General features: G+C 40.9%; 1 protein-coding gene and 2 pseudogenes across 14 annotated transcripts; 2 read left to right on the top strand and 1 right to left on the bottom strand.

The window, feature by feature from the left end:
- Positions 1–67,857: 67,857 nt before the first annotated feature.
- Positions 67,858–991,282, top strand: ERC2 (ELKS/RAB6-interacting/CAST family member 2). 14 transcript variants are annotated; one of them, XM_033133177.1, is made up of 22 exons: positions 67,924–68,049; positions 97,212–98,008; positions 242,227–242,250; positions 242,884–243,300; positions 355,160–355,234; positions 376,036–376,191; positions 393,024–393,191; positions 444,159–444,326; positions 492,537–492,674; positions 499,236–499,376; positions 502,507–502,647; positions 506,911–506,946; positions 517,077–517,270; positions 523,101–523,112; positions 557,785–557,920; positions 628,042–628,202; positions 766,551–766,698; positions 768,196–768,324; positions 799,801–799,932; positions 815,000–815,065; positions 891,969–892,156; positions 988,361–988,555. In XM_033133177.1, the coding sequence occupies exons 2-20, from the start codon at positions 97,352–97,354 to the stop codon at positions 815,024–815,026; spliced, it is 3,060 nt and encodes a 1,019-aa protein (XP_032989068.1). In that variant the 5' UTR covers positions 67,924–68,049; positions 97,212–97,351; the 3' UTR covers positions 815,027–815,065; positions 891,969–892,156; positions 988,361–988,555. The 14 variants fall into 14 exon arrangements, with proteins under 14 accessions (XP_032989078.1, XP_032989077.1, XP_032989068.1 ...); XM_033133174.1 differs by lacking the exon at positions 815,000–815,065 and having other exon boundaries at positions 988,361–991,279; XM_033133178.1 differs by lacking the exon at positions 891,969–892,156.
- LOC117037279 (profilin-1-like) lies at positions 206,616–207,006 on the top strand (annotated as a pseudogene).
- On the bottom strand, positions 623,142–623,446 carry LOC117037278 (ATP synthase subunit g, mitochondrial-like; annotated as a pseudogene).
- Positions 991,283–1,010,136: the final 18,854 nt, after the last annotated feature.

The following is a 1,010,136-nucleotide window of genomic DNA, read 5'->3' as shown; positions in this document are numbered from 1 at the left end:
ATTGTAGCTCTTTTTTAAATAGCAGCAATAATCACAAGTTCTCAATAAATTTAGCTCTTATGTGCCAGACAAGGATCTGAGCGCCTTAAGTTTATTATTTAAACTTGAGAACATCCTTGAGGCACAGAGAGGTTAAGCAACTTGTCCAAAGTCACTCTGACTATCAAGCAATCTAACACCAGAGCCCCCGTTCCAATCTAGTGTTATGTGAGCCTAACTCCTATTTATCCTTTACATCTCAATTTAAACTTCACTTTCTTTACGAAGCTCCTCTGGAACCCACTCGCCCACTCACGGGGAAACCAGAAACCCATTCTCTGAACTCCCCAAATGCTGCCCTTTCAATCAGGATACTAATACTTTTAAGATGTTGTCTCGTGGGGTGTCGTGAGGGGTCTCTGGTCCTGCTCCCCACATAAGAACGCAGGATGTGGTGAGGTCAAAAAGGAAACCAATGGAGTCATGGATAGGGGATTCATACCACTATTTCCCCCAGGCGGCTGGGTTGGAGACACAGGAAGCAGGAGCCACACTATCCGCAATCTGCCATCCTCTTCTCTGCCAACCAACCTCACTTGCTAACTGCTATCCGCACTTGCTAGCTTAGCCATGGCAGTTATATCAGTGGCTAATTGGCTAACTGGTTACAGCTGATGGCCAATCAGTCACAGCTAATGGCCATCTACTACCCGAGCCAGCACCTTTCCACGTGAGGCTGAAAGCCTAGAAACTGCTCTCTGGGACTCTAACCCCACAAATGTTATGTCAGAGTGAGTGAGCTTCAGAGGGGCAGACAGTTGATATCATACATCTCTATATCCACAGCACCTGGCACTGAGCAGTATAAACAGTAAATGTTTCCTAAATGAATGAACAGCAGAAATAAAAAATGCCAACAACTTTATTAACTTTGACTGAATTGTATTTCATGATGAGCTTGTCCCTAGATTACAATGCAGTTACTGAAAGTTCACAATTTTTTTCATCTGCTCTTACGATATTTATACAAACTATAGTTGTAATAAATTAGGCACATTGAATTCTGTTGGTACATTGAGTGAAAACTCTGAGATCTTTCAGGAATCACTTATTGTCATGCAGGGTGACATGCGGGATCTCTGATCCCACTCCCCACATAAGAATGCAGATATGGTGAGGCCAAAAAGGAACACACATGGAGCCATAAATAGGGGAGTCATACCACTATAGTCTCGCTGGCGGCTGGGTTGGAGACACAGGAAGTAGGAGCCACACTATCCACAACCTGTCGTCCATTTCTCTCTGCCAACCAACCTCACTTGCTAGCTGTAATCCACCGTGTTAACTGCAATCTGCTCCTGCCAGCTCAGTCACCATCCTCTTGCTAGCCCCCATTTCCTGCAAGCGTAGCCACGGTAGTTATGTTAGTGGCCAATGGCTCACTGGTTACAGCTGACAGCCAACTAGCCACAGCTGATGACCATCCAATCACAGTTGATGGCCATTTACTACCTGAGCCAGCACCTTTCCTTGTGAGGCCGAGAGCCTGGAAACTGCACTCCTAGCTCTGTCCCCACACTCCACCCCTACAAGGTCTCGCCTCACAATCTACTAGACAAGCATCTTCTGCGAGGGGCACTGTGCAAGGAGCCTGGAGGTGAATGCAATATCCTGGACACAGCCAGCCTCTCTGGGCACAGCCAGGGTTTCTCAGGGCACCACCAATCGTTCTGGGCACAATCAGACTTCCTGGGCTTCTTAGGGTACCACCAGTCTTCCCGGGCACAGCCAGGGCCTCTCAGGGCACTGCCACTCTCTCTGGGCACAGCCAGACTTCCTGGACTCAGCCAGGGCTCTCAGGGCACTGCCACTCTCTTTTGGCCTCTCAGGGTACCGTGCTGGAACAACAGCGACTCACAATCAAGGTGCTTACAGATTCTCGATGGCAGCCGGTCAAGACACAGAAGAAAACATCTGCCAGTTCTATTACATTGTGGCATGTTCCAAAGCAAACAGTCAAGTGGTCCATTAAATTAGGGATGGAAGGCAATTTGCCCATAGTCCATAGTCATTCGCCAGGGCTGTCCTGGGGGTGAGGAACGACCTTGACCTCACCCTCATCTCCCACGGAGGACTCAGCAAGCATTTCCTCCTGAGACTACAAGTCCTGCATCAGGGTTGCCTCAGCAAGAACTTCCCAGCCCACAGGACCACAACGACCTTCGCTTTCTCTGGCCTATGCTGGTTGGGAAACCGTCCATGTGTTTCCAACCTTCCACGGGGGTCCAGCTCTCCGGCAGCTGCTCCTCCTGGTTTTCCCGAGACTGAGTGTTCATACACACAAACTGATCCACTGCCCTTTGGAGGGCTTTGGCCCACACCGGCACCCGACCCTGCTCGCTGCACCATTTGTAGTGTAGGGTGTCATGCGGGATCTCTGGTCCCGCTCCCCACATAAGAACACAGGACATGGTGAGGCCAAAAAGGAACACATACAGAGCCATAGACAGGGGAGTCATACCACTATATTCTCGCTGGTAGCTGGGTTGGAAACCCAGGAAGCAGGAGCCACACTATCCGCAACTTGCCGTCCACTTCTCTCTGCCAACCAACCTCACCTGCTAGCTGCAATCCGCCGTGCTAACTTCAATCCGCTCTTGCCAGTTCAGCCACCATCTTCTTGCTAGACCCCATTTGCTGCTAGTGTAGCCACGGCAGTTATATTAGTGACCAATGGCTCACTGGTTACAGCTGACAGCCAACTAGCCACAGCTGATGGCCATCTAATCACAGTTGATGGCCATTTACTACCTGAGCCAGCACCTTTCCATGTGAGGCCGAGAGCCTGGAAACTGTACTCCTGGCTCTGTCCCCACACTTATGTACCTGACCTGTGGAGAATACTCTTAAATAATCACTTGTTAATTTACTTGACTGAATAAATGAACAGGTACTAATGTACATTTGATCCTGTGTTGTTTATTTAAGGAATACTTATCTATTCATAGAAAAAAGGCTAAAAGTATTTAAAGCAATATGTTAACAGGAGTATTTCTGTGATGTAGAGTAGTGTGACTTTTAAATTTTTATTTTGTTTCTAACTTATTAAGAAAATATTTAAGGAAACAAACAAACAAACAAAACATGACAGAATGGTACAATGAACACCTCATATATCCTCTACCTAAATTTGACAATTAGTAATGTTTTGCTACATTTGTGTGGGGACAGAGCCAGGAGTGCAGTCTCCAGGCTCTCGGCCTCACGTGGAAAGGTGCTTACTCGGGTAGTAAATGGCCATCAACTGTGATTGGATGCCCATCAGCTGTGGCTAGTTGGCCGTCAGCGGTAACCAGTGAGCCATTGGCCACTAATATTACTACTGTGGCTACACTAGCAGGAAATGGGGGCTAGCAAGAGGATGGTGACTGAGCTAGCAAGAGCAGATTGCAGTTAGCACGGCGGATTGCAGCTAGCAGGTGAGGTTGGTTGGCAGAGAGAAGTGGACGGCAGGTTGCGGATAGTGTGGTTCCTGCTTCCTATGTCTCCAACCCAGCCGCCAGCGAGACTATAGTGGTATGACTCCCCTATTTATGGCTCCATGTGTGTTCCTTTTTGGCCTCACCATGACCTGCGTTCTTATGTAGGGAGCGGGACAGGAGACCCTGCGTGACACCCTGCATGACAATTTGCTTCCTCTCTCTTCCTCTCTCTCTTGCCTCTACCCCCAAAGGAGTAGGTAGGCACACCCATACATCCCCCCACTGCCGCCCCAAACACACCCAATCTTTTTTTGCATCACTTTTTGCAAGTAAGTTGTAGACATTATAACACTTCACCCTTAAACATTAAAGCATGTGTCTCCTAAGGATAAGACGTTCTCCTATATAACCACAGCACTGTTATCACACCTAAGAAAGTTAGCAACTTTCCTAACATCAAATGTTACGTCTATATTGATGTTCTGTTCCTATTTAATTTTCCCCACTTGTCCTAAGAATATCTTATAGCTTTTTATTTACAAATCGAGAGTTAGTCAAGCAATACGCATTGCATTTGACTGTTAAGGATCCCCTCTCTCCAGAAAAACAGTATATTTATTAATGAATGCTTAACCTATACCTTTTATTTCTTACTGTAGAAATATCTATAACAAAAGTTTCCATTTTAACCATTTTCAAGTGTGCAATTTAGTGGCACAATATTGTGTAACCATCACCAGTATTTAGTTCCAAAACTGTTTCATTACACAGAAACTCCATACTTATTAAGTAATAACTCCCCATGCCTCCCTCCCACCAAACCTCTGGTAACCTCTATTCTCATTTCTGTCTCTTTATGAATTAATATATTCTAGAAGTTTCATATAAGTGGAATCATACATTTGTCCTCTTGTGTCTGACTTCTTTCATTTAGCATAATCTTTAAGGTTCATCCATGTTGTAGTATGTGTCAGAACTTCATTCCTTTTTATGGTCAAATAACACTCCATTGTATGCCTGTACTTCATTTGTTTATCCATTCTTCTATTCTTCTGTTGATGGACACTTGGGTTGTTTCCATGTTTTAGCCCTTGTGAATAATGCTGCAGTGAATGTTGGTGTGTGAGAATCTGTTTGAATCCCTGTGCGTTAGGGTTCTCCAGAGAAACAGAATAAATTGTGTGTGTGTGTGTGTGTGTGTGTGTGTGTGTGTGTGTGGAGAGAGAGAGAGAGAGAGAGAGAGAGAGAGAGATTAAAAAACAAAAATTTTCGTAAAGATGACAGTAGATTTTGAAAATTTTTTACTAAAGAAAGGAAGAGAGCTTGTAACTCATTTGGTTGTCTTTGACTCCCTGAATTTAATTTTCAATTAAGCCAATGGTAAGGGCACTGCAGAGACCCTCCTAATAAATATATACATCTTGCTCATCACAAAATAAACAAATATAAGTGTGATTATTTGAACTGGTTATATCATTAAAAAAACAGAAAAATCTCTCTACATGCTTTTATTTCTCTTAGCCATCTAAATCCCAACATGTAAAATCATTTCCTCCTTTAAATACTCTGTGTGTTTCATTTCTGTATGAGTAAGCATTTTTTGTCATGAAAACTGATGCTTTAATCAAGTGCCCAATAAGGTATCTTTAAGTTCAAATGGTGTTTTTATTTTGCTTCTGGGAGTTTGCATCAGCCTGGATCCAATCTGGAGAGAGAAACCACACCATAATTTGAACAGGGAAAGTTTAATATAAAGAATTATTAACTATAACAGGGGATTGGTGTAATCAGAGATTGGCTAGTAAGAAACAAAGAGAACTCTAAAAAAAAATGCAGGAATAACAGGTATAAGGAGTTTAGATAGAGCACCCAAGGAAGAGCCCCCCCGCTCCCCAGGACTGAGATCCAGACCTTACTAGAGAGCATGTCCCTGGCTTGTGCAAAGGGATCTTGCTGGAAAGCCATCTTCTAGGGTCCTGGAGGAATCAACTTAAGTAGGTGTCTCACCAGGGGCCCCCCCACTACCAAAATGCCTGTGGGGGTTCCTGGGAGAAACTGCTGGTAGCTGGGTGCTGCTGGGAGCTGAGCAGCACCCAGTGCTCTACAGGAGCTGAGCACAGGCAGGCCTTGCGTGCTGGGGGCTGGACACTGGACAGGCTGCCGTGCTGTAGGAGCTGGGAACTGGAGAAAGCCTCATTTGCTGAGGAGCTGGATTCTCCTCTACTGAGAAGGCCAAACATTCAATCAGCTGCGAAGGAGAGATAGTTAAAAAGCTCAGACCATTTTTACACAGTAGACATAAATAATGAATTTGAAGCTGAGCTCCCCCCAAAGACAACTGCAGCATTATATTTTTGATCTACCAAGGCTTTCATTAAGGCTATGTATTTAATATCAATAGAATAGTTTGTTAACAAAGAACTACATCATAATAGTGAGGCTCATTCCATGATCTGAACACTAATTGATTCATAGGCATGGATATAGCATGTTCTGCTTGAGAAGATTAGGTATTTCAGGTGCTTTATATATTGCTGTTTGTTTTAGAGTTCGTTTGTTTACCAACGCTCCTTATAGTATGCTATTTGCCTAATCAATTTATCATCTTAAAAACTGACTTTAAAAATAATTACATATAGTACAATGCACAGATCTTCAGTGTACAATTCAAGGAGTTTGGGTAAATGTATATATCTATTTACCCCTTCAATCAAGGTATAGAATGTTACTGTGACCCCCAAAAGTTCTCTTGTACCCCCTTCTATCAATCCCCACCCCTTTCTTAGGCAATCACTGTTCTGATTTCTATCACCACAGATTAGGTTAGCCTGTTCTAAAATGTCACATAAATGGAATCATGCAAGGTGTAGGCTTTTGAGTCTGGCCTTCTTCACTTAGTATAATATTTATGAGTGCATCATGTATGCGAGTACAGGCGTTTGTCCTTTTTTGTTGCTGAGCAGTGTTCCATTGTATAAATATATGACATCCTGTTGAATATTTGGATCATTTCTAGTTTGGGGTTGTTATGAAAAAAAGCTGCTCTATACGCTCTTGCACAAGTATCTTTGTAGACATATGTTTTCATTTCTCATGGGCAAATACTTAAGAGAGGAATTGCTGAGTCACAGAGCAGGTGTCTTAAACTTTTTATTCGAAACTACCAGACTGTTTTCTAAAGAGGTTGCACCATTTCAGGAAGACCAGGAGGAGCAGCACCTGGAGAGCTGGACCCCCGTGGAGGGGTAGGAAGACGTGGATGTTTCCCCAACCAGCATAGTCTGGAGAAAGCAAAGGTCCTTGCAGCCCTGTGGGCTGGGAAGTGCTTGCTGAGGCCTTCACCTCCAGCTTGGGGAGGACTTGGAGCCCTCGCCCTGCGGAGAGGGCACACATTGTGAGGCTAACGCACAGCCCTGGCAAATGACTGTGCATTATGGGGAATTGCCTTCCATCCCTAATTTGATAGACCGCTTGACTGTTTGCTTGGGAACGTACCACCATGTAGTGGAACCGGTGGATGTTTGCTTCCTGTGTCTTGACCGGCCGCCATCGAGAATATGTAAGCACCTTGACTGTGAGTCACTGTTGTTCCTGCACGGTACCCTGAGAGGCCCAGAGAGAGTGGCAGTGCCCTGAGAGCCCTGGCTGAGCCCAGGAAGTCGGGCTGTGCCCAGAGAGAGTGGCAGTGAGAGGCCCTGGCTGTGCCTGGGGAGACTGGTGGTACCCTAAGAAGCCCAAGAAGTTCAGCTGTGCCCAAAAGGACTGGTGGTGCCCTTAGAAACCCTGGCTCTGTCCAGGATATTGGACAGAGCCTGGCTGTATCCAGGATATTGCATTCACTTCCAGGCTCCTCGCACAGGGCCCCTCGCAGAAGACGCTTTTCTCGTAGATTGTGAGGCAAGACACTGTAGGGGTAGAGTGTGGGGACAGAGCCAGGAGTGCAGTTTCCAGGCTCTCGGCCTCACATGGAAAGCTGCTGACTTAGGTAGTAAATGGCCATCAACTGTGATTGGATGGCCATCAGCTGTGGCTAGTTGGCCGTCAGCTGTAACCAGTGAGCCATTGGCCACTAATATAACTGCCGTGGCTATGCTAGCAGAAAAATGGGGGCTAGCAAGAAGATGGTGGCTGAGCCTGCAAGTGGAGCAGTGAGGGTTGCGAACAGTGTGGCTCCTGGTTCCTGTGTTTCCAATCCAGCTGCCAGCGAGAATATAGTAATATGACTCCCCTATCTATGGCTCCGTGGGTGTTCCTTTTTGGCCTCACCATATCCTGCGTTCTTATGTGGGGAGCGGGACCAGAGACCCCGCAGGCCGCCCTGCATGACAACTGGTCCAGCGAGCAGAGTCCCCTGCATGACACATGGCGAAGTCCGCAGGATCCCCTGCACTACACATGGCGCAGCGAGCAGGGTACGGTGTCGGCCAAAGCTCCCCGAAGGGCAGTGGAGCAGTTTGTGCGTATGAACACTCAGTTGCAGGAAGACCAGGAGGAACAGCTGCCTGAGAGCTGGACCCCCGTGGAGGGGTGGGAAGACATGGACGGTTCCCCAGCCAGCAGAGGCCGGAGAAAGCAAAGGTTGTTGCAGCCCTGTGAACTGGGAAGTGCTTGCTGAGCCAGCCCAGATGCAGCCCCAAAAAGCAGTTTCCAGGCTCTCGGCATCCTCGGCAAATGTTCTTGGTAAAATTGGCCAGTTGGCTTCTGAATCAAACTCACCGGTTCATCTGTTCAAAACCAGTTTTCAATTGACTAGCTGCTTATTCATACCTGAATTTATCAGGCACCTATTATATAAAACTCATCCTTAATTTCTCCTTTTCCCTTCCTACTCCCAAGAAATCCATCTACAAACCCTATTGACTTTATCTCAGAAATGTGTCTCAAGTGGCTTCAGTTTTCTCCCCCTTCTCCTCCCTCACTCTATTCCAGGCTAATATCTCTGTTCCCTGGATGATGGTAACAGCATTCTAACTGAGCCCTCTTCTTCTGTAAATATGCTATAGGTTTCTATGTTTACTAATAGCCTCTTTCACCTCCATGTAAAATCCACGAGGGTAAAGGCTCTGCCTTGTTCAATGCCGTGTTTCCAGGACATAGAACAGTGCCCAGGCATGGTGAAGAGCTCAGTAAATATTTATTGGTTGGATGAATTTAACCTGGGCATATCAAAAGAGTACATTCTTTACCCTCAGGGAATGTACTCTATATTAGTAGAAACAGACACATAAGCAAACATACGTGGCATAGTATGATAAATGCTACAAAAGGGGCACGCACAATATGTAGTTCACAGTGGCGCAATAAGACAGGGGAGCAATTCTGCTTGGTGAGGATAGGAAGGTCTGGGAAAAGTTTACAGATGCTTAAAAAGGTCTTCTGGTTAAAGAAGAGTTCATCAGGTGGAAGATGAGAAAGACTATTGCAGACAGAAAAAACAATGTGTACAAAGACAGGGAGGTAAGTGCTGGTTAGTTGGATGGAGAGGAAAACTGTAGACATCTCAATACGGTTACAGCCATTGGTACTATGGGGAAAAGGGGGGGGGTGAGGGTGGAGGAATGGGAAGGGATCTCAGCATGAAGGCATGAAATATACCGTACTAAGCAGCTCACTTTATTCTATAAATAATAGGGGTGTCATAGAAGAGGTGGAAGCAGGGAAATAACAAGAAATTAATGTTTTAGAAAAAAATAAGACTTTGGTGAAGTGAGAAGTGTAGATTGCAAACATTTGAGACAAGCTGATTCATTGTAAGACTTCCTTTTCTGGTTGGTATGGAGTAAACAGGCCTTGATTTACCCTCCTACCTGAAACAACACCCAACAATATATGTAAAACGATGGTTTGCAAAACACTGGACATCAGGCAACACAGGACAGAGATCCCTGTGAAACAGGAAACAAATGAGATGAGCCTTGTGATTGACTGCTTCAGCTTACTGCCTTGAGAGAGTTTCCAGACTGTGTAGTGCAGGGAGGGGAAATCAGGGGGCACCCAGCGACTGCCCCGATTGAGGAGACAGAGTGAAGAGTTAAGAGCACTAGAGAGGAGAAAGCTAACAGAGAGGGAGAGCCTGGAGATCTGCAGAGACTCCCCCTCCATTATTCAGCAGAGTGCTGATCAGCACATGTGTGAGGTCAGGGAAAGAACCATTCGAAAGCATTAGAGAGAATAGTACCTGATGGTTGTGCAGGACCAGGAGCAGTACCTATTCCCACCCGCCAGACTAAAAAAACCAATTCATGGCATTGGGCGGATCAATCAGGAAGCTTTTGCCTCAGTGTCGGGGAATAATTATTCCTAGATTGAACACTGTTCTAGGCCTAACTAATCATAAAAGCTAGACCTGAAAAGATCAAATTGATTCTATGTTACTTAACTGCATTCCAGAACAAAGCTCAAGAAGATTTATAGAAATACAAACATATTCAGTATGCAACAAGGTAAAATTTACAATGTCTGGCATCCAATTAAAGATTAGCAGGCATGTAAAGAAGTAGAAAAACATGGTCCATAAGAAGAAGAATCAATCAATTGAAACTTGACTGGGACCCCACATAGATGTTAGAATTATCAGAGAAGGACATTAAAAGTTATAAGTGTATTGCATATGTTTAAAAAGTGAAGTAGAGATACAGAAGATATAAAAATGACCCAAATTGAACTTCTAAAGATGAAAGATACTATCAGGATTTTCTGACCATTGGATGAGAGTGTGGGTGCAGAAAGAGAGAGGGAGATTGGGTGTCATATGCTGCCAACAAGAAAAAGCAATAGGATGGAAAGATGTGAAGGGGACAGGGAAAAATTGAGTTTCGGGCTTACTGACTTTGATGTGTTCCATGACACAACTCTAAGGAGCTCCGATGTTTAAGGGACTGATAGAAAAAGAGGAAATTATCAAAGTATTTGTGTTACCAGGTTGTGATGATATTTCTCTTGTCTTCTCAAGGGGAAGAATTCAGTTGAAAGACAGCGTTTTGTGCAGGTATCGAAGAGTAAGAAGTTTATTAGCAAAGCAGACACACTCCACAGTGTGAGTTTGAGCATTTGTATTGGTTAAATGTAGCATATTCCTTTAGCTACACTTCTGAAACTTACAACATTCATCCCGGTCTTCAGAAGTACTGCAATGTAGAAGTTTTTACATCTGATTATGGTAGAAGAGGTGGGAAAATGTAACAGTTGGAGTTTTTTGGCTGTGGGCAAAAGAAATGAACTCCAGCTAAATTAAGCGAAAATCAGAATTTTTGGAGTAGCTCACTGGATTTAAAGGAAAGTTAAAGAACTATGTCTCACAGGGCACAGGCCCAAAGGCTGATCCAGGATCCAATGGGAAAAAAAAGTCTTCCAGATGACAGACTCACCTCCAAGCATTTGTCCTCCTGTGTAATCCCCTCAAGATTTAAATTTCTGGGATAGGACAGGTCTGACTGTCTTGCCTTGAGGCACATGGTTACAATCAGATGACTTTCTGAATGTGTGACTTCAATCGCCCTCATTCTCTCTTAGTGAAGTTGGCTGGACGTGAAGAGGGATGGCTCCAGAAAATAATCTAGTGTTTTTCTTTTCCTTCTTTCTTTCTTCAATGAACACTTTATGCGTCTGCTATGTGCCAGGCACTTACTTGTTAAGAGAAACAAATGCAGTCAAGAAAAAGCAAAAATAGACATGGACTCTTCTCCCCTCAAGGGTAAGATTATGGAAGATCAACATTAATTCAATGTTTAATTTAATGATCATACAATTGCAAACCAAAGAAATGCTCTGAAGGAAATGAATGTCTCTAGGAGGGTATAACAAAGGAGTCTGATTTGACCTGGGATAAGGAAAGACTTCCTACAGGAAGAGATGCCAGGGCTAAGATCTGAGGGATAAATGAAGAGCACAACGAACAGCCTGTGCAAAGCGTCCCTGATTGGAAGGAGCCTTATATACTCTAATAGCAGCTCATCCTCAAAATGGGACTTCCCTCTCAGCACCTGGCAAGTTTGACATATAGATGACTCCATCTGTTCCTATTTGTGACATTGGTGCACTTCAATTAATGACAGGAAATTTAAAATGTGGCTTAATGAGGTCTCCTACATTTCTGAGGACACAAATAATTACAATTTTTTTTTTGTATTTTAGCTGATATGTATCTAGAAGTTAAACATAAATTTTGCAGTAAAAATTAAGTCAAATTTTATCAAGTTTTACCTGTCTATGGTATGATAATAATGATCATGTTATATAACTCACAATAAGAAAAAAAAATAATTTAACGCAAGTTTAAGAATTTTATTTTACACAGGTTGTTCTCTGTGGAGCATAATTATTTGAAATTTGCATAAACTGTAAGAGCCAAGATAGATGTTTTCATATCTGTACCTGCAATAATTAATTAAATATGACATCTTAAAACTTGTCTACTAAATAGAATTAAATGTTTATCATAGACATAATTATCTGGCTTTGAGTTTTAAATATTCTAGCAGTATATTATTAACTGTAAGATAAAATAGTCATGAAAACATCAAATTTTGTAATTGTTGTTTAGAAGCATTTCTCATGCACAAATACTTATTTCACATAAAAGTTGGTATATGTAAGCATTTTTAATATTAGTACAAAGTTTCAATATCACAATGAACCTTATTTTTAAATTCATAGCATTTGTGGAAAAACCTTTGAAAAGTCATTCATCATCACCATCCAGTTGTAGGACACTACCATCACTGCAGAGTTCCTTCTTAAATTTATGTGTTTTTCTTTCGAAACAACTATAACCTGAAAGAAAGAGTAATTACATGCAAATCATAGGCTATAAAATGTGTGTTGTCAATTAGGCAAGCCAATCAATCTCAAAAATCCAATTTCAAAAATAAGTGGCATCCAATCCATACTCCTTCCCCTCCCCCAAGGAAACAACTGATCCACTTTTTGTCCCTGTAGAGAAGTTTTCGACCTAGTTAAATTTAACTGACCCAGAGAAAAATGTGGGAGAAATTGCACATACTGTGGTTTAACCTGTAGTCCTTGACACATAATAAGTGCTCAATAAGTGGAGTCCCTGGTACATGCCATGTATAACTGTCTGCTGAATGTTATTATAATTACTTTTTAATATTTCTTTCCTTCTTGTATCAGGGTACAAAATACTATATTCTCAAGAGTTGCAAAGAAGAGAAATATGATCCTATTCTATCCTTCTAGGTGCTTTGTTCAAATCTTCTTGAATAATGTTTCCATTGCTAATGAGACCATGCTGTAATTGTGACCTCATCTACTGTCCCTTTCTGGAGGTATAACTACTATCAGTTTATAAAGTAAAACAGCCCTGAAGTTATCGCCTTCAAGTTTGTCTGAGCCCATTTGGGTTTAATATTACTGCAACAACAAGCAAAAGTAGTCTTGTTTCATCATATACAGGTCCTTATTTCTCTTTGCTTGATAATTTTTTATTCTGAGTGTAAGAATTTGATGCCTTTTATTTCTGAGATTAATTGGATTTCCAATTGAAAAGTAAACATTTTATCTACTCATTTACACATAATTACATAAATTATGCATAATTACCTACATACAATCCAGGTTCTGGATGTTTCAAAAGAAATAAGTGTAAATTTTAGATTTGCTCTCTAATTATAGGGTACAGCACTAATTTTTAAAAGATGAGCTAAAACGGAACTTTCACAATTAACACATGTTCAGGAATTTTACTTTCTTCATCTTTTATAGGTTTAGCTATATATTCCAAAACTATTATTCACCATTTTCTTTTCAGAAATATTGTCTGAAATGAATTAGCTATGGATATTGGAAAATCATAACTGGAGGCTGAAATGTTCTTTACAGATTTAAAAGCACTGGTGAGGTATAAAATCGTATCCAGGATGCTAATTTACTATTTCATTTTAAAGCAATCCAAATAATTTAAAAAGGAATGACAACTTAACAATGAAAAATCAGGGAACTGAGCAAATTTTATGCTCAAACCCAAAGTAACTTCTTTGGTTCCTCTTTCTATGGATGGAAGAAAGCATGCATGAGAGGAGACAGCGAGCAAGTGCGGACCCTGATGACAACATTTGAGTTCTAGGACCCATGCATGTTTAAGCCATCTTGACTTCCAATATTCTCAGATATTGACCAACAAATTTCCCTTGCACTTGAGCTAATTTGGTTAGATTTCTGTTGCATGCACGCAAAACTCTCCTGACATAAATATCCTCTATTTTTCTTTTTTAAATAACTTTTTATTATTATGAAAATTTTCAAGCACACAAAAGAACATACATGATAGATACAACAAATGACCATTAGGGTATTCACATAAGTATAGCTTCACAAAGACCATTGGAGTCTCCTGTGTGCTTTTACCTAGGTAAAGGTTTTTCCTCTCCCAATCCTCCAACAGACCCACTATTTTGATTTTAATCATGTTTTATTTTTTACTTTTCATTAGAGCTTTACTCATATGTATATATTTATTATGGGCTAAATTGTGTTCCCCCCAAATTCATATGTTGAAATCCTAAACCCTATAGTATGTCAAAATATGACCGTATTTGGAGAGAGGGTCTTAAAAGAGATAATTAAGTTAGAATGAGGTCATTAGTGTGGGCCTTAATCCAGTATGACTGGTGACCTTATAAGAAGAGAAAATTTGGACACAGACATGTACAGAGGTAAGAACATGTGAAGACATAGGGAGAAGACAGCCATCTGAAAGCCAAGGAGATATGCTTCAGAAGAAATCAACCCTACACATGCATTGATCTTGGACTTCTAGCCTCCAGAGTTGTGAGAAAATAAATTTTGGTTATTTAATCCACCCAGTCTGTGGTACTTAGCTATGGCAGCCCTAGCAAATTCCACATATTATTCTTAACAGTAGATTGTTTACTTTGATTTGTTTTTGAACTTTTGTATAAATGGATTCCTACTCTAAGCAGGTTTTGAATTTGCACATTAAAAAAAAATCCATTTACCTATTAATGGACATTAGATTGCTTACATGATTTTTTGTCTCTTTGTTAGTTTTTGTTTTTTTCTCTCATAAACAATTCTGTTATAAAGAAATAATTTTAAACCTGTTTCTGGTCATGCAGACTCAACTTTGCCAGACAGGTCAAACTGTTTTTTAAATTGCTTCCAATTATACTCCCACCAGCATTGCACAAGCTTTCCTGTTGTTTCAAATCCTCATCCACATTTGGTATTTCAGATGTGTTAATTTTTGCCAATCTGGAAGACATGTAATGGTATCTCACTGGTTTTAATTGGCATTTTCCTGATTATTAATGAGGTTTTTCATCTTTTTATATGTTTATTCGTATATCTTCTTCTGTGAAACTCATTTATATTTTGTTCTTTTCTACATTAAATTGTATATTCTCTTACTGCTCATCTTCATATTGGATTGTCTTTATCTTATTGACATATTCTTATATATTTTCTGAATACTGACCCTTTGTGGTTTACAAGCCTTGCACATATCTGCTTTCTGTTTGTTACCTATCTTTTCCCTTTTTTATGCTGTATCTGTTAACAAAAATTCTTAATCGTAATGTAGCAAAATATGTGAATATTTTTCTTTATTATTTACATACATTGTCTCTTATTTAAGAAAATTTTTCATACCCCAGAAAGTTCCCAAGTTGTGATTTTTTTTTTAATTTAAAGACAAGTTTTTAGAGCAGTTTTAGGTTTGCAGCAAAATGAGAGGAAGATACAGAGATTTTCCACATACACCCAGTACCCATATATCCATAACCTCCCCCACTATTTTATCCTCCACCAGATCGGTACATTTGTTACAATTGACGGACACAAAGTCCATAGTTTACGTTAGGGTTCACTCTTTGTGTTATACATTCTATGTGTTTAGCCAAATATAAATTACATAGAACCATCATTATAATACCATACAGAGTATTTTCACTGCCCTAAAAATTCTCTGTGCTATACCTATTCATCTCTCCCTGCCCTCCAAGCGGTGTTTTTCACATTAAAGTCTTTAATCCACGTGGAATTAATTCTTTATGTGTGGGATGATTTTGAAATCCTTTTTCCACTGCTGTACACTGCCACTTTTCTCACTTATCCAGGTTCCATATGTGTGTGGGCCTATTTTTTCCCCCCAATAGTATATTTGCTTATCCTGTGCTAATACCTCATTGTCTTAATGACTAAAGCTTTATTTTTAAAAAATTCTTTCCTGTTTTCATTTTTTAAAAGATTTTTATTAAAAATATAGCTAACATACAATATTAGTTTCAGGTGAACACAGAAGTTATTTAACGTTAATACACCTCAAGAAGTGATCACCATAAGTCCAGCAATCATTTAACACCATACTATGCTATCACAGTATTATAGACTATATTCCCCATGCTGTACATTACATCTCCATGAATTATTTGTTTTGAAAATATACCTGAAAATTTGGACCTCTGATTCCCCTTCACCTTTTCTCCCCTTTTTAAAATTTTCAATTACAGTTGACATTCGATAATATTTTATATTAATTTGAGGTATACAGCATAATGGTTAGACATTTATATAATTTAAGATGTGACTAGTCTAGTACCCACCTAGCACTATACATAGTTATTACCATATCATTGATTATGCTTTACTTTACATCCCCATGACTACTTTGTAACTACCAATTTGTACTTCTGAATCCCTTCACCTTTTTTCACCTGGCCCCAACCCCCTCTCATTTATCACCTCAACAAATCTAGTACCCATCCGACACCACACATAGTTATTACAATATTATTGACTATACTCCTTATGCTATAACCTACATCCCCAGAACTTCTTTGTAACAACCAATTTGTACCTCTTAATACCTTCCTCTTCTTTCACCCACACCCCAAACCCTCCTCCCATCTGACAACCATGAAAATGTTCTCTGTATCTATGAGTTTGTTTCTGGTTTGTTTATTAATTTTGTACTTGGATTACACATATAAGCAAAATCACATTGCATCTATCTTTCTCTGTCTGATATACTCCACTCAAAAAACACCCTCCAGGGGGTGGCCGGATGCGTCAGTTGGTTAGAGTGCGGTGTTCATAACACCAAGGTCGCTGGTTCGAGTCCCACATGGGCCAGTGAACTGCACCCTGCACAACTAGATTGAAGATGACTTGACTTGGAGCTGAGCTGCGCCCCCCACTAGATTGAAAACAATGACTTGACATGGAGCTGATGAGTCCTGGAAAAACACACTGTTCCCCAATATTCCCCAATAAAAAAAACAACAATAACAACAACAACAAAAAGAAACAAAACACCCTTCAGGTCCAACCATACTGAAGAACCCATTTCCTTCCATGACCCAGCAGTATTCCATTCACCTATGTAATACCTCTTCTTTATCCATTCATCCATTGTTGGACACCCAGGCTGCCTCTACATCTTGGCCATTGTAAGTACATTTCTTTGTTTCTTCTCTGTGTTTGTAATGAACATATGGATGCACACATTCCCTTGAAGTAGCCTTTTAGGTGTCTTTGGATAAATACCCTGAAGTGGGATTACTGGTCTTTTGTTGCCTCTTCTTATAGTTTTTGTTTTAAAGTCTATTTGGTCTGGTGTAAGTATTGCTGCTTCAGCTTTTTTTTTTTATCTCCATTTTTATGAAATATCTTTTTCCATCCCTTTACTTTCTGTCTGTGTGTGTCTTTTAACCTAAACTGAGTCTCTTGTAGGCAGCGTATGTAATAGTTTGTTTTCTTATCCATTCAGACTCCCTATGTCTTTGGATTAGAGCATATGAGGTGTGATTAAACAATATGGTGAATGTTTAAGTAAAAAAAAACTATTACAGTAAAAGACACATTGCTATTAATCCCCCTCAAAATACTCCCCCTCACTTCAAACACACTTATTCCATTGTTCTTGCCACTTTCTGAAGCAGTTCTGGAAGCCCTCTTTTGTGAGTGTCTTTAGTTGCACTGTTGTGGCTGCCTCAATGTCCTGCATTGATTCAAAACGTTCATCTTTCATGGTCATTTTGACTTTGGGGAAGAGCCAGAAGTCATACGGTGAATAAGGTGAATGAGGACATGCCGTAATGTTTTTATTTGACAGAAATTGTCATACCGGAAGCGATGTGTGACATGGAGCGTTTTCATAATGGAGGATGAAACCGTTTGCCCATTTCATGTTAATGCATTGTTTGCAATCCATGATTTATGGCACACTTTAAAACACATCTTTTCTCAATTGTAACTCACACCCGACTGACTGCACCGAACACATTGAAACTTGTCACACACTGTTACTAAAGTTCAACAAGCTACTTCCCGTATTGAAGATCCCTGCCTTTCCATTGGATTGCACTTGGCAGCAGCATTCACCATATTTGCTCATCATACCTCATAATCCATTTACATTGAAATTAATTATTGATAGATATGTAGCTACTGCCGTTTTATTATTCATAATTTTATTTTATTTTCCATCTTAAAGAAGTCCCTCTAACATTCCTTGTAATACTGGTTTGGTGGTGGTGAACTCCTTTAGCTTTTTCTTGTCTGGGAAGCTTTTTATCTGTCCTTCAATTTTAAAAGATAGCCTTGCTGGGTAGAGTAGTCTTGGTTGTAGGTCCTTGCTTTTCATCACTTTGAACATTTTGTGCCAATCCTTTCTTGCCTGAAAAGTTTTTGTTGAGAAATCAGCTGACGGTTTCATGGGCACTCCCTTCTAAGTTACTAGTTGCCTTTCTCTTGCTGCTGTTAGGATTCTCTCTTTGTCTTTAACCTTTGCCATTTAGATGCCGGCCTCTTTGGATTCATCCTGTTTGGCACTTTCTGTGCTTTCTGGACTTGTATGTCTATTTCCTTTGCCGGGGTAGGAAAGTTTTCTGTCATTATTTCTTCAAATAGGTTCTCAATCTCTTGCTTTCTCTCTTCTCCTTCTGGTAACCCTATGATGCAAATTTTGGTATGCTTGATGTTGTCCCAGAGGTCTCTTAAACTCTCCTCATTTTCTGGATTTTTTTTTTCTTTTTGCCGTTCTGATTGAGTGTTTTCTGCTACCTTGTCTTCCAAATTGCTTATTCAATCCTCTGCTTCATCTAGTCTGCTGGTGATTCCTTCTAATGCATTCTTCATTTCAGTTATTATATTCTTCACTTCTGACTGGTTCTTTTTTATGGTTTCTATGTCCTTTTCTATGCTTGCTATCTCTTTGTTGAAGTTCACTGTGTTCCTTGAGCATCCTTTTAACGATTGTTTTAAACTCTGTATGTAGTAAGTTGCTTAGTTCTTTTTCTGAATTTTTCTCCTGTTTTTTCATTTTGGACACATTTCTTTGTTTCCTCATTTTGGCTGCCTCTCTGTGTTTGTTTCTATGTATTAGGTAGATCTGCTATGTCTCTCAGTCTTGGCTGGGTGGCCTTATGTAGTAGGGGTCCTGTGGGGCCCAGTGGCACAGTCTCCCTGGTCACCTGGTCCAGGTGCTCCAGGAGTGTCCCTTGTGAGGGTTGTGTGTGCCCTCCTGTTATAGTTGAGCCTTGATTGCTGTTGGCACATCAGTGGTTGGTATTGACCCTTAGGTTGACTGGCTGTGGAGTTTGGCCACATCCACAGCTTATGGGATGCTGTGTGGGGGGCTTACCCCACTGAATGGGATTTTCCCTGGTGGGCTCTGGTGCCTGTTGTGATCACCCTTTGTATGTGCCGCTTGTGGGGCTAATTGGGTAGTGTTCTGCTGTGGACTGAAGTATGTTGGTTCTGGGACCTCTTGAGAGGGACTCTGGTGCAGGCCCAGGTAAGCACTGACTCTGACTGGTTGGGGACTACCTGGTAGGAGCTACAAAGCAATAGTGGTTGTTTGCTGCCTGTGCTAAACCTGGAGGTACATAGGAGAGATCATGCTATGAGCTGAGGACGTCTGCCACCAGTAGTGGGCCTGGGGTAGCTCTGCAAAAAGCCAGGACACCCCGAGGCCTGCTGCCACCTGCCGGCAGCTTTGAGGATCAGCCGCTGATTGAGCCTGGTGTGGTGGTATGCAAGTTGGGTGAAGGAGGGTGTCATGCAGGGCGTCAGGCGGGGTCTCTGGTCCCACTCCCCACATAAGAACACAGGACATGGTGAGGCCAAAAAGGAACACTCATGGAGCCATAGATAGGGGAGTCATACCACTATAGCCTTGCTGGCAGCTGGGTTGGAGACACAGGAAGCAGGAGCCACACGGTCCACGATCCATACTCCACCCTTGCTAGCCCCCCATTTTCTGCTAGCATAGCCATGGCAGTTATATTAGTGGCCAATGGCTCACTGGTTACAGCTGACGGCCAACTAGCCACAGCTGATGGCCATCTAATCACAGTTGATGGCCATTTACTACCCGAGTGAGCACCTTTCCACATGAGGGCGAGAGCCTGGAAACTGCACTCCTGGCTCTGTCCAACACTCCACCCCTACAGGGTCTCACCTCACAATCTTCTACAAGGGGCCCTGTGTGAGGAGCCTGGAGGTGAATGCAATATCCTGGGTACAGCCAGGCTCTCTGGGCACAGTTAGGGTTTCTCAGGGCACCACCAGTCCTTCTGGGAACAGCCAGACTTCCTGGGTTTCTTAGGGTACCACTAGTCTCTCCGGACACAGCCAGGACCTCTCAGGGCACTGCCACTCTCTCTGGGCACAGTCAGACTTCCTGGGCTCAGCCAGGGTTCTCAGGGCACTGTCACCCTCTCTGGGCACAACCAGACTTCCTGGACACAGCCAAGGTTTTCACATATTGTCGACGGTGGCCGGTGGAGACATAAAAGCAAACCTCTGCCGGTTCCACTACATGGTGGTACATTCCCAAGCAAACTGTGAAGCGGTCCATTAAATTAGGGATGGAGCTTATTCCCCATAGTCCACAGTCATTTGCCAGGGCTGTACGTTAGCCTCACAATGTGTGCCCTCTCTGCAGGGCGAGGACTCCAAGTCCTCCCCAACCTGGGGGTGAGGGCCTCAGCAAGCACTTCCCAGCCCACAGGGCCACAATGACCTTTGCTTTCTCCAGCCTATCCTGCTTGGGGAAACATCCATGTCTTCCCACCCCTCCATTCGGGTCCAGCTCTCCGGCAGCTACTCCTCCTGGTCTTCCTGATAGTGAGTGTTCATACGCATAAACTGCTCCACTGCCCTTTGGAGAGCTTTGGTCGGCACCATACCCTGCTTGCTGCGCCATTTGTCAAGCAGGGAGTCTTGCAGGGTCTCTGGTCCCACTCCCCACATAAAAACACAGGACATGGTGAGGCCAAAAAGGAATACCCATGGAGCTATAGATAGGGGAGTCATACCACTATGTCTTGCTGGCAACTGGGTTGGAGACAGAGGAAGCAGGAGCCACATGACCCGCAATCCACACTCAGCCCTTGCTAGCCCCCCATTTTCTGCTAGTGAGCCATGGCAGTTTTATTAGTGGCCAATAGCTCACTGGTTAGAGCTGACGGCCAACTAGCCACAGCTGATGGCCATCCAATCACAGTTGATGGCCATTTACTACCCGAGTGAGCACCTTTCCACGTGATGGCGAGAGCCTGGAAACTGCACTTCTGGCTCTGTCCTCACAGAGGGACTCAGGGAGTCAGTAGAGTGAGAAGAGTTGTGATCACCAGGTAAATGCAAATTCTGGTTTGATGCCATTGCTAAACCTGGTCTACTCAGCAAAAGTCTCAGAGCACACCAAGGGCAGTTGCTGCCCACCAGAGCCCTGCCAGACTCTGATAGTTTTCCAAGGAAGAGTGCAATATGGGTGGGGCTGGCTGCTCACAGAGAAAATGTCTCCTGTGTTGAGGGAGTTGGGTGGGGTGGGGTTTCAGTGAGTCAGCAGGGTGAAGCAGCAGAGCTTACCAGGCCAATCAGATTCAGAGTTGGCTGTAGTAGGGGTGGGCTCAACACAAGAAAGATGGCACCCACCTGCAGGCTATGCAGAAGACCTCAGGGACACAGGGAAAATGCCGAATGTCCTCCAGTCCTCTCCACCAAAGCCCCACACCTTAGTCTGCCACCCCCATAGGTCTCTGATGCCTCCCACATCACTGTCTCTCCACTGAAGCCCAAGGTGAGTGCTTGCCAGAGAGTGAGTCTGTGCACGGGCCATTTAAGAGGATGTCTGGGTTTCCCTGCAGCCTGCGATTCCTCCCGGATGGTCAGAATCCCCACTGTTTTTCGCAGCCAGATGTTGTGCGGGCTCTTCTTCCTGGCGCTAGTACTGCAGGCTGGGGAGTCTGGTGTGGAGGGCTGGGGTCCCTTACTTCTCTGTGGGGAAGCTCAGTGGCCAAGATATCCCTTCTGATTTTCAACTACCACATGGAGGTTAGGGGCTCATTCTGCATCTCTGCCCCTCCTACCAGTCTCAATGTGGCTTCTTCTTTATATTTTTAGTCATAGGACTTCTGTTTACCTAAACTTCAGATGGTTCTCTAGGTTGATTGTTCTATAATTTGGTTGTAATTTTAATGTGTTCATGGAAGGATGCAGGCACAGTGTTTATCTACTCCGCTGTCTTGGATCTCTTAATGGTTAAAGCTTTAAAATAATCTTGATTTCCAGTATGGCATGTATTTCCACTTTGATTTTCATCTTGGAAGGTCTTTTCTTTTCCACATGATTGGAATTGCATTGAATCTGTAGGTCAGTTTGAGAAGAACTGAAATCTTTATTATATAAAGTTTTCCTATCCATGAACGGGGCATATCTCTTCATTTGATTTATTTTTAAAAGTCTTTCATAAAATTTTAGAACTTTCTTCATAGAAGTCTTGAACACTTTATCCTTGATTTATTTTAAAGTATCTCAGTTTTTGGCTTTGCAAATGGTATTTTTACCATTGCTTTTGCTTCTGTGAATAGTATCTTTTTAAAAATCAATATTGAATGTTTATTACTTATCTGTTTATTAATCTTATAAGTTATATCTCATAACTTTATTAATTCAGTAATTTGTAGATTTTTTTACTTTTCTGTGTGAACAATGATATCATTTTTAAATAAACACAATTTACTGTTTCCTATCCAATCTTAGTAACTTTTATGTATTTTCACTTCATTTTATTCTTACTCTTCTGGTTAGGATCTCTGGTATAAGGCTAAATAGGAGTGGTGATAGTAGTTGACTTGTCTTGTTCTTGTTTTTAACATAAATTCTCAAGATTTCGCCATTATGAAGGGTATTTGCTGTAGATACTTTAAGTTTTCCTTTTACAGGTTAAGGAAACTCTTTCATTTTTGAGGCTAGTGAGAATTTTGTATTTTATATTTTATCAAATACTTTTTCTGAACCTATTGAGTTAATCTTATGATTTTTCTCTCCATTGTAAATGTCATTAAGTACACTAAAATTTTTTCTAATATCAGACCAATCTTACATTTCTTGGATAAACCCAACTTTGTGTCAACGGAAGAAATGTCCAAACCTGTAGAGAATTTTGAGTTTATTTGAGCCAAACTGACATCAATTGCCAGGAAGCAAAATCTCAATGGATTATGAAAATGCTCCCAATAATGGCAGTTTTGCAGCTTATCTTATATATTAGAATCAAAGGAGGAGATGTAAGGAGCGTTATATGAAATTCATAGGTGATAGATTAAGGAGATGGGAGAAAACAAAGAGGGGAAATCTCTGGGACTGGATAAAAAGTAAAAGGGAGAGACACATACTTCATTTACTTTGGTGGGTACAGGATAGTTAGTAATTAACATTTACAGCACATAGAGATGGTACTTGGGGAACAAGATAATAATGAGGGGTTCTATGGTCTCCTGCTACAGTGGGGTGGGTTGTGCCCTGAGGAGTCCAGAAAAAGGCATTACTTTGACATTCCATGGGTATATTATCTTAGATGCAAAAAGACAACAGACAAGCTTACTTAAGGTAAAGATTGACATTTGTCAAGGAAGTTACAAGCCAGGATGTGACTACGCACCATGACCTGCTTTTAGTTAGGAATTTTTATGCTCAGACAATCCTATGTGTTTAATTTCAGTCTCTGAGATTGTAGGGCCTGCCATGCAGACCAAGTCTGAGCTTGTCAGGTTTAGTATGTGGCCCCTTTTTCATCCACATTGGTCATGATGATAATGTATTGTTTAGTTTACCAATATTTTCAGGATTCTTGTTTTGATGTACTTGAATATAATTGGCCTGGAGCTTTCTTTTCTTGTATATTCCTTATTTTGTTTTGATATCAAGGTTATATTTAATTTATAAAATGAATGTAGAACTTATTCTTTTTTTTTTCTTCTCTGGAAGAATTTATGTAAGATTGGAATTATTTATTCACTGAACATTTTAATATATGTATCTTTATCTTACCTATAACCTTCAGAGTTACATGTAGAAACATATGGGGAATGACATTTGCAAAGCTGAATAATAAATCAGGATTGAAAAAAATTGGTGTCAACTCGGCCTTCCTACAGTAGTCATACTATGTAACTAACAAGAGAGAAAAGAGAAAGCAATTACGAATTGCATTGTGAGAATCTTCTCTAAGCCTAATGGTTCCTTAGTGAGCATTTACGTAGATAGGAAAGACACAAAAAAGAAACTTTGAACTTCCGTTGAGAGAAAGAGAATCCTTATTTACAGAAGACAAATTGAAGCTGATTGCCACCTTTCTGCAGACATACATCTAGCTTCTCTCTGTTGCCACTAGTTAGCACAGATTGAAATGCACTGCCATTCCTTAGAATGCTGTGTTGCCATAGACACTGGCCCAATTCTCAAATCCCCTTCATTTCACATATTTCCTTTACAAAAGGAGCACTGATTGAGTTGAAACCAATTTATGCCCCCAAAATGCCTATGAAATTGGAATCTGACTGAGTTTCTTCCCTTCCTAAACCCTTACCTCCAGATTCTCTTCTTAGTTAATGAAAACAACAGCTTGCTTAATGGCAAAAAACAAACAAAAAACACACACATACAAAAATATTTCACTATTCCTAAACTCATTCAATAATTCTTTAAGTAAAACTAAAATGAAAAAGTAAAGGCAAAGTAAAAATTAATTGAGAAGTTTTCTTTCACAAATTTCTTATTTAATTTGACAAGAGAACATTTCTGACATGTGCTAGATTAGATTACAGTGGGCACTACAGTGAGAGAAAGAGACAAGAGTATTTAACTAGTTAATAGCTGTGGACCAACTAACAATAGACTGCTCACATTTCTGAATGTGTGTTGTAGCTTTGAATGAACGGCTGTAACAACCAACAGATGCCACAGCATCCCTCATATGCATCAACTTGCTGGACTGTTAACTGTAACCAATCAAAAGTCGTATATATTTCTTACTTACAGATTGTGCACCTATCATAGAATTGCCCCTGCTTCACCTTGTTCCCACCTCTCTTATCTGTAACCAGTGTAAATTCTTTTAAAACAACTTACATCTTTCTCCCCCAGAACATAATGTATAAAAGCTCCCATCAACTCCAGGACAGTGTGCAAGGGTAATGGAACACTTTTAAGGATTTAGCAATCTAGTTTGGTTTACTGAATTACAGTTTGCTTTACTTTATTTTGTAGTTTATTTTTTTCCCCTCTTTGTGTTCCTCCCTCACTGCCCGATTTAATTGCTCTGCTTTCCCAAGGCTACATAGATACCTTGTTAATCTAGTCAATTGGCAGGACACTAATTTGCAAGAAACTAAGTCAGCCCTCAGCCATCCAGACACCAGCAACCAGGCTGCAATTCTGGACGATTCTGTGATTTTCTGTCAGATGACATATGAATCACCCATAAGACTGGGTTCGATTTAATCATCGCAGAACAAACCAGACCCCAGGATATGTTCTCCTGGATGAGTTGCATGACTAACTCTCCCTTCCCTTTGTTCAGCTTCTTCTTGTGTACCTATAAAACCTTCTGACCATTCTAGGAATGAGGAGATGGCCTTTGGACAGGAGTCTGTCGTCCTCCCCGAATGCTGGCATTCTGAATAAACCTGCTTGTCTTTCCACCACCCCTGTCTCTTGATTATTGGTTTATGAGCAATGAGCAGCCAGACCTTAACCCAGTAACAAGTGGACATGTTTGTCTTTTCTACCTCGCCCTACTGCTGGTGGTACAGACTGCATACCCCAGAACCTGGTCCTTTTCTCGTTAGCATTTAGCTCAATAAACCCCTTGTTTAAGAAAAGCCTTCAGCCATTTTCCATTTCCACTCCACATTTGTTGCACTTGTTGGGGGCTGAAAAAAAAATTAAAACTTTTCCTCCCACCTTCTAAGCTCTTCTAGCTGGGCTAATAATCAAATTAACAGAGACAGGTTAAGAGGAGAAAATCAAAATTTTAATACATGTGCATGGAGAATTCACATAAGCATGAAAATTTCAAAGACAATGAGGCAACATAGGGTGTGTAAGACATTTTTGGACAAAGGAGAAAGCTGGGGAAGAGGGAGTTCAGAAGTGAGAATAGGTGATTTACAGGTAGTTGAGGGGAGCATACGAGGCAGGAACATTGTTGCTGGGCAACTCGGAAATAATGGGACACAAGGTTATCTAGCCAACAGGTGCCTGCCTGATGTCTTCTTATTTACCACACTTAATTCAAATTAGGCTAAGGCAGCACTCTAAGATTTCCTTCCTGAAGCAGGTTTCTGTCTGAATCTCTTGGGCAGGGAAGAGGGGAAAGGCCAAGAGTTCTTTCTGAGGCTTCTTTCGTAATAAACAGCTTAAAATCAATTATCCCAAAAGGCAGCTTCAAGGTGGCAAAATTTGGGTTCCCTTCACACTGAATGGCATTATTAATAGTTTCACCTTGCATTAATGTTGCATTTTATAGATTAGAACTGCTGTTTTTATATATCATTTCTATGTCTTTCCAATACTATCTAATGATATAGACAAGATGGCTATTGTTCTTATTTTGCAAATTGGGAATCAGACTCAGAATAGTAATGTATTTCCCAATGGGACGAAGTCTCTAGGTATTCTAACATTCATCTAGTTAAATCTACAATGCTCCATGTACTTAAAAAGTGTTTTAGATGTACCTAGAAGTCGGTTAGGATTACTTCATTGATAACTAGGCCTTGCCTAGGAAAAAAATTAGATCCTTGGAAAGCAAAAGCCGTCTTTATGCTATTTAAAATAATTGTTTTTTCTCTTGGCTACAGACGCAAAATGAGAAAAATATCATGAAACTGCTTGTCTTTGTTCAATGGTGAGGTTGAGTCTATAATAGTTCACTGTCATTTGAAACTTTTGTAATCTGTTAGGTCAGTTTAGATATTGCCTATTACGGGGTAAACTGTTTTCCCCCCAAATTCATATGTTCAAGCCCTAACGCTCAGTACCTCATAATGTGCCTGTATTTGGAGATAGAGCCTTTAAAGAGGTGAAGAAGTTAAAATGAAGGTGTTGGGGTGCGCCCTGATCCAATGTGACTGGTATCCTTATAAGAAGAGGAAATTTGGACACACAAAGAAACACGAGGGATGTGTGTGCACACAGAGAACAGCTCATACGAGGACACAAGGGGCAGGCGCCGTGAGCAAGCCAAAAGGAGAGGCCTCAGGGGAAACCAACCTGCTGAAGCCTTGATCGTGGGCTTCTAGCTTCCAGAACTGTGAGAAAATTAATTCATTTCTGTTGTGTAGACCACCCAGTCTGTGGTATTCTGTTATGGTAGCCCTAGCAACAAATTATACTGGCCTAAAAACATAGGATCTGAGGAGGAGAATCAGTCATCAACGAGAAGCGCTCTTAGGCTCCTTTAGTTACTCAAGTCACAAATTGGGGCTTTCTAAAAGGAGTTTTTCCATAAACCAAAAACCAGAGACTGGCATTTACCTATAAATATTCAAAGAATCATTTAATAAGTAGCATCCTGTGTTTTGGAAAAATGGCTCCAAATGAACTGCTCACTACCAAACGCTTGACTGAACAACATTATACGCGGCAAGGCTTCAGGAGCATTTGCAAGTTAACAGTGAGCTATAAACCACTCTATATTCTTTTTCTGGGCCTTTCTCCAGAAAGGATTATTTAATTTGGAATTAATTTTTGTATTCAAATAAATGTTTAATAAAGTGTATTGTTTTGAAACAGTACACTCACAGGAAACATTTTAGATGCTATTCTTTTTTTAAAAAAATAATTTATTGAGGTCAAATTCACAGGACACAAAATTAACTGGTTTTAAGTGAACGATCCTTGAGGATAACTCTGGGAACTTATTGCTGTTCCCGGTCCTAGTGATCTATCGTACCGAGAAAGTCACAAAGGAGATATTTTATCTCAAGATATTTTATTTTTTGTTCTTTGGACTACACAGTCTGCTTGTCCATCCTTTCAGCATCCCAAGGCAAATTAACCTCCTCAGGGCATGCCAGAACCATAACTAACAGGATTACTAGTGTTGGATTTTTTTTTTTCCCTTTCAAAATAGCTGACTTGGATGCAATTTCCAATTTTGGTTTATCTGGAAGTTATAAGACAAGATGGTAGTGGCATCAGTGTCAGAGGTGTGGGAAATGTTTTAGGATGTTGCCACTTATTATATCCCATTTAAGGCTTTTATAAAAAACTTAAAGAAGCAAAGTGAAGGAGAAGGCTCTGCTCCTGGCTCACTTTTAAAGATTTATACCACATACCCTCTTCCTAGAGCTACCTCTTAGATGCATTGGAACTGGCATTTGGTATTCAATTCCTCCAATAGATTTTTATCAAGGCTTGCAGGGTGCTGGGGACTCAGTCGTGGACAGAGGAACTAGGTGGCTGCTGGGGGTGGTGGTGGGAAACTGACAATCTGGGAGGGGGACAGCCAATTAAACAAGTCATACTGTGACTATACAGTGTATAAGAACCTCAACAGTGGAAACACGTACCACGGACCCCCTACTCCACCAGAGAAGCAGAAGACACTTTGCTTACCATCTAGTTCAAACCACCTATTTTACAGGTTTGGAAACTGAGTGCAGAGAAAAGAAGTGACTCACCTTTTGTTAGTAACTAAACCAGAACTAAAACTCTTGTTTCTTATTTCTCCATTTAGCATTTTTTTAAAAAACAACAACCAAAAACCTCTGCTTTGTTTTCTTTCTGACTTATTTGGAAACCCGATCTTTGCTTTCAATTTCTTTTTTACTCACATAGTTTGCTTGTTCAAAAACCAGAGAACCCTGCTGGCAATTGTGTAGGCTATTTACTGTGTGGTCTTCCCACGGCCCTCTCAGGGCATGCTAGCCCCCAGTGGTTTGATCCGTGCACAGGACTCTCTCATCCAAGCCAGCCCCTGGGATGAAGTCTGGAGTAGCTGGACGGTGCACAAATGCTTCCAGGAGGCGCTGGGGTGACTCCAACCTCACTCTTTTCTTCTCAGACCAACCTTAAACCTGACACCTTTAGATTCACTTATGAACTCAGCCTCTTTCTAAACCACAACTTCCTTTAAAGTCTGGCAAATTTTTATTGCTTAACTGTTGGTTATGTGATGACATAAAGAAAACCATATTTTAGTTTTCATCATGCATTGGGTCCAGACCACAAAGCAATTGGTAGTTCCCTGGATCTTTATTTCATGTGACATGAGTAGAGCAAGCAGAGACGTGGCTGGTTTTCCATCTAAACAAAGTGGGCAGCCACCAGCAGCAGATCAGGGTTTGAGGGATCTTGAAAGATCTTTCTTGGAGGTCATCTGGAATCACACAATTCCAGGGTCGGAAGGAACCGTATAAGGGTCACTCAGTTCAACAAAACAGCCTTGTAACTCTTGAATTTCCTTTACTATTTATCTAGTGTACAGATATTCAGTTAGACTGGTGTCCATCCTCAATCATTCTTTTGAAACTACTCTCAGTTCACCAATGACTTTCATTTTAATCAATATCTCTTAGGCATTTATCATTGCTAATTACTTTGTGAGCCTTTGGCTTTGGTGATATAACTTGGTCCCAATTTTCCTCTTACATCTTTGATCAGTGGTTTTCAATGAAGGATAATCTTTCCCTCAAGGGACATTTAGGAATGTTTAGAGACATTTTTGGTTGTCACAAGGGGAGGAAGGTGTTATTGGCATCTAATTGGTAGAGGCCAGGGATGTTAAACATGCACAGGCCAGCCTTCTATGATAAAGAATGATCGGGCCCCAAATTTCTATCATGCTGAAATTGAGAAATCTTGATCCTTGGCCATTCTTTTTCTGTCTCCTTCATGGGAGCCTTTTCTTCTTATCACCTCTTAAATTTGGAATCGCCCAGGTCTTCCTGCTTAGCCTTTTTGCTTTGCTCTCCTAATACATTCTCTCCAAGGCACATCATCCATTTCCGTGGATTCTACACCTCCCTATACCGTGTCTTCAGCTCTAACATCCCTCTTGAACTGCAACGTATTAGGCAACTTTCAAGCAGCTCTCTGTTTCTACTCTGCAGACATTGCAGATCCAGCAGTGCATCAAACAAACTGATCCTCTTCCTCTCACAACTTCCGTGATTCCTTTTCCTCTGTCTAGGATTTCTTGTCCTAGCAGGTCCAAGACCTTTAGGGTTGGTCATGAGGGCTGTCACCTTATGTGTGGAATTTGGGTGTGCCTCTCAGAGGATTGAAGCCACTGCCCAGGATGCTGCTCGCTCCAGAATCTGCTGCTCCTTTCAGAACCCGAGACCTGGAGTCATCTTCTAATGAAACCTGTGCCGTTGGAAAAGATATGCCCAAGTGTTCCCATACACCTGCTCTTTGTGACACTCTTCCTCACACTACCACTGCCAAAGACAGCACTTGGTATGTCCATGTGCAGTTGGAAGAGATACAGCTTGACCTGAACTGTTGGATCTATTGGCTCTTGTTGCTGCTGCTGCTGCTGCTGCAGATCCCAATTGAGGCCTCAAAGTCTCCTCAAAGGAGGACATGGCTTCCCTCTGAATTACATTTAGGGAGAAGTGCTCTTGGCTGGACTGGTGTGTCCCAGGGCTATCGCTCTCTAGTTTCTCTCACACTGCCAGTCCACCACTAAAAGAGATGGATGCATGGGGCAAGTTCTGGTTTGGACTGCTTCTTGGACCTGCATTGAAGATTTTCCTTTACCTGTTTCCTGGTGCAGAGGTCAGCACACATGGCTCTTCCCATTGCTATCGAACTTAAGGGGTTTTGTTTTGCCTGCCCGGAGCAAAGCCAAAGGAGACACAAACAGGAGTCTGCCTCAAAGAAAGTAGAGGTTTGTCTAAGGAAATAGCACCAAACCCGGAGACGCAGGTGATCTAGAGTGCAAAGACCTGGCTCCTCGATGACATGTCGGTTATAGATTATATGGAGCAAAACACAAGACACCATGGATTAGAGTGTCAGGGTCGAGCTGGGAGCTGATTGGTCAGAGGGAAGATAGGGGTAATGAATCATTTCTTCAGGTCTTAAGGACAGTTCTCAGACCTTTTCCATCATCCTTCCCTCTGGTCTCATAGGAAAATAGCCAGGAAGTCATTTCACCTTAGGGCTGCGGAACTGAACCATATCTTAGTTCAAAATGTTATCTTTAGCCTGCCAGAGGTCTGGACTGTGTGACTATTAGTCAGGTCCGGGCTACCGTCTTCTGCTGCCTGGGGGGGCGCTGGGGGAGAGGTGCTGATTATCTGGGGGAAAGGCTAGGTCTCTGAGGGGCATAGAGAGATGAAGAGATGATTTCTAGAGCTGGGATTTAAAACTAAATTTAATCAAAGTCATTAAAGACCCTTGGTTTCACCATCTTCACAATATTTCCTCTTTGGAGCTTCATTGTCCCATTCTCACATCTATGGCCTCCATCAGGGCCATCCCTGAGCTGGGCCAGGCCATAGAAAGTTTACTGAACTTGGATCCTGGAGAGAAGAATGACTTGAACTTGGTTTAAAATTGTCTTCTCTTTGTTATACCACTGAGCCAGCAAGTACTCAATGCAAAGGACAAACATGCAGGACCCAGTGAGTGGACACAGCTTCCCAATGCATCCTCCATCTCATAGAGGTGCTCCTTAAAATGAGGATCCTAGCATTTTGCATGGAGTGAGAAGTCTTTGGTGGGAAGAACCTAATCTCTGGGTTCACTATTTTTTATCATTGGGCTCAGAATGGGACTCTGAAATGCCGACCCTTCCCGTATAAGGAAATCCCTTTTGTATCATTATATACTTCCCTGTTCTGTTTCTTATTATGCCAGTGAGTCCACAGTAGGTCTAACTATGCCCTATTTTAATCCCAGGCTATCATATAAATTTCAATAACTTTGAACTCAAAGGGGTAGGGATCTTTGTTCCAGGATTTTCTGGTTGCAAGTAACAAAACAACTGATTCTGTCCAATCTAAACAAAACACAAAGCTGACAAACCAGGACTTAATGGAAAGATATCAGGATAGGAATCTAGACAGGTCCTAGAATAGAAAATCTAGGAATCAGTGAACTTAAGCGGAGGCTGTTGAAATGATTATGCTTCAAGTTTTTTCTGTCATGTTTTTCAGTTCATGATTCAGATTCTAAACAGATCATGGGATTGGTCTTGTTTGAGTCGTGTGAACATAGCTGGGCTAGGTGGGGCTTTGGTTCAGTCTACCAAGACTGCTTTCAGTGGGTTCTGCATATTCAAAGGAAAACCAGGGTGCTGTTCCCTCACAGAGCAAGAATGCTCATCAGGCAACAACACCAGTTCCTTTCTTCCCAGGAGGCTGTGAGGGCAAAAGGATGAGCAGGTCCCGGAGTTTGGTACAACTCCCTCCTCAGCAGCTTTTTGTTCTGAAGACCAACATATCAGGACAGGGGTAGCCGGAATCCATCTGCCTTTAGGGCTGGAGCCCAGGGTTTGGCCAAATTATCCTGTTCCATCATAGTCTTCTAGACCATCATACATTTTGTAAACTCAGTCTTTTATTTACTGTGGGCTTGAAATATAAAACTAATATGTTAAAAATTTATTTTCACAGTTATAGCACCCTTCAAAGCTACAGATTTTTTTTTTTTTTCTGAGATCAAGCACTAGAATATGTCAGGAAGGAAATCACCTAAGCTCAGTAATGTCCAGAGAAATGGTTATGCACACAATGTATTCGAGAAAGCACGGGAACAATGCAATTTTAAATCAGGTGCAAAGGTAAATTGGAAATGATAAGTATAGAAAGTAGAATCTAATAATTATAATTCCTTAGTCTCCCCGTCAGTTGTCTACTTATTCATTTATTTATTCCTTCATTATTTATCAAGTGTCTGCTCTGCATCAGATGAGCTGGGTGCTGGAGATGGGGACAATCCCTGCCCTTGTGGAGTCTGTACATTAGTAGGAATCACATTCTAGTGTTATGTTAATTTAGAATAAAATTTATAGCTTGAATATTCAACTATTTCAAGTATCCAGGTCACAAAACTATGCTGAAGTCCACAGGGGAATGCAAAAGAAGAATTCATATTTCATATTTGGGAATTAATATACAGTGTTTATTTCTCTTTTGCTTACCATTAACTTGTATGCCCATTTCCCCTAATTTCATGTCTTTCTCTTTAAAATAAAATGGAGAAATTAGGGAAAGTTTCTTCAAACATTTGAATACATGTCTGTTACCCTCAATTTACAGTGAATAATACTTTCAAGGAATTACATTGGAGCGCTCCATGAAAAACAAAACAAAACAGCTTTGCAAATACTTGAAACATCATATTAGCACTTAGGGTTGTTTGGTTTTTGTTTTTCTTTGTCATATGTCAGGTTGACTATTAAATGTTCCATGTGGTTCAAAAAGAGGTATCAGGAAGCATTTGGGGCTATTTGCAGCAACATCAACAAGTAAGATCAGAAGTTTGTAGGCCTCCTTCTCCCTCAGCCCTGGCTGCGCCCAGGGGAGCACAACTCTGGGAGGCTGGAGATGGCCTGTGCCATGGGCTTGTTGGCATCCCCAGCACTGAGCCTTGGCTGGCAGAGTGGGCACTCAGTAAGTATTTAACACACGAAAGAATAAACTTAAAAAAGATTCTTTGAACAAGAGAAAATTTTATCCCCCTGGATTTCTAATCAGATGGTTTTTACAGCTCCTTTGATTGATTGGTTTGGAATTGCATTTGAAATACTAAAGACCCAAGGCCCAAGAAAAGTAGACACGGATGTTGGATGCCCGGAGATCTCAGTTTTCTGGGAAGTAGCACCAGGTACTTCCATGATGACATTGAAAGTATTTGGCCAGTCCTCTGATTTAATTACAAATTCTTCTTATCATGAGTTACATTTTGATTTACCTAAGACAATTGAATTCTAGATGTGCATACCTGGAAGTTATTTTTGGATAATTTTTAGTACTTTCAGACCTTTTACTAATTAAGAAAGTTTTCTGCCCCTAATAAGCTTAATGGAGGTTTTCCTGTGTTGATGATGGCAAATGAATTTCACCTCATTTGCCAATGTTAATTGATTGGTTTGCCCGGAATGCCAGATTTGAAGGATTCTGAGGCCAACCCTGAACGCTGTAGGGAAAGCTACATGCATGACTATCAAGGTCTTCCTTAGCTGATCGAGGCAGGGGGGTAGCACACGTCCCATGTAATTTCCATTTTTGTTTTATAAACTAACGTGCAAGATCAGAAATACCTCGTCTGTGACTAGAGACTGGATGCAGCCAAGGTCTGCAAACCAGGGAAATGAATAGTAAATACAGCAACATCAGTCTGTTTTGAAGGCGAGGCATCTGTTATCTTGATGGCAAATGGCATGAAATGAAATTATTGAGGGAGTCTGGTTCCTTGATAGAAAGATGAGGACCTAAATGAACGCAAAATTAGGAAGTCCAAGAAGTCAATGATGAGTCTGCTGAGCCAGGGAAAAAGGGTAACAAGCTTGGTGGGAGTAAAAAGAGCCCAGGAAGTGGTGCCAAATAACCACAGTTCAGGGGTTAGTCATCACTTACGTGTTGTTGGGCAACACAGACTCTCTCTGTTTCTGTGTCCTCATCTCTAAGACATGGATACTAAAACCTGCTCTGTGGGTCATAAGAAGTATATATATATATATATATATATATATATATATATATATATATATATATATATATATATATATATATATATATATATAAAGGGCCTGGCACAGAGAACAACTTGAACAATAGCCTTTTTGGTTTTCTTTGCCACAGAACTGTAAATTGCTGGATTTCTTTGAAAATTATCTCTAAATTAGTTTACCATATCTATATTACAAGCAAGCTTTTGGGAAAGTTTCTATACTAAAAGATCAATGAGTGTGTCAGCTATTGATTACTTAGTGAATATTTAAATAAACCAACACAACTCCCATGCAATAGCTGGGATGCATTTTATCTGGCAACCCTATGTAACAGGGTAATCTGGAGTTAAGATAAATTAGCAATTCATCTGAATCTATTTACTTTTATCCTCTAGACTTGATACAAGCTGCCCCATGAGGATTGTACAGCCCAGTTAAAACAACTTTACCAACTCCTTTAGCTGCCATAGTAGAAGAGTACACAGATCAGAAGAAATTATTCAGAACAGATGTATAACTCAAAATATAGACAAACTCTGGGTTCAGGAGAAGATGTATTTTTGGCTCTCTTTCACATGCCTCCTATAATTTTGGCTGCTCTTAGAAACAGATCTCTTTAAGTGGAAGTTGCTTTTTTAATCCAATTTAGGCTTAGACTTATTTCCTGAGGAGTCTTAATAAGGAGAACTATACAAACATTGTTTATTGAATGGAGCTGTTTTCTACCTCCCTTTAGAATTTCAAAGATGAAAATTCAGGTAGGAAATGATCATTATCAAAATGGTATGTGTACAAAGAGATTTCATCTGTGTTTACTTGCCTATAGGAAAGCAGTCTAAATATCCACAGGGAGAGGAAGGTGGGCAGCAGGTGAAACTTTTATCATTTTCTCATAGTTTTAAAACATCAAAAAAAAAAAAATTCCAGCTGGACCCAAAAGGTAAAAACTGCTTTAAAAAAAACCACACCCGTTTGTATATAGGAAGATCTAAAAGACTGAACAGGCCTGTTGGGTTTTGAGTTATTTAGACAACCTAAAAGATTTATTATGGAGAAAGTAAAAAGGACACACACACACACACACACACACAGATGATTGATGATAAATGGTGTATATATACATCTAGAAATGTGAAATTTAAATATTTCAAGAATCATTTTAATAGCACTTGCAGGCTTGGGAGGAAGTAGAGTTCAATAGTTATAAAGTTGTTGGTAACTAATGAAGCTGAAGTAGAATAATATTGAACGTCAGCTATAACTAAATATATAGGTATATATAGTCATGGGATGTGGAGCACAACATAGGGAAGATAGTCGATGGTATTGTAATCGCTATATACGATGTCAGAGGGACAGTAGCTTGGGGGGTGGGTTATCACTTTATGAGGGATTTAAATGTCTAACTATTAGGTTGCTCTGTACACCTGAAACTAATAAAAGAAAAGAAAAGAAAAGAAAATAGTTACAAAGTTGAACTCTGTAGGCTAACAGGCCTGGCTGGGGGCAGGTCTATTGTGTGGCTTTGGAGAAGGTACTTCCCCACTCTGTGTCTCAGGTTCCCCATCTGCAAATCCACAGTAATGCTACCACCACTTCATGGTTACTGTGAGAATTAAGTGAGACACTATTTGTAAAGTGCTGGGTATGGGGCTTGATACAAAAAAAAGGGGGGTCAGTAATGTAGCTTTGGCCATTTTAAAATTCTGAGGCTGGTGCAACTAACAGGAGACTCAGAGTTGTCACGGAGCAGAAGCATCTCCACTTCCCAGGTGGTTCCTGCATTGGAGGTTGGTGGGGGTAGGTGGATGGCATCCTTCTGATTGAAAAATTCCTTTTTCACAGGTAGCTTCAAGGTACCGTTTTAGGAATACAGGTTTTGTTTTATTATTCTCAAACTGTATCAATTACATATAGCCTTGTATGTATGATATCTTTTATAACCTTTCAAAAGCAGCTCTTTTCATCATGAACTATATTTTTAATGCATGAATCGCTTTAAGAGTGATACCTATTCTCAGACACCGACGGTTCATATTTATTTTTTATAAATGAAGTTAATGACAAAGTCAAATAATATTTCATATAATCTGCTTGGGTACTGAGGCCTTTTTATTCTTCTTATGATCCATTAGGAGACTAGCATTTGTTCCTTTTTTTCTGTCACATCTATCTTTCTGTGTTCAAATTTAACTAGATAAATTTTGAATATCCATATCAGTCTAGTCTGAAAGGCAAGCATCAGTTTGGGAGAAAACATTTCCATCTACTTATGTTATATAATCAAGAGGCATCAAAGAATTATGGAACAATAGATTAATATGCTTGATATATGGTGATAGTTGTCCAATTTTATAAATGGCAAAAAATCATTGAATTAGACATTCACAATGGATAAATTTTATGATATGTAAAATACATCTCCATAAAACTGTAAAAACAATCTTTGCTATATGAAGAACTACAAAACAATTGGGTAAAAAAACAACTCAATAGCAAAAATGTGAAAGAGATATATGTAAGCAGAAAATTAACAGAAAAATTAATATGGATGGCTAATAAAAATAAGCTCGATTTCACCCACAGTTAGAAAGCTACACTCTAACACAGCAATGAGAGCACTTTTTACATATCACTTGGACATTTTTGTATATTTCAATTCAAATTGTATAAATTATTTGAATAGGTAGTACATGTAAAGGGTTCATAGATAAAAATGAAAATGGATGTAAAAATGTAAAGGGAAAAGTTCCCTTTCCACCTCTTGCTTCCAGATTTCTAGTTTCTTTTCCATAAGTGCAGACAATATTAATATCTTGTGCAGTTTTCCAGAGACATTTAATGCTCATGCAGAAAATTTGCATATTTACCCCCACTGCTTTAGGCACAAATGGTGGGGCTCTGCGTAACTGTTCTGCAAATGGCTTTGTTCTCTTCTACCTTCAAGAGCTTCCCCTAGGAGTACCTAGAGATCTCCCTCATTATTTTTTATAGTTAGGGAGAATTTCATTGTGCAGACACACCACAGTTTATCTAAACGTTTCCTCATTGTTGGAAATACATTTTCCAGTATTTTCCATTCACACTGCACTTCACATATCTGTGAGTACCTCTGTGGAGTAGATTCATAGGTGTAGTTTTGATAAATACAGGAAAACTTTTAAAGATTGACTGCAGATAGCATCAGTGAGAGCTCAGGGAACTGGGCAGCTCGTACACTGGTTAGGGGGAGCAATCTTGCGTGTATCAAAATTAGAAACATAGAAACATACATATCTGTGACCCAGAAATTCTATTTCTAGGAATCTCCCATACAGAAATCCTTACAAATGAACACAAAATTATATGTTCCAGCATTGTTGTAAATGGAAAAACGTTGGAATCAACCTAAATATATAATAATCTTAGTAAAAAAAATTATGGTACATCCATACTATGAAATATTATGAGAGGTGAAAAGAAAGAGGTAGATCTTTATGAATTGACATGGAAAGGCAGCCCTCTAAGATGTTGTAACAAGAAAAGCATGTTACATGAGTGGTGTAGTCCCATGTAAGACAGATGGATAGGTAGAGCTATAGATCTAGGTAGCACATATCTTCTTCCCTCTCTCTTTCCTTTCTATAAATGCATAGAAAAATACATGGATGTACATATAGATTAACATTTACTATTAACTAAGGAGAAAGGATTGAAGAATAAAAGGGGAATTTCCATTTTCTATTTTTTGTACTGTTGGACAGTTTTTACAATGAGCACATATTCAGATATAACTTCTGTGATTTAAAGGAGTGACATTTGTAAGTACCAATAAAAATTATAATGAAAAATATTGACTACCACCCCAAGACTTTCTTTTTCTTTCTTTCCCACCCTGTTTTTTATTAATCATGAAAAACTTGAAGTATACATAATGTACAGAATATAATATAACGGATATCCATGGACCCACCATCCAAATTTAACAGATGTTAACATTTTGCCAAATTTCCTTCAGCTTTTAGAAAGAAAGAAAATGTTACTGCTATAGTTACAGCTCTGTGCCCTACACCCTCAAAGTAGAAATTTTCTTAAAGTTATGTATCATTTATCACTTTTTAAAATGACTGTTATATTTTTAAATTACAGTTGACATACAATATCATGTTAGTTTCAGGTGTAACACATAGTGATTAGACATTTATTAATATATAACTAATGAAGTGATTACCCCAATAAATCTAGTACCCACCTGATACCATACATAGATATTACAATGTTATTGACTATATTCCTTATGCTATACCTTACATCCCCCTGACTAGTTTGTAACTACCAATTTGTACTTCTTAATCCCTTCTCCCTTTTTATGCAACTCTCTACCCCTCCCAATTGGAAACCATTAAAATATTCTCTGTATCTATGAGTTTGTTTCAGTTTTGTTTGTTTATTTTGTTCTTTAGATTCCACATGTAAGTGAAATCATATGGCATTTGTCTTTCTCTTTCTGACTTACTCCACTCAGCATAATACACTCTAGGTCCATCCATGGTGTTGCAGATGGCAAGATTTTGTTCTTTTTTGTGGCTCAGTAATATTTAATTGTACATATGTATCACCTCTTCTTTATCCAATCATCCATTGATGGACACCTAGGTTGCCTCCATATCTTCGCTATTGTAAATAATCCATAATAGTGCAATGAATATATGGATGCACATGTCCCTTCAAAGTAGGGTTTTGGGTTTCTTTGGATCAATCCCAGAAGTAGGATTACTGGGTCCTTCTTTGTGTCTTGTAATAGTCAATATTTAAAGTCTATTTTGTCTGGTATAAGTATTGCTACACTGGATTTTTCATTTCTTTCCATGAAATATCTTTTTCCATTCCTTTACTTTCTGTCTGTGTGTGTCCTTCAATCTGAAGTGAGTCTCATGCAGGCAGCATATGTAAGGGTCTTGTTTTTGTATCCATTCAGCCACTCTATCTTTTGATTGGAGCATTTAATCCATTTACATTTAAAGTAATTGTTGATAGATAGGTAGTTATTGCAATTTTATTGTTCATATTTTTGAATTCTCCTTCTCCTTCTCCTTCTTTCTTCTTTTTCCTATTCAAGAGGTCCCGCTAACATTTCTTGTAATACTGGTTTGGTGGACTCCACTTGGGGCCTGAATATATATGCTATTTTATTAGTTTTGAGTTATTTTATGTGAATTTGTCTTAACTGTCCAAAAAGAATGAACTTCTTTAAAGAAGGAGATTATGTGTTAAACTTCTCCTCTGCCTGGGCAGTGACGTCCTTTTAGATGCCCAATAGATATCATTGACTGCATGGGAAAAATTCTACTGTACAAACATACCAATTACAACATTGCTACTGTACTTGCTTACGGCCTAGCCCACATAACCAGCTTCCTCAACCTTCCATTCCTTCTAAATTAATTTCAGAAGCATTTGGTTATTCATCTCAATTACTTTAGAAATAAATGCACACCACCATTTGGTTGCTGCTCTGTTGACATGACTGAAATGGTGGATTGCTGCAGTGATCCCCTAGGATGACTCATTTTATCATGCTCATGGCACTGAAAAGATTCAGCTCTATGGCTTGTCTTTGGAATCATCTTTTGTCTGTTAAGGTTGCTAATAGTTTGAATTTATTCTCCATAGGATCATAGTGAAAGCAGGGATGTTGCTAATAGTTTGAATTTATTCTCCATAGGATCATAATGAAAACAAAGTTTAGAATTCAGACCATGATTGTAATCCCAATTCTGCTGCTTACTAGCAGTTTGACTTTGGAAAAATATAAAAACCTCACTAAGCCTGTTTCTTTATCTGTAGAATGGAGGAAATAATGGCACCTTCCTTATGGGACTGCAATGAGAGAATGTATATAACAGCTCTTGGCACAGTGTCTGGCATGTGTCAAGTGCATAGCAAATATACCTACTCACACATTATTTCTTCTCCCCATAAAATTCATCAAGCACCAACTATGCTCAAGGTGGTGATCAAAAGGGGAAAAGAAAAAAAGAAATGGCTCTGCCCTCATGGAACTTACAGTCCAGTTTTTATTATTTTGAGTATGGCAGATAGTTTTAAATGGAAAAGGGACATTTGATTATGTGAAGGTAAAAGTACTATTGGAAAAATTACTGACCAAAAAATTCAAATAAGAGACTTGAAAAATTAATGTTATTCGATGGTCATTTTCAATGCTTAGAAATAAACCTGATATGGATGTAGGGTCTTAACTTTCTAGACAGCTTCTTACATCATGTATCATTTAAAAAAAATTTTTATTAAGGAATATTAGGGAACAGTGTGTTTTTCCGGGACCCATCAGCTCCAAGTCAAGTCGTTGTCCTTCAGTCTAGTTGTGGAGGGCACAGCTCAGCTCCAAGTCCAGTTGCCATTTTCAATCTAGTTGCAGAGGGCGCAGCTCACCATCCCCTGTGGGAATCGAACTGGCAACCCTATTGTTAAGAGCTCGCGCTCTAACCAACTGAGCCATCCGGCTGCCCATCAGGTATCCTTTTTACTGTGGTGGCAAGTGAGATGATTACGTTAAAATGAGGTTGTTAAGGTGGGTCTTGATCCCATATGTCTAGTGTCCTTATATGAAGAGGCAATTTGGACACAGACATGCATAGAGGAAAGATCATGTGATGATATGAGGAGCAGATGGCCATCTACAAACCAAAGACGGAGGCCTCAGAAGAAAATCAAGTCCATCTTGATCTTGGACTTATAGCTTCCAGAACTGTGAGAAAATACATTTATTTTGTTTAAGCCGCCCAGTGGGTGGTATTTTTTTATGGCATCCCTAACAAAGTAATATAGTACCCAATCCCCAACAAGCTTCACCCCCTTCCTCTTCTCTAATAGAACCCCAATTTAGTTTAGGTGTCCACCTTCCTTTGTGAGAAATGAGCCCAATCCCTGCACATGCCAATGGTGACAGGCCCATTCCCTTGCCAGTTACTGAGTTAGATATGCACACGTGACTCAGTTCTGGCCAATCAGAAGTGAAAAGTCTGGCGGGTTTCCAAGTTTTCCTAGAGGGTGAGATACACCCTAAAGCATAGTTCCCTGTTTGGTTTATATTTTTGCTGGATATTGTCATATCTGCAATGAAGACTAGGTCTGTGGCAACCATCTTGGGATTGTGAGAGAAGCTAGCCTGAGGTACTACCCAGCCTTGGTATGGATAGGAAAGCAGAAAAATAGAAAGAATATGGATCCTTGATAATGCCTTTTAACCCCCAAACAAACCATCATGGAGTCAGCTACATCCAGACTTGTTTAATGAGATTACATAGTTTATTTTCTAAGCCAGTTGAAGTTTAGTTTTCTCTTACTTGCTGCTAAATCATCCTAACTGGTCCACTTGAAACCTAGAACAAATCGTTAGAGCAAAATAGGTTTTATAAACCTTTAGATGCTTTTAGGCCTATCCCTCAAAGCATAACTCCTTCATCTAATAAACTGCTCCAGCATAAAATAGCTTTTTTTGGCTACAGCTCAAAGTCCTAACGAAGGACTCATTTTGTCAGAATATTGATACCCATAGAATAACCATTCGAATGCCTTCCCTTTCATGTTCCCGTGTCACTGAATAGACTGAGTACAAATGGCCAAAGGCCATGTTGCATAGCAATCTCAAAGGATTGTTTGACTGGAATAGCAGCCACATCCTAGCCAGTTAATATAGAGGGCCCATGGAATGCACAGCCCAGGACTCTGTTCTGGTGGGAAGCTGCGGGACTATGAAACATATGGAATTAAATCATGCCTGCAAAATGATTATGTTCCTGGTAGGATAAGATAAGTAGTGAGAACTCCAAGATAAATAAAGATCACGTATAGGTAAGTAAGAAGGATAGAGGGTTTGCTTTTACTGGAGGAGGGGAGGAAAGAACCAGAAACTCAAGACTATTTCCTGGTTCCAAATATTTATAAACCATTTGTTGTGTTTAGTTTTTTTTACTTCATTCAGTTTCCTTTGCTAATTTCATCCCTTTTATATGGCTTAGTCTTTGTTAAGACTATCTAAATATCATCCATCTAAAATAGGGTGCCCTAACTATTATTCCCCCAGTCTCTTCTATGCACTCTCACTGCTTTGTTTTTCCTCATAACACTTAATCCTACATTGACACACATCTCTCTAGGGGGAGATTCTCTCTCTCTCTCTCTCTCTCTCTCTCTCTCTCTCTCTCTCTTTCTTTCAGCAGCACTGTGCAAATCAACCAATGATGTGGACTCTAGGAGACTCTGGAAATTAACTAAAAAGTCTTTCACTCTCTTGCTAGGAATAGATCTTAAAGAATTACTTTCACACAGGCATAAAGACTTATATATACTGGAGTGTTCATTACACCATTGTTTGCAATAGAGGAAAGCTAAAAAAGAACAGAAATGTCCATCAAGGGAGCCATTACACAATATATGGTACATCCATACTATGGGATTCTATGTAACAGTTAATGTGTAATTCATATTAATAATAGCAGCTATGAGCTATTGAATGATTATCTGTATTTTATCATTTTTTTACCCGAAAGCCTCTCTGAGATATGAACTTTTATTATCCCTACTTCACAGATAAGTGAATTGATGCACATACGAGTATAGTTTAAGTGATTTGGCCAAAGTCAGACAGGAAGTGGGTGAGTCAGGATTCATGACCAGTCTATTGCTAGCACACACACTGTCAACCACTCTTCCATATTGTCTTCCAGGAATTAGGATATATGTGTCCTCAGATTAAAAAAAAATCCTAGGAATTTTATTAGCTGAAAATAAAAGCAATGGGTCTGGAGTGAATCTTTTGAAAAAAAAAAAAGATGTTGATTAGTAAGTATATGTGTTTTTTGTGTATTATAAGTGCTTATTTCTGAAGAGGGGGAGTGGAGAAGATAATGGAAACTTTCATATTTACTCTTTATACTCTTAAGATGCTTTGGTCTTTTATAACAATAATGTTTTTATGTATTACCCAAGTTATTAAAAAACGGTTATGCAACAAATAAAGCTACCACTAGAGGGCTCAACAGCTGCTTACCGTGATCTTCTAGAGTTGGTGCCGAGAGAGCTGTCCAGGTGCTGAAGTGTGTAGGGTGAGTAGCTCACTGGAATGACTCCGGGAGAGCTAGAAAGCCTCTTAGAGGTACCACTTCAAAGCTCTGTAGGTGAGAATTAGTCGTAGTATGGGACTGAGCTGAATTCTTTCATCTTCTCTGTCATTCCAGCATAAATCAGCTCTAGTATGTCAGGGAAGGGTAGGTAAGTGATAGTATTTCATTATGCTCCTCACTCAAGAAAACAGATGACATTTTGCCATTAGGAATCCCGGTGAGATTGGCAGCTTGGAAACTTGGGGTGAATCTTCACCTAGCAATAGAGACCAGGAATTCCTACCTAGTTCTCAAATAATTGAGAGGGGATATGCCCTAGGAAAAGCAGATACTTTTTTTTTTTTTTAAAGATTTTATTGGGGAAGGGGAACAGGACTTTATTGGGGAACAGTGTGTATTTCCAGGTCTTTTTTTAAGTCAAGTTGTTGTCTTTTCAATCTTGGTTGTGGAGGGCACAGCTCACCTCCAGGTCCAGTTGCCGTTGTTAGTTGCAGGAGGCACAGCCCACCATCCCTTGCGGGAGTCGAACCGGCAACCTTGAGGTTGAGAGGACCGCACTCCAACCAACTGAGCCATCCCGGAGCTCAGCGGTAGCTCAGCTCAAGGTACCGTGTTGAATCATAGTTGCAGGGGGCGGAGCCCTCTATCCCTTGCGGAGTCGAACCCGCAACCTTGTGGTTGAGAGTCCACTGGCCCATGTGGGAATCGAACTGGCAGCCTTCGGTGTTAGAAACACGGAGCTCCAACCGCCTGAGCCTTCGGGCTGGCCCAGAAGACACTTTTTGTTTGTTTGTTCTAAAGATTTAATTGCATTGAATTAATTTAAAGAACCCAAACTTTAAATTCCTTTGTCACTATTTATAAACAATGGCCAGGACCATCAGTGTACTGTATTATAAGTGATTATAAATGCAAAAGTGGAAATAAGAACTTTGTAAAAATGAAAACGTCTACAGTATTCAAAGATGATTAATGATTAAAGAAATAAGTATGGGTGTATATTGTTTCTAAGAGTTTATATGGTCCCAACCCTTTAGAGGGAAATTAGGCAGAATCTATCAAAATATCAATGAGTATTCTTTTGGCTCAGTAATTCCACATTAAGAATTTAGCTTCGAGAAATATTAATAAGTATGCAGTACCTTTTTATAGCAATTATGCAGACATTATACCATTGTTTGTTGTGGTAAAAAACTGGAAACAATCTAAACATTATTGGCAGGAGATGGGGTAAATTGTGATTCAGCAATTAATATGCAGACAATAAGAAAATTGATTTATATGAATAGGCAAGGAAAGAGGTCCATAACATTTTGTTGGATTAAAAAACATAGGGCAGAGAACAGTATACATAGTATAATCTACTATGGTAAAAAAATTTGCATATGTGTTAGTAGAAGAATCTAGAAGGCCATACACTAAAATATTAATGGAAGGTTTTATTTAGGACTGGGATGCCAGGGGAACGGTTAAAGATTTGCAATTGCTGTTTGATACACATTTGTATTATTATTCATACATACAATGAGCATGTACCATTGCATGCTTTTAAAAAGATGAAAGGAATTATGTAAACCACAATATTGAGGTAAGACGTATTACTATTCCATGTATCTTCATCCTTTTAAAAATTATATTCTTTTCAGTTGTGTATTTAATGGCACTAGGAAATTTGACTCTTTATTTTTCCCCTTTTGGTCCCTTTAAAGCAAAGGACATTATGAGAAGTCTTTTTTAAAATGAGATGGACATTACCCTAGAAATTTCTCACCAATAATCGAATCATAAGAGTCCCTTGGCAGCTCAACAGATCAGCTCACATGTCCATTCTGCAAGAGTTATGGTAAAAAACAGAGCTAAGGAAGTATAAGCTACTCACTAAGTCTTGTTGGCGGCAAGGTTTCAGGTGCTTCTCTGCTGAATCCAAAGAGCTGAGAAAACATGGGTTGGGACTGTGCTTAAAATTTATGAGTCATTTTAAAATTTTCTTAAGCCAAGTTCATGGTATTGATTAAATTCTTGACTTTGGAAGGGGAAGTGAGTTTTTGGGGAGTGGGAAATCTGTTTAGCATTGGAAGGAGTCCTGAGACAGCCATAGAATGGATACTTTGTAAAGAGTCTAAATTAAAGGGTGAGTATTGCAACAGATTCTTTTTAAAAAGGATCTAAGGCACCAGATTTATCAATGTTTACAAATTGTAAAATCACAGGATAATTCCTCTGACTTGTGTAAGTGTGTGTATGTGTGTGTTGGGGGGGACAGGAATGAATCACCAAAGGCTGAAATCCTGTAACAGGTCACACCCCTATCTGTATGTGGGTAATTAGAAGTTTTCTAATAAGATGTTAAAATGGTTAAGTTGTCTTACTGAACAATCTGGATGGAACCATGTTTGGGATATTGACATTTTTAAAAAGTTAAAAGAAAGCAAAAACCAGGGCCTAGTAGTCCGCATTTAACATTTCCCCACCCTTACATTTTATATGTTCAGTAAATAAAGCATATTGTAGTTGATGCTTTGGCTACATCAAATTGCTATTTAAACTGAAACGTAGCAACTAATAGCACTAGAAAATGTTAATAAGCCAAGAAGCATTCCATTCTAGAGTGCCAACGGAGGGAGGAGAATCAGGGTTCTCTTATTTATCTATTTCAACCAGTAAAATTCTGTCTGGCTCATCTCAAAACAAGCAAAAATGAAGAGAACACACACACACACACACACACACACACACACACACACTCGTATATTTCTTTGTCCACTGGAGAACTGAATCTGCAATGATTTTGTGCTTTCTGGGAGAGATCATTTCGCTTTTCTCAGATGTGGCTTCAAAAAAAAAATAATAATGATAATAGTTCTCTTTTAATGGAGCACTTACTACGTGCCAAATAGTTTTATCTTTAATTCTCACTACAAGTTTAGATAAATTCTATTTTGGAGATTGAATTTATTCCCCTTTTACAGATGTAAAAACTGAGGATTAATTTATCCAAGGTTATATAACTGGTAACCAGCAAGAGTAGCTTATTATTATTTACTTAAACAATTTAGATTTATTGAATGTCCAGACTCTATACCTTCTTTCTAGGCATTTTAGAATTAAAGAAGCTTGCATAACCCAATTTTTTCCTATTAGTTGATGATGTGCTTTGGGAGATAAGTCACATATTGATGAAACAATTTGTGAAGAAGGGAGTATTAAACAGAATAGACTTAAATCTGATATAAAGACTGAGAACAAGACAGTGTAAACTACCAAAGAGGCAGGCTAAGTAGAAGCAAAAAACTCTAGAGGGAAGTGACTTTGTCTGCTCTGGTTGATACAACAAAATTCAAAAGACAGGGTGGTTTACACAACAGAAATTTATTTTCACAGAGTTCTGAAGGCTGGAAGTCCAAGATGAAGGTGCTGGCAGGGTCGGATTCTCATAAAGCCTCTCTCTTTGGCTTGTACGTGGATATCTTCTCTCTGTCCTCACAAGGCCTTTCCTCTGTGCACCACCTTTTTCTGTTTCTTCCTCTTCTTACAAGGACACCAGTCCTATTGGATTAGGGAGCCTTCCTTAGGACCTCATTTAATTTTAATTATCTCTGTAAAGTCCCTATCTCCAAATACAGTCACATTGGAGGTTAAAACATCAACATATGCATTTTGCGGGTGGGCAGACACAATTCAATCCGTAACCTGGTCAGTATGAAGTGATGCAGTCAGCAAAAGCTTTATGGCAGAAGAGAACTATGAGGAATCAATAAGGTATGGAGAAAGAGACAAAATCATGAGGAAGGCATTTAAGGAATGGGAGCCAAAACAAGTAAAGGGCTACACAGAGAGAATTTGAAGTGCAGAGTAGAAGAGGGAAAGAAACTTTCCATGATAAATAAGTAGTAGTTTCCTTTTGGGGTGAATGTTAATCCCTTTTCCTCCTACCTTTACTGAACTCAACACCTTTGGGGGAGGCAAGAGAGAGGAGAGCAATTAAGGCAACAAGTGGTCCCAACAATTAGCAACGCAAGAAAGAAAGTTCTTTTCCGTCACAGTCACACGAAGGGATTTTTACGCAGAGATGCTAACGCCAAGGATACAGGAGCTGTGCCCAAAAGTTCCTGATGAGCATGTCTTTCCCCCCTTTCATTCCCAACCTCAAATCTTTTCCATGTAACCTCAGCCCACATCCTCTGCTTAGATTGCTCCCCAAACTCCTTTTCAGTGCCTCCTGTCTCCTGTAATCCCAACGTCATAAACAAACAAACAAACAAACAAACAAAGAAAAACAGCTTCTTTCTTCATCATGCCTTTTCTTCGGCGGGGCTGAATGTTCATATTTAACCACTTTAACTGACTTAATGTATTCTGTTTCTACCAACAAACATAAAAACAATTTTAAACACACATGTTCACATAATCACACCTTTTCTACATATCGAACCTCTTGCAGGTCTGTGTTGATTAAAGAACTTTAACCTACACTAATATCTATTTGCTTCCTGATTATTAGCCCCCATTAGTGTTGATACAAGAGGGACAAAGGAAGTGATCTAGAATCAGAATTTGAGGCTTTGGGGAAGGAGAGGTACAGGAAAACGGCCTACTCAGCAAGTAATGCTTATTGAGACACTACTATGTGCTGGGCACAGTGCTAGGGACTGGAGATCAGAAGACAAATGACACATATTGATCTTCAATAAGTTTGCTAACAATGCAGAGGAAACAGATGAGTACAGAGTAATTCTAATATGACCTGTTAATTTCTTTATAAGAGGGGCATGGAGAGGGAAGTGGGAGTATAGGCTCGAGACCCGACATACTTGATACATCTCTGCCACTTTCTAGCTTGGTGACGTTGGACAAGTTACTGGAGAATAAGTTTATCCCATTTCCTATCTGAAATGTGGGAATGATCATACCTATTAGTTATTGTAGTAGATACTGTAGTGTCTCGTGCATGGTAGGTGCTCGGTAAGTTGCATTATTGAAATGTTCATTTCAGTAATAGCATTTATACTGTAGAAAGTGTTACAGAGACTTGGTGGGATTAGCAGTGAATTCTGACCAAGATCAGGGGAAACTTGCTAAGGGAGATAGTTCTAGAATAATGCCTGCATCTGCAGACCATCTGTCAGGAATGCCAGGGAGGGAGCCCTGCACTAGGAAAGTGTTTAATGAGATGACCTCCAAAAGCCCATCCAAGTTTAAGTTTCTGTGAATATTAGTTCAGAGAGTTCTCCAGCTGGCAGAGAACTTTTAGGAAGAGTGCTTGATAAACACTCTAGACAATGTAGAATGAACTGATGAAGCTAAATTGGTCCTCAATGTGCATAAATAGAGAATTCCTTTCCCCCCTTTTATGCACATAGTGTAGTACAAAAGCTTCTGTCACTTTCTAGGATTTCTATAACCTTGAATATCAAGGGTTTCATTTTCTTAGATTAGGATATGTATACCTTCTTTAGAGGGGCATCCATTTTCAGCTGGATCAAATTTTAAACTACTTGAAACATTGGAATACAAGATAAATGATAACCTAATATCGGCTTAGCAAATACTAAATAACCTGCACTAATACAATGACCTCCGTCTCCCAAAACATTTCTTATTTCAGTAACTATAAAGAGTAAAAATGTAATACTATGCCTTCTGGATGTCAACCATCAAATTTGTTTTTTAAAGTAAAAAATCCAGATGTTTCCAAGCAGGTTCAATCTCCCCAAGACATGCCCTCCAGCTGTGCATGGAGTTGCCCAGTGAGTCTCAGGCAATCTGGACTCCTGGGAACAAATATGGACCTCATACAATCTCTTCCACTTCCTACTCGATTCTAATTCCTACAGAGGCAGGCTTTGTGGAATGTTTTTTTTCCTTTGGCTTTGAATTCTCGAGGTAATGTGCATTAAAGTGAAAAGTCGATATCTGTAGTTCAAGGGCAAAAGAGACCATAAGGTACTGGGAAAATTAGAGGCCTGCAACCCAAGAAGGCTGCCGTGTTGTGCTGGCATATCAGGCCACAGCAGTGGAGTGAGCCAATTCTTGAGGCGAAAGCCACAGGGAGGGAATTAAAGCAACTCCAAAGCTATTACTCAGCACATGCTCTTATTCATGCAGAAGCGGGGGTACCGGTAAGACTCAATGTGCTGACTCAGTATCAGCCTACAATTCACATTATGAATAGAGAAATCCTTGAAATGGCTAACTCCTAAGGGATGAAACACCCATATTAGTTTGAGTGAGCACTTCCAGATAGGATTTTTGCTCTGGACAATGGAAAGGTGATTTGCTCAATCAAGGTCACAGCTGGAATTAAGGGAAATACTTCCACTTGCAAATTTTACACAAGCTCTGGAGCCCTTGAAAGCTCTAGTGCTGGAGGCAAATGCCTTCTAGCTGTACCCTTGCACAAAGGGTTTACCTTCTCTATGCTTCCCTCAATTTACTTACCTGTAAAATGGGGAATAACTTGGGAGGATGGGGAATGCTTGCTTGTAGATGGCTTGGAAGATCAAATGACATAATGTATATGATGTACTTGCCCACGTCCTAACACCTCATGAGTACCCAATAAATGCTCATAGTAATTATTATAGTACCTCCTGGTGCCTTGTTTCCAATTGAAACAGTAAGCAATCCCAGTTGCTCTTAAGCAACTAGATGTTACCCCTCATACCTAAACTTCTATAAAGATTACTGAAAAAAAAGTAAACATTTAGAGGAAATTAGAAAACTCATTTAGAAAACAGAACAGAAAATTCTCACTAGTATTCTGAAAAAAATGATCAATATTACTCTGGAATCTTAAAATCAAGATGTAACTCTTAGAATTCTATTGATGACACTTGTGGACCCATTGAAACACTATGTGACAGTCACTTATGCTAACGGCTTGCCTGAGATATTTCATTTAACTTGCAAAACAATCATGTGAAATATGCTATTATCTCTATTTCACAGATTAAGAAACTGAGTCTTTAAGAGATTAAGTCAATTTCCAAAGGACAGATAGCTAGCACACTAGTTATCTATTGCTGTGTAACAAATTATTCCAAACCTTAAGTATCTTAAAACAACAAACATTTGTTGAGTGACGTATAGGCCTTTGGTGCAAAAGTTAAGGGGGTGTCAAAAAACTCAGCCACAAATATAAATAATATTTTTAAATAAAATTAATGCAAAAAAAATCTATGATGAACAAAATACCAAGATTTTAAATAAAGACAGGATTAGTATTACTAATTTTTCCCTTTGCCTCGGGCTCCAATGTGTCACTATCAGTGATCCTGTCTTGTTTGTTTCCCCATCTTTCAAATAACCACATATTCAATAAGCTCTACTTCCTAATCACGGATTTGTCTGCTTATCTCCACCCCCAACGCCACTATGCTAGTCCAAGCTACATCTTCTTTCACTTGTGGTAGTGAAATAGTCACTTCACATGTCTTTCCCATCTGTGTTCTGGGTTCCCCAGGAAGCAGCTCTGAGATGGAGATTTGCACACAGGAAGTTTATTGGGGCATGCATGTGATCAATATAGGGGAAGTGAGGAAAGCAGGATTGGGCAGATGGAGAAGCTGAACTGTGATGCACTCAAAACAAAGACCTCAGATGATCCCACAAAAAGTTCTGGAGTTGTCCTGAATTGCTGTGGCAAGGAACTGGGCCTTTCCACCAACACCTGCTTCCCCCTCCACATACACACGTAGACTTGTCATTGGATGCAAGCTGCCTCCTCAGGAGGACCATGACCCTAGGTGAAGCAGTTCTCTTCAGCCAAAGCAAATTCCCAGAGCGTGCTCAGTGGTCAGTTATCACTGCCAGCAGAGGCCAGGGGATTCAATGCTTCAGTCTTGAAGGGGTTGGCGTATCTGAGTGGCTTATCCCAGCATCCACTACCCCCTACACTCTATACCCTCCTGTGGGGCTCTCCCTTCAGCTGTTAGAGAAGCTGAGAGCTGTCCACCCTGAGCCAGGACTCTATTATTCACAGTCTGGAATTCTCTCCTTATTCTGCTTTTTGCCTTCCCAACTCCTACTCATTTTTCTGTGACTTTTCTCACAGAGCTCTTGCATGATCCCCTATTACTTCTGCTTCACATCAAAGCACCACAAAACTCAGTGGCTTCAAATAACAAATATTTATCGTTTCTCATAATTCTGCGGATTGGCTGAATGGTTCTTCTGCTGATCTTCTCTGGGGTCACTCATGTGGTGGCAGTCAGCTGGCAGGTTGACTTGGGGCTGGCTCAGCAGGGATAGCAAGTCTTTTTTCTCTCTCCACATGGTCTTTCATCCGAGCTTCTTCATGGTACGGTGGTTTCAGGGTTCCAAGAAGGTGATCCTTGTGGACACATTGAAATGGGGGGGTTTCAAGCCAAGGCTTTTGAACATGCATAATACCATTTCTGACACATCCCCGCTTTCCCTTCGTAGTTCTTCTTATCACAATTTACAATCATATTTATTTGTGTTTTAATATTTTTCCACTATGTGAGCTCTGGGAGGCAACATCATGCCAGTGTTTCTCCACCTATCCCAACTGCCTACCCCAGTGCCTCACAAAGAGCTGGTGGTGCTCAATAAATATTGGTTGAATAAGTGAATGCAAGTTCGATTTCAGAGGTAACATTCTATGACTGCTATGGATTTTGATAGCCCAGAGTTAGTACTAACACGGCCTGGAAGTTAGAAAAAGTGAGTCTAATTTTACATATCTTACAGTAGTGATTTTCAAAGTATTGAATCAGCAGCATTAGCTACACATAGAAACCAGTTAGAAATGCAAATTCTTGGGCCCCACGCCAGATCTCCTAGATCAGAAACGCTGGGGGCCTGGCTGAGAAATCTGTGTCTTATCAAGCTCTCCAGGTGATGCTAATGAACAGGAAAGTTTGAGAACCATCGTCCCAAAGTATGTTCCCTGCAACACTAGTTTCATGGAGTTTAAATGAGTGTAAAAGGAGAAAAGGGTCCCATGGACCAAGAACTGGGAAACACTGAGTTAAATACAGATAGGTTTCTACACACAGACCTTCATTGGCTCAGAACCTTTCATTTGCTAATTTGTACTGGGAATCTCTGAGGGAGGTTTATGGTGTCCAGTGCCTCCACCAGGAGCATCTCGTGGGATTAGCGTTCCGTGGAATGAATGCCTTTTGACTCTTGAGACAAACACTGTTCTAAATGAGAAGGAGAGTGTATAACCTGGCAAAAATAAATTTGTAAATGGGGAATGTTATATCCCACCTCCCAGGGTTGTGGTGAATGTTAAATGAGGAAATACTCGTATATGTATGTAAAGCTCTTGAACAAGTGCCCGGTACACAGCAGGGTTCAGTGAGTGGTGGCTGGTTCCGTTATTATTGGGGGCGGGGATCCTTAAAGATCAGCTTGAGAATTCTCCTGTATTTAATGTTCCCTACTCCTGACTCCATAGCTGCATCTTCATTTATTACACCTACTTTCAAAGAGTGTTCAAGACCGGAGCTGTAAGTCAATCTCTAAATAAGTATGGCTGCCTAGGAATTTATTGGAGAGGTCAGAGGTCACACTTCTATTCCCAGCTGTGTAAAACTTGGCCAGTCCTGTGCCTCAGTTTCTTTATTTGTCAACGGGGATGAAATCAGCACTCTGTTCCTCAAAGGTGGTCAGGAGGAGGATAAATCAAACAAAGGGAAAGCTAAGTGGACAAACTGCAGTCACTAGTGTCAGCTTCTAGTGGGTTTGTAAATGATGCAAAGGTTGTATTCTGCAACAGGAACAGCCTCGGACCGTAATGACACCCAGGAACAGAATAAAGCCTTATCTGCTTATCTTTGTGTCTTCCTCTATGTGTGGCCAATGTGAGAGCATAGGCTGTCCTGTTTTCTGCTTCCTCTAATGAACACCCTGTGGTACAATTACTTACCTAAAGTCAAAAGGCAAGTCTTGAAGGCAAAGGTGAGCCAGAAATCTCCTTGTGCCCTCGAGTTTATTTCTGACATGGAAGTGCTTCAGCCCCTTGAGGTGAAGGTGCTCTGAAGGGCAACTTTTAATTATACGTTTCCTCAAATCGATGGATCAAGACAAGGAACAACCATAGAGATACTGCAAAACATTGCAGTTGTTGTTCATAACCTAGGACAAGTTTCCACTGCCCAGGAGGAGCTCAGGTTTGTCTGTCATTTTATGTTTTAGCAGTCCATCTCAGGGAAGAAATGTGTTCTTTGACCTCCGTTCCCACCTGAGACCGCATCTGCTCCCCTCCCCTGTCTTTAAGTGTTTTGCAGCGCTTGCTTTGACAGGCTGCCAGCTGCCTTTTTCTCAGACAAAGTGGATTGAATGGCCAGAACAACGTGTGTACTGCTTTTGACAATTAAAATAGGAACATCCAACCACAGCTCACTCTGAGGAGGTTGGTACAAATTTATATCCTCATAGGGTGAGCAACACCCTATGAAGAAGCAGTTGCTTATTTAAAGGCTGGGATGGACATTCTGGAGCTGTCGAATGTGTCAGATGGTGAGAGTCTCAGGAGTCTAGCAGGTGGTTAGGAGCTTGGACTTTGGAGGCAGATGACTCAGTCAGAGCCTGACCTTACCAGCCGTGTAAGCTTGGGCAAGTCACCTCACCGCTCTGAGCTTCCCTTTCTTCTTATAGTGAGGTTGGAATGGTAGCTGTTTCAGAGGGCTGCCTGGAAGGTTAAACGAAACTAAGCCTGTAAAGTACTTAAACTAGTCCCTGGTAGGTAGTAAGCACTCAATGGATACAGCTATTGTTGTTACTGGTGCATGTAAAATGCTTGGCACAAGTATGTACATTAAGGGTGGCTTCTGTTACCAATATTATTGTGAGTGTTGTCCCTTGTCATCTGGACCTTGAATCAGCTCTGCTTGATCAGGTCTGTGCCCCCTTGTCCCATAGACCCTGACCCAATGGAAGTGGCTCCATCAATTTTGGCTTGGAGGCTCCCTCTACACAGAGCTCACACATGACATCTGGGGCAGTAGGTGGAGACTACCCCCAGTATCTGAAACAGACTCCAAGTTGTCCTCATCCATCTTAGACTAGTGTAAGCTTCTTCCTCTCTTTCTCAACAACCCTCCATCAAATGCTTCGCAACCTTCATGCAAATCCAGAAGTTCCTTAGGTAAAATTCATTCTTTCTCCTTCTGAAGCATGTTATTGACCTGCCACTAGAGCTCAATCGCATATAAGCAGGTTTCCCTCTCTTTGTCTCGGTCAGTGTTTGGATCAAAACTGAACTAGGGATTCTCAATCCTGGCTACACATATATTTGTCTGGTGGGGGGCTTCTAGAACATATAAATGTTCCACTGTCGATGATTAAATCCGTATGTGGGGGTGGTCCTGGATATCTGTGTAGCTAACACTTTTGAGTATTTACCAGGCACTGTGCTAAGGGTTTTCTATGAATTAGCTCATGGAATCCTCATAGCAACCATAAGAAGTGTTATCCCCATTCTACGGAGTGGTTAAGTAAGCTGCCCAGGGTCACCTGGCTGAGTTAGAGGTAGAGCTGATGTGGAACTTGGGGATCTCTTGGTCTCCAAAGCCATGGTTTCCTAATGACTAAATGACTTGTTCCCAAACTCTGTGTCAAGAATGACTCAATATCTGAGCTTCTCTAATATTCTCACACATTTGTTGGAAAGAACCTGCAGGGCCACAGATATTAGTGGGTGCCTGGTTTCCCCTGCAAGGTTAGAGGCGGTGGTGTTGAGGGGATAGCCACCATTTTTACACCCTCGCCCACGCTTCATCTGCAGTCATGGCAAGGTGAGGCAAGTGTTGGTCATGTTCCCGGAGACCCAGGAAACATGGGGCATTTATTCTAATTTGAAACAACTAAAAATTACTCATGGTGGAAGTATTTCCTTGCCCAAAGAAGAAGGGTTTTGGGCTTTGTCAAAACAGACAAAACATTGATCACGTTTCCATCTCTTGTCTTATAGTAAAAATGAGGCAGAATCTATGGGTTTAAGTCATACATAAGTTTACTTCATGAAGGTGTTTTGAATTTTAATGGCTTTGAGAATTAACAAAGAGGTTATAAAAATAACTCCAATGGGTAACTCCAGAATCTTATAAACCCACTGCCATTTATGTTGATGTGGCACACCCAATTATATTTACACACATACACTTGCACATGTTTGCTTACAAATTACACACAGCATGAAAAAATTTAGAGTTTTGTTGTATTTTTAAATAGAGCAGTAAGTCTCATTTTGGTTTCAGAATTGGTAACTGTTAACTTATTAACACATCCATACATTCTGGTTTTGATGGGTAGAACTAGGGTCAGACATGCTTTTGTTTTCACAGAGGAAGAAACCACCTAACCCTACGAACCATTCGAAAAGAGAATGGACTGTCTTGTGGTGTAAGTGATGCCTCTCTCAGAGGGGATCCACTCAGAGGAGGCTGCCTAGCTCTGGGAACGGGAAGTTGTGTCAGAATTTTCTTCCGTTCAACAATGTGCTAAAACCTGATGTTGTAGGTGCTTTGAGCAGGTGAACATCATGATCAGTGACCCTCTAGCACTCTAGCTTTTTTTCTGGAACCCTCACTTTCAAGTGCGCCTGTTCAGGGAGGTAAGGTAAGGCTTCCAAGCCTCCTCTTATCTTAGTGTCTTTCAATTCCTTTCTGGATCTAGCCAGTTATACATCCAATTAGTGCTAATTGTTGTAAGTATTACTTTCTTTCCTGAAACTGATAACCAATTAATTTCATAGAATATAGATGATATGACATCAAACGGCTTGTTTTTGTGTTTGTTAACATGGATGAAAGGCATTTTTCTGATCTTTATAAGGAAGATCTTTATAAGGAAAGCTTCTCAGCAAATTAGCTACTCTTCGAGTTCCCACTCTTTGAGTTGAAATTCATAGAATAGAACTTTTTTCCTCGATTTTTCAACAGACACTCGTATTATCTGACAACAATAGACCTGACATTGGGGTCAACATGATAGATGTGGTCCTATTCGCGATGGAACTGGAGCATAAGGTGAGTGGAAGACACAGGGACCATGAATCACATAGTTATTCCGTTATAGTTCGGATAAGAGTCATGAAAGAGAAATGCAGGGGACAATGAGTTTTGATAGTATGGACACCTAATAGAAGCCTCTGGGAGAGCTTCTGGAAGAAATGTCATCTGAGTTGAGGCTGAAGGGCTAAAGAGAAGTTAACTAGATGGAGTGGTGGGAGAGAAGGGCGTTAAGCAGCAGAAATGGCCCATTTCTTGGGAGGCTGCAATATTTCTCCCCATGGATTTTCTCTGAATATTAGTCTGAATTCCTGAGGCCTCAAAGCCACTATGGGAAAGGCCCTTGAATTCTATTTCACAAACTATTTGCCTTAAGGCTCTAGGAAATTACCCTTTTTGTACCAGTTTGTACTTTGCAGAATATAATCCCGGGCAAGCCTGAGTGCTTGGAGTCCAATGTAGAATCCTTCTTCTCTCTTCAGCCTGAAACACCTGCTAGAAAATAATCCAGATGTGCAGCATATGTTCAACATGTCCTGAGAAGGGCATATGCCACTCTACACAACATCTGACATGCATCATGCTCCACTAAACTTCATTTTTGAACATGGTCACAGAAGAATGAATTTTGATCTTTGCTCACAGTATAATTTTGCTTTTAAAGAGAAACCCAACATTTAAAAAAGTCATGCATCCCCGTCTTATTTTTAGGACTGTTTTGCTTCCAAATGTGTCCTGGCAAGCCACTCAGCTTTTTATGTGTGTTCTGAAACTTTAGGGAAAAAACAGGTTTTGAAAGTTGCACCAATAGTTGAGAAACTGGGAAAGTGGAAACAGCATACAGCCCTGACGACTGAATTTACTGTATATCATGAAGACTATGTTAGCCTCCATTTATTGAGCGTTTACTCTGGGCCCAGCACAATCATAGGAACTTTCCATGCAATTTCTTATTTAATTCTCTGAAATTCTCTATGATTTTTGGTGAGGAAATAGGCTTGGAGAGGTCAGTAAGTTGTTCAAAACCACATAGCTCATAAATGAAAGAACTGGGACTGGACTCCAATACTGTGTGACCACGAAGCCCAAGTCCAACTCTTTATTATAGTTGCTCCATGTCTTGGAAACCGCATGGTAGAAACATTGGATATCAGCTCTTTAGACAGATTCAAACTCAGTAGTAACTGTACTTATGGCTCTAGGTCTCAACGACTAACGCAAACGTAGCTTCCTTTCAACTTCACTCAATATCTTCCTCTAACCAACAAGGTTGGTTAAAGACCCTTTGAATGAACAGATGACTTCAAGTTTACTACTAGGTGTGGTGGAAAAAGTGGGATACGTAAAGTATAGTCTTTAGTCATCTAGCAGAGGTGATAACATATGACATAAGTTACTCTCCCTAAGGCAGGTCTGATGACTACTGCATGGGTGGTTGGGGAATAAGTGCTGCGTAAACTTCGTCAGCACTGGTCTCTTACTACATAACAATCGTCATCATTCCTGATGTGGCTGCAGCTCTTCAATCTGAATATAATTTCCTGTGTTCACCCCTTTTAAAAGCTCCTTTTGTTCTTGGCTCTAGAAAGAGGTCGTAAACATCCATGCATCCAATGGACTATTATTCAGCCATTGAAAAGGAAGAGGGAGTTAGTTGTGCACTGACGTGGAAATTGTCCACGATGTACACAATTTTAGGGGAACAAAATCAAATAGAAAAGTATGCATATTAGAACTCTCTTGGTTGCAAGTGGCAGACAGCTAAGGGAAATAGCGTCTGTGAAAAATGGAACTTACTCTGGGTCTAGCAGACTTTAGCACTAGGAGGGTGCTGGAGTAGCTCAGAGAATTGAAGGCAGTGTAGCACAAATCCGCTTTGGCGGTGGTGACGGGAACTTCAGGGTTCTTAGCAATGGAATCAGGGACCTGAATATTCTCAGGGCTGAGATTCTCTTTCTGCCTGTTATCTCTGCTTTTCATTCTTTGCAGCTTTTCCATGAGAGTGGAGCCATGGATGCCCCCAATTGTGTTATTAGATTCTTGGAGTTCCTTGACTAGGGAAGAACAGAGCTCCACTTGAGAAATTCCAGGAAAGGATTCTGATTGGCCTGGCTGTGGTCATGTGTCTAGCCCTTGGAACAGTCATTGTGGCCAAGGAGAGAAGGTGCTGTGATAACTTCTGAAGCCAGAGGGCAAAGTCTAAAGCTAGGAGGAGGAGGTAATGGATACTGAAAGACAAAAACCACAATTAGGCCTCATTTTCGTTAAAATATGTATTCAAAATATCCAAAGGAATTTACACACCAGGCTGTTAAAAGTGGTTGGCTGTCTCTGAGAGTAGATTTTCACTTTTTCTGGAATGTTTGGATTTTATTTTACAACCGGCTCCTCTTAATTTTGAGCTAATTTTTAAAAAGGTTTTCATTAAAAGGTTAAGTAAAAAATATCCTAAACCAGTAAGCTTCTTGTTTGTTCGGTTGATAATTTATCTCATTAATCAAACCCGGGAGGAATCATTCAAAAGCTGTTGTCAATTTGGTACATATTTTTATTATTTAAAACTTTTTTTCCCATCATTCACTTCCAAACAAATTAGCTTCTTTTCATTTAATTATGTACTTAAGGCTTTTGTTTGGAACAGAACTCTGTTTTCGTAGAGCTGATCCAAAGCCTGTTTCAAGAAATGGGTGAATTTTTGGCAACATAAGTTAGAAAGCTTTGTAGTGTCTCTAAGAATTGCTTGGTGGTAACACATTCAGTAATCTGAACCACTTTTTTAGGAGGTAGGATATATACCTAACCTTGGAAGGAAAACCAGCACCCTTTCCTTTTTTCACATGTATCTTCATCTAGCATTGGCCCCTGTACTGAGGTAGGCTGATTCAGAGACCCATCACTTATATCCTTGCAGTACAACTGGGGAGTCCACTCTTCAAATTACACTAACAAGTCTCCTGTTATTAAAAAACAGTCTCATATTTATGGAGTACTCAGAGAGTATTCAGATATTTATCTCAGTGACTTTTCAAATATGTAGCCTAAAGCAGGTATTTTGTGGACCTTGGGTCCTTGGTTAAGTCAGGTAAACAAGTCCATTTTGGTCTCAAAAATCATTTCCAAGTGACTTGTTACCCTTTCTTTCATAACATGAACTCACCCTTCGGGTAGGTGTTTTTCTCCCACTCAGAGAGACTCTGGGCTGTAAAGACAATAGATGAACTCAGCAGACATTCTCAGCAGCTTCCAGCACAACATCAGGTGGTGGACTGTTAGTAAGCAGCCCTAACATAAGAAATTCTTGTTTGGAACCTCCAGGTGTAAAAGCCCTATAACTGAAGCACTAGCTTTTTTTCTCTTTGTTTCATTTGTTCCTCAGAAGTTCCAATAAAACTTTATTTACAAAAACAAGCAACCAGCCCATGGGCTGTGGTTTGCTGATTTGTTTTTCAAAAACATTATATGAAGATAGGGTTTACCTTGATTACTAGGATTTTGGGTTCTCCTTAAATTTTGCACTCAAGGCTAGTGCCTTACCTGCCTCATCCTAGTCCTGGCCAGTTAGCATGGAGTTTCATAGATTCATTTAAAACTCCTGACAATGTTATATGTAAATTTTACTCTTTTCCTTATACGATTAGCATTATGGGCAAAGAAACCACCATTCCTTGATTGATCTAAGGACTTCACCTGCACAGTTTTGTGTTATCCTTATCACAGCCACCTTAAGAAGGAACTGTGAACTATTCTCATTTTCTAGATAAGGAAACTGTCTGAAGTCACACAACTATTGTCACTATGGAGGAAAACTGAAAACAGGTTGGTTTTGCTATGTGGTTGCTATTTCAAACATCTTTTGTGTTTTAACACCCTCTTTCCAATTTTGTTATTTTTCTCTCATGTAATGAACGCCATTATTAGCTCATTTAAAAATTTTGCTAGGTCCTTTCAGCATCTGCATGGATGGCAATGCAGATAGGATTCAAGGTAAGAACGCTTCATGGGTTTCTAGAACAGCTTAACTCTCTATAAGGTCTTTAGTTTTTAGAAGGAAATAATAGTAGTATTTGAATGCAACTGCTTTAGCAGCAAAAAGCACAAGTCAAAAGGAGCCAGGATCTGGGTGAAGCCAAAACAACAGGTGAGTGTGCAGAATTTTGAAGGTTTTAAACCCTGCATCTGTAGTTATTCCTCTCCATGGGGGCTTCCGAGGGGCTTTTTCCACCTTGAAGTTGTTCTTGAAAAATGGGCATGGTAAGAAGTCCTTTTAATTTTATAGCTTTTAGTATAACCTAAAATGTGCCAATAAACTACCTTTAAATAGCCAAGCCAGGGAACTAGAAGGAAAAGGACGCCTTTTGGATGGGCAGTAGCTCATGGAAAATAATGCCACATAGACGTAATCCAGGCTCAGAGCACAACGTGACCATCTGCCACATCTTTCCGGAAGCAGAGTGAGGAATCCCAAATGACTGAATTAATATCTACTTATGAGGTTTCCCCCAAGTTTTCTTTTCCTTTCAGGAATCTGGTCACTGGGACAGATTCAGCCATTGGATTCTAGTGGGCTGGAGTGGAAGGGCTTTGTCTAAGCATAAGGAAGCTGGCTTTCCAATTTCGGGAGTACTTATGGCTACAAGGAAGAGAAACTTGCTCAAGCTACCTGAGGCAGGAAAAAGAAAGCTCTGTATCTATTGGAAGGACACAGTGGCCTCTCATGGAACCCAAGGACAGCAAGAGTGACCAGCCTTCATGAGTAGCCAGAATCATGGAAATGGAGTTATTGGAAACCAAGGAACTAAAGAAATTGATATAATTTTACATTATATGGACATTTAATCAACTTTTTTAAAAAAAGATTTTATTGGGGAAGGGGAACAGGACTTTATTGAGGAACAGTGTGTACTTCTGGGACTTTTCCAAGTCAACTTGTCTTTTCAATCCTAGTTGTGGAGGGCACAGCTCAGCTTCAGGTCCAGTTGCCATTGTTAGTTCCAGGGGATGCAGCCCACCATCCCTTGCGGGAGTCGAGGAGTCGAACCAGCAACCTTGTGGTTGAGAGCCTGCGCTCCAACCAACTGAGCCACCTGGCCATCTGGGAGCTGAGCGGCAGCTCATTGACTTCATTCTAGTTGTGGAGGGCACAGCTCGCTGGCCCATGTGGGAATCCAACTGGCAGCCCTGTTGCCCAGAGCTCCGCTCTAACCAACTGAGCTACCGGTCCATCCCTAATCAATATTTTTGCAAGTCAGTGAAAGATTTGCATGCCTTGAGATTACAGATTTACAGAAAACTGTAAATGGTGAATTAATAAGTGTGTAATTATAAATATCTGTGAAACATAATATTAAGGTCTTTCATATTTACAAACGTTTCATTCCATTTCAAAACAATTGTAGGTTAGGTTTTCTTCTCATTTCATTTTGAGTCTGCTTAATGATTATGGAGAAATCATAGCCATAGGTGAATAATTTTGTATATAATAATTATTAACATAATAATAATAATCATCATCATCATCATAATAATAATGACTATAATGATCATCATCATAATAAATGAATTAGTCAAATAATTTAAAAAGAAAAGTTAAAAAAGCTTTCAAAAATTTCCACAGGAAGATACATATTTTGATGATGCTGGATCTCAATATGCTTGCTATGATGTAAGCCTACAAAGGTCTTAAATTATACCTGGCAAGGAGAATTGGCTAGATTGGCTTAGTTGAGCCAATAGGTTGGTTTCCTAAGGATCAGGTGATCATCTCTGATCCAATCAACTTGGTGGTGGGAGTGCTAGTGGATCAGTTAGTTTGGCCTGTTTTTTTTCTTTTATGGCATCCCAGTAATGTTTCTCTTGAACTAAAATCTACCCTGTTAAGAGACATGTACAAGTGACCTCATGCCTAAGATGGACAGATAATTGTGAATTGTTTAGGGATTTTGTTTCTCATCTAACAAGATTCTTCCCATGGCTAATAACTTGTGGGTTTCTTAGCTATGCCCATGGCTCTAATTACCAAATGTGATGACTCCCATACACTGCCTTCATCATATATCTCTCATCTGACCTCAAAGCACATTGAGATAGTCACCTTCTGGATATCTCCACAGTGAGGTCTCTGGCATCTAAAATTTAAAACGTCCCAACTGAATCCATAAGCTGTTCATAAATTTTCCATAAACCTGTACCTCCCACCCCCAGCTTTATTTCCAGTATCAGTGAATGGCACATTATCCATCCAGTTGCCCAAATCAGACTTCTGGGAGCACTCTTGGCTCCTCCCTCCTGTCCCATATCCAATTACCAAGTCCAGTTAATTTTGCCTTGTTGGTTTTGGAGCCAGTCTGCCTGGTGTTGGAGGAGGTAATTGAGAGAATGTGACCACCAGTTACATAGGAGCTGGACCTGGGAAGTCAGAGGCTTCTTACCCCCTCCCCTGTCCTTGGAAGTGTGTTCTCCCATCATTCCCACAGTGGGAGCCATCTCAAGGACATAGCCTTGGGAAAATATGGCCTCTACATGAATTTTTTATATCTGGTGGGCTGGTGCAGAGATCTACTCATCTTTCGGCTACTCAAGACAAACCTTGTATGTAAGTTCCTTTGCCTATTAAACCTGCCACCTACCAATATGGAGGAGTCTGCCTTTTTCTTCGGTCTCTCCTTGCCCTTCGTGTAAGGGGGTCAGTTTGTGAACCAACACTTGGGTTCGAGTCTCAGTTCTGCAATTTCTTAGATGTGTGGCCTTGTTAAATTACTTACTTTCCGTGCTTCAGTGTCTTCCTCTGGAAAATAGGAATAATAATGGTATCTTATAGGGCAATTGTGAGGAATAAGTGAGGTAATACACATAAAATGCTTAGAACAGGATCTGGTACATAATATGGGCTATATAAACGTTTGCTTTTCTTTGCAATTACTGGATTCAAAATAAATGCAAAAAATCCACTATGAAAAAAATATAAAAGAAAAAAGAGGAAAGAGAGACAGGTTGTTGTTGGTTGTCTGTTTTTGACCCTATATTATTGTGCAGCAAAAACAGTTGTTTTCAACCAGTGCTCAGTTCCAGGGCCACTTGGCCGTCATGTCTACTCACTGGGCAGGTTTATGAGGTCTGACAGTGGTGAGGGAACTGATTGGGCAACATGGGCCTTTATATAGTAGTGCTTTTTCATTGTAGAGCTTTTATTATTTTTTCTGCTTTTTCAAAACTATATATACAGGAGTGCACATTTTTCTTTTTGCTTCAGGCCTTGATATGGCACTAGGTAAAGCTGACAAAACTGGCTGATGGTGTGGATGTGTGATATAAGAAAAAGGAAAAATCAGAGATGCTCCTAGGTTTGGACCTGAACAACTGGCTAAATGGTGGTGTCTTTAATCTGATGGGCAACCTTGGGAGAGAAGAGACTTGGTACATGAAAATCCAGACTCCTATACAGATGGCAAACAGATATATGAAAAAATGCTCACCTCAGTCATTAGAGAAATGCAAATAAAAACCACAATGAAGTACCATCTCACCTCAGTCAAAATGGCTATCATCAATAAATTAACAAATAACAAGTGCTGGCGAGGATGTGGAGAAAAGGGATCCCTTGTGCACTGCTGGTGGAATTGCAGATTGGTGCAGCCACTGTAGAAATCAGTATAGAGGTATCTCAAAAAACTGGAAATGGAACTACCTTATGACCCAGCAATTCCACTCCTAGGTATCTATCCAGAGAAATCCAAAACACTAGTTCAAAAAAAATTATGCACCCCTATGTTTATTACAATACTATTCACAATAGCCAAGGCATGGAAACAACCGAAATGCCCTTTGGTAGATGACTGGATCAAGAAACTGTGGTACATTTATACAATGGAATATTACGCAGTCATAAAAAAGAATGAAATCTTATCATTTGCAGCAATTCGGATGGACCTAGAGAACATTATGCTAAGTGAAATACATCAGATGGAGAAAGACAAATACCATATGATCTCATTTATATGTAGAAACTAAAGAATAGAATAAATGAACAAACTAATCAGAAACAGTCTCAGAGATAAAGAGGAAAAACTGAGGGTTGCTAGATGGGGAGGGGGGTGGATGAGGGAGAAGGTGAGGGGATTAGAAAGTACAGTTGGTAACTACAAGATTGCCACGGGGATACGAAAGTCAGTTTGGGGATATAATTAATAAGGTTGTAAAGATTTTGTAGGGTATCCGATGGACACTTATCTTATTAAGGAGACCACTTCAGGAATAGTATAGATGCCTGATCACTGCGCTGTACACCTGAAGCTGAAGCTGAATAATAATGAATGTCAACTATAACTTTATATAAATACATACATATATATATATATGTATGTATATAGTCACAAGTAAAGGAGTACAGCATAAGGAATAGAGACAGTGGAAATGTAATGGCTGTGAGTGATGTCAGAGAGGTAGTATGTTGGGTGAGGGGGCTTATCACTTTGTGAGGGGTATAAGTGATAAATGTCTAACTATTACATTGTTTTGTACACCTGAAACTAATAAAAAAAATCCAGAGTCCTGTTTAGAACCAATCAAGTTTGAGATGCTAGTTTGATACCCACCTTGGGATATCAAGTACGCAGTGAGATATCCGAGTCTGGGTGCCATAGTTCTGATTTGGGCCACCACAGTCTACAAGCTCACCATTCAGTACCAACCGGCTGACTCATTCTCATGGCCCAGTTTCAAATATTTCGGAAAGCCTGTGATAGCCCACCCAGAGGCAGGTGTCCACGAGACATCCAGTGTCCTATGGCTGGGTTCACAGAGCATGCAGGCTGCTGTTGTAGGCTGAGCACAGGGTAGGGCAGGAAAGTCGGATGTGACAAAGAAACTTGATGACATTTCCTTGAGAAGCATTTTCTGAACCTCAGGGAAAAGGTTGGCTGTCCTTTCTGTGTGCTCCTCCAGTTTTTGGAGCTTTGTCCCGTCATAAGCAGTATTGTAATGGCCTGTTTTCTTGTCTCTCTCACTTACTGCATTGTACAGTCCTTGAGGGCAAGGGCTCTGAACCTATAGGACTAGCACAGGGTAGCTGTCAGTAAGTATTTGTTGAGTGAATGAATGAACAAATATGTGAGAAAAAAATACCTGCCATAAAGTGTACTTCCACTGACTTGCTGGAGAATGGATTGCCATAATGGGGAAAGACATGAAGAACAAATAAAGCAAAGCAAAACAAAACAAAAGAAAAACCAACAAAAATCCTAAAGCCACATAATAGGTTTTATAAAACATAACACATTTTAAAATTTTCTGTCCTCATGGGTGAGATCCTGCAATGGCTGCTTATAAGCATTTTGAGCTCTCTCTCTCTCTCTCTCTCTCTCTCTCTCTCTCTCTCTCTCTCTGTGTGTGTGCGTACATACATTTAAACAGAAAGTTAGAGAATATTGGCTCTGGAAGGGATCTTAAGATCCTTTAGTTCAGCTTTTAATTTTCAGATGAGAAAACTAAGTCCTAGAGAGGGTAAAGATGACTTACTTAATATCTCTAAAACTTCCAATCCTGTTCTACTATAGGAAGTTGCTTCTATTTAAAGTGATTACTTTTAACTTTTTCAAGGACCAAGTGTGAAAGAAATCTGATGAGACCCATAGATCTTCTCTCTGGGGGAAAATGTTGATAGGCATATAGATAAGAAATTGTCCCCATGAAGTATAAGGGTTCCTGTTTAGAACCCATGGATTAAAGGAAGAGAGAATGGGTGGCCAAGAACAGTGAACCTTAGGCATGGGTTTACGTACATTTCCAGCTGGGTACATCATCTGACTTTTCTGAAAGACAGTAAACATCTTACAGAGTTTTTGTGAGAGTCGTGAAGAAAAGTGCTGCACATCGGAGGTACTGAATAAACACTGGTCACATTTCAAAAGATATGGGGTTTTATGACTTCTCAAAGGATTCTCAAAATGGCTTTAAAAAAAATATGTAACAAGCCTTTTCAGCCAAGGCTGTCAAGGGTGCACGCGGGAAACTAAACACGATAGGTGTAGCTTGGTTTTGCCCCTGGGAGCATCCAGGTCAACAGAATGAGTGCAGGTCTCTTGGTGACTGACGAAAAGAAAACGTTGAGGGCAAAGACACCTCAGGGACCATGAGTCTGTGAAAAACCTTAAATAGCAGAAGTGTAAAAGGAAGGCTTAAACATTAGGGCATTTGGGCCCAAACAGGAAGACATCCTCCTATTTCAGCATCCATTTCCTTCATTTAATATTTGAATTCCCATCAGGGGAGGAAAGGATAGCCATCCCTCGTCACGATGCTGATTCCATTCCTCTGCTTACCCAGACATCCTATGGCTGGATTTGCTTAATTTGTCTGAGCTTCCCAGCAGGAGATATTTCGATCGGGCCACTGAAATTGCTGGAAGCCGACTCATCAGTTCTGGAAGGAAATTACTGCTGTAATCCTACAAATGGACTCCTCAGTGAGAGACCAAATCTGGAGATACCCATGACATTTCCAGTCTCCTCGCTAATACAAAATGGTAGCAGCTGGGGCTCCAACTCGCTGGGTGGAAGGTAGGTCCAATGAAAAACTTGTCCAACTCCTCTTGCACCTTACCTTGAGGTGTATGTGTGTGTGTGTGTGTGTGTGTGTGTGTGTGAATGAACTCAAACACCAGCCTTCTACCTCAAATGGGACGATACAAGCACATTGTAGGGCACAGAGGAGGCACTTGATGAATGATGGCAACGATGATGATACATTTTTTTCTTGCTCCCTTCCTTCATCTTCCATTCTCTCCTTTCCTTGGGCGAACAAGAAAGTAAAAATCTTATGAAATCCCTTCATCCTCCTAAAGAAGATGAAGCTTAATGGGAGGGTGCCAGGGTATGGGAAACTCTGAAGCTTAAATTGATAGTTGCCATCTCCTCCACCAAGTGCCATCCCTGCCCCTGCCATCGCTGCAGCCACCTGACTAGTCCGGTAGTGCTTGGCAGCTTTTGCAGAGGGGTGCCTGGGAAGAAGCATCGGGGACAGAAAAGGGGGCGAGGTGCTTCGAGACGGCGGCCTCCAGGTAAAAGGCGGTTCGGAGACCCCCGCCAGCCGCACCACGCCCGGACCGGGTACTCTCTGTGCCCCCGCGGAGGCGCTCGCGTCCCAGCCCCGGCCCCCCTAGCGGCTCCTCGGGAATGCTGGGAATGTGAGTCAGGGCCGCGGCCAGAGAGCGAGCGAGCGCGCGGAGCGGCCGGGCTGGGAGCCGGGAGGAGCGCCGCTCCGGCTGCGCCGCGCGAGCGCGCGTCTCGGGACTGCGGCGGGTGCCGCCCCCTCGGCCGTCAGTCCCGCCCGGCCCCGCGCCGGGCCCCGGCCCTCGGAGAGGTGCCCTCCCTTCTTCCCTCCCTCCCTTCCCGCCCGGCTCCTCCTCCTCCCGCTCCGGCTCGCTCGCGCTCCGGCGCCGGCTCCGGCTCCTCCCGGCCGCCCGGGGCCAAGGCGACGTGAGGTTGTAAAAATCCATGTGGGACGGCCCCGGGGCGAGCATCGGAAAGGTGAGACGTCGACGCCGGGGCCGGGGGCTCTGGGCGCCCGGTTCTCTGCGGGCATCCGTGTCCCGGTGTCTCTCGTGCCGGTGCCCCTCACTCGTGGGGAGCTGCAATGCGTTATCGGGGAGAGCCGAGGGGTGAACCATCCGCCTCCACCGGGGCTTTCTGGGGCGGGGGAAAAGATGGGGCGGCCTAAAGGAGGATTTGTCTTAATGTAGAAACCCCCGGATTGGAACAAGTGCACGGCTTCCTCCGGTGCGCGGGCGCCGTCCTCTCGTCCCGGCGGCCCGGGCCACCTCCCGCAATCCCTCTTCGGCAGCCACCCTCACTGCCATCGTCTTTCTTCTCTCCAGCTCCCTTCTTTCGTCTGGCTTTCCCCCTCTTGCCTCGAGGGATGGGGGTTTGCGGGGGCAAGGGTCTGAGGGAACCTCAAGCAGAACAAAGTGGAGAAAGGTGGAGCCCCAGCCCAGGGGGTGGGGTCCCAGGCTGCCTCGCTGGACTCTGAGGGGAACGTGTTAAAAAAAAAAAAATCCGTGTCAGGGAAAACGAAGCTGGATTTAATGGGAAGGGTAGGAGGTAGTGGTGTATGAAAACGAATACGATGTGAAATTAAACTGAACGACACTCCTTCCCTCTTGCTCCCCATCTCTGAATTATACAAGAATAGAGGTACTTAGAGGATTGTGCCTTTTTTAAAGAAAAAATTACTATCTGATCCCTTGAAAGATCATCTTAGGACAGTGAAGATTAAGGGCTACTTTGGTGCGGGATAATATAACAGCGATCGTAAACTCTCCGATGGGCCCTGTCTTATTTATTTCGTACGTAGGGGTCTCTGTTCTCCTTGCCAGAGAGGGAGGGTCCGCTATGTTACTAGCGGATCGATTTTAGGCGGCTACCTGCCTTTGCTAGATGAAAGGCAATTTACTCCGGGAGCGGTGAATTGTCAGTTCCCTGTGTGATTGACAGCCACACCTGCCATTTATGTGGGCTGAACAGGGACCGGTGCAACCCCAAGAGCCAATCAATGCTCGGCGGAGGAGGGCAGCTCCCACTTGTCATGGTTAGTTTCCTGGTTGGCTTTTTAAAATCAGTGGTTTTACTTAACCATTGGTTTCCACCAGGTATGAGGATCCAGCTGAGAGAGGCAGACAAACGGGGAGAAAAGTCTTCAAAAATGGCCTTAGAAGCAAGTATTGTTTGACTTTTGTTTGTCTCTCCCCTCACCCCCATATTAGTTGTAGTAGGGGGGGATGCTCAGGCCATTGGTTTAAAAATGAAAATGAAATGGATCTGTGTAAAGAATGAAATGGGGGCGGGGGAGAATGTTGTGGGTTAGAATTTTCCACCTATTTCTCTAGAATTGCGGGCTCCTTTTATAAGAGACACCATTTACTGTTGAGCTATCTGGAAAAGGGTGTGGCACTTTGTCTCCTATGGTCACTCTTGTCCTTGTAAAGTCACATTGTTTCTCAGTATACACTATTTGGCTCTTGGTTCTCCTGGATGGATTCATAAGATATTTTTGAAGCAGGCAAGCATGTTTTATCAGAATTACCACGAATAGAAGGAATTCTTTTAGTTTTTGACAGTGTAACTCAACTTCTGGAAGTGCAGGCTTCCTTCTTCATTTCCAGTTTGGATGTCAGTTTCGAGGTGGCAGTGGGGTGAAGTCAGATCCTTTCTGGAGGGTAGAAGAGTTTGCCTTTGAGGTGAGTTTGCTTCTAAGGTGAGCCATCTTATCAGTTTGCTTCTGTGCTTTCATAAAAGCTCAGCACAGTTTGGAGGGGCGGTGTGTGGATGGTGATGGAAGCATTGCTTTCACCAGCAAGACTTTCACGGGTGGATGGATTGTGGGTGGAAGGACCAGATCCTTCTATCCTTCTCAATGTTCTATTAGTGAAAAGCCTATTTTTTTAACCCCCGTCTTCCTGAATTCAGTGGAAAAATTACTGGTTGATCCAGAGAGCTGCCACCTCATAGAAGCTGTACCTGGGTGTGAATACAAAGCTGTACATTCAGCATTTCATGAGCAGAGTAGGAGCCAGAGTACACTGATTAGGATAGTCTTCATGTAGGAGCCAGGTTTATCAAGGTAGTACTGTTGTTATTGTATATGCTAGCACTTTGCTGAGTACTTTCCATGCATTGTCTTTTTTAAATCTTGCAGAACCCCTATGAGGTAGGTACTATTATTATCACCAAATTCTTGATAGAAGAAACTAAAGCAATTAAGTATCTTGACACAGCTTGAGTATCTTGACACAAGTGAGAGTGAGAACTTGAGCCAGGTTTCTCTGATCCAGAGCCTATGACCTTGGCCATGGCCTTGAATTCAAATTCTGGTTGTGTGGTCTGCATATGTCCAGTCCCAGGTGTGGACTCTGCCAGCATACACAGGGTTTATTCTGTTAAGAGTCCACGGTAGTGCTGATGGTCTTTGCACTGTCCTATTTGCCTTGCCACTTTGAAGGCTGTGGATTCCATCAATAGGCAAATTTTGTAATGTGTATTATATATTTCTAGTAGGTCAGCTTTGGCTGGCCCAATGGAAATTCGATTCCAAATTTAATGATGATGACCTAAAAGAAGGTAAAACAAAACAAAATCCACACTCTTCAATTTCTCTCGATACCTTAAATTTCCAGTTGGAATTTTTAATAGGTCTTGGTTGAATACATGCCCTTAACATCATTCAATTTACTGTTTTTTTTTCTGCCAAGGGATTGGAATTTTATTTTCTCTTTCATTTGTAAAGAGACTGTTCTTCATCAGTGGTTAAATATAACTGTATTTAAAATGATTTTATTAAAATAGTATGGCCCTCTTGTTTTATTATGGTGGAAAAGTCACAAGACTTAAGTCTTCTCAGTGTCTTCCCACTGGTGAAACTCAATGGTTGTAGTTTGCCAAACTGGTATCCTGAAAATTGTGTTTAGATGAATGGTTTTGGAGTCCACAAATTCACCTCAACAGATAGATCGTCTTTGACTTGTTGAGGTTGACTTTGTACAATCTACATTTTTCTTTTGTTTTACTACAATGTCCTTTAACCCTTTTTATCAGCTAAGAAGTTAACCTTCTGGCTATCATATGGGAGACCTACTTGCCAGTCAACAGTTTAGTTTCAGCAATGTTTATATTATTCCTTGATACTTGATTGTGATTTTCCTTATTTTAGAAAGATAGTAGAACAAATGGAGAGCAGAAAAGCGTTGATGTTAATGATAACGTAGGTCTCATAAGTGTAAACCAGTTGATCCAAAGATAGAACTCACTGGGTGTACCAAAGGCAGAAATTCTTCAGCCTGTTCTTCCTTATGTGAAGAAAAAACCCAAAATGAGTGAATATGTAAGAAATGCTAAAATACATCAAATGGTAAAGGATATATCAGTCAACTTTTGCTGCATAACAAAACTCCCTGACTTACAACAACAGGTATTTATTCTCACACTCATGAGTCTTTAGGTTGAATGTGATTTGGCTGATCTAGGCTGGACTCCTTGGGGCTCTGCTGTAGGCTGCAGGCTGGGTCCCGTTCTGTTCCACATGTGTTCTGGGGCCCAGGCTGATGGGATCACAGCTACTTGGGGGCATGGTCTTCTCATGCAGATCATTGAATTCAAGAGTGAAGCCAAACTCTACAGACATATGTCATTTCCACAAACAACCTTTTTGGACATAGCAAGTCACATAGAGAAGTCCAATATCTATGGGTAAAAGTAGACTCTGCCCATAGTAGGGAGGGGATATTTGATGAACTATAATCTGAACTCCCATTGTGTGTAAAAAGTATGGTGTTATTAGAGAATTTTATCATTTTTTCCTTCTCCTCCTTGGGGAATGCAGTCTTTATTCCCTCACTAGAAACCCTGGCTTCATGACATATGAACCTAGTGTTTGACTTTTGCATTTCAAGAATATACCATGTTCGGTTCTAGAGGACAGACTGTAAAAGCAGGTATGAGCATGTATATAAATTACTTCAAGTATCAGGGCACTATTTATTAGAACCTACTGTGTTCCAAGGCACTGCTCACTGGAGTGATGAACCAGGAGCGATTGTCTGCTGTGGGTCCTGCCACTGTAGCACTTAATAAGGAATAGGTGTCAGGAAAGACTTCTTGGATGAAATGACATTTCCCTGGACCTGGAAGCAAGCATAGTGTTGGAGATACAGAGAGAACAGTAGAACTGTAAGGAACACATTGGGATATGATGAGTTATTCCATTTGGTCAGAGGGTAAGATAAGTAAATAGTAATAACAATAATAATTATAATAATAGTGTAATTAGAGTTACATTCTTATTGAATAGTTAACTATGTGCTAGGTTCCTGTGCTTAGCACTTTCCATAAAATAATTTGATATTGGGGTAGATATCGGTGGTGGCCACTTCGATATTTATTCTCTCCTTTCTAACTAAAAGAACCTCCGTTTTGTTTGCTATGTGAATATGCCCATCTCACGTTCCTAGACTCTCTTAGAGCCTGGAGGGGCCATGAGACTCAGGTCTTGCAGTAATGTAAGTGGTGTTGTTGGGTGGGGACTTTCCTGAAGCTCAGTGAGGAGCACACACTTGGCTGGTAGACCTCAGCAGCTTTTGGTCCCTTTCTGCTTCTTGTTACTGGGAATACAGGTGCAGTGCCTGGAGGGGCAGAGCCAACTACAACAGCAAAGGTGAAGCGATGTTTTAAAAACGTCAACGCTGGAACCTGGCAGGATCTTGGTCTTGATGATATTGTTGAGCCTTAGTGCCAGCCTAGACTGCCTTCCCCTGTACTTATTGCATAAAACAAATAAACTCCTTACTTGTAAGGTACTATTTGTTACGTATAGTGAAATATACTCCTCACTGATACATACCTTCTCAAGAGCCAACATACCTGTTATATCTATGATATAGGTAAGAACATCAAAACTCAGATGAAGGAACTTTTACAAGACCTAGGATTCATTACTATGTCATTTTGACTCTTAGGCCCATCATCTCGCCTTTGGTCAGGATAAGTCCACCGTGGAGATAATGTTGGAAAAGTAGGTTGTGGTAAGACTGAGGAAACAACTGGATTCCAGGTTGAAAAGTTTGAGTTTTATTTATGGGCCAGCAAGTATACGATGATTTGAAAATGACAGAGACTGGAGGGTGGGAAACCATTGAGTCTCAAGTATGTGGCACCCAATGCTTTAGTGTGATTGAGGGTAGAGGAAAAGCTGGGTGCAAAGCAAACCTGGGAATGTAAGAGAATAGAATCCAGTGAACACAAGTCATAGTTGACTGTTAACCTGTAATCTGAGAACAAAACGCAAGTCTCCTGAAGGTTAGTATTAACTTCTAATGGCTTCACATTTGCCAGGAAGTAGGGAATGAGTAATGTAGAGAATTGCTAATGGGATGTGAATCATTATGTAGTGCAACAGGATGGGGACTTCTACTTATCGTTCATACCATTTATTGAACTGTTGATGACTCTCTATGACATGATTTCGGTTTGGGTCTGTCTCCATTGTGCCAGTTCAAGGTAGCAGAGTTGAAGGGTAAGGCCCGAGGGTGGTGCAACAGTACAACGAATTCTGTCAGTGGCCGTATTTCTACATCTGCTAAACATTCTGGAGCTTCCTTGGGGGTTGGGTCACTTTAACTTCCTGGGCTTCCCTTCCCCCCACCTCTCTACTTTTTTAATCTGTAAAATAAAGGATTTGGTTTACATTAGTGGTTTTCAAATGTTTTTCAGCTGTAGGAACTTTTTTTTTTGTTTCCTAAATAAAAGCTTATCTGAACCCTCAGTATATTTACAGAAAAAAGTAGAGTTGCCCTGAAAATTCCGGGTCCAGGTTTATGTTGTCTGAGAAGTCTTTATGTTGAGGCCACTGCTCTAAAATGACCCCTTGCACGCTCGCCCAGGTCCAGGATTATGTGAACCTCAGAGCTGTCTAGATGTTGTATCTGAACACCCTCTTTAACAAATCCCTTTGTTATTCCACAGCTTGTTGTGTCTTAGTATCATCTGTGGTAGAGACTGCTAATGTTCCCATAGCCACTTTTTCTCTTTCCAGGCATATATTGGAAGTGACTTGTGTCACTTCTATGCTAGAGCCTGTTTTACAGCTGAGAATTAATTTCCAGAGTGAGACCATCCAGTGCTCTCTTCTTCCACTATGATGATCATGGAAGCACGTGTTGAGATGGAGCCTCCATCGGCCTGGATCCCTGAGTCACTAAATGGGCAAAGCTTTCAGCCAGCTAGCATTGGACATCAGCACGAGGGGTCTAGAAGTAAACCATAGACCATCCCTCACTTGGAGCTTACACTCTAGCTGGGGGATCATGGATAAGTTTGCTCTGTTCTATGGACACCATCTATTGAGCATTTACTAAGTGCTAGGTGCTTTATATCCCTTATTTCATCCTATCTCTAAAGGTAGGTGTATTATCCCTATTTTACAGGTGATGAAACTAAAGCTCAAAGAATTTGATAAGCTTTTGCCTTTTGCTGTATCCACAGTGCCTAGAAGACTGTTTGATACATAGCAAGCAAATACTCAATAAATATTTGTTGAATGAATGAATAATGTACTCTGTGTTCGTGCCATGGCAGAGCCAGAATTTTAGTCCTGACTGACCCTCAAGGCTGCTAAATTACCTATGGCCATGTGGCCCTATGATTACAATAGAACAACAACTGAGCCCCACCGGTGTGAATGCCAAAGGCACCAAGAAGAGCCAGGCTGTCTCCCTTTCACAGCTAGGACCCAGTCCTCCATGTGATTTGCTATTCACGGCCACTATCTCATTGACTTAATTGCTGATATACTTGGTCACCCCTCTCTTGGGCCAGTTCAGCTTCTGCCCTAGCTGGATTTCCTTAGAACTTGTTACTCAAGGCTGTGCCTCCAGGTCTGCTTTTAACTTTTTGGGCAATCCGTCTGCACTTCTGTCTTCTAGATCTGTTGCTTTGAAGTTCCAGGAAATCTCTAGTTGCTGGCACCTAGTGGGCACTTAGCAAAATGAGAGAGAGAGAGAGAGAGAGAGAGAGAGAGAGAGACAACCAGCGATGCAGCCAAGAACTTTCAGGAAGGAACTAAGTGATTACTTTTTCCTGGAAGTCAATAGTGAGATTGCAGCTCCAGCAGATGAGGAGTATGGGTGTGGGTCAGATCAGAGGGCATTTCTGGGATACACTTGTAGATGGATGGCCAGCGGCAGTGTTCATAGATGTCGTATATCAGAAGTTGTACTCTGTCATGATGTGTTCTTCAGATTTTACATTTTCTCACTTAATTCTCTTGTATATGTGGTGTGTGTGTGTGTGTGTGTGTGTGTGTGTGTTTGTGTGTGTGGTGGTGGCGGCGGCGGTGGTGGTGTCTGATAGTTCCTTCTTTTTTCCTGCCTTACAGCTTTCCACCCCTAAAGGTATTTGTCATTCAGTGATTTCAGAGTATGAATGAATTGCAGGCAGCAAAGTGCATTCCCCGTAAATGTATTAAGAGCAAACTATTAATTCAAGGCAACTTCCTTGTGGCTCAGAAGACAAGAGCTTGAATGGGAATTGAGTAATGTGACTGTTCTTTAGGAGTACTCTCAGATCCTTATGCAAACCATGAGAGACTTCCCACTAAAACAGTATGGCTAATTATAGCAAGAAAAGGCAGGATTTTATGTAAGAAATTAAACCTAGTTGTGCACTGGAGTTACTAGTTCTGATAAAGTGAATTTCTCTAGAACAAGGTGGCTGTGGTCAGGGTGAGAAGGTCATTGTCTGTGGGCTCATGGTGATTTAACATGGGTTTAAGGTCTGGGAGCTGCTTTGGGGGCGGAGAACTCTGCTTTGAAGGTAGAGGGGTGAGTGGCTCTGTAAGATGTGAGGTTGGGCTGGTACCATGATCCCTTGTTATTTTCTCGGTAACACTGGTGGGCACCAGACTCCTACAAAGATGGCTTTCTTGTACCTGGGTTAAGGCAGATTAGCCATACTGCCTTTCTGCCAGATGGCTCCAAGCTAACTTATCACCTGGAGGAACGAGACTGGTTCAAAAGACAGGATCCTGGTGGGGCAGTGTTGTTGACTTTCACATTTGGCTCCCAAGAGAGGGTTTTTGATGTGTTTTCTTTCCTTCTGATGATGCGTGTTTTTTCTTTCCTGTCAGGTAAAGTTCCCTCCTACCCCTTCTTCGCTTCCCGTTTTGGCTCATTCAGCCATCTTGTTCCTGAAAGATCTCCATGGGAAGAAGTAGGTTGGGTAGTGAACGGAACGATAGCTTAGCATTCTTAGCAGCTCATTGAAAATAGGTCCTGTTTGATGCTGGGTGGATACAAAGGCAACTGAATTTCAGTGACTGCTGTTCTTCAGGCTTGCGAGCACGGAGCAGATAGCCAGGGTACACCAGGGATATTCTTTACCTTTTTTGTTAAGTCTGAGGAAGAACTGTCTTTTCATATACAGGCTTCGAATACATTGACAGGGTCCACCTTGAATTCAGCCACATGAATAGTCGTTTAGAATAACTTCAGAGCAGATTCTTTTGAATCTAGAGATGTGAGCACTGACCTGCGAGTCCAGAGACCTAAGTTCCATTTCTGGCTTTACCACTAGCTTTCCCCTTATTTGGGGATCTCTGTTTCTTGATATGATTCAAAAATCACCCAGCCCTTTTCCAGATCTAAAATGGTATTTTCTTTTTTTTAACAACAGTTTTTTCATGCCAAGGATCAACTAAGTAACTGTCATTTTGTTAGCTATTTTATCCTGGGAAACAATGGTTGGTGTGCTTTCATGATGGATTTTATTGACAAAGAGTTAAACCATTATATATTTATCATGTGTGTGTGCTTGCTTCATGCCTGCCCTCTGCTGTGCACAGGGGATGCAACTGTAAACAGAACAGGTGGTTTTGGGGGTCTCAAGGATTGTCCAGACATATAAGAAGGCTGTTGTAGTGGCAGCTCCAATGGGGGAGCACCCAGGCTATCAGGAAGGACTTAGGAGATTCATGGATGAAGGATGAAGGAAGGCTTCTTGAAGAAGGTAACACCTAAGGTGAGGTGGAACTCTAAGTGGGGTCAGTTGGGGTATGGTTGCTGTTGATGGTACAAGTAACAGAGGGAATGATCCAGGTCCAAAGGTGAACAAAAGAATAGGAGAGTCAGGGTTTGAGGAGGTGAAAGTAGACCTGTGGAGCTGGAGATTAGCTTGGCTGGGGGTGGGGGATGGTGAGAGAAATCAGATCGAGTGACAGGCATGAAGACCCTGTGATCCACTAAGGAGATGAGGTTCAAGCGTCACCATGAAGGGGTGTCCGTAGGGAACTGACACAACCAGAGATGCCGAATTCTCTTTATTCTCCTTTCATTCCACTTTCATGGCAATAGCTACCTGCTTTTGGAGTTTGTAGGAGTATGGGGTTTGAAATTTGGGTGAGGGAGTGGCAGGATGCCGTGGAAAATAACAAAGATTATGGATATGGCCTTGGGGATCCTAGCAGTGCCCATTCTGATTTCATTGACCAAACATTTATTCAGCCTTAATAACTTCAAGAGACCATTTTCCAAGGGAAGATGCCGCTGATAAAAGATCTATAGTGGGACTCCACACTGCTTGTTGGTTTTGAGAATCTCTACAAGTCATCTGGGACCAAATTCTTTTTAGTGAGTTTTGAGCAGAGCACCGAGACTATGGATGTTATTTTAAAACCTTTGCAAATGTTTGCAGTTAATGGATATAATTAAACTGATTTTGTTAGACTAATAGAATTGGAAATACTTGGAGTAATTCATAGTGTACAGCTTCTGAAAGTGATGTGAGAAAGTTCATGAATGGAAATGGTTTAATTATTCCCTGAAATGCACAAGATTGGGAGTTATGTTCTGGAACTGTATTCAATGCCCCATGCCGACCAGCTGCCTGTGACTTTACTTTTGTACAACTTACACCACTTTTTGGACATTAGTTGGTAACATTGCTATACTGCCTTTCATACATTAATCTTGACCTCTGTGCATCAGCTTGTGAACCAACATTTGATTTACTCTGTTTCCCTGAAAATAAGACCTAGCCAGACAATCAGCTCTAATGTGTCTTTTGGAGCAAAAATTAATATAAGACCCGGTCTTATGTTATATTATATTATATAAGACCTGGTATTATATTACATTATATTATATTATATTATATTATATTATATTATATTACATTACATTACATTACATTATATTATATTATATTATATTATATTAAAGACCCAGTCTTATATTATAGTAAAATAAGACCGAGTCTTATATTAATTTTTACTCCAAAAGACACATTAGAGCTGATGGTCCAGCTAGGTCTTATTTTTGGAGAAACACAGTACTATATCATGGCCTTACCTGCTAACAACTAGTTTTATTTCATCAGCGTCACTATATTTGTAAATTAGCGTTTGTGAAATCCTTTGAATATTTCTTGAATCTTGAGATTATTTTATAGAAAGTAAGTGGAAAGTAGGAAAATGCAGGCAGTAATATTGGGAGAAGTATGAGCCTCATAAACGTAATGTAATTGAGGCAAAGATGGAAGCCATTAGACATGCCCAATGTGGATGGTGTTTACCCTCAGTCAGACGCTTTGGACTTAAGTTGGCCAACTATTAATACATATAGTTGGGAGGGATAAGAACAAAGTTAAAGGCTATGGATGTGTGAAACGGAAACAGCGTTGGGGATTATGATAAAGGGCAAGATGTAATTTAGGATTTTATCATTCATTTTGGGGAACATAGCTTCCCTTCCTAAAATGTAAGTCTAGTCAACTTTTGTTTGTTCAGCTTTTTAAAAAAAACATATTTAGAAAGGTATTTTCTACAAAAGCAGGGGATAGACATTGGGTTTCTCATCGGTCTAGTTTAGTTCACCAGAGTCAGTAACCTATTCCTTTGCCTTTCTAATTGGCCTAAGTGATCATTCTGCCAACAAAATTCTCTGTGTATTTTGGCAAACGAATAAAGAGAAACAAAAGCAAATAAAATGATACATAGCAAAAGATTCACCTGGATGGATTTTTCTGGTTCTGTGGTTCCATGTGGTACACTGTGGAACAGGAAAAACGAAATGCATCTCAGTCCTCATCATCAGCCTTAGTGATGCTAACATGGTGCATTCTGAGCCAAAGAGAACGGATAAATATCCAGTTTTGTGTGCAGTTAACGCCACAGCCCTGTAATCCGCCAGGTCAGGAGGCCATGGTAATGATCTCTCTGCCTTGGAGGATCTGCTTGGTATCTGGGAGCTTGTCTTAACGTCCTTCGTAGACTCAGCCCACTTCTAAGGAAAGAATTGAGTTGGATGCAAAATTCCAGTTCCCTTTGATGCCCCTTGTAGTTAAGTTGTGAATATTAAATCGTGGGAGCTGTTAATCAGGTAGAAGATGGGAAGGAATAGCTCTTGGATTTCAAATCTTTTACTGAAACTGAGAGACATAGTTTAGCTTCTATCAAAAAGGTGGATAACTATGGGACCAGAAGTTCACGAAACTCATATTAAGTACCTACTAGGTATCGCGCACTGTGCTAAGCACATCAAGAATCATCTCATTTAATCTTCACAGTAACTCCATGATCCAAGTATTATTTCTCATGATGAGGAAATTGACATTTAGAGAAGTTAAGAAATTTGCCTATGTGTCTTAGTTTAACTTCTCCCAGAAGCAGACCCCGAGACAAGTATTCTATTAATAGTGCAAGTAATTATTTGGGACATACAGGGTACACCGGTAGGTGAACAAGGATACGAGACAGGGAGGAGAAGGCAGCCAGTAGATGGGACATTATTCAGGAAGTTACTGTAGTTGCAACTAGAGTTTAATCTCTCAAGTAAACTATGGAGTTAGCGTAAAGCACTTGCTAAAATTTTACTCTCGTGCAAATTGCTTAGCAAACTTCTAAAACCAGCTAATCTTTAGATCCGTTGCAACATATTTAGTGTTGTTATTCCTCTTTATCTCACAAGGAGGGAACATATTGTACTTAAGGGTCTAGTTGTCTTCCTGGGATCCATGTAACATCAACCACATAGCTAGTGTTGCTATTTCGAGTAATTCAATCAATTGTACTGTCTTTCAAGAACTGATCATAGAGATTGAAGGGAACATCAAGGCTCAGAATTGAATGCCTTTCATAGTCATGTGAAATTAATAGAGAACAAAAAAGTAGTTATTCACAACAGGATTATCATCCCTTAAGAAAACAACTCAAGGTTTCTGTAGTTAATACTGATGATGATGAGGGTTGTTGTACTATTTACTAAGCCTCAAGCACTGTGCTAAACACTTGCACTTTCTCTGATTTAATCATGGCTCACCTTATTTTTGTGAAGTAGCTATTATAATTCCTGAGGCCATTGTTACTTACAGGCTCAGAGAGGTTTGTTCACTCGTTCAAGGTTAAACAGATAATGCAAGTGAGGTTCAGGACTCAAACCCAGTATATGTTTAATCTCTTAATCAAGGCTTCTCAAAGTTAGATGAGATCACTTTTAAAGAAAATAATTTCTTGTAGAACCCCAGGGTTGACTAAAATTATTGTTATTGTAATGATACTTTTCATTGTGTAAACATAAAGCTGGTGACACTTTTTGTTGTTGTTGTTGTTGTTGTTGTTGTTTTAGCACCTACACCTTTATAAGACCTAAATCAATTTAGAAATTAAGTACACTTTATATAACTAATTCAATTTAACAACATTAACTTAACCCCATTGACTACATTGCTGCTTATAACTGGAATATGATGCTAACTCTTCTGGGAATGTTCTCTGGCAGTCAGCTGGTCTACCCTGCTGTGTACCGCTGTGTACCCCTGATGACTCAGTTCTCTCGCCGTATTCACAATATTCAACTTCTGTGAAACTTTGTTTCATGCTGAGGAACGCGATATCCCTTACCTTTCAACCAGTGAGAACACATCATTTAGATTCTCAAGTTCATCTTTTCCCCTTTCTCATTGACCTGTGTCGATTCTTGAAGGTACAGGTTATTGCTCAAACTCTATGGGCGTGGCTGCCGTGATGATCAAGCACATCCGAACATTACTTGTTTTCAGATGATTGAAATACAAACAACCTTAGGTTCTCACGATGTTTGTAAATTCTTTAACATACAAGACTATGGATCTACCTCATCCTCTTCAGTCCTTGCCCAGGTTAAAAAACTGGATTTTCTCTCTGTGTCTTTCTTTCATAGGACTCTCCATCTGAGACCACGCCCTGTACTCCCAGAGGGGCTCTTCCTCTATTTCTATTTCTATTTCAATGTTCAGACACCTGGCAGCCTTGCACAGTAATTCGAGTTGCTCGTGTAAACCTGAATAAGGGGGCTATGACCTCCCTTTTGAAAGAGAGGGATTTGGGTCTCTGGAAGGTCGGAAACCATATTACTGATTTGTTCTCTAGAAATATTTGTTGAATAGATTTGAACCACGTCCCATAGTTTCTCTTTTAATATGTTTTTATGTTAGATAAGCTTATCCTTATCTGTCCGCTGACAAAGAGATTTAACTCAGTTACATGATGACTTAATGCAGTTATTGACTCTCATTCACTATAATTTCAGTTTTTAGAGGGGTTTCTGAGTGCCGTTCAGCACCTGACAATGCCCCTTGCTAAACGCTCATGTGATGATCAGTCATGTTTTTGAGAGATCTCAGAATTAGGGTATCACATTTATTCTTTCTCTTCTTTCCAGAATATATAGATGAATGTTTGTCTCTGAAATTTGCACTTTTAAGCCATTTCCTCTCCCTTGCTATTGGTTGTGGGTTTCTTTTCTTATTTTTTTTTTTTGGGAATAGTTTATAATATTTGCCAAAATTTTCCTTGTGTATGTGATTATGTGTATATTCTTTTCTAGTATAAGGCTATTTAGACATAATCCTTACATGTTGATTTCAGCTGCAGAAAAATTTTGTGTGATGGGGTTTTTAGGGACAAAGGAGTGGAGTTGTTATTTTCCTACCTTTCTATCATTTTCTCTGAAACGTGTTAGTTGACAGATTGAGGATTTTTTAGTGTAAGACCCAATAATTCCTGAAATTTTTTTATATATCTACTATAACTAAAGCTTTATCAATCGACATTTTACGTTTGCGGATTAAAGGAAATGCACAGTTGTTTTAAAAATGGATCTAAAACCTTATTTATCTCTTCAGTGCAACCAGCTTAACTTGTTACATTTATCAAACTTTTTGAGACCATGAATAATGTTGTTATAATCAACATTTTATGTGAACCATGATTTTTTAATAATTTGATTTAGCATCTCAAATGATTTTTTATTTTTATTGTTTATTATTTGGGGTTTTGCTATATATACATATTAACTTGTGTTTAGCTGTGTACTAGATAGTGGTCTGTTCCTTTAACAAACATTTTTCTGTGTTTTAGATTTAAAATTTAAGTTTTTCTTTTTTTAAGGAGGGCACAGCTCACAGTGGCCCATGCAGGGATCAAACCCGCAACCTTGGTGTTACTAGCACAATGTTCTAACCAACTGAGCTAATCGGCCACTCCTAAAATTTAATCTTTTAGAATTGTTAGTGTTTGAAATTAAAACAATGGAAATAGTTAATGGAAAGCACAATTAACTAATACTTAGGTATACAGAGTCCTTACCTGGAGGTATGGAATATAGTCAATCTCTTCACTCCAGCACCTTACCATAAAATATAGCAAATGCAGCTGAACATGTAATCATGCTAAATCTGCACATAGAAAACAGTAATTATAAAATGAGTTTGGGGGAACTAAAGGAGAGAGTAATGATTTGTGGATGAGTATGTGTGAGTTGCAGAGAGCTTCTTGGAGAATGATAGGAAAGCATTTGAAAATTTCTGCTGTGTCAAGCTGGACTTCCCCCACCCTCCCCTCCCCGATTCATATATTGTGGCATTTAAAGAAGAAATGGCTTATTATTGGGACTTTTAATACTTATAGGTGCATAATATTATAACCTGCAGATGATGGGAGAATGTCCATTTTTCTTTCTAGTTTCAAAAAATGGTTGATGGCTTGAGTATTTTTGAATAGTAGGCTGATTATTGACTAGGAATGTCTAACAAGGCAAGCTTAGTGGACTGAGAGAATTCTGAGACAACTTTGAGGTTCAAAACCACTGTGCCCCGTTCTCATCGTGTTGGACTTATCAAAGTTAGCTTTTATTGAGCATTAGCTACTATATGTTGGGCATTGTGTGAATTACTTTTCTTCTATCATTTTATTTAATCTTTCCCAAATCACTGTGTAAAGTATTGCTATTATCTCCATTTTACAGATGAGAAAAGTGAGGATTAGAGAAGTCAAGCAGTTTTCCCAAGGCTATATACATCAAGAAATTAGAGATATGACTAACCAGATCTGATTTTGAGGTCCCCTCTTTTTTTTTTTTTTTTTTAAACACTCTGTCTCACCTCTCTGGTTACAATTACAAAATTGTTGCATTAATTGCCATGGAAGTGATTTCAAGGATATGATGAAAGTGTCATAATCTTCAAAATGTTTTTTTCAAATATTCAAAAACTCTTGCATACCTCCTGTGTACCGTTAGGTCTGGGCAGGAAGAGCCCCTACCTAGGGCCTCAGACTTTTGAGGGCTGACTCTAGACGGCCTCATTTCGCTGCACCTTCCCCACGGGGGAGGGGTGCACGGGGCCAAGTGGAAGTGTTTTCCTGGAACCTGTGCCTGGCATTGCGGGGTTCCACTGAGTTCCCACAGGCTGGGGACCTCCTGCCCAAGTGATCCTGAGTTGTCTTTCAGGGTCTGCTTCGGTTTCAGACCCTATTGTAGGCTTAAAAGTGTGCACGCCATGCCACCAGTGTGCACACCTTTAAGCCTGCGATTACTGAGGGTACCTATTTGTGAAAGTGTAGACCTGATACCAGCAAACTACTGCCTGTGGGCTGAATCCAGCTAGTTTAAAATAAAGTTTTAAAATAAAGTTTTATTGTAACACAGCTACACTTAATTGGTTACAAATTGTCTGTGGCTGCTTTTGTGCTGAAAAGGCAGAGTCGAATAGTCATGACAGAGACCGAATGGCCCACAAAGCATAAAATATTTACTATCTGGTGTTTTATAGAAAATGTTTGATGGCCTCGGGTATAGATGGGGCCAGCCTCGTGTGCAGGTTGCAGAATTCACATGTGTGAGGCCCCTGGGCGGTGATGGAGCCAGGGGAGGGGAGAGGAGCATGTTGGCTGTGGTAGGCCTGCCTCTTGCTACCATGTTTTGGCCAGGACTCTGAAGACTCCAAGAATTCTAAACTCAAAATTCCAACCTCACCGTCCACATGGTTATATTTGTCAAGGTAGGAGGATAGAATATATTTTATTTACCAGTTTGTTAGCTCTATTTATAACTTTAAAATGTATAGACATATGATATTTGGGCCTCCATTTGTAATTTTAGCTGGGCCCCACACACGTTAGAATGAATGTTAAACCCTGGGGTGCAGTGTAGGGGGTTAAAGTAGGAGGGAAGAGAAACCCCCAACAAGTAATCACAAATTAAAATGGAATTATGAAGTGTGGAAGTGCTTTTGGGTCATATATGGATTACTCTTTTTCTAAGTTTCCTTCGTCCAAATTCAACTAAAAATGCTGGAACCCACCTTCCTGCTTAGCTGGAAGTTCCAGGTCTTTTCACTAGGGCTCCACCCAACCTCTCTTCACTTCTCCCTGTCTCCTCCCCTGACCCTTTACTCTGAGATCACACTGCCCCACAGTGAGGGGAATTTGGGTATAAATCCCACACCCAAGTCCAAAGAGGGGTGGGTTCTGTCCAACCAGTCAGCTACACGATTTCATCTTTCTGCCACAAGGTGTCGCTGTTGAGGTTGGTCTTCCTCCTGCTGAAAGATGCTGCTGGTGCCCTTCAAGGTCACCACGATAAGGTCCTGCAAGGGAAGGCCCGCCCAGTCTCCCAGTGGCCAGGCTCAGCCACAGGTGTGCCAGGAGTGGTGGGGCAGATACCATCATGTCCCCACCCACATCTGCTTTGCACTCAAGACCTGTATTGGAACATGAGGGCTTTCTCTTGGCCTCCGTGTAACACAGGCTGCAGGCGCGCCAGGGGAGCAGCCTTCTGCCAATGATGAATGGAGGTGTAACTATGAGACAGGTTTTCTGTTGTCTCTCAGAGCCCCTTCAGCAGGACTGAGCCCCCTGCATAGCAGAAACCTTCTTAAAAACGTACCCTATATTGACTTCCTTTACTTCCTGGTCTTAGTGCCAAATTCTTCCCTTAGTACTTCCTGGGATTAGCTTCTAAACGAACCACCTGCACCCAGATCCTTATCTCAGTGTTTGCTTGTGGGGAACCCTGCCTAGGACACATGGACCTCCTCTGCGTTACAGCCCATGTACGACACGTTGTGCCCTGTTGCACAGGTTCCACCCAGCATGGTGAGGCTCCAGGAGCTTCCCACCTCACCCACATGCTTCGTCCATACTAGCTTCTCCATGGCTCCTGGTCACTTGTCTTGAGTCCCGATCACCAGCTAGGACTTCCTCTTATTTTGAAGTAATTTATTTCTGGGAACTGGAGTCTTATTTGCAACCATGTTCATCTCCTTCCACAGACCTCACTCTGAATCTTGGGCATCACAACGGGGGTGTCAGTCACTTCCCTCCCTGGAGGCTCCAGAATCCTTTGTGCATATCAATTCCTCTTCTTCATGGTTCCCCATTTTGCAAACCAAGGATGTGAGGAGGGGCCCCCTTGGTGGGGTCACGCAGGATTTTCCTACACCGGCACCAGAGGACCCAGGCTACCTGGTCACTCCTCTATTGCCTAAGGAGAGCCATTCAGACAACACTTGCAAGGCAGATAAAGTCAGCCTCTCTTATTAAAAAAATAAAAAATGCCGTGTCATTCATGCCATGAAAAAAGGCATGATGCTTTGAGAGAACATAGCTGACAGAGCGGATTTGGATGGGATAGGCCTTGTCGAGGGTATGCTGTTGGATGCTGTGAGGGAAATGATGAATAGGAATCAGCCCTGCAAAGAGAAGAGCATGTGTGAGGCTCCAAGACAGGAAGGGACTGGACACATCTGAGCAACAGAAAGAAGACCCGCGCAGAGGCAGGGAGGGAGAGGGAGGCAAGAGAGGAGCTGGAACTGTTGGCTGTGGCCAGATCTGGTAGGGCCTCTGGCCATGGGAAGGATTTTGGTTTTTGTCCGAAGAGCACTGGGAAGTTTTGAAGGGTTTTGAGTGGGTAAGGGGAGATATTTTGTGATCAGAATTGTAACCTTAAAATAGTTAGGCTGATGTGTGAGAAATAGAGTGGAGGAGGATTCGAAAAGTAGAGATGCTGTAGCCGGTTATGGCGTAGCTTAAGCAAGTCGTGTTGGTGATGGTAGAAGTAGAAACAAGGGAACAGGTTGAGACAGATCTTGGAAGTAGATTTGATAGGATTTGGTAAAGGACTTGAAGTGGGTGGTGAAGGAGAATGAATTCTTATTTAAGATCTTTTGTATGCGTAGAAGTAGTAAAATTTAAATACCTATGGGGCAAGCATGAAAAGAGGGAGTCAGACTGTATGTAAAGTACTAAGGAGAGGTGGTGACCGTGGCATGTTGGAGGGTGCGTGCCCTCTCCTAAAGGGGCAGCTGCTGGGTGGCTCTGACCAGTCATTGCCGTGTAGGAATGTGGGCCTGACATTGTCAGATTTTCAGATTTTTCAGGAGAAGCCCGAATCTGGATTTTAATGTGAAATGTCTGTATCTCTCTATGTTGGCAACTAGATCAAAATTCTAAAGAACACTGGCCTAGCCATATACAACACCTCTGCAGGCAGCCTCTGGCTCCTGGCCGGCCACTCCTTGCTCAACATCTGTCCAACACCACATCTTCTTCTGGAAACGTTTTAAAATTAACTGTAGTCTATGACACAAAATTTTAAAAAAGTTTAGGGATGCCAATAAGGAAAAAAAGGAGGATATTTTAAGTTGGACTAAATCTTGGCAAATACTGATGATCTCAGCTCACACGGCCTGTCAGCAGGGCTCAGGTGATGGGCTGAGGCTGAGATGTATGGAAATAAACTTAACCTAATTTAGAGCAGATAGCAGGAAATGCTTTTGTCTTAAAATAGATCATCGCAGATGATCGTCTGAGATACTTGAGGTAGATAGGAATCAGGGCTCTCTCCACCTTTTCTCCCCCCGTGAGCTTACAGTTCTGGAGTCCGTAAGCCTTTTAAGAGAGTGAGTGGATGAGTGTATATTTTATTTATGAATCCATATTCAATTAGAGAAAGTATTCTTATAGGTTCGTAAAACCATCTTTGATTTTATTTTGGGTTTGAGCCTTAAATGGAACTTACTCTTGGACTTTGAATTTTATTCATGAAGTACTTTTAAAGAGCAAGATATTATGCAATTAATTTCTTTGGTGTCATACTCAGCAACGTTTTTCTGTTTCTGTGCACGGTTTGATCTAATTAATAATTTATCCTCTGTAGGATTGTACATCACAAATATATAAGAAAACAGTGTTTTTAAGAGTTTACGAGAAAGCGCAATGATTGAGCTTATCTTGGCCTCATAATAGTATTTACAACAATAAGGTTTTAACTACCTTATTTCCTATAATGCATTTATAGCTGGGTGGAAAAGCTTAGAAATGGTTTTTGTGCAGTCAGTAATGGGAAATAGAAGACATCATTGCATTATTGATTGCTGAATGAAGTTGATCTTTTTGCTCCATCTCAGGGCTTCATTTTACAGAACTGAAAAAAAAAATTAGGATAGATGAGAATTAGGAGACTAACCGAAAAAAGCCTTAGTATCAAAACAAGTTCCTAAAAATATATCAGGAGACTTAAACACAGCTGGGGCAGGGGGAGGGGAAGCTGTGCGTGACTCAGTAGAACAAGTAGGAATCACGAGACTTAGGACCTGACAGCCGTGGGAACCCGCCTTTGGTTTACCTAGGCGCTGGGCCTTTACCTGATCTATGAAATCGACAGCACTCTATGTGCTTGCTGCAGCTTTAAGGGTGAAAATTGTTCCAGGAAACCAGCCCTGCTTTTTGTCAATTGGTGGAAGAGACTACTTGCCAAATAAAGTGTTGGGCCTAGGTCACTAATTAAAATGTACTGTTAAGAAGCAGACGTATAGTGGTGAAGAAATTATTCTGTGACCATTTTAATGTTCTCTGAAGTTCTCATTTGATTTGATAAATTCTGTGGAATTGTACAAAGTACCTCTTGTCTGATGGGATCTTGGAGGAGGCAACATCAGCCTGTTTCTTCACTTCTTAGACACACAGATTGCTGCTGACTGACTTGTGTTCCTTTGGACATTCTGGCTTCTTTACTGAGTGCTTGAAAAATGAATACAGAATTATATTTATTTCTTGTCCTGGTAGGGCCAAAACTCCAACCAGTCATTATTTTGGTCTTTTCTATTTCCCTCTTTAGAGCTCAGTTCTGATTCTCTTGGGTCAGTTTCATGTCCCTGCTCTTAAAATACTGCCTAGTTCCTCTAACCATCTTCCTCCCAAATCATGTTAGATCTGAGATGAAGAAAACTCTGAGCAAGTCTATTCTCATGGGTAAACTTTCCATAGACAGAAGCTGTGTCCATCTCAATCAGTGCTTTATCCCCAGCATTCAACACTGGGAATTAAGCTGATGCTTAAAAAATATTTATTAATGAATGAATCCAAATGTTCAGTGAAAAGTTTTCAGGTATTCTGAAGGGAAAATAAATTTGGGGAAAGCTACATTATATACTCAATTTCAGACACATTAGTGTCTGAAAGTCTCTGAGACATCTTGGTGTAAAATCAAAACCCTGTTAGCCTTGTTTATCTGAACGTTTACCAAGCTATCGAGGAAGCATTGGCCTAAAGCAGAGCTGATATAGCACAGCATTGGTATTACTTCTTAAGGTGTGTTTACTGAATATGCAGAGCTGTGATCCTGAGTTGGGTAATTCGGGATTTTTTTCGTGCTCTCAGGAGAAGACGGTGGCTTCCAGGATATGTTGAGAATAAAGAGTAAAGGCTGTGGAGGAAAAATAGACAAGGGTAAGGATATGAATGTAAATTATTTCAACATTTCTGGGGGAATTTTGATCATTGGTATGCAGAGCCTTTAAATTTCTTTCTTGTAATTCTACTTCTAGAACTTTATTTTGGGAAGTAATAAGAGATGTATAAAGAGCTTTATCAATCAGAATATTAATTATGATGTTGCCATTTTAAAAAGAAATAACGTAAGTGTCCCATGATAGATGATTGGTTCAATAAATGAATAGATAACCATTCAATGAAACATTGACTTTTTCAGGATTTTTTTTTTTTTTTTTTGCTGTGTAACAACAACCACCACCACCAAAAAACCCCCTAACTCAGGAGGCTTTAAACAATAATTTATTATTTCCTGATTTCTGGTCAAGATGGCAGAGTAGGTAAACGCTGTGCTTGCATTCTCTAATGACCACATCAAAATTACAACTAAATTATGCAACAACCATCATTGAGAATCACCTGAAGTCCAGCTGAACAGAAGCCCTATAACTAAGGATATATAGAAGAAGACACGTCAAGACTGGTAGGAGAGGTGGAGACGTGGAATGTGCTGGTCCCACACCCACGTGTGGAAGTTAAAAATCAGAAGGGATATTTCAGATGAGGAGGTTACCCCTGAAAAACAAGGGCCCTCAGCCCTACTCCAGGCTCCCCAGCCAGGGTTCCAGGGCTGGGAAGAGAAGTCCCCACAACTTCTGACTGTGAAAATCAGTGGAGATTGTAGCTGAATGGGATGGAGGGGGGATGGAACCCCAGGTGTTCCGCTTAGAGGTCCCACACGTGGACTTACTCGTTGATGGACTCACTTGTTCTGAGCTCCAGAACTAGGACAGCAGCTTGAAAGGCAGCAGGGACATACAGGGAGGAACTGAGTTGTCTGGCTTCAGGGCAAGGGCTAGAGGGGCAGCTATCTCCCAGACGGAAATGCTGGCAGAAGCCATTATTTCTTTATTGAGTTCTCCCCACACCCAGGCGGGTGCTATATCTGAGTCTCCATCAGCTTGGCTAACTCTGTTTGCCCTTCCCTGGTGATTTCCTAAGATACGGCCCCACCCAAATTGTGGATCCACCCAAGTTGCTTCCAGTGGTTTTTCCATACACACGACCTGTCTTGGCTCATGCTGTGGACTTTCCTAAAATATCTCAAAAGTTCACAAACCCCAAACAGGCAGCATGTGGCCTTGGTGTGCCATGTACCTCTTGATGAGCAGCCCCAAGCCTGGTAGCAGTTGGCCTTGGTTTGAGGGTTGGCCTCTTCCAGGTACCTCCAAGCCCAGTGCAGATGGTGGCCATCTACAGATTGCTCTGTGGCTTATTCCAGGTGGCCCCTAGCAGGACACAGGCTGCAGCTGAGCTTGGCCTGCTGTGGGGGTCCTTAGCAGGCTCTGGGGCTGGCAGGCCTGGTGGCTGGCTTTGGACTGAGCTGGAACACCACCCAGCTGCATCCTTGGATGACACACCCAAAAGGCAGACTGGGCAGGCACCAGAGCCCTGCTAAAGGAAATCCTGCTTTGTAGGGTCAAATACTGCACAACAGCTCTTCCACTTTAGTCACAGCGAGTCCTCACAACCAATCAGCCCAGCCTCCTATTGATGTGCAAATAGTAACCAAGGCTCAACTACAGCAGGAGGACACACACAACTCACACAAGGGACACACCTATAGTACCCTGCTCAGGTGACTAGGGAGACTGTGCCACTGGGCCCCACAGAACACCTACTACATAAGACCACTCTACTAAGACTGGGAGATATAGCAGCTCTACCTAATATGTAGAAACAAACATAGGGAGGCTGCCAAAATGGGGAGACAAAGAAACATTTCCCAAATGAAAGACTAAAACAAAGTTCCAGAGCAAGAACTAAACAAAGGACACATAAAGAGCTTCTCAGACAAGAAAAACCTAAACGAGTTTATCACCACCAACCAGTATTATGAGAAATAACAAAGGGACTTCTTTAAGAAGAAGAAGAAAAAACCCAGCAAAAATATGAATAATAAAATGGCAATAACTAATGTCTATCAAGAATTACTTTAAATGTAAATGGATTAAATGCTCCAACCAAAAGATAGGGTGGCTGAATGGATAATAAAACAAGATCCTTACATATGTTGCCTACAAGAGACTCACTTCAGACTGAAAGATACACACAGACTGAAAGCAAAGATGGAAAAAGATATTTCATGATAATGGGGGGAAAAAAAGAAAAAGCTGGGGTAGCAATACTTATACCAGACAAAAATGTTTAAAACAAAGGCTATAAAAAGAGATAAAAAAGGACCCAGCTATTCCACTGCTGGGTATTTATCTGAAGAAACCCAAAACGCTACTTTAAAGGAACATATGAATCTATAAGTTCATTGCAGCATTGTTTACAATTGCTGAGATATCGAGGCAACCTGGGTGTCCATTAATGGATGACTGGATAAAGAAGTGGTGGTACATGTATACAATGAAATAGTATTCAGCCTTAGAAAGAATCAAATCTTGCCATCTTCAACAACATCGATGGACCTAGGGGGTATTGTGCTGAGTGGAGTAAATCACACAAAGACAAATGCCATATGATTTTACTCATATGTGGAATCTAAAGAACAAAATAAACGAACAAACAAAACAGAAACAGAGTGAGATACAGAGAATCCTTTGAGGGTTGCCAGATTGGTGGGGGGTAAAAGAGATGAGGTTAAGTACAAATTGGTAGTTACAAAATAGTCATGATGGTATAAAGTATAGCAGAAGGACTATAGTCAATAATATTGTAATAACTATGTATGGTGTCAGATGGGTACTAGATTTATTGAGGTGATCACTTTGTAAGTTACATAAATGTCTAATCACTATGGTGTACACCTGATACTAATATAATATTGTATGTCAACTGTAATTGAAAAATAAGCCATTATTAAAAATATAAAGTAAAAAAATTGTTTCCCATCACTCTGGGCAGTTTTTCTGTTACACATAGTATTGGTTGTCACTCATGTAGCTGATTTCACTTGGCAGCTGGGCTGGAAGGTTCAAGTTGGCTTGTCTCATGTGTGTGGTTTCTTGGTGCTGGTTATTGGCTGGATACTTTAGTTCTTCTTCTCATGACCCGTTTTTCCATGTGGTGTCTCATCTTCTAGTGTCTTTCTGTGTGGCTTCTCTTTCCAGTAGAATAGCTTGGGCCTTACGTCTCTGGGTTTTAAGAGAACAAAAACAGAAACTGTTGTGCCTCTTTAGGTCTTGGCCCAGAGCTGGAACAGTGTCATTCCTGTCGTATCTGTTGGTCAAAGCAGTCACAAGGCCAGCCCAGATTCAAGTAGAAGGAAATAGAATCCATTTCTTGATGGAAGGAGCGACAAATGTGTACAGGAAGGGACAGAAATTTGGTGGCCATTTTTGGAGACTCATGGTAGTCATTAAAAATCATGTTGTAGAGAAATATTTTATGACATTAATGTTAAATGGAAAAAGGAGATGATTTTAAATATCAAACCATTGAAGAGAAAGGAGAGTAGAAGACTTTGTATAGAATATAATACTCATTTTGTTTAAAATTGTATATGTATATGTATTATACACACACACACACACACACACACACACACACACACACTTGAAAAGAATTGGGAGCAACATCACCTTGATAACAGAGTTTTTCTATGAGTGACAGGATTGAGAGTGTTTTTAATTTCTTCTGTATATAGATCTGTATTTTAAAAATTTTCTGTAATTATCTATTAGTTGTTTTAACAGGTAAGAAAATTGGTTATTTATTAGGCTAATTAGAAATTCTTGACAAATATCTAAGATTAGAAGACGTGCGTTATATTCTGTGAACCAGTGTCGTAAACTTAAAACTACAAAGTTGTAGCCAAAAACTTCTGTCGACTTTGACATTTAAATATATCCTTCTGAATAATTCCTGGAATAGAAAAAAAATTTCAAAAGAAAAATAGTCATTTACAAATGAGTTCTATACACACAGTCCTGGAATATGCAGGCAATGGGTATAATCTTACATGCATTAATCAGATAATACGATCGAAGATAAATTAACCTTGAATGCACAAATGCAAACGTAACTCAACACAAAGGAAGTATAAGTTATTACAAAGGATAAAGAGATACTGATCAAACGAAAGACAGAATAGAGTAAAATATGTCAATAAAACCAAAAGCTGTATCTTTTAAACACTAAACAATAGATGAACATCTGTCATATTGTCATTAAGAGAAAAAGAAAGATACAAACCACATTAGGCATGAGCTGGGGACATAACTGGACATAACTGGAGGCAATTAAAAAATTTGTAAGGAAAATTTATACAAAGGAATACCAGTAAGATTGTAATATCTGGATGGAATGGACTGTTTTTTGTTTTTTTTCTCCTTTTTCTTTGAAATGGACTGTTTCTGAAGAAACATTTTTGTGATTATTGACACAAATAGATAGCAAACTTTAATAGATCAATAAACAAAGTAAAACATGAAAAGATAATCAGCAACTAAGCCCATTCAATTTTATGGGTGTGTTCTACCAAACCTGTCCGGAATGGAGAAGTCTCATATCTGGAACATCTAGCTGTTCCATAACATATGAAAAATTGAAAGCTTCTCAATCCAGTCTATGACACTAGTATAAACCTGATACTAAACCTAGAAAAGGAGAACCCAAGGAAACTGTGGGCCATTGTCAACATGTATTGCTCTTTAAATAAAGAAACATTATTTCAACAAGTTAATATACCTCTGTGTATTTTATGTTATGTGTATGTGTCTTTCCAAAGGAGCGAACTCCACTTTTTGTTTCTTGGTTATTGCAATTCTCTAAAACCTTGGCCAGCTGGGCTTCTAGTCTCTTCTGCTTTCTTAGATAAGAAGATGATTTTATAAGTCATTGCCCAGCTGGGACATAGATTACTAGATTTTAAGCACAAAACAAATTTATTTAACTGTTGGAATTATAGATGAAAAAATTGTTTTCTTAAGTCATAATGATAAACAACCTACCTTAAGAAAAAAGAAAGATCAAACAATCTAACTTTACGTTTAAAGGAACTAGGAAAAGAGGAACAAACTAAGCTCAACATTAGTAGAAGGAAGAAAAGAACAAAGATCAGAGCAGACATAAATGAAATATAGAGCAACAAGACAATAGGAAAGATCTTTATATATTACCAAAAAGGTAGAAGATGCCAATAAACAAAAGGAAGAAAATGAAAACCACTTGGGCTCCCACCACTGTTAACATTGTGATGTGTGTTGTTCCAGTCTTCTCTGCAAGTTAGTGTGTATATATGTGTCTTATAATACAAAAGTCTGAGTAAACCAGAAAAATATTTTGTAGTCTGTTTCCTGCCCCCCACCCCCACCCCGCCGCGTTACTAGTGTGTCGTCAACATCTTTCCATCTCGTTACATATTCACGTAATGGTCAGATTATTTCACGATGGTCTGTCTGTCTCTGTCATCTATGTAGACTGAATTCTGATTGTTAGAACTGTTGATTCACCTTTTTTAAAAATACAGAACAGGTTATTCATGCAAAAATGTTAGATACAAAATGATTTTTGTATCTTATCAAGTAAAACAAAATTAAGCTCTGAGCAACATGCACATTTGAAACTAAGTTCCTTAGTTAGAGACAGGTGTATAATCCTTTGTAGGGACTTTTTAGGGAAAGGAGAAGCCTTCAAGGGAAATATTTCTTCATACTATATGTGAGGACTCTTTAGGGACAAGTGACAGATACCCTGACTAGAATTGAATGTAGTAAAAAAGAAAATCTATGGGTGAATGTATCAGTTCCCTGTTGCCCCAGTAATGCTACAGAACAACCAACCACAAAACCTCAGTGACATACTAAGAAGTATTTATTTAGTTCATGAGTGTGTGGGGTTCAGTGGCCCTCAGCTGGACTTGCTCATGCATCTGTGGTCAGCTGCTGGTTGGTCAGGCACCTCTGCTGGTCTTGGCTGGGCTTGCTCAAATGTCTTGGGGTTGTTTGGCTGTTGGTTAGGACTCCTTGACTCTATTTTGTTTCTTATCTTCAAGCAGGCTATGCTGGGCATGTTCTAATCTCTATGGCAGAGGAAAATGAGCAAGACAGCAAATACGCAAGTGTTGTTTCAGTCCTTCACTTGCTTCACATTTATCTCCTTATTGGCCAAAGCAAGTCATACGATGGAATCCAGAGTCAGATTGTGAGGGCTCTGCTGAGGAGGCAGATACAAGAAGGGGCGAAGAACTGGGGCTGTTGATGCAGTCAGTCTACCTGGCATATGTAACTAAAATGGCCTACGGGTAGATGTCGCTTCAGTGACTGCTGGGTGCAGGGTACCAAGCGATGTCACCTGGCTTGATTTCACACTATTAAAAGTTTGACTCTGCTTTTCTTTTTATTAGCTTCACTCTCAAGGAAGCCCTTTTCAGCTCGTAGTGCTCAGAAACTCCATCTTGAAAATAAGTAATTCCAGCTGAAAAGGAGTTTATCTTTCACAGTTGTTTCAGCTAAAGTATGGAGTCTTTTTGGACCAGTGTGGGTCACATGTCCATCGCCAAACCAGCTGCCATGTCTAGGGGATGGAATATGATGATTGGCCGGGCCTGGGTCATATTCTCACCCCGACACCATCCAGGATAGAGTAGAGGGAATCAGCCTTGCCTAAACCTAATGAACTGTGAGTAGAGGGTTGGGGAAAATTTCCCTAAGGAAAATAGAGATAGTGTTACCAGAAAGTGGGGGGAGGAGAGGGAGAATGAATGATAGGCAGGTAAAAATAAAGGATGCTCTGTATATTGCTATTAATGTACTTGTCTCATTGACACTGCCAACAAAAACTGTTGACTGTCCTGTGCTAGGCGTCGAACTAGGTGTTTTATAAACATCATCTTCTTTTTTTCAGACTACTATGAGTTAGGTGGTTTTACCCACATTTTATTAATTGGAGAAAGGAAGCTCATAACAGTTAAATAATTTGCCAAAGTCAGTCAACTAGTTGGTTGTTAGAGTGGAGATTTGAACCTCGGTTTGGCGGCTCTCCAGGATTTGTGCTCCTATTGTCTTAAATCTGAAGAAAAAGACAGTATACCAAAAACACCCTAAGAGGAAGAGCAGGAGGCCATGATACACCCCATTAAAGTCATTTGGATCCTAGCATTGAAGGGACAATCACAGCTCTGTAGCCCTGGTTACATACAATCTGCACCAATGTACTTGAGTAACCATGACAGGGAGCTTCTACTTTTCTCTAGAGGTTATGGACCTGGAACTCTAACATGATGCATTGTTCTCCTGTGCTACTTCTCACAGGTGTGGAGGGGATGTCATGAATATTTTCGTCATCCAAAATGGAAAAGAAGTCCCCAAATGAGCCTGAAAGATGTACACGAAAGGGGAAAGAGACAGGATTGTCATATTCTCTGTGATAGCATTTAGGATCTGGCTATACGTAGGGGAGTCTCATTGGTTGATCCACCTCATTTTCTTTTAGCTCCAAGATGGCCGATAGGTTCTAACTCGTGTCAGTGCAACTGATTGGTGGTAAACTATCTAGAGTGATGTGTTGAGAAGAGTTCTGAATCTAGTGGAAAACAGGACCAGGATGGATCACTGATATCTGTAATGGGTACAGGAGGGGAAGTAACAACATGACTGACTGTTATTTGACATCCTAGGAAGCAACATCTTCTCAGATCACTGTCAAGCCACTTGTGTATCGGGGTCATATCTGAGGAGGGAGTATTTTACAACTAAGGTCTCTATGATGAGGAATTCTATGTGAATTTTCTGGAGGTCCCAACTGTCACTTAGCACAAACCAAAATGCAGAGCTTTGTTTTCCTAAGGAAAAGGAGGATCTTTTTTGCTCTGAGAAATTTTGACCTTGCTTGGGAGCAGGGTGGGTGTAATTTACAAAATGTTTAGATGCAGTAAGTAAAGTTTTGGGGTCACTTTTTTTTAATGAACATGGGTATGACTATCTATCTATCTATTGATCATCGATTATCATCATCATCAAACTATATCTATCTATACATATTTTTAAAAATAATGAAGTTATAGTCAGAGTTCTAAAGAAGTTTGTTTTTGATTATCCTTTTTCTCATTTTTCAGATCTCTGATTAGAGTCATTTCCTGGTACAGAATATGAAAAGAATGCAGTGAAAATTCTGGCCAACAGTGGAAATATTGGCTTAATCTCCAACTTAGTATAATATTTCTTCTCCTAAGCAGCACCTCATAATAGAAGAAAAATGTATGGAAGCGCAAGAACAATCACCAATCTGGAAGGGAGTCCTTCCAGATCTCCTCGTTTGCCAAGATCTCCTCGTTTGGGCCATCGAAGAACAAGCAGTGGGGGAGGTGGGGGAACGGGTAAGACTCTGTCCATGGAGAATATTCAGTCTCTTAATGCAGCCTATGCTACATCTGGACCCATGTATCTGAGTGATCATGAGGGGGTGGCTTCGACAACTTACCCAAAGGGCACCATGACCCTGGGGAGGGCCACAAATAGAGCTGTGTACGGAGGCCGAGTCACAGCCATGGGGAGTAGTCCCAATATTGCTTCCGCTGGACTTTCCCACACAGATGTCCTTTCTTATACGGATCAACATGGTGGTCTGACCAGCTCGTCCCATCATCACCACCATCAAGTCCCCTCCATGTTGAGGCAAGTTAGAGATAGCACAATGTTAGACCTTCAGGCCCAGCTCAAGGAACTTCAGAGAGAGAATGACTTCCTTCGGAAAGAGCTAGACATCAAGGACAGCAAGTTGGGATCTTCCATGAACAGTATCAAAACCTTCTGGAGTCCTGAGCTCAAGAAGGAAAGAGTCTTGAGGAAAGAAGAGGCAGCCCGGATGTCCGTCCTCAAGGAGCAGATGAGGGTTTCCCATGAAGAAAATCAGGTAGGTTATGACTCATCTCAGTGTTTTTCAACCTGGGCTTCTCATTGAGTAGTTGATGCTTTGCAAATGGTATACAACCTGTGCAGAAGAAAGTTTGGCATCATCAAGAAAGCTATGACTCAGTAATTTTGACTTGGAGACTATAAGAGGACATAGGAAATATGAGATTACTGCTTGTGATCTCCTTATTTTCTAATAACCTTTCACATTGCTGCAGAAGAGGGGGGAATCACTCCTCACTGCCTAACTTTTACGCTTGGTTAATTTTGTTTTTTTTTTTTTTTTCAGCAGTCACACAGCAGCTCAGATATACTTCTCTCTGAATAGAAGAGGAAAATGTTAATTTTTGCAAGGGTAGACTTTTTTTTTTAATTTTATTGGGGAATATTGGGCAACAGTGTGTTTCTCCAGGGCCCATCAGCTCCAAGTCATTGTCCTTTAATCTAGTTGTGGAGGACGAAGCTCAGCCCCAAGTCCAGTCACTGTTTTCAATCTTTAGTTGCAGGGGGCACAGCCCACCATCCCATGCGGGAATTGAACTGGCAATCGTCTTGAGAGCTTGCGCTCCAACCAACTGAGCCATCCAGCTGCCCCTCCAGAAGCTCAGTGACAGCTTGTTGTCTTCAGTTTAGTTGTGGAGGGTGCACAGCTCACTGGCCCATGTGGGAATCGAACTGGCAACCCTGTTGTTCAGAGCTTGAACTCTAACCAACTGAGCCATCCAGCTGCCCCAAGAGTAGATATTTTAACAGCAGCATTAAGAGGGCCACATTTTACTGGTGAATTGATCTTTTTTTTTTAAGCACCGGCAGCATTATTTCATTCTAGAATGAGTGGAGTTTGTTCTCTAAATAGCAAGTTGAGCAATATTAAATGGGATTGGGTAGAATGGGTTTGATATCATGTTAGAGAAACACAATAAATTTCTGCCTCATCTATTTAATATTAATTAAGTACATACTGTGTGCAAGACACCTTTCTCTTCTTTAATCCACCTTCATATCATAGCAAGATTAGTTTTCCCAGTGTCTACCTGCAGTTATGCCATCCCCCTGCTTTAAAACCGTCAATAATTACTCATTGCCTTCAGAATGAAGTCTACTTCTTTGGCTGAGTTTTTTACTGGAAAACCTGAGCCAGTCTTTCCAGCATTATCTTGCACCACCTCCATCTACCTCTCATATGCTACCAGAACCACCACTTGGTAATTCCTGTTCATACTCAGGGTTTTCTACCTCCATGCTTTTGCTCTTTGTATTACCTTCTACTGGAGGACTTCTCAGCACCCCTTCTCCCTGCTTCTTCTCTTTCAGACCCAGCCAGTCTCCATTTTTCACATCCTACCTGTTTTGTGAGGCTCATTTATATGATGCTATTAATATTTTCATAAGGGCTTTGGAGTCAGACATGCCTGGGTTTAAATCCCAGCCTCACTTCTTAGTGGTAGTGAGATAAGTATAAGAGGTGTGGAGTAGAGGGTGCTGTGCCATTTGGCTAAAACAATTCCAAGATATCGTTTAACTTTCTGTAGAAATCTAGGTAATTTTAACTTGGCTAAACCAGTGATTCTCCGATAATTGGTCTTTATGTTGGCCTAATGAAGTGCTCTGTCTTTCTTAGGGTCATCTGCTGACCCACCTATCTGTTTCCCTGGCTACTACCCCATTGGACTTCAAGCACCAGTAGAAGCATTTCCGTTCTGTATCAGAGTCTGCTATTCGCTCTTCTTGTATATGTGGAAAGCAACCACGTTTTCCCTTTGATTATCTGACAAAGCCTTTGCTAGTTTTTAGATGTGGAAATGTGATTTTTAGTTGGAACAGAAAGCTTTATTCTTTATTCCTAAATCAAATTAATGCTCTTCACTATCATTTCTGCTTTTTTCTGTCTTTGCTTGTTCATGAAATCCTGTGAACCTGTGATAGCTATGTGCATTTCCCCAGTTGTGTACTGGTTTTCTTCCTTTTTTAGTTGTTGTGGGAAATGGTTAAAGCAGTTTAGGAATTATGCAAGTAGTTATAAAGTTGAAAATATTCTCTAAACTGTCACTTCCCAAATTACTTTTATCTTATAATTATCTTTTTTCTTAATTAGTTTAAGGTGCACAAAACAAAGTAATAGTTAGACATTTATCATTTCTATCCCTCACAATGTACCCCCACCCCCCATCCACCACTACCCCTCTGACATTGCACACAGCCATTACATTTCCACTGTCTCTATTCCTAATGCTGTACTCCACTTCTTGTAACTATATACATATATATTGTATGTAGTTGACTTGTAGTTGACATTCATGATTGTTCAGCTTCAGGTGTAGAGTGCAGTGATCAGGCATCTACATCTTCCCTGAGGTGGTCTCCCTAATGAGACAAGTGTCCGTCGGATACCCTACAAAATCTTCACAACATTATTGATTACATGCCCCAAATTAACTTTCGTATCCCCGTGGCAATCTTGTGGTTACTGACTGTGCTTTCTAATCCCCTCACCTTCCCTTTTATCCCCTCCCCCCCCCGCCCATCTAGCAACCCTCAGTTTTTCCTCTATGTCTCTGAAACGGTTTCGGATTAGTTCATTCATTTATTCTTTTCTTTAGATTCCACATGTAAGTGAGATCATATGGTATTTCTCTTTCTCTGTCTGACTTATTTCACTTAACATAATGTTCTCTAGGTCCTTCCATGTTGTTGCAAACAGTAAGATTTCTTTCTTCTTTATGGCTGCGTAATACTCCATTGTATAAATGTACCACAGTTTCTTAATCCAGTCATCTACCGATGGGCATTTCGGTTGTTTCCATGTCTTCGCTATTGTGTATAGTGCTGCAATAAACATAGGAGTGCATAAATTTTTTTGAATTAGAGTTTTGGATTTCTCCGGATAGATACCTAGGAGTGGAATTGCTGGATCATAAGGTAGTTCCATTTTCAGATTTTTGAGATACCTCCATACTGTTTTCCATAATGGCTGCACCAATCTACAATCCCACCAACAGTGCACAAGGGTTCCCTTTTCTCCACATCCTCGCTAGCATATGTTGTTTGTTGATTTGTTGATGATAGCCATTTTGACTGGGGTGAGGTGGTATCTCATTGTGGTTTTTATTTGCATGTCTCTGATGGTTAGTGAGGCTGAGCATGTTTTCATATGTCTGTTTGCCATCTGTACGTCTTTCTTAGAAAAATGTCTCTTCATGTCCTCTGCCCATTTTTTAATTGGGTTCTTTGTTTTTTTGGAGTTGAGTTGGAGTGAGTTTTTTATGAATTTTGTATATTAACCCCTTATTGGATATATCATTGGCAAATATCTTCTCCCATTCAGTAGGATTCCTTTTTGTTTCATTGATGGTTTCCTTTGCTGTGAAAAAACTTTTTAGTTTGATGTAATCCTACATGTTTATTTTTTCTCTTACTTCCCTTGCCTGAGGGGATGATATATCAGTAAAAATCTTACTCCAGGTAATGTCTGTAAAATTTCTTCCTATATTTTCTTCAAGGAATTTTATGGTTTCAGATCTGACATTTAAGTCTTTAAGCCATTTTGAATTTATTTTTGTATATGGTGTAAGGAGGTGGTCCAACTTCATTTTTTTTCATGTGTCTGTCCAGGTTTCCCAGCACCATTTATTGAATAGACTGTCTTTACCCCGCCATAAATTCTTGCTTCCATTGTTGTAGAATAAATGATCATATAGGCATGGATTTATTTCTGGGCTTTCTATTCTGTTCCATTGATCTATGTGTCTGTTTTTATGCCAGTACCATGCTGTTTTGATTACTGTAGCCTTTTAGTATAATTTGATGTTAGGTATTGTTATACCTCCCACTTTGTTCTTATTTCTCAAGATTGCCGAGGTTATCTGGGGTCTTTTATGGTTCCATATAAATTTTAGGATTATATGTTCTATTTCTGTGAAAAACATCTTTGGTAGTTTGATAGGAATTGCATTGAATATGTATATTGCCTTAGGCAGTATGGACATTTTAACTCTATTAATTCTTCTTATCCATGAACATGGTATGTGTTTCCATCTATTTGTATCTTCTTTCGTTTCTTCAGTGTCTTATAATTTTCTGAGTACAGATCTTTTACTTCTTTGGTTTAATTTATTCTCAGGTATTTTATAGTCTTTGAAGCAATTGTAAATGGGATTGTTTTCTTAATTTCTCCTTCTGATGTTTTATTATTGGTATGTACAAATGCAACTGATTTCTGAATATTAATTTTGTATCCTGCTACTTTAGTAAATTCATTTATCACCTCTAATGGTTTCTTGGTGGAGTCTTTAGGGTTCTCTATATATGGTATCATGTCATCTGCGTATAATGACAATTTTACTTCCTCCTTACTAATTTGGATGCCTTTCATTTCTTTTTCTTGTCTTATTGCTGTGGCTAGAACTTCCAGCACTATGTTGAATAGAAGTGGAGAAGGTGGGCAACCTTGCCTTGTTCTTGATCTTAAGGGGAATGGTTTTAGCTTTTTCCCATTGAGTATGATATTAGCTGTGGGTTTATCTTATATGGACTCTATTATGTTGAGATATAATCCCTCTATTCCCACTTTCTTAAGGGTTTTTATCATAAATGGAGCTGGATTTTGTCAAATGCTTTTTCTGCATCTACTGATATGATCGTGTGATTTTTATTTGTCATTTTGTTAATGTGGTGTATCACATTAATTGATCTGTGGATGTTGAACCACCCTTGCATACCAGGGATGAATCCCACTTGATCATGGTGTGTGATCTTTTTAATGTATTGCTGAATTCTGTTTGCTAATATTTTGTTGAGGATTTTTGCCTCTATGTTCATTAGAGGTATCGGCCTGTAGTTTTCTTTTTTTGTAGAGTCTTTGTCTGATTTTGGGATCAGGCTGATAGTGGCCTCATAAAAAGTGTTTGGGAGCCTTCCCTCCTTCTGGATTTTTTGGAAGAGCTTGAGGAGAATAGGTGATAATTCTTTTTTGAATGTTTTGTAAAATTCACCTGTAAAGCCATCTGGTCTAGGGCTTTTGTTTGTTGGGAGATTGTTGATTACTGATTCAATTTCCCTGGGGTAATCAGTCTATTCAGATTTTCTGTTTCTTCTTGAGTTAGCCTTGGAAGGTTGTATGTGTCCATTTCTTCCAGATTGTCAAATTTGTTGGCATATAGTTGCGCATAGTAATTTCTTAAAATTTGTTGTATTTCTGTGGTATCTGTTGTCACTTCTCTTTCATTTCTGATTTTATTAATTTGGGTCCTCTCTCTTTTTTTTTTTTTTTTTGGTGAGTCTGGCTAAAGGTTTGCCGATTTTGTTTATCTTCTCTAAAAAACAACTCTTGAATTAATTGATCTTTTGTATTGTTTTTCTGGTTTCTATTTCATTTATTTCCACTCTGATCTTTATTATTTCCTTCCTTGTACTCCCTTTGGGCTTATTTTGCTGTTCTTTTTCCAGATCCCTTAAGTGTGACGATAAACTGTTGATTAGTGATTTTTCTTGTTTTTTTTTAGGTAGGCCTGCAATGCTATGAATTTCCTTCTTAGGACTGCTTTCGCTGCATCCCATAGATTTTGGGTCTTATAATTATCTTGATAATTAAATCTTTTTGAGCATAGATCCCCACTTATACATGTATTTTTTTTTTATTAATTACGTGATGTGCTACTGTGCCAATATATTATGTCTTCTATGACATTAAAAAAAAATGAAATCTGGAAGAGACAAAGTGAAATAAATAGTATATTGAGGTAAATTTTAGCGACACAAAACTTTTTGGCTCTTAGTAAAAACATTTAAAACCCCTTGTTTATTTTAGGAGGGTTAGTTCAGTTTAAACTAGGTAAATTAACTATCCCATGTTGCCTTAAGCCAGAAGCTATTGAATAGTTAAGAGTGCTCCCAGTCCCCCTTCCTTGTTTTGGAACCTACTATGATCACAGGCTACCTTGGGTATTATGGGTGACATATGACTAAAGAATATAAAAATTGACAAAAAAAGCAAGTTATTTCACAAAAATTGAAGTGCTCTTCTTTCTCACCTCGGACGTATGTTAGGATCCCTTTTAGGGGTATATGAGTACCTATTGGTCAGGATAGGGGAGATCTTGCTGCAGTAATCAACAAACCTCGAATCTCAGGGACTTAACACATCAGAGATTTATTTTGTATTCACTTGAAGTATGAAGTAGGTCAAGTGACTCTTCAGGGTAGCTCTGCTCCAGGCAGTGACTCAGGGTCCAGACTTTCTGCATCTCGGCACATGGCTACAGCTGAGGAAGAGTACCTGGAGATTGCACATTGGCTCCTCAATTCCTTGAACTGAAAGTGACATACGTAAGTGCAAGGGACTGGGAGGCCTCATCCTCTCCCCTTTCAGGAAGGAGAGTGGAGTCAGATATGAGGGAGCACTAGAAATTTCTACCAGTGGGGTTTTTATGTTTGTCAAAAAGTGGAGCTAGATGAAAAAAAGTTTGGGGAACAATGCAGATGTCTGCTGTTTCTATTATTACTGCTGCCACTACCAGTAGACATCTGTTGGGGACTTACTATGTGTTAGGCATTGATTGTGTTTAGAGCTTTGTGTACATTATCTGATTTAGTATTTGAATCAATCATCTGAGGTAGGTGCTAGACTTTGTCTCTACAGATGAAAAATAAATGGAGAAAGAATAAGCAGCTTGCCCAAGTTCATACAGGTAGTAATTGACAGAGCTGGAATTTAAGGCTTTGGTCTATTTCATGCCAACATCTAAGACGTTAACTTTATGTTCACTACCTTCTTATAGGATCACTGAGCTGTGAACAGAATCTTAGTATAATAGGAAGATTATACTTCATATATACTAGATATAAAAAATGATTATGGATGGTCCCCGACTTGTGATGGTTCAACTTACGATTTTTTGACTTTATGGTGGTGCAAAAGTGATATGCATTCAGCAGAAGCTGTACTTCAAATTTTGATCTTTTCTTGGGCTAGTGATTTGAAGTATGATACTCGTTCAGGATGCTGAGTAATAGCGAGCCAAAGCTCCCAGTCAGGCCACAATCACAAACAACTGATACTCTACAATGTATTCATTGTGTTAGATGATTTTGTCCATCTGTACTGACTAATGCACAGGTTCTGAACACATTTAAATTAGGCTAGGCTAAGCTATGATGTTTGGTAGATTAGGTGTATTAAATGCATTTTTGGCATGATATTTTCAACTTATGAAGGGTTTATCGGGATGTAACCCCATTATAAATTGAGGAGCATCTGTAGTTTTGATAGATTGATTAAGAACCTGATTTAGTTTATTTAGTATTTTTCTTCTGAATTAGGAGTTTATTTCTTTTTCCTAGAAATGGTTTTTGTGCTGTTAATAGTTTCTTCCATTTCCCATAACTTACTATAATTTCTCCTTTAGTGGAAAAATCATGGAAACTTTTTCTATGTGGAAGAAATGAATATACAAGAGATAAGGGACACTTGATTATGGTTTCTTATCCACAACAACCAGAGACTGCATCTACAAATGTTCTATCAGAGGGTATTTAATTAGCATTTCACTAATCTAAATTCAGATGATCTAAAACAATTTGAGTTGTACTATGTGAATAGAAATGGGAAGGAGGTCCATTATAGGGTGGAGGTGAGCAAGCTAGAGTGCTCGAGTTTATGATATTCATGGTTCTGTGAATGTAATGCCCACAGGTAAGAAAGCACAGACTTTTCACCCTTAATAGCAGTATTGTAGAGAGCTCGCACTCATCGGTTCTTTTGAGTAGATTTGGAAGTCTTAGTGGTGTGTCTGAGGGAGCTGAATCCAACTCCAGATCTAAGGGAGGATGTTGAATACCCTCCCTGTGTTACAAGAAGTGCAAGACTGTTTGGAACCTTGGAGCCAGTGGTTGGGTGGCCAGTAACCAAATTTCTCCTGTGTAAAGGTTCGATACTCGGGTTCCCAGATGAATATTATACCCCAGACCTCCTCCCACTCCTAGGTTCTCTCCAAGGCCCTACTTCTCAGTCACACATACCTGCAGGAATAGAAATAAATACATTTGTGACTGTTAAGAGTTATAGTACTGACATTGGCTTGTGTGTATAAACCAGAGTGAATGGATGCAGAGTTATCTTTATGCTATCACTTGTGCTTTTTGCTTCATGATGTACTTTCCTGAATGGAAGAAGAGTGGACAGCGATTCTTTGGAATGGCGTGAACACATAGTCTATGCTTTCAGTGTCACACCAGTAGATTGATTTGGGGAGAGGTGAGCAGAAAAGATTTAGAATGAATGTTTGGCTGCCACTTGAGGCAGCCCCCTTAATATTTTTAATGGCCTCTGTGGGGTTGGGGTAGGTGTTGAGGGTGGGAGAATACAACTACAGGGATGTAAAGTGACCCCATTTTCTCAAAAAGATTATATGATTGTTTTTCCTTTATAGCTCCATTTTATTTACCTATGTGATGAAGATCAGAGAAAGAAAACATGGTGGAGAATAAATTTTTGGAAAGTTCATAGTTCATAAGGATTTATATCTTACAGCTTGGTGCATATGAATTATTGACTTTTCATATTCCTGGATATTTTGTGCAATCATTAACTTTGTATTTTTAATGGATTGTTTTTTTCCAAATTAGGTGTATATGAAACAATTTGTAAATGTTTTCCTAGGTTGTGCATGGCTAGCCAAGGATGTGCATGAATATAAATAGCATCACTCACTGGGAGATTGTACTAGATTTAATATTTACGCATCGTGTGTGTGTAGAAGTGGGACAAGGTCACAGGGAAACGTAACCTAAGAAGTGTAAGTAAATCTGTCTGGGGAATGCTACAGCTTTTAAGCAATGGTTATGTGATAATTTCTAATTCTGGCTTAACACATTAGGAAATAATCTACTCTAAATCAATATTAATAATGGGCTTTTGATGTGTTTTGAGCTAGTTTCAATATATGATTTATTGGTTCTCATTTTGAGCTTGTAACTCGAAAAGGTCAAGATGGATCACATTTCTGTGTTTCCTTTATTATAATTTTTTTCTTTTATTTGTATAACTGCAGGGTCATTTTAACAGGGGTCATTCAACTCTGTTCTAAAATACTCATTTCATTGTGAATGTCCAGACATGAAGAGTTGTACAAATTGCAAGTGGGTGATAGAATTAATTCTGTCTCCTGCTGAGAAGGTGGTGAGGCAGCTGTATTATGAAGAGGTGTCTACTGATAGTTAAATGCAGCTACAAGTTACCTTGAGTACTGAGGGTTTATGGAATCAAGGGCTCAGCCCTGGAGAGTCAAGTCCCCTCATGTGTGTGGGTAGGACTTAAATATATTCACTACTCAGATAGACCTGTCTTATCCCTGCACCTTCTTTCAGGCACTCTTCCTGCTACTACTCTAAGTCTAAAATCCATGGATCCCCTCAAAGCCAGTATTTCCAAAGTGTGTTCTTGGAAGTAACATTTTCCAAAAGAGATTTTTTCTGGTCAAATAAACATGACATACAACATGCTAGATACTCCTATCCTGAAAAATCATAATGTGTATGTTATGGGTTGAATTGTACACCCCCTAAAAAGATATGTTGGAGTCTTAACCCCCAGTAACTCTGAATGTGACTTTATTTAGAGGTAGGGTCTTTACAACATTAATAAAGTTAAAATGAAGTCACTAGGGTGGGCCCTAATTCAGTATGACTGGTGTCCTTATTAAAAGGGGGAATTTGGATAAAACACAGACATGCACAGAGGGAAGATTATGTGAAAAGACAGAGTAAAGACAGCCATATGTAAGCCAAGAGAGAGGCTTGGAATAGAGCCTTCCCTCAGCGTCCTCAGAAGGATCCAACCCTGTTGACACATTGATCTTGAACTTCTAGCCTCTAGAATTGAGACAATACATTTCTGTTGCTTAAGCCACCCGGTTTGTGGTGCTTTGTTATAGCAGCTCTAGCAAACTTATACAATTATTAACTTGTGAAATGCTCTAACTCTTGCAGTTAAAAAATATTTATTACATTTTCTTAATCCAGCAATTCCCCAAACTTGTTTGACTGTGAAACTTGATCTTAAACTGAGCACCTATATATTAGGCAGCTGTTGCTGCCATTATGCTGTATAACAAGCCATCCCCAAACTTATTGGCTCAAAAAGACAAGCATTTATTTCTCCCTTGCATATGTGTAGGTTGGCTGCCACTTAGTTAGGTAGGTCTGGACACTGGGCACCAGGTTAGGCTGCAAGTTGGGATTAGTCATGTCACATGTCATGTTTCCAACTTCTTGCAACAGCAGCTGTTCAGGGCTTCATCTTCTCATGGTGGATTACAGACATCAAGTGTCCAACCAAACCACTCAAATGCATTTAAAGTCTGTTTGCGACATTCTATTACCTAAAATGTGTTACGTGGCCAAGTCTAAAGTCTGTGGGGTCGGGGAAATCTGCTCCCTGCCAAAGCAGAGAGGAAGTGAAGTGGATATATATACATATATATTTTATCAAGTATCTGGCCAATGAAACCCAAGTGAAAATCTGGGAGATTCTGTGAAAGCTTTTGTTTTCCTGATAAAAGGAATAAATGTCACCAGCAACACTTCTAACCCTTTTCTTCTTGTCTTGAGTGCCGATATGATGCATGGAGCTATGTCAGCCATACAATAACCATGAAAGAAAGACCAAGACAAGCTCCAGTACCTATGCCCTGCCATCTTTGAGCAGTTGCACCAGCACCAGCAATAATAGCCTGCCTTCAGACTTTTGGTCATATGAAAAAAATAAGCCCCTAGTTATTTAAGTCACTGTGGTTAGGTATTCTATTACTTCCAACTCAATACCTTCCTAACAGATAAAACACAGAAAATCATTACTTGGTAACTATTACAATAATTTACCAGTCATGATAACTGTGAAAATAAGTGCACTTCAGTGAGGTGAGATGAGATAAAGGACCTTACACATTAGAATGAAGAAACCTACTTACTAATTGTATTGGGCAATATTCCAAACTAGTGACACAAACGCTACTCAAAGCCTGAATTAGCAAAAAATGGAATTTATTAGTTCCCATAAAGAAGTTGCAGAAAGGCTCAGGTGTAGAGCTTGGGGTGGACTGGATCCAGGGCCTCAAACTGTAGCAGGACGTAGTCTCTCCCCGTTGCTTCATGTCTGGTTCTTGCTGTCTGCCTCTATGTGTAAGCCTCATTTTCTCCATTGTGGTGGACTGTCTTGCCTGCCATTACCACAACTGGAGGGTTAAGAGATCCCTATGTCTTCATTTCCCACTTGGAAAATTTGTGGTAGGACTTTGGTCCTGCCTTAGTTATATCCTGTCTCCAGACTTGGTGAGTATATGTAGTACAGGTGGGGACAGGTATGTGAAAAGGGGTTCCTGTGATTGGTGACCCTATTAAAGCAGTAGGCATTGGGAGAGGAGCAGTTCTTTCAAGTTTTTGAGATGAAGGGTGAAGAGATGCTTGAGGATGAAAACAGATGTCCACTTCACTGACTTGAGCTGTTCTTCATTACTCTCTTTCTCTGAATGTTTTAAGGGCTTGTAAGTCATATCAAGAGACCTAATAAATTAAGAAGTCGATCATATGCCATATCTGTGTATATGTTTTTTCATTTTAACTCTGATTTAAAATGTGGTGTCTGGGTGTATTTTCCCCAATGTTACATAGGCACATGGACTTAGAACTGGATAATATGAACTAGTTTAGCACCACAACATAACTTAGCGTGCTGAATCTTAGGACAAAAAAAATGTCCATCTTCTTCATCCTTGAAACAGTCTCCCTCCACTTTTCAGAGAACTATAGTTTTGTCTACCTTTCCAGAGAGGTGGAAAAACTTTGGTCCAGACTTAGGCAATGACCTACTTAGACTGAAACCACACTTTTAATGCCTTTCACGGGTAGGTAAAAACTTCCTTTGGTTCTGACGATAGATGAGATGGCACTGAGCCAACAGTTGATTTCTTTGTTTGCTAGAATGTAGGAGAACGATTTGAAGTGAACTATACATCTTTGTCACAGATGTCAGCTGGTTTTTGCCTCAGTAATCTCTTGCAGTCAGCCCTAGGATCAGCCATATGCATTGTATTAGTAGCCTTACAGATTTTTATTCCCATGTTTTCTTATGAAAGACTTGGCTAATGGGAGGAAAATAAACATTCTTGTATGCTGGACCTTGGGAGAGCTAAATGACTTCCATCTTCCATTTTCTCTCTGGATCACTTTATTTTGACTATGAGATAGTAACAGCACACAACCAAAAAAAAAAAACCCCAACATTTTGGAATATTTCAATGAGATTTTAGTCTCACTTGTGCCAAAGACACTTATTGAAACCAAACTCTAGGAGGGGAAGGCAGAAGGAGTGGTCAGCCCCAAAGCATTCACTGCTTGATAAAATTCCCTATAGACAACCTCCTTAGAGGATTTTAAGAAGCAAGTCTATGTTGACAGGAGAAAAAGTAACAGAGTGATTTTATTGGCCAAAGCAGATGGGGTGGTTTCTGAACCTGGCCTCTTCTGGCCAGAGTGCAATTTCGGTTTCTATAATTAGTTGCAGGTGGAGCTCTTGTGTTGTTGTTTTGGAGCTCACTGACATCTGTGTGCAAATTCCCACCACCCCCAGTTGGCATTTGGACTCAATAAGTGGTTTGGCTTTACAGGAATATAGAAAATTGTAAATCTATTTCACACACACACATAGATAAAGCTGCTCTAAAGGTCAGGTTCTGAAAGCTGTGGAAAGCATTTTGAAAAGTTTGGGAAGTATATTTTAGGCAGAATGTGGGCATGCAGCCAAAAGCTAGGGCAGCCTGACAAACAGAATTCTGGCACGTGCCATTTTTTTCTGTTTCTCTGAGAAGCCGGCATTTGATTGTATCTTGGAAGCGATATGTAGCCATTTTGTTTTTCAGTAGGATCATTCTGGAGAGAAGTAAAGACTGAGGCAGCTACTTTCTATCTTATAAACCCATGACTGGATTTGTACTATCTGGTATGACTATATATATATCGATCAAGTTAACTTAGTGATTCTCAAGTGGGAACAATTTTTGCCTCCCAAGGAACATTAGGCAATGTCTGGAGACATTTTTGATTGTTGCAACTGGGTGGGGTGTGCCATTAGCATCTCGTGAGTACAAGCCAAGGATGCTGCTAACCATCCTACCGTGAGTAGGACAGCCCTCCGCATTATCTGGCCACGAATGTCAGCAGGTACAAGGTTGAGAAATTCTGAGTTAATTGGATGATACTGTATCTCCATTTTTCTTGATCCTTTGGCTGCACGCATCTCTTTCACTTTGTGAAATGATGATAAAATGTATGTATTTATGTAAAAATAATGACATACAAGGTAAAACCTGATTCATCATTGTAAGGGAAAGGATTAGTTATGAATGATTTCTTTTCAAATCTCAACCTGGACTATTAACCATGAATTTTCAAATACCCTGAATTATTTTAGAAGTACTATGTTTCCCTGAAAATAAGACCTAGACAGACCATCAGCTCTAATGCGTCTTTTGGAGCAAAAATTAATATAAGACCCAGTCTTGTTTTAATATAATAAGACCGGGTCTTATGTAATATAATATATGACCCGGTCTTATATTAATTTTTGCTCCAAAAGACACATTAGAGATGGTGGTCTGGCTAGGTCTTATTTTTGGTGAAACACGGTAGACATTTGGCAAATAGAGATCATTCTTATAAAGAAATGAACAACCCTTTAAGGAAATGAAACCTGTTTTTAAAACTATCATTTCTTTATACTTTAACTTATTTTTTATTATTATTTTTTTGTCCATGTCTCACATTGATCTTGAAAGGGAGGGGGAATAAGCATTTTTGAGCTTCTACTGTGTGCCTGGAATTTACTAGTTGCTTTCCATGTGTGTGTGAGCTCAACAGCCTTGCAACACATGTGACTTCCCCATTTATAGATGAGAAACAAGGTACAGAGACATTAAGTGGCCTGCCTAAGGTCTCACCATTAGGTAGAGCTGGTATTTGAATTTCAGGTATGCTTCCCTCCAAAATTTGTTCTTTTCACCTCCATGAAGGGGAAAACAACAGATTTGCTTGAGAACTAGGGAATTTGGGGCTGAAATGGAAGCCCTAATATAGAGTGGAAGTAGTAGTGCTGCCTGACTGTCTCTTTGGGTTGGTGTCAAAGAGGCATACAGAAAGGATGGAAAGCAAGAATGAGGAAGGGAGCTCATGTTTGGGAGCAACAGAGGAGAGAGGGCAAGCAGGAAGGAGCAAATACATACTTGTCAAGTAAATGAGCAGAGGAGAATGCCAAAGGAACACTACTATCTTGGAAACCCATCCAGAAGGAAGGGAGGAAGCCACTCCAGGACTGGCTGGAAAATTAAAACCACAGCAGAGGAATGAGAGAGATTCTCTCTCAGGATGCTTAATTATCCTTTCTGATATGACTGACTAGTTCACTGGGTCCACAGAACAGAGCTTCAGGGATGGGGAAGCTCGTTATTATGGATTACTGGATTCTATTGTGGATGGTCTCATTAATTCAGTTAGAATTCTTCCTGACCTTGGCTCCATGTACAGAAATGTCAGGGTACATAAATAGCCTCCTGGCCTAGGATTCCCTCAATTGGCACCTCTCAGCTTGCTCTTCAGGTGGTTCCTGAGCTCACTGGGTGGTTATACCTATTCAGGAGTGGTGTTTTGGATTGTTTCAAATCTTGTCTCTCAAAGTCAGATCTTCTCCTCTTGGGTCCCAGCATTCTTGATTTCTTCCTCTCCCAGGAACTTTCCCCTATGAAACCTCTTGTTTGTCATGTTTGAGAATCCAGCTTATTTATTTCTTAATTTATTCAGTTACTTCTTGTTTAAGAGAGAAGGTAGTTCCAGGTAGCAAAAACCCAGTCTGGCATGTCGGAGAAAAAAAGGGGATTTGCTAGGGACATCTGAGTTCCTCCCAGACCTCAGGGTAGCTAGGGCAGCCAGATGTTTTGGGGAGCTAGAATAGAGTTATTTGGAAAATAATCAGGAATAATGACAAGGACAGTCTCTCACTCTATTTTCTCTCTTGATATCTGTTTTTATATGCCTCTTGTGTAAAAGTGGTCACTCAAGGAAAGCATACGTGTCTTCTCCATTCAAGTGCTCAGTGAAGACTGCTTAGAGTTGCTGTTTCAATTTCCAATTCACAGAACCAAGAATCTGATTGGCCAGAGACTGAATCTGAATCTGAATCTAGAGACTGTTCTAGGTCCCGTTAGTTGTGGCCATGGGAGTCCGAGAGCCAGGCCCCCTCGGCAGAGCTATGGAAAGAGTCTCTCAGAAAAAGAGGCAGGATGGGTAAATTCCTTAGCAATGGAGCTTGTGGGTAAAATGTGTAAGAGGAAAGGGCAGCCATTGCTAGGAAATATGTTTGTATAACACATAATTGGGAGCTTGCCTTATTTCAGTTATTAGGAAGACCAAGATCTATCAAAGAAAGTTACCTACACTCACCTCTATCTGTTCCTAGCTATTTCAACGGCAACTTTAGAAGCCTTCTGGAATCTCTTGACCTTCACACTTACCTTGTCCACCTCTACCTCTGATTGTGCCCACTGGAGATATTCTAGAAGTGGTATTGACTGATAACCAGGATCAGTTCATGCTGTCTTATCCTAATGGACCCACATGGTTCCTTTATATAATGTCAGATTGCATCCTCTATAAAACTCTAAAAAATTCTCCACTTTTCATAAACGTCCTTAGACTTGGGTCTCCAGAGTGGATGGTATTATAGTGCTAGTTAGCATCTGCTACTTTTAGAACTAGGCATGTTTATGAACTACTCATATGAAATATGTATAAAAGTTTCCAAGGAATCCTGATTCCAGTAGAAATAAGTAAATATATGAGGTGGAAGGTTGCACGGTGCACAGGATGACCAAATTTAGAAATTGCTCAAATTTAGAAATGTAGCAAATAATAAATGAAATTTGCCTTATCAAATTTTAAAAATGTCTGTCTGTGGTTTTTAACTTTGGGGAGCGATATACTCTTTGAGAAGCCAATGAAAACTGTAATTTTCCCTAGAAAAATGTACATAACCTGAATTGCGCAGAGCATTTCACTTCCTTACCCCTGCTCCGAACCCCGAGGGCATCTGAGAATATTTAGGTAAAACCTCTGGCTAGATAGTGCTATTTAATATTAATATTGCATGTGTATTCAGAGTAAGTAGTTCCTAGTAGTTAATGAAATCAATGAGCTTTTGGTGATGTGAGACATATCTTCAGCTCACTATACAATTTGTACTGAGAAGTAGGGGACATGTGCTAGGCTTTTGGTGATAGTTAAAAGGTGTGTACATTGGTAGGGTGGAAACTTATGGATGGACTGTACCACAGTCACTAAGTGTAGTTAGGTAGAGTATAGCAGAGGTGGTAGATTTTAGTCCATCCTCAGGAATCTAAGTTACCTTAAAAGAGTTTGTATAGTGTTGGGTATAATAGTGAAATACATGTTTAAATATTTTCATTAAGGACTTTTAGTTCATTATGTTTGTCTCGGAGTACCAAAATTCCCAGCTCACCTCAGGTAATTCTATTTCACTTCTTTGTAATTGCAAATAAAATCTAACACTGCAAATTAAATTATGCTCTAGGCATTTGTGATAGAGCAAGGAACAAAAGATTTGGGGGAGTGATTAAGTCAGGGTTAATTGGGTACCTACCTTGTTCCCATTTATATGCAAAAGCCTGAAAAAGACTCTTAAGAAGTGTAAGGCCCCTTTTTGGTTCCCTTACTGTCTAGTGAAAACAATTAGAGACCCATTTCTTTTTCCTACGTAGAACATAAATAAGGAACACAGCGGTGATATACCTAGTTTTTGATAGGCAGTCGACTCGACCTTGGAACTTCACTTGAGCATGCGGTGTTTGAGTGAGCGAAGGAAGCTGACCTTTCTGAGAATAGCCCCCAGTGTGAGCTTTCTCTTCTGTAGAAGCCTAGCCAGAGTCCAGGAGAGTGGGCACAGCGACCTCCCAACACCCAGCCAGGGTAGGGCTTCAGGAAGGAGTTGGCGAAGGTCTGCTTGCTTTCTCAGGCAAGCATGTGAGTCTGGGAATCACTATTCCATTTAGCACGCCCACCTGACTATAATATGTTCCCTTGCTGAGAATAAAAATGATCAGTATAGCTCATAAAACACTTCCTGCATACACCCTCAATGAAATCATGATTTTTCAAACACTGTATGAAAGGCTCGCTTATGATGTCTCATTTAGTCTACACGATAACCCTGTGAAGTAGGTACTGTTAGTAATACCGTGTTTCCCCGAAAATAAGACTGGGTCTTATATTAATTTTTGTTCCAAAAGACGCATTAGGGTTTATGTTCAGGGGATGTCCTCCTGAACAATCATGCTAGGGCTTATTTTCCGGTTAGGTCTTATTTTCGGGGAAACACAGGAGTACTATTTTATATGCGAGCAGGGCAAGGCTAGTGGGGAAGTCACTTGTCCAAAGTAATAGTGAGCAAGTGGCAGACCTGGGGGTGAGCCCAGCTCCAAAGTTGGTTTTCAATGTCAGGGTTGACAGTAGTATGAAGTGGCCAGTCCTGTGTACACAAGTGCTCTTAGGACAGGCATGGACTCTGCATTAAACAACTTGTTGAGAACGTCATTGCCTTCCCAGATTTCATCCAGTTCTTCTGATTAACTTCAACGAGAAACTCTCAAGTTGGGGCCAGATTTGAACACCTCCTTCATATCTATTAGGGTTTCCTACCCTTATGCTAGCATGTGTAATGACAGTCCTTTATGATGCTCATATTGTAATTCTGGCAGCCCAAGCAGTACCCTTTGCATCTGATATGCTTCCCATTCAAAGTTTCTTTGAGCAGACTGGTAATGCGGTGTTAGGGGGCCTGCATTTTCAGTTCTTGCTTGGTTGTCAAGAGCACCAGCTTTAGAGGTGGATGGCCTGAGTTCCATTTCTAGCTGTAGAATTTTAGGCAACTTACTTTATCTCTCTAGGGGTAAATTTAATAGGATTTACATCTAATTAGATTAAATAAGGGAGTTCATGTAAAAATATTTAGCACTAGGCCAGCATAAGTAAACATCCAAATACTAGACAATGACGATAACCTTGAGGGAAACCAATTTGAGGGTGAAGGGGGAGTAGAGAGCTGGGAGAACGGCAGAGATGTAGAACCAGAGCCATCCCTGAAGATGGCGCCTCCTGTGGACTTCCTGCAGTTTGTATAAACAATTTGAATTGAAGTTATTTTACTAGTAACCCAATGTATCCTGACTGATGAATAGTCATGGTTCTCTGTCTGGAAGCTTTGTGGTTACAAGTATGAGCAGCTCCCAAATCCTGCCATGAGAATAGTTTGGCAGGGAAAATATTGCACCCATAAAAACGCATAGGAAAAAGACCCATAAAAAGGAGCAAGAAAGTTGTACCCACAATTAAAAGAACAATTAAAATGACTTAGGAGCCCAGAGAAGGAAAAGATGAGGGAAGACTTCATGTGGGGGAGGTGGCATTGGAGACAGTCCTTGAGGATGGATTAGCATTCAAAAGAGTGGACGGTGGGAGCAGGAGTGGGGAGTGGGGAGTCCAGGTTTTCAACGGAGGGAATGACGAAGAGAAAATAGATGACTGGAGACTTATTTCATAAAGCATAGGGATGAAGACAGGGCCAAATTAGTGGTCCAAGTATTGTACTTATGTTTAAAGAGGAGAAAGAGAAGTTGGTCTTGTAGGTCATTTGTTTTCCCTGAGTCAAGAGAAGTTACACTATGTGATACCACCTCACACCTGTCAGAATGGCTATTATCAAAAAGACAAAAGATAAGTGTTGCCAAGAATGTGGAGAAAGGGGAACCTGAGTACACTGCTGGTGGGAATGTAAATTAGTGTAGCCACTGTGGAAAACAGTATAGAGGTTCCTCAAAAAAATGAAAAATGGAACTACCATACGATCCAGCAATTCCACTTATCTGAAGAAAATGAAAATACTAATTCAAAGAGATATATGCACTCCTATGTTCATTGCAGCACTATATACAATAGCCAAGATACGGAAGCAACCTAAGTGTCCATTGATAAATGAATGGATAAAGAAGGTGTATACTGTTTTTCCCCCCAAAATAAGGCCTAACCGGAAAATAAGCCTTCACATGATTTATCAAGAGGACATCCTCTGAACATAAGCTCTAATGTGTCTTTTGGAACAAAACTTACTATAAGACCCGGTTTTATTTTCGGGGAAACACGGTGTATACCAGGGGTGCCAAAAAAATGTATACAAGTGGACACTTTGGTTAATGTTGCTCAAGCAGTAGTTTGCCATAATCAGAAGTGTCTGGACACTGATGGTTACCACTTTGAGCACCTCTTGTAATTGCAGAAGTCAAACGTGACTGTGTTCATCGTTTGTTACTGGTATATATTGAGTATTACAATTTTAATAGTTTTTTCCTTTCTTAAAATGTGTATATATTTTTTTGGCACAGACACACACACACATACACACACAAAGGAATATTACTAAACCATAAAGAAGAATGAAATCTTGCCATTTGTGACAACTTGGATGGACCTACAGGATATTATGCTAAGTGAAGTAAGCCAGACAAAGACAAATAGTGTATGATTTCACTTATATGTAGAATCTAAAAGACAGAATAAACAAAACAAAATAGAAACAGACACATAAATAAAGGAAACAAACTGGTGATTACCAGAGGGGTGAGGAGAGAAGGAGGTGAAGGCGATAAAGAGGTACAAACTTTCAGTTATAAAATAAATAAGTCATGGGATGTAATGTATAGCATAGGAAATATAGTCTATAATATTGTAATGACTTTGTATGATGACAGATGGTAACTAATTTTGATCATTTTGCAATGTATAGGAATATCAAATCACTATGAAACTAATAGAATATTGTATGCCAATTATATTTCATTAAAAAAAGAGAAGTTAGTATTATATGGAGGCTTATGTTGGGAAAAACTGTATTTTACTTCTATGATTTTTCCTATATGTTTCGGGTTCTGTGAACTCCTCTAAGACTGTCATGTTACAGCAGAAGGATGAGTTTGAAAGCTCCTCTGTCAATATGCTGATGGTCAAAAGGAAAGGTGATTGTGGACCCAACAGAAGCTCTTGGTCTGTTGAGTTGAGAACAGTCTAGTTTCCCTTGGTTTAATTTTTTGATGTGCCTTTTCTATTGTGTGTGTGTGTGTGTGTGTGTGTGTGTGTGTGTGTGTGTGTGTGTGTGAGAGAGAGAGAGAGAGAGAGAGAGAGAGAGAGATGATCTCCAATATGTCATTGTTGGATACACAAGTATTTTTGTTATGTGCCAAGGAGATACCATATCACAATCTTGGGAACAGTTTTCCCTTCTTGTCCTGTAGTTTCTCTCACTTTAACAGAGTCAGTGGAATTAGAACATCCACTTGAAACCGAATTTAGATGAGCTTCTTAGGGGTGACTAGGAGAGTGTTCTTGACTAAGGTAAGGACCCTTTTAGCTGAATCCAAGCCAGTTCATGTTGATTTGCAGATGGCTAATCTGGAGAACTTTGGGCCATAGCCAGACCTTTCTGATGCTGAAAAAAAAAAAAAAAAGAAAGAAAGACTCACATTACATTTTCTGGTACGCTGCATTGAAATATTTTCTGTGACATGAGTGACACAAATTTTTGTGTCACTATAGAGAATAATAGAGAAAAAAGATGAGGGCAACTTCCCAGTAAACCCTATTGTTTGAACCCTCAGGAAGGTCAGACTTTCCAGTTGCCTAAAGAAGCTCACATGGCTTCCAGGTCTTCCAACCAACTAGAATCCCAAGGATTCAGAGGAAGTGTTTGACTGATTTGTTGATTTGTGTAAACTTCGGCCTGTTTTGCTCATCTCTGTCTACCGTGTTTCCCCGAAAATTACACCTAGCCGGACCATCAGCTCTAATGCATCTTTTGGAGCAAAAACTTAATATAAGACGCGGTCTTAACATAATATAAGACTGGGTCTAATATAATATAATATAATACCCGGTCTTATATAATATAATATAATATAAGACCGGGTCTTATATTAATTTTTGCTCCAAAAGACACATTAGAGCTGATGGTCTGGCTAGGTGTAATTTTCAGGGAAATATGGTACTGATTCCATCTGCTGCATCATCTCTGTCCAGCTAAAACTCTTATAATGACACTTGAATAGTTTATACCAAAGGAATGGGCTCCCAAGTCAAATTCTATAACCCAGATCTCTCCACTGGCCTTTAGATGTATCTACCCACTTTCCATTGGAGATGTCACTGGTGCTCCCCAAGAAGGTCAAACAAGATAATGACTGAATGGCTGAAATGGATTAACTCAACAAATATGGAACTTCCTCCATGTGCTGGGCTAGGTGCTGAGGTGATAGAACAGGCAAAATTCTTGCCCATATGGAACTTCCATTCTAGTGCAGGAAAGAAAAGGAGCCAGAGGATTTGGGCTTAAGCCACTAGGGAAGACTCAGGAAGAGACCAGGTGTTGGTTTTTTGATCATGTTTTTTGCAAAGTCTCATCCAGGTGGTGATGCTGAGTAAAGATGTGCATTTGGTGGCACTGGCTTTCTCGTGGCCTTTGCCAGAACATCATCATGGAGGTGGTAAGAGTGGATATTGGGTTGCGGTGGGTTGGAAGTGGTAATGTTGATTTTTTTTTGAAAGCAGTTGATTTTGATATTTTGTATTTTGCTAGGAAATTATTCCTATCTATTACAACAAATGTGTTGTCATAGCATATTTAATCCTTATAATTCTGTGTTCTCTCTTATATAAGAAGTTCTGTCTCCTTTACCATTACTATTCTTTTTTTGATTAAATTTATCGGAGTGATGTTGGTTAGTAAAATTATGTAAGTTTCAAGTATACAATTCTATATTATATCATCTATATATTGCATTGTGTGTTTGCCATTCAAAATCAATTCTTCTTCCATCACCATATATTTGACCCCCTTTACTTTCTTCTACCATCCCCTCCCCCTTACCTGTTGTAACCACTAAACTGTTGTCTGTGTCTATGAATTTTTGTTTTTTCTTGTTCATTTGTTGCTTTCAGTTTTATATTCCACATATGAGTGAAATCATATGGTTCTCGACTTTTTCTGTCTGATTTATTTCACTTAGCATGATAATCTCAAGATCTCTCCGTGTTGTCACAAATGGCAATATTTCATCTTTTCTTATGTATGGCTGAGTAATATTCCATTGGACATATATACCACATCTTTTTCCAATCATCTATCAAAGGATATTTTATTTTTTTCCATGTTTTGGCCACCACGAATAATGCTGCAATTAATATAGGGGTACATGTATTTTTTTTTAATTTATTGGGGTGACAATTGTTAGTAAAATTACATAGATTTCAGGTGTACAATTCTGTATCACATCATCTATAAATTACATTGTGTGTTCACCACCCAGAGTCAGTTCTCCTTCCATCACCATATATGTGATCCCCCTTACCCTCATCTCCCACCCCCCAACCCCCTTACCCTCTGGTAACCACTAAATTACGTTCCCCAGATTAATCTTCAAAACCCCGTGGCCATCTTGTGGTTACTGATTGTTTTATAATCCCCTCACCTTCCCCCTTATCCCACCCCAACCCCACCCATCTAGCAACCCTCAGTTTTTCCTCTTTGTCTCCAAAACTGTTTTGATTAGTTCATTCACTTATTCTTTTCTTTAGATTCCGCATATAAGTGAGATCATATGGTACTTATCTTTCTCTGTCTGACTTATTTCACTTAACATAATGTTCTCTAGGTCCATCCATGTTGTTGCAAATGGTAAGATTTCTTTCTTCTTTATGGCTGCGTAATACTCCATTGTATAAATGTACCACATTTTCTTAATCCTGTCATCTACCGATGGGCATTTCGGTTGTTTCCATGTCTTAGCTATTGTGTATAGTGCTGCAATAAACATAGGAGTGCATAAAGATTTTTGAATTGGAGTTTTGGATTTCTCCGGATAGATACCTAGGAGTGGAATTACTGGATCATAGGGTAGTTCCATTTTCAGATTTTTGAGATACCTCCATACTGTTTTCCATAGTGGCTGCACCAATCTGCAATCCCACCAACAGTGCACAAGCGTTTTCTTTTCTCCACATCCACGCCAGCACTTGTTGTTTGTTGATTTATTGATGATAGCCATTTTGACTGGGGTGAGGTGGTATCTCATTGTGGTTTTTATTTGCATTTCTCTGATGGTTAGTGAGGTTGAGCATTTCTTCATATGTCTGTTTGCCATCTGTATATCCTTTTTAGAAAAATGTCTACTAGGGTTATGTCCTCTTGTCGGATCGATCCCTTTATTATTATATAGTGCCCATCTTTATCTTTTAATACGTTCTTCATTTTAAAGTCTATTTTGTCAGATATTAGTATTGCAACTCCAGCTTTTTTCTCATTTCCATTTGCATGAAATATCTTACTGCAACCCTTCACTTTCAGCCTGTGTGTGTCTTTTGTTCTGAGGTGAGTCTCTTGTATACAGCATATACAAGGTTCTTGCTTTCTTATCCACTCAGCCACCCAATGTCTCTTGATTGGAGCATTTAATCCGTTTACATTTAAAGTGATTATTGATAGGTACATAGTTATTGCCATTTTTAAATTTGTAGTTAGGTTGTTTTGATCTTTCTTCTATTAACAGAAGTCCTTTTAGTATTTCTTGCAATGCTGGCTTGGTGGTAATAAATTCCTTTAGCTTATTTTTTTTTCTGGAAAGCTCTTTATCTCTCCATCAACTTTAAATGATAGCCTTGCTTGATAAAGCAATCTAGGTTGTAGGCCTTTGTTTTCCGTCACTTTGAGTATCTCCTGCCACTCCCTCCTGGCCTTCAATGTTTCTGTAGAAAAGTCATTTGATAGTCTTATGGGAGTTCCCTTGTATGTAACCCTCTGTCTTTCTCTTGCTGCTTTTAGGATTCTCTCTTTGTCTTTAAGCTTTGCCATTTTAACTATAATGTGTCTTGGTGTGGACCTGTTAGAGTTTATCCTGGTTGGAACTCTCTGCACTTCCTGGGCTTGTATGTTGGTTTCCTTCATCAGGTTGGGGAAGTTTTCGGACATTATTACTTCAAATATGTTCTCAATCCCTTGCTTGCTCTCTTCACCTTCTGGTATTCCTATGATGCGCATGTTGTTGCGCTTGATGTTATCCCAGAGGTCTCTTAAGCCATCCTCATTGTTTTTTATTCTGTTTTCTTTCTGTTGTTCCGTTTGGGTGATCTCTGCTACCTTGTCTTCTAAGTTGCTGATTTGATCCTCTGCTTCATCTAACCTGCTAGTAATTCCTTCAAGTGAGTTCTTATTTTCGGTAATTGTGTTCTTTAGTTCTAACTGGTTGTTCGTTATGATTTCTACCTTTCTTTAGGTCTTCTCTAAGCTCCTTAAACATTCTTATCACCAGTGTTCTGAACTCTGTCTCTGAAAGGTTGGTTACCTCTGCTTCGTTTGGTTCCAGTTGTGGAGGTTTCTTCTGTTCTTTTATTTGGGACGTGTATCTTTGTTTCCCTATTCTGGCTGACTCTCTGTGTTTGCTTTGATATATTAGGTAGATCCCCTAGAGTTCTTAGTTCTTGCTAGGTTATCTTAAGTAGTATGTGTCCTTTATATTTGACTTGCACTACTTCGTTCTTCTCCTCTGCGTGTGCTCCAAAGGTGACTCTTGTGTTGTGTATATTGTCCTGTTCAAGAAGATCTTTAATTGCTTTTTGCTTGTGAGTAGGTGGGGTTAACTCCTAGGCTGACTCCTTGTGAGACTTGGCTCTGCCCACTGCAGGGCGTTCTGCTGCGTGAGGGTTGACCACTTAAATGTGGTTTGGCCTCTATGGGCTCTAGTTCCTGCAGAGAATTCCCTCTGGGTGTGTGACTTGTAGGTCAAACCCAGTAGTACTTTGGTTTGGTCTGGAGTTGGCCTCTGGATATGTTGAATCTTGTGCCTCTTAAGCTGGGCCCTGGTAGGGCAGTTTCAGAACAAAGCAAATCACCAAGCACAACAACAACAACAACAACAACAAAGAAAAAAATCAAATACATTCACATGTAAAAACACCCGATAACCCCCACTTGACACAGGCAAAGATATCAAAGATATAAAGATAAAGCAAAACAAAACAAAACAAAGCAAAACAAAAAGCAGCGCCAGTCTTGGCTTAAGCCCACCAAGTAATGTCCAGGTTGTCCTCTGCTGTACCAAAGAGCCCCCTGCTTATTGCGCAGGCAGAGACGGTCACCTGGTGCCCAGAGTGACTTTGGGACTGTAGATTTAAATGCGTGGGCCTGAGGGTCTGGATGATAGTTTTTACAAAGTCAGTGCAGTTTCTACCCTTGCCTGCACATATGCACACTGAGAGTAGCACCACCAGCCCCGTGTCCCGTACTCCTGTGTCTTAGGGCACTTCTTCAGTGTGTATGTGTATGGGGGGGGTGCGGGCGGGAGATTTCTGAGCTGCTGAAAGCCCAGAGCTGCGTCTGTCTGCTGCTTACTGCTGATCCCTGGGAGTGTCTCTACAGTTGCACTTGCCCCGCCCTAGGCAGGCCAGAAAGGGTGGGGGCTGGGGATGGAGGGGTCTTCTCTCTCCCAGCCCAGCCACGCGTCACCCTCTTCCTGCAGACCAGAAAAGGTGGTGGCTGGGGATGGAGGAGTCTCTTCTCTCCTAGCCCAGCCAAAATCACACTCTTCCCAGTCTCCTCCCTGGGTCAGGGCTGCCTGTCAGGCTTCCCAGAGCCTGAGCACTACTACGGCTCCTCTGTAATCTGACACTACTCCTCAGTTCAGGGTCCAGTTTAAGTCTTTGGAAGGGCGGAGATAGGATTGGAAGGGGGGGCAGGGGCCCAGGTATGGAGTCTGTGTTCTTTGTTCGCCCTAGGGCCCACTAGGCGCCCTCCCGGTGGGAGAAATCAGCCGTGGGATGCAGGGAAAGAGCCCACCTCCTGGTCTCTGTGCTCTCCGTTCCGCCCTGGGATCCCGTGCGTGTCCGGAACTGCGGGTGCCACCGAGGTTTCGCCGCCGCAGCCGCCGCCGCCGCCGCCGCCGGCCGAGACCCTGCCGCGGGCCCTCGCGTTTTCACTCCGCTCCCTTCCTTCCTTCCCCTGCTCGCCCAATTAGCACACCTTCAAGTAATCCTTAGCTTCAAGTAATCCACGAGTCTCTTAGCTGTTCTGTGTGATGAGCAAAGAGTTCTTTGATGGGTTATAGGTCCCGTTTGTAATAAGATCCGGAGGAGAACTCAGAAAGTGCGCCCCGCTGCCGCCATTCCTATGACGTCATTCCGGGGTACATGTATCTTTGCGGATAAATGTTTTCAGATTTTTTTGGGTAGATACCAAGAAGAGGGATTTCTGGGTCATGTGGTAATTCTATTCTTAATTTTTTGAGGAACCTCCATACTGTTTTCCATAGTGGCTGTACCAGTTTACATTCCCACCAGCAGTGTATGAGGGTTCCTTTTTCTCCACAGCCTCTCCAACACTTGCTATTCCTTGTCTTGTTGATGATAGCCATTCTAACAGGTGTGAGGTGGTATCTCATTGTGGTTTTGATTTGCATTTACTTAATAGCTAGTGAAATTGAGCATCTTTTCATTTATCTGTTGGCCCTTTATATGTCTTCTTGGGAGAAGTGCCTGTTCACGTCCTCTGCCCATTTTTGTTGTCGAGTTGTATAAGTTCTTTATATATTTTGGATATTAGCCCTTTATCGGAGATGTTGTTTGCAAATATCTTCTCCCATTGGTTGGTTGCCTCTTTGTTTTGTTGATGATTTCTTTTGCTGCACAGAAGCTTTTTCGTTTGATATAGTCCCATTCATTTATTTTTGCTTTTACTTCCCTTGCCTTTGAAGTCAAATTCATAAAATCCTCTCTAAATCCAAGGTCCATAAGTTTAGTACCTATGCTTTCTTCTATGCAATTTATTGTTTCAGGAAGTGGTAATGTTAATTTTTATACTCTTCTTGCAAGGGGCTTAGCTTGGAAGCATGGTAACTGAAGGGGATACAGAGTTTGGGGATCTCCCTCCAATGTGTAATATACTTGATCATATTTTTAACTTGTAGGTAATAGGCTGGTAGAGAGAGGGGTTGTTGATGAAACAAAGTCTGAAAGAGGAAGGAGAAGATGAAATTAGCCTTTTGGATGGGGTGAAATTTCTCATCCTCAAACCCAGGGAGGAGGTGGTCAGAAAAGGTTCAGATAAAGAGACCTTAGTAAGGGTGGAGTAAAAGGAGTAATTTTAACCTAAGGAGATTGCTTGGTTTAACAGAAAGAGAAAGCTCTACACTAGAAATTAACTTGGGCTTGACTTAGCTGCCAAACAGGATGTGATGTTGGCCAAATCACGTCCTTTCTCTGGACTTCTGTTTTCCCTGCTACATCACTATACTGAATAAAATTGTACTGAATAAAATCAAAGGCTTATGCTGGCTAAAACATGCCACAGCTCTAAGATACACAAAATTTTCAGGGAAATTAAGAGTCCCTGATGGCAAAAAAGTCAGTGCTCTTAAAAAAAGAGTATGTATGAGTCACGAGTGTGATTTGATGGGGGTATGGGGCTTGGATGCGGCAGGTGTGGTCGAAGCAGGCAAAGGTAGCTGTTATATGTTGGTGATCTATTTCTTTTTTAAATTTTTATTGGGGAATATTGGGGAACAGTGTGTTTTTCCAGGACCCATCAGCTCCAAGTCAAGTCATTTACAATCTAGTTGTTGGGGGGGGGGAGTGCAGCTCACTGGCCCATGTGGGACTCGAACCGGCAACCTTGGTGTTATGAGGCCTGAGCTCTAACCAACTGAGCCAACCAGCTGCCCTTGGTGATCTATTTTGATGTGCCGGGAGTTTTATTCAGGTGCTGCTGATGGGGTGATTTGCCTGCTGTGGGATGACACAGTAAGCCCATTATTCTGCTTGCTGGAGACAGGAGCCACCAGTACGTCCCAGGAGAAATTTTACAAGTAAAGGCTAATTTTACTTTTAGTGTTGCTGGCATTTCTCAGCTATACTAATTATTACCTGATAGAAACACTGCAGAAATATAACCTATGCTCCCAAGAGTGCTGAGGGGAAAAGAGCTTCTTAACCCAAGAAGAGGTTTTACCTATGGACTACAAAGCTACAGTGTTTCCTTAGTCATGGCTTTCTTAGTGGAAGATGCTCTGCCTTAAATGGAATTTCTGTGTTTGCCTTGCTTCTCGTTTTCAGTCTATGTGATCTATACCCTGTTCAATGTCAATTGCAAATTTTAGGAAGGAAAATGATAGTTATGGATTGAATGTTGTATCTCAGGTTTTTTAAAAGGTATTTTGTAAGTTTGAAAATTATGTTTTGCTTTCTCCCTTAGTTCCTTAATAAATATTGGGCTGTCCATCCATCCATCCATCCATTCATCCATCCATCCATCCATGTATTAAAATGACATCCCGGAAGATAGCAGGTGTTTAGTAAATAGCTTTCAAATGAAATGCACAAGTATATACAGTGCCACAGCCTCTTGGGCTTCAAGGAGGCCAGGAGGCCTAGGTCTACTTCTCATTCTGCCACAAGTTGGCTGTGTGACTTTGGGAAATAGTTGGCAACACTGGAAAACTGGGAGACTTCATATAAAAACCTGGATTTCTGAATTTTCCTAAACACCAGGCAGATCTGCTAGCCCTGAACCCAGCGAGCTGGAGCTAAGCAGTTGCTTTCCTTTCCTTAGGTGGGATGTTGTCTCTCTGGGTTGTTCTAGTCCACCCCTTGGTTGACAGATGTGCATTCTTTATTTGAAGGTGAAACAAAGGTGAACATTTTCAAATTCCAGATGTTAGAAAAACATGAAAATCTTTCGGCCCCACAGTCTTGGGTGAAAATTCTGACTGTGCTTGTGGGAGAGGGTGGTGGTGTCATTGTCATAATTCTCTTGGCCTCAAGGAATTTATGGAAATGGGAAATGACCTTCTTTTGGATATATGGGGAAAGAGAAATGAGTAAGGTGTGTCAAGCGTTGGTTAATTCTTGAAAGTCAAAAACAGTTGACATAGGGGCGGAGAGTTATCACTGTGTGAGGGGTATAAATAATAAGTGTCTGACTATTAACGTTGTTTTATATACCTGAAACTAATAAAAAAAAGATACTAAAAAAACAACAAACAAACAAAAATCAGTTGACATGATTATGCGTGATGGTGGAAGTCTGGCGTCAGGCCTCAAGTAAAAGGGATCATTTTTCCCAAATGAATGGAACAAAAGGGAAGGGAGAACTATTAAAAATTCACCGTAGATTATGGTGCTGGCCTCTTATGCTAAGAAGGCAGATGCTAAGGTCCTTTTAGGGAATTTGCTTTGCAGGAGAGGAAGTGCCTTTGTTTAATTTTCTGATGACTTGGATTTCTACAGCTGCTCATGGCCTTGAATTTTTCTGGAAAAAGTACAGGCAAACACAGAAATCCTGTTTGTGATATAATCAGCATCCCAGACCTGGATTTCCTAAGGATACTGTTAATTCCAATAGTATTTAGTTCAATTCCAGCAGCTGGCTTGGATTTTATGCTGGGATAGATATGACAAGGGGAGTGTGTGTTTGTGTGTGTGTGTGTGTGTGTGTGTGTGTGTGTGTGTGTGTGTGTGTGTGTGTGTATGCAGATCCAGTGCTATAATTAGAACAGGATAACCATTGCAACAGATTGATGGTTATTTGGTTTGGGGAGAAATGGCTTTAATTTCCCCCAAGTGTTTCATTTTCTTATATTCTTCAAGTCTGCATTATCATTCAGATGACTAATAGGAAGTTCAGTACATCAGAGGACACTTTATAATGAGCATTAGTCTTTGAAAAAAATGTAGCTTATTGTACACATTGATCATCAGAAAGTAATATGAATTGTTAGGAATTTGGGTGGGGTTTTGGTGTCTGAAGGCTACTGCTCTTTCTGTCTCTCTCCAGGATCTGACCAAAAGGGATATATACCTAAAAACCAGTGGTTGAAAGGGAAATAGAATATGGCTTTATTAGTCCCTGAGGACGGGCTCAGTATCCCTCCTTGAAGGGATTTGTTTTGATTACGGAAAGAGCTTGTTACTCCCTCCCAACCAGATGCCAAGGTGGCCATGCCTGCTGCTTGCTGACCCCCGGTAGCCACCATGCTCAGAGGAAATCAGGGTTAGCAACAGGAGGAGGCTGTGGTGTGCTTACCACATGGGTACCCAGACGTGAAAGGGTAAAGGAGGGTGGGCAGGGCCTTGTCCTGTAAGGCAGGGAAAGGTGCTGCCTGCCTTACTGGTCCCTGGAACTGGAAAGCTAGGAAGATGGCAGAGCTGCCTGGGGAAACAGTGTTTCCGGGAGTGGTCATGATGGGAGAGCAGGAAAAAGATAGGAGGCTCAGGGGTACCTTGCCCTGTGGGATTGCACAGGTGGGAGAGAGGCTGTGGGGCATGGCTGTATTCCTTTTGCTTTATTGTGACCGTGTCCAATAGCATGACACCTTCCCATCAAGGTCCTGGCCAGTGGTCACTCCTATGAGGCCCTCCTTTTTGGGGACAGGGACATTAAAGACTGCCAGCTAGGTATAAATCGAAGGTGATGGACATTACCTCTTGATATCCAACCTCCTCATAAAAAATTGGGGAGTAAGATTTGTCACAGATTTCCACACATAAACACTGTTAATATGTAGATCAGTTTTTTTCCCCTTAGGCATTGTGATATTCCTGATTTTATAATTAATCCTTTATCAATGGCTAAATAGAATTGGAATAAAATAATAGTGATAACTACCATTTATTGATAACTTACCATATACCAGGCTTATATACTGATTCATTTGCTCTTCAAAATAACACTATAAGGTAGGTGTCATTTCTGTTCCCATTTTACAGATGAGAAAATGGAGGTTCACAGCTAGCAAATGGTGAAACCAGGATGTTGACCTAGGTAGTCAGGTTCTAAAGTGCATGTACGATTCTGTCTCTCAAAGAAGCAAGTAAAAAATACTGAACAAGGGACCGGCCTAGAAATTGGGAAACCAACATGTAGCCTAGAGCGGGCTTGGCTCTGCCACAAAACCGTTCCATAGTTTCACAGCACACTGATGAACTGCTCACTCTGAGCCGTAGTTGCCTCATCTGTAGAGTGAGGATGTGATTTCTGTTCAAGATTTTTGGGCCCATAACTAACGGTATTAGCTTCCTGGGGCTGCCGTGATAAATGATCACTAACTTGGTGGCTTAAAACAACAGAAATTTGTTCTCTCACAGTGTGGAATTCAGAAATCTGAAATCAAGGTGTCTGTTCCTTATGGAGGCTCTGAGGGAGAATACATTCCATGCCTCTCCTAGCTTCTGGTGGCAAGCTGCCAGCAGCCCGGGGCATTCCTTGACATGTAGATGCATCACTCCAGTTTCTGCCTCTGCGTTCACATCACCTTCTCCTCTGTGTGTCTCAGCTATCACTCTGCCTTTCCCTTATGAGGACACTTGCCATTGGATTTAGGGCTTGCCTTAAATCAAGGACGATCTCAGCTTGAGATCTGTAACTTTATTTACATCTGTAAAGACTGTTTTTCCAAATAAGTTCACGTTCATAGGTTCAGGGAATCAGGACTTAGCCATATCTTTTGTGAGGCCACACTATTCAACCCATTACACTTTCCCTCCAGCTTTTTGTCTGCTGCACTGTGACAGTGACCACCGATATTGGAAAAGAAGGGATTTAAGCTAGGTAGTGGCTAAAGCCTCCTAGACATTTTGGAGTAATGGGTAAGAACTGAGAGTATGGAGCCAGAGCCTTGGTTTCAAGCATTGGCTCTGCTACCATCAGCCCTGTGACCTTGAAAAAGTCACCGAATGCCTCTGGGCCTCAGTTTTCTACTCTGTAAAATGGAGCTGATGATAGTAACGTTATAGGATTATTAAATGAATGACTATGTAAAGTGCTTAAAACAATGCAATGTTAGTGTTAGCTGCTATTATTGTTGCTGTTGTTACTTCCGCTGAGAAGTTAAGTTTATGCCTATGTTTTTGATAGAGAAATGAATTCTGTGAAGGATGCATTTAAAATATGGCAAGAAACAGCTCACAGATATGCTATTTTCCCACCATATTTTAAATTAGGAATCTCCAAATGTGTCTGAAATGTGCGGATTATACTTCATAGCATGCTGAAACAATTTTTGGCTTCATCTTTTTAGACATCAAATAAGCTGAAAACAGTGCGAGGCTGTGCTCATGTTGGAAGAGGCGGACAGGCAGATGGAAGGTAGCTGAGGGAGCATTTTGATATGCTCGTGGAGGAGGCGTTAATATTTCAACATCTTTCACGTTATTTACAGATAATTTTTATGAGAGATTTTTGGAGATGCTCAGTTTTTCCCTTTATTCTGAGTGGTACAGAGTCGTCACATATCAATCTGTTGATAAGAAGCTGCAGAACTAAGCAGTCTTGTACTTGGGGACTGACTAGTTTGAATTTTGTAATGAAAATGAAGTTTAGTTTTCTGGATCCTGATTTTTTTTCTGTGATAATTCATCACTTTGCACAATTCATCCAACAGCTTAGACTTAGCAGGAGTGATTATTGGCATAGGTCTTGTGTTAGAAGTAGATCAGCTAATTAATTTGTATTAATATATTCCTACTCTATCTTGGGCAAGAAAGAGACAGAGATAAATAGGAGAGTCCCATAAACTCTTTGAAGATGGATTCTTAGTGGAGGACAGACCTTCAAATAAACCATCACAACATGGTATATGATAACTGATTTAATTGAGATTATTGAAGGTATTAAGAACAAGGCCTCTGGAGGCAGATACATCTGTATTTAAAACTTGCTTTTAGGAACAAAACCAGTTACTCGGTTTCTCTGAGTTTCCATTTCCACTTCTGGGTTATTTTGCTATTTCTCCCATAGTTTTAAGTGAGATAATATATGCAGAGTGCTCAGCATGATGCCTGGCACGTAGTAAGTGCTCATTAAATGCTGGTCATTATTTCCATAGGAATAAAGTGCCACGAGAAGAGCTATCTATAAAGTAATTTTGTTAAATTATTCATATAGCTTGGTATTTATGTATCATGTTGCATGTTATTTTTAATGAGTACATGCTTTACTATCTGTCTTTAAATCTTTCACCAAAGTTCATTTTCTAAATTTATATTCTATATCACACAGATATAAATTAAAATCAGTTTGCAATATGCATGGACCTAGAGGGTATTATGCTAAGTGAAATAAGTCAGACAGAGAAAGACAAATATCATATGATTTCATTTATATGTGGAATCTAAAAAGCAAAACAAACAAACAAACAAACAAAACAAAACAAAACAGAAGCAGGCACACAGATACAGATGGTTGCCAGGTGGGAAGGGTGTTGTGGGTCTGGGTGAGAAAGGTGAGGAGTACAAAATTGACAGTTACAAAATAGTCATGGGGATGTAAAGTACAGCATAGGAAATATCGTCAATAATATTATAATAACTTTGTCTGGTGCCAAGTAGGTACTAGACTTATTGGGGGATCACTTCATAAGGCATCTAAATGTCTAACCACTATGCTGTACACCTGAAACTAATATAATATTGAATGACAACTGTAATTGAAAAATAAAATAAAATAAAAATCAGTTTGCTTTTGACAAAGAAACAAAAACTCATAGACACACATAGCAGTTTAGTGATTATCAGAAGGTAAGGGAGGAGAAGGGGAAGTAGAAGAGGGTAAAGAGGGTCAAATATATGGTGATGGAAGGAAAACTGACCCTGGGTGGTGAGCACACAATGGGATATATAGGTGATGTATTATAGAAATGTAAACTTGAAACCTATGTAATTTTACTAACCATTGTCACCCCCATAAATTTAATAGAACATTACCATTGAGCAAAGCAAAAATAAATAAAGCCAATTAGATCTTCAATAAGAATATATTTTATTTTACTGGATTGTATTCACCTTTGTAAAAGTTCTTTAAAACCTTTGAGAACAAAATTTGAAATACATTAAAAAAAAATCAGTTTGTCTCCATGTATCCTGAAATTTGACATTTTGGATACAGCTTTAATATAATTGTTTTAAAAGCCACCACTCTGTGATTACAGGCACTGATACTTAGACACTGAAAAGGGTATTGTGTTCCACTTTACAAAGGACAGAGCCTCGATGAGACCAATTTCAGTTATGAGGCTCTGTGTTAAGAAAATAAGAACCAGTTAATCATAATGGTTAATAGCACAGACCCTGGGGGTCCCAGATCTGCTCATTACAGCCTTCTGACTTTGGGTAAGTAACTCAACTTCTTGGAGATGATTCTTGAGCTGTAAAAATGGGGATGGAGATTCTTGCTTCCACAGTGGATAGAGACTATTCCGTGAGATACCATAGAAAAAGCCCTTAACACAGAGAACAGAGTAAGAATTCAATAAATGCTATTATTACTCAAATGATGTTAAGAGGGCCGGACTCTTTCAGAAAACTGATAACAAGAACCAAGGTACAGGTGGGGCTTGGAGTTTAGACTACATGGTGACACTAGGGGCTGGGAAGTAGGAGTTTTAAATCTTTACTCAAGAGTTCTGTTATTAACATATCTAGCCCCAATTTCTTTTCTCCCTGTCCATTGTATATATGTACCACTTCTTCTGTATCTATTCATCTATTGATGGAACTTAGGTTATTTCCATATCTTAGCTATTATAAATAATGCTGCAATGAACATATGGATGCGTATGTGTTTTTGAGTTAGTGTTTTGGGTTTCTTTGGATATATATATATAGAAGGGGAATTGCGGGGACCATCTTTGTCTCTTGTTATAGGCTTTTTTTTAAAGTCTATTTTGTCTGGTTTAAGTATTGCAACCCCAGCTTTATTTTATTTTTTAATGAAATAATTTTTCTTTCCCTTTGTCTTGAGTCTCTGTGTGTCTTTTGATCTGAAGTGTGTCTCTTGTAGGCAGTATATGTAAGCGTCTTGTTTTATTATCCATTCAGCCACCTGTGTCTTTTGATTGGAGCATTGAAGCCATTTACATTTAAAGTAATTTTTTCTCCCTTCTTCCGCCTTCCCTCCACTCCGGTTCAAGCCTTTGTTTCTCAATCTAGTTGTGTAGGACACAGCTCCCTGGCCCATGCTGGTATTATGAGCCTTGCGCTCCCCCCAGCTGAGGCACTTGTTCGCCAATTGTTGGTCAGTCGCTCACAGTAGCTCACAGCAGCTCTCACTGGCTGTCGGCCGCTCATGGCAGCACACGGCAGCACTCAGCAGCTCACGGCAGCCTACAGCAGCTTACTCCGGCTGCTCACAGCAGCCCAGCTCCAGGGAGAGCTGTTGTTCAAAATCTTAGCTGTAGAGGGCGCAACTCACTGGCCCATGTGGGAATCGAACTGGTGACCTCGGCAATAGGATCACGGCGCTCCAACCACCTGAACCACCAGGCCGACACCTAAGGTAATTTTTGATACATATGTAGTTATTGCATTTTATTATTTCTTTTTTTAATCTTTTTTTTTTTTTTTTAAATCTTACAGAAGTCCCCCTAACATTCCTTGTAATACTGTTTTTGTGATGATGAACTCCTTTAGCTTTTTCTTGTCTGGGAGGCTCTTTATCTGTCCTTCAATTCTAAATGATAACATTGCTGGGTAGATTACTATTGGTTGTAGGTCGTTATTTTTCATCACTTTGAATATTTTGTCCCAATCCCTTCTGACCTGCAAAGTTTCTGTTGAGTAACAAGAGGACAGTTTTATGGGAGCTCCCTTGTAGGTAACTAACTGCTTTTCTTTTGATGTTTTTAGGATTGTCTCTTTGTTTTTAATGTTTGCCTTTTTAATTATAATGTGTCTAGCTGTGGGCCTGTTTGGATTCATCTTTTTTGGGACTCTCTGTGCTTCCTGGGCTTGTCTATTTATTTCCTGCACCAAGTTGGGAAAGTTTTCAGTCATTATTTCTTCAAATAGATTCTCAATTCCTTGCTTTCTCTCTTTTCCTTCTGGTACCCCTATGATGCTAATGTTGTTACCCTTGATATTGTCCCAGAGGCCCCTTAAACTGTCCTCATCATTTTGTTTCTTTTCTTTCTTTGTCTTTTTTTCTTTTTCTGTTCTGATGGGGTGTTTTTTGTTTCTTTGTCTTTCAAATCACTGACTTGGTCCTCTGCTTCATCTTGTCTGCTGGTGATTCCTCCTACTGTATCTTTCATTTCAGTTATTATATTCTTCACTTCTGAATAGTTCTTTTTTTATGGTTTCTATGTCTTTTTTTATGCTTGCTATCTCTTTGTTGAAGTTCTCACTAAGATCCTTGAACTTCCTTATAACCATTGTTTTGAACTCTATCTAGTAGGTTGCTTGCCTCCATTTTGTTTAGTTTTTTTTTTTCCCTAGATTTTTATCCTGTTCTTTCATTTGGGATGCATTCTTTTGTTTCTTCATTTTGGTTGCCTCTGTTTGTTTGTTTCTATGTATTAGGTAGTACTGCTTATTCTCCCAGTCTTGGCCAGGTGATCTTATGTAGTAGGGGTTCTGTGGGACCCAGTGGCACAGTTTCCCTGGTCTCCTGAGCTGGTTTTCCAGTGTCCCTGTGTGGATCGTGTGTGCCCTCCTGTTACAGTTGAGCCTTGATTGTTGGCATGTCAGTGGGAGGTATTGACACTCAGGCTGACTGGCTGTGGGGTTTGGCCATATGCACAGCTTATGGGCTGCTGTGCAGGGGGCTTACCTCATGGGATGGGATTTGCCCCGGCAGACTGTGGTGTTTGTTGAGATTGCCCTTTGTGTGTGCCACTTGTGGGCTAATTGGGTGGTGATCTCTGTGATCTGAAGCCAACCTCCAAGTATGTTGGCTCTGGGGCCTCTTGGGAGGGGCTCCGGGGGAGGCCCAGGTCAGCCACTGTCTATGAGTGGCTGGTGAGTACCTGGCAGGAGCTACAAAGTGATCCATGATTTGTCATAGCTAATGCTGTACCTGGAGGTGTGTGGGAGAGGCCACGCTGTGAACCAAAGATGGCTGCCACCAGTACTGGGTCTGCGGTAGACCGGCAAAAAGAAAGGACATTCCAAAGCGTATTGCCACCTTCCAGCTTCCGTAAGTTTCAGCCACTGATAAAGCTTCCTGCACTACGCAGGTTGGGTGAGGCAGTGTCTCAGTGAGTCAGCAGGCTGGAGCAATGGAGCTCACCAGGCCAATCAGATTAAGATTTGGCCTGTGGGGGTGGGCTCAATGCAGGAAATATGGCGCCCGCTTGCCGGCTGCACAGGAGAAGGACCTCACACAGGGAAAATGGTGAGAGTCCTTGCTCTGAAGTTACACAACTCAATCTTTTCCCATATGTCTCCAATGCCCCCAGAGTCACCATCTCTCCGCTGGAGCCCAGGGTGAGTCCCTGCACTGGCACTTTAAGAGCATGTCTGGGTTTCCCACAGCCTTCCGTCCTACCTGGATGGTTGGAATTCCCACTGTTTTTCAGAGCCAGAAGTTGTGGGGGTTTCTATTCCCAGTACCAGTACTCTGGGCTGTGGAGCCTGGTGTGGGGGCTGGGGTCTCTTGCTCCTTCATTGGGAACCTCTGTTGCCAAGATATCTCTCCTGATTTTTAACTGCCACATGTGGGTGTGGGACCAACCTGTTTTGCGTCTCTACTCCTCCCACAAGTCTTGAGATGGCTTCTTCTTTATATCCTTAGTTATAAATGTTCAGCTAGATTCAGATGGTTCTCCAAGCTGATTGTTCTATAATTTAGTTGTAATTTTGATGTGTTCATGGGATGAGGCAAACACAGCATTTATCTACTCTGCCATCTTGGATCTCCTCTTCCCGTCCCAATTTTTAGCCTTCACATGTGTGTGTAGGACAAGCCCATTCCACGTTTCTGCCCCTTCTACCAGTCTCAGTGTGGCTTTTCCTGTATGTGCTTAGTTATAGGACTTCTATTCAGGTAGACTTCAGGTGGTTCTTAATGATGGTTTTTCTGTAGTTCAGTTGTAATTTTGATGTGGACTGGGAGGAGATGAGACAGCATTTTTCTACTCCGCCATCTTGATCCAAAGCTCAAGGTAGTTTTTGATACCCTGTTTGATTTCATCTTTGATCCATTGGTTGTTTAGAAGCATGTTGTTTAATCTCCACATATATTTTTTCTCCCAGCTTTCTTTCTGTGGTTGATCTCTAGTTTTATGCCACTGTGGTAAGAAAATATGTGTGATATAATTTCAATCCTCCTGAATTTATTGAGGCTAGTTTTGTGGGCTAGTATGTGATTTATCCTGGAAAATGTTCCATGAACATTTGAGAAAAATGTGTAATCTATAGTTTTTGGATGAAATGATCTATAATTGTCTATTAAGTCAAACTTGTCTAATGTGGCATTTAAGGCCGTTGTTTCCTTACTAATTTTCTGTCTGGATGAGGTAAATGTCCACTGAGGTAAATGGAGTATTTAAGTGCACAACTATTATAGTATTACTGTTAATTACTGCCCTCATGTCCATAAATATTTGCTTTATATACTTGAGTGCTCCTACGTTGGGTGCATAGATGTTTATTGTTACATTTGTTAATACAATTGTTATAGTCTCTTCTTGGATTGACCCCTTTAAAATTGTGTAATCTCCTTTGTTTCTTTTTACATTCTTTATTTTAAAGTCTATTTTGTCTGATATGAGTATTGCTACACCAGTTTTCTTTTAATTTCAATTTGCGTGGAATATCTTTTTCTATCCCTTCACTTTCTGTCTGGGTGTGTCTTTTGATCTAAAGTGAGTCTCTTGCAAACAGCATATAGATGGGTCATTTTTTAAAAATCCATTTTGCCACCCTATGCCTTTTGATTGAAGCACTTAGTCCATTTACATTAAAGTAATTTTTGATTGGTAGGTGCTTATTGCCATTTTGTTAATTTTGTTTTTAGTTGTTTTTCTCTCTTCTTTTCTTCTTCTGTTGATCTCTTTCCTTTTGATTTGTTGGTTTTCTTTAGTGTTTTGATTGGTTTTCTTTCTCTTCATTTTTTTTGCATTTTTTTGGTATGTTTTTGGTTTGTGGTTACCATGAGGTTCATACATATCCACCTATATCTATAGCAGTCTATTTTAAGTTGATAAGGATTTAAGTTCAGTCACATCCCCAAAGCACTACATTTTTCTTCCCCCTTCCCTTCTTTATGTTTTTGGAATCATGTGTTGTATCTTTTTGTTTTGTGTATCCCCTGTTATTGATTTTTGTTATAGTTAATTTTGCTACTATTGTATTTAATCTTCATATTATCTTTTTAAGTGATTGAGTTACTGTGATTATTATATATTTGCCTTTACCAGTGAGATTTATCTTTCCTGTATTTTCTTATTTTTTGTTATGGCCTTTTCTTTTCTGCATAAAGAAGACCCTTTAACATTTCTTGTAAGGCCAGTATAGTGATTGTGAACTCCTTTAATTTTCATTTGTCTGGGAAACTCTTTCTTCCTTAATTCTGAATGCTATAGTATGAACCTTGCCAGATATAGTACTCTGGGTTTTAGATTCCTTTCTTTCAGCACTTTAAATATTTCCTGTCACTCCCTTCTGGCCTGTAAAGTTGCTTCTGAAAAATTAGCTGTTAGCCTTATGGGGTTTCCCTTTTATGTGATTTGTTTCTTTCTGGCTGCCTTTGAGATTGTCTCTTTATCCTTAATTTTTGCCCTTTTAATTACAATATGTCTTAGAGTGGTTCTTTTTGATTCTTCTTGTTAGGGACTCTGTGCTTCCTTGATATAGATGTTGGTTTCCTTCCCCAGATTAGGAAAGTTTTTAGCCCTTATTTCTTTAAATATTTTTTCTGCCCCTTTCTTTCTCTTTTCTCCTGCTGGAATCCCTATAAAGTGAATGTTAGAATGTTTGATGTTATCCCAGAGATAGCTTATTCTATCCTAATTTTAAAAATCTTTTTTTGTGTGTGTGTTAATGATCTTTTTTTTTTATTATTAGTTTCACGCGCACAAAACAATGTGTAGACATTTATCATTTATATCCCTCACACAGTGACAATTCCCCTCCCCCCATCCACTATCCCTTTGACATCGCACACAGCCATTACATTTCCTCTGTCTCTATTCCTAATGCTGTTTTTTTATTTTAGTCTGCTCTTCTGGTTGGGTGATTTCTATTGTGTCTTTGAGTTGCTAATCCATTCTTCTGTATTAACTAATTATTAACTAATCTGCCTTAGATTCCTTCTAATGTATTTTTAATTTCAATTATTGTACGTTTTATCTCTGATTGGTTCTTTATTACATTTTCTGTCTCTTGGTTGAAGTGCTCCCTGAGTTCTTCTATTCTACTCTCAAGTTTGTTGAGCATCCTTATGATTGTTTCTTTGAATTCTCTATCAGGCAAGTTACTTATGTCTGCTTCATTAGTGTTTTTCTGTGGAGTTTTTTACTTATTCTTTCATTCGGGGCGTATTCTTCTGTCTCCCCATTTTGTTTTGACTTTCTGTGTTAGTTCCTATCTCTCCCAGTCTTAAAAACATGGTTTCTGTGTAGACTGTGTGTTGAATAATTTTGTCAGGCTGGTTGTAGTTGGAGTGGTTGCATGTGGTACCTGATGTGTTGCCTGGCCTGAAGGAGTGGGTTCTGAATGGGGCAACTTAGAGTATGCAAGCTTCCTTGCCTTTTTAATCCAGGTGAGGCTGCTGAGTGTAGACGGGGCTGCTCTATGTGCTCTTGGTATGCCCTATTGCTTTATTTTTTTGCAAGTTCTTTTTTATTTTTTTATAGTCATTTTTTTAACATTCAATATTATTTTATATCAATTTCAGGTGTACAGCATAGTGGTTAGACATTTATATAATTTATGAAGTGATCCTCCTGACTAATACTGACCTGACACTATATGTAGTTATTGTCATATTATTGACTGTATTCCCTATGCTTTCCTTTACATCCCCATGACTATTTTATAATTACGAATTTGTATTTCTTAATCCCTTTATCTTTTTCACTTCGCCCCCAATTCCCCTCCCGTCTTCTATCACCCCGATAGATCTACTATCCATCTGACACCATACATAGTTATTACAATATTATTGACTATGTGTATGTTCCTTGTGCTATACCCTACATATCCATGACTACTTTGTAACAAACAATTTGTACTTCTTTAAAAATTTTTTTTATTAGTTTCGGATATACAAAGACAACATAATGATTAGATATTTACACCCCTCACAAAGTGATAACCGCAACAAGTCTACTACCCCTCTGACATCATACATAATTATTACAATACCATTGACTACATTTCCTATGCTGTACTACACATCTTGTGACTATATACATACAGTCATATTATCTATCTATCTATCTGTGTATCTATAATTATAGTTAACATTCAATATTATTTTATGTCAGTTTCAGGTGTACAGGGCAGTGGTTAGGCATTTATATAATCTATGAAGTGATCCCCCAGATAAGTCCAGTACCCATCTGACACCCTACATAATCTTGACAACATTCTAATTCGTACTTCTTAATCCTGTCCTCTTTTCCACCATCCCCCCCATCTGGCAACCATCAAAATGTTCTCTCCATCTATGCATTTGTTTCTATTTTGTTTGTTTATTTTGTTCTTTAAAATCCACTTACAGGTGAAATCATGATATTTGTCTTTCACTGTCCGACTTACTCCACTCAGCACCATAACTCTAGGTCCATCCATGTTGTCGCAGAAAACAAGATTTCATTATTTTTAATATTCCATTGTATATATATACCACTTCTTCTTTATCCATTCATCCATTCAGGGACATGTAGGTTGCTTTCATATCTTGGCTATTGTAAATAATGCTGCAATGAACATATGGATGCACATGCCCACTCAAAGTACCATTTTGGGTTTCTTCAGATAAATACCTAGAAGTAGGATTACTGGGTCCTTCTTTGTCTCTTGTTATAGTCTTTGTTTGAAAGTCTATTTTGTTTGGTATAAGTGTTGCTACCCCCAGCTTTTTGTTTGTTTGTTTCCATTTTCATCAAATATCTTTTTCCATCCCTTTACTTTTAGTCTCTGTGTTTCTTTCAATCTGATGTGAGTCTCTTGTGGGCAGCATATGTAAGGGTCTTGTTTTCTTATCCATTTAGCCTCTCCATCTTTTGATTGGAGCATTTAACCCATTTACGTTGAAAGTAATTGTTGATAGGTGTGTAGTTATTGCCATTTTATAATTCATATTTTTGATTTTTTTCATCTTAAAGAAGTCCCTCTAACATTCCTTGTAATAATGGTTTGGTGTTGATGAACTCCTTTAGCTTTTTCTTGTCAGGGAAGCTCTTTATCTGTCCTTCAATTCTAAATGATAGCTTTGCTGGTAGAGTAACCTTGGTTGTAGGCCCTTGCTTTTCATCACTTTGAATATTTTGTCCCATCCCTTCTGGCCTGTAAAGTTTCCATTGAGAAATCAGCTGATAGTGTTATGAGAGCTCCCTTGTAGATAACTAACTGCTTTTCTCTTTTTGCTTCTAAAATCCTTTCTTTGTCATTAACCTTTGGCATTTTAATTATGATGTGTCTTGGTGTTGGACTTTTTGGGTTCATCTTGTTTGGGACTCTTTTGCGTTATCTGGGCTTGTGTATCTATTTCCTTCACCAGGTTAGGGAAGTTTTCCATCATTATTTCTTTAAATAGGTTTTCAGTTCTTTGCTCTCTCTTCTCCTTCTGGTATCCCTATGATGTAAATGTTGGTATGCTTGATGTTGTCCCAGAGGCACCTTCAAACTGTCCTCATTGTTTGGATTTTTTTTTTTTTTTTTTGCTGTTTTGATTGGTTGTGTTCTGCTACCTTATCTTCTAAATTGCTGATTAGATTCTCTGCTTTATCTAATTTGCTGTTAATTCCCTGTAATGTATTCTTCATTTCCCTTACTGTATTCTTTATTTCTGACGGGTTCTTTTTTATGTTTTCTATCTCCATTTTTATATTTCCTATCTCTTCGTTGAAATGCTCCCTGAGATCATTGAATACCCTTATAATCAGTGTTTTGAACTCTGTGTCTGGTAAATTGCTTGTCTCCATTTTGTGTAGTTCTTTGTATGGAGCTTTATTCTGTTCTTTTATTTGGGACGTTTCTTTGTCTCCCCATTTGCCTGCCTCACTGTGTTTGTTTCTATGTATTAGGTAGGACTACTATTTCTCCTGGTCTTAGTAGAGTGGTCTTATGTAGTAGGTGTGCTGTGGGGCTCAGTGGTTTAGTTTTCCTGGTTGCCTGGACCACACACTCCAGATGTGTCCCTTGTGTGCATTGTGTGTGCCCTTGTCTTGTAGCTGAGCCTTGGTTGCTGTTTGTATGTCAGTGGGAGGGGATGCCCTATTGCTTTTGCCGTCTGTTTTCAGAGCAGGTTCTGGGCAGGGCTGCTTTGTGTGCCTGCTTGTGTCTCAATGCCCCACCAGTTCCTCCCTCTTTTGGGACGGGGCAGTCCTGCCTGCATGCACAGCCACACTTTACTATAATAGCTTGGCACCCTCTCTGGGTGGTGCAGCTCCTTATGCACTCAGCCATGCCCCATTCACTGCACACAGGTAGTTCTGTGTGGGTTCCCTGTTGCTTTAATTGTGTTCCTTCAGAGCAGGGCCTTGGTGGGGTTGCTTTGCAGACCTACGTATTGACGTCCTACTAACTCCACCTTCTATGCAGGTAGGCAGGCTTGTGTGCCTGTACATCAGCATTCCACTCATTCTACACCACAGCCCTGTGTGTGGGTAGTGTGAAGTTCTACCAACTCTGTACTTTCTTCAGGTGGGGCAGCCCCACATGTGGTACAGCAGTACCTCACTAACTCCGCCCCTTTTCTGGACAGGTTAGCCTTGCAGATGGTGTTGCAACATTTTGCTGGCTCTCTCCAAGTGGGGGAGCCCCATGTGTGCAAACAGCCCAGTGGGTACATGAAGCAGCACCATACCATACCTACTGGATCAGCCTCTGTGTAGAGGAACCCCTTGTATGCAGCCTGTGGCACCCCCTGTTTCTGCTGAATCTAGCTCCCTGGGTGGGGTGTGGGGTGGGGGTGGTGGTGGCTGAGGATATGCTACAGTGCTCTGCAGGTTGACCAGAGAACTTGCATGGAGCTTCCATCCACTATACACAGACAGGGGAAATGTAAACAATGGTGCTCACCGGTTCCTCTGTTTCTGAGTTGTTCCCTTAGCTCCAGGAGAGCTCTTGTGGTTCCCCAACATTCTCTATGCGGTCTCTCTCTCTCTTGCTTTTGTGCAGAAGCTGTACAATTGGTTTATAGTTGTCTCTAAGGGAGAAAGGCTATAAATATAGGTGTATATTTGCTGTTTTCTTGGGAAGGAATGAACTTAGCCTCCACCTATGCTGCCATCTTGGACCTAACTCTGGAATTGGGATTTTAAAAAGCTCCCTATGTGGCTCTTATGTGGCGACAGGGTGGGAAGTACTACTCTCAGCTTGTTAGAAATGCAGGCTCTGAACCCCCCCCACCCAGACCTAGTGAATCAGAACCTGCAGTTTTAAGAAGCTCCCAGGTGGTGAGTACACAGTGAAGTGTGAGAAACTCTGGTTTTTATATTGACTCACAATGTTCATCCAAGCAATAGATTTCTGAGTCCTGGAAATTTGATTCAGAAATATTGATTCAGAAGGTCCAGCAAGCACCATGGGGCCCAGAAATCACCATTCTTAAGAAACACCATATGTAATTCTGAACCAATTGATCCTAGACCAGATCTAAGAACAATCTCAAGAATGTCGGCATGGGACGTGAGAAGGAGATGGGCTTGGACTTAAAACGGAAAATGCTTCTGGCCTGAGGAAGTGTCGGGCCTCCCCTGTGCATCCATCTGCAGAATTCTTAATACTCTGTGATCTTCTCAGCTTTAACTAAAACTTGGGGAAAGGACAGTGTTCACACTAGGAATACTAATCGTCTATTAGATTTTGGGGTTGGTGAAAGTTGTTGAGGGTAGCAAGATTAGTGGTCTGGGTTCCTCTGGAATAGCTTTTATTGGCTCCTGAGACCAATTGTTTTATGTGGCTCAAAATAATAAAAAGACACTTATCTTTAATTTTCCAGATGGCCTTCAGGAAAATTTCCAAGCAGAAATCTAGTTTATTCAGTTCAAGAACTCTCTGGGAAGATGACGTAGTCTTGGAAAAAGCCAAATTCTCATTGAGTTTGAACTTAGTGTTTGTCTGAATTATTGTCTCTCCAGGTTTTAAAAAACGTTTTTCCTTTGCGTGACTCCTTTGATTCTCTGTGACTTTAATTTAACTTAATTGTCCCCTTGATCTGTGCAACTTTACAGAATTAAGTGGCAATTTGATAATGACTTTTTTGGAAAAATGCGTACTCTTTAAAAATACATTTAATGTGGATTTAGTTTGATTTTTCTCCTCCCCCTTTCCTATAAATACAGTAATATTGTTCTACTTGGGAGAGGTTTCTTGAATGCGTCTTATGTGCTTCACCCTCTCCTGGCTACTGTGATGTGGGAGCAAGACGGGCTACGGAATTTTTGGGGCTCAGTGCAAAATTAAAATATAGGGCCCTTTTTAAAATATTATTGGATGACAGACATTAAGCCAAGCGTGGGGCTCTTCTAAGCCCGGGGCCGTAGGAGGCTATACAGGTCACAGCCGTGAAGGCAGCCTGCATTAGGAGTCACAGTCGCACGGAGAAAGTGAAATATACTCTACCTTGGTTCCTTTTTGCATTTCCTTAGGGCAGTAGACCCTCTCCTCTCTGGTCTGGCTCCTCACACCATTAGGAGAGGAGGTCCAGTGTCCAGAAGGTGGCATTCTTTTGGCGAAATGGACATAGCCACATACAATGAGCAAAACCACATACGGCTGTGGGAGGTTTGATGGGTACCTGTTTCTTAGAATGAAATTGGTAAATGTGTATCAAGATTCTTAAAAATATTCTTATCCTAAAAAAAAAAATTCTTATCGTCTGACCCTGTAATTCCTTTTCCAGGAATTATATGCACACAAAGTAAAAAGATGTTCATCTTAATTGTTCTAAGTATTGATAAAACATGGAAAGTAACCTAAATATCCCATAGTGGATGATATCCATATTATCATTTGATGAAATACCATCCAGACATTTAAAAACTGAAGAGTATTTAATGACATGGGAATCGCTGTGTCTTGTACTATATATTATGAAGAAACAATCATTGATACTTGGCTTCAGTCAACCTTGATAATAGACAGGCTTAGATATTGATTGAACACTGACCACTGGCCACTGCCACTGCCCCAGTCTGGGTTTAGCCATTTCTTTCTCATCCTCATCAAATGTGTGCACCATTCATGCACTGCCCTTTTCTGCCTAGTTTCCTGTCATGCATCCTTTACTTTGGCCAAAGTAGGCCCATTTGTATTTGCACCTCCCTTGCTTTGCACTTTTGTTTGGTTGACTGGAATTAGTCTCCAAATCTCTGCACCCACATTTTGAAATCCTGTTCATCTTTCAAACCAGTACAAATGCAATTCCCTCTGAGAAGTTTTTTTTTCTAATTGTCCCACGCATAGATTGAAAGCTTCCTCCTGCTAATTTTTAATAGCTCATTGATTGTATTACTTATATAGCATGCTCTGTATATTGCTTTCTATCTTAATTATTTCTTTGCAAGTTTTTTTTTTTTCTGCTGGATTATTAGCCTCTTAAGGAGGAGATCTCATCTTGCAGATCTTTGAATCACCCAAGTTGCCTCCCTTGTAAGAGTCATTCAATATATCTTTTCCTAGTGCATATATTCAGTTAATATACATGATGAGGGCAACATAAATAGGGAATTTCTAGGGATGAGACAGAAAAGATAAAGCAAATTGAGAGGAGGATAAGAAGGACTATAAAAAATTTCAAATCTAGTTAGCATTTAAAATTTAGAATAAATTTAATGGAAGAGAAATAATTTTAACTGACTTACAAAATAAGGGGTCATCTCACATGTTTTGTAATATATCTAATATTTTTCTTCATTGGGTACATCATTCATTTATGTGGAATATATTTGTAAAAATAAGGAGAGCGTTATAAGATTTTAAGACACCCAGTCATTGGAGATAAGTAATGAGTTATTCTATGGTTGGATCATGTTTGTGCATTGGAGAATTGATCCCATCACAGATACAGGTTAAATGTTGGTACACATCACTTAAAATACTTTGATTTGTTTGTTTCAATGTAGGAGAATATATGTATCTTAAGGAACAGGCACTCATTTTGGTTGACATAATTTAGGGACTAGATGTAAGAGTGTCATGCTTTTATTACCAAGTATTGGTAGCAACAGAGGATATGGGAAAAATTAGCTGGTCTTCAATTTTTAAGACTGTAAATCTAATCTTGAAGTTTTTTGCTAGAAAAATTCTTTTGGTTTCTGCAACAATACATTTTGGAGTTAGGAAGTGATTTCAAGTATCAATACAATTAGGTGGATTAATAACTGGGTCAGAACTATACGTAAGAGTCTGAGTGGATTCATATCAGGCAAGAGGCAGAAGACTGTGTGGGCCTGTAGGTCAGTATTCTGGATTTCCTTCTGTTTAAGGTGTTTGAGTTTTTGGAGGAAGACATAGGCATGCTCAAGTGTCCAGACAAAATTGGATGAAAGAATTATGATGCATTAAGAACTTGGTAGGTGAAACCAAAGACACAAGTCAACAAGGTTAAATTTAATATAGAATATTGTGCATTTCTGAACATTGTTTCACGCAGTCACCCACAAAACTCTATGGTATGTGTGACTTCACTGCAGTTCCATGAGGAAGGCCGACCGTGAGTTTATTACATGCCCCTAATGTGATGTGGCTGATGGGAAATTACTAAACAAGGACGAAACTAATGCTCAGTGAGGTTGCACCGTAAGGAGCATGATATTCAGCCCCAAGGTGATGATCTGACTTTCAAACCTCGCCTGACTCATGACCTCCCTTCTATCCTGGTAGACTGGAAGATGACAGGGGGCAGTGAAGAACTGGATCAGTGGAGATTTGGAAACTACATCATATGATGAAAAGCTGAGGACATTTGGTCTGGAGAAGTATGGAGCTGTGGAATGAGTACACATTTGATAACTGACCTCAGATGTTTGAGTCTCTCAGTGCAATACTTCTCAAACTTCAGAGGACACACAAACCACCTGGGGATCTTGTTCAAGGGAAGCTCCTGATGTGATGGGTCTGGGATAGGGCCTGTGGTTCTGTATTTCCAACAAGCTTTTAGGCGACACCAGTGCTGCTCGACCGTGAGCCACACTTTGTGTGGTAAGGCTCCGGAGCATCTCTGTCCGATGCAACACTGTGTGATGATGGGGATATTTTATATCTGCATTGTCCAATGTGGCAGCCATCTGCCGTGTGTGGCTGTTGAGTACTTGAAATGTGGCTAATATGTCTAAGGACCTGAATTTTTGATTTCATTTAATTTTGCTTAATTTAAATTTAAATAGTCACATGTAGCCTGTGTCTACTGTATTGAATAGTGCAGTTCTATAGGTATCAGTAAAACTAATGATTGGCACTTAAAGCGATTTAGACTTCATTTTAGTTTTAGGACAACTATAGCCATTCAGCATTGAGAAGGCTGCCTAGAAAATTGGTATAGTACTCAAGTCGACCATCTGTAAAGAATATTGAAGAAAAGACACTCCCATTGGGTGTGGGGGTGGGTGGGGTGGGGGACACTAGTATCCAAAAGACAGTAACATGTGTTTGGAACAGAGGGTTTACCCACTTAATACATTTGTTCTCAGCCTGGGGCTATTTTGCTTTCCTGATGACATGTGGCAATGCCTGGAGACACTTTTTTTTTTTTTTTTTTTTTTCTGTTACAAGTGGAGGAAGTGCTACTGTATTTAGTGGGTAGAGGCCAGGGATGCTGCTAAACGTCCTACAAAGCTCAGAACAGTTCCCCACATCGAAGAATTATCCAAAATGTTGAGTGCTGAAGTGGAGGAACCCTGCCTTAATATATACAGAGCTTTTATAAATAAGAAAAATTAACAATGAAGTAGAAAAATTAGTGAAAAACACAGAGAGGCAATTCCTGGGGTGGGGGGAAGGAAGGAAGAGCATAGGGAAAGACATTCAACCCTACTATTAATAAAATATGTGCAGGTTAAAATAATGAGATTATTTCCAACTATCATGTTGCCAAAATTTAAAGGGAAAGCTAATGTGCAGTAGTAGGCTGAGTGGTAAAAGGACCCTAATAACTGTGAGTTGGGGGTGTAAGTCATCCCAAATCTCTAGCACTTTGTTGCTAGAATCCATATTTTCAATGAACTAAAAAGGGTGGGTGCACCCTTTGCCCATCAGCTATACTCAGAACTTATTGTGGAGAAATAATGGGACAGATTTACATAGATATGAACATCTGCACATTCAATATAACATTTTTTTTTTATTAAGGCAAAGATTAGACAGAACCTAAATATCCAATTTAAAGGATTGGCTAAATAAATTGTAGTATATTTTTGCCATGGAATATTCTGCAGCCATTTGCATAATAAGGTAGGTCTTGATATGTGGAAGAATATTGATGATAGAAATAAGTATCGATCAGGTTACAGAATAGTAATTTATGTTGAAAAATATTTGTGCGTGTGAGCATGCGTTTATATTGGGGAGGAATGGGTGAATATTGGAACTAGTTGTTGGGAGATTTGAGTTCAAGTCCGCTACTCTGACTGTCTCATTTGACAAATCTGTTACTTCAGAGGCTCAGTTTCTTCTTTTGTGAAGTGAGGGTAAATCCTGAGCAATTTACTCATTTCTTAAGATGCCTAGACTGAGCTGGTGCTTTGTTTGCAAAAAGGTACTGTGTGTTTTTGCAAAGGTTGACAGGCCTAATTTCAAAATTATTTAGGCTTTTGTGATATAAAGGTTTTAGCAGAGCTACAAAAATTTACAGGCTTATTTCGTCAGGCATTGTTTAGATTGTACAACCATGGGATTTGCCCGCTTTCCTCTTTTCAGTAAGTGCTAGGGGGAGAAAACAAACTGAAAGAGGATGCAGGAGTAGGGCAGCTTTTTATTTTATTTCATTTGTCTTATTTTTTACAAGATTATGGCCAATAAGGCTGATAAAAATTGTTTTATAGTGTGGTTCTTGAGGTTTCTTATTAGCAGCCTTTATTGTTTTTAAAGCTTGGAGCATAGGTTTCTTTGCTTTTATTAAAATCAGACTAAATTATCCTCCTCTTTTGATATTTAATGGATGTTCCAATTAAATAGCAGACTAAAAACTGGATCACAGAGTAATGAACATAGTAAAGATAGGTATTAGCAAAATCATCTAGTAGGGTTTTGTTTACAATTTGTTGGTGGAAAATAGTAATTGGCTTTTAGGAGAAATGTCTTGATATTGCTGGCTTGTAGGAAATTAAATGTGTTTAAAATAACCTTAGCATGTAGTATTTTTTCTCATTTTAATTCATAACAAGTAAGTCAAACCTTCCTTCTGAAACATATTCAAGATAAAGTGTTTTACCTAAATTAATGCATTACTCTGGAGTAATGGGGTTGTTTAAATTACTTTTTCGAATAGAATATTACCAAGTTTCAGATATTTGGAACTATGCTACTCAGGTTTGACATATACGGTACTAGAAATTAAAAAAAAAATGTGGAGAATTTTAAACGTGAAGACACAAACAGAAAACAGTGTGTAATGATTCTTTGTGTTCCCCTCATCTTTTTCAGTCCATCAACCTGTGGTCACACCTACCCCATCCACACCCCACCGACTTCCTTCTCTATTATTTTGAGGCAGAGTCCAGAGGCCTATCAGTTTATCCATAAATATTTTAGTCTCTATCTCTAATAGATAAGGACCTTTCAAAAAGTTCTAAATAGAATATTATCACATGCACTGGAAAATTAGCTATATTTCTTTAATCTCATCAAATATTCAGTCAGTGTTCAAATATCCAATTGTTTTTATAAGTGCCACAGTTTTTGTTGTTGTTTTTTGTTTTATAACAGTTTGTTTGAATCAGGATTCAAATAAGGACCACACATTGTGATTGGTTGATGTTTTTTAAATCCGGTTTACTTTTTTTCATTTGTTATTTAGTTACTGAACAGACCAGGTTGTTTTTCCTGTAGAATTTCTTGCAGCCTGGATTTTGTTGATTGCATCCCTGCAGAGTTTAAAACATTCTGTTCTTTGTGTTTTCCTGGAAATTGGAGCTGAATCTGGAGACTGGATTAAAAGCAGGTTTTTCTCTTTTTTTTGGCCTATTGCACTAAATTTTGGAAAGTTAAGTCTTAAGGTTGTTCTCTTTTAGGAGAATAACAAACATTACTTAGAATGAAAAAAAAATGTGCTTAGAGCAAAGGTTCTTGATTTCTTTGTAATAAAATGTGTGTGTAACCTTGTCATGAAAAGTTTTGCAGAGCTCTTTATTTGTAATCAGGAAGAGGTGATATGAGAAGGTCCTAATTTGTTAAATTTTAATTTTTAAGCCATATATTCAGAATGTAATGAAACACATCTATTGGCATAACTGAGATTTTCAACTTGGTTCCCCATCCTCAGACATTATCACTAGTGTGAAGTGACTGAATTTCAAAGAGTTCTGAACGCTTTATCATGTCTGTATTCCATCCTTATGTTCTTCTCTGCATGTGTAATAAACCAGAACTCTGGCAAGATTTGCCTACTTTCAGCCTCAGGGAGTCTGCTTTGACTTAAGGCTAATTTTGTTTGGAATAGGAATACACGGGCTCTAATGGCTTTCGGAATACAGCTCTTACTGTAACCTCTGTGGAGTGGTTGGTTTGTCACCCATGTATCTACGACGTAGAAAAATTCAATTAATTTAAGTATATGGCATGGAATGCATGATGTCTGAGCCCTTACAGAAACTAATCTTTGGTAGGAAGGTATTTGGTGGGAAGGCTTTATCTGTGGATTATTGGTACGCTTTGTTGGTCCTACGTCATTTATTAACTGAGTGTCCACTTGACATGGCCATGTTGTACATAGGAAAAACTGTGGGATAGAAATTCAAGACATTTAAATTCTAAACCGAGCTCTGCTGTAGAGTTGCCAGAATTAGCAAATAAAAATATAAGATTCTCTGTTAAATTTGAATTTCAGATAAACTTAAGGGATATATAGTGTAAGTATGTCCCGAATATTACATGTGACATACTTATACTAAAAATTATTTGTTTACCTGAAATTCAAATTTTATTGTATGTCCTGTATTTTATCTGGCAATGCTACTCTGCTGGGAGTTAGTTATGTGATTTTTTGGCAAGTTACTTCACTTCTTTGGGTCTCAATCCTCATGTATAAAATGAGGGAATTGGAATAGGATCTCTAAAACCTTTCATATTCCTTTTACAATAATTCGTGCAAATGTACTCTCATATAAGTGTACAAATATTCTTTACTGCTTTCTTTGACTTACAAAAGATTGTAAAAAACCTGTGGCAAAGATGGTATTATTTGCAACTCTCTGTTTCCTCCCATATACTATAGTAAAATAATTCTTAATTTACAGTAGGCACATGGCTACCTAGAGTAAAGACTACATTTCTCATCCTTCTTTGTAACAAAGTATGACCACATGTCACTAAGTTGTAAGTGTAAGTAGCATGTACAGCTTCTGGGAAATGCACTTAAGGGGAGAGACATGACTTTCTGTCCCCCGACCCTTTTTGTTGGCTGGAATGTGGACATGGTAGCTAGAGTGGGAGCCGCCATTTTGGACCATGAAGTGAACTTGGAATGCGGCTGTGCCTGCTGGCATAGAGGTCAGGGGCAGGGGTGTCTGACTCTGTAGGGGCACCAGAGCAGCCTGTACTATCTACTTCCACACCTTTTTGTCATAAAGAAAGACAGTTTGATCGTGTTTAAGACACTGTTATCTTGAGTACAGTTAGATCTTATCCTAAATAATACACAAACTAAATATGTCAGGGAGAGACTGGCTAAATTAGTTATGGTATAGGAATAAAATGCAATATTGGGAAGCCTTTAACAAGATTAATAAGGTATTATTAATTAGATGTATGTGTACCAATTAGAAACATTTGCATAATGATTTAAGTGAAAAAAGCAAGCTACAGAACAGAGTGTATGATACCATTTGTATAAAGAAAAGGAGCTATAGGAGTGCATTTATAGTATAAGTAGTCTGTCTCTGAAAGAATAGACAAGACACTGGTAACAGTCATTGCCGAACACTGGGGAACTGAGAATCCAGACAGAGAGGAGGACATTTTTATCTTTTTGTACTGTTTGAATTTTAAAACCAAAACCATTCAAAAAACTTAAAAAATAAATATTGTTTTTTAAAATTTCTGACACGCTTGCTGACGCTTTCTAGAACACTGTGTACAAGCATTGTTCTTTGTGCTGTGGAGGACTTAGAGATAAGTGGAATTGAGTCCTTTGTCTTCTAGGAGCTTATGCTTCAACAGGAGTGTGAAGACAGGAGAAATGATTGATCGCCATTCAGTAGTTTGGGGTAGAAAGTGGTTAAGTTTGAAAGTAGAAAAAGGAAGAAAGGAAGGGCTTTGGGAGATAAGAAAAAGGGAGCAGAGTGACTTTTCAGAATGGAAGGTAGAAAGTTGCCACTGTTCCTAGTATTGGAGACAGTTGTAATTTCTGCCTCCTTCAGTGTTTTCCTCCACCCCCCACCCCATTCTCCAGTGAGCTAAACAAAGGAAAGGAGAATTAAAAAGAAAAAAAAAAAGAACACCTTTCCTTTTTCTGCTTGCAAAAGCAATGTAATTCAAATGAATTATAAAAAATTCAGACTTGAAAAAAATATTTAACGTAGAAAACGGAAATCACATCACTCTAAGATAACTACGATTAAATATGGAATATATTCCTTCATATTTTTCCTATGCATATATTAACATTATAAACGCATATTATATTCTAACTTCCTTTTATTGTTTAACAATACACCCTGGACACCTTTCCATGTGAGTATGTCAAACCACCTCATTCTTTTAGACAGCTGTCAAATACTCTATCGAGTGGACAGACTATTTTATTTAGCCAATCTCTTATCATTGACATCTGGTTTGTTTCTAGTTTTTCAGTATTATAAATAATCGCCCAGCACAGCAAGTGTTTCTGAAGAATGAACTATGAGGAGAGAATAACTAGGTAACGTGATCGGAACATGTGAAATTTTCATAGCTGTTGCCAAATTGTTGTGCAAATTCTATTCCCACCAACATTGTTATCTTGAGTACAGTTAGATCTTATCCTAAATAATATGCAGACAAATATGTCAGGGAGAGACTGGCTAAATCAGTTATGGTACAGCCATAAAATGCAATATTGGGAAGCCTTTAACAAGATTAATAAGGTATTATTAATTAGATGTATATGTACCAATATGAAACATTTTCATAAGTATATAAGTGAGAAAAGCAAGCTATAGAACAGATTGTATGTTACCACTTGTTTAAAGAAAAGGAGCTATAGGAATGCATGTGTATGTGTAGACCATCTATGAAACAGCGATCAATCAGCTCTTATGTTTTTACTCTCCTGTTGGAACACAAGCTCCTAGAAGACAAAGGACTCAGTTCCACTGATCTCTAGGTCCTCCACAGCACAAAGCACAAACAAATTTCTCTTTAACCACAAATTTTCCAATCCTGAGTTTGTTTTTTATCAGTATTATAAGCAAAAAAAGAAATCTCATTTTAATTTGCACTTTAAAATTTTTTTGTAAGCATTTTAGTTTTGCACCCACTTGGAAATCATCTTTGGTGAGCTGTCTGTTCATATGAAAGAGGAAATCCTGAACCACTGGTGAAAAATATCCTTTCTTGAATGTCTCATTCAAAATACAGCAATTTCCATTTGGATAATTTCTGAAGCCACAGAAAACTCCAGTTTGCCCTTTAACAATTGAAAACCAAATCCAAACACAAGTTAAAGAACTTAAAGTTTGAAATAATGTACTTTAAGACCTCAGTACTTTGGTTTTTATAGCTTAAAGCCTGAAATTCTTTAACAGCTTTAATGTGATATAATTCACATACCATACAATTTATCCATTTAAAGTATACAATTCAGTAATTTGTAGTATATTCAGAGAGTTGAGTAACCATCACCACAATCAAATTTAGAATATTTTATCACCGGAAAAGAAACTCCTGTTGATGGCTCACTGAACTTTGTACTGTGATGCTTTTGCGGTTTTCACAGAGGTTTATGGTAGCGTAGCTGATGGTTTGCCGACCTGGCCTTCAGTCAACTGGCCTGGATTTGATATGGGAAAATCATTAAAGGAGAAAGTTTTTCTAGTTAGAGAACTTTCTAGTTGTTCAATTCATTTATTCATTTGTTCCATATTAATTAAGCTCCTATATGTACCAGAAAATGCCTTAACTATTAGGAATATAGAGGTGAAAAGGATCCTTGGTTTCAAGGGCTAATAGTCTTGCTTTATGCACCCTAAATGCACAGTTATACAAGCAATGATTTGTGGTAAGTGGCATGAAAAGAGCACATGACTGGGGGCCATAACTGAAACCTCGCCTGTATAGTTCACTGGGTCACTCCCTGATGGAGTGACATTTCAGCTGTAACATAAAGGATGAATGAGGAAGTACAGGACATTCCCGGCAAGGGGAATAACAGGTGTGAAGACCTTGCGGGAGGAAGGGGCACTTAGAAGAAACTCGAGGAGAATTGTGGACAAGAAAGAGATGAAGGGAGTATGTTTTGGGTGAGATTGTGGAGGTGGGTAGCTGCTATGTCAGGTAGGACTTCTAGGCTGTGGCATCTTGTTTGGATTTTGCCTGCCACAGCAAGTGGCCAGTGAGGAGACTGGAGAAGAAGGTTAGAAATATGAGGCCCTGGTTTACTGAGATCTTTTGATCATAACCACTATCATCTTTACTGGAAGCCATTTTTGATTGTACTGTGTATAAAAGCCCTTTATCCAAGTGACACTTTAAAATAAATATTCAAAGATTTTTTTTTTCCCCTTTTTACCCCAGTGGAAAGCTAGTTGAGCTTCCCCAGTTCTTACAGTGGGTCCTGAAAGAGGACTTGCGCTGTGGTGAATTCTAGTATAATGGTCAAAGAAGAGGGGTAGACGGGAGGTAATGAGTAGCAGTACCTTTGGGCAAAATGCATCTCAGTGAGGGAGCTGACGTGAACCCTTTTCATCTCCCTAGAGGAGCGAGAATTTTTGAGTCACTGTGCACATGCCCACCACTTCCTTTTTAAACTGTCCTATAACAAGCCCCAGGAAGATAGCAGATGCTTTTGTTCGTTGCAAATATGATGAAATAATGATTCCATGAAGTTAACTTGGTTCAGGATGGGGAGCTAAAGATGTGAGATATTTCCGCAGCGAAGGGACAGAACACATTGTAAAGGAAATAAAACTGTTGGGGTAGCATTGAATGTTAAATGGGCATCCATAGACACACCCAGACATACCTTTGCTTGGATAAATCCACTTGCATCTTGGTAATTTTGATCTTTGAAACATTTAAAAAAATTGTTTCTTTGAAATAATTTGTCTTTTTGAAATGCCTCTTTTTCTAGCAGAGGATAATATCTTTGCTATTATTTTCACTACAGGATTCTAATATGTTTACTTGAATATATTGCACAACATGTCATCTGCTGTACCGTGCTTTGTACAGAGAGTAGGCACCCAGTAAGTGTTTGATTTGACTTAAAATTGAATCGCATCCATGGAATGGAAAAACTAATCTTCCATCTGATATGATTTGGGATATTATGATAACCAGGGGACAGAGAAGGTTATTTTAAATATTTTTCCTAAAGCCCGTAGTCCTATTTTAATCTGGTAAATAAAAACAAAGGATCTGATTGCAGGCACATTTTTCTCTCCCCTGGAGAAATGCTCTGCACAATCTCATTAGTAACCCATTCCTGAACATGGTTACTTCATCAGTACACTCTCCCTCTTATGAAACCTTAATTTCTACCTCTATAATTGCTGCTCATTTTTTTTTATCCCTTCCTAAGTGATAACACAGAATACGGAGCTACCATTCAGTAGTCACAACCTTCCTACTTACTTGCGTTGATAATACCTTAAACAGTAGACAGGGCACAGTATTTAGAATCAAGGCTACAGCCTTCTCCCCGTCCCCTTCTCCCAAGTCCTTTAACCTTGGTCTTTCTCAGTCTCCTTATTCTTAAAATGGGAGTGATGGCAATACCTCTAGTTGATGTGACCAGGGAACTTAGCTGGAGTGACACTGGCCTCAATCCAGGGGAGGACAGGGAACTCAGCCTCTTGCTCCGCATAGTGATCTTTCATTGGAGAATAATTCGCAGTGTTGTTACTTGGGAACCTAATTTAGCATTTATTTTTGAAATGTCTCCTATGTATGAGAGTGAAAGGTGGTCAGGGTATGTGCTGGCCTGAACGCTCCACTTATGTTCTCATTTTAACGTCTTTTGAGATGAATGCCAGAGCCATTATCCTCATTTAACTGATAATGAAACTAAAGCACAGGGGTCAGTCTGACCTAGTAGGAGTCACATTTAGAAACTGAAGGACGTGCTCTAATTTCAGTGCTTCTCCTCCACAGCACTCTGCCTTCTCCTCTATTAGGCTGTCAGAGTCCAACCTTAAGTGGGTGGTCTCCTCTCTCCTGGGAGGGGACCTTATGAGTAGTGCTTCCTGCTTATCCTGGACGTGACCTAGGCCAAAAGCAGTAGATTACACTCCAAAGCATGATAATCCCACCCCTTCATCAGGCCAGATCGGTGAACTCTTGATTATGTTGCATGTGAACTAGTCGAATCTTAAAAACAAAGCAACGTAAGTATCTTCTTGACACTGAAAATGTTTCTTAATCATTCCTCTTACTTCTAACTAGTGTGTATATAGATTGCCCCAATGACGTATTATTATACTGCCATTCTCCATTTTGGATCCAGTGGCAGAAATCACTAATTAATCACGAGACTTTCCCACTAAACCTGATTTTGGCTTTAGAATCCTTTGAAACCCAATACACCAGGCAGCCATTCACTACCATTTACTGTACTATGTTGCTTTTCACTGTTAATGTAGTTTATAACATTCTCATTACTTAATCACTTAGGTTGGGTGTATGGAGAAATGACCTAGAGTTAGTTTAGTTTGAAAAGCAAGCTACGAGAACAAAGTCATGGAATTCTATTTTTGGTATAAGAATAAGAACATTATTAGAACCCAATGTTATTTTTTCTGAAACTCGATGGGAGGATTTCCAAGAAGTTGAGTGATAGATCTTTTGTGGAGGGTAAAATACACTTGATAGAAAAGCTGATGGAAAGCTAATTAACAAATACTACTAATCAGGGCATTTTATCCTGTTGAGAGAGGTTTTGAGAAAAGGATTATTTTTTTTCATTATAAGAACACTTTATTCCATTCCTGAATTCAACATGGTCATTTATTTTCTTGATTGTCACTGGTTTAGAATGGAAAAAGGAATTATTAACTGAGATGATTTTTTATTGTAAAAATTTCAGCCTTATTTTAGGCTACTTTTCAGAATCAGTTGCAGATTTAACCATCAACATTTAACAACCTTTGTGAAGTTGGATTTTTAGAACTGTTGTTGTTAGTTGTCGTTAACTTCCTTTTCTTGGTCCCCCCCCCCCCCAATGGATCTAGCCCTCCTAGGTCAGGGAATGACAGATTCCTGCAGGTTTCTGAATGCTCTGAACCATTTTTCTTTTTTTTAACCTGGAGAATAACATTTATGGGTTCTCAGCTTAGGCTTCCTGATTTCTGGGATTTCCTTCCAAGCAGCAGAATCAAAGGATAGATGGAGTGAGATAATAGGACCCGACAATGACATGATTTGTTACCTCTGCTGACACTAGCGAAAGTCACCTGAATAAGCAACAGCCAACTCCCTTGAGAACCCAGGCTTGACTTTCTTTTTGGGACATCATGCTTTCTGTGGCACCACCCCCCGAGGTGGCACTAACAAGATCACGTGTGTGTCTCACCTGCCATCTTAGGTGGGATGTTTCATTTCATTTGGAGGTGGATTTTCTCATTCTCATGCTACAGTCATGAACTAGGGTGCCCCTGTCAGCATGACGGAATATTATATATGTAGCTCTGGAGACCACCAACACTGCTCGGTCAACTTCCTTCTGTGTGTTTTACTCTTGTGCTTAAAAAGATACAGATTATTCCACAGTGAGACCTGCATTTTGCTCTCTTTCTCCATGAAGGATGGCTCTCCCCTCAAGGTCTGGCAGATCAGCAGGGTTTCTCCTGCCTTTGTTAACTGAACGCCTTGATATATTTTCCTCCTCTCATGTAATAGTTTTCTTCTGTGACCAATACTTTCCACCTAACAGCTATCACTTAACTGACTTATATTTTTTGCTTTCCCCCATTTATTTAGAATGTAGTAAGACTAGAAAGTGAGCAATTTCTTGTTCATCTTTACAAAAAATGTTCTATAATTTGTGCACTGTAATTTTTGTACTCTTTGTCTTCTAAGACTATGAATGTTCTACTGCTCCATTATTTTCATAAAGTTCTCTTCCTATCTGTAATATCTCTTTAGACTCTGGAAATGTAATTAGTGCTGATTTTAAGGTTGACACATTTCTTCTCTGATGTGGTTTTTATTGTTTCTAAATTTTTTTTGTGGGGTGCCACCTCTAACCAAAGTATTGGGTGAAGTGCTTTTGGGGTTCAAAAATGAAGGTTTAGGCTTATTATGGAGAGATAGGAGAGATGAGGTATGTACGCAATTGCCATGCAAAGTAGGAAATGATATAGACTAAAAGTACAGTTTGGGTAGAGTACTGTGAACACGTAGAATATGGGAGGAATCATGGACGGCCTTCTACAGGAGGTGTCGTTTGAAATAGCCATGGCAATTCTAGACTTTAAGCTCCATGAGGGTAGGGTCTGTGGGTTCTCTTGGATACCATTGTATGCTCAGGGCTGAGCATAGTTCTTGGTCCATAGTATTTGCTCCACAAATATTTATTATGAAACTGATGATCTGGGATATGAATAAGTAAATATCACATTGGAAAATCTTACTCAAAGGAAAGGAGTGATCATGGGGAGGCATAGAATTGAAGATAAAAACAGGAATCATCTGTGAGGATCATGTCTGCCTACAAATGTATAAGAAGATGTTCATCTGTTAATTCCAGTTTTCACTACACACCCAATGAATTGTTCAATCGTAGGCAAAGAGTCTTTGTTGAAAATGAGAGCAAGAGACGAAATGTGGGACTTGCTCTGTCCCTTTATTCAATAATGTCTCTGTAGCATTAATGGCTGGGTCATACAGTTTTTGCAAGGACACTTTTGGAAAAGAAAGAGGTGATAGAAGGGCAATAATGTTCTTCTCTGAAATGGAATTTGATTAGCTTCTCCTCTGCTCATGTGGTGAGGGTTATAAAATCTTGTCATTCTTGATAGCGTGTATGCATTAGCAGAAGCAATGGTGTTGTCATGGTGAAAAAAAAAAAAGAAAAACAAAAAACGGCGAAAGAATATTATCCCACACCTGCCTGACCTAATCCCAGGTTTCACAGACACAAAATGGCAGACTCTGACTCATCAAATAAACAAGGGAGGAACAGAAGGGATGTACTTTTTAGTACGGTCCACTGCCCGTTTTATTGGCATGATCATTTTAGAGGATTTTAAAAATCACTTTACATCACACAAGTTAAAGAGAAACCAAGAACACCCACAGTGTGATGAGACTCCTTGAGGCTTGGGCAAAATTAGACGAAGGTCAAACTGTTGAATTTCACAACAGATTTTGTGTGTGTATATGGGGCTCCATAGTAATAATAAAAAATTCTTAAATGCTTTCACAGTAATTGTAAAGGATTTACATTCATACCATTTTTGCATTTTTGATTTGACATTCGTTAATGTCTATATTCTACTTATAATTTAGCTACAATTTGAACATACTTTAGTTTTAATATAAATATTAAATTCCTATTGATTAGCGACATTCCTATAGATGCTATTTCATAGTTTTGGTATCTTTTTAATAGTATATACTGGTACACTTTAACATGCCTCAATTCTGATTGTCTGTAGTCAAACTTTATCTCTTTGGCTTGACTGTAAGTCCCATTTGGGTAACTTGCAGACAGAGCTGCTTTAAAAGCAGTAGTTGTCTCGCAATGACAGTGGTGTCCTGACCACTGGCAGAGCCGACTACTAATGCTGTATCTTTAGTATGGAAAACCAGTAGAGGTAGGGGTCTGGGCCAAGAGGTGCCAAACGCCACTTATCACCTCGGAGAAATTTAAAAAAAATAACTAGAAAAAACAGGTAACAATTCCCACTGTAGAGTTTATGATTTAAAGGGTCTAGGGTGGACCCTTTATTTTTAAAAGCTCTCCAGAATTTTGGATGGTTTCCCGGGTTAGGAAACTCTGGGGATAATTGCATGATCCAGTTCTTTCTATCAAAATAAACTAAGAGAAAAATGTAATCAGAGCTGATCTCTATAAACATTGTATCAGGAAAAAGAGTCAATGAAATCTAGGAAGTTTGTGGTATTTCAGTCTGATATAACTGTTATCATTAATGTTTAATTTAATGTAGGATATTCTAAAGTTGACATCTTTTTTTTGCTGTTACTGAGTTTTGAGTCTCTCTTGATTTTTCACATTTAGTAACTCCTCTACCACGTGATCTGCAACTTCAAAGTGTAGATATAAGTCTTTGTTTAAGTGTTTTCCTAATCATCTCCACTGGATCTCTAATTTTTATGGAGCTGTGTGCACTCTTGAGAGGTAGTTTTGAGTCTTCTGTTTATTCATTATAAACAATCTTTTCCATTCTCTCTTTGCTTGCCCCAACTGAGACAACTTTGAGGCCATGTGTCTATCATTAGTTCATTATGGTTTCCCTTCTGGAGAGATCCAAGTTTACAGTGGATGTCCCGGGAAGCAAGTTTTCTCATACTGTATCTAATTTGCAGCTCAGGCCATTTAGCTGCAAATAAAGTTCTTATTTCTTTTATAGCAATCTCATTCATGGTAGGTAGGTTACCAGCCTCGTAACCTTTACAAATTCCCCTTAAAGGGATACAAATGAATGTAATCAACATAGCTGAAGAAAGCAAACCATTTTAAAAGATTGTGTATGTACATGGATTTTCCTAACAGCCAAAGCTTTAAAAAAAGTAGAATGGGATTCCTTTGAAAGTAGTGCGTTTCCCATCAGTGGAAGAGGTGTTTGAACATAGTTGAAATAGCCATGTGGAGATTTCAGTATTACGGAAATGAATTGCTCATGGGACCTGTAAAGCCTTTATGAAATACACATTATATTGACTTTTTTATCCACTGGTTACTCAAATATGGTGCACTTAGGTACATGTGATAGCTGGGGAAATCATTCTTTGCTTATGCCGGATGGTGTTTTGCAGTCACAGATAACTACATAGTTGATAAGGACCTTAGATATGCTCTAGCCAGATGGCCTCAAGTTTTAGCTCGTGTGCCAACTCTGACTGTCTGTTAGGGGATGCCTAGACTTTCTTTGAAGAAAGAGACTGGTAATGTAACTGAGCTTTAATGGAATGGAGTGCTGTGATTGGTTAGTGATGTCTGTCCTGGGCCTGAGTGGGGAGTTGAAGCATATACGATACATATCTGCCATCCCGACTGGTAGAATCTGTTCATTTAACATTTTTTGGAATTGAAGTTGGAGAGGTCAGGAGAAATAAGGGACAGTCCAGAAATAACCCCTCACATATATGGTCAAATAGTTTTTTGCAAGGGTGCTAAGACCATTAATGGGGGAAAGGAAAGTCTTTGCAACCAACGGTGCTGGGAAAACTGGACATCCATATATAAAAGAATGAAATTGGACCCTTACCTTACACCATATAAAAAATTAACTCAAGATGGATCAAAGACATAAGAGCTAAAACTATAAAACATCTAAAACATAGGGGAAAATCTTGATGACATTGGATTTGGCAGTAGTTTCTTGAATAGGACACCAAAAGCCTAGGCAACAAAAGAAAAAAATAGGTATATTGAACTACATCAAAATTAAAAACTTCTGTACATCAAAGGACACTATGAAGAGAGTGAAAAAGCAACCATGGAATGGGAGAAAAATTGCAAATCTGATAAGGGGTACTATCCAGAATAGATAAAAAAGTCTGCAACTTAACAACAGAAAACCAAGCAACCTGATTAAAAAATGGGCAAAGGACTTGAATAAATATTATACATGTGGCCATTAAGCACATGAAAAGTTGCTAAACACCATTAACCATTAGGAAATGGAAATCAAAACCACTATCAAATACCACCTCACACCCATTAGAATGGCTGTTTTTTAATTAAAAAGAAAAAAAAACCCTGAAAATAAACAGTACATGGAGAAATTAGAATTCTTGTGTATTGCTTGAAAGAATGTAAAATGATATAACTGCTATAAAAAATAGTATGGTGATGCCTCAGAAAAATTAAAAATAGAATCACCATATGATCCAGCAATTCCACTAACGGATACATACCCTAAAGAATTGAAAGTAGGGACGCAAACAAATATTTGTACATTCATGTTCGTAACAGTATTATCATAATAGCCAAAATGTGGAAGCAATCCCAATGTCCATTGACAGATGAATGGATAAATAAAATGTGTATACATACAGTGGAGTATTATTTAGCCTTAAACAGGAAAGAAATTCTGACAGCTGGTACATGAATAAACCTTGAAGACATACTAAGTGAAATAAGTCAGTCACAAAAGGACTAAGACTGCATGATTCCATTTATATCTAGAGTAGTCAAAATCATGGAAACAGAAAGTAGAATGGTGGTTGCCAGGGGCTGGAGGGATGGAGGAATGGGGAATTGTTCTTGAATTTAATAAATGGGGCAAGGAGTTTCAGTATGGGAAGATAAAAAATGTTCTGGAGATGGGTGGTGGTGATGGTTGTACAATAATGTGAACATACTTAATGCCATTGAACTGTACACTTAAAATGGCAAATTCTATATTATATGTTTTATCACAATAAAAAAGAAACAAGGGACATGACAGAGATGAGATTAACTTTCAAGTCCTTAGATGTGATTTGGTGCTTTTCTTGTTCTCACAGCTCCATTCATTCAACGTACTTTGTTGAGTCTCCACTATGTGCCTGACAGTGTTGTAGATGTTGGGAATATAAAATGAACAAAAGCAAAAATCCTGCCTTCTTGGAACTCACATGCTAGTGGAGCAGCCAGACAATATCCACCACCACCACCACCACCACCACCACCACCACCACCACCACCACCACCAAAGAAGAATATATGGGATGTGAGATGGAGATTAGTGGCATGAGAAGAATAAAACAGGAGTAGAGCGAAAGATTTCAGATCATGGAGGGCTTTGTTGTCCATTTGAGAGACTTGGATTTTGCTCTGTATGGAGTTCTATCGGAGGGATTTTTTGAATAGGAGAGTGATGGGATGTTTTAACAGAATTTCTCTGGCTGTTGTGTTGAGAATAAACCGTAGAGGGCAATGGTAGCAGCAGGAAGCCTGGAGGCTAATGCTCTAGTCGGGGTGAGAAAGGTTGATAACTTGGACCAGATGGTAGCAGTGATGTGGTGGGAAGTGGTCAGATTCTGGATACATTTGATTATAAAACTGAGTGTACTTATCAATAGATTGGATGGGAAATGGGAGAGAAAAAGAATTGAGAATGATTCTAAGTTTGGGGCTTAGGCAGGCAATAGGATGGAATTGTCATCTACTGAGGGGAATGTTTCAGGGGAGAAGGTTTGGAAGGTAAAACCAGGAATTCGGTTTTGGCCATCTGAAGCTTGGGATGTCTACTAGACATCCAAGTGGAGATGACAACTCAGTTGGCTCTGCAAGTTTGGAATTCAAGGGCAAGACGTGCAGAGTAAAGATATAAATTTGGACTGCTCAGCAGAAATCTGGATCAGATCACCAAGAGAGTGGGAATCATATAAAGTATATGGTATAAATAGAGAAGAGAGGGTGGTCAAGGACCATCTGAAATATCCCAACATTAAGAGGTCAAGTAGATGAGGTAGAATGAAGCAAGAGGGTATAGTATCCTTGAAATCAAGTGAAGAAAAGTATTCACAGGCAGGGCATGATCAATTGTTTCAAATGTTTCAGATAGATCAGCTAAAATTGACGGTTGGATTTATCAGTGTCACTGATGACCTCAATATGGCTAAGAACTCTTTTGGGGAAATGATGGGGGCAAGGGGGAAACTTGATTCTAACTGGAGATCATAGCCTAGAAAACTTGTTCAAGAAGTTTTGCTGAAAAGGAGACTGGAGAGAAATGGAACAGTAGGTGGAGGAAGATATAGGGGTCAAGAGAGGGTGTTTCTGAGATGAGAGATGTGAGAATATGTTTGCTAATAGGTGTGATGTGATGTAGTGCAGAGGGCAATGCTAGAGTAGTGTCTTTGAGTGGAGAGAGGGGACAGGGTTTTGTACACAATAAGAGGGGCTGCCATAGATAGACATATGAGGTGTGACACGTTCTCAAACTTATTGCAACGATGTTGCTAATCTTTTTTTGATATCAGAGGGATTACTCATTATGAATTTGTACCAACTGGATGAACAGTTAGCCAAGTTTACTATTTGGAAGTGCTGAAAAGGCTGTGTGAAAAAGTTAGATGAAAACAACCTGAACTTTTCGCCGCCCAGTCATGGCTCTTGCATCACGACAATGTACCAGCTCACACGGCACTGTCTGTGAGGGAGTTTTTAGGCAGTAAACAAGTAACTGCATTGGAACACCCTCCCTACTCAGTGACTTCTTTCTTTACCTGAAGATAAAGGAAATATTGAAAGGAAGATATTTTGGTGACATTCAGGATATCAAGGGTAATAGGACGACAGCTCTGATGGCCATTCCAGAAAAGAGTTCCAAAATTGCTTTGAGGGGTGAACTAGGCTTTGGCGTCGGTGCATAGCTTCCCAAGAGGAGCACTTCGAAGGTGACCGTAGTGATATTCAGCAATGAGGTATGTAGCACTTTTTCTAGGATGAGTTCGCGAACTTAATTATCTGTCCTTGTATGGATCCAGAGTTATAGGAGAGATGGTAGACTCTCTGGGCACACATGCAAGTTCGTGTGTTATTGAGGTGATGGTAGGTTAAGTTAGTTCTCTCTGCAGCTTCCGTTTTCTGGGTGAAATGGGTAGGAAGGCTGAAAGTGAGGATGTGAGAAGTTGTTGCTGTAACTTCGAAGGAGAAGGTATGAAGTCTTTGCTAAGGAGGTGCCATGGTGAATGGATTAAGTCAGGAAAGGGGAATTATCTCCCCCGAAGAAGTTGAGAATATACATGTTCTCTGCTCTTGAGGACCCTGGATTCCAGAATGCACAGTGAAGGAATTTTGAGAGTTTATATAGAGCCGTGGGGAGATCAGAATCTTGCACAAGCCGTTAGAGACATCACTTTGGCAGTTTTTCTTTTCTTTGTTTCCTTCTTTTCCTTTCTTTTAATTTCTCTGCCTTTCATGTTTTCCCCTCTTCCCCTCCTCCGCCCTCCTCTTCTTTCTCCTGTCCAGTCCAGCCCTTCTAGACACTCAGAAGAGTCTGTTATTAAATTTAATTTCTACAATTGATCAACACATTAAAAAAAGTAGTATGAATACAAATGCTCTTTCCTTCACTGAGATGGGGAAAAAGGCATTAAACAAATCATATAATTCTTTAAAAATATTGATGATGAGGTGGTTAGAAGGGATTCCCATTTTTTTCCTTAAAATGTTTTTTTTAGTATACGAGAGCAACATTGGAATAATGGCTTGTTTTAAGTGAGAGTCATGGAATTTTCCTTGGCATAGACAAAGTAAATAATGCAAAACTTTCAGATTGAAACCTACTTCCTTATTAATCAATTGTGTTTCGTTAAGCTTTTCTGATTTTTCTCTTTTTTCAGGCTTGGGTCTGATGGTTAAGAAACAGAAATAAATGGACACACATGGAAGTGTTTTTCTTTTCTTCTGCGGTTCTCCCAGTTTCTGGGTAGTTTCGGAGGGATTGCAGGTGTAAATTGGCCTAGTTTGATAGTCAATTATCATTTAAAATAAGTTTGAATTGTTTAACAGGCAGATTATAAGTAATTTTCGCATACGGAAATAGAACAAAATCATTAGCTTCTGTTTCCCATGTGTTTAATATTTCAAGAACAAATTTACAACTTGTAGCAGTTTGAACTTTAGTTCCATTTATGAAGTTTATATTTTTAGTCACATCTCACTTTGATAGGCTAGTAATTTTCTTTATAAAACATACTTGTGGCTTTTAATTGCAGTTAATTAGACGTTTTATTAAGCACACGAGGACACACTCTCTATAAGTATGTATTCAGGCTTTAAACATTTATTTGTTCATTCATACCATACCAATTTCCTGAAAGGTGATTATCCATGAAAACATGGTACAAACAGAACTAAAAGAGTGCAAGACAAAATGGAGAGCTAAAGGTGGTGCTGGCTGGAGAACTTCTCAGCAGTGCTCTCTGTAGTGGAAGTTTTGTTTCTATTCCTATCTGGGATCAGAAGAGGTAGCGGGGAAGCATGCAAATCTGTGCATGAACCAGAGATGAGAGGGGAACTTGTATTGACCAGAAGTAAAACTATGCTTTAGAATCAGATAACCCTGGATTCCAGTCCTAGCTGACCTAGGGTTACCTACCTGCTCAACCAGACTTTCAGTTTTCTTATTTGTAAAGTGAGGGAAATGGTGTGACTTCCCCGTAGGGCTGCTGTGAAGAGTGTATGAGATAATGTATGTGAAACACTTAGTATAGGGGTTCTCTACTGGGGGACGTTTTGACTCCCAGGGGGACATGCGGCAATGTCTACAAACATTTTTTTTGATTGATGCACCTGGTATGGGTAGCAGGCTGTTACTGTCATCTAGTGGGTAGAGGCCGGGGATGCTGCTAAACGTCCTATGACGTGCAGGACAACTCCCGCAACCATTATTTGACCCCAAATGTCAGTAGCACTGGGGTTGAGAAACCCTGACTTTAGCAGAATGCCTGGCCCAGAGCAAAGGCTTCAGAAGGTCTTAGTTCTTATCATCATGTTCATTGTCATCGGTGTCATCAGTTGTTGACACAAAAATTTTCAGTTGGTCGCCAATTCTTTTTCTTTCCTTGAACATGTTTCTTGCTCTTTTCCCTTCCTTACCTTGTAGGTGAATTTATCTCTGTATCATAAGCCTAGCTTTCTGTCTCAGCCTTTTCAAATACTCCCCTGAATTTTTTTTTCTGATTCACACACTCACATCACAATAAGATTTCTTAACCATTTATCTCCCGTTCTTTGTCGAGTTAAGTATGGTGGTGATAGTGTATGTTCTAGAGTGAGCCTACTTGGAGTGAAATCTAACCACCACCACCTGCTAGAAGTGTGCATTAGGCAGATTAATTTTCTGTGCCTCAGTTTTCTTATCTGCAAAGTGGGGATTATTTTGTATCTTCTCATAAGGCTGTTGTGAGCATTAAAGGAAATGAGCTATTGAAAGCTCTGATTCAGTGCCTGGCACAAAGAAAGTGCTCAGTATCTGAGGTCAGACAATTAAGTTCACGAACTCATCGTAGAAAAAGTGCTGCATACCTCATTGCTGAATATCACTACAGTTACCTTTGAAGTACTTCCCTTGGGAAGCTATGCACTGACACCAAAGCCTAGTTCACCCCTCAAAGCAATTTTGGAACTCTTTCCTGGAACGGCCATCAGAGCTGTCGTCGTATTACCCTTGATGTCCTGAATGTCATCAAAATGTCTTCCTTTCAATATTTCCTTTATCTTTGGATAAAGAAAGAAGTCATTGGGGCCAGATCAGGTGAGTAGGGAGGGTGTTCCAATGCAGTTATTTGTTTACTGGCTAAAAACTCCCTCACAGACAGTGCCGTGTGAGCTGGTGCATTGTCGTGATGCAAGAGCCATGAATTGTTGGCGAAAAGGTCAGCTCATTTTCATCTAACTTTTCACGCAGCCTTTTCAGCACTTCCACATAGTACACTTGATTAACTGTTTGTCCAGTTTGTACAAATTCATAATGAATAATCCCTCTGATATCAAAAAGGGTTAACAACATCTTTGCAACAAGTTCTTGAACTTAATTGTCAGACCTCGAATATTATTTCCTGAGTAAATAGACGGTGCACCGGCTTATTTTGCTTTTTCATCTCTGTGGTGGAGCTTCAGTTTAAATTCATAAAAGGTGAGCTATCTTGATAAGTAATAAAGAGTACAGAAATGTCTTGACTGAGTAATCAGGTATGAGAAGTGCAGAATCCTGTACTTCTCCAGTACAATACAGTAGCCTGGAGCCACATGCGACTACTTAGCATTTGAAATGTGGGCTGTCTGAATTGAAATGTCCTTTATGTGTGACATACACGGGAACCTAAAAGACTGAGTGCAAAAAAAGAAAAAAAAAAGATTAAAGTATCTCAGCAATTTTTAATATTTATGATATGTAGAAAAGATACTGTTTTTATATATTGGGTTAAATGAAATATATTATCGAAATTAATTTCACCTGTTTGTTTTTATATTTTTAAAAGTGTGGCTACTAGAAAGTATAAAATTACATGTATAGCTTGCCTTATATTTCCATTGGGCTGTTCAAGGCAGGCCTAAGAGGCGAGGCTTCTCGAATGGGGGTGTGTCTGCCAGAATCAGAGTGCCCTCCTGTTCCTGGGACACTCTGGGTATAGTCGTGACTAATAGATGAATGGCAGCCTGTCTCTGAGCGCAATTCAGCTGGTGAAGTTCTAAACTGGGGACATGTGGATGATAACGAGCTCTCTTTGGAACTTGGAATTATATGGAAGAAATTCTTTCTATCTGTATAAATCTAGAGTGCACCTGGAGAATAATTTCAGGCGGCTGCCTTTGTTTCCAAAATAGAAGATATTGAGCTTCTGGGAGAGTTGCTGTTCTCTGCTGCTTTTGTGATCTAGTACAGTGATTCATGGTAAAAAAGTGAAGTTTACACACACACACACACACACACACACACACACAATCTCCACGTGATTGACTGCATTTTGGGGGTAACCTTGTTTTATAGGTTGAATGCTTCATTGCATTGTAAAGACTGGTTGGAGCTAATGTACTGTACAATCCAAAGAGTCTCATGTGGTTGTTTTTAATACAATATGTTCTCCTATTTGCTACCTTTTTGGGGGCCTAAGGTGTGAAGTGGTTTATTCTATTTAAAGATGAAAATCAATAGCAGCTCTCTGTATAATATTCCTCTGCAGGTGTTGATCTCTTAATTTATATTTGAAAGTTTCTACGTGGCGCTGAAGAATTCAGTTGTTAGGTTGAAAAATTGATAAGTGAGATGATTATTATAAATAAGTCTTTGAATTTAGAAAGCTATGACAGTAATCTCAAGATTATAAAATTGTAAGAGTAAACTGGATAGGGTCCAAAAAAACCTATCTTACGGTAGTCTCTGGTATTTCTTTCTGCATTAAAGATGTTCTAGAAAATGCAGACAAATTTATCAAATCAAAAAAGGATTATTCTCTTCCATTTAGTGGTCACCATTGTTTATGTTTTGATGCATTCCTTTCTGTTCTTTGTTCTATGTGTATTTCCTCTCACACAAATGGCATCATGTTTTGCTCATTTGGCAAATATATTAGATTCTTACCATGTATCAGATGCTATTCTAGACACTGAGGATTCAGTGGTGACTGAGACCGGCCACTCTAATGGGAGAAACGGGACAGTAAACAGTTCATTTGCAGTTCAGTTCGTGAGGGATTTGCTGGGGAGGAGACGGCACTGTGGGGGCCCCTAAAGAGCCCTTATAATCATAGGTGCCGCTTCCCTTTGAAAAAGTAAACCTAGGGGAAGCCCATTTATCTACTGTCCTCTGAATGGTATTTTAGAAACAGCTTCCTGTTTATTGTAACTTCTTTATTTACTGGACTTTTTTTGCCATTCTGGTCCTGCTACAGTCCCCCTATTCTACCCTTCTCTTAACACCTAGCCCAGTGGCAAAAGAGGGACTTTTTTCTTTCACATCATTTCTTTGCTGGGAGCAAGTGAGATTTTCTGTGGAAAAGTTGGAACCAGCTCAGTCTTGCTCACTGGGAGGGATGGTTTCCATTTGTAGTATCAATGTTACCATATCAAGGTTTCTGGACCTTGGCAGTGAATACCCTATAATATGTTTCTTTTGTGGGCAATATGAGAATTTTGAGAAACAGTCAGGTGAGTATTTTCTGAGCAACCTGATTTGGTATTTGTATTAGTTTATCTATTGTTACATAATAAATTGCCCCTAAACTTAGTGGCTTCAAACAATGATATTTATTCTCTCACAATTTCTGTGGGTCAGGAATCTGGGAGCAGCTTAGCTGGTTTCTCTAGCTCAGGGTCTTAACAAGTTGTCATTGATGTGCCAGCTGGGACTGTAATCTCATCTGAAGGCTTGATGAGGGCAGGATCTGCTTCCACGCTTCTCCATGAGGTTGCTGGCAGGATTCAGTTCCTTGCAGCGTGTTGGATTGAGGGCCTCAGTTCCTCACGGGCTGGTGCTGGAGGCTGTCCAAGGTTCCTTGCTTCGGGGACTCTCCACAGGGCAGTCCACACATGGCAGCTGGCTTCCCTCAGAGTGAATACAGCGTTAAGAGAGGGTACAAATAAGGCAGAAGTCCCAGACTTTAATAACCTACTCTCAGAAGTGAGCCCATCCCTTTTGCTACATTCTCTTCAATAGGTCCAGTCCTCAGTCAAGGGCAGGGCATTCCACAAGGGCATGCATACTAGGAGCTGGGGGTCATTGGGAACCACTTGAAAGGGTGCCTATCACAGCTTCCTTAATGGTTCTCTCCCAACTGATATGCCCTTAGGATTCAGTATCTCCTCGATGTCGTTAGTGGATTGCCTTCCATCTATAGCCTGTACACCCAGTGAGGGCAGGGACCATGTCTGTCTTGTTCACGGCTCTGTCCCCAAAGCTTACATCTGTGGCACAAAGTGATGTTCAGTACATATTTGTTGCCAAGTTCTTCCTCCTGCCGGGTCTCCTGGACTCACCCTCTTTGCTGAACCCTAAGCCAGGACCCTGGACTTGACCTTAGACCTAATTCTGGCCTCTCTTCCCACCCCTTGAGGTCCCATGTTTTGGGAGCCCTTTGGGCCCCAGAACTCACTTATCCTTGCCTTCATTCTCCCTTTTCTGTACCTCTCTCCCCTTCCTGACCCTGCCTTCAGGGTCCTGGCCTCCTCATTTTAGGAAGAGAGTTTCCAGAGGGAAAGATTTTGGTAAGCGATTACTGTGTAAATCTCCCTTGTTATGGGCAGATATGACCTGGTAACCTTGGGAGCCTCCTGGGTCCCTTTTCTTGATGCAGGTACTGAGGAAGAACATACAGGGATGCCTGGTCTCATCCTTTCCAAAAAAGGTAAAATAGGAAGGTGAACTTCTTAGACCCTGAACAAGTGCTCAGTTAGATTTTGGGAGATTCCAGTTTTTCATACTCAGCGATAAATAGTGTTACACTGAAGCTGACAGAGTTCAGCATGAAATAAGAGAGCTAACCAAGACTAGTCATTTTTAAAAGAAATGTAAAAATAGAAACTTTTCTTATTTTGTTGGTGGTTGTGACCTTTGCTCTGTTGATGTCTTTTTGTTACTCTTCATATTAAGCTTCCTGCTTGACTTTTACTCTTTTATCTTGCCTCCTGCCGAGTATCAGCCTTTTTAGGAATGGGGGTAGTAAGAACAGGGCCTGTGCACTTAGATTGCTTAGCTCCACCTTTCATGACCTTGGGCAAGTTACTTCACCTCTCTCTGTTTCTTCATCTGATGGAACCAATCTTTATAATTAAGGGGAAGAATAAATGCAATGATATCCTCCAAGCACTTCATGCATGGTCTGGCATACAGTAAGCACTTGGTTAGTATTCGCTGTAGTTATTGTTTGAAAACAAATACTGGATGGCCTCTCTGCACTGAGTGGAGAATGTAAGGTGTGAACTTGACTGAGGATGTGATTATACAAAACAAACTGGGCAACTCTGCTTTGGACCAAGGATCAGCAAACTCGAACTAATGGTCAAGTCAGTTCCACTTCCTGTTTTCATATAGCCCACGAGCAACATACATTTTCATTTTTAAATGATTGAAGAAAAATCAAAAAATAATATTTCGGAGCGCATGAAAAACAAAGTTTCCTGTTCATAAATAAAGTTTATAAAAATAAATTAAAAACAAATAAAATTTAAAAACACAAAATTAATTACTTAAAAATAAAGTTTTACAAGAGCCACACTTATTCATTTAAGCACTGTCTCTGGTGGTTTTCGTGATGCAATGGCAGAGTAGTTGAGTAGTTGTGACAGAGACCAAATGGCCCATAAAGCGTAAAATATTTGCTATCTGGCCTTTTACAGAAGTTTGCCAACCTTTCTGTAGACCAGTATGCTGTTGTCTATTTCCAGCATAAGTAGGGAGGGGTGTGGATGGTGAGATGTGGAAGCTGAAAAGTTCTGCAGCTAATTGCCTATTGAGTCTAAAGTAAGCCTTCATGATATGGTGATGCCCCAGATTATTCATACCCTATACTCAAATTTAGGAAGTAACACATCCTGAGAGTGAACAGACTAAATGACTTTCAAATTCCCTCCTCTTTTTAATTTATAGAAATTGACTCTGTATAAAAATAGCAAGTTATCGAATCTACTTTTTCTGAAATAACACAAATATTAGTATGATATATAGATTTTTTTTGGTTAGTATTGGCCTGGCTTCCATGTAATTTTGTGGGATCATTATGACTAAACTATATTAGTTAAATTTCCATTAATATTAGACTGAAAATGCTGATGAAATGCTTGTCTGGTGCATAGTATAGACTGTTACAATACATGAAATTACTTTAGTGGTTATCTCAAATAATTTGGAAGACGATTGCTGACACAAAGTCAATTTTAAAACCACAGTGAAATGGAATACTAAAAGGGATTTATATTCCTTATTTATCAAAGTGCTATACAAGTAACTAATGAATAGCTGACGATAAAAATAAGAATTCAATTTTCAGTTGCTGAGTAATGATGAATTTTCTGTCCCCTGTGTACATTTGTTTTTCTTCATATTAAGCTATCATACCTGAGTTGCTATCATGTGGTCAGTCAAATATATGATATACCTACGTAGCCCCGTAAATTAGAGGTTACTAGCATAGGGTATAGAGTCTAACAGATTATAGCTGGGTTTTAGCTCCTGCTCTGCTGTATGACTTTGCTCCCATTTTCTTAGCTGCAGTTTCCTCATCTGTACAATGGGTTCATTAATAGAACCTGTATTAACAAGCTGTCGTGAGGATTAAATGAGAAAAAAACCATGTGAAATACTTGGTGATAGTGCTTGGAATATAGTGAAAGCTTAGTGAGTGTTAGATACAGAAGGTGCCAAAAAAATGTGTACACATTTTAAGAAAAGAAAAAACTGTATTAAAATTGTAATAATATATACTGATAACAAAAGATGAATACTAGTCATGTGTATACATTTTTTGCACCCCCCGGTATATATTGTTATAATATAATTAGGCTTAGCAACATTAATAATACTCATAATGCTAATCAATATAATTGAGATGTCCTGCTATCAGTGGGAATGTGAGGGTATTATAGGCCCCATCTGTTTAGAGCCACTCTGCAGCTTGTAGTTCTCAGAATTACAGTTCTCAGAATTGGAAAGCATGGAACACCTCCTAGCCACAGAACTCTTGAGCTCATTTCCTTGGGGGTAACTCTCTTATCCATCAAAAGCATCATATTCTTATTTTGGGCATCTTGCCAAAGCCCCATAAGCTCATACATATTCCCCCCCAGGGCAAAGGCTGGCACAGCAGAAGAGATGTAAGGTCAGGTGACACGGAAACTCCTTAGTGCCTTTCCAGTTTTCTTAAGCCATAGCATATGCAGAAAATGGTAGTGTTTATATTCCACTCTGGAGTGAGCAGATAAAGTTGCCGATGGCGGGAGATGCCTGGCTGGCGTGATGGAATCAGTGACTTCTCAGCACACTGGTAGCCCATTTTTGGCTGTGCTATGGCATATAGTTAGGAAGCTCCATCTCTGAGCAGAGTCTGGGTGCCGTGGTAGAATGTCAGGCTATCCAAGGACTCCAAGTTTGCCTCCAAGTTTGTGGGAAGGGCATGTTTATAGGTGGTAGCAATTGTACCTGAACCCTTGGTGGGTGGGTAGAGGTGAGAATGCGCTACCTCATTGAAGAGTGACCCTCCTTCTCTGCCTGCTGTGATTTCTAGTGTCTTGCACATGGTCCTGCTATTTGTGTGTGTGTGTGTGTGTGTGTGTGGTTATATGTAATGTGGAAATAAATGAAGATCACCCAAATGATAACAGGCTATCCAGAGCTATAACAAGGAAGGCAGCCACCATCACTTGCATTTGATAGAGAATCTTGTAGGCCGTTGGTAGAGTGGGAAGGCTCTGCAGTGAAAAAAGAGGAGCCTTTAGTTATATAGTTCAATTGGCATGGGGAGTCTACAAGCAGGCTAGCTAGAAGGAACACATCTGACATCATTGGTTTTGGGGAGAATATTTGGCTTCCTCTGGTTGGCCCTAAGTTAGAAGCGGGGACAAAAAAAGGGAAGCTTGCAGTCATTGACCAAGTCCTGACTGTTGCAGCTGGTTGCAGCAGAGATTTTGGGTCAGAGTTCTATTGTCATGGCCATATCCATTTGTATATTCAGTCTCTCAGAACCTCTTTTCACCATTCTTTTGCTTATGGGTGGTTGATCAATTCAGGAAAGGTTAGAGGTCCAGTTCTTCGCCTGTCAGAGATTATCCAGTTGTCTCCCTAGTCAACTGTATTGCAAGATCTTCTTGAATGTTTTATTGTTTTATTAGCAGGGCAGCCATTTGGCCCCTATGATAAAAATGAGGACAATCAATAGTCTCTATAAGTTATTTCAGAAGCAGGAACACCAATTCTTCAACCCCGGCCAAAGAACGAATTCCACAGGCCATGAGGATTAACCTTAGAAAGCCAACTAATTGTTTCCTGAAGGCAATGTTTATCCTATTTTACCTTTCCCGTTTCATTGATCCAAGCACAACAAGCAGGATTAGCAATGGCACAGACACCACTGTGACTGGCCAACACGAAATCTAGAGCAGTGCCGTTGTCCATAACTACTGGTGCCAGTGAGTTGAGACTGATCTGTATTCATCTAGGGCAGAAGGGGTGTTATTAATAACTTCTGCCAGAGCTGGTCATTAATTTCTTACCGATGGTTTTATTTGTAAGATTCCCATCACTGGGAATATTGCTCTGATTGTTTGCATAAACAGTGAGTCAGTCATTTCCCCAGGTAGAATGCTTGAATAATCAAGGATGGCCTTATTTTGGAGCTCACGTCCTTGGTGATTTATAGACTTGAGTGTCTGTACATGGACAGGTCTTGGAATATTATTCCTAAAATACATGAAGTATTAGTCTGAGGCAAACAGAATCAGCATCTTGGCCACAGAAGAAGTAATATCCAGTAGGTGCTCATGGACATACAGGACAAAAGGAATTGTTCATAACAGACGATCAGAACTGAAGCATCAAATTAACTGGGTGACATATTTGGATCTCTCTCTTAAGACTCTCCTTCAGGTGGCAAATATTTGGACCATTACTCTAGGAAATTTGTTGAATTCAAATGTGAAATTACCTAGGATGTGAACAACAGATCGGAATAATTAGGTTTTGGTTTTTTTTTTTCCTTCTGGGAGAGAAGGTCACTAGCAAAGTCACAGATTGATTTGTTTAAGATCCTTTAGATGTAAGTGGAGATGCCACTGACTGTAATGTCCTATGGTCTCATTTGATGAGACTAGAATTGCCCAGAGGACTATATCATGCTTTTCTACTGATGGATGGGATATCCAGTAGTTAGTAAGATTCAAGTAGTGGCTACTGCTTGGGATAATCTAAGCATGAGTATTTTCTGAACTGACAACTATAATGAATGGGAAAGAAGAGAGAAAAAGGGCCATTATGGATGGACAACAATCAGGCATCTATAGAAAACGAGAAGAATGATTATGAGGAGGCAGATGAAAAACAAAACAGGAGTTAGATAGGCGTCTTTGTCCAATGCCCTGAGTGGAAACTGTTCCCTATCTGAGGTTATCAGCTTGTTCCAATGGTCTTGGGTCAGCTGTCAACTTTTGAAAATTGGCTACTTCTAGAGGATCTCTGAGAATCCTCAATCAACAAGGTCCCCGTGTTGGAGCAGACTTCCAGTTTACAACCAGAATTCTGCTTTGCTGTTTGTGAAACATGAACCAGGGGACTGACTTCTTGGAGTTTCACTGCTGTATTTATTGTTAACCTTATAATGTCAGTAATGACAAGGTTCAAGAACAGTTTTTGTCTGATGTTTCTTCCAATTGATAAATCTGAAGATCATGCACATGCTATTTAGGAAGATGTTGACGAAAGGGGGCCTTCACCTATTGGTGATAGGGCTGGGTGTACCTGCCCCTTGAGTATCTGAGCCCCTTGCAACATTTTGCCGTGTCTGTGTACAGCAGAACAGAATCTAGGATTTGAAGTGAAACCCCGAAGCATATGGGCCTTCCCGTTATTCATTCATAGGAGTGTAACTAATGTGTCCCTGATGGAGTGGACCACATGGCCCTAAGGACGAGTGGGAGTACCTTTGGCCAAGATGAAAGAGCTGCTGTTAGATCAGCACCTTCTTTACCTCCCGAAAGTTATTTTTCAGTCTGTCCTGAAAGTCTTTTATAGTTTTATCTTTTCTTAGCATGATTGAATTATGGTCCAGAATATTTTTGTTGGAAATGAGTTAGGTATTGCTTTTAGAAAAGTTTTGCCCTACTTTTTAGACCTTTTATTTTGTTTTATTTTTACCCTCAGGTTTATTGTGGAAAGAGATCCTGTAGGTCCTTTCCTAGGGTAGTCCAATTAACTTTTGCTCTTCAGGATTTGGATTGCAACAAATGTGTGCAAGTTGATAAAAGTCTGATAACCCTGGCCATATGCACTCAAAAGAATTGTAAATTCATCGATGAATAGTTGCTGGTCCTGTCTGGATTTAGGAAAACCCTTAAGTGTAGCTCTTCATCGAGCTCAGGTCCAAGGTTTAAATTCTATAGGTGCCTGAATACAAGCTCATGGGCAAGATGGATCTTTAGACACAGCTGACATTTTAAGGTTCTAGGAGAGTCAGTGGGAACAGGTAGGGAGCCTGGATAAGGGGAAGAGGAGTTGATAGAGGTGCAGAAGGATAAAGGGGAAGAGGGAGCGCTGGATAGAGGGAGGCAACTGGAGAACAAGGAGTGGGAAGAGTTACTGGGAAAGGAGTCTAGTATGTTGTTGCTTAAGATGGTTAAATTGTTCATTAGCTTTGGCCAAAGAATCTTTTAGTGAAGCAATTTTTTCATTTATTATTATTATTATTTTTAATTACAGTTTGCATTCAAGATTTTGTTATTTCAGGTGTACAGCATAGCGGTTAGACGTTTACATAATTTATGAAGTGATCCCCCTGACCAGTCTAGTACCCACCTGGCACCATACACAGTTGTTACCATGTTATTGACTGTATTCCCTATGCTGTACTTTCCATCGCTGTGACTATTTTGTAACTACCAATTTGTACTTCCCAATCCCTTCGCCTTTTTTTATCCAGTCCCTCCATCTCCCTCCCATCTGGCAACCATCTGTTTGTTCTCTGTATCTATGAGTCTGTTTCTGTTTTTTTTTGTTTGTCTTTTAGGTTTCACATATAAGTAAACTCATAAAGTATTTGTCTTTCTCTCTCTGGCTTATTTCACTTAGTGTAATACCCTGTAGGTCTATTCATATTATTGCAAGTGGTAAGATTTCATTCTTTTTATGGCAGAGTAATATTCCAATGTATATATGTACCACTTCTTCTTTATCCAGCCATCTATTGATGGACACTTAGGTTACTTCCATATCCTGGCTATTGGAAATAATACTGCAGTGAACATAGGGATGCATATATATCTTTTCCAATTAGTGTTTTGGATTTCTTCAGATAAATTTGAGAAGTAGAATTGCTGGGTCCTAAGGTAGTGCTAGTTTTAATTTTTTTGAGGAACCTATGCACACTGTTTTCCATTGTGGCTGCACCAATTTGCAATCTCACCAATAGTGTACGAGGGTTCTCTTTTCTCCACATCCTTACCAGCACTTGTTGTTTGTTGATTTATTGACCATAGCCATTCTGACAGGTGTGAGGTGATATCTCATTGTGGTTTTAGTTTGCATTTCCCTGATGATTAGTGATGTTGAGCATCTTTTCATATGTCTGTTGCCCGTCTCTATGTCCTCTTTGGAGAAGTGTCCATTCAGGTCCTCTGCCCATGTTTAATTGGCTTATTTGTTTTTTTGGTGTTGAGTTGTATGAGTTCTTTATAATTTTGGATAGTAAGCCCTTATGAGATGTATCATTGATGAATATCTTTCCTACTCAGTAGGATGTCTTTTCATTTTGCTGATGGTTTTCTTTGCTGTGCAAAAGCTTTTTAGTTTGATGTAGTCCCATTTGTTTATTGTTTCTTTTGTTTCCCTTGACTCAGGAAATATATCAGAAAAAATATTCTTAAAAGCAATATCAGAGAGTTTACTGCTTATATTTTCTTCTAGGAGTTTTATGGTTTCAGGTCTTACATTTAAGTCTTTAATCCATTTTGAGTTTATTTTTATATATGGTGTAAGAAAGTGGTCTAGTTTAATTTTTTTTTATATGTAATATTTGTCCAGTTTTCTTGACACCATTAATTGAGGAGACTGTCTTTATTTACCCCACTGTATATTCTTTCCTTCTTTGTTATAGATTAATTGACCATATAAGTGTGTATTTATTTCTGGGCTCTCTTGAGGCAATTTTTGAATCAGAATTTTATTTGGAAATTCTACCAATAGACAATGCTGACCCTTGGGCCTGAGAAATCTTATCCCTGCCCTCCTTTTCCCCTAAGGCACCTTATCTCTCAGACGATGTTGTTGAAGTCAGACATTGTCTAGATTGTCCATTGAAAGTGGCCTTGGTGAAATTAGTCGAGAGAGGTGCAAGGATTAGGATTGTAATGAAAGTACATGTAAAAAGCAGGCGTTTCTCCTGGAGGAGGAGAGGGATAGGACTGAGATGACCCCATGAGAGCTGGTGGTGGTTGGAAGTGATGTTTGTGTTTAGACCCTCCACCTGACAGTTGGCTGCTTTCAAACACAAACGTGATCATCTGTGGCCCCCTGGCAGGAAAACCAGAGGGGATGCTCTTTCTGTATTAAAATCAAACTCTCAGGACAAAAAGTGGAGATGGAAGGAGAACCTTATGTGGTTTTATTGGTGACTCACAGAAAAGCTTGTCCCAGTGGACTCTGGTCCAGTGAAAACCACAAAATCACTGATCTGTGAGACTGGCTCAAACCACAGGGCTTGTTGCCTGTATTCTACCTTGTGATTCTTTTTATGACAAACAACACTTTTAGGTAGCACACCACAAATAGAAGGACAAAAGAGAGCAAAAAGGGGTGAAAAGAAATGGCTTGATTCCTCCAAACAAATAGCAACCAATAGCAAAATGGAGAATAAACAACCAAGGAACTCTATGTACAGAGATTGGTGTTCAGACCCAGTGCTGTCTGTCTTACTGTGTTGACACAGACTTGACAAGCTGTGAGCAGCAAGGCACAAGGGGCCTCCTTGGTAACACACCTAGGGGTCAGCAAACATTTTCTGCAAAGGGCCAGATAATAAATATTGTAGGCGCTACGGGCCAGAATGTTTTTGTTGCAACTGCTTGAAAGCAGACATAGATTATACTAGGTTAAGGTATAGGAGTGGCTGTGTTTTAATAAAACTTTATTTATGGACACTGGAATTTGAATTTTATATAATTTTGAAATGTCATGAAATGTCATTCTTCTGATTTTTTTTTAAATTAAAGTTTATTTTTTTTAGCCAAAGTACTGGGTGTCAGACATTGTTATAAACTCTTCATGTAAAGGATCTCATTTACTTTCTTGATAACATTATGCAGTAGATCCCATCATTATTCCCATTGCTCAGATGAGGAAACAGAGGCTCTGAGAGGGACGCGGTGAGTGGTAGAACGGTGGTAGTCTTCCCCTAGAGGCCCTGGCTGCATGAAGTTCTTTTAGCCACCAAGACACAGCATCGTAAATACACACGTGGAAGTGGCCGGGGGCTCAGTCAGGGGAGAAGGATGCAGGCCTCACTAGGGGCCTGGGTCCCCCTCCAGCATTCTATCACCAGGTGCCCTGACCGCCAACAGGAGAAGGTCATAACTTCTATCATTTTATTATTTGTTAATAATTAAAAAAAAATTTAATTACCGTTGACCTACAATATTATATGAGTTTTAGGTGTACAGCAACATAGTGATTAGACATTTATGTAACTTACAAAGTGATCACCCCGATAAATCTAATACCCATCTGACACCATGTATAGTTATTAGAATATTAATGACTATGTTCTCTCTGTGCTGTACTTTACATCCCTGTGACTGTTTTTATAATTGGCAACAAATTTTATAATTTGTACACCTTAATCTCTTCCCCCTTTTCACCCACGCCCTCAACCCCCCTCCCACCTGGCAACCATCAAAATGTTCTCTGTATCAATGAGTTTGTTTCTGTTTTGTTTGTTTACTTATTCTGTTTTTTAGATTCCACATATAAGTGAGATCATATGGTATTTGTCTTTCTCTGACTTATTTCATTTAGCGCTTGTATCTTATTTTTACCTCGCTTAAACTTTTGGCATTTTTAAAATGACGATTATTCTTCCTCTTCTGGATACAGAGGCAATACAAAACAAGGTCATTATGAAAAATTGGGAGATGTAGAAAAGCTTAGAAAATAGAATCTCCTGAATCTTGCCATTCAGATTTAATCTTTGTTAGTATTTAGGAGTATATCCTTCCTGTCTTTCTCCACAGTAGTACTTTATAGACATTTTTAAACAGCTTATTGAGATATAATTTATGTACAGTACAATTTGCCCATTTGAAGTGTAAAATTCAATGGTTTTTGGTATATTACATTATTAATTTAAAAAAATCTTAGTAAATATATATAACATAAAATTTACTATTTTAACCATTTTAAAGTATACCATTCAATGGTGTTAATTATATTTACAATGTTGTGCAGCTCTTGCTACTATTTCCCCACATTTTTCATTACCCCAAACAGAAACTCTGTAACCATTAAGCAATAAGTATCCATTCCCCCTGCCCCCAGCTTCTACTGGCCTCCAATCCATTTTCTGTCTCTATGAATTTGCATGTTCTAGGTATTTCATGCAAGTGGAATCATGCAATATCTGTCCTTTTGTGTCTGACCTATTCACTTTGCATACCAGTGTCAAGTTTCATCCTCTTGTAGCATATATCAGATGTAAATACTCCTTTGTGGCCTACTTTTTAACTTACCAGCGTATTTTGAAAATATTCCTGGTTGGGCAGGGGCTGGACAGTGGAGGTGGGCCGAATGTTATAAACCACACTAAGGAGTCTGGATTTGTTCTGTCGGCAATGAGGGAAGAGCAAAGTTTTTTCTTTTTTTCTTTTTTTAAGCAGGAGAATGACATGCTGAGATTTCTGTTTCAGACACACAGTATCCTGACACAGGTATGGAAGAGGTCTAGAACAGCGTGATTTTGGGAGCCCTGGTCTTCAAACTTGAGTAAGCATTAGAGTTGCCCTCGGTGTTTATAAAAATGCAGATTCCCTGGCTCCACCTCAGAGGTCCTGCCTCCTGGGTCTTGGTGGAGGCCAAGGAACCAGCATTTTAAACCTTTGTCCTGGTTGATTTTTGCAGATGGTTCCTGGACTTTATTTTGAGAAATACCGGACTAAACGTTGGAAGACTAATTTGTAGTTTTGCCCAATTTAATTTTTAGCATTGCATTGAATGCTTTTTCAATTTATAGTGAAGCAAAAGACACTCTGTAGTTGCACTATTTTTTCAACACAAAGAAAATTGACACCTTTGGATTTATTTTGACAGGAAGAAGCACGTGGTGTTGCAGTGTCACTGCCTAATCACTTCTGCCTCTCACTGTATAAATTCTCTTTTTCCCTAATTAAGTCATGTACCTTGCTTATACCAACTTGGATTTCCAGCTCTTTTGGATGAGAAGCCCGCTTTCTCTTTCCCTTCTATGGCTCGTGGTGTTTGGTGCAAGAGTCAGCAGTCATGAGTACTTGATTAATGGATTTGAAAACAGGGGCTTAAATTCTAAGGTTAAAATATTGTATGTTAATTTTTTATGCTGTGGATGGCTTCTTCAAATTGAAATTCAGCAAATCTATTTTTGTTTTTAAATTATGGCCATTTTTATTCCTCAGGAGTTTATTCCTGAGGTTTGATTACACATTTAATCTATTTCTCATCACAGTCCTTTCTATCCTCCTCTCTTGTTACTGTATTCTTTAATGTATTGCCATCCACAGATTCAATTCTTTATTTACCTCTATGTCATAAAAGTATCATGAAGAAATGAAGTTCATTATACTGCCATATAAACTGACTACTGTTTGTTTCCGTATGTGGTTGTCCTAAAAACTAATTGTAACCATCCTGTTTACCTCTTCCAAAAGAGACCAGGGTATGAGGAGATGACTTCCTTTATGAGACAGGTTTGCCAAATGCTGGGCAGATTCTTGAGACATCTAGAAAACTCAAAAAGCCCAAGAAAGGCTACCCAGTAAGTAAGGAGTAACCTCCTCCCAGCCAGTTCCAATGGGACAAGTGTTCCGTGGGAGGAGGATGGCATCTGTCAGGAAGAGCCCACTCTCACCCCCTTGCAGATGTAAATAGCTAATTGTTCCTTCTGAATAGATGCGCCTGTAATTGTTTCTGCATTTTCTTAGGAGAAAAAGTAATTCGAGGCACCCTGGAGACACAAAACAGGAGCCGACTCTGAGAATGGAAGTGAGACCATCCACCCATCACCAAAATCAGTAATTCAGAGTGTTCCAGAACCAGGGTGTGGCTGGTTTATCTCGGGTCTCTCTTTCATTCCCCATAAGGGTTTTGAGCCCATTGGTGGGCTGCTTTACCTGAGGACTTTCATTCTGAACCCTGGGAAAAGCAACGTCTTGGAATAGAAGGATGAGAAGCCCTGTTTTGTTTGTTTGTTTTTTTCCTCTCTTCATTTCTCCCCTCTCAAAGTGCTGTAGGAGACTGGAGTATCTCCTTATTTTGGCCTTTATTTCCTAATCTATAAAGCAGGAAGTTGGACAAGATGGTCTCCAAGTAACCTGGCATCTCTAGCATTTAAAATCCCTCCTTGATTTCCTGGCAGCTTGGTCTATGGACCTTTCTTCCTGTGTTTACCCTGGTTTTGGTCAACTCGTGCTCTTCCTTTCATTTGGCAAGAGTTACAGTGTTTAGTCTTTATCTTGTCTTCTTGGGAACTGTCCTGAATCTTCCAGACAGAGGATTGGCTGGGCTTTAAAAGTTCTGCCTGCTTCAATAGAAATATACCACTTTCCTTTCTGTAGAAGTCATGTCTGTAACTGAAACAGAGTTTTTTCAGGAGAACCTTTATTTCTTGAGTGTGAGTCATTCATGACTTGCAGCTAGCATCACGGGAGCAACACTGAGGGTAACAAGGAAGTTGTGCTGTCATTTGAGGTCTCAGTGTTTCCTGGGTTGTATCCTGCACCTCTCATCCATATATGGTTTATGATGCATCTCTTAAGGGGAAATCCAGAAAGCCGACCCTGAGGGCGTGACCCCTGTCCCTCCCTACAGCAATACGTACCATCTCTATCACTGGGGTCTGCTAAGCTCTGCTCTGCTGGGGCTGGCTCACTTCTTGATGTGCTTGTGAGTATGCCATGGTCCAGGGGTCTAACCCCCAACCAAACTTACTGTGTTTGTTTTTATTTTTTGGTTGTTTTCAATTTCTTATTCTTTTTAGTTAAGTTCTTCCTAAAACATAGAATATTGAGTCTTACCTTTTACCTGTTGGTTTCTGTTGGAGACCTTGTGCTAATCTCCATCACTTTCACTTTTGAAACTTTCTTTCCTTATTTCTTACTGGTCTAAGTCAAATATGCTGTTAGCTTGTTCTGTTTTCCATTCTGTGTCCTAAATATCAAGGATCCTATACTGCTCGTATTTCTCTTGTGGGCTGTTTTGGCCTCGTTGGACCTCCTTTGAGGAGGCATCATCTTTTCCTTCCATGTTTTTCACGTCAGCCGTTGACGGCCTCGCCTCCCAAACATCTCCACCCCGTGTCCTTCAACTCACCCCGCTGTCCTTCTTCATCTTCTCTACTCTGTTCTGGTGCAGGAGCTGCCCTGCTGGTCGCTTTCTGCCTGCGATTTATCTGCAGAACCTACTGCACACTCAATAGCATGGCTGACAAGAGATTTCACTGTCAGCCTGTCTTCCTCGTCAGCCTGTTTCCATTTCCCTCACAGCTCAGGCATATACCTCCTATCTTACTACCTCCAACATACAAGGATCTTTCCTATCTCTGTGCTTCTGTTTGCATGATTACCCCAAGCCTGGATGCTCGTTTCCTTCTTTTCTGACTGGCAAACTCTTACTCATCCTTTAATTCCCTAACTCTTACATTGCTTCTTCACTCCTGGATCTAGTCCCTTCCTCCTGGGAGCTCCCATAACACGTTATTTTTAGCCCCGGAGAGCACGTATTTTACATTGTACCATCATTACTTGCTTCAGTCTTTCCTTCCCATTAGACTATATGCTCCTTGTGGGCAGGAGCCAACCTTAGTCTGTCACGGAGCTTGGAGAAGTCAGAGGCAATTAGGAAGAGTTTTTGTTACCAGAGAGGGTAGGGTTCAATCCTAGCTCACCACTTACCAGCTGTGTGGCCTTGACAAGTCACTTCATCTGTATAAGCCTTGATTTCCTGACCTGTGAAATGGAAATAAGATTGTACAGTTAACCCTTGAACAACATGGTTTTGAAATGTGTGGATACACTTACGTGTGGATTTTTTTTTCAATTAATATACAATTGGCCTTCTGTATCCCTCATATCCATGGGTTTCCAATCCATGGATTCAACCCTCTGCAGATTGAAAGCAGTATCTTTGATATGTGGCTTTGGAGGGCTCACTGTATGCATTGTTCTGTGCCATTTTATATAAGGCGTTTCTGCAGATTTGGAGCCAATCCCTTGTGGACACAAGGGATGACTGTAGTTAAGTTTTTGGGGAGTCAAAAATTATACACAGATTTTCGACGGCACAAGGTTTGGTGCCCCTAGCCCCCACATCGTTCCAGGGTCAACTGTACTGTGCATGCTGGTTATAAGGATTAGAGACAACAGCACAGTGATTCATAGGCTGCCTGGTGCAGGACAGCTCACAGTATTTACTGAACAATCAAATGGTGCACTCCTTGATTACTTTATCTGATATCCTTATTTTCCTAGGTCTTTCTTTTTCATTTTAATTTTTTCCTGATCTCATTTCTGAGTTGTATATTATTGGCATGGATAAGCAGGTTCCTTTGTGGGAGGGTGACACGAAGTGGAGAAAGCAAAAAGGAAATTGAGAAACTGCCTTCATTTGGACAGCGATGATCCAATTTTAACTTGTTCTGTGATAGACTCCCTAGTCTGGTTAGATACACGAGGCATGACGATGATGTGGTGCTGTTTTTAGCAAATATGCTGGAATCTGCACATATACACATCTTTGCAAATTCGTGCACCCTCATACCAAGCTCATGGGGCAGTGCACACATGTTGAAATAAACTCCTGCTGACTGAGTTAAATCCTTGTCAAAGTGTCACCTTAGACCATCCCTCTTCCCAGTAATTTTATCACTCAGCATTCTCTTTCAGCTCTTCTTTCAGAACTGCATATGCTTTAGAATCTCCTCAATGATGATAATAAGCCAACCTTAATGAAACAGTAATAGTCATAACCTATAGGTATTGAATCCTTACAAGGAGTCAGGCAGCATATTAAATGCTTTACATTTAATGTGGATTTACCTGGATTTAATATGCATTTACATGCATTTTTCTCATTTCACCTCAGAACAAGCTCATGGGGCAGGCGCCGTCATCTCACATTATAGATGAGGATAACAAGTCTCCAAAGACTAAGGTCTTGCCCACATCTGCAGTTACTGAGTGTCAGCGTTGAGATGTGAACCAGGGAATGTCTGGCTTTGGTTCTCATGGTGTAAGCCGCCACCAGCCTGAGTGGTGTCTACTGCACAGTGTAGATGTATTTGCCTTTTGTAAACTGAGTATGTCTGGTCAATTAGGTGATAGTTGTATTATGTTACCTGCCCTGAGTAGGTGAGCTAGATTGAAATATACATTTGATCTACTAACTATTTAATACACTTCACTGTGGACCTAAAGAAAAATCTAGGAAGACCACTTTCGGTAATTCCAACTTAAATGTATCGCACTGCCTCTTTTACCTATGCTTACAACTATTTGGAAGTTTAAAATAATGTGTATGGAAAGTAAAACAACAGACACTATGGCAGTAATTTTGTTTCATGTGGTTTAAAAATCAAATCCTCACATAAGAGGATAGAGCAGAGGGTGAGGGCTGGTGTTTGGGCCAGTTGCTTTAGAAATATTGTTTCATGCAATCAGGAACTTGTGCCATCGTCATTTTTGTTCTTATGTTCTAGATGAAGAACTTGATGATTAGTGAGATGCAAGAGCATTCCAACGGTAAACTAGTTTTCTGTGTCTAAAACTCATGTTCGCTCCACCGATGACATATCAGCCCATGGGGAGAACAAGGGTTTATAACTTTGTAGTCAGGACCTGTGTCCCCTTTGGTCTGCCCAGCCAGCATGGGGCTTGTCATTAATCCAAGATTTGCAGAGTTAGGGCAGAAGACGTCTTATGGAGGAGGAAACATTATATGACAATGTGGTTTACTATGGCAGGTTGATGTCTGAGAATGGAATCAGGCCCCCTGGAGGGGGCACTGTAAGTGAAAGGGGCTCTGGCAAGTGATTTCCTTGGGGCTTGTCATATTTATTTATAATTTTAAAAATTGTATTGTGGGACATGAGGTATTTGATCCCGTAGGTCATTCATTCCACTGAATGTAATGGCTCATTCAAGTTTAACAATGGAATGTGAAATCAGGCCTTCTGAAATGACCCTTGATCTTTAGTTAGCAGAAATGTTTTCTGCGTGGTTAAAGTGGTGAGAGGTGGTACTCTACGTGAGACCTGCGTCAGGAGGCCAGAGGCTGCAGTGGCCTTGTGAATATCTCCTGTGGACACACGTGGGTAGCAGAGCAGCCAAGAGACTTGGACTCCATTCTGTGTCCTCGTGCTGAAGAGGTATCGCGGTTCCAGCTTCCATCAGCCTGGTCCTGTACAGGCTGTGGAGATGCAGAAGGCAGCTCTGCAATCAGACTGCCTGGGCTGAAACCCCAGCGCACACCTAACCAGTGAGTTCCTTCACTTTCTGAAGCTTGTCCGCTCAAATGGGAACAGTAATGGCTCTGCCTTGTGGGAGAGTTATTGTGAGGTCTTCGGGAAACAGACAGTCTGGTTTCAGCAAGCTCTTACCGGTTGTACAGGTTAAGTGGGTATGTCTAGAGCTGTGCTCTCTGGGCTGGGGGAGCGTTGCCAAGGGGCTGGTAGCCCACTGATTTTACATGGGGGTGTTTCCTACAGTTCCACAGGCCACTTGTTTTTATACTGCTGGTGAGCTAAGACCCGTTTTTTCATTTTTAAATGTATAGTCTGTGGCTGCTTTCAAGCTACTATTGCAGACAGAATTGAGAGGCTATGACAGAGAATATGTGGCCTGCAAAGCCTAAAATATTTAGTATCTGGCCATTTACGGAAAAGTTTGCCGAGCCCTGATTTCGTGCCCAAGACAGACATGGGCTTGATTTCCAGCTCCACTATTTACTAGCTGTGTCATCTGGGGCAAGTTACTTTTCCTCTTTTAGCCTCAGTTTTCCCAGCGGTAAATGAAGGATAATGATATGTACCTGGCAAAGGAAAATTAAGTTAGGCCAGTTGTAGAAAGATTTGGGCATGGTGTCTGGAACATCCAAGAGCTCAAAAAACCGCTGCCTGCTGCCCAGTGTTCAGAGAATAACATGAGACCATGTTGGTGGAGTTGCTCAGGCAGGGCTGGCTTCTTAGAGGAAGGGTTGTGGAGAATGTGTAGAAGCTGGGTAAACAGACACCAGGACAGGAGGGAAAGTCAGAATAAAGGCCCTACTTGTGAAAGTAAATGCTCGGCCACTGTAGGTGGAATGAATAAAAAGAGGACTAGATCCTGGTAGGCCCTGAGGTCTGAGCTGAGGTGTCAGGTGTGAATGAACAAAGGGGTATAGACAGATGCCAACCTAATGCCTAATCTAACTCTAAACCAGATCTTAGCCAAGGGCTCAGTCCACCCACATGAGCCCTCCAACACCTGTAGAACCAGGCTAACACTCAGATAAATTTTACCCCCAGGCTACTTTACCCCAGGCCCTGGTACGTACCTGTGTTGCTGCTTCCTGATGTTCTTTGGCACGTGCTCTGGGAGCTCAGGGAAAATGTTCAAATTAGCCAAGGAAAATTATGGTTGAGAAGTTAGATCTGTTGTTCCAAAGAACACCTTCAGAAAATTCCAAATGTGACTATTAGTGATTTGGGGGTTCCCCACTGCTCTCAATCTCTCATACCCCCATTAAAAATAGTTTGTGGCTGATTGTACAAAGCGGCCATTGTCTTTGACAACGAGCTTGGATTTGACTCTTTGAGAGGTGGGGAACAGCGGGAGCTAGTGGCCTTGGTTTTTCAGCCTTGCTGACTCTGCTGGATTGCCAGGCTGTCTGACTCACTGGGCTTCTGTGTAGAGAGAGCCTAATTGGGTGTAATCAAGACCTCCCAAGGAACTTCAGAGACTGCATGGTCCTGTCCAGTCTGATTCGTCAGCTCCCCGTGGAAAGTAAAAGGGCTGGAGCAGACAGAGCAATTTTGGAGCCTTCTGAGCAGTGTGGGCGTGGTCCCAAAGGTTTTAGACTATTTTTGGGATTCAATGGACTTGTTTCTGTTTATCTGAGAGGGAACTAGGAACCAGACTATACCCTGAGATTGGGTCACAGAGGCATGGAAATAAATATACAATAGGCATTTCTGTACGTGGTAGGAAATTTCTTGGGATAGTCATTTGACTCATTGTCTGGAGTACAGATTGAGATTTCTGTATGTTGAAAAATGGAATAATAGTTCCTTCTCCTTCTTAGAATTATAACGTTCTCATCTTAATATATACACAACACCTACTCGTGGTGACAGACATTGGGACTCTTTTATCTTTCGGCAAATACATCTGACATGCTTTAAAACAATGTTCTCTTCCTTCCCAATGGTTGTGATTAAAAATAAAGGATCATTTTTAGAACCTAGTCTATTGGCAAGTCCTTGGCTTTCACATGTTTAAGGGGTGAGTGGTTGCATAAGGAAATAAATACCTTCTAGTCCTTGGCATTTGATGATGCTTCTGGGTCTCGCTCTTTGTCTCAATCTTGCATATTGTTTCATTTATCTGATTTTTCTAAACCAAGGATTTGTGTGCTAATTCAAATATAAAGGTGTCAGAGGCTGCTCTGGGTAGGGCTGTATTAATTCTAGAAGAAAATTGGCGTTCAGTAAATTCAAAGGAGAAGCCCTTAAGTTGGAGGGGTGTGTTAATCACTGAATAAATACGAGTAACTCTTGTACAAGTAGAGCCTACTGTATGTTTGAAATACATTTCAATTTCGAAGTATCTCTTGGACACCCACCATGTTCGCCACTTAGGTGTAGGTTGGGAAAGGTGAGGTAATGAGGAACGCATGAAGTCCTTGCTCTGATGGCATATAGGTTTACCTTGGGGTGTTAGGACAAACACGTATAAAACAATTAGAGAATTTTATATTGATGTACACATGTGTTTCTCAAGATTGACACTACTTTGGGCTGGTTGATTCCTCGTTGTCGGGGCTGCCCTGTGCATCGTAAGAGGTTTAGCAGCACCCCCAGCCTTTACTTACTAGATGCCAGTAGCACCCCCTCCCTAGCCATGACAATCAAAAATGTCTCCAGACATTGCCAGATGTCCCGTGGAGGGCAGACTCACCCCTGGCTGAGATTATAACCCAAGTACCGGAAGTCCATGGCAGAGGCCGCTGGTACCCAGCTGAGGAACCAGGTGGGGAGGGCTGTGAGGCTCTGTAAATGCTGGCCAGTCCTCACTGTTTGTGTTTGCACATGTATGTACTGTGTTTTGCAAATATTTGTAGATTCTATTGTGGGGAAAAAAAACTACCAATGTATGTAAAACTGTTACTGAACTCAAAGTAGCGTTTGGCTATTTCTGTATTTTCTCATTCACGAGATGATAAAAAATGCAATTGGTGATGTTGAAGTGCCTGGACTGGCTTTGGGTGTGGGCTCTGGCGTCAGACTGCCCAGGACCCACCACTTAATTAGCCGTCTGACTTTGGGTGAGTGTCTTAGTCTGTGTCTCAATTTTCCCATCTGCAAGATAGGAATCATATTTGCACTTAATTCAGTTTCACCGTGAGGATTAAATGAGATGTTGCATAAGTGGTTTCCAGTATAGTGACTGATACATAGTAAGCATTTAATAAATGGTAGGTATTATTATGTTTTTTGGGGATTATGCAGTTTTTTAACCCTCAAATTCTAGAAACTGTTCATTTAGATTTTAAGTGCTAGGATACCAGAATGGGGGAGGTGGGAGGAAGGGATCCTCCTTGGGCAGGTTTCATGAAAGAGATTGAATTCAGTGGGATGGATGGACAGTATATCTATATTTGCACACCACTCAGTATCTAGTTGCTTAGGCCATGGGGCCACAGGAGGTAAGAAAGCAGGTCCAAGTGTTTCCAACTTTTGATGACCAAATGACAATGAGTGTGGTGGATAGACTCTAAGGTGTCTCCATGATTCTCACATCATGGATTCATGACTTGGTGTGATCCTCTACCCTTTAATAAGGGGAAGAAATCTGTGACTTGCTTCTAACCAATAAAATACAGTAAAGATGATGGTATGTATGTGATTGCTAGTACGTGATTATGAGACATGATATTGTAATGTCTGTAGTGCAAGGAGATGCTCATTCTGGATGGCTTTAAGGAAGAATGCGGCCATTTTGTCAGTTACTTGTGGAAAGGGCCATGTGGCAAGGAGCCGCGGGTGACTCCAGTCAACAGCCCGTAAGGAGCTGAGGCCTTCAGTCTGGCAGTCTGCAATGAACTGCGTGCTGCCACTAATCACATGAGCTAAGAAATGGAGTCTTCCCCAGTTGAGCTCTAGCTGAGAACCCAGCCCTGGCTGACCTGTTCATTGCCGCTTTGCAGAAGAATCAGCTTAGTCATACCAGGACTCCTGACCCACAGAAACTAGGAGATAAATGGTGTTGCTTGAAGCTGCTAAATGTGTGCTCATATTGTTATGTAGCAATTGATAACTAATACAGTGAGTGTGATATAGAGATATGGATGACTAGGAGCTCTCACCAAGCAGGCACTTTAAATGCCACGTGTCCAAGTCTGAACTTGCTGCCTACCCCCCTCCTTATTCTCTGTGCCTTTCTGAGGCAATGTTTCCAGCATCCTAACCCCACAACCACCAAACCACATACTTTGAGGCCATCCTTGGTTCCTTTTCATAACCCTTATCCTTATTGGTCCCAAATTCCTATGATTCTCTCTCACAAGTGTCTCTTGACTCCTTTCCCTACTTTTCATTCTCCCATCCCTACCTTAGTTTAGGTTTCAATAGTTGTAACATGAACAGTTGCTGTAGTCTCTTGACTTACCTTCTTGCCTCCAGTCTAAACCTCTTTCAAATCTGTTATCCAAACTGGCTCCAGATTTGTATTGTTTTTAATGACAATTTGGGCATGTAATCCCTCTGATAATGAAACATTGAATGGCTTTCCGTTTCTTTCAGGATAAAGTATAAAACCCTTGCTATAGCATGCAAAGCCCTATTCCTGATAAACTCTCCAACCTTCCTTCCACTTTGTTTTTGGCTGTCCCCCGCTTTAACACTGACAAGTCGCTTCCGAGAAGACTTCTCAACCTCTCCTCTCCCAGGCTGAGGTCCTATTAATACCCCATCATGGGTTGTATTAACTGACTTACTACTGGCCTGAAAATTTCTAGTAGATTGTGAGCTTCTTAAGGGGCAGGTTTCCCACAACATCTCCAGCTTCTGTTGATGAGCCAAGCTCATTGTAGGGGCTTAGTAAATGTTTGTTGCATGCATGCATGCATGAATGAATGAATGAATGAATGAATGCATGCACGCATGCATGTGCCAGACCTACATCTGTGCACTAGTTCTCCAGGCTCTCTGCCACCTCCTCTAACAAACCTCCCCAAAATAGTTCTGCCTTTCTGGGTGTGAACCTCCTTCCTCTTCACATCTGTCACTTTAAGTGTGATTCTGCAGAATTTGGAGGAGAACACGTAATGAGCTGCCTCATTTTCTGGGTTGTTAGTTTTCTTTCTGTCTCTTTGTCTCTGTCTCTGTCAATCTCTCTCTTTTTCTTTCTTTTCTTTCTTTCAAATGATGCCCTGCCTCATTGTCATTGGTGAACTTTTTAAGGGTATCGTCTGTAAGTGACATTTTGTTGTATAGAGAGCTGTTTACTGATGTTACTGCAAATTATGTTATCTCAAATATTAAAGTGAAGAAAAAGGAATAGTACAAGATGTCTTATTTTACATCCCCTAGTAGTTCTGCCTTATTTTGCTTCCCAGTATTCTGTCAGTTGTTTGACAAGGGCAGTCATTTGGCCTGTCAAAATAACCCGTGGTTTTATCTTTCACTGGGAGTTTTTTGTTTTTGTTTTCTCTTTTAGAATGGATGCTTTAAAGAATTGCTCTGTTTCTTCAACTGTTAAGTGGGGATATCAATACCTACATTATAGGATTGTCCTATGGAAAGAATCATTCATTAGCTAGAGCATAGACCACGTGCCAGACGCTGTGTGAGACATGGGCCCTGCCCTCACAGAGCTGTCCTGGATGCAGAGTACAGAGATCCAGGGTCATGGTGGTACTTTGCATCATTGAATAACATCATGCTTTTTCTTTTCCCCTTTGCCTCTCCCACTTCTCCTACTCAGGGCAGGCTTTGGAACTAGGCAGATCTGGAATTTAATTCTGGCTATGCCCTTTCCTAGCCAGATGACCTTGAGCTCGAACTCTCTAAGCCTCTATAGGTTCATCTGTAAAATGGACATAAAACCCTCCTCACAGGGTTGCTGAGAGGGTTGACTAAGAGAAAGCAGGTGAAACACTTGACGTTGAGCCTGCATGCTTAAGGCCACTTGAACATTAGCTGCTACTCTGACAGCTATGAGAATCATGATATTTCTGCCCCTTTGGGCTATTTCAAATCAGTTCCTTTCCTACTGATGCCAGAATACTGCCTGTTTCTATCCTACCCTGCTCCAGTCTCTTTGCTTCGAGGCTCACTTTGAGCAATGGGCTCATGCATTCCTCTTCACTTCTTTAACACATCTCCCTTTCTCTTCAACATTTGGTGTGTTTACCATATGCTCTGGCATTTCATAATATATATGTGCTTTTCTTTTTCAAGTGCCTTTGATTTGTCTCCATGCTGAAGTTTCCTGAGTCTGATCTGTGAACTTCGAAATCATACAGACTGGTCAGAATTTTGTGTCAAGTAAGAGTCAGTGGACTGAAGATACAGTAGGTCTCCAAGGACTCTTTAGGGACTGGCCTTTGTAACACCCACATGAACCTGCAGGGGCCTTTATGACTCCTTTCTGGCTCCTGGAGAGTGAGGTTGTGGGTTTTAGGTAGCCTAGTTCTTTCTGTAGTTTACAATAAGCACTTGGGAGGTAAAGCACAGTTGTAGGAAATTGTAATTTTTTTCCTGCTGTAGTAACAACACACAGGAGCGTTTGGGAACAAAGAAGAAGAAATTAACCCCTTCTTTCCCGCCTTACCCCCTACTCTAGCATTACTGACATTGCATTGTCTCCCAGCCAGTGGATTTCACGTTGGTCTGTGTTATTAGACATTCCAAGCAGCAAGTACCATACTGCTATGGAGTTTGTTCTGAGGCTGATAAAGTGTGGCTGGGAAATGTAGCTAAGCTTTTAAAAGGGCATGAGATTTTAGTTCACATCTGGTAATTATAGAGCTAGTGTGTCTTTCTCTTACAGATTGGGTAATTTTACATGGGGCGTTTTGGAGGTAGGTGGGTGTGTTTCCTTCTGTATACCCAAATGGTCTGCTTATTCATATGATGCCTTCTCCATTTCAGAGCCTTAGGTGTTGGTGAGATGAGCAGAGGGTAATTTACCACCAGATCAAGCTCTAATTTCATTGTCACCATTTTGGCATGTATGCACCAGGCCTACTCTCTTTGTGGCATTTAGAACTCTAGAACACATTTAAATATTACTTAAAAAATAATGTAACACTACCACCTTCTTCTAAAACAGACTTTAAAATCTCTGTTTTATAGAGTGGTTTTCTTCTGTTAATATTTTTAAAGTTGAATCCCAGATTTTCTGAAGGTTTAAATCAAGTAGTATCTTCTGTTACTCAATTCTTTTTTGCTTTGTTTCTTTTATTTTGATGGCAACTTGGAAAAGTGGCAGGGAAGAGAATCCTATTTTTCGTTTGCTGTTATAATTCAGAGCTCTGTAGGTAAGTATTAAAAAATAAAGGAATAGTTTTAATTATCAAATCTTTGTCAAGAAAATGGAATATGCTCAATGGATTTATGGCTAATATAAGGCAGTTGTAGTAGCTAACAGGGCATATGGGCAGCATTGGGCAAGTTTCATTGAACTTGCACAATGTTAAAGAAAGTTGAGCCAGTGTTTAAAAACCTGGAGATTTCACATAAACATACTGATTTTTCCCCCCTCCTTTGAAAAACGGATGCTCTGACATCTGGATAGGGCACACTTTTCAGTCCCCTCAGCTCCCCGTTTCTCCCTGAGGGTGAATGCAGTGGTAACACCACCTTTGACAAAGACAACATTGATGTCCCAGAGTTCTTATGCTGCGTGGCTTGTTTCCTGTGTTCCTGCCTTCCCATTTCAGTTTATAAGGCCTGGTGTGAGGAAAGGAGCCAGGTGCCCTGTCCTCTAGACTTGGCTCTGCCACTCTTGGAGGCTCATCCTTTTTGGCAGACTGATCCTTGGGGTTTTGTGATAGAGAATTAGGAGGAAAGGAGTTGGGGAGGAAGGAAAAAGAGACCAGAGGAGAGGCGAAGGGTAGGAAGGAATTGGGGGAAGGGGAGACTCTTGCAGGTCTGGGAGCAGCTGTGGGATTTGAGAGCAACAGATGGATTTTAAGTAAAGTACAGAATAGTGTGTCCACTTCATAGAGCTCAAGAAACACAAATGAGGGTTTGAGTTATTTTGAAATTGCTGAACTGTGTATGTATCAGTCTGGGTTGAGTCAGGAGACAGAAGCTACACTGATTATTTTAACTGAGGGAATTTAATATTGAAAATGATCAACTTGATATTGAAGAACAGGCAATAAGAGAACGCTAATGTGTGATGGAAGCAGCAACCACAGGAGGCATTTACCACTCCTAGTGATGGGTTATTAATATTTAGAATCTTGGAGGAGAGGCCCTGTGGGTCTGAACCCTCGTCTCCAAGATGACGGCTGGTGCTGAGGTACTTATCTGGTTCATGTTGGAGTCTCTGAGCACAGGTGAGGGGAAGAAGGCTGGGACCCGAACCTGAGGAGGAGGCAGGCTGGGGCTCTGGTCTCTAAGGGGGCTGCAGAAAGACTGTGAACTGGACTCAGCAGCTGCCACAGGAAAGAAATGCTGCCGAGTGAAGCATGGCTGGGCCACACCCACAGGAGCAGGGAGCCAATAGGAAGGAAGGAACAGGATCCACCTCTGCTCTTGTGATCTCCACATTTCCATCTTGTACAACACTAGTTTCCAACTTGAGATTTAATTACTAATCTCTTTATAATATACCCCAAAGTAATATTGTTATTAATTGATTTCATCCTTTAGTGAAGTGGTTGACAAACGACAGCCCGTGGGCCAGATATGGTTGTCCATCTGTTTTTATAAATTAAATTTTATTGGTATATAGCCATGCCCATTCGTTTACCAGAAAAAGTTTGCAGACTGCTTCTACAGTGTAAAATTCAGTTTTCCTTTAGTTCTGATTTAAAACAGAGGACTGTGATATATGTTTAGAAAAGTGACCCTCACACTGTAAAACCCTCACACAGGATAGATCTTTATTTGAAAAAATAAAGGCATTATCCAAATGTGAGTGAGTACCACCAAAATTTACCTTGGCTTTCTGAGAGAATGGGCAAATATGGGAAAGTTTTTGACTTGGTGATAAAATCAGGATAATGCCACATTTCCTGAACAGATAATAGCTGTTTGAACAGAATCTGTCCAGGTAGCATATTCCACTAGAGGCACCTGCAGTGGGGCAGAAAAGAATGTTGAGTCTGGCGTCAGACTCCTGGGGGCCACATCTGTGCTGCTCTGTGACTACAGCAGATCAACCTCTGAGATGCGATTTCATGTAGATGCATGGAGGGCCAGTATTTTCACATTTAGCCTTGTAGCTCCTTAGTCTTTATCTCCACCCTGACACCTTTCCCGAGCTGTAGCCTACACATAAGATGGTCTTGTCGATGGCACTTTTATTGTCCTACAGATACTTCAGACCTAACATGTCTTTAGTGGACATTACTGCTGACCACTGATATCTAGTTCTCTACCTGTGGGCTATTTCTGGGCTGCTTCCAAGCAGACTGCTGCTTGCCTGCCCCGTTGAAGTTAGACGCAATCATACGCCTATTTTTGGCCAATGGATTATGAGTAGAAGTGATGTGTGCCACTCGTGGGCCAAAGTATGTAATTGTCAGGGTGTGAATCTTTGGCACTCTGTTCACTTGCATTTGCTTACAGCTGTGTTCCAGATGGTAGGGCCCCATCAGTCTGGACCCCAAAGGGAGGCCTGCTGAAGCACAATAGACACTAATATGAGTGAGAATTTAGTGTTGGCTGTTTAAATCACTGAGATTTGGGGATTATCTGTTGTCATAGTTCATCCTAATCTAGCCTGGCCAGTGCAGTATCCCATCAGAGCTTACTATCCCCCTCCCCATTCTGCAGCCTCTTTATTCCTTAGGTCCTCGAATGGCACAACTACAAATTTACTTGCCAGAAACCTCGGAATTATCTTTTTCTTTTATGTCTTCTCTTGTTCTCAATATCTAGTCAAAATAGAAGATCCCTTATCCTCTATTTCCTTAATACCATTTGTATTATACATCTCTTTTGATTCCCACCACTATTTTATTTCAGGGTGTTTACCTCTCACTGGACTTTTACTTTCTAACTACTCACTCTTTTATAATCTTATCCCATTCTACCCCATTTCCTATAGGAAACCTAAATTAGACCATGTTTCTTCATTTCTCATAAATCTTCATTGTTCCATGCTATCCCCAAAAGAAAGTGAAACTCCTCAGCACAGTGGGCTAACCTCTCCATGACCTGCCCAGTCTCCTAATACATGCTCTGTGTGTGCTTTCCTTACTAAACTACTTGCAGCATCCTCTGCCTAGAAGGATCGTTCTTTCTGTCTACATGTCAGTCTCTATGTCTTCAAGTTTTAGCTCAAGTTACCTCCTCTATGAAACCCTTCCTGAGTTTCCCGAAGGTACTTAGATGTTCCTTTCTCAATATTCTCTTTGTTCTTTGTACAAATGTCTTTCCATATATTAACATATTAAATACAATTGCTTCCATGCCTGGTTCTCTTATTGATTGTCATCTTCTTGAGGAGAGGTTCTGAATTTTGTTTCCCCTTTGGCCCAAGTAATTAGAAGAATGTCTACCACACAGGTAATTGTAATAGTTGAATGAATGATTCCTCATTTAAGGAATAAGCGTTTTTATAAAATAAAGATATGATATAAAACAATTTAAGTTCAATAACAAAAATTCTAAAACTATGGTTATTATTCTTTTTGAGGGGAGGTTAGCGTGTATTTTAAGAATCAAATGACCTAATGTTTCAACAAAGGTCTAAGTGACTAAAATACTCTTCAATCAATATTAAGGAAAAGTTGTTATTGTCATGATTTTACTAAAGGAATAATCACATTAAATTAGCCAACATCAGTTTTTAAAGTGTTCCAGTTACCAACTAGAAGTTTAAAAAAGACTGACACAGCCACGGAGACCACACTTTAATTTCTAAAAATGTGTTAGCAAATTGAGAAAAGGCAGCTTTTTAAATATACACAGTAAATCATTTTTATTCAAAGTGTTACACTGAGTTCTGTTCCACAGAGATTTTTAGTAGCATAAAAAGCCAAAATGAAACGGACAAAATGTATCAAAAGCCTCAAAAATATTCATATCCTATGGCCTAGTGATTCCTCCTCTGGGATGATGTCTGTTTGGGTGGTTTGACCTCCTTGTAGGGGGAAGAGTGGGTCTCCAAATAATAAAGAGAATGAGACTTCGAAGGTTGTGTGAGGTCACTTTCTTTCTCCCCCTGGCCTGGCACAGGCAACAGGCAGGGTGGGAAGTGATGCAGGGTTCCCAGCTTCCCAGAGGCCACCAAGGGCGTCATATACCTAATAAACCCTCCACACTCAATGATACGTCTTATACATTACACTGCTGTGTGTGCTCAAACATTTCATAATATTCTTAAGCGAGGGTGTACAGGTGGAAATGGGTCATCTGTGACAGTAGAAATCTTAGAACTGCTCTGATGCCCTTGTACCGCTCTCACATGTACGCTCCCTGCAGAACCTTTCAGCGGAGCCTTGCTGATAGTTTCTGAACAGTTTTCTTTACTATTATCATTGTTCTCTTTCACTCCCAACCTCTATCTTCCTCTTTGCATAAATGTCACATTGTTTTGAAGCAGACAGCTGTCCTTCACTTCTGCAGCTCCTCAGTGTCACTGTCTCTGTTATCCTACAAATGACTGTTTCCACAGACCAATTGTTTCCATTTTCCTGCCTAAGTTGAACAAGAGCACTTGTGTTTTACTTGGCGAGCCCCTGCAACGTGTCTGGGGAATGTCTCGCTGAATGCTTGTGCTTTCAGCGAGACTGTAAGCTCACTGAGCGTGAGGCTGTGCCTCTCTTTTTTAATGTTGCATCTCTATGGGCTGGCATAAGGTAGACGGTCAATAAAATTTGTTGAATAAATGATCGAACAAAACACATTAAAGGCAAACCTGTATTCAGACTTTATTGTTTTCGGAGTGAAATGTAAATGGGACCCTCGCTGTGCGGCTTGGTGCTGCCTTAAGTGGCCTTTGTGAGAAGGAACATTGGGAACTGGTACCTTTATCAGTTTATCGTTAACACACCCCGGAACGATTTCATCAGCACATCCAACAAGGATTTGTTGTCCATCTCTTCACTTCTTGTATAATAGGCACTGTGCTTAGAACTGGGAATACATGGCCCTGCCCTTGAAATACCTGACAGACGAGTAGAAGATAAAGTATAACGACCTTTTGCACATAGTAGGCCCTCACTCATTGAGTGACTGACCTATCATTATCGGGGAACGATGGAATCAACTGATGTTCCATTAGTGGAAATGCTCCAATTCTGATTTCTTTTTTTTAGTAATTAAATGTATTGGGGTAACATTGGCTAATAACATTATATATACGTTTTCAGGTGTACAACTTTATAGTATGACATTTGTAGACTCAATTGTGTACAAAGTCTTGTCTCCTTCTGTTCACCATGTATTTGACACCTTTACCCTCTTCACCCTTCCCCCACCCCCCCTCTGGTAACCACCGTATTGTCGTCTGCGTCTGTGAGTTTGTTTGTGTTGCTTGTTCGCTTGTTGCCTTTTGTTTTATTTTTGCTTGGGGTTAATGGTGTGGTGGATGGCTTGATAACAGAAAACAAAAACTACTGAGGGAATAACTTCAATCCATTTTCATAGTAAATGCATTGTGTTATATGTGGGTGTCAGGGCCCATCCACCTTTTAGTAACGGGTGCTCTTGATATCTTTTCACTTCTTGCCATTTTGGTGTGGAGGGGGTGGGGTGCGGAGTGGAGGGGAGCAGCTCCTGGCTCTTCATTCTGAGGGATGGTGCAGGCATGTACTGGAGGCAGACATGAGGGCACTTGGTTAGCATCACTGCGAGCTGTGTGCTCAACAGACCACGAGCAGGCAGCTTGCTGTCAGGCCCCCTCACAGGGCTCGCCACGGAGGGTGAAGAAGAGGAGGACCAAGGCTTTGTGTCTGGGCCCTGGAGGCCTGGTTGCGCTCAGGGCTCAGGTGGCTAGCTGAATCGAGGTTATTAGGTATTCCGAGAGATCTTGGGTCCTTTTCTTACCTTTGTTTTCTTTGTTTTTTCTTCTTGCCACTGTATCCAGGAGATAGGAGCAATGGAATAGTATTTATTTTACAAATGTAAAAGGATATTTTGTTTTACATGGTATTTGAAATACCCATCTGCCTCTCTCTGCCTGTTTACTCTGATAAGCCCTAATCACACAGGCAAGCTGGATTAAGAGCCAGGGATCATGCAGTGTATTCTCTGGTGGGGAAAGAATGTTAAATTTCAACAGATAAGGTTATTGAAATAAGTAATCCTTTCTTTGTTGTTATTGAATTCTTCAGTCTGGCATTATATTGTGGCTTTTGAATGCAAACAACAGTATTTGCAAAGCTAACGAGGACAAGACTTTGTGAAGGAAGGAAATTTATGATTAAGAAACCCAACTTTATAATAAGGAAGAATAATTTAATTTAGACAGCTCTGCCTTGTGGCCTAATGTTTGCTGTTTGTTTATTCAATGAACACTTTTGGTGCGCTTTCTGGAAGCCAGACGTTTTCAGTCCTCTATGAGCATACTGTCTTTTGGGGGAGAAAGTCAAGTTATCTAAAAAGTAAAATTCTATAACTGACAGTTATTTATTAAGTGCTTATTATGTTGCAGGCATTGGGGATGCAATGATATTAGCAGGACGAAGCCTCTGGCCTCATGGAGTGACAGCCTAATGGGGAAGTATTGGCTGTGGAGCTTCTAACAGTTTGGTGTGTGTGTGTGTGTGTGAGAGAGAGAGAGAGAGGAGAGAGAGGAGCTTGGTATGAGCTGGCGAAGTTTAAAAGGATCAAAAGAAAGGGGTATAGTCAGTTCGGGGCCTGACTGGGGAAGAGGGATGATCAGGCAAAGACAGGATGAGGGGCTTCAACTTGATCAGAGTAAATGCCCCTTAGAGAATTTATTTTTCCTTGGTGAACTAAAAGAGAACCCTCATGAGAGAGCATTTCCTCATTGCACGGATAAGCGTTTCTCAGATTCTTCATGACCTCTCTGCCCCATTTTATTCAATTTTATATTCCATTTTCCCCCTCTTTCTTCAGTGAAGGATTGTTCTAATGAACGTGGGTCTAGAACACATGTATGAGTAGTTGCTCCCTGCTGGGCAGGACCTGATACATTCCTGGCAGATGCTGTGTATGTGTTCTCCTCCCCGTCTGCGGTGTAAGACCCCTAAAAGAAGGGACCAGGCCTGAGCATTTCTGTCTATCATGGTGCTTGACGCAGCCTGCTGGTAAATGTGTGCTGAACAGGACAGAAAGGCACACACAGGGATTTGCCATGCGTCCTTTGGAAGTTTACAGTTATGAAATAAATTTTTTCAAAGGAAAATGGCACGTGCTTAGCAGAGAAGCGGGCCCATGGAAAATGTCTAATGAATGGAGTTTCCTACCTATTTTAATACAAAGCTGCATCACTAGGGATATTGGTTATTATGGATTCCAACACTGAAACTCCATCGTGCCATTCCCCTGTTAAAGTCTTACAGTTCTTGCATTGCCTAGTGAATTAAGAGAAGTGATACATGCTTTTGTGATTACAATATTTTACTGTAGGAATTCGTTCTCAGTTTTGTGATGTCAGTAAGTGGTATTGTCAGTTTAAACATCAGGGTAACAGCGGGCTTCTGCAGCACTGTTTAAAAGGTCTGGGACATTGACTTAAAATGTCTGCTAGGTTGCCCTGAGCTTAAACTGCTTGGAAGAGAGTTGCGTTCTGAGAAGCTTGAGTTCTGTATTCCTCACGTTGGAGGGAGAGGCAGGGTGCAGGGTCAGTGCTGCAGGTTTGCAGAATGCAGAGGGACAAATGAGCAGGCTCTCAGCTAGGCGGTGATGCATGCGACCACGTCCTTGCCTCCCTTTGCCTCCCTGCCTCTGCAGCCAGCCGGTGGGAGTGTCTGTCCCGGTGGGCAGCGTGGGCTGTACGGGAAGCACCTTCACAAGCCTCCCGGAATGTCTTGACTCTGAGATCACAAACCACTTGCACGTGGTCTTGGGATACCTTGCTTAGGAAACAGAAATAAGTGAACAGGAAGTTTACTTTGTCTTTTCAGGAATCACAAATATATAGAAGTCCAGGAGTTGTGATTAAGGGTGTTTCCTTGGTGAGCCAATGTTCTGGATGCTGCACAAATGACTCAGAATTGCTAATAGGATTAGGGAACCTTCTCAGGCGTGCCCCGTGGGATGGTGCTGGGTGATGGGCAGACAGATAACTTGGTGGTCTCAGAATGGGATTTATATACCTTGTTCTTTCCTTTTAGCTTTTTTCTAAAGGGTTGATGAACTCATGATACGAGCCCTTCGTGGGTGGTCAGTCTTGTCTGTGGTGGGGGTGGCCAGTGGGACAAAAGCTTCTCTTCCTGTCAGGTAGCTCTCTTCTCATGCTGACAGGAATCTGGGTCCTTTGAGGATAATCTATTGCTCTGCACAACCTCTGCTTTTGCAAAATGGAAGGCTTGCCTGCCAGTGGCTCAGGCCCAGAACACTTTTTTAATTGGCAGAAATATCCCCTAACCCAACAGTGATGCATTGTGTCTATTCCCAAAATGACTTTTATTATTGGTACCCAGAGCTCTACGCCGGCCTGGACCAGTTCACCTTAGAATAGCCTTTGTAAGATGGAAAAGGGTGGAGGTGGGTAGGAAGGAGAAGCTCTCCAATAATAGATCTCATCCTTTTAAAATAACCATGACCTGTTATATTAAGTATTAATTGCAAATCTGTTTCAATTTTTAAATAACATTCAGTTCTTTAAGGATTTACATGGGCTCATCTAAGCTCAATCAAATAAAATTTAAAAGAAAGGAAAGAATGGTCAACTTCTGAGTATGATTCAATGTGTTAAATTAGTTTCAGGATTTTTTCCCCCAAGAAGTGGGACATTTATTTTTAGGATTTATATACTTTTTTCTTTCTTTTTTTCTGTTGAAAACTTTGCACAGAAGTAGAACAGTTCTATCTTGAGAGAGGGTCCGTCTACTTTAAAAGTTTTCTTGTAGGTGGCAATCGGTTTTAACTTTTGTATCATATAGGGAGAAAGGGAGGCTAATATCTATAAATCTGGCTCGTTGTTGAGGATAAGCTATAAAGGAAGCTGTCTGTTGAGTATTTGGAATGTCTGCTTTTAAAATTAAAAAAATTCACTTGGTTGTCTTCTGGGCATGAGTTTGGTGCCACCTTGTGGGCAATTGTCAGACTATTATGCAAACCATTAAAAGAAAACTTGTCCCCAGACAATTAATAATGCTCAAAAAATAATGCTCTGTAAATTAGTTAGATTAAAAAAATGTAAAACCTCAATGATTCTCCCACTAGGTTTGTGAAGCCTTACTTTAGAGGCAATATTGCTACCTAATTTCAGGAAACATTTGATTCTTCCTAAGGGATTTTGATACCCTGCTGAGGTACCAGTACTTTATTACCCGCAGAAAACTTTTTCTGGGTATCTGTGTTCTTTTATTAAGCCTTGTGTTTTCTGCACATTTTAGTGTATTTTTCCTTTCTTTCATTTTGAGTTAAATATTAGGTATCTATCAATATATATCTTCTTAGTGGTAGTATTTAATGCTGCTCGTTTGGAGAGAAAATAATAAAGTTAAAACAGATTACCCCAAATATCATATTGGAGATGTACAGGTATGAGAAATCCTTGTTAATTTATTTTGAATAAAATTTAGATACTATGTTCATCATATATGTTTACCAAATGTTAGGATTAATATACTTTTAATTAATAAGAGAATGCATAAAGCGTGCTGTGTGATGTAGTTTTACATCAGGATGCTACTGTAACCAAAGTCCTTCAGCAGATCAAAGATCCTGGGGATGTGATTTTTTTGACCCACTTTATTACACTTCTCACAATAGCCCTCTGAGGTGTATAGAACTGATATTGTTAATACTCATTTTACCCGTGGAGAAGGTGGAACTAAAGACATGGGTGGCTCATGAGGCCTGGTAGTGGTGGGGCAGGATTCGAACCCAGCTCTAAGGACAGCTGGCCTGCCGCTCTCGTCATTAGCTGATGCTCTCCTTATTGTTTACATTATGGGGTGAAAAATTCAAGAAATAAACTTAAAGACTGATGGGAGTTTTAGAGATTTGGGCTGTTGGAGTTAGAGGAAAGAGAGAGAGAGAGAGAAAGAGAGAGAGAGAAAGAGAGAGAGAGAGAGAGAGAGAGACTCTTCTGTCAGACAATGGGCTTAAGAAACAGCTTGATCTTTCTAAAAGGGAAATTGGACCGTTTTTCCCCTGATTAAAGCTTTTCAAAGGTGGCTCTCTTTGCCTATATGACAAAGTCCAGACTCTTTTAAGTGGCTCTCAGCTCCCTTATGACCTACTTCCTTGGCTTTCCCTGCCAACCACACTGCACTCCAGCAAGTGCTCTCAGGGTCCCCACAATTTCCTGTTCTTACTCCTCACCTTTGTTCTGGCTACCCCTCTACCCCCACCCTGGTGCCTCGATGACCCATTCCCCTCACTTTTTCCTGATGAATCCAAAGCATTCCGTAAGGCTCAGCCCACAGGTCACTTCCTCCGAAATCTTTCCCTGGCCCTTCCCTCCCCTGCTCTAGTCTGGTTAAGACGCTCCACCTCTGTATGTTCAATGTTCTTTGACTGTCAGTTGATGTGTCTGTTTTCCTAATTAAACTGATATCTTGAGAGGAATTCTGCATATTATTTGTCTTTCTTTTATAGACTTGAGCACAAGATATGACCCATAGTGTTGCATCATAGCTGAGGACAGAATTGAGGCAAAGTTGCAGAAACTAGGCTGTTAGTGGTGGACCTGGGCACTCAAGGCTCCAAACCTGTGCTCTCTGCCTTGGGTGGCCTCTGTTCCTCTTGGCATGAGGCCCCATTCTCAGGCCCTTGCCTTATCTCTCTCCAACTCTCAGCCCTATTTCCCTCTTCTGTCAGCCTTATTTTGTCCACTTGCAGACATGATTTGCTCTACATGGCTGGGGAAAGTGACCTCCAGAAGCTCCAGACTCATTCTCACAGCCTGCCAGCCTCAGGGGGAAAGTGCTTCTCTCCCTGACTGTCTCTGTGTGTATTTTAGAGAAGGACTTTGGCCCTGCTTGGGTCATATGCCCATCTCTGGAGCAATCACTGTGGCCTGGCACTTTGTATATGTTGAATGAATAGTCCATGTGGCATTTCTCCTTGCGTCTCTCACTTCTGGCCATTGCTAATTATAAGCCTCTTTATTCACTTTGCTTCATTTTCATGTCTTAAAAGTGACATGGTAACAAGACAGGGGCCGACCCCGGGAGTATCCCTCGAGACTGGGACGGAAAGGTTAGGCAGTTCCATCAAGACAGGCCTAGGGGGTGGTCTACTTCCTCATCTCTCCTGCATCCTCCCTGCCTGTCAGCCCCCACTAGGGTTAGGGATTGAGCAGACAAGGGTTCAGAACGGCAGAGCTAGCTGCGTAAAACACATTCCCCGAGCCTCTGACACTCCTGAAAAGAGGGCACGATTAGATGGGACAGACCCACTGATTAGTTTTTCAACTATTGCAAACATACAAGAAGTTTACAAAACCTAAATGTATAGCTTAATGAATCAGTATAGCACATACATAACCATCATCCAGGTCAAGAAACAACCCCCAAAGCCCTCCTTTTATTCTTCTCCCCAATCACAACCCCCCTCCTTCCTCTGAAAGCCAACCGCTACCCCGACTTCATGGTAATCTCTTTTCTTTATTCTTTTACCACCTAAATATGCATCTTTAAACACCAGAGTTAATTTGCCTGTCTTTGAACTTTATACAAATGGAATCATCTAGCTTATTCTTTTGGGTCTGGTTTGTTTCATTCAGCATTGGCTTTGAGAGAGTCATCCCTTTTGTTGAGTGGAGCCATGATTTCTTCATTTTTGGCACCATGTGTTATTCTATTATATAAATATACCATCGTTTCATCATTTATTTTTCCATTCTACTGTTGATGGACACTTGGGTTGTTTCCAGTTTCTGGCGATTATGAATGATCCTTCTATGAGTTTTCTTGTGCTTGTCTCTTGGTGCACACGGGACGCTCCTCAGTTGCGTGTACACTTAGGAGTGGACGTGCGGGGGCAGGGATGGGTGTGTCTCCACCATTAGTTGATATGCCCATTTTCCAAAACAGGTGACCAATTTACCAGCAGAGTTTTCTTTCTCTGCCTTTTCTAATCCCCAATTTTGATGGCATTGCAGGAATGAAAGGGGGATAATAATCATAACTGCCGTTTAAGTGCTCACTCTGTATGAGAAGCTGTGCTTAGTGCTTTATAAATTGTATATCAACTTGTCCTCACAACAACCCATGGAGACAGGTGAAATTGCTTTCCCCCTTTTGCAGATGAGGCCCCTGAGGATTCGAGAGAGGTTAAGTAACTTACTTAGGGTCACCTGAGCAGTGTGTGGTACAGCCAGCAGCCAGACCTGTGTCTGGGCTCCTGGGCTCCAAAACCTGAACTCTTCCCTCCATGCTGAAAGGTTGGGTTTTTCCTGGTAGACAAAGTGTGGGAACTGTGGTTTGGCCTAGTGGACAGGTGTCTTCCTGCCTGCAGATTGGCTCAAGCCTGTTGACAGTCGTTCCTTTGAAGAAAGATGCTATTTTCCAGGAGGAAAAAACATGGAAGAAAATGAGATATCTGGGAGCTTGAAGCATTTAAGTTTCCTTCAGTTTGTGCACCATTAGGGCCAGGCTTATCTGGTCCTGGTGCTGACTTTGCCTCAAGTATTCGTCCATTCAAATTTGTTGTTTTTTTCCAAAGTGTCACAAGACTATGCCTTAACCATATCTCCCATGCCCGCTACTAAAATTTTGAGTTTGTAAAATATCCATCTGTTTTTCTATTAGCAATCAGAGCAATATATGATCAATGGGTCGGTTTTTGGCTTTTCTATTTAGGTTTTTAAAAATTAGTGATACAATGGAAATCTTAAAAAAAAACCTAGAAAGGAGAGGAGCCAGAAGTGGCAGTGCGAGGGCTGCTGCACAGCTAGCAGAGCCTTGGTCCAGCGTGCAGCCGCCGCCCCAGGTCTCTGCCTCCGCTGCCCACCCGCCCAAGGCAGAGTGAGCCCAGCGCGGCCCCAGTAGCAGCGTGGTGGCCGGGTGGACCCACACCAGGACAACCTCATGGCGGAGGGGACCTGTCGGGACGCGGCCATCATGGGCTCTAAGGACTCGCCCTCCGTCTGGGCCGCCATCCACAGGAAAACCTTCATTAACGTCACGCCAGCGGAGGTTGGTGTCCTGGTTGGCAAAGTCCGGTCAAGTTTTTTCATGAATGGACTGGTACTTGGGGACCAGAAATGTTCTGATCTGGAACTCACTGCTTGGATGAAGAATTTACCATGGATCTTTGTACCAAGAACATCAGCAGAGCCCCCACCTTCAACGTCACTGTCAGCATGACTGCCAAGCACTAGTCCTGCTGAGGGGTACAGAGGGTGTCCACAGAAGGTGGTGTGACCAACAAGAAATGCATGAAATGGCCTGCCACCTGTGGCCTTCCCAGTACTGACTTTGTCTTTCCCTCCCCACCACCATTCCCCACTACTTTTGCACCTCTCTCCTTTCCACACACACACACATCATTTTAATTTTGGGGGGCCATTACCCCACACCCCCTATTGCTGCCAAAACCACATGGACTGGGGGCCAGGGCTAGACGGACAGATACCTCCCCCTGTGTGTGGGTGGGAAACTTTTTTGTTTTATTTTCTGAATAAAAATGATTCTTCTAAAAAAAAAATGGAAATCTTAAACCTGTAGAGTAATGATGTCGTTTAAACATTTTCTATGACCTCAGCACTATCTACGTTGACCTTTTTTTCCTTTTCAGCCACATACAGCGGAAGTTTTCCTACTGTCTAGCTGGTAGGTACATTCATTACCACACCCCCAAGACCGAGGCTGCTTACATTTCTCCTCCCCAAGGCCATGTGCGGTTGGGCCCCAGTCAGCCTTCCCCAGCCTCTGCTGCTCTTCCCTCATCTCTGTGTTCCAACCACCATACTCAATAAACACCATTCTACGTGCCAGACACTATTCTAATCCCATTGTATAGAAAGTATTATTCCTGTTTTAAATAGGAAGCATAGAGAGGTTAAGTAACTTGCTCAGGGTCACACAACTAGTAAATGATAGAGCTAGGATTCAAACCCAGGTTCACTGGCTACCGGGTCCACGTTTTTACCCACTGCACTATGCTGCCCCTCCTTCCTAGACTTTTCTAAGCACCGTTAATATACCCTACTCCTTAGGGATTTTGCACTTGGTGTTCCTTTTGTCTGTGATGCTCTTCCCTCACTTTTTCCTCATCCAATTAGTATTTCTTTGCCTTCTGATCCTAGTTTCAATGTACTTGCTTGAACTGCCTACAACTAAAATAGATACTTCTGTTATCTTTTTTTTTTTTTAATTACTTGTAGGCTGCTTTGCTTTCCCTTGTAGACTGTAAGCTCCATGAAGGCTGAGGCCCACTCACATTGTTTATTCCCAGGTCTCCCATGCTTGGCACACAGCTGCGTACTTCGTCTGTTTGTTCATTTGGCAAATGAATGAATGAATGGAAGGATGGCTCACAGTGGAGTACAGAGACAGAGTTGTTTTTCTATGTTCAGATACAGTTTTTAAGTAAGCTCTAACTTAAATGAATTCAGCTTCTGATTATTGGTTAAATGGCTTTTTTGGTCAGGTGCCTGATTGATCTGGCTTTTTAATATGTATTTTTAGTTCTCAATCTATTATCTGTCAGGCACTGCCTTCTAATTTACAAGGCTCCGTTAGCTTAAGGTGTCCTGTCCCTGCTATTGCATTTCTTCTTATGGTTTGTAGGTCACTGATAACGCTTAAGCAAAATGTTTCAATCTATATACAGTGCATGCTGGAGGGGCTGCATATCAGAATATCTTCCCACTTTATTTTTTTAATTACAGCTTTCTCAGTTGACTCAAAACAATCCTTTTAGTCATGTATCGTGAAAATCATGACCTCTTTTATAAAAGGTGAAATCATGGAAAAATGGCCTCTGACATCTCTGTGTCCCACATGGGCCCTTTGTGTGCGAACTCGAGAGAAGGTGGGACCCTGGGATGAAATGAGCTTTCAGTTGTTTCTTTAATAGGGAGCACGTTATATAGTCTTTTTACATTCTCTAATTGGATAGAGAATCTACCGCCTTTTAGAAGCCACATTTTAGTCTACTGTGCTGGTTTATATGCCACCCTTCAATAAATATGTAGGTTTATGTATTCTAATCCTGTAGGTTTTGTCTCACTTTCAAGTTTTTTATGAGAGATTTTTTTGTCAACTTTGTCATTAGTATCAATCAGCGTGGCAACTTTCCAAGTGTCGCCAGCTATTCTAATAAGTAAGTTGATCAGGCGTGGTCTTTCCCTAGTCTCTCAGAAACACAGGATTTTTTAAAATGCTATATTTCTTAAGAATTCTAACTTAATATTACATGTTTTTAGTTGTTAGAGACACAAAGAAGTCAGGATAGTTTTAGTTGCAAATATAGACACCCAAACCAAATCAGCCTAAGAAAAATGGGAATTTATTGTCTTATCAGAGCTGGGAAGAAACAGCATGGAAGCTAAATTGAAGGAATGGGGTCATCAGGGCTGAAACTGGGGTCTCAAGGCTACTAGAACTCTCTCTCTCTCTCTTTCTCCCTGCTACCCTCTGTGTTCAGTGGTCTCTGCTCCTCTTGGCCTGTAGCATCATTCTCCAGACCTTGCCTTGTCTCTCTTCATTCATGTTTTCCTTCCCTCTGCCTGTCAGCTGCCTTTTGTCGTCTTGCAGCTATGGCTGCCTCCATGTGGCTGGAGAAGGTGGTTCCCAGATGCTCTTGGCATCGTCTCACTCCTGGCACCTGTGGCACAGTCTGGGGCAGGAGCCGTACTTCTCTCCTCCAATATCCTTGTATCAATTTTTAGGGAAGGACTTTGACCCTGCTTGGCCCGTAACCCTTCTCTCTGAACAGTCACTGTTTCTGGTCAGTGGGACTGTGAAAGATCAGCCCCAGCTGACCACAGGAGGGAGCCTGAGGTCGTCAAAGCAAAGGGGGACTGTTGCTAGAGGAAGGGGGACAAGGACATTTGAGGGAATAACGAAACCATGGCTTCCAAAGCCCACCTGATGGTTGCTCTTGAGATTAAATAAGCATTTGCTGAGTGATTCCTATGTCAGGGACTATGCTACACCCTAGGGATTCAAAGACTAATAATAAGATTACAAAGGAAGCTAAATGGGCATAAATTACAGTGGGAAGGAATGGATTACATGTAAGGAAAAGCCTCCTGAGAGCGACTGGAGATACATTTTGGAATGTGTTTCATCTTATTGTTTAGAATTTTCCGGCTTGTGTTTTAATGAATTGTCGCTTCCCTAGAGTGATTTGACTATTATAGATATTGCACATCAATTCCCTGGAAGGTGAATATAGGTTTTAAAATTCATTCATTGAAAAAATTTCTTCTGATGAAAAAAATATATGTTCATTTGGAAAAGATAAAGTACAAAGAAAAAACGAAAAATAATTCTAATAGCCAGAGATAGCATCTTGGTTAGTTAGCATTTTAGAGAGTATGTCCTTGTAGTCTTTTATATGTATATGTGTAAAGATAAAATAATTTATTTGATTATTATTTTTTAGACAGATTGGTTTAATACTGTTTGTGTGGTTTTTGAATCTGGCTTTTTTAGCTCATGTTTTAGTGTGAGCACTGCAAAGAAGGGCACGTTAGAGACAGGGTTTTTATTATTCTGTGCTTCATAGTCCACCGAATGGCTGAACCACAAAATATTTAACCATTCCTGCAGTATCGCACATTAAAGTTGTTTGCTAAATTTTGTCAACATGAGAAATGCAAAGAACGTGCTGGCACCTATACTCTAGCCTGCCTTTCAGATGAGTTCCTTGGGTTCCATTCCTAGGAGTGGACTAGGGAGATCAAAGGAAAGGCACACATTTAAGTCTCTGGATCCAGATGGCTGCTCTGCCCTTTGAAAGGTTATTTCAGTTTACATTCTTACCAGATGTAGAGGAGAGAGAGCATAAGAATTTAATGGACCGTCTCTGACAATTAGCTCATGTGTCCAGTTAACTGATTTTATCCTATCTGCGAGGGGCTACTATGTGTGAACTAAGTGTGACCACGTGTTGGATGCTGGAAAAGGATCTGACAGTATGAACTGAAAATTTTAACTTTTCAGTGAGAAATGAATGCATGACTTCTTCCAAAGGATACATTTCTCAGTTCAAAAATGCCATATTCTTACTGTTACGGCCAAATGGAAAATACAGTGTCCACATTGGTTTTGTCATTTGTGTGTGTGTTTTTTTTTTTTTGCCTTTTCTTCCTCCCTGCCCTGCCCCGTAAAAGAGGCTCTCTGATTATCCTCCTGGGTATGATTACTAGGATTGAAGGGTATCTTAGTCAGCTCAGGCTGCTCTAACAGTATACCATAGACTGGGTAGCTCATAAACAACAGAAATTTAATTCTCATAGTTTTGGAGGCTGCAAGTCTGAGACCCCGGTGTCAGCATGGCAAGAGGGCTGTCTTCCAGGTTACAGATGTGCATTTTCGTGTTTTATCCTCACATGGCAGAGAGAGCAAGAGCTCTCTCTGGGCCCTCTTTTATGAGGGTGCTAAATCCCATTCATGAGTGCTGCCCCCTCATGACGTAATCACCCCCAAAGGCCCCACCTCCTAATACCATCATACCGAAGGTTAGATTTCAACAGGTGAGTTTGGGAGAGGCACAAACATTCAGTCCATTACAAAGGGATACAGCAATTTCCGTTATTATTACCAACAAAATCAGGAAAGTCTGATGAGAAGAGCCTAGAAGTAAAAGATACCTGGAAATACGGTTCACGATGCTAAACGTCCTTTCATTCAGCAGATACTTATTGAGCACCTGATCTGTGGCTGTAGTGTGTTACTGTGTGAAACTAATTGGTCCCTGGAAGGATTTGACACTACATATTATGTCCCACTCATGTATTTGATGGACATGATTCCTGATGTAAAATTGTGGATGGGGTGGAAAGAACGTGGGCCTTGGAATTGGACAGGTCTAGGTAGAAATCCTGGTCCTGCTGGGTACAGTTGGATACATTATCTCCATGAGTCTCAGTTTTGCCGTTGGTAAGTATAGCCAACTCATCTGGCTGTTAGGAGCAGACAGTGTGATTTAAGTCGCAAGTACATCGATGGTACTAGTAGGTGTTCAGTTACTGGGAGCTGCTATTATTTTATGAGTGTTATATTATTATGGTGATGTTTCAGGGGTTATATGAGCTTTGATGCTTTAACAATAGTTCCTAGTGCCTCCTTAAGCCCCTTTCTTCATAGAGTAAAAGAAACTGTGTGTTTCTGTGTGTGCATGCATTTATATGTGTGCATGTGTGTATGTGAAATCTTGTGTATGTGTGTGTGTGCATGCGTGCGTGCGTGTGTGTGTGATAAAGGCAGTCTCTCCCTTGGAATTGATTCCCAGAGCAAGGATCAGATGGATTTTTGTAGGCCTCTGTTAGATCCCCATCTTCCCTACTGCAGAGTGTGGGAGCAGGTGCCTCCCCTTGGCCTCAGGCAGCCGCTCACCTGCTGCTTCCTGGGAATGACAGGGCTGTGGTACAAAGAAAGAAAGATGAGTCACTAGGGGCCACCAGCTCTCCTGAGGGGACCTCCTTCTGAACAGCTTCACCATGTGGGGCCACAGGAGCTGTCCTTCTGGCCAGAAATGGCCAAGCGCAGCAGAGGTTGGTGACCTTCAGACAAAAATCTGAAGACTGGAACTGTCCCAACTTTCAGTCCTGTATGCCCAGGATTAGTCAGTAATTCAAGGTAGACCTGGAGGGCCCTATTGGACAAGAATGTCATTTCTCGTTCTAGACTTTGTTTTGGTCTGACCAATTTATTGCAATTTGGTTGATTGGGTGGGTTGAGACTGTTCAAGGTACGTCAGTAAAAAAAGCCAGGGTTCACTGGAACATAAACTGAAGCACTATCAGGATCTACGTCTGCTGCTGTCTTGGGTATTTCCGTGGTTTTCCAGCTTTGTTCTCCCGTCTTCACCATATACCTTCCACAGCCTTCTCCTTGTCCATTTTGCTTCCTCAGAACTGGGGCTTCCCTGGGGCTGTGATTCCCCGAGGCTCCATATCCTCCAGGGGAATTCTTTGTAACGTTGCTTCCTCTTTTGACTGGCTCATGCTCAGTTTCCAATTCTAATTTTCTCAGAGAGGTGTCCGATGGCCCAAGCAGGCTATGTGTGAGGGGCCCATTTCTCGGTCACTTAGCCACTAGAATGGGGGGAGCCAGGAACAGGATCATATGACATGGAGCTTGGCCGAGGATGGACAGGACCACTTGGAACAGGCCACGACCTGCGTAACTGATGATGGACATCTCTAGTTCATACTCCAGTCATTCATTCACTCTGTTTCTGACCTGGCAGTGTAGCACTGGGATTAAGACCTTGGGTTCCAGACTCAGATTCCAATCTTGGCTGTGACTTCCTCTCTCTGAGCCTTACTTTCCTCATCTGTAAAAAGGGATGGTAATCATACTCTCTTTATAAAATTACTTCAAAGAAGATATGACAAAATGCGTGTAAAGAGCTTAGCATGGGGCTCAGTACGGAGTAAGCACTTTATAAATGGTAGTTATTATTTTTATATATAGTCCATAGGTCAGTAAGACAAATGTAGTACCTGTCTTCATAGAGCTTATAGTCTAACAAGGAAATAATTTTCATGACCACTCACTTAGATCACTAGTGGTAATACATTTACAATATGTAGAAGGTACCTTATAGTTAGTAAATTAATTCACTAAAAAAACATCTATTGACCATCTACTAGGTGTGTGGCACTGTTACTGGCATTGAGTGTACAGTTTTAAACAAATACTCAAAATCTCTGCCCTTATGGAGCTCACATTATTGTTACAAGATAGAAACACACCAATTCAGGGTGGATGGATGGACGGATAGATAGATAGATAGATAGATAGATAGATAGATAGATAGATAGATAGATAGATAGATAGATAGAAAATAGATAGACAGAGAGATAGATAGGAAGATAGACAGATAATGTCTGGTAATGCTGTGTGCTGTGAGGAAAAAGCAGGGTAAGGGAATAGAGAATGCCAGAGTGTATATGAGGAGCCTAGTTTAGATGGAATGATTCAGATGACCTCCCTGAGGAAGTGACATTTGAGCAGAGAACTAAATGAAGTGAGGGAGGGACCCATTCAAACATCTGGTGGAAGAGCGTTCCAGGCAGAGGGAAGAGCAAAGATAACAGCCCCGAGACAGGCATGTGCTTGGTATGTTCGAGAAATGACAAGGAGGCTGGCTAGCTGGAGCCTAGTGAGTGCAGGAGACAGCAGAGGGAAGTGAGATCTCAGAGGTCGCCAGGGCTGAGGGTGATTTTAACTTTTAAACTTCCACAGGTTCAGTTACATCTTGTGTCTGTGGCTCATTTGGGCTTTTCAGATCAGTATGGGCGCCTAACATGTCAGTTTCCTCTGTGACCAAGGGCAGTAGACAGATGCCAATTTTGAAGCATACTGACTTCGTGAGATGATGTTAAGGCTCATTAGAGTTTTGAACTATTTCTGGATTATTGGCTTTTGAGACTGAGCTTGGCATTTCTTCCCACAAATTTAGGGAGGCCGAGGGGCAGGTGGAGGGCTGTCCTGATCTTTTTAACACAAGCTCCCTCTGTCAGGACTATCACAGAGCTGCTTCCTTAGTCATCCTTTAGTCCAGTCTCTGTTCTGACCTCTTTCTGTAGGATTAAAATAGCCCGGCATGCTGCATCCAGTGTAGTTATTGTTTGGGGACAAGAACTGTGCTGAGTGACTCACCACAAGTAAAAAGTGGACTACTTAGCTGTGCCCAGCACCGACTGCTGCTGAGAAAGGGGGCCCACAGAATACACTGACCTAGGTGCCAGAGCAGAGCTATCCACATAGAAACAAGAGGAAAAAGTAGGTATTTCTATCAGCAGATTCTTGGGAGTGTTTCACATTGGATGTGCCACTTAAACGCTGATATTTTAGGATTCTCTGATTCAAAATGTTTTTCCATGGTGGTTTTAGATTCCTGCAAGTACTGGACATTTATTGCTCGTTTTCTGTATATACAACATTGTTTTAGATATCTTGTTTATCAGTTCTCCATTGCAGTGTAATAAATCAGCCCAAAACTTGGTGACTTAAAACAACTCTTCTATTTGTTCATCGTTCTGAGGGTCATTAGTTTTGGCTAGGCTTGGCTGAGCTCAGCTGGGTGGTTCTTCTGATCACATCTAGGGTCATTCATGAGGCTGTAGTCATCTGGTGATTTGACCAGAGGTTTGGTTGGAGGCTGTTTGGTTTAAGATGACCTGTCACATGCCTGGTGGATGGTGCTGGCTTTTGGCTGGGTCTCTCTTCTCATGGTCTCTTATCCTCAAATAGGTTAAGAGCTTCTTCACATCAAAGTGCTAAAGTGTGGCTCCAAGTATGGTTTCCTCTGTCTTTTTGAGTGGTTCTTTCCTTGGCCTAAGGCAGTTTCTTTACATACATGTGGTGCTCTAGGATGTCCCAGTGCAGCTCTCTGCCCTGTGAACTCTAGTTGACTTGATATTTCCAGACTCCTGGAGAGACCATAGATCTTTGCCCAGGATTTTCCTCCTTGCGCTGCAGCCTGGACACTGTCTCCATGAATTAGGCAGTGATAGTGCTCACCTCATTTGATTCCCATCCCTCAGGGATTACTGTTCTTGAAACCGTTGTTTCGTATGTTATCCAGTGTTTGAATTGTTTCAGGCAAGAAGGTTATTCTGTGCCCATAACTCCATCTTGGCTGGAAGTAGAAGTCTCAAGAGGATGAAAGTGGAAGTGGCAGGGTTTCTTGAGACCTAGGCTTGGAACTCACAGACATCACTTTGAATTTTATTAGTTAAAACAAGCCAAGGCTTGCTCATTGAAGGGGTGGACTTCTTGATGGGAGGAGTGGTAAAGTTACATTGCAAAAGGGCGTGAGGATAGAGATGGGAGGAATGATTGAAGCCCTGTTTCCAAATACTCTACCCCACAGAGTGTGGGCAGGTAGGGTTAATTATGCCCTCACATGCCAGGCTGCTGCTATGAATTAGGTCCTGAATGAAACTCTGTATGCACAGCTCATCTAATCCTAATAACATTGTGAAGTGCTGTGAACTTTGTGTAACATTGTTCACATCTGGAACAAGTATAACATTCCTCATTTCAGATGAGGAAACTGCCACTCCTCAAGGGTTAAGTGATTTGCCTGAGGTTATACCTAGGATTGTGTGACTTCCATGCCTGTGTGATTCCATGCCTGAATCCCTCCTTATGCTTTCAACTTTCTTGTGTCCTTAAATTTTAGGTATATTTCTTACAAGCAGATATAGGAGCATTAAAAAGAATGCAAACAGATGATTTCTGTCCTTTTAGGTGGTAAGTTTATTCCATTTACATTTGTTATAATTACTGATGTGTTTGGATTTATTTCTACTGTTTTATTTTGTGCTTCCTATTTACCCTGCCTTTTCTAGGTCTATTTCCTCCTTGTATTTTCTTTTTTTTTTTTCCTCATATTTTCTTCATTGTCTTTTTCTACAGATCTGAACGTTATGATTCTATTCTCATTCTTTTAGCCTTAAAATTTTAACATGTACATTAGAATTAAAGTCTAAAGTTAACCTATTCCTCTTCTGTTTTCTCAAAAAATCTATGAAAAATTTGGAACATTTTAACACCAACCATCTGCCTTCTGTCTTACATGTTTTTCTTTTTATATCCCCCTGTGGATATGGTAGTATGATACTCCCCTATCTTTTTTGAAATTATGCATGGGCATGTGACTTGCTTTCACCAGTGAAGTATGAGAAACGAAAGCTTAAGGAGCTAGTGTGCAGTTCACCATGTGACCTGTAGAAATTGAAGGTTTTGAGACGAGGTCCTTGAGTGGCTAGTCCCCCAGCTAACTACTGAAGGATATTTAGTTTGAGTGAGAAATAAACATTTATTGTTTTGAGCCATAGAGATTTTGGGATTGTTACCATAGCATAAGTGATTACCTGATTGATAAACTCCTAATGCCCCCAATTCGTTGTCATCATTATTATTGTTTTGTACTCGTATCAGTTCTTCCTTCTAGATTTTTTTTTTTTCTTGAAGTACATATTCTAGAAGTTCTGTAATGTTGGTGTGTGGATAAACACTTAACAGCTGGTTCCCCGAGGGCAAAAAACGTCTGCTTTTAGTGTTTGCTGATTTCCATGGTATAAATACATCCTTTATGGCTGAATTTAAGTTACCAACATGTTGTCAACTGATTCAAAATTCCTCCAAATTTGTCTCTCATCAGCCAGTACTATTTCAGGTGGATTATGTTAGTGGTAAACTCTATTTTTGTCTGAAGATATCTTTATTTCATCCTCATTATTGAATGGCAGATTAACAGGGAGTAAAATTCTAAGGTTGAGAGTTATTTTCTCAATCTTATTTAGCATTTTCAAGCTATTGTTGTTGAAATAATATTGTTGTCCCCTTGAGAAGTCTATTGTCATCTTACATTGTTCTTTTGTAGTTAATCTGTTCCTTCTCTCTGGTTCTAAAATCTTTTCTTTGTGTTTAGCATCCTGTAGTTTTACTCTGCTATGCTTGGGTCTGAATTTAATTTTACTTCTCCTGCTTGGAAACATTTTATTGCCCCCAATCTTTAATGAGTATTAGAATTTATTGTTTTACTCATTCTCTCTTTGAATATCATTTGGTGTTCTGGAATTCTGCATGGTCTGGGTTGAGAGACTACGCATTCCTCCAGAGCGTTTTCAGTGTTTGGTTTTGCTAGGTATCACCTTGGATCATTTTTATATTTAATTGTATTCTCTATTTGGGTGTTCACAGACCTTAGGCACTGTAAAAGGAACCCCAAATTCTTATGAAGGTAGACCTTTGGAGAAAGTCATTTTATCTTGCCCTGAGCCCAGAGTTCAGGCTATCATTTCACGAATCTAGTTTTATGGAGGGGTCTCAGCTCTGACTTGTCCAGAGCCTTTTCTCCTGCCCCACTTCCAAGGCTGTTCATTCAAGTTACCTCCCCTTTCCACTGCCTGACTCCGTGATAGCCAAACCCTCAGCTCCTCTCACCAATCTGATTTTTAGTTTTCCTCTTTGCTTTTGGCCCCAGAGGACCTCTTTTACTTTTATGCATGCTCATCTTTGTATACAAAGATATTTTTGAATTTCTCTTGATTTTGTATTTTCTCTAGCTTTTCCAGGTGTTATAGTTATTTGTTCTGCTGTATTGCTAGGAACTGAAGTGCGGGCTGCACTCTAGGTCCTCACCATCCTTTTTCCTTTAGATTCTTTCAAGGCCTTCTTTACTAGTTTCTCTGCCTCTAATCTCCCATCCTTTCGGGCTATCTTCCAGTTCTAAAACTGCCTCCTCCCTTTCCCCCAAAACTTTCAAATGTATACCATTTTTAAAAGTAAAAATGAAAAAACATTCTTGTAGACCCTTGAGAATGTTTGTGACAACTGTGGGGAAATAAAATCTTATTCTTTGAAAATAGCTTTCAATTTCTCATCTTTTCTATGGCATTTAGGTACTTTACTGATGTGCGTTACCTACCACCTTTGTAGCTGCCTCCTGTCACTCTTTTTGTTTTTTTAAATGATTTTAGGTCTTGCTATTCTTCTTTTTTCCCCCCATTACATTTTATTGGGGAATATTGGGGAAAAGCGTGTTTCTCCATGGCCCTTCAGCTCCAAGTCATTGTCCTTCAGTCTAGTTGTGGAGGGTGCAGCTCAGCTCCAAGTCCAGTTGCCCATTTTCAATCTTAGTTGCGGGGGGCGCAGCCCACCATTCCATGTGGGAATTGAAGCGGCAACTGTGTTGTTGAGAGCTTGCGCTCTAATAACCTGAGCCATCCGGCCACTCCTCCGGCAGCTCAGCAGCAGCTCATTGTCTACAATCTAGCTGTGGAGGGTGCAGCTCACTGGCCCATGTGGGAATCGAACTGGCAACCCTGTTGTTCAGCGCTCGAGCTCTAACCAGCTCAGCCATCCGGCTGCCCCGACTCCTGTTACTCTTGATGCTCATATTTGGCTACCAAGCTCCGTCTTCTTTTCCCACCCAACATGCCATGATTTCTCCACACTGTATCTCTTTGCTCATACCTGATACCCTACCTGGAACACTTTCCCTCTTTGCCTCTGGGAAATTCTTCTTTGTTTCTAGGCCCCACTCAACGATCACATCCTCTGTGGAGGTGTTCTTTGTGCTCAGACCAGCTTGATGCTTCCCTCCTGTGTGCTGCTTCAGCACTTTGTACACACTCCCTTATGCTCACATCCTTTCCTGTTGTGATTATTGGTCTCCACCTTTGTCACTTTCTTGACCAAGAGCTTCTCAAGGCCAAGAACAATGTGCCATGCTTTCTCTGTCCTCATATCGTCAGTGCCTTAATTAGTGCTTAGCACACTGAGGAAATACTCCAAGTGAGTTGAATGAATGTTGCCTGGGAGTGGCTGTGGCAGAAATGAATGACCAGCTTATACTCTGTAGCTCTCTGAGTGGATTCAAATGAAAGAAGAATTCTTTGTAGCATAATGGTTCTTAGATAGGGGGTTGGATGGGAGATTGTGTCACATCCTCAAAAAGAGTTTCTTTCAAAAAAAAAAAAAGCCGACATACAACACAAGAGTCACCTTTGGAGCACACGCAGAGGAGAAGAACGAAGTAGTGCAAGTCAAATATAAAGGACACATACTACATAAGATAACCTAGTAAGAACGAAGAACTCTAGGGGATCTACCTAACACATCAAAGCAAACACAGAGAGTCAGCCAGAATGGGGAAACAAAGATACACATCCCAAATAAAAGAACAGAAGAAACCTCCACAACTGGAACCAAATGAAGCAGAGATAACCAACCTTTCAGAGACAGAGCTCAGAATACTGGTGATAAGAATGTTTAAGGAGCTTAGAGAAGACATAAAGAAGGACGTAGAAATCATAACGAACAACCAGTTAGAACTAAAGAACACAATTACAGAAATTAAGAACACACTTGAAGGAATTACCAGCAGGTTAGATGAAGCAGAGGATCGAATCAGCGACTTAGAAGACAAGGTAGCAGAGATCACCCAAACGGAACAACAGAAAGAAAAAAGAATAAAAAACAATGAGGATGGCCTAAGAGACCTCTGGGATAACATCAAGCGCAACAACATGCGCATCATAGGAATACCAGAAGGTGAAGAGAGGAAGCAAGGGATTGAGAACATATTTGAAGTAATAATGTCCGAAAACTTCCCCAACCTGATGAAGGAAACCAACATACAAGCCCAGGAAGTGCAGAGAGTTCCAACCAGGATAAACCCAAACAGGTCCACACCAAGACACATTATAGTTAAAATGGCAAAGCTTAAAGACAAAGAGAGAATCCTAAAAGCAGCAAGAGAAAGACAGAGGGTTACATACAAGGGAACTCCCATAAGACTATCAAATGACTTTTCTACAGAAACATTGAAGGCCAGGAGGGAGTGGCAGGAGGTACTCAAAGTGATGGAAAACAAAGGACTACAACCTAGATTGCTTTATCCAGCAAGGCTATTATTTAAAGTTGATGGAGAGATAAAGAGCTTTCCAGAAAAAAATAAGCTAAAGGAATTTATTACCACCAAGCCAGCATTGCAAGAAATACTAATATTTCATGCAAATGGAAATGAGAAAAAAGCTGGAGTTGCAATACTTATATCTGACAAAATAGACTTTAAAATGAAGAAGATATTAAAAGATAAAGATGGGCACTATATAATAATAAAGGGATCGATCCGACAAGAGGACATAACCCTAGTAAACATCTATGCACCCAACATAGGAGCACCTAAATATATAAAACAGGTACTGACTGACATAAAGACAGAGATCAACAGTAACACTATCATAGTAGGGGACTTCAACACACCTCTGACAACAAAGGACAGGTATTCCAGACAGAAAATCAATATGGAAACAACAGCCTTAAATGATACATTGGACCACTTGGATTTAATCAATATTTTCAGAACATTTCACCCCAATGCTGCAAAATACACGTTTTTCTCAGGCGCACATGGAACATTTTCCAAGATAGACCATATGTTAGGCCACAAAACAAGTCTTGATAAATTTAAGAAAATTGAAATCATACCAATAGTCTTCTCTGATCACAATGCTATGAAATTAGAAATGAACTACAGGAAAAATAACTGGAAAACACACCAATTCATGGAGGCTGAATAACTTATTACTAAATAATGAATGGGTCAAGCAGGGGATCAAGGAAGAAATCAAAAGATATCTCGAGACAAACGAAAATGAAAACACGATGACCCAAAATCTATGGGATGCCACGAAAGCAGTCCTAAGAGGGAAATTCATAGCTTTGCAGGCCTACCTAAAGAAACAAGAAACATCACTAATCAACAGTTTATCTTCACACTTAAGGGATCTGGAAAAAGAACAGCAAAATAAGCCCAAGGGGAGCACAAGGAAGGAGATAATAAAGATCAGAGCAGAAATAAATGAAATAGAAACCAGAAAAACAATACAAAAGATCAATGAATCCAAGAGTTGGTTCTTGGAGAAGATAAACAAAATTGACAAACCTTTAGCCAGACTCATTAAAGAAAAGAGAGAGAGGACCCAAATTAATAAAATCAGAAATGAAAGAGGAGAAGTGACAACAGACACCGCAGAAATACAAAAAATTTTAAGAAATTACTATGAGCAACTATATGCCAACAAATTTGACAAGCTGGAAGAAATGGACAATTTTCTAGAGGTGTACAACCTTCCACGGCTAACTCAAGAAGAAACAGAAAACCTGAATAAACTGATTACTACCAGGGAAATTGAATCAGTAATCAACAATCTCCCAACAAATAAAAGCCCTGGACCAGATGGCTTTACAGGTGAATTTTACAAAACGTTCAAAAAAGAATTATCACCTATTCTCCTCAAGCTCTTCCAAAAAATCCAGAAGGAGGGAAGACTCCCAAATACTTTTTACGAAGCCACTATCACCCTGATCCCAAAATCAGACAAAGACACCACAAAAAAAAGAAAACTATAGGCCGATATCTCTAATGAACATAGATGCAAAAATCCTCAACAAAATATTAGCGAACAGAATTCAGCAATACATTAAAAAGATCATACACCATGATCAAGTGGGATTCATCCCTGGTATGCAAGGTGGTTCAACATCCTCCAATCAATTAATGTGATACACCACATTAACAAAATGAAAAATAAAAATCACATGATCATTAAAAAAAAAAAAAAGCCTATCTGAGGAAGTAAGTAAATGATATTTAGCCTAGAGTTCATCGAATAAGAGTTTAAATAACCTTTATAACTTTAAGAGAAGTTGTTTATTGAATTCATAGACTGTACAAAGCTATATATAAATATATAAAATATATACATATATAAATTTACATATGTGCATATATGTAAATTTTCTCATCACTATTACTGTATCACTCTTATTTTGTAGTGAAAGAAATTGAGGGCAAATAACTTTCCAGAGATTAAACAATATAGATGTAAACAATGGTAGAACCAGTTTTTGCTTGAGTCTAGGACTCAGGCAGGCTCTTAACTAGTTTCCCACATTGCATTTCAGTATCTCCAATAATAACAGAGTTTTCTTTGCCCCTTTAAAATGTGATTTAAAAGCTTATTTAAAGAAGTAAGTGAGGGGAGGAATCTTTCTGCAGATACTATGAAGTATAAATTCATTCTATGTTTATTTTTTTTGCCTTTTTAAAATCATAAAACCTATGATGCTTTTGAATGCTCTTATTTCTCTTTGCATTTTTAAAACTAAAGAAGTGAGACCTTCAGAGATACAGCAAACATTTCACCTTATTTTGCAGGCCCTTGTATCCATTGGTTTTATACAACAAACTTCTAGTCCACAGCCAAGGACCCAAAAATGATGAGAGGGATAATTATGCTTTTTCAATAGTGTACAGATGAATGGATTCAGGAGGGCCATTGGCCTCCCTGTAACCCGCTGAGGACTCCGGTATGTTGAAATTTATGTAACCCAGAACTAATAGTTCATCTTAGTAAGAAGCATGGCAGTAGGACCTGGAGTTAGTAAGGTATTACATTAGGGCTCGCTTCAATTTAAATTCTTCTTCCATTCAATAATGCTTTTGTTCCGGGTACCGGCAGTGTCTGCACTGTTAGGTACTTTCTTTATATCTCTGTTGGACTTGATAGGTTAGCTCTGTTCCAGACTGAAATTTGAAAGCCATTTGTTCCTCCCTTCCTGACTTTAAAAGTCTCAAATGAATTATAAAACAAAATAAATATCCAGGGATGAAAGAAGCACTTTGCAAGTCTTTGTTTAAAAGTACTTTTCACTGTCCGTTTGGAGAGAATTGTATTCTCTTTCCCTGGTTTAAGACTGGAAAAAGAATCTTCGAGCATATGAAATGTATGTGTGTGCTCATGGATGCATACATGCGTTTCTGAGCCTTTGCTAAGGAAAATTTTTTTTATTAATGATATGCACAGATTATCAAGATAAAATAAAGATAAACGCTAATTGACATTATTCAAGATTGGTATGGAGGGATCTTATTTCTCAGCGATGGAACAATTCTTTCAGTGATGGCATCTGCAAAAGAACCGTTCCTTCGTCCTGGTTTTTGCTTTGGCTTACTGAACAATAGCATGAATCTCTTGTGACTTATCATTATCTTTTCCAGTTTCCAAAGTGGCCCCTTCATTCTTGACATTTATCCCACATATTTTTTGGGGGGAGGGTGGCGGTGGGGAGGATCTCTCTAAGCCATTTTCAAAGTCTTTAAACTCTCCGGTGGAAAAATGCTAAATCTTTCAAAATTCCCTAAAGGTGTTCTTTAAGAAGTCTTTTCTGAGAGAAAAGTTTTTCATGCTGGTTGGAATTAAGCATCTGTTCCAGCTCCTGAAGTCTTGGAGCCACTGGCATATGGACTGTGGTTATGGCAGCTGCACCATTGGTGGTATTTGGTGGAAGAGATGTGTCTGGGCCAAAGATGTTTGACTCCAGTGTGGAAATCTGGCTTGTGGCAGCTGTTGCACATGCCCTGACACTATTATATGGTAACACGATCCTTCTGCAGTTCAGTGACCAAATAGGACTGGTGCATGGGGCTAGAACGGAAAGACCTGGAGAAAAGAGTGCCCTGCAAGTTTGGGGCCTGGGCTTTATAACTAACAGGTTTTATAACTAACAGGACTGCCATCTCTGCTGTGACTTCGGGTGAGGAGCGGTCCACCTCTTTGGGCTTCAGTTTATCCCCTAATAAAAAGAAGCAAAGATGATTGTCCTTTTGATCCCTTTCATCACTAATGTTCAGTGATTTTGTTGTTAAATATTTGCTCTCTCTGTAAAATGCATATACCAGCTTGCAACAAAAACCAGGGCTATTCTTTCAAAGTATTTTATTTGCTATTTAAAGGTTAGCATCTAATGTGGCCAAGCGCAAAATTTCCTCTGGGTTAAAGGTTTTATTTGTATATGACACAGCCAAACTTAATTTCACATTTTTTTCCCCACTCAACTTTCATTTCTTTCCATTGCGTTTTGGGAAGGTTTGTATATTAATAATAACAATGGCTTTTAAAAAAGATGGTTTCCTGTGGTTGGGAGTTGGACTCGCTTACTATCTGTGATGTGTTATCTGTTTAACCTTATCACAGTCTTGTGAGATGTTTGTTTTATTAGAAGCTTTTAAAAGAGCTGGAAACAGATCTAGAGAATAGAAGCAACCTGCTAGTTTCACACAGCTCACCTCAGCCTGGGGCCCGGATTCTAGTGAGTGATCAGACTGACCCCACAGCTAGTGAAGGACCAAGGTGCTGCTTGGCCCATGGGTGTTTGGCGTCAAAGACAGGGTTCTAAGTGGAGGTGATTGTTCTCAATCACATCTTTAGGACTTTCACTGTTAAATTAATTATTCTTTTATTTCCTCCTGGAAGTCTATGATTCTCTTTAAGTTTTCCAGTCTCTTCACTCACCGTGTCTATGCTGGAGGTCCGAAGCTTGAACTGGCACAGTTATGTCTCCAGATGAAGATCACTGGACTCTTGTGTATATTGCCCTTTAGAATTCCTTCCCCTGGATAAACATAACCACGGCACTATTATTCATAATTTGATTTTTAAAATAATCTTTGATTATAACAGCAATTGTAGCAGCTTCTTCTTGGGGTCTCTGCCCACCTTGAAACCAATCTCCTTCCCCTTGGAGTAGCTCCAGATGGGCAGGGTCAGCTGCCACAACTGACTGATTCATGGTGGACACCTGGCGCATGCCTGGACAATTCCATCTTCTGTCCTGAGTATTTACAGTTTGGAGCAAGGAGTCATTGAAACGGAGTCATAAACTCCTCGCAGAGATTCCTGCTGTGTCCAGCTTCCTTCTTTTCCTGAGTTTTGTTTTCACAGTTGCTGCTTTGATTCTCGTATTTTTCCACACATTGCCTTTCTTTGGCTTAAGACAGGTCAAGTCAGTTTCTGTTGCTTATAACCTGAAGAATCTTAACTAACCTAGCGGTGATGAGTATATGGCAGGTGTCTTTGTCTATTCAGACTGCTATAACAAAAATACCATATCCTGGGAGGCTTATAAAGAACAAACATTTATTTCTCACAGTTCCGGAGCCTGAGAAGTCCAAAATCAAAGTGCTGGCAGATTCGTTAGCTAGTGAAGACCTACTTCCTGGTTCACAGACCTCTGTTTTCTTACTGTGTCCTCACATTGTGGAAGGGGTGGGGGAGCTCTTTGGGACCTCTTTTGTAAGGGCACCAATGCCATTCATGAGGGCTCCTCTCTCTTGATCTAATCACCTCCTAAAGGCCCAAATTCCAAATACCATCGCACTGAGGATGAGGTTTCTACATCTGAATTTTGGGAGGACAGAAACATTCAGTCTTTAGCAGTAGGCATTCAAAAATTATCCTTGGAAAAAGTAGTTCATGAATGAAAATGTGAAATAGGAAGGAAGGTATCTACAATGCTCCTACCTCCCATCATGTTTAATAGGTTTGAGATATTGCTCATGCACTGTAAAATTCACCTTTAAAAAGGACAATTGAGTAATTTTTAGTATATTGATAGAGTTGTACAATCATTATGACTACGTAATTTTAAAACTATGTAATTTTCATCACCTTCCCCAAAAGCCCCATACTCTGTAGTAGTTGTTCTCCATCCCACCAGCAATTATCATTTCAATATATTTTTTTCTTATCTATTTGTATTACTTTCCTTTACTATATGGTATCTTGGCCGTATTTTTGTTTGTGGGTTATGGTATATTCATTTAGTTTCTCTCTCTCTCTCTCTCTCTCTCTCTCTCTATATATATATATATATATATATATATATATACACACACACACACACATACACATATATACATGTAAAATATTAAAATATGTATGAAAAAATATTAAAAATGTATAATAAAATATTAAAGTCTATAAGCATTGTGTGAATACAGCAATTGGTATCCATTCTTCACAACAGAGAAAGAAATAAAGGTACAGGCCTGTGATTCTAGTTCATTAATAAAATTTGAGTTTGAGTGATTAGGCTACTTAGGAACCAGTATATTTACATTTCCGTATATATTTTTCAAGTTATAATTTGTAAAAGGAGGTTCATCTCAGACTCCTCACTTAAAATTCCACTGAGAGCACAGGCATGCATACAGAAATGGTGTTTAAAAGCAGAAATGAATAAAACAGTTGAATAGAAAGCCTAGTACTGACATTTCAGATGACTTTTTAAAGCCTCCCTCAGACTGTCTTTTAAATAATGATAACATTAAATAATAGTACAGAATTAAAATTCAGATATTATGTATCCTTAAAAATAAACAGCATATATGATAATATATAACATTTATAATATATATTATATTTTATATATAATCTTAAGCATATATAATTATATTTTGTATATAATTATGTGTATATATATATATACATATAACAACATTCATATATATATATATATATATATATATATATATATATATAATTTATTTCTGTTTAACCTGTCAGAATTTCTTTTTTGACTTGGAGAGGAAACATAGTATACATGTTGTAGTGAAGATGTTGAGGGAAATTTGCCTTCATTGGTTGATGTGAGCTTTTGTCTGTTTGCTTTCTGTTCCCTCACATGTGTGTTGACAGTTAGGGCTAAAAGAATTCTGTGATCAGGAGTTGAGAGAATTGCCCCTTTGGTCTCATCCTCCTGAATAGGGGAGATAGGAGATGATGTTGCTTTCTGTCTGTTTCGCCCACATCAGCAGATGAAGTGAAGAAGTAGCTAAGTTATATCAGGATGACGTGACAGACACATCACCAGGCCTTGTTGCTTATCCAGATGAATTGGCCCTTCGGTCGGATGGGCAGCATTCATATCAGTAATTGCCGGACCCTGCCGGAACTGGCCATTCCGGAGGGGGAGGCAGGAACAAGGAGCTTGGCTCTAGGGTACATCTGAGAAAATATATAAGGCAGACCTCAGTTGGCAGTGTAATTATTATTTTTTCATCATTTGGTTATTTGTCATTGGTGATTCTTCATCATTCTAACATTTTGAAGACTTCTAGCAGCATGAAGCTTACAACACCAGGGGATGTCCTGACTTCCAGCCGCAAACCTGGTGAGGTCTGGCTGGTTCCAGACCTCTCCAGTGTTGTTTCCCACAGTTAGCCTTCTTGAGAATTTGTTAGCATCTTGAAAACTTGTATGCAGCTTGCATACAAGTCATACAAGTTTGCGTACAAGTCAGAAGACGTCTTGGCTTCTAGCAACAACAACAGCAACAGCAACAACATTCTTGAGAACTTGTTAACACCTTGAAAACTTATATGCAGCTTGTAGCTGACAACATCAGAAGACGCCTTGACTTCTAGCAACAACAATGCCAACAGCAGCAGCGTTCTTGGGAACTAGCAAGCAGCAGTGTGGGAGACGCCTGAGTTTCTCTCAGCTACGGACCTGGCAAGGTTTTGATTTATGACTTTTCCAGTGCTGTTCCCCACCCCGGTTTGGTGAGCTTTAGGCATCTGCTGTAATAGTTACTATCCTATAGAACTTATTACTGCTTTTGGATACTCCTTACTGATGTTATTCGTGTATTTAGCCAAGTGATTTTTGATCAATACTAAACATGTGTTGGATCTCTTAACCTTATGTGATTGTGTACTCCTCTGACATGGCATTGTTATCAATGTATATAGTTTAGTCTTAACCACCTTTACTTTCTGACATCAACATATTCTATTAATTGCCTTTGTCTTTTGCTATTGCGTATTGCTAAATAAATTGATTAGATATTGCTGAATAAATAAATTAGCCCTTCTCTAGCGTGTGCTCTTCCCCTTTTCTTTTCCCTGCTTGTCATTACACATGTCTGTCAAATAACATATAACTTAATAATGGTTGAATGAGTGACCCTCTACTTTATCCAGTAGTATCTTGTATTGAAGGGTACTACTCATAGTTTCTCAGATTTTATTAATCACATACAGTCTGCTCCTTAGACAGGACTATAGTACAGTACTATTTTCAAGATGTTCTCTTTCCTCACCTTTCAATTGCCAGGTAATCCTTTCTTAAAACAGGCTGAAACTCTTTAAAAATTAATGTTTAATTATAGTTGACTTACAATATTATAGTAGTTTCAAGTGTATAACATACTGGTTCAACATTTAAATACCTTATAAAGTGCTCACCACAATAAGTCTAGGAACCATCTGTCATCGTGTATAGTTATCGTGATATTATTGACCATATTCCCTATGCTGTACATTATATCCCCATGACTTATTTCATAACTGGAAGTATGTACTTCCTAATCCCCTTCCCATTTTCTGCCCATCCTACTCCCTTCGTCCTCTCTGGCAACCATCAGTTTGTTCTCTGTATCTATGAGTTTGTTTCTGTTTCATTTTGTTTGTTCGTTTCTTTTGTTTTTTAGATTCCACATATAAGTGAAATCATATGGTATTTGTCTTTCTCTGTGTGACTTATTTAACTTAACATAATATGCTTTACTGTTTCTGGTCTATCTATGATGTTACTTACGGCAAGATTTCCTCCTTTGGAATGGCTGAGTAATATTCCAATATTCCATTACATATATATATGTGTAATTACATATATATATATACACATATACATATTGTGTCTATATACATATATATATACACACACACACACACACACACACATACATACATACATACATACATATATATATATATGGTCATCTTTTTTATCCATTCATCTACCAATGGACACCTAGGTTGCTTTCATATCTTGGCTGTTGTAAACAATGTTGTAATGAACACAAGGGTGCATATATATTTGTATTAGTGTTTTTGTTTTCTTTGGATAAATACCCAGAAGTGGAATTGCATGGTTGTATGGTAGTTCTATTTTTAATTTTTTGAGGACTCTCCATTCTGTTTTATATAGTGGCTGCACGAGTTTATAATCCCAACAGCAGTGCACTCACTAAGGTTCCCTTTTCTCCACATCCTTGCCAGTACTTGTTGTTTGTTGTCCTTTTGTAATAGCCATTCTCATTAGGGGTGAGGTGGTATCTCATTGTGGTTTTGATTTGCATTTCCCTAATGGTTAGTGATGTTGTACATCTTTTCATGTGTCTATTGCCTATCTGTATGTCTTCTTTGGAGAAATATCTATTCAGGAATCTCTGTCCATTTTTTAAATTGGGTTGCTTGTTTTTTTGATGTTGAGTTGTATGAGTTTTTAAAATATATTTTAGATATTAACCCCTGATCAGATATATCATTTACAAATATGTTGTTCCATCCAGTTGGTTGCTTTTTGTTTTGTTGATGGTGTCCTTCGTTGTGCAAAAGTGTTTTAGTTTGATGTAGTCTTGTTTATTTTTGCCTTTGCCCGAGGAGGAATATCCAAAAAAATATTGTTAAGACCGATGTCAAAGAGTTGTTTGCCTATGTTTTCTTCTAGGAGTTTTGTGGTTTCAGGCCTTACATTTAAGTCTTTAATTCTTTTTGAATTTATTTTTGTATATGGTAAAAAGTGGTCATATTTTTGCATTTTTCTGTCCAGTTTTCCTAACACTATCTTTAAAAGGGATTGTCTTTTCCCCATTGTATATTCTTTCCTTCTTTGTTGTAGATTAATTGACCATAGAGGCATGGGTTTCTTTTTGGGCTCTGTATTCTGTTCCATTGATCTGTGTTGTCTGTTTTTGTGCCAGTACCATAATGTTTTGATTACTATAGCTTTGTAGAATATAGTTGGAAATCAGGGAGTGTGATACCTCCAACTTTGTTCTTTTTTTTAATCAAGATTGCTTTAACTCTTTGAGATCTTTTGTGAGTCCATATAAATTTTAGGATTATTTGTTTTAGCTCTGTGAAAAATGCTATGGGTATTTAGACAGGGATTGCATTGAATCCGTACTGAAACTTTTTTTTATTTTTTTAAGTCTAGAGACGTGCTTTTCAAACCTTCATGTGTGTCTACAGTTTACCTGGGGGTCTTGTTGAAATGCAGGATCTGAGGTGGGACCTGAGGTTCTTCCTTTCTGACAAGATCCCAGGTGATGCTGATGCTGCTGGACTAATGACCACACTCTGAGTAGAATGGAGGTCACTTATACCCACCTTCCAGAGGAGGAGTTACTCAAGAAGGAGAGGACTTAGTAAAAAACAAACCAACAAACAAAACTCCACTTATGAAAATTTTGAATGGCAAGGACTAGAGTTTGGATAAGGAATCCATGTAGCTCAAAGCATGCAAAATTAGTAGTTAAATGTTTGTCACCTAGCTATTCGAAATGATATTAGTTTAGGTAAAACCTCTTACCTATTTTAAAAATGCTTAGATGAGTAGCAGTTTTGTTAAATGGAAATGACAGAAGAGGGAAGAGGAAATGATGGAAGGAAATTGCAATAAAGATTTTAAAATGTTATTTAAAGATGCAAGAATGCATTGAAAAGATTATACATCACAATCAAGTGGGGTGCATTCCAGGGGTACAAGGGTGGTTCAACATATGCAAATCAATCAATGTGAAACACCACATAAAATAAAGGATAAAAATCATATGATTATATTAATAGATACAGAAAAAGCATTTGACAAGATACAACATCCATTTATGATTAAAACACTTAATAAAATGGGTATAGAAGGAAAGTGCCTCAACATAATAAAGGCCATATATGACAAACCCTCAGCTGATATCATACTTAATGGTGAAAAACTGAAAGCTTTTCCTTTAAAATCAGGAACAAGAGAGGGATGCCCCCTGTCATCATGGTTATTCAACATAGTATTGGAAGTCCTAGACAGAGCAATCAGGCAAGAGAAAGAAATAAAAGGCATCCAAATTAGGAATGAAGAAGTTAAATTGTCACTTTTTGAGGATGACATGATTCTTTATATAGAAAACCCTAAAGATGCCACCAAAAAACTATTAGAAACAATAAACACAGTAAAGTTTCAGGATACAAAGTCAATGTACAAAAATCCATTGCAGTCATATATACTAACAATGAAATTTCAGAAAAAGAAACAAAAAAAATTTCTTTTGCAATTGCAACGAAAAGAACAAAATACCTAGAATAAAAAACTTAACAAAAGATGTGAAGGACCTATACACTGAAAACTGTAAGACATTATAGAAAGAAATTGAAGAAGACACAAAGAAATGGAAAGATATTTCATGTTGATGGATTGGAAGAATCAACATAGTTAAAATGGTCATATTACCCAAAGTAATATATAGATTTAATATAATCCTCATAAAAATCCCAATGGCAATTTTTAAAGAATTAGAAAAAAAAATCATCAGATTTGTATGGAATCACAAAAGATCCTGAGTAGCCAAAGCAATCCTAAGAAAAAAGAACAAGCCTGAAGGTATCACATTCCTTGACTTCAATGTATACTACAAAGTGACAGTAATCAAAACAGCATGGTACTGACAGAAAAACAGACACACAGATCAATTGAATTGATTTGAGAACCCAGAAGTAAACCCACATGTATATGGGAAGATAATTTTCAACAAAGAAGCCAAAAACAGACAATGGAGAAAAGAAAGCCTCTTCAATAAATGGTGCTGGGAAAATTGGAAAGCCACATGCAAAAGAATGAAATTAGACTGCTATCTGTCACCATGTACCAAAATTATCTCAACATTGATCAAAGACTTAAACATAAAACCTGAAACAATAAGTTGCATAGAAGAAAGCATAGGTACTAAACTGATGGACCTTGGGTTCAGATAGGATTTTATGAATTTGATCTCAAAGGCAAGGGAAATAAAAGCAAAAATAAATGAATGAGACTATATCAAACTAAAAAGCTTCTGCGCAGCAAAAGAAACTGTCAACAAAATAAAGAGGCAACCAACTGAATGGGAGAAGATATTTGCAAACAACACCTCCAATAAGGGGCTAATATCCAAAATATATAAAGAACTCATTCAACTCAACAACAAAAAAACAAACAATCCAATTAAAAATTGGTCAGAGGACTTGAACAGACACTTCTCCCAAGAAGACATACAAATGACCAACAAATGTATGAAAAAATGCTCAACTTCACTAGCTCTTAGGGAAATGCAAATCAAAACTACAATGAGATACCACCTCACACCTGTTTGAATGGCTGTTATCAACAAGACAAGGAATGACAAGTGTTGGAGAGGCTGTGGAGAAAAAGGAACCCTCATACACTGTTGGTGGGAATGCAGACTGGTGCAGCCACTATGGAAAGCAGTATGGAGGTTCCTCAAAAAATTAAGAATAGAATTACCATACGACCCAGAAATCCCTCTTCTGGGTATCTACACCCAAAATCTGAAAACATGTATCTGTAAAGATATATATATACCCTATGTTCATTGCAGCATTATTCATGGTGACCAAGACATGGAAACAACCAAAGTGTCCTTCGATAGGTGACTGGATAAAGATGTGGTACATATATGCAATGGAATATTACTCAGCCATAAAAAAAGATGAAATACTGCTATTTACGACAACAGAGATTATTATGCTAAGCTAAATAAGTCAGAAAAAGTTGAGAACCGTATGACTTCAGTCAACTACTATGGGCTGTAAAACTGAAAGCAACAAACGAACAAGACAAAGAAACAAACAAAAACTCATAGACACAGACAATAGTTTAGTGGTTACCAGAGGGTAAGGGGGGGAGGACAGGCGGTAAAAGAGGGAAAAGGCGGTCAAACATACAATGTCAGAAGGAGAGCTGACTCTGGGGGGTGAGCACACAATGCAATAATAGATGAGGCGTTATAGAATTGTACACTTGAAACCTATGTAATTTTGCTAAACAATGTCACCCCAATATATATACATATATAAAAGACTTTAAAAAATATTTGCTAAGGAATTCAAATAAAGGAGCTATTTTCTAAGAGCTACTTGTGGCTGTGACTATTAATAATGGAAAAGTTCTAATTTTAACCATGATTTCTATTATTACATGTTTTGGGTTGCTTTCACAAACACATTTTTAAAATATCAATATTACCTTTTACTTTTCTTTTCTTTCTTTCTTTTTTTTTTTTCTATCTGTACCAGGTTGAGCAGTGTCGACAGCAGAGGCTGCCACTATCATTTAGTTTATATAGTACTGGCTACTAGTAGGGAAAGAAACTTATCCTTCAAAACCCAAATAGTTGGTATTCCGGAGAGCCTCCTATAGAGTTATTTGTAGACCAGTTAATGGGAAATCAACTGTATCCATCTTTGAATTGGTCTTAAAACAACTGTTTGCTATTTTTCCTTATTTAAAAAATGTGAAGCATTTAGTATTTAGCTTCCCTCCATTGCATTTATATGATGATCAAAAATTTCTGTTCATTAGGCTTTTTTTCCATGCTCAAATGGGAGAGAAATTTTAATTCTGGGCCTCTAGCCACCACCACTGTCTCAACAGTAATGATAATGGTGGACATTTGTTGAGCATCATTATGTGCCAGGTCCTATGTTTTGTGCTTTATGTGAACTTGTTCACCTACTCGATGAGCGTCTCCCGTGGTCTTTGTGTGAACCCTGTAACTTAGTTATGAGTATTATTTCCTGTTTATGGATGAATAATTTGATGCTCAGGGTACTTAAAGTAATTTGTCCAAGGTGATATAGGATGTCGTAGATAGGACCAGGATTCAAAACCCCACTCTTCACTACTGTTCTTGGAAGCCCAAACAAGTTTTGTTATTTTCCTCAGATCGTATAACTGGTTAGTAGCAAAGCTGGAATTAAAACTTAAGTCCTTAACTCTCAGCTCAGTCCAATGTTCCAATAGTATGCCACCTTATAGTATTGGTCTGTAATGAAAACCAGAACCCCTCCTTGCTTACGAAAGCAGCTGCCAAGAGGGCTTTCCCATGTATACTGTTCTTGGTGTTATGAATCTTGGCAAAATGTCCCATAATATCAAGCAAAGTGGGTTCCACAGTTACCACTGACAGCTTGTCTGTGTGAGAAACTCAGGGTCCCGGTGCTTTGGTGCTTTTAAAAATCACCTATCAATATTCCTTGTTTATCTATGTGTACTTATTCTATCTTAAAGGAAAGAGCCTAGGACCATATGTCTAAATATTAATTTTTTATACCTTTCTCAGCAGAGCAACTCTTCCACAGCACACGGGGGCCACATGTTTTTGGCCGACGTCTGCTGTTTGTCTTTTCACACACATGCAGGTTTGGAGCCATGAGGAGTGCTGTACATCCTGCACACGGGATTATGGAAAAAGGGATCAGAGAACCTGCCCTTAAAATTTGATTAGAGACAAACTGGAAAATGATAAATAGGAAAATAAAGTCACAGAAGAAGTAGAGCAAGCCAACTTGTCTGCAGAGAGAATTCTGTTTTCTTTGAAAGAGTTATGTTAAGCCCTTGCTTGAGAAGGCGTATGGATTTATTAAAAAAAGTTCAAGACTTTTGGGAATAAGCCAATTCATATTTTTATATAGCTCAGAGACGGTTTTCATAGCAATGAAACCCTGAACTGCTTTATAGTACAAAACTTTATCATTTTTTTGTTTTTTCTTCTTAGTGTGGAAAAGAGCTTAAGGTCACAGATTTTTTTCAAATTTGCCAGGAACTCATATTTTCCATGTTTGGGATAAGACACAGTAGATTCTAAACATCTGGCGAGTTCCTATTTAAATAATTGTGTGTTCCATGCACATCCTATATACATATGTGTGTGTGTGTGTGTGTGTGTGTGTGTATACACACACACACACACACACATATATATGTATATATATATAAAATCTACACGCACACACAATTATATTTTCATTCTATTTACCTTTTTGTGTTTTAGACTTTCAAAAATCTGTGTTTGATTCTGACTCCAGTAGCTATTGGAAGTCACTCTTCTAAATTCTGGCCAAGGCAAAGTATATTTCCCCCTACACCGCCCTTTTCATATAAACTCAAGTATGGCTTAGTTTCTTGTATTTTTATTGCTCTCCTTTTTTCAAAATTAAGTGACTATGGGAGCTTGTAAGAGTTGTACAAAGTGAAGTTCTATAGTATTTTTAGAGCAGGGGGACTTTAGAATTGGCTGGAGGAAACCTCAATTTTAGACACTGGCCCGTATCTGCTAACAACGTGATTGCAGTGAAATCCCTTAAGCCCGCCCAATTTATCCTCTTGTGAAGTGAATAGTGCTGGCAGTATTGTCAGAAGAGTGAGCTGTAGACGTGAGAGAACCGGACAGAGTCACATGAGGTCAAGGACAGTCTCCTCCCCTCCGTTCTCCCACCCCACACCCAACTACAGCAAAGCAGAGAGGAATGGAAACCCGTTCTGCCTCACATTGTTCCCCTGTGCCAACCGTCTGGTGAGACAATTTCACTTTTGGTCCTTACATCTTTCTGTCCATATTTCACTCACTATTTATTGAATATGTATTATATCCTAATTTTGGGGGTATAATCCAATTTTGGCCCAGAACCTGCCCTTGAGAAGCTCACTTTCTCTCTCTCAATCTTTCTTTCTTTGTCTCTCTTTCTTGGAGATTACCTTTTTTGTAAGCACAACAATGCTTTGAAACATATATTTGCTTTTATCTTGGCTGTTGTGTCCTGGGAGGGCCTACCAGAAAATGTAGCCTGCCATAATACCAGAAAGAGAAGTTGGTATGACCTCCTCTACTGTCTGAGACTTGGAATCAGTTGGTCAGCTTCATCTTTTTAGCTCCCATTTTGTCTATGTTTAAAGGATGGGCCAATGATTTTAAACTTCTTTTTTTCTGTGGACTGGAAATGGGGCTAGTCTTTACTACCGAGGTCAGAGTTCAAATTATGCAATGAAGTATATATGTAAGGGGAGGAGGTTAAAAAGAACTGGGTTGAAGGCTAAGTAGTATGATAAGTATGATGCACTCTATTTATATTCCCAGCAGAGTGACTGCAAAGAATAGCCCAGATACCCATTGTCATGCTTGCTTTGCTTCCCTCCCCGGTGTCCTCAGTGGCAGGCTGTGAAGAAGGGAATTTGCCTTTGAAGCTTTGATTCCTTGAGGAAAACTGGAGAGCATGCCAGAATCAGGGCGGGGAACAGAAAGCTTTCTGAATATTCATTCAACCACGGACTCACTTTTGTACTAAAGGGAATTCGCTCTTTTGCCACCTGTTCCACCTGTGCCACAAGTGTTGAGTTGCCTGCAGTTTGACTGAGACCCAGGCATGAGGTTGGATCACCTGGTAATGTCCTATCCCGATGTAGGAGGCCATTGGAAGGGCTTCTCTCTCCAGATGTGCAGTGGAATGGAAGCCACAGAAGTAGTGGTGGAGACTTTGGGAAGTTAAGACCACAGTGATGACTGGGAGATTCCAAAGAGGTGGCCCTAGAATATGGCCTGGCAGGTTGCTGCTTGGTAGGTAGGTACCTGATGTAGATAACAAGCTCAAAAGAATGCTTTTGATTATTGATCCAGTGGGGTTTGGGTGACTACCTTAAAAGAAATGTGCTTTCACAGTTGAGAAGGGTGTGTGTGTGTGTGTGTGTCTGTGTGTGTGTGTGTGTGTGTGTGTGTTTCAATCTGAAGGAACTGAATAATCTGGGAATGGGGGAAATTGAAAATTGTGCATCGTTTTTCTTAATTTTTGACCCTTCTCTAAGGTGCTTTGGCTTTGCTAGAGATTTCACTTGTACTGTTCCCTGATCTTTCAGAGCTAGTTTTTAGTGAGCTTGTCTTCTAATAGCTAACTCTAATTAGCTAAGAGTCTAACACTAAGGACTTAGAAAGGTGGTCTCAATAAATTGTCCTTGGAGTGTCCATGCTATTTAACTATTGGATAAGACCCAATGATGTGTAAGTGAAATGATTTATGAGGTATGATCAAACAATAAGATGAATGTTTAAATTAAAAAAAAATATTACAGTAAAAGACACATTGCCATTAATCCCCCTCAAAACACTCCCCCTTGCATCGAACACACTTATCCCATCATTCTTGCCACTTTCTGAAGCAGTTCTGGAAGTCCTCTTTCGTGAGTGTCTTTAGTTGCGCTGTCGTGGCTGCCTCGCTGTCCTGAATCATTTTGACTTTGGGGAAGAGCCAGAAGTCGCACGGTGCCAGATCCGGTGAATAAGGTAAATGAGGACACACCGTAATTTTTTATTTGACAGAAATTGCCATATACCAGAAACGATGTGTGACAGGGAGTGTTGTCATGATGGAGGATGATTTACAGCACACTTTAACACACATCTCCTCCCAACTGTAGCTCACACCCGGCTGACTGCACTGAACAAGTTGAAACTTGTCACACACTGTTACTAAGGTTCGATGCACCTCTTCCCATATTGAAGATCCCTGCCCTTCTATTGGATGGCTCTTGGCAGCAGCATTCACCGTATTTTTTATCATACCTCGTAGGTTATTGCTCATCCTGCTTGAAAGAGACACCACAGCCATTTCCTAAGTTGTTAAAGTGGAGAGACACCCCTTTTTCTACTCTTAGGTTTAGTGGGGTATATACCAGGATGGCGTCCAGGACCCCAGAAACTGAAATTCTGGCTTTGGCAGTGTGTGTGTACTCTTGAGCCTGGCATTTAACCTGTGTGATCTGATTTTCTTATTTGTAAAATGAGGTAAACAAGCTAATCTTTAAGGTCTTTTTTAGCTCTAAGAGTTCTGATTCTGTGTCCTCAGCATGTCAGGTGGGTTATATCTTTCAGAATGTGGGTTTTTGTTGCTGTTGTCACAGCAGCATATTCTACCCTATTCTGACTAAGTGCTTATTCTGTACTTGGTATTTTCTAGAGCTCTATATGTATTAATTCATTAAAATCTCACAATAACCCTATGTTGTAGGATTTATTACTCTCCTCCTTTTACAAATGAGGAAACTGACACACAGAGAGGATATTCTTTTCAGTGGATTATTTATTAAAAGTCTTATTTTTATATTTTAGAATTGAAATTGTCTGGGTTAAATATCTAACTAGAGATGGCTATTTGGTAAATGAATTTTGAAACTTGATTGAATTGAATCTCTGAAAAGTAGAACATTGAGGGAGGAGTGAGAGGGAGGGAAAGAGGGAAGGGGGAAGAGAGAGAGAGAGAGAGAGAGAGAGAGAGAGAGAGAGAGAGAGAGAGAGAGATTGCTTCAAATTCTCTCACCATCCTCTAGTATATGATGCAGAAAGTATGTATGATCACGACTATTAAGGTGCATGCATTTTGCTCAAGAATCCATTTTAGGAACAAATTGGTTTCTGCTTAATTTTAAATATCTTAAAAGAGTCACCCCAATAAACTTTAGTTACAAAAAAACCAAAAAGAGAATGCAAACTAAATGACACGTGGATTTGAGAAATTTTAGGACATTAAATTTTAGTTTGATTATCAATTGTATTTGGTCATGCTGAAGTCATGTAGTGACAAATAAAATGGTTACCTGGAAAATAGGTTTTTATTAATAAGTGTACAATCATGACAACTTTGAATGAGGAACAGACTGGTTAGTGTGGCTAATTTTTAATTTTGAGAATTGCCGTAACTCACAATTGCCCACCTGTCTTCACCACTCCTGCACTCTTCTCCCCCACTGCCCATTCTTTTTCCAGCCATCTTGAGGTATTTCTGCCAGTTCAGAAACTAGGTGGTATTGTGGTTTGAGCAGGGGTGCTGGGGGTAGAATGCCTGGATGAACATCTGGCTATGCCACTGACTTAGCTGGGTGACCTGGAGCAAGTGACTTAACCACTCTGCATCTCCGTTTTCTCGTCCATTAAATGGAGACCATCACAGTGGCTACCTCCTCACAGGGTGTTTGTGATGAGTGAAAAAGCTCAGAACGATGTGTGGCGTGTGGAAAACACTATCCAGATATTTGCTCTAACTGTACTTTCATAGGTCTGGTCTGTCTTTACCTCTGGGTGTTTGCACTTGCTCTTCTCTTTCTATCATTCTTCTCGGGGCTGACTCTCATTTGCTCTTCAAGATGCAGCTCAGTGGTGGCTCTTGGTTTGGGGTGTTTTCCCACATGTCCCTAGCCTGGGTTATATCCTCTCTGAATGTCCAGCCTGGCTATGACTTCTGTCATGACTACTATCAGTTTGCTTGTCCACGTGGACTGTGAGCATGGACCATTTGTTTTCCTTTCTTTGCTTTTTTTGATATTTCATGAGTATGAGGAACATACTGGGTAAATATATATTGAATTGATAAATGGACCAAGTTTCCCTTCCTTCCTTCCTTCCTTCCTTCCTTCCTTCCTTCCTTCCTTCCTTCCTTCCTTCCTTTCTTCCTTCTTTCCCTCCCTCCATTCATTCTTCTTTTCTACTTTCCTTCCTTCTTTTTTTCCCCTTCCTTTCTACCAAACTTCCTTCCTCACTTTGCTTTCAAACCTGGCGCTTGGTGCTTTAGGGTTCTCACAGGAACCCTATGAGGCAGGCATTAGGAGTACTTCCATTTTGCAGGTGTGGAAACAAAGGATCAGGACAATAGGCAACTTGCCCATCCAAAGGGGCAACTTCCTCACAAAGTTGACTTCCAATGGTCGTTGTCTCTGCTGAAAGAATTTTGGTATTTTTTCTTTCGAATTCCCTTCCGGCCAGTCTAGGAACCACGTAAAAAAACCAATCTTATTTTTGATTACTCTCAGAAAGGATGATTTCCAATCTGATTATCCTGATTCCTCATGTTTGTCTCCAAATAAATTTGGATCGTCTCAGAAATTCAAGCCATTTCCAAAGGACAAAGATTTCCCATCTTCAAGAATTTTTAAGTGACTAGAAGATAGTCGCCCTCTCTGTTCCAAGAGGCTTGGCAGCAGCCACACCTCTGGGCTGAAGGCTGTTGATACTCGTGTGGACTTTGTTTTGATGCGGTTGGGGAAGGGGGTTGGGCTGGTGGAGGAAGGTCATATTGTTTTATAATCCCATGTCATGTTCTTTGTGACAGCTTCGTTGAGATATAAGTCATGTACCATACAAGTCACCCATCTAATGTAAAATTCTTTGGTTTTAGTACATTCACACAGTTGTGCACCCATCATCACTATAATTCCAGAACATATATATCACCCCGGGAACAAACCCTGTATCCTTTTGTAATCACCTTCCATTCTCCCCATTCCACCCCCCTGACAATCATTAATTTATTTTCTGTGTATGGATTTGCTTATGCTGGACATTTCATATCAATGGAATCATATAACCTATGGTCTACATGGCATAATGTTTTCAAGATTCATCCATGTTGCAGTGTGTATTAGTACTTTATTGCTTTGTATGGCTAAATAATATTCCATTTATGGATAGACCACATTTTATTCACTCATTCATCAGTTGATTGACATATAGGTTGTTTCCACTTTTTGGCTACTATGAATAATGCTGCTGTGAATATTTGTGTATGAATCAATTGATGAATGGGTAAATACAATGTAGTATGTCCCTATATTGGAATACTAGTTATCTATAAAATGAATGAAATACTGATACTTGCTACAATATGGGTGAATCTTGAAAACAGGCTAAGTGAAAGAAGCCACTTATTGTCTGATTCCATTGATGTGAAACGTCCAGAATAGGCAAATACATAGAGAAGGAATTGTTGGTTGCCAGGGCCTGGGAAAGGCAGGGGAATGGGCAGTGATTATTAAAGGGCACAGAGTTTCTTTGGGGGATGATGAAAATGTTCTAAAATTTATTGTGTTGATGGTTGCACAACTTTGTGAATATACTAAAAACACCAAATTTCACACTTTCCAGGGGTAAATTCTATTTTTAAAAAATAATTCATGGGGCCGGCCCGGTGACTCAGGCAGTTGGAGCTCCATGCTCCTAACACTGAAGGCTGCCGGTTCGATTCCCACATGCGCCAGTGCCAGATGGCTCAGTTGGTTGGAGCACATCCTCTCAACCACAAGGTTGCCGCTTCGACTCCCCGCAAGGGATGGTGGGCTGCGCCCCCTGCAACTAACAACAGCAACCGGACCTGGAGCTGAGCTGCGCCCTCCACAACTAAGATTGAAAGGACAACAACTTGACTTGGAAAAAGTCCCGGAAGTACACACTGTTCCCCAATAAAGTCCTGTTCCCCTTCCTCCCCCCCCAAAAAAGTAATAGAGTTTAAAAAAATAATAATGATTCATAATGACCATCATTAAATACATACCAGTTGCTTACTCCCAGTCAGTACTCTGTGATTCACTGTAGCATGAATGAGAAACAAAGTACTTGTTCCCTCTACTCTAAGAATTTCAATAGAAATGGAAAGATGAAGTGGAGATCCATAAAGAGTTATATCAAGGTGATGCATCACCCTGTTTCTGGATACAGGCCACACTCAGAAAGATCTCAACACCTCTGGGTGTTAGATATCGGACTTCAGAAAGATTTCAAAATGTGGACTGCTCCAATATTTATATAACTTAGACATGGTATTATGCATCCCTTACGATGCTGTGAGTTCCCTGCGACAGAAGATGCACCTTATATCCGTCCATTTTGATTCCTCTACTTAGCATTGTGTCTGGTCCACAGGCAGGAGTCTGTGTTTGTTGGTTGAATGAATAAGTGCTGTTTTTGAAACCTCCTGTTTGCTCCTGGGACAAAAATGCTGTTAGGCTTATGGCTTCCTGCTCTGACAAGTCCCAGAAGGTTGGCCCGGTGGGGAAGGTGTTGCTGACTTCACCAACTGTTTTAATGCAAAGGTTTCTTTTGTCATAACTGATAACTTTTGTTTCTCAGGTGCTTTCACTGTGATTTTGGTTAAAATGGTGACCTGGAATAATAATGTAGGTGCTTCTGGAGTATTATGCTTTCCTCCCTGGTAATACAGCCAAGACTCTGCATCAGGGAGATTTAGGAAAACAAAAGGTGGCATAAACCTCACACTTTTTTTTTTTTTTTTTAAATCATGTGTATCCAGCATCAATGCTTTGGATTCTGTGTAGCTTATGGGTCTTTGCTGTAATAAGAAATTGTTTTTCTTTTTCTTTTTTTCTCTGTGAAGGTACTTTATGTTGATTAAGTTCTTTCTGTTAAATACCCTTTGCTTGCACTGGACTTTTCTTTGTGTTGATTTTTTGCTTCATTTTTTTTCATTTCCCATGCTGTTCAGTTACTGGATGCCAGAAGAACCAAGGTTTGTCCACTCTTTGCAGCTCATTTGTTTTTCTCTGCACAGCCTCCCCTTCTCATGTGTTTGAGCGCGTCTGTCTCTGTCTGCATTTGTTCCCTTTTGCTTGCAGATGCAGTAATCCTGTTTACTAAACCTGTTCACAGCTTTATTTGGTAAAAACAAAGTCCTTGTTTGTGATGGATGCTATTATTTTCATTTTTAAACAAACATGCATTTATCATGGAAAATAATGGATAGTGGAATAAAGAACACCTTAGGAAACAAGGAATACTGAGTCTGGAGCATTGTGGGCATAAAGAAGGTGTGTTTGTGAAAGTTTCCCTCTAACCCTTTCCACGTCCTATATTAAAACACTGTAGATATATAATTTCCCTTGTGACTGACACTAATATATCGTTTCTGTGTATGTGTACATTTCTTTTCTCCTAAGACATTCTGAAAACATCTTTGAGTTACTTCCCCCTCTCCATGTGCTGTCCCCAGCTTCTGAAGTCGCCCCGGAGGACTTCACGGCTGGCCCTGTGACCTCATGATTAGCATCCCATCTTCACGGTGTGGTAGCAGCCACCAGCCCTTGGCATTTCCGTTGACGTTTTCCCTTCTTTCTCCTCTCCTGCTTCGTCTTTCTCATCACAGCACCTGCAGTTGACAATCCAGGCCCTTCAGGATGAGCTGCGCACCCAGAGAGACCTCAACCACCTTCTGCAGCAGGAGAGTGGCAACCGAGGCGCCGAGCACTTCACCATCGAGCTGACGGAGGAGAACTTCCGGCGGCTGCAAGCTGAGCATGACAGGCAGGCGAAGGAGCTCTTCCTCCTGAGGAAGACTTTGGAGGAGATGGAGCTGAGAATCGAAACGCAGAAACAGACCCTTAATGCTCGGGATGAGTCGATTAAAAAGCTTCTGGAGATGTTGCAAAGTAAAGGCTTGCCGTCCAAAAGTCTAGAGGATGACAATGAACGGACACGGCGCATGGCAGAGGCTGAGTCTCAAGTCAGCCACTTAGAAGTGATTTTAGACCAGAAAGAGAAGGAAAACATACATCTTAGAGAGGTAAGGACATTCACTCTATTGCCCCAAAGCCGTATTTTACAAGTTAAAATATGTTATCAAGTTATTTACACAGGTTGGAAGATATCTACAACCTTAACAAAATTCCCTTTGTCATCTGTTTTATAACCTTCCTGTCTGCTTATCAGCTTTGAACTGTAATTTTGCATTAGATTTTTTTTCCCCCGCTCACCACACATATGTTCCATTATTATTCAACATGTATTCAGGATCCAACCGTGTGCAGCATATGTCTACTCTAAGGTGGTTTACAATTGTTTTCCCACAGATGGTCATTGTTTTAGGGCCTTTTAAGTGCAGTACTGTTTAAGTTTTAGATGTTTATCAAATATCATCTCTCTAAAGGAGAAAAATGAATAGGCGATTAGCAAAACAATGAACCTAAATATTTTTATAGCTGAATTGGGGGTGGAACTTGCAGAAAATAAAGCATACGGATATTTCTGGAAAGAATGGTAAAATATGAAGGCCAGTTTTGAACGTTGAGGTTTAAGATCATCTTTGTCTACATTTAAATTCATTTAGACAGAGTGTTCCAGGTTTTCTGAGTATGCATTTTGCACTTAGTAAATTAAATCATTTGAAGTCCTTCAGAGGCAGCCTCTCTGGCCTGCCACCACCATTGAATGTTGGGGTGCTCATATGTCCAAGAACATATGGTTGGATAGAGCTTAGATAAAAATGCGGGTAACAGCTGAAGTTTGAAATTTTTTACAGCAGTTCCTAGCCACTATGGTGGACATGGATCTCAAAAGTACCACGTAGGCAAAAATGCTACGGTAGACACAGGTCTCACAGAAGGTAGGAAACAATGCAATGACACTAAGTGTGTTTTCAAAACATGCTACAACAGTAAATGAAAATTCCAAGAGATACTTGCTTCCAGACCAAACTAGATTTCTTGGCATTATGTACTTGCTCAGACGGGCAGCCCTTCTTCTGAGTCACTTGTTGCATTGTTCAGAACGGCTTCTGGGTTGGGACTGACTAATGCAGATGCTCCCAGGAGTTTTCTCTGGTATATTGTTTTTGCTTAGAACATGAATGGGATTTTGTGTCCTCAGAATTAATGTCCTCTGTGCTCATTCTCCCTTGTTTTGTTTTCATGAGATCGTAGCAACATGTTTAGGAAACCACATGGCTTCGTTTCATGTTGAGATGCTTAAAAAGGTGTTTTGTTGGGCTTGGTCTTCGCATCTGTATTCCAAGACAGTCTTCTTAGAAGTGGGCCGACTTCTAAGATGGCCCCAGTGATCCCTACCTCTTGGACTTCTTGTCTTGTGTCATCCCCCTCCCCTTGAGTATATGCTGAACCTAGTGATTTGCTTCTAAACGATAGCATATGGCAAATATAATGGGATGCCAATGACACTTCAGTGATTAGGTTACATAAGACTGTTACTTCCATCTTGTCAGAAGACTTGATTGCCTTCTCCAGTTGCATGCTTTGGTGAAGCAATCTGCCCTGTGGGAGAAGCCCAGGTGGTAAGGAACTGAGGGCAGCTTCCAGCCAATACTCATGAGGAGCTGAGACCCTCACTCACACAGCCATGAAGAACTGAAACTGCCAACAACCACTTAGTGAGCTTAGAAGTGGACCCTTCCCTGTCGGATCTTCAGGTGAGATGACAAGCCCTGGGCTGACACCTTGATTGCAGCTTTGTGAGAAACTGTGAAGCAGAGGACCCAGGTAAGCTGTGCCTGGATTCCAGATCCACAGAAACCGTGCGATGATAAATGTGTGTTGTTTCAAGCTGCTGAATTTGGGGGTAATTTGTTACACAGGAATAGCTAGCTACTAAAGTGAAGCAGAAAGGATTCTCTTCCTGCCTTACTTCATAGGCTTTCCATTTAATTTATAGAAGAGAAGCAATAATTATATGTTGTTGCTTGCCTGTACAGTGACTGCAGAGTTTGAAATTTTGGTTACGTTGTCTCAAAACTCTGGTTGGGTGATTGCTATCGTTTAAAAAAGCTGATGCTTATTCTGAATGCCAAGGGGTCATGTTGCATGTACCGCAAGGCTGTGATGCCAGAGAAATCGCCATCTGCAGCACTGACCTTCACTCTATGTTGGGATGTTGTGGTCAGGGTAGTGTCACTCTTCTTCTGTTATTAGATTCTACTCATTGGTGGCACTTAATAGTTGATGCCCTGATTCTATTGTGTGGATGCCTCCATTTAAATAAATCTAAACACAATTTAACTTGTGTTTTATGAGCTTAGCTGGTCCTCAGTGGTCTGGCATGGACATAGATCATGTTTAGAGCACTAATCATCAGCCCAAGCGCCCACAGAGAGTTTTACAGAAAATGCAACCCAACACATCCAACCAGTTTCCTGGAGTATCGGACCAACGTCAGTGATAGCCCTTATCTTGGCTCATTAATAAGGGAGAATGTGGAAAAGGTGTCTCTATATAAAAGTCTCATTTTAAACTTGAACTCAACAAACAAGGTTTGGAAGCCTGAAAGGACCCTTCCCAAGAGAAGGATTGTATTGGCTTATGAGAGCTGTTACATTTTCAGGAATTTTGTGAGCCTGCTTTTAAACCATTGATAGCTTGAAATTGGTCATGGTGGGAGTATTTGCACTATGGAAATCAGCAAAATGCTACCCGCAGGGCCTGTCCACACTCCTCCCAGCCTGCCCCATCCCTGAAAGCCCATTTAGCAACGTACCTCTAAATAAATGCGGAGAAATGTTTACGCACAATACAGCAAGAAGAGGCAAGTTCAATAGTGTAAGAATTATGAGTGTATTCACCACCTAATCATCCAAAGTGTTCATAACAGTGTCTGGATTGATGCTTATATGTTAGGCATTCTAAAGAATGCTTTACGTTTATTAATATTTAATTCTCACAGCCACCTCATTTATTCATTTATTCATCCATCCATCGAATGAATGCTTATTGAGGATCCATTTTGCGATAGAGTGATTATAACTGATAAAGTTTGAGGTCATGGTGCTTGTATTCTAGTGGGGTGAAACACAACAACTTAATAGTTAAACAGAGAAGTATCGTGAAGTAAAGAAGAGGATAAAAAAACTAGTGACTTGATAATGTATTACAGAATTGTACACCTGAAATCTATGTAACTTTACTAACAATTATCACCCCAATAAACTTTAATTAAAACAACAACAACAACAACAACAACAAAACTAGTGACTTGGGTGAGGCCAAGTCACTAAAACTAAACAACTAATAAAAAAGCAACAAAAAAATACCTAGTGACTTGGGTGAGACCATATTGGGTGGTCAGGGAAGGCCTACTGGAGGATGTGACATCGTGAACTGAGATCTAAATGACCAAAAGGAAACTATCATGTGAGGGTTCCTCTCAGAAGACTGTTCCAGTCATATGGAAAGACCCACGCCTAGGAGGTAGGTGCTGCTATTTTGCCCATTTTCCATGAGGGAACTTAGGGACAAAGGACATTAAGAAGCTTGCCCAATGTTCCACAGCTAAGTCGTGGTGACACTGGTATTCAAATCAGGCAGACTCCAGAATCTCAGCTTTTAGACCATTTCATTCTAGCCTTTCTCTAGAATAATCTTTCCCAAAGTGTGCTCTGCAGAACAGCCATTTTGTGGGATTTTGATCTGTGTTATGAGAGGAAAAGACCTGTAGGGACAAATGAATTTGAGAAAATGCTGGATTCCATAGAGTTTACCGCAGGACTCCTCCGACTCTTTAATATGCAAATGTACATCAGTCATTTCCAAGAGGGGACAGAGGCAAGGAGAAGCTTCTCAAACTTATTTGACTTGCTTTTCTCTTGTTGCATTCATGCTCTTTGTAAAACACTTTGGAAAAATGCTATGCTAAAAGATGACAATTGTGCGTTTACTTTGTGACCTGCAAAATATGTAATACTATACATAGAGTTGTTTTCCATTGCCAAATAACTGGGTAATTTTCTCCATTAGTTATTCTAGAAGGCAGAGTTTATTGTAAGTTGTTTCCATATTCTCTACTTCATTTTAGAATGTTCTTCTGTCAGGGTATTTAAAACAATTTTTTTGTAGTGGAAAAATGACTGCTGTTGGTGTGAAACCAGTAAGAATAACCCAGCTCAAATAAGGAAGTTGCCTGGCCTCTGTTAAATTAAATGAATCTAAAACAGGATTTAAAATGTACTTGATGTTTTTAAGTTCAGTGTGTTCTTGATTTCCTTTTCGTTTTGCACAGTTTGACCCTGCTGGGGCTAGATGGTATAATGCTGGGGAATGGAGTGCTGGTGGTTTTATGATTCATTCTTAAGCAAAGGTGTTGGACCTCATAAATTCCGTCTCTTGGAACATTGGCCTTGTTTAGCCTATTGTTTCAGGAGATTTTGAGTTGGCAGGAGTTGCACATGGGGAGGGTTGGGTTGCTTTAGTGTCTTGTCTTTCGGTGGTCTGGAAAAGGCTGAGGGCAAAACCGCATCTTTGCCTGGCAGGAAACAACAACAGAAAGATTATGATCTCAACTTACTTGGAAGACCAAAACGATTGCCCAAGAACTACAACTGACTGCTAATGTGATCCGAAGGGTTGGCTGAAATGCAGTATTACTCACTAGTGTTGTCTGATGCTTTTGGATAAGGTTGATATGATGTGACATTGTTTGATGTAGTAATAGTTTACCTTGTTCTCTATCTAGCTTTTTCTACAAAGAACATATTGTTCCATGTAAAGATTTTAGTAATCAAGTACCCAGAATACTACTGATCTCATTAAAGAAAAAGTGAGTTTATATACCAGGATCCTCCTATATTCACTCTCCTTAATATATTCTTGGCTGGTCCTTAGAAGAGAGTCAGGAGTCTTTGGATTCATTGCACTGTGAAATGTTTGAAGGGGAGGGATGTAAGCTCTGCTGCCATGCCTGTTGCTTCCCTATGCTAGTCCTTTAGGGTAGCTGGCCTTTCATTGGCAGCAAGGGTAGAAGAGCACTCAAGTTATCAAAAGCCACAACTGCTTTTGTGGCTTTTACCTGTAACCCAGGACAGGTAAAGACCCCTGAGCTTCCCTCCATGCTATGTGTGCAGGGGTGAGGAAGGGGGAAGTAGGGATGAGACAGGAAAGACAACAGGAATTCTTGGTCTCCTTGTTTATTTATTCTGGTTGTCTCCAGGCCAGTGGGCGATCCACCAAGGCAGTTTGTGATCTACAAATTTTTGAGCTCGTAAACCTTTTATGGATAGCTTAAACCTCCCCTATATAATCTTTGCACAAACTTCTAAACTCCACCGAGTCCCCCTTCTTTCAAAACATATGGCTTCTTTCTCTTTAACACACACTTGTCTCTAGTTTTGCTGGATGAGCCATGATTTCACTGTCGAGGCGTTTCTGATTCTGACTCTATAGATTCAATACATTCTATAATATTTCTACCAATGAAGCTTTTCAGAGAAGATATTCCTAAACACTAGTGACCACATAAACATGTACATTCTTTTCTATGAGTTGTTTCCTATAAGTATATTACAGAACCTAATAAGTTCTCCCTATTTTAATAAAGTAAGTTTCTTACATGATCAGTACATTCCATCAATATTCCCAGGTCTCAAATATTGCCTGCAGGTGCTCAATAAATATTTGAAAGAGTGAAAGAATAGTTAAAAAATACCTTGAGAATGGCTCTGTGGTTTATTTTACCAACATTGGAGAAGTTCATAATGATTATACAAACGCCATTTTCTTGTATGTTTTCTCTGTCATTTGTGTTTGCAGTAACTTTGAGGGTAACTTTTAAGTGGAAGTTTTCTTTCATTTCTTTCAAAGTGTGTTGGACATCGGTGGGCACGTGTTGAAAAATCTATGTACAGGATGCTGGGGGAGCATCCTTAGCAAGTTCGTGGTCTTGTTCAGGGGCTCAGGTGGGCAGTAAGAAAAACAGCTCATGCATGTTGATGCTTATTCTGTGCTCGGTTACTGTACTAAGTAAATATTGTCATCATCATCCGCATGCATACTATATAAGGAAACTGAAGCACAAAGAGTACGTGATTGTTCCCAGGCACTCACAGCAAGTGCGGGAACCAAGATCAGAACCTGGGAATCTGGCTGCAGAGAATATACTGGGTACCACTCGCACGCCACCGCGCCTTGGGGTGGACACCCAGAGGACCTCAAATGGTACTTCAGTGCTATGCAGCTTAGGGGTAGGACAGCTGCTGATGGAGCTGGTCTTCAGAAGCAGAAAGAATTTCAACACACAGGGGTGATGGAAAAGTATGATTGGAAAAGAGATGGCTGAGCCAAGCCTTAGAGGTGGGAGCTGTGGTGGGTTTGGGGTATGGTGAGTTTGGAACAGCTGAAACCTCACCTGTCAGGAGCAAAAGGAAATAAAGCTGAATAGGTGGTTCAGGTCAGGTCCCTGAGGTCTCTGAGCATGCGACACAGAGGAGTGGTCTTCGCTATGTAGGCTCCGGACAGCCTGTGAAGGCATTTGCCTTGGAAAAAGGCATGATCAGAAAAGATTGTTAGTGCTAATTATAGTGGGTCGCGTAGGAAGGGGCTAAAGGCATGGGGATAAGTTGGACAGATACTGTGGTTGTTCAGGTGACCAAGAGTCTGAATCTGCATGGTGGCCACAGAAGTTGAAGGGAAGGGTCATTCTACCTGCAGACAGGACCTCAACAACTTGGGAATTGTGTGCTGGGAGCTGCAAGGAGCAGACAATCACCATGGGCCTGGATGTGGGCCGATGGCGGGACTGTGGGCAGGAGAGTCATCAGCAGGAGACCCTGAGGTTGAGGAAAGATGGTGGATGTGCTGAATGCCGTTCTGGTGGAGCTGTCCCCAGGTTGAGGATATGGCTGAGGGAAAGATTATGAAGTTCTGCCCAAGTGCGTAAGACATTTCTGACCATTGGTGACTTTTGCTGTCATCGTTATTTTCAAACACACACACCTGGTCATTTGTGACCACCAAGCCCTTCCCCACCCCCCCCTTTTGTGTGATCCTTCTAAAGGCTGCCTTGCCACTTATTCCATTATTATTTAAGAGGAGACCCTAGGAACTGCATACTTTTCCTTGCCTCTTTTCTGAATATGCATTTAATTTTGAATACGATATATCTTCTGAGATTACATAGAGTTTTCATTGACTGATGCCACCTTGGGACAGATTCCGTTCATTCTCACTGAGCTTCATTTTCTCCAAGCACTCTGTGCAGGTTGGATGCCAATGAAGCATCTTAACAGAAAAGCACTTTCTGTAGACCTTGCTTAACAACACTTCCGCAAGTAGGGTTTCATAACCTTTTTTTCCTTCACATTTCGGATGACATAAAGAATGTATTCATTTTTGTTTAGCATCATTTGCCTTTTTCTTTAAAATATTTTGTAGCATAAACACATTTATTTACTAACTAAAGGGATGGTCATAATTAAACCAACACTCAGAAATAGTTGCATGAAAAATGTTTGTGATAAAGATAATTGAACACAGTAATGAAAAAAAGAAGCAGTGTGGAGATTTGGTCATTGAACTGAACTCGTTTATCCTCGCAGCTAATTCCTGTCCAGAAGGATGATGGAAGTTTTACTCTACTTTTTCATAGACCTGAGTACCGGTGACTTTGTTCATGATGCAATCCACCACTCATTTTCCATCTTCCAATTTTCTTGTTATTGTGCTTTTTTCCCATCCTGTTCCTGACAGTGAACCAATGCGTCATTTATAATACAAAGTTGCAGACAGTCTGAGTTTTCCTGCCATCAACTGTAGTCTCCTCACACTTCTCTCCCAGGTTACATGAAAACTGTGTTGTTTTCAACGTGCTCTTGGTTTTTATGATGAGGTTTAACTGTCAGAAGTGATGCCACAGTCTGGTTTGGCCATGGCGCCCACTGCTTGCAGAGCCATCCCTACTCCTACTTCCTTCAAAGCCTTTGCTCTCCGCCATTGGCGTAGCAGAGCAGAGTGCCTGCATGGCCCCTTATCTTTAAATTTTAATGCATTTTTAAAAGTTTGAATACTCTATGCTAATGTGAAATGAATGGTTCAGGTTTTACCCCATATTGATTTTAATGAGTGTAATTGGTTGCTTTTTACAGTAACTGAGGCTGGTGGAGCCCCAGGGAGCCATTAGCACATGGCATTTTGGAGCCAGCTAAGAAAAGAAAGTGGCATGGCAGAGCGGTGTGGGGAGGCCACAGGCATGGAGGGGATGTCGGGAGGTTGTGCTGGGAGAGTCTCTGATCACTGTCCTTATTGCACTCTCCCGCCGCTCTATGTTGGGTGTGACTGCTCTTTGAAAAAATATTCTCTCAGTAGCTGACCTAACTTGTCATCATCATTTGGTAAAACAGTGCACCACAAATGAAACCTCAGCAGGGAGAAAGTCCTGCACACGTGCACTGTTCATAGGCCGCTGCAGTGGGAAGTTGAGGCCATTCAGTTATACCAAGACCCCGGGGTCTGGGTTGGGGACGTCAATCCCTTACACGTGAAGGAGGCTTTGTGTTTTATAGGACACATTCCATTTCACTGATTTCCTCTGATACTTCCAGTTATCCTGTGAGTAAGCTGAGGTTCAGAGAAATGAAGTAGTGATGACATGTAACACTTCCTGGTCTCTCAGGAGCATCATTTTCCTGGGAGTGCCATTGAATCCAACAATCCTCTAGGCTGGTTGGTGGTTTCCTGCCATTCAGATGAGGAGGCCGCAGCCTAGCGGGGTAATGTGTCTGATCCAGGGTCTCAGAGCAAGTGGTCATGGCCCTGGCGTTCGTGTTCGGGCCTGCAGCTTCCTGGTCCTAACCACTCCTGGGTACTGCCAGGGGTTTCCGCCTGATACCGAGTCAACCAGGGACCAGAATTATGGTCTTCTGACTTCTTGCTCAGCAATATTTTCTCTGTAAGTGCCAAAAAGGGAAAAAAAAGTGCAAAAGGCTCAGATTTCTTTTCTTGCCAAGTCTTATCAGGGTCCATGGAAATGGGGACTGTAAATCCATGAAGTTAACACGCAATGAAAAGGTTAAAACTGTGATGTAGAAGGCAGCAGGAAGGCTCGGTCTTCTCAGTCCCTGTGTAGCTTGTGAAAATGAATGTACTTGTTTAAAATGCAAAGAACAGTCCTGCACATTTGGCCCTCCATAAATTCCTAGGGAATAAATGAATCTTTGTGAGCGGGAGAATAAGGAAAACTGGGTGGCACTTAGAGTTGGACTTTCCCTGTTTCATCTGTTCAAAGTTAGCCTTCTTTTTCAATTTTTTTTTTTTTAGTTCATCTTACCTCATTGCCTAAAAGAAATACTGAGTTTATCTAGTTTCTGTTGGGTATTTTCAGTTTCTTTCTATGTCAGTTACGAGACATTCAAATTGTATTTTAAACCTACTAACAGGTGCCCCATTTCATTACTCTTCTAATTGGCTAAAATTTGGTGAAGCAAAATCTCCTTTTTCACCCACCATGGCTTGGCTGTGAAAGAGGAGGCTTTATTTGTGTTTCCAGTTTGGCATGTAGGTTGACCAGCGCTCTGCTTGGGGTAGAGTGTTAAATACGGTAATGTGAGTTGTGGCTGGGTGATTCCTAGGAGTGGCTCATGCTTATAGCAGTGGTCTGTAACATTGTTGGATATACAGCAGTTGAATGTAACGAATGAATTCAACCCTCCTTACTGAAGGAAAAATATAATTATGTATTTGTACTTTGTGGAAAAAGGAAAAAGAAAGAAAAATGAGTGAGACTTAAGAGTAAAAATGATAAAGACTTACTACTCATTTAGCTCAAGAGTTGGCAAATTATAGCTGTGGGCCAAATGTGGCCCATCACCTGGCTTTTTTTTTTTTTTTAATGGCCTGGGAGCTAAGAGTGGTTTTTACCTTTTTAAATGGTTACATTTGAAATGGTTATGTAAGTACCAATATAATATTTTCTATTTTGCCTCATGACCCTCAAACCCTCAAAGCCTAAAATATTTACTACTTGGCCCTTAAAGAAAAAGATTGGCGCTTCCGGATTTAGATGATAAGTAAATGATTTTTTAATCAAGATGTTTGGTAAAAAGCCTAAGTGCAAATAGTTATATTTAGAGTATCAAATCTTACTACTTTCATGTATACGTTTTGACTTTTTTTAAATGAAGAGACAGTATTTGTTTTCTTTCGTTTCTGCCCATTTTTCATTTACAATGGTTAGACCTGTTATTTTCATCTTGAGTCACAGCACATTTAGTATTGCCAAGTGTCACAAAAGTCTGCAGCTCTTTCAGGAGTAGTGGGTATTGGGAAAACAACCTGTGTGGATTAAAAAGAGACTACATGTGTAGTATTCACTAACATATAATGTACCAGAGAAATGGAGATTGCCATTAAAACTCCAAAAGGTTTAGGAATTCCTGACAGCTATACACAGGCTTCCAACTCCTCCTCCTCCTTTTTTCTTTTCTTTTCTTGTTTTTTAATACCTGCGTTTGTTGATACTTTTTAAACCTACACAATTAGTGCTTTAAACATCTGTGGCTGTTTTAAGGGAAATGGCCTGAAAAACAAACTGTCCATGTACTGTATCTACCAGTCGTGTTAAAACGTATTTACACATGGTAATTGTTGGTGTGCCATAGAATTGCTAAGCTTTTCTATGGAGAGTGTTCTTAACCAAGTAAAGCCAGGGCCTGACAACTGAGAAAGTCCTCTCACCACCCGCTGCTCTTCCTTCAGCCCCCAAAGTAGTCAGATCGCTTCTGGTGCCCTGTGGGCTGGGTTGTCAGCTGTTTGAACATTTTTAATGTTGGGGAAAGAGACTGCCTTTTACTGGGATGTTGCTTCCTCGGAGTAGCCAGAGTTTCTCAGTCTCAGCACTGTTGACATTTGGGGCACGATAATTCTCTGTTGGGAGCTGTGCTGTGCCTTGTAGAATGTTTAGTAGCATCCTGGGCTTTTACCAGCTAGACGCAAGTAGTACCTTTTTCCTTCGCCCACTTGTGACAACAAAAAAGGTCTCCGGACCTTGCATAATATCCCCTGGGGGACAAAATTGCCCAGGTTGTGCACTGCTGGTGTAGAGTGATTGACACATCCTTGTGGCTGTGGCAAATACGGCGATTCCCAGCCCCACCGGCTTGAAACTCTGTTTTACTGGGGAGGGCAGCCCAGATCCTGATAGCCTGACCCAAAGACTGACTGCGAGGACTGAACTAGGAAACAGATGTGCTGAGGAGAAATGGGGGCTTGAGACTGAAAGGAAAACAGAAGTGGTGTGTGTGTGTGTGTGTGTGTGTGTGTGTGTGTGTGTGTGAGAGAGAGAGAGAGAGAGAGAGAGAGAGAGAGGTGTGTGTGTGTGTGAGAGAGAAAGGTGTTGTGTGAGAGAGAGGAGAGAGCAGAGCAAAGGTGTGTGTGTGTGTGAGAGAGAGAGAACGCTGTGTGTGTGTGTGTGTGTGCGCAGCGAGCGCAGCGCGCGGTGTGTGTGTGTGCGAGCGCGCCGTGTGTGTGTGTGTGTGCGCGCGGTGTGTGTGTGCGCGAGCGCCGGTGTGTGTGTGTGGCGCGCGCCCGCTGTGTGTGCGAGCGAGCGCGCGCGCGCGCGCGGTGGTGTGGTGTGTGTCGCGAGCGCGCGCCGGGTGTGTGGTTGCGCGCGCGCCCGGTGTGTGTGTCGCGCGTCGTGCGCCGCTGTGTGTGTGCGCGCGCGGTGTGTGTGTGTGTGTGCGCGGTGTTGTGTGTGCGCGCGCGGTGTTGTCTGCAGCCCGCGCGCCCGGTGTGTGTGTGCGCGCGCGCCCGGTGGGTGTGTGTGGTGCGCGTGTGGAGCGCGTGGTGTGTTGTGTGCGCGCGGCGTGTGTGTGTTGGGCGCGCGTGGTGTGGTGTCGCGCGCGCGGTGTGTGTGTGTGTGTGCGCGCGTTGCGCGCGCGCGCGCGGCGTGTGTTGGGAGTGGCGATGCGCGCGCGCGCCTCCCCCTCCCCGTCCCTTCCTCCTTTCCTCTTAGAAGATGTAGGCTGGGAATGAGGGAAAGCCCTGGAAAATAAATCTAAGGGAGGGGGCTGGGAGTGGTGTTTTGATCTGAGATAGCACTTGTGAAAGCTTGAGATTTTGTGATGATGAAATAAAGACTTTTTATTCTCAGGAGTATTTAAGGAGGGTAATAATTATGATCCAAGAAGACACATAAACTTGGTTTTTGACTACTGGACCGTCACTATTAACTGACAGTTTCATTTTACAATAAAGATTGTTGTCCCCTGGCTTTTCACAAAATGGCCTTTGAGTCTCCCCTTTTGTTTTTTAACTAAACATTCTCTACAGGAACTGTGCCCCACCCCCAGCACCTCCGAACTTCAGAATAATTTGGAGTGTGGTGGTTTTATCATGTGGAAATGTAGTACAGATGTTCAGAATTACCTTTTCTTTCTCCCCTTTAAAACATCATGACCACACATGCTTTGCTCTAAGTACTATTAAGTATTTTTATTATTACTATTAAAAAAAATCTTGCCTCAGGCACAGACCCACTAAATCTCAAGTAAAGGAAAATATTTGTGTGTATAAATAGCAGCAAGTATTTATGCATATCGCACTAAAAAATCTGAACTCGCATTTGGCTTTTTATGCAATCGAAACCTTTATTTTTTGACCCACTTAACCAAGTCTTCTAGATTTTCCCTCTTTTCTTGACTTTAAAGCTTTAAGTTCAGACTATAGGTTTTTGTTCACTATCCTTCCTCCTCCCCCAAATTTTCTCTAGACGTGAGGTTTTCTCTTTATCCTGTGTACATCTTTGAACTCAGCCTGATCACCTCATGAAATTTGATGGGAGGATTTGGACTGCCAGCATGAATTAGTTTGTGCATGTTTTCAAAAGTTATTAATAAAGGAAAGTTCTCTTCTCACAGAGAATCCACAGACGCATGGCAGAGTTTCTGGGTTCTTCATGTGCCGTGCACTGGGGCCAGCGGTCCTATACCTAGGAAATACTCTATCAACATTCAACACATCCCTCACTCAGAAACCTACTGAGTTTCTGAGCAGCTGCCACTCTAACACTAACTTCTTTTGGGTTTATTAGTGCCACTTTCTTTTTATATTTCTTGGCCAGACTTAAACATTATTTCTCTAAAGAGTTGCTACAAAAAACCCTCCCCTTTCAATTTAATCACTCAAACCTGGAATCAAGAGCTGCCTCGCCACCTACTATGTGCACTTTTGAGTGTGCTGGAAATTAATCCTGGTTTAGACAAATGACCTTCTTTAAAGCATTGCTTTTCCCGTCCACATCCAAATAGGAATGCATTGCATAGTGATTTTCTTTGAAAGGGCAGGGTAGATCTTTGTCGTTCCAGCAGAGTCCATGTAGGAAGGAAGAGGCAAAACCTGATTGTGCCTTAGGCAGTAGAAATAACACTTAATATAGATATTCCACTATTCCTTCATGATACCCAGTGGTGTTCCTGCCAAAGGTCTCTGTTGCACTACTTTTATGATGCATGTCAAAATTTAGATGATTTTAAGAACTCAAGCTTTAGTTGCTTTAAAAGACAGAATGTTGTGCGATGATTGGATGATTGCCAAATCCATGCTGGAAACTTGATACACCTTAAAAACCTGCCAAGTGCTAACATTAATGGGTATCCTTACGATGCCTCTTGAGCAACTGTTCCAGCTAGATTGATCCTGGGAGTTTAGTGGGTCCCTGAGGACGCGTATGCTGATTGGAGACTTCTGACACGTGATGACACAGGATTCTCCAGAGGACGTGAAATCTTTATGAAGAACTCATTATCTTTCCCCTTTTTTTCTAGGCTGAGGTTATCTTTGCATGCTGGCCCCTTGCTTTGTTGCCTTACAGACATAAACATGCTGCTTCTTGTACAGAAGACTCCAGAAGAATGGTCTAAAATGACCACATTTTCTGAAATCACAGCAGCCTCCCAAGAAATCTGTGTGGCAAGGTCTGTCTGAGGGTTATCACACGGATAGAGGGAGGTTCGTGGACTCTCGTCTTGGGAGGTCCTGGCAGGGTGTTGGGAACAGCATAAATCATCACCGTCCTCCCACAATGGTTAAAATGGAAGGCTGTCTGGTGTGGGCACGGAGCTGAGTGCTATACTCAGTCATTCCTAAGAGCAACTGTGTGAGCTGTAGGTGCTGACACTGGCCCATTACTTAATCAGGGAAGCTGAGTAACTCGCCTGAGACCACACAGGGGCCTCGACCTCAGAACGGAGAACCATTGTATCATCTACTGTTATGTAGAAAGTCAAAATAACTTCAAGTCTTTTTTTCCCCACCCAGTTCCTCTCCTCTCTGATTTGTTTTCTTTGAATCTTTCCTTTTCTATTTAGGTTTCTCATCTGGTTTCTATTATGGCTTCATTTAAAATCTTATTCTTTCTCCTAATATGTGATTCTTTTTTATTTTTAACCTCAATCATTTCCTCCCCTGGTGTTTTCATCTGCATTGTTTAATAGGGTTAATTGTCTTTTGTTATTATATTCCAAATAGCAGTTCTGAGCTTTTGAAAGAGACCTAAGAATGCTAGTGAAATTTATAGGAGACTTCTACCCTAATATAATTTTAATCAGCAGTTTTTTTTGCCTCCTACAAAACCTTTTCATCCACCTGCATGAGTTCATTCTTTGGTCTCAAATGAAATGACCTATGCAGAGCATTTTACATAGGACTTGGCTCAACAACTGTTATTTATGATTCTTGGAAGAAAGGTGAGGAAGGGATAAGCAATAGTTACCGTCACGTCAGTTAGTCTCCTTGTAAAGCAAGTCCATGTTCTCTTTACAAACCATTGATTTTTCTCTTCAGAATCAAACCTTGCCTGGTAGCATTTTACAGGTGACTTGTTGGGGCACAGGTGTTTGTACTGAGCTATGCAAACTCAAGAGTGACCTTCTCTCCACCATCCTGGTTTCAGAACGTTATTACGTAGATTAATCTCCCCTTGTTACAGATGAAGAAACTGGGTCACAGGGAAGTGGGTTACCCTGCCCAAGGCCTTACAGGAGTCACAGTCAGGGTGGCCTCAGGGCCTGTGTTCCTAACCATCAGGTGACACGACCTCCTTTGTGTGTGGGAGAGAGCTGGAGGTGGGTGGGGTGTAGTGCAGCATTCAGAGTCACAAGGGCTTCTCATGGGGCAGTTATAACTCACTGTCTCATACCCGGCTCCCATGCTGCTCTCTTTAATCCTGTACCCACCAATTAGGAGCTAGTTCTGAAAATCTAGGAGACCATTCATGAGGTGGAATTGAGGTAATGACAGTGGGAACAGACTGGGAAAGGAATAGAAGAGGATGCCTTAAAATAGGAACCACATTGTATGTCAAGGATGAGGAGGGTGGAGCTATCAGAAAGAAGCTGGAGGGGCCAGCCCGGTAGCTCAGGTGGTTGGAGCTCCGTGCTCCTAACTCCGAAGGCTGCCGGTTCGATTCCCACATGGGCCAGTGGGCTCTCAACCACAAGGTTGCTGGTTCAACTCCTCAACTCCCACAAGGGATGGTGGACTGCGCCCCCTGCAACTAGAAAAAACGGCAACTAGACCTGAAGCTGAGCTGCGCCCGCCACAACTAAGACTGAAAGGACAACAACTTGACTTGGAAAAAGACCTGGAAATACACACTGTTCCCCCAATAAAGTCCTGGTCCCCTTCCCCAATAAAATCTTTAAAAAATAAAAAGTAAGAAGCTGGAGTTTCCAGCTTTGGTGACAGAGTTGTTGATCATGCCTATGACAGTTATGAAGGAGGCAGGGTTTGGGGAGGGGAAGATGAATTTGACATTTGAAAATACAGGTTTGCATTGCAGGGCAGAAAACTGGGTTAGAGAAGTAGGTTTGGGAACCATTTGTAAGAGGTAGGGTTTAGAGGTTTAGAGCTCCCCAAAGGAAGGTGGGCCCAAAGATAGAGCTGGGGCATATCTGTGTTTAGGACAAGGAAAGAGGAAGGGAAGTAGAGGGGAAAAACCAAACCAAACCAAACAAAAACTTAGAAGGAAATATTCAGAGAGGAGGGAGGCTCCAGAGAGCTGAGTGTTCAAGGATAAGAGAGTTCATTCATTTGTTCATTCATTCTTTCATTCAGTCACTCAGTCCTTTCATAGAGAGCCTTCAACTCTAAACTATGTTTTGAGATAGACACCGAGATGACAGAGACCCTGCCATAGGGGCTGTGTTTACGTGGGATCTTTGGGCTGGCTCCCTAGGGATGAGGAGAAGGTCATTGGTAGATAAGGTAGGAAAGACAGATGTGTATAGCCTGGGGGTCTGATTCATTAGCACACATGATGTTTTTTCTTAGACCTCCACCCCACCCCCCCGTTTCCCCCCAACATAATAAATAATAATTTTCACTCAACCTTAATATAATGTTCAATGAAAAATACTAAAATTGAACTAGTTCTTCGGTGCTAAGAACATTAAAGATCCAGATGAATGACTGGTTTCTGTACTGAGTTTAGGAATTGAGTGGATGCTGGGTGCAAGCTCTGCAGTGTCCCATTGGGATATTGACAGTGGGGGGAGCAGCTAATGATGAATAATAAAAGATGGTTTTGTGTGATCCTTGTCAACAGGGTGAATGTTTGAGCTGTCAGAACAGGAAATTATAAAATTTGCATCTAAAATAATCTTATCCTTTGCCTTTTCAATTGTGACCTACAGTGTGAAGAAACAAAGACCTTATAGAAACTCCAGGCAGTTTGTGAAACCCTTCTTTGTAATCAGCTGATTTGATTTTCTTCAGTATCATGGCAGAATATTTGTGAGGAAATTAACTTTATTATCCTCTAGCCATTGGTTGCATGGCATCAAATTTTCTATTGGGCTTTAAGGAGAATAGAGCTACCTTTGACCCCAGTGCAAGTTTGCAAAATTAAATCTTTGGAACAAACTTTGGAACAAGTTTAAATGAACTTGGGACTTCTAAAGCAGCATTTCTTAATTGTGTCGCTGTTGACATTCTGGGCCGAACAATTCTTTGCTCTGGTTGGGGGGCTGCCCTGTGCGTTGTAGGATGTTTAGCAACATCACTGACCTCTGCCTACAAGGTCCAGTAGCATCCCCATTCCTAGTCGTGACAATAAAAAAAAGTCTCCAGACATTTCAGATGTCCCTAGGGGGTGAAACTTCCCCTATTTGAGAACCACTAGTCAAAAGCCTTGCCACTCAACGTGTGGTCCAACAACAGGCAGGTCATCTGTATCTTCTGGGAGCTACATAGTTAGAAATGCAGCATCTCAGGCTCTGCTCTGGCTTCTGGAGTCAGAATCTGCACTGTGACAAGATCTGCGGGAAACCTGTGGGCACACGAAGGTTTGAGAAGTGCTGCCCTAAAGCTCTGCCCAGGGCTGGGTGGTGTAGTGGGAAGGCAAGAGGTTGGGAGCCAGACATGGCTTCGCACTAATAGCTGTGTGACCTTGGGCAAGTTGTTCAACCTCTCTGAGACTCAGCTTCCTCTTCTGTAAAATGGGACTAAGAAAACCTTATGTGTTGTGAGATTAAAAAGGGGAAAACCAGCTGAAGCAGCGAAAAGGGCACCTGGCCCTTATTAGACTCTCATCTGGGCTGGTTTGCTTCCCTCTCTTTAGAAAACTGTTTTATTTGGCCCTGCTGTACTCACAGTTACTTGTAGTGATGATATAAGAGGTCGAGGAAAAACAATGTGTCGGAGTCAGTGCTCCATAAGTAGAGAGGGCCATAAAAAATCTGCTTGTTTACGAAATTTTATTTTTGAATTATCTCCTTTCTTTGAGCTGTGGCTCTTGTGGTCTGGCCTTCCCATTGCTTGGGAAACTGGGATCCTGTTTCTGGAAAATCCATTATCCTGAGCTTTGTGAACTCTTAATGGTCTTATGTAGAGGCCAGGAACCAAAGGCGGGAAGGGTGAAGGTGATGGCAGCTAAATGTAAAACTATTTAAGGACGAAGATGCTCTCTCATTGGTCCACTTTATTCGTGTGCTGTATAGCAAGTGGGTTTTGAAATGGGGCAATTATTTTTATGACTATTAGTAAAATTTTTGGTTATGCAGGATAGGGATAAATATTCTTGCCTTGGAATAAACTGATTGTTCCAAGACTCCAAAATCCCCCCCTTTTTTCTTTTTCCCACTGTGACATTGCCTTTGTATAAAAGCATGTATTTTAAAATTTCTCATCCTGATAGATAAAGGATAGCTGTTCTCATGGCTTTGGGCCAGTAGTCTAACCTGATATAGACAATTCTCTTTTTTGTTTGCAAAATTCATTTAAAAAATGTGTAATATAGGTTCATGTACACATGCAATCACACACTCACACAAACAATATATGACTGTCTTGTGGCAACTTTTAGGAAATTCGTAAGTTGTTTATCTGAAGTGTTGTGATACTATGAAAATGAAGGGACTTTGTCCAGAACCAGTGTGCCAATTGTATTGATTGGTTGCACACACTTCCGGGGGCACCATCTATATCGTGTACATCGTAGATTTACTTCTATATCCTGACAGTTTGTCAGAAGGTGGCAACAAAGTCCCTTGTTCTAAGAAAATCGCTATATAGCAACAGTTTTCTGGCAGATGGAGGAAAAGTGTCTTGAGGAAGGGGTTTCCTTTTCTGATTTGCCGAAGGACGTTGTTTGGGCTAGTTGTGCCCTGCCATCTGGCCTTTCTTTGGGAGCTTCTACTCGGGTATGCAAAACAATACAAATCATTATGCCTGAAGTCAGAATATTGCCAAGAGCCATAAAAAAGCTACAATTTGTTTAATTTCCACATTTCATGAATATGAAAAAAAATCCTCTGTGAAAGGGGTGTCTTTGACTATCACTTTCATCTTGAAACCATTGCTAATGGTTGTGTGTATGCTGCCATCCTTCCAAATGAAGGAGAAGTAATGTAAGAAGTAGAAGAGCTTTGTCACCATTCAGTCCAGCCAACAGTAGTCAGGATATGCCGAAGAATCTCATCGGATTAGATTGGTTGAAGATCAGCTGATCCTGTGAAGGAAGGTGGGTAACACGGTGGTTGTACTGGAGAGATGGGATGGTGAGACCCCTTGTGTGCACGAGACTACAACTCGTGGACGTTCTTCTTCAGGACTTTGCTTCTTGGACTGGAGGGCTGTTCACATAACTGAGCGTTGGTCTTGTGAGCACACAACTCTGTTGTGTGTCATCATTGGGTTGACACCTTTTACAGATGCTGTTGTAGTTATTCCACTTTACCTCTATTGTCTAGAGACAATCCGCAGTTTTACACGGAATTGCATATGAAAAGTCACCGAGGGGGAGAAAATGTCTGTTTCAACTCAGCCTATAGATGCACTAGCGCTGGTGATGCAGACGACGAGGGCACTTACAGATGGGCAGAGCAGGAAAGAGAGAATGCAATTACCGACTGGCACGGGAACCTATATTTTCATTTAAGTGGTAAACTTCTGGGGTTACTTTTCTTGGATTTGGATGTGCCCCAATTGATCATTTTGTCTGGTTCGAAAAGAAGGGTCTCACCTGGATTTCTTTTTTTGTGTGTGTGTGTGGTGATGTCATTTTTATGGCTGTTAGTGCTTGTATTCTCCATTATAAGCATAATTGCATACGTTGTGAGGTGTGGGGGAAGCAATTGGTTCTTAATAGTAGTTAAGGTCATGGAATTTGCAAATAAAGTGTTAAAACTAAGTTGTATGATTATAATATAATAATGATGACAGAAACATTAGATGCAAAATTAGACAGCTTATATAGTAGAAAGCTTGTTTGCGTCCATGATCTCACTTAATTCTCATATAATTTCCTGAGGAAATTTCTGTTGTTGTCTTATAGATGTAGAAACTGAGGCTTAGAGGGGTTAAGTTCACGCTGCTGGGAAGTGGAGGGAATGGGACTTGAACCCAAGTTTGACCAACAAACGTCCTCACAGTTACATGTTCATGAGCTAAAAAGACAAGGGGTTGTGCATGACCACTTCTCTAGGCACTGCCCACAGGGATGTGTGAATGTCACTGTTCCTGTGTAGGATGACCAACTGCCCCAGTTAGCCGGCAGTAGGGGGATCCCAGGACATAGACCTTTCAGTTTAAAAACAGGAAAAGAACTAGGTACATTAGGAGGAGTTGGTCACCCGACTGCTGCATCCCATGGTGGGCACCAGGTCAGGAGAAGGTGGAGAGGCTGGATTGCGTCATCCTCTTTACTATTGTGTATATTCTGGACAGTTTGGATGAGTGTATGGTTTTTCCATGAAACTTTTTCAGGATGTAAAGAAAATGTGTGAAGAATGTATAGGGCTGGTCTTTTAGGCAGCTCATCAGGCAGGATCTTCAGGGTCTTTCTAGAAGTGGGTGAAGAAGAAATTATAAATAAATGCATAAATAGCCTGCCATGATGGTGGGAACATACTTACTGCACCTCAGATTTGGCCATGAATGTTGTTTGCATTACAGCCAGATGTCTCAGTCCTGTTTTGCTCTAAGTTGATGGATTTAATAATTTTGTGCTGGAGGGGGGAGTGGGTGGATGGGTGGTGGGGGGCAGGGAGCTCATACCCTCACACAACCACCCCCCCCCCCCCGGATGTGGACTGTTTTTCATCCATTATAGGAGTTTAGAAACTAGAATTTAATATTTAACAACCATTCACATTGTTGTACTGGGGAAAATAGCAATAAATATGCTTATTTTAAAATGGAAATTTGCTACTTGGAAGTGTCTACTCCCTTGAGGAAATGCTTTAGGTTTGATCATCTCATGTTGGAAGATCTGTCTGTGGGCCTGGCAATTGTACAAGGGGAAATTTATTTGATTCCTTTTTTTTGTAAAAATGAAAAGGATTTGTCTTAAAAAAAAAGTTTTTTAGGTACTCTTGTGCATTCATTAGGAACTTGGACTTTTTTTTTTTTTCAGATCATTGATAATTTCCCTATCTGGTCACACTTTTTTTCTTTTTTGGGGGGGTCTGTTTTTTCCCCCTTGAAGTAGTTTGGATGTGAGGAGGAGATATCTGTGCCTCTTCAGGACATCTGCTGTTTGTTGTTATAGCTCACTTTGGAATGCGGTCCTTGGACTTGCGTCCAATGCAGAGAGTCCATATTCAGTGCTTCATCAAGTGATGGTGTGGGAGAAAGGAGCTCTCCTTATATGACAACTCCCCAAGTGACCAGAGCCTTGCTCTTTACATGTCAACACTTTCAAAAATGATTAACCACTCGGAGGGAAATCTTCATAAATTACAGTGTTTTGAATACTTCCTGGCTTTCTTACACAGATTGTGTTCTGAGCGGATTGGAATCTTCTCTTTATAGTTCAGATTCAAAATTAGTAGTGTCATTTTTTCCAGTGAAGGGGTGGGTGCCTTTGGATGTTGTTGGGAATATAGTGTTAGTTGGCCCTTTCCTAAGTGGTCTCAGGTTATCTCCTAATGTCTACTTTCGGTGTTTTTGTTTTTCCCCTGACTTCTTCTGTGCTGCTAGAGATCACCAGTCACTGTTGACAGTATTGGTGTCTCTAGCTCTTCTCTCACATTTCAATCTTTCACTGCTAATTTGCTGTAGACGAGGAATCAGATTGGCAAACTCATTAGAATTGTGTAAAGTAAGTAGGGTCCACTGAGCACACTCACCTTTAAGTAAAATTGAGTGTGTCTTATTGTGTACAACTTGGATCATCTAAGATAGGACTTCTAGATAATTGTGGGGCCAGTGTGCTGCGATAGCTCCTTTGCGTTTTGACACTGGTGACATAAAGCTTGAGAAGAATTTGAGATCAGGACCAGGAAGGATGTCATGTCTCAGAATGTTAAGTTGGCTTCACTTCTTTTTAATCATGATGGTGCTGGGAACTCTCAGTTCTTTTCAGTTAGCCTTTCTTACATCTGGACATGTGATAGAATTTTATGCAAGCTGTTTGGATCTTGCATGTTTCTAATGTTAGCCAGAGTTCTAGTATGTATGACATTTCCTTGGTTTTCTTTCTAATGATGGATTCTGAAATTTTAAAAATATTTTATAATTTAGCCTCCTATTTATGTCTTTCACCTTGGCCAAACTAGGAGTACTCAGAAGATAGGAATGGCATCACATTAAGCAACCAAATTTGGAGAAGCCACGCAGCAGGTTAAAAATTCACATTAGTTAATGCCATGAGGTTGTCCTCTGAGTATAGTGTGAAAAGGTCTGAGAGAAGGTAGGTGAAAAATTAGAACTTTGAAAGCAAATGTTTCCCTCAGCCTGTTTTATTAGAATGAGAGAGAAAGTTTACCAAACTGCCAGCCTGTTCATTTTGGTCTTTCAATGTTTGATTGAAATTTAAAAGTAATTAGACTTGTTTTGAATTAAGTGGGAAAGTCAAGTCACTTATACTAGTTAGGCTTAATATAATATGACCAAGGAAAAGCTTGTGCATTACAAACTAAAAACTCTATGTTATTCTGGCCTACTGAAAATTTCTCAAAGTTTTACTTTCTATGAGTGTGGATGGGGCTAGAACAAATATGTATACTGGAAATCTCTTATATTGCATTTGTGAGTCAATGAGAAAATCAAAAGCTGATTGAATACACTGAAAATAAAAATCACTTTGAACTTAAGTTACTATCTTGTAAGTTACAAGCCTGAGAGTGAAAGGTGAAAGGCTCTTCCACCTGAAAGGGCATAAAATGAATGGAAATGGGCTAGTATTGTTGTATTTCTTTTATTGCCACTGTGTATCTTGTTCTGAAAAAGTCCCTTCTCTGGTTAGTCTCCATGTGGGTAGTAAGAGGATAATTCTGTTTGAGGGAAAATAGCTAGTGGCTGTGAGACATCTAAGGTTATAACTTCTGTAGAACAAATGTGAGACCAAATAAGAGACAATCTTTGGAATGTTAATTTGTTACAGGGAATTAGACTAAAACTCCATGAAGGAGGTTTACCTTAAATGAGGATATTCATATTGGAACCAAATTGGGAACAAAACTGGGGACCAAAATTTGTATAAATGATAAGAGTAAAGTTAGAAAGTTTAGATTGGACATTCATCTTCCAAGTGAAATGAAATGGTATGAAATAAATTTTCAGATCTTACATTTAACAAACTGCGAGTGAGAAGTATAACTATGTACTAATTTTTAGAAGGAATAAGGAATGAAACTCAAGTTATCAGTTTTCCTTTGGGCAAATGTTTCTGATAAAATCGACAGCTAGCATGATGCAATATCTGCCACTCAGTGGCAGATATTATACTACCATTTTTTAAAAAGAGTCGTTTTACCAAAAATATACTGGAGAGCTTCTTCAGGTCTTCCAGCAGCCTCTTTAATCTTTTGTTAGGCAGATAATTCTCCTTTGAAGTGCTTATCGTGCCATCATCCTTGTTAATCATCCCAGCTCAACAAATGGTCACTTGTTGATGGCTCTGTCTGAGATTTTCTGTCTGAGATTCAGTGGTTCTCCACTACCTTGCCTTCATTGAGTGCAACATGTGTGCCAGATGCCATGTTAGGTGCTGGGATGACGTGGCCCCCCCTTCCAGTCACACGGGGGGGGGGGAACTGGAGGAAGAGACACACACTTGAAGAGTAATAAGTCAGACATAGTCTATGAAAAGTGCAAAGAATGAACAATTGCCACTAAATAAATGTTGGGAAGCCCTGTAGAAAGTGGCATTTGAAAGGGGGCAGATTGTAAGAAGAGCCTTTATCCAACTGCCCACCAGGAGCTGTAGAGAAAGCTATTTATAAGACAGTGCCGATTCTCATGGGAAACAGCAGATTATAGTTAAATCATTATACAGTTAAATCATTTTAATTATTAAATATGCCTTGGAGTGTTTAACAGAGTTACTTAACCTAGTCATAGGGGCCAAAGAAGGCTTCTCGGGATCAGTGGTGTGTAAGTTGAGACTTGAGGATGAAAAGGAATTTAAGGAGAGCTTTGGGAAGGGGAGGGGAGGCAAAGGGAGCAGCTTTATAGAGGCTGGAGGCAGTAGAGAGCTCACTTTTCAGTAAAAACCAAGGAAAGTCAAGAGCTGTGATGTCCAATATGGTAGCCATAGTCACATGTGACTTTGAGCACTTGAAATATGGCTAGTGCAACCAAGGGACTGAATTAACTAGCCACACTTGGATGGTGGCTTCCATACTGAACAGCACAAGTCTAGAATATCTATACCGTGTTTTCCCGAAAATAAGACCTAGCTGGACCATCATCTCTAATGCGTCTTTTGGAGCAAAAATTAATATAAGACCCGGTCTTATTTCACTATAATGTAAGACCGAGTCTTATATAATATAGTATGTAAGACCGGGTCTTACATTAATTTTTGCTCCAAAAGACGCAATTGAGCTGATGGTCCGGCTAGGTCTTATTTTCGGGGAAACATGGTAACGGAGTGGACAACAGGGAGAGAGGATTTCATGAGGCCAAAAAGGAACATTGGAGGGATATTTTGTGAGATAATGAGAGATGTTTTGTGAGACCATGGTGAGCAGTCAAGACTTTATACTGGAAGTTTAGGGAACCACTAAGGGGTTTTATGAAAGAGTAGGACATAATCAAATTGGTATTCTGCAGCTGGCCTGGGAATAGGATGTCGCCGCTGCATTCAAGCAGGGAACGGATAATAATAAAGCTGTCTCTAAGGGAGATTGGTCTGGAGTGGGCTGTGGGGTGGAGTGAACAGGGGTGGAGGAGGGCGAAGAGACCAGAAGGGGAAGAGGGCAGCATACTGGTTAATAATGCAGGCTCTGGAGCCTGATGGCCAGAACCAAATTCTGGGTCTGCACTCTTCAGTTTGCCTGGAGGAAGGATGCTGCAACTATGTGAGCAGTGCTTGGCCCCAGAGCTGGCCTGGCTCCCACAGCGACAGGGTGACGACAGAGGGGTGCCCGAGGTTGCCGCCAAGCCTCTGGGAGCCACTATAGGTCACTATTCCGGGGGTGGGTATGGAGGCTATGTTCTCCTGTTTTTTAATTGTTTTTCTTGGTGCAGAAATTAAAGGCCCTTAGCGACATCTCATTCAATCTTCTTTTACCTTATTTGGTAAGCTTTTCACTAAACTTTTATGGAAAGTCTGTTATTCTCATCTACTTCCCATAAGAAAGTGTTTGGCAGTGGTAGAAAGTCCCAGGACTTATGGGAGTGGAGCGGTTTCCGGAGGGTCCCCCACAGCATTCTCAGAGCTTGCTTTCCCCAGTTGCAGACCAAACAGACTGATGGAACAAATTTGCTTTCTTTCTGGAGAAGACTGAGAAGTATGACTAGGCGGGGGGAATGAGAATTGGAGCAGGGCAGTGTATGTGGAAGTGAAGGCTCTGGTTGTAAGAAACCCTAGTGAGCACAATTAGAAAAGGAGTCTTTACTGAAAAGGCATTTGTGGAATCCAAGTGCTGGGCTGCTGGCCTTGAGGAAGGGCTGGAGATGGGAACCCTGGGGCTGCCAGAATTTTCCAGCTCCTATGAGCATGAGCTTCACCTGTGCTGCATCTCGGCCCATGTGGTAAAATTAGCCCTCCTAAAGCTCTTGAATTTACCTTTTACAGATCCAACTGGAACCTAGGAGCTTGGGTCAGTTTTCATCCTTGTTCCATTCATGCCTGGCTTGCTGGGAATGACCACTTAACTTCTGGACCCCCCTTTCCAGTACCCCTTAGGGCAGGGGTTCTGTCTCCTTGTTGTTAGAGTGATGTTCAGCATCATATAAAGCATGTCATGTCGTGGCATATATCACACCAGATATCATATATCATAAATGCATAATATAAATCAAATATCCTAAGCAGCATCTAGGATATTATGTAAAAAATAACTCGAAAACCGAAGTTTCTCCCTCTATACCTATTGCCTTCCTGACTACTCTGGTATAATACTCTTTTGACTCTGCCATGTTTTTCATAGTATCATCTATTTACACATGAGAGAGGAAGGGCAAAACCTAATTTTATGTGATACATATGAAATGTAGTTTTTTGGAAAGACGGGGATCGATTTGTAGAATTGCAGTGAATGTGAATCTTCCAAGAATTGAAATTCACTCTGTGTGAAAGATTACACTTAAGGTGATCATGATTTATAGAGTAAAACATAGTTTTAAAATACGAAACAGGTACCTGGTGAATGAATAAAATGGAATTTTCACGTTTTAACAACATTGGTAAATATTGTGGGTAAGGTGAAAATAAATCAAAGTTCAAGATGTACAAAGTAGAGTCTCTGGTGCTTTCTGTGATATATTCTGCTTCTCCATCTTGAGTATCATATGAACCAAGAGACCATACAAAGATATGTCACTAGTTAATTCAGGGTCATCAAACTATAGCCCAGGGGCCAAATCTAGCTGGTCACTTGTTTTATTAGATAAAGTATTATTGGAGGACTGGCACACCCATTTGTTTACTTATTGTCTCTGGCTGCTTTCATGTTACAACAGCAGAACTGAGTAGTTACAACAGAGACCATATGGCCTGCAAAGCTGAAAATGCGTACTATCTGGCTCTTTGCGGAAAAAGTTTGCTGACCCCTGGTTTAGATCACCTAAGGCGGTGGCCTCTGACAAGGCACTGAGGGATCCTAGAGTTCTGTGAGGCGAGCTATGGAGTGAAACCTGGTAGGACAAGGCATCTGGGCCCCTAGTGCCATTTCAGCCAGAGAAATTCGGCTGCCCTCTTTGCTCTGTTGGGCTTCTGCATATGATTTGATATGAAGAAAGAAAGGATTGTCCTGTGTGAAAAGTACTGTCAAAGCTGCTGACGTGAAAGCATAGGAGGGCACTCAGGACAGAGAGAGGGTCTCCCTGAGGATGTCTAATTACACATCTTTATTGTGAGCTGAGGTTGTTGTGACCCTGACACGGTGTCGCCAACTAAAAGAAAAAATTCTCCATGGGAATTTGGAAGCTGAGATGGACCGCTGTAATTACTGACTTGCTGGAAATGATTTTAAGTCTTTGGCAGCCCATTTTCCCTTTCTGAAGGCAAAGATGCTAAACCTTTCTGTGGTGCAATCAGATTTAAAAGAGAAGATCTGACTAGAGTTGATGAAGGGGGTGCAGTCCGTACTCACAGGCAGTGGCTGAAAAGTCAGATGCGCCAAACCATCAACTGTGGTTCTAATTCTTAAAGTACCAACACATTAATTTGGCCTGGGATCTGATGCCATGGAAAATGGCCTCTTAGCGGATTTCCTAAAATGAGTTGGTTTTTAGAAACTTAAGTGAAAATCTAAATGTGAGCTTGAAGAGTTACTTAGGGTTGGAGATAGAGCCATGGGATTGGGTTGATAAGGATAAGGTTATTTGCTTTAGTTTAGGTTAAGTCACCTAAACTGCGGGTAGTTATCAAACTTGTCATGCCCGATGAAGATTTTTTATTTTTTTATTTTTTATTAGTTTCAGGTGTACAAAACAATATCCTAGTTAGACATTTGCACCCCTGGCTATGGCCATGACACCCGGAACATGTCTGATCTCATCTGATGAAGATTTTAAACCATGATGCATTAAGGTATATGTCAAAAGAATTGCAAGGTTTTGCCAATTTATTTGGGCAAAAACCATGTATGCAAATGAAATTTCCATGTATGCAAAAACCATGTATGCAAATGAATTTTCAGGGTGTTAGTTAGATCAGAGAGGTGAAATTTATTGCTGGAACAAGTGCAATTTATACATATGAATGCAGCTGTGACCAGAAAGTCATCTAGAAGGGAAACTCTAGAAGGGGTAGGTGGGCAGCACTTTCTTCATTCCAGAGGTTTTACATGTATTATCTCATTTAATCCTCATAGTGGTCCTGTGCGATCATTATTATCCGTGTTAGACAGATGTGGAAACTGGTTAATTAAGCACTCCTCAAGGTCATACAACCGTTAAGTGCTTAAGCATATTTACTCAATTTTTTTCAAAGAGAATGTGGTTACAGTTCGAAAGCAAGTGAATGCCTGGGAAGAGACCCCCTGTACCCTGCCCCATTTCACATGAGGGAAGAGAGAATTAAATATGGTTTCCTCTGATCCAGAAATCTCCCAAGACAATTCAGGAGGAACCTAGAGCAGTGGGGAACTGAGCTTGCTTCCCACGGCAGTTGGGGAAGACTCGATGACACACAATACAACTGTCCTGTTGAGTGGAGAAGTGGCGGTAGCGGAGGACAGCTATATAGGACCCAGCGTGGCTTGGGGAAAGCAGCTGAGAGGTTCTGAGCCCTTGAGGGGAGCTGTGGCAGACACTGAGAGCGTTGGAAGACTGGGGAGACCTGGGACGGGCATGAGAAGAGCTGAGTGTGTGGACCACGTTGGCGTCCATGGTGGGGCTCCTGTCATCAGTAGTTGATGTGGAGCTCAACACCCAAATCCAGGGGCACCAGCTACTCTGACACAACCTGTAGATGGCGAGTGTGCACCGGAGGCTGCTATCCCAGTGTCAGGAGGTTAGGAGTATTTCACAAGATGGGGAAAGAAGAGAATCTTAAAAGACTGATGTTTAGCTGGTGGTGACTGAGTTACTTCTAGTTGCCAAGGTTATGTCACCTGTAACTTTATTCTCCACCAGGGGTTGGAATTAGGAATTTGTAGGCTACATTGATATTCAGTTATAGAGATATAACGTTATATATTTGTACATCAAATGTAAGGTTATATTTTGTATATTGTCTCTTAAAAATTGTTATAATAATTTTAAGCCAGAATCAGCTAAATTAATTATGCTTCTAATTCTTTTTACATTAGTGACTAAGCTACACTTTTTGAATATTTAACAGGTGTTGGAAACCATATTCATTATGTATATTTCACCTAATTTGAAAGGCATACACAATTATTTAATATTTTAAGGCAGGTACCATTGTTATCCCACATTTTACAGTTGAAGAGACTGAGGCTCAGAGAAATTAGCTCACTTGGCCAAGGTCACATAGCTGATAAATGAGTGAGGCTGGAGTTATCCATTGGACATCCATTTTGGATTCTCGGGAGCTGGCCTGGGATCTAATACATAATATGAGCACAATAAATATTTGAATGAATGAAGGATCGCTCAATTGTGTAGCCAAGCCAGCTGACCAGTTGGTATATTGGGAATCCTGTTCTGAGCAATGTGAGGAAAGAGACATAAATCAGAGCTGACCCTCCTCTCAGTCAATGAGCTGTCCCTAATGTGCTGTGCATTGTAACTCATAGCCAAGCCTTTGGAAATATCTGCGAGTCCAGAAAATACTCAGAAAGCGTAAGAGCTTTAGAAGTGAAAAAAATGTGTGGTTTAGGGGCTCCTGAGGAAAGTTAATTCTTGGGCTGAGTATAGTGTGTGTGTGTGGGGAGGTGGGGGGTGGTGAGGGGATGTAGGAGAGGCCTAGAAAGTATTTCAGATCAGTTCATGCCTCTTAGAGTCACTTTATAACATCCCATCATGTTAATGTAATCCATGAGCAGAATACGTGGAGCCTGCCAGGGCAGATCTAAAGAAATTGCAGCCAACTCTCTGGTACAAAGCAGTGCCAGTTCCAAACTTGGTCACCAGCCCGCTTCTAATTCTTCCAACCTAGCTGACAATACTTTTGTCTGGTTTCCACTTTGTACTTGGGTTTCTGTTAATCTGATTAAAACACCAATCGTATATATAGGTGTTCAAATCTCTTGTTAGCACTTTGAGGTTGGGGGTTTCTAAGCAAGACCTTTTTTTCACCTACCGGAAGCACAGGTTCTTTTGAAAAGTTATGATTTTCGAGTTTTAGGAATTTTTAGAATTTGCATCTCACATATGGGCATGGGTTCTTTACATTGGAGTGTGAGTGTGAGTGTGCAAACAAGTGAGCATTTCCAGAACCTTCCAATTGCTGTGCATGTTTGACCGGGACTACCCTGAGAGTCGTCTGCATGTCTACAGTTCTCTCCCAAGCCTCCCATTTATAAGAAGAGATAAGAAATCTTATAGTTGGTGTAAATTGGGACAACCATATTGGGAAAAGAACTTGTCAGCATAAATGAGTCTTAACCTTTGATTTTATAATTCTCCTTCTGGGGTCTATCCTTCGGAGATAATTCTTCCTACAGTCAAAATTTTGTGCCCAATGACATTGAGAGCAATTTCTCCCCTCCCCTTTTCTTTTAAATAAAAGAAAACTTAATTTTTTTTTTAAATAATGGAAAATTCTTTTAGATAAGATGAATTTTCAAATATGGAACTAGCAGTGACAGAATATTTTATAGCCATCAAAAATGATTTAAAAACGTACCAAACAAGGTCCTTTATTCCTTATGTTTACTCTTTAATCCTCCTTCAAGTTACTCTTACCCATTGTTCCAGTCTTGAGAGAAGCGAGCGGGCTGTGGAGCCAGAGTTGGTGAGCTCGTATTTCGTTCTTAGAGTAACCAGTTTGGAAGGCACAGCAGTGACAAACACTGAAACAGGAGCCAGGAGGCTTGGCTGTGGCCCGGGCTGGCCCAGCAGATGTAGAGCCCGGGGTCACTTAGCCAGAACCACCTGAATGAAGTTCCCCAATAGTTGCTGTGTAGTCAGTGCTTCCTGGGTTCAGGATGCCCGGAAACACACCCAGATGAACATATCGTTTAGTTTTTCAGGATAATTTGTAGCAATGGCCTTGGAAGCTGCTTTTGTAATTCCATTGTTATTATCTTATGTGATATTTGCTGTAGTTGGGGTAGGTAGGGGAGGTCTGTAAGACCTGTCTTTCTTTAAGCTTATTATTTTAGCCCATGATTCTTTGATTTTTTTTTTTTTGTCTGCATAATCAGTATTAGGCATTGGTTGTCCTTCTGGCTTACACTCAAATAGGGCATAGATGGGAAGCATCAGAAATAACTTTCACACACTCTTAAATTCTTGTTCTGTAAAAGTATAACTTTAATAAAATTTGTAGAGATAAACTACCACCCATGTTGGCATGTAACATTAAGATTAATTTGTAGCCAGATTACAGAAACAATAGCCATTAGAACTTGAAAGAGGAATATTAAGGTTTTAAATCAATATCTAAATGCAATAGGATGTCCTTCTAGCTTTACAGGCACTTAAAATGAAGCCTCCAGTCCTTCCACGGTATAATTTTAATAGTAGAGAAGAGGGAGAAAGGAGAGTGTGTTGTAGCCGACCTTCATCTGGTCACCTCCACTCATACCTCAGGGTACAAACATAGACCTGCTGGGGGCCTTCACAGGCTATAGGCAGGACTGGGAACCAGGACGCGTTACTCAGATTGCTGGTGACCTCATGGGCAAAACGTGGAGGCAGGAGTTGGATTAGATCAGCGTTTTCTAAACACTGTTTGAGAAACTCCAGTGCTCTGTGAGGAGTTCAGAGGCATCCACAAGTAAAGAGTTGCCCTGATCAAATACATGTGAGAAATGCCACATCTCCCTTTGGAGATTCCCAATGTGTGTGAGCACATTCTAGGCTGTGAGATAGTCTGTGATAAAGATGTGTTTCCCACTGTGTTTCACCCAGCATGTCTTAAATGTATTTGATGACAGAATCCTGTTAGCAAGGAACATATTTTGGGAAATATTGAACCAAGTTTTTTTCAAACTCCAAGATTCTAGGATTTTAAACATGCCCTCCAAATGTTGCTTAGCAACATTACTGCCGCCTGATTTTCCCACTAGATGGCACCCTTGAATGAGATTTACTTTTTATTTTTGATTGGTTTCTCTTAGGCATTTTTGGCCATTGCTTTTCCCATGTACTGGGAGAGTGCAGATCAGTTATTAAATTGATTTGAAGACTATTCTGGTAACATTTTACAAGCCATTTAAAATAAAACAGTTGAGTCAACTGTAGGGATAAATATCAGCCAAGATTGAAATAGTATATTAATATTTCTCACTAGAGGTAACTTTTTTTAAAACACTGTTGGAACAATACCAGTATGCCTTATTTTTTTCATGTTTCACATCAGACTTCAGCCAGAGAAAAATTAATTGGACTTTTGGGTTGTTCTATTGATCAACTTGAATTGTTGAACTGCGAGGCCTTGAGAGAATCTGGTGGCACTTGGGAACCTTTTTTAGTTTCTGTGATGGGTAAGAAGTGTCTTCAGCATCACATGTGTACAGTCTTATTAGGGATCACTGAATATTATTACGTTTAGGTGGCAACATACGTTCAGGTCTCACTCTCCAGGCAGGCTGTGTAAAGTGGTCTCTTAAAGTTTCCTTCATGTTCTAGTAAATTTTTGATTGGCTCTTTATTAAAAATAATTTGCCGTTACACATCAAGATTTTGCTAGTCTGTGGGACAGTCAGTTAGTCTGTCCTTTACTGGGTCTCACGCTTGTCGGCTTAAGCACTTCAGCTACCCGCTGCCTGGAGTTCATGGAATTTCACACGCTGGTTTAAGTGTGCCCAGGAGTTTTGGAAAATGAAAGCAACTTTCCTTAGGAATAGTCATGCTTCGAATTTGTTCAACTGAAGGATGTTTACCTATTAGAAATGTGTGCCTTTTTAACGATGGAAAGGGAGCTTTTAAACATATAATGAGGAGGCTTCCTGAACAGCTTCCTGAATTACCTGAAATATGTGTGTTATGTTGGGGGGGCAGGGGATTGAAAAGCCAAACTCTGTGACTGGAGTCTCATCTTGCTCTTTCAATGCTACCTTTTGAAGGTAAAATCTTGTAAGTCCTGTTAAATCTTTTTACAGTAAAAGATTCTTTCTGAACCCAAAATAGCGCCCCAAGGACATTAAAATTCGCATACTTCCTAAAGGTAAGTTGTTTGAATTGTGATTTTCTTAGCATGATTGTCAGGTCTGTTGCTATCTCTGCCTTTAATTGTTGTGCTTGTGTGTTTTCTTTTAGCTTTTTCCTCGATAACATTCAGTATGGTACGAATCCTAGTTTTTAGTTTATCTTGGGGCCTTAGATCTTTAGCATGGTAGAGTGTAAAACAATTTGTGTGTTGCACTCTTATTTTGTTAGAATATCTGTTTGAGACATTTGATGTAGATTTTGTGAGTGTGGTTTATAATGGAACGATCAGATAAAACAGATAATAATAATTGTAGTTAATATGTATTGAACACTTATTGTTCCAGGTGCAGTGCCAAGTATTTTACATATATTAGCTCATTCATTTTTCACAACAACCTGATGAGGATAGATGCTATTTCTATGGCATTTTCAGATGAACAAACTGAGGGTTAGAGCGGTTAAGGTTAAGTAATATCACACAGTGGCCCAGCCAAAGCTCAGATCCGGTCTCTCATGACTTTTGTTTTACCGCCACACATAGGATATGCAATAGCCCATCCTAAATGTATGGTGGAACACACATATGAATCTGTAAGGTTGAGGCAGGCTAGGCCGAGTGGCCACAAGGTAGCGAGAACTCTCCTGATAATGAGAACTCAACTGCCAACTTTGCTCTGAGCTCTAGACACCAAGATTTCTTGGCCTGATGGCTTCATATTCAAATATGTTTGGCTGTGTTTCTCAAAACACTGAGTTACTATACTTTGCATTAACAGTGCTTGGCTTTGTCTTTTATGCAGAAAGCCCCTCCAGGCCTCTGTAATGTGCTAAAAAAGATCTTGTCTAAAACTCATGAAAATAAATAACATAAAACTGTTCTGAATAAATTTGAGTTGAGTGAAAGGAACCCTTTTCTGTGTATGCGTATTGCATACATACAGTTGTGTGCGCCCATGAACACATGTTCTGTCATGAGGCCTAAGACCAATAGCCTCCATAGTGAAGGACATCTCAGAATTTCCATTATAAATTATTTTAGGGGTTTATAACTGATACTGTAAAAAATTCAGCTCCACCTGGAATTTATTGTGTTTGCAGGATTAGTTACTACAAGGACTAGTAGATGAAAACATATCTTTGCCTTAGCAGTTGGGGCTGGTGCAAACGTTTGAAAGGATGGGAGAGCTGCTAGAAGTAGATCAGGGACCCCAAGGATTCAGTGGCAAAGGTAACACATCAGCTGGATTCTGGATGCTGACGGGCAAGTGCAAAGTTTGTCCTTTAACTTACATGTGAATTAGTAACAGGAAGTCCACATAGCATATCACTGAATTTTGTGAATTCCCCTTGCCCCTTATTTAAAGAAATTAACTGGTGGGAACGAAAAAGTATTAGACAGAGGCACATAGGTTTATTTTTCCCATCAAGACCAAGACTTAACTCAAAAGTCACCTCTTCTGGAAAGCCTGTAGTAACTACTAAAATGGACCGAGCGCTAAGCTCGTCATGAATATTCTCCTTTCGTCCACTGAGCATCTTCATTTGACAGATGAAGAAGCCAAAGGTCAGAGAAAGGAAGCAACGTGCTTAAGGTCATAGAGTAGGAGCTGATAGAAGAGCTGATTGATTCTGGGGTGCAAGAGCCTCTAGTCTGCAGTACGGTGTGCCCAGGGGTTCCTGACACCCATTTCGCACTGACATTTTTTAACCCAGTTGTTTCTCAGCCCTGGGGCTCATTAGAATAATCCAAGGAGCTTAAAAATGCAGACCCGTAAGTCCCACTCCAGGAAAATGAAATCCGAATCACTAGAAACAAAGCCCAGGTGGGTCTACTATGCAGACAAAGCTGAGTGAGACCCCCCCACCCATCCCACGTTAGTCTTGATCAGCTTTCATAGTTGTGAGGTCAATTCTTTCTCAAGGAAAAGCTTCATTCATTCATAACCACTCATGTAAAATTTGCGCCAGCTTGTATGGGCTGGGCAAGAGTTTGCCTCTGCAAAGCAAATTAATAGATTACACCGGAGCATAGGGGGAAGGACTATCCTATTAAAGAGCACAAATAGCTTTCAACCGTTACAGAAAACTGTGCTCGTTATAAACAAATTGATAGGTGAATTTCAGGTCATTTTGACGTACATTAAATAAATTTGTTAAGTACTGTTTATCCACAATGGTTTATTAACCTGACTGATTATTTGCTTTTAAAAATTGTTTCTGAGAAAAATATTCTGTAATTCAAACATTTGATGCGGTCAGCTTGGGTTCTCCTCACCTTTCGTGGAAATTAGTTATTGCTGTGTGATGTGATGTCAGTCTTCCTAAGACATTTTATAGTCGGGTGCTTTGCCTCACCGACGAGATTTCAAATTTCTTAAAAGCAAGGATCGCGTCTCTTACTTTTTTTGGTACCCATGTCCGTTTTTGGTGCTCTATGCCTTTGCAGGTGCTCTATGAATGCGTGCTTTTGACAAAGGCAGTGCCTGCTTGGGCAAAACAACACTTCAGTTAAGGAAAACGCAGATCTCACATTCAGCCTGCAGGCATTAGATGGCTGGTCATACTCCTATGGGTTGTTTATGACCCGTGTCCGTGGGATTGGTTCATGCCCGAGCCACACCAGTTGTTAAATGGCTGAATTTTACTCCTGGGAAGATGCAAGAGCTCTTGCTGTGCAGACGATTTGTCCTTCAGTGTGTACTGGGTCACAAAATAGGGAAGACGTGGAGCAACTGCACTTGGTCTACCTCTCAATTTTGCGCATTTCCAGAAGGCAAAATGGTGCAATAGTTCAGAGCTAAGGATCTGACATCGGTGGACTCGGGTTTAATCAGTGGTTCTACCACTTAGTAGTGGTGTGGCCTTCCCTGAGTATTTCCTCATCTTTAAAATGGAGTATTGTGATAATTAAATGAGTTAACTTATAAACATGTTTGGAATAGTGGTGGCCAATTGTAAACCTCAATGTGTGTTACCCTTTACTGTTAATATAAAAGAGAACTAGTTAGTTTAGATCAGTGGTTATTAACAGGGGATGATTCTGCCTCCAAGGGGACATTTGGCAATGACTGGAGACAGTTTTAGTTGTCACAGTGTGGTGTCTCTGGGGGGTGCTACTGGCATCTAGTGGGTAGAGGCCAGGGATGCTGCGAAACATCCTGAGATGCACAGGACAGCCCCCACAACAAAGAATTATTTGGTCTCCAATGTCAGTGAGCCAAGGTTGACAATCTCTGGTGTAGAGCCTAATAAGCACATGTAAGTGAAGATAAATCAGCTAAGAAAAGTTTAAATATTAAATTGCTCTAGTATGTCATGGGAAGGCAAGTCATAAAGAAGATAAGTATTTCATTTAAGAATTTGAGAAACAGACTTAGTGTGATGACTAGGGAAGAAGTATCCCTCAGGAAAGGCAAAGGAAGTTTTCTTTTAGGAAACAGCCCACCTAGGGCATAAGAGTTGGAATATGCTTGAGAAAACCATGGGGCTGCTACTTGGGGATTACATTGCTAAAAGGCATGTTCTTCCTGCCACTTCTGAAGCTACATTATAAAGAAGCATTTAGGTAGTGGAGGAACTTTGTTGCTTTTTAAATAAAACTAAAGATGTGTGTTCCTTAAGACACACACACACACACACACACACACACACACACACACACACACACAAATACAGGTTCTGGTAAATTATGTAGAGTATTAAGTTAGGGTCATTTGGAAATAACCTCTAACCCACAGCTAGCAATCAATACACTGGCTGCTGTACTAACTAGCATACACTAGGTCCCTTCTATATCGCTTAAAATGACAAGTTCAAACATTTGAGAATCAGAAGTGATACTTTTCATGGTGAGTTGAATTCCCATTTTGCTCCGCACTTTGCTATAAAAATGACTGGTTTTGAATACTAGTGTTAGAATGATCTTCGATGCCCTCAGATGTGAGCAGAGCTTAAAATATATTAAATATACATACACATATTTAATTTATCACATAAATATTTAAAAATTACAAGTATTCTTTAGAACAGAATTTAGCCTCTTTGGCCTGGCATCCCAGGCCCTTCACAATTAGATACCAAGCTGTCTGGGAGCCTGGTCTCTCACCATATTCCTCACCTGCACTGTGCTCTCCATACACCAGAGTGATGACAATATGAAATCAACGTTAGAGGCAGTTTCCTGCATCTAAAGAGACCTAGTCTTGCTCCCAGATGTACCACCTGGCACAGAATAGGTACTTAATAGTTCCCCTAGCAGAGCATGTGCTGATGCACCAGACACTGTGCCTTCCTATCTCGGTGCCTTTGTTCCTCCCTTACCCAGAAGGTTTACTTCTCTTTTAAAATCCACCCCAAGACCTCCTTCATGAGATCTTCTCAGTTTTCTTCTTTAACCCCCAGTTCTACCAAAATGAATCCTTCCCTCTTCAGGGGCCCAAAGGTCTGCGTTCTTCCTCGGTTTGCCTTTTGTTAGAGCTGGTACAGCAATGCCCTTGTCCCTGTGATGTATACAGCTCAAGGTCAGTAGCCGTGACTGTACATCCTTCCATCTGCCCCAGGGCCTTTGCACACAGTAAGTACCTACAAGTCCTGATTGAATAACTTAGCAGATCTTCCCCTTGTCATCAGCTTGAGGTTCTGTTTACTATCCTATTTCCTACGTGTTTAAATCTGAAATGAGTCTGAGGAGATTATGTCTAAGTGGACTCTTAGCTCCTTGAGGGTGAGGGCTGTGTCTAATTCTATTTGGCTGCTCCTTATCTCGAGTAGCATGGAGAGCATGCCTGACTGGGAAATGATTGATGCCTTGAATTACTGTTAGGTAGTTAATGCTTCTTTGTTATAATTGTTTGTGCGTGAAAGATAATTGATGGTCCTCAAAGGGCCTATTCAATGAACTTAATCGGGGAGAGAGATGGAGTTAGTCTCTGCATTAGTCATACACCTAGTGAGGGACTGATTTATATACTAACCCTTAACTTGTAAAAAGAAAGATAAAATGGAGGGCAAAGAACTTTCTGTAGAAATGGAAATTAGCCTGAAGAAAGATAGGTATGTGAAATAAAGATAGATGTGAAAAGGTATGCGTGTCAGAAGATCTTTCAGCTTGACTTAGAGGTGTGGTGCTCTTAGATGACTAAAATCTACCAACAAGCATATAGTAACTGCTATTTATTTGGTGCTGGATGCTACTGGAAGAGTAAGACCAGTTTATAACATGCCTCCACCCTCTAGGGCCTTATGCTCTAGTGCATGGCTTGGTAAACATTTTCTTTTTTTTTTTTTTTTTAATTAAAGTTTATTGGGGTGACAATGGTTAGTGACGTTACATAGGTTTCAGGTGTACAATTCTGTATCACATCATCTATATATCACACTGTGTGTTCACCACCCAGAGTCAGTTCTCCTTCCATCACCATATATTGGGTCCCCTTTACCCTCATCTACCACCCCCCTTGCCCCTTACTCTCTGGTAAGCACTAAACTATTGTCTGTGTCTATGAGTTTTTGTTTCTTCATTTGTATGTCTTGTTCCTTTGTTGTTTTCAGTTTTATGTCCCACACATCAGTGAAATCATATGGTTCTCAACTTTTTCTGTCTGACTTATTTCGCTTAGCTTAATAATCTCAAGTTCCATCCATGTTGTCACAAATGGCACTATTTCATCTTTTCTTATGGCAAAATAGTATTCCGTTGTATATATATATACCACATCTTCTTTATCCAATCATCTATAGGACACTGGTTGTTTCCATGTCTTGGCCACCATAAATAAAGCTGCAATGAACATTGGTGCACATATAGCTTTACGGATAAATGTTTTCAGATGTTTTGGGTAGATACCCAGGAAAGGGATTGCTGGGTCATATGGTAATTTTATTCTTAAATTTTTGAGGAACCTCCACACTGTAAGCATTTTCTTAAAGGGCCAGATAATATTTCGGGCTCTGTGGGCCATTCAGTCTCTTACAGTTATTCAGTTCTGCCATTGTAGCATGATAGAAACACTCATAGACAATACATAAACAAATGAGCATGAGTGTGTTCAGATAAAACTTTATTTACACAACTGACAGCCCTGGGTTTTGTATATGTCATAGTTTATTGATGCCCTGCTCAGAGTGTGGATGAGTGTGTATATATGTGGATATGTGTATGCATATCAAATTAGTGTTGGAGTGTGTGCTTTTTACTGCCAACATTGCAGGTACTCCACTGTGGGAGAGTAGCTGGGCCAGAATAGTAGGGGAGAGGCTTGATGAAGGGAACTATCTTTTTGTCTCTATGATCACTTGTCTAGAAATTGTTTTCATTCCACTTTTCTACCAAGAAAGTTGTTTGTAAAGTCATTCATTTTTTCATTTGTTCTATAATTATTTGCTAAGTGGTCATTATACGCAAATGTTCATTCTTGCTTTTTCAAGTATCAGAGTTGGATGTGTTTTTCATATTTTAATGATTTATTTTACACATTTTAGCATCTCTGAAATTGGGATGCATTTCACAGTTGATAGTGTTACTAGTACAAGATTTTTCTTTCTTTGTGGATATAAATTAAGATGTGCCTCACAATCAATGGTGGCTTATATTCAGAAGAAATATATATGGTCAATGTTTTAGCACTGCCTTAAATATTTTCTAGAACGGGGTCATTTACTTTAGATAATTTAGTTTTTGCATTTACATTTACTCAACAATTTACTAGACAGAAAGATTCCAAGATCACTTTAAATAGAAATTCAAATGCTTTTTTTTTTTTAAACTAATACCTTAAGTCCTGACAGAGATTGGTTACTTTACATGTCTCAGTTAATGTTCTGTTAAATAAACTTCTCATGTCAAGCACGGGTTTTTCTAGCTCTTTGATGATTTTGGCTTGTTTCACAGATTTTCTCCTTAAGGGTAAGTATGGACAGAAATTTCCGAAATACCATTTTGTGGCCCCGTGAGGAAGCTGGGCATAGCCCTCTGTGTCTATCACCTATAACTTTCCCTTTGTTAGAAATGCAGAATTTGAAAACAGGTGTTGGAATATGTGTGTTTCCCCCCAATTTATCTCATTTTCATTTCGCTGCTCTCAAATTTTCTCGAACTATGAAGTTCTTTATGCAGGATTGGCCTCATTAGGAGAGCCTGGGAAGGTTTGTAAAAGGTTTAATGTTCCCCCTCTTTCCTGTCTGTATAAATCAATTAAAAGAGACTATGAAGAAACACTCAAATTGTGTATAATTCCAGATTTCATTGCTGTGTGTTTGTTTTCTACGTTCGAGGAGGAGGTTCTGCTTAACTGTACTTTTAATTTACGGTAGCCAGAGATACATTTCAACCAGCTCCAAGATATAAGGGAACAGAACATAATATAGAAACAGCATTATTTATGCTTCTGATCGGAAGGGAAAAGCTATTTCGTATACTGTGCTTATGGTTTGAGCAGCGTGAATAGTAAGGACATCTGCCTTTGTAGTTAGTATAAAAAAATCAGAAGATTAGTATTTCTCAACTAACATCTCTAGATATTTTTAAGTTAATGCTTCTAAGTAACGATATAAGTACTCCTCGGTATTTGCAGATTTTGGCTCCTTTCGGCATGGCTTTTGTTTATTTGTTCTTTCAAGTTATCATTTGAATGCTGAGTATTGAAATAATCTCTACATAGTCTTTTCCTCTTGTGTATTTTAGAAAAGGTTTTCAGTGCAAAAAGGTGGTTAAATATTAATTGCCAATTGATCATTAGAGAACGATAAACTGTGATTCTTATACCACATGTTGAATTTTACAGTGTGGTATTTGTGGTATTTTGCGTGTGTGTATCCCTAAGCATTTCAAACTGTAGTTTTACTTAATGACATTCTTTTTATAGGGCATGCAACTTGAGAGGTAGGAAAGGGCAAGCCAGAGCTGCAATTCATTCAAAGATTTCTTTTTGGGATAACTCTGGAAAAATAAATGTTATTATTTTTTCCTGACATCTTGAATTGCAATTTTTACCTCACTTTACCTTAAGTTACTTAAGTGAAAAGTATGATGACTTTTTAGAGTAGATCCCAACTTTAAAGTAATTTAGTGGAGTCCTTTTATTTTTAGACAAGGAATTAGAAGCAGGCTTTCCCTACCACTTGTGGGGCCAGTGCAAGTGCTAATGGAGACCCACAGACCGAATATCTAAACATGCTAAAGGTCTGTCTAATCAGCGGATTCCTGCCTTCTCTCCTGGGGGCTGCAGGAACCTCAGTCTCTTCCAGGCCAGCGTGGTGGCCTGTGGGGCAGCATGAATCTGTTAGAGCAGGCAGGGAAGCAGCTGGACCCAGGCCCAAGACCCCTGAACCCAGCAAATCTAAAATGGGGATGACCTGCCTAAGCTCCCAGCGAGGTGGATTGGGCCGGTTCTCCACCTCCAGGCCATACTTGTCTGACTCAGTCCTTCCAGAGGGTTCTAAATGCCTCTCAGACCGTATCCTCTGAGCTAGAGGAAAGGGAGGGAGCAGAGTTATCTGGGGAATCTGGTATATCTAGGTATCCATTTTGTCCTTGGTTTCCAAGGGCAGAGGCCGTGGTTCATCTTACCATGGGCTCTCGGCTCAGCATCTTCTGACCTGGGGTTCAAGTTCCACTAATGAGTCCCTCTCATTGGCTCAGATGGTTACCAAATAAAAGCAAAACCTCCTTATAAGATTGAAAAGAAAAAACAAATGTCATGAGTGGAGCCCTCTAAAGGGCATGACCCAGGACAAGGGTCTGTCTGGTTTGGGTCTAAGAGAAGTCAAAGGGCTTGGGCAGCACCGCACAGCTAAGTAGTGGTGCAGGCATGGTGATATCTTCTTCAGAAACTATGAATTTGTTCCGTCTACATTATGATTTACAAACATGCTTGCTTCTGATAAAGTGCAAAAAAAGGAAAGAAATGAAAAGGCTGAACTCATTTAAATAAAGTATTATTCACATTATCAATATCCTATCTTAAGTTTTCTTTCTCTGCTGGATAAGGAACCCTTAAAACTCACATGTACATCGTGACTTTGAAAGAAAGAAAAGCTATCAAAACACTCTTCTGTGAGAAATTTTCCATTTCTTAGGGAATTCAGGTGTGTGAATCACTTCCTTCTGTCCTGTCATAGGGAAAAAGAAAGCAATGTGACTTTATAGTTCAGCTGAGGAGGCCGGGGTTGGCATTTTCCAGGGAAGATTGCTTATCATGTAGCAAAGCTATATTCTTAAGTGGATTTCTGCATAGGCCTTATAGGAACAGTTTGCAGATGTGGACAGCATTCCCAAGAAAAGATTTTTACAGTGACTGACATCCCCAAAACCTTCCCAGAGAAAGGAAAATGTGTCCTTTCTTAATTTCATGTATGCTTTCTCCCTGATCAAAAGGCTGATTTATCTGTGGTGGCACCTGAAAAATAAATTTTTTAACAAGGTTGCTTCACAGTAAAGATGAAAGTACAAGCAAGTAGTAGACAGGCCAACTGGAAGGGCTCAAGTGTGGAGGATTTTCTGTTTCTCCTTGCAATAAACACATGTGGAGTCCAGGAAGGGTGATGGCGTCATCTGGTGGCATGATGGAGATCCCCATTGACGCTGGAAAAGTACCAGGTTAATGAAGTCTAAAAATGTAGCGTTAGGATAGCCAGATATTTTGTGGGTTTGGGAGTCTGTTGACGGGAATAAAATCTTAAATCTTGTTGGTTTCAAGGATTGAGGAGAGGAGAGTGGGCAGGAGGGCTTAGGCGGGGAAGTGACAAATTGGGTTTGTTTTTGCCTCAAATACTGCCCCTGGATGGCCTGTGAGAGGTCAGTGGAAGAACTGTGTGAGAGATACTTCCCATGCAGACTTTGTATGTTGACTCACTTTGGTGTTTTTACCAACATATGTGTTGGTTATTCATTTAACACCTGTAATATACGTCTATTTTTGCGTCGATTGGAGGGATTATGCTTGTTTACAGATCTGGCTTTACCCCTGGGCTGTGAGCCTTTTAGGGCAGTAAGCACTTAGTTATCTACTTTTCTCTCTAGTCTCAACAGAGCTAGTGAAGCTTGTCATTTGGTTGCATGGAACCAGAAATGCAAGGTCTCCTCAGTGGAAAGATCAGAACTGCTTCCATATTCTTACCACCGAGGATTCAAGAAATGTTTCAAATAATAAATAGAACCCAGCATTTGAGAAGCTGTTAGTAAAAACTTGGTTTTCAGTAGCATGAGATCTGAAACAACTCCCAAAGCACATCATCTTCGTAGAAGATGCAAGTTCTCAAAAAAAAGCGACAGTGCCTTCCTCTACAGAAAAGTCCCTGTCCTATAGAAAGGAAAAGTATTACAATGGAATCCACTCAAGAAGAGCATTTGCTGTTCCCAGGGAAATGGTGTGCTTAGCGGACGGCCTTCACATTTAGGAACTTGATAGTCTCAGGCTTGATCCTGAACTCAGCTATCGTCCTGAATGGGAGAGGAAGCAGAGCTGAAGTTCTGCGTACATACTCTTCAAATGGACATGGTGTTTCAAGTGATACTTGAAAAACAAATGTAAGCAATATTATCTGAAACGCTGAATTTATATGTAGCCCTCTACTGCTTGCATATGTGCTAAACAAGGATGTTTTCTAGTAAGGAGATAGGAAGTAAGCTAAGATAATCAGGAAAGATTTCTATAAGCACAAGTTCCTACTTTATATTCCCTTGTACATTGTTCTGTCTGCCTAGATCACTTTTCCTCCGACTACCTTCACTCAACTACTGTTGGCATGTCTTTTAGAGCCCAGCTCCATGGTCACTTCCACAGAGGAGCCTTCCTTGAATTCCCAGATCCAATTTGGTTCTCCTCTTTAAATAATTTCATATCATCCTATAGCAGGGCTTGCAAACTGGTATGCCCATAGGAGCCAAGTGTGTGATGTGAAGCATGAAATGAATTGTTGATCGCCAGAGCTTCTGTGATGGTGGCAGTGTTCTGTGCTGCCTGGTCCATTCTAATAGCTATTGCACACTTAATGTGGCTCGCGCAACCAAGGACCTGAACTTTTCGCTGTTCTTTACCTTTTAATTAATTAAAACTTAAATTTAAATAGTCACGTGTGGCTAGTGGGTCCTACATTGGACAACACAGGTCTATGGGAAAAACAGCCGCATAAACATGATGACAAATGGTTGAATTTGGGCTCACTATCAGGGAGAGAGATGGAAGTGCCAAGGACTGTGGAATCAGAAACCATGTGCCCCATCCAAAAGGCACAGCTGCCACTCAATTCTAGTCAATTTGTAAAAAAAGAGTAGCAGAAATTCTATATTTTATTGTGACAATTTCGTTATTTAAAAAAAAAAATGTCAGCAACAATTTAAAATTCTTGGCCAGATTTTACCCAGGTGCAGCCATTTTGTAATTTCTCTGACTTCTCATGGCAACTATCACTGTTACCATTGTTGGTATAATTCTTTGTTAATTTTGTCTCCCCAACAGAATGGAAGCCCCGTATGGACAGGGGCCGTACTGTCTTCTTGTTCACTATTACAACTCAATACTCAGCTTGGTATTGAGTCGTTATTCAGTGATATTTGTTGAATGATTATTGGATGCGTAAGGTAAAAAAAAATTAAAAGGGAGAATAAAAGCCAAACCTAAGAAATAAGAGATAGAGAATTTGGTCCTTGGATGAAACCCAACCTGCTTTTCTGCATGGATAAGCAGTTGCCTGGATAAGACAAATACTACTGGATATAACTCAGTATATGGTGGTGGGTTTAAGGAGAGAGACAAGATTTCAGAAGAACATGGTATGTGGCCTTGAGTATACCTGGTTCCCTGAGAAGGGGGCGAGGTGGCATAGATCAAAGGATTCTGGGCAGAAGAGGCTCTTTGTGAAAGCAGTTATTTCGCTGTAGACTCTAAAGGTAACCAGGAAGAATCAATTGTTTCAAGACGACAGGGAAAAATGCTGTTGCTGCTGCTGCTGCTATTTGTCATGGGTCTACATCCCCAGTGAAACTGTTCTGTCATCATACCCCAAACCAGGGTTCAGGGTCCAAAAATCGTTACGAACTCAGGGTCAACCCCTTTGACATTAGTAATACTCTAGCTTATGGAATTGCATTTTTGAGGTATTGGTATGACACTTGTGGCTTTTAACGGAATTAAATTCTCTGCTCTCCAATTATCCAGTTGAGCTTATAAAAAGAAGTTCACTCCAAGGAACAGGTATTCTCTTCAGTTGTATACTCATTTGCCATTTTACTATGTTCTGCATTGGGCTATTAAGGCGGTTGCTTTCAATTGAGCAAATCATCTGAGATGTCTGGTACATGAGAAATTGTTCTGAGAAAAGAGTGAATTGTGTTTATTTTCATGCTGCCATTCTTTGCCTTGTGTATGCCGTGTTTCCCCAAAAATAAGATGTAGCCGGACCGTCAGCACTAATGCATCTTTTGGAGCAAAAATTAATATAAGACCTGGTCTTATTTTACTATAATGTAAGACCGGGTATAATATAATATAATATAATATAATATAATATAATATAATATAATATAATATAATATAATACCAGGTGTTATATAATATAATATAACATAAGACCGGGTCTTATATTAATTTTTGCTCCAAAAGATGCATTAGTGCTGACGGTCCGGCTACATCTTATTTTCGGGGAAACACGGTAGATGAGTTTTCAGCGTGATTCTCTAAGATATAGAACTGTAATAGAGTCTCATTCCTATTATTGCTGTTGTTATTAGTATTCCTATAAGGAAAGAGGTACATTAAAACCAACTTTAGTCAGAATAATGGCCTCCCAAGAATGTGGCCATCCTAATCCCTGAAACCTGTGACTATGTTACCTTCTATGGCAAAAGATCTTGCAGATGTGATTAAATTAAGGATCTTGAGATGGAGAGATTATCCTGGATTATCTGGGTGGGCCCAATGTAATCACAAGGATCCTTGTAAGTGAAGGAGGGAGGCAAGGGAGTCAGAGTCAGAGCAGATCTGATGACGGAAGATGTCAGAATAATGGGATTGCTGGCTTTGGAGATAGACTGTATCCACAAGCCAAAGAATTCAGGCCGCCTCCAGCAGCTGGAAAAAGCAAAGGAAGGGATTCGCCCCTAGAGTCTTCAGAAGGAATGTGGTCCTGCTGACACCTTGCTTATAACCTAAGAGATTCATTTTGGACTTTTTTACCTCTAGAAGTATAAAACAGAAAATTTGTGTTATTTTAAGCCATTAAATTTGTGGTAATTTATAATAGCAGCAATGAGAAATTACTACACCAATGAACAAAAATGAAGTCTTTTTACAAATGGTGACTTTATTTTCTACACCAAAAATTGTAATGTGATCTAAGTGAATTAATTTATTCAGTAATATTAATTGAGCATCTACTAGGCAGAGGACACTGTTTTCGGCACTGGGGATTCAGGGGTGACTAAACCCCATCGTAGTCCCTGCCTTCAGAGAGCTGTGTTCCGTGAACACAGATGTTAAACAATTAGACACAGTACTATTTAGTCACACGTGGTGTTAAAAATAGAATTGCATACGTGAGGTCTGAAGAGGTGCTCAGGGAGGACTGTCCTGAGGAGGTGATTTTTGGGTTGAGCTCCAAATGTCTAGTGGAAATTAGCAGGGAAAGGAAGATGATGGAGCCTTCCTGGTAGAAGAAACAGCAGCACATGTGAGGCCGCAAGGCAGAAGTCTCCTGTGTCCTTGAGGAACTGAAGAATTCTGGTGTGGATAGAAGGAAAGGTGTAAGAATGAGCCTAGTTGGAGAGGCCTTGTGTGCCAAGGAAAGGTTTTAAGCTTGGCAGGAATCAAGGGTGTAATAAAGTAATAAGTATAATTTTCCTATGATACAGAGAATGGCTTGAAGTGAGGTGAGGGTGAGAATAAATAAGTCGAGTGAGTATACATTAAAATGGTCTATGCTGGGCATTTCTGAGAATGAGAGAGGGTGCTGTTAATACGTATTGGGACAACATTAACTGGGACTGTCCCAAGCAACCTGAACATCAGGAGGCTAGTGTAGTCCTGCGTGAGCAAGAAGAGTAGTAGAGTAGCCTGGACCGTGTGGTGGCCACACAGATGGCCCTTTGAGAACCTCATTGGAATATTTTTTCATTTTCCTTGGCCCTTTATACTCATTTTAATACTAGAATAAAATATGTGGCTAAATAATTTCCAACAGGTCCAGATGGCCTCTGCAAAAAGACTTGATGGTTACTACCACACCTGTCTCCTTTGTCCAGCTGCCACAGAATCTATGAGTCTTACTGTGGGGACAGAGCCCCAGAGAGCAATTTCCAGGCTCTCGGCCTCATGTGGAAAGGTGCTGGCTCGGTTATTAGATGGCCATCAGCTGTAATCAGATGGCCATCCGCTGTGGCTGGATGGCCATCAAGCTTTTACCGGTTAGCCATTAGCCACTAATATAACTGCCGTGGCTACGCTAAGGGGGTGGGTTTGTTGGCAGAGAAGCGGATGGCGGATTGCACATCGTGTGAATCCTGCTTCCTGTGTCTCCAACCCAGCCTCCAGCAAGAATATAGTGGTATGACTCCCCTATCTATGGCTCCGTGGGTGTTCCTTTTTGGACTCACCATATCCTGCGTTCTTATGTGGGGAGCGGGACCAGAGGCCCTGCATGACACTTACTTCTAAAGAGATACCATGTGCAAGCAAGTACACAAGTAGCAACAAAGGTACATGTCATGGAACTCAACACCCTGGTTTGTGTGAGTCTGAGCTACAATTTCTTCAACCTCTGCTTAAGTTTTCATTGCCATTCTTATTGATACTAGAGAATGCTGTCAAGTTTGCTGGTTTTTAGAAATGATTTCCAGTAGAGGGCACTGTATTAGATTCCCCTGTACGGCAGCCCATAGAGCCTCTCAACTGGGGATCATCCCTCCACTCCTGCTTAGTGCCTGATTCTGGGGAAAGAGTGAGAATATTTGGAATCAAGCACATGATCTCTGTCACTACCTTATCTACCATTATGTGTGGACCTCAAGAAAGTTTTCATACTTGGCATCTGGTATTACTATATTTATTGCCTAAGTTCTGCATTCTGACAGGGATGCTCTGGTTCCTAAATAGGGTTAAGCCTATTAAATGTGATGTAAAGGCCATGTTATGGACTGCTTTTGGGGTTCACGCATGATCACGCCCCCTCCCGCTTCATCCTCCACTATACGTACACTCAAGGGCATCTTCCACATTTGTCACTATCCTGCAGGGTGTCAGGTGTGGTCTCTGGTCCTGCTCCCCACATAAGAACGCAGGACATAGTGAGGCCAAAAGGAACACCCACGGAGCCATAGACAGGGGAGTCATACCACTATAGTCTCGCTGGCGGCTGGGTTGGAGACACACGAAGCAGAAGCCACACGACCCACAACCTGCTGTCCGCTTCTCTGTCAGCCAACCAACCCCACTTGCTAACTGCAATCCACGCTTGCTAGCTCAGCCCTCACCTTCTTGCTAGTCCCCATTTGCTGCTAGTGTAACCACAGCAGTTATATTAGTGCCCAATGGCTCACTGGTTACAGCTGACGGCCAACTAGCCGCAGCTGATGGCCATCCTATCACAGCTGATGGCCATTTACTACCTGATTGAGCAACTTTCCACGTGAAGGCGAGAGCCTGGAAACTGCACTCCTGGCTCTGTCCCCACAGTCACATGTTATAGCCTGCTCCCAACATGACCTGAACTGTTTCTGTTTCTAGAACTTGGTGTTTGCTATGCTCCCACCTGGCACGCCCTTCCATTCTTACAGGTCCATCCCAGGACTGATAACCCCAGTGTAACGGTCTGTTTTCCCTCTGTGTTCAGTATGCTATTTGTTTTTCTGTTATGACACTAATCAGCTCATGTCATGGATATCCTTTAGTCAGATAATATACGTCAGGGGAGAGACGTATATTTTATTTGAATAGTGTCTTGCCCAGAGTATGCTTTCAATAAATATTTACTTCATTGAATTAGGAATGCAAATCTTGTTGAGTGGGCGGCATAATTCTGAATTTTTATTTTATAATGTAGAGCAATTTTAACTGATTTTCCCTCCTTTTTCTTATTAGTCCTCAATTGTGGCATAGTTTTTTAAAGTACTAAGATTTATTTATTTTTAAAAATTTTCCATAGTATGGCTAGGCTGTCTTTTTTTCTGAATTACTTAGGTTTTGCTGAGTAGTCAATTTCTAGTATATTTCCTATGGCCTTTGGTTATGTTAAAGTTTGACAATGTTGCTATGAAGTAATTGTTGAATTTGTTTTTGAGTATTTTTACTTCATATCCTCTGGGCTCCTCTTAAGCTTTCCTTTTAGGGAAGGCTTTCAAAAATGTGTGGTTTGGTGTCCATGAATTCCTGGAAGTTCTGGATGATTGGAAAATGATTCACACAGTAAATACCTAGGGCTGGATTTGCAAATCATATGGTAAAATCTCACAGGCATCATTGGCCATCCATCATTACCCTGCTGGAAGTAAATAAAAGAGATTACTGTCCACTCAAATCTTCGCAGCTACGGCTTTGACATAACGGGCATTGTTTTAGGGCAGTCGTTATCAAAGTGTGGTCCTCGGACAGCATCAGCATCACTTGAGGGCTGTTCAAAATCCAAAGTTTCAGGGTCCCCATTCCAGACCTACTGAGTCAGGAACTGAGGATGGGCACACCCACGCTCCCTTCCAAAGTCTCTGCTCTTAACTGCTACCACGTACCACCTCACCAGTGTCCCTGGGCCACGAGACAGCACCAAGGCATCACTGTTTTCTGGGCCTCTCTGCAGTCAGAGGATCCATGCTCTCAAAGCCCTTATCGCTGTACCTCCTCCCCTCTCCAAAGTATAAAACTTCCAGTCTGAGGAAAGAATGCCTTCCAGACAAACCTTTGAAAAACTACTAAAAATAGCAAAGGGAGCTGAAGATATTATTTAGACTTATGGTTGTCAGGACTTTGGAGTGAAAAAAAAATACATAAAAGATACAGTACAATAAGTAAATGTATGTATATTTATTTGTATGTATACCACCAAACCTCCGAAGATTGCTATAGAGTTGCCAGCTTTTAATTTTTCCAACTTAGGAAATTGAAAAAAAAAAAAAATCACAGCTTTCATCAACTACCTTCATCATTTTCAATCTCAGACTTTTTCTCTTCTCAGCACTCAGTCTCTGGGTGATCTCATCCATTTTATGACTTTATATACCATCTGTTTATTGATGACTCTCAAATTTATATCTTTGACCTCAACCTCACCTTTGAATTCTAGAATCATCTGTTCAATTGCTGTTCCACCTCTGCCTTGTATGTCTAATAGACATTGCAAATGCTATGAGTCCAACCTAGATTCTTAATACCCCCATTCCCTTGGTCTTTTTTCAGTGTTTCCCATCCGAGGCTCAGGACAAAAATCTCACTGTTATCTTTTGGCCTTTCTTTCTGTTACAATTCACATCCAATTCATGAGCAAATCTTGTTGCTTGTACTTTCAGCATATACTTGGAATTCAACATCTTTTTAGCACCTCAACTGCCGCTATCCTAGACGAAACCACCATGATCATCTCTTACCTGAGAGATCATCTTTTAGCTGAGTCATTCTATGACCTCCTAATTACTCTCTGTGCTGCTTGCCTCCCACAGCCTGTTCTCCACACAGGTCTAGAATGATTCTTTTAAAAGTGAGGCTATGTGTCCGCTCTGCTCAGAAGTCTCCCATGGCTCACAACTCTTTCAGAATAAAAGCCAGAGTCCTTCACCAGTTATAAATCATATGGATATTATATCATCATCTGATAGAATGTGATGACAAGGGCACTCGACCTTTGTGATATTCTCCCCCAAGCCCATAACCCTAGGCTTGACATGAGGAAAACATCAAAGAAACCCATATTGAGGGACAATCTACAAAATACCTAGTCAGTATTTAAAACGGCAAGGGCGTGATGAATAAGGAAGGACTGAGAAACTGTCACAGAGCGGAATTGACTAAGAAGACATATTTGAATGCAATGTAGTATCCTGGATTGGGTGCTGGAACAGAAAAAGACATTAGTAGGGAAACTGGTGAAATCTGAGCAAAGTCTGGAGTTTAATTAATACTGTTGTACTGATGCTATTTTCTTAGTTTTGACAAGTGTACCACAGTTGTGTAAAATGCTCAAATTTGGGGAAACTGGCCAAGAGAGCTACTCTCTGAGCTGTCTTTGTAACTATTCTACAAATTTAAAATTATTCTGAAAATACAGTTTTATCTTTACAAAAGAAGCCAAAGTTTTTACAGTGGCTTATCAGGCCCCACATGATCTGGTTCTGATAAATGGTCTAACCTTATGTTCTATACTTCACTTGCTTCAGCCACACTAAACGCTCTCTTGGATATGCCAAGTTTATTTCTGTTTCCGGGCCTTGGTACTTGGTGTGTCTTATGCCTGGAGTCTCTTTCTTCATTGTATGCCTAGTATGGGAAGGGGCTGACCTGACCCTTTCCTTCCCCCCGTCCTACTCTCTACTACCTTTTCCTGCTTTATTTCTCTCTGTGGACGTGTGTGTGTGTGTGTGTGTGTGTGTGTGTGTGTGTGTGTGTGTGTGTTGTATTTCTCCCTCCACTAGAATGTAAGCTCCATGAAGCAGGAAATGTTTTATTTACTCTGTATCCACAGAATAATGCCTGGCATAGAGAGGGCTTATAATAGACATTTGTTGAATGAATGACTAAGTTTCATAAAAATTTAGAGTGAAGGAGCAATAGTCCTTTAAATGGAATTGATTTAGCTTTATGAAAAATTCATAAAATTGGACATTTTGGCTTTTTTTGCTGTGGACTAATGAAAACTCGATGGCAGATTGGCACTGCTCTACCCGCTGGGATTTTAGAGCCATTGGGCTAGGTCATTCTTCTTTCAAAGGAAAGTGGTATTTTAGTTATTCTAAACTCATGCTATCCAATACAGTAGCCACTAGACACATGTGGCTGTTTACATTTAAATAAATTGGAGTTAAATAAAATGAAAAATCCATTTCCTCCTTTAGGACTCACCATATTTCTGGTGTCCAGTAGCCATGTGTGGCTGGTAACTACTACCACAGCGGACAACACAGCTCTAGTACACCTCCATCGTTCTGAAATGTGCTGCAGTCCAGTTTTAGACAGACAAGTCTTTACTTTAATGCCTTCAGGTAATAATAATCAAATGATAATAGCAACACCTGTAACTTATTGGCATTTGCTACGGGACAGACACTGCTGTCTGCTCTTGAAGTGTTCTCTCCATCCCCCGGTCCCTGAGAGAGGGACTGTTTTTATTTTTTTAGATGAGGGAATTGAAGGTTAAGGAGAGTCCTAAGTAACTTTCCCAAGGCCACACGACTGGTCAGCTAGGTTTCAAACTCAAGACGGCTGCCAAAGTAAGGGCTGTAAACACTGCATTTCAGAGAAGCAACATGAACCGTCATGAGGGATTACTCCATTATGGTGTGTCTCTCATTGTCAGGCAGCAGGGTTACCAGGATATGTTTGTTTCTTTCCCTTATTTCCAGTCTCATCAATGAACTCCAGCTTAACTTAGCAGGGTAAATTTTACCCTTAAATTCCTCCTCATCATTCTGATTTTGCAAGTGTCTATCCCACACGCTCTCAGTGTAGATTTTCCCAGTGTATGTTGGTTGCAGGTACCACGCACTACTGATGGGCAGAGGTCCTCATTGTGATGTGTGATAAACATAGCAGAGTCATATCACGGCTCTGGCCTTTTCACTTGCAGTTTTCTCTTTGGATTGTTGGTTGAGATATTATCTCTGTTCGTGCCCCACTGGGACTGGGGCTTGCTGCCCAAGGGTAAAGTCAAAAGCATCGATAGAACCGATAATTGCACACGGCTCTTCTGGAATGGAGGCCATTGGAGTGTGCAAGGATGTTTTCTGAAAGATTTAAAAGGAAGGAAATTCTAGATTGTTAGGAGAAAGCCCTCTGAGAGAGACCCTGATTGGTTTGGGAGACTTTCCAAACCCATTTTTAATCTCATGTATCTAGGTCACAGAAGATTTTTGTTTGTTTTGGGTTGTTTTGGTTTACGATTAAGAAATATATCTAGATCTTATATTTTATAAAGAATTTTTTTCTAGTGTAAATTGTATAATGTTTATTTTGTGTGGCCAAAGTGTATTTTTAGAGTCAACTGAAGACATAATTTATTTAGAATGATTTTCCTGTCTTATTTAAGCATTCTATGAGGGAAATGGTCTTATGCACAGTAACTAGGCTATGTGTCTGTTTCCAGAGTCACTGCTGACAATTTGAATAATATTATTCTTGAAGGGAACAGCTAATGGTGGTGACTGGCTGCCAAAATTCAGCCTATTAGGCCTGACCTGTTTCTCTGTGGCTCAAAAAAGACAGAGAAATATGTTTAATGCAGATAAATGTGTCATAACTGTAACCCCTGATCATCAACCAGTTTAATTTATAATGCATTGACAGTTACGTCATGGACTCTCATGGAGTTCTGATTGGCTGTCTTATATCTGAACAGCCCAATCAGAGATGCTGTACTATGTGCACAGTTGTCTGAGGGACTGCTTGAAAGGTGGTGGCTTTGAGCTAGGTCTTGGGTGATGGGTTGGTTTTTGACTAGAAGACATGAATTGGTGCAGCATTCCTAAGAGAAGAGTGTGCACACAGGTGAAGGGCTTGGGAAGTCTGTTATTATATATTGAGGAAAGAATGCTCAGATCAATGATTGAAGTGTGAGGGACAGATCTTGAACCATAGGTTTAGGGTCAGGGCAGGAAAAACTTTGAATGCTCAGTAAAATAATTATTTGTTAACACAGAGTCATTTAAGGTATTGAAGCATCATGCTTTTGAGTGCTTAATTTGAATTCAGAGTAGAAGCTGAGATATGTCTACAGTACTATGCTTTGAGGCATGAGCTCTGGAATCAGACTGTCCTGGTTTGAATTCCAAGTAACGGAAATATGCTTAAGTGTCAATTTCTACATCTGTAAAATGGGAGGAGTAACAGTTCTTGCCTGTTAGGGTTGTTGTATTAAAAGAAGGTAAACAAAGCACATGTCACGGTGTTCTGCCCTTAGTCAGTACCTGACACATTGCTGTTACCTTAATTTTAATTTTGTTATTACTTGATTGAAATATATCTAAAAACTATTGCGATAGTTTTGGGAGCGATGCAATAATGGGAGAGATGCTGGGTGAAGTGGCAAAGAACATTTGAATGCCATTGGTACTATGTTAGTTTTATGACACAATCTTTTTTTTTTTAAGATTTTCATTAAAATATAGCTAACGTGCAATATAATATTCGTTTCAGAGGTACGCAATAGTTACTCAACATTTATATACCTAAAAAGTGATCACCATGGTAAGTCCAGCAACCATCTGACACCTACCATGCTATCACAATATTATTGACTATATTCCCCGTGCTGTACGTTACATCCCCATGACTTATGTGTTTTATACCTGGGAATTTGAACCTCTTATTCCCTTTCACCTTCCCCCCTTTTCATTTTTCAATTATAATTTACATTCAGTATTATTTTATATTAATTTCAGGTGTACGGCAAAGTGGTTAGGCATTTATATAATTTAAGTGATACCCCTGACTAGTCTAGTACCCACCTGGCATTATATGTAGTTATTACCATATTATTGACTATATTTCTTATGTTTTACTTTACATCCCCATGACTATTTTGTAACTACCAATTTGTACTTCTTAACCCCTTCACCTTTTTTACCCTGCCCCCAACCCCCCTCATCTATCACCCCGATAAATCTAGTAACCCATCTGACACCATACATAGTTCTTACAATATTATAGACTATATTCCTTATGCTACACCCTATATCCCCATGACTACTGTGTAACAACCAATTTGTCCTTCTTAATCCCTTCCCCTTTTCACTCACCTTCCCAACTCCCCCCTCCAATCTGGCAACCATCAAAATGTTCTCTGTATCTACGAGTTTGTTTCTGTTTTGTTTGTTTATTTTGTTCTTTAGATTCTGTATATAAGTGAAATCACATTGCATCTGTCTTTCTCTATTTGACATACTTCATTCAGCACAATACCCTCCAGGTCCATCCATGCCACCGCAGATGGCAAGAACCCATTTCCTTCCCTGGCCGAGCAATATTCCATTGTATATATGTACTACCTCGTCTTTATCCATTCATTATCGACGGACACCCAGGCTGCCTTCATATCTTGGCTTTTGTAAACAATGCTGCAATGAACATATGGATGCAGATGTCCCTCAAAGTAGTTTTTTCGGTTTCTTCGGATAAATGCCCTGAATTGTCTCTTGCTATAGACTTTGTGTTAAAGTCTATTTTGTCTAGTATGAGTATTACTACTCCCCTTTTTTTTATATCCATTTTCATGAAATATCTTTTTCCATCCATTTACTTTCAGTCTGTGTATGTTTTTTGATCTGAAGTGAGTCTCTTGTAGGCAGCATATATGAGGGTCTTGTTTGCTTATTCATTCAGCCACATGTTTTTGGATTGGAGCATATAAACCATCTGTTTACATTTAAAGTAACTGTTGATAGATAAGATATATAGTTATTTCCATTTTATTAATTATATTTTTTATCTATCCTTTTTTTTTTTTTTTGGTTTTAAAGATGACCCTCTAAGATTCCTTGTAATACTCTTTTGGTGGTCATGAACTCCTTTAGCTTTTCCTTTTCTGGGAAGCTCTTTGTCTGTCCTTCAATGTTAAATGATAACCTTGCTGGGTAGAGTAGTCTTGATCGTAGGTCCTTGCTTTTCATCACTTTGAATATTTCTTGCCAATCTCTTGTGGTCTGCAAAGTTTCTGTTGAGAAATCAACGGTTAATCTGATGAGAATGCCCTTGTAGGGAAACTAACTTCTTTTCTCTTGCTCGTTTTAAGATCGTCTCTTTGTCTTTAACCATTGGCATTTTAATCATGATGTGTCTTGATGTGGGCCTCTTTGGGTTTATCTTGTCTGGGACTCTGCACTTCCTTGGTGTGTATATCTATTTTCTTTGCCAGGTTAGGAAAGTTTTCAGTCATTATTTCTTCAAATAGATTTTCAATTCCTTGCCCTCTCTCTCTCTCTTTCTGGTACCCCTATAATGTGAATGTTGGTACACTTAATGTTGTCACAGAGGCCCCTTAAACTCTTATCATTTTTTTGGATTCTTTTTTCTTTTTGCTCTTCTGATTGGGAGTTTCCTGCTACCTTCTATTCTAAATCACTGATTCAATCCTCTGTTTCATTTAATCTACTGTTGGTTTTCTCTAATGTATTCATTTTAATTATTGTATTCTTTATTTCTGACTGGTTAATTTTTATGTTTTCTATCTCCATTTTTTATGTTTCCTATCTCTTTCTTGACGTTCTCATTGAGATAATTGAGCATCCTTATCTCCAATGTTTGGAACTCTGTGTTTGGTGAATTGCTTGTCTCCAATTTGTTTAGTTCTTTTTTGGAGCTTTGTTCTGTTCTCTCATTTGGGACATATTTCTTTGTCTCCCAATTTGGTTGCCTCCCTGTGTTTGTTTCTATGTATTGGTAGAGCTGCTGTCTCCTGGTCATAGTAGAGTGACCCTATATAGTGAGTGCCCTGTGGGACCCAGTGGTGCAGTCTCCCTGAACAACTGAGCCCAGTGCTGCAGGTGTGTCTATTGTGTGGGTTGTGTGTGCCCCCTATTGTACCTGAGCCTTGATTGCTGTTTGCACATCAATGGGAGGCGCTGAGCCTCAGGCTAATTTGTGAGGACTGGCTGTGACTACACTGGTGCAGCATCTGACCCACAGAGCAGTGTTCACTTTAGCAGGGCTCTGGTGCCTGCCCAGTCTGCCCTTTATGTTTGTCATCCTTGGAGGGAGCTGGGTGATGCTCTGGCTCCTTCTGAAACTGGCCACTGGGTGTTTCAGCCCCAGAGCCTCCTGGGAGGGGACCTGCTGCAGGCCAGGTTCATCACAGCCTGTGTCCTGCCTGGGATCACCTGGTCTGAGCCACAAAGCAATCTGCAGATGGCTGCCACCTGCACTGGGCTTGAAAGTGCCTGGGAGAAGCCAAGCCTCAAACTGAGGCCAGCCTGCTGCTTGTGCCAGGCTTGAGGCTGCTCAGCAAGAAGCACAAGACACGCCGAAGCCAGATGCTGCTTGTTTGGGTTTTGTGAGCCATTGAGAAATTTTAGGAAAGTCTGCAGCATGAGCCAAGACAAGCTGTATGGAAAAGCTACTGGAAGTGGCTTGGGTGTGCCTGAAAGTTGGATGGGGTGGAGTCTTGGAATCACCAGGGTGGGGCAGATGAATTGATAAACAAATGTGGTGTTAGCCAGGTTGATGGAGACTCAGTATAGTGGTCACCTGCATCTGCACACTGGGAGGCCGGAAGGGTCAACAAAGAAATAATGGATTCTGCAAGCACTTCTGTCTGGGAGAAGGCTGCCCGTCCAGCCCTTGCTCTGAAGCCAGACAGTTCAGTTCCTCTCTGTACGTCCCTGGTACCTTTTGAGCTGCTGCCCCAGCACTGGAGCTCAGAGTAAGTGAGTCTGTCAGTGAGGAAGTCTGTGCACTGGCCATTTAGAGGAACACCTGGGACTCCAGCTGCCTTCCGTCTCAGTCAGCCACAATCTCTGCTGATTTTCACAGCCAAAACTTGTGGAGACTTCTCTTCCTGCACTGGAACCCTGGGCTGGGGAGCCTGGTGTGTGGTGTGGGGCTGGGATCCTTTGCTTCTCCGGTGGTACCACCTCAGCTGAGCTATACCTCTCAATTTTTAATGGTCACAGCTCATTCTGCATCTCTGCTCCTCCTACCAGTCTCAAGGTGGCCTTTTCTTTATGTTCCCCGTTGTAGGACTTCTGTTCAGCTAGACTTCAGGTGATTCTTAATGATGGTTGCTCTGTTGGTTATTTGTAATTTTGAGGTGGTCATGAGAAGAGGTGTGCACAGCATTTACCTACTCCGCCATCTTAACTGGAAAAATCTCATGACTCAATCATTAGCTTGCCTGTTTCCCCCCTACTTTACAATAAAATATTTAAAAAACACAACAATTAATTGTATTTCATTCTATAAGGAAGGTAATATTTTCTGACATACATAATTCTGGCATACATAATTTATAACGTTCTTTCTTTATCCTGTCTAATGACTTTGAATTCAAGAATCCTAAGAGAGTACTCAATTACTCTATAATAATTTGGATAATTTAAAAACCTCTTTACCAAAGTGACATATGGATGCTTTCTTGCCTTGTTCAACACTACTGGCTTTGACATTTTCTTTATCATCTTTTTAAATGGTAGATTTGATAAATTATTTTGCTTAACAAATGTAAGGCTCAATAGTGTGATAAGCACTATTTTAAAAAGATGAAGCTTATTGTCATTTTCTACTTGTCATTGGTGTTGTCTCAATCAACATCATGTATTCTGCTTAAGATATCAATAAGCATTATAATAAGAGTAGGAACATTTTTGAAAAATTTACAAAGACTGCCACATCTTCCTTGTTTGTTTTAGCTTGTTATTGTTGTTTTTGGTTTTTCTTCTTAGGTGATTCTCTGAACAAAGACTAAAACCCCTTCAGACTTTGTACTTAAGTACCCTTAGTTCTTACAGTTGGCTCTGTACTAGAAAAGGTCCTGAAGGGGAATGAGGAGACCCCAAAGTTAATTCAGCTAGATACTCACTAACAGTGTGATTTGGGTGGTTATTGTCATTTCTCTGAAATGACCTTTCTCTACTTGTAAAATCTGAAGTTTAGCCAAAGTGCCTTCCAAGGTTCTAAGAATGGTAGAAGTGTCCTGTGTGTAAAGCAGTGTGTTTGGGGATGGATGGAGGACAAAGCTTGCCCTCATAGAATCTGTAGTGCAGAGGAGGAATTGGTGATAAACATGAGTATCTCTACCATTTGTCCCATTAAAAAAAAAAAAAACAGCTATCTATTAGCATGTAAGCTCTTGGAAGGTGGGGACTCTTTTGGTCTGTTTTCTTTACACTGTGTCCTCACTAAACATAAACAATGTCAAGAATATATTAAACAAATATGTATATTGTTAAGTATTATAACAAAATACGTGCAGTGTTGAAAATTGCATATGTAAAATCATGTGTTAAAGGTATTGGGGCTTATGGGAAAAATAGGATTGGTATAGACTATTTAATACCTATGCACATTTGCAACCAAAGCACTAACAAAAACAATAATTGACATCATTCTCCCCAACCCCAGAAAACATAGACAGCTCAAGCAGCCATCTAAGTCTACCTGGAAACTGTTTTGGGGATATTTTGTTGTTGTTGTTGTTTTATTGTTCTTTTACTCTTTTATTCAGTATGGTACACAAATCAGTAAAGTATACATATCTTAAAGATACAGTTTGATCAATTTTTTTAGAAGTACCCTTTGTATATTCACCCAAAAAAATTTAAAGCAGGCAGGGACTCAAACCAATATTTATATATCATGTTCATAGCAGCATTAGTTACAACAGACAAAAGGTGGAAACAATGCAAGTATCCATTGACAGATGAATTGATAAACAAATATGGGGTATACATACAATGGAATGTCATTCAGCCTGAAAAAGTAAGGAAGATATAACACAACCTACTATATGAATGGACCTTGAAGACATTATGTGAAGTGAAATAAGCCAATCACAAAGCTACTAATACCATATGATTTTGCTTATATGAGATACCTAGAATAGTCCGATGCACAGAGAAAGACAGTAAAATGGGTTGGGAGTGTGGGAGTTATTGTTTAATGAGTACATAATTTCAGTTTGGCTAAATTAAAAAAAAAGTTCTGGACATAGATGGTGGTGGTAGTTGCACAACAATGTAAATGTACTTAATGCCACAGAACCATACACTTAAAATGGTTAAGATGGTAAATTTTTTACTATGTATATTTTGCCACAAGTAAGAAAAAACAAAGATAAATGTTGACACTCACATAATCACTCAAATCAAGCATAAGACATTTTCTGTCCTCAGAAGATTCTTTGGTCCTCTCTGTATTAGTTATGTCCTATTGAGGTGACCATGATTCTGCCAATCCTTGAAGTTCATATAAATGGACTTATGTTGTATGTACTCTTGTGTTTGGCTTCTCCTCTCATCATATCTATGAAATTCTTCCATGTTGCTGTGCATATTAGTAGTTTGCTATGTTTTATTATTATGTAATACTACGTTGTATCAATATACTTCTTTACCCCATCTGTTGTTCATGACATCTAGGTTGTTTTCAGCCCTGTTTATTATAATTAAAACTGCTATGAACATTCTTATATACATCTGTTGGTGGACATCTTCACTTATTTCACTTGGATGGAATTGCTGGGTCACAAAGGTAGTTTAGCAGATACTGCTAAATAGTTTTTCAAGGTGCTTACGCTGGTTCACACTTCCGCCAGCCTTCTGTGAGTGTTCCAAAGGAGCTACCTCCTCAACGACACTTGGTGTTGTCAGTGTCTCAAAAAATATTAACAAAGCACAGAAAAGAGTAGGATGGAAAGTCTAGTTTCTGGGTACTGAGGCAGTACAGATGGAAATAGAGCTGAGTGGGGCTTCTGTTATAGAAGGCATAGGAAGAAGTGTAACTTGCTACAACTTGAGATCAGCTAAGGCCGGGGAGTGTCTCTTCAGAGGGAGCCCAGAGGCGGGAGGTTTAAAACAATTTTTTTTTTTTTTTTGAAATAGAGCTGAAAAGGCTTTAGTCAAGCTGAGGGCTATTTCCTGTTCTTCTGTTGAACGCTGTAAATCCCCTGCTGTATTCTTACTTCCCATTGCCTCAGAAAAATTGCTTATGAACCAACACAACTTCCACATGATACTTAACTCGTTCACCTATTCACCAATCATGTCTGAGCTAATTGGTTTTGCGAAAACACATCTTGTAGCGGGACACACTGTGTATGTAAATAAAATTAGGAATGGGGGTAAATGCTATGGGAGAAGAGAAGCAAAGGATATGAGGGTGCTTGCAGGAGTGTGTATGATGAATGATTTGGAATCTCAGCAGGACAGGTAAGGAAATGACCAGGGAGGGCTGATGAGGAAGTGGTGGGATTTGTGGGCTGGAGATCAGGAGGAGATGGAGGTAGCTGAGTGAGGAAGATAGAAGGTAGAAGGTGATGTTAAAAAGCAGGATGGCAGCAGAAAGGTTTTAAATAGGAGTTAATCTTTGGTGTTGACATGATCTTGACAGTAATCACGGGCAAATTCCAGTAGAGCAAACAAAAATGATTATTGGAGATGAGGAGGTCACAAACAAGAAGCCAGTGAGTTTGGATGAGTCTTCCACAAGAAGGTGGAGGTTACCAAAAACGATGTTGGGAGTTGGATTGGAGAAGACACCCTGTGAGCCTAGAACTTCTAGATGGGACTGTTCATATGCTCTCCCACTCTAACCACCAGCTGGGAGAGTAGCCTGGGAGTGGGACAAAGACCCTTTTCACACTCCCAGAGTGCTTCAGGCTATCTTCTCATCTCCATAAACTTGCACCTTTTACATCTCTTTCCTGTCTTTTTTTTTTTAAATAACCACTTTCCCTGTACTTTAAATTTCATACAACTTCAAAATGTTAGCAAATATTTTGAGCCTGTTTTATGTTTTAAGCATGGTGGTAGGTGCTAGGGAGATGATGGCAAACAAAACACAATTCATGACCCAGCGAGCTTGCAGAGAATGAATTTAAAACAAAACAAAACAGAACCAGTCTTCTTGCATGTGGGCTGGTGGTAGTTTGTCTAACTTTACCATCTGAGATTGAACTGCTCATAGGATCAATCATGAATGAGATTCACGTCATGAAATCTTTTGTAGGTAGGTAACTTGTACCTTGGAGCAAAGTGCAAATAATATATCTTGATTAAGATCCTAGGCCCTTTAACCGCTAACTGGTAATAGCTGAAATAGTACATGTTTTCAATGAAAAATAGTAGAAAACATCTCAGTTGAAATAGTAGTTCAATAGACAGAAAGATGATACCATTGCATGAGGTATAGTTCTCAGTTTTCATAAATGCTGGTACTTGGGGAAGCAGCTTGCTGGATCTGAGGAGGTGAAGTTCTGGCCAGAGCCCTGTGAGTGCGGGCTGAGTGGCTGTCTGCCTGTGTGTTGACGGGTTGGAAGCATCAGTAGAATGACTTCCCCTTTTCCTTCAGAACATAGAGCTTCATTTCCTTTGATGTTAGTGGCAGTGCTGTCCATCCAGTAAGCATCAGAAACACTTGTTGAACATGCTGGATTTATTATTTATTGCAGTGAGGGAGGACGCGCATTATGGGGAAACTTGGAGTGTCTCAGTAAGAGGCCGTTAGAACAAAAACTGTTATAGGATTTGGGTTTGGGTTGGCTGATGCAGGGAAGGAGGTTTTTCTCTAGATTGGGTGCCGTGAGAAAGTGGGCACGGTTCTGACTGAGTAGCTCAGTAAATCTTATCTATGGGGGGGCAGACTAGAGCAAAGATAAAATTGTCATTGGTAAATAAGCAGCAGTCACTCATTTTAAGGGAGAGAAGGGAGTGTTTGGTATTTTGTTGGTGGCACAGTGACTTTATTATTGTCCGTGCTTAGACAAAATTACGATGTAGTCTTGTTTTGTCTCGCTTTATCATGGTTTCAGAGTAACCTTGACTGAAGTTGGTGCTCTGTGAGGTTATTTAGGTCCAATTGGAGATTACCATGGCTTAATCTGAGTGTCAGGCCGGCTTCTGGATGTCAGAAAATACTCTTTTCCCTCATTAGTATGCTGAAAGTTTCAGGTTTCTTCTCGGAGCAGTTAACAAATGGGAAAAAATAGGAGGCGTGCAGAAAGAGGGGATCAAATCTTAAGAGAGAGACTTTACTAAAGAACCTCGGTAGAGGGCAGAAGGCTGAAGTGAGGGTGGAAGAATGTGGAAGATGCTGATGTTCATGAGAAAAGGGTTGCCTGTGGGGAGAGAGAAACAGGACAAAGAAGGGACAGACAGGAAAAGCGAAAGGAAGGGGAGCAGATCCTCTCCCACTGGAGGCCAAAAATTGAGGTGATGATGGGAAATACATGCCACGTGAGAGAGTTAATTTTTGGGTGGCCTACTGGCCATTGCATTGGTGGCCATGTACAGCCATTAGCATTTATTTTATTTCATGTCTGGGTCTCCCAGGGGGCAGGAGGTAAAAGAATGACGTATGAAGGCTTTCCACATTGTTTATATGTAGAATACATGTATGTTTGTGGAGTAAAAAAGAGTTTATAATTTTGGGTATACTTGCATATTAAAACCTGTGTGTGGTTTTGTGTGTGTGTGTGTGTGTGTGTGTGTGTGTGTGTGTGTGTGTATTTTTAGAGAGGCTGGACCAACATTCTTTGCATGGTGTGTCTCTCTAGCAACCACAACAATAATTTCAAAGTAATTCAAAGTTCTATAGTTAAATTTCTCAAATACCATGAAGAAAGATAAATAGACTGTGGTAATACTTCCTTATAATAATACACAGGTACACTTCTTACCTGCTTTGTATTTCTCTTACCCGCCTCCCCACTGCCCATCAAAAACCCCTCGCCCCCACCCAAGCTGTAGCGCTAAGAATTTCTGATCCTTTTTATCTTTCTTGTTTCTTCTTTATTCTGGATTTGGACATTGTTTTTGTTTGTCAAAAATAGTGCTGTCCTACATATCCTTTTACGTAAATGCTGAGGTCCTTGTGTAAATAAATTCATTGGGTAAATTCCAAGCAGTAGGATTGGTGGGCCAATTACCATATTGCCACAATACGTTATAAATGAGTTGTCCCATTTAGACACTTACCAATAACATTTGAGAGGGCTTGTTTTTCCACACTCTGGTCAGCCATGGCTGTGCTAACCCTGAGTACTTTTGTTGACCTGAATCTAAAAATATGATTATGTGCAACTCTGTGTGTATGTGTGTGGTGTGTGTGTGTGTGGTGTGTGTGTGTGTATGTGTGTGTGTGTGTGTGTGTGTATGTATATAACATAGTAAGCTAATTGACAAATAGTGAACATACAAAAACTTTAAATCTATGTATCAGTTTCTGTTCTTCATATTCTAAGTTGCTATAGATATCTCTCTACATATTATTGATATATGAGGACAGACAATTAAGTTTGCGAACTCATCCTAGAAAAAGTGCTGCATGCCTCATTGCTGAATATCACTACGGTCTCCTTTGAAGTACTCCCTTTGGGAAGCTATGCACTGATGGCAGTGCCTAGTCCACCCTTCAAAGTAATTTTGGAGCTCTTTCTGGAATGGCCATCAGAGCTGTCATTGGATTACCCTTGATGTCCTGAATGTTATCAAAATGTCTTCCTTTCAGTATTTCCCTTATCTTCAGTTAAAGAAAGAAGTCATTGGGGGCCAGATCAGGTGACTATGGCAGGTGTTCCAATACAGTTATTTTTTTACTGGCTAAAAACTCCCTCACAGACAGTGCTGTGTGAGCTGGTGGATTGTAGTGAGGCAAGACCCGTGAATTATTGGCAAAAAGTTCAGGTCGTCTAACTTTTCACGTAGCCTTTTTGGCACTTCCAAATAGTAAACTTGGTTTACTGTTTGTCTGGTTGGTACAAATTCATAATGAATAATCCCTCTGATATCAAAAAGTGTTAGCAACATCGTTGCAACAAGTTCATGAACTTAATTGTCAGACCTCCCGTAAAGTTATCTAAAAATATAACACAGAAAGATGTGGGTGGAATTAACACGCATATTTGGCAGCTTTTAACCATCAGCAATGTTGTTTTGTAGAATATTTTTTATAATGTGTTTGGTGGAGAGGAAATGCTGAAAATAAATTTTAACGTCAAAATGATCACTCAAGGAGCAAGGACCCTTTGGTAAAGTGTACACCCTCTGTTTGACCACCAGGGCTGGGACATGATTAGTTACTATGGAGAGATGACAAAGACAGTTTCAGTAGCTATGGTGCAGGTGCCAAGAAACAGTGAATTGAAAAAAGTGGAGATTTACATAAATTGCAAGGCTAAAGTGTAAGCAGAAATAGTGTAGTTATCCTGCCAATCAATTATTGGTTGTCATTTTTCAGCTGTTTTTCTTTGGTAAACATTGAGTTGTCCCTCTATTAATTTTTCCCCTCTCTATTTGACAAACACGGTTGCCATTTCCCAGCATTTGTTGCCTTCAATTTGTGTGCCATCTTGGTTTTTGGGAAAATGTTTTTCTATCTAAGAGGCATAATTCAGTTGGTGTTGTGTGAAATGGGGACAGTCGTTAACTGGGGTCCCACCACAATGCTGATGAGCCTTGTCCTCCAGCAAAAGAATCTCCTCAAACAGGATCATTCTTATTGAACTACTTGGAAGCTCTATTTCTGGTGTCCAGAATGTTCACGTTAAACACAAAGATTCCTTTGAAACATTCAATGAAAAATGAAGAGGTGAGGACAGCCCAGATTCCACAGAGCCCCATTTGTTGACAGACATGGCCGAGTGCCTTGTGTTTGGGAGGGAAATGGTTAAATTCCTCTTTCTGAGCTCGGTCTGTGGTAGCGCAGTGTGTGTCTTCATTCCTGGCATGGCAAAAGCCTCCCTGCTGGGAGTGGCTGCTCATTGGGAAGATATGAGAGAAAGGAGAAGTATAATGGCCTCAATCAGAAGCCAAGTTGTTCTGGGAACTGGTTGTTCCTAAGAAGGAGGAAAGGTTTTGGCGTTGCCTGAAGCTTGGTCAGGCTTGAATGAGTCTGTATATAGATCCTTTTTTCCCCCCCATTTGACATATCATGAGCAGGGGGCTTTTATATGGTTGTTTGAACCATAGAAAGAATATGACTGTGATGTATTTTGCATGTAACTATAGCAGCTATTCATTCATTCATTCATTCAATATTTGTGGAGCCTTTACAATGGGTGAGGTGTAGAGAATTCTTTGCCGAAGAACAGTGTGGTGCCTGGCCTCCAATCTTCCATTTTAGAAAAGCCAAACACTGGATAAGTGGTTAAAAGTTGTGATGGTTCAGAAAGCAGAAGGACCGAGCATATGGGGAGTGTTATGAAAAAGCACTTAAGGTTATTTGAAACAGTCAGGCAGGGCCTTCCCAAACAAGCGATGTTGCAGCTGAGAACTGAGGGAGGAGCTGCAGTTGGCAGTGGATGGTGGAGGGGTCAGATGGTGGTGGTGATATATTTATGTCCATGGTGTTCCAGGCGGAATGGCATCAGCTGCAAAAAGTCATGGAAAGAGAGACATTATTTATATAAGAAACTAAGAGGAATGTAGAATGGTGGGTACTGAGAGAACTCAGGTTCATAGGTTCAAATTATACATTGTGGGCATTTTTCACAAACAGGAAAACAAAGGCTATAATCTATGACCATAACCTGCTATGCTCTTCTGATAGACCAAGGACCTTTTGTATCATCTGCCATTCTCAGCAGAGAATTTTTATTTGGGCTCAGAACCCTCAACAACTTTTAGCCACTGGAGTCCCATGATGAGTTGTTAGTGACATTGTCTTTGATTACTAAAAACAATTTAATATACTCTTGACAGTAAATGACAGTAAAATGGTATCTCTCCTTGCACCAGTGAGTGAATTATCTAAGTTTCCTCCATGAGTCATCATAACTTATTGTGACCGCAGTGTTTATTTTTTATGGTACTATGGAGCTTCTTATGGTACTGTTTTGCAGATTGTTTTAGGAATTTTGAAATGCTTCTTAGATTTTATGCTAAAATGGCAGGATATTTCCAGGGAGATAGGTATGCCTTGCAATTGAGTGTGGCTTTGGGTAAGACTGTACCTGTATGGCACTTGGTTTTTCTCTTCTGCAGGAGGTTGCAAAGCAGCTGAGCAGAACTCCATGTAAAGCACTTACTATTCTACAGCGCATGCTGCACACTAGGTCCTCAATCAACAAGAGCCTTCGCTATTTTTTTGATGCGCTGGTAATTTTCTTTTTGGACTCTGAAATGACATCCTTGACTTCTACAACCAAAGTCAGCAGAATAACGTGGCTTAAATTTACTTTCCAGTTTTGCAGAAGTGGGTAGCTTCTGTGAGATTGACACTTACTTGTTAATGCTTAATCAGTACCTAATGTTAATCTGAAAAAAAATTAGAGGGGATAAAAAGAGAATCTTAGTAACAGCTCACAAATTGCCAAGTTAAATGATAGAATTTGAAGTTCCTTTCCTCACTGTGTGTCTCTAACAGATATTTGTTTATATGCGTGTCTTCCAACAGGTTGCTTCATCTAACATATTATAGTATTGGAATTTTACATATAGTTAATTTATATATCCATGTACATATATTAAGCGTACATGCTCTATTATTTTTATTAAGAGTCCTGAAAAAAATGTTTAGAGCACATTGATATGGTAGACATCCATCTTTTTTTTTCTTGCTCTCAGTATCGTGACATCCTTCTATATGAGGTGGAGGGAATTCTCTGCCTTAGGAGTCTTGGTAGGAAGCAGAACTTGACTCCCTCAAAGAAGTAGAAAATACCACATAAGTAATCCCTTAATACTTTTCAAATTCCTATGCAACCATCCCTCCAGCAAGTGACCTTGACTTGGCTAATGAGAAGCATTATTAGTTTTGGCACGTGAACAGGAGCCAATGACATTTTCTGTGTCAGTGGTGAAGTCTGAAGCATCCAGCCTCCAGGGGCAATTGCAGTGGCAGTGTGCCGTAGACAGTGTGTAGGGGTGATGGTTGGGCCAGCCATGCCAGATGTGGGATGGTGCTTTGGGTTGTGATCCTAGCTGTGAGGCATCTCAGCCAGGTCTCCATCCCTCCCATTGATCCTGCGCGCTGCCCTGTAACCTTTCAATATATTTCCACTTCAGTCAGCCAATTTCTGGCTTGCAACCCAACCCCAACTGACCTACATTGGAGGCAGTGTTTCCAAAACCATTTGTCCTTGCAACCTGTTTTTCATAGAGCATTTCATGGAATTACTGTTAGAAAACATGTTGGGAAACGCAAACTAGCATGATACAGCAAAACCTGGGGAGAGTGCTGAATTATGGGAGTGACCATATTAGAAATTCCCTGTCTGTGTCTGCAGCTAGTCTTATCTGCAGAAAGTTTCATAAACACAGTTTAAGGTATTGTAGGGGGTAAATAGATAGGCAGTTACTAGTGCCTGCAAATTGAGGCCAGACTCAGTTTTATTCTTTGTGCCATCCAGAGGAGTCTGCTTTTGTTTGTTATATTATTCAATTTATAATAATAATAAACAGTCATAATAAACAACCAGTTTTTTATGCTCTTATCATATGTCAGGCACTTAACCGTAATTTCAGTTTTAGTCCCCATATCAGCCCTGGGCAACGTTATCCTTCTTTTTCTTTTCAATTACAGTTGACATACAATATTATATTAGCTTTAGATGTACAACATAGTGACTAGACATTTATATAACTTGCGAAGTGATCACCCCGATAAATATAGAACCCATCTGGTACCATACACAATTATTACAGTATTATTGACTATATTCCTTATGGTATACCCTAAATCCCTATGACTATTTTGTAATTACCAGTTTGTACTTAATCCCTTCCCCTTTTTCACTCCTATCTCCAACCCCTCTCCTATCTGGAAACCGTCAGCTTGTTCTCTGGATCTATGAATTTGTTTCTGTTTTGTTTGTTTTGTTCTTTAGATTCCACATATAAGTGAAATCATAAAGGCATTTGTCTTTCTCTGTGACTTATTCCATTCAGCACAATATCCTCTAGGTCCATCCATGTTGTTGCATGTGGCAAGGTTTCATTCTTTTTTATGGCTGAGTCATATTCCATTGTATATATGTACTTCTTTACCATTCATGTATTGATAGATATTTAGGTTGCTCCCATTTCTTGGCCATTGTATTAGGTTGGTACAAAAGTAACTGCTGTTTTTGGAATTATTTTTAACCTTTTAAACCGCAATTACTTTTGCACCAACCTAATAAATAATGCTGCAATGAATATATGGATGCCTGTGGCTTTTTAAATTAGTGTTTGGGTTTCTTCAGATAAACACCCAGAAGTGGAATACTGGCTCTTCTTTGTCTCTTGTTATAGCCTTTGTTTTAAAGTCTGTTTTGTCTGGTATAAATATTTCTACCCCAGGCTTTTTTCTTAATTTCCATTTTCATGAAATATCTTTTTCTATCCCTTTACTTTCAGTCTGTGTGTGTCTTTTAATCTGAAGTGCAACTCTTACAGGGTGCATATGTAAGGGTCTCGTTTTCTAATCCATTCAGCTACCTTATGTCTTTTTTTTTTTTAACTTACATTTTTAAAATTTAAGTATATAAGTATAGTTGGTATGCAGTCTTACATTGGTTATATTAGTTTCAGGTGTATAATATAGTGATTTGACATTTTTATACCTTACAATGTGATCACCCCACTAATTCTGGTAACGAATGATCTGTCACTGTGCAAACTTATCACGATATTACTGACTACATTCCCCTTCCCCTTTTCTTTTCACCCATCTCCCCGCCTCCTCCATTCTGGTAATCATCCCGTTGGTCTCTGTTTCTATGAGTCTGTTTTTGTTTTGTTTTGTTTTTAGATTCCACATAAAAGTGAAACCATATGGTATTTGTATTTCTCTTATTTCACTTAGCATAATACCCTCTAGATCAGGGGTGTCAAAACTGCGGCCCACGGGCCAACTGTGGTCCGCAATCCATTGTTAACTGGCCCGCAGCAAATTCCAAAAATATATTTAGTTTACTTAAATAAACCAGGTGAGGCAATAGGTACTTCACCTCGAGTGAGTGGCCCGGCTGTTTGTGTATTTTACTGCATATGGCCCTTGGTGAAAAACTTTGAAAAAGTTTTGACACCCCTGCTCTAGATCCATCCATGTTGTTGCATATGGCAAGATTTCATTCTTTATTGTTGCTGCATAATATTCCACTGTGTGTTTGTGTGTGTGTGTGTGTGTGTACCACATCTTCTTTTTCAAATTAATTATATTTTCAGTTACTGTTGATATTCAATATTATTTTATATTAGTTTTAGGTGTACAGGATAGTGGTTAGACATTTATATAATTTTTACAGTGATCTCCCAGTCTAGTATCAACCTGGCAATATAGATAGTTGTCGCAACATTACTGACTATGTTCTCTATGCTGTACTTCACATCCCCATGACAATTTTGTAACCACCAATTTGTATTTCTTAATCCCTTCACTTTTTTCACATAGTTTCCCAACCAGACCCCACTGCCGCCCCCAAAACCATCAGCTTGTTCTCTGTATCTATGAGTCTGTTTCTGTTCTACTTGTTCATTTATTTTTTTCTTTAGATTCTACATATAGGTGAGATCATATAGTATTTCTCTTTCTCAGTCTGACTTATTTCATTTGGCATAATGTCCTCTAGGTCCATCTATGTTGTCACAAATGGTAAGATTTCAGATTTCATTCTTTTTTATAGCTGAGTAATATTCTTGTTGTGTGTGTGTGTGTGTGTGTGTGTGTGTGTGTGTGTGTGTGTGTGTGTTTGCATTTCTCTGATGATTAGTGACATTGAGAAATCTTTTCATGTGTCTATTGGCTATGCGTATGTCCTCTTTGGAAAAATGTCTATTCAGGTCCTGTGCCCATTTTTTGATTGGATTGTTTTTTCTTTTGGTGTTGAGTTGTATGAGTTCTTTATAAATTTTGGATATTTATCTTTTATCAGATGTATCACTGAGGAATATTTTCTATTCAGTAGGTTGTCTTTTCATTTTGTTGATAGTTTCCTTTGCTGTGCAAAAACTTTTTAGTTTAATGTTGTCCCATTTCTTTATTTTTTCTTTTGTTTCCTTTGACTGAGGAGATAGATCAGAAAAATTTTACTAAAAGCAATGTCAGAGAGTTTACTGCCTAAGTTTTCTTCTAGGAGTTTTATGGTTTCAAGTCTCACATTTAAGCCTTTAATCCATTTTGAGTTTATTCTTGCATATGGTGTTAGAAGGTGGGCCAGTTTCATTATTTTTGCAAGTATCTGTCCAGTTTTTTCAACACCATTTATTGAATAGACTGTCTTTACCCCACTGTATATTCTTGTGACTCCTTTGTCAGAGATTAATTGACCACATAGGTGTGGGTTCATTTATGGGCTCTATTCTGTTCCATTGATTTAAGTGTTTGTTTTTATTCCAGTATGATGCTGTTTTGATTACTATTGTCTTGTAGTACAGTTTGATATCAGGCAGCATGATACCTCCAATTTTATTCTTCCTTCTTAAGATTGCTGTGGCTATTCAGCAATTTTTTGTGGTTCCATATATATTTTAAAATTATTTGTTCTAGTTCTTTGAAAAATGCCACTGGTGATTTGATAGGGATTGCACTGAGTCTATAGATTGCATTCAGTAGTATGGACATTTTAACGATGTTAATCCTATGCATGAGCACGGTATATGCTTCCATTCATTTGTATCTTCTTCAGTTTCCCTCTTCAGTGTTTTATAGTTTTCCGAATACAGGTCTTGTACCTCCTTGGTTAAATTTATTCCTAGATATTTTATTTTTTTAATACAATTGTAAATGGGATTGTTTTTAAAATTTCTGACAGTTCATTATTGGTGTATAAAAACATAGTTGATTTGTAAATATTAATTTTGTATCTTGCTGCTTTACTGAATTTATTTATCAGTTCTAATAGTATTTTGGTGGAATCGTTCAGGTTCTCTCTACATAGTATCATGTCATCTACAAATAATTGCAGTTTTACTTCTATAATTCCAGTTTGGATGTCTTTTATTTCTTTTTCTTGTCTGATCACTGTGGCTAGGACTTCCAATACTGTGTTGAATAAAAGTGCTGAAAGTGGGTTTCCTTGGCTTCTTCCTGATTTTAAGGAGAATGCTTTTAATTTTTCACCATTTGGTATGATGTTAGCTGTTGGTTGGTCGTATATGGCATTTATTATGTTGGGGTATGTTTCCTCTAGTCCCACTTTTCTGAGAGTTTTTATCATAAATGGATGCTGGATTTTATCAAATGCTTTTTCTGCATCTATTGATATGATCATATGACTTTTATCTTTCATTTTGTTTATGTGGCATATCACGTTAGTTGATTTGCAGATATTGAACCAACCTTGTATCCTAGGAATAAATCCCAATTGATCATGGTGTATGATCTTTTTAATGTATTGCTAAATTCAGTTTTCTAATATTTTGTTGAGGATTTCTGCATCTACGTTCGTCAGGGATATCGGCCTATAATTTTCTTTTCTGTAATATCTTTGTCTGGTTTTGGAATTGGTAACAGTGACTTCATAAAATGAGCTTGCGGGCTTTCCCTCTTTTTGATTTTTTTTTGGAATAGTTTGAGACGGATAAGTGTTAATTCTTTGACTGTTTGATAAAATGCACCTTTGAAGCTATCTGGTGCAGGGCTTTTTTTTTTTTTTTTGAGAGTATTTTGATTACTGATTGTATTTCGTTAGTAGTAATTGGTTGGATCAGATTTTCTGTTTCTTCTTGATTCAGCCTTGGAAGACTGTGTTTCTAGGAATTTATCTATTTCTTCCAGATTGTCCAATTTGTTGGCATATAATTGTTCGTAATATTTTCTCAAAATCCTTTGTATTCCTGTGGTGTTAGTTATCACTTCCCCCCTTTCATTTCTGATTTTATTTATTTGGGTCCTCTCTCTTTTTTTCTTGATGAATCTGGTTAAAGGATTATCAATTTTGTTTGTTTTCAGAGTCAGCTTTTGGTTTTATTGATCTTTTGTATTTTTTCTTTTACTTTTTTCCCAGCCTGATCTTTATTATTTCCTTCCTTCTACTCACTTTGTGATTTGTTGGCTGTCTTTTTCTAGTTCCTTTAAGTGTAAGGTTAGATTGTTTATTTGAGATTTTTCTGGTTTCTTAAGTTAGGCTTGTATTGTGAATTTCCCTCTTAGGATTGCTTTCACTATGTTCTCTAGATATTGGTCACTGTGTTGTTGTTTTTTTTTGTTTGCTTTTTGGTTTTCATTTGTCTTAAAGTATTTTTTGTTTTCTTCCTTGATCTTATTGACCCATTTATTTTTTAGTAGCATGTTAGTTAGCCTCCATGTGTTTGTGTGTTTTTCAGTTTTTTTTCTTGTATTTGATTTCTAGTTTCATACTATTGTGGTTAGAGAAGATGCTTGATATGACTTCAGTCTTCTTAAATTTATTGAGACTTGTTTTGTGGCCTAACATGTGGTCCAACTTGGAAAATGAAAAGAATGTATATTCTGCTGCTTTGGGGTACAATGCTGTAAAAATATCAATTAAATGCATCTGGTCTAATGTGTCATTTATGGCTGCTATTTACTTGTTGATTTCTTTCTGGAAGATCTGTTTGTTGGTGCCAATGGGGTGTTAAAGTCTCCTACTATGATTGTACTACTGTTGATCTCTCCCTTTCTGTTGGTCAAAATTTGCTTTATATATTTAAGTGCTCCTATGTTGTGTGCATAAATGTTTACAAGGGTTGTATCCTCTTTATTGGATTAATCCCTTTATCATTATGTAATGTCCCTCTTTGTTATTATAGGCTTTGTTTTAAAGTCTGTTTTGTCTGATGTAAGTATTGCTACTCCAGATTTTTTTTTCATTTTCATTTGCATGATATATCTTTTTTGCATCCCTTTACTTTCAGTCTCTGTGTGTCTTTTGATCTGAAGTGGGTCTTTTGTAGACAGCATCTGTGTGGGTCTTATTTTCTTATCCATTTAACTACCCTATATCTTATGACTGGAGCATTTAATCCATTTATATTAAAAGTGATTATTGATAGATACATAGTTATTGCCATTTTATTATTCATATTTATGTTCTTATTTTCCCCTTCTTCCTCTTAAAGAAGTACATTTATTATTTCTTGTAATACTGGTTTGGTGGGGGTGAACTCCTTTAGCTTTTCCTTATTTGGGAAGCTCTTTATAGCTCCTTCTATTTTAAATGATAACCTTGCTCGGTAGAGTAGTCTTGGTTGTAGGATATTGCTTTTCATCACTTTGATTATTTCACGCCAATCCGTTCTGGCCTGCAAAGTTTCTGTTGAGAAATCTGACGATCTTATGGGAGCTCCCTTTTAAGTTATTAGTTGCCTTTCTCTTTCTGCTTTTAGGGTTCTCTCTTTGTCTTTAGTCTTTGGCATTTTAATTATGATGTGTCTTGGTATGGACCTGTTTGGGCTCAACTTGTTTAGGACTCTGCACCTCCAGGACTTTATGTCTATTTCCTTTGCTAGGTTAGGAAAGTTTTCAGTCGTTGTTTCTTCAAATAGGTTCTGAGTCCCTTACTTTCTTCTCCTCCGATACCCCTGTGATGCAAATGTTCTTATGCTTGATATTGTCCCTGAAGTCTCTTAAGCTATCCTTATTTATTTATTTTATTTACTTATTTTTATTCTTTTTTCTTTTTGCATCTTCAATTGGGTGTTTTACCTTGTCTTCCAAATCACTGAGTCAATCCTCTTCTTCATCTATTCTGCTGGTGATTCTTCCTGATGCATTCTTCATTTCAGTTATTGTATTCTTCATTTCCAATTGGTTCATTTTTATGGTTCTATGTTCATTTTTATGCTTGCTATCTCTTTGTTGAAGTTCTCACTAAGTTCCCTGAGCCATCCTATTAACATGTGTTTCGAATTCTATATCTGGTAAGTTGCTTGTCTCCATTTCATTTAGTTTTTTTCCTCCTATTCTTTCATTTGGGACATATTTCTTTGTTTCCTCATTTTGGTTGTCTCTCTGTGTTTGTTTCTGTGTATTAGGTAGATCTTCTATGTCTTCCAGTCTTGGCCAGTTGGCCTTATGTATTAGGGATCCTGCAGGGCCCAGTGGCACAGTCACCTGGGTCAGCCGTACTGGGTGCTCCAGGAGTGTTCCTTGTGTGGGTTGTGTGTGCCCTCCTGTTATAGTTGAGCCTTGATTGCTGTTAACATCAGGTGGATGGGATTGACCCTCAGGATGACTGGATGTGGGGTTTGGCCATGTCTACAGCTGATGGGCTGCTCTGCAGGGGTGGGGCTTACCCCATGGAGTGGGATTTGCCTCAGTGTGCTCTGGTGCCTCCTGAGACTGTCCTTTGGGTTTGCCACTTGTGGGGCTAATTGGGCAGTGCTCTGCTGTTGTTTGAAGCTGACCTCCAGGTCTATTGGTCTCTTGGGAGGGACTCTGGTGTAGGCCCAGGTCAGCCATTGCCTATGACCAGCTAGGGACTACCTGGTAAGAGCTACAAAGAGAGCCATGTTTCTCCCTCTGCTGGACCTAGAGGCACATGGGAGAGGCCTCACTGTGAACTGACAATGGCTGCCACCAGTTCCAAGACTGGGGCAGCTCTGCAAAAAGCCCAGGGCACCTGAAGGCCTGCTGCCACCTGCTGGCTTCTGTGAGGCTCAGCTATTGGTAGAGCTTAGTGTGGCATGCAAGCTGTGTGAGGCAGTGTCTCAGGGAATCACCAGAATGGAGCAAGTGAAGCTCATCAGGCCAATGCAGATTCAGATTTGGCCTGTGGGGGAGGGCTCAATACAGGAAAGATGGCCCCCACCTTCCAGCCGCATTCTACAGAGGGAAAATGGCAACTGTCCCTCCAGTTTTCACCCTGAAGGCACACAACTCAGTCTCTCCCTGTATTTTCTCTGATGCCTCCTGAGTCACTGTCCATCCACCGGAGCTCAGGGTGAGTGTCTGCAAGTGGGTGAGTCTGTGCATAGGTCCTTTAAGAGGATGTCTGGCTTTCCCACAGCCTTCTGTCCCACCTAGATGGTTAGAATACCCACTGTTCTTCACAGCCAGATTTTGGAGGCTTCTCTTCCTGGCACCTGTACTCTGGGCTGGGGAGCCCAGTGTGGGGTTGGGGTCCTTTGCTACTCTTGGGGGTCCTCCATGCCTGAGACTTCCCTCCCGATTCTCAACCTCAACACGCATGTGTGGGGCCATCCGTTCAGCATCTCTGCCCCTTTTACCAGTCTTGATGATACCACATCTTCTTTATCCATTTATCTATCGATGGCAGTAATAAAAAAACTCCCAACGAGAATAGCCCAGGACTAGTTGGCTTCACAGGTGAATTCTACCAAACGTTTAAAGAAGAATTAGTATCTATCCTTCTCAAACTATTCCAAAAAATTGAAGAGAAGGAACACTTCCAAACTCATTCCACCTTATATGTTTTGACTGGAGCATTTAATCCATTTACATTTAAAGTAATTGTTGATAGATATATAGTTATTCCCATTTTATTACTCATATTTTTTATCTTCTTCTTCTTCTTCTTAAAGAAGTCCTTTAACATTTCATGTATTACTGGTTTGGTGGTGATGAACTTTAGCTTTTTGTTGTCTCGGATGCTCTTTGTCTGTCCTTCAATTCTAAATGATAGCTTTGCTGGGTGGAGTTATCCTTATTTCTCAATTGCCAAAATGGAGGCACAAAATGATGAAATGAATTGCTCAAGAATACCAGCAATAAAGCTATGATTTGAACCTGGAACTGACATTCTTTGACCACTAAGCTACTTAAGTGTTTCAAATCGGAACACCAACTCTTTACCTCCTTATTTTTAAGGCACCATGGCCTTTCTGGTTGATTCTCTAAGCTGTTTCTGAAATGCTGTTTCTTGATGTTCTTTGCCGCCGTTGAGCTTTCTTGCCCTTGAAGTCTCAGCCTAAAGTCACTTCTGTAAAGAGGCAGTTTCTGACCTTGCAGCATGTTTACAGCACCCCATTGTTCTCTCAGAGCATTCTCCATGGTTTGGAATGATATATTTACTTGTCTGGCTGTCTGGTACACATGTATCCCCCTTATGGCTATAAGCTTTGGGAACCTCAGGATCCACGTCTGGTTTGTTCATCACTATACACCTAGCCTCGGCCCAGTTCCTTGCCCAAAGACATTCCTTAAATATCACTTAAATAAATGGGTCCATCACTTACTAGAGGTTAGACTAGTGTTTCTCAACATTTTTTTCATTATTGCTCCACCTAAGAAGAAAATTTAATTTAATTTAAATTCTTCCTAACCAGAGAAATTAAACACTAGGCAGTATGATTTTATAGGTTGTGATTTGGAGGACCACCAACCATTGTAGTATTTAAGGGTTTTTTTCATCACAGCACAACCAATTTTCGCCCTGTTGGTGGTGATATCGTCCCTGTTGAGAATGCATGGGTTAAGCTTTTGGTTTCTCAGTTTCAACTTCTGTACAATGGAGCTAGGAACATCTAATCTGTAGGGTTACTGTGATCAGTATGTAAAGTTCTTGTATTGTGGATGCTCAAACATGGGTACAGGGTATCTGTATTAAATGTTAATTGAATATCAAGGATGACTTCAGTTGGTCAAACAATTTTCATGTTGATGTCAGTTTTTATAACATGCAAATCTGAAAGGTGAGATGTAAACAAAATAGCATTTACAGAAAAGGCACAGAGGTTTATAGAAGATTTCTTCATTTAATGGAGATTTCTGGCCTTGACAGTTCACTTAGCTCAATTCCATTTTGAGTCTGCAGTTGTGGAATTTCCTAAGGAATGTCTGATAGTGTAACTTAAGCACAAAGTAAAAGCCCACACCTGTAGTATGGATGCATTATTCATTTCAGAGCATAAAACATAATATTTAGTATGAATCACACCTACATATAGATTCCCTGAAAATATGCCATCAGGCAATAATTAAATTATGTAAAAACAGTTTAGCATTGTTTTGTATTCATTCTCTCGACTTAAAAACAGATTTTGAGTCATAAATATTAAAATGTGTCATTTTTGGCATGGTTCCTTCTTTTTCAATTAGATAGGCCCAACAAATTATTTTTCCCACGGATAATAATGTTTACCAAAGGAAACATCACAAATGCACATCTCCATGGCAACTAACCTGAAGCCCTTGCCAAACTCTCTTCTTATGTGTCTGATTTTTAAGCCTCCAATTAGTTCACTCTTGCACAAAAGAAAACAATTGTCAGTTAATTAGGAGAAAGAAATAAGATCAGGAGCTTTACTTATAATCTAATTTACTGCAGTATGTGTTTATATATGTGTCCCACTGATAATATTGGGGAAATGTCCATTAATTGTAAAAATGCTCTTAAAGTTTGTATTTGGATTTGTGTTTAAAGTTCATTTTTTTTATGTTGTAGTATGTTGTCAAAAGTGAAGTAATAATGGAAATATGCTCCCCGCCAACTTCACAGAGCAGTGCTGCTCTGTCTGAATGGATCTAATGCCATGACTTTAAATTTATATTTCAATTATACTTTCCATGATCAACTTGCTTATGAATTCTCTACGACCTGGAACTGGTGCTTGTGTATAGGAGAAAAACGAGGAGGATAATATATGGGCTTAGTGACACCATTCACTTATAATGAGAGTCAGCAGCCAAGGTGGGCCGGGGCCCCCAGACACACCTTCATTTGCCTGTACCTGAGAGAGGACTGTGGGGCGACGTTCACCAGGCGAGACCCAGTGGTCTTCCTCCTAAGTTCCTCTGAAAGTGAAAACGTAGTTTATTTCCTCACCTTTTTCACAAGTATTTACTGAGTACTGGTTGTGTGCTTCACATTCGGCTAGGAATTGGAAATAGGGCAATGAATTGACAGACGTGCTCTACGCCCTCATGGAACTTACCATCTAAAAGGCACCTGAAACGAAATTTCTAGAATGAGAAGTGCACTGTATATTAGGAGACCCCAGCCTAGTCTGGGAGGTCAAGCAAGGCATCTTGGAGACCTGACTAGAGAATGGAAGCAGGCCCGGTAGAGAGGAGAAGGGCGCAGGAGGGATGCAGAAGTGAAGATCTGAGGCGGGGATGAGCATGAGTGACATTCCCCAGGAGCTGAGATCAGTGGAGTTCTGAAGCTAGTGAGAGAGGGAGGAGAATGGCGTGAAAGGAGGCTGGCGGGATGGCAAACGACCTCAAATACTTCCTTAAGGTGCTTGGATTTGATGCATTGGGCAGTGGGGAACCTTTGAAGGGTTCCCGCAGCAGGGGAAAGGCGTGATCAAATTTGACCCCAAAGCCACTGTGTAGAAACTGGGTGGAGGGTACGAGTGGACTCTGGGGTTCAGCTCTGTCACCATGCACCTCACTTCCTGTGCCCAAGTTCCTAAGGGGACTGTTGCTGTGGCCACCCTGCAATTTTCTAGCCTGCCTGTTCTGGCTGCTGGTTCCCCTGGCAACGTCAGTTCTGCAGAGGGGCCCCAGTGTTCTTTTCAACATCCAGGTTCTTTGTTTTATGTAATGGATGTGCCCCTTATCTGTAGAGCAGCACCCCTTTCCCCCCTACCACTAGCAGGGCTTTGCTTTCTTATGCCTCATACTTGGTTTCCTACTGGAGAGCTTAGAATCTACTACCATTTGCTGTTTCTAAGGAGGTAGTAAGGCATCCTTTGCCACTGACTCAACTTCTGAAAAGTTATCAGCTCCTGGCCACAGGCCTAGGACAAGAAAGATTTTAAGTATGCAGAACGGCACAGATTTCCTCCTTCCTCAGGTGTTGCTTTTTCTTGATAGCTGCTCTGAACATTGAACATTGGGGATTTATGACATCTTAGCACTGTGTTTGCTGTTACATTTGCAACATGATAAAATACAGTAAAGGAGGGCTTTAAAACTACAATTTAAGACAAGCGTAGGTAAAACGAGCAGGTGTCCTGAATTCCCAACCTGTTGACTGAAACAGAACTTGCTAGAAGGAACTTTGTTAAAATTGTGGACAAAAATCTTATTTTAAAATATTTGTTGAGAATCTCTCTATGAATTTTGGAATTGCTGGAATTTTGGAATTGTCTTTCAGTCAGAAAGAATGAACTTGGTATTCCTGGCAACAATTAATGATCCATTTGGGACAGTCCCTCTGACATCTTTATGATTTGATAGGCTGAATCATGGAAATTCTATCCTGCTCAAACTGACGTTCCAGAAGAGATAGATTGGGAAATCTGCTTGAAGATGTGTCAGCTTATTCCCATATTGTCTGGATCTGATAAAACCTTATTCATTTGGGGGATCAAATTACCACAACTGACTTTACTTTGTTGCCAGCTAGTTTGCATGCTGCAAAATGGAAGCAGTTTACACTTAGTAAAAATGCCACCTATGAAACAGTAAAATACAGTTATGTAGCATGCAAGCCCTATACTTCTTCATCTCCATGTAATCTGGCAGAGCTCATAGTGATTGAAGAACTACTGAATTTTCTAGAAATCCCAAGTGTACAACTCTCTAAATATAACCTCTAAATGCAAATATCTAGCCACCCATTTTCTCTCCCTTGAAATATATGCATATTGTGCCAGGGGCTCTTTTAGGTCCTGAAGATATCATGGTGTGGATAACACAGATTTAGCCCTGATCTCACAATACCTAGGTCATGATGTACCCTTTCGTTTGCTGTTTACCAAGTAACTGAACCATAAAAATAATTTCTTTTAATTAAAATTTATTGGAATGACAAGCGTTAGTGAAGTTACATAGGTTTCAAGTATAGAAATAATTTTTCAAAGCTTTTTTTCCTTGAGAAAATTTACCTCCTCTCAACGCTATGTTCAAATTTCTAAATGTAAATAAAACATAGTTGTGATCTTTAAGATCCTTTAAACCTATGTGATAGAATATTCTAATGCCATTATATATAATGTTTTTAAAGAATAGTTAATGGGAGATGCCTCAGGATATAATCCTAAATGAAAAGGGCACAATATAATATTAGTATATGATCCAGTTTTATTTTATGAATAACTGCAGACATATAAAAGATCTATAAACAGTTTGAAAAATAAATATTTATTACTATTAATAGTTATTATTATTATGTGTGGGTAGGAGCATAGTGATTACTTTTTTCCTAAACTACTTTGTATATTTCTGTTTTGAAAAATAATCTGTATTACTTTTAAAATCAGGAAAATATTATTAAAAACAATCCCTAGTCGAGAAGATTTTTGCAAACAACACCTCTGATAAGGAGCTAATATCCAAAATATATAGGGAACTCATACACTGAACAACAAAAAAACAAACAATCCAATTGAAAAATGGGCAGAGGACCTGAAGAGACATTTCTCCAAAGAGGACATACAAATGGCCAATAGACATGAAAAAATGCTCAACATCACTAATTATAAAAGAAATGCAGATAAAAACCACAATGAGATACCACCTCACACCAGTCAGAATGGCTATCATCAACAAGACAAATAACAAGTGTTGGAGAGGCTGCGGAGAAAAAGGAACCCTCATCCACTGTTGATGGGAATGCAGACTGGTGCAGCCGCTATGGAAGGCAGTGTGGAGGTTCCTCAAAAAATTCATAATAGAATTACTATATGACCCAGCAATCCCTCTTCTGGGTATCTATCCAAAAAATCTGAAAACATTTATCCGTAAAGATATATGTGCTCCGATGTTCATTGCAGCTTTATTTACAGTGGCCCACACCTGGAAACAACCAAAGTGTCCTTTGTTAGATGATTGGATAAAGAAGATGTGGTATATATACACAATGGAATACTATTCTGCCAAAAGAAATGATGAAATAGTGCCATTTGCGACAACATGGATGGATCTTGAGATTATTACGCTAAGCGAAATAAATCAGAAAGAAAAAGTTGAGAACCATATGATTTCACTGATAAGTGAGATATAAAACTGAAAACAATAAAAGAACAAGACAGAAAAATGAAGAAACAAAACTCATAGACACAGACAATAGTTTAGTGGTTACCATAGGGTAAGGGGATAGGGGGATGGAAAGTGAGGGTAAAAGGGATCAAATATATGGTGATGGAAAGAGAACTGACTCTGGGTGGTGAACACACAATGTGATATATAGATGATGTATTACAGAATTATATACCTGAAACTTATGTAACTTTACTCACAATCGTCAACCCAATAAATTCTAATTTAAAAAAATCCCTAGTCTTGACACCCTATGAAATAGATATTTTATTGTCATAGAGATGCTCACACCAAACAGCTTGAAGTTTTTTGAACAAGGAGAACAGCAACTGATGATAATTCTCCTATATCCTATTTCTCATACTCTAAGTGCTTACTGTCCCTCCTTGTAACTGCCTTTCACTTTGCTTATCTCCATTCAGGTTTTCTGATTATTTAATTAAATTATTATTGGCATCTGGGAGAAATTATTAGATTTCAGTATAGGCTCAATTATCTAGTTGTGTTGCATCTGCTTAAATCCCAGCCTAAGCAAGAACTTAGATATGTTAAAAATGGTGAAATTAAGTAAAGATATGTATGATGTGAAAATCCATTTGGGGTGTTTTTGGAGGTATAGAATACCATTCATGAATGGGAGAAAGAGGACTGCTAGAGGATTCAGGCATACATCTCAGCGAAAAGTTGGGGCCTCAAGAGGAGTTCCGAATCCGTGTGTGCACACATACACACACATGCACGTATGTGTGTTACAAAGTCTGCATATACATACGTGCTGCAGGTATCTTTTTGTACTCAGCTAATTACTTTTTTATGTAGACGCTGTTATAGTGGATGTGAAATTAATTAATTCATATCATCATCATCAGTGCATCCTAACAGTATAGTTACTATTCTTAGGTTCTTCATAACAGTCCTAATGATGATAACAACACACCTAATGTTTCTTGGGTGTTTAGTATGTATCAGACTCTATATGCTAAGCTCTTCATTATATGTTAACTTAGGAAATGTTGTTTTGTCTTTGGAAAGGTATCTTTGTTCTTAGAAGATTGTGAACTACTGTTTGAAAATATCTGGTAGAGTGTGCACCTGGAACTAATATAAAAGAATGTTGAATGTCAACTGTAATTGCAAAAGAAAACAGAAACAAGAAAAAGAAAAAGAAAAATATGATATAAATCCTAAGACTCAAAAGCTTTGGAGGCCTGTAGTATCTTAGTTAAGAACCTGAATCCTGGTGTCAGAGACACTTGGATTCGAACCCTGGATCTCCCTTTTTCTGGTTGTATGACTTTGAGAAAGTTAGTCAGCATTCCTTGACCCTGTTCCCCATTTGTAAAACAGAAATTATTGTCACAAGATTAAATAATAGAGGCAAAATCCTGAACAATGCCTGACAAGTAGAGAGAGCTCAAAAGTGATACCTATTCCATAATGAGCTTATAGTCACAGATTAACTGGAAAGAAAAGCAGTGAGTGGCATTTGCTAGAAGATACCCCATATATGTTTTTTTGGTAGAATTGAGTCGTATGGCTGGAAAAAAGGAGATAAAATTTGTCTAAGATTTAAAAATTTTGAACCTTGTCCAAGATAAAATTTGACAAGAAAGGAGATAAAATTTAAGAAATCAACTAAATAGATTAGGCAAAGAACTTGGGGTACCACCATCTGTATTATCAGTTATTAATTCCCCATAGCCATGGGATTTGCTGCCCAGCACTCTCCTTTGGGAACACAAGTGGATTTGTTTTCTTAAGTGGGTGTTCCCTCTGCCTCAGTCTTGTTTCTGGCGTCTGATGCATCTGGCCTTGTGACCTGATGGTAGTTTTGGTGGCCATGCCCACAGCTGGCAAGGCTGTTGTTCTTTTAATGCCTTTAAATAGTCTGTCTGAACCACAGTCCTTGGATACCAAGAATCAACATTATAAAAGATAATGGGTCTTGATGATGTGGGTTGTTACGTGGTTAGCTGAGTTACATAGGGTCTTGTTACTGGACGAGAGTTTGGACAGACATTAATCAGATGCTGGAGTAATTGGGGTCCTGCTCAGGATGCAATGTACTCCAATGACTCAAATTATAATAAGATACTCCCCTTTTCTAAGAGGGGTACCCTGGACTGGGGGACGACTATTTGAAGATTGACTTAATGAGGAAAATTTCTGTAGCCATCGTAAATATTGTCAGACACAATTATGGAACAGATTACTACTTGCTCAAATCAAGTATTTAGTTGTCTGTGTCCCGAAAACTACAAATCTAAGGGCAGACACGAACCTGGTGACCATATTCTCTGCAATTTCTTTGATGAAGGAGATGTTGATATGTGGGTGGCAGACACTAAGGATTGGGTCTGTTTTCTTTTGTTGTTGTTGTTCAAAGAAATGGGGATTCTACACGAGACAAGCAGTTATGTTAAGAGAGGGCAGAGTTTTATGGAGTGTTAGGAGAGTTTATGTGAAAATATTTTTGAAGAAACAGAATCCCAAGACAACCTGAATCCAACTTTGTGGCATCATAATGAGACACACACACGCTCGCATATGCACACACACACACACACACACACACACACACACACACACACCCCATTCTTCTTCTTCAAAAAAACCCTTCCCTGCTGAGTATATGTGACTCTCTTGGGGGCAGTGTTATGTCTTTATTGATGTGACAGGAAGATTTTTCAGTGCTTTCTAAATATGCATCTAATTAAATGTATATGTCACATTAAAAACTTCAGGGGAACTAATTTCAAATGTTTATGTCTCTTACTAAAAATGAGATCTTAAATAGAGTTAGCAGAACAAAAGTAAAATTAAATCATGCATCCAGTCCACAAATATGTTTTGAATCTACGCTATGCCAGACCCCATGTTGGTAAATGGGGTACGCTGGTTTGAGCAAGGCAAACTACCCCTGTCTTCACAGAACACAGAGCAATCTCATTAATACACTCAAGGTTGTATTGTGTTCTCCAAGGCACTAAAAAAATATCTCCCGACAGATCATCTACACAAGGTTTTTCTTTGGGTTCGTCTCTGAGTTTATTATGAGATAGCCTGTACTTAGCACTTTCCAAGCTCCCTGTAAATAAGTATTATAATTCCTGTTCCCAAGGTTTCAATTAGTCTTTTGTGTTTTCTGTTTTTAATATACTTTTTGGAGATGAGTCAAGACATAATTGGGATGAGTCAAGGGAGCTCAATCTCTCTGACCTGCCATAAGCACAATATCGATAGGGGAATGTGCCTTTTCATCATATCTGGAACATTTTCAGTTGCTACTTTATTTATTAAGTCATTAAAAAGGGGCTCGATGCAGATTTTAAAGAAAATACTGTAAAATTATATACAAGTAGAGAGTATACCATAAGTTGATAATTGGGTTTTCCTCAAATAAGAAATAATTGTCCCTTTTGTCCTAATTAGGATGGGTAGGACTTAATTGTATTCCTTTTAAGGCAGAGGTCAAGAACTACACAAGTGACCAGAAAAAGCTGGCCTCCTCCAGCTTCCACAAATAGCTCTTAGAATTGCTTTAAGGTCAGAGGTTGCCAGGCCACTGCCTTCTCTCAGATACTTAATGATAGTTTAATCAAGTCAAGGAGATGCTGGATAATCCCATTGTTGATGGACTCTGATAAGCTGGTAGCGGGCAGAAATGTTTTCCCAAAGAGGTTTAGGTTTTAGCTGTACAAAGGAACTTCTACACTATCGTTCAGGAAATATAGGCCCAGGGCCAATGCCAACTTGTCTTTTGCCCAAAAGCTGTGTTAGCTTGAAGGCCCAAGAGTCTTTGAACCTAAGACATGTCTGATTTCAGTGTCAGTGGTTGTGGAATGCATTTTAGTTTTCTAAAGCAATTAATAGCATAGGCTTGGTTGCCTCTTAAGAGTTTGAGTTTGGAGACACTCAGAATTCTCTATTATGGTTGCCCATTGCCCTGTTCTCTAGATGGCAGTGTGATTGCACACCAGTTCTACAAGTAGGACGTTTTGGGAGGCTACAGACACAAACTCATAATTTGATTTTGTAATTTTAATTTACCTTGACTGCTGTTTATAAGGATATATAATGTGTTTTGGATAATTAAGAGACACCAATTTCTCTCCTTAATATGAGTCATTTTTATGCTCCCCTAAAATGCCCTGCAATTCATGGATGAGGTAACTTGAGGCTTTGAAAGTACAAGTGAGGTTTTCACCTGAGGACATTCTTTCTCACAAGTGATTATTAGGGACAGTGACTGTGGACTTTGGATATCACCAGAAGGCTAAAACCCTCTGCTCCACTCAGATGGCCTGTGGTATTCTGCCTAATGGTAGAATACAAAGCTGGCCAAACCAATGTTCTGATGACTATTTTCATCCAGGCATTGGAAGAAGTTATGTTTTTGCAACTTGACTCTGAGTTAATGGCAACAGTTGCTGCTCGTGTCGCCAAGCATATTAATAAAGCATCCTTTCTGAAAGTGGTCCAGAGGACAGGCTTCCAGAAGCCAGGAGGAATTCTGTGGAAACATATTAAGACTTTGTGCTGCTAGTATTGTAAAGAAGAAATCGTTCCATGAGAACTAATTTATTGTGAATAAGAACATGTTCTTAGCCTTTTATTCATTGCTAATAGTAATATGTATTGGATGGTAGATATTGTTTTAGTAGTTTTTTAAAGAAGTCACGTAACCATCCAGTTTCCTACTGAGGGTGTAGCTTGTTGTACCCACTGAAGCAAATGCTTGGATCAGTCCTCCCTTCGTGGCTGGGCTGCGTAGGTGTAGACGAGGATTATGACGTATTGGGAATGGATAGGATTGTGTTTTAATGAGATGTTTAGAATTGTTTCAAGTTTTCTTTTACTAATTCTACTCCTACTTCCTTTCAAAAGGAAGAGAAAATTCAGGAAAAAGGGCTTGAGCCATGCTGACTTCTCATATTCCTGGGATAAAAATTTGGTTTATATACAATTTTCCCAAGAAGAGCAAACTGACCCATAATGACGCCATCTTATGTTTTGTAAGTAAAATATATATATATATATATATATATATATATATATATATAGCATTTTTATGTAGATCAAATGATAAATAATGATAAAACTTCCAAGTAATAAACTTCCATGAGAGAACTCTGTACCTGGCACAGAAGGGACACAGGAGTGATAATTGTATTTGCTTGATACATGGTGGATGGTTTGCTGAATTTAATTCTTGAGGGATCCAACAAGATTTCATACGGAAGGCTGAGCGTGATGTTAGGGAGATGAGAGAAGGCGGGTGAGGAGCGAAGGCAAAACTAGACAGGAGGCCTGAGGATTGTTTAGGAAAGGAGGAATGATGAAGCAAGATGAGTGCCTGGAACTCGGACAAGCCTAGCGTCCTGCCTCGGGGTTGCTGAACAGAATGAGGTCACACGAGTAATGCACTTAGCACAGTGCCTGCTACGCAGTAAGTGCCCATGAAGTGCTACCTTAACAATAAAAGCTGCTTCCAGCGGTGTGCCGATAAATGTTTAACAACTCCCTCTTAGAAGGGATGGAAAGCCCTGATTGTTAGTAGCAGCATTTGCACATTTCTGTGGTGTAATGACTCCTCCTGAGTTGGATCACAAGTTAAAAGGTGATGTCTGTGCTGAGAAGAAATGTGCACTAGGCTCTCCCAAGCCGACACAAGCCGGTTCCAGCACACGTCCGACTCCTTCCCTGTGTGTCATGCTTACGGTCTGTGCAGTCCCTCTTATATCGGCAGGGGCTTCTCCTCAAGTCACCCTGCCCAAAGCAGCAGAAAGCTAACTAGTCACTAAAACATACATGGTATTAATGCGAGGTATATTATTGGCAATAATTGCTAGGCTCTGGGATATGCATTTTGCTTGGGGGAATTTCTAGACTCTCATCCTTGGCTAAGAGCCACTTGGAGTTATAGACAGGAGGGCAGAAAGCTTTTTGATTCCCGGCTGGGCGAGGGTGGCTCTGGTGGGAGGAACTGACTAATGTGAGTTACTTGTGTGAGCTGGGAGGAAAGTGAGAGCTGGGAGGAAAGATATTTTTGTTAGCAAAATGATATCAAGTATTTTTCAGGTTCCCCTCTCCCATGAGGGTTTGAGTAGGCAAAATGTGTGGGAGAGAAGTTCAGAGAACAGACAAGGATTTTGTGTGATGGAGGAAGAGTTGAAAATGAGGACAGAGGAGTCCTTAAACCTGCTTTTGGTGGGGGTGTTGTGGGAGACAAGTAACAACGAGGAGGAAGCCCCCCTCAATCTGTATCTGTTCCTCTGATGTGCTGGCCTTGGTGCTGAGTGGTGTCCACAGGTTGTGTTCTTCATCTCTCGTAATAACCTTGACAGATAGATGCCCAAATCCACTCAGTTGCTCAGGCTGGAAACGTAGGAATCCTCCTTAATTGTTCATCTCACCCACTCCATCCTGTTTATAACAAAGTCCTGATGATTATACCTCCAGTTATATTTCAAAGCCCTTTGACTCCTCTCCACGCCTCTAACTAACCCCCTGGTGTAGACCACCATTGTTGCTGGCTCCATAGCTGGTGGCCCTGAGTCCACACTTCCTCCTTCATCCATTCTCTGTGTGGCAACCAGAGTGATGCCCTTAAAAGTACTTACCATATCGTGTTATTCTCCTAGTTCAAACGCCTTCAGTGCCTCTCATGTTTAGCGTGAAACCCAGACTCTTTTCATGTCTGACCTTTACTTACCATGCCCCTTAGCTTTCTTAGCTTCAGAACGTTGATCTGTTGGTTTTTCAAACATCCAATAGCTTTTCTCTGCATTAGTCTAAAATCCAGTTTTCTCTTCCCCGACCCCACTGGGTGCTTTCTTATCCTTGAGGTCTCCATTTAAATGCCTCCAAGTAATAGAAGGCTTCCCTGAGTTTATCATCTAAGTGGGTCCTTCCCTTCCCTGATATTCTCTGTTTCAGCACCGTTTCCTTCATAGCATTCCCTATTTTATTTTTCATTTGCTTCCTTGTTTTCAGCTGCTGTGCCCACTAGATCATCGGTGGATAAGTCTCTCTTGTTTACCACGGTTTCTTGAGTCCCTCGTATGGTGCCTGTCATATAGTAGATGCTCCGTAAATACCTATTGAATCTCCCACCTTCTGTTTGTAAAATGGGCTGGTGGCACCAGGGCTGGGGGTTGGCCTGTGGTATCTTTATAGTCTAGATCCAGTTCCAGGGTGACCCCTGACCTTAACCATCATTCATTCGCTGATAATTCCCAAACCTGGGTCTCCACGGCTCTCTGGCCTCACCTCTCGTCCACATTTCCAATGTCACCTGGGCATCTTTTGAATGAGCCTCAGGTGCCTCAACCTGTACAGAACTGAATACATCAAATTCTCTGTTTCTCTTTCTGTGTTCCCCATCTCAACAAATGTCACATCCATCTACTCAGTTGTTCAAATCCGAAACCTGTGCATCCCCCTTGGGGAATTTTTCTTATCTCTAAGTCAATCACCAAAAGCTATGAGTTTGAACCTCTGTGCATGCTCTGACTCAGGGCTCTTCTTCCTCTACCTACCAAGTCTGCCTTAGCTCAGGCCACTGTCTTCTCTGACCTGACACTGCAGCAGCCTTCTCACTGGTCTCCCTGCTTCAGGGCAGACCAGTTCCAGTATATCCCAAGGTGTCTGTCTGAAATGTACACCTGATCACATCCTACCTTTCGTGAATCCTTACCTAGGCTCCCCACGACTATTGAGAGGAAGTTCAAAACCCATAGCACGTTAAGAATGCCAAGGAAGAACATTGCACTCACTTACGAACAAGTTGTAAGGATTTTATAGGCCAAGGATATGAAGAGCAAGACCTGATGCGTGGCTTGTGTGCTCACTGATGAAGCGGAGCCCGTGCTTCCCGTGGGCTCTGTGCTTGCTGTTGTGTATTCAGAGAGGATGGATCTCCTTTTTCCTGTTATGGCTCTCTCTTCTTTATGTCTTCTCTACTCTTTTTTTAGTGGTCATTTTTAATTTTTATGCACACACGTGTGTTTGTGTGTGCGTGCATGCTTGTTTTTATAACACAATGTATGATTTTAATCATACATTTAATGTATAATTTTACAATGTATGTGTTCCAGCGGCAGCCTGGGCTCTAGGAATTGATCAGTGTTTCCAGATGCATGATTCAGACTCCTTAATGCCTAAAGTCAGAACCCAAGCATGTCTTCATTGTAGTCTGGCGAACTCAAATGCCAAGAATTTTCTGAAAAATTTCAGTTTGTCCTTTTGCTCACTGTTGCTATTACCACTGTCGTCAATACCAGCAACTAATACTTGCTGAGCAAATGGTGAATTGCAGAATATTCATGGATTGTGAAAATCAGCTGACTGGGTCATGACCAACATGTTTTAAATGAAAAGGATTAGAATGGAGTGTAGTGAAATAGAAATGTTAGAGTGTCTTATGTTTAGTTAGTAGCGGAATTGTTTCATGAAACTTTTATTTCCTTTAAATCCATGTTACGTACACTGCTGTTGGTACCAGTACCCCACTGCCCTGTTCTTCTTGGGTACACAATTAGACTGCATTTCCTAGGTGCCCTTACATGTTTGGCCACGTGACTGAGTTCTGGCCAATGGAATATGAGCAAAAGTGAATATTCTACTTCCAGGCCTGGCCTCTGAAAACCTTGACTCAACTTGTCACTTAAATCGTTTGCTGTAGTTGGAGGCCTCTTCTAAAGTATATCTCAGAAAACGACAGTCAAAAAGTTTAGAAGCTTTTGTATTATTGCATTTAATTCTCATAACGCTGTGAAACAAGTACTACTATCATTCCAATTTTACCGATACTGAAGCCCAGACACAGAGAGGTTAAGTTACTTACTCAGGGTCACAGAGCTAGAAATTAATGGAGCCAGGATCTGAATCCAGGATGTTGGTCTGCAGAGCCCAGGCTTTCCATCATGACATTTCACTCTCTCTCCTGATGACGCCTGCGTCAGGCACTGGCACAGGTACGGCCTACACCCAGAGATTTTCTCACACCTGACGTGGTGGGAGCTCAGCTTTTAGTTACGTGTTTTATTGTTTTGAATCCGTTTTTACAAACATGGTCTCTATAGACACTGTGAAAATACTGCTGTGAAATATGACACTGAAGTCTTCGAAGTGTCGTTTTAGAGATTAGCAGTATTATTCCCAGGGATTCTAATGTGAGTTTGGCTGCCAAAAATCCCTTCCACTGTTTTGGAAAGGACAAAGGGGGATATAGTCCCATTTATAGTGGAGGAAGGGTAATTTCTAACATATGGCTCATGATTTACTATCTTGAAGAAACTTTTATCTGTGGCTCAGCAGCTAGGCCTCGTCAAGCCAACGATGATGAAAGTGTTTATGAGGAATGGACTTGCCAGTTCAATTATTATTTCAAGGGAATGGCCAACAGGAAAATTATACCATTTTAGTTTTTAGAAGCTAACCTCCAATAGTGTCTTTGTGGACAACTTGATTGTTTTTAGAGCAGTTCATTCAGTTTCCCTTATATCGTCCCAATAACTCATCTCAAGAAGTTTTGGTCTTTGATATGTTAAAAAAAAGAAGAAAGTCACTTGTCCTGTTACTCAGCAATGAGTTTATGAGTTTAGAGGGGAACTGCCTGACTATGGATGTGTTTGTCTGGACTCCATTGAAGATGGGCTGTATTTTTAAGATAGTTAAAATTTAACCTTTTCTGGTACTTCTCTCAAGATCACAAAAGACATGGTGAGTGTTGCCTTGTATGTTTTCTCAAGCTCTCCGTGAGTGGCGGTGGGGACGATTCTCTTCCTTGTCTAACAGCAGCATGGCGTGTACCGTCCATTGTGTGGCCCCACAGACGAGCCACCCCATTAACTGTCCCCACTCACGCAAGTCACCATTTCCCTGGTGCGGTGGCTTGCCCAGCGGGTGGGACTGTAGATATAGCCCTCTCCACGCACAGGTGGTAACAGTGTGGATTGTCTGTGGAGGATTTAGGAACAATAAGCTGACTAAAAATCAGTGAGCTTTTATTCACAATGTCCTGGTATTTCTAAACAATACCGGTGATAAAATTCTCCTCCCCATGGGACGGGCCAGTCTTACTTATGGCTCCCCTGGCTCCCCGCCTCTCCATTTCCCTGCTGGTCAAGTTCACATAAAGGACCAGGTTATTAGGATTTAATGTTAAGGGCATACAGAAGACTTCGCCGCAGCCTGTATAGTATTGTCCTGTTTTAAAGAGAAAATGCGCGCGCGCACGTTCCTGGAGAAAAGGTCTGGAAAGCAGATTTATGCCAGGCTGAATTGTGGGATTATAGGTAAATTTCACTTTTTTCCAAGCACTATTTGAAAAAAAGAAAAGAAAAAACACCACCCACCACTTTTGGTGGTGGCTCCTATGAGCAGCACTTTTTAAAATGTGTGCCCCCTCCACCCAGAGCTGTTTACCAGCTCCTGTCTCTGTGGCCACACCTTGTCATAGGACATGTGGGCAGCCCACTTAGCTGTCAGTCAAGGCCTGCTTCCTCTGCTCCAAGCTGGGTGGCCTCAGGTGAGCTCCTGAATCTCCAGAGTCACATTTTAAAAGGGGACTAGAAATACAGTAATGTCTGTCAGCAGTTGGCATGGGGACTGGCCTAGAGTGGGTGTTCAGTACACAGCCGCTGTTGCTATGTTTCTGGACACCTCAGAGTGGCCTTGTTGTCCCTCTCCTCTCCAGGCTCATAGCCTCCATTCTCTGCAGGCCGCCGTTTCCCTAGTTACTGAAAGAGCTGCCGCGGATGTATCTGCCATCCCCGAACTCCTCAGCCTCCAGGCTGCCACCTGATTCATCCTCAGTGAGCGTGTCTGACCTTGTGATTTCTGATGCCCAGGAACTCAAGCCACTCAGTCCAGCCTTTAAGGCCCGTTAGAATCGGTCACTCCTTTACCTCCACTGCACCGCTCCATTTGTCCCGTGCCAGGGTAAATCCTACTCCTTGCTGTTCACTGTGCTGATCTGAAAAATGGTTCAAATAACCTTGCAATAACCCTGGGGCTTTTGTGAAGGTCAGGTAAAGTAAGCTGTGGACATGCTATAAACTGTAAAGTGCACTACACGCCTGTGTTGCTGTGTATTCGTTTTCTGGGACGATTGTAACAAATCATCACAAACTTAGGGGCTTGAAACAACAGAAATTTCTTCTCTCTCAGTTGTGGAAGGCCGATGGCTGACATGAAGGTGTCAGCAGGATCATACTCCCTCCAGAGGCCTTAGGGGAGAGTTTGTGTCTTGGTGTTTTCAGCTGCTGGTGGCTCCAGGTTGGTGTCCCTTAGCTTGGTCACACTCCCTTCAATCTCTGCCTGTGTCTCCATCTCGCCGTGTGTCTGTGTTTTCCCCTGTTCTGTTTGTCTCAAATATCCTTCTGTCTTTCTCTTATAAGGACACTTATAAGTGTCCAATGTAGGATTTAGGGCCCAGATGGATCATCCAGGATGAAATCATCTGAAGATCCTTAATTTAATTAAATCCGCAAGGACCACTTTTCCACGAAAGGTAACAATTGCAGGTTCTGAGGAGACATACCTTTTTTGCAGGGAGGATGAGCACCATTTAACCTTCTACATGCTTTTTTCTGAGAGTCATTCTTTCAGTCTTCAAACAAATCTTTTTTGAGTGCCTACTGTTGGTTGAGTACTTGCTATGTGCTAGAATACAGCAGTTATCAAGATAAATGCTCGCTTGCTTTTAGGGAGCTAATGGGCCTGGTAGAAGATACAGACACTAGACAATGAATAATTTGACCAGACTTGATGGTTACTTTGCTGGGTGATCTTCTCCAGCTATTTAGGCTCCCTGAGTCTCAGTTTATCGGTTTGCATACGGGGATAAAGGTGGTAGCCTGCCTAATTCACAAGAAACTTATGAAAATCAAATAAGACCGTCAGGGTGGAATGGTCCTTAACCTGGCTATGATATTGCCATGGCTTTGCTCATGCTGTCCTCTGAGCCCCAGAGTTTGGGCTCTGGGTTTCGGCTCCTGGATTCAGATTCTGACTGCACAGTCACAAGGTTCTGAGACCTTGGGCAAGTGACTTCACTTCTCTAAGCATCAGTTTCCTAAGCTACAAGATGGAGATAATGATAGTACCTCATTGGGTTCTTGCTGCAATTTTAAAAAGCTCATGCATTAGCAGTTTAAAGAAAAGACAAGTGTGTGTAAACTCTTACGATTAATGCACGTTCCCGTTAGGCAATTTAGGAAGTGTAGGTTCACAAGAAAGGAGCATGGCAATTACTCACGATCTTGCCTGCAACTAATCTCTGGTAGAATATTTTGACATATATTCTTTCAGTCATTTTTTTTCATATAGTGTAGATTTTTAAAAATTAAAACAAAGGTTTGCATTGTTTTGTAACGGCCTTTGTACTGTGAGCATTTCCCTCCATTAGTGACTTCTTCCCCCAGCATCATTAGTATAGACTTGCCATCCATCGTATACCAGTTTTGTAAATTAAGTCAACAGTTATGCACCGAGAAGAATCAAAGTGGGGGAGACAGTTTTACAAGCAAAGGCAGCTCAATGGATGCTCCTGCCATTAGGCTCCCTTCTGTTGGGAGGTGGCTGCTGGCCTTGGCTTTACTGTTTAGTGGGGAGACCTTTCGGAAAACCTGTGTGACACCCAATGTCAAATGAGTATGTTTCCTGGGGTCTAGACTTCGGGTCCACCATATCTCAGTCTCCAAAGCTCTCCTACTCCCCCACTGGGCCATGGCTGAGGCTCAAGTTAAGGCTCAGCTTCATCCCAAGTTAAGGCCCCATGGTCCCTTCCATTGGAGGGAATTCACTTGATTCAGGTAACACGGTATCAAGTTCCCCTTGAAGTGATTTCTACTTCTGCCTGGTCCCAATTAACAAAAAAGCAGGATCTCTGCATTCAGGGAGGCCCGAATTCAAACAGTCTCAGCTTTTCACTAGTACGTTGACTTGAGAAAAGTTTCACGAATTCTCTGATCCTCAGTTTTCTCAGTTGTCAAACCGGGATACTAATGTGCCCCTCAGAGCGTTCGTCTAAGAGTTACACATTGCCTTAAAGCTCTCCTAGAACAACACTGAGTAATAAATGGATAGAATGTGTGATTATGTATAGCATCGCTTACAGAGTTTGTGTATTTATGTACATTATTTCATGCTTACCATGTGCTGGGGCCTGTTACAAATATTAATCTCATTTTAAACACGAATGGAATTTAAGGAATTCAATTAGACTCAGCAAGCGGGGTGAGTGTCAACACCAGGCAGGCACTGTGGAGTCTGTTGGGGACGGGGACGCCACATTCTGCCGACCCTCCCAGGGCCCCCATGGAAGATGTACACATACACACGCATAAAGAATGTTGGAAAGAACCGGGTAGTCGTGGCTAAGCACACAGCCTAGGGATTGACTCTGAACTGTTTTACCTTAGGCCACTAAGTCCCTCAGTTTCCTTGCCTATAAAATGGAGAGAATTGTGAAGATTGAAGGACATAGAACATGTATAGTTTAGCATAGCTCCTGGTACGTGGAAACTACTCTAAAATGTTGGCTATTGTTATCAGTGTTCTAATGGAAATAAAAGCAAAGTGTGGGATGGGAAGGAAGAAATGATAACGTGTGTGTGTGTGTGTGTGTGTGTGTGTGTTCGTGTGTTCGTGTGTTCGTGCAGCAGACGGGATTTGAACTGGGACTTTGAGAGACTGCAGTGAATGAAGAGAGTGCAACAGAAGGGACAACCTGGGGACTGTGTTGAGGGAGTGTGAATGGATGCGCATGACTGCAGTGGGGGACACTGGGGCAGTTATGGTGGGAGATGAGGTTGGAAGGTGGTGTGCAGCTTCGTGTTAGGAAATGGCTTCTGCTTTAGGTTTGAGACCATGTTGTCAACTTAGTTCATCTACCCATCCCTTCCTTCCTCATCTGAGCACTTGGGTTAGTCATTTCACCTTGCTGGGCCTTAGTTCTCTCATCTGTAAAATGGGGATAATCACAGGACCTCAGGGAGTTGTGAATGAGGGTTGAGTGAGAGAGCCCATGAAGAGGACCCAAAATGGCTCAGGCTCAGAGAAGTCACTTGGCAATGGATGTTAGGTGCTCTTGTTTCAGCCATGTGCTACAGGGTGTGCCATGTGCTCGATTGTTACTCAGAGCTGTCCCATGTCACCAGAAGCTCACAGGGATGTCCAAGAGAGGACTCAACTGGGAGCAGCGGTGACCAGGTTCTTATCTCCATGCAAGAAAGCATTCTAGAGCTAGACAGATGCAGGACACACAGGGAGTTTATTGAAATGGAAGTACATACTTGGGAGGAAGTATGGGTGAATTCAGATTGAGTCCTGCTGAGGAAGTCGTGACCAGGGATATTTATCTCCCCTGGTGCTGGATTTGGTGAAGTTTCATTGATGTGGCTTGTCAGTTTCCTCCCTGTAGGTGGGGTCCTCAGTTTCCTGCTTTTTCTTCCTTATTTGATTCTTCCAGAACTGTCATGGCATCAGATGCATGGTGGGAGTCTAGTGACCTCAATGCAAATGCTATTATAATGACATTAAAATTAGCTAAAGTGAGGGCCTGGTCGTAGGGATCAGCTGAGCTGGATGAGACTGGTTCTTGTTCTTCTCCAGCTGCAGGTGCCAGATACAGTCACTTGTTACTTGTGTAACCAGGGAGGCACCTCATGTTGTATCCTGGAGGGGGTGGTCAATTTCCTAGGCTCCTTATCCTGCCGCACTCAGAGAGTTTGCAGTGTAGTTCCTCCAGATCTAGTAACTGGTTTCAGATCCCACTACTCTTGCTCCTAAACTGGGGCCTGGGGTTTAGGTTTCCTCCTGACAGGTGGAGATAAGATTTGTGCTGGCCTTCCAAGTTTGGGGTGAGGGTTAGATGAGATAATTTTACGTCAAGTACTTAGCACAATGTTTGGGACATGGCAAGGCTTCAGTGGATAATCAGCATGGATATTATTATTGAGTCCTGTATAATAAGTTCTGTATATAAGTTCTGTATAATGAGTTCTGTATAATGAAAAACCAGACTAAATGGAGGAGAGTTAGAGGGAGCAGATTTTGAGTTAACATATATAAGGAGAGAACTTTCCTACAGAGTTGCTTCATGGAGGTGCGACCAACCAGAATCTAAACTGACTCAAACTTCAGCTCAGTGACCCACATCAGGAACATGGAAGGATTCATGCTGTGAGCGAGAAGCTGCATGGATACTTCCTATGGAGCTTTCGCCTTCTATGAGCCCTCAGTATTTTACACTATAAGGTTTTACTGCAGATGGTAAAAGAAAGCAAAAAAAAGACTGTGTCCTTTTCTGTAAAAATGCCACCACCACTTCCACAGTGTTTCCTCATAGTCTGAGGTGTGGTACGCGTCTCCAGCCAGGGAAGTTATCTGCGTAGGAGCTGCCCTCTGCTCCTGTGATGTGCAGCCATCTGGACTGTGGGGGTGAGCAGGGAACACACTGTTGATTCATATGCCACCCCCTGCTGGCATCTCTAAAAGGGCTAGAGCTGTGAAGCTGCACTGCTCTCCGTTTCCCACACCTTCTCTAAGGATTCAAGGGGACAAGGGTGGTGAGGAGGTGTGTAAAGATCCAGGAACATGGAATGATGGTTGGGCAACTGATAGAAAATCAGTGACTTGCTTCAATCCAGTTTTAGAATCTGTAACTAGAAATATGATCACCCGAATGGTGGTTCTCAAATGGTCTTTTGAGGCCCCTGGAGTTCCCAGGAGATACCTCAGGGCACCTGAAATGGAAATGAACTGAGTGGCTGGTGTCCCGGCTTTTCCTCCCTTTCCACCCCATCAATCATAGTAGATCCACTTTTCTCCACTTCTATCATCCCCTCTGTGAGGTCTTCTCTAACCACTAGATTAAAATGAAGGGGCTAAGTGAAAGAAGTCAGACAGAGAAAGACAAATACCGTATAATTTTGCTTATATGTGGAATCTAAAAAAACAAAACAAATGAACAAAGAAAACAGAAACAGACTCATAGATATAGAGAACAAATTGATGGTTGCCAGAGGGGAGGGGAATGGGGGAGGGGAAAATTTCCTCCCTATCTGAAGGGGAATAAGAGGTACAAACCTCCAGGTGTGTGTGTGTGTGTGTGTGTGTGTGTGTGTGTGTGTGTGTGTGTGTGTGTGTGTGTGTGTGTGTGTGTGTGTCACAGGGATGTAATATACACCATAGGGAAAATAGTCAATATTATCATGTAACTTTGCATGGTGGCAGATGGTTACTAGACTTATTGTCTAGTAACCATGGTAAGGAATATAAATTTCAAATCATTATGTTGTACACCTGGAACTAATATAATATCATATGTTAACTATACTTCAATAAAAAATAAAGTTAAGGGAGATGATAGGAAAAAATAAAGTACGTTAATTAATACTATGGTTCAGAACTAGAGAATTAGAAATTTGAGCACATGTTCAACAGGTAGACCTTATATAGATCATATAGTTCCCTCCCCCCTTATCTCCATCTCAGCATTCAGCATCCATTTACTCGTATTGCTGTTGTTGGTATAGCATTTATCATCTATGTACGTTTATAACTTTTAAATTTGTTTCTTTACATATTTTTGATTGCCTTTTCTACCAGACAGTCAGCCTCATTATTTCCTCCCTATCTTAAGGATCTATCACACTGTCCGAAACATAATAGATACTAAATTAATTTTATCATGTAAGTGTGTGTGTGTGTGTGTGTGTGTGTGTGTGTGTGTGATGTAGAATTTTGTTTGGAAACAAAACAAACTTATACTGCTAGAATAAAAGTTTTAAAGCCACTTAATCTAGGATAAGAGAAGTGGAATCCAACTCTATTCACTCCACAATAATTCAGACCAAACCTGGAGTTCTGTGTCTATCCTCTGAATCATCACCTATAGCAGATGCTAATTTTGCCTGGCATCCTATTTGTGGGCAGGTAAGCCCATCTTCCAGTGGCCGTGAGTGCTGTTGCCAGTGCCTCACACCTGTGATCTTTAGTGGAGGTGTGCCTGTGGGTAACGGGAGTTGCCAAACTTCCTTCTACCCCGAAGTACCCTGGCCCTCCCTAGGCAGTGACTGACTAGAGCAGGGGTGCAGAAGCCTGGCCCCCTGTGGTTCAACTGGGGCAGATTCTGAAGCACAGTGTACTCCCTAGAGCTCCCTGCAGACTCAGGCTCAGGCTAGATTTCCTATACAACAACATCCTTGCCTAACTTCCTTCTCTGTATGGCTTTCTTCCCTCTCTTATGGGTTTCCCTACAAGCCCTCCTTTAATAACTCACCTGCATAAAAGTCCCTGTCTCAGGCTTAACTTCTCAGGAATCTGACCTAAGAAGGTAAGTGACCTGGACGCTGCTGAGAGCACCTGACACGGTGCCATATACAAAACAGTGGCCAGATTAGGACTCTCGTAAGAACGATTTGGGAACAGGAAGCTGTCATCACGGGAAGGGAACCTGATCTAGTCTTTTTCCCTTGAATGAGCAGAACAGAGGTCAGCGCATAGATGCTTCGGGGGCATGTATTGCACTTCAGTGTAGAAAGAACTGTCTAACAGCCTAGTCCAATTGTTAGTGAAAGATTACCCACCCTATGCAAGTTTTCCATTACTGCACTAACAAATGAGCATGCACATAATGGCGTAAAACAACACAGATTTTGTACCTCAAAAGTCAGAAGTCCTGCTATAGCATGGCTCGATTGGATCCCTTACTTTCAGTCTCATGAGGCCAAAATCAAGGTGTTGTTAGGACTGTGTGCCTTTCTAGAGACTCTCGAGATCAATCTGCTTCCAAGCTCATTTAGGTTGTTGGCTATATCTAATTCCTTGTATGTGTAGGACTAAGGTCCCCATTTCCTTATTGGCGATCCACTGGGGCCACCTTCAGCCGCCAGACGCCTCCTCTGCCCCTTGTGCATGACCCCTACATTTCAGAACCAGCAATGGCACATCGAACGCTTCGCATGCTCAGTATCTCTCTGACTTCCCCATCTGTTGCAGCTCTTTTCTGCCTCCAGTCAGAGAAACTTCGGAGCTTTTAGAGTCCGTGGGATTACATTGGGCTCACTCAGGTTATGCAGGATAATCTTCCTGTTTTAGCATCTATAACCTTAATTACATCTGCAAAGTCCCTTTTGCCATGTAATATTCATGGATTTTGGAAATAGGAATAGACATCTTTCGTAGGGGGCATTATTTTGCTGACCACGGTCTGTCATCTGGCCACCAAATATTTGTATCACTTCCAAATAAAAATACATTCACCCCATCCCCAGGTCTCCAAAAGTCTCATTTCATCGTAGCATCAACTCAAAGCCCAAAATCTTGTCAGTTCAATAGTCCCATCATCTAAATCATCTAACTTAACGTATGGGTGACACTCTGGGGATAATCTATTAAGTACAATTCCTAGAGTGCAATTTCTATCTATCAGTGAACCTGTGAAACTAAAGAAACAAGTTATCTCCTCCCAACAGACAATGGTGAGGCAGGTATAAGATAACAGTTAAGACATTCCAGTTCAAATAGGGGATAAAGGAACGGTAAAATGGAGTTACAATTCCAGTGCAGTTTTGAAATCCAGCTGGGTAAACTACTAGGTTTTAAGGCCTGGGAATAATGCTCTGGTTCTTGGTTCCACACTAAAACCTATAGCACTCAATTTTCTCAGGCCCTCTCCTGGTTATCTAAGTAGTAACCAGGTCCAAGTTTGCTGAGCTTCCAGTCTCTGATGAGATCATTGGCATAGGCTGAGGTGAATGAGCCAGACGCTGCTGCTGACAGCTCCCAACACTGTGCCATGTGAGACATAGTGGACGGAATAATGACTCTTTAGAAAGACTCTGGAGCAGGAAGCTATCATGGGAGAGATGGATCCTTTTTGTTTTTATGTTCCCAAATGAGTAGAACAAACGCCATTGTACGAGGTCTGACAAGTTTACGAATGCATCCTAGAAAAAGTGCTCCCTACCTCACTGCTGAATATCACTACGGTCACCTTCGACGTACTCCCCTTGGGAAGCTATGCACCGACGCCAGTGCCTAGTCCACCCTTCAAAGAAATTTTGGAACTCTTTTCCTGGAATGGCCATCAGAGCTGTCGTCATATTACCCTTGATGTCATCAAAATGTCTTCCTTTCAATATTTCCTTTATCTTTGGGTAAAGAAAGAAGTCATTGGGGGCCAGATCAGGTGAGTAGGGAAGGTGTTCCAATACAGTTATATGTTTACTGGCTAAAACCTCCCTCACAGACAGTGCCGTGTGAGCTGGTGCATTGTCATGATGCAAGAGCCATGAATTGTTGGCAAAAGTTCAGGTCGCCTAACTTTTTCATGCATCCTTTTCAGCACTTCCAAATAGTGAACTTGCTTCACTGTTTGTCCAGTTGGTACAAATTCATAATGAATAATCCCTCTGATATCAAAAAAGGTTAGCAACATCGTTGCAACAAGTTCACGAACTTAATGGTCAGACCTCGTATATAAGGTTCAAAGAGAAGTATTTTAGCTCAGACAACAGAGGAATCCAACAGAGAAATCTAACAGAGGAGTCCAAAGATGGTCAAAGATTAACCAGCAACCTGCACTATTCCATGAAGCTTCCCATAGCCTCCCTCCCTGATGAGGCTTGATGCTTGCCTCTCATTCTCTCCCAAAGCATATTGTTCAAAAGTGCCGGGGTCCCATCAGGGAGCTGAGTAACAAACTAGAAGTCAGATGTAGTTACCTGTTGAAACCCTAGATGTTTGCCAGGTATGAAGGGACCACAAATAGCGATGTAAACTAAGTGTCATGTTAGTAATTAAGGGTATGAGTTTAGGTGTCAGACACCTTGGTCACATTCTCAAGTCTTCCCAGCTCTGTGATCTTGGGCAGATTACTTAGCTCTCTGAGTCAGAATGTCTGCAGCTCTCCCCTGGGGTTGGTAACTCCTACCTAAAGGGATGTTAAACAGATACCACCAGGGGCCGGATGGGAAGCCCAGGGCTTGCCATATGGTAAGCACTCCATAAGTGGTGGATGCTGGTATTATTGTGGTCTTGTATTCCAGTCAGGTACTCCCACTCTACTAGACAGCTACGTTTCTTGATACCTAGCATGGTGTGTCATTTATTTTTGTTATCTCTGTATTGCTGAACATGTAGTAGGTGCTCAGTAATTATCGAATTACATAACTATACTTCATTGTGTCTCCTAGGACACTCCTAACACTACTAGTCAAATATTTGGAATCTGGCATCTCATTCTGTTAGTTTCCATGGTTCTCAAGATTGGAGCATCCAAAGGACCAAGCTAAATCTGTCAAACAATCTTTAATGCAGATTTAGCAAAAGGAGTACATTATGCATTAAAACAAACAGAAATGTGTGTGTGCAGAGGTTCAGATGTTATGTTCTCAGATTCCCAACTGTCCATTTTTTGGTGAAGACTAAAAAATAATAAGTTTATGTCATATTTATGTATTTCCATGGAAACAGCTTTCCCCTCTCTGTAGAATTTGGAGACTTCTGTGTAAGACGAAGATTGTTATGAGGACCTCCATGGCCTTATACAGTCTGTTCCCTTCCTCACCCCTTGGGCCTCAACTCCCAGCGTTGTCTTCATCACTCCCTCTATTTCAACAACACTGTGCAACTTGCTGCGCCCCTCCCCCTTCACCAAACCCTGCAGGCACCATATCACCCCCACTGAGGATACCTGCACTAGAATATGAGTTCCGCGAAGGCCGGGACTCTATGTGTTTTATCTGGCACATTGTGGGCCTTCAGTTAGGATTTCTTGAATTGAATTATGCAGTCAGACCCAGTGGCAGTGCCTTAATGGTAGCCCGTATCAGACCACAGAACGAGGGGGCAAGAAAGCCATTCTGCCTGGCTGCATTCTCTAATATACTTTCAGGAACACTACTAACCACTCAGGAGCAACAACAATAATAAGGATGAGTTTCAGTTATTGACAGTGTACTATATACCAGCCCGGCCAAGTACTTTACATGTTTATTTCAATTTCACCATCCTGAGGATCAGAGAAAATTAGGGAACTTGCCCAAGATCACACACCTAGTAGGTAGACAGGACAGAATCTGTTTAACGATAGGGGATGAATTTTAAGATTTTGTGAGCTTTACTTTCCAAATAGGGAGGTTTCACTTTCAACTTTTGTTATTAATTTGTTTTATAATGTGTGGGCAAAGAATGTGGCTTATATTCCTTCTGCCTTTTGGATGCCATTTGGTGGTCTGGAATGTGATCAATTTGTTTAAATATTCCTTGGAGTCTTGAAATGGAGGTTTATAGGATCCAAAGTTCAGTGTGATTGTCTATTAATTCAGCCTTACTAATTATATTATTTAAATCTGTTCCGTTATTATTTTTAATGCTTGACCTGTCAAAGACCGAGAAGGGCAGTAATATTTGAAAGTAATTGTTTTTTCCTTCACTTCTGTGTGCCTCACCATATTTGCCATTTGAGTTTTAATATCAAATATGGCTAATCAGTATCAGACAACTGTTGTTGAGATAATTTTCTTTAAGTTTTCAAGTACTCAAGAAAAGAGTGAGAAATGGACGACTGAATCAAAGGAGAAATAGGGCGGCACCTACAATAAAAGAAGCTGACAGAGACATTGGTGTCAACTGCAATATCAGTATCAAATCAAAGCCAAGAGGTGAAAATAGGCAGTGCAGTGCGGCTGGTCGGCGCAGAGGCCGCAGGACCAGACTGCCTGGGGTGGGAAATCCCAGCAATGCGACTCAGTACACCGGGCAATTTCCTAACTGCTCTATGCTTCCGTCTCATTGAGTGAAACATGGTTATGACTATAATACGTACCTAATTTAAGGAGGTTAACGTGAGGGTTAGCCAAGCTAATAAAGCGCTTAGACGAGTGCTCAGCACACGGCTGTGTATAAGTAACTGTTGGCTGTTATCATGCTTCACATCAGACTCCTTTGGGTCAAAATGTGTAGAATGTCCAGGCCTATAAGTACACCGTCAATGTATGGTTTCATCCAGTTAGTCAGTATTTATTGAGCACTTACTCTATTAGCAGGTGCTCTGTTACTTACTGGGAATATAATGGACATACAGAGTCCCTGTGCTCATGCAGTCTCCCGCTCCATGGTGAACATGGACATGAATCCATTCATTTTATAAATTACTGTAAACTTACAGCCATATCAGGCTTGTGAAAGAGAAGTACACAATGCTACGAGAGGGTGCAGCACGGAAACCAGTCTGGAAGGTCAGCTAATGGCCTTTCTGTGACATATTTGTAATCGATTGCTTCATAACAAATTACCACAAATACTTAGTGGCTTAAAACAACAAACACTTATTATTTCATAGATTCTGTGGGTAAGGGATGAGGGAGTCACTTATCTGGATGGTTCTGGCCCAGAGTCCCTCATGAAATTGCAATCAAGCTGTTGGGCAGGGCTGTGGGCATTTGCGGCTTGCCTGGGGCTGGCACGTCCACTTCCGGGTTGGCTCGTTCACACTGCCGTTGGCAGGAGGCCTCCGTTTCATGCCCCTTGGGCCTCTCCACAGGGCAGCCTGAGTATCCTCATGATGTGGCAGCTGGCTTCCCCCAGAACAAGTCATTCAAGAATGTGATCAAGAAGGAAGTCATAACGTCTTTTATGACCAAGCCTCAGAAGTCACACATGTCACTTCTACCATATTCCATTTGTTAGAAGTAAGTTACTAAGTCAGGCCACAGACAAGGGGAAAATATTTAGGCTTCACCTTGTAAAGGGAATGCCAAGGGATTTGTGAACATATTTTAAACTACCACATGAGGAATTGGTGCTTTTTTCTGGGATATCTAGGATGAGTATTGAAGATATTCTAGACCGGGAGTTGACAAACTTTTTCAAATAGAAGTCTAGATAGTGAATATTTCCAGCTTTGAGAGACCATATGGTCTCTGTCACAACTGTTCAACTCTGCCATTGTAGCATGAAAACAACCATAGACAATATGTAAATGAATGGGCAAGCATTGTTTCAATAAAACTTTATTTACTAAAACAGAACGGGCTGAATTTGGCCTGTGAGCTATAGTTTGCTGACCTCTGTAGAAAAAAAGAGCGTAAGAGGGTGAAGATTATTCCAAGCAGAAGAAACAAAATGTTTTAGAAAGATTAGAATTATTGTGCATTTAAGAGTATAAATATATCTAAAACAGAGTTATTTTTTTCCTATGTACTAGGAGGTTTATTGTAACACGGTTTTTAATGGAAAAAAGAAGAGTAGGAAACATTTATTTACACAGATAAGTTCTAAGCACATACTCATAAATATTGTTGAGGTAAAAACCAAAATGCAGAAGTTTTGCACAATATGGACAGCTGGCATTTATGTAAATTAAAAAGACAGTGCACCCTATTGTTACATTTGTATTATTTATGAGGACGTACACATGTAATAATAGCACAAAAACATGTGAGAAAGATGGACACCAACTTTAAGATGATGGTTTCTCTCTAACAGAATGGAAATGGGCAAAGTTGTGGGACTTCAACACTTTGTTATGTTTATGGTTTTTAATTTTTTTAAAATTGTGGTAAAATACAACATGAAATTTACCATCTTAACCATTTTAAGTGTACAGTTCAATATTGTTAAATATATTCACATTGTTGTGTAACCAATTTCTAGAACTTTTTCATCTTGCAAACCCGAAACTCTGTGTCCATTAAACAACTCCCCATTTTCCTCTACTCTCAGTCCCTGACAATCACCATCTACTTACTGTTTCTATGAGTTTAACTACTCTATATACCACACATAAGATCATACACTATGTGTCTTCTTGTGACTGCTTTATTTTGCTAAGCATAATGCCCTCAAGTTTTACTCATATTGTAGCAGGTTCGAATTGCTTTCCCTTTCAAGACTGAGTAATATTCCATTGTATTCACAACAAAATGCCACATTTTGTTTATCCATCCATCTGTTGACATTTCAGTTGCTTCTGTCTCTTGGCTATTGTGATAATGCTATGAACATAGGTGTACAAATCTTAAAGTGTTTTGGTGAAAGAAATGAACAGTTAAATCTGTGGAACTATAGTTGCCTGAGGCTCTTCTCTCCTTCCATTCTCTCACAGAACATTCCAGTCAAACTTTCATTCACACTTATCTACCCAAATTCCTGTAGTTGACGTGCATGTTGCCAAGTCCTAATGGCAGTCTTGTGGCCCCCTCCCACTAACCTCTCAGCAGCAATTGAGTACGTGGTCACTGGCGCATGGTGGACTCATATCTTCACCTGCTTTCCAGATGCCACACTCCTGGTTCTCTTCCTACCACACTGGCCATTCCTTTTCAGTCTCCTTTGTTGCTTTCTCCTCACTACTACGACTCTTAGTGTTAGATTGCTCTGGGCTCAGTCCTCTGACTTCTCTCCTTTCTATGCTCAGTTCATAGTTGATCTTATCTGGGCCCATGGCTTTAAGTGCTGTCTATTCACTGATCTCAAATTTGTAATTGTAGTTCTTCTCCCCCCAATTGAGACTCATCTATTCAACCTCCTACTCAACATCTCCACTTGAATGTCTAATAGGATTACAAACTTAACACATGCAAAACCAAACTCTTGGTTTCCATAACTCCCACTTCTCCTCCCCAGTCTTCCCTATCTTTGTATTCCACCTCCATTCTTCCTGTTGTTCAAGCTAGAAGCATTGAAGCCTTTTCTGTTTTTCTAGTAGTCGCCAGGCAGTCTATCAGGAAGGCAAGCCAGCTCACCTTTAAAACATATCCAAGCTCAGTTTCTTCTCATCATCTCTACCCTGTCATCCTGCTCCAAGGTTCTATCACCCTTGCTGGGGTTATTCCAGTTGCTTCTTACTAGTCCCTAAGTTTCTGCTCTTACACCCTTCCCTTCCCCAATGGCAACCCCAAACAACACTGCAGTCCAGCAACTAGAGTAATCATTTAAGAAACTACATCATATTATGGTTTATCTTGCTCAGAACCTTCCAATGGCTTCCCATTTTTCTCAGAGTAAAACCAGTGTTCTTACAATGGATTCCAAATGTAGGACCCCCTCCTCTCATCATACGCCACCCAGCACTTCTCTGACCTACTAGTTTCCCATCCCTTATGCAGCTCTAGCCAGGCACTTAAGCATTTGCTATTCCCTCTGCCTGGACTATCTGCACAACTGTTTCCCTCATTTCTTTAGATCTTTGCTCAGAAGTCACCTTTCTATGAAGCTTTCCCTGATCACCCTACTTAAAATTGCAATCTATCCCCCTCAACATGTCCCCTAACTTCCTGACTTATTTTCCTCTATAGCACTTACGACAAACCGGTTTGTCCTCCTTTTTAAATTATTGTGCCTTTCTCCCATTGGAATTTGAAATAAAAATATTTCAAATATTTTTGAATATTTGCCTGGAATATTAAGAGCTGTAATATTTGTCTGTTTGGTTCACTGATGTATTTTCTATACCCCCGTATCAAATTACTATTTGAATATATGAATGTTCCATATTCTAAAACTGATGTGAGCTAATGTGTGAGATTATAGTCTTATTTTCCCTGTCAGTTTCTCCAGTTGGTTTTGTTCCTTAAGCATGGCAATTTAAAAATATGTCTCCATATTGTTCGGTACTCTTCTCTGGAATCTGAGCAGGCTTATGACTGCTTTAACCAACAGAACAAGTGATTCTACGGAACTTCCAAGGTTAGGTAATAAAAGGCCATGCAATCTCTGGCTTACTTGCTCTTGGAGTCCGTATTCCTAAATGTAAGAGGTTGGATTATCCTGAGGCTGCCATGCTGTGAGAAAGCCACATGGAGAGCCATGTTTAGTTGCTCAAGTGGACAATTTCAGTTAAACCCAGCTTCAAGTCATTTTCCAGCCAAGGCACCAGGTATATGAGTGAAGAAACCATATTGAAAGTGGATCTACCAGGACCAGCTGTTCCAGCCTCGTGACATCACACTGTAGAGACAAGCCATTTCTACTCTACCCTTTATGAATTCCTGACCCAGAGTTCATGAGCGTAATAAAATGGTGGTGGTTTGACACCACTCAGTTTGGGGTGGTTTGTTATACAGTAGTAGATTACCAGAAAAATAAGGAGGAAGGACCAGATAAAAATAGTGAATTACCTTTGGAAAGAAAGTTAAGTTTTGATTTTTGTTGTTTTTTTTTTGTTTCTGTTTTTGTCTACTGAAGAAAGTATATGGTGCATGCGGACATTATTTGGCCAGGCTCATCTTGGAAGCTAGTATTCATCCAGATTAACTCACTAGACTTATTAAGTGCCAAGAAATGTCATCCGATGAATCTCTTGAGATTTCATGCTCAACATTCTGGGTTCTTAGTATATTTCCATGTTGATCACCTGGAGAAGCTGGCAGTTTTAGCCCAGCTAAGGGCAACCTAGTCATGAAATTGTAGGAAAGTATATACATTGGGGATGAGTGGGGATAATGAGATGTTAAATTTCATGATGCTTCTAATTTTCTTTTTACTCTGCTTTTAAAACTGAAAATGGGTGTGACTAAAAATACCAGCCAGAGATCAACATTTCAGAGTCAGCTGCCTATTAAAAATCTGGATGTTCTCAGAGCTGGAAGGGTCATTTGAAACCCACTCATAATGCTCCTTATTTTGCAGATCAGAGAGGAAAAGGGGTGTGCCGGGGTCTCTGTCTGGGTCAGTGGGGGTCCTGATTCCTGCCTCTCAGTATAATGTTCTTTCCTTTCAACAAGTGGTTTTTAGCCTGGAGTATGGTTCAAACTTCTTGAGTGATGGCTCAGGCTCTGTGAAGCTGAAATGGCACGCACCGTTTTGTTTGTGTGTGCTTTTGTGCGCATTACTAGACAGAATCCACACCTTCCATGTGATTCTTACAAAGATCTGTGACACAGAGAAGTATAAGTACCACTGCACTCAATGATTTCATACTGTCATTTACAAGCTACCAAAGTAAATTAAACCTTGTACATCTCCCATAACTGCAGCAGATGCTCCTGGGAAAATTATTTAGTTGTTTAAGATCTGTGCATAATGGATGTATCTTTCAGATCGTTAGGGATAGTTGGAGCACCCAGTAACCACTCATCTTACTACCTATTTAGAAAAAATTGACAAGTACTCACACATTAAAATCAACTTGTGATTCAAAAGCAACATACAATAGAGGGCTGATTAGGCATTATTTTTCTCTGTAGACATTGCAGTAGTTAAGGCAGAGAGAGGTGGGATCTCTATAGAGAAAGCCTGTAAACATGGAGGCTAACGACTTGTTGTATACACCACCATCCAATGTGGGTGCCCAGCAGCCTTTTCAGATGGGGTTCCAGGATCTCTTGGGGTCCTGTCATCTTCTTGGGACTTGGAGTCCTTTACTTTTAGCCAGCAGACAGGAAAGTAGGGGGAGTAAAGACAGGGTAAGGAGTTTTTATGAAAGTCGAGTTTCTCATTTCTACCCACAGTCCACTGGCCAGAAATAAGTCACGAGGACGTCTTGATACAGGGCAGTGGTGATGAGGTTTCCTAGCAACCACTCTGCACTAACGAAGAGGAGCATCAGAGTTCATTGGGCGATGAATCCTCTCGGCCACGATCAGAAGGAGCATTTTAAGGTTTCTAAATCTTAGAGATGGATAAAATGTCTGACGTGGGATCTTCAGACAGTCCTTGAAGTCTGCATGTGGATTATCTTTACTTTCCTGACATCTTAGGAATTAAGGTGATCCTCAGAAACTATGAAGTCGGGATTGATTGAAAAATAGTGTAGTGAAGATAGGAAAATTACAATTCATTGGTAATTGGAGATGTTCATTTATTTTTTTATGGAGTGACACAGAGAGTAAGGGCCCAATCTGGATTTTGAACTGGTTTATATTATAATAGAATTTGTATAATTATAGCAAAGAGAACTCTGTTTCCATGTTTGCAAAACCATTGCTACAAGTTTAGCTTTTTTATTGCAAATTTGCCCTTAAAAATGTTTTCATGCTTAGCAGAAATTATAACAGCACATAACTTTACCCTATGGTTTTTATTTTTGTTGTGTTGCTTTGTTGCTTCTTGGTTATTTTTATTTGTTTTATATAAGCTTAATCTCGTTCTTCAAATTGTCTTACGATTTTTGTTTTGGAACCAGGATTGGTTTTGGTATGAAATTATCATGAATTTCATTCCCATCTTTTTTTGTTACGATGCTTTTGATGCCACATAGTATCAGAATTGGTGACCTATGAAATGTATTTCTTCTACCACTTACTATGGAACAACTGTAACAAGAGATTTACTTTCCATTTTCTCATCTATGGGATTTATTGGTCCAGTGATCTCCAACTATCTTGGAAGTAATGTTGAGGGCTAAGTAACATTTTATGGAGGTTTGAACAGTGGTGTGCTGGAAGTGGATTGTGCTAGCCCATGAAAGCCAAATATTGGAGACTTATTCTAACAACTAATGTTACAAAATTGAACATACAAACTCACAATTAAAGAGCTTGTATTAAAAACTCACTATTTCCTAATTTTTGTTATATTTTACTATTATGTATGCTCTTGAGGTTATTATGTCTATTTTGTCCATATGGTGGAAATACTATACAATGGGGTGTTATGTCTCTCTTCCCAACTCTGCATTCAGTGACATCACTGAGGTAGCTTGACGTTGGTCTTGGTGAGTGCTGGTTGTTAAATGTTTGCCAGCAGCCCACAGGACTCGCCGTACAGTCATACTCCTCATAGGTTTATGGTGAAGCTTGAAAAACACTACTGCCAGGGCCACTGTAGGTGCACAATGAAGGACGGCTGCTTTTAAGGTCATTCCTTCAGAAAAATCTCTGCCATCACCACGGAGCCTCAAATTGCGAGATCATTGCAGTCCGGGGACTCCAAAAGGACACAGAATCTCTTTCTCTTTCTGCAGTCATAAAATGGATTCAGTAATACTTGACTCCGTCCCTTTCAGGAATATGTTAGAGGAAAAAAATCCTAATTGATGCGAGACCATTTTGAATAATTAGGAAGCACTAATCCTAATTCTTTTTAAACCGGAGGTTGAGAAGTAGTTTTGCTGATTTATGCTAGTGATGACTTTGAGGAGAAAATACACTTCTTACACCACCACCCTGCCCTCCCTACACACACACTACAGTTTAGAGCTATAATCGTGACCGTGATTCCCCAGGGCTGGTCCCTGGCATGTGCTCCTTGGTCCAAGACCAGGTCTTCTTGGGCCGCTGGCAAATAAGAACAATGTAATAGGATATGTGCTAAAGGTCTCCTGTTTTCTTTTCCTGGGAAGGTCATCTTTTCTTGTGGGGTTCTATTCTTCTGACAATTCTTACATTGTTATGTTCTATCTTTATGAAATGACAATGGTAGTAGATGGCAGTGTTGGAGGCAGAGTTAATTTTAATGCCCATACTTGGAAAAAGCTAGAAATTTTGTTGAGTCTCTTCTCCAACGCTCAAGTATTTTTGTTGTTGCTGTTGGTTTGTTTTAATGTTGTGGTCCAGTGAATAGTAAAGGCCTAAAACTATTCCATGTTGACTTTAAATGATTTTTCTGGAAGCAAATAAATCTTATGAGATTACTTATGAGATTACAGGTGACTTACAATTTACATAAGTCTTAATGGAATTACTTCCATTAGGTGACTTGTATCAGCAGCATGGATATGTGTGAGCATTTTTGTTTACCCCTGTCGTTGGCTACTTTCATGAAACTATTGATAATTATTATTAAGAAAAATCAAAGCACTAACTGAAGAAACTTTGTTTATCTCTTCTCTTCTGCCAGGACAATCTTTTAAAGTCTTAACAAAACTGTTCTTTTGAGAAGAGGATGCAAAAAGTGAGCCTTCAAGCTTAAAATTACAATTGTATTGTTTGCTTTTTACCTGAAGAAATAGTCATCATTTTCCAGAAGTTCTTGTGTCTACATCTGCCTTTAACTGTTTTTATCTCCCCTCTAACACTGTTGATATTAATGCCAATTTTAATTTCTTGGCATCACGAGTGCATAAACATACCACAGACATGTGATTTTGAACAAGGACTGAAACTGTAAATTAGGAAGCAAGAGATTCACCGGGCTTCATCAGATCAGTTCACTCCAAAAACTGACACAGTTGTACTGAAACGGTTTTAAATTGCTCATTTCAAACCTACCTCAGTAGCAAAATGCCACGCATGCAGCAGATTTGCAACCACGTTAGTCATTTTCTTTCCTCCGTTTTCTTGCTGTGTTTGTGGAGCACAGAGTAATGTAATTTAGTAAATTATGATTTGATGGCTGGGCAACCACCCCAGTGTTGAACAGTATTTGGACTATGATTACTTACTGCCTTTGTCACAGTTGACATTAATTATTGATGGAAGTTTCAGAAATAGCGCATGTGCCAGGAGCTTTTCACCGGAACTCAGGCTCTGCAGGAGGGATGCTAACGAGGGTGGGGGAAGAGGCACCTGTGGCTTGTTTATGTCTGTGCGAAGCAAACCTGGACCCGGTGGGCCGTGTGGCACCTGTGTAAAGGTCATGGTGTAACGGGAGAATGAACCGTCAGGCTTATTTCTATCGTGTTCCTCCCCAGGAATTGCACCGAAGAAGCCAACTTCAGCAGGAGCCGGCAAAGACGAAGGCGCTCCAGACTGTCATCGAAATGAAGGTAGGAGCCGTTCACATTTGTCAAAAAACAGTTGTGCCTCCAGAGTTTGTTCTCACTGGATGGTGCCTGACATAAACATGTGAAATGAACGTTGTGTTTTTCTCTAGGCACCCTGTTGAGTGCTTTTCTCTGGATCTTTTTGCCTTCCCGGTACATTTAATGTATTGGCCCTTTAATTAGGATGCCTTTTCAGAGCAAAAGAATAAAGGGCTCCAGTGTCCCTTGGCTGAAAGGAACTGGCTTCATTTCCAGAGCATGGCCAATGCTTTCAATCTTAAGGGAGGTTTTTGTGTGTGCTTTCAAAGTAAATTTCTAAAGCTGGAAAATTTCTTTTTTTCCTCTCACTCACATTACAATGAAAAGACACCTTGACAAACTAAGATTTGTCAAAGAGAAGGTGTTTTCTATGCAACGGAGCCATTAAATAATTAAAATGATGCTATCAGCAAAACTTACTTTTCAAAGAATAATACTTTCTCATGACTTCAGTATTTTCTCCTAACCGACTCTGGAAGAAATAATAATTTTGTAAGTACTCTCCAGGTATCCCGTTTAGCTGTGGAAGCATAGAGATGTGCTATTTAAAAGAATCAAAGATCCTCCTGGATGGATTTAGGGCATTTCAAGAATAGTGAAGTAAGTGATGATGGCCAAGCCATGGTCTATGATTAAAAAACAGACCTAAATGAAACCCTTTGTCAGTATCTAGAAATCTGAAGTCTTATTACTTCCAGTTTTTGCCAGAAGGAAGCAAATAGTAGAGTATTTATCTTAACAATAAATAATTCTTGACTTAAATTGTTCCATGGAGAAACAGATAATCCATAATGATGGGTTGCAATTTGGTGATGCCACACTTGAGTTTAACACTCAAGACATTGCTGGTTACCATCAGCCTACAATAGAATTCTGAAGTTTGCTGATAGGATAATGGTTTTTCTCTCTTTCTTATGGCACATGGTTTTGAATTGCCTGCCAAAAAATTCCCACGTCCTGGGGAAAAAGAAATTAATATGAACTATTGAGTTCTTGGCATGGACAATTCTGACTTGGGATTTTTTTTTTTCCCTAGTCAATGACAGTGTCTTCATCCAAGTAGATTTTTGTGGAAATAATGTAGAACATTTGCTTTCAAACCGTATGTCTCCCGAATGAGGGTTACACGAGTCAAGGCTCTTATAATGCATCTGCAGCAAATTGGTTTGAAAAATATCGTCAAAGGGAATCAAATACCAATAAGATTAAAACATAATTGCTAATTTTGGCTCCTCAAGTTGTTTTGAATTTGTGATTTTAACTTATTTTGAAAAGAAACTTATTCTACACCTGAGGGTGAGTGATTCATAACTGAGATTTGATCTTTACTTCACATTAGAACCAAACTTGGGACTTGGTTAAGGCTTAAAAAAAAGAAGAGAAAAAGAAATGAAAAAATTAAAAACAAAGACAATACATTTTATTTTTTTTGCAAAGAGTCCTTCGTCCTCTTTCCACCTACCTCCTCACCTATATCCCCAGTCTCTAGTGCAATCAGTAAAGGAAAAGAGGATGTGTATAAAATCTATTTCCAAATTATCATTTATTTTTTTTTTAAGATTGTGTTCTAAAAGTCTTTGGAGAAATGAGGAATGACATCTTTTCCAGTGCTGTGGGCATTTTCCTGGGATAGGTCTCTATGTGAAGACAATTAGTACTTTTTTGTGACTTCTGTAAGTAGAAAATCTGTTTGATTCTAGCTTACTGGTGTTAGCATCGTATATTTTGTTAGAAAACAAAAAAATAATAAAAACACTCCTTTAGGCTATCTACATGGGAAGGCATTAAAAACATGATTTTTAGGACAAATTCACATGTATATATTATCAGTAGATTGAATCCGGAGTTTTTCTTTTTTGGATGCCAATGCTGCTGATTTGTAGAACACATTTTTAGGACAAATGATGATCAATATATTTATCAGGGAAGGGAGCCTACTGTTTTTCTGTTGTCTTTTGGATGCCTGCTAATTTATAAAGCACTGCCTTCTGTTTTGGCAGTGGAGAAGGCTGGGTCCCATTAGGATCTATACTTAACATACATAAATTGAGTTATGGAGGCAGCTGGTAGAGGGTCATCTCCTCAGCCATGTGTATAGCTTGTGACAGAGGCTGTGATCTCATCTGATTTTGTACATTACATCCGGGTGAAATTGGAGGGAATATTGGAAACTAATATTTTACAAGCCTTAGGGCTCACTGCCAAATAGAACTAACCCTTAAACCGGATGGGTGGAGTTTGAGACACTGTTGTGTTTTAACTTAAACACCTTTGGGTAAACATGAGCGTCATGTAGTGCTTTGGCAAAATCTAAAGTTAAAAGGAGCTTTCTTAGAGTAAATTGGATCTGTAGTTTCAGGGAGATGACATGACTTGAGGGCTTAGAAGTTACCCCTGCTTGTCCCTGCTGCTTAGTGAATCTGAAGGTTAACTTTTGACCCCTCATCTTTTCCATATATACACTTTGCATCAACTTGAGAGAGGTATTTGTTGTGAAAAATCTGTGAAATCTTGCCCAAATCCGAGCACTTGTATAACCACAGTCTCCCAGTTCTAGTGACTCTCTACACACCCCTCTGGATTTCTGGAGTTGTGAGAATATAGCTCTGTCAGGCTAGTGTTGGGTAGGGCCATTTCCCACATCAAAGTGAGGGGCAATTTTCTTGCAACCATCCTATCTATTGCCAGTTTCTTAAGCCAGGGGAGCCAAAGTTATCTGAATGAAAATGAAAGGAAGCAAAATAAATGAAATTATTTGTGATTTATCTTCTTGCAGGAAGCGCCAAGTTTTAATTTTGATACCAATTTGGTCTGGCAGGTATGTTCCAGGTTTGAACTTTGTGTGTGTTTCTCAGAAAAACTAGTTTTCTTGTAGATGTTGCGGTGCTCCTCCTTTGTTTTGCTTTTGTGTCTAAAGATTCTTTACTAAGCTCTTCTTTTCTGCTCTTATTGAGAACTGTCAATAAAAATGGCAGTTCCCTCTTTTTTCTTTCTTTAATGTTAATTCCTTTGAAAGAATGTGTTTTTAATCTACTTTTATTATAAATTTGACATGGCTTAAACATGATGTCCAAAAGTTGCATTTTCTTGGGTTCATTCATAAAGCTGTATCCCTTTTTTTTTTTAAGGAAAATGAATTACAGTAATGACAGTACTTGTCAGATAATCTCAATTTTTTTTCGTTAGTCAGAACTTCTAAATGAATGAAAATCTAATTCAAAATGGCTTAAGCCAGAAAGGAAATTTATTGGCTCATGTTATGGAAAAAAAAAAAGTATTGCTTCAAGCACAGCTTGATCCAGGGGCTCAAAAGATGTCAACAGATCCCATTTTCTCTCATTCCATCTTTTATTTTGGCTTCCTTCATGTGAACTCTATTTTCAGACAACCTCTTTCTGCCTGTCTGAGCAAGATGGCTGCACTAGCAATAATAATCACAGAAGGAAGAAACAAGAAGAAAGATGCATTTTTAAAAAATTCAAAAGATCAACCTACTCTAGAATAATGATAAGTACTGAGATAGAGCATAAAACTTTACTCCCACCGTATCAGCTCAAGCTGAAAAGAAAATGCATGGCGTTCCCTAGTTTTCCTTTGCTTAATGAATTAAATGGCACTCATTCATCAAGAAAAACAAACTATGCTAGCACTAAGTGTAGCAGAATTTATTAAATGGGATATTTATGAGTGACGTCAGGGTTTTGGTAAAAGTTGCAGAAAATATACTTGATCTGGTGAACTTGTTAACTAACGTGGATTAAGAAGCTAGGGGCATAATGTCACCATGTGACAGCATCTCTGTGGCAACTGAAGTGAGGTTTGTGGGTGTTTTAGTTTTCTGGTCACATGACCAGCAAGGGCACTTCTGTGTCATGCATGATTGGATCTTCTTGAGTAGTCTTGTCCCCAGGTGTTTCTGTGGGAACTGAGTGGTAAGCAATTCAAGATTGAGCTTGAGTAAATTGCGTACTTGTCATTGTGCAATTGATAAAAGAATATGACTTTGTATTCAGGTGCTAAACTCTAGTGGTGAGGTTGGTTTTTGTTATTAAAATTAAAAACCAAACCTTGTCTTTGTGCTCAGGCAGATGATGACTTTTCTCTGTGCTGTAGAGCTGACCTGCAGTTGGGTTAAGTTTCCCTTAAAAGATATCTTGGTCAAATTCAGCCAATTCAGTTCTACCAAGCATGGAAGGGATGTGCTGGACCACAGAGAAGGCAAGAGCTGCTACTTGGCAACTTTCCCAAGGCCACACAGCTAGGAAGGGAGAGATTTCGAATCCAAACCTAGGCCATTGAACACATCCCAATTCCCAGTGTGAATTTCATTCGAGTCCTAGGACCTAATTTGGAACACCATGAAATAGCTGAAATGTTTTCTTTGGCTCTAGGTTTATTTCATCCATCTTTTGAAGTGTTATTTGTTTGAGTCTAAACCCCGCACTCTACTTAGAATTATTTCTTCACCCAGGATAATGTGTTCACAGAAAATTTGCTAAGCCTAGTTTTAGTCAAGCCATTATGATAGCTTTTAGGCTTTAAGAATATGCCCTGGCTTTTTTTGTGACTGTTAAAAAGAATAACAGCAATAACGACAGTGATACCACCTGTATCACCGGTGACAGCCCACAGTTCGCGCACCAAAAACCACATATGGGGAGCCAGGCTCAGGGCACCTGACATATAACAACCTGTGAATAGGCATAATTTGTTCTATTTCACAGATAAGAAAACCATGGTTGAGAGACACAAGATAAGCAACCTGCCCAAGGTCCTACAGCTAATCGGTTGGCAGCTGAGATCTGAACACAGGTTTCTCCTCTGAAAGTCTTACACTCTCTCATTCTGCAGTTTGCTTTTACTGAAGATGGTCCATAGGTTCAACTGGTTTTTCTTTCAACACTTGGGAAATTACACACTGAGGTTTGCATCATAGAACAGGTTGAGGCAGCTCATGAGAACAGGAGAGGTCTATTTGGTATTTTTGGAAAGGTGTGGTGGTGTATTTTGTGCTATCGGGCAAGATTCACCCTTTTTATGTGTATGTGTTATCACCCCTCCAAACAGGGCTCCAAGTATGTTCCCTACAGCCAACTTATCTTATGTTTCCCTCCCTGACTTTTAAGTCCTGCCCTTTCTGAAGTCCTTATAACAGCGTGGAGCAGAACTCATTCAGACTTGCAAAACCCTGTGTTTTTGATGTGCTCTATCCATTTCTAATACCAGAAATTATCCTTTAGCTTATTTTTTTTCTTGAGAAATTTCTTCATCTTCTCATCTTTCAACTTAAATACATAACTTTGTCCCATTTAACTATTTTCCTTAAATAAGGGGAAAAATGTGGGTTTTAAGTGATAGCCAGAAAAAGCAAAATGTCAAGTTAAATGTTAGCTCTGGATGATATATGGTTGTCATTTAGAAGCAAGGGAGATTAAAAAAAAATGAGACTTCTTTCTTTTTTTGCCCAAATTCTTCTTATGTGTTTGATGCTAAAGGTTTAAGTTGCCAGTCCATAATTTCTGCAATAAACAGGTTTAGTTTGTGTGAACTTAACTCCTGAAGTTGAATCGTAAACATCAGTGTTTGTTGAGCATATATTTTGTGTACAGCACCACCATGGTGGGCCTTTCAGAAAAACTTATTGCTCAGTCTTTAAGGGGCTAATGGAAAGAAGTATGTAAACCGGGATCGAAATAATGACCTAAGAATGGCAGAATGGGCTGCAAGGGCTCAGAGGATATCAAATGCGAGAGGGGCAGGAAATGCTTCTTGGAGGAGGTAGTACTCAAGGATGGCTTTGGAAGATTGGCATGATTTTGATAAAGGGAGAGGGATCGTTTATTAACTGGAAACCAGATGAGCAAAGGCAAGGAGGCTGGAAAGTCTGAGGAGTGTCTGGGCAAGAGCAAGTCATTCAGTTTGGTTGAGAGAAGACTTTTTAAGTTTAAAGAGTGATAGAAAATCAAATGAAGTCATAAGAGAGTGAGAGAAATATAAATAATAACGATAAAAGCTGAAATTAATGAAATAAAAACCAAACATGCACTAGAGAGGAATACCAAAACCAAATGCTGATTCTTTTAAGAGATTAACAAAAACGATAAAGCCTGGTTAGAATCATTGAGAAAAATAGAGACAGCATAAACAACCAACATCAGGAATGAAAAGGGGACATTGCTATCAATCGAATTGATATGAAAAGTATGGGAGGATTTTATTAACAACATTATGATAATAAAGTTGAATCTTTAGATAGATTTCTTTAAAAACACAACTTGTTCAAACTGCATGTGAAGAAATAGAATATCTGAGTAGTCATATATATTTAAAAAATGATTCTGTGATTTCAAATCTGAACCAATAACAACAAAAATCTTGAATATTCAAAAAGCAAACCTAACAACAACAACAAAAAAACTGCAGGCCCAGATGGCTTCTTCAGTGAATTTTGCTAAACATGTGAAGAGAAACATTTCATTAATCAGACAGAAACTATTCTAGAGAAGAACAAAAAGAAGGAACACTTCCCATCTTATTTTAGGAAGCCAATATAATCTTGAAACCAATACCCAACAAAGCCATTACAAGACAGGAGAATTATAAGCAATCTCTCTCAAATGCTGATGTGAAATATCCTAGTGAACTGAATCCAATGACGGTTAAATCAAGTTGTACTTATTCCAGGAATTCAAGGTCTAACATTGAAAATCAAATCAATGTTATTTACCATATGAATAGGATAAAGGAGAAAAATTAAAAACATTTCAATAAATGCAGAGAGAGCATCTGATGAATACAATATCCATCCATGCCAAAACAAACAAACAAACAACAAAAAAACTTCTGAAAGTTTTCGGCAAACTCAGATTACAGGGAGAGGATTTTCTCAATCTAAGAAAAGGTAGCTACAAAAACTACAGCAAATGCCATATTTAATGATTAAATGTTGAAAGCTTTCTCTATGATATAAAGAACAAGACAAGAATGCCTATTACTATAACTTCTATTCAACAATGTTCCGGACATCCTAGGTATAAGAATTAGAAAGGGAGAGATAAAACCACTTTTATTTACAGACACGATAATTGTGTTTGTAAAAAATCTCAATGAATCCATATATAAACTATTAGATGAATAAATGAACTTTGCCAGATAACTGCTTAATATTTTAAAATGAATCATATTTCTATATACCAGTAACAATTATACAATGAAATTTAGAAAACAGTATCATTTACAGTGGTATTGAAAAACTCAAAATACATAGGAGCAAATCTAACAATGGTTGTACAAGACCTAATTTAAATAGAAGATACAAAATACAATTAAATATGGAATAACCAAAAACTCGAAACAAATGAAATAGCAATTACAGTGGAGTGGATAAATAAATAGTGGGTATTCATACAATGAAATGCTATATGGCAATGAGAAGGACCAAGTTATTGCTTCATGTAATCACATAATTGAATACCCCCAAAACAGCGTTGAAAGAAACCAGACACAAAAGAACACACACGATATGATTCTGTTTATATGTGTTCCCAAAACAGACAACAGTTATCAGTCGTGTTAGATGTCTGGACGGTGCTTAATCTGGAGGAGTAGGGAGGGTGTGGAGGCTGAGGCGGGGCACGAAGGAAGCTTCTGGAGTACAAGTAATATTCTGTTTCATGATCTGGTTTTCATGTGCCCAGGTGTGGTCACTTTGTCATGTTTCATCATGCTAAAAACCTCTGATTTGACTACTTTCTTATGTTTAATATACTTTAAAAGTTCACTTAAAAATAAAGGAAGAACAACTCAACAATAAAAAGACGAATAATCCCATTAAAAACTGGGCAAAGGATTTGAATAGATGTTTCTCCAAAGACAACATGTACATGGCCAATAAAGACACGAAAAGATGTCCAACATGATTTGTCATTAGGGAAATGTACATCAAAACCACAGTTAGATAACAATTTATCCCCCACTAGGATGACTGAAAACAAACAAATAAAAAAAAACAACCATTAAGTGTTAGGGAAAATGTGGAAAAACTGAACGAAACCTCAGATACTGATGATGGGATTGTAAAATGGTTCAGTCCGTTTTGGAAATCTATTTGACTGTTCCTCAGTATGTTAAACATAGAGTTACCATGTGACCCAGCAATTCTTCTCCTAGGTGTACACCCAACTGAATTGAAAACATATGTATACATAAAACCCTGTACATAAATGCTCATGTCATCATTATTCACAATAGCCCAAAAGCTATAACAACCCAAATGTCCGTTACCTTGTGAATAAACACAATATGGTATACCATACAATGGAATATTATTTGGCAATAAAAAGAAATGAAGCATTGATATATACTACCACATGGATGAATCTTGAAAATATTATGCTAAGTGAAAGGAGCCAGTTGCAAAAGGCCACATATTATATAATTCCATTTACATGGTATGTCCAATATAGGAATATCCATCGAGACAGAAAGTAGATTAGTGGTTGCCAGGACCTAGGGAGAGGGGAGAAAAAGGAGTGACTGCTAATGGGTACAGGGTTTTGGGTGATGAAAATATTCTGGAATTAGATAGTGATGATGGTTGTACAAACCACTGAATTGTATACTTTAAAAGGGTGAATTTTATGGTATGTGTATTATATATATATATATATATATATATATATATATAAAGCTATTATTAAAAATAAAGATATTACAAAGAAAAGATCAATAACTTTTATTACTTAAAAAATCAAAACAAAACTATAAAATAACCAACTAAGAGCTATGTATCTAAGGTTTATAGTAGAAACTTAGTATTTTTAATATGTAAAGAGGTTATATTTTATCAGTGTGGAATAAAAGCTTGAGAAAAAAATTGTACCAAATGTTGACACTAATTCTGGATGTGGAGATTATAAAGAATCTTTATCCTCTACTTTTTTCCCCCCAAATTTTCATGTTTTCAGTAATGTACATTTATTATGTAGGAATGATCAGGAATTATCATTTAGGAAAAACAACAATAAGTTGGTTAAAAGAAAAATCATCTTTCAAAAAGCTTAAAGATGCACAATTTCTTCTATTCTTGTTTTTTTTTGCTGAACTGAGAAGTCTCCAAAGGGGAGAAGGTTAGATTATTTATGAAAATTGACAATTGGCTCTGTTGCTTTCTGCTTCTCTGAGCTCCAGCTTTCACATCTGTGAAATGGAATCGTGATACCAGCCTGCATAAGGTTGGGTGGGGATTAAAATGGATTAAGGCCTGGGAAAATCTGACACATAATAGATACTAAAGGAATCCTTTGCTTCTCCATCCCTTCCCTTTCAGTCTGGAAATTGAGTTTTACCTGTAAAAAACAGGTGGTACATTTGGGCAAGGACCACCAAAGGGAAGGAATTTAAGGGAAGGAAGTACTTCAGGCAGAGTATTAGCTCAGAATACACACATAGTTTGCTTGTGGAAAGATGTTAAAAGCATCTTAAAGGAGAAACCAGTGGGGAGAAAAATAGCAACTCCCAGTGGGCCAGTGGCGTAATAAATGACCTAGGGACTAAGCTTTCTGGCTGTTGGGCCTTTGGCAAGTCGCTTGTCCCCTCTGGCCGTCACTCTTCTCATTTGGCAAATGAAGGGACCGGACTAAGTGTCCTACTTTCAAAATTCTACCAAGTCTGGAGGCTTGGCGACTGGGAATTTGGAGTCTCCAAGGGCCTACCAGGGGTGTCTGAATTGACATGACGTTCTTGCAAAGTTTAAATCTCTGCTTTGTTAGCTCCATCTTGGCCAGCGCTGCTCAGGCCAGCAGCCCCTGCCCTCTCCCTTGCTGGTGCTCAGGTTCCCAGCCTATTGTTTATTTAGGGATTGCAATTTCCTTATTGGCGTGCGCCCCCGCCAGCCGGGTTGAGAAGTCAACCACAGCCTCCTGTGAACTTCCCTTTCAAGTTTCCGTAATGACAGTGTGCCGGCTGTCACATGTCTCATCCCTAAGGCATGGTCCAGTTTCCACATCCATCAGGCCACGCTGGGGACTTAGGGTGGCCTGAATTCCTCCACTGCCTGTTGTTTTTTCCGTGAGACAAACTGGTTGAACATAGAAGGATTTGCGGTATGTTTTAGAAATCCTAAGAATGAGGCCCCAAACCAGGGCTGTTGGGGGCCTCGGGGAGGTGGGTTAAAAGAAATGGGAAGAGCAAGTTCAGGTTGCTAGAAGGCCAGCAAGGAGAGCTTCTTCACCCAATCTTTTCCTAAAGAGCGTTGGAAGAAAATAGTGGTCAGATGTCCGTCTTTTTTTATGATGCCCTGAAATTGCAAAGTAGTATTTCATTGAACCTCTGGGAATTCAAACCCTCTTTGTATTCATATGCATGTGAAAGACAACGTCTGCTCCAGGCTAAGGAAGGGAGGGCCGGCTGCACTTACTGAAGACTACTCTCTCATCTGGAAGCAGTTTCAGAAATTTCTTCCTCCCTTTCCTCTCGCCCCAACCTTTTCCCTATTTTCTTTTGACCTTGCTCTGTGATCTGTCAAGGCTAAAAGTACTGTGTGGAAGAAAGCACCCAAACAGCCCAGCTTCTTGGTGCACACCTTCTCTGCTGCCCATCTCTCCTGAGCTTGGTGTGGGGACAGCAAGGTGGCCTCCTCTGTCCTATTCAAGGGAAGGCTTTGTAGAGAGAAACATTTCAGATTATTAAAGGTGTTAAGAAATGATTAAAGAAGACATCTTAGGGCATATAAACACATTTGATTTAATGCTTCGTGGAACAGGCAGTCTCCATTTGAAGAACTGCAAAATGGGGCCAAAGGCAGGAAACTTTTATAGGATGAAGAATAAAAAACAAGGAGGAAAAGAATAGGAACTACCGTGTTGGCCAGGGCCACATAATCAACCTTGCTTGGGGTGAGAAGGAACAAGGAAGTAAGCATAGAGCCCAGCGTTGGCTTGGCGCTCGGAGAGCGACTTACTGGATATACTGCATGTTTCTGGTCAAGAGGAGCATTTCAAGGGACTTGACCGTTATGCAAATTTTGGTTTGCTAATGTGGGACCCTAGGCAGAAGCAGCTCCATCTTGGGCCCAGAAAGTTATTTCAACAAAGGGAAAATCTTAGGCAAGTTATTGACCTTCTGTAGGTTTCCTGACCTTAAAATGGATAAAATAAGCACTTAATTCATAGGCTTAGGGCGAAGATTAAATGACATTTTTCTGGCATAATACTTGCATGAGTAATAAATACATTAGCTGTTGTTATGAACTGCATTTCAAACACTGGAATGGAGAAACATTGTTTGCTTCTGTCCCATGCTATTGTGTTCTGTATTCAGATAATGTAAACGTATTTATATTTTTAACAGGAAGAAAACATACAAAATGTGATTAAAAAAATATGGTGAATGTTTAAATAAAAATATTCATTATAGTAAAAGACACATTGCCATTAATCTCCCTCAAAATACTCCCAACTTTCTTGCCACTTTCTGAAGCAGTTCTGGAAGTCCTCTTTCATGAGTGTCTTTACGAGTGTTTAAGAAATGATGTACGTAGAAAACAGCCTGAGAAATGGGCAAATGGTTTCATCTTCCATCATGACCATGCTCCTTGTCACACATCACTTCTGGTACAGCAATTTCTGTCAAATAAAAACATTACGCTGTGTCCTCATCCACTTTATTCACCGGATCTGGCACTGTGCGACTTCTGGCTCTTCCTCAAAGTCAAAATGATTCAGGACATCGAGGCAGCCACAACAGTGCCACCAAAGACACTCACAAAAGAGGAGGTCCAGAATTGCTTTAGAAAGTGGCAAGAATGATAGGATAAGTGTGTTTGAAGCGAGGGGGAGTATTTTGAGTGGGATTAATGGCAATGTGTCTTTTACTGCAATAATTTTTTAAACTTAAATGTTCACCGTATTTTTTGATAGCACCTCGAATGTATAAAAAAGAAATCTTTTGATGTGCTCTTTTTCCCAACCTGAGGAACTTACAAATAAATACAGATTTTTGTATCATACCCTCCCCTCCTGAAATGGAATATTTTTGGGAGAGGCCAAGTCAATAGTTTTTACTCACTCCCTAGATGATTCTGATACACTGAGTCCACAGACTGGCACTAGGGAGCCTCTGGATTAGTGTACGTCATGGGCTCATGGATATTATTTTGGATTAGCCAGTGCCTTGCATGCACTGGGGATATAGAAAGCTCTCAGGATTAATTGAAGCAGCTTTTTTATGTGGTGCTGATATTCAGCTGAGAGGCACAGGTACATCTACAGTGGTTGTTAAAATATTGAAGTACTTCTCTGGTTACGCCAAACCTCAGAGCACCCCACACACACACACTGCAGTCCTTACCCTGGGATCCCCAAATCCAGCAACTAAAGAGTTAACCCCTGGCTCTGTAGGGACTTCCCTGACCTGGTTCCAGTGCTCCAGGTGGTGTATGTTCTAGTTGGTGTTTGCCCTGATTGTTGAAAAACTCAGCCATCACCTCCCACTCTATGGTATTTAAAACACTGGGGTTCAGTTTTCATTTATGATAACATAACTCCATTGAAACTGCCCTCATGTCACCAATGATATCCTAATTTTTTTAGTCTTTAGTGTCTCCAAACCTTTTTTTGACTCCTCTTCCGTTTTGAAGCTTCACTCTCTTATTTTCTGTGACTTTTTCATGACTTCCATTAATTTTTAACCCCTCTTTCTTGTGGCGATTCCTCCAGTGTCTTCTCTATCCATGATTCTCAACCATGTCTGAGATTTCTTTCACCACTAGACTGATGATCCATCATCTCTATTGTCTGAACTTCCATTTTGGCTTCTGTTTTTATTATTAACTTCCCAAAGGCCATTTTATTGCCTTCTTTCTCTTTTTATCAGTTATAAATGACTCCCCGTCAGACCCGCGTATAAACTCCTGGCTTGACTCTGAAGACCGGTTATCATTCAGCCTTACTTTCCTTTCGTTTCCAACTCCTCTGCAACTAAAAGTGATCATACTTTATAATCAGCCTTGTTCTTCGTGCTCCTCCTTGGTACATACTCCATACTTATTCTCTTATTCTTTCATCTCATATGATTAAATATTATGTGCTGGACACCAGGCCGAGTGTTCTTGACTTTGTGTGTATTATTAATTCTGGATGGAAAGAATTTCCTCTTCTCTGTTATAATCTTATTCTTATCCATCTCCAAACCTTATAATAGGTGCCTGTGCTTTCTAGAGATTCTTGACTCTGCTCTGGTGGCCTTACCCAGTTTTGAATTCTCTCTCTGTAGATTTACATCTTATTATATTTTGGTTTTATCTTTCACATTATCATTTGTGTATTATACTGTTGTGGTTACGAATGACCAAAACTCAGCTGTTATATTTTGGTATTCTGGGAAGTGGATGATTCACATATAGCTGTATCTAGCTATTCAAATTATATTATAAGGGCCCAATTATTTAGGCAGATTCTTAATACATAGATTCAAAGAAGGTCACAACCAGCCACAGGCCTGTACTTTTTATCATTCCTAAACTCAGAAAAGGAGAGACATAAACTCAGAAAGGGAGAGGCCCCTGTATTTATGTCAGTCCCTTAAAACTGGCCTGATGGCATCATGAGTTCATTCCTGAATCAGTTATTATATCCAGAGGATCCATGGAACTTGCCATAGGGCAGAGTCACACATCAAAAATCCATGAAACTTACAGGGAACTGGGGAGATGTAGTTCCTAAAAGGAAAAGAAAGCTGAGCAGATTGAAGAATAACAGATATATGCTACCTCCAGGAACAGGAAGGAAGGTAATCTTTATAGAGCCTCTACTGTGTCTTAACTATTTTTCTGGAAGGTTTACATGTCACTCATTTAATTCTCCTAACAACCTTGGGTTATAGGATTACCAAGGTTAGGGACATGCTCACCAAGTTAAACAGTATGGACTAAAATAGAAGCTACTCTTTTCTACATGCATACCTCACAGAGCTGGCAAAGGGGCTTATGGTAATAACGACAAACTTGACTCTTCAGGGGAGGTTCCATAATAGGTACTTGGCATGCATTACTATCACTTGTAATTTTCTTAACGTGCTCGTGGGCATGGCCCTATTTCAGAGAGGCATAGTATCTTGCCCAAATTGTAAAGGCCTGAACCAGGATTTGCATGCAGGTTTGTGACTCTCTCAGGGTCAGCTGGATTGTTTTATCTTTATTTAGCTCTTTTTATTAGACCTGAGTCTGTTAACAACAACCAGAATTTTGTACGTGGACAGCAAAACCTCAGAGATCACATAGTGTCCAGCACAAACCTGTAGAGACACGTCTTCTGCCCATGGGTCATTCGTACTGTGCATAGACAGCACGACAGAAGGACGCTTCCAGACATGGGCTTCGTGAATCATGAGTCAGAAGGAGGAGAATGAAACCATGAAAAGAAACATCAAAGCACCCTAATTGCTTTTAATTTGAACTAGTCCAACCTGATTCTGTGCTTTTGTACATTTTGCTAGAAAGAATTAGGCACCATCTGAACAAACAGACCAGCACAAAAGCACCACCACCAAAAACTAGCATGTCCCCTGTCATCTTCTAATTTCGGTCATCATCTTTATATAGGTTGATAAGGCCCAAGAAGACGAGGTTTTGATTTTTTTGTTTTTCATCCTAACGTGGCTTACGCCCAAGTCAACTTTTTCTGGTGTGCTTAACTTGGGCTCACATAACCGTGGTTAATCCCACACAGTAAATCCTTCCAAAGGCAGGGCATTACTCAGAAAGCCTAAGAGCAAGGGCTGCTCAGTTATGTTTGCAACGACAACGAGATGATTTATAAAAGTTAAGGCTTCAAGAGCCTCTGTGGTATCCAGTAATAATAGTCTAGAATTTTATTCTAAATAAAGTGTAATATAATTATGTAGGGATGTTTCCTGAACATTAGATCACGTCTTCTTCTTTAAACCAAATTGGCCCTAAGTTTGTTGATCAACGGCCGTTAGACCGATATGTGATCACGGTGAGTTTCATGCTTTGTAAAAACTGTTGGTGTTTTCTTTTTTGGCCTGATATTAAAATGAAACCAGTAATTCTTACTGTATTTGAAAGGAAAGCACATTGTGACACTCAGCAAGAACATAATTGTTACTTTTTGTGACTAAATGATATTGCTTTTTTGGTGTTCCACCCACTCTCCATTTCAGTGTTCACAGTTCCTAGAGAAATCTGGTTCTTGCTGTTTAAGGGGAATATCATGTTTGACAAACATAGAAAGGGTAATAATGGCATCCTGGCTGGCAGTGATGCTCCAGAAAGTTTACTCTCAGGGTTGCTGTACACATACGCCAAGTTGGGTAGCTGTTGAGAGTAGGTTCATATTTTTCTCAACATACCTGGGCAGTGAAGTTGTCCTGGTCTTTTCTGCACTGGTCAGTCTTGCCCCTTAGATATGCTGGACACCTGCAATCATTTAGAACACCCACTTCACCTGAGGATCTTGTGAAAATGCCCATTCATATTCAGTAGTTCTGGGTGGGGGCCTGAGATTCTGCACTTCTAAAAATCTCTCAGGCTATGTCACTGGTGCTGGTCTGTGGACAACATTTTGAGGAACAAGGATCTAGACTGTCTTCCAGGTGAGAGAGAGAAGGATGCCCATGAATCTTGTTGAGATCTGCCCGGTATCTCACACAACCTGGCAAAGTGACTGGTACCCAACAGATGCTCAGTATATATTTGTTGAATGAAGGAGAGAACTCCCCATGTCTGTGTTTACTATCAACTGTAGCAGACACGTCATAGAAAAATCCAGAGATTATTTTTGAAAAAAAGATAAAACAGAGATAAACTTATTTCAGTGTTCCCACCTGACTTTGCTTCTCATTACTGGAGTCCTTGCACTCATGGGCTGGTGCTACTAATAGTCACGGCTGGTTGATGAATCCGCAGGGTGGGCCCATTGGGCAGTTTGCTACTAAGCGTTCAATTCCAGTAGTTTATTTATTAGTTTCCTATCAAATACCTATTTTGCATCTTTTGGATAAAATAAGTGTAAAATAGTCTTGGGGATGAATCTTTAAGTAGGAGTTATGATCTGCAATATATGTATAGAGCTTTTACAAGTATTATTTTATGAATATTTGGGAATAAATAATTTGAAAGAGATAGTCAATTCAGATATTTTTTTTCCTAACTAATGGGGAATGAAGCAAACACATTTCATTTATTTATTTTTCCTCCTGAGACTTTCCCCCCAACAGTCTTACAGTCTTCAACCAAAATGTAGTATAAAAGCACAGTTTCATGGTTGTCCTATTTCAAGACTATTTGAAAAATGTCACCTGAGACATGAAATGGGAGTTCCAGGAGTATAGGAGTCTTAATGTTCTCTCCCTGCTCCGAGTTCAGAGCAGGCTCTCAGTAAACCACTTTGCAGTAACAGAAGCTGACAAGGTGATTTGGATATTTAAGCCCCCAATTATTTTAAATTGGGTGAAGTCAGGGCAAGTTTTTCCTTGAAGGATGCAAATTATTGTTTTGATTCTTCACTTTCATATAAAACCCTGAGCTTAACATGATCATTAAAGTCCTATTTTGTTTCCCCTCAAGAATTGACTTCTAGGGGAATAATACTAAGAAAAATCACGCTAAGTAGAGTACTTCGCTGTAGGACTTCCCAGAACCATTGATGCTAAGATGCATTGGGAATCCCCAATAAGCATTTCTCAAACTTACTTCACCCTGAAACCCCCTTTTTACAGGACTTTGGGGAAAGCTGTTCTATGTTGTATTTCACTTTCCCCATCTCTAAGAAGGCCCACAACTATGTTTCGAGAGCTTTTGCTTATTTGTGAAGCATAGTCAAGATGAGTATTGGAAAATCACTACATAGATTAAAAATATCATTAATAAATAATATTTAAAGATGTTCAGATGAAGAAATCTCTGGTAATTAGGAGTAAAGTGTTCCTTTACCTTCTAAAACTTTACTTTTCAAGTTGCTACAGCCTATGTCTTCATTTAATTTTTTTCTCTTTATTCTAGATCAGTGTTTAGAGTTGCTGAGCGTGTGCATTTAGTATCTACTCTGAAAAGCAACACCCATATATCACATTGAGCCATATCAGGATTTGTGAACTAGTTTTCTTCCTTAGTCCTCTTTAAATATAAATAAATTTTTGGTCATTTATCTAGTTTTAGAGGTTTTTAAAAGAGAGAAAAAAAAATTCTCCCTGAATTCCTGAAACTGAGGCAGTTGAGAAGCTGTGACCATAGCAGTTGTTTAATTTGCTTTTATTTTTCATGCTTATGTCTCCTCTTGTCTTGCTCTGGTTCAGCATTTTGAATATCTTCTTGGGCACAATCAGTACATCACCTAATATATCTATGTATTTTGTATCTGTTCCTCTCTCTAGATCTTAATGATATTCTCCTATCTCCTTTTCTTTATGCTCATGATTTCAAGTATGAGTTCTGTTCCCCCTTTATTGACTTCTTATGTAAGAACAGAAGTATTAATAAGGACAGAAAAATAAACCTTTATTAAAGTGACTTCCACAACACCCATTTCTCTTTTCTTTCCTCTTCATCTTCATCCTCTTCCTTTTCCTCCTTCTCTTCCTTCTTCTATTTTGGGACAACTATGGCTAAAGTAAAAAAAGATTGTGAGGAAAAGGAAAGGTTTCCTTAAATTAAGAAAATTAGTGAAAGTTAAAAATACTATTTTCAAAATGTGTTTCACCAGTTGGGGAAATTTTAACTCAGATGTTTATAGGGCAAAAGGGTTTCCTATGTTAAGAAACTTTCTATCTTAACTCAGTCCTGATCTTTCTTTAGCAGTATGTGATATTTTACAGTCCAGTGTAAAGCTCCTTCTAACCCATTTAGAAGATGACAGTTGCTAACTAAAGCATCCAGGGTTGACTGTGGGGAAAGCTCCCCTTGCTTACACAACTGAGACCTGAAATTCTACCAAGTGCTAACCAAAAAGTAAGGTATAAGATGTGAGGACTACAAAATGTAAAGCAGTGTGTACACAGACACACACACACACACACACACACACACACACACATTTATGCATGCATACATACATACATACACATGCAAATGTGGTTACCTTAGACTTGTGTCTGAGATTCCAGAGAGTTTTATGTAGGAAAAGCAGAGATGTTGGCCCTTCCTTTCATACTTAACTTCCAGTAAACTCTTATAAGTATTGTACTTAGATATTTGTAAATCTCATTAGTAGCCAACTTGTATCTCAATAACGAGAGGAAATCTATATCATATTGATATCTGTCTTCTTCTGTATTCTAAATATAGTATAGTCTTAAGGCTTTCACCGGTATAAATAAAAATGGTAATAAGTGGGTATATTTGGGTGATGGGATTATGGACAATCATAACTATCTTATCTAAATAACTTCTCTCTCTCTTTTTTTTATAATGAGCATGTCTCAGTTTTATAGTCAGATAATAATGGTGATTTAAAATGACTCTCCTTTACTTAGGAACTTGTAGAACTTCTCTTTCCAGCCTTTTCGTTACTGCTGCTCTTTTTATCTACAGAGTTCTCATAGCTCAGAACTCACATGAGTCATGGAATATGACTCTACATTTGTCAGCTTGGGCTGTCATAACAAAATTACCACAGACTGGGTGGCTTCGAAAACAGAAATTTATTTTTTCAAAGTTCTAGAGGCTGAAAGTCCAAAATCAGGGTGCCATGCCAGCATGATAGGGTTCTGGTGAGAGTTCTTTTCCTGGCTGGCAGATGACCACTGTCTCACTATGTTCTCACATGAGAGAGAGAGAGAGAGAGAGAGAGAGAGAGAGAGAGAGAGAGAGAGAGAGAGAGAGAGAGAGAGAGAGAACAAGCTTTCTGGTGTCTCTGCTACTGAGGGCACTCATCCCATCATAAGGACCCCATTCTAATGACCCCTCTAACCTTGATTACCTCCTGAAGGGCTCATTTCCAAACACCATCATATTAGGGGTTAGGGCTTCAACATGGGAATTTTGGAGGCACGCAAACATCCAGTCCGTAACACTTCCCTCACTCAAACTGGAAGGATACAAGATTCCCAGAAATTGCATCTAAAATAGAAAAAGACTGGCAGGCTATACATAAAAACATTAATGATGGTTATCTCTGGACGGTGGAATTAGAAGGGATTTTCTCCATTTCCTATGAGTTTAAAGTATCTTATTTTCAAAACTGGAAAAAAAATGCAGTAAGTATTATTTTGAAAGGAAAAGGGAATACCATAGAATATAACATTCCATAATAATCTTGCAAATTTTACAGTCTCTTTATTTCGTCTTCTTGGGGTTTTTCTGAGAATTAATAAAGTGTTTCCAGCACTTAGAGCACTTGGGTCTTGGCACACAGTGGAGCTCAGTAAGTAGCTGTTGCTGTTCCTCGTTTTCCTGCTAACGATGACGACAATGTTAATGATAATTATCGTATTGCCACATGAGACATGTCCTCCAGCGTGTAATGTAGAAAAATAAAATAGAAAATAGTCACAAAGTCAGGACAGACGCATTTGTTGCTAAGCTTTATCTATGTATTTTTTTTAACAAGTTAGTTATAAATTGAATGGCCTATTAATTTTCTTTACTTTTGAAACTCTTACCTTTTTAGATTAAAAAATGAATTGTTTAACAAAATTAGTTGGTGGCTTATTTTGAATTAACAGTTATAAATGTAATATAAGCTCCTTGAATCTGTACAATAAAATGTCAGGTAGATGTTGATAGTGAAAAAACTTAAAACGAAACTTGCCACATATTTCATTCCAAAGACTGATTTGAGCCTAATTGTCAACTTGGGGAGTAGTTTTTTACCCTAGAAGAGCTCTCTCTTCTCTACTTCCTAATGCATCATTTCTTATGCTCTATCTTGTGTGTAGAGTCTGTAATTTCCTTTAAAAAAAAATCTCTGTGGTTGTTTTTTTCTCAATTAGTCCCACATTCTAGTTTTTTGACTCTGTAAATCAATAGGTTAGAAATGCCTTGCAAGGTAGTAATGGTTTTTGTCACGCGGGGAGCTGACTGTTGCCAGATAAATCCTGACATTGTGATATATTATTTCCAGTTGCTATAAATTTTTAATATTTAGTGTATCAGTCATACGAAGTCGACTTTCAGTTATTTAATTTCACTTATGTCTGTATTTTAGATGAGAATCCTTTTTCCCATTAGTAGATTTTAATTTCCTTTCCTCTCACAGTCAAATTCCAAGCATGCCTTATAAAACCAGCCACAGAATATACACGTGAACAAACGGTTTTTGTGTTTACGAGTAGACTCAAGAATATACACTTATATATTTTCAATTACAAACTTGTCCACTTAAATGGTGTTTTATTTTCTAAGAGCTTAGATCACTTTTATCACTGTTGTTTTGGTTATTTGAGTCCCAGATATTAGACAAACATATCTAGAGGACTCTCTATGTTGTATTGAGACATGATCTTTATTGGGAGCTTAAACAATAATCTCACAACTGATCCTCAGAAATGAGAAATAAATTGTTCTGAATTCAGGGCTATGTCTACACCATAATGAACGTATTACTACTAAAATTGCTTTCTGAAATTCTGTTTTGATGATACTGAAATATAATTTTCTTTTTCTTTCTTTCTTTCTTTCTTTCTTTCTTTCTTTCTTTCTTTCTTTCTTTCTTTCTTCTCTCTCTCTCTCTCTCCCTCTCTCTCTCTCTCTCCCCCCTTCTTCCCACTCTCCTTTTTGTTTTGCCTTTTTTTTTCTTTTTTACCAACAGGACACAAAAATTGCTTCATTGGAGCGAAACATAAGGGACCTGGAGGATGAGATCCAGATGTTAAAAGCCAATGGTGTGCTGAACACTGAGGACCGTGAAGAAGAGATCAAACAAATAGAGGTTTACAAAAGTCACTCCAAGTTCATGAAAACGAAGGTATGGTCCAGAGTTATAAACTTTTATACTCTTAGTGTGACTGGAAAGTTATGGCTTACATACATACTTTTCCCAAATACCCACATAATTGACTTTATGTGATATCATGAAATATATGGATAATAAAGAGGAATGCAAAGATTTTCAGTTCAGAAGCATAGATTCAAGAAAAAAAAGTCAGGGAAAATCTGTGCTAGAATTTCTATGTATGAAGGTATTCAGGATTTTCTAATGAGTTTCTTTGGTGTCGTTCTGTCTTGGGAATTAACATTTATGTTTAATAGTCCTGTGTCTTGCAAATTTCCGGAGTTTTTATAAGTGTTCTATTTTTTTAAAGTTTCTGTCATTGCCAGATTTTTGGCCCACCTCTAGAAGGTGATTGTGTCAAAAGGTGTGGCCCTTAGAAGACAATTTAACTGATTTCAATGGTATGAAGACATTTTGGTTTTAGCATAGTGTTTAAGACAGAAGTGATTTTGAGTCCCAGTGCTGCTATTTGCATACACTCAATATTCAACCTCTCTAAGCCTTGGTTTCTTCATCCATGAAATAAGGATAAGAAAAAGAAAAGTACCTGTATCATTGGGTTCTTTGGCAATTCCAAGAGATTATGCATTTAAATCAACTTGCCTAATCTCTAGAGAACAGTCAGTAAATGTAAGGCATTGTTTTTGACAGTGATTATTATTATTATTATTATTATTATTGCTATATGTTTCTATGGAATATTTATAAAATATTATTTTAGTACCCCTTTCATTAATTTGTTTCATTATTGCCAGTGTTAAAGAATTTGGCTTATATTTTTTTTCAAATTTAAACTGGGCTGCAAATGGACCATGCACCTGTATATCTATTATTTTTACATGTGCATAATTATTAAATTTATAGCCCCAAATAGGTCTTTTGAGACTTTGAGGTGCTTTTATCTATTCCTCTCTTAAACAGCTTCTGAAAATAATAACCGCACCAATTAAAAATTCTTTTTTCTACCACTTGCTCTTAAATATTCCTGTTCTTGTTTTAGGTTTTACTCTTATTTCTTGCCTTATAAACGCAGCAGAGTGATGAGTAATGCAGACTTCTGTGAGAAAGCAGTGAGAGTAGGGAGAAAAATGTTTAAACGATGGTCATGATTTTTATCAGTTATGAAGTAAATGCATACTCGTTGCAGAAAATTTTCAAATTATAGAGAGGCAATAATATCTAGTATCTACTTCACCATGTATGTATGTGTGTGTACATATGTATGTTTCTCCAGGGGAAATAACAAAAACTGTGCTTACTTTTGCCAACTTTCCATCTGTAAGCTGATGTTGAAATTTTGTCTTAAATATGGATCAAGGAGTGGAGATATGAGAAGGAGAATATCCATTGATTTGACTCTTACCCCTTGTTATCAGGGACTGCCACAAAAAGCAGAATGGGTATTCCTGCTCAGCCCTGCCTTCTCGTTTCATTTTTGCAGCCTTTCCCTCGCAGAGAGTTGAGCTGAGGTGTAGCAAGCACAGTGGTAGGGTGGCCTGCAGACGATAGCCAGAGCCTCTGGGAATGAAGACCAGGGGCACAATACGAGTGAACTCGTGAAGTTTGGGGGAAATTATTATTTTGGCTTAAAGTTTTCCTCCCTACCCTGTCATTGAATGGTGGGAGAGAGTTCAAGCCTCTTCTACAACTGAAACTGCTATGAATTTGTAAACTTCACCCCTCACCATGGACTCTGTCCAGGTAAATAAAACATTTATATGGTCTTCAGCAAGTAAGTCATGACCTTTATTGGCCCACGGTTGTTTGAGAGACCATCAATCCTCGAGTTAGTTTTAACTTTTAATGGCTAGTTACTTTGAAGGGTTCCAAAAATAGTCAAGTCAGAAGAATGTTTGAGGAGAGTAATGGAGCATGGTGGGAAGAGTGCAGGCCGAAGACTAAAGCGAACTCTGGCAAATCTCTACCCTGCCCTTGCTAGGTGCCTGGCCTTAGGGAGTGACTTAGGTCACTCAACCACACTTTCCTCTTATATAAAATGAGCGCAACACTACCCATCATAGAGGGTTATTAAAAGGATTAAATGAAATAATGTAGTTAAAGTGCCTGGCTCAAAACAATAGCTGTTGACCTTTAACAAATACACCACCAGATATTTCTCCAGCGAAATGGGTTTATTCAGGAACAACAAAGAATTACAATTTGGGACGTGTAGTCTATTGGATAGCCATGCATAAAAGTACAGAGAAACAAAAGATAGGAATTCTATAGACTTGGGAGGGGCTGTTATAAATAGAATCCGTTGGAGGAAACTGGAAGTTTGAAATATAGTGACTTTTCATTGGCTGAGTTATGGCAGGCTCCCATTGGCTGAGCTGTTACTGGGCTAGGAGAAATTTTTTTCTTCCTCCTGCTACGGTAGTAGAGTAGTATCGCTTCCTGTAAGAGATGCAAGTGCAAGGTATGTCTCTTCCTGTTGGGATCAGTTGAGTGACATGTGCATTAGAGTTTTTTCTTCTAGCCTCCTGACTCCCATTTAAATGAGGTTTTCGTTTATGAATTTTCACAGAGCTGCTAATTATACCCATTATTGTTGAAGAAGTAAAACCAAATATAATTAATAATCATAATAATAATGTTGTATTTATTTTGACTAATGGAGAAAAATGGATTTCTAAAAATGAGTTCTTATAACGTCATGTAAATATCCCTTATAGACTGATAAAAATTAGCTAAAAAGTACTAGTAAGTAGTTTTTTATATTTTCTCCATTGAAAGAATGTTCTTATTGGATTGAACTCTAACATTTATTTGCTCATACTTCATACCATTACTTCAGTTACTTATTTTTCCTACTTCTCCTACTTTGAAAGGGAAACTTGATTCCTTATTTAAGCCTAGGAGTGGTCGAGCAGGTCTATTAAGACATAGCTATTGCTAAGCATTTAGTCCTGAGTGCTTGTGTTTCGTGCATTGTGGGATCCCTTAGGCTGTGTGAACTGATTCCAATCGGGGAAATCATTTATCATGGAACTTATTAGATTTTAGAGGCATGGATTGATATCCTCTAAAATTGGATCACTAGCATATTTCATGGTCCATTGTGGACTATTTTCTACAAAGTTTATATGAATATATTGCTTGTCAAAATCCTCACAGATATCTGAGGAGTTAATTTTTGCAGTAGGGGGTCACACATGTTGACAAAACAATTGGATAGTGTGACCATTGGGGTCTCTTTATCTTGAACTCTTTCATTCATGCAGTGTTGTATGGATAAAGCTGTCATTGCTGGAGTTTGAGTATTACAGTCCTCATAGACTTGTTTCTAGCACATGTTGCTGAGCTAGCAACTGAGGGGCACTAAAACTAGTGCATGTTAAGTACTACCCACTCCCTCATACTGAGCACTTAGTTGGGAAAGTAAGAAATATACCAAAAAAACTACCCTGAAGATTTGATGTGAGTTCACTTCTGGCTGGAGCAATGCAGGTTGTTTGGGTTTCGAGTTAGTGTTTCTTGTCTAAATGATCGGATTGGTAAAACAGCAATGACAGGCCTGGTGAAGAATGAAAACCCAGATCGATGCCAGAGCAAACCTAGAAGGATAAGTGAGAATATGATTCCACCAACAGATAAGGAAGTAGGAAGAACTCAAGTCTATGTGAAATAACACGTTTTCCAAAAAAAGAAAAGAAATACTAGATTTAAGTTGCAAAAAGCTTAGAGGCTCTGAAACTTACTTGGGAAATGGAAAAGTAATTGCTAAACTCATTTGGTTTGCTCAGGCAGTGACAGAAATGGAAATCATAAAATGACTTTGGATCCCAGCTAGCAGAAAATGCTAGATTTGGGGCTGGCACAGTTGACTTCACAAACTGTTGTTTTAATGGTTTATAGAGACTCAAAGAGTCGTGGTAGAACATTTCAGAAATTCTTATGAAATGCTGCGTAAGGAGGGGAATCGAACCCTTGAAAACCAAGTCTAAAATTGCAGCTAAATATTGTTACTTTTATTGCTGTTTGTAATGAATATGTAGAAAGCTTTTAAACATGGCCAGGGAGCTTCTGTTTTACCAGGGACCTTTGAAGAGACACCTTCATGATGACCACTGTTTACAAAGGGTAGGTTTGGAGGTGCTCTTCCATCTGAGTATTTCTTTTGTGTTTCTTTAGAAGTTTAAAGCATATATTATCATGATTATTTGGAAGTTAACTATTTTTAAAATAAAAAGATAAAAGATAAAAATTCAACCTAATCATGAAGAAAACCCCTAAAATTGTTCACATATCCATGTTCTCATTTGCTTATATTCTTGAAATATTATTTAGCTGAAAATTATTTTTATGATCCATTAGTGATTAAATTGACTTAGCATTTCATTCCTCTTCATTAATAGGGCATAATCTCAAATCAGTCTCAATGGCAATGTGTAATGATTTGCTCCAAATTGTTAATAAAGGCAGCTAATAATAATAGTTCTTATATACAAACTCATTTTTAGATATAGAAGTTTCTTGAAATAGATAATATAAAATTTTTCAGTGAAAATTTGACATAGAAACAATGTAACAATATTGTGGTATGAAAAGGAAATGCTGTTTGCATTAATTGTTAAGATGAATAAAGCATGTAGGTTGGAGGGGAAGGAAGTATTTTTAACAGCCATCTAAAAGGGGGTACACCTCCATTTTGATGCTGAGCAGATGGCTGGAATTGGTAGGGCCTCTTGAAAGCTCTGTGATTAAATTAGGTAGCAGTGAAGACCTAAATTGCTTTTATAAATATGATGTCATAGAAAAACCATGATGTCACATTTTTGGAAAGCTGGAAGGTGAGTTGCAAAAATGTAAAAGAAGAGCTCAGAATCTCAGCTTGTGTAAAGGCAGGGATACTAGACATAGTCGGCCATGGTGGAAATTCCTGCATCTTATAAGGACTTCAGCACATGCATGTTGCTACTGAGAACTGAGACTCTGGCAGATCTCCTGTGCTGTGCAACTCTCCCCTGTTTGAAACTGCAATTTCTACCCCCACTCAGAAGGCTTAAAGGAATCAGATTGTGAGAGCAGAGCTAAGAGGCCAAGAAAAGCATGAGTTACCTTCAGGAGCACTGTTAAGCCTTTAAAAATGGAATGTAACATATAAATAATTGTTTTTCTGGTAGGAAAAGAATGATAGCCTCTCCTGTTCCCCACGAGCCTTTGTTCCCAGCCTAACACATTTTTCATCTACTAATCCCAGTACTTCTATATAAGCCACTCATGGTGTTTTCATAGTTTGCCAAAGATGCCACTCTGCTGTCTTAGATCGCCCCCTTTATTCTGAATTTGTAACACATTTTTTTATGAACTTCTGACGGATTACAATCCTTATAACCCAAACTGCATGATAATAAGCATATCATTTTCTAGACATGAGGGCCATATCTACAGTGAAAAAGAAGCTGTTTTATTTGGCAGAGTAGTTTTTTCAGGGTGTTGGTTGTGTCACAGACATAAGTGGTAGAAGAACTTTCAGACGAGATGAAGTGTGCCTGATGTCCACATGGACTTCATATAAAGCATGTGATGTAATTCTGATTGGCTTTTCTTCTTGCCATCACTGAGACAGACCTTCCCCCAGCCTCAGTTCTCATGTATGTTCGATTGCATCACTTTCCATTTTTATTGAGTTTATGGCTATAAAAGAAGCCAAAGACATATTTTTATGGAAGAATATGATTTTTTACCCTGTAACTATATTCCCTTTAGAAAAGCCTTTTTCTGTTATTGTCTGCATAAAATATTTATTTAAAATTTACCTCATGGCAGTGATAGTCTGAAAGCTATTTAAAGCAACTCCTTATTTAATATTTATAGACTGAAATAGTTTTATCATTATCAATCTATTTTTATTAAGTAGAGTAGGTGTGTCTAGAACCTGCCATCTCCTTCCTTTCTATTAAATACCATTTCATTGATCAAGTTAATTTCATTCAAATTCCTCTCTCAATACCCCACCCCCACACTGGATTTTTACGCTGGTGTTTGTAGAAATGAACACAAATCAGTCTTTTCACTATAAGCATCATCTTTGCTTAGGCATATAGAGTTGAAAATTTTTTTAGCTTTATTTTCAGATAAATCAGTTTCATGTGTGAAACCAACGAAATACTGTGCTGTCAGGTACAACTGCGTGTGATTTGGGGCCGTGTTCCCCGAGAATAATGCTAATCATAACAGATTTAACTTCTTTCATAATTTTAGGTAATCCTAATACTGATTTCCCCCTTTTTAAAAAAATTTAGACTTTGTTCTTGTTGAGAGAGAGAAAAAGAGAGAGAGAGAGAGAGAGAGAGAGAGAGAGAGAGAGAGAGAGAAAATGCTTCTTACTTTTGTCTCGGGTAAAACTGATCAGACTCACAAATCATTAAATTATAACAGTAATGTATTTCATGGATTGCACATACCTGAGCTGTTCTGCCACCTGCTCACAGATACCCAGAGCGTGTTAATAATCAATCATGATTCTCTTCCAGTGAACTTTGAAGCATACTCAGAATCCTTCTCCAGACTGCCGTCTGGCCAGCCACTACCAAACCTTTAGATTTGGCAAGAAAGATGAAAATCATTTGTCCCCTGATGTAGTCTGACTTCTGCCAGTAAATGGCAGTTCCCTCCATATAAACCTTTGTTGTAAATTGTGCAACCTGAACACTTCTAGAAATGGGGGCTTCACTTCTCTTTAAGCACCCCACTCTGTTCATGCTAAGCAGTTATTTATTGTCTGTAGCTTGGTTCTTGTTTATGCCAGTTTATTTGCTGAAAACAACAAATGCTGGATGAAATATATTTTAGAAATATACAGTTAAAAATGTATTTATGAACTGTCAAATTTGAAAGATTCTCAAGGGTTAAAGCTAAGACAAAGTAGGGAGTGAGAGGGATAAGTAGAACACTAATTGTATCTTCTTGTTAGCATTTGTTAGAATGGTGATGTTGAGCTTTGGTTTTCATAGTCACAAGGACATTTAAGAAAAAGGACAGAAACCTGGGCCTGCTCAAGATGGGGAATCAAATAGGAATTCTGCTACCACTACCACATAAAGCTAGGATCCCAGACAGCTTCACTCTTAAGTGTAAGGGTACACTAAAATTTACCCTCCCCACTCTACTCTTTTCCCACCAAGACTAGGGACTCCAGGGCAAATTACCTACCTTGAAACTTTGAGCCAAGCGGAAGGTGAAAAAGCCAGCTTTGAGAATCTATAATCACACCTGGCTCTTGCATAGGTGTGCAGTGTGAGGTACAAAACTTTACATAGACAATGTAGTTTAAAGGGGTCCTTGGTTGGCAGAGCCCCAGGTATTGGCAGAGGCAAATGCTCTGGAAAGCCATGTGTTAACTTAGGTTTCAAAATATTTCTTTAGATAAAGTTAAAAAAAAAAAAAAGGAAAACATGATTACACAATAAAAAAATTTTAAAAATCACAAAACCTTTAAGAAAACAAACCAACATAAGTGATAGCCAATGGAAAAACAAACAACAGAACCAGATGGCAAGAACTTCAGAAGTCGGAATTCTAAGAAAACACTATGATATAAATATGTTTAATATGTTTAAATAAATAACAGAAGGGATTGAACATACACATAAAAGGCAAGAGGTTATAAAGCAAATTTAAAGAGAGCCAAATAAAATTTCTAGAAATGGAAAAATATCAAAATGCAAATTTCAAAGCTCAGTGAATAGAGTGGTCACAGAAGAAGAGAGATTTACTAAACTAGAAAAAAGAGCAGAAGAAGTTAAAGATAAAAAGATGGAATACATGAAAGACAAGTTAAGATACATAGAAGATAGAATAAGAAGGTCTAGCATAAGTATAATCAGAGATCCAGAGGGAAAGATGGAGTAGGGACAGAGTCATTATTCAGAAGCCATATTTGAGGAGATGAAAGCTGAAAATGTTTCCCAAACTGATGACAGATACCAATTTACAAATTCAGGAGGCTCAAAGTATCCCTCATAGGATAAATAAAAAGAAACTTATTTGTTTACATCAAAGTAATGCCACAAAATCTCAGAGACAAAGAAACAGTCTTAGAAAGAAGTTAGACTGTTTGTCCAAAGAGGATATATGGATGGCTAATAGGTATGTGAAAATATGCTTGACATCATTAGTTATTAGACAGATACAAGTTAAAAAAACAATGAGATGCCACTTCATACCCGCTGGAATTGCTATAATTAAAAAGGACAGATAATAAAAAGTGCTGGTTAAGAATATGAAGATAGTAGAACCCTCATTTATTTTGATGGGAATATAAATGGTACACTTTGGCAAATGATTTAGAAGTTCCTCAAAATACTAATCATATAGTAGTTACCATATGGCCTAGCAATTCCACACCTATGTATATACCCAAGAAAAATGAAAACATGTCCACATAGACTTGTACATAAATTTTCTTACTAACGTTATTCATAATAACCAAAACATGGAAACAAACTAAGTGTCCATCAGCTGGTGAATAGACAAAATGTGGTATAGTCATAGAGTGGGGTATCATTCAGCAACGAAAAGGAATGAATTACTAGTACATGCTACAACATAGATGAACCTTGAAACATTGTACTATGTGAAAGAAGCTGGTCACAAAGTACATATATTGTGCGATTCTGTTTATATAAAATGCCCAGTATGTGCTAATCTATACAGACAGAAGGTAGATTATTGGTTGCCTAGGTCTGGGTACAGAGGCTGGGGAATAGAAAGTAACATCTACTGGTTACAAGGTTTCATTTTGAAATGATGAAAATGTTCTAAAATTTTATTGTGAAGATGGTTGCACAACTTGTGAATATTCTAAAAACTATCAACTGTCTGCTTTAAGTAGATGAATTGTATGGCATGTAAATTATATTTCAGTAAAGCTATTAAAAATATGGCTAATGAAAAAATAGTCCCATTGCAGTTAAAGAAATGAAGTTGGAGTGATAGCTTGACTTCTTATTAGCTTCTGTTAGCCAGAAGATGTGCTGAGAGGAAATATCTCAACCTAGAAAATTACTTTTAGTAGTCATCAGTAATATTCAAGGAAGAGAGAATAAGGTGAATTTTTTAACGCAAAAATTGAGTTTGCCACCTAAAATCTCCACTAAAAGAAATTTTTAAATGATGCATTTCAGGCAAAAGTAGATTCCTAATGGAATATCTAAGATGCAAGAATGAATAACAAATATAGTGACAAATGTGGGGGTAAATCTAAAGAAACATGGACTTTAACAAAATAATGATGAGTTAAAAACAAAATAGGAAAGAACTAAAATACATGAGAACAGTAATGTGTAGGTGAAGAGGGTGGTGACTGGACTTAAGGTATCTCAGGATCCTTCTATTATTTAGAAAGAAGATAAACACAGATTGATTTAAGACTTAGATAAATTAAAAATCTAAGCATATTATAATTCCTAGGGCAATAATATAAAGATTAGAAGTAAATACCATAAACAAATAAGATAAATATAAATAAAAGCACAACTTTTAAATGAGTAGAGGCAAAAAATAGAATGAGAAAAAGTCATTGAAAACAAGGCAAGAAAGGAAAGCAAAGAAATAAAAATGATAGTACATATAGAAAGCATAAGGTAAGATGGTTGGAATAAAATCACATATATCTGTAATGATAATAAATGCTCCACTTAAGCTTCTCAGACAGCATAAAAGAATCTTGGTATATGGGATTTACAAGAGACATCTGCAACATAAAGTTAAAGATACATTGAAAGGAAAAAAGACACACTAGCCAAATACTAACCATAAGGAAGCTGTTGTAGACGTTAAGACAAAGAAACCATTTTTAGAGCTAAAAAAATTGGCAGAACTACATGGAAGAATTCATTATTTTTACCATTACAGTCGATGTTTTTAACCCACCCTTAAGTAATTAACAAATGAAGCAGATTAAAAGATGAAAATAAGGAAGACTTAAACTACCCAATTAAAAGTGTTATTAAATGCCGTGCACATATATGGAATATTGCACCCAACAATTGCTGGATACATTCTTTTCAAGAATACAGTGTACAAAGTATATTTATGATAACTGACCACATACTGTGCCATAACACAAGATACTCCAAATTTCAAGTTATTAGTATCAAACATGTGATGTTCTCTATTCATAAAGCAAGTAAGAAATAAAAAAAACACAAAAATATCAATAATTAGGAAACCTGTGTATTTGGAGTTTAACAAACCATACTTCTATATTATTAATGGATTAAAGAATAACTAGTAATGGAGATTAGAAAATATTTAAGACTGAGCAAGACTGAACAATAATGTCAATACTATGTACCAAACTAGTGGGATTGAGCTAAAATGATACTGACAAGGAAATTTATAGTCTTTGGGCTCATATTATACATGGAAGAAAAAAAAAAGAAAGGCTGAAAATTGGTGAGATAAGCATCCAACTTTAAAAGTTAGGAAAAGAAGGCTTTCTGGTCAAAATGGTAGAGTAGATAAATGCTGTGCTTGCATCTTGTCATGGCATCATCAAAATTACAACTAAACTACAGAACAACCACCACTAAGAATCACCTGAAGTCTAGCTGAACAGAATTCCTAAAACCAAAGATATACAGAAGAATCCACCTCAAGACTGGTAGGAGGGGTGGAGACACTGACCGGTCCAGTCCCCCACCTGCATGTGTCAGTGAAAAATCGGGAGTGATATCTCAACTGCAGAGGTATCCCCTGCAGAGAAAGAGTCCCAGCCCCACAACCAGGTTCCCCAGCCCAGGCTTCCAGTGCTGGGAAGAGAAATCCCCACAACTTCTGGCTGTGGAAACCAGCAGAGATTGTGGCTGAGTGAGATAGAGGGCTGCTGGAGTCCCAGGTGCTCCTCTTAAAGGGCCACCACATGGACTTATTTGCTGACAGACTCACTTGCTCTGAGCTTCAACACTGGAGCAACAGCTTGAAAGATGCCAGGGACATACAGAAAGGAACTTAGTTGTCTGGCTCCAGGATGAGGGCTGGCATATTTTTTTTTCTTTTTCTGTTCTGTTTAGGTGTTTTCTGCTACCTTCTCTTCTAAAATAACTGATTCAGTCCTCTGATTCATAAAATCTATGTTGATTCCCTCTAATGTATTCTTCATTTCAATTATTGTATTCTTCATTTCAAACTGGTTGTTTTGTATGTTTCCTGTCTCCATTTTTATGTTTCCTACCTCTTTCTTGAAGTTTTCGCTGAGATCATTGAGCATCCTTATAACCAGTGTTTTGAACTCTACATCTGTGAGAGTGCTTTTCTCCATTTTTTTTAGTTCTTTTTCCGGAGCTTTCTTTTATTCTTTCATTTGGGACATGTTTCTTTGTCTCCCCATTTGGCTGCCTCCCTGTGTTTGTTCCTATGTATTAGGTAGAGCTGCTGTGTCTACCAGTCTTAGTAGAGTGGCCTGATGTAGTAGGTGTCCTGTGGGGTCCAGTAACACAGTCTCCATGGTCACCTGAGCCGAGTGCTGCAGGTACGTCTCTTGTATTGTGTGTGCCCTTCTGTTGTAGTTGAACCTTGATTTCTGCTTGCACACCAATAGAAGTGATTGACCCTTGGCCGACTGGTTATGAGGACTGGCCATGACTACAGTGGAGGAGCTGTTGTGTAGGGGCTCACCCTACAGAGTAGGATTTGCTTTGGTGGGGCTCTGGTACCTACCCAATCTGCTGTTTGGGTGTGTTGTCCTTGGAGGCAGCAGGATGGTGATCTGGCTTGGTCCAAAGCTGGCCACCAGGCATCCCCACCCTGGAGGCCCTTCCCAGGAGGCCCCATCACAGACCAAGTTCAGTCTCAGCAAATGCCCTGCCTGGGGCTACCTAAAATGAGCTACAAAGCAATCCACAGATGCCCACCACCCCTGCAGGTTTGGAGGTGCCTGGAGTGGGCAAGCCTTGAAGCAAGGCTGGCTCCTGCCATTGCCGGGCTTGGCTCTTTTCAGCAATAAGTATGGGTCCACCGAGGCCAGAAGATGCTCATTTGAGATTTTTGAATCTTTGAGAGATTTTAGAAATGTCTGCAGCATGAGCCAAGACAGACTGTTTGTATGGAGAAACCACTGGAAGCGGCTTGGGTGGGCCCACAAGTTGGGTGGGACAGGGTCTCAGGGAATCACCAAAATAGGGTGAATGGTATTAACCAGATTGATGGAGACTCAGATATAGTGCCCATCTGCATCTGCACACTGGGTACCGGGAGGGCTCAGCAAAGGAGCCAGCACTTCTGTCTGGGAGAAAGCTGCCCCTGATAGTTTAAGGGGCTTTGGGAAAACATCAAGCATACTATATTTGCATCATAGGGATACCAGAAGAAGAGAGAGAGAGAGAACAAGGAATTGAATACCTATTTGAAGAAATTATGAAAACTTCCCTAACTTGGTAAAGGAAATAGACATACAAGCCTAGGAAGCACGGAGAGTCCCATACAAGGTGAACTCAAAGAGCCCCACACCAAGACACATCATAACTAAAATGTCAAAAGGTACAAAGAGAGAACCTTAAAAGCAGCAAGAGAAAAGCAGTTAGTTACCTACAAGGGAGCTCCCAAAAGACTTCTCAGCAGAAACTTTGCAGGCCAGAAGGGATTGGCACGAAATATTTTAAGTGATGAAAGACAAGGACCTACAACTGAGACTACTCTACCCAGAAAGGCTATCATTTAAAATCAAAGGACAGATAAAGAGCTCCCTGGAGACAAACAAGCTAAAGGAGTTCATCACCACTAAACCAGTATTACAAGCAATTTTAGAGGGACTTCTTTAAGATGAAAAAAAAGAAGACAAAAAATACAAATAATAAAATGGCAATAAGTATATATTTACCAACCATTACTTTAAGTGTAAATGGATTAAATTCTCCAAAATAGGGTGGCTGAATGGATAAGAAAACAAGACCCTTACCTATAAGACATTCACTGCATATAGTAGTACCTCGGTTTCGAACTCTCTGTTGATGAACATTTTGGTTTATGAACGCCATAAACCCGGAAGTAAATGCTTTTTGTTTTTCGAACGTGCCTTAGAAGTCAAACATGTCACACGGCATCTGCTGAGTGTAAGATCCTGAGGGCTAGCTATCGGCTGTTTTTGAATGTTTCAAAACTCGAACAGTCTCCTCTAACGGATTACGTTTGAAAACCAAGGTAGCACTGTATGAGAGATTCACATCAGATTAAAAGACACACACTGACTGAATGTAAAAATATGGAAAAAGATATTTCATGATAATGGAAACAAAAAATAAAAAGCTGGGATATATACCAGAGAAAAACAGATGTTGAAACAAAGTCTGTACCAAGAGACAAAGAAGGTCCCAGTAATCCCACTTCTGGGTATTTACTCAAAGAAACCCAAAATGCTACTTTTAAGGGACATGTGCACCTGTAGGTTCATTGCAGCATTATTTACAATGGCCAAGATGTGGAAGCAACCTGAGTGTCTATCAGTGGATGAATGGATAAAGAAGTGGTGGTACATATATAAAAGGGAATATTAGTCTGTCATAAAAAAGAATGAAATCTTGCCATATGTAACAACATGGATGTACCTAGAGGACATTATGCTGAGTGGAGTACGTCAGACAGAAACAGACAAATGCAATGTGATTTTACTTATATGTAGAATCTAAAGAACAAAATGAACAAACTAAATAGAAACAACCTCATAGATACAGAGAACATTTTGAGGGTTGTCAGATGGAAGAGAGGTTAGGGGAGTGGGTGAAAAAGGGGACGGGATTAAGAAGTATAAATTAGTAGTTACAAAATAATCATGGGGAGTAAAGTACAGCTTAGGAAATATAGTCAATAATATTGTAATAACTATGTATGGTGTCAGATGGGTAGTATATTTATCGTGGTGATCACCACATAAGTTATATAAATGTCTAACCAGTATGATGTACACCTGAAACTAATACAATGTTTATGTCAACTGCAATTGAAAAATAAAAAAATTCTTAAGAAATTCATAAAAGTTAGGAAAAGAAAATAGGATAAATCCAAAAAAAGTATGAATGAAATAATTTAAAAATTAGAGCAGAAATTAGTGAAATAGAAAATAAAAATGTTGAATGATCAACACAGCCAAAATTGGTTCTTTGAAGAGTCAGTTAGCATGGTATGCCTCTGCTGAAATTCATCAAGAAAACAGAGTAAAATAAAGAATATTAGTTTTGAAAAAGAAGATAGAATTATAGATGCCATGGATATCTAAAGGTAAATGGGTTTTATGAATATTCCTTGCTAATAGGGGTGAATAGTTAGAAGAAATGAAAAATTCTTAGGGAAAAAAATCAAAATTGACTTTAATAATTGGAAACATGAACATTCCTATATCCAATAAAGAAGGAGGAAGTAATAGTGTTTGGAAAGGGAAAGTAGCAGCTCTAGATAGTTTTGCTGGTGATGTTTAATGAATATTGATGGGAAAATATTTCAATTTTATGCAAACCATTTCAGAACACATTAAAAGAAGGAACACTTTCTACTTTACGTGGAAGGCTAAATTGATAGTAAAACCTAACAATGACAGCACAAGATAGGAAAATTATATACCAACCTTACCCATAACATAGCTAATAGATCCTGACAAAATACTAGCAAGCTGAATCAAGTAAAATATTAAAAAAATAAAACATCACGATTAAGTGGAGTTTTTCATGGTAATGCAAGGAGAGATTAATATTTGAAACATCCAATAATGCCATTCATTACAATAACATATTAAAGGTGAAAAATGTGCTAAATCATGAGATGCAGAAAAGTATTTGATAAACATTCCTTAATGATTAAAAAAAAAACAACCACCAAAAAACTCTTACCAAAATTGTAATAAAAGGGAACTTTCTGAAACCTAAAAATGCTATAGGGATGGAGTCCCAGAGAGCAGTTTCTAGGCTCTCGACATCACGTTGAAACGTGCTGGCTCAGGTAGCAGTTGGCCATCAGCTGTTACTGGTTAGCCGTTAGCCACTAATATAAGCGTCGTGGCTACGCTAGGGGGTTGGTTGGTTGGCAGAGAAGCGGACGGCGGAATGTGGATCGTGTGGCTCCTGCTTCCTGTGTCTCCAACCCAGCCAGCCACCAGCGAGAATATAGTGGTATGACTTGCCTATCTAAGGCTCCATGGTTGTTCTTTTTTGGCCTCACCATATCCTGCGTTCTTGTGCAGGGAGTGGGACCAGAGACCCCGCGTGACAAGTGCCTATAAAAAGCGAAAGCAAACATCAAACTTAATGATGAAACATTACAATTCTTCCCTTTAAAACCAGGAATAAGAGAAAAGGGCCACCATTTCCTCTAGGCCTCTGTCTTCGTTGGCCTGCATGTGGCCACGGGTTTCCTCACAGCACAGTGGCTGGAGGATAATTGGACTTCTAACACGGCTTTCTGCAGGAGGAAGCGGAAGCTGCCATTCCTTCTGCAGGATAGGGCAGGAACAGGAATACTTGACACTTTTGCTGCATTCAGCTGGTAGAATAAGTCCCAGTCCAGCCCAGGTTTAAGAGGAGGGTAAACAGATTTTACCTCTAGTTGTGAGGAGCAGCACGTTTGTACAGGTAGGAAGACATTGGTAGCAGATATCCTAGGGGATCATCTGCCACATCTCCTATCCAACTGGCAAAAATGTAAAAGGCTGGTGACATAAGATAAGGGCAAATATGGAGTGACCAGCACACTGAGACAGTGCTTGTGACTATGAAAATGAATACAACTGCTTTGGAAAACATTTTGCTGTTACCCAGTGAAGCTGAAGATGTGCATACTATGTGGTCCAACAATTTAACTCCTAGATTAGTTTTGCTATTTGTACCAGGTACTATGTATAAGAATGTTCAGAATAGCCCTCTTTGTAATAGCAAAAAACCTGGAAACAAGTTCAAATGTCTATCCACAGCAGAATGGCCAAATAAATTGTGGTGAAGTCTTACAATGAAAATGAACAAATTGCATGTACAATATTATTTAATCTCCAGGACATAATATTGAGTAGAAAAAAAGCAGAGTGTTAAAAAAACATAAATAGCACACAAAAAAGTTACAAACCTAAATAGTATTCAAAACTTAATAGTATTTTCTTTACAGATGCAAAACTGTTATTTACAGATGTAAAATTATATGGTAAGACTAAATGACAAGCAAGAAAATATAATAATGACAAAATTTAGAGTGATAATTATTTCCGAAATGTGTAGTTAGGAGATAGAAATGGGTTGGAACATAGGTAATTCTAATGATCTTATTTGGTGAATCAAATGTTGGATATTTCTTGTATTATTTTCCCTTATACTTTATATATATTTTATGTTCTTTGTGTTTTCTTAGTATTTAATATAAGCCCAAACAAAACCCCCAGTGCTTACTTGTTTTTCTGTCTGAGTATTCCCTTTTGTCAAATGATCCCCTGTAGGGGAGCAAAGGTCAAGGTTATGTCTTTATTAGCTCCCTGTGGGACCTTCTGAGGACGTGGTGAATAGACTCTGTGGTCTCCTGAGTGAATAGTAGATTTGGCCAGGAAGCCTTCATTCCACTGTGAACCTTGGTTCTCAGTGAGGTGGAAGGTGGAAAGCAGTCTGCTGACCTTACTTTTCCTGTTTTCTACACTCTTCAGCCACCTTCCAGAGCCTCCCCAGAACCCAAGACTGTGTGACTCCCAGGCCATCTGTTTAAGCAAATCATGGCCTGCCTTGTTGGAATAATGATCCTCAGCTACTGACAATTAAGAGAAATCAGGAGTTCCCAAATGTAAAGAGTAAGAGCTGTGGCTTCTAATTTCTTGCAATTTGGCTGTTGTTTTACAGATTGATCAGCTGAAGCAGGAACTTTCAAAGAAGGAGTCAGAACTTCTTGCCTTACAAACAAAGCTTGAAACCCTTAGCAATCAAAATTCAGATTGCAAGCAACACATTGAAGTGCTTAAAGAGTCGCTTACTGCCAAAGAACAGAGGGCCGCCATTCTTCAGACCGAGGTAAGGCACTGTATCAGGATTCGGGGCAGCAGACATTGAACTGATAGAAAATGTCCTACCTGAACAGCTTTCCGTAGAAGATCCCTTATCCAAACGCTTGGGGCCAGATGTATTTTGGATAGCAGATATTTGGGGGATTTTGGAAAGGTAAGAGCCATTGCATGTATCATAGATTATATAACACTCCCAGTAGGGTTGCAGCAATACCCAATTAGCAAACATATGGGAATTTATGCAGAAAAAAATTTTTTTCACACTAAAGTAGGATAAATAAAGATGATATAAGTAGCCTCCTGTCAGTTTGTGTCAGGTTGTACCCCTGAAGCAATTTGCTTCACATTTGGAAATATTCTTTTTCATTATTCAGAGCTTTTTGGGTTTGAGAACCCCAGATAAATGATTGGATCTTGAATGGTTTTATTTTATCGAGAATCATTTTAGTCAGAATGTCATCTGCCTTACTTTGCGGTGTATCTGTATAGGTCCCCCTCCTCGGACCCACGGTTCCAAAGGTTTCTTACTTTCTAGGGAGTAGCCTCAATTATCAAGATTCTTTTGCCCATGGAAGAAAGTTGGTATTGTGTGAGTTTCTTAAAGGGAATGTTGGTTGGTTATTTTTTTATTCACATTTATAAGAAAACAAATATATGTTACTGTCCTATTTCCTTGCTTCTCTCCATTGGATTTTATCTTTGGAGCTGCTAAAGAATGCAGAACCAAAACTAGTTATTGTGTAAATAAAACAGTTGACAGAAAATAAATTATTACCTGTGGGCAGTAGCAAGAATGTAGTGAATCTCTCCGATTTTAAAAGTGTTGAGGTGATGTGTTATGTGGGTCACTGTAGGAGAAGGCAGTGAAATGGAGATGTATGTTTCCTCTTGTGCTCTTTGAACCATGTGTTTGCATGTCATGTATATATTTTGGGGTCTGTGGAGAGATTTGGATTTTCCTGAGGAGTTAATAAGTCTGTGCCCTCAGTCAAAATAGGGACAGTGTTCACCGGAGAAAGGAAACAGATTCCAACTTGGGTAAGTCTTGGCATGGACCTAGCTCAGCCCCTATTCACTTGGCATTGGCGAATGGGCAGTTATTTGACTGATTGAAACTAAAAAGAATATTTCGGACTCAGTGACGTAGATATTCACATTTAAGAAATGTAATTTTCAGTTGGTTCCATTGTGAATGTGGAAGCATGGATATTTTCTTTTTAAGGCAAAACATTTAAACTATGCCATAAATTGCAAGGTGACTTTTATCTCTGAGGAGGCAGCAGTGAATGTGATCTATAACTGTGGTATCTAATAAGGTAGCCATGAGCCACAGGTATCGATGCACATTGAAATTAATGACAATTCAGTAGAATTTAAAATGTAGTTGCTTAGTCACACTAGCCACATTTCAAGCATTTCACAGTAACGTGGCGAATGACTTTTGCGTTGGATAACACAACTATAGAACAACGCTGCCGTCCAGCACTTGTCTAGAACGGGTTGACAACAATGGCCTATGGGACAAATCCTGCCCTCTGCCTGTTTTTGTAAATAAAGTTGATTAGAACATAGCCACACTCATTCACCTACATGTTGACTTTGGCTGCTTTCCTACTATAACAGCAGAATTTAGTAGCAATGGAGACTGTATGGTCTGCAGCGCTGAGAATACTTGTGCTTTGACCCTTTACAGAAAATGTTTGCCAATGCACTGCATTGTGATTTTGTGGAAAGAGGGATTAAGAGGGAATTGGAATGCCTGGCTTGACCTCTCTCTAGCAGTCTTACTCTGAGCTGGGTGGGATAGTGTGCCGACCCTTGTTCTAGAGCACAGGGTTTTCTTCCTGTTGGTTATTCACAGAGCAACTGATTATACCCACAGCTGTCTTATGTTGGCAATAATGCCAACATTGCTAATAAGGTTATTGTGCTTGTGTTGTTGTGCATTGGGTAGGAAGAAATTGGAGAAGCAAGGCCGTTGCCCAAACAGGCAGTCAGGCTTGTTAATGGTTCTTCTCCAAAAGGACCGAATGAGAAAAGTTAGGTCAGAAAGGCTTATTTCCTTTCTCTCACCACCTTGCACTGCTGAGTCCTGTCTTCCCCAGCCTACTTCCCTTTTCTTATTGTCTCTTCGGTATTTTACCTCTCTCGAATTAATGTACTCCAACTTAGACCTCTATATATTTCATGAAAAAAAGCAGTGGTGACATTATGTGGATAGCTTCCATCCCACGTTCAATAATTAAAATGACCCAATAAAGAGACAGTGCTTTGAAGTAGAAAAAAATTATTCTCCATGTGCAGAGAAAGTGAGGTGATTTTCTAGTCTTCTGCTTTGAAGTTGGGAGTGTGAGATTAATGATTTTATCTGCTGGAAACATCTGAGGAATTTTCTTTTGCCTTTTTTCTTCTTTTAAGATCTTTGTAAATGAAAATGGAGAAAGTTACCCAGTGATGTCCATCTCTTAGAGGAAGCAATTTAGGTTAAAATTTGCTCTAACCATTGCATCATAGGCAAAGGATTTTTGGCAACAGGATAAAATACGTTAAAGTGATTTTCCCACTTTTTGGAGAAACAGAGGGAAGTAAGAGTCTCCTCAACTTAGTGGGTGAGTCTTCAGTAGATGAGATATGTTATGTTTCATTATGCCCTACCACAAAAAAATCTGAGTTTCAATTAATATGAAAGATACGGCACTCATCCTTGGAGGAAGTTACATGTGACAGCTCCTACCAGTTTGATTCCTGAGTCATTCCTGAAAGCTTTTGCCAAAACAGAAGAGGGCTCTCTCTAGAATTGGAAGAACCTTGCTGGTTTCTCTGGAAAAACTGTGCCATCAACTGGCTCTGGCTACTCTTTCAGAATATAATGACAGATGTCACTGGCTTAATAGTTCATCTATGCATAGAAGACTCTTGCTACCAGAGAATTTGCGTTTGGGACGTGGTAGGATGAAGAGTGGGACAGGGGTGGGAGGCAAGTTGTCTAGGTTTGCGGCTATGTGGCTTGGCTCTTGGGTTAGTTTGTTTTAACTCATACAAATACCCAGATGCTCTTTGACTGTGTGCAATAAATCAGTGGAATAATAATTACACACACAGAGGGCTATACCACATAGCTCTTAACATAACTTTTTACTTTTTAAAATAGCTTCAAAGGACCCCAAGGCCAAGTTTCTTATTTTGCTACTTCCCTTGATGTTTTTTTTTTTTTTTTTTTAATGTGCCAACTTGTCCCCATCCGCCAACACATTAATTACGTGGCAGTCGAGATAATAAAATGGCTTTCTTTAGCACCTTGATTTTTCTGGATTTCAACAAAAAATTACCAACATATCTAGAAATTAGGAAGAAAAGAGGCCTAGCTATTATGCTATGATCTGAAGTAAAATGTCCAAAGAACACAGCATTTAGAAGTGCGAGATGTGTAGACATCCGCCCGCCTCTCCATTTAATTGCTGTGACATGAATAAGACTTGAACTTTTCTGAGCCTCTGTGTCTTGATCTGTAAAATGGCCACCATTGTGCTCTCCTGACACATCTCCGTTTTAACTCGTAAAAGAGCTTTAACCCGTGAAAAGTGCTTTAACTCGAGCAAAGGGTTTTAGCTATAAATTATGTTATCATTATTGTTGTCATTATCATTTCTGTTGTATATCAGGGATGTTTAGGGAATACTATACCTCACTTCTTATTATCTATCCTGTGTGTTCTACCTTTATGTGTCTCCTTTGAATTTTTGGTGTCTGTATTTACCGAGCTCAGACTTTCATATTTTAGTTGAGTCACACTTTTATGTCCGAGAAGGATACAGAGAAATGAAGATACTGTAAAAGTGCCATCTATTTTGTTCTGTCCCCCAACTAAGCGATCGGTGGCTTCCTGTTTTCTGGCAAGTACACTTTTCCCCAGACCAGCATGATTTCCAAGTGACCGGACGTGACAACTTGTTTGCATGTTTTCTGGAAGATGTGTTACATGACAGTGGTCTATAATGCTTTCTTTATATTCGTTTCTGTTCCAAATAGGTCAGGGAAGAGTTCTTCTTGTCTAAGGATAAATACTTGAGAACCTTTTTAATGAACAGAGAATGTAGGGATTTTGTATTCGTGGAGGCAAGGGGCAATAGATGCAGGTTAGATTAGTGGCAGCTCCATAGCAAAGGGCCGTCACATTTTTGTTTTTTAAATGTAATTAGGATAGAAGAACATACCATGCAATTGATAGGCTCACTCCCCAGAAAAAATGCACCTCAGCACATACACCCTCATATTCAGAGGCAACAATATAAATAATTTCACACAGTTTACCGATACTCTGAAGCATTTCTAAGCGTTTCGCATTTAAGATTCCTGCCCTATGGATTTCATGCATGTTTTTCATTCAACACATATTTCCGAATGACTACTGTGTGCCTGATATGGTTCTTGCCCTCATCCGTGTGTGGGTATATGCTAGAGAACCGATTTATAATACCATAGATACTCAGTGATTTCATTATCACTGTTTACTCATAATTCCACACAAAATCTTAATTGTACATCATCTTCCTTCTGCTGTTTCAAAGCAGGTAAGTAAAGGAAAGAAAGAAGATCAAAGTAAATGCTTCGCTCCTTTGAAAACTCAAGTATGCAAACTGTGTGAAATGTCTATTTATATCTCTTCAGATGGAAGGCTCATACTGCTAAGATCACTATTCTGATAATGTTAAGATTTTATGTTTTGATTAAAGTCAATCCTCTTTGAGTGCACACTCAAGCACCTTGACTCTCCTTGAAAAAAAGGAATACTATTTATGGGTTTACAGACACTCCGCTGGTTTGATTATTTCAGGAGTTACTGCATCTACTCAGAAATGCTTCAGTCGGCTATACTTCATTCCGACAGACCCCTCCCTCGACTTGTCTAAATGAGTGGATATATCATTTGATAATATTTTATTGAGCATTTACGATGAGCAAGGTGCTGGATAACTTGGGACCCATAATCTCAGGAGGTATTGGTCTTGGACTTTTTAATTGAATTTTATGGCCCAAGTGTCTACTGAGTGTCTTGTGGCTGCTACACTGAGATCCAGGAACTGTGGCTATGTGTTTTCCATGCAATACTTCATTTTAAACTTGACTTACAATTTGTGCAGTGGGTGTTATTGATCCCTTTTTTAAGATGAGAAAATAGAGGTTTAGAGAGGATGTGTAACTTGCTCAAGGTCATACACGTACAATGGTGAGTGACAGGGCCTGGGTTCCCAAACCCTGAACTCTTAACCAGAGACCTAGTGCTTTCCATAGCTCCCAGTGGATCCAGGGCTTCCTTTGTGTCAAGGATCTGATATACATTATCAGATTTAATCTTCATGGCAAAGTTTATGGCCAGTTGTATAATTCTGTCTCAACAGGTGGCTTCACTGGGGTTTCAAGAATGCAGCCCAGTCGTAGCTATGAGGTGGTCTAAGAATGAAGAGCTCTGAGATTTAAATCCTCATAGTAACACGATGGGTGTAATAACAGTAACACTGGCCATATCGGAAGGGTATTGCCCAAACTCTAGAGAGGGTAACAGTGTACATGAAGTCTAGAATTTTAGTATATTAAGAGGAATTCATTGTATAATATTTAGTTTTTACTTCTTAAAAGATGTTTATGATCGTGTATATATACATATATTCATACCTGCACGTATACTTTGTAAAAAAGAAAGAAAAAAGTAAAATGCTTTCTGTTTGTGTTGGAGACTCAGGTGATCTTTAAGTTGTCTGAGATACACATATTATACATCCGTAATGTAAAACATTAAATGCATTTTTACCAGAAGTTGTGATGATCGTTTTTGCAGGAAGGTTGTACAAGGTGTTGGTGGAGGAGGTGTGTTCTGAGCCCATGGCAGCAATTTTTGGTCTCTGAGTCACAGATGATTCAGTGTGATAACACAGCCAGAAAGCAGACTTGTGCTGTCAGTTTTCAAGATGAATCATAAGAACCAGGCTTTTGACAATTAAAATGGAGAAAATTAAGTTTTATGAGTCCTTATTTCTTGGCTGATTTGCACTGAGATGAGCCCTCCACCGCACTTCAGGGTGAGGTTAGGACTGGGGTATAGAGGTCCCCATGACAAGGAGTCAGGAATGCTTTGTGGCCTCTTGGGACTGGGGGACTGGGTCGGTTCATCCACACAGGGCTTTGCCAACGATTCCAGATACGGAAGGAACTTCTCTTTCTTCTCAACTCACGTGTTTTGACCACAAGAGTTTTTTTGTGTTTTTTTTTTTTTTAAATAGATGGAAATAATTAATATTTGCCACAGTATCTAAGGTGGGATTTACAAGGAATCTCCTTTACTTTTAAACAGTCATTTTAGTTTTCCATTTTACCTCCTCCCGTGGTTGACGAGCAAGCAGGAAAGTCCTCTTTAATCACCTTAGTGATTAACAAATAATATGTGAAATGTCCTTTCTGAGATAGACTTTTGTTTAAGACCCTTCATAATCACGACATTTAAAAATGAGGTGCTTTTTTAAAAAGTTAGTTGCATATGATGAAACCAACTTTCAAGACAGTCAGATTACCCCAGTGCTGTATCAGGGGTGCATTGTCTCACTTTCAAGACTTGCAAGGAATGTCTTTAAAATTCATAAATTAAGGGACATGGTGAAACGATATACAAACCAAAATCCTGGTGTCACTTGTATTTTTCCATTCTCACTCCAACGTTGGCTTCACATTTTAAAATGTTTTTATTTGACCAGGAAAAGCATCATTTGAAATTTTTATTGATAACACTCTTAACTGCAAGAAAAAGACATAAACCTGCAAAGCTGTAACTATCATGGTGGCCACAATTGGGAGGTCTGCAAAATAGTTTATTACCAGTCGAAAAAAAATGTTGGGAACCACAGTCGTTATAGGGGTCACCACCTCTGCTACAAGCATTTTATTTTTTTTTTCTCCCTTTCCTTTTGAGGGCATGTATGATGGCAGTGCCAAACTACACACTTTCCCGTCCCCTACTGTCTGTGGGTTTTGTTTGGATTCTCTTTATTAATGATGTGAAAAACGGGGGGGGGGGGTCACATAAAAATGAGCCAGGTTCAGGCTTTGTGGGCCCCAGAATGCTGAAAGTGTCCTTATATGTAAGCTAGTGAAGACATTGGGTAGAAGTGGCCACATTTTACTTCCTGAAATTTTTAGGTGTTTTGTAGATTTTATGTATCTGGGTGAACTTTGCAAGACAGCCTCATACTCTTGCATTCTTAAGGTAAAACATGAAAGAATTGTGGTGGGTGGAGGAATTAAACTGTGTTATGGTTTTTGGCTGCAGTTCTATGGCAATTTTTTGCCCATTAAAGAATGATGCAGGTAGCTACAGACATTATTTTGTTCCACAGGTCAAGAGTCTAGTACATTTGTTGTTGTTATTGTTGTTCAGGCTTACAGAGAATGCCTTATTCAACACCTTTTTAGTATAAAATTGCTTTTGACTTCATAAACACAGGTGTTCAGTTTGAATCTTAACGAACTGTGAAATAGGTAGATGTCTGAAAGGAAATTCTATAAATTGTGAACATGGCTCTGTCAGCACACTAAATGGATTAGGAAAATTCATTGTCTGCCGTGTAACTGGACACCAGTGTGATGCATGGACAAGAATTAGCCCTGAAAAGCCAATAAAATGGAGGAAAAAAGTTGAGCCTAGGAGATGCTGATTGTATGGGTCCCACCCCCACCCCCACCCCTACCCCCACCGCAAATGAATGCTGGTGCAGAAGAACTCGGAAATCAGAATGGCTATTCAGAAGACGGCCAAGGAGGAATACATATGAGCAGACAACACAGAATTTATAGAGTAAAACCACAAACACCTTATTTTCTATTGTACTAAAATAATGATATTTTACAGTACTCGTTTTGTATGTAATTCTGCTTTCAATTTTATATTGTTACTGCAGCTCAAATCTCATTATAAGTGTTCCAACAAAAATCCCTTTTTAATCAAAAACTTTCCAATCCTTAGCCCATTGTCAACTTACTTATGTTTTCTAGTGAAACAAAAGAATTTGGCCCTTCTTTTTGAGCTCTGTAGGATGTTATTTGACCCATGTGGCTAAACATATAATTAAGATAACTGAATCATTTTAATTTCTACATTAAAGCCCACCATAATCTGCATCCATTGTTTAGGGGTGTAAAGATGGAGTCAGAACCCTTTATCTTCTTTGAAGGAAAAGAAATAGATCACTAGTACTTTTGTTTGGTTTTACTTCTGCTTGAAAATGGCATTGTTTATAGCATATTAAGCTGCAACTGGAAGTGACAATATCCAATTAGCCAATCATCTGTGAGAAAGTACATGTCCACTTGTAAGTGTTACTTACTGGTGAATGGTTTGCAGGAAAAAAGAACGTATTTCTGTCATATCTGTGAAAAGCTGAATTGCCACTTTAAAAAGGAGATGACAGAATTTAGAAGGAGGGAAATCCAACAAAACTCTCACTGACCTCCGAGCTCACATTCTTTCTTTTTTCCCCCTTTGGTATGAATTTTATGGAAAACAGAATTTATTAAGTACTTCCATTCATTTTTTTTTTCCCTGCTGGGGGACACCATTTGGAAATAACCAGTTTACATTGTGATTATGTTCTCCTGACACAGGACCCACATTTGCAACACTTGCCTCCATTCCTCTGGAAAAAAGCTAACATTTGCTGTGGTTGGGTTTCTTTATGTGTATATTTACACACCAAACCAAAATCTAGAGAGTGAAGTTAAATTGCAGAGCTTTTGCAAGAATCTTTTACCCGTTTTCATTGAACTTTATGCTTTTTAAAATTGAATACAGATATTTATTCCATAAGGATAATACATTTCTCCTTCTTAGTTTATTAAAAAAAGGAGAGAGACTACAACTTGTGGTAATACATTGTGTCCATGAACATCATTTTAACCCTAGAAGTTTGTTTTTATTGCAAGTATTTCTAGAAGTGTGTGAAATTTATTTGCATTATTTATTTCTTCTTTTGCTTTCAAATGTAGGTGATTTCTTAAATCCTTACGGTTATGATCGAATGATGTTTGGCCTCTAAGACACGACTTGGCAGTTGTTAATTTGAAATTAAGATCAAATTAGTGTGTTGTGTGATTAAGTAAGTTGTGTGATTAAGATCAGGCCAAATATGAAGGAAAAGAGAAGATCCAATTCCTCATTTACTCAGCCTGGGTTCTTAGCCCAGTGCCAGCAGACTGGGTATCAGAAGGGTCAGCTGTCTCCACAGCAATGACCACCTTTGACAGTTCTTCTGGGAGCAGTACAGGAAGAGGGGAAACACACGACTAGAATAACTGCTTGGGACTGCCAGAGATCTAGACCTTAGAATTTGTCAACTGTTCAGCCTCATTCCCATCCAAAGTCAAAAAATACATTTGCCCAAAGATGTACATGAATTTTAAAGATTTAACTAGGAAAAATTTACTATTTGCATTTTTTTCTGTGCTTGTGTGTGTGTGTGAGAGAGAGAGAGAGAGAGAGAGAGAGAGAGAGGGAGAGAGGGGGAGAGAGAGAGAGAGAGAGAGGAAACGAACTAAGATATGAAAATTAAGTATACAGCATCATTTTGGTTACCTTCTTTGTTGGATCTCCAGTAGATTATTTATAAAATACCTGCTGTGTGTTGGGCATGGTGCTAGGTGTCAGAAGTAAACAAGAGATGAATGTTGCCAACATTATCACCCATAATATGATTGCTGGAAAAAAAAAGTTTGAGAATTGATTGTTGTTCTTTTTGTCCTTGAGTATTCACTAGCTTTGATTCATGGAAGATTCAGTCTAGTTGGTTCCTTGACAGAGCAACCCCTTAATAAAGTCCTTGGCTACATAATAGGGCCTCTGAGTAAGCCTAGAAAAGTACCTACCCAAAAGAAGAACTTGTTTTAATGCTTGGAGCTCTTTTCATTTACACATCCTTACATTTTCAAGGGTCATTTTCTTGGATACAGTCTCTACTATAGGTTGTGTAGGACACAAAAATATCATCTTATTTCTCAGAGACATTGTGGTCTAGCTGGGGTTTTCATTACTGTGCTGCACTTGAGTATTTATTTTAAGCCTTTATTTACCTAATATTTATATGGAAGGCAAACTTCATCACAATATAAGCTTCTTAAAGAAAATGACCTTTTGGCTTTTCCACTGGGGTGTATGAGCTCTGAGGCCAGTGCCTACCACAATATAGGAACTCAAAAAATATTTGTTGAATATATTGTTGCTCTCCTGTATCACTGGAGGTGTAGTGAGAGAATTAGAGGAGATACCACATCATAGTAGCAATGGAAATATCCAGTCTTAGGCGATGCTTTAACTAGTATTAGAAGAAAACATAGATTAACTCCTCTATAACTTAGGTATGGGGAAAACTTTCCTAACCATGAATCAACATCTGGTAGCAATAATGTATAAGAATGATAAATTTGATGCCATAAAATAAAGAATTTTTTCATGGCAAAAAAATATTATAGCAGAGTAAAAGACAAATAACTTGGGCGACATACTTACAAGTTATGCTGCAAATAAAGGGTTCATATCCTCAGTATATAAAGTTTTTAAGCAAAGGGCCAACAACCCTATAGAATAATGGGCCTAGTATATAGATAATGTACAGAAAAACAAACGTAAAAGGTGCTTAATTTATAATGCTGAACCTGACACATGGTAAGAGAAATGCATGTTAAAACTACACTGAAAAATAATTTTCACTTATTACATTGGCAGAAATCCAAAGATTTGAAATATTCTCTATTTATTGGTAAGACTGTGGGAAAAACTAGTCCTCTAATAATATTGCTGGTAGGAATGCAAAATAGTATATCCCCTTTCAAAGGGGGAATTTGGCAATATCTAGCTAGTTACATGTTTACCTTTGACTCTGCAATCCCAATTCTAGGAATAGGTCCCAAAGATACACAGGCAAAAATACAAAATATCCAATACTGTTCATTGCAACATTATCTGTAATAGTAAAAGATTGGAAACAGCAAATATGTTTATCAGGGTGGGACTCGTTGAATAAATGATCCACAAAACCGAGAACAATGTAGCTGTGTAAAAGTTGGCGACTGTAAAAGTTGGAGACTATCTCTATATACTGATAATAGTGACCTCTAGGATCTAGTAAGTGGAAAAAGTGACCCTAGGATCTATTAAGGTAAAAGTGTATAGTGTGTGCCACTGTTTACCTAAGAGATTGGGGGAATGCAAATATATATATTTACAAATGTATGTATTTACCTTTTTTTTTTCCTTCAAAAAATTGATGGACAAACTATAAAATTTAAAAAAAAGTTACTTGTTTTGCTGTAGAATGAGTGAACAGGGTAAGAACCTAGACTTCTTTGGCTATTTTGTTTTGTAGATTTGATTTTGGAACAATGTACATATTTTACATAATGATAAAACAAAATTCAATCCGAAAAGGCAATTCCTAAAAAGTTAAAAGGAAAATGAACTTATCTGTGTATCTGAGTGGTAGTATAATCACACAGAGTGGATTTATTCCAAGTGACTTTAAAACACGATACTTTGAGTGCGTATCTCTAGCGGGATATAGTCCAGGACAAGAAAATCTGCAAAGAATCTTAAATTCTTTTCAGTATTTATATTATTGGTTGTAGTGTGGGTATTGTTATTCTAAGACATAATAGAAGAGTGTGTGTGAAGAGTGGGATAAAACAAATGAGTGTTTCTGTTGGTGTCGTTAAGCGCTTGGGAGAAAGGAAATACAGATGCAAGATTGATGACGTTAAGTAAAAATACTGTAGTCCTAGGATGTATTTCATATTTCAACACACACACACACACACACACACACACACACACACACACACAATGCCTAGAACATCTTATGCCAGAAAGCCGGGAAGCTATCAAAGACTGATAAGACATGTCAAAAAGACTCAGGAGCAAATAAAAATATGTGCCCACTGGACAAAGAATTTGAGTACCGATATCACATAAAATATGTTTAAATCTATGAGTTCAAAATGATAACTGAAAAACAAAAACCAACCCAAAATCTCTTTTGTAGATTCTAGGGAACTAACACATTATTTTTGAACCTGGTAAATAAAGGGAAAGAAATGAGCACTCATCGTAACTCTGTCATATAAATAGTATGTCAGGGTAGTCAAAGAGTCAACAAAGAAAGTTCTCTTTATAGAAGTATTCCAGCTAACAAATGAAGAAAGAATGCTAGACTATCACCATTTTGCAACTTCTAATGATTTAATGGATTTGAGGATTGAGCTTTAATGGATGTCACATCAATTATTACATGCCTCCTGATAGAAGTACTCTCTTGCCAATGGACCAGACTTGCCAGAAAAATCAAATCTGAATCTTACTGGAAATACAGAGGAAAAAGAGGAAATTGGCAAACAACTTCCAAGAGAAACAGTGAGCCACCCCCCCACCATGGGAAACTCTTATAGGACAGATATGCTCTGTGTTTTTATTTTTTAAAAAATAATAAGAAAAGGTTTCAAGGAAAAACAGGATAGAGAGGGAAACTGAAGATTAAAAATCTTAAGAGACATATTCACCAATCATAACATATGAACCTTAATATGGATCCTGATTCAAATAAGCAAAATTGTGAGCCAACTGGGGACATTTGAAGGTTGAACTGATGATTGTAAAGAATCATTGGTAAGTTTTTCTAAGGTATGATGATAGATTTTTTCCCTTTAATATAGAGTCCTTATCTTTTAAAGATACATACTAAAATATTTACAAATGAAACGATGTAACGTCTAGGATTTGCTTTAAAATAATTAGGGGACTGGGGAGGGGTAGTAGTAGGGGCTATAAAAGAAACAAGAGTAGCCATGAGTGGGTCTTTGTTGAAGTGAGGAGTGCGTACATGGAGATTCATTATATTATTTTTCTGTACTTTTATATGCGTTTGATATTCATACAAGAAAACATTAAAAACAAAATAAAAACAAATGAGTCAGTGGCCTGCGTAGGGGCTTTGAATTTCATTCCCAATGACACGGATATGCCACAAGATGTCTCCCACCTACTTTGGGAATTTACATCCTCGTTTACACAGATGCTGTCTCTGCTAAATTATTCTCATCTTGATGGTGACCCTGAAGATGATTTCAGACCTTTTATCGAATCAACTAAAACACACTTTTCAGAAGGGAAAAGCCCTGTTTTAACTTTTTTGTAGTTTTTCTAAGTCTTTGTTTTTATGAGGGGGTAATTTGGATATAAATGACCTAGAAGAAAACATTGGGAAATCTGATAGGGAAGCTGAATCAGTTGGGCTTTTTATGTTGAAGCCTTTGGAAATCTTTTTTCAATCTAGCCAGTCACTGTAAGACTTTGCAGCTGGCTGACGTCCTGGACCTGCTGACGACTCACTCCATTTAGGCTGGGTCGGTCCTAGATAACACCCCTGGAAATGGCTTAGCCTGCCAGGCACAGATCCTGGCGACGTGATTTTTGCTTGACATCATTTCTTTCACCCACAGTGGTGGGTATCAGTCATAGGAGGATCTAATTTCTAGTTTACTCTCATTCTAGAAGTTTAGAAAACATTATTTTGCCTGCTTGGAGTCTTCTATTAACTTTTCAGTCTGGGTGTTTTCTGATTAGTAAAACATAAGTCTGACTCCAGGAATCCTAAATATTTTACATATTTTAGAGAAAGTATATAAAAGATGAAATTCAGGTAGAAAAGCCTTTCTTGTTAATGTTATTCTTTCTCCATGTTGATTTTTTGAAGCCTCTCAAGTACTACAGAAGGTGAAGCTTATTCAGTATGGGCCTGTTGGAGTGTGCCAGTGTGTGTTTTATAAATTGAGTTTATATAAATCCCAGTCTAGAAGAAGTAAGCCAGTTGTCTCTAGTCTTTCTGTAGAAAGTGAATTTCAAAGGAATACTACACGCTGGGTGAAATACGGTAGAGGGAAGATCATTATCAAGATATGATAATGTACTGTCGAGTAGATTTGCACACATAAAGAAACGAATGTTTATTAATATATGCAAGATTTGAAAGAGAGTTAAGACACGGGCTATTTGAAAATGTTTCTTTTGTTCATTTGTAGAACTTGTATAAGTATGTTCCTGGCAAGTTCATTTCCAATTCTTTCTTTGCATTGGACATATTTCTCGTCTTCATTTCTCCATATATCTCTAGGTCCAGGTAGACACCTATTTGTGTTCACAATCCCTGGGTGATGGGCCTCAGTCACTTTTCCTGCTCTCTCAACACAGTACTTAATATTAAGTTTCCAGAATTGTTTTCTAACTTGACTGTAAATTTCTTGAGGATGGAGCCATTTCGTCTTATATTTTTTCCTACTTCTGCAATGTCTAGTGTTGCTCAATTTACTCTTCTTTAGCTACTGTAGGTGTGGGTTTATATCACACAATCTTTACAACTTTTGGGAATGTTTCAGAGCCCAGGAAGATGTCAACATTGACTCACCACTATGGGGAAGTGAATGTACTTTTACACTTATTTTCATTTTTATACTACTTTGCTATAATGCTCATCTTTTAGAGATAAATTATTACACAAAACCTTCTCCTGGGTGTTGCACTATCTACAAGTTGAAATTTGTAAGTCAAGTTAGGAACATTTATAAAGCTCATAGTTCTTATTTTTCTTGGCAAATCAATTCTTGAGAGTGAGGATTAACATAATTGAAGTGCTTTTCGCTTACGTACTTGCAATTGGAAAAATCAGCAGAATGGAGTTACTAATGGCATTAATGCAATTTGACACATTTTGCCAACAGGAAGTCTTAGATATCATGAACTGACACAGTAGTAGCGTATCATGGTTATTAAACATTTACCAGGTGCTAAGCCCATTTGTGACGTCACATAATCCTTATATCAATCCTATGAGGTTGGTACTACCTGATTCAGATGGACTTGCTTATTTTACAAAACTTTTCTATGCTCAAAGATGCATAGTTAAAATGGATTTTTACTTATTTTTAAATTATAAAGTGATGCAAAAATAAATTTGTATTTTCAGTTTTTTGTTTATTTTTTTATAAAAAGACAAAACAAAATAATTTGAACATGTAGAATACATTCCTCTTCTATCTCTCTGAACACACTGAAGTTCTGTGCCCTCCCCAGGGGTAACCACTCTTATCTTTTGGGGGAGTGTCCTTCCATATCATTTTTTATGTAGTTACATACTTATCAAATGTACACATATATTGTGGGAATTTTCCACACATCCTAAGACCATATTGGATATGAAAAACAATAAGCTCCTTTTTTCACTTAATGTTTCTTAGAGATCCTTCTGTGGGGACACACAGACCGGCCTCCCTGTCAGTAGCCATCCATTACGCCACTCACGGTGCTTTAGTCAGTCATTAGCCTGTCGGTGAACAATTAGGTTGCTTCCAATGTTTCTGCAATTACAAGCTTGTTGTTAGTAGCTGGGCTGCGTTACTGTGTGACCTTTCTTCACCATTTGGGCACAATCAAAGTTGTCTTGGTGAAGTCCTTTGATTTGGCGCTTCTATAGTGTGTCTCAGCCCTAGGGCTGGGCTGAGCTGCAGGCAGGGTCCATGGAGCTTGTATGGATCGCAAGGCAGGCACATGTGGCAGCAGTTTCCCTCGTTTTCTGTTGCTGCAGGGGGGAGTTAGAACACTGGGCAGGGAGAGCCGTGGATGTTGCAGTCTTCAGAAAATCTCGAAGTAAACTTCCCTGTTTATATTAACACCTAGTAAAAGAAAATATTAACTTTGCTAAAATAATCTAAAGAGACAGGTTTATTGAGAATTCCTGAATTAAATTTAAGAGTTTTAATTAGACAAGTACAGGATAAACAGTATCTTCAAAGTTCAGCCTTAAGAAGTAATAACTATTTCTTGAGAAGGAAAAATATTTAACTGCACTGAATGCCTGGATGTTTGATTTTTGAAGGGTGGAGCATTTGTGTTTTCCAAAATTAATAGAAAAACCTGAAGTAACTGAAGTCATCAAGGCACTTATAATTTGTATACTTTCTGTAGATAGGTTCATGGGAGGAAGGCATGGATATCATTGAAGTAATAACACACCTTTGTTTTAGAGAAAGCCATTGTACTTGCTGAAAATCAGAGAGTGTTCTCATTATTTTTATATCATAACCATATACTTTGCTAATAACTCTCAAAAGTAAAGATAATAGACAATGCAAATGGTTAACCTTTTTATGCCTGTTTTAAGGGGGAAAGAGCAACGTATGTGTGCTACACACTTTAAAAACCTTGTTTTAGTAAGTTGTTGTAGCAATCCTGCAGACTAGATGGTGCTAACCCATTTTACAGGTAAGAAAACTGAGGCCCAGAGACGTAAATATCCCAAAGACATAGAGCTAAAATGTGGTAGTACAGAATTCCAACCTGTCTTCACTGCTCTTTGAGCTGTGATTCTGAGGTCTTTTTTGTTTGTTTTCCTTTTTGGATTTATTCAGTACTTTTACTACCAAGAGCTGAAATAATCTTCCTTCCTTGTGGTATATAAAGTATCATGATTGATGTTATTAAGTTCATTGGCTTATCTTGACTCTTAAAATTGACCTTAAGATTCTGAAGTTTAATTCCTAAGGTTATCAGAGGTCTGGGCAAGCAAAATGGTAGACATCTTTTTACAGAGTAGTTTGCTGATTCCTGCTCTTAAACACAGCTCCCAGATGTGAGAGGCTTGGATGAAATGGCTGCTAAGTTTTTTGCACATGAATAACTCTCCTCAGATATTCAGAACCCCTTGCAGTGTGTGATACTAAATCAGATCATTCTAACAGGAACCACTGTAGGTGTTCCGTCCATCACTGCCATGTGCTCCAGGAACCGCTTTCTCTTCTACCCCCTGCTCTTTATTTCGACATTTACAAAATTATGACCAAGGTGAAAACTTTCCACCTCTTCAGTATTTCTCTTTGGCTTCTAATTTCAATGCTACAATTTCTCTCCTTTCTCCCTCTCTGCCTCCCTCCCTCTCTTCATTCCTTCCTCCTTTCCTTTCGATATCCTTTCCAAAGGAAACTAAACAATCTCATTCTCCTGTCTTTCTACTCAGCTTGTAGCCCACTTTTGCCTCTACCCAGTCTCCATATAACCCAGGGGTTCCCATATCAATGTGACAAGGTCCAGGCAGGTTTTGTAACTCACAGAAGGCGGCTGAGTGGAGACTGTTGTAATTGGAGAGCAGACGCTCCATCTAAGGCTGATTCTTGCCCTCAGGAACTAGGGGTTCAGTGTTGCCAGATCCTCTGACTTTAAGAGAAGCAGGAAATCTAGACTTTTGAGGGGATTTCTTTATTTTTTAATGCTGGCAACTAATTAAAAAAATTATTTTGCAATAGTGTGCAGCCAAACAAAAGACATCCAGAGGACATCTGTTAGATATCACTTGGAATCTCTTAGTAAACCAAAGGGAAAAACTGAGCTTTCTTATTTTGAAGGTAATTGCTCAACTCCCTCCATGCTTTCCTACCTTTTGGCTCAAGTAATCTTTCTTTGGTACTTCTATTTCCCACAAATGTTATCCCCAGGTCTCTGGGAGGCAATGGGGTATTCTGCTTAAGATCAAGGCTTGAGCATCAGCCAAATCTGGGTTGAATTATAGCTCTATTGCATAATAATTTTGTTACCTTGGATAGGTCACTGCAGCTCTGTGAGACACCAGGAAATGGACTACCAGTGATCTATCTTAATTGCTCTATGGTACAACAAATATTTATTGAGTGCCAACTGTGGAGCAGGTACTGGGATTCTACAGTGAACAAAAGCAGACACGACTCGGGCATTCCTGGAGTTCACTGTTCCGTGGAAGAGAAAGACCTTCATTAAATGATCTCAGTAATCTAATTACAATGAGCAAAGAAGGTTACGGTGGTCTGCCAAAACTGAAGGTGGTCCTAGGCTGGGCTTCCTGAAGGAAGGACACCCGGTGAGAAAAGGATGGAATAGCATTTCTGGCCAAAGGTCCAATGTGTGCTTCCTCCCCAAGGCAGTGAAATCAACACAGATATTATTCGACCTGATTAAATAATAATCTGAATCCAGGTCAATTTTGCATGGTCCCAGTTTAACAGATATTCTCATAGAGAACCATGAAAATGCAGTTGCTTCTCTGCAGTTCTCTAATAGGATTCCCTTTGTCAAGTGTAGTAGTTATATCAGATAGTATGGGCCGGGTTATGCTGCCATAACAACTTCAAAAGCTCAGTGGCTTAAAGCAGAGTTCGACAAACTGTGACCCACAGGCCAGATCCCGCTGCTGGCTGCTTTTGTAAATAAAGTTTTATTGAAACACAGTCATGCCCACTCATTTACATATTGTCTATGGCTGCGTTCCCACTACAATGGCAGAATTTATTAGTTGTGAAAGAGACTATATAGCCTGCAAAGCCCAAGGTATTTACTACCGGGCTCTTTACCAAAAAAATCTGCCTATCCTTGCTTAACAGTATTGGTAGAGCCTCCTCAATGAAAAACTGGAAATTATATTCCCCATGTGTGGGGCTGTACAAAGGAACAAATTCGTGCATGAGAAAGACCTAGCGTGGCGCCTGGCATATAATATGCTGCTATTTATTATTATTATTCATAATATTATCTTCTTTCTTTCTCTCAGAAACCCCTTCTCTAATTGCTGAGCCTTATGCGTGTTATTGCAGTGTCATTACTGCCACTACTAACAATACTTTGCATTTATCGCTCACCTATGGTGGACACTGTGCTGGGAGTTCTGGGCATCGTCTCCTCGAACCCTTACAGCAGTCCTCTGACGTAGACATATCCCCCTTCTGCAGGCCCCGCTGCTTTCGTAACAAACACTACCATCGGCTGTGTTTACTCTATGCCCACGCATGTTGCTCACATAAGTAATAAGTTCCTATTGAACCATCCCATTTTACAGACAAGGAAGCTGAGACCTAGAGAGATGAGTGACTTGCTCAGGGCCCCGCACTCTGAAGTGGTAGAGCTGGGATTCTAGCTCCAGCATGTCTGACACCAATGCCCTCGAACATACTCTTTATCACTAGGCCACGCCATGTCCCACGGGTCATCGAGGTAGAGTGGAAAAGGACTACTTCAGTACCCCGGTCTAGGCTGCACATTCCTTTTCTCTGGGACAGCATCTTGCTGCATTCTTTTCTGCTCAGATTAGTCTTGCTTTTTCCTTCTCACGATCTAAAATCTGCTCCCCTCTAAACGCCTGTATCTTAGAAAAGCTGGTTCTCATCGCCATAGTGATCTCTCCTTCCTCCAGCTTGCGTTGTTCATTTAGACTGCTCATTGGATGCTGAAATGATAAGACAACGTCATCTAGGATGAGCCCTTGCACAGAGTAGGCATTTATTTACCGGGGCTTTTCCTGTGTGTTCAGTGAGCTGCAACTATGATTTCTCTTCTTTCCTTTGAACACCTTACTGAGCACGTTATATGTGGCTGGCTTCATGCTTCACACATCATGGCATTTTCGCAGCACCCCTGTGAAAATTTGCAGATGCAGAAACGGAGGCTGACCCAAGGTCCCTGGACTAGGGGGAAGTGGGTGTAAAGTGCCGAAGTGTGCTCCAGGACCCAGCTCCACCTTTCACCTCATGATTCTTGAGGACATCCGTTAAGGACAAAGATGTCCATCGGACCCGTTGTCTTTGTCCTAGCGGCCCCTTGTATGGAGCAGAGACCACATGGGTCCCTTCTGAGGATTATATCAAATTCACATTGACATGGAGAATACAGACAACGACCCATTACTAAATGAGTGACAAAGCACAATGGATGAACAGTTGCAATTTATAATTTTCAAACATAACCAGAATAATTAATTCAGTTTAACAGATGTTAAGCACCCACTGTGCCCCATGCGTGGGCACTGAGCTGAGCACAGTGAGAGCATTGGCAATGTCTGAGGCAGTCTCACCCTCCTAGGCAGTATGTGGCCCAGGAAGAGGCAACACCTCCTGCTAAGAGCACAGGCTTTGTGTCTGAGGGACCCAGGCTCTAATCTAGGCTCCATCACTGTACTAATGTGATCTTGGGCAATTTGCCTAACTTTTCAGAACCATAGTTTTCTCAGCTGTAAAACAGGGATGGTAGGAGCACCTGCCTCAAAGGGTTAGCTCAAGCTCTCCGTGATAGGATGCAGGTAAAACAGCACAGTGCTGGTCACACAGAGAACACTCAGTGAAGTCTTAATTGTTAACAGATGTTTTCTATGGCAGAGATAAACACGGCCCCCATAAGGAGCAAACAGGGAAACATGAAAGAGGTGTTGGAAAGGAGGGGAAAAAACAATTCCTTCAGGCTTGGGGCGGGGGGCACGGGAGAAGGCTCCCTTATGGAGGCAAACTGGCACTTGAAGGGTAATAGAATCCTAATGGGCAAAATGGCTAGGAGAGGGAGTGGCATTCCAGGCTGCTGGCACAGTGTGAGCAAAGATACAGGGACAAGAGAGTAAAGGGTGTGTTCAAGGCATTCTTCATGGTGTTGTGTGGCTGCACAGCGAACGGAAGGCACGTGGCAGGATGTGGCCAGTCTGACTTTCTGAATATTGAGTAAAATATTGCTGGAATATGTGACTGTGAGTGTGATGTTGTCCCCGTGAATGTGCAACTATTCCTTCTGTGGATGCGTGAAATCCCTGGAGACTGCAAAGTGATCCCCTTCTCCTGTAGGAAGATGAAACGGTTGCTATTCTGCTCTCAAGACGTTAATGCTTCGACTCCACATTACTGGCAGGACCAGTGTGTCTCTCCCAGTTCAATCCCAGAGTGACATCTGCCCTTACGGTTTGTAATTCCATGGCAGAAAACAGGCCGCGAATCATAACTGTTCCTGAAACCAGGTTCTAGGTGGAGGTAAAATAGAGTGAAGCAAGGCTTGTTTACTCTTTTAAAATATAGAGTTTGGTTTTACTCAGGTCTGGTGAGGTCAGCGGATCAGGAGAAGACTGCCATTGAAAAGACAGTTTGTTACAGTTCTCAAGAGGAGGGGACATGCTCTGCCATGGGCGGCCACACAGGGAAGCACCAGAGTTGGTCAGGAGGCTGAGGGATGAGGGGAACACCTGGGAAACAGCCTGTATTGTGGTTTCCATGGGGAGGAATAGATGAGCCTGGGTAAGCGGGTTTAGGACTCACCAGTTTGGATAATTTCAGCAGGCGCTGGGGGCATAGGGGTCATCCCTAGTTGCCTGGTACCTGGCCCTGGGGTGATTAGGACATGGCGTGGGGGTGGCGGTGGAATAGTGGCTCTGAGTGTGAGAGCCTGATGGAGGAGGTGTGGGTTGTGGGCTCTGCTTTGGTCGTTTTGCATATGAAAGGAGCACTTGCCGGTGAGTCCTTCACTATCTCTAGGAATTGGCTCCCCCTGAGAGGGGTCAGCAAGGCCATGAGTCAAGGGTGCACAATCCAGAGAATCAAAAGGCATGGTTAATGTATTTATGTCCTTGATAATGCAAGAAAATTGTGTCCTTCAGGAATTTAAGGAAACTCTGATGTTCCTAAAGATCACACACAGACACACACACACTGTCATGCAGGGCAGCCTGTGGGGTCTCCGGTCCCGCTCCCCACACAAGAACGCAGGATATGGTGAGGTCAAAAAGGAACACCCACGGAGCCATAGGTAGGGGAGTCATACTCGCTGGCGGCTGGGTTGGAGAAACAGGAAACAGGAGCCACACTGTTCGCAACCCTCACTGCTCCACTTGCAGGCTCAGCCACCACCTTCTTGCTGGCCCCCATTTACTGTTAGCATAGCCACGGCAGTTATATTAGTGGCCAATGGCTCACTGGTTACAGCTGACGGCCAACTAGCCACAGCTGATGGCCATCCAATCACAATTGATGGCCATTTACTACCTGAGCCAGCACCTTTCCATGTGAGGCCGAGAGCCTGGAAACTGCTTTTTGGGGCTCTGTCCCCACACACACTCACTGAAAAGCATGTGGTTTTGCTATACGTGAAGGCATCTTCTTACCTGCCTGTTCTACACCAGGCATGAGGCTTCTTTAGGGTCAGAGAGGATTGCTGCTCGGAAACACCATACGATCACCCGATTCCCCTTTTCAATATTGTTCACGTGACTGATTTCACAGAAGCTTCTCAGAGTAATGATTTCAACTTCATTCCTTTATTTTCTGTTGGCTTTTTAAAAAATGCATCCCTTCTTCCTGTATTCAAGAAAACTTGTGTTCACACAGGCTCTGGCACAGCAGCTGATGTCTCCTGTGAACTAGAACTTGTATGCTGGGCCCTGTCAAGCAGTTTAATTCTCAAAACGGATATTAACATCCCTATCTATTAGATGGAGAAATATATATCTGGAGTTGCTCCTTAATTTGTGCAGGGTGTTATACCAAGAGAAGCAGACATGCTTTAACTGATTTTTCATATTGCCTCTTGGGACCACTTCTATAAAAGACCAAATGGTTTTTGGTCTATTTTCCTGCCCAAGTAGCTAATCTCTCTGATGCTGGGCCTCCGGCAGATACTGCTTCAGGTTTACTTGTTAGGTCATGTTTGCATCTTAGAATTTTTCAGTCGGAGGAATGGAGTGTTGACCTGCTAGTGGAAATGGTAAATCTCAACTCTCTTCCCCCTCCCCACCCCAAATATTAAACATGTGTTATGTTTATCACGGTAAAGTACTTTGTAACCATTCCTGTTGGTTTTCTCATAGCATATGATGTTAGCTGAATTCATGAACACCGCTTTCCAGTTTATCCCTGAACGTACATATTTTAAGTTGTGATTTTTAAAACTCCAGGATCATCTTTTAATAATGACAACCAGCCAGAACTAAATTGTTTATTATTATACCCTCCTTAGAGACGAAAGTGATATTGATAGCTTCTAACAGCAACTTTGTACCTTTTGTGCGCCCGTTTGTGTGTGTGTGTGTGTGTGTGTGTGTGATTCTCTCACTCAAGGCTTATCATTCTCTACTAATATGCTATTGCCCAGGATTACTTAATTAAACATGACTTAAAAGTTTGCATTATGCTTAAAAACTAGTGACAGAAATTGCATATTTCTGAATTGCTTCAGAAATACGATTTTGGGGCTATATGCTGCCTTCGGAATGGCGAGAAAGCAGAGTCAAGGAAATAGATTCACTCTGTTAAATCTTTATTTGTTTTCTAAGGAGTGAGAGAGCATTTTTATCCAAGTGATGAGAACCTCCTGGAGTTGATTGACTTAAATTAGCTTGATTGCTTTTTATCAATCGCAGCTGCACTGTTTAGCATAAAAATGCAAAACATCTAGAAAGCATTTGCCTTGCAGCATGCTGCAAAGATGTTTTTAGTTAGTTTTAAGATGTTTCAAATTTTTATTCTGCACAGATTCTCTGAGAATGTATCCAGAACATATCTAGTTACAGAGAATTAGTACAGATATTGTAAACTTTGAGAAAATGAATTAAAGAAAATATGCTGTTTTATGAATTACATATTTAGAATTTGGGCTTTTTAGCTTTTAAATGTCTCTCGTAAGTTAAACAGTTCAGCAATATTTGTTGCAGTGGCTGAGCCAAGCAAACCGCTGCTAAACATTAAAAAACAGTCGTTGGAACTTTGCACGTAATGAGCCATTTGGCCTTTCGGAGCTGTGACACGGTTCAGTGGGAACTGGCTATTGTAAAGTTAGGTAAAACCGGCTTCGTCTTGAAATCCTATGAATGAATGTCAGACCACTGTCTTCATTTTCTCCCTGGCTTAGATAGTTTAATGATGAGCATGGCCAACTTGCTAAATGTCTCCCTGTGTGGGTGCTGCTGAGAGTGGTCTCCGTACGGCACTCCGGTCCTCTTCTGGAACCAGCTGCTGTCTTTCTGATTTCTCCTTGTTTGGCAGATTTTGCCCATTGGTGCTTTTGGACATTATTAACGCCAAAATCAGAAGGCACGTTCTCGGAGTTGACGTGAGAAAGAGAGAGACTGGGAGAGAAAAAGAGAGTGAGCAGGATTTCTTGTCTTGTTTTTGTCCAAACCACATACTGGTCTTGGCTGATAGAAAGTGAATCTCTTACAGACTCAAGGACTGAAGTGCAGGACTCGAGTTCGTGGAACTTCATGGCCACTCCAGGGGCAGGTTTCTTCAGCCTAAGCTCTGGGTTGCAATTCATGCCTGAAAAACAAAATTTCCCTTTAAACATATTTTTCAAGTGGAGTACCAACATTTCTTCGTTGGACACTGTGGAAGCCATGTGCATGAGAGTGGCGCATGCCTGCCTTTAGTGGGCTGACTTTTCTCCTACTTTAAAGGGTGTGAAGGGTTATTCTCCTGGGTCTGTAATGAGGATGTCAAGGCACCGTGCCCTCAGTTGGAGACAGAATTGGAGCTCTGGAGTCACTGTCAGGCAGGGGGCTTCCCCTCACCCCCGTGAAAGCACCTGTTGAACCGGTTGTGATCAGTTCCACAATAAGAGGCAGGAGCAGTGCGCATGAACAGATGGGGTCCCTAATAAGAGCAGCTGTGTTTCCTGGACTCCAGAGGTGACCTTGGCAGACAGATTAATGAGTTCAAAGGCTTTTGCTGTACCTTTTCATTCTGGATAAGTCTCTGATTATCCATTTAGATTTGTAGAATCAAATAAGACGTGTCATCATTCTGGGGAAATTCTTGAAAAATGCTTACGTGTTTCAATACTCTCTATAGGCCACTTTTTAAAAATCCTTATTCCTCCCACTTTTAATGTATTATTAATGGGCTCTAATGATATTATTAATGTTTAAATCAATCACAATTTACACATTGTGACAAAATTTTAAATATTGTTTCTATATTCCTTTCTCATCTTTGTTATGCTGTGTCCACATTATTTTCTGTGTAGTTGCTTTTATAACATACCTACAATTCAGGGTATTGATTTTTTAAATTTAATGTAATGTCACTAAATGTGTGCTTATGTGATTATGAGCTCCCTGTTTTTATTCTTAATCACATTGGATGCTATGATTTCCCCAGCCACACGCCTACTTTTGGTCATTGCAGTTATTTCCAAAAAAATTTTACTGATATAGATGATATTTCAGTGTGAATGTCTTTGGACATTTGGATTGCTGAATCAAAGACTATAACCATGGTTATGACATTTTATGTACACTTCTAAATTGCTTTTATAAGTGTACTTATGTACCAAGTATAATGCCTCAGCAAAGGTTAATACCAAATTCCCTACAATCTTGCTAGTACTGGGTCTTTTAATGTTAAAATGTTTAGCATAACATTATTATGCTTTGTTACTACTTTATCATACAGGATTAAATATATTTGCATACTGTGTTTACTGTGTGAATTTTCTCCATGACTTACCTACATGGTAGATTCTTACTTAGTGTAATTATACATTTGAGATATTCACTTTTTGTCTTAGTTGATGCAAATATTAACCCCATTTTATTGTTTACCTTTTTAATTTTGGTTTTGTAGGTTTTCATTAAATTTTTGGCTATTAATGTAGTTGAATCTGTCAACCATTTCTGTCATTAATTTTTGGTTCTCCCAAAGATCAGAGACGTACTCTGTTCAAATATCAGCTTGTTGTCAATGCCTTGGTATTTGTTGTTATTGTTACCAGTGTTAAGTATGTTTGTTTATAGTTTATTTGTTCTTTTTGAAAGCATGGCTCATGTGCAAGGTCAAAATAATCTAAACATTGAAGCTGGAAGTGTCTTGCATTCATAGTTGTGTACCTTTGTTTTTTAATTAGCGATGTGCCTAAGGACTCATTCCATCCAAAAGAGATAGCTGACCTATGACATCACTGCCGCATCATACTCCTTAGGTGCATGGAGTATCACTTATGTATCCAGTTAGACTTTACTGGACAAAAATTTGCTCCTCAGAATCTATCCAGAGTCTGTTTTAGCATTTATTGCAAAGTATCAATCTAAGTTAAATCTCTCCATTTTACTAATTTATCCTAGTGCAAATTGCATTAGGTCTTCCTTCATTGTTGTTGATTCAATCTTCATCTTATTCCCTATATATAGATAATTGGCTATTTTTGGGGAATTCTCTCATTTTATTGCTCTCGTCAGTCAGAGCAATAAAATCTTCGTGCAGTATCTTGCGTCAGGCTTCCCTATTCTGTGTTCTAGGTAGGAAGGTAGACTGCTCCCCTCAACCCAAAATTGCTTTTTTCAGAATTATATTTGATATGCATACCTGATTGCTTCCCAGTTTATTTCTAGTAACATTTTCTTTATTTCTAAAAATAATTATCCGTGGAGTCCACTTGATCTGCCAATTAACTTGGGGAGAATTGATTAAATTAAAATAAATGATTAAGTAAATAACAGAGGATTCAAAAAATATGTATACACATTTTAAGAAAGGAAAAACTGTATTAAAATTGTAATAATATATACCGATAACAAAAGATGAATACAAGTCATGTGTATACATTTTATTTGGCACCCCAGGTATGAGCTGTCAGAAATTTCCCTATGTTTAGTATTTTTATGACTCTTATTAAGATTATTCCTATGTGCTTTATCTTTTGTGAAGTTATTATGAAATATATATTTATATGAAGTGTGTATCTCTGTGTTTATATATATATATACACACACACACATATGTGTGTGTGTATATATATATTTGTGTTCATGTGTTCACTTACTCTTTTATTATGAAATATTGGTCATCTCAGTTTTCATATTATGCTAAGGCAAATACTGTTTTTATCCCTTTGTCATCACTATTCTTTGGAAAACTTTTTTTGTGGTTTCTTATGCAATAGTCAAACTTCAAAACAATATTAAATTATTTTTGTTTCTATTTTCTATAGGAATGTCTAAAGAGTTTTCTCCAGTAATGGCACTATGGTTCTTTGCTATGGAGATAATTTTCCTAATGCTGAGAGAGCTTCTATTTCCCTTTTAAAAAGTTATGGGAATTAAAGTTGCATTTTATTAAATGATGTATTAATATCAATTAAAGTGCTCATGGCTTTTCCTACTTTGTTTTTTGATATCGTGTTCAACTATTAACAAAAGTTCTTATGCTGAAGGTTCCCAGGTGAAAGCCTATTTGTTGTGATGTTATTTTTGAAATATTTTAAATTTCATATGCTTGTTTTATTTAAGAGGTTTGTATATATTAACATGGAAGATTTTATACACATAGCTAGATTGGTTTTAAGGTCAGAATCATATTTTTTGGTAGCATAAATTGATTTTCCTCTATGTTCTTGAGTAGTTTATTTAATACGGAAATTATTTGTTCTTTGAAAGTTTGACAAAATTCACCAGTTGACATTGTAGAAGGAATAACTTACTATTAGTTTAGGTTTTCCTCTCTGGGTGGGATCATACCTCAAGTTTCTTCCTTAGTTTGTTAGAATGAGAAGTTTGGACAATTATTTTTCAGTAAGTATTTAATTTTCCCCAATAAATTATGTTTTATTTAGGTGAAGTTTTTTGGTATAGTTAAAAATTCAGAAGGATGGCTTTAGTGATAGGGCGTAGTTGCCCAGTATTTTGGCCCTGTGGCTGCCTGCATATTTTTAGGGTGAAAATAGAGTATCAGAGCTGGACAGGGTCTTTGAGATCCCCTTCTTTTTCAGATGAGGAAACTGACTCACGGATAGGTTGTAGAGCTTGACCAGAACAAATCAGCTGATTTGCCTCCTGAGAAAACTGGTATTGAGACCCAGAGCCCTTTAGTCCTAATCTAGGCGTCTTTCTGTTCTACCCTGTTATCTTTTGTTAACCGAGGCAGTACAGAGTCGGACATACGGGCTACTGAGATGCAGGGAGAGTGAACCTGGAATCCCATGTTGACCTTGAGAGCTTAACCTCTGAGTCAGAGATTACTGTATTAAGCTTAAGGATTTATGGTTCATTTTAAAGAAGGGTTGAGAAATTAAATTCACTGGTTTATATTAGTCAGCATTTTTGTGCTAGCAAATAACTGGAACCCATTTTAAATTAGTTTAAACAAAAAATAGGATTTAGTGATTTGTGCAGTTGAGAATTTCAGGATTGTATTGACTTCAGACATAGCTGTATCCAGGGACGCAAACTTATTTTTCCAACGTCTTTCATTTTTCACTTCAACTTCTTGGCCTTTCGTTCCTTTTGTTTTGTTTGTTTGTTTGTTTGTTTTGGGCTATATTCCATAAGAAGTTGGGGCCATCAGCAGACCGAGAATCGTATCTTCCCATCTTTGCAACCTCAACACAATAAAATAGTTTTGATTGTTCGGTACTTTGGATGGTTGTAAGCAGGACTTTAATCAGGGCTTAATTACCTGATCATCTCTGATCCAGGCACTGTGTTGACTAGGTCACATCAATGAACTACTGCCAGCAGCCAAAGTAATTCAAATGTCGTCGTTTCTTGCAGGGGACCCTAAAGGGTGGTGCAGACGCTCCGGTTTATAAACTGCAACATTTCCCCCATTTTGGAAAAAAATACTCAGTGCTACTTTTACGCTCTCCTTGTTACTGTCCAACTTCCATGATTTTTCCCTGTCCCATGCTTTTCTTTCCGGCATTTTTTAAAAGCATGGGCCTAATCTCTGGGGCTGTTTTTATGTTCCCCCCATTTTGCATTGCACCTGGAGTTCAGGAGGGCCCAGGGACAATCCGGACTAAATGGTTGCTTCCCCTTCAATGCTAGGACAATGGGAGAGGAAGCAAAGAATAAACACATTTATATGTTGTCCATGTGAAACATTAATACTGTTGGTCCCATCTTCACAGTTGTAGACCTCCACAAAAGAGAGATCTAATATGTAATTGGATTACTCTGGTTATAGGCAAACAACTGTCTTTTTTCTTCTTTTCACAGGGGCCAGTGTAACTTTCCTGTATACTGGAGTTATTGTCATGCTGAGCTTGCTGTTGTCAGTGTGGTTCCTCTCTAGGAACCTTCCATCTAGAGAGCGGGCCCTTCTCAATGGTCCCACCCAGCCCTAGTGCAAAAGGGGCCCAACTTTCTTAAAAAAATCGGATGCCCATAAAGCTTAGAGTAAAAATATACAGTCTGGAATTTCATAAAGAATTTTGAAAAATTCTCTTTTGTCAGTGAGCTGAAATCATGCCTTGTGTGTTTCTTTCTTTATCAGAAACACCGCTTCTGAGTTGTACATTCTTTCTAAACTTACATGCCGGCTTCTCTTGGACTTTGAGGTTGTATTTTAAGGGCAAGGACTACTTGTGCCTGACTGACCCTGATTCCTTTGTACCGTGAGTCCCCCAGTCAGGGAGCCATGTTAAAATGCCCGTGTAGCTTGGGTCTGGACGGCTATTTTGCTAGCACACCTCTCAGCCAACCTGTCAGGACATCCTGTTGGCTTTTGCTGATGTTGGTCCACTGTTCCTCATCACTGAGGATTGCGGGCACCAATCTCTTCTCTGGATTGTGATGCTTGCCTTCTAACTAGGCTCCTTGCTTCTTTCAATGCCTCCCCACGGTGAGCCTGGTAACGTATAAGACCTGTCCTATCTCTCCTCTGCTCAAAACGCTGCAGGGGCTCCTGATGTCACCCGAAGTCCTCACGGTGACATCCAGGCTGACGTGATCTCTCTTCACCCCTACGCTGCCTCATTACCTCGTGCCTTTGCCTCCTAGGCTTGTCCTTCCCTCACTCACTCCACTCCAACCACACTGGCCTGGCGGTTGTTCCAGCATGCCAGGCGTGTGCCCACCCTGCTTTTCTTCTGGCTTACCACATTGCTAACTCTCTTCACCTCCTTTACCTTCTCAGTGAGGCACGTACTGGCCACCCTGTGTAAAACTGCAGCCCCTTCCAACTGCACAATTGCCCTTGCCCTAGTCTATATAATTTTCTAGCATTCTATAGCTTTATTTACTGTGTTTATCGTTTATTGTCTTTCTCTTCTCCTCTCCTATTAGACTGAAAGCTATTTTGTTCACTGATGATCCTATGGTCTAGATAGAACACCGTAGGGACCCTATGAATATTTTAAATAAACGTTGGTCCAGGCTCTCTAAAAATACAGACACACACACACTCACACTCATTTTAGTTTTTTTCTTAGCTTATTCTAGATTTTCTCAACCTTAGTACTATTGACATTCTAAGCTAGATAATTCTTTGTTGCTGGGGGGCTTCTCTGGATTCTGCCCACTAGATGTCAGTCATACCCCTTTGTGCCCCAATTGTGACCATCAAAAATGTCTTCAGATATTGTCAAATGTCCCCTGGGAGGCAAGGTTGTCCTGGTTAAGAACCATGAGCTTCGTCCATTGCTTGTATTTTGTACTGCAAAGAGGAGCCTGAGTGCTGAGCCTGTTGGGAAGAGGAGGGAAGGGAAGGGTGTGTCTGCGCACACAGTAACTGGCGCCCCCACTCCATCCTGCCCAGTGCTGCTTCTCAAGGGCATACCTGCCATGCCACTTTCTGTGGCCAACAGGGGACAGCCCAGAATGTACAACATGGCTCAGTTCATCTTTCTCATCTCTCCACTGCCCCCCACCCAACCCTGTCATTTAAACTCTGCAGGCACATCAAACTCTTTGTAGGTTCCCTACAGAAAACTACCTCCTGCCTCCAGATTTGGGGTCTTTTCTATTTCAAATGATTCTCTCCCTTTCACTGCTGTCCAGCCCTTCAACCTCAGCGTAGTATGTCCTCCTTCAGGCAGTTCTCCCTCATTCATCCTAGACTGATTTAGCACTCTCTACCTGCCTGATTATACAATAGGTAGCCAGGCTTTATTGGGATTGCTGATTTAATTGCCTGTCTTCCTTGCTAGGTTATCAGCTCAGAGAAAAAGACAGGACTATCTCATTTACCATCGTTTCCTCAAAACTCAGCAGAGAGCCTGGAACTTGGTCAATATTGACACGAAAAGTGTCAAATAAGTTTTTGAAAATAATTTTAATGTACCAATTTGGTGAAGTGAATAATACATATTTTTTGGACAAGTTTTCAGTTATAGTCATTCTTTCCCCTCTGCCCCCTATCAAATACCAACTACGTATAAGTATCAATGAGTTCATTGGAAGAAAACTTATCTTTTCCCCCCAACCTTTTAATTTTACAATATCAAAATTTCAATAGAAAGGATCCAGCATTGCATATTTCTTCTGTCTTACTGTGACTTCAAAGTAAACCTTTTCTTAGGAAAACATAAGACTGTTAACAAGCTGTCTCTGCTGTTCTTTTAAATAAAAGGATCTTTGCTAATTCCTCATTCTTTAACTCTGATATGTGTAGCAGAAGTTTTAGAATCTGAAAACCCACAAGGTGAATCCAATCCAAAGACTTAGTTTTCTGGGTTCATCCTGGGTTCTGTGGTTGGGTTTTACTTTTTTCTGAAAGAATTTGTTTAAAAGTCGCTCCAAATGAAAACATCCCGTCCCCCCTGCTAATGTAGATTTCTAGTTTCTTTTGAGTAAGGTGAAGCTCTGTAGCGCTGCCATGGTTTCCTCGAGCTGCCTTGGGTGGGGTTGGGGCAGTGGCTGGCTGCTGCTGGACACAGGTATGCTCTCCAGGTCACCCAGTCCCCACCCAGCCAGAGAGACTCTTCAGTGTCACTGGCCTGACCTCCTCGGCATTTAATTTGTGACTCCAGTGTTTAGTCTGCGTTGGATGTGAACTTAAGGGAGGGAAAGGTTAGCCAGTGAACATTTGAATAAAATATGAGTGTAAGAACATCCAGGTGACAAGGATCTGGTAACAGTTGTTCCTGAAAGTGCTCCATTTTACTGGATTTAAAGTTGAATTCTGAAATGAAGCCCAACTGAAATCTATCTTTACGCTCCCAGCACCAACCCAGGGTGCAGAGGATGAGGGGAAGCTGTGATGCTTCTTGGTGCAGAAATGTACAGTGTCCTTTGCTCAGTTCAGCAGGTCCGAGCACGCACATCTCGATTCTCTCCTCTGAGGCTCAGAACAACCCAATTTCCTCTTGCTGGGTGGAGTATTTCCAATTTAGTATGTTTTCTTCTCTAATGAATCACTTCTCCCCGACATTATCCGGACACTAAAACTATAATGGCTTCCCTTGGCGCCAATTCGGGAGGCAGAAAAGCTGAGTTGTTGGATCTCGTTTGTCTGTTACCTGTGTCTTCCGGGTCCCCTGGTGCCCAACTATGCTGATGGGCAGATGAGACTCAAGTCTGACTTTGAGTGGATGGGCTGCCGTGGGCTAAGTTCTTCATTTTCCTGATGCTCACTGCCCTTCTCTGTAAACAGGAGGAAATACTCTTTTGACTGCATCATCACACCCTTAGTCTGGCGTGCAGTACTTAAAGCATTTCAATAAATAGCAGTAGGTTTTGTTATTATTAAATGTTGTTTTAAAGAGGCACTAGAATGAAGCCCTCAAAAAACTTATAGGACTAGTGAAGGCATGTATATGAGTAATGTGAACTCTCTGAAGAAAAACAGTTTCTCCTTTTTAAATCATAGTGTTGTTATTGTCCACCTCGTAAATGCCCTTATCTTCATTGGAGTCAAAGAGCAGCTCTTTTGTCTGTTTCCCTAAGGTATGGAAAGGATTATGGAGGTGCGGGCTGGAGGCCACCCCCACAGCTGGAAGAGTGCAAGTCCTGCCCATTCAGCTCCCATCATGTCCGAATATGGCTGCTTTTCAGAGCAGGTGTTATCCTATCCAATGCAATGGATCTTTATTTTCACAATATTTACAGAGATTGGAAAGAGCGGAATTTCATTCCTCTTTGCCTGGAAAAGAGCTTTGCATTCAGAACTGTACCAAGAAGAGAAAAACAGAGGAGGAATTTTTTTTCTCCTTAATTTGATTTACCCCCAAATTTCTGTGTTGAAGACAATTGTCAGAGAATGAATTTTTCCTTGTAATTCCATCTTCCTTATGATTTTTATAGCATGTGTCATGATGAAATAACCAAGAGTTTATTTTTATAGCTTTTACTGTCCCGTGGTGCAACCATAAATATATTGCAACTTAATAATATCAGTTAAAGTAACTAGTGATGAACTAGAAAGGAATGGCATGGAAGTATACCTGATCTTCTGAGGGACAGTATTTCATTAAATGCTTTTTTTTTTTTTTCCTCAAGTTCATGGGGATTCTTATGAGTATGGCAAAATTTGGCATTTGAAAAAGGTAATTTTTTTAGGTATTTTCTACTTTGCAGAAGTAATACTTAGAATTGCTAGCAATCAAAATGAAAAATCCTCCAGGTGCGTGACTCAAACCCCCATTAGTAGCCATTTTGTCACGTGTAGAATGTGTGGCCGTGTAAGCTCCCGAGAGCAAGGACATTATCTTCTACATGTTATGTTTCCAGTGCCCTGCACCTACGTGTTTAGTCACTGCTTGCTCAGTAGTCCAGAGGACATTTATTAAAGCCCACATTTTCTGATATAGGTGTTGGATTTGGGGATGGAAAGTGAAGAAATGTACAGATTAGGAGCTTAGCTATCTCTATATATTGAGAGCCTACTGAATATGGAAAATAATATTAATCTTACATTTGAAAAAGAATCTTACTCTAGTGCAGCATTTTCCACAGTATGTTCCCTAGGATATTGATTGGAATATTACAAAAAAGAGAGGACTGGAATTAAATAAACTTGGGAAATACTGATTAACCAAATTTAATGTGGACTTCTCAAGAGTGTTTTGCAAATTCCTGAGAGAGCAGTTCCCAAATTTATAGTTCTGTGGCACTTCCCACCCCCACCCTACACCCAGTCCCTTTTTGCCCAACAAGAGTCCTTGTAGAACTGTTTTACTCTGGAAACAGTTTTGAGAATGCAAGGATTACACATAACAAAAGTTTTGGGAGAAGGGACACTTACTGCAAATGTCTTACCTAGCAAGGTGGAATAGCAAGATCCAGGACTAGGAACAGGAGAGCTGTATTTATATTGAGAGGGAGTTTAGAACTTTGAATTCTTGAGTGTGACTGAGGTAGGAAAAGAAACCTTCATGTACCTTTTATGTCATTAGGAGAGGCTTTTTTTTTTTTTTTTTTTTTTACAGATTCTCTGTCTTTTCCACAGGAAAAAATATCAAGCTCATTATCATTAAAAGGCATAGTTTTTAGGATCTGGTATCTCACTTTCTCTGGTGACTTCCTCTGTGTCCTTCTCGCCCACCCCATGACATCCTGTGCACCCCCCTCCTTCCCATGAACTCATTTTCCCAGACTTAGGTCAGATGTTACACCCTCTCAGGATGCTTTCAGCACTTGTTTGGGAGAATTCTGCGCTTCTCTGTCATAGTTGTCGGTTTACATGGCACTCTTTCTAGAATATGGACCTCTGGAGGGCAGGGATGGTATTTCTTTGGGCCCCTGTACAAAACAACAAACACTAGTTGTTGGTGGTGAGTGGATGAATGAAAGATGATACTGTATTTGTTTTCTAGGGATGCCATAATTACCACAAATTTGGTGGCTTAAAACAACAAAACTATTGTTTGACATTTCTGGAGGCCAATTACCCAAAATCAAGGTGTTGGGAGGGATGTACTCCCTTCAGAGGCTCTAGGGGAGACTCCCCCTTTCCGCTTCCAGCTTCTGGTAGCTCCAGGCCTGCCTTGATTTGGGCTGCATCACTCCACACTCTGCCTACATCTTCACTTGACCTTCTCCTCTTCTGTCTGTCTCCTCCGTGTCTCTTATCCAGATAATCCAGGATGATCAATCTCACCTCAAGATCCTTAATTACATCAGAAAAGACTCCCCCCTTTTTTCCCCAAATAAGGTTACACTCACAGGTTCTGCAACATGGACATATCTTTTTGGAACCACCATTCCACCCACTGCAGACACTAGCTAGGTTTTTCAAGATCAGAGGATGCTTAAGGAAAGCCTAGTGCAAGAACAGGGAGCCAGCTACACACGTGAGGGTGAGTATTCAGGGTCAAGTGTTCTAGGTCCAGAGAGCCAGTATAGGCATACATTGCTCCCCAAACGTGTCCCCTAGCAAACATCGTCTCTTCATCCTGCCAGTCTTCACATCAAGTCCGGTTGTGGCCTCAGGATCCTTCTTAACACCAGGTTCTATGAAACTCCCCCCAATTTACTGGAGTGGGCATCTGAAGCAAACAGAATCCCTGAGGTGCTCAACAGAGCAGACTTTCTGAGAGGCATAAACAGAGAGTCTCATTAAAAAGTTCCATAAGAGGCCAAGGAATTCAAGCTCAGTGGAAATGGGACAACACATTTCATCAGAAAACCATGTATTCCTCTTAGGGAGTGATTTGCAGGTAGGGTGGCAGTGTTTGTACATATTTCTTGTCCTGTGTGTACTTCCCCACAGGACCCAAAGGGAAGTACAGGATCCCTCCTCTGTGCTCCACTTCTAAATCTACAGAAGAAATTGAGCCAATTCTGGTTAACATGACAGCTTCTAAAAGCCTCAAATTCTGCTTTCTACATGGATATAAAGGAGTCTGGCAATGTCTGTCCTGCCAACATCCTTCTTCATCTTATCTTTTGTATGATCTTGCTTATATTTGAAAGGCAATAGAGTGGCAAGCTCGGTTGGTGCATTTGGTTTCTCCATCATCAGAAGGTTGTAGTTTCTAGACATATTTTCCCCCCTCTGGCTCAGACAGTACTTCCTTTTAGATTACTTCCCTCATTTCTGGGTGTTTCTTATGTTTCAGCTAGATAGGATGCTGTCAGCACATTTCCCCCCCTGCAAAATTGGTAATTGTGAAAGATAGGGCTATGATTTTTAGTTATTTTCTATCCAAAACACACTGTTTGCAAGACTAAATGTGTTGCAAAGTGCTGTCTGTATCCCCCCACCCCCATCCCTTAGATTGTACTGAAAAAATGCTTACTGTTTGAATGGGTAAATGCCTAGTGACCAGGTTTGCTTATAGGATATCAGGTAGCTCAGAAACAACAGTCCCTTAGTTTGTGGATGATTTGATGGGTTCCAGTGTTGTAGAACACGAACTCACAAAATGGAACCATAAAATCACAGAATGTCAGAGTTGGAACTAGATCAGTGAATTCATCCTCCTCGTCTTACAGATGTGAAAACGGTAGGAATTCCCAATCACCAATTGTTACTCTTTGAGCAGCTCACTTGTGATTTCTCTCATAAAATCGTAGGACTCTAAACAAAGAAACCAGTACTGTACGAATAATACACAAATAATACAATAGAATATTGTTGACTCTACTCACACAGTAAATGGATTCTCTCTCTCTCTCTCTCTCTCTCTCTCTCTCTCTCTCTCTCTCTCTCTCTCACACACACACACACACACACAATATTTGCAGGATGAAACAGATTTTCCACCCCAAAATGTTCTCTGCCATAATAGTGCTGTGATCACCGTAAATATTTTCAGGAGCAATGATCGTGAACCAAAAAGGAATGGCTGTTTGTTTTTCTTTACTACTAATAAAAAAAAAAAAGACCAAAATTGTATGTAGCATGGCATTAAATTTTTAAACCTCATAGTAGTTCTTGCTTTTGGCTTAATTAGTTTTCACTCCTGGAGCATAGTTTTTTTCCAGCTCCATGTTTGTTCCTTAGTAACAAAATGCTTCCAAGTTGGAAGAGTCCGTAGTAAGTCCCACCAGAAAAACAATTGCTTGCTTTGGCTAAGATAAAACTGTACAGGGTTTGGTGTTACCACCCATTTCAGAATCATATGTTCTTCCTAAAAGTCAGTGATGGGAAACCTCAATATAACTTAAAAGCAAAAGTATGTTCCTAAATTCAGCACAAGCCCTAGTATTTGTTACAATGACACTTCCATGGTAAACATTCCTTCCTGGGGCTATTGGTGTATGTACAAAACGTTTCTTAGTATCTTGGGATAGGAGAAATGTTTTCATTGTTTTGAAAAGTGAATCTGTGTAAACTAGTAAATATTTGGCTGAAGTTGAAACCACAGTATAAGAATATATAGCCTAGCCTCACTGGAGTGTACCTGCAGTCAGCATTTTGCAGGATTTTCTTGTTGATGACACTTTGTTCAAGGAATTTTAGACATGGATGAAGAATAGAGATAGTATTTGCTGCCATATGTGGTATACGGTTGACCCATGAACAGTGCTGGTGGGGAGGGGGTTAGGGACACCTCCACGGAGTTGAAAGATCTGCATGTAACTTTTGAGTCCCCCAGAACTTAAGTATTCATAGCCTAGTGTTGACTGGAAGCCTTATTGATAACAGTTGATTAACACATATTTTGTGTTATATATATATTATATACCGCATATACCATATATACCGTATTCTTACAATACAAGTAAGCTAGAGAAAAGAAAATGCTATTAAGAAAATCATAAGGAAGAGAAAATACATTTGTAGTATTTACTGAAAAAAATCTGAGTATAAGTGGACCTGCGCAGTTCAAATCTGTGTTGTTCAAGGGTCAACTGTATATGTAATATATAATATATGGCAGCAAACAATATATTATTATAGTATTTAGTATATCTAGTATATATAATTCAATATATAATTATATGATATATATAATTTAACATATAACACATCATCATAAACATAATATATAGGTATATATAAGTATATATTATATAAGTATATGATAAATATATGTGTGTGTGTGTGTGTATATATATATACACACACATATATCACAGTTCCACCATGTTAACCTGAGACCCCCTCAGAGCCTTAATGTTTTCACCTATATATAATACCTACCAATACCAATATATCGGTAAAATACCTATTAGATTTTTAGCAACTTTTCCTTTTTTTTTTTTGCTTTGTACCATAGTTCTCTTCACTCCTGTGCTTGTCATTCATGCTGCTCAAATATTTCCAGCTTTTCTTCTTCTGAGCTTGATATTCAGGCCCTTTGGAGATTGACACACATGTTCTCAAGCCTCTGCTTTGCCACCTGTGAGCTGTGTGGCTCTGGGCCTTGTAGCACAGAAAGCAATAACTCAACTCGTTTCAAAGTGCTGATGGGCCACATGAAACTGACCCATAGGTGTTGGGTTATGTTACCATCATTGTTGTCAGTGCGATCAGTTTTTTATGCTAGCTGCTAGAATATGAACATATAGCATCCTAATGACAAAATTTACTAATCATATATACATGATGGAACATATAATTTATCATGGTAGTCACAAATTTTATCACTATTCACTATTAAAGAGCAACCACTGCTCATTGATTGCTTCTACTTTCTTTCTAGTGCATTTCTGTAAAGCACCTTGCAAATCATGGTTCAGTTAATCCTTGTGGTACTCGTGCTATTATTGGCCACATTTTGTGGAGGGGGAACTAAAGTTTTGAGATATTGTATCATTCTTGAAGTCATGGTGAGTAAATGATGGAAAATTAAAATTTGAAATTGAGGAGTCTACCTCGAGAGCTCCTACTTGTAGCTATTATTCCACAATGTGCGTACTGATATATTAGATAGAGGCAGTAGTAGCTATAATATGTACCACCCTAAATAATAATTCCAGGACAGACTGTGTCTTGCTTGCCCCTCTGTTTGTAACATTTGTACCCAAAGGAGGGGTCAGCTAGAAATGCTGGTAATCAATTGATTTTCTGGGAGCTTTGGGTCTGGTTGGATTTTTCTTACTCTGAGGTCTCCATAGCGTCGGTGTGATGCCTTTTTCTTACTCTGAGGTCTCCATAGCAGTCGGTGTGATGCCTTTTTCTTACTCTGAGGTCTCCATAGCGTCGGTGTGATGCCTTTTTCTTACTCTGAGGTCTCCATAGCAGTCGGTGTGATGCCTTTTTCTTACTCTGAGGTCTCCATAGCATCGGTGTGATGCCTTTTTCTTACTCTGAGGTCTCCATAGCAGTCGGTGTGACGCCTTTTTCTTACTCTGAGGTCTCCATAGCAGTCGGTGTGATGCCTTTTTCTTACTCTGAGGTCTCCATAGCAGTCGGTGTGATGCCTTTTTCTTACTCTGAGGTCTCCATAGCAGTCGGTGTGATGCCTTTTCTTACTCTGAGGTCTCCATAGCATCGGTGTGATGCCTTTTTCTTACTCTGAGGTCTCCATAGCAGTCGGTGTGACGCCTTTTTCTTACTCTGAGGTCTCCATAGCAGTCGGTGTGACGCCTTTTTCTTACTCTGAGGTCTCCATAGCGTCGGTGTGACGCCTTTTTCTTACTCTGAGGTCTCCACAGCGTCGGTGTGACGCCTTTTTCTTACTCTGAGGTCTCCATAGCGTCGGTGTGACGCCTTTTTCTTACTCTGAGGTCTCCATAGTGTCTGTGTGATGCCTTAGTTATCTTATAAGTGGATTTGACCAGTGTGTTAATTTCATCCTTGTTTGGATCTCTTATCAACCAAGCATGTAGTCAGCATTTAGTAAGCTATTATTTATTTGCCCACTTGTCTTTCCAGAAATATTCTATGCACACACAGGCAAATGTTCCTTCTCTTATTTCCAATTGGAAACATACATAATGGAACATACGTTGCATTTTATATTTGGCTTTCACAGAAATTCGCCTTTGTCTTTTTTTCATGAAGGTATTTAAATTTGTTTTTAAATCTTATTTGTTTATCTTTTTCTTTATGGTATTTAAGCCTTTTCTCTTTCTTAATAAGGACTCCTATATTTCAGAAATAAAAAGAAGGGCCCCATATTTTCTTTTACAATTTTCATGGTTTAATTTTTTTTACATCTCAATCTTTATCAGAAATTTATTTTTGTCATGAAGAATTAAGTAAGGCTTTGCCTTTATTATTATTTTTCTAAATGAGTAGTCAGTTTCTATCCATCATTAATTAATTTATGTTTTCTCTACTGAATCTAAATGCCACTTTTATCATATACTAAATTTCCCTAAGTATGTGCATCTACCATGGACTTCCTCTGTCTTTTTCTTCCTACATCAATATCAAACTGTTCTAAATACCAAAGCTTTAAAATATGTCTTAGTATCCAGATCACTCATCGCTTGACATCCTGAAAGTTTGGGGTAGGTGATAACCTTAGAGGCCATTGAGCAAAATGTTGGTTTACAGAGGAGGTAGCTGAGTCCCTTAAGAAGCAAGTGCCTCCCTTAGGTCTCAGCCCCAGTTGCCTGCAGAGCCAGAAATGAACCTGGGATGTAGGATAGAGTGGATCTTGAACCAGAAGGTGGGGCTTTAACAGAGTAACCCTGTAAGCCCTCAGAGCGTTAATGTTGTTTACTTGTAAACAGTACCTACCTCGCAGGGGGCCCTGAGGAATACATCAGACACTCTGGTGCATCACCTAACACACTACTAGCCACAGAGGACATCGTGGATGCATTTCATTTAATCTGAGCCGTGGCCGCCTGATGTAATCCAGTGGTTGTCCCCATTTCACTATACTCAAACATTTCATAGCCATGCTATGCCTTAAACATTTGACGGCTGAAAGGTACTTGAGAACAATCTTTCCTAACAATTTCTGAAGGGTATTATTATGTGTTCTTAGAAAAATATGGGTTCTGTGGTTAAATAGTTGTGGGAAAAGGTGAGTTAAATCAAGTTAAGTAAGATCTTTGCTATGGGACTTCAGAGACTTTCTTATGCTAATGTCTACCATAAATCAGGGAACTAGCTGCACTGCCCATGTTGGCTTCGCTGTGGAACACACCTTCACTCCCCCATTTAATTTTTTCCCAACACTTAGGAGGATTTCAAAGAACGGATATTATTTACTTTAGAGCAGTATGTCTCAAACTTGAGAAGAAATTCCTTTTAAGAGAAAAAAATAAAAAACATTGTAGACACCCAGTATTGCCTTATGTAATAATTATTACTTCTGTCACTTAATTAGGTACAAAGATAAGACTAGGCATGCTTATAGCTCTTAACAGAACTATGAAACCACATAAAAATTACACACTAAATGAAAATATAATGTCAAAGCCTGTAAAATTTAAATTAGTGATATTAACTTTATATAGAAAAGGATTGTGTTTGCTGGATGTAAATTCATACTTGATGTGAATATGGTGCCAACTGCTGTGCGCAGATGCTAGTTCAGGAGCTCTGCAGTGGAATGCTATGTGATGACCTAGTTTTCTTACTTACTGCCGTTTCTATATTGCTGTTGAACCCCTTGTTTGCATGGTCATTATGATGTCCCATGGACAAGATTCGGAGGGATATATATCTGAGAAATAAGTTTTGCTGTAGTTTCTTCATTTCACCCCAAAGGAATCTTTAGTGCAAACACAAAGGCAGATACTGAAATCTCTTAATCTTTGGTTAGAAGGAGTCATTTACGTGATCGAGAATAAGTTCACTTTAATTTTGAGATGATCATTGCAAAGAAAAGACAACATAAAACAATTCTTACAGCAAACTCATAGATCCTTGGACACAGGTCCTATCCTCCAGGAGTGTGGGCCCTGATTTGAGAGACATGACTTTAAAATACGGGTTTAATTCTCTTTTAAATAAAATGACTACAGTTACTAATTTGTTAGTCATTTACAAACATGTCAGACATACCTAGATGGAGGTTACTTATTTGGATTTATTGAAAAACACTGACCTTGAGATCACAAAATTATTACTTAATCTTGGTACTAAGTTATCAGTGATTTAAGTGTTTTGGCTTTCAGTGATAGTTTAGAAAGTTTGTGGCACATCTAAGTAGGATCAATATTTTAAAATTTTATGTTGAAATGAATTTTAATGTTTTAACTTAATGTGCTTACTTGAAGGGAATGTGCGATATGAATGATACATGGTGTTTTCTTAAACTTGTTTTTGGTAATAGTAAATGTTTTGAAGATGGGCTTTTCAAATGTTAGGAAGTACTAAGATGAATAGCTTTGCAAATTGGTTTTAAGTATTTTGAATTTATAACTATCATCATATTGCAAAATAACATTGACTTTGGAATGGCTTACTTCCTTTTGTAGTAATTCAAAAATATTATGACAGCTATAGTTTTATAGTAAGCATAAAAACCAGTGAGGTAAGTTCAATGAGGTAAGGTTAGTGTTGGAAGTTTTATTAACAAAAACTTTAAGTATTAACACATGAGTTACAATTCCCATGTGTTTTCAGAAATTTGCTGGAACTGAATTGAACATTAAATTTTGAACTTTGGACTAGTCACTTAAAACCACCTAATTTTAGTGTAAGAAGTAGCCAAAAACTTAAGTATGAAAACAGGCTTTATAAAGTTGGCTGGATTATTAACCCACATATGATATGAATTCTTCCATGTAGGTGATATGAAGCACTCTGAACCCAGCATTGTTTTCTTCAAGTAGGTGGCATGTGGGACTTGGGTATAATTTTTTGACAGGTAGGTAAGACAAAATGCATCTTTACAACTTGAAAATCTCAACTGTGTTATTAACAAGCTGGTGATTGTAACTTAACTTTTATAAACACAGCATGTGGTTATACAATACTAAAAATCCCTGAATTTTATATTTTGAATTGAAATTGTACAAGAGAACAGACATAATTTAAGAGAACGGTATACTGTAAATTATGAAGCACTCTACAATGCAGCCATTATTGTTTCTCTTTGTGCTATCTGAATATCTTAAAATATAATATCGGTTTTTCCCCTGGTCAAATGTAGAGGCTTCGGGCTGCTAGATGAAAGTGGGCACACAAGTGGGAGCATGTCAGTCAGTACCACGCCACTGACTGCAGTGATCACCAGGAGCGTAAACACACCTTGGGTATTATGTAGCCACCTTGGAGAGCTTAAAGGCGGAATTGGAATGACCAAAATCTCTTGTTACTGATGAGTGCAAGGGGCAGAGAGACCTTAAAACTATAGATTGAAAACCAGCGACCCTCTTAGGAAAAGGATTTCTCTTGGTATTCGACTATATAGATGTCTTCTCCTTACAAGTTTTCTTAACTTGATTTCAGACAGTTGCGTCTAAGTGGGAGTAAATCTGTACATGTGCGGAAGATGTCCTAATTAGTCTTCTGGAGGACTGTTAATATAACTACAATATGGCTCATCCACACATACGTTAGACTCTAGTCCACTTTCTGTTGTCTCAGGAGCTTCCAAGTCACGCAGCCGTTTACACTTTGAATGTTTTCTAGCATCTCAGACTGTATATACCTAATACTGAACTCTTGATTTCCTGCCATCAAGTCAGATTGTCCCCTAGTCTTTCCCAACACAGGCAATAATTCCACTAGTTGCTTCAGCCAGTAACCCAGGAGTTACCTTTGATTCCTTCCTTCTTTTTACCCATGTGCATACAAACTCTCGGTTCTGCCAGCTGCCCCCTGATAATATCTCAAAACGTGTCTCAAACACAGCCACGTTCTCCCTCTCCACCCCCTCAGTCCTACTGTGTTTCCCCAAAAATAAGACCTAGATGGACCATCAGCTCTAATGCGTCTTTTGGAGCAAAACTAGTATAAAACCTTGTTTTATTTTACTATAATATAAGACTAGGTCAGTATAATATAATATAACTAATGTAATAATAAATACCGGGTCTTACATAAGACCAGGTGTAATATAATGTAATGTAATATAATATAATATAATATAATATAATATAATATAATATAATATGATAATATAATACAAAGTCTTATATTAATTTTTGCTCCAAAAGACACATTAGAGCTGATTGTCCAGCTAGGTCTTATTTTCCGGGAAACTGCAGTTCTGGCGGCCACTGTCTCTCTGGTTGACGGCATTAGCTTACTACAGGTTCCCCGGCCTCCATTCCTGCCTCCTAGTGTCTGTTCAGAGAACAGCATCAAATTGTCTTGCCCTTGGCCAATAAAAAGACTCTGTTGGTCTTTTCTTTAATATTTCCGATTTCTGGTTCAATGAGGTAGTTTATCTCCATTCACTTCTACATTTTTTGCCACAGACCTAAAAATCAATCATTTCTACAGAGAATTTTTTTTACTCTAGTGAGAGATCGCTGTTAGAGACCACATTCTGGGTGCTTAGGGTGGGGGCTCATCGTTACTAGTCACTTTTTTCTAAGCCTTTTTAATGGGTAAAGCTAGAAAATGATTTTTTTAAACGAAAACTATATCATATGTTCATACTTATTAGTATTACAAGGCCTTTTTTTAAGACCCAAATTTATTAAAATCCGAAATTATCTTTAACGCAGTGGAGTAGGTATAAAGCACAACTTATCTAAAGATCAATAAATACATTTAGTGTTCCAATATCATACAGTAAAGAATAGCCATCAGTTAAACAAATCATTTTACTGAATACTAAAGTGTCAGCTCGGGTTTGATTTATAATAGCTGGTAGATATTTGCTCATTCACGATTTTATTATTTTGTATGCACACAAACACACATAGACATTTCCACTAATAAGCACAGATATCTACAAATTAGCCTTTTGTCAGTCCAGTTTTTTACAAGGATTTTACATAAAGTCTTAGAGTTTACATTTGTAGTACTTCCTCTTATTATAAAAATCTTGTTTACTAATGATATTGGCACAATACTTATTTACTATACCCTCCCCCAACTTCACAAATGTAGGGTTCAGTAAATCATAGAGTCTTTTGTTAAAAGACTGTATCTCTAACCTAGAACAATGCCTGACACAAAATCAGTTCTTCATATTTGTTGAATGAATAAATAAATAATTCTAGTTATTGGAGATAAGAGTACCTACAGTGAAGAAAATTATGAAATCAAAATAGCTGCACATGTCAAAGAACAGAAGGACATAATCCAAACATCGGGTAAGAGATGGACACATCCTCATCTATATAGCAGTTTTTGATGGTACAGCTATTGAAGGACAGTTTTCTGAAAGGCACCTTTTGTTATAATTAGAGATTGGTGTGAAAGAACTTTTAAAAAGCAATAGTTATTCGGAATTCTTCCTTTCAGCACGATTCCAGGAAGATCGTGCTAACAAAATCACCAAACCAATGAAGTCACTGACACTTCTGTGGTTCTCTTTGGTAAAGATCAATAAACAGCCTCTGATGGCCAGAGAAGGGAATGCCGTAGGACTCCTGCCTGTAACCTTGCCGCCAGCTAGTACATCACAGTGGTCCAGTCATGCTCCTTGAAGCTCCAGCTCTCTGTCCTTTTGAGGCCACGAAGAGTTCACAGTAGGTCATTGTGATGGTATTTCCTGTGCCAGGGCTTAGACAAGCTTGTTTGCTGTCAGGCCAGAATCTTCCTGGAAGTATCTTTATGCAAAGGTGATTGAAATCTAAGCATTGAAACTTTGGGTTTACCACTCATGGGCCTGCACTGTTCGATACGGCAGCCATGAGCTATGTGTGTCTACTGAGCGCCTGAAATGTAGCCAGTCCTGACTGAGATGTGCTGAAAGTGTAAAATAAACTCTGGGATTTGAAGACAATACCAAAACAGAATGTAAAATGTGCCATTAATTTTATTCATGTTCATTACAGGTTAAATAATAGCATTTTGGACATAGTGGTTTAAATTAAAGATAGTATTAAAATGAATTTCACTTTAAAAAAATTTTTTTAACGTGGCTATTAGAAAATTTTAAATTACAGATGTGGCTTGTATCATATTTCCATTGGACACACCGTCTTAAATCTTATTCCTGGAAGAGTGGGAGTGCGTGTGCAACATTTCAAGCCAATCCGTACATCTCAAACACTTCACCAAAGAAAAATCACTCCTCGCGTCAATTATGTTAATTGACCAAATTTCAGGTGTGCATCAAATATAAAGAATATTGAGGCACTTTTGTTAGCCAACTGTGGCATGTCAGCTTTTAATTAAAGTCTTTCGCAGGCTAATTAACTACCCTGGAGAATTTATTCCCTGTTGGGAAATACACTCATCCACCCACCCAACCAGACACCCCTCCACACAGACGCGCGTATCATACAGGGAATGCTGAAATATTTTAAAGTAAATGACAGACAATGTAACACCCTGGTACATGTTAGAGCACAAAACCTTATTTGCTGGTTCTCCACTTTTCCTCAGGGCTGTTGATTAGCAAGCAACCTTTATTGCATTCCTGCAGTGTATAAATCACTGGGTTAGGGGCTGTGGAAAGCAGAATAATAAAATATAATAACAATAGCAAAAATTTATTGAGTGTTTCTGGGTGCCAGGCCCTGTGCTCAGGGCATTGCGTGTTATTTAATTCAATCCCCAAAATAACTTGATGAAGGAGATACTGCTATATCCTCATTTTGCTTATTACCCCTGAGTTTTGTTTCCAACATTTGGAAGGCCTATGGGTAAGCAGTGGCCTTTACCACGAGTTGCTTGAACACATATATTTGTAATGCAGAGACTTTGGCAAAACAGAGTTGTCCACTTGAGCCACTTCTCTGTACAAACTGAAGTTCAAGCCAATGAGATTCTTCCTCTCCAGTCTCTCTCTTTTCCCCAAGGCCTTGATCTTTAACTTCTGCATCCTTTCCCTAGGGTCAGCTCCCTCTTCATTTTAGCTCTGTCCTTGCCTCTCTGCCACTTCCTCCCTCCTTTGGATTTGTGATGAAAGGATAGAGGAAAGCCGATTTTGAGATTTTACACATAGAAGGAGTAGAGAGAGATAAAATAGGCCTTTTATTTTTTTTTTAGGTTTATGGCTATCTCGAAGACAAACAAATCTTACTAGTTTTAAGGTGCCCGCTTCTTAGCAAAAACAGAAGAAATTATTCTAATAATTTCTGAGTCATTTAACACATCATACAATAAGTCCAATCCATGTTGGGGGTGGTGGATTTGTGTGTGTGTTGGGGGCAGGGGGAGGGATGCTCCTTCTTGTGGTCTCTTGAGGTTTTTTTATGGAGGTTCTGCCATCTTGTAGCTCCACCATCTGGAAAGTGTAGCCTCCAAGATCTCTGAGGAGAGAAGAGGAGAGGAGGAGAGAAGAGAAGAAGAGAAGAAGAAGAAGAAGAAAGAGAGAGAAAGAGAGAGAGAGTCTGTGTGTGTGAGTGGGGTGACATGGACAGGAAGTGATGTATAGTGTCACTTTTGCGTACATTTCATGAATAAACAAACAGCCCCATCTTCCCAAAGGCAGCTGGGAAGGGAGATCTTCCCTATGTTCAAGAAGAAAAGGAAAATTGGATGTGAGTGAGAAGTAGTGGTTACTACCACAGCAAGTTTTAGATTTTAGGTTATTTTCAGTGTTTGTGTCTTCGGAAGCTGTATACATTATACATACTTCCAACTTTGAAACTGTCTCCCTATTTGAATGATTGCAAGTTGAATCAAATTCAAATATGCCCTTAACCCAAGTCTACTATTAGGAAAAACAAACAAACAAAACTTTGAATGTGAAATAAAACTATATTGGGATCTTTTGTGAGTGTTCCAGTTTCATTTTCTTTTAAAGTTGTTCTTTGTGATAGCATGTTTATTCAATTCCTGAAGCGTTGTCAAGTAAGTAGTATTTAATCTGTGAAAAATTTCAAGTGGCCCCTTTTTCTCTCTCAAGTGGTTTTTTTTCCCCCTCAAGTGTTGCTGTAGTCATTTTAAAATCGAAACGAACCGTTTGATTTTAAAAAATTATTTATGGCACATCAAGTAGCACTTAGTGTTCTGTCACAACATTGAAACCGTTTCTGAAGGCCCATGTAAAATATGGCAGAAAGGTCGGGAGGCTTATGTATAGAACTTCTACAAACATACCTCACCATTGGAACTGGTTATAATTCCTGGGTGCTGACATGAAGATTAATAATGTTTAACTCTGATTTTGGCAATTTTTGCCAATTTCATTGCCATGGTCCTTTTCTTTCAAGTTATTACCTGGAACTGAAGTGATAACAAATGTTTCATGTTTTATACTGCCAGATAAAAGGTTAAATTTTCATATATTATATGCTCATACACACACACACACACACACACACACACTCACACACTCACACTCACATAAACACACGCACAACTGGATCAGAAAGAAATGAGTAATTCTCGTAAAATGAAAAGATTGTCCTAGTTTTTAACATTAGGTGACTAGTTCCCATGCGGTTAAGTCATATGTAAAAATTGGAAATTCAACCTAGTATGGGTCTTTGTGCACTGACTATGTCATACAGTTCTAATTTTCTTTTGTTTTCTGGGAAATGATGGTGCTTTTGCTTGCCAAGTTTTATTATTGAGTCAACTGCCAAAGTTTAAGAGAGAGAGTCAAGGACCCTTAAAATTATTTGGTGTTGAGTGAAGAGGCAAAGAAAAGTATTTCATATTCCCAAACATTTTAACTTTTATATCTCTACCTGATGTTGGAATATAATCTAAACTTCAAGGCTTTTCTGATTCTTTTTAAAACGATGTGCACTGTTGAGTGAAGTCCAAATATTAGTGAGGGGAACTTTACTCCTACTCATTGATACCCAGTTTGAAAGGACATATTCTAATTTTTAATAGACTATATTCTTTCTTGCCTGATCTTCCCTGTGTTTAAACTTCTGTGCATCAGAAGGCCTGTGCGCCTGCTTGTGGTTTTGTACCATCTGGAAGTTAAAATTTGACTTTAGAAATGATGTCATACTTGCTTGCTGCAAACTGGGCTAATGTTGGTTGAGAATTGGATACAGTTCAGGTCAAAGTTTTGTCTTTAAGAAAAAAAGGTCCGTAAGCTTCGTTTCTTGATTGTAGGAGACTGCAAAGCTGTGAAGACAGAGTGAAGGTAATTGAAGGGCACGATTCAAATTCCTTTGAAGCTAAGTACATGCTTTTGGGCGCATGGAAAATAAACTCCAAAGCAGAAGATCTCAGCTGGCACAGAATCCCTCCTGCCATGTAGAGTTTGGGTATTACGAGTAGTGTGTTGATCACAACCATCCTTGCTCTCTATTTTATTCCTGGAGAAATATTCTTAGAGCTAGGGTTGCTTTTTCTCTCTTCTGGGCTGAGGAATATGGCGGCAGAGCACTGATAGATCACGCATGGTGAGAAGGTGCTGCAAATGTTTAATGTATTACTCATCAATACGGAGTCTTTTCTTCTAAACTCTTTTCAGCACCACTCACTACCTCCCATATTGTAATTTATTTATATCACAGTTTTGGATATTGGGCATTTCCTTTAGTCCAGATATAAATCATCAATCTTTCTTAGCTAGAATGCAGGGCTAATGGGACCAGTTTCTTTTCACACTGAGTCCTGGTCAACCTGAGGGCAAATCTCTACAAATGAATGTAACCCCTTCTAACCAAGCTATACTCTGGAGTGTTCAGCATGCCCTGCCAATTCCCAAGGAACCCACCAAATGCCATTCTTTATGTATAAACTAAAAATCCTGTTTGTTCACCAGGTATGATGAAAACCCAAAGTCGAGTAATGGTGTTATTCTAGGTTGGTAGGTGAAGATAACGTTAAGCAAAGATAGGCCACTTCAGAATTTGGGATGCTTACACTTTTGTGCAACTGCCGTGAATGTTCATTTAGGGAAGGGAAGATCCCTGTGCACCTTCCCGGCCCCTAGATCTTTATGACAATTGTGTGAGAAGAGGCTTAGACATCAGATGTTTGGAGAATCTGCAGTTCTCACCCTCTGCAGTCACAGAATGTCCATCCTTGCTTGTAATGCAGTCAGGGTCATTCTGCCACCCCTGGCATTGTCACCCCTTCCCTTTCTGGGACCTCCCAGCTTCATCTTCTCTGGGACCGAAACTAGAAAACTCTCCTCTCACCCACCTACTCATCACCTTTGACCTTTAGAAACACAACTTTGATACCCTTTTCTTGGAAAGGGTAAGAAAAGGAGATTCTACCCCAATAACTTTTTCTTCTTTATCTCTAATATCATTATTCTTCCATGATGTATTCTATTAAGACTGATTCCTGCCTTTAAAATAATAAAATGTGAGGAATTTAGAGACTATCTGTTCCACCTCTTTGTTTTACGAGTGGAGTAACTGAGGCTGGAAGCCTGGGTGGGGGCAGTAAGTTATCGTGATCCTCACAGCTGAATAGAAGCAGAATCCAGCTTGAAACTTAATGTCTTCTTTTCATTGATTGACCTTTTGGACTCTGTGTCCTCATAGTACTTACGTATCTATTTATTTTGGCTTTTTATGGTATTCCTGCACCCTTTTTTTTTTTTTTCACTTTTATCTTCCCCCCGTTTTCATCCAAGTTTTACTTGCTGTTAGTGTAACGAGCAAAATTTGCTCTGAGATGCAGCAGCCCCCTCCATGCCCCTGTGTCATTTCTTCTTCCCCAAGACAACGCATTTTAACTCTGTCGCCTAGTTTTTTTTGATATCTCTAAATAGCATGCTTGTGTCACTACTCCCTGGTTGTTGATGTGCTACTATCTATGAAATCCCTGGTCTGGAGGGCGCGGATTGGAGCCTTCTATCACCCCAGTACCCCACATCACCCATGTCGATGTTTTTTATATGTGATCTTTGGAATGTTACATTTAAAAAAATAAAGCTTATGTTTCCTCCTTTTATTCTTGGCATTTGAAAAGCAGGAATTGTAATAATCTAATTTTTGAGCTAAGGTAGAAATTGGATTTTTAGGATTTTTTTTTTTTTGTATATTTCGTCTTTTTTTTTTTTAATTCCGCCTTTTAGTATTTGGAAAACAGTCTTTCCTAAAGCTGGTGAATGGTTGTCATTTCCACATTTTCTTCTTCCAGCGCCCGCATGTACTTCCTCTTGGCAACATGTATTTTTGTAATTTAGGAGTGTTTCTTCACAAGTCAGTCTTGCTCTTCCGGAGGTCTGAGGCGTGGCCAGTTGTGTCCTCCCTATTCCTGGAGGAAGCTGCAGAGGGAGCGGGCACTGTACCCACCCCCTGGGCTTTCACAGCACAGGGGATCAGTGTGCTTTGTCTCCCAGCATCTGCTTTCACAACATGGGGACACACTATTACTTCATGGCATCTTATTTCATATAAATCTATAGTAAAAAATATATCACTGTTCAGATACACACACAACAGGACTTTGAGATAGATACAGACTATTAAAATGCTGGGCGTCGACTTGCCTATGAACAGTGGTTTGGTCACGCTGTCCTGAGAGGCATACTGCTGTCCTGCCCCCTCATAGGGCACGACTAATGGATACTGATAACCTCTGTGTCAAACCACGACGCTCTTTCTTTTCCTGATTTCAGGTAGATGCGCTGAGATTACGATTGGAAGAGAAAGAATCTTTTCTCAATAAAAAAACAAAACAGCTGCAGGACCTCACGGAAGAGAAGGGGACACTGGCTGGAGAGATTCGTGACATGAAGGATATGTTAGAAGTGAAGGAACGAAAAATCAACGTTCTTCAGAAAAAGGTGAGTAACTGACATAAGCCCTTCAGGTTGGGAATTGGTATCATCCATGCTTTGTCATTTCAGAGAAATTTTTGAGCTTGTTGAAAAGAAGAAATTATTTTTTAAGAATTTTAGATTAGGAAGTATAAACTTTTAACTTACTGCTATTGAACTTACTCATGTCACTTTTAGCATGGCCTAATGACTTTTCTATTTGATTACCTGAAAAGTTAATAGTGATGATTTTTTTTCATTTGCCATCTTAAACAAATAATCGTACAAATTTAGATGAAAGTCTAAAATAATAAAAAGTCAAAACAGTTAATCTGTCCTTTTTTCTTACAGAGAGTTGAGCAAAAACAAAGTATTTTGTAGGTCTTAAAGGTATTTTAGATGCATGTTGTATTTGCATAAACTTTAGTAGATCTTATCCTGCCAAACCCATGCAGATTTTAGCAGGGTTGGGGGTGTTGTTTACATCCATTACTTGATTGGAATCAACGAGAGAATATATAGTAAACCCTGACTACGATGACCTAACACAGAACATGCCTGACCTGGTAAGGGCCCTTCTTTCCTTCCTTCTTTCAGCAGCTCATTTTCTCCATTGTAGGATCTAGATTTTGTCGACAGCAGTCCAATTTCCTTTTGGAAAATTCCCATTTGCTACTGTGTACAGTTTTGTGCAGCCATAGGGTCCCCTGCCTTCCCCTAGGTAAAGGGTAGACACAAAGTGAAACCAATACTTGCTCTTTTAAGAAAAAGAAAATGCATTATAAAGGCATAGGGTTCTCAGATTAACAGACAACCAGCATGGACACGGGGCAGGAATCAGTGGTAGGCAGCAGGAGCTGGCTGGCAAGGGCACTGCCATAGGCTGGCATGTTGCCAGGCACCCATGCTACAGCCATAGGCAAATGGCATCTAATTGGCCCCTTCTCTTGGTGTCATTTGCCACTATCATCTCTCCCTTTGTTGATATCAATGGCATCCTACTTGTTTTTCCTGCTTCTATCCTTACCTTTTCTATAGCCTGTTCTTAAGACAGACGCTAGAGCAATCCTTTTAAAACATACAATTCATATCACATTCTGAGCAAAACTTTCCAGCTCTAACAACCAGCTACATAATTTGTGGGGCCTAGTGCAAAGTGAAAATGTGGGGTCCTTTGTACAAAGCTGATTGTAAATTTCAGGGTGGGAGCAATCGCAGAGCTTTAAACTAAGCCTGGGACCCTTCCGAATGTGGGGCCCGGTGCAGCTACACAAGTCATACCCCCGTAAAGCTGTCCTCATCTTGACTGGCTTCCATCTTCACTCCCAGGGTATTGGTGATCTGATGGATCATGTTATTAATTCGTTTCTGTCAAGATCTTTAAAGACAAAACCCTGGTCATTGGAGGCCCCCTATGAAGCTCCAGCTAACTGGTACAGATAATTAGAAGAGAGCTGGGGAGAGACTACTGAGGACCCCTGAGTCAAAGGGGCTGTCCAGGGCAGGTGGGACTAACAGAAACAGTGACAGTGGCAGTCCTTGGAAGATGTACTGAGGGATCAAAACAAGTCTTTTCGCTTAAAATACCCATCAGAGAATGATAACAAAAGCTGACATTTATTGAACATTTATATGTTGAACACTGTATGCTGGATACTCTGTTGTGCTCTTCGCCTGCACTGTTGACTTTCTCTTGACCGTAACCCTGTGAGGCTGTTTCAACCCCAGGAAACTGAAGGATACTGAGGCGTGTGGTAGGCTTGCCCGAGGTCATACAAACTAGATACCAGGGTTTTGTTGTTGTTTGCTTGTTTTGCTTTTGTCTTTGGGGAAAAGAGAATAAAATGGTTACTGCAAATTAAGAGAATAAGGCTCGTTTTCCTGTGGACCTTAAGTTTTTTGATGATGGCACCATGTGTGAGAGAGAATCAAGGAAGACCATCACAATTGTTTGTTTTACTAGGAGGTGAGACTAGAACTCTCATTCTTGAGAAATGAATGGAAATAGTTTTCTCAGTAAAGATTTTGAGAAGGCATTTTCAACGCAAAAGTGACAAATGACCACCTTTGATGGTGGGTATATTTTGTAAAATTTTAAACTTTTCCCCACAGCCAGACTCAAAGGTTTGGGAACCAATTTGGAAGTTCTAGAACAAAATTAGTCATGTATTAGGGCTCCTTTGGGCAACATAATCACAATTCCAGTTATTTAAAGCATGTAGATAATGGATTTGGAAATATTTTATGTGTATTTGAAGGGGTTGTTCTACTTTAAGTTTTTTTCATTGAGTGTTTACCAGTACATTTTGGGAGGAAATAAAACTACTGGCAACATAGCGAAGGGCCAAGAGTTCTATTATACCTGCAATGTGATGGAAATAATCCCTGAAATGCACACAATTCAGAAATCAACTCAAAATACGGAAATACTACAGAAGCTAATGGGCCAATGAATCATTGTCTTTGGGATTGAAGACTCCTTAAAGTTTTGACCACATTTAGCATAATTGGCTATTTCTGGGCAGGCCTGGATTGAAACAGCATAAGCTTTAGATTAGGGTGTGTTGGCATGTAGGAATAATAAACTCATGTCAATGTCAGAGGTGGGGTATTACTTAATATTTCTTTCTCATAGACTCTTTGGCAACCAGCACTGTGTTTTGATGCCAGTAGAACTGGGTATGAGCCTTTCATAGCTGTGTTTAACCTGGCAAAGCTAGGCTTGCACCTCATATCTGTCAGCTTTGCCTTCGGAGCCCTCAGAAGGTCTCAGAAGTCTTGTGTACCCCATAAGCCACGTGGACAGGACACATGTCTGGGCAGCAGGGTACATGTCTGGGCATAGTGCTCTAAGCATTTTCTTACTTGAGGAAGGAAGTGAAGTTGAATAAGCAGAGAATCCCAGGTAGCAGAATATCACTGATCGAGCTTTTGTAGGAAAACAGAAGTCATCAAGAATGGGTTTGGGGACCTACCATCGTATTTTTGGCTCTACTCCATAATTCCAAGACATGGAGTTCTTTTGTAGGGGACAAAAATGTACATGCAGGAAAATTGTTTAGTGGAATATCCCTGTGTGGCTATGATACGGAAGTCAGAGGAGTTGTACAGTTTTCATGCTGCAGCCATAGCATTCTGTTCTCATACCCGAACGTAAACTGCGATTGATGAAGTGCTACCTGACTATTGAATTTTTGTAGGAAATGTCATAAAACCTTGACAACATTGTACATTTGGAAAGTATATAATGCCCAGGGTTTTAGGACATGGTAGTATTATTTGAACCAGATAAAATTCAGACTGTTATGTAGCCCGTAGATTCTTGCAGCATAAATTTGCTACCCAAGATATTGTTTAAAAATCCATTAAATTGGACAAAAATTCTATCTCCGTTTTCATTCGAGGTCTCAGTTCCACAAGCAATGTGAATTTATAGAGCAGAGACACTTTATTTATTAGAGGTAGAAAAACAGATGGTGATTTCTCTGGAAGCCAAGTTCACTAACTGCCTCTTGGGCTTCATGGATTGCCCTGTGGGTTGAAAAGTGCAGGGAGTGGTGCATGTAGTTGGCTCCTGGGAGTGGTATCATGGATCTGCCCACTTCAGCAGCCTTTTTCTACCCATTTCAAAGTGTGGTGGTGAAAATTCTGAATAACGATAAGCTCAGAAGTAAGAGTGGTACAGGAGTATGGTTATTAGCATATGGGGTTTTTTTCATGAAGTTTATATAAAAAAAGTAATATCTGAGAAGATGACTGTAGAACATAGAGATTTCCACATCCGTGTAAAATTGCCATAAGGCACAGAGGACTTTTTGACTCTATTTGACTTTTGGAGCTCTTTCTCAGTGTTTAAATATCCAGCTGAACTTTTGTATTTGTTATTGGCAAACCTCATACTTTTTTGAACATGTGCAAAATCATACTCATTTTGCATTTACTGAGTGTTTCCTATGTGTCAGTCAGCCACCACTCTAGGTCCTAGAGGTTGAAAGAGAAATAAGACATTGTCCAGTCCCCAAGAAGCCGACAGTCTGGTTGGGAAGACAGACGTGCATAATCATAAATGTAAGTGCAGCAGAAAGCAGTGTGGCATGTGACCAGAAGCAAACAACTTGATGGGCGTAAACAGCAGAAGGTAATTCTGGCTACCTTAAGCAAAAGGGAATTTATTGCAGGAATATCCAGAGTCCCAGTACCTGGCCAATAGAACCAGATTACGGATGATCAAGAACGAGGACAACTGGAGGAGACCAAGAGAAAGCAGATAGTGCCATGGCTTTATAACCAGCAGTGTCTGGTCAGGTATCTTCTCTGTTGATGACTGCCCTCTCACCCTCCTCTCTCTGCCCTTACATCACACTGTTGGCCAGATTTCAAAACCCTAAGAGAGAGCTCCAGATTTTACCCAAGTCCTCTCACTGGCAGGATCTAACCAGACCCCTTCTAAAAGGAATCTGGGAAATGTGGTTCTAAGCTTTACACCTGAGCTTTCCACTCAGTTCTTGTGTCACTTACTCAGGGGAGTCTTTGCAGACACTGCAGGCTAAGAGAGGTTTTCCACTGTTAGAGAGCTACTTCCTGGCTCAGTTTGAAATTATGCATCCCTTTAGCAAATGTTGGCCTCCCTCCCAGAGCTAAGTTTCTTGAGTGCCCCAACCGTGATCATCAAGATACCTCCAGTTCCTTGCAAAATTCTTGGCAGGTGATGGTCCTCAATTAATATGCATTGGGTGAATAAATTGTATCAGTAAATTCTGAATGAATGAGAAATTGGGAGAAGAGAAATCACTTTGAGATCCACTCTTGGCCCAGAAAGAATATGTTAGCTATGAGAAGAGGCGTTTGCCCCACTGCAATGTCAGGTCCACTCCCTGGACAGTGTGTTCTGGGGAGGCTGCAAGAGGGAACCATCCCATGAATAATGAATGGGATCCCATGAATAATGAAATGGAACAGATGAGGAAACGACTTGTGCTGTACCCAGAGCTAACCCCTCTAGCCTCAGATCCATTACACTGGGAAGGTAAAATGGGATGAAGGCGTGAGTGAAGGAGCTTAACCACTCTTCTTTTAATTTCCTTTTCAATAAAAAGAAAATGTAAGCTTTTTCGAGGGTACTGTCTTGTTCTGCAAAGGAGACCGCTTCCTCCTCCAGTTCTCACTTCTAACTTACTGATTGCTAGATGCCTGGTGTTTTATGGGAGTGATACAGTGAAATTGCTATGGTCATTCCATGCTCATTTCCAATCATGGCCGTGCAAATGCTAGTTTTTATAACAAAAGGATTGTCTACAATTGACTAAGCCCGTACTGTATACCAGGTTTACAGTTATAGTAAACCTGGCATAGAGGTACTATCATAGTCCCTATTTTTAAACGGGAGACTGTGATTTAGAGAGAGACTTGCCCAGAGTCACACAGCAGGGAAGCGATGGAGCTCTCCTTAACCGCACACTATTCTGGTGTCTTTCTGCTTTATGATCCGGCTTCTTTCATGAGACAGGTGGGATCATTAACTTTTAGGGATTAGCTAAACTACAATTTGAGCAACTTACTTGAGGTTGATAGAAAGGATGCCTATCTTTAATACCAAACTGGCAGAGATGCAGTTACTAGGTAATAGAATAAAAAAAAGGAAACCAATTAAATTAATAAAACATAATGTCAGGTCTGGATTTTTAAAAAAAATATACATGTTTAGCTATATTTGGAAAAAAGAAAGATCATGAGGACCTTCAATTTCTGTTTATTCTTCCCCCACAAGATTCTGCATGTGCCATTCTAACCCATTAGATTGTTTTGCTGCTGCGTTTTCAAAGGATTGCACCGTTTCTGCTCTCATCATAGTTTCACTTTGTTTTGGTGGTTGGTTTAAAGGACTGAGACCTCAAAAGATGGTTTGAGAAATCTAAGCAGCTTTCCTGGACTAGTCTCAGATGAACTCATGATTTAAGAGACTCCTTACCTAGTGTGGGAAGCTGTTCCACTTTGCAGCGAGCCGGTGCCCTGAGGTTTGACCTTGGTGTAGGCCAGCTCACTGCATCTGACGCCAGGAACTGGGATGGCATCCAGCGGATGGAGCTGCAACCAGAGTGACCATGGGTCGAAGGCGGTGGCTCTCCCCCGAAGGACAACTCACAATCTACCCTCTCTTCCCCAGGAACTTTTGGAAACGTCTGGAGATAGTTTTGATTGCCACAGCTGGGGGATTACTACAAGCATCTGGTGGGCAGAGTCCAGGGGGGCTGCTAAACGTCCTCCACACCCCTCTGTCCCCCACCCCTAAAGCAAATAATTATCCAGACCAAACCCCTGCCTACGCGGGTCCTTTTCTTCCCAAGTACGACCACCCGACTCATCTTGGCTTTTTCTGCTCCCTGCCTTTAGATAGTATTTCTTAAAATGATTATTACTTACTGTAACAGACATTTCTCTTCCCTCTGGATATTATCTCAGCTGACATGATTAACATTTTTAGCTACACTCTTTCTCTGGCATCATTATAAGCACTTTACAGAGGTGAACATCTCGTGTATGTGTATGTGTATGTGTGTGAGTGTGTATGATGTTTGAAGTATTACTATTTTTATTTTATAATTTTCACACACTCATACTTATAAATATAAAGGGTAAATATATAGCACTCTTGAACTATTAGAATAATTAAAACTGATCTGATCAGACTGATTATATCAACTGATTTGGAGGGGATGCTGATCAGCTATAGTATAGGGAACATATAAATAAAGCATCTGCCTTAGACAGAACAGAGATCACTCAGCTGGTATCACCCAGTTTTAAATTTCTTTGGCTAAATGCCAGCATTCTAGTCATCTGGAAAAGTGACCTTTAAGACTAATTTTTTCCTGACTCCCCCCCCCCCAAAAAAAAGCACTTGTTTTAGCAGCCTTTTGGGCTGAAAATCTGATTTCTATATTTACATGTAATATATTTCCTCACATATTTTATTTAGTCATTTGGGATATGGCCGTGTTATTTGTTCACTGTGGACTAAATGTAGATTTAACTAAGACGTTGGTTAAATATTTGCAACTAAGAAAGCATGTCTAGGTTAGTGTTTGTGATTTGCTGGTTTCCTTTTGAACATTGCCTTCTTCAGTCTAGAAAGTAAAAGAAAAAGCTAACTTCCTAAATTACATAATAAATCCCCTGCACATATTCTGGGTAGCACTCGCTCTTCGGATCTAAGCAGAAAGATCTTTGCTCTGCATCTACTACATCATGTCTTCATCATGCCATGAAGCTGATGTCCAGGGTTCTCGTGCTAATTAAATTCCACAGGACGAGTAATAAGCCCGTGGCTGCCACTCTTGGCAGGAATTATTTGCCCTCGTTGTTAGCGACAGCCTTGGGGAAAAAAAACAGCTTGGTGATTTCAGCAGTTGATCCTATTAGTAAGAAGAAGTCCATTTTGCCCCAGTGACGTGATAATTCCGAGGGTCACTTTGTGTCTCTTGAATAGAGGTTGTGGCTTCCTTGGGAAACTTAAGCTTCTTTGTGAAGCAATGAATTCACACCATCTTCCTCCTTTGTGTATATTGCTTTTCTTCTAAAGGATTTGAAGTCACCATTCCTTTAGAGAGGACATTGATGAAATGAAATTTTATTATCAAAAGAACCAAAGCTAAAAAAATTCACTTTCTAATGCAGCAATGAAAGATGTAGGGATGCCTGTTCATTCGTTCATGCATTCATTGAGCATCTATCGGCACTGACCTCAGTTGCTGTATCTTTCAACCCCCTGGTTCTAGTGAACAAAACCCAATGTTTTTGACTTTAAAATACATGTTAAAATGGGTATGCTGAAGAAGCATGGACAATCCTGAAGACAAAAAGATCTGAGAGAACAGTATACCTGGAAGAGATTTGATGAACCCTCTTAGTTTAGTCCAACCTTTTCATTTTCCCACTGAGGACACAGTTCCTGAGAGATGAAGTGACAGTTTTAGAGTCAGAGAGCTAATTAGTGACAGAACCTGGGCTCTGATTTCTTCTCTGCACGCCCCTATGACATCTGTGGCCTTGAGCACCATTGCCTTGTTCTGGCCAGCATGCCTTCCTTCCTTCCTACCATCTAGACTTCCAATGATACACGTCTGTAATGATCTGGTTGCTCTGCAGGGACTAGGGGATACACAGGCTACTGAATAGGGTATCGTTTCTGCCCTCTGGGAGCTCAGACTCATGGAAAAATCACTAAATAGGCAATGACAGAGGAGTGTGTGATGTGTGCCATGCCAGCATCTCACCTACTGTGGGGAGTGGGATGGTCCAGGAGGATTTCTGGAAAAGTTGATGATGAAACCAAGACGTCAGGGATATTGTCTAGTCAAAGCAGTAAGAATAGAACAGCATTTGCAAAGGTTTGGCTGGAAAAGCAACACAGTGCGTTCGGTGGGATTCGAAGTAATTTACTAGAGACGGACCACACTCCCTGCCCTGTTTAGGAAAGGTTTCACAGTTAGACGTTTTTCTATTCTTTATGTCTCCCAGCAATCAAATATATTTTATAATTAAGGTTTGAGAGTCATTTGACTTCCATATTCTAAATGTTCTCTTCCAGTCCCTTGTGGCTTGCAAGTGGCAATAGTGATTATCTGTGTTATTTCAAAATGCAGTTCAGGGCCAGAGCATGCTGAGAACTGATTCTTATTCAGTGAGAGAGCTGATTCAGAGCCAGGGAAGACAAATTCTCTTTCAAATAAATATTTGCTTCTGGGGTAAAACCTTATATTCTGTACTCAATTTCAGAGTGATAGATTTTTTTTTTTTAAGTTTGTGTATAATTACCTACAAAATCCCTGGAAGGTTTAAAATAAAAATGGCCAGAGTGCCCTGGCCATGGCTGCTTCCCTAACGGGTACAGGCATCTTGACACATTTGTCAATCTTAGCTGCCAGTTGTTACTGTTTTGTGACGTGGGATTAGAGGTGGTTGAGCCTTTACATATTTCAGTCTGGAGATGATTCCATTTTTTCTTCCCACATACTCCCCAAGCCATTTGATTTAAATCAACCTTATTTATGTGGGAAGGAAAATTTTCTGTCTCTCTTACTTATCCTGTGTTTGGCAATGGATTCTCCTTTGCTCTGAAGAGTTTACACATATCTGTATTAGCATTTATCATGTTAAAATGTACAGAGAACTGCATAATTAAAAACTTTTATAATATGTGTCTAAATTTCCCAAAAGAATGAATGTAAATTAGGGGCGATGTGTTTTTGGGGCATAGCACCCCACAGTTACTGTGGCTAAGCGGCACCTCGATATGTTCTGATGTTGCAGTCTCACTGCCATTTCCGCCCTTTTTCCTTACCTGATTATACTACGCCCTTTGCAAACTAAAAGATGTCATTACTTTCAATGGACTATTTTCACAGAAGCTGAATTCTAAATTAATGACCCAGACTCTATGGCGGTTTGGGACCTTCATCGTAGCATTTCGTCATCCTTGCCTCCCTTTGAGAATCAGCAATAGCATCAACATGTAATCAGCCCTTGGATAACATAATTATAGTTTGCAAAAGTCGTTTACAATTCTAACAAAAGTGCTACGGTGGGTAAAATTTTAAGATGGGCCTGAAGATTTCCCAGCTCCCTGTGTACATTCCCTGAGTAGTGCCCAGCAATGCAAATATGATGGACTTAACACCCGCGATCAGAGTCTGTCATATGGCACAACTGACTTTAAGAAAGGGAGAGTATCTGGGTTGGCTTGACCTCATCACATGAGCCCTTTAAATCTGGATCCTAAGGTCAGAGACAGGGAAGCAGAGATTGAAATACGAGGGGGATTTGCTGCCTGAGAAATTCTCCGCTGTTGACTTAAAGATGGCGGGGGCCACATGGCTAAGAATTCGGGCCGCCCCTGTGGCCAGCAGTGGTTCCTGGGGATAGCCATCAAGGCAGTAAGGCTATCCTAGAACACCAGAAACTGAATTTTGCCAATAGCAAGAATAAGCTTAGAAATGGATATCTGCCTAGAGCCTCCGGACAAATACTCAATGTGGCTAACACTCCGATTGCATCCCTGTGACACCCTGAACAGGTACCCCAGCCATGTAGGGCTGGACTGTGGCCCTACCAAACTGTGAGCTGATCGATGTTGTTTAAAGCCATCAGTGGTATTTTGTTGTGCAGCGAGAGAGAACTTGTACAGGTGCATATTAAAATAACCCTTCAGTTGTAACAAACCTTTCGTAGAAATCCAGAGGCAAGTACCTAGTAGTAGAATCCACAGGATACTGACAAGGGATGTTGGCTTACTAAGTGGCGTCACTTGTAGTGGTAATGAAGCTGTTTCCAGTGCCTTTGACTGCTTGGCTTAGAAATCCTGGGAGTTTTGATGAATTTTTATAATTTTAGGGGCATTTGCATTATTTCAAAAATAAGAGTGAACCTTTATTATACTTTTCAGATTCTACTATTTCAGGTTGCATAACTAAATTGTATAAAAATGTGATGTTATGTGTTTGTGTCTGCTTCCCCATGAAATCCTGAGCTCAGCAAAGAAAGCGACTCCATCTTACTCATCTTTTTATCCTTAGTACCAAGCACTGTGTTCGGCACCTTGTAATAAGTGTTTAATAAGTGTTAGCTAGAAAATTGAAATTGAAATGCGTGAATAAACAAGTCTGTTCAAAGTTTTGGTGGAATTCAGAGTGAGTAAACAAATAGGAATGGCTAAATTTCAATAAAACTTTATTTACAGAAACAGGCAGTGGGCCAGATTTGGCCCATGGGCTATAGTTGCTGAGCTCCGGTATAGACCACAAGTTATTATAGCCTGAGGCAGTGCTAACATATAACAACCTTCATGGCACATTAGAGAATAAGGGAATATATATGTGTATATATATATACTCATTCTAAATATTTGATAGAGTTGAACAAGGTGTACTTCTTTTGGGGGATATATTTACTATTTGCCTTAAACATTCCTCCTGGTATAATGGGAAGTAAATCATTTGCTCCCAAGAATGAAGTTTTTCCAAATTTCTGTTGCATTCTGTAGCTTTTTGTGAGTAAAGTCTGAATGAAGCAAAGCTAAGCAAACAGGATATGCTCCAATGAATAGCAGCGATTGACTCAGGGAGATACTAATTTCTTTAGTATTGAAATATGAACTTAAATTCTTTAGGTCACATATGATACTTGGACATAAAACCATATGAAGGGTAGCACACATGTAGCAAAGCTTTCTCCAAATTATGAATGTTTGTGAACTTTTGAAAAGCTCGCGGTATAGACAAGGGTGCCAGTTGGGAAGATAGGAATAGATGCAAGGATCCTTTGCTGCCATTCCGTGTAAACAACACTTTTCACTGGAGCTTGTAGGGGAGCATTCTTTGAAAGAGATACATGGGAAGTATAAAATGTGAGGTAGCTGAGTGGAAGGTAAAATGGGGCTGTCTACCAAGGCTGCTTCATCTACCAATTCATCATCAAGGAATTTATTCTAAGAAAAAAATTGAGGTTGTAAACACAGATTTAGCCACAGCCTGTTCATAGCATGGTTCTTTAAAATTTTTTTTTGGTTGATCAGTGAAAATATTATAAAATAGAAGAGTGACCAGATAAATGATGGGATATTTCTACTTGGAAATTCAGTCAATAGAAATGATATTATAGAAGAATATTTAATGACTCAAAGATACTGGGGGGTGGGGGGGGTGCCAAAAAAATGTATACAAGTGGGCACTTTGGTCAAAGTTGTTCAAGTAGTAGTTTGCTGTAATCAGAAGCGTCTGGATGCTGATGGTAACCACTTTGAGCACCTCTTGTAATTGCAGAAGTCAAACATGACTTGTATTTATCTTTTGTTATCGGTATATATTGAGTATCACAATTTTAATAGTTTTTTCCTTTCTTAAAATGTATACACTTTTTTTGGCACCCTCTGTATTTATATTATTTTGTTAATCGAAATAAACTGCTTATAATATGTATGTACAGAAAATGATCAGAGAATACCTGTTTTCTCCTGCCCTCACTACTATAGTTTAATCCTATTTTTGTTTCAAAAAGTATATGCAAACACACATATACATGCATATATGCAGACATCAATATAATTAGTTTAAGAGCAGGGACTGTGATAGCCCTGCCTTTGAATCTTAGATTATAGGCTCTTAACCTTAGGTAAGTTACATACATTCCTTTTTTGCTTCATTTTCCCTATCTTTAGAATGGGGATAAGCCCATATTCTCACTTTCAGTCTCAATTCTTCTCAACATAGTAGGTGTTCAAGAGGTATTTGTTGAATGAACAAAGTGCCCAACACTGTTGGTGGGTAACAAATTATTATTTTATATTAAAAATCAGTTTTTAAATGCTAGACCCATTGACTAAAACAGCTTGGAAAGAAAATGGAATTACTTTATCAAGATCATTTTGAATTGATTTTTAAATTTCCATACAGTAACATTTACTCTTTGAGTAGTACAGCACTGTGGGTTTTGACAAAAGCATAGAGTTGTGTAACACAGGACAGTTCTATCACCACAAAAACCTCTCTCATGCTACCTCCAGTGTAGTCAATCCCTCCCCCCAGCCCTCAGTCCCTGGCAACCCCCCACTTGTTCCCCATCCCTATAGTTTTGTGTTTTCCAGAATGTCATAGAAATGGAATCATATAATACAGAGCCTTTGTGTCTGGCTTCTTTCACTTAACATAATGCATTTGAAATTCATCCATGTTACAGCCTTTATCAATACTTCATTCTAAAAATAATACTTTTCAAGATAACTCCTATTATATGAAATGTTCCATATCATAACCACACAGTTCTTTTATCTCTGAAGTTGTCCTGAAGCCAGAGTGGTTACAGTAGAGGATGTTAGTATTGAAGAAGACTTACGAAGCAGCCTAGTCTAACCCAGCCTGTTGAGAAGGTGAGGGGTCTGAGAGCCAGAAAGCAAATGCATTATCCCAGGCGAGCTCAGGTCGGAGCTGAGACCAGAATCCAGAGCCTTAACACTAAACTAGCAAAGTTATATTGGAAGTCAGATAAGGGTGAACTGTTCTGGTGATAGAATAGTGGAAAAGTCCCTGAAGGGCAGGGAGGGGTGTGTGTGTGTGTGTGTGTGTGTGTGTGTGTGTGATGTGCTGTGTTGAAATGAGGACATTAAATTATTTTTAGGAAGAAAACAAACTAGCACTTTTTTGGTGTTTAGAATGAGAAGAAACGACCTTCTATCATCACCAATCATCATCGTCATCATTATTATTATTATTATTATTATTATTATTTTGTAATGTGGATGAGTTTATATAAATCCACCTCCATTTTCTAGCATTCATGGTAAGCACTGGTTTGGAGAGTGGCCAGCATGTATCATAGATGTTGCTTTCACCTTTGGAACAAAATACATGGTAATCGGCTAAGCCATTTAAACACGTAAAGTCGGTCTGATGAGTGCCAGATCCCCACCGAAAAGCTCACACCAGACCCTGAAATGTGCAGAGGTGTGTAGTTTTGCCCTGAAGCCTGAATTAGAGTCTTTCATGGTTTATTATTTATCCTGTTTCTTTTATTTCTAAAGGCATAGTACAACTTCATTTTATAAATAATTAGTTTACATGTGAGTACCATATTATATCTTTTTTAAACAAAATGAAATAAAATAGCCTTTTCTTAAAAATCAAATTAGGTTTTTAAAATTGGAATGTCTTATATGGTATAATTATCCACTTTTAGTGCATAATGCAGTGAACAAAATAAATATTTAAACTTAAGTAAAATTCAGGTTTATCATATGAAAAAAACTATGAAAAATATGAGACATTTATTCACTAATTAAGTCGGTCATAGTAGTGCATGTTTATACCCATGTGCGTTTCAACTCATCGTCCTCTGCCTTTTAAAATATTTTTATACTACTCAGTTGACTGAATGTCTTAGATACAGACTTAGGTAAACATCCAAGGTAATTTATTTGTTGTTTGCTGTGTTTACAATAACTTTAACTTAAATCTCTGGCAAATATGGCAGTTGTCATAAGGAAATACATGTTATTTGCCATGTTCAAATCTAGATTCTCAGAAAGAGTTTTGGAGGAACTGTAATTGTGTCTTTGGTTTGGTATTTGATTACCATGTATAGTTCAAAATTCTACATTTCTGCGTAGTTTATGTCTTTTTCAGGTCAGTGCCACATTACCTTTACTTCACTTGTTAAGCTAAATGTTTTTTCTTTGACTATTTCATGCCTTAAAGTCTCTTTTCTCCTTTTGTAGCATCTCTATGATCAAGGATATGGGAACTAAGCAGAGACTGTGCTAAGTGTTATGGTAGTTGACAAACTCGTTCAGTTAGATAAGTCTCCCAATTGGAGTGTCAGCGCGGATTAGTCTAGCCCGTGGAGAGAAGAAGAAGCTAGAAAATAATGTCCAAAATGCTTACAAAAGCAATGAGCTGTGACAAGGAAAGGGTCTGAGACACCAACGCTGTGTTGAATTGAAGGGAAAATCAAGAACGTCCATTTTAGCTATTGAAATTGCTTTACAGTGCCCGGGAGGCGCTAATTTGCTCCGACATTTTTGGCAAACTTGCATGTAGTATCTGCTCAATCCTGTTGTTATTTATGTGCAGTAATGCCTGCAGCCAGAGATCTATCTTTCTGGACTTTCCTCTTTCTAACTGAGAATAAAGACTTGAGGAATATAGGAGATGTCAGTAGCAACAAGAAACTTGAATTCCTCAAGATAAAGACCATGGCTGGGAAGGATTGAGCAGGCAAGTGAAGGTTACTGACTCCACATTAATAATAAATTTACGAGAGTACAGAACAAATCATGCCAGGCCATCTTTATTGTTTTCTAGGTGGACGTGCAAGATTAAAGAAAGGAATTCAATAGCTGTAATATCTGGAATTGAGTAAATCATCTAATTCAGTGTCTCCACAAATCTTTGGGGGGCGTGGGGGAGGGGCAGGGATGGGGAGAACCTCAGTGAGAATTGGCTCTGAGCACTGTCATGTGGATTCAATTTGGCTCTTGTAATAAATTACAATGGAGCAAGGTCCACGGGGATGATGTTGGGATCACTAGAAGGTCAGGCTGTAACATCTCCAGCAGTGGTCTGGAGGAATGGATAACACACTTTATTAAGCTTGGCAGGCCAGGAGGTTTGGGTGTGCTGTGGTCACCATCACTGTCATTAGCCTTTATGAAGCACCTGTTGGGTACGGGGCACTCTGGGGGATACTTGAAGAAAGAAAGAATATGTACAATTGCCCAAATGGTCTGCCTGTTTACACAATGATAATAGGCACAATTTACTGAATACGTACAAGGCTGCCATGTATGGATCTAAGCCTTTTGCGTGGATTATTTCTTTCAATCTTATTGATAACACCTAAGGTGTTTTTTCTGTTCTCTCCATTTTTCAGATGGGAAAAGTGAGTTATAGGGGATTCCTGTAGGTTATGCAGCTGGTAGGTAGCAGCAATCGGATATCCCTGAGGTAGTCTGATTTTTATTCTTAACCACTGTCTATGCTTATAGTATCCCTGTGTACTCATGGAGAAAGAGTATGTTCATTTGTTAGTTCATTCATTCATCTGCTCATTCATTCAGCAAATATCCTCAATGTACTTAAGCTGTTCCTGGTTTCACAGAGGAAACAGAACCTATTCAAAGATAATTTTCAAAAAACGCTGAAATCATGACTCTGATACAGCTATAAAATGAACATGTGTTAAAGATATTACTTAACTCATTAATGGATGAAGAAACCAGGCAGATGTTAGAACTGGATAAAGAACCCATGGAACAGAAACATTTATAGATCAGAAATAAAATGAATGTGCAAACGAAAGCAAAACTGTTTTTTCCCCAAATGTGGAGGGAAGTCAATTTAACCTGTACTGGACAGGTCAGAATTTGTGTGTTTATAGATAAGAATTATTTTCATTGCTATGAATTATCTATAATTTACCTAGTTGTAAAGTAGCTCAAAGACAGTGAAAGACTAGAATCAGATAATCTGAAAGAATATGATCTAAACAATAGTTTTACAGTGAAGCATAGTTTTTCCCCACAAGACTAAAGGGAGAGAATTGTAATGTAACATAATAGGGCATGATATGGGATAAAAGACTTAAATACAGAAAATAAGTCCAGCTCTCCTGAATTGTTCAGAGAGGACTTCTGGCAAAAATAGGAATTAAAATGAGAATCTCTGAGCCTGAAGATATTTTTTCACATGGAGAATCTGAGGCCTTGAAAACTGAAGGAAGTTGCCCATAATCAACCTCCTTACTTCCTTATCTGAAGAAGCCTTATAACTTCCTGCCTTTCCATGTATATGATGTACTCTGTGTGTGTGTGTGTGTGTGTGTAGATTTATTTTAAGGAGTCAACTCATGTGATTGTGGAGGCTTGGCAAGTCCAAAATCTGAGGGAGGAGGCGGTAGGATAGAGACTCAATACAGAGTTGTGGTTGGAGTCCAAGGCAGCCTGCTGGTGAGCCAGGAAGAGTCGATGTACAGATGAAGTCTGAAGGCGGTCTGCTGCAGAATTCTCTCTTGCTTAGGGGAGATCAGCCATTTGTTCTGTTGAGGCCTCCAACTGGATGAGGTCTACCCACATGAAGGGGCAATCTGCTTTACCCACACACCCCTGATTTAAATGTAAATCTCATCTGAAGGCACCTTCACAGAAACATTCAGAATAATATTTTACCAAATATCTGGCCATTGTGACTCAGCCACATTGACATATAAAATTGACCATCAAATCAAGTCAGAGGACTAAGGGGCTCTTAGTCCCTCTAAGAACCACCCAAAAGCGGTGGTTCGGGGTGCTGGCACAGTTGATGGGGGAGGCACTGGATTCAGGCACCTGGAGAATGGTATGGTGAGCAATAGCAAGGTCATGAATCTAAAGGTGAAACTTTTCCAACTTTCCCAAGAGCCAGCCCTGAAGTAAATCCATCGGCCACAACAGTTATGGAGAGCAGTCACACGTCTGTACATCTGCCTGGTCAGGGTATGTGTCTCTTTAAATTTGAAGAGGAGGCATGGGTTCAGGATGGGTTTCCAGATAGTCGCTACTTGAGAGAATGTTTGAGTGCTGGGAATTATAACTGAAGGATAGCTGATTATCAAGTCCAGGATATCTTAATATAGAAATTTATATTCCGAATTAATGATTTGTTTTACAAGAGCTTCTCCTAATATCACATTGATTACATCACTTGGAGGATACCTAATAACTAGAAATCAATTATTTATATAAAAATTTTGTGTGAACATAATGCAAAGAAGAGTAATGCATTTTTAATTTTATTGTTCACTTCTATAGCTTTATCAGACCTCCTGGGGGCAAGATCAAGAAGGCACTTAGGATGGTTATCATCATTGTAGTATTTTATTTTGTGATAGTAGCTAGTATTTACTCAGCAGTTCCTCTGTGCCAGGTGTTGTGCTAATACTTTACATGTTATGAGGGTGATTTCCTCACCAATTCCAAGGTTTTCCTCTACTGTCACCTTCTCAATGCCCTTCACCTTGACCACTGACCCTGACTCTTATGCCACAGAGCAGCTTGCTGGCCCCTACCCAGCAAGTCTTTATCCTTCTTACCTTGCTCTACCTGTCCTTTGTTTTCATAATAGTTCACCTTTCCATACAGATGTACTCTATCAGGTACTTGTTAACTATATTTGTCTTTCACCTGCCTCCCTTTGCTGGAATCGAAGTTCCACAGTGGGTGGGATTGTGGTCTGTTTGGTGCATTGATGTCGCCCAAGTGCACGAATCAGCCTTTGCGATGTAAGAGGAACTGACTAAATATTTGTGGAATATATTGAATGAGTATCTTAGTTAATCCTCATGACACCCTCATATTGGTTGGGCATGTCCTGTACTTATTCCAATTTAACAGAAGAAAACAAGGTTGTGGCAAGTTCCTTTAGTGGTGCATTTCAGGCACATCTTAGAGCGGCTGAAGAATCACACAGCGAAGTCAGAACCCTACTCAGTCCAGCAGGGTGTTGTCATAGGCTTTCCAATTGAGAACAATCCAGCAGTTCTGAAGATTCCACAGGTCCAAAGTAAAGCCAAGTAGCGTAAAGCAACATGAGGCATGATGCTGACAAATTAAAAGACAAAAAAGTAGAAAAGTGTTAAGATGAGGCATTCTTGTTTAATAGGTACAGATTTTAGTTTTGCAAGATGAAAAGAGTTCTGGGGTGGATAATGGTGATGCTTATACAACGAGGGGAGTGTACTTAATGCCACGGAACTGTTCACTTAAAAATGGTCAAGGTGATATGATTTATGTTGCGTACGTTTTATCACAATTAAAATATAAAGTTTTAAAAAGTGTTAAGATTTATTAGCCATTGTTTATGATGTGTGTGTATGTGTGGAGGAAGGAGAGGAAAGTGAGAAATAGACAGATTTTTACTGGGGTAATGGGAAGCAAAACCATGTAGGGTTAAATGTTGGCTTCTTGCTTTTCTGACTCCATGGCTTAGATCAGTTTTTGAGCCTCTCTCGGTCTCAGTTTCCGCAGTTTCTGCAATAAACATGATTATAGAACCCACCTCATAGAGAAGTTGTGACAATTCATGAAAGAATAAGTGAAAAGGGCCCAGCACAGTACCTGGCTTCTAATAATCCCTTTTTTTAGGAGCATGCTTTATCAAATGATCAGGGTAGATACTTTTGTTCTTGCCAAACTCTTAGTGTATTGATTGACTCTTTTCATAAAGCAGTGAAGTGAGTGTAGGATTGAGAGCGCTAAACAACCAATGCCAGAAAGTGCTTTCCACTTAGTCCTTTTATTTTCTTCTCAGATAATATTAAGTAATGACCAGTTATTAACCCACACTGATTTCTCAGCTCCTGAAGGTCAATGCCTTTTTGTGTGAGTTTCTTCCCATTATGTCCGGGCAGTGCTTGGAGACCCTGACTCTCTTACGAGTTCTAGACTAGAAAACAGATTTGTGAGTATAAAGCTGAGAGCAACAAACGAACAAGACAAACAAACAAACAAACAAACAAACATAGACACAGACAACAGTTTAGTGGTTACCAGAGGGTAAGGGAGGAGAGAGGGTGGTAGAAGAGGAAAAAGGGGTCAAATATATGGTGATGGAAGGAGAACTGACTCGGTGGGGAACACAAATACAATATATACATGATGTATTATAGAATTGTACATTTGAAACCTATGCAATTTTAGTAACCAATGTCTCCCCAGTAAATTTAATAAAGAGGGAAAAAACCAGATCTGTTCCAGGTTAATTTTAAGGATGTGACCTGGTCAATGCTATTAATTTGCATCTTTCTCTTCTGTCCGAGATGGTTGAGAGTGAGGTCACTGAGTTGTAACTATTGCTTTCCTATTTGGGGCATTGAGAAGTAGGTTTCTTCTGTTTCCCAAGAGAAACATCAAAGAGTCGTGGCAAGCATGTGAACATTCTTATGACATTGAGGAAGCTATAAAGGCTCAACGTTGTTTTATGTCTTCCTTTCCTCCCATTTTGGGGACCGATGTAAATTATCCGTTAAGAATGGAACCCATCAAATCAGTGTCCTCTAAAGACAGGTTTGCAAAAGTATTTGTCTCCAGGTAAAGGGAGGCTTATCACATGGCGAATGGTTAAGGTCCTGTCCTGTCAAGGCAGGATGATCTGAGGGTTTTCTGGGCATTGCTCAAGAAGAATTCATTCTCATCAAAAACGAATTTACCGGGAAGCTAATGATGCTTGAGTTCACGCCTCCTCCCTTGTTTCTTCCAAAATCCTGGCAGGGTGTTCTCGTGTTTATGTGTTTTTGTAGATTTTGCAAAATGAAAATATTTCTATATTTTTTAAAAGATCCTCCCCCACTTCCCCCCAATTCAGGCCCCACAAAATTTGGATCTCTCCCCGTTGTCATTGTTGAAATGTGGGCAGACAGCACCAACCCCAACATGGCGACTCAACACAGAGGACGAGTGTCGGTAGAGAGAGGAGAGACTCAGACGGGGCTGGGCCGAGAGGTGGAGAGGGAATGAATTCACTGAAAATAAGAAGAGCCCCTGCAGCCGAGTCGTGCTAATGATGGGCTGCGGGCCTCCCGAGAGCGACAGACTTGGAAGGCAGCCTCCATGACCTCTGCAGTGTGTTCGTCTCACCTCTTCCACAGCACATTCTAGTAGGAAAAGTACTGCTGGAGCTCTTTGGGGGCAGACTTGATGACGAATGTCTTTTAAGTCAAATTTCCTCTGAACAAGAGATGCTAAGATTGTATATCAGAACCAGACATAAATATATTTGGCCATGGATTACAATAAAATTCACTGGTGCTAAAGATAATCAAACCATTTCACTTCCCATGAGTTTTATTGTCTGAAAAAAACAAAGTGATATCATTCTCTTTGGAAGGGAGGAAAATGACTTGCTCCATTTGCGATTCTTCTGGGAGAGAAAATCTCTGAAACTTGAAGGCATCTGATGCTTGTCTGTCCTCCTCAGCCTGCCCTCTCCATCAGGGAACACTGCCATCCCATCTAGAATGCACCCGCTCAGGTTGTTCTCTCAGCCTACCCAGGCTTTATAGCAGGAAGGCTGTATCACATTCCCTCTGCTGGCTGGTGGGAAGAGGCAAACTGTTGAGCAGATGTTGACTCCAGGGGCCCAGGTCTCGGTGTTCGGCATTTCAGTTTAAGTTTAGTAGGGCTTTGATAGCTTATCCACAGAGGGCCTGCGTCTCGCCCCAGGGAACGAATGCTGCAAACCAACACTCACGTTGTCTTTCCGAGCCCCCGTGTCGGAATATTGAATTCCATCACACCGCCCTGAAGGCCGTGAACCTCTGAAGGCTAACGTTTGACCCACGTCAGATCTTAATTGCTTTTTGATATAAAAGTACAGGAGGGCAATTTTGAATGACTTGATAAAAATGGAAGCGTTTTGAAAACAAGTTTTAGATTATGTTACTGCACCAGGTTTTCCCAACTTGCTTGGGTATTGGCAAAACCACTTGATTTTAACCATTGTTTTAAAAGAGGTGGCCCTTATTTTTATTGAAAGACAGTATCTTTTTTTTTATTGTTTTTTAATTTTTAATTTTTATTAAATTTTTTTGGGTGACATTGGTTAGTAAAATTGCATAGGTTTCAAGTGTACAATTCTGTAATACATCATGTATATATTGCATTTGTGTTCCCCACCCAGAGTCAGTTCTTCTATCACCATACATTTGACCCCCTATTCCCTCATCTCCCACCTCTCTCCCCCCTTACCCTCCGGTAACCACTAAGCTATTGTCTGAGTTTTTGTTTGTTTGTTTAGAAAGACAATATCTTGAGCCAGTGGTCTACTAACTGTGTAGAGTTAGTAAATTTATTTTTTACCCCTTTAAGCCTCAGTTTCTTCATCAATAAAATAGGAACACAGCATGTCTTTTCCATAGAATTGTTGTAAGAGTGAAATGGGATAATGGATTTTCAAAGTACCCAGGAGCGCACATGGGGCATAATAAATACTTAACACATAATACCCGGTCATATTTACATATGCTATCATATATACAAATGGCATTTATTCAGTCATTTATTTAGTAATGCTTGCACCGATCGTGTTTTATGCCTAGATGTCACTCACATGTTGTCTCAAAATATAATCGTCCATAGCGGTTTGAAATGAAGTTTCTCCAAAATTTTTATTTTGAAACCCTTGAACTTGCTTTTCTCTGTTCAGTGGTGTTTGCTTTTCCTTATTCCAATTCAAAGCAGATTCAGCACTTGGGGCCATGTGTGGGCACAGTTCTGCTATTTCTCTTTAAGCAGGACAGACATTCCCTCCCAAAAAACGAGCCCTACATATAGCTCTAGGTCAGGATGTGGGTATTGTACACACTTTTATTAAAAAGATGCTTTATATTGTTCTCATCTGTTTCCCCAAAAGAGGATGGCCTTAATCCTAAAAACCAGGGGATATAATGATTGTCATTTAATTGATAGCTGTGAGCGAAGTTTAACTTAGTAGGAACTTGAAGCGTTCACAGATGGTTCAAAGGTGCACTTTTGAATAAATGGTCTACGTCTATCAGAGAGGGGACCATGAGCCGTCCCTGGCCTGTCTGCCTCTTCGTTATCTCCTACTGGAACTTTGAGGAGGTTACCAGTTTTATTGCCTGGAATTAAGAGGGGGGAAAATGTAAACTGCTTTAAGATCTTTGAAGTTGTGGTTTTAAGGGGGTTAGACTGGTTAATGTTTTACCAAAAAAGTCAACTACTTCTTAATGATGCCACATTACATTGGGATGGGGGTTCACAATTTTCATAGGGCACATGTTGTCTCATTTGATTCTTCCCATAATCCTATGGGGTCATCAGGGCAGCTATTATGATTCCCATTTTTATAGATAAGGAAGGTGAGGACCAGAAGTAATTAAATGGTTTTATCGAGATCATGAGCTAGAAACACAATGGGAATCAAGGTTTCTGACTTCCAGCAAAGAATAGCAACAATAATTATAATGGCAAGTAAATATGAAAAGATCAGGAAAGTGTTTCATGTGCCAGCTCCTATGCCACATTCTTGACGTGTGTGACTCAGGTGCCAGCTGAGGTCCCCCTGTCCTTTGAGATAAGTAAATCCTGCAGCTGGCTTGCCCTATTCCACATCCAGTAAGAAGCCCCTCCTTGCCCGGGGGTCCTCACCATTGCTCAGAGCCTCCTGTTCTCAGGATGCCCTTCGGTGTGAATTTCCACGCTGGTTGCACTGTTGACCTTTCCTACACCTCATTCCCCTAGTGGATCTGCTGGTTCTGTTTACCCAGTCATGAACACGGCCCCATTCCCTTCCCTTCCACTTTTCCCACTCACACGAGGTATGTGGAGGTGGGAATGGGGAGCCTTTCTGAAACTTCGAAGTGGGAGAGCAGGTCACACTGGGGCAGACTTGAGAAGACAGAGCCTCAGGATTCCCTGAATCTTCCCAGGGCTTGTGCTGCGTTAGCATGCCCAGTTTCTCACCGGTCGCCTTCATCTGCTCATTTCAGCAGCTCGCCAAGTTGCTCAGCCGTCTCTTGCCCACTTCTCTCCTAGTCCACCGGTCCTACCTTTCTTCACACCTTAGCCCTACCCCACCTGACTACAGGAGACTTCAGGTCACGGTGTGCTCCTCTGCCTCCCTGCGGACCGTACCTCCATACCCTCATCGTTTCCACATGAAAAGGACTAGGACATGTTGCAGACTTCCCTAAGCAAGGGCAATTTTATCCCCAAATGAAATTCAGGTGCCAACTCTTAAAATCCCATTTCCCCCAGCTCTCTCTCTACAGATGCATCAAATCCTGTAGCCACCCTGAGTTGATGAACCTGAGGCTCAAAGAGATTAGCTAACCTGGCTACGGTCACAAGGGATCTAGACCTCATCTCCTCAAATCCACTGCAGCGGAGGTCATCAAATATCGCCTGAAAGGGTCAGATGGCCTCTGTTGCAACTACTCAATTCTGCCATTTGTAGCACTAAAGCAGATATCGACATTATGTCCACAGATGGACATAGCTAGGTTTCGGTAACTTGTGTTTACAAAAACAGGTGGTGAGCTGGAAACTGGACTGTGGGCCAGAGTTTGCCAACCTCGCACTTTACTGTACTGCTTTTCCCCACGATTCTGGCTTTCTGTTTCATGTTTCTAATTTAAAGCCTAACGTGGATTGAGAACAGAACCCAGAACAGAATCCATGTGGCCATATCATTTCAAGCTCCTTTTCAAAGCAATCTGTAGCTGTTCACAGAGCAAACAAGTATGTAATGATTGTTAAACTATCCATCCACAGGGCATGCATGATGGCGCTGCCTCTGAATTTGGCTGGATATGCTGGGATTTTACAGTCTGGGCCAAGGGCGCATTGCTAGAATTGTGTGACTGTTATTTATACTTCCTGTTAAACAAAATGGACAGTGCGTGCACTGCCGACATTTCTCAAAGTCTGGTTTTCTCTCTGGGGCTCTAAGGGACCTAAGAGAGCATAGTTTATGCTCAATTTATTGTGTCTAAAGAACAGCAGGAGTTGCTGTTTCCTACATCTTGGGACACTAACTCTGACAAATAAATGTGACCAGGTTAAATTTGTGGTTTTTTTTTTTCCTTTTTTTTAATGGCTACCCAGTGTACTATGTTGATGGCAGTTATCCTACTTCGCCTGAGTCAACTTTCCCATGGAAACAGTTCCCATGCTTGTGCAATGGTCTCATCTCTGATCACTGGTTCTCAAGAGTAATGTTGAAAACAAAGATATTTTCTCTCTACAAGGATGATTTAAAGTAACACTGAAAACTGCTTTTGAGGTTCTCTTTCTTTGGCAATTCAGTAACTTACAAATGGCCAAAGGTTGGTCTCTCTCAAATATCTGTGAAGACAGTCCATCGTTATTTGGCAAGTTTCAGTTTAGAATTAAGTTTTACTGCTGGCTTATCATACAAGTCCCTGAAAATAGGGTTTATAATGGAAATGTTGAAACCACCTTAATCTGTTGGTAAATGTTTTCATTCTAGCACTTATCTGAGTTGCAAGGGGGCCTTGGAAAATTATTCCTGGGTCTCTCATTGAAACTACGAATCACGAATTGCATTCGTTCCAGAACAAGCAGAGCAGTGTTCTCATTGAGCCTACAGCCTAGGGCAGCGTCTCATTCTGAGCTCCGAATAGGTGCCGGCTGCATGGGTTTCATCTTGAGCACTTCAGCTGCATGCATCAGGGAAATGAGCAGGGAAGGGGCTTTCGTCTCTTTGTAAAAGCCTTCGGAGAGTTTCTCCCCGGCTTTCTCCAGTAACTACTACTGTGGAAGAATCCTGGAGATGTTCCAGAACATCTTCCGCAGACCTAATACTTTAATGAGCAAGTTATTAAAATCCGTTGAACACATTTGTGTTGCGGGCCTACTGTGTGCTAGGGCCTGGGAAAAACATCGGAGGATGAGAGAGACGGAGGCCCTTCCCCCATGGAGGCTCAGTGGAAAATGACAGTCAATAAACGAAAGTCAAGCTACAAGTATGATTATGGAGTTCATGACCTGACTGCAGCTGCAGGGAGGGTCATGAAGATGTGCAGGTGCTGAGAGCATACAGGGCAGCAGTTGGGCGGGGAAGGGGCTCACTCCCTCGTCAGGGACAGGACGGGTGGTATTTCAGGGGAAGGGGGAAGTCAGACAGGGTGTTCTCCAAATCAGGGAGGGTGGAGTTGGGGGAGAGCAGCATTTCAAGGACGTCGATGTGACTGGAGTAAAGGGGCCGGGTCGCGAGGGGTTGGGGCGTCAAGCAGGACCCATTGGGTAGGGAGTCTTAACATGCATGCACAAATCCCCCACTGCGCCCCAACACTTCTACACTTCTCTTTGCATGTGAAGCCGAGGCAAGGGAGCCTCCACAATCCACCAGTAGTCTACGGAAGTTGCCCAGAGATCCTAAACACAGCTGGACGGTGTTCCAGCCCGAGGCCGTGGTACAGGAAAGCCCCTGGCGGCCACATCAGGCTGTGCCTCTCCCTGGAGTCTTAGCGGTACAACCCTTAGACCAGTAAGCACTTTTCTAAAAAACCAGTTCAGCCACTTGAAAAATATGAGGTATGACTTGTATACAGTAAAATTGGGGTGCACATGTGCATTTGTAATAATGCATAGTGAAAATATGAGGAAAATAAAAAGATCAGTAGTTGCCAAGGGTTGGGGGTGGGAAGAAGGATGAATAGGCAGAGCACAGAGCAGTTTTAGGGCAGGGAAACTACTCGTATGAGCCTATAATGGTGGTTTATGTTATTACACCTTTATCCAAACCCATAGAATGTACATTGAGAGTGAACTGTAATGTAGAGTATAAGACTTTGGGTGATTTTGATGTGAAAATGTAGGTTCAGTTGTCACAAGTGTACCACTCTGGTGAGTGGTGTTGATAGTGAAGGAAGCGATGCGTGTGTAGGGACGGACGGTATATGGGAAATCTCTGTACCTTCCTTTTAATGTTACTGTGAACCTAAAACTTCTTAAAAAAAAAGTCTTAAAATATATTTTTAAAAATCTGTAAAAAAACAAAACCAATATGCATACAGTCATGTATGCATGACTTGACTACCACAGCACTCAAGATGCACAAGTTTCATCATCCTGCTAAATTCTCTCCTGCCCCTTTCCAGTGAGCCTTAGACTCTGACAACCGCAGATCCATTGTTTTGTCCTATTTTTGCCTTTTGCAGAATATCAGATAAGTGGACTCATACGTATGTCGCCCTTGGGTCTGGCTTCTTTCTCTTGACATAATGAATTTGAGGTTCATCCATGCGGTTGTGGGTATCAATAGTCTGTTCCTTTTTGTTGCCGAGTAGGATTCCGTCACACGGATGAACTGCAGTTGTTTGTCTAGTCACCTGTTGAAATTGTCCAGTCACTGTCACATGTGCTCCTTTCCAGCCATCTTGCATGCATGGCTGTGGGGCCACCTGCCCTTCCTTCTTTCGCTCTGTCCCTCCCGTATATTCACCCACAGCAGCCAGCACCATCTTTATCAAATGCAAGTCGAGTCATGCCATCCCCACTCTCCCAACTGTAAAGGCTGCCGTTGCCCTCACGACAGAGGTCCTTAGCATTCTCACAACACCCTGCGTAGTCTGGGGCTCATCTGTACCACGGCCCCCTTTCACTCTCCCCTCCAGCCATTTGGAACTACTTCCCGGCCCCAGAGAAAATCACTGTTCATTTTTGCCTCTGACACTTTGCATGCTTTCCTCCCTCCGACTGGAACATTCTCCTCTCCTGCCACCTCATGTGCCACCTTGCTAACTCCTGTGTGTCCCCCAGGTCTCAGGTGAGTTGTCACTTTGCACAGTACATCTTCCTTGACCCCACAGAATGAGGGAGATGCTCTTTCCTGGATGTCACGAAAGCTCTATGTTTATTCCTAAGATCACACCACATGGTAACTCCGTTTATTGCTGGGTCATCTCCCCTGTACACATGAAACTCCTTGAAGACAGGAGCTGTGTTGTCACCTCTGTGTCCCAGGACCTAGTGAGTGCCCAGCGCTCACCTCATGTCTCCCGAACAAACGAGTGGGACTGGGCACGTTATTACTATTCCAGTTACAGACATTGGAGCCCCGAGGCCTGGGACCTTCAGAGGAGCTGCTTCATGCTGCTCAGCTAATTGGGGGGATTCCAGTTTCTCTCAGGCCTGTGTGTTCTGTTACATATGGTAGGACTCCAGCGTGTAGGGAGCCCCTCCAGTTTTCTGCATCACAAAATGTTTTGTTGTTGCAGGTTCTTTTTTCCCCTCTTTCTACCTTGATCGACATCTCATAGAGTCCCTGAAAATAGAGCCCCAACTTCTCTGAGGTTCAAGAATGTGTTTCTGCAGCCCACCCAGATTGTATCAGACTGAACACCACTTGATCTGACCACCTGGACCTCGGAAGGTTGCATAGTCTAATACCCAGTTCATTTGGGCGCTCTCTGGATTTCAGGGGAAGGTTCTGTGTGGGTCTCCAGGCATCAGGTTTTGCTCCTTTTCTGTCTCCATGGTGTCTGCTCTGATATGCTGCTGGTGAATTGACCCCTAAGTTAGGAGTTTCATGGTAGGAACATATCTCTAAATCACCTAACTACACAGCCCTCGCGTGGTAGACACTCAACAATCATCTGTTAAATTAATGAGTGAATAAAGAACTAGCAAAAGAATGGGTGACTGCCCCTGACTTTGCACAGACATGAATCACATCTCTTTGGAGATTAAAAGAAAAGCTTTGTTACCAGGAGAGATGATGTTCTCTGTTGGCTTGTGTTTGTGAAGCTTCCTTGCTGTTCTGATCTCCCCCGTCTCCTTCCTTATTATCTCAGAGCCTTTGCCTTACAGTTCTCCCCAGTTGGTCCTTCTTAGCATCTGTGTCACAGCTCAGATGTCACCTTCTCCAAGAAATCTTCTGAGCACCCCATCTGACATAACCCTGTTCCAACTCCCATCACTCTTTATTCCCTGCTCTGACTTACTCTCTTTGTAGACTTTGCACTAATCCCTCTCTACAGTTACTATGTTTATGAGCATTCGTGAACTTGTTTGTTAACTTTGTCCTCTGATATACATAAACTCCATGGGGACCAGGCTCTTGTCTGGCTTCTTCACCACGTCTGCAAAGATACCTGGCATTCAAATATTAGCTCAGTACTGATTATATACATATATCATAAATCGGAAAAAAGATACCTTGATTTTCTTACTAGTGAACAATTTACTGTGCACTGTCTTGTAACTGTTTGAGCTTTACTGAGACGTTAGCTGCAGGAGGTGGGGAAAGGGACATGTGAAGTGTATGTAGTCAGGCCAGTCTGAAATAAATGCGTATAGAAGAGCTGTTCTTGGTCATGCTGTGTCCAATCCACATTAGATATTAAAAAATAAATATTAAAGTAGTGGCTAGGTGACTTATGTTTTTTTGTTTTGTTTTGTTTTTTTGTTTTTGTTTTTTTATTAAGAAAGCTTAGTGTTTAGAATCTGACAGACCATCGTTCAAGTCCTACTTTTCCATGTAGTAGAAATGTGATAGTTTCCTTGTCTGTAAAATAAGGATCATTGTCACCAAATCAAAATCTCTAGGATTGTCATGTGGATTCAATCAACAAACAAGGCACCTGGCATGGAAGTCCTCCCTCTGCATATACGGTTTCCTCTGTGTCCCTTTTTTTCTGAATTAAAAGAAGATTGAATTAGACTTAGCAAAACAATGAAGGAACTTAGCCTTAATATTTAGACCAAGATATGTATCTAGAGCAGGTTTGACTTGCTCATCTGAATATCACCTGAATATACTTAAATCCTGTTTTTTTCGGGGCCATTCTTATTCATTTGTTTTAAAGAAAGTCACCAAGGCAACCCATTTGGGGGACCAAATAGGCACAGACCCATAAATTGCTGGGTTATTTGTGTTGCGTCTTTTGGAGTTCCACTGCATCTAGGGCTCAATGGGATAGAAGCTGTTTCTTTTTTGTGGGTACAATTCTACATCTGCAACTGATTGAGTCTGCAGATGGGCCTGTACAGAAATAATTAACCACTTGCCCCTTATTTTGAGGTGCAAGTGGCCCCTCTTGCCAGCAATTACTGAATCATGGAAAAGAGGAAGCCTTTGGGGAGACCCTGTGGAAATTTAAGCAGGGCAAATTGCTTTCACTTTTTAGAAGTTACAGCTATCTTTTTCTTTTAACTACCAGCAACTCCATGCACCTTTCCCAGGGTATAACACTTCAAATATTTCCCATGTCCCCTCCCGCCTTCCTTTTATTCTGAGGGCTTATTCAGATATGCTGTGTGTTTTAAGTGCTGCATTTGGTTTCATATTTGGTTCACGCTACACATTAAGTAATTATTGGTAAACTATCTGGCTCATGAACTCTGATCCATTTTCATCTGGAAAGATCCCCGGCTGCCTTGCAGCAGCCCCTTGCATTTTGATATTCTTTTGTGGGGAATTTTGCAGTAATCTGCAGTGTGGCACCTTTGGCTAGACCTGGATTTGAGTCACTTACCCCAAGCCTGTCCTCTGACTAAGGACACCATCCACTGGTATCAGGGGACCAGAGTTCATTAACAAAGGATAGAGATTGTTGATGGCCATCTTGAAACATCAATCCGTGAGATTCAGAAATTACACGTGGAGAAGCTGCTTTGGACAATAAAAGAACCAAACAAATTCTAGACCTTAATAGGAAACAAAAGTGCATAAACAAAAGCAGACTGCTTCTTTAAATATTCAATTTCAGAACAAGACTAGCCTCCCAGGAAAGCTTAAGGAATTTAATTGGGGAAAAATGCAGGTTTATGTTTTCTTCAGTGTGGAGCTAGCAGATGAGATTGAATTTTTGACACTTTGCAAAAGACAGACTCCTTTCCATTAGCCGAATGAATCTGGGGCCTGTGTCATTATTTTATTTTGTAAATTCTGCTTGTGCTGTAATCAGACTTCTCAAATGCAGATGGTTACCGCTGGAAGGAATGAAGGATGTTAAACTTTGAAAAGAGGAAAATGAAAGGACTGCTTAACCATTTCAGCTCATCTGTCCAGAGCCGGGGTTTAAATCACAGGCCTGAAGGCTTGCTGTTCCTGAGGTTTTGGGGCTTTTTTTCTTCCGATACATTTAAGATCCCATGAAGTTCTTTTAACAGGAACTTGAGAGGCAGAAAATATACAGAATCTGGTTCATTTATGTTGAAGCTTTATCCACTGGGATTTGCCAGGTCCTGTTATTTTTATGGATGTTTGTTATACCGTCAGCCTCTTTGTTATATCTTCGGCTTCCAATAGGTTCTAAGTGAAGATAGGGTATGGAAAGGATTTGTCATAAGGAACAGATGACTTCCCACTTAAAGAGCTTTTCATGGAGATTGGATCTTCGCAGGTTCTTGCTTTCTCATAGAAGATGCTCCTATCAGATGCAATCACCACTGATACATATGCTATTCTCGCAAAAGAAGGTGCAAGGGAAGAGGAAAGATCTGACCCAGCCTCTGCCTGGATCCATGTTCTGGGGCTGCTTTTTGAGTTCTCAGACCTTTGAAAACTAACTTCATTTATGAGAGAGTAAGGAAGAATATTGCTGACTTTTCTTGAAGAAGATGATGATTGAGGGAAAAATGGGTAGTTACTATTATTTTCTAGACTCGGGTCGATGTGAAAATATTCCGGTGTTTTAAAACTCTGATTCATGGACTGTTACATCAACATCACCTGTAGCACTTTTTAAATGTGCAGATTACTAAATCTCCCCCTGGACCTAATGAGCCAGCACCTCTGGGGTCCAGGGCCCAGGAATCTGCATTATCAGGTATCGAGATAATTCTTGTATGTGGTCAAGTTGGAAGCCACGCTCTTTGGATAATTTTTATATTTTAATAATTGAGTATGTTGTGTGTGTGTGTGATTCATCACCACACAGTGAGTGATAGGACTAGATGATACTTTTGGGCCCCCTGAGTGTATTTAGTTGTGTAAATCATTTGGATACTGGTGTCTCTCAGAGCTTGCTGAATTACATTCTTGTGGGCTTTTTGTCCACTCATCCTTTTGTTCCAATGCACAGCATAACTCATTGTCTCTCAACAATTCTTGAGAAGGGATTCGGCCATAACCTTATAAAATCTCTTCATATCCAAAGATCCTTTCATGCTTAGTTTCCCAAATATTTGAGAGAAATGCTAAAGATGCTCAGAATTCCTGTATAACATTTGTGAAGGTCAGTGGCTTTAGAATGACATACAAGATTCTATGTCCCTAAAGAAATCCACCTGAAGAGGAGATGGGGCACAGGTAGGCTCCATCTTTGAGGTCCTCCCCAAGACATTCACAACTGGGCTCAGGAAGATGCAGGCTGGGACCAGTTTTGGTAAGTATAGATAAAGCACATTGTTTAAAGAACCAAATGTAAAAATCAAAGGAAAACATACTAAGTTACAGAATGGTATTTCCACAGGTTATGCTCATGTACCTAAATGAAGAAATGTTATTCTTTTTTTTCACGTCTTGTTGCTAAGATGCAAATAAAAAAATGAATTTGCAAATATTACCTTTAATACTTATATGTAACAGAGCCCTCTTTCAGATAATAGCCTGATAATGATGAAATGTACTTTTAAGTTCCATTTCATAGAGTTTTTATTCCAACTGAAAAAGAATTCTGATATGCAGAATTTTATTTTTATTGTTGTTTTAGAAATTATACTGATAGTGAAATCCATACATCCTACGCTTCAGTAATGTGCATTTTTCTAGTCTACCAAAAATACATTCTGTAGCTACCAGAACTATTGCTTTCGTGGTTTCTATTTCCAGCACATGTTACTATGTTTTTGAAATGGAACATTTGCTGTAGGGGACAGAACATTTAGCATGAAGGATACTAACCAATAACAAAATAAATTGTCTGCAAATAACGATGTAGGGTGCTTCGACATAATGTTTCTATTTTTCAGTCTAGTAGTTCATCTCCCTGTCCTTCCTCTGGGTTTGTATTTGATTTGGGGAGAAAGAGCCAGGATTTGTTTATTTAGGAAGTAGATGCAAGAGTCCAAAAATGAACCCGGTCCTAATCCTCCCCCCAGTGGCTTTTATAACAACATGGTGGGGGAACTTTTTTGAAATGCTATCTCTTCTTAGGAGGAAATTTTCTACAATGTGAGTATTTTATCCTATTAAGTATTTCTTAAATTAAATTAAAGAGCATAGATAGAATACTTTAAGTTGGAAAATATTTTCTTCACTAGTAGAGTACTGTCACTTTTTTCCGAATGCATACATACTTTAAACTTCAAATTCAGTTTCTTAACTATTACTTCTTTTTGAACTCCAGAGAAATAAATCTTTTATTTTTATTCCCTTCATGGGTTTTAAATGTTTAGTTCATAAAAATTATATAATCTCTTAGAAAAGCAAAAGAGCATAAGCCAAACTTAGAATTCAAAACAAGGACTATAAATAAAATAATAATTCTTCTTTTTTTTTTTTTTTAAGCCTCTTAAAACCTCAAGAAGACAGTCAAAATTGTGAAAAGACATCAACTTGAAGTAATTTAAATGACACAGTTTTATGGCTGTCTTAGAATGACCTTGAGAAAATATTTCCCCAAACAAATTCTCTCTTAAATAATTCTTTTAGACAGGGTCTTGAAGAGTAAACTCTCTTGAAGTGAATTGTTTTCTTTGATGCTGCTATTTTCCTGCAAATTCCAGAGGGCAGAATCTTTGGTTTTAACTTAAGATAATGAAAGTAATTTTCCTTTGAGAAGGAGGTTTTTGGCGGAATTATAAAGCCTGTCTGCAGGTGAGATTTAATTTAATCCTTTGAGTACTTAAGAAGCATTCCTGAGACACTGGCCAAAAAAAAGTGATATGATTAGCACTTTGTTTATTGACAGTGTGTGGACAAAAAAAGGACTTTTATCCCAAAGAGTTTAATGATTTTCTTTTTTTTAGTGATCTTATTGGCAATTTTTAATTACTAAAATATACATTATTTAAATAGGCTGATTAGTTGATACACTTAAAATTTAAAGTTGTGATCGAATTGCAGCCTAGGAATTAAATAGCAACAAAGCAAGCATGAAAGGCAGGTAGTATCATGCTAACCAAGTTTCATGTTTAGAATAGAGTTAGGGAGTGGAAAATGAATGTATACTATTGAAAGAAAATGCATGAACAAAAATCCGCAGATCAGTGTATCTTTTTCAGAATCAGAATCATTTATATATGATTTTCATGAGATTTAACAGGCTTTATAAGATTTTTCTATTTGTTTTATTTCCTGTATAATTCCTCTTTTTTATAGTGTTTTGTGTGTTCCAATAAACAAATCAATTTTTCTGATGTCATGTACTACTTGAATAAATAAAGAAGTCTATAAAAATGAAAGGTGTAGGCATGACTGAAACGTGACACAAAAGCTATGTAATGTATGTAGCTATGACTTGCAGATAAAATTAATGTCATAAAAAATGCGTAATTATTTCCTGTTTAATGTATGCACAAATGTCCATTTGCTGCATACAGTGATTCCCTTGTGCATACTTTGCTTTTTCTTTTATATTGGGGAGTTCAAAAATGAAAAAATGGGAATGCTTTGCATTCTAAGTTGGATGGGTTTTCAGTTTTTTATGTGCAAAAAAATAGAATCATTTTTCATACTATCACAACATTCAGCAGAAATTGGTTTGCTTGGTATTAGGAGTGTTTCCTGTTTAGGAGGCTCCACACCTCTTATCCACCTACCGTCCTGTCTATTGGTTTAGCTGTGGTTAGCAAATGGTGAAGATCGTGTCTCCAGCAATCGCTTATTAATATTTTACATCATGAGAATTCTAGAAGCTCCCTTGGACCTTGCCTGTCATTTTATCATTGAACATTTTCAGGATGTTCCATTTTATAACAATTTGGGGATGTTTTAAATTTGCTGTCTATTCATTTTATGTCTAAAGGAAAAATTACACAAAATTCCATACTATTTGGGAACATGCTGTCTTGGTTATGGTTTGGATCACATTTTAAAATTAGTTTTAAAAGAAAGGAAATCATATAAATGTTCTGGAATTCAGATAAGCACCAAGCTTGGGAAGCAGGCATTTTTATTTTAGAGAATTTATCCATTGGGGTCAGACTGCTGATGATAAAAGAGCTTTCTAGACCTTTAAATATTGATTATGCACTTTGGGGAGCTGTTTTCTTTCCTGCTTTCCCCTGTCCATTTGAATTTGGGCTTTGGTAGAACTTGCTGAGTGCAGTATCTCTGATATTCCACAGGGTGTCATGATGTGGTTGTTTGTTCTCTGGAACACTGGTGGAATGTAATTTGAGCCAAGGCTCATGCAGTATTTCAGAGTTATTTCATTTTAGTTACAATCAAGGAATATTTTGTGAGGGCCTACTATGTACCAACCTCACGATATGAAATGTAGGTCTTAGTGGTATCATGCAAATCCTTGTCTTTATTTTGTTTTCTGCATTTTAGTTGAGAAAATATTTACCAACACTGAACTTGCTCGAGTTTGTTTGAATTTGTTTGCCACATAGCTTCATGCCACTTGGGCGTGATTCGCAAATGGGGGAGTCAGGTTTGGAAACTGTTCAACTGCCCAGCTAGACTCTGGTCTCTTCCTTCTATCATCTGGTGGGAATAGATCCCTAGGTGTGCTGGTGTAGGAAGGGGGCTGAGAAATGCTTCTGTAAAAGGCTCCTGGGGAGCTTAAGGGAGGCCAAAGTGCAGAGCTGAGGCCACTGGAGTCAGATACAAAAGGTCAGACAGGTAAGTTTGTGAACTTTCCACTGTGCACTTACACAGTGGAAAGTTTGCGAACTTAGTTGTCCGACCTCGTAGTCTGACTGAATCCTCCCTTCACCACTAGTTTTCTGGGTCATTTTAAAAAAATAGTTACTTCTTTTCATTTTAAATCAGGGTGGGATTTTGAAGAGGAATTTAAACAATTCATTTCTAAAAAGCATTTAGTGGCTTCCAATTATGAGAAGATGGAGTAGCCTCTACTTGTCCTTGTTCCTTCTCTCTAAATACAATTTAATTCAGATTTTTCTGGAACTAATTCAATAGACAATCGTAGAAGGACTTTGAAAGGTGAAAAGAAGCAGGAGGACTGGCTAGGGCCTCAGGAATTGAAGAACACCATTGTTATTTTGGGGGGTTTCTTCTCATCTCCCATATATGCCTGATTGGGGGCTGGAGAGCTCGGCAACCCTGTACTGCCAACAGAAATAGATGACAAAAAGGAAAAAAGTGAGGGGAGAAGGAAGAAAGGAAAGAAGGAAGGAAGAAAGAAAGGAAAGAAGGAAGGAAGAGAGGAGGAGAGGAAGAGAAGAAGGGAATGCTTGCTCTCCCTGGCTAAAGGACAGGGAAAGGTAAAGATCAGCTGGGACTAGCAGTAGCCACATCTGCTCATGACAGCATGGCTAGCAGAGCCCCAATGAGCCAACCCACCCCCATCTCACACTTTCTACCAGCCATGAGCCCAAGCTGCACACAGCAGCTTCATCAGCTGATCCAGGACAGGCCATCCTATCCCTAACCCCGAAGTCCCTGGAGAAGCTAGCCATTCTGCAGCTAGCAGCAATGTCAGCAAGCCACGGACATCAGCCAGAACCCACATACTCAATTGCAACAGGGTGACTGCCTGCTAAAATAGATAAAGATGTAAATAGGAAAGCAAAACAAAACAAACCTTCTGACATGTATCCAAATGTCCATTATACAATCGAAATACTTATCATGCCAAGAACCAGAAAAATCACAATGTGACTGAGAAAAGACAACTAATGCCAATACCAAGATGAATCAGATATTCATTATCTGACAAAAATTGTAAAGCAATTATCATAAAATTGATTGAATGAGTAATTAAAAATTCTCTTGAAAAAATTAAAAACCTCACCGGAAGAATTCAATAGTGGAATGAAATGAGAGAAGACAGAATCAATGAACTGAGGACAGAGCAATAGAACTTAAACTGAAAAACTGAGGGAAAATAGAATGGGAAATAAAGAAACAAAGCTTAGGGTCCTGTAGGACAATAGCAAAATATCTAACATGTCATCAGAGTTGCAGAAGGAAAGGAGAAAGAATACAGAGCTGAAAAAGTAATAGCTGTAAACTTCACAAATTGGCAAACAATATAAACCTATAGATTCAAAAAGATGAGTGAATCCCAACTAGGAAAAACCCAAAGAAATGTATGCCAAGAAATATCATTATCAAACATCTGATGATTAAAGAAAAAGAAGAAAAATCGGAAAGCAACCAGAGAAACTACTCAATATTTATAGGAGAAAGAATACCGATTCAAATGGCAGTGGACTTCTTGTCTGAAACCATGGAGGTCAGAAAGATTCAGCACATTTTTCAAGTGCAGAAAGAGAAAAAAAAAACCACAAAAATTGTCAGCCACAAATTATCTATCTGGTGAAACTATCCTTCAGGAATTAAGAGAGAAATAAAGACATTTTCAGATAAAGTGAAACGAAGAGTATTTGTCACAAGGACATCAACCATTAAAGAATGATTGAAGTTCTTTAAACAGAAAGGAAAGGATAACGTAAGAAGGATTAAGACTTTAGAAAAGAAGGAAGAACAGTGGAATGGAAAAACATAGAAGTAAATAATAATAGTCTATCCTTCCTGTAAGTCTGAAAAATCGTATTTGATGCTTGAAGCAAAAATCATAACAACATGTATTATACTCAATTTATGTAGAATAATGAGCAATTGTATTTAAAAAGTGGGGAAGGTAAGAGGCCATAAAAATGTATAATTTCAATACTTTATTTGGAGTGGTAAAACATATCAGTAGGTTGTGGCATGTTGCATATGTGTAATACATTGTACCACATACAGCAATTGCTAAGAAAATATGCAAAACTGTATACTCAAAGACAGTATAAGTAAATGAAGGTGGAATCCTAAAAATATTTCAGGTAACCCTCAGGACTGTAAGAAAAGAGAAACGGAGGAAGGAGAAAGAGAAAATAAACAACAACAAAAAAGTAATAATAAAATAGCACATTTAAGCCCTAACCTATCAATGGTCAAAACATACCAATTAAAATACTGACATTGTTACACTGGATAAAAAAACAAACAAAAATATGTGCCACAACTATATGAGGTCTATAAGAAGTTTACTTCAAGCACAATGACATAGGTTAAAAGTAAAAAAATAAAAGAATATATCATGGTTACATTAATTTGAAAGAGGAATGACTATATTAATATCCGGTGAAGTTAACCAGAGCAAAGAAAATTACTAAGCACGATAGGTAATAATAAAAGAAGCAATCCACCAGGAAGACATAGCAATCCTAAATGTGTATGCACCAAACAAAAGAGCTTCAAAATATATAAAATAAAAACTAACAGAACTGAAAGGAGAAATAGACAAACTCGCAGATATATAATAGTTAGGGACTTCAATTCAACACCACACTATTACTACCTGATAGAAATCAATACAGAAAATTAGCAAAGATAGAGAAGAACTGAACAACTCTATCAACTAACAAAAGCGAATTGACATTTATAGAACACTCCACCTAACAACTGCAGACTATACATTCTTTTTAAGTGCACATGCAACATTGACCAAGATAGATCATACTCTAGGATGTAAAACAAGCCTCAACATATTTAAAAGAATTGAATTCATCGAGTATGTTCTAACACCATAATGGAATCAAACTAGAAATCAATAATACAAAGACAAAAGAATCTACAAATAATCCATGGTTCAAAGATGCTAAATAAATAATAATTCATGGTTTTAGTATGAGGTCTCAAAGGAACTACACACACACACACACACACACACACACTACGTATTTTGCTGTGTATAATGCACAATTTTTGCCCAAACGTGTGAGGGAAAAATAAGAATGCCCATTCTATATGGGTAGTACTAATTCCATATCTATATAAGTGTTTTTAATTCTTTTATTTATTTATGAGTTAAAAGTGTAACTCTAGAAATCACTAATGATATCCATATGCAAAATAGTACTTTGGAATACAATAATCAGTTTTGTTGAACTTACGATGAACTTGCAACGACAAAGAATTCTTGGCCTTCCATGATGCATAAATATCTTACATTTTTTACCTGTACATAAATATTCTTGTACCTCGTATCTGTTCTTGTGTTTTGTAATTATTTGTTATATAAGCTTTCTTGTACCATAATATGTTAAAAAATAAATGCTAAAATTCCTTTATAATACAAAAACAAGTACCTAAATGTAAATAAATAAAAATTTGAATTAAAAAAAATTAAAACAAAAGATTTTTTTCCATGAAAGTTAGGGCCAAAAATGTGGATGTGCATTATACACAGGAGCACATTATATACAGCAAAATGCGATATATATAAATATATACATATATAAATAAATGAATGAAAGTGAAAATACAATGTATCAAATTTGTGGGATGCAGAGTGAAATTTAAAGCATTATATGTTTACATTAGAATAGAGGAAAGATCACAATAAATAATCAAAGTTCTTACCTTGGCTTCTGGTCAAGATGGCAGAGTAGGTAAACACGGTGCTCACCTCCTCCCACAACTACATCAAAATTAGAACTACTAAAGTACAGAACAACCATTATTGATAATTACCTGAAGTCTACCTGAATTGAAGTAAGTCCTTCAATTAAGGACATACAGAACAAGACACCTCCAAATTGCTAGGAGGGGCAGAGACACAGAACAGGCTGGTCCCACACCCATGTGTGGTGGTTAAAAATCAGGAAGGATATCTCAGCTGTAGAGGTACCCTCCAAGGAGCGAGGGACCCTAGCCTCCCCAGGCCTAGGCTCCCCAGGCCAGGGTTCCAGTGCCAGGGAGAGAAGTCCAAATAACTTCTAAATGTGAAAACCAGCAGAGATTGTGGCTGAGTGAGACAGAGGGCTGCTGGAGTCACAGACATTCCCCTTAAAGGGCCCACACATGGATTTACTGTCTGACAGACTCACTCAGTCTGAGCTCCAATACTGGGGCAGCAGCTCGAAAGTCGCCAGGGACATATGGTTCCTGGCTGCAGGGTGAGGGCTGGAGGGACAGCCTTCTCCCAGACAGAAGTGCTGGCATAAGTAACAAAGGTCCTTTTCGAACCCTCCCCCTACCCAGGCAGGTGCCATATCTGAGTCTCCATCAACCTAGCTAAAACCATTTGTCTTGCTGTGGTAATCCCCTGAGACTGCAACCAACTTTCAGGTAATCCCCTGAGACTGCACCCCACCCAAGCTGCTTACAGTGGCTTTTCCATACAAATTGCCTGTCTTGGCTCATGCTGTGGACTTTCCTAAAATCTCTCAAAGGTTACAAAACACAAACAAGCTGCATGCCCCATACCTCTTGCTGTGCAGCCCCAAGCCTGGCACTAGTGGTAGCCAGGCTCAGTTCACAGCTTTGCCTCTCCCATGCACCTCCAAGACCAGCACAGGTGGCAACCATCTGCAAATCACCTTATAGCTCACACCAAGTGGCCCTAGGCAGGGCACAAGCAGTGGTTGACCTTGGCCTACAAGAGTGCCCCTCTCAAGAGGCCCCCAAACCAACACACCCTGTGGCCAGTGCCAAATTACAACAGCACCACCCAACCACCTCCACAGCAACACACAGGAAGGGCAGACTAGGCAGGCACCCGAGCCTGACTACAGTGAATCCTGCTTCATAGGGTGAGCCCTTGCACAACAGCTCCTCCACTGTAGTCACAGCCAGTCCTCACAACCAATCAGCCTGAGGGTCAATCCCTCCAACTGACATGCAAACAGGAACCAAGGCTCAACTACAGCAGGAGTGCACACACACCCCACACAAGGGACATACCTGGAGCACCTGGCTCAGGTGACCAGGGAAACTGCATCATTGGGCCACACAGGACACTTACTACATAAGGCCACTCTACTAAGACCAGGAGATATAGTAGCCCTACCTAATATATAGAAACTAACACAGGGAGGCAGCCAAAATGGGGAGACAAACATGTCCCAAATGAAAGAACAGAACAAAGCTTCAGAAAAAGAACTAAAAATGGAGACAGGGAATCTGCCAGATGCAGAGTTCAAAAAACTGGTTATAAGGATGTTCAGTGATCTCAGGGAGAACTTCAACAAAGAGACAGGAAACATAAAAATGGGGATAGAAAACATGAAAAAGAACCAGACAGAACTAAAGAATACAATAACTGAAATGAAGAATGCACTAGAGGGAATCAACAGTAGATTAGATGAAGCAGAGGATTCAGTGGTTTAGAAGATAAGGTAGCAGAAAACTTCCAAACAGAACAGCAAAAAAAAATAAATACATAAAAAAAAAAAAAAATAATAATGAGGACACTTTAAGGGGCCTCTGGGACAACGTCAAACATACCAACATTTGCATCATAGAGGTACCAGAAGGAAAAGAGCAAGAGCAAAGTATTTAAAACCTATTTGAAGAAATAATGACAGAAAACATTCCTAACCTGGCGAAGGAAATAAACATACAAGCCCAGGAAGTGCAGAGAGTCCCAAACAAGACGAACCCACACCAAGAGGCCCACACCAAGACACATCGTAATTAAAATGCCAAAGATTAAAGACAAAGAAAGAATCTTAAAAGCAGCAAAAGAAAAGCAGTTTCCTACAAGGTTGTTCCTATTAGACTATCATCTGATTTCTCAAAAGGAAATTTGCAGGCTAGAAGTGGTGAAAAGCAAAGACCTACAACCAAGATTTCTCTACCCAGCAAAGCTATCAGTTACAATTGAAGGACAGATAAAGAGCTTCCCAGACAAGAAAAAACTGAAGGAGTTCATCACCACCAGACCACTATTACAAGGAGTCTTAGAGGGACTTCTTTAAGACAAAAATAAACAATAAAAAATATAAATAATAAAATGCAATAACTACATCTCTGTCAATAATTACTTTAAATATAAATGGATGAAATGCTCCAGTCAAAAGATAGGGTGGGTGAATGGATAAGAAAACAAGACCCTTACATGTGCTGCCTACAAGAGACTCACTTCAGGTCGAAAGAGAGACTGGAAGTAACGGGATGGAAAAAGATATTTCATGAATATAGAAATGAAGGGGAATAAAAAGCTGGGATAATAATACTTATACCAGATGAAACAGACTTTAAAACAAAAGCTATAACAAGAAACAAAAAAGGACCCAGTAATCTCACTTCTGGGTATTTATCCGAAGAAACCCAAAGTGCTACTTCAAGGGGACGTATATATGCATATGTTCATTGCAGCATTGTTTACAATGATCAAGCTGTGGAGGCAGCCTGGGTGTCCATCAATGGATGAATGGATAAAGAGGAGGTGGTACATATATACAATGGAATATTGCTCAGGCAGGGAAGGAAGTGGGTTCTTGCCACCTGTGGCAGCATGGGTAGAACTGGAGGGTATTGTGCTGAGTGGAGTGTCAGAGAAATACAGATGCAATGTGATTTTGCTGATATGTGGAATCTAAAGAAAAAAATAAACAAAACAAATAAAGAAACAAGCTCGCAGATATAGAGAACATTTTGATGGTTGCCAGATGAGGAAAGAGTTGGGGAGGTGGGAGAAAAAGGCAAAGGATTAAGAAGTTCAAACTGGTTGTTACAAAGTAGTCATGCTGCTGGGTTATAGCATAATGAATATAGTCAATAATATTATAATAACCATGCATGGTGTCAGGTGGGTACTAGATTTATTGGGGTGACCACTTCATAAGTTATAAAACTATCGACCACTATCTCCCATGAACTTAAATACAGAAACCCTCCACAAAATGTTAGAAAATGCAATGCAAACATTTATAAAAAGAATAAGATATTATGACCAAGTGGGATTTATCCCAGGTATTTAAGACTGGTTCAACATTCAAAAATCAATCATTGTAATCAATCATGAACAGGCTAAAGAAAAAAAATATATTAATTAACATAGAAAAATCATTTTATAAAATTTGACACCCATTCATGATAAAAACTTTTAGCAAGTTAGGAATAGAGGGGGACTTCTTCAAATTGACAAAGAATAGCTACAAAAAACAAAAACAAAAATACAACAACATATAGTTAACATCTATCTTTCATCATTAAGACTAAATGTTTCCCCTAAATTCAGGACAAAGACAAGACTGTTATTACTTTTACATAACATAGTACTCCAAAGTTCTCTCCTTTTTTGAAGATGACATGATAGTCTGCATAGAAAATCTTAAGGCATCAGTAAAAAAACAAAACAAAACAAAGCAAAAAACCTTATAGAACTAATAAATGAGTTCAGTAAAGTCTCAAGATACAAGATCAACCCACAAAAATTAATTATATTTCTTGTACTAACAATGAATATATAGAGGGTAAAATTTAAAAAGCAATACCACTTCTAATAACTCCAAAGAAAATGAAATATTTAGATACGAACTTAACCAAAACATGTACAGGATATTTATGCAGAGATATACAAAATGTTAATGAAAGAAATCAGAAAAGACCAAAGCAAATTGAGATATGTACTGTATTCATGGTTTGGAAGACTCAAACATAGTAAAGGTGTCAATTCTTCAAAAATTCACTAGGTTTAATGAAATACCTATCAAAATTTCACAAAGTGTTTTTAAATTGACATAGACAAACTTATTATAAAATTTTTATGGAAAGGCACAAGCCCTCAACTAACTAAAACAATCTTGAAAAAAAAGAGAAACAATAACATGAGCTGTATCACTCTTCTCATATTAATTCTTACTATATGTGTACCATAATCAAGACCGTGTGTATTATTAGAGAGACAGAAACATAGAACAAAATAGAGAATCCAGAAATACACTCACACAAATATGCCTAACTGGTATTTTACAAAGGTGCAAAAACATTTCAATGGAGGAAGGACAGCCTTTTGAATAAACGGTACTGAATCAGTTGGACATCTATAGCAATAAAAATGAACATCAGCCTAAACCTCACATTTTATGAGAATTAACTCAAAGTATATCATGGACTTATAGTTATCTATTTTAAGTGTTAAGAGTGTAAAACAGATAACTATAAATTTGTTAGAAAAAGTATAGGACAAAATGTTCAGAATCTTGGAGTTGATAACAAGTTCATAGAATTGACGTGATTCATAAAAGGAAAGAATGATATATTAGACTTTCTGTGCTGTGATAGAGTCCTGTTAAAGGATGAAAAAATAAGCTACCGACTGGAAAATAATAAAAAAATAATAATTGTAAGTCATAGATCTGACAAGGTATCTGAAATATATAAGAAACTGTCAAAAGTCAACAGTAAAATAAAAATAAAGAAATACAATTAGAAAAAGGGCAAAAGACATTAACAGATATTTACTGAAAAAGATGTGCAGTTGGCAAATGAGAATATGAAAAGATGCACAAAGTGATTAGCCATTAGGGAAATGCAAAATAAAACTGCAATGAGATGTCACTATACACCTATCAGAATTACTAAAATGAAAAATAGTGACAACACCAAAAGTTGGTGGGAATGTAGAAAACCCAGATCATTCATACATTATAGATGGGAATGTAAAATGGTACAGTCAATCTGGAATACAGTTTGGCAGTTTCTTACACAATTAAAATTGCTCAAATTCCATAAGACTTGACACCTATACTCTGGCAGCACTTATCTCCAAGAAATGAAGACTTATGTTCATAGGAAAAAACTTGTACATGAATGTTCATAATAGGCTACTTGTAATAGCTAAAAACTGGAAACAACCCAAAAACCTTTAACAGATGAATGATTAAATAAGCTGGTATATCCATATCATGGAATAGTACTTAGCAATAAAAAGGAACAAATGATGGGTAAACAGAACAACTTGGATGGATCTCCAGAGAATCATAATGAGTGAAAAAAGTCAACCCCAAAGGTTATATACTATATGACTGTACTTATGTAATGTTTGTGGAATGATAAAAATACAGAAATGGAGAATAGATTTATGGTTACCAGTGGTTAGGACAGGGGCAGAATCAGGAGATAAGTGGGTGCAGTTATGAAAGGGCAACACAGGGTGATCTTTGTAGTGATGGAATTGTTCTGTATCTTGACTTTAGTGGTCACTTGAATCTACACGTGTGACACAATTGCATACTGTGTTTCCCCAAAAATAAGACCTAGCTGGACCATCAGCTCTAATGCATCTTTTGGAGAAAATTTAGTATAAGACCCAGTCTTATTTTACTATAAATAAGACCGGTCTTTAATATAATATAATATAATATAATATAATATAATATAATATAATATAATATAATATAATATAATATAATAATATAATATAATATAATATAACACTGGGTCTCATATTAATTTTTGCTCCAAAAGACGCATTAGAGCTGGTTGTCCAGCCAGGTCTTATTTTCAGGGAAGCAAGGTAGAACTAAATGAAGACACATGGAAATGGATGGTGGTGATGGTTGCACAACATGAAGGTATTTAATACCACCCAACTGTACATTTAAAAATGATTAAGATGGTAAAGTTTATGTAATGTGTATTTTACCACAATTAAAAAAAAAAAAAGCATTGAGAGATTAGCAGGCCTATACATTTGTGCTTCCCAAGCAACCTATTTCTTTTTCAAATTTCTAATCTCTCATGTAACAATATGTGATACTACTGTGTATGAACACTATGTGGTTCTGGCCACATGTGACACATGAGTTCAAAAGCATCTCAACTTGTCTATGTACTTCTCAAGGTGAGAAGTCCCTCAGTCATGTTCTTAAATGATATCACTGGGATATACAGACTCTTGAGGTCTGTAGTTTTCTTATCATAGATAGACTAGTACCAAAGTGTTTCATGAACCACATTTGGGCAAGTGTCCGAATTAAACCTTAGATTTTTAGCCCTGTAGGAACTTGAAAAAGAGAAAGTTCAGACCGAATAATTGCTCCAGGATGGTGTAGTCTGCCGGTTCAGGAGCAAACACCAGGGCTCTCCCTAGGTGTTGTAGATATGGGTCCTTTTTGTGGTTACCCATGCTCTGAACTTTCTTCTGAGCTTCTGAAAGATCTCTCCTGCTGGAAGGTGAAAATGTCAACACTTGGTTTCTCCGCTTCCTTTTCAGTTGGGCTGTGTGCTTTGCCTTAATTTTGCTCCTTCGATGTATCTTCCCCAGCGTCGAGGGGCTGTTGGGAATATGAAGGGCACTGTGATGCAGTGACCACACGGTCCAGGGCGTGGGGCTGCACGCCTGCAGGGCTGGTGGTGTGTCCGGTGGTCAGTTACAGACGGGCTTGTGCCATAGGCCTCAGTGTCTGTATTCCCCAGCTGGGCAACAGTGTCTGCACTCGCATCTGCATCGAAACTTTGGACATCGTCCTGGGCTATGTTCCCTGACTCTGGTTCCCCAGACTACTGTTCATGATGTTCAAGGAAAATAAGCTGGCAGGCACAGGAAAGTAAAAAGAAGAAAAGTAATGTCATTAGTCACACCATTGCCAAAAAATAACATTTTAGTGAATTCCTTTTATGTATGTTTTCTGTGTAAGAATATTTTAAATATTATTTGACATTCTGCTTTTTCTTCCTCTACATTCTACTATTTCCATTTAGTGGCAACTGTGTAAACATGATTTTGAATATTTGCATAATGATTTAAATGTACCACCAATCTGTAATTGTTAGTAACTTGGACAATTAATGTTAAGTAGGCATTTATGTTATTTATTATTTACTTATGTGTATAATATTTATTATTTTTATGTACAAATATGAACCCAAAATGACCCATAATCTTGTCAGTCAGATAATCCTGGTTGGCATTAAAAATTAATAAAACCCACATGGTTAGAAAATTCAAGTTGAAAACTACAGAAATGTATAAAAATTTAAAATGGAAGCTCCCCTCTCCCTTCTGCACCCTTGATCCTTTTCCCCGAAACTAAGCACTGTAAAAATTACATTTTTTTCCAGAATTTTTTTTTTATTTCAGTAGCTACATATATGAGTATGTATCTCCTTATAGATTTAGTTTTTATTTACACAAGAGTCTGTATTCCCCACACTGCTCTGCACCGTATGTTTCTCTATTAAGAATCATTGTTGGAGAACTTTGTGTAAAATTTTTTAAAGTGGTGCATCCCTTGTTCTACAAATGTGCCTGCAATTCCAGATCTGTTAGTCAGTCTTGCCTGACATATCATCGCTTCTGCTGCTGGGTTCTTAGATATGAGATAAACAGGTATGTAACTCATATGTCTACAGGTCTCACCAGCCCACATTTCTTCAGCTCGTAGCTCCTACCTGTATGCTGGTAAGACCTCTAACCCTCCACCTCCGTAGTCTTCCCTGTTGTTTGGGGAGGGCTGTTCTCACACAGGCTCACAGCCAAACTTCTTTAGCCTCTATTTCCAGTGCTTAAAGTTCCTTAAAAGCTGTGCCTACCACTGCCCTGGGGCTGAGGCCCTGAAAGTCCCCTCTTGCCTGTCCAGGGCATTGTCTTCCAAGCTGCAAGCTGTGTCTGATCAGTTTGCTTGGAAGCACCATGGATTTGCACATACATGTGTACACAAACATCTGTGGGTATGGGTGTACTCAAAACCATAACACACTGTGTTAAGAGTCAGTTCCCTCAGATGCTGGCTTCTTCTATATAATGACTGTCATTCTGCCATATAACCATCTGTGTTCTTGCTCACTCATGTATGTGCTTATAGTGTTGTGTGACTGTCTGAACACTTGTCTGGAATGGAGGAAGCCTTTGTGGGACTGCAGATGGTTATGCCTTTTGAGTTCCTGTATTTTCCATGGAGGGACAGTGTATTCTCACAGTGGTAGTTGGGTACAAACGGATTGCATTTAGATGAATGAGAAGGTTATTTGACCTATAACCTGAGTTTTCAGGATGTATGTCTCAAGGCAGAAAACTTGTCTTACGAAAAAGATACATTGGCAAGAAAAAAAAAAAGAATGAAAGAAAGAAGGGAGGAAGGGAGGAAGGAAGGAACTAAGAAAGGAGAAAAGTCCATCTCTGTTCACTCACATTGGAAGAATTAGCCAAGTCCCACGTCCTGCAGATTGAGGGTCAGCGGCGTCATTGGCTTTGTATTCAGAGCCATTGTGACACTGCTACTGCTGCCACCTCTGCTGTCACCCTCTCTTCCTCTTCGTTATGGCTGCTACTACTGTCATTGGTACTGCCATTCCAGATTCATACTAAATGAATCAAGTCATCCAAAAATTTGTTTGAGTCACACATTGTGAAACATGAATTTGAAACGACTTCCTGAGAAAGCCTGGGTGCAGAATACAAATATTTTGAATGGACTTATCTTAGAGTTGTACTGCTATATTTCCTTGTCATTTTAAAACCCTTAATACGAATAAATTGTTTGTACAGTGGGGCTTTCTTTTAATCCTTAGATAAGAACTATATGGTCTGAAAGCAGAGAATAAAAACATGAATGATAGAGTCCGCAGTGCCCACTAGCAGACCCTGGCTGCTGCTGCTCCGGGGCAGGCGTTAGAATCGGCTGTGTAGCGTGTTTATTTCAGGCTGCAGATAGTGGATAAAAGTGGCTGGTAGGTTGCCAGCACATGACTGAGTTGCCAAATGGAGTGTTTAGTACTTGTTACATTTGATTTATATCACAAGTTCTTCCCATTAACAGTCTACTGGTGATAACCTACTTGGCTTTTCATGTGGTTACTTTGAAACAGCCACTTGACAACATTTGGCACATCACAAAGTTGAATACTGAATCAAGGAGTGAGTGAATGATTACATAGGTTCCGCCGTATACTGATACGGTGCTTGGTGCAGAATGGGCACCCATTCTGTTCATTGAGTGAATAAATCCTGCATATGTTTTTCTGATTCATTGCACCATGATATGGTCTATGGGTTTGAGACTTAAAGGGCTCGTGAAAGGGATAGAAATAGATAGAAATACTAGTGCTTATGTGTCCTAAGGGCTTGCATTTGTTTGGAGAGAAATATACTGGTCATTTGTATCACCAATTGAAATACAAATTTGAATTACGTGGAAGAAGGAAGGCCTCGTGAAAACAGTGTCGATTCCAAGTCAAAATATAACCTCATAGTACTAACGATTTCCGTAATCTCAAGTCTTTTTTTTTTTTATTTTTTAAAAAAAAACAAGTCCCCTTCAGCAATCCTGGCCCTGGCTATGTACTGAAATATGGTGATCTTTATTTTCAGATTGAAAACTTGCAAGAACAACTTAGGGATAAAGACAAGCAACTGACCAACCTGAAAGACAGAGTGAAGTCCTTGCAGACGGATTCCAGTAATACAGACACTGCCCTGGCGACGCTCGAGGAAGCTTTGTCAGAGAAGGTGAGCTTGGACTATGAAGTGGGGCATCAGACTGATGGGAAAACAGTTGGGAGGACATCATCCAAATGCATTCCAACATGCCTGCTCTTCTTCGTGCACTGACACGACCCCCATCCCGCTGGGCCCCCCGCCCCCACAGCCCTCGTCAGTAGCCTGGGCTCACCGAGGCCAAGCGTGCCTTGTGGAAATGCACACCTGATCTGTCACGTCGTCCTGACCCTGCCTAAAACCTTCACTGTTGTCACTGTTCTTAGGATGATGAAAAGTGGAATCCTTAACCCAGCTCGTAGGGTCCATCCCTTCGTCTGGTCTGGCTCTTACCTGACCAGCTACCTCTCTCTCTGCCTTACTTCTCCTTCCCTCCCACCTTCCCTCCTTTTCCCTTTCTCCCTCTTATTCTCCTCCCTTCCCTCCCTCCCTCCATCCTTCCCTCCCTCCCTGTTTTCCTTCCTTTTTTTCTTCCTTCCTCCCTCTTTCCTCCCTCCCTCCCTCCCTCTTTCCCTCCCTCCCTTCCTCCCTTCTTTCCTTCCTTCCCAGCCTCATCCCACACTTCTCCCTTATTCTCTGTGTTCTAGCTATACTGGTCTTCTAGATTTTCAAGTGCACCATGGTCCCTCCTGCCTCAGACCCTTGGCATGTGCTATTACCGAGTCTAGAATGTTCTTTAATTTCTGCAGACTTAATTCCTTTTCTTCTGAGAGGTCAGTTTCCTGAGAAGATATATTGCACAGTAGTTATGAATGTGAATGTTGGAGCCAGACTGCCTGGGTTCAAATCCTAGGTCTGACATGTACTACTTTGGACAAGTAACTTTTCACTTCTTCAGTTTCTTCATTTGTAAAAGGGGATAATAATAGTTCCTCCCTCAGTGGATTATATTTGGAGAACGTGCATTCGTTCTCCATGAGAACGAATTGTTGAGAAGTGTTGAGAACAATTGGTATCATAAGTTATAGGTGTTGTTACTGTTCTTTTATTAATCATTTCCTCAGGGAAGCCTACCAGGTAAAATCCTCTTTTATGGTCTCATAATACCATGAACCTCCCAGATCTCGTGTTACAATCTTAATTGTGCTTTTATCCATTTTTCTGTGATAATTGATCTCCTCTGCTAGGCTCCAAGCCCAAACAATGGACACATGTTTTGTGTTATTTGTGCGTGTTAGCGTACCTTCCCCTGGTGTCTGGCATGATACCTGCGTGGAGGTGTGCTCCGTGGGTGTTGACTGAGTGAGTGCCCCCTGTGTGACGGGTGTGGCTGTGGGCACTGCAGATGCAACCTGGAAGAGTCCTGGCCCTCACGGACTTTAGATTCTAGTGGAGATGAAGGAGAGACAGACAATAAATAAGTAAAATAGATGGGATTTCAGAGGTTAAGTAACTCTGTCTCCCAGGGCCTCAAATTTCCCATTTGTGGAATGGGGGGGATTAGATTAAATGGCCCCCAGGTTCCCTAAACCAGTGTTCCTGGAGGAAGGCTTCTTGGACTTCTGCTTCAGAATGAGCAGGAGGTGCCTGTTGATCATCTAAATTAGGCCCCGTCTGCACCTCCTGAGTCAGAACTTTGAGTAGGGCCTGGGAATCTGCACTTTACCAAGCTCCCCTTGTCATTTCAGTGTACACTCTAGTCTGAGAACCACTGATGTATGCTTAATATATAGAAACAAACAAACAAAAAAGTCATATTCTATGTATGGCTAGATAGTCTTCATGTTCCTGTTAAAACATACGATTATAACTCTAGGATTAAGTTATAAGATAAAATATTTTTATTTGAAGACTAATAAGAGTAAAAATGATGATTTTTAGGGGAAAGATATTCATCTCTTTTCAGTTTTCAAGAATGTATTACCAAAGCTCTGTGCAGTAATTTTGTTTGTAAAATTTGAATGAGGACATGTTGGTTCAAAAATTATTAATGATTATGTAGCCCTTTTGCAGTTTTTGAGTGATAGGATGTCAGCCTATTTGTACCTCTTAATTTCTTTCTCCAAATTTACAGAAGTAAACATATGCCATATAATTTTCCACGTTGTAGATTCTTGGCAGGGTTTTATCTCTTTTTTTCCCTGGCCCTATTAAGGTTTGATTTACTCTAGTTTAAATCCCAAAGAACTCCCAAATCTGAAACTACTCCCTTTATTTAAGCACTTCCTTTGAGACCAAGGGCATAACTGGGGAGGAAAGCTGAGGTCCGTGGGAGTCTGCCCCCTCAAACTGTCTCCACTACTTGATAACTGCATCAAGTGGGCCAAGCCTCTTCTGTCAGTGTCTCTCAGTACCTTATGGTCAAAATGCACGTTTAAAGTAGCTGACCTCTAAGTTCCACTCTCGTGTGGAACTACCTTGCCGATAACTGTTCAGTTTGCCGCTCTGTAATCTCAGGCACGTAAAATCTGAATTGGACCATAGATGAGGAGTGAAGAACTTAATTGCCTTGGAAAAGAAGGCCTGGCAGGGAGCACAGATGAGGGACGTGGGTTTGGGGTGATGAAGTAGGGACTGGTGGCAACTGTGGTGAGCTGGAGAGTCCTTGACCTGTCTTAAAACATTCGAGTTCATATTTTTAAAAATCACAATGCTTAGGCCAAACAAAGTAGCTCTGTGGGCCAGCATTGAACTGTGAGGTGTTAGTTTCCAAACCCTATTTGCATTTTTTTTTTCCTTTCACAGTAATAAAGAATAAAAACAAAGAGCAATTTATTTAGAGGGAATTTTCAAAAGCTGCCATCATCGCAATGCTAATGTATTTGAAAAGCACAGACAAAAGCATTGGATAGGAAATGGCAAGGTTGTCTACCATGGGACAAAGAAGAGTAGACTTAAGTATTTTTTCCAGTGGGTGTCAAACTTCTCTGGGCATCCAAACAATCTTATCATGTAGGGAGCTTCCTGAGTTCAGTTTCCTCGTGATTCTGATTTGGTTGCTGTGCCGTGGCGCCCAGGAACCTGTGGTTTTTAACAAGCAAGCCCAGCAATTCTGATGCCAGGGAGGACCACACTTGAGACACACTAAACCCAGACTTTTTCATTGTAAAGGTGCGAAAAGGGCTCAGTGAGGTGACATGACTTGCCCATAAATGCACTTTGGGGGCATGTGCGCCACCATTCTCCATTTCTGAGCCTTGGGCACATGTCATTTGTCAACCATGGAACAAGTGAGCTTCTCATCCCAGCACTCCAGGAAGTCACTTACACTCTGTCTAAGGTGGCCCTCAGCTGGGACTTTGTTGTCTACCCTGGATTATCCAAAGGCCACTGGGCTCACATGGGATAGAATAGGACTAAAACTCAAACCTTCTGATCTTTGTGCTTTTGTCATTACTGTCTCCTCATTGGCCTTGCCCTCACAAGTTCTATTTTTATCCGCGTATAATAGATCCTCTGGAACAAAACATGGTGCAAAAAATAGCATGATTAATTAAAAACCATGTATTCATAAGAATATTAATTATTTGTTGTCCTTTTGGCCAATGAGTAGAACCCATTAGGCACTATTCACCATCCCACTTAGATTATTGCACCCCAGAAAAGGATGTTACTCCTTTTAATTTCCAGGAACTTATTCCAGTATCCAAAGTGTGCAAAAAACAATGCTACTAGCAAATTAAGATTGAGTGTGGCTTAATTCTAGGATTGACACACAGGAGCTCAAGAGATAGACCCCACGGTATTTATAAAGCTGGTCTCCCAAGCCTTGCTGTAGCCACATAGCAGATAAGCAGTTGAGAAAGCCAGATAGCAGAGCTGGAGGCCACTGCAATCCACTTCCCACCCAGTGATAAAGCACAAATAGATTAGACCTGTGCAGAGCCAGATGAGTGCACAGGGAACACTTGCCAATGCAAATAAGACTAAAACAAGAACACATTGTTGGAATTTCTGCAAGTTAGTTGTTAATCAAGTAGATCATGGCATATTAGGGCTTTTTAACACATGTTTTTGACATCTGGCCCTCTGCGGCTGACAGTTAAATTAGTTTTGTGATTGACGGAGAAATATTTTGGAGTATTGAATCATCAATAACACTTACAAACATTATACTGCTTGCTGATTTTTTTTGTCATCGATGCCCAGTCAATAATACAAGGGTTTAGAGCAAATCAACCTACTTTCCAAATGACTCTGACACCTTCACCTTCTGGATGTTAACACACATACTTAATTTTACTTCCCTTCCTTTGAAGACAAGATCATCCCGAATTTGAGTTCTTATTCTTTCGATCAGCCTTTTTAATTGCCTGTTGTGTGCCAGACAGTTAGCTTCGCCCGTTGGATTTGAGTGCTGCCCTTGGAAAAGCTAGGCTGGGAGGATGGGCATACAGTAAACCACGAAAGGGTGCTGAGTGGGAATGAATGCCACATGATCCGGCCAGAGTGATGCCTGGGAAGGTTTCCAAGTAGTGAGGTGACACGGTCAGTTTGGAGCTTTAAAAATATCACTCCAACCGCCATGTGGTAGAAGCGATGAGATGGAGAGGGCCTGGTAGCCGGGTGACCAGTAGCAAAGCTTTTGCAGTAAGTGTAGGCAAAAGGCTGCAAGGGCTCAGTTGCTGAAATCGTTAAAAGTCCTTGAGAGACTTATCACGTACTGAGGCCATTTCCTTTTATAGATCATAGAATTGTCCACTCACCAGTGTCGCAGACAAAGTAAAATAGGACTGTAACTGGAATCAAGAAGGAATACATAGAGGCAATTAATAGACTCATTTGTTCTGTTTCCACCCCCACTGTTGTAATAATATACTTCATTGTAAAGTAGTTTTAAATAATTGCAAAACAATAATGGTGCTTTTTCTCCTTGAAAGCATTAAATATATAAATTATTGTCATTGGAGTAGAACAGTTGCTTCCCTGGGGGAATTTAAATCACAGACTAAGTGTTCAAACTAACTTCCCTCTGCATTAAGCACTATTTTACAGTTATCTTATGTATCAGGCATTGTCTTGTTCTATGTACTTAGAAGAATATAAAATACAATATCAGGATACTTACATGTCCTTGTACCAATATTTTTTAATATGGCCATCCAAAAAAGAAGTTCAGACATGTGTTGAATGATTTGAAATAAATTTTAGAAATCTAACTCGCCCTTTTCCCAAATGAAATTTTCCTTAAAAAAAACAACAACCAACGTTCTTATTTTGATTGCGGTAAGGTTCCACCATTTTGGAAACATGTCTACCAGAGTACTGTTTTCATTTCATTATGAAAGTCAAAGGCAGGCAGGTCCTCAGATCTTCTTGAATGGCTTCAAGCATGTGTTGGTGGCAATGTGGTCTCATGGGCTTGGCAAGACTAAGAGAGCCCTGGACACGAGGGTGGGCCTTCTGTTTATGAGCTGGGTCACCTTGGCTGAGGCAGCCAGCCTCTCTGAGCCTGGGTTTCCTCAGCTCTGTACTGTTCCCAATGGCGGTAGTTGAGACCTCACAGCTGTGAGGAGCCCAGATAAGTGTACACATCACAGTGCCTAATATGTAGTAAGCCCTCAGTAAAGGGAAGCCGCTTTGTGAACTTTGCTGACATTTAAGCAATGTTTTGGAGTTTCTCCTGATTGCCAAGAAGCCATTGAAAACATCTGGAAGTAAATAAACATCTCTAGACACATTGGAGAATCACTCATACAATGAGCTGATTCTTTATTTTATTTCGACTTCTCAATGTGAGTCAGCCATACGTCTGGGAGTGCCTGCGTCCTGCTCCACTTCTGTCCCCTTTCTTGTCAGAGAAGTCTCTTCAAAAACCAAGGAAAGTCCTTTGACATCAAATGGGAAAGCCAGGCAATGATGGTTGAGCCAGGAGTTTGCTTCTGCTTCTTCCTCTTGCCCGTACAATGTTTGGGCGAGTCTAGAGTCGTGGTACCCAAACCTGCCTCTTCTGGAATTGCTCTTGAAATTGTCTAGGTACCAAAAACAGCCTCAGAGCTTTGAACATTAAGGTCCTTCGCAACCCTGTGATGCCAGCTCTTATTAACAAGCTGAAAAAGCTATATTGATGGTCTGTTATACCTTTCTTAAAAACCCAGTTTTGAATATCTTGAGTGTGTTGATTCCTGTAGAGAACTCTTACATTTATTGCCTCATTTCATTTTTTATACATATATATATAAATTCTATATACATACATTATTTATATATATATTTATATATATTTTATTGGGGTGACATTGGTTAGTAAAATTATATAGATTTCAAGTGTACAGTTCTATAATACATCATCTGTGTATTACCTTGTGTGTTCATCCCCCAGAGTCAATTCTCCTTCCATCACCACATATTTGACCCTCTTTTCCCTCTTCTACCACCACCCCTCCTTTACCCGCCTCATTTCTTTTCTTTTTTTTTAATTGAAGTTTATTGGGGTGACAATTGTTAGTAAAGTTACATAGATTTCAGGTGTACAATTCTGTATTACATCATCTATAAATCCTATTGTGTGTTCCCCACCCAGAGTCAGTTCTCCTTCCATCACCCTATATTTGACTCATTTCTTTTCGTAGCATGTCTTGGCACACACACTGATGGGTTCTCACCTCTTCTTTTTTGACAATTGCCTCACAGGAAAGAATAATTGAGCGTTTGAAAGAACAGCGGGAGAGAGATGATCGGGAAAGACTAGAAGAGATAGAATCCTTCCGAAAAGAGAACAAAGACCTGAAAGAGAAGGTCAATGCTTTACAAGCTGAACTGACTGAAAAAGAGGTGAGTCTGGAAAAACCAGTGAACCACATTGATAGCCCGGTATTCATTGTAGCCTCAAGAGACTACAGTTTGAGGGACTGTGTGAGGGCTTCGGAAACATAGTTACCTACCCTTTGTAAAGCTTCCTGAATTCAAAGGAAAATATTTACTGTAACTCCTTTCATTGGCGATGTTCTATGCTATCTTCTCTACTCTACTAACTGCATACAATGTAGCTCCTTGAAAATCTTGTTGTTTTACCACATTCGTGTGGCTTAGGGAATTCTATATTTTTTCAATATCCCATGATCCTCTGTTGGAGATAACAACGACAGGATTGATGATAATAATAACAGTTCCACTTTACTGGAGGCCTTTTACATACTAATCCTTGTGTTGGTTGTTTTACATTCATCTGTGCTTTTCAAATGGATCCCTTGATACCCCCAGGTTAGGGTGATATCATGCTGGACACAAGGTACAGGTTAAATGTGGCTATTCTTCTGGGACATCATTTTCATATTATAGTAAATAATTTAGAACAATATTTTTCATGCTAGAGCAAACATGGAAACAGAAAGCAGATCTCATCTGTGTTTTTTCCAGTCAAACAATATACTTCAATGCAATTTTTTGCTTGAGGGTTATGGAGAGGATGCTTTTGGCTATACCCCCCATACGCTGAGGGATACCTGTAATCCCTGTAGTGTACTTGGAAATACTTTGGTGAAAAGGTTTGCGAAGCAGCCATGCGCATTATTTTATTCAATTTCCAAAACTCTGGTACATGTGCCTTGTCCACCCTTGGTCCATTTACCCTTATTTTTGTCCACAGGAAATGGCCATCTCCTTTAGGCCCCTCACCCTGCTGGGAGACTGCATACCTGCACATCTCCCAGCTCCAAAGTATCAACTCAACCATTGGGTTTGGTAATTCTGTATAAATTTAAGTACTGTCTACATTATGAATCAAAGAAGGGAAGAATTGAGTAATAAGGGTTTCGAAGAAACTCAGAAACAAAATTTATACAGCTTAAATTTTAAGTTTTTAGAGAGGAGGTGAGTTTTTTGATACGGAAATAAAGAATGTAAATCCCCTTTCCACTGTTTCACTGGTAAACCCCACTTGGGGCCTCTGTAATTATTGTAGTTGATATTTGACAGAAGGCATGGAAACTTTGACCTTATTTGCAGCATTCTTCACTGATTTCAAGTGTCATTCATAGGTTTACACCTTAAAAATATATGTGTATATACACACACACACACACACACACACACTTCTAATTGAAAAGAGATTTTGACGTGGTGGAGCATAAGCATTAAGTGAAAATAATTTTGGAAATAATGCCTACATTGTATGAATTTCAGACTGGCATTTCAGCAAACATTTATTGTTCCTGTATAATAATGCGCCTGCCACTGGGCTGGGTGTATCAGTTAAGCTTCCACAAGAGAAACAGAACCGTGTTAAGAAATGTTACCATGTTAAGAAATTTATTGCAAGGAATTGGCTTACAGAGTTATGGGGGCTGGCTAGGCAAATCCGAAATTCACAGGGCAGGCCATCAGGAAGAGCCGGCTGGAAACTCGCAGACGGTAGATGACGCTGCAGTACACAGGTGGGATTTCTTCTTTCTCAGGGCATCCTCAGTTCTACTCTTAAGGACGTTCAACTGATAGGCTCAGGCCTACCCAGATTATGGAAAATAAGATCCTTTACTTCAGTCATCTGATTGTAGATGTTAGTCACATCTACAAAATACCATCACAGCGACACCTAGATTAGCATTTGATTGAATTACTGGGGCCTCCAGCCTAGCCAAGTTGACCCATAAAGCTATCACACCCAGCAATTTAAAAGTTGTAAAGAAAACAACACATAACTGTTGCCAGCAGGGAGCTTATAATTTAGATGGGGTGATCATAACCTTCACCAGGACAAAATGCCTGGAGTATAAGGTCCTTTATTATTTCTATGGGAGTGACATGATAAAGAGTATTGATCTTTGAGTTGGAGACCTGGGTCTGAGACCTGTATCTCCCTTTAATACCTGGGAACATTGGAGAAGACACTCAGCTCATTTGAACTTCAGTTTCCTGACCTGAATGAGAACGACTATCCTGTCTCTCAGAGTTATTAGGAGCAGGGTTGTTGGCTGGCTGATGATGGGAGTCTCTTTATCAGCAAGGTTATTGCAGAGCCCATGAAGTAGCCCAGACGTAAAGAATTAGGTAACATCATTTACTGAGAGATAATTGTGTTCTTAGTGGCTTTTCTAGGTGCTGCAAATGGATATAAAGGAAATGCACAGTGTCTGATTTGGGTAAAACCTGAACATTGTAGTCACATAGTTAGATGTTGCTAATCATTTCATGTTTGGTGATGGACAGTGTCCTCCTAGCTGGCAAAGTTGTGTTCCACGATCTATGCAAGTATTTATTCCTTTAGTTTTTGGAGTTCAGACAGTACAGGGAAGCTCTTAGTTCCTGGGTGTGACTGATGAATGGAACAATTCAAGGTCACCCCATCACTGAGTTGGGGAGATTCGTTTTATCTGCTGAAACTGGATTTACAAAGGACTAGAACATAAAGCCTACTCTAAATTTTTAAATAAGTTTATCTTTGATTATACAGAAGGTATTTGAAAAACCACTGGTCATTTTTGCGTTAAAGAAAGGGAATTTGATCAAAAATTAATAGGATGTTTCTTTTATACTTGATTTGCCCTGGGAGGGAGGGTGGGAAAGCATTAAAGTCAGTATTTTCTTTCGTATTTGTCTTAGAGCCTGTACGACCTCACAGTAATAAATGTAAATGGAAGGTTCAGGGTGTCTGTTTTACCATGACATGTAAAGACCAGCTTGGGACTTACATCATTACCATGACTTTGAGACATGAAACATGCATTTACTGACCACACCATTTGGTCACATTTGATTCTATTGCAATTAGATCCTGCTTGGTTCTGTAAGCTGGCCAACTTTAATTTCCTGGCCAGAGCCGACTATTGTTACCTTAGTAAGACTATATTTACCTTTTCTGTCTAATGCACACTTTATTGCTATGTATAGAATCAATGTATTCAAATGGAAGACATTACTAGTAGAAATTGCAGTGTTTTACTTACTTGTGTTCTTTTTCTTTCAGTCTAGTTTAATAGACCTCAAGGAACATGCATCTTCATTAGCCTCAGCAGGGCTGAAAAGGGACTCCAAATTAAAATCTCTAGAAATAGCCATTGAACAAAAGAAAGAAGAATGTAGCAAATTGGAAGCACAGTTAAAAAAGGTAAGTGAAACCTAAAAAAGAAAAAAAAATGCTCATTTTACAATGAATTATAGAATGGGAAAGGAAGAGACATTTTTCAAAAGAAACAAACCCCTTATCTTTTGCTGTCTACTGACAAAAGAATTAATTAAACACTCTTAACTTTATTCCTAAGAAGTCTGCATCAAATCTGTCTGTGAACCTGAAAAATTATCTTAGTTTCCTGTCTGAAAAAACTTGAAAAATACATGAAAATAGTAGTGGACATGAAAAATATTATAAAAACCAGCCATTACTCTCTGGGTAAATCTTAACTATCAAAAGAGATAAATGGAAATTTTTGCAACAAACTAAAGAATCCATGGGCTTCATTATACTTTGATAAACTTTTGCTACTTTCAGAAATAGGTCGATTTTCTATTGGAACTTTGCAAAGTTTACCTGACAACATGAAATTTCTAGAAGTTCACCAAAACAGTCAAGTCTCTAGAACATCTATGGGATGACTATGTATATTTGACCAAAAATGGCCTTACTCTCTAAGAAAGCTTGTTTTATGTTGAAGGCTTTGGAAAAGAATGCAGGATCTTTACATTGAAGCATTAACATGTTTTCTCTGAACTGAACATTTTTGTGGAGTACATTTCCAGTCATGCATCGTTCCCTGACTTTTTCCCTGTGTTGTTTGGTATGTCTGCATTCATTGTTCACGTAAAACTCATAACATTATGAGTTTAAGCATTTTGTTTCCCTTTGACAACTTATAAACTTACTCAAAGGAGATGATAAGAATCTAAAAAATGAAACAAAGCATATAATAAAATTTGACTACGTATAATTCATAGCACATTGGAATGGTTATTTATTTGCTATAGTTATGAAAATATGACAGGGATGATAAGGGTGTGAAAGCATCATATATCTGTGGAGAAATTATTCTGGATATCTTAAAATTTAATATGCTATTTTATATGATGCAATATATAACTGAAATGTGATTATACTGTGTTCACTTTACCATGGAATTTTAGGAAATTGTCATGAGAAATTTCACACAGTAATGTCTCCTTACCAATACAGCAAAAGATAAATGCACAGATCAAATCCCTTTGCAACAAAACAGCAAAAAAATCTCTACATTGCAAAATCTATTTCCCAATCCACTCACCCTCTCATCTTTTTCTAAGCAAGATCTAGTTAAGCAGAAATCTTGAACAATAAATAGAAGAATGTAAATTGCCCATTTGAGGGTGTTTAAATGGAGATTGATTTGGCTGTTTATGCACTGGGTGTATGATAATACATTCTTGGCACATATAAAACCATGTTCGGCAATGTGTTATACTTGCACACTCATATCGAGACAGGAACTTGTGAAACGTACTTTTTATTTAATGAACAGTTTTGTGATCATAAGGCAGGCTTAAGATAGCCCTGTGAAAGAGAGAACTTCATTGGCTCCTTACGGTGGTCCTTTGTATTATCTTAGCTCAGTTGCATTGTGCTGAGTCCTGAAGAAAAAAAAACCTCACATGGACCTGGGCATGAAAGATTGCCTTCACCAACTCTGAGGAGCCATTATGGGGATGAGGGCACCCCTTATGTTGTTTCTGCAGATCCCCACTAGACACCCTCCCTTTTAGCGAAAGTCATCAATGAAATTTGAAACCCTCTAGTAATTAAAAGGAAGAGGTTTACGTATTGATGCTTATAGTTCCATGTATATGACTTGAATAGTTTAACAAATCAACATCTGTGCAATTCAATTTAATTTCTTTCAACATAGCTATGGTTCGCCCGAGAAATCACTTGGAGTATGTGGTTTCCTTTCACTCACAGACAGACACCATGTACTGAAATTCACAGACCAAATTCTGCAAACATTTTAGCATTATTCCTGACAAAATTTTAATATTCTGCTCCATCACTAGGATTAAAGTAACAATATGGTTGTCTTGCTGTAAAGGACCTATTTAATTTATCAAAAGATAACTTATTTCTAAGTATATAAACAATCTTTGCTTATACTATCTCCTAAATGCATAGTACAGTGAGATTAAATAAGGTAATTATAATTTAAATATTTTCATACCTAACCTGCAGATGCTATTTTGTTATTTTTGGCTCTCTAACATCAACTAAATTCAAAAGTTTAAAATACTTTTTCTAGTAGTCTTTAATTTCTGCTAATAAATAGTTCCGTAAAAACCTCAAGTACCCATCACCTTAAAAAGAATTGAGATCTACATGAAATATTTGAAAATATAAGCCAACAGTATGTGAATATACATATAAACACATCATTTACTCATGGAAAAATAAGCAGCTATAAAAGCTTAAGGAGTGTCTGGGCCTCCTTTTAAATAAAAGGGTATGTGACTGGTGAATAAAATATAAAGGGTTACTAAATGAAAGCTGAAAAATAATACTTTTATTATGTCATAAATAAACCATGAATTCCCAATGGAATTTTGCTCAAGATTTGTGAGCGTCCAGGTATTTTTGCAATAAAATCGACACAATGTAGATGTGTTTAGCTGAACAGAAACCTTGTCTGTCAGTGACAATGGAATCCAAATCGGGATTTAATTTTTTTTTTTTTTTGTCTTATAAACAATTCTTGGAATTGGTAAGGTGAGTTTTTATATAAAAGTTTGTGGAAAACATTCACATGCACAGTTGCTTTTAACCCTTCCCTATACTGTGTTAATTTAAAACATTTCCAAATCCTTTGTGATGAAAAATGGTTATAGGCAGAAAAAGAACTATTTCGTACACATTCCATCCCACCTCTTAAAAATAATGCACTCAAATGTTCACAAGTGAGGATATCTTTACTGATTGGTTGATTAAAATGGTACTAACCAAATAATGCGTAACTGCGAGTAATGAATGTGTTTTATAAATCTGTGCATTCATTAACCTTAAACAGACACGTAGGGGTTGAGAAGAACCTGATTTGTGATGTATGGAGCATTTCGTCTTTCAAAAGAGTATTTGATGTTCAATATGTAGAAGTACATTTACCTTATATGTACTTACCTTATATTTCTATACCTAGAGATCAATTGAGAAGCAACAGCAATTTAAAATGTTATGATTTGTGCTATTTTTAATTTTCCAATTAATATTATCTTTAAGGATGGTGTTTATTTTTTCTTTTTAATTAAATTTATTAGGGTGACATCGGTTAATAAAATTATATAGGTTTCAAGTGTACAATTCTATAATACATCATCTATATATTGCATTATGTGTTCACCACCCAAAGTCAAATCTCCTTTCATCACCAGAGGCTGTTTATTTTTAACCATGGTAAAATTATCATTTATTTCATTATAGTTGAAGAAATAAGAAAAAAAAAATTCAGTCTCTTCAGAGGCACATATCTTAGCTTAAAGCAAAGTAAAATTTCCTACAGTATTTAACTGTCTACACCTTGGGGCTGAGCCCCAAATTAATGATGCAGGTATTTAAGACATATTGCTTGACAGTGCTATTTAAAATAATATTTAGTACATTTAAATGCACAAATATTTAAATCTTCTACCTAAATAGGCAGGAGAGCATTACAGATTCTTAAGCACTTGGAACATAATAGGATAGTCACTAAAAACTATATATTTTTTTTTATTAATTATGAACTAAGTGGAAACTAGTAATGGACAATGGATAATACTTTATTTTGGTTCCCTTTATTCTTCCTGCTGACTTAAATTACTTCTCCCCTTTACTGTTAATCCTGTAATGTCTTGCTTACTGATACTTTGCTATTGCTAAACTTCTGTTTGCTGATCTATGTTTTTCTAAAGTTAGACTGAATAGAAAATTCAGGCTTGTGTTAATATAAAAGAAGAGCTATAAATTCAATGATAAGATTTAATTAATCTTTTATTATTACCATCTTTGAAGTTCAGGTAATAAATTGTAAGCTTGGCCAAAAGTACTTCTTCTGATTCATTGCTAGAGACCAGCACTTCATGTATCATCAAAAGTGGACAGCTTTCTTTATTTCATGGGTTATTTAACTTGAGAAAGGGAAAGTAACACAAACCTTAAATTTCTTATTCCAGCTATTCTTTTCTAGGAGCCAAAGTCAACATTTCTATTTCCCTAGAGCCTCTCACTTTCACTGTGGAATGTTTAGAAACTCAAATTTCTTCTTTTTTTAACGAACAGTTCGTCTGTGCAAATGCACTGGATTTGTTGAGCTAATGCTGTTTTTCTGGATCTTTCCTTCTTTCCTTGTCTGTGCTTCAATGCCTCCCCAACTTTGCAATGTAGCAAGCTGAGCAGTTGTTCAATCAGATGTACAACCCAGTAAGTCATTTCTAAAAGTTCCCGCTGTAACATATCAAAGCATGAGGATCCATTGATCACATGTCATGGTGTGCCATGCTTGGGAGGTTTCAAAAATATTTATGAGTCTCTTCCCATTTCCATTCTGTCAGAAGAAATGACCTGTGCAGAGGCCACTGCCATTTCTTTTGAATGTAAAATTTAAAAATTAAGAAGTCAAGGACATATTGCCAGCTCTGATATTACCTCCTTCGTAACTTCAAGTCCTAAGCTATAGAAAAGCAGAGGTCAGCTGCAGATCTAGGCTCCTGGAATGCTTTCTTAGACCTTTTAAATGCAGACTTATCCATACCAAAAGGAATTTGTAAAATAGCAAACAACTTAATGTATGTTACATTCAAGTGATAGAAGTTAAAATAGGTTTAGATTTAAAAACAGGGCTACGCTCTTTGAGATTGGTAAATGCTTAACATTATTGTGGGTTTTATAAAAGTTAAAACATGTCATTTGGCTGAGGACAAACTAAAATATAGCTTCCTAATAACAGATAGTAACAATTCTGATTATAGCTTAATTGTACAAAGAACAGATAACTAGTGTAAATATGTATAAAATGGTCAAGATACCATCTCTAATTTTTGTATCCTGGCAGGTGTGCATTTATATGAAGCAGTTTATTTGCTGTTGTTTTTTTAACTTATTTAGGAAGGACTTTTTTTTTTTTTTTTTTTGGTCAACTCAAGTGGCTTACTGGGAGAAATACTATATAAAGGTGACCACAATGTACCATTTGGCAGATGTGATCTGTGCCAACATGCATTCTAATTACCTCCTACTTATAAATTCCCATCACTGGGGAAAGGAATAGCGTGTACAAAGGAAACAACTCAGTCAACAACGTTTTGTTAAGGTGCTGCTCCAAAATACTACCTACTGCATGGATACACAAGATGCTTGGATGTATTTAATTAGATTCAGGTTGAACCGTCCACTCTTTAAAACGAATTTTATTCTTGTAAACTGAATTCCTCAAGCCCTGTTGAGCCTCTTCATTCACTTCTTTCCCCAAATATGATTTTTAGCACAGCAGCAAAAAATAATCCAAGTTTCCTTTCCCTTAACATTTGAATGGAAGTGTTAATAAGCACAAGACAGTAGGGAAGTGAAGACAAGTAAGACTGGAATAGCTTCAAGCTTGGAAATTGACACTGGGAAAAAATAGTGTTTTCTTTAGATCATTTCTAAAAGGTATAAAGTAATCCCACTGAAATTGTTTCATGCTTACTAGTCAAGGACAGGACAAAAACCTAAGCGTGTCACATTTTGTGTGTGTGGAGAATGGCGAGGGCTTATCTCTGCCGCACAGATTTACCTGGTCCACCATGGGAGTTCACCATTCCTGTCAGGACAGGTGGGATCAAAGAAATAGCTCTGTTAATTTCGAGGCCATTTCCGGGAATTCAGATCACAGGGCACTTATTGGACTTTACCTTCATTTCACCTCCAGTGATGGGTCTTCAGGATGCGAAAGCGAACTTTTCAGTTCTTCAGGTGGCTAATTCAAAAGTCATTGACTGACTTTTCTCCCCTAGTTAATGAATCCAACCCATTGTTTTGGCATCCTGGGAATATAGCCAAACTTTCATTAGGTTAACTCCCCAACTACAGATATTTGCAGGGCCCAATTCCTTTTTGGACCGACAGGGATGCAGCATGATGACTTTTATATGTTTAATGTCTTTTAAAATGACTGTGTTTTTCCAGTTATAAGAATAATATATGGTTACAGTGGAAATTTGCAAAAGTATGGAAGGACATAGGAGAAAATAAAAATAACAAGACATCTCACTGCACAGAAAACCACTAGGAACATTTGGGTTGTTCCCTACCCAGACATCTTTCCTTTTTTATTGTTCTCTTCTCCCCGCGCTCCCTTTCTGCCTTTTTCCTTTCTCCTCCTTCCCTGGCTTCCACCTTCCTTCTTCCCCTTTTTTCCTTCCCTTTATCCTTTCATCTCTTTTTTCTTTTTTTAACCTAATGCTCTATTTCTTTTCACCAAATTGTGTCAAAGTGTTTATTGTGTTTTATATCCTATTTTTTAATAACATATCATCAGAATTTTCTCATATAATTAACTATTCTTCCAAAACACTATTTTAATGGTTATTCCACTCTATTATTCTCCAAATGTTGGTCAGTTTTTCCCTCTTTCTGTGTGGGTGTGTGTTTGTGTGTGTGTCTGTGCACGTGTGTGTATGTTTGCCAGCATAATGTTCTTAAGAACATCTTTCCTTTTTAATTTCCCCAAATTTCTATTTTCTTCATAGAATAAATTCCTGGCCAGTGATTTTCAAAACCTCCCAATAGTTCCTGCTATTTGCATTTTAGAGAAGTTCTATCAAGGCACTTTTCTTCCAGCACTGAATAAAGGCAGCTTTTTCTGCCACACCCAGACCAACACCAGGAACCATTTTATATAACTTTGACAAATCCAAACATAGGTGGATTGTTTTTTCTTGTTTTCACTTTCTGTTCTTTAATTATCAATACTAGTGTGCTTGTTTGTTTGTTTGTTTTTTCTGTAAATTGTTCCTCGAAATCATTTAAACACTTGTTTTTGAGTTTACTGTTTTGTTCATTGCTTTGTATAAGTTATTCTGTGCTTTGTATAGAAACTTTGTCAATTTGTGGCAAAGTTTTATTTAACTTAATTTTTTTTTTTTTTTTTTTTTATATAGGGAGAACTGTTTTTAGGTTCTTGATCTGTCTTTCCCTTTAGGATTTCTTAATTGCCTTTATACTTAGAAGTCATTTCTGATTTCAAGAATAGATACCTATATTTAAAAAAACAATGTTTAATGTTTAATGTTACTTTTCGTATCAGTTTAATCACTTTGCCTATCTCTATTTTATTTTGATTCATTTTGAGTGGTGAGGTTCCAGCTTTATATTTTTCTAAACGATCAAGTAATTATCCTAGTGCCCTTCATCAAAAACTTCTTTCTTTATCCACTGATCTTGGTACACTTTTATTGTATAGTAAGTTCTCATATCTTCCTGTTCATTTTTTATCAATGTTTATTACTTGTTGGGTCAGAATTTTAATTATTGTGTCTTCATAATATTTTTTAACATCTAGTGAAACAAATTCCACCCTAATTTTTTTTTGCTTTTCGTTTTGTTTTGTTCTGGTTTAATGTTCTGAGCTTTTAATTTTCTGTCATTCCAAGTATACTTCAGGATCACCTTGTCAATTAAAAAAAAAGACAATTGTTCATGATTTTAATTTGAATACTATTCAACCTATAAAATAATTTTACAATGGTTGATACCTTTCCAATATTATTTCTTCCCATTCATGTCCTTGATACAGCTTCTATTTATTTCAGTGATCTTCTATAGTAAAGTTTTGATATTTTTCTATTGTAGGCCTATGATATTTCTATTTAAGGATAGTCCTAAGTGTTTCTATATATGTAATTTTTAGGTTACTGTTATGAATGCTGTATGTCTCCTTATATTTTCTAAAAAAAAAACAGTTATTGGCACCTATGGAATTTATTTTATTTTTGTATGTTTATTTTGAATATGGTAACCTCCAAAATTTGATGAATTATAACCTAGTTGTTTTTGTTAGATAATTTTACAGTCAGTCCTATGTCCATCAATCTCAATCAGAGTAAATAAGTTTTGAAGTCCTCCTGGGAGTGATCTTTTTTCTAGAGCAGCAATAAACCTACCTTTAAAAACATTTTACTTTTACTCTAGTCACTCCATTTTACTAACTGATACTCTAATGCCATTTCTTAGGAATCCAAAATTTTGCCTTTGTATCCTTTTTATTTCTTATAATAATAGCCTTTCTGCAACTTAACTATCAGTCTCTCCTCCTGGAAGAGTTTTGTCTTGTCATTATAAACACTGTGCAGTTTATATTCAGTTGAGTTCTTTTCTTCCTTTAGTTCTTAATTCTAGACAAATAATATGTTGTTTTAATCAGTCTCACATACCTTCTTTGCTGTAGCCCTAGAGGTTATTGTACCCAGAGATGGTATCCAGAGTGCTCTCATATTTTTTTAGTGAATCCTTAGACCTCTGGATTCTAAATTTAGTGCTTTGTATAATACTCTCATTGCTATGTGGCACATGACTGATTTGGAGGCACTGGGACAGCCATGCTGTTGGCCAGAGCATACTTGAGGAGCCTCTGATATTCCCGCACACATATGAGGCCCCTACTGCATGGTCTCTATCCACTGAAATCCCATCTCTTCTGCAAATGCCTGTTTTGCAGGGCTCACATTTTACATAAACATTTATAAGAAAAAAGATCAAGCATTTTTCCAGTCCAGTGGGGGAAAATAATCTTGTTAATGTTCAGTGAGGTCTTCCTGATGTATATGTCATTATAGGACTGTGCAATCCCAGGGACCTGACAGGCTGAATGATAAATACTTTCACAGTCCTCGTCTAGGTACCATGGTTGCTTTTTCTGACTTCTAAGCTTATTTTTGAAAATTACTTGATTCTCTCATAGACTGGGAAATTACAACCATTTAAGAGATAATTTAGGGCATACACATAGCAGGTGTAAACACATGCACACACAGACACACACACATACCTCACACTTGATCCAAGCTTTCAATATCTAAAGAACTCAAGTAATATTTGAAATGACACTTAAGATTTGAAGTTACTCGTTTTGTTTCAGAACATCCAGGTAATTACCTCAGTTCTCTACATTGCTAATTTTAAGAGATTCCATAGTTAAAAGGTATTACATTAATAATTATTTTTTGTTTATATGAAGGGTCGTAAAAAGTGTTAAGCATAGAATTGATTCTTTTTATTTTTTGTATGTGGTATAAAAAATGTTTTGAACATTTGCGTGTGTTTATTTATAAATATCCTATTTGTTCCATCTATGGCAAGAAGTTTATTTTAGGAATAGTTATATGCAAATTGTGAATATTTTAGATGTGGTTAGCTAGAATTGTGACAGAATACTTTTCTGTAGAATTAGGCAGTTAAGATTCAAAGATTCATCATTATTAGTTTCCAAATGTATTATTTAGCCTCAGCTTATTATATTTGCTATTAATTGGATTTAAAATAAAATTTAAATTTTATAGTATGTTAGAGTTCTATATTCACCATTACAAACTTTATTTAAAAAAGTAATATTTTGTTCATAACTCAGAACTGTGTAAAGATTGCAACTTCTTTTACATGATTAAAATCAAATATAATGTTTAAAGTAGTTTATATGCCCTTTTATGCTGTTAAGATATGAAAGGAATGTTAAAGCACGGTTAACAGACACTAAATTCCCAAGGTGCTGCAATCAAATCATATTTTTACAGTGCATAAATTTAGCAAATTATTGCTAAAACCCACAAGCAGCATGGAAGAAAAGGCATCAGATTCATTAGTTAGTGTTCTGCTTGCAGTTTATGGTTATGACTAATCATTTGTTTGAGAGAAATTATTTTTTATTAAAATTGTTAAGGCCCATTTCAGAGAGAATGTAATTGAATATTCCCTGCCTAGTTTCACAGCAGGTTTCTGGACCAAAGTCAATGCTTTCCTTTCTAGGCACTCGGAGTGGTGAACTACCATTTTATTGAAAATAATCAATGACCAGCCTTCCCATAAACAGCATAAATAAACTTGTAACTTGTCATATTGATACTATCAATCCCTGGTTTGGCTTTAGCCACTTTTTGCGCTTAACTTTGATTTAGATACAGGATTAATGTGAAATTTGCCTTATTTCCTGAAATCATGCTAAATTCTTTCATTAAAAGAACCACTAGATACTGTTATGGACTACTTGTCCTACATCATGACCTGAGTTCTCCTTTGTGCTTGATTCAGGCTTTCAAAATCAGTTCACATCGAAATGCTGAGGCTTGCCCACGTCAGGGAGACTCCAAACTTTATTTTGATTATTCCCATTTGTGGGGAAATTTCCTTACATATGGAAATGCAAGAAACATAATTGGGGGACCATCAAAACTAATATGTTATACAGACATTTCTGAACTGTTCTTTTTCCAATTTTCTGTGTTTCTATAAGATGATTGAGAGTTACTCTAAAAGTCACCAGAAATCCAGTATTTTGAGGCAGAACTACATACCTGGATTTGCTCTTAAAAATGACCTGTTTAATCATCAAAATTGAATCTCTTCAGTCATTAAAGAATGCTTATTGGCATTCCTTTGGTTTTAATGATTGGTGGATAACTTGGAAAGTGACAATGTGCTTGGCTATATTTATGATAAATAAGTTCTGAAACCATTAAAGGAAAATCCACACCAATCTGAATTTTCAAGACGTAGATTCCCGACTTACGGACAAAGCTGATATGGCTTAGAAGAATGCCATGGGAAATCGCATCCTGACCTTTTTGGGGAACTAATTTCAAACCAACAGGTCCATAAGGAGAAATAATTACTGTACATTTTCAGTCTAAACCTTGAATATGTCAGAATGCCACGGTAGGAATTTGTTCAGGTAATGCTTTATTTAAATAAACATATTATGTTTTCTGCAGTGTCTAAAGTACATTAGGCTCAAATCTATTGTCTACATTTTTTTTTTTTTTTAAGCCAAGCAAGCAGTGAATTTATTAGAGAGGGACAGTATACTCACTCGCAAGAAGGGAGAGCGGGCAGGCCTGGAGAAGAGCAGCTGTGCCCTGTTGTCTAGTTTTGATCCCCATCAAGAGCTGCCAGTCCAGATTAAAGACCCGTGTTATAATTTGAAAAGGCAAGAGTATTATCTAAATGCAAATAAACTGCTCCCTTCACTCAATTTTTAGAGGCGGGCTCTGGCCTTATAACTTTGAGGGGAGCTTGGCTTTATAAGCTCAATTTCCTTCTGTATTTCTGTAGTATAGTATCATCCCATGCTGGTACATTGCAGCGTAACACACTCATGCTGTACGGCTTAACAATTTCAGCTCATCTTCTGAAAAGTTGTGATTCAGGCCAAGATACCTGCGATATCTTTTATAAACTCCAGGGAAGCTTTTATCTGCATCACTCATGTTGGATTGGGGATTCACCAGTCTTCCGACATGTGAAACTCTTCCCTTAAGTCTTCACACGGACCCTGGTGATGAACCAGAAGCAGCTGTTACTCTTCCATTTCTGTATGTCTCATTCTTACAGTTTTCTATTGACTTAAAGGATTTTTAAATGCTATCTATTTACACCTTTATTTAATAACCCTTCCAAGAATTCTGGCACCAGTATTGAAGGCGGTTTGACATAAATTCTTTTGCCCAGAAATTAGTAGATATCGATAGGGAGACAGATAGATATATTTAACTGAAAAGCATTCTTAAGATTATCTAGGCCTTTTAAAAGGAAGAATCATTAGCACCTACAGGTATTATCCGACAGCCACCAGGCCAGCTATAACCTTGGCCATAGTCCTTATTTTACTAACATGATCTAACTTTAGCATGACGTGAAATCAACAGTGGTCTTGATTCAGGCATATTTTTTCCTAAGCTTTCTGTACCTCTAAACATCCCATGAGTCCTTTAACCATCCTCACTTTTTGGATTGGAAAGACTACCAACCCATCTAATATCACCATGTTGAAAGCTGGCCTTAGATTATGTTTTTCTCTCCAAGGAGCTAAAATAAGGAATGTGCTCATATATCTATTGCCAGCAGATTTCTCCGTAAACCTAGTAAGGAGGCTTCTCTAAGGCATATGTAGTGTCTTGTCGATGAAAATTAAATAAACCAGTTAACGTAGCTGTATAACAAGCTCCATTGATGGGATGCATGTCATAAAATAGTATTCATAATAAAAACACAAATGAATGATACCTTCCCCATGTTTATCATTTTGTAGTTTTCACTGTCCTGAGAGGGGCTAATTCATTTGCCTATAGTCACAAGACACAGGGCCAGACTTAATTAAGCTCTAGGTCTTGCAACTAGTAAATCTGTACCCTCTTATTAAAAATCATGATAATAATAATCTTAAGAATAAAAACAATAAAAATAAACCACAGTGGCTAACAGCTAAATTTTTGTGAATCTTTAAATCTGAGTCAAGAAACCAATTTTCACTTGTCAGAAGTAAGCAATCAAAACATAATTATTCTTTTTTTTTTTAGTGTTTCTAGCTGCTCATTACTCAGTTCGTTAATTTTTTTTTTTTTAAGATCTTGATGTCATTGGTTGGGTAGTTTGAGAAAAATGTCATGAAAGGTTTTTAGTTACCATAAAATAATGGTAAGATAGTAAGTGAAAGAGAATTCACATGAAATTTTGTTTTTGTTTGTTTGTTTGTTTTTAGCAATCCAAAAACTGTATATTTAAAATGCCTTTTTGTTACAAGAGTAATGAGTTGATCCTTTTATCACAAATAGAAGTAGTTATAGGGAGTAGTTTCTTTTAAAACAGAATATTTACATTACATTTTTAAAAGGGAGACTAACAAATTTAAATATACATTACTTCACTTCAAAATAAAATTATTAGATGAATAAACTGCTGAAAGCATATTCTCAGTTTTTTTCATATTATTTTAATTAGGTTGAAACTGCTTCCTAATCTATTATAATGAAACCCAGTGTACATATTATTAATAAATTAATTAATTAATGTTTTCTGAGAAAAGTTGGTAAAAGGGGTAAATAGTACCTGATAGTATGTTGAATTGTTATATTTTTCCAAGTTCTTTTGCATAGTTGAGTTTATTTTTTGAATAAGGAAATCTTAGTTTAAAGAACATGAAAGCAAATTATCCCCCTTCTATCCTCATGCTTAAATAATATGTTACATGCAGAAATATTATTCTAAAAATGATTATTTTGTCATTAATAAGAAATTTATTTTTATTTGTACTGATTTTTTTTATTTTTTTCTACTAAATCATTGCAAAGATTGTCTACCTTTTAACTGTAGTTTTAGTATTAATTTTTCTAACCATGCATGATTCATTTGACCCCACAGTAGCTGTAGCTTGCTTGCCTTGTTTTTTCCCTGAAATTAAAAAAAAAAAAAAGGTGTATAAGAACACAATGAGCATTTGCTTTACATAGCAAGACAGCAGAACAACTTTAGTCCTAATATATTTTGAACATTTTATTATTTCACACATGGATGCTGGAGATACATACATATATGACTTCTCTGAACTTTCTATGTTGAATGTGCACTGTTGTTAAACTACCTGTTTTTCTCTGCCCACTCTTTGAAGAAGTCAATTAGGAATAATGGGAAACAAGGGGTAGGCAAAACATTGCAGTGCAGTGTTATTTTCATCTGTCTGGGAATATTTCAGCCAAAAGTTTATTTTGGGAAAAAAAAAAAGAAGCCATAACAATCTCATACACACAAAACCACAAATACTTTGGCTGCAAATTATTCTGCAGTGTTGTTGCTGTGTCTGTTCTCGTGTGTGAAGCTGCCACCCACCCATGCATGTGTTTGCAGATTCTTGTCTGTCTGCTTGTTCATGAATTAACTCATCCTCCTCCTGGTTCAGGTTAAATTTAATCAACAGAACAAGAATTTATGGGTATGACTGTTAGCTGGAAAGTCCTTCCTCATGTCTAAGCCTTTCTTTCAAAAATATCTTCTGCTGAGATTTCTCAGTGGGATGAAGTATTCAGTGATCAGTCAGTTAGTCTCTTATATGTTACCTGGCTTTACATATGCCCATGATGGTTCTTGGCAAAATAATTTAATATTGTTTTCTCTCAGTTTGTCTGTATTAGAAAAGGAAGCCGTTGGTATGCATCATCTCCTTAACTGTGAGGAGTTGAATTGTCTTCGTTCTGCTTGCCCAACGACCAGGAACAAACATCACAGTCTCTGTCCCCACCCATCCCTGATTTTTTGGTGGGAACAAAAAGCAAAAGTAGCAACATTTAATGGAAAAAAATATCAACAATAAAAGAAACTCCCCTGTGAAACTGTAATATAATTTAAAATTGACATTGTTCTAAGGTAGCTGAAATGTGTGATTCTTCCATTTTGCCTTTTAACTGACAGTACACCCATAATTCTTGGTGGTTATTTTCCTCCAAATTTAATGTCTGGGCCTTTGGTGACTGCACTATCTCTCATTCTAAATTGTTATCTTAACTACATTCTTTAAAAATATAATGTTGAAGGCTCATAATATTGAAGATGACTCCAGGATGAATCCCGAGTTTGCAGACCGAATAAAACAGCTCGATAAAGAGGCATCTTACTACCGCGATGAGTGTGGCAAGGCCCAAGCGGAAGTCGACCGGTTGCTGGAGATCCTCAAGGAGGTGGAAAATGAGAAGAATGACAAGGACAAGAAGATCGCGGAACTTGAGAGGTAAATTTTGCAGTCATTTTGTGACTTATCAGCAGTGAGTGGACTTCTACTGCTTGTTGCCCATGCCAGGTCACCATGGATTTGGAACGCACGTTCATATTTCAAGTTGGAAACAAGTTCCGTATGAGGAGTATGGTCTGTTAGGTATGATGTTGTGTTTATGTGAGATATTTAGAAGGAAACTGGCTCTTCTTTTGATGGCTCTTCTTTTGATATACTTCCTCAGTGTTTAAGAAAATAATGGTCAACTTTCTTGGTTGATGTCCATCCTCTAGAATTTGTGCTAGCAAAGTATGTAAGAAATTGAGGCTTTGACTACCTGAAACCTCAGTTTTTTCCCATCAAAGACAAACTTGTGGTTTAGGTTTGTCTCAAGCAAAGAATATGGGAGGTTATACAGTAGTCGGGAATTTATTCAAGATAGGGGAAAGGGAAACGAACCTATATCCTTCCAGTGTCTTTTGGCACACCACAACAAATTCTTCTTTGGATTTATCTTTTAAGAGGACCGATGGCATATGGTAAATAAATATGTTTGAATAGTGTTTAAGGCAGGCCTACCTGACAGCAAATTCTGTCTAAAAACAAAGAGAGTTATATCAAGGTTCCAGAGTATTTAGATTTTCAGATAATCATATCCATATTGTATTTATGTATAATATGGACTCTAAAAATAAGCTTTATGTCAATGTTTTTTCCTGTATTTCGTACAAGGAAAGAATTTCTGAATAATTTTATGTAACTCCATAACCTTTTTAGGATTTCTCATTGGTTCAGTAATAAGGCAAATTTGTTTTTCTAGATTCAGTACATATGGAAGAGATCAGTAAATTTTGAATAAATCAGTGAATGTTTGCCAGCTCTGACCAAGACACTTGTGAGGCCCTAAAGGACTTCAAGACATATGTAAAATAGCTCTCTATGATCTTGTGGAAAGGTCATAAGCTTTAGCAACAGAAAGACCTGGGTTCAGATTTTGCCTCTGCTTCATGCCTGCCAGCTGTGTGACCTTGAACCTTGTTAGAGGTGAATTCCTAACAACCTATTAAATGTATCTCACTTTGCGGATACCCTTTCCCGGTGTAATATGGGATGGTTATCTCATTATGAACAGTTAAATGCTAACACAAATAAATTCTAAATATTAAGTGGCTCTGTATTAAATGGATAGGTTAGTTCTCAAAAAATTTCAACATTTTCAAATATGGTATTTAATATATTCAAACTCTAAATCAATCAATATTTCATTTAAAAATCTTAGCATTATTAATTGGATGATAATCTGGTTTTTATTGAGTGTGACCAATTTTAGCAATTAAACCAAGAATTTTGTTTTCCTGATATAAGTGTGTAAATTTAAAAAATTTAAGGGCTTCGTTTTAAAATGTGGGAATGTTCTGGCAGTCTACTGGGTCTTAAAAACCCTATTAATTTTAGGTGTATCTACTTGCCTGTTTTGGAACTATATTTTAGGACCAAATTTTTTCTTAAAAAGCTAGTGTGAGATCACAGGGCAATTATGATCATGTCTCTTTTATTGGTGAGAAAACTGAGACCTAGAAGGGTTGAATGACTTTCTGGATTAATCCCGTGGTGAGAAAGTGACAAAACTGTAAGTTAGGTTTCCTTACGCCTAGTCTACTGCTCTGGGAAGCAGTGAGCCATTGAGCAGATGCCTTAGACCATCATACTGATGGGAGTGATAATAGTAATTAGAATTATGAGTTCAGCTTATGTACACTTTATGCTTGCAGTGTATCAGGTACTCACTCCGCTAAGCGCTTGACCTGCAGTACTCTGTACCATCGACTCTTACCCACAACACATCCCCACTTTATAGATGACAAAACTATGACGTATACAGGTTAAGTCACTTCCTCAAGACAGCAGAGTTTATAAGAATGAAAGTTGGGGTTTGAACCCCGGTGTGACACATGTGCGACTGAGCGCAATCCCATCCGCCCACGGGCCGAAGGGCAGAAGCGTGTCCAGTAGCACCAAATAGTCACTCCGCCAGCAGAGAGGCGTTGCTTCTGAGACATGGGAGATCTGCCTCATCTTTATTAGCTTTCAGGAGGGAAAGTGATCTGCTCCACATTTAGAAGACATTTTTCTGCACTAAACCAGTTCTCCAGAACTGTAATTGAGAATCAGGATCAGCTAGTATAAATATTTGCATAAAAATAGCATAATTATGTAGTTGGACAAACAAGTCTTAGCTGGACGCTGTTGCCGTTAAATCATCAAGAATATTCACATTTTTATTTCCTCAATATGGAATGCATTAAAACAACAGTGATTTTACAGGCATTTATCTTTATGTACTTTCTGCACATTTTCTTTATCTCTGCCTTTGCCTCTCCTTAAAGCTGATGCCTCCCAGGCACTGTAATTCATAAAACGTGTGGTGAGACTTGACTCTGTCCCAGTTATCTGCCTGCCTGTGTCTTGGGTCCTGCAGCAGAACACAGTCTGGGAAATGTCTGAGCCCCAGCCCCAGCCCAGGCCCCTCAGGAGTTGGGGGTGGAGATCAAGCAGGGAAGTTTCTTGGGAAAAGGAGAGCACAGCCGCGGCCTGCCTTTCTGAAGCATTAGCTGCCGAGCTACATGTATATTCTGATCAAAACATCTTCCTTGGTTGTCAGGCAGCCCCTTTCAAATTGGGCAGTATCTCCATTTGCTGGCTTAAACTTCAAAATTCATACCTCATAATGTTGGGAACGAAAAAGTTCTTAGCAATGTGACATATATCTCCATTCTGGAGTCATAAAGGTGTGTTTGCAATTAAGTTTGTGATTTTGAAAACTAAAAAAAATTGAACTTGAAATAAATTTGTGGTCTCTAGTCTGTAATGTGACCTACCAGACTTAAAAGACCTCTTTCTAAAAGCAGCTAGTATTCTAAAATATTCCAGAACTTCAGTCATGTGCCACAAAAGGTACAGGTTAGGAGTAACACAAACGACAGTGACACTGGCCTCCTTCTCTCTTGGAGGGCAATTCGTGTTTGCTTTCTAGTCCGTTAATCTTCACATTTTTTATTTTTTCCATAATGTATACATTCCAAATAGCACATGCCTGGCACTTACATGGATGCATTTACCTTCTAAATTCCACATGAATGATGTTTTTCATCAGCCATTAAAGATTTTGCTTTTCAAAGTGCATACTACTCCGGTGTGGTCCCATGTGCAGTCCTGCCTGTAAACTCTTGCACTTGATGCTCCTGGCTCAGCAGGGACGGTCTGTCTCAGACTGCAGGCTACTCAGGGGGCATTTGATGCAAGGGGAGGGGGCGGGCAGGGGGCTTGAGCAAGCCCCGGAACATTGGTCCAAATCCAGCTGAAGTCTTTATTCCATCACCGATGTTAGATATCACATATGCTACACGATCCAGCTACAAGTTAAATATTAGAGGCCGTGAGATATGTGGTCTTTCTGTATCAGTATCCATCAAGATCTCTGAGTTTTATTTAGAGTTTCAGAATTAATCCCTTGGTGCCTTAGGGGAAAGACAGAGGTTAACAGCATCTGTCAAGCAAGACCTGCTGCCACTGGATTTCTGGCATCTTACCCACAGGAAGGAATCAGTCAAGAGACCTTCCATGTAATTATCTCACATATGGTAGGGGGTTTGTTGGTGTTTGTCTAAATGACAGGGAATGCCCAAATCAAGCCCCCACTCGTATCTCTCCCCACTGTGGAGAGGAGGGTGGCTCCCTTGGGGTTCTACTCCTAAGACATGACGTCAGAATAGAAAACAAGGTAGCACTTCATTATTTGGGTCATACTAACGCCACCAGACATGTGGACATCGAGAAATCATTTTCGATGCCTAAGAGTGCCTTATCTAAGGTGGAGAAACAGACTATTATTTTTCCTTCTGAATTTGTTTAATAACATGCTGACATAATTTCTTTGATGCTTTTCAGAACTCTTTTCACAAAATGTAAACTGAAGCTTTATTTTTTTAAAAAAAGAACTACAATAATATGTGCTAGAAGTCTCATGGTACGTGGAAGAAACTTGATACCAGTTCTGTTTGTTTTGATACAAACTCTTCTTGCTAAGTGATTTCCACCTATGTGTGTTAATATATTTGAAGGAACTCTTGTAAAACAAATGGCAGGTGGTTTTGTATCATCCCTAGCAACCTTTTGGGGAAGGTCATGAATATCATGGATCCTTTGAGAATTTGATGAAAACGCGGAACCCTTGAAAAAGGCAACTACCGTGTTTCCCTGAAAATAAGACCTAACCCCAAAATGAGCCCCAGTTAAGATCGTCAGCCAGACGGACACATTTAGTATGTTATGACGATGTTCCAGAAGAAGGTGACATGACTGTATTTGAATAAATGTAGACTGTTGTACATGAATAAATAAGACATCCCCTGAAAATGCGTCTTTTGGAGCAAAAATTAATATAAGACCCAGTCTTATTTTCAGGGAAACACGGTAAATCTTAAATGTTTGCTTGCTATTTTAATTTAAGTTTCCCCAAAGCTTAGCCATGAACTTCAGATTGATATACCTCTCATCTAGAAGGATTTGAAACAGCAGCTGGGGCCGGCGTCACTACAGTCCCCATGATGACCATGGCCTGACCTAACTCTTGTTTCTGATCAGTGGTGCATTCATGATCAGGAAACACTCCGCAGAGGGATTTCAGTTACGAGGATTTATTGGATCAATGCTTTTACCATGTGTTTAATCTTGAATTTTCTCTTTGATTTTTATCATTATAGTCAATGCTGTTTTCATTGGAAATGTTCTTGTTTAAACTTTCTCCTGAGGATTTGTTTTGTTTTTCCTTCCCATATGAAATGCTTAAAACTACTTCTTATGTAATAGTATAGACTGGTGGGGTTCCATCGAGTAGGTAGCTTACCTGGGAACATATTTGGTTATCCACTGTGCTTTTTTGAAATGGCATTTTATAAGCTAACAAAATGAATGCCCACTGTGTGCTCCTTTTGTAGCCTGATGAGGATCATGATTTTTTCCCTTTAATTTTTGCTTGTCATTAGAGGCTTTATTGTTTTGACTGATTAGCAGGGCATGTTAAATATTTTTGTACAAATAAGTTATCAAGCTTCTGGATATTTTCAGTGATGAAGTACGATCCTCATTTTCACAACTGAAAAAAAAAGTTGCTCTCCGCCTTGGAAGTTCCTCAGTCCTTTCCTTATGAGGCCAATAGACAAGCGGCCCCTCCCCCGAAGTCCTCCGCTGGTGTCTTTGATGATTGCTGGGTGCAGCGCTCCATGAGCCTCTAAAATGGAAATCTTTGAACAGAAAGCCAGATTGCTCCACTCCTTTTGGTTTTCAGGGATGAAGGAAAAATATCTCCTAGGATATAACCATCCAACTTACTGGTTCAAACAAAATCTTTCTGACATCAGTGCTTACCGCTAGCTCTAATCCCTTAGTAATTTCCATTTCAGTTTATTAAATAGTAAAATTTTATATGCACACAGATAGGAATTTTATAAATAGGCCTTCAGAAAAGGGCAAATCCTGCCACTGAATTGCCAGAGCACACCTCTGGTTCACATCGCCAGTGCTTGTATCATGAGGATGAGAGCAGATACCGGTGTCTTATGTGTAATATTTAATTTAACAGCTTACGGTGTGTGCCCAGGACTTTTGGGGGGTAATATTAGATAAAAGTTGCTTTATTGTCCTTCATTTGGTTATGAAACCTGCTAATATAACATCTGTTGGCTGTATTTTTAAAACTAATGCATTTCCTTCCTTTTATTCTCTTTTGCTATCCCTTTTTCTTTCTGCTTATCCTCCAAACTGCTGCTTTCACCCTTGCTCCAATCAGCTTGACTCTCAGGTTAGTACTTTCAGTTTTTCTTCTAACCACCTTTCCCTCCTAAACTCAATTTATTGCTTGCACTTGTTTACCAAACACATTTCTGAAATGGTTTTCCTCTGGCCACACATTTTTTTCTTTTTAATTTCATCCATGCCTAGGAAAGGTTTACTTTGTGAGAGAGCTGTCTAGGTGGGAGAAGGCAAAGAAAAAGATGGAAATAATTCACTGTTGGGTTATTTGATACATTCTATTCCTGGATTATAAAATCAGTTAGAGAAATCATCAGGAAAACTCCGTAATGCAAAAATTGACTGCATGATGATAAAACATGGAGCAGTGGAAAAAACAAAATGCAGGATGCTAAATTTAACCTAGGAGAACAAAAGATTTGCCCGTGACACAGCAACTTAAAAGCTAAATTTAATAGTGCAAACCATTCAGACTTTTTGCTTAATAAATCACTGTGTTTTGAAAGATTTATAATACTTTTTTTAAGTCACTTTTGAAAATTATCAGTGTGTTAGTAACATATTGTACACACATGTTATTTCCTGTCATTGTTTTGGTTTGTAACTTTTTAACTTCATTTTTATTAGCCATAAGATATACTTTAATTACCTAGGACATAGCATATGGAACCAAATGTAAAACTAGATTCAGTGTCGACTTTGTGCTCCCCAATATTAAGAAGCGAAACGCACATTTTGATTGAAAACGCATCCTGGGTTTGATTCCTTGAAGATGCGGGGCCCAAGTCAATAATTGGTTCTCCTTTAAGTCAAGCAAGACTTCTCTTTTCCATAAAACGTAGTAAAGGCTAGTGATTTCTTTATCACTCAGTCAATGAGTTTACTAAAAGATGCTCAATGATTTGGGGTACGTAGGCTTAAAAAAAGACTCAAATTAAATTGGTAGCCAATATAGTTGCTGTTTTGAGAGGCAGCAGCTTTACTTGGGGTATGCACCTCTTCATCCTGTCCTCTGCTCATCACTCAAGCCACCAAACCAACGCATTTACACCAGCAGCAAATAATTTCAAAACGAGGCCCCCTGCCCACACACTAATTTTGTTCCCCTGCCTACTCCCAACCCTGTGGCTCATAGTCCTTGCAAATGAACCCCCTTCCCTGCTGTTCCCACGTACCACGTGGGGTATCCCACAGGAACTGCCTTGAACTTTATCACACTGAAGGAAACTGGTTCTCAATAGTTCCCCAAACAGTGATTTAACGGAGATTAAAAGTATGGCCCTTCAGAACTGCTCTCACCAAAACCCTAATGACTGTTCACTTTCTGCTGCCTCTGTGTGCAGAAACAGACATCATAAAGTGGGTGGGGGTGGTAGGGCTGGCCGCACGGCATCCAAACCTTTCCTCCAAGTTTTGGATCCAATCATTTAATGGAGCTTGAAGCTTTTCTCCTTGCCTGTCTTTTTTGTTTTCTTTCTCTTTTTGCCTTCCCTTTGCTACCCCTAATCTTGACCCGTGGATACTGAAGCCCTTGAGACCAGGGACCCCTTTTGCTCTGACGCCTCAGCCCCTGCCTGGGCCTTCACAGGCATCCTGCTGTGTCTTCTCTGTGCCAGGGGCTGTATCGTACAGTATTTAGCTTTTTCCTATTTCCCAGTAAACGAACGTGAACTCTGGCCCTCAGAAAACAGGATGCAGGGTTAGGGCTGGGAGAGGTTGAAGGTAATGGGATTCTCTGGACGAGGGTCCAGCTGCGCTGATTAGGTTTGGTAACCTATGCGTGCCAGGTCTAGTTGAGTGACTGTGTGCAGTGGTCAACTCAAGCTTTCAGTATCATTTAACCTCTTGCCCCAAACGAACATGATGGAGAAAATGTGTAATTCGGTATACAGTCTCTAGTTATATTTTTTAGTGTAGGAGGAAATGGGCAGCCCTACTGTCCTGGAAACAAAAAAGTCTGCAGAGTCTTGGAAGCTTTCTTGAGCTTTGACAAGTTTCCAGAATTAACTATGTTTTCTTACCAACCACTTCCAGGTTTACCAGTTAAAATAAAATGAAATGTAACAATTGGAGGGAATACAGGCTCTCTAGCCCATGTACTTTATATGGCTCACAATCGAGATACATAATATTTGTGAGTGCATACATATGTATACCAGGGGTGCCAAAAAATGTGTACAAGTGGACACTTTGATCATCGTTGCTCAAGCAGTAGTTTGCCATAATCAGAAGTGTCTGGACGCTGATGGTAACCACTTTGAGCACCTCTTGTAATTGCAGAGGTCAAACGTGACTTGTATTCAACTTTTGTTATTGGTATACATTGAGTATTCCAATTTTAATTGTTTTTTCCTGTCTTAAAATGTGTATCTATTTTTTTTGGCACCCTCTGTATATGTGTGTATATACATATATGTATACGTGTAGCATATACATTTATCATATGTTTGAAAAAAATGATGTCTGATCTTTCTTGCCATAGAAGGTTTTAGTGTGCCTGGTACCTCTCTATCTCCCAATCTCAAGTTTGAAAACTTCACTAACTCTTGGGTCTTTACAATGTGTTGTGGAATCCATGGGAAATTCTCCCCTCTGACTCTTTTTTTTTTTTTTTAAATGGCCTCACTTCCTTTTCAAATTCTTTGTAGACTCATGCTTAAATTCGGGTGGACAGATGTTAAATATTGGGTTCGGTAGAATACAAATGTCATATTTGAAACCTGTTTAGGTTCTCACTCCAGAAAACTCCACTTCTGTCAAGAATCTCTTTACACACAAACCAGTGGGAAGCCAGAGAGGTTTAACATGATCCCTGCATTGCACTCAGGGGGAGGGTTTATGTGAAATTTGCTCATTTATAGGAACTATTTGTGACATTAGTGTGTGACTTATGACAAATGAGGTTATCTAGATAAATGTATGCAGCAAGCAATTGACCAAAGAGAGAGAGAGAGAGAGAGAGAGAGAGAGAGAGAGAGAGAGAGAGAGAGAGTATCCTTTGGGAATCAGTTTGAAATCCTGTCAGAGAATCAACCAAGTAAAACAAGAAGGCTCAGGCCTCTCCTAGGTTCTGTTATCCTCCACTTGGCTTTGTCTCCTGGTTCAGCTGCTTCCTTGTTTGTGCCTCAGTATCCCCTCTTGTAGAGAAAGGAGCTGTCTTCGGAGCAGGTCACCTGGGATCCTCTTTGCACGTGTCTGATGGAAGGGGTATTGATGACAGGCCCGATGCATCTCCCTGGCAGGCAGGCTCGAGCCGATGGCTGGCACCTGGCAGCAGGCGTGAGCTCATTGTTACAGAGTCACTTCAAACACTTCTACCAAAATAAACTCTTTGTGATGTTTCCCCAAAGCTGAGCACTGCACTCTCAATCCCTCATTCTTCCAGCAAAAGATGAAGTCACTCCTCCCGGACCTCAGAGGCCTGTTGCCCAAAAAAGTAATGAAAAACATCTTGCCCAAAGTGTCCCCTTGCTATCCTGCAATTTCCATTGTGCAGGGTCTGTTCTTGTACCCATTTCCTCCACAAATACACACTGAGCATCTGTTGTCTGCTACGCTAAGCACTATATGCTGGCCTGGCATTTCTAAAAACTAGCTGATGGAAAACTGACCAAACTGTTTAAGGAATGCTGCATTCTTTTTTTGTATTCATGGTTCACATTGGTATGACGACTAATAGAAAGAGCAGGAGTAGCCACAGCAGTAATAACAATGAGCGTCAACTAAGTACCAAGGCTGAATTAATCACTTCTTATGTAGCATTTACTTCTCATAACGACGGTGTGAGGTTGGGATGTCATTTCTTCCATATTAGAGGAGAGGAAGCTGGAGTTGATAAAAGTTAAATATTTTGCCCAAGTTAAACAGCTAGTAAGTAAAGGTGTTGGGTTTTTTTCCTCCAAAAGCCAATTCTTTCTGTTTTACAGATTGAATCTTTTGCCACTTCAGCTCCAGTTGCATAGTACAATCTCTGAGAAGACCTGCAGGAGGGAAGCCTGTGCACTTGTGTTCAGTCTGCAGTTTCCCAAATATGGTGTTCATAGAATATATTCCATGAACCACTTTGAGGAAATACTTTGAGATTCATGCCCCTGACCCACCCTGCCTGCTCCAGGCTGAGCTGTTTTCTTGTGTACAAATCCTGTCCCTCCAGGGCCAGCTCAGGTGTCGCCTCTTCCATCCAGCCTTCTCTGAACCACCTCATGCAGAAGCAAGTTCTCCCTTCCTTGATATCCTCAGAGCTTTATCCCACTCCTTTTCCTGGCTGTGTCATAGCCTACTTCAAATTGGGGCAGTTAATGAGTGCACCATGTTTCCTAGTAGAAGGCAGCATCCTTGAGCATTGGATGGGTCTCTAGCTTGATGCAGTGTAGTGCCACACGCTGGAGGTGGCCGTCGTAATCCTGAATGCTGTTGCATAAATGACTATCGAAGAAAGGGCTACCATTCACCTCATCTCACCCCTCCCACCCTTTACTTGGTCCCTACAGAGATTTGCAGGTGGGCTCTTTCTGGAGGCTGAGTTGACTCCCCTGAGTATTATATCTAGCTTCAGACAGGAAGCCTTAAGAAAAGATATGGTTGGTTTTCTATCAAGTTGGATGCTTGAAAGTTCAAGAAAAATAAAACACAAATAAGAGGAGAGAGGGAAAGATCTCCCTCTGAAGTTACCTCTTTTTCTCCCTCCCTACCTCCCTCCTTCCTTCTCTTCCTTTTCTCTTTCCTTCCTTTCTCCCTTCCTGCTTCCCTTCTTACTTCTCTCCCTCCCTCGTTACTTCCCTCCTTCCTTCCTTTCCTGCCTCCCTCCCTCCCCCTCCTTTCTTGACTATTCATTGAAATCCTTCTCCATGCACGGGTCTGTGCTGGGTGTTGGGGATACAGCATTAAAACAGACGGGACCGCTCCCCTCACTGAATTCAAAGACCAACACTTCCTATAAGGAAGGATTTGGCCACTAAGAAAAATAGTTTGTCCCAGTTATACTAATAACTGGAAAAACTGGGTTTCAGGTGTTTTTTAAAACTCCTTTTCCTGTTGGGGTTGAAGGGGTTATCCACAGGTCAGACAATCATTTCCCTCTTTAAAGCTGCCTTATACTAATGCTGACATTTCTGGTGAAGTGTCAGAAAATTTTATGCCCAAGCAGAACTGGTAGAAAGCCAGAAATCAGTTGATTTTGCTTTGGGTGCAAATATTTTATTGGGGATGGAAAAAAGTTGTTTTGCCTGATTTACAGCTCCTGCAAACATAAAGTGGGTTCTATATTTAGAAATGGTTTTGAATCTTTGAGGTGTAGCCAGGGGTTGGTTCTTGCACCTTTTCGACCTAGCTTTGGTGGGACTTGCCATGGCTAACGTTTTGCTGAGGCAGCTCCAATTTGTAGAACAAGGGCTTTATGCTCTGTATTATTTCTACTTTCTTACTTTTGCGTGAGTTGTTGCTCTGGTGCTCTATCTGTACACTCTAGAATGGTGCAGAAGATGGACAGAACACAATTTGCATTGTAGCTGAAATGTTTTGTAGTGCACTAAGTTTGTGGGGTTACTTGGAGATAAGTAAAACCATTCTCAACTTACAAATATGTTAAAAAATGACAATAATAAGAACAACAAGAATAAAATCAGACACAGTCACAGGTAAGCCTAATAACTCCTGGTTCCAGAATTAGAGATGCCCAATTGGTAGAATTAGCCATTCATTTGTAGTTTTTCAAAACCTTTTTTCTCCTCTCTTCCTCCCCAACTTCTGGCTTTTGGTTGGTACTACCATATGGGTGAATATCAGCAAATAGTAAATCTCTCAAGATATGTTAGCCTTTTCTGTAAATGTTGAGAAGGGGAAGGAATTTTAAAAAAATAGTTTCTCAGTATTGTTATAAATCACTTTCTAGAAAAATAATATCTTATTTCCTTTATATGGCTTTTCTTATGAAATGTGAATTCTATCACTTCATTATCCACAATACCAGCTCAAGTTCTAGGGAAACCTATCCAACTCGTGACTGGGACTTTCTTCCGTATTGGGTAAAGGTGCGTGGAATTTTCATACTGCGTAATGTCATAGTTTTGAGAAACCTACATTTTGGGGGCCTATTTAAAAATGAGTGGGTACTGTGTGTGTTTCTCAGAAGAAAATACTGTGTTATTAATATTTCTAACAAAGGCTTTGTAGACTTTCCTTGTAAGGAATGCTGATGATTTTAATATTTGCAACTCTTTCTTATTTTGCTATGAAGTCAGTGACTACTATATGGGTCAAAAATAGAATGGGAAGGCAGAAAATGGCTGATTTTGCTTTGGGTGCAACTAACTTATTGGGGAAGGGAAAAAAGTTGTTTCTCCTAATTTACATATCTTGCAAAAAGAGTGGGTTGTGTAGAATTATTTTCGTAGAAAAATTAATTCTAGAAACTAGAGTACCCTGTTCCCCAGAAAATAAGACCTAGCTGGACAATCAGCTCTAATGTGTCTTTTGGAGCAAAAATTAACATAAGACCGGGTCTTATACTATATTATATAAAACCCGGTCTTATATTAATTTTTGCTCCAAAAGACGCATTAGAGCTGACTGTCTATCTGGGTCTTATTTTCAGGGAAACAGGGTTTGTCAGGGGGAATGGAAACAAATTTCCCTTGAAGAATCTCTTGCTCCCTTTTCAGGCTAAGAGCAGTAAGACTCATGTTTTAACATTTTAACTCTGCCTTGCCCACTGACCTTCTCTTTCGTTTGTTTGTTTTTTTCCTCTGTGTGTGTGTGTGTGTGTGTGTGTGTGTGTGTGTGTGTTTCTAGTTGCTAGCGTTGTTAATATAAGTACTATTCTTAATTGGTATATACAGAGCTGAGCATACAGTAACTCATGCTTTACAATATTTTTTTTCAATGAAAGTTGAAAAGTGTTGGATTCTCAGTGTGTTGAAGAAATATACTATTTGTTGTGAGACCCCACACATAATTGTGAAGACGCAATGGTGAACAGAAGCAACTCTTAAGATACTTTAACGTGGGGGTGGGGGCAGAACTTCATATAGAGAATTGCTTTGTAAAAAATTTACTTCAGGTCTTGGAAAAATATCTTTAGAAAGTTTTGAGAACATAACCGCCACCATTCTCACATGGGAATGTGAAGTAACAGAATAGTCTCTCACTGGCCGTTGGTGTGGATCAACTGGAATATTCCCATGGCTGCACAGATCTTGATGTGATGTGTGAGTTGAAGTGTAAGAGAGTGGTTTTAAATTTAACTTCAGAGCTCTCTGTTATTTAATCATATGTCAGTTTGATGGTTCCAAGGACAGCATGATATGTTGCTCACAGATAATTACTGTGGAGAGAATGAGTTGGTTATAATAATGAATAGCCGAGAATCTTCTGATAACCTGTGATGAGTGGGCCTTGGTGAGAAACACTCACTGGGCAATTGGCACATCGCTGTCCTATCACTTTGGTGAGTGTGGGTCCTCTTATGCCACCTAAACATGCAAAGCAGGGGCTTTTTAGGGATTCCTGAGCAGATAAAGAAATGAAGCACTGCTCTTAGATTTCACGTGTCATCTATCCTAGACCTGTTATTACTTTATGTTAGTATTTCACTTGTGATTTAGGTTGTTCAAACATTATTGTCAGAACATTACACATAGAAAATTAAATAAACTCCATCCTAAGAAACACCACCACTGTTGCTGTGGCATGTTGGATGTACATGCACATGTCTTTACGCCTACCCCCCACCCCGTGTCTGTAAAATGGAGACGATTGTGTTATATATAGTTCGTGCCTCATGAGCTTGTGAACAGAATGCACGCTGAGCATGGAACACAGTCTGGCACATAGTAGATGTTCATGAAGCGGTGATGGTCATGGTTATGATGAAGGTTGTCCTGCCAAGAGTAACAGGTTCGAGGAGAGAGTTCATGCACAAGAGAAATAGGAGATGAGCCTCTTGCTTTCCCAGTTGTAGAAAATGTAGCTGCTTTAGACTTTTTTCTCCTAAGCCATGCAGAGATTTTGAGGGAAAGGTTGAAAACATTATCATCCTTCTGAATGCTTTTTTTCCTGAGGGATATGAATAAATGAACCTAGAAAATTCATCTTATTCTGATTGGAAAGTTATCTTTATATATGTATATAAATTTTTAAACTAATTTGTTCACGTGTGTCTTATAAGGATGTATTTTAGCTTTTTCCGGAACTAGATAGCCAGAATTCAGCCACAGTCCTTTTATATCCATGCATAAAGGGACCTGGTATTGAGTTTAGAGAATAGGCCAAGTACCCAAGTTCCTTCATCCATGTATTTCCTTTATTCATTAACTTATTTACTTTCATCAAATGGTAATTGTATGGCTGCTCTTTACTACACATTGTGGTATAACTAGAACTGTCCCCAGAAGCAGCTTCTAGAGAGACGGAAGCAACTCAGTAAGATTTACAGTATGCATAATATATTTACATAATATATGCAAATAGTATAATGTAATACACACTCTTCTATACGTCAATTTGCTTATTTTAAAATGAAAAATCTTGGAGATCGTTCCATAGCCATACATAAAATCTTGCCCTTACTCTTTACCTCTGCATGCTGGTCCATTTTACCAGTGTCCCCTGAAGGACTTTCAAAGGTTGTTTCAAGTCTTTTCCTCTCATGTAGACTGCTCTAATTAATAACTCTGCATAGACTTAATTTCATATATATATGAATATATCTGTAGGATAAATTCCTAGATATGGAATTGCTAGAACAATACATTTCTAATCTTGCTAGATTTTGCTTGTTGCCTTCCACAAGACCAAACCGTTTACAGCCTTACCAGCAGTATTGAGAGTGTCTCTATTCCTATTCACTGTCAATGCAGTGTGATTTTCAAGTTTTTTGATCTTTGTCAATATGGAAGGTGAACAGTGGCATTTGAGTGTACTTTTCATTTGCTTTTATCTTACTACAAGTGAAGATGGGCATCTTTAAGTATGTATACAATTTGTCATATTTTTGTTGGTCTTTTTCTAGTTTATTTGTAGAAGCTCTTTATATGTTAGGAAAATTACCCATTTGTCTTTGAGTTGAGTTTGAAATGCTCGTCCCTGCCAATTTGTGTTTTGTTTTTAATTTTGCTAGTGGTGATTTTTGCTACACAGAAATTTTTAAAAAATTATTTTTATGCAGTCAAGCATATTCAGTCTTTTTTTTAAAAATCTTATCAATGTCTTCTTAATTTTGTCATAGTTAGAAACCTCTTCCATGCTACAGGAGTATAAGAACAATTGTCCTGTGGTTTCTTTGGTATTTTTAGGGTTCAATTGTTCTGCATTTAGTCTTTGTGCCCGTCTGGAGTTTATCTTACTGCAAGGTATGAAGTATGGATATAACTTTATTTTTTTCTAGGTCAAGTGAAGTTTAAATGTCACTTTCTTCCTTTGCCTGTCACCAGAGCCAGCCCAGCCTGGTTAGGTCTGTCTCTGATAAATTCACGTAGCTTCCCATTATAACGTGAAACACCACCTTAGTACTTGTTCAACATTTGTCTTTCAGTCTAGGTGGGACTTCCATCTGGAAAGGACCTGTCCTATCCATCCAATGCCTGTAAAATAGTAGACACAGTATTTATAGAATGAATTAATGACGGGAGTTCTGAAGAACTGAAGTTGTGAGAAGGTAGAAATTATGAGTAACAAGAAGGTATGGAAAAGGCATGTAGAGTGGAATGTGAGCTATTGAGGCTCACGTAGAAGGGAACCAAGTCAGCAGCATGGAAGTGGTGGAAGGTTCGCCAGCTCCTGCTGTACAGGACAGTGAAACAACCCTGTCTCTAGGGTCACCTTGTGACGCTGGATGGCTTTCCCATATCCTTCACCATGAGACGCAGCAGGAATATCACTTTTGTTTCTTCTTCGGAAGCCTAATGTCTCAGCTTCTCCTGGGCTCAGGAGTCCTACCTACATGATTGCGATCCCTGCCTGTTTCAGGATGTAGGAAGAGATGGGGAAAATATGGCAAGAGCTTTGTCTAGGCTGTGCTGTAGATGCTTTGGGATAGCCCTGCTGGGTAGTCCTGTCTAGTAGGCCGATTGGAATGAAAATCAGGAACTGGACATGGCGGCATTACCTATATGGCAAAGTGTGACAAACTCTATATGACTGTCATGGGCGTTCAGAGCAGGGAGGCACTGGGGAAGTTTCTCTGAATGCAGTGGTACTTCCACTGGACCAGAAAAATGGAAAAGTTTCTGTCAGACGTGGAAGCAGGTGGGGCACGTGAGCAAAGACAACAGATGTGGGAAAGTCCAAGGCACAAATAGACACAACATACAGCACAAATAAGCTCAAAACAGAGGGTGGGGCTCTGTAGCTTAAGCGCCGGGGTATGGGGCAGAGTGAGCGATAAGGGTTTTCTAGGACAGGGCAAGTGTCCAGGGCTTAGCTAAAGATTTTGAACTTTGTGAGCCTGGGTGAGCATAGTGAGGAGTCTCCTCGAGAAGGAGTAACTCTGTAGCATCTCTGTACTGGAGGGGTAGGCAGTAGCCCAAGCTGGAAGGAACAATGGTGCTGAAATAAGGTGGTGGCCCTGGAGGTGAAGAGGAGGGAACAGGTTTCAGAGATGCAAGGATAATTAATACAACAAGCAAACAGGCAAAAACACAAAAATCAGCAGCCTGTATGCTTTCCTCTGGAAACTAAAGGATTTATGTAAGGAGAGCCAGCAAGACAAAAAAAACAAAAATAAACAAGAATAAGAAAAGACTTAGTTAAGTACTTATTTGGTGCTAGGCATGGTTCTAGACATTCTTCAAGGTTTATCTCAGATTTTCTTTGTAGCAACGCCAAGACAGGGTCCCATTTGTGAGACAAGGACAGCAAGGCTCAGAGAAGTTAACTAACTTGCCTACTATCACACAGCGATTAATTAATGGAGCCAGGATTCAAACTGAACTGCTCCAGCTCCAGAACCCAGAATCAATGACTGTGTCCTATTCTATAGCAAGAATTTTTGTTCTAGGATAAATTGACTTGGCCCAAGAACTCCTGGTACCATAGGGACCATTCTTTAATGTCCTGCTTTTGGGGTGGAAAGCTCTTTCTATAATACAATGGATTCTAAGTGTTGATGAAAACCTCTTATAATGGAAGTTGAGAAGCTATTTGTGTTGGCAGTTCCAGCAGCCTTTTTTCAGCTGCTGGTCTGAGTCTTCACCCTCTCTTGAGTGGGAAGGTAGAATTCCTCTTTTCGAAGAGTTTGAGTGGGCCTGGTGAGTGGGCCTCCATGGAGGTAGCAGCAGCTTTGCAGGCTGGACACAGTCGTCATCTCTGGATGGGCTTCAAGGAACATGGACTGCAGAGATTGGGGAAGACCTCAGGCTATCCATCCTCCTGCCTGCTTGATAGAGTTCCCAGTGGGGAATTCTGGGGAAGCAGCCAAGAGCAAAGATGTATTTCTAGGAGGGCTTTTCTACTTCTTCCAGGAATCATTCTTGGGACAGTTCTTCATGGCCCCACACAGTGTGATCAGAGAATTCTAGCAGCATGAAAGTTGAAAAGAAATGAAGGTCTTTGTTGTGATATATGATGATTTTCCTTTAAAAAAAAACAAAGCGGCCCAAACAAAACAACTCTCTGATAGAGAGACGGTCTTCTCTTCAGCACAATATCCACATCTCCCTTGATCTCATCTGAGACAAGTGGGAGGGTTGGCAGCACATGACAAAGGCTGAGAATTCAAACCACGTCCTAACGCCCGTGTCCAGGCAGTCATCCTACTGTGGAATCATTTCTTTCTCATCATTACATTAGGGCAGAGGGCAGATATCATGCCATCAAAATGCAGGGTCTTCCTCCTACAGAACTTTTTTTTTTTTTTAACTTTTAAACTTTAAACTTTTAAGCTTTAATGACTTCATCTATATGCCTGAGAGAAAGGATCTGTGTTGGCTTCTCAGTTCTCATAGCTGCTGGGGAGCGTGGGATTTCTTTTCTGTTTGTTGTTTGCCAGTTTGTTTGGTTTACCTTCTCATTTCGCACAGATATTTTACTTTTGTCCCTTCCTCTGAAAATAAGATGTTTTGGATAGGTTGAATAACATCACTTTCTTCAACTTCTCCACATTTTAAATATTATGTTACACATAATCATATAATCAAATAAGTTTTATAAAGTTCAAAAGCACACAAGACCTTTCGAAAGACCCCGATATTTTTAACATCATTTGGGGGAAAGGTAATTCGAAGTGCCTTTCTTTGAAAACGTTGCTGCCGTTTACTAAGCATTTTCCATGGGCCAGATTCTGTGCAAAACACTGATTCACAATATTTTTGCGAAACCTCAACGCCCTGTGAGGAGGGTAGTATTAATTTGCAATGGGCAGATGAGTAAACTGGCTTAGGGAGGATATTGGTAATCTTCTCAAGGTCACCTTGGATTTGAACCAGGTAGCTTTTCTCAAGAGCAAGGGACATACAGATGCAAGTACCTGTGGAGGCTTTGCTGCATGCCATAACAAAAACAATTATTATTATTACTTTTTATTCTGAAGGCAAGGGGAACAGGATTGTGTTTAAAAAAAGTCTACCTTGTATTTCCAATACAACCCAAATTGGATTCATCACCCTTTCCCTTTCTCACCCTCCCACTAGTCCCTGTCCTTCTCATTTAGTCTTAGAGCTGATCCAACATCCACCTGGGTTTGTAAGGTAGAAATCTCAAGTGGCCCTCGGTTCATCCCTCACTGTGTCTAATCCATCAAACTTTATTCTCGTTTCCTTTCCCTATTCTAGTTGCTGCTGTTCGCATTGGTCATTTGGTCTATTGTGGTCGTCTCCAGAGTCACTGTCTGCTCTCATACTCTACTCGAGATAAAATCAGAGGCAGCACCCTGTACCTCGCAGCCTTTCCTGCCTCTTCCTCATACATGGGGCAAAACATAATAGCAAGCTCTCTGCGTGGCTTATGCAGTCTTTCACATCCTGGCCCCTGGTTGCTTTCAAGTCTTACCGTAAAGCCCAACATACACACAAAGCCCTTACACCTCCTCGTTTCCCCGCCATGTTTGTGTCACCGAGTTTTTTCTCACTCCTTACACTGGCTAGAACCTTCCATCTCTGCAGCTGAGCCTATTCTTCCCGTTGATTAAATGCCCTCTTTTCTTCTCTTTTTGTGCAAAACTCAGGCTTGTCCTTGAAGTTTCAATCCACATGTCACCCTCTGATTCCTCACAAAGGACAGTAGTTCCACTTCGTGTTCTGATGGTACATAGTTAATATTGTACAAAGCATTTTGTGATTCTTCAGCTACATGTTTCTCCCTTTCAGTAAACTTTGAACTATCTAACGATAAAGACCATTTTCTCTTCATTGTTGTGTATTCAGTTCCTGGCACATGGTTAGTGCTTCATAAATATTTGTTCGATGCATGGATGGATGAATGGATGGAAGGACAGATAGAGTGGCAACAGAGAAACCATATAGGAGCTATTTCAGTGTCTAGACAAAGAAAACAAAGGCATGACTCAAGATGGCAGCAATAAGAATAGAAAGGAGATAACTGTGTTGATAGACATTTTAAATTAAATTTAAAGTGGGTCGTGGTGATCCATTGCTTGTGAAGTGTTAGGAAGAAGGAGGCCTTCCTCCTTGACTCCCAATCTTGGATAACTTTGGTGGGGAAAAAAATTGCGAAAGAAATATGGTGATTTTTGGCTCTAGAGAGGGGACAGTTGAGAATTTAGTTTTGAATATGTTGAGCTATATGTGGGCTATTCAGGCAGAAGTGTTCAGTGGACATTTGGAAATTCAAGAAATTTACAGAGCCTGCTGCTCCTCCTGAGGGTAGGATTTTGGGTCACTGCCTGGCATTCATTTCTCCTTTCAGCTCCACCTTCTCCCTCCAGCCCCTTTATCTACATCCCGGGCTATATGTTCCTGACATGGAAAGACGTCCAAGACATTATAAAGTGTATCACATTTTCCATTGTATTTTTAAAGGGGGATGTTGTGTCTATTTGTGCATTATGAATACCAAATTTCTGGACAGATTGACAAAGAACCCTTAACAGTGGGAGTGGTTATTGGGAGAGGTGGAAGGGGGGTATATGTTTTCTTTTTGTAAATTCTTTTGTACTGTTTACTTTTTATTACTAGCATGTATAATATTTTTATTAAGACATAAATCATATACCATAAAATTCACCCTTTTAAAATGTATAATTCAGTGGTTGTTGGTATATTCACAAGATTGTGTAACCATCACCACTATCTAATTCTAGAATTAAATTTCATCACTCCCGAAAGAAATCCCATACCCATCCTTAGTCATTTCCCCCATCCCTCAGCCTTTTATCTACTTCCTGTCTTCATGGATTTGCGTATCTGGAACATTTTATATAAATTGTGTCATGTAACAAGTGGTCTTTTGTGACTGGCTTCTTTCACTTAGCATAGTGTATTTGGGGGTCATTCACGTTGTAGCATGTATCTGTACTTCATTCTTTTTTATTGCTGAATAATATTCCTTTGTATGGATATACCAATTTTGTTTACATATTCATCTGTTGGTAAACTTTTGGGCTCTTTGTACTTTTTAGCTATTATGAATAATACTGCTATGAACATTTTTGTGCAAATTGTTTGAATGTATGTTTTTATTTTTCTTTAGTATATACCTAGGAGTGGAATTGCTGTATCATATGTTTACACTCTATGTTTAACTCCTTGAGCAACTTCTGGATTGTTTTCCACACTTACTGCGCTATTTTACATTCCCAGCAGCACCGTATACGTGTTCCAATTTCTTTACATTCTCGCCAGCACTTGTTATTGTTTGCATCTTTGATTATAGCCATCCTAACAGTATGCAGTGGTATCTCACTGTGATTTTGATTTGCATTTCCTTAATGACTAGTGATGTTGAATATCTTTTCATGTGATTATTGGCCATCTGTATATCTTCTTTGGAGAAATTTCTATTTAGATCCTTTGACATTTTTTAATTATTATTTTTTTATTGTCAGTTGTAAGAATTATTTATATATTCTGGATACTAGACCCTTAGTAGATAGATGATTTCTTGTATTCTCTTGTGCACTAGTAATTTTATACTTGTATATATTGTGTTCTATTAAAAAAAAAAAAAGAAAAGTCTGTCCACTATCCAATAGTTGACATTTTAAAAATAAGTTGGAAGGGTGATACCTTTAAAAAATTATGCTCTCCTGGAAAGTAAGTGCATTTGTACTGTTATAATTAAATATGTTGCTTACAAATAGATTACCAGTTGACAGTTTTACATTGACACTGCTTTTTGAGGGTGCCATGAGGTAGGATTAGGACCAGTTGACCAAATATTAAAAACTTTTTCAAAAGTAATCTTGACCGCAAACATACTCCTACCAACACACACGAGGTCATTTATATTAAATAGATGCTTACCTTCTTTTGGTGATGATGTCTCAGCTACCTCTGAAATGGACTTGACCTTGAATATTCGCTTCCCTTTTGTCCATTGATATAACCGAACTTCAAAATTTGAGCCACTTCCAACCAAATAATTTGCCCATTTAAATGCTCAGGGTATGGCCTCGTTTTATAGTGCCATAAAGTGAAATTTAAAAAGCCTCTCCAGAGAGCTGTGATTACCATTTTTTTCTTTAGTTGTTAGCCTCGCTAATAAATATTCTTAGCAGTTCTGTCATCAGATACCATATAAAACTAGATCTAATGAGCAAATCTAAGAGAGGATCCCAAGCACCGCAGCCTTCTGTGCAGCTTGAGGGGAAGAAGGGATCCACCTGATCATTAGACCCTGGGGGTTTTAGAAGTGAGACTTAACACCCCTCCCTGCCAAGAGTAGATGGAGGGGCCATTGAAAAGGTTTGGTTGCTAGGCTCCACGAGCTGATGCTCAGGGAAGTGAAGTTATAACTGCGCTGCTCTGTGGTGCTGTGTGTTCCCCGTTCTCACTGAGGAGACGCTTAGCTGTGCTGGGAGATAGACCCGTGAGCCTCTCCATACACGTATTTATTTTTCTTTTTTCTCAAATCCTGACCAGTGACTTTCCAATCTTCCAGCTTTTCTGGCTCCTCGGCATACCTCTTTGGGTTCTCCAGCACATGGTCTCCCTTTCCAAAGTCTCCATTAAAGCCTGGGACCTTCTCAAATTCTTGACAGCCAGTAATTCATAAAGGAAAAATGAATTAAGTCCATTTTAGTATAGCTGTAGGGCAGGAGAGTTGTTTGGAAGTGATTGCTGCAGGCTGTTAAGACAGCTACTTAGCTTTCAGGGCTGGCAAGAGAAGGATGAAAAGTAATGAGTTAACCTGCTAAGAATTTGGCCATTTTAATCATTCGAGTCTGGGTATACTTTGTCTCCATTTATACTGAGTGGGGAAACAGTTATCTTGATAAGCAGGGATTTATCTCACCCCACCTCTCAGTGGCTGCCTGGATTCAGAGTAGAATAGATTCCTTTATGTAGCAGGGGGAATGGGCATGCTTTGTATGAGTAAGAAAAAGAAAAAAAGCTATTGGTATTTTTTTCAAAGTTCTTATCAGCAAAGAGCATTACCGAGAAATCCAATAGGGTAGTGATGACATTCAATTTTATTTGTACCAGGAATGAACAGATGGCTGGAGTTAGCAGTTATTAATTTTTAGTACGTATCTCTCATTAATGTTAGTGGGAATTACACAGACCTATCAAAAGGGAAAAATAGAGGAGAGTCTGTAGTATCAAATAAACGTGCATCATTTTTGTGCAAAGGTCACATACTTTGAATAATTCCTTTCTGTAATTGTAACTTCCTGTAGTTCGTTTATTCTTCTTGCTAAATTTGTATGTTGTCATGGTATTTTTAATGGCCTGAAGAAAAGCATTTCAGCAAACTGCCCTGGTCTGAGACTTATAATTAGTCATTGCAGCTTGTGGGATCATTTGTGAATAGCTCAATCGAGATGTGTTTTTACATAAAAGTTCCTCTTGATTAATTGCCCAGGAAATGTTTCCAGTTCATAGAAATTTGTAAATCTGTATCATAAAATATTCCATACTCAACAATTCAGTCAGTGAGAAACTTCTGAATTTTTTAACCATCATGTGTTCAGGTATTGCCAGGATTTTTCCTTTAATCAATTTCAACCAAACAACAATACAGAAATTAAATGCCAACAGCCACAGAAGCCACAGTTCCTTATTATTTCATATCTACATTCAGGACATAAACAAATAGCCTGATTTTCTAGAAGATCCAAGTTAAAGGTAATATTTAAAAAATAAATAAAAAGAAAGATCAGATGAAAAGAAAATCAATTAATTAAAATTATAAGAAACATAGTACTTGAATTCAAAAATTTAGTATTAATCTGACAGTATTTTTTAATAGACTGTTGCTTTCTTCTAGAGCTGGACTTTGAATATGTTAAATTTATAGGGGTTTTAAGTTTCTTCAGTTGGAAAAAGACAATCTTTCTTGTTTCTGATCTCTTCTTTGGATGAAGAATTCTAATTTTCTGAGGAGGAATGAGAAAGAATTTAGGTTTTACACCAGCAAATGGCCTTAATAGTAATAAGAATCACTGTACAGGGTAGAAATGTGGGGTTGAGACACTGTTAGCAGAGCAAAACACCTACTTTTTGCAAATGAATTCCTTTTTTTCTGCTTCATTTTGAAGCTTAAATATTTTTCATATTCATATAATTAATATTGATGTTTTTCTCAAAGAAGTAAAAAATATTTCATATGACTTATCACGTACTGATGTAGAAAAATCAGTCCATACACTGTAACTTTAAATTATTTCTCATTTCTAAATTATGCTACAGCTATATTTAATAGTCATTCATCATTATCCTGTAGGAGTTTTATAAAACTTCAATGATTTCCCAAACATCAGCCATTCACTGAGTAAATAGTTTCTTTGGATGCTGTATGAAGAATGTCAGGGCAAGTTTCCTCTTGTCTGTCCATCTGTCTTCACAGAGTTTCAGATGGGTTTTAGTGTCCTGTGGTGTCTGTTTTATACAATGGATAGACCCTTTGCGTAAAGGAGGGATGCCCTCACAGGCACTGTTCAGGGGTGTGTGTGTGTGTGTGTGAGAGAGAGAGAGAGAGAGAGAGAGAGAGAGAGAGAGAGAGAGAGAGAGAGAGAATATATGTGTATATTTATGTTTGTGTGAAATAAATATGTGTATGTGAACTAAATGTATATGTGTTTGTATACGTGTGTGTGTGTGTGTGTGTGTGTATGTGTGTCCTGATGTAAGAAACAGAGTATCTCCTGAATTGTCTGTGATGAGAATAAGAGAAGATGCTTGAAACTGTTGATGGGAAGTGGTGGTGACATAGCTTTGGGAAAAGAATCTTACAGCCAATTAATTGTATGTGGTTGTTTTGTTTGTTTGTTTGTTTTAGTAGAAGGATTATTCTGGTTAGCTCTGATAAGAAATTGGCAAATGAAGTAAATCCAAGAACAGCAATGATAGGTTAGATAAATAACATGAGTTTTGGAGTCTAACAGATTGGGATGGAACCCAGTTCTGCCCCCTTCTAACTGGAAGAGCCCGCTAAGCCAGTGGCTTAACTGCTCACCCTCATTTTTCTAGTCTATAATGGGTGTAGCAGTACCTGTGTCATAAAGTGGTCCTGAGGATTTAACATGTGCATTGCCTAGTCTAGAGAGATGCTTATAAAATGCTCCCTTCTATAGCATGCACGCTTATGAACCTGAGTCCTCAGGGCTGCGCTATGAGATTTAGATGGGACACATTTCTTACAGTTGGGCCACCTTGCCCCTGGGAGCTCCAGAAGTATTGCCATCCAGGTGGAAACCAGAAAGGGCATGAAAAACTGTAAATGCTCAGGATTTCCCTACTTCCCTCCAAGTAACGATCCTATCACAACACTGGCATGGAGGATTGTGGACCTTGAGGAAAGAGATTGGGTCCAGGAGAGGGCAGACAAGAGGGCAGGTTGATGTCCCTGGGGTAAGGAATCTGCAAGTCGGCTCTGGAAGAAGCCTGAGAGGTCACTGTGCTTTTTAGAATCTCCCTGAAATGGGCAGAGGTCTAGGCTGGCTCTTGGTATTCTCTGATTGTTTGGGTTCGAGTGACCGTTATTACGTAGAAGACCTTTCTATAGGGGCAATTGAGAAGACGGGAGTACATTGCTTCTTAGGAAGGACAGACAGAACAAGAGCTGCCCAAATTGATCTTCTGGCTGGTAAGTGGCTGGGAGTTGTCCTAACTTATACAGCAGAGCTAAATCCTGTTCCACAAACTCAGGGGGGCAAGCAATGCCCCACATTTGTGTCTATTGATTTTAAAGCAACTTTGATCAGACCCCAGACTGGGGGCTGCACAACCAGTAAGGGCAGAGGCAGACATGTGACCCAGATACCACCTGCAGAAGCACTCAGGCACCCTGTCATACTGCCTCCTGAGGTCTGAGCTTTTAACCATGGAGCTGAGATAACCCAGGACTTCAGATAGGTGCCATCGTCACGGCGCTTTGTGAGTCCGGGGCTGTGGGGTCCAGGGGATGGGAGCATGTTTCCAACAACTTTGTCCAGCACACAGGTGTCACTGAGAAAAGGTAGGCATCTGTCCCCCACAGTGAGCCAGTCTGGATGCATGGAGTTCAGAAGGCAGTATTATTATTTCTCTTTTTCTTATCATCAAAATTATTGTAAGGTGGCATTACCTTAGTATATACCAGGCACTCTTTATGCATTATCTCTTTATTTCTTCCATGAGTGTTATTTTACTGTTCAAATCCGGTTTTACAGATCAGGAAACTATTACAAGAAAGTGAATTCACCTGTCCCAAGTCCTTCCGTGAAGAAATGGTTGTCTGACATTTGAACCCATGCCGTCAGGCTCCCCGTCACAGCTCTTAAGCTCACTCTGTCCCACTGTCACTTTCGACCTGTGTCTAGTCTGAAGCCACCAGAGCTCATCCAGATTCAGCCTGAATGGCCCATTGGTGCTGCTTTTGAAAAGCAAAGGAGAGGCATTATTCTGCTTCATAGCAGAATCCCCAGGGTGGTCAGGGCTGGGATTTCTCTAGGGAAGAGGGAAGGTCAGCAGTCTCCACCTCCTTGGGAATAATGAAGTTGCTGAACTACAGCTGAGAGGGTAACTCACTCTAGTACTGAATGAAAGGAAACGTTTTAAGGAACTTGAATTGGTGAAACCTGGGGACAAAGTCAGGGGCAACCAGAGATATGTGCTCCTACCTCAGAGCTTGCCTGGCGATTCCCAGCGGTGCTGAGGGTCTTCAACATACCAGCGTGTGAGTGTGTGCCAGTCACTGAGCTCCTCTGAACGATGACCTCATCAGCCATGCAGGGAACGTGGGAACTCGGCGCTTGTTCCTCCTTGTTCTGAAATACTGTCTCTGTTATTTCTAGCTCTGGCTTGAGTGGTACCTGGAATCTTTGTTGGTGGTGGTTACTCTTATTTAAAAATTAGAATGCCTTTAGGTGGTGTGCATGAGCTTTATGGATTTTATTAGTTATGCCTTTTTGTATTAGAACATCTACAACTTGCAGATCAAACATGTGACTTCACTAATTCCTGCTTAGAAAGAATCTAAGGCTAAAATGTATGCAAAGTAAAAATATCTAAAGAAAAGATATTAAGTGAGGAGCACAGGTAAGGCGTAGCATAGCAAAAGTCTCTGAGATGCTATGTTAATGACTTAAGTTTGGGAAACTCTGAGTAACACTATTATTCCTCAGACTTTATACCTCAGAGTGATAATTCACTGGGATAATCCTGCGGAGAAAAGGGATTGGGTCAAATAAGTCCAATAAACACATCCTAGGCACAGTGTCCCTTTTTGGAGATCCACAATGCACTTTACAATAGTAAAGGCTCTGAAAAGTCCTGCAATGTAAGAAACCAAGTCACATTTTTTTTCTGTGCTCTCAAGACTTATTTGAGCCTAACCCTCTCTTTTCTTTCCTTTTTTTTTTTTTGTTTTTGTTTTGTAACAGTTATTAACATTACCCAGAGCTAGTGTTGCCAGAACACTGTTTGTAAATCACTGAGTTAAGAAAAACATCATCAAGTGAAGCTGAAACAGGTGGTATTACAGCGATGAATTTTGGAAGTGGTTAATTTTGTTGAGGCAATTGCGTGGGGGAAGTGGTTTGTCCTGTCTTATATAATTGGGGGGAAGTGGTTTATGCACTTTTTGCTGATAATTCTGCAGTTTTGTTATCCTTCAATGATTTTTGTTTTATCCGCCACCCACCACCGATTCTGTTTTACTCATTGACATTAGATGAAGAGTTAGAAGAGGTTTGAGTTATGAGAAGAAGAGTGGAAAGAACAGGCACTTATTTTTGCAGTATGTTGCCATGGGGATAAATACTTGGGGAAGTGTAAGGATGCATACATTTCCATAACCCCTCATTGGCCATAAGTTAGGCCTTACAGATGCCTTAGGCTGCATTAGTGGAAATGGTTTGGAGGAATTTGGGAAAGTGGAAAAATGAAATCTGGTAGGTAGATACTGAGGAAAATTGTCCCCAGGAAATATTTGAAATTGACAGTAAAAAATCTGTGAAGTATTTTGAAAGATGAACACAAACAAAATGAAGGCTTAAAAAGTTTTAAGAATAATTAACATATAATTTGGATATGGTTACGGTCCACATCTGTGCTGTTCAATATGGTAGCCTCTAGACACATGTGACTAAAATTTAAATTAATTGGGATTAAATAACTTTGAAAAATAAGTTCTGTAGTTGCACTACCTGCATATTAGGTGTTCAGTAGTCACAGGTAGCAAGTGGCTACTGTATTGGACAAAACAGAAGTAGAACATTACCATGTTGCAGAAAGTTCTATTGGGTAGTGCATATGGTAGACGGAATTCTAACGTGGCCGCCCCGTGATCTCTAGCCCCTGGTTTTCACACCCTTGTAAAACCCCCCCACTTGAGTGTGGGCAGGACCTGTGACTTGCATCTAGCTAATAGAATATGGCACAGGTGATGGGATTTCACTCCCATATTACTTTACATTACATAAAACTCCATCTTAGCAGACTAGAGAGAGAGAGAGAGGGAGAGAGAGAGAGAGAGAGAGAGAGAGAGATATTCTCCTGCTGGCCTCTAAGAATCAAACAACCATGCTGCGAAGCACCTGTGGAGAGAGCCACATAATAAGGAATTATGAGTATCCTCTAGGACCTGAGGGCAGCCTCCAGCTCCAGCCATTAGCCAGTAAAAAGCTGGGAACCTCATTCATACAGCCGCAAGGAAAGGAATTCTTCTAACAACCTGAATGAGCCTGAAAGCACATTCTTCCCTTACAAGCTTACAGATGAGAAATGCAGTCCACTCATATCTTGATTTCAGTCCGGTAAGACCAGGAACAGAGGGAGCAGCCAAGCTGTGCCTGGACATCTGACTCACAGAAGTTGTGAGCTAATCAATGAATGTTGCTTTAGGCTGCTGAATGTGTGGTAATTTGTTATGCAGTAGAGGGAAACTGATTCAGCATTAATCTATCTTTGGGAAGGTCTGATAAGCCACACCTCAGATGGACCAGATCCTAAGTGAGCATAACTTGCTTTTTGAGGCTAGTACTTTGCCTCCCTCTTGGAGAGAAAAGATTGTAACTCTCAAAAAGGAATGTCTAGTCCTGGCTAGAATGCTTCATTCACTTTTGTGGCAAAGATTTCATAATAATGTACAATAATATATATTTTTTTATTTTCATATAGCATTATAGGTAATACTATGAACTTTGGCATCATAGAAACCCCTACTTATTAACTGTATGACATTGGGCAAATTACTTAACCTCTCTAAGCCTTAGTTGCTTCATCTGTAAAATGGGGATAAAAATACTCTCCATATAAGGATGTTGGATGTTGTTTTGTTTAACCGAGATTATATTTTTACAGTGCTTAGCACAATGCCTGACACATAATACGACATCCAAAGACAGAGGCTGTTTTTATTATTTAGCAATAGTTTAACTTTGATTTCTGGTAGAAAAAAACTTAAACTCTGACCATTTTTTTCTGCATTCAATTTGGAAAATCAGCATGTAAGATTTTTATCTTCTTACGCCTCTGCTTTATTTTATGTCTGGGCTGCTGCAGCGCAATTCCAGATTGGATGCAATAAAAACAGGTCTTGCATCCACGAAGTGCCCCTGTGCTCAAAGGTTGCTTTCGCTGTGTAGTCTGGGCAATGGCCCACAACCTCTGGCCAGACTGTGGAATGTTGGTTTCCTCCAATATTAGCCCCCCAGGGTTCAATTTTCACAGTTTCCATATGTTTTTATATTACCCCAAACTGTAAATACAACTGACACCCCACCAAATTGGCCCTAATGTGCCTATGTCTAACAGTGGAGTCGTAGGCTTTTAGAGTAATACAATACTCCATAGAATTGTGGCAATTATATGAATGTTTTGTTTTTACCGTGTTCAGATTCCTTTTCTTTTCTTTTTTTGAAAAGAAGGAGATGACGTGCAAGGAGAAGATATAAGGTGGAAACGGGGCAGGAGTTTGAATGTCATGTCTTGGCTCTGTCTCGGGTTTGCCCCCGTGGCCCTGCAGGTTCTGTCCTACATCTGTTACCTGTTATCTGTTATTGTCCTTGCCCCTTTGTGTATCTCTCGCTTTCCCTTTTTGTTTAGCTTCTACTTTTATCTTCGCATATTGTAGCATCTCCAGACTCTTCATCTTGGATTAAATCTGTTTGTCTAGGAGGAAGAAACAGACTCATTATGTTGCCTTGAAGTCTCAGGATATGAAATACACTAAACATTTCTACTTGTGGTGGGATTTTCATCCATAAAACCTAATCGTTTGTTCAAACTGTGGTCACATTGAGGTTAATGGATTCAGAGAATGGAAATTAATACGGCAATTGCATGGCATCCTTATTTGTTTTGTGTTCTGCCTCCTAACTGGGTTTTCGTTTCAGTAACCGTTGCTGCCACTATGCAGTTTGAAGCTGTTAAGTTCCCATCTTCCTTTCCAAAGCTCTTCTAATGGAAAGCTAATATTCTTGGTAATTACGTCATGTGTATCTAGTCCTCTAATAGTCAACCCAGTTACTGATCAGGGCATTCTGTGAAGTTTAGAGTGGTATGCCTTCAAGTGGCTGGACTACAGGACAGGACAGAGATTGTATCCTGAGAATTTCTGTCTCTACTCTCTAGAACTTTCTGGGTTGCTTGGGAGACGAGAAAGGGACAGTGGGTGTAGGAACTCTGCAACATTCTAGACAGTTGGTTGGCACAGAACAGGTGAAGGGGGTGGGGGTGGCCTCTGCAGCAAGACTGACTGAGAACCCTGCCTCTGCTACTCACTTGCTCTATAACTTTGAGCAGTTTCCTCCTCTGTAAGAGGAATAATCAAAGTACCTGTGTAATACGGCATTGTGAGGATTAAATGGACTACTGTATTATTAGCTCTAATATATTAGAGGACATCATGTGATGTGAACATTCGCTGCTATGATTATCATTACTATATGTCTAAACCCAGGATCAGCAAACTCTGGTCTATGGGCCAAATCCAGTGCTGTCACCTGTAAATAAAGTTTTATTAGAACACAGCCATGGCCATTTGCATACATATTGTTTGTGGCTGCTTTCATGCTACAGTAACAAAGTTGAGACATTCTACAGAGGACATATGGACCCCAAAGCCTAAAATATTTACTCTCTACCCCTTTACAGAAAACGTTTGCTAATGCCTGTTTTTAGAGTGTAGAAAGCTTTTCTTAGCAGCATAAATAAGAACAAGCCATCAGTCTGCTGTGAACCATGTAGTTTTTTTCCAACTGTATATTGAATATAAATTAAATTAGGAAAGAGATGCCAGGTCATTTCTTTCAGATGCAGCCTTTTAGATTTTCAGTTTGATTTCAAGCATGACACTTAAAGGAATGGGAACTCTAGTGTGTTAGTACCAGATGATAATACCCAGTTGTATTCATCATCAGTCTGGTTTTATTTTATTCCTGTTCACTTTGGGTACCATTTAATTGACAGTAAACAGATCTTCATTATATGAGATTGAATTATTCTATATACGAAGTGCCTTTCTGGAAACAAATATGAGGACAGTCTTGTCATGCGGGGTCTCTAGTCCCGCTCCCCACATAAGAATGCAGGCCATAGTGAAGCCAAAAAGGAACACCCACGGAGCCATAGATAGGGGAGTCATACCACTATAGTCTTGCTGGCAGCTGGGTAGGAGACACAGGAAGCAGAATCCACACGATCTGCAACCTTCCGTTCACTTCTTTCTGCCAACCAACCTCACTTGCTAGCTGCAATCCATCATGCTAACTGCAATCCGCGCTTGCTAGCTCAGCCACCATCTTCTTGCTAGACCCCATTCTCTACTAGCGTAGCCACGGCAGATATATTAGTGGCCAATGGCTCACTGGTTACAGCTGATGGCCAACTAGCCACAGCTGATGGCCATCCAATCACAGTTGATGGCCATTTACTACCTGAGCCAGCACCTTTCCACATGAGGGCGAGAGCCTGGAAACTGCACTCCTGGCTCTGTCCCCACAGTCTTAATTCATGCAAACCCCTAGATACATATTCCTAAATAATTTTATGGGTTCACATAAGACTTCTAGCAAACACAAAGGGCCTGTTTCATCCTTTGACCAAACAGCAGCAGGTTTCATAATTAACTTCAATCCAGCAGATATCTTTTGGCGACAATGGACTCAGCATTGTGCTAGATTGTTAGAGAAGAGAGTAAGACAGCTGTGATTGTACAGAGGGTGCTTATAGCAGAACAAGGGAGACATTAAAAGATCAGAAGTGTGATGGGCTCAGCGAGGCAAACACAGCATTATTTGGGAATTTGTAATAGGAGGACCCAACTTTCTAGATTGACCAAGAAGGCTTCCCAGAGGCTATCTTATTTATATTGAGGTAAGACAGATGAATATGAGGTAATGTGATGAAAAAGCTGGGGTGGGAGTGAAGGCAAAGAGCTTTCCAGAAGAGGAAACTTCTGTACAGAGGCCCTGAAGATGGAAAAAACTTGGTGTGTTGAGGGTCGGATGGAAGGCCAGTGTGGCTCGGGAGAGTAGGATGAGATGGGACTTGGGAGGCAGGACTTCGATCTGGGAACAATCATGGAAAGAGGTATGGACGTTTCCACAGGTAGTGGGAATCCAATGAGAAGTTTTAAGCAGCAACGAGATATGATCCTGTTCATGCTCCAGAGAGACTCTTTCCCCTGACTTGTGGGGAATGGATTAGATGGACCAGTTGGAGCTGGCATCTTCACTCAACTTGGGGATGATGGTAGCTTGAGCTAGAGAGGATGTGACGAAGTCATTCCTTCACTCTGGAGAATACACTGAGGATGGGCTCTGCTCTGGCACTAATGCCTGTCTGCTGGTGGAATAGTCAATAAGCAGTGAAAATGCAAATAAGTGTATAATTACAAATCATGGTGTGTGCAGTGAAAGAAGTGCATGGAGCGCTATCATAGACATTTTCAGTGAGGAGAAGGGGGCATTCTGAGACCTAGTGCCCAGAAAAGACCCCTGTGAAGAGATCACATTTGAGCTGAGACCTGAAAGATGAACGTCAGCCCTGGAGGAGTGGTGGCTGTGGGGCGGAAAGGGAGGGGAGTTACAGACAGAGAACAGCATATGCCTCGGTTCTCCAGTGGGAAGGAGCGGGTGTGCACTAGGCCCTGGAAGAAGACTGGGTTCTGGAGTCTGGGGGTCAAAGTGAGAATGGTTTGGGAGGAGGCTGGTGAGGTCCACAGGTGTGTGATTTTCTTCTTTGGGAAATGGGAAACTGTTGAGGATCATATGCCAACAGGTACATGGTCTCACTTGTTTCAGAACACTCACTCTTGCTGCTGGCTGGAGAACGGATTAAAAGGGGAGCGAGAAGGGGAGCAGGGAAACCAGGGAGGAGAGAAGAGCATGATGGAACAGGCAGGGAATGGTGGTGACTTGAGATCTGGGGCAGCAAGGGCAATGGGGAGAAGGGATCTGACCGTTCTGTTTTCCTGTCTGTATTTCTGAACCTCAGCAGGGCATCGAGGCTCCATGGGATATGTGAAGCCATGATGTGATGAAGTAGAGGATACTTTCTGGGCAGGTGGAGATGGCAGGGCGACTGTGCTTTGGGCTCTTCTGGTGAGGAGTCCGCTGCCAACTGTGACCTTATGGACGGAGAAGCCGGCACATGTAGTCTAGTCTGTCGTGAGGCGGGTGTAGAACATCACAGTGTATTTATTGCTTGACAGTGAGAAAACTCATCCTTCCAGGGCTGCCATCCTCAGAGCTACATGACCAGCCTGTGCTGTCTGAGTCAACACACCTACATGGGAGGCCAAGCAATAAGAAATTAGTTTGGTAAATAGTAAATCGGGGCCAGGTCTGTTAGTTAGTCGCGTGACCCTTACAACTGTGTCCGGTCTGCTTGCCAGGGAGAGGATGTTGTCATTAGATGCTCCTGGATTGACGACTGAGTCCTGAGTCTCCCGTGGATGTGTGCGAATCCCGCCAAGTGCATCTGGAGGAGGGCAAGTTCGCTTCAGAGGGCCTGGTGCTCTGCTCTCTGTCCCCAGGGTCTTCCTTAATAGTCCCCACCATTTACTCTCTTTAGCTTCAGCTTTCAGTCATTGGGGTCCATTCATATTTGGGGTGGCACTCCATTGATATTTAGGGGAAGGAGGTTCTTCAGGGTCAGAATGAGGGAGGACATTTGAAGGAACCTTCCCCAGAGTGAAACTTGTACAAGAAAAACGAACCCTTATCTCTAGTGACCACCTTCTGCTGTGTAACCCGCTCCCTAGGTTTTCCTAGCTTGGGTGGGGCGGTTAATGGTGGGGGGAGGAGAGAGAGTAGACATGGCCTCTAGGGGAGGGTTTGGGGCAGAGGAATCAGGCTGACGTGTATAAAGCAGTCACCGTGCCAGGTACTGTTTTAAGAGCCTTAGGTTTATGAACTCAGTGAACGCCTCTTCTCCCCAACCCCCTCCGGCGAGATAACTTGCCTAGGGTTACACACTTTGTAAGGTGCCTCTGTGACGAGAATGCAGCCAATCTAGCAACACAGTCCTTCGTCCTGGGCATCTCACTGTCCTGCCTCTGAACCCCCTGGTCTCACAGGATTCAACCGTTTCATCAGGCTGACCGAGGAACAGCCTGATGGAATCATCTCCCCCGAGAAGACTTTCACCAGGGAACCTGGTATCACAAGGTGGAAGGTAGGACTCTCTTTCCCTCTGGGAGGCTCCGTTTTCCAAGTTTTCAAATCTGCCTCCCCTTTAACACCTTTCTTCAGCTATGTGAGCAGGTTCTGGGATGTCCTGCTGGCCTGGGAAAATGATAAATGGTGTCTTTTTAGGTGTGTTGTCATTGTATGCTTTCACTGAGGGTTCTTGTGTAGCTCCAAACACCACAGAGGAGGTGGGAATGGAGGAGATAGCAGATAGGACGGTGTCACCTCCAGGGAATGAAAGGAGCAAGGACCATAGGTAAGAAGGGGAGGAGGAGTCCACTGAGGAGGAAAGCCAAGATGGAAAGTCTGGGGAGATAAGTGGATGTCCTGCTCAAGGGTTTTGGCAAGGACTTAGGCAGTCATCAAAGCTAGTGGCCAAACAGGTGGGCTACTCTTGGGAGGCTGCCACAAAATGCGAAGTCCACGAGGTCTGGCTCATTCTGGAGCTAAGTCCTAAGACCTTGGCCCTATGCACTTCTCCTTGTCTGGAGGAGGGCTGGATTCAAGCAGCGACAGCTGGCCAGATCCTTTCTCTTCCAGAAAGGAATATCATGCTCATGACATTTAGCACATTTGTACATTCTATAAAAATATCTTTAGAATATTTATGATAGCTTTCTAAAATGTATAGCTATGCTGAAGTACTGAATGGTATTTATAAGCTTAAAAAACAACGGGATCATCTCAGTGGTTAAAAGTGAAAGCTTTTATTGTTGGAAATTCTGCATGCAGTTCTCATTGTCAGCTCCTATTGTGTGTGGTTGTGTGTGTGTGTGTCTCATCTACTTGTGCAGTCACTTCAGGATCCCAGCTCACTTACTCATACTTGTCCTGACCTTCCTGCAACACTTCCATTAGGGTAACCTTCCAGGAATGTAACTCATCTTATTATTGAGGAAAGTACAAGTGGAAGCTAAATATATGACACAAAGTATTTAATAATGCATTCCAAAGTCCATTGTTTGAGGTATTTGGAATACCTGCTGCTCCGCTGGGGGAAGCAAAAGACTAAAAATGTGTTCACAGGATTGCACAGTACATGCTTACATTCATATTGTAAGCTTGCATGAAACAGAGAAGGAACATGCTAGAGTCTGTTCTAAGCATTTTACCTGTATTAACTCAGCCACTCTTCATAATAACCCTATGAGTTAGATACAGTGATTCCCATTTTATATGTCAAGAAGCTGAGGTACCCAGCGGCTAAGAAACCTGCCCATAGTCACACAGCTAGACAGTGGTGGGCTTCTGACGGGAGCCCAGGCAGCCTGGCTCCAGAGTTTATACTACTAGCCCCCGCACTGCAGCTGTGCCTGGAAGATTCATATCACCCAGAAATTGTCTTCTATAGGGTTGTACCATTTAATGCTGCCAGTTAAACCTACATCTAGTTATTAATGCAAGAAAAATGGAAACACATGTCCACACACACACAAAAAAACTGCTATAAGAGTGTTCATTGCAACCTTAACAGTAAAAAAATTGGAAACACCCCAAATATCCATTTAAAAAGGGAAGAGCTGATCAAATTGTAGTGTATTCGTCTAATGGAAAGCTACTCAGCAATAGATGGAATTTACGTACAACAATATGGGTGAGTCTCAAACACCTTACGCTGAGTCAAAGAAGTCAGACACAAAAGAACATGTGCTGTACGATTCTATGTACAGAAAGGTTAAGAACAGTCAAAAAGAATCTATGTAGATAAAACTTAGAATAGTGGTAACATCTGGGCGGGGGGAGGAGACACATGGCGAGGTGATGGCGACACTTGTACTTTGATGGTCAAAGTTCATGGACTTGTACACTGAATATCTGTGCATGTTCTTCTATGTATTTATACCTCACTTAAACACACACACAAAAGCACATAGTAACATGTGAAAGTTCCCCTTTCTTCCCCAATCCCATTCAGTTCTTCAGCGGTAACTACTATTTACACACTGGTGTGAGGTTTCCAGAGTTTCCATTTCCCTGCGTGCTTATAGATATCCATCCAAACAGCTTTTGTATTTTAAGATAATCAAGATCAGACTATATGTATTATTCTGCTACCTGCTTTCTTTTTTGATTAACAATATGTCTTGAAGATTTTTCCATGTCCATATTTCAGTTTTGCCTTAATCTTAGCTACTGTGTTTCCCCGAAAATAAGACCTAGCTGGACCATCAGTTCTAATGCGTCTTTTGGAGGAAAAATTAATATAAGATTCCAGTCTTATATTAATATAAGGCTGGGTATAATATAATGTATTACCAGGTCTTAACATAATATAATATAATATAACATAACATAACATAATATAATATAATATAATATAATATAATATAATATAATATAATATATATAATATAATACCTGGTCTTATATTAATTTTTGCTCCAAAAGACGCATTAGGTCTGGTGAGGTCTCATTTTTGGGGAAACACAGTAGTTAGTATTCCATAGTATGTATGTATTTGTTTCTTCAGCCAGTTTCCCTCTGATGGACAATTAGGCTGTTTTCAAATTTTCACTTTCACAGTGCTGCAATGAAAATGTTTGTACATATACGTTTGTGCACATGTACAAGCATTTTTGTAGGCTGCTTTCCTGGAAATGGGTTTGCTTGAGAAAAAGGTACATGCACTTTGGTGGGAACTGCCAACTTGGTTTCTAAAATGCTTTCGTCAGTTATACTCCTGACCACATAACATAAGAGAGAGCTGGATTCCTGTGTCTTTTCTAACGATGGATATTATTAATCTTTTAAAGTTTTTGAGAACAGATGGGTAAAAATGGCATTTGCTTCTGCTAAGATTTAAAGGAAGAGAAGTTATGATTTTTCTCTTTTATTTTACAAATAAACACGTGCACTTGGGGAAACATACATCTTCTGTCCCTGTAATTCCAGAGGCTTCGAAGTCTGATGCGCTCTCACCAGCAAATCGGAGAACACTTTCTAATTTTATTTTGATGGACGATTCAAGTGAAAATAGCAGGATTCTGTCCGCTGGCATTCATTCCTAACTAATATGGTAGCTACTGTTGATCTTGACACCTGCTGGAATTTTGTAGTTGATCCAAATTCCTTAATGATGGCTGAATTTGAAAAGCGGCATGACTTGCTTAACGAGACTGGTCAATTTAAGGCGAATGTTAAAAAACTGACCCTACCACTGTACTCTCAAACTGCGTCCCCTCACCTGTGATTTCTTTTTTAAAAAATTTGCATTCTGGATATATTTTTCATGGTGTTTCCTTGGAGAAAAACATCATCCCAAAGAAACTTTTTTTCTGAACATGGAGCAGGTCAGTCTCTGGTGGAGCCCTAGAATCTGAGTCGCTTGATGGGTGGGATTTTTGGAAGTGGTAGCAAAGATGCGCTCTTCTCAGGCAGTGTTGTCAGAGGACTTTGCAGTCTGCACCCCTAGAGGTTCTACCTTCCTGAGTTTAGAGACAATTATGAGCTGTCCGGAGTTCAGCATGATTTTTGCAGTGTGGGTTTACTTCTGCAGTGGGGAAAGGTATGGGGACTGATAGGGCACTTAACGACTTTATTCTCGGCAATATTGGAAGTTATTACTACCATGTTTCCCCGAAAATAAGCCCGGGTCTTATATTAAGGTTTGCTCCAAAAGACGCGTTAGGGCTTACTATGTTTAGGGGATGTCATCATGAAAAATCATGCTAGGGCTTATTTTCCAGTTAGGTCTTATTTTCGGGGAAACACGGTAGCAAAAATCGCTGTGGTCATTCCTTCAATAATTGTCTAATGAGCTTCTGTGGGGGCGTTTTGTCTTCTCCAAGGGATCTAATATTTTTAAATTTCCTGACTTCTCTACCTGCCTCCCCTTTTCTCCTACTCTATAGATTACTGTTTCAACCTGTGCTGCATTCAGGTAGCCTTAGAGTTTCCGTGAGGGGCACCTGACAGAGGGATTGTCCAGTGGGTGAGATGCTCACCTGTTCCCATCCCACTCCACTCCTCATGTCTTGCCTACCTCTGGCAGAGCAATTCTTTCCCTTTCTGGCTTTCCCAGGGAATCCATTAGGTCTTTCCTAGGACAAAGAGTTCTACTGCTACGAAAACTATGGCAACCCTGCAAAGGAGTAGGTGCACTTTGTAAGTGTCTCTTGATACGCGTGTGTCTAGTGACAAGGTGATCACTTTCATCACCTTGCTCTGCATCAGTCTTGTTGGCCCAAATCCGAGGCAGTGCCTTGCAAAACCCAGCTTTTCTTTTCCAATCATTGGTATCCTAAATAAGGCAGAATTTGAAGGAGTGGTTGGAGAATGCTGAAGATAGGCCTGCATCACAGTGTCGGAACCTCGTTTCCCAGTTTTCTTAGCTACTCATTCTTAATTCAGGAAAGCTTTTAAAGGATGCATGGATTTGGGGTTTTTTTTTTTTTTTCTTTTTGTATTCAAAAATGACTGTAGTATCTTAGAAAGTAAGGCCTGTTTTGAAAACTTTGTGGGAGTTATTTAACTGTGCAAATGACGTTTGCAATAATAATGTATTTTATTTATCACTGATACTTGGGGGAAGGAAATGTTTATCAGTTACTTCTGTTTAACGGTGTGCTTCAAAGTAATAGAAAAGTATTTCTTTATAAAAATGCCCTCTAATTAAACAATCTCACTAGTAATACTGACCTCTCTATCACATCCTGTCACTGAGCACTGACCGTATTTCCTAAGGAACTGGAAAATGTGTTTGCCCTGGGTTAGCACGAGCTTTGGAACTACTATATCTTTGTTCAATTAGGAAGCAAGAAGTCATTGTTAACTTCTTTCTAGTAATCAGAAGATATACTTTCCTAAAAGTAGATTAGCAAACAGACTTGGTTGGTAGTTTACATTACCGTATCTGGTAAAAGCAGGGAAATATCAGACCAAAATGATCCAATCCAAATGACTAAGCAGATGGTTATTCTATCTTACCTTGCATCCTCTTAATAAGTGTCACCAGGAATATTTAAATCACTGCTTTAGTTGGTTCCGGAAATATAGGGCCAAAATGTTCAGAATACTTTTATTAGCGGGGCTCCTCATAGAAGATTTTTTCAGGATAATAACCAATTCTCTTGAACTTCTTTATCTTGGTGTGGGAGAGAGTAGAGGAGTATATAATTGAACAAGGACTAGAAATAAAAGCTCCTTGTTGAGAATGGCTTCCATTTGATTATTAGTTGTTTCATTTGGACATGTGTGTTGTTTATCATCTCATCCAGTTCCTACTTCTCCAAGAGCACTGATTCTCAGTATGCATGTTTTGGGAGTTAGGGCTCAGTTAGCAGTGGCTGACGTAGCAATGCCGGGGAGAAGGGTTGAAGGGATGAGAAAGGATCCCAAATGATTCTTCTCCACAGCCCTCTGCTTTTGGACTCGCTGCTCCCGAGCCCCCTGTACTGCCCTCTTGCCTCCTCACATGTTAGATTAGATTTATAACAGCTGCTGTGGACATGGTTGCCTAACTCTCTGGAATGTTTTGCTAAGGCTGCTAGTGAAATAGTCCACATTAAGCCTGTAACTCCCCCCGCCCCTGCTTTTTTTTTTTTAGACCTGTCCTTTATCCTTAGTCTTTTACTCACTTGATCACTTTATGATTTTGCACTCTGACATCCTATAGATTCATTAAGAACTTTTATTCCAAGCACTGGGGCTTTATTTAACATGATGATTAGCCAAAGTGTTATTCTGTTTGAGCTAAGTGATGACAATGTATTTGATTGGAGCCTTGTAATTGTTATTTTAAAATCAAAGTAATGGATTATGATCTCAGAATAGGAACACGATCCAAAAGAATAATAATAATTAGAACAGCAACCACTTAGGAGAAAATAAGTCCCATCACAGACCACAGGGCTCCGTGTACCCTGAGTCCTGCCTACCTTTGCAGTGCCATCTCCTGCCCCACTCCCCCTGCCACCCTGCCCCTCACTTTGGGGTGGCCTCACTGCAGCCTTCCAGTTCCGAGAAGTAGCCAGGTTCTTTCCTGCCTTGGGATTTATATACTTGCTGGTCTCTCTATCCAGGGAGCTCCTTCACTGGTGTTTTCTTGGCTGGCTCCTTTGAGTCTCGCCCACAGCCTTGCTTCCTTAGGGAAGCTTCCCTGTTCACAGCAAGTAAAGCCACCCCTCCTACCACACTGCCTGTCCACACATGCAATGCACACCTTAATCTCCCCCAGCGTGCTATTTATTTCCTTCAACATTAGCAAACCTAAGTTGTGACTCCTTGGTAGTTGCCTGTCTCGCCTACTGGACTCCAAGCTTCACACAGAGGGTGAAGACGATACCTGTCTCAGTCACCATTGCAGCCCCAGTGTCACCCTCATGCCTGTCATGAAGTGGGTGCTCAGTACAAGTTTGCGGTTGAATGCATGGAATATTCTGAAGTCCCAACTTTTCAAGAACCCATATCAATATGGTCTATATTTTGTGCTTCTATTGTGATAACATGATCTTTCAGTGGCTGAATTTAACAAAGCTGTGCTGACTTTTCTCAGGCATATGAAGGATCAGAATAAGAAGGTGGCCAACCTCAAGCACAATCAACAGCTGGAAAAGAAGAAGAACGCTCAGTTACTGGAAGAAGTCCGCAGGCGAGAAGACAGCATGGCCGACAACTCACAGCACTTGCAGGTGAGCACAGGTTTCTCCTAATCCCTCAATTATTGGAGATTGACTCTTTCTGAAATATACCCACTCCTGTGAGAAAATATGCACAGAAAAGCTGGAGTTCCCTCTGCTCTGAGTCGAGCACTGATAATGTACTCCCAGGGAACCCAGTAGGTCTTTCCTAGTGTGAAGCATCATTTTCAAAATGGTGCCGAAGGAAAGCTGATTATAGTGGAGAACAGTAATGCTTCACAGAGTCTCTTGGTTCCTGTACCTCCCCTTCAAAGGTAAGGGCTGCATTTATATAGTTGACGAGAAGCTTCAAACATAGAAACGTCTTCCTGTTAGAATTATATTGAAGTTGTTTGGGTGTTAGTAGAAGGGAAGCGTGTGTATGTGTGTGTGTATTATCGCAGAAGGTATAATACAAAGGATGCATTAAGTTGTAGAAAAGGATGCATTAAGTTGATCTCAGACAGGTTACAAAACTGGTTTTGTTTTATTTCAAAATTCTAAGGCTCTGAGACACATCATTATCTTGTCTTTTCTGTGGAATATAGCTATCTCCGAAAGGGTGGCTCTCAGAAACCAGTGGACCAACTGAAAACACCAACTTTTCCTCATTAACCTATTTTTGGCAAAGGAGTTCTCCCCATGTGCTCAATAAAACATTCAAACTAAAACAGGGCATTTGCTTTGAAGTTCCTTTATTTATTCCAGTGTGCCTTTAAACAGAGCAGTTCAAGTTCAAGTTGGCCAGCGTTCATGTTATATTTTGGTTATTAATTACTATCTTTCTCCAGTTATATATTAGGTTTCCTCCTTGGAGATAGGAGAAGTTAGATAATTTCAATATGTACTCATAGTTTATCTTTTTAATGGTTCAAAAGAGAAATAAATAATTATTCCAGAGTAGGAAATACAAGGAAATGCCTTGAGCAGACATGGCAGATGGGGATTACTTAGTCAATATTAGCTTCTTTTTTCTCTGTGTCCTGGAGGTACCTTAATGCTGTCAGTCAAGCACCTTTGCCTTGATGCCTGACTTGGGTAGCACAATAGTAATATCACGTCCTGTGCTCAGTCCTGGGGACCACTCTAGTATGGACTGGTAGCTTTTTTGAATCTACAGCTTCCTCAATATTCTTGACAAACCACATACCAGGGCTTTGGGTCTTAGTTTCCCCGTCAGTCACATGAGGTGTTTGATTGGATCCTACAGACTAAGATAATAATAATGACCTAAATTTGTAGAACATTTTATTGCCTTGCCAGACATATATTCTCATTTATTCTTCACAAAAATGTTGGTGATTTTACATATGGTAAAACTAGTCTCAGAAAAGTTATGAAGTGACATTCAAGTACGGGGTAGAGATAGACCTGACTCCAGGCCCTCTGCCTTCAAGCCAGTACTGTAGAGAAACAATAACAATAGTAGGTACCATTTATTAAACTTTTCAGTATGCTGAGTACTGTGCTATGTACTTTATAGCAGCTCTTTAATTCTAATGTCAGCTAAGTTAGTCAGGACTCTTAGTTGCAAGAGACGGGAACACAACTCAGTTTGAACTAAACAGAATAGGGAATCTGTGGGCTCATTTAACTGAAAAGGCTAAGGGTGGATTTCAGACCTGACTACATTCAGGTATTCACACAATGGCATCGGGAATCTGTCTCCAGCCTACCCACAGGTGTGCTTTGCGTGTGGTTCCCTTGATTCTCAGAAAGCCTGCTCACAGCCATGCCACCACCAGCCAATCAACATTCTATGAGTACAGTTATCCCAGGATGAATTGGCCAATCCGTCAGCCTTTGAACTTTTTCTAGAAATGCTAAGAAAGAACCCTCTCCTGGGATGACCTGGCCAGGCCAGGTCAGGTTACGTGATCACTGGGAACCTCCGGGAAAGAGGTTAGCTTTACTCCAAGCCCAAGGGCTGAGAGTGGGGACAGGACTCCCACAGGAAGGAAAGGAGTTCTGTTACTGGGGGGCTGCTAGGGCAGGTAAAACTACTTCTGTTTTTTCCACAACTGAGTCATATGGGGTTGATTATGGATATGGTGAGAGTTCTGGAGAATTAAGAGAGGAAGGCAAGGAAACTGTAGAGTGGCAGAGAGTCTTCATGGGACAAGTGGGATTGGAGCTGCGTGGGTTTGACGTGGGAGGATTGGTGCAGTAGGGAAGGCCCTCTGGGCATAAGAGCTATCGGCAAAGGTACTGAGGTTGCACAGCGCAAGGTACACTTAGGGCACAAAACAGAGCAGAACAATTGACCGTTGTGGCAGCGAGGTAAGTGCGGTTATTTTTCTTTAACTGACTGTGGAGCTACAATGCCTAGGATTTATTCCAAGCTTCAAAATTTACTCTCTGAATGTCCTTGGGCAGATTACTTCACTTCCCGAGTTTCTTCATCTGTAAAATGGGAATAATTTCATCTACTCCAGGGTTGTGAGGATTATAGAATCAATGCATATAAAAAGTTTAGAATTGTACTTGGCACCAGCTATACTCAAATGTGAATCATTAACTGTTATTATAATGACAAGGAAAAAGTAAAAGAAACAAAAATCGGTGTCTGTGATATTCATGGGTATATATACAGTCCTAGTCTGACATGTATGAGCATCAGAGTTTCTGCATTTTCTATCTATAGTAATTTTTTTCTTTTCTAAGGACACATCCAGTTATGGAAATTAATGTCTTGTTTTGACCCATAAACTTTTGTATAGCAATATTTTCATAAGGGGTCTTGGTAACTATCTCATAGACCTCTTCATAAAAGATAGCATGGTCTGGAATTGCTCAGTTTGCATTCCTGACCACCCCAAATAAAGGATAGCATTTGAAATGCAATAAAAAGTAATCACGATTAATTTTGATGAAAATGTCTCTGGTTAAGGTTAATAGAGAGTGAAACTCCCACTTTCCTGGATTGTTAAGCAGATGTACTCAGATGCAGTAATTACTGCCTTCTGAAGGGAGAACTTCCCTTTCTGGGGGCACTTGATTTTTTAATATTGCTCTTGTTTTTTTAGTGCTTCCTGTTTATGAGTTAGCCTGTTAAGCCATTTAAGTGTTAGTCAGCTGGGATCTTTGTTGTTTGTTTGTTTGTTTGTTTGGTTGGTTGGTTGATTGGTTGATTGGTTGGTGGTTGTGTGATTGGCACCTACAAAATTGTTTTTTTTTTTTCTATACCAGTATTTTGCAATGGTTGGACACAACCATGATTTCAAACAACCAAATAGTTATTATATCCAGAAAAATCTCGGGTAGAGTATTGCCTGCAACGATAATGGCTTTTGGATCGTGCTCCATAAAGAGATCAAAGATAGTCAACTAGTTCATATGAAAATTGGAGACATATTTGAATGCAGATAGCGGGACCATGTTATTTATTGTCCAAACCAGAACATAACTGCAATAGGCAAAAATTGGGTTATTTCGGTCAAACCTAGATATATAGTCATGCTAAGAAACATTTCACAAACCTGACCTTCTTTAGTTCTTAAGTTTATAGTTTTATGGCAGGAATTGCAAACTCAAATACCTTCAGGGTTTAGCTATTAACATAAATAAGAAACAAGTTTGCATGTAAGAAAAATTACGATGTCTGGTTCTTTCCGCCTGACGTTTATTTTTTTATTTTCAGTCTAAATGCATCAGTCAGCAATTTCCATAATAATGCTGTGTAGCAAATCACCCCCAAACTCAGTGACTTTAAAGCATCAGTACAGTAGTTATTCTCATAGATTTTCAGGATGACTGAGTGGCTCAACTGCTCCAGGGTGGGCTTGGGTGGGTGAGTCTCCTTTTCACTGCAGTCTGTGGGTGGCTGGGCAGCTCTGTTCCCACGTGTTTGTTCTGAGACTCAGGCTTAGGGGGCATCAGTGACCCAGAGGGAAACTCTTCTGACGGCAGTACAGACACACAAGAGAGAAAACAAAAACATGCAAGGCCTCATAAGGCCTAGTCTTAAACTGTGCTTTTTTACCCCACTTCATTGGCCAGAGTGAGGCACATGGCTGTGTTAACAGTCACGGATTGGGGAAGTACACTCTATCCATGAAGAGAACGTTGTAAAGGGGCAGAAGCAAAGGGGCGGCGTGAAGAATTGAGACCAGTTATTCAATCTGTCAAAAGAGGTAAGGTTTGGAGAAGTAGTTCTTTATTATGAGAAAAACAATAACATAAACATAATGAAAAATTACAGCTGCAGTGGCCTGAGTGTAGTATGGATGTAATAAAGACTGGTGGGGTCTGAGGGGAATCAAGAAGCTGGAGGGAACTGCTAAGCTTTGGCTGCACGTGGCCATGAAGGTGGTCCTAGGGTTGTTATTTTCTACACCAGTATTTTGATTGCCGTAAACTGTAAATTTTTATGTGAAATCAATGGATTTTACAAAGTTGGTTCTACAGTTTTAAATACTCTGTGGGTCCGGCGAAGCGCTTGTGCAGGTGAACTGACTGTTGGTTTGTAGCCTCTACTGCACGGCCTGACACTCTCGTCCTACTGGGTTCACATGCCCCGTAAATAAAGAGAATACATATATGTTACTTATAGTTGATATTCGGTATTACTTTATATTAGTTTCAGGTGTACAGCACAGTGGTTAGGCGTTTATAATTTTTGAAGTGATCCCCTCCACCACCCCGATAGGTCTAGTACTCATCTGGCACAATACATGGTTTTCACAACATCATTGACGATATTCCCCATACTGTACATCCCTGTGACTATTTTGGGACTGCTGATTTGTATTTCCCAATCCCTTCACCTCCCTCACCCATCCTCCCAACCCCCTCCCATCTAGCAAACATCAGTTTGTTCTCTGTATCTATGAGTCTATTTCTGTTTTGTTTGTTCGTTTATCCTGATTTTTAGATTATATATATAATATAATATATAATATATATTATGTATATATTATGTATATATAATATATAATGTACATATATATTATATATACATAATATATAATATTATATGATATACAATATATATAATATAATATAATATATATAATATATATATAATGTATTATATATAATATATATTTGTGTGTGTGTGTGTGTGTGTATATATATATATATATATATATATATATATATATGAAATCAGTGAGATCAGACTTCCTGTCTGACCTATTTTACTTAGGATTATATCCTCTAGGTCCATCCATGTTGTTGAAAATGGTAAAATTTTTTATGGCAGAGTAATACTCCGTCGTATAAATGTACCACAATTTCTTTATCCAGTCATCTATTGATGGGCATTTTGGTTGTTTCCATATCTTGGCCTATTGTGAATAGTGCTGTAGGAAAAATAGGGATGCATATTTTTTTTTCAAATTACTTTTGGATTTTTTTGGAAAAATACCCAGGAGTGGAATTGCTGGGTCATAAGGTAGTTCTATTATTAATTTTTTGAGGAACCTCCATACTGTTTTCCATAGTGGCTACACCAATTTGCAATCCCACCAAAGGTGCACAAAGGTTCCCTTATCTCCACATCTTCGCCAGCGCGTACTGGTTGTTGATTTATTAATGATGTCCCATTCTGACAGGAGTGAAGTGATATCTCATTGTAGTTTTAATTTGCATTTCTCTAATGATTAGTGACAGTGAGCATCTTTTCATACGTCTATTGGCTATGTGGACGTCCTCTTTGGAGACATGTCTGTTCAGGTCCTCTGCCCATTTTAAAAAGAGATTGTTTTTTTGGTGTTAGTTGTATGAGTTCATATATATATATATATATATATATACACACACACACACACACACACACACACACATATATATATGTATATGTTTATATATTTATATATATATATATAAATTTCAGATATTAACCCCTTATCAGATATATCATAAGCAAATACCTTCTCCCATTCAGTGGGATGTCTTTTCATTTTGTTGATGGTTTCCTTTGCTATGAAAAAACTTTAGTTTGATGTAGTCGCACTTGTTTATTCTTTCTTTTGTTTCCCTTGCCTGAATAGATATATCAGTAAAAATATTCCTAAGGGTAATGTCTGAGAGTTTATTCTAGGAGTTTTATGGTTTTGGGTATTACATTAAGTCTTTAATCCATTTTGAGTTTATTCTTGTATATGGAGTAAGAGGGTGGTCCAGTTTCATTTATTTGCATGTATTTGTCCAGTTTTCCCAGCACCATTTATTGAATAGACTGTCTTTACCCCAGTGTAAATTCTTGCTTCCTTTGTCATGGATTAAATGACTATAGAGAATGTTCTTGATTTAACTTCTTCAGTCATTTTTTTGTTTGAAAATTGGCAAGGAGGGCAGGAAAGGAAAAAGAGCCGTGGAGCTGAACTGTCCAGTGTTCAAATACTGGCTTTTATTATTATTAGCTCAGGACTAATCACTTGAGTAAGGCAGGGAACTTCTCTGACCCTCACTTTTTTCATCTGTAAGTGGGGATTACAATTTCTACCTCCCTGGGTGGGTTAAATAAGGTGAAGTTTATGAAAGAGCCTGGCACAGTACATGATCTATATGGGGTTCACTTACTAAAGTGAACTTTTAACCATAGAAGACAGTGACCATTGAAGTATCAGCCAACAAATCCTTCGTAACTGTGTTATCCTGAAGAGTAATACAGATATCGAGCACACACCAATAAATGAAAGTTTCCAATAAAGCATTACAAAACATTTTGGGCAATAAGAAAGAAAAATTAGAACAATTTATGTTGAATTCTGTGTGAAAGATAGACGTGCAAGGTAGTGATTTTCTAATATAATTCTGTTGAATTGTTCCTCAGGACTCAGATTCTGGAACATGATATTTATGTCTGCTCTTGGGCTGTGGCTTCTGCGTGTCCTGTTAGAGCCCACAAAGAGATTTTTCAGCAAGGTGTCTTTCAAGAGATTCACACTAACTCGTCATTGCCAGAATGAGATGCATTTTTTCCCCCTCCAGCTATTTTCCCCTCTAGATATTTCTTGCAGAGTAAATATGCCAGTTTGAAGTCCCAATGGACATCTTTGTAGATTTTGGCTGCATTTTTCCCTGTGTAGCTTATCAAGTTAATGAACTAACATTCTAAGAAATGCACAAGCCAATATTTTATGCTCGTTTTCTGTTGTATGTCTGCAGAATTCTCTTCAATTTATTGCCTGAAAACTTAAGTCTGTTCTTGTGTGCTTCCGTTTCCAAATTATAGGTTCCCAGGGAACTGTAAAGTTTCTTCTCTGCTAGTGGTTAAACCCAAGTGTGATCAGTTTGAAAAGCAAATGAATGTTCCCCTTTATTCTTATCCTTTAGTAGCATTCTAAAAAGCAAAAAAAAAAAAAAAAAAAAAAAAAGGCAATTTTATTTTCCAATTTCTGCAACTCTGTACATCCATATCTTTTTTCCAAGGGGCTTCTTCTACTTTGCTCCTCCAATTAGAGCTGGAATCACCTAGCAGAGGAAGTGTAACAAACAACATAAACCTCAAAAATGCGTAGCTTTCAGCAAAACGTATAGTTCATCATGGAGTTCCCAAGCTTTGCTGAGCTGTTTCTTCACACAGGGACATGTATGTTTTAAGCAGCAATTTTTAAGCCTTAATATCTGAATGTTCATCTTTCCAAGTCACTGAGTTAAGTTCATTTCTCTTTCAATTCCCTAAGCTTAGAATTGTTACTCTAACCGTGATCTATGTTCATTTGTTATGGTACACTTCTAAGTACGGCCATTAGAAGAAACCTGACCAGCAGAGTTAAGAGATTCATCATTGTCAAAATGCGTTTATTTAGTTCCTAGTTTTTCATGGCTGCTCAGTAGGCACGGTGTAGAGTGATTTAGGGAGGCTCCATTTCAGTCATCTTGTTCAACATATGGAAATATGAGAAAAATCATCCTAACCCAGTTTTAAAAGAAAAATCCACATTCGTTCAAACTTTTATTAGAATGTATTGTGATTTTTATTTAATGTGCAAGGTGTTTTATTTGTCTTGTGATTTTCTACCTTGATGGGTAGAGAGTGCAACATTCCATTAATGTGTGGATGAATGTCATGGTGTGGTTGAAATGTGGACCGAGAGGCATCGGACATTTCCACACTCTGTTCATGGTTTCACATGATGAGAAATACTCGAGTATTTGTAAGTCTGTGGAGGACATAAAACGTTGGTGAGTGGGACTGAGGGTTGATGCAGAAGTACTTTCTATCCTTGCGGATTTATGTTGACGTTTGTTTTTCTTTCACACTGTAATCCCCCACAAGCCAAAATGACTTGTGTTGTAGCGGGTCTCTCTATGGGCAGTCTCAGAAAATCTTATTTGACAATCAGCTTCTAGTAGCCTTGAGCTGAGGTCGTTAACTCTTTGTAGTGACTCACAGGCTACAAGGCATCCTGTACAAGGACTAACCATTCATTAGAAGTGTGCTAAGAAGCTAAGGAAAATCATGCAAATAAAACTGTGTATGTGGAGTTTTTCTTCTTTCCTCCCAATAAAGTATTGCTTGTTTTTCCAAATGTGCAGGAACTTGCATATTTCTTCTGAGAAACGTCTTCTGCTTTTTCCTGAGGATTTGTGACCTAATCCTCCACTTCATACAGCCCCTCTGTCCAAACACAATATATTTCGATGGAAAAGAGAGGTTTACCCGTAATCAAGTGTTGCCTAATCTGCCTACTAAATTGCCCCCTGGAGACAGAGGGGGGTTCATTATTCTTTTCAGCAGGGTTTTCAGGTTTCACTCCTTTAATGGCTCTGTGGCAGTCCTCAGCAAAGGGAATGTTTGTTTGTCCAAGGCTGAAGATCCTGCAGAATGAAATGCAACATATTTATCAAATGAAATCATTGTTATTATAGGAGTAGAGTCGTAAATGCTCTAGAATGATAAAACTGGAGGGGATGGGGGCTGAAAAAAGGAATCTTGCTGGGATGATGTGGTAATCTCTTCTTGAGAAAGAAAGAGAGAGAGAGAGAGAGAGAGAGAGAGAGAGAGAGAGAGAGAGAGAGAGAGAGAGAGAGAGAGAGAGAGAGACACTATTTTAAATGTTATTCCATCTTGTGCCTTTTGGTCTCTGAAATGTAAATTGATGAGGGAAAGGCAACATGTGTGCTACTGTGATCTGCAGTGAGAATTGTAAGCAGACAGATGTGCTAAAGGGAGGAGTGTGTGTCTTCATTCAGCTCTCGGGAGAGGGGAGGGCTTGCTTTATAGAGTCTGATTGTCCCCTGTTTACCTTTAACTCTGACCTTGGGGCTCATTTTGAGGGAGGTTTGGGCTATAGACTGGAGACATCATTTTTATATGTTTATTAAAATCACTGCTGGTGAACAGTGTAGTCAATAATAGCAGCAATAACGCATCTCAGCCAGAGCCCTGTGCTTCACAAAGTGCTTTCAGGGGGTGAGCTTAAGGATTAAGGTGGGGCAAGTTTGTGTGTCATTGTTTTATAGATGAGGAAACCGAGCATCAGTTGTTCAGTGACTCATCTGCCATCATGGGTTCCATTAGCGGCAAAACTGTGAGGAGGCACCACACCTGAGAGTTTTTCTTGTGAAGGTCAGGGTAAGGCTCAGGTGCGGACATGGAACAAAATGCTTCCCCAGGCAAAAGTTTCTGAACCAGAAGTCACGCTTTGAAACCACCGAGAAATGAGACCTTTAGGGTGTGTGCTTAGGAGCATCTATATGCTTTTGTATTCTACTTAAATCCATAGCGTGTGCCGTATAATTTTCAAAGTAGATGCAATGCAGGCATTACTGAAGAACCCACACTTTGAAGGCAAGGGGACGGAAAGAAGAAAACACTCTGACAGCACACCGTATAATTTTTTTCAAAGGTAGAATTTACATAAGTCACACACATGAGACTCAGTGTTCCCTCGGGGGCAATTGTGTTCAGTATGCATCAAAAGAGCCAGTCCAGTTAAACCAACTCTTCCTGGCCAGGGTAATTACCTCGAGATAGAGCTGCCAGAGGTTAGTCAGGGGGCCACCTGCAAATCACAGTGTGTGTCACCCTGACATCAATAACTTCTTTCTAGGAGGTGCTGCTGGTATTTTAGCACATTGCTGCTCAAGGTGGAGACCTGGGCATGGATAATTTTTTAAAATGTTAGCTTTGACTTATGGCTTGTCCAAAGCATTGCTGCGCTGTGTATTCAGACAGTCCAGATTAAGGAAATGACAATCAATGACATGGGCAATGATTTAGATGGAAATCTCGTGAAAGGAAAATACAACTATAAAATCTGTGCTACTCATTTAATAGTCTCTCCTGTAATACACATTTGGGAAGTTGGTAATTTGAATTTATGACACTTTTAATTTCTTCTCTCCTATTACACTTTCCCGCTGCATTTTTACTTATTTATGTTGCCTAGAAAACCCCTGCACAGTTAAGCAATCGTAAGTTTATCTTACTGGAAGAGACCAGTAGACTGTATTTAATACAAGCCCCTTATTTTGCTGATGAGAAAAGTAGGACCCAGCAAAAGCAAATTACCTGCCCAAGATCCCAAAGGGAGTTAGTGGCAGAGGGTAGAACAGATCCCGGGCCTTTTGCATCCTTATCTAGTGCTGTTTATGCAGCTCCCTGGTTCCATAAGCTCTGTCTGCCTTCAGTAAGATTTGAACCTTTAACCTTCGTCCCAAAGGTTGAGCCTGTGGTCCCTCAGCACTGGATATTGGATTGACCCTCTAAGATGACATAAAACTACCCCTCACAATAAGCTAAGCTTTATGCATATTTTATAAACGTGATAGTCTATCATCTTCTATGTCTCTTTTATGTCTTTAAAATTAGCGTAGCTAAAGAAGTGGCAAATCAGTGGTGGAGAAAATTGCTGTGAGAATAGACTGTGGAGCTTAGGACTTTTTAGATGATAAAGAAAAATTGGTGTAAGTTATTTCTATCTTTGCCACTTTTCCTCATCTATAAGGTATGTCACCCATAAGGAGACTCAGGAAGTCTCTTGTCATGGAAAGTAAGTGTGGATTGCTTAGACAGCTCAACGGTAAGCACCATAGCTGCCACTTTCTATTGGGCAATGAACTAGGCCAAGGATAATGTCTTTGGTTGCATTCTCTGGTAAACTGAGAGTCTATTAACGTGCAGGAGGTTTCCTGGGAGTGGTCTGAGGAAGGGAGAGAAGCAGGATTGGGCGTGGGAGAAGTGGAACTGTAATGTAGTTGCAGCAAATGCCTCAGCAGTTACTCTGGAGTTGGGATGGCCATTTGGAGGGAGTAGACCCCAAATGAGACGAGAGGCCTGGGTCTCCGTAACCCCCATCCTCAAGTCACTGGATGTGGGTAACCTCCGGGGAGGGCAGGGTAGCTCTCAAGGAAGGCACATCCCGGGCATCTGGGGAATGAGTGTGTTAGTCCTGAAGAGTGGTCTGGACAGTGTCCCACTGCCTCTGTAGCAAATACCTGATGTGTATGTTGCTCTCTCCCCTTTGACACCCACAGCAGGTGCACACAGTGGATCTCAGGAATCTTGCTCACCCATCTTCAGGATTCCTTTCAATCCAAGCAGCTGTTAACAAAACCAATCCTACTTGGCCAAGTTGCTCTGTATACACATTGACTTGTTTAGTCTTCCTCACAAACTAATGAGGTTGCTGTTTTCGATGACACCATTTTATAGGTGAGAAGATTGAGACTTGGTGATGTTAAACAAGAGAGAGAGAGCTGGCACTCTCTTCAGGTCTCAGTCACAAGTGGGTCATCCCTGTCTCTCCTGTACAGAACTGTTTCTTTTTATGCTTTAGATTGTCCTCAGTAACTATATAGCAACAGTGAAGAGGATGGTCAGGGTATCCCAAAACAGAGAAAAATTAGGCGGCATAGACTTGGGTAAGGAGGCTTCACGTGGGTTTTATGGGGTGACTAAGTTTATAGTGACTAAGCTTCTTTCAACTACTGGGATGGACTGAAATGCTTCTTAGAGGCATGGACGGCTCTGCTATCAGTTTAGCAGATGGTCGCAGTGATGGTGTTTGAGGATTTGTGTTCCAGGCACTGGGCTACCTGCTGGGATTTCACAGTCAATAAGACAAGATTCTTTACCCTCAAATATCTCCAGATCTTTTCTCCTGACTGAAGGGGTCCTTCCCGGGCATTGGATTTGGAGCAGCTTCTGGAAGCAAACCAGAGTGCGCGTTAACGTTTTGAAAGAGGTAACAATACGATGAGTCTGCAGCGGGAGCCTCGGCTCCAGGCAGCCAGAGCAGAAGCTTGCAAATGGCCTTCTGCACCACAGTTCTGCAGTAGAGCTATGAGTATCTGTGTGGGTGAGGGATGAGAGTACCATGGAGGTGGGGGTCTGTGTTCTGTTCTAGGACCAGTCACTAACTTGCTGTGTGGCTTTGACTAAGTGACTATGTTTTTCTCTCTCTGGGCCTGTTTTCTCATCTACAAAATGATAGACTTGTCTTGGGGTTAGGCCCTTTTTAACTCTTGAGTTCCTGGGGTCCTGGGATTAAATGAAGGATGCATACATGTGATGACCTAAAAGCAGCATCAGAGAGGCCAGCCGCCCAAACACAGCATTCGCGTAAGTGGCAGGGATGTCCTCTATATTTGGGTATCCAGGAAAATGGGGGGAATTGGTTTCCTACAGCATCAGCCTTGTAATATATTTTCTGGCTTTAGGGATAATTTATTCTGACAACTCTTTCTGTTCTGTGTTTGAAATGCAAGGTCTAGCATTTTGAGAAGACTTTTATAATGTGCACTGAAACATATTTTTTTTTCCTTTAAAGTATTTGGTTCTAATAATATATCCATCAATTGTTACTTTTCTTGGTTAAGATAAAAAGAGTGGAACTGTGACAGTCTGGACACGAGATATTAATGCAGGAACTCCTCAGAATTGAGCACCTGGGTTACAGACTTATTTCTCAAGGGCAGGAGCTATGTGGCTTTTAAATGTAATTATTTGTGACGTAGACTATTGTTTTAATAAGCCACTATTGTCAATAGGGGCTATCCCCCCCCACTGTGTGGGTCATAGTGAGCTGTGGGAAAATAGAAAAGAGGCTAATTTGACAAAAACCAGGTTGATATTATCTAGGTTCGCATTTCCCAAAGCAACATTTTTAAAAGTGACTTCTGTACAATACTATCAGAAAAAAAGGGTTCCATTTGTCAAATGCCAGTGATACGACTCTATCCTTCCCTAATAGAAGCCCAGGCATATTCGCATATTAAAGACTCTGAGAAGTCCTGCAGTCCAGAGAACAGTTTCATGTTCTTTAATACAAAATTCTCCAAATCATTTGACAAAAGAAGTATTTTTTCTTTCCTGGAAACACCTATTAACATTGGAAAGAATTGGCATTTTCTGGAACTTGGGTAAATGCTGATCTAAACAATTTCACAGTGCTGATCACTGAGATATGCAATCGGTTCTTTGATTACAGTTTGAGGTTAAACAATCTCTGAGGTGTTACTTTTTATTACGCATTATCTTTATTAAGTATCATCTTTGCCGAATCAGAATTCACCTAGGCATCCTGCAATGGTTTTGCGCCTGCTACTTGATTAAAACACAGTTCTGCTGGAATGATGTCCACGAAAATTCTGTGTTTGATATACTTTTTAAAACCGGCACCTCCTTAAGAAAAGTTAATGTGAAGCAAACTTGAGAAATGTTTATGACCGGCATGGTAGTAGTTCCTTCTATCACTCTTGACTCTGGAATCTGAATATAAGCTCACATCATTCTGTGCCCCACGTTCAAATTGGATGCAGAACGTTTTGGAGGAAGACGTGGAAACTATTCCAGTCTTAAAATCTGAACTTCAATTTTTAGGGTATCCATTGTTAATTCTCCCTGGGATGCAGTTTTGCCTTCTTCCTGCTAACGCAGTTCATTGGCCGTTTGGAATACAGTGCTTTAGGTTCTCGTTATGCTGTCAAAATCAATATACGGGTAGCAAATGAAGCACAGAGTGTCCCGTGCCGTTACCAGCAGGCTTGTTTATATTTTGGTGGGGCTTTTTTGACTGTGAAAGGATTTTTATGGAAATTAGAAGACCGCAAATTTGAAAATGTTCACAGTTCAACAATAAAACCTTGAATGTGTGTCTCGTGGATGCCTGAGTCTGATCATACATGGGCCTGTAATTTCTGAATGAACTGCACCTCTCTTAACCTGCCTTAATGATGGCTTTACTCTTTTACCCATCTTACAAGGTTGTTTGCCCCCATACTCTAAGTGGGCGATTAAGGCCATTCCAGACTGTGGCTGGGCTCACCTGGATAAAGTGTCCCCTGCACAGGAATTAGCACAGGCACGTCAGAGTCCAATGTTTGAGACCAAGGTGGGAGTTAGAATTGCTTCTTGAGGGACTGTGACGTCTGGGAGAGAGATTACAGATGGTGGGAGGACCCTCTGTTCATGTAAAGATTCTGTAATGTTTATGCTTAACATTTCTTCCTCCCCGCCTTCTCTTCTCATAAACAGAAGGTGATATCTCATAATTTAAATTCTTATGAAAGTTTTGTTCATATATTTATTCATTCCATAGCCTTTTGTGTCAGGCTCTGTACTAACCTCTTAGATTTCTGAGACTAGGTTCTTGCTTCTTCCTTACCCTGTTGAATGGACAGACAGTCATCGTAGTATGAGATTGCAGTGGGAGATGGGAGAAGAAATTTTTTTTTGTAGGTTGGAGTAGGCAGCAGTACAAGTTCAGAAGCTGAACAGTCTAAACAAAGGCAGCCTGAGGCAGTTCCACCCAAGGCAGTGCCTGCAGCTCTGTTGGGGTTTCTAGCAAATGTTCCCAGGCTGAAGGTTGGGCCCCTCCCCGGTTCTGATGAGCATTTTATTCCTCATTTATGAGTCAGGAAATGTCATTGTATATGCCCAAATATAAGCTACCCTGATTGTAAACCCACCTTACTATTTCTCAAAGAGAAGTTTCAAACCAAATTTTTTTTTCAAGTTCACACATATAAACTTACTGGGATATAGATAAAATAGTCCGGATGCATACTTACGATGTTTATTTTGTCAATTAGTTATATCTCAAATCACATTACTTTTTTGCACTCTTGTATTTAATGGCACAGTCTCACTCGAACTCTCCACCGGCCTCCCCCACCTGCATGGCAGTGAGACCCCCACCCAGCAGGGCTTTTCAGTCATCTCCTACAGTCTTCCAGTTTTACTTGTCTTCACCTCTGAGTGCTTTGCCCCCAGTATTTGGGAATCCCCATGTGCGCCACTCACTGGAGTCTGATGCAAAGCCTCTGACATTCATTCACATTAATAGGGCTTGTTTTACAATGTGGGGGCTGGCGTCATATTGTTAATCTCTTTGTCGTTTACAGTTGTAATTGCCTTGTGGCAGGTGTGTTTTTACCGCACTGGTTTCACGGGCCCCTGGGATGACTCCCCGTGTTGCACTTGCTAGCTGTGTGATGTGCACAGGTGGTTAAGTTTCTGGCTGTCAGGTGATGACAGCACCCCACTTCCTAATGCCGTGGTCATTCAGAAAACAGCCCACATCACGGAGTGAGTCAGTGTTGGCTGGTGCTGTGATGATGCTGATGAGGGTGTTGATGGTGTCGTGTTGCTCATTGATACTCGCAAGGGTTTCCGGAGACCTGACTGCGCGTTATCCTTATGCTTAACCTTTCTTCCTCCCGCTTCTCTTCTCAGAAAGAGAAGGTGATAGCTCATGTTTGAAATTCTTATGGAAGTTTTGTTCATGTATTTATTCATTCCATAGCCTTTTGTGTCACACTGTGTCCTGTGCGATTGGCCCCGGTGTTCTTTGGGACCCCTCCTCCCGCTGTCCCCCTCCTGACTGCTCCAGCACACCAGCCTCCAGCCTGCCCTTGGGTCTTGGAACTTACTCTTCCTGGATTAGAAGTTCTTTCTTCAGATATGGGTGTGAATTATTCCTCACTTCATGTCAAGTCTCTGCTCAAATGTTATCTCCTCGGAGAAGCTTCCTCCAAATGGTCTAATCAGTTATTCTTGTCATTCTTTCTGGTCCCCACCTTACTTTCCTCTTTCTTCATCATGCGTATCGCAGCCTACAAAACAATGTACAGTTATCTGTGTGTGCTCGTTTCCTAGCTCTCTTTCCCGTGAGCACATGCAACTTTCTCTATCTCCCTCACTATAATGTAGGACTCTCTTTTGTATCCAGCCTACGATGACCCATCGGAGGCTTTCAATAAGTATTTTTGACTAACAGTTGAATAAATGCAGTATTATAAGTAAGCAGAATGGGAAATAAGCCCCCACAGCTTTCTGTGGATTGGGAGCCGCAGCCTGGCACAGAGTAGAGAGCGACCGGGAAGCTGTGTCCTGCAGGAAAGAGAAAGAGTGCCTAGGCTGTCCGCAGTGCACGGGGCTCGGGGAGAGCGCAGGGTGTACAGGGTGGGCAGGGTGGTAGAGAGCAGGGGTTTTGTGTATGTTCCGGACACTCGGTGGTGACCTCCTGGGATGTGAGGACCTGTGTCTTACTCAACTCTTGTCATCGTAGTGCCAATAGGTAACATGATAATTAATTATTAATTATTAGTAAGTGTGGGAATAAATGAATGGCTAAATAATCTGATAGACTTACCATAAATAGAGGAAGCACCATCCAGGTTCTGTCCTAAGGTTTGTTTGAACAGGGTTTTCTTGCAAGAGACATTCTTGTTGGCACTTGAAGGAGTGGGTCTCCGGAGATCTGCCCGGGTTGGTTTTCCTTTCACGTTGAAGCTGCAGGGGGCACTGTTCTCATTAGAAGCTGCTGGGAGTGGCTGTCAGGGGAGCAGGGGAGGGCAGCCTCCTGAAGGGGCCAGAGGAAACTTAATTCCCACCCTGCCCTCAGAGCCACTGCTGTGTGTGGCAGGTACCCTGTGTGCACACATTTAGGAAACACAGTCTGCAGACTGGAAACATCTGGAGAAAGGTGGCAAAATGAGCAGCCGGCCTTTAGAGCAGGTTTTTCTTCGTATTTTCGTTCTCCAATAAAGCCGTACTTTTGTGAGTGTTTAGGTCTTTGACCTGATAACTGTTGTACGAGCAAAGAATTTTCTCATTAGCAAAGAGTTTGTTTGTTTAATTGGCAGATGGGTAGAGTCATTGAGTCCCCCCCCACCACTGGGCGGTGGGCACCTGCTGGGTGCCAGGCACGGTGTGGAGAGCGCCGAGCCCGGGAGCACGATGACTGCATCACTGCCAGCCGCTTAAACAGCCTAGGTATTGACACTCATAGTTCCAAATGAATGTTTCCCTTTTTATCCATCACACACAGTGGAACTTGTGTACATTTCCCAGCATGGCGGCTGTTACTTAAAAGCTTTCTGGCACTCCTCTCGTCCCTAACAAGCCATACAAAAGAACTTACTCTTTTGTAATCATGACACATTCTTTCCTAAAGCCAGTTTCCTATTTTCATCAGCAGCGTTATTCCCCAGACGTGGTTCTAGAAGACGTGTGGCTGTAAAATTATGCTGCTGGTGTTGGTGCTTTGTCATAGACTCTGGAGATGGTTCCAAAGGCAGGCTTCCCTAAATGCATTGTAGAAAAGGATGCCTCTTTAGAATAAGTAACCACCTCCAAGGTGACGATGTAGAATAGGGATGATGTGCATGGAAATGGGAAATGTTCTGGTAGGTTTCGTAACTTTATCTTTTTTCTTTCAGACCACACTTTTTATTTTGAAATGAAGCACGCTAGTTTTTAGGCATCATATAAGTAATACACTGATTGGGTTTCCAACATTTCAAATGACTGCTTCTATTACCAAGAAAGACTCATAGTCATTCACAAACACACAGAAATTTTATGTTGCCAAAATTATGTGGATGACATTGACTCCTCTGAGGCCTAAATTATTCAGAAGATTCTCTGAGTTTCTTTCCATTTTTTTCCTAGATTTGTTTTTTGTTTGCCATTTCCCATTTTGTAGGGGAGGCTGCATATCAATGGCTGTCACTTTTCATTCTTTAGAGTTATATAAGCCTGGAATCCATTCCCTCTTCTACCAGTTTACAGCTGTGTGTGATATTGATATTGCTTAACCTTGTTGTGCCTCAGTTTTCTCATCTTTAAAATGGGGATAAAAAGACTACCTACGTTATAGGTTTTTGTGAATCAGTGACATCTCAATGTAAAGTCATTATCATAGTTCTTCGTTCATGGCATGTACTCAGGAAATGACAGAAACAATTATTTTGTCATCACCCATCATCATCAGTACTGTAGTTAGCATTGATCAAATAATCAGTCATTTTCATTAATTAATTAATTGATTTTTATTCAGTCATTTTCTGACATGGTTGTTGAGGCCATTGTCAATTTTAGGTTTTCTGTTAAACTCTCAATTTGGGGGTTATATTATATTAAAGATTATTAAAGAGTTGCATGCCTGTTCTGGTAGTTTAGCATTGACTGGGAGAAAAATCTAAGATTTCTGTCTTTGTGTACTTTTTTCCCAGCATCATAAATTTTTAAAGTTTTTCTTAATGTTTGGCAGCAAGCCATCCCCTCATTGTTTGAGCATACATGCACATATGGTATATATGCACATATATACATATATATACACCTACATGTATATCCATTCCCAAATTGTTTTATTTTCTTTCCTTGAAACATCATAGCTTCTTTAATTCTGCTTGCTGGCATTAGATGACTATATTTTCCTCCTCTAAATTAAACACCCAAAGAATTTGACATGTAGGCACCAAAGTGGTAGCCTTTAAAAAGCCACTGACTTCACACAGACAGATACTTGACACAGAAAGCCCTTTCTTCTTTGTGCTCATTTGGTGTCTGGCTTTACCTGGTCTGGCGAAGTGAAGTATGAGTAGGTTGAGCTAAATATGGCCTTGACTACCCACGCGCAGGAGGTGGGCGAGGGGTTCCCGTAAATTGAGAGGCTGGACACCGTCTCCACGCTGGAGGCCACAGGGGCTAGGAGACTGAGGAGGAAATGGCAAGGCTCCTGTGGCCAAGCGGTTTGCGTGCAGTTGGTTTGGTCCACAGAGCACCCTCCTAAAGGCTACTTGGTTAATTTGATTGATGTTATGGCGTGGGCGTGGGAGGGAGGCAGGACCCCTGAAGAGTATTTATAATGCTCTGCACATACAGGCTGCAGAGGCAGCCGCAAAACCAAGCTAAACATAAATTTTAGCTATGAAATAAATTTTAGAAACACTCTGTATACTTCCCTGTTGGACTAAGTGCACGCAGCTATTACTATTCTTTCTTCCAATGTCTGGAGGATTTTGTTCACCATCTTTATTGTTGCTTAAAGTTTACCATTAAAACTTGACCTAACCAAACCCATGTCCAGCTGTTCTGCGGAGAAATTAACGTTCTTTTCCTTGGCTTTGTCTTTGCATAGAGGGCAGGGTTTTCTCCCTTCCCAGCCTGAAGATTGGTGATTGTGAACTGCACCGTTCATTTCTTTATTCTTAACAGGAACTAGCAAGACCATTTTTGATGGCCAGGCCCATGTATTAATTGCTTGCTTTTTCATGGTTCCTTGTCAAAAGGTATGTGGATCTCAAGATAGATTGCATCATTCCCACTGGGTATTTATTGAAAAGAATTCCAGGACGATGCAGTCATCCGGATGATCCGTTAGTTAGGAAGGTTTTGCCACAGTTGTGAGCAGGAGGTAAGGAATTGGACAGTTGCTTTTCTGAGCGCTGAATGTGTTAGGGATATATTTGAATAGGTACCAGAATGAGGAACAAGGCTAATTGTGAAATGAGGAGTGTGTGACACTTAAGCTAAGACCTGAGGGAGAACCAGGAGCCAGCCACACAAAGAGTTGGGGGAAAGAGCATTGCAGGTAGAGGAACAGAGTATGCAGGTAGTGGGAACAGAGTATGGTCCGAGGTGAGGGTGGGAATTGGCTTGTCAGAGAAATAACACTATACACTATGAAGGATTATTAAGAAAAATAATATCTACCTCCTAGGGTTGCTGTAAAGATTAAATTTGATGAAGTCCATTAAATACTTATTTGAGGCACGCACAGTAACAGTAGGTGTCATAATAGTAACATGGTTATTGCTTTTCTTTGCTTCATAGTTCTCTGCACATGGTAATTCTTGACAATACTTTAATGGACATAAAAGGAAAGGGTTATTATATTTTTAGTGACTACTCAAGTCTTTATTCCCCCAAGTTGTCCACCATCCAGTTTTTTCGAGCCTAGCTTTCCTTAGACATACTCTCTGTCTTCAGCCAGATCTGCTTTGATTCATGGATGGAGCAAAGGGAAATTGGATATGAAATATTTATTGCAGTGATGAGAATTTGTGGAAACATGGGAAGGGACTTGTATGTTTCTCTATTTACAGAAATCCAGTTGATTATTATTCCTTCATTAAATTTTAGAGTCAAAGAAGATGAGAGCTTTAAAAAAAAAGCAAAACTTTTTATTGTTAAGTGTAGTACAATACAGAAAACAGCTAAAACACATGTATAGGTAATGAATTTAAACATCTTTGAATTCATCACTCATGAAAGGACCTAGAAGTTTCTAGTTACCTGAGAAGTCCTCCAAGAGATTCTGTTCAAACCATCCCCTACCTCCTCAACCACCAATAACTACTTACTTCACGTCTGTGGTCATCTCTGCCTTACTTTCCTTTATCCATTTTCTTACCCATTGTGTATCCCTACAGATTATGTATTAGCTTTGTCTATTTTTTGTTTGTCTATTTGGAAGCATGCTTTATAACTTCCACATTGAAGGGATTGGAATGAAATGAAAGTGGCATATAAGGACGACCAAAAACATCAGAAAAAAATATGCAAAAACTTGAATTCAACCTGGGTTAGTGTCAAGAGGAAGATTCTAGGAAAATTGAGGAAAGAGGGGAGGTGCCTGGGATGGGTGGGCTGGCTCAGAGCCTCTTCCTGGGGGAGTCCCTTCTGCAGTGGATGTAAGCAAGTCCTACCTTGGAGACTTGGAGACTGCACAGCAGAGTGGCTGCTCTGAGCTGGGAGTTTTAGGGTAAGTGTTTGTTTATGCTAGTCTGGAGATCCTCCTTTGAGGAGCCAACCATTTCCCAGGGCCTGAGGCTCAGGGAGGGAGATCAACAATCAGTGGATAGAAATACAGCTCTCGCTAGATATCCGGATCTGTGGGGTATTTGTTCCAGGATCCCTCAGGGGTACCAAAATTCGAAGGTGTTCATCGCTATTATAAAATGTGTAGTATTTGCCTATCACCTATGCACATCCTCCTGTATACTTTAAATCATCTCTAGATTATTTATAGTAGGTTGGTGCAAAGGTAATTGTGGTTTCGGACTGTTAATTTTAAATCATTACAACTAGGCTCAGTCACATCTTTATTAACCAAAATAGGAACCATTACAATCAACACATTTTGCCAACGAAAAATAAGTTTATTTATTCCTGTAGAGTAAAAATCTGTGCTTCGGGATTCGATGAACTCTTGGAAAGCATTTTCTTCATCCTGCTGGTTGTGGAAGTGTTTTCCCTGCAAAAAGTTTTCGAGATGCTTGAAAGTAGTAATCGGTTGGCAAGAGGTCAGGTGAATATGGTGGATGAGGCAAAACTTTGTAGCCCGATTCGTTCAACTTTTGAAGCATTGGTTGTGCAACATGCAGTCGGGCGTTGTCGTGGAGAAGAATTGGGCCCTTTCTGTTGACCATTGCTGGCTGCAGGCATTGCAGTTTTCAGTGCATCTCATCGATTTGCTGAGCATACGTCTCAGATGTCATGGTTTTGCCAGGATTCAGAAAGCTGTTGATCAGACCAGCAGCAAACCATTAAACAGTGACTATAACCTCTTTTTGGTGCAAGTTTAGCTTTGGGAAGTGCTTTGGAGCTTCTTCTCGGTCCAACCACTGAGCTGGTCATCACCGCTTGTCGTATAAAATCCACTTTTCATCACATGTCACAATCCTATCAAGAAATGATTCGTTGTTGTTGCGTAGAATAAGAGAAGATGACACTTGAAAACAACGATTTTTTTTTGATTTGCGGTCAGCTCATGAGACACCCACTTATCGAGCTTTTTCACCTTTCCAATTTGCTTCAAATACTGAACAACCATTGAATGGTCAACATTGAGTTTTTCGGCAACTTCTTGTGTAGTTGTAGGAGGCTCAGCTTCGATGATTGCTCTCAGTTGGTTGTTGTCAACTTCCGATGGCCGGCCACTCTGCTCCTCATCTTCAAGGCTCTCCTCTCCTTTGGAAAACTTCTTGAACCACCGCTGCACTTAACGTTCATTAGCAGTTCCTCAGCCAGATGCATTGTTGATGCTGCGAGCTGTCTCCACTGCTTTACGACCCATTTTGAATTCAACAAAATCGCTCGATTTTGTTTTTTGTCTAACATCATTTCCATAGTCTAAAATACATACAAAATAAACAGCAAGTAATAAGTCAGTAGCAAAAAAACATAAAACGAGAAATGTTCATTAAAATAATGTGTAACATAACCACATTTATATAAGAATGTATTCTAATATCAAACGGCAAATTTCAACAATGCAAAAAGCATAATTACTATTGCACCAAGCTAATAATACCTAATACAATGTAAATGCTATGTAACAAGTCGTTATACTGTATTGTTTAAGGAATAATAGCAAATAAAATATCTGTAAGTGTTCACTACAGATGCAACCATTGTAGGCTTAACTACTTAGTACTCATCAGCAGCAACGTAACATTTTTCTTCACTTTTTGAATATTGTTGATCCACAATTGATTGAATCCGTGGATGTGGATAACGCAGAGACAGAGGGCCAACTGTAATGAGAGAAAGTTTAGAGTGGGAGCTTCCCTCTCTGCTGGCTGAGGAAGAGGAATCCCAGACAAGTAGATGAGGAAGGAACCAGAGGTTGACTCTATTCAAGAACAAAGGAATGGAGGAACTCCCTAGGGTGGGTGATTCCCTGTGATCTTTAAGAAGAGAAAGGAATTAGATGAGACAAGGCCTGGTTCTGAGAAATTACTTGGAGATTGTGTTTACCTTTTTAATTTCCCTATCATGTACCATTAAAAAAAAAAAAGCTCAGTTTCTTTATAGTTATTAACATAAAATCTGAGACAGACCTAAATGGAGTTTTTGTTTCCTTTCAGAAGAATCAGAAAACTCTGGGGAATGGTTGAGGAACATGGCCCTTCAAGGCCTGGTTGGGGAGAAACCAGAAACTGGGAAAGCAGATGGGGCAAGTCCCCAAAGGATCTGATAGCCAGGGGAGGGTGGACAGGGATCCAAGGTGGAACTGAGTTGGTCTCCATTTCCTGGGGGTGTAAGGAGACCTGGATTTTAATTCTGGCATTGTTAGTAACTACATTAAAAATTTTTTATACACTTGAAACTAATATGTTTTATGTCGATCATGCCTCAATTTAAACACATTTAAAAAAAAGGATTGGGAACCTCCCTGGAGGGAGTTAGTTACTTGAAAATATTTACTGAGCTTCTTGTGAGTGCCAAGCACTGCACAAACATTGGGTATACAGAAATCAACAAGATTACAAGACCCTCGTTCTGAGAGCGCTGCCTTCCAGGCGTGAAGACTGACACGAAACAGGAAATTAATGATAAGCTTGTTGAGTGCTGTGGGGCCGCAGCGTGTGGGAGGACTCCCCACAGGCCTCCTGGCGGAGGACCTGGCTGGAAAGGTCCGTGGTGACCTTGTCTCACCTCCTCATTTTTCAGATGTAGAGAGGGAAGGTGAGGGAGTAGAGGAGGATGCTTTATTCAAAGGAATGTGGTTAGTGAGTGATAGAGCCAGGACTCAAACCTGAATCATACGTGTGTTCAATTGTTCCACAGTCGGTGGAGCGCAGGTACATTTCACAGTGTGGAACAGGAAGATCAGGAGTCTGTTTGTGAGAGCAATTTATTTCAATTCTTGGTAAATTCCATAAGACCCTGGTGTGTCCTCCAGTTTGTAGGGCTTTTTCTCCTCTAGTTTTTATAAAATGTTCTATTAGGGAAACATTTGGAATATAGATGCCAGAATCCTGGTTCTTTGAGTTTGGACACAGCTTGTAGACCATGAATTACCCTCCGGGAACAGATTTTGTTAAGCTCCTGGACCTTTCACTGTTCATTTTCCTTTTTTCTTACTCCACGTATCTTTTTGAATGCAGTTATCCACAACTCATGGTTCTTTAAGTGGCCAGCAATTCCATGTCATTTTCCATAATAATTTGACATCTATTTAATGATGTGTACACAGTTTAAGACAACTTGAAAATATTTAGAAAGTTATAGGAATAACAATAATTTATAAACCTAAACAGTACATGGATACCCACCCACTCACATCTTTTTTGGGGGTAGATCATTTGAACTGTATACTTAATAAAATTTCCTCCATTGTTTAAAAATGTTCTATCTAATGAAATACTGCAAGACAGAAAATGTTCATCTGACGTATGGTGTGGCTAGAAAACACCCAGACATCCATGTGATACACATTTTATAGTTTTGTGTATTTTGCAGGCAAGACATTGAAACATTGTAGAAATACTGCCTTGTACAGTGAAACCGGCTTGAATAAGTAGCCTCCGATAGCTGTTCATCTCTGCTGGCCTTTTATTTATACTGTAATTAGGATTTCCAGTCCTTGTTACCAGGATGTTTCCAAACTTGGTTTTATCTTTCCATCTTGGGAACTTTTTCCAGATTGCCTGTTTTCTGGGAGAGTGATTCTCTCTATAGTTGGAAAGGTCACATTGGGATGTGGGGTGGTCTGGCCTCAGAGGAATACAGCCCAGCCATTTGCCCAGCTGTCCAAGCCAGAGATCTGAGAGTCATTCTTGGTTCCTCCCTGTCCCTTGCACCCCCCTACCCTCATATCTGATTGCTCATCAGGTCCCGCTGACGTTAGCCTGTAAATATTTCTTGAAACTACACCCTCCTCTCCATCCCTTCTGTCCTCTGCCTTCGGTCTGATCTCTTTGCTTGTTTGAATTATGCAATGGCTTTCTGACTGGCCCCTCTGCTTCCAGCCCGGTTCTGTTCTAATTAACTGTGCATTCCTCATCACTGCCCTACTTAATACCTTCCACCATCATGCAGGATAAACTCTGTGTTCTTTATTGCGACATTCAGGCCCCCATTGCCTGCCCTGGCCTAGCCCTCAGCCTCATTTTGCACGAGAACCTGGCCCCAGCTTTAGAGTCCAGTAACACTGAACAGACCTACTCCTTACACACACTTTCTCCGCTCTTTCTCTGTATTGGGCCTTGCTCCCTGTGGTGCTTCACATTTAGAATGTGCCTACTCCCACTTATCTTCCCCAGCTAACTCCTGCTTATTCTCACGTCCCTCGCTTATGTGTCAACTTCCCCAGGAAGCTGTATGTTGTTCCTACAGACTGGCTTAGGTGTTGATTTTTGTGATTTTTGAAATTCCAACCTTAAGTCACAGTGTTTGCCCCTATCTCTTCTCTGCATTCCCGTCTCTCCCCACCAAGTATTTTTATCTCTTTCAGCCCCATCTTGCATTGAAGGCAAACCATCAAATACTTGTTGGGATGAGGGATTTTTCTTCCCTTTATTAAATGTTATCTTTTCTCTGGAGGCAGATCGCCTGGAATGTATATTCTTGCTTATCCTTGTGTGGAACCAGCATTTGGATTCCCATTCTAAACACATGAAACAGATAGATGTTAACTGGCTTGCCCAAGGTCAGTGAGCCATGTATAGCAGCTGGCCCAGGACGGAGCCACCCTGGCTCTGACCTGCGCCATACTTACCCTGCTGTATCTAACTGTTGTTGAGCAGAATTTGTTAGAAGTGGCAGTGGGTGAAATAACCTTGTCTTACCTTTGAAACTGCTTTGTACCAGTCTCCAGAGTGATCTACAGATACTCCTTTCTGTACTATGCTTAGCTTGAGAGTACAGCCCATAATTGGCCCCTAGTCACATCCGGCTCACACACAGAATCCAAGAGCACATTCAGGCAGGATAGATGTGAATACCGTATTCCAGTGCATCCACTTTTGTGGGTGCATTGGGGAGTGACTACTCTACTGATCCACCCCTCAGCTTTAGTTCTCAAGTCTACATGCCCCTCATCCCCCAAGATATCAGTCTTCTTGGATTCTCTCTGTTCTTCTGCACCTCCTGCTTGGTGCTCTGCTTTCTGTGCTGGTTATCCTTCATTCAGCTATATCGGGGGTGGGGGACCGTGATCAAGTGGGGGTAGCAATCGTGTTAAATTCTGAAGGTAGATAAAGGGACAGCGGCAAGAGGCCCTCAGAGAGATCTGAACTTAAAATGGAAAATCTAGAACTCTAGTCAGTAAACTGTGGCCCACAGTCCGAGTCCTACCTGCCACCTGTTTTTGTAAATAGTTTTATTGGAACACAGCCACCCCCATTCATTTATGTATTGTCTGTGGTTGCTTTTATAGGGCAGAGTTGAAGAGTTGCAACAGAGACTGATTGCATGGACAACAAAGTCTAAAATGTTTACTCTCCGTCCCTTTACAGAAAAAGTTTGCCAACCCTTGCTCTAGAAGACAATGAGGTCTTTCATAGCGAGAGGTTTGATTATACTGGCACATCTCCTTTTTATTATTATGTTACAAGAACCTCTGTCTCTCTGATCACTTGAGTTGTATTACCCAAGGTCTTTGCTTGTACCCCAGCCCTGTATATGTCAGACTCCAGGACAATGGAAAGGCTTGGACAGAGATTGGGGCAAACCTGTCACTTTACATCTATAATCTGATGTCTTCAGCTTCATTTTAATTGGTTTGTAATGTATAAGATTTTAGTTTGGATAAAAATAACTAGATTGCCACCTAGACCACTAAGGCGAATACATTCATTTTGACAGACAGCTCTGATTAATTGGTGGCTGCCTGAACCCTATGTTGGGAAGGATTATGAAGTCCCAGGAGCCTCAGCACAAAGCTGTGCTGTGAACGCTCAGCGATGTCTGTCAGAGCCAGTGCATATAACAGAAAGGTAATCCATCTGTCTTAAGCTAGTGCCTTCTTCCTAAAGCAGTAGGAAGTTGAAAGGCATGAATGCCTGTGGTTCAGTCTGCTACCACCGAGCCCCTATCTGATGGTCACTAAAAGGAGAGCCTCTGTAACCCGGAACCATAATATTTATAGACTTGTATGGAGCTACAGAATGGCAGCTTATGGATTTATAAAAGCAATAGTTGACTGAAAGCCATTCTGTGTTTATAATTATGTCCTCTGAGGCAACTTTTTTCATTGTGGTGAAAGATGCATAATATGAAATTTACTATTTTAACCATGTTTCAGTGTACAGATCTGTGGCATGAAGTACATTCACATTGATGGGCAACCATCGTCACCATCGATCTGCAGATCGTTTTCCTGTGCTCTGAACGGACACTCTGCACCCATTACACAGTGACTGCTCATTGCCCCTCCCCCCGCCCTGGCAACCACCACGCTACTTTCTGTCTCTATGATTTTGACTACTTTAAGTACCTCATATGAGTGGAATCATACAATATTTGTCTTATTTGTGTCTGGCTTATTTCACTGAGCATGTCTTCAGGGTTCATCCATGCTGTAGTATATGTCAGAATTTCCTTCCTTTTTAAGTATGAATAATATTCCATTGCATGTATATACCACATTTTGTTTATCCATTTAATGGTCTATAGACAGTTGGGTTATTTCTACCTTTGGCTGTTGTGAATGATGCTGTCATATATACGCTATGAGTCTGCTTTCAAATCTTTTGAGCAAACACCTGGAAGAGGTATTTCTGAATCACATGGTACTTCAACCGATCAATATTTTAAGGTACTGACACTCTTTCCCACAGGGGCTTCACCACTCTACACTCCCACCAGCAATACATAAGGGCTCCAATGTCTCCATATCTTCACCATCATTTTTGAAAAGAGCCCTGTCAGCCAGTCGATCCGTGGGGAGGGGCGGGATCTCACTGTGGTTTTGATTTGCATTTTCCTAACGGGTAGTGATCTTTCCACGTGCCTAGTGTGTAGCTTCTTTAGAGAAATGTCTGTTCAAATCGAGTCAGCTTTTATAGTTAGCTCACACTGCTGGTTTCTTTAAAAAGAATGAAACAGTCACTTTCAGCTGGGAATTTCCCTGCGCAGGGCCTGCAAGTTCTCGAAGCTCCCTGTGATTATAATTACAAAGAGAGGGAAATGTGATGGGAAAGAAATTCTGAGAAAAAGGGGGATGTTTTGCAGCCACTGTAGAAGTGAAGACAGGGAAAGAACGGGCTGGGGGAGAAGAGTTGCTTGATTTTTTTTTTCCCCCTACTGTGTCTTCTCCTTCCCAAGAGTGAGAGAAACAGGAGGAGACAGAGAAAGATCCAAAGTGTGTTGCTTCCTCTTGACTTCTGTTTAAAATAGGTCCCTTTCAAGACTCCAAACCCTCAAAATCCACAAGTGACATTTTAGGACTCTTTTTTCTCAGTGTAGAGGCCTTTGATTGCCTCACCATAATTACTATGTTTATGGTGTTTTACCCCCCGGTGGCTATATTTTAGTGAAGCAAAGTTTGAGTTGGTTTTGTTAGAAACATCACTTTGGGAGCATTGCATTTACTTTGCCTCCAGTAATAGAAATCATTTAAATTAAACTTTAATGTACTTAAAGCCACTGATTTGAACTATATGGATCAGAAACCGTCTAGGACAGTTGACAGAAAATTCTAGTCCACTTATTTTGTTTGAAGACTAAATGACGGCAGGAGGTGTGTTTGGGAAGGCTTCTGAATAAATGTTTCTTGTATGAGTTCATGTGTAGGATGAAACAGTACTTCTCGATTGATACCATACACTTGTTAGACTTTATCAAGGAGATAGAGTCATGTATGTCTGATCTTATTTAACAAACCTTTGCTTAAATGAGGGAAAACATTAAGTATATTACCAATAGAGATTATCTGAAGGAAGCAATTAATTAACAGTGCACTTGATTTTTAGATGTCCCACCATATACTTTTTGATGTTCCCTATTGTACATAATTCCTAGCAAACATGACTTTTCAGTTATAAGGGTTAGTTTTCTGCTTATATGGATTGCATACATTTTCAATCTCCTGTTATTAAACAAAACCTAATAGAAAAGTGGTATGTTAGTTCTTTTCATTTTGTGCAAAGGTAAGATAAAATTATTTACATTTTTTTCAGCTTTGGTTTTAGTGATCTTAGATGCTTTTGCATTATTTTCATTTGGTCTTAACATTGCTCTCTTTTTAAAAATCATATTCTGTGTTTGATCATTTTGTTTGGCAATGGCAGTGAGTGTTGGCCTGCCATATTGAGAAGTCCAGTTGACAAGCAGTCCCCAAATTTGCTTTGTATGACTTATAGGGCTGATACATGTGGTAATATAGCCTTTAGGGACATGAATGTGGTTTTCAGTGAGAATCAAGAGGCATATCTCAGAGCTAAATTGGACCCTCGCTCCTTTACTCCAAATACTAAAACCTTCTTAAGGGTGATAGTGTTTATAAGAGTTTAAAGGGTCATAACTGTTTTGGATGCTTTTTATTTATAAGCGTGAACAAAATTTCGAATTCATGTTCGTGGTCAATCATGGTCACATTGATTCAACTGAAGCCTATAATCCCATGAGTTGAAGCAAATATGAACCATGTAGTTAATAATTTATTGCCCAGTCACACAAACATACTCACGTTGGTTTTCACTTTAGTATACAAGCGATGAATTGGTGGGAGCAGTGTAGGGTGTGCTCAGAGGTTTCTTGCATTCCCAAAAGAACTTACTGGTTAAAGTTTAGCCTCTGTAATCAGATAGGCTGCTGGGTTTGAAGCCTGGCTTCATCACTTTTCCAGCTTTCAGCTGTGTGAACTTGGGCAAGTCACTCACCTCCCTGTACCTCTGTCCTTCATGGTCAATGGGGGTAATAACAATTCCTACCTCATAGAACTGTTAAGATTAAATGACCTGATATACAAGATGGAAACTTGGAAAATGGGCCGGCAAATACTGAGCACTCAATAAATGTCAGTGCTATTATTGTCATTATTTTTTTAAAATTAAAGTTTATTGGGGTGACAAGGGTTAGTAAAGTTACACAGGTTTCAGGTGTGCAATTCTGTGATACATCATCTATATATCACATTGTGTGTTCACCACCCAGAGTCAGTTTCTCCTTCCATCACCATATATTGACCCCGTTTACCCTCATCTACCACCACCCCCCCCCACACTCTGGTAACCACTAAATTATTGTCTGTGTCTATGAGTTTTTGTTTCTTTATTTGTTTGTCTTCTTCCTTTGTTGCTTTCAGTTTTATATCCCACATATCACTGGATATCACATGGTCTCGACTTTTCTGTCTGACTTGGTTCACTTAGCGTAATGATCTCAAGATCCATCCCTGTTGCCGCAAACAGCACTATTTCATCTTTTCTTATGGCAGAGTAGTATTCCATTGTGTATATATACCACATAGTTCTTTTATCCAACCATCTACTGAAGGACCCTTGGTTGTTTCCATGTCCTGGCCACCATAAATAGAGCTGCAATGAACATCAGAGCACATGTATCTTTACGGATAAATGTTTTCAGATTTTTTTGGGCATATACCCAGGAGAGGGATTGCTGGGTCATATGGTAATTCTATTTTAATTTTTGAGGAACCTCCACACTGCCTTCCATAGTGACTACACTAATCTGTATTGCCACCAACAGTGTATGAGGGTTCCTTTTTTCTCCACGGCCTCTCCAACACTGGTTGTTATTTGTCTTTATGATGATAGCCATTCTAACTGGGGTGAGGTGATATCTCATTGTGGTTTTATTTGCGTTTCTCTGATGATTAGTGATGTTGAGCATTTTTTCATCTGTCTACTGGCCATCTGTTTATTTCATTATTATCGTTATCATTAACCTCTCTTCCTGTCCAGTTTTGCAGAAACACCTGCCCTTTATTTTAAATATAATTTTACATATAAACATTAACTTTGAAATTATATTAGAAGCAGATAAAAGAGGCATTAAAGGGTTAACGTAGAACCCATGTTGGTGTTTGCCTTCATCATAATAGAATTATGCTAACTACATATGGATTAAGTCGTACATAATTTTATGTGTGAAATGTGGTGGCTGTTACCTCTAGGGAGAGATGATGTCCTCAGTGAGGCCCAGCCTGTTGCCCATTGAGTTTTTGGATAGTTAGTAAACACCCTTCTCATTTTGTGTGTGTGGTGTGTGTGTGTGTGTGTGTGTGTGTGCGCGCGCGTGTCCAACTACGTCTCCTCATTTAAACAATTTCTGATTACTGATGTAATATTTATTACTTTAGTCCCTTTTGAAACCAATTATGACATATTTGGTTTCATACTTTTTCTCTTATTAGGCCAGTTCCTCATTGGAGTCCTCCGTATTCCTTGAAAACAGCAACAGTCCTTCTACTTTAGGACACTTTGCACTTGTAGTTCCCTTTGACTTAAATCTTCTTCCCCTGATATCCACATGGCTAGTTTCCTACTTCCCTGAAGTCTTTATTTAAAAGATTCTGCCTTAGGGCCTTGCTGGGCCACCCCATCTAACATTGCAAATCCCTCCAGTCCTTGATCACCTTTCCCTTCTTTATTATTCTCTTTAGTACGTTCACTATCTAGGTGACTAAACATTTGATGTAGTTTCTTCTCCCTCCACTAGAATGCAAGTTCATTAAAGACAAGGTGTGTGTATGTGTGTGTGTGTATGTGTGTATGTGTGTGTGTGTATGTGGTCTGTTTTCATAAATGCTTTATTCCAGACACCTACATAGTGTTCATAAATATTTGATGATTGAATGTGTATCATTGGGAAATTCTCTTTCTTTTCTTAATAATATGTTTTTGAAGTTTATCCAAGTTGATAACCGTAGCTCTCTTTTATTTTCATTGCTATATACCACTCCATTGGCGACCTAAATCATATGTTAAATATGCATTGTTTTGTCATGGCCGACATATTAGTTTTTCCTTTTACAAACAGTACTGTGGTGGACTTTCTTAAACACTTCTCTTTGGGCTAAAGTATGAGAGTTTATCTGTAGTAGAAAGTCAGAGGTGAAATTCCTATTTATATCAGTTATCTATTGCTGTGTCACACAGCACCCCAAAATTTCTGGCTTAAAGTAATGATTTACCTAATTCCCTGGGTTGGCAGGGTAGTGCTGCTAGTTTTCCTCACCTGGTTCCAGTCAGATGATGGCTGGGATGGCTGAATAGTCTAACATGGACTCACTTACATGCTTGGCCATTGGGAGTGTCTATCGGCTCGGGCACTTCCAATCTCCACCATATGGCTTCTCATCCTGCTGTCCTGTAGACAAGCTTCCTCACACGCATGGCATTCGTGAGGCGTCCTCCCAAACAGAGCTCCAGTGCCTTTGAAGGCCCAGGCTCTGGAGTGCACACAGCATCACTTCCACCACATTCTGTTGGTCCAAAACAAGTCACACGGCCGGTCCGGATTTAAGGGATAAGAAAGGTTGGAAAATATTGTGCCTGGATTTTTAATCTACCACATTGGATCATCGTTTCCCCACATCTTCAACTTTACTGGACGTTGCCAAATTTCTATCTAAAAAGTGGTTTTATCAGTTTATTCTCCACTTGGTACCAACGACTTAAGAGGCACCATCTTTGGAGCAACAGTGTGGGTGACAAATAGACTCTTCATAGGCCCCTTCCAAATCTGTCTTGTCTTTAAGTAGTAAATCCTGCTAAGTCTGTGCTATGCATTTAACAAAACCTAATTCCTCTTCCTCCTTCCTCACACAGATAGATTACATTTCTCAGATACCACTGTGGATAGGGGTGGTTTGGTCAATGGAAGTGATTTTTACTATTTTCTTATCTGGCATATAAGTTACTTTGGTGATTGGTACCAAACTGTAAATTATTCTACCCGCCTCGTCCCTGTCTACTGACCAGATACAGAAGGTCCATTGGAACTCTGAGGCCCAGCCTAAGAATGATGGAACCATTAGACAGAAAGAACTGAAATGAAGGCTCAGAGTGAACATCACCCCTCAAAAAAAAAAAAAATCCTGCTCTTGATTGGAATTTATTTGACCTAGAAATAAACTACGATAAGTCATTGAGATTTCAGCGTTATCTGTGAGAGCAGCTGACACTTCTTACAGCAATGCAACCGTGGCTGAGCAGATAGTGCCTTATTTGTAGACTTTAGGTCTAGATGAGAATAAACCATCCAGTTTAATCTCCAAAGATACACCTGGTACCTACGTGCCATTCCAAAATATATGTACATGACAGTTTTATTGAGATATAATTCATACAACATTCAATTAGCCCATTTAAAGTATACCATTCAATGATTTTAGTGTGTTTACAGAGTTGAGCAACTATAACTGCAATCTTAGAACATTTCATCACCCCAAAAAGAAACCCTGTACCCATTAAGCAGTTACCCCCCATTTCTGCCCTCCATTCCCCAGCTTTTGGTAACTACTAATCTACTTTCTGTCCCTATGAATTTGCCTATTTTGCACATTTCATATAAGTGGAATTATATAATAATGTGGCCTCTTGTATCTGGCTTCTTTTACTTAGGTTAATGTTTTCAAGGCTCTTCCATGTTATAGCATATCTCAGTACCTCATTTGTTTTTATGAATGAATAATGTTCCATTGTATGGATATTTGGATAGACTACATTTTATTTATCCATTCATTAGTTGATGACGTTTGGGTTATTTCCATTTTTTGGCTATTCTGATTAATGTTGGTATGAACATTCACTGTATACCTTTTGTCCATATGCCATTTTTTATCTTTCAAAAATCTGGATAGAAAGCATATAAGGGTATACTACCAATTTAATAGAAGAAAGTTTGTTTGAAAAGCAAACTATTTAAAACATTAGCATCGTGGAAGAAAGAATACAACAAGGTATCTTTCTGATAGAACTTTGGGAACTAGTAAGTTAATATAATCCCTTATTCTTCAGATCATGAACCTGATATTAACATGTCTCATCTGGAATGTATCTTGTTTTTCTAATGATGGGGTACTTAGAGTATAATACAAGTCATACCTTATGTCTTTGCACTAGGGTTTAATGCAGAATCCCGGTACTTTGGATTAAACTTTTACTTATTTATTTAGCATGCCTTTATCGAGTGCCTACTGTGTCACTAGGGATGTGACTGTGAACAAGGAATGCAAAGCCCAGCCCTCAGTCACAAGAAGGACGTTTTCACAAATGAACAGGACCATTGGAGGTTGTAATATGTGCTATGAAGGAAATCACCAGGCCGTGTTATATACAGTGTGACTTGGACAGGCAGGAGGGCTACTTTTGAAGCTGAATGATCAGTAGGAGCCAACTTGCAAGGCACCAGGATGAATGGACTCTAGGTGTCAGAAACAACAAGTGCAAGGTCGCTGAGGTGGGAACAAGCTCAGTGTGTTTGAGGAACAGAGAAAATCCTAGTAGGCATGGACCTTATAGAATGAGGCGGAGTGGGCGGTGTAGTTGGTGTAACTTTTGATGGTGCTATAGTAGCTCACATGTGATTATTTATGTCAGAAGCATTTTTACTTCTTTGCTTGTATACATTCTGGAATTTGTGTGATTTGATATCAGTTGGAGTCTTAGAGACAATTTTTGCTCAATGTTCTGGAATCACATTCTGGATTCCTAGTGGTGTGAAAAATCACCTGTTACAAGTACCAGTCTAAAATCTGTCAGCAAGGCAATAAACATTTGGAAACCCTAGAGTAAATCTTTCCCAAAACCTGGATTTTTGTGTAAAATGAGCCCAAAGTCAGCTGGCATGCCAAACATTTTATGGGAATAAATTGGGTGCTTTGTGAAGTACACTCATTCTTCCAGGCCACTGGGACTGAAATGCTCACCACACTGTTGCCACAATGAATTGAAAGGGTTTACAGTGGTTGGAGGATTTAGCACTCCGTTCAGAATCACCTGGCTTGACCTCAAGGTGAAGTTCATGTTCTGGGTCAGTAGTGGCTGTGTGTGGGGTGGGGTGTTCTTCTGCAAATACTATGGATATGTATGTCCTGTTTAGAAGACATGACCTACTAGAAAGAATTTTAATGATCTTTTATTTTCGTACAATCTAAAAATGTCATGATTTTTTTTAATAGTCCAATAATTTTTAAATCATCTACAACTGCTACCTTTTTAGGAACTTACTTATCTAGCAATCTCACTATGTGTAATACAGCAATGAATTGAAGAAGTAAAGCCCCAACTATGGACTTGATTAAATAAAGAGCATGCACAACAGACGGGACAAGGGTGTATGTTTCGTAAAAGACTGGATCTGAAAGGCAAGTGTGATTAGATATTTTAACAATCTTTGGTTCTATCTTCGTTTGTTTGATTTCATATGGATTTCCAAAAACAAATCATGTACCCAAATAGAGAACTGCAGTTGTAGTTAACACATAGAAGGAGGCATATCCAGGGAGGAAGCGTGTTTCTGGTTCCTGTTCTTCCATTTTCAATGGTGGATGTCTAGTTTTGTGGGGTAAACTTCAAAAGAATCCCTAAAAATTAACTTAACAATTAGCTGCTTCTTCTGTGAGTCTAGATTTGCATGTTTGTACATATGCTGGTTGGCAAACGCTGCAATAAATGGACAAAACATTTCTCCTGGTCTGAGGTAAAGCTTAGCCAACGAGTCATTTGCATGAAGGGAATTCATAAGCTTCTTAGACCTTATGTCTAGGGAGAGTAAGCAGTATAGGGTGATGGCTTTCTAGAAGTGGTAAGAGATTTGTGATTGTATCAGCAGAAAGAGGATTTGGGTAAAGGTGGGTTCCACTCTAAAGAGAAAAGCTAACAGTATTCTCAAATGTGAAAGGTGACTTCTGAAGCAAACTGATTCATGACCTCTAAGTTCTCTGATCTTTTATATCATTTGCAGCCAATAAAGAGTGTTAAGAATAATTTAATATTTAAAGAAAAGAGACCCGCCCCTGCCTCCTTTCCACCCCAGACTAGCCATTAGAGGGAGTGAGATTTAGAACAGAGGGGGTTTGGTAACCCAGGGCTCCATTTGGTAAGAAGCTAGCCCATAAAAAAGGCTCTCAGTCCTTGACTAATTTCTGCATGTGTATCTCAAGATTTCTTCTCATGCCACATCTTCTCTCTATGAGACTGTTAATGAACTTCATGACAAACTATTAACTAAATATGTCTTTTAAATGTTATTGTTTTTGGAAACTTTTCTCAAGATGAATGGCCAATCTCTTTGCTCTCCTCCTCCCAGATTCAGTGGCCCATGTCTTCTTAAAAACAAACAAACAATCAAAAAAACGATTCTTTGTGGTAACAGAAAAAGGCAAGAGGTTTTCGAAAACCCGTAATGGCCTATTATTAATAGAGCAATGACTAGGACCATTGAAAGGACTGGGTATTCAAACCTGCTGATCACTGCATCAGCCACCTGTAGACGGCCATGTGTGGAAGGAAGCACGATGGGCCTGAGCAGGGGCTTGAGTTGGTGAGTTGAATGGACAGTAGCATCAAGTTAGAGAGGCGTGTGTCTGCATCTGCTTTCTAGGCAGCACCTGTCCCATAGCTTAGAATTCTCAGCTGGAACAAAGTCACCCTCCAGTTGTCCCTTTTCTTGATCGTTTCTTTTTCCATAAACTACCTATTATGTTTTTTCCTTTCACACAAGCAATTTTTGAACAAAATGTAAGTTACAGAAAATACAGAGAAGCAAAAAGCAGACAAGATATGGATTTGTTAGGGATGTGTATACTCTGTCAGGCCAGTTTGTTGGTGTCTGTCCTACACCTTAAAGATGTGCTTGCCCTTTGACCCCGCAAGTGCCTTTCCAGGAACTTACCTTAAGTAATAACTGGCTTATGAGCAGAGAAATGTTCACAGGTCATTTCTGTACAGTTATTTATAAAATTTGACAACCTGGAAATAACCTGAGGGCCCATTGGGAGAGGATTATTATAGATGACACTATGGCCATTAAAGAATGAACTAGATCAATATTTATTGATAGGGAAAACATCAGTGGAATGTAGCAAAGTTACAAGGAGGGCCACCAAGCAGGATGTGCAGCACAACTGACCTTTGTGAAAGCAATAAACACGGACGGAAAGAAGTCTAGAAGGCTGTACAAAGGTTCATCAGTGCTTCTCTGTGTCCTGGAGTTGTGTTTTTGTTTTTCTTTTCTTTTTCATTCTCTCTCTGTCTCTCTCTCATATTTTCTGTATTTTCAGAATTAAAAATATGTAAGCATGTATTATTTTTTCAGTTGGGATCAAGGTATCAGTAAAGCTATTAATATTTGGGGTTTGGATAATGAAAAGTAGGGAAAAAAATCAATGATTCATAACTAAGGAAAACCACTCTCAATTCCCTGATGTATTTCTTTTTAAACAACCTTCTCTGCTGTATATATGAATGTGTGTGTGTGTGTGTGTGTGTGTGTGTGTGAGGTGTGTGTGATTTTCTTTAGAAAACTATAATGTCCCTTTGTTAATTTAGAATGATAGACATGACCATCAAAAGGGTTGGGTTCACATATAAAAATAAATATACACTCACATATGCATACATAGTAATACCCATTAACAGGTATTTATTAACAGGTAATTTTAATGTTATATTAATTATTAATTAAAAAGTAATTATTAGTACCTATTAGTAGGTAATAATAAAGATAAGGCATTTGATTGTTCTTCAACATAAATGCTTTTTCATTTCTTTCTTGCTTAATTCCTAAATTATTTTTACTCATCAAATAACTAAAATTATTTAATGTCATCAAATAGCTAACACTCTGTTTCCCATTAAAAAATATTGATTTTTGTATTCGTTAGTGACCTTCATGGTTATCACTGTCTTTTTTATTAGCCTGGGCAGTTATCAAATAATCCTGCAGGGCTGAAATCTGTGGGATGTCTCCTCTGAGAGTGCTTGTCTCTCTCCTCCCCAGTGGATGCTGTCTCTTTCCACTACACACCACGCACTATGCCATCGCTGGTCTAGTTTAAGCCAGTTTATGCCAGTTCTTCAAAGAGTATATCTGTTCAGTTCCTAACACCACCAAGGAAGGACCTTATACAGTCTTCCAGATTAACTGGTTCCTTCCACTGGATCACTCCAACATATGGGGGTCCATTTGGACTCTGTTCCTTTCTTTGGCTATTTGTGTATCTTTTTAAATTGTGTGTCCTGGCTGGTAGAAAGGCCATTGTTTCTCCCATCTGTGGCCTATATAGAGCACCCACAATCAAACTGCTCCTTTGACCTTTCAAGTTTGAGGGGGAACAACGGAGCCCATTCAGCTAGCATTACCTAAAAATTTGGTCATATCTACATGAATGTGGCATTATGACTTATGGTATTTTTTACTTTAAGTCCCTAGTGATTTTATTTTGTGGAGGTGTTAGCAAAGAAATTCACCTCATTGAAGCAAAGGAATTTCAGTGTCTTAAATTTTTCTCTCAACATATGAGAACATGAAATCTCATTCATGCTCTGTGAAATTGAAGAAATTGGATATTTGGGAATGGAAATTGGTGGTCCTCCAAGCAATATGGGATCTAAAAGTGTTAAATCCTTTCATAAATAAACCTTGATTCAGGCTGGAATGTCTTGGCTTGATCTTAAGGTGATATTATAGGAGACATATAGCCGTTGACTGGCCTTAAAGATAATTATCTGCACATTCCATTCTCGGTCTGCCATCAGCAGGGCCCGCCTTGCCATGGAGTCGACGCTCTTTTCCTTACAAGAATATTATGTTTAGATGGGCTTCCAACCCCAGGGTCTTTACGAACCACGCTAACCTCGTGAACTGTGAACACAAAAGAAATCTCTTAATAGTGGCAAGTGTGACTTTCCCAGCCTTCGAGATCTCCGTGCCGACGTGTCTTCACAATTTGGGTTTATTTCTAACTGGACCATATCCTGCTACCTTTGGGTTGTGAAATCAATGTTTGTGATTTGCTTTTCTAAACTGGTAAATGTAGCTTTCTTTTGTACCCACTCAGCTGTGTATTCGACTTTGCTGCATCTTTTGGGTGAAGTGCGACATGAAGTCAGTTCATGTGGTAATTTCCTTGGGACAGAGAGAGAGGAGGAGGGACGGAGTAAAAAGGGTAGGAGGCAAAGAGGGGATTACGAGCAAGTTCTTCTCTAGTCTGTGAATTACAGGTACTGACGGAATCCCTCATACCTGGCTTAGTGCCACAATAAATTTTGTTGAATTAATGAATGAATTTATAGAGAGCTTGAAACATGGGAAATGTCCTACCTTCAGTCCTTACAATAGATGCTAGGAAGTAAAGTACTCTAGTGGTCACCAAAGACTGGATCCTGACAGCCTGAATTCAAATCCCAACTCTGCCACTACCAGCTATGTGACTGTGAGCAAATTACTCAACTTCTCTGTGCCTCAATTTCCCCCTCTATAAAATGGGAATGATAGCAGAATGTTGTATGAATGGGATGCTAAACAATTATTCACACTCAGATCAATGCCTGACACAGAGTAAATGCCATATAATTGTTAATTAATATTAATATCTATTAGTTAATTAGTTAGTATGTATTGATATTAGAGCTTAGGAAAACCCTTAGACTATTCGGCTTGTCTCTTATTTCAAGTGGGGGTAGAAACAATTATTTATGTATCTACCTATAGACATATACATTAACTTTTTTAAAAATCTAGTTTTATATTTAACTTGTAGACCAGCCATTTATTCAACATAAAAATAGAGAATTTAAAGAGGAAACAATTGTAATACAAATGCATATGGACATATGAGAGAGAAGGCTTTCCATAATCAGATGGATAAAATTCCTCAAATTTATGAAGCCTTGTCAATATAAATATTTTCCATGCAAATAATTGTAAGTAGCTCAATTAACTTCATAATATTTGAGTAAAAAAACCAGAACATTTTATTCTTTCTAAGTCAAATTAAATGTTAGAGCACAACCCGCCTCTCCATCAGCCATGCTTGGCAGAAAAACAGATCTCAGACATTATGGGGGTCCCTCTGATTTCTTCAGGGTTCTCATAAGAACCCCAAGGCTTATGTACCCAGAGTGCTTGTATCTTGAGGCAAGGCTTCTGGTCTTTGGTCCAGGGGGCTGCCTCTGGGCTACTTGGGGGTCCATGCCAAACACAGCCACAGACACACCTGCCCATGGCTGCCTGAACCCTTCCCCTTAGCACTGGGTCTGTTGCTCCTTGTCTCCTCCCTCTCGGGGGAGCTGCTTGGAGTGGAATGCAGATCCGGGCCATCTGTGAAATCCGCCAACACTTCTGCCCCCCAGGTGGAATCCAGATCTTTAGTCCAGCCCTTCTTCACTCATCCAAACTCAGTCTCCTCAGACCAAGAATATAGGTTTTTGGAGACAAAGACCTCTTACCTCTCCTCCATGTCAAGAGGAGTGCAAAACTCCCCAGGACTCAACCGCTGGACAGTCCTATGCAGCAGGACAGGAAACCCTAGTCCTTAGCTTTTCTGGCTCCTACAGCCAAGAATGTTCCCAGTTGGGTTATCCTGCCACATAATTTTGGCACCATTGTGAAAGGAACACAGAACCAAAATGCAGATGTGAAGGAGCTAGAAGGGGGCAGTTTAACGGAATGGCTGGGATTGAAGCTATTGGATCAGACCGATGACCTGGCCTGACTGCTGGGCCTGCTAGCCTTTCTAGCTGTTCGGCTCTGGGCCGATTGAACCATTCGGTGCCGGGTGCTCACGTAGGACCTGCATCATCTGATGAAATAATTCTGTCCAGTAAATACACCCAAAGCAGGTGTTCAGTGAAGGTGATAGTGTTATTATTTGAGCTGCTGCTTCGTCCAGGGATCTAGTCTATGCTTATGGCATCCGGCTCCCTCTGCATTGCTCAGGTTAGCTGTCCGCTGTGGCTAGTAAAGGACAGACCTTGGGCTCCTTTCCCTCCTGATGGAGAACTAGAGTCACATCCCTCCACAGAAGCAACATGGGGCATTCCTAGGTGGGCAAATTGCAGTGGTGCCCCTGACTGGTGCAGAAAGGGATGGCAGGTAACTTAGAGCTCCTCTAACTCAGGAGCTCCCTTTACAAAGGGAAAACTGGGGCCCAAAGAGGGGCAGCATGTGACCTGATGGGCTTGTTGTTCTTCCGCCATTTCAGTCCTTCCTTCCCCAGCTCAGCGTTCCCAGTGCTTGCTAGTCTTCTCTAGCTTGCTGTTTCCTGGTCCGTCTGTGCCTCATCCTCTCCCGTTCAGTCCCCTGGAGCAGACCTCTCCTTTCCAAACATTTCCTGGCCTTTCCTGCCCCTGCTGCCTTAGCCCATACAGTTCCCTTGCTATAATGTTCTCCCCACCATCCCTGCTTGACAAAACTCTACCTGTCCTTTAAAATAGGAGGTCAAAACTGGCAGCCAGTGAGTGATCCAAGTGTGGCCCAGAAATGTATTTTATCGATTCAGGTAGGCTTTCTCTTTTTAATTAAGGCATCCTTTTTTTTTTTTTTTGTTAAATCAGATTTCACAAGAAAAACTCAAGATAGTTTTCTCTTCTTTTAATAAGAGGATCTGGCCATGTGGCACCTGCGTTTCGGCCTGGTGGAAACTAGTGGCACGCAAGGGGCAATTTCCCTGCCTCGCCAGCATCACTCCTTGTGGTAACGGCTTCGCCCTGCCAGTGTTGGGTTTGCGACCCCTATTTTACGACATTGTTTAAATGCTATCACTTCAAGACATTTTAATCTCCAGGCCTCACTGTGACCCTGTGTGAAGTGAACCATTATCTCCAATATACAAATGCAGACGCCCAGAGAGTGTACGTGGCTCACTCAAGGTCACACAGCTGGTGAGGGGCAGAGAAGGCATTGGAGCCATCATCGACTGACCTCAGTGCCTGTGTTTCCTCCTGTTTTATACTTTCCCGTCACGTTGAAAGCCCATCCCAATGGGCAGGAATGTAATTCTCTACCTTTCTTACATTTAATGCTTCCAGAACACACACTACGTCAGAGGCGTAGAGCTCTGGTCCACTTTCCCTAGTTAGACAATGTGGGGACAGAGCCAGGAGTGCAGTTTCCAGGCTCTCGGCCTCACGTGGAAAGGTGCTGGCTCAGGTAGTAAATGGCCATCAGCTGTGAATGGATGGCCATCAGCTGTGGCTAGTTGGCCGTCAGCTGTAACCAGTGAGCCATTGGCCACTAATATAACTGCTGTGGCTACACTAGCAGGAAATGGGGTCTAGCAAGAAGATGGTGGCTGAGCTAGCAAGCGCGGATTGCAGTTAGCACAGCAGATTGCAGCTAGCAGGTGGGGTTGGTTGGCAGAGAGAAGTGGATGGCAGGTTGCGGATAGTGTGGCTCCTGCTTCCTGTGTCTCCAACCCAGCCGCCAGAGAGAGTATAGTGGTCTGACTCTCCTATCTATGGCTCCATGTGTGTTCCTTTTTGGCCTCACCACGTCCTGCGTTCTTATGTGGGGAGCGGGACCAGCGACCCTGCATGACTCCCTGCATGACAGACAATTCAGTGATAATGAGAATAGAGTCATGACCGTGTCTTGAACACTGACTACATACGTGATGCTGGGCTGTACATTTCCCTTCAGGTTTCCCTGCAAACTCACGCAATCCCTGCAGCTGCCCTATGTGGCAGAGCGTGTGGCCTCCACGTACAGTTGAGGAATCGGAGGCTCAGTGAGGTTGGGAACCTTGGCCAAAGACATACAGCAGCAAGCAGCCGGGCTTTAAACCGACATCTTTCTTGACTCTGCCTCTTGCACGTTTTCTCTGCCCATCACCAGCTCTCTCGTGTTTTGAACCACTTTTCTGATATTAAAGCCCATTAGTAAATACAGCAAGCAAAGCCCCCCTTGTGTGTTTCTCCCTAACCATACAGGTAACATGATAGCTACTTCAGCCCGTGGTTCTGCAGAGACTTTCTGAGTGATCGCTCTATGCTAGCTGTTGGTGCAAAGCCAGGAGGCAAAGATGTCAAGGCAAGGTCTGTGTCCTCAAAAACCTTACCAGCAAGGTGGGGCTGGGGAGGGCAGGCATCCCTCATCAGTGGTTTGGCCACAGCATCTTCATTAAAGAGCCTGATCACTCTGCATAAACAGAAACGAGCCAAGACATCCCGTGTATACACTGCTTTCCTTTCACTGATCTTTCTTCAAACACAGAAGTCCATGCGAAGTTAGGGTCTTTTTTGGCCTGAATGATCACAGTCCTTTTGCTTGCAAAGATAAATCCTCTGTGAGAAAGTGTTCACTCTTCCTTTCCCAAATAGAGGCAGCTCTATGACACCTGTCCTTGAATGCTCTTTGGAAAGTACGCAATATTGTGTGAACTAACAGTCCTCCAACTTCAACATGTATCAGAATCAATCTGAAGTGTTGTTAAAACAGAGCTCACTGGGCCGCCTTCCCCAGAGTTTCTGATTCAATAAGGGGAAGTATGGGGATAAGAGAAAGGGTGCTGAGAATGTGCATTGCAACAAATTCCTAGGTGAAGCCGGTTGGGGGCCCCTCCTTTCAGAATCGCTGGTGTGAACATCAGGTGTTAACTGTTTTGGCTGATTCCAATTATGAGTTATGTGAGTATTTATTGTCAGCCCTGTGCCAGGCCCCAGCTGGGAATTACACATACCTGAGTGGGTAAGTCAGACATGGAGCAAAGAGCCTCGTGAGGGAAATGGGAAGATACATATATAGAAATTAAGTCAAATAAAATTGTCGTACATGATACGAAGGAAACGAACTGGGCGCTGAGAGGAGGAATACCAGGGACAGCTGAGGTCGGCAGCTACTTTTAGGGGACCTAGAAGGGCCCTTTGGAGGTGGTGGCATTTAGGCTGAGGCCTGACAGGTGAGAAGATGTTTGAAGAGTTTAGAAAAGTGGCCGAGAACCAAGGTATGGTAAGGAGCAAGAACGGATTCTACAAGGCCCAGGGAAGGGCCAAAGGGACAGGGCATGTGGTTTAGGAGGCATGTAGGCACTGGAGAAGAAGGCCGACTTCTCCGGTCGGCCATGAGAAGGAGTTGGGGTTTCATTTGCAAGGCAATCGGAACATACTGCCTCTTTTAAAACTATATTTTGATTTTGGAAATCAGTGCTTATAGGTGTGAAAATTCCTTGGTCTTCTCAATTGCAGGAATTCGGCTCCCTCCACCCATGGTACAAAAAATGGAAACAGTAATTCACCCTCAGTTATCACTGAAAGTAGGAGCATGTGTTGGGGGCAGTGGTGGGAGGGACAGGAGGGACGCTATATGTGTGTACAGCCTCCCCCCGCACAACACACGCAACTGCAAACTGTGAGCAACAAGATTGGTGATTTGTCTCCTTAGCTTCACGTTTGGTAACTGGAGCTGCTGTTAGATCAGAGCGTTTGCACCTGGGTAGAAAATGCTCTGTACGTGCTCCCCATTGCTGTTGAAGAGGGCAGTGTTGTGAGTTAAATCTTAGCAGGAGGGACTGACTGGAAACCCAGCCCGAGTCCCACATTGAACAGGGACTTGTATTATTAGCTGTCGTGCTTTCCTTTCTGTCTGAGTCGCAGCAGGAGATGCCACCAGGCCAACTTCTCTGTCCCTCCGTGGTGGTCACGCGCGTTAGAGTTCACACAGCCATCTCGTTCAGCACTGTGCACCCTCAGACATTCTCTTTCTTCACTGTAGGGTGGAGTTAGTTATACTTTTAGAATCATCCAGATGAGAACACGTTTGTGATGGTTTCTACAGCGTTGGGAATTCCTGCTTTTTTTGGTCAGGTCTGCTAGAGTTGTAAAAGGAAGCTTTCTGGACATTAACTCTGTAGCAAAAAGGGGTAGAATGAGGTTGGCAAGGGAAGAAACAATTTTGATGTAATAAAAATAGGATTGTTCAGAGCTGAGATGAGAGCTTTCTTACTGTTTGGTATTCAGATGAAATTTAGTTTGGAAGTCACATCAGCGAATATTATATTTCTTCAGAACCTCGGCTGTGTTTTCGATCAGGGGGCATCTTTGTTTCGCTCAGCTTGTGCAGCAAGGAGAAAAATCATAGATGGTTTCAACTTTGTTTTTTTTAACTGGTAGGTACTCTAGCCATTAAAATATGTTTTTAGTATCTATTTTGGAACCTTAAAGAAATGATTTTGGACAAGGGCAAACATGTTGTGCCACCTACTCCACACAGTTCCTTTCTTTTTAGTGCTTACTTGCATTGGCACTTAATTTGTTACCATATATTAGAACATTTCCCTGTCGCCTGCGAAACTGTCTCAAAGGCAAGGCTTTTAGAACCTGAATTTTTTAAACACAAAACAGGATTATGAATTAATCTCAGGCAGGGAAGTCCCTGGGGGCAATGTAACCTGACAAGTAAGACTCTGCTGTTGGCAAGCTCCTTTCGGGGTCGCCCTCTGTTCCTGCCATTGACCTAGTGGACGAAAGAGTGGATGTGTGTGTGAGTCTAGGCATGACTTCTCCAAAGATCAACATTTGTACACACTGGAGTCACCTTTTATACATAGTGCTACTGACATTAAGCAGAGAAGTGGGCCTGACAGCCCCGGCCTTAAAGCCAGTACGAGAGTGGCCGGCTGTGTGTGCACAGTTTATCTGAAGGGATTCAGCACATTACACAGCCTAATTGTTTTTCGTCCAAAAGGAACGATTGCCCAGATAGAGGCGCCTCTAAGGTTACTGAGTGTGACCCATCAAAACGGGGTATTCATTTCTATATATGTATACTTGTTAGTGATTTTAAATACCCAAGCTGTTTCTCCTCTTGAAGTCCGGATATCGTGATTTCTTTATGGCTTGTTTTAACAGTATTAACTCTTGAAGAAAAGAGAGGAGAAATAATGAGAAATATTTTTAAACAAAGTAATTTAAATATCTGAGAAGTCATAAAAGGGAGAAAACGTCCCAACTGAAGAAATCAGGTCCTTAAGTGACTACTAGGCATTCAAGCAAGGAATCCAGTGTTTTCACTTATGTTTGTCTTGAGACTATTTTAATACCAGGGTTATGTTTGATTCAGAGTTATGTTTAGTCACTTTACTTGTGACTAGACTCTAATCTTATATTGGTAATGAAAATGGTGTGTGTGTGTGTGTGTATATGTATATATCTGAAAAGAGCTACTAGGGAAAAATATCACTTTCAAAAGAGTTCAAAGGTATACATTGTAGAAAATGTCCTCTGGGGACAGCATAGACATCTACTTCCAAATCATGATTTAAGTATTCGGTGAAGGCTGGCATTTAATATGTGATTATAAATTGTATCGTCTGACAGTTTTGAAGAATGAAGTATTACCCATTAAGATCTGAGTAGTTTTTGTCTCTGCTCGGATTAACAGTGAATGCTCCCATGCGTCGGGTTAATCAGGGAAAACAAAAGTTGCTGCTCTGAAGCATGAACATTGTGCTGGGCGGGATGTGTGCTTTGGTTGTTTTTATAGGAGAGAGCTGGATTTGACCTTTGCTATCCACCCACTCTCCTCCAGGATCCTTGAGGGACCAATCCACAGCTCCTAGCAGGGGGTGGGGACAATCTCCGGTGCAGAGCCAGATGAGGAGCAGAATAACTGGTCCTGGGAGCCCTGTGTCATAACCCTCCTCTCATTAGTTCAGCTGAATGGCCAGAGGTAAAGTCTTGTTCTCTGGAGTGCAAGCAGCATGCTGAGCCTCAGTGATGACTTAAGATGGAAAGAGAGGCAGAACTTACCAGATCTCCCGCTGTGACTGGGTGATAATTATTTCACTTGGAGATGGAAGAAAAGCCCATAAACCTTGTATCCATCCTGGAAGTGCGGCTAGGTTGGGTCTGTCAGCTTTGCTTATGAGGCATCACTCAGGTTCATCACAGTTGCTTTATATGCAGGGGGAGCTGACTGGGTGGGCGTCTTTGTTCCAGTCTTCTCTTTATGAAGCGATTTCCCCAAAGTTAACCAATTAAGAAATTTTTTTTCCATGTAGCAGTAATCTCTCTGAGAGGAAGGAGCCAAGTCACTGTGGGGGAAGCTATGCCTTCGGGATGCATTTGGGAGGATTTCCTTGTCCTGAAGCTACAGGGTCAACACAAAGCCCCTATAAAATGTTTTAAATGAAGGAGAAATTGAAGCCGAAGATTTCATTCTGGCACTTCATGTCTGGTTTTTGCTTTCCTCCCACTGAGGAGCTAACCAAGGCAGCAGTCTGGACGATGTATATCGTTTGAGGGTCATGAAGCTTTACTGTGATTTTTTTACTTACCTGGGTTATAATTACACATATAAGGAAACCCGTACCTTCTAGTGGCCTTTATGGGTTAGCTTATGATACACTGGTAGCTATTGTTGAACATGGCACTTAAAATGTTGTAGAGTGTGTGTGTGTGTGTGTGTTTGATGGTTTGTTTTGTAAAAAGGGGACCACAATTATGACACTTTTATCACTTCACTCTTAAGGAAGTCAGTGTCACATCCTGATTCAATAGGCGTCAATCCATTAATTTGAGTGCTGAAGCTATTACCTGGGGATGTCATTTTCCTTGTGAACGGAAGGCATTTACCACCTGGCAATTCTCTGCTGACGTCCTCCAAGCTCTGAGATTTGGGGAAGGATTCTTCCTCCAGAGGACGGGGATGGCCTCACTGACCTTACGAGCATCTCCCTTCTCCTCCCCCAGCGTTTTCCCTGGCGTTCCGTTTCTCTGCGGAAGCGGATGCCTAATACATGTGGTGTGTACTTTTCAGAAAAATTAAACCTTTTATATTTAGATGACTGTGGCTTCATATGCCTTTTCTCAAAAATAATGGAGAGAGACCTTGTGTACCCTTTACCCAGTTTCTCCCAATGGTGACCTCTTGAAACACTGCAGTCTAATGTCACATCCAGGGTGTTGACACTGACACAGTCAAGAGACACAACAGTCCCATCACCACAAGGATCCCTCACGTTGCCTTTTTCTAACTGCGTCCAGCCTCTCCCCATACTCCTCCTTTACCCCTGGCAACCACTGATCTGTTCTTCATTTCTATAATGTCATCATTTCAAGAACGTTATGTAAATGGAATCATATAGGATGTGACCTTTAGGCATTAACTTTTTTTAAATTAACCAGTAATTCACTGGCAATTCCTCCAAGTTGCATCAGTACTTTGTTTCTTTGTAGTGCTGAGTGGTCTTCCATGGACCACAGTCTGTTTGACCATTCACCAGTTGAAAGACATCTAGGTTGCTTCCAGTTTTTCACTATTACTGGCAAAGCTGTTATGAACAGCTATGTGCAGGTTTTTGTGTGAACATAACTTTTTATTTCAATGAGAGAAATAATGAAAAGTGTGCAATCGCTGGGTTACATGGTAGTTGCATGCGAAGTTACAGGAAACTGAGAAATTGTTTTGCAGAGCAGTTGCACCATGTCACATTCCCACCAGCAATGTATAAGGGATCCAGTTTTTCTGCATCCTCACCAGCATTTGGTATTGTCAATACTTTTTATTTTAGCCATTCAGATAGATATGTAGTGATATCTCATTGTGGTTTTAATTTGCAATTCTTGAATGGCTAATAATGTTGAACTTTTTTTTTTCTGTGCTTATTTGCTGTCTGTATGTCCTCCTTAGCAAAATGTCTGTTCATGTCTTTTGTATATTTTCTAATTGTATCAGAAATTTTCCTGTTGAGTTTTGAACGTTCTTTATATATTTCGTACTAGTTCTTTGTCAGATATGTGGTTTGCAAATATATTCTCCCAGTCGATAACTTGTCTTTTTATCCTCTTCACCATATTTGCTTTTATAGAGCAAATATTTTCAGTTTTGATGAGATACAGTATACCAATCTTCACTTTTATGCATTGTAATTTTGGTGTCCATACTAAGAATTAATTGCTTAGCCCCAAATTTTTTCCTAGTCTCCAATTTTTTTCTAAAAGGTTTATTGTTTTGTTTTATATTTAAGTTCATGATCCACTTTAAGTTAATTTTTGTACAAGGTGTAAGGTTTAGGTCAGTTTTTTTCCTCATGGATGTCCAATTGCTTTGGCCACGTTTACTGAAAAGACTATTTCCATGGAATTCCTTTTGCTCCTTTGTAAAACATCACTGTAGTATATTTATATATATTTCTGTGTTCACGATTCTCTTCTACTTATCTGTGTGTCTACACTCTGCCAATATCATACTGTCTTGGTTACTGTAACTATATAGTAGTTATAGTGTCTACTGTATATTATCTAAATATCCAGTAGAGGAATTCCTCCCTCTTCATTCTTCTTTGTCAGGATTGTTTTAGCTATTATAGTATCTGTATCTTTCCATATAAATTTTAGAATAAGCTTGTCTATATCTACAAAAAACTTGCTGAGATTTAGATAGGAATTACATTAAACCTATAGATAAATCTGGGAAAATTTGACATCTTTACTATGTTTAGTCTTCTAATCCATGAACACTCTACTCCATATGTCTACACTTATTTAAATCTTCTTTCATTTTTTTAAACAGGTTTTTGTAAATTTCAGCATATAGAGCATGTACATATTTTAAGTTTATACTTAAACATTTCACTTTTTGGAGTGATTGTAATGGTATTTAGTTTTCAATTTTGATTTTCACATGTAACTATATAGAAATGCAATTGATTTTTGTGTGTTGACGTTATATCTTGAGACCTGCTGAACACATTTATTAGTTCTGCTATTTTTTTTTTTTTTTAGGATTTTCTACATAGACAATTATGTCATCTGCAAATAAGAGCAGTTTTGTTATTTCCTTTCCAATTTTTCATGCCTTTATTTTTCTTGCCTTATTACAGTGGCTAGAACTCCAAGCACTATGCTAAATAAGAGGGGTGAAAGCAGATATCCTTGCTCCTGATCTTAGAAGGAAAGCATTCAGTTTTTCACCATTGGTACCTGTAGTTTTTTTGTTTGTTTGTTTTACGTTTTTTGCAAATGCTTTTTATTAAATTAATAAAGTTCCCCTATATTTGGCATGTACCCTGTTTTGCCATGTATAATACGCTCCTATGAATAATGCACACCTACGTTTTTGGCCCACGCTTTCAAGGAAGAAATCTTTTGTTTTAATTTTCCAAGGGATTTTCCAATAATTTCTGTAAAAATGTCAGCTAGATTGCTAGCTCTCACCTAAAGTGTTCAAAGAGAAATGTCTCACAGGGAGCTGTGGTAATAAGGTCGGCAGCACCTGTCTTTCACGTCAGAGTCACTTACTGTGTGGACAACAGTAAGTCGCTCTTTGTTTCATTTTGTTGAATCATTGGCCGCAATGACGTTCATTGCAAATTCGTCATAAGTTCAATGAAACCGATTATCGTATTCCAGGGTATTATTTTGCATATGGATATAGATATTGATTGCTAGAGTTACGCTTTTCACTCATAAGCATAAATAAAAGAATAAAAAACATGTATATACATATGGAATTAGTACTACCCAGGTATTTTTCCTTCACAAATTTGGGCAAAAAAAGTACACATTATACACAGCAAAATATGGTACATTTTGAAATGTCATTTTATATCTTTAAAGGAAAAGGAAACTAAACAGTAGAAAGTATTTTGTTGTGCCCGTTTTGTTTTATATGATCAATAATATAAAGAAAGCTGTGGTTGGCAGAATTATAAGATGATCCTTAGGATTCCCTCCCCATGGTTACATGCCCTGTGTAATCCCTGATGCCGTGGATATGATGGAATATCTTTCTAGTGATTACGAGACATGATCTCATAATCCCTAGGCCTGGGCATATGATTGCACTATGCATAATACCCAGGTCTGTGGATATGATGGGATATCACACACATGATTAGGTACATTATATGGCACAGTTGACTTTAAGTGGATTATCGTTGGTTGGCCTGATCTAATCAGTGCATCCTTAGAAGGGACTGGGCTGTTCCTGAAGAGTCAAAGCATGGGAAAGATTTGATACAAGGGATGTTTTTCATTGCTGGCTTTAAAGATTTGAGGAGTCATGTGAGGAATGACTGGTCTCTAGGAATGCAAAGGAATGCAAATGGTCTCTAGGAGCTAGGAATGGCAAAGAAACAGGACCTCAGACTTACATCTGCAGGGAACTGAATTCTACTCCAACCACATAAGGTTAAAAGAGGACCCTGAGCTCCCAGCAGAGAACGCAGAATGCCACTATCTTGATTTCAACCTTGGGAGACGGTGAGTGGACATAATTAGTCCCATTGTGCTACCTTCCTAGTCTTCCAACCTACAAAATTGTGAGCTGCCAAGTTTGTAGTAATTTGTTACATAATAATAGAAAAAGTCATATAAAAGTCAACTAAGATAGTTTGGAACATTGCTGGCATCAAAGCATGTAATGAATCTTCTACTCCAGTGACTCAAATGAAACCTACAGTCCATTCACTAAATTATGCTCATCCAGACATTTATGGGTGCTGGTTATATACTAGATATTGTGTTCAGGACTGCGGATACTAGGAGAGTGAGCCAAGGTCTTTCCTTGCTGTTGAGGGACTCATGGCCCAGAGTTTCTTCCCAGATTCTCTCAGTATAGTTCCTTCTAACAATTGTCCCCTTATGTCTCTCTCAATAATCAGACTGACATCCTTGTAAAGAGGGAGCCATCTGCAATGCTTGAGTAAATCCCTTACCCATCCTGCACTTGAGTTATCCATCTATTAGATGCTGTGTTTCTTTGGGAGTATCTGAGGATCAAACGGGATATAGGAAACCATATTATTTAAATCAGAGGTAATGATTACCTTTCTCCAGTATAGCTCCTTCTCTTCTTTTCTCCCTCCTGACACCCCTCCCACTCTTACCTATTGACCATCTCCTGTGTGTTTGAGAAGATGCTACTCCCAGTGGAAAGACACAAAGATGCGTTATACTCCATATATTCAAGGACCAAGAGGACATACAGAGAGGCCATTAGCTACCGCTTAAGGCAGATGGAACTGCGATGTAAGGATCCCTTACATGAAGGGGGATCAGAAAAGGGCTTGGGGACAGGCTTGATTTGGGCTGACTGAAATTTGTCATCATCAACAGATATGTCCTTCAGAGCAAAGCAGCAGGAGAATTCAGAGTAAAAGAGGCCTCCTTATGTTATTCCTGCGTGCAGTTGCCTCAGAATTGATCCGTGCATTGCAAAAACATAGGTCTATTTGGTAACACTGCCCCGATTTGTTGAATGGGAATGAATAGACCTTACTAATAGAGGCTACCAAGTGGCATAGACAAATGGTTTTCATTTTCTAGGGCCTGACAACTTATTTTGAGTGCTGCAGGAACAAAATGATAACAACAACAAAATCAGAAAATGCTGAACAAGCACAAAACTAAACAAACAAGCCAACTACCATGCTGGACTTCCAAAACCCGGAGGAACTTTAGGAGGGAACAAGGTGAAATGAACAACGTTCAAGTGTGTTGTAGGGCAGGGTGGAGGTGGTAGGAATGACTGTTGACAGCTCTGGAGTCACTAACACTCAGGCACTCCCTGGTGAACCCAGATTATAATCAGCATAAATCTAAGTGACTGTCAGGGGCAAAGTAGCCATGCCTGGAAGTGTAGCGAGTCTTAAGATCCTGTTGGCTAAGGGTAGCTGCCACCATAACTGCCACCAGAGGGCCCCACCCTGCCCTGGAGTTCTGTTCTTTATTACTCTCCTTTGGAAGCTGTGGTCTACCAGCAAATAATTTTTCCATGGAGCACAAGTCCTTTCTATACAGATTTTCTTTGGTTGCAAGTTTTAAAAATTACTCTTTTTTACATTAATACTTCATGCTTGCAGCAGTAAGGACCAAAACGAATATAATAGATTACATGAAATCTCTAAGCCTAGAAATAATCTGCCATGAATACTTTGGTGCATTTCCTTCTAGTCTTTTTTCTCTGACGATACATTTAAAAATCTATACATAGTTGGCATTCTGTTGTATTTACTATGTACTAACCTGCTTTTCTCATTTAGGATTTCATGACTATCTTTCCTTTATATTAAATCATTCTACTTAATGTTTAATGTCTGACCAACATGTCAACAGTTGGATGCCTGTGATTTTATTATTCAGTTTCTTTGCAACACTTACACACACACAATATTTCTGATTTTGATAAGCAACACTGTAATGACCATGTTTATTTATCCTTAGAATAAATACCTCTGGGCACATCCCTTATTATGTTCATAGAATTAATTCCTAAAGTGGAACTACTGTGTCAAATGATAATTTATGAGTTACACCGAATTTAAAGGAGTTTAAAAGTATACCTCATGTGTTCCAAAAAGGTAAACTTTTCCACAAAGATTGAAATAATTTCTAAACATCACCATTGGACAATAAAGTAGTAAAACTTGGATGCTCCGGCTCTTGCCAATACACTAGCCACTAGACACATGGCTGTTTAAATTTTAGTTCATTGAGATAAATTAAAAATTCTGTTCCTCAGTTGCACCTGTAACATTGCCAGTGCCCTACAGCCACAGGTAGTGAGTGGCCTGAGTACTGGACAGCTCAGATTAGAACCTCGCCATCATTGCAGGATGTTCTCTTGGACAGTGCAGCTCTAATGTCTTCATGAGTCCCTGCATGATTGTGTTTGGAACTTAGCTAAACTAAGTAAGACTAAAATATGAACAGCTATTTCGTGTGTAATTCATTTGGATTGTTATAAATAGGTTTTGTAGTAAAAATTTCACCATTCCATTGAAGATGAAAAAACTGTTATAAGTCACTCTGAAAATGTAAGAACATGGACATTCAACCCTTTGTCCTGCTTACTCACCCTCTAATAGGCGGAAAACGAAATGCCGCTGTTTAAACTAACATGACTGTTAATAATGATTGCAGGTTACTATGTGCTTACTATGTGCCAAACACGTAACTATGGCAACTTAGATATTCTTCACAAGGATGTTAGAAGGTACCTTATTAGCCACATTTTACAGAAAAGAAACTGATATACATGAAACACAAGTATCTTTCCCAGGGTCACACAGCCCTTGATTGGAACCCAAGCCCTCTGGCTACAGGGTCCACCGTCTTAACCACTCCCCTCACTGCTTGGCAAAAATGTTTGAAACTCTGGTAGAGGAGACCAGTTCTTTGCCATGCTGCAGGACTGTGCACAGATAAATAAAGAATATCTCCCCGGTGCTCAAGAAGTGCCTACAGCAAACACACAGAAACACATCCTAAACAGCCTTTTCCTCGGGGCGGTTCCACAGAGCCCAAACTGATGGAGAAAGGAAAATGCTCAAAGGCATTCTGGAGACACTGTTACTCATTGGTTCTCCAACACGGTTTGATTTAACCGAGTCTGTGAAGTCAGATCTATGTATTTCACACATTTCTTCTCCATCCATTGTTTATTGTGGTGCGAGGTTTTGTGAATGAGTCTGGGAAGAGAAGAAGGGGAAAGGGAGAATTTAAAATGTAGTCAGAATCCACGAGCTTGAGCCCAAACAGTCGCTGAGGGTATTTGTTTGCAGCTGAAGGATCAGAAGTGCACATTTAAGCAAAGCTCCTAAAGGCTTCAACTTCAGTGAGGAGAAAACAAATCCCAACTACAATCTTGAGGGTCGTTGGGTCCCAGCAAAAAGCAGTCTGGGGATTTTCAGTTTCAACCTTTTCCAAAAGGTGTCACTCTAAGGCAGCAGTGGGGAGGTGGAAGGAGGTGGAGATAGCAAAGTCAGATAAGAGTAATTGGAAAAATAAGATTAGCAATCCTTGTTTTAACAGATCCTTCAGCCACAGCATCTCTGTCTGAGAAGGTATTTCTGTTGAGGAGGGAGGGTTTCAGCGTTTACCTTCACCTTCTGATCTCAGGGTGACCTGTGTGCCCAGAGCAGAGCTGGGCCAAGTCCCAACTATTCCCACAGGACCAATTCACATTCTGGTTTTGCTATAACCTAGGATATGGGAATTTCATTGGCTCTGTATTCTGGTGCAAACTGAAAACTACCCTCCTCTTGCATTCAGGATGGAGCGAGGACAGAAAACCAGATGGATGGTGATTGCTAAGGCAGAAGAGCCCATGTATTTTTAAAATATGATTTTAAAAGCTGTTAAAAATTGCCAGATTATTAACACAAAATATATACTAACTAAATACTGACAAGCAATTTAACGAAAAAAATTTTCTTATCAAAATATTGGAATATCAGCTCTTCCCAAGAAAGCCCCTTGAAAAAGTGCTAGACATTGCCACGTGGCCGGAAGAGACACACAGAACCCGGAGCGTGGCTCTTGGCAGATAACTGAGAGAGAAGCTGGTTTTCAAATATTTAGTTAAACAACACAAATGTATGTGTAAGTTTAAGTCGACACATGTTAATGATTTAAGGTCTTAAACAGGTTTTTTATTTTATTGTTTTAAGGCTCTGCTGCTCACTTTAAAAGTCCCGACAGTTTCTCCAGAGCTGGGTGTAAGCACTAGACTCTTTAGAAATTTGTCTGATGGCTTCATTATTCTTAAAGTACACAGAGTTATGCATTATTCAAATACAATTGAGTAGTCCTGGTAACTTAACTGTTCTTTAAGAGAATTTTTATGATCTGCCACAGAGAATGACTAATAAAATCAGAAATGACACAATTATTTAAGTTTGCTTTTTTTAAATTGGTGAGGCCAAATAGACATCTAGCTTGAAGAAACCTTTAATTATTATGTTTAGATATGTAACACCAAACCAACATATTTTAAAATGTAATCTTACTTTTAAAGATATAAGATGAGAATACTAGTCTTGCCATATCTGGGGACTTTTTAGGAAATTATTTTAAATGAAACATCGTGAGTGTTACAGATTTCGGAGGTTTGCTGTGAATTCTGTTTACATCACAGATGGCATTGTAGGAACTAAACAACGTTTTTAAAACACCTTCCCACCCCACTCCAGGAGATACCATGTTTCCCCGAAAATAAGACCTGGCCTTGTATTAAGTTTTGCTCCGAAAGACGCATTAGGGCTTCTGTTCAGGGGATGTTATCCTGAAAATTCATGCTAGAGCTTATTTTCCGGTTAGGTCTTATTTTCGGGGAAACACGGAATTATTGTCTGGTGAGTTACTGAAAGATATGCTTCTAAAAGAAGCCAATGCTGTGTTAAATGGCGACAAATGGGTTGCTTTCCTGCTGAACTTCTCGGAAGTGTTTAGTGGCTCATAATCATTGTGATTATCCAAGCACAAGGTCCCTAACGGACAGGACCATGGCCCATGTGTCACTAGCCCCCGTTTTTTACCCTCCTCTCCAGCAGACCACTCCCACTGGCCTGCTTTAGGGAGGCAGGCCTGGCGGCCTCGGGCAGGATTGGCTCCTGTTTTACTCTTGCTAATCACGCAGTACTTTAATCATTTTTAAATCACAATTGTGATGAAAGAGTTGTTTGGTTAAAGGTTTGATTGAAGGTCTGGCCTGCCAGACCAGACAGCTTCTGAGGACAAGTCTGTCGCTGGTACCTGGCAGAGGGACTGGCACATCGGAATTGCCCAGAGAAGCGGTGGAATAAAGGCAGTAAGGAGTGCACATCTCCCAGCTTTTAATCACTGCGCCCTGCGAAAGAGGCCAGGGCCTTGTGACAGAGCCCTGGGGGGTGGCTGAGATCCCTAATTGGAGGGGTCAGCGTAGGGACGGCCAGGGGTGTGTCTGCATGTGTGCGCGTGGTTGGTGGAGGGTAGACAAGCGCAAGCACAAGATCTTGAATTCAGGAATAAACATCACTTACTGAAAACTTACCAGGCACCGTGTTAATGAGACCTGACAGTCCCATGGCACCAAGTACTGGGCGTGGTTCTTAGGGCATCAGGCATGTTAACCCACTGAATCTTTTAAAAATTCTCCAAGCTTAGTTCTGCTTTTACCCCCACTTCACAAGTGAGGAACCTGAGGCTCAGAAAGCTTTTCTAAGTCCCCCAGGACACAGCTAGTAAGTGGCTAGCCCCCGCCCTTTGTAACCACTCCGCTGTGCTACCTCTTCTCTTGTCCCTTTTGCACTAAGAGCTTTACATTCACTGCCTCGTTCAGCACTTGTAACTCGGATGAGAAGGACTGTTGTTCTAGATGAGGAAACAGACACTTTCCCATGGTTCTATCATTGATAAATGGCAAAGCAGGTATTATTGGGACAGTTTGGCCTCATAATCCACGCATTTAACCATTCTCAGTATTTTAAAATACTTTTTAAATGTTTCAAAATGTAAATCCTCAGTGGAATGCTATATATGAAGTGAACAAAAGTAGAACAACCCCCTTTGAGTGTGGGATGCTGCATGCAGACCTCTCTTGATTCATGCTCCTTTTCCCAGCCCACTGTCCTGTTCGTCAACCCCTAGATGACTTTGTGGAACCCTTCATGCTCTAGGGAACGCAGTCTGAAAACCACCAGTACGGGTAATTGGAGGCCCCTCGAGATGTTGGAGCTGGGCCAGCGATACAATTTTTGACAGAATATTGATGGTTTAGGCTTATTTTCCTGGCAGGAGGGAGATAAACTGTGACCAGTCCTGTGGCACATCTTTTAATCTCAGCCCCATGGGGCCCAGTTCAAAGATACGCAGTTAAGATAACTGAAAAAAACAAAACAAAAAAATCAGGAAAGTCTAACCTTCATTTTTGTCTTTGGAAAACATTGAAGGGGCCCCAGAATGACCCCTGGTAACTTTTTATTTCTCTTCCCTTGTTCTCTTTTTCCCCAGTTTTCTCATTCTGCCCTTAAAACAAAATAAACACGTTTCTTTATGCTCAGTCTCTATGCTCATTCTTACTCTTTCCTCTCCCACTTCTTTCTCCCACTTTTTATTGTATAGAATTCAGGGGTGTCAAAACTTTTTTCAACATTTTTTACCAAGGGCCGTATGCGGTAAAATACACGAACAGCCGGGCCACTCATTCGAGGTGAAGTACGTATTGCCTCACCTGGTTTATTTAAGTAAACTAAATATATTTTTGGAATTTGCTGCGGGCCAATTAACAATGGATTGCAGGCCGCAGTTTTGACACTCCTGGTATAGATCAGGATAGCCTGCACTCAAGAGTCCTATACCTCGGCACCCAGTTTCGTACATCCACTTTGCTACCCATTTGCTAAATCCATTTCCTAAAATTCAAGAACAGACCTGGCTGAGAGATACACTGTGGTGGGGGTAGAGGTAGAGACAAAGGCTAGGAACACACACACACACACACACACACACACACACACACACACACATACACACTTATTTTCAACTCTATCATATATGTGGGAAGGGAAGGGAAGGGACCTGAGTTTGCGGCATCAAGAGTAATGATAGAAAGGAATGATGGATCCAAGAAGTATTCCAAAAAGAACTATAGGATTTGATAATGAACGGAAAATAAAAGAGGAAAGGAAGGAGAAGGAAGAGACAAATGTGGCTCTGAGTTCTTAAACATGAGTGATTGAGAAAAGCTCAGGGTATTGGACCAAAATGATGGATTGGTTAAGGAGTGGGACGTTGGGAGGGAGGGGGTTGGTGATAAGGATTTGGTTTAGGCAGATGTTACTGGATCATGAGTTGGCTTTTGGTCATCTTGAATTTAAAGTGATATTAGGACATCCAAATACAAGTGACCAACAGGTGGTTAAGTATATATGGAAAAGGTCAAGTGAGTAAAAGAAGATAACGTTTGGAAAATTATCTATCTGGAGGTGAGAGCTGTGGAGACAGATCTCAGTCCTTCTGAGTAGCCATCCAGATGAGGAAAATGCCTCTAGGATAGAGTCATAAGGGTGAGAACCCAGGTATGGGCTACCAGAAGTCCAAGAATTTACTAAAGAAACAGGGGATATAGGTTCCCACTCTCTAAGGACAGCTTCAGAGAACCCAAGGGAAGTGTTGGGTGTTAGAAAAATGGGGTCAGTTACAGCGCCACTCACCAGGAAAACTGTGTTTCCAAGAAACTGTTTAATGACAAGGGGGAAATTCTCACGATACATTTATTGAAAACTGTTTACAAAATTCTGTATAGCATCTCTATCACACACACACACACACACACACGCCTCCAAGTGGTGGGATTTGTGTAATCTTTGTGCGTATGTGTGTGTGTGTATGTGTGTTAAGTTTATTGGGGTGACAATTGTTAGCAAAGTTACATAGGTTTCAGGTGTACAATTCTGTATTACATCATCTGTATCTCACATTGTGGGTTCACGACCCAGAATCAGTTCTCTTTCCATCACCATATATCTGATCCCCTTTACCCTCACCTATCACCCCCCTCGCCCCTTACCCTCTGGTATCCACTAAACTATTGTCTGTGTCTATGAATTTTGTTTCTTCATTTGTTTTTCTTGTTCTTTTGTTGTTTTCAGTTTTGTATACCATATATCAGTAAAATCGTATGGTTCTCTACTTTTTCTGTCTGACTTATTTCGGATTTGGCATAATCTTAACAACAAAAAAATGTCATTATTTAATCTTAAATTTAGAAAAATAAATTTTCATATCTATGTCTTTTAAATTCTGTACAATGAATGTAATTTATCCTTTCAGAAAATGGTTATTTTATTAATATCCGTTAGATGAAGAAGAAAAAAAATCACATATAGGCTACATCATCTCACTCAATGCCCACAAGCATCTAATAAAGTAAGCAACATGGTCCCTGTTTCCAGATAAGGAAACAGAAGCTAAAAGAGATGAAGGAACTTGTGTCAGTCACGTAGTAGTAAGTGTGGGAGCCATGATTCTAATCTGTTGGTTTTTAAGACACAAACTACATATACATAGCCAGCTAGAATGTGATAATACTTTGTAGAAGGGGAAGAAGTTGGGGGAGCGTTTAGCCATGCAAAGAAAAGATACTTGGTAAGAAGGAGCCAGAATAAGGTAGCCAGAATAAGAAGCAGTTTCCTCTTGAGAGGGGATTCGTGTAGGGAGTGGGGAGGAGGCAGTAGGTGTAGCGCACCTGATAAGAAGTTTGACAATTCACCAGTCAAGATAGGCCATGTCAAGCTGCAGGGAACTGACAACCTCCTCATCGTAATGTGGCACAACAAAGGACTTGTTTGGGTCATGTGGGTTGGCCTTGGGCTTCATTGTGATCACTCAGGGACGCAGACTGAAGGAGACATCCTCTGAAACATGCCTCTACACTTAGCATGTCAGGGAAAAGGGAAGGTGGGGGTCGAGCACTAACACTTAAGTGCTTCTACCTGGGTATGACAATGATTTTATCGGCCAAAGCTCAACAACGTAAAGAAAGAGGTTCCTATCATGTGCCCGTAAGGAGAAGTGGCATGTTGTGAGCCCTTTGAATGACCACCACAGCAGGGTACACGTTTCTTGCTTTTTAATGCTCTTGCTTTCATAGCAAAGGAAACATTCACAGAACTCGAGAACATTTAACACGGGAGGCACCATGGGCAACATCTATGAAACAGACTTCAAGGGTCAGGGATTATTGGCACAAAGCTAGAAACAGTGGTCATGTTAGGACTCGAATGATAGATACCTGAGTCGCTGCTCCACGTGGTCCTCAGAATGCAATACTCACTGGCCAGGGGCACGTGAGTTAGGAGGAGTACGAGGCCTTGGCCTGGGGAGCTATTTCTAAGGTGTGGAGAAGAGCAGCCTCACCTTATACTAGAAGTCATGATGTTGGAAGCCAACGTGGCATCTCCATCAGTAAAAACTCTGGATTATATCTCTCAGGTGCCAAGGTTTTTCCATGTGCTTATTGCTGCAATGCCCAGGGTAGATTGCAAGTCATTAATCTAAGGTGCAATTGTTAAGGCTGGGTTAATGTAAAACTAGCTGGTGCGTGCCCCAAGTAGTCAGGTGGCAGGTGAACTTGGAAACCCAGTTCAGTGGTTCTGTGTCTACAGATTGCAGACAGGTCAGCTTCAACCAATGAGAGAGATTCAGAAAGGAGGAATCCAAGCTACTTTCTCTATTTTTTTTGGGGGGGGCGGGGGTTTAATTGTACATTGATTAGAATAAAGAACCATTTATTAATGGAAATGGGGTCAAGAGGACACAGACAATCCTATATGTAGAATCAGGATCTGGGTCAGCACTTGGAATGATCACAGTTCTGATACTTTTCTTTTTTCTTTTCTTTCCTTTTCTTTTCTTTTTTCCTTTCCTTTCCTTTCCTTTCCTTTAATCCTTCCTTCCTTCCTAATTATAGTTGACATACAGATGTACAGCATAGTGATAGAACATTTATATACCTTACAAAGTGATCACTACAATAAGTCTAGTAACCATCTGTCACCATACATAATTATATTATTAACTATATTCTCTGTGCTGTATATTACATTTGCATGACTTATTTTATAACTGGAAGTTTGTACTTCTTAATCCCTTCCCCTTTGCTACCGGTCCCCCACCCCCGTCCCCTATTGTAGTCATCAGTTTTTTCTCTGTATCTGTGAGTTTGTTTCTGTTTAATTTTTTGTTAGATCCCACATATAAGTAAAATCATATTATTTTTGTATTTCTCTGTTCGACTTATTTCATTTAGCATAATATCCTTTAGGTCCATCCATGTTGTCACAAATGGCAAGCTGTCATTCTTTTTTATGACCAAGTAACATTCCATTGTATGTATATACCAGATCTTTATCCACTCATCTATCAATGGACACCTAGGTTGCTTTCATATCTTGACTGTTACAAAATATGACTCAGTGAACATATAGGGGACATATATCTTTTTGATTTAGTGTTTTTTGTTTTCTTTAGATAAATACCCAGAAGTGGAATTGCTAGGTCATAAGGTAGTTCTGTTGTTAATTTTTTTGAGAAGTCTCCAGACTGTTTTCCATAGTGGCTTCTCTAGTTTACAATCCTGCATACTTACCGTGCATGATGGTTTCCTTTTCTCCACACGCTGGACAACACTCAATATTTGAAGTCTTTGATAATAGCCATTCAGACAAGTGTGAGGTAATAATATCTCATTGTGGTTTTGGTTTGTTGAACATCTTTTTACATGTCTCCTTTGGAGAAATGTCTATTCAAGTCCTCTGCCCATTTTTTAATTGGATTTCTTCTTTTTTTAAAATGTTGAGTTGTATGCATTTGTTCTATATTTTGGTTATTAACCCCTTATCAGGTATATCATTAGCAAATATCTTTTCCCATTCAGTATTTTGCCTTTTCGTTTTGTTCATGGTTGCCTTCACCGTGTAAAAGCTTTGTACTTTAATGTAGTCTGATTTCTTTATTTTTGCTTTTGTTGCCTTTGCCCAAGGAAACATATCCAGAAAAATATTACTAAGAGTCAAAGAGTTTATTTCTAGATCTTCTAGATCTTATATCTAAGTCTTTAATCCATTTGGAGGTGTTTTTTTTTTTTGTATGGTGTCAGAAAGGGTTCTAGTTTCATTTTTTTTTTTTTATTTCTTTTCCTTTACCTTTTTTTTTTTTTTTTAATGTATCGGTCTAATTTTCCAACAGCATTTATTGAAGAGACTGTCTTTTCCCCATTGTATATTCTTGCCTCCTTTGTCATAGATTCATTGATCACATAGGTGTGGGTTTGTTCCTGGGCTCTCTATTCTGTTCCATTGATCTATGTGTCTGCTTTTGTGCCAGTACCATGCTGTTTTGATGACTATAGCATTATATTATAGTTTGAAATCAGGGAGAGTGATACCTCCAACTTTGTTTTTCTTTTTCAATGTTGATTTGGCTATTCAGGGTCTTTTGTGGTTCCCTATAAAGTTTACGATTATTTGTTATAATTCTGTGAAAAATGACATTGGTGTTGTGATAGCAATTGCATTGAATCTGTAGATTGCTCTGGGTAGTATGGAAATTTTAACAATATTAATTCTTGCAATCCATGTTCATGGTATATCCCTCCATTATTTTGTATTCTTCAATTTCTTTCATCAATGTCTTACAGTTTTTAGAGGATAGTTCCTTACATCCTTGGTAAAATTTATTCCTAGGTATTTTATTCTCTTTGAGGACTGTAAATTGTATTGTTTTCTTTGTTTCTGGTTATTCAATAATAGTGTATAGAAATGCATCAGATTTCTGAATTTTAATTTTGTGTACTGTAACTTTACTTGAATTCATTTATTAGTTCTAACAGTTTTTTGGTAGAGTATTTAGAATTTTCTACATATAGTTTTATGCTATCTGCAAATAGTGACAGTTTTACTTTTGTCTTTCCAATTTGGATAACTTTTATTTATTTTTCTTGTGTGATTGCTGTCACTGGGGTTGCCAGTACTATGTTGAATAAGAGTGGTGAGGGTGGGCATCCTTCTCTTTTTCCTGATCTAAGAGAAAAAGCTTTTAGCTTTTCACCATTGAGTATGTTAGTTGTAGGTTTATCATATATAGCCTTTATTATTTTGAGTTATGTTCCCTCTATATCCACGTTGTTGCTTTTTTAATCATAAAAGGACGTTGAATTTCATCAAGTACTTTTTCTGCATCTAGTAAGATGATCATATGATTTTTGTCTTTTATTTTGTTTATGTGGTGTATCATAATTGATTTGTAGATATTAAACCATCTTTGCATCCCTGGAATACATTCAACTTGATCATGGTGTATGATATTTTTAATGTATTGCTGGATTTGGTTTATTAATCTTTTGTTGAGGATTTTTGCATCTATTTTCATCAGAGAATTGACCTGTAATTTTCTTTTTTATACTGTCTTTGTCTGGTTTTGGTATCAAACTAATGGTGGCCTTGTAAAGTGAGCTTGGGAGCCTTCCCTCCTCCTGGATTTTTTGGAAGAGTTTGAGGACAATAGGTGTTAATTCTTTTTTGAATGTTTGGTAGAATTCACCTGTGAAGCTGTCTGGTCCTGGACTTTTATGTTTGTTGAAAGATTTTTTATTATGGTTCAATTTTGTTCCTAGTAATTGGTCTGTTCAGATTTTCAGTCTCTTCCTGAATAAGTCTTAGAAGATTATATGTTTCTAGAAATGTATCCATTTATTCTAGGTTTTCCAATGTGTTGATGTATAATTTTTCATAGTATTATAATCCTTTATATCTCTGTGCTGTCAGTTGTCATCTTTCCTCTTTATTTCTGATTTTATTTATTTGGGTCCTCTCTTTTTTTTCTTGATAAGTCTGGCTAAAGATTTATCAATTTTGTTTATCTCTTCAAAGAACCAGTTTTTAGTTTCACTGATCTTTTATATTGGTTTTTGTTTGTTTGTTTCTATTTTATTTAGTTCCACTTTGACCTTTGTTGTTGTTTTTTTTACTCTACTCACATTGAGCTTTATTTGGTTTTTCTCTTGTTCCTTTAGGTGTAAGTTTAAATTGTTTTTTTGAGATATTTTTTATTTTTTGAGGTAAGCCTGTAGTGCTATGAATTTTTCCCTTAGAACTGCTTTTGCTGTGTCCCACAGATTTTGGATTATTGTATTTTCATTTGTCTCAAGAATTTTTTTTTTAACTTCCTGCTTTATTTCTTTGTTAACCCATTGATTGTTTGGTAGCATGTTGTTTAACTTGGGTTTCAATTTTTCTTCTTGTAAGTGATTTCTAGTTTCATACCATTGTTTTGTTTATTTGTTTGTTTTTCTTTTCTTTTTGTTTTTTGATAACCAATCACTTCTGTTTATTTCCGTACATAATATATATTTTAGACCCAAGTATGATTCTGAGTTATCACTCTGTTTAAATATCCATAAGGTATTTTTATTATTTTTGCAAAATTAGGTTATAAAAATTGCAAAACCAGATAGATTAATAGTAATACACATATCAAAATTAGGTTTAAAATGTAGGTCACAGCTCTCATTCACTCCGTCTGGGCACTGAAGATGTTATAAAGATACATACTTATAATACCACCAAGTATCCCAACACTTCAGACATAGGAGTTGTCAAAAAGGTCTTTCTCTGAGTTTATTAAACACAAGCCATCCAAATTTTGTTTTTATACTACTGACATGATTTCACTTTGGTACGTGGAATTATTATTTCTCCTCTTATAGCAAGTTCTAATTTTCTCAAGGCCTTTCCCCCAACTTTTATGGAAATAAAATATTATATTTCCAATCTTTAACTTATAATGTTATCCTGATAGATATATATACCAGGTTGATATATTTAGATATATCCTTTCGAATTTTAGGCTAAGCAAAGATGTGCATTTAGGGCTATATTAACATTATTAAATCAGAAGACAATCCAACTTGATATCAAGAGAAAATGGAGTGTTTGATAATGTTTGATATAGAAAATATCATGCAGTGTTTGATATAGAAAATACTGATTTTTGACATGTTTTATTCAAATACCAGTCTGATGACACAAGGCCCCAAAACATTCAAATAATAAATGCAAAAGAAACAGATGTTAAAGATGGGTCTTCAAACATGATAGCCAGTGATGCCATGCTTGCCTGTGATCTCACCAACATAAAGCCATATCCACATCTAAATGGCACCAAACCATTCTGCAGAGCTTCCTTAACTGTGAGCTGTTTGAAGCTACCAGTTTGAGCACTATTGACTATTTTTTTCAAGCTCTGAGTAGTGATCTCAGCAGGGGTTGGAGGAACCAGCTCAACCTTGGAATAGCTCCAAAATGTGGCCAATCAAGGCTTCAAGTAAGTCACAGTAGTGTTGTCTAGCGCCAGGGCCTTCTCTGTGAGGTTACAGACAAATTGGGCCATGGTTCTAGAACAGGAAGTCCATGACATTGGATGGATTGGGTAGGATGCTTGATATGATTTCAGTCCTCTTAAATTTATTGAGATTATTTTTATGGCCTGCTGTGGTCAATCCTGGACAATGTGCACTTGAAAAAAAATGTGTATTCTTCTATTTTTATGTGGCATATTCTGTAAATATCTACAAGTCTATCTGGTCTAATGTGCCATTTAAGGCCTTATTTCCTTGTTAATTTTTTCTGTCTGGATGATCTATCCATTGATGTAAGTGGAGTGTGAAGTCCCCTACTTTTATTGTATAATTCTCAATCTCTCCTTTAAGTCTGTTAATATTTCTTTATATATTTAGGTTCTCCTTTGTTGGGTGTGTAAATGTTTACAAGTGTTATATCCTCTAGTTGGATTGATCGTTTTATCATTATGTAATGACCTCTTTTGTCCCTTGTTCCAGTTTTTGTCTTAAAGTCTATTTTGTGTGATGTAAGTATTGCTATCCGAGCTTTCTTTTCACTTCCATTTTCATGAAATATCTTTTTTCAATCTTTATTTTCAGTCTTTGTGTGTCTTTCAATCTGAAGTGAGTCTCTTGGAAACAGCATATGGATGGGTCTTGTTTTTTTAATCCATTCAGCCACCCTATGTCTATAGATTGGAGCATTTAGTCCATTTACAATTAAAGTTATTATTGATAGGTATGTAGTTATTTTAATTTTAATTGCTTCCTGCTGTTTTTGTGGTTCTCTGTTTCTTCTTCTCTTGCTTTCTTCTCTTGTATAGTGATGACTTTCTTTAGTAGTTCATTTGGGTTCCTGTCTCTTTATTTTTTGTGTATCTGTCATAGGTTTTTGGTTTGTGGTTACCACGAGATTCATATATAACAAGCTATGTTTATAGCAGTCTGCTTTAAGTCGGTGGTCACTTAAGATTAAATGCATTCTAAAAGTACTATATTTTTCACTCACCCTACCCCAAGATTTATGTTTTTTGACATCATATTTTCCACCAAGTGTTTGTGCTTACATTCTTTAATTTATTATTGTAGTTACACATGATTTTACTACTTTTGTCTTTTAACATTCCTACTAGCTTTATATAATTGGCTGATCCACTACTTTTACTAAATGTTTGTCTTTATCAGTGAGATTTTTTTCTTATATTTTCTTATTTTTAGTTTTAGCCTTTTCTTTTCCACTTAAAGAATTCCCTTTAACATTTCTTGTAGTGCCAGCTGAGTAGTAATGTACTCCTTTAACTTTTGCTTGTCTGGGAAACTCTCTCTCTTTCAATTCTGAAAGATAGCCTTTCTGAATTAGGGTATTCTTGGTTGCAGGTTTTTTGTCATCACTTTGAACATATTATGCCATTGCCTTCCATCCTGCAAAGTTTCTGCTGAAATGATAATCAGTTGATGATTTTATGGGTTTTCCCTTATGTGTAACAAACTGCTTTTCTCTCGCTGCTTTTAATATTCTGCCTTTAACTTTTGGCATTTTAATTATAATGTGTCTTGGTGTGGGCCTCTTGGAGTTTATCTTGTTTGGGACTCTGTGCTTCCTGGACTTGGATGTCTGTTTCCTTCACCAGGTTATGGAAGTTTTCCATCATTGTTTTTTCAGATAGGTTTTCTATCCTTTTCGCTCTCTCTTCTCCTGCTGGGACCGATATGATGCAAATGTTGGTATGCTTGATATTGTCTCATAGGTTTCTTAAACAAGCCACATTTCTTTTTCGTTTTTCTTCTTCTTGTTTGATTCTGTGATTTCCACTACCTTGTCTTCCAGGTCATTGATTGGGCCTTCTGAATCATCTAACCTTTTGTTGATTTCCTCTAATGTACTTTTTGTTTTAGTTATTGTATTCTTTGATTCTTATTGATATTTTTTTTCATATTTTCTGTCTCTTCATTAACGTTCTTACTAAGTTCATCTATTCTTCTCCTGAGTTTGTTGAGCATCTCTATAAACAGTGTTTTGAATTTTTTATCTGGAAGGTTGTTTGTCTCTTTCATTTAGTTCTTTTTCTGGGATTTTGTCCTGTTCTTTCATTAGGAATATATTAATCTGTGTCCTCATTTTGGCTGTCTATGTGTTTTTATCTATGAATTAGGCGAAAGAGTAACCTCTCTCAGTCTTGAATGAGTAGCCTTATGTAGGAGCTTCCGCTTTGTAGACTGAGTGTGCCAGGTGTCTTTGGCAGGCTGGTTGGAGGTGGAACTGGTGCCGACCCAGGCTGTTGGGAGTCCTGGGGGAAGCCATGCTGGGGCCACTTTGGCAGTCTGGCTATAACTGTAGCTAGAGAGGGCCACAGGAAGTTCCAGGAGCAAGCTGCATCTGGGTTGGAACTGTAGGTGGAGCTGGTATGATCCACAATGTGTCCCAGAGCAAACCACATCAGGGACTGCCTTGGCAGGTCAGCTGGAAGCTGTAGTTGGAGCAGGCAGTGGGGAGTCCTGCGAGTAAGCTGTGCTGGTCAGGAGCTGTAGCTGAAGCCAGCGTGGGTTGCAGGTGGGGCCAGGAGCTATTGCTGGAATGGGTGCAAGCCAGGTAGTGTCCCAGGGCAAGCTGTGGAGTGAGTGTGGGCCTGGGGCTTGGATCCTGGGGCACACTGGGATAGCCTGGACCAGCTGGCTAGGGCTCCTTGATTTACCTCCTGCCTGTGCAATGAAGGTGGTGGGGGCACACAACAAATGGCACTCTCCAGTGCCTCCAACCCCAGAGAGAGTTCCTGCAGTTCCCCTACCCCATTTGGCAGATGCTCTAGAGTTAGTAAATTGATTTCCTTCACATTTAGTATAGATGCCCTTTAAATCACTGATTCTTTGCTGTGTCTTAGGGCATGTGTGTCTGTGTGAGGCTTCTCAGTGCTCCCTCCTTCTGCGGGTTGGTATGTTGGGGATGGGGTTTCCACAGTACCATGTCTCCACCTCTCCTACCTGTTTCTATGTGGTCTCTGTGTCATTTGTTGTGCAGAACTGTTCAGTGATCCCTCAGTTCTTCTTCAGAAGGAATTGCTCTGCTTGTAGGTATAGATTCAATGTGTTTGTTGAAGGAAGTGAGTTCAGAGTCTTTGTATTCCACCATTTGGACTCCACCTGATCTTTCTTTCACACTGCAATTGAATGTGTCAAAAATAGGGAGAAAAGGAGGAAAAATAAAAACTCTGCTTCAGTCTCACCAAGTGTAGCATTGTAGAAGCTTCTAGTCATATTCAGGATATTCTATGAACTTAGGTGAAAAACTAAAAAGTTAATTATTGTACTTTAAATTTTATATTTGTAAAGTTAAAGAATAATGCTCTTTATTCTTCAATTAAACAGGTGTGGTCCTGTGACTTTCATAGGTTACCCTTTATATTCCTTGCTTTTTAAACTGTTTTTGGTTTTGGCTTTGAATTATATTACATGGTCATCAAGTTTCCTCTTTTTATCAGGGAAAAATAGAGGGTTTTCTGAATCTTAAAAGCTTGTAATTTATCTTGGATGTGAACTATAAGGCTTATTCTGAATAAATTCCATGTAAAGCTGCAGAAATTGTGTAGAAAGTCTTTATGAATTGGAACTTAACATGTCACTGACACATTCTGAAGTGTGTTCTGTTGACTTTAGTGATGGATGATCCCATTCTGCCAAGTTCAGCTGGAAGGGGTGGCTTAGAAACCCAAACATCAACTCTGGAATCTAGAAACTTCCTGGAACTTCCATGGTTTTAAATCAGCAGGGTGGATGCAGCTCGCATCTGTGCTAGGGATGGCATTCCACCAGCTTGCTCCATGGAAGTCTCTGGAACAGAACTATCAACACCCGCCCTCTTTGTTGTGTGTTGGTTTTTTAAAGCCCCCAATGGTTTGGAGAGGATAAGGCCTTGCCTTGGGACTTCCCAGTCCAATTTTTTGGGACCTGGCTGAAAACCCTGGATATTTGATAGTCTGGCTTATTTCTATGGTGTATTAGCACCCTATAAAAGTTACATGTCATTTATTTCAAGTTTAGAACCCTCTCAAACTTCAGGGGCAAACCAAACTTGAACCTTTTGTGGCTGGGATTCTGTTTACCTTTGGCCAAACCTTGCTTCCTGAATGTGAGGCTGGGAGGTGAAAGGGAGCTCCTGAGGCCCCTTGGACATCAAATCGCTTTCGCCAAACAAGGCTTTGATAGGCTAAAACATGAATAAATCTGAAACACATAGATTAACTTCCTGTCAGAATACTCTGGGGCCTACACACAAAAGTATGTTGTGCCAGGCAAAATGCATTTTGAGTGTTGCCTTCCTCCAACTGTGAGACAGTCTCTTAGATTTTTGCCAAACCCAGGTTGAAACTGGGTCAAGTCACTCACCCTCTACTTCTAAGAAATGTATTAAATAATATAAAGGTTTTTGGACAATCAATTGTATAAGGATCTTGGAGAAATTTGGACTTTTCTTATATTTGAAATATTTATTTTTAACCACGGACAAAGAAAGACTGGACGCTAAGATCCAGTGTCCATTTCAAGGATGGCTATGATTCCTTTGTGCCTATTGTAAGAACACAAGCTAGCAAGGAATGCCTTGTGTTTGAATGAAGGAGAAATAACACCCCACGTTCTGTGTCCATTTCAGATAGAGGAGCTGATGAATGCACTGGAGAAGACCAGACAGGAACTGGACACCACCAAGGCACGCCTCGCCTCCACACAGCAATCCCTGGCTGAAAAAGAAGCACACTTGGCCAACCTCCGAATAGAAAGGAGGAAACAGCTAGAGGAGATCCTGGAGATGAAGTGAGTACCCATTTTTGCTTTCCTAGTCTCTCTTTTCTAGTTTCTCTTGAGGGATGGGGAAAGGAAGGCTAGGGAAGACGAAGAAAGACCTTGGAGAAAGAGTAATTTAGCTAACATTTGTCTAGTCATTTCCAGGACTACGCTTCTTCTTCTTTTTTTAAAGTATACCTTCCATGTTTGAATTTGCACATTTTTCACATCTTTTATTTAAAAAAAAGTATCGAGCATTAGGTTTTGTGTGTCTGTGTTTTGTGGATGGTGCTAGTATTTGTAGGTCTGACACGCGGTTCTGAGCTGGCAGAGAGGCAGAGGCCTCGTTAAGCACAATGGTAATTTGAGCACTGCTCCGAGTTAAGTGGAAACTTTTCTGAGGAGGTATTTCCTAATTGTGACTATAACTTTGCTAATTATATTCTTTTCACTTGTGTACAATGCTTTGCTTGTGTTGGCTTTCGTAGAGTCTCAAGGTTGGCACCTCTTTGTTTCAAAAGCAGGACTCTGATTTGCTGGGCTGACAAAAACAGGCTTAGAAATCCGCTCATGCCCTCTACCCCGTCCTGGGGAAGGGTAGGTAAGGCGGGGGAGACTGGAACCAATCACTTTTCTTTGATTTAATCAATAAAGTGTGGCTACATGCTGGGTATTGGTCATTCCTGTGGGCCTATGACACACCATTCTCCACTTAGGTCTTATTTTGTTCTCACAAGGAAATAATACTGCCATGGAAGAACATAGCAAAGACAATTGCTCAAAGATATTAGAAATAATCAATTGCTATAAATCGGTTTTTCAAGAAGTAGACAAGAAGCAGCATCTCTATAACTTTTAAAATGAAATAATTACTAAGATATAATTTAAATCCCACTTCCTTCCACAACAAGGGGAAATGTACATAATTGGGGCATCTTAAGCCGTAACACAGACTTTGAAATTGGGGGCTAGGTATGGAAGAATGACCTTATCCTGACCCCGCAAGTCTTACACATGGTTAACATTAAACCCAGAGAGCTTAGATCATGGAAAATATGGAATGAAATATTTTGAAAGATTTAATAATGAGGACAAAACTTTCATTCCTTGTCAACTACCTCAGTTTCTCTAAGACCAAAGAATAAGTAGTTATGTTTTCATATAAACTTGTATAAACTCACATTTTTCCTAATAAAAGATGATATAATAAAAACAGATATTATTATCCTCAGTTTAGAGGTGAGGGAACTGAAACTCAGAGAGATTTCAAGTAATTTGCTTAAGGCCATCTGGCTAGGATTAAAACCTAAATCTTCTACCTCAAGCTCCCTTTCTACTACCTCATTTTCTCATGGCGCTTACGTGAACTCCACCAGGCCTGGAACTTTTGTTGTTTGCATCAGTGCAGTAATCATACTGCCTAGAACATCGCCTGGCATATGGTAGGTGCTCAATAATTATTTGTTGAATGAGTGCAGGCATTGAATGTGGAGTTTGGATTTTATGTAACTGAGAAGCAAGGTATTTCAAACATCTGTGTCATTATCACCATGATCAATAATTGATTAACAATACCGGTACATTGATTTCCTCAGCCTTTATTCTTTTTCATTCACTTCTGCCTCCTGGGTGTTGTTACGTGTCAAGTTCAGCCCAGTGTCTCTCCTTTCTCTCCAGCTGTTTCCAAGTTAACTCTTTAGCTCCTAGTGTGATTTATTATGCCATTTTAAGGAAACTCGCATTCCTTCCTGTTTCTAAAAACAGCACATTCCTTCAACGTTTTGAGAGAGCAAGTAATGGCGAGGCATGCTGGTTCGAGAGTCATCCGCCCTGGGTTGCAATCCGGTTGCTTCTACTTGGTAGCTGGGTGACTGCAGGGAAAGGATCTTACCTTCGCTGACCCTCCACTTTCCTCCTATAACGACTTTCCTGGGCTGGTTCTGGGGAAAGGCACTCAAAGCAGGGCTTGGCACAGGGAAAATGATAGATGTGTGTAAATGGTGCTATCAGCCAATGCAAATATGTCATTTGTTTAGTATACTTTGTGAAGAATATCATTTATCTAAAATTTGGATTTATTTTTCTAAAACATATAAACCTTTTCCGTGTATATGTTTTCCCACTTAATTTCATGATTTCAGATAGCACCTAACTAAGACCTCTTTTGGTGAATTGCCACATTATTGCTGAAGTGCTTAATCTGCTACCCCTGCAAAATAAATACAAAATTCCTCTGTTAATTCCTTTGGTAAAAGTAACAGTGCCCTGCTTCATTAAGCTCAATATGGACCCCATTCACTATTTACCTAGCCCGAAAGCCCCACTTATGGGCTCCTTCCCAGGACTAGGGGGACACAGAGACAGGGTAATTATATTGCCTGAGAACCCCAACTAGATTCATCAGCCTCTTGCGCTGTTCAGGTCCACCAACTGGTTTGATTTATCTTGATGTTTAAGCTGAGTTGACATGTTGGTTACTTGACATTAACCCAGTCAGTGTAAGTGTGTAGACACAGTCCGATGGGTATATCATTGTCGGTACTTACTAGCGTTCTTTGCCAAGCATTGTTGGTTTTCTTTCAACTGGCAAGCATCATGCAAGCAACTTTAGGCCAAGTCTACCCGGTTTCCAATCCCCGGTGGGAAGGGAGAGGCTATGTGGTGTTGGGGGAAAGAGAGATGTGGCTATGAGTCACGTTAGGAGACGTGATCTCTTAAGTCACCCCTTACAGGAGGTCACTCGCAGTTGCCTCGGGTTGCTCTTCAGTAACATGGAGGTGATAATACTGGCCCTGCCTACCCTATAGAATTGTTGTAGGGAATTTTTTTTTTTAAGTACTGAACTGAAATTAATATAAAACAGCATATGTGAAAGTGCTTTGAAACATAAAAGGAACTTTTGAAATGAGAGGTGGTGTCTGTTAAATGCATTGCAAAAATCAAATGGCACAGAGTTTTAGAACTGGAAAGCAGCTGGGTCCAACCTCCCAGCCTGCATAAGCCAGACGCCCATCCATATAATTACTCATAAGGAATTCACCAGGCCCTGGTGAACACCAGTCACGTTGGAAGTCATGGGTTCATAGGGAGTGGTTCATGTTCCATCCATGTACAGGTGGATCACTCGTCCTTACATGGAGTTGAAATGGCTCTCCATGTAATCTTCCCACTTGTCTTGGTTTTTGTTCCACAGCTACACAGAATTTACCTGAACCCCATCCAGAGGCCAGAGAGCCTTCTAGATATTTGTTTGGGTAATAATGTTTATTTTAGAAAAAAATAAGAAATATGAAGAAGCAAAATTAAAAATCAGAATCACCCACGATGCCGCCATGCAGAGATAAACACTGATGGCATATTGGTGTATACCTTTACAAAGACTCTTCACTTGTAAACAAAATTAGATCATGTTTTTGTATGTTGTAAATCCTGCTTCTTTTGTTTATTGAATGTTGACTATCCTGCATGTCACAAACACAGAATAGTATTATTTCTAATTATTCAATATGTTGTCATATAGGTTCATCCTTTATTAGACATTTATCTCACTGCCAATGTTTTGCTAACATGAAGAATGTTTCGATAAGCATTCTGCTGTTTTATTTTGTAAACTATTTCTAAATAATTACAGGTTGATATGGAGTTACAAGTAACAGTAGAGAGAGGTCTCTTGTACACTTCACTCATTTCCCTCAGTGGTAGCGCCTCGCATAGCTACAGCACAGTATTACTCTGGGAAGTTGCTATTGGTACTATTCATCATCATCGTTTAGATTGTCTGGTTTTGCATGTACTCATTGTGTGTGTGTGTGTGTGTACACTTAGTTCTATGCAATTTCAATACATGTGTAGATTTGTGTAACTACCAACACTGTTCCATCATTACAAAGATCATGCGACCTTTTGGTAGCTACACCCACAACCTGGCTGTTTCATTTTTAACCAGTGTTTTGTTTTGTGTTCTATTATTTGGGGATGTATGCCATGCCTGTCCACCTTTTCCCTTGCCATTCTTCTTTGCCAGGGCAGGAAATTCTCCTCTTAGTTTAAATTTAGACTGAACTTAGAGTGAGAAAATACGGCTTCTTTCTTCTAATTTAAATATTTCTCATCAGTTGGTTACATTTTAATTACAGTGGAATTCCTTTTAATGTTGGATATCTAGAACCTGTCATGTAGGAGGCATTGAATAAGTGTTTGAGGAATAAAGGGATGAATTAGTTCAAAACTCATAAAGATTCATTGACCTTGTGGCAGATACTGTTCTAGATAAATAAACAGAAAAATCCCTCACGTTATCCAGCCTGCATTTTAGTAACATGAGTGAAGGAAATGAATGGACAAATAAGCAAATAAATAAATAGATGAGTAAAGTAATTTCTTGTGAAACCAAAGAAGTTTGGAATCCCACTTAGAAAGCTGTTTCCAAAGGTAAGGAGTAAATAGAGACGTTGAAAACACAAGGAACCTTCCCATAGTCTGAGAACCCTTTAGGAACTCAAGGACAAAGGAGAGGCTTTGACTGTATTTCATGTACGATTCTTCCCCTCAACACCCCTTTCTTCACTTTGATCTTTATTGGTTGGTATTCTAACTGCCAGTCATTATTCCCACACTGGAAGAAACTAACAGTTCCCCACCGTATATTTTCATAGAAGAACATAATATTCGCTTTCCCTTGTGTGTAAGATTATTCTTTTACTTAAAAAAATATCTAAAACCTCTTGCTAAAACATTTCCTAATGGTTCATCTTTGTTACATTTGCTCCTATTTAAAAAGGATTTTATTAAAATAATATTAAGAACATCATTCTATATGTTTGGTTTTATTAATGCCGGTTAATAAGCTTGCATTCCAGTAACCAAAGCTCAATTATTTAATTTGTGGCTGGTAAATTTGATATCTGTGGCTAAAAGGAACTGAAGGCCATGAGATACAGTACTGAAAATCTGTGTGCATTTGTACAGACAATTTAAACTTGCGTAGTAATTTAACACGCAGACAAGCTGGCTAACTGATATGTTCCATTGAGTATTAAATACTGAATGAATAAAGGTTTTGAGAGCGGGTTAATAGTTACATAATTTAAAGTATGTATTTTAGACTTTTTGTAGTGATTTCTTGTGTTTATGTCATATAAAGATTTCAAGGGACCTTTACATTTTTAACTCATCTGAGGATGTTGTGAGATCCACCTTAATTTCCTGGGTATCGTTACAGTCTAGACATCTTCTCCAGATAGCCTCGAAAGCCTTTGTATATACTGAGCTATTTTAAGAAGTTTACAGTGAGGTAAGGCAGCAGCTTATTCCAAAGCATTATCCTGTTGGCCTCTTTGATCTAGAATCCTTTCTGAGAGACCCACTCATTAGGTAAGTACCCTTCAAAGGAGAGGCATGGTGCAGAAAATGATATAATCAATGTATTCTTTACTTCATGCCAACATGAGAAAAGACAAATCACATTTCTGTAGGGAGGAGTCCTAAGTGCCTGGCAATTTGGAGAGGATAAATGGAGCCTGAGAGTGGAGTTTTGAAGGCAGCCGTTAACTTAAAATTGATAAAGTCGGTGGCTATAGGGGTTTACCATCTTACAGAGATGTTATGGGGACTGAATGGAATTATACATTTATGAGAAAGTTATTTCTAAGTAGTAAAAGGCCATATATAGTTATGTTACATTAATATATAACTTAGATAAACTCATGACTGTTAGATATACACTGACTGTCTTCAAATTCCAATCAGCCTATGCTTTCAACGATTTTGGGGGCTACAATGCAATTTTTTTCTCTAACCAATAGTTTGTGTAGAAAAACTTTGACAGGTCCAATTTTAAAAATATTAAATACTATGGTAATGTGTCCTAGAATGTCTCTCACTCTTTACTACCTGCTCAGTTCTAAAAGTAAATTGTGTCAGCTAGAAGACTGATGAACTTGCCGCAGCTTTCTAAGTTACCTGCAATAATTGAGGACAGGTGGCAGAGAGAGGGAATAAATATCACGAAGAACTGCTAATTCAACATCGATTATGGTTTGCGCTGCAAACAGTCACGTCAGGGCACAGTTGCTTACCGCTGGTGGTTTCTGTTTCTCTCTTGTAATCCTGAAGTTGGTGGCTTAGAGCTTTTTGTGGGAGAGAAAAGACTTACTGTACACAAAACTTACAGTGAGTAGATAAAACTTTACTACAAAGAAAATATCTTTCGGATAGTGGAATGGCCTAATTAGCTTCAAATGCAAAGCACAGAAAACCCCACATTCCAGAAGCTGTGTCATCACCAGGAACCCACAATCTTTCTGTCTTGAGCCTGTGCCATTGTCAGCGTATGGCTTCCACCTCATGATGCAGATTTTGCCTCATCCCATCCACGTTACAGCCAGGAGAAAGGAAAAAGGAGAAAGAGACCTCCCTGTCCTTTAAGTTGCACATACTGTCCATTACCATCCGAGACATTTAACAGTTCATTCAGTAAATCGTTGTTGAGTATCCACTACGTGCAGGAGTGTTCTACCTCTAAGGCACTGATCTAAGCACTGTTCTAAGTGAACAGAAAGGACAAAGGTCCCTTTATTCCCGGAGCTTACATTCTAAGTAGGTGCAGGACTAGTGCAGGGGAAGGGGCTCCTTGGCCATCATTTTAGTCACATGGTCACACTTAGCTGCAAAACCAGCAGGGAAGGGCAGCCGTTAGCTGGATGACTCTCTGTCCAGTTAACATTCAGGGAACCTAGTGCCAAGGAAGAAAAGGGGCAAAGAGGCATTGGGAGTAATTAGCAGTCTTTGCTGAAATAAACAAATTATGAAGAAAAATGTGCCACTGATAACATTTCCTCACTGAGCACAAAGTTGTTAACAACTTTGCAACTCCACCTTTAGAGATAATATTCCTAAGAGACATTTATTCATATGCATGTATGTTTAGTATATACTAAGTTCATTTAGTATATGCTAAGTGTGTAAACTATGGGCAAGTCATGTGGTGAGTGAACAGGTCAAGGGGTATCTGAAATTCCCGTCATGCTTGGGATAGCTGATGGGTAAGGGGCATTAGGTCTAGAGGGGACAAAGAAGCAGGTGCATCCTTCAACTATTGAAGGGGTGACGTGAAAGAAAAGAAGTGGACTTGACTTATGCTACCTCAGAAGATTGTGCTAGAGCTGGGGTGTAGAATATAAGAGGAGGAAGACCTACCTGCAATGCTTTGTGGAACTTTGTCGCACTGAGAACTCTGCAGCCTTGTGAGGTAGCCCCTGAAGTTTGTCAGCAAGTTCTGTGGGGGAGAAAAGCACCTGTGCTGGGTGCTACATCCTGGGAGGAGGCGGCAGGATGATCTCCACAATTCCTTCCATTGTGGAGTTCTACCCATAATTCCACTAAATAAATGACCTGAAACATGGATAACACAGAGGGTGCCAAAAAAATGTATACACATTTTAAGAGATGTTGTCTATGCTCAAGCAGTAGTTCGCTGTAATCAGAAGTGTCTGGACGCTGATGGGAACCACTTTGAGCACCCCTTGTAATTGCAGAAGTTAAACATGACTATATATTGAGTATTACAATTTTAATACAGTTTTTCCTTTCTTAAAATGTGTATACATTGTTTTGGCACCCTCTGTATCTAGGCGATGTTGGAGTCTTCTTTTTTCCTTCCTTTGAGGAATGCTATTTGAAATCAGAAACTTTTTCCAAAAGCCAAAAATGACCGCTTGGTTTAGTCCAGTGCCCTGTCTAACAGGACCACAGTAGAATTTCCCTGTATTTTTCCACACTGCATTTACTTTGCGTAATACTCTTTAGATGTAAAATATATGAGCCAAGCAGAGATGTGTTTCACAAATCATTATAGGGAATCAGTGGTTTAATTCCACATCAGGTAGAACCAAGGACCCTTCGCTCTTTCTGCCTCAAGGAATGTACTATCTCTGACTAAAATGCCTGCAGAGAATTAAGCTAGTCCAAGCCTATGTACTATTTACTAAATGCTTATTACATGTCAGGCAGGGACTGGGTACTAAACCCGCAGATTGCTGCCACCTCCTGGGAGACAGAGAGTGCTCTCAGCCCCACTGTGGAGATACAGAAACTGAGGCTCAGACAGCTGGAATTCACATACGTGTTGGTTTGACAAGATAGTCTGTGACCTTAACCACTGCGTCCTGTCTCCTAGTGAAACTTGGGATGTCATTGTAAGAATTTCAAGTCTGGGAATGGCAGAATCAGTTTCGATTAAATAGTTGGAGGCAGTGGGCCAATGGGTGGTTCTGCCGGCTTCACTCAGGGGAGCAGGACAGCAAGCTGGGGTGATGGGTAGGAGGGAGGGGACAGGAAGAGAGTGAGCTGGAGGAGGCCTTTGAAGTTGGCTTCCTTATCTTAAAACAAAATACGGGGCACACTGTCTTCTGGCCAAAAACATGCACTGTATGTATAATTTTAACAGTGAAAAATGTCAGTCAAAAAGACCCTTAGCCTGGTGGTTTTTAATGGAAATACAAACATTTTCTGAGCTAGAGCAGTATAATCTTTCAGCTTAAATAATCACAATCAGTAGTTAAATAATCTAAATGCTGGTATCATAGAGCTTAAATAATTCCAAGTACCATACTTCATGTTATCTCTGTCCTCACAACAGCTTCATGGGGGCTGGGGAAGGTCAACCATTGAAAAAGAGAAAAAGCAAAGTAAGGTCTTCCAACTTCCTAAGGCAGGGCCAGGCCGAAGGGGCGGTTCTAATCCTTTCTTCAATCCAAGAGCAACATCTTCTTGAGGAAATTGTGAAGTACTTGATCTAACACTGAGGGGGGTGCTGTCAGGTTTCACCCCAGGAGGCAGGGACTGGGGCAGCTACATCACACAAAGAGAAACCAGACAGTATAGCCCGGGTCATACAGCAAGGCCCGAACCAAGAATTCTTTGGTAGAGTGAGCCGGGCTTTCGGGACTCGAGTTCACAGCCTGCGTCTGCCAATGAAAGCTGAGTGAGCCGAGGCCAGTCTGACCTGGTGTTGCCAACTGTGAACAGGGCTGGGGAGTCAGATGACCATGTTGAGAGTCTGTGACTCTTTAAGCAGTGGTCCTCACCCCGGAGTGGAGGGGGGTATTTTGCACCCTAGGGGACAGTTGGCAAAGTCTAGAGACATTTTTGGTTGTTACCATTGGAAGATGCCAAGGGCATCTAGGGGGGATAGAGCCCAGAGAATGCTGCTAAACATTGTACAATGCATCAGACAACCTTGCCCAAAACAAAGAATTGTCCAGCCCCAAATGCTAGAAGTGCCAGGGTCGAGAAACCCATAACTAGCTTCTCTTTTTTAAGACTTGTGTTTACTGAACTAGGGAAGAGAGAAAAGCTTTGTTGGGTCTCACCTCTAATTTAACTTGACTGATTTGCAGAGAGGACTCACACAGGATGTGTTTTCACATTCAGGATCACCAAAGGGTGTGGTGGCCTGGAGACTTCCCATTTTGCATAGATGACTTTGACCTCTTAACTCTGGCTTGCTTTCTTGGGACTGTCGACCAGCTCACCACGTAGCTCCCCCGTGGAATTGGCACAAGTCTCAGATCCAAATCCCCAGGAGACTGCTCCCTATAAGATATATATCCTGGGTAAGATACAAAAGACCTGATCCATTAATGCTGCTGGTTAACAGACCACACGTTCCTCTCCAGCTCCAGTGCTCCATCATTCTTTAACCTGTGACTCTTTCTGGTCCTCAGTCTGCCCATCTATAAATTAAGGGTATGAAATTGGCCAGTTCTCTAGTCAGCCCTATAAATTGATGCCCCTTTTACTCTCTGACCACCTTTGTCCCTCCCTTCCATTTGTTTCTTCACCACATCCCTCTGGGCAGCTAGGGGCTTTCTTAGGGAACCACTTCTTGCAATGATCATTTAGAGCAGGAAGAAGAAAAATGAGGACTCTGCAAAGGTGAGAGATTGTATGCCAGAGCAGGGCCCAAGGGCACCAGTAAGCAACAGACTGTTGCCCAGACGCCAGCTGCCTACCAGACGGCAACAGGCAGGACTGAGGGAAAATCCCTGCGTGGGGAGGAGTGGCGGCGGGGAGAGGGGGTGGTTCTCCGTCTCCCTGTAGCATCTTCTTTACGCAGGTAAAACATATCCAGGGATTATCGGAGGATGCCGCAACCCTGAGGATGTAGAGAGTAAACATCAAAATCTGCATCCCCATTGGAGGGGGGCATCACAGAAGGTTGCACATCAGTTAAGACTTCCAGGGTTACAGTGTGAGGCAGGCGTGGCATGGAGGTGGGGAAGGCTTTTGAATGTGCTTGGGAAGAATTTAATAAACGTTTGCTGAAGGAATGAATGAAGCTGATGAAGGTTACACTCTGCCCCTTGCTAGTTGCCTCTTCCTTCCTTCCCTCACCTTCTTCACTCCCACCTTCTTCTCCTCGATCTAATTTCCTCTTTCTTCTTCTTCCTCTCTTCCCCTGTCCTTTACTATCCCTTACCTTTCTCTCTACTCTTCTTCCTTTCCCCTATTTCCCACCCCTATTCTGGTGCCTTATGGAATCTTAGGGTTCTAAATATTTTCCGGATTTTCTCAACGTAATCGTTGTCTTGCTAGATTCTAGCTTTGACTATTGGGCAGGAGGCAGACCAAGCACCTGGGAAGGAGAGAGAGCGTGTGTGTGTGTGTGTGTGTGTGTGTGTACGCACACACATGTTTGGGGGCAGAGAAGGGACTGGCTCTGGCATCCCTGCCTGGAGAAGGATGTATCGCAGGGCAGACTGCTCGGTTCCCCAGGAGCAAAGCGATTGAGAACTAACCTGAAGGTAAGCTGCCAGTCAAGTATGGCCAAAGTCTTTTGTTTTCCAGTCACGGAATTTGGGAACCAACGGATTGTGACAATTCAAAAGCAATGTTTGACTTGATCTTTGGGTTAAGCCAATATCCCTGGGATCTTAATTTGAACCTGCAGGAGGCTGTGGCCAACTTTGAGAATCTGTTATTACTCACAGGCGACGCTTCGCTTACGCGAGGAGATTTGCAGCATGCACTGCAGCTACTGCCAGCATGCAGTTATGATAGAAGTTCAATTGCTGTCTTTCTGTTCTGTTTTGAAACTGGTGTTTGTGTGTTCACTTCATGAGCCCTGAGCTTAGAGCTTCTTTCTCCTCCTGGCTCTCTCAAAGTTTTCTTGGAAAACTTTCCCTATAGTGTATTTCTAAGACTTCTGTCAGCTAAGGCTTTATTCTAAGGCAGTATGGGATTGGGTAGGCCTAGTTCTTATTCGCTGCTCTAGCCTACCCCCTGCCATCCTTCGGGATGGGGGACTGTGCCCTGGGAAGCTCCCACCCACGCATGGAAGGCATCGCTGGGGTTCCCTTGCTGGCTGACTCCTGGTTGGGTCCAGGGCCGGTCCGAAGCACTGCAGGAGATGAGAGTGTTGGGTGAGATAAAGGCTAGAGAATGTCCTCCCTGTTTCTTTCTTGCTTTGGGGCCATGTCTCTGGCAGAAGGGACGTCTCTCTATGACTATAGCTCTCTCTTGGCAGTGCTCCATCCATGGCTCCCCCGGTGCTGGGATTACCTCATGTTTCCTTTTGCCACTTTAGCCTGAGGTACAGTAGGAAATGCCCACTTTTGCCAGTTTCTGAGTGCCTCAACATGGCTGATCTGTTTCAGGAACTCTGCCCACTTCCCCTCCTGTAGTCCCTTCATTGACGTCTCCTCATTGAACCCATCTATGGTGGATTCTGTTTCTTGCTGGACCCAGACCAGTACAGTGGGGAAGGGCCATGGTGCTGTGGTCACATGTGTGAAATTTAATAAGATGATTTGAGAAAGCGTTGTTAGAAAATGTTTATATTTTCCATATTAAGTAATTTGGAAAAAGCAGATTGCTTGATACTAAAGTCAAAACACTAAAACAAAACTGCCATTCTGTGGTTTTCTAAAAACAGTTGGCTTCCAAATGACCCTTCAACATGAATGACTGCTACGGCCCCAACCTCAGAGAGATGTGGGACTGATGTTCTCTGAGTCAGCCTCAGTCTGAGGATTAATGAAGACAGACCCCCTGCTCCCCCCACGTACAAGGACAAAAAAATCCCTCCCTTATTCTTCAGGCTTGGGGATAGTTGGTTTGACTGAGCAAGGAAGAGGTTCTTAAGATGGAAGGAAAGAAAATTTTCATGGGCCCTGGCTAGAGCATAAGTCAGCTGCCTCTAGGCCACGGGTAGCATTCTTTCAGCCAAGCTCAGAACATTTGGGGTTCCCATAAAGCTAAAGGGGATTGCAGCTTTGAGCAGAAACTGCTCTAATAAAGCGATCTGGACTGAGGTACAAGCTAAGCACTCCTTCTCATTGATTCAGTCATTGACTCAATCACTCCTAAAACAAATCATTCTGGGCAGTCTATTTACTGAGAGAATGAGTAAACAGTCTGATGTCCAATCCAAGGATTAGAAATCTGAATGCAGAATTACAGCTGGGATAAGTGTGTACAAAAGGGAAGTTTTGTGGAGTAATAAGATCATCCGGAAGGTGGTAGAATGGCTCCCTGAGGATGTGGCCATGAGTCATGATGTGTTGGGTGAGTGGAAATTCATTAGGTGAAGAGGTGGGGCTGCTGAGTCAGGTCAGGTCGGGGAGCATATTTCAAGAGGAGGCGACCGTCTGTGCAAAGGTCCTGTGGCAGAAGGGAATGCCATGCTTTTCATTAGTTCCCAGGAGGCCTGTGTGGCTGGAGCACAGAGACCAAAGGGGGAAAAGCAGGATTGATTGAGACTCGAGGGGTGGTGGAGGCCAGACCAACCAGGACCTTGGGGGCCATGGTCAGATTGTTGAAGTTTATCTTAAGAAGAACAGGAACCCATTGAAGGGGAGTGACATGAGGGGATTATGATTTGAAAATAATTAAAAGCAATTACAGTGTACTTACCATGTGCCACAAGCTTTTAAAGCACTTTGTAAACACAACTTATTGATTCTTGACAACAACCTCTAAGATAAGTATTGTTAGCTTCCCCATTTTACATTTGAAGAAAGAGTGGTTAAGTAACTAGCCCAAGGTCACATAGCAAAGGTGAGATCTGAACCTCTCAGGTTTGTCACGGAGTCTGACTAAATACTTGACCACTACACCAGACTGCTTCTGGCTTTTGTGCAAAGGATAGTTTTGGATGTGGGCAGATTAGTTAGGAAGCTGCTATAGTCTTCCAGGTAGAGAGAGCTTGCCTTGAGATTTTGGCAGTGCAGATGGAAAGAAGTGGAAGACTTCACGAGACCTACAGGAAGCCGAATGTATAGGACTGGGCTTAGACTGGCCGTGGGAGTGGTAGAGATGGGTGCCCCTCCCTTTCCCTTCTTCCTGCCGGCACCATGCTTTGCTGTCCTGAGCACTTTCATTCCTCCATGCGTGGGTGCTGTGAGGGAATTGTGGCAACTATTTCTGTAGTCCAGGGGTTCTCAACAGCAGCCCTACTGACACTGGATGGATAATTCTTTGCTTTGGAGACTGTCCTATGTTGAGTAACATCCCTGGCTTTTATCTACTAGATGCCAGTAGCAATTCTCTCCTCCAGTTGTGACAATCTAGATACTGCCAGAAGTCCCCCAGAAGGCCCCCTGATTAAAACGAACTGGTCTAGTCCTAGCATGCATGTGCTTATAATTTCTCACCTTGGACCAGCAGCCCAGTTCCTTTTGGAATACCATGGGTTGACCCAGTGTGTTAGTGGCACTAGCAGCGTTTTAACATTGGTCCAGGCCTAGTGTGCAAGCCTTCTCCAGGCTGGAGCTGGATGGCCCCAGACCAGATTGATTTAGAAAACTTAGAAAGAAGCCTCCTTCATATTCAACAACGTCATCCATATAACAGTCTTCAGTGAGGTAGCCTAGACATCTGGCCATCATTCAGAGTTCTTTTCTTTTCTTTGGGGGACATAGGCTCTTAAGTTGTACACATCTGATTTCAACATGAACTTCCTATAATCTTCTCTTATGTTTGAGCATTGCCTGCGTCTTATGGTTCTGGAGCAACTATTTCCTGAACAGCTCCAGAGCTTTTCTACTCAGATTTTCATTTGTTTAGAAGGCCTTTCAATGAAGAATATATTGAAGTTAAATGGGCTTCTCATTTGGAGGAGAAGAGAATTTTAAAGAATTTTGGTCAATTGAAAAGTCCCTCCTAAGTCATATTTTTTCATAAAGTACCTGGAGGAGCCTACCTTTTAATGTGGGATCCATGCAGATATCTGAGGGGAAACACATGAGCACCCAAATGAGATAGGACTGTAACTCTGGTATTGAGTGGTGGTTTGTCTTCCTTCAAAAGTAGGGGGTGCCTTTGTGGAACAAAGAGGAGTATTTTTATGAGAATCATCTCTTTCCTCATTGGTGTTCTGATGGGCTTGGATAAATTATAATTAAATCTTTATTTTTAAATGTCAATTATATGCAAAAGTAAAATGGACCTCAACCATACACTTCACCCAACTTCAGCAGTTATTTAACACATTGTCAATCCTGTTTCCTTTCTCTCCCACATTTCTCTATTCCTATCCCTGAGTTATTTTGAAGTAAATCCCAGACATTATATCATTTCATCCATAAATATTTCAATATAAACATTCATTTTTCAGATAAACATTTTCGACACCAAATTGCAAACACTTTAAGGCGGAGAAGAATTCTAAAGAAGGCCTTTCCCTACAAAGTTGAAACTCTCTGGGAGAGGCTTAGATTTTAATTTTTTTTAAAAAAAATCTAGCTATAAAACAGCAAAATGGAGCATTTAGTGGTATTGCACAGGAAAGTCAGAAGGATTAACAACAGTTGACATGTTTCTTAATTGCTTTTTTGCTCTCTTCTCCCTTGCTTACACTTAAATTTCAGTGTGACCATTACTGACGTAACTACATCTGAGGTCAAGTTTTCATTATCTGCTAGCAATCGTTGACATTTCCACACAAAACTGGAAGGGATCTCTTTTCAAATTCTGGATTAAATGGTAACTCTTCAGGATTTTGAAGAAATAAAACAAAAAACAACTTTCAAAGTGTGAACCTGAACTGGTGATTGGTCACATCTTCTGTACCTAAGGGATCTTGGATCTTGATTAATGGTAGCTTTTCTGCATAGAATGAAAGTGAGATTAAGCTCTCTTTGTAATAATAGACTCCTGAAGCTCAGTAGAAGCCCAAACATATCCGCTCAGCTTCTTGCACTGTTTTTGTTAATTATCACACATGCTTGCCCTCAGAAACCCCCATTTCACCGGGAAAGCAACATTAGTTTATGCAGGGTTGCTCTAGATCGTTTGTTCATTGATTAATTCAACCTTCATTGATTGAACAGTAACTAGCAAGCTCCCTTTGCACTAGCTGCTGGTCTAGTTATGGCTCAGACATCGTCCTGGCTTTCCCAAAGCTCATGCTAGTCTTGATGTTTTGATTATTTGATTGTCCTTTGTACATCCAACCTTGGTGATTTGGGGGAGTAGTGGGATGGTTCCATATCCAGATGTCCTCTGTGCCCTTCTCTCTCTCAGCTAGGTCACCATGGGATTTAGCTGGGTTGAGCCAGATTTTTACCTTGGGTCTGGCTTTCAAATCTGGTTGTCCTAGAGCAAATGACTCACGAAGGTGTGAATAGCTCAGCCAGCAACTTGGGCAGCAGGCTAGCCCTGACTACAGTAGAAGATGGGGAGAAAAGGTACCCCAGAAGGGTGGGGAAATATGAAGGCTAGAGTCTCCCACCAAAACAGACTTTATGCCCATGATATTTCAGTTGACAGTTGGCCTTGAGCCAAACAAGACTAAGTGGTGACAATTAAGTTTCATCATGGGAACTTAGTGTTTCACATCATCTGGCCTGGCCTCGCATTTGGTGGTGCTCCCGAACTTCTTGACAGCACTTCTGGGAAGGGATCCCTTAGCCTCTGCGTGGCACTGAGGGTGATGAGGAAGGAGTGTATTACACCGGGCCGGGCACCTGGACTTCGAGGGGTCAGGGGACTTGGATTTGAATCACGGCCCTACCACGTATTCTCCTCGCACTGTGACCTGCCCAAGTGTGTAAATGACATTACCTTCCCTTGGGGTTCCTCTGAGGATTAAATGAGTTGATACATAGAAAACCCTTAGCCCAGATGTGCTCCTTAGGTCCTCTTCTTAATAAATCTAATCATCGGCGTTCTAAGGGAACTCGTTCTCTTTTCAGAAAACCTGCTCTTAAAATGTTTGCGTTTTGTTATACAATCATAGCTTTCTTGACCATTTCACCCCGTTGTTCTTTGGTTCTTTTACATTTTGCTTTTTGAGGCCACTTAAGCATCTAGCCCTTCTTTCTAACCCTGGAGTATTTAAGGCTATTCTCTCCTGTCCTGTCTTCTCCTCGGTACCCGCCACACTGCAGAACCTTCTCGTCTTCATTTGAAAGTACCCACTTCTTCCTTTTCTTCTTGTGACAGGTTTAGAGGATTCGCACAATTCTGGGCCATCTCCTTTGGCTATTCTGTGCATTCTTTTTCCTCACATTCCTCAAACAGTCACTGGGCATTTCTACGGTCAGAGCACTCAGTCTGGCCTGGGTAGCATGGTTCCTGCCTAGTGGACCTCAAACACTAATGAAGAATATGAGGTACATGCTCTGACGAGGGGGGTCCTGCGGTTATTAGGACCTCTAATCCAGAATGGAAGGAAGTATGGGGTTGAGGGAAGCTTCTGGGGAGAAGGGCTAGCTCATGTGAGACATAAGGGGTAAGAGAAGTGGGGCCTGCTAAAAGCCCAAAACAGCTCTCGAAGATTCTGCTCTAAGTGGCCATTTATTTGGAGAAGGGGTTCAAAAATGTCACCCCATTTGTGCAATAATAGCTTACCTTCTGCCACAACATCCTTGGCTCCAAACCTTATCAGCACCTTAAAACAAATAAGTTCCCTCTAAGCAGGGTTAGAACCCCTTTTTCCCTCCATTCCCTCCATTCTCACATTCTTCTTGACATGTGGCCATTGAAAGTAGACTGCTAGACCAGCATTTCTCCCAAGCTGCCCTTACAGATGCTATCTCCACAATATATAATAATGCTGTTTACACTCACACTAGTCAACTATAACTGGATATGAAAATTTTCAGCATTACCTTTCTTTCATGATGGTATTAGAAATAATTTATATGTCTATAAGAAAGATTTTTTTAATTTTTTTAAAATAAGATGCACAATGAAAGAGGCTCCCAGAACTGGTCTGGAATTTTTCAGGGCAGATACTGAGTTTTGGAAAATATTTAAAACTCCAGCTTGGAATTTAGCTTATTAATGCAACTAAAAGTACATGCATGGAACTCTGTGGCAGCGAACTTGAACCACTTTCCATTGCATAATCTAATGCTTTATCATTTTAATTTTTGAATATAATACAACAGTTTTTACCAAAAGACTATAAAACCTTAGGGAAAAAAATGTTGACTACTGCCAAGGCCGACCTCAGCCAAAATGGGCCTCTACCCTTTAGCATCTCTGACAACATGCTTTCTTTATGTTTTATTAACTGAAGAAATAATAGTGATCAAAATGATGGACTGGGATAGTATTGAACAGCAGCCAGTGGAGGACCAGGAAAGCCTCGACCTCGGATTTTGAAGTCCGCAGACTAAGGGCTCTCCAAAATCAGCTGGGAGAGAAAAAGAGTTGATTGCCGTTTTTTTGTTGTTGTTGTTTTGTTTGTTTGTTTGTTTGTTTTAATGTAAACTGACTGAAGTATGCCCTTGTCTCCTGAAATTCTCTTAGCATCATTCTCTTGGGCCTCAGTGGTACCCAGAGCAGAAGTGATCAACTACAGACTCCACAGTTCTTAAATCCAGCCAACAAACTGATTACAGGAATCCAGCAGATGTTCCTGCATCTTAGACACAGGTTATATTATGACCAGCCTGCCCCACCTGCAGGAGCCATGCCTGCCTGTTGGAGAGGCAGGGCTTAACTGTGTACTGTCTTTGTTCACGGTCCACACACACCACTCACATGCTTCCTGATGAGCCCCACTTGTGTAGAGGTTGCTTCATTTTAATATTAAAGAACCAGTAAATTAATCTTTAATATGTAGAAATTTATCTTTGATATGTACTGACACATGGTCAATAAGCAGGAGTGAAGAGGAGGAGGTGTGTTATCATGGTAGGGTTATCAAATATAGAAAATTATCTGTGTTAGACGATCAGAAATTCCGAGTGCAAATATTTTAATAGTATAATGGACTGGATTATACTGACTCATTGTGTTACTATTATTCAAGATAGAAGTAGCCGTATAAGACTTGGTAATTATAAAACTGCTTTCTAATGTATAATATTTTCAAGTGACTAATAGCATTGATGTTACATCTCTTTTTATATTAAAAAAATCAAGAATATATCTATTTAATATGAAAGAGGCTTAACTCTTTTTAAAAAATAAAAATTAAATATGCATATTATGGAAAATATTAACAAGCAGAAAGAAGAAAGCATTTACCCAAGAAAAAATCTTGACATTTTGGATTCTTGTTTTTCCCAGTCTCTTTTCCCATACATATATTTTGCATAGTCATGATTTCACTGTTACTATTTTTTTTTCTCTTGATATTTTTCATTTACATGGAGTAATGCTTCTTGTTCTCCAGTTACTTTATAATAAATGGGTTGTTTTTTAATTGAATAGGGATGGAATAGGGCATGTACAGTCATTGTGGGAGAAGGGAATCCTTGTAGCTTAGTTTTGGAACTCACGGACAGAGTTTCTCTATTCACACCGAACCATGAAGCACGTACCAAGTACTACCACAGGCCAGGCCTTATTCTAGGCACTGTGTGGGTGGTGGGTGGTGGTGGCTGGTAAAGGGCTGCCAGGATGGCCGAGACCTGTAGAAGATGTTTTCAGTGAGCTTACACTTCAGCTAAGAGCAGAATTAAGAAAAAGAAATTAAGAAGTAAATAAGGAAAAAAGTTAGGAAGGAAGGACTTAGGAAGAAAAGGAGGAAGAGAGTTGAGCAGGGGGGAGGGTGGGAAGAAGAAAAGAAGAAAGGAAAAGGAAGGAAAGAAGTAAGGTGGAAGGAAGGAAGGGAAGTAAGGAGGGACCAAAGAAGGGATGGAGGGAGGGAGGGAAGAAATTACACCCCAAACCAAGAACCACCTATTGAATTTTCAATATTCAGAATACAGAAATCATTTAAGACAATAAAAGAAAGATATCACTGAACAATATGAAGTCAAATTTTTAGGAATTTTACCAACATTAACTGTGTCTTGATGATGAACAGTCTTTATAGTTTTCCTAGATTCTCCTTGTGTAAGGTTCTCAGGACATCTTGAATGCCAGGTATGTCTCTAAAATGCTCATGAGATAGTATATTTGGGTATTGTTCACATTGAAGATGAAACTACTGGTAATGTGTCTATGAGATAAGCAAAAACATATGTGGACTATTGGTTTCTGACAACTCTAAGCTACGTAAAGGGCTCTCTCGTGCCATATACAAAAATTAGATCAAAATGGATCACAGACCTAAATGTAAGAGTTAAAACTATAACACTCCTACAACAAAACATAGGTATAAATCTTTGTGACCTGGGGTCAGACAAAGCTCTTTTAGGTATGAAACCAAACGCACAAGCAACTAAAGAAAAAATAAATAAGTTGGACTTCATCAAAATTGAAAACTTTTGTGCTTCAAAGGATACCATCAAGAAAAGACAATCTAAAAAATGGGAGAAAATATTTGCAATTATATCTGATAAAGGACTAATAGCCAGAATATATAAGGAACTCTTACAACTCAACAGTAAAATTCAAACAACCCAATTAAAAAAGGGCAAAAGATTTGAATAGACATGTCTCCAAAGAAGATATACAAATGGCCAAAAATGCATCAAAATATGCTCAACATCAATAGTCTTTTGGGAAATATAAATCAAACCCACAATGAGATACTGCTTCATACCCGCTAGGATGGCTATAATATAAAAGACAGACAATAACAAGGCAAGCATGTGGAGAAATTGGAAACCTCATACATTGCTGATGGGAATATAAAGTGGTACTACCACTTTGGAAAACAGTTTGGTAGTTCCTCAAAATGTGAAACAGTGCTGCCATATGACACGGCAATTCTACTCCTAGGTACATATCCAAAAGAAATGAAAATATATATTCATGCAAAAACGTATACATGAAGGTTCATAGCTACATTACAAATAATAGCTCAAAGTGGAAATAACCTAAATGGATGAACTGATAATGAATGGATACACAAAATGAGATCTATCCATACATGGGATGTTATTCAACATTAAAAAGAAATGAAATACTGATAGATGGTACAACTTGGAGAACCTTGAAAACATCATGCTAAATAAAAGAAGCCAGTCACAAAAGACCACATGTTGTAGGATCCAATTTATGTGCAAATAGGCAAATATACAAAGACAGAGAATAGATTAGTGGTTGCCTAGGGCTAGAGGGAGAAGGTAGGGGGTGACTGGTAATAATATGGGTTTCTGTTGGGGGTAATGAAAATTTTCTAAAATTTATTTGTCGTGATGGTTTTACAACTGAACATACAAAAACTCATGTAATTGTACACTTTAAATGGGTGAATTGTATGATATGTGAATTACATCTCTATAAAGCTATTAAAAGGGGGACTCTGCACAGTTCTCTGAAATCTACAAAGATATACAAGTTATGGTCTATGTTTATATTTATTTATACAATCTGAAGGCAGAATATGTAAAAAAATGATTAGAAACATCAGAATCATTTTTTTAGCTCAGCATTCAAGGAATGTACTACCTTGTGAATGCACTTGAAATGAAACCTATTCATTTGAATTCAACTGATTGATATTTATTTTGAGTTCTTATAGTAGGTGCCTACACAGTTCTAGGAGCTAAAAGCAGGGAGAGAAGATTGCATAATTGGGTCATTATGTTATAACCTAGACAAGTATAAAGGACTTTTTCAGTGGTTCTGCAGAGGTGAGAGAGCTGTTCATTTGGTCTGTGAGGTGAGGGAGAACTTTGAGGAGTGATGTTTAAACTAGGGCTTAAAGATGGCGTAGGAGTTCAGTGGATGAAGGATTGAAAATGTTCTAGGGAAATGAGTAAAAGGAACTAAGAACTTATTAATTAGGAAGTATTGATGGTGATGATGGTGTTGGCAGTGATGGTGGCTGATGATAATCATGGTGGTGATGATGACGGTGGTGGTGGTGGTGCTGGTTGTGGTTGTGATGACCAACGATGATGGTCATGGTGGTGATGATGGCAGTGATGGCATCATAAAGACAGTGATAAAGACAGTGATGGCACTGATGATGGTGATAACAACGATGATGAGGATGTTAATGGTGGTTTTGGAGGAGATGGTTTAGTAAAGACTGAGTTTGAGGAGCTTCTGTGGCTTCTAAGTGATGAGCTTCCAGGCACCTGCAGCCATAGGCCTTAGCTGCACACACAGGGTGGCTGCAACAACTGTCATTGGCCAGTGCCTTGCTTTGTGATCGAATATCTTTCAGCCAAACTTGTAGAAAATGTGTATTGGCCTATAAAAGAGGAGCCAGACACTTTAGCAGTTAAGGAATACGCTGCACTTAGAAGACCTGAAATATAGTGGCTCATACTTGTGCAATCAGCAACCACTCAGGGATTTTTTTTGGAGGCCTGCCGTGGGCCTAAATTCTGGATCAGTCTCACCATGGCCACTCTCATGCAAATTTTAGGTTAAAATATTAGGTTGAACCACATGAAATTTCCATTTTTGTAGGTCAAAAATTGTTGAATATCAGCAATTTTATCTAGATTAAGATATAAAATGCCTGATGTGATTTATACCTCCACCCCTTCACTAAGTGTGTGGAGTGGTCAAAGAAAGAGCCACGTTATTCTGCTATTATGAAATGGGGCTAGTCCAAATTGAGGTGAGTAATAAGTGTAAAATGCACACCGGATTTCAAAAACTTAGTACAAATAAAAGGATATAAAAGGATTATCTTAGTATGAAAAAATATATAACAACTGAGTATGAAAAAATAATTTTTACATTGATTATATTTTCCAATAATAATATTTTGGATATATTGGGTTAAATAAAAATATAAATTTCCCATGTTTCTTTTTACATTATTTTAATGTGCCTGCTAGAAAAATTGGTTTGTATTGTATTTGTATTTGACAGTGCTGCTACAGACAGAAAGGGTTTGAAAGTCCTTTTCAGTGTACTTTTCCTGGCAGATTCAGGAGGAGGACAATTCAAATGGCTTTTAGAAATTGCACTTGAATATTCTGAGCCCAAATCTGCTCCAGTTTCCTCAAAAACGGAAGGAAAACCAATCTGGCCTCTAAAATATACATTTTGAAAATTGCATTATGGACATATATTCACTCTCTAATATACAAAATAAATTCTAGCGACTCATAGTTTTTCCATGTACTTCCAGTATTTTCTTTGCTTTTACTTTTTGTTCTCTGTGTTCTTCCTGTCATCACTTTATCAAAATATCGAGGCCCTGGCATCAAGCAAGTAGAGATATTCAAGATACATAAATGCCTCACTTATTCAGGATGGAGTTTATCCAAATCACTTGGGGATTGGCTAAGCGTATAAGCATTTGGATTTCTCCGAAATTGAGACCATGCCACGCAGTGCGGGATTAGTGGGGAGAAAAGCGTGTCAGTCTCCTGGCGCTGACAATTTGAACTGCCCGGGTCAGGGCCCAGTGGTCTCCTTTTGCTCCCCTAATCCCAACTAAGAAGGTAATTTAAGTAGAATCCTGGGGTGCTAAATTAAGGATGTTCTAATGGGAAAATGGGAAGTGGAAGGTTTAAAGGACACCCATTAATGTGTTCACTTCAAGATGTACTCTTGTCAGTGCTTCTTAGGAAGGCACATGCTCGCCAGTAATGTCTTTTCTTGTTGGAACACAACCAAGGGCAAGTATGGAGATTTTTAAACATAATATTTTGGAACCCAAGGGAAGCCAAAATATCACAGACAGTGATAAAACCACGATTTAGTAATCGTGTTGTGTGATCCTGCAGTACGTGGTAGGGCTGCTGGAAGGCAAGTGTGACGAGTTTGGGAAGCAGACATTCTGCCTCTCAAGTTGCCATCTAATCCTTCCTGAAATGGGCCCAGGCAAACCTGCAGGATGTCCAGACATTTTCTTTTCCCTATAGCCACATCTTCTAGGTGAAAGAGAAATCAGGGTAGGTATCAGCTAGGGATACCGGCCCCAACAGAAAACCCCAAAAGTCAATAATATGTTTCCTCACATAACAATAAGTCTGGAGGTAGACAGTCCAGAAAGTGTAGGGTATTTTACTATTACCATCCTATTTTATCCTTTGTCGTGGCCAGCTTTTGTCTTTATTTTGCAAAATTGCCGCTGCAGCTCTAGCCGTCACATCTGTATTCTAGCAGATGGAAGGGTACGTGCCAAACAACTTCACCTGTGGGAAGAGACATCTTCCAAGGCCTTTTTCCTATGTCATTTGTCTGAAGTGGGTCACATGCCCTCTCCCAGCTGCAAGCCAAGGACTCAGATGTGGAGCTCATAGAGCTTGCCACTCTGACAAGGGAAAATGTGGTCTACTTAATAGCTCCTAGTTCAGTTCTTGGCACATAGTATATAATAATAATAATAAAAAAAAGTGGACTTTAAAACGACTTTACCTTTGTGTAATAGTTAAAAGACCAGACCAGGCAGCACTGTGACTAAGTCCTCTAGAAGAAGTGGCTTCTTTGATTAGAATCTAGCACTTCCTGAGTGTCGTTTACGACATGCTCAGCACATAGAACACAGGCCCAGGATGCAATGCTTTACATCTTTCTTACTCCTTGTAACAGCCTGATGGAGATACTCTTCCCAGGTTAGAGACAGAAGCTGAGCCAGAGAGAGGCTAAATAAACTTGTTTAAGATACGCAGCTAATGTAGAGGGGGCCTGGGCTACCTTCTGCCTGTGCCTTTATAACCTCTAAGCTCTCCTAGAAGTAGAAGGCTCTTGGTGAGTAGTTGATTTGCCTAGTCATTCACTAACCCAGTTCAAAGCCTAGAATGAAAGACCTTAGAGTGAATAGAAAAAATGGACAAAAAAAAAAAAAAAAGATGAAAATATTAGGATAACTTTGGAATTGAAGTAGGTTTCCATATCATGAATTGTTGAAGACTAAATGATGCTGAGTTCTGGACTCTCTCAATCTTAGAATATATTTCACAGGTTCTATTTTGGGGGATTTGCCATGATTCCACATGGTAATGGTTTGTTTGGGGTTGTCTAGGGGCATTCTCAGGAACAGTGAGGCCATTTGGTATTGCGTGCTTTTCAGGAGGAGTGAGAAGGAGTCGGTGTGACCAGCTCCCAACAGAGTGGCCCCTGGTTGCCTGGGATCCGGTAGCGTGGAAAGAAAGATAGGTCAGAATCGCCTCCAAGGAATGGAGGTTCCCCAAGAATGATAGGTCTGCCTTTGATGTCTAGCAGCTTCCAAATAGTACAGAAATGATACAGATACATGCCAAAAGGGGGAAAAACAACTTTTGATCTAGTTAGAACTAATTAAACTTCCAATGTGCATGAAAGAAACTTGAGTGCTGGCCAGTTGTTTGCTATGGATGGATTTTGTCAAAGAGCATAGTTGAAAATAATGCAACTAAAGCAAACCCTGCCTGGCTTTCTACTTGGGGGGAATTAATTTTTTGTTTTTTGCTTCTAAAATGTTAGGGATTTCCCCATTTGCAGGCTGAAATTACCTGCAGTCTCTTTTCCCCCCTTTATATAGCAATATTAAGAGTGATGTTTTTCTTTCATGTTTTCTCAGAAGGCTCTCCCTCCAACCCTTCCTTGTTGTCATACCTTGTTTAGTCTAATGTATGTTTTTTGTTAGTGTGTGGACTAGAAAAGGTAATCTAATTAACAGTAGAAGGTAAGAAGCCCTGCAGGATTTTGGCAACAGAGAAAAACGTGGACTCTGGTATTTGATCAACGGCTCACAACTCTTACCTCGTTAACAGGGGAGTTTTTTGCCCTTTATAAGCAGGCTTCGACGGAATATAATGTGTGTATTTGACAGGACAACAGTCAGGTCTAAGAGTGGCTTTCAGAAATTTCAGCTGCCTTTATTCAGAGCGACTGGTTTGGTAAATGTTTAGAGGGCCCTAATTATGCTTTGGGGTGATTAAAACATTGTGGATTTATGCTGTTTCACTAAGGAGAATGGCCTACTCCACATACCAAGAAAAAAAAAAACTAAAAGAGAGGAAAGAAAAGAAAAAGGGGAGGTGGGTTGTGGTGAGGGTGGGGGGAGCGAACACCACCCCAGTTTGGAGAGAGGCGGCCTCTTGGTAGAGCATATGAATCCACTTACATGTAAATTGCTTGTCGCTATGAATTAAGGGAAGGCTATGAAAGAACTGCTTTGCCGTGTTTACTATAGGATTTTTGACAGACTCTTTCCTCTTTCAAGTAAATTTGGCTTAAGTCCATAGTCAGTCCAGTTTTAAGTAAACTCCTCTTTTGTTACATTAACAAGGTTATAACATCACTGGGGCAGATTTCCAGCTGCAGGAACCGAGGCCTAAGTATGGGGCTGAGGGTATAATTAAAACCTTCAGGTGGGAGAGTTAAATTCTCAAGTAAAATTGGATAAAAGGCTAATTGTCCATAGCAACATAATACATGCTCTAAATATCTGTGAAATGAAGATGAATAGTAGGAGGCTTGGAAAAAACCCTTTTCTACTCTGTGACTCAAGATCTAATTTTTTCAGTTTTAGGATAAAGGATATCACACATTCCCTATCCCCAAGTCAATTTTGAAAGCACAGTGCCATCCCCTGTAGCCCCTGTGCCTGGTCCAGTATCTGTGCTAAAAATCTGCCATCTTCCAGAACAGGGAGCATTTATCACTGATAGGCAGGACTGTGAGTGGAGTCCTAGATTTTTCTGGTTCCCTAGGTCCAAACAAAGGTGTTGAGTACTTTATCCACATTTGCTGTAGCTTCCTCTAAAGGAGGGGTGGTGATGGGAGTGTGGGCGGGTGGGAGGGGGGTCTAGGAGAAGGGCACACATACCTTTGGTGACCTTCTCAAAGATGACATCCAGCCAAGCAAGATGATACATTACCACAACGCTAAAAAAACAAAACGGCTTGTAATGGCAGCTTGTCCTGAGCAAATGCATCAGGAAGGCCCATTTGTTATTCATTAGGAGCAGCCTGGCTGGGCTGGCGTGGTAGGGAGCCTGGAGACTGAAGGTCATTCTACACTCCTGCCCCAGTGGCACGGACAACAGTGAAGACAGCTTTAGCAGCCCCTACACTTCCAGACGTTGCCGCACTGCTGTTTGAAGCCCTGCAGGAATGAAGGTGTTCTCAAACAGTTTAGAGTTACTCTGAGAGGATGGGAGAGGGGGTGGGGAGTGAGAGAGGAAGAAGAGAAAAAATAAATAAAAAGGAATGATTTCATGGGCAAAGTGACTCCATGGAGCTAAGCACAGTGAGCCCACAGCTGAGAAGTCCTGCAGTCCCCCTTCAGCAGCTAGGAAGCTTACCCGCAAAGCGTTCAAGTCTCTCCATCTGAAATAGGGACAGTCAGAAGAGAGGGTGTGTGAGGAGACCAAGGTTGCTGGAGGGTGACCAGGGTTTGAAAGTGTGCTGGGACAAGTGCATGGACATGTTCAGCTAATAGAGCTGCTGGGTGCAACATGATAAGGCACTGAGGGTACACGTCGCTGCAAGAGGAGCAGGCCAGCTCTTTGAGAACTGGAGATGCGGTGCTGCAACCAGGAGGGGAGCTGGGGCTTGGCAGAAGGAATGGAAGGGCGATGAGGAGGCTGGCAGTTTGGGACCTCGGCAAGTGGACAGATTGGATAAAGAAGATGTGGTACATATACACAATGGAATACTATTCGGCCATAAGAAAAGATGAAATACTGCCATTTGCAGCAAGATGGATGGATCTTGAGATTATCATGTTAAGCAACATAAGTCAGACAGAAAAAGTCGAGAACCATATGATTTCACTCATGCATGGGATATAAACTGAAAGCAACAAATGAACAAACCAAAGAAACAAAAACTCAGACACAGACAATGGTTTAGTGGTTACCAGAGGGCAAGGGGGGAGGTGAGAGGTGGTAGAAGAGAGAAAAGGGGTTCAAATATACAGTGATGGAAGGAGAACTGACTCTAGGTGGTGAACACACAATGCAATATATAGGTGATATAGATATATACGCTTGAAACCTATATAATTTTACTAATCAATGTCAGCCCAATAAATTTAATAAAAATTAAAAAAAAAAAAAAAAAAAAAACGAAAGAAAATGTAGGTCCTGCATGCCAGGTACACAGGAGCCAGCCCTGGGCTCTGAAGCACAGAGAGGTGGCCTAAACGCTGCCTGTCCCGTCAGCTTTATGATGTTATTAGTTTAAAGGACAATAGCTAGGAGTTGCATTTTCAGTATTTTCAGCCTCGTTGTAGTGAAAAATATTGTCTTAATGCGTAATATGGAGACTTGTGTTTCGAATCAAAATTTCCTTCTCATTTTGTGAATCAGAATACTTTAAGATAGGACACACCTTGTGCTGGAGCCGGGATGCTTTACCGCAGGGCCGTGACACCTGTCTTCATGTTTCATTGTGAGCAGCAGTGTGCTTTTAGGGTATGCATCTCAACCTCTGTCCATGTTTTTGCTCAGAGTTGTTTAGATCACATATTTGCCTATGGCAGCTTACTATCAGTACTGTTTTAAGTGTGATTAAGTATATTGAATAAGGACTTATATTTTCGAGTGTATAAATCTATTTCTCTTGCCAGCATTGCAAATTTACAGTTCTTCTTATAAGTACCAAAGACGTGTCATATATAAACCAGGAATAACCAGAATAAGAATGACATTAGGAGAAAATAAAAGCTGAGAATTCTGTGTTTAATAGGAACCAACTCTTATTAGTTCAAACTAATAAAATTTTAGCCATCTTTACGTTTTTTGTCTTTAAGTAATATGTTCCTTCTTAAAGTAGAGGTTTAGTTATCATGTGTGTATACATATATGCATATATGACAAATTAAACTGAAAAATCACTGCTCCTTCTGTGAATTACATATTAACATTTGATGCCAAGATATGGAAAAATAGTTCCGTTTTGAAGTTTTCTACTACTTGGAGAGCAGAAGTTGGGATTTTTTAGACCTGGATTTAGTTGGATAGCTATCATTCATGGATGTGGTAAGGTGCCTAGCCATTTCACTTCCCCCCAATGAGTCAACATATATTTGAAAATCAAATGTTTCGTGATGAGGGAAGAACTTTTCCCACTGAAAGGCTAGTCTTACCACACATCCTTTCCTCTTCCCCCTACTTTCTCTCAGAGGCTGAGTATACTGGATGACAATTATTGCCACTGTCATCATTAACCTTTTAGTGAACAGGAGAGAATGAAACAGTGATATGAGTACGCTCTCCACTCATCTTTTCTCTTTTATAAATTATTGGTCATTTTTTCTTTAATTTTTTTTTATTTCGGGTGTACAAAACAATGTAATAGTTAAGATATTTAGACCCCTCACAAAGTGATAACCCCCCCCAATCTACTATCCCTCCGACATCATATATAGCTGTTACAATTCCATTGTCTATATTCCCTAAGCTGTACTTTACATCTCGTGACCAGATATATATGTGTAATAATTGACATTCAATATTATTCTACTTCAACTTCAGGTGTATAGTGCAGTGGTCAGGCATCTACACAGTCTGTGAAGTGATCCCCTCCGATAAGTCCAGTACCCAACGGGCACCCTACATGATCTTTACAATATTATTGATTCTATTCCCCATACTGTATTTCACATCCCCATGACCATTTTGTGACTACCAATTTGTATGTTCTAATCCCTTCACCTTCCCCACTGCCACCACCCCCTTCCCATCTAGCAACCATGAGTTTTTTTCTCTGTATCTGTCTGTGCCATCCCACCCTGGACACGCCCAATCTCGTCTGGTCATTTTTTTCTTATTTCATTTTGTTTTCTGTATTACTGACTTAATCGTAACATTAAAAGAGGGATAGCAGTGTTCTGTTCAAGGCAATGAAAATGTTTTAGAATCGGTGGTGGTGATGGTGGTTACACAATATTGTAAATAAAAAAATGGTTAAAGTGACAAAAGGTTTCTGCTTCAGTGTCATCTTATCAGAGAGGGCTTTTCTGATCACATTAGCTAAAATAGCCTACTGTCCTCTTATCCTGCTCTTTGATTCTCATTTTTTAAAATATTTTTGAAATTTAAATAAAATACACGTAACACAAAATTCATCATTTTAACCAAGTTAAAGTGCACAATTCAGTGATTTTTTTAGTATATTCGCAATATTGTGCAACTATCACCACTATCTAATTCCCTAACAGTTTTACCACTCCCCAAAACCCCATACTTAGTAAGTAGTCACTCTCTGTTACCTCCTTTCCCCAGCTCCTGGCAACCACTAATCTACTCTCTGTCTTTATGAATTTGCCTATTCTGGAGATTCCATAAATGAATTCAGTATGTGGACTTTTGTGTTTGGCCTCTTTCATGTAGCATGGTGTTTTTAATGTTCATCCATGTTATAACATGTACCATTCCTTCATTTGTTTTTATTGCCAAATAATATTCTATTGAGTAGATATACCACATTTTGTTTATCTACTCATCAGTTGTTGGACATTTGGGTTGTTTCCACTCTTTGACTATTATGTTATCAATAATGCTGCTGTGAATATTGATATACAAGTTTTTATGTGGACATGTGTTTTCATTTCTCTAAGGTGTAGATATTTTTCTTCATAACACTCACCACTACTGTGTGTGTGTGTATCTGTCTCTATGTATTTCATTTAGTTGTTCATTGTTCATAGTGCCCATTTTTGCATGTCAGCCTAGACTTCATCTCATTCTTTGCTGTATTTCCAGCTCTTAGAACAGTGACAATTGAATGAATTAGCTGATGAAGAATGAAAGGTGTTCTGTATTGGATGAGCCACAAAATTCTCCCCGGGTCTCAGAGCATGTCCTTTGGTCTTTCTCTCTTTAAAGCCATTCTTGGGGTGAAATATGGCTGGGTGGTTCATGCAAACAAGAGAGCCATTACTCAGTGTCACAGGAGTGATGGGAGACTCAACCAAACCCTCTGCCAGGCTGACATCCCAAGACACAAAAGCAGGATGTCCTCACTAACCGCAAGCCCAAGTTTAGTTTTGAGGCCAATTAACTGGTATCAGGAGAATCAGTTCTGCCTCTGAGAGACATCCTCTAGCATTTGTAATAAAAGCAAAGATAAAGTTCTTTTTCGGTAGTGCCAAGAAGAGCATGATCTACATCTTTCCCAGAGCCGTGATGTCCATCTCTTCTTTGACAGACACACCAGAGAGGAAAGAACAGGATGTTGCAGCCTTGGGTATGATGGCCGAGTATATTATTATTCACCATTTGCATTTCAGGGGCCAGGGATATCTTTTTACATAAATAAAGCCAAAGTAAAATTTAAATTAGTGCAGAACAGAACTTTTGTATATTTCAACAAGGAAAGTACCAGTCCCAAGGGAAGGGAAATACGGCATTCTATCATTTGCCTTCATATTTCCAGTGAATCCTGGCAGGTATTATTTTGGCTTTTAAGAATTCTGTTAGCTCTGCTTTTGTTCTGATTAACTATATGGTTCCTTTAAAAATATTCTTCATAGGTTCTACGGGACTTTGATTCTGTTTGGTTCAGTATTATTCTGCCTTTAAGCATTTGGAGGAAATAGTTCAATTTTTAAAAAACTTCCACAGGATGTGATATGTACAGTTTAAATGATAAATCTTTCCCCCCTAAAGAAATGTCATGGCATGAAAGCAGACATAGTTATCACACTGTTTATTATTTGACTTGGCCAAAGGCCTAGATTTGGGTTCTAGTTTTAATATTTTAGAATGTAGTTTTCTTAAAGGTTTGCATATAAATACTATACGTTTGGTGAATAAGTGAGCAGCAGGGTACATTGAAATTACACTTGACTGAATTATTTTCTCCATGTTTAGTAGTTATTTCTTTCATCAGTGTTGAAGACTTTTTCACCTTATGTGTTATAAGTGAGTGCATTTCCATCCAAGATACGCTTAACGATAGAATGGCTCAGGACAGCACATTCTAGTTTTATTGGGGGTAGTTTACGTCTCCAAGATGCTTTTCCGTCGGGGTAGACAGATCATCTCCTATTGCAGTTTAGGTGGAAATGGAGCAGTCATCTTCCCCTTGGGGATTTCCTTGGCTGAATTATTTTTTTTGTCTTTTTGTTTTTTTTTTTTTTTTTTAATGAAAATAAAAATTGTTAAGAGAGAATTTTAAAGGAATTCAGGATTCTGGGCTCTGATGGATAATGTGGCTCATTATGCTTTGGGCACTTGAAGGGAACTGTAAGACCCACATCAGACAAGGAAGAGAAGGCCCCCGTTGTCAGCTGAGCTTTGGGGAGGGGCCTTCTGTTAAAACAAGGGTAGAAGAGCCATCCCACCACCCACCAGCCTCCCCCTGTAGTTTACAGTACGCCAGCTCATAGGAATGTGAATCCCACTTCGGAGCCCATTGTGAATGTGTTTCTGAGTAGTTTAACGTGTTTCTCACAAACAGGACATGACATGTATGGTTTAAATGAAAATAATGGCCTTGCCGCTCAGTGCCAGACCATCTTTTGTCAAGAGCATCCTGGCAATTGGAAGGGCTCTGGGCTGATGTGGCCTACAGGCCGGGTTCTTAGGGGATCTGGACTTGCTATGTTTCACACAGAGGAGACTCTTAAATCAGGGGGCCTCCCTGAGGGCCTGAGGCTCTGGCGTGTGTGTGTGTGTGTGTGTGTGTGTGTGTGTGTGTGTGTGTGTGTGTTGCTCCGCAGCAAGCACTAGAACCCTCCTTGCTGCTGCTGCTTCTGGCTATGAAAGCTTGGCTATGAAGGAAGAGGAAGATTTTCTTAGTGTTTGGATTCCTTACCTATGGAGTTTATTTTCAAAACAAAACAAACCTAAATAAATCAATCAATCAAATGCAAAACAACAACAACAAAAATACAGGGTTTTTGTTTTTTTTTCATGTGGGAGGTTCAAAGCACATCTAGGTGCTTTTGCTTTGTGGAGTTAGGCCTTGTAATTATTTTGTTTTAATTAAACATTTAAAAAAATTGTAGTAAAATATACATAACATGAAATTAACTATTTTAACCGTTTTTAGCTGTACAGTTCTGTGACATTAAGTACATTCGCTTTGTTTTGTACCCATCACCACCATCCATCTGCTGAAAATTTTCATCTTCCTAAGGTGAAATTCTGTACCCATTCAATAATAACTCCCCATTTTCTACTCCCCACAGGCCCTGGCAGCCGCTATTCTTTCTTTCTCTATGAATTTGAAACTCTAGGTTTCGTATGTAAGTGAAACCATACAGTATTTGTTCTTTTGTGATGGGCTTATTTCACCCAACATAATGTCTTCCAGGGTGATGACGTTTGAGAATAGCCGATTAGAGTGTGTCAAGCCACTTGATATTGCCTGGGTAATTTCTCCGTGTATCTTTTAATGTGCACCTGGTTGACTTCTTGGCTTTTGGGTCCCGCGGCTGGCGGAATGCTGCCTCCAAAGATCAGTTCTTCTCAACCAGGGACTGCTGGGCCCCAAGGGAACATTTGACAATAACTGGAGGCAATATTTTTGGTTGTCGCCACTGAGGGGAAGTGGGGGCAGAAGGGTGTGATACTGGCATGTGTAGGGCAGAGGCCAAAGATGCTACTAAACATCCCATAATGCCCAGGACAGCCCCCACAACAAAGAAGTAACTGGCTCAAATGTCAGAAGTGCCAAGTTTGAGAAATCTTGTCCAGGGTGAATGAATGTGCCAGTCACTTATGGGGCAAAAAATCTAAAGAAAAATGCAGCACATGTTTTATTAAGTAGTTTTGAAATAAATTTCTATGTTGTCATCAATTTATTGCTAATTTAGTGAAACATTAGATATTGGTTCCATACAAGCAACTGCAGACTGAGTTCCTGTCATCATGGGGTGACTTCAGTCATAAAAGTGGGAGGATGCAAAAACAACCATATGCCTGTACCTTCATTAATTCTGCTGTAGGTTCTTTTAGAACTGTTTACGTTTCTTTACAGATCACCTGGTGATGGGGTTGGTGACTGCACGGAAATCGAGATGTTAGAGCTGGAGCAAGGAGACCATGTTCTCATCCCTGTTCTGTGACTAAGTAGTTTTGTGACATTTAACAGTTCTGATTATCTCTCTGGGCCATATTTTTCTCATCTGTAAAATGGAGTTTATTACAATTAAAAATCAATATCTTTGGCATGAGTAGAATTGAAAATGCTTATCAAGTACCTTTTTCTTAAGCTGTAATTATTTAGTGATTATTTAGTAATTATTTAATAAGTGATGACATCCACGACATCACTTATTTTTTAAGTGAAGACTAAACATTACTTCTGTAATAAACGAGTAGGTTAAGCCTGAAGCTGACTTCCAGTCAAGGTACTATATTCTCTGCAGAGGGCCTGAGGCCATTAGCTCTTTCTGCTGTTGTATCCTCTCTTCGTTAGGACAGACTCCCAAGAACAGCATTGGTGTGATACTTGTGTGATCCAGTGTTCCCATTTTTAAAAATGCAGTTTTGTTGTGGTCCACTTCAGTGAGAGCAGATGGCTTGTCTAGAATTTTTAAAACTTAGGTGGCCAAGAAAAGCAAACATGTAATATCATAAAAACTATTTTTTTAAACCTCTAGACAAGAGACGTAAGGAACACTTATCTAAAACCAAAGCTCTGGAGTCCAGTTATTGACATGCCTCCCACAATGACCTCGTGAACCAAATTAAATAGAACCATAGTGGTCCTCAAGTTTGTGGGTTGTGCATAAAACCTACGAAAATTTTGTTATTTCCTTGAAACGTGTTATGTGTGTTTTCCCAGTGCACTCCTTCTAGTTCTGTGTGTGTGTGTGTATGTGTGTGTGTGTGTTCGTGTGTGTTTGTGTGTGTGTGTGTGTGTTTGCCATTTAGACATTCATGTTTTCACATCTGCCAATCATTTCTTCATGGTTTCTGGGTTTTAGCCCATGTTCAAAAGAGCTTCTATTATTACCTCCACAAAGAGCGGACAGACATCTGAATCTGTGGGTCTGGTCCTTGCTTAGTTGCTCTGCCATTTATTGCACAGACTGCACAAGCTTCGTGCTGAGTTTCCTAGTTGCAGGGCAGGCAAAGGTGCCATTATGAGCTTTGACTGTCTTAGAAATGGAAACCTAACGTCTCTTTCAAATTCCTCCTTATAAACACATCATACAAACATAACCCAAAATCAAAATCAATGCTGCGGTCGATAGATAGATAGATAGATAGATAGACAGACAGACAGACAGATAGATAGAAAGAAAGAATGAAATCCACACAAGAAGTCGTTTTCAATTCAGAGGCTGCCCTTCTCCCTGAGACATTCCATTAGCCCTTTCTAGCCACAATTGTGGTTGGTGTCAGCTGACGTTTGTATGCCACATTTATTTGTGTTTGACACCAAACAGGCAGCCTGAACTTCATCAGCTGCTTTGCACAGCTTTTAGTGCAGGTTGCTGCTATATTGAAAAATTAGGTTGGGCTCCTGATAACGGAGTTATCTTCATTCTCCCTCGACACACAACAAACTTCTTGAATCCAGTGAGGGACATTATAAGCCCAATGGACTCTGGTTTTTCATGGATAATCTAGATTTTAAAAATTGTGACGTGATCTTCTTATGATCTCCATTGCAAAATATGGATTCTAAATAATTCAAATGGTGAGGTATAAGAGTGAAAATTGCTACTTGTTAGTAAAACAAATGGTGTTGAAGTTGTTAGCAGATTTTTGTAAAAGGCAGTCGTTTCCGCTCTTCCATTTTTGCCTATTCTCTATAGTGTTTTTTTTTAATCCTTTTGTGTAACATCCATTTTTATAGATATGTTCATAGTATTCTTTAGTGTCAGTGTTTTAGATGGAGAGTAGCAATAATCTGTTCACACTTTGCTTTTGGTATTATAAAAAATCTGATATTTTGGATTCATGTTACCTTTAAAAACTTGTTTTAAATTAATATATAGCATACGTATGCAAGTGCACAAAGCATATAATTTCAGCTTGGTAAATTTTCACAAAGTGAACACACACACCCATGTAGCCAGCACCCAGTTGAAAAAATAGAACATTTATGCCCTCTAGAAGTCTTCCATACCCTCTCCCAGTCGTTATTTCTCCCCAAAGCTAACTGTTCTGATTTCTAACACTGTAGGTTCATTTTACCTGGTTAGGAAATGTATGTTATTGGAATCATAAAATATGCGTTCTTCCTGAATTCTTTTGTACAATACTTTATTTGTGAGATTCACTCATATGGTGTGTGCACTTGTAGTCAATGCATTCTCATTCCAATTGAGTATACCCTTGCTTGGGGATACCATGTATACTTTTATTTATCCTATTTTTCATGGATATTTGGGCCGGTTCCTTTTGGGGACAACTATGAATAGTGTTGCTATAACATTCTATTAATTGTGTTTTAATGAACATTTGCACACATTTCTGTTGCTTAGATACTCAGAAGCAGGAATTCTGGTAGGTGGCATATGCAGAACGCATGGGCTCCGCCCTTCCAAAGTGGTGGTAGAGAGTGCGTACCGCGTTTTGCGTGAAAGTGGACTATGTTGCTGTACATTTTCATATTTCTGGGGGAATATATCAGTATTTAATATTTGAAAGGAATTGAAAAATGTTCATTTATTTTGGCATGGTTTCCATTATTTGCTTTTATCTGAGAGCTCACAAGTTATTCTATAGGTAATATGGCCTGAAGTAAATTGGGTGTAAATGTGCAATCCTTGCCCCATTCCAATTTACCAAGCCCAGAGGAAAACATTTGTTACCCTATATTTTTATAATACTTCATTGTGATATAGTGAGGGTCCAAGTTGTAAGAAAAGGAAATTGGAAGGAGAGAATTAATCCAACCCAGTGTGAAGATAAGGTAACAACTAGAGTCTTTGCAAAGGAAGGAACCAACAGGTCTAACATAAAGCATTGGGGCCACACATTTTTGCAGTGAGATTAAGGGAATGGAAGAATTGTACTTTCAGCATCACAAAGTCCTCCTCACAAACATTCCACAATGAAGTTGTTATATTCCAAGCCTTCTGAACGAAGCTGAAAGGGAAAATTAAGATGGTTTAACAATTTATTACGCTTTCTAGATTCTAAGTCTTAAGACAGTAAATCACACTTTTGATCTCCTCTTGAACTTATGCCATCTGGTGGTTGGAGGTTGTGGTTCCAGAAGAGTTTGTTGCAATGAAATAAAATCCTCTTTTCCATCAATATGACTTGATATCATTATCCTAATTATCAGTCTCTCATATGGTCTGATGTATTAGTTAGGATTCAGATTAGGCTGCTATAACCAAAAGATCCCCAAATCCAGCAGCTTCTATAAGATAGCAGCTTGCTTCTTCCTCACATCAATCTGTGTAAGTCACCTAGGACTGTCGTGGTGGTTTGACACTGAAAGGGACCCAGGCTCCTTCTATTGTATTGCTCTGCCATCCTCAGCACATGACAGTTTCCATCGCATGGTTCAGAACGGCTGCTCCAGCTCCCTCTATCTAGTCTGTGCTCTCATCACCAGAAGAGGAACAAGACACAGAGAACAACATATCCCTTTCCTGGATACACGACCGAGGCACAGACTGGATGCTGTGTACATCACTACCACACTCATCCCTTGGCCAAAACTTAGTCGTGTGGCCACATCCAGTGGTAGGGAAGCTGGAAAATGTAGCCCTCAGTTGAAGGCTACAGGCCAGCTAAAATTCCCTACCTACAGAAGGGGAGAATGGATATTGGAAAACAACCAGCAATCCTGTGTGGGCTTGGAGTCTTTATAAATATGTCAGGTATTTTTGTTCATGCACTCTGATCTCTCTTTCATCTCTCTCTCACTCCTTGTCTTTCTTACTTGTTTTCCTTTTTGCACAGAACTCATCTCTTAAAGCTCCTCAACTCACTTCTGATCTTTGGATGTTCCCTGTTAACCAGGAAAAAGGACAGCAAACCCTGTGATCCCACGTGTCCTTTCCCGGATCTTAATCTGAGAAAACAGAAATGTTCCTTTGTTTTACCCAGTTTACATGTTAATTCCTCTGAGGTATTCGGTATGGTTCTAGAATCCTGAGTTCAAATATCCTTGGTAAGCTTGAGCTAAAAAAATGTCCATCCCAATTCCTAGCAACCTATATTTAACAGGAGCACTTACAAGTATGTGTTAGACAGGGAAATAATAGTTATCAGTCTCCAGTGAATTATAAAGGAAAATAATTAGTTAACCTTGTGATAACAGGGGTGCTGGACAGTTGAATAGCACAGCCCCTCCACTCTTTAAGAGGATTGGGAGCTTGGAATGCATTGTCTTCAGAGACAAGGAGAGCTGAGCATGCATCGTGTGTCCCTGGGATGGGACACCCACATTCCTTTGTAAGCTTGTCGCAGCTCATCTGCAGTTCTCCAACACCTCTGAGTCACTCGTGATTGTCTCAGAGGGTGTAATTTTCTGGCTGGCAGATTTTGAGCATCTCTTTTAGGGAGTCAGAAGTCATCTAACTCTGGAATTAACCAACCTGAGTTTGACTTCCAGTTTTACCGCTATTTTGTTGTGTGGCGTTAGGCGTGTTTCTTACCCTTCTGCTGAGCTTCAATTTCTTCCATTTTATAACATTAGGAAATTTTGCTAGTAACCTTTCGTTCCTGCAGGAGTTGTTGGTTATATGAACACTGAGGGAAGATGAGTGTGGGTCTCATCTATGGTGATGATGGAGGCCAGAAAGCACACATTTAATTAGCACAGGTTTGGTCAGTCTAAGGTGACTAGTGTATCTGTCAGGATGTTTCCAACAAGGGTTACAGGATAATGAAGCAATGAAGAGCTTGGGCTCTGAGTGAGACAGATCGAGAATAGATTCCCAGCTTTGTGTGGCCTTCTCTGAGTTTCAGTTTCCTCGTAGTATCGTCACTAAGATCATTGACTCTGAAAGATCCCAGCTCTACTCCTATCTAATCATGTGACCTTCGGCAAATATGAGGTGTGATCAAAAAATACGGTGAATGTTTAACTTTAAAAAAAAAATTGTTAGAATAAAAGGCACATTGCCATTAATCCCCCTCAAAATACTTCCCCTCGCTTCAAACACGCTTATCCTATCATTTTTGCCACTCTCTGAAGCAGTTCTGGAAGTCTTCTTTTGCGAGTGTCTTTATTTCATCCTCCATCATGACAACTCTCCGTGTCACACATCACTTCTGGAATATCAATTTCTGTCAAATAAAAGCATTACGGTGTGTCCTCCTCCACCTTATTCACCGGATCTGGCACAGTGCGACTTCTGGATCTTCGCCAAAGTCAAAATGATTCAGAACATCGAGGCAGCCATGACTGCCTAATTAAAAACATGAAATAGGACTTCCAGAACTGCTTCAGAAAGTGGCGAGAATGATGGGATAAGTGTGCTCAAAGCGGAAGGGAGTATTTTGAGGGGGATTAATGGCAATGTGTCTTTTACTGTAACTATTTTTTTTATTTAAACATTCACGGTATTCTTTGATCACACCTCGTATATCCTCTCTGGATCTCAGACTCCCTGAAATAGTACCTTCCTTAGGTTTTTCAAAAGAATTAGGTGACATAATGTATAAAAAGCACTTAGTATAGCACCTGGAATATAGTAAATGCCCGGTAAAGTATAGCTTCTATATTGCTTTGGTTGCCATATTTTTCATTTAAAAATTTATTGTTGAAGTTTTAACAGTTTTATTGAGGTATGATTGACTTACAATAAATATTTAGGGTGTAAAATATGTTTAGGGTGTAAAAATTAGTAAAGTTTGACATATGGATACACATGTAAAACGGTTAAGATAATGGACAGATCCATTACTTCCCTAAATTTCCTCATGCTGCCTTATAATCCATCCCTCCTTCCTTTCCACAACCCTCCACCCCATTCTTGTACAAGTCTTTGTATGCAGAAATATTTCCTTTTCTCTTTGGTAAATACTTTAGAATGGCTGGGTCATATGGTAGAATATGTATTACTTTTTAAGAAATTGCTGACTTTTTTCAAAAATGGTTGTAGTAATTTACTTTCCAACCGCCAGTATATGAGAATTCCAGTTCCTCCAAAACCTCACCACCATTTGGTATGGTCAGTATTTTTAATTCTGCTGTTCTAACTGGTATTTAGTAGTATCTAATTGTGGTTTTAATTTCTCTTTCCCTAATGACTAATGAGGTCGGGCATCTTTCTATGTGCGTATTTGCCACCTATGTAGATTCTTTGGTGAAGAGTTTGTTCAGATTTTTTACCCATTTTGTATTGGGCTGTTTCTTCCCTTATTTTGCAGGTTTGATAGTTCTTCATTTATCCTGTATTTGACTGCTTTACTACATGTGTGATTTGCAAATATTTTCTTCCGGTGTGTGGGTATTGTCTTTTTCTCTTAACAGTGTCTTTTGATGAGCAGGCATTATTAATTTTTAAGAAGTCTAATATATCAATTTTTTAAAAAATTAATTGTGATATGCCTAAGAAATCTTTGCCTAATTTAAGGGCACACAGATTTTTCTCCTAGACATTTTATAATTTCAGGTTTCACAATTGGGTCTGTTACCCATTTTGGGTTAATTTTGTGTATGGGGTAAGGTGTGGCTCAAAGGTGAGGTGTTTTTTTTTTTTTTTCATATGTATATCAAATTGTTCCAGGACCTTTATTGAAAAGGCTATCCTTTCAATAAATATTTATTGACCATAAATGTATAGATCTGTTTTTAGACTCTGTATTCTATTCTGTTCCATTGATCTATTTATCTATGTTGATGCCAGTACCACACTGTCTCAATTACTATAAGTTTATATTAAATGTTAGAATCAGATAGTATAAGTCCTCCATCTTTTTTCTTCTTTTTCAAAGTTGTTTGGCTATTCTTGGTCTTTTGAGTTAATTACCATATGAATTTTAGAACCAACTCATCAATTTCTACAAATTTATCTGCTAGAAGTTTGATTGGGATTGGATTGAATCTATAAATCAATTTGGGGAGACTTGGTATCTTCACAATATTGAGCCTTCTGATCCATAAACACAGTATTTTTCTCAATCTCTTTAGAGCTTCAGTTTCTCTTAGCAATATTTTGTACTTTTCAGTGTACAGTCATACACATTTCTTTGTTAGATTTATCCCTAGTATTTCACCTTTGCTATTTGGCTGTAAATTTTTAAACAAATTTTAATTAATGATTGTATGTTGTACATAGAAAAACACTTTGTTTTTGTATGTTTTATACATTGATCTTGTCTCTGTATACTTGCTAAACTCACTCAAGTTCTGTAACTTTTTTTACATTCTCTATTTTTCCTATGATATTGTTGTGTGTGAAAAAAAAGATAATTTCATTTCATCCTTTAACTTTAGATGTTTTAAAATTTCTTTTTTCCCTTGTTGTATTGACTAAAACCTACAGTACGATAAATAGAAGTGGTAAATGAAGACATCTTTGTCTTGTTCATGATTTGGACACTTTCTGTCTCTGCTGCAGTGATCATATCATTTTTTTTAGTCGGTTAATATAGTTAAAAATATTCATGGCATTCAAATTGGTTAAATTTAAAAATTTAAATAAGAAAATGAAAACTTTATTTCTGGGATGAATCCCACTTGGTTATGATATATTTACCTATTTATATATTGTTGAATTCAGTTTGTAAAATTTTTAAAAATAATGTTTGCTTCTATGCCCTTGAGGGATACTAGTCTATGCTTTTTTTTTGTTTTTTCAATTTATTTGGCTGGTTTTCATTGCAGAGTAATTCTGGCCTCATAGGACAAGTTGGGAAGTATTTACTTATAAATACTCTTTCTTGAAGGGTTTGTGAACAACTGGTGTTATTTCTTCCTTAGATGTTTTATAAAATTCCCTAATGAAATCATTTAGGCATAAAATATTTATTGTGGGAAAATGTTTAAATACACATTCAGTTCTTTTAGTATATATAGAGTTGTCTATTTCGTCATGAAACAAGCTTTGATCATTTGTGTCTTTGAAGTAAGTTATCCATTTTTATCTATGTTCTCAAAATTTTTGGCATTATGTTGTTCATAATATTTTCCTATCCTTTTGATATCAGTGCAATCTGCGGTGATATCACTTCAACCATTGCTAATTTGATAATTTGTTTTTTTTCTGTCGCTTTATTTTCCTGATCACTCTTGTGAGAGAGGTTTATCAATTTTATAAACCTTCTCAAAGAATTAACTTTTCTCTGACTTTGTTTTATATTATATTGATACTCCGATCTTTGTTATTTCCTTTCTTCTAATTATTTTGAATTTAATTAAATCTTCCCTTTTGTAGTTTCCTAAGGTGGAAGCTGATGTGATTGTTTTGATAACTTTCTTATTTTCTAATGTAGGTATTTAGTGCTATAAATTCCCCTGTTTCACTGAATCCCAAATTTGATATGTTATATTTTCATTCAGTTCAAAATGCTGTCTAATTTTCCTTTTAATTTCTTCTTTTAGCCTTGAGTTACTTAAGACTACCTTAGTTTTCATATATTTGGGGATTTTAAAGATATTTTTATGTCATTGATTTCTACTTTAATCTCATTTTAATCAGGGGAACAAAATTGTACTAATTCAGTCCTTCAGGTTTGTTGATAATTATTTTATGGCTCATAATATATACTATCTTATTAAATGTTTCATGGTCGCTTGAAAATAATATTGTTCTGTTATTGTTGGGTGGAGTATTCTAAAAATATCAATTAGATTAAGTTGGTTCTTAGTCTTGTTCAAGTCTTCTGTGTCTTTACTGATTTTCTGTCTACTTGTATCAGTTATTGAGAGAGGGTGTTGAAATCTCCAACTGTAATTGTGGATTTGTCTGTTTCTTTTTGCAGATCTACCACTTTTCACTTCATTTATTTTCAAGCTCTGTTAGTAGGAGCATAAACAATAACTATTGTTATGTCCTCTTCATTAAATGACCCCTTTATCATTATGGAATGACATTCTCCATCCCTGCTAATATTCTTTGTCTTGAAATCAACTTTAGTATTAACATATGAGGTGTGATAAAAATAATATGGTGAAAGTTTAAATAAAAATAATTATAGTAAAAGACACATTGCCATTAATACCCCTCCAAACACTCCCTCTTGCTTCGAGCACACTTACAGCATCCTTCTTGCCACTTCCTGAAGCAGTTCCGGAAGTCCTCTTTCGTGAGTGTCTTTAGTTGCGCTGTCATGGCTGCCTCCATGTCCTGAATCATTTTGACTTTGGGGAAGAGCCATAAGTCTCAGGGTGCCAGATCCGGCAAATAAGGTGGATGAGGGCACACTTTAATGTTTTTATTTGACAGAAATTGCCATATACCAGAAGTGATGTGTGACATAGATTGTTGTCATGATAGAGGATGAAACCATTTGCCCATTTCATGTTAATGTATTGTTCATGATCCATGATTTGCAGCACACTTTAACACACACCTTCTCTCAACTATAGTTCACACATGACAGACTGCACCGAACAAGTTGAAACTTGTCACACACTGTTACTAAGGTTTGATGCACTGCTTCCCATATTGAAGATCCCTGCCTTTCCGTTGGATGGCACTTGGCAGCAGCATTCACTGTATTTTCTGATCACAATGGAAAGGCTCAGCAAATTCTGGTATAGCAATTTCTGTTACATAAAAGCATTACAGTGTGTCCTCATCCACCTTATTCACGGGATCTGGCACCATGCAACTTCTGGCTCTTCCCAAAAGTCAAAATGTCTATAAAGGTAAATGTTTTGAATTGATTCAGGACATTGAGGTTGCCACAACAGCACAACTAAAGACACTCACAAAACAGGACTTCCAGAACTGCTTCAGAAAGTGGCAAGAACAATGGGATGTATTCAAATGATGAGGGGAAGTATTTTGAGGGGGATTAATGGCAATGTGTCTTTTTCTGTAATACATGTTTTTATTTAAACATTCACCAAATTTTTTTGTTCACACCTCCTAGCCACTCCAATTTTTTTTTTGATTAATATTAGCATGATATATATTTTTCCAACTTTTACTTTTTCCCTGTGTCTTTATGCTTACAGTGGATTACTCTGTAAGCAGCATATATTTGGGTCTTGCTTTTTTATCCAGTATAAAATCATTGTCTTTAATTGGAGTAGTTAAACCAAATACATTTAGTGTGATCCTTTGTTAGGGTCAGCTTTAAATGTATCATCTTGCTATTTATTTTCTATTTGTCCCATCTTTTCTTTAATCCTTTTTTTTTTTTTTTGCTGTCTTCTTTTGGATTAGCTGAGGATTTTTAATTGATTCACTTTTATCTTTTTTGTCAGCTTATTCACTATAGCTCTTTATTTTCTTATTTGTGTGGTTGCTTTAGGATTTATAATACATATATACATCTAACCCATCAAAGTCTACCTTAAAATGGTATTGTACCGTTTCATATATAGTATAAAAACTTTAGAACATTAAAACATTATATTTCCATTTTCTTCCCAGTTTTTGTGCTTTTACTATAATACATTTTACTTCTATTTTGTTGTGAACTCCACAGTATATTTTTATTGTGTTTGTTTTAAATGGTAGATTATCTTTTAGAGAGATTTAAATAATAAAAAAGTCTTTATATTTACTCATGTAGTCGACATTTCTGGTGCTCTTTCTTTTTGTCGATTGAGATATCTATCTGATATAATATTCCTTGTCTTTGAAGACTTCTAACATTCTCTCTAGATCAAGTCTGCTGCTGCTGAATTCTTTAAGCTTTTGTTTACCTGAAGAAGTCTTTATTTTACATTCTTTTTTTTTTAATGGAACATTTTATTTTTTATTTTTTTTAAGATCTTATTGGGGAAGGGGAATAGGACTTTATTGGTGTACTTCCAGGCCTGTTTTCCAAGTCAAGTTGTTGTTCTTTCAGTCTTAGTTGTGTTGGGCGCAGATCAGCTCCAGGTCCAGTTGCTGTTGCTAGTTACAGGGGGCACAGCCCACCATCCCTTGCGGGAGTTGAACCGGCAACCTTGTGGTTGAGAGGATGCACTCCAACCAACTGAGCCATCTGGGAGCTCAGTGGCAGCTCAGCTCAAGGTGCCGTGTTCAATCTTAGTTGCAGGGGGTGGAGCCCACCATCCCTTTGCGGGACTTGAGGAATTGAACTGGCAACCTTGTGGTTGAGAGCCTACTGGCCCATGTGGGAATCGAACCGGCAGCCTTCGGAGTTAGGAGCATGGAGCTCTAACCGCCTGAGCCACCGGGCCGGCCGCTACATTCGTTTTTGAAGATACTCTTTTCTGTATGTAGAATTCTAGGTTGACTGATTTTATTTTTCATTAGTACTTTAAAGATGTTGCTCCACCATGTTCTAATTTGTATTGTTTCTCATCAGATCTGCTGTCATCTTTGTTTTTGTTTCTCTGTATGTAATGTATTTTGGTTTTCTTTTGGATGCTTTTAAAATTCCTCTTTATCATTGGTTTTAAGTAGTTTAATTATGCTGTGTCTTGCTTTAGTTTTCTTCATGTTCCTTGTGCTTGGTATTTATCCTCAGTTCTTAGATCTGTGGGGTTTATAATTTTTGTTGTCATTTTAAGCTACCTTCATGACTGGCAGGATACATTTAATAGGTCACTTAGGCTTTTTATTTATTCTTTAATGAGATTTCGTCATTTTTTCTTTCAAGAAATTGCTCCACTATATCGATATTGTCAGATTGATGGACCTAAAATCATAGGTAATATTTCTTTATTAATGTTTTAGTGTTTCTAATGATGATCTCTTTTCTTTACTGACATAAGTAATACAGGTAACTTCTGTCTTCTTTTTTCAGTATGACTAGGCTTATCTATTGTATTCATCTTTTAAAGAACAAACTTTTTGTTCATTTTTTTTTGGTTTCAATTTCATTGATTTGGAATTTTTTCACCTTGCTTTCTAATAAAGCATTTAATGCTGTAAACTTCCCTCTAATAACTACATTATCTGCATCCTATACATTTTTATTTTTTGTATTTTTATTTTGATTACATTCAAAATATTTTCTAATATCCCTTGTGACTTCCTCTTTAACCCGTGTGTTATATAGAAGTGTGTTAGTTTCCAAATATGTGATTTTCCAAGATATCCTATGTTACAGATACCTAGTTTTACTCCATTATGCTTAGAAAAAAATTAATTTTTGTTATCTCTATTCTTTTAAATTTCTTAAGACTTATTCTATGGCGCAGGATATGGTCTATTTTGGTGAATGTGTCATTTGTACTTGATAAGAATGTTTATTCTGCTATTATTGAATGGAGTGTCCTATAAATGCCATTTAAACCAAATTGGTTAATAGTGTTGTACAGATCTTTTCTACAATTACTGATTTCTGTCTAATTCTATTGATTACTGTGAGAAGAGTGTTGAAGTCCGAGTAAACTCATCTGTTCTTTCAAGTCTATCAGATTTTGCTAAATGTATCTTGAAGCTCTGTTGTTAAGTACATAGATATTTAATATTGTTATAACCTCTTATTATTGTGTAATGACTTTCTTTTATTACTAGGGATTTTTTTGTTGTTGTTCCTGGTACTACTTTTTGTCTAGAAATTGACTTTATCTGACATGAATATAGCCACTGCAGCCTTCTTTTCTTCAATTTTTGCATGGTGTATTCTTCCCATTCTTATCACTTTTAATATATATTATCTTTATATTTAAAATGGGTTTCTCATAGGCAGCATGTAGTAAAGTCTTCTTTTCCATCCAATATGGCAGTTTCAGCCTTTTCTTTGATATATTTAGAGTATTTATTATAATCATTGATATGATTAGATTTAGGTTTTTCATTTTATTATGTATTTCAGTTTACCTTTTCTAATTTTTGTTCCTCTGTTTCTCCTTTAAGCCTTCTTTAGATTATTTGAATATTTTTTTTAATATTCCCGTTTTAGTTTATCTATTGGCTTTTTGACTATATTGCTTTAATTTTTAAGTGATTGCCGTGTGTGTGTGCGCGCGCGCGTGCGTATAAAACCTTTCACATTCTACTTAGAGCTAATATTTTACCACATGAAGTAAAATGAAGAAACCTCATAACCATCTCATTCTCTTCACTTTCCACTTATATGTTATATTTGTCACATGTGTTACCTACATACATTAAAAACCCCACCAGATAACATTTATATATTTTGCATCTATCAGTTATACACATTTTAAAGGCCCTAAAAGGATAAAATATAGTCTATTCATTTTCCAGTTATTACTCATTGCTGTTGAACTTCCTTCTTTTCTCAATGTCTGTGTTTCCTTCTGGTTTCATTTCCCTTCATTCTGAACAACTTTATTTATTTATGTATTTGTCATTGGCAGACAGTGCATTCCCTCTTCATTCCTGAAGTATATTTTTGCTGGCTATAGAATTCTGCATTGACAGGTTATTTTTCTGTCCGGACTTTAAAGAAATTGTTCCACTGTCCTCTAGTCTCCATGATTTCTGATGAGAAATACACAGTCTTTCCATTCATTATTCTCTTCCATGTAGTATCTCATTTTCCTCTAGCTCTTTTCAAGAATTTTTCTTTTTTTTAATCTTTGGTTTTCAATGGTTTGGTTTTGATGTAGCTGTGGGTGGTTTTCTTTGAGTTTATCCTGTTTGAAGTTTGCTCTGTTTCTTGAAATTGTAAATTTATGTATTTTATCAAATTTCAGAAGTTTCAGCCATTTTACAAAATATATACTTTTTCAGCATTAGGCTCTCTCTCCTCTCCTTCTGGGACTCCAATGGCACAAATGTAAGATATTTTGATATTGTTCCACAGTTTCTGAGGCTCTGTTTATAATTTGCAATTTTTTTCCTCCCTTTTCTTTGGATTGGATGATTCCTATTGATTTATTTTCAAGTTCCTGACTCTTTCCTTGGATATTTTCATTATGCCTTGGAGATATCCAGTGATATTTAATTTCAGATGTTTTATTTTTATAGTTTCTATCTCTGCACAGAATTACAAGATTTTCTTCTTCAGCTCTTTCCTCTCCAGGATTTCCTCCAAATTCTGCGGCTTACAGGGCCTTTTTTCTCAGTCTTCTGGTTAGAAATATAGTATTTCTCTTGGTGTTTTGAGTTCCCATGGCCCTAGCTCTTACAGCATAGCTATGTAATTAGGATCTACCTTGGGGCAAAACTGGAAGAAAAAAAAAATAGGGGAAAAATGGGGATTTCCCTTACACTCCTTGGATCTCAGAGGCCTCTTTCCCCAGTTCTTTGGAGAGAAAGACAAGATTTCTGTTGGAGTTCTACTTGTGTGGGCTGCTATTGGCACATCACTTTCAAGGGGCTTTGGGAAGTTGCTTTTATATTTTGTCCAAAGTGTTTAGTTGTAATCAGTGAGAGACATAGGCTATAGTGGTCTACTCCATCTTGACCTACAATGGAAATTTCAGGACATTATTTAAAGGGTTAAATGTTGCCTGCCATTTCATTATGCAGTTTTCCCCTGTGTTCTTTAAAAGTTAAGTTCAGAATTTATTCTTTCATGCCTCTTAGTGTTTAAGTGATTTTTCTAAATAGTCACAGTTGGTAGCACAACTGTAATCCAAGCTGAGTGTTTAAAATGGCTGACAACTTCCCAGCTGGTTTCAATCGGGTTGGCCACAGTGATGGATGTACTGAACACAGGCCATGTTGTATGGCTTCCACCATTGCTTCTGAGTGGAACAGGTTTGCAAACATCATAAATGACAATCTCTCATGAGGAGCTCTACGTTTATCATGGATTCTGGAACTTTCTGCTAGTGAGAATTCTTATTCCTGGCCCATGAGTCATACAGTTCCCATTGATTCCTGGCATTTCTCAAAGGCTTAAGCCCAGGTTTTTCAGTGAGGGGATGAAGAGAAGTAAAATTCATAAGGACTCAGGTACAATAGGAGGGATAGAATTGTGCTTTTAGAGAGGGTTCCTGCTTATTATATGGGAATGAACATATTAAAACAACAACTTGATTTATATTATGCCCAAGATTTTCCATGACAAATTGACTGATTAAATTTGTGTAGTGATTATTCAGTCACTGACTTTACCCACATGTGCAGTGACATTTATGAATAATCAGATATAACATTTGTAGAAGCAAGGTAGGGGTTAATTATGACCATGTGATTTTATCATTTCTTTCTGTCTTTTTTTTTTCCCAACACACTGAGGGAATAAATAAATATATTGGAATAAGGCCAAGAATGCTCCTTACCCAAGAGGGAATTGTTGCAGAGGAATCCAGAACAATTAGAGCGTGTTACTTCCTTTTGTTAAGGCAGTCATCTGGGGTCATAGCTAATGTAAAGGAGGGCATTGTCAGTAACAAGTAAAGTGAGGCTGTTGTTAAAATGAAACAGGCTGTGCTTTTCTCTGTGACCTCTCACTACAACCAGGTCTTCCATGATAGCCATTGGCGCCAAGGAAAATCGGGCAGAAGAGTTGGAACCTTTCCCAGTCCAAAATATGCCTTACCAGCCCTTCTATTTGAAAGCTATTTTAAATCTTTTTGGAACTATCTAAGTAGTTAGAGATAAAGTAGGAAAATGCATACATTGATAATAGAGAAATAAGTTTAATAAAAACTTTCTACAGAATGAACATAGGAGAGAGAAAACCGAAATGGAAATCAGAAATCTTGAACTTGTTAACTTGACATGGTTTAAGATACTCTATGGGCCTCAGTTCCAGCTTTTTGTATATAACGCGGGAGGAAGGTGTTTATCAAATAGAGCAAACAACAAATAAAATTTATTAAATAATGGTCGTTGCCAGGCTGTGTGTTGTGTGCATTACACAAATTACCTCATTTAACCTCACAGCACTCTAATATACATAACATTAATATTTCTTTTTTCCAGGTGAGGGAATTGAATCTTACAGAAGTTATCTGACTTGCCAAAGTCAAATAGTTTGGTCAAATTAATGTATTCTGACTCTAGACTCTAGTAGGCACTTGAAAATTATAACTACTCAATAATAGAGGTAAACTGGAGCCATAATTCTGATCGTTTTGTAGTGGCTTCCTGTGTTCATAGTCATTTTGAGGCCCACGCTGGCTAAGTACACTAGAATAGTCCCTGATTATCAGTGTGTGCTAAAGCACCAGAGGACAAAATGAAGGGACATACGCCCAGAATTTGCCATCCACGCCAGGTGGGTAGTGAGGACCCTTCCAACAAAAACACTGAACACAATAGTTAGTGATACTAACACTAGCAAATACAGCAGTTTTTAAGTTTTGCATCATTGTACATTAACTTTAGGACTTAGTAATATCATCACAGACAAAATATTCGTTTTTTAGAGGAGAGCTAACCTAAGACTCACATGTATAAAATGGAGTAAGAGTATATTTCAGGCTGACTCACTTCTTCTTTGACTCAGTATGGACCTGAAATTGTGACATCGAGAACTAAGTAACCTGCTCACAACTTGAAGTGAGGACACAAAGAAGAAATCTTTGGGTGAAGTTCATTGTCAACTGTGAATGTAATTTCAGTTGAAAGTTACTAAGCTAAGTCATAATAATAAACAAATGGTAGTTCCAGCTGCAGCCTCACTTCAGGGGTAAATCATCATAAAGTAGTGATAATTAATGGAAGAAAGAATTAGTTGTTTTACCTAGGACAGAGAGAAAATAAAAATGAACATGTTCGATAATTACACGGAGAAAACCTAAAATCTTATCTACAGTAGCTAACCATATTTAGGCAAGATCAGCTTTGCTATACCCATTCAATGTTCATTTAAAATTAGAAAGAGGCCCACCAGGTAAGCCGGTGCTTCTTAAATTTTAGTGCATCTGAGTGACATATAGCCTTATTAAAAACACAGGGTTCCCAAATGCACTGAGATTTTGACTAGCAGGTGGGGGTTGAGGCCCCGGATACCATACTTTTACAACACATTGAGAAACACTGATATAAACCATGTGATAATACTGTAAATGATAAAGTATTGTGGGAGCCCTCAGAACCCTCAGCATAAATAATCGTTCCGCCCTGACTGATTTTTGGCATATGTCAAAAAATACATTTCCCTTTATGTTAGTGGAAGCCAGCTAATGCTTTAACACAGAGATCCAAAAATGTATAAATGCTCAAATATATAGGAGTTTGTTTCTTGCTCATACAGGAGTTTATTTTTTACTCTCATAAACAGTCCAAGCAGGGTCCAAGTTAATGAGGTCTCTGCTCCCACATAATCATTATGGGACCCAGTAAGATGGAGGCTTGGCCATCTTCAGCTTATGGCTTCTAACATCACTCGGATGTTGACAGCCAGCTGGTGGAAGGAGAGAGAGCTTGGAGAATCATACATAGTGTTGTGGACTGAATTGTGTACCCCACTCCACCCCCAATTCATATCTTGTAGGCAGTACCTGAGAATATGACCATATTTGGATATAGGACCTTTAAAGAGGTTATTAAGTTAAAATGTAGGCCCTTAGGCTGGGCCCTAATCCAATATGACTGGTGCCTTTATAAGAAGAAGAAATTTGGGTGCATGGAGAGAAAGTAGGAATGTGCATGCACAGAGAAAAACTGTGAAGGCACAGAAAGAAGGTGCCAAAGAGAGAGGTCGTACGAGAAACCAAACCTGCCAACGTCATGATCTTGTACTTCCAGCCTCAAGAACTGTGAGAAAATTAGTTTCTGTTATTTAAGCCACCTAGCCTGTGGTATTGTATTATGGCAGCCCTAGCAAACTAGTATTTTCTCATTATTTTCATTCATACTTCATTAACTAGAAGTCAGTCACATGGTTCCTAAGTGCAGTGGAGTCTGGAAGATGCAACCCAGCTACGTGCCAGGAAGAAGATAAAATGAGTTTAGTAAATAGTATCTGCCACATCTTTTGCTTCATCTTTTGCATGTGGTCAATGCATCTATGGCTTCTCAATTCCAGCAGACCAGATTATCACCTCCCTTCTCTAGTCCTATTAAAGCTCTTCCTTTGGGGCGAGGTAAGTGGATGGGCACCAGCAAAGACAAAGGGAAGAGTTATCTGAAGAATGAGGGAGAGCTTCTGGCTCATTTGCCCTGAACTTAGCATACCTGAAGCATTCAATACATGGTTGTTGGAAGATGAGAATAAGACGAATAGAACTCAGAAGGCCAAGAGTAGTAACCATTTCCATTGTCCAAAACCCAAAATGGAAGGATTGTTTTCATAGCAAGTCCATTAAGTGTAACATTGTGAAATAAGGGGCATTTTTCCAAGTTTCAATTTAAGGCTAACATCCATACAAAAAAACCCCACAAATCCTACGTGTACAGCTTGAGGACTTTTACACAAACTCAGCTTACCCACGAAACCAGCATCCAGATCACGAGATACTAGAACACTGTCCCTGCAGCACCTGCAGCCTCTTACACGCTTCTAGCCACTACATTGACGAGGGTACCCCTGGCCAGACTTTTAACACCACAGTGTACTTTTCCCTATTGAACATTAGGTAACTAGGATCATTCAGTAGGTATTGTTTTGTGTCTGTTTCTTTGACTCAACACTGTGCCTGTGAGGCTCATCCATGTTGTGTGTATCCAGTTTATCAGTTTATTCATTCTTATTATCATATAGTATTTCATCACATGACTATATCATAACTCATTTAGGCTTTTTCCAGTTTGAGGCAATAGCAAATAGTGCTGCTGTTGTAATATGTTTCCTTTGTGAGTATGTGTGTATGTGTGTGTATATATTTATATATCTATATATGTGTGTATATATTCTACTCTTGGGAGTAGAATTACTTAGTCATAGATACGTGTATATTTTCAGCTTTAACAGATATTGCAAAAAACAATTTTCCAAAGTGGTTGTACCAAAAGAATTTATTTCTTATTCCCTGTCCTACTCTTCCATTTCTGTCCCACTCTAAGGCTGTCTTTCCTGCTACATCCCTATGGACCTAGTGCTGATCCTTAAGATTCAAATCTGTCAGAGTAGCTTGTTGGAGGCCTCATATAGACCTGCCATGTGCCTCTCGTCAACATTTGCCTGTTTGGATCCTTTGAACTGTAAATGAAATCAATTCCAAAGGAGTTTTGAAGCATTCTACTAGTTAGTACACTGCAGTTGGCAGAAATTCAAGGCAAAGTCACTTAAGCCAGAAGGGGTATTGGTTGGTCCTCATAACGGAGAAGCTGGAGAGATGCAGTCCTCTAACGCTGTCCTCAGGCCTGTCCTTGATGGACCTCAGCCACCGTCTCCCTACATAGCAGCCTCCTTTGCTCCTATGAAGGGTGGGTTTTTCTCCCTGCAGTGGATAACAACAGCCTTAAATTTCCTCACCGTTCACTGAAGCCCACTGGGTCTCAGACAAACTTCTGAACCAATGATTTGCTGGGGTGGGGAGGAGGCAGACGGGTTTGCACTATGGCCCCAGACTGGCTAAAATACCCCCCTGAGGCAGGGAGGGGTAGGCCCCGTGCTTGGGCTACTCCCCAGGACAACGGGGCATTTGCCAACGTGTGCAGGGTGCTGGGCCAACAAAGACAAAGGCAGCCTTTGCTTCCTCTGGGAGGATATTGGCATGTTCAGAGAGCATCACATGTGGCCCCACTTAACGATGGGAATGAAGGCCGTGGGGCAGGTGAACTCCTTGGGGTTGCTTCAGCTCACTCAGATGGGTGACTGCCCATGACCAGCTTTCTTCGGAGGCCAGCTCAATTCCAATGGGCATAAAATGTCTCATTAAAATGGACCCAGGTTTGGTCTGCTAACTCAGCACCAAGAGGCCAGCTAAGTCCTTCATATCTCTTAAAATGGAAATGAAAAGAACCACACAGCACCTGACCTCATCAGTTTAGCCCAGATGATACGGGAAAAGCCACGTGTGATTGGTGAATGGAGAGATGGAGTAAAGGGTTTGCCCGGAAGACTCTAGGCAGCACGAGGGCTGTTCACAATTCCTGCAAGTCAAGGACGGTCTGGCTGGTGATCGACCCAGTGAGGAGGGTGAGAAGAACAATGAAACAGGCTCTTTGAGGGGTGCCCGCACCCCCTACTTCCATTGCCGTGCAATTCATAACAAGGCAGGATAGTATCACTAAAGGTATATGATAGGTCTTGGCCCCAGTGGAGTGACTTGAAGATTATGTTGTAACAGCATCGATTTTCAGGAACAGGTCCCATGTGTTAGTTGCTTTTAAATTATTGGCGGAGTAAGTGAGGATCTTAAAGAAAATTGCATTGGATGACTATCAGTGTGCCAAGATCAAAATCTCCTGAGGGACTGTACTGTGCCAAGTTCAAATCTCAGGGCATTTTAGAAAGGACAAAATGTACCCTTGCATGGCTTTACAGTAAGCCAGTAGAATAAATGTCCAGCTATTTAAAGCAAAGTGGATTTTTACAGTGCAAATGGCCTTAACGCCTTCTCAGAAAAAGAAAATGTTTGAAGTTTTAAGTGAGGCATAAAAACATCAAAGGAAAGATCATTTTCAAACTGCCTCCCTGTGCACGTGGGCAGCCCAGTGCCCGTATTCTCTCTCTGTCCTGCCCTTGCCAGCTGTGCAACCTTGGCAAGGTGCTCTACTCCTCTGAGCCCCAGCTGATGGTGTCAGCATCAGAGGTGTGTTGTGAGATATTCTCCATCATCAGGTAGTTTCCTTATGGAAACTGTGCAGGATACATGGAAGCTCTCAATACATATTAGGTGTTATTAAGTTTGCAGATTCATAGCTGTTCATGCTTTCATCATGAGGATTGAATGATGATTCCTGAGGAAAACCTTAGCGTGCACATGGGGTCAGTTCTTGCTATAAGAACCTCATCAAGAAACAATGGTCAGGTTTCTTTTAGTCCTGGCACTCTTTCAAGTTATGTTCATCCGTTAGGAAATGTTACTGCTGGTCTTCTGTTTCAGTCTGAGACACTCATCGTAACAATAGGTTAATATGTAATTATGCTGTTAAAATGTGCTTCAGTAAAAATGACAGAATACAGTTGGTTAGGCAGTAAGGGAACGGGCCAGTGAAATGTGGCTCGGCAGCACTTGACTCCATCACATTTAGAGATTCTTCAAGCTCATTGCCACACCCTGGATTGACTGCCCCGAATGCCAACACTCAGAATTCACCCCTTCCTAGGTCACGGGGGCCAGGGAGACTGGGTCCATTTTGGTGTTCAGGTTTCAATGTGAGGAGTCAGTTTTGGCAGTCCAGTTGAACACCTGCTCTTGCAGTTAAGAAAGAACTAAGCATCTAGAGGTGCGACAGGGGTTTTCTTCAACAGTCCCCAGTATAATCCCCCTGGTTGGTTAATGGGATCTATCCCCTCCCTCAGAATGGGATTCATATTCAGAAGACAAACTAATTCCTTTGCTCGTTCCATTTCCTTCCTTCTTGCTTGCTGTCTCCTGTTTTTTCTTCCCCACATTAAACAAGCAGCCAGGGAAACTTCTAAATTATAAAACATTATTTACCTGCCATTTATGCCAAGAAGGCTAGCCCCCTCTCCCCCCCTCTCCCGTGCCTTGGTGGCTAGTGGAGTGGCTGGACCACAGCACTGACTAAATATTCCTTGAATTGTCAAGTGGTTGAATAAATGGATAAATAAGTGAATGAATAAACGAATGACCTTGTGTCCTGCAGAGCAAATCTTTAACTACCTGATTTCCATCTTCTCATTTGAAAACTTTCTCATCTTTAATGGGAAGTTAGCTAGTGTCCTGGAGCCACCCTGCCTGGCTTTGAGATCTGGTTCTAGTGTCTACTAGCCTTGTGACCTGTTACTTCATCTCCCTGTGCCTCAATATATCTTCTTTAAAATGGAATGAGAATTCTTGAAAGTGGTCTGTTAAAAGCATTCCTTGAATACACACACACTCTCACACATATACACACGGTAAGCACTCAGTAAATGTTGTTATTATTAAAATTTTGAATATTGTAACTTTAAGCATGAGACTTCACCTGAGATGATTTATGTGAAAACATTTTAAGTGTAAAGTTTATTGCAAAGTTAATAGAGACTTATTTTTCTCACGGAGTTGCTTTTCTTGTTCTACAAAAGGTTAATTCTATAGTTCTAGTCCATTCCTCTCTTGGAGCTAGTTTTTTTGTTTGTTTGTCTGTCTGTCTGTTTTAATTACACAGTGTCTTCAGCGCAGAGCTTTTACTTCCTTATGCCTCACAGAACCCACCTGTGGTCCTTGTTCGTTGCTTGATGCTGTTTTGTAGCTCCACGCTCTTTTATGGACATGAAGACCCAGAGAAATCCTAACCCCACCCTCCATGCAGCGCTGCCCTTCTAAAGCCCAGATGCACAACCGACTCTTATCTTTAGCTCCTACCATTTCATGGAACCAGACACTCAGACAGCAGTCAGCAGTGGAGCATTCTGCGCACCCTGGTCAGGAGCCGTTACCACCTCATGGGCACAATTATCCACTTGCCCCCTCAAAGGGAGGTGGAAATTGGTAATTACACCTGCAAGAGCCTAATTGGGAACTCAGTCCATTGCATGCAGCAGAAATGCACCTGCAAATAATTAACTGCAGACGCCCAAATTGTGCCCACAAGAAAGGAAATGAAGCCCAAGCTGAGACTGCAGCCCCTCTGAAAAGGCTCATGTTTCCCAGGTTTGCAGTTGGACCCTTTCAACATCCAAGAGCTTTGTGCACACAGCCACAGAATCGGGTGCAGCGTTCCAGAGCGGCACGTGTCTTTGCAGTCCTAATGTCATCATTATCCAATAGATGCTCTCCCACAAGTGGGAAAACACAGACAGGCTCCAGAGCTTTTCCTTTCTCTTCTCTCCGTGTGTGGTAGAGAATTTTCCCTCACCACATGTCCCTCTATTATATCTGGATGGTATCTGCCAAAATAAATATTATAGTCCCTTTATTTTTAGTTGGTATTGCACAGGTCCTTCTCAGATTAAACAGTCAGAGGTCAGGAAAGTTGAGATGAACCATAGTTCTAAAACCATTGTACTGTGTGGAGTTATTTATATAGAGGTTTTTCATATATAGACTTGATTAAAAGCTGAGAATATTTGCTCGGCAGAGACGGGGGGAAAAAACCATCATTATCTGATTTTACAGGGAATTCAGTGGCCCCATCAAACCAGAGCCCGCATCTGGTTAAGACATACTTGGCACTGGCTTGTCATAAGGAGAGGTTTTGCCATGTCAAGGCGATCTTTCACTCAAAGCGGCGACCCATATTGGACTGAACAAACACATGCGTTTTTAATTGAGAACAATAGTTTAACAAACCACTTCCCAGGACTATCAAAAGAAAAGTATGTGCCCATGGCAGTTTGGCACCAAAATATGTTTATTGGAACACATTTACTTCAAACCATGGCCCCAAATGCCCAGCAGAGGAGGGCCATTAAAAGCTAATGCAGAAAACTGAATTTCCCTGGGGTGACCCACATTAGCTGGCACCGAGGCCAGAGTGTAGTGGTCTCTGCAAAAACCCATCCCTCCTCAGGGTGCTCGCGTGGACACAGTGACACTTACGGACATGCAGAAACAAGTTATGTGCATTAACTTTGAAATGTTTTCATTACAAAATATAAACCTATTATTCCTTTTCTAAATCCATTAGTAGTTTTTTTGTTTTGTTTTTTTGTTGTTGTTGTTGTTTTTTTGCTGACATTTTGCCAGTGAATCTGTGCAGTGAATTTTGCGACACTTTAATGAGAAGAAGCATTTCTAATCATTTTTGAACACCAGGTGCTATGCGGACTGGTTTAGCTGCCTTGTCGTACTTATCGCACACAGCAGCCCTCTGAGTTTGGTGGTCTTGATGTCACCATCTTGCAGATGAGGAGAACATGGTCTGAGGATTAGGTCACCTGCTGGGTAGCCAGCTAGCAAGTACAGTAGCCAGCCAGGCTCTAAACCTGGATCCCTCTGAGTCAAAGATCAGCTTCTGTGTTCCTGTCTTTTTCTTTGGAAGAAGAAAGGTTATTATACTGTTGTTCTGTGTGTTTTATAGAAAGCTCATCGGTGTAATAACCTTTGACAATTGGTCAGTATTTACTCCAGAAAGAAACTTACGTTGACAGCATCCGTCTAGGATAAAAGTTGGTGGCTCTGTTTTTTAATTCGGATTTTGAGGGTTTATTTGCTCTTTCAAGGTCCTGCTCTATGCTGGTAAGATGACAGGTACCTCCCCACGCTTTCTTTCTTCCAGGGCAGGGACCAGGCTGATTCAGCTGTGCGGCCCCAGCTATGAGTGTGGAGCTTGGCACACAGAGTGTGTATTTCATAAATGTCACTGGAAGGAATCGAAACATTCAGGGCATGTCTCCTTCCAGAGCAGCTCTGGAAGGCCTTGGCAGTTTTGCCAAAAGAAAAGAGGAATTTCACTCAACAGTCCCATCACGCAGATTTCTCGTGTTGCCTGTGATCCCCCAGAAGTGTGATGCCCCGTGAAAGAGGCGGTGACAAGCAATCAGATGGCTGGCTCTGAGGGCCAACGTGGAAAGGCCAAGTCTGGGGCTTTATCCAATTAGAAAACTGGAAGGCAGCTCTTGTGACTTAGCTGGAGTTGCTGTGTCCTCATCATCTGGAGGTTTGCCACTAATCACAAAGGACTGGAAAATAATGAGATGATAACGACGATGATGAGACTAACATTTCCTGAGGGCTTGTTGTGTTCCAGGCAGAGTGCAAAGCTCTTACATGCATGATTTCATTTGATCCTGACAGCAGCCTCATGAGCAGATACGGTACAAGGGTCCCCCTGCCAGCTAGGGACACCGAGTCTCAGAGAACTGAATTGCTTTGCTCCACAAGCCACTTGGCTAGTAATTGGTGGAATCAAGTAGGTGAACTCAAAAGTTCTTTTTGGCTTCCAAGCCCAAGGACTTAACCCTCTATGCAGTAGTGTCTCAGCCAAGGTTTGGGAATAGTTGACTTTTTTCTTAATATATGAGAGTGTGTTTAAGGTTATTCTTACAGCAACATAAGTCTCTCTTATTTGCAAACTGAAGTGCTCTATCGAATGAAAGGAGTGAGGTTAGATTTGATAAGCTGAGGACTGCCCGTTCCTTGGGTGGGCTCCCAGAAGTGTCCATTTGTGGGTGCTTTGGCACAGGTCAGGCCTGGCATGGTCCACAGGGCTACTTACTTCACCGCTGGAAAGGTGGAGTCATTTGGTACCTGGCTTTGTGCATGTTTGAGTGTGAAACACTAATAGCTGGGAAATGTTTGAAGCAGGGACCAGAGTAGCACGTCACACCTGGGTTCAGATCTTATTTGTGTGTCACCTTAGTAGGCAAGTGACCTAATCTTTTGAAGCCTTACTTTTTCTGCCTGTAAAATGGGGCTAATAATGGCTGAAGATAGTTATAAGTATTACCTGAATGATGCTTAGCCCAGGGTCTAGAAAACAGAAAACACCACACATATATTGGGCATGGGTGGGTGGAAACCCCCACATCCTACACACCTTATCTTTAAGAAGTAGGACGTGAAGTATTTGGTGCTAAGTGGCATATGAGACTTTAACCCCAATATAAATATTCTGAGGTTCCTGCCATACCTGAGAAGCAGTGTTTCTTCCAGGACTTTCTCTGCACTGCCACGTACACTAGACACCAGAAAATGTTTTCAAGTCCATTTTATGGTTCGTATGAGGAATTTTTGCCTGGCTGGCTCTGCTTGCTCATGGCAACTTAGTAGGCATCTCTCCCTAGGCCTGCTCTGCTTACTCGGGGTATTGTTTTCAGATGTACTGTGTTCTATAGAACAATCCAATTTATTCCTGCTGTGAAAAGCTCCTTGTTTTACAATCATGACATTTTGTCTGAGGAAAGGTGGGATTTGAATTGTTTTGAAACACTGGAATTATGTAGGAAGTGAGATTGTATCTGACAGAGATGTCCTCATGCCCCTGCTAAGAAATCAGTTCCTTCATCGGTCTCCCACGTCCTCAGAATGTCCCCAAGCACTAGGTTTCACTCCTGTTCTTTGGATTTATTATCATCATTACTGGTGAGCAACAGGCTTTGTATTTACAATGTGGCTTTCATCGGAGGAGCCTGAGAGGTTAAAGCTGTGCCCAGTGGTGCGAAGAGAGGCTGCAGAGAGCGAGCACGTCTTGATGAGGCTCACACCTGTACTCTCAAGGCCATGGCTCTTGCAGAAGGCCGCAGGTCGCACGAGGCTTGCCAGCAAAGGTAATAGACAGTAGGGAGAGAGGAGAGGTAGTAGGGAAACTGGGAAAACCTCTCGCATGAGCACAATCCTCCATTCCTCCATTTGAGGTTTACTGTTGAGAAGGTTAAACATTTCCCATTCTCTGTAAGTCATCTTTCAAGTGCATAGCTGACCCAAGTGTACTGTTTTAGTCTCTAATGCTTTCCAAAGAACGCATTTCTATCAGATTGTTTTCCTCTCCTAGAGGAGAGACTGCAAGGGAGAAGGAAATACAGAAAGGGTTGGAGGGTAACACTGCTGGGAGCAGGTTCCACCACTGTCAGGTGAGAGCAAGTGGGTCAGTGTCCTGGCTTTTTACCCTCAGAGAAGATAACAGGCAAGTTCTGCAGGTTTCCCAGAGGTCCCAGTGGGACTGAGGCTCCATTCCCCATAGTGGTAACCTGTTCAGATAATGCATTTTGTACTGACTTTCTTCCCTTCATTGGCTCACTTCCTTATTCCCTTACCAGTTTTTGGTGATAGTCTCTCCAGCTGAAAACTTGGAGTCAGACTGTCTCAGGCTATGCTGCTTCTGGAGAAAGTTCCTGTATTAGTTTTCTGTTGTTACCATTACAAATTGCCATAAATGTAGCGCCTTAAAACATCACACCTTTGTCATCTCAGTTTCCTTTGGTTAGAATTCTGGTATGATATGGTTGGATTCTCTGTTCAGGGTCTCACCAGGCTAAAATCAAGGTATTGGTTGGGGCTGCGGGTCATACCTAGGGCTCAGCCTCCTCCTCGAAGCTCATTGGGTTTTGGCAAAATTAACTTCCTTCCCATGCTTTTCACATGTGCCCCTTCATCTTCAAGCCAGCAATGGCAGGTCGAATTTTTATGTCTTAAACCTCTCTGACTTCCCACTCTGCTATGTCTCTCCGACTTTCTTTTCTGACTTCCTTTTCAGCTTGTAAGGACCCAGATGGTTACACTGGGCCCACCACAACATCTAGGATACTCTGACTGTTTTCTGGTCAGCTCATCAGTGACCTGAATTACATCTGCAAAGTCTTTGTACCAGGTAATGTAACGAATTCATGGTGTGACACAAGGGAACAAAAGTTATAGGAGCCAAAATTCCGCCTACCACACGTCACGAAGAAAGCAAGCGTCTAAGCAAATATCTAAGTGGATATCTCCAATAGGTGAACCCTGATTGGAGCTTGGGCCACTTGTTCAGTTATTTGTTCATGTACCAGTGACATGAGCAAACAAACATTACTTGGACAAATAGTTGTTCAACAGACATTACTGCTCTATGTTAGACCCACTTCAGGTATTTGAAGAATCTGCCTGCCAGGAGCTCACAGTCTAGTGGCAAAGACAGACTAGACAGGTGATGAAAACAGAGTGGACTTTCCCAACGAGGTGGGATGGGCAGCTCCTATGGAAAGGGTCAGGAGTGCTGAAAAGTTTAAGGAAAGCTTCTGGATGAGATAGCACTTTTAGAACATAGACCTAAAGGATGAGAAGGCTTTAACCAAATAAAGCAGCAAGGGGCCGACCAGCCCTCTTGTCAAACACCACACCTATTGTAGGTCCACTGAGTTCTAGCGTGTACTGTATGTTTGTGAATTTGATGGGGAGGAGAGGGCCCAGAAAAATCCCTCTTATGTGGGACATGGAGAAAGGTGAGTAGAGCTATACATTCATCCAGCTTCACGTAGGCTTGTAAATAAGTAGCCCACATTTACCAGCCTACATATTATCTTACAACTTACCATCTGCCATGTAACTACTTTTATGGAAAGATTGACCACATTGACCAATTTTTCTGTTTTCTTAGTTATTTCATGCTTTAACTATGGATTTCAAAGGATTTCTTTATATAAGCCTGCCCACTGTCGGTTTAAATTGAAAGGGAAGAGTAGATAAACGGATTCATGCTTCAAAACACAAACATAAAGTAAAATGCAGTGTAGTATATAGCAATAGCTCTTCAGAATTGGTAGCAGGAAATCTGGGTTTGATCCTACCATGTTTCCCTGAAAATAAGATCTAGACGGACTATCAGCTCTAATGTGTCTTTTGGAGCAAAAATTAATATAAGACCCAGTCTTATTTTAATATAATATAAGACTAAGTCTTATATAAGACCGGGTATAATATAATATAATATAATATAATATAATATAATATAATATAATATAATATAATAATATCCAGTCTTATATAATGTAAGACTGGGTCTTATATTAATTTTTGCTCCAAAAGACTCATTAGAGCTGATGGTCCAGCTAGGTCTTATTTTCGGGGAAACACGGTATATCTCCAGCAATTTGAAAGCTTGAATTGTCACGGTTTTCTTACCTGCAAGATGAGATGCTGTTACCAGTTTTGTGTATCTTACAGGGTTATCAAGAGAATCAACAGGAGATAATGAACATGAAGTGATCTTGAGGATTTGATTGTGTATATCTAACAATCAGTGGGCATTTTGCTAGCTTCCATCTTCCTGAATTTTAGGACACTTGAATAATCAGCGTCCTGGAAAGGGCATCTGGACTGGGATGCCAGAGATACGCTTTTACTTTTGTTTGTCCTTCTCTTTCATCTACAATTTGCTCGTGCTGACGCATTTGAAAAGATGTCCATAAAATGATTTTATCTTCCTCCTGAAAACTTATATCTCATCCCATCCCTAGATTCTTTTCTTCTTGGCCTCATAGATCCTGTTCCTGCCTCTCACAGGCTTTGAAGTGGGTTTTGTAGCATTCGCGGTAACCAAGAGGGTTACATGAGAAGAAGTGGAAAAGTGTGTGCTGCCCAAGGCTAGGACAGCAGTCAACTAAACGAGCAAATATGGCTTTGATGGAGAGACTCATATTTAATAGGGGAAATAATTTTGAAGGAATGATAAAAATTTGGCGTTTATAATAAGGCTAGCTCTTTGAAGGTGTTGTAGCAAGTTTTTATTTTCTCTTACATAACTATTTACACATGCTGAATGTTTCTGTGTTCCGTAACTTTTAGTTTCTCATTTGTTAAGAAAAATGGTCAGTGCAGAGGAAACGTCTAGCATCAAAACGTGGCCACCTAGTCAGGCAGTCCCAGGTCCTCCGGTGCCCTTTTTTCAGCTCAGTGTAAGTCTGTGTCAGAGAACCTTCCTGAGGTGTTGAGATTCTGTAATGGGCATCGATATCAGGGACCTGTGTCTGGGGAAAAGTGTGAAGTAGTGGAAAGAGTACAGAACCCAGGGATGAGTTCACTTGAGCTGTGTCCCTGGTCTTGCAACCAACTAAGCCAGGTCTGTCCAGTAGAATTTTCTGTGGTAACGAGTTCTCCATCTGTACTCTCTTGGATGATAGCCACTAGTTGTGTGGCTGTAGAGCACTTGAAATGCAACTAGTGCAACTGAATTTCAAATTTTATTTAATTTCAATTTCAATAGCTACATGTAGCTAGTTGGGCCGTGCAAGTAAACAGTATAGCCTAAAAAGATTGTGGCATAGTGATTTAGAAGATTGTAGCTCTGAAGTTTAACTGCCTTGGTGCAAATCCTGACACTTGCCATAGGGGCTTGACACAGTACTTGTTCTGTCTATGACTTATTTTCCTAATCTGTTAAATCGGGATAAAGAAAATACTTATCTCTTTGGACTGTTGGGAGAATTTAAATGAGAAACTGTAAGGTGCCTGGCAGTCATTCGTGTTTTTAATGGACTTTGTTATAGAATTGGTTTAACCATACTTGGTTCATGACATGCAAGAAACACACAAAAATGCACACATATACACATGCATATACACACACGAGCACGAACTTAATCACTTACACCAAGAATGAAATCAGTAATTATAACTTTATGTCTATATGGGTTTTCCTTCTTCCCTACCTGATATATACACATGCCCTGAATTTTATGTTTACTATTACCATCCTTTTTATAAAATAGTCAATCACATATATATGAATACTTACACTGTGGGTAATTTGGATTTATTTAACATTATAAGAGGATAGCATAATATGTTCAGTCTTCTGGGACTTGATTTTTCCTACCCAATATGTTATTACCCAAAACCATCCATATTAATATATATAGCTTTAGTTTATTAATTTTACTGCTATGTAATATTTTACTGTGTGAGTAGACTAGAATTTAATTTTCCATTATCCTGTCAATAGCCTTTGAGGCTACTTCCAGTTTTTTTTCTCCTAAAAACAGGGCTTGAAGTAAGAATTCTCTTGTCTCCTCATGTACGTACGCAAGAACTTTTCTTGGTTATGTGCTTAGGAGTGTGGTCACTGAAGCATAGGTCATGTGACGGATTCTCAGTTGTTTTCAGAAGTCACTGCACCAGTTTGCACTTCCTCAGCCATGTGTGACATCCTGTGGAGGTTCACCTGGTAGCCAATGTCTGGTGTGGTACAGCCTTTTCATTTTGTCCCTTGGAATACTGTGACATGGGGTCTCACATTCCTGATTTGAGGTGGAACATCTCTTCATCTGTTTACGGGCCACATACATTTCCATTTCTGTGAAATACCTGTTCATAGTTTGTACCCATTTTTCTATTAGGATGTTTGTCTGTTCCTCATTGATTTATAGGAGATCTTTATGTATTCTTGATACCGATACTTTGTCATTTAAAGGTGTTGTAAATGATATTCATTCAATAACTTTATAAAAATTTGCTTTGTGTCTGGTATGTGCACTGACTCATATATATTGGTAATTCTCCTCCTCTTTCTCATTCTTATATATATTAGTCTTATAACTGGTTTTTGGCCTCTCTGGATCGGTTTCCTAATCAATGTAAGAAGTTTGGAGGAGGCACGCAAGGTAAAAATGGTAGGATTTTATCATTTAGACAGGTGTTTGCCAATGATACACAGGTGAGAAGGTGAGGCCTACAGCCAAGACAGGCTGAGGCAGTAGCCCATGAGGATAAAGACATCCTTTTGCATTTATAATAAAGAGTACGGTTTGTTTTTCTTCAAATGTGCTGTTATCAATTGCTATACCCCTTGGTCTGAAGACCAGGTGGTAAAGAGCCACTTTCTGTCCCCATAGTTGACGTGGCCTGTGGGGACAGAGGGATAATGTTGCTCAGATAGGGTGAAGGAGGAGGATGACAGGATTTGGGCCACTTAGGGATGTAGATGTGAAGATGCAGATAAAGCAAATACCAAAATACATAGCCTGTCGGTGGGGATAGGGGACAGGGATGCAGAGAGGAGGCGTGGAAGAAATACCATTTACTAAGTTGTTAGGCCAGGGACAACCGGAATCAAACTGACAGTACCCTTGGGGGCTGGTGGGGGACCAAGGGAAAAGGATGAAGGGAAGAGAATAAGGAGGGAAGCTGGAAGAGAAAGGAGGTGAGCCCTGAGACTAGAGAAGAAGAAATGATGCTGGCTATGCTAAAAAATGAACCAGGGCTCCTTCTTTTGGTATCACCCAGTGTCCCACATTGCCCCCTCTGATCCATCCAGTCTTGTGAATCTGTCTCCTGGATTCTGTCTTCACACAAAGGCCACAGAATACCATCCCACGCTGGTCTTTGCTTCCTATGTTGATTTCATGAGGCCAAATAAAGGTGAGCTGCTAAGGCAAGGATGCCCACCAGAGACGATAACAAGCACTGCATTATGTTGAGTGTGTCCTTTGTGCTGGGCTCTGGACCTCCTGTTTTACAAGTTTTGCATTCCCTTTTATCCTCATAACAACCCCAAGAGGTATCAATTTCACTACCATTTTATGGGTGAAGAAAACATAATTCAGAGAGGTAAAGGAATTTGTAGGTATTTGAGAACTTGATATTTGGTGAAGGTGGCACCACAAAGCAGGGGAGAGAGGACAGCCAGCCATTTTGTAATAGTTGGGAAAATAAGATCACTGTATGGAAACAAAACTGGGTCTTTACTTGGCCCAGTATACAAAAACGCATCTCAGCGGGACTGAAAGCACAAATGAGAAAGATAAAACATTAAAGCTAACAGAAGATAATTTATAACAATGTTGAGACCTGAAAATAGGGCAAGTCTTCTTAATCAAAATCCAAAAAACACTAATCATATCATCGGAAAATAGAAAAATTTTATTTCATCATGATCAAGAATTTTTTTCCAAGGAAAGACACCATGGGCAATTTACGAATAGATGATGGATTAAAAGAAAATATTGACAATGGCAAAAAAAATGACCAGGAACTAATACCTAGAATATATAGGGAACATCTGCCGATCACCAAGCAATAGACAGATAACTCAATAGAAAAAAGATAAAGGTCATCAACAGGCAATTCTCAGTAGAAAAAAAGACAAATGGCTAAGTCTATTTAAAGAGGATCAAACTTGCAAATATTTAGAGAAACACAAATTACAACAAGAGTGAGATATCACTTTATACTCATTAGATTGGCCAAAATTAGGAAGGTGAGAGTTGGCAGAGATGTCTGAAGTCCCTTGCACTGCTGGTAGGAGTTTCAGTGCATGGAGTCTTGTGGTGATCTATGTATGGTAGCACTGACTGAAATTATCTGCATCCCTATTTTAATGGTTCTCAACGGGGAGCCGTTTTGTCCAACAGGGGCCATTTGGTAGTGTTTGGAGATACATTTGATTGTCTCATCTGGGGCAGGAGTGACGCTACTTATATCGGGTAGGTAGACAGATGCTACTAAACATCCTGCAATGCACGGGACAGCACCGTGCGACAAAGAATGATCGGGCCTCTTTGTCTGATCCAGCAACCTCACTTCGGTACAAACTCAGGAAAAATCCTCACACAGAACTGCCGAAAGCCTGAATGAGGATGCGTATTGCAGCACGGTTGGTGTAATGGACAATTAGAGGCAACACGGGGTTCTATCACTTAGTAAAATGCACTCAAAGGGCACCTATGATGGACAACTGTGACGATACGCCACGGATTAGACGCATCATATAGCAATGTGGATAGATTTTAAATGCACCCCACTGAATAAAATGCGTAAGATCCAGACTGAGATCTATTGGATAACTTCATTTTTCTAAACGAATCAGTCCACGCCCACATGATGACACCACTCATAGGAACACGTGTAAGCAAAGAGTAGGGTTCCAGCTCATTAGGGTGGGTTTCCCATGGGGAGGAGTAGGGAGTTCTCAGAACTGAGGTCAGGCAGTATGAACTAGGTTATTGGTGTTTCTAAATGCCTCTGGTGCCAGAGGGAACAGAGGGAAGTCTTAAAGGTTCATCTCCTGACCAGCGACTGGATTTTCTAAGATAGCACCTTCTTTGAACGGCCAGATGATGGAAATGTTGCACATGGTAGGAAATCTTCAAAGTGGGCAAACCTTACCCTGGCCGTCAGGAATGGCAGAGTCTGTTCTGAGGACTTAGGCAGAAACTGCAGGGGTGCATGCAGGCTGGGTGGATGAGATTTCAGCACAAAGGAGCCCAAACTCCTTCGCATGGTCCTCGAGGCACTGTATGTTCTGCCTGTGCCCAGGCCCCCACCTCGTCTCCACTTACTGCCCTCCTCGCTCAGTAGACAATAGGCTCTCCTAATAAACATGCTTTGGGGATTCCTTCTTCTATTCTGCTTTATTCATTGAGTCAGCAAGTGTTTATTGAAGCCCGTTACGTGTGGGGAAGCCCTTTGTATTTGCTGAAGGTCTTGAGGTGAGCGACAGTGATGTGGCCCCTACGTTTGCAGAGTTTTAGGTTTCAGATAAAGAACCAGGCAATTATGATTTGTGAGGATAAGTGTTATGCCTGGGGTGAGGAGCGAATGCTGGAGGAGTTGATGAATGGAGCACCTAGTCCAGGCCTTGGGTGTGCATGCAGGGAAGGGTTCCTGGAAGAAGTGCGGTGACATCTAAGCTGACTTCTGGAAGGCGGAGTGTAGATAGGTAGACAAAGGGGAAGGAGCTAGATCAGTGTTCCAGGCAATGGGAACAGCACAGGCAAAGCCTGGGAGGCAAGAAATCGAGCCTGTGGTTTTGGCAGAACTCCATTTGTGTGAGGTTCAGGTAACACAAAGCAATTCTATAAGCAAAAAACAATGGAGGAAGGGCAGAAAACATGGATTTGGGCCCCATTGTCCTCTCTTAACTTACTGTGGGTGCATCATTTTATCTTCTTCAACTCCAGTTTGCATCATGTATGAAACAGGAGAAAAATAATGCCTGTCCTTCTTTTCTCAGAAGATGTTGTGAAGATTGCTTGAGGAATTGAACATAAAAGCTCTGTGAAAGGAAAGACAACGTTCTTTAATGTGAAGGTTGTGTACAGGATTCATTAAGAAGAGAAACGATGGCAAATTCTGTCTAAAAAGTTCAAGTAGTATTAAGTTGATCTAGCGTCCATGTTGTCAATATGGTTGCCACTAGCCACGTGTGATTATTTAAATTAAAACGAAAGAAAATTAGACATAGTTCTTCAGTTGCCCCTGTCGTATTTCAAATACTCAGTAACCACATGTGCTTAGTGACTGCTGTATCGGGTAGTACAATTATAGAACATTTCTGTATCACGGAGTTTTATTGAATAGCTGTGAATAATACTCATCTTAATGCAGGAATTATAGGCTTCTAAAGAATGCAACTGTATTCTTTGATGTGACCATTCTTTTAGGAATTTAGCCTATGGAAACATTTGGACAGATACAAAGGTACATGGATGTCCATATGTATTTAAAAATTATTTATCATAGTGAAGGAGGGAAAGGAGACATTCTGCTTGTCCAGTAGTGGGGGTTGATTAGATAAATATCATATGTTTATACATACTCATAATGAGATGCAATATAGCCATTAAAGGGGACAATAAGTATATGCATCTATTTTTATTAAAAGATATTCTACGTATGTCACTGAGTAAAAACGTCAGGTTCATATGTGTAGTGTGCATTCACTTTAGAGTGTGTATGTCTATATGTTGTATTTGTAGAGAAGAGGGGACGGGAACAAAGAGTGCATGAGAGAAACACAGAGAAATATTTGGAGGGTTATTTACAAGTGTCTGAAAATTGTTTACTTTTAGCTGATGAGATCGTAGTTTGTTGTTTTTCTTTTTCCTTTTGAGTTTTTCTTTCCTAGGATATGAATTATGTGTGTAACCAAACAAGAAAGGAAAAGGAGCAAAAATGTTTACACATGTCAGAATATGAAAATGCATGCATGAACAGAAGACTATCAAGACAGGTTTTTAAAACGTACTGTCGTTGCTTGATGATTTGCAGACATGCAAGTGAGTTACACACATTTTGTGAGGAGATGGATTTGTCTCCTTAAAATCTTGTCACCATGGATTATTCACAAAAACATCTTAGCTCTTTCTGTAGAAAGGGACCTTCCCAGTCCCTTTGACCCTAGGCTTGAGAACGAGCAGAACTTCTCTCTCCCTGAATGACCTCGATAGGAACAGATTTGGTGTACCCGACAGTGGGTCGGAAAGGTTTGGAGGTGCATATCCCCTGCAGTTTTGGGGATCAGACATTTGGCTGGCAGTTGTGCCAGCTACTTCCTTACCACAAAACCCCCGTGATGTGATGCATGGGAGCCAACCAACTTGTAGGGCATCTCAGTCAGAATGTTTATACTTTGGTTTTGTTGAATGACACATGGTCCTGGTGTGAGCTCCCAGGTATTGAATTCTGATCCCAGAACTTCACAGTCAACCACATCGATTTGAATACCAGCCTGGCGAATTTAACTTTTATATATATATCTGCATTAAGTACTGTAAAATATATGTCATAAGTGTAAAGCAACAAAACAGCACCCCTGTTCTAAACATTTTCATGCTGTGGTTCTATCTTTTCACAGAAAGGATGGCTTATTGAATTGAGAAGCCACAGTCTTCCTGACTCCATTAGTGTCTGTGCCACTCCGAGGAAAACAGGGAATAATTGCTCCCAAGACTTACAGCTCCATGATGGTGGCAGCCTAGTCCAGGGAGGGGCCCTGCCACGTGGAGCTGTGTCGGAATGTTTATCTTTCTACATTTAGGGCATGTTGTGAGATGCTTTGGAAAACAGAGAAGAAAGAACCTGTATGCAAAGATACAGAGAAATTGACAACAGAAAAGTGAATTTTACTCATGATACCCTTTTAGCATCTCAATTTACACATAACTAGCAATCCCCCTTCCCCTGTGTTATTTCCAAAAGCCACAGAATTCAGTAGAGAAAAACGCTGTATTGAGGGACACAGCTGCCATTATTTGACAGGAACATGTGTAAATATCTTAATTACTCATTCCATTTTTCTCTAGAAAACTGAATACAGTTAAGAAATCAGTCACAATTCTGGAAATTTTATTAATTCCAAGTTTTATAAGAGTTTGTGATTTGATCATTAAAAAAATTGATTAAAAAATTGAGGTACACATTTACCTCTGGATCTTTTCAATACAAAAAACAAAGGGAAAGTGGACAGACAGTAAAGTTGTAATTTTCTTCCCTACTTTCAAACAAGCAAATATCAAATTCAATAGTTTTCCCACCCTAAACCACACAAGTACATTATTTCTAACTTAGTTTTGCGAGCTTTAAAGGTTAACCTCCCTGGACCTCAGTTTTTTCACCAGTGAAATGGGGAAATCAGACTAAAGTGGATACTTTTTCAATTACTTCCAGCTCAGACATCTTGGCAATACTACCCAACCCAGCTTCCCACCATGCCTCAGGCTGGTTTAATTCTGTTTTGTCACAGTCTAGGGTTATTTAGAATTGGCAATGGTTAATTTCTGATGAAAGTCGGGTTGCCTAAAATGTGGTTGCAGATGTAAATGGATTCTGAATATAAAAAGGATTATGATCATTTTATTTCAAACTCTTTTGGAAAGAGGTCTTCCTAGGACACTTTCACCTTCCCACTTTCCCAACCAAAACCACCGTTGAGCAAGCCAGAAATAATGAATACCACCAATGAGCTTGGTCCAGAGGCCCACAAGAAATGCAGGCTTCATCTTATATAAAGCTCCGGAGCATCTTCCAGCCAGCATAGACTGTAACCGCAGCCACCAGAGATTGTTGGCTATTTCATTGCCTCTTTTGTGCTCTCTCTACCATGACGGAAGACACCAGACATTTACTTAGAGGGGGTTTCCCAGGGGGACACCAACAGGCACTCAGCAACCTGAATTAAATAATTCGTTAGGTCTGTGTAAACCTTGAAGTTTTAAATGACAGCGATGGCTGCAATTTGCTTCCGTCAGCTGGATGGGAGTGAGTGCTGAGAGTTTGACTCTGGATCCCTTATTGCTAAAGAGTGAGTTCCCTCCAGCCTGCTGGCAGCCTCACTTCCGAAGGCCTGGTGTTCAGAGGTCATTTCACCAGAAGAGGCTATTATATGTACGTAGTTACTGCATTCCTAGGACTGTCTAAATAAACCCAAAGAATCCTGAGAGACCCATATCTTAGTTAGGGTAAGGCTATGCTTTTGGGTTTAGAGAATGCATATGTTTCTCTCTCTCATAACAGTTCTAAGGTGAGGGGGGTTCAGGTTGGTAGGGAAGTTCTGTTCCATGCCGTCTGTCGTGAATCCAGATTCCTTCCATCTTATTGCTCCTTCATTGTCTAGCACAGGGGTCAGCAAATTCGGTCGTCTTCTTGTTTTTATAAATAAAGTTTTTTTGGAACGTAGCCATGCTCATTAATTGCATTTTGTAGCTGCTTTTGTACTACAGCAGAAGAATTGAATAATTGTGGGAGACATCATATGACCCACAAAGATGAACATATTTGCTGTCTAACCCTTTAAAGAAACATTTTGCCTACCCAGCCCTAGCGTGGCTGAAGTTAGGTCTGGGCCACATCCCTATTTAGCAGTCGGAAAAGAACAAAAACAAGTCATTGAGAAATCATGGCCTTTGACCTAACGCCAACACCCAGAAATCTACACATCGTTTATTGTCACATTCTATGTGCAAGAACTTAGTCTCATGGCTCTAACTATAAGCGGGGCTCCTAAATGTCTATCCAGGCAGCCAAGTACCTAGGAAAGAGGGAACACATCTTGGTGAACAGTGAACAGTCTCCAGCATGTTAAAACGATCCCTTCTGCAAAAATAGAACCCATTAAAAAACTTAGCAGGCCTCTTCCGGACATTCACAGTAATTCCCATAATGGGCTGCCTGCCCTGCTCCAGGTACTATAGCAAGTTTCACAGTTGTTATTTCATTGAATCTGCTCCTCTTCACCTCGTAACTCCTTCGTCTGTCCAATGAAATGCTACTTCTCCCCAGAAGCCCTCTTTGACCCCTCTTGTCTAAGGTAGATGTTCCTTCTTGGAGCTTCTTTAGCCCGTGACACAGCTCGGCAATAGCATCTGCACATCTTTGTTATTCTCATCGCTCACTCACACGCCTGATTTCCTTGCTTAACTCGTGCGGATGGGGATTGCATTCATCTTGCCCACTGCAGTATCCTGGGACCGAGGATAGTGCCTGGCACCCAGGAGGCCCTTTAGACACATCTGCTCAATGAAGGTGTGACTATCGTGAGGTAGGTGTTATTGGCATTTCCCATTTAACAGATGAACACACTGCAGCTCAGTGAGGATAAGTCATTTGCCTCTTGGCTGTTAAGTAGCCATTTGTCATTTGGCTACTTGAGGCAGAGCCCAGGTTTGCTTGCCTTCAAAGTTCATGGTCTTTAGTCTAAGCTGAGCTTTTTCAGCCTTGCCACTATTAGCATTTGGGACTAGACAATTTTTGGGGAGGGAGAGGTAGGTGCTGTCCTGTGCGTTGTGGGATGCTTAGTACCATCCCTGGCCTCTGCCACAGCCCTAGTTGTCCAATATCCCCTATGGGGCACACTTACCCCTTATTTAGGCCAGATGAAAACCACTGGGCTAAGTTCTGCTATCTCTCAGTTTTGCTTACCACTCCAGGAATCAACGATTCCCCTGCTTCAGCTTGGGGGCAACTTTGGGCTTCTTCTTCCTTGGGGTGGTGACCCTCTTCTTAACCCAGGTCACATGCCCCCTGCTCCCTGAAGTCTTCCTTGATGCAGCCTCCAGCTAGCCAGGCTTTCCTTCTCTACTCCTACTGTATGCTGGGTTGTGTGGGGTTTTTTTATTCACTTTCAAGATGCTTCATGTTAAACCTAGGTGTTTTACTGCCTTTCTGATCATAGTAGACTATGAGTTACTTAAGAACAGGGATGCATCTTCCCCAGTTACCGTGTAGGTGATGCAGGGCAGGCTTCAGTCAGTGTTTGTTGAGCTGAGTTGCAGCCGTGTGAAGCAGACTGGGCGGGAACTAGAAAGAGGAAATGTGGGCAGGGTCTCCGCCAATATTTACTGCACATTTACTGTTGCACAGCTGACAGTGTCACACCCGTTGTCATGATAGTATAGTCTGTTCTCCTAAGCAAGAGGGCCTAAGGGAACATGGCACATTTAATGGGTACAGAGAGCTTAACTATAGGAGTAAGAAGAACCAAAGCTGTAAAGTTACCCTCAAAGGGTAACCTGGATACAACGTGAATAACTGGATAGTTGTGGCTGCTTTACTAGACATCATGAGGCAGTGAAAGATTACATCACTATTATTACTGAAACTTGTTTAGAATTGTTTTCAATCTTTTCATGTCCTTGAGATTATTAACAAACTTTCTCATATTTGAAAATAGGATACACATAAATATATGTGAGGACCACTGCAGGATACAAAAAGTAAACACAGAAAATAGTTTGATCTTGTATTACTTACAATCGATTGATAGTGATTTCCGAGTGCTGTGATGAGAACTGTACCAAGGCTGGTCTCAGCCCTGAAAAGTTCCAAGATCGTTTAATAATGTCTGCCACTGTGGGGGAAATAGAGACTGGGGACTCAAGTTCAAGTGTTGCTTTTCCTAGATTTACTTTTGTGTTTTAAAAGTTGCTAGAAAGAAAGAGACTTAATCATTACTGTCTCCTGCAATCAACCCCATCATGGAGATGGCCCAACATCTGTTCTCAAAATGAACAAATATTCCATGACTGTGTTTACAGTTTGACACACCACTACAGTTCACAGTTGTTAACTGTATAGATAAATATTTATAAATTGAGCTCTGTGAAATTTCATTGTGAATTAAAAAATATTGACAGTTAAACTGATATAAATCAACGGGGGACCTGATGCAAAATATTCTTTGATCCATGCTTGAAAAAAATGATGCCCTAGCAAAAAAAAAATTACTAGGATCTCATGGTAAATATTCATCAGTTAAAAATACTTTTGATTTGAAGATTTTCATTGGCAAATGGAGTTTTCCTTGTTTGTTATAATGTTTTGGAAGTCTTGCATAGTTTTCTTAGCATTCTTTATTAGTGTTCTTCCCAGTAAACTCATGTAATGTGCTACATATATTTTAATCTGCGTATTTCAGTGGGGGATGGGAGGATTGTGGGGAAAAATCACTTTCTCAATGTCATAGAAAATTTTTACAATAGCAATTATTTATTTACTAAAATTACAATAGAAAAGGCAATAAATGTATCTTAGAATAGTAGGCAGTTAATTATCAACACTCAAGGCCTAAAAAGAAGAATATATTGGAAATTACAAACTATTGTGCAGTCAGTTACTGATCTTTCTTTGAAGCCAGACATGACCTTATCAGATTTGTTTAGTATCACCAGAGTTCTCATATTTTTCCCTGGCTTCAGAACAATGGATTTCAGAGGTCAAGAATACCTGCATTCCACATGAGCAAACTTTTCATCCTTTGAAATCATAATGATGAATAGTCAACAGCCAGCCACACTGTATATCCAGGAGGGGAAACCAGAACCCCGAAGCTGGTATGGGCTCTTCTAGGCTGTGATGCAGGAGACGTTTGTGAAAATTAATTGTCAGTGGCTTTGTAAGTCTTTGTGGCAATGGGAAGGTTTAATCCTCTTCATAGAAGGTGTCTGACTTTTTAGTAATGTTTCAGAAAAAAATCACTCTAGACTCACTGATTTTCCCAACTAATAACTTGGTTTTTTTGCCAAGTGGGATATTTGAAAATTTATAAAAGTTTTACTTATATGTTTAGAGACTTGGTATTTCAACATAGGATGGAAGTGTATAATTCTTAAAAACTTTCCTAGGTCACCATGAAAACTAAATATCTCATCCTTATGGGAAATGAGGCATTCTCTACCTTTTAAAAATCATTCAGCTATCATGCTTTTTCCATATCATATGTTATGATGGTTTTGATAAGCTATATTTTTTTAAATGAGCAAATGATATACATATACTTACAAAAAATGTACAGCTTTCCCATATTTTAATTTCCCTACCTCAGGGATCTCATTCCTCCCAACTCTGATCTCCCCTTCCCCAACCCTTGAAGATCACTATTCTAAATAATATCCTCATTTATTAATGACCTAGTCATACATAATGCATGAACAAGCATAATATCTTGGCACATAGTTGACACTTTTGCATTTGTTGAGATTTGTTGAGAAAAGGAATATTTCTTTTTTTTCTTTTTTTTTTAAATTAAAGTTTACTGGGGTGACAGTTGTTGGTAAAGTTACATAGATTTCAGGTGTACAATTCTGTCATACAACGTCTATATATCACATTGTGTGTTCACCACTCAGAGTCAGTTCTCCTTCCATCACCATATATTTGATCCCCTTTACCCTCATCTACCACCCTCCTCCCCCCTTACCCTCTGGTAACCACTAAACTATTGTCTGTATCTATGAGTTTTTGTTTCTTCATTTGTTTGTCTTGTTCCTTTGTTGTTTTCAGTTTTTATATATCAGTGAAATCATATGGTTCTCTACCTTTTCTGTCTGATTTATTTCACTTAGCATAATAATTTCAAGATCCATCCATGTTGTCGCAAATGGTCCTATTTCATCTTTTCTTATGGCAGAGTAGTATTCCATTGTGTATGTGTACCACAACTTCTTCAGCCATTCATCTATTAAAGGACACTTTGGTTGCTTTCATATCTTGGCCACCTTACATAAGGCTGCAGTGAATACTGGAGCACATATGTATTTATGATTAATGTTTTCAGATTTTTTGGATAGATACCCAAGAGAGGGATTCCTGGGTCATATGGTAATTCTATTCTTAATTTTTTGAGGAACCTCCACACTGCCTTCCATAGTGGCTGCACCAATCTGCATTCCCACCAGCAGTGTATGAGGGTTAGAGAGAAGGAATATTTGAATTTTGGGCAGTTAATATTATTTATGATATTAAATTTGCATCTGTAAATTTATAAATGAGTAAATTTACCTGTTTATAAATTACAGATATACTCATGTGTGGTGATAGCCAATACAAAATTAACTTAGTCTCAGTTTGGGCTCTAATATATTGGTGATGTGTTCGTTTCATCTAGATTTTTTATATTCTCTAAGGTAGTGGTTCTCAGAGTGTGGTTCCTGAACCAGAAGGGTCAGCATCCACCAGGAACTCATTCGGAATATAGATTCTGAGGCCTCAGCCGAGACCTACTGACTCAGAAGCTCTGGAAGCAGGGCGCAACAATCTGCTGTAAGAAGCTCTCCCACCAGGGCCAGCTTCATGGCCCTGTGATTGTGTAGTCACACAAGACTGTGCATTTACAAGAGCCTTGTGCTTGGTTTGATGGCTCTGCTTTCACTATGTTGGAATTCTTAATAATTTCCTGGCAACAGGCCCACATTTTCATTTTGCCCTGAACTCTGCCAAATTATACCCAGTACTGACTCTAGGTGATGTTCATGCATACTCAGAGTGTGAGAACCTCTGTCTTTGAAAAATAGTCACGTATCTGGTAACTGGTCCATTGGTCATTTGTTTATAAATTAAAGCCTACTCAAATTGCTCTAAGGAAACAGGTCTTGAGAGAAGTTAATACTTGTGTTAATATTCTTCTTAGTAATCTGGGTTTTAGACAGACAGTTGGTTCTCTCCTAGCTTTCCATTGCAATTGCCCAATGGTTATAGCCAGAAGTAGAGTGCTCCTGAATTTTCATGTCCATTTTGGACCTTCTTTATCCTGCTCACCCAGAAAATATTCTTACAGCTTTTTCTGAGCCTGCCAGGTGCTGACAAACAGTTAACCGGTTTTATTTCCACAGCAAATTACCTAGGACTATGGGTTTATGGGTGGCTTATAGGGGTTGGTTCACAGGCATTGTGTTATGTGACACAGAATCGCAGAGAGTGGGTCAGTCCAGTCCTCAACAGAAACAGGTATTACAAATTAAGATAAGAAAGCCTTTATTTATGATGGGATTAATTCCACGGATGTGGGTATGGTGTACATGGACCGTTAGAGTTTGTACAGGAACCCAGGACTATAGCAGCAGAGATGTCACCACTTCTAAGCCCAAGTGGACAAAGGAAGGAGAGGTTCCCAGAACCTGGAGGAAGAGAGCATCATATAGAGCTGCTTTGAGAGGGAAAGTAACCTTCTGTCAAGGGACACAGCCAGTCTGAAGTAAACTCACAGGGAGGGCACCAAAGGGATAAACGCAATGAACTCACTCTCCTTCCTCCCTCTATCTCTTGCAATTTGCTTCATTCTGCTGGAAGCCGGAAGGCACAGAGCACATTGATGTGACCCGTATGCATCAGCAGTGGGGAAGAAAGCCAGAGAAGAAGAGTGGAGATGGATCTAGAGGGACAAATGGACAATATCTAGCATAGTTCACTCCATTCACCTTGTGACAGCTTCTCTCATTCTTCCTTCCAGGGCAAAGTTAGTGTCACCAATACAGGAGAGGTGTGAAGTCTCTGCAACTCCTGTGTCACTGTGAGGCAATTCCAGTTTAGTCATATTGCTCTCTAAAGCTTGAGCTAGCACCAGTCTTATAAGGTAGAAGAAGGGAAAAGGGTAAAATGGCTTCATGAAATAACATGTAACTGCTGTAGCCCCCATCTCAGTAGCTGGCCATAAAGTCTCTTTGGTAATCGTGGTTTCCTTCTTCCATCACCTCTTCTATGGTTCTCTTACCTTCTGCTGGCACTTCCGCTGGATAGGGTTCTTGATTCGGTAGGGTGATCCACTTAGATTCCTACAAAATCTAAGCCCATTATGACCTGGACTTTATTGAATTGTCACAGTTTTACACTTTCAGTTAAGGGTACCACAGTGAATCCTTGGGTGCCCTTTCTTACGCCCATTGCATAACAGTAATGGTGACCCCCTCCCCCACGTCCCTGACTGTTGCCTCAATGGAATGAGGAGTCCAAAACAGCCCAGGGACAATCTCAGTTTATAAGTCGTCACACTGTAATAATGTTCTTTGGTGGAAACAAATGTTCTCCTAGTGAGTTACTAGGTAATTTAGTGATTCAGGATCTCCTCACAGATTCCTGATCTATGTTTCTTTACTATGGGAGATATGGCATCATATATTAGCCTGTGATTTAAAACATATTCTTCATTCCTATAATGACAGCATCCCAAACCCTTAGGGTGTTTTCCCCCAGCTGGTACTAGACCAGCAGTTCTGGGTATTGGGCTCATTGATATAGTTCCTCTGCTATAAAATGCATCCTGTGGTTGGAGACGATATTGTGTAGGATATCATGTGATAGATAAGGTATATTGTATGTCCAAGAATTGTGATCCTGGCAGAAGTGCTGAAGAAGAGAAAGGAAATCCATAAATAGGAAGTTTCTATCATTTTAAAGTCAACACACTGACCTCTTCAAAGTCAGAAAAGTCCACTGCCATCTGTCTGTCCCTCAGCAGCTAACACCCAGGGCTCAGAATTGGCCTTTGCTCTGGGCAGGCAGGTACTCGGCTCTGATGGTAGTTGGATGAGCCTTGGTGACTGAGCTGTGCATGGCTCCTATCCCTGCCAGTGTGGCCAATGTATTTCCCCTTCCAGAAAATATAAAGGTGAAAAAACATGTTAACTCTGTTCATCACCCTCCTACATGCATGTTCTTGACTGACACTTTAATTACACTATTTTATATCTGCATATTAGACATTATTTTAGGCAATTCTAAACAAACCTGTACATAAAATTATTTTTGGTTCATCATGTCTTCGTACATCTCAAACTTTCCTTCTTAGCTTATAATCCTTAATGCTTTTATAAGTCCTTTTAGTGTAGATCTATTAGTGATAAATTCTTTCAGATTTTGTTTCTCTGAAAATGTATTTCTCCCTTGTTCTTCAATCATTTAATTTTAGGTTGATAGTTATATATTATTCCACTAACTTCTGGCTTCCACAGTTGTTGTGGAAAACTCTGTCATCTGACTAACTGTAAGTGAGTAGCTTTCCTCTGTGATTGTTTTAAAGAATTTTTTTCTTTTAATCTGTAGTCTTACTACAATGAACAGGTGTGAATTTTATTTTATTTATACTCCTTCTATATGTATGAATGCATATCTGTCACCAATTCTTAGCCAGTATAATTCTTAGCCATTATCTCTTCAAGTATTACCTTCCCACTGTGTATCTAGTCTCTCTTATAGGACTCTGATGACATGTGTTAGATTTTCCTTTTCTGTCCTCCATATCACTTAACGTCTTATTCTTACTTTTCCTCTCCTAGTCTCTCTGAGCTGTGTTTTGTATAATTTCTCTATTTATATCTTCCAGTTCACTCATACTCTCTTCAACTCTCTCTAATCTGTAGCTAAACCCATTCATTGAGTGTTGTAGATTAATAATTTAATTTTTTCATTCTCCAAAGTTTAATTTGGATTTTTCACATCTTTCTAGTCTCCTTTGATAGTCTCTTGTTGCATGCTCTTTTTTATTTAATTCTTCATTTACCGCTTTAAGCATTTCATTGGTAGATATTTTGTAGTCTTTAGTTAATAATTTCAATCCACTGGAGATGTATATGTACCTGCACTTATTTATATTTATTCTGTTTTTCCTTCAGTGGTGATTGGTTTCCTTAAATGCTTGGTAATCTTTGGGAATTTATGTTTGGCATGTCTAAATGGGAACCTCAAGTGACTTTAATAGAGATGCTTTTCTCCAGAAAGGATTTATTTTTGCTTCTTCTAGGAACAATGAGCTACTACCAACCTAGGACCACTTAGTTTTTTCCAAGAATCCTATTAAGAAGTCCTATTAAGGGCTTCCATGTTAAGCTCCTCCAACTTGCCACTTGATATCTCAGTATTTACTCTCAGAGCAACATCTATTTACGTGGGCTTTTAGCACACTATTCTGGTTTCAGCTCAGTTCTGGAGTTTTGTTTGTTTATTTTAGACCTTTAGAGGTTTTCCATAGTTCCCATGAGCCCAACAATGCAGTAAAAAATATGTTTTGAAAGGGCCCTTCATAGCATCTAGTCAGCCATAGTGCTGGAAGCAGAAGTTTCTTATTTCACATGCTCAGTGTGGACACAGTATTAATAGAAATAATTTCTGAAAAAAATTTTTAAGTATTTTAAGTCTGTGCATTTTAATTTTACAATATTCTTGCATTCTAAATTATCCAGGATTTTCAGTTTAACCCATTTCACAAAGATTTTTCAAGTTAAACCCCTTTACTTATTCCCATGGATATAGAAGATGGTTTACTTTATTTTTTTACTTAAAAATTGCATTTAATCACATTTTAGTAAGAGCACAAGTATCTTGAAATTAAGGGCAGACTTCAGTTTGAGTTGTTATATTTTATGTGGAATCCAGGAAAAAGCCTGTTTGGGGACTGAGTTACAGAGAAAATTACCTCTGTTCTCCTCCTGCCCACCCCTCATCCCCCCGCCCCGTTTTTGGTTGCAATTAAGCTCTGCTGCTGAAGATCATATTATTTTTAAAAATGGACTTTATTTTTTAGAGCAGTTTTAGGTTCACAGCAAAAGTGAGTCATGGTACAGAGACTCTCCATATAACGCCTGCCCTCACGCATGCGTAGCCTTCCCTGCTATCAACATCCCACATCCGCGTCCTACTTTTGTTACAATTGATGGATCTACATTGACACATCATTGTCACCCAGAGTCCACAGTTTACATTAGAGTACACTTTTGATGTTGTGCACACTTTGGGTTTGGACAGATTTTAATGACATGTAGCCACCATTGTAGTATCATACAGAATAGTTTAATTGCCCTAAAACGCCCTCTGTGCTTAGTTTACTCATTTCTACCTCCCCCTGACCCTTGGTAACCACTAATATTTTCACTTTCTCCACAGTTTTGCCTTTTCCAGGATGTCATGTGGTTGGAATCATACAGTATTAGCTTACTTTTTTTGTTGTTGTTTTATTTAAACATTTATTGAGGGTTACTTTGTTTCAGAGTTGGCAAACTTTTTCTTAAAGGGACAGAGAGTAAATATGTTAGACTTTCAGGTCTGTGCAGCTACTCATCTCTGCTGTTGTAGTGTGAAAGTAGCCAGAGGCACTATACAAACAAATGAATGTGGCTGCGTGCCAATAAAACTTTTATTACAGAAACAAACAGTGGGCCCATGAGCTGTAGTTTGCTGATAACTGATGTATTCTAAACTCTGGATCATGTTTTTTTGTTTTTTTGTGTTTTTTTTTTTTCATGTTGAATCTCCATTGATATTCAGTAACCTCGTTTTGGAGTTTAATCTCTTGTCACACAGTCCCCCGAATACAAAGTGGTCCATATTCTTTCACAGTGGTCTACTTAGGGCCTTTGCACATTCTGTTCCTCTTCCTGGAATGCCCTTCCACATGCCCCATGTCTGATTCCTCCACTGTAGCCTTCAGATCATAACCTAAATGTTTCCTACTTAAGAGGCCTTCCTTGATTTCTCTCTATGAAGTCATTTTGCCACACTTTTCATTGTTACTTGCCAGAGAGTTCTGTCATTTCATTTTGAACACTTCCCAAATTTTTAGCTACTTCTCATTAGTTTGTTTAGTATCTAACTCACCAATTAGACTGAGAGAATGTTCCATGAGGGCAGGATGCATGTATACTCTGCCTGTGTACCTAGTGCCCAACACAGTTCCTGGAAAATAGTAGCTACTCTGGGTAATTATTTGCCAAATGAATGGAGCAGCCCTGTGAGGCAGGTACTATCATTAGTATTCAGATGAGGAGTCTTAGTTTCCACAAAATTAAGTAACTCACCCAAAGTTATACAGCTGGTAAGTAGCAGACCCCAGAATCAGTCTGAGGTGGGTCTATCTAATTCCATGCCCTGTGCTGATATCCAGTCCCTCTGTGGCCTCTTGGCTTCTTGGTTATGTGCAGAGTCGAAGAACAAAGCCACCCAGCTATTCTTGGAGACCTGTCAAGGGAGTGAGAGGTGTGGGGGGAGGGGAGAGGTGGGGTAACAGAAGCATGGTATTAGTATCGAATGTACTGACTCAAGTTAAATAGGAAAAGGATCAGTTACTTAATTGCAAACAATCCCACTGTTAAGGTACAGCTTTATGATTCAGGGGTCAAAACAGTTTTTTGCCAGCGGGATCCCAGTGTTCTTAACAGTGGTGAAGGGGAAAGTAAGTAGGAAGGCTCCACTCTCAGTGGAGATCCTGGGCAAAGCAAAGTGCCCCAGCTTATCCAGGAGGTCTGGCAACCATTAAAGAGAAATGACTTCCTAAATTCTAACTGACAGGAGGACCGAATGCGCTGTACCATCCAGGAAGCAGAGCCCCCATGCTCAGGGAAATGAATATGGTTTAAAAACTCATGGGATCTTTCCGGTTTGTCCCAAGCTTGGGAATTCAATGTGGAACATTTTTTTAAGCAGCAATTTGAAAGAAAGTTAATGTACTTTTCTTAGGATTTGGGGAAGCAGTGTTTTGCTTATTAGTGGAAAATCTATATGACTAAAATATGTTCAAATGTAAGCTGGCTAATAGAATGGGCTCAGGGCAGGAAAATAGACCATTTGAAGCAAATCAACCATTAATTTCATATGTATTACTTAAGAAAAAAGAAAACATTGAAGCAAAGGGAAAATGACATGATGGTCCATTTCAAACATTTGGTAAACGTAACATAAATGAATTCTCTGCAGTGATTCTGTACGTTCAGCCAAATCATCAGAGCCAACTTTTAAGGACTTCGTGAATACTGTGAGCTCAACAAAGTTTTGCAACATTATGGTGTTAGTTTTCTTAAAGGCATCAACGATAAACAAGGAGATATTATTTTGTCAGAGAAATAACCGATAAACAGAATAAAACTCGTCTGGGTGTAACATTGACTCACACTCAACAAAAGTGCTTATTCCCAAAGAGAACAACAAGATATGTGTGCTCACATACATGTGCATGAAACTATTTGTACCGAGTAAAAGGCATATTTTGACATCTTTCTGGATCTTTTACTTTTATGCAGCAAACATAATCCATCGTTTTCCAAAAAGGAATAATAAAGCCTATGTCTGAAAATCTACACACACACACACACACACACACATACACACACACACACACACACACCATGATAAATAAAAATAAAAATTGAAAATAAAAGCCTTGAAACACTAAAGGAAGTAACTCTGCTAACCACAAAGTCCATTATAATTATAATTACTATGATTGATCATCAAGTTTGACCCTGAACTCCCTGGCAGCCAGGGCAAAAAGAGAAACAGGATAAATTGTACCATTTTTCTTATTAGAAAGGAGGAAACGGACTAGTTCCTGGAGATAGAGATTTTCCTGGCACCAGATATTAAAAGTTTTTTGCGTGCGATTTTCTATAGGAATATTGAACCACATAATGTATAATGCCCTCAACAGCCCTTTCCAGCAAATTCACATGTGGTTTTCGTAGAACTCTCCTGTAACAACCCCCAATAAAAGCTGGTGCCATAACATTCAGTACAGCTTAGAGAAGGCACATTTTCTGACAGTACTGGTTTTTATTTCCCTATTGTGAAAGGTGCATGGTTTTGCTTTTAATACATATTTTAAAGTTCCAGAGAACATTTCTAATTTGTGTGTCTGTGTTGTAGAGATCTGACACTATTTCTATATCTAGGCATTTCCCTGGGGATTTTTACCTGGACATATCACACATTTAAAAAGTTCCACTCACCACCATCTTCTATGTGTTTTGAAAGTTCTGAGCTGGCACTGAAGTATTCCTATTCGTCTACCTTTCCATTTGCTAACACCGTAGTAAGGTTTTCAATAACTTGGTTAAGTGTAGACAGAGGTACGAAATTACATGGTAATTAACAGGAAAAATAGTTGTATCCCTTTAAACAGATTCAGTGTAAATTACTCCTGTTTCATCTAATTTCATTTTTTTATTAACAATATTATTTTGTTATCATTGTATTTATATAGTCAGTATGTCAAACTAACATGATGTGGAATAATCAAAACACGTTGATTTTTGTCTTCTACCACCCTTTTTAATGTGTAAACAGTGGCAGAAAGCTTCCTCATGGCCCTGGATAAAAAGTGAGTGGGCCCATTGTCTTCTGTGCTCTGTGAACATCTACGGTGACCTGAGCACAAGGTCAGGCGATGGAGTGTGGGGAAGGAGGTTGGTTGGTCAGCTCTCGTAGACAAAAACAGTCCTGCAGACGCTGTAAGTCATGGACGTTCTGTAATTGGAATGTTCACCTGGGTTTGTGATCAGCCAATAACCGCAACATACTCAAATGAAGACGCTAACAGTTGGTTAAATCCATTATTTTAGAAAGGCTAAACCAGTAGTTCTCACCTTTTTGTGTTCACATGTTTTTAAATTCCATTATTATAGAGTTCCTTGCAGGAATTAAAGTGCATCCACAGTTTTCTCAGCACCAGTGCTGATGTTCATGCAGATTCACTTGCTGCCCAAGGCTCAGGCTGGTAGCACCGGCCGCCATTGTTCAGTAAGCGCATGAGCATTTGCTTGTGATGACTTGACGCTCGTCTTCCCGCTCTTATTTCTTAGTGGCCGACACCGCACTCTATCCTGTATCCCACAGCCCATTCAGCTTTCTAGTCTCTGGAAGATGTGTTGATTCTCAGCAGTACAGAGCCTCATTTGTGACCGCTAGAGAGGTGCCTCTAGGGCTTGGTTTTGCCTTGTCAGTTTTGGGAAAGTCATACATACTTGTGTTCGCTTATCCTATATTTTGGGAAATGATAAACGTAAGAAATTGTCTAAAATTGCAATTTGCGTGTCAATGTTGAATTTTATTCAGGTTTTCATTGCTGTTGCTCTTCGGCATTGTATGTTCACGCGTGTCCTTCATGGCTGCATCTAGTAGAGAACAAATGGAAATCAAAAGGCAGTTCCTTCAAGAAATGTTTATTGGATGCCTATTGTGAACTGAGCACAGAGGTGGGCAATGCAGTGTGGGCAAGGAGATGGGTCGGCTCTCTTCATTTTAGCAGCACATACCTGAAGAAGATATAGACATTTGTCAGCAATAAAATTATCTATTAATAAGACAGTAGGTAGCCGAGTACGCAACAACTTTTTAAATGTCTGGCTTCAAGAGCTAAATAACACCCTCTCCCTTCTCGCCTACTCCCCGTATTGAAAAAGATGGAGACTTCTTTGATTGTTTAGAATTTTGCTGAGTTAGCAAAGGCAGTGCAATTTACCCAGTCTTAACCTTAAAGACTGCAAGGGGAGGCCGGTGAAATATTGCCCCAGCCCAGCCTTGGGTTAGCCATGAATTATGCATTGTGTATTTAGACTATTCTACTGTTATAGTCTGTTTATCTGTTGACTTCCACCAAGATTTAGGGTTTTGTTGTACTTAATAACTTGCTTTATTTTGTTTGACATGTATTTTATGTCCTCCATGTGCATGGATACATAAGATACACAGTCGTGGGTGAGGGTCTGCAGAGAAAGCCCAGCCCTGGAAGCAATAACTTTGAGAACTTTGGGGCAAAAATTTTCACATACTTTTCACTCTTATAGAGTGTTAATCAATGTGATGATGGATCCGAGTTTTCCCTGTTTTCCCCTGACCTCATAACACAAAGCCTTTAAACAAAAGGAAGGAAAAGGAGTTTACAGTTCTCTTCTAAATTTTGGTTCTTTTTTTTAAAGCTGGTCCTTAAATTAAAAAGATGTCAAAAGATGTTCAGTTAATTCGATATTGATGTTCAGTATTAGCCACAACTAAGGATTTAGCTGTTTTAGACCATATTGTGATTTTCATTCTTCTCCTTTTATTAAGTCCCATATTCAAAATTGTGGTTTGGTGGGTTAATGCAATTTTTGGCATGTCTCTAAACATCAAAGCAGTGCTATGAAGGTACTTGGTTATATGCAGATTACATTATGAAGATGACTCTTGATTTTAGCTTGATCGGAAAAATTCTCGAGACATTTCTCAGCAGGTAAGTGTCTGTGTTTTGGAATTTTGACACTGTCGAAGAAAACAAACAAAATAAAAATCATACGGAGATTGTTCATATTTGTTTATTACAAGTTTGCTGTCATATATGTGAAAGAGATATAGACACATTTTATATGCCTATTCATGTTTAGGAATTATTTCTAGACTTTTTAAAGCCTATTTTACTCTTATTTTTTGTCCTTTTTTTTTTTAATTTAAATGATCTGTATCAAAAAAGAGATGTCAGCCTCTAAAGACTATCCAAATGAAATGAACTGTTTACCCAACCCCTATTTTCATCAACTTTCTCGTCCCACCACAAGTGCTTGTGTATCTAGGATGGTATCTCTTTCCCCTTATTCAGTCACACAGAATTACATGAACACCTAAAATAGGGACTATTTACAAATGTGTAACTCCCCAGACTTTTACACAGCTCTCCTTCAGTCTTATAAAGACCCTTGTTGGGCAGAAGAGAATGCTAAGACTTAGGAGTCTTAACCCCGCCCCACCCTGCCCAAGGTCACACCCATCAAAAGTGAAAGACTCCATTTTTTTAAAAAAATTGAACCCAGGTCTTTTGACTCCAGCGCTGTGCTCCTTGCTAGGCTCCACATTGTCTTTCAAAAGAAAACTAACAATGAAATGTGTGCATTGAGTGTCTCATCCCTTTAAATTAATAAACATTTATGGACTATGTGCCAGGTATGTGGTTGGCACTGCTGATGCCCACTGATAAATGAGAGACCCAGTCCCTAGTTTTACTGAGCTCACAGTCTAGCTGGTCAATGGGCCAGTTGGGTTTCCCCAGAATCAGGCCTTCAGACAAAGACCTGAGTACAAGTAGCTTATCTGGAGGAGGAGAAATCTGGAGTATTCACTCTTCATCTTCATTACACCAGTAGCTAAGGGATGGTCCCAGGAGCATTAACTTCTCGTGCTCCTGGCCTGTATGTACAGTGCAGGCCAGGGAAAAGAGCTCAGGTGGAGCTGCAGGTGTCCACAGTAGGAGCTGTTGGCAGTTCTGAGCTCATGGGTGCCAAGGGGGAGAGGGTGATGGACTGGCCAGGACTGCTTCAATGGGGAGCCAGGCAGCCATCTGTCATTAGAGTGTTGTGGAAGGCTCCAGGGGCATTAAGGGGCCATTGAAGAAGCCTTTCCTGAAAAACTGGTAGTTTCCCAAGACTTGTGAGACAAGCAGAATTAGCCCCGGGAGGACTGAGGGGGAAGCATTGTAGGCGGAGGGAAATATAAGAAGTTCTGTGGTTGGAGTGTGTTGAAAGATGAGCAAAGCAAGGTAGGCAGAGGTGAGATCCCAAGATCACTGAAAGTCACAATGGAGAATTTGGACTTTATCTTGTAATCAACAGAGAATTATGGGAGGATTTTAATAGAGGCATATCGTGATCAGGTTTGTGTTTGGGAACGATCCTTTAAGCTACAGTTTAGAGAATGGAGGGAAGGAGTCACAGCTGGAGACTGGAAGCCCAGTTACGATTATGTTGCAATAATCCAGGCTTGTGAGGTTAAGTCATTGCCTTAAACCTGGCTGATAGAACCGCCTCTGGTCAGGCTGACATGTCCCAACAGTGTCAATGTTGGCTGCCAAAGCAAATCAGATTGATGCCAAAGGTCTCCTGGCCTTGTCAGGGGATGTGGATGATGGCCCTGGAACTTCTCTTGCCTTTTGCATCACCAGTAGGGTCATTACCCTCTACGTCTGATCATTTGCTTAAGTAGGAAGGTTTTTATTTCCTTTTTTGAAAACATGGCTAGTTTTTTAAAACTCTATCCAGTTTATTATTCCCAGATTACAACTCTTTGCCTTTTTCTTCCAATGTTCCTTGTGAGTTCTTCTCAGACTCATTGGGAAAACTATAACAATTTTACCTGATATAACCTCACAAAATGCCTTTATCCTTCTTCTTGCACATAAATTATTTTCTTTCATGTGTACTGAATGTGTTGTCTTTAAACTAGATTGTGTATTGTGTTTCTTGTCTGTGCCTGTAATCTCTCTATGCATCAGTGTTGTCTTTTCAGCTTGGAATCTCCTAAGTGGACTAAGGTTGTATCTGTATAAATCTCATGGAATAGTAGCAAGTACAAAAAGGTGTTGCCTAAATAAGGCAGATGGTGTTGACATGTTGCTTTCAGCTTCTCTGGGCACAGGCCCCTGAGGACTTAAAAGGACTTAGAAGGAACACGACGTCCATGTCCCCAGGATGCAGTAAACAAAGTCTCTCTCAGCCTATTCCTGATGGGTTCTTCTGCTCTTCTGCTCCTTTTTGCAGGATACTCACAGAGAGTTGTGAGTTATGGGACAAAGTTGGGGACATCTGGTAATAACCACAAATATGAAACCTTACGTTAGTGGTATTATTCATGCACTAGAATACTCTAGAGCCATGACAATGAACTATTGTGATACACCTCCACAACAAAGATGAATCTCACCGACATACGGGGCGAAAGAAGCCAGGCACAAAGGAAAAAGAACATATCCCATGAAGTCCAAATGAGCAAACTGTGGTATTAGAGCTCACAGCATTGGTTACCCCTGTTGGGGACTGGCTGAGAAAGTGCACCAGAAGGCTCCCGGGTGCTGGCTCATTTCTCTTTCTTGAGATGGGTACTGGTTACACATGTATGCTCACTTCGTGAAATGCTTAGAGCTACGTTTATAGTCTGTGAGAGTTTCTGTGTGCATGCATTCTTCACTAAACACATTTATCTGAAGGCAAAGCAAAACTGAATATGGAGCCTTGAGAATGAGCAGAGCAAACCCTAATGTCCATCCTCGTCAGTCTGCATGTTTACATCTGGGAAAGCAAGGCCCAGGCATGAGGTTCATGGCCTCCAGCCAACTACCCAGCTACAGAATTGCTGTGGCACCCAGAGGGAGCCTCTCCTAGGCTATTGCTCCTATCTCTATATCATCCTCATTACGTGATGGACTCAGTACATCCAGATGAGCACTGAGGAAGAAGGCTGAATTCTTAAGGAAAACAGCTCTTAGTAAGGCAAAAACAGGACAAAAGGATCAGGATACTTTTGTGTTGTGTTTGTTGTTATTTTGAATTGCCTCCTGTCCTCCCATTGTAGCTAAGGGTCGTGCTGGGGAGAAATACAGATTTCCTGGGCCCTTTCTTATCATATGGCCAGGACTCAACGTACTCTTTGAATAGTGGCTCCTGCTGCACAGTGTTTAAGGAACTCTGAGATTATTAGGGGAGATTATGGGTCATTTTGAAGGTAGACACATGGCTCTTCTTCATGCCACCTGGAGCTGGCCCAACCCCTGCCCCACTCTCCTTGTCTTTCAGATGAGAGTAGGGAGGTGGTAAGACTTGCCTAAATAATATTTAAGGTAAATAGGTTTATCTCGGTATATGAGGGGTTAATTTAAAACCCTCTCCTCTCTCTTCTAGTAAGTCTAATGTAGAAGATTCTGGAAGTACCGGGTTATTTTGCGTGGCTCACATAATGAAAGGATTGCAAGAACGGATGTGTCCTTGGCTTCTTAGTCAATAATACTAGGGACTGGGGGCTGGGTTCACATCAGTGATCTCTCAAGGTCGGAGATATGTTTTCCATACATGGATTTCTTTTCATAGGAGGTCCGAGAATTAGGAAGCCTCTGTGTTTCAGAAACTACCATGATTCTTCTTTGGGTTTGAGCTGTGGTCTCTTCTTGAATATTTGACCTTGAGACTCTTTTGAGCCTGCAGGGGTAAAACTGTCAGATGCGGAGTGGTAAATTTTCCCCACTGAGCTTTTATGATTAATGGAGATCTGTTTGGGGTCTGTGTACATTTACTGGAGAGGTGAATGCTTCTGATTTCCCTTGTTCCTCTGTTCCATTTAAAATAAATGAAATCTTAGTAACTAAAAGATCTTATATGAGGTGACATGCCTGGTAAGTTAATGAAATATTCTGCCATATAAGAAGTAATTAAGGTGCCAAATGTGTGATGGCTGAGCATAGCTAACAGCAATAAAAATAAGAGTCATTTTTTAGCAATCAGGCACTGGACTTAATCTAACATATTTCTCATAACAGCCTCACTAGGTATTTATTTACACATGCTATTCATATTCCCATTTTACAGATGAGGACATTGATGGCCAGGGACACTAAGTACCTTGCCTGAGGTCATACAGTGAGTAATTTTGGGGAGATATTAAAACCAGGTTCTGTCTGACTCCACAGTTCATGTTGCATCCACATGTATTACAGCACAGAGCCTCAAAACACTGTATTTTCTCCTGGGAGTGGCATTTCTAAGGGCTAGGACGTTAGCTAAGTGGATATTCCTTTTGGATATAGGCCAGGGGCATTTTTCATTATTCCCAGTTTTGAGGGAGATACTATCATTGTCCTTGGTTAGGGCTCATTCAACTCACCCTCCATTCCAGCCACAGCTGAAACCTGCCATCAACATTCTTTAGGACTATGACTTAGCTACATACATTCAGAAGAGCAATGCAGGTACTTATTGGTCAAAAACCCAAACTTTGGAGTGGATAGAATTTGGTTCACGTGACTTTTACCTTTCCAAGCCTCAGTTTATTCATCTGTAAAATGGGGATAATAGTGTACTTATCCAATATAACTGCCTTATTGGGAAGGTTAAGTGAGACATTTATGTAGAATATTTGACACAACGCCTGATTCATAGTAAGCAAGCATCACAAATTATGGATATGGTTTTATATATAATCAGCAGTGGCAACAGGAGAGGCTCGTTCATACAGCCACACTCACAGTCACATACATAGAATTAATTGTGAGGCCTGACTCTAGCATGGAGAGCCAGAGACCAGGCTTTCTTGTTCCTTTGGAGTGAACTCAGTGGGTATGTACATAGCCTTGGCACCCAGAGTGCATTTGAATAATTACCGTTGCATTACATTCAAAGCACTCTGTAATCCCTTCCAAAATATATGACTAAACCCGATTCTGGCTGTCTCTAAATAACCCACTACCCTTCCACCCTACTGCCATTCACACACATTCCACAGAAGGACAAGACTTGGCTCATTTTTGTTCAGATTAAAAAAAAAAAAAAAGATAATTGTTCCACTGTATGTTGGCATATTGCAAGCTGTATGTGACATACTATGGAGAGTTTAACTCAAATGATGAAGAAATTTTTTTTTAAAATCCCACATTTAAAACAGATGTATAGGCAGGATCCATAAATGGTAGTCAATTCCTGAATTAAGAAAATAAGTGAAAGGATAAATGCACATTTCAAGATCTAAGTCTTTGTTCAATATTTTCAACACATGGCTGATTTCAAAGTCTCTGTAACCACTGAGTTGGAACGCAACCCACTCAGAAGTAGCTGGCACCTTGGAGGAAAGGATTAGAATTCCGTGTGTCCTTGATATATTAAAGAAGCGATCAGAAACAATCAGACTGAACTCAATGAGGCAGCAGAAAAACAAACTCTGTGAGCAGAAGGTGGTGCAGAGTTGGCTTTGTGTAGATCCAGTCAAGGGAACCAACCCCAAGTAGAGGCATTACTAAAAGTCCAGGACATCTCTTGGCAGCATTAATGAGAAGATGTGGACTGCACAGGTCCCAGCAGGCATTTCGCACCCCATTTACATTGGTACAAGGAAGAGCAAACTTCAGTGCCCTGTGAGGTCCACAGTGCAGGGGAGAGTTGAGGATGAGGGCTGCAGGGCATTAGGAAGTAGGGAAGGGAGGAAAGACAGCTGCTGTAAGACCACGGAAAGCAGCGATTGCCCATGGAGAAGAGAAGACGACTTCGGCTCAGAATTACAGCTATGGGATGGAGTTTAGCTAACAGAAGAAACAGAAAAGGTGGTGACAGAAACCTTGAAACTTTACAAATTCAATAATGTCTCTTTTTTTCTAATAATTTGAAATGAGATTTGATGAGAAGGCAAAGGATGGTGCTGGTGAATTTATGAAGCCCTTCTCTGTATTCTAAACACGCAAAGGCTAAGCAGAAACATTAAGAAATTCTTTTGTTCGAGACTTACTTAAAGGTTCTCTGCAAATACCCTGAATGATTCCACCTCCCAGCAGTTCTTTCAGTCATTCTGTTTAGGTGAAGTGCTCTTTTTTCTATTCCTGGATAACAGTTCTACCATTCCGTCAAGCCCTAGCTCAAACGACACCTTTTCCAATGAAGCTGGAAATAACCTTTACCTTTTCTGAACCCCTCATAGCATTGAAATATGGTTCCTTCCCTTGTGATGCTTTCTGTCATAGAATCTGTGTTCTCATGCAGAATGTCCTTCTTATCCAGAATTATCCACGTATATTAAGTGCTGAGTAATATATAATGAAAGCCTCAGTGAACAACTCTTTCCTTTGTGAGCATCTGTGGAAACTCTAGCTTTGGCAGCAACCTCCTCTCAGCCACATTCAAAGGACTAACTCCTGATAAATACCAGGAGACAAAGGGATGTTTCCCAGTTGACTTCATGTGGGTGGTGATTGAAGCACAATTTGAAAATCAAGGACAATTTCACCCATGTTATTATGATTTGTGTAGACTTAATTTGAGTAGAATCAACAAAACCTAGAAAAACATGGAAGGAAAAGGGAATAGTCGATGGTAAGATGTAAAAACGGTGAAGAAAGCTGTCCAGGTCCCCCAATGTTAGAAGAGGGACTTCAAACAATGAACAGACTATGGGAGGCTTTTTACCTACAGGCATAATTTATGAGTTCCTATGAAGGATTTCAAAGTCTGACGGAGTCCTGTTGTTGATAAGACTGGTTTAGGCCCTGTGACCTCACCAGGCAGCCTTTTTTACACAGTTCCATAAATTGGTAACCAGAATGAAGGAACTTGACAAGCTCTATAGAAACTCTCTTGAAACTCTTTGTTTTCAGAAAAGATGAAAATGATGAATTTCTGTGGTGTATCTGTAAATTTTAAATCTCCTGTAAAACAAATCACAGGTTTCCCCTCAACCTTCATTCCATTCCTCTGTGAAGATAAAGGAAAAATCATAAAGATGGAAAAGACAAAACAGAGTTCTTTAAAACAGAAAATACACATGAGTCCAAAAGACAAAGGATTTTGTCTCTTTTACATTGTGAGAAATTACTCTTCAAAGGCCATGGTCCATTCTTGTCTATTCCAAATGAATTTTTATCTACTATAACCAGTACTTCTTCTAGGATGAAAACATCCTAGTTTAAGATGATATTTTAGTCACATGAAATTAGTTTTTAAAAAATCTTTGTATTTAAAGATAGGAAATGTGGTAACCTGTAGTGGTCAGGGCTGAAAGACGACACGGGGACCAAACCATTGAGGTGTGAATGCAGGCTCTGTCATTTACTGTTTGTTGAACCTCACTTTGCTCTTTAGCAAAATGGGAATAAAATAGCCCCCGACCTCTCAGATGGAGTGCCCGTTCAATGAGAAAACATGAAAAACAGTTAATCTCATCCTTAGTAAACAGCAGTATTTATTGTTGTTGATACTATTGTCATAATGACTTAAATATGTGATATTTCACCTGTCTTGACAACAAACATCCTGCCAAGCTAACGTACACATTGTTAGTCTGTTCATTATGTTTATTGAGTATCCACTGTATATAAAACAGCACAAGAATAGTTGTGGAAAGATTAGAAGCCTAGAAGAGAGCTTGTGGACTAATCGGGAAGACAGAATTCAACAATAAAAGGGAACCTTGCTTGTATTTTGCCATCCAACTCCTGGGACACAGTAAGTGCTTAATAAATAGTTGCTTCAATAACTGGATTGTGAGCCCTGGAGGTTAAGAAGTATGTCTTACAGATTTTTTCAGTATTTTCCCATTGAGGTAGCAGATGGAGTACCAAGCATGCTAGAGTAGGCACAGAGTAAATATTCACTGTGATGGTAAAATTATTTATTTGCCCAAATACTCATTTCATGCCTATTATGGATAGTGACAAAAACAAATGATGGGCAGTGATAAACAGTTTTCAAAATGTCAGTGGATGCTTCCAAGGAGAAAGGTGACTTGATCTGATTTGCATCTTGAAAAGAAGTTTCTGGCTGTGATGTGGAGGTGGGTGGGTCCTACAGATAGAGCAGGGGAGCCTCTGTGCCATCTTAGTAGGAGGCCTCGCCTGATACAGAGATGCACCCTGTTCATAACAGTAATGAAGAACACCTTGCTTCCCACTCCATTTCCCCTGATGGTTTTTTGTTTGCTGGGTTTCTTTTGGTTTTTCTACTTCTTGTCTCCAATACCAAGATAATCTGGTCTGATTCCATGGCCAGATAAGGATGCCTTTCCTGAAATGCAAAAGGGTGCAGGGGGACTGGAGTAAGGATGTGGGAGTTGCGGATAAGCAGAGAAACCAATGAGACCGAGCACCCCAAGGCACCCAGGGAAATGCTGGCATTACCTCTTAGGTAAAACTCCTGTGGTCTTTGATAGCAGCAAGAGTGTCTACACATGCAGACCTTGCTCGGTGGACTTTCTCTCCTGGAGAAGTGGGAAGAAAAGGAATTTTAGGTGATGTGTGAGAAAGCCTTAAAATTATGAAAGAAAGTCTCAGATATTACTTGGGAACCAAAATGGGGTTCCTCTCCCTGAGAGTCCAGGGATATCTGTATGAGAGCTGGAGGAAGAGGAGCAGTGAGATGTCCCCTCAAGTTCCTACTCCTTACAGCTCAACCATTGCCATTTTACAGGAAGCAACATGGAATGAAGGAAGGTACCTACAGGCTGTGTTTCAACAGGGTCCTTTATCCTTTGTATGCCTCTTCCTTTTTTATATATAAGGGCTATTTCTGTCTTCAGACTTGCTAAGAGAAGGGAGCAAGGAACTGAGGCATGACAAATGTTTTTTTAAAAATTCAGTGAATGCATTATATGAACTTGAAAATTCACAGACAACAAATGGTTCTTCCCTTAGTCTTCCATTAGGATTATATGAAGAAGTCTGGGAATGTTTTCTAAATACCCACCCTGGAGAGCAGGACTGGCAGGAAGGGCCGGTGGTTTAAGGGATGTAGGGTCTCATTCCTTTCCTAGTGCTTCTCCTGCCAACAGTTCAAGTGTCACTTTCAGTCTCACATGAAGGACTCTGGAAGAGGTCCCAAGGGCAGGTCTGAACTTGAAACGCAGTGATGAATATGGGATGTCCTCTACAAAATGTCGCTGTCCTGGACATCCCTTCCTGGACTGTGTTGTGGCTACCTAAGCATCAACAAAAACAATTGTTTTGAACGTTGACAAAGAGTACTCAGCTCAGCAAAGGCAAACTTCCTTGTCCAAGGTCTTATACAAAGTCTTGGGCAAGAACCCAAAACAACAGCCACAACAGAATGTCCAAATGTATTTGGGTGACATACCACAAGCTGAGGCTCTGGACTTTACCAGTGGTTTCCTTCAAATCCCTATGTTGTTACCCCTTACTTTAGGAAGTTTTACTAAATGCTGTTGTGGAAAGATTTTGATTCTCATGAGCTCTTTTTGGTATCATTTACTGACACACAACACAGGACTACTGAACAAGATGCTCCCGATCCTTTGAAGGGAGATATTTGTCCTAGAGCCTATAGTCAGGAGCGTTGCAGATTTGGCTGGATTTGGAGTCCAGAACTTTCTACCTACTAGCTTTGTAACCTTGTGGAAAGGTGCAACTATAAAATTAGCATAATATTGGCATGTCTCAGCTAGGAGAAAATTGTTATGAAAAAGAAATGAAGTCATGTAAAAAACTCAGCTCCACACAAAAACTGGCACATATTACACGGTCAGTAAATAATAGTTGTTATGATTGAGATATTCTTTTACATTTTGTTATGTTATTTGTATTCACTTATTGTATGGATTTACTTCTAAGATGCAAATTTTTTCCACTTTGATATTTTTCAAATTGGAACTCATAACTGATTTTTTTGTTTATTGTTTTTTACATACTTATTGGCTATTATGAATGGAAACTATTTCCAGTTCTCTTTGAGCTGGCAGTGCAAGTTATAAGAGAGAGTAGTCAACTTTTTTAGCCTGTAGCCTTCTTGAGTTATTTTATTTGTTTGTTAGTATTTTAGTTGACTCTTGCACTTTCTGAATAGATAACCATATGACCTGCAAATAATCACAGTAGAGCTTCTCTTTCACAATAGCTATGTTTTAATATCCTTTTCTTGTCTTATTGCTTAGAGTATCTGGAACAATACCCAATACTAGTGACTATAGTGGATATCATTATCTTGTACCTGATTTTCATGAGCATTCTGCCCATAGTTCACCATTATTGTTTCGTGTTCAGATGAGATCATCCTTATTAAAGAGATAATTCTTATCCTTAGTTTCCTATGATTTTATATCAATAACTGTTCAATTTTTATTAAATGCCTCTTAAGCATTTTTCTAAATCAGTGGTTCTCAGAAATACATAAGAATTCCCAAAGAGCACTTAAAAAAATACAAAGACCAAGACTTGCTCCAAATATACAGCAGGATAATTTTCCCAGTAGAAATCCAACACATGGAGCTGGTTCTTTGAAAAGATAAACAAAATTGATAAAGTTTTAATTGAGACTCATCAAGAAAAAAGGAGAGAGGACCCAAGTAAATAAAATTGGAAATGAAAGAGAGGTGACAACTGACACTACAGAAATACAAAGAATTGTAAGAAAATACTGTGAACAATTATGTCAGCAAAATGGACAATCTGGGAGAAATGGATAAATTCCTAGCAACATACACTCTTCCAAGACTGAGTCAAGAAGAAATGGAAAATCTGAACAGAACAATGACTACTAATGAAATTGAATCAGTAATCAAAAAACTCCTAACAAACAAAAGTCCTGGACCAGATGGCTTCACAAATGAATTTTACCAAATTTCAAACAAGAATTAACACATATGTTTCTCAGACTATTCCATAAAATTCAAGGGGAGCAAAGGCTCTCAAGCTCACTTTATAAAGCCAGCATTACCCTGATTCCAAAACCAGACAAAGACACTACAAAAAAAGAAAATTATAGGCCAATATCCTTGATGAACACAGATGCAAAAATCCTCAACAAAATATTAACAAACCAAATTTAGCAATACATTAAAAAGATCATACACCATTATCAAGTGGGATTTATTCCTGGGATACAAGTTTGGTTCAATACCCGCAAGTCAATTAATGAGGTACACCACATAAATAAAATGAAGAATAAAAATATGATCATATCCATGGATGCAGAAAAAGCATTTGACAAAATCCAGCTTCCATTTATGATAAAAACTCTCAGCAAAGTGGGAATAGAGGGGACATTCCCTCTTTTGTTGAGGCCACAACAAAATAAAGGGCATATATGATAAACCCACAGTCAACATTGTACTCAATGGTGAAAAGCTAAAAGCATTCTCCCGAAGATCTGGAACAAGACAAGGATGTCCACCATCACCACTTTTATTCACAGTATTGGAAGTCCTAGCCACAATAGTCAGGCAAGAAAAAGAAATAAAAAGCATCCAAATTGGAAAGGAAGCAGTAAAATTGTTATTATTTGGAATGACATGATACTACATTAAAAGGACCCTTAAAGATTCCACCAAAAAACTATTAGAACTTATAAATAAATTCAGTAAAGTAGTAGGATACAAAATTAATATTCAGAAACGGGTTGTATTTTTAGATACCAATAACAAACTATCAGAAAGAGAAATTAAGAAAATCCCATTTACAATTGCATAAGAAAAGTTGATGAACTTTTAATTGAGACTCATCAAGAAAAAAGGAGAGAGGACCCAAGTAAATAAAATTGGAAATGAAAGAGAAGTGACAAGGAATACATTTAACCAAGGAAGTAAGAGACCTGTATTTGGAAAATTATAAGACATTGAAGCAAGAAATTGAAGAAAATACAAGAAAATGGAAGCAGATATCATGCTTATAGATAGGAAAAATGTCCATAGTACCCAAAGCAATATATAGATTCGATGCAATCCTTATCAAAATGCCAATGATATTTTTCACAGAATTATAACAAGTAATTCTAAAAAAGACCACAAAAGACCCCAAATAACCACAGCAATTTTGAGAAATAAAAACAAATTTGGAGCTGTCACGGTACCTGATATCAAACTATACTATAAGGCTATGGTAATCAAAACAACATAGTACTGGCATAAAAACAAACACATAGATCAATGGAACAGAATAGTGAGCCCAGAAATAAACCCACATGTATGTGGTCAACTTATGACAAAGCAGGCAAGAATATACAGTGGGGTAAAGACAGTCTACTCAATAAATGGTGTTGGTTGTAAAGACACATGCCAAAAAATGAAACTGGACCACCTTCTTACACGATATACAAGAATAAATTCAAAATGGATTAAAGACTTAAATGTAAGACCCAAAACCATAAAATAAAAAGAACTCATACAATTTCAAAAAAATCCAAACAATCCAATTGAAAAAATGGGCAGAGGACTTGAATAGACATTTCTCCAAAGAGGATATACAGATGGCCAATAGACATGAAAAGATGCTCAACATCCACTAGTCATCAAAGAAATGCAAATTAAGGCCACAATGCAATATCACCTCTCACCTGTCAGAATAGCTATCATCAATAAATCAACAAACAACAAGTGTTGGCAAGGATGTGGAGAAAAAGGAACCCTCATGCACTGTTGATGGGCTTGCAAATTGGTACAGCCACTCAGGAAAACAGTATGGAGTTTCCTCAAAAAATTAAAAATAGAACTACCTTATGACTCAGCAATTCTATTTTGGGTATTTATCAAAAACAAACATACAAACAAAAAAACACTAATTTGAAAAGATTTATGCATCCTTATGTTCATTGCAGTATTATTTACAATAGCCAAGATTGGAAGCAACCTAAGTGACCATCAAAAACCAACTGCATAGAGAACAGGTGGTACATATACATATACAATGGAATATGACTCAGCCATAAAAAAGAATGAAATCTTACCATTTGTAACAACATAGATGGACCTAGTGTGTAATATGCTGAGTGAAATAAGTCAGAGAATTATAAATACCATATGATTTCACTCATGTGTAATCTAAAGAACAAAATAAACAAAGAAAACAGAAATAGATTCATAGACACAGAGAACAAACTGATGGGAGGGGGGTTGGGGGCTGGGTGAAAAAGGTGAAGGGCTTAAGACGTACAAATTGATAGTTACAAAATAGTCAAGGGGATTTAAAATATCACATAAGGAATATAGTCAATAATGTTGTAATAACTATGCATGGTGCCAGGTGGGTACTAGACTTATGGGGGGATCACTGCATAAATTTTACAGGTGTCTAACCACTATGTGTACACTTGAAACTAATATAAAATAATACCGAATGTAAGTGAAAAAAAATTAGACCCATGATTGGAAGGAACATTGATTTGTATGATTACATGTATATTTCTCTCTCTTGACTTATTAATGTGTTAAGTTACCTTATAGAACTCCTAAGATTAAACCATCCTTGCTTTCTTTGAATATACCATACTTGGCCATGATTATATTCTTTTAATATGCTGCTGGGTTTTCTTTGCAAGTATTATGACTTATACTTTTTATGTCATACAAATGGAATTGGGTCATAGTTTCTTCTGTTATGTATCCAAGCTATGGCAGCTTTGAAAATAAAATTGTGAAGCAATCTATATTTCCAAAACTCTTTAAGCAGTCAAGAAAAATTGGTCTGTTCTTGAAAATATGAAAGTGCTCTCCTGTTAAGTTATCCAAGCCCAGGGCCATTTTTGGAGATAATTTTTTGGCAACATTTTCCATTTATTTCATGATTTTTAGGGTATTAGTCCATTTAGATTATGTTCCTTTTTCCCAATAAATTTTTTTTTTATTTTTATTTTCCTCTAATATTATCCATTTCATCCACATATATATCCATTGCCTTTATTCCAGTCTCTTCTTTATCTGTTATATTCTCTTGCCTTTTGGTCATTTTGTAATTATTTGTTTGAATTCTCCCGCTACCTTTTTAATTTTTTTTCTTGATTAGATTTCCCAACAAGGAGGTCTCTTGTTGTTTTATTTTTTTGTTTCCCTGATTATTGGTGTGTGTGGACATCCTTTCATTGATCAGTCATTTGCATGTCTCTCTTCAGTGATTTGTCTGTTAATACGCTTTATCCATATTTCTTCTGGGCTATTGGACTTTCTGCTGGTCATATTGTGGATGCAGAATCTTTATCTGAAATGTGCTTATAGAATTGTCGTTTATCTTACACGTTTACTTGTGTGAGGTCTTTGGCTGTTGTTTGTTTTGGGTTGTTGTGGTGGTGGTTCATTTTTTTGCTCTGCAGAAATATGAATTTCAACCTTTGCCATTATAGTGTCTGCGTTTCATGTCTTTTGAAAAATGCTCCCAATGCCAAGATTTTGAAAATAAAATTGGGAAATAAAATAAGTGGGCATTATGTCTAGCGAGGTACATGAAACACAGTCAGCACTCAACAAATGTTCCTCTTCTTCATGCACCTTTTTCCCTCCTCCTCCTCCTTATCATGTCACTCTGAATGGAGAGTAAAAGTGCCCAAAGTGGAGTCTAAGAAACACAGACTTACCCAACCATATTTCCAGAGGATCTGATTTTCTGCAGTTATCAGTAGCCCCCCTCGGATTGAAGGAACACCTGCCCTTGTGTAGTCCTGTGTGTACGTATATACATGCCCACATGTATTCATTTAGTTATGCGTTAAGCATATGCATATGTACACAGGGGTTCTGGTGTAACAAAATCCCATTTTAAAGTTTTTAAAATATTTCCCCGCTGTAAGTATTTGGATTTATTCCATTAAAAAAGGATCACATTGACCATCAGTGAGCATTAACAGTCTTACCTAATCGAATGTGAAACATCATCAGGGAAATCTTCTATGCACTGAAAGTTTTGTTTCTTTCAAAACATATAAATAAAACCCCACAAAGCTGATTAAAAAAAAAATTGCCTCAGATAGGAAATAGTCGATTATATCGCATTTCACTGTGATAAACAGTACACTAAATGGGCGCAGTATTCTGAAATTCACATGTGGAAGAGAACCACACAAGTGTAAAAAGTAGAATTTATATACAGGATTAGGGTAAAAGTGTATGTTACCACATGTTTGCCTGATAGTATATAATTGCTGAGCATTATTTGTCGCTTAGGGGGATCAGCTAAAGCCTGGTGTATAAAAATTCATGCCAGTAGGAAATTTACTATAAATCAAAGTCTAGATTACTCCATAACGTGATGTCTCCGAGTGGTAAATTCACTTACACAAATTTGGCTTTCCGGGTAATGAACAACCTTTCTGTTGGAGTTGGAGGCCCATCATAAATAAGTTCAGATTAGACACAAAGCCTTGCTTCCCTTTCCTTTTGCTTTTTTGGGAGGGGATCTGTGCACTTCCTTCTGATGCTGAATTTCCATCAAGTGATGGCCTGGAGGGTATGTCCTTGGATGTAGGTCAAAGACAGCCATCTTGAGCGCTGTCTACTGACAGTGCACCACAGGAAATTTCATTTTCTCCATAACACAGCTGCAGCTGTTTCCTGCTCTAGATGGGTGCAGTTCCGCCTTCCACCAGGGTATTGCCTGCTCTAGAACCCGGTGAGGCATGGGCTGTCTCATGCCACACTGCAGTGCCATGCCCCTGGTGCTTCTGCCTGTCAGTTCCATTGGTCCCTGAGGAGACATCGCATTATTTTTGGAGTGAGAGCGAGAAAGAGAGAAGGAAGGCACTTGGGCCCCATAAACAAGAGGTACATACTTGCAAGAGATTTCCAAAAAAGATGAAGCTGAGGAGGTATGAGTTCTTTGAGTTCCAAAGAATCCATGTTTCTTTGGAAGTCAGCTACATAGAATCACATTCAACAGAAAAGTTACTATTAATACTAATACTAAACTTAATACTGGTGGTAATGATAACCATAGTGCTAATGCTTAATATCTCTGTGTATTTGCTCTGTTTCAGGGGCTGTGTTATTACGCTGGATGTGCTTTCTCATTTTCTTCTCCCAGCAACCCTATGGCATGGGTACCATTTACAACAAGAAACCCAGGGGTCAGAGAGGTCTGGGTGAAACACCTGAGGTCACTAGCTGCAGCTCATATTCTTTAGAATGCTCTGGAGCCAGTGTGGTCTGGCTGGCTCACAGCTTGTCCCTTCACTGACCCCTTCTGTGGCTCCAGGACGCACACCAGGGACTCACGCCAGGGACTCATGCCATTTCTTTGTGTAGGACTTTTCCCTCTGTTCCTATGTTCCTCTGGTTTCAAGAACCCCCAGCTGATGTCCCTAGTGAATTTCTGGACCATTAGTCCCTTTGTATCCACTCAGCTGCTTCCCTGCTCCATCCCTGAGAAGTTGTCTGCCTTCTCTCTCACTTAGACCTGTTCCACCCTCAGTCACATTTTATGCCTGGGGAATTCAATCATCAGTATGTTCTTATTCCTTAATCCTCTCCATGACAATCTCACCTTCCATGTCCGCCCTCTCTTCTCTCCATCGGGCACCGACAGGCCTGCTTGTGACATTTCCAGGGCCTAGGACAGGAGGACAAATGGAGGCCCAGTTTGACTCATGTGTCCTTCTTTGTATTTTCAGTTCACTTGATCACTCACTAAACTTTCAACAGCAGCAAAACGTTCTTAAGAGCCAGAAAAGAAAAAAAGAAAAAAAAAAGGAAGAAAAATTGGCGTCGCTGTTTTCATATGAAGGCCCTCAGAGCAGGGACTTAGGCTAGGGGACCCTTGCGCCATCTCAGAGGAGAACAAGGCTCGGTCCCAGCTCAGTGGGACTAGGCCCGGGGACCATCACCAAGCTGCCCTCCTAATCGTTTTCCCCTGTGGTGCACATGTGAGGCAGATGGATTCTCTGCCACTGACACACAGACTTCCCCTATGGGAGACAATGGGGGCTGCCCTTATCCACACAGAACAAAGCCAATTATCTGGAAACTGGCAGAAAAATGTTGGTGTGGGCTTGTAACTAATTCTTTGCTACTGTGACTGTCAGAAGTCAAGAAGGGCAAGTATTTTTCTGCTCAGATGTTTCTAGTCAAGTTTGGGGAGGGCATTCTCATGTTTTTTTCTCCCTTCAGCCTTCTCACTCATTCGTATTATCTTCTCTCTCTCTCTGTCTCTAACCTTTATCATCAACTAGAAGAAGGGAATAGTAAGTTAAAGGAAGGAGAAGGTCTTTCCACCAAAGTTTGGTAGATTGAAAACTGAGTAAGAAGATTAAAGGCAGGAGGCCATATGTAAGGACTTCTCACCTGAGACAACACAGGCTGCTGCTTCCTCCGTGTAAAGACCCCCCCAAGAGAGCTGACTCTCCTTAAATGTCCACTGAATGAAAATATGTTCTCCAGTTAGAACAAGGAGTTAGAATTAGTGTGGGTGTTAAGCAGTGACCTATAACAATTTAAAATTTAATGAGGCAAGAGACAAATTGGTCTTGTGTTTTATGTCTCTAAAACTTGTAAAACGGGCCATTCTCTTAACCATGTTAAAATAAATATTAGTTAATATTAATGGCTTGATATTTCGATGAAGGTCTTTCTTTTTAAATGGTAAATAAAGTAAACTGACTGGGAAAACATATCATGTTCCTGTTGGCTGGGCCAAACCATGCTGTTTACCTAGTGGCAGCCCTCCAGGCTGAAGGCTGAGGGTCTGGGGGAGATGAGCGCCTCCAAAGGCCTGGCCTTGCAAAGCCAAACCTGCAGAGCCAGGACCAACCAGAGTGAGGTTCACTATTTAGGAAGCAAGTCTGCAAGAAACCACTGGACATCTAGGGAACAGGGCTGGGAGAACCAAAGCCAGGGACAGGAGAGCCAAGGAAATGAGACAGTGCAGCATCATAAAATTAAAGAAAGACCATGGAGTCGGGGAGTCCCTGAGTGCTTTGGCATCCTGCTACAGACCACAGCTCAGAGAATTTCACTTGCCCCGTGTCTAAATGCATACTTAGCCCTCAGCTTGGGTTGTGGAATTCATCTTCACTTGTTGCAAGAACCAGTGTTGACTGAAGCCTCCCTGCATGAGCTTTCCTCCCAACCCATCAAGGTGGTTCTTGGATTGCTGGGAATTTTGTGGTTCTGTCCCATTGTCTCCTCTTTCCCTAAAGTAAGGACCGTGTTTCACTCAGCCTGGTTTGAGCCTGAATGCATCATATTTTTAAAAGTATATGTTGAAAGAGGATGCTCCATGTCTCAAAGGCTGTGGGGTTAATTACTGCTTTGAATTTAAGCAGGGTAGCCAGAAGGATGATTTTTTTAAAAGATTATGATTATAGGACTTCCGGTTAGAATCCTTGGGCATCAGGCAGGGGTAGCAGTCAAATTTGGGGGACAGGAGAATAAAATGACAAGAATCTCACATTGGATAAGTATATATACACAGGCCGCCTCTTTTCCCACTGTAATCACTGTTCCTTTCAGTATATCCCGGATGTTTAGTGAACCAAAAAATACACTTAAAGCTTTTCTCAATGCACTTTCGAGAAGCCCAGCATACTTTTAACCCAAATTGGCTGTCCCAGGAACACCTGTGAGCAGTTTGATTTTGTTCATTTTTAACTGAAACTTAAGCACCACACCACGCTCTTTATTCTTTGAATGACTATTGATGAGGGGCCCACTTGGTACCAAGCACTCTTCTAGGGTCTGGGAATATAGCGAACAAAAGCCAGTATCTCTGCCCTCATGGAACTAGATGTTCTAGAAGGGGAGAAAAACCATCAACAAGATAAGTTAGATAAATATTAGATTGACCTGTACAACACTGCCATTTTGATACGTCAAAAAGTTGAAAAATTGGCCATTTCATAAAGTTGAACTCATATGGTACTTTGATAGTGATAAGTGTTAAGAAGAAAAAAAATAATAAAGTAAGAAAGGTAATAGGAAATGTTGAAGTTAGGGACTTTTAGTGAAGAACAGCCCACACAGAGAAGGTAAGATTTGAAGAAAGGTTGAAGGGGCTAATGGAGCCAGCCAAATGCATATCTGGAGGGAAGAACATTCCAGGCAGAATGAACCTTCCAGGCAGAATATGCAAAGGGCCTGAGGTGGGACCAACAAGGAGGCCTGCATGGTAGGAGTAGAGTAAGTGGGTGAAGGATGAGTAAAAATGATGTTAGATAAGTAATTAGGAGCCAGGTGACATAGGGCTGGTGCCATCAGGATGCCTTTGGCTTGACTCTGAGTAAAAGGTGGAGCCCTTTGTGAAGTTTTTGGGCAGAGGAATCACTTGCTCCCACGTAACGTTTCATGAGGATCCCTGGCTACTGTGTCGAGCAAAGGCTGCAGGGACAAGGGCAGAAGTAGGCGGACCAGTTAGCAAGCTATTGCAGTCATCCAGCAAGATAATGGTGAGCCAGATCAGGTGGTGGCAGCGGGATGGTGTGTGGTGATCTACTTCCGGGTTGATTTAGAAGGTAGAGCCAACAGGAAATGCTGAAGGATCAGATATTGGAGCCAGGGGGTAAAGTTGACACTAAGGTTTTGGATTTGAGCAATGGGAAGAATGGAGTTGCTCTGAACTGAAATTAAGATGACTGTGGCAGGAGCTGATTCAGGCCGTAGGACTCCCCATCTTGGCAGTACGGTGGGCTAAGTTCTGATGTGAAAATGCATAGGTGAGGGAAAGGAAGGGAAGTAGCCTTCAATAGCCTTTTCAGTAATAAAAATAAATGACAATTCTAAGAATAGGTATTGACTCCTTACAGTTCACCTGGAGCTAACCTTTGGGCATAACTTTTATTTTTTTCTTTTTTATCTGATAAGCATAACAACCCCTCTGATGGGGGCTGGGTTGAGATGCCCACTGCCATGAGGTCTTGGAATTCAAAACCTGTCTGAGTTGCTCCTGGGTTGCTCAGGGCTTATTTCACTCCTCAAAGTGAGTGATTATTTGTGAGGCTTACCACTGGGTAAGAGCAAAAGACTAGATGCAGTTGGGACTTCTGAGAAAATTGTAACTACCGACATGCTAGGTGCTCTGCTCAAAGGTGAATTCCCATAGCAGGTGGAGAACCTGCCTCGTCAGGCATGTGGTGGAGCAGGGTGGGAATTGCAGAAGACACAGCCCTATCAGGTGTGCAGGGTTAATAATCTCATCTCAGCTCAGTGGGAGTGAGAGACATTGCTGCCCCCACAGGGTCCCAGGAGAAGACCCTTAACTGGAAGCCCACTTAGATTAGGCTGCACATGCCCTGACCTACTCAAACAGCCAACCAGGGAAGGTGCATCATCCCGGTGAGGGTGAAGATGGAGGCCCGGGGAGAAAGGTCTGCTGTTCAGAGACACCAGCTGACTAGGACCCAGTGGCTGGAGTTCATAATTAAATAATCTCAATTAATCGATTGCTTTCCTAAGAATTTGCTCCTAATTACCCCCGAGGGAACATACTCCTGCAGCCATTCCCTCGTAATAGAAAAGCTCAGGATATGGATGTCACAACAAGTGCAATTATTGAGAACACAAAGGCATATTTAAATTTTATGAAAGGTTATTAAGTGAAAAAAAGGCGCACGCGCGCGCGCACACACACACACCAGACTCTAGAAAGAATCACATCATAATTTAAAATTTTCTGGTTGGTTGTGTTTTTCCTGTCATTCTTTTCCCTTATTTTTATCTTCTAACGTTTCTATCATGAACAAGTAATAAGGAAGTTAACAGCATGATATTCGGAGACGGTCAGAACTGGGCTCCAGTCTGACTCTCACTGTCTACTAATTGTCTAACTGTGAGCAGCTGTTAGCCTTTCCAAGCTTCAGTTTCCCCATCTGTACAATAGGATTGCCATGAAGACTCAGTAAGATAATGCATGGAAAGTACCTAGCAGGATGGGTGTTTTCAATGTCATTTTCATTTCATCTTTAAATTAAATAATCAAGATAATTTGTAATCTGAGTAATCCATATTGTGCTGGGTATAAGAAAAAAACAGTTTAACACTTGTGATAAGTGGCACCAACTCTGTGGTTCAGAATTAGAGAGACACTGGGAAATAGTGAGGAACTGGAGAGCATTTAAAGGGACAGTCACTACTCAGTTCGAAGTGATTTCTGTCATGAAGGAACACAATCTTGGTTTTGCTACTTTTTTCAATTGCTAATGAAAACACCACATTGGGATTTTCATATAATGACAACTGATTTTAAAAACAAACTTTTTAAACTGCATGCAGGTCAAGCAAAATGTTCCTGTGGGTCAGATGTGGCCTGAAGGCTGTCAGTTTATAAACTACATTAGTCAGCTTTGCCCTGTAACAAATGACCCTCACTGCTTAGAGGTTATATGTCAGTCATGGGTCTGTGGGGGAAGTGCTCCATGTGTCATCTTCACTTGGGGATGCAGGATGAGGTAGCAGCCTCTGTTTGGGACATACCATTCTTGGAACGGAGAGAAAAGAGTTGAAGAAAGCACACAGTGACTCTTAGATCACCTGCTTAGAACTGGCAGACATCACTTCCTCTTTCATCTTATTGGCCAAACAGATCACATGGCCAAGCTTGATGAGTGTGGGGGAGTGTTCTCTTCCTCCAGGAAGACCTTGCAAATCTAGCAATGGAAGGGATGTTGACTGCTCTTAACAGGTAGTAGGGAGCAAACAGTTGGGAATGGGAAAGTCTCCCACAAGAACCTTCTGCCTGTCCTCCTCCTTGCAGCACTTGCTTTTCCAGAGTTTAGTTCAGCTATTGCAAATTATCTTCTAAAATCCAGCTCAGAACGTATATAGATTTCCTTAGAACCAAGTATAGTCGTTGTGGCTTGTGGGGTGAGTACCCAATCCCTTAACATGGCACTCAGTCTGTCTATAACTCAGCTCCTATATGTTAGGTTGAACTGACTGGAATGGCTGATATTCAGCTAATTTTTAACCTGAAAAATGGTTATTTCATCTTAGTCTACTAAAATATTTGTAATGTTTTATCCTCTGTGAGCTAAGGCTAGACTATCCAACATTGTCTAACAATATCCTGTAATTTCCACTTGCAGACCTTTGTTCCTGCTGCTCCCTCTGCTTATATGTACCTTCTCCAACTTCCGCTCGCCCCAGGCAGAGACTCTGTGGTTTTGCCCCTGAAATGTGCTCAGGAATAGGATCATCAGGGAGAGAAAAGAGGTCATCCCTAAGGGTATAAACTACTGGAGGATAAGCTCCTGTACCCCAGAGATCCTAACCCAGGCTTGGCTGACTTTCAATCCCCAACCCAACCCTGAATAAATAATGATCTGATCTTGTCAGCAGTGATGGTGACCTCCTAGGTCCAGAAGGGCAGACATGTATAATAAAATGGCAGGAATACAGGTCTTATGTATCTGGCAAGCAGACGTTAATTCAGTATATGTTTACTGACCACCTCTGTTTGCCTAGCCCTGGGCAGGGCTCCAAAGAGGATTATAATGAAAAAGGCAGACAGACTCACTGTGGCCCTGGAGCTCAGCCCAGTGCATCACACACATTAGAGTTTTAGAGCCAAAGTGATATTGGAGCCCAAGTAGTCCAATGCCCCCATTTTACAGATAAGAAAATCATGGTCATGCTTTCACTCCAGCCCTACGATCTATCTACACAGCAGCCATAGGGTTGGTCTTAGGGCACGAGTTAGATCATGTCTGTTTCCTGCACTGCATCTTCAAATGCATGTCACTGCATTTACATAATTAAATCAAACTATAAAACATAACTATACAGTAAAGTCCAAACCCCTTACTAAGATGGGCCACCTGCTTCTGCCTACCACCTTTCTCCCGAAACCCATCTGGTATCCATCCTCCCCCTCATGTCTAGCCCGCCCCATTGGCTTGCTTTTTCTAAGCTCATTCTTGCCTCACAGCAATATGTTCCCCCTGCCAGGTATCTCCTCCTTCCTATCTCCTCCTCCCTTCAGGGCTCAGTTCAAATGTCTCCTTCACAAAGGAGAACATGGCTAAAGTCTACCTTCTCCCCTGTTACTCTTTCTCACTTGATCAATTTTTCAGGTTGTCTTTATCTGAAATTATATTTACTTGTTTAGTTGTTAGTTGCTCTTCTCTCCTAGAGACTTTGAATTTCAGGAAAGCAGACCCTAGTCCTTCATGTTCACCATTGTGTCCCCAGCACCGAGCACAGTGCCTGTTACAGAGCTGATGATCGTTAACTAGTTGTTGACTGACTGACTGAATGAATGAATAGTGTGAAGAGGCTGGCTTATGGATACCCAGATGAAGCTTCATTCCAGGATTGGTGTTCCGATTTGTAAATAAGCCTTCTTGCCATCCTTCTACATTTGGTACATAGTAGGCACTCAAATATTTTTGAATGAATATTGAGAGTATTCATCGATGGAGTGTCAGAGGGAGGGCATTTCATTTTCATGTCTGTAACAGACATCATGAATCACTCAAAGCAATCACTTCTCGCTCAGCCTCACAACCCTCTTCAATCATTCGGTAAACCTAGTACTTGTGGCGGGCATCACCCGTACAGAAATCGGAGCAGGTCTGTTTGCCATCCCTGGTTTAAGCAGAGTCTTTGTGTTTGGGGCATGTCTAATGAAGCAGGCTCCTTACAGATCTAACAAGAAAGGGCCACCTTGTTTCCTGGGAGTTAAAGCAACCCTCCTGAGAGGGGAGGGTTGACTTTGAGTGGAGCTGGGCATCTGTCACACAGGGAGTTTTCTGTTTTACTTCCCTTGCACTTGTGCCTAAAGTCAAGGACAGCCAGTGAAAATTGAATAGGCTGCCTTGCTGAAGCCTCTAGGGTCTTTGACAGCCTCTGGAACCAGCCACTTTGGAGCTGGCAGATATGTTAGCAATGGAAGAAGGTGCTAGTGATTTGGAAGCTAGCACCCCTGGCAAACAACCAAAGTACTCTGAGCGATTTACACTTTATAAACACTGCATGCTAATTGATGATGCCGCAGGAGTTCCAAAGTTTACATTTTATCTGTATGACTATTTAATTAGCACTTCCCCACTTGTTTTTCCACCCCCCCCACCCATTAAGTCATAACTCCACGAATACAGCACGACCCTTGCCTAGTTGTGTTCACCACTTTATCCCTGATGCCCAGCACAGTAGGTGCTCAATAAATATTTGTGCATGAATGAATGAGGGAATAAAGAAAGCCTTTCTAAACCCCAAGCTATAGGACCTAGGGAACATAAGTGAGAAGAAAAGCATGATAGGAGGGGCATGTAAACTGGGCTAGAATGTCGGGGATCAGGCCGGTGACCCGCGCTCAGGACTCCTGTTCCAGGAAGTGGATGTGGGAAAGCAAAGGAGGAATATAGTGTGCTTTTTGGCAGCCCTTTCTGTCCAAATGCTGTGCTTTCAGAGAAGGTGAGTCCTGGGTTGTGGTCCTAGAGTTCTGTATGTAACCAAATCCCAGTATGCCTGGGGTCTCCAAGAGGATCATCAACCTCCCTTACAGGTTCTCAGCCTGTGTCCCAAGCTCTGCACATCCCCTCTCTTCCTCATTGTCCCTGGGGTAAGCTCCAGCATGCTTCCCTCCACATCCACTTGAAATGCCAACCCTGCCCGGCCTCCTTGGTTAATTGCCAAGGCTAAACCCGGAGAGCTCTCGTACTGTTGCTGATTCAATTAAAATCACCCACCCAAACACTGCCTCCATGCCTCTTTTAGTTTGTTTGGGTCTTTGTTTCCGTTCCTTATGGAGCGAGCCAGGAGGCGTATTCTAACCTTTAAGGGCAGATGCCTTTCTCCAGACCCACAGATTTCCTGGTGCCAGCCGTCAGCGACCGCGGCAGTCTTGGTGATCTGCTGGGGTTTATAGCGGCTGTGTGCATGGGCTGGGCTTTGAAATCAGCCTCTCTTCCTGTCAGCCTTTGGTAGTAGATTCCCACAGTTCCCTTAGTGTTCTAGGACGCAAAACCTGGGCGCTCCCCGTGTGGGGTTCTGAGCCCCGTAGCAGAGTCCTCCCACAATTTGGATACGAGTCTGGAGCTAGCTCATTCAAAGACCACATCCGACTCTACTGCCCTCTCACACTCAATCTGTGAAAAAAAAAAAATTCTGAGATTGAAGAGACAGAAAACAGAGACAGTGGGGTCACTTCATTTTATTCAGCAAAATGCACTAAAACCAAACTCTCCTGAGCGGGCAAGACATAGCGGCTCTACTGATGCAGGCAAGATTCCCTCAGGCTTTTGATCGAGTCTGCTGCCCCCTCCTTAAAGCAGCCTCCGCAGTGTTTTGTGTTAATACACTATCTGCATGATGTAATAGCTCCAGTGACAGCTGCTCCCTAAACCTCAGGGAAAAAAACCCTCAAGTAACAACCCACTCTTACTGATGCGCGTTCCCTCCGTGGAGGATGCCTCTGCCAGTTTGGATTGTTTAAAAAGGTTCATTTTGAGTCATTAGGGCAGAAAGCCATAACAATAGTTGCTCATGCTACGTCACCGCGTAGAATACAATAGCTCTCTCAGACCCTGGGAAAGATTGATTGCTGCATTTATCTGTAGATTAAATGTGAATTTGGGGACTCTTTAGGATCAGCCTTGGGAGAAGCATTACACCGGTTTGAACAAGTACCAATGGCTGGAGATGGATGGGTAACTTTATCTGCCAAGAAAAGTAGATTTCAGATCATTCTTGTGTCTTGGGGGAAAAAAAAAAAGTCTTTTTTCATTCAAACAGGTAATGTGGGTAATTGCATGTATTTTGCATAATTTGATTTATGAGGATGCTACAGTCACATATGTGCCCAGGTCTGAATTCTCTATCTTAGGAGTTGCAGCTTCAGTCAGAAAAAAAGAAGAAGAAGAAGAGGAAGAGGAAGAGGAAGAACAAGAAGAACAAGAAGAAGAAGATGAAAGAAATAGATCACGTGGGCTGATAGGGAGACTTGATTATGACTTACTTTTATGACCATTGGAAGAACCAGTAGTATGTTGACAACTTCTAAGAAGCTATCTTGAGTTAGATTAAAACCCGTCTCCTAGAAATTGTTCTAATAAGTAATTCTTGAAATTGACAGTTTGGCACAGACTTGAAGGGCTCTAGAATTTGGCAGCCATATTCTAACCCCACGTGTTGCCAAAAAGAAGAAAAGCCCCACCAAAAAGGCTTGGCTGGCTCATGTTCTGTTGTTCAGTCACATTGAGCTACATACGGTGGAGAAGTACCCCCCTTCCTTGTTTAAGAGGCAGAAAAGGAGGCCCCACGATTCTGTTCTTAGGCCTCTAGATTTTATTGAGTGTTAGTTGGTCTGCGGATAAATCCTCCAGAGATATGTGAATAAATACAAGTGGGAATTCATTCAATGATTGCCAGGATGTCTTAGGGGTGCCTAAGTAACTATCAGAAAACCTTACTAGTTTAGAATCCATTCATTCAGACTTTCAAATCAGATGACCTAAGCAGAAGTTTTCTTTTGCTCTGTCTAGGAAAGGAAAGTTTGACGAACCAAATAACCCCATGACGAGAGCTGTGAGGCATCTTATTCATTCATGCAGTTGCTCAGCCAACACTGATTGTGGGTTTAGCATCAGCCAGGCTCTGGGCTAGGTATTGGAGACTGAACACAGGTCCTGTGGATATAGTCCAGAGGAGAAGAATCCATTGCCAAGTAAACAATGCAAGTGTCACAGCAGATTCTGCAGAAGTCAGTTCTTTCACAAGGAGCCGTGGAGGCAAAAAGGAAGGAGCGGTCTGCGCTCAACCTGGAAGTGAAAGTTGCCAAAGAAGAAAAAGAAATTGCTTGTAAATGGGGCCAGTAATTACCACCGTGTTTCATAATCCGTTATGGCTGCTGCAGAGACATAATTTCAGTTAAAACGGTCTGTCTTCAGAGAGGTAAACACTTTTTCCAAATTTAGAGAATGTTGCGGGACTCAAAAATAAGAATTGCAAAACCTTATTCTTAATCAAAAAGAATAAGGGAATCAGAGGAGTATTTCTGAGATTGTTAATATCTGAGACCTTGTTTCAGGGACTCTAAAAGGTTGAAGGGTAGATCTGCCTTTGTGAGCTAGTGAATGCACTGAAATAATTTTCATAAAATTGTATCATGAGAAATCCAACATTTAAAGAGAGAGGCTTAAAATAGCTATTTTATTATTCTTTATTTCATTAGATGCTATTATGTAGGGAAAAGTTGTTAATATTTTAGAAGCACATACTGATTTTTAGGTGTGAAATGTCTTTTATTTAGGGCGCAGCTCACAGTGGCCCATGTAGGGATCGAACTGGCAACTTTGGTGTTATTAGCACTGCACTCTAACCAACTGAGCTAACCAGAGGGGTAAAATGTCTTGATGTCCAACTTACTTTAAAATATTTCAGAAATAAAAGACGAGAAAATACGGCATGTCTGTTAAGTCATGGCAATGTACTTGTGGGTGTTTATTATACTTTTCTCCACTCCTTTTTTGTATGTTTGAAAATGTCCATAATTTACAGTCAGAAAATTTGTATTATTTATTGAATTCATTTTATGTGCCAGACAGTTATGCTTGGTATTGGATATCCATCATTTCTAAATTTTACAACGACCCTGCAGGGACAATAAAACCATCCCCCTTTAAAGATGGCAGCACTAAAGCCCAGGGTCACCCAGTAGGTAAGAGGCAGAGTCCAGCCTAAGTCTGGGTATGTTTAATGCCAGATGCACCCCATATATCTTCATCATGAGTGCAGTCGGCTGCTCAGAGCAGGTTTTCTCTCCCCAATCTCTGTCAAGGTGTCCATTCTCCCCCTTCTTGGAGAATTCAGTGGTAGACACCTCTGCCTTAAGGTGAGCCACATTCTACCTCTGTAAAGTGAATAGCTGCACACTAATTAGTTTAAACTCCTTAATGTCCCATCAGGATCCCTGCGAGACAGTGGATTCTTCCCCTGGTTCTCCTCTGCCTCACTCTTCAGCCACATTGAACTTCTTGTTGTTCCTTCTACATGCCAGGTAGTCTCTATGCTCTTAGCATTTCCCAATGCTTTCCCATCTGCCTGCAGACTGCCTGCCACCCCTTTCTTCTGGCCAAATCCTGGTCATTCCTAAAGTCTCTGCTATTGCCATTTCCTCAACAATCCCTTCCCTGATTGCCCGTTTAATTATGTGTTTACCTCTGCCTTCCCAGCTAGACGGTAACCTACATATGGCCAGGTTCTGGCTGATTCTAGTATGTGTTCAGCAGAGAATTATTATGATGAACAGAACTGGACTCTGGTTCTTCCATCTCAAGCTACGTGAACTAATTCAGGCCCCTTTGAACCTCTGTGGAATAAAATGGGTCTCTCCCCCAAACAATAGCCCTTTAACTATTCAGCCACTCTTTCCTGCTTCTCTGTTTTGTAGCCTTTTTTTCTTTGACTAAACATCCCAGTTTGATTTTTTTTTTTTTTTTTTGCCTCATTTATCACTCAGGTGAACAACCTGAGTGCATGTCATCTGTCACCAAGATTGGTACTGGATATTGTCTTTTCAAGTTCGAGCCAGCTGAGGTCGCTTACTCAGTTTCTTCAACAACCTTGGCCAAGGATTGCTTGACCCAACTAGCTTACAATGGTGATTCCTTTAATACAACTTGGTTTTAAAAAAAATGGATTCTCATGATCTTGGTGGGAGACCCTTGAAGTCAGGGACAAGGTCTTATTCATTTGTGAATATATACAGTTGACAGGACATTGGAACATGTATGTGTGTCTAACATTGGTTATCAATGGCTTATTTACAGGTGCATTGCAATGTTAGAAATGTTTCCCTGGGCAAAGCAGCAGATGGAAAGACCTGCCCCATCTGCTGGTTCTCTCCCCCAAATGGGTCTCAAAAAATGGGTCTCTCCCATCTCTGGGAGATCCATCAATGGGAATTTTATCCAGGCTGTGGTGAAGGCTTATACTGTTCATATAAATGAAAAAAATAAGTTCCATTCACCATGTTTAGAATAGTCTACCCTTTATAAATCTGATTCTTTTACTCGGTGTAGGCTCAATTTTCAGCTCTGTTATGGGTTGGTTAACTGTCTCCCATGGGCCAACTCCTACCATCCCATCTGCTTTTATAAATAAAGTTTTATTAGAACACAGCCATGCCCATTTGTTTATGCATTGTCATAGCTGCTTTCACACCACAACAGCAGAATCAAGAAGTTGCAACAGAGAACCGCTGGCCAGTAAAATAAGTTTACCAGGTAAAATAAAAAGCCTAAATTAAATTTAAAAATCAGATAAACAATGAATAAATTTTTAGTATAAACATATCTCAAATATCACATGGGACATACTCATGCTAAAAAAAAAAAAGAAAGAAGGTACTTACTGTTTATCTGAAATTCAAATTTAACTGAACTCTTCTATTTTTATTTGCCAAATGTGGCAATCCTACCTGTAAAGCCTAAAATATTTACCATCTGGACCTTTAGGGAAAAAGTTTGCAGATACCTCCGCTGTAGTAATAACAATGATGATACAAAGGAATAGCAGGAATAAGAGCAACAACAATAATAATAGCAGTAACAGCCTCTTGTATTTGCATTATCAGTGTCAATGCATTATTTACATGATCTTCAAAACATCTACCTTAATGTTGGCAGAGGCTCTGGATCACACCATGAGCTCTTGGTGATGCTAATACTACAAGACCCACCACCTCCTCATTTGGCGTGTCCCGGTCCTCCGTGGGCGTACCAACTCTTTTTGGAGAGGGGTTTGTGGCTTATCATTGTTCTTTTCCCACAGGTTTCTGTCACACTCTTTAGGCTCTCCTATTCCAGAAACAAGTCAAGGCACCCCAAACCACTGCCGTTGCTGTATTTTATTCCTTGATTAACTGATGCCATATGCTTATTTTACCTGTCAAGTAACTGTAGCATTATTTCTGGATTATTTTATCTGAGAGTTGTTTTTACATAGCACATTCTCATGCACTGAAACACCTCCACGCAGATCAGCAGAGAGACCCTGTGGGAAGCCAGATTTATATGAATAAGCATTTAACTGGGATATCCTCAGGGCTGTCTTCCCAAACTTACCTACTGTTGTGATCCAGTCCCCCCGTGGTGAAGCGATGTCTTAATTGTACATCATAGCTCACTCAGTTTTATTCCCAACATCTATGTGAAAATACTTTAATAATGAATTAAATAGCAACTGGATTTGATAACTAAGTTTTGCTACTCAGTCTATGTCAGCTGTTTCTGAGCTAAGGAAAAGAGTAAACATTTTTTGAAAGGAGGAAAAAGTAAAGAAAGAAAGAATTTCTGCAGCTACGTGCAGAAATAACAAGGACCCGGTCCATGTGACTATATTGAAAACACTGCGTTGGGGTCTTCAAAGTGCCCCCAATCAATTTTTTACAACCTGAGATACTTGCTTACATTACAGACAGTAGACTGTTACCTTAAGGAAGGAGATGAGTGGGAGATAAAAGGGCTTCAGAATGTGTTTCTGAAGAATCCGGTCTGCTCCTTGACTTTGGGCGTTGGGAGGTACATTAATTTACCTATGATATCACAGGCTCTCGGATGTCAGCGTGTTACTCTGGTGGTGCTGTGAATTTGCCTTTTTCAACCATTAGTAAAGGATGAGACTGAAACCTGTGTTCTGATTTCATGTGATAACCTTGACACTAGACTACTGTTTGGTAGGGGGCTTATGTCAGGGAGGGGTGCTGACACTCTGTCAGAAAAAAAGTCAAGCTCCATAACGAAAGTTTGTATTATAAAAAGTCCCAGTGTTGGAATTTACTAACTTTTAAAGAACCTTCGACCAAAGCGCTGAAACTTCAAAAGTACAAAGATGAACTCGTTAAAGTAAAATACAATTTCATTACTCTTTTTTTCTTTTGCATGTAAAAATATTCTTCATGTAGTTTAAGTGCACTGCTCTTCAAAATGAACTGTAAAACTTGAAAGTGTCAGTCATTCAGATAATTGGAAACATATAAATTTAAGGAATGTGCAGCTGTAAAATTAACTACTGGATTCATTTAAAAGACTAGATTTACTAAAGGTAAAATCTGCTATTTTCCAAAACGCTTTTTTCCTCCATGATTATGTTGCAAGGGAAGAAAAAACAATCTTCATCATACATTTAGTGAATTTTAATGTTACTTTTTTTGTTGTTTAGTCTTTCGTCCTTGAGTATTGAGAATAGAAACTACCATGTTTATCATACTTATTTTGACCTTAACCTTTTTTTTTTTTTTTTTTTTTTTTTAATGAAAGAGACTTAAAATGTCCCAGCTGGTCCTACTCCCACTGAAGGGGAGGAGACAATGGCGAATGCTTTTTCCTGTGCAAATGTCGAGAAGATGGAGTAAGACCTGAGTGATTTAAGTGAACTGTGAAAATAGCCCTCTTCTTGTATTCATGAAAAATGTAGAAAGCTGTTTCTTAACATCGTAATATGATTGTAATTTTCAAAATGACAACAAGAAATGGCACAACAGTGGGCCAACTTGAGGACTGTTTCTTTTAGAATACTGTTCATAATTTGCTTTAATTTATGCTCTGTTGGATTGGTATAAAAGGGAAGAATTCCACAGATAGGTAAACTAGGGTAGCCTGAAATGTCATAAAACAGAGTTGCTTTTGAGGTTTGGCTTAATTGTTAGGGAATAATATCTTATTCCAAATTGAAATTCCACTGCAAAGATCTAAAAATATCAAGAATTAGTCAGAGTCTGTAATCTAAAAAGAAAAATATAAAACTACCTTATCTGGTGGAATTTGGTGGCTAGCCCTCACCTTGGCAAACCAAGTGTTTTGAATTTCCAAAATGGACTCTTTTAATATACTTAAACCTTATTTGTTGGTAGAGACCTTACTCAAGAATACATTTGATCCATTCACCTTCATTGACATAAACCCACTGTAACCTTGGAAAATGTTACATAGTTTGAGCTTTTTGCAAGGGAGTTGGTTTGCCTTTTAATGTATAATAAGAAGAGTGAAAAGATCCAATATCCACAATTTCTTAGATTAAATGGCTGGATTTCTTTTGGCTACATGACCCACTTTGTCTAAATGCCAGCCCTCAGTGTGCAGGCTAGCAATTTCCTAGGAGAAATGGAAATCTAACTCAGAAAGTTCTAAAATGGGGGCAGGGATCTTCAAGTCCAAGGATTCCTCAAGGTCATATTTGCTGCTGGGGGGCTCTGAAGGATGGCAGGAAGCCCTCGTCCTCATTAGTTGGCCTCACCTGTCACGATACCTGTCCAAGAAGTGGTTCCGAGGATGATGGATTTCTAGGAAAAGCATGAAATGAGAAGAGGCAGAGGTTTCTGTGATTTTCCTGGGTGTGACTGGAATGGCTGTGGTATGCATAGTTTAGAATTGGGGAACTCAATTCACATGATTTGGCTTAACCCATTTCAGAGTCCTAGATTATCTCAACCATAGATTCCAATCCCTTAATCTTTCAGAAGTGCATAATTTTAATATGATGCAGGTTTTTGCATAGAAGATTTTAAACTGAATGTATGGAGCTCTGTCTCTTCTTCATGAATTTAGAACAATCCATGTTAGTTTGGAGGAAGATGGTGGATTACTGGGGTCACCTGACACAATTCAGGGACTCGCTGGGAAATATTGGATAGCCAGGAAATTGGAAAAGAGTTATACTTTAGCCACACTAACAGTGATCAAATGTAATTTTCTCCAGATGAGAAAATGGTCCCTATTTTTATTCAAATACAGAAAATAAGAACTTGACATACATGTGTGTATGCATATGAATTTATGTTGATTTGATAGAATTGTCTTTTACAGAAGAGAAATATTACTTGAACTTAAAATAAAATTGACTTTTCCATATTAGACTGACTGAAAACATTTAGTATTAACTAAGAGAGGTGATTACATTTCTTAAATTGTAAGCTATTTGATGAGAAGCTTGTGTTTATGTAAGTGCCAGTAGCCCAAACTATTAGAATGCTCAAAATGAACAATATTTATGAGTTTATAATTCCTACTTCTGTCCCTTGCTGAATGCGTACCCTGTGCCAGGCAACGTGTTGAGTATTCATTGACTTCTCACATAAATCCGTTGAGATAATTATTAGACTCACTTCATAAATAAAGTGGGGCACTTTGTTATTAGGTCGAATCTTTTGATGTTGTCATTTTTGTGGGTTGAATATACCTAGACACTAGAAATTTTATGTAGATCCTCGTAATGCAATTTTATTATACTGACCGTATCTGCATAAATGTAATTATCACATGAATTTGGATTTAACACTAGTCAACTCATTGCAGTCTGAACCGCCTCACCACCAAGCCTGGGATAGAGAGATCAGTCTGGAAGGCAGGTCCTCTGTTACCTCTCAGATTTCTTTAAAAATCCAAATTTGCTTTCTGCTGGGTAACGTCACAGTGCTCTTTTGTGGGAGATAAGTCTTCCGGAACAACTTGCATCTTGTAGAATTGCTAATTAAAGCTGGGGAAAGTGTCACAAAGCAAGGAGCCCTCCTCTGCTGGAAATGGCAGTAATTCACCATGCTGTACACTATCATTTGATGTTGTTTTCTGATTGCCAAGATTCACTGTAGTTTCAAGGGGAGTCGTTTTTAGTTCAGCGTGGAACGCTCACCCAGAGTGTGTCCATATAAAAGTGGGTTTTAAGCTAAAATTTGAAAAGGTAGAAGCAGCATATTTGAATATGGGTTTGGGTATGCATTCTTTTCTTTCTTCTTTGTATCTCATTATTATTTTTTTTTAATCATAGTTACATGTAGTTGCATTTGCTTTGAGGGAGGGAACTTAGGAAGGAGGAGGGTGAGAGTGCGGTGCTAGGTGAGAAAGATTCAAAGAAGCAGAAAGGACTGACTGCCCTATTTCTAAAACAGCAAGCCATCTTCCAAGGGTTTAATAGCTCGGAAACAAACAGTTGCTTGTACCACTTTGTTTTCGAGCTGATTTGATTTTTCGTGGCTTGGGTCAGTGTTTGGAAATAATTCATCAGAAAGAGATGTCAGGAAGAACCACAGACACATTAAAGTCCAACAGCCTTTGACATGTCATACCTCTGGTGCTCTGAGACTTTTAATTTTGAAATTTTAGAAAGATAAGCTAACCGGAAAAACAGTGATCCACAGCCTCAAAAATACTTACTGTCAAGTCCAATTTCCCATTTCTTCTGTCCCATTGGGCACGTATGGGAAGCTCCATTGCACCTTTTAAAGTGAGACTAGCCTTGAATATTTTGATGTCAAACAGCATAAGTTGAATTCACCAATATTACAGTCACCTAAGATTATGCTAGCATCAAAAAGCCTCCTGCTGCCCCCAGTTTTTAATAATTATCATTGCCTACTATTATGTAGGTGCAAAAACACTTGAAGATGATAAAAGTGTGTTCAAAAGTCTGAGGATAATGAAATTATGTCAAGGTGGCTTTTTAGCTTAGTGATTGTGTTTCAATTTGTAAATGTTATAACTGTTTAAAAAAAATTTTTTTTCTCTCTAGCAAGCTGCAAACTTTTAAAGACATTAAGCCTGCCAAATTATAGCCACTTATTTCTGCCTGACGTATTTTTCAGCTTAGAACCACAGAGGGACTGCCAAGCCTGTTCCTTTTCATTACCTGTTCTGTGTCTGGCCCAGAGTTTAGATTTTCGAAAATGGAAAAAAGCTGTTTGCAAAATCACAAGGCTCTTGAGCTCTTAGTTTCTTCTTAGTATCAACGTTTATTTATTTAGGTTTGGGCTGGGTTTCAAAAGATTGAAATTGGAAACAGAGAAGGTGACTCTGAACACCATTTATCTGTATATAAGCGAACGTTCGATGTACGTTTAATTTAAAAAATTGCTGTTTCCTACAAGAGGGAGCTATTTTTCACATTGTTACAACATTTTTAGAGGTCACTAGGTGGTCATGTCACCAGCGGGGAGTTTTTGTTTGGCAGGCGGCATTGGCAGTTAGTTACAAATGCCTCCCATGATTCAGTGTTCAAAGGGGGCTGCTTTGCAAGTAACAAATACTTACAACCTGAGAACTGAAGTATAAAAAGTAGTGACAGGGGAAAATGTTTGGAAATGTAAAACAGCATCTTTAGTGGCCAAATTGGGGTGTTTGGGGAGTTGAAGATTACATGTCTACTTTATACTTGCATTTAGCGTTTACAGAAGCAATAATATCTTAACTACCGCAGTTGGCCGTCACCTAGCTTCTAGTTAGCAAGTGCTCTTAATTTGTGGCTTGCTAGTTACCGTGATTTGAAATAACATTCAGATTCCTGACAATAATCTTCATTAACCTCATCCCCTGCATTTGGCATCCTGGTGGCTACTCAACCTGTGCCTCTCGGTCATTCCTCATTGTGAACGCTGGTAATTTAAGCAAGATTAAGTGGGCGGCTAAAAGCACCAATTACCGGGGCTTCTTCTAGGCTTCCATATTTACAGACAAACCAGTATTTCAAATTTGGGATAAGCGAATTATAAGCTGTCTTTATGTGGAAATAAATAAATGAAGTGCAGATGGATCTTTGAGGAAATAGTTAAGTTGAAAAAAAAAAGATTAATAGCCAATAATTAGCTGAGCATTTTATTTATAATGCGTTTTTTAAAACATTAAAGTGGAGATAGATTTTTGTCTTCCTATCAGGACAATGGCTGTATTTCCTTCACCCTCCCTTCCTTTTTTTTTTAACTAAGGAACAACTTAAAGAATGCAGTTTAAGTGATAATTTAAGAATGCAATACAGTAATTTGGTTATATTATTACAATTTGTGGGTTATAGATACTTTGTATATTTTTTAAAGCTAGAAGCTAAATTCATTTGCTTTGAGCAAAGAATTGTCACGACTCATGTTGAGTTGTTTAGGATAGAAAAGCCTAAGAATTTTAGACTTCTTTAACAGGACAAAGAAAGACATTTAGCACCTGTGTCTATTTGAGGTTCAAAGAGAAACTACAAATAAATTGATGGGACTTTCGTTTATGTGACCATAGCAGTCTGTTAATATGTTCCTGTTATGATTTTGTGGGTTTTTTTTTTAATTCTTTACGTAAAAACGGGCAACTGTCACAGCCACACAGTCTTTATTTTTCCTTCAAGCGAATGAAATTCATGTTCTTAATGACACTTTGCTACTTCTTTAATCCTTTGCAGAAAGCTTTTTGGCTCTGAAGATTCATTGAAATATTGGATTTGGATATTCAAAAGAGTCTTGCTAAGTGATTAAAAAAAAGGAAGCCAAAGTCTAGAGTAGAACTGTTGTCTTGGATACACGGTCAATTTTATAATGCAGTTCTTCTTTTTGGCACTTATCAGAAAAATTTATTTCCACTTTCCAATTTACATTTGCTTAAGTGTGTGGAAGTAGAATTGTGATATCATGGTAAACATTAGGAACATATTAAATCTCTAGATACAAATACAGAAAACTGAGACTATCGTTACTCAACATTCCTTTTTTATAAAAAAAAAATAGCTTTCTCTTCTGGTGTCTGGCAGCTGGGAATACTCATATTACTCCCTTGGCAATTGGTGCTTTGAACATATTTGTCTTGTAGCTGATAATAATCGTAAATTAATGAACTAAATGAATAATAAGAGGAATAATAACTACAGCTTGTATTTGTAATAGTAATAACTGCTTCTACCCGACTGAATGTGTTAAATGGTTTACATATTTTAGCTCATCTAATTCCCCATGAGAGTGGGGATTATTATTCTCGTTTTGTGGATGAAGAAACTGTGATTCACAGAGTGAATTGACTTCCCCTGAATCACACAGATGACAGTGCTGCAGAACTAGGACTTGAATCAAAGTCTGGGGAATGGCGTCCATTCATTCAACAAATATTCGTTGAATCTTCAGTGGATTTAAAAACGTAATAGTTTTTAAAGTCTATTTAGTAATAGCCATTGTCTTTCCTGCTGGTGGATTATGGTCGCTTCTCTCCAGGAATCACTGGAGAAGAAAATCTTTCTTGTGTTTTCTTCAGATAGTCATTCTCCCTTCATGAACTTAACATTTGTCCCAGCTGAAACTCCCATCAGCCATTTGGACTGATGATTTGACACTGGCTTGACGAGTTGGCTTAAGTGATAGAAGCAATGCCTAGCTCAGAGTGGCTTCATCTCAGATATCGTTTCAGATGAATCAAATTGCATCATTGCAGTTTGGGCTTTAGGGACCACTGCTGTGTGAGTACGGATACTGCCAAAAGTAATGCTCACCATTTTTGTGAGATTTTGCCGTTTGCCACATGCTTTCCTGTGGTCCATCTCATTTGAACCTCGCAGTGACCTTAGGGGTAGGTAATATAATTTTCATTTTACAGGTCCCACAGCTAAGAGGTATAAAGTCAAGTGACTTGTCTAATGCCCACATCTAAAATCAGGTGATTATCTTTCTATTGGACTCCTGCTTGCTGTCATCCATGCCTACCTCCCAGTAGGACCAGTGGGAGAGGTAGGTTGGAAGTTCAGACTTCTCTCCCCCTTCTTTAGGATTGTGATTGGGATTGTGACATCATGGCCCATTCAGGGACACTCATGTGATATGCACTCTCCACTGAGTCTTGAAATGCTGCTGTCATTCACTTGACAAATTCTGGCACCGTACACTATAAATCACTCTCTTCTCTGTGGATTTGTAGCAGCTCTTGGATTTGGATTCAGTCTACCAGCATCCCAGATAATGAAAAGAATGAACATTCAAACACTAATTGTAGAATTATCCTGGGCTGCTTTCACTGACATCCGTGTTGTGACTAAGTGGTCATTCTCTTGTTGGAATTCAGCCAAATCCTTACTGGGTTCAAAGTGGTTGCACTGTCTGTTTTTATCTGTGTCAAGGGTATCACAACTCAGAACAACAGCTACACATTGACTCTTTTATTTTGAGGACTTATTCTATACTGCCTGGGTTCAACTCTCTACTTTACCACTTATTAGCCATGAGAACTTGAGCAAGTTAATTTACCACTTTCTTTCTCTATTTCCTTACCTGTCAAATGGAAAAATAATAGCACCTACCTCATTAGATTGTTGTGCAGATTGAATGGGCTAATATGCATCAGGGAGTTAGACTAGTATAGTGTATAGTATAGCGTTATAGTACTGTAGTGCTGCAGGACAGTATAGTGTGTGGTGCAGAGAAAGTGCTGGTGATTGCTAACTATATATTCCCTATCGTGGGGTCTATTTCATGTCCTCTGGGGTGTATAACAGCCTTGGCAAAACTGTTCAATCTTGAAATAGGCCAACGGTGTGCTGATAAACCAGGTCAATTAAAAATAAAAAGCTCTGATTGATAGTGTTTGCCAATTTCCCTGGTATAAATCCTCCTACCATGGCCAAGGTACAGACTGCCCAGGAGTTGGAAGGAGATGCATATAATTGACTCTCACTAGCCAGCAGAAGCCAGTTCCAGCACACCATTGAAACAGACGCTTAGGCTATAAACTCATTAGACTAATTGCCATTGAGATGGCCCTCAAATCATAGATCTCCCCTTTTTTTAGATGTGACCCCATTATTTCGGGTGGGTTCTCAGTGACGGGAACCCCGGCCATAGCTGAATGACCCGGATTGGGCCAATCTACTTTCTTTCCAGGAAGGTCAAACATCATTCTTTTTCCATTAAGCCTGAAGGTTGTAGCAGAGTTATTTTGTAAATGGTAGGTCTTCCCAAGAAAGATTTGGGATTTCCTGATATGAGGATCCTAGAGTGACTTTCTTACTGACCTTCCTAAAGTTCATTTGTTAGCTCTTTTTTTCCCTTGATCTATCCCAATATCCCTCTAATTAGAGCTAACTTAACTTTGCTGAGTTAGCCAGAATCAGTTACTGTTGCTTGCAATCCAAAGAAACCTAACCAAAATACATGTTTAGTTGCACCACTCATCCTTTGTTAGAATTCTTTCTCTGGGAATTGCTCCTCTGTGAACTGCACCAGTAGCTTCAGAGATGGGAATGAGGCAGCTCGTGCTGTTGTTTGACAGCTGTGACTTAGCTAGAGTTCTTCCTGTTATTGAATTGGCATCAGCCTTACACCTACCTGTGACTTCCATCCTTAGGGCCTACTTCAAACCTTAGGCTCCCCCTGGAGCAAATCTCATCTGTATTTACTCTGGCAGGTAGTTAAAGGCATAACTACCATGTCCCCAAGTCTTCCCAGACACGGATTATTCCCACGTTCATAGGTTCTGTCCATATAAATATTGCATTAAAAACCAACAAAAAGGACAACAGAAGAAGAGGCAGAGTATGTTATATTTCACACTGGACCCTCTGGTCACCTTTAACTGTGGTTTTCCTGAGGATTCATGTGGACCAACTCAGCTTTTCTTTCCTTTTCTGGTCACTGAGAGCCTCCAGAACGACCTATACCTCCTTCCTGACAGCGCCTATTTGTGAAATAAAAAATGACTCTCCATCTGTATCCTAAGGTTTTGATATCTAAAACAGATATCAAAGGAATTAAGAACAATTAGGGTTCAACATGATGTTTATAAGGCAGCCTGCTTGGGAGCCTCAACAGTATTTGGGGAAACATGAAGCACTTTCAAAAGGAAAAACGAACCCCCATCTATTCAGAGTAAAGGAGGACCACAGGGAATGGCTCAGATGTTCCTCACACGCACCCTAATTATATTAATATTCAGCAATCAAATGAGGGCTTTCCAGACTATGGGTGTCATGGGCCAACAATGTGAAAAAATATATTTGAGAACTACATAAAGCTTGGTAACCGAATTAAGCTATTACATTGAATCAGGCTATTCAACTGTTAAATAAAAGGGCATTTGAACATCAAAAAATAGGAAGGACATTACCTACTACCGTGTTTCCCCAAAAATAAGACCTAGCCAGACGATCAGCTCTCATGTGCCTTTTGGAGCAAAAATTAATATAAGACCTGGTATTACATTATATTTATATTATATTATGTTGTGTTGTGTTATATTATTATAAGACCCGGTCTTATTTTACTAATTTTTGCTTCAAAAGGCGCATTAGAGCTGATTGTCTGACTAGGTCTTATTTTCGGGGAAACGTGATCAGAATGAAAGGTTGCTGTTACCTACAAAGGGTGTTGGCAGTCCTGTTCCCACAACATGTGTCTGTGTCCTCGTGTGTGCATGTATGTATAAATGAGTGCGTATGTGCTTGTATGTGGGTGTGTGAGTGCATGTGTGCGTGTATGAAAACTACAGCACAGCTAATACTAGTCATTGGGTTGACACTTAGGAATCACTTAATTTGGTCACACTTTTTCCTTGGTGGTACTTTTATCATCCATGGAAGTTATGCAGCCAAAAATAGGCGTAAATAAGGAAGAGACTATTTTAAATAACCGAATCCTCCTAGCTTTTCCTCACACACTTATCCCATCTGGAAGTCTCTCTTTCCTTCCAGTTCAGCCCTCCTTCACTCCCAGCCATTACCCCTGTCCTCTGGGAATCTTACCGTGATGCCAGACCAAATTGATGTTTCTTCCTTTCTACAACCAAGTATTTTAGTGAAATGACCAATTCACACAGACTTGGATTCAAATTGCAGCTCCATCATTTAAAAGCAATATGATTTTGGTCAATCTGTTTAAATCTCACAGCCTCAATTTACTCAACTTCACAATGGGAATAATAATAACTCTCTCCTTGGAGGACAATTTGAGTGGATTAAATAAAACAATGTGCTTTGCCTAGCTAGGCCTCACATATGCATATAGCAAACAAAGTAACTATAAATAATTATTCATCCTCCATTCTAACAATGGAATCATTAATCACCTATTATTTATCTTTTGTTTTGTGATTAAAGTTTTCCTATGCATTTGCTTTCTTTACCAGAAAAGTTTACTGTAATCCCTCTTAGCACCTAGCACAGTATTTCATCCATAGTAAATTCTCTTCAGATATGAGTGGATATCAAGACGCTGGTTGACGTTAGACTGCTCTTGTAGGCTGTCACCATGAGTATGTCACCATCTTCAAGGATGTTTTTTTAATTGGGCCTCTTATCAATGGGACTTTGTAAAACCCCCTTTAAGAGTTCTGCGGCCCCATTCTTCTGTGACTTCTGTCTTATATCCTGCGAGTTGAAGGTCAAATCTAAAGGAAGGTGCTTCATTGCTGCACAGTGGGTCTGGGCGGCCTCACGCCTGTCCTGAGAGATAGATGATCTGATCTCAAAGCAATCAGTCAACAGGTCAGTATCTTGGGGAGTGGAAATCAGTGTCTGGTCACCAGGAAGTTTCTCACAAAGTAGTTTTCCAGGTCTGGGGGCCTTTCTGGGCTTCCAGCCTCCCCGCCCCACCTTCCTCTTTGATTTGTGTAGCAGCCCCTCTCCTATAGACTGGGTTAATTGTCTCCAGTAATTAGTCTTGGGTGCACGGGACAATAATTGGATATTGTGGAGAAGAAATTACCCCACAACCTTTTAAATCTTTGATGGTAGAAGCGATAAAGAATTAAAATTATCTATGGGCATGTATTATAAAAAAGCAAAGAAACCAATAAAGTTGCTTTTATTGTGGAAGAAAACTATTCAGTTGAACTATATGAAATCACTGATATTCAGCTGTTTCTGGTCCACAAAAAAATGTACTTATCATTCAGTCTAATAGCTATGAATATAAGGTTTCGTGTTTCTGTTTATTTGTTAGTTTCTGAGCTTCCAGATTGCAGCTGGATTGTGCCAAATGTTCAAATTAAGAAGACAGGATGGGAAGGAAATTGTGACTCAATTATCCCAGTGTTTGATACATGTCAGTGGAAATACCATGTGGATTCTTTTCCCAAGCCTTTGGATTGGTAAATAGGATTCATGGATATCTTCTTTATATGGTATTACCGACGATCTGGTATTTGTTCCTGATGGAAATAGAAGGATATTTCTTTTTTGTTTTGTTTTGTTTTTGTGGCATCATTGCAGGGTCAGCCTGACTCATGACACTGGAGTCTCTGGAGTTTGCTATGTTATAAGCTCCACAAAAGCAGAGGTTGTGGCTGTCCGGTTTGTCCTTTCATCCCTGGTACCTGGAACACAGGAGGCACTCAGTAAATATGTGCTGAAGGAATTGAAGATCCGGGCTCTGGTCATCTGCTTGGTGTCCTCTTGCTCGTGTGGCCAGTAAACGGTTGCCCACAGGAACAGTTCGGTTGTTTCAGTTTGGACTTCATAATTTCACATAAGAAATGTTCCTAGTGATTGCTCCTCCCAGAGTGGAAATTTCACTTTCATGAGCCACAAGGCCACCCGTACTGTAAATCGGAGACTGCTTTCTATACCATTGTGTCTTGGGCTGGCTCACTCCCACGATTCTTTCCAGATGTGGAGTGCTTTCAGGTAGTTTACCAGACTCTTTCATTCCGCATCTGCTGTCTGGTTTCACATTCCCTCACCCTCCGAGAAGGAACACGCTAGTAGTGTCCCACATATTGTATTCATGAATCCAGAAATTTCAGATAACTAACAGATATAACTTATTTCTGGATTCACTAGCTGAGTTTTGCAGCTATATGTCTTTTGAATCCGTTGCTTAGCAATGCAGTATCTTAGGTGTATGTATGTATGCATAGTCCTATATTTCTGTAACTTGGGTTCCGAAATTAATTTATGATCCTTAAATATGTTTGTACACATCCTTTTAGTTTGGGGGTTATGGTACATTGGTGAGACCTTGCCAAGAAAATGGCTGCATGCAGCTGACACATTCAACAGGTGGATGGTGCTTAAGACAGGCCCAGTGTGTTCTCATGATGGCACTTTAGCAGCTTCTTCCTAACCGTAGATCTGTGACAAATTTGGTCTCACTTCTTTTCCTCACAATGTTGAAGTGTGTAGTTCTAACCTCTGTCATTGGGACTGTAAGTTATTTCTAGAAAAACATATCCTCCTAGATTTCAGGTATGAAGCCCCTTTGGATTTCCAATCTATTGTATTCTGCAAATTCTCTTAGCAAATCTCTGGCAAGCACAGAAGTGGAGAGACATTCATTCATTTGAAAACAGTTATATGTCTATTAAGTTACCGCCTTAAAAGACTAGGCACCTAAAACATGCCTGTCACGTCTTAACTGATTTCTTAGCAGGCCCAACCCTGTACCGAAGGATTATTTGATAATTTGATCGATGATCATTTGAGTCGAGGCTTTCATCAAGGAATAAAAAACCTGAGCAGAAAGGGGATTAGAATGTGAAATGCTCTACCTCTCTCTGCATCGTGGTGCTCTCCAGTGGCTAGAGTTCATTTTTGTGATAAGGACCCTTTGTGGTACCGTTTTAGAATATAGATTATAGAGGTGTCACTACTTTGGAAAGAAATAGAAAAGGGCAGTATTTATGGCAATGGCCACGAGATGGCAGGCCTAAAATCCAGACTTCTCAAAGTAGCTAAGATATCAGTCTGAGGAATTGCTTCGCAGAGGGTTCTTTAAAAGCCATCTGATTTCCAAAGGAAGACTCCTGTGGGTGACCGTGCATTGTTGTTCAGGTCTGGGGCAGTCACAGCAAGGCAGCATAGCTTCAGATTGTTGGGAATCTGTGTAACCCTCCTTCCTGTGGGGCATCATGCCTGCCGGCCCCTCCTGCAAACCTGCTTTTTGCCTGGCCACTACCGTCACCCACAGAACATACAGACACACCCGTCCTCCCCGCAGTGCAGAAGCACAACTGCCTTTTTCCTTCCCATCCATAGGGACTCTCTCAGAGGAACCACTTCCAACAAACTCAGTCTTTTGGCTTTCTCTCCACAAAGATCTGCTTCACAAAACCTTAATTTGATTTTCTTCAAATGTTACGTTAACAAAATTCTGGAATGTGCCCCCCTTCTGCTTGTATCCCTCTTACAGCAAACACAGGACAATCTGTTTTGTTTTTCATTATAACTTAGCCTATGAGAATATTCTATTCCATGTAAACATAAACAAAGGGAGGTTTGCTTTAACACAAAAATTTCAAATTAAGAAGGGACATTTCAAGATACAGGAGGGCAGTTTGCTGCTCTGTGCAGACTTACTAACAAATCTTAGTAACTTTCAATTTATAGCAGAGGGAAAATTAAAATATACTGTCTTTTGGGAAACTTACATATATCCACACATGCGTACTAATACACATACATCTCACCAGTTGATCAGCTGCAAAAATCAGGCCAAGTCTTGAAGTCAATGACCAATTTTCTGGCAGTTGTTCATTTCCAAAGAAAAATTTAATGTAATGAGAGGCAAGTCTCTTGATAGTACCTGATCATCCGTGGACAGTAGATTTCCTTAGGTGAATGCTGGGCACAGCTCTGGCGCACAGTGAAGTCCAGATATACGTGGTTCTTATTATCAATCATCAGTAACCCTTCCAGCGAGTCTGGCTGGGTGAGTTTTACATAGAAAGCTGCGTTGGCAGAGTTAAATGGTCAGCGGAGAAGCCTTTTCTTATCACTGCACGGGAATAACAAGAATGAATGACCATCATGAAACATCACACACTAAGGCCGTGTGTGCTAGTGGGTCATGGAGTCCCTTCGTTTCACTTGCCCTCCCTGCCTTCCAAATATACCAATTTTTAAAAGTTTGTTGTTGTTGTTGTTGTTGTTGTTGTTTTTAATGGAAGAATTTTGGTTGTGAAGTTGTTTCACTTTGGTTAGATTTTGCACTTGACCTTGACTTTTAAAAGGTCACATTTCAGAACACGTTTCCGTTTCTCATACTGCATGAAATCACGCCTTGCCCACTTCTGTGTGACCTTGCCTGTCAGTTTGGACAGAATGATATCGAACAGTTATTGACTAAGTTGGACACGGCTGGTCAGGGATGCAATTCTTTTATGACGAACACAGTCTTCTCCCCACTCAAGCTCTGTCTTCTCCTTTATTTATTTGCAAAACAGACATCAGCTCATGAAAGGCAAATGTTCATCTTAACAGGAACCAATTTCAGAGGTTTCTCTGATAAACTGTCTTGAAGATAAGAGACCCATTGGCACATTTAGAAATGTTTATTACAAAGAAAAAAAGGCAGACCGTTCCAATCTTTACATTTGGTGGTGTCCATGTTATGAAATAATAACTGCTCCCATTCATATAGTTATATCAGGCATTGAACAAAGTCTTTACCTGCACTATCATATTTAAATCTCACAACAATCCAAGAGAGACTTACTATTATCCCTCTTGCTCCACGTAAGAGGAAACCTAAGTTTCAGAGATGTGGAGTAACTTGCTCAGGATCCCAGAAACCAAAGGGGTGAGATTCAATCCCAGCTGTATTCAATTCGAAAGCTGTGACACTAAATCAGGACCCTCTCCTCTTCAGGACTTGAATGATATTTGATTGGTGTAAATTAAACAAAAATAGTACTAGGCTAAGGTAACCAAAAGAAGTATTTCCTTACCTTTCTCTATTTTTTAAATTATGAATTCTCCTGATGGACCAGGTACACAATAGCGGTAACACCTCACAATGGCCTCTGCCAGGACCTGGACAGCAGTCCCTCGCAACCCTCATTGCCTTTTCATCAATTTGCCAAAGGGATGGGAATCAGAGAGCAGCTTAGGATGGGGCAGTAGCTCTTCCTGGCACTTGTTTATCCTCCTTCACACTCACCAACACCTCCTGTGGCAGAATGCCGAGTGGTGCCAGCAGCTGCCATCTTAGTGGCCTGAAGTATGAAATGTGGACCTCTGACTGCTTCCTGGTCCAGTTGCACTTCGTGGCCTCCCTGGGATATGCCCTGAGTGAGCAGTGGAATAGAAGCTAGTGCATGGAGCAGAGAACTTCCACAAGACTCCGTGGCCCCTGTCTTAGGAAATTCCAGTCATGTACTATTAGGTTTCAAAGACAAAGTTCTCCATAATTGGAGCAAACTATTTCTTGAGGTCAGTTTTGGGTGGGCGACAGCGAGCAAACCGCATTAAGGAGTCTGGGCTGCCAAAGCCTGGCCTTTACAGATCTGGTCTGTTCTTTGTCCTCGCTGAACCTCATGGTTGCTCAAATGTATGTCACCCTATGGGCCCCACCTCATGTGAGCTACTTTGCTTTCTGCGTGGGCCCTTCTGCATACACAATACATCATTCTACTGGTGGGGAGTGCTGATATTAATTGATATCCAAAGCCTTTTCATTCTCAAGATGCCATTTGAAAATACAGCTTTTCAAATTTAGGCAAATAAGCATCTATCTCCAGCGTTGATCACAGCAAACCTCCACCCACCCTCACCCCAGGGGTGAGAGAGAGGCTGTTTTGAACAGGATCTTTCGTCACCGTCTGTCTTAAGTCACCTCCTACTGAACTCACGGTTGAAGATTCAGGGTCATGAGGGAAAGAAAACAGTAATTAACTTGCAAAAGTTGATTGAGCGGAATGTTTTTTTCCCACAGTATGATTAGAACATGACTGTGGGCTAAGCACCATACATAATGTAGGTTCTCCCTTGTAGGTCATTATCCACACATTTCTTAATGGAAAGCATTTTTTCAAGCATCTGCTTTTGTAATTGAATGGATTCCTAAAGATGGGTCAGCTAACTAAAACAAGAGCCCACAAGAAAAAAATGTGTTAAGGCCTCTCCCCGCCCAACTCATTTATAACCGTTCCTAATTGGCCTGCCTCATTTACAACTGCTGAAATTAATTTTAGACCCCCTTTCAGTTCAAGTCATCACTAATAGGAGAGACAGCACCAGGGAGTGAAATAGAAATGTTTATAAAGCTCCCTTTTAAATTGACTGTGATAAGTGAAGTAGGGAAGTATTACCATCAGAGGATTCTGGACTTCTCTCTGTGAGGGTTAACCACAGGCAACACTCAGAAGAAGGCATTTATCTTGGTGGGAGATGCCCTTCAGTCCTCTTTTGTTTTATTCCATGGGGAATTTTTTTCAGGGTGGCTAAAACCATTTTTTTTGGTGTTTTATTAGCTGTATCTTGACTACCTCCTACCAACTGAATGACAGTTCAGGGTTATTAAATGTGTTCTTGCACATATTTTTATCCATTGTTAACCCTGACTAAATGCATGCAAGGGCACAGACTTTCCCCCATTTTACTCCATTGTTGCCCATATTTGTTAACGAAATTATTCCCCTTGACGTTTGTTTAGGCTGCACTTTGATAAAATGCTGTCTATGATCCACTTTCTTAGCTTGGCATTCAGCAGACTCTTATAGATTTATTTCTCTTTGCATTATCTTATCTTCCTTTCTAACATAGTTGGGCTTCCTTTTCATATTTTAAGCTACATTTGGGGAATAGACAGATCACCTTAGTAATTGTATACTGGAGCATTACTGTGTTTTAAAGATGATTTGGCAAGCCTTTGGCATATACTTAACCCCACTAACTGTTGAAAGATGACTACATATGTTCTTTTCGTATTGTCTGTGAATAAGCAAAAAGGACAGATTAAGTGCTGGAAGTGATTTCAGGCTTATAGAAAGTTTGTTCAGGTTGATGAGGCAGTAACAATTTCTGAAGCTATGTAAATCTGGCCTTGGATCTAGAAGGTGATTCACTTGATAGGGAAAATAATGAGGATTTTTCTTTGTGTTTCCAATTTATATCCAAGTGTCTTTGTCTTGTCACTAAGTATACTCTTTGCACTTGAGCCATTTTTAAAAGACATAGATGTAAAAGAGGCATTAGAACTGCAAATATTGCAGTTTCCCCAGTTTTTGAAAGGCTGAATCAAAATTCCCAGTGTGTGTGGAGGGGGTGGGGGGTAAGCGGGGAGAGGGAAGTAGGAACATTTAATTAAACTTCTTAATTTATTCCAATCTTTGTCATTTTCTCAAAACAGACCTTTGTGTATTTTCAGTAAGCTATTTATCATTAGGTGCTTTAAGTAAGATGTATCAGCAAATTGGCTTATGGGACTTGTAAAAGTGTAGAATCTGATGTAGGTCTGGCAGATGACATTAATCTTTAAAAAAGACTTATGTTCAATATCCCTCACCCTCAAAAAACACAAACAAACAAAAAAAATAAACCCTGACTTTTAAAGCAGGGACAATGAAAACATATAACTGTGAAGAATTAGCTCACAGTGATTTAAATCGTTAGTTAAAATGTATGCGCTGAATAATTATTTAAAATTTGTTTTATAAAGCTTATTGCTTAAAAAAATAGATGTAACAGCTCTGTCAGCCTAGAATTAAGAGTTTTCCTTGCCTGGCATCCCTGTATAAACAGCTAATGGCCAGATATAACCTTTATAGCCTTAACGTACATCGGATACTGTCCAAGTATCCTGAAGTTTGAAATTGTCGTCTTTTTCTAGTTTTATATACTTTTGTTATATTCTGCCAATTACTATCTGATTTAAGTAGACTGGAATTATTGAATGTAGGTTTAAATCAAGATATTTTTAGGGGAAATTACTATTAATTATGGCCAACATTTAGATGACGGTTTCAAAATATATATAACTCTTGTTACACTAATTTTATTCAGAGTTCTATCATTGTATAATACCAGTACTTCTACAACAGCTTTGTTAGCCAAAAGCAAACAAAATAAAACAAAACAAAAAATACAATGAGGAAAAGGTTATGAAGAACAAAATGGATTATTTTGTATTAATGTTAACATTGATGAGTGGTTTGAAATGTACTTTTCTATAAAAATGATTTTAAATGTATTTTAAGGTTTAATAATTAAGAAAATTAGCTTTGGGGCTGTATTTAGTGATAACATCCGTAGAGAATTAGGAATTGATGTATGTTATGTTTTTCTCTGAACAGCAGAAAACTGAGAATTAGAAATGAACTTATTGGGATTTTATGGTATAACATGAGAAATACATGTTAAATTCTGAAAAGACAAAATTATAGATTCAAAGGGGAAAAGATGTTTAGAAGGGTCATTCGTTAGGTTGATGATGACTTTTAACAGTTATTAAAGCTATGTCATTCTGAATTTTCATCTGAAAGAGGAAAATGGGTTTAAAAGGGTGATGGGTGACAGGGAACCTAGCTAGGAGATTGCCCAGTTGTCCAAGTGAGAGATGTAGACTACCAAATGTGTGTGTGTGTGAAAGTGCTTGTGTGTGCACTTACTTGTGCATAAAGATTGAGAGGGACAGAGAGAACAGAAATACCTGGATGGGAAAATGAGCACATTTCACATATGCCAAGTATTTGAAGTTTGTGACTGCAGTTTATTTGGTAAAAAGCTTCATTTACAATGTTTTAGTGTTACTCTTATAATACTTTGTGGGAGGGAACAACAATGCAGAAAAGTATAAGCAGGGAAAAAAAACAACAACTAGCCTATCGGTTCCACTACCATGAGATGATGGCTACTAGCACTTTGGTGTATTTCTGTCCTGTTTTTGTTTTTTCTAGGAATATAGTTTTATGTTTTGGGATTTTATTGTATATGTTTTTGCACGTCAAGAACTGTGAAGGGTCTGAGACTTACCCTGTTGGCATGCTAACAGGTTAACCTGCCTCAGGTTCACGGATGCAGGCAGATGAACAGAGATTTTTGGTTCAGAGACAGAGGACTTTATTGCTCAAGGTACAGACTGCAGCATCAACATAGTTAGGTCAGTTTTCCTTTCCCCAAGTCCCATGGATGCAAGGCAGATGGGCTAGATAAATAGCTATGCGTGCAGTGGGTTGCATTAAAGGAGAGCAACCCTGAGCTTAGGCAACCCAAGTCTTTCATAATGGGCATTGCCTGCCCTTTGCTCTGTAAGGAGATACTATTATACAGAGCAGTAAGCATGTCTATTGTGTCTAGTCCTTGAATCTAAGGGAGACACTACTTCTGTCTTCCAAGGATATTTACTATACAAATATCCTGGAAAAATTTTGAGAAAAGAAGGTACTGTATTTTGCCACATGTGATGCACACTTTTTTGCTCAAATTTGTGAGGGAAAAATAAGGATGCATATTATACGTGGGTAGTGCTAATTCCGTATCTCTATAAATGTTTTTAATTCTTTTATTTATGCTGTGAGTTAAAAGTGTAACTCTAGAAATCAATAATGATATCTGTATGCAAGATAATGCCCTGGAATACGATCATCGGTTTTGTTGAACTTACAATGAACTTGCAGCGACAAAGACTTCTTGGCCTTCTATGATGCATAAATACCATAAATGTATTACCGGTACATAAAATTTCTTGTACCTTGTATTTGCTGTTGTGTTTTATAGTTGTTTGTTACATAAAATTTCTTGTACCATAATATGTTAAAAAAAATAAATGCTGAAATTCCTTAATAATATGAAAAACAAGTACCAAATGTAAACAAATAAAAATTTGAATTAAAGATTAAAACGAAAGATTTTTTTTCCCCCGAAAGTTTGGGCCAAAAAACATGGGTGCACATTATACACGGGAGTGCATGTCATTATACATGACAAAATACAGTAGTGCCTTTGCTTATATAATGTGCAAAAATACAAGACTCATGGAGAATTGTCTCTCAACAAACATGACTGTTTTTACATCTTACTGTTTTTCATCAGCATTTTCCATGGCTGCATGTAGCTATAAAGACTGAATCACAGGGATGTTGCATAATTTACTATCAATTCCCAGTTTTCCTGGTACCGGTCTTTTAGGTTGCTGCCCTTAAAATATTTCACCTGGACGTTTTAATTTGGGCCAGAGTAGGGTAAAGTATTGCAGTCATCTTGTGTGTGTTGTAGCTAAGTTGGAGCAGAGAGATAGCAGTTGGGTTCTCCCTGACTTGAAGCCTGTGCAGCCTCTTCAGCTTGGCCTTATGTATAAATATACACGGCTGTAAACAGCAAGCAGGTCTATTGTCTCAAGATGTTATCCAGAAAGAGACAGGCTCTATGCAGCTGGATATTAATGCTGCTGTTGGTAGTCCAGCCTGCACTGGTTTTCTTCTGGAAAGTGGAGATATTTCCTGACATTTCTGCTGCTTACATGTCCGAGTGAACTTCTCAGTCAGAAGCTTCTACTGCCGGGCATTAGCAGAGCCCAGAAAAGTCCATACAAATCCCTGCAGTGAAAAGGGAAAAAAGTCTGAGATCCAAATAATGACCATATTATCTAAACGTCTGGAGAGGGTCTGATCTGGTGATGGAGATTAAAGAAAGGCAGAACAGAATCATGACCAGGTTTTAGTTCTGGGACTTGTATGCAACGAAAATACCTAATAGTGAGGCTTTCTTGGAACTATAGGATCTTCTGAATTATCTAGAATGTTGCTGAAGTGACACAAATGGTTGGGACAAGACTTCCTTCAGTGGAAAAGAAGACTAAATAGGAGAAACATACCAAGAGAGCCATTTCCTAGTTCATAATGGTCCCAGAAAATTCCAGGTTAAAATTTGCAACAGATGTTGCCAGAAAATTGGACTGTAAAATGGGAGGAGACGGCTTTAATGCTTTTCTGAGGAAGCAGTGATCAGAGATTAATCAGGAGTCAAAGCGTTGCAATTTTTTTTAAAAAAGTAAGAAAGAGTTCTACAGTGGTATCTTGAAATTTTTAAAAAGTATACAATGAATTTATATATTGCTTGAGCACATGTTTTTTCCACCTTCTATGTGTTCAGTGCTCTTCTAGAAGCTGGAGATTTGGTGGTGCACAAGACAAATAAGGGTTCCAGTGTCATAGAGTGTCAAGTCTAGAAAAAATAATAAATATCTAAAGTCCTTTCAAATAGTAAAGAGTTCCATGAAACAAACAAACAAACAAACAAAAAACAGTGTCATGTGACAGCCAGCAGCTTGGGCACAAGGTACAAGGTGGAGAAATACTGCTAGGGAGGCAGAGCAGCTGGACATGGCTTTTCTGAGGATACATTTGAGCTGAGACCTGAAGGATAGAGAGCTGCATGAAGTGAAGGCATTCCAGTTAAAGGGAATGACAAAGGCAAAGCTCATGAAGTGAGAACAAGTGTAACACTTTCAAGGACTAGAAAGGAGTTCAGGAACAAAATGTGCTGGAGCCTAATGATCGAGGAGGGAGAAATGGAACAAGATGACCTCAGAGAGGTGGTCCCAGCCAGTTGGCGTAACGAGTTGCAGGCATCAGTAAAGGGTCTGGATTTGAAGTCTAATGAGTGATGCAATGGATTTTTCATGCAACAGGATGATGGAATCCGGATGTATAATGTTTTGAAAGATTACTTTGGTCTCTGTACCAGGGAGACCAGCGAGTGAGCTATATAAGTAGGTGCGGGTGTTTGGGAGACATTTCCTAGCAGTAGGTAAGTTTAGATAAAGGATATATTTTGGAGAAAAACCTACTGAAGTTGTTGATGGATTGGCTCTGGGTGGAGAAGGAAGGAAAGGAATCAAGGGTGACTTCTAAGTTTGGGGCTTGGGCTACTTAATGGATGGTGCTGTAGTTACGGAGATAAGGAATAATGAGGAAGGTAGGGTTTTTGGTGGAATGACAGGCACACATCACTAATTGCATTGAAAATGGAACAGGAATTCTAGTAACTATCTCCTGCCTGTCTTCAAAAGGAAATCTTGCAGGAGAAAGTATAATACTGGATATTGAAGATGCTGCCCAATTTTGTTAGGTTGTCTTGGAATATGTAGAACGTTACCTGGCAAATGGATGGATGGATGGATGGATGGATGGATGGATGATGGATGGATGGATGGATGGATGGATGGATAGATGGACAGACGGACAGACGGACAAACGGGCAGATAGATGACTGAATGGATAATGGGTAGGTGAATGAAAGTGTTTTAGAAGTGTATGTTAAGATTGACTCGCTCCATTTCTCTTATATAGCTGTATCCATGAAGCCATTGAAAAATGCTTCTCTTAGAGGATGCAGTGTGTGAGTCTCAGGGATTCTGACCCAAACAACTATGTCTGTTTTGAGAGTCAAGGGGGTAGTTTGTCTTAACATTATCCCTAATTCCACTCCATTGAGACAGTATTTTGTGGCTCATTTCAACTATAAATGCCAAATGTTTGTGTGTTTTTTTTCACTTTATAAAAATCATCACAATGATCTTTATTTTACCAGACAGGAAGCACTACTTGCGGCAATCAGTGAAAAAGATGCAAACATTGCCTTGCTGGAATTGTCTGCCTCCAAAAAGAAAAAGACGCAGGAAGAAGTCATGGCCCTCAAGCGGGAAAAAGATCGACTAGTGCACCAGTTAAAGCAGCAGGTGGGGCCTCCTGCATGAAAAGTGTTTTGCTGGGTTTGGATCCTTGGGTGCTTTCTCTGGGTTTAGCTACTCTTCATTTTCCCATGTCCATCCTGCAGGCTCAAGCAGCTAAAAACAGGTAGGAGTGAAATGGCCTGAGTTGTCACTGGAACACCATTTTACTGCTTTTCTATGTTTATGTGCATGTGCCTGGGCTTGTATGGTTTGCAACCAGCACTGTTTTTCTTTCTTTTGTATTAGCATCATCTCCCCAGAAATAGCGCTCAGCTCTCTTCCTTCCAGTGGACTTTGTATGACTTCTGACTAAATCTAGAAACTACGAATTAAATTCTGGGCACGTTCTCTCCCGTTAGACCCGTTATCTTCTGTCTTGCTCACTTTCTACTTTCTGGGCCCTATAAATAAACTCCCCTCATCCAGTTCTTTAGATTTCTTTCTCTCCAAACTTCCACCTTTGGTTCTTTGACTATTTCCTCCCAGACCTTTCAGCCAAGGAACATCTCCCAGCACCTGGCACTGCCAGAGGATGCTTAGAGACCTCGCTGGCCATCATTTAGTCAAGTATTTTTTACCGCCTGTTTACCCCATTATGCTGTTTTTTCCTCGTTGCTAGGCCACTGTATTTCTTCTGAGGGAAAAGGAAGGCGGGACAAAGTCCTAATTTGTGCAGAAAGTTCTTTGCTTTCTGGAGGGTTTTCTGGAAGTGGCTCAAATGGAAAAAATTGCACCTGAAGCATATTGCAAAATCATCCCTGAAATCTTCAGACATTATTTCTGCTCCATATGTAATGGGGGGGCGGGGAGGGCTGGCTTTTGGAAGCAATGGTTAAAGATATTCACTCAGAGATTCTAGTTTCATTATGAAACCCACTCAGCAGATATTATGACTCAATGGTCTGTGGTCTCACAATGTGGCTTCCACCTCTTAGCTAGGGCCGCATGTGGCTCCAAAACTCTCTGAATGCCACAGGGTACCTACCACATGGAGTGTGTCCACATTGATGTCAGCCCTGAGTACTGGATCTCTGCCTGCTAGGGTGATCGGGGCTGAGCACAATGTACAAGGTAGTGGAAGGGAAGCCCGAAAGGATTAGCCCCCTCTCTTTACAATTGGGCCGACCCTTTCCCTCCTCAGGGAGGAAAAGGCATCCTTTGGCCCTGAACCAGAGTCCATTTCTCATGGAGCTGCCTTGCTGAAAGAGAGAGACCACTGCCATGCCTGGGTGCCCTCTCCTGTAGAGGGAGGGACCCAGTCACTGCCAGACATTGGGGTCATTCCACAGAGCGGCATGCCTTGCTAGCGCTGGCCCCCGGGGTCGGGGGCCGCTTCCATCTGACCTCTTTGTTTGGGGCTGTGCATCTTCTACACTGGGTTTTTTCACCCACTTGGCCACAGAGAGTCAAGACGAGCCTCCTCCTTTGCTTTCTCCTAACTCCTTCCCTGTGCGCCCTGCGCCCTCCCCTCCTGCACCTAACCATTGTAGCTTTCTCCCACAGGTTTATAGACCTAGGAAACAGCCCCTGAGCTCGAATATACCATGCACTTGTGATGCTTGCTACAGCCCAGATATTACGGCCAAGTACCACGGGTCCAGCTACGATGCATACATGATCCAAAGGTCTCAGGTCAGTCAGCTGCTAAGGAGACATTTGCCCCCACCAGGGGGGGTGGGGGTGCATAAGAGCTACATCCTATTTTGACCTTCACCTTTTTGGATGATCTCCAGTACTCAGTAGCCATAAAGTCTGGGACCATAACTGATAGCATTATATCTTGAGTGGTATTGTAATTTCATTTAGTATGTATTGGCCAAGGGTTCCAGACTTGGTAGCCACCCTACACGACCAGCTCTACTGAAATGACCTGGTATCGCTGCAAAGCATAGTAGATTACATTTTTCTTTCTGTCGCTTAGATATTTTGTGCCCCACATACCCCTGTATTTTTCCCAACAAGGAATTTTTTTTTAAGGCTGCTTTTTTTTCTTTCTCAGTATCATGAAAATGCACTCCTGGATTCCAGGAAGGATTGAGTGTAGCCCTTCAATTTGCTCCTGGGAAACTGCACAAAGCCTTCATTATTCACGACAGGCTTGGTTTTGGGTATCATGGGGCACGTTTGGGAAACCCCAGCCATGCAGAATTAGGCTCCCGCCCGTGCTAAGGCAGGGGACAGCAAAGGAGGAGGATGGGCGCCTTGGTGAGTTAGGTTTGAACTCCTTCCCCACACTCTACACGCCACACAGCAAGAAAAAGCACATAAATTTACGTATCCTTCTTGCACACGATAATGATTCTAAGAATAAATGATTCATTTACTTATAAAAGCAAATGAATGCTTTTTTTATGGAGTGTTTGCCCTGTGTCAGGATGTTTCTCCAGTGTCCCCGGGGATTTCATCCCACAGTCCTCACAGCAGCCCTGTAGTGTGGGGATCAGGACGACCTCCCTTTTCTAGGGGACAAACCTGAGACTCAGAGCGTGAAATAACCAGCCCAAGACATACAGCTTGTAAGCAATAGAGCTTGGGTCTTGGATAGCCCACGTGAGTCCACACTTGACGCACCAGTTTTAAGAACAAATTCAGAGTGACACGCAGAAGGTTGTTCTAGAAAGTATGAGGTCCCTTATCTTTGTAAACCTGAAGTAGATGCCAAAATATCCATTTAAGAATACTGTCCAGCCTTTCACAAAGAGTGGGTTCTGCCTAGCTCTTAGACTTAGGTCGTTTGATCCCATCAGTAATTACTAAGACTTTGCAGCTCTCACCATATGCCAGGCCTGGATCTAAGGGCTTTATAAGTATAAATTCATCAACGCTCAACACAACCGAAGGACTGATGCTCTTGTAGGGAAGGATCCAGTGGTCCAGAGAGGTTGAGCGCCTTGCTCAGACTTCACAGCTGGGCACACCGTGATGCTTGAAGAGACCCTTTGCCACACAACCATAAATGGATTTTGTAGATGCCATCTGGAGCTGGACTGCTTAGGGTGAATCTTGCTTCTAGTGCTATCTGAGTGACCATGGCAAGATACTAACTCTCCCTGAACCTCAGTTTTCTCATCTGTAAATTGGGCTAATAACCTAATTCAAAGGGTTGTTGTGAGATGTAATGTATATAAAGTGCTTTACATATGACTAGCACATAAAAGGTACTGTATGTATGTGAGGTGCTATTGCTACTACTATTTATTGATTTTATCACTACCCACCAACACTCGGGCAGTTTTATTTTTATTTCGTCAATGGTGTTTTTTACTTGCTTATTGAAAACCTACTGTTGAACTGTGGGAGAAAGAGCAGACAGATGTTGGCCCCTAAGCCTTTCTGGTCCTTCCTCCCCTAAAACCCAAGCATTTGGGGAGCTGTGAGCAGACATGTCAGGAACCCTAGATCCCAACTCCCAGCCTGCACTGAACAGGCCCATAACACTTACTAAGTTTGCTTGGTTTGTGTATACAGTCCACATAAACATCAATAAGAGAGGACATCCCTGGGAGGGCAAGTCCCAGACCTCAATTATCATCATCTGCATGACTGACTTGGGAAAGCAGAGCTGTTTGGGGCACCCAGGCCAATGGAAGGGGAAGGACACGGGTTTGGGTATTCATCTGTCTGGTGTTCTGCAAAGATTTTGAGGCAGACTGGCTCGTGAGAGATGCCACCCTCTTCAGACTGCTTTTTAAGCATGTTTCATCTCCTGCAGAAGGTCCCTACACTGCCTACGCTCTTCCTAGTGACTGAACATGAGTCGGTCATTCAACAATCCCCATACATATTACACATTGCCAAGCACATAGCAGGTGCTCAGTAAATATCTATTGAATGATTGATTCCCATGTGCCAGGCTCTATGCTAAGTGCTTTATGTATACAACGTTTATAAACATTATCTCACATTTTCCTCACAATCAACAAACCAATGGATTGCATACCTACTATGTGCCAGGCTCTCTGCCAGGTGCCGGGGATTCATCCCCACAGATATTTAGCTGCCCCAGTGAAAAAGTCATCATCCTCATTTTTGAGTTGATCAAACCAAGGCTCTGAGAGCAGATGACTCAGCCCTCACTGCACCACTCACACATGGCTGGCAGCACAGGGTTGGGCCCGGTGCTCTAGCAGTGCCAACACTTTGCTTTTAGCTGGGACCTTCCAAAGCAACCCGGTGAGCCACGGACTAGCCCCCACACCTCACAGACATCATTACAGAGGCCCAGTTTCGATGCATCAGCCCGTGGCTCCCAAGCTGCTCAGGGGCGCGAGGGTGAGAAAGCGTAGGTAGCTTGGTGAGACCAAGGACCATGTTTTAATTCAACTCAACAGCTATTCATTGAGTGCCTTCTCTGTATTTGATTTCTAGGCATTTTTGGAATACATCAGTGACCAAAATTGGTAAAGACCCCTTCCTCATGGAGTTTCCTTTTACTTGGTGGGTGGGGACAATAAACCATGAACATAATAAATAAGTAAATATATGGTAGAAAACTAAAAATGTAAACCAATGTAAGGGAGAACAGGCGGGCCAGGGTAGGACTGATGGGCTGGTGACACTATAAAATAGGGTAGACAGGCTGGGCCTCTTTGGGGAGAAGACGTTTGCACAAAGACTTGAAGGGGCTGAGAGGGTGAGCCCTGTGGGTATCTAGGGGAAGGATTCCCTGGCAGAGGGAACAGCCAGTGCAAAACCCTCAAAGCAGGAGTAGTGTGCCGGTATGTTTGAGAATAGCAAGGAGGCCAGTGTGGCTGGAATGGAGTGAACAAGCTGTCAGGGTGGTAATGGGGTTAGGGTAGGTGGTGTTGGACTCGTTTGCAGGGTCTTCGAAGAGTGGTATATTCTGGAGCAGAAATTCTCTGCAGGTAGGAAGCAGAATACACCAGCCACGCAGCCTCAGAACCGGGTGGACTCCCTTGGGTACCACTCAGGGCACCCTGTTTAATGCTGCCCAACCGAGCCCACTCTCCAGGTCCCCGGGCTCAGGCCTGCAAGGAATCCCAGGACTTAGCTTACATTTTTAAAAACATTGCCACTTTCATTGGAGCCATGAAGAAGAACTAATGACAGAATTTGGTGTGTCAGGCTGATGAGATTTTCGAGTAAGAACAGGGCCCTTAGACAAAAAGCTCTTTCTGACGTTCTGGCAGTCTCAACAACATACCATTGGAGTTCCAAATCCCGCACTCTCCTTGCTGTAAGAAGGCAGTTGTGGCCACCACCAGGCCATTTCCCTACTCGGGGTGATGGCTGCGCTTTGGAGAAGTGCAGTCAGTCTCCAGGATAGGCCAGAGGGTCTCAAACCTCAGTGGGCAGAAGCATGATCTTTTCTAAAGACTAATCTTATGATACACTCATCACCTTCTAGCCGTCACTTCTGAAAAAACCCTTCCCTGGCTTCCCTTGCCAGTAGGATAAAGACATTTTCAGTCCAATGTGTTCTCTGCTTTGTACATGTGGTTCCCTCTGCCTGGAACATAGTGCCTTCTTGTCCTTGCCTAGCTAATGCCCACTCATCCTTTCAATTTCAATTCAATGTCCCCTTTTCAGGGAAGCCTTCTGGGACTTTCTCAGTTGGGTCAAACACCCAACTTGGCCCTCCTGTAGAATGGGTACATCATTTCATTGCACTGTAACAGGTACATTTTGCATTTGTTTTTGTGATTATTTGAATAGTAATTATCTGCCCTACTAGTTTCTGAGCTCTGCGAGGACTGAGGACGTGGCTTCATGACGTGTTTTGCTGACCACTCAGCTCCAGGCCTAGCACAGTTGCTACCACATGTTGGGCACTTGGCAATTATTTGTCAAATATAGAAATGAATGAGTGAGTGAATTTACATGGAAGCTTATTTTAAAAAAGACATCATTGATCAATCATGACTTTAGATAAGACTTAGCCTCATGATTCTTCTTACCCCAATATTCTGGGCAGACGCTACCAATCTATAGAAGTTGGTAGAAGAGATGAGACCTGCTTGCCAAAGGATGACCACAAAATCGTGCATATGCTTTCTTGCCATGTTGCAAGACACTTTACAGAATTGCCTTTTCTCATGCTTGAATTATTTGCAATGGTGACCGTTTTGAACCTTCCCTCTGAATTTCTTCCCCATAGTCTAGTTCAAAATCCCTCCAATTTGGGGGTTCTTCTTGACTAAGATGACACTGAGTTTCCGGATGTGGTGGAGATTACTTATTATGAAGAGAGCCTTTACATGTCATCCCTGAAAACTTCTGAGTGTCTCATAAATCAGTTGGCCTAGAAATACCTAAACTCCTGTTAAACCTCTGTCAGGAGAGCCAGAGAAGGTGATATGAAATGAATTCAGAAATTCCAACTATGCTTAACAACAAAAGAATCTTTATGACGCACTTCAGATGTTGACAGTTGGGTTGGTTCTAGGCTGAGCGCACAGAATAAAGGTTAGAGAGCAGTACAGATTAAATTTCTGTTATTTGTTGCATAAAAAAGGTAAAGGATTAATCATAGTTTGGTAGTAGACAGATAAGGCTATCCAACTTTTCTGTTCTTCCCAATTCCATTTCTTCCCAAGCATACAGCTCTGACGCCTCTTTCTTAAGAAGTCTGGCTTCCAGATTTTTCGCAATTTTGGGAGAGAGTCTCAACTGGGAATGAGTTAAGTTTTTTGGTTTTTATTCTTTGTTCTTTTTCTAGGTAGAGTAGTTCTAAAAAAAAATATTATTAAAAACTACCGTCTTTTTTTCTTTTGTGTCTTGGATCCAATCTCCCCAACTCTTTCCTCCACCCTTGAAGAAAGGACCAACATCAAAGTAATTAATTCTGAAATCATTGAATTTTCCTACACCTACAGGGTTTTTGAGGAAGGTTTAAAACTGAATCTTACTCCCTAAACCTTATTCCCAAATGCTCCCCTGCGTGCTGAAGTAGTGATATGCACACCCTTGATGAAAATGCATTTTTAAAATGAGGGCCTGACACTATTGTTTAGTTAAAAGTGGAACCAGCTTATTCCTCAGAACCGGTTATAATACTTTTGTGATCAGAGATAAATTCTGCTTGTTATCTTTTCCGTTTCCTACCCTTTCTGGGCATTGCTCTTTGCTACCAGGAAACGCACCAGTTAGTTGGCAGCGGGAAAGTGTTAAGACCAGGAGACTAGTCCACTAGGTCTCTCTGTTTTTCCCCAGAGTTTGCAGAGAAGAAAAATCCTACGTTCAGGTCCACATTCTGGAGGTGATGTCAGGTCCATGCATCTATCTGAGAACCTATCTGAGTAGAGTCTCCTCCCTCCCCTGCATGGTCCAGGAGGTCCTAGGACTGTCTCCAAGAATTATCCAAACAGGTGTGGCCAAGAATGGGAGAAGGCAGAGCTGACCCTGAAAAGTGTTCAGGAGAGCTGGTTGCACGGATGGGATCTTAGTCAAAACTGGATGTTGGCAGAGGTAGAACCATCCAATCAGGGAAAGTGAGAGGTAGAACCGTCCAATCAGGGCACCTGAGTGGGATGGGTGGTCAGGCATCTCTTTCCCCTCTACTGGAGGCCACACAGTGTAGTGCTTCCTATTTACTTTTCCATTGCATTGTATGCAGATGACTTTTAATTGCCCTTTCTGGTTCAGGAGGTGAGCACAGTTAAACAGCCGTGGAGGAAGTCCTTGCAATGGGGTTCCCATAGCCTCCTGTTGTGGTTGGATGTGCTCCAGAAAAGCTTGATTTGATCCCAGCATTGTAATGTATCGCAGACTTGCTCCAGATCGAATTGCTGAAATGCAAATGCATTGGTTTTCACTGCAGACTCACTTTAGATTAAGCTTTTCACGTCCCACTGGTAGAATCTAGCCACATCTCTATCATTGACTGCGATGCAAAGTGTATTTGCAGTGTGTTGTAGAGAATCCCCTTTGAAAAAAGAAATCGTCTGATCCCTCCTCAGCAGGCTAAGGGCAGGGCATTCTCATGGAGGTAAAACCTGAACTGCTGTGCGCTTCTGTAAACCGTTTCCTCTTAGTGTCCAAGTGATGGCTGAGGACGCTTGTCTGCTCTCTTAGGCTGGAGACCTTCCTGGTTCTATGCTGCTTGTGCCCCAACCCCACTACTCACGGAATCCATTTGGTTTGCTTCTGCAACACAAAATGGTACTCAGAGATTGTGGAGGCAAAGTGTTTTCTCCTCAATTCCATGTTTCTCACATCCCTTTGGAACTGCATCTTTCCCAAGCCTCAAGCTGACTCTGATGGACTACTTTCTGAGTCTTTCATTTGAACGAAGCCATGTTTTAAAAACCACTGTCGTTTTCTATCCTAAACATTCGTAGAGCATGTTTGGTGGGACTGTGTTGGGCATTCTTGGTCTCTAGAAGGAGGAGTTGACTTTGTCCTTGAGCCTTGGGTTTTTATCATTTCTACCTGGCTCATGAAACAGGAAATAGGGAAAATTGCTATTTGGGGCATGTTACCAGCGTTCAAAAATCTTTGTTTCTGGAGGAGGGGTCAGGGATGCTTCCTACAGAAGTAAGTGTTTCTATGAACTTTATGATTGGCAATCCGTAGCCTATCTTTTGTGACAAGTGCCTATCCAAACATGATACTTTCTCGTAAGTTTTCAAGGATCCTAGTGTTAGTATTGCTAGTTTTAGGAAAACTTATTCTTTGCAAGGATATCTTTTTTAGTAGAAAAACTTGAGAAGACCAACTTGACCATTGTGTTGCCCAGCTTTTTAGAAATACCAAAAAGGAGAGTTGGGTCTGACTTTTAAGTTATAGAGCGATTTACCAACTTGCTTCAGTAATTTGAAGCACCCCACAGTATCTAGCGGTTGGCAGAGCACATCAGAATAACAGACTTAGCTGAAGGTGACCAAAACAGAGAATCATACGCAAATGCCAAGATGATCTCTCACATGCTGTCTCTCTTTTTTTTTAATTCAAATTTCACATCTGTGCTCTATTTTTAAACATTTATTCTTTAAGTGATAATGCATGTTTTACCAAGCCTCTTATTGGATTAGACATGTTTGAAATCCCCCCGACTTTAACCTGTTCATTACTGCCTCCAACAACATTCAGATGCACCTTCAAAGCAGAGAGTATATGGGGGAAATTTCCCAAGATGTTGGCCATTGGACTTTGGGAAGGGAGGGGCACAGCTGTTGCACTGAGTTCGTTGCTTCAAGAAGACAAGGGTGGGTGTAATATATATAGTGTTCTTGCTCTTCATGACAGTTTTCCTATTTAACATTTTAGAGTGGGAGGAACTAACAATTTTTGATCTCTTCCTGTGTACCTAACACTGGGCTATGGATTTTAAGTATATTATCTCAATCTTCACAACTCTGAAAACCAAGTGCTTTTAATCTCATTTCAGGGATGAGGAAACTAAGATCCAGGACCTGGGTAAAGATGCCACAGGTAGTGAAGGGTCTCACTCCAAAGCTCTTCCATGCTGTTCCCAACAGATGCCCCAAGTTGGTGCAATACCTAGTTTAGGCCATAGCCCCCATGAAATGGAGCTAAAAAGTAGGATAAAAAGAAAGCTTTATTCTGTGACCCTGAGCACCACTCCCAGCCCCTCCCACGGCCTCAGCGGCCTCCTGCCATGACCTGAGGTCACATATGCAGGCCGGGGAGAGCCACTTATCTCTTCCTGCATCACCAGGCATCCCTGCTGCCATGGGGGAGAAGAGGCTGTGGGTTTGATCAAATGTGCTGCATTTTCTGTTTTCAGCATGAAATGTTGGCACTTGCCTTTTGTATTTCATTTTCAAGATATCTGCGTAAAAGCCTTTTTCCCCTTTAGTTTTCCATTTTCTTCATCATTTAACATATAAAACAGGTCTCTCCTGGTTCCTTTCTCTCTCTCCCTCCTTTCCTTCCTCTCATCGTATAATTAAAAGTCCTTTCAGGCTGTCTTCACCTTATCATTTCAAATGAATTGAAAAAAGACCTGACTTCCTGCTCTTGTGTCTTCTTGATGCTAAATTTCAAAACGAAAGAAAAGTTTCTTCCCCCTCCCTTTTCATCTCTTACTGGCCCTGGAATAGCTGTTTAAATCATACTGATTTTGTCATTGATCAGCATTGTTGCAAACTGAGTTTGCCCTTTCCTAGCTTCAAAATTTCCTCTTTTTTGGCTTTTTAAAGTAATAATTTAACAGGAAAAAGGCTTTTCACCCTCCTTTCTCATGATGATAGAAAGATAATTATCAAACACAGAATTTAACATTTCCAATAGTTTGTCTTTACTCTTACTCAGCTCTGTATTCTTTTTGGGAAGATGCCACTTTCTTCTTCCATTTTCTGTGACATGCTAATGGCAGAATGAAAAGTTCCAGAATCTCCCATGTTTAATGTTTTAAAAAATTTTTAACCCATAATCACGAACTATATTAAAAAGTAATACTTAATTTTGTAGCCATCCTTATTATGTAAATAATATTTTTCCATAGTTGAAAGCATATAAATAAATGTTTTATCCTAAAAATAATATATGTTTATTATAGAAACTTGGAAAAATGTAAACAAAAAACTAAAATCACTCATAATCCCGCCACTCAGAAATAACTGTCATTAAGATGAATAGTTTCCTACATTCCATGGTCTACATACATATTTGAACACAGGCATGATATACTACATAATAAAGTTTTTAGCCTTATAAACATTTCATGTTGTGTGCATTTTCCCATGTCCTTAAAAGTCTGCAAAAATTTATATCTCGGTTGTATGATTTCCATCATTGCGATATTAATTGTATCATTCTTCTATTGTTGTGATTTCAATTCATGTCTGGTTTTTCACTTATAATCACACTTGATAAACATCTCAGAACATAAATCTTGTTTGTTTGTTTTTTTTTTTCGTGTTATTTTCCTTAGGATTAGTGCCCCAAAGTTGAAATCTTGCAGTTATGGGCATTTTAAGGATTTTAGAGAATTAAGCAATAGCTCTCTCCTACAAAGTACTTGACATATGTAAGTTTTTCCATAAATGTCATCCGTTTGTGTTAAGTTTGTCAGAGCTATAGTCTGATAACATGCACTCCTAGATTTGGGGAAGAATATTACTCTAGGTAATGCAAATGGTCAGTAAGCTGAGAGAGCAAGAGGCAGAGGCAGGTTTTTAAAACTTCTTAGGGGAGTATGCATGGGAAGAAGTGGGCAGTTCATTCAGCAAATATTTATTGAGCATATACTATGTGCCATATACTGTTCTGGACACTGGGGATGCTGTAGTGAGCAAAACACAAAACTCCCTGCCCCGAGGGAGCTGGTATTCTATGAGGGACAAATGAGAAACAAAGACATTGAATATATGGCACGATAAATGGCAATAAATACTATTGGGGGAAAATAAAGGTGATGTTCTGGGAGGTGTCTGAGAGATGATTTTGAATAGAATGTTCCCAGGATGGCTCCCTGAACAAGGGACACGTGAGCAAAGAGTTGCTGGGAGGTGGGAGGTGAGCCACGTGGAGTACTGTGCAGGGAGAGGCCTCGGTGGGGACAAACGGAGGTCCCAGTCCCAAGTGCAGTTGCTGAGTTGACAAGGTGGGGGAGCCAGAACCCCACAACACCAATGTTTAGATGAGATTATTTTTTTTAAATATGCACACAACGACCAAAACCCCACTCTCTTATCTTTGCCCTGATAGGCCATTGAGAAATGCCTACTGGACACAGCCAGCAAATGTTTATTCAGATGATCTTTGACACAGTCTGGGAATGGAATTGTGCAAAGAGGTTACAAATTCAGATTGGACGGAGAAGCTGTCATTTTAGAAAACAGAGAATATCGGCAGTTCAGAAGGTTTCAGTCCTGGGTGGTTCTTAGGCCTACAAACCTCCTCCCATTTACCGATCATCTCAAAGTGGTTTATTTCGTCTCTCTCCTGGCCCAGCACTCCTAGAATTACAAACACAGCTCAGAAGCCAACCAGAAACCCTACTGCTTTGGGCTACCTTGGGTGTGTGCCAAAGCTCCTTTGGGTGCTAGGCTAGGAAGCAGGCATGTTGGTCGCCAGTCCAGGCAGAGTTTCTATTGTTCGTCTTCTTGGGTTTGGGAGCCCAATGTTCTCTGAGATGTCTGATGCAAGCAGCCCTAGAGAAAGTATGGTGTTAAATGTTTAAACAGAACAAGGCAGCCTACCCCATCAGGGAATCTCTGGCAGGAACAGAAGGTGCAGAGTCTGAGAATGAATGTGGGGAGTTCTAGCTCAGCCCTCCCCGCAACTCACTGAGAAACCGCGGGTGCCGCATTTTGCTTCTCTCTCACAGGCTCAGTTTCCCCATCTCTAAAGTGAAGGAAGGGAACGAACAGACCTCTAAGCTCCTTGTAGTTTCCATAGTCAGAGATTATTCCAGCACATTCACACGTATAGTAAATTGAGTAGTTGATCTACACCAAGACTTTTGAGGATGCAGAGGCAAATGGCAACAGGTGCCTTCCTGGAGCCTACAGTGAAGTAGGGGAGATGTATTGTTCACCAGGATATTGACACAGGCGTCATTTCTTGAAAAAATGGTATTCTAGGCACAGTATACTACTTTTGCGGTTTTATGACAATCTCCACAAAAACTTGAAGAGGTAGGACCAGTATTATCCTTACTGTTCAGATGGGGAAGCCAAGTCGCAGAACTGATGAGTGGTCAAATGGAAATGCTCAGTGAATCTGCCTGTGGGGGAAGCGCTCGTAGTCTTTTTGTCTTCCCGTGGCACTGAAGTTGCCATCTTTCCCACCAGCAGGTATTTGAGAGTTCTTCATTTCAGAGATGACAGGGAAAAAGGAAGGCTCTGAAGTTTGCGTAAAGCTCCTTTGGCTTACATAATCCAGACTCATCTCCACTTATTAGTATATGATGGTGAGTAAGTCAACTTACCTTCCTATAAAATGGGTATGTTGTTTCCTACCTAACTCACAGAGAAGCATGATCATGAAGCATCTACCCTGAGGGCTGCACAGATGTGCGGGATGTTGCTCTCTGTTCTGAAGTACAAAGACAGGGCTGTCTTATTCTTTCCCATAGGGTAGACTGTGTTTTGAGGGATGATGGAAACCCGTTCCACATGACTTGTTCCCCTGACCAAAGAAGAAAAAACTAGAGTGGCAATCCTTCATAAACACGCCCCCCTCTTCTTATCTGGGAGCCAGACCCTGATTTATCCTTTAAGGAAAATAAATAGTGAAGAAGGTACGAACATTGCCTTGAAAGAATCCAGTTCAGGATGGGTTCAGAAATCTTCCTTCCAGGAAAGGAGCGTCTAGACCTCCCAGCCCCAGTCTCGCTTGTCCAGGCTCCTGGGGGGATCTGCTTCAGCAGGGGTCTCAGGCTTCCCCAGATGAGGTTGGGCTTCCAGGGAGAGCCTCTGTGTTCCTGCGCTTCCCAGTGAAGCAGTCCTTGGTGAAGTGGGAAACACAAAGCTGATATTTTGGAGGGGGAAGAGCCATCTCCAGGGAACTATTTTTTATGAACCAAAGACACTTAAGTGTTGCTGATTTATCTTAATAGCAGATACTGGGAGCAAAAGTCCCAGTTGCCTCTTTGTGCTTTTGGCAAGTATGGATGAGAAATGGAGTAGAGCAGACCCAATCAAGCTGCTCGCCCAAAGTTCAGGAGTCTTTATCTTCTTCCCTCCAAACATGTAACTGAAAATTGTTTCCAAAGTTTTCCAAGTTGCAGGTGGACGCCCAGCTTTGGCAAGAGGCAAAACGCTTCCATCACCAGGTCTTCTGCTTCCAGAACCATTATCTTGAGCTCAAGGGGAGAACGCCTGCATCTCCCCAAGTAGTTAGTTCTTTAAGCTCAGTTACCACGTTCTGGTTCTGAGGATACTGTTTCTGTGTAAAGAAACCTTCCTTTGTCACGTGAAGAGCCCTCCTGCTTGTCATACATGTGATTGGGACTCTCAGAGGACACTGCTGAGCTGCTCCACCTCTCCTCCTATGTCAGGGCTGGAACGAGACCACACCGAACCCAGGGCCTTAGAGTTGGAATATAAATTATGTCAAGGCCATGTTCAGTGTTGTAACATTTGCTAATCCTTATTAGATATGGATAAATTTGCCTGGCTTAATTTGGCATGGTGACCCGTTCTTCGGATTGTCTTTGGGGACTGGAAAGGAAATGCACGACTTTACTATAATTTTTCTTTTGTTTCTTGAGAACGGGACATAATTTTTTATTGTTAGCTGGTGGAAACTTTGGTGAATCGTGGCCAACTGTGGCTCAGCCCCACAGGAAGACAGCTTCAGACTTTAGCTGAGAACATATTCTTTGAAACAAACCAGAATATTTGATTTTTGAAATATCTTCCCACTTGAAAAACAAGCTGTCCTACAAATATTAATGTCCTGACCAAGACCAAGAGAATTGAGGAAGTCGAAAGCTAGAATTTCTCTCTGAGGAAAATTTTAGAGTGATGTGTGATGCTTTAGTTTAATAATAACTCCACTGAGCATGGAAGAGTCTGCTTGGATGCAGGTACAGCCGCAAGAATTCACTGAGCACCCTTCTCAATCTTGGTCTCGCTTCCTGTAAAGCGGAAGGGGTTAGGCATTGGCTAGAAGTCAGGCATTCTACATTCCTTTCAGGTCACCCACGTGTGCCTGACCTTGGGCACATCCTGTCATTTTACTTCCATTTCTGGAATTTGGTCGGAAAAATATACTTGATAATAGGTTCTCCCTTTTTGCTGCCAGGCGGTTTTATGTGGAAAACCATTACTGAGTATTTCAAATTGCTTGAGTTGAAAGCTATTGTCCTGTTCTTTCTTCTTTGTTCAGCATCTCACATAGTTTGGTGGTCAGTCATGCATGCTCAGTAATCACCTTTAGGGGACTTGAATCTTGTCAAGTTTGACAGGTTAGGGGGTTATTAATCAATTGTTAGTATAGCTGTGAAATTATTTAAGGGAGATTTTTGTTCTGTTCGTAATTGCAGGTTTGTTTTAACAGATTTGTTTTGCAGATTTTTATGAGCAGGAATCCTCAGGAGCAAATCCATTACTTCTCGGTGAGGTTAAAGCAGGAGATTTTTCATCTCTGGGGTGGTTTTTCAGAAGACTGGTCACGTAACACAGTCCAGTTCTATCTGTCCTCTTAGCCACACCCAGTTTTCAGCTTCTGCTGAGAGCAGCACCCAAAATGATCCCCACATCTCCTTATGAAATTCTGTTGAAAAATGTTAGTCCCTGTGTACTGTGCACAAAAGCCAAATTACTTTTGGAATGTTCCGTGGAACTCTGGGAGTCCAGATAGCGATCAAGGAAACAGCTCAGCATCTCCCTACCCCGCCCCCACCCCCACCCCGACTCCCACCCCGGGCTCAGTCTGTTGATTGATTTGTAGAATATGCTCCTTACCTTCAACCATCTGAAGTAAAGGCTTGAGTGTACCTTCTAATGTTTGTTTGTTGGTTCGTTTATTTGTTTGCTTTTTAATTTTTTTTTTTTTACTCAAACTCAGGAAATGCAAAGGAAAGTTCTGGGAAAGCAGGGGCCTCCATCTCCAGTTAAAGCAATTTTCTCCTCATAGTTTGCCAGGATGTGAGGCTGTTTCTCAGATCTTTTACATGGCAGAAATGTAAATCAAAGAAAGGGCTTCTGGAACAAACCAAACAAAACCCACCTACTTATTCCGGGACAGAGTTGGTATGTGCACGTTGGTTTGGGGGCATGAAATCTTCTCAGTGCCTCAGAGAGCCATCCCTGAAGAAGAAGTGAGAACACTTGAGGAGGAGGAAGAAGAACTCGTTTGCTGAGTATTTTGTAGCAGTTGGCATACTAGGAAGAGATGGTGAGAAATAGTGGACGTTTTCTAAGCATGCAGTGACTCCCAGCTTGACTCATGCTGTGCCCCATTGATTCATAGATAGAGAAGTAAGGTCACAAATTGGAGTGGAAAATAAAAGGAAAGAATTATAAAAATGATACAGGTTATCATCTTAACTGCTAGTCTCTGTAATGTTTCTGGCTATCTCAAGGCAAAATCCTCAAAAACAATGTCCATGTGTCTTAATTTTCAAAAGAATTACATTAACTGCTGCAGTAGTTCCTGAGCCTGGCTGTGTTTCAACATGGCCTGGTCAGCTTCTTCCCCACCATCACCAAATACCAACTCCAGGGCCAGCCTTTCAACCTGTATAGTCTGAATCTCAGGGGAGGGACACCAAGAGCGGATGGATTTGATTGGCAGACCAGCATTTGGGAGGCAATGACCTAAAGAAGGAGGTGAGCAACCCCCAAAGGTGGGAATCCTTGTTTCTCCAAATGCTTGTTCTCCCTGTATAGATAGCCTTGCAAATTCAGTTTTATCGCAAATGTAAAATAGCAAGATTTGGAATGGTTTGGGGCTATAGTTGTGACCAGAAGAGGTGTAACTGGGGGCTGGTACGGGACCATGTAACAGGAGTGAGGATGTGAGAGGAGATAAGCCTGTCAGCACAGGGTGTGCAATGATATGGGGAAGACAGACAGTTGGTCAACAGAATCTATTGAGCCCAAAGAGGATCTGAGCCTTGTTCCAGACATTCCAGGGCTATAAAAAGGAATCAGAAGCCACAGACGGAGATCGAGTACCTAGAGCACCTCCCTTGATATCCAACATCCTGCTGATGCCCTTTGCACAGAATCAGAGAGGCTGAATAACTTGCTGGTAGTTAAACAGCAAGTAAGTGGCTTAACTTTGACCATTTTGACCCAGGCCTTCTGACCCCACTTCTAGTTTTCTTCACTCTCCGGGACGCTTTTCATTATGGAAATTATCTTAATGGGGTACATTTTGAACCCAGCTGCGATGGAGGCTGTAGGACCTGGTCTTGTAGGGACGGATCATTTCCGGCAAAGGAAGCACCAGGATAGAGATGAATCGGTGTGTACATGGGATTGCATCAGACCATCTTTGAAAGTGTTTCTGTGGAGGAAGCTGGGAGAAGGTCGATTGTTCAAAAGGAAAGGGAGGCATTGCCTTTGCCTGGCGATGGAACGGCTTCTCTCCAATGCAGAAGACAATAGGGAGGCACTGTGTATTCTTAAGGGAGAGTATGATACGAAAACTGTCAACACAAAGCAAATTGGAGCCAGCATTTTTTATCAGTGGTAAAATGGCTTCTGAGATTAGATTGCTAGGTCATTTCTGCCCAAGAGAATTTGCCCTGGGTTTGATGAAGCTTGGGCACCTCCCAGGGCATGTTCTCGTTTCTGCATACTTAAGAGTAGTTGGTCAGTAATGATACGGGTCTTTCATTAATGCGCCCCACCCCCGCCACACCAAGGATAAAATAACAGCTTCCTTCAATTATACAGTCTATGAGACATGGAAATTTGAAGTGTTTCCTCTGCCGCACACATTTCAAATAGTGTCCTATAAAGCTTCAAGACCTAAGAGGTCCTTGGGCCATTAACCTTAAAATTCCAGAACTAAAGGACTTATTCTGTTACCAGTTTCCAACTCATGTCTGTTCCATAAATAGTCATTATGGTGCATTATTCTTTTAATGGGTTATTCCCCAAAGTGGTGGGGGGAGAGGAGAGGGAGAGAAGCGGGCTGCCATTTGATTTTGGGTGCTATTTCCTTATTTTGTAGAGTAGGACCCAGTCTGGAATGTCCCCAGGCACACACTGTTTCTGAGCCATAATTATGCTTTTTAACCCACTCCTTTATGTCTGGATCCTTAATGTCCGAGCGCCTATATAATTACCAAGTTCAGTGTGTGGGAATGAGACAAATATTTTTTGCATGACTTTAGCCTATACATTAGCAAATGCCGTATTATTACAAGATATTTCCTGAACTTGAAGCTGTACTATTAACTCTCTCCATTTGAAAAGACCCAGCGAAGAGATCCTCCCAATCTTTGGCCCACGATGCGAAACTCAGATGGACAGTGACTTCATCCAGCTGACTGGCCCTGGGGCTCCTGGAGGAGGACTTGAATTTGGCACTCGTGTGTTGGTTCAGAGCTTGACAGGGACTTGGGAACCTTGCCTTTTTCATCCAGCTGTATTCCATAGCCACAGCCACAGCTCTGTTCCAGTTGTGAAGTACTTGCATTCTTCCTTCAGTATTTGAAAGGGGCCAGGTTTGTTAACTGCCTCTCCTGGAGGAAGTTACTGTGTTAGCTTGCTAGACTTAGAGAGAGATTGGTAATGCTGGTTGTTAAGAGTAATCCGAATTTTAAAGGAGCAAGCGGAAAGGAGAAGAGCTGGGACCAGTAAGGCAGGACTCCATTTAAACCTGGAATGTTGGAGTTCACCAAGATAGCAGGAGCCTAAGTACCTCAAGGTCAGTCTCAGGAGTCTCTTCCCCTGAATTAAAATGATTTCAACCCCATTTCCTTCTAATTCGAGAAATAATCTGTCTCTCGGCATTTTTGTATAGGGAGCCAAGAAATCATTTTTATTGTTTCATTTATTATTTCTTGTTATTTATTGAATATTCAAGTAATGTAGAAAGGAATCAAGGAGAAAGTAAACTCCATGAAATCCAAGCACCCAACAACAACCATCAGTATTTTGTGTTCATCTTTCTGGACCTTTCTTACATATTCATGTACGTATGTTTCCATACATATTCATACACACATACAGATGCACATTTATGTGTAGTTATTTATGTATTATTTTATATGAGCATGTTTTACCATCTGCTTCTTCTTCCACTCACCTATATGTTGTGATACTCTTTCCTTCTACTGAATATAAATATACATCACTTGCGTGGCTTCTGAGGATTCTATTTAAATAATTGATAATCAGTAATTTGTTAAATAAAATCCATATGTATGGACATTTTATTTACTTCTCATTGATTGCCACTATGATCAACATCCCAATGAATATCCTTTTCTCTTTTTCATACCTGTGTTCCTGTCTAGCTTTCTTTTCAGGAGGAGACTGTTGGACCCCAGGGCGTGCATATTTTGAATTTTAGTACATAGTGCCAAATTGTCCTTGAAAAAGTTTATTCCAATTTACAATCCTGCCAACAATGGATGAAAGCATCTAAAGATTAGGGAAATTACCTTTCCATTTTCTTAGCTTTTCTGAATTTTACCTGCCTCCAGAACTTTAAATGCCTTAAACACAAATGTGTTTATGAAATTGCAATAAAATCAGCAATTACCAAGATTCTTTATTTGTTCCTTAAGATTAAGTCATACTAAACTCACTTTATTTTTTGATAAGATTAATATAAAGGCAGATCAAGGGAATGGCTTAGACATAGGGTATCAGGATTTCAGCTAAGCATTTGACATAACAAACTCTTTATATTTATATATTTATCATTCATTTATGTTTTATTCATTTATATTTTTATCAGACGGAGAAATAAGCACTGAATAGTGGTTCAGCTGGATGGATTTATATTTGACTGAACAATTCCATACGAGGCAGGTTGATTAGGGAATCCTGTCACTTCTACAGAGAGGTTGCCAGAGGCACGGGGCTCTGTCCTTCCAAAATGTACATAGACCCAATTACGGTTGACCCTTGAACAATGCAGGGAGGGGTTAAGGGCTCAGACTCCAGGGCAGTGGATAATTTGTATAGTATTTGATTCCCCAAAAACTTTACTGCAGTTGTCCCTCAGTATCCATGGGGAACTGGTTCCAGGACCCTCCACGATACCAATGCCAAGACACTCAAGTCCCTGGTATAAAATGGTGTGGGACAGTCATACGTCAGCCCTCTGCAGCTTGGGGTTCCCAGCCGTAAATGGAAAATACTGTTTTCGATCCGCTGTTGGTTGAATCCGCACATGGAAAGCCTGTAGATATGGAGGAACGCATGTATATTTAGTGGAAAAAGTCTGCATATAAGTGGACCCATGCACTTCAAATCCATGTTGTTCAAGGGTCAACTCTATATACAGCCTTTGAAAGCACGCTTTTTGAAAGTTTGATTCCTCAAAGTCGGGAACGTTAGCTAAAACGATGGAAGACATAATTAGAATTGAGAAATATCTCAGCAGGATGGAACCATAGGCTCAAATTTAGTTAAGATAAATCTAAAGCAAATATTCAGTAAGGAAAAGAATGAAGTTTATACTTAGAATTAAAATTCTGGTGTGTATGTTTGTGTGTGTGTGTGTGAATGGAAGGGAAGCTGGCCACCAGGATATGAGTTTAATCAATTACAAATATGAATATGAGTCTCCACTGTACGATAGATGCTAAGAGATGAATTCACTGTAGGAGTATATTTGTTATTTTTAAATCGTGTTTAGCACAGGTGAGGACACACATCAAGACTTGCATTCTGACTCTGTTCAGGCAATTATTTTCTAAGAGAAGCCCTGACACATTGTAATGACCCCATATGTAATGGGGTACAGAGAGGGGACTAAGAGGTAGAGAATGACCAGTCAAGAGGACAAAGAATGATTAGGCTGTATAAGCTAGAGATGATGAGCATAACGGTATTTAAATGTCTAAAAACCTGGGTGCCCTCCAAAAAGCAGTCAGGACAAGTGGACTGAATTTTCAGCCCAAAGTTCAAAATATATCAGGCAGTGGGGACACTGCCCATTTAAGCCATTGAAATACATTGTTTCCCAAGTGATGTCTCTAGTGATAATGCATCGCCCAGGATGGCTACGCAGGGGATTCCTGTTGGGCAGGAAGGTTATACTAGATTCTTTCTACCAACACATGCGTGATGAGTGGCATTTACATGCCCAGTACACTCCTGTGGACAGTCCAGACTTTGAAAAAAAAAAACAAATGGAAATCTTTGGCAGAGAATAAAGCATCATGTTAACTGCTAACAGTAGGAGTCCTGCTAATGGTTGACCTGTAATTCCCACCTGCTAGGGCTGTGGCACACAGGGGAGAGGGTTGCCTCTGTTTGCATCCCGACACACACCTGGCTCATATTTCCCCCTTTTCTCTCCCGCTCAAGTGAACATTGCAAATGTTAGTATGTTCCAGTGATGGGGTTCCCATATCCTCGAATCTGTCCTGTCTGCACATTTTCCTTCCCCCATATAACCTGCTTTTACTTGCTTTCTTCCCACTTTTACTTAAGTTCTTCTCTTCCTGAAAGCAGCTCCCACTTATTTTACACACACACACACACACACACAATTATTCTCACAACTAGTAAGAAAAGAGTCCTCCCCAAAAGTGGACAAAAGGACATAAAAGGAGGCTCACATATAGTGAAGTAGCAATGACCAATAAATGAATGAAAAAATGCTCAGCCTCAAATTATAATTAGGGAAATATGAATGGCCTGCGGTTATACTTGTATCAGATTTTTGAAGAATAAAAGAGTCTGAATAGACTCCATGTTGGAACAGCGTAAGGAAATAGACAGAGACTGGAAGTTGACTCACATTTTTGAAGGGAAATGAGGTGATATCTTTCAAAGTTTAAAATACGTATACTCTATTCTAGGGCTCTCTACCAAATTTCTCTTTTCTTAGCACATTATAGAAACAGCTATCATATGTTTAAGCCTCCATCCTTGTTGGGAACAAGCACGTGAGGACATGGAAAGCTGTTCCTTTGGAAAAAAAGCTGTGAAGCATTGTTGGAATAATGAAAGACTGGAAGTGATCCAAATGTCCATCCTTCATGTACTCATTCCTTCATTTATTCATTCATTCCACAAAATTCATTGTGTGCTGGGCAATGTTTTAGGTGCTTAGGATACATCTTTGAACAAAATAAACAAAGATTCCTGCCTACTATTGTAATACATCAATAGAGGACTGGTAAATAAAGAGAGTACATAATACATATAGAGGAATAATATGTATTCATCAAAAATTAGATAGCTGTAAATGTCCTTGACATGGAAGGATAGCCAAGACATATTGGACATTTTATTTTCAAAGGGTATGTGCACGTGTCTGTGCTTGCAATCTAGATAAACTTTTTCTGGAAAGGCTGGCGAACAACCTGAACAGTGGAGTTGATTTTGGGGTAGGGGGCAAGGGAATATTACTTTTCTTTTTATAAAGTCTTTTGTACTATTTAATTTTTCATAGCTCGCATGTATGTTTTATGTAATAAAAAACTTACAGATATTATAAAGAAAGAAGACATCATAAAGCTAAATCAGTAGCTCTGTTAGAAAACTAAGGCTCATATCTCAAAGAAAATGGAAAATTCCTTCACCTATCTATAGGCATTGTGACCAAAATGATTAGGTGCTTGATGCTGTTCAGACCGCAAGGATGAAAATTAATACCATAGGACTTTGGAATGCAAAGCGAAAGACATGAGGTGGGCCTGTGGTGTTAGTGGGCGTGGGCGTGGTGGACGTGTCTACACATGCAAATCAAACGGGAAGACAGCCAGGGCTGGAGAAGGGTCTGAGACCAGCAGTCAAGTATTCTGGGGCTTTCTCCTAGGTTTGTGACTAACCGTCAACCTCTTGGAGACTCAATCTCTCCTGTAAAATAGTGAACTTGGAGTCGTTACTGCTAGGGGTGGCCTAGCAGTCACATTGCATGAATCTGCATTACTCTGGCAAGTCTCCGTTTGTAGCAGAGAGATTTGAGATGGCTCCTGAAATTCTCTACAGTCTTTGAGAAAATCACCTCAACTTTCCAGTTACCCACCTTCTCCTAGTGCTGTGAAGAAACACATTATATACTTTAATATCTGTTTTTGTGTAGATTCAAGTTGAAATACATTTGGGTATTTTGTACTTAGAGGATTCCAACTGCAGGGTTGTGGAAAGTCAGACTTGTTAACACGTGACCAAGAGAAATTGATTCTCAATATGTCTCCTTTTGATTAGTTTAATCTGATATGTTGGGAAGGAAAAAAAAATAGTGTGATTCAACACACTGGGCATTTTCAGATGAAATTAGAACACAATTTTATCCTTTTGAAAATTGGATTTCTGTCAGGTCATAAAACCCAGAAGTTCCACTTTGTCTCTTCTTTGGGCGTAAGTTTTCACAGGAGAAGAGGTGCTGGTTATAAATGAGTTTCCATTTTTGTGTGCTGGGGGAATATCAGCTTGGAGGAGCATGTGAGGGGACCTGCAAATGATATGTCTGTCTTGTTTGTTTGTCTCTGGGAGGGTCCATGGAGATCTATCCAGAATGGACTATGTGACTCAGGCTCCCCTTCCATGTAGAACTAAATTGGTCCTAGTCAGGGTAAATTCAGAGGATCCCATAGAAAGCTAATAAGGGTGCTAATATCTAAACAGAGGGAGGACTGCATAACAAGTAACCCAATGAGAAGATAAATGCCAGAGAGAAATGTTTCATAGATTTGGTATTTGGGACACTCCACTGCCATTTCTCCCGTCCCATTTGTTTTTCAACTGATTGGAAAACTACTAATGAGCGTGTTTACATTTTCTCCAGTTGTTTTACCCAAGTGTGAAACCAGCTGGGGAGAGGGGTTTGTTCTCTGTCCAAGGCCCTCGCTGTCCCTCCTCCTGTCTTCCTCTCACTCTCCCAGCTGCCAGGCCCCCTCCACCCTGCCAAACCTCCCCTCATTGTCTCACCACCCTGCTCCCTGGGGTTCTCTCTGCTCAGCACTGGCCAGCAGCCCCACCACATGTTTTGCATTGCTCACACCCTCCCTTTTCTCCCCTTTTGTTGTCATTTGTTTTGTTTCGAAGGAGGTGAGGTGCAGAGGAAGCCTTGGGTTTATACGCTTGCACTCAGCTTCAGGACAGGGAGCAGGCCCAGATGTCATTTGTTCCCATTTCTGTGCTGAGGTCAAAAGGCCCCGCAGGAGAACGTCCTTCTGTCCTCTGACAGTTCTTGGGGACGCATTCCTTCTCTCTAGATGGCTCTGAATTTCTGGTCTCTGTCGTCTGCCACGCAATCCACTTTCCGTTGCTTAGCTCTTTCCTTCTGATGAGGGAGTCTCAAGCTTCCGTCATTTTGAGAACCACCTTCACGGTGATGTTTTTCATGCCCTATGACATAATTAAAAGTCTGTCTACTCCCTGTACATCATCTTGCTTATCAGGTATGTGGACATTTCTCTCCTTGGCCCTGGCTGTATAAGGCTCCTCCTGCCCCTTCCCAAGGTGTTACTGGGTTACTTAGTCTCTTTAACATCTTCTTAGAATAGCCATTCACACTGTCAGTTTCCAGTCTATTGGCCAATTCTGTTAGGCCATACCCTGAGGTGGTTTCTTTGTTTGTTTGTTTGCCTTTTTAATTCATTAGTTGAGATGATTTGGTGATGCCAGTTCTGCCTAGGCCAATGATAGATAATAAACATTGGTTGAATGTATGAATTGAGGGAATGAAGAACTTTACCTGGCTTGTCAGCACACTTTTAGAATCTGAATTCCAGTGCCTACAAATAGCCTTCTCTTTTTCTTTCTCGCTTCTTCTTTTTCTTTTTTCCTTCTTTTTCTTCCTCCCCGCCCTCCATTCCTCCTTCTCTCCTTCCCTTCCTTTCTTCCTTTCTTCCCTCCTTTCCTTCCTTTCTTCTCTGCCTCCTTTTTTTTCCTTTCTTTTCTTTTTAGTTAAAAAATTGGGATTTTATTTAGAAGCTCACTTTCTAAAGAAACTCATAATGGACCATGCACAGAATGAGTCCTCAGTTATTAGGAAAGTCTGGGATTTTTTTTCAGAGACCCTCTATTGACTCTCTGAGTCGAAACAGTTTAGACTCCACATAAAATATGCGTTGTTTACCCAGGCTCTTCATGCTCTGCATACTGTTACAGCTCTTGAAGAGCTTGTCAGTGACAAGTAAGATAAATGAATGAAGAGGACTTTACAAGTGTTTAAAAGCTAAGTATAGCATGTGCTGCCCACTACTTAATTAAACAGACCTGCGCTTAACTAAGTAACTTTGTGGTGGAAACTTCTAGGGCCTTTCCCTTCCCCCAGACCGCACCACCTCCAGAGGAGGTGCTCAGGATGTTAGAAATTCCTTGGTTGTCTGCAGTTGCTAATGTGTTAGCCTCGGTTTGAAACTGTCTTGTTGGTTGAAACATTAAAAATTTGTGTGGGTGGTTGGATAATGACTTTTGAGCTGATAGTAGGACAGGTCACCAACATCGACTCCACTGTGGCTCCAGCCAAGATTTTATAATGTGTCTGAGTTCCATTCTTTTCAGAGAACTCTGAAATCAAAGTGAACTCCTTCTCCTCTCAGCTCTGATTGGGGCCAGTGTCCAGAGAGACAGGGCCCATTTCCAGATCAGTCTTAGGTATTTTTTCTGTTTTGTTTTTTTTTGTTTTGTTTTGTTATAACGAAGAGGTCAATTCTTATGGATCTGAGAAGTGGGGTACATTGGTTACACAGGAAGGTTTGGAACGATAGTCCCAAATTTGCTAGTTGTGTGCTCTTTGGTAAGTTTCTTAGTCTTTCAAAGCCTCTATTTCTTCATCTCTAAAGTGGCTATAACAATAGCCTCTGCCAGGGCTGATATTTAGGTCATAACAAGATCGGACAATTAGGTTCGCGAACTTGCCACCATGCACTTACACAGTGGAAAGTTTGCGAATGTAATTGTCCAACCTTTCGTATATACTTGAGTCATTCTTAGTTCTCATGAGTTTCTGCCTCTGTTATAGCAGCTATTAAAGATTTTGAATAGGGGCCCCCTCCAGCCTCCATCACAGGGTTGGTGTGACTGACTAAATGAGAACAACAGGAGCAAAGCACTATGTTTGGCCCACGGCAAGGGCTAGGTAAGCACTGGTTACTATCGTTGATGTTTACAGGTTGCCAGCCTCCTTTCTGCCGCTGTTAAGGATCCTAATCTTCCAATTATCAGCAGAGGACATAGAACTCTTTCTCCGTAAGTGATTCTCCCCCCATGGGTTGCGGTGGCTGGCAGCAGGGCAGAGATGAGAAATGCTCCTGGCTTCAGTCATTGTCCATAACCCTCTGGGGAATCCCTCTTGTACCTGGCAGCAAGAAGTTGTTTGCCGGAATAATTTTCCTCCCCTTATTTTATAAGAAAAAAAGGAAAAAGAAAAGAAGGAAGAAAAACTGCACAAAATGTGAAATAAGGAAGAAGAACAGCAGACTAGCATCTATCTAGTGTAGTTTGGTTCATGCTAAAGACATTCTTTTCCCTGCCTCTCGCATTTATAGATACAGGAACAGAGGCTCGTGGAAAAGTGATTCATTCTGAGTCTCAGAGTGAATATTTGGCAGAAAAAGAATTAGTGCCAGGCCTGTGTTACTTCCCTAAGGAAGGTGAGAGATCTATCTCCCTAAGTGATGAGAAATCTGAAGAGCTGAGCATGGAAAGGCCTGGTAGTCAAAGGAATGTTAGTCCTATGCAAAAGTTAGGCACACGCTTGTTAGTCAGTCAACAAAGGTTTTAGCTGGATTCCCACAAAAACACACCCTGAGAGAATAATTTGGTACAGATGGCTTTTTAAGGAGGTGGTCCCAAGAAGCACGGTGAGAAAATGGAGAAGTGCGACAGGAAAGGGAAAGATGAAGAAAGGTGCATTATGGGCAGTTTTCTGCTAGACTCAGCATGGGCAGCACCCCACTGAGGATCTTTTGAGAGATTCTGGAACACACCATGTCATGTCATGTGACATGACATACTGTCACACAAAGGGCCAGGATGCTGGTTACTTATTTATCACCTCCCTCCCTCGTAGACTGAGAGTTGTTCTGAGAACGTGAGCTCCCCAACACTTCTGGGCTGCCCTGTTCCCTGGCCAAGCCTGCACCTGTGGCCAGAGGACGACCTCAGGCAGAGAGAGAGATGCAGGGGTCTGAGGTGGGATGACAACAGCGCATCTAAGGTTGTTGATTTCAGCTGCAGGTGATCTCCAGGGTAGAACAAGAGAATGTGCAGGGGCCCTGACATTCTCTATAACAACTACAATGAAATAAGGGTCCTTAATGAGAAGGTGCGGAAACAGCAGCCAAACTCTCCATGGCCACCTACTAATTTTCTTTCTTTAGATAAGGATTGAGGGAGGTGCCTTTAACAAAGTTTGGGAGAGAGAGTTTCATTAATGTTCTGTTTGGCTGTAGGACTCATCGGCTGAGTTGGGGGAGATCAGACCAGTTTTCGAGGCAGGACTGATGAAGTAGCAGTGGATTGTGTAGATATTTGTAAAAACACAGATGTCCAGAGACTGGCCCATTTTCCCAGAAATGTCGTAGTTGTACATGTGTGAGCCTATGGCTATGGCTGTCCTAAATTCCTTCCAAAATGTCCCAAGTTGATAAGTTCTTCTGAGAAATAAGAAAGTGAATTATCATCTCAAATATGTTTTCTGCTCTCCCCACATCCAATAAAGGAATGAAGAAAGCAGCACACACACACACACCACACACACACACCCCTCATGTCTTGGGTGCCAGTGCCCCATATAGACCTGTTTTTCCTCTCAAGGATATTAGAGGGTGAATTTACCATGGAATCTCCCCAGCCCACTTTTTCTTATACCCATATCCACACCAACTTTCAAACCTTAGCTCAAGGGGCATCTCATCTATGGAGCCTTATTTGATGCCTCTGCCCTCAGCTAGAGGGGAAGTCTCCATCCTCTGGACATTGGGGTAATTCAATCTCTTCTCTTCCATTTCCCTTCCCTATGTTATAGTCAGTCCTCTAATTCCTCGTGTCTAATTTAATCTTTGCTCTGTTCCCTGCATCTGGCCTGAGACCCATCACTTACTGAAAGACTCTGAAGTTAGAAACCTGGATTGAAGTCCCGTTCCTCAGCTCACTGGCTGAGTGACCATGGGCTTGGTTGCCTCATCTGTAAGAGGGCTCATAAAGATAGCCATCCCAGAAGTGTGGATTCAGTGAAAGCACGCTGGCCAAACACTTAGCCTTGCCCATAATTGCACTTGTCTTTGTGGGTGCAGAAGTTTAGTGAGTGTTGAATTTCTGTGTAGTATCCTCAGTAGAAGCCTTTCCATCATTGATGCTTATTTACTCCCAAAAAGTTCCAAGGTGGCGTATCTCCCAATAGCGTCTTTATCCTCCTGCTTCATTTTGTCTTCCAAGAGTGGCCCAAGCATTGGAACCCAAACCCCACTTGATTATGAGTCATTTCCTGTGGGCCTGGGGGATGTTCAGGAAATCTCTCCCCTGCTTGCTGTCCACTTATTGTCTGGTTTCTCCATCTTTTACTGAGAAACAAAAACTTTTGACCTTGCTCTAATTTGGCAGAAATAGAATAATTCTGGACTATTTTGGATTTTCCTGACAGGAAAGAGGGAGAAAAGAAAACCTGATAGAATAAAGTGTAATTGCTATTGTATGGTATTATCTCCATATCCCATAGCAACAAATCTTATTATTTTTTTTTCTTATTTAAACCATATTCATGAAGGTTTTATTGTTAACTTGATCCAGATGACTGATGAAAGCATAGTTCCTTATTGCCACCTTGCTAAAATATTTTTAAAGCCAGTTTTAATATTACACGTTTATAGCTACATATTGCCATTAAGCTATTGAGTCTATTACTAGTCAATGAAGGATTTTCATTTTGTTTCAAGAGCTCCTTGGATAAACTCTTCAGAAATGTCAAGAGAGATGGGATATATGGCACCTTTTCACAGATGGTGTTCATCAGGGATTTTAGTTAATGGAGAAAGTTTAGTTTTCCATGGTTGGCTTTTGGTATTAACAAAAATATTCTAAAGTCCCCTGCTCTTCCAAAAGCTAGGGGATAGTAAAGCAATGAATCCCATAACATTCCAACACCCTTTTTTCTTAACGAAGCAAGTAACTGGGGACATGGTAGAGAATCTCGCTGGATCCATGTTACCAAAGAATGGAACATTTCTTGAAGAAGAAAAATTTGACTTTTTTCCAACAGCTCCAAAACTATACATTTTTCCGGCTCTCCCCACTCCCGAGGACAATAACAACCAAAGCAAATATATAACAGGAAAAGTTAACCTATCACATGGCGAGTTACCTACTCAACTGGCTCATCGTAGAAGCTAATTGTGTATTTTCCCTTTCATCTGTTCTAAAGTAGCCTGTACCCTTTCCATTTATTTATTCATACATCTCTTCAACACATATTTACTTATTCCTTGTACATCAGACTGTACATGGTGGTGAGTACGAGGGTAATTCAGACATATTGCTTCCCTCAGGAGATTTTCAACCGAGTGGTAGGAAAAGCCAAGAAAGCGCATAATTATTTACCATCCATTGGGGTAAGTGCTGTGAGGGGAGGCGGATTGAGAGTGGGTCCAGGCGTGTGGGGAAGGCGGCAGAACAGCACGTAATCCTTTCTGCTGAGGCGGGCTTAGGCAAGGCAGTTCTGGAGGTGATGGTGTTGCAGCTGAGACCAGAAGAACTAACTACTGGGTGTAACAGGTAAAGGTAGAGGATGAAGAGCATGATGGGAACAGAGACAGCATGGCCCAGGGCTGGGGAGATGAGGGATGAGAGGTGAGGCTGGGCGGTGAACAGCAGTTACCTCCCCAGAGCCTCGTAAGCTGTGGAGGAGCCGGGGCTCTTTTCCGAAGGGCAGGGGAGAGCCTCTGAGGAACTTGAAGCCAGGGAGTAACTGGGTCTGATGTCACTCTGACTACAGACTGTGTTCACTGGGAGGCCGGAGTACAGCAGGCGAGCTGTTAGGAGACTATTGCCCTAGAGAAATAAGGTGGTGCCTGGAAGAGAAAGGAAGTAGAAAATGAAATCTGATTAGATTTGTCTCAGCAGTCATGACATAATATAGTAAAACGAATATAACACAGTTAGCCAAAGGCGAAAGTGTCAGGTCAACCATTTGGTAGACATGAAAAGGAAATAAAAATGGGCTTCAGTGAATTGCTAAATGAGCCCACGAGTTCCCAAGTGCAGTGCTGTGGAAAGCTATCCCTCTCCAACTCTATATTAGTTTTCCTGGGAATTCAGTTATGACTGCCCAGATTTACTGTTTAAAGCTTTGTGGTAGGCACCTTGTGGTTCTGATGGCTACAGGGATATGCATGGTATCACCTGGTAAACATGCCTGAAGTTATTTGAACAAATAGTATCCTTGTTCCAACGCGTGTTACAATTTTCAGCATTTTTTTTTTTCCATCAACTTTTAGGGAGTCTTATTCATGGTTTCCCATCCTTCCAGACCATTCTTGGTGTGTTAGAAAACCAATATAATTGGCTGGTGATGAGGGTTGGTAGTGTAGATGTTAAAAAAAAAAAATGTTTTAAGAGATTCCTTTTCAATTTTCCAATTAAGCAAGCGGGATTGGTCACACTTTTTTGTAGAAGGGAAAACTAGCAACCAGCCTGTAAGAAATCCATCACAGTTTAGGGGATATGTTACAAGCAAGATAAATAAAAGTAGTCTAGAGTATCAGGCCACGCTCTCATTTTTCATCTCCGTTTCACACTCTTCTCTCCCAGCCCAGACTAATCAAAAGAAACCTCTTCCGCTCACAATTGTTCTGTGTACATTTCCCCTAGATCTGGTATTCACATGAACAACGGGGTTTATTTATATTTCAGCACCAAATTGGAAAGATGACATCATTCATTTACAGTCTTTATCCCATGACATGCCTACTCTCCGACACCTCATTTCAGCAGACACATTTAGGACTGCATACAGCATCTTGTTTAGCTTGTACATTCTTTTATGGGATACAGTTCAAAGGTAGGGAACTTTAGGCTTGTTACTGGTAAGAAAATAATCTCATAAAATCACAGGAGCTTCCCCAAAGGATAAGGACCTTATGATGTTTACAATAGCAGTTATTATTTGTTCATTTAGGTTCCATCGTTCATTCCTGGGCAAGTCCCTTCCTTGTTCACCATAGGGGATCCTACAGCTCCCTTCAGTCCCTCAGAATTCTATGAGAAGACACGATTCCAGGTTTATTAGTTCATAAGTTCAAAAGGAGAGGCTCCTGACAATACTGGAATTTTAGGTGTGAACGCTGAATTTCAGAATCTCCTGTACAGTGGTAGGGGACCCTCAGCCGACGCAACAGCTCCACTGACCTTCTCTTTCTCCCAAGACATAGCTTGTCCACTGGGTCTTCTGATACTTTAAGTAGACAAGTGAAGAATAGAAATGCTATCTGCTGCCAAAAGTTGCTTGGGAGTTTTAATTGTTAAATACATCTTTCCCTCTAATTTTATTGTTTTCATCTATATAATGCATTTTGTTTTACATCCACTCTGGGGCCTTTCAAATATTGCACTCATTTTTTTTTTTTAAATGGAATGAGTAAACCATGAGATAGCCTTTGGCAGGTAGAATTGGAATGGGAGGTGTTTCCAAAACTCAACAGAACTAAAGAATTTATGGGAAAGCTATTTCTACCTGTTCAGCTGTTTGCCATTTTTTGCTAGCAGCATGGCAAAGACAAAAGCCTAGAGATTAAGAATTGGAAGACCCAGCAAATCTCTACGTTTTATGTCAAGAAAGAGGCTCTAGGGGCTGAAATCTAAGCCTTGATTTTCTCGCTGCAAATGAAAATAGTAATAATTCCTCCAAGGAAAGTTTTGAGGAAAAGTTAGATTGTACGTGAAAAATACTACAAGAATACACTATGGTAGGTCCAGAGTTATCATCAGAGCATTATTTATATTACACAATAAAATTCCGACTGGTTGGCGGCTCTGCCAGCTTGACTTCCAGCTGTCTCAAAGTGCTGAAGGCTCATTGTCGTCTCGAGCTACCAGTGAGATTGTTCTGGCAATTCGTGAGATGTCTTCAACTCTCAGTGACCTTCCCTGGCTGCAAACAGACGTGCAGCTCGCCTCTAGAATGCCAGCATCCCTCAAAACCATCGCCCCTTCTTTCTTGCAGTCTCTCATTGCGGCAACATGCATAGTGTACCTACAATGGCTAGGCCCTGTACTAACGTCTGGGGAGAAGCAGTTGACGGAAACAGCCTCAAGTCTACCAAGAGATCAACAGACAAATCCATGGTTATAGAGTGCTGGTCAGAAGGAGCTGCACATCATCCAGCCTCACGGGCAGGGGCAGGGAAAGGCTGTGAGTTAGCCAGACACAGAAGTCAGGGCTGAGGGCAGGTGACTGGGGGAAGTGTCACAGGCAAAGAAAGCAACATGTATCAAGAAGGAAGAGTGTCACGCAGTAAACAATAGCACTAGTAATAATAGCATTTGACTTTTAAGGTGAGCTCCTCCTGTGCGAGGTCCTGAACGGACATCTGCAGTTCATCATAGCACTTGCCCACAGGCACCCAAGCGGGGCAGGCACTCTTACTCCCATTTTAGAGTTGAGGAAATTGGGGCTTAGAAATAGTTAACTTTCAAAAGACCACATAACCAGCAAAGAAGTGGAGTAGGACTTGAATCCAGACAGTCTTATCTGTAAACCCACATTTGCAGTCTCTACATTTCCCGTCTTCCTGGACTGGATATTTTTATCTGCCTTTTTCCATGGTCTTGAGGCATTTTCCTAGATTCTGTGATCCTGTTAGGTCAGTTTTCTTTTTGCCCTGTATAATAAAACAATACAATAAAACCCTTCTATGGCCTTGAGAGTTTAGCCATAACACCTAGTCGCCTCACGTGACAAACGCCGTGGGGAGTAAATTAGAGTGGTCAGCTCTTCTCCATCAGGAGCTAGGAGCTTCATCAGGAGCTAGGCTCTGCCCCTTTTGCTCAGTATAGCTCCTCAAAGAACTATAGCTGTTAAAACATCCATAAAGTGCTCTTTCACTAGAAGTCATCATAGCCACCAACCGTCTCCAGGAGTATTTTTGCATTTGGCAGCTTTTGAGTGGACTTCTCTGTCTTGTCTTGCAGGAGCACTGTTTGTCTGTAGTTCCGTGTCTCCACCCAGGCCTCTCCCATCTTTTCATCCAGGGCTTCCTTCTCTCGCTTGCTCTAGAGTGTAGGATGTGACTGTTGGCAGTTTGTGATCGCAAGCTTACTCTGGATCTCTGTGATTGCTTGGTAATGTAAAACAAAGCACCTTAGGCTATGTCCCTTCTTTTCCCCTTTCACATAAAATAGGGGAAGTGCACTTACGTGTACAAATGTAGACCCAAGAACAAAGTGACGAGGGTGTGACAACGCCTCTTTCACCAAAGCATATGGCATGGTGCATTCCTTATTAAGCTTTGATTTAACTAAAAATGAAAACTTCTGGATTAGGAACAGAGGGAGCCCGAGAGGTGCTATAATTGTGCCGTGAGTCTCTTTGGCTGGTCTCCTAGCTCCTGATGGCATCTTCCCTGGTTTTTGTTCTGCGCAGACCCAGAACAGAATGAAGCTGATAGCGGACAACTACGATGAGGACCACTACCACCACCACCACCACCACCACCACCACCACCGATCTCCTGGGAGGTCGCAGCATTCCAATCACAGGCCCTCTCCCGACCAGGTCAGTTTCATTGCCGCTTACCTCCAGGACCCCTTTTACCCTTTGGATATTTTAAGATAAAATAAATAATCCTCAAGAAATAATAAACAGCATAAAGTGATACGTTCTTTGAACTGAAACTAATAGCTTTGGTATTTATTTCCGTCACTCAAGCAATCTAAATGTTTTCCTTTCTCCTTCCTCTTTAAGGTTTTGTCTATTCTTGTTTATGTTATGCATTTTCTTTCCTCCCCTCCTTTCTTCTTTCATAGATATGTAGGCTATTGCTGGCTCTGTATCTAATGGTGGGTTACTTTGGAATGTCTCAGAGTTTTAAGGGAAAGCACTTTGTTTCCACGAGCTTGGCAACCAGAGAAGCCTTAAGTTGGCTGAGCACTTTCCTAGAAAACTCCTTAGTGATGCAAATTAACAGTGGGGTAAAACAACGTGAAGAGAAATCAGTTTTGCTTGCATTTGGGACAGTGAAGTCAAGGGGTCTGGTTTATTTGACTTGGACACTGTGTTCTCCCTTGACTAAGGCAAGTGAAAAGATGGATTGACAAAAACAAAAATCTCCTGTGATTTTCAGCGATATTTGCATTCCTCCACCAAGTGCAAAAACTATTTACAGCATTTAGTGTTAAAACGCTTGAAGGGGAATTTCATGGAAATTGTATAATTATGTGCAAATTAGCAGGATGGAATAGTCAACAGTGGCAGTATCTCCTCCTTTATTATACTAGGACCTTTTTTTTATGATCCTAGTGTAACTTACACAATAAATTTCAAGAAGGATGGGGCATAGGTAATGGAATAGAATCCTCTGGATAAGTGTGAGTGCCTTTGTTGCATATTTCTGAATATGTGAGGGGAGAGCTTATTGGAATTACCCATGTGAAAGAGGGGTTTAATTGTTTGTTGGAGGAAGGGATGCTTATTATGCTCCTAAAGCTTTTTTTCAGATGGCTCTGTTTTGTTTTCACTTCATGTCACTAGCATTCCAGAGGAGAAGTTCAGATTCCAAGTGTTCAGGAGTCCAACTCCAGGGGGCACCATGTATATAGTACACAACATAAGAAGCGTTCTCTGGAGCTGTGTAGTGAGGTAGTTCTGACCCGGACCCCACCACGCCCACCCCTAGCTGGGCCTTACCCTTGTACTTGAACATATGTGCCCTCAGCGACCTCAACGCTGCAGATGTTCACACAGGACATCTCAATTTCTGAAGCCAAGTGCAGAAAGGTACCAGTTCATGTGATTAGCTCTCAAAAATGGTTCTCAGTTTGGAGATCAGCAAAGTGGGGAGAGCTATTAATTTTATGTCATTATCTTGTCTGTTTGTGGTTTTAGTGTGATTTGGTTTTATTTATTCGATTCTCATCCCTCTGCTTCCCTACACACACACACACACACACACACACACACACACACACACACACACACACACACACACACACACACACACCTGCCCCAGTATACTTGGCTCCCTGCTAACCAGATCTCTTCATTCGCATTCTCGCTCCCTACCCTCTGCTCCTTGACTTTTCCCCTGAGGGATGAGTGTGAGGTTTTATTGGTGCTAGAAGTCCACCCTGGGCTTGAGATGGGAACAGAGAGCGCTCTAGGGGCAGAAAGAGGGATTTGGAGCCACACTGGGGAAATGGGTCACAAATGCTGAGATACCAAACAGGCTTGTTTCATCACAGAAACACATATGCTAATATGGCCTGCTGGAAACAGGGCACCAGATCATATCTATCTGTGTTGTGAATGACATTTCTTACAAAAGCTTGTCTGGCTCCGGCTACTTTTCCAGAGGTCTTTAATCATAAACTAAAGGACTTGGCTGCTTGGTTGACCCTCTTATGTTTGTCCACCGACACTAGAGGTTGTCACAGGGTAGAAATCATGGCTCAGGGGTGGTGCCCTTTGCAGAAGAGTTAGCATTCCTTGAGGAGTGTCTGGCTAATATATGTCATCAGGACCTCTGATACACCTTTCTCATTGCTACTGTTAGGAAGATGGTGATGGCCTCCCACTTTCACAGCCTTCATCTCAGTGACCACTGTAAGCAACCATGGACGTAGAGGCAGACGGCCTCATCCTTGTCTACAGATGAGAAATCCAGGCCCTGGGAGGAGGTGGGGGGACGGTAAACTTGACTCAAGTCCTGCTGCTGGCTCTTCACTCCTTCATCTAATACTCGGAGCACATACTCCATGCCAGCCACTCTGCTGGGCTTGGGGAAGACCATGGTGGACGAATCAGAACCCCTGCCTTCAAGGAGTTTGCTGTCTCACCCTAGGACAAAAATTCGGGTCTTCTGATGTCTCATTCAGTTCTTCTCTGGACCATGCCAATCAGAATGTGACAGATAAAAGGTAGTTAGAACTTAATTAGGGACCCATGACTGGGAACTTACTCCACAGTGGGTTCGCCATGAAAGTCAAATACCCTTGTCCAGAAGGATAAATGTCTGGTTTTCAGTCGGAGTCAGCAAAGCTGTAAGGCTCCCTTGCTGCACTCTCTCAGTCAGAGGAGAGTGAAGCAAGGTTCCTGGTGTGAGTAGGCTGACTCCGGAGATAGAAATGTCCAGAACCCCTGGGCTGGCTGCCCTTTTTGACGAGGCGTCCCAGGGCTAAGACCACAATGCTCTCCCCTATACTGGAGATTTGTAATCCGTAATCATCAGCAACTCATATATGAATATACACGTTGTTATAAATCCAAGTCCCAGAATGTAAGAGTCTTGAAAGGGTGGGGAGTCTTCCCCAATTGGTTACAAACTCTACACATAATTGTACAAGCATAGCTAGTACTATCTGTGGAGTGGAGTTACTTCTTAGGAAAAAGTGACAGCCTTATGTCAGTATGTGACAACATGAGAGTCTAAATAATGGATCGATCTGGACGAGAATTGAACTAAATGTCTGTAGTGTACCCATGTTAGCCGAATTGACTTAAAAAGAGGGGAGCGAGAAGTCCCTTCCAGGGATTCCAGCCCCGACTTCTCTGTGGCCCTGAAGGGTGACCAACAATGCCTTCTGGAAGAGGGGCTACAAATGTTCACGTTGTCTCCTAAGATGTATTAAGGGAGCAGAACATGAAAACAAAGAAATGTAAAAAAATCAGTCACTTTGCTACTTTTCCAGAGAAACTCATTTTTCCTTAGGAAATTCAATTTAAGTATTGCCAGGTTTGCAGAATTAGATTCTTTTTCCATTTCTTCCTGGTCCCTCTCTCCTTTACGATGATTTTGCTTTCTCCTCAGGAGAAACTGAATCCAAGGGTTATAAGTCTAGACTAGCATTTCCCAAAGTAACTCTTGGAACATGAGTCCCATGAGGAAAGTCTTGAAACAAAGATTCAGTGGGCAAAGAATTTGGGAAAGTGCTGCAGAGTTATAACTCAATCTCGGAGAGTCTTGGTGCAATTAGCAGATCAAAGGATCTAAAAAAGTCATATAAGAAAGAAAGCTCTCCAGTTTTATTTAATCCAGCATTTCCCAGACTTATTTGATCATAGATTTTTTTTTTTTCTTTTCTAGTAACATCTGTGCTCTGAGAAATACTGTTCTCAGAATATCAGGTGAAGAAAGCGACTACCCCGTTTAAAACATGGCTGATCTAGTTTCCAGCAGTGTTTTTCATCATAAGGTGGAATTTTGAAGCAATTTCCCCTATGCTTTGCATAGCAGAAAATGAGAGCGCCCCTTTCATTTATTTCTTGTGATATTAATACCTTTTTAAAGGGTGCAACATCTAAGAATAAGTTATCCCACCAAAATCCCAATACATCTGAACTAAGGGAGCCATTATAAAGATGAGGACCCAGGAAAGCAAGGATGATCATAAATACCAGCCCCTTAGGGATTGAAAATGAGTGTGATGAGGAGAAGGGAGGATTTGAAGAACACGTAAGAAACATCAGGAAAGCGTGGCAGTCCAACAGCCAAGAAAGGACCACCCCCCAGGATGGTCGTAGCTATTGAGTGTGTCCGAGTAGAACATTCAAACAAATCCCAGTAATGCCTTTAGGAAATGCTTCAAGCCAAGAAAATGGCACAAGGGCAGACAACAAATATTCCCCGCGACACAAGCTGCTGGTGGGCTTTGAGAAACAATAAAGGCCAAAGAATAAATGGAACATGCTGGAGACACATTAGTGATTTTATTGACAGTGAAGTTACCGAGACTGATTTTAGAATAATTGTGTGGAAACTCAGCTTCTCCTAAATGCCCTCTATACCTGTCATCATCGGTACCATCTGTTATTTTATTGAAGTAGCATCTTTTCTTGCCTTATGAATGATGTCAGGTCTTTTTACTTCCCTTTTTCCAGGCATCATATGATTTTTATTGGTCCAGGAAAAGTCATATTTTATTAGTCTCCTTCCGGTGGCTCCCAGGTATGGAACTAACCCCACGGATAAGGAAAACACAGCATCGGAGTGAGCGCCCCACTCTAGCCAACTGAAAATGCCAGGCCTTGTTTAAGCTGTCGTGTGGTACCCAGGACTTACATTTCTGTGCCTGGATTTTGGCTTAGGTGTCGAGCCTTTCAGGGTCTGGATCTCATTGCAGTTTTTGTGGAAAATGCACTTGTTTTTCTTAAAGCATCAGCCACTCTGATTCTGATTTGTAGGGGCCTAAATAGCAAACCACCTAAACACTTTTTGGCTGGAAACCCCAGTATATGTAGCCACTTTCCAAGCCCAGAATTCACCTCTCCTCACGCTTTCTCCTTTGAATGAAAATGCTCCCTCACAGGAGTTGAGAAGCTCAAGAAATTTTCACTATCTTGAAGACTTTTGTATTCCATTTAAAATTATATTTCCCATTTTGTTTATAGAAATCCTACTTCTAAAGAAGAGCTACAGAGCCCAGGAACATGGAGGCATAATATTGATTAAATTGATAATGAAAAAATAATTGGTTACATTTTATATGTTATTCATACTCTTTGTTTCATATTGCAAAGCACATCCCTACCTGTCTGGCCTATCATAGGTACTCAATAAATGTTTGTTGAATGAGGTGTTTCCATAGCACCTTTAGGAACTAGGAAGGGCAGATGAGTATATCTCAATGGTAAAGATAAAAGAACTCTAGCTAAAGAAAGTGGAGATAATTATCCGGAGTCTCACCTCCGAAAATCCCCAGGCCCAAGATGCAGACCTGAGTCTCTGGGTGCTGTATATCAGTGGCAAACCAATTTGGGTGTCAGTATGGAACTATTTCTGCAACCACATAATTAAATATGGTTGAATGGCTATAATATCAAATTTGCCTCTAATGCAAATGTGCTTTTCTCTTTCCCATTGAATTGTAGTAAACGTTATTCTATTTTGATTGTTTTTTCAAAGTTGAATTGAAATGTTATTTCATCAGTTCTCTCTCCGTTTGCCTCAGCTTTCATTGTTCTTCTGTTTTGTGACTTTATGCCTTTTGTTTTCCCCATTTCACCTGTTCCCCTTTATTCTTCTCTGTTCCTGCTGTCCTGTGCCAAACAACATGTGGCTTTCTGCAACTCTCCCACTACCATGTAATCACCAAAGTGAGATGCTCAAGGAATGGCGAGCATGGCACACAGAGGCAGGGGCATCGCTCTGGGTTACAGAAGGACCTTGGCCTTGGATGGCCAGGACCCATATTCCTTTGTTCACTCACCCATGAGCCTCTGCACACCCAAGGGCCTGGTACAAGCCAGGCCCCCAGAGCAAAGTAAAGGATGCTTCACTTGACCGGGGGCTACCATCACATCAGCCAGGGCTCTGGGGGTGCTTTCAGGTAATGATCTTCCTGTGGTAGAAGCTGGGTTTTCCATTTTGCAACCGTAGCTTTAATATCCATGCTGCTAATTTATTTCTAGAAAATTGATTGCCCTACTCATAAATATTACCCACTCCTCTTGGCAATTTCCAAAATCTGTCTGTAGGTGTAAATAATGGCCTTTGGTGCTTTCTCTGCTGCTCCGGGTTACTGTGTGGTCCTGGCACATGTTGGCTTTCAGCTGAGACAGTAGTTTGTACCACTGGACATCTTTCAGAGCGCTGAATGTCCACTTCCATTTTCTTTTGAAAATTCCCATAGAATTCTCCTTGTGACACAGGTCATTTTGCCATAAACCACAAGTAACTTGGTTATTAAAGAACTCAGACCTAGGTTTGGCCTCCTTTTCAAGCCAATGACATGGGACAGATGTAGAGACTACTTTAAGACATAACGAAATTACCCCAGTGACCTCACCCCTGCTGGCTGCACCTGTGCTGTGCTTCAAGGGACTGCAGCCTTCATTTCTGATCCTAAAACATGTCCACTCTCCCCATAAGGTAGAGTTAGCTTGGAAAATAAACCCAGGGTCCCTGCCCTCTCACCCTCCCACCTTGTCCACACTGCACACACTGAGCCTTGGGGACCTGCTGTCAGATGGGATTGGTCACTGTCCTGCAGAGTGTCACCACAGGCGCAGGCGGGGGACTTCCAGCCATCCCTGAAATCAGGTCCTGTTTGAGGTGGTAGCTGGAGGCAGGTAACAATATTGACAAGCCCCCCCACGCCATATATTTTGGCCCCAGACCTACATGGTAAACCACCTCCTGGCTTTTCTCCTCCTCCTCCCTGGGGCCTGCATTTTCTATTTGGTCAAGAAGGAGTCGGTGGCGTCTCATTGTCCAACAGGAAAATGAAGGAGTCACAGCAACCCCTCCCTGAGCCCTGTTACTTCTCAGAAAGCCAACTCAAGGCCTTTTGGATTCCCTACCCTCAGCCCCTCTCTGTGAAATGCTGGACAGGGGTTTGTGATTGATGCCCTGCTTTCCTTGCACTTTCACCAACAGATTAGCCAAAGTGCAGCCCTTTGAATTGTAACAAACACATGAGGGGTTTAACTTGCTCCATTGCCCCCAGAAGATGGATTCTGAATATAGAGTTGTTATTCCTAGCTTTTGCTTAGGGAGGAAAAAAAAAAAGAATTTATTTTATGTTTTGAGGTTAAATGAATGTGGGATAAATGTATACATAGTGTCCTGAGTGTATATATGTACGTATCGCTATATGTCAGATGAACTGAGTACTTTTCCACATATGGAAGAATTTCTCAAGATCATGTTCAACTAGAAATTTCTCTCCCTAACTTCCCCAGAGTGCATGTTTGAATATACATTATATATACATATAATATGTATGTGTGTAAATACATTTTCATGTTTCCTACATAAAACTTACCACTCATCAGAGCTTAGTACAAACGTACAGTTACAGCACAACCGAAAAAAATAAGTGTTCAGTTCCCCATGACGGTAACCTAATAAGAAAAATTACCTGTGTTAGGTTTTTAATATCAGATTCCCATCCAAGTTAGTATGTCTGAAGCTTGCCCGAATAAGAGACAACAGAGTTTTTTGTGTTGCAAATCCAATTTCAGCTTCATGTAAGGATGAAGCTGTCAAATTCAAAAACCCATGAAGAAACCTCTTGTTGGGCTGATGTTTATTGGATGGGAGAAGGGTTCAGAGATTTCAGCTGTTCCCAGTCTTGGGCCAGTCCTGTCAGAATCAGAGCCAAAGATATTCTGGGATGCATTTTGAAATAAATCCTGTGAGCCACTTGCCTCTTTTCTTTCCATCTAAAATAATTAATTAATTTTTAAAAATTGAAATATAATTGGCATTTAACATTACTGGTTTTAGGACTACAACATGATTTGATATATGTATATAGTGTGAAATGATTGCCAAATAAGTTTAGTTAACATCTATCACCACTCATTATTACAGGTTGGGTTTTTTTTTCTTGTGATTCTTGTCTCTTTTCTGATATTATTTATCTTAAGTAGATTGAAAGATGCTGTGTTTAAAACTCAACAGATTTTTTTTTAAAGTCCTTGAAATAGATGACTCAGATGTCACTTTTTTCCTTATCCGTCAAACACTCAAAATACCCAAAGCTACTAAAACACAAGCCGCAAGGTGTATGGGATTTCTGACCACTGGGAAATAAAGGTGGCAGTTTATTTGTTTGCTTGTGTTTAAGAGCAGGAACTCTGGAATGACCCTGCCATGGCTCTCTGTGAGGCCACAGGTAAAGAAGGAAATGAGGACAAATGTCTGAAGTGTTGTTGTGGGAGGTATTTAACTGCTCCTTCCTCTCCCAGCAGTTAGGTGCTCACCCAACCCTTACAAGCCACAGAGGAGGAAGGGCGGCGGGGGGCAACACACAGCCTTTGGGAAGCTGGCTTTGCAGATGAGCCGGTTATTGCGAAAGCTCTTTAATCTGGGCGTGATGTTAATTCCTCACGTGTAAGCACAGGAGGGCACGAGTTGATAAACCCTGCCAGGTAGGGTCTTCACTGGAAGGGTAAAAAGGCAGAGCTGCTTAATGCGTCCGGATCCTTCTGTTAGAAAAGGATTTTTCCTTAAAAGAGATTTGAGCCCATTGACTATTCCAGCCTTATGCTATTTGGGGTAAAGTTATCCCACCCACCCCTTACTGATTACACTTAGTTTGAAACCTTGTTTGCAGTGTTAGGGTTTCATTAAGAGATTTGTTGCAGTATCTTTTGAGTCAACAGAGGTTTTCAGACATAGCCTGCCCTCCCCAGTTTGTAGATTAGATGTAACTCGTCTTGGCAACATGGGAAGGTTGACTCTTTTTCAACTTGCTGCTTTAATTCAGTCACATTTGTCTCGGAGGCAGCACTTCAGCTCCCCCACTGAAAGGAGGTGTCCAACCTTGAAACGTCTGGAAGCAGGGAAATCCATTTGCTGTTGCTAAACACCATTGCCTCTCTTTTTTTCTTGAACTGATGGAATAAGGATCATGTTTGACTCACACACTCCAGGTACTCAGCGTACTCTGAAGATAACGGGATAGCAGAGGAGAGAGAATTGGAAACATCCTTTAAACGTACACTACACACACAGATACTCTGAAAACTACCTTACTTACAGAACAATAGCATTCTAAAAATTGTTTCAGCATCTAAATATTAATGATCTGAATAAACTCTAGCTTTGAATAGCTCCCAGAGGCCCAAATGTGTAAGGATGGTTTTATACACTATCAGATCCTTTTCACACACACCCTTTTTGCCTTTGGCTTTAGTGCAAAATCAAATAACTCGTTGTAATAGTAACAAACTATCAAATGCTACCAATGGGGGTGATATGTCTAGTTATATTTGTATATGCTTGTAACACCTACAAAGTAGTTTAATTTATTCTCCAATTTAATTCACTTGGCAACCTTATGAAGTGTCAGGGTCGATATATGATCCCATTTTATTTCTGAGGCAACTGAGGGCATGACGTGTCAAGAAGTTACAGAATTTGGTTGCCCTTTAGCCAGGAAATGGCAGAACCAGATTCATGTTAAAAACACAATTTTCACTCTGTTTAACAAAACCAAGCGTTAATGCCTGATGGATGAGGGAGGAAAAATAAAGCCAGTCTCCACCTCCGCCCCTTTTTTATGGCTATCTGGCAATGGCTCAGCTTTAAACAGATGTTGACTTTGGGCTCTGAAACAATATTGTTGGCCAACTTCGAGCCTTCCAGCATTTCCATCTTCAGCTGGGTATCTTATATCTTTCAGCTGAGAGCTGGCGCCATGCACCAAATTCTGGTTTGCCAGAATTGCTTTTGCTTGAAGGAAAGAGAAAACTAGTTTCTACAAGTCACCCCACAGTGATGGTCCAAAAGTTGAGACAATTCCTAAAGATGCTGCATTAGAAGTGAAGGAGAAAGCCGCTATAATGTTTTCAGTGGCTCGACAGCGAGGACTCCAATGGCTGCCCTTCCTCCAGGTATCCTTGTGAGGTGAGGTTGGTGAGAAGAGTCAACCAGTCTGCACAGGCTGACAGTCTCTGCCTCCACCTGGAGAAACACCCAGTATGTCTTATAAAATATGGATGTCTCCCGTCATGTTCCGCCCTCAGCCAGGGCTGTTCAGCTTTCACCAACTGAGATCAGAAGAATAAACCAGGGATGTGGCTGGTGCAGTGACAAGGGGGATGGAGGCATTCTGTGGAGAAACAAATAAACACAATCTTGGCAACCCTAAGGAACTCTGGAATCCAGGCAGCATTCCCTCTCAGAGGAGTCGAGTCATTCGGAAAGCAAGAACCCAGCCCTCCTTCCTTACTCATTTGGAAATATTTAAGTTCCCAGGCCAGACAAGACACTGGGAGGCAATGTGAGGGGACAGAAAGTGCTGCCTTTTTCCTCAGGGACCTTGACATTTGTTTGGGTGCTGATGACATGCACATCTAAGGGACACATGCGGTTGCACGAGAGCTGCTCTTTCTTCTAAGAGCCAGAGAGACCCTACCTATGGTGTACCATCCAGCTCCATCCAACCAGGATCTTGAATGGCTTGCAAAGCCGCGGTGCAAAATCCAAAGTACTTCCGAGCTGAGCTAAGCAGAACCAACAAGTGCCTTCTGAGGTCAAAATGCACTCTGCTTTCCATGGCTTCCCAGCTTATCTGTTGGAAGGGTCTACCTTTGTGCTCAGACAGACTGGAATTTGACCCTGGCTCCAAACTCCTGGCCAGTGGCCTTCAGTGAGCCACCTGAACTTTCTCTTTGAGCCGTCCTTTCCACATCTGCACAGACAGCCTGCCGACACCTGTGTCATGGGGCTATAGTGAGACTCAGAGAAGAAACACAGGAAGATGTCACACTCTCTCTAATGTGGAGCAGGTGTTCATACCTGCTGGCTCAGTTCTAGTCAGATCAGAATTAAGCTAACATTTATATTTAAACAGCACCAACCAGGTATCTGAATCTGGATAGGACGTTCCTGTTCTTTGGGGGAACTTACCTGCAAATGGGCCACACAGGCTGTACCAAATACAACTCGTGTAAGAATTTGTAGCCATTCCTGACCCGGACCTCATCACCTGAACAAAGACATCTATCCGAGGGCTAAGCATGTTCCAGGAGGCAGGAGAAATGAAAGGAAGAAATGGAAGGTCTTCACAGGAAGGTTTGGACTTGACCCTGAGAGAAAACTTACGAGTGCCTCCCCTCCCCGACGAGGCTCGGGGTCCCTGTTTTCCAGGCTCACACCCATCGTTTTCCTTTACACATGTGTCCGTCTTTCCCAGCTCTGGCCAAGCCTTTTGTTGGATATTCCATGAGGGTTTACTTTGGCTGAACCTAGATGCAGGGCAAATCATAAATCCCACCCTGTGAGCCTGCTTTGGTGACTTGTGTAGCCAAAGTTTGCCGAGTCCTATGGCTTGAAATTTTCAGAAAGTGTCAGAGAAGCCATGAACTGAAATAGAGGTGGGGGTGGGTCTGGTGACTGTCCCCACCAGACCCCGTTAGAACCAGGATAGGTTCCTTGCATCTCTTCCCACAAGGAAGCCAGGATGAACTTGCCGTCAGAGACAGCCGCTGACTTCTCACAGAGGCAGTGGGCTGATTTGAAGGTTAACACTTCCATAATTTCACTCTCATTTCCAGCTAGGACAGGTGTGACAGTGATGTCCCCTGTGGGAATTTTTTTCAAGAAAAAAGCTGGCTATCAACTCAAAGAGAATTGCAGGTGTGTGTGTGTGTGTGTGTGTGTGTGTGTGTGTGTGTGTGTGTTTTGTTGTTGTTTAAATCCAGTGATGGGCCAGGGCTTGCCTGTTGGCTGTACCTAATACTTCAAAATAGAGACCAATTAAAGGTTTACACCGGGCCGTTTATCATGTCAGATTATAGAGTTCCTTCCCAGAGCTTCTTGGCTGGGGCTTATAAATGGATCCACAACAGCGGAGTCTCCTGTCTGGTCAGCGATGACTCAGCGTTTGCCCTTAGATCTTGTCATCAGCGTGGCCCCGTGAGCGGCCTGTCTGGTGAGGAATTTTGTTTTATCGCAGTATTTAGAGAATCGCATCAGGGCCTGGGACTGCAGGATTGCCATCAAGGGCTCGTCTCTTCTCTGGAGCCATAGACACATCCTAAGGTGATTTGACAGTTAAGCCTCCCTTCTCTTTGAAATTTGCTGTGTTTTGTGGTCACTGCGCTCTGGCCTTCAGCCTGCCTTGGATGTTCCCATCCCCAGATGCTGTGGACAAAAGCACTTGGATGACTGATGGGCGAGAGGCTTTCTTCCCATCCGGATATTTTGGCAACTCCTGGCATAGCCATCACTCAAGAAAAACACACAAGGGAGCAAACAACAGGCAGCATCCAGAGAAGACACTGAAAAGTTGATCTGGAAACAGGAAAACAAGGGGAGGACACAGTCTCTCCCAGGCCCAGAGATACCTTTTAAATTCTAAATATTTCTAAGTAACTTGGCATGAAGTTTGGGATCAAGTGATATCTGTCTGTTTCTTATTTTTTGGTCCCCCAATTTACATTTCTGTGCGGTAAGGTTGCTGAATGAATTAATATTTGCATCCAGAGATGCAGGCAATTGCAGGAGTCCAACAGCTGTGAACGTATGGAAATACTTGGAGCTCCCTCTCTGATTAGCTCCTGCAGTTTTGTTTTTTATTCCCCAAGCAGACACTCACTCTGACCCAGATCACTTGGTGATTAGGGTCAATTCATGTTTAAGCTTTGAAGATTAGAGACCAGAAATGGCCACCACTTCCCTTTCTATTTTCTTCTTAAAACTTTAAACTTTAGAAACTAAAAACTTAAAAAAAAAATGTATAATATTCTGAGTTCACTAAAGGAATTTAGCCACATTTCTGCCATGTTAAATGTTAGCAGAGTTTATATTGGACTGTCATATTTCTTTACTTTATTCACTAGCATACAAGACGTCGATCTCAACATCTGGTTTTTAATAACCCTCGACATCTGGGAGCTCCTTTTTATTCCTATGGTGGACGAGGCACAGTAGTGATATTGGCCGTGTATATTTTCAAGCTACAACTCCTGTCTGTTTCAATCATAATTAATTACCACTTTTTAATATATTTAATTTGCTAAAAGTGATTTGCATTAGACCACATTTCACTGTTAAGAAAATAGTGGTAGATTTTGGTGGCAGTGGCTTTTTTCTTTCTTTCTTCTTCTTTCTTCTCCTTTTTTTAAAATTTAAAGCCCTGTGTGAATGGATTTCAAACAAACTGAATGTATACATGCTATTGGGTTTTAAATGCAAAATGAAATAAACTGCTCTGCACGGAAAGTGATTTTTACAGCCATTTAGAAGCCGTCAGCAGAGGCTATAGGCTATGTTTTGGGGAAAGCCTTTTATTTTGTTTTGTAACTTTGGCAAATCACCGCATCTCTCTGTGCCTAGAGTTTCCCTATAGCAGTGAGTCTGGGGGTCAAAAACTTGGTGATGAAAGCTCAGGCCTCCATCCAGAGAAATACACTTGCACATATACCCACAATGTTCTGCATTGAATTTTAACGGGTTACCGGACCCCTGGAAACCCATTTATGGATGGCTGAGGGTCCCATGCTGTAGATTTTTCTTCTTTATTATCATGAAAAGGGACATCAACTTTGCTTTTCTCCAGGAACTGAAAGGAAGTTTAATGAATGCAAAAAATATGTGTTTCTCAAGTTATGTAGGGAAAAGAGTAGTTTATTGCCAATTGACAATTACTAGACTGTGAAGAGATAAATCAACACAGGTAAATTTTACATGAGGAGTCCCAGCAAAAATGATCAACCGTAGCTGTTTTGTTTTTGCCAGAATATCCTGTCTAAACTATCAAGAGCAAATTCATACCAAGCTGTCCAATTCAGACTGTGTGCAAATCTCCTGACTGACTTCAGTTGGGGATGCTTAGCCCTCCGTGGTCCATAGACCACTTTTGGCAGTCTGGTGAACTCTCTGAACCTCTTCTCAGAATAATCTTTTTCAATGCATAAAATAAAATACAAAGAAACACAAAGGAAACAAATTACATGAAAATTCAGTTCAAGACTGCAGATCTAAATCCTCGAGTAGATGAAATTACGTTTGTCTATTGGCAGGATTGGATTAGACTGTATGACATGGCTGTTTTTCGAGATCAAAAATGGTCATAAATTGGCATTTTCACATTACTCATTACTCAACTCAATAGTGCTAACAACTTAAGCAATAAGGATCCAAATCGTGAAAAAAAATATTCCAAGTTATTTTTTTTTCCCTAGTCCTGATTTTTAAAACAAAGAAGCAAATCATGGCAAAACCTGGTCTCATCAAGGAATTAAGACAGCTCCCAAATTGTACGTGAGACCAGAATATGAACCCACCCAGTCTTCTACAAGTTGTTTCCATCCTTGCAGTAAACCGTGAGAATTGTTCAAAACAGGACCCGGTGTATGTTCTTCTGTCTCCCTGCCTATCTGCCACTTCACTATGTGGCCCGAGCCATTCAGGAAACCTTTTCAACAGCAAGAATTCAGACCAAATAAGTTTCAGGTTATCCACAATTGAACACAGTTTTAAGTTAAAATTTTCTTTGTACTAGCATTCTACTGAATTGAAAGTTTAGTCTCCTTTCTTTGAAACTTATTTGGTTGCAAATGTATACTCATTCCATGGCAGGCACATCCTCTTTTATGCTGAGAGCAAAATAGAACCTGACAAACGGAGATCACAGCATGTTTGAGCCTTTGAGAAATAACCAATGTGACTTAATCGCACGCTACAAAAGTTTGTTCCACCCAAGTCGATCTTTTTTTTTAAATATTTCTTCAGCCTTTATTGATATTTTAAGCTTATGAGAAATTAAGGGTATTTGATTACTGTAATTACTTCTCTGCTTACTTAAAAGGTTTAATCTCCTCCTCAGGCATTTGCAATTCAGATTGCATGCTTTCCAAAAAAATAATCATCTGCTAATGTAGACTAATTTTAATCTTCTAATCCAATCTTGACACAGAGTCAGACAGAGCTGGGTAGGTGGAATGTTTTTGTGTGGGGGTTGCCCTAGATGCAAAACTCAGTAATGTCTTTGACAAGTTGGTGACGTGGAACTTAAGTTAATATGGATTTTTTTTCTTGCACTTTAAGATTGAAAAACAAAGTGAAGATTGGTGTGCCTTTGCAGTGCCTCACGGTGTAACTAACCTTCTCTTCTTTCATTCCGGTGCTCCCCTCCTCTCCGTGCACCTCCCTACCCCGGGCCGGCCTCAGGATGACGAGGAGGGCATATGGGCATAGCCGGGCCTGTAAACCAAAGTTCCAGTTTTGTTTTGAGGGGTGAGAAACCATCTTTTATATCACTTTTCTTTAAAAAATTGCATTCTAGTGTTGTATTGTGTGCGTGATCAATTGTGTTCGCTGATGTCTGTGACTGTGCCCTGTGCTTGCTTCTGTGTTCTGTGACTGTCCCCAAGAGCCCCTCCCTCCTGCCCTGCTCCCCCCCCCCCCCCCCCCAACCCCCCCCCGCCCCTGCCACCCTGAAACCACGGTATTGCTCTGCCTTGTTGGGGCTGGGTTGAGCACAATTCAAAATGTTTCTTTGTTATTTACGATGTAATCTATGCCCTCGCCAGGGTGTATACACACTTTTAAGGGCATGATTGTGGACTTGAATTGTCACAGTTCTCCAGTCGTGGTTTTCAGCCCACTGCTTGCTTTTGCCAGATGTGCCAGTGTGGTGTGACTCTCACATCCGTCTGGTGGTGTCAAATGTTTGGCAAGGAATAAGGAAAATAAAAGCATATGTCTTCATGGAGCTGAAACTATCATCTCTAAGAAGCCCGTTTAATGGACTATACTGTCTCTTCTATGGCAGTTCTGAAGAAAACAGAGGATCAAGGCATAGTAATGGTGAATGAGTAACTATACCTCTTTGAATGAATTAGATTAGAAATATTAATATTGGCAGGTCTCAGTGGCATTATATCTGTTGTTTTTTTTTTTTTTTTACAGTTGTGCTTCTACAGAGCTTTGCATTATAAATTTCATGCATTGCATTTTTCAGAGGGTTGTGCTCTTTTAAAAGTTGCCTTTTAGCTACTACGAACCCACCTTTTATTTCTGTCCTGTCTGCATTATAATGGAATGGCGGTGCATGTAATTGCCACAATTATAAATGGAACATTGAACTTTAGAGACTTTTGCTGCTGGGAATCACCTCTCTCCAGGATACTGCAGGCTGTTTAACACAGGCCCCACCTCCCTGGAGTTGAATATGCCTGTGGTTACATTGAATATTCTGTTGAACTTGATGACATTGCATATGCCATTTTGTTCAGAACAAGGAATGTGGTAGATTGTGTACCATGGTGATTTCTGATGGTCAAAAACAGTATTCAGCATGTCGTTCTTTTTCTGGGTCAAACATGAAATGTCACAGTGCCGAAGAATCACCAGGTCTGTGATTAGAGAGGCAAGTCTTTGGGATAACTTAGCAGGGGTGTCCTTCCTCAAGTCTTGCCTTCATATGTCATGGCAGTCATGCTCCAGGTGAATTTTCAAACAATAACTGGTGTGTTTTGCCTATGGGTGACGGTGCCATTGGTGTGTTTCATTGCTTGGTCGAACCTGTTGTAGGTCCCACCAATGAGTCAGATTGCGTTCTCCGATCCAACAGGGAATGCACAGGGGGTTGATTTTCAGATACAGTATCTTTCCGTGTAGTAAAGATGTAACACCTAGATCCCTTAGCTGCCAATAGAACCTGCTTCCTGGTCACAGCGAGTATCTCCTTTCTTCTCTCTTTCCTGAGTAAAGGGCAAAACAGCACTGGAATTAACTCTTTCAGATGCAAAGTAGCTCCAAAGGGAAGCTTGTCAGTATGAGGAGGTGGGGAAACCAGAGAAAGTCTTAAGGTTCCCTCTGAGAGACTCTCTTCGTCTCTAGGGAAAACTTGAAGAGAAATATCACATAATACTCACATAGAAAAGCTAATAAAAGCATAAATTGACCTACAACCAATATTAAATGAGAAGAAAAGGTTGTAATGTTAAACAGCGAACGTGTGAGTGAACCCTGCCCACCACATGCATAGAGTAGGGAGGCAAAGGAAGGTTCTGGTAGTTTAGCAGTTGTCTTGAGAAGTATGGGTCTTACTTGGGGCTTTTCTATAAAGCTGCTGCTTCTGCCATCATACATGTCAGGGTGCTGGACTGCATTGGTGTCTCCTTCTGAATAGGAAAGATTTTTATTGCTCTTTCACAAGGTTCATGGCATCCACACTGCCATCTCCTGACACGGGAACCTTGTCATGCCCAGGCCCATGGAAACCCTTGCTTTGCTCAAGGCAAACAGAGACTAAATGGTGTTGAACCCCTACCCCTTTTATTCCTTCATGAATTTCCCCAAACACCACGTACCCCGAGAAAACAAATGTCCTCTGAAAATTAGTCAATATGTAATTCTGCTTTAATATGTTGTAATACATTTTATAGGCTTCTGGGGAAAACTACTTATCTTTCTTTATGACTCCTTTAAACAAGTTTGCTCAGATATCTTCAGGCTTTTAAAACTGTATCTTAGGGACTTAAAGAATGAGATCCTGGGGAACTTTCTAGTTTTGAACAGCCGTCGCATGTTTTGAGTCACGTTACAATCTGTGGAGCCCAAGGAGACGTTAAATTTATACCTAAGGATGGATAATGGTGGTGCATTAAAAAATAACTGTTTTGAATATTTTGATTTATGGCCCTTATAAAAAGAAATATTACAAGAAGTTCTTTTACTAAGCATCCGTAATATGCTTATAATAGCATCAGAAGGCTGTGACTTGAATCTGGTGTTTTGGTGCTGAAATGAATCGTCATTTAGGAAAAGTTGCTCCAAAAATGACAACAATTTGGAATTAATGTAACAACCCTGATAGCTCCTCTCTTTTTTTTCCTGCCACTTCTAGATATCAGCCCAGGCAGAATTTACTTGTCTCACTGTGATCATTCAAAGGTGGTGTTTTCTGAGAGCAAAGTGGACTGGGGAAAGTTTGCTTTTCTAAAGAGTTGTGACAGCCCCTAGAACTAGCCTCCCGATCAGCCAAACCTCACACCCAACCCCGCGTTAGCAGCAGGTAGCCTGTGTGACCCACAGAACCCCGAGATCAGACGGGCTCCGCTCTTGATTTCATGTCTGCTGTCAGGGTCATAAAATTCTTAGTAATTTTTGAACAAGGGGGCTCACAATTTCATTTTGCACTGGGTCCTACATATTCCATAGTCAGTGCTGCTTACATCCACCATGTATCCCTATTCTCTGCTTCCAGCTTCTCTCTATCTTCCTCCCTAAAAGTTCATCCCCTCTCCTCTTTTCTTAAGGCTAGAGCTTACCTTTGGCCTGCCATATTGTCATGGTTTTCTTGCAGAGAGCCCCTGGGATCCCTTTGCAGCATGCTGTGGCCCTCCTGGGCATCCCTGCAAACACTGTCCTCTCAACCCATCCCACCCTCCACTCTTGATTGTGAAAATGTGCGCCTGGAGCCCTTACTGCATTTTTTTTTTTTAATCTTGCTTTGCAAAATACAGGAAAAGCAGGCTACTTAATTCTCCATTATTTTCTTTCGGGAAAATCCACTTGATGTGGCAATCATTTGTGTCAGCAAATAACTCTTCATTTTCATTTAATGGAGGTGCTTTCCTTGGACCCCCAAGAGGCACTTTGGTTTGTGAACATTTAATGAGGTGGGGCAGCGAGGGACCCAATCAAGTCACCTTGTGAGATCGAGTGCCACAGCTGCCTTGATGTTTGAATGTTCCAGCTTTTACTGGGAACTCTCATAATTGAGCAGACATAGAGAACAAGATCATTTTTATTTCCGAAACCACTAGAAAGGAATAAGTCTTTTTAGATTGAAAACATGCAAATTTCTCGGACCCGATTCATAAAAATACAGATGTGGGCATTAACAAGTTTTGGCAGGGGGCTGTGATGCCAGGAGATATATCCTGTTCAAAATGAAAAACTGGAGCTCTGTGCAAGCGTCATGTGCACAGTGTTGCAGAGAGTGCAAGCATGACTCACAGAGCACTCAGCCCAGGAGGGGTTTTCACACAGAGAAGCAGCGCGGGAAGGCCGCTGGAACTCCCTGGCATGCCACCCCTCAGGAAGAATGAGGAAGGAGGTGTTTTTCTGTGGCTGGAGAATTTATGCTCTGCTTGCCTGCCTTTAGGAAGCAGCGTCTAGGCAGCAGGCCTGTGCTCATCCTGGGGCAAGAGAAATCCAGTGGCTGAGCAAGAAGTCAAGGAAGGAACCCTGGGTCTTAGTCTTCTCAACCAAAGTCCTGGTTTCTCTGCAAAGTGGAGCTTTTCTTTTATACCTCCCCTATCAGAACACGAAGCAGGGTTTTTCATTCAGTCTGTATATCCTACAACTGAGAAACTGGTGCATTCCTCCTTGTGCCATTGGCTACTAAGATTTTTATTCATTTATCCGTTCATTTGAGCATTTTCCACTTACTCATCCATCCTTTCATCAAATGGTTAAATTCTTGGTTAGACGCTGAGAAAACAATGAGTAAGATAGATGTGGTTGCTACTCTGTGACTCTTACGAGCTAAGTTGAAGGAAACAGACCATATGGAATTAAAAATATGAATGGAGATCTCATACATGTTGATCATTACTTTGATGGAAAACAGAAAGACATTGAGATTAACAAGAGGAACCAACTTCCGAAAGGATGTTCAGTGAGCATCTCTCCAAGGGGGTTCTATGCCAAGCCTTGAGAGGAGGAGAGTCGGGAGGTATCCATGCCTGGATGTGTGTGTGGGATGTGGTCCCAGGCAGGTGTGCAAAGAGCTGGAGGTAGGGAAGAGTTTTGTGGGCTGAAGGACCTTAAAGACTACAACTCTGGGTAAAGAATAAGATAGTAGATGAGGATAAAGGAGTAGGAAGGAGCCAGATCACGTGGGGTTTTTGGGCCAAGGTGGAACATTTGGGTGTTAGCCTAAGCAAAATGAAAAGAAATTCATTGGATTTTAAGCAGGGACGTGACAGCATTTGCTTTATGTTGTAGAACAACCCTGGCTGCTGTGTAGATGAACTGTCATGGCAGGAAGAGCAGAAGTAGGGGCGGCTCCATCACTTGTGAGAAAATCGATGGTGCTGACCCAGAGTATCAGTGGGGGAGATGCAGACAGGTGGGTAAATTGGAGATGAGATTGGGACGTGAAGCCAGTAGGATTTGGATGGGAAGGTAAAAGAAGGGACTGAACTGAGAATGCTTCCAGATTTCTCCCATGGGGGTCAAAGCTGGGACATATTCCTGGCGGGAGGGGTGCTGAGTAGGATCCAGAGCTCTGTTTTCCCGAGGTGTCCAGTTGAACTGGGCAAGGGAGAGGCAGGCTTTTGACTTGCCCTCTTGTCTATTTACATGTGTATCAACAGGGGCATCTGTGGCTTCTCGCCACAGTGACATGTAGGCTGTCAAGTTTACAGCATAGCTGAAGTCTAACTTCAAGAGTGTGTGGTTCCTCTGTCTCTCCAAGAAAAGGCGAGAAATATAATATCAACGATTGCAAAGCAAAATCAGCAGTCATAGAATAGGGAGGCGTGCGGGGCATAGTGGTACAGAAAAATCGAGTTCCCAAAGTTATAAAAGGTTGAAGAGGACCTAGAGAAAGAAGGAAGATACCATTGCCTCTTGCAGTTCCCCTGAACTCCCTAGGCGTCAGGAATTCTATCCCTTAAGGGGCACCTCCGGAGATTTCAGCGGCTTGGAATGAATGACTCCCCACCTTGACATTCTGAGTGTACAGCGGACCCTTGAACAATGCAGGGGCTGGGGAGCTGACCCCACATACAGTAAAAAATCTGCATATAACTTTGGACTATCCGAAAATGTAACTACTATGCAGTCATCTCTTGGTATCTGTGGTGACTGGTACCAGGACCTCCATGGATACCAAAATCCAAAGATGCTCAAGTCCCTTATATAAAATGGCGTAAAACATTGCATTCCCTCAACCCTCTGCATCCACGGATTCCCAACTGTGGATCAGATAAGTGAACCCATGCCGTTCAAACCTGTGCTGTTCAAAGGTCAACTATTGTTTGCTTCAGAAGAGGCTTTCAATAATCTGCTTTAAGGAATTAAGATGAGAAATAACCCAAAGTAGCCATGAGATGTCTCAGAACCACCACGACAAAGGCTCAGCCTACTTCCAGTTGCAGAAGTAATTCCTGGGCAAAGTGAAATGTTTTTGCTGTCTTCTTTTTTTTGACATTTCTGCTCCTCTGGAAGATAACTGTATATTTATGACTTCTAGTCAGGCTCGTAAAGCTGTTGTTCTGAGCTATAACTTGAATGTACTACCCAAAGTCCTTGCAATCAATAATTCATTCAAAAATATTTCTTCCTCTTAGTACTGGAGTTGAGGCAATGAGCAAAGTACAGTTCCACCCGAGGAACTTAGAGTAGTACAAACGCTCAGAGTACACCGGTTCTTCAGCTGGTGTCCACATACCCCCAAGGCTCTGCAAATCCCCTTGACATGGTTAACAGACTTTGAAGTGGGTATGTGTGCATTCCCCAAGAAGAAAGAAAATATCTATGAACCTCAGCAGATATTCATAGGGGGCCAGTGACTCAAAAACTGTGGAGAACCACTCATCTATGAGAGACTGATGACAGCGTGGTGGGGTGGCCATGGTGTGGTGTCTGGATTCAGATGGGCCTGGGTTTGGATCCTAGCTCCAGCACTGTTGGTCTGGGTGGCCTTGGGTGAGTGTCGTTCCCTTCCTGCCCCTCCATTTTCTCACTTGGAGAAGGTTGTGCCCACCTCCCAGGGTGGGGTGGGGATGAGATGAGGTGAGGTAAGTAAGAGGCCTAGCCATGCCTGCTGCGCGGTGAAGGCTCAGTTCTCTTTAGAATATCATTGGTATTGTTATTACTTGGCTTGGAGGAGCAGGCTTTATATTGCCACCTGAAGAAAATAGTTGGTAACTGTCGGCTGGGTGGGTTTGGGGTGTAAAAGAAAAGACAGAAGAAAATCGAAAGGGGGAAGCTATTCTGACAGCCATTGCTGCACAAGCCAGCTTCACATTTTCTCGCTGGTCTTAAAGCATGTTTACCTTAAAAACACACCCTCTTCAGTTACCTTTGATTTTAATGATACCCGGGAATAGCAAAGGCAGGTTTGCTTGCTGGAGACTATGGATTAGTCTGTGTTTCTAGCAGGGAATTGCTTTCAGCTGAAAGAAAAATCTAGTGAGTAATGTGAAAAGCCAGTGAATATTTAACAAACAATTTTGAGCTGATGGACTGGAGGAGAGAAAAGGATAACAATAAATAATGTCTCAGTCTATCTCTTTCTGCTCTCAAGGATGATGGACTTGGGTGCTGGGTAGAAGGTTTTAAGCAGAATCAAGAGCAGTAAATAAATTCTCATGGATTTTTCTGGAGCTTGGAAGGGTTACCTGGCAAAGCAATGCGTGTTGGCTTGGCGACGGCTACACTCTCAGGACCTGAGATCTGGCTGAGAAATCATAAACAAAGAGTGGTGATAGATGAACGTGGCCCAGAGGCGGGAGCTGTGCAGCGGACTGTTGTTGCATTACTTTACGTCCTCCCTGTGCCAGGCCTGGCGCGCAGGAAGCGCTGCGGCCTCTCCCACCCCTTTGTCATGTGCTCTAGAGTGTGGAGCTGGTCTGGTCTTGCTTAACCTTTTTATTAATGACCTGTTAAGGGGAGAAAAGAGCATGTGAAGGAAGTCGCAGATGACACTAATTTGGGAGGTGTTGGAAACACTAGAGAGGTCAGAAAAATCACACAAAGACCCGAAGAAGGTTAGGCACATGGAGGGAAAGTAACAAATCTTGGAGAAGTGCAGTCATTCACATCTGGTGAAAATTAATCTGAGACACAGATATCAATGGGTGGGAGGGGTATGAAAAACTGAATGCTACAAGAAAAATAATACTCGGAGTGGACATCGGGAAACCCAGCCACGGGTGAGAGCAGGGCGAGGGGCGAGTGGCAGTCGGCACCGTTTAGGAGTTAGCTGGTGCCAGAGGCAGGCAGCACCGTGTGCCAATCCTGCTCGTAAGCTGTGTTGTGTGCTTGGGACATTACAGTGTTAACACACTCTCTTCCAGAGGGTCACCTAACTTACCAGGCAGATGGAAAGGCTTTTTAAGGAACACAAGCACTAAATGACATCGGGACACCATTTGATGTTGTCAGATATCAATCCACAACTTTCAACAAGAGTCAGCCCCTGAACATACGGCCAGAACGGCGTTTTCAGGGCGAACGTGAGAGAGATGTGTAAATGGGGGCTCGAGAAGGCTCAGACGTAGATCTCCTTTCTAGAATTGTACACCAAGAGTAGACACTGCTCATAGGCCTGCTTTGGGGAGCCATCCTTTTGGGGGGCGGTGTTCACAGGCTGGGCCAGAATTTTCTGGGTGGTTCAGGGAGGGGAACTTCAGCCCCATCTCTTTCCCACCATCTCTACAGCCCCAACAAAACGGAAGATGCAGACAATAACATCCAACAGAAGAGTGCTTGTTTATGGCCACCACCAACCCGCGTGGCTATGTCCCTTTCTGCCACTGAGGCATCACGGGCTGGAAGCCACTGGTTATGCCCAGACGTACCATAACTCTCCTCAGGCCTTCTCCATCGATGCCTTCCCTGGAGTAACGTGACCCCTGCAGGAAGAGCGCTGGTCGCCTTGGCTACCAGGTGATCTCATGAAATAGGTGCTACAGTCCTCATTTTGCCTGGGTGACCACATGTCTGTCAGGGACATTGGGGTAGGAATATAGGTTCCCTCTAGCTATGTTTTCCAGAAAACACACACACACACACACACACACACACACACACACACACACACACAATGCTAAGAATAACAGCCTTTGTCTAAGCTGTCCCCGTCTCTCCCAGGCAGATCCTGCGCTTGTAAACACTGGGTCACAGTATCTCACAGGGCTATTCCCTTGGTGACAGAATTTCTAGGATGCTTCATCTGCATAAGGAGGAACCCTGCCTGTTGTTTCTTTTAGCCTTTGTGAGCTTTCCACAGCCAGAGGTCACCCTGGCTCCTTCATGCCCCCACTGTGTAGCATAATAGGTAAGGTTCCTCCTGTCATGTCTGGGTCACTGGTCGCAGGGCTTGGGCAGCTGGGAATTCTGCCCATCCAGAAGCATTTCCTTGGTGCCTTCGTCACTGCGTACTTGCAGAGCGGTGGAAACAGCCCTTCTGGAAGCATATAGGACAAAGGTTGTTACAGCCTCTGAGAGGAGGCCGTTTCTCAGGGAAACCTGTTAGACCCAAACCAAAAGGCAGATGCCCATAGGTGGCTGAAGACCCCTCTGTGTACATTGTATCTTTGTCCTTCAGAGGAAATCATAGGACGAGGCTCTGCGATAAAAATCATGAAGATTCACTTTCGCTAGGAGACCTGAAATCCTCACAGCCACTGCTTCATTTTCCCCAGTTATTCCTTTTATGCTCACTGTCGAAAACTTAGAATGTTGAAGGAGGAATCAGAAGAAAACATTTCTTACAATCCTCATGCAGAGAAAGTACCATTTTGAAGCACATTGCCCTATACAGAGATGGTCATGCAAATCCGTGCTTGATGCGGACAGAATCCAGCTTTGCATAGTCTTTGGTGCTGAGTGAACGGTAAGCACCCAGGCTCTGGAGTCACACAGACGCAGTTCAGACACTGGGTCCCCCACTCTTACCTGCCGGCTGAAGCCTTTAAAGGCAACTTATTGTTGCTATTATTGTTGCTATTTACGCAATGTCACGTGATTGCCTTTCCATGTTGACAAATTAACATCTGTGTATAATTTTGATTTCTGCAGTCCGAGAGCCTCGTCAGGCTGGGGGCGGGCGGGGGGCACACTGCAGCCCTCTGGGAAGTGGTGGGAGTAACAAATGAACGCTGCCCCGTGTGTTTGTTCTTGGCAGCGGTATGAGGCTTCTTTGTTCCACACTCAGGTGTCAGCAAGGAAGCCCAGATGCCTGTGGCGGCCCTGAGTCAGCATGTGGTGGAATTAGCAGCCCTGCTGATACCCCAGCGTCCATTCTTCTTTCAACACACCTTGATCTCTGATGTAACTGCATTATTTGAGACGAGTTTCTGCACAAATCTCTCTGCGAAAACAAAAACACCCCCACCCCCACTACGTGACATTGGGTCCTCACTAGGTTCTGCCTGTAGAGCTTTTTGCTTCTGTTGTTGGTTGCATTTGCAGTTTTGTTTATTTTTTTGTACTTGTATCCCCTGGCGCCAGGGCACTAGCTTGGGAGTATGATGAAATCACGTTTGAGGAAATCCTTTGCGCTCCTCTTTGTCTGAAGGCAGGTGACACACTAGGAAAGGAAAGCACTTCTGTTTTCTTCTGAGAGAGGAACGGCTTGCCCCGTTAATAGCATCTCCACCAGCAGATTTGAAATACAGCTGAGCCTCGCAGGCCGTTCAGTACCATTGGCGGCCGAAAAGAGTTGTCCTTCCCTCTCACGGAATGTGGAACCGAGAAGGGGAGAATGAGGAAGTGTTCAGAGCCAGCGAGCACTCGTGTCCCGCCTTACACAACAGGCTTGGGACTCGAAGAAATCTGATATGTCAGATAAGGCAGCGACCGTGTGTGAGGGTGCAAGCTGAGACGCGCCAGATGAATTTTCTCCATGTTATTATTTTTAAAATTATGAATGCACGAACATGTTTGCAGAGGCCAGGCTGCTAAGCCGTCTCCACACTTCGTGGATGAGTGCGAGCACCTGGTTTAAGGCTCGGGACTCCCGCCCTAGGAGGCTTTCCGGGAGCTTTATGTAGATGGGCGTCTCTCCTTGGTGTGCCTCTCACTGTGGGCAGGGACCGTGCACAGGGGGTATGGGCTCTGTCCGTCTGGCCCTGGATGGTCACTGCTCTTCCAGCAAACACTGAGTGAGGGCAGAGGCAGCTGAGGGGAAGCCTTCAGCCCAGCAGCTCCTCGCCTAGTCCACTCTTCACCGGAAATGTCTTCCAAGTTCTAAGGGCTGACGTTGCCACTTCTCCTACCTTCACTTTCACACAGGTCCCTCTCCAGTTTAGAGAAAATACCCCATGTCCATCCCAGATTTTCATCTACTCCCCTTTCACCTCTGTGAGGGTAGCAGGCAGGTATCACCCTGCCCACTTGACAAAGTAAAAAAGTGAGGTTTGAGCAGTTGAGATTTTTCCAGGGCTGTAAAGGGGACACGAGAGGAGGAGGATATGAACTTGAAATGTCTGACTCTTGGTCAGCTACTCCTTCCCCTGCAGCAGTAATTCCCTGAATATGTTCCTCAGAGCACTAATAATGTTGCGTATTAAGTGGCTCTATTTTAAACAAATTATAATAAAAGCATTCTATGTTCAAATCAGTTTGAGCAAAGCTGGATCAAACAGAATTAAACAGGGTTCTTCGTTGCAGGCCTTCTCAGAGCCTTTGATAGGCCAATGTCCTCAGGCTAGTTACTACACTCTGAGAGAAAGAGCAGGTTGGCTGGGTTTGCTGCACTTACTGCCCATGGGCCCCTTTCTTTCCAGACCCTCATGTAGAATTACTGCACAGGGAATATATTTGGGGAGAACTTTGCTGCAGCCTGCCTTCTCTTGGGTCTTCAAGATGGCCTATTTGCTCTAGCAAGTGGAGCTACCTGCATTGTTTGGGGTAGTTAACTAGGAGCCCAAAGGAGCCTTTTTCAGAAAGGATGGATGGGCCTGAAAAGGAGAGGCTTGTAGCCCAGCTCTACCTTCCTATGCTGAGCAGCTATGCTTTACCTGGAACTTGATGGGCATATAGATCTAGTATCTAGTAAGACATACAAAGAGGAATTGGGGCTTTAGCCACGTTGCCTTCATGAGGGAAATGGTGCAGGAGCTATGACGTCCATAAAGGAGAGCTGCCATTTCCTTTCCTGTGCTGTTTGCCACATGTCGGCCATTGTCCTAAGTCAAGCCTTGGCCAACTTTTCCTGTGATGGCCAGAGAGGAAGCATTTTAGGTTTTGTGGGCTGAAAGGCAAAATTAGGTTTTGTGGGCTGAAAGGCAAAAAGCAAGAATAGTCTATAAGTATTTATATAGCAAGAAAGAAAACAACTTTTTTTTGGTGAAATTCAAAATATAATGAGTGCATTTTAAAAAAATTTTTTATTTATTTATTTTTTTTTTTGGTAACACATGTCTACTAACAAGAAGAATGGGATGCTTTTTTTGGTGGGGAATACCGTTCCACTTAATTGGGGTTCAAAGTTAGCCTCTGTCATCAACATCTATTGCAAATGTTCATCTGTGAATACTGATCTGGAGTAGTGTGTGTATTTCACCTTTGAAAACGTCTGTCCATGCAGAAAGGGGGGGCATGTGCCCATCCAGAGGCTGGCGAGTCCTAACTGCCCCGCTGCCATCTGTAGTGTGCTGCGTAGCCGTGCAAAATCATGCGATGCCACATGCCGCCTTGGTCACAGATACTTATTGCCATTGCAACGCAAAAATAGCAAAAGACAGCAAAGAAATGAATGACACGGCTGTGTTCTGATATAAATTATATTTATGGACAAAGAAATTTGAATTTTCATCATATGTTACAAAATAGTCTTCTTTTGATTTTTTTTTCCTCTTTAAAAAAAACTGTTTAAAACGGTAAAAACTATTTTTAGCTTGCAGGCTGCACAGAAGCCAGTGGAGGCTGGATGAGACCCAGTGGGCCATCATTTGCCACCCGCATCTTAAGTGTTTTCACATTGACCGTCCTTCCCGTTCAGTCTCCTTCTGTGGTAGGTGCTACGACTGTCCGGTTTTCCAGATGAGGAAACTTAGGCACAGAGGCGGGAAGTTCCTTGTACAAAGTCACACAGCTCGGGAATGCCAGAGCTGGGATTTGAACTCAGGTGTGTCTGACTCCAAAGCCACTCACCAGGACTCTTAATTGTCTGTATTGACTCACATTGCATTCTCCAGCATGACCGTCTCCTCTCTGCTTCCGTCTTCAGTCGCCCCACGCATTCCCCTCTGATGGGAAACGGAAGATGGGCCTGTTTGTCCAAGAATCATGAAGACAGCCGACTAGGGCCCCATCTTTTCCCTCCCCGCCATCTCAGTGTTTTGCCGCATCCATCACTTCTTCTCTTCCTTCTCCTCATACCTCCTTTTACCTCGTCGTCCTCCTCTTGTTCTTTCCTTTTTCATGAATAAAATGTCCATCCTGCATGTGGGAGTTCATGGACTGGAAGTGGGAGCTCTGCCTCCCCGCTCTGGCCCTTAGTGGCTGTGTGACTATGGGCACATTGTTTCCTCTCTCTGAGCCTCCATGTCCTCCTCTGGAAAATGGGGGGAATAATGATTTATTTTCCTCCCTCATGGAGTTTTTGTGAAGATCAAATGAGATACCGATGTAAAATGCTAGCCCAGGGCTGGCATATAGTAAATATCCATAAATACTGGCCCTTGTTGTCTGATTTTCTTCCCACTGTCATCTCCTTTGGTACCTTCTTCACTAATCACCCCTTACAGTCTTGCAGTGTCAGTATTTCTGTGATTATTTATCACTTATCTATCATGTGTTACAAAGATCTAAACGTTTATCCGATGGCTGTCTCCTGAATCGGGTTGGGCACTGAGCACAGTCTGACCACTGTAACTGCTTTGTACCGACTCACATCATCAAAGAAACAAATGGAAGCAGTCTCTCTAGGCATCTTCCTGCTTTGGACCAAAAGCCCCCTGCCTGGAAGGGACTGGACATAACTTTCCTACGGTCAAGCAAATGGTCTAGGCAACAAAAAAGTATATGGCCACAAATTCAAAAGCCCTCGATACACAGCCCCAATAAACTAGCACAGTTACTAGCCCATTGGAATTAGGTACCCAAAGAAGCTTAAAACTTTTCAACCATTGCCAGAAATATTACCATAATGTGAAGTCAGGAGAAAGTCCAACAGAGGTCATAAAACAAGGGAAATTCCAAAGAAAATGCTAAAACTGCTTTTCCTAGATATTTGTACACTCTTATCTTGTCTGATCTAGAAAAGATGAAGGAAATATTAGAAACAGCTTGTTAAAAAAGGCAATGCCGCATCTTTTTCTGCAGAAAAGCATGTATACACTTGCAGGCTTGGATGTATTCTTAGAGAGGCTTGCAAAGAACTGTGCAAGCAGGGTAGGTTCCAGGAGATTACGACTTCTTTGTGTTTCATGTTTCATGGTTGCTAGCAGCTGGCATCTTTGAGAAATCCCATGAAAAGTGGGCAGAGTTCCTTGTGCAAACTTCTGAGTAGAGGGTTAAGGAAACTGTGACTCTTAATCTGTTGGGAAATTTTAGGGTAAAAAATGTAATTGCATCTGAAATGCCAACAACCAAGGCCAAAGGAATGTCTCCTCTTTTGAAGGTTCTTTGTTGATGAGATTAAAAGCTAAGCTCTCGTGCTCCTGCCTACAAATTATTCAGATTATTTGAAAAGAAATTAAAGAAGACACGGGGGGAAAAATGCCACATACCTCATGATGCAGCTCTTAACTAATACTCACCTGTTTGGCAATTAGTTCAACAAATATGTATCGAGTACCTACTATGTACAATTCCACAGAAACTAGACAGAAAAGGTTCCTGCTCTCCTTGAGTCATTTGACTCAAGTAAGGTCTATTCTTAGTTATCTGTCCATGTATAGTTATAAGAAGAATTCAAGGACTCTGCAGGTTAGCACAGGGCAACTGCACATCGCGTGATGGATATTGCCATGGATTCTGTATAGAAAGAGATGAGCATAGGTGCTTTAGTTTGCTGACAGAGGGCTGTGTGACATGGCCTGAACAACGGGGGCAGAAGCAAAGAGGGGTAGCACACAAAGGAACTTAAAGAAGATAGGAAAGTGACACAATGGTATTTAAATGACAGTTGACAGACCCCAGTGGAGTCTCATAAGCCTGGTAGCCATGGAACCCAAGTCATGATGATGAGTGGCATTTGCTCAGAGGTGGAGAACAGCCATTATCGAATGTGTCCTTCTTCATGTAAGTCCACTTAGTCTTCTTCTACCCCAACATGTAGGACTTAGGTGTCTCGTTTTATAGAGGAGAAGCTAAATCACTCGCTTGAGGTCACTTGCTAGGAGGTGGAAAGCCCAGGCTGGAAACCTGTTCTGTCATTCACTACCACACCCCGCTCTTTCTTCAATATTATGTGGCCACCCTCAGCCACCATATAGCAAGGGGTTCTTCAGACCCAGCTCTTCAAACCACATACCAGAGTCTCTCCCCAAGTGGGTTATGTTCCAAGAATTGAAAGTCAGCTGACTCAGGGCTGGGAAATCAAATAGTAGGATGGATGGATGGATGGATGGATGGATGGATGGATGGATGGATGGGCAGATAGATAGAATTTGCTATGTATTCTATATATTCTATATATTGTATGTGTTAAACTGTGTATGAGGTGTCCAGCGGACCCACAAAGCCTGTGTCATGTTGCTGAATTTCCTATGCTTGTGGAGAAGGTAATCGCCATAATGTCATAGGAAAAACAATGATATTGAATGAAAACTTAATAAGGCATTGATTGATCTTGAGTCCTGATACATCCTAAGTGGTTTTGTTTAAAAGGAACAAAGGAAGGCGGTGCCCATCTCACGAGGTTGTTTTGAGGATCAAATCCGTTTAACTCTGCAGTGTCTGGCAGGTTATGTAATACAAGCTATGTAAACGTTAGTTGCATAGACAAATGCATAGACAAACTTTTGACCAGTTCCCAAAAGGAATTTCTGAGTATTTTTAAAGGTTTTAGAGAGGGATAGCCTAAATTGTTTATTTTGCCTGATTTTACTTGGAAACAGAAGACTTTCCTTGACCCCTGTACCTTGGCACGTGTGCATATGATAGGTCCCTAAGTCGGCCATTCATAAGTCTGAGAAACCTACCTCAGCGAAAACTGCAGAACAGTACACCTGAGCAACAACAGCTCCTGAAGCCCACGCTCCGGCACCTAACTTCCCGCATTGGGAACAAGGGCTACTACCCTGAATAGTTCCACCGTGCCGCCGACTTTATTTAGTGCCTGACCACGTGCTGACTCATTGCACCCCCCAAACAAACCCAGGAGGTTAGAACTATTAGCAGTCTCATTTTGAAGATAAGGACACTGTCCCCTAAAGCGTTGCAGAACACTGCCCCAGGTTGTGGAACCAGTGAGCGATGGCACTGGAATGCGTACGTGGGCAGTTTGTCTCTGGCAGACACACTCTAGGTCAGGATTTCTCAGCCTCCACAGTATTGGCGTTTCGGGCTGGATACTTCTTCATGGTGCAGCTGGGCATTACAGGGTGTTATAGCAGCATCCCTGGCCTCTACCTTCCAGATGCCAGGAGCATCCCTGCACCCCAGTTGTGATGACCAAAAAGGACTCCAGAGATTGCAAATATCCCCCGGTCGACAAAATTGCCCTTGGCTGAGGACCACAGTTCTACGTCCAGAGGTGCTCTAAGCGTGGGGCCCAGGAGAATTGCTGGATTGACTTAGAACACGATCAGAGTTTTACCCACAGACTGGAGCAGTTTCCCAGATTTTACAGCCATGAAGCCATCTGCACTGCTCGGGGGAAGCAGAGTTTTCCTGTATAGGGAGGGAATGGAAATGAACTCTAAAAATGTTCATGTGTGCATTGGGATGTGGAAAGAGGGATGTGCGTGGTGGACGAAGATACAGAAAGATGATGTCTGCATGGTGACATGAGAGAGGGAATGCTGATCCGGAAAGGGGCACACACCTGCCACGGAGAACCCAGAAACTCGGAGCTCTCTGGGCTCCGGCTGGAATTCACAAACTTTGTTCAAACCTCGATTCCACGCTGACAGGCTGCTTGAACTGGGCCAGTCATTTAACCTCATTTCCTCGGCTTCCTCCTCGACAAAATGTTTGTTTCCACCTCAGGGTGGTGTTTTGAGTTCCTAAAAGTGCCTGGCTTACTTACAGAAATGGCTCAAGACATGCTATTCAGTTGTTCTGGCCACTCGACCTGAGGTTGTGATGTTTCTTAGTCAAGAAATAGGACCTGGACTCAGACTGCCCAGGTAACAATCCAGCTTGCCCACCTGCTAGCTGTGTCATCTCGATTGAGTATCTCAGCCTCTTTGAGCCTCAGCTTCCTCATTTCTAGTCCCTGCCTTCCGGATTTAATGTGAGGAAACTATGAGTAGAGACACAGGAAGCCCTTTGCACAGTGCCTGGCATCCGCGTTAGTGCCAACGTGGCATCTACCGCCTACAGATTTGTGTTAGTTCCTTAGGGCTGCCGTAGCAAAGTACCACCAACTGGGTGGCTTAAACTACAGAAATTGATTGTCCCACAGTTCTGGGGACTAGAGTCAAGGTGTCTGCAGGGTTGGTCCCTTCTCAGGGCTATGACAGAAGCTCTGTTCCGTATCTCTCCCCCAGCTGCTGTTGGTTTGCTGGACATCTGTGGCATTCTGTGGCTTGGGGATGCATCACCCCATCTCTGCCTTCATCTTCACATGGCATTCTCCCTGCGTGGGTGTGTCTGTGTCCAGATTTCTCCTTTTATTAGGATGCCAGTCATGTTGGATTAGGGTTCCAGTATGACTTCATCTTAACTAATTACATCTGCAATGACCCTTTTTTTTCAAATAGAGTCACATTCTGAGGTCGTGCGGGTTAGGACTTCAACATATGAAATTTGAGGGGACATAATTGAACCCATCACAGGAGTCTATGAACCTCTTATAAAGATTTCTCTCGACTCTAAAGTTGCATGAGGGATTATTGAATTCCGAGTAGTTGGGGCGACCAAATAAATGAACTTCTGTGAGCAAAGGAAAGAGCACTGTTTTAGGAGTCAGGACATGTACCACTTGGAGGGAGTGTCTTGAATTTTTCTGGCTTTTAAAATGTGTCTCCTTGGTTGCCTTCTCTGTTATGTGGGGCTAATGATGATAACGTTCTAGACCCGCGGACTGAAAAAAAGTGTGGCCGTAAAGACACGTTGAAACTCTCGAGGTTCTGTCTAGCTGCGTCATTATTGTCGCCATTATTTAGAAGAATTCAGGGAAATGTTGGTTCCCACGTGGGGATTCAGCGCCTGGTAACTGGGCCTCCCTTCAGCATCCCTGCTCGCCTCTCCCCATCAAACGCAGACCTGCTGCGGAAGTTCTCAAAACTCGCTGTGTTGCAAGATCTGAGCAAACTTGATCTTCCAGGTTTAACTTAAATATTGTTTCCATTTTGAAGCCTGTCATGTGGGTGTACCACAAAGAGCGTTTCGTTCCCCACCCCCACGCCCCCAACCCCCAGCCCTGGGTTGCAGTATGTAGGCAGTAACCGAATACTAGGAAGAAAGAGAGAGCCTGAAATGGATCCTTGGGCTCTGGGCCTGTGCAGAGACAAAGCAGGATGTAAGTAAAACCATTACTTCTCCCTTCTGATCAAAGGCGAGATGGTAACCCCGCCCCTCCTCCCCACCACCCAGCAAGCAATTAACACAGCCTGGCGTCTCCTCCAGAGTGAGGGGGTTCAGCCCGCAGGACCCGCTCTGGCTGCTCAGTGGGTGAAAGTGGGAGGCCCAGAGTGCCCCGGATGAAAAATGTGCTCATTTGCAAACAGAATCCATCACAAAACTCCGATGAGGGAGACACACAAACCAACCTTGTTGTTGACGGATTACTCTTTTCATCTGCATTTTGGTGGAGATGTGAGATCAGAATTTGCCAGCAGGACCTCAAAGTAAAAGGTTAAAAATCGCAGGAGCCAAGTAGACTAGCGCCTCTTGGATTTTACAACCACCCAGAGTCTTATTAAATGCAGATTCTGATTCCGCAGGTCTGGGTGGAGCGTGAGACGCTGCGTTTCTGACAGGCTCCCAGGTAGGGTTGCCAGATTGAGAGAAGAAGAAAAAGCTGGATGCACAGCTAAATTCAAATTTCCTCTGTTTTATCTGGCAACCCTACTCCCAGGCGACGTTCATGCTGCTGGTGTGAGGACCACACTTTGAGTGGCAAGGGTGTACATCATCAAAACAAAAATATGATGAAAACATGAGGCTGAGTTAGTGGATGCACATCTGGTACAACTTAAAAATAAGCTCGTGGTTCACAGGATAGTCACACTACAAATGTTTCTCGGTTATTGGCAGAAACAAACCAATAGCAGCAAAGAGTGTACCGACTTCTCTATAAAAAGGGCTTCCCTGCATTCCCAGGCTGAAGAGTCCTTGTGTTTGCTTTATGTATTTATTTGCTTAGTCACTTATTTAATATTGGTAAGTGCAATGTGAAGTTATGGCTGTAAGAGTTTTAAAAAGGCCTTAAAGAGCTGAAAACAATGCAACGTCTGATGCTGGGGGCCTTGGGTGATTTTCGCCACGTCCTGCCTCCCTTCCCACTTTGCCTTTCCAAAGGAAGGGGCCACCATGACTCCTCTTGCAGTTCGGCCCCTGACAGGTGATCTGCAATGCTGCTGGGGCTCAGTGCTTGGTTTACTCTGACATTTGACATGCAAACCCAAGGCTCTGTTCCTTTGAAGCCAAGAGAACTGATTCCAACTCTTTTGAGGCCACTGAGCTACCTGAGCAGTCACTCATAGATTGCAGGAAGGTTGGCACTGGAAGGCAGCTTAGCAATCATTTATTCCAGCCCCTGAATTCTGCAGATGGACGCGAGAGCTGTGGAGAACTTCCTCTTCCCCTGAGCACTTGTCCCTTTCACTGGCTACTCTGGTGGGCACCTTGCAAGAGCTTTATCCCCGGGAGCTGCCGGAGGGGTAGAATCAGGATTTCAGGGTCTGGTTTTTTAAGGGCTTTTTTGTTTGTTTTGTTCTGTTTTAAGGTAGAGCAGGATTGCCTGTATTCCGAGTCTCCCTTGCCTATAGAAATCGCTTCCCTTCTACCCATCCGTTCTTGAGATTGGATGGATAGCATCCAATTCTTGGGAGCAGGATTGCCTATACTCCAAATCTCCCTTGCAAAAGAAATCGCTTCCCTTCTATCCATCCAATTCTTGAGATTGGGTTGAATTTTATAAACATGCCTACCGTGATTTTAGTATGATTGATTTAATGAGTCAGAGGTAGGCATCGTGTTTTCCCAAGTTAAATAGTGCCAATTGTTTTATTCTTCAAGTCTTTATTGAGTGCCTACTGTGTGCCACATCTACAGAAAACTACAGTCATTCAGAAACTAGAGGACAAATCTCCCTCTCTCGTCCAGCCTCTTTTATGCCTATTTCTACTACAGCAATGAATAAGCGTGGAATTTTCAGCTGAAACATTCAGAGGTTATTCACTGTAGTACGTTGGCAGGCTTTAATTTCTGAAACACTTTCAAATAAGATCCTTTCTCAAGTCCCATTTTTAGAAGTCCTACGTGCCACACCCATACCCCCTAGCAGTATGTCCAACTTAGTATATGTTACCCTTTTTTTTTAGTCTACAGTTAATTCATGATTCAATTATCATTGTAAATGATTGAAGCTTCACTGAAGTAAACAGCTTAAAACCTGAATGCCCTTGCCCTCTGCTCCCTAGCTCCCTACTTCTCCCCAAAAGCAATATATGCTGATTAATTGTAAATGTGCCCTTCATATGCATTTTTATAACTATATGTACATTTACAAATTTCATTTGTAACACAGATTGGATCTTCTTATACACGTGCTTCTGTGGTCTGCATTTTTCACTTACGATATCTTGGTAAACATTCTATTTTAGTATACAGGAATCTACCTCATCCTCTACTAATAGCTAGAGGAGCAGTCCGCGGAATTCCCCTGTCAGGGTTTATTGAACCACTCACAGTTGGTGGGTATTTAGATCGTTTGCCATTTTTTGCTATGACAAATGAGACTGCAGTAAATAATTTCATGTTTGTGTCTTTGGGCATAAGTGCAAGTATTTCTGGAGAACAGAGACCCAGAATTTTAATTTTCTGCATCAAATGGATCTGATAAATGGATAAGAACAGGATTCGTTGCCAGTTGGCAAATGCATTCCAACCTAAGTCTTGTGTTTCTCAGCCCATGCTGTCTTGTTTGAATAATTCAGGATTGCCCGAGAGTCTTCCATGTTTGGAGACTGCTGGCTCACATTTGCAAAGCTGGAGTCAAGCCTCATAGATAAAAACCTTAGAGTTACAATGTTTAAATGCCTTAAAATGGCATGGACTTGATTGAGCAAAAAGTAGAAAAGAAAAGAATAAAGGGAGTTTACCTGATAAATGGATTAACACTTCCGTATTGAACAGTACATTAGTCTGTCAGGAAAGGAGGTGGGCCATTCTTTTTGAAAATAACTTGTTCATGTTTTTCTTCGCAGCTAAGCCACCTCCACAAAATAGTCCAAACTGATCACCTAACGCATGTGCTGTGTAGACATGGACTGAGCTGCCGATTGTAAAGTGTACCTAACAGGGTGTGGTGGGCGGCGTTGCAGAGATGTCTCCCCAAGACTCCCATCCCAGGTTTTTCAAAAACTGATCCAGGCACTGGGTAAAGGGACTTTGCAGATGGAATTAAGGTTACTAATCAGCTGATTTTGAAATAGAGATTGTGTTCTGGATCATGCAGGTGGACCCAGTATAATGACACGAACCCTTAGGAGTGGAAAAGGAAAGCAGAAGAGTCAGAGACATGTGGTAGATAGGAAAGAGGGATCAGAGATGAGGTAGAAGGAGAGGTGAGAGGAATTCTCAGTGTAATTCAGGCTTTGAAGATGGAGGTAGGGGGCCACAAGCCAGAGAATGTAGGAGGCCTCTAGAAGCTGAGAATGACTCCTAGCAAACAAAGGAAGTCCTACAATTACATGGAACTGAAAACTGCCAATGACCTGAATGAGTTTAGAAGAGGATTTATCACCAGAGGTCCGGAAAAGACTGCAGTCCTGCCAATGCATGGATTTTAGTCTTGGGAGTCTAACTATGTGGTAATTAGTCATGACAGCAATAGAAAACTAATCAGGGGTTGAACCAACATCCATGTGTTGGACATAGTGGAAATGGACCCATGAGGCAGGCTGGTATGTTTCTTACTTCCTAGCATGTGAAGCAGGGTAGGGTCCAATGTTACACTATGCAGAAGAGTAGCTCACGTTTTCTAAATGCTTACCACGTGATAGGATCTGTGCTAGGTGCTTTAGGTGCATTCCCTACCTTATTCTTTATAATAGCCCTATAAGGATTGGTGCTTGTATTATTACCTACATTTTATAGATGAGAGACAAGCCTCAGAGAGGTTGGGTACATGGGCAGAGGTTGCATGGCTTATAAATGGCAGGGCTGGGACTCAAACCCAGTATCTATGGGACATCATGCCCAAATCGGTGTACATCAACGCTATATTTCACAATGTACCACCTCCACCCCCAATAAAATACGAGACTAATTAATATGTTTCCATATGCAAACTCACTGGTATTTAAACTCTTGCCAAACATTCACATCCAAGAATGCCTTTTGTCACATAAAGCCCCTTGACCTTGTTTCAGTGCCCTTGGAATACTACACCATCAGATGCTAAGCAAGGAGGGGAAAAAATCAAAGTTGGATGGTCAAGGAAACAAGAGACTCCTCTCCCCCGCCCTCAGGCTCTTCAAGCTAACGCATACTGCACACTCTTATATTTCTCTTCAAATCCTTGGAGATCCCACTTGCTCTAGATTGTGTCAAAGATTGCACTCTCTTTCCTGCACCAGGCACTCAATTCCAGAGGTGAAAGTTGTGATGGAGACATTTTTATACCTTGAACATAAACACAAGGAGCCAAAAGGAGTATCGAGTGGAACAAATGTGGTGCGTAACTGACATTTTATCTGGGAAGGGCAATGTGCTGATTTGATCTCAGTTGTCTGTACAGAAAGTGTGACCTCAGAATCAGCCAATGGGAAGTCTGAGCATGCGACAAACTCCTTCTTACATTTATTCACTCACATATTCAAACATTTAACAAATGTGAACTGAGCTTCTCATAAGCCAGAGCTTGCACCGGAAGCGGAGGACACAGGAATGAGTATGATGAGTTCCATATCCCTGAGTCTTCCAGGCTAGAGAAGGGAGAACGGATAAAGAGCAAGCAATTTCCGGCTGATATGATAAATGCAGTGATGGAGAAGGTCCTGGATGCCATGAAAACGTGGGAGAGACACCAAACCCAGATTCAGAAACCAGAAATAGTGGCCCCTAAACTCCTAAAGGAAAAGGAGGAGTTAACCAGACAAATATGGGGTAGAACAGACTGCCCTAGACTGAGGGAATGCCATCCTGAAGGTCTGATCCGGAAACACACATGTCTTCCTAAATAATCTAGAGCACAGACAGCAAAGCGGCAGAAAGGCAAAGGCTCAGGCAGAACTTATCAGTAGGGACTGAAGTCAGACAGGTGGCCTACTATTTAAGGAAACTGAATTTTATTATAAGTGAACTTGGAAAGCAATGAAAGAAAGAGTGCACAGGAACATAATCAGAGGTGGGTACCTTAGAAAGATCTCTAGAAGAGACTGAGTGGATGTAGCGAGACAGTTGGGAGGCTAGAGAAGTGTGGTATTTATAAAGGAAGGGTGGGATTAGAGATGGAGAAAGGCAGCTGGATTCCATAGGTATCTGAGAGAGTCAAAGGGATTCGGTTGTGGGGTGCAGGGGGAAAAGGGAGTCTAGGATGACAGCCAGGCCTGACTTGGCTGAACCGTCATCCAAATATCATTCTGGCTGACAGGCCTGAGTTGTGGTCTGCAGAGGTGAGATAGGATTAAAATTTGTAATTTGTGGAAGGCCTGAGAAGTAGGGGATTAGCCAGAAAGCACATCTTCCTTCTGCTGCATGGAGCAGCCAAGAGCCCCTTTGTAGATGGGTGTCTTGGGGTTTTCAGAGCAGATGACTGCTCTTGATTGTTTTGAATATGCTGACAGAAGAATAAAAGCTTTCAAGAAAACAAAGTCCCAACCCCTTAACAAAACAGGAAATGATATACAGTTTCAAATGTTCTTTCTTTCCTGTGCCCTTGTGTTCTGCAAAGAATGCCTTTCCTAGTGAAGGTGGTGGGTGCAGTTTGCTCTGTGGGCCTGGAGACGGGTCAGTGCAGCTATCATCTGCCCACCCGTGTGCCCTGAGGCACTGTGACATCTTAACAGGTGCTTTGACTCTTGGCCTTGACATGTCATGTCAGAGCTGCCAGTCAACTGGGACTGGGCTCTGGGAGGAGCTGGAGAGCCTGGGGCTTGGTAGCATTTGCTTGGTTAAACACCTGTGGCTGCTATGACCCCCACAGCTAAGCCCTGACACAGGCTGACTGGTCAGGACTACTCAGATCCGCTTACACAGTGATGGCCCTTCAATATTATTATTATCATTATTATTTTTTTATTATTCTCATCATCATTATTATTATTGCTCTGTAGCAAGGAAGGGAGACTTTTTTATAGGCAAATGTGTGAAATGTATTTAATGCCTGGCAATGGTGTACAGCTACTATCTACTGCTTTCTTCTTCCCATAATCTGTCTCCCTCTCTTCTGATACCAGAAGCCAGATTTTCTTTGGGGAATTCCTCTCAGTTTCTGCAGTTCTGGGGTAGTTTACTCTTTCCCCAGCACTGTATCAGGTATGGGTACACAACTCAAGCCAGCCAATCAGAATCTTCTATTTCCCCCAGATTTGACCACTCAAAGAGAGCTATCCCTTGGGCCACAGTTGATTGGTTCAGGTATGAGCACATGACTCAAGCTAGCCAGTTGGAATCCTCTACCCCCATCGTTTGGGCTATAGTGATTGGTTCAGGGATGGGCACATGACCCAGCTAGACTAATGAGTCTCAGTTCTGAGACTTTGGGTTAGGACTCTTTCGAAAAAGACATCCTTGTTCTATGGAATTGAAAGCCGGGATTATAACATTTGGGGTTCCAAGAGCACGAAGGGAGGCCTGCCTGAAAAAGAAGTTAAAAAGAAGAGGAAAACAGATTTGAGTAACAGAGAGACAGGCAGACACAGGTCCCTGGGGTCTTTGTTTGAGCTCCTGAATCCATCCATCTGTGCCCAAAGCCAGCCTAGTTCCGAATGATTTAATTACAAGAGCTAATAAATGTCTTTTTTCGGTAAGTCAGTTTGAGTCCTGATGAATAGAAATTGCGTCCATTATTGAGTCCTGGTCCAAGTCAATTTAGCAAATATTTCTTGAGCTGTGTGGTGGGAGGTATACCTCAGAGCAGTAGGGAACGCACGAGGTATGATATAATCACAGCCATAATTATAATTATAGTTCCATTTATTGGACATTTCCCCTATTATCAGACACTCCTCAGCACTTTATACACATTATTTCATTTGATCCTTTGAGCAGATCTTTGGATTACTTGCATTTTACAGGGGAAGAAGTCTAGACCCAGTGAGGTTAAGATATATTTCCAATATAATAATAATAATAATAATAATAATAATAATAATGAATAGCTAGTCAGTGAAGAGGTAGGCTATGAGTTGTGGTCTACTATGGCTCCAACGTCTGTGTTCTCACCACCCTGCTTTCTTGCCTTCTTCCAATTTGGGTGTTCACGCTGTCCTCAGACAGACAGAAAGGAAACACATTGGGTGCCGCAGAGCAGGTGAGGTTACTCCCTCCCACCTCAAGGACTTGGAAATAAGGGAAACAACTTGCACACCCATGAAAGCAACGTGGAATGAATGGATCAGAGCAGAGACATGCCAACTTGCCTAAGATCCAAAGTGGCTCCCAGCCAGCCAGGCTAGTGCTAGCTGCCTGAATGTACTGACAGCAAAGAAGGAATGAGTGTGTCAGAGAGGCGTCAGCCAACCATGGAAGGAAGCAAGGGGGTTGGAGAGGAGAATCTGGAGGATGCCCATGCTAGCACTGTCAGCCTGGGAGTCATGCCCAGGGGATTCCCTGATGGCCAGACCGTCCCTATGGAGAGACGAGTGAGGAGGCGGTGGCCACAGAAACGAGCAGTCCCTTTCCCGGGAAAGCTGCCATCTCCACTGTGGGGTAGTACGCTGGGCCTTTGAGCCTCATGTCTGTAAATGCCCGCCTAAGCCGACACCCCTAGTTCTTGGGGCAACATGCTCCTCTCCTCTTCATCGTGAACCCTCTATTTGCTCTTTAAACTGGGTTTAAGCCACCACTTCCATAAAGGGTGTGTCTGTAGGGAGAGGAGTGTGCTTGCCACATAGAGACGTCCCAGATTCTCCAGTGATGGCTTCACGTCGTTGTAAATGCACCAACTGGCATTCAGAGCCTAAGCTGGCTTCCTCTGTGAGTGCCGACCTGAGACTGACTGGGTTGGTCAAAAGCTGGCAAGTCTTTGGGTCCATCTGTCTGTTAGAGGCCACCGAATATATGATCACAAGGCATCCTGGAGCTGGCAACTCTGGAAGCTTCCCTTTTGGATATGGATTTCCTCTGAGCTGACAAGGTGGGGTTTGGAGTTTCCCAGACTGGAGACCAGGCTTGGACAATGGCAGTGGCATAGTGACCATTTAAAGCACGTTCTCCCATGCACACATCTGTGCCCTGGACAAGAGGGCTAAACAGACAGAAAGAGGAGTGTGCACTTTGGGGTTCAATCGACTTGAACTTGAGTCCCAGCTTCACCATTACTAGCTGTGCAGACGAGTGTCCCCACTCTCTAAGTCTCAGCTTACTCATGTAAAATGTGAGGATAATAACAGGATCTACCTCAGAGTGGCTATGAGGACTAAAACAGAAAAAAAAAAAAAAAAGAATGGAAAATGGAAAGGGTTTAGCAGGCACCTGACACAGTTGCACTCGTTAGCTGTTAGTGCCTCTCTCCTTGACATCGTTGCATGCCCTCTGCCTGCCTACTTTTCATATGACCCAGGCGCTCAGGAAGGCAGGGAGACTTGGAGAAAGAAAGCACCTGGCCTTACAGGTAGGCTGGTCACCCAGCTGTCCACAGGGTCCAGACTGAAATTGCCAAAGAAGGAAATGGGCCAGGCCGAGCTAAAGAGGCCTCACCAGTCAGCTGCAGCCCCACGTGCCATCAGGGAATGCAGGCCCCGATGGTCATAGCTGTGTGTTTTTTAAGAAAAGCTAAGAATATAGAATTCTTTGTGAAATCGCCCTTTTTTTATTGTTTTGTTTTCACATGAGAGCAACTTGTTTGAATTCTTTTAAGGACTCTGCAGGCCAAACAGCTAGCCCATGTAACAGAAACTATCTTGGGGCTTTCATTTATGATCTTTACCTTAAAGGCTGGGCAGGATTTGGATGAGGGTGGGGGTGGGGGGTCTGAGTTTGGAATCCCCCAGGAGCAGATCCCACAACAAGGATGCAGTACAAGCAGTTTATTTGGGATGGGATCCCAGAAAACATCAATAGGGCAGTGGTGGAGTGGGATAGAGATGGGAAGGCAGCCAATCAAGGGGGTGTTTTCAATTCACCACTGTGGGTGACTGGTGAGTGGTGCTTAATCCTGCAGGGGACCACCTGGGGCCAGCGTGAGACATGTCCCCCACCTGCGTGAGGGTGAGGGACTGGGTATACACACATCCTGTCAGTCGTTGGCTGAGGGCTGTCCCCCTCCGGTACCTTCACGCTCCTCACCTGCCACAAGCCTGTGCAGGGTGGGCTGTGGGGGCAGGAGACCCTCGGACAAAGGCAGACCAGCACCAGCAGTTGGAGTAGGTGGGACCCCGACAGTGTCAGCGTGCAAGGGGCAGAAGGGAGCAGTCAGCACCATCCACGGCACCAGCAAGCAGGTGTTCAAGGCAGCCTGCAAACATTCCGTCTCCTCCAGCCATGGCAGAGGATAGCGAGGGCCCTCACACTGGCTTCATTTGTCCCATCAGCAGAGGCGTCCAGCACATGCCTCTCGTCTCCTGCTTGTGCCAAAGCAGGAGTCAAGGCTGGAAAGAGATGTGAGCTCCTGACAGGAATGCCTCCTCACCGCGCTCGCCTCCCGAGGATCTGCCTGTCAATTATGGAAAGATCTGCAAGATTCCGTTCTCCTCCATTATCTTCCGCCGGGGTCTCCAGTGGCAACTCTGCAACCGTTTTCTGCAGAGTGGTTCAAATTGTTTTATATCTCCTTAGCTGCCAAGTACAATGTCATAAGCAATAAATAAATAAATTGTTGGCCTATATGGAAAGCATATTTTGTCCAGATGCGTCCTTGAAACTTCAGCCCTGAAACATGAAAGTCAGATTGAAAACCACATTCTCGAAGCTTGGGGGAAGGAGGCTCACAGGGAAAAGGCTTTTGATTGGCAGGTGCTGCCACCCAGCACCCGGTGTGTGTCCTGCATACAGGCCAGGCAGTCTGCCTTCTGAAAAACCGAGCATGCAAATTTTTCACACCAGTATATGAGCTTGGCACGGGTGGTTCAGCCGGACTGGCTCGGGGCAAAGCCAGAATCGAGCTCAGAGCATTGCTGAGCCAAGGGACTGAGACCTGTGTGTTCCTTCTGAGCTCTTCTTGGCCAGCCAGTGGTAGCAGGCTTTCCTCGTCAGGAGGGCTAGAGTACAGGAGCCTCGTCTGGGTGCAGACAGTTCCCCGCTGCTTTGTCCTTGCTGCATGCTGCGATGAGGTCATGGGGCTATGTAGCCAGGAAAAGGAGGGAGACTTGGATGGCTGAAAAATCACACAGGAAGATGCTTCGTATGTTTTAGCTGGTTTAGCCAGCCTCCAGACCCTGAGACAGAGTTGGCATTCCAAGATAGAACGGGAGCGAGTGGGTAAATGAGCCAGGAAAGCAGATGTGGCCTCACTGGCAGGAATCACACATGGAGAGAGATCACCAGTGGTGACTTGGGCTGCCAGTGCCAACTGGCTTGGAGTGCTGCTAAATGTCATTTTTAAAGTAAAAATACATGCTCATAAAAAGACAGACTAGAGGTGCATGAAGTGAAAAGTGTAAGTTCCCTCTTCAGTATCCCTAAATCTGCCCCTTTTGTCCTTCTAGAGATTTTTTTTTTTTAACAAGAAATGAGCTTGTACTGTTTCAATTATTCCTCTTTTGCGCTTCATGAATTTTGGACATCTTTCCACATCAGTATAATCTTGGCCATTGCTTTGTGGTGCTCTTTTGGTAGATTACAATAAATTGATGCCATTTTCAAGGTGACTTCTCACATTGCTTCCCAAATTGCCAGCCCATGGTAAGCAACCAAAAATGTTACCAGCTGATGGCTATATTTATTATTTCTGGTTGGAGTAATCTTTTATTCTCTTACCTCTTGAATTCAATAGAATTAAAGTGAACAATGGAAGAAGTCATAGCACGTGATTGCAGAAATAGTGATTTGGGATATGCAGACACACATATGAAATATGTGTGTTTAAAGTATAATAAAATTCAAGAGAGATAATTAGCTGTCTGAGTAAAACTAAAGATGTCACTTCTATACCTGAGTTCCTTTTCGTGAATGATTTCCTTTACCCACCCACCAAGATTGAATTTTAGGCTTGTGTGCACTCTTTGACTGGCATCTCTGTCGGCAGCTAAGTGTAAACTGCTGCAGGGTACCTAAGACAATTAAAAATATAGACTATGGGCGCAGGTCCTGATTTTGGAGCTTTCCAGTATACTGTCTTAGTGTGCTTAACTGTCTCTGTGGCTCTCAGTTTCCTCATTCTCAAAGCAAATGGTGAGACGTACTTCCTAGGGACACTGAGAAGACTGAAGGAGAGAAGGCCTACGAAGCCCTTACGTGGCACTAAGGACTTGCCCAACAAATAGGGGTTGTTTGTCGTAGGAATAGGAGGAGAGGTGTGATCACCAGCTGACAGCTGACATCTTTCAGGTGTGTACGCCTCATGAGATCCATGAGATACACACACTATACATCTCCCCCACTATACGTGCTCGTTGTGTTCTCCCAGCTAGGTAGCTGAGAAAGCATCGTGGAAAGTAAGTGTAAAATAATTTTTTAAGTTCAAGAGTCAACGAAAGCTATGCCAAAATGCCTCGGAGGTTGTCGCAAACTATCATCTGTTCTAGACCAGAAACAGAACCTGATTTCCAGTTGGAGATGATAAATAAACATAGTACACTACCCTTTACAACGAGTGGCTATTTTTTTAACCCATGCAGATGTGTCCTATTTACATTGAAGCTGTCATACAAATTAGCAAAGGCCCACAGAATGTGAAAGAAGGCAGGCTTCAAGCCCTGCAACGTTCACAGGAGTGGAAGCTGGCGTATCCCGCTCCTCGTAACTGTGGTGTGACCATCCCGTAGGCATTGAGTGGGAAGAACCAGAGAGCTTGTCCAGGCCAGCAGAAATGGTTGCTGACTCAGCAGGCTTTGCAGCTAATCTGCCAGGCTGGGTAAAATGAATGCAGTAGCATTTGGAGCTGCAGTGATTTCGACTTTTTTGCCATCTGTGAAAAGTCCTAAATCTTGAACAGATAAGAAAATCACTTACGAGCTTATGCATGGCCGATTGAGTCTGAATTAAGACACCAGTTAGAGAGAAATGGATGTACTCCTGCTTATCTTCGTATGAGATGCTCTTGGCCACAGACTTGTTGGGCTACACTTCTCAGGCACACCCCTAATCAAACCGTAGGTATGAGCTGATGGAGGGAGAATATGGAGGACAGAGCCACAAAGCCGAAACAAGTAAGGACTAGGAGGATATTCAGAGTCCATATTTTTTCATCCGTTCCATGTGATAAAGAGATAACGAAGGTTCGCGTTACTTAAAGGGCTAGCTCAAGGTCCCTCCGCAAGGCCTGAAACCAGAACCCAGCATTGAAGTCTTCCACTAAATGCTCCTTCCACGGGACCTCGTGGCGTCCAGATGATCTTTCTCTTGGGGGACGCACATGGACACAAAGACATAAACAGTTTAAATGGTAACTTTAAACCCCCCATGGCTGACCTTTTCTGAAGAGGCAGCAAATCCCTGATTGTGTGAATATAGAGACATTTTGGCTTTAGAAGAGCAATTCGTTAATTCTCTAAGCACTGGACCTGCAGAGAGCCAGCCTCCAGGGAAGGCCTGGGACTCACAGAATGCTGCACACAGGTCTCTGCCCTGAAAGCAATGAGGACAGAGTCACATATGATGTCCTCTGAGAGGCAGGCACAAAGGGATATGGAAATACAAAGAGGGTGGCTTTTCAGTTCTGCCTAGATAATTCAAGGACAGCTTTATTTGACTTGGGTCTTGAAGGGGTAAGCAGGCTTTTTCTTGGCAGAGCATTCATTCATTCATTCATTGAATTGAAATTTGCTGAGCACGTACGTTTGGCCAGTCTTTGTAGCAGGTAGACAAGCAGTAAATATAGATCAGTAAACATACTCTGCCCTCAGGAATTTTACATTCTCTTGGGAGGAATCAGAAAGTCAGCGGGTAAATGAATGACTAGACACGATGATTTTAGATAGTGATAGGTACGAAGAAGCCAGTGAGGTGGTGTGGTGGGAAAGCCCAACCACAACGGTGAGGTTGCTGCCTCAGGTAAGGTGGTCTGAGAGGCTGATATGGGGATGTGACCCCGGGGAGCCAACACAAAGAAGACCAGGGTGGTGGTCATCAGTGAGATGGGGAAAGGTTTGTGGGAGATGAAGTTGGAGAGGTGGGCAGTAGTCAATTTGCACAGGGCCGGTTGTCTAGAGTAAGTTGATTGGATATCCTTCTAGGAGGACTAGGGAGCTTTGGCAGGATATGGAGCAGGGGAGTGCCTTGCTATATGAGTGAGGAGGCAGAGAAACCTAAAAATCACCAAGCTGGGGATGAGAGTCGCAGTGGTGGATTTGGGGCACCCCAGAATGCTGGGCAATCAACCTGAATTCTACCAGGCCTTTCTTTAGGAACATGAATAGGCAGAACTAAGAGACAATGCAATTCTTTTGTTTCCCAATGAGGGAAGAGGCTCAGAGCGTCAATATGTGTGGCCAGCTTCGGCAGGGGAAGGGCTGGACCCAGACCCGGAACCTGGGATGCCAAATCCTGTGTTTCTCTCCTGCCTACCTTCTCTGCCTCTTTACCCACATGCATATCTTCCAAAGACATGGATTTAAAATCTGTTCCCCATCAGACATTTCAGAGAGGGCTTGTATGGTTTGTTTTCAGTGGTGTGTTAAAAGGCAGTCACCTTGAATGACTTCTGCTTGACAGAAGTGTCAGTATTGTCACCACCTACTCCAAAGAGCTACAGCACATGCCAGGGGTGCCCTGGCTCTGTGGGGAAATTAGCAAAGCAAAGAGCTGTTCACCAGAGCTGAAGTTCAGGTTCAGCTGTGCCCTGAATGACAGTGTAACCTTGAGCAAGTCCCTTCTTCACTCTGGACCTGTACTGTTCTGTGTATGAAATGACAGCACTGGGACATAGGCATTGTTAAAATTTTATTTTGAATAATTTTGAACCAAACTAAGTCAAACGGATTGTTCGTTGCAGGACTTCTCAGAACCTTTAACGTGCTACCAGACTCTAAGAGGGAAATATGATCTGATGCATGTCACAGATGTATTTATGTGTGTGACCCAGGAATGCTTTTGGGGAGGACACCTCGCAGAGCTTGTACTGAGGACACTCTCAGGGAACTGGTCTGTGAGATAAGCCCGACGTCCTGAGACTTTGGAGATCAAAGGGTCTTCATGTCCTTGCTTAGCCTTATTCATCAGAATGGCACAGAGTGACAAGTTGTCCAGTGTCTCGGTGGTGTGTGTCCCCTCCCCTGCCCCACTTTAATCCCTCTCTGCTGCCCCCCTCCAGTGACCCACAAAGGCTACCTTCTGAAGGAGCATGAGGACGGAAACAGCTTCTCCCCCTCCGGCCCGATGGGAGCGCTTTGTGTGCTCTAGCCCCTTAAAAGGCCAAGGCCCAGACCACAGCAGCCACGTCTCTGACAGCTGGGCAGTGGGGTAGTGATACCCTCCTTTGGTCAGCAAACTCTAGGTCCAGTGGTTGCTCTTTCGCCCTAGGAACTTTCCCTAGGGACTTTTTCATGCTTTACATTTCATCTTATTGCTCACGTATAAGCCTTTTCTGCTCGTCAACCGTCATGAAAGGTGCCCTAGGAGGCAAGAGCCTGCATGATGCATCTCTGATGCCTTCCACATATCTGTCATCATCATTCTAATGACTGCTATGTATTGAGCATTTATTATGAGCCAGGCAGAGTATAAAGAGATTTACTAATTCATAGTCCCCTTACTGCAGCCCTATGAGAGGTGGAGGCATTATTATTCCCACTGTTCAGGTGAAGACACTGAAGCTGGGTTAAGCTTAGTAACTCCCCAAAAGTCTCACAGCTGGCAGTCCCACTCAAGTCTGTCCCCCAAGTGTGTGCATGTGATTTTTGTACTGCATTGATCTATTGCTATTTGAATGAATGGAAGTTGAATGAATGAATGCGTGAATGAATGAATGAACCAGTGAACATGTGAGAACACGATCGCCCCAATCTCACCCCCATCTTCTGGAAACTTGCCTGGCCCTGGGGGAAAGCAGCCATGCCCCTTTTGAGCCCTCAGCTTCTTAGGGCCTCATTGTCTCTCACTATCCTGCTGCCCTTTCCACTGAGGGGCAAATGAGCAATACCGTACTGTGGAGCACGGCAGCTACCTGCAGGCAGCTGCCTGGGACGTCCCACCAGCAGCCTACGTCTACTCCACGCATGGCCGGCCGGCCGGCCGGGTAAGGCAGCTTCAGCTGGATCGCAGTCAGCTGGGCTGTCAGCCTGTTGACTTTTATGCTGCCACTGCTGCGTTTCTCACCAAGCGGAGGGCAGCTGTTCTGGGATTGAAACATGAAGAAAGATGGGCTGAGATCAGATAAGCACCCCTTCCCAAGCAGACGTACCTCCCAATTTGCAGGCCTTTGTTATGTTACTAGCAGTAAAGGAATGTTGAAATGGAGCTCTAGCCTTGATCTGAATTATAATCTCCGAAGCTATATTTAAATCTACCTAAAGATATTTCAATTTGCTCTCTCTCTTTTTTTTCCCCTCTCCTTGGCTCAGCGCACACTTGTATCCCTGCAGAACACAGAAAGCCGGGACGTATTTCTTAATGTTTTACATTACAGTCGTAAGTCCTTCTTATCCTTTGATAATCATATTTTAACTTTTAGTCAACGTGCTTGTGGGTGTGCCTGTGTCTGTGTTGTATATAAGTTCACATTTATACGAACAGCATTAGCTCCTTTTATCTTTTTTCTCCTCCCAAAGCCATACTTGTAAGACTGCATTCAGCAGCGGATTAATCCCCAAATAACTTAGTTCAGCTTTCACAGCTGCTGCCAAACAGCCTCTCTGCCGGACGGACGGGTGTACACTGTGTGATGGTTGTAATTAACAAGTCGTCGGTGGCCAGGGGTTGTATTCAGGGACTGAGAGCTGGGCAGGGAGATCACCAAATACGAATGGAAACTGCCACCAGAAGAACCCACGGAGGACTTACGTTGGAGGGGGACACGTTGAGGGTGGAGGGGGGTTTCCTTCAGCAATTGGCCAAGGCTGCGCTGAGGGAGCAGATCAGCTGGGGAGGCCGCTTTGTGTGTGTGGCGTGTGTGTGTGTGTGTGTATGTCCGTGTGGATGGATGTGTAGGTGTATGTGTGTGTCTGGGATGGGACAGGGAGCATATCTTTCAGGACGCTAGGTTTTAGTATTAGGTTTTCTTTGAAGTATCATTTGTCACTTGTTACCTCTGTGACCTTAAGGCATTTGCTTATCATTGTCCTTGCTGTGCCTCAGTTTCCCTATCTGAAAACGGAGATGCATTTATTATTATTCAACAAATATTGGTTGGGAGCCTATTCTATTCCAGGCACCGTTCTAGGCATTAGGGATGCAGCAATAAACAAAAAGACAGAAATACTTGTCCTTAAGGAATTTCCATTCTACCGAGGGAAAACAAAACTTACAGGGAGAGTTATTGTACAGATTAAAACAAATTATGCATATGAAATGCCTAGCACACTGCCTGACACATAATATGATTTTGGTTTAAAAGAGCACATATTAACATTATTATTCTTTAGGTTATATTTATAAAATAACAATCCCCCTTTCCCCGAAAAAAACAAGTCATAAGTCTAAAAGCCACCATTTTATTTTAAAAACTGATTTTTCTTTGGGAAGTTAACACAAAAGTACTTTCAAAAAAGATGGTCCGTCTATGTGTTGTTAGCTCCGTCAAAACAGCCCATCTTTGCACCAGACATCTTGAAGGATCACGATGCTTCTTGAATGGACTTTATAGCAAAGGAAGATCAGCTCTCAGGTGACAGCTCAGACATGACAAACTGGAACAATGCAGAAAGGAATGCATGAAGGGGTTGGATTAAGAATTTCAGGGCAATTACTTTCTGCAAACTGATATGCAAGAAAGAAACACAGGCACACCTTACTATCTGAAAACACAGTAAGCAAACATGCACTGTTACAGAATCGCAGAATCCCCTATGTGAAAATGAGTTGTTCTTAAAATAAAAGAGGGGGGTTGTAAAATGGGTTTGGAATATGGGCCTTATTTTCCTCTAGACTGAGCCTTGAGTGTATTTAACAAATACATTTGCCTGAAATGTATTCTTCCCCCCTCACCAGGCACTACACACAACTATGCCAAAATGCATTGAGGGCCATCATGTCCCTGTACCAACCTGGTACCAGTTTGTACTATTTTTATAGGGGCTCCCCTTATCCAAAAATTCACTCTCACAGGATGGTCGTTCAAAAGTTGCAGGAATGCCAAAGTTGTCATAACGTTAAAACATTCACTAGTCCATTGACCACCTATCCAGTTCATCTCACTGAGACATCTTCCAAATTTAATGCTGAGCCTCCCACTATGTCAACTCTTTGTGCATCTGTCTTTTCTGGATTATCCAGCATCCAGAAATATGGTGAATATATATATCATGCATCACTTACAAAATGAACACAAATGTTTCAAAAAGATGCAAGATTTTATCAACTCGATATTAAAAATCGAGTTTGTATCACATGCAAATTCATTAACAAATGAAGATAACTGGTTATCAATTAAAAAGAAAAGTCAATGAGCATGATAACAGCTTGGGGCTTCAAAGTGCATGCTTGGATCTGCTAAGCTTATTGAACAGATCCTAGGGAAAATGGCAAAAAACTGAAGTATTTTTGTAAATGACTGCCCTGCTGAAAGGGAAGGATGTCACATCATGCACTTATGCAACCTGGTTAAGAAAAAAATGGGCCAAATAAATGAACACTTATTTTATTCTTTGTTCTTTATAAGAACTAGTGAGTTTTTGAAATTGTAATCTAAATATTACTAAAAATTATATATATATATATAATCTCCAAGAATTTGAGTCTCATTTTAAAAGATGAAGTCCCAAATCTTGTTTCCAGTATTTACTATGAATGAAATGTTGGTCCCTGGCAAAGGGATGCAATTTTCCATGTCCCGGTTTTCCTCCAATAAGAAAAAACTGGTGTATTTGCACTGAGGAGGTTCTTGCTCTAGATGATCACTGTCTATATACTCTGGATTAGGGGTAGCTGGTAAAATGGGAACAAAGTATCCATCAGTCTAACTACCTCCCTGTCTGCACTAGTAATGTTTAGTCTTTTCAAGGTCATGGACCCGTTGGATGGAAAAGATAACAGAGGAAGGAGTTTCCCTCTAGAAAATGTACATGCACGAAACAAATTTCAAGGGGTTCGTCTACCCTCTTGATGTCTATCCATGGATCATAGATCCCAGATCATAGATACAAATAATCTTTTATCTGTACCTGTCTCCCAATCATATTATTTCTCTCTGTCTTTCTCTCTTTCTCTTACTCACACGCACACATACACTTAAGCACCTACTAAGTGCCAGAGCACTTTATAAATTTTTATCATTTTTTGTTGCTGACAGTGATACTATGAGGTATGTGATATTGTCCTAATTTTAACATATGGAAAAACAAACTTGAGAAAGATTAGGGAACTCACTCAAGGTCTAATAAGTGCCTGGTCTTACATTTCAAACACTGGGGTTTTCTAACGCGTAAGCCCTCACTTTTCCTAAAACATCAGGCCAACTCCATGTCTTCACATACTACACGAACTTTTTTTTCTGAATAAGTAGCTTTTACAAAGTCTTTCCTTATTACACAAGAAATGCATGTTTATTGTAGAACAATTATTCATTTTAACTATGAACTTTTAAAGTGCTCTACATTCTCTTTTATTCATTTTAGACTGAAGAAAGAGGAGGTATTATTATTCTCATTTTATAGATGGTAAAATGGAGGTAGTGGGACTTAAAGGACTTGCCAAGATCAACCACCCCGTTGGCAGCTCACTGATGCTCTCACTCAGGTTGCCTGGGCCGTGAGCCTGCACGTGGGGCCAGGCTGCCTTCTCCCACCCCACCCTACTTTTGGCATCTCTCTGACCTCCTTCCTCCCGTCCACAAAGGCTCCTTTATCATTATATGTCCACAGTCACTTTTTAGAGCACCCCAGCATCCCCAAATCTGGAGGGCAGTAGTAAATTTGGCTTTCATTATTTTTTCCACGTACCTTGAAACCAGGCGGCCTAGTATTTATAGTGAAAACTGCTTTGCATCAATAATGCAGCCTCAATTTTATTTAAAATTTAATACTTATTTTTTTCTCAATATTTTATCTTCGACATGAGATGTTGACTACAATGGGAGCCACAAATTTCTACAAAGAGACGTTTGTCCAGTAATATGTTGAAAAGTAATGCGAACATAATCAGAGCAATTAACTGGACTCTGTGCCAGATACTCTATTTCTTAATGTGTATTTCTGATGTGTATGGACTTGTGTAATTTTCACAACAAGCCTATGAGGTAGGAATTATTGTTATCCTCATTTTACCGATGAAGAAACACAGAGAGGTTGAGTCACTTGCCTAAGATTGTGGCACTAACAAGGAATATGCAGGCAAATTCCTCCAAGTCTGGCGAAATTCAACTTGGTGATATAGTTGCAGGTACATCAAGAACAGAATCATACCCTTGAGGAGGCATTAGAGATTCCCTTTTTTTCTAACATTGTATTTTTTTAGAACTTTATGTCCCCATGATGATAATTGATTCTCATAATTACTTCAAAATAAGATTTTGAAAAATCTTCTCAATCTTCAAGAAAATATCAATGTCAAGGAAGTATTCAAGGAAATGTTAGCCCCGCTTTTTATTTTTATTTTTTAAAAGTTGCATTCCAAGTCTGAAATTGCTCATCTCATTTTTTACCTTGATAATACTCTCTCTGATATCTTCCCTGTAATACTCCTTTAACAAGACACCTTGATCCTATTTTAAAATAGTTATTGTATAAATATGCACATGATTTTGATCTCTGTGTTGACGTAACAAAAATTTAAGGAGAAATTAAAAATTTAACTTTACAAGAAGACATTCTTTAAAAACAAGGTTCACTTTGGAAGAGAATACATTATTATTAAATAAAACAAAAAGGCTTGAAGATTTCATCTATGACTGAAACGCACCCATAGATGGGACGGAATAGCCAAAAAACTTACACCTGCCTTGTACCTGTGACAAAAACGACCTCTTGCTTAATGTGTGTACTTGCAACCATAATAGTGTCAGGACATGCTGACAGAGCCCCACCCATGAGCACAAGTAGATCAGCACTGCGGGAACATTTCTTGCAGCAGAGTAGGCACTCCCTCTCAAATATCTAAGAGTAAATTTCTATGCTATAAATGCTCGTGAAAATGTAAGCCCATGTAAATAAACCAGTAACAAGACTTCGTAATTGTTTGCTCTGAAGGCAAATAGAAGCATATAGACACCTGTATGTATGTGGCTTTCAGTGTAAAAATAATCATGTTTTTCCTAGGCCAGGAAGATACTGATCCTCATCTATTTCTGAACTGCGGAGTCCTGAGAGTAAAACACTTCTACATCCATATGCAATGTGAATTTCACAAGCAAACTCCTCCTCTCCTTTCTTCATCCCACCTAATGCGATATTTGACACACTTTGGAGTGATGTAGGAATGGTCCAGTATAATTATGTGAAGAGAACATATCAGGGTAGAAAACAAAATTAATCAATTAAACTTCTGCTCTGCGGATGGCATGAGAGCCAGAGAGGAAATTTGGGGTGAGTGTGTAGAGAGATGCAACTTAGCAGGCTCCTTTTAGGAGAGGGGAAGTGCTCCCCCATGAATGATGATGGAATATGGCTTTGCAGGCTCCGTGTGTCTTCCTCTTTACATGATAGTATAAGAAGGAATCTCTGAATGATCCACAAACCACAACACTACATGTTCCTCATTGTTGACTCATGCGACACATACCAAGTGCCTACAATGGGCCCGTAGTGTTTTAGGGCAGCAGAAAGTGTCTACTCACCAGTGCTATTTCTCTTCACTGGTGAGTATAAGGGAAGGCTAAATTTCCCCAACATGCAACTGAGTTCTGGCTAAAGGAATTTGGGTGGACGTGATGGACAACAATTTTATTTTCACCATAAACTATCCCTCACGATCCTCTTGTGCTCTCAGAAGACAATTTAAGAGTACTTGAATCAAAATGAGAAACTTAATGAAATAGCAAGGTGGGTGGAAAAGATAGCTAGGTGGGGTATGTGAAGCTTACAAAAGCACCAAGATAGTTGAAGATAGAAAGGTCTGCTCATCTTTTACCCCCTTTTCCTGACAAGGTAAGTAGTAGAAGGGAAAAGGGACAGGATTGAGAGGGAAGGTTTCTGTGTTGCAAACAATAGTGACCTACCCAGGCTATCTGAATCCAAAAGGAATATGTAGTATTTGGGACTCTTGTACCAACTCATACTATTTTTTAAAGGGAAGAAGAAGATATAGTGGCTCTTATATCCAAAACGTCGGGTATAATGATATCAGGCATGGCTGGATCCAGGGGATAAAAAAACTATCATTAGGACTCTGTCTCTCACCTTCTCTTGGCTTTGCTTCCCCTAAAGATAATTCATTCTTTAGCAGAATTCTACCAAAAGATTCGCCATGAGATAGAAAAACAGCTGTTGACATCCCCAGATATTCATATAATAATGTAGATACCCCAGAAGCATGAAGGCTCACTCGCTCAATAATTCCAGCAAAAGTCCCTAGATGAAACTCATCACACCAATTTTACCACGTTCTCTTCCATGAACCAATTACTGTGTGGCGAAGAAACAGGATGTTTTGATGGGTTAGGTCTGTGTCATGTTCCCTCCCCAGAGTCTGACAATAGGCAAAGTGTGATTCTCTGAAGGAAAAAAATCAAGTTACTGCTGCAAAAAGAAACTGTACTGAAGGATGAGCTAGCAAAAACAGCATGTGCTGCAGGGGATTTATTGAAAACCTGCAGAGGACTGGAAGTATAGCTGAGCCGCACAGGACTGGATCTAGAGAGTGGAAAATCAGCACGTTTGTCTTCCATTCCTCATGTATTCTTCTCTCCCCTCTCATCCAGTTTCCTCTACCTTCATTATACTCTTGCCACAGCGCACATGCCCCCACACCGTTTCATGGACTGACTCAGTCTCTGGGAATCCCTCTTTCTCAATCCCTAGAGGAGGAAGCTCATTGGTCTGTCTCAGAACTACAGCTACAGGTCACTGGCCAGACCTCTATTTGCCTGAAGCAGGAGACCTTACTTGGTGCAGTCAACTCTAGCAAGTTAGGGCAGATCAAGCTGTTTATGAGGTTTCTCCTTCCAGGGCTGTGGTAAGGTAAACTCTCTAGAAACATATGACAGAGAAAGCAATACTGTGTGTCAAGAACAGACAGAAACTTGGGTAGAATCAGGCCGCAAGGCCGTTTCTGGAATGGGAGCCTTGTTGAAAAACCCGAAATCTCTTTCCTTAACAAAGACAGCTGGACGAGGAATGGGCTGTCAAGGAAGCAGGAAGGCTAAGTTAGGAAGGAGGCAAACAAAGAATAGAGGCCGGGGCTTGGCTGCTCCAACACCCCACGGGTCTCTACTCCCAGGGAGGTAAAACGCAGCCAGGGGCCCGTGAATCATGGCATCTTTTAATGTCAGGCTACACAGGATTTCCCAGGCGGCCCCCCTAAAGCTGCTTCCTCCCAGATGGACATGGCTCTCCTTGGGACTCCAGCCCTCTGTGGGACTGCCTCATCGTCAGACGGATGCCCCACCTCTTCTCTCTCAGCCTGGATCCAAGTGTAAAAACATCTCTTCCTGCCCTTGATAAACTCATGACCATCCCAGAAAGTTAAGTAATTTTATTAGAAACAAAGATTATACACACTCCACGGAAACAAAAGTACCATACGTTTATGCAACTTGATTGGCTTGAGTTTGGTCAGGTTCAAAGCAAGGAAGCATAGTTTTGAGTATATGTCAAAATTAGCCTACGTGCTGCACACAGATAATCTTTTTTAACTGATGTTGATTGATTTAAGTCCACTGAGCTTTCAGGCCAAGCAGGATGTTTGGTCTCTCCCAATCATTCATTCATTTGTTCATTAGTCCAACAAATGTTGAAGTGCTTCTTATGGACCAGATAGTGCGTCCCCGCATCTTCTTCCTCTTGGCCCCAGCTCGGACTTTCTCTCCCTTCTGGGACACCCTAGCTTCCCTGCTCTCCTGGGTATGAATTCACCATCTTTCCTGGCCTCAGAGAGCCCTCCTGTGAAATTCTGCACCTAAGTCCCTATACTCTTGAGATAGTTCTCTTCTCTGTCCATTTGGTCTGGGGATACGATGCTAAGTTTACTTCTGAAGATGAAGATGGCGTCCTAGCACCTGGACCTCATCTCCCCAGAGGTGGGTGACATATTCCCATGCTGTCTGAGCATCAGATTCTGGGTACAGCCAAAGCCCTCTTTGGATCCAGGTTTTTCATTGAACTCCCACTCTAAGTTCATTCGCAGAGTCAGACAAGCTCACTGACCCTGAGTCCAATGAACCACTTACCTGGCTTCGAAGGTCTTTCTGCAGGCTGTTTTCAACCCTCAGGTAGTGTCAAGGGAGATGTCATAGGCTGTGCTTTCACCAGGGACCATTCATCATATTGTCTTTGAAACCAACCCCTGTGCTTCCCTGTCTCCCGCAAGATGAAAGGTGGGCCATTTTGTGAAGGCCGCAGCTGCGCTCTTAACATTATACTACTACGTATAATGTTGCTTGGTGAGTAAAACTGAAGAAAAAATTTAAAGTTTTCCTGATTTCCTTTTAGTTTTCAAAACAAAGCGGTAGTGATTAGCCAGCCCTATCCGCCTTGAAGGAAGTCAATTTAAAACCTGGTAACTAGCCAAAATCATAAAATATTTGAATGCTGTGTATTTATTAATTAATGTATTTACTTGGGGGATAGGCAAGGACTCTGGTTCCTGTTCTTATGTTGCCCTTTGGCGAAAAGACAGCAAATGCTAACGTGATTCTTTGGGGAATCTCTCTGAAGTAGTAAATCATTCATAGCCAGCCTTTTAATTGAAGGTAGTAATAATTCCAATAATATTATTAAGAACCACCATTAGCACTGGAAGGACTGAATTCACTGACGTCATGCCAAAGCTATGCCCAGTGACGACTGCCGTGCTGAGCCCTGGGGAATAACTTTCATAATCCATTGAAAAGTTATGAGCTCCTTGTGTTCGCACCAAGAAAAGACATCGGCATTAACCATTTGGGAAGCCATGTAAAAATGGAGAAAAAGCTACTTGTGCTTTTAACAGCTTAATTAATGGCTGCAAATGGAGTTCATTCTCACAAAAACGCCATGGAGGAGGTCGGGATGTGTGTTGACAATGGAAAATTATCCTGATTTTATAGGTGAGGGCAATTTCCAGACACTAGAAACCAACATGGTCCGGGAGAAAGAAAAAAGTTGACTTGTTGTGGTGGAAGAAGCAGGGCCCTGGGCCAGCGGGCTCCCTGTCTGGGCTGGGACAAGGGCGATCATTGTGTGGGGGGCACTGGATGGAGGAGGAGGAAGCTGGGTTAGGAGCCTCACAGAATTGGGTTCAATGCTTGCTTCTACCATGTGTTAGCTTTCCGACGTTGGGCGAAAAGGATTAACCTTTCAGAACCTTGGTTTTATCATCCATAAAATGGGGAAAATAACAGTAACTAACGTGTGGAGTTGGAGGGGTTGTTGAGATAATGCATGTCAAATTCTTAGCCCAGGGCCTGACCCCCAGGCAGTTACTACTATCTAATATCCTCGTTACTGTTCTTTCTTAACTAATTCTACAAATATGTGGTAAGCGCCTGTAATGTACTAGGGACTATGCTAGGTATACAGATCAGTTTGTTTTGAATTTATAGACCAGTGGGGAAGATGGCAAAATACAAGTGAACACATCAGTAAGTAAAATCCTTGCAAATTGTACTGACTTTGAAAGCCTGGTTCCAGTGAGTATGCAACGGATTAGAGCTGCCATTTGTACCCAGGAGCATAGTGGTTTCTCGTAACTTGGGCTTTTAAGTTGGTCAATACTGGGTCAGAGCAGCTTGGGTGCCAGTCCCTGTTCCCAGGCTGTGTCTTTGGGCAATTCTTCTATGCTTTTGGCAGTGACTGGAACATAGTAGGCCTGCAGCATGTAGAATGGTTACGTCAAAAAAGCCCCAACCCGTCCATTTAGCATCTCTGGCCCATGCCTTTCCAACAGCCACAGCAGGATTCTATATTCCTGAGTTAAAAGGCATGGGAGAAGGAATAGCATTTCCATTTCTTTGCTTGGGTTCCCATCTCCATCTCGGAGGATTTTGGACAAAAGAGGGTTGTCCTTGTTTTGAGCAGGAAAAGAAGGGATGCATTTCAGGAAAGCCTTCACCCTGCTAGAGCCTCATGATAGGCCTGGTCCCAAAGAGGAATTGGGTGCAAGAGGTTGGTCTGCAGGCCGAAAGGGCTCCAGTCTATCTGCGAGACCATGAGGGCTCCTGGCAATGTGGGGGAGAGTGTGACAGGACACAGCAAATATGGGAGTGAAGCTGGGAGGGACTGATTTCCTACTGCCTCCTCGTTTTCATTTGAAATATTTGCTCTAACACGGGTCTTGTAAGTCATGACTGAGCACTTACTTTGGGAGTTAGTCTGGTTTGTCATTAGCAGGCGAGGCCTTTAGAACATGGGTCTGCAGGCTCTGGCTTGCAGGCCACATCCAGTCCCCTTCCTGTCTTTGCAAATAAAGTTTTATTGCCACACAGCCACACTCGTTTGTTTATTGTCTGTGACTCAATTCATGCTACAACACAGTTAGGTAGTTGTGACAGAAACCATATGGCCCACAAACCCTAGAATATGTATTCTCTGGCCCTTTGTAGGAAAAGTTTGCCAACCCCTGATTTACAGCATTATAGTGTGGGGAGGGATATATTCATTCATCGATCTATTCATTGAACAGGTAATTATCCATTACGTAAGGTGCTCCGTACACTGTGCTTGGCCCACAAAGTGTCCTAGGTGCTGTGCTCAATCCTTGTGACACCTGTACGAGTCAATGATGTTATCCCATTTTGCACGTGGTGAGATGAAGGCTGAGCGAAGCTGAGTGACTTTCCCAAGGTCATTCAGTCAGCAAGTGGCAGCACCAGCACTAGAATAGCATTTGTTTTTGTTCTCATTATATGGATTACAGTGAGAAGGGAAGAAAGATAAAAATGCTGCCAAAAATTTATTTTAAAAATGTTTGACGGACACTCTTGCAATTTAATGTGATGGGTGAATGAAATTGCTCCTTACTTGGCAAAGCCTCTGTTGAGATGGTTCTTCATTGTGCCTTGTCCTGGACTCACACACTAATTGCTTTAGACGATATCAAAAAATCATCTGAAAATGTTTTCCCTCGTAATGACATGATTTCACCACAAATGTTGATAAACATTAAAACGACATAAAGCATTTCCTGTTCTAACCTGAGCGAGATCTTGGAGGATTTGTCTAAACATTAGCATACCTTTACAATAGTCAGTGGGTGATTATCTGGATAAGAGGTCAAACAAGGATGTTTAAAAAAAAAAAAAAAAAGAAAGAAAAAAAAAGAAAGAAAGAAAGACTAAAGTGAGGTAGGTTTTTCCTGTCAAAACTGCCCAAACTGCTGAAGGAAAGAGAAGAGCGGCCATTCTGCTTTATCAGGTTAAAAATGAGCCATTATTAGTGAGCAAAAGTAAGATTTTGGTTTTGATGCTCATTCTAGACATGGCTTTTGCTAGCATCTCCGTCCGAGAAATGCGAACCAGAGTTTCTAACTGGAAATCGGAGAAGAGCATTTTAGCTGAATGGACCACGCTTCCCGCTAATGACAATTTATGAAGATGGTTTAATCTTACAGTCCAAGTAGAGGTTCTACTGACAAGTTCTCATGTGAACTGATTAGGCTTCCCCTGTAGACATTTTTATCAGACTGATTCATTCCTCTGGAAGAATGCTGGCTTTTACATTTTTTTCAGAAGAGATTCCAAATGGCTTGTCAAGATTACATCTTGCATGTGAATCTCAGCCAGGATTATGTTACAGCCAGGACTGACAATATTTAATAGGTAGAATTCAGGCAGGATCGTAGAAATGAAGCAAGCTGGTCCCAATAAATAGTAGGAACATGGATGTATGGTGTACATACATCCCAAGTAGCTTCAAGGCAGTCTGTGGATTGCGTATCCTGGGAGAATGCATGGATACATAAAATGTAATATTTAAAGAAAATAAATGACCTCAACTTGTGTCTGTTACTTATAGCATGAGCAGATTCTTACAAACCGTCATCATGTCTGGAGCATTCCATGACCTGAATTCCTAACCACCCGTTCAGATCCCCTGTAAAAACCATATACCTGGGAAGAGAAAGGAACAGAACCTTTTGTGCAAATGCAGAGATCTTGACAACGTTTGATAAGTACTGACAAACTGACCACATCTGAAGAGGCTCCTTTGGAGTGGCAGGTCCCTGGCCATGGAATACAAAGGGAGCCTCTAATGAGCCATGAGGGAGGAGGGCAGAGTGTGTAGTCCTTCCCATCTGAGACCCCTGACTCCCAGGCGTGGTATATTTTGTGGTGAAGCCTATAGCCAGAAAGGAAAGGTGACTGGAAAGATGAATATCTGAATCATCTTTATATTAATTGAAAATAATCAAGGACAAAATCCTTTAAGGCTTAGTTTTGCTTTTGCATGAAGGGTCAAAACAGAAATGCATTAATTCCCTCTGGACTCAGTAGAATGTGAGCTCCGTTAGGGCAGATCCTTCACCCATTTTTTCACTGCTACAGTCCCAGGTTCTTGACCAGTGCATGGCACATAGTAGGTACTCAAATATTTGTTGAATGGATGAAAGGCCACTGAGCATCCATGGATGTATCTGCTCTGTCGACATATGTTAAACACCTATTATATGCTAGACACTGAAGCAAGGAGCAGCCCCTAAGGAGCTCACAGCCCAGCAGAGGGAGACACATATGCCAGCCAATGGTTCCTGCGTTCTCAGAACCTATGGGCAAGAGATGTGGAATTATTTTATGAAACCCCCAAGTGTGCCAGTCTGTCCACTGGATTGATAAATAAACACTATAGTATAGTTGACTGTTTTTCAAGTATATGTTGATATGGTGCGGCTGATAAAATATAAAATAATTTTAAAAGGTTAATGTATTCCTGATCCCTTTTTGTCGGTGTGTGATTTATAAAATTATTGTCCTGAAAGGGTCATGGAGCTGTGTGCTATACAAAGGGCAGGCAGAAGCGCTCTCACAGCCCATGGCCTCTCCTTCCTACTCCTCACACCTGCTGTCACGTTACCACTATTTGTGGCATTTAGTTGGTTTTGCTTGTCTTCATAGCCCCCGTGTCTGGCATAGACCTGGCATGTCATACGGCTGGGCAAATGGATGGATAGACAAACAAAGGAAACTCTGTCTACCATTTTAAAATGTGGACAGCAACACCTAACTCCTGAGGTTGTTAAAAGGTTAAATGAGGTGACATAGGTGAAATGTCTGGTTTGTAGAGCTAAAAATTAAAAACTGTTATTGTTATTATTACTATAAATATGGTGATGATGATGAAGAATTAGAGTGGATAAGACAGAATTCCTAAGATGACACATGAGGCAGTGACTGCATCTTCCAAGATGACAAATGCTGCCAGAGTTATCTAGACATCTCGTGCTTTCCCTGGCATCAAATCAAGGTTCCAGACCCACCCAGCCAGCCATATCACGTTCAGGGAAACCACACTGTCACAACCGGATGGCGCTGCAGAAGCTGCAGGTGGTGAGCATCTAATCACCGGCGTCCCGGTGTTGTTTACTTCGTCGAACCATGTCACTCCTGCCCACTGAATCCTGAGCTATGCCTTACCAGTCTGACATGACCATTTTGATGTACACAGTTTTCTTTTAAGTATAGGGTATTGTATTGTTTGTTTTTTTTCTCCCTAAACTATTGTCTATGTCTATGAGTTTTTGTTCTTTCAGTTGTTTGTCTTGTAATATAAGGTATTAATCTCACGAAAGTTACTGTTCCTGAGTTTTGAATCATACAGGAATAGTGGTGAAAAGACTTCATGTTTTCAGGGGACAGGAAGTGAACCTCCTTCCAGTGTTGGCGAGCAGCATATCATGCTGACCAAGTGCATGGACTCTGGGGCCAGGCTGCTCCCCTGGAAATCCCAGCTTGGCCACTTTCTATCTGTGTAACTTTGCCAAACCTCTTTGCTCCTTTTTTCCTTGTCTATAAAATGAGAGATAATAGTACGCGATTCATAAGGTTGTTATGAGGATTGAGTGTGTTATTATTTCTAGAGTGTTAAGATAATGCCTAATAAATAGGAAGTGCAGATGGATGGGTGGATGGATGGATGGATAGATGGATGGATAGATGGATGAAATAGATAAGCTTTTAGTTACGACAGACAGGATCTCCCAGTAGGAATTGCTTATATTTCTTAAGCATTTTACTTTACCAAGTTCTTATCTTCCCATCAGCCTAACAAGGGAGGTTCTATTATTTTGCCCTCTTTGAGAACAAGAGTCAGAGAGGACAAAATACTGACTTGTCCAAGGGCATATGATGAGTAGGTGGCAGAGCAAGAGTCTAATAAAAGTCTTTCTGATTCCAAAGTCCTGAGATCTTAGCTCCTGAACTAACACAAGACACCCTAGAAAATGTCATGTGAGGGAGTAATTCCTCCACCGACCCTATTGCCTAGTGTTTTTAAAGCCCAGCAGTGCAGATTATGCTGGACTCACTTCTGTTTGTTCATACACTTATTCATTTATTCAACAAATGTTACAGAGTACCTTCTCTGCAGCCAACATTTATTGAGTGCTTCTCTAGCCAGGCACAGTACAAGAATTGGTTACTTTACTTAGAACCCACAAAAGTGGGCAGTTACTTGTCTTTGCACTTTCAGTGCCTAGCAGATAGTAGGCAATAAGGATTCTCTTGACTGGATGGATAAATGAACAGATGGACTAGTTGTGGATATTCAGGAAAAAAATAGTAACAGGGTGATATAATGGGAAGACCACATACTAGGAATTTAGATATTTATGTTCTTGTCCTGGTTTTGCCACTAACCTGGTGAACATTCATAAGTGATTTAACCTCTTAGAAACTTAGCTAGCTAACTAATTTCCGTTCTTCTATTCCTTCCTTTCTTCCACAGAATGGTATTGATGATCTTAGCTATCGGTTGGTGGCAGTTAGGAGGAAAATGACATTGGTCTAAATTATCCCCAAGACTCTTAGCAGCTCTAAATTGTGTAACGTAATGGTCATTTAGATGAGTTATGTCTTCTGAGTAGTCAGAGTTCTAGGTTAAGATTGCAATCACCTCAGGCTGCTAACGGTCCTGTTGCATAGGGTGAAGGTGGGGGATAATTCGTACATGGCCAAGCCCGACGTCTTTGGGCCACCCCTCAGGCTTTCACTGAAACTAAACAAGAGAATGGAGACATGGGAGGGAATTTGGGACAATAATCCTTGCCTCTTGACCACCACCTCACTCTGCTTCCCAGAGTCTGACAGCCTTCCAGCAATAGATTAAGCGTGAACAGGACTAGATTCCAGTACAAAAAAAACTGGCGTGAGCCTCACATGCTTCTTTTCTCCCGCCAGTTAGTTCTCTGGTCCAGTGTGACTGGGCTGCAAAGCCACTGGGCCGTGGATCCATAGGTAGTTCTTAACCACTTGCCAGCTCTGCAATTGGTATGTAAGTGGGCACACAGCACACATTTACTCTCCGGCTTAAATGTTGAGCCTTCCTCTGCTGGTGTTCACAGAGAGAGCCAGCTGTTTAGCAATCCCTCTATCTCATGCACCCAATGGGAGTTCACTGAGAGTAACTTAGCATAGTATCAGGCATGCGCAAGAGTTAGTGCAGGCTCCAGGGTCAAGCTTCCTTGGTTGCAATCCCAGTTCCTCCATTTACTATGAGACCTTGGTCAGAGGGCTTAATATCTCAAAGCTTCAGCTTCCATTTGTGTTCCGTAGGGGATGATGCTGACCGCTGAACAGTGTTGCAAAAGTTGAATGAGACAATCTACATGGAACCCCACACACAGGGCTGACACACAGCAGATACACAGTAAACAGAGGGGCTTTTTAATGTTTTTATTGTTGTTCTTTGTGGAATTCTCTCGGGAGCCAATAGTATGGATTCAGTACTGATAAAAATCCCACAAGGTTGTCCAGCCGCCTGTTAGCTGATGGTTGGTAGCCAGCCCAACACGGTCCATTTGGCCACAGTGTTTTGGAAAAACCATTCCAACCACTCTTCCTACCTCCTACATTTTCTCAAACCTTCTTTTCACTGCCGAGTGCTCCCGACTCGAAAATAGGAAGAAACCAAATGAGAGTTTAGTTGAGCATGCACTGTAAAGGTGGTCCAATTGGTTGGCAGAGCTAGAGTTTTGGAGAGAGTGTTTGAAAGACTAGCTTGTAACTTTCGGTGCCAACCCAAAGGCATGAGGCAATATTTTTCCTTTTTCTCCTGGAAGGTACACAGCCTCTTTCTAGGGCATTCTCGTGGGTTTCATTGAATTGGCTGTTACGTTTGGAAACCAACTTGTGCATCGGAGCATTTGGGGAAAAGCTGTTGACAACCCTTGCTCTCTTTCAGTCTGTCTTCCTTTTTCCAATATTTAGGAGCCTTGACCAAAACAAAGAGCCCATTGTGTCCCTGGTACAAGCACCAGAGCTAAATTAAACATTCATTGAGTCTTAATTAATTGTATTAAGGTTGGGCAATTCCCATTGCTTGGGGAAAAAAAAAAAAAACCCAAATACTTAATTTACTTGCGATGTGGTGTGTGTCCCCTAGTATTGAACTAAACCACCACGAGACAATCACTCACTTAACAGAAACTGGGGCCTCGGCCCAGGAACTAATTAGCCCCTCTTTCTCTATATATAGCTATCTTCACCACCAAGACCATCTGGAAGTTGTTACCTTCCAAATTCTTTCCATCTCTCTCTCTCTCTTTTTTTTCCAAACTGATCATTACTGCCATGATTCTTTCTTTCTTTCTTATTTTTATGTTACGTGACTTCCCACTCTTAGATTCTCCAGTGTTATCTAGATCACAGCCCAGCTGCCCTGGGTATTTACTCTCTGTTTAACTCTCATGTGGCACACCTATTTTTATGTACTTTTCCCAGTGGCAGAGGGGGGAAAAAAAAATCTTTGTGTCAAACCCAGAAGCGGAAGCAGGGATGGTTGCCAAAGGGTTTGGGCCTACTCGAGTTGACTGTGTGCCCACCATGGAGGCCTCTGAGCTCTGTGAAGCCCCTATAGTAGTGTCTTTGATGGTCGGACACACATGGGGAGTTCTTGGAAGAACTTGGTTTCTTGCCCAACTCATTGAGTGAAAAACACTAATGTAATCTGCCCTTTCTTTGAGGAAAACTTGCCCAAATCGAGGTCTACTATGCTTTGAGAGTCCCTAAGGAAGTGTGAAAACTGTCTTAGCTGACAATATACTTTAGGAGAGTGTCCTCAAATATTTCATGAGCGCTTAATTAATCCAAAGGCCTTACTCTGACTCTCTAGTGCCCCTCTGGTTTGGCCCCTGTGTCCCTCTCCTACCTCCTCTCCTATCACCGCTCCCTGGTTCACGCATTCCCGGAACCCTGGCTTGCTTTCTGTCCTCCATCATACCAAGCTTATTCGCACCTCAGGACCCCTGAGCCTGCTGTCTCTTGTGCCTGGAACCCATTCCCCTCCATTTTTGCAAGACTAGTGCCTTCCAGTCATGTAGGTCTCAGCTTAGCTGTTACTGCCAGAAGTCTTTCCCTGACTGCACCATCTGAAGTTCTTCCCCGACCCTCCAGACTCTTCCCCAGCACATTCTTGTGTTTTGTACTTTTGATAGCACTTGTCACCGTATGAATTATTTATTTGTGAACATGTCTGCTTGTCTTCAGTAGAATATCCATTTATCTATATGGTTTACCATTGTGAGTCCAGCCTCTGCCATGGTACCTGGCTCTGTGATTGGTTGTTTAGTGAGATAAATTATCATGGAATAGCTAATACCTGAGTCTGTAGCTTTCTGGGTATAATTACATAATGTAAGTGTTTAGGATCTTTGGCCATTTAGAGTACAATCCAAAAATAGCAAGAAGCAAGGAGTATTATAAGAAGCCTTGAATTACTCTAGTAAAATCACCAGGAAAACTCAAAATCATAGGCTAACTGTACTTGAAGTGCTCTCCAAGTCACCATAAGTTTCAATATGATTCAGGTTCATTCCCTTTATTTCTGACATTTTAGAGTCCCTTTTGGAGTAAGGCTCTCCCCTTCCTCCCAACCCCAGGCATCAAAGCAGAAACAGACTGATCCTTCCAGAGTTCATTGCTTCATCCCTTCAGTGGCTTCTGATCATCTCTGGGAGCCGCGGCCTCCCCATCACCCCACTGCCCTGGCATCCCTTCTGATACCGAGCTTCACATTATATATTGCATGTTGGCTCAAAGTACAGCAAGGCCTGGGGGACTGAAAGTGTAATGAATTCTTGCTTTAATGGAGGGTGGTTCTCATCTTCAAGCCTGGAGTCTGACTCCCTCCAGGCAGAAGGAGATTTCTTTTTTTGTCCCTTTACAGTAGTTCCTCTGCTTCTTTTTCCTGTTGCTTCCATCCCCACTTCTTAGTCCCAAATGGCAGAAATCCCTGGATAGCTAAGTTCCTGGTTCTCAACTCCATTTATATTAAAAATTCCCCATATAAAAAAGGCCTATGGTGTCCACATTTCAGCAGGGCTGGCAGGACCCTCTCTACAAAGTATCGTGTGTCAGAGGCTTAAGCCCCAAGGAAGAATCCAGTTACATGGGAGTTCAAGTCCACAACCTGGTCTTCAAGCATTTTGATTTTCCTTTCAGTGTCACATTGGATTCAACTAATTCTTTTTTTGGAGGAGAGAAAATATTCTTAACAGCCAGGTTTCTGGCTTGGCTTTCATCTGGGAGGCCTTTAGCTTTCCATCTTCTCTCTTCAGTCACTTTTCATGGACCTTTTCTACTAAGCCTTTGAGACTTGAATCCAAGGAAGAAGAAATTCAGGCCTTGCTAGAACCATGCACAAGGCTGATTCTTAACCAATGACTGGTCTTCATAAACGCAGAGTAAACAAAGTAAAAGGAAGGGAATTTTTTGTGAAAGTCGAAGGCATAATTTAATAAAATAGAAAACATTAGCAATGATAATAACAAGAAATGATCCATCAAAAAGCTGCAAAAGAAACTGAATCTTTGAAAAGATCCAATATGGTAGCCACTAGCCACATGTGACTATTTACATTTAAATGAATTAATATTAAGAGTTAATTCAGTTCCTCGTTCACCTTAGTCATATTTCAAGGGCTCAGTAGCCACGCTGAGCCGATGGCTAGTGCTTCAGTATTGGACAGTGCAGTTCTATCCCTATGATACAAAGCAGATAATTGAAGATTTCCATTGTGGCAGAAAGTTCTGTTGGACATCTATAGTCTAAACTTTGTCTCGGTTAAACAAAGCAGGGAAAGTAGAGAAGATGCAAAATGCTTCAATAGGAAGACAATTAGGAACATAACTACAGGTACAATATGGACATTTTATTATAAAAGTTATTATGAATGACTTTGTGCCAATAAATTTTGTATTTTTTAAGATTTTTATTAAAAATGGCTAATATACAATATTACGTGAGTTTCAGGGGTACAGCGTGGTTACTCAACATTTATAGACCTCAAGTAGTGATCCCCATGCTAAGCCCAGCAGCCATCTGGCACTGTACCACGCTATCACAATATTCTTGATTGCATTCCCTGCGCTGTACATTACATACCCATGACTTAATTGTTTTATATCTGGAAATTTGGACCTCTTATTCCCTTTCATCTTTTCCCCTCTTTTTAAATTTTTCAGTTACAGTTGACATTCAATATTATTTTATATTAATTTCAGGTATACAGCATAGTGGTTAGACATTTATATAATTTAAGCAGTGATCCCCCTGACTAGTACCCACCTGATACTATACATACCGTGTTTCGCCAAAAATAAGACCTAGCCAGACCATCAGCTCTAATGTGTCTTTTAGAGCAAAAATTAATATAAGACCCGGTTTTGTATAATATTATATTATATTATATTATATTATATTATATTATATTATATTATATTATACTATATTATATTATAGACCCGGTCTTATATTATAGTAAAATAAGACTGGGTCTTATATTAATTTTTGCTACAAAAGACGTATTAGAACTGATGGTCCAGCTAGGTCGTATTTTTGGGGAAATATGGTAGTTATTTGGGGAAATACGGTACCATATCTTTGACTATATTCCCTGTGCTTTACTTTACACCCCCATGACTATTTTGTAGCTACCAATATGTACTTCTTAATCCCTTCACCTTTTTCACCCTGCCCTCCAACCTCCTCCCATCTATCAGCTCCAACAAATCTAGTACCCATCCGACACCATACATAGTTATTACAATATTATTGGCTATATTCCTTATGCTACACCCTACATTCCCATGACTACTTTGTAACAACAAATTTGTACTTCTGAATCCCTTCCTGTTTTTTCACGTACCCACTCCCAACCCCCTCCCATCTGGCAACAATCAAAATGTTTTCTGTATCTATGAGTTTGTTTCTGTTTTGTTTGTTTATTTTGTTCTTTAGATTCCACATATAAGTGAAATATCATTGCATCTGTCTTTCTCTATCTGACATACTCCCCTCAGCCCAATACCCTGTAGGTCCATTCATGCCACCACAGATGGTGAGAACCTATTCCCTTCCCTGGCTGACCAATATCCCATTATATATGTGTACCAACTACTCTTCAACTATTCTTCCATCGATGGACACCCAGGCTGCCTCTACATCTTGGCCATTGTAAACAATACTGCAAAGAATATAGGGATGCACATACCACCTTGAAGTAGCGTTTTGGGTTTCTTCAGATAAATACCCAGAAGTGGGATTACTGGGCCCTTTGTCTCTTGTTATAGCCTTTGTTTTAAAGTCTATTTTGTCTGGTATAAGTATGGCTACTCCAGATGGTTTTAAAATTTTTTTTTTGTTTCCATTTTCACGAAATATCGTTTTCTATCCCTTTACTTTCCGTCTGTGTGTGTGTGTCTTTCAATCTGAAGAGAGTCACTTGTAGGCAGCATATATAAGGGTTTTGTTTTCTTGTCTATTCCTTCTATGTTTTTTGATTGGAGTATTTAATCCATTTACATTGAAAGTAATTTTAATAGCTATGTAGCTATTTCCAATTTATTATTCATAATTTTGCTTTTTTTTTTTTCCATTTTAAAGAAGTCCCTTTAATATTCCTTGTAATACTGGTTTGGTGGTGATAACTCCTTTTGTTTCTTCTTGTCTGGGAAGCTCTTTATCTGTCCTTTGATTTTAGATGGTAGCCTTGCTGTGTAGAGTATCTTTGGTTGTAGGTCCTTGTTTTTCATCACATTGAATATTTTGTGACAGTCCCTTCTGGCCTGCATAGTTTCTGTTGAGAAACAAGTTGACAGTCTTATGGGAACTCCCTTATAAGTTACTAGTTGCCTTTCTCATGCTGCTTTTCGGATTCTGTCTGTGTCTTTAACTTTTGCCATTTAAATTATAATGTGTCTTGGTGTGGGCCTGTTTGGGTTCATCTTGTTTGGGACTCTCTGCACTTCCTGGACTTATATGTCGTTTTCCTTCACCAGGTTAGGAAAGTTTTCAGTTATTTCTTCAAATATGTTCTCAATCCCTTGCTTTATCTCTTCTCCTTCTGGTACCCCTATGATGGAAATGTTGTTACACTTGATGTTGTCCCAGAGATCTCTTAAAGTATACTTATTTTTTTTTTTTTTGGATTCTTTTTTTTTTTTTTTCCTGTTCTGATTAGGTGTTTTCTGCTACCTTGTCTTCCAAATCCAAGTAGCCTTATGTAGGAGGTACCCTGTGGGGCCCTGGCACAGTCTTTCTGGTCACCTGCTCTCAGTGCTCCAGGAGTGTCCCTTGTGTGGGTTGTGTGCCCTCGTATTATAGTGGAGCCTTGATTGCTATTGGCATACGGGTGGGTAGGATTGACCCTCAGGCAGGTTGGCTGTGGGGTTTGGCCACATCCGTAGCTTATGGGTTGCTGAGCAGGGGGCTTACCCCAGTGAGTGGGACTTACCCCAGTAGGTTCTGGTGCCTGTTGAGACCACCCTTTGGCTGTGCCACTTGTGGGACTAATTGGGTGGTGCTCTGCTGTGGTTGGAAGCCAACTTCCAACTATTTTGGTTCTGGGGCCTCTTGGGCAGGGCTCCAGTGCAGGCCCAGGTCTTCCACTGCCTTTGACCAGCCAGGGACTACCTAGTAGGAACTACAAAGTGATCTATGGTTTTTTGCTGCCTATGGTAAACCTGGAGGCATGTGGAAGTGGTCATGCTGTGGCTGCCATCAGTTCTGGGCCTGGAATATCTCCGCAAAAACCCAGAACACCCCAAGGCCTGCTGCCACCTGCCCTATCCCTTAAGGTTCACCACTAATAAAACTTCATTTGGTATGCATATTGGGTGAGGTAGTATTTCAGGGTGTCACTAAAATGGGGAGAGTTGTGGTCACCAGGTTAATGTAGACTCTTGTTTGGTGCCAGTGCTGAGCCTGGAGCTACTCAGCAAAAGTCTCAGAGCACACCAAGGCCAGTTGCTGCCCACCTGGGGCCCGTAGACTCTAATAGTTTTCCAAGAAAGAATGCAACGTGGGCGGGGCTGGCTGCTCAGAGATAGGGCCTCCAGCGTTGGGGAAGTTGCCTGGGGCTGGGTCTCAGTGAGTCAGCAGGGCGCAGCTGCAGAGCTCACTATCCAATCAGATTCAAATTTGGCTGTAAGCGTGGGGGGAGGGCTCAACGCATTAAAGATGGCAGCTGCCTGCCAGCTGCACAGGAGGAGGGCTTCACACAGGGAAATTGGCGACTGTCCTCCCACCCTCATTCTGAAGCCACGCACTTCAGTCTGCTCCCTGTATGCCTCCAACGATCCCTGAGTCACCTTCCCTCCGCTGGAGCCCAAGGTGAGTGCCTGCGAGCGAGTGAGTCTGTGTGCTGGCCGTTTAAGAGGACGCTTGGATTTCCCACAGCCTTCCATTCCACCCAGATGGTCAGAATCCCCACTGTTTTTCACTGCCAGAAGTTGTGGGGGCTCCCTTTCCAGTACTCCAGGCTGAGGATCCTGGTTTGGGGGCTGGGGTCCCTTGCTCCTCCGTGGGGAACCTCCACAGCTGAGATACCTTTTCTGATTCTCAACTACCATACAAAAGTTTGGTGCCCGTTCCATGTCTCTATCCCTCCTACCAGTCTCAACGTGGCTTCTTTAATTTTTAGTTATAGGACTCCTGTTTGGCTAGACTTCAGATGGTTCTGCATGTTGATTGTTCTATAATTTAGTTGTAATTTTAATGTGTGCACCGAAGGATGCAGGAACAGTGTTTATCTATTCTGCCATCTTGGGTCTCCTTGTGCCAATATATTTTAAAAAACAGATACAATGAGCAGTTTTCTGAAAACATAAATATTTCCAAAATTGACTCAAAATAAAATAGAAAGCAAGCTTGAATATATTAGTAATCATTGAAAGAACTGAATAAACAGGTAAAATATGACCCTACCATCTTCCTACCCACAAAAAATGGTACCAAGTGAAGATGATTTTAGTTCTATTAAACCTCCAAGGAATAGCTGATGTCTTGAATTAAAAGTGGCAGTGGCTAGAAACTCCTGGATTGAGGATTTTAGTTCTTCTTTGTCCTTTCTATGATCTGTGTCCCAAAGCAAAATACTTGCCCTTTTGGTGTCTATACAATGAAGCCATTTAACTAAAAAGATTTCAAGAGTCTAGGCAGCTCCTTGGTTCCATGGTTCGAAGACTTAAGTCAGTTGTCCTCATCTACTCTTGTCTACACATTTACAGTTTCCAAGTATTAAAATGACACTATTGGATCACCCATATAGCCAGTCTGAGATGAGTGTTAAATATACCCAGAGAAAAGAGAAATTTCTAGAGGAACAGTTGACCCAACATTATTTTGGGGCTGAAGCCAAATTTTGATTTGTCACTGTCTCATTCAGGGAGGATTTCTCCATTTAAAAGAATTTATTCCTGGACCTGAATCACAACACTGTCCAGTAGAGTAGAGGTTGTGCTTTTCTTGATATTACATTAATAACAACAGCTAATATTCTAGAATGATTCTCACATGCCAGACGTAATTTAAGTTCTTTACATGCATTAGTCCATTTGACCTATATGATGTCCTGTGAGGTAGGTAGATAATGGCTCCATTTTAAAAGCTAGGAACTGGAACTCAGAGATGTTGTTACTTTCCCAAGGGTCACATTGGTCCTATGTGTTGAACAGAACCTCAAGTCCAAGACACCCTGCAAACTGAGCTCTTATGCACAAATGACACATTATGAGTACTGGTGGAGCGTCTGTGGCAGCTAAAGGTATTCCTCTTTGGGTTTTATGTCTTTGGTAAGCAGTAGCAATTCTTCTGTACCATGCATCTATGAGAAGTTACTTTTCCAAAGCGCCCTTATCCAAAGGACCTTGAGAAGCCATTTATTTCCTTCTGTAATCAAAGCAATCACTGGCTTGGGCTGTACTCATTAAGGAAGCAGCGCTGGCTCATAAAAGCTCATTTTTGTCATCATATTAGTCAGTTGCATGTGTAAAGAATGGAAAAAATAATTGCTCAGGCATACCACAGTTTAGGAGAGTCTATGGATTTGAGGGGCCACTCCTAAGCGAATATGCTTTAGCAGACTTGAGAAAGTTACTCTATCATTTCTCTCCTGCTGTTTCATCGAAGGGCCAGAAGTCCTTACATCGGTGACCACCAGAGCTGATTATCAGCACAATCAGGACCTGGTCGTTTTGCCTGTTCTTCTTTGATTTTGTGGCTTTTCTCAAAACTGTGTTTCCAAATACCTCACAGTTTAACAGGGAAGTGAAGGCTGGCACTCTCCAGGGCCATCAGGGACAGTTCTGCAAGGGTCAAAAGGGCATGCTGATGAAGAATTTCCCTGTGTTACCCACTTCCTTAGCTTTTCATTCCAGGCTTAATAGCTCAAGCACAACCCACCTCTGCAATTTGTATTGTGCAAGATGGACTTTGGGAAACTTAGGTAGATGAGAAACATTTTTCCGGAACTAAAACAAAAGTACATTCAGTTTAGATTCTTCAGAACACACCTACCTGAGATAATAGAGCACTTCTTTAAAAGTTTTCTGAACCCACCACGAACCTCCTGTAGAAATGCAGACATGCCTTTCAGTCCCCTTGAGTTAGCACAGGGGCTTAAAGGGATAATGTGCCCTGGATTTAGCTTTGGTTTAAGTCTTTGTGTTGCTGACAGGGCTTAAAATGGGCAGGTAATCACTAGTACAATGTGTCATCTTTTTTCCTCCCCCTTCTTATGAAATAAAGTGCAAAGTACTTACCTTTTTTTTTTTTCATCTTAAGCTATTTCCTTTAAATGAAGCAAACTTATCACCATTTTCCTTTGGTCTGATATTTTTGGAAAGACTTGGTTTCCATTTTGAGATGGATGTATGAGTTTGATATGTACTAAAGGGAATAAAATAAATGAGTCTCCATTCCTACTGACACCTCTGTTTGTCTCTGAGGCATTAAATGGCTCATCTTGAATGTTAACGAGGTCTCCTGAAGAGGGAGCCAGGAAGAGGCCAGGGCTGTGTCTCGGTCAGTGGCTGAGGGACCAGGTATAGAACCTCTGTTTTTCTTGCCTCTCATTTTTTTCTTTCTTCTTTATATCAACACCAAAGAACTGCTTACCACTTTTTGACCACTTTGAAATGAGCCAGGAGTAGTGCTAAGTGCTTTTCATTCATATGAAGTAAGCACTCTTGCTTCCATTTGGCAAATGAAGAAGCTGAACTTACACTGAGGGGGTGTCCTGAGTTCAGGGCTGTGGAGTGGCAGAGCTGGGCCTCAAATCCCAGATCCTGTGCATTTACACCTCATGTCTAGGTGTCTGATCACTGACCAGGGCCAGCCAGTTCTTCCCGCAGATCACTTCCGTCATCCTCCACTTTCCATCTGTCTCTCAGCATCAGTCTGTTGTGGGCCACATTATCTCACCCTTGTGGTGGCCTCTTGGCGGTTTCCCTTAATTTGGAACTTTCCCAGCTCATCCAACCTGTGTGCTGCAGCCAAGTTTACCTTCCTGAAACACTACTTTCTCTGAGTCCTTTCCCTGATGACAGAGTGCCAGTTCTTCCTATTTCCAACCACAGAGGTTCCACTACCTCTGCCCTGTCCTTATATTCCTCCCAAATGGGTCCCCTAAGCCGGTTTTATGAATTTTCCACCATTCCAGGATAATGAGATTTTTTTTTCTCTTCTAAAAATATATACTATTTATTCTCCTTTCCATGACTTTGAGCCTATCATTTGCCATTATCTGAAATGCCCTATTTTCTGTCCAAATGTGACATATTGGACCCAGCCTCCTCTAACATTTTGAAAATGTCATTATCTCTGTCTCTCCTGACCTCCTGAGGCTCTTAGCGTCCTAACTGAATTTTCCCCAAAATTTCCTTTTCTTGATCACAATGGTTTCCTCTATGGCGATTTGGTCCTGAACTAGGCTATACGTTCCTTTGGACAAAGCAATGGTCTTGACTTCTGTTGTTCTCTCTGTACCTAACGAGGACTAGAAAATAATAATTATAGCTAACATTTACTGAGCACTTAATATGTGCCAGGCACTGTTTACATGTATTAATTCTGTAATCTTCACAATAGTCCTCTAAGGGGAAGACCACTATTAGTTCCATGTTCAGATGAAGACACTGAGGCACTCAGAAATTAGGTGACTTGCCTAAGTGCTGAAACGGAAAGGCAAAGCAGATGGAAAAGCCAGGGCCTCCACACAGCACTGTACCACCTCACACTGTCTGATGGGTCATATACATCTGGGCGTAGAAAACAAATGAGAAAGTGCAAATTCTTTATCTGAGACTTTTATGCGACTGATAAAGCTCATGGCTCCCAGACTTGTTCTACACATGGGTTCTCAGCTCCTCCCCTGTCAGCCAACGGCTGGAGAATGATGTGTGAAATCAGAATATTCTATTTTAGAAAAACTTTCCGAATTTCATCAGCGCTGTCCAAGTCCCACTTGGATCCAACTTGACCTTGCTCGGTGGGTGCTACTCCAGCCCTCATTCCTCCTGTCTCCAGGAGTAAGAGTCTCTTCTGTTTGGTAGTAGATGCTTTCATGCCTTTTGGAACAAGGTAGAATATACACAAACAAGCAAAGTCAAGTATTTCAATTTTTTAACAGGAGCAACAACTTCCACTCTTGAAAATGCGCCACAATTTGATCGTCTTGAGAAACTTGTGCTCACTTGGATCAACACTGTCACTTTCTGACCCTGGATCTCTGTAATACATTTAAGCAGCTAATTTGGGAAAAATTGCTGGTAGCTTGCAATTTCTCATACTGCACACTTTCAAATGTTGTTGCTGCAGCATATTTTCCACACCTTCCTTTTACCTAGTAGATATTATTCTTTTTAAGGTTTTTGGTTTGGGTTGTTATTGTTTTGCCAAATCCAACCTAATTATCATCATCAGAAAAAAATCAAATGACCCAAGACCTTTAAATGCTAAAATCCAGGGTGTGTCACTGCGTACCTCAAAAATCACACTGCATACTGAGGTCATGCCTCCTCCCCCACATTTCTGACTCCTCCCCAGGACAGCGCCTTGTGTGGAGTTGGCACTTATAGTCTGTATTCACTAGGTAGAATTTTGGATGTTTCACCTGGCTTCTATCAATAGTGTTGGTTTGGTAATCAGAAGCAAAGTGTTGTCTACCAAGGGAGGTGTGACTGGAGTTTCAAAGAGTTATGTTTGTCAAGTTAGACTGGGGGATTTTACAATGCCAGCTATTCATGGAGGCATGGAGCACAGAGATTTGGGGGAGGGAAAAAAAAAGTTCTTACTCAACTCCATTCAGTGGATTTTGTGAAAAGGACGCCATTATACCAGGTCTCCTTTGAACAAGAAAGGTAATAGCTTATGTAACATGAATACAAAGCCCTAGTGGATCCTGGCTTTTCTTTTTCAGCCTCAACTCTCACCGCTGCCATCAGGTATGCGACGCTCTGGAACCCTGATCAGCTTGGCATTCCCACACCTATGCCCTCCACACACCCAGGTCTTTGCTCTTGCACTCCCTGACGGCAGTGCTCTCCTCCCCCTGATGACCTAGCTGTCTCCTTGCATTTTCTAAGCCTCAGACTAGGAATTCTTTTTCCCAAGGAACCTTCCCCGATCACCCTTCTCCCCTCCAAAAGTAGAAATGCCATTTCTCAATGCTTCCAGAATTTGCTGTGCATGACTCTCTCGATGTCTGTTAACACTTTGTGTTATAATTACTAATGTGCCTCTGTGTCTCCAGCCAGCCTGGGAATTCCTTGGGCTTCGTATACCTACCTAACACAGTGTCTGGAATACATTGGATATCCTAAGGGCCTCGTTGAAAGAAGAAACGGCAGGAGGGAGACCGTGGTAAATAAATGATATTCCTCAAGGGAAAAGAAGCTGCAACCTGTCTATATGAAATCCCCAAACATATCCCAAATTGTCACCCTGTTCTGCCTTTCATGAGGGAGCAGTTTGCCCCGTGTGAAAAGTAAAACCCAGTTGTCTTGAGGGACATGTTATGCATATGGAGAAGTCTGGCATTTCCCAGTGGGGTGTTTGGCCAGCCCACCACTTGGGAATGTTATCTTAGTGTCTCAGGAGGTGTTATCTCCCCTCTCAGGTCTTTGGGAGGATAAAAGGTGATCAAAGAAACCAACTCTAAGGGAAGTGTTAGAGTCAAACAGTATTTTTTACAGCTAAGGAAGGGGTCTGAGCTTCTAGGGATAGAGTGGATATAGGGATGGTTGGTCATAATATGGAGAAAATGCTTCCAATGCCTCATGGCCATTTTGCATGCAGCCATCTTTCATATCCCTATAAGATAAAATCACCCTAAGGGTCATAAACCACTGTCAGGATATCAGACAAGACCCATAGGTAGTTGTTCTGAGCCAGTAAAAGCACCTTAATTGACCTAAATGACAACAGTTATGTTATAAATATCCAGAATTTATGACCTGAGAAGGCATAATCACATCTTCCATCAGTTAAGTTTGCATAGGAGAAGCTTGGGGATTTAAGATAGGGCTGCAAGTTGGGGAAAATCTGATTAGCCTTAACTTTATGACAAACACAGAACTAAGTGAATCCGAGTGCTTTCAAGTTCCTGATCCCTGGGAGTTAAAGGCAGAGGTGTTTCAGGGTCGGTAAAAGCCACCCCGTCCCCTCTGTGCAGCTGTCATTTTATTGGTCTTGTAAAGTCTCGTGTTCACCATGACAAATCCAAGACCATATACCTGCGAAGAGGAGATGTTTTAGATTATGGGGTGCGCAGGAAGCAGATGGTGGGGTTAGAGGGTGAAAACTGCAGGCTGGTGTATGTGTTTATGCCGAGCCCTCTTTGGAATGTGCAGCGTCATTATGTAAAGCAAGAAAATGCTGCTACAAAGAGCAAACCAGTGTTTGAAGAGATGCCTAAGCCTTTATGGCATTTGAATAGGTGAAATTCAAGGCAGAATTTAAGGCAGAACTGAATTTATGCATCTAGAAACTCCACATAGCTTTCAAATTAGTTGAAACTTAAACTTGAGTTTTTAAAACATGATGCAGTTCCTGAAGTTGTTTATTGAGGGAGGGCATTAATATCAAGCAGTATTAATATCAATATTAATACTACACCTAAAGCAAAAAGCCTAACAAGGCCAACCCATGAAACAATATGTGTTTTAAAAGAGACACATTATAGAGAGAAATTTCGTTTCATTGATCAACCAGGTGATTGGCCCGGGACTCACTGATCAATGGAGTGGAGTCTCTTTGGGGTAAAAGGCAAACAGCCAACTTAATCCCAATTTGCAGAGCTTCAAAGGTGAACAGTCATTTTGCAGGTCAGGGAAGAGCTCAGGTTATCTATTTAATGCCAAAGTCTGTGAAGTCAGTGAAATTTCTGTGAGGAATTTGAGGACAATCCTTCAAAGAGACCTCCAATTGAAACCCACAGAGAGGCCAGTTGTCTTTGAACTCGAGAGATGAAGTTTAGCCTAGATTAATCTGACCTTTCAGTTTACTCTGTTTACTAGGGACAGAATTCTGAATTTTGAGAGTAGCATTATAGTGCTTTGGCAGGCGTACCTATCAGTGATGTATTACCACAGGTAAGAACCCTTTCAGCTTCCCATAACTCCCTTCATTGGTAAGGAGTCTCAACAAAGGGTCTGTTTTACACATGAAATCCTTACACATGTGCCCATGTTCTAACATGTGTCCATGTTCTAACAATTTCTCATGGGTTCCGAGGTGTGCACTCGATTTATTATTTCTCAGTGAGTATAAAACACAACTTTAATTTTGGTTTTATTTTTCTCATAGTTTCCACTGAACTCCTATACACTTAAACCTTGCATCTCCCAAATCCAGAATTCCGTGCATTACAATGTGGAAGAAATAGGAAATCTGGAACTGATTATAAAATTATGAAGCAGGGAGATGCAGAAATGCACAGGGATAAGTGTACAAATGCATAAGCCCCGATACACACTAAGCCTGGTGCGAAGGACACAGTCTGCCTTCTCAGGTCGTTTTGGGTTTGAACCCCTGCTTTTACATTTCATCATAATGAAGTCTAGCATTTGCTTTGTGTAGTGCTTGGGGAGCTTTTGGTGTTAACAGAATTCTTTTCTAAAGAAATTTCTTTGGATTCCTTCAGAATTTGTCCAGTTTCCAGGTTCCAATAGGAAAAACATGGACGAGATTTTAATAGAAAAATAGTGCTTCAGATTTTTCATTTGGCAAGTACCTACTCTAGAGCTGCTCTTGTTTTATTAAGTGGAACAGTTCAGTTTAATAGAGGAGCTCTCAGCATTTGTACCCCGATTTAAAGGAAGAGAGAAGCATGGGCCACCTGGGAAAAACACCCTTTGGGATTTTAAGCCCACTTCTAGTTTTACCATTCATTCTCATCTCATTGGAGAATACACTTGAACAACACTTATATGTGCTGATAAATGAAGACCGAATCCTTTAATGTTCTTTACTCATGTCTCCTTGACAAAGGAAAGCTAGTTCTTTCCATAAGTTATTTCAGATGTGATTCTCTTCCTGTTGATCAGGAGAGTGGTGGTGGTGGTGGTGGTGGTGGTGATGGTGGTAGGATGTTTTATTTTTTCAGGTTTAGTGCTTTCACTGATTTTTAAGGCAATACATTTTCATTATTAAAAATTGCAAATAATTCAAAAGTCTTTGTGAAAGAATTCCACCATCCAGAAATGCTAACATTTTGGTAAGCATATGTGTCTTCCTAGTCTTTATGCTATATCTAGCTTCCAAAAAAAAATAAAGGAAAGAAACCATATTAGAAATGTTTTTATAACTGCTTTTTGAACTTAATATTGTATGTTAGACACCTTTCTACACTAATTGATATATACCTACAACATCATTTTTATAGCTGCAGAGCATACAATTTTGCCTTACTTAACCAGTCCTTAATGATGAGCATTTAGTTTTTTAATGTTTCCTGTTGGAATGCTCGAGCTCCTTGTGCTTCACCTTGATGCACTTGTCCAATAATTTCTTTAGAATAAATTCCCACAAGGGAAGTTGCACGTTTATATTGATGAGTATTGTGAAGTGGCGTCTCAGAGAAGTTGTGCCCATTCACCCCATATTTAGGTCTTGAAAGACACCACCTTGCTGCACTACCGCCCAAGTCTTTTGGGTTTGTTTTACTTTGCTTTTCCAGTATAACTCCAATTGGTACAGAGTTCTCGGAATTTGCCTTCTGGGTGGTAGGGTGCAAACAAACAAAAACAACTAAGATTCTAAAGTTGAAAGTCAGTCCAGGGAGGGAGAGGTGGAAAATGTCCTTCAGAAATGAATGATTTGTTCATCACCATCCATAATCACACTCCATTTCCCCACCACCACTGGGACCCATATGTCCTCTTTCTGGTCTGTACAGTCGCCTGATTTGAATGTTCCAGGTTTCTGGATGAGTTGCCTTTCCCAGTTTCCTTGTGAGAATAGTTTTCTTTATCGTAGGTGAAGATTTGTAGGCCTTGGTCAATAAAAGGGAAATGACCGGTGCTAGAAATGGGCAAGTGGCCCCACTTTCCTCACTCTAGACCTCACAAACACATGAAACAAAATTCAGTTAATGGGTGGATTTTTGCCGGGCATACGTTTTGAATCTGGGGTTTCTTGGCCATTGAGGGGTCTGAGGTTCGGGGCCCTTTTATCCTTTTATTGGTGAATTCACTGAAGTGTAGGCAGACAGAAAATGTTCAAGTGGCAGGCAGATAAACTTGTTAAATCCCTGGGAGTCTTTCCTTCCTTGCTCTGGGAGTTTATCATCTTGGTGGAGTTAAAAGGCAATTAGGCCTGCAGGTCCTTGCCGGCTTGTTTATTGGCGTTTTACACATGGGTGTTGAAGACACAGGGCTGTATTAAACATTCCAGTCCTGCTGGCTGGAGGGGAATGAGACCTCAGCCCAGCTAAGTCTCCTTGAGAGGGAGTCTTGCCAAAAAGCTGGAGGGAAATCGTTTAAATATAGTACCTGTGCCCCTCGATGCTCATTGTTGCTGGAAAATTGCAGTCGGCCAGCTCCATGCTGTGTTACATTTCCTGGGAAATGGTTTTATGGAAGGGCGCTTGATGAAAAAGTCCATTCCTTTTGTAATTGTTAGCTGCCCCCACGGTGTTAGTTAAGGTAGAGGCACACTGGAAATGTTTCTTGCCTCAAATCTCTAGGGCAGTTCCATTCATGAGAAGGGAAGACTATCAGTTTGAAATTGAACGGGGGACAGATTTCCTCTAAGCCCCCTGGTCCTTCTGGTTCTCTGAGTCTCCCCAGGCAGGCTAGTCCTGGGCAAAACTGAAGGAGGTAGATCTTGGATTTCTGCAACAACGTCTCCCTTTTCTCACCCTCCTCCCAAAGCCTTGCAGACAGAACTCTTCACGCTCATGTGTTCATGTAGAAATATGGCTCCTCCTCCCCCAGGAAATTTGTTTTCTGTGGGTATTTTTTTTTCAGAGACAGTTTGGGCACTCATCTCAATGGAACTGATGAGAATTTCCAGGGGTCCATATAATATAGTGGTTAAAAACACCGCTCGGGAGTCAGGAACCCCTGGGTTCACTTTATGACTCTGACTACATTTGTGGCTCAAATATCCTCCGATCTAAGCGTTTTTGCTTTTTTTCCCAGCTGTAAAATAGGGACAAAGATTGTCCCTACCATGTTAGTTTGTTGAAAGAATAAATGACGTATGGAAAGGATTTAGCACAGTGCCTGTCACATCAGAACACAATAAGTGCTAGCTGTTGTTATTATTAAAATGTGCTTTATTTATCTAACACAGACATATGTATGTGCAATGTATGTATAGTTGTGTATATGTGCACACACACATAGTTGACAATTATATTTTTTGACAAAACTTGTCATACCTCACCTATTTTTATTTTACCAATCTACGGTGCTGCCGAAAGATAAAAACCTATCTAGATAAAATGAGAAAATCCTTGCTCATGTCCAGAGTACCTGGAATATGAAGACTTTCAGTTTCTAAAACTGACGATTTTGCTCAGCGGCCGATGGAACTCCTCCCCAAGTGGCTCCTGCTTATCCAAATCTTTGTTTCTCAAGAGTTCGGCCTTACTTTTCTCAACGAAAGAAAACACAATAGATAACTGCAGCATTCCTTCCCAACCTGACCTTCCATGTTCTGAAACTAATTTGCCATAGTGTCTTGCCAGGGTCTGTGCAAGGACTTCCTCTAGCCGAGTAATGTGTTTCTGATTAAGGACATCCTATAAGACCCAGGAGGATCGCCTGGGAAGGAAACTAGCCTAAGACACGAGTGAATTTCCATCCTCCAGTCAGATATATGATATTAAAGACCAGAAGGTATAGGGAGTTTAGGAGTTTATCGTTAGGAAGACTCGGAAAGAGAATTAAAGCAAATGGCTGACAAATTGGCTGTCTTTTATGCAAAGTTGACAAGCAAGTGGGGCTCCTAGGAGAAAGAGGATATGCAGAGCCCTCAGGCCAAATGGCTGGGCAGTCAGCGGGCTTTTTGAAGTCTGCTTGCATGCCACTACTTTGAACAACTCCTCATAAAGATGTGAAAACTTCATTTTTACCTAAAATATCTTAGTTTTAACAACTGTGATAGTTCATTCCTCTCCATAGTGTGTGCACTATTAGGGTCAAATGCCTGTGTTATGTATAAACAGGGTGTTCTTTTTTTCTCCCTACACTCTTAGGAATTGGGTCATAAATGCTAACCCTTGCTTTATTCCACGGTGCTAGACCGTTCCCTGGAGTCCATCAGGCACTAGCTCACCCCTGTGACAGTCAGGAGGTGACTCTGAAATGCTGGAAGATCCCATTTGCTCTCCCTGGATTCACAGAAGCTCTGCATCCATGGGAAGAAAGATGACTGGTGTGCAGTGGGCAATGGAGTATGGAAAGCTGGAGTTTCTTTACCAAATAGCTAAGAATATTCTAATAGTTGTAACTCTAATATGATTTTCTTATTAATCTCTGTCAAACCATGAAATCTGATATGTTAGCCATGACGAAGCCGTGAAGTTTGTCAATTTTGTCTGTGATTTATACAAGCTCTGTTTAAAAATGAAACGCCTTAACACAAAGCGCAGAACATTACTTCCCAGCATCCTTCTCCCAGCATGCTTTTCCCAGCATGCCACTAGTATCTTAAGACAACAAATAAAAAATGGAGTGTACGCATTTCTTGTGCTGTTTCAAGGACAAAGGATGCATAAGATAAAATGCCAAAACTAAATTTTCTTTTGAGGTGATAAATATGCACGTGGTAGATTTGCGTAGTAGAGGTCAATAAGTATGAAATAAACATTCAGAATAGTTTTATGGTTCATACCATTGGACATAATAATAAGTTTCCTTAAAGTGGGGATTATTTGTTTTTTGAGAGAAAATAAATGAGTAAAACTTCTGTGGTTTTTTTTTAAATCATATGTTATATAATTAATCTCTTCAACATAGTATAGTGCCTATGAGAGTGGGCATTAGGACTTGAAATCTCTTTTTGTCATTGGCTAACTGGGCGAAATGTGTAAGTCACTTGCCATTTTCCCCTCAGTTTTCTCTTCTGAAAAATGGAGGTGATAATAGTGAGAACTGCTCTGCAGGTGCTTTAAGGCAGAGAAAAACTACTATTTCTAAATAGAGCTGGGCACACATGTCCTTCTTCCATTTGGGCTACTGTGATAGTTGATATGACATCATATAATGATATAATAGATCATTGGGTATCTTTATCAAAGGATATCTCATTAGGTTAAGCTCATGGAATTGGGAAAACTACTTTTTATTTGGCCAAAGGAAAACTTGGGAGTTTTCCATATGAAGGAAGAGAGCAGCACAAGGAAGGAAAGACATGAACTGAAGAGCGTTAACGCCCCTGATGTTGTTCTCTCTTGTCCCTGACAAATGCCTTTTTCCCTTGGACGGAAAGAAGGAAAGGAGGAAAGGAGGGAGGGAGGGAGGGAAGAAGGAAGGAAGGAAGGAAGGAAGGAAGGAAGGAAGGAAGGAAGGAAGGAAGGAAGGAAGGAAGGAAGGAAGGAAGCAAGGAAGGAAGGAAGCAAGGAAGGAAGGAAGGAAGGAAGGAAGGAAGGAAGGAAGGAAGGAAGGAAGCAAGGAAGGAAGGAAGCAAGGAAGGAAGGAAGGAAGGAAGGAAGGAAGGCAGGCAAAAAACGAATTCCCAGCTCTTTCCCAACTATCTCCTGACCTCTATTCTGTAGAATTTAGAATCAGATAATCAAGTGCGTTAGAATCTTAATGACTTTGGTGACCATATAGTCCGGTAGATTTGAAACTTTTTGAATGTAAAACCTCATCATACAGTGCTCCAGGATCTAACAGGGCCCTTTTCAGATATCTTTCAGCTGGATTCGTGGATCCTGTGACAACAGAGCCGGGGCCCATCTGTTCATTTTACAAAGGGTGAACCTCTAGCCCTTGGAGTTCCGACGAGTTGTCACAATTCTGACCACTGATGTCTGACAGTGATCTTGCCTTACTCAGTTGCTTTGCCATCACACTGACTTCTTCCCTCCGTACACAAATGGGAGGAAAAGAAAAGCCAGGCATCAGACTTCATGATGGCTTTAGTCAACTTGCCCTGGTTCTTCTGGCATTCTTAGATTCTTGAAAGGTTCCTTGTCACAGAATCTTTGAACCCTCCCCCCAGAATAATACTAGCAAAATGTGAATGTGTAAATATGCATTTTTCTATGGAGAAGGTCCATAACTTTTAGTAGATTTTCTCAAAGGGGTTTATGGCCCTCAAAAAGGTTAAGAATAATTTTCTTGTAATTTGTGCCCCTGAAGTCACAATTCTAGTTCTGACTGTGAGTTGCAAGGTTAATGGTTACATCCACTTTCTTAACCTTTCAAGGCAAATGTAGCATATAACCATGTGAGTGACTGAGTTCACAGCCTTGCTTATAAAACAACAATTGGGTCTGGGTCCTAAATTCTTCAGGTTGTTTCTGCAGCTTCGGTTCTCAACCTGAATTCTAACTGACACTAGGTTCTTTCTAACTATCTTTGAACCTAGATGTCTCAAAGTTGATAAAATAACGCATGTATATTTACAGTGTTCCAGAAATAGTGCATTTATTTCTAGATGTGAACATTGATTCACTTGTTTAATTTTGCTTTGGTCTTGGATTAAGGTTGCCAGATTTCACAAATAAAAATATAGCACACTAGTTCCATTTGAATTTCAGATAAACAACAAATAGTTTTTTTTTTATTTTTTTTAGTAGAGCTCTTGAGAAGGGGAAAATGGATCAGATCTGCAGATACATGAAGAGGCTTCTTTCAACCCTAGAACTTTTGTTGCACAAATTAAGGGGAATTTACTATAAACAAGCACAGGATTTTTTTGAGGTAATAAAAGTGTTCTAAAACTGGTCTGTGGTGATGGTGGCACAACTCTGTAAATTTGCTGAAAATTGTTTAACTTTACACTGTAAATGAATGAACTTGATGATATGTAAATTATAGGAATCTGTTTTTTAAAATTAAGGGATCGCTTTATAACAACTATTGCTTAATTTTTTATTGAGTTTCAGACTAATTTGAGAATACGATGAAAATCATAAGTCCACTCCTCAGAATAAAGCATGAAAGTGCCTACACGAAATTTTGCATAAAATTTCATATCTACTGAAGCTCATCTCTAGATACCAACTCCTGCCTTAACCTGGATTCCGTACACAGTTAAAATCCTTTGGTAAACCTTGGGAGTAAGGCTTAACCCTGGCTAAAGCAAGGAGTCACTGCTGTAGGAAATCTTATTCCGTCACTGACTATCAGGGTGACCTGTGCTGACACCTGCCCCCCCAGTTAGACTGCCTCTTCCACACTTCATGGTAAGAAGGCAATACTTGTCTTAAGGTGTATGTAGAGCCTTGATTTTGTTTCGTTTCTTGGTTGTTTTAGGAAACAGTGGCCCATGCCTGCTCAAGCAGACCCATGTTCCCACCGTGACTAATGTCTTTGGTACAAACAAAATGTTCACATGCCAGTGGTCAGACTCAGTCAGGAGGCACCTCCATCAAAACGGGCCAAACTCATCCTGTGGTTTTAGTGCCAGCTGCAATTGGGAAGTGGGCTACTCTTCTCTTTTATCTCAGGATGAATAACCAGTAGAGAGGAGTAGGGTCGGGATGCTTATCCACAGGAAGAGTGTGCCCTGAGAAACTCATTCTTCATGTATCAAGAATTGAGGACTAGCTCCTCCAGATTTAATTACTAAATTCTACAAGGGCCATTTCTTCTACAGCTTATAAAAGTCCCTGTGGACTTCTACTAGAACCTCCAGACAGGTACTTATAGTTTTCAATCATTGTTTGTTTTAAACATTACCTCTTCACCAAAACAAAAAAAAAAAAAAAACAAGCCTGAAAGAACAGTGGGCAGAGGGCCAAGTCTCCTCAGAGACTCCTCTATTCTTGATCTTTCTCCATTTGAGACATCGTCACACCCTAGCAGTCAGATTTCACTGGTTGCAGGATAGAAGTGAGGGTCGTTGGAGAATGAGGGACCAGAAGAATGGGACAGCTGGGACAGGGTGATAGCTTGAGTTGGGGGCTGCCTGGGAAATGAGGAGGCAGTAGTGTCCCAGCTTTGATAATCTGAACTCCCCTAATACACTTCACCAACACCCAAGGCATTAGAACTTCTAGTGAGGGAAATTGCTAGAATCTAAACATTTTCCAATGAAGTTTCAACAAAAACCAGTCTTCACACGCAAACCAACTTGACGATTCTGACAGATCTGATCAGAAATCAGTACTTGGAGGTTTGCAGAAGTCTGTGCCTTGAAGCAAAGCCTCCTTGGAACCCCACTGTGGAATTCCCAGGCTGGTCTCAGCTATCTCTGCTTGGGTGAAGATATAACTAATTAGCTCCTTGAAATGACAAACCAATTCGAGGACCCTTTTCCAGGTTTAACAATGCATATGCTAATTAAGTGAATTCTATTTTATCTTCTCATTCAAATCAATCCTTAAAGGAAGGACCTCTGCCAGCTCTTAGTTACTGCTGTCATTTGAAAGAAAGTAAATGCTTTTCCTTTAAAAATATTCTATAAATCCTTCAATTTTGCTTATTTTTAAATGTCTTTGCCCACTTATGTCCAAATAAGGGAGGTTTTAGAATTTTGGGCGTTTTCTCTGCAGAGTGAGTTTTAGGGTTTTGCTGGAGGGATCATTTCTGTTTGAACCCATCAACTTCTACCTTTTTGGCTGAACCTGAATAGAGAAAATCCAGCAACAATCTTAAGGTTTCGTTATCTTGCCTGTGGAAATGAGAAGTCAAACACCTGCTTTGGAACTATCCCTATAGATGCCTGTTTTTCATTTCTAATTTTCTTCTCTGCATCCTTTTCCTCTTTCTGGTCTTTATGTTAAATTATTTCTATTTGATACATTTTTCCCCTACCCTGGTCCTTAATGAGTCGTCGAGTCTTAAATGGCTTCAAGAAGCTAATAGAATGCTGTATTGCTATATTGCATGTTCCTGTTTAGTACGCTCTCCGTAGTAGATCTTTGACATAGCTCTTGTAAAGTTCTAATGGGTGTGTGGTTCCTTCACTCTTCATACTTAAAGTAGAAGACGCGACAATACTACAAGGAATTATATTTTCAAAGATGCTGTGAAGCAAATCCAATACCTCACATGTTCTATTAAAGCAGTGATTCTCAACCAGTGGTGATCTTGGCCTCACCCCTAAGAAATGTCCCAACTTGTAGAGAAGTTTACTGAATTTATTTGAGCCAAACTAATAACAATTGCCAGGAAGCAAGATTTCAAAGGATTAAGACAATGCTGTAGAGAATGGCAGTTTTGAAGCTTATTTTATATGTTAGAATCAAAGGAGGAGACGTAAGGAGGGTAAAATGAAATCCACTGGTAGTAGATTAAGGGGGCAGGAGAAAGCAAAGCAGAGAAATCTCTGGGATTGGATAAAGAGTAAAATGGAGAGACACATACTTGTTTTACATTGGTTGGTACAGGATAGTTAATAATGAATATTTACAGCACATAGAGATGGTATGTGGGCAACAAGATAACAATGAGGGGTTGTATGGTCTAGTCCTCTGGTGGGAGGTTGTGCCCTGAGGGGTCTGGGAAAGGAGATTACTTGGACATTTCAAAGGTATGTTATTTTCTATGCAAAAAGACAATAGACAGACTCACTTAAGGTAAACCTTGACTTTTGTCAAGGAAGCTACAGGCCTAGAATGTGATTACCTATCATGACCACTTTTAACTAGGAATTTTTCTGTTCAGAGCATCCTATGTGGTTACTTTCCATCGCTGAGTTTGTAGGGCCTGCCATGCAGGCCTCCCCTGAACTTGTCAGGTTTAGTATATGGCCCCTTTTACTTCTACACCTAGACATTTGACAATGTTGAGAGACATTTCTGCGTGTCCCAACATGGGGAGAGGGACGTTACTGGCATCTAGTGTGTAGAGGTCAGAGGACACTATTACCCATCCTATAACGCATAAGGCAGACCCAACAACAAAGAATTATCTACCCCCAAGTTGCAATAGTGCCAAGGTTCAAAATCCTACATGAGAGGAATTCTCATTCTTTTTTCTTTTTCCTCACGGCCTAAGAAACAAGAAAGAAAACGCTCCATTTTGATGATTGCATGTGTCCTGATTTCTTACATCCCATACGGATCCAGGAATTGGAGAGCACAAGGGTACCACTGAGTAGGGCAAAGTGCAAGGTCAAGGCAGGCCTTTTCAGCTCCAACAGCTGTTTCAGCTCCAAGGAGAGACAACTTTGACCAAAGCAGAGGACCAAAAAGTTACAAGGATGTTTAGCTTGTGATAAAAATCATTTTGCAGATTAAAGTGCTTCCTCCTACCCATCAAATGGTACGTTCTTTAAATAACTCAAAAATAGGCATTTAACTATGTTGTAAGCAAGAAGCAGGACTGCTGCTCACAGCCTTGGCCAATTAATTTCATCCTTATCATGAAGCTGGGTAGGTGTAATCAAGCTGCAGGGGGTGGTGTTCTTCGTATTTTCTCCTGTGTGCTATTCAACTACCCCATGTTCTAAATGTCGCTACTATCAACATGAAGGGATTCAAGTAGTTTCCCGGAACCAGTTTCTCTCTCTCTACATCTCTTGGCTCCATTATCCCTCACTCTTCTGGAGTAACAAGATGGCTGGCTGTTCAACCACCAGATCTTACGTCCTCTCACACACAAGCCCAGTTAGGAAACAGAAGACTTTCCTAAGATTCTCCATAAAGTCACATCGTCTCTCACGGCCTTCGCTTGGTGTAGGGACGGAGTCCCAGAGAGCGGTTTCCAGGCTCTTGACCTCACATGGAAAGGTGCTGGTTCGGGTAGTAGATGGCCATCAGCTGTCACCAGTTAGCCATTAGCCACTAATATAATTGCTGTGGCTACGCTAACAAAGAATGGGGGCTGGCAAGAAGATGGAGGCTGAGCTAGCAAGTGCAGATTGCAGCTAGCACGGCGGAGTGCGGGTTGCGGATTGCAGAGAAGTGGACCGCAGGTTGCAGATAGTGTGGCTCCTGCTTCCTGTGTCTCCAACCCAGCCGCCAGCTAGACTATAGTGGTATGACTCCCCTATCTATGGCTCTGTGGGTGTTCCTTTTTGACCTCACCATGTCCTGCGTTCTTATGTGGGGGAGGGGGCGGGAGCTGAGACCCCGCATGACATTTGGGTCAGTTGCTCTTCCCTGAACCAATGCTGTGATTGGGGAACGCCAGGAGCTGATTGGACGAGGCCTAGAGGCCCAGGTTCCAGCATAGCCCTGAGCTGGAGTGGAACCTCTTGTGGTACATGAGTGCTGAAAGCAGGGAAGATGCATTGCCTTAAAGGAAAATTGGGGTAAGATAATTAAAATAGGAGGAATGGATGCCCAGGAGAATACACACACACACACACACACTGCTGTTAAGAGACTTTGGATTCTGTGGTGGAAAACTCAGATCCTTGTCTTGGTTTTGTCTTTAATGCCCTGGCTGTGTGGCAACTGGTTGCATGATTTGAGATAACTCCATAACTCTCTCCCTGCCTCTTTTTTCTGATCTGTGGCATGGAAGTAATAATACTATTGGGGTGGTTATGAAAATCAAGCAAGTGTCTTGGGATATTGGAAGCACTGTGCACACAAGTAGTTGTTTAGATACCAATGCATTCAGTTCAGCTTCTCGAGTCTAGATGAATCTAGACCAGCTACAACCCACCCAGCTAGTCCATGCCAGCCTTCGGAAGCCAATGTCTAAATTTATCCCAATCCTCATTGTTGCAGGTCAGTGTGGGAAATCTTCTGAGGTCAATGGTTGAGGTAATTGGCTTGTCGTGGATCTTGAAAAAGTCTCTATGTTAAATGACATAATTGGTTTTAATTACATAATTACGGCACTTAAAGTGTGGGGGTGAAAGGTTACTATTATATTTAGAAGTGAGATTCCCCAAATGAAGCAAGGGTGTTTAAGCCAGTCTTTCTTCGAATTTCTCTCTTTATTTTTTCAGAGGGAAGTCGGAGTAGGCTGGCCTTGGCCCTGGCCATTTTCGGATGATTATCCTGGATGAGGTAGTGCTGGGACCGCTCACAGCATCATAGGAACCTTTGTAAAGAAACTGGAAAGGGCTTCCGTAAAGACCTCATTGTGATCTGAAGTTAATGAGCAGTGGGAACTCAACTGTCAGCAATTGAATCTGATTGGGCAGGGTAATTATATGATTGCCTCTGGTGTTTGCACATGCACAGGAATATTTTTATTGGAAAAAACCTAATTGCTTACTTACTTAGTGGAGGGAAAACCTAAACAAATTTGTGTTGTCATAGGTTAAAAAGACATCCTTTCTTTGTCTCTAGAAGGGCTGCCTGCTCTGCTTTTTAGAAATGAGTGTTTTGTTTCTCTCCGTGTTCAGTCAGGGATGTTGTTTGCAGGGCTTGAATTATATGATAATATGAAGATGTAAAGGAGAGCCCCTTTGGACCGTGCATTTTGGTAAAACGACCAAGTGCTATTGCCACCTTTAAACCATCCCCACGATTGTCTCTTTCATAGTGCAAAAGTGGCTAGAACCCTGGGCAGCACTCAAGCTACAGGGACTTTCACAGGTTTGTTTTGTTTTCTTTTGTTTTCTTGCTTGGAGGCCTCTGACAAGATTGGCTTCGTAAGCTATCTGGTTTTCCAAAGTTGTATTAGGCAAGTGGGAGGTATCATGTCCATGGTAGCCTTCTAGACACCAAAAACATCCAGGGTGAGAACAGCAAAGCGCTCCCTCTGTAATTTCCCAGGGACTTGGAGGAAAGGAAAGGAAGAGCCTTGGAGCCCCCCTCTTTGGTGATGCCGAGTTCCGGTCCGGCGTCTTGTTTCAACTGTCCTGATGAGCATGGCATGTCACTGACCTATGATGCCGGTATGCAGAAAACAGGTTGCTGCAGCTGGTTTTACTGTATCGGTTCGACTCCACATTATTGTTGTTGTTTTTTCTGTCTTCTTATAGAACAAACTGTTTTTTCTAAGTCCTTTCCCAAGATCCTACCTGAAGCGGTCAAAACATGACTGGATTGTGGGGATTGGAGGAGCACCTTGTGATGATTGCTGCACACTCCAGATCTGGTGCTCTGGTTGAGCGAAGGCTGCAGGCTGGAGAATGGCTGAGAACAAAGGGTTTTCAGTGCCTCAGACCAGCCATGCTTTTTCATCTCAGAATCTTGTCCACATCCCAATCTTGTCTGGCTAACACCATAGGTCCTCCGGGTTCAGTGTTAAATGTCACTTCTTCCAGGGAGCCTTCCCTGACTACCGATCACCAGTCTGGGTTGGCTGCCCTTTGCTTTGTGCTCCATGGCATCCTCCAGTTTCCTTTACCCTTTGTCCTGTAATTGCTTGTCTCGTTCTGAATAGCCCATAAGCTCCATGAGACCAAGGCTTGGGTTTATATTTGTCCCTACTATATCCCCAGAGCCTGGAGCAGTGTTTGATGAGTGTGTTTGGAAAGACTGAATGAAGAAAGGCGTGGCTGCTGCGTGTCCCAGGGATCATGGTGTGTGCTGCCTGGGCTTCCCTACCCTTGCTGCTAATACCCCTTTCTTGTTGCTTATAATTTTCATTGCCCCAGATGACCCAGCTCTGTTGGAGGCCCGGAGGCTCAGTCCAATCTCATGCTGTACACTGATCACCTGTCCAACCTTTGCCTAGAGTGGGAGCCCCCAGTTCCTTCAAGAGATCCAACTTTACCTGTCTGTAAAGAAGAAGCGGAGGAGGGAGACAGCGGGAGGATCCGGTGGCAGTGTCACACCAGAGCAGGTCCAATGTTTCCTTTTACCCTTTTGGAGGTGGGTAACGGCAGATGCCATGGGGAGCTGGGTTTCAAATTGCTGCTGCTCCATGGCGTTGCATTTGGGGGCTCACCTGGGCTTGATTTTTTGCTCGAATGTAGGGGTTGCTAGTTTTGTATTTAATCGTAATCAGCCGGCACCATGATTCCCACCAGCGTAGGACAGGAATTCAAGTTCATTATCCACAAGGTAACTTGTTGCACTGACCACGTGTGTTGGTTGTGTCTTGCTAGGTAGACAGAGAGTGCGGTTCATTCATTGGTTCTTATTTCATGACGGTTATATCTGTTATTTGCGTTTCAAGACAAACGTGATTTCCAGTGGCCTTTCTTGTTTTGATTCTCTGGCTTTTGATATTTTGATATGTTGCCCATGAGATCCTGAATAACTATTGAAGAGATGAGCCTTCATTTAGGGTCACCCCTCAGTGTTTAATTATAGCCCTACACAATTCTGGGGGTATGGCTAACCAGCCTTTTCCCTAAGCAGAACATGAACCTATGACTTAGTAGGCCTCAGGGAAAGGGTCTTCCTCCTGAACCCCCAAGTCCCTAGCTGTCCCTGAGTTTGGACTGCCCGTTGTTGCTTGAACCACAATAACAATTTCTGGGTGGATGGACGTTTGCATGTGGAAACCACAGCTTCATGTGGTGGGACAGAGTAAACCCTCAGAGTCCCTGGGTATGTCTTACATTGTGGCCTGGACCAGCTCTCCTGGGTCAGAAGAATATTCTCCTTCTATTTGTTCTGAGTCTCTCTTTACATTCTTCAGTTGCACTTCTGCTTTGGCAGTAAGCACCTAAATTGAAATCTTTGGGGATTCCTTCAAGAAAGAGTCTGAACAACCTCTTGTTGTAGGTGTGTTCACCGAGACTGTATGCTTTGAACCAAACACAGATGGGCCATGGTGGACTTTACTCCCCAATTCCAAGGAAAAGTTTAGTTTAATTTTCGGTTTTGGAATAGCACCAGTGTATGCCTCACCACCTCATATCCTTTCTGGATTGAAGCAGGTAATTATTGTCTACACAAATCACATACTTTCGCCTAAAAGACAAAAAAAACCCCAAAAAACAAAAAAACTCTGAATGACATTTGATTTATAATTAAACTTGGCGATGCAGTGTCTAAAGTGTCTCATCTTGTGTGATCACAATAATATATTTCCTTTCAGAGCACGTCTGCATGCAAGGGTTAGCCCTCGTTATCATTGAAGAATATAGTGAGGGAATAATTTAAGGAAAGAAAAAGAAAAGAAAAATTAGAATAAATAATTGCCATTTTATGTCAGACTCAAACCACGGATTGTTTCTATTGTTTCATTTGAAAAAAACCATTCTTGTGTCCCTTCATTGACTGATTTACTCAACAAACAGATTTAAACACCGGCTGTCTAAGTGCCCTGTCTGGACCAGCTAACCTGCTTCGCCACATCACCTGGGACCTTGTTAGAAATGCAGATTCTTAGGTTCTACCCAGACCGACAGAATCAGAAACTCTGCAGGTGGGGTCCAGCAAGCCAGGTTTCAATGAACTTCCTTATGATTCTGCTGCACACAGAAGTGTGAGAACTACTGGTTTAAAACTTCTGTGCGTGCATGAGGTGAGGGCATTCTTAGGAATGTACCTATAGCCCTGTCATCCAGGAGCTTGTGATCCAATCACGGGCACAAGGCATAAATTCATCAGACAGTTAGGCAGAGTGTTCTGTATAAAACGTGAATTATGCTCACATCCTAAGTCCCTCCAGGCGGTTCCCTTTGTACTGGAATAACTGTAAATGCTTGGCTAAGGCTTACAGGGCCTGACATGCTCCATCCCTTGCTTACCTGCCCGCTCTCATCTGGTGCTATTCTCCCTTCCCCCAGGGCTCTGCCACACCACACTGGCCTTCTTTCTCATCCTCAAACGTGCCTGCGGAGTGTGGTGTCAGCAGGAGTGTAGAGGAAGGGGACGGAAGAGAGAGAATTGCAAAGGTTAAATAATAGGCTTGGTCACTGAAGTATTTTTTCATATGGTGAAATGGTTCTAAACCAATGTCCCTGTTTGTTAATATATTGATACTCATATATATTGATGTGATTGTATATTAATATGATAATCAATACTAGTGACCTCATCTTAGTGTATAGTGAAAGGACTTGCTGAATCCTTAAGGAAATATTATAATAAGTGTAGTTTAGTTTAATCGTAGTGTTGTGTATTTGTATGGGTGTCTCAGTCTGAGAGTTGGCCTGGCAGGCATAGTACTCAGCCACGTACTGTAATGGAATGAACGTGGCCGCAGATGTGAGATGCTGCTGAGATCACCTGTGAGGTACCGGAGCACTGATGGAGCCGAGGCGTGATTTTTGCTGTCGTCACTGACTTTTAGGAAAGATGGCAGTCACATTGATTAGGTTTTATCTGTATAAAAAACTATCTGTGAATGCCAGTTTTCATCTTTGGGATATTAAATGTGCAATGGAATTTGGGAACAAAGCAACTGGTTGGATATTTTTATCGAATGTGAAAAAATGGTCTCTTAGGGTTCTCTTCATAATAAGAAAGGGGAAACATATATGTTAAATATGATTTGTTAAAAAACAAAAACTTGAATTTTAGGTAAAGGGATTCTTAAAGATTTAGGACTACTAGAGCCAAAGCAGGGGCAATGGTTTTGGTTTTGTTTTCTGTCTTGATTTTGTTTTGACTATCCACAGTGACGGACAATATTATAAGTGTAGCGTCTCTGGTTTGGGGTACTGTTTGCTTTTTAGGAAGCCTCTCATTTGAGATCGTCAGCAGAAGAGGGAAAGTTGGTTTGGAGGAGCCATTAAGGGCAGTGGGCGGTGGGAAAGTTCTGGCTCCTGCTGGCCTTTCAGCTTCACCTTGTCTTGTAAAGTTCTTCCAGGAAGCAGAGGGAAGTCTCCACTGTGTAAGCTCCCTGGCTTGCCAGGAAGCCCTTCCTATTGGAAGGAGAAGCTAGTCTGTGCCTTGTGACTGAGAATATACAAGTGAACAAGACAGACATGGCCTGTTCCTGCCCTCCTGCAACTCGCAGCCCAGAGGCTGCAGACTTCAGCAAATAAGGACAGGGATAAAGGTGCATTTTCACACTTAGAAAGGCCCTGTGAGGGATGAGGGAGCTAGGAGAGCAGAGAACAGGGAAGTAGGCTCCCTCTGGGGCTGACGGGAAAGGCTTCTCTGTGGACATGAAGTGAGGCTCAGAACTAAAGGATGACTAGGTGTTCGGGTATGTGGCTAGGTTGGTGGCATACTGGGGGTGGGGTGGGGAAGGGGAAGTGTCTCAGGGGAGCTGGACCACATCCCATACTATCTGGGACTCTGCCCATAGAGGCTGCCACAGCAGAAAGTGTGGGGTGAAAACACCCAGTCTCCCTGCAGAGTGAACCCCAAGGGAAGGGCTCTTCCCCAGAGCGACTGAGATTTCCCAGCATCCCTTAGCAGCAGATGCACCATGCCTGAGTGTTACATCAGCACCTTGGCATGTATTTCTTTTCCTTTTCTTGGTTCCTCCAGCTCTTCAGGTGCCTCTCTCTGAGATCCCTCCTTTTGGCGGGGCAGCCTCTGCTGATCTCCTCCTTGAGAACAAAGCTGCCTGTGGGGGACATTTTACTATTCCCTGGAGGCTTTTTACATGACTTTTAGGGAAGTATTTGAGCATCTTCAGAGAATCTTCCTGGGGGGAACTGCCTTCACCCACTGCCTTCTTGACTCCAACTCATCACTGTACATGTCTCATCTGTCTGAGCCAGAACACAGTTTGAGGGCAGGGTCTCTGTCTGTTTCTGTCTTGGTGCCTTGCACACTGCCTTGGCACAGATTTGGCACTCAGAAATAGTTGACAGATGAAAGAAGAGATTCTGCAAATCCAAATGCCCTCATAATGCTGAGGTTTAATTTTGAGAATGTGAAATGAAAAGCAATGCCTGATTCATTTATTTATCCATCCACCTATCCAAAAGCAGTTCTTGAGGACATCCTGTTTAACTGTGCAGCCAAAACACGGTGCCCGGCACATGGTAAGGTCCCAGGCGATTCTGATTATTATAGAGGAAGTGCCAAACTAACTCTGGCTGCTGAATCCCTTTGTGTTCTTGTCCCATTGAGTTCTGCAGAAGCCCTAGCTGCCCACCCCTCTCCTGTCATTTTGGAATGACAGTCCGGGGTACTAGGCTTGCGTGTGTCTGCTTCTCTTCAGAAAGGCAGCCCTCCCCCTCGGGAGGGAACTCGTGGCATAAGCACTGACATTTTAGTGCCTGAGGACAGCTCCCTGACTGTCTGCACAAAGCCCAGCTGAACACAAAATGACAGGGAGCGGGTGAGCTTCGGGGCCCTCTGGCTGGCTTTTAAAACAATTAACAAATTAATGAAGATAGTCATTTGGAGCATCTAGGCTTCTACTTGCTGTTTTTGAAGAGACATAAGCTCTCTTTGATTAAAGCGAAGGGAACATTTCTGCAGACCTGAGAAGTTTGAGCCTATGATCCAAAACAGAGCCTACACGTCACTTCTTCCCAATTCTTCTGGCCCATGCAGGGTCCCCCAAACCTGCAAATATCACATTAAATCCAGCTGTCTGGACTTTGGGAAAAATCAGATGATCCAGCTCCACAAGGCCACGTTCCCAGAGGTTGCCACAGCAATCCCCTGTGTGCCCGCCTGCCCTCTTCAGTTTGTGGGCCGCTAACGTCTGCCTTTCCTACACCAGTCTCATGTCCCATTCACGTGACCTCCCCGACCCCTGTCAGCATAATGTGCAGCCCTCACTGAGACGTGCAGACGCGGGCCTCGTGCTGGCCTTGCTCTGATCAGGCGCAGCAGGAATGATGTCCAGGTTTGCCTCTCCAGCCACCTGTCCAGAGGCTATGTGTCAGGGCTTGTAGGGTCAGTGGATCACCACCCACCTGGGACCTTGTTAGAACCAAGCAGACACTCACCTAGGCCCCACGTCAGGGTTCTGACTCTGGGTGGGGCTCTAAGGCCAGGTGCCCGTGCACAGCTTCGGAAAGGCTTCAGTGTGGCCCGTGCACAGCTGACCTGCTCCCTGGACAAGTATTCCGCTCGCATCAGCACTCTTCTCGATCCCAGCCCTCTTCCTGAACTGGGCTCGAACATCACAAACCCCTGTCATAAACGCATCAGAAGAGGCTCTTAAAAGAAAAGGGATATAATGTAAAAAGCGAAATTGTTTTAGATTGAAATCCCAGCTCTATCAAAAAAAACCATGGGGCTTGGATGGGGAAGATGGTGGACACAGATGCTGGCCTTGTCTTGTGCATGCGAGTGGAGCTCCTGTCCTGCGTTGGGTTCCTGAGGCGGGCCAGACCTGTGCTGCTTACAGGAAGCCTGTTATTTTCTTACTAGGTGCTTACGGGTTGGTTTTTCTTTCTGCAGACAAGTCAATACTTTTGCCAGACTATAGCTGGTATTTGCCTCCTTTAAATTTTCCTGGTGTTCACTAAGCCCTTTTAACCTGCTACATATGCTTTCCATCTATGTAAGTGCGTTGCTTCTTTTCATAGTCTTAGCCTTTTCTTCTGGTGCATCTGTTATCCTCGGGTTCTTCACTATCTCATGCCCACATCCGTCATCTTGTCCCTCATACTTTATATCTCGATATTCTGGGATAACCTTGCAAGTTTACGCTTTATTTCACATGGTATTTTCTGTAACGGTGACTGAGCTCTTAGCTGCTTCTAAAACTAGTTGTGAGTCCATTATTGCATTTTCAGTGGGTGATGGATGGTAGAAATCCCCTTCCATTTTCCATTGTAGCTATACTCCTCTGCTTTAATGCCCCGTATGCACATATGAGGCCCAGAGAAGGGTGCGATTTGCTATGGTCACATAGTTGGCTCCTGGTGGAGGTGGGAATAGAATTCTGGTCTCCTACGTATCCAGGGCCCTTTTATCCCCAAGACTCTCCTTGCAAGATTAATGCTGGGGTACAAAATAAATAGATAAAATCATTATTATCATCCAGCTAATCAGAATCTCACACCCGTTAAGTGTGAGTATTCCAACTGTTCTTGCTTAGCCCTTATTCACTTCCTCTTCTATAGCTTGCCTCAATAAACAGCTCTCATTCGAGAGAGTTTAAATGTAGAGAATGTTTAAAGCAGTGCTTTTTCATTTGGGGGCGATTTTGCCCCCCAGGGGACATTTGGCAATGTCTAGAGACATTTTTTATAATCACAACTCAAGTGGTGTGTGAGGAGGGTGCTACTGGTATCTAATGGGTAGAGACCAAGGACTTTGCTAAATAACCCACAATGCGCAGGACAACCCCCCACCCCCACTGCACCCTCTACACACACACACAGATTTATCCAGCTTAAAATATCAATAGTGCCGATGTTTAAAAACACTGGTTTAAAGGGAACAAATTCTACATTTTAAATCAGTGAACTACATTTCACTGTGGACTAAAGCCCCTTGGGAGGCCTGAAACACACAAACACACACACACAAAATGCCTCATAAATATATGTGTGACAATTTCTGATATGTGCATAGATAGTATTGTGACTTTGAAAATAATAATTCATTTGAAAACATTACTGAATTCCTAGTAGCTTTTTCTCATCAGGTGTTTTTCTGAATCAAAAAATAAGAGAAATAATATTACTTAGGTGGAGGGGTATGCAAAAATGTTTGATCTTTTAAAGGAGCCCCCAGTAAAATTGTGCTGCTCCTGTCTTTTATGATAAATTTGCAGTTTGGCTGTGCCTTCAGCAAGTACCTCCCAATCCAAAGCAAAGCCTCAGTGCCTCATGGGTCTCACCAGTGGCTCCAGTGCCGGGGCAGATCTGGCAAGCAGATGTTTATGGTGGAAACTTTCCATTCTAGAATAGTTCCTTCTGCGGCAGGAGGAGGGTTAGGTCAGAGAAGAATGTGCCAGACAATATGCCCCTTTTGTTAATCAGTGCTGTCATCTTGGCTGCCCCTCTAGCAGCCTCATCTTCCTGAAATCTTCAGTAAAAAGGGCATTCAACAAGTACATCTGGCATTGGCCAGGATTTTTCTAGCTCAGCTCTCACAACAAGGAATGGATTTAATCAGATTCAAAGGAACCTTAGGACTCATTCTATAATCGTGTTACATCTCTGGAAGAGCTCCGGAAGGCAGATGATTATCAAAAACCAGTGTCTTGAGCAAAACTTGCAAACAACTAAGGCAAAGTAATTGATTTAGCTCCGCAAGGGTCCGAAATCTTAGCAACATTTATCAAGCTCATTGGGACATGTACTATATTCAGTGCTTTGTTGGATTAATCTAATTAGCCTTCAGAGCAACCTATGAAGTAAGTATTGATCTTATGACCATTTCAGAGATATAGAAACTGAGGTTGAGGGCCACTGGGCAACTGTCCAAGGCCACATAGTGATTCCTCTTTCTTTAACCACTGGGCTGATAATACGTCCACAGTGCAGATTTTGAGTCAACAAGCTATTATTTTAAGCTCCAGTCTTGTTTCTTTCATTGAAAAATGCAGTCCTCGTACAGACACGCATTTATTATGAGAAATGATTATTTGAGTCAATTTTAATAGATTTGGCAAAGGCTAGTGTATATAATAGTAACAGAAACACTAAGTGTGATAAAAACGAAAAGGTATTTCCAAACTGTCTTCTCGGTCCTTATTTGCAATCTCCACACATGACAGGATGTGTTACAGAGGTCACTTGGAGGGGATTGGGGTGATGCCCACAGTCAGGTACTTTCATTAACAAGATGTGGCTTTAAGCGGGTCACGTGGCTTTGCAAGGTTTCCGACTTCGTCTGGCACATGGGGGGAGGTCATAGTTTATTCAACAACCATTACTTTGGCATCTGTTACATATGCAGATGTGATGACAAGCTCACTCTCTCTTCCTGAGACCGTCACACAAATAATCCTAATGTAATGTGATCTGTTCTAGAGGAGAGATCGGTACCTCTGTGAGGGCCCCTGAGCACTGCAGGCTGCCAAGTCAGGCTGACACCAGCAAATATTTATTGAGTGCCTACTATGTGTCAGGCTTCATTCCAGGAGTGAGAGATTGCAAAGGTATTCCATGGGGGGGGAAGAGGGGGGAGACAATAAATCAGTAGAGAAAACAAATGAGGATTTCAGAGACCAGTTAATTTCATAAAGAAAATACAATAGAGCAATATCGTAGGGAGTGACTGGACATGGAGTGAGCTACTCTACCTAAGGCGATCAGAGAAGGCTTCTCTGAGGTGACGCCAAAAATAGGCTTGAAATGAGGTTAATTTTCTAGGCAAGGAACTGGTGGAATAGCCTTAATGTGTAAGGTTCTAAAATTTCATTATTCTTTCAACAGAGAATTTCAGATGTCAAGCATCTGATATCACTTGAGATTTTATAATGGCCAAGCACATGTTCGATTTTTTGTGAACATTACATGCGTACTGGAAGAGAATGCGTATTCTCTCCTTGAGTGCATAGTCTTTGTGTGTTTTTTTTAGACAAAGCTTATAAATTATATAACTGAAATCTATATCGCTACTAATATTTTAGCTGTTTAGCTGTTCAGTTTCTGAGAGATAAGCCTTCAAATACTCATGATGATTAGGGGTTTGGTCATTTAGTAATTCAATTTTTATTTTCTCTATTTCTAGGTTACTATATGAACTGTATTACATTTCTTTAATGTTATAGCTTCCCAGTAGTTTGTTCTTGTTATCATTAATTAATATCCCTCTTTATCCCTATTAATGTTTTTATGTATCAGTTTTATTTTATCCGATAACATTACTATAGCAGCATCCTTTTGGTTAATGTATGTGAGTGTATGCTTTTTCCATCCTTTTATTTTCATCCTTTGTGTGTCACTGGTCCATTTTATAAGTACTATAAAGCTGGTTATTTTTTTAAAACCTGGTGTCTCTGTCTTTTGATGGGTGAATTTAAGCTGTTTATATTTATTGTAACTAATCTATCTGGACTTAACTTTTCTTTTTATTTTGCATGTTCGATTATCATGGTTTGTTTGTTTTTTTCCTTCATTTTCTCTCTTTTACTGCTTTGTTTGAATTGAGTATGCTTTCTTTATTTCTTTTTATTTTCCCTTCTGGTTTAGGAGTTACATATTCTATTTCTCTTCTCTTCATGGTTTGGATAGTATCTAAAGCAGATTGGAAAACACTCAGAGGCTCTTAATACATCACCTTCAGTTGGCTTAGTGGCTTTCTCTAGTGTCCTGACTCCTCACTGTTGGGTCTTTAATGGGCAGGGGTGTAAATGAAAGTACAGAACCTGGTCAGTGTGATGATGATACCTTGGAGTATGGATTTCCCACTTGTCTTTACCCAGACCTCTGCCCTGTTGCCTGAGGGTGCCGGTAATTGACAAACTGTAAAACCCTCAGAGGTTATGGATAACATAGTGGTTTCTAAGCAAGGAGTCACTGAGTTTCTTCTGTTGCTGTTCTCCTTGTCTGCATTTGAGCTCTTGTAAGTGATGATAAATGTTAAATAGCTCCTGTAAAACTGTTGAATTGTCAGTTTTTAAACTGCATAAAACACTGACATTTTCATTAGATCCCAGCCCTGAGGAATGTCCGGCTTTCATCATAACGGATTTGTTTACTTCTGCGGAGAGTCTTAATGTGTTGCCTATGGGAGAGATCTTACTGTCACCTGCTCTTAAATGGGAAAGTCTTTGTTCAGCCAAAGATTTTTGGAAAAGGATTTGCAAGCGGGGTTTTTTTCACTGCCCCCTATTTTCCCCCTGCCATCTCCCAAAAGGGTAAGGGATGGGAATAGAATCTTTGAGGAACTTTGCTATTGGACAGGGAAAATTTCAATGTAAAATAATCCTGCAAAATCCATTAGGAGACAAAAATGTTGGAAAGATGCTATTAAACCACTATTTAGTTTCAATGTATCCTGTTAAAGATAAGCAAGTTATATCTATGTCTTTTTTTACCTCAGTCCTTTGGTCTACATTTAAACAGATATCTTGATTTTGGAATCAACTCGCTTGTGTTTATTAATAGAGAAAATATTTAAAACTGTGAGGTCCTTCTAAGCAAATAAGAAGAGAGAGGACTTTTATCTTTTGATCATTGCACTATTTTCAACATTTTTTCAGAAGTTGCCAAACTCTTCATGAACAAATGTAGAGTCACCTCAGTTTAACAAGCTGGAAAATGTGTGTGCTGGAAGACAGACTCTTAATACAACAGGACTGGGGATGTGAACTTTCCTTGGAATCTACAAGTTTGTAATTTATGGCAAGATTTCTTGCTTATTTTTAAAAATAACTTCCTCTTCTGTATTAGCTTGTTAACTATGGCAGTGGCAGGTTTGGCTACTTTTGCATTTCAAGAGAGGCAGCCTAGCATGGGGAGGCAAAGTCTCTGAGTCAGGCAGATGAGCGTTTGAGTTCGGCTTCTAGCACAGACTAACTGTAATCATGGATGAGTTAATGAACGTTTCTGAGCTCTGGTTTATTTCATCCTTGAAATTAAAATAATAAACCAACTTTTCAGAGTTGATATGGACATTAAGTAAGATACTATATATGAAGTTCTCATCCCAGAACCTGGTACATACTAGTGGACCATTCAATGACATTTCATGATAATGATAATGGTGATGATGAAGAAGACGAAAGCGGTGGTGGTAGAGACAATGGTAGTAAAGATGATGGTGGTGGTGGTGGTGGTGATGATGAAGATGTTGATAATGGTGGTGATGTTGGTGATGAAGCTTATGGTGATGGTAGTAGAGGTAACTGGATGTGAGGAGCCCTTTGGAAAAGGCTGAGAGAAGCTAACGGATAACTTGAGAAAAAAATAGAATTATCTATTGTTACCTGACCTGCAGTCCCCCAGCTTCTACTTGGGCACTTTCTGTCATTAAGAAGTCCTTTCTTCATAAAAGTCCACTGTAGACAGCGAACCACACAAGCCTACTTTATTCATGCGACTGTGTTTTCAGGCCTGAATTTGTCTTTGAAAAAGCTAAGAAGTGTAACTTTGAGTCGTTTGATCCGGTTGACATCCATGTCCTTTGTAAAGGTTGCTCACTCCTCGGCTTCTGTGACACTGGATATCTTGGAGTTCTTCTGTCTCTTTGAACATTTCTCTGTCATCTCTTTACCAGCTTCTCTTTCTGTTGTCTTTTGGATACATGAGTGCGGAACTCAGAGATGGCAGTGCGAGAAAAAAAGAGGGCCACAGTGAGGTTGGACAGAATCAGAGTGTAGTGTCACCAACAAGGGCAGCAGTTCCAGGTACGGAGGAAGGTCTGTATTTTTTACTGTTAGAGAAATGGTGAGGATGAGGGAGGTTGGGCGAGACCATTACTTTTGGCAGTGGAAGTTCAGTGTTGGCATCTGACAGAAAATCACTGGGGTGGTAAAAAAAGAATGGAAGAGTACCTAGGAGATGAGGGCGTGGAGGCCACAGGCATTGATGAGAGAGAGGAGGTTGCAGAGTGGAAAGGCTTTTTTTAGATAGGAGAGAATAAGGCCTATTTATAGACTAAGAGGAAGGAACCAGAGGAAACTGAGTATGAGGATAGAAAAGTAAGCAGATATTTGGTCCCGGAAGAAACAGGAGAGGTAGGAGGAGGGGTTCACTGGCCCATAAAACCACCTGCCACATCCTCAGTGAGCGTATGGGGGACACCTCTAGGTGAAGAAAAGTGTAATCTGTGAGGCTCATGTTGAATGGCCTTGACCTGTTTAAAGAAGGTGAGGTTTCTGATGAGAGCAGAGATGTTTGGAGGCAGAAGGAGCTTGGGAGAGAGTCTAACAAGAAACACTGTGTGAAATGGGAGAGGAAGTCAAACAATGATGATTAGAAGACTTGCCAAGGATCCCTATGAAGGGGAGAAGGTGTGTGTTTGTGGACCTTCCCATACTATTCTTGCCCTGGTTTTATCCCTAGGGTCTTCTGTGCATCATAAGCACCCTGGAATTCCACAGGTGGCCCTCTAGTGCCCTCACTCTCCTCATGGGTCCCTCCTCTTCTTTCTCCCCTTACCCAACCTACCTCTCAGGTGGTTATCATGTAGAAATGAACCAGTGAACTGATTTGCACCAAGGTGAGGAAGATTGCAAGGGCTTAATGTCTCATCCCACGCAGGCATTAGTGTGACAAGTAGTCGAGTGTAAGGAACACAGGATCAGGAGTCAAGGGCATGGAGTGCAGTTCCAGATCTAGCTAGTTCACCTCTTGTTGTTAGTTAACCTGTTATTGTGCCCTATTGTGTCATGTCTTTCTTGCTTGCCATGGCATCATTAGCCTGTTGCCTAGTCCCCGGTATACAGTAGGTGATCATTGAATTTATTTGAATGGGTTAATGGAGAGAGATGATGAAAGATCTTCAAACATCCCATCAACCTATGCAAATTTGAAGGACTATTATTCTGACGTGCGTCTCACAGGCACAACATTGTTCCAAGAAATGACCCTCTAATAGTAGAATGTTAGCTACCACTGGTGGGCACGTGAAAGGAGATACTTTTAGCAGAGCTGCATGAGCACTTTCCAGAATTGCTTAGATTTAACCACCTCGATGTCGACGTCTATTGGTTTGGCTTACAGATAAATTAGCTCCTATCTCTTCAGTAATCTGATCCAAGGTCATTTAGTCATTTCTTATTCTTGATGTTAAAAAAAAATATAGAGTAGTTTGTCATTATAGACAAGAAGCTAAGGTCCTGGCAAGTAAAAGAGAGATGAAATAGGTTCTAAATAAAGAAGTATAACTTCCTTCTCACCCACACTTTCTACATTCCCCTACTCTCCCTCCTAGATAAGATCTTTCTCTACCTTTCCCCATGACTCCACCAGCATGGCGAAATCGATTGTCAGCCAAATCCCAAAAGGATAAAAGAAAAATATCTCTTCAGAAGAAGAGGGCATAGGGGAGAGATGGAAGCATCAATAAAGGCTAAAGGGATTGGCCTAGAGAGTGTGGAATCCAAGAGGGTGTTTATTTTATAAACAAAAGCTTACAGATCAGGTACTTTTCAATAGATGAAAAAAAATGTAACGAGCAAAGCTGGTGGCTGGGCTTGGGGACGTGCCCACAGTGGCCCAAGCTCCTGAGTCAGCAAGAGTGGCTTTTGTTCTCATTGCCCTGGCAGCCTTTGAGTAAGCAGGACTCATCCGTGAGCTACACATCGGCTCCAGGAAGGTTGCATCTGGCCTGGTGGCCTTTCAATTTTGCTGGGTCACTTAGAATCCCAACTTCCTGCCCTGCCCACACATTGGAACAGCCCAAGGAAGCCTCCCCAGCCATTCATTGGCAGACGGCCTGGCATGATTAAAGAGATGTCCCTCAAAAAGCCCGTTTTGGCTGGCATCTTTTCGGGCACTGCTCTTTTCAACAAATATTTCTTACAAAAAGGGCTTTAAGGCAGGAAAGTCATTTTTTTCTTTAGAACCTATGTGTCAGAGCATTAGACAGACATAACTGGATTTAAAAATCTGCCTCAGCCACTTATATGCTGTGTGACCTTATGCCATTAGATTACCCTTTCTGAGCCTCAGTTTCCTAGTTGGTAAAATGGGATACATCAAACGTGGGTCATAGGGTGTGGTAAGGATGAGGATAAGGGAGATGAGGTGGTTGACAGAGGGTCTGGCAAAGAGGAGGTCAGTGATTAGCAGTGAACCTGGCTGGAGAGACCCCCAGGCCCCAGTGAGGACTTGTGCTTGTTTATCCTTGTTATAGATGTTTGGTCTAGGCCTCAGGCAGCTGCTGCTTCGCTCAGAACCACACACATGCTTATGTTTTGAGTGGTCATTCTCTTTGTAAATAGCTCCTAGCTTGCACAAGTAACGACATCCTCCAGGCCCTGCCTGCGCCTTGGGTCTCAGTATCTGTATCTGGAAAACAAAGGGTATGAATTTGATTTTGATTCATTTGAACCAGCTTTGGGGTTCCATTCCAGCTCTGATGACTGAGGACTCTCCACTAGACTTTCTGCCTCCGAGACCTCCCTACCTGATCACAGTGCTGGGCCCTACAAAAGCGGAAACATGAGGTCATATGTGATATAATGCAGCCCTAAGTAAGAGAAGAGAGAAAACACAAAAGTAAAATGAAAATACTTCTCAGTATTTCCCAACTGCTTTATGAAGAGCACGTGCTTTTAAAAATTTGTTTGAAAAGCAATGCTAAAAACACAAGTGAAAATCAACCACAATTCTACGACTTAAAGTTATATAGAGATATAAAATAGGAAGGCAGTTTTCTGTATCACCCCCAACCTTCAGCAGTTTGGCTACACCCCCGGATGCTACCTCTCTTGAGAGTTTGGTGTATGTCCTTCCCATTTTTTCCCCCTGAGTTCAAAACACATATCCCTATTTACATGTATACATACATATATATATAATTTTTATAGGCTCGTGACCTGCAATTTGCATTTTTGGGTCCTTTCACTTCAGTTGATATTATATCAAGTTCATCCTTTCAGGTCAGTCATATAAGGTGTGATAGAAAAATACGTTGAATGTTTAAATAAAACAATTCATTACAGTAAAAGACACATTGCCATTAATCCCCCTCAAAATACTCCCTCTCGCTTCATACACACTTATCCCATCATTCTTGCCACTTTCTGAAGCAGTTCTGGAAGTCCTCCTTCGTGAGTGTCTTTACTTCATCCTCTATCATGACGACATTCCGTGTCATACATCATTCCTGCTATTGCAATTTCTGTCAAATAAAAACATCACGGTGTGTCCTCACCCACCTTATTCACCGGATCTGGCACCGTGCGACTTCTGGCTCTTTCCCAAAGTCAAAATGACCATAAAAGGAAAAAAGTTTTGAATTGTCAGGATATCGAGGCAGCCACGACAGTGCAACTGAAGACACTCACAAAAGAGGACTTCCAGAACTGCTTCAGAAAGTGGGAGTATTTGAAGCGAGGGGAGGGTATTTTGAGGGGATTAACAGCAATGTGTCTTTTACTGTAATGCATTTTTACAAATTTAAACGTTCACCATATTTTTTTTATCACACCTCATATAGATCTTCCTCCTATGTTTAATGCACCATACTGTTTCGTATTATGGAAAAACCATATTTATTCAGTTACACTCTTTTGATGGGCAATAGGTTGTTTCCAGATTTTTGTTGTTGGTACCGAGAAGGCTGCAGTAAATGTACATTTATGTTTGCCATATATTCTGGTGCTGTTACAAATCTGTGGAATCAACTCCTAGAAGTATTACTTCTGAGTCAGAGGGTATAGCTCTTTATATTTTAATAAAGACTTCCAAATTGGTTTCTACAATGTTTGAAAGCACCTTAGGAAGCCACCAACAGGATGGAAGAGCACCATTTCCCCATAACATTACCAGCTATGGATATCACCAGTCTTAAATTGTTCCCTGTCTGATGAATGGAAAATTGTCTCACTCTGTTTTCGTTTTATTTTTCTTACTTAGATTTCGCTTATTTTCATTTGTTCATTTGGCCATTTTTTGTCCTAAGAGTTGCCCATTTGCATCCTCGACCCATTTTTGAGAGAAATTGTCTTGTTTTGAAAAAAATATTGTCTTGTTTTTATAATCAGGAAAAAAATGAAAAAAATGAATACATTGATTTTTTTTTTTTAATAGATGCTTTGAGAATGCAAGACCTCCCAAGGCTATTGGGAGGACCAGGGTTTCATAGAGTGGAGATGGGTGAGTGAAAGGTAGTAATAACTCCTTCAGTGTGCCGTGCAGTTCACGGGCATTTTCTTTCACGTGTATTATTGCCCCCATATGCTCCTCAGTGCAGTCTTGGGAGGTAGGCTGAGCTCCAGATGACCTCCTAGCTGTCAGACCTTCAACTTGCCGCTGACTGATGAGGCTTGCGTCTTGGGCTTGACCTGAGAATTCTGAATCCTCTGCTTGCCTGTCTCCTGCTGGGACTGTTGCCTGACAACCTTTCATTGCCCTCCCCACACCACCCCTCCCAAATCCCCCATCCGGGAGCTCTGCACACTTCTTGGAGTCCTGGGAACTACTTTACAACCTCCTGCAGGAATTTGGTGCCCTCTGAAAGATGGCTTGGGTGATGGTAGCTTTTATTTTTACTAATAAAGATTAGTTACTGTTTATTGAGCACTTACCAAGTGCAAAGCCAATGTTTCTGGTTGTGCAAGTTGTCCATTACACAACTTCAGGGGGCGCCATTCACTGCGTAGTCACTGTAGATTTGCAGAATTATTTCTGCCAGATGGCAGTCAGGCGTCTTCAAGAAGGGTATCCTTTTAAAAAGCTTCATACAGAATCACCACACAGTGAGCAGCAGTTAACCGTGTGCCAGACACCGTGCTTTGTGCTCTAATCACGTGATTTCTTAAATCATTCCAATATTACCTCCCTCTCTAAAGCTGGGGAAACTGAGTCTCAGAGAGGTTAAGTTGCTTTCTCAAGACACACAGCCAATAAATGAATTCAAACTCGGGTCCAGCTGACCCCAGAGTCTGTGCTCAACTCTTGCCCTGCTTTTCATCTGTATTGTGATCCTGTTTTCTCCAAAGAGTCTTCTGCAATACCCCAAGCCACGGTTATGGTACAAGCACTGGGTTCCGTTCAGCACTCTTCCTACAACACTCTAAAGGGCTGTGTGGCCAGTGGGCAGTACTGCTGCAGCCAGGATGAACTTGCAACTACCCAAGGGACCCTCATAACCCAGCAGCCCCGCAGCAGTCTCACCAGGAGATCAGCATCTCGGAATCGCACATGGGAAGTAGGAGCCCCACTTGTCTGATGCGCACTCTTCCCGAGTCAGGGTTTCCTGGTCTCTGTCCCAGGATCTGTTATCTTTGACCACACTCAGCGTGGGTAACCGTAACTCAGAGGTGCTAAGAGTGAGAGCCAACATTTCCCATATTCTGACTGTGGTGCTGATGGATGGGGACCGGGTGAAAAGGTTTTTCTGGAATTGATTCATCAGGCCGAGGGGATTTCCCTCTCGCTCTCTGCTTTCACTTCTGAGGTTCATGTGTCTTTTTAACATTCCGTCGGCTTACTGGGGCCTAAGTTGAAAGTCGTCTTTAGGATCCATTTGTTCTGATTCAATTGCCGAGGCTTTATGATGTTGTTCCCGCTCTTGGAAAAATGCTCCAAATGGTTTGTGTGACTGATGCATCCACGACGCCCTGATTAATGCAGGAGAGGCCCTCGCTGGAGGACTGTTCCTGGAAGGAGGGGTTGGGGTCTGTGAACACCATTACAGCCGGGCTCCGGAAGCAAGGATGTCTGCTCTTAATGCCATTCAACTTGGAGCTTTCTACCGGTTCCTCGGGGGAAACCATCGAGGAAACAACCTTGATGTTTGCACCAGTCTCACGTTAGGAGTCAGGAGCTCTGGGTTCAGCATAGCGATTTGTACCAATTTTTAGTCATTTGGGTAATTTTATTGTCTCTGTGGCTTCAAATTGTGTGCCTGGTCAATGAAAAAGGATGTTTTCGCAGTTTTGAAGGCAATATTATTTACTTTTTAAGAGCTCTGGAGCCAGACACAGGTGGTTGCTATTACCAACCCACCACTTCCTGTCACGTTGACCCTGTGTAAGTGGCTTCCCTTCTGTAGGCCTCTGACTCCTGTCTGTGAAATGGGGTTGATAAGACCTATTTTATGAGGTCATTGCTAGTATTACATGGGATAACACGTGTGAAGAGCTTAGCCTAAGGCCTGGCATATAGAAACCACTGAATAGCATAATCTCCAGCTCAGCACACAATGCAAGTTATACTGGGTACCACAGGGAACAGAGACCGCTTTGACTGCTACTGTGGCTTTTACAGCCATTTGGGAGTGCAGCTGGGCAAATTCTACTCAAGCTGAAATGAGACGTTCATTTTGATCAAGCATTTCTACCTATAGGTATATATCCTAGGGAAATGCTTGAATCCATGTATAAGAGGACATATGCAATTCATGTCACTGAAGCTTTGTAATGGCCGAAACTGGATATAATCCAAATATTCATCAATAGAAGTTCTGGTACATTTATGCAATAGGATACCTCACAGCAGGACAATGTGCTTGAACCAACTGCATTAACATGGATGAAGTTCAAGAACATAACATTGAATGAATGAAGCAAGTTCCATTGTGATAAATGCAGTATGATAACATTTATTTAAAATGTCAAAACCTGTAGATTTATACTACATGTAGTAATGAATGAATACATAGAGAACACCGGTATTAAATGTTTAACAAACATGCCTAGGAATAGTACTCGCCAACTTCAGTTTAGTGTTTACTTTGGGATTAGGGGAGGGAGGAGAAGGAAATCAAGGATGTGAGGGCTTAAATTATATCGGTATTTTTTCGTTCCTAGAGAAAAGATTTAAAGGGAATATGGTGAAGTTTTAAGATTTATTTATTCCACTGGATAGTGAGTGTTGTAAGTTCTATTTTCAACTTGATTCTGCATGTTAAAATATTCCACGGTGAAATTTTCAATAAACAAAATTAAGTTGTGTCATGCAAGAGAAGACACGATCAAGGGACAAAAACACTCCTTTCAGGGAGTTTGTCTCTCTTTTTCCCACAGTCAAACGAGAGGGGGGCTAAGGAACTTCATTTTATGTCACAGAAGTCTGAAGCATTAGGAGATTTAAAAAAATAGTTAAAAAACCATTTGATTAAAAAATACACAATAATAGCTGAATAGGTTACTGACTGAGTCACCAACTCCAATTGTGTTTGTGAATGCAGAACAGGGAAACAGATCAGTAAATTGCTTTTAGTAATAATCGCATTTCAAAAGCAGTGAGGTAAAGTTACACATTGGTTATAAACTCTTTTCCCAGAGAAACTTGGGATCTATGCAGTCTGACAACTAGGTTCACGAACTTAATTGTCAGACCTCGTATAAATAGCATTTCTCTAAGCTTCCTGGCCAGATTCCTCCTTCGTGCTGGCCTAAGATGTTTTGGAATTAGCCTTGAAAATGCAGGAAAGACCCAAAGTCCAAGAGCCACTCCACAGGTCTTCCCAGGATTTCCTTGGGGTGTTTACATGCCAGGGTCCTCCTCTTACATCTAAGGAGAGCTTGTGGACGTCTGCTTTCCCCTCCTATAAGCATGCTGTTCTCCCCTTTTGGAATATGGTCCCATCCACCCAATCTTCTCTCTTTGGGAAAATACCAACCTCCCCCCTTGGTTTCATCTTGGTCCTTCCTCTACCCCCATAACCAGCGTTTCTTCTCCAGCTCAGGGTCACCCGAGGTGCACCCATGCCCTGGACATCAGGCCTGCATATGGGGCTCTGAGTGACCTGGATCACAGCCCCGGGGGCTCCCCGACTCACGCCGACTCTCCTCCTGGAAGCCCTGCTCTCAAACACTTGCCCTGCCCAAAGCTTCCTCGAGTCTTCCCTCCCACAACTACAGGCCGAGGGGAAAGGATTTTCTTGTCTTGTTTTCAGTCTGATTTTTTGATTTTCGTTCTGCGGTTCTGCTCTGCCTCACTTTGTTTATCAGCATCAAAGCTGAAACCAGCTGTGTTTGTTTGTGGACCTTTCATTTCCATGAAACCTGTGGATTTTTCTAGGTCACTCTGTGTTCTTAATAATCAAGAGGTGGTTCACATGGCCACAAAGGAAGGACTCGGGTCAAAAAACCCTCAAACCCACAGAGGCCCCTCAGTAGCCCTGCCCTTGGCCCAGATGACTGGGAATGAAAATTAAACATACAGACATTGTTTGGGGTTTTGTTATCTTCCAGGGCAAAGTCCCCCCAAAGAGCTCTCTCTAACAAGGGAATTCAGGTAGAATCTGGCTTATTATTTTTCAGCAACACCCTATGACTAAGATCTTGTTTTAAAAGTCTAGCGGTTGCAGAGGGAGACGGGGCATGTTGGGAATTTTCTTCTTCGTATCTTAATAACTGAACCCCGAGTTGCATTATTAAGTGCCCGGCAGCCACCCGAGGTCACGATTGTCGAGTTGTTTGTTGGAGGAACCCTCGGCCGAACGGAGCCCTGGGTCAGTGGCGGAAGCCTAGCCACTGGGTGGGCCACCTAACACCCCAGGACAGCAAAATCCTGCGCCCCAACACAGGAGAAATGGGAAACTGGATGGAGGCCCCTTTTAGAAATTTATTCCTAAGGCTGTCACCTCATCCTGCTAAGTGCTGCCCAGTTTACAGCACAAACAGCTGTGGAGACCGTACTGGGTACCATTTATCTCAGAACAAGCTGGAGAATCTGGACTGAATAGATGGCACCACTTGAATTTCACAGTAAATGGGGGACTCAAATAACCAACTCCCAGGGCCCACAGCAGCAGAGGCGGCAGCAGCCAGTTCAAAAGAGCCCACTCTCTGCCTGTGCTCCTTCCCACCAAATGGGGTGACATCCACCAGGCTCCCAAAGCAGCACAGGAGACTGTATTTGGACTTGTAACTCCTTGGTCATTTGCAGGCAAGTCTGGTTCCGGTAGTCCATTGGCCACGATAAAATCAGGGGGTCTGTTCAGCTTGAGACAAGCCCTTCATTGGGACACCTCCTTCTTTGGACCAGAATCCCGAGTGCTGCGTGGGTGATTCCAGTTTGCTGGTGGCGTTCCCCGTCAGTCTTCCCAGTGCAGGGAGGAATTGCTGCTCTCTGGCTTATGTTGTCCTTCCCGTGCTCGTCCTTCTAGCCCAACCCCACTTTCGGGGGGGGCTCCTGAAAAAGGGAGCCCTAGCAGGGAGATGTGACATCATGGCTGCTTCTCAGCAGTAAAGAGCAAGCTCGGAAATAGCCCATCTAAGAGACCGGCACGTGAGAGAGTAGAGAGGCTCCGGCCTCTACCAAGTCCACCCTGTGCCTCAGGGTCCCTGAAATAAATGGAGTGAGTGGGAAGGTACAAGAGATGTGGTTTAAAACCTCCTCTAAATAAGGGGAATTGCCTTTCCTCTGAGTCTCAGCAAGGCAGGGGTGAGCCAGGAACTGGGCCCAGGACACCAGCACGAATAGCTAGTAGTAATAGCAGCTGTCTTGAGTGCACATTGACATAAAGCAGGCATGGCTCTGAGGGCTCCATGCTTGTTAACTCACTGAGTCCTCATCGAAGCTCCAGGAAGTGGGTGCTGGTATTGATCCCATTTTGCAGACAGGGAAGCTGAGTCTGCAAGAGGTTAAATACCTTGCCCCAGGGGGCACATAACTAGGAAGCGTCAAGCTCAGGTTTCATGCCCAGGTCATCTGGCTCCAGCATGAGCTCTTCCCCAGTAGGCTACACTGTGGGGTTTCTGAGGCTACCATTATGGCCAATACTACTACTAATGGCTGTCTGCTGAGTGCTTTCCCTGGGCCAGGCGCTATTAAACACTTTCCCTGCATTATCTCCTTTAATCCTTGCAGTCACTCTCCAAGCATGATCCAGTGCTCATTTTACACACAAAGAAACTAAGCTTGGGGAGGTAGAGTGACTTACTCAGAGTTGCTTAACTGGTATGTGGAAGAGCCAAGATTCTAGCCCATGATGTCTCAGGAGATTGGACTCTTAACCCTGTGCCTGTGTTGGGATGCAGGGGGTGGGGGGACTTGCTGTCAAGGACTCCTATAGACCCTCTGTGGGAGAAGCAACACGCTGAGCCCTGGTATACGCAAAAGAGCCAGGACTTTCCCATCATACACTTGGCTGGTTCTATCAGCTGTGCTGAGCAGATCCCCCAGCTTCCACCAGCCCGTATTGTCTGAACCAGTCTAGTAGGAGCTCACAGAATTGTACTCACTAAATTGTTAGGGAAGCTGATATTGCTCAGTGCATCCTTGCCTGCATTCCAGAATGAGTGAATGAATGAATGAATGAATGAATGAATGCTTCTGCATCAGAAACTAGCCAATAGCTAACAGATACTTCCCTTCACATTTGATTTCTCTAGATTCATATTCACTAATGCAAAGAGACTAATGGCCAGCTTTTCATGGGTAAGAATGTGACATTTTGCTGTGACTCTAAAGACCTTGGGTAACTCTGAGTAAAGGTCTTCTCTATTGACTTAGCTGTGAGAATATGTGTTTCATTATGTTCCGGTCTACATAGCATAACAACCATGAGGATAGTACAGTAATGATGCTAGTATAATAACTAGTTGGTGCTTACTATGTTCATGTCTGTGCTAAGCGGTTAATAGTTCTACAGTAAGCCTTTACTAGTCCCATTTTGTCAAATGAGAAAAAGCCCACAAAAATTAAGTCATCTATGTAAGGCCACTCAGCTGGCAAGGGTTCGTCATCATACAAGCTCAGAGCTTTGCCTCCGAAGCGTCATACTCCTAACCACCATGCAGTACATTGAGTGATCAAGTGCAGGGAAACTGAGGCTCAGAGATGCTGGATGGCTTGCCACGGCCCCTCAGCTGGCTTGTAATAAAGTCTAAATTTGAATCAGGCTACCTATGTTATCCTGTTTGTTTTAACAAACACGCTCAAGGTCAAGCTCAGCATTTACTCCTTCGGGCAATGGAAGGCTCTGCTTGGAGCCCCGCAGAAGAAGGACTGTTGTGTGGCGCTGTGGAGGCTGACGTGGTACAAGGACAGTCAGTGATTTGAGCTTGCTCAAGAACTCACCTGAAATGGGAACTGATCAACTGTACAAAATTCAGTCCTTGAGGTAGATCAATAATTTTTTTTTTAAAAGAACATTCCACTGCGAAAGATTGATAGCCAACTTCTGGGTGTGCCTACACAGGTCTATGAAGACAGGCAGTGGTAGGTTGTAGCAGATAATGTCACAGAGCTTGGCCACTCATAGGGAGGTGAGCAGGCCGATGTCCAGAAGAACTCACCTCTCAGAGAAGAGTAACTGATCAACATACCCATCCATCCATCCATTTAGAAGTACCTATTGGGTACCTACTAGATCTGGGGAGCTATGCCAAGGAAGAGAGCCCCACTTCCTGCCCTCACAGAGCTTACAGTATAGCAGGGAGAGCGTCTGTGAAAAGAGACTCACAATAAACTTTGATGGGATGTGATACAGGACACGTAGGATACTACCGTGTTTCCCGACAATAAGACCGGGTCTTATATTAACTTTTGCTCCAAAAGACGCATTAGGGCTTCTGTTCAGGGGATGTCATCCTGAAAAGTCATGCTAGGGCTTATTTTCCAGTGAGGTCTTATTTTCGGGGAAACACGGTACAGGAGTTCATAACCTAGTCCCGCCACCAGTAATCGCCTCCCACAGGACATATCACTTTAGCTGAGACCTGAGTAAAGTGTGAGAGGTAGCTATGTGAAAAGCATGGAAGAGTGCTCCAAACACTCTTGGATGGGTAGATGGAAGAGCATGGGTAGAGGCTAGGAGGTGAGTGAGAGCCTGTGTACAATTGGAGGACTGGACGATGCTCAGGACAATTGGATGTGGCAGCGGGGAGGGGACAGCATGCAGGTGTATTTCAGAATTCTTATGTATTGCATTAAGAATGATCTTGTGACTCTAAATGAAGACTCTTGTAATTCCAAAATATTGGTTATGTTCTCCCTGATAGCAGAGTTCCCCAGGGGGTCATCTGCCGACCCACCATCCTGGAAGAAAAGTGAGAGCAGAGGTTACTCTATGCTAAGTCAATGGGTCTTCATTTTGGAGGAGGTCATATATATTTCTGAGAAGCTCTGGACCCTTTTCCCATGAATAAACACACAACACATTTGAGACATTGTATATGGTTTCAGGAGGTTCACAGGCATCTCCTGACGCCCACCCATGAAGCGGGGATGCCGGACCACTGGTCAGGAACCCTGTTGTTTTCACTCTCACTTTGACTCCCACTTGGAAAGAGTGCTGGCCACAAGCATCGAACTCCTTCTCTGTCCAAACCCTGCCACTCTTTCCTGCACATGCAGACTTCTCCTTACACATCTAAAGTCCCCACCTTTGGGTAACTTCCCTGGGTTAATCAGCCATCAGTGTAATTATTGTCTTAATGGACGTGCACGGTCTATACACTTACCTGGATGGATAACCCCCTGACATCTCACCTTCTCCCCAATGGCAGGACTAAATGATATTATTGTGTGTCTATTTTTAGACATTCTCTTTTCTTTCCCACTTACACTCCTCTTTACAGGAAGTAGCAGAAGGGGAACTAGAGCTTGAGTATTTGAAAGGGGAAGAGTGACAGTACCTTTGTTTCCCCCTCTAAGCTGCTCATCCTAAAGGTGACTCCTTTGAGGGCTTATGAGAATCACCCAGCATGGCCTCCTAGTTAGAGGACCACATCTTTAAAATGGGTGTCAGACAGGTCCCTATACAACTCCCATCACTCTCCTCCACCACTAGCCTTGTAGAAGCTCCACAAACTAGCCAGGCACTCACCGGCATGGAGTCTTTGCGCTGCCTGTTCTCTCTGCCAATAATTCTCTTCTCCCAGATAACCACATGGCTCACTCACTCGCCTCATTCAAGCTCTTGTTCAAATGTCACCTACTCAGTGATGTTTCACGGGACCACCCTATTTAAAAATAAGCACCCCCTTCCCTGGCTTATTTGACACATCATCATCTAACATAGTATTGTATTTTTCACTGTTGATGTTGTTTAAGAAGCCCAATGTAGGCAAACATGCAGGCTGTTTTGTTCAGTGCACCTAGAACAATACATGGCACATATTAGGGGTATTCAATCTATGTGTAATGAATTAATGGACCGATAACGTTCCTGGGTGAGATTGAGGAAAACAAGCCTCTCAGGGATCAGAATACCGGTATGTAGTCAATCTAGAGGCTCACCTCCCAAAACTCAAGCACTGCTCAGGTCCAGAGAAATGAGGCCGTCACACTTGCCATGCTCTTGGCTTCTGCTCTAGCCAGTGCCCTTATGAAAGCAATTAGCGCCTTTAATTTGGAAAAGTGATTTCAAGGAGCTTGTAGGAGTAGGTAACAACCTGAGGACCCCTGATCCAGGCAATGATTTCCAAAGGAAATTAATTTGGCCTCTCTTGGTCTCCTTCCTCTGTTTTTTCTTCCTTATTTCCCTGACATCGTAAAGCCATTGCTATTTTTTGTGGGTGAAATAAGTTTCTGGCCCTTGGGTTTTCTACCAAGCAATAGCCTTTATTCTTTAGGCTCAAGTAGCGCTGCCCTCTGTGAAAAACCCTGTAGGATTCAAGCTTCCCCTCAAGCTTCCTGGAGAGAAAAGATGCCCCTGAGGTTGCTATGAAGTTGCCATTTACATTCACTTTTGACAATTGTGGCAAACAAACAAAAAAACAATCTTCTTGTTTATTGGTCTTTCTGCCTCCTCTCCAACGCGCAATCATCACCAAACTATTATATCTCCTTTCGGATTCGCTTCCTGTGTCCCTGAGGCTGTGGGCTCCATGGTTTAAAACCCTTCGCACTGCTGTGGAGATATTAAATTAAGCATTGCAGCTTAGTGTGGAATGTAGATAGTTGAGGCAGGATTTAAAAGACATTCTGATTTCCTAGAAATGTAACAGTATATTGCCTTGGAAGAGAGAGCAGTGCAGGAAGGAGCCTTCTTTTCCAGCACCGAGTCTGCCGCTCTTCAACGCACAGGAGGCTAAATCATGAGCTGAATGCAGACCATGTGAAGGTTTGAGGATGTGTTCTGTTTGGGAGACCCTGTAAACGGACTTGTTTTGCTGGGTGGACGAATGAATCATTTCAGCCGTGCACACCAGCTGCAGCCTGTGGAAGTAAACCAAGGGCTTTCCCACAGCATGCGCTGTATATTTCATTGTTAGAGCTTTGCATTTTGACAGGTAGTTCTTATCCTTCTGGAAAGAGAGGTCTGAAGCCAGCAGCTGGAGGAAGACCTGGCAGGGCCCACTGTCTAAATTGAGAGCAAGCATGTGCAGCGAAACCTCACTGTAACATGCCCTGTTGTGACGTGGAGTTTGATATCCCATGGGGCAAATATGTCTCCCCACACAGGACAACTCCACACAGCAGATGCCTGTTGTAACTGTCTAACCCGGAACACAACCTTGTCCCAGAATCCAGTGTTATAAAGGGATTTGCTCCATTAAAAAAAAAAAAAAAAATCACCAAACACAGGTTGTGAGTTATGCATACTATGTAAGGGAACGCTTAGAGCTGTGTATGGTGCAAGGCAAGTGCTCACTGAGGCCCTTCCTCTTATGTAACTTACATTGTAGAAGGAGGATATGGTGGGTTGACTGTAAAAATGTCCCCAGTTCTTCAGGATCCATATGTCCACACCCACTACCCCTTTGCAATGTGGTTTTGCAGCTTCTATAAGGAGGTCGAATTCTGCTTCACCTCCTCTGAAATCTGGACTAGTCTTGAGAGTTTCTTTGGCCATCAAAATGCAGTGGAAATGACAATATACCAGTTCTGAGCCTAAACCTTAAGAGGCCTGGTGATCTCCTGCCCTCCTCCACCCTCTCATAACTGTAGCCACGTGAAGACAAGCCCACACTAGCCTGCTGGTAAATAAGCGGCCATGTACAGGAGAGCTGAGCTGTTCCAGGTCACAGCCAGCCAACACCCAGCCATGTAAGAGGGCCCACCCAAGATCAGCAGGGCCACCTGACTAACCCCTATAAACACATAGGAACCCACTCAAGACCAGAGGAATCACCTAGTTGAGCTGTAGACTTATGAAAAATAATAAGCCATTGCTATTTTAAGACACGGCGTTTTGGGGTATTGGGTCGCTCAGCAATAGCTAACTAATACAGGGAGACTGACAATATAGACGTGAACAATATATAAGAGACAGTAAGTAGTTCAGACAGGGACAGCTGTCTTGAAGGAACTAAAACTGGGTCACGTGATAGAGAAGGCCTTGCACAGGCTACTGTATATAAGACGCTAAGTGACAGCCGTTCTGAGGAGGACACAGGTAAGCCAAGATCTGAGTGATTAGAGAACGCTGACTGGGAACAGTTGAGGCAAGCGTTTTCCTGGAGCAGAGAAAAGCATGAGTGAAGGTCCCAGGACAGTGTCTGGGGAATGATGAATCAGGAAGGGAATGATAGGAGAAAAGGTCTGGGAGAGAGGCAGGGGCAGACTGTGGAGCCCGTAAGGCTGCAGTGAGAAGTTTGGATTTTGGTACCTGTGCTGGGAAAAGCAATGGAGGACTTTGATACGGGGAGTGACACTGTTTTTTTCACTCACTGGCTGTTGTGTGGTGACAAGAGGGCCTGCAGGAAACCAACTGGTAGACCACCCCGGAAGTCAGGTGAGAGATGCTGAGAGGACTGAGACAGGGTGGCCCTAAGGGGGCAGACGCCCTGCTACTCGCTGCAGCGCTCAGCACGTGCTTCCTTGCTGGGTTCCCACCGGGCGATGGGGAGCTTCCCGAGGTGGGGCCATTGCTCCTTTTTCTCCCCGGCTCCCTTGCGTCACACATGACAGGGCCTTAGTAAATGCTTGCCTTAGGAAAGCTCTTCTCAGAATTTCTGATCCCTAACACATGCTGTGATGTCCCATCCAGCCTCTTCTCTTTCTTTTCACTCCAGTGGCAGCTTAGGAAGGGCGCCCTTCCTCTTTCACAGGCCTGTGGAGGCCCCCATGAAGGTGGAGGACATGCTCTTTGTTATGACAAAGCATCTCTTAATGGCCTGTGGCCACTGCCTAGTGGGTTCCTCTCCAAGACCTGGAGTGCGGTGCGTGCCTCGGCTCTGTTTGATGTTCAGCCTGACTCATCAGGTGACGATAAGGAAGTCTTTAGGATTTTTGGTGCCTATTTCTGCTGCTATAAAATTCCTCTGGTTTACGCTTCCCACCAACCCACCTCGAAGGCCCTAGACTGCAGGGATCTAGTGTTTAGGAGGCACCTGGAGCGATGGAGGAACCACTGGGAGCAGATGCTTCAGATGGGACCCTTCCCTGATGAGCTAACTTTCACCAAGTGCCTTGGGAATCACAAATAAAGAAACTTCACGGGGATATAACCTTATTATTTTTACCCTGTCTCTCACTGCCCTTTTATTAGTAGAATTATTTGGGGCTGGCCTTCTCCTTTCAACTGGCATAAATTTTCTTTGACTCAGCTTGACTTATTTTTTTCTTTTTTTCCTAGAGAGGGTGGGTGGAATTTAGAATTAAAAAGTAGCAAAGCAGAGGGAATGCAGACTTGTCTTAAATTTCACAGCAGTTCATGAACTTCAGGAAATCTGAACACACAGCATGCAATTAAAAGCAGGAGGGGATTTTTTTTTTTTTTTTTTTTTAATCAGTTGTGAAAGAGAAGGTGGCCGGGTGGAGAGGGGCTGCTCTCGGGCCTCTGAGACCTGGAAAGCGGCACTGAGGGGAGGGCAGACAGCAGCAGCCTTTTGGAAAGCCAGAAGCCTCAGCTTGCCTTTTGATCTTTTATCACCGTCCTATGTAGGACCAAGTGTGGCAAGTCCCTCCTCTGGAGAGAGAGACGCCAGAGTCTCCTAGGACTCTGAATTGGGCGCAAGAAAGGACGGGGTGGGGGGGGGGGTAGTGGTGGTGGTGGGGCCTGAGGGTGTGACATCACCTCCCAGGAGCTTCTCCCCTGAGCTTCTTGTGATGCTGTGTGACTAACATTTGTTGATACCTGGGAATTACAGTTTTCAGACATGGTGAGATGGGGCAGGAGCTGAGGGGCCAAGAACCAGGAAGAGGCCACCAGCTGAAGTTATAAGGAGACTGACAGGACTCTCAGCCAGTGGGAAGGCCCGCAAGGTGGTAGGCTTACTCTGAAGCTGGTTCTTACCTCTCATCTTGGCTCAGAGTTGGAGAGGGAAAGCCCAGATCCTGCTTCTGCTCTGGAGATTGGGAGAAACACCACCGTAGTGACACACAAAATGCCTAAGGGCAAGTGCTTGGAGCCCAGCTCACCTGGGTTCGGTTCCTGCTGCATCGTTGCCCTTGCGGATGTGCCTTCACTTCTCAGAGCCTTAGTTCCTTCATCTGTAAAATTATATTTATATATATACATATATAATATATACATGTATACATATATACACATATACATATATATATATATATATATGTCATCTCCCTCAAAGGATTTTAAGTATACTAATTTTTGAGGGTCAAATGAGTATATTCCCTCAATTCAAAAATGCCCCTTCCGTTTATTAACATTTCTTTGGTGATGAGGAGAAATGCTACATCAAGTGCACTCAGTTTGGGCATTAAATATGCTAATATGTGTAAACCACCAGTAGTTCTAGTGCATCGTAGGGAATCCATAAATGTTTTTATTTTGGAGTAGGATTCTTTAGAGGTGAAAAGTATGACCTTTAGATTCCCACAGACCTGGGCTTGAATTCTAGCTGTTATTAACAACCTGGTGACCTTCCGCTGAGTACTCAGCAGGCTTTCTGAGTCTCAGCTTGCTCCTCTGTCAAATGGGCATAGCATAAGTACTTGCATGAGAGCTTATGGTAAGGATTAAATGCACTAAGATATGTCTGACGCAGAGCCCAGGGCTGAGCACACAGTTCCAGCAGAGCTTGGCTGTTCTTGCTATTCTGATTTTCTTTTAAAGCTCGACTGTTTCAACCGGAGGGCCTCAGGAGGGTAGAATTTAGTCGGGTAATGTTTAAATGTGTCCATACGCCTTCTCCTCGCCTTGCCCTGAGCTCCTACTGGGGCTAGAGAAGCTCTTGAGCCAAGACAGCCTGGAGGGCTCCTGGTTGGCTGGTGGGGAGGCCTCTGGCGCCAAGAATCAGACATGGTATCCTGGTTGGCGAGCATCAGAATAATAATAATTGACTTCTGTGTGCTGCTTAGTTCATGTACATCCTCTCCAAAGAATTCTTACAACAGCCCTGCTGGGTGGTTTCGTTTCCCTCATCCCACTTTGGTAGATGTGGTAACTGAGAGGTTGCATGATTTTTAAGAGGTCACGTAGGCTAGTAAGAGGGAGGCAGTGGAGATTTGAACCCAGACAGCCTGGCTACAGGGTTCCAATTTATCCACTGTACTTTGTCAGTCAGAAGAACCCTGGGTTGCCCAGACCAAGGCAGGAATGGGGAAATAGATCTCCTCTGAGTCAGTAGTTCACAGAGAGACCCCAAAGTCGCCACTCTGTTCATGTGGGGTTTCTCTATCACGGACAAGTGGGTGCTTGTGTGGCAGTGGGAACCAGCTAAGGCCTTAGAACTGGGCCCCAGGAAAGAGAAGGCCCATTGTGACCTGTGTCTTGTGGGAACTTGTGATGGTTTATCCAGGCTCTGACTCTCTGAAGAGAAGTTATGGGACTTTGAAGCTTGAAGGGACAACCTCAGTGATCAACTCAAGTCTTTACTGTCGTGGTAACAAAGCCATCAACATTTAGGATCTCCTATGAGGGCAACCCCAGAAACATCTTGAATCCTCAAATGGCTTTATGAGACTCTTGTTCTCTTTGCACACATGCAGAATACAGAGCCAGTGGAGGCTCAGAGTGACACAGTGAGTCACCCCTGGTCACACAACTGGTGGGTGACAGACCCAAGGCCACAGGAGTTTTCCTCGTCACCCCATTATGAAGCCTCTTTCTCCTCTCCGAACATCATCTAGTGGAAGACGGCTCATCACTCGTGGAATGATCTATTCTCAGCATCCTTTTATTTAGGTTCATGTACTGGCCAGATTACTTGGGAGATAAATGTTTGTTTTATTGCAACGTTTCCTCAAGGGACTTTGGCAAAGGAACATCCTAGCAAAGATTTCATGAGGGATTTGAGAGAGAAGTAGTAACTACCAAATGGTATAGAAGAAACAGGAGGAGCCTGGGAGCCAAGTTGGCCGAGGTTCACATCTCAGTACTTTGGCTGAACAGCTATGAAGCCTTGGACAAGTCAGTTCAATTCTGTGGACCTCCATTTCCTCATTGGCCAAATGGAAATAACATAACTTATTCTTCAAAGTTCTATTTATAGGGATTAAAAACAGCACATGCAAAGCCCTGGGCCTTTGTAAGAACTCAACACAAAGTAGCTGCTAAGAATAGTAATCGTAATTATTATTACTACTACTACCGAGCCTAGCAGAACTGTATTTAATCTATGCACAAAATGCAGTGACGATGAATGCATTCCCTCAATTCTAAAATGCCGCTCTCATTTAGTAACAGCCATTTGAGAAACACTACGTCATGTGCATTCATCAAATGTAAACTGTATTCTCATTTCATAAAAACTTAAAGGAGGGAAAATAATATATTTTAGGACTATGGAAATTCATGGCTCCTCCTCATTCCAAAAAATGTGTTGATAGACTCGGTCTTCCGTAGGCTAATGGCCCATGGCAGGCTTCATCACAGCCTGAAGTGTGTGCGTGCAGGGGAAGGTGAGGCGGGGACACATAGGCTCAGGAAGGACCAGGCAACTGACTCTGGCAAGCAGAGGACCGAGGGACACACAGGCCTTGGCTGTGCAAATGGAGAAAGAAGTAATACCAATTTTGAGGGAGTGCACAAGGGGCAGCCCAAGGGGTCGTCCAGCTACCCATCTTCCCTTTTGTGGCCTCCCTCCGGCTGGCCATGACATTGGCTCTTGGCACTGCCTTCCAGCTTCCTGCCAGATGGCTGCTGTGGACCCCACTATCCTGACTGCCTTCGCATCAATTGCTCTTCGCATCATCATTCTAGATGAAGGAGGCCTGTGACGAATAGAGTAAATCATGAAGTCCGAGCATAAAGATCATACTAATGGTTAACATTTATTAAGTACTTGCTGTTGCCCAGCTCCATGCAAAATGCATCATCGCAGGCAATTCTCTAAGTCCAGGGAACCATTTCATCGATGAGAGAACTGAGGCACAGAGAAAGCTAACTCTTTCCTAGTAAGTAGTGGATGTAAGATTCAGTCTCTCCAACATCAAAGCCCGTTCCTTACCTACACCTCTATATGCATGTCCTATAATCTCAAACCATTGCAGAAATATTTATTTTGAAACAGGAATACTGGTGAGGAAGGAAGTGGTGCAGGTGGAGAATACTTGGAAAGAGATTGGGGCTTTAAGGTCAAACCTTCGTGAGGACTATTTTGTTCCCTTGTCTGAGGCTCAGAGAAGTTAAACAACTTGCTCAAGGTCACACAGACTGTAAATGGGGTTCAGCCACCCTTCAGTTTCCTCAGCTTCCAGAGGAAAATCTGCAGTACATGGAAGTATCACTTGTTGAGTCAAAATAATAGTTTTTATGAAAAGCCCCTTAGTGGGATTATCTGGAACAACTGCTTCACAGTAGAGAACGGGAAGCTGAGGCCCTGAGAAGCCACCACCTAGGCTTTTGAACACTTAATAGAATTTGGCTGCTTAAAGGAGGCCTTACAGCGTAGTGGAAAGACTTTAAAGCTAGGTATCACTAACCTGGCCTCGTGCCTCCCTGTGTGACCTTGGGCAAGTCCCTTTACCCCAGTTAAACTCCATGTTCCCATCTGAAAATGGGGATGGTGATACCCCTTTGCAGGGTTATTGTGAGGTTTGGCTATCACACATACAAAGTGCTCAGAAGGGCGCCTGGCATGCAGTAACTGCTTGATAAATGTTACCTATTATTGTGTAGAAGATTCCACATATCCCCCAGTGGTCACAACAAGGTGGTCACCAGTGTTATTTCAGCATGGAATTGCTTCAGTTCTTTCTGTCTGATGCCACCCAGGTGTTTGTGGGAGATGACTGGGGATGGGCGTGAAGAAAGCTCATTGCCAGGCATGGTGTCCCCTCTCCAATCACATTCTCACGTTCAGATCCCTGTGCCTCTTGCAGTGGTGAGTGTTTCTCTAGCTGGAAGACTGGTGGCTGAGGTGCACATAAGTGGGTGACAAAGCCTGCCTGGCCCCCATTCGACTTTCTGGGCTGTTCCTGAAGTGCTGCCAGGACGGAACCGTAAAAGGCGAGGCTCCCTGGCTGCTGCCTTTGTTCTCCTTGCTAGCTGGAATGTCTCATAATGACAGGCAGCCAGAAAAAAAGCCCCCTTCAATGTCCCAACACCATTCCCCTTCAGCAACACCGTCAGGCTTGCCTTCTTGGGCCATACAAAGCCTGCAGATGGTGGGAAACACAGCACTCCCTGGGTTGGGAGGGACCACCTGAATTTTGGCCAAGGTGGGTGGCCTGCATGTTGACATTATCTGGTGAGGAAATATAAAGAAACAGTAGATAGGAATTTCTGAGGACTTTAAAGTTTGGAGGAAGGACTGGAAGAATCATCTACTTATTCATTTAGTCGCCCATGCAAGTATTAATTGAGCACTTACTATATGTCAGGCACTGGGCTAGTATTTTAAAATCCAGGTCTTATTGTTATTCAGGTGTGGTGAGGAGGAGTAGATCAGGAGACAACTGTCACAGTTCCCAAGAAGAGGAGGTATGCCGTGCCACTCAGGGCCACACAGGGAAGCACCAGGGTTAGTTGGGAAGCAGAGGGCATGGGGAGGGGGAGTGGGCAACCACCTTTATTGTGGTTTCCACAGGAAAACAAGGCAAGGCCGCGTAAACGGGCTTAGGGTTGGCTAGTTCGAATAATTTAGGCAATTTTATTCAGCTAAGCTCTGGGAGGTCCGTGGTGCACAAAACAGATCGGGTCCCTGTCCTCATGGAGTTTTCCATCCAGCAAGGAAGGAGACATCAGATGACTGATCGTTTGAAACTACATTAAGAGGTGACATAGGGAAAGAGCAGGCTTCTGTGGGATCTTTCATAAGTAATGATCACTGGTGGCCTGAAGGAGCCCTCGGCACAGAGAATGGGTGTGGAGAGGAGAGCATCACTTCTCTATTGATGGTGGTCAACATGGACTAAACTGATGAAGAATTGGAGCGTGTCAAAAGTGAGAAGGGAAAAAGAAAATGACGGGCAAGGGGAAAGGCCGGGAGTGAGGGAAGGGCAGAGAAGAAAAGGGAAGCTCCAAGGTTTCAGAGTTTTCCGTGAACTTCCTTATCACATCCCAGCCTTGATGGCTTATCTGACCGTAGACCATCTGTTCTTCTCCGGGTTTGTCAGCAGCGAGTTAGAGAATATCGTCAGAACTCTTTGAACTCCTGGGAGAGATGTCCTGCAGCATTAGCCACCTCTTCCAACTCATGCGTCATCTGGCTGCTGCAAGTCCACCTGGCCCTCCATCCGCACTCACCTTCCAATCCCAGACCATTTGGAACCAGCCTGGAAATCATTATCTTGTCAAGTTACATTGTCACATCAGCAAGTGGGAAACTATAACCCTAGAGATAAGACCTGGAATTTGCTTTTCCTCTGGCTGAGGTTCATATTCTGACCACACTGTTGTTATGCTCCTTTCCAACGTCCTGCACGGCATTGTCCTTCTGCCTGTGATGGAGCTGGGACCAAAAGCACCAGGATAAGAACCATTTTGGAGCATGAAATTGCAAAGGAGGTGGGGGGTGTTGATTCAAGGCACCATTAATCTTTGGGAAGAAAGGAGACTGAATGAACACAAGAAATGAAGCCATTTTGGAAGGCATTACGGAGAAATTTATTGGCTGTGTTTCTTTTTATCCCTCAACTTTGGGCACCGCAAAATGACAATCAAGCCCAATTAATGACTTGCCATGTCATTTTTAAAATAAGATGAATAGTGAAATGTTTTTTTAAAATTTTTTGCTTAATTGAAATCAGTGTTTATACGACTTGCCAAAGTTTTAAAAATGTGTGTGACAGGCTGAAAATGTTAGCGTTAAGAAGAGTTTCAGGCACATCAGATGCAAAAACATTGAAAACCATTCGTCTAATTTAATTGTCAAGTTGTGCCAAAAACGCTAACGTGATATCTTTGAAGAGTAATTGGTACAAAGAATATCCTCAAAGAGAAATATTTCCACACGTCTGGCTCTTATCTTGCCCTCGTTAAAATTTTTTTCCTCCCCAATGGCAGAGACAGTGCATGCTCCTTCCCTGCCCCTTCTATACCAGGACCCAACTTGTTCTGCAGATTTTTCAGCCACTGAACTTTAACATGTTATCGGAATGAGTGCAGATTCCTTCTTCAGATTTGGCCCAGTAATCATGCAGGGATTTTTAATTCTTTGTTGCCACCAAATGTGGTCTTCTCGTAGATTTTTTTAATCAGATAGGTTGGAAAGTTGCTGCCTGCTCTGTTCCTTGGAGACAAGGGTACCTGCTCCCTGAAGTGTGATGAATTCTGGGGTTTCGGTGGCATTTCCTGGAAGTGGGTCCAGAGGCGACTTTTAGCCCCTCTCCCTCAATCATATTGCCGAGAAGCTCCTGGAAAGGTCCCCATGAGAGATGAATGAAAGGTGAGGAGAATGGGGTGCCCATTCCATTTTCATCACTCTAAAAAGAAGAGAAGGCAAAGCAGAAGTGGTCGCTGGGGAAGGGGTGAAGAGAGCCACCCACTGCGTCCCTGGGACACGAGCTTTCCGTTCTGCTTGCCTGGGACACAGGTGACCCAACAGTTCGCCATAATCTTCCTGTATCCCCGTCCTGCACAGTGACTGTATTTGCCATGGTCTGAAGCAACAGATCCCTCTCCCACCGCATTCCAGAATCCCCTTCCTCGGCTTCACCTCTGCTTTTCCCGTATATCTGAGCCCCTTCCAACACCAGAGCAACTACTTGTTTATCTCGTTCACTGTCTGTCACCTCTGATAGAATTTAATCTCCTCGAGGGCAAGGATCTCTGTCGTGTTCACTATGTACCCGACGCATAGTAGATACTGCATAGAAATTTGTTGAAATGATAAATGGAGATTTAAGTATTCACAAAATTATTGACATAGTAACATCTGTATTAAAAGGAATAGTCAGGGAAATGGGTATTTCTGTTGGCCAAATAGTCTGGTTAGCCATCATAGGTTCTATGCATTTAAAAAAATAAATCTAAATAGATTTTTAAATTATTATTATTATTATTATTTTTAAGGCATGGAATGCCAAAAGGCTGGATGTTCCTCTGATCACTTTAAGATCTTGGTGTCAGCCGTGTGGAACTCAGCCAGCACTGTGCTCTGGCTAGTGGGCAGGATGCCATGTGCCTGTGCTACTGGACAAAGCTTAATAATTTGTGAGCTTTTCCAGGCTTGCCCTTCAGCCAGCCTCCTGAAAAGGTCTGGCTTTGCCAGCTGAGTTACCCCCACCAGCCTCACCGTCTGTGGAGGCAGCCCTGCCGAACCCAGCCCTCGGCTTCTGTGATGCAAAATCTGGGGAATGATATGCTCGTGGGTCCAGGGGAAGAATTAGGGCTGGAGAGAGCTGTTCTTTACAGAAAAAAGGAGAGTTGTGTTGGAGGAGTTTCGGGAGATCAGGTGGGAGGAACTAGGAAGACGACAGGGAAGGAGGGAAGGAGATACTGATGAAAGGGCTTTTCCTGTGCTCTCTGGCCTGCAGTGGTCCTCTGGGCCCCCCACCAATCTCATGCTAGACACAAGGCAGGATTTCACGTCCTCTCCTCCTGAAATCAGACTTGAGCTTGTGTCATGTTCTGACTAATGGAATCTGAACAGAGGTAATGTGGTCACTTCTGGGCAGAAGCTTCTAGAGCCTCATGGAATTCATCTTGTTCTGTCCTCTCTGTCTTTCTGACTGTAAGAGCAGGTGCCAAAATGGAGCCCAAGTAACCACCACAAGCAGGACCACTTCATGGCCCACAGTAGACACGTTGCATGAACAAAGAACAAACTTGGCTGTGTAAAACCACTGAGATTTCAACTTCGTCGTTACTGTAGCGCAACTCAGTATATATTCTAACTTATCTGTGACCAATGCCCTTCCTAAAGTGGTAAAGACCATCCAATAAAAAAAAACTTGGTATTTTTACGGAGAGTCTTTTAATTAATTCATTTATTCAATAAATGTTTCTTGAGCACCTACTGTGTGCCAGGATGAAGCACTGGCGGTACAGCGATGAACAAAACAAAAATCCCTGCCCTCAGCGAGCTTATATTCCAGTTTGGATATAGACCATTTGAAAAAGATAAATACGTGAAATATTTGTTGACGATAAGTGCTTCTGTTTCATATTATTAAGAAGAGCCACAAAAGAAGAAGCTACGAAAAGTGCAGGACAGTTGCAATTTTAGATAGGGATAATTTGGAAGGCCTCAATGAGAATGTCATATTTGAGTGAAGATCTGAAGGAGGTGAGGGAGTGAGCCTTGCTTATATCTGGGGAAGAGCATTCCAGGTGGTGGAAACAGTATATACAAAGGCCCTGAGATGGGAATGTGTCTGACTTGTGTTCATGACACGCGATATGAGCATTGGGAGAGCAGCAGGGAAAGAGTCAGAGCGGGAACAAGGCCAGACCATGTAAGACCTTGTAGGCCACAGTAATGACTCTGGCTTTTTTTGAGTGAAAAGGGAAGTCACTGGAAGGTTTTGGGCACATGTTTGTTATGAACTGACTTCGTTTTGATGGGAATTCTCTGGCTGATTTGAGAAGAGATGAGAGGGGCCCAGAGGCAGGAGAGCTGTTTAAAAAATCCGGAAAAGAGACATTGAGGATTTGGACCAAGGTGGTGACAGTGGAGGTAGAGGGAAGTGGTCAGATTTTTGATGTGTTTTGCAGAGAGAAATGACAGTATTTGCAAAAAGATTGGATGTGGTGTGAGAAAGACAGAAGTCAATGATGGCTCCAAAGTTTTGGCCTGAGCAGCTGGAAAAGTGGAGTTGCCACCATCTAGAATGGGCAAGATTGCAGGAGGAGATGAATTGATGCTGACCAGGAGCTAGATTTGGGAAATGTTCATTTTGAGACGCCTACTAACCATGGTTTGCTGGGTGATTCTTCTCCTATCTCCTTGCCACTTTGACCTTAGGCCACATGGGGTCCAGCTTTATAAGCTTTGCCAAGTTGAACCAGGACAATGGCTTAACTAGCACTGACCCAAACCGTGGGCCTCCTGTGCCCACATGTGATTCATCACAATTTAGGGGGCAGCCTTCTGGTAGATACTGAGAGTACATGAGATCTCTCTCTCTCAATAAGAGCTCACCGTTATGAAATGTACTTGGCTAGTGGGGCCCATAGACTTGTAATGAGCTGAATATAGATTCGACTGAGCTATAAAATAAAATAATAACTATTTTAATATACAGTATCTCCCTGCCAAGGCAGCTGAAGAAAAGGCTATGAGCAATAAAATTAGTCCAGAGAAAGAAATGAAAAACCACTGAAAACAGCCACCTTCTAAAAGGAAACAGATTAGAAGGGCCCAAAGAGGGAAGCCATCACCAGGAGTGAAACTCACCAGATAGCGATAAAACAGTTGTGAGGGAAAAGTCCGGAAGGAAATTTTCCAGGCTGCTGTCTGTTGATCCACTAATCACCAGAGTGACCTCATCCATCCCCCTGGCTTCATCTTCCATCCATGGGTGATGACTCTACCGGCCAAAGCAGGCCTCCAGACCTCTGTTCCTATCCCCACTGAGAAATTTCCCTCTCAGTGTCTTCTCACCCACGTTCCAGATCTAGTCCTCCTCCTGAAAAACCTCGGAATCCTCATTATCTCCTTTTCTTTTTCACCTCTTGCACCCAAAATGCTGGCACTGTCCATTTCGTATCATCTCACCACTTACCACCCTGTCCATCATCTCTCTCCCAGCTGGACTACAGCAGCCTTCTAGCTGGTCATCCTGTTTCTATCCTAGTTTCTAGACATTCATAAGTACCGTGTTTCCCCGAAAATAAGACCTAACAAGAAAATAAGCCCTAGCATGATTTTTCAGGATGATATCCTCCGAACAGAAGCCCTAATGTGTTTTTTGGAGCAAAGATTAATATAAGACCCAGTCTTATTTTCGGGGAAACATGGTACCAGGTTTTAAATTGCAAATCAGATTAAACTGTCCCTTAACACCCTCCAATGGGATCCTGTTTCGTTTGGATAAAATCCAGAAGACTAATCAGGGCTTCCCATTCCCATGGCATAGGGGATTTGCCCACCTCTCCAACTGCACTTATAGCCAAGTTTCCATTTGTTTAATTGGTCTTTTGTCTGTTCCTCACACACATCAAGCCCTTTCTGGCCCCAAGGCCCTTGCACGGGCCCATCTCACTGCCTGAAGTGCTCTCTCCCAAATCTGCACAAGATGGTTTAAGCAGTCTTCCCCTAACCTCCCACTCTCTGCCCACACCATCACTGATTACTCTCTCATATAACCCCGGCTCGTTGTCTAACCATGGGAAAGGACCTTGTTTTTGTACTAATATATCGCCTGCCTTCCCCACTGTTTTGTACTAATATAGTCCCTGCAAGTACTAGGAGAAGAAGGACTTCTCTCGCTTCCCTCTTGATTTCCAGCACCTAGAATGTGGTCTAATACACATACACATACATTTTTATAGGAATGAATGACCAGCATAATGATAGCAAGCATTAATTGGATAATTACTACTTCGCACCAGATAGTAATACATGCATGGCATTTGTCTACTTTGTTCCCGGCACATCGGACAATACCTGGCACATAGTAGGTGCTCAAAAAAATGTTTTCACAATGAATTTAATACTCCATGTCATTCATTTTGCAGATGAGAGGGTACATGTTTGCCCAAAGTCTCACAGTTGGTAAGTGGTGAAGCCAGGATTTGAACCCACACGGCCAGAATAGAGCAGATGATCTTGACACACACTAGGAAGTTCACTGAACGGATGTTATAGAACAAAAATCGAGCCTATTTAAATCCAGAGCCAGAAAACTCAGCAGCCAGGACATTTTCCCCCAGGCTTAGAGACCTCTGCCTCCCCACTAGATGTAATCATTTCATTTGAGCCATAAAGAAGAAGTTTGGAATTTGCAAGAGGTGTAGTTTTGGATGTGAAACTTGACAGCAAAAGTCTTTTGACTGGCCCCGATTTCAGTTACTATTGAATGTGCCTGTGAAGACAGAGTATTTACATCCAGCTCAGTGCGGCTCGCGGTTCAGAGTCTGAACTCAAATGATTATTTCTGAAAGTATTTTATTTTAAAAGCCTTTGAGTGACAAATGATTTAGCAAGTTTTCAACACTGCGCTTCATGTGGTTTCAGTTGCCAGAGGGTGACTTACGGCCACGCTTGGGTGCTCTAACGCAGTGAGCGTACACGGGCCTAGGCAGTCACATCTTTCTTATTCTGTTTAATCAAGTTTAGCACTTTTTCTTGTCTGAGTGGTTTACTGTCGTCCTGGTGGCAGCATCTCAGCTGCCTGGGAAGGAATACCAGCCCGATAGAATAGACGAGAGTGGATTCCCCGACCTCGTGCAGAGCAGAGGCACGCAGCAAAGGGCAGAAGGGTTCATCCAGACTCTGCCTGTGGCCCACACTCCTTCCCTCTCTTTCCAGCGGACTCGATACCGCTTAGCCACGAAATCCTCAACTTGGAGGTGGGTTAAAGCTCTTTTGAATACGGTTATCTTGTTATTATTAGGAAATACCCATTTTATTCAATATCCACTTGTCTTTTAATGTTTACTTTGGATATTTTACATGCACCATTTATTCATTTCTTAAACAACTATTTTAGTTAGAATTAGGTTTGGCTTAGAATGACAGAAATTCTCAATCGTGAAATTTATTTTTTTCTCATATAAAGTCAGTCTGGTAAAAGGCAGTCCATGTCCAGGTAAGGGGTGTCATGATGTCATCAGGGACCCTGGTTTCTTTAACTTGCTGCTCTTTCATCCTCGCAAACTGGCCCGCAGCCCACCGCCTGTTTTTGTAAATAAAGTGTTATTGGAATACAGCCATGCTCATTTATTTACGTATTGTCTATGCCTGCTTTCTCACTGCAACAGCGCTGAGTAGCTGCCACAGAGAACATATGGTCTGCAAAGTCCAGGATGCTTACTATCTGACCCTGAAAGGAAAACATTTGCTGATCCCTGTCCCAGGACATGGTTTTTGCCTTCGGATTCAAAATGTCCACTCAAGCCCCAACCTTCCTGGCTGTATTCTAGGCAACGGGCATGAAAAAGGGTAAAGGAAAGACCCTCCTTCTCCCTCTATGGACATATCCTAGACATTGCATATAACCCTTTTGCTTATATTTCGTCTATCAGAATTTAGACAAGTGGTCACACACAGCTGCAAGAGAGGTTGGGAAATGCAGTCATTATTCTAGTACCCGTGTGTCGATCTAAAAGTCAGAGATCCCCTGACTAAGAAGAATGGCGAACAAAAAGGGTGGACAGCTAGCAATGTTTCTGTCACAAGAGTCCTGCAATGTGGGAATGTTATTCCCACCACTACATTTGGGGAAGCTGAATCTCAAGCACTGAAACAATTTAAAAGACACATCCCTGTTTCGCAAATGGTTAAAATGTGAAAAACAAAAAAATAGGCCACTTACAACCGGGAGATTAGACGACATCAAGGAGGCATCTTTCTTTAATAATTTTCCACTGTACTAAAACACGATATCTGGACTCCAAGCTCATGTCCCCCAAGCTGTCCTTCTTCCCCTAGACTTTTCTCACCTTCTCTCAGAGCAGAATGGTGCCTTCCTCGTTCCAAATAGCCACAAATCTCTCCATCTTCAAAACACCAGGAAGAAAGCCACTTCTTGGCTCAACAGAGAGGTCCTTTAGGATGAGGCCTGTGGCCTATTCATCTTGGGATCACCCAGCACCTCACACAGGCCTTGGAACAGAATAAATGCTCAGCAAACCATTACCAAACTGAACACAATCAGACTACAAGTGCCTTTGAAGTAAGAACCGTGTCATCCTTCTCCTGTATCCAACTTTTTTATGGTCTTGATCATGCTGCAAATATTGTGGGTAACTGTATCAGTCAAAATTAGTTCAGATCCAAGTGGCAGAAGCCCAGCTCAAACTGGCTGAAGCTGAAAAGAATATTTATTGGCTAACGTTACTGAGGAGTCCTGGCAGGGGTGATTCTGTTTGCCGGCACAGCTGGATCTCAGATCTCTCTCTCTGTCTCTCCATGTATATATATATGTGTGTGTGTGTGTGTGTGTGTGTGTGTGTGTGTGTGTGTGTGTGTGTGTGTGTGTATGTATATGTATACATATATATGTACAGATACATATATATATCCCACCCCTGTTGCATTTATTTCTCTTCTCTGCTTCTCTTAGCATATTGGCCTCATTCCCTTCTTCTGCAAAAGGCTGAGGGAAAGGTTACAATTTCTCCACATCTCACGGTCCTTTCTGCTCAGGATCCTGGAGGAAAAGGATTCTCTCTCTCTCTCAGTGTTCACTTATCAGATCTTTTGGAGGACTCAGATGGGACACTTGCCATCCTTGAACCAATCACCATGACCATGAATAATCTGATTGTCCAGGTACCAGTCAGGAGTCCATCCTGGGGCTGGGAAGGAGTGGGTCAGCCCCTCCACGTACATGACGGGGTGGAGAGAGTCTGGATGCTGGATATACAAGAGCAATCTATTGTACTCTTTTGGCTCTTTGTATATAGACATGGTCCTTGAAGTAAAAAATATAAAGACTTTAAGGGTGCAACTCATCAGTTCAGTAGCCAAATTCTCTCTGAGGAGCAGAATTCAGATGGCCATTTAGGGGGAAGCAGTGCATCCTACTTATTGCTAAGAACGGGTTATTATTTCTTTTTAAACGCTGACGAAGATTTTGGAAGCTCAGCCTTCCAAACAAGCTCACCACCATCTTCTTCACATGTGTGCATTCTCTCTGGTATCCGAGACTGGTATTCAGGCCTTTTCCTTGTACATCAGTTACTGTTTATTTGGGATTCATATGTTTCTTTGACCTTCTGTGCAAGGTTGATGGATGGGTTTTTAAGCATCTTTAAATGAATTACAATATATGCCAAACTTATATTTTTGTAATATTTCTGCCAAACTGGACTACAGTAGATGGCTTATTTCCACATTCCTTTGGAATGTGCATGTTCATAAAATTTTACGCCTGTCAGTTGGTAATTTGCCAACATTCATTTGCTATCACATCACAATCATTTTTTTTTTAAACACTACAAAAAAATTTAAATGCAGGTATTAGCATGGACAGAAATGTCTTTCAATAGCATGTCATTTTGGATGTCTTGGCTAAAGAAAGATGAGCTCCATAGATGAAGGTGCAGCTGGGAGAAGATACAAAGGGGCGGGATGGCAGCTGGGCTGGGCCAGCTTGGTGTTCTGTGGTGATGCATGGACTCTCAGGCCACCAACCTGGGAGGTTGCGTTCTCTTCAGGCAGCATGTGCAAAACACTTGGAGTTTCCTCCTTTGACATCCCCACACTAAATTAGGCTGACTGTACTTACTCTGTTCGTTCAGACTCTCGGTTTCAAGAGACAAATACCCAACTCAGATTGGCTTCTTTTAAAAAGCAGGGGGAAAGGGAGGATTTTTCAGCTCGAATAACTAGAAGGTCCATGGGCCTACTGACTTCAGGTATAGCTGGATCCAGAAGCTCATATGATGTCATCAAGATATTGTTTCTCTCCGTCTCTCAGATCTGCTCTGCTCTCCTCTGGGTTTGGATTCATTCTTAGGCTGATTTTCACATTGAGATGGCGAGATAGTTGTTGTCAGCTCCAGGCTAGCATCCTACATCATGTAAAGAGATGGCTCCTTTTCTAACAGTTCCAGTGAAAGGCCAGGGAAGATGCTCAATGGGCTGGTTAGGGACCTGTTCCTATCCATCCCTGAAAACTATGGCCTGGCCAAAATGGTGCTGCATTTTGATTGACCATGTCTGGTCACAGGCTCCCACTTAGATGGGCTGTAGACTGAGAATGGAAGATAGGAAAATTGGAGAGTTATTATTAGAAGAAGGGGGTGGATACTGTGCAGGCAAAAAAGAAGAGTGAAGCAATATCCCTACTTTTCTGAAAGGTGCAGTGGGGGAAACAGACACATACACTGCTCTACCCATACCTCCCTCAAAATTAGGAGCAGAGAATTTCAGGATGAGGATTCGAGAAGAACCCTTAAATATATGAAGACTGGTGATATTCAGGAATGTTTTTAGCTTTTATTTTCAAATTAAATATTCTGGCAAATGCCAGTAAATTACTTTGGTTGAAGTGAAGCTGAGGTACCCAGACCCAATTTACTGGGTCTGTCCTCATGCTCCTTTCTAACCCACGCAAACACATCCAATCTCTGAGGGTCTTCTGTGGACTTCCAAAATCTATATATGAAAATGTCTGACTTTATACCAAACTATACTGGATATAAGGAAAAGCAAAAAATCAGGGATGTAAAGGAATTGCCCAAGGTCAAAAGCTGGTCACCTTCCAAGGTGACCGAGGCTGTTCAAATCCCAGGATATCTGATTTCTAGCCCAAAATTGTTGTTGTTGTTGTTGTTCTTCATTCTTCTCCTTCCTTCTTCTTCTCCTCCTACTTCCCCCTCCCCCTGACCCCTCAGAAAAGAAGCAATAGCTTGGCTTAGTGTATTTTCTGCTGGGAATATGTTTATATCCTCTAAACCAGGGGTGTCAGAACTTTTTTCAACGTTTTTTACAACGTTTTTTACCGCCATATGTGGTAAAATACACAAACAGCCGGGCCACTCACTCGAGGTGAAGGACGTATTGCCTCACCTGGTTTATTTACATAAACTAAATATATTTTTGGGATTTGCTGCGGGCCAATTAACAATAGATTGCGGACTGCAGTTGGCCCGCGGACCAGAGTTTGGACACCCCTGCTCTGAACCTTCTGCCTGAACTGATGAAGCCATATTTACTTTAGCTGTTGATACACTGATGAGCCAATCTTTGAAGTTTGTATCCTAAGCTATGGGAGGAGGTCTAGAGCACCCTCCATCCCTTGGTCCCCTGTGTCTTGATGGGAGACAAGGTTCAGCGTACTCAGAAAAGGATATTAGGAGCTTAGTGGGCCAACAGTCTGTCACAATTGTGACCTAAATAATCTGCCACAACAGTGGGTTTCTGACCAGTTGGTTCCCCTTTCATCATATTTCTAACCTAATTTGGTATGACTTTTGACCAAGTGATAGATTTTTCTCATTCTTCTCTGAAATTATTCCAGTTATCTCTTGTTGTATAGCAAACTACCCCAAAACTTAATAGCTTAAACCATCATTTCCTCGTATCTCCTAATTCTGTGGGCCAGGAATTCTAGCAGGGGCTCAGCTGGGCACTTCAGCAAAACGTGGTGTGGACGGAGGTCACACTCAGTATTCAGCTGGTGGCTGGCCTGGAAGGTCCAGGAAGGCTTCAGGCGCATGCTGGGCGCCTTGGTGGGGACAGCTGCAGGCTGGGCTGACTAGGCACCTCTTCTCCATGGACTCACAGAGCCTTCCCTGTGGGTTCTCCCCCTGGGCAGCGTCGTCCCTTACATGGTCTCCTAGGGCACCAGGAGACCAAGGCTGAAGCTGCTAGTCCTTGTGGAGCCTGGGCCCTCACGTCTCTTCCACCGTACTCCATTGGTCAAAGCAGTCACAGGCCACAGCACATTCAAGGGGGGGAAGTGGATTCCACTTCTCACGGCCCCCTTTCATCCGCACAGTAATGTCCTGTACATCCCGTGCCCTGTTGCAGTTTACAGAAACCTCTGCATTCCCAAAGGATTTCCCAGTTGCAGCCTTAGGCTGACTTAATTGCAGCAGTGTCCCTTTTCCAGTGAAGGAGCTCCCAGGGGAGTGCAGTGATATGAGTTTCTGTATCAGAGCTACTCAGACTTCCTGGCATATGCTTCTCCGAAGGATCCTGTGAAAATGCAGATTCTGAGACTGCAGGTCTGGGTGAGCCCTGACGTTCTGCATGTCTGACAATCTCTCAGGTGAGCCTTGATGCGGATGTGATATTTCCAGGACCACGCTTAAAGAACGAGGCCCTAGAGCAATGGTTTTTCAGCTCTGCTAAGCAGCTGAGCCCATCTTACAAAAGGAATCTCAAGTTGAGACTCAATATGTGCCGAAGATAAAAGCAGAGGTGCCCTGGGTGAAGGGAGTGGTACAGGGGGACCTCAGGTCTGGCTAATGCCCCTCCATAGTGCCCCAAGAGAACCTCCAAGAACGGCTTAGGGAGCCCAGGACCCGAAATGAAAACTACAAACTTAGAAGGAAGCTAGGGAGAGAGCCAGTCTGGAAGTCCTGGCCACCCTATAGAAGGACATCAGCGGCCCAGTGATGACAGCAATGATCCTGATGTGTCTGTAGAACTTTCAGGTTTGCAAAGCCTTTAACCTATATTATCTTTTTGGTCTTCCAGGAGCCTTTCAAGGGCAGTGCTCTTATCATTCCCACCTCACTGACTAGGAGTCTGAGGTGGTAGGAGGATGGGACACTGGCTCAGAGTTAGAGAGCTAAGTGTGGGCCTGGAGGCCTGCAGCTCAGACCCACCTACCTTTGCATTATGTGGAAGTAAAGCAGTGCCCACTGCATAGGTTGTTGTGATGATACATGCAAAGCATGCAGCACAGAGCACGGCTGAAAGGCTGTGCCCAGTACATAGGACCTATGGTACCCCTTTAAGTATCTGATTCCAGGTGGAGTGGTTGTTCCAAGTGAGATGGTCCAGTACCAAGTATTCTTCTGCCTGCAGGTATGCAGGCCGGGTAACCCTGGGCAGGCACAACAGTTGAGAGGACTCAGAAGTCAGGGTCCCTGTAAGTTCCCTCCAACCCAATAGTTCTCAACTTCTGGATAATTTTACTCCCTAGGGGATATTTAGCAATGTCTGGAGACATTTTTGATTGTCATGACTTAGGAGGGAGGTGTTAGTGGCATCTAATGACTGGAGGCCAGGGAGTTGCTAAAATTGCACAGCACAGCTCCCCACAACAATTTTGGGGCCTCAAATGTCACTACTGCTGACCTTGAGAGACCCTGATCCAATCTGACGATCTAAGATAATTCCTTGAGTGGGAACGCTATCTTTGTCACACCTTATGCTACAACAGACATCAGCAAACTATGTTCTGTGTGCCAAACACTGTCTGTTTTTGTAAATAAAGTTTTATTGAAACACAGCCACCCCCATTCATTTATGTATGGCTGCTTTAGTGGTACAATGAGTTTGTCACTATCATGCTAACCTCCTGCCCAAGACGAGCTGGCGGCTTAGGGTTATCCTGGAGCTAAGGGGAGGTGGTGTGGGCATCACTCCTGGTACTGCATGTCTCGAGAGGGGCGCCTCACCTCTGGGCTAAAGTTCCTTTAGCAGCACAGCTGAGATAACGCTTCTTAGCCCCACCTTGCTCCGGAGGGTGGGGATGGATGAGATCATGTCTGAGCAGCCTCTGTGGGCTCCTGTGAGATAGGATGGCCATTCATACCCCATGGGGTGGTGACTTGTTCCCCTAGAAACTGATGATTCAGCATGAAATATGGCCTTGTCCAGGATGGAGCTGAAACAGGCCAAAGCCCGGGGTCAGGCCCTTGCTGGAAGGGAAGGATTAAAAAGAAATTAATCTCTCTTGTTCTTTCTTTGTTCGCCATCTCCAGTGGAGAGAGGCCAAAGGCAAGGAGGACGTTGATGGATGGACTGAGGGTGTTGTCCTCTGAGGCCTCTCTAGGTGGAGTTTTGGAGGAATGTAGGTTGCACCCTGAAAATCTAGCCCCACATAGTGTTCAGACCCCATCCATCAGGGACTTGCGTCCAGTCTCATTTCACCAGCCATGTCTCTCGGGGACACACATCTTGTCTGACGTGGCTAATTTAAATTTCTAGCATTGATTTCCCACAACTTAGTTGCTAACCAGGTAGATATTGAGACCTAAAACGAGGTACCGAGGTAGGGCCCCCTGAGAGGTGGGAGTTCAGGTTGGTAAAGTGAGGGGGCCAGAGTTTACGGGCGTGTGGAGCTGTGGCTTCAGTGCCGGGTAGGGGTGTGTGGGCATTGGGGGTGTGCACGCCCTTCTTGTCCCACCACCAGCACTTTCTTCTTTGTAAGAAGCTGTTGTGAGCGGAGGTTGTGGCTCAGAGCTACACTTCAGGGATGCTGCCTGAAATCGGAACCTCAGAGATGGAGAATCATTGCTTTCAGGAAAAGAAGAAAGATGTAGAAAAACGTTCAGAAGGCTGGACAATCTGGGAAGGAAAACATTTCTGTGGTTCAGACCCTACAGAGAGATGCATGCAGTGAGCCCTGCTGGGCTGGCTCAGGCACTTGGGAGGAGGGGAGAGCAGGTCAGAGACCCCCGTTCCACGGAAACCAGTGCCCAACAGCGTGGCTTGGTCAGTCTGAAAGCAGAGCTCCAGCATTGGCTCTCCTGCCTCCATTTCTGTCCTCGCTCACTTCTCATCTGCCTCTCCAGACCTTGCTGTAGGACTACTTAGAGGGGTTTTACAGGGGGAAATGCTCATAGCCCTACCGCAAACCGTGCCCACTTTTGGTCATTCGTATCTGAGCCGTCGTTTTGGAGGACGACAGAACAAGGATGGATCAAAAGTTTGGCATGCAAACCGCTGTTTACCCCTCTATCTATAACACATTCCATACTTCAGAGATCCAGCGTCGATCTCACAGGAGAATTTGGCCCATTATATGGTATGAGGCACATATTAAAAACATACCCCAAACATGTAAACTCTCAGACAATAGCATTGCAGAGTGAAGCATAATATTATTTAAAATCTGGGCCAAAGGTCGCAAACACAGAAACTTCTCTGGAACTGTTAGGGGTGCCAGCAGAGGAATTATAGTCACTTGATGCACATCAGACGGACTTCTGCTAACTTCAGAGTGTTGCAGCTGTTTGGCTGGCCACGTTTGCTCCGATCCTTGTATCCATTTTTAAGGAGGAAATGAATTGCTAAAGGGGAATTCAGTGGCTGGAGCATCTTCTGGAACCTGTTTTCTTCATCTTTTGTAACCACAGATGTTTGCAACTTTAAGACATCACTCCTGAGTTACTTGGAGGGACATCTTAAGGTCAGGGTTTCTGCAAATGATAAGACTATTTGAGATCTCACTTTTTCTTTTCCATTTGGGTTCTTTCGTCCATACCTACATTCCTGAAATATTTTTAAGCACCTACTATGTGCCAGGCAGTGTACTAAGTGTTAGAGGTATAATAGTGGGCAACCAGACATTGCCCCCACCTCATAGGATTTTCAGTCAGTTGGCAAAGACAGACGTGAATCAAAAGATTGTGTGAATACATTAAATTATATCTGGGAAGAGGCAGAGAGGCAGAAGGATGTGGTGCTCTGAAGGCATGTGATGATAGCTCATATTTATTTAGTGTTTTTGTGTACTAACACTATTGCCGTTGTTGAGACTCTCCATCAATATGTCGATATTACAGATAAGAAAACAGAGGCATGGAAAGGTCACACACGTAGTGAGCACTGACATTCTGACTCCGGAATCCTGGCCCTTAACCCATACACTAGGAGGAGTTGAGTTCTGGAGGTCCAAGAGGGCTTTCGTGATGAAGTAGTAATTGAGTCATGCTCTGAAGGATAAGTTAGAGTCGATTAGGTAAAGAGGTGTTTCAGGAAGAGGGTACAGCACACACAACGGCCCTGTGGCTGGAAGCCATGGGCAACGCAGAAAGCAAAGGGGATACTAGAATGCAAAGCAGTTGGCAGCAGCCAGACTATACAGGGCGTTGACTGGAACGCTCCTCCCGGGCTTCTTCCAAATGGACTTCCTGCCCATGTGGCATGGCTTTATGCTGGAAGCAGCCTTTGGGGAGTGCCAAGTGAGCTGTTTAACTTTCAGAGATAGCAGAACTCACGTGGCCACTACTCAATGCATACAGGATTCCCTCCAGAGGTGGCCAGAATAAGCAAATGCTAGCTTACTTTGCAGGCTGAGATCTGTTATAGAAACCTTTGCCCTCAGCAGCCTGAGATGGCAGGACTTCTGCCAGAATTGCTGCAGGATGGAGACAAAGACATTAGAAGTGCACTGAGAGGGAGGGGGCCCCTGGCTACGCCCCAAGAGAATTCCCATAATTTGTCCATTGCTTTCCCTCGGTCTTGTCTGTCAGTGTGGGTGTCTGCCCTTCCAGAACATGTCTCCCTCACCTTTGCTCACACAGTCTCCTCCACCAGGGGTGCCACCTGTCACTTCGCACCCCAAATTCTGCATGTCAATTTCCAGCTCTCTTCAAAGTGGTGCTGCAATGCCATCTCTACACGTCTGTCTTCAGGCCCGTAGCCAGAAAAGGGTCCTCACCCCTGGAATATGAGCAGAACTTCTTATCCTCCTCTCGCAGCATTTGTCACATTTTTCCTTATATTTCTGCTACTCAAGCTCATGTCTCATCTCTCCTGAAAGACTGCAAACTCTGGGTCTGTGTGTGTTGTTCCACCCTGGAATGATGTGATGTATGTAGCACAGAGCCAGGCACACAGACTTTCAGTAAAGAAGTGCTGGATGTCGTTCACCAGGCTTCACCTCTTCTCCATCTTGTATTCATCTCTTTTCAACTCTCTCCACAGTGAATGAAAGAAAAACCAGCTCCAAGTCACGTAAGCCAACGAAAGAATGTAGTGACTGACTTGTAGACTTGACAAATTGAGCATGGTGGGACGCAGGGACTCAAATGATGTGGCCAGGACCTGACTTCCCTCCACCTTATTTTCCTGTGTGCTGGTTACCTCCTCAGCCTCCCCTGGCAGCAAGATGGCTACCAGCCATCATGCTTTCAGGTTCAAGTCCACTGGCAAAGAGAAGGCACCTCTCTTCCAATAATAGTCCAGCAAAACTCTCACTCCACGTCACTGGATCTGAATGAGTCACTGTGGGCCAGGGGGTGTGATATTGTGATTGGTTGAGCTGAGTCACATGCTCTGTGGCTGGAGCTGGAGTAGAGCATGTGGACAGAAGCAAGGAGGTGGGAACTTGGGCTATCTTCCTAGGGGTGCTGGGGTCCTAGAGGTAAGGTAACTGGACGCTATGGGGCAAAATCCCGTGCCCCTCTCCTCTGCCTAGAGGGCAGTCATGTGACCCCATGTGGGGTGCTGTCAGTGTGGACTCCCTGTTTTTGAAAGGCAACTGCTGACATTGTTAGAGTGGAAATATCCAGAGAGTGAGAGAAAGGATGATTCAGCCCCAAATTTTAGGTCCTAACCCTTCTCCCCAAAGATCTGCAAAGGAAATCCCCCCAGTTTTAAGGCTGGGTGAAGAGTTAGAATATGCAACTAAGTGAGTCCCTGAGGCTTCTGCCCTGCTCTCTTTCTCTGCCAAAAAGAAATGTTTGTCTCCAAGGGAGGATGTCCATCTTCTGATTGAGAAGGCTGAGATTCCTCCCGCTCTGGGAATTCCCGCAGCCCGTGTGGCTCTCAGTGTGATGGTTACTGGGTGCTGTGACCTCTGGAGTAGGACTTGGGGGAGAGGCATTCGAGGTTCCGCGAGCTTCTGGGTACAGTCATGTTGGAATTATTGAATGAGCTGCTCTCTCCTGGTAAACCTTTTCCTCTCTGACCGGCGTCCTCAGTGAGTGGGGAACCATTTCAGCACAACTCTAAGGGCATTTACTGACTAGGGTACAGAAGGGCCGCCAGGAGATCCCCCAGAGCTGCGCGTGAGTCTCTGGTTAGTGCTGCTGCTCTGCCTGGCCCATCAGCTGCCTGAGAGCAGGGACCATGCTAGGTTTGCTTTCTGCCATGCGAAGGGCTCCCTGTCACTTAATTATCACAGTGATCCTTGAAGAACGACTTTGCCCAGGGGGTTGTCTGATTCTAGAACTCCCACTCATAACCGTATATCTGAGCAGCCTAATGCCCTTTCTGAGGTGTCTGTGGCCCCCCCCTCAAGATGTTAGCACCTCTGGGACCCATTTCTCTTTCTGGAAGACCCTCTGGCTTTTGCTTCAGAATCATTGGAGAGTCTGGCGAGGGTGAAGAGACGCCGCTTCCTCACACAGGTCTTGCCCAGGACTTAGCTTTGCCTGCAGGCCTGTTGCCTTTCTAAATTTAAAACTCAGATGTACTCAAGCTGGAGCTGATATGGTTTCTCCACCAGTGGAGACAATGAAAACGCATATCTGGCATGGTTTGAATTAAAGGAGAATTTCCCGTTTTTCATAAACATTTACAGTAGTTGTGGATGCAGAGTTGAAAGGTTTAGGGTTTTGGTGTTTAATTAGAAACAAATGCCTTTTATGGTCCTGTTAGCAAGGGCGGCGGGTCTCAGATTATTAGGATTCTTCCCATTATTTGTGCCTGCATTTTGATTTTTTTTCCATGGCGCCTGGTACCGACTTCCGCAAGGTGCTTGGGTGTGGTGGTGGGGAATGGGGTCCACAGAGCCGCTGGTGAAGTTTCTGTCTGGGAGCCGGGCTCTGGGTCGGATGCAGGCCCCAACTCTCAGTCAGCCCCAGGCGCCCTTTCTGGCTTTCCTGGGCGGTGTGAACTGAAGGCTTAGCGGGCAGAGCAGCTGCAGCCTGTCTTGGGGCCTGGGAGGGAAATGTTTGCCGGTCTTGAGAACCCAGGCTGTCCGGGATGAAGCTGACCGTGCCCCTGGGCTCAGCTCTAAGGCTTGGTTTGAAACAAGGGCAGCCCGCAGCATGGAGCACATGTGTGGAAACCCGGCTCCCTGGGAAGCAGCAGAGAAAAATCACAACCTCGCCATTTGCAATGACTTTATTTTGTGCTGATGGAGATTCCAAGGCCGTCTCTGCAGGAGCAGGAGAAGGAAGGGCGAATCATAGCAGTCTGAGATACCTCCTACCCCAGGAGAGGATGTCATCCATTTGTTGTCTCCTGAAAACAGGCTTGTGTCTCCAGTCACTGTCCCTAAGTGGCCAGCTACGACCTGGCTACTAATCCCTCCGGGTCTTCTCTGCCCCTTTGTCTTGAAAGCCATAAAAAGAGGATGGAAAATGCCTGAAAGTCCTTTCTACTTGTTAAGGATATCATGAGCTCCCATAAGGCAGTGTTTTTAAATATGGGTGACAGAGGCCATCTAGGTTATTTCATAAGATATTAAAGAGGTAGAAGAAGTTTACAGCCAGAAGGGCCCTTAAAGCATTTCAATCTATAGTCCTATTTTACAGATGAGACAACTGAGTCCCAGGGAAGGAGAGGAGCTCACCCACATAATCACGGATGAGGAGCTGGACAGCTGGCTCAGTTCAGGTTCTCTGTGTTCTGGAACACTGCATTATATCTCAATATACAAAGAATCAGGCATATTTTGTATTATTTTCTCTCAGATATATTGAGACACTTTTTGGAAGACATTCAGTCTTCCCTGTATAAGCCCAGTCTGGATTACATTATTTCTCCCCAGAACAGTTATACAAGTACTAGTCCATGCTTCGTTACAGAAAAATCTGAAAAACTTTGATAAAGTTTAAGGAAGAATCCAAAAGTCGCTCCTGTTCCTACCTCGTAAAAAGACAATTCCATTGCTATTAGTATGTCTTGGTCTCTTGTGCTCATTTTTTAACTTAGAAAATTAGACTTTAAATATCACAGTTTGACTGTGAGGTTTGAGTTTCAATGCTGTCATTTCTTAGCTGTGACCTAGGACCAGTCACTTAACCCTGCAAAGCTTCTGTGTCCTCCTTGAATGGATTAAACAAAATTATTAGCATAGGGCATTCAGCACCGTGCTGGGTGCATTTTAATATAATAACTTGCCATTATTATCATCATAAGAAAAATAGAAAAATCTGGAAGCCCCACTATAACAGCACGAAATGATTAAGTTACAAAAGCCAAACAAAATGACGCTAAAGTAGAAGAATGATTGCCAATTATTCAACCACTCAGTACAAGAATCCATCCAGTCTGTCAGTTTATAACCCTAGTTCCTAAATCCATTTGGACAATTAAAAACTATTTTTTAAGGAAGAGATTATTAGAAAGCAACATAAACTGAGACCCGTAGCTCCTGCCTAGAGAGCAACTCCAGTCAAGTGTTTTTAAACTAACAGAAATATGAAATGTTCATGTGGAATTATGGGACATATATGCCAATGGGACATTATCAGAGGTCCCTTTCCTCTCTGTCTCCAAATTCATGGAGTGGGGTTAGTTACACCAAGCAGTTTTAATAGAACAAAGTCACATAATGAACTTTTTCACATAAAGTGCATTTTTCCATGATTCACTCACTGTACCTTGTTTACAAAGCTTGTAAATATGGTAGATTAAATGGGTCCCTTTCTCGAGTGTGCAAAAGTCCAGACTCCTCAAAGCCGAGAAGGAGAATGAGGGGGAGGAAGACGGAGGAGAAAGCAATAAAGGGAGGGGCAGCCGGCGGGCGAAATGTGACAGTGAAAACAATGTCTGGCTGTGGAAAACCGGAGAGTGATTCTCGGGAGTGGACGTGGCCAGATTTGCTACCTGCTCCCACCCCACCCCTGGCCAAGGTCAACTTCTGTGCAGATTTGCTGGAGCGTCGGGGGAACTATCTGCTCTCTAGGACCATGGAAACTGTGCCACAAATCAGACCTCCCCCCCTTCCAGGCGGTGGAGATTGAGCCTGAGCACGAGGAAGCTTCCTCTCCTCATTCGGAGAGGTCGGGGTTTCTCCAGGAAAGGAGCCCACTCTTGGAGGTGCAGGGGACTCTGAGCATGCATTGTAGTTGGGGTAGGTGTGGGTTCAAAAGTAAGTTGGGGTATAAAGATATAGGACCAGGGGTATGTTTCAAAACACCTCACCAACAGGAAAAAAAAATGACAAAAGAAGGCTACCTGTAGCAATGTAGCAGCAACTCCTTGATAATTCTTGTATCTCAGTAATAGGCATTTGGAGGCTGTGGTGCTTAATTGTATGTGTCAACTTGACTGGGCCGTGGTGCCCAGGTATTTTCAAACATTTTTCTGGGTGTTTCTATGAAGGTGTTTTTTGTTGTTGTTGGTGGTGGTGGTGCTGGTGCTGGTGGTGGTGGTGGTTTGTTTGTTTTTTGGATAAGATTAACATTTAAATCAGTGGATTATGAATAAAGCAAATTACCCTCCATAGTGTGGGTGGACCTCATCCAATCAGTTGAAGGCCTTAATAGAGCAAGGACTGACCTCCACTGAGCAAGAAGGATTCTGCTAACAAGCTGCCTTTGGACTTGAATTGCAACTATTTCCTGAGTCTTCAGCCTGTTGGCTTCTCCCATCAGTTTTTAAACTCTGCAAGCCTCCACCTTCATGTGAGAAAATTGCTTAAAATACATCTATCACTATCTATCTATCTACCTATCTATCTATCAATCTATCAATCTATCATCTACACACACACAACACACACACACACACACACACACACACACACACATCTTGTTGGTTCTGTTTCTCTGGAGGACCCTCATTATATGGAGGTTCACTGTATTATTTTCTTAAATAGCATGTGTTTGAACATTTGGAAATCAAGCAAACCTATGGCCGAAACCCTCTCTCATCTCACTAGATATGTGACTCTGAGCGAGTGACTGACCTTCTCAGACTCTCAGTCTCTCCATTTGATAGTATCTACTAGTATCTGAAGTTTGGAGAGAATTTCATGAGATAGTGGGTGTAACCTAATTCCCATATGTATTTATGCACTGGTTCAACAAATATTTATTCAACACCATCCCTGGCATTGGAGTTACGACCTTGAACAAAAAGAGAAGAGACCCCTGCTCTGCAGCAGCTTAGATTTCAGTGGATGAGATGGAACTAAATGAGATCATGACACTCCAAACATATAATCACAAACCAGGATAAGGACTTGGAGTAAAGGATCATGATTCTATGAGAGATCGAAGCAAAGGAACATGGCCAAGAACGGGGGCTTCAGGGAGGGCTCCCTGGAGGCAGTGATGCTTGAGCTGAGGAACAGGTGATGCAAAGGCCCTGAAGAGAAAGGGAAGGAGGCAATATTACTGCCAGAAGGGCTGGGGACAGGGAGGGAACATAAGGCCAGTGAGATCGCAGAAGCCAGAGGTCCTCGAGGACCAGGCTGGACCAGGTTGGAAGTCGTGTTGAAGAGTATCAGAGGAGTGTGTTCCAGACCATACTGGGAAGGAAAAAGACAAAAGTTTTCTATTAATATCGTGTGTGTGGGTGTGTGTGTGTGTGTGTGTGTGCGCGCGTGCATTTGAGAGAGAGAGAGCGAGACCATCCAACTTGCCTTTAGGAAAGATGACCCTGGACTCTAAGGCTCAGTGGGTTGGTAAAATTGCACAGGGACCCCAGTGGCCAGGCAAGAGTGACAGTGGCTACAAGCAGCTGCTGCTTTGATCATTGTCACTACTGCCAACAAAAATAATATTGAGCAAGATGCTTCAGCTGTCTTAACGCTTGCTGAGGGCAGAGCCCTATGCCTGTATTTAGAAAGGTGTGTGATCTGTAAATAGATGGCCACCCAGAAAGAATTGCCAGCAAGCAGCAGCCCATGGGACCTCCATCTCGTGCCACTTACTTTGTCCGGGACCTTGGCCAGGCGTTCTTATCTCTGAGCCTCAGTTTCCCCATCTGGAATGTAATACTACCTGACCTAGCAGCCTTGCAGGGCAGCTGTGAGTTTAGTGATATCAGAGCTCATGAATGTGGAATGACTTTGAAAAGTTACAAAAGCACTGGGGGAAAAAAAAAAGGTAAGGCGGTGTTTGCTCCGCATCTGGTTTCCATATTGTCTCAGGCATTCTGCTTTGGGAGAGCAGCCTCCGAGATGACTGCTTAGTTCTAGGTTTAGGCCTCCGGGTCCCCAGTGGTGAGAAGAATTTGTCGATAATGAGAATAACCAGGGCATGGCCTTCTACCCTTCATCAAGTCCTTTTGCAAAAGGGACCCCATTCAATCCTCACACCACACTGGTGGAATGGTAGGCCAGGCATCATATTCCCATTCCACAGACAAAGGGATCAAACACTGCAGGCGATCGGTTCTTTGAGTAAGTGGTGAATCCAGGACGCCAGCTCCTGTCTTGTGCAGCCAAATTCAGCGTTCTGTTTTACACACACTCTGCTTTTCTGTAACAAATAAGTATGGATCATAGAGTTTTAAACCTGGGGTTACTTTAGAGATCAACAAAAGGATTTGTTTTTACCTGCATGCATTGTGTCTTAAACATCGGATTGTGTTGCCAAGGTTTAAGAATTTGGTGGTTCATATAAAAATCTAGGTTTAGGGTTTCTCTTGAAAAATGAACCATCTGGCCACTGAAGATCTCCATTTCTGAAAAACAACCTTGGCTGGAACTGAGAGGTGGCTGCCTCTTTTGTCGGTGCAGGAACTCTCCCAATTTGCCACGGTCCTTTCCTCTCCCACGATGAGATTGCTGCCCACATGGTACCCCAGTAAACTGCATATTTATGATCCCTACTCTAAACCAACCTCCTCATTTTGAAATGGGAAAACTGGTTCCAGAGAGGCTGAGTGACCTACCAAAGGACACACAGCTTCTGGATGCTAGGATTGGGATGGAGACAGAATGTAGATGCCTTTGTTCCCAGCTCTACCCTACGTCACGTCCTTGCTGACGCACATCCTTCGGGTCCACAAGAAAGTCTCCCGCGTGGCCATTTCTTTTTTGTTCTTGTTTTTCCTGCCCAGAAAAGAAGGGCTCAGATATGGCATGTGGAGTGATGGGCAAATTAGGGGGAAGCGTGTAGACAGGTGTAGAGGAGACAAGTCCATGTCACTGTTGCAAAGAACCCAAATCAGTCAACGATATTTAACCCTTTTATCCGCAGCAACAATTGACAAAACAGTCAATTGGTAGAGTAGTTCCCAAATGATGTATTATCACAAAGGTAACCCGAAAGGAGAATAATAGCTGTATCTTCAGGAGACGAGCATTACTCTGCTGTGTAGGACCTTCCCCAGGTAGCATATTTGGAGAAGACCAGATCTCACCCATGGGTGTTCACATCAGTTGGTAACCATGGAGTGCTGGGGCATTTGAGCATATGCATCTAAAATCCTGGGTTTTGTATTCAGAGGCCTCCTGCTGTCTGTGAAATTGGCCACGAGCTGCTGCCCTGGCCTGTATTATAAACCCATCAGATCCTTGTCAAGCTTCCCCGAGCCTCACCTAGGCCTGACAGCCTAAAGGAGGTCCCCTGGCTTTGTCTCACAGAGACCTCCAGAACAGAAAGCTCTGGATGGGGACTCAGGAGGGCTGGACTCTGTTCCCAGCTCTGCTCCAACTAAATTAATTCCAGTGTGATCCTAGGTCTTTCACATCTCTGGACCACAAATGTTTGTTGAAAGGGCTTTTAGAACACCCCCTTCCATAGCAGAAATTCTTTGGTTTGACAATTGCTTGAGGAGGGACAAAGACCCAAGCTCCTTGCCCTGCGCCTGTAGCATTCAGGATTCCTGAGCCTCCTCCCTAGTAGAGGTGGCAGTGGCTTGTTTTTCTCCTCCTGCCTCTGAAACTTCCTGGGGACCGAGCAAGGCTCTCCTGTGGCTGAGGAGTTTGTGTGCTACCCCACGGAGAGAGCGTTCATCTTTATTATTTCCAAAGAGGAGCTGCCAGGGCAACAATGAGACATTTTATGAGAAAGAAGACCTTAAACTGGTTTTCATTAAACGTGGCTTGATGGAGGCGAACCGGAAACATCCATTGGAGCAATGGCAGCCTTTCAAAGCCCCCCTGCAGAAACGATAAGCTATAAAAACAAATGGCCCAGCAACAGAACAAAAAACAAGGCTCCAGGAACATTTGCCGGGCTGCAAACACGGCCCACTGGGCCTTACCCCGCCTTGTGGAGGCTGAACCATCCAGACCTGGCAGATCTACAGGATAACCCAAACCAGGGCTTCTTCCCCAGCCCAGGCGATTCAGTGGTGGGGGACCTGGACAGACGCAGGGCTGGGTGGGTGGGGAAAGTGTCCTGGGCAGCAGCAGAATGACAATGGTAATACAGTTAGCGTTCGCTCTGTGCCAGACACCGAGCGAGCCCTTCGCATGCATCCCAGCCATCGTGCTGACTCCTATAGAGACGCTCCATTCCCGTTCCCATATTGCAGCAGATGGAGCAGAGGCTCGGAGATGTTGAGACGTGTCCCAAAGTCCCATCGCTGAGTGGAAAACACAAGCCTCCAACTCTCATTCCAGAGAGAGGTCCCATTGCTGAGGAGGAAAAATAAGACTTGAACTCTCCTTTCAGAGAGCGTGCCCCAAACCACCGGCTAGTTTACCTCCTATGAGGAAATGAGCAGGACTTAAACTGGCTTTCAGACCTCAGGAGAGAGCGCCTCAGAAATCATCGAGCCCAAACTTCTCATTTTCCACATAAGTTGGAAGCGACGGAGTTGGGCGTGGGGAGGAGACGGCTCTCAGGTATCAGAGAGACCTGGGCACACACACATTTTGCTGTCTCCCCACTCACGGTAGTTTGCGCTTAGCTGGTTCTCCACCCTCACTGAGCCTCTGTTTCCTCATCTATGAAATGGGAAGCGCCACACAACTGGCTTTAACTAGTGTCGTTGTGATAGTGAAGGAAGATGCATTCAACAGATGCTTACTGAGCAACCTCCGTGTGCCAGGCCTGTGCGTGGCCCTGGAGACACAGCAGCGAAGTAAATTAACTAAAATCCCCGGCCCCGTGGGGTCTGTATTCCAGTGGAGGAGACAGACAATAAATATGATAAATACAGAAATGATATTGTGTGTCAGAAGATGATGGAAGTGACTTGGAGGAAAATGCACCCCAGAAGAAGGGGTGGGGGTGGGCGTAAGGAGCAGGGTTAATAAGATCTTCAAGGACTTAGAGCAGGCACTCAACAGAGGTGAAGGAACAGAGCTTCTGGCAGAGGGCACAGGGAGACAAAGGCCCTGAGGGGAGAAAGGCTCGTCTCTGAAGGAACAGCCGTGAGGCCGGGAGGCCGGGGTGTCTGGAATGGAGACCACCGGAAAGCGCCTTGCATAACACCTGGCTCCGGGGTAGCTGCTGCCTTCATTATTCTTGTTTTCATTATGTTAATTACCAGTGGAGCCAGGTGTCGGGGACCCCCCACGCCCATCTGAAGCCTTTCCTAGCCTCCGTTGCCCACATAGGTGGTGATGCGGCCTGGCTCCAGGCCACCAGGTCCTTTGTACAGTTTGTGCTCCATGTGACACAACACAGAAACTCTGTCCTAGAGGGCACAGATTTGCTGACAATGAGTGCCCCTTGGGGAAGAAAGTTGCCAGCGGGAGAAAGTCCCACTGAAAGGACGAACTGTTCCTCGGATGCTCAGGCCCGATGTATTCTGTGACCCATGCACCTGATCCCACGCACAGAAGCCCGAGCTCTCCCAACTCTGCAGAAACTCAGTAGGACATCCCTGTTCATGGCCTGTCCTCAGGGCTTCCTGCTTCTCACCGCTCCTTCCTTCTAGCCCCCAGCAGAGTCGCCTAATCTGGAGTTTAGAGTGTGGATGGGGAGCAGGGCCAAGACCCGAGGCAGGCGGCCCTGTGAGGAAACCATGTGGGGTCTAGGAAAGAGATGTGGCAGCTCTGAAAGTGAGGCTGAGAAATAGAGTCTGCTTCCCAGAGACGTCCTGAAGATGAAAGCGGCAGGATTCAGTGACTGGTTAGATGAGAGAAGAGAGGTCCTTTGGAGAAAGCACTCATATAGCCGTAGAAAGGATAACCAGTAATACAAATGAAGGTGCAATACAGCAGATTAGAAAAGCAGCAGCTGTTCTATACGATGTGACAGGGATATTACAATGACAACTGCAAAAGTATGTACCTTTAGTAAAGACTGACATGGATGTCACATCTCAGGTCTGGCACTAATCACAGACCTTGGGCAACGTAGTTAAACTTTCTGAAACATATTCTTCGTCTGTTGAATGGAGAGAAGAATGAGTCCGATCTGACAGGGTTGTTTGAGGACACCATGAGGGGACAGCCGTCGCAGCGTCTAGCACCCTGTGGTGACTTGCACACTGTTGTGTGGCATGACGGTGATTGTTGTATTGTGCCCCTGCCCCCACTCCTCCAGCCCTGGAAAGCGTCTTAGGAGACTGATTCCTTTAACAAGTCTAAGCAGAATAAAGGAAGGAGCCAGCATTTGGCAAACATGTCGGAATTCAGGTTTATCCTAAATGACTCTGATAACTGAGAGGACAACAGTAACCCCCTAGGGGACAATTCAGAGAAGGATGCCCCTCCCTGCCCCCTCCACTGGCATGGGGGTGGGGAGGTAGCGGACATCGTAGGTGGGGAAGAATTGGCCTCTTCACAGCCAGAAGCGAAGGGTGGATGTGGTAGAACTGGGGCAGGGGGAGGGGAACAAATGGCACATCCTTCACTGATAAAAGGTTGTTGTTGAGGCCCAATAAACCCAGAAGCCAGTCACTGGGCCAGATGTGTGAGGGAGATGGGCGTCTTTTTTCCATTTGCTGAGCAGTTGCCCAGCCCAAGCAGGAGGGACTTGGAGCTCAGGGGGAGCTCTGAGTCTAATGGGGAGGCTGAAACCTGAAGCTTGGAAGACTGGAAGTTATGTGCTAGAAAGAGGGGAGAGGGAGAGTCCCAGACAGGTCTGGTTGTAGCGAGGGGGCCCACAGCACTTTCTAAAGAAACTGCTTCCTGTCCACAGTTCCTGCCGTGCAGACCCCACTGCCCAGCCCTGCCCCCACCATCGCTGACTGGACAAAGATCGGGCCCCTGGCCCAATAGCAGCCAACCTGATGGCCTAGATGGTGACCTGTGAACTGGCCTTCTAGGCACTGATGAAATGCACCAATCAGGTTCTTGCGCTTGGGTCTCTGAATTGAGGAGAGAGAGAGTTGACTAGTCGTGAGACATAATAAGGCTGCAAGGCAAGAGAAGCCAAGGCAACGGTGACCTGCAAGCTGAGTTCTGGGAGAGCAGAGAGCGTAGGGAACCAGAAGAGGGGCAGCAGAGAGAACCAAATGGCACGCAGAGACAACACGAGCCGCCCCCGTTCCCGACACTTCCCCACATCCCCTGGGCCAGCAGAAGCCTTCCCCAAACTCCTCTTTTCCCGAGGTAGCTCAAGTGCCTCCTTGATTCTTAAACAACCCAAACTGACCACATGCTGCCTCATCTACATGCCCCACCTCTGTGGTCTTCTCCAAGGGAAGGGAACCTGGAAGGAAGCCAGCCTCCAACCCGTCCAAGGCAGGGAGGCCTTGTTTACAACAGCCCTGGGGCCGAGTCGGGGGGGCACAGCAGTGACCGGGCCACTCACTCATCTTTATGAGAACATCCCCCACGTGGGAGCCTTCCCTTTTCATCAGGATGTTTTTCTTGATGTCCAGCCGAAACATTCCCATTTTTTTATTTCTTCCTATGAGTCTAAGCTCTGGCCCTCGATGTTACTGGCTGATATAAGCCCTGTCTCCCTGCAGCTCTCCCTCTGAGTTCAGATATTTGACTGCTTACGCGTGGACAGACCTTTGCCGTCGCTTCCCTCCCAAACAACTCCTCAGCAGCCCTTGTTGTTTTTTTCAGCCTTGCTCCTCCATTCATCCCAGAAACCGAGGTCTGATGGAGTTCAGGGACAGATGGAAGGACAGATTATACACAGCAGGCACAGGAAGTCAGGAAGGCAGGCCAGGAGAAGAGCTTGAGAGGATACCGGGGATATAGAAGCTTTAAGCAGATATAGGGCCTAGGAGACCACCCCAGTGGCCAAAGCCCAGGAGGGACCCCTGTAGAGGGTTCGTTCCCTTCCCTAAGGGGTAGAAGCCAAGAGTGACTACTGTATTTCCCCGAAAATAAGACCGGGTCTAATATTAATTTTTGCTCCAAAAGACGCGTTAGGGGCATATTTTCAGGGTCTTGTTTTTTCATGTACAACAACCTACATTTATTCAAATACAGTCACGTCATCTTCTTCTGGAACATCATCATAACGTACTAAATGCATCCGTCTGACTGACGTGGTAGGTCTTAGTTTCAGGGAAACACGGTACATGTGATTGTGTAGGAAGACCAGGTGCCTTTCTCGATGGAATTAGGATGCAAAAGGAAGATAAGTGCTGGCCACAGTGGAATCCATTAGAAGACTCGGACAAGTCTTTGAACATTCTTTTTGGTGTCAGACAAGAGATATCTGATCCGTTGTTAGGCAAGCTGTGGGTCGTCTTAAAGTCAACAAAAATTTGGGTCAAATATGTGGCCCAGATCTGTTGTCAATGAGAAGGGGCAAAAGAGGAAACTATCTGGGGGACACTCAGGGCTCTTCATTTTTCCATGAAAGGAGATCTATACCATCTTCTTTTTTTTTCTGTTTTTGGCTATTTCACTGCTAGCGTAAGTCTCCGAGGAAGTAAAATTTGGTGGCATGTGTCATGGAGTCACTGGGTGTCGCTTTTTCAAGAGATGAGAGAGAGAGAGAGAAAGAGAGAGAGAAAGAGAGAGAGAGAGATGAATTTGAGTCCTGATAGTATCCTATAGTCAAGAGTGAGGAAATAGAGTACAAATGCCACTACTCTCCTCTTCCAGGGCTGGTATCACCGAGATACTTCCCAGCAATCTTTTCACTGAGCCATGGTGAATAGAGATCTCCAGGCAGCCAAGGCCAGCTCATCTCAATTAGCACTCTAGATGAGACATTATTTGCCATCTTGGGTAATGATACAATCTTCCATAATCTTAGATTTTAAGGGTAAAGGGGCAAAGAGAGTGGTGACCACTGGTTAGCCATACTGAAAAGAACCAGAATTGACATTTTCTGCATGATATAGGGGAAAGAACCTAGCTTTGCTGACTTGGATTCAAATCCTGGCTTCACAGTATGCAAGTCCTATGATCTTGGATAAATTCTTAGGTGTTCTGACTCTCAATTTCCTCAGCTGTGAAATGGGTTTTCAAATATTGACTGTGCATGATTGCTGTGAGGATTAAAGATGGTATATGCCATCGCTTTTCACAATGGCTGGAAAGTAATAGGTGCTCGATAAAGGGTAGCCTGGTATGAAAATTGAGGAAGCCCTTAAAACTCTTTCAAGTCTATCTGCTTGACGTAGTGTGTTTTGGACTAAATCGATTCACATAACATTGATTTGGCACACCAGCACTTGTCTATTTTCGATGTTTGTGAAACTAACCAGGGCAAAAACATTCCTGCTTGGATTATTATCTGGAATCAAATGACAGTCCTTGTCTGGCTTTCAAGACAACTCATTTTGTATAGATATGTAGCTGCACAGTTTTTTCATTCTGTCTGTGGTATGTGCCGAGAAATGGCCAATTTTTATGTTGGAGAAGGCACCACAAAGATTGTGCAAGCTCCTCTTGATGAATCATTAAACTGTCCTGTGAATGTTCCTTACCAGAGATAATCAGATACACAAGCCAGATAAGAGCCAAGAATGAGGGTGACAATTCCTGCCATTCATTCACTATGCAAAGTCAGTAGCGTGTCCTCTAGGACTAAATCCCCCTGCCCACCTCCACTACTAGAGCTCTTTTCAGCGAGGATGCTGGGCCCAACCCCAGCAAGTACCTGGCCTGATTCGCCAACTTGACCTCTCGTCAAAGCTATGATTTTGCTGGGACCTGAGGGGGAGCCGGACTGTTTTTGGCTAGCTTAAGGTCTTTGTAAAAGTAAGTTGTTTGTCATCTTAATTTTTAAAAGCATGGAATTTGAAGTTCTTGCCAAAAAAATTAGCAACCTTGTACATTGCATGTAGCTCTTGCATAACAGATGGTGGTCTGGGAGGTTGATATTTTTCAAAAGTTGATGACTTCACGGCTTGATGTCCTGAATGAAGTTGTTTTCCCTCAGATAGCATTTCAGGAATGGGGACTTTTGATCAGGAAGAAGACCTGAGCTGAACCCAAACTTGGGACGTGACTTATCTGAGTTTCTGAAATTCTCTTCCAAAGAAAACTTTATATATATTGTTTTTTTCTTCCATGTGTGTGTGTGCATGTGTGAATATATATATAAATATATGTGAATGTATATATATATATGATACACATATTTGTTGGCTTCTGCACTTCTTGCTCTTTTCATAGGGAGTGGGAGCCAGACGACAAGAGAAGCTGTTATCTGAAGTTCTCACAGTCCCTGGCGAGTAAGGAACAGCCAACCCTTACAGGACAGACCTAGGTGCCTCCCAGAAACTGCATAAGCTTTGCATAAGCATTTGGTCTGTGGGGTGCTGGTCTGAACTGACCTTGCTCTTTAAAGGAACAAAGACGATTCTTTCCCAGAGAAGAAGATTTTGACTTTAAAAGCAGCTATTCATGGTACAGTCTTTGTGTGAATGTGCCTTTGAGTGTTGCTCCCAGGAGAGTAGGGTAAAGAATGTTAAAGCTTGGAGGCACCTCCAAGATACTGGGGTTTACCTCCCTCGTTTTTCAGATGGGGAATGTAAGACCTCAGATAAGAAGGCATGTCCTGAGCTAGTCAGTGGCCAAGCTTTCATTAACTCTTATATTTTCTCCTCCCAAGTGAGAATAGGCTACCTCTTATCCCAACCACCCCAGCCATCTCAGCTTCCATATTTTGTAGAAAGGATCAGCCTTAAAAAGCACCAGCCTAGTGCCCTAGCTCTCTGTCTGGAACATTCCTACCGCACCAAGCTATCATCAGCCAGAGTGGAAGAGGAAGGTGTGATGTGATTTACAGGAATGCTCAGTGGGCACCTCCTCTGATAAAGTGACACCCCGGTCTCCAAGGTGCACATCACCCCAATTCCCCCAGTGCATTCTTCCTTCTCTCTTAAAAAGCACAATCTTTTAAAGATGTCACAGAAAGGCACGTTGACTTATCCTGATCATGAACTTGAAGACCACCCAATCTATGTCTCAATGCGGTGTTCTCACCTCTCAGGTAGGGCATCACTGAGCTCTAATCCACAGGGCATTGGTCTGGGAAGGCAGTCATCCACCACTGTGTTCCTCCAGAGCCCCCAAGATGCCCTTGGCACCTTGACCAAATCCTTTCCCCTTTCTGGGACTCAGTGTCCTTGTTTATAAGGTATGGGATTCCATCAGCATTTCCAAAAGTGTGTTCTGAGAAATACAGGTTCCACAGAACCATAAAATATTTACTAAAAACCAAAAAAAAACCAAAAACAAAACCAACTCCCCGTGGATGTATTACATCAGTATTATTTATTCAAAATAAATAGTTTTCATTATCTTTATCTCAGTAAACACTACTTAAATGAGTGTTCTTTTTAGAAAATCACATAAATTCTGCCAATTCTGGATTAAATGAAATTAAATAAGTTGTTTCATTTCAGGGCTTAGCAGAGCCTTAAATATGAAAATGTGCCTTGGAAAATCTCCAAGCACAGATGAAATATACACTACTTCTCAAACACATGTGGCCACGATGGCCTTTTGAAATCCAGTGTCTTGCCTCAACTTGACAAACATGGGACAGATGATGTGTCAAACTCTGTGGCGTCCGATCTAGCACTGTGCTTCTTTTGTACACGCTTCCTGGGTATGTCTAGTAGCTCTGTTTTCTAAAATAATAGATGGACCCACTTCCAGGTTTTTCTCTCCCATTATCAGTGTGATTCTGTTTGCGTTTTCTCAGCTTATGTTTTTTCAGATGCAGAAAATTATGTAATTAGCTGTGAGGTCTCAGGCCATAATTTAGGAAACGTTTCCCACTTAAATTAAAGGCTTTGCACGCCCACCCAATCCGTAATTGTGTGGATCTTTCAAAACTCTCCGTTGGCTTCATTTAATTCTTAAACATTAATTTAGTGGGGGAAATCTTCAAAGAAGGGGTAGAGGGATAGAGGAAGCGTGGCTGGTAGGACAAAATATTAATAGGTGGTTAAAAGCAAAACAGTAATTCTTCCCGTCTAAGCTTGCAGCCTTTGGTCGGGGTGGAAAAGAAACAATCGGTTATTCCGGGATTATATAGGTTTCATTGACTTAAAATGACCTAAAAGCAGTCAGAGCGGGAATTACTTTGTCTTTATTTTTTCCCTGAGGAGATAGAAAGAAAAACAGCGTTTTGGGTTTTTTTTTAAATCTGAAAATGCCCTTTTCTGTGCAGGTTTCCAAAAACTGTTCTTTAAAGAATGCGATGCTATTTGACAAAGACCAAAAATTAAAACGGAAAAATCCCATTTAGCCAGCAGTGTTGCTTGTAGAGCTATTTAGCTCAGCAAACTCCAGCCCAGTCCGCAGGGCAAGGCAGGGCTCCCCGTCATCTTGGGCATCTGAGCTGAGGCTGGAGCTGTGTGCAGTTGCCATGGTGATTGCTGTCAACAAAGGTTACCCCTGGTGGAACCTCTTTGGCCCCTTGACCCACACACGGAGTTGGAATAATAGACTCTGTAAGTGGCTTCTGCTCTGCAAATAGAGACAGGGCTGGAAATCAATTATTAATGAGCTGGGTGACATTGACATTCATCCACATTTAATAAGCACAGCCCAGCAACCAGAGGAGAGCAGGGGTTTGCCCACCAAAGTCCCACGGGTTGATAAGGAACTCAGGGAAAAAGAAAATGCTAGGGACAGAAACCCAAAGAGAAAGAGACGATGGTCTGTCTATAGCCAACAAACAGATTTTAATTAGTATTTAGATTTCTCTGCGTGACATTCCTTTTGATACCAGTTTTTATCCTAAATGAACTCAAAGGATTTGACAGGCGGATCATACAGAGCTTCTCCTCCTTACTGCCTCCCACTTGCCTACCAGAGAGACATATGGAAGGTGCTGGGGCTCGTCCACATTTTGGGAGGAGAGGGAATGCAGGATTCTGATAGACTAATGGGTACAGCCTTCACTTGCGGTTCAAAAGCCCATTGGTTCAGTTTTGGACTTCCTTGCAGAAAAGTAAAATGCTAATGAAACATAACAACAACAACAACAACAAAAAAGCTGTTGAAATGTGTGTCCCTGTTACCTGAGTTCTCTGTGCAGAATAAGCAGGACTTTGGTTTCTAAGGCTTTCTGTGGAAATCACTCTGGTTTATCTTTTTCATTCCCTTACAAAGCAGCCCATGATTTCTTTATATCTGAAACAGTGCAAAACTGCATTCGTACTGTATAGGAGGCTTACCCTAACTACACATTCAGCCTTCGTGAGAAAGGTCCTTGTTTTATTTAAAAACATGCCTCTGCTCTAAAATGGGAGTGGGAAGGCAGAGACACTGATAGTTTTCTAGAACCACTTCACAGATTGGTAAGCTAGGAACTGAAGGAATGAGCTGACTATGAAATTTGCTCAACTGACCTTTGAATTAAAAACACCAGCAGGCAGGCCTCCCTATGGCCCAGGCTTTGTCACGTCTCAGGCCTGGCATTTCACCCTTTGATATTCTAGAGGCTTTTCTGGAGTCTGTCACTTCAGAGGGGGAACCGTCCTCCACCTCTAAGCTCTAAACATGTCCCAGCTTCGAAGACTGTTCTTTCAGCAGACTTGTCATTCCAGACATTGATGCTTGTGGCACCCAGCGTGGCGGTGAGGGGAGGTTTCTCGGGGAACTGGCTGCTGGCTGCACTGGTCTGCAGTGAGTTCTCCTGTCAGTGGAGCCCAGCCCACCTCCTGGCAGGCTGACAAAGGAGTCCAAGGTGCTCGGCAGAGACTGGAGCCAATTAAAGGCTACAACTTGGGAACAGCCTTCCTAGCATCTCCTTTTTAATCTGGACCTTTTACCTTTTGATATTCTAGACGCTTTTCTTTTGCCCTCTGTCAGCATAGAATTTTTTAAGGTGACTGATGTCTCAGGTCAATAATTACATGTGGCAAAAAGTTCTTAAGCTACAGCTTTACATGCCTCTAATTTCAAGGCAAAAGCTTGAGGTTTCACAGTCCCTTCCGGTATAGGGTTGAGGCATTGGACAGAGGGGGCACGGAGGCCATCAGCATGCTACCAGAAGCAATCTAGGGCCTGCCTCCGTTTCCTGCAGGGTCTCTTGATAGGGTCTCAGGAGTCAGAGTAGGGGGTTCCCCCCAACTCCAGCCATTGCCTACACCCCTATGTTTAGTGTGGCCTCTCCATGGGGGGTGAGAAGTTCAGATGCATTGCTACAAAATTCTTTAAGTTTCAATTTTTATATTTATTTCACAATTTCACCTCCTTAAACAGAGACGGATAAATCTGGATTCTGTAAGACCTTATCCCAGGCCCGACATCATGTCAGCTGAGAGGATCAACAAATATTTACTGGGCACGTACTGTGCCTTGGGCACAGTGCTGGGGCACAGCGGTGGGCTGTGTAGAAAGGGTCTCCGTCCCCAGGAGGCATGCATGGAGCGGGGAAGGCCAGACAAATACTTGTGGGAAGTGCCAGGAATCTGTGCGTGGGTGTGGCGGCCTTAGCAGTAAGGGTGAGGGTCATCTGACTCAGAGCAGTGACTCAGGGCAGACGACCTGGAGGAGAAGCTGCTAACCTGAGATCCGTAAGGTTCGTCAGGTGACAAGGAAAGGAGAGAGCTTCCGTGTTTCCCCGAAAATAAGACCGGGTCTTATATTAATTTTTGCTCCAAAAGACACATTAGGGCTTATGTTTCAGGGGATGTCATCCTGAAAAATCATGCTAGGGCTTCTTTTCCGGTTAGGTCTTATTTTCGGGGAAACACAGTAGGTTAGAGAGTGGAGGTAGCTGGGACAGGAAAGAAGCTGGAAGAGGTGAATTTGCCTTATGCCTTTCTCCTGAGAACAGTGGGGAGCTCCTGAAGGGTCTTACACAAGTGGGGCAGAGGGCCCTTCGTAGCTTTTATGTTTTAGTAAGCCCACTCTGGCCACACTGGGACAATGGATTGGAATTTGGGACTTGAAACTACTGTTGTTTTGTTTTGTTTTCATAACAAGGGGGGGAAGAAGATATGGGATGGGGGAGTTGGTCCCACCCCCTTTCGCAGGTCATGGGGCTGGAGAGGGTATAGGCAGCCCCTTTCATATGCAGGAGCCCTGCATCTATTTTAGCCCCTCCTTTTCCACGTTTGCTACCTGTGGCTCACACCAGTCACCAGACTCTCAGTTTCCCCAAATGTTTGTGTCTTGGGTGTAAAACTGTAGCTGCAGTGTCACTCCTCAGTTGTGGCTTAGGATAGACTTCCTCTTTATCCTCCCGCTGCTCCTGGCTTTTCTTTCTAAAATTAATATTCCTGGGTCTGCACACGCTCACACATACTCTTGGCCGTCATTGAAATTAGGTGACCAAGATGTAGTAGAATTCTGGCACGTTGGCTGAAGGTGCCCATTTGTTTCTGGAAAGCAGTTTCCTGCTTTCTGATAGTCCAGGGGATATTTCCCCTATCATTTGGAAGGAGGACCTGGTGAAATAACAAGTCAAGCAAGCTGAGTGGGAACGTGTGTCAACCCCGCTCGGAAACCTGGTTAGGAAGGAAGCCCCGAGCCACTGACATAACATGCTGGTGTCGTCACACACGATGAAATACTACATTCTAGATGCACCGGGAGTGAGTTACAGCCACATGTGTGTTTCAGATGCCAGTCACTGGATTCCTTGGGGACACCACTTCTCTCCTATGTCTTCCACTGACCGTGATGCTTAACTGCTTTCTCTCCAAAGCCATGGGGTCCTGGTTCTGAATGACTAGGGAACCGCATGTCATGGACTGGTACTAATTTCAGGTTGTAGCCAGACGCCAAGCATAAGAGTGAGACTTTGAATGAGACTAAAAGTAATCCTTGCTACCGTTTATTGAGCTACTGCTTTGTGCTAGGCTGTGTGATAAGTTCTTTAGTACGTTTTATCAGCAAATCCTTCCATCCATTCAGTGAGGAGTTCCTCTTATCCTTTTACAGCGCAGGAAACTGGGCTTTGTAAAATGGTTTCCCTTGCCCAATGCACCTGGCCAGTAAGTGGCAGGGCTGGGGTTCAAACGCGAACACCTCTGATTGTAGAGGCCACTTTCTTGACCAGCTCCCTGTACCACCACTCACCCGCTGGGTGGACCTGCCCCTCTCAGGGCTTCACTTTCTCTCTATCATCAAGATGATACGGAAGATTTAGTTCATAGGAAATTGTATAAAAAAAAACCTCAAAACATAGAGGAATGTGCAGAGCTGTCCTGGAGGAAGTGTGGGTATGTGAGTCAGGGGTCAGCAGGGAGAGGTCCTGAGCATGTCGCTTAGTCATCTCCCCCCAGGAGCTGCACACCGATGTCCACACGCCAGTCCAAGTGGTATAAACGGCCTGCGGGTCTCCTCTCTCCTCCCCTGACCCCACGAATTTCTGATCTTAGCACGTCTCATTTTCTCTTCTTTTCAATTTGCTACTCTTTGGTTCCATTGCCTCCTCTGGTCTGACATACCAGACATACAGAGAGTGAGATGGGAATATGATCGCCCACCATATTGGGTGAAGGTGAAGATTAAATGCCAAAATACACAGGGTGGGCTCAGCCCAACGCCTGGCACAAGGCACTTGACAAACGGTGGTTCCTAATAAGAGTCATATGGATATTGCCATTATTGTGGAAGACACGGAGGGGAGATGGAGATGAAGGAACATTTGAAGAGTCCCGAGCCCTGGTTAGACTCTCTAGTCACATGCTTCGCCCTCTGCCACGCCGCTCTCACTCGCGCCTCCAGAATCAATGAAACAGCTTCTTGGACTTAGCCTCCATGCCCAAGAGGCCTCTGTCTCAGCCTGGCCACTTGTATCTGTGACTCCCCTGCCAGACTTCACTTTGTCCCCTAATGGACACATCTGCTGACAAAGGAAATTCCCCCGTTAGGTGAGAAATGTACTTTGGGAAAACAGGGCCGTACCCTCAGCCCCTCCCAGTGCCGACTCCCACCATCCTTGCAGTTCAGCCAGCCTTGTCAGCCAGGAAGACATTTTCTGACTCATTCCCAGGGTTCTAGGAACAAAGAGTCTTCACCAGTGAAGGGTTTTAGGTGGTGGGAGTGGGGGAGGGGGCCTTCTACTGTGAGTCCTGTGAGAACAGGAACCCTGTTTTTGTCACTTGCTGCCATAATCGCAGCACCTGGCATTGGGGCAGGCTCCTGTGAAGGGGTTACTAAAATGTTTTGGAATAAAGGAAAAGGTGCACTGATTAACTGCGAGCCTGGCATAAGTGAGGAAGGCACCTCACACAACCTTTCTGTCCTTGAGGTGGGAGTGCAGCTTGAGAAGGACCTACAGTCAGACTGAGTTTGATCCTGGCTCCATCACGTAATACCCTGTGTCTTGACCTATTAGGTCCTTGGTGTTATGTCTCAAACTGAGATGAGAGGAGTACATACTTAAAAGGGACTTGGGAAGAATCAATGAGTTAATATACAGAAACAGCTGTAGAAACTACACTGGCATCTGGTTTGTGCTCAGTAAGTGTCATCATTATTACACACTTGAGATATTAGACAGAGAGGTATCTTTGCTTGTTTTTTGAGGGCAGTGATGGGTCTTATTGAGTTTTGTACCCCCATATTAGCTCATATCTAGCACATAATAGGAGCCCCTATTGCTGGTGATATTTGTAATGATAAAGGGAAAGTAATCATATTGTATGAAGGTCTGACAATTAAGTGTGTGACCTCATCCCAGGAAAAGTGCTGCAAACCTCATTGCTGAATATCACCAGGGTCACCTTCGAAGTACTGCCTTTGGGAAGCTATGCACTGATGCCAGTGCTTAGCCCACCCTTCAAAGCAATTTTGGAACTCTTTTTCTGGAACGGCCATCAGAGCTGTCGTCGTATTACCCTTGATGTCCTGAATGTCATCAAAATGTCTTCCTTTCAATATTTCCTTTATCTTTGAGTAAAGAAAGAAGTCATGGGGACCAGATCATGTGAGTAGGGAGGGTGTTCCAATCCAGTTATTTGTTTACTGGCTAAAAACTCCCTTACAAACAGCGCCATGTGAGTTGGTGCATTGTCATGATGCAAAAGCCATGAATTGTTGGTGAAAGTTCAGGTCATCTAACTTTTTCACGCAGCCTTTTCAGCACTTCCAAATAGTAAACTTGATTAACTGTTTGTCCAGTTGGTACAAATTCATAATGAATAATCCCTCTTATGTCAAAAAAGTTTAGCAACCTCATTGCAACAAGTCCGCGAACTTCATTGTCAGACCTCCTATAGGTCCTTAGATCAGAGGGAGAGACCTGTACAGCTGGAGAGGCTCTAATAAAAGCATTGCAAAGTGAAGCAATTTAGCCCAGGTCACCCTATGTGTTAACGTCGAAGCTGGAACAAGGACGCAGGTCCAGGAAGGACTAGACATTAGCCCTTGGGTCCTTCCATTCTTGTGGGGGCTTCTCCAAGTCAGTTACTTTGAAACGGCCCCCACTGCCTTCAAACCACAAATAAGATGAGGAACTCCTTTGGAGGGGACGCTGGGTGTCCTGTTGTTCAAGCAGTGATCTTGCACAGCCCTGCAGTCTTTGTGTGATTCAGCCTTGGACAAGGATATCAGTGTGGGAAGGCTAGCGCCTAGGGGACAGTGCCCTGGGTTTTGTTTGCCAGTCTTTTTACAAGCATGTTTAATGACTGTGAAATTTCCAAGCCTCTCATTCAAACAAGTGAGAGGAGGCCCCCAGGTTTGCTTTGTGCTTTAAAACTCTTCAAATATGTTGAAGCTGGAAAGAGAGAAGAGGGAGATTGTGTCCGATCGTTGCCAGTGGTGGCTCAGGGAAAGCCCAGTTTTCTAAGAAAGGCAGCCTGGCAGGGGGAGTGGTTTCGATCACTGAGCTAGAAGTCTGGGCCTGCTGGAGAGTTCCCATCAGCAGGTTGAAATCGGGGGGAGAATTACCTCCTTTCCTGACTAGCTTGTGAGTATCGGTGATTTGTGCATGTGGTTATACGCCAAGCCACCCTTTATCATATTTTTAAAGGGAACCGAGAATCTCTGGGGACCTCTCTGGGCTCTGACATTCTGCTAGCAGGAAGTCGAGAGTCATTACTATGAAAAATGGCATCAGGGACGCAAATGCACATCAGGGGCAGACAGTGGGCTGAGCAAACACATTAATGTTCAAGGGGCAAGGGAGGGGTGGCTTGTCATGTGGAGGGATCGGCTGCCTTTCTCTAGAAGCTACTCCCAATGACTGCTTTACAAGATGGGAAACATTGTGCTTGCTTTGGCAGGGGTTCCTGCTGGTGACTCGAGGGTTGCATCAATTCATTCCAAATTGTGTTGGTAAGCAATGGGAGTCTTGCCTTCTGGAGAATTACTGCTCCTTCAAGATATCCTTGCCAGCAAGCCCAGCCCAAGGAGTAGCGGGCCAAGGCCCCCAGGGTGGATTATTCACTTATAATCAGGTCTTTCCTCCTGGTTCCCTCCCTTCGCCTGTGCCTCTCTATCGAGGCAAAAATCTAGTCAAAGGAATGCAGGGGCAAAGAGACTTGGAAAAAAATCAGAGAAGAGATCGACTCAGAAATGCAACATAACCAGGTTCCCTGAGCAGACTTCAAAAGGTCAGTTGGGCTCTGGAGCCCCATGTGATGACCTCACGATCAAACTATTCCTTCATAGTCCTGTTAGAATCCAAACTGTGCTCATGTGTGAGCCGGAAAGGTGTTCTGGTGGGAGCAGAGCCCACCCCCAACTCCAACTGCTGCCTGCAATAATTGGGCATCGTAACTCTTTAAACACTTGGATTTGATTTTCTAGGGAAGATAAGCCAAGTTCCCATGCTTGGGTGGGTGCTCCTTTTCCATCCCTCCCTTCCCTCTCATTTCCCTGCTCTTGAGGCCCCAGCCAAATGCAGGGAGACAGTGTGGCTTGTAATGCCAGTCTTCTTGGAGATCTTTGCTTCTCGGCTGAAAACTGGGCTGTCGTAAAGAGATATTTGTAGGTTCTGACTACAGGAAGATGAGTGGAGGGAGAGAGGGAGCTATCATTATTGCAGATATTTCAGGCATTGGTTGCTGCTCTCCGGTCCCAGAGCACCACGGCCTGATCCAGATGGAGAGGACACATGTCAGATGCTTTGGCCACACACAGGGGCCCAGCCGACTACAGCCCACGGCCGAATCCAGCCTGCCACCTATTTTTGTTTTATTGGATCACAGCCACACCTATTCATTTACTTACTCTCTATGGCTGCCTCCATGCCACAATTGTAGAATTGAGTAGTTGTGACAGAGACCATTAGACCCACAAAGCCTAAAGTATATAGTCCCTGACTCTTTACTATCTTGCCAACCCCTCGTCCACACGATGGTTTTCAGAAACCTGTAAATCCCTTATGTCCCAGAGTAAGTTATCCTTGGTTTGGGATCAAATAAGATGGCGGAAGCAGTTCAGTTCTTAAATTGCAAGGAAACCACTCGCACACTCATCCACTGAGTCATTCATTCAAGGAATGTTTGCCATGAGATGTTATTATCAGTGTCATGATCGCCATACTCTCTTCCCCTGAGGGACACCCAGGCTGTAGGCCACAACTACTGGGGAGAAGAGAACACTTCTGGAAAATTATTGACTGTTAACGCAAGACAAGTCTTTTGTTTTCAGCTAGTCCAATGACCTAATTTTACAGATGAGGAAACTGAGGCTCAGTGAAGGGAAAAGTCTTATTCCAGACACATGATGAGTTAGTGGTAAAGTTGGAACTAGACCTTTAGTCTCCCAGGCTAGGGCACTTACAGCCCAACAGATGGCTGTCTTCTTTCTGCCATGTCCTCTGAGTCTGGTCAGTAGTAAGCGGTGGCCGTGGAAACATTTTGGAGAGCAAGAGTTGACTGTGTGATTCAGCAGTTTCTCTCTCTGAAGATAAGTCCCTGGTTGTTTTTTAAGTGAGGCCGATTGCAGTGATTATTCACATAAATTGCACCTGTCTCTCCTCCGCACAATGCCAGACCAGGGGTAATGTGAGCTCCTTGTAAAAGGAACCCGTGTTTTCCAGGTGATTATAAATTACATATGAATGTCAGCTGAAGATCCTGGCAGACATTCTCCCAGGGAATTCTTAACTTGCATATATTAATATTTGCAGAGTAACCTTTGCAGAGTAGCAAAGTTTAGGCTACTCTTGGAACTGAAGAACAACTTTGAAGTTTAAAAATTCCAGTATATTGTGAGACTATATTTAATCCCAATTCTCCTTCCTCTAAGACTTTCTGTACACCCCCACTGAGTTACGGTTTGAGTCAAAACATGAACTGTGCTCCAAAGGGCCATCCAGGGGCTAAATGGAGAATTGACTTATGTTCGTAGCAAAACTCAAGGATGTCTTGGGTTCAGCATGTGGGTTACCTAGAGTTTTCTCTGACTTTTGAGAATTAGATGTTTGTGACTGATGGGCTTTGGCAGAGAGGGAGAGAAAAAGCCAAAGAATGCAAAGGTAAAGTTGAAGGGTGGACATGCACTGAGAGTGAACGAGACGAGATCACAGTGGCTCTGGCCTGGGAACTCCCTCCTCTGGATCTCAACATGCAGGAACAAGTCACTCCGTGTCAAAGGTCAGCCCTGGCTTCTGCCTTGACTATGACACCAGACCAGCTGTGCAGCCTTGGACTTGGCCTCTCTGAGTTTCGTGTTCCTTATCTTTTTACTTAAGTCAGTGGTTCTCAACTGGGAGCAATTCCTTCCTACCCGGGACATTTGGCCAGGTCTGGAACCATTTTGGTTGTCAACCTAGGCTGCTACTGGCATGTATGTGGGTCCAGGCCAAGGATGCTGCTAAACCTTCTACGATTCACGGGACATTCTCCCCAGGACAAAGAATTATCAAACAAAGAAGTATTGGCCCCAAAAGTCACAAGTGCTGACATTGAGGAACCTTGACTTACAGAAAGAGGCCAGCCCTAGTTCTTCATTGCATCTGTACCAAACCTTACCATGTCTATCGCATAATGGACATGCAACAAATAAACTTATGAAAACATATGCATGTATGTATGGTTGACTATTGTGCCTGCCTTGTAAGAGTGCTAAAAGAAGTATAGTAAATATGGTATGTCTGCACAGTTCTTGAACGGTGCCAGCACATAGTAGGTATTCAGTAAGGTAGCTCGTGATGATGTTATATCGTTTACCTGAATTTGCTTCATGCTTGTTTTAAATGAGAATTCACTTGCTTTCATCCTTTGCCAAGATAATAGGCAGTCTGTACAGGCAGAAAGCCCAGTGGGGCTTTTACAAATATTGGTTTACAAAGAGTCTTTTTTATCTCGTGTTTTCCAGATAGGTAAGCCAAGGGCCACTTGGTTGTGCCTCCATTTCCGTTCCCTCTGGCAGACTTTTCCTAGGCTGGGTTTTGTTTCTCTAAAATTATTGTTTCATTGCTTTGTTGTTCTGAAGGAACCTGTTGGTTAATATTAATGAGTTTTTATCTTGGGCCACTTCCTTCCGGTTCTCTTTTCCAATCTGCCATCATATTTTGCTTCCTCCTTTTTCACATGAGTGCTGTTTGCAGAGCACAGCCTTTCCATGTGCATATCACCTCTGAACCTCAGAGCAAGCCTGTGGGGGTGTGATCAACTCCCGTGGACAGATGGCGAAACTGAGGCGCAGGAAATTACATGACTGCTAGTCACTAACTTCCGATTCCTCATTATTACCCACTCGTGGGTTTGAGAACTACAAAATTTAGGGATAGAGGTCAGAGAAGAGGATGTGACTTGCTCAAACCTACACAGGAAGTGGTACCCAAGCAGGTCTCCAGATGCTTCCATCTTATCTTTCTCAACCCTTATTTCCCCACCTATTCCTGAAGATCGTTTTGAAATTGGATTTCTCATTCATTCATTCAGGGAAGAGTCGCGGGGTGCCTCTATGCTCTGTCATAATGTGATGGGAAAACGTCTGGGTTTGAGGCTTGTTCTGCCACTTGTCACTAGGAAGCTTTTGCCTGAGTTACTTAATTGCTGTGAACTTCAGATTCTCTTGTTAAAAGTAGAGATGACAATCTTTGACCCATGTCATAGAGTTGTCATGACAGCCAGTAGCAATCAGGGCAGTAGAAGGAGTTTGCAAACAGAATTCTTATGAAGATTTTTCTACCCTCTCTTCTCTTCCCCAACCCCTCCCTCGGAGTCTAGAACTGGCATATATTAACACTTCTGTTACGTCGGCACATGAATCCATGAAGAAAAATAATGGTACTGGTGATGGCTAATATCTATTGAGCCTTTATTTACATGAGACACTCCACTAAGCACTTAGATGTATGATCTCATTTAATCATCTCAGCACCTCTATATTGTCAGCATCTCCATCTTACAGATGAGGCAGTGAAGGCCCATAAAAGCGCAGTTTCTTGTTCAGGGTTGCACAGCTAACCATGAGTCAGGCCAGGATTGAATTCGAATTCATTTGGATTAAAAAGCCCATGGTGTTCATTCATTTACTTACTCATTTACTGAGAACCTCCCAGTGCCAGGCTCTGCATAGGGTACTCGGTGGCCCTGCTGATGCTTCCTGAACACCTATCCCCTCTCAGGCAGAACCTGGCTGGCAGGGCATCTCCTCCTCCAGCAGGAGGTGTGGGGACACGTGTGCTTCTGCTGGCCCTCAGTCCCATCAGCTGTGTCAGCTAGTGTCCCTGGGAAGCGGATACCATTAGCGCTTCCAGCTGGGAACAGCTGAAGAGCACCAACGGAGGGCCCAGGAGGCTCAGCTGAGCTGCATGAGGAAGTCGAGCACGCCAGCAGCACAAGTACGGTGATTGTCTGCAAAGCCCCCTGAAGACCCTGGCCCTGGGACCAGTCCCTTCATGCTTCCTGAGCCACTGCCTGCCAGAGCTACTCTTTGGGACTTTTGTCCCTCCTGGCTCATCTTCAGGGGTTTCCTCAGGACAAGGTTACTTCATGGCTTGAAGACCACACGGATTGAAATCACTACGATAAAAAACCTGTTGGGGCTTCCATAGCGCAAACACAACTGTGGCCTGTGGACAAATATTGACGTTTGGTGCTAACTCTCTCACAGATGGCCACCCTTGGCAGAAGTCCGGGTCGGGCTACCGAGCACTGGTTGCTCAAGCAGGTCACAAGGAGTCAGAGTCAAGGGGAGATGCATCTTGGATCTCAGATGACCCTACCCCCAACGGACCCTTTCAGTCTCAGTGAACAGGCAGCTTGGAGTTTGGTATTATTGGGTGTGTTAATACAGCAGTCCTCCTAATTAGTGTGCTAGGGCCACTGTGACAAAGTGCCAGAGACTGGGGGCTTAACGCTACAGAAATTCATTCTCTCACATTCTGATGTCTTGAAGTCCAAACTCCAAGGCATTGGCAAGGCCGTGCTCTCTTTGAAGCCTCTAGGGGAGAATCCTCCTTTGCCTCTTCCTAGCTTCTAGTGGTTGCTGGTAATCCTTGGTGTTCCTTGACCTGTAGATGTGTCACTCCAATCTCTGCCTCCATTGTCACATGGCATTCTCCCTGGGAGTGTTCTCTGTGTCTCTTTGTCCAAATCTCCCTCTTCTTACAAGGGCACCAGTCATTGGATTAAGGCCCACCCTAATACAGTACAACCTCATCTTGATTTGAGTATATCTGCAAAGTCCCTATGTCCACAGGTCATATTCACAGGTACTAGGGTTTAGGAGTCAAACATATCTTTTTAGGGGACAACCCCATGGGTTGTTTGTCCCTTTAGGAAAGGTTATGTACCTCCCTACAGCCTCAGCAGTAGCCTGTATCCAGCCTCCACATTGCTCCAAAGGGACCCTCCCAAGTCACACATCTGGCCAGATCACACCCCTTCAGTGGGATCCCGCTGCCCTCAGGGAAGCGTCCAGCCTACTCAGGGTAGTCACAGAGTCCTGCTTGGTTTGGCCTTGCTTTCCTCACTGCCCTGTCATGACCGTTTCCCCATTTCACATTCGGCATTCAGCGATCCTTCGTGCTTGCAGCTCTCTGAGTAGGCCTACGTCTGGCTCTATTTCAGGCCTTTACATCCGCTGCTCCTCCCTTCAGAAAGCTCCTTTCTTCCCTCTTCCTCTGGCTAACTCCTACTTATTATTCCTCACTTCTCAACCTGGAAGAGCCTTTGCTGACCCTCCACGACCCTCCTGGACTCTGACTCTGTATGGGTGCCCCCGGGCTCCCTCTCCTGCCTCCCCACCCACACTCCCAGTGGCTCCCACATCTCATTGTATTACAAATGTTCTTTACTCCTCTATGGCCTTGACTTGGCTGCAAGACTTTAAGATCAGGGTCCATATCTTACCCTTGTCAAATCCCCAGTCCTAGCTCCTGGCCAGCAAAAATAAATGCTCCTTGAATTGAATAATTGATTGAATGAAAGAATGAGAAAGTAAGCAGAAAGCAAAAATAACAACAGTAGCTCAGCTGCCTTCCTAATTTTGTGAAAATGAAAGGAGACTTTTCTGCCTTTCTGCCAAGGACTACCTGCCACCAAATTCAACCTCGAACCAATGGTTAAAAAAAAGGTATTTCAGGGTGGCCGGTTAGCTCAGTTGGTTATAGCATGATGCTAATAACACCAAGGTCCCTGTTCGATCCCCTCATGGGCCATTGTGAGCTGCGCCCTCCTAAAAAAAAAAAAAAAAAAAAAAAGGAAAATAGAAAAAAAAAGCAGAAAAGAAAAAAAAATCATTGGAGAAAGCGTGTTTCACAGAGATTCCTATTATGCCAGGGTTCAGTCAGGGCTGACAATGAACCAAGAGGGCCGTTCCTGAGGCAGTCTGGATTTGTGGTTGGGAATGTCCAGCCGTGGATATACTGAAGGGGACTGTAGTTCTTTTGAGTTTTCATCCCCACTTCCTTTCTCAGTAAAGGTGGATGGCAACAGAAAATGTGGGTAAACTGACCTAATGTCTTCGGCTTTGGCACATGTGTGGTGTAGCTCTTTTGCATGATTGAACATTTTGGCCCACTAAAGAATAAAAACTGTAATCCCACCCCCCACCCCTTTTTTTCATTGTGTTTTGCCAAAACAAGCTGTGAAAGAATGTAAAATATATCATTTTGTTGGCACCCGTTCACAAGTGAGTCAGTGAGCTCGCTCGCATTTACAACGAAAATTGGATTCTAACCTCCCAAAAATTTATGACAACTGCTCCTTCTTGTGGCTTAAATGTTGACATATAATTAATTTAGGATTTCTTCCTGAGGCTTCCTGTCCAGGTTTGTACCTGCCACAGAAATATCCTTGAAAGTTTATCTAACAGCTGGAGCCGTGAAAAACCCCTACTGAAGCTTTATAAAGCGGGTGGGCTGTGCCAACAGGAAGGGCCCAAAGAGAGAGGGTGAAGGTGCCAATATGGCTGTCTGCCGGAGTTGCCCCAGGTCAGCCGCACGGAATTTGCAGTTTAGGGGAAAGCGTGGGTTCCTTCTGCCTCCGTTCCTTCCAGGCCCCTGTGATGTGCTCCCTCTTTGCTCTGCATACTTCCTTTCATGAAGATGACCAGGCCCTGAAGAACCTAGGCCTCGAACAGCCCAGGCTGGGGCTTCTACACACTGGATCAAGCTAGTCCAGATGCCCAGATCTCTTTCTATGTGGACTAGTGTACAGAGGGCAGAAATGAGAACTGCTGGTAATTGAATGCCTATTGTATGTCAGGCACTGGTCTAGGAGCTTCATAGGCAGAGCTCATTTTATTTGATCTTTTCAGCGACCTGGAGAGGTTAGAATTGTTTTCTTTACTTTGTAGATTAAAAACAAAACAAAACAAAACCCTGAGGCTCAGAGAGGTTAAATGGTTTACCTGAGGTCACCCAAACTGGAAAGGGGAAGAAGTGATGGATGGGTCACATGTGCAGCGCTTCTGTTAGGTCTTTCCTCAGGGTAATCCTCTGAGGTGGGCAGTGTCATCCTTCTCAACCATCCTTACCTGAGACTGAGGATCCATGGATGGACTCGCTTGAGCAGGTGCAGAAAGTTAGACGGTGCCTGACCTTGGACTGCCACGCAGTTGGCTGACTGCAGGCTGGCGCTTGCTCCCCATGATGGTGAGATGTGGGAGACATGGGAATGCGTCCCAGCTTCCCTATTACATTTCAGCCAGCCTTCCCTATGCCCAGGAGTGAGATGCCCTTGACCTCACCTTGCTGCTTTCTAATAGCCTTGCTCCCGGAGGGTCAGGGCAGCACTGGCCACTGACTCAGAGAAAGAGATGCGGTCAGTGAAAAGAAGCTATGCAGTTGCTTTCGATCTATAAGCAGTTCTTCCAGTAACCCAGTCCAGTCCTCATGAAGGGCCCTAGTTTCGGACAGTCTGAAAATGCAGCCCAAGGCTATGGCCAGAAAGCTCATAGGGTGAAGGGAAGGAAGGCCAGATCCCAGGCCCACGTTGGCCACCTCTTACCATGTGACCTTGGGCCAGTCCTTTCTCATCCCGACAACTCTTCCAATGGAGAAACCAGACTGCCTCTGACCTGGTTCCGCTTCTACTAGTGAGGTGACTTTGGGAAGGTTCCTTCACCACTTGGGGCCTCAGTTTTCTTAACTCCAACAGGAGGCAACTAATAGTGTCCAGTTCATCGGGTGATCGTGGAGATTACATGTTTTAATAATGTGTGCACATCAGTGGTCCTCAAGAGGGAATGTGGGGTGGCGTCCCCCTCCCAGAAGGCTTTTGGCAATGTCTGGAGACATTTTTGATTGTCATGACTTGGGGAGGGGGTGTTCTTCTGGCATCTAGTGGGTAGAGGCTAGGGATGCTGCTAAACCTCCTTTGCAAAGCCCAAGATAGCCCCCACGGCAAATAATCATGCAGTGGAAAGTATCCATAGTGTCCAAGTGGAAAATCACTGCTATAGAGAGCATTTAGGACTATTCCTGGCATGTAGTAAGCATTTGATAAATGTTTGTTATCAGTGGGTTCACCTGTCCCCCTGATCCACTTAAATATTTATTGAGCACCCAATGTGCGACAGGCATGTGAGAAATAATGCAGTGAGCAAGTTATATACAACCTGTCCCTGTGAAGGCATTCGAGGCTGCAATCAGACATTAACCAAATACTAACACAAATGCATGGTGCCAACTAGTTTAAAAGCAGGAGCATGTGGAGGGAAAGGTGGGAGGGAGTGCTCAGGGAATGTTTGGCAAAGGGATTTGAAGAGGAACAATAGTCAGGGATTGCCCGTCTGAAGAAGTGGCATTTAAGCCGCCATCTAAGGATAAGCAGAAGGCAGCCAGGTAAGGGATGATGGGGAAAGTGCTCCAGGCGGAGGGAACTGCGTGTTTCCAAAGCCCTGAAAGGGAACACAGCTATGTGCCTCCTCCTCTAGTAGGAATCCATATTCATAGATTGGCACTGCCACTCAGGAATTTCACTTGCTTTTGCAGGGGTTTGCAACACCCAATGGGGCTGGAGTGGACCCTAAGGAATTCATCTGCAGGAAAGCCGAGGCCTCGGGTATATCCTGGGTCACATGGGGACTGCTAGAGGACTTAGGATCCTGCCAAATTGGGCTTTGGAAGTCACTCCAAAGATGCCCCAGCACCAATGTCGTGCCTAAGGTGTCCACTTTGTCATGCCCCAGCTCCTTGATCTCTGGTCCATTTCTTCTCCATGGCATGTCCCAGTCCTCAATCCTGGATACCAGGCTGTCTTGGAAGAGTTAAAGTAGCCCCTGCCTGCCAGGACCTTGGATTTAATAGGGAAACTTCCAGCCAGTTCGTGTATCACGAAATTGTGTTTTCTCCTCTTTAATCTTCAAAGTGACCAGCGACAAAAGCACCGTCTAACTTTCCTTCTCGGAGCACCTGCACATCTAAGTTGGAGACATTTGTGATAGCCAGAAGCCTCCTAACCGGTGAGAGAATGGGTCCCCCTGAGGGGCCCATTGTTACTCTCTTTCAATTACGTGTAGAGCCCTTCATTCCCAGTGTTTGCTGAGTTCACTTATATCCCTATGCAGAAGCTGGAGATGGCAGATGCGGACCTACAAGGACAGACTTTGGCATGGAATTTAAATGCAAATTCAAACCAGAGAGCGTGTCTGCTTTTCAGCACAGTGCAAATGTGACTGGCCATAGATCCCCTCAGAAATAACCTCTGCTTTTCTCAAACTCCTCATTCTTGGGAGGGGACGCCATTGTGTCCCTTGAAGGTGGTTCGCTGGTCAGTGGGCTTCCTGAGAAAACCCTAAGCACGTGCGTGTTTGCAGAGATGGATTAGTGTTTGGAGGCATCTTGTTCCGTGTGTGTTTCTTAAAACCTAACTATGTAAAACACAAAGTAGGTACTCAGTTGGGATCTACCATTATGGAACACATACTTGAACTAAGGACCATGTTTTTATTGCTTGTTCCCACCCACACATCTAACACAAGGTCCATGGTACCGTAGGAACACCAAGAATCTTGTTCTGGGGCATTCTGGCCAATTTTGCTGCTGACCAAGCAACGCTACCCAACAAAAAGAGATTAGAATGATGTCCTACGTGGAAGCCAAAATGCCTGGCCCAGATGTCCCAGGGAGGTGCCATTTTGTCGATATTACAGTAAAAAGTGCTTTTTGACGAAACAGCTTTAGGTTAAGTAGAAATCTCATGGATGAGAAGTCAGGTCCCACCAGTGTGAGTAGAGTTCATGTCAAGGTTTTCCCAGGCATTTTCAGGTTACCTGTGAAAGGATACGGGCAGGAAGGCAAAATTCCATGTGCAGCAATGGAGAATCAGAGCCCCTCAGCAGCAGACGTCCTGGTCATCACTGGGGGAGGCTCTGATTTGGAGCAAGTCAGGCCTTGGAGTTATACCGTGCTGGTAAAGGCAGACCCTCCCTCGATAATCTTTTTAGCATCCCACTCCTTCAAAGACAATTTGGACCCCAAAGCCCTCATGCAGCCAGAAGACATGTGAATATCCCATCAGTTGCATAGAAGCAATAGATTGGAATCCTCCAGATAGTTCACTCAATCTCAGAATGATAAATGATCAATCACTGCATTCCTCCTAAATGAAATTAAGATGTTAAGATATATTGCTTGGGGCTTCTGGATGGGATTTCTGCAGTTGAATTTTCAACAGAAAATGTATTGCTTTGGAATCACTGGGAAAGGGAGACATTCTGGATCTATGTTCAAGCAAAACATTTGACAGTGGAGAAGAATGCTTCAGACATGTTAATTTTTTTCATATTTAAAAGTGATTAATCATCCCAAATACCATGAAGCTGGAAAGCTATAATGCAAACTCTTAGAGGGGAAGGAGAACGCATGTGCCTTCATACTCTGAAGTGAAGGCTTTTGAAGGAGGCTATAGGTGAGCTCATGATGAAAGACAAAAAGCACAGACTAAAAATCCATTTGAAAGGAGAGAGTCTGGACAAAACTCGAGGAATGCAGAGAAATCCACAGACTTACTTTTCTATTAGCACTGTGCAAAAGAAGAAGATGGAGGAGGAGTGAATCTCTTCCAGTTGGTATGTGTGCACCATTGGAGATGTTACTTCCTTGGAAAGTCTTTCCAACCCTCCTGTGAGACCAAGGCAGAGCCGTGATGTGCTCCTGTAAGCTGGAGATTTGACATCTCGGTGTGCAGGGGTCACACCATGGCCCCACCACATACTAGCTGTGTGACTTTGAGTGTGTAACCTCTCTGTGCCTATTTCTGGAGCAATATAATGGGTTAATAATAGCAACCTCTTCAGAGTGTACGGACTGGATGCCATAACATGCAAGTGTCTGTGCTTGATGTATGTTGATGGGTCATTCCTCTCCTTGGTACTCAAATCACGATTTTAATTCATTAATCACATATGAAGTTGAATTATTTGTTGAATGTAATGTCTGACATGTTCACTAGATGTGTATTCCATGAAGTGAGAGCTAGTAGTGTCTGTGTCATTCAACCCTATGTCCCCAATACTTAGTGTGGTTCCTGGTCAATGCTTTAAAATTGTGGGAGGGAGAAGAGGGAGAGAGGAAGGAAAGGAAGGAAGGAAGGAAGGAAGGTAGGAAAGAAGGAAGGAAGGAAGGAAAGAAGGAAGGAAGGAAGGAGAGGAAGGGAGGGAGGGAGGGAGGGAGGGAGGGAGGGAAGGAAGGAAGGAAGGAAGGAAAGAAGAAAGGAAGGAAGGAAGGAAGGAAGGAAGGAAGGAAGGAAGGAAGGAAGGAAGGAAAGAAGTAAGAAAGGAAGGAGAGGAAGGGAAGGAGGGAGGGAGGAATGGAAGGAAGGAAGAAAGAGAGGGAGGGAGGGAAGGAGAGATAGAGGGAGGAAGAAGGAGAAGGAGAGGGAGGGAGGGAGGAAATGAAAAAGGGAGGGAGGAGGGAAAGAAAGAAAAGAAGGATTGATTCTCATACTTTTCAAAAATATAGCTTGAAGGCAATATAAATTCCAAACTGAATTTACCTTCATGTCTTATTTAAAAACCCACTTCACTTCCAACTTTACAGACCAAACTGAGGTAGCTTTTCTCCTATTCCTTTATTTGCAGGTGGGTGTGAATTGGGGCTCTTAGTGCTCAGAAACCCTGACTACCTCTAAAAAGCCTGACTTCACTCAGCTCATTGCCGCCTGTGTTTATCCATTTTCCTTTTCCCTTTCCATCCACCAAAGGAGTTTCCTCCTCCCCTAAGAAGGCTAGTTCCTTTTGTTGCAGAAAATTCTGATTTAGTGGTTGCCTAGAAAACACAAAAAAAGTTTTAAGCAAGTTGAAATTAAAGTACAGTTAATCAAATGCAAAACTCCCTTCAGCCCCTCTCTGCCAAAAATAAATCGTTTTTAAAATGATTTTCAGATCACTGACAAGGATGGCTGTGTTTATGGCAGTGGGGTTGCCTGCCTTCAGTGGCCATGATTGCCAGCGTGCACCCAGCATTTAGAAATTAAACAAAAACACATTGAACTTGCTGAATTAGCTGTTGCCACATTGGAACACTAATGGGTTTAGTGACCACAGCCAACCCAGGCCAGAGTGTGTCAACAGCCAAAGGACCAACCTCGCTGGCTGTTTGTAGTTTGCCCAAGTTGTTACAAGTTTAATTCTTTGCAGCTTACTTTTCCTGCTGTTTGGCCTCTCCCCCACCATGTCTTAGAAAGCACAGCAGCCGGCCCAGCCTCATACGGCAAAGCCATGGAGCGCCTGACCAGAGGTCCACAGATGCAGGCACCTCAGCCTCTGGGGTCTGATGGCAGGTTAGATTAGGGCTCCAGAAGGTTCACTGGGCTGTCCTGCCCCTCTGTCTCTAGGCTGCTTTAGCTAGTCACTTCTAAAATTCATTCTAGAAATGGCCCAACCTGAAGCCAATGTAAAGAGTCTCTTGATTCACCACTCATCTGGAAAAGTGGAGTCTTCCTGCCTCTCTTCCCGTGCAAGAAAGTACGCTGCACAGCATTTGCTCCTTGACAGTGGTTTCTCGGCATTACACCCAGGCCTTCAGCCTTGCCTGAGAAACCAGCTCGGCTGTCTCCATTTCCGGACAGCCAAGTCAAGTGCTGGGTTGCGGGACCTCGGTGGTGAAGAGGTTAAATTGTTCAGCAGCCTGGATGTGTGCTTCCTGCCCACACTTGCTCCTGGCCTAAGGCAGTGCCTGCTGTTTGGGGAGGGGAAGGGGAGGTCTCGCCTGGACCCAGGTGGCCAACAGGCAAACCATGTTATTAAGAAGCAGGGATCGCAAAACCTTGATCTTCAAAAGAGACCCCTAATTAGTCCCTGGTCCAAGAGTAAATGGCATTCCACCTCAGCGAGGCTGGGAAGGGCGCCTTGGAATCCTGGGGACTAATTGCCATTATTGGCTCTAAGAAGATCCTGTTGTAAACACTTGTCATCCGAGCCACTTCTGGTCAGCAAACAATTTGAGATATCAAATTGTTCCCTTCGCCTTTCAAATTCTCCAAAATGCCTGGCCGGCTCCTTTTTCTAGGAGGGGCATCTCATTCTTACACAGGATAGCCTTCTTAGCACCCAGACTAGAGAGAGGTCTCTGCTTCTCTGGTATGCTATGGCAAGCTCATCCTAACATTGAATTCTTTCCGGTACGGGGGAATTGAAAATACTGTATTCCTTTATTCTCATTTGAATTTGAAAATGCTCTCTCCAAAATCAGCTTTAATTGCAGGCAGACGGGATTTGTCATGAAGCTAATGGGGCTTACACTTCAGGCCACTGAAGTACACTGACTTTTCCAAGACCCCAGAAGGGGACCTGATGTGTTCACATGGCCCTAGACTTTTGTCAAGTTTGGAACAGTCAATGATTTGTGTATTCCTTTTCTAACAGATGGCCCGCCTTGCCGAATGGTCTAAAACCAAGGTGTAGTCTGTAATATCGGCTGTGTTTCTTAACTTCCGTATCATGTTGCTTCGGGAGATAAGTATTTTCTCCCTGTTCTTGGACTTCTTGCTTTGACATTTGTGAAGGGGAAAGCAAACTTTTCCAGGCCACGTGCAGGGTGCTAGGTTTTGTCTAAGTTTACCCTTGAACTAAGAGAATGTTTCAAGAGTTTGGGACCCAGAGACCCTGGGTTCATCAACGTCAAGGGCAGCCTGGATAAAACCAAACTCAGATGGCAAAAAAAGCCCACCTAAAGAGAGGGCTGGGAACCACGGAGATTTGGGCTCGTGACTCTCGGACCACTGGGGGTGGTGTCTACGGACACTTTCAGGGCAATGCGTATGTCTGAATGGCTGGGGGAGAAAGAAAGCTGGGAATAATTTCTGAATATTCTTGTGAAGTGTGAGTTTTCTCTTCACCTTGAGGATCGGCTTTTAGCAAGCATTTAGAGGCCCTGAGATGACAGAGTCCATGGTAAACATCCATAGCAAGCTATGTTGTGGGGCCGAATGTCACAGACTGTCAAAGAGACCCTTTTTCCCAAAGCTAAGCTTCAAAACTGCTTGGTCAGAACTAAGGAGTCACTATTACTCAGCAATAATTCCTTTGTATGAACAGTTCAGGGTGGGACAGGAAGGTAGAGGTTCTATACACAGGCTTAGGGTATTTGCTCCTAGGGTTCCATTGTCTCCGAGATGAAAGCAGATGGTTTTCCCTCTGCAGGTAACCTAATAACCTGAGACAGCAGGTGAGGGTGTAGAGGTATGGGTCCTCCCCCAGGGGGGTTCTCCAGGATGACTTCCACGTCCGGGTGTTCTGGTTGCTGAATCAGCCCTGTCTCCCATATCATTCACAGCACCCCCAAAGATTCTCAAAGCATTATTTTAACCTATATGTGTCACTGATTTGAGATGTTAGAAATTGTATGCCAAACTTTTGGTTATTTTAACTAGTTCAGAAAAGAAAGACTAACATCGGTTTTGACAACAAACAAAACCAGTTTTTGTTCTATCAGTTATGTTTAAAAGATTCCAATTTCAAACTAAACACGATGTGTGGTTATTCTGTCAGCGATTTATATAGCCACCAGGGCGCCACAGTTACACACTGCATACATCATTGTATTTTTAAAATGTACTTAATGAACATTTTTTTTTCTTTTCTAGTAACTACTTCATTGCCTTAAATGAATGCATTCCAATAGAATTTGTAACAAATGACCACTTTGTGTTTGCATTAATGCCAAACACGTTTAACAAATTTTTAACAAGGAACCCTGGCAAAACGCCAAACTCCTAGAGGGACACTGAAAGAATGCTATAAATTTAAACTAGATTTTACCTTTTTACTCAGTTCAGCAAGTGTCTTAGGTGTCTTGCTATCTCAGGATTGTAGCATTTCTATTTTATGTCAGATAAATTGTACATTTTTATTATTTTTTTATTACTTAGGTTGTACCTATTTCCGCAGGACATTTAAATCTGTTCAACCATGTTTGAAATAATATGATGGCAGCTGAGAAATTGATCTTTCTTTCCACAAATTATTTATATCTTTTATAGGTTGGTAGAGGCATGTATGCATATACATGTCTTGTCAAAATATAATTATATTTAAAACAACACAGGCAAACAATTAAATACAAAAAAAAATTGATTAGACCAATGGTTGTCAGCTGAGTGTGATTTTGTCCCCCAGGTGATATTTGGCAATATTTGGAGACATTTTTTTATTGTCATGATTGGGAAGGGAGTTGATGCTCCTGGCATCTAATGGGCAGAGACCAAGGATGCCGCTAAGTACACTGTCATCCACAAGACAGCCCCCACAATAAAGAATTATCCAGCCCCAAGTGTCCACAGTACCAAGACTGAGAAATCATGGAGTAGAGTGACAAAGGCCTTTGGCTTACGGGCAGTCTCTCAGGTTGAGGGAGCTATTATTTTCAGAAAAAAATTACAACTAAAAGCACTTTTCTACTCAACCAATGTTTTAAAAGTTGCGTAGAGAACCTAACGTGGATGTTGAATGGCAGGCTTCTGATTTTCACTTCTGCTGCCCTCTGCCCTCGAGAAGATAAAAGCCAGGCCCACAGTAGCAGGACCTAACATGTCGACTGAGGTGGCACTGGGGATGGCTGGTGGCCTGAGTATGGGATATGTGTAAGCCCAGCCAACACGTACCAGGTGCTGCCTGCTGGAGAAGGCTGCCACTGGGCAGTGGGCATGATCTCCACGGTGGGGCCAGGGGCACACAGGGCACCACACGTCCGTGAGAAGACGGTGCACAGCACTTTCATTTTCATAGCTATGCAATTCTTTTAATGTCATTAATTAGACAAATGATGATATTAAATACCATGATGGTATTAAATAAGTCTTTCTTAAAAAGGAAATTTCAGTCTTTAGAAAGAAAATTTTTTTAAAGAAAAACATTAATTAAATGTGACAGGTGTTATGGAGAGATTATAATATTGGGACGGTAGAACACAAAAGATCAAGGTTGAGAGAATCCTGGCCTCATGGTAGAGAGAATGGGCTCTGGAGTCCAGAAGATGTGGGCTCCTGTCCGGCCCTAGGAAGGTGGGAAGTTAACCCACAGCATTCAGTTCCCTTTTGCTTCAGTTTCCTCCTCTAAAGGACTAGCAACCCAGTCACTGCCACGGCACTGTCAAGCTTATTTGAGATAATTCACACAAAAGCACAGAGTGCCGTAGAAGAGAGCATGCACTAACCGTTAGCAATGAATAATTCTGACCACAATAATATTGGCAAGAATAAATCCTGAGGACACATAGCAGTGTATGCTGCCATTTTTATGTACACATCTGAATCCATCTGATGTCCTTAATTTAAAATACCGGGGGTAGTTGCACCAGCGGACAGAAACCAAAGATGAAGTCTGGAGTCTCTGTTACCCACCCCCCCGCCCCCCAGCCCCAAAGCTCCCTCCACCCCCAAGCAAGCTGTGTTGTCCCTAACAGCAGTTTGCAATTCTGAGCAGAGGGCTTGCTAGGCCCGCCCCCACCCACCTCACCCCCAGCCTTTTGGGCTCTGAAGTGTTACATTTTACTGCCCTGTGGAGCTGTAGGAGGCCACTCGCAAGGTAAAATGTTGCTCTCCACTCATATTTTTGAATTATGGTTTCAAGGTGCTTGCTCCTATCAAGAAAATTAAATGATTTAACATAATTTGTTGCCACTTTGATCACAACAATAATAAATAAATCTTCACGAGGAAAACGGGAAACCCATTCCACCCATTTTAAAAGATGTTAAGTAATAACACAGATGTAGTTATGGATTTTTCTTTTTCTTTTTTTTTTTTTTTTTAGAAACGACTCTATTGGGTTTTCCTGTGAGCAGAGTCACTTGTGGAGTTGTTTTCAGGATGCCCACTGCTCCCCAGCTCTTCTCCTCAGACCCTTGTTAATTAGCCTATCCGGGGCTCGCTTTTATGTGGGCACCATGTGCAATGTCAGGGGCAACCAACGCCGTGGTGAATGGGTGTCTGTTTTTGTACCTGGGGGCACAGTGCACACATTTGCAAAGCACATGGAGTGTAATGGACATGAACCCAGATGTCAAAAATAGCCTGCGTTTTACTACTGCTATTAAACAGTTTCCCCTTTGACCCCTCTGTGTTTACCAAAGACCCCTTTCTCCCAGCCTGTTTCTGCAAATCACTACCGAACGGGCAGGAGAAGAAAGCCGTAATCGGGCAGGTGTCTTTATTCCAAAGAAAAACAGTCTGAAGGAATATTTGTGAGACACCACACGTTTATAGCCTGCTCTCTTGGGGGCACTTGTCCTGGGGAGGACCCTTACTATTGTACTCAGCTTGCCACCCCCCACCACCTACACGCACCCCCAGTCCTGCACGCCAACTGCGGGGTTCCCTTCATAAGAACCAAGTCCAGATTTTTCACAATAGAAAGAGCTTTCTCTCGTGCGATACCAGTTACACATTCTTTGGTTTAAAAATTCAAAAAAGTACGATAACAAAAGAAATTCTAAAGAAACGTTAAAAGCACCATCCAGGGATACTCATTAACAATATCCTGGTATATACTTGTTTATGTTTGTGTCTGTGTTGATGCAAAAATGAGATTGAATTATACCTGTTGAATTGTAATCTGCTTTTGTTCATTGAAAAATTGTGGCCATCTTTCTATATAATAAGATAAACATCCACATCATAATTGTCATGTAGTGACTTAATAAATCTAAACATCCCTCATTTCCTTCAAGTCACAAATTTTAAAAATCTTTATTTTTGCATTTATTTTTGTATCTATTTGTTGTCTGTCTTCCTCCCTGAGGGCACACATTTTGTCTGTCATTCTGACACTTATATCCCTGGCACCAAGCACATTGCTTGACACAGAGAGGAGCTGTTACATATTAGGTTTCTACTGCTGCATAACAAATCACCACAAACTTGTGGTTTAAAACAACACCCACTGAAGATCTCAAGTTCTATAGATCAGAAGACCAACTGGGCTCCACTAGGTTCTCTCTTCAGAGTCTCATAAAGCCAAAGTCGAGGGGTCAGCCAGGCTGGACTTGAACGTGGAGGCGCTGGGAAGCACGAAGCTTATTCCCGTCGTTGGCAGAATTCAGTTCCTGTGGTTGTAGGACTGAGGTCCCTGTTTCTTCGCTGGCTGTCAGCTGGGGGCTGACCTTGAATCCTACAGTACTCTCTCAGATCCTTGCCTCATGACTCCCTCCATCTCAGCACAGCAAATCCCACTCAATTTCTCTGACTTCCTTTTCTGCTACCAGCAACAGGAAAGTCTCTGCTATTCAAGCGCTCCTGTTATTAAATTAGGTCCACTAATTAAAAAGAGAGATCATCTCTCTTTCAATTAATTTGAACTCAAGTGATTAATAACCTTATTTACATCTGCACGGTAGAATAATCTTGGTAAGAGATGTTCATAGTCCAGGTGCCAGGGATAAGAGCAGGAATCTTTGGGGAGGACATGTGTGATTTTAGGATTCTGCTTACGCTAGGTGCTCTCTAAGACCTGGGGAATGAATAAGTGAATCAACTTGTTCTGTTCCATGAACAGTGCGAGGTACAGGGGATGCTAGCTGGCCTGCCCCTGCCCTTACAGAGCTTATAGCCTAGACCAGTGTTGTTCAATAGAAATATAATGCAAGCCACATCCGTAGTTTTGAGTTTTCTAGTAGCCACATTAAGAAGAATAATAAGAAAGGTGAGATCAATTGTAATGATATATTTAATATGACTCAATACATCCAAAATATCACTCTAATATGCAATCAATAGAAAAAATGATATTCATACTAAACCTAAAATTTAATATATTGATTTATATTCATTCAAAATCAGTGTAAAAAACGAATTTCACACTAAATCTTCAAAATCTGTTGTGTATTTTACACTTACGGCACATCTCAATTTGGACTAGCCATATTTCAAGTGCTGAGTAGCACATGTGGCCAGTGGCTACCATATTGGACAGTAAAATCTAGGCAAGTCACCAGAAGGGGACAGTGCAATAAGTGTGAGACTTCCTGCGCTACATCCTACACTCAGGAGGGTCAGAAAAGGCTTCCAGGGAAGAAGTGACATCTAAACTGACACTGAAGAATAACTAGGAAAAGATCAGGTCAAGGGTTGGTGTGAATGCATGTCAGACAGAAAGACAAGTTTGTGAGATGGGAGAAAAGAAAGCTTTAGGACTGCAGAAGCAAGTTCAGCGTAGGTGGGGCACGAAGCGTGGAGCAGGAGAGAGAGAGAGAGAGAGAGAGAGAGAGAGAGAGAGAGAGAGAGAGAGAAGCTGGATGGGACCTCACCAGCATGGTCAGGCGTCCATCCTCCATCCCAAGGGCAACGGGATTGTAAAGGAAGGCCTGTGTCAACGCAGAATGTAAGATGAAGTAGATGTCATATTGAAACAGCGCCGTTGTTGGCTGCACCAATGAGAATGCAGAGTTGGGTGCTGGAAGAGAGGCTGCATGGGGACAGGTGAGGCCTGCTGTGATCATCCAGGTGAGGAGGACTGGCTAGACATTAGCTCACAGCGGGTGGATGCCCAGATTGCCTCATTGCTGGAAACCAGGATTCCTTTTTTAATTTTTTTTAAAGCATATGCATATTTGCCCCTCAATGAGGGTTCATCTGCATTTCCAACTGCTGGCAGTGTCATTTGAGGTTTTTTTCCCCTCTCAAACCCATTTAGGCCTCCTGGTGAATGGATTGTCTAATTGAAGGAGTGGCAATACTATTTGAGACTTCTCTTTTCCACAGAATAAACCTTACCCCCAAACAGTGCACTGCACACGCAAGGCACTGTATTCTGCCTTGTGACCTGTTACCCAGCTGGAAATCTTTCTCTCAACTGAATAAATGATTGTTCTTTGCTACTTTATCTTGGAAAAACATCAAGGACATCGGACATTCACTGTAATTATTTTTCACTCGTTTTCCCATCTGTAAAATATGACTGGTGCATTTTAGTACTACTTTGGGTTTCTCTATACCTTTTAATCATGTGCCCTTTTAATATATTGGTCAGCCTTTTAAAAGGATGATTAAGAAATGCTTAATGCACAAAAGAATTAGAGCTATGCACAGCTCATGAAGCAGAAAGCGTGCTCTGACTTACAATTTTCATAAAAAGTTTGCAGAGATTTTATGTGCCAGAATAAGTAATATGATCTGCTCTAGGAACTCCCTAGCTTTCTGGCTCTGCAAAAGTCATTTTTTTTTTTTTTGCCCCAATTCAAGTTTCTTAACCAGAAGGGTTACACCAAACTCCTCAGAGTATGAATTAGCAGAGTTCATCCAAGCCACATATTTCATTAGCACTGTTTAACGATGGCTTGAAATAACTTCCTACCTGTGCAGACATTGGGATCTTTGGCGCGCTCATTAGTCAGTGTGACTTGAAAAATGCTGTGTATCAACCACCAAATCAGACAGCTCGGGCTGTATATAAAAAGTGGCTCACACGTGTGTGAGTGTGTGTGTGTGTGTTTGATCTTTCCCCTCCCTGCCATATTCCCCAGATAGCTGCGCTATTGCCATATGCCCGGAAACTCCCGAAGTATTCAAAGGCCATCTGTGAATGATAATGATGCAGGCCCACGAAGCGGAGCCTCAGCAGGGAGGAAAGTCATCATCTGAAGGGTCCATATGGGATGCTCCTCTCTTTTTGCCCATTTTACTGTTTCTTCCCAGGCTGCAGTTGTATTCCGCACCCACGGCCTCTGATGAGGACAGTGAGAACACTTGAGGTGCTCTGGATACCTGTGCCTCAGGGCATGAAATATGCAAATGCATGACTGCTGCATTTATGTTCAGATTTAAGCATATGCACATGCACATTGGGTGTGGGGATGAAAGTCAACTTTGTTTCTTTCTGCTCGATTTAAGGAGGTATCAATATTCTTTTTTAAAATACGTTTTTATCGTGGTAAAATATACATAAAATTTACCATTTTAACCAATGTAAAATGTACAATTCAGAGACAATAAGTCTATATGCAGGGTTGTACAACTAACACTACTATCCGTTTATTTTTTTACTGTCCCAAACACAAACTCTGTGGTACCCATTCAGCCATAACTCCCCATTTCCCCTCCCCTGGAGCCGCTGGGAACCTCAAATCTATTTTCTGCATCTATGACTTATCTCTTCTAGATATTTCATGTAAGTGAAATCATGCAGTATTTGTTCTTTGGTGTCTGGCTATTTCACGTTGCGTATCTTCAAGGTAGCACATGTCAAAACTTCATTTCTTCTTTGGGCTGAATGGTATTCCATGGTGTGTATATACCACTTTTTGTTTATCCATTCATCTGTTGATGGACACGTGCTTCTATGAACATTGGTGTATCTGTTTGAGTCCCTGTTTTCCATTCTTCTGGGTACTTACTGAAATGTGGAATTGCTGGGTCCAGTCTTCTTTTAAACTGTTGCTCTTACATGATCTGTAAGTGAATGTTAAGTTTTCTGGTGTATCGACCGTCTTTAACTCTCTATTCTCTATAAAGTCAAGTTAAAAAATAACTTAGAAGCCATATTCATTGTAGGAAAGTGTGGAGAAAACAATTGACACATAATCTGATGACATAGAAATAATCACGGGAACATTTTGGCATATTTCCTTTCAATTTCTTTTTGCCTATCAGGAGACATCTAATACCTATATGTGACGTATTTTGAAAGAGGCCTCTTCTCAGATGTGTTGGCAAGACATAATTTAAGTTTCTATTCACTTTATCCTTTCTATACGAGTCCTCCTCCTTGCCAGCCACTCCTCACTCACTCCCCACCCTCCCCCGGCCCCCACCGTCAATCCCAAACAACCCCAACCGGAGAAAGTGGTGGAGGGTCGGTACAAGAGTGCGAAGTGGGGACCAGGACCCTCTGTGAGGATTACCTCCCATATCATTGCCAGTTACTGGAATGCTGAATTATGTGCTTTCTCGTTGCAGCTATCCGAAGGGCTGACTAAAGGGAAAATGCAGCTCTGCAGCAATATTCTGATAATCTATTGCAGTGCGGTTCACATCACTGTCCATCGCCACCTGGAATGCTCATCAGGACCGAAGAGGAGTCTCACTTTCATTACTGAGCACGATTCAGTTCGACTTGGTATTTCCTTCGTCATCTCATGTCATTTCTTATGTTGGAAAGGAAGAATGTGGCAAAGGAGAAAAATGATAAATCCTCCATTTTTTTTTGGTCAGGATTTGGGCAGTTAAAATTTGATCATCTCTTCTGAATGTCATTATTTGATAACATTTTATTTATGTTACTTACACATCATCATTGGATCGACTTGAACTCCGTGGGAATTAACTGTGGATTCAGCTTCTGTCGGACAACAAGCTTCATCTCCAGTTTTTCTGCTGGTTCAGTCTAAGTGGTCATTCCTAATGCATTAGATTATCAAAAAGTATGAATTCTGTGAGTGAGTGGTGTTGGCGGTATTTGTAGACCAAGATGCATGGAGAGTTCGACAAAGAAACCAAAACACCAAAAATGGCAAGCCTTTACCCTCCTCTATTTCTTTAATCCGCTCTTTGAAGAACCACATTTTGATGGTGTAACCAGTAGTTACCTCTGGGCCAGGTTGGAAATGAAATCAATTTTTTAAACCACTAATACTTGCCAAGAAATCGCCTTATGAGAACGTGGTGTGTGTCTCTGACAATGCATGGCACATCTAAATTGATCGTTCATAATTTTATCTGCCCTGTTTTCGTATTGGAGAGTGGCAAAAGCCTGAGGCGCCTGCATTTATCTGTTCCATGTGCTCCGTGCATCCTCAGGCTCTTACCGTTCCCATACGTACAGGTCTCCATAAAGATGCTGGGACTCATTCACATTTCAAGATCCAAATGCTGTGCAAACAGTGTAAGCTTAGACATGTAAATGAAAGGTCATTTCTCAAGTTTCTTTTAAAATGTCTCCAACATAGATTCCAACGCATTTTTAGCATCAAACATGAAAACATTGATGAATGAGGAATAATCACAAAAGCTGTGTATCTGTATATAGCTCTACACAACATGTTTGTGGATACAGTCATTATTTAAAGCACATGCCAGGGGAAAAGACCGAATTTTGAGGTCTTGTACATACAGTGACATGGTACTAAGGAGAATTAAACTCCTACTGCTTCCTCTGAAGATTAAAAAAATAATCATAAAGTGTTATATCGTCATAAAACTCATGACCAAGTCTGGCAAACATGTGCAACTCTTGTATTGATCCATTTTCTTGTCAATGGAAGAAACCCTTCCACGTGTATGCAAGTGGGAGATGAAAATCTGCATTTTTAAAGGACAAACAGTGAATTTAAGCATGAGTGGCCTTAATAAATATAGTTGTCTTTCTTTGCTGCTGTGGAAAGGATTCTAAACAGATGATCCTGAAGTCTTGCATTGAATTCAGTCATTATTATTGCTTTTTAAAATGTTGGTGCACTTAACTCTGGACCTCTCCCGTGAGCCATAGAGATATTTAAAAGTCAGACACCTTATTTTTCGGGAAAGATGAAGCTGTGTATGAAGTGCACTGTTCATCCTTGGTGCATTAAGGTAAAATAGTTCAAGCAGGTTTCTTGCTTCTGGCTTTGTTCTTGTCGTAAGTATAGCAAGCTATGTAAAGCTTACGTGTTGCGTAAACCATTCAAATACATTCGTGTTTAAAAGTTTGTCCTTTAATTATCAAAGGGATCTAGGTCTTGACTGGAAAAATGAGCAGAGTTCTTTGCAAGCGTATTTAGCACATTTTGACACAATGTCACACTGAAAACCCAGGCCACAAAGGTACCCCCATGAACAGTTTGGGTGTCCTTAAATAGGCAGCACTCACTGCCTCCGACAGCCAAGTCCTGACCTGAACTCTGCAACTGAATACTTGAAGTAGGAAGTAGGAAATCCACTAGGGATAATAGGGTCCTCGAAACAGAAAAATTAACCACCTGTGTATAGTTAGCTATTTCTAAGTATGTGCCAATTTAGTCACAAGTATTGTTTGGGGGATCATTTCTTTGCCCCGCTTTTGTTGGTTAAAAATATTATTGACCTTACCTTTATGGGGGCATATCATTTCGTCCCTGAAAAATTAAATTTGAACATAGTACACCTCTTCCCATTTCATATGTAATATTCTCTGCTGTTTGGGAGTTACATAAAATTCCCTTTTCACATATTAAAAATAGTCTCTGGGTTTACAACGAACACTGTGATGTTGGGACGATATTTCTTTCGCTCAAACTTGAGCAGCTTCCCCTCTAATCATAAGTTGGGAAAAAAAAGAAGTTGAGGCTAACATTTGGGAGCAGTTGGTGTTCTTGCTTTGTGCAAAAGCAGGCTTATACTTTATACCTGATTTGATTTCGATGTACAGTCTCGATTTTGTATTTAATGATTTTTGTGTATCCAGTATGCACGTTAACAGCGTGTCAACTTTCATTTGAAAGTGGGTTTCAATTTACTTTTTAAACAGTGTTTATGACGAGACCTCAAATGTGTTGACAGAAGCTCTATCTGAGATGTTTTTGTGTCGAGTGGCGTTTGAATGCTGCCAGGGGTCAGTGTATCTAATTCCCAGAGACCCTCGTTTGATAGTGCTTCTTGTAATATTTCTTCAAGTGAGTGGCATGTGGTTTGTGATATTGACCATGTGATTATGGACTTCGATATGAAACACATAAATAAAACTAAGGAACCCTCAGAAACTACCAGTGGGCATGTATTAGCCAGTCATTGTAACCTCGTGTCTAGTAGAAGTACAATGTACAAGATATGTACAGTTCATAAATTTGTTATCCTGTGTATGAGAAGTTCTTTGTGCTGGTCACCTTATTTATATTCATCAAATAAACTCTGTTTCTTTCTGAAGTGAGTTCATTCCACCTCTAATACATCCGCTCCAATTGTGGTGGTTTCTAATCTTTTTTGGGTCATGGATCCCCGTTTGAAGAACCTATGAACTTGAAGGAAAAAGAAAAAAATGGGAGGGAGGGGTTATGGGCTATCTTTTCCAGAATAGCCAAGGCAACAATTTCCTTTTATGCGCGGTTAGATCTAGAGCTTCTTATTAAGAAATTAAGTCATTGGAGGTATCTCCTATCTTCCTTCCCTCCTTCTTTACCTCATTGCCTTTCTTTATCTCTCTCCCTCCATCCCTTTCTCCATTCCTCCCTTTCTCCGTTTCCTCTGCACTTTCCATGGGGTTGATGTCAGTCTTTGCTAGGTTCTCTCCACTTGGTGGCAAAGATGACTCCCAACAGCGTTGAGCGTTCTTGGATATTAGGTTGAGCCCCTTTCTTACCCAGCATCCTTATCAGCGCCTTAAAGGGACTCTTATTGGTCCTTTCTTGGATCGTGTGTACAATTACTTCATACAGAGGAGTTGGGAGGGTGAGGCCTAGTGATTGACAGCCCCATGGGATGTGGGAGGGGCAGTTTCCAAGGGGGGAAAAATGGGCTGTATTCTAGAAGAGAGGGACAGGAATGTTGAGGCATTCAGAAATAATAGCTAGCCCTGCCATTACTTGGATACACACACAAAATCATCCAGAAAAATACAGAACATTGTCCACAAAAGGGCTCACCAGCCTTCGCAACCCACCTGTGGCTCACAGTGGAGCACCACCTCCTGGTTTCTTTAAAGGTTTGAATTATGTTGCAGGAAATGAGTTACCGATTCTTACCATTATTGAAATCAAAGAGTAATTGACTCTCAGAACTAGAACATGTAATCCAATCAAAGCTAGATGTCATGTAATCCAATAGCTTCATTTTATGGTTGGGGAAACTGAGGCCCAGTCAGAAGTGACTGATCCAAACATACATGGTAAGTTCATTGCAATCCAAGACTGTCTCCAGAGCTCCTAAAACAGGAATGTGTCCCTCCTCCCGGGACGAGAGCATGGGACAAAATCTCTCCTCCATTGGCCCCTGACAACACAGGGAACCTATCATTTGGTTTCTGTACTTTATGGATTCAATGCCACCAGGTGTGAAATTCTCTCACAATCAGGCACATTTTGGGCCGACTAGTAAAGTCGTTTGCCCATTTCATTATGTTGCCTTTTTGTAGAAAAAGAACTTTTGTTGGACAAGAATTTCTTACCTCATAGAATTTCCTGAAGCAGCCGTCTTGCATTCAGGCCTGATTATATAAACCCAGCTGGCCAGACGGAACCTCGGCGGCTTTATCCACAAACCAGTCCTTTTGGTAAGAAAGGCACCAGCCCACACACTGCTGGACGCGACTGCAAGTCAATCCAGACCTTTAGCTCCATAAAGACACGTAGACTAAATTGTAGTACAACTGAGGTTTTGACCTGAAAAATCTACCTTGATTACTTCTAGTATCTGTGAATTGCTGTTATAAAAACACTGGAGAGACCTTCTAATTTTTGTCCTTGCTAATCCATAATAATCATCATACTAGTAATAAGTAAACACAGACAAAAAATAACTGCTGAGTGTTTGCTAGGAGCCAGACTATGGCACTAAGGACTAATGTGCATCGCCTCGTTTATTCCTGACAACAGTCCCATGAAGTGGGTACTGTCATGACCCATATTTTACAGTGAGAGAGAGGGGGCCCACAGATATGACCACCAGCAGCGTGTGTTTGGAGAGTACCAGCATTGTGCTAAGTGCTATGCTTACGTGAACTCGTTTATCCTCGCAGTAATCCCGTGAGGCAAGTATTATTATTATTACCCTTACTTCACAGACAGGGGAAAGGGGGTCCAGGGAACTTATCCGCCTCACCCAGGTTCCCCCCAGATGGTCCGTGGTGGAGCCAGGCTTGGAACCCAGTGCTCAGCAAGCACCTCTGCTTCGGGATGCATCAGGCCCCAGGGCAGATGGGAGGAGACATCCGAGGCTGGGGTTCAGATCCCCCCCGGACCCACGCAGCAGTGCTACAGTGTTGCAGGTTTGGTCTCTCACATGCCTATAGAGCTCACAGAAGCTAGAAGGAATTGGTGGTCTCATCAATACCAATATTGACCAATACTATGAGAGAATGGCGATGGATCCCAGTGAAAATCAAGCCACAGATGAAGAGAGTCCAGACAAAGCTTAGTACATTAGATTTCAACCCGCCACCCACAGTCGCTCCGATTTCTTCTAAGTCCTCAGTGTCTATCTATCAGCACCTCTGACCTCCTGGGCATCCTTTGTTTGCGGGGTGAAACTTCTGGTGACAAGACACTAGACAGGTGTCCCCAGGTGGGAGAGGGCCTGAAATGCTATACTGAGGGGGTGGACATAATGCTGTTGGCTTTTGGTTCTCCACTGCAGTGATTTCAATACCAGTTTCCTGATCATTGCTATATCTGAAGGAAATACGTCCTTGTACTTGAGACGCTTTAAAAATTAAATAAGTTTAGGCAAAAAAAAACACTGTCATAAATGAGAAAGAAGGATCATTTTCAGTACCTCGATATCACCAAATATAAGAATGATAATAATAATGAAAACAAAATTCTCAGTCTGAAGCTTTCTCTTGATTGTTAAAAAGGGAGACTGGGAAAGATGAGAGAAATGTTTCTGAGGCTAAACTGGGAGTTTCTCTTTGTTACTGAATCAGAAGGATTGGAAAATGATCAATGAAGGAATATTTACCTGTGTGGTTCAGGGTTATGGAAGACTTTGTGAACCACGTAAAATCATTGCAAGGACCCACTTTGATCTCTGAATTTCAGGAAAACCTCCTGCAGGAACAGAAATCCATCCAGTGATGGATTTTTAAATGAACTTTATTTTTAATAGACTTTAATTTTTAGAACAGTCTTAGGTCTATAAAAAAAAATGAGCAGGTAGAGCCGAGAGCTCTCATATCAACTTTCTTCCCACACACGAACCATTTCCTCATTATTAAGATATTTTATTAGTACGGTACAGCTGTCACCAATTGAACCACCATTTGACGCATTGCTATTAACCAATGTCTATACTTCATTCAGATTTCCTTAGTTTTCACCTAATGTCCTTTTTCTATTCCAGGATCTCATCCAGAATACCACATGACATTTAGTCGTTCTATCTCCTTAGGCTCCTCTTGACTATGAGTCTCTCACAATATCCTTGTTTTTGATGATCTTGGCAGTTTTGAGGAGTATAGGACAGGTATGTCATAGGTTGCCCATCTTCTGGGATTTGTCTGATCTTTCTCTTATGATTAGACCGGTTCATGAGAGGAAGACCACAAAGTACCGTTCTCATCACCTGGCTGAGGTAGTGCTTGCCAGGTTTCTCCACTGTAGTTATTCTTTCCCCCTTTGTGATGGATTTTTAAAGTGCAGAGATAAATGAAGAAATCTCTGTCTTAGAAAGAATATTCTGCTGGAAATACTGAGGATGCACTAGCTAGAGGAAAAAAAAATTAGAAAGCCTTTTGGATAAAAATGCTTTGCATACACAGCTCTGTTGTTTGGACCAGTTTTCTTTACTATTTGAAAATACCTTTGCCACCCCTAGCGTTGTCTTCCCGTTAAATTACATGAGCACCTATGGCAGAAATGATCGGTGTGGGTGGTGTAGACCCTTTCCCAAGTGCAGGGCAAAGCCAGCATTTGTATAGTTTAAAAACAGATGTCGTCTGTGTCAACAGAGTGACTTCACTTAGGGAGAGCTCAGGAGAGAAACTTTGCATAATTTCAAGACAAAACCTCCATGTCTGCATAACTGCTACTCACTGGGTAAGCACGTTATGGCTCTTTGAATTTGAAAGGAGAAATATGAGGATTTATTTGAATAAATGTACCTGTTAGGTTTTTTTTTTTTTTTTTTTTGCTTTGCAAGTATCCTCCTCCCCAAGAAGAAAAGAACAAAAAACTAACAAAGGATACTTTGAGCAAAAATATAACCACATGTACATATATTGCTTCATGCGATAAACAGTTTAGAGGTAGTGGGTTTTCAGGTATGGCTTGTTCCAGAAGCTGAAATGGCTTCCTATTCTGCTTTTCTTGGTTTTGCTTCCTCTGAGTTAACCCCTTTTCAAGCACTCCCAAGGTTGTGGGTGAGACCCCAGACCCTACATCCCTCTTCCAAAGGTAGAAATCATGTGCTCTTCCTGGCTAGGAATGAAGCCCATCTCAATCTTACGGATCAAGGATGGGGAAAGGGTGGATTCCCAAAGAAGAAAGGAAAATAAATGTTGAGGAGGCAAACATCAAGTGCACACAGCAGTATGACATGCGCACAGCAAAACAACATTAGAGACTGGTTTATTTTTCCTTTGAGTAGGGTTTTGACCCAGGAGGAGCACAGGATACATATTCAGCATCAGATTGGCAATCAAGACATCTCAACTGAAATCTCAATTTTGGAGCTGTTTGCCTCACTTTCTCTTAGGGTAGCGTGTTATCTACCATACAACTGCATACACCCTCTGTTTCTAAATCTAACCAATGAGGATTATATGTCTTCTAACTACCTGACATGGGCTATGAGAGGATAAAATGAGACAATAAATGAGAAAATGTTTAGAAAAAAAATTTTAACAACAAAAATCTCTCCACAACACTGACAAAGTCCTAGAGTGACTTGTTTCGATTTTTAGAACCTGCATTCAGAGAAGGAACTCTTCCTCCTTAGTTGCTCAGGTAGAAAGTATTGAGGTGAATATATCAAATGACATTTGAAAATACAAGCCATTGAGAAAGAACTGTTGCCACATGCCAACACACGGATGAATCTCTCATGATATTAAGTGAAAGCAGATGGACGCAAGAGACACTGTATAATTCTATTTATATAAGGTTCAGAAACAGACAAAATTCATCTATGGGGTTAGGAGTCAGTGGCTAACCATTGGGATGTTAATAACTGGTCAGGGCACATAAAAAGGTTTCTGGGATACTGGTAATATTCTGATTCCTGACCTGGAAGTTGGTGACATGGTTATGTTCCGTTTAGGAAAATTCATCAAGCAATATACTTAAGATTTGCTTACTTTTCTTTCTGTATGTTACATCTCATTTAAAAGGTTATCCTAAACAAATTTACTGTCGTTAAGCATTAATCCAGTTTGAAATTATAGAGGCTGGAAAACAAGTGCTTGTGGAATGAATTTAGGTTTCAGATATTTCTTGCCCAGCCATTACTGTGTCTTAGAAATTTTTGACAGGGCAGTAGTGGTAAGCTTGGAGTCTGAGAGCTTGGAAAACTGTTAGATATACTTGCCATTTCTCCAGGGTCCTCATTATTCTCCAAAAGGCCAACTTTACCCCACTGCCTGACCCCTGACCATATTTGAGTTCGAAGCCTCTGGAAATGTTAAAATCCTGACTCCACCACATCCCAAACAAGTGACCCTGGGCTGGTTACTTAGCCTCTCCATGTTTATTTTCTCATCTTAAAATTGTAATACATTCCCGAGAAACTGCTTTTTTTTTTTTTTTTTAACAAGGATCAAATACGCACTTAACACAATGCCAGTCACATAGTATATTCTGAACAAATGGAAATGATAGCTAGTAGTAGTGGTAACATGATGATAAATAGTAAAAATGTTCAATGAAATAAAATTGACGGCCACTTGCTGACTCCCAGCCATTCTCTCACAAGAATTGCTGCCGAGCTGCTCCTTGTTCAGATCCCATTTGCCACGTCAGGGTTTTCCTCGGCCACGTTTAATAACCAGTTTCCAGATCTGGATATTGGGGGCTATAAATTTCCCTGGTGACTGTTGCCAATGACAGGGAAGGAAAGACTTGTGTAATTACCACTTGTACTTCCACAAAACACATGCACTCAAGTCAAGAGCAAGGGTTTTGGACAATAAAGCACCAGGCTTTTAAAATGCAGGAAAGACCTGCTTGACTTGTACGATAAGAAATGTGTGCCTGGTGAGAAAAACAGAAAAAAAGACCAATCCCAGTATGGCAAAGCACCCCTGGAAGACTGCATAGGACAGGACCCTTTCCCTCCCAAATGCTGCACACAGCTGAAGGAACAATTAAAGCTTTTGACATAGCCAGGGGTTGGTTGGGAATCGGTGCCTTTGCTTGTGGCCAAAATCCATGGCCTTGGTTTTCAGCGTTCCTTTGGTAAGGCAGTGGCCTTTCTTGTTTATTTTGCAGCAAGGTTGTTTGCAAATGACGCCAAGCTATTCAACATCCTCCAAACAGGGCAGCTTCATGGGCTCCATGGAAATATCTCATGACAACAACAAGCTAGGACTTCTGGAAATAGTAAGACACCATAACTCCATTTGGAAATGCTCAAGGTAGTTCTTTGCAAGATGTTGGACTTGGGCCCCACACTCTAATTGAAGATGCTTTGGTTTCTGAGCATCCTGTTTTCAGTGTATGAGGAAGGAGGTGGACGTTGGTTACAGGGAAGGAACTGTCTTGCCTTTGGATTCTCCCCATGTGTTTGACTTTTGGAAAGAAGAAAATGGATAAGCTTAAATTATTTATTTATTTATTTATTTTCCCTACAGCGTCTGTGCATTAGCAAGATAGCATTCCCGCAGCAGGCTTGGGTTGAGTTTGTGTTCCTGGAAGGAGCTGTCCACATCAGCACAGGACCAAGGGGGTTGAGAAAAGTTTGAGCAGGTTAAGCAGTGCTAGGAGACAGAATTGGAATTTCTTAGAATGACCAGTCCCAAATCTCCTGGACTTGCAGCCATTAGGAAGTCATGGGAGAAGAATTTCTCTAAGAGTCTAATTCGACTGGTCAAAGAAACCAAAATCCAGCCAATCTAAAAGTGACCACTATGAATTCTTAAAGAACAAGCTCAGAGCATAGCATGTGGCGTTTCTCAAAGTGTAGATGCCCTCCTGCCCAGTCAATGAAATGGGGCCTTATTTTCCTTCCAACAACAGTTTCATTGATATGTCATATTGCCCCAAACCAGTCAAAAGTGATAATGGAGTAGTTGACTTTAAATTACCAAAGACTCAAGTAGGCAGAAAGAAATGAAAATTCACTCCAGGTATTTGAGGGGCAGGGCCTTTTGCAACATTGTGGAAGAAGGATCGTTACCAGCACTTTCTCCAGTAGACTGATTTTCTGTGTATATGCCCTCGGAATTGTTAGCTCAAAGCATGGATTCCTCCTGGCTGACCAGGAAGTCTTCTCTTTTCCAACTTTGGTTCATACAACTTCAACTCCTGTCAAAAGTAGCAGCTCAAAAGAGTAAAGGGTATTTGACTAAAGAGGGATGGTATGTTCAAAGGTGAGTAGTTAGAGTCCAGATTTTGTACAATTCAGAGATAGTTTATGTTCATCTTTCCTCAGTCACAACATCAGAGTAAATTACAAGATGCCCCCTAAACCTTTTTACGTGCTACAGATTATCTCTGAAGAAACGAAAGCACAAGCAGGATTTCTTTGTAGAACAATTCTCCTTTTATCCTCCCAAACTGTGCTTGTCGATATGATCAAATGTAACAGAGCTAGGTAAAATGGATACCACATTTGGAGCAAGGAGCTGTATTTTCCTTCAGCCAATATTTTGGAAAAATCTGATGTCAGTTTGGACATTAGTATTAAACCAATCCATACAAATTCAGTCAAATGCAGCTGCAGAAATCTCATTTAGCAGCCAGTCATTTTGCACTGAGAGCACCTAACTGGATAGTGGCACCTGGTGGTAACTAGCCAATCAGTTGTGCATTTGACTGGAATTTTGCAAGATAATTGTTCCATTTCCAGGTCTGTCTCTAGCTCACCATTTTGACCTTGTACTAATTGCTTAATCTCTCTTGGCTTCAGGTTTTCTATCTTGAAAGTGGTAATAATAATAATTTCCAACTACCTATCTCATCCGGGTATTGAGTGGATTAATGGGGTCATGTTTGTAAGGTCCTAGAAAATTCTCAAGGGAGAAAGTTCTACCACTTTTGCAATTCTGGCTGGTAATGTTTTAGAACTGTAGAAAAGAAGGACTGCATTTAATGGGGTCATTATTACAAATAGATGTTCTTTGCTCCCTTATAACTAAGGAATGGACACCTTTTGAAATCAGATCTTCTCGTTACTATGGAATCTCTGATTCTCTTTTGTTGGTGCAATAATCTGAGACCCCCGAAGTAAATCAATCTTTCTCCTCTAAATAGTCCATGGAGTTCTAAGGAAGGCACCATGATTTCATGGCCACAGGGAATGAAATATTACCCAGAATATTTCTGCTTCAGTAACACATAAATTGACTTTTGGGATCCAAGAAACTTGGGTTGAGTCCTATCTCTGATCCTTCCTGGCTGGGTGACCCTGAGCAAATCTTTCAACCTACCTGTGTTTCAGGGCAGTTGGGAGCACAACCTTTAGGCAACACGCTTATCGCACTGCCCTGCACATGGTAGGTTCTCAGAAAATATTACCTATATCAATACTAGATGTAATAGTAACTTCATTCTCCAGTGCCACAAAGAATTATAATAAATACTAGTTCTTATTAACCAAAACCTCACTCATCAGAGTTTGTGCTCAACCAGAACCTGGCTAGCCACGGCCATCCATTAGTAATAGCCTCCAGATTTAGGAAAATGACGAATAAAGGAAATGACTCCATGTCAGGGATTTATGCAAACTCTCATAGCGTATTTCTCTGTCCTTACTGATCTAGCCCAGTGTCCTGACTTACCAGGTACAATAAATACTATCGAGTAGCTCTGAATAGCTGACATTTACGGAGAAGGAATGCTGTGACAAGCATTGTGCTAAACACTGCAAATATAGTTTCTTATTTAATAGTTACAGCAGCCTAATGAGATAGGTACTGTTAGTAACCCCTCTTACAGGGAGGTCAGGGAACCAGGGTTTGGTGGGATTGTTAACCAGTGCCATACGGTTATTAAACAGAGAAGCCAGATTTCAATCCACACTCTGACTTCAGGGTCCCGTTCTAACCCAATGCTGTCCAACAAGAAATGTGAGCCAGGCACGTAATTTTAAATTTGCTAGTAGCCATATTTTTTTTAAAAAAAAGTCAAGAGAAGCAGGAGAAATTAACTTTAATAATATATTTTCTTGAATCCAATATATTCAAAATATTATCATTTCAACATAATCAACATAGAAATTATTAATGAGGTATTTGACAATCTTTTTCCATAGTAAGGCTTTGAAAGTCAGTTTATACTTTGCCCTCATGGCCCACCTTAATTTGCATTAGCCACATTTCATGTGCTGGACCAGCCCATGAGGCTCATAACCACTGTCCTAGAGTGTAGCTCTAACCACTGCACCACTGAGCCAGAGTCTTTGAAGATTGTGTTAACCAGGTTTCCCACACTACATTTACTGAAAAAGACACGAATAGATTTTCCATTTTTAACAAGGTAGACAAACGGAGAAATTTAGAAGTATATCAGGGGTTCGCCTCTCAATTTTTTTATTTTCAATTTATTAAACAAGTAACCCTCAAAAGATAGTTCTTTCCTGGAACATCCTGCTATCTGAGCTTTTACTTTGTTGTATGTAATATATACATTTATACAAGTTGGTGCAAATAAATAATTGTGGAATGAATGATAGACTGAGTGAATCTATTCATTACCATGGAAGAGAAAGGTCTCTCAGGCAGGGAAGACGTGTGAGCTCCCGCAGGGGAGGTACTCCATCCAAGCTCTGCCCACCTCTGCAGCCCTGCCTGGAGCACAGTGCCAGGCTGGCAAGGGGTATTTTTTTGTGGAATAAATTGATGAATCCATATGGAAAAATCAAATCACTTAAAATTTGTTTCCTATTGGGCAGAGTGAATCTAAGGTCCTTCTTTCTACCCCCTGAGTATTTGGATTTCAATATCCCAAGTCAACCCCTGATGGATTTTAAACGTTTCCAAATGACACAGCATTAGAGAGACCACAGAAATCAAGAGCCTACTTTTCGAAGGTAGTTGCTGCCTTTCCCACCGATAGTCTCAAATAAGTGGAAGCCAGATGTCCCCTCGACGCAGGGGTCGGTCATAGGCTGCATCACAGATCACTCAGCCTCAGAGTGTTTTGTCCCCAAGAGAAAGCCTTCACATATTATTGTCCTTGCTTGGTCCTCACCAGCTTATCCTCAAAGTGCTCGAATATCCCCGCCTGACTCGTGAATGGGCTCCCTTCCCGCTCTGCACCAAAATTTACACATTAATGTTCACTCCTCCTGGTTTCTTCCTGGCCTGACAAGAGGTTCTGTCTTGAGGGAACTGAAGATGGTCTCAGATCAAATCTCCTTTAGTCTCTGGCGGGCTGGTCCAAACCCCAGCATGGAACCCGTATCTGCCATTTAACCCTATGACTTTGCCACTTTTACTTAAATATTAATGTCCCTAAAAGAACCAAACATTGTTTATTGTCAGAATTCTTTGAATTGAGTGCGATAAAACTCAACTCAATCTGATTTCATGAAAGAAAGGCAAGGAGGGTAATATGGACCTCAGGCACATTTGGATCCAAGGGCTCCAACAAGGTGAGAAGGCCAATGTCGCATTTTTTTTTTCTTCCCTCCATTTCTGGGCTCTTCTTAATTCTATATTGCCTTCGTTTTCAACAATGTTTATGCCATGTGGTCTTTTCCAACTCCTCACCTAGAAACTCCACATTTATAGCCAACCAGATTAGCAACCTCAAAGGAAAGTTGCCAAAACAAAATCCTAAGACCATCAGTCATTGGTCTTATCTGTGTCACATGACTCTTCTCTGATTGGTCAGGCCCGAGTCATATGCTCATACCTTGAATCATAGGGTGAAGCCACCCCCACCAAATCACCTGGTCTGGAAGGAGCATATAGGTGAATCCACAAAGGGCAATCGGGTGGTCTTACCAGAAGAAGGAGGAAACAATGCTGGACAGGCAAAAGCTCTAGCGTCCAGATGAGTGCACTATTTCCAGAGCTGACATAGTCTTTTATCTTCTTTCTTTAATAACAGATCTGCTTTTCCTCTTTGCTGTGACTCCCACGTACATTATTGTGTAGCCTTAAAAAGCATTACACTGCTCATCATTATTGCATGTGCCTGGATATCCTGCTTTATGGTGAGCCCTTGAGAACAGGAGCCATGGCTCATTCATTTCTGCATCTTCAATGCTTTGCACAATTCCTAGCACATAGTAGGTAGCTGGAGAAAGTTTGACACAAGAAAGGAAGAAATAGATGGCCCTCCTGGGAATTAAACTCCTGGCTTGAGGGACACTGTTCAAAGGTATGTTTGTAGTTTTATGGCCCAAGTGAAAGCTCTCCATCATGAACAGGATGTTTGAAAGCAAAATGAATAATGTACCATAATGAGAGTGCACAGCTGGCTTCAAAACAAACAAACAAACAAATAAAAAGAAGCAATCAAATTTTAGCCTTGTGACCACTTCATCAGGTATATGGCAATATGCAAATGATTCTTCTGATGGTGACCCACTGTGTGGGAGTCAACGCTTCTCTCTTGTTGCGCCCCCTTAAGCCTTCTCCCGAATGCTGAACTTGGTTCTTATGCTCTTTAAGTCCTGTTCTAAACCCACTGAGCTAAGAGGCCACAGGCCCACTGACCTCACCCCAGCGGCAGCAACATCCAGGATACGTTTACAAACACATTTGGGGAGCTTCCATCTCACTCATACATTTGGGACTTTCTTATAGAGGCTGTTCAGGTCTAGCATCTAATAAGTGCTTAATAATTATCTGTTGACTAAAATGGATAAGCCAACATGATCTGGCATATACAATAATACTTTTATGAATAAATGATTGAGTATACCATAAATCGTCCTTAAATGAGTGGCTAATGATCCATGAATATTTGCTGAATGAGCAAACAATACAATGAATGAATGAATGAATGAATGACCTATCAGTCACACCTACCGCTATTATTTTCCATGTGTGTTAAGCTGCTCTTTGATTTATTCCCTTTAGCTATAATTCAATCCCAACAAATGGACTCTCGAAATTTATTATTTGTTTCTATTTTCTATTGTTGAATTTTGAAACAGACGATGCTATCATATGGATTGAGTTTCATTTTAAGTAGCAAAGAGAGATATTCAAACATCCTTGAATTGAGCATGCAGAACAAAGGGAGGGGTGGTGCTTATGTACCAACTAATCTCTGTTATGACATATCTCCATGACTGATCATGCTTCTGGGTTTAGGAGAAGAGGGTTGTCCACAAATGACACCTGAGTGGAGCCATCATGTTCCTGTATATACTTGGTAGATATATGTACCGGCTGGAATAGGTAAATTTAATCCTTTACCATCATTCATTTCACTTTCCTGAATTCTGTGCTATTTCCAAGGAGTGACTGCTTTTCTTCTGGGTTAAGTAGAAATCTTTGCTTAAGTAAAAACCACTTACTTTAAATACATTCAGCAACATTGGGATCTTTTGCCCTGGGAGTGTTTCTCATGTTTTTCAAAGTCAATGAATTGTCACTTGACCTTAATGGACACTTATAGAACACTGAATCAAGGATTAATCTGAGTGGATAAAAAAAGCTTTTATCCAAATTCACTGATTTATTGAGACAGACTTGGGAAGTCATAACAGTGTCACTTTATGGAGCATTGATGATTACAGCAACAAAGTATACAAAATTTTAAAAACCTGGGATTTAATTATACTATTTAGAATTATTTGTGGCCCCTTTTAAGGCGGTTGAGCATATTTGCATAGAAGAGTTACTCCAGTTAAAGTTCAATAAGGTGTGAAATTGCTATGATGTAAGAACATTCTTGAAAAGTTAAAAATGCTGTCAGCTTCTTAGATGTTTAGTGCACAGTTTGGTGTCAGAAAGTAACTGACTAAATAGCTAAATTCTGTCCTTTTCATTGAGATATTTTGCCATTATGTATCTCTCTTACATAAAATACTTTTCCATCATTGGTTTGATATTAAAAATTCAGTGTTACATAGCTGAAATTGACAAGGAGAGATGTTCATATTCTTAAGTAGTCCTGAGATGCCAGATACACTTTTCCTCTTAGGGCAAAGTCCATTTTAATACTCATTCAAATGTGTTCTCCAGGTAGTCATGAAAGGACTGTTCTTTGGTTCTTATTTGGAAGGGACAGATGTGATGTATATTAGAATCTAGTTAGAACCTAATCTGAGTATTATTCAGTTGTTTTCTAATGAGATCTTATTCTTATGCCAGCTAGTTTCACAGCATGTCTAAGTCCAAATTTTTCAAAATATATTATAGTTTTCTAGATTCTCCTTCCAGAGAAAGGAACTTACCTGAAACATTTAAAAACCTGCTATTACATACCCAAAGGAGTATGGCTGTGTAATGGGTCATTTGGGAACAGAAGTAATTATTGAGAATATCTAATTCAGATTTCCAAATCCTAATACACAGACTTGGGCACACAATATTAAAAATTGTAAACAATAAGGAAAACAAGACAGAATGAAAATGCCAGCATCTTCTTCTCTCTCTCAGGTAAGAAAGCTGAGAGATGTTAGTAAAGGGACTGCGTTTCCCAGAAATGGTTAATCTATGTTCTAGACCAGGCACCTAGATGCCCAGTGGCCCACATAAAATATGGAATGGACAAGACTAACCATGCCAGCTGCCTTTTACAAGAAAAGACCAGTTAAGAGAAAACAACATTTTAGAAGAAACAATATGACAAAAGGGGAGAGTAATGGAATAGTGTCTTTCTTTAGAGGAAAACTGTTTCTCTTATTAGACTCCGTCCGCTTAAGGTAAGCCATATGTGGGAGAGACCAAGGGGAAAGGGTGGACTGGAAACATCTCAAGAACAAGGGAAGCATCTTTTCAAAAATAGTTTTTTTTCTTTATGTCTACGTAGATAAAGTATGTCGGTTAAGTGTCTGTTATTTAGAGTCAGATTACCAAAGTTCAAACCCTTGCTTAGGCATTAGGTGGCTATGGGCATGATCATTCATTCATTCATTGATTCTGAGCACTTTCTCAGTGCCAGTCACTGAACAAGAAAGATGAGATCTCTGCCTCCTGGAGCTTACATACTAGTGAGGGAAACAGAAACAAGTAAATAAACACGCATGGAAATGAAATAAGATAATTTCAGATCACGAGGAAAGAAGAAAATCATACAGAGAATCATTGGCAGGGAGAACTGGGGCTGCATTAAGGTAATATGTACTTTGAGATGCTGACCTAAATGGAGTGAGCAGCGTTTTAGGCAGAGGAAACAGCCAATGCAAAGGATGCATTCTGATGAGCCTTGCGGGCAGGTTAAGTTGGTTAGGCTTTCTCTGGTAAACTGGGAAGTCCCTGAAGGACTTTAAGTTGGGGGGATGGTGTGATCTGAGCTGCACCAGGGGGAGCAAACCATCATGTTCTCATCAGGGATAACACAGGAGCACCAGACCGAGCCCTTTTCAGAGAGCAGGTCCGAATTCCAGGTGGATGGCTGAGTACGGTTGCTATGGTTCCTGATGGTCGTGGTGAAATGAAGGCAGGGAAGTCCTGGCTTCATAGTAAGCCAATTAATGAAATAAGGACAAACCTTTTACACCTCCACTGATTGGACTTGAATCAGGCTTTCCTGGTGTGGCTGGTTCTGGTGGTACTCATGTTTGGTGCTTAGTGGAGTGAATCAGAAGCTTTCCGGAAAGACTCTTTCCACTTAAGGTAAGCCTTGTGTAGTAGGAGAGGCCAAGGGGGAAAGTGTGGGCACATTTGAGGAACCAAGCAAACGCTTTTCCACAAATAGTTTTGTCTTTATATAAAGTATGGTGGGCGAGCCTCTGTTATTTAGAATCACATTACTAAGGTTCAAACTCTTGGGTTTGAACACTAAAACACCTTGGATTTATAGAAATTGTGATCTGTTTGAACCTTTCCTTTTCTCCATGTTGTGTGGATAACAAAAGGATTTACCTCAAGAAATAGTAGGGGTGAAACAAAGCAATGAATATAAATTATTCACACAGTGGCTGGCATCTGGCACATAGTAAGAGCTCAATAAATGTTACCAGCAATTATTATTATTAGGTAACACTCATTATCTCAGCACTTTTTGGCCTCATCGTTATTGAATTCTGTCAGGCAGATATGGCAAATAATGTTATAATTGCCTCCCACATTTCTCTCCTTTTCTGGGACCTCTGCCCCCACCCTCCTCGGGAAACTCATTTGTCTCCAGATTTTACCAAGGACCCAGGGACAGACTATTCTTAGTGTTCAAAAAAAATCACTGCAGCTACTGCTGCGAACAGAGGTTGGACCAAAGCCTTCCATATATTACCTCAATTCTTAGAACATCCCTAATATATTCCACTTTACAGGTGAGGAAATCAAGGCTCAGAAGGGGAAGTGACACCTGTAGGGTCATTCAGCCAGTAAGAGGCTGAGCTGGGATTCAGACTCAGGTCTCTTTGAGCCTGATATCCCTTAAAACACAAAAAATCAAAGCATCCATTCTGCCCCCCCCCCCAAAGCACTCTACAATAAAAATAAAGAGGACTCTAAGTGAGGAGGTCACCGTGATTAGGCCCAGTGCAAGGAGAGCTTGAGATTTTCAAGGAGCCTCCTTGAGTCAGTTCAGTGTCCAAAACTGTCCTTTAAACTCAAGGGAGCCTCTGTCCCCGCCAGGCCAGTGGCCAGTGGCCACACAATATGATGGTATTACTTTGACTGTGGCCATGTGGTGGTGAGGGAGCCCCCGACCACTTTCAGCCTCTTGTCCTGTTTAGTGCTCCCCCCTACCCCCGCGGGGTGTGTGTGTGTGGGGGCTCTCACAGGCAGCCTGGCTGGTCTTGACTCTGAGGTGAAGGAGTAAACATTTTGGGGCTCTTTATTAGTTTATTTCAGAAGATGGAGACTGTTTGTCCCTGGGACCCATCCCTTTTTTATGGCCGCCAGCCTTTCTTGACAAATTCTGACTGGAGAGAAAACCGCTTTCTACAGCGGATCATTAAAACACCACCATAAACCCAGGGCCATAAAATATTATTTGCCTGGTATAAAACGGGGGTGGGGAGGTGGGGGGTAGATTTTCCCGGAATGTCAGCCCAGGCCCTGCTTTCTCCCACTGGGAAAGGCGGCACAGGGATGAGATGTTCATATATTCCTTATCTTGCGCTCTGTTTTGTGAAATAACCCTGTTGGGACAGCAGCCAAAACTATTGATTTATTTGTTCCACAGACTCAAAAGCATTTTTAATGAGTGGAGCATGGTGATGCTTTGCCAGTGTGTCTGCAGATGACTCAATCTGAGTACATACACCCAAATGCACACACAGTTGTAAGGGGAAAGCTGGAATCCCACAAACTGGAGTTCTGTGGAACAAGGACCTTTGAAGATGGAGATGGACAGGCATTGACTTCCTCCTTCACACTGCTCATCACCCAGCCAAATCAACCAACACCCACAGTGGGACTGGCTCTTGCAACGGAGCCTGGCTTTCCAGAGCAGCACCCTCAACGGAAGGCTCAAAGTAGATTTCCTGTTGGTTCCCCCTGACATTTTTCTCTGGAAATAATCCTTTCATCCATGCATGCATTCATTTGGTCATTCAACAAATATTGAGTACCTACTAAGTGCCAGGCATTGCTCTGAGCCCTGGGGTTACAAGCCATGAAAACACTATCACCAGAGCTCACTGCACCCTCATGGGATGTAATCTCAGCACACCCATTAATACTATCAGATAAAATTCACCGTCCTTCATCTGAAGTCCTCGGGGCCAGATAGGTTTGTTGGAAATTTTGGAATTTGTTTGAAAGATAAAATAGGGCATATGATTATTTAGTTTACAAACAGCCCCAGTGAGGTCTGGGGAAGTACCCAGTAATGCAACACCATTCATATTTCTTCTGTGAAAAGTATGAACATTCACTCAACAGGGATAAATTAAGACTATAAGTGGTCTTGTCACGTGAGGTCTAGTTTAACACCAACGGAGTTTAAAAACCTCTGTTTTCAGAGCTACTTTTTATGGAAGAGCAGGTACTGAATGCTCAGTCCCTGCCTGACCCACCCTAAGTGATCCATGATCATTACTGTGCATTCTCACCACATCCCTGAGTTTTAAGGTCATCCTTTCCATTTTCACTGCATCCCTACCAGGTAGTCATTATATTTCTGTTTTTCTTTGTTGTGTAATAGATCAATATATGTCTGTTTTTCATTTGTTTTGTTATTGTTGTATGTGTGTGTTTAAGAGGATTCTACAGCATGGAGAGGCTAAACAACTTGTTCGAGCTTTCACAGCTAGAAAGTGGCAGAGAGGGGATTGGAACTCCTGACGTTAGAATTCTCACTCTTAACCACTACTAAAAAACACCTCCCACTAGAGGAAAGACAGCAAAGCAGGAAATAAAACTGTTGGGGCTGTGTCTACACAAGCAAGCAAAGGTCATTGGAGAGAAACAGGAAATTATCCAGATAATTCAGAATATTGCAATTCAAAAAAAGGGGGGCGGTTGTGGTTGGGTAGCCAGTGTTTCTGGACTGGCTATATGGACAAGCAAATTCTTACACTAACAGCCTTTTCCTTCCTGGCAACTGGATCATCTAAGCTTACTGCCTCTGGGCACCCAGGTGCCCAGTGGCTTCAGCACCCTTTGGGAGCTGCTGCATTCTTAGCCAACTCATTTCCTGCCATTTCTCAGTGCCTCCACATGCGGTTGAGGAATGGACGCCAAGAGACATCACTAAGGTGCCTGCCCAGAAGCACATGTGCCTCCCTAGCCAGGAGAATCCCAGGCTGCAGTGGCCAGGCAAAACGGAGAGGAGAGAGGAAACCGCCAAGGGTCGATGCGCCAGGCAGCGACCCCTCTTGTTTAGACACTTGCCTGCCATGGGCAAATCTCAAGCTAGACTGGAAAACTCCGAAATGCCCACAGGTCTTTAAGTGGCTGAGGCCTAGAGGGGGTGAGGGGAAAGTGGATTCAGGAGGTGAAGGAAAGACGTCCCAAGGGGATCTTTGATAACCTTGGGCTCCTCCTTTCTAAGGCTGCCTGTGTCCCCGGAGAAAGCAAGCAAGCCCCGCGGGAACAAGGACATCTCTTGTAGTTCATGGGAAACCCACACTTGCCATTTTGGTACGCCAGGCAAAGGAGGCCAGGGCTGGGGAGTGGTCCAGTCAACTGGGACAAGTAAGGACCAGGAAAGGATTTCGAAAGGTGGGAGAGCGTCGCCAGAACCTCTCCCTGCGCACTCTGGGGTGGTCAGCCAGAGGTAGGATTGGGGTACGGAAGTAATAAAACAGAACAAAACAGCCACTACCCTGAAGTACCCCAGGCTACGGATTTTGCACCTAAGGTCAAGTGCATGCCAGATGACTGTCGGGAAGTGTGTGTGTGTGTGTGTGTGTGTGTGTGTGTGTGTGTGTGTCTTCTACCTGGAATGTCTGGAGAATGGGGGAGGATCGAGAACAAAAATTGCGCTGCAGTTTGAGGCACTGCTTGGCGGGCTGCAGGTGGGGGGCACACATCCACCAATCCCGCCCCGCTTGACTCCCAACAACCACAGGTGTCTGGAATTGTCTAGAATTTCCAGTGCCAGAAACCCGGTTTTGCCGAACTTCGCAGGCTTCTCACCTGAGGGCACCCGACAAGATCCACCCGGCAAGATCACGCGTCGCATCTGGATACGCTGGGTCGCAGTCAGATGCTCAATCACGCACCCCAGTACCCAAATCTACTACACTGGGGGTTTTGCAGGATGTGTGCGCCTACCCTATTCTCCAGCCCAAGAGCGTAGGGACCCTCCCCCAGGGGTAAGAATGGGGAGGAGGTCCTCCAAGATGTTCCGTGCCGGAGCAGCAGCCCCGGTGCAGCTCCAGTGGAAGAGGCTTGG

This window comes from Rhinolophus ferrumequinum, chromosome 17 (assembly GCF_004115265.2).
Source record: "Rhinolophus ferrumequinum isolate MPI-CBG mRhiFer1 chromosome 17, mRhiFer1_v1.p, whole genome shotgun sequence".
Taxonomy (NCBI): Eukaryota; Metazoa; Chordata; class Mammalia; order Chiroptera; family Rhinolophidae; genus Rhinolophus; species Rhinolophus ferrumequinum.
Note: the sequence above shows the minus strand (reverse complement) of the source record. Positions and strands in the feature narration are given on the sequence as shown.

Excerpts from the sequence above, each read along its gene's own strand:
- ERC2 (XM_033133174.1), top strand. The coding sequence starts at position 97,352 with ATGTATGGAAGCGCAAGAACAATCACCAATCTGGAAGGGAGTCCTTCC. Across the intron at positions 98,009-242,226 it reads TTTCCCATGAAGAAAATCAG|TTACTGGATGCCAGAAGAAC; the intron begins GTAGGTTATGAC and ends CATGCTGTTCAG. Across the intron at positions 242,251-242,883 it reads TGGATGCCAGAAGAACCAAG|CACCTGCAGTTGACAATCCA; the intron begins GTTTGTCCACTC and ends TTCTCATCACAG.